Here is a 1,153,433-nt window from a genome sequence, read left to right as displayed (position 1 = left end):
ACACAGTGGGGCATATTACCAAGGAGGGCGATAGGCGAATATCGCCGCGTTAGCGGCCGTTTTTGGCCGCTAAGCGGCGATAATTCTATCGCCCTATTAACAAGCTGTCGCTAACAGCAGTTAGCGACAGCTTGTAGGCGATAGCGAGCGGTTTGGGGCCCGCTTTGCATGTCAGCGATATTTATTGCTAATGACATGCAAAGTGGGTGTACCCAAACACGTTAGCGACTGACAGCAGTCGCTAATGTCGCTATCGCCTATTAGCAAGGCAGGCGTAGAGATGGAAATATTCGCGCTAAGCGCGAATACCTCCAAAAACGAACACCTTCCCAGACCAGTTCTTAGCCATGTTATCCAATGGGAGGTGGATAACATGGCTAAGAGCATTTTGTCGCTAATGCGTGAATATCGCTGTATTCTCAGCGATATTCACGCATTTCGCTGCTATCGCCTGGATTTTTATCGCTTTTGAGATAAACCTTGCTAATAGCAAGTTATCTCAGCGATACAAACCGGTGATGCGCGGCGATAAAAATATTGCCGCTAACCCTACTTAGCGATAAATATCGCTATTTGTTGGTAATAAGCCCCAGTGTCTCCTGTCTGAATAAGCTTTTTAAACCACGCCAATTATATGACCAGCAGTTATATTACACAAGGTTGTAATTGCCCAATAAGGGCCAGGAGTGGGAATAAAAAAGACAGACACTGTCATGCAGTTAGGACTGTGCACCGAGTGGTCCACGTCTGGTTTATTTATGTCCTTCCAGCCATGCCCGGTCACAGGGTCCGATTGGCAGTACGGGCAATCGGCCATTGCATGAAGGGCCTGTGACAAAGGACAGCAGGGGGGACTTTTTTTGGGCTGTAAATGACCTCAAATTTGCCTGGACCGGCTTGGCCACTGGCGCGCAACCCGCAAGGCTGCAGCAGCATTAGGGCAGAGGTCAGTAAGACCAAGTAGAAAGCATAGCTGGCTCATTGTCATGTGCAGTAGGACAATGAGTCAAACTGAGGAGGCACATAATTTGGTGGGGCTCCTCCCATCCTGAGTGTCTGAGCGTGACAGTGAGGCCTCGGATAGCGGCAGTGCTGTTTTTGAGCATCACAGCCAGCACTAAAGTTTCACAGCCAGCACTGACATTACAGGGGGCAGGGGGAAGAGGCAGTGGCGTAGCATAGGCCCTGGCCTGAGAGCTCCTGAGTGAGTCCGGAGGGGTTCCCTCCATGTTTTGTTACGCCACTGGGAAGGGGCTGTGCAGTGAGCCGGATTACAAGTGGTGGCCTTTTAAGAGGCTCTGCCTTTGTCTCCAGCAAAAGCCACACGAGCCCAGGTGTCTGCCAGCACCTTGTCAACTTAAAATTTGAGAGGGGGCTCCCGTTCTCCATGGAACGAGAATAAAATAAATTATGCATAACAACCGATAGGAGCAAAAAGTACTCTTTTCTTGACAACTCAATTAGTTTTTCACAACGTTACTGTGAAATATATTAATCTAGGGACACAATGACAAGGGAAGGGAGAATAGAAATGGAATAGGGAGTAACACAATGGATTGAGTGAAGGGCGCAATGTGGAGAGACAAAAGGAGAAGTGAGACAGAGTGGAGAAGAATGACAAAAAGAGGGGAAGACGAAAAGGAAATGAAGAGAGAAAACAAAGTAAAGGTAGAACAGGGAGCATAATAATGCCATTAATGGAGACAGAGGGAGGGAGGGGAAGAGATTTGAGAGAAAACGTGATTAAAGAAAGTGGAGAGAAGGGCAGAAACTGGTAAAGATAGTGAGAGGGCAAAAGCTGGAAAGCGAAAGTGGAGAGGATAGAGACAAGAATGTGAATGACAAAAGAAATGATGGAGAGGAGATCAAGGTGGAAGAGGGTAACAGAGGTTTACTGGTCTATCAATACAAAGGATGGATACCACCTCACATGCACTATTCTAGCTCTCTCCTTCAGTTTACAGCTTAGTCTAGAGGTAGTTGTCATTCCAAGAGGTAGCCTAAAACAGAGTAGTCCACCCATTGAATTTTCATCATGAAAGGTGTAGAACGATAACAAAAATGCCACCAAAGGAGTCTCTTTTCATTTTAGAGCTGCCTCCAAACACAGGAGCACTTTCTGTTACTCTCTGCCACAAGGCATTAAATGGGACAAAACAGAATATAACATTAGGTGTAATACAGGATACAAAGGAGTTGAAGGGGCAAAGGGAAATTAAGTGAGTGAGATTAACAGGAGACAGCATGACTGACGAAAAAAGGGAAGGTTTGCAAGACAGAGAAATGATGTAAAACTCAAAGGAGAGATACCAGATGAGAGGATGAATAAGGGTATGAGAGATATAACAAGAATTGAATTAAAGCCTGCAGGGTAGACACAGGAGTAAGGGAGAGGGCAAGGGGATTGGTAAACTGAGAGACAAAAGTAGGATACAAGTAAAAATGTTAGCGACAGAGTGAAGCACATAGGAAGGAGAGACACCACAGAGAGGAAAAGAAGTAGAGAATGAGAGATCGAAAGAGGAAGAACCAGAGAGGGGAAAAACAAGTGATAAGGAGAATGACAGATGTATACACAGCAAGTAAGAAAGAGGTATGGAGACAGAGGGAAAGAAAGGCAGTAGGGGGGGAGAAAAAGGAAAGGTGGTTTTGTAGATGGATATACAGAAATACAGAGAGCTGGAAAATCAGGCAGATATCACTTGGTGACAGTGGAGATGAATGAGGAAACAGAGAAAGGAGGTGAGAGAAGAGAAGGGATGAATATGTGTTTCTGTGAGAGAGAGCGATGAGGCAGCTAATTCCTAGGAGATAAATTGAAAGGTTACATTTGGAGTGAATTCCTGTAGCTGTTCCAGGGCCAAATCGAGCCTCTCCTTACAATACAAAAGACATCAAGTACCAAGTTGTTTGAAATGCCTAGACACATCACTTGAGGAGAGGCTTCAGGGTGACTACTTAAAGAGGAAACCTTGAACTCAGGTATGTGTACGACTGTGAATGCATTGCTGCAACTTCCCAGGGAATTTGGCCGTCACCTAAGGGTGAGTAGCAGCTACAAGGGATCTGAAGGGGACCACGAAACCACTGGTTCAAGAATGAGAAAGTACTTCAGGGGCATGAAAGTGAAGTGAGGAGGAACTTCAGTGACCCTAGGGTTATCATGAATTTCCAAAGTGTGGGCAAACTACTCCTCCCCTGCCCTGCTCTGAGAGCAGAGCAGCCCCACCTGTAATGTCGTGACTTGTGACTACACCGTCACGTCGCGACGTGAGGGTCATGTGACCCGTAGTTAATAAAAGCAATGGGGCGCGCTCACATCGGCAGTTGACGACAGAGGCGAACCCCATAAGTTCAATCACCAACCTTGGCTCCTGTGGTCATTAAATTGGGTGTGGGCCCCCCTGTGAATATCCTGGTGTCCCGCAGGTGTTGCCGCTGCTCCCCCGCCCAACACAACATTTGGCGGCGAGGGTGGGCGTGCCCTCGCACCTCGGTGAGGTGGCCGCAAGCGTGTCGTGCTGCTCGCGGTGCTCGTGCCCCGACGACCGGCACTGTCCGGCTCTTGACGCCCGAAGACCCGAGTACCGCTCCTGTCCTGTGTGGACACGTGTAGCTGTGAGGCCCGGCGTGGCCTAGGAGGTGAGGCTGCCGCCGCTCCCTGTCCTGTGAGGCTGCCTGCATCGAGGCTCTTCACCGTGGCTTGGGTGGGGCTGGTCCCGTCACGCTTCAGCGGCTGGCGCTGCCCCGCCCGCTCACAGGAGCACGTGGCGGAGGGAAGCTGCTAGCGCGATCAGCGCATCGCGCCCGCGCTGGTACAGCGCGTGGTGCACTCCAGACCCTCCCCCCCGCCAGCGTCAGTGCCGTCACGTGGTAGAGGAGCCCGGAGGCTTCGGGGCAGACCTCCGTCCCGCATCGGGGGAAGCTGCGAGCCAGGCCCAACCCCCTTTCTCGGCCTCAGCCCGGCCTAATACACACGGGAGGGAACTGCTGTCAGCTGCTACCACCTAAACAAGCCCCTCATACACACGCTGGGAAATGCTTGAAACGCGTGGAAGCCATTCCACTGAGGAGTACACAGGTGGTGGAACAGGCAAGGGACTACCCCAAGTGCTATCACGATCACGCATTGTATTCTGGGCATACCTAGGTCGCACACACCGGACCCGTGCGCTTGCCCAACCACGGAGGAGTTACCTGACTGCCCAGAAGGGAGAGGAAGGCCCATCGCTGCCCACAATCACCGCTAGGGCCATTTTCTGAAACAGCTGCAATCTCCAAAGTGGAAGGACACAATCAGGAGGTCCTGAATTTGAAGCATGTCGCAAATACCACCCATTGAGCCCTTCATAGTAGAAGGATCATCATCATCCCTTGCGCCCAAATGGAATGATTGGGTGGACCGCCTACAAATCTTCTTCGAGGCCACCAAAGTGCACAAAGACCAGAAAAGAGCAATGCTGTTGCACCTAGGGGGAAAAGATATACATAACATTGCCAAAACACTTGTGGAAGCAACACCAAAGAACCACCACACATAAATCAATGCGCTCAATGGGCATTTTGAGCCGATGGCTAACCAGGACTATGAGAGGTTCATATTCAGACAAGCTCGACAACTTCCAGATGAATCACTGGACACATACCATGCGAGGCTGAAGAATCTGGCCACAACGTGCTGGTTTCAAGATGAGACAGAAGAGATAAGGGGTCAAGTAATCCAGGGGTGTGCCTCCGCTAAACTTCGTGAACGCATCTGCAAGGAGTAGGGCAAATCCCTCGCAGACATCCTAACCCTGGGGCGCAACAAGGAGCTGTCCAAAGCCCGAGCAGCACATATGGCGGCGGCCCTCCAAGCCCCCGTGAAGACAGAACCAGTCAACGGCGTGACAACCAAGCCCACAACGTGCTGGAACAAGAAAGGAACCCGCACTGCTACGGCAGGGACGGCCAAAATGTGTGGGTATTGTGGTGGACCGCCACACCAGCCAGCCGAGTGTCCCGCAAAAGGGAAAAGATGTTCCGGATGTGGGCGATTTAATCATTTCAAGAAAGTTTGCAGAGCCAAGAAATACCGCAAGCCACGGCAGATGGTTAACGCAGTGCCGGAGGGAGACAAAACACCAAGTGATATGGACGATGACGAGGAGGAAGAGCGGGTAGTCCACAAGGTGCACAATATTGGCACCGCCACCCGCAAAGCGCGACGCCTGCCACAGTGCAACATCTGGGTAGGGGTTCAGGAAGTTGTGGCTGTAGTAGACACTGGGGCCACTATTAACATCATGGCAGCCGCCCTTCACCGGACATTGCGCCCCGCACCCATGCTACAACCGTCAGCCATCATGGTGTTCGCTTATGGCCAAGACTCTCCTCTAAATATCCTGGGGCGTTTCAAGATATCGCTAGCTCACGGAGAGCGGACTGTTAACACCAATGTATACGTCACCGAAGACGGCCAAGGCATGCTTTTAGGGTGCCGGGCTGCAGAAGACCATGGGGTCGTGACATTCGCCTTCAGTGTGTATCATGAGTCCATACAACACCTGCTAGAGGAATTCTCTGAAGTATTTGAGGGGATCGGCAAGTTCAAGAGGAAAGAAGTCCATCTGCATGTTGACCCCACGGTTCAACCTGTCACATCGAAGAATAGAGTTCCACTTATGGCCACAAGTTGAGGAGGAACTGTAAAAGCTGGAGGCTGCTGGAATTATTGAGAAAGTCACTGGTCCCACGCCGTGGGTCTCTCCCATCGTGGTCATGCAAAAACCAAAACAGCCTGGCGCGGTGAGGATCCGTGTTGACATGCGCCTACCAAATGCCGCAATCAAACGCGAGCGCCATATCACCCCGACAATTGATGATCTCATCGGAGAAATGGCTGGAGCCTGCTGGTTCTCCAAACTCGACTTACGGTCAGGACACCACCAACTAGTCCTTGAGGGGCATCACGAAACATCACCACTTTTTCAACTCATTTGGGTTACGAAGCTACACGCGACTGAGTTTTGGAGTATCGAGCACCACGGAAGTGTTCCAAAACATCATACAAGAATTGATCATGGACATCCCGGGGGTAATTAATGTAAGTGACGACATCATGGTCCACGCTAAGTCGTTGCCTGAGCACAACTCTCGTCTCACTCAAGTGCTGCGACGTCTGACAGACGCTGGTCTCACGTTACATAGGGAGAAATGCGAATTCCTAAAGAAGAAGCCCCAATTCTTTGGCTACAATTTCTCCACTGAGGGTGTCAACCCGGATCCCGAGAAGGTGCGGGACATCAAAGATGCTGTGGCCCCTGACAGTATGACGGAAGTTCGCAGCTTCCTAGGCATGATAAACTATTGCGGTAGGTTCATCAGAGACCTCACCACCCTCACACTGCCGCTACGAGAGCTGACCAAGGATTCTGTTTCGTGGAAGTGGGGTCCGATTCAAGACAAAGCCTTCAACGACATTAAAGACGCCCTCTCGGAGGCGACGTCTCTGGCCTTCTTTGACCCTAAGAAAATGACTTAAATCGCCGTTGATGCCGGCACGATGGGCCTAGGTGCTGTGCTTTTGCAGAGACAACGTCAGAAGGAAGATTGGGCCCCCATGACGTTTGCAAGCAGGTCTCTCACTGAGACGGAGCAGAGATACTCTGAAATAGAGAAGGAGGCCATTGCCATCCATTGGGGGTGTCGCCACTTCCACTTATATGTCTACGTAAAGCCATTTATGCTCACGACGGATCACAAACCTCTTGTGGCCCTATTCACAGGAACCTCCACGAAGCCTCCGCCAAGGATTGAGAAGTGGATGCTACAACTCCAAGATTATAATTGTAAAGTGGAATACCAGCCAGGCTCTCGCAATGCGGCGGACTACTTATCCCGACATCCTAGGGCGACCACTGACAAAGAAATGGAAGATGCGGCTGAAACTGAAGAATATGTCAAATGCATAACCGCTCGATCCTGTCCCATTCCCTTGTCCATGCGGGATTTATCTGAAGCCACAGCAAAGGACGAGTGCCTATAAAGAGCCAAGCGGATTCTGCAAAATGGAAACTGGCACAAGGCCAAAGAGGAATGGAAAATTCTGACAATCCCAGCTCAGCGGATTATGGAAAGCCTACACCATGTGAGAGATGAACTCACTGAAGACCCGACTGGCTGTTTGTTAAGAGGACATCGTTTGGTGATCCCCACGCCATTAACGGACCGAAATGTACAATTGGCACATGTGGGGCATTAAGGCATGGTAAAAACAAAGTCACGACTCCGCACCAAAGTGTGGTTCCCGTTAATGGATGAGTTGGTGGAGAATACTGTCCGATCGTGGTCATCATGTCAAGTCACCGGAGACCTGCCTCATCCTGCTCCGGTCATCGCAGAGCCTCGGCCAAGGTCACCGTGGTCCTGTGTCAGTATGGATTTTGGCAGCCTGCCTGACGGTCATCACAATTTAGTGGCTATTGATGACTATTCCAAGTATCCCGAGGTGGAAATTGTGACGTCTCCCAATGCCGCTGAAGTGATACCCAAGATAGAGAAGATCATGGCCACCCATGGCTTGATACAAGAATTGCGCAGTGACAATGGGCCTCCCTTTCAGGGACAAGAGCTAGCTGCGTACCTCACGGCCCTTGGCATCCGACACCGCCGAATCACTCCACGCTGGCCTCAAGCCAATGGTGAGGCAGAACGGTTCATGAGGACTCTTAACAAAGTAATCCGAATTGCAAATGACAAGAAGCAATCCATAGAGCTGGCCATCTTCACGTTCCTCCGCAGCTACCGTCAGACCCCCCACACCACAACGGGGGTAGCTCCAGCTCACTTATTGATGGGTCGAGTAGTGACTGACTCCATACCTCATCATCCTCAATGGCAACCTCAGAACCCTGATGACCCTCGGATTGATGCTCGTCGTAAAAAAGGCCAATGCCCAAGTAAGCCACTGACGAAATGCACAAGATAGCAGGATTAAAGAAGGGGACTTGGTGTTGCTCAAGAATCGCTTCTCTACTGGTAAATTCCAATTGCTGTATGAAAAGATTCCCTGGACTGTGGTAAACATTAAAGGAACCAGAATTATCGCCACCCGAGGGTGGGAGACTGTGACCCGCAACGTGTCTCACTTCAAGAAATTTCACTCGGAACTGTTGGCGTCATCCTTCACCACGTCAGGAACTGAGGACAGTCGCCGTGGGTCCATGGAACACGTCCCTGTGGAGGAAGAGTGCGGCACTGGTGGCCTGGATGATTCCTGGCTTGGAGACACCTGCTGTGCGGAGAGTGAGAACTCTCCGGCTCCGTTGGAGGATGGCCGCTGTGAGGTTGTTCCAGAGACTGATGCAATTCCTTCCTCTGGGCGAGGTCAGTCTCAGTACCAGCTACGGAGAAATCCTGAACAGTCGTGCCGAATGAAGGACTATATCACGTAAGACTATCCTATGTATGTGGTTGTGCATTGTTGGTTAAATGTGCCCCGGATGGGCCTGAGCTGTATTATGCAAAGTTTCAATCTGTTGCCCATTAAGGGCCCGATGTAGGTCGCCAATTACCGGTCGGTAACGGCCGATTTCGGCCGTTACCGACCGGTATTTGGGATTGGACATGTAGGTAGGCTTAATTTACAGAATCGGTATATTTACCGATTCGGTAAATTTACAGAATCGGTAAAATACCAAATCGGTAAATATACCGATTCTGTAAATCAATATGTAGGTGGCACTGTAATCAGTGCCACAGGCCCTTACCGAATCGTTATTTACCATGGAATACTATTCCATGGTAAATAACGAATTCCAGTGTACATGTACATCTGTGCATGTACACCTGTGCCATGTGGCACACAGACATGCCCTAAGGGCATGTATGTGTGTCACATGGCACACAAGCCAGAAACAGGGGTACATCAGGGTGTCAAAGTGACACCCTTTCCCCCTTGTAAAATCGGTAATTTTACCGATTCGGTAATTACCGAATCGGTATTTGCTATTGAATCATATGGGCTTCAAGGCCCATAGGAATCAATGGCAAATACTGATTCGGTAATTACCGAATCTTACCGATTCTGTATTTTTACCGAATTTTTTAACTACATAGCAATTACCGAATAGTAAATACCGACTCGGGAAAATTCGGTATTTACCATTCGGTAATTTGCTATTACCTACATCTAGGCCTAAGTCTTTTCTTGCCGTTATGTTTTTGATCCTTGTTGGGGAGGAATGTAATGTTGTGACTTGTGACGGCACCGTCACGTTGCGACGTGAGGGTCATGTGACCCGTAGTTAATAAAAGCAATGGGACCCGCTCACGTCGGCAGTTGACGACGGAGGCGAACCCGATAAGTTTAATCACCAACCTTGGCTCCTGTGGTCATTAAGTTGGGTGTGGGCCCCCCTGTGAATACCCTGGTGTCCCGCAGGTGTTGGCGCTGCTCCCCTGCCCAACACAACACCGCCCACCCTCCCACAAGGCAGCTGGAAACATTAAAATGACAATAACAAATAGTTATTATCATTTTATTTTTCCTTTCGTCACACTGCTTAAAAGCAGTGGGGCTACACTCCTCCGCAGTTATCCTATATCCTTTCTCTACGTTCTGTTAGAATAGCATTAACATCTGTTATTTACAGTGCTTCGAGGCTGTCACTTGTACTTTTTTATGGCCCATATTAGTGCAAGTGTCGAACGCAGGCAGGGATACACAAAGAGCTTTGCATCCAAACATTTACTTGAGCTCACTCAATCATTGACATTACAAATACAATGCGCATAGAATGTTACCACCTGTTGCTAGTATATTGTATTCATACTTCAAAGGTGCCTGCCTTTTGCTGGCGGTGGTGAGCTGGTGACACGTGCTACTATATATATTAAAAAAATTAAATACAACCCTAGCCTGCCCTCTTTGTCCCTGCCCTTTGATCGCGCGCAGGCACACACCTTGACCTAAAAAACTCCCCAGGACACGCAGCCCAGAAAGCCTGTTTTCAGACCTCTCCGATACATAACATAAGCAATATGAATTCTATTACAGGACCGGAGGCTTCAGATTATGCTTCTCATTCTTTTACTGAAAACTCACAGCAGCCAATGAAAATACGTATTTTTTATTAAATAACATTAAACAAACTACATATCCCATCATAACATGTACTTAGGCACGCCCCCATAGTCCATAAGAACTCCTTGCGTGCAGCCATCTTCCTCTTTCTTTGCTGCTCACAGCAAGAGTTAAGTGCACTTTGTTTCCTCCCTCTGCTGTTTGGCCTGGGTTATTGTGTTTATCTATGATTACTATATATTTGAATAACTTTAATGATTGTTGGGCATGGATATGCTCTAGACTTGCCTTATTGTCGATGGTTTGCAGTTTGACAAGGATTAGTGCACTGGTGGGTGTGCGCGTTATAGGAGCGCTTTGTCACCCGTTTTCCGACATTCCTCTGTGGCTCGTTTGCGCTCCTCTGGGCGTTTAAATAGTGACAGTCGTTGACCGGGAGCAGACCGACACCGACTCCTCTTCACGGAGCCTGTTATTTTCCCCGGTGCATATTTCCCCTTATTGTTTACAGGCGCATCTCTCTCGCAAGCGCAGGGCTTCCCTAATCGCCCGATGACGCTGTAAGGACTGGGTGGCTCTCGGCCGCAGCGCGCTCCCCAACGCGCTGAATTTTGGGCTATCTTTTGGTAGGTTTTCAGTCGCGTTTGGGCAGCGCGCTACGGCTCGAATTTCCTTTTTGACATTACACGAGAGTTCTCAGTAGATATTGCATCGGTGGTCGCTCTGCTTCAAAAATCGCCTGCATAAGGTTGGAAAATAGTGGCCTGTTGACAGAGTGAGCACACACTCATTGTAATTTTACCTTGGCCTGGGTCTCTGGCCCTTGTGATTACAGCTTTGCTGAGGGGGTCCAACTTTAAATCTTAGTGTGCAGTGTGGGCTGACCCCCCCCCTTACCCTTCTAGTGGCTTGAGAAGGTCTTCACACATCAAGGAGTGCTACAGTTCCCTAGAGTGGAAGTAGTAAAGCCACCCCTGATAATGTCTGAGGGAGAGCAATACCTTGAAGAGTATGCTGAGGAGACTTATGAGGGACAGCAGGAAGCTGTCTTAGAGGACAATTTGGTCAATGCTTTGGACGCTTCTGTCCAGTCCTCGGTAAATAGGGCTATGGAGACCACGGTCCCACAAACTGTCCAACAAGCCCTAGCTGCAGCCCTACGCCCTATCAGGAAGCAACTGGAGGGCTTCGCTAAGAGGCACGGCTATGACAAGCCGCAAAAGAAGAAGGCAGAGGCATCTGCATCAGGTCAGCCAGCAGCTGATTCACTTAAGTGGCCACATGCGCAAGCCTTTTCCACATTGCCCGCCGGCAAGGCACTTGATCACTCTTATTCCGAGGACAAAGCCAAGTCCAAGCGCAGAACCTATCCAGACACGGATACCGACACAAGCACCACTAACACGGACACAGACACAGACACCTCGGAGGAGCCTCCTCCAAAGAAAGCGAAGACGACGCAACCAGCTGGGGTGGCACCTACAAATACCCCATTTACTTTCGACCCTTCTGATATCATGCATCCCAGGTCCTCAGACTGGGTGCCCCCGGCCGCGGTCACGGCCTATCTGCATGAGAATCTTAGGAAAAGTTTCCCGAGAGAGGTGCGTAATCGCCTCAAGTCGGAGTGTCCTCGGCCAGATCTCCCAGACAAAGTGGCGGAAACGCTGGAGATAGACGCCAGTCTTTTGACCTTTCTGAGAAAATTTTCGAAGGACCCCAAGCGGGGCCTGGACCGGGCTTGGAGGGGGTGCCAGGACAAAATGTTGGATGCGGTAGGCCCTTTGGCCAAGATCCTGGAAATGGCCCTAGCGGCCAAGGATTCCTCTACACCAGTTGACCCGGATATACTGGCAGGATGGACCCAGCGGGCCATATGCCTTATTGGCAATGCGAATTGCGCAATATCTTCTGAGCGGCGCAAGTCCCTCTTGATTAAAATGGACGGCAACTTGACCGAGTTAGCAGACGCGGAACCGGGACCCCTTGCAGCGGGTCAGCTCTTCGGGGATAAATTTGTAAAGGACGTATCAAAGTACGTCGGGACTTTCACGGCGCTGGATAAAGCGCAGTCAAGCATCAAGAGAGCGCTAAGCCAGGGTGTTTTTCAATCAATCAATCAAAGCATTTGCATCATAGCATTTTTAACAGGGCCGGACGAGGCGGGGTCGCTCGTCGGGCCGTGGAGGTCCCCAAGGCTCCCAGAGAGGTGACTTTGGCCGTGGCAGGAACAACTACGATTCAACCAGAGGAGGGACCTTCTATCCCTCACGCAGGAGGTTCAAAAGGAATCGTTTCCAGTCGAACAACAATAGAGGAAATTTAAAAAATCAGCAGAACACAGGTGAGAGTTGCAGATCTTTCTCTTCTTCCTTTGGGGGGTCGGACGCAACATTGCCTCCGACAGTGGCAGGGGCTTACACAGGACGCATGGGTGTTACAGACAGTGCAGGGCTTTCACTTGGAGTTTTATTCAATCAGGTACCCCTGCAAATCTCCATTTTTCCCAACAAGATCTCAGTTTTATAGAAGAGGAGATCGCTGGGTTGCTGCAAAAACACGCGATAGCACCGACCGACCAGGGGCCTCACGGTTTTTGCAGCAATATATTCATTGTTCAGAAGAAGGGAGGTGGAAACAGGTTGGTTCTGAATCTCAGGGATTTCAATCAGTTTATCACTTACAATCACTTCAAGATGGAAGGCATCCATCTCTTGACAGACTTGCTGCAGGAAAGGGACTGGATGGTCCGATTGGACCTCAAAGACGCCTACCTCTCCGTCCCAATCTTCCCTCCGCATCGCAGGTACCTCCAGTTCAGGTGGAAGGGCCAATGGTACGAATATTTGACTCTGCCTTTCGGGCTGTCTTCAGCTCCTTGGTGTTTCACCAAGATAATGAAGCCGGTCGTGGCTTATCTCAGAGAGAGGGGGATACGCCTCATAATCTATCTGGACGACATCCTGATCATGGCGCAGGATCAGCGGGTCCTTCAGCAGCATCTCACTCTTACGACGACGCTGCTTCAAAACTTGGGTTTTGTCATCAATTCAAAGAAATCTGTGATGGTCCCCACTCAGGTAATAGATTTCCTGGGATTCACGATAGATTCAATGGCGGCACAACTGTGTCCTCCAAAGGAGAAACTGAGGGATCTCAAAAAGGAGAACCGGAAGTTGCTGAGCAATCAGACAGTCACCCTCAGAGCAATCGCCAGAGTGGTGGGAATATTGGCATCATCGGTCCAGGCGATATTCCCGGGCCCTCTTCACTACAGGGCCCTGCAACAGCTAAAGATCAGGCACCTGCAGAAAGGACTGTCCTATTCGGACGTCGTTCCTCTCTCGCAGGAAGTACGAACCGAACTGCAATGGTGGCTAGGCCATGTAGACGCCTGGAACGGCCGAGCAATATTCGGCTCCCAGCCGGAGGTCATAATCGAGTCCGACGCCAGCCGCTGGGGGGCACGCTGGGGAGACATTTCTACAGGCGGCAGATGGTCTCCACAGGAGCTTTCGCTACATATAAATTGCTTGGAGCTGCTCGCAGGGTCGTTCGCCGTGCGGACGTTATCCCCGAGGCAGACCTCTTGTGGTATCCTCCTTTGCATGGACAACGTGTCAGCGGTGAGGTACATCAACAAGTTGGGCGGCACGAGGTCGTCGCTGCTTGTACAGATAGCCAAAGATTTTTGGCATTATTGCCTTGCGAATCAAATACCCATAATAGCGGAATATCTGTCGGGCGAGTCGAATCAGGTGGCAGATTGGAACTCGAGATACCTCAGGGACTACAGCGACTGGAAGTTGCTTACGGAAGTCTTTCAATGGATACAGACTATTTGGGGTCCATTTCAGACGGATCTTTGTGCCTCCAGACTGACATACCAAATTCCCCAGTTCTTCAGTTGGAGACCGGACCCATTACCGAAGGCGACCGATGCCTTTCTCCAGGACTGGTCGAAGGCAATTCAATATGCCTTTCCCCCCTTCATGTTGATCCCCAGAGTAATGTCACAGGTGATCAGACAACGGGCGGAGATAGTCATGGTGACGCCGTGGTGAACGTCCCAATCGTGATTCCCCAAGTTACTACAGTGGAGTTGCGATCTCCCCAGACTACTTCCGGAGTCGGAACTGCTATTGCTGGGCCCTCATCTGGAGCGGCATCCATTGATAATGGAGGGCAGACTTCAGCTGATGGCTTCGAGGCTTTCCGGGAACAGTGGCAGTTTCCAGGTGTTTCGAGCAGGACTTCCGATTTTATCAGGCAAGCCTGGGCACCATCCACAAGGAAACGGTATTCCTCAGCCTGGAAAAACTGGGTGGATTGGTGCGTGGAACGACAATTCGAGGCTTCGAGGCTGTCACTTGTACTTTTTATGGCCCATATTAGTACAAGTGTCGAACGCAGGCAGGGATACACAAAGAGCTTTGCATCCAAACATTTACTTGAGCTCACTCAATCATTGACATTACAAATACAATGCGCATAGAATGTTACCACCTGTTGCTAGTATAATGTATTCATACTTCAAAGGTGCCTGCCTTTCGCTGGCGGTGGTGAGCTGGTGACACGGGCTACTATATATATTTAAAAAATTAAATTTATTCCTAGCCTGCCCTATTTGTTCCTGCCCTTTGATCGCGCGCAGGCACACACCTTGACCAAAAAAACTCCCCAGGACACGCAGCCCAGAAAGCCTGTTTTCAGATCTTTCCGATACATAACATAAGAAATATGAATTGGTCCGAGGGAACACGCGCCCTCCACAGGGACGTGGAGAAGCGCCTTCCCTTCCCCCTGTGAACCGGAAGCTATTGGTCCGTTGCGTGAAGCGTGTGGTATCTGTCCGCAGGGCTGAGAGAGTCCCGTCGCGCGCTCTATTGCTCTTTTGTTAGAACATGGCGCGAGCATTTGTCAAACGCGGCTTCTCATTGATTTTCTGTCTACCTGTTAATTAGTAAGTGGAGGTACACATAATTATTCATTCCGCTCAGTCATCCGCTCAGAGGCAACACCACCCATTCCCACAGACCGGGCAGGAAGGGTGGCAGCAGTAGCAGCTTTCCATCGCCACCACACCTGATTGCGCAAGAAATGAAGGAGTCCCATCTGTGCATTCTCTCCCCACAATCCTGTTCTAGCGCACGCCCTTTATTAACTGGCAGGGAAGCACCCAGCGTCACTATATAGCAAGAGCAGTCACCCTGAGGACAGAAGGGAAAAGTGTTCATGCATATAATGAATAACACCATGTTTTGAGTTTCATTGTCTATGTGATGTTTATATGTGCTTTGGTGTGACATTTCAATGCCAAATGTGTGACACGTGCAGTGACGGCCCATTGTGAGTTGAACGAAGAAGTTATGTCCATGTAATAAAAATAAATATTATAAATAGCCCCCACAATAGCCATAGAAACATCCAGAATGGAGACATGTTGGTTGTAAAGCTGGGACTAGCCGACGATATTGGTTAGATAAGCCATAGGGGTCTGTTTGGTATTTCTGCGATTGCGTTATCACTTCCCTTTCACCCGCTCCATTTTTTTTATTTTTATTCTAAAGTTAGGACCTGCAAACAAAGATCTATTATCAGCAAAACTATTTTATCCAGGTACTTTTGTACAAATAAAGCGACCTAGCCCCAATATTACAGAATTTATTACTTTGCTAAACGAGCTCCATTTCACAGTGACATCATCTGTCAATACATAATACAAAAAGCAATGTTGTTTTCAGCTCAGACAGATAAAAGGCAGAGTAGGCCCTGTGTTGGAAATAATCCAGAGTAGAGATGAAATTATGTAGATTTTATTCTCAGCAGCACGGCAATACATCCAGCTATGAACAGTTCCAGATGCAACTGAAGAACTAGTAGAACTTCAAACAGAAACTCTAAATGGAACTTGGATTCTATACAAATGTAAATACAGCACATGCCATAGGCTATGTAGATTAACACAGAAATAAAAAGCATAAAATGGTGAGTGAGGATGTTTCACTCTGCCAAGATTTTAACTTTGAACCTCTAGGTTATGGACAACTATTCGCAGCAAATGCTCCAAGTACTGAGCTACCTTTTCATCACTGGATATTGCCAACAAATCTCTCAAACAGAACACCATCACCCCAAATCTGGCTCATGTTGTGAACAACGCCACAAATTGCCTTCAAACAGGCACCCATAAGTTGGGAAAGACAACCTATAGAAAAATATGATGGGAGTTATGTAACAATTCTGCCCTCCATAGAACAATCTTTGAAAGCTGGTCTATCTATCGGCATAACTAATGTGAAATCCAGATTGTTAACTTGGCCTAGAGTCAAACAATAGCTAACAAGTGACCACATATCATGACATTTTTGGGCAACAGCACTTTGCATTCTGGGGATCGTAGATTTACTTTTCCCATTTAAGGCATAGGCTTCCCTGGTCCAATAAGCAAGTGGCGTTGGCTTAAAATTCATATTTTATCTGTTTAAATGTTTTTCTGAGTTAGTGGTTTGAATTTGTGGCTGAACCAACTTTCCTTCATGGAAGCTAACCTTTACAGAAAATAGGGCACTGGAAGAGAGGTAGAAAGAACAAGGATTGGGATCACCTGTTGTAGAGGGGAGTGGATGCTTTGCATCAAATGCACTTTTCTTTCCTGTTACCTGGAGACTGGACTGATGTTGCAAAGGAGGTGACTGATGGCCATCATGGAGCATGATCTGTCGTCCTTTGACCCTGATGGCCAGCTCAGGCCTACAACTCATCTTCAGGAGGTAGCTGGATGCTGCAGCATGTAAGCTATGAGCACAGCTCGAGGCGCAGGGGAGGGTTGATAACTTATGTGTGTCACGGCTCCTTGCTGCATGGGTCTCATGTCCAGTTAAGGACTGATGTAAGCTTTTTTAATCTACCGGCCACAAGAGCTCAACAATAGTAAGCCGCTCATATGGAGTGAGCAGGCCAGGCTGCACAACGCTAGAAATAATGTATTACTATGACAATCCTGACCTATCCTCGCTCTGGGCATGAACATAGAGCTGCAAACAGGAGAACCTAAACAGTAAAGTGACACAGAGTCACAGTCGCCAATGCCTAGTAATTTGTACGGGAACAGTAATTTTGTTTCCTGACTTTGTGTGCTGAAATATTTTTCTACCTGAATGCAGAAACAAATGCGCATGTGCCTTAGTATAAGCCCTAATGAGTGGTCCTTGGCAGGGCTGATAATGATTCACATTAGCAGGTTGCTCATGCTGACAGCCATTTTGCATTTTCTTCTAGAGAGGGAAATGGCTTGGTTGGCAGGCATGTGAAGTGTTTTATCTGGCAAAAGAAACATCACACGGGTATTATGGTTTTCTGCCCTTTTGCCATAGGCTTATTAATGTTCCCTGTGACGTCTGACTGGCCTAAACCAACAGACCAAGCACCTACAAGGCAAATACCCGACTCTCACTCCTCGATTCCCGGTTGGTGATGGTGTTGCCCTCGTCAAAACTACATTCCTCCAAAACTATAACTACAACAACACCCAAACTCCCCAAAGAATTCAACAACAACAAAATAATCATATGCCACTATACATGGTGAAACTGACTGACTGTCTTTTGAGTTTACTGGCATGCCTTATGTAGAACAAAGTACCAGAACTGTTGAAAGGGCTGGGCGTTGGATCGGAGGTTGGGTTCCATCTCGCTGAGTCAGTGACTGGGTAAGGGCTACATCCTCTCGTTCTGGTCGGGACTCCTCTGGCTTCTGCGCTGCTTCATTCATGTTGGGATCTCCCAGACGCACAGCATTTAGCATGGTACTTAGTTGCCTTTAAATATCGTCCTTTGGCTCTTCCTCTACACCTAGACTGTTAGCGTCTGCTATCCCCGCTTGTTTGCCATCTATTAGGTCCCAGAAGTTTTTGAAAAATAAGATGGTTCTCGTAACCTCCTCGTTCCCTCTGCGCGCTGATTATATTTTGCCACCTACTCTAATGATAACCCATGGACCGAACTCAAACGGTTAATCAAAACTTTTCTCCGGTGTGCCTTGCACCAGCACCTTGTCACCTATGAGCAGGTGTCAATGTTTGGCTTGTGTCCACTAGCTGGCTCAATTGTTCTGGCTCATTCTTCGGCTTGCAGAGTTGTTGGCAGATGGAGTAGTCTCAGTCCAATCAGGGTGCAATGGGATGGTGTGTCCCACCCTCCGGCCTATACATAGGGCGCTCAAACTATCCCCATGGTCAAAAGCCAGGTGAGCAGATATTCCCTGAGAAATGCATATATGGCTCCTTCAACACTTTGTGCCAATGCTTAGACTCTGCAGATGTCTTTGACTAGTGTCTGCATAAATATTCTGCTTCACTATTGGCTTGGGGCCATAGTGGGGTGATCTTCTAGTGTTGTATATTACGGGAGTAGAGATACTCAGACATTTCATGCCCATTGAATGGAGGCCCATTGTCAGTATGCAGCTCTAGGATAAGTTCATGTGCATTCAGGGGAAGCAGAGGACGAGGGTAGGTGCGACAAGCAGGTCGCACTCAGGAACTTTAAGCACGCCTGAACGCGGCACTTCTGCCTCATCCTAGGAAGCACTTTCATCCCAAGTAGGTACTACTTATAGGGCGCACTAGTTAGACCTTTGTGTGGTACAAAGACTTACCCACTAGTTTTGTCCTGAAGAAGCGCCACGGATCCTGAACACTAGGGATGCGAAACACGCTGCCTGACTAGAGTTGGACCCCAATGAGGGAACTCACATCAGGCTACTAGGGTTCCTTATGACCGCATTGTTAGCATTGACCTGAATAGGTTTCTAATCTGACAAGGCAGTCCAGTAGTTAAAAGTTTTTTTTTACATCCCTAATCAGTTTTAACTCACCTTATAACACATCTAACGCTGCCCACTTAGAATCTACCTTGCATTCATAAAACGGCATACAAAAAAAAAGATCTCCGTCAAAGTGACCCTTCGGGGGACCCGTTGGGCATTGCAGCGCCGGCCCAACGAGGAGCAATAGCCCTATGATGAAGCATGACATCCCTTTGGGATGTGTGAGCGCAACATGAAACAGTGATGCTGAACGCCACTTTTCATGTGCCCTAACCCTGTTCAACCTGTATATATCTTCTCTTAATTTTCTCTTTAGGAACAGTGACCCCAATTTTGGCTGTAAGGCCATGTGTTACCATGATGTTTCTATTTGCAGTATGACGTCTTCTACCGGGGTTATTTGGAGTAGTCGTTGATGACCACTAGCATCTGCTGGTCATTGGGCAGGCTGCCAAAATTAGCACTTGTTGGTGCCAGATGATGCTGGGAATTTCGTCAGTGATGACAGGGGTGGATGCCTCTGGCCTCCTATCACTTGCACAGCTTGTAACTTCTGACTGCCTGCTCCACTATTCATCTGGCATGGAGAGCCATACATTGCTCCAGAGGTGGCTTTTCATCTTTACCATGCCTTGGTGGGTGCTATGAGCTAGCTGTATTACTTGCTGGGAGAGGCTTTGAGGAATAATCAGTCGGGCTCCTCACATCAGATATCCTTCGGCTGGGACCTCTGGTTTGTTTTGCATGTGATAGAGCAACTGCATCTCTGTCGGACTTCCTCTGTGCTTCATTGAGTGTAAGGATCCTTCAGTTCTCCAACTGTACGGCCACCATGGCAATTTGGAGGCAATCATCTGTACTGGTGGCCTCCACGACAGAGATATTGGCAGGGGCCTTGACGTTCTAATTCCAGTCATACTTACTCAGGGCACAAGTCGTAAAAAAAGAAGTGGGGGGACGCTGTCACGGGAAGTGACGTCACGAAAGGTACTGAGCTCCTCGTCCCAGAGAGGCCAAAGAGTGAAGTCCATCTTGGCAGGGGGGATGGTGTCCCCCCGGTAAAATAAGTGGGGGGACGCCGTCCACCCGCGTGGTACCCCGACTCGAGCCCTGTACTTACTCTTCTGTCTCTAGTGCGGCCTCTTCTTCTTTTTTCATGGCTATTCGAGCGTACCTTGACAGGTAATTTGCAGTGTTTTGTGTCCAAGTATTTTTACACCGTTAAACAGTACTTTTTTAGTTCTAGGATCTATTTCTCTATTTGTGGGGGCGGATTGGAAGCTGACCCATAAAATAATGGGATGAGAAGTTTGTGGTCAGTGCGTACGGAAAAAAGGTGTTAATAAAGGTAAAGGTGGAAATGCCTGCATTCCCAATGGATGGCAATTGCTTCTTTTTCAATGTGCTGATACTACTGCTTGGTGGGTGTAAGATTGCGGCTCAGGTATGGCACTGGGGCTCACTCCTCACACTCTTGTTTCTGAAGGAGTACTGCACCAAGTCTGATAGGGCTGGAGTCTACAGATAGCTCACAATCCCGTTTCACCCTAAACCCTTCGCTGCGGGGGTTAATCCCCCGCTGTGCTGGGGGGAGGGGGACGCGCACAGCGCCCCCATGCTCATGACGAGCTGAGCTCGTCATGAGGCACAACGCTCCTGTGCTCATGACGAGCTCAGCTCGTCACAGGTGTATTACCTCCCGTGGAACGCTCAGCACAGCAAGGGAATTATCCCCGCATGACGAGCTCAACTCGTCATGAGCCTCGAAGAGGTTAAATTAAGTCAATGTCGTGTCTTTGGACAGGGCTTGTTAGGTGGCCTGAAAAGCTTGCTCTAGCCTGCGTGCCCACGGTATGGTGCTTTTTTGAGTTCTCATAAAGGAGCTGTTAATGTGGTCAAATTCAGAATGAATCTTCTGCAATAAGTAACCAGGCTGAGGAATCTCTGAACGCTGGTCACTGACAGGGCTGGTTCGAGGGTGGTGCGATCGGTACCAACACACCAGGCGCTGACTTGGGGCTCCATGTTTGCAAGTATATTATCGTTTTAAAAGCACCTCCTGGTGTGTTCCTTGTCTCCAGCAATTTTCAGGCATCAATAAAAATGTCAAGATAACTCCTGTGATTAATGTTCTTCCTGGAGAGAGACCAAAGTTTTGAGTGGAAGTATGACTCATCATAAGGTAGCGCAGATGGTTAATATGCCTGCTGCACAGAATGTGTGCCATGCAGATCAATAAGTTTACATAATGTAAATAGGTCAGTCGGTTACTGCTTTTATCAGAAAGATCCTTTTGTTACTTGCAGTTTTTTAAATTAAAATCCTAACTTAGAACAGTGAGCATGTGACTGTCATCAAGCTGCCTGCAAACTGTAAGGTATATATTAGAGCTATGTGTCTTTTTTTTTACCAGTCTTTCATTATCCTAATTTTGCAAAAAGGGTTCATTTGGGTAGAAATCAGTTCTTATTAATAAAGAGAACCCTTAACAATGGTAGTCCGTTTTAAATTGTGAATTTTTGCTTTTCCAGACCAAGGACTCTTATACTATACTGCCTAGCAGTATGGGTGACGTGTGACTCTTACACCTTATAATCCTCTATTTTATGTAACATTTCCTATACACTGATTTTCACACATGTATGAAACTCTGGGCAATGTGTGTGCGATTTAAAGTGCTCTGACACCTTACACTGGTATGAGTGGTGCTATAAACCTAAATTAATCTGAGAGATGGTAGTAAGGGAAGTCATATCAGAGGTGGTCATTGGGGGGGCGGCAACAAACTTTGTCGCACAGGTTGCCACCAGTGCTAAAGACATCCCTGGTCACTGATGTCGGGGCAGAGCAGATTGACTCTCCATGACTTTCGGTGGGTGTATGCGTTACCCTTGCCATTAGAACCTGTATCTGAAAAATGTGATGTCTTGCTTAAGGAATTCTCATTTTCCTTTGTGAAAGATCAGTTTGCTATCTATAAGTCTGTGAAACACTGCTCAGCTTTCAGAGATGATCTTCCAGAGCGGGGACATGTATCAGGATGTTGTCACTGATGTTCAGAAGTCCGCGGAGGCCGGCCAACATTCCACAGATGATATCTTGGAAGACTGTGGTGGCACTCGAGATGCTGAAATTGAGGCGTTTGTAGTTCCTTAGCCCTATGGTTGATGGAGAATGTGATAACATAGCGGGACTCAGAGGCTACCAGTAACTGATGATACCCAGACTCAGGTCCATCTACAGGAACCACCGTGACCCAGTGACTTCACTCAAAATGTCATCTAGAGTCGATGTTAGATACTGTTCTCTTTTTATGGCCAGGTTTTGAATGCGCACATCTACACATATTCTGACTTTTACGGGCTGCTTTGGTTTCTGGGCTACTACGATTGGAGACATCCACGGTGTAGGCACAGTGACCTCAATAATGTCCATGTCCTCCAATTTCCTGAGTTCATCCTTCACATTAGGGCGAAGGTGGAAAGCTACTCTTCGGTGGGGTAGTGAGACTGGTTAGATGGACTGGTCAGTGTAATGGTGCACCGTCTTGTCTTTGAGACATCCTAGGCCTTGAAATATTGGTGCAAACTCTTCACCAGTGATTCTACCCCTATCAAATGGATGCACAGTGAAAACTGCAACAGATGGAGCTCTTCTGCTGTGTAGGAACTTAACAGCATGCTGGTTCCTTCATTGATGATGTAAACTTTGATGCAGGTTGGGCATTCTTGGTTATTGGTGCCTGACCTTGGTTTATCAGCCTCCTTCAATTATAGTCAATAGCCAGAGCGGTGAAGTATGTCTCTAGCTGCTCCACACAGGTTTTCCACTTGGCGTCTTGTGTGAACTGAGACCTAATGAGCACAAAAGTTTAGGAATAGAGGCCATGGTGGTGGAGTCCAGGCTGTGGCTTACTGGATAATGTGTCAAGGGAGATGAGGCAGGGGCCCTCGTTGATGATTGTGGGTCAGGAGGGTGTCTGTTACACTCTTGACCACGCCCAAGAGAGCCTCACAGGCTTGAAGGAATTGCTTCAGTAGTCAGGGTGTAGGCATGTCCAACTTTCATGCATGCAAAAACCCTCTTGCAAGTGATGTTACCTAGAAATGCAGAAAGCCTGGCAGTTGGGACTTGGGAGCAGATGCATTTAAGAGGTTGACTATAACTCTCCCTGACAAGGGCATGTGGCAGTCTGTGACACAGTCACCCTGGTTTCCCCCCCTTCTGGCATTGAAGCAAGGTTGCAATCATAGTCTGTCTGCCAGGCCATGCGAAGAGCAGAAGAAACATGTGGGTCAGTATTCCATGCATCGGCGGCCGTCACATGCTGTGGCCCACTCATGTGCAGCAACAGTGATTAGTATGTGGGCCCAGCGCGAGATTGTGGAGTTGGTGCATGGAGTAGGCCCTGCTCAGGGGGGGGAGTCATTACCCAGGGTAGCTGCAGCAGGCTTTAGCGTTGCAGCTTTACGCGGTCACACCAGCTTTGTCACAATTGTGGTGTTGGACGGCGTGCAAGGTACTTTGCACAGGCAAAGGACCATCACACACAGGTATTGTGGTTTTCTGCATGGTACGCTTTGGCATCATGGCTTATTTATTCTCCCCTGTGACGTCATGCTGACATAAAACAACAGACCCAGCATCTACAAGGCAGCTACTCAACCCCCTTTGACTCCCGGCCGGTGATGGTCTTGCCCTCGTCAACACTACAGTTGCTACTACAGTCTTATGAATTTGTGGGAGCAGGGAGATTGAGCAGTTTTGAGTTTGCTGGGGTTGGCAGAGGTTTCTTGGTGTAGTGGTTTGACTTCAGCGTGTTTCCAGGCATCAGTAAATGTTTGTGGTGGTGATAGAGGTGTTGAGTAGGGTGGTGAGTTTCTGGCCGATCCGTTGGTTTCCGAGGTTGAAGATATGGTGCGGGCATGGGTCTGTGGGAGCTCCCGAGTGGATGGGTTTCATGGTGGAGGTGGTGTCCTGGGTGGAGAGGATGTTCAAGGTGGTTAGTGTGTGGTTTGTGTTTGTTACGATGGTGGCATATCTCTCGAAGAAGTCCGTAGGTGTGGGTTGGAAGTTTTTCTATATGATTGCGATCTTGGCGTGGAAGAAGTGGGCAAGGTTGTCGCACAGCTCCTGTGAGGGTGTGTAGGAAGCTGTCTCTGTAAATACTGTACCAAAATGAGGTATAGTGTGCACAGAGTCCAGTGGAACCCCAAAGGTAGGCAGAGGTAAAAGTAGATAGCACCTTACTCTCTATTTGTGGTAGTGTGGGTGAGAAGTAAGGCTTTATCAGAGGGTAGTGTTAAGCATTTGTTGTACACACTCAGGCAGCAAATGATGTCACACACTCAAAGACTGAACTCAGACCAATTTGTTTGTATCAAAAATATTATTTCGTTATTTTATTTCTAGAACCAAGCCAAGCCTGGTGCAGGTAAGTGAAATCAATGCTTTACAAACTATTATGCAGTGTTTTACAGTTGAATGCAGGTTTAAATGCAGTTGGTTGAATTATAGGTAAGTCAACAGTTTAGAAATACTCTTTAGTTACTTTACAGATTACTATGTACGTTACTTTTCAGATTACTTTTGCTTATCAGTGTGATAGACCTACGTATCACACTGAGACATCTCCTAGATAAAAGGTAAGTAATTCACTTTTAGTACATATACAGTTTTTCAATATTCCATACAAACCAACTCCATACTTAAAACAATTTTCAAGAAAAGCAGTCAATGCAATTCTATGGGAGGAAATAGAGTTATCCGTTTACAGTTAAGTAGTTATTTGTGATAGTTGGTATTCTGGGGTTAGAACCAGGGCTCCCCCAGAATCAAGGATGCACTCTCAGAACACCTTGGTGGCACTAGGGCGGCCGGGTGCAGAGTGATGAGGCCCAATGTTATCCAATGGGGGATAGAGGGCCTCCGGTTGGTGGCTGCTCACGAGCAGGCCACAGGGTTGTGGGAGCAAAGCTCATGGTGTTAGGCTCAGGGCAAAGGGGGATCCGAGTTAGCACCCAAAGTACACCTGCAGCAGCGCAGGGGCAGCTGGGTGCATTATGCTGTTTTGGTGTCGGGTGCCATGTTGTTTTCAATGGGGATTCTCCGGTTGGAACAAAGACTGCAGGCACAAAGACAAAGATCTTCTGGAGGTGACCACTAGTTGGAGAGGTAAGTTGGGATGCCTCGGGATGCTGAGACATGGCCGATTGGGCCACCCAAGGCCGTGGGGCGTCGGGTGTAGGGGTGTCAATAGGCATCGGGTTTTCTTACCAGCTCTGGTCGTGGTCGGGGGGATCCACCAGAAAGGGGCTGCAGGCGTCGGTTGGAAATTCAAGGCAGGTCAGAGATCACCAGATCTCAGGTCAGGCTCGCAGGGGAGACCTCTTCGTGGTGTTGGGACACTCGAACAAAGGCTGTGGGCGTCGGGTGCAGAGTGGTGCAGACTTGCGGTTTTGACCAGAGCCAGAGTCTGTGGGTGAACAAATCAGGTGCTCACAGGAGACAACACTGACAGCACCACCGACCTAACTAACCATTATAACAATTCTATTCTTGATGCCCTCGACCTTATTGCTCCTATCAAACTCAAACAACAAAAAAGCAGCCCTCCTAAGTCTTGGTTCAATTCTGACCTTAATAACGAAAGACAGACTCTTAGACATTCTGAACGGGTTTGGAGGAATCATCCAACCGTTGACAATATGGCTCTCCTTAGAACTGCTAGAGCCCAGTACAAAAAACATATCTTCAATGAGAAAGCCTCACAAATTGATCAAGCCAGAAACCGCTCTAGAGAACTCTTTAACATTGTTAAAAAGCAAACCTCCACTGGCCCTCCTAAAATATTAGCCTCTATTGACAGATGCAAAGAAATTGCCAGTTTCTTCACGAACAAAATTAACAAGATCGAACTATCCTTCTCTTCCCTCCCATTCTCACTACAACCTACTCCCACCCTATACACCCTCCCCAACACTCCTAACTCTCCTCCGTCCACTTTTTCCACACCTCTTGATCCCTGTCATCCCCTCCCTGCTCTCCCCCAACAAGATAACTTTCCGAAAATAAGACCCCCTGCTAAAAACAATGCCTCATGGAATGATTTTAGTACAGTATCTGAATCTATGATCACTAATATCATCGCCAAACTAAAACCCTCCTCCCACTCCAAAGATCCTCTTCCTGCCCCTTTGATTCAAGAACTTAAATTTATCATTGCCCCTATATGGACCAAAATCATCAACTCCTCTCTTTCCACTGGCTGTGTCCCCACCTCCCTTCAGCTTGGTCAAATCTCACCCATTCTCAAAAACACCACTGCTGACCCCAATGACCTTAACAACCTTCGCCCTATCTCTAACCTTCTATTCCTCTCTAAAGCCCTCGAAAAATGTGTCCTATTGCAATTAGAGAAACATATCGCCTCCTTCAACCTCCTTGATGTTTTTCAATCCGGCTTTAGAAAGGGATGCAGTACAGAAACTGCTATGCTAAATATCACTGACGGCATTCATCGCTCCCTAGACAAAGGGGAATCCTCATTACTAATCCTCCTCGACCTCTCAGCTGCATTTGATACCGTCCACCACCCCACCATTCTCAACACTCTCAAAGACCGGTTCAGATTAGATGGCAATGTATTCAAATGGTTCTCCTCATTCCTTCAAAACAGATCACAGCAAATCAAGCTCAGCCACTTTCTCTCCAAACCTCAACCTGTCTCACTCGGCGTCCCTCAAGGATCCATCCTCTCCCCAACCCTATTCAATCTGTTCATGGAACCACTCACCCTCATCCTCAAACAAGCTAATATCAATTACCATCTCTATGCCGATGACACCCAATTATATTACAAGATCAAATCCCACAAAGACATTCTCCACCTCAATGAGACCTTGACCAGAATTCAAACCTGGTTCCATCGGAACCATCTCAAACTGAACCCAAATAAAACTGAAATCATCCTTTTCTCCCCCCAAAACAACTCCCTTCCCATTCAACTCTGGATAAAGGACATCAAAGCTATTAACTGCCCACTCTCCACCTCTAATTCTGTCAAATCCCTAGGCATCAGTATCGACCAGAATCTAAATCTCATCCCCCACATTAAAAATGCATCCAAAAGTGCGCTTTTCACCCTTCTCCACCTCAAGAAACTTAAACCATTTATTCCAGCAGACGATTTCAAACTTGTTGTCCAATCGCTTGTCCTTTCCAGGATTGACTATGGCAACGCCACTTTGGCTGGCACCCCTAAAACCCATCTTGCTCTGATTAAATCTGTCCTCAATCTAGCTGCGAGACTCATCTCTGATTGTAAAAAATTTAATCACATCTCCCCTGTCCTCAAAAATCTCAATTGGCTCCCAATAGAAGGAAGATCCACCTACAAGATTGCCTGCATCACTCACAAAGCTCTTCACCAAAACACCCCTTCTTACCTTACAACAAAACTACACAAAGCAGGTTTCTCCAGGTCCCTGAGGAGCACAAACTCCCTTGTCTTGATCCCACCCAGACTCAAATGTCAAAAGACCCAATCCTGTGCGTTCTCTGGTAACGCTCCTACAATTTGGAACTCTCTCCCTAAGGATCTTCGCTGCAACCCCTCTTACCCTCTCTTCAAAAAGGAACTCAAAGTACTCCTTCTCAACAAATACTGGGGTATCTAATGTTACTGACTCTGAACATGTCCACTCCTCTCTCTTCCCTTGTCCGCTCCTCTTCCCACCCCCTCTCAATCCATTCATTTTTCTCACTCCGCCTCTCTTCACCCCCCTCGCTATCCTAACGTATAATATTCACTTTCCACTTAATGTTATCTCTCTGTTTCTTTGCCCCCTTAGCCCTGTTGAATGCATTATCGTACTGCAACTCTTTTTCGCTTAATTGTTAATTTTATCTCATTATGTTCACCATACTTGTAAAGCGCTCTAATACTCTTGGGTCCTGTAGCGCTATATAAAACCTTTGAAATAAATAAATAATAAAGTCTTAGGTTTGGAAGGCACAGCAGGTCCTTTGGGTTCTTGAGGGCTGATGGCTGCAGTACACACCGAGATTGTGCTGAAGTAGGTTTGAGGTGCGGACAGGCAGGTAGGGCTGGGGCCAAGTCAGTGGGCGTCCTCCTCTTCTTAGTTCAGCACGACTTCTTCTACTCTTCTTCTGGTTGGTTCTTGTCTGAAGAGGCAAGCTTCAGGGTTTCCCCTAAATACTAGATCTAGGGGCGTTACAGGTAGCAGGTAGGTAAAGGTTGATGTCCAATGGGTCCCTTTCTTGGGGTGGGTACACCGGATGTACGTCATTACAACGCGATGTTTTACATCGCAGTACTTTACGACGCATGTTTTACAACGCAAGTTGTTACCACGACTTGCGTTGTTGGGGGCTGGATAGTGAATAGTTTCATTTACTATTCCAACTCCAGTCCCCATGGATAGTAGGGAAGGAGTTGGTTAGTAAATTAAACTATTTACTATCCTGGAGCGCCCCCCAGCGCAATTCGTTGTTACAACTTGGGTTGTAAAAGGTGCGTCGTAAGGGAACTGCGGTGTAACATCCGCGTTGTAAAGGATGTTCCCCGGGTACACCCCCTATTGTGCCACCCTCCAGTGGGAGGGGGCATTAGCCTCACTCTGGTTGGCTGGGCCCCCCCATCTGCAAGATGGCGGGGACTGACAGTTGTGCTTCACCTCGCCTCTGCCAACTGAGGGGTGGGTTGGCAAAGGTGGGCACACCTCCCTTCCTCGCTTGATTTCCCACCGATTCTCCCACCCAGAGGGGGGTCAGAACCGCTGGGGGCCAGTTGCTGGAAGCAGCAAAGGCCTGGGGTAGCTCACAAAGGAAGCAGGCCTTTGAAGCTTCCCCTTTGTGGACCTTGCCCATCCTGGGGGAGGAGGCTTGGCACCTCATCCCAGAATGTGCATTGTTTCAGACCCCCTAGAGCAGCAGGCTCTCAACCCAGGGGTCCAGAAACATGTCTGGTGGTGGCAGCTGGCAAGGCCACTAGAGTTAGGTCGTTTTTCCGGAGGCATCTCTAAGATGCCCTCTGAATGCTTTTTCCATTAAATCCCACACTGGCATCAGTGACGGTTTAATGTGCTGAGAAGTTAGTTTGATACCAAACTTCTCAGTTGTCAGTAAAGCCATTACGGTGCTGTGGAGTTCATAATGACAAACTCCCAGCACCATATACTATTAATTGCATTACTGCACTTACAATGTAGAAGAAGTGGCTTAGATACTGTAGCCGTTCCAGGCTCCTACACCTGTACCCTCACCACTGGTATAGTGCACCCAGCTAGAGGGGTGGCTTACCTATGACAGGGCAGTGGTTTGTAGGCATGGCACACATGTCGCCTCTTCACTTTGTTCTGAACCAAAACACGCAGTCTGCATTGGCAGTGTATGTGTAAAGGTACAGGACCTCTAAGGGTGGCACAATAAGTGCTGCAGCCCTTAGAGGCCTTCCCAGGCCACAGTGCCTTGGTACCTATGGTACCATCCATTTACAAGGTACTGACATGTGGCCAAAGAGTGCCAATTGGGTTTTGTCTTAATGCAGTTTTAGGGAAAGACATAGGCCCTGGGTACCTGGTTGGCAGGAACCCAAGGCACATTCAGTCAAAGTACATCAACAGTTTAGCAAAATGTGGGGGCAACCATGCAAAAAAAGGGCACTTTCTTACAGGTTGTGATATTGTTTTTGCTGGCAGCCAGTTTGGAGAATTCCTTAATGATGTTGAAAAGTTCCTTATTGGCGCTTGGTTTCAATGCTTGCGGCAATGGCTTTCTTCTTTGTTGCCCTCAGCAGGCTTTGGTAGACGTTGAATATGAATCTGCAAAACAAGTTTACCATTTTCCAAAAACATCAAAGCTGTAAAAAACATTGTACCACAAATTTTCATTTTTTTCAGCTTTTTTACCCCCCTTACCCTTCCCACCAGTGCCCCCCCAGAGGAACCCTCCCTCTTCCCCCTCCCACTGGGAGCACTCAGACCTTGGTCTGAGCTAATAATGGTTGTGTGCAGCAGCGTGGAACAAAGGCGCAGCTATTTCTTAAACCCCCACAGTCATATAAACCGTATCTTACCTTCCCCAACCCGTCCCCCCCTAACAGACGAAGCAAAATCCCACTGTTGAACCAATCAGTTCAGATAGAAAGTGCACCACACACCAAAAAATATTCTAAATTTTAGACACCTTGGCGGACTTAATATTCCACCAGTCAGACTATTTAAATCACAAAGAGTCCAGGAACTCCTTTGCCTTAACTTCTGACGAGAAATATATGGTCTTCCCATCTTTCAGTATCTTGAGCTGCGCTGGATTTACTAAATAAGCCTGGGTGTGCTTGTCCTGAAAGGGCTTAATCAGCTGGCGGAGTCTCCACTGCCTCTCCACTGTCGCGTGACAGACGTCTGGCCTCACAAAGAAAGAAACCCCCTCATTAGATCTTTTAGCATCGGGGCGAGCCTTTTCCGATATGATCTGCCGGAGAACAAAGTTACCAAAAAATATTAAGACTGCCCTAGGTTTATCATCGCTTCCAGCCCCCCGGCGAGCTCTAAATGGAGTACGATGAATTCTCTGCATTTCCGCAGCCCAATTCCACTCGGATAGTTCCGGGAATGCTTTTTTGAACAGGTTAATCATGAAGACCCTAATATCTGAGCCCTCTGCCCCTTCCGGAACTCCTAAGACTCGGAGGTTGTTGCGCCTCAACCGGTTCTCCATATCTTCCCGTTTCCACTGGATGTCGACAACCTGAGCACACTGGGAATCTACCTTAGAAGATGCTGCTGCGGCTTCTGCTTCGGTTGCCACAATCCATTCCTCCAAATTAGTGACTCTGTCCCCCACATTGGTGCATGCCTTAGAGAGTTTTCTGACAGCCCCCTGCATCTTACGCATTGCTGCCTGTGACTTTCGGGTGTCCTGCCTAGCTTCTTCTCTATGCGTAAGGATAGTCTGATATATGACATCCAACAATGGAGGGTACGATGATGGGGCCTCAGTATTAGGGTTTCCCTGTAGGGGCGTAGCTGAAGAGTGATCCCAGGTCAAATCCCGCATCTGATGCGCTCGGGTCTCTTCATGGCCACCAGGTCTTTTGGCCGTACTGGGGGGGTCCCGTTCTAAATTACTGTCACTATCCGAATCCAGGTTGCTCCCTTCCTGGGAGCTCCTCTCCTCATCGGACCATTCCGCATCCTCTGTCACCGAGAAGAAGCACTCACTGCTATCTTTCTCTCTCTCTTGCTCCTTACCCCCTTCATCTGTGAGGGTGAGCTGAGCTAGTGGGCAACATAGCGCGATTTCTTTCTCCTTCCCTTTCTCCATGCCCCCTTCAGTCACCAAACATTGTCCCGTGGCCTGCTCCAGCTGTTCATTCAACAGGTGAGCAGGAGATGACAAAGTCTCAGTTATCCCCCCGTTATCTAATGCAGCCCCATCAAATTGTTTATCAGTATCTGTACCTGTAACCACCGGGGTACCTGTGGCTGTCTCTTGCCCCCTTGCCTCAGCCTGTTCCTCTGCCCGCGCAGCCGTTGACAATGATACATCTTCCTGCCCTTCTACCTCATCCAGGGGGAGGATAGGTGCAGGCCCTCCAATCTCCTTGAGGTTCTGCGCCATTGGTTCCTGGACTAGGGGTTGAGGCGTCTCAGTAACCGCGTTTTTCTGACTCCTTCCCCCGCGAATCAATAGCTCCGAAATAGAAGGGGACTGCCGGGGATGCTGTGCCATCTGTTTACCTCTCTTGGGCGGCATTGGTGTTTCATCACCTTCACCATATTTCGGATCCATTGTGGACTGAGATGTGTCTTCCGTCCCTTGGTGTACTTGCTCCAAGTTTAAGGGTAAAGCAGGAGCCGCCTGCGCTGCCTGCGCCGCTTGTGCTGCTTGGGCTGCCTGGATTTTCTTCTTTGCTGCAGCTTTAGCTGCTGCATTAGCTGTCGTTTTCGGGGCCATTGCCAGCACGTTAGGAGCAAAGTGCTCCTTCAGCCAAAAAAAGTTAATCGGCAGAGAGATTCTGCCTGCTTCCCCGCCGGCTCGCACTGCCTGCCTCGGCTTCGGTCGGCAGCTGCCACGCCCCCAACGCCGCGGACGTCGGACCCAGAGCACCAGCAGCCCGTCCGTGTTCACCGACTGCCTCCACTGGAAGCTCGCCGCTCCGGACCACCAGGGAACGATCAGCATCGGCTCTCCTTCCCTTACACCGGTAGTCAGCCAGGTAAGCCGCTGCTTCTACGGGGGGGGAACGGGGAGGGTTACTGCACCTTGCCTCGCCCATGCTGCTGCTCTGCGGCTCCTCACACAGCCGCCATCTTGCTCCGCTCTCCTTGTTTTGGAAAAGGTTTTCTTTTATGACTATGATGTTCAGTTGAAAGTAAGGCTATTCTCTAGCAATAAGCATGGCAAATCTTAATGTATATTCAATAAATATAGGGGGGCTAAACGATTGGAGGAAGAGATCAAAATTGGCACAGTTTGTCAAGACCGAGTCCGTAGATATTTTGTGCCTTCAGGAAACCCATCTACCATTTGCGAAGAGGCAGCTGCTGAGGGTTGGAGGGTTCAATATTTTGGCATGCTCTACCCAAACGTCAACAGTAAGGGGGGTAGTGATTTTGGGGAAATCCTTTCTGGGGGAGGCAAAACGGGCTAAATCTGACGCACTTGGTAGATGGGCTCTGGTGGAATTGGAGTGTGGTCTTACTATCTGTGGCATATATGGCTCAAATCAGGACGACCCAGAGGTTTTTGAAATTTTGGAAGAGGAACTGTCATCATGGCCGATTCCCATACTGGTATGTGGTGATTTTAATATCTCCACGGATCTTTTTGAGGGAAGTTCATATGCTGGCAGAAAACCAAGAGTATTCATGGCTCTCCGTTCTATGATGTTGTCTCACGGTTTAATGGATGTCTGGGGGGCAAAGGAGCCTAAAGATCCAGGCTATACTTACTTCTCTTGTCCCCACCAGAGGTATAGCAAATTGGACTATTTCTTAATATCATCTACAGAAATTAGTAAGATCAGTATTAGGAAACTTCCCAAGGTCCTCTCGGATCATAACCCGTTGGCAATTATATACAAAGGTATGGGGCTAGTTAGGAATTGCAGGGCTTGGACATTCAATCGAAAGCTCCTGGCTGATGTACAGTTTGTTGAACATATGCAAAAATGGGCCCGCGAATTCTTTGATGCCAATCGGTATAGCGCATCAAGGAATTCTGTGTGGGATTCATTTATGGCAGTATTAAGGGGGGAGGTTATCAGTTATTCTGCTCAGTCCAGGAAAAAAGAACAAGCCACCAGGGTCAAGCTTTTGGGAGATCTAGGCAAGGCAGAAGAACAACACTGCCAGGATATAACCCAAGGAAGGGAAGGTAGAGAGAGCCAGACCAACATCTGCCTAATTAAAGCAGAATTACAAAAATACTTTGCAGAAAAGGCGGCAGCAGAATATTGGACATATAAGGGAAGGGTGTTTGAAACTGGGGAGCAGGCTGGTAAGGAATTAGCGCTAAGGATCAGGCAAGATTATACTAAGAGTATAATAACAAGCATTCGCAGAATGGACGTGATGTGGTGGAACCCCAGGGCATCCTCTCAGTCTTTGCTAATTTCTATGAAACCTTGTAAAAGGAGAAAATGGGTGGGACACGCACAACCGGCGGGTATCCGGATAATGGGCCTAAATTGGGACCAGTAGAGAGAGAAAAATCGGAGCTGGATATAACGGGGGATGAGATCCGCGAGGCACTATCTGACCTGGCTGCTGGCAAGGCTGCTGGGCCAGATGGCATCCCTCTCGAGATGTATAAATGCCTCTCAGGAGAGCTGGGTCCAATACTGGTGGATCTATTCAATGGCATCATAGGTACGGGTAAGATCCCGGAAACATGGAAAGATACTAACATCATAGTCTTCCATAAAAAAGGAAAGCCGAGGGAAAACCCAGGATCATATAGGCCTATATCTTTGATTAATTCTGATAATAAGCTGTATGCTAAGATCCTGGCCATGCGGTTGGGGAGGGTTATTGGCGGACTCGTCTCCCCCTGGCAGCATGGGTTTATCCCTGGTCGAGGAACGGCGGACCATGTTAGAAGAGCAATCTCGCTGTTCGAGGCCTATGCTGCTGGGGGGAGAGGAGTCGCCATGATCCTCCTTGACGCAGAAAAAGCGCTTGATCGCGTCAGGTGGTTTTACCTATGGAATGTATTGATGGAGAGAGGGTTTGACCCAAAAATCAGGACGGCCATTAAAGCCATGTATTGCGACCCAATGGCCCGAATACAGCTGATGGGCCAGAGTTCGGACAGGATTGGGATAAGCAGGGGCACCCGCCAGGGCTGTCCCTGCTCACCCATCCTGTTTGCTCTGTATATCGACCCGCTGGTTAGGCAGATTCTCGAGAATGGGGGAATACAGCCGGCAGTAACCAATGGATTTACGAGCAAAATATTGGCATATGCCGACGACCTGGCAGTAATCACACCAAAGCCAGCTGAGGCTATGCAGATACTGGTAGAGATCGCTAGCGAGTTTGGTATGCATTCGGGGTATCGCCTGAATGAGTCGAAGACCCAGGTAATCTGTTCTAAGGAGATTGTTAAAATCGATCAAAGATATGTCGATTCTGCCACGTATCTTGGGGTAGTAATTAATGCTGAAACAGGCTCTATTATACAAGATAATTACCTCCCGCTTCTTAAAAAAATCGAATCGGATTTAAAGCGGATGGACTCATTGCACCTAACACTCATTGGGAGAGCCAACGTGTTAAAGATGACCATGCTACCTAAACTCCTCTATCTGTTTAGATGTATACCATATTTAATTGAGGAAGGGATGTTAAAAAAGATCGAGTCTATCTTTAACAGTTTTTTATGGCAGTATGGTAAAATCAGGAGGGCACTAAAATTTATGACGCTCCCTCAGGAACGTGGAGGTTTGGCAATTCCAAATATCAGATTCTACCACTGGGCTGGTTTGTTAAATCAGATGTCTATATTATTCGAGCCAGCATCCAGAGGGAGATATACAAATGATCCTACCTCAGATCTATATGTTTTGCCATCAATTTATGAATTGCTGATGGGAAAGGAGGCCGTGGGGGTTTTGTTGAGAAAAACCAGTCGCAGATTTTTTTTAAAATCCCGCTATAAGGCGGCATTAAGCGCCTGGGATTTGTGGAAAAATCTGCAGAAACTGTGCCATATCCCTAAGATAAATCTATATACCCCGCTGTGGAACTCAGGGTATACACCAAATTTGAGTGTGGATGGGGCTTGGAAGTGCTGGGACCAGCTGGGTATTTGGACTGTGGGCGATGTGATGTTGAATGGAAGCACTGCCAGCTTCAACTGGCTGTAAGAGAAGTATGGCCTTCCCAATGACCAAATCTTTAAGTACTTCCAGGTTTCACAAACACTTAAATCGGTTATTTCTGATATTTTGCTCGAGTCATATTGCCCTGTGCTGGGGTATTTGCTAAGAGGAGGAGATAGGATTAGTAGTATATATCAAGCCCTTATTGAAAAATCCCCTGATGATCTTGAGAAACATGAGGTTGCCTGGGCAGTTAGACTTCAAGATCCAGATACTGATCTCGATAAGGCCCTGAGTTTGGATAAGCAGGTACTCCGATCCTCAAATCTGAAGGTTCAGCATTTTAAAACACTTTTTTGTCAGATAGCAGGTCATCGCGCCTGCATAAACTACGTTACCCAGCAACCCTGGGCTTCAAACTACGGTACCCAGAATCCCCGGCGAGCACAGGATAATACGGGGCGGAGTCCGACAGCCAGGGCTCGTGATTCTGATCTTCGGAGGTAGCGGCTGCTCCTCTGTTTGGTTCCTGTTTGTTTCCGGTGGTCATCGTTGTTTTTCCCCAATTCGAAGGAAGACATCCTTACCGGTATTTGTGTTACACTCGCTGGCCAGCGCGTTTTCAATTTGCTCATCTCTGGAGTCTCCGTGTCTGTCTTGCCTCGCGGCTGCGAGGAACATGTTTACTTAGCGGTTCCTGAGGCTTCTGGTTGCTAGCGCTGTGCTCATTAACAGCTGCAATACAAGCCACATTATTTCTTGGCTACGATCAGTGGCGGAGTGCAGGGGGGGATTGGCGGACCTCCACACTACCGTCACGAACAGTGACATTGTTGTACAAAATACTTTAAGTGGAATATCAAACACCAAAGCGGATGACAGTAGTGATGGAACTACGTCATACCGTATTTGGTTTAACCTACGTGTGAAGATATGGTTAAGGAAATTTTCTCGCTCTCGATTGCAAAGGAGGATTTAATCAACTTTTGAGAGGAGCCTTTACTTACTTACAGCACTGGCTGCTGGTTTTCATTTGGTGCTATTGCTTGATTAATAAGGAACTATTTCTTTCGAGCTAGCTGATAATTGGCTATGGGGTATGTTACCAGAGATAGCTAATGGTTTTATTACGTTGATGGTGGACTATGCTTCATGTTTATACCTTTATTTTGTGTCCTACAGGATAGGAGGAAGGTTGAAGAAACAGCAGTTTGGTGTATGTACACATACTTTACAGGTGAATCTACCGGTGGTGCTTTAGTGAGACATTAATGAGTGTAGGGCTTAAGAATTGTAATAACCTTTGTAATTTTGTCTTACAGTTTCTTTTTCCCTGCTGCCCCTTCCTTCTCCTCTTTATTCTTTCGTTTTTTTTTCCCCTTTTGGGGTTTTTTCCCTCACCGTATCGTCTGAACACCCTGTGTTTATACTTCAGGGTGTTCGGAGGGTCCGGAGGTGGAGCATTGTTGCTACATGCGGATCCTGCGGAGTGCATTCCTGACATTTTTAACCTGTATTATACACCATCTAAGCTACATGATTGGGGCATGAGGATCGACAGTAACTGCACTAGGTGCTAGAAAGGTCCAGGAGACCTATTACATATGTTCTTTTACTGCGAGCAGCTTAGTTTGATTAAAACTGAGATAAAGAAATTTTTAGAGGGGCTGCTAGGCTTAAAGATCTGCCTATCCCCGACAATAATGATCCTTGGGAATGATAGTAAAACGGCCCTTCTGAATAAAGAAACAGAGGCTTTTATCTTTCTAGCTGTTGCCGTTTTACGTATCCTACTCTCAGCCGCTTGGAAGGACCCTAATGCCCCAACCTTCCAATTGTGGCTGACCAGGCTTCTTGGTATTCACAACATCGAATCTACTCTATATTCTTATAAGGGTAAGAAAAAGCGTGATTTTGGAAATAAGATATGGGACCCCTTTAAAAACTGGAGGGAGGGGCAGTTTTAATCAACTGATGATGAGTCTCCTATATGTATATTTATTCTTATATGTAAACACCTATATATTTATTTATTGAATGTCTGGCTGTATTTATGATGCTTTAATGCTTACTGAAACTTATTATAAAATAATGGAATTTTCCTTATTAAGCTGTATCTGTTTTTGTACCAATGAATTTTCAATAAAAAAATAAAATAAAAAAATAAAAAGAATATGAATCTGCATGGTTCCTATTTTATTTCTGTCCCTGAAGTGTAGGTTGTTTGGTTCTGCCATTAATCTTGGATCAAGGACATTCAACAGCCTGGGCCCCTGGACTCTTGGGGATCTTTCATTATGTTTCAGATGTTTGAAATTTGGTTGATGTTTGGGGCATAGTTGGTTTCCAGTTTTTGCAGGTACACTAGTAATCTGCCATAAGATTTATGAATGGCACCCTATGTGAGGAGTGTGTGCTAAGGGGGAATTGGTCACCAAATGGGGACGTTACATGATTTGAAATGTATTACCTGGAATGTACGAGGGCTCCATACAATGCAGCGGCATCATAAGGTGCATGATTTTCTAGTGCGGCGGGGGGCGCATATAGCGTTTCTTCAGGAAACTCATATTCATCGATCTGAGGGGTTTGCCCTGAAACGAAGATGGAGGGGGCAATTATTTTACACAACTTATTCAGCTTTTTCCAGGGGCGCCTTAGTATGGGTCAGAGCGGGTGTCCCTTACCAGCTGTCCCAATAATTAGTGGACCCAGAGGTACGGTTTGTAGTGGTGTTGGGGCGGCTCAATGGAGTGGAAGTGACGCTGTGTAGTGTATATGCCCCCAATGTGGACCAACTCTCTTTCTTTGAGAGTTTATCAAGGAGCTTAGCGCCATACCTGACTAATTCAATAATAATGGGAGGAGACTTTAATTCGATTGCAGATGTGGAGAAGGACAGGTCCCACCCCCTGCTTTCTGGTGCTCCGGTACATAGACTCTCCAAGGCGAGAAACACGTGGGAGAATAATTGGGGGCTGGTTGATACATGGCGCGCGCATCACCTGGAGGAGCGAGATTATTCTTATTATTCTGGCCTCCATGACCTGCATGTGAGGCTTGATGCAATATTGTGTACCCCTGACATCCACTCTAAGGTAATAGATAGTGAATACTTGGCCATGATGATATCGGACCATAACCCACTGTTAGTGTGGTTACGATGGAACCGAGAGAGGGCGGTGATTCCGACCTGGCGGCTCCGACCGGAGGCACTGGAAGACCCGGTCTTCTGCGAAGAGCTGGAGACGGGTATTGGTCAGTATTTTGAAGAGAACGAAGAGACCGCAACTTCGGCAGCACTCGAGTGGGATGCATTTAAGGTGGTGGTTCGGGGTATCTGTATTGGTAAAATGACGGGGGTAATGAAAACATTGCTGGCAGATCTAGAGAGAGCAGAGAGCCAGCTGCAAGAAGCTGAGAGAGCCCACCCTGGGGATCCAGGGGCGCAGAATAAGGTCTTGGAGGCTAGAGAGGCAGTAGTGGTACAGGTGGAAAGACTGCGCTCTTTTGACTATAAGACTTACAGAGCGAGGATGCACGCAGAGGGGGACAAATCGAGCGCCCTGCTGGCGTGGCTGGCTAACCCGAATCCCAAGGGGCACCAATACTGGGACTGACAGCCCCGACAGGAGAAATGGTGTACACACAATCAGGGATAAATAGTTTATTATTGGAGTATTATACCGAGCTCTACCGCAGCCAATTGACTCAGGGTGCCGATGTCCTAGGGGAGCACCTTGCAGACGTGGCCCTGCCGTGCTTGGGTAAAGAGCAAGTAGATCTGCTAGGGTGTGAGATCACGGTAGGAGAGATCAGGAGTGCAATCAAGCATATGGCTCGTAATAAGACGTCTGGGGTGGATGGCCTCCCAATAGAATTCTATTTCAAATACGTGGATTGCTTGGCCCCGCGCTTACAAGTGATATATCAGGAGGTACGTAAGATAGGGCGGTTACCTGTGACCACTAGGGAGGCTTTTATTATCCCTCTCCTGAAACCGGGGAGGGAACCCACAGGCATGAAGGCATATCGCCCACTCTCAATGGTGATGACCGACTACAAAATTTTGAGTAGGATCCTAGCATCTCGGCTCCTCCCGTATATGTCGCTGCTGGTCCAGCGGGATCAGGCGGGTTTTATCCCTAAGCGAAACACATCTACTAATGTGCGGTGGCTGCTTCAAATTCTGAGGGAAAACCATGGTTTACCATCCACTGCGATGATTCTATCGGTCGATATTGAGAAGGCCTTTGAAAGCCTGGAATGGCCGTTTCTTTTCCAAGTTATGCGAATGATGGGCCTGGGGGAGGCATTCGTGGGGTGGACCCAAATACTATACAATTCAGCGACGGCCGTGTGCGGACGGGAGCGACGGTGTCATCGCCCTGTTTAGTGGGGCGAGGGACGCAACAGGGTTGCTCACTCTCTCCGCTTCTGTTCACGCTTGCGATTGAACCATTGGCCATGCGAGCTAGATCAGGGAGGCATTATAGCGGTCTGGAGTTACGCGGGGACATGCAGTATATATCGCTTTATGCTGATGACCTGCTCATGGTTCTGGCCGCCCCGGGTGAGATCTTATCGGAAGCGATAACGCTTTTACGAAAGTTTGGTGAGGTCTTGGGGCTACGAGTGAACTGGGCGAAGACTTGGCTGTTCCCGGTACATCAGGCGATGGAGAGCCCTGCTCGCTTGGAAGGAATACGGTGGGAACTCTGCTGCTTGCCTTACCTAGGGACTAACATTTATCATGGGCAGGCGGTCCTCTTGGAGAGTAATATGGCCAGAGCGGTGCAAGGGATCAAAGGGAGCATGGCATTCTGGGGGAGGTTGCCGCTCTCGGTAGCAGGCCGAGTGGCACTTCTGAAGATAGTAGCACTGCCTAGACTGCTATATTATTTCAGGACGCTGCCAATTTGGATCCCAGGGTCGGTGTTCAGGACGCTCCGATCCATGATGGGAGGGTTTTTATGGGGGAGCGGCAGACGGCGGGTAGCCCTGACCACGATGATGCGACCCCGGGCGGAGGGCGGCTGGGCGGTCCCAGACTTTAAATTGTATTATCTGGCAGCTCAGCTGCAGTGGCTTACACAAGCGATAGCTAGGGAGTTCCGGGGCCCGGATGGCCGGTAAACCGGTGGTTCCCACGTCATGTTCTGTCCTTTGTTGTCCTTTGCCAGCGGATGCGTGTCGGCTCGTTGACCCACGAAGAGAGAGCGCTGAGATCGTGCTGGAACAGAAGCAGGCGCAGGGGTGGCCTCACTCGTCCATATGCTCCGGAGATTCCTCTGGGCATGTGCACGGCCCTCCCACACGGAGGAGACTGGTCCGCGCTAGCAGAGTGGGAGGAACTGGGGTTTCAAATGGTTGGGGACCTGTGCGAGGAGGGAGTCCTTTTGCCTTTTCAGGCATTGCAAGATAGGTATGATTTGCCCAGGGGCGATTTCTTACTGCATGCCGCTCTAGTGTCGGCGATCCAACAGCATTGGGGAGGAGGGTTATCGGAACCACAGACATCTTTGACATGTCAATATGTTGTAATTGCAGCGGGGACAGTAAAAGCTATAACATGCTTATATAGGCGAATGGTGGAAGAGGGACTGCAACTACTGAGTCAATTAAGGGGGAAGAGGGAGGCGGACTTGGGTAAAGACATTCCAGAAGCGACATGGGCTAAGATAGTGGAAAGAGCGTGGAAGGGCACGCGAAATGCTAGCTTCCAACTTATCCATTTCTATATAGTACATAGGGCGTATTCAACACCAGAGCAGATAAATAAATATTTTAACGTGGATACAGCCCGCTGCCACTGATGCCAATCGGATGCGGCAGACTTCCACCAAATGATGTGGAGTTGCCCGCAGCTCGGAATGTATTGGGAGGAGGTGGTTGATGTATTGTGCAGAGAGACGGATAGGCAGATACAACCCAACATGGGCGCATGCATACTACACTGGTTTCCCCACACGGCGCGAACAAAGGTCACAAGTAAGTTCTTCGACCTGGGGTTGCTGCTAGCTAAGAGGGAATTAACAAGGCAATGGAAAGCCAGGCGGGGACCTAGCATAGAGCAGTGCAGGGCGGAGTTTACTACTTGGGCGGCGAGAGTGTGGTTAGGTTCCAGCAGGCTAGGAGAGCTAACAACGAAAAGACGCTAGAAATCGCAAAAGCATGGGAAGCATTGGTCGCGTTGCTGACTTTGCCCAAATTTGAATCGGATACTGAGTCCCTGAGGCACCGCAGGAGACTCTCTGAATACACAGCCTATAACGAGGTTCCCGTAAACTTTGGGGATATGGGTGCGGGGTTAGGAATGGCCTAGGCCAGGGCGCCGCTCTGGAAGAATACGTGTGCCACACACCCTAGCAAAGATATGATAATTGATAATTCTTTGTTTAGATTATTTAGAACACAGCGGTGGTTGGGGTTAGGGATTGAGAGGGAGGGAGCTGCACGCACATAGGGGGGCACAAATCTTGGCTAGCACAAGGATGCAAGATGTTATAGCAAGCATGTAAATGAGGTTGCTATCCAAAGGCAGGACGATCAGAAAGGTTAGTGGGATAGAGACTATAGCATGTATACAAGCCCAAATGAAGGATATGAACAAATATAAATGTATCAAGTAATGTGCAATTATCAATAATGTGCCAAGAATATTGGTGTTTTGTTTGTGTTGAAAAACCGATAAAATATTTATTAAAAAAGATTCATGAATGGCACAGAGAAATTTAAGCTTGATCCCTTGGGTGGAGGCATAACTCTTTTTTTTCTTGGCCCACTGCTATGGAACACATTGAATCTCAATCTCGAATCTATCTACTCACATTCTGATTTGCTCTGAAAACCTTTCCTTTCTGTTGTTCTGGCTTGGTCTGTTTCCCTTCATCAGTGGTTTGTTTTTATAGTGTCAAGATGTGAATGTTCGCACTCTCAACGTTTTCCTAATTCCATTCTATCCTTGTACTTTGCTATGGCGTTCATCGGCAATTAATAGAGCACCTTCAAGGCTGGTCTTATGGAGTACAATGTTTGCATATTCAGACACATTAGCTGCCTCAGTATTATGAACAATATTGTGAACAATGCTTGGCAACTGTGAGAGTGGACAGGGCATGTTTTAGGCCCCACCCATGAGTGAATCTCTTCTTTTGGGGGCCAAGAGGCACTAAGGAGACAGAGACATGAAACCTGGGCTGGTCTTACTTGCCATGTTGCAAAAGCTAACAGTAAGGTATGTCTGCACAGCTAGCAGCATACACATTCCCAGACAGCTGGGCGCAACCATAGGTGACAAATTGTACAGCGTCCAAGATCCAAATTTGTGGAATATGCTCAGGAGTATGTTATTCCAGGTAATCTTTAGCCAGTGCTGCTTGCAGCCTGAAATGTTATCCCAAAGTCTGCACACAAAAATTTATCTTTACACTCTTTCTGATGCTAATATTTATAATAAAAATCTTGTGTAAAGTTCTCGAATGGTTGGAACCAGTCTTCAGTGCATAGACACAGTACGGTCGATTACCAATTTGTATTCGTTTATTAGTTGTAACCCTCCAAAGTAATGGAAAAATCCACTTGAATCACGAGGACGTCGCACCAAGAATACACACAGATTTGGGGGCAGATTGACAAGCCCCTTGCGCCACCCGTACGTCACTTTACCCAAGTTAAAAATGACGCAAAAGTGGCGCAAGGGGCTTGTAAATAAGCCCCCTGGTGTCCATGGCTACACAGGCGCTTTGACCTACCCCAATCCTCGCTTCAGTAGGTGAAAAGGTCCAAGAGGATTTGTCCTTTACTTTGGAGGGTTACAACTAATAAATCAGACACCACACTAATACTTGTGTATTTATACTTATTGGAAGATGCGAGTTAGCGGATCTTTTATGATTCACAAGAGGAAAGCAACATGTTAACAAGCTCCCCACTCTCTATAGAAGATTCAGTAAATTTGTATAGGTCCTGACGAAATGCCATTCGATCGCTTCTCAACAACTAAAGGCATGAAACATATTGACCAATAATCTAGACTCAAATATACTGGCGAGTCCATAGGTGACCAACACTTCTGGCACTCAAGAGACAGGGAACATTATATCCTGGAGTCTCTGTCAGTTTTTAATCTCAACATTGATCATAGACACCCTATTAAATATATAGACACACAAGATCCATAGTTGATTTTAATTCACTTTTCATAATTCCTAATTTTCTCGCCCATTGACTGGATACCTACAGGCATCTCCAGTCATTTCATTTGGTGAATGAAAAGATCTCCAGTCATTTGGTGATTATAAAGCTCCTCGGTAAGGTGCCCTCTCGAGGGGCCCGTTGGGCACTGCAGCACCAGCCCGACATGGAGCAAAGCCCGATTATGAAGCATGCCACTCTCGGGTGGGTGAGGGCAATTGTTCCCCAGAGTGCACACTCCCAATAACTCTACATGAGCTCCAAAGAGAGTTTTCTAGTATTATCCATGGAACTGTATACTTTTTGAGTGTACCCACAATGTGATCACTTGTTGCCCGCACCCCTCCAAGAACAGCGATCTGGGTGACCAGTTTCAGGCGATTATAGGTGGCATAAACACTGCATGTAAGGGACCTGTTCTGGAGGTACAGCCAGATACTAGCCACGACAACGACAGTGATTACTAGGGCCTCATGAGTTAGGTTCACTGCAAGCTGCAGTGACAGTCAAGTGAAACTAAGGCATTCAGCATGGGTACTCTGCAAATGCTCCAAGAATACATTCAGGTTATATAAGGTTACTGGTAAAGGTTCGGGGTCTCAGCACTGGCGGTTCCCACCCCAGTGGAAGAGTTATAGGATGATCCAAAGGACTTTGGTGTGAAAAGCAACCGCAAGAAAGAGCATGTAGGGGCTTCATGCCAATGCCCCGGCGGTCTTTACGGTACAAAAGGGGGTGGTGATGGACGGAGCATCTGAACCAATCAAACACTCACGCCCAGTCAACAGATCTGGGTTTAATCCATCACCGTTCTTTAGCCCACTCCGCCACCCCAGTTTAGACATAGCCATATGCAAATCAGTCTGACCCTGTGCCTCATGGGAACAGTCCAGCCCGAACTGCCAAGCCATGCCCCCCTGGACCGGAATCAAGCTTCCCAGGACCGGTTTCTGGCGGTCTTTACAGCAGGGCCCTGGGATGAAAGCAACAGTGCTCAGTTGTTCCCAAGGGCAGTTTTGAGCCTCAGCAACTGGGGGCTCGCCTGATATCGCTCCGCTTCTGCATGTCAGTTCTTTTCCTGGACTATGGGGTCCAGAAGTGGGGTGAACCCCCAAAGGTTCAGCACCAGAGGTCTGTATTCCTAGTCCTTATTGGTGAATCAGGAGGGCAGCCAGCTTAGGTCATATCAACACTGACTGCCCTTGGATCACCTGTAAGTTAACCTTTTACCTTTCATAATAAACCTGCAATATAACTTTCTCCAAACAAACTGGTGTGGACTCAGCCATACACTTGTGGACTTTACCTGTGCATGCATTTATTCAGAGTAGTTAAGAGTGTGAGCCTGGCTATGGGATATCTGTGCCATGCGTGTGCCCCAGCCCTACTGCCCTTTTCCACTCAATCTACTGTTTCCAAATCATCCAGCCCGCCTCTGAAATTCTTGGTTTCTGAATATGATTATGTCATTCTCAGCTACGCAATAATTGCCAGAGATTGTCCCACTGACTCAGATACCCCAGGCCGCCCAGCCAGTCAAGCCACAGCGAGAGGATGAGAGACTTTCTCCTCTTGCTCATCGGCGCCAGCACCAGACACTGGTCTTGAAAGACAATTGCGCATTTCTAATGCACATTCCACCACGTCACTCCTCTGTGAGAGGCCGCTTCTCCCCCAGGAATCCAGGCACAGCCTTTCTTCGGGGTAAGGAAGGCAGATCTCGAGTATTTTTTCCCTCTTTATTTTGTATTCCCTGAAGCCTCGCGTTCAGTTGCCAGCCAATCATCCTAGCTTCACAATGCTGCTAAGGATACCGGCAGTTTAGCAAAACAAAAACAAGCGGCTAGAATGTTGGATAGGTCGGAGGTCGAGTGCCTGACATCATTGTGTTGAAGTGAGCGGGCTGAGTCAGCCCTAAAGGCAAAGGGGAAATGCCGACTGGGATTGTCGTGAGCACAGGCGCGAGGGCAGCGCTGGGCGGGAAGCCAGCGGTAAGGATGCGACTGCGATTTCACTTTTATTCTGAGGAAGCACACACATTAGACCGGTGCTTAATTTGTGCCGGTGGTTTACGGTGCTCAGCACCACCAATAAATTGCCAACACCGGAATTTATGATAGTCTGTAACACGGTGGTCTGTTTGCCTGATTTATAGATGAGCAAAACTGTTTATTCATTAAAAACAACTAATACCTGCTGGCCGAGCCATTCTTAAAGCTGTGGGCGCTTAGAATAGTCTGAATTTTCACGCTTGTAAGAGTATGATGATTAGTAGCCCTGTTGGTACAGTCATTGGCAGTGCTGGCAGGGGCAATGGGTGATTCAGCTAAATTGGCCCCCTAACCAGGGCCCTGGAACTTGTTTTACAAATTAAGCACTGCATCAGACACGCCGCACCCTGGTGGCCCTGTACTCTCAGTGAGCTAGCCACCCCCTTTCATTGGGCTATGTAATGTGGCGAGCAAATAGAAGCGGGGTTAGAGGTTACACAAGTAAATCAGCTTTTTTTTGCACCATCAGTGACCAGGCCAACCACTGTACAACTACATATTTTCTGGTAGACCTTTGCAAAAATAAATTTGCACGGATTGACCACAGCAAAAGACCTATGCATCAACCGGTCAGTGCAAAATGACATTTTGCCCTTGATGGTCAGTCATGGAGTTCTTGCACGAGTCAATGCAGATGTCGCTTTGCACTGGCCTGTCAATACAAATATCATTTTGCAAAGCTAAGTTGGTGCAAATGCTATTGAAACTTTGCCAGCAGGCAATCACCGACACAAAATTGCTAAATCAAAGATGCAATCTGCCTAACGTCGCCCCGTGTTCCCACCACAAGCCAGATGTAGAAAGTGTAGCTACCACGACTGGGTGACAGCATTATCAATCCCGGAAGTTTACCTCAAACTGGCCAAAAGCAGCAGATGCTCTGAAGTTAGGTGACACTAGACTAGCAGAACTATGTCAAAGACACAAAGGCAAACCACAACTTCTCAATTAGCACTGAGCCCTAGGCAAACTGGGACGTGTTCAACATGCAGATAGATCAAGTGTGACACACACTGTGATACAGTGCAGAACACATAATGTTTGTGGCACACATCCCTGACATAAAAACTAATATATTAGAGGGTTCTTAGCAATCATAATCTATGGCGTTTCCATCCCTTCTAGATATGGGATCATCATCAGGACTCGGCAGAGAATCTAAGTTGCCTGAGAGCTGGTATGGAATCAAGCAGGAAAAACATTGGGAGGAGAACGCAAAGCTTGGTCCTTATTACGAGATAGTGAAGAGAAACACACATGGGGTGGAAAACACGCCATGCAATACTCACAAAAAGTTCTAGTTAGTCTGAAATGCGAAAAAGCCAAGGAGTCAAATTATGCTTAGAGTTAGAAAAGATATGACAAGAGAAGCAGAAACAGTCAGACACAGACTGAGGCCCTTCCAGAATGAGGAGGCTTGGGCCAAATAGTGGAGAAGTAGCTTCTTGAGGTGATGTAAAAAAAAATCTAAATAAGATAAATAGGTATCGGAGAAACTGCCCTGCACTACTACCCCAAAGGACATAAACACCCCTTGATGTCAATCTTTGTAAAACCATATTGAAAAAAAAACTTTGGGGAAATAAAAAAATTATACATCATCAATTAAAGTCCACAATCTTTACAAGTCCAGATCTTTCTGTTTAGTCTTCTGCATCCTTTATTTAAAAAACATATTTATTATGTAATATATAATATATATATGTATATATATACATATATATTATATATATATATATACATAATATATATATATGTTCAAAAAATATATATGTGTATATATATATATATATATATATATATATATATATATATATATATATATATATATATATATATATATATGAAACTTTTGATTCAAATGGATTCAATAGCTTCACTCATCCATATTCCGACTATTTCCTTTAACAGGTACATCAACAGGCAGCGAATGTGTTTCTCTGTGACTTGCTTCATCAGGGCTCTGATTAGATGATTTAACATGTTTATCAGTATAGTTTCAAAGGAATCTTGTAGTAGTCATCCAATTAATACACCAATGTTGTTCACCATGGTATAACATATTTTAGATTCGAAAGTCATGTAAACAGGAGTGTATGCTTAGTCTTTCATATAGTTAGTATCCCTATTTATATAAATTCAGCTTTCTCCTCCACAAGTTTATCCGAAATATCAGTAAAAAAGCACACGGGTTTTCTCCGAGGAGGCTTGTTTTTCCTGCGTCCCAATTTGCCTGGTGAGTGACCTGCCCCCTGACTAACCAGACGGCCCTGTCCACATCTGAACAGCTCTCTAGGTGAAGAGTTACCCCTCAGGTGAGACATGCTGGGCGCAGGGCCGTCTGGTTAGTCTGGACTGGCGACAAGGATTACTACAAACCCTCTGATGTTTTAACTTTGATGTCAGGGTTGTACGCAAGAAACACTGTGTTATGCCCTAGTATTACAGTAATACAGTGTCTCTATCACTTATGTCATGAGCTATGAGCACGTTGTTTTCATTTACACAAAACTCAGAATGCAAGCAATCTTTATATATACGCAACATATAATTAAATTGATAGATATTTAACACTAAATGTTTGGATCAATAATGATTTTTTAATTTCATTCAATAGGGATCTATGTTTCTTCTAAATATTTGATGACCCAAAGTCCCAAATAGACTTAAGAGTGTCTACTTGTTAACAATGATGCAGCCTGAAAGGTTTACAGCATTTAGCTGTAGTAAGATCAATTCTGATTTGCACATGGCTGCACTCTGTCTGGAGTTTCTGTACATAATAATAGTTTCCCACCCATAACTTCTTTTTTGTCTACCTGACTAAGTAGTAGCTCTTGCAACAGCCAGGCCCACAGAGTGGTAGGTGAGGAAAGAAAGGGACTTAGGCACCTGCAGACAGGAAGGCCCAGATGAAACTGGAAAGATGTTCCTTTCTCTAAGTGCTTACAGCCCCCGATCAAAAAAAGTCTTTGTGTCGTGAGAGGCTAAGCAGTAAGTCATTAATACAGTGACTTGAAAGGATAAGCATCCTTTGTCCAAGTCACCACTAAGGCACATCACGTGACCACAAAGTTGGTGCATCGACCGTGGGATGTGTTCTTCCGCAGACCACCACTCCTCCTGCAAAAGGAACTTGCTTGGGCTGGGAAAAACTCTTTCACTTCTGGCCCAGCATGCATTGTGAGGAATGCTCCTTCTGCTGCCTAAAGCATTACCCCACCTACACTCCCTATTGCCCTACATCTGCATCTTCCTAGCCCAGTCCTAAATTTGTAAAAAAAAAAAATAAGAAAAAAAAAATAAGCGCAAGGTTTTATTTACCATGACAATGAAAATTGAGACACTGTCTCAAAAATGAGCACTGCGCAATCCAAGCTCACGGCCAGCGTTTTACAGCCTAATTTTGACTTTGGTGGGCAGATTTAACATCCGCTGTGTTGGAAAATGTACAACCTCTGCCAAAGCTGGAGTTGGCTATCGCGACAGTCACAGTTGCCCACCAGGGCACTGGCAGTTTCTCCACCAAAGTTGCTGTACCTGTGATAGGATGAGTTTTTTTTTGGTAGAAACATATTTAAGCACAAAGTCCACCAATGTTCATCAATGTTAAAGAAAATGCTGTCAGCAAATGTGTGCATTAGGAATTTTGCCCAAAGTGAGAGAGGCCTGTCAGTCCCCAACCAGTTGTTCCCCTGAGGTGCTGTTGGGTATATCAGCGGTACAAAAGGGGGTGGTGATGGACGGAGCATCTGAATCAATCAAACACTCACACCGAGTCAAAAGATCTGGGTTTAATCCATCACCGTTCTTTAGCCCACTCTGCCACCCCAGTTCAGACATGGCTATATGCAAAACCACCCCCTTTTGTACCGGGTTGGGTATATCGGAGCACGTTGTGAACAATTTATTTTGCTTTTTCCTGAAAGTCCACCACCATTTCTGTGTTTTTTATGGAGCTAATTCTACCAGAAATGGCACAGATGAGCCATCCTAGATTGGCCACCTGAACCTCCATCATGTCCGGTGAAGACTATTATGAACCTTGGAATACAGATGACTCTGACATTGCCATGTCTACCTCTACCATTCAATGACTGGGGAGGCAGGTTAACCATTATCGCCATTCTTTAGAAGTGGCTTTTTGTCTTTAGCGAGGTATTCAAAGTGGTCACATATGGCAAGGAAACCCAGTGTAAGATCTCATGGTTTTTCTTAGCAACCAGCCAGCAACATTGCCACATGCTGGGGGTTGCGGAGTTCCAATGCTGCCTAATCTTGACGGTTAGGCAGCATGTCTCTTTCTTCCACCACCCTCCACTTACTGTCTCCCTATCTCATTCTTGCTTGTACCTTTTCATCACTGCTTTGTCCCTTTGTCGCTGTTTTCCTATCTTTATCTGCCCCTTCTTTCTCTCTTTTCTGCCTTTTTTTTCTCTCTTGCCATAGGGGAAAGTCTGATGATGACAAATAAGTCACAGTTCCTGAAAATGAGTGCCCACCACATACCAACACCAGCACAAATTAAGCATTTGGAAATGGGTCCTACTCACTGAACATTTCTGTTCAGGGTGTTTAGATTAGGCCTACTATCCCTAAAGGGGCATATGTATCAAACCAGATAGAGAAAGGCATGAAAGATAGCCTTATTATATATCACAATGCCTTGTACCACCTCAATATTTCATACAAGTGCTAGGACTTTCCATCTTCTGTCACATCTAGATTTCACTGAGGACAATCAAGTGCAATCTCTGTTGCATGGCACCCAATGCGATGCAATAATCAAAAAAGAGTGGGATCCAGATCAAATGATATGTAAGTTAAGTCTCAAAAATAGTTTTAAGACATGAAGGGCTTGGAGGATCGAGTAGTTGTGAGTACCGGACGGCTCCCTTGACGAATGTGTGACTACAGGGCCCGCCCGCCTCCATTGCACCCTAGAGAACCCGTTTGTAAGGTCGAGGGCCACTGTACCCTAGAAGAGCTGTAAGTGGTTGCGCTTCCATGATTTATACACCACCGCGATTCTGGTAATAGGACATTGTATTGATATTTACTTTGGGGATCTGTTTATATAGGTCCTTACGAAAACCACCTGACCTGTTAGGAGAGTTTGGCTAAAACATGTAGACCACATATTTAGTTAGATATAAGGGATCATTGGTTTATTCCTATTTTGTAGATCTCTCTTTATTTTTAATCTTACCTTAACTCTGGTGAATAATAAACTAATTAACTAGGAGTTAGAGGTAATTTTAATTTCCTTAACCACCTACCTTCTTTAACCAAAAAAGATTTAGAAGTGCTTACTCTTTTAGGGGGTTGAGCTCACTCTGATACATTAGGTATCTGGAGTGAGGACCTAATGAAGCATGCCACTGGCAGACACTAGTTGGTGGGGGTATCTTAAAAATCTTTTTGAGACTTGAGTTACTTATCATTTGATCTGGCTCCAACTCTCTTTTTATTATGGTTTTTGCTTTGGGGAGGTGAGTGGGTTTGCCCGTGTGTACTTCTCCTGACACTATTGCAGCGACCTGAGAACTCTAAGGGTCTTGCACTTTTCGAGATGGGAACATGGGACACAAGTAAAGGCCAGAAAGCTGAGGACGAGGGGGCTGCTGGCAGGGGGGAACAGCTCTGAGGGAGGGATGACACCCAGTTTTCTTTTAGACAACATCATTCTCTTTCACTCTCTCTCTCTCTCTCTATTTCCTCTCTCTCACGCTCTCTCTCTCTCCTTTGAAGCCCACCCCTGTGTCTGCTGTAATTACCGGGCAAAGCTAGGGAAAGTGACAGTAGTGTCAGTATTGTCCCTCCTGTCCTAAAAACCGGCCTCCCAGGGCCCCATCACACAGGGGAAATGCCAAGTGGATCCAACGACCAATCCGCGCCTGGTGGAGATGGTACACTCGCTGTGTACAAGAGGGGCCTGGTCGAAACATATTTGCCAGGGTTGCTTTTAGGTCCGAGTCCAGTCCACTGTGCAGGATGGAAGGGGGTTACTGTATCCAGGCTGAGAGCTTATCCGTAGTATGTTAGAAGTATGAGGTGTAAGATGGAAACTTTGATACTGTTCTGGGTCTCGAGTGCTGTAGGGCAGCAACAAAGGTTTCAACGAGGTTTGCGAGTCACTTTCATAGTACCAGTTTCTTATGTAGCGCCTCACAATACACTTGCACCACTTCTATGCGCTGCAAATAAGAGGCATTGCTTTTATCCAGTTTAAGGGTTCTGTGAATGATGGGTGGCTTTGTTCTTGTTTCCGGGATTCCAACTTTGTGCCCTCCAGATCAAGGCAGGTGTCAGTGGTGAGCGTTTAACTCATTGAGCCATACTGCCGGCCTTTAAACTGCCTAGTTAGTTAGTTGCTAGCTGTTAAGTGGTGGTTTCCTTAATAACAGGTGAAACATTTATTTTGCATCAACATATCATGGCAGGTTTGGTCTCTCTCCCTTAGAACCCAGATGGCCTGAAGCATTATGAGCCAGTTGTATATTACAGCTGTTTAAGGTCCTTTCAGGGGTACTGTCGAATGGTGAAATCCTTTCATTTCCCTATAGGCCTTGAAGCCCCAGCTAGTCTCATGCATTAGTATGCTCGTGTTTTGGTTCGAGGTCCTTGCAGGCTGCCAGCCCCAGGGTGCCATCTGTGCTGTAATGTCACTGCCTTCAGATTGACAGCTGCTACCAGCAGCGCCCAGCACAAGCTCAGGCCTCTTTGTAAATAAGAAGGGGACATGGAATGCCATTCTTCCTCTGCCAGCCAGCTGCCCAGGGCCGGCACTCCCAATTAAGTGACATAATCCGCATTCAGACGCCCCCTTCCCTTTCTTTGCTTCTCCTTGGCTCCCAGGCATTCCTGGCTTAATGCTGCCTCACACCCTAACACATGCGCGCCATTCTCTGCGCCAGCGATGATCTGTATACTCCTATTGCCCACAATGTGGCTTCCAAATGAAGGGAGGGGGGCGAGAGGGAGAGACAGATTTCGTTTCTATTGCTTAATGTAAACGATGCATTGTACAAATACAGGAACTGCAGAGGATTGAACATGTCTGTCATCACAGACTCTCTACAGGGACATGAATAGGACCAAACCCTCATACTATCTCTGGAGGGACCTTGGCTTTCCTATAATCACACCATGTATCTCTGGGGACTTGAGCATGGTTATCATCAGAGACTATCCATGACTATAATCTCATACTATCTCTGCAGGGGACTCAGAATCCCTATACCATAAACTATTAACCATAAACTATCTCAGAGGAGGCTTGAAAACACCATCTCTGCGGGGACTTGAGCATGGTTATCATCACTCGCTATCTCTGCGGGGACTTGAGCATTGTATCAGCACCCGCTATCTCTGCAGGGCCTTGAGCATGGTTATCATCACTCGTTATCTCTGCAGGCACTTGAGCACGTTATCATCACAATCTATCTCTGCGGGGACTTGAGAATTGTTATCATTACTCGCTATCTCATCAGGACTTGAGCATGGTTATCAACACTCGCTATCTGTACTGGAACTTGAGCATAGTTATCATCACTCGCTATCTCTGCGGGGCCTTGAGCATGGTTATCAACACTCGCTATCTCTGCGGGGACTTGAGCATGGTTATCACACGCTACCTCTGCTGGCACTTGAGCATGGTTATCATCACATGCTCTCTCTAAAGGGACTTGAGCATGGTATCATCACTAGCTATCTCTGCAGGGACTTGTGCATGGTTATCATCACACGCTATCTCTGCTGGGACTTGATCATGGTATCAGCACTTGCTATCTCTGCGGGGACGTGAGCATGGTTATCATCACATGCTATCTCTGCGACGACTTGAGCAGGATTATCATCACTCGCTATCTCTGCGGGCACTTGAGTATGGTTATTATCACTCGCTATCTCGCTATGATTGTTATTTAATTAGGCACTAATTCAGTGTTTCCCTTATTTCTGGCACAATTCTAGCTAGTATCAAAATATGTGTACAAAAGGTGTATTTGTGACGTGAATTGAAGATATTTGACCTGTGTACTATTGTTTATCCTACTTTACCTCACTCAACCTCTCCTCCCGCCTTTCCCCTTCTTTGGGCACCATGGCATGTTATGTGTACATCTATGCTACGTGTGCTAAGCCTCTATGCAGTACTTTGTGATTAAATAACAAACGTACTTCTCATTTTCTGATGTGTTTTCTATTAGTGTGTATTTCTAATTACACTAGCTGTATTTATCTACGGGAACTTGAGCAAGGTTATCATCACTCGCTATGTCGCAGGGACTTGAGCATGGTTATCATCACTCGCTATTTCTGCAGGGACTTGAGCATGGTTATCATCACTCGCTATCTCTGCGGGGACTCGAGTATGGTATCAGCACTCTCTATCTCTGTGGGGACTTGAGCATGGTTATCATCACTTGCTATCTCTGCGGGGACTTGAGCATGGTTATCAGCACTCGCTATCTCTGCGGGCACTTGAGTATGGTTATCATCACTCACTATCTCTGCAGGGCCTTGAGCATGGGTATCATCGCTCACTATCTCTGCGGGGACTTGAGCATGGTTATCATCACTCATTATCTCTGCAGGGACTTGAGCATGGTATCAGGTCTCGCAATCTCTGCAGGGACTTGAGCATGGTATCAGGTCTCGCTAACTCTGCAGGGAGTTGAGCATGATATCAGCACTCTCTATGTCTGCGGGCACTTGAGCATGGTTATCATCACTCACTATCTCTGCAGGTACTTGAGCATGGTATCATAACTCGCTATCTGCGGGGACTTGAGCATGGTATCAGCACTCGCTATCTCTGCAGGCACTTGGGCATGGTTATCATCACACGCTATCCCTACGGGAACTTGAGCATGGTTATCATCACTCGCTATCTCTGCTGGGACTTGAGCATGGTATCAGCACTCACTTGCTATCTCTGCAGGGACTTGAGCATGGTTATCATCACAAGCTATCTCGCAGGGACTTGAGCATGGTTATCATCACACTCTATCTCTGCAGGAACTTGAGCATGGTTATCAACACTCGCTATCTCATCGAGGACTTGAGCATGGTTTTCATCACTCGCTATCTCTGTGGGGACTTGAGCATGGTTATCGTCACTCGCTATCTCTACGGGAACTTGAACATGGTTATCATCACTCGCTATTTCGCAGGGACTTGAGCATGGTTATCATCACTCGCTATCTCTACGGGAACTTGAGCATGGTTAGCATCACTTGCTATCTTGCAGGGACTTGAGCATGGGTATCATCACTCGCTATATCTGCTGGGACTCGAGCATGGTGATCATCACTCACTATCTCTGTAGGGACTTGAGCATGGTATCAGGTCTCGCTATCTCTGCAGGGACTTGAGCATGGTATCAGCACTCCCTATGTCTGCGGGAACTTGAGCATGGTTATCATCACTCACTATCTCTGCAGGTACTTGAGCATGGTATCATAACTCGCTATCTATGCGGGGATGTGAGCATGGTTATCTTCACTTGCTATCTCTGCAGGAACTTGAGCATGGTATCAGGTCTCGCTATCTCTGCAGGGACTTGAGCATGGTATCAGGTCTTGCTATCTCTGGAGGGACTTGAGCATGGTATCAGCACTCTCTATGTCTGCGGGCACTTGAGCATGGTTATCATCACTCACTATCTCTGCAGGTACTTGAGCATGGTATCATAACTCGCTATCTGCGGGTACTTGAGCATGGTATCAGCACTCGCTATCTCTGCGGGCATTTGGGCATGGTTATCATCACACGCTATCTCTACGGGAACTTGAGCATGGTTATCATCACTCACTATCTCTGCTGGGACTTGAGCATGGTATCAGCACTCACTTGCTATCTATGCAGGGACTTGAGCATGGTTATCATCACACGCTATCTTGCAGGGACTTGAGCATGGTTACTATCACTCGCTATCTCTCCAGGAACTTGAGCATGGTTATCAACACTCGTTATCTCATCGAGGACTTGAGCATGGTTTTCATCACTCGCTATCTCTGCGGGGACTTGAGCATGGTTATCTTCACTCGCTATCTCTACGGGAACTTGAGCATGGTTATCATCAATCGCTGCAGGGACTTGAGCATGGTCATCATCACTCGCTATCTCTACGGGAACTTGAGTATGGTTAACATCACTCGCTATCTTGCAGGAACTTGAGCATGGTTATCATCACTCGCTATTTCTGCAGGGACTTGAGCATGGTTATCATCACTCGGTATTTCTGCAGGGACTTGAGCATGGTATCATCACTCGCTATCTCTATGGGCACTCGAGTATGGTATCAGCACTATATCTCTGTGGGGACTTGAGCATTGTTATTAGCACTTGCTATCTCTGCGGGCATTTGAGTATGGTTATCATCACTCGCTATCTCTGCAGGGCCTTGAGCATGGTTATCATTACTCACTATCTCTGCGGGGACTTGAGCATGGTTATCATCACTCACTATCTCTGTGGGGACTTAAGCATGGTTATCATCACTCACTATATCGGCAAGAACCTGAGCATGGTATCAGGTCTCGCTATCTCTGCAGGGACTTGAACATGGTATCAGCACTCGCTATGTCTGCCGGCCCTTGAGCATGGTTATCATCACTCACTATCTCTGCAGGTACTTGAGCTTGGTATCATAACTCGCTATCTATGCGGGGACGTTAGCATGGTTATTATCACTTGCTATCTCTGCACGGACCTGAGCATTGGTATTATCACTCGCTATCTCTGCAGGAACTTGAGCATGGTTATCATTACTCGCTAACTCTGCGGGTACTTGAGCATGGTTATCATCAAACGCTATGACTATATCAGTGGGGATCTAAGCATTCTCATTACACAGTCACATAGGGAAGACAAGGTCTTGTGGTGAATTTGATGAAAATAGAAACCATTAATATAACCATGAATTTCCCATGTGTTCACATTGCGTTATCTATTGCCAACAAATTAATTTTCTTGGTCTCTTAACATTTATGAGCACTTAGTGAACAGTTAAATATCTGTAAGTCCCTTTATCTGCCTGTTCCAAATTTTGGTTACAAATGTGTTTCCATCAAACCCATCTTGTGTGTGCCCCATAAGAGACATACAGCTGTTCAGATATGAATAAATAATCATATAATTTGAGTACAACACTATAAAATACACATTTAGCCATTTACTCATGAATGGATTCAATCACAAGTTACAATTTTGGAGCAAGTCCTCAAAAGCTTAGTAACACATGTTCACGGCCCTAAAAGGGTGGTTCTGTGCAAAGCTATATTTGCACATTTGAAGCAGGATCTTGTATTATGAAATTTTTCCCTAACATTTTTCTGTTATTAGTATATTTATAAAAGACTGGGGAAGGATAGTACCCACAAGGCAGGTATCTACACATAGTTGGCAAAATGATGGTAACGTGTGTGTGTATTTTTAATGTATCTAAGGTACTTTGATAGTACAAGGCCCAACAAGTCCACACGACTCAAATCTAAAGCTTTTGGACGAAAAGTTGTTTGCACAAAAACATGATTCCTCTGTGCTAGACCCTAATTAAAGCCAACCGGAGACCAAGCAGTATCCATATTTTTCCTGGTGGAATTTGACCCAAAATATACTAAGAAGTGATATGTTTTGATAGCGATCACACAATTTGAAAAAATGGGATTGAGAAGCCTAAGGTTGACATGCTGGGCTCTAATTTCAAAAGTGATATCTTTACCACTATTCTGCATCTGCTTCCAACTAACTCCATATTCCCATAACAAATAATCTCTAATACCAGTCCAGAGCCTTTAACATACAATGTACCAATAAGAAACCTTTGGGAAATCCACAACACGATAGCTAGAAATCAAAAAATGTCCAACCACCTTTTTGTCATTTGTGGTATCTTCACCACTATTCTGCATCTGCTCCCAACTTACCCCATATTCCCATAAAACAAATAATCACTAATAACAATCCAGAGCCTTTAACATACAATGTACCAATGAGAAACCTTTGGGAAATTCAATACACAATAGCTAGAAATTTAAAATGATCAATCAGCTTTTTTTTTCATTTATTAGCACTCATGTTCAAAATTCAAATTCTGTAAAACACCCGGCAAACCCAGGCGGGCCATTTTTTTCATTTATCATCCCAAAAAATTCTTCTTGGATCTTGTCGTTCTCTTGTGGCGGTACTGTAAGGCTGCAACCTACAGTAGCCTTAAAATAGCAAAAACCACATGGGCCTTATGTATCAAAAAAGAGTTTAGTGATTCTCAAATTGCGAATCGCAATTAGAGAATCGCAAAATGCAATATATGTAGGATTTGCTAAAAATTTTGCAAATCCTACATATTCCTTATTTGCGAATCGCAAATTGAGATTTGCAATTAAGGAATACCTTCCCATTCATTCCTATGGGCTAGGAGGCCCATAGGAATGAATGGTAAGACATTCTCAGTTTGCGATTACCAATTAGAGAATCGCAAATTGAGAATGAAATTTCAAGGTTGCAGGGGTGCCAAAAGGACACCCTGTTGCAACCCTGAAATAAGGGCATGTATGTGCGACACATGCCACTTTTAAAAAATCAAAAAAGTGCTTTTCTAAAGAAAATCGCAAATTACCACCAACTTGAAGTTGGTGGTCATTTGCAATTCCTTAAGGACAAATAGCAAATTTCTGGGGCTTCCAGAATTGCATTTAAGGAATCACATTTTGCAATTCCTTAATTGCATTCTCAAAATAGAAAATCGCACATTTTGCAATTCTCTATTTTGCGATGGCCTTTTGGGATGATTCGCAATCTGCCCGTTTGCAAACAGGAAAAAGGCTTGATACAAATGACCTCATATCTTGAGCACCCCGCTTCCTACAGTAGCCCTCACTATAACGTTGCTGAAGAGGGAAACATGATTGCACACAAAGTTTAAAGTCTACACTGGGCATGAAGGGCCTTGTGGCTGCAGAACTGTACAGCAGACGTAAAAAGGAATGGATGGGTCGAAAAATCCTAGCAATGACCAGTTGGCACATCACAGGTGGGAAGGGTCCAATTGAACCCCTTTGTTGGTAATTATTGTAGACATCACAAGCATTAGCTTGGTAGGTAGTGGGGGCGTGGCTTGAGCCTGAACAAGATGGCCACTTGATCCGACCTCCCGGGTCCCTACCCTGCAGTACCAGAGTCCTGGTGCATAAACAGCACCCAAAACACTCAAAACCGAACAGAGGAGGTGCCTTCATCAGGGTTTATACAAATGTGGTGGAGAAATGGTTCTGGATGGATGGATTGAACCGGATCAACTACTCCCTACATAGGCCCAAAGGCAACAACATGATGACAACATGACAGCTTCTGATGTTCCTACTACGGGGACCCTGACAAGGCAGTTATGCCTACTGGTATGCATGGTGCACACCTTTGCTACAATCATTAACCTTATTTTAGCTGCCTGTGTAATCTGGATCCCGCAGAACCTACCGCCCACCCTATACCCATGCACCTGCTTCCCATCCACGCAGCAGCAATAGCAACCAGTTACCACACCCACCCACAGGCGCGCAATACCCATTGGCCTGAAAGGGCTTCAGCCCCCCATCCAGGGGAGACACACAGCCGCACTTGAGTACTTCACAGGTCTTTAAAATACCTTTTACTTGTTAATGAGGCATTGTTCTTTTTCACCCCTTCTTAGAGCCCCTGCAACTCCACTCTGCCTATTGCAGGAAGCATTCCCCCACCCCCCTCCCAAAAAAATTTCTTAGCCGTCCTCGAAATTTGGCTTACACAACTGGCTGGGTGGCCTTGTGTGCACTTACTAGCCTGAGAGACCCATCAGGCCGGGGTGAACGGCACACGGGAACCAACTGGTGATGCCCTCAAATTAGAGTGCCCTGATCAGCGACAATCGATCACAATCGATCACCGACATGCCCAATGACAAGTAAATACCACCAGGAACTCAGAGGCTAGGTATAGTCCCTCAGCGAGATAAAACAGAATGACGGCCACTCATGACTGGTAACCTGAGAGTGCTGATCACCGCATGGCTACTCCTCGAGCACTGACTGCTGCATGACTCTGTGCACCTCGCCAACCCCCAAACCAATGAGACACTGATTGTGCATCCTTGCGTGCACCCGTTACCCTGAGAGGCCCCACTGCTGATAGGAATGAAGCGGCTCATCAAAACCGAACACAGCGGCTCCTCCAATCAAGGTGTACCCTGCTTAGTGACAAGTAGCTACAGCACAGCGCACAACATGCAGTTGCCTCAGTTACGGCAGCACCCTTAATCCAGCCTCCTTCCAACAAGTGCAACTAGTACCATAGCCAGTAATTGATGAATACCAGGAAGGGTTCAATGGCAAATAACTACCTAGCAGCAGTCTTTGCCCCACCTCTGTCCAGCAAACTCCATCACTGCTATGAGTAGTAGGAAGAAGACCATGGCCTATCCCCATTGAGTGGTGCCCCTTAACTCTATCCCTCAGCAAGGTAAAACAAGATGACGGACACTCATGCCAGATAGCCTGAGAGCACTGACCATTACAGGGCAACTTCTCGACTTACCGCTCAATAGGTACGCAGGTCATGATAGGAAGTCAGCACTGATGTTAGGAACCGTCGCCTTCAGACGTTAAAATAATACTACAAGTCAAGGTGTGAAAGCTCTACTCGTCCTATCTCCAGAGCATGACCTATCCAACTCACTACGTGACACCCATTCCACCTAGGATTTGGTGGACGGTGTTGTAACTTGACATCTAAATGCCTATACACTAGTCGGTCATGCACACAAATAGGACAAAAAATAAAACAAAGGACCCAGATACCACATCTCCACTTTCAGCAGTTGGTACCCCCTCAGTACTCTAAGATGGCGGACCACAGGGGTAAGGACTCCAAGGACACAAAGAGAGTAAATCTTCACTAAAATGATCCAAGGCAGAACCTCCACCTCAGACTCTCCAGTCAAAGCCAAACAAAAATCAGGGGCCTGCCTAGAAATTATCCTTCAGCTCCTCAGTGCATTTCCCGACCTGGCTCAAGAGACAAAGGTGAATACTGCTGTGATGCATCATGACATCCAAGCCTTAAGAAACAATTTTCAGAACATGTCAGGAAGGCTTTCAGAAGCAGAAACAAGAATTGGCAGATTGGAGGACACTGCCTGACATGAAAAGAACAGAGTGGACGTGACCACCAACAAAATAAAATCACTCATGAATGATATCTCTGAGTTGGAGGATCGAAATCACAGAATAAATCTGTGCATCTTCGGACCATAAGAAAGAGCGGAGCGTGGCACAAACTCACGTGGAGTTCCTGGAAGCTTGGTTACCATGCACCCTGGGTATCAAGTTTGACTGAGATTTCAAGATAGAATGAGCTCATTGTGTCCCAATGTGTCCCAATGGTCAACCCATGCTCCACTTCTCTCAACATGTGACCCAGACTCATAATTTTAAAACCACTGAGACGTCACATAGAAATCATACTTGCCCACATGAGAAAAATCCAACAAGTAGCCTGGAATGGCTCAATAATTAACATAGATGAAGGCTATTCGAAGGACACAGGACGACATATTAGTCGTCTCACACACCCATGATCAATCGGGCAGATGGCTTATGTCCAAGATGAAAAGGCGGGATTTATATTTCTATACATCTAGGCACCAAATGACAATGCCTTAGACTTTTGGAGGGATCTAGACAGACAACTCTCAGCCCTCTCAGACAACATGGGTATTATCCTAGGTAGGGACTTTAATCTACAAAGGAATGGTAGTTTAGATAGGATTTCAGACCACAAATGTACAGCTAATAGAGCACATAAACAAATTACATCCTGTTGTAAAACTAATAACCAGGCGGACATTTGGCGTCCCCATAACCCCACTGGGAGCGATTACATCTTTTACTCCTCACCTCACCGCTCCTTCACACAAATAGACTACATCATGGTAAGTAGCTTGCTGCTCCATCTCTCCCACTCCCCAAAGATTGAGCCAATAATGATCTCTGATCACACCTGTGTCTCAAATAACACTCAACAACCCTACTCCACCATTTCGCCAAGGCACCTGAACGATGAACTTCTGGATGACCCTGACAATGTAGCACAAGAATTATCAACTTTCTTAAAGAAACGCCCTAGATGGCACAACTCCCATGACACACAGGTACGCCCTCAAGGCCACATTAAAGGGGATACTGATAAATATCACAGTCACTAAGAATAAAGCTTCCTCAAACCACCTAAAAAAAGCCAGATCGCTTTATCCATTCTTTGAGCACTCAACTCAAACAAAGCAAAGGCTCGACCCTCCTCTCCAAACTGTGTACAGAACAGTATCAATATAATAAAATCTTGAGTCAGAAAGCCCAAAAATGGATTGACGTGATCAAAGCAGGTAGACTATGTACCAATAACAAAGCTGGTAAATCCCTGGCAAATTATCTAAAACACGCTAAAAACAGATCTCTTGTATCAGCCATAAGAAATCCGGATGGAGCAGTTGCCACATCCACATCAGGCATCCTTGGGGCCTTCCAAAAGTTGAATGCAGACCTTTATAATTACAAAATCTAAACTCCCCTCACCAAAATAAATGAATATCTTAACTCATACACCCTCCTCAACATCTCTCAACTAGACAAACTGGGTCAGAAAAACCTATCACAAATTAGGAAATCACTCTGGCTATACTCTCCCTTAAACCTGGAAAGGTTCCCGGCCCAGACGGCTACTTCGCAAAATTTTATAAGACATTTGCCCGTACGGTGTTAGATCCCCTACATGCAGTCTTTTGGGAATTTGCCTCCACAGGCAGCATCTCAGGCTCTGCCTTGGAAGCTACCATCATAGTAATACTTAAGGAAGGGAAAGACCATCTGAACGTCATAAATTATAGACCAATCTCCCTTATTAATATCAACTGCAAAATGTACGCAAAAATAGCAGCCCGCTGTTTAGAGTCGGTCATCCAGCGACTGATCTCCAACTCTCAAACAGGGCTTTCTTAAAGGCAGACTGGTGGCGGATAATAGTAGGACTTTCTGCCATGTGCTAGAAAGAGCTATCCCTCTCCCCATCAGCGTCTTTGGCTCTGGACGTGGAAAAAGCCTTTGATAAGGTCTCCTTTTTTACATGCCAACCTACACAAATACCACATGGGTGAGGATTTCATACGCATGATCATGGCCCTCTGTGTAGACCGGACAGCTAGGGTATAGAGTCAATGGCCACTTATCCCAACCCTTATCTCTCTCCCAAGGTACCCGCCAAGGATGCCCCCTTTCTCCATTACTTTTCCTGTTGATACTGAGGATGTTCCGCGAGCTATTCCAATAATCATGGATGAAATAAACAGATACTCACAGGTTGCGATCTACTCTCTAAATACTGTCAAATACTAAATACAAAACTGAGGTATTCCCTCAAAATGCCTATAGCACAGCCGCAGTCATTGGTCAATTGGTCCTGAAATGGCAACTGGCAGCCATTAAATACCTGAGTGTGTGGTTCTTCCTGGACCTCAAACACTCTGTTGCACTGAACGAGCGAAAGACACTGATCAAAATTAAAGAACTCCTTTCCACATGGTCCCCTAAAAACATCACATGGTGATGCGAGGGGGCTTGGTGAAGATGATGATAGCCCCCCTGAATAATTTTATATCCCGCATGCTCCTGGTGTCCCTTTCCTCTACCTTCCTTAAATTTGTGGACGTAGCTATCGCAGAACTCATATGAAACAGGGGAAAAAACGAGGAGCTCCATGTAGTTCCTAAAGAAGAATAAACCTCTGAAGGTATAAACATTCCAGACTACTCATGCTTCCAAAGCACTTACGTGATTGCTCAGGGCGTGTGGTGGCTGAACCCAAAAGAACACAACTCAACACAATCCAGATTATGGTCCATCCACAAAATGTAATGGGCCCCATCCAGACTACACAAATTAGGGTTGAGAGACTCGTCCTCATGCTGGTGTTGTGAGGAAGGACCCTGAGATCTCCAACACATGCTCAACCACTCTAAGATGACCTTTCCACTATGGATGAAAATGCAAGACTTGCTGCGCCAAATTGCAAAAATACCAATAGAAATCGATTTCCTAACCGCAGCCTTAGGACTACATTCCAATACCCTTTCAGGAGATCATGACCCCTACACCTCTTCCCTTGTAGACCTTTTCCTCTCCCTAGGTACCAAGACTGTACTCTGTACTCTCGGACTGAAAATCCACCAGCCCCAGCGCCTTTGATAAATGGTGGAACCTACTTTGCTCAATCAGAGGAGCTGATAACATCCTACAATCCAAATTCCATGGCCACTCAAGTCTTGAAGGATTATGGGATGCTTTTGGCAAGTACCTACAGAAGAAAAAAACACCATAAGTCCTCATATGTTCCTGAATCCCCCGCTTGCGCTGTGACATCCACTCTGGACTTTCCCTTTAATTGGTATTTATCCTAAACTTTATCCTATGCTGCTCAGTGTAACCGTACCTGCGCTTCTTCTTGCCTCCCTTTACCCCCACCTCTCTTCTCTCTTTCACTCACTCTTTTCTTTTATGAGCCAGAGGACTTGGTTTGCGGTGCACCTCATTCTATATGTCTCTATTGTGACTGATTTTATCCATCAATGCTATATGTAACAACCTCCATGCCTCTTTGGACGGCCGTCCTCATGCTTTCTCCCATCCATGCATGATTCTGCATATACTTGTGTCAATTATACTGTCATATGGCGATTGATGTCTTATCCTTCACAACCTTGGACGCCTGGAGTTTACGGATTCTTTGTAATGCTCTGTTTTTTTGTGGTTATTTTTGTAAACTTAATAAAAACTATCTGAACAGCAAAAAAGGCTTGGTAGGTAGTAAGGACAGCGCGTCACTGGCCATCGAACGCTCTCTGTATGTGATGAGAATCCTGTTGCTACGGCCAGCCAGATGCAGTTGTATCAGTCATACCAGAACTGATGAGCTAAGATGAGGAATGGACTGGAATGCACGGGCAGACGTGACTACCGTCCAGTTCAGCAATACAGAGCACATACCCCATTGTCAAGGCCATGATGACTAGGCTGCAAGCACCGACTTTAAGCTGAATTGTTACAAAACCCAATGTCACCGTGTATTCAACCACGACCTTTGTCAATTTTTATCTTGAAACATTCTAATTTGCGTTCTCCCCATGCTCTGGCTACATCCAGTGACCATAAGCGGTAGTACGTGCTGAAGGGTCATCGTTTGTTTACGAGAGTGATTGTGGGAGGGAGTGTCTGCAGTACAGGTAGTGCCGAGCATGTCTCATGTGTTATCAATAAGTTTGCGTTTAGTCGCCTCAATACAGCATTCATGTATTATGGTGGCTGCGGCTTCCCATAGCTCGAGAGATAGGAGGGGTGTGATCAATTTCAGTGAGGAGGTCCTAAACCACGGGAGACCGCCATCATGGCGTCAATGCAGCTCGAAGACTGGCCATTGGAACAGTGGTGTTTATAGCTCCCTGCCCCTAGGTAGGGTCATACCGATGTACCATTAGCAGCTAGGTGGACACAGATGTCCAAATACTACACGTTATTGTGATATAACATGTGTGTGATGTGGTTAGGCAATTGTGTGTGTCTTACATGTGCATGTATGTAACCAGGCAACCTTGTGCAGGGCGAATGGCGTCATTAAGGTCACAGTGTGTGTCTGCCTAAAATGATGCACCTCGCTGTCTCCATTCCCATGGTTCCCTGGGTCCGTGCCCCAAAGCTCCGTTCCGATGCTTTCTGCCAAAAAAGTTGCCCTCTATCATTGAACCCAAGCATCTACCTTTTTCCCTTCATGTTGTTTCCTTGCAACCAAAGTATCTTGCCTGAGGATATTTGGGTGACTTCCACTGGAACTAGTCCTCCTCAGCATTTTAGAAAAGGCTTCTAAAAGTTTGAACGCCCAGGAAATCCACCCCACCCTATATAAAAGGAGTCTTTAAAAATGTAAAGAAAGCTTCGGCTTTGGTTAGACCTGGCGTTCTGCCAACGCCAGAAAGCAGAATAAATACTGGCCCATCGAGTAGGAAGCGTGCTTCGTCTATGGAGAAACTGTGCACCAGTGCACCTGGGCCATGGTGCAAGTAAGGAAATGCCCCTTTCACTGCAGTTGGGGTAGTAAACTACAGCGAATTTGTGGTTCAATGAGCCCCTTAGGCTAAGGGCCCCAGTGCCACTACACCTGCTTCGCCAATGGTAGCCACGCCCCTGCGCCAGTACACCGAGGGGTTATCAAGGAAAAATCCCAGTACCAATTGTGACACTAGAAGAGAACATACTTGTCTGTTTCCAATCTCAGAGGGGCATTCAGGTTTCCTCTCTACATCCTGGCCTTGGGGTAGGGTCCATTGGGTTACGACCTCTTCCCATGATCCGGAACCATTCATACGGTCTCTCGATGCCATACTGTTTCAGAGTTATTCATGGTTCTGTAGTAGGGGATCTCTGTGTATAGTCATAATCTAGTGAATAGTCCCGCCCATGTGCGTGGATCCCGGAGCAATCAAAAATAATCTCTTAGAGTGTCGAAAAATGCAGAAATGCACAGACACTTAAGAGAGAATTTAAAGACAGATAATGCAGCCTAAAAAGGCTACACTGTCCTGTACTTCAACTAGAAATTCCACCAATAAAATCCACAAAACAGCAAAGCCTGTACAGATTTCCCTTGCTTAAACAGCAAAAACCCTCTGGAATGATAGAGAGGAGGACCTGGACAGACAAGCCCCATAGGCTGCCATTATGTGGCTCAGAACAGGATACTGTGCCTTTAAGAGAACTTTCCAGAACTTCACAGTATCCCAGAATGCACTGCAGGTCCCAATTACTTTCAGTTCTTTTTTCCGGCTCCTGCAAGCAGGACCCTGGAGCATTGAGCTCTCCCTTTTCAAGGGTTTATTGGTGTTTTTTCACTGAAAAATCGATTTAAGTACTTTCTAAGTACTTTTGGGCTTTTCTTCTTGGTTGTTTGCACTCTTTTGATGTCAAATATGCCTTCTTTATTTGACAAATGCCCGGAGTGCTCCAGGAAGATGGCTAAGTCAGACCCTCATGAGGTGTGTATCCTCTGCCTGCCCTCTTCCCATGTTCCAGAGGAGTGTGAGATATGCAAAGGCTTCTCTGGCAGGACCCTGAAAGACAGAATGAAGATCAGACTTCAGGGCCTCGAGGAAAGAAGGCTGAAGGCACAAGGTGGGTCTGGAGGGGCATCATCTGCCCATGCTGAGGCCTCTGGGGGTCTCCCCAGGGGCAGGAAGTCCAGCAAACGTCCCCAGTCTCCGTCTGGGTCGGTAGCACTGACCACGACGTCGAGAGGGAGGTCCACGGCCGGTTCCAAGTCTCCCCAGGGCTCTGGGTCGAGAAAACGTCGCCCGTCGACGTCGAGGGACTTGCACAGGCCACCGTAGAACCCAGTGACGGTTTCATCGTCGTCGTCTTCGGCGTCGACGTCGAGTGATCGACGTCGACGGGCCCGGCGTCGGCGCTCGCCGTCGAGGCGACACCGCCGATCGCCGTCGACGAACAGGACTTTGTCGTCATCGAGGGGATCCTCATCGTCGAGACCGCGGTCGAAGCGGAAGAGGTCGCCGTCGAGGCAGAAGAGATCGCCGGCGAGACGTAAGAGGTCGCCGTCGAGGTCGCCGTCGAGGCGGGCGAGGTCACCATCGAGGCAGTCGAAAAGGTCGCCGTCGAGGCGCAAGAGATCGCCGTCGAGACATAAAGGCTCGTCGTCGAGATGGTCGGGATCGACGTCCAGGCATAGAGGCCGTTTGACGCCGAAGCATGGAAGACGGTCGACGCCGAAGGGGCGCTCGACGTCGAGGGACCTGCGTTCGACGCCTGAACACCTTTCTTCGGCGTCGAGGAGTCGTGCAGGCAGGCCTAGGACTGTGGGGGGCTCCCCTCAGTCTGGAAAGGATGGCGGGTCACCGGGAGCGGTGTACTCGGAGGTGTATACTCCGAAGAAGACTGTTCCGCCTCCTCCTCCGTTGCCAAGAGGTCTACCTCCGAGGTCTCCGACCCCTCCTCCGTTGCCTACTCTGCCGCCACTTCCAACAGGACCAGGGACCCCTGTGCCAGACAAGCCGCCACCGGTTTCACCGAAGTCGGTCTCGTTGCCCAGGCTTCCGACTCCTCCTAAGAAGACTCCTAAGTCTAAGGAACCACCCACGCCCAAGACGCCCGCCCCGGGGAACCCAGCGGAACGTCCCAGGCCTAGAAGATCGAGGTCGCGCTCCAGGCGGAGAGACAGATCGAGGAGTAGACACAGGTCCTCCACCAAATCTAGACATCGCCACAGGAGGCATAGGTCCAGGTCCCGTACAGCATCATCTAGGACCCGTTCCTATTCGCCTACTCTGTCGGATTCTCCGGAGACTAGGGTGTCCCCGGTCGACGACATTGGCACGTTCCAGGAGGTGCTCCTGAGAGGGGCTGCGAAGTTGGGTATCACGGTGACGGCTCCTACACCTACGACGTCCGTGATAATCGAGACGCTTCACAAGAAGCACCTGTCTCGCCCTCTCTTGCCGTTGGTCCCGGGACTGGTCGAACCGGCGGAGGCGTTGTTCCTCACACCGGCGGTGGTGAAGGCTGCTCCCTCAAGACTCCTGAAAAAGTACCGAGCGCCTGATTCGGACCCGGCCTGGTGATAGTGACGGCGGCCAGGAAGCTGCATTCTACCTCCCCGTCCTCCACAGTGCCACCGGATAAAGAGAGCCGCTGGATTGATTCGGCTGGTAGGAAAGCCTGTGGGACGTCTTCCACCACGATGAAGGCCTCTAGCGATTCGGCTTTGCTGGGGCGGTACAACCGTGCGCGGTGGTACTCCCTGGAACAGTTCGCGGACCTGATACCACGCGACAGGAAGGAGGACTTCATGGAGATTGTCTCGGAAGGGATGCTGGTTTCCAACCAGGCCATCAGTGCCGCTGCGGACATTGCGCTGTTAGCCGCACATGGCTACTGCCACGGAGTCAACCAGCGCCGCCATGCTTGGCTCAGGCTTACGTCGCTCAAGCCTGAGGCGCAACAGAGGGTGGCCAATCTGCCGTTTTCCGGTGACACACTCTTCGGGAAACATGCAGACGACGAAATGGCCCGGATGAAGGCCGAGGCTGAAACCCTGACGAAGGCCGAGGCTGAAACCCTGACGGCTGTGGGTCTGGAGAAGCCCAAGGACAAAAAGCCTTACCGCCAGTTCCAACGGCGATTCGGCTCGCAGGGGAAAGGAAGAGGACAGTCTTCCGGACAACAGCAGCAGCAACAACAGCAGCAGTTCCGGAGACCCTTCCAAAAACGCAAGAGGGGTAGAGGTGGTCAGCAGTCCTCTACCGCGACCAAAGGCCGGCCGGGTCTCGCCCCTGAGCGGTTACTTTCCCTTCAACCGTTACCCGCTCCGGTGGGGGGAAGCGTTCAACTTTTTCTGGCAGAGTGGAGAAAAATTACTCAGGACAAGTGGGTGCTGAATATTGTTTGCAATGGATACAGTCTTCGGTTCATCAGCCCTCCTCCATCGATTCCTCCGGTCAGCTCGCAGTATCAGCTGCGCGAGCTCCAGGCGGAGGCCGATATCCTGTTAAGGAAAAGGGCGATAGAAGATGTACCTCTGTCTCAAAGAGGAAGAGGTCTGTACTCCCGGTTCTTTCTGGTCCGCAGGAAGGACAAGAACGAGTTCAGGCCCATTCTGGACTTGCGCCAGGCAAACAAGTGGATTCGCAGAGAAAAGTTTCGCAAGCTGTCGTTGCATCAGATTTATCCTCAGCTGCAACAGGGGGACTGGCTGTGCGCCATCGACCTACAGGATGCATACTTCCATGTGCCCATTGCACACAAACACAGGAAGTTCCTGCGATTTCAAGTCGGCACCAATCACTATCAGTACACGGTACTTCCGTTCGGGCTGAAGTCTGCGCCCAGGACGTTCTCGAAGTGCATGGCAGTGGTAGCGGCACACCTGCGGAAGAACAAGGTGTTTGTCTACCCGTACCTGGACGATTGGTTGATCAAGGCCTCTTCCTTCTCGGAAGCTCAAGCACACTTCCAGAAGACGTGCGTTCTCTTGAACAAGCTGGGGTTGCACATCAACATGTCCAAGTCTGTCCCGACTCCGGTCCAGTGCATCCAGTACTTGGGAGCCTCCATCAATACGCTGTCAGCAAACGTGTCTCCTTCGGAGGAGCAACGATTATCACTCCTTCGGAAGGCTCAGGCTCTCATGTCCACTCCATCTACGACAGTGAGGACGGTGTCTTCTCTACTGGGATCGATGGCCTCTTGTATCTTCCTGACGCCACATGCGCGGGTGCACATGAGACCGCTGCAGGAGTGCTTGGAAGATCAGTGGGATCAGAGGAGAGGATCTTTGGACGACAAAATACGACTGTCTCTACATGCTCTTCAGTCTCTGAAGTGGTGGTGTTCAGTGGAGAATCTCCTCAGAGGGGTTCCCTTCCACAAGGACATTCCCACACAGACTATCGTGACGGATGCTTCTCTCCAGGGATGGGGAGCGCACTCCGGAGACCTACAGATTCAAGGGACGTGGTCCCCGACGGAGTCCACGTACCACATCATTTTCCTGGAACTCAGAGCTGTTCACTTGGCATTGAAGGCTTTTCACCCGTCCTTCCAGACCAACTCTCTGCTTGTACAGACGGACAATACGACTACGATGTATTACCTCAACAAGCAGGGGGGCTCGAGATCGCGCAGTCTGTCGCAGGAGGCGCAGGCGATCTGGCACTGGCTTCTGGCCCGAGGACTGTCGATAACGGCCACTCATCTGCCAGGTGTGCAGAATGTTCAGGCAGACGAGCTGAGCAGACTGATTCAGGAAAACCACGAATGGGTCATAGATGACGAAGTACTAGGAGAAGTCTTCGCAAGGTGGGGAACTCCAGATGTAGATCTGTTCGCCACCGCCGAAAACAGCAAATGCCGAGACTTTGCCTCCAGGTACTATCAGCCAGGGACGCTGGGGAATGCGTTATGGATCAACTGGTCGAACAGCTTTCTGTACGCTTTTCCTCCCATTCCCCTGATCCCGGCGGTTCTCATCAAGCTGTCCCAATCCAGGGCGAAGATGATTCTGATTGCCCCGGAATGGCCCAGACAGTGGTGGTTCACGGACCTGCTCCACCGGTCTCTCCTTCCTCACATGAAGCTGCCGTGCAGGCCGGACCTTCTCACGAAGTTCGGGGGGCGGATGGTGCACCCCAACCTCTCGTCTTTGAGTTTGGCGGCATGGCTCCTGAAATAGTGCAATATGGCCATCTGAATCTTCCAGAGGATTGTATGGACATACTGAAGGAGGCTAAGCGACCTTCCACTAGGACTTCTTATGCTTACAAGTGGAAGAGGTTTTGCATCTGGTGCAAGTCTAAGAACTATGACCCTACGACATGCAAGGAGGATGTCATCCTTCCATATCTGCTACATCTGGCGCAGTCTGGCCTTAATGTCCATTCCATTAAGGTTCATCTGGCTGCTTTGACTGCCTACAGGAAATGCCCTTCACAGACTTCCTTCTTCCAGATCCCTGTGATCAAAGATTTTCTGGAAGGCTTGAAGAAAGTATTCCCTCCTGTCAGGCTTCCTTCGCCTTCATGGGACTTGAATGTGGTGCTGTCCAGGTTGATGAAGGAGCCTTTTGAACCTATTCATAAGGCTTCGTTGCAGCACCTGTCCTGGAAGGCGGCGTTCCTCGTGGCCATTACATCGGCCCGCAGGGTGAGTGAAATTCAGGCGTTGTGTTGCCAAGAACCTTACACTGTGTTTCATGCTGCTAAGGTTGTTATGCGTACTCACCCTAAGTTTCTTCCCAAGGTTATTTCTGATTTTCATATCAACCAGACGATAACTTTACCTACGTTCTTTCAGAATCCTTCATCTCCAGCGGAAAGGTCTTTGCATTCCCTGGATGTTAGGAGGGTGCTGAAATTTTATCTGGATAAAACCAAAGATATTCGTAGGTCAGACCAATTGTTCATCAATTATGGATCAGTCAGGACGGGTCTTGCTACCTCTAAACAGTCCATCTCGAGGTGGATTGTGTCCTGCATACAATTGTGTTACCAAAAAGCTAATAAGACCTTAGGGGGCAAACCTAAGGCTCATTCTACCAGGGGTAAAGCTGCCACGACAGCTTTGCTTCGTAACGTGCCTATTGCTGAAATCTGCAAGGCAGCCACTTGGAAGTCGGTTCATACCTTTGCTAAGCATTACTGCCTGGACACTGATGCCAGGGCAGACGCTCAGGTTGGGCAGGCTTCGCTGCGAAATCTGTTCGCACAATAGTGGTGTTAATTCTCGTTTCTCCACCGCCGCTTTGGTGTGGGGATGGGCTTGCCATTCTATTCACTAGATTATGACTATACACAGAGATCCCCTACTACAGAAGGAGTAGTTTCTGTCCTGTAACTCCAGTTCTGTAGTAGGGGTATCTCTGTTATAGTCATAAGCGCCCGCCCTTCTCCCCGGTGGAGAGAGATATTCATGTACGGAATGCTACAGGTCTGGCGTGTTACGCCTTCAAAAAGAACTGAAAGTAATTTGGACCTGCAGTGCATTCTGGGATACTGTGAAGTTCTGGAAAGTTCTCTTAAAGGCACAGTATCCTATGGGGCTTGTCTGTCCAGGTCCTCCTCTCTATCATTCCAGAGGGTTTTTGCTGTTTAAGCAAGGGAAATCTGTACATGCTTTGCTGTTTTGTGGATTTTATTGGTGGAATTTCTAGTTGAAGTACTGGACAGTGTAGCCTTTTTAGGCTGCATTATCTGTCTTTAAATTCTCTCTTAAGTGTCTGTGCATTTCTGCATTTTTCGACACTCTAAGAGATTATTTTTGATTGCTCCGGGGTCCACGCACATGGGCGGGACTATTCACTAGATTATGACTATAACAGAGATACCCCTACTACAGAACTGGAGTTACAGGACAGAAACTACTCCTTACGGGGGCAGTTGGCCCATGATCCTTCACCTGTTCCCAAATCTTACTAAGTGACTTTGTGCAATTGCACTTTATTCTTTGATGGGGATTGGACTAGGTCTGGGGGACTGTGGTCCACACATGACAGGCAAAGCTTTCAGCTGTTTGTGCAGTGTTGGTGGTCCTTTCGACTAAATACATTGTCACAAGAAACACATCTATCTGGCACTAAAATCTACTTCAATGAGAGATCACCACAGAAGTTCTGGTGATGCTGCTTGCACACAGTACCCTTCCAGTGCTGTGTGACCCTTAGTTATTATTTTCTAATTGAGAAGCTTTATGGAAACAATAAAGTAGTCCTCAAAGCTCGATATGCCTGCACATAACACCCGCTGATTGGTGGAAGCAGCATGTGCTTCCCCAGCTTTCATCAAGATGGCGTTTGAAGGCCTCAATGTATCACCAAAGCACATCATGCTAGGAGTGAACCTGGGGGGGCATGGCTTGCAGCCGGCAATGGTGGCTGCTTGAACTGAGAGCTCCGAGATAGAGCCGCAATTAATCCTGAAATCCGGTACCCGGGACCCCCCAACTCACACGTGACGATCGGAGAAGGGACGACCCCCCCCCCGCCCCCCGGAGCCGCTAAACAGAGAGTGGCGGTGCTCTGGGAGACCTGCTGGGGCGCAAACAAGGACTGGCCGTGGGACCCATGAAAAAGCACCAAAATGGCAGCTGTGATGCGGGTTCGGAGCTCCTCGGCTCCGCGGGGCAGACACTAGCAATGGAGTGAAGAGGCCCCTAAAACTGCTGCAGGAATCGGAAGCGTGGATCGGAGGAGCCACAGCCTTGGGAGTAGAGGAGCTGAAGAGGTGAGGCTGTGACGAGGGAACAGAGCGAGGATGGCGGCCATGTTAACTGCCCGGGCCTCTCCACTGCTGTGGAGCTGCAAGTAGCTGAGAGAGGACGGGGCGCACGGGGAAGCGGCGGAGCTCCGCTTTGAAACCGGAGAGACCTGCGCCCCTGGACGCGAGGCTGGCGGGAGGTGCACCTGAGCTGACCAACAGAAGTGAAGCGGCGGTGGCTTATAACGCCTCCCGGAGCTTGCACTTGGACCTCCTGACGCGCCTGGAGCTAGGGGCGAGGACGGGGCCTGCAGCGGACCCCCGAGGATTCATCAACTCCCATGAGAGAAGCGGTGACGGACGGGCGGAGTCGCCGCTGAAGCGGCAAAGATAGACAACCGCACCTGGGGAGGGGCCCCCTCATGCCGGACAGTGGAGGCGGACCCGAAGCGAGGACGGATAGGTCCTGAACGACAGGGAGACAACGGATTGCGCAGAGTTGAGTGGAGACTCCTGCGGAGGCCTCGGGAGGAGCAGAGGAGATTGCAGAGCGTCGCCCTGACCTCGCAGTACACTTGAATCAGGGACTCTAATAGCGGGGGAACGAGGTCTCGACTGCGGGCTGTGACCGGACCTGGGAAGCCTGAGACCCCAAGCTGACACCGAGGGGACGGGGGGAAAACGAGTGAGGGACAGCTGCTTGGAGGCGAAGGGAGAGGAGAGCGACCACTGGGCCTGTTAACTCCCGCAGGAGATGAGAAAGGGACCCCCTATTTGGTGTAAATAAGTGGGGAGCTGTGGAGCGGCAGAAGGTCAGAACGGTGCTGTGTAGAAGCTTGAGGAGAACCCCCTGGGCAAGGCCAGACACGTTTGCAGCGAGGACTGAGTCACAGCTGCGATACTCTCCTAACCGAGAGCTGCCCACGGGGTACGGCGCCCGAAACACCTTCCTGAGCCCGGGACTTCAGGGAGCAGTCCGGCTAGGGTTGCACGGAAAGGAGGAGGAGACATAGACCCCGAAATACCTGACCGAACGCACAAACTAGCGTGGGCAGAAATTATCAGTGGCGAGGGATAGAGAGAACTGCTTCTGGTGCCCGAGGAGGGCTGCCGCTCGAGGAGCCGAGTCACCATCGCATGACACCCGAGGGGCGGGATAGGCCACCACTGCCTCGCCGGAAAAACAAGTGGGAGGACGGAGCGAGGTGACAGAAACTCGGGGATCACCTCTGGAACTTGCCCCTGGAGCGCTCACAGCGTCGAACAAAGTGGACTAGATCTTCCTGGAACTGACTGAGGATGGGGAAACCAAAAGGGCCTAAAGGTGGGACCCAGTCGTCCGCGGAAGGAGACGCACCAGAAAGAGAGGAGCGAGGAGAGCTCGAGCTGACGCGGGACCCCCATTTACAACAACAGCTTGACAGAATTCTGATGGCGATAACAGAAACCCGCACAGCGCACCAGCAGGACATAGAACAGGTGGCCACGGGACTGGCCCTGCTACGGGCCGACCATGGGAAACTGTCCGATAGAGTCACAGAGGTGGAGGACAAGGTCAAAACCATGGAACTACAACAACAGAAACTTGGGGCTACTTTGGCCAATGTGTTGGAATGAATGGACGCCCTAGAAAGAAGGGCCGAGGATGCTGAGGGTCGTAACCGCCGGAATAACATACGCGTAGTAGGATTGCCAGAGAAAATTGAAGGACCGGACATGGTACAGTATCTGGAATCCTGGCTTAAAACAGTAGTGGCACCGGAGGGATTATCGACCTTCTAAACACTAGAGCGAGCGCACAGAGTACCGACCCGACCACCCCAGCAGGGCCGGCCTCCGAGGCCAGTTGTGGCCAGGTTGCTGCACTTTCGAGATCGGGACTTGATCCTCCAGAAGGCGAGGACGGACGGCCCATTTTAGATGGAGAACAGCAAGGTCAATATCTTCCCCGATTACACTTATGAAACACAGCGCCACCGAACTTCTTTCTTAGCTATAAAAAGGGAGCTACGAGCCGAGGGACTGCAGTATTCACTCCTATTCCCAGCCAAGCTGAGAGTGATCGTGGACGGCAAAATGGTTTTCTTCGACACCCCGGACGACGCCTGTGCCTGGCTGGAGCTTTACAAGGCTGGAAAAGACGGAGGTGAGCAGGGGCCACGGATTGCCACTGAGAGCTTACCACAGCGGAAATCGAGGCGGCTCCGTGGCAGGCAGCTGGGGATGAGGAGGCCTTCTACGTCCCAGACAGCAGCGGAACGGCGAGATGCACTGGCAGCAGTTTCTACGATATCGACCACACAGCGGACTCCATCGGTGGGAGGCACGGACTCGGAGAAAGAAAATTCCCGATCAGGCTCTGAACACTCTGAAACGGACAGCGTGCAATTGCCAAAGGTCACGCCAGAGACAGCTGAGGGTATGCTGGATGAAGGGTAGACAACTCCGCGTGGCCAATCAGCTGGGAGCTCGGAGCTCTGACGGACTTCCCGAAAGGACCTGACAAGGGAGGTTGGTTGTTTGAATAGCGGTGAGGGGTGGGGGGAGAGTCTCGGGAAGCATTCATAATCAAGGCTCAATAGTTCGGAGAGAATTCTTGAAGTGGGTGACCACCGGCTGGCTGACAGCACCCCCTCATTGCCCCTAAGGCATGCCCACAGTGGCTACTGTTGGGCTTAGAGTTGTGTTACAAGTTATATTAGTTTGGATGGGAACTAGATGGTTGTTGCTAGGTCCTGTTCTTGGGGGGGAGGGAGTTAAGGGATATATGGGCAGTAGAATGGGTGGGATTGTCACTGACGCAGAAGCACAGAAGCTGTTCGGGGTAGGGATGAGAGAGATGCACAGGAAATCATGGGAGTATGGGTGATTATACTAATCTGAGATGCATAACCTGGAATGTGAGGGGATTACACACCATGACACGACGACATAAAATACACGCCTGCCTAGTTAGGAGGGGGATACATATTGCATTACTCCAGGAAACACACTTGACACGGACGGAAGGGGTAGCGCTACAGCGTAGGTGGAGAGGCCAAGTATATAATACCACGTACTCGGCGTATGCCAGAGGTGCGCTGATATGGATTAGGGCGGGAGTCCCCTTTCAGCTGACTACACAGATGATAGACCCAGAAGGCAGGTTTGTGGCCATTGAAGGGAAACTAAGAGGCAGAGAAGTGGCCTTCTGCAGCCTATATGCACTCAATGTCAACCAGCTGCATTTCCTGGCGAGAATGTCGGGATCTCTGGTGCACTATCTCGCGAGTCCGCTAGTGATGGGTGGGGATTTTAATTCCATAACGGATGTTTCCCTGGATAGATCGCACCCACCCCTGGACGATTCGCCGATACACCGCTTAGCCAAAGGGAGGCTGGATTGGCAGACGCGATAGGGGTTGATTGACGCCTGGCAGACACACCACCCACAGAGCCGAGATTACTCCTATTTCTCGGGCATGCATGACCTACACGTCAGACTAGACGCAGTTCTGTGCTCTCCAGGAGTGATGGCAACTATCGTGAGGTCGGAATATCTGACTAGAACGTTATTAGACCATTACCCCTTGCTGGTTGCCATGCAGTGGATGCCTGGAATCTCGTGTGTCCCTACCTGGAGGTTGCGCCCTGAAACGCTGGAAGACCCAGTTTTCTCTGCCGCGGTAGAGGAGGGGATTTCTCACTACTTCGCGGAGAATGCTGGAACGACCGCAACAAGGGCGATGGAATGGGATGCCTTCAAGGTGGTTGTCAGGGGGCTCTGCATAGGAAAACATGCAGGAGTACGGAAGGTACTCTTAAACGATTTGGAAAAAGCTGATAATGCGTTGCGAGAGGTAGAGCTGTTACGGCCCGGCCACCCGGAGCTTCAGGAGAAAGCTAGCGCGGCAAAGGAAGCGGTAGCCACGGAAGTGGAGCGCTTGCGTAGTTTTGATCATAAAGCGTACATGGTGAGAGCCCACGCAGAGGGTGACAGAGCGGGAACTCTGCTGGCCTGGCTGGCCAACCCCTTAAAAAGAAATTCGCCTATAGTGGCCTTGGACACTGCAGAAGGAGAAGAAGTCAACACTCAAAACGAGATTCTGCAGTGCTTCTTGCACTACTATGAAGCTCTTTATAAAAGCAGGTTGACGGACGGAGACCCGAATATAGACACTTTCCTCAGGGACTTACAGTTACCAGAGCTGGACCAAGAGCAGGCGAACGCCTTGGGAAAAGGTATAGAGATAGGAGAAATACAAGGGGGCATTAAGCGTATGGCCCGCAACAAAACCCCAGGGTTGGATGGACTACCCATAGAATTTTACGGGAAATATGTAGACTTGCTGGCGCCGAGACTCCAGGAAGTCTACAAGGAAGCAAAGGAATTAGGTCAACTACCGCAATCTATGCGTGAAGCATTGATCATTCCGCTGCTGAAACCAGGGAGAGAAGGCAGGGATGCAGCGTCTTACAGACCACTATCGATGTTGATGGTCGACTACAAAATACTGAGTAGTATCCTGGCAACCCGTCTGTTGCAATATATGACCACACTGGTACATGAAGACCAGGCTGGCTTCATACCAACCCAAAACACGTCCGCGAACATCCGGCGACTGGTACGCCTGCTGGAAGAGGATAATCTGGAGGCACACCAATCAGTGATACTATCGGTAGACATTGAAAAAGCCTTCGATAGTTTAGAATGGGACTATTTATATAGAGTGCTGGGACGCTTCGGACTGGGAGATGATTACTTACAATGGACTAAAGTATTATATACATCGGCGATGGCCAGAGTGAGAGAAGGTACGTTGATTTCCTCGCAATACCCTGTGGAGCGGGGAACGAGACAGGGGTGCTCGTTATCCCCGTTACTATTCGCCTTAGCAGTAGAACCCCTTGCGGTGATGGTACGGACGGGTAATCAATATAGGGGTTTAAGGAGTAGGGACGGTCAGCAATACATATCACTGTATGCGGACGACCTGCTGCTCTTTCTCGAAGATGCAGACAAGGCAATGACAGGGGCTGAGAGTTTGCTTTCGATCTTCGGTGAAATTTCAGGATTGAGAGTGAACTGGCCCAAGACATGTTTATTCCCAGTGCGACAGGGGGAGACACAACCCAAACAGATGGGGACAATACGGTGGGAACCCACCTGCTTGAAGTACCTAGGAGTGCACGTTTATCACGAGATGGCGGACCTGCTGGAAGGGAATATGGGCCGTGGAATAAGGGCTCTGAAGGGCAGCATGGCCTTCTGGGCTACCCTCCCACTACCAGTGACGGGCCGCATAGCACTACTGAAAATGGTAGAACTTCCTAGGTTTCTATATTACTTTCGGACGCTGCCTGTGTGGATACCAAACTCTACATTTAAACTACTGAAGTCGATGATAGTGGCTTTCCTCTGGGGCACGGGACGACGCAGAGTAGCACAGGCAACGCTGGTGAGACCAAAAACTGAGGGAGATCTAGCAGTCCCAGACTTCGAATTATACTATTTAGCAGCCCAGTTAAAGGTGTTTACGCAAGAAATAGCGAGAGAATTTAGGGGACCAGGGCAAGAGAGAAGGGGAGGCATCCCCCGCCACGTCCTCTCGTTTATAGCATTACAGCAGAAACTGGATCTTAGAACATTGACACAGGAAGAGAAAACACTCAGACTATGCTGGAACCTCTCTCAGCGAAAGGCGAGGGTGGCGCACCCATATGCACCTGAAATTCCCCTGGGGATGGTTACGGCACTACCACACGGAGGCGACTGGTCACAATTACAGATCTGGGAGGAGGCGGGAGTCTAAATGCTGGGGGACCTCTACGAGGATGGGATCATGATACCCTATCAGACACTCCGGGAAAGGTATGATTTGCCGAGAGGTGGCTTCCTGCTACACGCAGCACTGACTAGGGCGATACAAGCACACTGGCGGGAAGGGTTGATGGAGCCTGCCAATATGTCATGATGGCGGCGGGGACCTTCAAGGCGGTCACATGCCTATACTCCAGGATGTTAACTGAAAAGCTACCACCTTTAGACACACTGAAAGCAAAATGGGAATTAGACCTAGGGAAAGACATTCCGGATGCAGCATGGGCACAGATAGTGAGAAGGGCCTGGAAAAGTACCCGAAACGCTCGATTCCAACTAGTACATTTCTATATACTACACAGAGCGTATTTAACGCCAGGGAAAATTGAGAAATATTTTAAGGTAGAAGATGCAGCGTGTCCTAGATGCATGAGAGCAGGGGCGGAACTGGCACATATGCTATGGGCCTGTCCAACGTTAGGTCCATACTGGAAGGAAGTGGGGGATACCCTGAACGCGATAACAGACAGACGGCTAGAGTTCGATATGGCCATTAGTATCTTACACTGGTTCCCCCACACATCCAAGAATAAGATCACAAGTAAGTTCGTGGACATGTGGCTCATATTGGTGAAGCGAGAAATCACGAGGCACTGGAAGGCACCTGTGGGTCCCAGCAGAAGTAGGTGGACAAGCAAGCTCCTAAAGTGGGCCAGCAACGAGAGTACGCTACGTTACCAGCAGGCGCGTAGACAAAGTAATGATAGAGGGCTGGAATCAGCGACGGCCTGGGAAACATTGGTGCAGGCTTTACGGGACTATGAGACACGAGAAGATAGAGCAGAGTAGACCAATGATTGAGAAATGACCCTGGAACACAACAGGTGCATCACGCAGGAAAACACACGATCACTTCTCCGCATATACATTAAGAGAGTAAACCACAATTGCATGCGTCGGTGACGGGAATCTGGGCGGAGAGAGGGAGGAATTGGGATCTGAGGTAAGTTAATGGAGGGACTGTATTAGAAGCTATGATTAAACTGGTACACTGTTTATAAGAATTAATATATTTTCATGACATGATACCAAAGGGCTGGGACAGTGAGAGTAATGTAACGGTCTACGTATGCCTTGTGTGAAAAACCAATAAACTACGTTAAAAAAAAAAAATGCTAGGAGTGAACCTCAGGTTTTCATATCTTGCTGAAACCAGCAATTCCTCTCAATAATATTCATGGCCACAATGCTAATCAAGCGTGTGCTGCCTCCGCGCACCCTTCTTACCTTAACGATGATGACATGAGAATGCGGGGCTTTGAACAGTTAGAATCCATTATGATTGTGACTCAACCACTATTTTTCTAAAGTTGTTTTTGGAATGTCTTCAGCGATTTTGTTTAGTTTAGAAATTTGCAAGCATATATTTCCACTGTTGGATTAATGTTTGGGATGTGCGGCACATAGATTTTGAAGACTTAGAAGGATCTCCAGTCCATCCCTCCAAGCTGCTTCACTTACATTTTGCTTCTTCCATTATAAACATCATGGTCTAGGCCACAATATCAAATTTTAAATAACCTCCTTCCAGAACCTCATGAACAAAAACCTCGACTACTGTGATATTGTGAAGGAAAATGTATATAGGTAAGTATGATTTACCATTCTTAACTCCACATCTACCCCCCATGAAGATATATGTCATCTTAAAGGGAGACAATCCTTTTAGTGTTTGGGCAATCTTCCCTAGACTAGTGCTAAGACCTGGTGTATTCTTTCGTGTGTCCCACATGAATATACTTCCTTCACCAATTACCCATGAACCTCAGCTTCCAGCTTCGTCTTCTCAGATGTAGGTGAAGTTCTCCTCTCTCGAACTTGAGCCTTCCACCGTGATGATGCTTGGCAACAAGGATGCGCAACCAGAGGTGAGTAGATTCACTAGCACTAAACTGCCCTAATACCATTGTTGACTCGGCAAAATCCCTTGGAATATCCCTGACAGCAGCCTGAACATGCGTGGCCATATAAACTTGATGGCCAAAACGGCTAGATTCCACCTGAATTACCTAAACCTGAAACCCTTCCTCGATGTGTCCGACCTTAAAACGGCAGTACAGGCACTAGTCATTTCCAGATTAGAAAATGGATGCGCTACTCTTGCAGGTTTACCCAAAAAATCTCTGGCCCCATGGAAAGCCTGCCTCAACACCACTGCCAGACTACTAACTTGATCAAAGAAATTCGACCACATCTCTCCCCACCTCAAAGCGCTGAACTGGCTTCCCCTAGAGGGCAGAGTCCAATTTAAACTGGCCTGCATTACTCACAAAGCTCTTTAAAACAACTCCCCTGAATTTCTGGCACAAAAACTCGTGGTATCAGGTGGACCCAGAAACTCCAGTTCTGCCAAAGAGCTACTGCTGAAACCTGCACGCTTCTGGAAAAAAAAAACTACAACCGGGCCTTCACTGGGGCTGCGCCATGGATTTGGAACTCTATCCCACCCGCCATCAGAAGACTTCCGTCCTTGGCAAACTTTAAGAAGGAGACAAAAATCTTCTTAATGGGTAACTACCTTGCCTAACGAACACGTTACATTATTATCTTTCTATGGTCAACACCCATTCCTGCACTCCTGGGCATTCCCCCAAGAGCTGAGACTATGTACTTTCCTGTACAATATATCTACCTGTTTTCATTTCCCTCCCACATGTAGCCGGAACTTTGACTACTTGTTTCCTTGCATTATGTATCCCTATTTTACCCAAGTGATCCCTCCCTTCCCTTTGCTTTGTACACCACCCCTTAATACTGTAAATAGCTCTGATACCCTCACTGGTCTGGTTCGTGCTCTATAAAACTATCAAATAAATAAATAAAAATTAAGCCTGTCTCCGTGTGAAAGAGGAGGCGTATTGGCCCAGCTACACAGAGATGTGTGTGCATAGGTACTGAAGAGTTTTTAGTGGATATGGCTGACATATATTCACAGAGGGCTGCATGGTATGGTTGTGCACTTCACCTCAATGGATGACATAGGAGAAGCAGCATTTCACAGAAAACAATGTGGAAGAGAAAAGTCAGAGACAAAGTCAGGAGCATCGCCCCACTTAAAATCCCCCCAAAACCCCATGAAAAATAAAATGGTCATTTATGACCATTTTATTTTTCATCCCTATCAGGAGCCAAACGCCAGGACAGGGGCGAGTCGCTGCTGAGTGACAGTAGCAGGGAGGAGGGTGAGCTGTCTATGTACTTATGTTTAAAGTGCGCATGTCTTGCTGGCCTGCCATCTTGAGATGGCCAGCCACACATGAGCACTTTATACATCTTTAACCTAGCTGTTTTAAGACAGCTGGGTTAGAGTCAGTGCAGTATTCCAGGGCGCTGTGGAGCGCCGAGTGAGGTTGCTCCCTGTACTCAGAGACCTGTCTCATAGCATGAGAGCAGCATCCTGATTTGATCAAGGGAGTTCCAGACTCCAGATTCCAGTTCCTGTAGAGGTCTGGAGCGGAGGACATCGCATTCGCCCGCTACGTTTTTTTGTTGTTGTTTTTTTTTTACTTTTGTATGCGCTTCTGCCCATCTCTTCCCATAGATGCCAGCCGCTACTGAGCAAAGTACAAGGCCATGATTTATGCATCACCTAAGTAACCCATGTACTTACTTTGGAATACCTTCGTCATACCAGTAAATTATTTTGCACTGTACAGAGTTGTATCGTAAACCTAGAATCTCCCTCTGTTGTGCCAAAGCCCTGCATTTTTTTCCTGGAGATCAGGAAAATCTGCAGTAAAAACGCCTCTCTTTTCTCTAAACCCGAGAACGTATGGAAATCATGATCCCCAGTCCTCCCTTCCTCTAACTTCAGCTACAGATCATGGTGCAAAAACGAGACTTACTTAGAGTAGCTTGTGTGTTGATACTTTTTTCAATGTTTCGTCCTCAATATTGTGCCCCGTCGGTGGCCTGGGGTCCGTATTCGCGGGGTGCACACCATTTATTAGGAAGAAGCTGCAATTGAGGTGTGACAACAGACACCTTGGGGTAGTTAAAGGAGGTTGTCGACTGCCCTTCTAAGGCTTTAGTATGCAACCACGATTATTAACTCTGTCTTGCCCTGATGAGGCTCACCATCCTTTTACCCCCTTGTTTTTATCTCATTCCCTCCCCCTTTCAATCCTACACCTCCCACATAGAAATAAGCAATATAACATAACAGAAACAGATGTGCACTAGACCGAGGCATCAAATTAGGTTGAAAATAATTATAGTATATTGATGTAGCACATGTTATATACCATTGTCTGTAGGCGCACCACAGACAAGACTCAAAATAAAGAAGGAAGGCCAAAATGATATCTACATAGTAAAAAAAGCACATCTAGCCGGACGGTAGGTTTTTACAGCTTTCCAGAAGATGGTTATAGAGGTTAGTTTGGCTTTCATTTCGGCTTGGAGGCATTCCACTTCCTTGGGCCATTGACAAATAAACATATCTCCTTTTCAGCGTAGGCTGTCCATTGGCATCATAAGACATCCTGTATTGGCAAATGTAAGAGATTGAACAAGGCACTATTTTCTAGTTTTTTTCTGTATGGATGGGGAGATATAAAGGGACTATGCTGTTTAGGCATTTAAAAACGAATCACACTATCTTAAAAAATCTATTATACAGCCAGTAGCTGTGAAAAAATTCTATCCAACCTGAAATACTTGCCCGTTGCCCCTGCAATTGGACAGAGTAATAAGCAAAACGAATTAAATTGCACAGTGTTGAAGAGTTCCTTACAGAAATTGCCTGTCTTTTTAATCCTGTTAATAAGTGATCTCCTTTTCACTGCTCTTTGCGGTCTACTATTGTTTTTTTTTTTAGATTAAAACGATCATTAGTTGAATGTGTCTTTAGTGCTTTCTTTTAAGATCACACAGCATGGAGTTAAATTAAGGTAATCTGCTTTCCCTTTCCTTTTTTTGCTTATGTTTGGCAAGGGAAACATCCTTTACAACGAAACTTTTACCACGCAGTGCTGTTACAATGCATTACACTGGGGGGCGCTCTAGGATAGGGAATAGTTTTAATTTACTATCCAACACCTTCCCTAGTGTCCACGGGGACTGGAGTTGGAATAGTAAATTAAACTATTCACTATCCAGCACCCCAAAGTGTAATGCGTTGTAAAGGTTTGCGTTGTAATACTTGCGTTGTAACATCATGCGTGGTAAAAGCATGCGTTGTAACGTCATACATCCGTTTGGCAATAGTATCACGGGGGATCTGAAATCCTTTGACAAAAGGCCCCTAGTTTTTTCTGATCTTGTACCCTACATATCTCAGTATTTGTTTTGATTAGTTTATCTTCCAGGTTGCCTGAGATCTGTTTTTCATTAATATCATCAATTTTCATGACCATGCAAAAGGATAATAAAAGAGTATTGAATGGAACATGTCAACCATAGAGAGTTTCGGCTACTGGAGAGAGGGTCGTAGAGATTTTTACTGGCTTCCATTTAGGAAGCAGGTGATTTTCAAAGCGCTCTGCACAGTCCACCTAGCTTTGCACAGCAAGGGCTCACTGGCCATCAGGTCTTCCTTTCATCTGTATAAGCCATCTAGACTTTTAGGATCATATGTAAGCAGGAAAGTTCCTGTGCCAAAATTCCAAAGGCAAGATGCGGCAAACGCTCCTTCTCAGTTTCAGCTGCCAAGTTATAGAATACCCTGCCAAGCCACATTGCAAAACTCTATTCTTTTGCCACTTTTGGAAAACACCAAAAGACCTGCCCTTTTTCATCTTAAGTCTAACTCCACCGTGTGGTTCTGGGAATTCCGCAACACAGCGCCTTGATACCTGCGGATTTAGAGCTCTATATACATTTCTTTTTTCATATCATTTCTGTTTATCACCAACTAATAAAGATATTTGGTTTTCTTACATTTGGGTACCTCATCCCTGAGATAAGAGCTGTTTCATGTAAATCTCCCATCAAGCTAAATCATTGAGCTAGATATGCATGTGTCATAAATTGATTATAACATAAATGAACACACCTAAAGAAGATACTATGACTTTTGTCAGACGTCGCAATGCAACTGGTGAGAATCGCTTCAGGATCCTTGCGTGGCCTGTTAGACCTGGTGCCTGCTCATACCAGGAGAATGTGCTCTCACCTTATTCAGAGGTGTGACTCACCGCGGGTGAGGCTGGATCACTTACAGTTTGGCTCTCGATGCCAGTGGGCACTGGGCTCGCCGGTAGTGGAAACAAATGCCTTTGTGTTATGTAACTGGGAAAGCCTTCTATTTATAGGTGAGAAGTTGCTGTAATAATATGGGTTGAAGACTTTCTTGTTGTAGCCTGCGTGGTTTCATGTCTTGCAGCTCAATGCTTTTCCAGTTGATTCTGTACTTTGCTGCCCACAAGTATGTATAAATTGTATTGTATTGTAATTGCATTTATATACTGCTTACTCCCCCTGATGAGGTGTTGGAGCGCATTTTCGAACAGTAGCACGGTACTCCGGAATCCATAAAGGATTAGTGGTGAATTAGTATAGTGAAATATGAAAGTAAATTGAGTGGTGGATATGTTAGTTAGTTATTTGGATTGAGAAGGATAGTGGAGTGATAGAAGAGGGAAAAAGGTTTGCATTTATATGACGCTTGCTACGCCTGATGGGGTATTGAAGCATTTTTTCGGCGAGTAGCACGCTACTCTGGAACACATAAAGGATTAGCGGGGAATTAGTATAGTGAAATATGAAAGTAATTTGAGTGGTGGATATGTTAGTCAGTTGTTTGGATTGAAAGAGATAGTGGAGGGATAGAAGTGGGAAAAAGGTTTCAATTTATATAGCGCTTGCTACCCCTGATGAGGTGTTGAAGTGCTTTTTTGGCAAGTAGCACGCTACTTCGGAACCCATAAATGTGCAAATATGGCATTTATGTAGCACAAACTGCATCATAACAAAGCCCTCTACAAGGGAGATGAAAGAAGATGCTTGTAGGGAAGGGTATCTTAAGAAATGGGTGAAGAGAGGGGCGTGGGGTTGGGTTATAGAATGTTTGATGTCCATTGAAACCCCTGTAGTAGCTGTTTGGATTTTGGAGGGGATGTGTTTTCCGAAGTTCATTTCAAATGCACTTGCGGATACTAAGCATTCGGTTGCAATTCCCATATGCATGCTATGCAGCCAGCTGAGATATCATGAGATTACAAATACAACTCAGCTGCCAATATCTGTGCAATGGAATCAGCATAGAGGCTGTACCTGTATTACACATTCAGGTGAGATGCCCATAATGATGCTAGGTATTTAACTGAGATACCAATAGCTTTGATGCCCGTTCAGTTTAGATGTTCAATTACATGCTGCCTAACAAGAAGCTGAGATATTCATCAGCTCCTGATATTCCGCAGTGGAGGTTACCCGTTAAGCATTTAAGCTGGTCCATGATGCCTTACTAGGTTATTTGCTCACTGCTGGCATCCATGTGACTTGCTAGTCGCAAGGTCAAAGCTCAGAAGGATCAACACAACCTTTAGTTACTCCAAGATTGAGAAATTGAGTGCCTTTCACACCTCCTGTTTACAGTGCTACAAAATGGCAGAACTTCAGTAGCAGGCGCTATTAAACAAGTTATTATTGTTATTACTGTGCACCGGTGAATGTTGCTCATTTATTATCAGTGCCGATGTTGATGCTACCCATTCAGCTGGATGCCCTTGTTGATACCACCCACTTATGTTATGTTATGTTAAGGTAATTTGTAAAGCGCTCGATTACCCATGGGTGTCTTGGCACTGGCTGAACATGAACACCCAGAAGTCGGATGGACTTAGTTGTTAAAGAGCCAGGTCTTGATCTCTTTCCTGAATGCGAGGAGGGATGGAATATCTCTGATAAGGGCTCTGATGTTGCTGGTGTGAATGCTGCCTACTCAGATCAGATCCCATTCAGATAGAATGCTCCTCTAAATTCTATCTCTGAGCTTTTAATGCCTTTTTTGAACCTTCTGATTTTGTTTTATGCCCCTTCAGGTGCCGCTCATTCTGCGATTGAAATGCCCTGTGAACTCAGCAGCAATGACTTCGGATCTCAAACTGATGGTCCAGCTAACCACATCAATGCCCAGATCTGCATAAGTAGTAAACAGCAAGTTATTCCCTGAGAAAATCTGTTCTCCAAAAACAGTATGAAAAGACCTGAAAGATGCTGGAAAAGGAACAAACACTGTTAAATGAATGGCACGTTGGTTTACCCTGTCTACTACAGTAGTAATGGACATAGCCTTCTTAAAATAAAGAAAAAATACTTTCAAACATACATTGAAGAAGCTGACAACTTATCCAAAGAACTCTTCAAATACTTGCTTGCCTTCTCACAAGTATTAGAGAGATGTAGAGAGCCCTCTCACTATTTGAGTATTCCAGCCTGATGACATACTCCTCAACAAGATTCAGTTAATGCGACCCAACCTCATTGTACAATAAATTCACTAACCGGAAATCAATCCTGCCAAATTCCTCTATATCTGCACCTCATTCAAGCTCACACATTGCCAGGAGAAATCAGTTACCAAGATCATGACACGTAGAGCCTTTTTATTTGTAGATCGATTTGTGTAGGAATAGTTGATTTGTTTTCCCAACAACTAAACTTCTCCTTTGGTAGAAAATAGAGACTCTTCCGACCTAATATTTATCTGTTTCTGCAATTACGGTAGCACATCCGCAATACTTATTTTCTCAGGCTGCTTTACAGTGCTGAAGGCAAAGACACAGTGCACATATTTATTTATTTATTTGGTGTTTTATATAGCGCAAACATGACCCAGAGTAGGGTATCAGAGCGCTTTACATTTACATATCAAGAAACAGTTAAGTTAATAGTCAAGTCATCACCATCAGTACTTGTTCATTGTTTTTTAGAAAAACATTAAGGCTTAATATACATATGTACGATCTGCAACTAGGTTAAAGTTCGATGAGAATTAGCATTTGTATGATCTTGGCGGATGAATGAAAATGGAGTGACTGTTGAGATTAGGGAGATATTTACTCATATAAAAAGATTTGGCTTCATGTTTAAAAGTGGACATGGAGAAAATTCTCCTAATGTTCGGGGGAAGAGCGTTCCAAATTCTAGGGGCTGCGCCCGAGAAAGCTCGGTTATAAGTTATTTTCTTATGGAAACGGTCGGTTTCAAAAGTAGTTCTTATGACTCCGGGAGAGACGGCATCCTCCTGATAGTGTGATTTTCTGGGCTAGGTACACTGGTGTGTTGTAATATATCGCTTTGTGAGTGATATATGCTATTTTTAAATGTATTCTTGCTTCGTAAGGCAGCCAGTTAAGCACCTTCAGATGTGGGCTGATGCGGTCGAATTTTCTGGAGCCGGTTATAAGTCTTGTGGCCGCATTGAGACAGGCTTTCAGAGGGGCTGTTGAGATCTTGGAGAGACTAGTTAGAGTTGTGCAGCTGTACTCGATCCTCGAATTGCTAGTGCCTGGACTGCCGTTTTCAGGTCTGAATTGTTTAAGAAAGGTTTCAGTTTTCTGAGGTAACTTAAATGGAACCGGGTGGTTTTTGCCATCATGTTAATATGTGATGGCATGTTCAGATTTTTGTCTAGTACAATTCTCAAGGATTTGGTAGAATCAACAATCCTCGGAGTACAGTTTAGTGCTGTGATAAGATTGGTCCTTTCTAAGATGTTCGTAGTGCTTTTCTGGGGGGAAATCAATAGGAATTCTGTTTTATGTGTGTTGAGCTCCAGATGATTACTGGTTAACCAATGGATTGTTCTCTTTAATGCCTGGTTCATGATACCTATCTCTTCTGACAATGTGATCTTGATGTAAAGCTGAGTGTCATCTGTGTCCATGTGGATTGAGATGTTTGCTTGTTGTAAGGTATTTGTGAGTGACTCTACGTACAGATTGAAGAACGCCAGGGATAGAGTTGAGCCCTGAGGAACTCCGATCGCATTACTAGATGTAGCTGATAATGTTTGGTTGACTATGAATTTTTGCAATCTGTTCTTTAAGAATGAACTAAACCATTTTAGGACTGTACCATCCTATTTATCATGTGATCTAGTACTTCAGCATGGTTTATTCCGTGTCGAATGCCGAAGAAAGGTCAAGCAGGACTAGAAGGCAGGTTTCGTTGCGGTCGAGGGCAAGTAGAGCGTCATCCACGATGTGCAGAATTGCTGTTTCCGAACTATGGTTTGGTCTAAATCCTGATTGGAAGTCACTCAACAGATTGAAATCTGAGATATGTTGGCTCAATTATTGTTGTACACATTTTTCCAGGACTTTAGCTAGCACTGGAGTGTGTGTTACTGGTCTGAAATTGTTAGGGTCAGCGGGGTTCTCTGTTGGTTTTTTTAGGATTGGAGTGACTTGCCCTGTTTTTAGGCAGTCCGGTATTGAGCCTTGTGCTAGGGAAGCATTAATGATCTTTGTCCATGAGGGGATGAGCAGATGGTTTATTGTAGACCAACAGTTTGCCAGTAGGGGATCGTTGTAGTGATTGTTTGGTTTAGTGGACGAGATGATCTTTGCAATGTCTAGATCATTAATGGGCTTGAATTCTGACTATATGTCATTATTTTTAGGGGTTTCCAGCTCTGGTTGAGATTGATGCTCATCTGGGGTGCTCTTAGAAATCCAAAGGCATTCAGCTGCTTTTCTAAGCTCCACTTCCATCGATTTGGCAGTAAAGAAGGAGGAGAAATCTTCTCTGCTTATATTCGATTTTGTAGTTGTTGGTGCAGATTTGGCCGTTTTATAGGATTGATCTTTTTGCAGATCGAATAGTTTCCTAGGTCTGTTTTTTGCATTAACCAGTTCTTTCCTGAAAAAGTCTTTTTTTGAGTTTAGAATGCTTTTATTGTATGCTTTTCTGGCCTGCCTTAATTGGATTAGATGGGATGAGGAAGGGTGTTGTCACCACTTCCGCTGATTGGAGGGGTTGGTGGTTTGTGGACAGCTCCAGCATCATAATGTAGTGTTATTTAAAGAGATGTGTATTCAGCTACTTCCTAACGTGGAGCAGGGTTAGGGCTGTCCTGATGGATACAGGTATGTTGTTCCCAATCCTAGGTAAGTAGATGGAGAAGGCTTGTTGCCTGTTTTTTCTTTTTGTCACTTCTTGATCTTCATTCTGATGGGGTGCATGCAAGTGTGGAGAGAGCCACTGGAGATGGTGAGCTTGGCAGTCACATATGCAGTGGTGTCGGTTGTGAGGCTATGTAGATGATGCAATCGGTTGTGCAGATGGTGCAAGTTGGCAAGGAGAACCAGTGTAGTTCCATTAGGGTGGGAGTAACGTGGTCGTATTTCTTCAGTTCCTTAATGTGTTGTGCTGCAGCATACAGGATGCCTTTAAGAGGTGCCAATGTAGAATCTGGAAAGTGTGGAACACGGTATTGCAGCCATTCAGATTCAAGAGTATAAGGGTTTAAACAGCAGCTCTACAGTTATTTTCTGGGAGGACGGATTTTACTTTCTTAAGTGAAGACAGCTGGTCCAAGACTGTCTTGGGTTTGTTGATGATGTGTTACTTGAGGATAGTGATTTGGCATTGGGAGTTCATGTTGTTCAGTTTGTTTGGGCTAGCTGTTGATTGTTGTTTTCGGCAAATAGCAGAAATTCTGTTCAGATGGGGTTAGCTTTAGGTAGCCATCGGACAGTTAGTTCTGGATAAGATTCAGGAAGTGTTTAAGGGGTTGGATAACTGAAGCCGATGAGACCTTGAACTATAGTAATGTGTAGTGGACGTATTAAGGAAGTTTTATGTTTTTTAAACACAACTCAACTGCTGATCTGAATCACCTGGGATATGAAGGTGCCCATATCAACAAACTGATGTCAGTTGCATAGGTAGCTACCAGTGAATCACATTTGTGACTTCAGTGTGATCAAAAAGATGACTTGAGTGAGGGAGGCATTGAAGATGGTGAGAAGTGGTAAAAGACTTTCTCCAGAGAGGGCTTTGATGAAGGATGATGGTGAGACAACACATCTTCATAGGCTGTGGCTTAAACATAATCTTCATAGGCGGGGGCTTTTAGGAAATTAAAGTTGTTGATGAGGTCTTTGAGAGACAGGGATTTGAAGGATGGCAATTGTGGGATGCAGTGCATACTCTACAGCTACAGTACTGTGCATCACATATAGGCTGAAAGCATAGAAGCTCACATTCAATTGTACAATGCACTTGAGGACCATCATTAGACCATGGACTGCCTCACCAATAACTCTGATTGAATGTTAAAAACTGTCTGTGCCTCAACGCAACAAAGAGGCTTTGCTATTGGGCCTTGGTAATCCTATTATAGCAGGGAGATGGCTCACTCTATTTGCAATATGGTTGTAAACAAGGTAGAAACCACACAAGACTGACGCTGTATATGTCACGACCGCGTATCCTCAGGATCAGGGCGATGCTATATAGGGGTCCACCTCCAGACTACCCTATACTCTGAAATCAAATACCACAGAGCATAAGGGAATCAGGCGAGGGAAAAAAGACCAGGAATGGACTGGAACGGGACGGGAGGCTGAAATGAGAAAAAACCAAGAAAACAAACAATCATTAATAACACAGATCTACTAACTACTCTCGGTATATCTCGCTAGGACACCACATACCACGGGTACTAGCTATGATTTCATCTTCTCCCTCCCGGTAGGTAGTGTAAAGACCTTCTTCCGCTTTAATCTACTAATCTGGAATGTAAGAAACAAGGTCAGCATACATTAAAGCGCTTCCTCACCCCAAACACTCTTCCAATGCTGTGTTCACCCACACACACCTTCCAGCCTTCCTGGTTTTGCACCAAAGTAATTTCCCAATAGTAAACCTTCGTGAATCCAAATGAAAAGGTAATTGTGCTCAAAAATAACTTGATCAGTCTTTGAAAGTCTCTGGATTGTTCCAAAGCAAAAACACAGTCTTGTAACCAATGTTCAATACTTCATTAATCCGATATAATTCCAATATTGAAAGCGCTATATCCCAGGTTATTTGCAACAAAAACTAAGGTACTAAACTGCGTCTTCATATAAAAGTGCTAGTGCTCATAAATTCATTTACTTGCAGAACTCACGGAATCCATGCGCTTCAGGAGAAGTCCAATCTTTTTTCTGTTCTAAAGGACTCCGAAAACACCAGCCGGTGCCAGAACCGCGTTCAGCAACCGCTGAGCGCTGTAAAAGGAAGCCGCTACTCCCCGCTCGTTATTTCTCTCAACCGAGAGAACAAGACGTCTTTGGAAAGGCCGCCTCAGGATTCAGACGCTTCACCCCTCCTTTAACGCCGGATACCTTCCAGCCGGAATGAGGGGAAATCCACAAAGCAACACAGCTGAGGCACACGGCAGCCGCCGCACGCCTTCTCTTCTCGAGGGAGAACTCCGCCTTGGCTGGCTCACAACCAACGGTCCTGAAATAGAAACTCTCTCAGGCAAACAGCAGCTACAGCAACGCCGCTAAGTACTTCAAAGAACTCCGCTTTGGCCGTCTCTCTGCCAAACGCGGTTCAAACATAGGAACCAGCACAAACAAGTTCAAGGTGCAAAATCACGTACACAGCGCCCCAGCAGGCAGAGACATATATAGAAGATAACCCCTCCCAGCTTACTAAGCATTCTGGTCTTTGTAGTGTATAACTTCATATAGAACCAAAACTAACTCAACAGGCGCTCCAAAAATCAAATCATGACAGTATAAATAAGTAGCACTTTTTCTTATTCATCAGGATAGGTTCAAGAAACATCAGGTTTGGTGGCAGGTTATAAGTATATATCGAGAAGCCAACACTCCCAGTGACATTGCCATATTCTGTGCATCACCCTAATCAGGCGGAGGAGGGCAGGGCAGTCCAAAGAGAGGGGTGGAAGGACACAGGTGTTCCTGCTGCAAAAACTTATTTCTAGAACCAAGCCAGTCTCATACAGCAGCAGGATCTGTGAAAAAATGAAACTTGTCCTCTGTCTGCATTCTTTGATGGGCCGGGAAAAGCAAGGTATAAAGCAGACTCAGATCACAAAGCCTCTTCTTAATAGCAGTGAACGGAGTTCTCTATATTTGATGGTTTAAATATATTCACAACTTTAACAGTATATCAAAAAGTGAATGCATATGTATATATTTATTACTTACTGGCGGTCGCCAGTAGGTAGTTATAGTTGGGATGTAGTTTCCATAGGAAGAAATGTTTTTCATTTGACAATAGCTTTGGCTTCTCTTAATGAATCCTCGTGCAATTTTCAAAACTAATATGACGCTCACTCCAGTTGCTGTCTTGAATGTTTTATGGTGACCCATTGGAGGGGGCAAGAAAAAAGGGGTGGTCCCAAAACAAACGTTTTCCCGATGTTAATTCCCATAGGAACATCAGATACGGCTACAGCCCGAACTGCTGGACGGAATTTCGCCAACTTTGGCAGGAAGGTAGATGTTGGTCCAGGAAAGTTCCTTTTGTGATTTAGTGTAAATCCGTTCAGTAGTTGCGTAGTTATTAATAAAACACAAATCTGTATATATAGGAATGCGGTTCCTCCGAGGATCCGACAGTCCCCATGCTCAAACTTGATTTGCTGCCAACACTACAAACCAGGAAGTGTTGGCAGCCATCTTGGAACTCGGCTTGAGCCGAGTCCCAGTAAAAACATTTCAAAATAAGAGAAGGGGCAGGGTATGAATATCCTGACTCCCTAGACTCCTTGGAGGGGGGGGGGGGGGGGGGGCCCACAGGGTCCCACCAGGGCAGTAAACCTTATTTTAAAAAAATTCAGTTGGAGCCGCGGCTCCCGGCCACACATTTTTTTAAAAAGAGAATCCCGCGATTCGCTATTGTTTAGCCTCATCGTGGGCCGGGTACTGGGTGAATGCAGGCAACATTATTTTAAACAATTTTCACAAACAGGGGGCTGCATTTCCAGCAGCTCCCTGTGTGTGAAAGCAATGCAGGGAGCCGGCATGGACTGTGGAGGCTTACAGGCTCCCCAACAAAAGTCACTGGGTGCCCTGGGTGGGGCCAAGGCATCCAGAATGGAGGCGGGCCCTGAGGGATGGGGGTCCCCGGAGCTGAAACCGACCTGAGAGGGGGGCAGCACGGCCCCCCTCCTCTACTTTAAAAAAAATAAAAAGGCCGGATCCCAGGTGATGGGATCCCCAGGGCCCAAATTGACATGGAGATGTGGAATGTGCGCCCCCCCTCTCCAATTCCAATAAGGCCTGGTTCCGAAAGAAATAAAACAAAATAATGATATGAAAAAAGACGTCCCCGGCAAGGGACCGTAGACCACGCCCCCTTTCACCACCATTTTGCAAACACACATCCTGGCGCACTACTAGTTGGGGATGAAATCCCCTTGACTCCTGAGGGTCCTTAGGGGCCAACTACCCCTCCTGTTACCTCTTGGGTGCTGAGGGTCCTTGGGGGCCAGGGACCCCTCCTGTTACCTCAAGTAAGTCCCACACAGCGGGATTGCTGAGAGGTCTTCAGAGGCTACGCCCTTTTTCTCCACCACTCAGCAAACGTGCCTCCTGGTGCACTACTAGTTGGGGGATGAAGTCTCCTTGGCTGCTGAGGTGTTAGGGTTTGTGCGATACAAAGAGCTTGCCCTCACTCCCTACATTAGTCCGGCCTGATGTATCTTATAAATATGACTGGTGTACCAAAAGGAATAATATGCCTTAGTTTTGTGATATCATTATGAGTAATGTTTTTGACAAGGTTTGTTTGTTCCTCAGGATTCTGTTTGATCGCTAGTACTGTTCTGAAAAAAGCGGCATACATAATGAAGCGCTGCATACATAATGAAGCGCTGCACGTGTTTCAACGAACATTCCTCCAACGTGCAGCGCGTCTGAGCCCCACCTGCCTCCCTTTATAAAAGCGTCCCCGGAACATTCACAGTCGCTTGTGCTCGTCTGAAGAAATCCCGCTTACCTGTTCATCCTGCTCCCGCTCCAGCATTCTCCGCGTCCTCTTCCTTCTTCAGTCGGCTGCAAGACACCTTCCTGCCTTCGGCTCCCAGTCCAGCGCCAAACTCGGTCCCCCTCATTTCCGGGCCTCCAGTTTCTGGTTCCCCGCAGCTCAACTCAACCTGCAAAAGAAAAGAACAAACAGTAAGGTTAGCGCGCTAACGCTTCACAGCATCGATACAAGTAAGTGTCAAGACAGAGTTTAAATACGCTCTCAGGGTTTTTACAGATTTAAAGGCAAAGACTATTATTTTGGAACCCAGAGTGCATACAAACTGTTGATGCAAAGACTGCTTCTGGGAACATAGGAACTTTGTGTGATTATGGTCATTTCTTCGTTGTGAATTTTTAAGGACTCATTATACAAGTTGTGAATTAAACAGCTACAGTGCTTGAAACCAAAGAGCAACAAACTAAACATGTTATGGAAGTGAGTGTGAATACAAATCCCTCTGATTATCTATATGTTGGGAATCTAGTTTGGTGGCACATTCTAAGTGCACACATTTTGTTTTTAGGCAGAAATACGCTTTCATGACAAGATGCTTTAATCTGGTGAACAAAGAACCAGATTAAGAGAGGTATTGATGAATGATGTTATGTTGTGAAACTTCTTAGTTTAAGAGAGTAACAGAGACAGAATAGGAGAGAATAGTAACCTTTTGTTTGTATTCATGTTTTATTAGGTACTGCAACCAGTTTGCTGCGCATCTCCATTGACGCAAGCTAAGGAGCTGTGTTTCTCTCTCTCTTTTGTTATTTTGTCCACTTCCCCCTTCCCTTGAGCTTCTCTTCTTTGCACACTGTATCTCAGCTCAGTGTAGCAGGAATAGGGATTTGAGGGTGGGTCGAACTGTCTTCAGCTTCCCAACAGAGCCAACAGGATATTCAGGTGAGTCGGATCTTGACATGAGGGTCCTTGGGGAGAACAACCCCTCCTGCTACCTCCAGTAAGTCGCATACAGCGGGATTGCTGAGAGATCTTCAGAGGCCAAGCCCCATTCTCCACCACTCTGCAAATGTAACTCCTGGCACACTACTGGTTGGGGGATGAAGTCCTCTTGGATGCTGAGGGTCATTGTGGACCAAGAACCACTCCTGTAACCTCCAGTAAGTCCCACACAGCGCAATTGCTGACAGCTGGTCGGAGGCCATGCCCCCTTTCCCCACTACTCTGCAAAAGCACCTCCTGGAGAACTACTGGTTAGGAGATTAAGTCCTCTTGAATGCTGAGGGAAATTGGGGGCCCAGAACCCTTCCTGTAACCTCCAGAAAGTCCCACATAGCGGGATTCCTGAATGCTGGCCGTAGGCCTTGCCCTCTTTCTCCACCATTCTGCAAACACTAGTTAAAAAAACATGGAAATTTACTTAAAAAACAAAAGTTACAGGGGAGTTATAGTTAGTAAATAGAATGTGAAAAGCTTTGAAATTCACTTAAAAGACCAAAGGTTTCAGGGACGTTATAGTTAGGCTCAGATTTCACTCGTACAAAACTAGCGAAATTCAGCAGTTATTGGTTCCTGAGCTAACTATAACTTTCGCCCCGGCAATGCACTGCTTATGACCTCACATATTACATCACTCATGACTTGGTCCATGACATCACTCATGACATCTTAAATGACATCACTGATTATATCATCCACAGAACCACTCACACACCCACTCACCCCTCCATACAACCTCTTGTAGGCCCACTCACACACCCACACAAGCACTCACATACCCATTCACAGACCCATACCAGTACTCACACATCCACTCACTTCCCCATAGAGCCACTCACACACACCCTCACTCACTTGTACAGCCACTCACACAATCATTCCATCACCCATACAGACACTCATACCACCAGTCATTGACCCGTACAGCCAGTCTCATAGCCACACACTCACACATACAGCTACTCACACACCCACTTATTTACCTACACATTTCACTCACACACCCACTCACTCCCCCATACAGCCTCCGATTACAGCCACTTACTCACCCATACAAGCACTCACACAACCACTTACATACCCATTGACACATCCATACAAGCAATCGCATATCTGCTCACTTACCTTTGCAGCCATTCACACACTCACTCTCCAATACAGCCACTCCCACTCACACCAACTGACTTAACCAAACACCCACTCAAACTGCCACTCACTCACCCATGCAGGCACTTACACACCCAGTTATTCACTCATACAGCCATTCAGATACCCACGTGCTCACCCATGCAGTCACTCCACATGCACGTACCCACCCATAGAGCCCCTCACACCACCATTCACTCACCTATACAGCCATTGACACATTAATCTCAGCCACCAATACAACATCTCACTCACCCACACAGCTACTCACACACCCACCTAAAAACCCCTACAGCCACTAAACAACCATACATACAAGGATACATACAGTCTTACAGCCACTCACATAACATATGTTAAAAGTAGTATCACTCAGTAGTAGTGCATCTAGTATACTAATGTAACTTTTATAGTAGGTTAGTACATATGTTTAACAATCATAAACTCTTAGAGAATACTTAAACCCACTAGATGATGTCATCAATGATGTCATTTGAGATGTCACCAGTGATGTCACTGACCATGTCATGGGTGATGTAATAGCTGAGGTCATTAGGAGTGCATTACGGGAGCATGAATTAGAGTTAGCTCAGGTAACTAGAACTACTGAATTTCACTGGTTTTGTACAAATAAAATCTAACCCTAACTATAACTTCCCTGAAACCTTAGTTTTTACCGTGAATATATATATATATATATGTAATAAATATGTATGTGTGTGTGTAGTAAAAAAGGAGGCTAGTAGCCCTAGGTAGTTCCCATGTATAGGGAGGAGAAGCTCCTTTGAATTGAGCACCCTGCAACACTAGAGACACTCTGAATCTGCTCACCTCAAATGTCTGCTTTTCTACCAGAGTTTTTAAGCCTAGGATTAGCACAATGCCATCCACACTGAGCTCGAAAGTGAGAAGCCTTTTTACCATTTTTCCAGCAAAGTCTTTAAGCAAAGGATTTGCTGGTACCATCCAAGCCGAGCTGAAAAATGACAAAAACCTTTTGCTACTTCAGGCACAGTATTATAGCTTTGGATTGGAAAACACCATCCAAGCCATCCAGGAATGAATAAAAGCTACTCCTGACACATGTAATTTGCTCTTGTTAGCGAGGTATAGCTTTGTCAAGACACAAGGGAGCACCTAGTATAAGTCAAGACAATACCCTTTAAGGCAGAGAGTGCCACAAGAATTATGGAAAAAAGGAAGCAAGGAACTCTTGGTAGTTCTCAAAATGAGGCGGAGAGCAGCTACTCTGTATGGAATATCCTTCAACATCAGCCACACTCTTAATGTGCTCACCTCAAATGTCTGTATTCCTAGCAGTGTTTTAAAGCATAATAGGATTGGTGCAGTGACATCCACACCAAGCTAGAAAGTGACAAAGCCTTTTGGAATTTTACAGCAAAGTCTGTAAGAAAAGTATTATTTAGTGCCGTCCGCACCGCGCAGAAAAATGACAAAAGCCTTTTACCCCTCCAAGCACACTGCTACAGCTTTGGATTGGAAAATACCATCAAAGCCAACCTGAAATGAATAAAAGCAACCCCTGACACACATTTTGCACTTGTTGGAGCTCTTCTGAGAGGTATATGCTTTTCCAGACACAAGGGAGCACCTAGTATATAAAATACTAAAGTGTGGTGAAGGGTCCTAGGGATACTAGGGATATTTACAGACCACTCACTGATTACTTCCCCTATCAATACATTTAAAGCAAAAACCTAATCCGGGGGTCTACTGAAACAGAAATCCTATCTAGGGAGAGGACTCAGAACAAATATAACAAATAGAGTACTACAAAGGGAAAGTATACAGAGTGAAGAGAACCTAAGGACAAGCATTTACAATGCAATGGTTTTGCCTTTGTTAAAGTTAGAGCTATTGGCATTGCTCTTGACACTCTGAAGCTCCACTCTGAAGCTCCACTCTGCACTCTGAAGCTCCACTCTGCACTCTGAAGCTCCACTCTGCACTCTGAGGCTCCACTCTGCACTCTGAAGCTCCACTCTGCACTCTGAAGCTGCACTCTGAAGCTCCACTCTGCACTCTGAAGCTGCACTCTGAAGCTCCACTCTGCACTCTGAAGCTGCACTCTGAAGCTCCACTCTGCACTCTGAAGCTGCACTCTGAAGCTCCACTCTGAAGCTCCACTCTGAAGCTCCACTCTGAAGCTCCACTCTGAAGCTCCACTCTGAAGCTCCACTCTGAAGCTCCACTCTGAAGCTCCACTCTGAAGCTCCACTCTGAAGCTCCACTCTGCACTCTGAAGCTCCACTCTGCACTCTGAAGCTCCACTCTGAAGCTCCACTCTGCACTCTGAAGCTCCACTCTGCACTCTGAAGCTCCACTCTGCACTCTGAAGCTCCACTCTGAATCTGCACTCTGAAGCTCCACTCTGCAATCTGAAGCTCCACTCTGAATCTGCACTCTGAAGCTCCACTCTGCACTCTGAAGCTCCACTCTGCACTCTGAAGCTCCACTCTGAAGCTCCACTCTGAAGCTCCACTCTGAAGCTCCACTCTGAAGCTCCACTCTGATGCTCCACTCTGATGCTCCACTCTGAAGCTCCACTCTGAAGCTCCACTCTGAAGCTCCACTCTGAAGCTCCACTCTGAAGCTCCACTCTGAAGCTCCACTCTGAAGCTCCACTCTGCACTCTGAATCTGCACTCTGAAGCTCCACTCTGCACTCTGAAGCTCCACTCTGCACTCTGAAGCTCCACTCTGAATCTGCACTCTGAAGCTCCACTCTGCACTCTGAAGCTCCACTCTGCACTCTGAAGCTCCACTCTGAATCTGCACTCTGAAGCTCCACTCTGCACTCTGAAGCTCCACTCTGCACTCTGAAGCTCCACTCTGATGCTCCACTCTGATGCTGCACTCTGAAGCTCCACTCTGAAGCTCCACTCTGAAGCTCCACTCTGAAGCTCCACTCTGAAGCTCCACTCTGAAGCTCCACTCTGAAGCTCCACTCTGATGCTCCACTCTGATGCTCCACTCTGAAGCTCCACTCTGAAGCTCCACTCTGAAGCTCCACTCTGCACTCTGAAGCTCCACTCTGAAGCTCCACTCTGCACTCTGAAGCTCCACTCTGCACTCTGAAGCTCCACTCTGCACTCTGAAGCTCCACTCTGCACTCTGAAGCTCCACTCTGCACTCTGAAGCTCCACTCTGAATCTGCACTCTGAAGCTCCACTCTGCACTCTGAAGCTCCACTCTGAATCTGCACTCTGATGCTCCACTCTGAATCTGCACTCTGAAGCTCCACTCTGCACTCTGAATCTGCACTCTGCAGCTCCACTCTGAATCTGCAGCTCCACTCTGAATCTGCAGCTCCACTCTGAATCTGCAGCTCCACTCTGCACTCTGCAGCTCCACTCTGAATCTGCAGCTCCACTCTGAATCTGCAGCTCCACTCTGCACTCTGAAGCTCCACTCTGAAGCTCCACTCTGAAGCTCCACTCTGAAGCTCCACTCTGAAGCTCCACTCTGAAGCTCCACTCTGAAGCTCCACTCTGAATCTGCACTCTGAAGCTCCACTCTGAATCTGCACTCTGAAGCTCCACTCTGAATCTGCACTCTGAAGCTCCACTCTGAATCTGCACTCTGAAGCTCCACTCTGCACTCTGAAGCTCCACTCTGCACTCTGAAGCTCCACTCTGAATCTGCACTCTGAAGCTCCACTCTGCACTCTGAAGCTCCACTCTGCACTCTGAAGCTCCACTCTGAATCTGCACTCTGAATCTGCACTCTGAATCTGCACTCTGAAGCTCCACTCTGAAGCTCCACTCTGAAGCTCCACTCTGAAGCTCCACTCTGAAGCTCCACTCTGCACTCTGAAGCTCCACTCTGAAGCTCCACTCTGCACTCTGAAGCTCCACTCTGCACTCTGAAGCTCCACTCTGCACTCTGAAGCTCCACTCTGCACTCTGAAGCTCCACTCTGCACTCTGAAGCTCCACTCTGAATCTGCACTCTGAAGCTCCACTCTGCACTCTGAAGCTCCACTCTGAATCTGCACTCTGATGCTCCACTCTGAATCTGCACTCTGAAGCTCCACTCTGCACTCTGAATCTGCACTCTGCAGCTCCACTCTGAATCTGCAGCTCCACTCTGAATCTGCAGCTCCACTCTGAATCTGCAGCTCCACTCTGCACTCTGCAGCTCCACTCTGAATCTGCAGCTCCACTCTGAATCTGCAGCTCCACTCTGCACTCTGAAGCTCCACTCTGAAGCTCCACTCTGAAGCTCCACTCTGAAGCTCCACTCTGAAGCTCCACTCTGAAGCTCCACTCTGAAGCTCCACTCTGAATCTGCACTCTGAAGCTCCACTCTGAATCTGCACTCTGAAGCTCCACTCTGAATCTGCACTCTGAAGCTCCACTCTGAATCTGCACTCTGAAGCTCCACTCTGCACTCTGAAGCTCCACTCTGCACTCTGAAGCTCCACTCTGAATCTGCACTCTGAAGCTCCACTCTGCACTCTGAAGCTCCACTCTGCACTCTGAAGCTCCACTCTGAATCTGCACTCTGAAGCTCCACTCTGAAGCTCCACTCTGAAGCTCCACTCTGAAGCTCCACTCTGAAGCTCCACTCTGAAGCTCCACTCTGCACTCTGAAGCTCCACTCTGAAGCTCCACTCTGCACTCTGAAGCTCCACTCTGAAGCTCCACTCTGCACTCTGAAGCTCCACTCTGCACTCTGAAGCTCCACTCTGAAGCTCCACTCTGCACTCTGAAGCTCCACTCTGAATCTGCACTCTGAAGCTCCACTCTGCACTCTGAAGCTCCACTCTGAATCTGCACTCTGAAGCTCCACTCTGCACTCTGAAGCTCCACTCTGAAGCTGCACTCTGAAGCTCCACTCTGAAGCTCCACTCTGAAGCTCCACTCTGAAGCTCCACTCTGAAGCTCCACTCTGAAGCTCCACTCTGAAGCTCCACTCTCCACTCTGAAGCTCCACTCTGAAGCTCCACTCTGAAGCTCCACTCTGAAGCTCCACTCTGAAGCTCCACTCTGCACTCTGAAGCTCCACTCGAAGCTCCACTCTGAATCTGCACTCTGAATCTGCACTCTGAAGCTCCACTCTGAAGCTCCACTCTGAAGCTCCACTCTGAAGCTCCACTCTGAAGCTCCACTCTGCACTCTGAAGCTCCACTCTGAAGCTCCACTCTGCACTCTGAAGCTCCACTCTGCACTCTGAAGCTCCACTCTGCACTCTGAAGCTCCACTCTGAATCTGCACTCTGAAGCTCCACTCTGCACTCTGAAGCTCCACTCTGAATCTGCACTCTGAAGCTCCACTCTGCACTCTGAAGCTCCACTCTGAAGCTGCACTCTGAAGCTCCACTCTGAAGCTCCACTCTGAAGCTCCACTCTGAAGCTCCACTCTGAAGCTCCACTCTGAAGCTCCACTCTGAAGCTCCACTCTGAAGCTCCACTCTGCACTCTGAAGCTCCACTCTGAAGCTCCACTCTGAAGCTCCACTCTGAAGCTCCACTCTGAAGCTCCACTCTGAAGCTCCACTCTGAAGCTCCACTCTGAAGCTCCACTCTGAAGCTCCACTCTGCACTCTGAAGCTCCACTGAAGCTACACACCGCGCAGGGCAGCTCTGGATGCTGATGCGAGAGGCCAGCTGGGAGGCGCGCTGCTCGTCTTCCTGCTCGTGCTGACTCGGAGAGAAAACTTGTTTTCATTGGGAGAGCGGCCTTCAAAGACCCGGTCACTGCGCCTCTCCGAGTGTTTAGCTTGGGATAAAATGGGCGCAGTGTTGTGGTGATGACAGTAGAGCAAGGGAGGTGCCGGCAATGCCGGAACAGAATCGGGGGCGTTCCCGGCGTCGCGTGACGTCGGCAAAAGCCAAAGAATGTCGGGAACGCCCCCGTGTCTGGTCCGGCATTGACGGACAGGCCCCTCGTCCAATGGCAAGGCTCCATTTACGGAGCCAGCCAATGAATGAGGAGGGCCGACCCAAAGCACACTACAATTCTCATCAGGTTTTCGCCTGCGCGAAAAAGATGCGCAGAGCGCATCTTTTTGGCGAGGCAAAACCTAAAAAATCAGATTCCCATCACTCACCGAAGTGATCAGTATCATCATCTGGGTATCCCTCCTACCATCCACTTTACCTCTTGATCATAGAGGAAGTGCTAGTGGATTGTATCTGAAATGGGTCATGAAGGAAGGACGGAAAGAAGAGAGAAAAAAAGACTCTCAATCATCACATAGATGTGATCACAAACAGTATGTGGAAGTGATAAGAGTAGTGCAATAGTGTGAAAGTGAAGTTAAGAAAGGATTTACAGGAGAGAAAAAACTTTTATTGGGATATATCTTGTAATCCTTATTAAAAACAGTGCAAAAAGCAGTTTTCAAACATAACTGCTTATAAATGAGGTCAACATGTTTCAGCCTACTGGACAAGTAGTCCACGGCTTTCTTCAGGATCTGTCTATGATTGGCATTGCTACTGCATTCAAAATTTAACGTGAAAAACCAGTGAAAACACAAAATGGTTGGAATCAATACAACCTTAGTACCAAATTCAAATCCTCCGTATCGACGGGATGCAGGTGGCACCTATCGCTTACGAGGACTGGACCTCACCTTGCCTGGTAACAACTCAGGTCAAAGAGGTCCGCTCTATCCTTCGGTACCTCTGGCTCGAACTGAGCTGACCTCCGCACGTCGACCAACTGAGCAGCTGCTGCGACAACTACAAGGCAGACCCGTCCAAGACGGCTGGCTCTTTTAAGAGAGTTTGAAGTAACACTGCACCTGAGCTAATTCATGCCCAGGTTTAGGGACACACCAGAGTCCCGGAGGGCCAGGGGTTATAGCAGACAGAGCTGCCAACAGACTTTAGCATCAAGACACAAACTTGAACTATGTTTGTGTGTGGTATTTAGTCCTGGTGTGTAATAAGCTTACTTTTCTTTTTGAAATTCAAGAACTGGGCTGTACAGTGGTTTATTATACGATTGTGTGTGTACATTGAGTTCTTAACTGAGGCACCCCCAGACTACCTCCTGGACAAGCCTGTGACTTCTTTCTTTTGCTACCAATGAAAGTCAAGTGCTGAAGGGGTGGTATTTGGCCCAGTTTGCAGAGCCGCAGCAAATCTATCCCTAGTATGCGGGCCTGCTTTACCATGGTCATAATGCTCGTATTACTGCTTCACGTGTAGCAGGGATCGGTCACCACCGCTATAGCAGAGGAAACCCTATGGTTCCTAATGCACCTGCCATTCTAGATGCCCCTACCACTGCTGCCAATGCTGGTAAAATTCCCCGGCCAATGCTAACAATGTTGCCTTCTGCGCCCCCTGTATTTGTTTTTAGATGTCAGCCATTTGTGTCGTGTGGTTCTAGATGAACATCAGTGTCAACAATGTGGTGAAAATGCCCCTGCCGCTTTGTAGTGCTACATGCACCATTCAATACCATTGTGTTGACTTTGGATGATCTGGCTTTGACACACTTGTGTTGTCTACATGCAACTGCCAATTCCACCTCTGATATTCTGGGCCTGCGGGCAATGCCATCCATATGTTTCTAGGTGATCCCTCCATTGTTGCACATGGTGTTCTAATTACCCTCATACTTTCTGCATCTGAGGTTCTAGGAGCCCCTTTCATTACTGCCCCTGTGGGTCTAGATGTCCATGTCAGTACAGACTTTGTGGTTCTAGCAGCATATGTGAGTGACACAGATGGCGTTTTCAATTTCCATTAATGTCGCCCATGAGTTCTATCTAGACGACTGTGTTACTACCACCCTTTCACCCATGTGGTTCTAGATGCCCCAGCTACTACCAGTCATGACGTTCTAGACTATCCTATAAGTACTGCCCATGTGGTTCTGGTTTTCTTTTATAGCTTCCAAGGCAGTTCCAAAAATCTGTATTCCTTCTTCATCTAGTTCTAGATCAGTGCTTTAAGTGGACCGGGTCCTGCTGGTGCTTAGCACCGGTAGTTCCAAAAAGCAGGCGCTGAGACGGAACCTATTGGGCTCTCCATTTTTGCCCTCACCCTCAGGGTGAAAAAGAATCTTAACTCTGCTGCAGTGCCACCCCTCACTGCCTTTGAGGTAACTTCAAAGAGACTCGTTATAGTTCTTTCACAGTCCCATCATTTAAAAACTGAAGCATTTTTAATATTCTATACAACGAACCAATAGTTGTTGCTTTTTTAATCTTATACAACTAACAGCCATCGACAAAGCCAATAGTCCTGGCTTATTGTAGGTGTAATGTTACTTGTTGTATTATATATCTGCATGCAATGACAGAAGCAGCAAAATACCAGTTGGGTGGCACACTATGCTAAGCACACATTTTTAGCCTAAGTGTATTTAAGCCACGCCCTTAATTACATCGGCCACGCCCCTTTGAGAGACCCTCCCCCTCCCTAGTTTTATCTTCCCACTTTAAGCCCTGTTGTAGATGACCTGTCATTGCTACATGTGCGGTTCTAGATCACGTGTCTATCACTGGTACCCAGGAGCAGCTGGTGTCCATGGTTACTGAGGATGCATCTCCCAGTACTGCTGCCATTGCAGTCCATGTGTGCGGCAATGGGGCCGGGGTCAGTTTCTGGCCTGTGTGTTTTTCCTGCACTGCTTCACTGACGTGCAGGGATATTTTCTCTGGACAAACATTCCTCTTAGGTTCATGGTCTTGGGGAGAAAGCCAAAAGCCCTTAAGGGCATAACGAAAATAGTGACAAAACACAGGCTATGGAGGCGGCCAGTGAAACCAAGAACTCTATTTAAGGGCACAAAATGTTTTGCCAATTCCAAAGTAAATGCCAGGATTTGTAATGGCTACAGTTGTGTGATATAATCCAGTACAAATCTGGGCTTGAGCAGCGGCGGCTCGCGCACACCCATGGTCAGCATTTTCCTCGTCGCGCCTGCTGGTTTCACCCACTCAGGACCCTGCTTTGCTGCTCAAGCCCAGAAAGAGACACAGAGGTCTCTGATGAGTTTATGAAACACAATCAAATGGTGTATCCACCCCTAACTACATGATTGACCTTGGGCAGGTGACTATATTTTATACAAATGAGAAAAGTTTCTAAATAAATAACTGTGGCTCTGCTGTCCTTCGAAAGTGCTGGCCATGGAGTCAAACTGAGAGCAGAAAAAGTTTACATCCGATTAAGTCTGGCCTTTCGGCCTCTTAAACAGCGACACCTCTTTACTCTGGTGCACTGCTCAACTGCTTTGACTGCAATTGTACGATTTGCATGTTTTTAAAAAATGTTCCGTAGTAGATGCGTGATATATCACCTGTTCCCTGATTTACAGATTTTACCCAAACATTTCTCTAGCTCAAATGGGTCAAAAGTTATTGAAATTACTGCACATAGGGGGCAATGCCACACAGACCCTATCAAAAGTTCTCTGCTCACACTTATCTGTTGGTTGCTCTAATCAGTCAGTTATTTAAAGAGGTGACAATGTTGTCCTGGTAGTGTGGGCATTCCCATCTGATGGACAGTGAAGGCTTTTTGTGTGCAGCAGGAAAGAAAAACAATAAATAGTTGCATGTAATTGTAATAGGCAGTGTTGAAGCCAGTGTGTCATGGGCCCTAGTGCAAGGATGGAAATGGGCCGTCTGAAATGTAAAATACAGCAATGTTCAAGGTTCAATGGGCCCCTCAAGCCTCTGGGCCCAGTGCCACTGCACCTGCTACACCAATGGAACCTGTGGCCCTGTTAACGGGGTGGCTAAAATGTTAGTAAATCACCCGCTTTGTCTGAAAGGCAGCATTTTAGTTCTACGCCCACCTCTTTCGTGCTAGCAAACTTTGCGGGACGAATCGCTTTCCTAAAACATATATAAATGCCTAAGAGCAAGTGTTTATTGTCATGTTTTGTCAACATCCATTTGTAAGTGATCTATTAGCAACAGGGCACAAGTCCTACAAAAAGAAGTAGGGGGGACGCTGACGTCACGACAGTGAGTGACGTCACGAAAGGTGGCTTGCACCATCAGACTCATTGCCTCCCATCGCTCACCCCTTAGATGCGGTTGCATCTGAGAATCAAGCGCGTGAGCAGCGTTCTGAATGAGCTCCGATCTCGCCCCAGAGAGGCCAAAGAGTGAATGTGTGGCTCCATTTGCTCCAGTTATCGAGCTTCCGGTAAAATAAGTGGGGGACGCCGTCCACCCGCGTGGTACCCCGACTCGAGCTCTGAATTTAGCAATGGTCCTAAAAGAGGGATTGATGGCCCGGTGTGAACTTTGTAGATGGTACATACGTTCCTTTTCTGGGAGACCGTAGTCACACTTCAGCTGCTCGAAGAGCTGAATTCCCTCATGTTGTAGAGGTCTGCTACACGTTTGCTATTACCCACCTGCCGTTCTTTATAAGATGTGCCCTCAATAGCTTGCGACAATTCAGGGTTGCCTATCATGGGAGTCATCAAGGAAGGCTCTTAGGGCCATATGTATGAAGGTACCCATTTGCGAATCTCAAATAGCGATTTTTTAGAAATCGCTGTTTGAGATTTGCAAATTGGTTATGTATGTAGAAATCAATTTTTTTTTGCGATTTCTTATAATTCCTTAATTGAGATTAGCAAATTGCGAATCGCAATTAAGGAATACTTTCCCATTCATTTCTATGGGCCAGGAGGCCCATAGGAATGAATGGGAAGTTATTCTCAATTTGCGATTCGCAATTTGAGAATCGCAAATCGAGAATAATTTCAAGGGTGCAGGGGTGTCCAAAGGACACCCTGTTGCACCCCTGAAATTAGCATGGGTGCACATGTGGTGCACATACATGCCCTAAGGGCATGTATGTGCTTCACAGTGCACTTTGTAAAATGCAAAAAAGTGCATTTTTCAAGGAATTCGCAAATTACCACCAACTTGAAGTTGGTGGTAATTTGCGATTCCTTAAGGCCAATTTGTATTTTTTAAATACTTTTTACATTGCATTTAAGGAATCGCAAAATTTGCGATTCCTTAAACGCAATCGCAATATAAGGAATCGCAAATTTTGCGATTCCTTATTTTGCACGCAGATTTGCTTAATACATACCATTTGGCCAAATTGCATTCGCAAACGCCGCAATTCTGCGAATTTCGGCGTTTGCGAATGCAATTTGGCTTGATACATATGGCCCTTAGATACATCCACTCTGTCCCATGTTCAATGGTGGCTCTTAATACCGGGAAAGAGTACACTCCCAACAGTCTATACTTTTTAGACAGTCATGGGACTTTACAAACAAGGGCAGCAGCAACATTTTGGTCTGTGAAGCACCAGTGTTTCTCCAAGGACAGACGATAACTCTCCACTATGTATCGGAGTTGTTCAGCAGGGTAATAGTGCATTAAAGGAGGAATCCCCAGTCCTGCCTCATCCAAAGCAAGTCCTTGAAGCTATGCAGGGCTTCTTACTGCATCATATAAAGTGTTCTCTGTGAGCCTTTGAATTGTATCTATTATGGCCCCCTTGTAGTACTGCTGACGTAGATGTAGAAGGGTATACTCTACCTTATCCATGTCTAGTGCTTTGATAGTAGAATTTATTCCAGGGCTGCTGGAAGCATAGCTGACATCCTGTACAAAGACGGAGCCTTACCTGGAGATGATATGATACAGTATTGTTTATGAAGATTATACAAGCCTGGCGATGTGCTGAAGCCTGTAGATGCTGCTAAGGGGGAATATAACCAGCCCCAGTAAAGGGAAGGACTGAACAAAGCATTCAGGACCAGATGTACAAACATTAGGAATACCGATTTACTAATTGTGATTCTCTCTCCGAACAGCACTTAACGTATGAAACTCATTGAGTTTAGTTTAGGGATTTCTTGTGGGTCTCAAATCGAACTACTTCATGAATATTAATTAGGCAGATCGCAGTTTGCGACCCATTAGGAATCACGGCCATCAGAGCGATGGTGGCCTGCTGAGGTCAGCAGACCACCATGCCTGTTATTGCTTTTAATAGAGGAGTCTATTTTTTAAAATGCAGCCCGTTTTCTTTAAAGGAAAATGGGATGCACTTAAAAAGTCAAAATGAAGTTTCATTTTTTAAGAGTAGGCAGTGATCCGTGGGACCACTGCCAGCTCCCTCCCCATTTGCAAATGGGTTACCACCAGTTATAAACTGGTGCTAAAGTATTACTATTTTGCTAACTAAATTCAGTCGCAAAACAGTAATACCGGTTCGGTATTTGGACCGAATTCCCTAAACACGCCACTTTCAAAGACTGAATCGCAAATGCAATTTGGTAACAAGTTACTGAATGACATTCTGCATTATGTACATTTGAAAAAGCATTTTGCCATTTCTGCAAAGCGAGCCATTTGCGACTGGAAAAATGCTTTGTACATCTGGCCCTAAATGTAGCCCTGGTTTAAAGACTACAGTGACAAGCGCCCAGTACACAGAGTGGACAGAGAGTCCTCTTGCCAGTCAGCTGATGGAATATTAACTTGAAGCCAGTGACACCAGCGTTAATTATTCACAGACAACGCTCCTCTGTTGTACACCCATGCCAGCACTGTCTCCGAAAGCACAACATCTTTGTAGCCACAAAACACTATTCCCTCTGTTTTGAGCCCACAAAAATAGCAATTTGCTTGACTTGTAATTTTTTTTTTCCTTTAATGATAGACTACATGTTAAATAGCTGAAGGCATTTTATTACCCAAACATTACAAAGTTAGCACGAGAACAGCATGGGAGATAGTGTGGCAGAAATGGGCACATGGCATTTGTCCTTCAAGCATCATTGGGTTGAGGTTGGAAGTAAAGCCAGTGTGAACAGCTCAGAACTATTTCTGTTGGCGAGGTGGCTTCCTCGTGTACATGTAGCTTGCTCTGTGCAAATTGTATTGCAAAATGTGAGATCATCCTTGGCCTGTGCGACCATAAATTGTGATGCTGAAAACTCTGAGTCAGGAGTGCATGCAGCCTGGTAATGTAAATAATGGCTGTTCATGGGGGTAGAGAGGACAGCTGCACATCTGATGCCTGCCTTATACAGAGACAGAAATATAAAGGATCATTGGGTTGCACATACACTGATGTATAAGGGGCTTTTGTAGGGTGTCTGTTTAACAATAAATAATGTACTAGAAATGAATAGACCGGTTTCCAATGCTCTGCCAATGTGCCTTGCTATAGTATGTGTGTGCGCATGCTTAACAAACAAACACAGTGCTGTGCATAAGGGTGCCAAGAAGGTCTGCAAGCCTTTCACCTCATCCAGTGTAATTTTATTGACCTTACACTTATAAGTGGATTTATAACTTAAACAATGCCACTTCCTGTGATGCACTTAGGGTGAACTACTGTGTGTTGGTACTTCTGCCACCCCTTGGCATTTTGGTGAATTGACTTCTGTTGCCTAAGGCCTTCCTATAAGCTTTGTGAATTAACAGCTAGGTAAGCCCAGCAAACAACAATAACCCCAAACATTCCCTACCTGTTAAGAAGAGTAATACATTGGACTAGATGTATGTTAAAACGATAAACACAACTTTGTGAGTTCAGGAATTCTGGGAATTCATTTTACTACTGGGATGTATTGGAAGTTTCATATTTTCACACATCTTTATTGTAACCATATTAGAGCAACGGCAGAACTTGAAACAATGTAGCAGGCAGACCAGGTGGTCATTATCAGTGACAATTATACTTTTTCAGCCAGGAAACTATTTTAAAACCATAAAAATGGGTGGATGAAAGCTGGGCTAGGAGCATGTCCTGGAAATATGGCATTGTACTTATTTCTTCTATTAAGCAGCTCCAAAGATCTCACATATTTGCAGATTAGGGGCAGAGACACACAGTGAGTAGGTTTCAGCAATGTCAAACAGTTTGGTAAAACAGGAGTTCTGGCGCTGCAACACAGTCCTTACTGCTGCCCAGGGGTAATATTCAATGTGTGTTAGGTCACGTTTTTATCATATCCTTACTAGCAGCCTTCAGCATGAATCTAAGTACTGCGAAAGTAGGCAATAACTGTAACAGAGATAATAAGTTAAAATATTGATTGCCCAAGATCACGCGATTTAGCAAAATTGGGTAATCTAGGTTTTATGGAGGTGTCTGCCCACCCATGTTAATTGTCCACCTTGTTGATGGAGGAGAGGAGTGCCGCGTGACCCTTTGACAATACAGCGGCCTGCACCGATTTGCAGTGGACCGTGAGTGGAGGCTCATGTAGGCAAAAGGCGGGCTGCAATGCAGCCGGCCAGTGCACATCGTTAGCCTTTGGTCCTAGAGCGCAAACCACGCTAACCACCGCTGGTCGTGTTCAGCAAGTCTTTACATCTGCAGCCCGCCTTGTCATGCACGAGCCTTCCCTTGCGGTCCATTGCAAATTGGTGCATGACGCGGCATTCTCACAGTGGCACGCGGGACTCCCCTGCTCCATCTCCCTTGGGTTCCTGCCAAGGATACCCCATGTGAGTACCCCTTCCCCTTACCTTGCACATTGTTTGGTGTGCACCCTCCACGTTTCTCTACCGGTCTTTCTCCATTTTTCCATCAGATGGCCCCCATCTCAATTGGTCCTGATGAGACCCCGTAATTCCAATGGGGGTTGAAACGTCGTCACATTTTGCAAAACGAACCAGTTACTCGACTCCTTTGATTGATAAAAGGTCTTTATCTCAATAGATATATATTCCATTGGTCGTTTGTTATCTTTTGGAAACCTGTCTTACTTTCCTTTGTTTTATTGTACATATAATTGTATTGTTCTTTTTGTGTTCTTCTGGTTCCGTTTCACTATGCGGCGTATGCATTTGCGTTGATAAATACAGACTATTATTTATTTTGCCACAACCAGTGTTTGACTATTTTGTGCTACCGTCTCTAGCTACATCCTACAACAGCCTCATTGGGCGACTGTGCCTACGTATGCATCAGCTATACATTTATTATTCCAATAAAAAACGCTGTTCCTTTTGATATTGTGTAAATGCCCTGGTTCTTATTGAGTAGGGTTGCATTCGTAGTTTTTCGGAATCCTTATAGCAGACACTCATGAATGTTGAATTCCCTATCCCAAATGTCTCCCTTAGACATGTACCCACATTTTCAAGTGATCACATCAAATAGGCAGAATTCACGGGGCATATGTGTTGCATTCTATAGTATTGTATTGTAGCATTTGTTTAGTGCTTTGCGAATTATGATTTTGTGAATTGTGAATTCCAAGATGGCAGGAAAAAATCTTGATTTCCTTCTTCAGCCAATCACGTCTCAAAAAAATCAAATATCACTGACATGCTGTGATTTTAAATGGTCAAAATTTACCAAAGTGTTAATCCTTTCAAGCTTATATACCCTTTAAATGCTAATAGTGTAACCATGCGCTTTACAAATTCAGAAATAAAATAAATAAATAAAATGCTAATATATCAAAAACTACTAAACTGATTTACACCAAAACAAACTTCCTGAGTATATTTTATGGCATGTTTACTGTAAATCAGTGCAGGGGTGTGTGCTGCAAGAAAGATTCTGATTGTCCTCCCACACCTCCTACTTTTTATTTTTTACCCACACACATGCATGCACATGCGCACATGCACACACACCCTCCCCTCCCCCCGTGTCACTATGGACTTCATTTCATTCATGCTTCTGTTTACTTTTCTTCACATACCCTGAGATGCCAGCAAACCAAACATCCTAAGCATGCAATTATTCATTCTTGTCATACTCAACAGTCAGCTTTCTGGTTTTCTCAGTTATGAGATCTGAGACTCACATGAAATGTTAATAGCTGTTTACAGCTGTCATGTGCTGAGTGAAAACCTAACTTTTACCTGCCAGGTTGTTTCAATTAACTATCCACCTCTTTTGTGGGCAGGTCAGAATCTCACTGAAAGGGATCTTGTCTAGGTAAGCACTTCATCCTTCTAGTATCCCTTCCGGCATCCTTTCCAACCGCCTCCCTTAACGACCCTCCCCTTAACTCGAATGCAGTCCAAATTACCTGCAAAATGGCAGCCATTTCTCAACTTTTCACACTCTCATTGTGGCCAACTTGTTGTGAATTCTGACCAATCAGCTTCAAAAGGAGACTGACCAGCTAATCAAACACAGATAAAAGACATATTTCATAATGCACATCTCAGGCGGTGCAGCATGTCTTGAATACAAATGGTATACTCCCATTATAATGCACGTTTTGTACCACATTTCAAAATGATAGGCCCACTACATTGATCTAACCACTACATCACAAGGCAAATCTAGGCTAGTAGAACTTAGTGGTATTGTATTGCAGCATTTATTTCGTGCCTACTAACCCCTGGAGGGCGCTGAAGTGTGTTGTATATTTATACTTACTTCAATATGACTACTTGGTGTCTGTAGTCCTTTCTCAGTGTTTCTATCCTCTCAACCTCCCATAGTACCTAATAGTGTTCTATCTGATATGTGAAGATTCCAGCCTTGGCAGTTGATGGTCTGGTCAGCTGTGAGGTTTACTGCTCTGCTGTCTAACTTAATAAATATTAAGTGCTTACCCACACAGGCAACATACAACCACATGCAAGGTGAGTAGGTGGAAGAGTATTATCTTTACTTTATCCTATGTGGGAAGCATTTTCATTTCTTAAGTGACTGACCAGAGAGTTGTTCATATCTTATAAGGGGACACAGCCCTTAAGCAATATTGTGGATGTGATATTTTAATACCTTGATATCATCCACTAAAATATAGTGCAATACACCCAAACAAAACACATGTCCAAATAGAGACATCATCTGACCCCCAATCACATTAAGCTTTACACACTTCATCAATAAAATAATACCAAGATGCACTTTACCACCCATTCATTCATATAGCGATTACCCATATCTCAATTCGTTTCTGGGCGCAACACATGGAATTATTAATATTGCAGGCTCGACAGGGTACATATTCCTAGTTTGGGAATGAGGTGCAAGCTGCAGCATGGCTACCACCGTGGGAACCACGGCAGGTGGAAGATGAGCCTGGACAAGCTGCAAAGAATAGAAAATGACCGAATATTCGTTTGGAGACCTCTGAGAACTTTTGAAGATGGGCTGCACTTTGGCACATCATTTTAGACAAACATTTCAGCGCCATCAGACCTCATTACCTTGATGACCTATTGCAGGTCAAGGAGATAAGGACATGTATGGGAAAATCTGGGCTGGGAATATAGAAAGTGAGTTCCAGGACACGAATATAGCTTAAACAAGGCGATATTTTAGTTTATGGAACTTGCAGTTAGTTACTAAGGACTGACTGCATTTTTCTTAATATAAAAAAGGACAACCCTTATGCATAAAAGGGAACCAGGGTAAATCATAAGAGAAACGCACAGTGGTTCAGGGAGATTTCTTTTCAGGTACAATGTGTATATCTATCTAACATGTGTGAGTTAATCAATTAATTTGAAAATATTCCTCAAGAGCCTCTCTATGTGAATGAAAAGATTCTGTATTCTTATATCCCAATGACACAATATCAAATAGACGATAGAGCAGATCAGTGTCGGCTCTTCCGCTAAGGTGGAGGAGCGTCGCCCCACTGCTATTTGAGCAGTGTAAAAAATAAAAACAAAATAATAACAAGCCATTATTTACATTTTATTTTTCTGCGAGGGATTGGAGCCAGGTTGGGCGGGGTTGAGCACAGTGAGGAGTGGTTTTTGCACTCCCAAAGTGCGCATGAGAGCCAGCCAAACAATCATACGCACTTAGCATGTCCTCCATAGGACTGCGTTGCACAGCCCTGTAGAACATGCCCAGGCTCCTTGGTACTGCTTGAGCGGCCAAACAGGCCGCTCTGCCCAATCACGATGCTGCTCATGTAGAGTCGTGATTGGCTCAGAGAGGCTGGTAGCCAGGGTGCTTCCGGCGCTGCAGAGTGAGGACGGAGAAGAGGGTGCGGCTTCGACTACGAAGAAGCCACCACAGTGTAGATGTATAAATCGTACAGTGAGAGTCACAGGTAAATCACGGGTTGTCAAGCAATAACCAACTTCATTTTTAGGTCTCGGCTAGCCGCGCGAAGCGCGTCTCCGCCGAGAACCTTTAGTCGGCGTGTGAGCTTCCCAGGAGACAATCCTGGCCGCGCGCATTGCCTTGGAGGCGATTTCAAACTGACACGCGAACGTGAACGAGCGCTGTGGCCAGGCGCTGTCTCCTAGGAAGCTCAAAACACCACACATGCATGCGCATACACACACAGACACACACACAAACGCCCACGCACGCACATACATACAGAGACACCCCCCCACACATACACACACACGCGCGCACACACACACGAGTGCACCCCCCCTCTCCCCCGCCGTCGCACACATGCATACACACACGAGTGCACCGAGCCCCCGCCCTTTTCAACTTACCAGGTCAATTTGGAGGGACTCCGCTCTCCTTCTGGCGTCGCGAGACGCTTTCACTCCGCCTGCCTTCTTTCCGGTGCAGACGCAGCCCCGCCCCCGTCACAGGCGACTTTGCCTGACTTCCGGAGACATCGCGGAGGCACATATATATATATATAATAACTTTATTTGTTTGTACCCTCTTCTTAACCCTGAGTTTTGGAACGGCCAGGCCTGCATCTGATCTCAGACAGCGAACCCGTTTCAGATTTAACCTCATATAAACAGTTCTCATGGGCGAGGTGAGGAAGGTAGCCAGTGGTCGAGGCGAAAGCGATTTCAAAAGTCGCAGCAAACTTTCCGGAAGCCCAGATCCTGCTGTTGTAAGAACTTTTCTGTGTCTTTCAAGTGCGTTCTCCCTCACAGAAGGAATCCTTCCCCACCACAAACATTTAAACACATTCTTCGGCTGCTGAGGGCGGCCTGCGCACTGCAGGTAACAGCCTGCTCTGTGCTTTCGCTCCCACTGGGGACTCGAACCCACATCCCCCCGCATTGTGACCTTTCCCCTCCTGCGTACCCCAGACCCACACAGTAGCTACTAGCTAGACCGTGTATGGACAAGGGTGCATTGTGATGGGTGAGGAGAGCAGAAAGGTGGCATTCAGTATTTTTGGAATGTGTGGTTATGCGTGGAGGTATTTCAATAAACACTTTGAATCAAATAAAAATGAGGGTAACTTGAAAATACCCTTTAAAAATCTTTAAGTGCAGTTCCTGTGCTTTTCTTGAAGAAAGGGTAGCATTATTGGTTTTCCTACCAATAACTATTTTCTCAGTCAGGCTTCTGTCACCTCCACCTGCCCCCCTATCTTTGCTGCTCTTTGACTTACTCAGAGTAATTGGTGTGAAGAGAGGGCGATCTTTGTTTCCCCTGCTTTGCCTTTTTCCATAATCCTTTCCACTAGCCCCTTGGTGCCCAGTGAAGGTCCACAAAGGCCTCCTCTTTGCCAGAAGTTCAGGGTATCCATGTAAAATAAATGTACATATAGTGTAACCCAGTGAAACTCACCTACTTAAACCATGGCTATCTTATAAATCCGGTGTGAATCTGGCCCTCCTGGACCTATGTTGGACACTCCTGCTATACTAGTTTCCGCCATTACCCTTGGAAGCTAGTATTTTAGGTCAAGGTGGTGCGCTAATTTTCCCTAATCTGAAGAGTTCCGTTTTCTGAGGGATGTCTCCCATCCTCTAATCCCACACAGCAAGAAATATTACCTGTAAGTAAGCGTTAATTAAGTGAAAGGACACACGTCAGGAGGCTACTGTAGTTAGCCATACACATTACGCGACTTTGAGCTATTGGCATTGTAAATGACAATGACTTTTATTTATATTTTTGTTTTTAAAACATAAATAAATGACCTTGTCATTTACAATGTCAAGACCTTAAACTCGCGTTAATTTACAATGCTAATAGCTCTAACTTTTGCAATGCCGAGACCTTTGCATTGTAAATGCTTGTTTTAATATGGTTACAATATATCTCGGGTTGTGATTCACCCGTGTGTCTAATTGTAAAATTCATATACTCACCATTTTTTGAGCACCACACTGCCTGCACTATCCTCTGTTGTATTTTGTGCCATGGGGATTTTAGTAGACATAATATTTTCGTTTACATAGAGAGACTTTTATGTACTTTTATCTGTATGTGTTCAATTTGCTTGATTATGTCACACAGGTTAGATATATGCACTTTACCCTTGAGAATAAATTCCACAGAACTTCGGTGTGGTGTTCTTACATTTTCTTTTACCACATAATCAACCTGGAAAGGGTCAAAATGGCACCGGTAATCAGTGGCGCCTTGAGTGGTTGTTGCAGAACCCCATCGTTTCCTTTGTAGAGTTTCCCCCCACAAACGTTATCTAACAGAGGACATTGCTTCCATTAAAAAGATTCTTCATTTTTTTTTTCAAATAATTTTTATTGAGGTTTTATTACTTTTGTGGAGGGGTCAGGTTACATTGCGCCATGTTCAGGAAAAATAGAAAATAGCTTGCCAGCAGAACACAACAATGGTAAAATGAACTAGTGGGTGTATGCATACAGTCAGTCACAAAACTTTATTCAACCAATCACAGCTATAAAAGTACAGATAATAAAAACATTTCATAAATATAGCAGCATCTCAAGAGTCAAAACACATCAAGGGCAATGCACATGAAATACAATTAATCACAGAGCGTGCACTACATAAATGGCATGTCAACAATAAAAAGTATAAAATATATGTAAAAAGCCCAAAGGGTCTTATACTAAAAGTTTGGTAGGTTAAACAGTAGGGGATCAGATCCTAAAAGCTAATAAAACACAAGGAGGAGAGATTGCACTGAACCATATTTATTTCTGACCCCGAGTGAATAGCGGACAAAATTTCCCTTCGCCAGGCAAATTTTCTCATTCTCCAAACTTTGAAGTTGCTCCAAAGCCTCCTTATAGGAGTTTGTGTAAAAAGAGCTATTGTGGAGAGTTCAGTGCCCTTGATGTTGCTCTGTTCTCTTTTCAGGTAACGCATTTAATATATGTCACAAGAATGCATGGATGTAGATTTCTACTTAGGGGTTCTTTGCTTGGAATTACAAGGCCCTATAGTTCCGCCCTATAAGACTGATACCAGTTCAGTGTCATTCCCCCCCTGTCTACACTCCTAGGTATCTCTCCGCTCACGGTGATAGTATCCGGCTGGCGCGCGTTGCTGGTTTGGTTGCCTCTTCCATGCCAAATCGTCACCACACCATCATGTTAAAATTGGGATCATTTCTGTGGGAACACCTACAGCAACGTCGGATCACCAAATCATGCAACATATTGTATAAGTTCAGTGCATTCAGGGATGGGGGCTATTCCTGGAAAGCACAGTGACTCCAGCATAACATGTATAGGCCATAGTATACAATCACAAAGAATAACAGGATGAGCACATGGCCAGGTAAGTAAAAGACGATTGAAAATAATGCACAATACTGCATTACACAGTTTAAGCAGCACTTCATTTGTAAAAGAAGTACAGCAGGGGTCAAAAGTTTACTCTAAAGCCCTTAGCTGGCGCTATAGAAGGTCGGAGTCCGAAATACCAAGGCTAGTCAGTCCACCCTCTGCCTCTTTAATCCTCCACCAGACACAGCCTGCCCCTTTATCTCATTTATCTCACTCTAGCAGGTTCTTTTTAATACCTGCTTCCTCCCTTTGTCACTATTTTGTGTCTTCCTGGTCCCCTCTTTCTTGTTTTTCTGTCTCTTGGTCTGGATCAAAGTGTGTTGAGGAAAAAAAATAAGTGCCGATCTCCAAAAATGAGTGCCGGTGGGCCCACCTGCATACACTGGCTCAAGTTAAGCACTGAAAATACTATACAGATCCTACTTCACTCTACAAAAAAAACATCTACCTACCAGGCCAGGGGGATGCCCACGCTGTCAACGAGATGCAGCGGTTTTCCTGGAAAGGGATATGGACCTGACCTGCAGTGGAGAAATATTGGAAACACATGGTGACCATGCTGATGACATCAACACATTCACTACAACACTGCATCCTAGGCTTGTATCCAAACCCAGAAAAAGGAAAATGACTATAAATTTGTGGCTGGTTGCTGGTGTTAGCCAAGAGGAGGATAATGATGCATTGGCTACAACCACAGATCCCGCTCTAGAATTATTGAAATAAGATGCCAATCAGTGACTCCCAGGTGAGCAAATTCAGATGACTATTGTGCGAAAAGATGCTAAATTGCATGAATATATTCACAAGAATTGCAAGAAGAACTGACAAACAGATGAAATTAAGAGAAAAACATCAAACTCTCCACATGACTATGGGCCATATGTATCAAGCCTTTTTCCTTTAGCAAAGGCCGGAATTCGCCGAATTCCGGCCTTTGCGAATCGCAAAAGGCTTTTTTGCATGTTTTGATATGTAAGAAAAATCGCATCATAAGGAATCGCAACAATTTGCGATTCCTTATTTTGCTATAGCATTTAAGGAATCGCAATTTTGCGATTCCTTAAATGCTATGTATGAAGCATTTTCTATAGCGAATTTAGCTTAAGAAATCGTAATTTACCACCAACTTTCAATTGGTGGTAATTTGCGATTTCTTTTAAAAATGCACAAATTGGCATTTTTGAATGTGGCATGTGACGCACATGCATGCCCATAGGGCATGTATGTGCGCCATATGCACACACATGTTGATTTCAGGGGTGTAGTAGGGTGTCCTTGAGACACCCCTGCACCCTTGAAATCAATCTCATTTTGCGATTAGCAAATTGCGAATCGCAAAATAAAATGCATTTCACAATCATTCCTATGGGCCTCCTGGCCCATAGGAATGAATGGGAAATTATTCCTTATTTGCGAATTCGCAAATAAGGAATAATTGGAAATCGCTAAAAAATAGCGATTTTCTACATACATACCATTTTGCGATTTCTAAATAGCGATTCCTTAAAAATCGCTATTTAGAAATCGCAAATGGTGATGCATACATATGGCCCTAAGTGAACTAAAGTTATTTTATAAATATGAAAATGCGCCAGCATCTTGTGGCAACAAAATAATGAAAACATGTTTTAAAAAACTGCGAATGAAAGGAAAACTATCATAAGGACCCCTATGATAGCCATAGGTGAACAAGTGCTTTAGTTCCCATGAGGAGCAGGGTCAAGACTGATTTCCATATGGCTGGGACCAAACTGGGGTGACGTAGTGAGCAAAAGAACGGAGGATTTAACCCACATCTCTTGTCTCGGGGTGAATGTTTGATTTATTCAGCATTCTGTCCATCATTTGTTGCCACAGCACTTTGAGGTACTAGAATCGATTCTTGATCACGTAATATTGATAATCGATATGTCAGGATTAGCATGGTGTCCCTAAACTCACATCGTGGACACACAACATTAGTATTTGCGATATTTACATTTACTTGCTTCACACCACGTTACGCTACATGAATACCATATTTTGGAGTTTTTCTATATCGTGCATGCACAGGCCCTATTCTTATTTGCCTCTTAAAACCCTGCTCCTGGGAAAGAAACCAACTGTTGCAGAAACTGCTGTTTCAGCTCGTTAGACTCGGCAAGGTCGTAGTTAGCTGAGGAAGGGCCGATAAGCACATTCCGGGAGGGGTGCAGGGTGGACTGTCTCTGAGAAGACAGAAGGGAGTCACCCGTCTGACCTTGCTGCCTGAGCGAAGCAAGGAGCTCTTTGTGTGCCTTATATGGGTTTTCCTATTACTGTACTAGCTTGTACCAATTTGTATTTTTCCATGTTAGGCTATGATGATGCCAACGCAACTGTATATATGTGATGTGCTGACAATGTGCCAGCAGTCTTCTTGGCAGACCTCGCGGGTTAGGTCGCAAGGAGCTCCTCTGGCAGAGTTTGTGTTTGTCTAATAAACGCTTGAACCTTCTACACTGCCGACCGACTGCTTATTGGTATTGGTAAGGGGATTTGGTAATGTAATGATAATTGTTGGGAGGCGATAATATAATTTCGGTACTTCAGTTGGCGACTCCGCCGGGACTCCGCGTTGGGGTCGTCCCTGTGTAACCACAGGTGACGTTGAAAGGGGTTCTCTTGATTGGGGGGTTTGCAGACCGGATACGTAAGAATTCGGGGTTTTGCTCTGCCCTCCCGGTCCGGAGGGCTTCAGCTGCTAGTAACCCCACGCCGGAGTCCTTCGGGTGTAACCCGAGAACCTGCAACGTTGGTGCTAACAAAACGTCGGCAGTGGAGAACGTTCTGGCAGACCTGCGTGCACCAGGTGAGTGTTGTGTCCCGTTGTATGTCGGATTGCATATACAGATTTGGATAGCGGAATCTAAGCATTTGGTGGCCTATGGTCACGGAGGAACTCGGAATTTGCATTAGTTACGACAGAGAGAATTTGGGCAGAGGTCCGACGGGGGGCAGTGTGAAACTGCACGTGCGGACGCTCTGGGTATACTAAAGATAAGGATTACACGCCTAGGGGAACTGCGGTTCCTGCTCGGCCGGACTGTTCTCGGGAAAGCCGATGGTTGAGATTGGGTAGCACCCGGACAAATCTGGAGCGGCGCTTAAACGCGGGCTTACCCAGAATAGTCCGGGAAGTGAACCATGTCGGATGGCCTGTAGACCGGTCTGTGGTTTAAAACCTGTGTGACTATCTTTAGGCAGTCTGAGGACGAGACTGTTGTTGGAAGTGTTCTTTGCAGCCTTGTGAATAGTAGCAGAAGAGTTCTCCACAAGTGGGAGCCGACGGGCTCCACTTTTTGATTGCAACTGTTGGAATTTAGGTGTTACGTTTTACGTTCATATTTTTGTCAGATGTATAATGAATGACGGATGAGAGAATGATTGATGTCATGGCCATGAGAATGAAAGTACAATGATGACGTGCTACGTAATTTTATTGAATTTGTAATAACGGAAAATTCCTTTTCAGCCCGAAACGAAGTAATCCAATATGCCGTGCCTTAGCAAGTTGTGCTTTGGTTGTGTACGTAGTGATGAGGGGAGGTTAGACGAGAGTCAGCCGACCCCACCGGAGGGGACGCCTAGTCACGATATGTATTGTAAGCATGGTATTGGCCCCCTTATTTTTAACTCTTTGTGGCATAAATACACTAAGGACAATATAGAATTACAATGGCCGAAAACTGGGTCTTTCGATGAAAAGAAGCTTGCGTATTTACAAGAACGCCTTTTTATTAAACGTAGCCGACAGTCGATGTTCGACACCCTTAACAAATGGCAGAAAGAAGCAAAAAGAAGACGCATTCGATCTGAAAAATTAATGAAGATAGAGCAGGGACAGACTATCACTCAGAAGGCTATCGCATATGACAAAAGAAAGGTAGAACGAAATATCGAGATTGCAGATAGACAATTTAAACTTCAAGTAGACCAATGTTATGTAGCTAGAGAGGGCCCGGAAGATGAGATAGAAGAATTGTTAAACGCAAGGCCTCCCCCGCCATATGCCCCGGAGCGTATATATCCCGCAATACCTGTCCAACCGGAAGCTAGGCCACGGGCATCCGCACCAGAGGAACAGGACTCCGTTACTCGAGAGCGGAATAACGGTGTTTCCTCTCCTCATGGGGGGGCTTTGATTACGCTCATCCCCGAGCCTGCGCCAATAATCGCATCCCCTCAGCCGCAATTGAGTTCCCCAACGCCGGAGATACCTTCCCCTCAGGTATGCATCGCACCTGGCGGGTCTGAACAGACCCCGAGGGGAGCTATGGGGGGTTTAGATAGCAAGCGATTGTTCACTAGATCATCCGTGGAATATGGCGAAAAGGAAGCATTAGAAGATCAGGCAATTAAGTGGATACGGAATGACGTGTACACTATGACTGACATATGGAGTACGGTGAAGGATTTAGAACCGGTCATGCAACAACATGTGCTATACCAGATGTCTAATTCCCTTATTTGGTCTTGGGAAACAAGCTTCAGGGATGGGACGGCCCCTCAGATCCTGTATACTATCAGAGATTGGGCTCATAAATTTAGCCTAGCACCGGAGGAAGTATTTAAGAATATAGACACTTTGGTACAATATCGAAACCGATTATTCTTGAAGAGTCCGCAGTGGACTACGCAGCACCCTATGAGAGAGGTGCATCCCGTCTATCATCCCGAGATCCCCGAACAACGAGATGGTAATCAGACAGTCATACGGCAAGGGGTGGCGGCTAGGTTCCAGGAACAGTGGGTTTATACCCCATGGAAGAGAAGTGAAGTACTGGCGTTGAAATCCCAACTGCCAGATCCCCGAAAGAATCCTACTGCATATTACAAAGAATTGACTGAGGCAGCCGCCTCCGCTGTAATGACTTTAGCCGATGTTGAACTGTTCTTCGGACTACTAGTACCGGTTGATATATGGCGACAGGTGCACGATTCTAATCATGTTGAGTTCGGTGGCACATGGCAGGAGCTAAGGGGCTGGGACCAGGATCGCAAACCAGGGGACAAACCAAGAGCGGAAATAACTTCTCTTCCAGCAAAAATAATAACTTTTATGCATACTCTGATCCCACCCCGAAAAGTCGACTGGGACAAACTGTCCGCCTGTAGACAAAAGAAGGACGAAAGTGTGTCCGACTTCTTTACTAGGTTCGAAGAGGTTTTTATTGATTTCAGCGGGCGGGATTTGGCAACGGAAGGGGGCACGAGGTTATTCGTTAACAGGTTCGTTACGAACCTGGCCCCGGAAATTTCAGCACGGCTGGAGGCGGCAGAGAGTACCTGGACTACCTCTTCCCCGTCTGTAATACTAAGCATGGCCCAGTACTACGAGCATAGAGAAAATGAAAATAAAGATAAGGTGGATAAAAAGGTTAAGGATCTGAAAACTCGAGTACTGTTACAGCAAGTGGTTCGAGGGCAAGGAGGAGGAGGTAGAGGTAGTCGGGGCCCGATGACAAGAGGGGCGGGGACAGGAAGGGGTTCAGGAGGAGCCCCGCCGATCGGCATCAACCAGTGTTCCTATTGTAGAGAAGAGGGACACTGGAAGGCACAGTGTCCGTACTTGGCCGCCCAGAACGGAACGATTCGGGGACGTGGTAGAGGACGAGGGGGCCCGACCGAAGTGATATGCACAGGGACGATCAGACAGGCAAGTTGGAAAAGAATCATTTCGATAATCCCCAACACAGACAGTACTACCATGGCGACTATGCCGAAGGGAATGACGATGAATACGCCCCAGCATAGGACAGCCAGGGACAGAGCGGGGGCCAAGTGTCGATACCGGTCAATCAAAGGGGACCTTATGTCAAAGGGGAAGTATTGGGGACCTCTGAGGATTTTCTAATTGACACAGGAGCAATGAACAGTTCCGTTGCTCGATCATTGGTTCCAGGGGCAGCTCTGTCCGGGCGAAATAATGTTTCGGTGGGTTTCTCCGGAGTCCCCGTCGTAAGCCCCATCTCCAAACCTCTCCCTTTTACGATCGATCCAGCCACCATTGACACTCCTTTCTTATTGACTTCGAATTGTGGAGAGAATCTGTTAGGATTGGATATGCTGAAGAAATTGAATGCAACTATACATTGTTCTGCGGATGGGGTCTATTTAACTATACACCCCTCTGTAACGCCTGTTAAACAATGTTTTGCGAAAAACGAACAACTCCCACCGGAGTTCGATGACATTCCGACTTCCCTTTGGGCGATAGGAGACGCAGATGTGGGTAAACTGGACATCCCCCCAGTTCACATCACGTTGAAACAAGGTGCGAAATTACCACGCATCCCGCAGTACAAAATAGCGCCGGCGGGGGAACGGGTTTTATTACACATCATTCAGGACCTGATTGACAAAGGGGTTGTAGAAGAAACGAATGCCAATGTTTGCAATAGCCCGATTCTCCCGATTTTGAAAAGGAGCCATGATGGAGGGGAGACGGGTGCTGCCTATCGTTTCGTAATCGATTTACGAGCCGTTAACAAGATTGTGGTACCACAGTATCCTGTGGTGACCGATATCACTACCATTCTCACCATGATCCCTCCGACTGCACAGTATTTTTCGGTCATAGACCTGAAAAATGCTTTCTTTAGCATTCCTATCCATCCTGATAGTAGACAGATCTTCGGATTTTCAATATCTGGTCGCAGCTTCCGCTTCTGTCGCGCTCCTCAAGGCTATACTGAAAGTCCGAGCATATATAGCCAGGCCCTCAAGGCTCTGTTGGATGACCTGGACTTGCCGGAAGGCAACGTCCTCTTGCAATATGTGGATGACTTACTCGTCGCGTCTGATACGGAAGAAGGATGTAAAGAAGCTACGATTAAGTTGTTGCACCATTTGGCTGTTAAGGGGAACAAGGTATCATTATCTAAATTTCAATACTGTCGAAAGGAGGTGACCTACTTAGGTCATCTCTTATCGAAGGAGGGTAGACGACTAACACCTGAACGAATTACCACCATTTCTAGCATGTCTGTACCTTGCACGCAACGTGAAGTCCGCGCTTTTCTGGGCATCACATCTTACTGTCGCCAATGGATACCTAATTTTTCACTTCTGGCTAAACCCTTGTTGCATTTGACTACTAAAGATGTGCATGAACCCCTACCCTGGACGGATGAATGTCAGCTTTCTTTTGACTCTTTAAAAACTGCTTTATGCTCCGCTCCTGTTCTGGGTACTCCAGACTATCGTAAACCTTTTGTACTATATGTACACGAGGTCGACGGTTGTTCATTGTCTGTTTTAACGCAGGCCTTTGGAGGTAAGCAAAGACCGTGCGCCTATTTGTCAGCGACATTGGATAATGTTGCAAGAGCACTTCCTAGCTGTCTGAGGGCTACGGCTGCAGTGGCAGTGGCAATCCGGCAGTCAGAAGGACTCGTTTTGAATTCCAATTTGACTATAATGGTGCCGCATGCAGTAGACACCTTACTAAATAAAACAAAAACGCAGCATCTTACGAGTGCACGTCTTACTGGGTACGAGCTGACCTTATTTGCACCACATATTACAATTACTCGATGCGCAACACTGAACCCAGCCACATTATTACCGCTCCCTACGAGTGGACAGGACACTGATTTACATGATTGCATATATCGCACAGAAGATGAGACCAAGGGTAGGATTGACCTCACGGACACACCCTTAGACCACCCCCAGGGAGAGCTATATGTGGATGGTTCCTGTTTTAAATTAACAGATGGCACAACAACAGCTGCATATGCGATCACGACCCTAAAAACGGTTGTTGAAACACTCCGAGTACCCCACCGATCAGCTCAAGCTGCTGAACTTATGGCCTTGTTGCGAGCCTGTGAGCTGAGTGAGGGACTCGAGGTCAATATCTACACAGACAGCCAATACGCCTTTGGTGTAGCCCATAGTTTTGGGCGGCTGTGGAAGGAGAGGGGCTTCCTTACTTCACATGGTCAGAAAATACAGAACGGACAGCTAGTTTTGAGGTTGTTAGATGCTCTCACCCTACCCAAGAAAGTGGCTATTATAAAATGTAGTGCTCACAAAGCAATTGTGGATGAGGTGGGGGAAGGCAATGCTTTTGCAGACCAGGTGGCCAAGCAGACAGCACAGTCACTGATGTCACCCATGTATGTCCATTCCTCTGCCAGATGGGTGGGGGGGGACTCTGGCCTATTTGATAATACTATGGAAAGTGTGAGAATACTACAGAAGGAAGCCACCTCCGCAGAATTAGAGAGATGGGAACGTGAGGTAGGGAGATTGGATGAAAATAATTGTTGGATTGACTTGACCGACAAACAAAGGTGGCTACTGTCCAATGCACTGGTACAGGCCGTGGTAACAATGGCACACGGACCAGCACATATAGGAGCAAAAGGTATCTGTGGGCTTTTAGATCCAGTCTGGAATAACCCAAATATCCAACGGACGGCTGTCCGTTTGGTCCAATATTGCATGGTTTGTTTGCAGCATAATCCAGGAAAGGGAGAAAATGTTTTGAGCGGGAATTTTGCACCACCTACATTGCCCTTTGAAGTGCTCCAGATGGATTATATTCATATGGAACGCGTCAATAATTTGAAGTACGTACTGGTTGTGGTCTGTGCATTTAGTAAATGGGTTGAGGCATACCCTACCAAGGAGAACACAGCATTGGCAACTGCAAAAGCACTCCTGAAGGAGTTTGTGCCTCGCTTTGGATTGCCTCGCTTGATCTGGTCGGACAACGGGGGACATTTCAATGGAGCCCTTGTTCAGCATATCTGTGAGGGCCTACACATACAACAAAAGTTCCATGCTGCCCGACACCCCCAATCAGCAGGGCTTGTGGAGAAGTACAAAGGCATTTTAAAACTGAAAATGGCAAAAATTAAGGAGAGCACGGGGTTGAAATAGCCTGACACTTTACCCCTAGCCCTTATGTCTTTACGTGTCACCCCGCACTCCCGATCGGGTCTCTCTCCCTATGAGATACTGTTTGGGAGGCCTGCTAACGTGTGGGGGGTACCTAGACCTCGTTCTTTTGCAGATATTGAATATCCTATGTTGATTGATTATCTTTATGCTTTGACTAAAGACCTTCGTTCTGTTCATCAGCAGGTAGCTTCTGTACTGCAGCCACTGCCAGAGGGCCCCGGTCATCGCTTGCAGCCCGGCCAGTGGGTCCTGGTAAAAAAGTTCGAGCGGGACACCAGCTTGGCTCCTAGATGGTCTGAGCCACGACAGATTTTGTTGGCCACCCGGACGGCGGTTAAAGTGGATGGTCGTAAGCATTGGATCCATGTTTCGCATCTTAAACGACTACCACTTCCACTCCCTGGTGAGCGGTCACGTCCAGGGGAAATTCTGACGCAGGAAACTGAAAGAGCTGATGCATTCGTGCCCTTTTCTGACGCCTGCGAAATTGAGCGTAGGCCACAGGAGGGATCGGCGAGATCAGATGACTTGGTCTCCACTGAAGTTGCAAGTGAACGTGCAACAGCTTTAAATCCTGCTACAAGTACCCCAGCCGACGAAATCTCACGAGTACGGGAAGCCCCGGGTGTGCTCTTTTCCGACCCTGAAGTGCTGGGTCGCGAGCGATACAATTTCCGGCTCAGGAAGCCGGCACGCGGCGCCTCAGACCCCATTGTCAGGAGATAGGGAAGGACTTCATTGCATAAGATAGGGCTTGCTAGACTACAGGTCTGGGCGCTGAGCGGGACACTGGACTGAACTCGTTGAGAGCTGGAACTTTTGATCATTGTGCTCTGTTCAGAAAGAAGATTCTGGAGATGAGTCTGCTTGTGAGACTCTGACGGACGCAGGAAAGAAGAACCCTCTGGCAGGTCGGACTGCTAGGCCTATTTTTGGACTTTTAGCTAGCAATGTACCCTTTTGGTCGTGTTATTGTAGAAGAAGAGTTTCCTATTGCACCCCGACACATACCTTTTTATGAACCGATGTTTTCCACATGGACCACGAAGGTCAAAGTAGCATTTGTTGTGACTATAACTGTTATAGTAGCTGTGTTCATGAGTCTATTCGTATATTTAGAACATAAATACCCATTACAGAAGTTTTTGCCAACTACTGTTGCACCCCCCGAACATTTCCTATTCACCCTAGCACCTCACAAAGAAAGACATCGCCAGAAATATGCTAAAAATGTATTCATAGAAATGTTACACCAAACACACAATGTTACTAACACTACGGATTGTTGGGTTTGTGGGCTCCTGCCATCTGTAGTACGCAATCATGATCTGTTTCTCTCCCGCCCTCTGTCTTATCTAGGTAGTTGTGAAGCTTGGTACAAACTGTTTCTGGCAATATACCGGCACGGGGGTGAGCATCACAGGGATCTCGATGTCAATGAGCATAATATTATTCTTGATTATGTTCGAGCACACTATGCTTATAATAGAACGGGACATGGGAATCAGGTGACAATTGACCCCCAAGGTTGCATACAGCTGTATTTAGCGGAAATGAACAAAACTTGGTTGCAAGATGAACTGTATGACTTTAAGGACTTTAATGCCACTCAATACTTTCAGATTTTCATTGAACGAAATGTTACCAGAGATCGCACTGTACCTATCCCGATTTTGAATGTCTCTGCAGGATTTTGTGTGCAAGGGATGGGTAGGGTACAAATGGGGAATAGCATCTGCAATTATACCTATCGACTGCGGAAACGTATTAGCCCCCCTTTGATTACTCCCCACAATGTGTATTTTGTGTGTGGGGAGCATGCATACACTTGGCTACCACGAAATTGGGGGGGACGTTGCTATCTATCCTTTCTGTTTCCTCCTGTTTATATGGCCCCCTCCAACTATCACAAAACGCATCAGTTATACCCAATGCGATCCTATCATGGGAATTCAGCCACCCCGGTGACAAGTACACCAGTAGCAAGCTTTGCCGAGGTGACCTCTAGCCATTCCAATATTGCACCCTTACACAGATCACGTAGGCAGTTCGATATGACGGAAGTTGATCAAACAGATACCTCCTTGCAGCAATTTACGGATTTTAGTAAGGGTCTACTACCCTTTTGGGGGCCTATTTTCAATAGTAGGGAAATTAGGAGATTGTCTAGAATAGTGGAGAATGTCATTAATATCACCACTGATATTTTAACAAACTTAACGGTGGAACTTCAGGCTACTAGGCTTGTAGCGCTTCAAAATCATATGGTTCTAGATGTTATCTTAGCAGATCGGGGTGGGGCATGCCGCGTCATCGGCAGTTCTTGCTGCGTGTATATTCCTGACTCCGCCCCCTCGGTCCATCTAGCCATCCAAAAACTGCACCGCATTGCCTCTGAAATGCATACTGAAAATGGGTCCTGGACATTATCAGGTTGGTTGTGGGGACTTCTGTCCACGTGGGGATGGAGGTTAATGTTGATCTTAGGAGGTGCAGCTGCCATCATCTTTACGTGCTGTGTCTTGATGCAGTGCGGTCCTGCCTGCTGTTCTTACTGTGCTTCCCGTATCACCACACTGTGTGTTCCAACCCCTATCTCTATTAAAGCCCAAATGCTGCAGAAAGAGGTACATGACATGATGACCATCGATGAAGAAATATTCGAGGAGTAGTTGTTTGTCATTATTTAGCTCCACCACGCTAAAAGGAGGGTTTGAGGTACTAGAATCGATTCTTGATCACGTAATATTGATAATGGATATGTCAGGATTAGCATGGTGTCCCTAAACTCACATCGTGGACACACAACATTAGTATTTGCGATATTTACATTTACTTGCTTCACACCACGTTACGCTACATGAATACCATATTTTGGAGTTTTTCTATATCGTGCATGCACAGGCCCTATTCTTATTTGCCTCTTAAAACCCTGCTCCTGGGAAAGAAACCAACTGTTGCAGAAACTGCTGTTTCAGCTCGTTAGACTCGGCAAGGTCGTAGTTAGCTGAGGAAGGGCCGATAAGCACATTCCGGGAGGGGTGCAGGGTGGACTGTCTCTGAGAAGACAGAAGGGAGTCACCCGTCTGACCTTGCTGCCTGAGCGAAGCAAGGAGCTCTTTGTGTGCCTTATATGGGTTTTCCTATTACTGTACTAGCTTGTACCAATTTGTATTTTTCCATGTTAGGCTATGATGATGCCAACGCAACTGTATATATGTGATGTGCTGACAATGTGCCAGCAGTCTTCTTGGCAGACCTCGCGGGTTAGGTCGCAAGGAGCTCCTCTGGCAGAGTTTGTGTTTGTCTAATAAACGCTTGAACCTTCTACACTGCCGACCGACTGCTTATTGGTATTGGTAAGGGGATTTGGTAATGTAATGATAATTGTTGGGAGGCGATAATATAATTTCGGTACTTCAACTTTTCGACCTAAATGGGATGGGTATGCCCAGACATGGGTCCCTGGCTCGCTGTGCCACTGGATTCAAGGTCGCCTGGCTAATGAGGGGTATACCCCAAAACTGGTCCCAGGATGCTTGTTGGGCTGGACTGTTTCCATGAGAAACAGGGTCAAGACTGATTTGCATATGGCTGGGTCCAAACTGGGGTGGCTACTGAGCAAAAGAACGGTGGATTTAACTCAGATCTCTTGTCTGGCGTAAATGTATGATTTATTCAGCATTCCGTCCATCATTTGTTGCCGTAGCACTAGTGACAACCATGGCATCAACATAGCGCACAGTGACATGTCCAGTACTTTTGACTGTACCATCACAACACGTTCCTCTACTTAATGGTTAAGAGGGTCGCCATCATAGCACTCCGTGAAAAGGGCATTTGGTGTTTACAGTGCTGACGATTTATCATCTTGGGTAATGCCAAGTTGGTTAAGGCATTTGGGTGAATTGTCGTTTTGGCATGGCAACTCTGTATTTTTTTCTTTCAGAAACATGCCTCCAAAAAGGGGGTTACTTCTGAAATTCAAAAAACAGCTATGCCCCTCTGATGCTAAGAGTATTTCAAGGGATGGTCGCTCCTCATAAAAAAGGGCTGACTTTTAATGTCATACAACCAGTAGCCCTGTCGAGGCTGGCCCAGCAACAAAGTGATTCAAATGGTGGAAAGGAAGGAGTCTGTCCACCTCTAAATGAGGTGAGCAAATCAAATGGTGGGTGGACAGATCATATGCTGATTTTGGTGGATGTCCCATTACCAATCCTATGACATTAAGGTGTTTGGTTTGTCCATTCGGATGTATTGTAATTGCATTGGATTGTAACTGAATTTACATAGCGCTTACTACGAGGCGTCAAAGCGCTTTTTCAGTGAGTAGCGCGCTACTCCGGGATCCATAAAGGATTAGTGGTGAATTAATATAGTGAAATATGAAATTAATTTGAGTGGTGGATATGTTAGTCAGTTATTTGGACTGAGATGGATAGTGGAGGGAAAAGGTTTGCATTTATATAGCGCTTGCTACCCCTGATGAGGTGCTGAAGTGCTTTTTCGGCGAGTATCACGCTACTCCGGAACCCCTAAAGGATTAGTGGTTAATTAGTATAGTGAAATATGAAAGTAATTTGAGCGGTGGATATGTTAGTCAGTTATTTAGATTGAGAAGGATAGTGGAGGGATAGATGAGGAAAAAGGCATGCATTCATATAGCGCTTGTTACCCCCGATGGGGTGTTGAAGCGTAGTAATGGCAACAGAGATATCCTATTGGCTGCCTGCCACCATGACCTATGAAACCCACTCCGAGCTCTGTCACGTGCCACCTGTGCAATGGGGAGCAATTTATTTTCTCCATTTCTAACACTGCATGTTCATTACCATCACATTTTAAAATCAGTAATTCATGCACTGTTACTAATTTACAGCCTCTATTTTTAGCTGAAACAAAAACTGCTTATTAAAAAAAGAGAAGCGAAATAAGTGCATATCTGTCTTTCGTAACCCAGACAGTGTGTGGGTGGAAACTGCCAGAGCTTTGTGCTGCATCGCTGGAAAAAACAATGCACAGAGTGGGGCTATTTTTACACAAACTACTCCCTTGTTTTAAGAAAGCCTATTGCAGCACCTGTAATGAAAACACAAGAGTGTGCTCAGTTTACAAAGCATAATGCGTTGTTTGTACAAGGATTTCTTCCATGATGTGTCTATGACAAGATCCCTTTGTGCGCTAGGCCTTTTGCCTCGAGACAACATGGCGGATGACGTTGAGAATTACTTCATGCTTTGGGGGTGCAGGAGACAAGTTTAGCTAATCTGCAGGCTGAGAGAACAACCTTAAGGAGTAGAACGAGGCAAGTGGGTCTGTAAAGCATGTGGGCGAAAAGGGTGGAAATGCTTTAACCAACAAAAAGCTTGACATGCCTTTCATATGGGAGGGCTGTTATTATTGTCAATTTCTTTTGAGCCGTGTTGTACAGTGGCACAGCTGCTGTGCAGCATGGCTGAAGGTTAGGGGGGAAAAAAGCTCTATGACGCAGGTAGCGCTGACTGAGCGGGCGATGATCTGTTTTCTTAGCATGGGATTATATTCTATCTTCACAAATGAAAAAGCATTTAAATATCTTACATCCGAGCATAAGTTTGCTGTGTTAGACAGAACCATAAATACTATGCAGAGCGGGCAGTGCATTGCTTTCTGCAATGTTGTGGCATCTTGAAACCCGTTGCCACGATTTTTGGGTCCTTTTTAGGTTTTGCCTGGCGAAAAGATGCGCTCTGCGCATCTTTTTCGCGCAGGCGAAATCCTGATGAGATCTGTAGTGTGGCTTTGGGTCGGCCCTCGTCATTTATTGGCTGGCTCCATAAATGGAGCCTAGCCATTGGACGAGGGGCCTGTCCGTCAATGCCGGACCAGATTCGGGGGCGTTCCCGACATTCTTTGGCTTTTGCCGACGTCACGCGACGCCGGGAACGCCCCCGATTCTGTTCCGGCATTGCCGGCACCTCCCTTGCTCCCCCTCCCGCTTGTTTCCTGGTGCCCGCCTTCGTGCTCCGGCCGGCCGTCGTCAGCGTCTCTCCTCCCCCTTTCCCGCCCCCTCCCGCTTGTTTTGGTGCCCGTCTTCTGCTCCGGCCGGCTGTCGTCAGCTCTCTCCTCCCCCTTTCCCGCCCCCTCCCGCTTCTCTCTGATGCCCGCCTTCCGGTGAGACACTGTGATGAATGCCACTGAAAGCCCTGGATGGACTGGGCTGGGTCCGGGTCAGTCTGCTCGGTAGTGGGCTGACTAGTGACTGTCAATGACCTCCTGCAGCGCGAAGTGCTGTTCGAAACTCGGAAGCCACCGCCTCTTAACACTAGTGAGTACGAGGAAAGCACGGGCGGCCATGCGTTGCTTTGTTAATATTGCATACAGATCTGAAATCACCGTTTGAGGAGTGGAGCCGGGGAGGGGGCGGAGCTTCGTGGCGAGATTCGTCCCTTTCTAAGTGTTGGAAAATAACTGCACACATTAGCAGCACATTACCAGCACTCAGTTTATCGACCTCAGAAGATTGAACAGCCGTGTCGGCCCAGTCCGGATATGAAATAACGACCTGTGCAAACAAAAAATGTTAGCAGCGACTATTTTGGTTACTTGAGTCTTCCAGACAGCTCAGTTATTTCGTGGAGAGCACAGACGGGGCTGCTCTGCCACATTCAATAAACAGAAGCGCCACTGGCAATTGATGATCACTGTGACACTCCCCCATATTGAGCGCTGAAAAGTCCAGGTCAAGAAAAGATGCCTTAGTACTTGATTAACTGTGTAGTCAGAAACCTTCGAATAGCACGGCTATTTGCAAATGAAGGGTTGGCCTCTAAATGATGGATTTATGACTAGCTGAGGACTGCCGGTCAATCAAAATCGACTGACTCAAAAAACATAGTGCTTACCGACTTATCAAGGACACTGTGTAACGCCGCAAGTAAAAGTGAAACAAAAACAAGCATTGGAAATGCAATAGGTCTCGCATCAGGAAAGAGTGCAGAGTGGAGCTTCAGAGTGCAGATTCAGAGTGGAGCTTCAGAGTGCAGAGTGGAGCTTCAGAGTGGAGCTTCAGAGTGGAGCTTCAGAGTGGAGCTTCAGAGTGGAGCTTCAGAGTGGAGCTTCAGAGTGCAGAGTGGAGCTTCAGAGTGCAGATTCAGAGTGGAGCTTCAGAGTGCAGATTCAGAGTGGAGCTTCAGAGTGCAGATTCAGAGTGGAGCTTCAGAGTGCAGATTCAGAGTGGTGCTTCAGAGTGCAGATTCAGAGTGGAGATTCAGAGTGCAGATTCAGAGTGGAGATTCAGAGTGCAGATTCAGAGTGGAGATTCAGAGTGGAGCTTCAGAGTGCAGAGTGGAGCTGCAGATTCAGAGTGGAGCTGCAGAGTGCAGATTCAGAGTGCAGAGTGGAGCTTCAGAGTGCAGATTCAGAGTGGAGCATCAGAGTGCAGATTCAGAGTGGAGCTTCAGAGTGCAGAGTGGAGCTTCAGAGTGCAGATTCAGAGTGGAGCTTCAGAGTGCAGAGTGGAGCTTCAGAGTGCAGATTCAGAGTGGAGCTTCAGAGTGGAGCTTCAGAGTGGAGCTTCAGAGTGGAGCTTCAGAGTGGAGCTTCAGAGTGCAGATTCAGAGTGGAGCTTCAGAGTGGAGCTTCAGAGTGGAGCTTCAGAGTGGAGCTTCAGAGTGGAGCTTCAGAGTGGAGCTTCAGAGTGGAGCTTCAGAGTGGAGCATCAGAGTGGAGCTTCAGAGTGGAGCTTCAGAGTGGAGCTTCAGAGTGCAGATTCAGAGTGGAGCTTCAGAGTGCAGAGTGGAGCTTCAGAGTGCAGAGTGGAGCTTCAGAGTGCAGATTCAGAGTGGAGCTTCAGAGTGCAGAGTGGAGCTTCAGAGTGCAGAGTGGAGCTTCAGAGTGCAGATTCAGAGTGCAGAGTGGAGCTTCAGAGTGCAGAGTGGAGCTTCAGAGTGGAGCTTCAGAGTGGAGCTTCAGAGTGGAGCTTCAGAGTGGAGCTTCAGAGTGGAGCTTCAGAGTGCAGCTTCAGAGTGCAGCTTCAGAGTGCAGCTTCAGAGTGCAGAGTGGAGCTTCAGAGTGCAGCTTCAGAGTGGAGCTTCAGAGTGCAGAGTGGAGCTTCAGAGTGCAGAGTGGAGCTTCAGAGTGGAGCTTCAGAGTGGAGCTTCAGAGTGGAGCTTCAGAGTGGAGCTTCAGAGTGGAGCTTCAGAGTGGAGCTTCAGAGTGTCAAGAGCAATGCCAATAGCTCTAACTTTAACAAAGGCAAAACCATTGCATTGTAAATGCTTGTTTCTGGTTTGAATGGAGGGGCAAGCAACAAAAGGGGGTGAGGGTGGATGAGGCAGCCAACAATGCAGGAGGGGTGCAGAAGGAAGTGGGTACAAGTAAAAGTAAAATAGAAAGTACTTCTGAAAGCAGCAAGCAGGGGTAGGACACTGGGCGAGAGAAACAGTACTTTGGCCATGCTCCAGAATAGGGACAAACATACAAAGAGGAAATCAAGCCAACGCTTGCTAACCAAAGAGAAGAAAGGAAATAAGTGACAATGATGCCAACCAATGGTAAGCAATGGGTGGGCTCTAAACCCACTGTAAGTAAACAAAATGCCTCACAAGCAACAGAGCCTGCGCTGGCTCAGGCGAGTCGTAAAGTATAGGGTGTAGGGGAAAAACAACTAACAGTGGCCCCAAAATACTCAGGGGTGCTAGGGAGAAGGCAGAAGAGTGTTGGAAGGGGCGGAGATGTGTCCTTCCTGATGGCAAACAGCCTTTATCTTGCATGACCTTTACCATGCAGTCTTTATCACACAGGTAATTACCACGCAGGTAAGTATTTATCCCTTTATTATGCAGCACTTTACCACGTAGGTAAGTATTTTTTTTTTAATAACATGCATTTTATGTTGTTTAAAAATAGTGATTTTAGGGTTTAGTGATGGAGAGCTACAGGGAGGTGAGGGTGACTTTAAGGTTCAGGGATGGGTAGAGGTAAAGGGAGGCAAAGGTGACTTGAGGGTTCACGTGTGTGTAGGGGCAAAGAGAGGGGAGGGTGAATTGAGGGTTCAGAGATGGGTAGAGGTAAAGGGAGGTGAAAATGACGTGGGGGGGTTATGGGTCGGGTAGAGGTAATGGGACGTGAGGGTGGCTTGAGGGCTCAAGGGTGGGAGTAGGTAAAAGGAGGTGAGGGTAAATTGAGGCTTCGAAGGTGGGTAGAGGAAACGGGAGGTGAGGGTGAGGATTACTTTACTGTTCAGAGATGAGAATGGGTAAAGGGAGGTGAGGGTGACTTGAGGGCTCAGGGTGGGTAGAGGTAAAGGGATGGGAGGGTGACTTTAGGGTTCGGATGGATAGTAGTTAAAGGGGTTTGATGGTGACTAGAGGGTTCAGGGATGATAGAGGTAAAGGGAGGTGAGGGTGACTCGAAGGTTCAAGAATGGATAGAGGTAAAGGCAGACGGTGATTACTTGAAGGCTCAAGGATAGAGGTGAAGGTGACTTGAGGCTTCAGGAAGGGTAGAGGTATAGGGAGGTGAGGTGAGATGAGGGCGACTTGACGGCTCAGAGATGGGTAGACGTAAAGGGATGTGATGTGAGTTTAAGGCTCCTGGGAGAGCAGAGGTAAAGAGATTTGAGGGTGACTTTTGGGGCACTGAGGTAGGTAGAGGTAAAGGGAGGTGAAGGTGAGTTGAGGGTTCAGAGGGGGGTACAGATAAAGTGAGGTTAAGGTGACTTGAGGCCTCAGGCGAGGGTAGAAGCAAAGGAAAGTGAAGGGGTCTTGAGGGTTCAGGGGTGTATAAAGGTAAAGGGAAGTGAGAGTGACTTGAGGGGTCAGAGGTGGGTGGAGGTAAAGGGAAGTGATGGCTAGTGATTGGCGATGGTGTGGTCCTGATGGTGGTATTGATGTACTGGTGGTATTAGTGGTGTGGTATTAGTGGTAGTGTGGGTGGTGGTGTGATATTGGTGGTGAAAATGGTGGTGGCATTGGCATTGCAGTGGTGTTATTTGCGGGGGTAGTATCGGTGGTGATTGCATTGCTGATGATAGCACTGGTGGTGATATTAGTTTTATTTGTGGTGGCGGTATTTGTGAGGGTAGTATTGTTGGTGATTGCACTGCTGATGATAGCACTGGTAGTGATATTAGTTTTATTTGTGGTGGTGGTATTTGTGGCAGTACTGGTTCTGGTAGTGGTATTGGTATTTGCCGTGGAGTTTTGATGAATGTGGTATTCAGGGTGTTTGAAGTGATAGTACTGGTGGTGCTGTTAGTATTGTGATGATGGTACTTATGACATTCAAAGTGGTGGTTTGGTATTGGAGGCGATAGTATTGATAATACTGGTGGTAGTATTGATGGTGATATTAGTGGCAGTAGTATTGGTTGAAGTGGTTTTGATTGGGGTGATAATATTGGTGGTACACCTCCTTTTGCTTTTTGTTCATCACACTAAGAAGGCCTGATCCAAAGATAAAAGTTAGGAAGTCAAGTTCAGGGCATGTCTTGAACTCGAGTCAAGATAAACACAGTCAGAATGTATACTGCAGTAAAAAAAAGGTTACTTTCTGTATACAGGCTAATAATTGAATGCAGCATTAAAAGGAGTGTACGTTTTAGATGTTAAACAGTAGATGTCAAATGTCTCTGAAAACTATGATGACAGACATTGCAATTATTTATTTATTTTGCAGTTGTATATAAAGCGGGGGGCTCAAAGCATAAGGCCCAAATGAGCGTCAAAGCACTTTAGCGATCAATCAGTATACAAAAATAAAATATAGAGCTGCAATACCCATGATACCCATGTACAAAGAAAATAGAACAAAAAATTAAATAAGCATTAAGTTGAGAGAGAAATATTAACAAAATGCTTACATGTGATGAAACACAATTTCTCTGCAATTGAGCAATATATACAGCAGATTACATCCACAAGAGATTAAATAGTGTTAACTAAACATTCCGTGAATAAAGTTCGACAGGGTTGGGAGAGAATGGCAACGTTCAGAGAGCAGAATACTGTATGAAGCATGTGTACATCCATCCATCTGCAATGTATGTTTTTGGCCAAATAATATTTTGTAAGGTGTAAACTGGCGGCCATTTTGAGAAGCGTCAAGTTCCACAAAGAAGCGACGAACGGAGCCTTTCACTGGCTCGGTCTTGATTTTGTAAACGATCAGCCATCATTAATAACATGTTCTCTTGTGCCATTGTTGTGACGCGGTGACCAGCACGCGCTTGACAAGACACACGCTTCAGGTCAGACAATGGCGACGGTTTCCAATGGAAAGACAGGAGCACTGGCTACAAAAGGTGTTGTTTACATCCCAGCTTAGGGCAGCAGCTACAAACGGCTTCGGCTTGGCAGGAGGTGGCAACTGTCTTTTTTTCGTTGACAGATCTATTTGCAACTTTAACCTGAGGCCACTTAGCGGCAACTCGAGCTCCAGGGCTCTGATGCTCGCGCCGCTGTCCTTTCTTTAGCCACTGCGTAGTAGCTTGGTCAGATTGAAATCTGAGGAGAATGAACGTGGGATCATAGAACAGCTACCGCTATCATGTTCTCAACCATCGCCATGACCAGGGGGTGATCCATTGAAGCTCCTGTCGGGGGATGTGGTGCTGGGGGGTTTTAGGGTGCTTAATAAAGGGGTTGTTTTTTGCAGAAAGTGGGATTGTGGGTAAAATCTGCCCAGGATCACACAGTTTGGCCATGCGGAGACATCGGGATTAAAACAACGAAGGGATGATTCCATTTTAAATTCTCTAGCTATTCGACTGCCTGTGCCAAGGACCCGAGATACAACTCATCGAGGATGCATAATAATAAGGCCTTAAATTGTTTGTTTTTTTTAAAGCGCAAAGGCCAAACATCTATTTTGGGTAATTTACTACTAGTTCGGTTGAATCACAGAGTTGCCGGATATCAAGGTTGCTGCCTCGTCTTTATTTAACCTCTTGATCCTTTCTTCGCCCATTCTACATTTCCTGTCTATTTATCTTCCTCTTGCAGTTCTTTTTCATTTCTTCCTTCTCCCCCTTTCACTGTTTTCATTGCTTTCTCGTTCCCCTCCCTTTTCTGCCTTTTTAATCTCTTGGTCTGTGTCAGAGACTGCGTGCTTCTTATATTCCTTGCTGAGGGGGATGCCTAACTGTTCAGGTCAGAAAGCTCCTTTTGGAGCCGGCCAAGGCTAATTTGTGTGTAGTTGGTACCCTTCTGTAATGGCAATGAAGAGCTAAAAAAGAATGGAGTGGAATACTCGGAGAATTACCCACTTGTTAAGAAACGTGCACTCAAGCATTTCCACCCATCACATTTGTTGCTGTCACACAGATTCACCAGGGCTGTCACAAAGGCCGAGCAGCCAGGACACTCTTTGTCACAGGTCACATGCTTCTTAGAGCCTGCACTCCTGATACAGGATATATTTAAATAATACAAATATAGGCCTGACTTGTCCTTTACGGTGCAACAAACGCAACCACACCCCTAGGTTACGCGGGAGTGTACTCAACAACTTCCCAAAGTTTCCTGGCGATCGGATGAATGGTGTTTTAATTCTATTTATTTATTCGAGTGCTTGTGGGCCCTGGGGGGCCGATATTTAGAAAAAAAATATGCCAGAAACCTTCGCAGGAGTGTACTCGACAACTTCCCAAAGTTTCATGTCGATTTTTTGGTTTTCCGTCTTGTGCGTACATCAGTATTCGAAAGATAGTAGTGAAGTTGAAATGTTCATTTATAGACACTACAGGGAGGGGGGGGGGGATAGGGTCAAAAATTAAAAGCAGACTGTGGATCTCCCCACATGCACCGTACAATGACTGCCGATTGTGAGGACTGCACCAATTTGTGATTTTTGCCGCCCGACCTCCGGGTTGTGGGCTGAAAGGCTGTGTACAATGGATGGGGACATAATAACGGGAGGGGGGACCCCACACTAATGTTACTTCCCCTGATTGACATATTATGTGATTGGTTCTGCAATAAAAATGGTTTGATAAAAAAAATCTGTATTCGAAAGATTATGAGGGCCCTGGGGGGACGATATTTAAAAAAAATGTGTGCCAGAAACCTTCGCGGGAGTGTACTCAACAACTTCCCAAAGTTTCATGGCGATCGGATGAATGGTGTAGTAATGCATAAAGGACAAACAGACAGACAGACAGACATACATTTGTTTATCTACACTACTATTATAAAGGAAGAACTTTGAACCTTTGACGCGGGTAAACTCGGGAACCACAGCGCCAATCCACACACCCGATACATCGTTGTAATCGTCAGGGTGTGCAGATGGACATAGGCTATATAAACGTAATAAATATACGTTATTTAAAAAATTTACCGAAAAAAAAGTAGTCCCTTGGAAGAAGCGCTGGCCGCGACGTACGTGCTGACGTGAGGAGCGCGGGGAGGAGCGGCGTCCAGGAGCGCGAGGAGGACCGGCGGACATGACGCGGGAAGGAGAGGCAGACAGGCGGTGAGGAGCGGCGGACAGGCTGTGAGGAGCGGTGGACAGGCGGTGAGGAGCGGCGGACAGGCGGGGAGGAGCGGTGAGCGGCGGATGAGGTAGGTTATTTATTTATTTAGTTAGGAGCGGTGAGCGACGGACAAATGAAGCAAAAATGACAATCGTGAGCAAGAGGAAGCAAACAGAGCATTACAAAAGTGAGCCAAACGGTGCGTTACAGGAGGAAAAAGTTACGTGTGCAGGTTACAAAAGCGTACATCGTGAGCAAGAGGAAGCAAACGGAGCATTACAAAAGTGAGCCAAACAGTGCATTACAGGAGGAAAAAGTTACGTGTGCAGGTTACAAAAGCGTACAAAGTAAACATAGAGGTATAATACTACATTACAGGAGGAAAAAGTGACGTGTGCAGGTTACAAAAGCGTACAAAGTAAACATAGAGGTATAATACTGCAATATATGGAGGAAGGCTCCGGGGGACCCACGGACAACGTTGGGGCGGGCGGGGGCCCTGAAGCCTAATTGCTCCCGGGCTGCTAGTATATATATAGATAAACAGGACAACTAGTCCCAGAAAGCAAAAATCTGGATTAGATGAGCAACTCATGTCTGGACCTAGAAAATTGAGATTTCCACACGAGGAATGTTTGTTTTTTAGTCTATAGTGTAGTAGAAGCATTTTCCATGTTTTTCTACTTACCATGTAATTGAAACCGCTTGACACACAGAAATTTGGTTGAACAGTTCCAAGGAAGCTTTGTGCTTTCACTGAAATCATTGCCCTCTCCTATCATTGATGACATATGTGGTGGACAGAATTCCAGTATTGCACGGCTCCTTAGCTCTTTTGCTGCAGATGTCCCTCCTGGACAGATTTCTAATGTTGCACGTCTCCTTAGCTCTTTTGCTGCAGATTTCCCTCCTGGGCATATTCCTGGTGTTGCACGGCTTCTCAGCTCTCCTGCTGCAGATGTCCCTTCTGGACAGATTCCCTGTGTTGCACGGCTCCTTAGCTTTCATGCTGCAGATGTCCCTTCTGGACAGATTCCCAGTGTTGCCCGTCTGCTTAGCTCTCCTGCTGCTGCAGATGTCCCTCCTGGACAGATTCCCAGTGTTGCCCGTCTGCTTAGCTCACCTGCTGCTGCAGATGTCCCTCCTGGACAGATTCCCAGTGTTGCCCGTCTGCTTAGCTCTCCTGCTGCTGCAGATGTCCCTCCTGGACAGATTCCCAGTGTTGCACTGCTCCTCAGCTCTCCTGCTGCAGATGTCCCTCCTGGACAGATTCTCAGTGTAGCACTGCTCCTTAGCTCTCCTCCTGCAGATGTCCCTCCTGGACAGATTCCCAGTGTTGCACGGCTCCTCAGCTCTCCTGCTGATGCAGATGTCCCTCCTGGACAGATTCCCAGTGTTGCACGGCTCTTTAGCTCTCCTGCTGCAGATGTCCCTCCTGGACAGATTCCCAGTGTCGCACGGCTCCTCAGCTCTACTGCTGCTGAGGTAACATCTCTCCTGGACATATTCCTAGTGCTGCACAGCTCCTAAGCTCTCCTGCTGCTGCAGATGTCCCTTCTGGACATATTCCTAGTGTTGTACGGCTGCTTAGCTCTCCTGCTGCTGCAGATGTCCCGCCTGGACTGATTCTTAGTGTTGATCAACAGCTGCTTAGCTCTCCTGCTCCTGAAGATGTCTCTCCTGGACAAATTCCTAGTGTTGTACAGCTCCTTAGCTCTCCTGCTGCTGCAGATGCCCCTCCTGGGCATATTCCTGGTGTTGCACGGCTACTTAGCTCTTCTGCTGCAGATGTCCCTTCTGGACAGATTCCCAGTGTTGCCCGTCTGCTTAGCTCTCCTGCTGCTGCAGATGTCCCTCCTGGATAGATTCCCAGTGTTGCCCGTCTGCTTAGCTCTCCTGCTGCTGCAGATGTCCCTCCTGGACAGATTTGTAGTGTTACATGTCTCCTTTGCTCTCCTGCTGTGGATGTCCCTCCTGGACAGATTCATAGTGTTGCACAGCTCCCTAGCTCTCCTGCTGCAGATGTCCCTCCTGGAGAGATTCGTAGTGTTGCACGGCTCATTAGCTATCCTGCAGATTTCCCTCCTAGACAGATTCCCAGATTTGCATGGTTCCTTAGCTCTCCTGCTGATACAGACGTCCCTCTTGGGCAGATTCTCAGTGTTGTACGGTTCTTTAGCTCCCTGCTGCTGCAGATGTCGCTCCTGGACAGATTCCCAGTGTTGCACGTCGCTATAGCTCAGGGTTGCATGGCTCCTTAGCTCTCCTGCTGCAGCAGATGTCCCTCTTGGACAGATTCATAGTATGGCACAGGTGCTTAGCTCTCCTGTTGCTACAGTTGCCCCCCCGTGGACTGATTCTTAGTGTTGCACAGCTACTTAGCTCTCCTACTGTGCAGATGTCCCTCCTGGACAGATTCCCAGTATTGCACGGCTCCTTAGCTCTCCTGCTGCTGCAGATGTCCCTCTTGGACAAATTCCCAGTGTTGCACGGCTCCTTAGCTCTCCTGCTGCTGCAGATGTACCCACTGGACAGATTCTTAGTGTTGCACGGCTCCTTAGCTCACCTGCTGCTGCAGATGTACCCACTGGACAGATTCTTAGTGTTGCACGGCTCCTTAGCTCTCCTGCTGCTGCAGATGTACCCACTGGACAGATTCTTAGTGTTGCACGGCTCCTTAGCTCTCCTGCTACTGCAGATGTCCCTCTTGGACAGATTCCCAGTGTTGCATGGCTCCTTAGCTCTACTGCTGCTGCAGATGTCTCTCCTGGGCAGATTCCCGGTATTGTACCGCTCCTTAGCTCTCCTGCTGCTGCAGATGTCTCTCCTGGACAGATTCCCAGTGTTGCACGGCTCCTTAGCTCTCCTGCTGATGCAGATGTCTCTCCTGGATTGATTCCCAGTATTGTACCGCTCCTTAGTTCTCCTGCTGCAGATGTCCCTCTTGGACAGATTCCCACTGTTGCACGGCTCCTTAGCTCTCCTGCTGCTGCAGATGTCTCTCCTGGACAGATTCCCAGTATTGCACGGCTCCTTAGCTCTCCTGCTGCTGCAGATGTACCCACTGGACAGATTCCCAGTGTTGTACGGCTCCTTAGCTCTACTGCTGCTGCAGATGTCTGTCCTGGGCAGATTCCCGGTATTGTACCGCTCCTTAGCTCTCCTGCTGCTGCAGATGTCTCTCCTGGACAGATTCCCAGTGTTGCACGGCTCCTTAGCTCTCCTGCTGCTGCAGATGTCTCTCCTGGATTGATTCCCAGTATTGTACCGCTCCTTAGTTCTCCTGCTGCTGCAGATGTCTCTCCTGAACAGATTCCCAGTATTGTACCGCTCCTTAGTTCTCCTGCTGCTGCAGATGTCTCTCCTGGACAGATTCCCTTTATTGCACGGCTCCTTAGCTCTCCTGCTGCTGCAGATGTCTCTCCTGGACAGATTCCCTTTATTGCACGGCTCCTTAGCTCTCCTGCTGCTGCAGATGTCTCTCCTGGACAGATTCCCTTTATTGCACGGCCCCTTAGCTCTCCTGCTGCTGCAGATGTCTCTCGTTGACAGATTCCCAGTGTTGCACAGCTCCTTAGCTCTCCTGCTACTGCAGATGTCCCTCTTGGACAGATTCCCAGTGTTGCATGGCTCCTTAGCTCTCGTGCTGCTGAAGATGTCTCTCCTGGACAGATTCCCGGTATTGTACCGCTCCTTAGCTCTCCTGCTGCTGCAGATGTACCCACTGGACAGATTCTTAGTGTTGCACGGCTCCTTAGCTCTCCTGCTGCTGCAGATGTCCCTCTTGGACAAATTCCCAGTGTTGCATGGCTCCTTAGCTCTCGTGCTGCTGAAGATGTCTCTCCTGGACAGATTCCCTGTATTGCAAGGCTCCTTAGCTCTCCTGCTGCTGCAGATGTACCCACTGGACAGATTCCCAGTGTTGCACAGCTCCTTAGCTCTCCTGCTGCTGCAGATGTACCCACTGGACAGATTCTTAGTGTTGCACGGCTCCTTAGCTCTCCTGCTGCTGCAGATGTCCCTCTTGGACAAATTCCCAGTGTTGCACGGCTCCTTAGCTCTCGTGCTGCTGAAGATGTCTCTCCTGGACAGATTCCCAGTATTGCACGGCTCCTTAGCTCTACTGCTGCTGCAGATGTCTCTCCTGGGCAGATTCCCGGTATTGTACCACTCCTTAGTTCTCCTGCTGCTGCAGATGTCTCTCCTGGACAGATTCCCAGTATTGCACGGCTCCTTAGCTCTCCTGCTGCTGCAGATGTACCCACTGGACAGATTCCCAGTGTTGCACGGCTCCTTAGCTCTCCTGCTGCTGCAGATGTACCCACTGGACAGATTTCCAGTATTGCACGACTCCTTAGCTCTCCTGCTGCTGCAGATGTCCCTCTTGGACAGATTCCCAGTGTTGCCGGCTCCTTAGCTCTCCTGCTGCTGCAGATGTACCCACTGGACAGATTCTTAGTGTTGCACGGCTCCTTAGCTCTCCTGCTACTGCAGATGTCCCTCTTGGACAGATTCCCAGTGTTGCCGGCTCCTTAGCTCTCCTGCTGCTGCAGATGTACCCACTGGACAGATTCTTAGTGTTGCACGGCTCCTTAGCTCTCCTGCTGCTGCAGATGTCCCTCTTGGACAAATTCCCAGTGTTGCATTACTCCATAGCTCTCGTGCTGCTGAAGATGTCTCTCCTGGACAGATTCCCAGTATTGCACGGCTCCTTAGCTCTCCTGCTGTGCAGATGTACCCACTGGACAGATTCCCAGTATTGCACGGCTCCTTAGCTCTCCTGCTGCTGCAGATGTACCCACTGGACAGATTCCCAGTGTTGCACGGCTCCTTAGCTCTCCTGCTGTGCAGATGTACCCACTGGACAGATTCCCAGTATTGCACGGCTCCTTAGCTCTCCTGCTGCTGCAGATGTACCCACTGGACAGATTCCCAGTGTTGCACGGCTCCTTAGCTCTCCTGCTGCTGCAGATGTACCCACTGGACAGATTCCCAGTATTGCACGGCTCCTTAGCTCTCCTGCTGCTGCAGATGTACCCACTGGACAGATTCTTATTGTTGCACGGCTCCTTAGCTCTCCTGCTGCTGCAGATGTACCCACTGGACAGATTCCCAGTGTTGCACGGCTCCTTAGCTCTCCTGCTGCTGCAGATGTACCCACTGGACAGATTCCCAGTATTGCACGGCTCCTTAGCTCTCCTGCTGCTGCAGATGTACCCACTGGACAGATTCTTATTGTTGCACGGCTCCTTAGCTCTCCTGCTGCTGCAGATGTACCCACTGGACAGATTCTTAGTGTTGCACGGCTCCTTAGCTCTCCTGCTGCTGCAGATGTACCCACTGGACAGATTCCCAGTGTTGCACGGCTCCTTAGCTCTCCTGCTGCTGCAGATGTACCCACTGGACAGATTCCCAGTATTGCACGGCTCCTTAGCTCTCCTGCTGCTGCAGATGTACCCACTGGACAGATTCTTATTGTTGCACGGCTCCTTAGCTCTCCTGCTGCTGCAGATGTACCCACTGGACAGATTCCCAGTGTTGCACGGCTCCTTAGCTCTCCTGCTGCTGCAGATGTACCCACTGGACAGATTCCCAGTATTGCACGGCTCCTTAGCTCTCCTGCTGCTGCAGATGTACCCACTGGACAGATTCTTATTGTTGCACGGCTCCTTAGCTCTCCTGCTGCTGCAGATGTACCCACTGGACAGATTCCCAGTATTGCACGGCTCCTTAGCTCTCCTGCTGTGCAGATGTACCCACTGGACAGATTCCCAGTATTGCACGGCTCCTTAGCTCTCCTGCTGCTGCAGATGTACCCACTGGACAGATTCCCAGTGTTGCACGGCTCCTTAGCTCTCCTGCTGCTGCAGATGTACCCACTGGACAGATTCCCAGTATTGCACGGCTCCTTAGCTCTCCTGCTGCTGCAGATGTACCCACTGGACAGATTCTTATTGTTGCACGGCTCCTTAGCTCTCCTGCTGCTGCAGATGTACCCACTGGACAGATTCCCAGTGTTGCACGGCTCCTTAGCTCTCCTGCTGCTGCAGATGTACCCACTGGACAGATTCCCAGTATTGCACGGCTCCTTAGCTCTCCTGCTGCTGCAGATGTACCCACTGGACAGATTCTTATTGTTGCACGGCTCCTTAGCTCTCCTGCTGCTGCAGATGTACCCACTGGACAGATTCTTAGTGTTGCACGGCTCCTTAGCTCACCTGCTGCTGCAGATGTACCCACTGGACAGATTCTTAGTGTTGCACGGCTCCTTAGCTCTCCTGCTACTGCAGATGTCCCTCTTGGACAGATTCCCAGTGTTGCACGGCTCCTTAGCTCTCGTGCTGCTGAAGATGTCTCTCCTGGACAGATTTCCAGTATTGCACGGCTCCTTAGCTCTACTGCTGCTGCAGATGTCTCTCCTGGGCAGATTCCCGGTATTGTACCACTCCTTAGTTCTCCTGCTGCTGCAGATGTCTCTCCTGGACAGATTCCCAGTATTGCACGGCTCCTTAGCTCTCCTGCTGCTGCAGATGTACCCACTGGACAGATTTCCAGTATTGCACGACTCCTTAGCTCTCCTGCTGCTGCAGATGTACCCACTGGACAGATTCTTAGTGTTGCACGGCTCCTTAGCTCTCCTGCTACTGCAGATGTCCCTCTTGGACAGATTCCCAGTGTTGCACGGCTCCTTAGCTCTCGTGCTGCTGCAGATGTACCCACTGGACAGATTCTTAGTGTTGCACGGCTCCTTAGCTCTCCTGCTGCTGCAGATGTCCCTCTTGGACAAATTCCCAGTGTTGCATTACTCCATAGCTCTCGTGCTGCTGAAGATGTCTCTCCTGGACAGATTCCCAGTATTGCACGGCTCCTTAGCTCTCCTGCTGTGCAGATGTACCCACTGGACAGATTCCCAGTATTGCACGGCTCCTTAGCTCTCCTGCTGCTGCAGATGTACCCACTGGACAGATTCCCAGTGTTGCACGGCTCCTTAGCTCTCCTGCTGCTGCAGATGTACCCACTGGACAGATTCTTATTGTTGCACGGCTCCTTAGCTCTCCTGCTGCTGCAGATGTACCCACTGGACAGATTCTTAGTGTTGCACGGCTCCTTAGCTCACCTGCTGCTGCAGATGTACCCACTGGACAGATTCTTAGTGTTGCACGGCTCCTTAGCTCTCCTGCTGCTGCAGATGTACCCACTGGACAGATTCTTAGTGTTGCACGGCTCCTTAGCTCTCCTGCTACTGCAGATGTCCCTCTTGGACAGATTCCCAGTGTTGCACGGCTCCTTAGGTCTCCTGCTGCAGCAGATGTCTCTCGTTGACAGATTCCCGGTATTGTACCGCTCCTTAGTTCTCCTGCTGCTGCAGATGTCCCTCTTGGACAAATTCCCAGTGTTGCATGGCTCCTTAGCTCTCGTGCTGCTGAAGATGTCTCTCCTGGACAGATTCCCAGTATTGCACGGCTCCTTAGCTCTACTGCTGCTGCAGATGTCTCTCCTGGACAGATTCCCGGTATTGTACCACTCCTTAGTTCTCCTGCTGCTGCAGATGTCTCTCCTGGACAGATTCCCAGTGTCGCATGGCTCCTTAGCTCTCCTGCTGCTGCAGATGTCTCTCCTGGACAAATTCCCAGTATTGCACGGCTCCTTAGCTCTCCTGCTGCTGCAGATGTCTCTCCTGGGCAGATTCCCAGTGTTGCACGTCGCTATAGCTCAGGGTTGCATGGCTCCTTAGTTCTCCTGCTGCTGCAGATGTCTCTCCTGGACAGATTCCCAGTGTTGCACGTCGCTATAGCTCAGGGTTGCACGGCTCCTTAGCTCTCCTGCTGCAGCAGATGTCCCTCTTGGACAGATTCATAGTATGGCACAGGTGCTTAGCTCTCCTGTTGCTACAGTTGCCCCCCCGTGGACTGATTCTTAGTGTTGCACAGCTACTTAGCTCTCCTACTGTGCAGATGTCCCTCCTGGACAGATTCCCAGAGTTGCACGGCCCCTTAGCTCTCCTGCTGCTGCAGATGTCTCTCCTGGGCAGATTCCCGGTATTGTACCGCTCCTTAGTTCTCCTGCTGCTGCAGATGTCTCTCCTGGGCAGATTCCCGGTATTGTACCGCTCCTTAGTTCTCCTGCTGCTGCAGATGTCTCTCCTGGACAGATTCCCAGAGTTGCACGGCCCCTTAGCTCTCCTGCTGCTGCAGATGTCTCTCCTGGGCAGATTCCCGGTATTGTACCGCTCCTTAGTTCTCCTGCTGCAGATGTCTCTCCTGGACAGATTCCCAGAGTTGCACGGCCCCTTAGCTCTCCTGCTGCTGCAGATGTCTCTCCTGGGCAGATTCCCGGTATTGTACCGCTCCTTAGTTCTCCTGCTGCTGCAGATGTCTCTCCTGGACAGATTCCCAGTATTGCATGGCTCCTTAGCTCTACTGCTGCTGCAGATGTCTCTCCTGGGCAGATTCCCGGTATTGTACCGCTCCTTAGTTCGCCTGCTGCTGCAGATGTCTCTCCTGGACAGATTCCCGGTATTGCATGGCTCCTTAGCTCTACTGCTGCTGCAGATGTCTCTCCTGGGCAGATTCCCGGTATTGTACCGCTCCTTAGTTCGCCTGCTGCTGCAGATGTCTCTCCTGGACAGATTCCCACTGTTGCACGGCTCCTTAGCTCTCCTGCTGCTGCAGATGTCTCTCCTGGGCAGATTCCCGGTATTGTACCGCTCCTTAGTTCTCCTGCTGCTGCAGATGTCTCTCCTGGGCAGATTCCCGGTATTGTACCGCTCCTTAGTTCTCCTGCTGCTGCAGATGTCTCTCCTGGACAGATTCCCACTGTTGCACGGCTCCTTAGCTCTACTGCTGCTGCAGATGTCTCTCCTGGGCAGATTCCCGGTATTGTACCGCTCCTTAGTTCTCCTGCTGCTGCAGATGTCTCTCCTGGACAGATTCCCAGTATTGCACGGCTCCTTAGCTCTCCTGCTGCTGCAGATGTACCCACTGGACAGATTTCCAGTATTGCACGGCTCCTTAGCTCTTCTGCTGCTGCAGATGTACCCACTGGACAGATTCTTAGTGTTGCACGGCTCCTTAGCTCTCCTGCTGCTGAAGATATCTCTCCTGGACAGATTCCCAGTATTGTACCGCTCCTTAGTTCTCCTGCTGCTGCAGATGTCTCTCCTGGACAGATTCCCAGTGTTGCACGGCTCCTTAGCTCTCCTGCTACTGCAGATGTCCCTCTTGGACAGATTCCCAGTGTTGTATGGCTCCTTAGTTCTCCTGCTGCTACAGATGTCTCTCCTGGACAGATTCCCAGTGTTGCACGGCTCCTTAGCTCTCCTGCTGCTGCAGATGTCTCTCCTGGACAGATTCCCAGGGTTGCACGGCTCCTTAGCTCTCCTGCTGTGCAGATGTCCCTCTTGGGCAGATTCCCAGTGTTGTATGGCTCCTTCGGCAGCAGATATCACTCCAGGTGGGATATCCCAGAAACTTTGCACTAGTGGAAAATCATACCGAAATCACTTTGCACATTTTCCAGCTTGTGTTCTGCGGAATAGAGCATACATATTTTGCTACATTTCATAATAGTTTTATGTTGTTTTTTACCAGACCAAAGAAGTAGTAAATGGATCGTGAAACAATTACTACACCTATGTAACCCCTATTTTTAGCTTATAGATCAATTCACATGTTCAATGAATCGTAATTTACGAATCTTTTTGTTTATGTAGTAAAACATGGTTGAAGCTGACTTTGCATTCAAGCCCTGCCTTTTAAATATGAGAAGTGGAGAAAATTATTTACACTTCTTTTTAGGTAAGCCCACCAAAAATGAACATGAAATATATTTGCGGCGTTTTCCCTAGTGCAAATACAGTTTTCTGTGTTCTCTAGCACACTTGTGGCAAAATATGGTGCAAATGATGTGCCCTAATCTTTTTATACACGTGAAAAGTTTCTGTAATACAGCCCCTGAGGTCTCTTTTGTGATGCAGCGTCCCATGCCCCAGTGCATGGACGCATCCATTATTGATCGCGACTGGGCACCCTTTTCTCCACTCCTGTGGCTTCGTGCTCGGTTCACAGGCTGTTCAAACCATTGTTGCCACCAGGAAGGACAATTAATTATTTGGCATTGATATCGAATGGCAGGGATGGTCCCAGATTATCATGCTATTTTTTGATGATAGACTCTTGTCTTGCTCACTCGTTATAAACTGTCTTTTGTTTCAATTCCTCCCCCATTTAAGCTTAGCTCACTTGCCACGCATCTTTTTTTATTTATCACCCTACTTTCTTCCTAATGCACATGTTTTTATATTTTACGCGCTCCTTCATTCCAGGTAACGGCTGACCTCTATTGAGTCAGAAAGGTTGTTGCTTTCTGATAGAGCATTATGGCTGTTAGAGGTGTAATTATCAATGGCAACAAATATAAGAGTCCCCTTTCCTTGATTTATTAGGCCAAAATCTTAGTGGCTGTATACTCTGAGATCTACTGTATTAGCAGCCGGTATAATAGATGTGGGGTGGAGTCAAAAACAAATTAACAAATTTACAACCATAATTGATACCACTTTTCCCATAACCAGTATTATATCTTCCTGATGGGACACAATCAGCAAAGAGCAATAGAGAATAATAAGGGCGAAAAATTGCAAAGGAATGAATTATATATCTGTTTTATTTATCAAACAATATTATTTCTTCATTATTCTTGGTAAAAACAACATCATATTTATTAAAAAATAATACAATACATGATAAAAATAATTTATATTATAAGATGAAAAACTGTTGACGCGGCGTTTCGGTGAAACAAATTTCGTCACCTTCTTCAGGACAATAATTTCATGTTAAAAACAATCTGAATAAAGAATATGAAACAACCAATTATTAAAAAATCTTAACCATAAATAAAACATCTTTAAATTCAATTTCATAAAATCATATGCCCTCCTGCAAATTTCTGCTCGATTTTAAGTACTGAATAAATCTCCTTTTTCACATTACATGTTAACATTGGATCTCCTTCTTCAATCTACATAATCCTACTAAACACACATTCACATTTTATTTCTATTCGACATTCTCTGGTATGTTGGATACATTCATTTATGACATCATTATCCGTGGGTGGGTTATACTTATCGCCCACTGTCAAAAATCAAATGAAAATATAAATAAGTGGTAAAGACAGTGGAATATTGTTAACAGTCAATGGTGTTAATGAACAGGGTGCCAATGGTGTTAATGAACAGGGATCTGTTAACAATAGTCCACTGTCTTTACCACTTATTTATATTTTCATTTGATTTTTGACAGTGGGCGAAAAGTATAACCCACCCACGGATTCATCTGGTAGATTGAATAAACCCAGGAATAAAACTCAAGGTACTTTAATGTGATCATAATGCAGTAATTAAATGCTATATAAAGCATAATGAAAGGAACTTAATCAGTCCCCTCTTTGCGTTTGTAGTATTTGGTGTGAATCACATGAAGTCAATGCAACCTCATCAAGGGCCAATTGAACCAGGCTGTAAACTAATAACAGTTAATAGGTATGTTTACTTATGACTATGACAGAGATTTGCAAAAACACTATAGCTCGTAGCTGGTGCTTGCAAATCGGAGGAGTCCACAGATTAACAAATATGAGAATCATTAAGTGTAAATGAATGTATCCAACATACCCGAGAATGTCGAATAGAAATAAAATGTGAATGTGTGTTTAGTAGGATTATGTAGATTGAAGAAGGAGATCCATTGTTAACATGTAATGTAGAAAAGGAGATTTACTCAGTACTTAAAATCGAGCAGAAATTTGCAGAAGGGCATATGATTTTATGAAATTGAATATAAAGATGTTTTATTCATGGTTAAGATTTTTTAATAATTGGTTGTTTCATATTCTTTATTCAGATTGTTTTTAACATGAAATTATTGTCCTGAAAAAGGTGACTAAATTTGTTTCACCGAAACGCCACGTCAACAGTTTTTCATCTTATAATATAAATTAATTTTATCATGTATTGTATTGTTTTTTAATAAATATGATGTTGTTTTTACTAAGAATAATGAAGAAATAGTATTGTTTGATAAATAAAACAGATATATAATTCATTCCTTTGCAATTTTTCGCCCTTATTCTCTATTGCTCTTTGCTGATTGTGTCCTATCAGGAAGATAAAATACTGGTTATGGGAAAAGTGGTATAAATTATGGATGTAAAATTGTTAATTTGTTTTTGACTCCACCCCACATCTATTATACCAGCTGCTAATACAGTAGATCTCAGAGTATACGGCCACTAAGATTTTAGCCTAATAAATCAAGGAAAGGGGACTCTTATATTTGTTGCATATAAACCTATCCCCTTTTCTACAAAGGGTATCTCCCAATACTTTTTTGAACGTAATTATCAATAGTGCATCAGGTGCAGTGGCACTGGACCTGTAGGTGCTACGGGCACCCAGGTGCCTGCTTATATGTGACTTTTACTTCCAAACTACTGATAAGGGGAGGGTCTGTTCTCCTTACTTGCATGAGTGCCCATAGTTCCATTTCTGTGCCACTGAGATGGCATGGAAGATGGCTTGACATATGATTGGCTTTTCTTTCCCTACAGCCCTTTCAGAGACATTGTCTACCATAAATCACGAAATCTTACAGATCTAGCCTGCCTCTGCTCCTTTCCTATTTAAAGTGCTGTGGACTCTGCACTGTGTTCTAAAACCGCTACTATCAAAAGTGGGGTTCCCTTTATATTCACCTTAATTTTGTCATGTTAGGTGAAACGTGAAACTGATGGTTTGTCCAGTTTCCTGGTCTTCAACACGTTTAATATCAGGGCTGGGGAATGCTACCAGAATATTGTGGTCAGACTATTGCCTGACACAGATGTAGATTTATAGAACAATATTTTGTGAACAATGTTTAAGACAAAATATATCTGTCTGACAATATTTCAGTAGAAGATATTCTAACACACAGCCCAGGGTTGGTGGTACACAAGATAAGATAACCGAAGTACTAGCAAAAGCCTGGTAGAATGCCCTGAATCATCCAGCAAGACTCATTGGCATGCAAGGGGTGGTTAGGAAGCCAAAAAACCTTGCCCCAGCCACAAATAATATTTCAGACCAAACTAGTTTTCACTACTACTTTCCCAAATTCTTCACCAGCACCCAGCACCACCATAATTTCCTTCACAAGTCTGGAACTAGTATTGTATTCATTGGTAGAAATACTCTAGGTTTTGGTTCGTATCAGAAACTATACACAGTCTCTGATGTTAAGGTAAACAGCGGCAGATGCAGACATTCAGAGCAAAGGCTTAATAAATCCTGGGCCAGATGTACAACTGTTTTATGCAGTCGCAAACGAAAAATTGGCCCTTTTCCGACTGCAAAAAAGAGTGTTGGTATGTACAAACGTTATTTTGCGAGTTGGTGACTCGCGAAATAGTGTTTGCGAGTCGCTATTAGGAAGGGGCGTGCCAAGGGCATCTCTTCCTAATAGCGAGTCAGAATGGTATGTACAATTGTTTTTTGAATCGCAATTTAGCCTTTCCCCTTTGTGGATAGATGTGAAAATATTTTTTAAGAGCAGGTAGTGGTCCCACACTAAATTTGCACCCATAACAGGACTATGGCTGCAGATTTACTACTGTTTTGGTAAACTGATCAATATATACATTTAAGTTCCTGAGCCCACAAATTAACAAGTTAAAACCTCTTAGTCAAATTAGGATGATGAGTAAAATCAACTCAAGATATAGCTGACAGAGGTCTCAACTCAGGGTCCCCGCACTCAACTGGAAAGCCAAGAATGCATTTATTTTGGGGGTGTCACACCCCAAAAATCCCCCTTGAAGCACTGAACCTACACCCCTAACTAGAAAACCTCTGCCATTTCCTGCCTTATTCATAAAAGGGAAGAGGCACAAAGAGATGTTTTTGTTGGATGCAGAGATCAACGCTCTACTGAAGAAACCGAAGGCGGATCCTAGCGACCTCAAGAACCTCCGGCCCATCTCCCTGCTTCCGTTTCCAGCAAAGGTAATCGAGAAGATAGTTAACATCCAGCTCTCCCATTACCTCGAAGACCACAGCATCCTGGACCCTTACCAATCAGGATTCCACAGCACCGAGACCGCCCTCATTGCCGCCACAGATGACACCAGGATCCTACTAGACAACGGCGAGATGGCGGCCCTCATCCTCCTGGATCACTCCACCGCCTTCGACACCGTCTGCCACTGCACACTACGCACGCATCTCCACGACGTAGGGATCCTTGACAAGGCCCTGGACTGGACCACCTCCTTCCTCACCGGCAGAACTCAGAAAGTCCGCCTCCCCCATTCCAATCCGAAGCCTCCGAGATCATCTGCGGTATCCCACAAGGATCCTCCCTCAGCCCGACGCTGTTCAACGTCTACATGGCACCACCAGCACGCATCGTCCGACAGTACGACCTCAACATAATCTCCTACGCCGACGACATGCAGCTGATCCTCTCCCTCACGAAGGACCCTCTCACCGCCAAATCCAACCTCCACCAGGGAATGAAGGCCATCGCCGACTGGATGAAGGAAAGCCGTCTTAAGCTGAACTCAGACAAGACGAAGATCCTCATCCTCGGGCCCAACCCCTCAGCGTGGGACGACCTCTGGTGGCCCGCAACACTGGAGACACCCCCGGCCCCTACCAACCACGCACGCAACCTGGCAGTCATCCTCGACTCAAAACTCACCATGACCAAACAAGTCAATGCAGTCTCCTCCACCTGCTTTGACACCCTGCGCATGCTCCGCAAGATCTACAGATGGATCCCGAAAAACACGAGAAAAACAGTCACCCAGGCCCTAGTCAGCAGCAGACTCGACTTCGGAAACCCCCTCTACGCCGGGGCCTCGTCCAAGCTCATCAACAGACTGCAAAGAATCCAGAACGCATCTGCACGCCTAATCCTTGACATCCCGCCCCGCGACCAGATCACCCCCCACCTGAGGAACCTGCACTGGCTCCCCGTCGACAGAAGAATCTCCTTCAAGCTCCTGGTCCACGCACACAAGGCACTCCACAAAACCGGCCCAGCCTATCTCAACAGCCGACTCTCCTTCTATGTACCCAACAGGAAACTCCGCTCCGCTGACCACGCCCTGGCAACGGTCCCGCGCATCCGCAGAACCACATCCGGAGGCAGGTCCTTCTCCCACCGCGCCGCCAAGACCTGGAACACCCTCCCCCTCAACCTACGACAAACTGAAGACCTGCTGACCTTCAGAAGACGACTCAAGACCTGGCTCTTCAACCAGTAGTAGCAGCAAACCCCCACCCCACCCCCCAAAGCGCCTTGAAACCCTCACAGGTAAGTAGTGCGCTTTAAAAATGATTTGATTGATTGATTGATTGGAAATGAATAAGATCTAGGGGCTGAATACGATGTTGGGTGAAAGCCTCCCTCCGACAGTCGGAATTTCCTCAACCGTGTCGGAACCCTTCTGACCGACTCGGTCGTTTTACATTCCGACCGACCGATTACGATGTTCACTGTCAAAATGTAAACTGCGCGGTCATTCCGAATTGGTTCCGACCGGGTCTCGGAGTATCCGTGTTGATCAGAACCGCATCGTACACCCCTATAAACAGCGTTTATGTCCTCAGGATTACGATGACATTTTCCAACAGCCTTTCCCTGATGGCCTTTTCAACATGAAAAGGCTGTTGGAAAGTGACTTTGGGGGCTCCTAGCAGGGCCCCCTTCATCCTGTGGCCTCTAGTTGGGAGCTGAGGGAGTACCTAAGGGACACCCGTGTGAAACCCTGCACTGGGTGGCAGACACAATGGGGTGCCCGCAATATTTCCGCACAGCATGAACTGGTTCAGGGGTTGCAGAAAGATGTCACATTTTATTTAGTATGTACAACTCTAAAAGGTGTTAAAGGTTAAAAACTATCCTCTGCTAAATTAGATTTTTTACGGGATGTCAGCATGTTTCTTTATTCGATAAATGGGCCATTAATTCTAATCTTTCAAAAAAATACCTGCATAGTTAATCACGTTATTTTTATTTTTTACTTGTTTAGAAACGTTTTTTGCTATCAGAGCACGACATGGATCTGAGTTCCGCTCCTTTCAGGCTGAATTTTGCAACCAGAAAAACAGTCAGGATGCAGTTCTACTTCCATAACCTATCTGAATTTTTCTGAAAATGAGAAACTGTTAATTGCCAAATGTTTGGAAATATATGAATCTAAAACTGTCAATCTAACAAATAAAAATTACTTCCAACTACTGTTTACATTTAAGAAATCTCACCTTCATGTGCTCAACCTCATTGTGGCTGGCAATTGGCTGGCACTGATAGTTCTAAAGTTGTAATCCATTCCCCTTTGTAGGGCATGAAATACCAGTCTAATTTTGGGTGTGTTCCTTCTGGTTATTTTAAGATCAGCCAATTGGACAAATAAAATCATATTCAAGGTGTTCAGCGTTAAAGTGAGAAAGTACTTGCTTCAGGGTAAGCAATAAAATTGCCAAGCTGTATTGGGTCATGCTCGAAAATCAGATTTTCCTACTTGTCTTTAACAATTGTAACTTTATTGAAGACAAAGAGGCACATATGTTCCTTTCCCTGCAATGTTCTTGTCAGTTTTGATTTATTTCTCTATTGCATCAGACTGCATTATTAGATCCTGGTTGATGCAGTTAGTCTATATTCTCAGTTGATCATAAGTCACAAACATCACATTTTAAGGCCTATGGTATCTACATGTTGGTAAAAATAAATATTTATCTGCTAATGAATTCATACAGTAAAAGTTTTTTGTTGTTGGTGCATGATGATTTTCCCTGGCGAATATGCACAATATCAGCATATAAACACTGTTAATATTTACCTTTGGTATTATTTAGCAACATTATGTAAAAGCCAGTTACTGTGTCTTGTCAGATATGCAGCCTGTCCACCGTATTACTCATTACCTCACTGCCATATAGCAACGCACACTGTGGCCTGGTGTCTGGTGATTTAGGCGGTTAGACAACTGTCATGTTTTCTGCAGCTATTGTGTTTTAGTCACTCAGAGAAGGACTATTTGGATTTTAGGGGACACAGTGCCATTCAGCTAAGTGCCATGCTCAAGAACTGTGAACATCAGATTAAAGAAGTGTGCACTTACCATCGTTGATTTAAGGAGAAGTACGAGGGAACTAGGAGGATTGCATTTATAACATATGCGTGCACATTTAAGTGCAGGCTGTTGTTAGCTCAGAGTTAAATTATAACATAGCTGTTAAAATTTCAATCAAATCTGTTGTTACTTCAGAGTAAAATATTAGGTATTTTCTATTTGTTTCAGTTTCAAATATCATTCTTTAAACACTTTTTAAGCAACATGGCTTTAAAAATGATATAAGATTAAGCAATTCTAAATCAGAATTCTTAGCCGCAGGTAAATACTTGGGAAAAGCTCCAAGAGTATACTCACAGAGGGTTTTATATTTGTGAATTTCAGAGGATTGGAGATTATATTTCTTTTGTTATTTAGGGCAAGACAAAAATATCCTACATTATGGAAGTATAAAATAGAGACATCTAGCTAAGGTTGCAAGGATTTAATTGTATTAAACTACTTAAGAAAGAGTTGTACTAAAGTGAAATTCTTTGGAATATTTAATTATATAGTGGATTAATTAATCCAATTCCAAAACAGCTAATTTGGTGACCTTGATAACTGGTAATATATTATTTTACTAATAGCAATTGTTATGATTTAGCTATGTTGCCTTCAATCGTTATCCATGGTGGAGAAAAAATAGAAGAATTTGAGTTAAACCATAAAGATCATTGTCTAACTAAAACAGCTGTCCAATATTTTTGGAAATCTGTTAAAGTCATACCATCATACGTTTTACTAGCGTATTATGTTTTATTTTTGGTACCTTATTTCAAATAAACTTTAATATAATTTTATTTAGCTTTGTAAAGAAAAGACTAGGAAACTAGATCGAGGCATAGATAATAAATATAAAATGTGAGGTGCAATAATTAATAATTGTACTGCACGAATTTAAAAAAAATTAGGACTATTTGTCAACTTTCTCCAAGATCTTTGAAAGGATAACATCACAATTAAAATCTTTTTGATGGATTTAGAAAGCAAAATTCCTCAATATTCCTGCGAATGATAGCATCATATAAGACTAGTGCTTTGCATTATGTTAGCATTATTAATATTTAAAGTATAACCTGACACTTTGGAATAGCAGTTGAAAAGTCGCAGAATAACTGTAACAGAAACAGATGGATTTTCAATAAATATTAAGGGGGTCATTAGGATGGCGGGCGGATTTTGCCCGCCCCCCATCCTCACGGGGAATGGGACCGCCCGCCATAAGGGCGGAGGTCCCATGGGGGGTATTAGGATGTGCCCGCCACAGTGGCGGGCATATCCTGCATGGTTAGCATTGTGGCGGGCGGTGCTCTCAGCACCGCCCGCCACAATGCTAACAATGCATTAATGCATTTGCATAGACAAAGCGGCAGGCACCGCGTGGTGCCTGCCGCTTTGTCTATGCAAATGCAGGGGGGTACCACAGGTATCCCCCCGTGTGCACCCCCCACCTCTCCTTCACTCTGGGGGCCCACAGGGGGCCCCCAGAGTGAAGACCGCATGGCTTTCTGTGGCGGCATCGCCGCCGCGGAAAGGCATCTAAAGCAGCCCATCATAATATGGCTGGCGGTGTCTATTAGACACCGCCACTATATTAAACCTTTTCCGCCCCGGTCGCCTTGCGACCGGGACCAAAAAGCGGCGGACGGACTTTCCGTCCGCCATACTAATATGGCGAGGGGGGGAATATAGGTGCGGATGGTGGACGGATTGCCCCCGCCAGGCTGGCGGTGGCTACCGCCAGCCTGGCGGGGGCAATCCGCCCGCCATCCTAATGGGCCCCTAAGTGTCAACAGTATAAGCTGAAGCTTTAACTCCGTTATCAATTACTTTACCATTATTTCTATTAGAATAATGAATAGAACAAAGTAGAGTTTCAAAGGATAATAAAAAAGAAGAGGGGGTAGTGGACATCCCTGTCTAGGACTTTTAAAAAGATTAAATTTGTTTAAAGAGATTACATTAACATACATTTTGGGAGTTGGTTTACTTTATAAGGCCTTGTTCATATTTAAAAATGTAGAGCCATTGAAATTGTTGCATAGTTTGAATTAAATGTGCCAATTAACCTTGTTAAAAGCTTTTCAGCATCCGGTACCAAATACCAATCGAAGACTTCATTGAACCATATGACACCAACAAATGACAGACAAGTCTTGTATTGTGTGATGATGGAAGAATGATTATTACCAGGCTTGAGTAGGACTATAGCTTTAATAAAATAACCAGAAATCGAGAACTTGTTACAAGTTCCCAAAAAAATGCCTTCATTAGGAGATTACATGATTGGATTTATTTGATAAAATGTCGCTCCTCTAGAAGCTCTACCTGATTTGAGAGGATTTATTTCAGTTTGAATTTCCTCAACAGACAGAGAAAGATTTGTATGTCATTGGGTGAAACAGTGGATAAATTACAGGAAAAATTGATCTATATTGTACATTATCTGGTTTGTTGTACAAGTTAGAATATAAAGTCATAAATTTATGAGCTATTACTATTGCAGAAAGTAATAGTTCTCCTTTGGAATGTTCTCAGATTGTGGACTTTGTTACTGTCTTTATATGTACATAATTGCCTAAGAGTTTCCCCGAACCATTGTCATCAAAATAAAACATATGCTTTAATTCATAATCTGTTCTTCTACTAAGTACAGCATTACATTGATATCACATTATTTGTATTTTAAATGTGTATTCCATATTATTTGAAGTAATGAATAGCATTTCTACATTAGCAAACTGCTTTTCTAAATCTGAGAGTGCAGCATTAAATGTTTTGTAATGAGCCATTATGAAAATTGCTGAACCTCATACACAAGTTTTAAAGGCATTGAGAAATACCTAGAAGTGTGAACAAAACAATAAAAATAGTATATTTGTTATTTGTTGTCTAAGTTATAACTCCGTAATACAGTGTCTGTGTTTTGGAGAGGGGGCATGAAAATCTGATATTTTAACATTTACAGCAATTAAGAGGTGATCAGAGTCGTGTCTGATCAATTCTAAGGCTCTAAACTCTGTGACATAAGCTCTTAGAAGAGAGCAGGTAGTCAATCCTAGAGTATATGCGATGGGAACAGGAACTGAATATCAAATCTCTAAATAAATATGTAGGGAACTTAAGTCGCCAATAGTCAACACGTTTAAAATTCTTAAAATATGCTTTAATTAAAATAATGGATCTTGACGCTTTCAATTCAAAGGAAGGGAATCTATCTAACACAGGACCTCTAAAGAGATCGAAGTCTCCTCCAACAACTGATAAGTTCAGTTTTAATGTCTCTAAAAAAAGAAAGAGAGTTTTTTTTAAAGAAAAAGAACAACAAAGCCATTTACCCTTCCCATAGCTTGATAATAAATAAAATTACTGGAGGAGCAATGCTTAGTTTGTATATGAAAGAATGCCAGGGCCCAAAGCTCCACTCAGAAGCCAGCGGCCAGCGCAATTAAATGTTGGCACGCCTATGCCAAGACTGCATAATCTTAAATCCATCTCATGCCTTTTAATCCACTATAAAACACTGAGTGCCTCTTCGTCTCCAACTTGGAAGTTCCTTCTTGCGTTTTTTTCATCTTTCTCTTCCTCCGTCTTTCTGCTTTGTTCATTTTCCCCTCTCTTGCTCTCAGTAAATGTTTGATGCAGAACAATAAGTGCCAGTCCCCAAAAATTAATGCTGATGGTCCCCACTGGCAACCATTGGCTCAACTTAAGCACTGCCATCGAGTCTTTAGCCAATAAAGATAATATGTTGCAGTTAACTTGAGTTTATTGAAGAAATCCTACATTTCATTTATGCTGTGCTAAGCAGTGTGAAATGTTCTTCTTTTAACAAGATGACACAAACCTTTGGCATTTAATTATGTAATTTTGAGGTTATAGAACTTAGCCAAATGGTTGAGAGGAAAATTGATATTGCCTCAGACTTTAGATGACATTTACAATTTCAAAGCAAAAGGTGTAACACTAACTGCTGCATCATTTAGGATATGAGGAAAAAGCGATATACATTGAAAGAACCACTCTTTTGTAAATACTGGGAAAATTCACAGCATCAGATGCCCTACCCCACTGTTGGAAATCCAGCGCATGTTTGAAATACAATTGAGGAACAACTGAACAATAAGGCCTCTATTAGAAGCCTGGTGGTAAAAACCACCAAACTCACTCATTTAGTAAATACTGATTATGAGGGGTTCGATATATACAACAGGTGCACTAAATAACACTGAATTAGTATTTACTGCATGTGTTAAATACCGAATTTCTGATATTTATGGGAAATACCACACCTGATACATAGAACATCCAAAAGACAGCAGGAAGTGCCAGTTTTCAGGCATTGGAAGTTCCTGGAATGAGAAAAGTAATCCCTAGAGAGCAGAAACAGCCCCAGCAACACATAGAAAGACCACAGGACAACCCAAAGGACAATAACACCTCTTTCCTGTGTAGCAATGTACATGCAGTTATTTTGGGTGGCCAAAACACCATGAAACAGGACAAACAGAATACATTGACATCCTCTGACATCACTCGGCCATCACAAGCAGCAGCCTGCCCAACGGTTCCAACATAGGCCCCAGCAGGATGTAGAAGTACAAGTTTACAGATTCTATGCTGGAGGTCCTGGTCAAGGAGGTGGTAAGACACCATTGCCATCTAATGTGACAATTTATGCACCCATTTGAACACCCAACCGAAAAATAGAACATCCCTTTGGAAGGAGATACAAAAAGCAATGTTGTAGCAACATATCCCCATGATGATGCAAACTTCAAAAGCAGATTACAAACTGTGAAATGCTAGGTACATAGACAAGTTGCACAGAGCAAGAAAGACAGCATGGCAACTGGTGGTGGTTCTCCACCTCAGATTTACCTCACGATGTGCGAAGAAAAACATTATGGTCCTCAACATGTCCAGAGTTGAAGACATGAATGAACGTCTACAAATCAGAGGAATTCAAGGTAAGAGACATGAAAGTTGCCATGAAAGTACCTTTGATTGTGAAAAGGTTGAGTTGTCTGAGAATGATCATCATTCTGAACAGTGACCAATGTAATTTTTAACACATGCTCACATTGATCCATGTATGTGGTTCCATAGGTGCTAACAACTCTCTAATGGTACGCCTACCATATATTCACATTGGACTACAACATCCATGATGCATTGTAATATTGATGATGCATGGTTGATTTATCTGCTACTCAAAAAACAACCAAGTACATTTAGGTTTATGAGTCACCATCAGATGACCAATATAGCTCCTCTGTGGGATCATGGCGTTGAGGTTTGATTCATGCACCTAGCACCGTGGTTCAGTACATACAGGTCTGAATCATACAGCATTTGCACATTAATGGTGTGCTTCTTTTGTTTTTCTGCACTTAACAAGATCCTAAATGTTGCAGCTAAAACACTGTACAGTATTTTAGGCATTAGTTACCCCCTCATATTGGCCCAAGATTGCAGGCTATCTGCAAAAAGAAAATGGCCACAGACAGACCTGCCAACTATAACAACAAGCATTGGAAATGCAATAGGTCTCGCAGCATTAGAGTTAGTGCATTTAGAATTGTTTATGGGTTTTTTGTTGTAAATCTTTTGCATTTTTAATTTTTTTTGCCAATGCTAAAGAATTACAAATCAAAAAAGCAATAAACAATTGTAAAAGCTGTAACTAAAAATCCTACGAGACCTATTGCACTGTGTGAGGGTGAGGTGTTGAGGGTGAGTGAGGGTGGGGATGAGTGAGGAGTTGAGTGTGAGTGAGGTGTTGAGGGTGAGTGAGGTGTTGAGGGTGAGTGAGAGTGAGAGTGAGTGAGGGTGAGGGTGAGGGAGGGTTATTGCGAGTTAGGATGAGGGGTTGAGGGTGGGTGATGGTGAGGGTGAGGTGTTGAGGGTGAGTGAGGATGAGTGAGGGTGAATGAGGAGTTGAGGGTGAGTGAGGGTGAGTGAGGGTGAGTGAGGGTGAGTGAGGGTGACTGAGTGTGAGTGAGTGTGAGTGAGGGTGAGTGAGGGTGAGTGAGAGTGAGTGAGGGTGAGGTGTTGAGGGTGAGTTGTTGAGGTTGAGGTTTTGAAGGTGAGGTGTTGAGGGTGAGGTGTTGAGGGTGAGGTGTTGAGGGTGAGGTGTTGAGGGTGATTGAGTGTGAGTTAGTGAGGGTGAGGTGTTGAGTGTTAGTGATGGTGAGGTGTTGAGGGTGAGTGAGGGTGAGGGTGAGTGAGGGGGAGGGGGAGGCGTTGAGGATGAGTGACGTGTTTAGGGTGAAGTGTTGAGGGTGTGGGTGAGGAATTGAGGTTGAGGGAGGGTGAGTGTGGGTGAATTGTTGAGGGTGAGTGATTGAGGGTGAGGTGTTGAGGCTGATGTTTTGTGGGTGAGTGAGGGTGAGATGTTGATGGTGAGTGAAGGTGAGGTGTTGGGTGAGGCGTTGAGGGTCATTGAAGTTGAGGGTGGTTGAGTGAGGATGAGTGAGAATGAGGGTGAGTGAGGAGTTGAGGGTGAGTGAGGGTGAGGTGTTGAGGGTGAGTGAGGGTGAGTGAGTGTGTGATGTTGAGGGTGATTGAGGATGAGTGAGAGTGAGGGTGAGTGAGGATTTGAGGGTGAGGCGTTGAGGGTGAGGTGTTGCTGGTGAGTGAGGGTGAGAGTGATTGAGTGTGAGTGAGTGTCAGTGAGGGTGAGGTAGCGTCTTACTGATTGCCCGTGAAAAGCCCAATTATCTTCTTATATGTGAAAAAGAATGAAATGCGATAGGTACATTTTACAAAAAAAATTGTGAGCTTATGTGTTGTATTTATTGTTATAAAATAGCACTCGCTCGGTAGGGAGGCTACTTCAGAGCTGATAAAAACAGAATTATACATTTAATAAACTGTCATTTTTTGTCCTGTGTGTTTAAGCGTAGTTGAGACATTGACAGCACGAGTCTGAAATATAAATGAAAACAACGCAGCAGGACCCGGCGCCTTTTCATCCCTAAAAGTATTTACCATTTGAGGAAGGACAAGGCGCGAACCCGAAATGCATCGAGGGGTGTGATGTACAAGTTGCCTATCTAGAATGTGAACGATTGTCCGATAAAGTATTTCAATCAATCATGCAATAGAAGTATAGAAAATTATTTTCAGCAAAGAAAAGACAAATGCACCAGTTTACGTTGGGATGACTGAATGCCAGCCACGGATACAAGACAATTTATCAGGGATTCCAGGCTGCAATCGCGTAGAGTGTTAGGGGGTGTGAGGGGGGGAGGATGAGTGAAGTTATTTGCGTAAGAGAGTGTGTGAGTGTGTTAGTGTGAGGGTGAGTAAGTGTGTGTGAGGCTGAAGGTGTGTGATGGTGTATGAGGGAGATGTTGTTTTAGCGTTACTGAGCGTGTGTGAAAGAGTGTGATAGTTTTGTTGTGTGAGGGTGATGTTAAGAGTGTGTGTATATGTTAATAATAATTAAGTAATGTGTTGTTTGTAACTAAAGGTGTCCCCTTTGTATTACTTCAGTCTTATGTGTATATTAGTATGTAATTTTAAATGTGTATGTATTGTACTAACTATGTGTATGTTTTGTAACATGTTTGTGTAGTCTCGTTTTTATTTTTTTTTTTAAATGGCCGACGTATAGCGTCACGTCGACGTCTGCTATGTTTAGCGGTCTAGTTTATTTTTGAGTTGTGTGTGTTTTTTGTTTACGTATTTTTCTAGCCAATCGGAGCGCGACGTTTTTGACGTAGCGTTCCGATTTGCATACGTCAACCGTTGAATTCCCCATTGATCGAGAATGTTGGTGCGCGGAAGGCGTGTTCTTGTCCCGGTGGTGTTGCTGCGTCGTTTGACAGGTAAGAATGTATTGCTAAGTTTATTTTAATGTAATGTAATGTAGTATATATACTATGTAAAATTTAAATACTTGCTAAATTTATTTAATTCACTCGTAATATTTGTAAATGTTTGTAATGTAACATAAAGTAGTGTTTTTTATTGGCGATGTGTAATGCATATGTTTTGTTAAACTGTAATGTAATGTATTAATGTCCTTTTTTTGGTAATTTGACATACAAAAGGGGTTTGTTTCATTTCGAAGTGGTAAATGTGTTGTAATATATTGATGTAAGTTGTTTTTTTATTATTTTTTTGTGTGATGCTGAAGTAGTCGGATAATTTGTTATTGACGTACTTGAAGTATGAAATGAAACTTTGTGTCTTTGCTGACTGTAGTATTTTTAGCAATGTATGAACGACATGTACAGTGAACTAATGTATTTTTCGTTAGATTTTTGTGACTGACTCTTTCTATGTTCGTAATATGTTTTATTGTATTTGAACTAATTCCGTCTGGATAAATGCTATTGTGTTAAGCGTTTCTTTTTTTGTGTAAATCTCGACTATTGTATTCAATGCGTCCCATTTTCCGGATGAATCGTTCTTGTTTATTTCCCTCTGAAAAATTTGATTGTTTCTGAATTTTTGTTTATTTCGTCATATTTGCTTTATATTAGACGGAATTCCGTGAGAAGAAGTGCTATTGTTGTATGCGTCCGGTTTTTTGTGTAACTGTTGACTACTGTCTTTAAACCGTCCCATTCTCCGGATGAATAGTGCTTGTTTATTGCCCGGCGAAAAAGTTGCCTGTTTCACTTGTGTCTTTGTATCTCCTCGTCCTCGCTTCCTGCCACATATTTGTATTTGTTTCCTTTGTGTAATATTGTTGTAATATCGTACGAATTAAATTTACTTTTTGGCCCGAAGACTGATTAACATCCTTGCATCCTTTTAGGTCAATGATGTTAAGTTTTTTTTGTGTCTAACGTATCTGATGCTATACTCCGTCGACCCCCTTGTTTTCCGTCCTGAAATTTCTTTATGTGTAAGAAAATGGCCTAACATTCCTCAAATTGCAGAGTGGGTGAATGCTGCAGAGTGGGTGAATGCTGCAGAGTGGGTGAATGCTGCAGAGTGGGTGAATGCTGCAGAGTGGGTGAATGCTGCAGAGTGGGTGTATGCTGCAGAGTGGGTGAATGCTGCAGAGTGGGTGAATGCTGCAGAGTGGGTGAATGCTGCAGAGTGGGTGAATGCTGCAGAGTGGGTGAATGCTGCAGAGTGGGTGAATGCTGCAGAGTGGGTGAATGCTGCAGAGTGGGTGAATGCTGCAGAGTGGGTGAATGCTGCAGATTGGGTGAATGCTGCAGATTGGTTGAATGCTGCAGATTGGGTGAATGCTGCAGATTGGGTGAATGCTGCAGATTGGGTGAATGCTGCAGATTGGGTGAATGCTGCAGATTGGGTGAATGCTGTCTATTGGGTGAATGCTGTCTATTGGGTGAATGCTGTAGATTGGGTGAATGCTGTAGATTGGGTGAATGATGGAGATTGGGTGAATGATGGAGATTGGGTGAATGATGGTGAGTGGGTGAATGATGCAGAGTTTCTGAAAGATGGATAGTGTGTGAATGATGGATAGAGTGTGAATGATGGAGAGGCAGAGTGCTGTTGCGTTTTTGAGTGTTAGTGTGTGTAACTGAGGGTGAGTCGTTGAGGGTGAGTGAGGGTGATGTTGAGTGAAGGTGAGGGTGAGGTGTTGAATGGTATTGAGGGTGAGGGTGAGGTGTTAAGGGTGAGTGAGTGTGACTTGTTGAGGATGAGTGAGGGTGAGTGAGGTGTTAAGAGTGAGGTGTTAAGGATGAGATGTTGAGGGTGAGTGATGGTGATGTTGAGTGTAGATGAGGGTGATGTGTTGAGTGTGAGTGAGGGTGAGTGATGGTGAGGGTGAGTGAGGGTGTGGAATTGTGGGTGAGGTGATAAGGGTGAAGTTAGTGAGGGTGAGGTGTTGAGGGTGAGGGTCTGAGGGTATGCTGTGCTGTACCTGCTCCGTGTGTGAGGGAAGCTTGCACTGTTGCCGCCTGTGCTGTACCTGATGTATGTGTGATGAAAGCTTGCACTGCTGCTGTCGGTGCTGTACCTGTTCCATGTGTAAGGGAAGCTTGCACTGCTGTTGGCTGTGCTGTACCTGCTCCGTGTTTGAGTGAAGCTTGCATTGCCGTTGCCTGTGCAGTACCTGCTCCGTGTGTGATGGAAGCTTGCACTGCAGCTGCCTGTGCTGTACCTGATGTATGTGTGAGGGAAGCTTGCACTGCTGCTGTCGGTGCTGTACCTGTTCCATGTGTAAGGGAAGCTTGCACTGCTGTTGCCTGTGCTGTACCTGCTCCGTGTTTGAGTGAAGCTTGCATTGCCGTTGCCTGTGCTATACCTGCTCCGTGTGTGATGGAAGCTTGCACTGCAGCTGCCTGTGCTGTACCTGATGTATGTGTGAGGGAAGCTTGCACTGCTGCTGTCGGTGCTGTACCTGTTCCATGTGTAAGGGAAGCTTGCACTGCTGTTGGCTGTGCTGTACCTGCTCCGTGTTTGAGTGAAGCTTGCATTGCCGTTGCCTGTGCTATACCTGCTCCGTGTGTGATGGAAGCTTGCACTGCTGCTGTCGGTGCTGTACCTGTTGCATGTGTAAGAGAAGCTTGCACTGCTGCCGCCTGTGCTGTACCTGATCTATGTGTGAGGGAAGCTTGCACTGCTGCTGCCTGTGCTGTACCTGCTCTGTGTGTGAGGGAAGCTTGCACTGCTGCCGGCTGTGCTGTACCTGATGTATGTGTGAGGGAAGATTGCACTGCAGCTCTCGGTGCTGTACCTGTTCCATGTGTAAGGGAATGCTGTTGCCTGTGCTGTACCTGCTCCGTGTTTGAGTGAAGCTTGCATTGCCGTTGCCTGTGCTGGAGCAGCTCCGTGTGTGATGGAAGATTGTGAGATCTGGCATAACGGAAGGATTGGTATTGCGTGCACAGTTTTTTTTTTTGTTTGTTTATTGTTGTAGTGAAAAGTTTTATGTATGCACTGTGTATGTTCTCTTTGTGTGTTTTCTTTTTTATATTTTCTTTATTTCAGGGAATGAGCTGCTACGATGGACAGGTAATGACAAATTAATTTGCATAATATTGAAGCGTGTCTTTGTGACTTTTATACTTTTGTTTATTGATTTGCTTATTGTAAAGCTAATGTAATTATTTTATTAGGTCTCTCTGCTCGCATGTACTTTCTGCCTGGCTTCTTGCATTTGATTTTTATTTCATCAATGGCTGCTATTTCGGTGTATTTGTTGCCATGGATTGTGTTCCGTTTTGCCGTACGTGTTTTTTGGTCGCACTTGGCTTGTGTATACGTTTCTAAAATTATTTAGTGTATGTAATTAAAAGTTTTTTTTTTTCTGTTCTAGTAAAGGGTATTACGCAATGTATTCCCTTTACGTTTGTTACGTAAGGGATGTTAGCGTTCTATTTTTTAATTGATGGTGATGTAATTATGAGCGTTACGTAATTTTTAGCCAATCGCAGCTCTACGTTGTGTGACGTAGCGTTGCATTTGACATGCGTCAACGGGGCTTTTTCCAAATTGATGTGAATGTTCGTGCGGTAAAGGTGTGTTATTCCTCCGTGTTTGTTGCTGCGTCGTTGCGTGTGTGAGTGGCGTGTGTGAGTGGCGTTGCGTGGCTGAGTGGCGTTGCGTGGGTGAGTGGCATTGCGTGGGTGAGTGGCGTTGCGTGGGTGAGTGGCGTTGCGTGGGTGAGTGGCGTTGCGTGGGTGAGTGGCGTTGCGTGGCTGAGTGGCGTTGCGTGGCTGAGTGGCGTTGCGTGGCTGAGTGGCGTTGCGTGGGTGAGTGGCGTTGCGTGGGTGAGTGGCGTTGCGTGGGTGAGTGGCGTTGCGTGGGTGAGTGGCGTTGCGTGGCTGAGTGGCGTTGCGTGGCTGAGTGGCGTTGCGTGGCTGAGTGGCGTTGCGTGGCTGAGTGGCGTTGCGTGGGTGAGTGGCGTTGCGTGTGAGTGGCGTTGCGTGTGTGAGTGGCGTTGCGTGGGTGAGTGGCGTTGCGTGGCTGAGTGGCGTTGCGTGGCTGAGTGGCGTTGCGTGGCTGAGTGGCGTTGCGTGGGTGAGTGGCGTTGCGTGGGTGAGTGGCGTTGTGTGGGTGAGTGGCGTTGCGTGGGTGAGTGGCGTTGCGTGGGTGAGTGGCGTTGCGTGCCAGAGTGGCGTTGCGTGCCAGAGTGGCATTGCGTGGGTGAGTGGCGTTGCGTGGGTGAGTGGCGTTGCGTGGGTGAGTGGCGTTGCGTGTGTGAGTGGCGTTGCGTGTGAGTGGCGTTGCGTGTGTGAGTGGCGTTGCGTGGCTGAGTGGCGTTGCGTGGCTGAGTGGCGTTGCGTGGCAGAGTGGCAGTGCGTGGCTGAGTGGCGTTGCATGTGTGCGTGGCGTTGCGTGTGTGAGTGGCGTGTGTGAGTGGCGTTGCGTGGCTGAGTGGCGTTGCGTGGGTGAGTGGCGTTGCGTGGGTGAGTGGCGTTGCGTGAGTGAGTGGCGTTGCGTGGGTGAGTGGCGTTGCGTGGGTGAGTGGCGTTGCGTGGCTGAGTGGCGTTGCGTGGCTGAGTGGCGTTGCGTGGCTGAGTGGCGTTGCGTGGGTGAGTGGCGTTGCGTGGGTGAGTGGCGTTGCGTGGGTGAGTGGCGTTGCGTGGGTGAGTGGCGTTGCGTGGGTGAGTGGCGTTGCGTGGGTGAGTGGCGTTGCGTGGCTGAGTGGCGTTGCGTGGGTGAGTGGCGTTGCGTGGGTGAGTGGCGTTGCATGGGTGAGTGGCGTTGCGTGGCTGAGTGGCGTTGCGTGGCTGAGTGGCGTTGCGTGGCTGAGTGGCGTTGCGTGGGTGAGTGGCGTTGCGTGGGTGAGTGGCGTTGCGTGGGTGAGTGGCATTGCGTGGGTGAGTGGCGTTGCGTGGGTGAGTGGCGTTGCGTGGCTGAGTGGCGTTGCGTGGGTGAGTGGCGTTGCGTGGCTGAGTGGCGTTGCGTGGCTGAGTGGCGTTGCGTGGCTGAGTGGCGTTGCGTGGCTGAGTGGCGTTGCGTGGCAGAGTGGCAGTGAGTGGCTGAGTGGCGTTGCATGTGTGCGTGGCGTTGCGTGTGTGAGTGGCGTGCATGAGTGGCGTTGCGTGGGTGAGTGGCGTTGCGTGGGTGAGTGGCGTTGCGTGGCTGAGTGGCGTTGCGTGGGTGAGTGGCGTTGCGTGGCTGAGTGGCGTTGCGTGGCTGAGTGGCGTTGCGTGCGTGAGTGGCGTTGCGTGCCTGAGTGGCGTTGCGTGGTTGTTTTAGCGTTACTGAGCATGTGTGAAAGAGTGTGATAGTTTTGTTGTGTGAGGGTGATGTTAAGAGTGTGTGTATATGTTAATAATAATTAAGTAATGTGTTGTTTGTAACTAAAGGTGTCCCCTTTGTATTACTTCAGTCTTATGTGTATATTAGTATGTAATTTTAAATGTGTATGTATTGTACTAACTATGTGTATGTTTTGTAACATGTTTGTGTAGTCTCGTTTTTATTTTTTTTTTTAAATGGCCGACGTATAGCGTCACGTCGACGTCTGCTATGTTTAGCGGTCTAGTTTTTTTTTGAGTTGTGTGTGTTTTTTGTTTACGTATTTTTCTAGCCAATCGGAGCGCGACGTTTTTGACGTAGCGTTCCGATTTGCATACGTCAACCGTTGAATTCCCCATTGATCGAGAATGTTGGTGCGCGGAAGGCGTGTTCTTGTCCCGGTGGTGTTGCTGCGTCGTTTGACAGGTAAGAATGTATTCCTAAGTTTATTTTAATGTAATGTAATGTAGTATATATACTATGTAAAATTTAAATACTTGCTAAATTTATTTAATTCACTCGTAATATTTGTAAATGTTTGTAATGTAACATAAAGTAGTGTTTTTTATTGGCGATGTGTAATGCATATGTTTTGTTAAACTGTAATGTAATGTATTAATGTCCTTTTTTTGGTAATTTGACATACAAAAGGGGTTTGTTTCATTTCGAAGTGGTAAATGTGTTGTAATATATTGATGTAAGTTGTTTTTTTATTATTTTTTTGTGTGATGCTGAAGTAGTCGGATAATTTGTTATTGACGTACTTGAAGTATGAAATGAAACTTTGTGTCTTTGCTGACTGTAGTATTTTTAGCAATGTATGAACGACATGTACAGTGAACTAATGTATTTTTCGTTAGATTTTTGTGACTGACTCTTTCTATGTTCGTAATATGTTTTATTGTATTTGAACTAATTCCGTCTGGATAAATGCTATTGTGTTAAGCGTTTCTTTTTTTGTGTAAATCTCGACTATTGTATTCAATGCGTCCCATTTTCCGGATGAATCGTTCTTGTTTATTTCCCTCTGAAAAATTTGATTGTTTCTGAATTTTTGTTTATTTCGTCATATTTGCTTTATATTAGACGGAATTCCGTGAGAAGAAGTGCTATTGTTGTATGCGTCCGGTTTTTTGTGTAACTGTTGACTACTGTCTTTAAACCGTCCCATTCTCCGGATGAATAGTGCTTGTTTATTGCCCGGCGAAAAAGTTGCCTGTTTCACTTGTGTCTTTGTATCTCCTCGTCCTCGCTTCCTGCCACATATTTGTATTTGTTTCCTTTGTGTAATATTGTTGTAATATCGTACGAATTAAATTTACTTTTTGGCCCGAAGACTGATTAACATCCTTGCATCCTTTTAGGTCAATGATGTTAAGTTTTTTTTGTGTCTAACGTATCTGATGCTATACTCCGTCGACCCCCTTGTTTTCCGTCCTGAAATTTCTTTATGTGTAAGAAAATGGCCTAACATTCCTCAAATTGCAGAGTGGGTGAATGCTGCAGAGTGGGTGAATGCTGCAGAGTGGGTGAATGCTGCAGAGTGGGTGAATGCTGCAGAGTGGGTGTATGCTGCAGAGTGGGTGAATGCTGCAGAGTGGGTGAATGCTGCAGAGTGGGTGAATGCTGCAGAGTGGGTGAATGCTGCAGAGTGGGTGAATGCTGCAGAGTGGGTGAATGCTGCAGAGTGGGTGAATGCTGCAGAGTGGGTGAATGCTGCAGAGTGGGTGAATGCTGCAGAGTGGGTGAATGCTGCAGAGTGGGTGAATGCTGCAGATTGGGTGAATGCTGCAGATTGGGTGAATGCTGCAGATTGGGTGAATGCTGCAGATTGGGTGAATGCTGCAGATTGGGTGAATGCTGCAGATTGGGTGAATGCTGTCTATTGGGTGAATGCTGTCTATTGGGTGAATGCTGTAGATTGGGTGAATGCTGTAGATTGGGTGAATGATGGAGATTGGGTGAATGATGGAGATTGGGTGAATGATGGTGAGTGGGTGAATGATGCAGAGTTTCTGAAAGATGGATAGTGTGTGAATGATGGATAGAGTGTGAATGATGGAGAGGCAGAGTGCTGTTGCGTTTTTGAGTGTTAGTGTGTGTAACTGAGGGTGAGTCGTTGAGGGTGAGTGAGGGTGATGTTGAGTGAAGGTGAGGGTGAGGTGTTGAATGGTATTGAGGGTGAGGGTGAGGTGTTAAGGGTGAGTGAGTGTGACTTGTTGAGGATGAGTGAGGGTGAGTGAGGTGTTAAGAGTGAGGTGTTAAGGATGAGATGTTGAGGGTGAGTGATGGTGATGTTGAGTGTAGATGAGGGTGATGTGTTTAGTGTGAGTGAGGGTGAGTGATGGTGAGGGTGAGTGAGGGTGTGGAATTGTGGGTGAGGTGATAAGGGTGAAGTTAGTGAGGGTGAGGTGTTGAGGGTGAGGGTCTGAGGGTATGCTGTGCTGTACCTGCTCCGTGTGTGAGGGAAGCTTGCACTGTTGCCGCCTGTGCTGTACCTGATGTATGTGTGATGAAAGCTTGCACTGCTGCTGTCGGTGCTGTACCTGTTCCATGTGTAAGGGAAGCTTGCACTGCTGTTGGCTGTGCTGTACCTGCTCCGTGTTTGAGTGAAGCTTGCATTGCCGTTGCCTGTGCAGTACCTGCTCCGTGTGTGATGGAAGCTTGCACTGCAGCTGCCTGTGCTGTACCTGATGTATGTGTGAGGGAAGCTTGCACTGCTGCTGTCGGTGCTGTACCTGTTCCATGTGTAAGGGAAGCTTGCACTGCTGTTGCCTGTGCTGTACCTGCTCCGTGTTTGAGTGAAGCTTGCATTGCCGTTGCCTGTGCTATACCTGCTCCGTGTGTGATGGAAGCTTGCACTGCAGCTGCCTGTGCTGTACCTGATGTATGTGTGAGGGAAGCTTGCACTGCTGCTGTCGGTGCTGTACCTGTTCCATGTGTAAGGGAAGCTTGCACTGCTGTTGGCTGTGCTGTACCTGCTCCGTGTTTGAGTGAAGCTTGCATTGCCGTTGCCTGTGCTATACCTGCTCCGTGTGTGATGGAAGCTTGCACTGCTGCTGTCGGTGCTGTACCTGTTGCATGTGTAAGAGAAGCTTGCACTGCTGCCGCCTGTGCTGTACCTGATCTATGTGTGAGGGAAGCTTGCACTGCTGCTGCCTGTGCTGTACCTGCTCTGTGTGTGAGGGAAGCTTGCACTGCTGCCGGCTGTGCTGTACCTGATGTATGTGTGAGGGAAGATTGCACTGCAGCTCTCGGTGCTGTACCTGTTCCATGTGTAAGGGAATGCTGTTGCCTGTGCTGTACCTGCTCCGTGTTTGAGTGAAGCTTGCATTGCCGTTGCCTGTGCTGGAGCAGCTCCGTGTGTGATGGAAGATTGTGAGATCTGGCATAACGGAAGGATTGGTAGTGCGTGCACAGTTTTTTTTTTTGTTTGTTTATTGTTGTAGTGAAAAGTTTTATGTATGCACTGTGTATGTTCTCTTTGTGTGTTTTCTTTTTTATATTTTCTTTATTTCAGGGAATGAGCTGCTACGATGGACAGGTAATGACAAATTAATTTGCATAATATTGAAGCGTGTCTTTGTGACTTTTATACTTTTGTTTATTGATTTGCTTATTGTAAAGCTAATGTAATTATTTTATTAGGTCTCTCTGCTCGCATGTACTTTCTGCCTGGCTTCTTGCATTTGATTTTTATTTTATCAATGGCTGCTATTTCGGTGTATTTGTTGCCATGGATTGTGTTCCGTTTTGCCGTACGTGTTTTTTGGTCGCACTTGGCTTGTGTATACGTTTCTAAAATTATTTAGTGTATGTAATTAAAAGTTTTTTTTTTTCTGTTCTAGTAAAGGGTATTACGCAATGTATTCCCTTTACGTTTGTTACGTAAGGGATGTTAGTGTTCTATTTTTTAATTGATGGTGATGTAATTATGAGCGTTACGTAATTTTTAGCCAATCGCAGCTCTACGTTGTGTGACGTAGCGTTGCATTTGACATGCGTCAACGGGGCTTTTTCCAAATTGATGTGAATGTTCGTGCGGTAAAGGTGTGTTATTCCTCCGTGTTTGTTGCTGCGTCGTTGCGTGTGTGAGTGGCGTGTGTGAGTGGCGTTGCGTGGCTGAGTGGCGTTGCGTGGGTGAGTGGCATTGCGTGGGTGAGTGGCGTTGCGTGGGTGAGTGGCGTTGCGTGGGTGAGTGGCGTTGCGTGGGTGAGTGGCGTTGCGTGGCTGAGTGGCGTTGCGTGGCTGAGTGGCGTTGCGTGGGTGAGTGGCGTTGCGTGGGTGAGTGGCGTTGCGTGGGTGAGTGGCGTTGCGTGGGTGAGTGGCGTTGCGTGGCTGAGTGGCGTTGCGTGGCTGAGTGGCGTTGCGTGGCTGAGTGGCGTTGTGTGGGTGAGTGGCGTTGCGTGTGAGTGGCGTTGCGTGTGTGAGTGGCGTTGCGTGGGTGAGTGGCGTTGCGTGGCTGAGTGGCGTTGCGTGGCTGAGTGGCGTTGCGTGGCTGAGTGGCGTTGCGTGGGTGAGTGGCGTTGCGTGGGTGAGTGGCGTTGTGTGGGTGAGTGGCGTTGCGTGGGTGAGTGGCGTTGCGTGGGTGAGTGGCGTTGCGTGCCAGAGTGGCGTTGCGTGCCAGAGTGGCATTGCGTGGGTGAGTGGCGTTGCGTGGGTGAGTGGCGTTGCGTGGGTGAGTGGCGTTGCGTGTGTGAGTGGCGTTGCGTGTGAGTGGCGTTGCGTGTGTGAGTGGCGTTGCGTGGCTGAGTGGCGTTGCGTGGCTGAGTGGCGTTGCGTGGCAGAGTGGCAGTGCGTGGCTGAGTGGCGTTGCATGTGTGCGTGGCGTTGCGTGTGTGAGTGGCGTGTGTGAGTGGCGTTGCGTGGCTGAGTGGCGTTGCGTGGGTGAGTGGCGTTGCGTGGGTGAGTGGCGTTGCGTGAGTGAGTGGCGTTGCGTGGGTGAGTGGCGTTGCGTGGGTGAGTGGCGTTGCGTGGCTGAGTGGCGTTGCGTGGCTGAGTGGCGTTGCGTGGCTGAGTGGCGTTGCGTGGGTGAGTGGCGTTGCGTGGGTGAGTGGCGTTGCGTGGGTGAGTGGCGTTGCGTGGCTGAGTGGCGTTGCGTGGGTGAGTGGCGTTGCGTGGGTGAGTGGCGTTGCGTGGGTGAGTGGCGTTGCGTGGGTGAGTGGCGTTGCGTGGCTGAGTGGCGTTGCGTGGCTGAGTGGCGTTGCGTGGCTGAGTGGCGTTGCGTGTGAGTGGCGTTGCGTGTGTGAGTGGCGTTGCGTGTGTGAGTGGCGTTGCGTGGCTGAGTGGCGTTGCGTGGCTGAGTGGCGTTGCGTGGCTGAGTGGCGTTGCGTGGGTGAGTGGCGTTGCGTGGGTGAGTGGCGTTGCGTGGGTGAGTGGCGTTGCGTGGGTGAGTGGCGTTGCGTGGGTGAGTGGCGTTGCGTGCCAGAGTGGCGTTGCGTGCCAGAGTGGCGTTGCGTGCCAGAGTGGCGTTGCGTGCCAGAGTGGCGTTGCGTGGGTGAGTGGCGTTGAGTGGGTGAGTGGCGTTGCGTGGGTGAGTGGCGTTGCGTGGCTGAGTGGCGTTGCATGGCTGAGTGGCGTTGCGTGGCTGAGTGGCGTTGCGTGGCTGAGTGGCGTTGCGTGGGTGAGTGGCATTGCGTGGGGGAGTGGCGTTGCGTGGGGGAGTGGCGTTGCGTGGGTGAGTGGCGTTGCGTGGGTGAGTGGCGTTGCGTGCCAGAGTGGCGTTGCGTGCCAGAGTGGCGTTGCGTGCCAGAGTGGCGTTGCGTGCCAGAGTGGCGTTGCGTGCCAGAGTGGCGTTGCGTGCCAGAGTGGCGTTGCGTGGGTGAGTGGCGTTGCGTGGGTGAGTGGCGTTGCGTGGGTGAGTGGCGTTGCGTGGGTGAGTGGCGTTGCGTGGCTGAGTGGTGTTGCGTGGCTGAGTGGCGTTGCGTGGCTGAGTGGCGTTGCGTGGGTGAGTGGCGTTGCGTGGGTGAGTGGCGTTGCGTGCCAGAGTGGCGTTGCGTGCCAGAGTGGCATTGCGTGCCAGAGTGGCGTTGCGTGCCAGAGTGGCGTTGCGTGGGTGAGTGGCGTTGCGTGGGTGAGTGGCGTTGCGTGGGTGAGTGGCGTTGCGTGGGTGAGTGGCGTTGCATGGGTGAGTGGCGTTGCGTGGCTGAGTGGCGTTGCGTGGCTGAGTGGCGTTGCGTGGCTGAGTGGCGTTGCGTGGGTGAGTGGCGTTGCGTGGGTGAGTGGCGTTGCGTGGCTGAGTGGCGTTGCGTGGGTGAGTGGCGTTGCGTGGCTGAGTGGCGTTGCGTGGGTGAGTGGCGTTGCGTGCCAGAGTGGCGTTGCGTGCCAGAGTGGCGTTGCGTGCCAGAGTGGCGTTGCGTGCCAGAGTGGCGTTGCGTGGGTGAGTGGCGTTGCGTGGGTGAGTGGCGTTGCGTGGGTGAGTGGCGTTGCGTGGGTGAGTGGCGTTGCGTGGGTGAGTGGCGTTGCGTGGGTGAGTGGCGTTGCATGGGTGAGTGGCGTTGCGTGGCTGAGTGGCGTTGCGTGGCTGAGTGGCGTTGCGTGGCTGAGTGGCGTTGCGTGGCTGAGTGGCGTTGCGTGGGTGAGTGGCGTTGCGTGGGTGAGTGGCATTGCGTGGGTGAGTGGCGTTGCGTGGGTGAGTGGCGTTGCGTGGCTGAGTGGCGTTGCGTGGGTGAGTGGCATTGCGTGGCTGAGTGGCGTTGCGTGGCTGAGTGGCGTTGCGTGGCTGAGTGGCGTTGCGTGGCTGAGTGGCGTTGCGTGGCAGAGTGGCAGTGAGTGGCTGAGTGGCGTTGCATGTGTGCGTGGCGTTGCGTGTGTGAGTGGCGTGCATGAGTGGCGTTGCGTGGGTGAGTGGCGTTGCGTGGGTGAGTGGCGTTGCGTGGCTGAGTGGCGTTGCGTGGGTGAGTGGCGTTGCGTGGCTGAGTGGCGTTGCGTGCGTGAGTGGCGTTGCGTGCGTGAGTGGCGTTGCGTGCCTGAGTGGCGTTGCGTGGCTGAGTGAAACAGGCAGAAACGTAAATGGAGAGGGGGGTGAGAGTTAAAAGAGAGAGTGAAACAGGCAGAAACGTGGAGAGTTAAAAAAAAAAGCAAATGAATCTAAGCTGCGAGATGTGGCATAACAGAAGGATTGGTACTGCGTGCACCGCTGCTTGGGGTATCTGCGAGATTTGTGTAAGTAAATGGAGAGGGGGGTGAGAGTTGGAAGAGAGAGTGAAACAGGCAGAAACGTGGGGAGTTAAAAGAAAGAGGGAATGAATCTAAGCTGCGAGATGTGGCATAACAGAAGGATTGGTACTGCGTGCACCGCTGCTTGGGGTATCTGCGAGATATGTGTAAGTAAATGGAGAGGGGGGTGAGAGTTAAAAGAGAGAGTGAAACAGGAAGAAACGTGGAGAGTTAAAAGAAAGAGCGAATGAATCTAAGCTGCGAGATGTGGCATAACAGAAGGATTGGTACTGCGTGCACCGCTGCTTGGGGTATCTGCGAGATTTGTGTAAGTAAATGGAGAGGGGGGTGAGAGTTAAAAGAGAGAGTGAAACAGGCAGAAACGTGGAGAGTTAAAAGAAAGAGCGAAAGAATCTAAGCTGCGAGATGTGGCATAACAGAAGGATTGGTACTGCGTGCACCGCTGCTTGGGGTATCTGCGAGATTTGTGTAAGTAAATGGAGAGGGGGGTGAGAGTTGGAAGAGAGAGTGAAACAGGCAGAAACGTGAATCTAAGCTGCGAGACGGAGAGGGAGGGAGAGAGGAGGAAAAAGAGAGGGGGAGTGAGACAGAGGGAGGAACACAGTTAGAGTGAGACAGAGGAAGACAGGAGAGAGGGAGGGGGAGCTATAGATGTAGGGAGAGCGCGAGAGAAAGAGAGCGATAAAATTATGTGTATGCCGGGAGGGCTCAGTGCACGAAGCCTTCGGCTGCAGGGTCCTGTGATTAACTTCATGGTCAGTTTTATGTTGTTGCTGTCCCTCCAAGCGCAATGCCGCTGCCAGCAATACCAGCATCAAAGAAAACAAGACGGAGGGAAGAGAGGGGAGAGGGGAGAGGGGAGGGGGGAGGAGAAATGCGACACGGCGGGAAGGGGCAGGCAGGATGACTCAGGGGAGGGGGCGGAGCGGGGCAGAGCGGCATGTGGGTGTGAACAAGCCGGGCCTTTGAAGTGAAGCTAAGTTTCACTTCAAAGGTGTCGGAGGAATGCGGGCGGCTGTGCACGCGCTTTTAAGCTCAATGCACATGCGCATTGAGCTTAAAAGTCACGGGCACTGCAAGGAATCGCCACGATTCCTTGAAAGTTAGATAAAGTCTGGATGAGCCCCTATAGTCTCGCTTGCTCGATGCGCATGCGCATCGACAGGCGAGACCTAAAAATGTCACCATGTGAGGAGGGGGAAGTGACTTAGATGGGGCGGGACCTCGTACCGAGAAGTACCTAAAGGGTACATTTGCCCAAGACCCACCCTCAAACCCCCTCCTCCTCTAAAAAACATCCTTGCTGAGCTGTGATGAGGCTGGTGTCAACGTTCTAGGATATTTCCACACACCTTAGGGAACAACAGCAGTTAAAACCTCCGAAAAGAGCTGTTACAGTAGTTTTCAGCTAGTTTTTCCTGCGATGTATGTTATAGGCGCCTCCCCAGGTGATCGTGGGAGGGGAGCTGATATAGTGTGTCACAGGATGGTACTGTGTGAGTTGGCAAGTCTGCACATATAAGCTTCTTGAATAAATAATGAATGGTATGGCATCTAACAACCTCTGCAATTCCCTTTCACACTATACTGACCCACCAAACTACTAAATGCAATCTCTTAATTATATCGAAGTCACAATGTATGAGACTCCACGTCCTAGTCCCTTTATCTTCCAGGCCCTCTTGACTAGAACTCCTCACTCCTAGGCATTTGAGCAAACCCTTCTCCCCAGAAGCTCAAAAAAGCTTTAAACTATTATCTATTTCAACTAATAAGGAAATAAGTGATTACAGATTCACTTCCCATACAGGCACATATACATATATGTATAGTTCTTGCTGTAGGCTCCATTAGTGCAAGAAATATTTTAATTTAAAAGAAGTGTGTCTGTCTTTGCTGCAGAAATCAACACAAATGGTGTAATGAATTTATGTTTGCGTTTGCATTAGTAACTACATTGTCCTGATTGTACTCGGTCCCTCTTTTGCTGCTGTGTAAAGCCTTTCTAATTGAAACTTTTATGCCATTCCCATTGGGTGCTAGCTCTGATTGCAGCTGAATGGGTAGTTGACACTTATTTACATTGGTTTAAACTGCTGGCAATTCGTCACCCAACATGTATTTGCAGCTCCACTGCAATGGTTTGTTTGACCATAATTGAAGAAATGTATGGCTAGCTACTTAAACAAGCATTGGCAAAGTCAATAGATTTGGCCGACGCAAGATTCATTGGCTTTGTTAAGGTTCCTTTTAACATGTTACAAAGCAGTGTGAGCTGCTGTGCAACATGGCTTACTTTTTTACAAAGTGTGATGATGCAATCAATACAGGCCACATCGTAGCGCTTTTGTTTTTTCCCTTAAACTATGTAGCACGGGGGGCTTGTCCAAGATGGCGCCCGTGCGGTAGCAAAGTTACGGGCTACCTACCCCTTCTGGGCCCTCAGTTTTAGAGGTCTCTAGTGTGAGTGATCATATGGACTTCTATTAGGTACTAAAGACAGTCAGAAATGCATGTCTGAAAATCAAGTGAGAAGGTAGCAAGAGATGAGACCCAAACAAAGACATAATGTCCCTGAGGGTGGTAGTGTTGAGTGAGAAAAGAAGAGGGAAAAGTAAAGAATCTTGAGGTAAGCCCACTGGAAGTGGGGTAGGTATGTATGTATTAGTGTGGTAGGCAACTGAGAACGTGTGGCAAGAAATATAGGAGGCAAGCCATTTGTGTACTAGACAATCCATCTTGGTGTACAGTGCAGTAGTCTAATCTTCTTACTGAAAAAGCTGCAAAAAAACACCCTGCATCATACAGTGACAGATGTCAACAGGGGGCTGGGACAAACCAGAGAAGGCAGTGGAGAAAAGGGCTGGCTAAGTGTCCTACCTACCAATGCATGGCAATGACATAACAGATGGTCAAGAGATGTGATAACCCAAAGAATATGAATACGCTAAGTATGGTTAGGTGTCAATAACACTCTTTCTAAATTGTCACCCACCCAACTGTAAAAATATGTGGCACCTCTCCGTTGACCACTACAACCCTTTGTGTGCTCTCCCCGCATTCCAAAATTAAGTAGCACTCTTAGTTATTAAAGCATTACAGAGATACGGTGCTGCAAGAGGCTCCGCCAACACAGATCCCTGTCAGGCATATGTCTGTGAAGACTGGAAGAGGAGAAAAGATCTTCCCTATACCCATCCTTCCCCAAACTACCATTTTGTTTCTGAGAACATAGCCTCTGATGCCTCATAATATGCACCAACTTGTGATTTGGTATTTACTGTGTTACTCCATTGACACAATCACATAAAATCTAGGCAAATTTGATGTACGCGATAAAAAGGTGTCAAATATTTAATGTATTAAATATAATTAAATATAATTCATAATTAGGGCTCCCTGTTTTCCGTTTGTACTGATTTTTACAGATAAATACAGACAGAGAACACTGTGATTCTTGTCGTATATATATTTTTTTTAAGTGGACAAATTCGTATAATTGGCTTCTTTTGAGTGACTCTCCATGCTGAGATTAATGACTTTTCAGGCCAATAGCTATACATATTGGCAGCATGGTCAATAGCTGTACATATTGGCAGCATAGGGAGTTACTAAGCCCACTGAGATTTGCTTAAATTACTGCATATCTCAACATGTAGTTGTGCTATTATACACATTTTTTTTATGTGTATTTATTATTTTATTATTTTTGACTGTGTAATGTGCTAAAACCCGACAGGCATCAAAGTATGAGCACATGTTTAACCATTAAATAAATGTGGAAATATACAAATTATGACTGTCAGCCTCTATTCAATTTGAAAGCAGGGTACAAGTTCATTACAAATAAAATAACAAGTCTTCTTATACACACACGCTTTACATTTATACTAACGGCAGCTTTAAGACTTACCAAATTAATAAGAACTCACACGGTCAACATACAGATCACAATGGGCTATCTTTTTTGTGTACTTATGTGCACCCTTACTTGGTAGTCTACAGACAAAGCATTTGCCTTCGTCATGAGTATCCATGCTCAAAGCAATGTGACAGTGGAGCAGAAGGGTGACAGTGTGTTCAACGTTTGCCAGAAGATCTGCTGAATTGCCCCATTTGTCACTGTGGGGATTCTACAGCAAAGCAGAGAGTACTTTGGGCCAGATGTAAGTAATTTGTTTTTTCCGATTCTTAAATACCGACTCATACCGAATCGGTATTTTAGAATCGGAAGATGGTATGTAGGTAAAAAATCTGAAAAATTTACCGAATCGGAACGACTCGGTATTTGATTTCGGTATTTACCGAATCGTTTTTTTCCGATTCGGTAAATTCCGATTCGGTAAAACCCATTCAAATACCGATTCGTTAAATACCGATTCGGAAGTTTAAAATCGACATGTGAGCCTACCAACCAATCAGGGACACCCTACACATCCCACAACCAAGTACCGGAGATTCCAACCAATCAGAATGAAGCACCCCTCCCCAGTACCTGGTAGTGGCCACTCCCATGCAGGTGCACAGCAACTGAACAAACAAAGGAGCTGAGGTGAGAGGCGCTGAGCATCCAGATCCAAGCTGTGCAACAGAATGGAGTCTCAGGAAGGGCAAAAGGATGGTGGAGAGCGCAAAAGAAAGATCAAGTTCAGCCCAGCAGAACTGCAGGTGATTGTAGAAGAAATTGTGAGTCACTACAACCAAATTTTTGGAAAACAGTCTCTGCATGTTGCAAAGTCTGTGAAGAGGAACATATGGCTTGGCATACAGGGCAAAGTCAATGCCATTGGTGTGACGCACAGGGACATCGATGACATTAAAAAACGATAGTATGACCTGCGCATCATTATAAAAAAGAAGATTGCTGCACAAAAAAAGGATGCTGGTGTGACAGGAGGTGGCAGGAGCAAAGCACCAAAACTGACTGAGATGGAGGAGCTTGTTGAAACAACCCTGGAGCCAGAATGCATCCATGGGATTGGAGACCTGGACAGTACAGCAAGAGCAACAAAGAAACAAGGTAAGATGCATGTACCCTAATCCACAACCATTACCCTGAACCCGTACCCCACTGTGTATAATCGTTACACTGCAGAACAGCTCATACTTGGGGCCAGCAATACATCATGGTAGACGTAGTCATGAGTACATACATGCAAGGAATACACCACAAGACTCAGCAAGGCATGCCACACACATCTCCAAACACACAATGTACACTGGGCAAAGGTGTGTAAACAATTTATTAAAGAACTACACACAGGTGAACAACAACATTGACCCTATGTCAATTTGGTTCCACAGGAGAGTCCTCACGCAGTACTGCATCAGCAAGGGAGGAGAGGGCACCAGCAACTAACAGAAGAGAAAAAGAGAGACAAAGCACAGGTCATAGCACTGTAGAAGGAGGCAACAACACAACCCATGAAGCCTCAACACCAGAGCGAGCCCCAACACCTGTCCCGCTATCACCTCTATTGTTTGGATCTCCTGAAGTGGAAATCACACTGCTTACACCAAAACCAACGTCCAGGTCGTCCATGCATGGAAGGGCAAGTAGGCCTGATGTGCCCCCTCAGAGGATCCTGCAATCCTCAGATGAGGAGGATGAGGATGTAGAAAATCAAACAAGTGCACAGATTCCTGCAGGCACTGCCTCACCAGTGTCCTTGGCAGGAGGGCACGTGAGGCTGGCGATGGGCAGGAAGATGGGAGCGTATTCTGTGGCCTGGAGGCCACAATGGTCAAAGTACAACGCATGCAGGCCAAGGCACTGATGGCCGTGCATAGGCAGGTGCGCAGCATGAACAATAAAATGACAAACATAGACAAGGGAATAGGCCACATTGCATGTAGTTTAGAGGCAATTTCCAAGGGGATGTCAGACATTTCTACATACATGGGTGTACTGTCTGATAAGTTGGACAGGGATCAACTAGAGCGTCGCAGGGAGCGGCAGAACATGCGGCAGCAGTCCAAGGCACTGAACAGATTTGCTACAGCTACATCACTACTGTGCCGCCGCTCAATATCCATGCAGGATGCAATTGTGCACTGCTGCACAGACTTGACACAGGGGATGGGAAGAGTGACCCCTGCGATGGAGCAGATGCTCACCACTCAAACAGGCAATGCTGGTGACACGGGTGTGAGGAGACAGAGGGGTCCACCAGCAGGAGTGGCTCCAGCACACCTGTACCAGAGGTGCGCAGGAGCATCAGGCGCAGCAATGCTGAGTCAGGTCCCAGCCGAGATATGGAAAGCCAGGCACATAAATCCCGCAATGTAGTGCGTGGGCGTAAGCATTGAACATTGCCTAAAATCCATAGGACTGCACACAGTGACGGCAACTGAGCACACGCAGTCATGGACATGGACATTGATGGACAATGGCTTTTCCAATGTGATCATGATGTAGTGAATATTAAACTACACTCGTCAAACACTATACCTGTCTGTGTGTCATACATTACCTAGAAGTATCGATGTGTAATCTCTGTCTGTCTCAATCTTCCATCTGTTGCTGCTGCTCCTGTTGCTTGGGGTCTGCATGTTCTTGGTCATCATCAATGTCCTCTTGATGTGTCACCTCCACCTATGTGCCTTCTTTGGTGGCAAGATTGTGCAACATGGCACAGGTCACTATCATCTTGCAACACAGGATGGGGGTGTACTGTCGTACACCTCCACTCTTGTGGAGGCAGCGGAACCTGCTCTTGAGGAGTCCAAATGTGCGCTCCACTACGTTGTGAGTTGACCTGTGTGCCACATTATAACGCCTTTCGCCTCTGTTAGTTGGATTGAGGTACGGTGTGAGCACAAAGGAACGCAGGGCATATGCACTATCGCCTAGGAGGGAATGAGAGGTCCATGAGTTACATACACATGACACATACATCTGCCATTCATATCAGGGTGTGTTAGACTTATTTACCTAGCAGATATCCATCACCAAAATCTCCAGCAACAAGCTGTGTGTATATTCCGCTGTTCTGGAAAATGTAGGAGTCGTGTGTGCTCCCAGGAAATTTGGCCACTATATCTGTGATGATGTTGCCAGCATTGCATATCACCTGAACATTGATGGAGTGCGTTGACTTACGATTTCTGTGGATGTGTTCAGTCGTTGCAGGTGGGCATAGTGGAATGTGGGTGCCATCTATGCAGCCTATCACATGCGGGAAGTGTGCCAGTTCATAGAAGTCAGTTTTTGTTTTTACAAGTTCCGCAGGTGTGTCAGGGAACCGGATGTAATGTTCCATTCTCTGCGTCATGGCATCCAGGAACTTCCTGAAAAAACGGGACAGGCAGCTCTGGGACACACCACCTACTGCAGCAATCACACTTTGGTAGCTCCCAGAGGCAAGCAGGTGTAGGCTACACAGCACCTGCACATGGGGTGGGATGGCGTGGGCCCTGGGTGTGGGGGTGATCCAGGTATGGGTGGAGGTCCCTAATTAAGTCCAGGATGGTTCTGGGGTGTAGCCTGTACTTCTGCAGTATCTCAGGCTCAGTCAGTTGGAACAGGGTGATCCTCTGCCTGTACACCTGCTCCTCCCTTCTCCATACCCTCTCTCCTGCTGCCTGTAGCCTTTGCCGCCTCACAATCACATAAAATGCCGCCATTCTTGCAACACTGTTGCATTTTGGGCCCTTTTTTATAGCCTGCACCTGGTTACCACCTGCTTTCACTCCATGGTAAATACCGACTCTTAAATACCGAATTTCATGGAATTCGGTATTTTTGGCCTTTCCTACATCTCGATGGGCATTTTTTCCGATTTCTTATTTACCGATTCGGAAAATAAGAACTCGGTAAATAAGGAATCGGTAAATACCGATTCGGGAAATAAGGTATCGGTAAATACCGATTCGGATTTTTACTGCTTCCTATTTGCCGAATCGGGAAATTTTTAACACCTACATCTAATTTTTCAAATACCGGTCGGTAACGGGCGAAATTACCGAATTTCGGCCGTTTCCGACCGGTATTTGCCTACCTACATCGGGCCCTAAAACTTTAATCAAATCATAGACGAAATCTGGATTCTTTGATGGTTGGTTCAGTAGTGTACCAGCCAGGGTTCGACATTGCTTCTTTGGTGGCAGCATAGGTAGAACACATCCCATCCAGGATAACAAATGCATCAAATTAGATGGTCTATCTATCATACACCTGTAGCTCTGATGTGGGTTCAGCCCTCCCCGGTAAAGAAAGGTGTGTTAAACACTGCTATGCTGCCATTCACAATCACTTTGAGGGGTGGAATTTCAAAGGCTGGACATATAAATTTAAGCAGAATAAGATTTAGACATGATTAACCTTTAAAACATAGGCAAGTGACACTGAGAACAAGAAATCCTATATATGAGATTTCTTAAACTTATTTCAGTTATACTGAAAATGTCCCATTTTGCCTTTTTAGTTACTCTTCTGTGATAATTCAATGGGATTTCCACTAACTCAAAGATCCAAGAAGAATTACATCTAGATTGAAGGGACAATTGCATTTTGAAAAAGGCGAACAGCATCTGACCACGAGTACAGCATGCACTTATTAGTAGTTTCATGCTTTAAAAATGATAGCTATAATGACCTAACTCAATGGCATTTATTTCAATACTATACAAATATCAGAGACTGAGACGGCCTTGTGGGGAATTAAATCTGTGAGGTTGCACAGATATCTGAAGCATGTGCTTATTCCACTGAGCTCAATTTCTGGCATGATTCAATTTCCCAGTAAGAACCGATGGGGAGTGTGCGGGGAAGGAGGAGTGAGGGTTTTAGTAGCACTGACAGTTCCACCCTTATGCTGGCAATGTAGAGCAGCCCCCCTTTGTTACCACATCACCTCCTCAAAGTTTCAACTACATCACTCCTGCCTAAGCACTTCAAAGTGAGTAGAGGTGTCATTGTAGCTGTAGACGTCAGAAGAGAGCTGGCAGGTTGTTCCTTCATTCCTAGGGTTGTACATGGTCATTCCAGCAGCATTCTAGGACACAGCTCACAACCTGTCTATAACAAACCACATTGCCCAGCCCCAGCTGAACTTTTTGCTATATATACAGGAAGCAGATATGCTGTTTGGCAACGCTGCTTGTTGGTAAAGGGACTCTAGTTTTGTACCACAGGAATTTTAGCTAGGCCATAACAGGAACCAGAGTAGGATACTACAGTTTGGTTTCAGAAAGGAAAGGGTGGAAAGAAAATCTGAATATGTTCATTAACTGTTAAAACAGGATGCTGTGCAGGAGAGTTTGGACGGATCTTAGGATTGGCCAAGAGTGCCTGCCTCCTCAAACTTTCCACACCTACTTAAAAAGTCCCTGCACAAGGGAGAGACAGATGAGAAGATCCTGCACCTGGGAGCGATAAGGACAAAAAGATGCCCACCTGGAGGAGGAGGCCATCTGTGGCCCTGTAAGGATGGACTTTGACTCCAGCTGAACCTCAGGAAGAGGACGGGTCACTCCACGGGCAGTGGTGCTGGCCTCCTTGTGCCTCCTAAGGAACAGTTGGGGGAATGGACCCGCTGGAGACCTTGGATTGTTCGGTTAAGACATCTGTGTGCTGGTCCTGGTCTCCACTGACCCACAGGTGTACTTCTAGAAGCCAGTAGGGTCTGGGACCGGGAGGATGAGGAAGGAATGTTTTTTGATGGCTGGGTGTGGACGGACTGCAAACGTGGCCCCGCCAGGAGGAAAAGAGCACCAGGAACCCAGGAAAGGTCTGGCGCAGAGAGACAGAACATCATCTCCCCACAAAAAGCGCCCCTTGGAGGCCAGGGGGCCTGAAGAAAGTGATCATCTTGGTTAGGGCTGGCCACCATGAGCAAAAGAGCCCAAGGTTGTTGAGACTGGCCCAATGAGGCCTGAAAAACCGACCCATGAAGTCTAGCACCAATGGAGGAGAGCAATGAGAGAACAAAGTGCATTGTGCTTCGCTGCATTTATAAAATTCCCACTGGGTTGGCCAGGGCATGGGAGTTGGCCCAGCTTTAAATATTTATTTCCCCATGGGAACGTAGGTGCTTGTGGCCCCCCGCCACAAGACCACTTTCAGCCCGAGGACCCAACTGCATGGAGCCCAATGGAAAATCTGGATTCTGGGGGATCCCAACCTCACTAGACATCAGGGGCCTTGTGCCTCTCTTTTGCGCTCCTCACAGGTAGAGAAAATCTGCACTGATCCTGCCATGGGCCAGAGCCAAGAGCAATGGTGCTGGATCCCACCGCACCCTGAAAGGCACACAAGGAGCCAGTGGAGCATTGGGGCTACCTCAGTGGCCTTAAAGACTCCAGCCACTTGTGAGTGTCCTGGGTGGGCTCCGAACATCCAGGACAAAATGAGGAAAAGTGGACAAACAACCCACTGCACCAGGCACAGTCAAAGAACGGACAGCGGGTGAGCCACTCCTAAGATACTCCACTCCTGGGCCTAGCGAGCGCCACTTAATGCCCCGCAAGAGGGCTAATATGTATATATGTATTTTTTTGATGTGCCCCAGGAGTGACTGGAGCATCATCTATATGGTTCAAATGTGTTTGGGGGCTGCAGAGAGGGCAGCAGCTGGCAAGAAGTGTTTTACTAAAAAGTCACCCTAAGGTTCTCAGACCATAGACTACATGTCCTAAGGAGACAGGCTAGCTCATTTCAAGCACTCCCACAGCTCAAGCTTTTGGTCTAGGGCTCTGTAGTGCGACCAACCCTTATGGCTGGTCCTATGAATGCAGTGCTAGTATAATAGCAGTAAATGAAAGCCTTTGACACACTTGTTTTCGAATATAAAACCCTTTATTGACAACATTGATATTTGACAATGCAATTTTTACCATTCTAATTAATGCATTTGATTATTCATACAGTGCTTCTTGATTTCAGTGGGAGTATATATTGAATCATAACTGATGGATGCTTTAATTAATGTGGTGACGCCCTGAGTTAAACAATAGGCTTGATTTATGTATAATGACTCTCACTTATACTTTGATTTGCATCTGGAATAGGTATGGGGTACTGTTATTATGGTGTTCAGGACCCACTCATAGTGTAATGTAATATGAAGTACCTGAAGTACGTATTTGTAATTTAATGTTGTATTGCTTCGCCCTCCCAAATAATGGCTAATACCGCCTTCCCACATGGAGGCACAAACACGGCGAAGCAATACAAACACTGCCTGGAAGGGATTTCACTCTTATAAAATAAGACACATCAAAAGACTGTTCTCAGAATAAGGCGTGGGGTTTTATTTGTGCAACACTCTCTAACAGAAAGGCTTTTCCAGATGTCAAATGAACAACATTCAAATGTATATAGAGGTATGTATATATATACCGTAATGGAAAGAACTGCAAAGAATACATAACAGGCACCAATGAAATCAGGGTATCGCGAATTCAAATGCACATCACACACGTTCTGGTCCTGGCAAGGCTGTTAGAAGCAAACAGTCCCCCTTCTGCAGCTACAAAGAGACACAAAATAAATCTTACATTCAAGCTAGGATAAAGTAAAACACCAAAAGACAATTAAAATAATGGTAGTCAAAGGCCATCACTTGGTCTCAATACATGGGAGTGGCTCTAGCACTACCAATGTGTAGTATTTAGTAGTGTGTGTGTATAATAACAGTGTTTTTCCTTTTTGAAAGAAAAAGGACTGACTGGACAAAAATTTTATGAATGTTGTTGTTGCATATCAGCAGACTGAGGATACTACTCTTCACCACCTCTCCCCTAAGGAGGCTCTGGACTCCTCTGCTTCACTAACCTGAAAGAGTCACGCGCTACAATAGGGTACTTGGCTCCCAGTAAAAAAAAACACAATTCTGGATTTACTACTTGTGAAGGACTCACATCCTATGCAATGAAGAACCCAATTTCGTACTCACACACACACTGTCCTCGGAGAGGGGGCAGCATGTTCCTTGTGCACAGGACAGCACATCACATTCACTGTACTTAAGGTTCATAGCATGTCACATGCACAGTCTTCAAAGTGGCCTAATATGTGTTATAAAAGGAGGAGCAGCAGGCAGCAACACTGCCTGAATACATCTGTGACAATTAAAGCCAGCCATGGCACGGGAGAGAAGCTTATCTAAATTACATACTGGTAATCTTCATTATCCTTAGTCCTCTTCATCCCATTCTCTTCACAGTCATTACTTTGTAGGTGTTCCCACGTTTGGCAGGGAAAAGTAACATGGTGGTAAGCTGGGAATAGGCCTCACCCACTCACCTGGGTGTGATAAAGGTGTAGCTTATCCTGCAGCCTTCCTGGTTTTAACAAACCAAATCTGAGGCCATAAGCTAGGGGTCGGGTAGATTGTAATGAATGTGAAGGTGACAAGTAGGACTGAGGATAATAAAGATTTCTGGTAAGTAATTTAAACATTTCCCTACATTCTGCATCCTCGGTCCAATCAATACTTTTGAGAAATTCTAAACTCATAGGGATCTTCAAGAATTAAATCATAAGACATGAATGAACAAGGACACTAACACTGACAAAGAAAAAAAATATTGGTGAAGTAATGCAAGATGAACAAGCATTGGCATTGCCAATAGGTCTCGCTTGTGGGACCTTATAAGTATTTAGTTTTGCAGCACAATATCCTTGTTGCATAATCGGATATTGTGCTGCAAAACTAAATACTTATAAGGTCCCACAAGCGAGACCTATTGGCAATGCCAATGCTTGTTTAAAGGGGAAACTGACTACACACGCGGGGCTCATCTGAAGCGCAAGCACGCAACAGAAACCCTGTTTCAGAGCATGCGCAAAGAGGAGACGCGGCACATAAGGAAGAAAATCAAACTCGTGAGCATGTGTAGGACGAAACAAACAAGCATTGCCATGGAGATGAGGTAGGGAGCAGGAGAGGAGCCCAAAAGTGGTGCGCGCGGGACAAAGCTGAGACGAGAATATAAAGGAAACAAACAAGCATTGCCATGGAGATGAGGTAGGGAGCAGGAGAGGAGCCCAAAAGTGGTGCGCGCGGGACACAGCTGAGACGAGAATATAAAGGAGAAACTGACTACACACGTGGGGCTCATCTGAAGCGCAAGCACACAACAGAAACCCTGTTTCAGAGCATGCGCAAAGAGGAGACGCAGCACATAAGGAAGAAAATCAAACTCGTGAGCATGTGTAGGACGAAACAAACAAGCATTGCCATGGAGATGAGGTAGGGAGCAGGAGAGGAGCCCAAAAGTGGTGCGCGCGGGACACAGCTGAGACGAGAATACCAAGGGAAACCAAACTAAATACACGGAAAACCAAAATGGGCTCACAAGTAAAGAAAAAAACAGGAGGGGGTGCGAGGGATGAGGGAACACGGCCTGGGGGAAGCTGGCTGGGGAGGGGGAGGAGAAATGCAAGGAAGGCTGTGTGCGGCGTAATTAGGGGAGGAGAAGCCGAGAAGCCGCAGAGCGCACGCTGGGCGAAGCCCTTTGATGTGCTGTGCGGCAAATGGAGGGAGGCTGATGCGCGTTCATGTTTGAACACGTGGTTCACGTGAACTGCATGAAAACGCCAGCAAAAAGCTGGTAGTTTCATGATGTTTTCGCCACTTGAATTCTCGCTCCGCTCGATGCGCATGCGTGCATCGATAGGTCGCTAGACCTAAAAATATAACAAGATACTGCTAAATTTAAACACAGGGCCAAACTCAAAACCTCATCCAAAAGAACACCCTTCCAGCCCTAGATCTTAAAAATATTAATGACTGACAAAGGTATAAGGAGAGATCCAGTTAGCCACTTCACAAATCGCTTATAAACACCCATGATTCTGCCACACATCTAATAGATCTACGCTCAAAGATCACAGTATGTAGAGACTGAGAGAAGGGAAGGAAGAGAACACCTTCTAACGGAAATAAAAAATGCCTTCCATTCCTGATTTGAACCACCAAATGTGATAAAAAGGTGTCTGATCTATGAAAAGGTCTAGATTAAACCAAATAGATCCGAATTGCTCTTTTGACATCTAAAGAGTGAAGAAGAACCTCTTTCTGGAAAGGCACGCATGGAGCCCTTAGAAGAAATTTGTGATCAGGTTTCAAAATTATACTACCATCCAAAGTGTTGAGAAAGAGAGGCTTGCATAAAAGAACCCCTAACTCACCAATCCTACAAACCAAAGTCCCACAAGAAAAAAACACTTTCATAGTTAACTTCAGGCCCTCAGAGATGAGGTTAAAAATGGAAATATTGAGGTGAATTCAAGACAAGAAAAAGACGAGGAAGCACCAAGAGCCAAGAAAAACAAAATTGTTATAGAAGCCTAGAGTAAAGAGACTCATCCTCACCAACAACCTCCTGTCAAGGATCATGAAATGTTTTAATTTCTGTCCAAAATGCCTTAAAAGCTAACAGCCAGATTCATCAAACAAAAATCCGCTCGCAAAGGGCCAGATTCTGAGAATCTGGCCCTTTGCGAGCGGTATTTTTGCATAAATCGCTAATTAAGAATTCGCTAAATTGCGATTCTTTGCATTTAAGGAATCTCAAATTGAGATTCCTTAAATGCAATGCATGAAAGTGAAAGAAATAGCGAATTCGCTATTAGGGCACGCAAATTACCATGAAGTACAACTTCATGGTAATTTGAAAAAACTTTGAAAAATGCACTAAAGTGCATTTTTCAAAGTTTCATGTTGCGCACACACATGCCCTAAGGGCATGTGTGTGCGCAACATATGTGCACACATCATTTCAGGGGTGCAACAGGGTGTCCTTTGGACACCCCTGCACCCTTGAAATCGCAATCTCAATTTGCGAATCGCTAATTGCGATTAGCAAATTGAGATTATCTTCCCATTCATTCCTATCGGCCTCTAGGCCCATAGGAATGAAAGGAGAGATATTCTTTAATTGTGACTCACAGTTTGTGACTCACAATTAAGGAAATATTAGAAATCGCTATTTGTTTAGTGATTTCTTGATGCATAGCATTTTGCTATTCCTTAATAGCGATTCGGTATTTTTCGCTATTAAGGATTAGCAAAATGTGTTCTTGATGAATCTGGGGGTAAGACTGTAAGGCTTTTTTCAAATGACCCATAAAAAAATTGAAGGACAGAAGACAGGTCACACTACATGGCAGATAAAGATCTAGAGGTACACCAGTTCTGATAATTTCCCCATGTGTGGAGTATGTCTACAAAGTAGAGAGGTGTCTTGATCTCTAGATGGTTTTGGCATGGTTGACTGGGGGACCCCTATTTTGCAGGCTCGCTCAACATCCAAACCAACAGAAACAGAGGTTGGAGTTAAAGACACCCTGGAGCATGAAGAAAAAATGGAATTAGCGGAATTTTCCAAGGAGGAGATAGTGATTGCAGGAGATATAAGCAAACTCTGCTAGGTCAAAAATAAAGGCCCACTTTCACCTCTGATGTCTCTTCTTTAAGTCTCAGTAGAGGATGAGGAATTGCAGGTATTGCATATAGAAGATGATGGGGCCCGGATATAGAAAGAAAATTCTCCCCCTGCTCTCCTCATGATTCAGGAAAAGGAAATCAAGAGAAAAAATTGAGAAGTTATGTGTTTTCTGGAAATGCAACTATATCTAGTAGGGATGATCTCTGAAGACACAGACATATCCCGAGACATGAGAAATGCTCCCTACCAGTCTGCCTGGATATTGTCTTGAGATCGGACGTGGTCAGCATTCACAGAAAGCAAATTAAGTTCCTCCAAGGTCTCTAACTTCATTGTTAATAGACGGAGAGATCTTGACCCAGTCCAACCTCCCTCTTTATGTAGGCCATAGCCACAAATGTCCAAACCAGTGCATCTTGATGTTATAGGAAAAGATAAAAAAGAGTCATTGCAAGAAGAACTGCAGATAATTCACCCCAGTTCAAAGATAGCAGACTTTTTTTTCGAACTCCATCTGCCCTGGGTAGAAACATTTTCTAGGTTTGGACCCCACTCCTTTACACTGGAATCCACTGATACTACCAGAGATAGATCTGGCTGGTTTGGTAGACTGTTGGGCAGAGATTTCAGATTAAGTCACCAATGAAGAATAATGGAGAAGTGAACAGTAATTTGAATCAATCTGTCAGTCTTGAGAAACAGGATGCCAATACTTAACAAGAGCCTGGAGAATAAATTGTGCTCAAGGGACCAGAAATACATAGAAGACAAATAGCCATGTGTCTCTGAATCTTTAACCAGAGACGTGCTGGAGCTTGAGGGTGGGACAACAAAGATGAAAGTGTTAATGTATGCCTTTCTGCTTTCTACTGGAAGAACCACCATCCTCAATTCCATTCAGAAATAAGATTCTATGAAAACTATGTCTGTGAACGAGCCTGTTGACATTTAGTCAGATTGAAAAATAACCCATAATGATCCAGGCATCTCTGAACAGTTTCCGGGCCTTCTAGAGCTATTTCCTTTCACCAGGAACGAAGAAGCCAGTCACTTAGGTAAAGGAATGGATGCCATCCTTGAAGATGTGAAAGTATGTGGCCAAGTGATCTAACATAATCACGAAGGCCCCTTCCTTCATAAAAAAACATTATTCTCTGGAGCGTCTTCATTTTAAATGGAACTTACAGAATCCATTCAGTGACACCTCTAAAATCAATAATTATTTGAACCCTCGGGTCATCTTGGGAACCAGGAGAATGAATTAGTACACTTCCTATCATCTACTCCTTCTGTGGAACAACAAAATGGCTCCCTTCCGAAGAAGAGACTGAATGCGATCAGCTTTGCGGACCTTTTACCAGGATTGATTAGGTAGGGTGTATACAGTGTCCCAGAACACTCTGTTTGATAAACCTCCTTGATAACTCTCAGGACCTAAACATCTGAAGGGATTTCTCCCAGGCCAACCTGAAGTGACTTGTCCAGCCTACAATTGGCAACTCAAGTCCATTTTCAGCATGTTCAGGAGTGATGAGATGTTAAGTGAAGAAGCCTTCGTTTTTTGCTCAAAACAGCCCGGAAATCTCTTTCCACCCCGCCTCACATTAGATGATTGCGGAAGGGGCTGAAATCTTCTGGAGGGCTGAAAAAAAAGACTTGGTCAATGACTCTATAGAAACAGCTGAAGAAGGAGGTTGTTGACGTAAAGAAGAGGAATGTCAATTTCTATTAAACAGATGATGGTGTTTAACCTATAATTCTGAAAAAAAGAGCTGGACTCCTCCAGAAGGTTGACAAGCTGACGATTTGTGAGCTGCATTTGCATATCAATATTTCCAAAAGAGCTTTCTACATAATACAACAGTAGTTTATTCTGCTAAAGCTAAAGGACATACTATAGTGAATGAAATGTGTCAGATAAATTTTACCTGACTCTTCATTGCCACAAGGAAGACCATGCTGAAGCTGAACCATCTTGAAGGGTTTAAAAGATAAGAGTCTGACTGGTGAAGGCTTCATAAACTCCTGCTCTCACAGTAAGATGTGATCCAGTGTAGGCATGCTTGAATGGTGAGTCAAGCTCCCTATCTGTAGGATCCTTCAAAATACTCTCCTCAGCCATTGAAGTGTGGTCAAGTAGATGGATCACTAAGGAGTCAGTCAGTCAATAAAACTTTATTGTGACCTCAGGCCATAAAAGTACACACAAGAAAAAGCATTTCATTTAATATAGCAGTGAATAGTAAAAGCACAGCATAATGTAGTAGATCTTCATGAAACATACAATAAAATACAACAAAGGAAATGCTATTATGCATCATCAAATCTAGTTAAAACCCCATCTAAAACGAAGAGGGAGTTCTGCACAAAGATGAACAAATCTAAAAATCCCAGTTTAAATGAAAGGGCGGGGATTATACTGGGGAGTTTCAGTACCTTATTCTCAGGCAAGATTAACAAAATTTTCCACAGCCACACATATCTCCGTATTCTCCAGTTTTTGCAAATGTGCAAAAGCCTCCCTGTGAGAGTTGGTATTAAAGGAACGGAAGATGGGCAAAAAACGTTTCCTGGTGTGGGTGTACAGGGTACAAAATACAATTCAGTGCATTGTGCTTTGTTGTGCAATGTTATTGCATAGGCATCCCAGCATTAATGATTTCCAGACTAGATATTGATATATCTTAGCATGGAGATGTCCAGCACATGATCAAGAGAAAGACAATCCTCCAAAATGTCTCTTGACAATTGCGTTTCCTGATTTCCCCAGACCCTAAGTCATAGTATGAATGGTTCTGGTTTAATTTCATTTCCCAAGGGGGCCAGCCCTAATTCTGATAAACACATAAAGGCAGGGGTGGATTGTGCGACCACCAACATTCTACGCAGAAATTTGTTTTCAACCAGTCTTTGTGTCTGCTCAGCCCTAGAGTTGTACAAATGATGCCAGGATATATTTTAGTCAAAAGGCAGGCCCAGATACATGAATGACTTTACTCTCAGGATTTCTGCCCCCCCCCCACCCTCACCTCCCAAGTCAAATTACTTTGGTTTTAAATCTTTTGGGCCAATACTCATTGTACAGGATTTTTGTAGGTTAGTTTAAAGATCCATATTCCCCATAAAAGTATCAAATTCGTCTAAGAGAAGCGGTAAGCCCTTAGCAGTTCTTGCCATTAGGACTTCAGCATCTGCATATAAAAGGTCTGGGAGAGAACTTTATCATAGGCAGATCTTTCCCCATTTTGGTCAAATGTCCTTTTTAATCATTAATATAAATGAGGAACAAGAGCAAGGCCATCATGTACCCATGTCTTACTCCAAAATTAGACAAATTGCTATGAGTAAGTGCCCCGTCTTCACCATACCTAACCATACAGTTGGGTTCAAGTGCAGTCTTTGTAAAAGTAGAATTAAGCCCTGATTGATTCCCAACTTGGCCATCCCATCCTACAACGTCCTCCTATTGACCATATCAAAAGCAGAGGAGAGGTCCATGAATGCAAGGTGAATGGTACCCCTCCTAACTTTGACATATTTTTTACCAATGGTCAATTGTAAGTTAAGACACTGCTCAACAGTCCCTACTCCTGGACGGAATCCATACTGGCCTCTTTATAGGCATTGGTTATCCTGCAGCCAAGCTTCCAGCTGAACAGCAAGAACCCTCTCCAGAATGTTTAAAGAACTGTCCAAGAGGGGACGATAGCATACAGATGATTTCCGATTTCCCTTTTAAATATGGGCACAACTATAGCTTCAGACCAAGTGGGGATGAGATCCCCTAGTATCGCAACTTTAAAGACACTAGGCAGGATGTGGGCCCAGAGCGACAATTTTTTTTTAAAGCGGTCTAGAGTGACCTAGTCTGGGCTTGGGGCTTTTCCCACCGGAGTACGGGTGATAGCAAGGCTGACATCCTTTATTTTAATGGAATCACAGAATGCCTCATACATTTCCGAGTTGTGAGCTACAGCTTCATTAAAATCCCTATATTTTCTGAATTACATTGTTTTATTAAATGATCAGCCCACACTTCAGCTGGAATTACTGCATCTACTGTAGGTTTATTGTATCCAGTAAAAAAAAGTTTATTAACCACCTTCCAAAAAGAGGCGCTATGCTTCGGTCTGACTAGGAGTCAACCAACACAGTTCCTAGTATGGTTTATCCACATCATCAATGGGATAATGTTTTGACATTCATAGGGACATTGATTCCCTCTGGATCGGTCCATTCCCTAAATATTACTTCCAGACAATGTCAATGCAAAGGGAAATCCAAGACATAAGCATGCTGGAGGAGTCTCAGTACTGCTTCAGTAAAGGTACTAGGAAGGAAGCTCTTCAACGGGACATTAAATACTATGACACATTCTTCATAGGATTTCAGGCACAATCCCCTTATCAATATATGTCCCTCTCTATTTGGAAGAAGGAACCACTAATTCCTCTCCTTTAGAAATTGCCAAACCAGAATAATGACACCTCTGTATTTCAGGTCTGGAAGCAGGAGTTCAGGCATTAGCTCTAAGAAAGCAGTGCCAAAAATAGTTCTCTGAATTCTACCTATGAGCCTTTATTAGAAGTGTACCGTAAACTACTTGACGGGTCAGTAGGGGAGGGAGACCTAGAGTGAGAAGATGCGTTTTCTGCAAAATGTGTCTTCTTATGCGTGCTGATGATTTCTGCTCGCGTACATCACAAAATATGTAAGTAAAGTAATACAAAAAAACATACACCTCTCACCTTGCAAATGCACCCTAAATGAAACCAAAAAGAAATGTAATGCATGCATCACAGTTTGTGCATGTGAGATGCGATTCTTGCTAATTGCAGATGCGCTTAGGAGAACATAACAAGATTGCAGAAAGCACTGCCTCTCACTCTCTGTGCCACATATTTCAAACAGCTCTCCTTACCACCACCATGCTTTTAGTAAGCAGACATACAAGAATTGATTTTGAACTTACCTCAATCGTGCTGATTAACTACATCGAGGCAATGGTCAATACAGCAAACCTCTGGTCGTGGCTAGCCTTCCAGCCTTGTGAATATCTGTGATACCCCACCCAGACTACATGGTGCCTGGCACAGAGATGGCAAAAAGTACACTTTTGAGGACCCAAGACCAAGAGAGGAATTTCATACACCATGTTCTTGTCTCAGTCATGAGACAAGGGAAAAGTCCAGGAAGGATGTTGGCAAACTGTACCTTTACAGTGCCCAGGTGAGTGAGAAGGTGGGACCAGCTACCAGCACACTTCTAGGTTATTTTCTCCTGTCCTTTGGTTGGAGCAACTTGTAAGTAATGAGCGGGGTGGGAGCAAGAATGTAGGGATAATGGGGGACAAAGGTAGTAATGCGTTTGGGACATAAAAGATAGGCCAGGTAGCTCCTAGCAACAGAAATCCAGTTGACAACTGAAGTGGTAGCTCAGCCATGCAAAGCACCCATTGCCAAGGGGGCAAACTCACAGAGCAACAGGTGTTCATGGCTGCTTAGTGGCCCCATGCCAAATGGAACACCTTCAACCACTACAGCCTCATTAACCAACAGCACTTTGGGCCAGATGTAGGTAATGAAGATTTACAGATTCTAAAATACCGAATTTTACCAATTCGGTATTTTAGAATCGGTAAATGGGATGTAGGTATTTATTCAGTAAGTATTACCGAATCGGTACGATTCTGTATTTACCGAATGATTCGGTAATTCCCATTCATTCCTATGGGCCTGGAGGTCCATAGGAATTAATGTGAATTACCGAATCGGTTAATACTGATTCGGTAAAATAGGGAAACATTCAAGGGTGGCAGGGTGTCACATTGACACCCTGTTGCACCCCTGAATAGTGCTTGTGTGCACATGTGGCACACATACATGCCCTAAGGGCATGTATGTCTGCCACATGGCACTGTTGAAAATGCACAGATTTGCATTTTCAAAGGTATTCAGTATTTACCACCAACTAATAGTTGGTGGTAAATAACAAATCCTTAGAGCACATATGCACTCTTAAAAGTGCTTCCTACATGCCATTTACTGATTCGGTAAATACCAAATCGGTAAATAATGAATCGGTAAATACAGAATTTATCGAATCATCCCCTACATCTGAAATGGCTCAATACCGGTCGGTAAGCCTGAAATTGACCGAATTTCGGGTTTACCGCCCGGTAATGGGCCACCTACATCGGGCCCTAAGTATCTTAGGACTTTTAAGCCCAGTCCTAAAATGGCTGCGCAAAGGATCTAAACTGAAAGGCTGCTTGAACATATCCATACTCCTGATTCCACATGTGGGGGAGAGTTGAAATATTGCTGATGCTGGTGCACAGCATAGGTGCTCCAAATGCTGCGCAGTGAAAGTGCACGGTGACAGCAGTGAGGTAGATGTGTAGAAGTGCTGTACTGATGAGAATTTGATATATACATTTGACATGTACCTTAATAACTACGGGCTGATGGAATTCATCTTTGGAAGAATCCAACTGAAAGTACATATAGACTAATATATTCAATCAAAGCCGTCTGCTAGTACAAATGTAGTAACAGACTGTTTTAATTGATTATTTTGATACAATAGTATTATTCACTGCACCGGATTTGGAGCACCTGCTTTAGTATGATTTTTTTGTTTTGTTTTTTGCTTGAATCTTTTTATTACGACTTTTTATTTTAATGATTTTCTTTATTTTTTGTCACATTAATTTAAAGTATCTGTTAAAATTCATATGATTTGACCGTGATTGTGAATTCTTTGGCCTAGGAAGTTCAGGCATTGTGACTTCTAGTGCCTGGAACCAGTTTTGTTTTATATACAAAATGTAGGACAGCCTAGTGACTTGAGAAGAAGGTTGGCAGTCAGGCTGCTGGCAGCTCCTTGGTCCACAATTGGGAAGAGACAATTCAGGAGAGATAGGATTACAAACAGCACGAAGATCCAAATTGAATTAATAGGAGGTAGAGAGCACAGGAGATAACTGGGGATACAGCACAGGCTGAGACTGCATCCAAGGAAATACACTGAACATTTGGAACAAAGAAAAAGGATGGGCAGAGCGATATTTCAGTTACTCCAGTGTTCTCTCAATGTGGTCTGCTGCAACAGACCCAGGCCTCAGCATTTTTGGTTACTTGTCCAGCAATGATGGTGGCAGCTTGCTGTAGGTCAGTACAAGATGAATGTTCTGCTCCCTGGAGGTCGAGGGAGGTCCTGCCATACTCCTTGACTAGAAGGTCACATCCAGTTCGGTTGAGGTCGCCGTGAAGTGCAATGGAGAGACTGCCTTAGAGTCCTGCTCCTGCTTGTAGCACAGAAACGGGGGCTGTGTCTGCAGCGTTCGCTGATATTTTTCAGCACAGGGGTTGCCATCTTCCCATTGTGGCTTTTGAGCTTCAAGCTTTGAGCTGCGACGAACGTGAGGGTGGACACAGCTGCGGTTGCCGCCAGGAGATGCCGGTAGAGACACAGTGAGAGAGTCGCCGAGAGAAACGCCTGAAGCTATTGGAAGGACATTAAAAACAGCTGAATGATTCCTTGAGCTACCGAGCCTACACCAGAATAGATAGTAGGAGAGGTATCTGGGGAAGGGGATCAAGGGGGTAAGGGAGCAAGGGAGTAAATCGTAAGGAAAGCAATAGGCAGCCCTTGCGAGAGGCGCAGTGCTCAAGTGGTAACGAAAGCGGCCCTCCCAGGTGTAGGGTCCGGCTTGCTGCTGCCGTCCTGTTCTGTCCTGTCTTCCCCGCCACTCCACACCAAAGAAAACAGAGAAAGGCCTCACATTTTCAGCATTTAGGACAAATCACACTACCATAAAAAAGGTTAAAAAAGATGAAGCGTCTCACGGCAAGAGATGAGGCAATAAAGTCCAGCACTCCGGCAAAGGTCTCCAGAGCTGCTAAAGCAGCTAGAGCTCGTAAAATCAGGCTGTGGGCAGAGTGGCCTAGATGTTCAAGAGGAAGATATTGAAGGAAGCAGCTCAAGCATAAACCTACGTGGGACCCAAGATGGTTCACCAGATTTGGAGAGAAGCTGTTTTTCTGGAGAGACAGCTGAAACTCCCAAACAAAATAAATTGCCGCTACCACAGAAGAAGAAAAAAATCCAGCTAATCAGGGTGAGCTCCCCTCTATAGGACCAGAATTGCAACATGATTGCACGCTAAACAAACTACAAGATGCCGTGCCAGGAGCACACAAAAAAATTATTGTCCCGGGCAACAAAAACCCTACCCACTGTTTGAGCGCAAAGGAGCAAAGACATCAAGGGAAGATACTCAGTGTCCATCAGAGAAAAGATCAGATTTGATATACGAGGGGCATTCAACACCAGAGGTTCCAGCTTCCATGGAAGATATTAATCCCGTCTCTGAACCAGTAGAGATGAACATCTTTAACGGGTTGATAACATCTCAAGTTGCGCTTAGTGATCACAAGCTTCAATGGCAAGGGTTCATTCGAACGGAGCCAGTATCAGACATCAGGGGAGATATGTTGTAAGTAATTATGGGTGAAATTAGGGAGCTAAAAGATGCCCAAGAAATGGCCCACAGGAAAGTAAAATGCCAGCTCAACACTATCAATGGCAACATCTTACAATTAAATCAAAGGCTAACTCTTGCAGAGCAGATCATCTCCGATCTCAAAGATGCTCAGAAAAATCACAAGTTATTTCAAAGTATAGCCAAGAGCTGGAAGACACCCGGATCAAGCTTGATGAGTTTGAGAATCGATTCAGGCGGTCAACTTTACGTATTGTGGGTGTCCTGGAAGGGTAGGAAGTGGGTCAAGACCCAATTCAATTTATCTCGGACCTTGTTCAGAAATGTTTTTCTCAGGAGAGGGGTCCAGTAAAGACTGAAATTCGATCATGAGGGCTCATTGAGTTCCATTCCATCAACAGACTAATGCAAAATATCTACATGCATTTTTCATGAACTTTGGGGACTTTTGGATCAAGGAATCATACATTACAGCGGCCATTAAGTCAAGAGGCCTTCAGACATCTGATAAATGTCACTTTGATATTTTTTCGGGCATGTCAGCCATGGCTGCAAGACGGCGTTGAGAGTTTAAGTCAATGCTAGATTAGTTCACGAGTCAGGGAATACAGGGGGCCGTGGTGCAACAATCGAAACTGAAAGTTCTTGTAAAAGGGCATTTTCACATTTTACATTCAATCCAGCAGGCTAAAGAGATTCTATGACAGTCGAATAATAGGAGGCCCGGTTAAGTAGTGGTATAGTGGATAAGGATACATTAGCCTGTCCTTGGAGGGGACCCAGGTAGGGTAGAGAACCAATACCCGAGAAAAGGGCTTGGGGTCTGGTGATCTCACCATGGTCAACACCAGAGCAAAGACCTCTAGTGCCATACCAAGGCACCAAAAGGGAACAACAATAGAGAGGGTAATAGGCGGGCTTTCCCTTTCCCGTTGGGGGCTTTTTAGGGGACACTAGAGTTTTTGAGGGTGGGCTCTTGGGGACCGGAGGGGAGCACTTTTGAAAAAAGAAAAAAGAGTAGAGTTATGAAGAACAGAAATTAGTATTTGACCATAAATGATTATTATCAGGTGCAAAGAGGGATTCTAAAAAATACAGCACGATGTCATTACCTGTGAAAAGCAAGGTTGGGATCCTTTTGTGTAATGTTAATGGGCTAACAAACAAAGGTAAATACAGCAGTTTGCTGACGTGGCTTTTTTATTTTTCACCAGAAGTCCTCTTTTTACAAGAAACTCATCTAAAGAGTAATACCACAAAGCTGTCAGTTCCTCTCAGGTACTCCCATGTGTTCTTTGCATCAGCACAGGTCGCAGTAAGAGGTGTTGCAATATTACTAGGTAATAGTATTGATTGGGAGGTCAGGGAGCTGACCAGGGATCGACAATGCCGGTGGAATTGGGTCATAGTAGCAATCAATGGATGGAGCCTAAATTTAATCAATTATTATGGCCCTATAAATGATAATATCGACTCTTGTACCCAACTTTATGAAATGGCCCTGGGGGCAGTAGGTCCTTTGATTTTTGGAGAGCATTCTAATTTTATTCAAGATTTGATCAAAGATACATCAAATAGCAATAAAACAACTGTTAAAACCGAAGACGAAAATAATTACAGAAGCTTTGAAGTCCAGGTATCAGTTGCTAGATCCTTGTAGAGACCACCCAAATGTCAATCAATACAAGTTTCTCACAGAGATTTAAAACGGTCTCATGTATAGATTTCTTTTTAGCTTCAAAATCATTGAGCAGAGGGCAATCAGATATTTGGGTCAATGCTTTTTTTGGACCATTCATCGGTCACTGTAGTAGTGGATCTAGGTTTAAATAAAAGGGACAGACCCAGATGGCAGCTAGCTAGATCTTTGCTTAAAAATCTTCAATGGGTCACAAAAATAAGGCAGTTCATCCCAGAGTTCTTTGCCATCAATAGTGCAAAGGCCTCTCAGTTCACCCTCTGGGAGGCTTTTAAGGCAACTTTAAGAGAAAGGATTATTGCTTTTAAAGCAAACCAGAATAAGGAACGCTCGCAGCAGGTAGCGAGTCTGCAGGCAGCACTAGATAGTGTGACTGATGTATTGGAGTGGAATTCCAGAATGTAGCCAGTGGCAGGCTTATTTGCAACAGCAAAACAAAATCCTTTATAAACATTTATCAGACACAATATTCTGTGTCACTGACTAGTATTGAACAGTACTATGATACCATTCAACTTCCTAGTCTATCTAACTCTCTTTCTCAGTACACTAGAAGGGTTGATGAAGTATTCTTTATTTTGGAACAGCAGGTATTGAGCACAACGAAAATATGTACAGGCTTGCACAAAGGTTGTGGTCAAGCTGATGATTCTGTGTATAATGTGGTAATAAGCTCTGCCTGTCAGCGAAGCAGGCAGAAAAGATATCTATACACACAGTAAAGAGCTGTGCTTGTCAGCGAAAAGCGAATGCTAAAGTAGACAGGCAGGATGAAGAGCTGTGCCTGCCAGCGAGGATGCTGGGAAAGGCAGGCGAAGTGTTCACAAGGTAGTAGTCACTGGCGGGAGACCAGAGATAACGAGCCACAAAGGGATGGTCGAGCACCTGAAAGCATCCTCAGTTGCTTGCGACATGCAGCAGGGCTGATTGAAGACTTTTCAGAGTCCTTTGTTGCCTAGTTATTGCATAGACTTGGGTCGCCTAGCAACGTCACGTGCAGGTACGCGTAGCCCGCATTTCCTTGGTTGCGTAACTCCGTAGAGACCTTGCGCTGTTGTCTGGAATACAGAGCAGGAAGGCGTTGTCAAGCGTAATTTTCTGGAATTTCTGCGCGGGGAACTGAAGGCGCGAGGAGTACGCATGAGATAACGGTAAGCTTGAAAATAAATAAGTCTGAAAATACGCGATTATAGCAGAAGATAAACGCGGGGCTGGTGGGGTGCACACACAGTACCTTTTAGAAACGGCAGGGCAGGAAGCAAATGGTCGTGCAGAAAGCTGAGATACTGTAAGGATGATCGATGTGTTAGGACGTTTTTAGAGCAGCAAAGTAGACAGCTGTGGGTCCTTTTCCAGGTCGTCGCCAGTGTTATAAAGCAAATACACTGGAAGGGTTGATAAAGTGTTCTTTATTTTGGAATGGCAGGTATTTACATGTAAAACATCCTACCCACAAAGCGCCAGCAGCACTGACTTGTGGGAGTTATAAAGCCACTCAAACTAGGGGAACGCTCTAGAATGAGGAACTCCAGGCAGAATGTGAAACAAGGAACAAGATGACACACAGGTCAAGATGACACGCAGGTCATCACACATTACTGAAGCCTATAACAGCCACTGAAATTCAGAAGGAGCTTAAAAGAATGCCAAATGCCAAAGCATGTGGAAATGATGGGTTACCCACAGAATTTTTTAAGATCTTCTCCAAGGAACTTGTGCCAATTCTAGTGGATCTTTTCAACTAAATTAAAGCAGGGGGGAGATCCCTACAACCTTAGAAGAATTAACAATTGTCCCATTTTTAAAAAAGGATAAGAACCCAAAATGTGTCATGCATATAAACCGCTGAGTCTACCTGATACAGACTATAAATTATTGATGAAAAATTGGGCGACCCATATAACGCCAGCAGCACAACAGTTATTCCATGAAGATCAAAGTGGCTTTGTGGCGGGACATTTAAAGTCAGTTAATGCCCAGTTTTTAATTCAGGCAATAGATAACTTCTCTGCGAATTATACAAAAGCCTTAATCATGATGTTTGATCCGAAAAGGCATTCGATCTGGTGAACTGGGATGCCCTGTTTGATGGTTTTCAACATTTTTATTTTCCCTCCCAGTTTATCGAAATGGTTTCAAATCTATATAATGGGGCGTAGGCTAAGGTGATGGTCAAATTTAAGATGGTCGGCTCAGTAACGATCAAAAGGGGTACGAGGCAAGGATGTCCCCTTTCACCCATCTTATTTACATTCTTTATTGAACCCCGTGTGGAACAACTACGCAAAGGCATTATAAGGGCCCCCAAAGCAGGGATGGCTAGGCTTAAATTATTTACAGATGACATTATCTTATATCTTCAGCCTGATCAGGTTAACATCAGCCAAGTTATGAAGACGATCGCAGAATTTACCATATTAGGATGATAAGATAAACCACAGAAAAACAGAACTATTGCTTTTTAATGTAATAGCTGCCGACCATCCGATCTCATTACAGCCTCAAGCAAGGATGCAGTCCCCAATAAAATACCTGGGAATATCAGTGACAAATAATTTCTCTAGTCTGTTCCATCTGAACTATGAAACAATGCTACGAAAGATAAAGGGAATGCTTGATAGGTGGTCACTGCTCTCCTTGACAATAATAGGGCGTATTTCCATGATTAAAATGTTGGTGCTACAGTTAAATATTGGAGGGATATGTGGGGTTCATCAGAGAAGTGGCTATCTAAGGAGTGATCTTGTCAGGAGACAGAAATCTACTGAGGAGGACAGGACAGGACTCTACTAAGGAAGTACTCTGTGCACTGAGATTCTGGGGATTCTCTGTCTCTGCAGCCCAGTATATTTCTGTTCTTCCTGATTTTGATCCTCCACATGATGTCACTCCTGATTAAGAACCTTTTTGGCGTGAGTATTCTAAAAAAGACCGTTAGGTCATTCAGAACTTGGCAGTTAGAATCTGGACAACCATTTGTTTGGTAAGAGTTGTTCTGCGGCACTTGCTGTTGGTTTTGATGCCTTTGATTGGTATGGTAGTTTAGTAACACTTACTGTGGCTTAGATTTGCGTTGGCCAACTTTTGATTAGTATGTATGTAATATGTAAATTGCAATTTATGTAGGCAGGTAATGAGGAGATTTTTCTCTGTTTGAATTTGTTTGAATGGCGCAACGTACGAAGAGTACCTTAAGCGCTACTTTGGTTATAATATTTGCATATTCTGCAATATTTTTGGCATGCCTGTTTCAAGCACACATCGAAGAATGTGTTGCTTTTTAGAGGTACCATAGTGAGATATGAAGTAAATCAGCCGGCTCCCTTGAAGGAATAGCTAGATAGGTTTAGGTATAAAAACATATTTCTTCCTTGGTGATTCTGTATCCCCATGAAATTCAAATATGGACATAATACAAACAAGGATCCTTTTTCTGCGTACGTTTATAAATGGATATATGCAGAGCGATTTTTTGTTGTTCTGCCACACAAAGCTAGTGAATTGAGTGTATTTTGGCTTCTTGGAAATAAAACAGTTTGTTGGACTATTATTTTTTTTGCAGTCTTTTGGAATACTATTAAGAAGCTCTTCTTGTAAATATGACTTACAACTAGTATTTACAAATGGTTTGGTTTAAGAACAGGCTGTGGGCTGTCCTTTGTTTCTGTCCTAAGTGTTGATCTGTGGGTTAAATGTGGTTCGTGGTTTCACATTAGTGATACTTCTGTAAGTAAATAGCGATTGCGCTATTTGTGAAATAATGGCTCTTAAGCGCGCTGTATTATGTGATTCTGAGTGTATGACCCCTTCTGTATATATTTGGAATGAGCTCAATGTGTGTGTTTGTGTTTTCTTGCTGTCATCAGTCTGTTATGCAAAATGTCATTTAATTAATCTATATATATAAAAACCAAAGTATGTCCGTTTGTCCTTTATGCATTACTACACCGTTCATCCGATCGGCATGAAACTTTGGGAAGTTGTTGAGTACACTCCCGCGAAGGTTTCTGGCAAAAAAAAAAAATAATAATAATAATAATAAAAACAATTGTTAAAAGTTGTTGAGTACACTCCGCGAAGGTTTCTGGCAAAACAAAAGAAAAATGTGTTAAATATAAGCCCCCTGGTCACCCAAGGCCCTCATAATCTTTCCAATACTGAACATTTACAGTTTACAGTGCGACTCGCTTTTGCAATGACCATCAACAAAGCACAAGGACAATCGCTGCAAGTGTGTGGACTAGATTTGGAGAATCCGTGATTCTCACATGGACAACTGTATGTGGCCAGCTCACGCGTCGGAAAACCTTCTGATTTATTCGTGTACGCACCAGACGGAAAAACAAAAAAATAACATGTATCCACAAGCACTCGAATAAATAAACAGAATTAAAACAACACTTTAAAATGTTTTCCATATTAAAATGAATAAGTTTCAATAAAAATGACACAATGTAAATTTAATGTTATCATAACAAGTTTCCTTAAATTTCCTTTCTTCTGAGATTGCAGCAACACGCGACGGGTAAGCTAGTATTAAATAAAAATTAAATAAAAATTCAGAAATGAACCATATGATATGCTAAATAATTATATGTTACTATTTAATTTATAGAGTAAGCAACTATGCACATGTACAAACTGCTAATGCTTAAAAGATAAATTAGAATTCACATTCAATAGGAATAAAATAGGCCTCAAAAACGAAATTGTGGGTTTTGTAATAAATAAACAATTATAAAACATTTTCCTTAGATACATTGTATTAGATATTAACAGGCAAACACATCATCTGAGTAAATTAGATGTTGTTGAACTAAAACACATATTATAGAACATGCATTGAAATGCCTCAGTTTTAAATAGACAGCCACCGTACTTCCATTTAAACACTAAAAAAGGTTTTACAACAGCTGTGTTTTAACTGCCGCTTAGCAGCACCTGTTGTTTCGATTGTAGTCCACGGAGAGACAGGAATGTTGACTCAGCCAGGATTTTGTCAGTTAAACACGGGTTAAAATCCTGCATTTTAGACTGCTGTTTTAAAAAGTTTAAAAAATCAGGTTCATTATTTTGGATAACAGGAAAACATTTAACGTTAGGATTTCCTTTCTTAAAGCCCCTTTTTATAAGCATATTCGTGGTTCTGATGTTAAATAATTGTCCTTTTAAAAAGTGGCACAAAATGTTTCATGTTTCAAGTTAGGCTTCTGTGCTTAGGCTTATGAATGAATGCGTCTAAATATGACAGGCAAGGGATGCAGCTTGCTTTTCATGTGGAATTATAAAAAATGATTGGTTTTATTATTATTATTTTTAATTATGAAAAATTATTAAAAAAATAAGTGCTTTTAAATTCATTTTTTTTAATATTTATTAAGCTTAATACTTATACTGTGACCTCCTAGCATTAAAATTAAATTTAAGTTGTGTTGTACCGCATAATGAGGATATTTGCATATGGAATTTCACTCTACGCAGGCATAAAAAACTCATTTTTATAACGGTATATATGATTATTTCTGATTTCTCACTCCTGGGCTATCTAGAGAACATTTTGAGGATGTCTATTATGCAAAAATAAATTATAAGATATTCATTTTTAAGTGCCCCAAATATCAAAGTCGAAATTGGGCAAAATTCACCATTTAAACAGCATTTTTTCCATTCAGAGCAGTTTTTAAAGTGCCTTAGGCTTCAGTAAATGCATACATTTAGGTATAATACAAGTAGCTGACTTCTATATTGTTAGACAAGCCTACTGCACACTGCTTATAATTGAAAATATGCATAAAAAATGAGCAGAAGTTATTTTCTTAACTCTAAACTGACAAACAGGGGAATGGGGCTGCATTTGCACACAGAATAGGACAGCTGGGAAGAGTTAAAAGTCAGTTCTATATTTAGAAGCCTGGCAGGGCTACCCGAGCAAGTTCTGCTTTGAAATTTCGACATCTGAAACTTTTTGAAAGACAAGATGGCAGCGCAGGGAAAAAAGGAGGAGTTGTGCTTATTTTTTTTGTTGGCAGAAGCAAGTTTTATGCACTCATATGAATATACCACAATACAATTGTATATGTGAGCTTGGCCATATATACAGCACTAATGCTTTTAGTTTGGTGCTTTCTAGGGCTGAGCTAATGGGATTTAGTTTGAATTAATTCGACCTCATGTTACATTTGTACATTTGCTAAAAGGATTGGGGTTTGGGTATTCATATTCTTTACCTTCTCAAAAGTGCTATGTACCTCCTATAACTTAGTTTATGGCCAGTTGCTACAAATAGGGGTTGATAGTTTTGACAGAAGTGAAACCTGTTTCAGGTTTCCTACTGTCAAAATGGGGGAAGGAGGCTAGCTCCTCTACAAATAATTAAGGCTAGGTAATATGTATGTTGCTCTCTCCTTTTCTCAATTTGTTTTTAGCCTGTCTAAATTGTCTGTGAAATAGCAATGAGACACTTAATTGGCTATTCAGTAATACTGTTTTAAACATTGTTAGCATTAATAAAAATGAATACAAATATATGTTATGTTACTGCCCATCCTGTTTGATGAAATTATGACAGGATCAGTAGTCTAGTTTGTTGTTCCCTTATTTTGACCTTTAAGGGGAGCTAGATGTGGGTAGTTTTTGCTTTAAAATTCTTAGGTGATAACACCATTATTGAATGTTATTCCATGCTACATAGTTTTGCAAGGGCATTGCTAGTTTTTTATTCGCTAGTCTGTGTAAATAAAGTGAAAGCCCTTATTAGAGCTGATGTTGCATAGTTTGGATCATAAAAAGTAGAACGTAGGGAAGATGTCCATGTGATCCTTAGCAAAAAATGTTTGAAGGAAATGTTGTTTTATAGATAAGAACCCTGTTAAATTAGCAGTTTTAGAGTTTCCTGCTGCTCCTATAACATGAGAGCATGGTCCTAAAGCATACAATGTAGGTGCTTTCATTAAGAAGAATCATTTTAGAAGTGTCTGCAGTCATGTACAAGTAATGTAAAGTTTATGAGCAAAAGTGTAGAACATTTCCTTTTTTGAGGGTTTTCAGATTAGCACACAGGAATACACCAATGTGTTTAGGGTATGTCTGTGTTGTTTTTCTCTTTTCCTCACAATTTAGTAAATGAATACAGACTTCCTTGGCTGCTTGGGATTGGGTGATGTATTACTCGTGCCAAAGAGTTCCTTTTATACTTGCCAATAGGTCCAGGCTGTTTTTTTCTTTTCTCTCTCATAGATAGATGGAAGTGGTTCTTGGGTGCCTTGCTACTATATGGGGCGTCCCAAGACTAGGAAGTATTCTAACACTATCCTCTCTGTTGATAGACTGTTTCTGTGCCTTGTATAAAGACTTTTTGTTCTTTCCACCAATAGATATTTGCTGCCTTACAACCATTGCCAGAGGGGCCCGGACATCAGATTCAGCCTTGGGAGTCAGCGTCAGCACCAGTCCAGCTTGAAGCCAAAGTGAAGGTAACCAGCACAGGCATTGCTGGCAACTAGGACCTCAGTGAAGGCGGAAGCCCTGTGATCAAGTGTGTACCCCTGCCACTGTCTTGGGCGAAAGACGGGGTCACAAATCAGAAAGGAGAAATTGTGGATCATGCCCAGCTGAGAGTCACAGACCGCCCACAATGGCGAGGAGGCTTTGCTTGAGGTGACCCCTTTTGAAACAAGGGTTGCTTCAGAGATTCTAGCATCAGGGCTCTGAATCCTGGTCCTAAAGTGAATGCAAGTTTGCTCCTTTGTTTGTTGGTCAAGAGATACCTGGGTACACTGGATGCAATGTGTGGCCCCAACGAATGAGCAGTGCGCCAGCAGAGCAATCCAGGAGTTAGGGAAGGACTTGAGATTAGGGTACAGGTGCTGTGTCTCTGGTGCCTGTTACATTGAAGTGAAGAAAACGGGTGCACTGCCTGAGACACTGGACAGGATCACTAAGAGCATTTGGCTGGTGGGTGACTGCCCTATCCTGAAAGAAGAGACTTTTTCCTTGAAACTGGGCTGTGATTCTTGAGTTGCGAGTTGTGCAGCTCCACCGTGGAAACAACAAGAGCCTGCCTGTTAGTCTCAAACGGACACAGGGAGAAGACTCCCCTCTGGTAGGTTGTACAACGTCTTCAATTTCCCCAAGGACTTCTTCTTTTTCTTGTCAATAATGTACCCCTTTGGATGTCCCGTTTTTAAGGAGGAGCAGCCCTTTGCAGCTCTTCGTCCTAATTCCTATGGCCCTGTGTGGTCCTCCTGGTCCAGATATGATTGATGTTCTAGCCCTCATAAAAGGAAAATGTAACAGTCAATTGGAAAATGTTTTTATTAGAGCTGTCCTGTTAGCTATTTTAAAATGGATGGTCACTGCAATGCATAGGAGCCCTGAAAATGTTTACTAGATGGTTTTAGGATTTGCTTTTGCTTAGGACTAGAAAAATGATAATTCTGTTTGTAATAGTGGTCATTACTTTCTCCTGCTATCTGAATGTTAATTATGACCTAATGCTTTGTTCCCTTTGTATTCGTGCTTATACTTTATATGTACCAGCTTAATGAAATGTTTAGAATGGAAAATGCCCACCTAGCAATGAATTAGGATATTGATAAATTTATGAAAATTAATGTGCAAATATTGTCTATGGTCCTACTGGCTCATAGGAATGTCTTTAGCTCATGCTAAAAGGACTATCTGTTAAATATGGAGGGATTTGTTAGCATGAGCTGAAAGCCACTTTGTATTTCTGGCAGCCATTTGGTTTGCCATGTGCTGCCACGTGCTCGCCATGTGCTCTGTCCTCCCTCAATGTTGACTGCTCTTGTAATCTGCCTAGAAAAGAAATATATTTAACATCTTCCACCTTAGCACATGCTCAGAAGAGCCTAGCTTGTAGAATGCACATGCTCATCTTGTAGAACTGTCAGGCTATTTTTGCTGCTGTATGGAGAAGTAACTCTCCTCCCACTTTGTTGAGCAAGCAGAACTTGCATGTCCATATTAGTCATTTTGCATGCTTACATGTGCCATGACTGCTCCTTGGTCTTATGCTGACTATGTAAATGGCGCATAAAATATGACTCCTGCTCCAAGCAAACCTATAAAGCTGCCTTAACAAAATATCACTCCCTATGTAAAACTGCTAAAGCTGAACATGTCAATCATACCATCCTCGAAGCAAAAAATCATCCAAAGGCACTCTTCAAGGCAGTACAAAAACTCTTGGGCGTTCTGTGTCAGCCCAAACCTCCCTGTCTCAACAAGGTACAGTGTAACTCACTGGCTGAATTTTTTATTGCCAAAATTGATAACATCTATTCTAATTTTGAGAACTCATCTCCCCCTCCATCTCTACCCAACTTACCTGCCACAATCTCATCTTCCGATCTTGGGACACCAGAGGACAACAGTCCCATCCACTTTTCAGTGATCCCCCCCTCTCCACCCACGCCCTCCTGTGACTTGAGGCCCCCATCTGATACCTGTCCTTCGGTCACTCAGTCGATCGACACATGGGATCCGCTCAATATTGAGACCCTCTCCAACATCATCAGTAAAATCAAATCCGGTTCCCCACTGGACCCTATTCCCCCTCAAATTCTAGAAAAACTGGACAAATCCTCCCTAGAACCCATTATGGACCTTCTAAATTCCTCCCTTAGAGAAGCTACTGTACCCTCCGCATGGAAACACGCGATGATTATGCCGCTATTAAAAAAAGCTAATGCCGACCCCAGCATTCTAGCCAATTTTCGTCCCATCTCGCTTATTCCGGTATTTTCAAAAATTTTAGAAAAGCACATTAATTCTCAACTCTCCACCTACGTTGAGCTAAGGGGTATCTTACATCCGTCACAATCCGGCTTCCGATCAGGCTTCTCGACGGAATCCACTCTGCTGGGAGTCTCAGAAAACATCCGTCACCGAGTTGACAGGGGGGAAACCGTGGCACTCATTCTGCTAGACTTGAGCGCCGCTTTTGACACGGTTTCCCACCCCATTCTTGTCAACGCCCTCCGATCATCTGGCATCACCGGTTCAGCCCTCAACTGGCTTGTCAATTTCCTATCCGACCGCACCTTCCAAGTTTTCTCTTCCTCATCCACTTCTCAAACTTTTACATCTGCGTATGGAGTCCCACAGGGTTCCATCCTGAGCCCCTTGCTCTTCAACTTATACGTCAGACCTCTGGCGTCTGTTGCGGAGCAAGCTGGGCTCACCATTTACTCCTACGCAGATGATACCCAGATCATCTACTCCCTTTCCTCAGACCCCCATGCCCCCTCATCTGCCCTCTGCTCAGTACTGAGTAACATTGCAGCCTGGATGTTGGACAACAAACTCCAACTGAATGGGGGGAAAACAGAACTTCTTCTGTTCGGACATAATACCACTCTATGGGGACCCCAACACTGGCCCATTCAAATGGGCACTCCTCCTACCCCCTCTAAATCAGCACGCAACTTAGGCGTGATCTTTGACGACCAGCTGTCAATGAAAAACCATGTGGTCAAAACCTCCTCCACCTGCATCACAATCATTAAGTGGTTGCGCAAGATCATCTGGATGCTGCCTGTGGACACCCAGAAAACTGTAGTCCAGACTTTAATCACTTCTAGACTGGACTACAGCAATATTCTTCTTCTGGGCGCCAGCAAAGAGGTGACCCGCAAATTGCAGACAGTCCAGAATATGGCAGTACGACTGCTCTGCAATCTCCCCAACACGTCTCCTACCTCTAATTCCCTTCGCTCACTACACTGGCTCCGCATCGAAAACCGCACGAAATTTAAGGCTCTCTGTTTCATGCACAAAATAAACACTGGCTTGGCCCCACCTTATCTGACATCCTTGGTTCACCACCATTGCCCCCCCCCCCGCACTCTGCGCTCATCTAGCCAATACCTCTTCTCAGTGCCCAGAATCAGAAAAGCCAGAATGGGAGGCCGCTCTTTTGCCTGGCTAGCCCCTTCATTATGGAATTCTCTTCCCCTTCAGTTACGAAAAGAGCCCAATTACCTTAGCTTTCGCAAACAGGTGAAAAATTGGCTATTCAACATGTAGCCGCCTCCCCTCTGACTTCCCCTCTATATTAGTTGGTTTTAGCGCCGGGAAACCTTCGGGTAGCTGAGCGCTTTATAAACTTAAATATAATAATAATAATAATGTAACCTTAAGCATATATAAGGCCTTAGTATTCTGTACTCCTCAGACTGCCTCATTCAGTTGCTAAGGCTTCTGTGTGACGTAGTCTCCCTCATTTGAGGTTAATAAAGATGTTCATTTTATATTTCAGCTTCTGTGCCAATTTCTTCTTTGTTGGTTTAAAAGCACCAAGTATCAGTGGGACCCCTGAGAAGGTTCTATTTTTTACACTACTGCTGATATTTCTTTTTTTCAATATCCCAATATAAATCTCTAACAGTTTTTTTCAGGAGCTAGACACGGTATTCAGAACTCTATCCGGAATAAAAAATCATCTATAGTGCAGATGGGGGTTCTTCAACTACAGAAATCTAAAGGAAGACTACTGTTGCCCAATATGCAAAGCTATTATCACACTGCCTTGATGGATTATCTCTCTAGCTATTTAAATTGGCGCAAATCATTAGATACATTTTTTTATCAATAAGATGATTCAGGAATCTGAAATCAATCTACCAGCTTTTATTAAAACTGCTAAACTACCAATATAAAATAGATATGTTTCTACTGGATACTTTTGGGTGGATGAGTCCTCTAAGCAAACTTTTTAAAACACCTTTTGATGGTTTATTTTTGTTGTTGCAGGAGGGTAGGTACCTGGTGCTCTGTTTAGCAGATGCTGAGGTGATATTCTAGAACTCCATTGGTTTTAAGACCTATGGCGACTTTTTTATACAAGGTAAATCTATCTCCTGGGTAGAACTAATAGTTAGGAGTGGTCCACAATGTATGCAACATTTTTTAAGCTTCAGCAAGATCAAGAATTTTCTGCAGGCTACAATAAAAAGCAAAACTCATGAGCCCAATCCAATTAGTAATGCTTTGGTTAAGAGCAGATTGATAGGAATAGGCAATTGGTAAAGATTACTGAAGGATCTCTCCTTGCAGTTTGGTTTCACTAGATTTCTTTCCAGGGTAGAAGAAAACACACAATGTCATCTATCTGAGAGGGATTGGCAATTTATTACAGAGATAGGAAATAAATCTCTTTGGGCGGCAAATTTTAAAAGAATGTTGTTCTTGTCCAGATGGATGACATACTATACCCCGGAAACTTTACATAAAAAGTATCCAGCGGGTTTAAATAATTATTTTCACTGTCAACAATAAGGAGAAGGAGGATGTCTCCACACATTTTATTCATGCCTGCATCTTTTTAATTTCTGGCAGGAGCTGTTTGAGGCAATTGGTCAGGCTCTGGAGGTAACAGTAGTTCCAGATGCCACCCTTGTACTATTTGGTGTCTCAAAAAGAAGCCTACAACTAGTGAAAGGCCAACAATACTTAATATCCATAGCTTTGACAATTGCATTTTCATTCATCCTCCAGAATTGGAGGACTGCTAAGATTCCAACAGTCCAGGGTTGGAATATGTAAATATTTGTACTATGAAGTTTGAAGAGGCATGTGCAACATGTGTAGGGGGTCTCAAAAGGCTTGATGCCATTTGGCAATACTTGAAATATGGTCTAAGGTTATTTTAAAGCTATGTGACTTACCATGAAGGAATAGTCCACCAGTACCCTCCACCAATACAGTAAATTTGGTTAATCGTGTAGACTATAAATGAACATCCACATGGTAATAGTTTATGGAAATTGGGGGTAGAGTTTGCTAGAAAATGTCCCAAACCAGATTGTATCTTTCTTTGCTCTGCAGTCCGGGGTGCACTTTCCATGCACTAAAACACTTTCCGTTTAGGATAATGTACTCTATGGAGAATGCATTTGGTAATGCAAAATTCGTTTGAGTAATATTGCTGCACCTCAATAGTTGTTGTATTTTTCATGCACTTAAGCGCTTTCTTTCTTTAGGATAGTACATTGTTTTGAGAATGGGTTTGGTAATTTATAGTATTTCTAAGTAGGAGGGGGGTGGGCGCACACTACCTCACACTCCAGCACTCAGTTCCCCCTGATGCATAATAATAAATGCAGTGCATGATAACACTTTCTTCAGTGTCAGGCTTTAGTTTTTCACCCTTGTTGGTGCTGCCAGTGCTGTGTATCTCTAGACACGTGTTTCAGGATAATTGTCCTTCTTCAGTAGAAAGCAACACTTTTTTGGGGGGTGCTGGAGATGCTGCCCAAAGTCTTCTCAGGTCTCCGTACCACTCGCTGGGTGCAGGTGCATCAACGAGAGCTCGTCAGCTCGTTAGCTCAAGGGAGCATTTTCAAATAGGAGGGGGTGGGCGCACACTGCCTCACACTCCAGCACTCAGTTCGCCCGATGCATCATAATAAATGCAGTGCATGATAACACTTTCTTCAGTGTCAGGATTTCGTTTTTCACCCTTGTTGGTGCTACCAGTGCTGTGTATCTCTAGACATGTGCTTCAGAATAATTGTGCTTCTTCAGTAGAGAGCAACACTTTTTTGGGGGGTACTGGAGATGCTGCCCAAATTCTTCTCATGTCTCAGTACCACTCGTTGAGGCAGGTGCACCAACCAGAGCTCGTCAGCTGAAGGTATTTCTAAGTAGCACTGTCACACTTTACTTACTGAACATGTTATGGATGATGAATCATGGCTTATGCAAAGATTGGACAGCGCTTTGCTTCGGAACAGATGCTCTAAATCAGCCCTAATTGAATATACTGCACTTTACCTTTTACTGTAAATGTACTAGTGTACTTTTGTAATCTAATTAATGTGGGATGTAATCAGGCATTTAAGAACCTGCTTAGAGCATAAGAAATATCTGAAGCACTTTGAATTGTTTAAAATTGATCATGTCTATCTATACTAATATAATAAAGAGAGAGCCCAAACCTTTGAGGCGGGTAATCTCAGGAACCACAGCACCAATCACAACACCCAATACAGTGTTGGAAAGGGCAATTGCAGCAGAAAGACATAGGCTATGCAGACGCCCACCATATACATTTAAAAGGTAAAAGAACCGTGCCAGCAAAGTTGTCCCTTGTGGGCATGTCTGCGTTGTGCTGTGGGCGTGTGCTTGGGGCGTGTGGTACGTTCCGCCCTTCATACCATGTCTCATATCGTGTGCGTGGGCGTGTGCTGGGGGCGTGGGCCTGTGCGGGGCGCGGGATTACGGGGAAAAAGCTAGCGTTGTGCCCAATATTTCATTGTTTTTTCTTCCCAGGTTCTGTACATTCCGGCTCCGGATGTCCATCCTGCCCCCTTTAAATACCCTTGCACCCCATAATCATAACCCACCCTTACTCCTTAAAATACCCCAACACCCTTAAACACTAACCCATCTTAACCCTATAAATATACCTTGTACCCCAAAACCCAAACCTATCCCTAAACCCTAAAAATACCCCTGTACCCCAAAACCCAAACCTAGCTCTGAACCCTATAAATACCCCTGTACCTCAAACCCCAACCCTACCCCTGAACCCTAAAAATACCCCTGTACCCCAAAACCCAAACCTAGCCCTGAACCCTAAAAATACCCCTGTACCCCAAACCTACCCGGGAACCCTAAAATACCCCTGTACCCCAAAACCCAAACCTAGCCCTGAACCCTTAAAATACCCCTGTACCCCAAAACCCAAACCTACCCCTGAAACCTAAAAATACCCCTGTACCCCAAAACCCAAACCTATCCCTGAACCATAAAAATAACCCTGTACCCCAAAACCCAAACCTAGCCCTGAACCCTTAAAATACCCCTGTACCCCAAAACCCAAACCTACCCCATAACCTTAAAACTACCCCTGTACCCCATAACCCAAAACTATATCTGAACCCTTAAAATACCCAAACACCCCAAAACATATACCTCAGTACCCCAAAACATATACCCCTATATCCATACTTACCTTATCCAAACATTTTTTTTTAAAACATGCTTTGACCATTCATGCATTTACAACGAATTTCGTTGTAAATGTATGCTTGGTAAATGCATATAAAATGTAATGCCATGCGTTATAATGGCATTGCGGAGTCATGGTACTTTCGTAACGAAAGTATGCGGAGTGATGGTATGCGGAAAGGAAGTTGCGGATTAATGGGTGTTTACCCTCCACCGGTAAGTACATTGGTGGCACGGCGGCCCACATCTCCAGCAACATGTTAATATTTTTTCACCACCGATTTGAAAAATGCACAGGCTCTCTCATTGATGGCCAGCACCGACATACACTTTTAGACACATCTCCCGCCACAAGTTCTAGAATTGCGAACTTTAGAGCTGGGGAGCTACGTTCAAATCTCGGCATCAGCTCAACATCCTGTGATTCCAGGAAAATCGCTTTGTCTCCCCGTGCCTACCACAAATGAATGTGTTCTTCCGTAATGTAAATTGTGCTCATGCCATGTTGTCGCGTTCGCGCTATATAAAATTGCAAGGAAAAATAAAGTAGGGAAACTCGAGTTCACACACTACTGAACGCGCACTCTTAAGTGCATCAGCAGTGCACTGTGAATCAGAGCGTTTCACAGGCCTGTCACAGATAAGAAATGCTATAAAAACGAAATCCTACAAAACAATATACTACTGGCCGAACTAACCAGTCAAGCGCACACAACAGTATTAATGATATGAGTAATCAAGTTGAAAACATTCACAGGATAAGATCATACACGAATGTTCTTTTCATTCCTTGTTTAATGAGTCTGTAAATGTTTCTCCTATCTAGGAGATCCATACAAAAGGAAAGCAGCCGACACGTGTTTCGTCAGTTGGGGTAATAACGCCTGACTCTTCAGGGCTGAGAATGTATGGAGTTTCGTACAATCGGCAGAGCGGTGATAATTCCAACCCGCTCCTGTTCGGGTTATTATAATACCAGTGTGCAAAGGTCCGCACATGAAAATATAAGGTAATATCGTGAAAAAGCGTGTTGCTCTGACAATGGCGGGTTTTGCCAAATGTCACTCCATAAACCTACGGCATACCGCTCATTAAACAAGGAATGAAAAGAACATTTGTGTATGATCTTATCCTGTGAATGTTTTCAACTAGTATCATTAATACTGTTGTGTGCGCTTGACTGGTTAGTTCATTCATTATAAGGGTTAGCCTTCTCACCCTTGAGTTTCAAAGTTTAGGGGTTTTCTTTGAACAAGCAGCACCAAACAAATCTATACTATCGTGACTACTCCACCACTACATGTTGTGCGCCATCAAAATCTGAACACTGATAACCCTTCGCAGAACTGTTTAATATACTACTGGCCGTCAGCAATTCATACCCGGACAACGTCGGGACGGGCTGCTAGTTTTTTATACATATTAAGCTCATGATCATGATCAGATTGGTATTATCTGTTTTATATATATCATTGTTTGTTTATTTCAAGCAACTACTCAATGTATTAATTTCCTCTGCTCGATAAAAATAATGTAAAAAAAAAAATTACAAACAAAAAGTTCTTCTCCCTAAGTTAAACCACCTACTTATTGCTTATCATTATGCACAGAACATCTGGGGTGCCCCATTACAAAGAATCCAGGATCGAACATCTCAGGACTGCTTCAACTGCATTCTCCTTGTGTTAGGCTTCCCTGTTTTCAGTTTTGATTTTTGGTAAATTCTTGTGTTTTTTTCCCATTGTTTTTAAGTGATTTCAATACCTTAAAAAACAGTGGTTGTCAGTGGTTACACATTTTCGCGCCATTAAAAACAACAAAAACAGTGGTTTTCCGGTGTTTATGGAACGTTTAGCTTTTATTATTGCTTGCTTTCTATACTGATAGTCATGGGTATATAGACAATCAATCAATCAATCAATCAAGGACATTTATAGAGCGCACTACTTACCTGGAGGGTCTCAAGGCGCAGGGGGGGGGGGGGGTGCTGCTACTGCTCGAACAGCCAGGTCTTGAGCTTCTTCCTGAAGGAGAGGTGGTCTTGGGTCAGGCGCAGGTCGGGAGGGAGGGAGTTCCAGGTCCAGGTCCAGACAGTGTACGTACAGTGTATAGGAGGTCAAAATGCAATTTTGCAAATCAAACTTATTGTAGAACACCATACAATACTTCTTCAGTGAGTCTTTGGTCATGTGCATTCACTTTTTCCTTCCCATGTAAACTTTTTTCTGTGAAAAGGCCTTCTCAGCATTGGCACTTGAGATGGGCAACGACAAAACATCCAGTACACAATTTGCTAACTCTGGCCACTGACATAGCTTTCCATGCCAATAGTGGTGCAGTTGAAGATTGCAATTCTTTGGGCAGGTTCTGTAACATTTTTGTTGAACTCGGCGCTTATGCCCTCAGAGTTATTGAAGCAGCCAAAAATGAAGCAACACTTTTGAAACTACGGAGAAAACTCCCCGGAGTGAGGTTTCATTGACTTCAAATGCCATGGTTGGTGAAGGGACACATCTATGCATCATTGCAAGCCATTTCTCATATATTGTAAAATGAAAGTGCCTGAGTTGCTTGTCAACATTGCTTTGCTTACGAAGTGGCAAGCACTCTAACATGGAACATGTTGCAGTGTCAAAGTCACTAATGATGTCACCCAGCCTACTCTCAAGGAGATGTTTCACATCTACACTAATTATGCTGAACACTTGGCAGACAAGGGTGTTTTCAGACTCTAGTTGTTTTATTATGTACATTACAGCAGTTACGTTTTCCTGTAAAAATCTAAGAATGCAGTAGAGTGTACTTTTTTTCACATCACTGTCAATATGCGACCATAGATCCTCACATTTCTTGCCTTTGGCATCATCAATTCTGTAAACGGTTGCCACATGGATACTGTAGCATTCACAGCCCCTTGGACTGAGAACCATCAGCTAAGTGACACAGTTGGGATGACTTTTCCTTTGATGCCACACAAAGAGGAATATTTACATTTTAGTTCCCGCGCATAACTAAACAGTGCGCCAGAGTGGACTAAAAAGTCAATAGCATTCTTCATTAACTCTGAAGATTGTAAAGAGGATTTCAGCATATCATCTAACAAGCGGCAAGGATCTCTTACAGGGAGCACTTCATCTCAGGTATCGATTTTGACATGTTATCACAAACTTTTTCATATACGTAGCTGAATCACAGCAAATACAAACAATAACACTCCAATCTCTGTTGAACTTGGAAATAACCTTTTTGCAGCAGCATTCCAAATGACATTGCGTTCCATGTTTTACAAAAGTCTGGTGTCATGTTTTCACCACTATCACAGATGCTTGGTGATAGCACTCTTTTTACATATACTTGTCATTATACCCTGCATTGAATGTTTAAAGACTGAGCTGTTGACAATTAACCTACTATCAATACTGACTCACTAGAAACTGGGGACTGATGTATCAAGGGTTTTTACCCATTCTGTGTAGATAAATGTGATGGCACATATTGGGAAAGATTCTTACGAAACCAGCCATTTCACCTATCAGTGAAAGAATCAAATGCAGCCAAAATGTCAAATATGATTTTGGCGTTTCCTGAATCTCTACAGTTTATAAAATCATTACATAAGACCTAAAACATGTTTCTAAACCTTGTATCTTTAGACCAAAGACTACAAAACTGAAATAAGCAAAAGGAAGAAGAAATAGTATTTTATTGACATCCCTAAACAACAAAACCCAAGCAGAATAATGTTAGCCCAGTCTTTCTTGCTGCTAGCTTGTATTACATTGTACTGGCCCCTTCAGGAAGAAAAAAAGGACTCTTTCACTCTCCTTTTCCTTTCTTTGAATGGCATTTAGTTTGTGGTACTGCAGGTGTTTTTTCAGTGTTTATATGTTTACACTGGTGAGGGCTATTTCCCTTTCGGTGGAGTTTTATCAGTTATTATAGGTTTAAACCTAAAACCGGACAGCCTAAGTGTAGTGCATGCTCGTGTTTTAACGAGCCCTCTGCTTACACCAGGACAGAAATGTACTTGTTTGAAGAGTCTCATGATGTGCTGCTGTACCTCATTCATACAGCACAACAGGCTTATAGATGAATTAATCAGCATCTTTGCAGCACATCAGCTAAGGCCAAGCCTGCCCAAGGGCTCATCGAGGCATGGGGGTGGAGCGCTTTTACCTAATCGGTTTCTGAGGTTTACACAATTCAGTGGGCTTACAACCCGCTGAACGCATACCATTAGTGGTTTTTACTGTCACTCTCATTTACAATCTTTTGATAGCTTTGCTCCTAGAGTCTCCTAATCCTTTTTTGTGTTAGCTCCTCCCTGGAGCATGGACCAAGTATGTGCTCTTTCTCGTCTTTTTGCAATGCAATGTTTTTCTTTATTTCATAAGCGTTTCAGTATTATTCCAGGGCATACAATATGCTTTCCTACTTTGAACACAGCCATACGCCTTCTTATTTATGTTACTTTAACTCGATCTGCTATATTCTTTGAAGATTTAGTTACTTACACCCACAACTATACTCCTCAACGCCACTCAACATCACTCCACTCTACTCCATACCGCTCCGCTCTACGCTACTCCACTTTATGTTACTCTACTCTATGCTATTCTCTATACCACTCCATTCCACACAATTCCACTCTGCGACACACAACTACACTGCACGTTACTCCATGCCACACCATTCGACTCTATGCCACTCCACTTTGCTCCATTAATCCTGGACATGCTTTTCTACTTGGAACAAAGGCATACAGCTTTTTTATGTTGCTTTCACCCTATCTGCACTAGATTGATGCTTTACTATCACCCACAACTGTACTACTCTATGATACTCCACTCTACCCCACTCCACTCTACTCCATACCGCTCCACTATACGCTACTCCACTCTACTCACTGCGCTCCACTCTATGCCATTCCACACGTCTTTAGATTTAAAAAATGTTTTAAAATGTTCAATTGCACGTTTTGCTTCTTTAGTATATATGCTTTATTAATCTGTTAATATTCTTTAATTTTCCAAGCAGTCACTGAGTAGGCTTCGGGGGTCCCTAGAAGTTCCCAAACCACAGGTTACATATCTCTGCCCTAGGGTATGGGTGCGATGTAAAATGTAACCGATGTAATGGTGCCATGTAAAATGCACTGGGTATATGGATACCATGCAGAATACAACGGATCTATAGGTGTCACTAGACATATTTTTAAAAATAATTTTACTGTTTGAGGAGTGTAATGACTTGCATGTCATTGAGTTCTGTGCAGAAGGGTTCTTGGTTCTAGAGCCTTCTTCTTGTTCAAGTGCCCTTAGAATTCCCACAGGTCAGTTGCTGCTGGCACTGTGTGGATAGGACATTATTTCCATAGATGCTTTTAATCAAATCTACTTCTCTTAAACTTCACACAGTGTACCTACTTTATTACACTGGTGACGATCCTGAGCTGAACCCTCAGCTGCTTCCCTTGCTGACTTCGATCTACTTATTTTCAAGATGTCCTAACACACTTTGAGTACTTCTCTTTGGTGTAAGACTACCTTATTTGCATCTTCAATCAAGACAATGGTACTGTTAACTTTATTTTCTCGACTGCTTGACGATTCAATTTTAAAATTAGAGACTCACCGAGATCACCATTCCTCACGAGACAATCTCGAGCCTTCATTGCCTTGCGCTTATTCTCGGCCCCTACTTTGATGATGCCTGCAAGTCTGACGCTCCCAAGCAACCTTTGACTCACGCAGGAAGCGCCTGACGTGCTCTTCACTGGGAACTTGTGAAATCTGTTGGCGCATTGCTAAGCAACTCTAATCGCCGTTCTCACTCCGTAGGGAAATCCTGATCACCGCTGTGATAATTATCTTCAAACCAGCTCGTGGGATACATTTCCATTTGCACATTTAAACCAACTTGGATTCCATGAACATGATATTGAACAAGGTCGCCCCCTTCAATTAAAGAGAGTCTCCACAAAAGACTCAAAACCCTGGTACGATGGAAGGCTCAATGAAGACAGACGATCCTTAAGACTAATTGAACGTAGATGGCGCTCGGCTCCATCCGCCAACCACCTCAAAATGCTAAGAAGGAAGAGAAACGCCTACTACAGAAAGATCAGACGATCTAAAGCAGACTTTTTAGCTATCAATTAGACCAGGCCAAGAATCGCCCCCAAAAACTTTTTGAGCTAATCAAAACACAATCTAAGGACGCACCTCACCCAAGCTAAAGCAAACTCATTACCAAACTGTGAAGAGTTTGCCTCCTTCTTCACTCTGAAGACAGAAACATAAAGAAGGACTTACTCAGCGATTTTATCACACATACTGACACACATATTAATTCTTCATCATCCCTTCTAGGAGCCCCACACTGGAGCTCACCAAAGTTGGACCTAAAAAATAATGCATCTTGGTCATCCTTCAATACTTCTAATGATAAACTATACTCAAAATGCTCACAGCTCTGAAACCTGCCAATCACTTCAATGACCCTCTCCCAGCAGAATGTATAAAAGACTTCATCCTGCTGATAATGCCTATCTGGACCAAGATTATAAATACCTCCCTCCTTCAAGGAACCATCCCTGATATCCTCAAATCCGGGAAGGTATCCCCATCCTAAAGAAACCAACGGTTGACCCAGCGGACTTAAATAAATAAATAATTACCGCCCAATATCGAACATCTCTACCCTGGCCAAATTCTTAGAAAAATGTGTACACCTCCAGCTTGTAAGACACATAAACCATTTCAACCTGCTCAACAAATTCCAATCTGGTTTCCGTGCAGGACACAGCACTGAATCAGCTATGACCCACATAATGGACGAAGCGCTACAAATGCTAGACCAGAAAGAAGCCTGCTTACTTATCTTGCTCGACCTTTCCTCTGCCTTTGATACCGTCAAACATGACAACCTGCTAGACCTTCTGAAACACAGAATGGGTCTATCCGGATCAGTTCTAAACTGGTTTACCTTGTTCCTCCAATACAGATCGCAATGATTCAAAGTTAACCATTCCCTGTCCAAACCCATCTCAGTCACCTTAGGAGTCCCACAAGGATCATCCCTCTCTCGGACACTTTTCAATCTATTCATGGAACCACTCACTGAAAGACTTAACTCTTCTAACGTACAATATCATATGTACGCAGACGATACACAACTATACCTAAACATCCATTCACTGGAAGACATCAAATCTCTCAACACAACTCTTGGAAAAACTCAGACCTGACTGGCCAAAAACCATCTAAAACAGAATACCCTAAAAACCGAATTCCTTCTAATCGCTCCTCCCGCCCAAGTACCCATAATTTAAGACTGGATCAAACACTTAACAGCACTCAACTGCCAACCTCTTATCGTTGACTCAGCAAAATCGTTGGGAGTAACGCTGGACAGAAACCTCAATATGCAGAAACACATCAGCACCGCAACAAAAGGAGCAAACTTTCAGATGAATACCTTGAGAAAACTTTAACCGTTCCTGCCTGAAAAGGACTTCAAACTGGCAGTACAAGCTCTAGTTAGCCCAAGATTGGAATATGGGAGTGTCTCTCTCTGCGGCCTTCCCAGATCCTCAGCTTCAATCAACGCAGCAGCAACACTTATTACTGGCACCAAAATAAACTCCCACATATCCCCCGACCTAAGATCCCTTAACTGGCTACCCTTCGAAGCCAGAATTCAACTAAAAATAGCATGCATGACGCATAAAGCCATTCATCACAACACTCCCAGCTATCTGGCACAGAAATTGGTGCCCTCATTTGGCAACAGAACTTCCAGAAGTGCCAATAACCTCTTATTGAAACCACAAAGATACAACAAGAAGAAAACATACAACCGAGCCTTCTCTGGGATGGCACCCAGGATCTGGAATGCCTGGCCCCCAGAAACTAGACTTAATCCCTCTACGGCATCCTTCAAAAAAGAAGTGAAGTCCCTTCTTATGGCTAAATTCACTTTAACATGGGTTACTGTGATTATACGACTATTCTTGATCTATATGGAACTATATATTTCCCACTACCTCTCTATGTATCATCGTTACTGTGATTATAATATGCTGGATTTGTATGGAACTACGCATCATTTGCCATATGTCTATGTATCTGCGATATGTTGATTCTATTATCCGTGATTTTTATGGAACTATATGTTACTTACCATATGCCTTTGTATCTGTGATATTTACATTGTAAAGCGCTCTGATACCAGCATGGGTCTTGTTTGCACTATATAAAAACTTCAAATAATAATAATAATAATAACCTTAACCTATTCATGTCAAAAAGTTGTTGGCGCCACTCCCCGCTTTGTTCTACCTTCCACCGCTAGTCTGGAAAAGTGAGCCCCGCCACACGCCGACGGCCACAGCATTTATTTAATTTATAATAAAGCCCGTTTTATGCTGATGGTCACAGCATTGTTTAAATTACGAGGACCATTTTATGGACACAACATCTATTTAATTTATAATAAAGCCCGTTATACGCTGATGCGCACAGCTTTGTTCAAATTATAATGGGGATCCTTTAATGCTGATTGTTACATCCTTTTTTTTTTATTTGTCACCAAGCTCATCCAACATTGATGGGCACAGCTTATCTCCGAGTTTCTTTATTTGTCTATTACAACAAAGTTCTACCCACGCTGATGGGCACAGCAATAATTAAAATTTATAGTGAGGCCTGTCTAACGCTGATGGGCACAGCATTTCACATACTTACCTTGTATTTCACGCTGACTTGTATTTCACGCCGACTGGCACAGCTTGCAATACTGCCTGTCTCCTACTTCCATTCCTATTTGTTTCCACACAAATTTCCGCAAATTTTCTTTATTGAGCTTCACAGTGATGGGCACACCATTTTATATGTACCTACGCTCCTAATATTACAGTGCCAAACAAGCACAGTAATTCTGGATGTGTTTTCATCACTTTACTTTCTTCAGTGACTGGCACACCCTTCATAAAAATGCAAAACGTCACCCCTCCACCCTTCTTTCTATCAAATCCAGGTGAGCCTTCCATCCGCTGGTCTAAATGGAAGAAGGTCTTTCTCAACTACGCTAGGGTGTGCAGAGTGTCATTAAGCGCAGAAAGGAAGTCAGCCTTACTTTTACACTGCCTAGGCTCCGAGGGGCAAGAAGTTTTCGAACATCTACCTGACCTTGATGACTCTAAATCCAACAGCCTTAATAAATTTGAAATCACCTTGAAGAAACTTGACAAACATTATCTGCCCATGGTCTGCACCATCCTAGAACGTTATCACTTTGGGAAACGCCTACAACAACCTAAAGAGTCCGTTGAGGTTTATGTTACTCAATTGCGCAAGCTGGCCTCCACTTGTAAATTTGAAGGCACACTTGAAGAACGCATACGTGACCAATTTATGCTAGGTTGTGCATTAGAAAAGGTGAAAGATGAACTGTGGCAAAAGGATGATCCCAAACTTGATAAAGTCATCGTAATTGCCAAACGCATTGAACACTCTCTTACTTGCGTGGAAGAAAAGAAAACGGCACTCTTAACTTAACTAATGAGAACGTGCAAGTTGTAACTAAGCCTAAGATCTTTAAGCAAAATGAGTCTCAGTCTAAGACTTTTAAGCAAAATGAATCTGTCTTCATGGTCAAAAAAACCTTTTACTGGGAAATGTTGTTGCTGTGATAGTGCTGGTCATCTAGCCAATGACAAGTTGTGCCCTGCTTTGAATTCGAAATGTCTCAAATGAGGTAGAGTTCGTCACGTAGCGAAAGCCTGCAGAGTGTCTAAATTTAAGAAAAACAAGCGAGTGAAGGAAGTGTGGATTCAAAATGAGTCTGACTCTGACCCGGACGAGTTACATTGTGGAGAGGTTTTGTCTCAACCTTCTTTGAACACTTGCAAAAATCCCATTGAGAGTGTTCGAATAAATGGTCATCCAGTTAAAATGCTCTTTGACTCCGGTGCAAAAATAACTTTAGTGCCTAAGTGTTTTTATGACTCAACGTTATTGGGTAAGGTGAAAGTGTTCAAGCCTGACATTAGGGCGCTTGCTTATGGTGGTCAACCTATCAAGTTGTTTGGATACTTTGAGGGTGACATAGAATTCAAGAATAAACTTACTGCTGGAAAAATCCACATCTCCTCCAGGGGTGACAGTATAATAAGTTGGGTTCACCAGGCAGATCTTGGAGTCATGTTAATTCCAGGTAGAGATCCTTGTATAGTCTTGAAAGAAGACCTAAGTTCATCACCCCTTGATCCTCTTAATGCACCTGAACCTTCCAAAGTTGCTCAAGTCGACGATCTAAGGAGTGAATTCGGACAAATTTTCAGTGACAAACTAGGTTTGTCTGGTTATACACATAAGATTTCTTTGAAACCTGTTGCCATTCCTGTTACTTGCAAGGTGCTGGCATACCATTAGTCATGAGGGAGTTCATGTAGAAAGAACTGCAGAAGTTACTAAAAGAGGGAATTATTGTCAGATCTGAGGCGAGTGAGTGGTTGGCTCCCATGGTTCTTCACGTAAAGCTTCTGGTGAGGTGAGGCTTTGTGTGGACTTGCACGCACTCAATTGCGCTGTCGTGGCTGACCAGTACCCTCTCCCAAATATTGCAGAAATGCTGACAATTAGGCGGAGCGGAGATCTTCACCACGTTGGATCTCAGGGCCGCGTATCACAAAATTAAAATTGACCCCGACTCGATGAACCTCACTGCCTTTATAACACCATTTGGCACTTTCAAATATACAAGACTTCCTTTCGGTCTGAATTCTGCAGCCTCTGTAATCCAGAGAGCTATGGAAGATGTCTTACATGGGCTACCTGGTGTCAAGCTTTACCAAGATGATGTACTGGTATATCACTCTTCACAATAGATACATGATGAGAGACTTGTAGCCGTTCTGAAGCGCTTCAAGTCTCACGGTTTGACCCTACGTGAGAACAAATGTAAATTCAACCTCACAGAAATGGACTATTTTGGGCACAAATTGTCTAAAGAGGGTGTCAAACCTAAAGATCATTTAGTGACGACTATCGAGAACCTTCCTGTACTCCAATCCAGGGATGAGTTAGTGACCTTTCTCTGCATGGCCGAATATTAAAAAAAAATTGTTCCACAATTTGCTTCTCGTACTTTCACCCTTAGGGCTCTTCTAAAGAAGGGTGTGAGGTTCATCTGGTCACCACAGTGCCAAGCAGAATTTGATTACATAAAGAGAGCTTTCAGTGAGGCTCCCTCTCTCAAGAGTTTGACACTTTTGCCATTTCTATCCTCATCACTGATGCTAGCTCCAAGGGTCTCTGGGCTGTTCTTAAACAAGCGAAGGATGGTCATGAGATAACGGTCATGCTTTTGTCACAAGAGCTGGTGGGGCCTGAAATACAATACTCTGTTATAGAGAAAGAAACTCTTTGCATCTTTTGGGCTATTAAGAAACCAAAAAAGTTTCTCTGGGGAAGTTCATTCACTGTACAGTCTGATTACAAACCTTTGAAGGATTTGTTCACTAAAAAGAGTCTTGATGCTGTATCCTCAAGAATCGCCAGGTGGATTGTCGCACTCCAAGACTATGATTTTGTTGTATATCACATTCCTGGTGCTCAGAACAAAGTCTTGAATTGTCTTTCTCACCTTGTCAGGAGTGACCCTATTCACACACTTGACGGCTCTGGGGACTCGTGGGAGGACGAAGATTACTAAGTGTGTGAGGTCACAGCTGGAGTCGAGTGAGGGAGAGTGGAAGTCTGTCATTGAAAGCGATCCCATTATTCTTGAGGTCTGCAAGTTAGTGATTAATGGTTGGGGAAGTGGCATTAAAAGCTTGGGTGAGGAGACACGGAAATTTTGGAATGTGCGTCATGAGCTGTCTGTCTCCTCTGGATGGCTTTGGAGAGGTACCAAGCTTGTTCCACCCCTCCCTATCAGACTTAAAATCGTACAACAAGCACATCAGGGGCACCAGGGCATCTCCAAGACAAAATAAAGGATTTGTTTGCACTTTTGGTGGCCAGGGATTGATCTCTTAGTTGAGCGTATGGTGAGAGATTGTTCTGAGTGTAATGCATCTGACAAGGTCTATAATACTAGAGTTCAACCTATGGTGGTGCGTGAGGCCCCTGTTCGTTGTTGGCAAGATGTGGCATTGGATCTTTTGGGTCCCACTACTAGTAGCTCTGGTCAATCATATGTTCTAGTATGAATGGACATGTTCTCCAGGTGGCCCGAGATTAACATCACTCACAGTATTGAAACTAAGGACGTCACCAAGTTCCTTGATGAAGTCTTCTCCCAAGAGGGTTTCCCAGACTGTATTCTTACCGACAATGGTCTTAAGAAAAATTGAGGAGTTTTTGTCAAAAAGGGGGTAAAACATATGCGGTGCGCCCTCTATCATTGTGAGACCAATGGCATGGTGGAAAGGTTTAACCGAGTGTTAAAAGAATCCATCCAACTAGCCAAAGCTCAAAACAAAGACTGGAAGTCTGAGGTTGTGGAACGAGTTAACATCTACCGTCTCACTCCTCATTCTACCATGAGTAAAGTTCGCTTTTGAGCTCTTTCGTGGGCAGAAGCCCAATACTAAAGTTGTTCCAAACATGGATGAAAGACAAAAGTGTGTGTGTTGATCTGGATGCTTGTTCCACTGCAGGTCCTAGAATAGCTTCCTCTGGCGTGGGTCCTGGTGTAACGTCCTGGCAAGCAGGGCAGGAATTAAAGATTGCGAAAAGGAAAGAGTATTTTGACGCTAGACACGCTGTCACTCACACGTGTATGAATGTAGGAGACATGGTGCGAGTACGTCTTCCGTAGAGGGGTGTTGGAGTCTCTAAATTCCTTTTGGGGTAAAGAAACTTATTCTGAATGCTGTTAAGTTGGATGATGGTCGCATGTGGAACTTGAACAGAATCGCTCCCATGCGCAGCAAAATTTACCCTGGGGTTATTGATCATTCTGAAGAATTACCTACTTTGCGAAGGAGTTCTCGTTCTGGAAAGATTCAGGTGAAACTGCATGATTTTGTTCTTTGTTAAGGTTATTTTTTTCCTTCTTTCTTTCCTAACTCTCCTCTTTTTCTTGGCTCTTATAATGTAAAGGGGGAAGGTGTGTAATGACCTGCGTGTCATTGTGTTCTGTGCAGAAGGGTTCTTGGTTCGAATCTAGAGCGTGCTTCGTGTTCAAGTGTCCTTAGAATTTCCACAGGTTAGTTGCTGCTGGAGCTGTGTGGAAAGGATGTTATTTCCCTAGATGCTTTGTATTAAATCTAATTCTCTTAAACTTCACCCAGTGTACCTGCTTTATTACAAGGAGGCGGCAGGCAAAGAAGGAACAGGAGCCTGGGTTTCATGGCGAAACTTTGAGTCCATCACCACCCTCAACCATGGATGGTGTGTGGGAGGGAGCGAGGCATAGAATCCCAGCACAGTTTACTCACATGCCCCTCCCACTCATCCCCAAAAAACAAACTGCAAAGGCTTTTGAGGATGCCCCGATGACCTGTGGATGTTATGTATTGAGTGGAACCTTCAGACAACGAGCTAGAAACCTGTTCTCTGCAAGTAAGGTATGTACACTGCGATATCGGAACATCACTGAGTGACCACGCGAAAGCAGCCGATATAGTGTGAATTGGCCGTGCCTTACACAATGTCAAATTCATAGGTTCCATGAGAAATTTGACGTGGCAGTAATTAAAGCAAAAGACACATGATTGATGGACGGAATGCAGAACAAATCAAAACATTCACCCCCAGTCAAGAGATCTGAGTCAAATCCATCATTCTTTTGATCATCGTGCCACCCCAGTTTAGACCTGGCCATATGCAAATCAGTCTTGACCCTGTGCTTCATGGGAACAGTCCAGCTCGAACTGCCAAGTCAGGTCCTCCCTGGACCGGAAACAAGCATGCTTGGACCAGTTTTGGGGTTTCACCGCTCTTCAGCCAGGATGGCTTGATTCCAGTGGCACAGTGAGCCCATGGGCATACCTGGCGCACTTAGGGCGAGAAAGCAAAAGACACAACTAATGGGGACGGAATGCAGAACAAATCAAAACATTCACCCCCAGTCAAGAGATCTGAGTTAAATCCATCATTCTTTTGCTCACCATTCCACCCCAGTTTAGACCTGGCCATATGCAAATCAGTCTTGACCCTTTGCCTCATGGGAACAGTCCAACCCCAACTGCCAAGCCAGGTCCTCCCTGGACCAGAAACAAGAATCCTAGGACTGGTTTTGGGGTTTCACCTCTCGTCAGCCAGGATAGCTTGATTCCAGTGGCACCGTGAGCCCAGGATCACGAAACTGGTCCAAGGAAGCTTGTTTCCGGTCCAGGGGGGAACTGACCTGGCAGTTCGGTCTGTACTGTTCCCATGAGGCACAGGGTCAAGACTGATTTGCACATGGCTGGGTCCAAACTGGGGTGGCGTAGTGGGCAAAAGAACAATGGATTTAACCCAGATCTTTTGACTGGGGGAGAATGTTTGCATTCTCCCCCAATGTTTGGCAGTAAGTAAAGGCAACAATAAGTTGTATTTGCTGATCCGTCAGGAAATAATCGTTGTAGTAGCATGGTGCGAATCTGTCACATAACAAATGGGACATCCAGCATCAGCAGCTGTTAGCGATGCGACAGGTGCCTTAGAGCACCAACATCTCGTATGGTACCAATCCCGGTCGTGTCTAATACGCGTGAAGTAGACAAAAAAAAGTCTGCCCGGCTGACCGAGATAGGTCCAACCACCGGTCACTCTGAACCCCCCCCCCTGTACTCCCCGCTACCCTGTCCTCCAACCACCACTCCGGTAAACGGTGGCCGACCATAATCTCGCAGCCTAACCTCCAGTCAAGCTCTACACCCTCAAAACTGGGCGGAATCAGCCGGCTGTAGGAAGGCGGCTCGAACAAAGGCAGGTGTAAACGTCACAGCCAATCATCCATGAGGAATTCTGTGTGGCGCACTACGATTGGCTGAAGTACCCTCGATAGCCCAATCTCACTTTGTTTTACACTTGTCTGTACCTCCTACTCCCAGAAGACTCGGAGAATACGTTCAACCGTGGGATTAGTTGTTTATACGACCCGGAAGTGGTAAGATTACCGACAAATGACATCCGTTAAAAGATCAACAACGGAGGACGGGCATCGGGCTTTAATTCATGAACGGTTCGTTTAAGTAGCGGATTGGTGATCATTTTAGATCGGACGGTTCTGGCACCTAGGATTTCAGGACGATCTGGTGTTTTGTTCGATCCTGGAGGATTGTGATGTTGTTCTATAAACCGGAGGAAAGAGATGTTTCTGGAAGAGCAATCCAGGCTTTTGGTTACTGATGCACCCCTGGATTAGGAAAGAACTTTGTGACAGCCCTTTGTCTCTTAGAGTTTTGGCGAAAAAACTTGGAAACAAGGTGCTTACGGATATCGGAACAAAAATCAACGGGGTATTTAAAGAGACGCTTGCGCTAGATCAGAAACAATGTCTGCTAAGGATAACCCATGCAGGAAATTTCAAGCCAACATATTCAATAAAAGCAAGTGTCAGAATTGCTTTAAACCCAGGGAGTCTCATTTGCTGAACGACGAGGATTTAAATCAGGTGAGTTATTTTTTCCAGCAATCGTAATCTATTTTTAATCGCACAATTCGGTAAAATTGTCCCCACCAGACGTAGCTCTCATAAAAACTCCGATGGTTTTTTTTTTTGTCCCATTCTTTTCTAAAGTATGCGCCTGATGTGACTTCACTTGATATGCTTTTCTATGGAATATTTTCAATGTACGACTTCGTCTTGTACTGACGTTATTAAATAGTTGTCTAAATACAGCTTTTTTGGAAGTGTTTTTTTTTAATTGTAAATTGAGACAGAGAAAAAACATTACTCTGGCTTGAGATAGACGTTGCTTTAAAAGGTTTTCAAGCTGACCGTAAACGTTAACTCGCTGAGAATCTTGATCAGAAAATCCAGACCAGTCTTTATATTTTGGTATTTGTGCTCTTGATTATAGTTTAGCTGGAGGTTACGGACAGGAATCGGTGGGAAGATCCTGCTCCTACCCGCTGGCACCAACAGCCATTTTTGCTTAGACTGGATTTTTCTCCTTAACGTGAAACCCAAGACTTGACTTTATCTGATTATGCCAGAGAAAGGTGCCGAGGCACCACTCCCTCAACTGCATTCCCCAGCCGACATCGGAGCGAGTGCTGCTCGGTTATTGTACAAGGGGCGTTTAACATCATGTTCACATGAGGTTCTCTAAAATCTCATAAAATGACTTATCTTGCGATTTGCAGCCTGTGTGTCCGAGCCCATTGACCACCCACGCGGCTGTCAAACCGCTTGCACTGACCTTTCTGCCTTCGGTGACCTCTAATCAGCTGTAGCGATTGAGGTACGGGATTAGCCCAACCAGTGGTAATCTCTTGCAGGAGAGACTTTAACAAAGCGCAGGTTCAAGAACAAGTGAAAGACTACCGAGGCTTTGATAGTAACAGTGCGATACTGAGCCTGCTATGTGTTAGTCGATGACTTGTGCATTAATTCACAAAGCAGTCCTCTAAACTTTCTTCTGACTTATAGTGACATTTTGTGCCTTGGCTTTCTAGCCGTGTTTTTTATTTACACCCAAGTTCAGCACATGCACGCATTGTAATGAGAACACTACGTGCGCCCCAGCACCATTTAACCCTTAACTGAGGCTGTTTGTTTAGCGAGCATGTGACCTTTCCGCTCAGAGGGCTGCCTGACTTCGAAAGAATGCACGCCCTTTGAAAAATATGAACATTGTATTGTAAACTATCCTATTACGTATTTGCTCTGGCAGCATATCCTCTTCAATAGTTCACGTGCTGTTTTTCCCCCCACTGAATTTTGTCTTGAAGGCCTCTTTGTACACAGTGTTATAGTAGACGCTAAACAATGTGGCTGATTGACCCTTTAACTTTTATGCGATCATTCATTTCTGACCTCTAGTTTGGTGCCATGCAATCCATGTCATCACTCTACCCACAACCAACCTAGTGATTATCTGCCATTATTTGATTGTTTGAACTGTGCAATATTATAGCACTGCACTAAATTAAATCCCTTTTCGGTTGTTGTGGCACCGCAATGGAACTAATGTCATACGCTTGCGAATATAAAGAAGTTTTCAGAAAAACAGGAGGTTGTTGCATGATTGCATGGGTAGTGGGAGTAAATTCTATATTTAGCTCAGATGAAAGGGAATGTGCTGCTACATTGTGGAGCAGATGGGTATTTGGTACACCTACTATGGAAAGTAAGACCAGCTCACATCACTGAGTTAACAAGTTTATTAGTAAAGCTATGTAGGAAGGCAAGGAAGGGTGTTGGTATGTCTGGGATACACGCTATCCTTATTGTGACCCAAAATGGTGCTGGTAAGTGCTTCACCCATAAGCCCTTGTAAAAAGTAAGTTTCAGGTAGAGGGTGGAGGATTGTACAATTAGTTCTGAAATAATTGAAAACGGTAAGATGCTTATTGTTTAGTTTCTTGGTTTTATTTTCTTTGTTACACCTTGTAACATTGAGAGAATGAAAAGAGGAACAGAAAAAACAGCCAACACATGTTTTGCCCGGTGGCCTATAGGTCGAGGGCTTTTTCAAGGCTAGAATAGTTGAAAATGTCTGTGAACACTGCAAAGAGTGATCTGTAGAGATGTACACAAGGTCTCTAAAGAATGAAGTAACCACCGGGCGAAACGCGTGTCAGCTGTTTTTCTATTAGTAAAGCTAAGCCGGCTGGTTCAATGCCAAATAGATATTTAAGTATTAACATGCTGCAGTAGACTTTAAAGTTTCTGGGAGTTAGGGGAGCTGTTATTGTGCTGGTGTAGCTTGCTTACATGCTTTCAGCTTGGCTATTACACATGGTTTTAGTGGGAGGTTTGCATTAAAGGAGTTATGGTGCAGATACTATCGAGATCCAAGGGAGTATTTATGTCCCTTTCTTTATCAATGCTTTCAGCCCATGCCTTTTGCACATCTCAAACATTGAACGCATTGTAAAACATGGAAGTTTAAAAGCATGGTTGCTCTCATCTGGTTCTAGTCATGCTATAAATAAGGTCAATCGGGTTTGGCATTTGTGTAATAAGTGGCAGTCTCATGGTTCCTCAGGGAGTGATTTCCTGCAAATGCCTTTGGGATTTAGCCCCTTAACATAATTTGCTGTGATATCCAGCCATTCTCCCTGTCATTGCATCTGTTAGAGTGAATGATGTACCTCGTGAAGCAGGTGTCTAGGAGGGGAATAGTGGTGGAGGCTGTTTTTTTTGGGAGTTTTTTTTTTTTAGGAGGATGGAGTGTTGGCTGTGGTTAAGAATCTGGAATTCATCCTGGACACATTATTAGTAGAGTTTGTTTTTCCAGTAGCGGATGATTTCTGTCAGGGCTCTTCAACAACCCCATCATCTACACTGAGGAAAATTAAATAAGCTGTTTAAGTTTGACCTGTTGAGTTTTTTTCTAGAGGGTCATGCAAGCATTTAATCACTGGTGCACATCATTATGTGAAGCTTCTTCCATTCAATGCATGTTGCTCCTGTATGTTTTGGCCATGTGCAAGTTCTATCCTCACCAGCAGTTATTCAGTTGAAAGACTGATCATAAATATATACCCTGTTTAATGAAAGATGTTGCCAGGTTCCTTAAGGTCTAAGACGTGAACAAATTTGAGTAGTGTGTGTAAAACAATAAAATATGGGATTTTGCCCTGAGCAGATACCAGCATGGAAAGACTAGTCAGAGGGCACCTACCAGGGTACTCCATGGTCTTCGACCCTTTGACACAAAATGCCAGGCGCTGGGAGTTTAGGGGCACAGGTATGTAGGTGTCATTTTGCAATTTCCTAATAGAATTTTTTTTTTGATTCACTATTAGGAAATCGCAAACCCCTATATACTAATGTCTTTGACACATTTAGCGATTCTTAATGAAGTAGCAATTGGCCCACCTCATTAATAATCATGAGTTGAGTCACAATTTGCAGCCCATTGGAAATCGCTAAAATACAGTGATGGTGGCATGCTGGGGACAGCAGACCACCATGCCTGTGTTTGCTGTTAAATAAAGCAGCGTTTTAAAAAATGTGATGTGTTTCAAAAAGAAAAATGAAACCTTCTGTTTAATTTTTTAAGAGTAGGCTGTGGTCCGTGGGACCACTGCCTGCTCTGGAAAAAATGTTTTTGCATGTGTTTACAAAGGGGTCCCCTGGGGATAACTTCCCATTTGCGAATGGGTTACTAACAACTTGAAGTAGGCGGTAAAATGCAAATGTTTTGTGACCACATTTCATCCATAAAACATTCGTACATAGCAGTGCGAGTCGCTATTAGAAAGGGACTCCTATAACGCGCTCCTTCCTAATACCGAATCTCTAATCAATTTTTCGATTCGGTAATAGCTTACTGAATCGCAAAATGGGTTAAGTACATAGGAAAATGCATTTTTTTCAGGTGCAAATGCCCCGATCTTCAAATCGGACCATTTGCGACTGGAAAATACAGACGTTCACTTTGCCTTTAGTGATGAATATTCTTGCGCTTACCAAGTACAAAATATTGGTGTAATCCAGCCAAGGGTTTATTATAGAGCCCCGACAAGATGATATGGATGCTTACAAATCCTATGTTTGATTCTTTTTCAGCTGTGAAATATGGAAGTTATTTGGGTACGCAGAAGTTGAAAGCATTAACATAGTTACCAGTTTATAACAAGCATTTACAATGCAACGGTTTCGCCTTTGGAAAAGTTTGAGCTATTGGCATTGTAAATGACAGCAGGGGTGTGGAAATTTTTGAAAAATCTACTTGGCCAATGGACAAAATGTTACAGAAATCTACTTGTCCTGGGAAGATATCTGCTTGCCCCACCTATTCTATAAATCACCACGGTGGGGTCTGCACGGCAATCAGTGCAACATACGGTGCCATATATACTGCAAATGCAAGTCCAATTATGCAGTGCATAGTCATACACCCTTAAATGCAACTGTTGTACTGGCTGGATGTGCAGCATGTGTGCAGATGTGTCTGTGTGCACTGGACCCAATTATTAACCAGTATGCATGTGACATATTTTCAAATTTAGAGAGAAAGTACATACAGGCCGAGGGCAGACTGGTAACTGAGTACATTTCTTGAAGAGTATTTGGCATAGACTGTTTTGGAATATGAACCAGCAGGGCAGAACGGTGTTCTCCATTCTAGGGCCAAATCATAGCTGTCAAGTTTCAAAAATACTCCCATGTGATCATGCTCTGATAGACGTACGGATGGGGATAACCACTTCTCGGCGAGCTTCTGAACTGTTCATGGGGCAGCAAAAATAAAATAGCAGAGTTGTTTAGTTCACTGAAGCAGTATCCACAAGTACAAATACACAAGAGGCAGCAAAGGACAGTTAAATCAATCTCTCCTTTTACACTCCTGGGCAGGTAAGGTGTGATTATATTATTGTGCACTTACTGCTACAACTCCACATTCTTGTACCACACAAGGAGCATATGCAGATCTGGCAGTAGCAGTACAGGGTTCTCTTGTGCACAGTACTGGTTAGTAATGTCACCAGCAGAGTAAGTTCCCTAACATGAAGAGGTGCAGGTCAGCAATAGATGTGCACGTTTTTCTCACTGAGATTTGTAAAGTACTCACTTTTTTCCTTAAAATCCAAGTTCTCTGCCACTTGTCTCTCTCCTTTCAAACTCCCCAGCACCCCATTGACCACCCTTTTCTTCCGTGAAGTCCTTACAATTCTGTTGCTGAATGCTGACATACGAGTATTGGAAAGCCTGGTCAAAGATACGGTTTTAACATTGCAGCAACTTGTGCAATCAGTTTCTTTATTTCAGAAGCTGAGCATCCGGAGGGTCTGTGGGATGATGCTTGGATAGTCGAAAATGGGCACATGCATAAAGAAGGCACAAAGCCAGGCACCCATTGGCATATCATATAGGGAAAGAAAAACAATCCTTTATGTCTAGATAGGATGAATACTCACACAGGTGGCAGAGTCACTTCTCCTTGGATCTGGTATGGGCTTATTTTTACTGCTGGCGTTACTGTGCAATATAAATGCAACACTTCAGGGATTGCATACAATTCTGAGGTGGGAACATTGTTTATTTTTACCCAGTTGTCAATAAAAACGTGATTTTGAGACCTACAATTTTGTATTTTGATCATTTCTGCTTTATTCTGAGCTCCCTCCAGCAATTTCAGCCATTTTATATTGTTCCACATGAAAGATGGTCCCCCACTTATGGCAGGTCCTGTATATACATGATTTATATATAGAGCCACTCTAATTATGAGATTCTATAGCTGAGGCGTTTTCCCACATAATTTGCCATATAATCCAACACATGCGGCCTAAACTGCATATTTTAACAAAAAATGTAAATGCTAGCTCAAACAGATCAAACGTTACTAAAAAGGAGGTAACATGTCCTGCTTCAGAGCCAGAGGAAAAGCCCATCACAAGTAGTGACTGGTCTCTTTTACATTGATGTTGGTGTATTTAGGTCTTAATCTGAAAGTAATGAGGCAAAACATTTATACAGGCAGGGTTAATGTGTACAGATGTCAAAATAATAAAGTAATACTATCAACAAAAATGTGCTGCATTATGCTATATAATTCTCATTTTTGTGGCTATATAATCAAGTCAACCCTGCCGCATAATTTAGACCTTCTCTACCGTTTCATTACAGTGGCTCTGCTTATTTAGCACAAACTGCCAGAGCATTATGAATGGTGGGGGCTGTTTACAGTAGGTACGGGAGACGAGAAATGAAACCAATTAAAAGTTACAGGCTAACAGGAATGGGCCCAAAATGTGGAGAATAATCTGTTTCTTGACAGGATTAAGCCTATAAAAATCGGCACGGACGTGAGGCTTTTCCTCTGCCGCAGTGGCAAGATTAAAAGAGAACTTGTGGACACTGATAAAGCGAGAAGCAAAGGAAACGAAGGTGGAGGTAACTAAATAAGGAAAAGGCAATATAGACTGTAGCGGAGGGTATTGGTAAAGGAGACCTCATCTTGGGCACAAATGTGGACATTGCGACGTTTCAGATGCCAAGAGTGGATCACATTTCAGTGGGCAGGGTAAAATACGCTGCACACACAGCTTTGCCTGGAATACGAAGATACTTTCTGCCTGCTGGCTGCATAAGTGGCATTTCCTTTATTCAACTTTAGCTTGATTTATTTTACACCAGGAAAACTATGCAATTTAAAAAATGTTTCTATTAACAGCGCCTGCATAATCTTAGTAGGCTGCATTTTCTGTAAGCTTTCCAGGTGTTTAGAGTAGTATTGTTTACTCCGTGCCCCCAAATGCGACCTCATCCATAAAAGCAGAGACAAAGTAAAGGTCAATGTCTCTCTATAGTACACTTACTTTCATCGTGTTTTCACTCATCAACGCTGCACTGATTCCATTGTTACATTAATATAGGAGAGGTTTCCGCCTTATTGTAAATTGTTAACCTGCCACACACATTTAACCCTGCCACCACGCTCACTGAATCCAGACCATTGCACGCAGAATTACAATGAACATACTTTTCTTCAGACTCGGACGGCCGCAAAACACATTATCTGACTGACTCGCCTGTACAGTGTGTCAGAGACGCCGACTTCCCGCTCCTGATTCCAGGAAGTGCGCAGCAGCGCACCAAAGATATGTGGCCTGCCTTCGACAGATCCCACCGGACAAGGAGATCGAGCATGCAGCAATCGGCAGCAGAGAGACCACCAGGCAACTCGGCGCACAGCGCAGGGACCTGGCAGCAGAAAAATTGTTTCCTGCCTCGGGGCCTGCCCTTGAACGTTCGGAAGCTGCGTTCCAAGAGCAGGTGGTCTGCACCAGTGGTGAATCCGTCCTAGAACACTGAACCTTAGCTCAAGATTCCTGCAACCAATCACGTGCCAGATAGAGCCCAGTCATGGGCTTCCAGCCAATCTAAGGCGTCCAGAGGCTTTCTGGCAACATTTCTAATTGGCTGTGACCCCAGAGCACCCGCAGCTCATATATTTTTGGTGATTTCATGTCTACTTGTCCGTCGGACATAATAGACAATAAATCTTCTTGCCCATAATTAAAATCTACTTGGTTCGGGCGTCGGGCGATACGATTCCCCCACCCCTGATGACAACATTTGTATTTGTGTTGGTTTTGAAAACAGATAAATAAATGGCATTGTCCTTTACATTGCCAATCGCTCTAACTTTTCCAAAGGCGAAACCGTTGCATTGTAAATGCTTGTTCTCCTTGTCTATAGACTACTCTGAGCTTGGAATTTGCCACACAGGTACCTAGGGTCAATATACTCGGGCCCAGCATTTCCATTGACATTATATGTAAATTCCTTCACAGTCTCATAACTAGTACGAGTACTTCCCGTAGAACATGAATGATGTTCCTATGAGCTTTATTTCCAAACGGACACATTTTTATGATGAGGATACTGACGTTTTTTTAATTCCCTCACAGTTGTTGTCATATCTTTAATACTCCCGTGACCGGTCTAGTCCTGTTCTCAGCACAACATTTGTGTTTCTTAAGCTTGTATTGAGACTCTCATGAGTTTAATAGATTAGGATATTCCCAAATAACTATGTTGTCATCAATGCTCTGAGTTCCTGATTAGTTCAACATTGTTATTTTTTATCAGTTGTTTTTTATCAGTAGTGGCAGTAACCACAGGGTTACGCCTGTCACCTCATGTTATGGGTCTTGTACTTTGTATTTTTCTTCTCCAATTTGGTCTCCACCTGTGCCGGGTGATGTAAATCTTCTAATGTGTGCAGATAATTTGTTTTCTTTTTATTTGTGTCGTCCATTACATGTCCTCAGTTCATGTTTTGTATCATTCCCAGCCCTGAAGAATCAGAGATCATTGTTTCTCTGATGAAACACATGTCGGCTGGCTGCGTTGTGTAGAACTATCAATTAAAAGAAGAACAAGATACCACCTTGAATTTGCACTAATTTTGTTGTCCTTCCACTAACTGCATTGTCTAGCTTTAAGTTGTGTGTGCTCGGGATTGTCTTCATATTTCATGGGATAGGGTCCCCCTGTCCAAATCAAGGGGTTACTGGGGTTTCCCCTTCCCAGGTTGCACCGCACCGTAATTAACCTTCATACACTTACGTTACTAAGCTGAGCGCCACTACTTCCTGGACGCTAAAATCCTGTTCCGTTGGCATACATCATCTTGGCAACCAGGTGTCTACTATAATTTCCTGGAAGTACACCCCCACCCACTGATAAACCACTGTTAAGTTGCTGCCCTTTATGCAATTTTTTTTGTTTGTCCTCTCAAATTTAGAAACCACAGGTATTCACATCAGATTTCACCTGTGGTATTGCCTTAACAGGGATCAACAAAAACGGGTGTAACGATTTCAGTATAAAGTAAACATTTTATTTGGCCGGACAGTGATGATGGTAAGAAATCCCACCTCATAAGGTAACACTTGATCTTTGTTTTTACAGGTTTGGGGAGGCCTATATCAGCCATATTGTACCGGAGGATATAAAATCCTATGTTGGCAGTTTTAGACTGAATGTGCTCCCTCTGGGGACTTGGATCCCAAATTGGAAAACAACACCTGGCATGACATAGCTGTGGCATGAGCGAATTTAAAGATTCAGTGTACTTCTTTTCTGTTCTGCCTCCATTGTGCCGATAATGGACAGCAATATTTAAGATTTATCATCCTCAAATATCAAATCATCAGTAGATGGGAAAGATTCCTTTCCTGTAGAAAGGGGGTAGAGTTCATGTATGCTATCTGAATATTGGCAAAAGAAACCCTATTGAAACAGAAAAGGTATATGTGGCAGATGCTATTGATACATAGAGTTTTTATAGTTCAGTTTCGGCTGTAAGTTGATTGTATCTACTATGTATTTCAGTGCAGTGGTCCAGAAGAAAGGTATTTTGTACTAATGCAGCTGAGCCAGACAGAAAAGTAGGAATTCTCCAGCAGGTCTATTTCAGCAGATCTTTGGCTAAGACTGGGCCAGACACTCCATCCACCATTAGCTTGCCTATGAATCATTTATGGGACGCGTGTCGTGTGATTGTACAGGGGAAATGGATAGTGCAAGCACTTGTTCCCCTAACTGCAGTTCAGTTCCTGTGTTCACCTGCCTATCTTGACAAACATTTCATGTAATGGGGACAACCCAACTCAGGTGGTCAAGTGGAAACCCTTGTTTCTTCTGTGCCTAGGGCATGGGCATTCTCTACGTTTAACTCCTGCTCCTCAAGGGAGCCCTTGTTGTCTTTCAGCTCACTGATATGTATGTCTGGAAGTCAATAAACGTTGGAGCCTTTTGGACTTTGAACAAGCTTTGGCTAAGCCAACATGTCTGGCTTGCATTGTATGTTAATGCACATAGAATGCATAGGGTGACAATATTATTCAAGTACACGTGAAATAGAAAATGACTGTTGATATGTAACCAGTGACATAATGGTGGTGCAGTGTATCCATCCACAATATCCCGTGGCCCTATAGTGTTTCATCAGTGCTCGCAATAGAGAGTGAACGCTGCGTGTGGCCAGATGCTAAAGAAGCATTTGCAATATAATAGGTCTCGCATTGACACCAGTTTGAGCTTTTGACATTGTAAATGACAATGCCTTTTATTTTGGTTTTCATTTTTAAAACATAAATAATTGGCATTGTCATTTATAATGCCAATAGCTTGACCTCTCGTAAATACAAGACAATGCCTTTTATCATAGCTAGGGAAGAACTGACCATCCCATCAACTGCCAAGACCTTCTCCGTGTATGCTAGATAATTTAGATGCCTGGCAAATATATTCATGTTGGCATTACAAGAAACCTGATCATTACAGTAAAACATAAATACACCTTTGAAAAAAATTCCGAAATAAAAAGCAAAAGTGAAAGAGTATTTGTTTCAAGATTGAGCGTTTTATGCCTTGAGATTAGCGGTCAAACGTCATTAGAGAGGGGATAATCCCCAAGTGAAATAGTACACATGTCCTATGTTCCCTCTGTACCAAGGGAAATGAGAGGTAGATATTACTTTTCCAATGCATGTATATATATATATATAATATATGCAAGACTTTCCTGTGCAACAAATTACTTCACTAACATACCATTTGTGCAAGGTCAGTTAATATCTATGCACAAAAACAGCATGCATGATCAAAAAAGAATTTCAATCTTAAATAATTATAGATATCAACATGTATTTGTAGTATACATGAAATGCCTTGCATTATTTGACCTCGGGTCCAAATGGGAGTCCACTTTAATGAACTACATGTCGAACTATATTGGCTGCAACGTTATATTTCATGTACCAAAATAAATATGATTAATGTCCGACAGAATAACCAAAAAAAAGAAACCTTAAAAAAATGGACCATTAAATAACTACACACCGTGGTAGCACGAAGATAACAAAATGCATTTGACAAAACCGGGAGCACCACCGTGCTTCCATTGCATTATACTACTCGTAAAAAAGGCTCACAGTTTTCCGTTTTTACTTACTTTGACAGATACAGACAGAAAGCCATCTATTTTCCTCTCGGTGTTCATTTTTAAATCTGGATTAATACGTAAAATAAGTTTTCTATTGGATGAGTCAATCATGAATGCTAAGTCAATAGCTGTGCAGGTTTACAGGCAGGGAGTTAAGATGAAAAAGAATTCCTAATGAAGCTTATATAAAAGCAGCATTACAGATGCTTAAGCTGTTCTTCAATGCATATGCTTTTAAATTGTATTGCATTGACTGTAAATGGCTAAAACCCAATTGGACATTCAAACATGAGTAAACACTGGTTGGGTAAATAAATGTCGAAATATACTCATTGCACCTTCATTTTTTGCATAAAGTAAATATGGATAAGTACAAATAACGTGCAGAAACTAAATATGGATAAACGCAGAATGAAATGTAAAATTATACCATCAAACTGGGAGCCCTATTCGTAAATGCCATATCAATAGTTCACAAAAGAAATACAGTACACAAAACTTCAAAAGCGTTTGTATGTTTGTTTAGACATGATTATTGAACGGTTTGCACAGCAACAAGACCCTCCAAGTACCCATGTTTGACAAATGAAGCCAAAATCTCTGAAAATATCGCAAGACGCAATGAAACTACAAATAAAATATGCCCAAGAACCCATGCTGAGTTGGAGCATATTCGCAAAGTACTATTTTTTTGTAAACCTAACATTTTTGGAACTCTACAACTACAGTGCGTCTAGTGAAAACAAAGCTCCAAATCATCAAAACAAAGCACTTAGCTCGGAAGAAATATGACATGCAAGGGATAGCTGTCGCACTGGCCACATGGGCCTGCTGGCGGCAGGCGGGGTTCCTCTCCTCCTGGGCTCTCCTAGATGGAGCAGGGCTCCCTCGCATCACGGGAGCCCTGCAAACCGGCCGCCATGCTTCTTCTTTCTTCCCCCCGGGCTGCGGGGGCGGGCACTTCCGGCCGGCCGCGCTGGGATTGGCCGGCCGGCCAACCACTTCCGGGTCGCTGCGGGCAGCGCAGCGGCCCTTCTCCTTAGGTAGGCAGGCGGGGGCTGATTTTTACGGGCAAATGCCGGGTGGGCACCGGCTCTAGATAACCATCAATCGGGGCGGGAGTGGACACGGACGGCGGGAGGGGGCGGGAGTGGACACGGACGGCGGGAGGGGGCGGGAGAGGACACGGACGGCGGGAGGGGGCGGGAGAGGACACGGACGGCGGGAAACGTGCACAGGACAGCGAGGGGGGGGGCGGAAATGGACAGCGCATCAGTGAAAGGGGAGGGAACGGGAAAAAACATAACTCCGCCCTGGGAAAAAATCTCGGGAACGCCCCCGAATCTGGTCCGGCCTTGACGGACAGATGTCTGTTCCAATGGCTAGCCTCCATTTATGGAGCTAGCCAATGGGACAGGGGGGCGTTTTCCATTTTCCTTACTGGAATCAAGAGATTTCTCTGGAGGCAGAGCTAAGAGCTCCGCCCTCCAGCGAAACCTAAAAAGAAAAGTATGCAGAAAGTGAAGCAGAAAAACACGAACTTGCAAAACCAATGTTTTCCAGTGGCGAAGTAATGACCTGTTACAAATCCTAATGTAATAATTTGTAATTGATCATAATTGAAGAAATCCCAAGTACAGGCCTTCTCACCCACTCTGGCTGTGTGTTTGAGTTGACTGTACAGTGAGCATAGCCGTGTTGAATGACAGAACGTTCTACAAGTACGTATAGCCAGATGTCTCCCTCCCTCCCCACTCAATCTGTCTAGCAAGAAAGTCATCCAGTACGTCAAAAAGGGTGCTCTCAGTGGCAAAATGTGTGGGTAAGCCTAGTTGGCATCCAGGATACCATAGAGATTCATATGTAAGCATGTATAGTATCGCCTTTTCCATGATTTTACTGTTTATCTTAACCGAGCAAGGATTCTTCGAAATACTGTGATAAGTTTTCATCAATGAAGGACATAACACGTTTGAATGAACAGTAAGATTACTTTTGTGCTACTCCTTAAAAATATGTACGTTCTTGGTAAAAACAGGTTACACAGCTTGTTTGTGGAAGATACAGACGAGTTGTTCGATTGCATGTTAAGCAGAATTGCAAAAAGTTCCTTCGAGGTGTTTTGAGCCACTATGCTTTTTTTGCCTGCAGATACTTTTGACTTTGAGAATGGCCCTGTCAAAAATTGCACGAGGATTTTTGAGGACTGCCAAATCAGTCTTCTCAAGTATTTGTTGCCACTTACTCAGATTGCAGCACTCGGTTTTAGTAGCTGTAGTGGAAGAAGTTGAATGAGTTTGGGCTTCAGATTTGTTTGTAAGCATGTGATTTCCTATGTTTTTAAATGCATAACCTCTGCAAAAAATCTGAATTGACAGATTTCTTTTGTTTCTTTTTGAAGCTATGTTGTGATTTTCACTGTTTTTGTTTACAAAGGGTCAGCACATTATCTAAAACTTTGTTCAAACAAGTCATGTAGGTTCCACTTTATTTACGAGGAATATATTCTTGTATAAATGAATGTATGTTTAGTGTGACTGGGGGGGTTCAGTTGCTGCGTCAAAATCGAATTTCTGGTGCTACTTGTGTTTGTACATTCCTTTCATTCAGTGCATATCTATGTGACTTGGGCTAGGCGAGTCTTGCGCTCCAGAACTTTGGATGCAGGTTGCCACTGTGCGTTTTACTTGGAGTTTTGTGTTTATTGTAATACATTCAAGTGCTTAAGCTGTGCAAAGTTATGAATGCTCACCCTGTAGATTTTTATTGCTTCTCATTTATATGCGCCAATTTGTCCTTTCTAGGCTACACTTGCACTCAACAGTTTTTCAGATATCTTTTTTCAGGGTGACCACACCATAATTGCTGCATTTTATTGCAAAATCATAGACCGATCACCCAAATAAAAATATAACTGCAAATCCTTTTAGGACTGAATTGTCTATTCTGGGCACACCTTCCTTTTTAGGCCGAGGATGGGCAGCGCATGCAGCATGCTGTATTGGAGTATAGAACAGAAGCCCCGCCCAATCTATGCCCATGTTTGTCATTGGCTCTTGTCATTGTCCTTTGTAAATGCTGGCTTATGATTACTTAATAGGCATGTTAGTACCTCCTTTGTATCGCCTTGTCTTAATTTTTAACCTCCCATGATGACTGGTCCTTTTAATTCGGTTGTTACTTGGTATGTCTGTTTTAGTATAAAAGCACTATTTTCTTTAATGAGTTTCTCCTACTGCTGGCACAACATGCTTTCCTGCAACATTCTGCACGCCATGCATGATTTCACTTTCCGAGCTGCCGGGACAATGGCGGCCACTTCTTTGAATAGGTCTTACATTTAAAAGAAATTGAGCTATTGGCATTGTAAATGACAATGCCTTTTATTTATGTGTTAATTAGCAAGACAGATAAATAAAAGGAATTGACATTTACAATGGCAATACCTTAAACTCTCGCAAATGCGAGACCTATTGCATTGCAAATGCTTGTTTAATTCTTAATTAGTTCTGGACAAAGAGGCTCGTACCAGTTGCCTTCTAGAGCATGAGAGTGATAGAGCTCATCTTTTTCAGTGGATCAATACAACCAGTCAATATGAAAGTGCTGTTACATTATCTCTCGCCACCTCAGTGCAACATTGGTTTATCTGGTAATGTGCTCTATAACATCTTTTCCTTTAGTGCCCTGCGAAAGGGCTCTGTAGTACAACACTATACATTTCCAGAATTAGAACACCATGAGATTGTAGCGGTCGACCTCGAATCTGGGGAATTGGGTTCGAGTCTCGACAACGACGCTGAACATCCTGTGATTCTGGGCAAATCACTTAATCTCCCTGTGCCTACCCAAAAACATGAATGTGTCCTCCTGTAACACAACTGGTGCTATGTAAAGCGATCTGATACCCGATACCCTCAGGTCAAATTCGCGCTATATAAAACTCTGTTAAAAAAAAAAAAGTAGTGCGGTGAGTTGACACAGTTTAGAGAAAAAGATTGTTTTATTTGAACAATGTGCATGCTTTATCAGTGAGTAATTTCAAACCCTCAAATCAAATTCACTGGCCAACTAGAAGGCACTGGTTTAGAGATGAAATGACATACACTCTCTGTTCCAACCAAACATAGCAATGTAAGCTATTGGGAAGAACAAAAAACTGCTAAGGCTCAGGTGTTCCATGGGTGTACGATAGTGCTCTCACTTGATAATTGGAAGAACATATTGGAACTTGCTAAACAAATTCCCATTAACAATCATCAATCATTGACCCAACCTGTTGAAAAATGCATATTCTATTTAAAACCAGTGACAAATTGTTTAAGAGACCAATTGATAAGCATTACATAAAGCGTCAAAGCATTTAAGATTACTTTATAGCATGGCAAATATACAGCAACTTGCTTTTGCTACAAAACTACACATACATTTAAGTCTTTGTTTTTTCTATCAATATCTTTTAAAAAAAATAGGATTATAATTAGTATATTGTCTTGAGGGCTCTATTTTCACACTTTGAATTATGTATATTGCATTATAAAACACCACTTAAGCCAACTGATCTAAAAAATGGACTTTTCTGAAATGATAGTTGGTTTCCAAGACCAGATTCGCTAAGAATTTTTTTGTATGTGTTGCTTTATCTTAATGTTCTTGGATCACATCACTCCTGCTTGTGACAAAACCTTGTGTGAATCTGGCACAGTGTGCTCAGATCCTGATTGTTTTGGTGTGGAGTTTTTTTTGGCAATTACCCTGGAAGGCTTTCTACTCTCTCTAGAGCGCATATGCAAGTGAGTGTTTACTCATAGGCTGAGTCTCTGAGAAGTGAATTCTTAACTCTAGTCTCTGAGCTAACCTTGGAGCGCATGAATACCTTAATAAAAGTTATATTTAGGCCTTTGGTAAAAGAGGCTGTTGAGACAGAGGAGTAGTGATGTTGGCCATGGCGTGTCATTGGAGGAACTCCTTTCTCCTAAACTTGGTTCATTTGAATGTTTTGTTATGTATAACAAGAAATAAGTTGAATGTGCAAGGAGCTGTTAGACGCAAAGGTTTTGTCTGTGCGCCGTGGTAAATAGCATGTGCCTCTGCACCCGTTGTCTCCTGTTCTTCTAACTCCCTGTGTGATACCTATCCAGAGAAATGCATGTAAATCTCTTGTCAGGGACCATTATTATCTGGTGAGGGACTTGCCTCTGCTCTTGAGGTATTTGTGTGTGTATGTATGTATGTATATGTGTGTATGTATATGTGTGTATGTATATGTGTGTGTATATATGTATGTATGTATATATGTATATATATATATATATATATGTATGTGTGTGTATATATCTCTTACCTCGGGGTTGAGGGTGACTTGAGACAATAAATATTGCCGTAATCTGAGCAGCCTCGAGTCCGTGCCTTCTTCTGTAACAATCCTTTAGCTCTATTCACGGACGTAGCGCTGCTTCTTGCCGTGCGTAACCCCGCGGTTGAGCCAAACCGCCAACACTTTCCAAACCTCTTCCTTGCTGAAAAGAATAGGGTCGCACTCCAGTAATTGTATTCCAAAATGTCACATGAATTTATTCCATATGATTCCCAACATGAAAACACATCAACGCGTTTCGATCTCTGCTGAGATCTTGTTCACGGTCCGGCTGTCTACACATTCATATATGTATGTGTAGACAGCCTGACAGCTGACGAAGTCAGGGCATTATTGTATGCATGGCACACAGTTACTGAACTATGTCCACAGATTTAGACTGTTTACCTCACAAGCGGTATGACTTGGCCAACATCCTGCTGCACTCAGGGATTTTGGAACATTGTGAGTTAAAGGGAACAATATGTACAACTGGCGGTGTGAGTACTAACTTGAACCTGCAGTCCACTTTCTTAGATTGCAAGTATTCTCCTAATGGGAGTGAATGTGAGACCATTTAAAAGAATCCCGACTGCGTTTCTCTGTCACACATAGCTGGCATTGAGGAAGGCAAGGAGCCGAAACGCGTCTGCCAGGTGTTACTGCATAGGCACATTTTTAACATGGCATGATGTGCACAGATGGTGAAAATAAAGCTTATCTGAAGCATACCTGAGCAAGTGTCAGCCCGTTTTTACTTGGAAGTGGGATTGGTGAAGTATATGTGGTCAGGTGGTCGGCGCTTCAATACTGGCACGCCTCTCGGTTTGGTGCTCCGCGGCTTGCCAGCAACTTTGGAATGAGCGTATGAGGGTACGCACCGCGGCAACCCCCCAGCAGCGGCATCCATGTTGTTACGCTGGGGAGAGAGCGGCAGATTGTCTGCTGACAGGACACTTCAGAGTGAGCCAAATCATCATCGTATTTGCCACAGTGGGGAGAATGCAGCCTGACCGCTGGCGAAGTCAGAGCATTATTGTATGCATGGTACACAGTTACTGAACTATGTCCACGGATTTAGACTGTGTTTACCTCACACGCGGCATGACTTGGCCAACATCTTCCTGCACTCAGGGATTTCGAACATAGCGAGTTAAAGGGGACAATACGTACAACTGGTGGTGTGAGTACTTACTTGAACCTGCAGTCCCCTTTCTATGACCGCAAGTATCCTCCAATGGGAGTGATTGTGAGACCATTAAAAAAAACCCGACTGTGTTTCTCTGTCACACATAGCTGGCATTGAGAAAGGCAAGGAGCCGAAACGCGTCTGACAGGCGTTACAGCAGTGGCGAATTTTTAACACAGCATGTTGTGCCCAGATGGTGAAAATAAAGCTTATCTGAAGCGTACCTGAGCTAGTGTCAGCCTGTTTTTACTTGGAAGCGGGATTGGTGGTGTGTGTATGTATGTGTATACATACATATATTGGCTTTTTCTATGACTGCATGTTTTATTCTTGGAAAGTCGTGTATGTGTTTCACCGCGGCCTGTAATAAGAGGCAACTACTTACAGGAAAAACTTTGTGAATCGGGCCATTGCAAGCTTTCTGGAACTGTGTTTTTGATTGCGAAGGGCTTGGAGTAGCTGAGAAGTGGAACAGGCAAGCGTTGCTTATGCAAAGTTCCTGTTTTTCTCTAGACGTGGTAATACAGTCTGCGAAGAAGACCATCATTCCGCCTGTTTCTGTTGTGGTTATTTTGCGTTCTTTGTACTCTGCATGATCCCTTAAGTATGTTAACATTGGTATACCATGTGTTAAATAAAAACAATATAATCATTATGTCTCTGCAGTTTGTTTTGATTTCTAAACCATTAGGAAGTGCTTCACAACATCGGCCCACTGAGAATCAAAATGATAATACAATTAAGTAAAACAATTTTTGTGCACGGAGAAGTTTGTAATTAAATCACAGATCGGGCTTGTACTTGCTGGGCTAACTGTGCTTCCCTTCCGGTCTGCAGTTATCTTTTCTTCTCTGTATACAAGTTCCTTCCTGTCTGTCCCTATCGTCTTTGTTCCACACAGACTGCCTCGCCCATTCAAGAGCTTCTGTGCTCCCAGCAACAAGTAGATCACACACTGTAAAATAAAATGGGTCATAAACAGAACGCATGTTCAGTGCTGTTGTCATGGTATTGTAACTGGCTGAATTTAAAAGCCAAATTGCAATGAAAATCACGTGCTGTTCCTTGAAACAGATGGGAGAACAAAAAGTGGCATTGTGGATTGGAGGTTTCAAAGGCACAGTGGTGCCTTGAAAGGGCCACCCATTTTAGCTATTCTTCCTACATTTTTTAACACCTGGTGACAGACCCTAACAAGCGTCTGCATTTATTTTGACTTTTGTCCCACCCTCTTGTTTTTTTCCCTATGGCTATATTTGTCCAGTCATCATTGAGAAACATGTCTTGAAATACCGTACTTTCTTTAGTGTCTCCGACGTTTTTGTACTTGGCTTTTGTTTTGAACAATTTCTCTGAACGAGATTATGTAGAATTATGCGAGAAGACTCATTTGATATATTTGGTGCTATTTCTTAGTGCAAAAACACTCCCATGTGTTAATTTTGGGCAAGAGGGGACGTTTTTGTGCTAATAAATAGCACTAAATGGTGCAGAACAAAAATAGTGAGCGCAAGCAGTTGCTCGCGTTTGGTAAATGTGCTCGTGGGATAGGATTTGTTTCTCCCTAACGTACCTCCGGAATTTAGCACTATTCCCTTCGCGCAATAACTGTGCCTACTTTTAATGTGTGCTGTGCATGTTTTCTTAAAAGCTCCAGAGCAAATTTGTATTTTCTACTTCGTCATTTTTAAAAAAAAATTATGGAGCGTGTATATTCAAAAGGAAGTTTTCTTATATTTATGCAACAAAGTCTCATTGTTTACCTGTCTGTGCTTAATAATGTGACATGACAGCAAAATGAGGTTATTCACTCTATACTACAGTTAAAAAAGAATCTGTATACTTGGAAAACAAACGTTCCGTTTGTAAGTTTCTATAGACTGGAACGATTGGCCTTGAGCTGCATAGCATGTTTTATATTATAGCTATTCTTGTTATTGTTAAGACTTGGGCTTATGTTCCGTAGTTGTCAAAGTCTTATCTCTGTCATGAACATTTCATTTGAACCGTCCTTCGTCCCCTGTTTTAAAGGACTGACATGAACCCCCTTGTGCTGTACTTGTATGCCCTGTGTAAAATTACTGGTCTTGCTTGAAATGCTCTGCCGAAGGGTCACTCTAGTAGCATCCTGAACAGCAACATGAGACTGGGTACCAGCCGTCTTCCAAATGCTTCCTAGATCCCAAATATTCAGTGGGTGAATTGGAGAGAATTGTAGTTTGGAAAATTGTTTAAATGGAGTTTCATTCTCAGTTGCGCTTTCGTCCTCTCCTTATTTAATCATTCTACTATTAAGGTTTGTATTGGAGCTTTCAAAATAGTCCCTTGCTTTGCCCTCATTTATTTATCCATGCCTTGGCGTACCTGTCTGGCATTACTGCACAATCTTGGAAGAAATTTACATTTGAATCTTGCCTTCTGGATTTCATAATTCTGCTTAGTGTACGGGTTTTAGATGGTTCGAATATTTGGTGCAAACACAAGGAGATGATGAACGGAGCGCTGAAACTTTTCAGACACTCACCCCCAGTCACAGATTTGGGTTGAATTCATCATCGCTCTTTAGCTCACTTCACCACCCCAGTTCAGACACAGCTATATGCAAATCAGTTCTGACCCTATGCCTCATGGGAACTGTCTAGCCCGAACTGCCTAGCAATGTCTTCCCTGTACTGGAAACAAGCATCCTGGGACCGGTTTCGGGCTAACAGCCCTCATCAGCCAGGCTAGCTTGAATCCAGTGGCAAAGTGAGCAAGGTACCCACGTCTGGGCATACCCTGCCAACTTAGGGCGAACAAAGCATACACAAGGAGATGATGAACAAAGCGCTGAAACTTTTCAGACACTCACAGATCTGTGTTGAATCCATCATCGTTCTTTAGCTCACTTTACCACCCCAGTTCAGACACCGCTATATGCAAATATGTCCTGACCCTGTGCCTCATGGGAACAGGCCAGCCCAAATGTATATTTGGTGATCATACATTCCTTTGACTCTCCTAAATACTTGACTTCAGCACCAGTACATTTGTGCCTGACATTGACTGATAACTTTCCAGCGTGACTGCTAGTCTTGTCTTTACCGTCATGCATTAACCTACCATTTTTTTAATGTTGCTATGTTTGCGCGAGTCATTGTGCCAAGAAGAATGATCATCTGCAAGAGAGAGGAGTGAAGTAATGACTACATCTTGATTAAAGACTTCTTTAAATCGAGTCTTGCTGTCGCCTGTAGCATGCAGAGATGAACACATTTACACAACAATGTCTCTTTGCCAATCTGTTTTCTGAGCGGAGAATTTGAAGCCCTTTTGTTTTTGTTATTCATTAATGTTTTGTTATGAAGCGGACTTGGCATTAATAATAGAAGAGAGTACATGTGGTTACACGAATACAGTTTGCCTCTGAACCGGAATACTCCTCGTGGTGTCAGGCAATGGGACATGGCACCATGCTTTGTCTTAAGATAGCGATTAGTTGTATCATGGGATGTGTGGAAGATGGAATAGTAGTAGGAGTGTCGTAAAGCCTTTTCTGAATAGTAGGCTAGAAACATACTACAGGGGAGATCAATTTCATATCAGAGTCTTTTGGTGTATTAAGTGCAGTTGTCTTCTGTTTTACTCTTTATTGCATTTGATTTAGAACCTTTCGTGTGGAGAAGTTTCATACTCCGGAATTCTGTTGCACCTGAAGCTGTGAAATATTCTGACTTGAAACGTTGTTAATCGTGACAACACACGGGGTTATGCAATATTACTAGGAGGAAATCCAATCCAACTTCTCGCCAGTTTAGTACAGCTTGTCCTCGTAAGTCAGTCAATTGTTCTGCTTATTGTTATGCTAGGCACCTTACATGAGCTCCATGAGACTTGCTTTCTCAGTACTCGCCTCTTTGCAGTATCGACAAGTCAAAATCGGCAACACCCTATCTGTTGTATCGGACATTGATGTTTCGCAAGCATCTACAATTCCACCAACGCTCTTCAATCTATACATGGAACAACTCATTGAATCAAAAATCTCGTACCATATGTACGCTTATGATATGCAACTCTACATCAGAGTCTCATCTCAAGAGGGTATATGAGACTTGATGACACCCTGATAAACACTGGGCTGGGTGGCACACAACCATCTAAAACTAAATGAGATGAAAACCTAATGTGTTCTTTTCTTCCCACCCAGTAGACCCCAGCAACTGCAATCATCGTCCTATAACCTCAAATCGCTAAATTGTACCCCAACCATCTGCAACTCTGTAAAATCACTAGGCATCACACTAGGCTCAAATCTAAACTTGGAAGCTCACTTACAAGCTGACACTAGACACGCTAACCTACCTGTGCACCTTCTAAGAAAAATAAAACCCTTTATTCCACTTGGAGACCCCAAAACGGCAGTTCAGTTGCTAATACTCTCAATACTGAACTATGGTAATGCCACACCCATAGGTCTACCGAAAGCCAGCCTTGCCCCAATGAAATCGACAATAAATGCAGCAGCAAGAATTTTAAATGGCACACAGTGCTGTGATTGAATTTGCCATTCACCTAGAACGCTCAACTGGCTCCCAATCGAAGCTAAGGTCCAAATGAAGGTTGCATGCATTGTACACAAACCTTTACAAAATTCTGGTCCTAAATACATGGAGAATAGTATGAAACGGGAGGATGAAGAGCTTCTAGAAGTACTAAATCCCTCCTACAAAAATCAGCCAGTTTAAAAAAAAAAAAAAAAAGAAAGGAAAACACAAGGTTGCACTTTCGTGGATCGGCTCCAAAAATATAGAACTCCCTACCACCCTCCCAAGATCAATTGCATCCTTTAGGCTCTTCAAGAATGAAGTAAAACCCCTACTATAGAGAAGCATGTGCCATAAAAGAACTACCCTAAACTCTTTCACCCGGTTTCGTACTGCATATTAGTGACATTAATATTTCATATTGTATCCTATTATTTGGTACCTTGACCGTCAACTGATTATGTACACTGTATCATTAGAAATGGGTGCTTTACTGTACTGCAACCCTCATTAGCTCTCTCTATAGAGGGCTCTGATACCTTGGTGGTCTTGTTCGCGCTTTATAAAACAAAATAATTAATGGTGTTATCTCCTCTAGTTCTGCTGTAAGGTAGATAAACCTTTCCCATCTAGGTGAATGAGTATTTTTACTAATATTATTGAGAGCTCTGCTAAGTATCCTGGCATGAGATAGGAATGTTTTTTTAGCTGCAAATGCCAACTCTTTCTGCTGGTTACGTTTAGAAGTTCGAGTATCTGAGTCATAGCTGCAGCTCTTCTATTTTTAGGTCTCGCCTTGGCAGCGAATGCGCTGTCTCAGCGAGACTTTAAGTAATCTGTATATTGGCTTCAACTCCGTGTAATTTCTCCTGCCCCTCGCAATTGGTTTAAGTCAGGCATTGCTGTTGTTTTCTTGATTTTGGTTGGTTGTTGACACTATGGTAACTTCCGTGTAGTCCAGAGGCAGCGGCGCCTAACTACAGTTTCGCTCTGCTCGCACTTAATTGCGTGCAGTGTGCCATCTAGTTGGGGGCGTGCCCCCCCCCCCCCCGAGGCCGCTTGTTATATTTGGCCTCAAAATAGCGACTTCTCTCGCGACCGGCAGGGGTCTTTATCTGTATGCAGCAGAGTGGTTCCGTCTGCCTGCTCAGATGTTTTGTCCAGAGCCGGCAAGCCTCGCCTCAGCCCAATCCGTCTTGCGCCTCTAGGCTAAGCCCCAGCAGGTAGGCCAGATGCCGTGCAGTACTGGCAACCACAACCTGGCACCCTCCTGCGGTCCCCTTCGCAGCGTCGCACAGCTCTTCGGTCTCTGGCTCCAGATCATCGATCTTCGACAGCAACACAGCACCTCAGCTACAGTTCATGGGCTGCAGAGTTGCGGCTCACCCCTCCGCTGTCTCGATACCCCCACAGGCCACACGGGATCATGGACCTGTCTGTGCCCGGTCGCATACACCTCGCGTCCGCAGCCTCTGCGTGCCCTCAAGCAGTGTTTCAGGACAATATTGTGCAGCGGTGTCCCTTCTGGGCTCTGGTCGCATATTTAGGGGTCGGTGGTCCCCCTTGTGAAGCGGCAGTGTTATAGATACTGGCCTTACTAGTCTGCTGCGCTGTGGTCATTTGTTTAGCGCTTACTATCATTACCGCAGCACAGAGCGCTTTCCTAATCTGGGCGCTCATTTGTGTGGGTAGTGCCATTACTTTCATTCCAATTTAGCGTCTTACTGAAGCTCTGGACCGAGGCAGTCAAAATTACATTTGATCCTTTCGGGGTTACTGTTTGTGGTGTCCGTGAACACATGTCAGTGAACAGCCCACTTTCCCTCTCCAAAACGGCTATCCCCGACTCTTGTGCTTAAATGGTATACAAATGTTTCTGGAACCCAATACTACATTCTCGTCAGAAATGTTTGCGTTAACAGAAGGAAATGCCAGTCCTTTTTAAACTTTTGTTTCAAGCCAATCGGAGAATCATTTAAATTAAACAGCAGCAAAATTCGAATTATTTGTAAACGAAAGAGCCCTGGTTTTTGCAAACGTTCACTTAACATGTGTGTTAACTATCGTCCCTGCAGTTTGCTTTTCCAGTTCAATATAGAGAGTCCGGTACTGCGCTTGTTTCTATTGCTCCCGCTACTCATCCCTTCTCTGACGTCCTTCCATCGTTATATGACATGTGCTTAGGGGTTGGACAGTCACCCAGTGTTAACTCCCCTTCCTAGTTGTCACGTCCAGGCGGCTCTACGTATCCTGCTGCTCGCACAGAGCCCCAGCCATAGAGTAAACGGATCTCTAAGTAGTGCAAACCCCCCGACTGCATGATCAGCATTGTAACGCTCCGTGTGTAATTGACACCCCCGCTTCAAGCACAAACGCAGTGTTTCCCCTCCCCCACCCTTTCTGTGTGCATAGAGTGAGTCAGAAAGAGGCTTGTGCTCCCGCTCAGCCCTGGATCACTTTAACTACGCTCAAAGTACTGCAAGACATTTTGGTGGGTTTCTCAATTTTGCCCTCCATTAATGGGTCAGCTAAACAGGGGAACGCCAATCACAGTCTCATTACCATAGTGAAGAAAAATAAGCTATGCAGCGCCTACTTCTATCCACCCGCCTTGCTCTTTGTACCTTTGATTTGTGGCGCAGATAGAATCGTGAAGAAAACAAACTGAAAAGGAAGTTTGTTTTTGCCCTGAGCGGAGCTATAATTTATTTGCGAATTACAGTGGTCCATTTCTACCAAAGACATTCTAGTTTGGAAGTTACTTCCTTCTACCTAATACTAATCGCATAATCTCACCTTACTGCTACCTCACACTACTCTTCTACTTCTCGCACTCCTTTCATATCCCTCCTACTACTCATCTACTCCTCTCTCCTTCATTATGCCTCATACTGCTCTCCAAACTTTCCTTCATTCAAAAGCACGCTAATCTCCTCCACGCTTTCTTCCTTCTCCCTCATACGGCTCTCCCCCCACACCTTTTCTTCTGCCTGATGCTTTTCTACTCCTCACTATACTTCATTAGCAAAGCAAAAGGCTTTAACTTAAACAAAAGCGAGACCTATTGCATTTCCAATGCATGTTACATTTGTATAATAAATAAAATATGCAATTTGCTATGAAAAAGAATATTTTGCAAAGCCACAGAAGCATTTGAGGAGAGTGTTCTCCGAGGGTGAGGGCAATTTGGTGATGTCAGCTTTGGTGGATAATGTATACAGCCGAAGGTCCTAGCTGTTTTGTAGATACATAGAATGAATGACCACTAAGATGTAAAATATCCCCCTGGTTTCGTTAGGACTGAGCTTGAAGGTGGAGAGGGAGAGAGTTGTGGCCTTTACAGGGGGTCAGTTGACAAGGAGAAGCATTTGAACAGTACCTACACCATTTCAGTTGTTTTGTCATTTTTTGGGGCAATCTGTTTATTGACATTTACTAACATGGTACACAAAGTACTCCAGAAAATGAGAACACCAGGCCAAAGTCGATCAACATTTCATCAGTGAGAAACAACCCCCCAAACTCCCCTGACGTCGCCCACCCCAAAAAACGGCTCCCTATAAAGCACATATGTATCTTACCCAGGTATCTGACTACTCCGCTCTGTACCACTATTGACGCTCCGGGATTAGGTAACAGGATGTATATCTGAGGTACATAATCACCCGTAGAAACCAAGAATGGAAGGCCCTTCTACTAGTGCTTAGGCTATCCTCACCCGTGTGTCCTCCAGGATCCTCCTGTCAGGAAGGATAAGCCCCTCCATTTACAGGCCTCTGCCACCTTCCAGGGATGCCACACCCTCTCATACCTGCGGGGATATCCCCTAGATTAATACACCTGTTCCTCCTCCTGCATACACCAACTAAGCTTCGATTCCCACTTCCGCAATGTAGGCAAAACTGGGCACCCCCATCGCTTGGCTATGTCCCGCATGCCACCGCTAGGGTCACATTACAGAAAAGCAGGGTATACTTCTCCAAAGTCTGTCCCCCCCCCCCCTCAAATACCCAGCGCAACCAACTGAGGCGTCCGCTGTTTGCAGATTTCCACCACCTCTGATAGACGTGACCCCACCCACTCCCAGTACTTCTGTATCAGTGGACACTTACATTTCGAATGTAGCCCTCGGGTCACACCCTTGCAGACAACGGTCTGAGTCACACCGCCCCAGTCTATACAGTCGTTCTCTCGTGAAGTACACTCTATATAATAGTTTCAGTTGAACCAGGCGAAAACCTGCTCTGGTCGCCACCTCTTGTGGATAACGGCAGGCCTCACCACAGGTCTCATCCTTCAGCACACCCAGGTCTCTGTGCAATCAATCTCTAAAGGGGGTGGAGGGCTAAGTCAGGAGCCTACGAGGCAAAAGTTTGCTGTACGCCAAGGATGTGACGTGCGCATGCAGTGTGGCTAAGAGCACCCTGTACTTTAGTGGGGGCTCATCCAGCAGATCTTCCAACAGTGAGCCATAGCTGCTTCATCTTCAGGTATCTGAGCCACTGACTAGCTGACATCTCACATTCGGCCTGTAGTTCTGAGAAGGAGACCAACCTTCCATCTCTCCAGACGTCACCCACCAAAGAGATGCCCGGTCGATCCCACTTTTTGTATCCCTCAATATTCTGAAGCTCCCGCAGGCCTTCGCCTCCCGTGGTGGTGGGGCCAGCGTTAATTGTCCCGTCCACCCCATGAGTTTCTCTGCTCTCATTTGAGTTGTACTAAATATGGTGATTTTATTCTCAACCTTTGAAGTCTCTGATATTTGGATCCTAAGGCACCAAGAGCAGTTAGGATAATCTCTCTTCCCGGCTTCTGGATGTCCCTTCGATCATACTGATAACTCTGCCTTGCTGTTTTATGCTCTCCACCCAGCACATCTAACTGTAGCCTGGTTGCTCCATTGCCACAGTTATATGGGTAGCCGTAAGAGTCACATAAATTGAATTAGCAGGCCATGCAATTGCCTCAGACGTCGGAACCCGCCCCTAACACAATTATTTTCTCTAGAGTCAATTTCCTGAAGTTCTTAGAAACTTAAACAACGTTATTATTATTATTTTTTCTGTGCCATTGTTCATATATTTGTATACATGTAGATATTTCTAGACTGTTCCGTAGCTGTGTAGCAAAGGAGAGGTGCACATTAATGAAAGGTACTGGGAGACAATTTAAGACGGTCTTCATCATTTGGGACTTTCATAGTTAAGTCGCAAAAAAAATTACATTTTTCAAATGTGCAATTTTTAAGCACAATTAGATTACGTGATTTGTCTAGGACAATATGATTTTTAGCACTTCTGTTGGAAAAATGTTTGTGTGCTACTTCGATTTGTGGATAAAGTTTGTGGAAAGTTTCATGAACACTAGACTTCATCATAGTACGTGTTTTGTGCCATGGTATTTGCCTGTTAAAAACACAAATTGTGAACCCATGACACATTCAGCATCTGCATATGCTCGGTCACTATATATCTGTATGAACAAATACGGAAAATTATTTTCTGAATTTACCACTGTATACTTAGAATATTACAAATTCCTTACAATTCAATTAAATATTTATACATTCAGTTTGAAATTGGTCTGTCAATGCAGATCCAGTTTTGTTTTGGAGATGACTTGTTTGGCGGAAAAAAAATTTAAACTGAGAGAAAGATAATCTACTATATTATACAAAAGTACATCATTCACAATACTGTGGCTATGTTTTTTTTAACGTTTGATGACTAGTATTTGTGTAGCACAAGAATTCCAAATGCCACCGCAATAGAATATCACACTTCTGAAAGCAAAAGTGGTTTAATAAGCACGAAAAAGAACATCAAATCTGGGGAATTGCACACACAAAAGAAACCCAGCTGGCAAGGTGTCACAACATATTTCTTTAGTTCAACAATGAACAAAGTACTATTGTGTGATAGGTGCCTGGTGCTTGCTGATCACCATTGTCTTAGAGAACTAATTTCCACAAAATATTAAAATCATTTCAGTCTTTATAAAATCATTGAAGAAGTCTTCATATTTTTTTAGGCACTTGTCTATTCTAGCCAAATTACAGCTATTTGTGTGGGTTCTGTCTGCATAGGACAGTTTTCCCAATTGAGTTCAGTTTGGCAATCTACTTTGAAGACATCAAAATAAAAGAGTGCATTCTAGATGTGAAAAAAAGGTGTTTATAACCCTTTGATCAGAACATTCTTTTAAAAATTTACACTGCTTTCCTAATTAAGACCCTGATTAAAATTGAAAGCGTACCAGGAAGACAAGCCTATTTCTTTATACCACGAACGTGAAATTCCTTCACAAATATCTTTGAAAACAATGAAAATGCTGTTTCATTTCTCAGAACTAAATGATAATATAAAACAGGAGGAAAAGTACGACTTTAACAGGTATGCAGGTTCCTCAAATTTTCTTAATGATGCTTTCCTGAATTAATTTCTAACCTTTCGCTTTCTATATTGAAGATTTGGGAATAATTCAGAGTGCATTCTAGAAGCAAACAACAGAACATAAATACAAGAATAGCGAGGTGTGTTTTCTGGATGCAAACAATACAACAAGCATAGTAAGATTTGGACCAATCAAAAATGTCATTTTTCCCTGTGTTTGCTTTGTTCGCCCTAAGTTGGCAAGGTATGCCCAGACGTGGGTCCCTTGCTCACTTTGACCCTGGATTCAGGCTATCCTGGCTGATGATGCCTGTTAGCCAGAAACCGGTCCTATGATGCTTCTTTCCGGTCCAGGGAAGACATGGCTTGGCAGTTCGGGCTGGACTGTTCCCATGAGGCACAGGGTCAAGACTGATTTGCATAAGGCTGTGTCCGAACTGGGGTAGCAATGTGAGCTAAAGAACGATGATGGATTCAACCCAGATCTGTGACTGGGGGTGAGTGTCTGTCTGAAAAGTTTCAGCGCTCCGTCCATCATCTCCTTGTGTTTGCATTCTTAGGGGAGACCCAGCAAAATTATAATAAATATGTAAGGAGCCAACGCTGCAAGAAAAACAGCTAGCACTTGGGGGCTGAAGGAGACCATTGCCCAGCATACTAAAGTAATACTGCAGCTGACCTGGGGTGTGTAACCATTAGTCCTAAAGTTAATCCACCAATCCAACCCCAACCATACTACACCATAGACCGCACTGCAAAACCCATATGCTTCACTTAGCACCACATGACTATCATCGCGTCTCTGCAGACGTCACAGAGACTGTAGGATGGCCTTCTCTCACGAAAAATGGATGGGTTGTACTGTGCACTCTTTGCTTAAATGTTTATGGATTAATTTATTCCTACTCTTATTTTTAAACGACTGTTTTTAGAGGGGCGTGCTAGGTTGGGAGGAAGAAGCTACCCTCCTATTTGAATAAAGTCTGTGTAGCAAGTGTCAACATGATCACCTGACCCTCCCTGCACTACTGTTGCAAACTAAAGGTTTGCGATTATTCTGACACAGTTTTCTTGTAATATATTCATCCATATCCAATTTTTAAATCCAACTTATCAAAACAGTTACATTGCTTAACAATTATTCATATTTAATTTGTAACCTTGTTGCACTTTTTCAGCAGCAAATACTCAAAGAAAGGAGCCCAAGGCACTTTTAAGGGTTGGGAAACTGATGGAATGGGGAGGGCCCATTGTTTTCTATATTATCTGCACCCAAATACTCAAAGAAAGGAGCCCAAGGCACTTTTAAGGGTTGGGAAACTGATGGAATGGGGAGGGCCCATTGTTACTATATTATCTGCACCCTGACCTGCCTATCAGGGGTTATCCTTTTGACACATTTTCCAAATCTTTTCAGAATAAAGTGATTGTAGGATGGAAGATAAGTAGGATGATTTAGATTAAAAGAGTACTACCCAGTCAAACCTGGGGATTGTCACAGGGGAAGGAAGATGTATCCTGACAACCGTAAAGTAAAGTAAAGTAAAGTCCACATTTGTAAAGCGCACAATCACCCGTTAGGGTCTCTAGGCGCTGGGGGCCGTCGGGAAGATTAAGCGAGCTATTGCCCAGAGTCACATGGTGCTGGGCTGACCTGCCGCCGGAGCCGGGGATCGAACCGTGGTCCCCAGATTCCAGCGTCAGTCGCCCTGGCCGCGGCGCCACACCTCTCCCACAACCGTCCATTCTCTTACACAGGAAAGAGTAGTAGGTTCTTAGAAGAGTGAAGCAGGAGGTGCTAAGATGATGGATATAAAGGGTGGCAAATGGCTCCTGAAAGCCTACCAATCAAATTTAGTTTAACTGTCTTGAAATATTGATAAAAAGTATATAGCAAGTGAGTTATTGAACTATGAAATTCATCGCTTAGTGAAATTGTAAATTTTTTCCCACTGTCTCCAAAAGCTAACCTAGCCTGTACATGTACCATGACATTTTTTCAGCAAGCATGATGTCACCTGTTCCGTAACCTAATTTATGCATGGAGGTATGTTCTAGAACAAGTTTTATGGAAACATTGTTTGGCAATGAAGGAGTACATGAGGACTAGGCAGGAGCTCCTCCGTGGTCTCAAATCATATTCTTTAATTCTGTTATTGATTTTCTGTTCCTTTCGTGAGAAAAAAGGGGATTGTTTCTTGAGTAACCTTGAAACTGGTACAGTTACATTCATAACAACCTGCGGCCATCCTAGACTCAGCATTCTAATCATACCGTGCTGTTATCCTGATAGCTGCACCTCTTGACTGACATTGATACTATTTTATAGCATTTTTAACATGCCAGCTGTCATTATGAATATGTTCTGCTCTTTGTGGAAAGCATAAAGATAAATATCCATGGGTGAAGTCCAGGTTGAGTTTGCCTTACAAATACTTAATTTTCTTTGAGTAGATCTTCTGAGGCCACGCATGGTGGTATTGCCTCATCTGGCATTGGATAGACACCTAATAGAAATATTGGGATTAAACTGAATCATGTTGGCATTTGTTAGCTTACCTAAAGTCTTAACAATTTAGACAAAGATCAGTGACTTTTAGAGGGTTTGCAGAGGGCAGTACTCTTTTGCGTTCTGAAGTACATAATCTTTCTGTTTTATGGAGAGCCAGGTACTTTGTTGCTGCAAATGTAAACCATAGAGAATCCAGTATACGGGTTTGTTAAAACTGAACATGAAAGGGCATGCTTTCTTTATAGAGGCAGGGCTTTCCACCATGCACAAAGTTTTTGAATAGTTCACTGTACAAGGAAGTGCAGTTGATTGCCTAGCAGAGTTGGAAGCGTCTTTGGCTAGCATGTCCAGTTGTGTAATCAAACCTATACTTTTGTGCTTTTGTTCAGGCAACTCCAAAATCGCACTGTAGAAACATGAGAGCAGTTTAAATGGTTTGCAAATATTTTTTTAAAACAATTTAGCAACTTGCATAAAATAGTTCTTAATCTCGGTCTTTGATAATCAGTTTCTGGAAATGGTAAGCCAGCTTTACACCCTGATGTGACCTAAATATATAAATTCAACCTGGCAAAGATAGTCTACTTTTCCACAGCTAAAAATGCAACTTATTGGTGCCTGTGTCAAATTTACAGACGCGCCACTATTAGAGTATGTTCTTTCAACAAGCATACTGCAAGCTTTGCAACGCATGTATGGTCCATCATCCATTTCCCTGTATCGCCTTGGGCACCCACCTCTAGAAAATGTGTCTCTTTTTTTTACTCCCATTTTCCCTAAAGTGCGCTGCCATAGTTCTCTCTCTGTCTCTCTTTTGCACTCCTTTATCAACGCCTGGGTCTTACACGTTTGGAAGTCATATAAGACCCCATCCTGACAGTGATGCGGTACGGATTGTGATGGAATTAAGGGAGGGATATAGGATAGTACATTTACATCTTGTGGATCTATTGGACAATGACCTTGCCATGCTGCTAATTAAACCGGAAGTGGGTGAGTGACCGTGCTAAGCAATACATGTGTGAATTTTAAGTAGCACGATGCTCTGTGCAGCTGTACGTTAACCTAACCAGGCACGTGGGACTCCAATAGGCATATTTATCAGTATAGAAGAGAAACAGCCAGCATTTTTATTTGCTAACTTGTTGCTGTTCCAAATACTTTGTTTTCCTCCAGCAGTTGCTGAGGACATCATTGGCAGCATGACTGTCTGCCAACGCTGGCCTGTTTCCCCGCCTGACTCATAATGATGTCATGCTTCTCAGTCTGTGGAGGATTGAGGTAATGATCATTGCTAATGGCTGTGAGTTGCTATTTTGCAGAAGTTGCTTTGTGCCGCCTGAGAACATTGTGGTGCGGGAGCTGAGGAATACCCACTTTTTTTTATAGAGTTTTATATAGCGCAAACTAGACCCGAAGACATCCGGTATCGGAGCGCATTACTTGAGCACCAGTTTCCTTACAGATGGACACATTCATGTTTGTGAGGCACTGGGAGATTAAGTGATTTGCCCAGAATCACAGGATGTTGACCGTCGTTGTGAGACTCGAACCCGGTTCCCCAGGTTCGAAGTCGACCGCTCTAGCTGTAAGGCTACACCCTCTCCTTCTTGTTATGTACAGCTAAAAAAAACAATAAATATGTATTTTTTATGTAAGTTACATTCATTATTCGGTTCTTTTTTGTCTTGACTGATATTTTAATTGTTGAGGTTCCACCATATCCTTAGTGGTGTTCTTCCAGTGATACATAAGAAATGCAAGCTATCGCTTACATTGAATTGTATTAAAACATTGCAGGCGACAGTTGTGATCTAGATCGGCTTTTGTAAGCTTGGATGCTTCTCTATTTAAAGAACAGAGCTGGTTGAGATGGCCTAAATAAGGCAGAGAAGGGCCTAAGGACTGTAAAGCCATTGGCAGAAGGACTGTAATCCCATTGAAACATTAAATCCAGCTCTTGGGTACAAAACAACCAAGTGACTTGGCTGTTTCTCCCAGAATACCCTTCTAACCCGCACATGAATTATGAACTCCTGAACAACGAACTAAATAAGAACCTGTCCCCATCCCCTACCCTCTTCACTTACTACCATTCCACAAATAAAAACAAGATTTATTTTTTCCAGCTATACATGGTCTTCTCTTCGGACACTCCCAAACGGTATCTAGATTCTCTGTTTCCAATCCTATTAAAATAAATCTTATGCAATACCCTGTGACCTCACAAATGGCATACAAAACACTGTTGTTTGTCGTTTCTGGCAATGAAAAGTGCTATAACACAATTTACTGTAGGTAAAGTTGAAAAATAATGAACCTTGAAATGGAAAGCATTTTTTATGAAGTGAAAAAGCGTTTGGTCATCTGCTCCTAACAAAACGTCATTGGCTAATGTTATTGTTGACATAATGACTGAAAAAGCAAACACACTGAACTCATATCGGGAAATGAAAACAAGTGAGATGTCATGAAAAAGAAAAATGCCAAATGAACAGCACCCAGCTGTGAAACCAACCTCTGGTTAGAGTTTGAAAATTTGCAATGAAAATTATAACTTTGACGGAGTATCATTTCTACTCCGTCTCCCTCCCACGCCTGTGGTAAGTGCTTTTTCTTTTTTTTTTTTTTTTTAAAGTGATCATGCTTGCTTTCTGAAGATGTTCAATGCCGTTAATATCTCCTTGTGCTTGCGATGCGCTAAATTTGTTCTTCTATTTGTGCCACTCATTTGTTTGGGATTCATAATCACTATGGTCTAGCGATGGTCCCCATTATATTTCCTCTGTGCTGCTCTGCAATAGTTTGACACTGTTGTCGGACACCCAGTCATTTATTGCCCCATGTCCAACCACAAATTCCTTGGACCAGCACAATTCCATTGATGGCTTGGCTATGGTGTTGGCTCCCAAATATACTTGACATGTTGCCTGAGTGCTGGTTCATTGTGTGGTGCATTGTTGTATTTTTAATTCTTTGTCTGTTTGGTCTGTGTGTCACAGAATGCGTTTTCTATTAGATCACATAATCTGCATGTTCGGTCATGTGTTTTCAAGCTGCCTGCAGATAATTAACATTTTTTTTTTTTTTTTAATATATTTTTATTTTTATTTCATTACACATTGTATCAGGTATATTATACATACATTATAGGTTTGTCAGTTGATAATTTTACAATAATAATTAACCACATCTGATTTGATGAAGCATCTCCAACTATACAATACAAAGGAATAATACAAAGGAAAAATACAAAAACAAAAATACTTTTACATTGCTCGATGTCCACCCGGGTTTTTGATTTACGAGTATATCTGAATTTCCTAGTCCATTTTCAAGACAAGTAAATAATTATAATACCATGGTCTCTTTGCATTTTGCAATTGGCTCCCACAATTTTAATCCTAGCTTTCTTCCCCTTTTCCCCTTGCGTGCGTATATTGCCTTTTCCAAGTTAGCAGGCCGCAGAAGGGGAGACCAGGCAGGAAGAACCCATTCAGGGAAGGTCGCACCACAAATGAGAATTTGCGACAACCCAGAAAGTGACGCGCAGAGAAGTCAAGTAGCGCCCATGAAAGGCAAGACATAAGAAGATTCGGAAGTTAGCCCCGGATTATTAGACACTAAAATCGGATAGAAATCAAAACTTAAAAATATTCTAAACCTGCGCCCCTTGATCGAAAAATCGGAAGGAAAAAGGAAAAGAATAGGCCCCTATTGACGTAAAGGACAAGATACCTTGAGAGTGTCCAAAAGAATACACTTCAATTTTAACGAAGCCAGAAGGAAGAGTCGTATACAGGACAGTTGCAGCAATATTAGTGGTGGTACATATGGACTGCTCATACTGACCACGAATGAACGTGTTCGGGAAAAGCCTTGTATGGATTTGATTGGAAGATACCCTGCACACAAAGAAGAATGAGAGGATAAAACTATTTCTAAGCTGGTCCTGAGGAAGGTGGTCCCATTCCACCGAAACGCGTAGACCTGGCGTTAGGAAACTTTTAAGATCTGTTATTCCAAACTTAGAGATTGTTTTAGAACTTGTAAGAGTGCGAAACGGTATGAATGTGATGTATGTGAGGTAGTTTCTGTGTGCTTTAGGGGTACAATTGGTTTTGTCGTCTTCATGCATTATTTAGAACAAACAATATACTTTGTATAAATGATGATATTTGTATTGTCTAATGTATTTGGATGGTAAAAAATGTTAATGATTTGATGAATTACACATAAAAAAAAGACAAAAAATTATAAATAAAATAAATGTTTTAAATAATTTTGATAAAATCTAAAAAGAAATAAAAAAGATTCAAATGAAAAATATGAGACTGTTATTCCTGCACTAAATGTGAATATTGATTGACAAATTTTGAGAGCGAAGCCTGAAAAGAAACTATGTTCTGACCACGGGGGAATTTTGATAATTGTTGATATATAGTGTTTTCCTCTCTCTTCCCCGGTCACCAAAATACAGATAGAGGGGGTCCCGTAATTTACATATTGCCTTTTCCAAGTTATACATGCCTAGTAAATTAGAAAGCCAAGTTTGAAGTACTGGAGGCGTCTTATCCAGCCATGCTCTTGCTATTGATAATCTTAATACTGCGGTGGCAATAAACATAAATTCTATATAAGTATAATCTTCCCCCATATCCCTTCCCAGCAATATTAACAGCGGTGTCAAATGGACTGGTATTCTTAACGTATTACCCCAAAATTCTTCTATGTTTTTAATCAAAGTGTGTAGCTGCGGGCAGGTGGCAAACATATGGACAATATCTGCATCTACAGCATTACAGCGGGGACAAGTGGTGCCAGTCGAGCCTCCCCATTTAGCTATTCTAGCCGGGGTGTGATACAGCGAAAACAGAGTTTTATAGTGTTGGGATTGGAGGGGACCCGAGCATAGGATGGTACGCCCCAGGTCAAGTGATTCCACAAAATTTCCAAGCTCTCCCCCCAACTTTTCAACCCATTTATTACTAAATTTATCTAAATCATCCACCTTCCCTTTTACAAGACTTACATAGAAAGATCTTATCGTACAATCCCCTCCTAATACTATTTTCTCCAATATTTCATTTCGCCTAAAGCCCGCTGCCCCACCCTGCTTATTGCCTGTGGTGGGGCAGAGGGGGGTCTCTCTCTCACAGGGGTGAGAGAGAGACCCCCCTCCCGCCCTGTACACACTTTGACTAAACACTGTAACTGCAAAACTTTGCTGGCAAGCTCAACATGCACACGGTGCAGCTTGTACATAAGGTATTTATTTCACCCCACCCGCCTGTTCACATTTTAAACTATCTCCTTTGTTCAAAATGGCTGGGGCCATAAAACTGTAGCAATAAATCCCACCGATGCCTCTGATGTCCACGAGGCTCTTCTGCTTAACTCCTCCACACAAGACCACCAGAAGTAGAGATAAGCCTCCCTCCCAGCATGCTACGAGCTGTGCTTGCTCTAATTGAAAGTGAAATTTCCCTTCCCTGTGCTCAAAGTAATAGCAGCAGACAGAGGACTAATTTCTCTATCTCCCCTATCGGTTCGGCCATCTTAGACTGTCTATCCCTGGCGACCATCATGGACTAGTCATTCCTCACGATAAAATGTCTGCCTCTCTACAGTGGTATTATATGTATATTCCTAGTTGTATCCTGCACATCTCACTTTTTCTGCACCTGTAATGCACCGATGCTACCTCATATATTTACAACATATGTTTACACGCAAGATTATGATAGGGTGTCTGCCTGTTACAGTGGTATTATATTTCTATACTCCTAATGATATCCGGCACACCCCACTTTTTCTTCACCTCTATGCACCAATTGCTACCTCATATACTTTGGCTGCTCACTAGTGTCACTTTTGGTCTCATATAATTTTTGGCTGCAATTGTATATTGCTACTGATTCACGTACCTCATTTATTTTTTGACTACTCACTATTGCTACATAACATATAACTCTTGTTGCAACTTTATTTTGTTACTGATTCAGGTACCTCATTTATTTTTACCACTCATTTTTGACTACTCACTGCTGTCACTTTTGATTCAGGTATTTTACTGTCTGCATCAGTATTTCATTTTATTATATCGTCAGCATTATACCTATATTTTTATTCTGTACATATTTTATTCTGTACATGTTTGTATCCCACACCGACTTCACTTTTTATTCCTGTAATGCACCGACTAATTGCTCATATAGACCTGTTACATTTATGTAACCTGCTCCCATTTCAAGTTTTATTCCTGTATGCACCAATTACTACCTCATATACTTTGGCTGCTCATTAATGTCACTGTTGTTCCATGCAACTGGGTATTAGTGTGTGAGTTTGTATTCTGCTCCCGTATATCATTATTGTGCACCCTACATCTGTGCAACCCGCACCCACTACAATTCTTATCCCTGTTTGCATTGACTACTACCGCATATACTTTGGCTGCCCACTAGTGTCACTTCCATTCCATGCAACCGGCGATTACTGGGCACCCTCCCACACCTACCTACTCCGTCATCCCAACATGGAGCTCATAGGCAAGCACACATATAGAATCAACTACCCACCCACACTCACCAAAAAAGCCGTTTAACGCGTTTTAAACACAACTTACTGAGGTCCCACCCTGAAACTCCCTTTGCAGACACCTACTTCTCTCCGGTTAATGGTGCCGTAAACATTGATATCATCTTCCACACCACACGCAGAGCTCAATGGAGAAAAACGTTCCTCTCTTTATTCACCGTCTCCAACTCCAGGAAATCCGCTCATGGCCGAACACTCACCATCACACCATCCCAACTCTTCCCGGGCAGAACCACCATCACTATCTATAACAACGGGATTGTCCTAATCCAATCCACAGACAGGAACCTGGAACTACTGGACAATCTGTTCCCCACTTTCTTACAGCACATCTCCAATCCGCGGACCCCCACTCATAGCACTCTCAGCCCGATCACCCTTGACCTCACAGCCCCCAACCATAACCATTCTAACCTAGCTCAGTCCCTAAACGACACGCACCTCTCCTCTACCCCCGGCACCTCCGTCATCCACCCACCTACTGCAGCCACCTCACACTCCTCAATCACAGACTTAGATCTCTCACCCACATTGACCAGCCGCACCCCCTCCACCCCCACCAACACCTTGACCTCCATTCATACCACTCCCATTCCTTTCACCCCTGACACCACAGCCCCCAACCACAACGCCTCTAACCTATCTCAGCCCCAAAACGACACGCACCTCTCCTCTACTACCGGCACCTTAGTCATGCACCCATCTACTGTCGCTACCCCACACCCCTCAATCACAGACATAGATCTTTCCCCCACATACACCAACAGTACCCCCTCCCCCCTTCCACCAGCCCACATTCCCATTCTTTTCACCCATGACACCACAGCTCCCACCCACAATCCGCCTAACCGAGTTCAGCACCAGACCGACACGCACACAGACAAACCCCACCCTTTATGCCCCCCCATTCTCAGCCCCCACTTCCACCCATTAACTAACCACACAGAACACGCCTCTATCAACTCAACTCCGCCTCCTCAAAAAAGAACCACATACAAACACACTCCCCCCCCCATTCTCACCCCCCACTACCCTACATGCGCCCCCATCACCACTAACATACGCCCATCCTCCACCATGCACTCTCCGCCTACCACCAATACCCTCTTCCATACCTCCAACCTCCCCCCTATGTCATCCACCCCTAATCCTCCAATCCCCACCACCAACACACATCCCACGCTAGACTACGTTATGGCCTCCCTCCTTCAGCTCAAAGAAGACATTCACATAATCAAACAACTACTCTGCACGCATTCCAGTCACTCCTCACCCACTACCCTCCTCAAGTTCAAAGAAGACATTCACATCATCAAACAATTACTCTGCACACACCCCAGACACCCCTCACCCGCCTTCACCAGCACTACCCTTCCCAACAGGACCTCCACCCGGTCGGCTGACTCTCGCTATTTCATTCGCACTCAACGCCCCCCGCACTGGACCTCAATCCCTTTTCGCAATCGTGAAAACCGTCCCCATCGCTCCTGCAACCCACTATCGGACCTCGACACAGTCACCCTCCTCCGCTCCTACAACCCATCTCCCCTTAACAACATACCCACCACCCTCCGCGCCATTCCAACGATTCATCCAAACCCCCTTAGACCCCCCACACTAAACAACAGAATTTCTATCCTTAGTAACCTGAGAAAAGTACCCCTCTCTCTAGAACCCCCTTCCACCCTCGACACACCCCGTCTCAAATGCACCCTCCTCAACTGCAGATCGGCCTCTAGGCACTCCTCTGCAATCGCTGATCTCATCTTATCACTGGACCTTGACCTAATCATCATGACTGAAACGTGGCTAAATGAATCTTCTACACCTATAATGGACATACTGGTTCCCCCCAACTACCACATCACTAGACTAGACAGGGTTGGTCAAAAAGGTGGTGGAATCGCATGTATACACAGGAGTAACCTCTCTGTCTTGAAAGTAACCTCTCCCTCCCTACCCTCCCCAACCTCCTGTGAATACATCTGCCTCGATATTATCAGTGAGGGCAAACCGATATGCACTCTTCACAGCATTTACCACCCACCAGGGGACAACCTTACCTTCTCGCAACAAATCATGGATTTGATCACAACCAATTCAGGGCGACAACTCACACAAATATACCTTGGTGACTTCAACCTCCACTGGAACGATCATAATGACGCGGTGGTAAATAGTCTTAAAAACTTCCTCGACGCCCTTAACCTCACCCAAATATGCAACAGCCCGACCCACGAGAAAGGCTCTATCATTGACCTTATCATCTCCAAAGAGGACTCTATCCAACTCGAATCTATCCAACCCTGTGACTGGTCAGATCATCATATTGTCACATTCTTCATCAATGAAAAAGTCAAATTTAACCCGGTTCAATCCTGCAAGCCCAAAGTCTGGAAAAGAGACCTAAAAAAACTCAACCCAAACTCTCTACCCCCCAACAGCTGCAACCTCTTGCTTCCTCCTACTGGCGTTACGGATGTCCAATCCTTGACGGATCACTATCTCAACGCTATGACCTCTATAGTTAATGAAGCTGCACCTATGCAGCTGAAAAGAGCCTCCACAAAAATGTCCAATCCTTGGTACGATGGGAGTCTCAAGGACGATAGACGGGCCATGCGAATGGCAGAGCGTACCTGGAGATCAGCTCCCTCCGCACTGCACTTAAAAACGCTGAAGAAAAAGAGAAATGCCTACTTTAGGAAAATAAAACGCTCAAAATCAGATTTCTTTAGCCGTCAGCTGGACCAAGCCAAAAATCGTCCGAGAAAGCTGTTTGAGCTAATCAGAACACAATCCAAGGAACAACCCCAACCACTCAGCACTTTGGGCGAAGCACCCTCCTGTGAAGACTTCGCCTCTTTCTTTATCCAAAAAACCGACAACATAAAGAACGATCTCCTCATTGACGTAAGTCTCTACCCCAAACCACACTGCACAGCACCCACTGAATCAAAAAACAATGCCACATGGTCATCCTTTGTCACCTATTCGGAAGAAGAAATTGGTAGACTTCTCGGCACTGTGAAACCAGCCAATCACCTCACGGACCCCCTGCCTGCCAATGCTGTCAAAGACCTTACCCCGTCACTCCTCCCACTCTGGACTAAAATTATCAACAGTTCACTTCAACAAGGGACCATCCCCGACTCCCTCAAAGTTGGACAAGTCACACCTCTACTAAAGAAACCTACAGCCGACCCCTCTGATCTAAATAATTACCGTCCCATTACCAATATTCCGACTCTTGCCAAATTGTTGGAAAAATGCGTACAAACACAATTGACTAAACACATTAATCAGTTTGATCTACTCAACCCTCATCAATCAGGTTTCAGAGCAGATCACAGTACAGAAACTGCTATGACTCACATAATTGATGACGCCCTTCAAATCCTAGATCAAAACGATACCTGCCTCCTCATCCTTCTTGATCTCTCTTCTGCATTCAACACCGTCAAACATGAGAACTTACTCGATCTATTAAACACAAGAATGGGTATATCTGGAACTGTGCTCAAGTGGTTCACGTCCTTTCTACACAACAGATCGCAGAAATTCAAGAGTAACAACTTGATGTCTTCGTCAATACCTGTATCGCTAGGCGTCCCACAAGGATCCTCCCTATCCCCAACTTTGTTTAACCTAGTTATGGAACCTCTCACCACCTTGCTACAAGCATCCAATGTTCACTTCCACATGTACGCCGATGACACCCAACTTTATCTCAAATTACAATCACCCAAAGACATTATGCTCTTGAATTCAACGATCGGAAGCACCCAATCATGGCTGGCCGCTAATCATCTCAAACTCAATGCTCTCAAAACAGAGTTCCTCTTGATCTCACCTCCCGCGAAGATCACTACCGCTCAAATCTGGCTTAAACACCTAACCGCACTCAATGTTCATCCCACCATCGTGGACTCCGCAAAATCTCTAGGCATAACACTTGACACCAACCTCAACATGCAGGAACACATCAACAAAGCAACTAAGGGTGCGAACTACCAGATCAATACCTTAAGGAAACTCAAACCCTTCCTTCCAGCCAAAGATTTCCAAACTGCGGTACAAGCACTAGTCATCCCTCAAATAGATTACGGCAGCATCGCCCTCTGCGGTCTCCCCCTAACTACTACGGCACCCATAAGAGCTTCTCTAAACGCCGCAGCGAGACTCATCACTGGATCTAAAAAACACTCACACATCTCCCCTGACCTGAAAGCCCTGAACTGGCTGCCTTTTGAAGCCAGAATACATCTGAAAATCGCCTGCATGACGCACAAGGCTGTCCACCTGAGCTCACCCGGATACCTCGCCCAGAAGCTGACGATTTCTGGAGGCTCCAGAAACACTAGAGGCACAAACAATCTCTTGCTAAAGCCCCAAAGATTCTGCAAGGAAAGAACCTATAAACGCTCCTTCTCAGGAATGGCACCCAGGATCTGGAACTCACTCCCCCCTGAAACCAGGCTCATCTCCTCTACCATACTTTTTAAGAAAGAAGTAAAAGCTATCCTCATGGCTAAATACACTTGAATTATTACTGGGGATGATATTTACAGACACGGTACCATTCAGTTCTACTGATCTTTTTGCATTTTTGTATGACTCATGTTATTGACCTACCTGAGTGTTTACGCTACCATGTATTTGTACTTGTATCTTTATTGATGTATCTGTCTGACTATGCTCCCGCATGTACCTTCCCCACCCCAATTGCTATTTACTCACAGGTTGTTCCTTTCGTCTGTAAAGCGCTCTGATATCTGCAAAGATCTTGTTCGCGCTATATAAAACTTTCAAAATAAAATAAATAAATAAATTGCTGAGAAAACTCCATCTGTAGGAATTTAAAGAAATCCCTACTTGCAACGTCATATTTTCGGGTTAGTTCTTCAAATTGGACAATCCCGTCTTCATCCATTAAGTCCCCAATCTGTTTTATCCCTTTTTGTGCCCATCCAGCCATTATTAAGTCAGCGAAAACTTCCACCGGGAAAGATTTGTTCTTGTACAACCTGATATACCTATTATATCTTCCTAGGTGCGCTTTTTAAAAAAAAGCGTTCCAGATCTTAACTGCTGCTTCTACGGTCTTAAATCTAGTCCTTTTGTAATATCCAAATTCTACACAGTTTAAAAAACAGTTTTCTGTCTCTGCCCCTAGTACTGCTGAATACACTTCTGTGGACATGATCGTAACTCTCTCATCAAGTCCACCACCCCCGATTAGCCCCTGCATGTACTGTAATGCTGTTGCCATATGGTACATTCGGAAATCGGGGGCCCCCCAGCCCCCTCTCTCTCTTGGAAGGGTCATGTATTGATATGCGCGCCGGGTCTTCCCGTGTGCCCAAATAAATCTGTTCAATACATTTTCTAACAAATTAAACCATTTAAGATCAAAAACCAAAGGAATAGTTCTAAAAAAATAAAGAAATTTGGGCAGTATCAACATTTTTATGACATTAGTGCATCCCATCTGGGAAAAATGAAGGTTGCTCATTCTCTCTAAGTCATTCTTTACCTTCGAAATTAAAGGAGCCATATTACTCTCAACTATTACTCTGAGGTCCGCCGATAGTGAAACCCCCAGATATACTGCCGAGGTTACCACTCTATTATCATCGCACCTAGTATGTACATTCTTAATAATTTGCGTTTTGGCTCTGTTCAGACTATACCCAGATATCTGCCCAAACATGAGGGCCTCTGCTTCTACCTCTTTTATCGCAAAGGTAGGGTTTGATGTTAAAATTGCTACGTCGTCAGCGTATGCTAGTGTCTTCACTATACAGTTGTTTACTTTTATTGGTTGTATATCCACATTAGATTCAAAACGCCTCAAACGGTTCCAGATATAGTGGGAACAGTAAAGGCGAGGAAGGGCACCCCTGCCTGGTCCCCCTAGCAATACTAACGGCAGCTGAGAGCTCTCCGTTAACACTAATTCTAGCAGTGGGGGTGATATATAAGGCCTGTATAGCTTTTATAAACCTATCCCCCAACCCACACCACTTCATAACATACCACAGATCGTCCCAGGAGACCCTGTCAAACGCCTTCTCCGCGTCGAGAAATAGCGCTGCGACAGGGTCCCCTAAGACATCTGCGGCGTCGAGGATGGTAACTACAGTCCTGACATGTTGGGTTGTCCCTTTCCCTGGTATAAACCCGTGCTGAGTGGGGGTTACCAGTTGTTCAATATTCTTTGCCAGTCTTTTTGCCAATATTTTGGAGTATATTTTTACGTCAGCGTTCATTAGTGTTATGGGTCTGTAGGACCATGGTGGTTTACCTTTTTTTAAAATAACTATAATGTTAGCACCGCCCCAGGATTCCGGAATAGATACCCCTAGTTGTGCTTGCGTCAATATATAAAACATATCTGCAAGTAACACCTCCCTAAATATTTGATAAAATTCAATTGGTATTAGGTCTGGTCCTGCTGCTTTCCCCGCTGGTAAACTTCCGATGGCAGACTCTAGTTCTTCCAGGTGGAAAGGGCCCTCCATAGTCTCACAGTCCTCTTCGAGCAAAATCGGCGGTATAATATTCATAAAATAATTTTCAATATTTGCCAGACTTGCTATATCCTCCCGGGTATATAGATCTAAATAGAATCTTCTAAAAACTTCTCTTATTAAATTAGGATCTATTACCACACTCCCCTGTGCGTCCCTTATCTCCTTTATTGCTGCTGCTGCAGTTTTCTGTCTAGTTCTTATTGCTAATACTTGCCCTATTCTCTCACTATATTCATATGTTCTTTCTTTTTTCGTCAAATAATTGTCTGCCGCTTTCCTGGCCAGTCCTTCAACAGCTTCAGCTTTTAATGCTATGATTTTAAATAAATGTTCTTCCAGAGGTAGGTTCCGACCAATAGCCCTACTCAAGCTATCTTCCTCCCTTAGTAGCTCTTTTTCTATTTGTTTTCTCTTATCACTTTCCCTCCTCTGCCTTGCCAGAACAAAACTCATAGTTTCTCCCCTTACTCCAGCCTTACACGTGTCCCAGACCACCCCTGGGGATGCTGTCCCTCTATTAACTTCCCAGAAGTTTTGAATCCATGGAACCATGTGCTCCCTGTATGTGGTATCTTTTAGTAAAGCTCTCTCGAAGGACCATTGCGAGGGTGTTCTTGGTACTTGGGTAGTTTTAAATGTGCAAATCAGTGGACTATGGTCCGATATAATCCGTGGAAGTTTTTCTATATATAAGCCAGGAAGTAGGGTAGTAGATGTTAAAAATAATCCAATCTAACCATTACTTTGTGTGGTGCGGAATAGAAGGTGCTCCCATCCAGATGTGGGTGTAGCTTAATCCATGGATCAACCAAGGCATTGTGAGTCACCATAGCAGCTAGTGCCTTATGTACCCTCCTCTTCCTTCCCCGGTACGATCCCCCAGACTGTGTAAAGAAACTCTCTGGGTCGTGTATATTAAAATCCCCACAGCACACTATAGGCTCGGGCCACTGAGCCAACTCAGTATCTAAGAATTGGAACACCTCTGGATCATCTGCTGTCGATCCATAAACTGAAACAATAGTTAGTCTGTCCCCTAAATTTTATTTCCGCAATCACCCATCTTCCCCATTTATCTTCCTTCCTTCTCACCATAATCGTATCCCTACCTTTTCCCAGAATTGCTACCCCTCTAGTCCTAGTACCCTGTTTAGTACTTGCGAGAACCTTGAATCCTAATTACTCCAAAAGATAATTCTTACTCTCTTCTATATGAGTCTCTTGCAGACAGATCAAGTCCACACGCAGGGTTTTTAAGTATTCCGCCACTTTCACCCTCTTGTCATTGAGACCACAAACATTAATCGTTGCTATCTTACACGCCATTGCAAAAGAGTTGGAGAGTATACCTAATGAAACCAATTCTTTTTAAGCTCATCAACCAATGTATAGACATACCATGTATTCTAAACAGATAACAATGTGTTAAATCATATATTGAAACAAAAATTAAAGTTGCTGTTTTTTCCCCCCTCCCACCCCCCCTGAGCTGGCTCCCTCCACCCCTTGACTCCCAATTCCCCCCTCCCCCCACTCTCCCCTTTTCTACAGGCAAATAGGTCAAGAGACCTATGTGTGCCCGCGTTAGGTTGCGCTAGTCGCGTCCCTCTCTCGCTTGAATTCTCTTTGTGTGCTGTACTGCTTAATCACCCTTATGGCCCTCTACCAGTGCTCTGCTAGCAATGACTGATGTAACCACCCATTCTAGCCTTCCTTCTTCTTTTTCATCTCTTCCAAAAATAGTTGTGCTTTGATCTCCGACGTGAACATCCAAGGTTTACCCCTCACTATCACTTTAAGCCTAGCTGGGAACAAGAGGTAAGCCTCCACCCCTAGGGTCTGAAAAGGGGAGATCATCTGCCGAAGTTTCCATCTCCTCTCTATAGTGGCATGACAAAAATCAGGCCTGGCGAAGAAGGTTACGCCTTCGAATGTCCTCCTATTATCAGGTCTAGCCTTACTGATAATCTCTTCTCTGAGCAAGAAGTTTCCTACATTTATCAGGATAGCTCTTGGGAGGTTTCTCTGCCCAGCACCCCCTTCTCCCCCTGCACCGCCCGGGCCAAGGATTTTCTTTGCTGTAAATGGGAACCTATGTGCTCTCTGAATCTCCCTATCCCACTGCCACTGGGATTCTGGGAAAGCCCCCTTCAGTAGGTTAACCACAAATTGCCTGACGTCCTGCCCTTCTGTCCCTTCTGCCACACCCAGTAGCCTGACGTTATTCCTCCTCTGCCTATTTTCAAAATCCTCCATTTTCCAGCACATGTCCACCGATAGCTTCTCCTGTTCTGCTTTAAATGTCTGCCAGGTTCCAACGTCGTCTTCCAGTCTTCCTGTGCGTTCCTCCACCTCCGTTACTCTTTCCGCTATCCCTTCGTAGAGTTTGTTAACTTTCCTCAAAGTGTTCTGTATTTTCATTGTAGCCTGTCTTGCTCTTCGAGATTCTACCCTGGCCTCCCCTTGCATCTGTTTGAGAATGCTGAACAAGTTTCCAAAAGAATCCTGCTTGGGGGTTGGGCCTGTGGCTCCCTCATCGCACAATGTTGCACTGGTGTTTCCCTTATCATTAGCATTATCCTTATCCTCCTCTTGGTATACCTGAGATGTCACAGAGTAGTCCCATATCAGCTTTTCCTCCATGCGCTCAGGAGAACCAGACATCTGCTTCCTTAGCTTCCCGCGTTTCTTCCTCGCTGTAGATTCTCTTCCTGAGGTGGTATAGTCTGTGCCAGATAAATCCTCATCTTCCACCTCGGAACTAGTATCGGTAGAAACTGCTGACTCAGAGTCCTCATTTACCGAGTAAAATTCTGGTTCCACAGAGGCACTGTCGCCTCCGCCCGCAGGTTGGATGGTTATGCTAGCTTCGAGGCTAGCTCTGCTACCCCAGGTGCTGTCCCGCTGCCTTAGTGCATTCATTTCCTTCTCAACGCCTAGCAGAGCCCCGAGCATATCAGCTGTCGTGTCTGGCTTTCCTGTGTCCAAATTAGGACCCCATTTGATACCCACTATGGCACCTTCATGGCTCTCACCTCTGTTTTGCGTGCAACCCGCTTCGCGGGTCTCAGGAGCCTCGGGGGTGATGCTTTGCTCAGAGCTCTCCGCCGGAGCCGGTCGTTGCTCGGCAACCATCAGTGCCGCGTCTCCCAAGCCTGCAGCGTCCATTACGTCCTCGAGGACGTTACCGGATTGAGCCGATGGATCGGCTGGATCGGCTGGGCTCTTCTGTGGTGCGCGATGCTCTGTGTTCTTCCCAGCCAGCACCTGGACCAAGGTAGGTTGCCTAAAGACTGCCTCCCGATTCTTGCTAGTGTTTTCTTTAGGGCGCGTGTCGCTCCTGGCTGGATAACTCTCCTCCATCGTATGCCCAGTCGCGGCTTTAACTCCTATGTTCGGCTTTCCCCGCAATTCTCCTTTCTTCCCCCCGCCCTTGTCGAGCATAGGAGGGGGTAATATCTTCCTTATTGCTCCGGCGCTCTTCCCAGCAGGGGAGTCCACTTTCATATTTGCAGTTGATCCTGCTTTAACTGTAGAAGGCTCCGGCACCTTCTTACTTCTCTCATGCGCCTTCTCCCGAGGGGGTATCTTCGGTGCCATAGTCCGGCTGATGTGTAGCTTTGCCGCTCTAAGCTTTGCCCAAGCCCAGGCCACTCCAAACCGGGACAGACGTTTCTGCAAAAACTTGATTACTGTAGACCTGTTAAGCCACTCCAACTCCATTAGCTATCATTTCGGTAGAGAGTTGGGTTGATTTTCTGCAGTACAGCGTCCTTCTCGTGAATCATTGGGTTGATGCGAGAGAGGGATTAGTGCGACCTCTCAGCACAACGCTGTAGTGGCCATCTTGCCCCCTAAAGCAGACATGTTTCTGCTGCTCAACCATTGTCTACATGTTTCCATGAGGCATCTTGGTTGCTGATCTGCAGGTCCAAGTGATCCTGGTAGGCCATTGATTTTGCTGGTACTTGTGGCCTGCGGTATATGGCAGCCATCTTGGGCCCCAAGCAGCACTGGTTGTATTATGCCATTAGACTATACCCTACCCTTTCCAGCGTGCCACATGTAAAACCTATGGTTATGTTATTTCTAGTGGGCCATGGATTGAATAAAAATCTCTGATGAAGTCCTGTTTTACATATAACTTCCTCTTGCAGTGTATGTAATGAAAGTTGCATTCAAGTGCTGATGGCCTTTTGGTGGTAGGACTGTCTTTCACATCTGTGAACAGTGAACTGAAAATACTCTGCTCTTTTAGTGAGCATTGTTGAACGCCGTCTTCTGGCACCAGTCTTTTCTCCTCGGAACTTGGCTATGGTTGCTGTTACTCCAGTCCAGGCATATGCAAATGCATAATTACAGGCAGTGTCTTATTAGCTGCCACTCTCATTCCTGGAACCAACACAATGTTGAATTGTTGAAGCATGGTCAGGCAAAAGCGGCTGTTTGCTGTCTTTTGGTTTGTTGTACAGAAGCATTGTGCATGGTTATGCAGCCATACTCCCAGGCGTCCTTGGATATTCAGCAGGCACAGAAGGGAAGACCTCTATACTGCACATCTTTTACTTGCCATTTGCTGTATAACAAGCAGATTTAAACCCTCCAGGTTTGCATGGATGGCACACCTTGGGACAATCTTTGCCGACTGGCATTCCAAGGCACCTCTTGTATGCCACATAGTTCCCGCTACTCTGTTTACCGCTGTACCTATTTTCCAGCTGTCTGGCGCCACTGATAATCTTGAACATAAAAGATTAAAGGGTGTGTGCAATCATTACTTTAACTGTCGTCAGTGCTGTGGCCAGTAAAACATTGGAGCTAAAAACACACCTTCATGGGACCTCTGCAAAAATGTTTTTGGTGATTTAATCGAGCAACCATGTTTGCATAGATTTGTCATGCATTCCTTGAGGAGGCCATAATGAATGAATAAATGATGCTCGGGGTGTACGCCAAGGGTGCGTTTTAGCCCCCTTTTTATTTTTGTTATATATAAATGGCTTGGAGAAACGTCTCGTGCAGGAGGGTAGGGACATGCCTATGGTGGGTGGAAGGCCTGTCCCAGCCCTGATGTACGCGGACGACGCTGTTTTGATGGCACGAACCCCAATGGCGCTACAAACTTTGGTCACATCTTTTAATAGTTTCATGCTTGGCTTAGACTTAAAAATGAACTGCTCAAAAACTTTGTCTATGTACTGTGGGTTTAGAACAAGCAAGCATATGAAACCTATTTTTATAAATTCCAATCCCTTAGAAAAGACCTCCACCTTCCCATATTTGGGAATTCTGTTTCATGAAAGTGGCTCATGGACTAGTGCAATCTATGCTAGATCCCTGTTGTTTTCCAAAACTATTATGGCTTTACAATGTTTTATGAAAAAGTTAGGGAAAAAACCCATAAAGGAAATCTTAACTATTTATAGGGCAACTTGTTTATCTGTAGCCACCTATGTATCAGGTTTGTGGGGTTACTCAAATATTAGTTCAATTCAAACTATGGAAAACAAATTTTTACGTTACATCTTGTCCGTGCCTGAAAGTACTGCAACTATGATATGCCATGTTGAATTGGGAGTAATCTATGTTACTGATACGATTAGGATCCAGCCAATCCTTCTTTGGCACAGGGTTTGGACAAATGATGAATGTGTGATTAACCGGGCCATCTTAAAGGACATTTTAGCACTGGACAATATTAATGATTTTAAATGGATATGCTATGTCAGAAACTTCCTGAAGGAACGAAATTGTGCCCAATACTTTGAGGATCCCTCATCAATGGCATACATATCAAGAAGAGACCTGAAAAATGTGTGCATTACCTATCTTAGGGACAAAAGACACTTAGAGGAGGCAAGAAAAAAGACTGTTTCCGCTCATCAGGACATTTTATGTGGAGAGAAACTACAGCCATATTTATCATTGTATATGTCCAATCATGAACGTTTCCTTTTAACCCGGTTTAGACTCAACATTGTTTTTAGGGTTTTATCTTTTCCTGTTATGAATTGTTGGTCGAAAGAACTATCCTTTTGCCCATGTGATGACGTGTCCCCACAGTCTGATATACATATTTTATTCTTTTGTACATTTTATACCTTTTTTCGAAAGAAACTTATCATTCCTATTCTTAAAGACTTAAATATATACAGATGTCGCTTAGCGTTTTTAGAGTGCCAGAAAATGGAAACTGTTTTTATGGTAGCCTCATTTGGTGAATTTTTTAAATCTGTTTTTAAATGTCGTAAATCGATTCAATTGAATTAATCTCTATGCTGTACACATGTATTTTAAATAATGAACCCATGACTCCCCTGTAAACTGTACCTTTTCATGCTACTTTTATGGTTATTCTTGCTTTTTAACCGAATAAAGTATTTTGAATCTGAATCTGAATAAATGATGCGACTTATAAAGCGCACGAATGCCCTGGAGACGTCTTGGAGCTATAAGGACCAGAGTAGAGATGACGATAAACCTAGAAAGTATTAGAAGGAATCACTGATTACAAAGCCAAGTTTTGAGATTCCTCCTAAAAGCAGAGAGAGAGGATGCTGTTTACATCTTAGAGGGGTCTCTTTTCCCCTTAAGACCAATAGTGGTTGTCTTCATCTTGATCTTTAGAGAAAAGTTGAGATCTTTTGCTTATGCACTGACAAATATAAACCTGCCCTTTTACGAAGGAGTTAGTCATTAGTTAGATACATATGAATGTTGCAGGTTGGGGTGCGAAATTCCCGTGTTTTTCCATTGTGTGGGCATCCCTCAAACTGGTAAGGAAAGCTTCTGCTGCACCGATTGGGCGAATTTACCCCACGCTGGCAGAGCAAGCTTTGTCCCACGATGCATGCCCTTTTTTGTCTGGCTTTAGCCAAGACCTTTTGTCTTGCTTCTTAAAATATTTGTATCATTTACTTGTAGGGCCTTTGAGCCAGCCCTCATCGTGCATTGCTCGGTTATTGTGTCATTCACATGTTTCTTATATCCTGCTACAGCATACAACACGGGGCAGTGGGTCAGGCCACCTCAGCCATTGACTAATTTCATTGTGAGTGTGACTTGATTTCTTCCCTTTCACAAGGAGCACATCCACACACAAAGTAGTTCCCTTATGTGCTTGGGGCTGCTAAGGCAGTGTGTGCTTTCTAAGTCCAAAGTTTTTTTTGCTTTTATTCGATTTTTTGGGGGGTTTGTTGTTTTGTTTGTTATTGTTGAGGAAGCTCTTGGCTGTCAAAGTTTTGCAGAAACCATGACAAAATAAAACCAACACTAAAGAAGCCAAAAGGCTGTCAGCCAATGCCAGACCAGTTGGCTTTTCCAATGCTGGTTTCCCTAATAGTCGATTGTGTCGGAATACTTTATTGCTTGTTACCATCTGCTGCTACCTTCACACCCTTGTTCAACAAATGTTCCATATTTTAAAATGGCATGGCTGTTTTGATAAAGTTGTCACCCTAGACCCTACTAAATCCCTTTTCAATTCTTGCTGTGATTTAAATGTGAAGCAATCCGTTTGATAAAGACATTAACTAAAAGCCTTGTGAGCATCACGCTTGGGTGAGCAAGTCCATGGTGTACAGTTTGTTGTTGAAGACAGGGTGAGGCTATTTATGATGTTTAGCCCAGTTAATTAAAACGGGAGTGGCCATGGAAAAGCAGCTCTTGCACCATTTATACCTCTTAGTTATGTTCAGAAAAGGAATGTGCTCAAACAAGCTTCCTGTGCCAGTTCACACGCTGTTGTGGAGGCCCAGATGCTATCAGTGACCAGTGCCTATTGTATCCTTGGGAGCAAGGTGCTTTGTTGATACTGCACGTATTGAATCCATTCAGTGTGCAGCTATTACTTTATAGTCTCTTTTGGATTTCTGTGCGCACTCGCCAGTGTCATTATGGAACAAATGCAGTGTATAATTGCTGCCATATTGGAAAACCCAATGTCACCCACCTGGAGGGTTTGATAAACCAGTAAAATAAATCATATCGTGCACTGTTAAGAAAGATGTAAAACTGATGTGCATCCATCATTAGTGGCAGTAGTGTTTTTAGGCTGAGCCTGGGCAGCACATGCTGTGCTCTGCGAAGCATGATGTATTGAGATACGGCATATAAGCTCCACCCGTTTCCCGCCCATCTTTTCAATTGTCTACTGTTATTGTCCTTGCAAAAGCATTGCTTTCAATTTGTGAATAAGCTTAGTAGTCCCTCCTTGGTACTGCCTTGTCGGCATTTGTAACCTCCCATAACTACTAGACTTTTTACTAGTGTTACATGCGGTCTGCTTTATAAGTCAGTGAGCACTTTTTTTTGTTTTTTGGTTTGGCCAGCTCTGGCAATCTGTTGCCTCTTGTATGCTCGCACTCCCTCCCCCACCCCCTCCCGTAATTACTGCAATAAATCTCCCCAGTGCTGTCCCCACATCACCATCTCCCATCCTCCCTGATTTAGCATTCCTCATTTTGTTTCCCTTACATTGTCATGCATACTTTTAGGGTGGTGCCCTTTTACCGAGTGCCACACTATATTTTGCTTGCAGGTAAGGCGCTGCATCTCCCTCCCATCCACAAAGCAAGGAAAAAGGTGCAGTACCACATGCTGTTACTAGGTGTCCCTGTGAGATTTATAAACAGACCTCTGTTAGCAACATAAGGCACTGCACCCACAGGGACACCTTGTAATCGCCTGTGCTACTACACCCTTTACTTGCTTCGTGCATTTGCTTTTTTGTGACTTGCGTTTGGCCTCGTGTTTCGGCATTAGCTCGCACATTTAGAATAAAATAATAGGCTAAAATAAAAGATTTGCAATGCAATTGCTCAAACATTGCTGAAAGTTTGAGCTATTGGCGTTGCATTATTATTAGCAACGCCAATAGCTCAAACTTTCGGCAATGCGAGACCTATTGCATTGCACTTGCTGGTTATCCATTGCTTCATATACTGTAGCAGTGTTTCTCTGCATTTTTAACTTGTGGTAGTATTACCAATTTGAATGATACTTAAGAAGTTTACTTGTGGTTGGAGGAACAGAAGACGGGTGAATGGTAGTATTAATACCTTGCTTGAGAGAACAGAAGTCAAAAGTCCATGTTTAGGTTTGGCTTTAGCCCAACCTTCTGAAATACATATAATGTGTGTGTATGTATATGTGTATATGTGTGTGTGTATATATATATATATCATATATATACCTTTTATGCTGGATGGCGGAACACCGCTGTGTGCCTTCCCGATGCTACAGGGCACTTTGTTGATTAATTACTACACGCGGCAGCCTGGCCGCGGGGAAGAGCACCATCGCCAGCTGGGGGAGAATCCGGCTCTAGCTGGATTGAAGCTGTGGCCCTGACCTATTCAAGATGAAGAACGGCACAGTGTTTCTTGCGGATTAAAATATATAATTTAATTACAAAAGCACACTCAAATGTACTCAAAGATGAATTGTTTCTCGCATGAAGGACTCCATGCCCCATAAGGCACCAATGAAGAAGGTACTGTGCACACGTCCATGGGGGTGGGGTATGGTAATGAATAAATCCGGTGAAGCTAATCATGCGAGCCTAAAGTGTGTTTTTGCGCCCAGGATTAAGAGGCTGATGGCCTTGAAACGCGTTGGCAGTGGAAAAAGAAAAGCGGGGCTGGAGGTAAGACTGCACGTTTATGCTGGCGGAACACCGTTGTGTGCCTTCCAGATGCTACAGGGCACTTTGTTGATTTATTTATATATATATATATATATATATATATATATATATCAAAACAAATCCCTTTCAGGCATAGAGTGACGCATAAATTATGCAAAAAAGGAGAGAACTCTGGGTAGTTCTCAAGTTTAGGTGGAAAGCAGCTCCTGTTAGAGCACTCTCAACACCAGCGACTCTCTAGATCTGCTCACCTCAAATGTCTGTTTTTCTATCAAAGTCTTTAAGCATAGGATTAGCACAGTGTCATCCACGCAGATATAGAAAAGGACAAAGTCTTTTGCCATTTCTACAGCAAAGTCTTTAAGCATAGGACTAACACAGTTTGTCTATCTCGGCGTGGATGGCACTGTGCTTCATGAAATATTGTTTTTAATGTGTGCCAGTGATTCCAGTTGTACATGGAAAGTATCATCAGGGTGATCTGTCATGTGGGGAGCCCGAGAAAAAGTGGGTGTAAAAAAACTGTGTTTCCTATGTTAATTACCATAGGAGTTATGAACATGACTACAACTCGAGTCACTACAGTCAGAACGACTACCGCCCGAACCGCTGGACGAAATGACACCAAATTTGGCAGAAAGATAACTTTTGGTTCGCAGATCACGCAGTGATGTCACTGACCATGTCATGAGTGATGTAATATGTGAGATCATAAGCTGTGCATTGCAGGGGCATAAGTTATAATTAGCTCGGGTAACTATAACTGCTGAATTTCACTGGTTTTGTATGAGTGAAATCTGACCCTAACTGTAACGTCCCTGTAATCTTTGTTTTTTTCAGTAAATTTTTGTTTTGTCTTAACTAGTATTCGAGTTTGCAGAGTGGTGTACACACAGGGCTGGGCCTCCAACCAGCTCTCAGGAATCCCGCTGAGTAGGACTTACAGGAGGTACGAGGAGGGCTTCTTGGCCCCCAAGGTCCCTCTGGAGTAAAGCGGACTTCATTCCCCAACCAGTAGTGCACCACGAGCTGCGTTTGCAGAGAGGTGGAGAAATGGGGCATGGTCTCTGAAAACCTCTTAGCAATCCCGCTGTGTGGGACTTACTGGAGGTAACAGGAGGGGGTAGTTGGCCCCTAAGGACGTCCTTGGGGCCAACTACCCCTCCTGTTACCTCCAGTAAGGCCCACACAGCTGGATTGCTGAGACCTGGTAGGAAGCCACACCCCCTTTCTGCAAACGCGCCTCATGGCATACTACTAATAGGGGGATGAAGTCCCCTTAACTATTGAGGATCCTTGGGAGCCAACTACCCCCCTGTTTCCGCCAGCAAGCCCCACACAGTGAGTTTGCTGAGAGGTTTTTTGTGGCCACCCCCCTTTCTCCACCACTCTGCCCACCAGGGGATTTTTTGTCAATTTTTCTTCCGCCCACGAAGCATACTGCTAGAGGCAGTGCGTGTGCCTCCTTCAGCCATTGGTTCACTTCTGTGTAAGTGACTGCATTCTGCCCAAGCACACTATTGCTGTGGATAGGTGGACCCCAATGTGTCCCCTTTAAAAAATAAATAAATAAATGAAACATTTGTCTTATTTTTTTTAAACCTTGTTTAACACCCTTCATAGGTCCAGCGGGCATCCAGACACTGCTACCATGCTCTTGTCACCGCTTGCAGCAAACCGTAAAATTACAGGCAATGCATGTGACACCTATCTTTAAATCGTTTTAAAAACCATTCATATATATAGCCACCAGTGCATGCATATACCTTGCTGGCCATCTTGGAATGGGCCTTAGAATCATTCAAAGGTGGGTGCCAGTGCCCAGCAGTGTAAGTCCATGTAAACACAGCCATTTTAAAATTACTTTTGTATTACAAATATGCAAATAAATAACCTCCTAAATGAAACCATCACCTGCAAAGCAAAAAGCCTGCAGCCAACACCAGATTGATACTTGTACTTGCTTTTTATGGTACTGAGCTCACTGGATTTGACAAGTGGGTGGTGTGTTTGTTTGCCACACTCTTTATATGTACAATTCACTGTCCTTACTGATGAGTTGTGACTTTCTGTGCGGTCCAAGTCATTATATCAGACCGTCAGAGCAGTTTCAAAAGTTTGTTAATAGTTACTTTGTCTTACAGGCAGTTTTTATCCAGTCAATGGGTGTCTCTAAAGAACATTATCTATATTGGGCGCCTGGTTCTCTATATCATTGGAAGTCAGAAAAGGCAATGGCTCATTGGAGCATTTGTTGCCAACAGCCTGGAATCATGGGGATCGAGATTGTTTCAGTGCTTTGGGTGGCTTAGTTCTGATATTTTGTTTCAGGTGGCCTGGTTGTACAGCAGTGATATAGTTCAGTCAGACAGAATAGTGGACACTGAGGAGGAAAATCAGTCGACTTTGTTTGAAAGTGTGAGGTGGACTTGAAGACATGGCTTCATCTTGTTGATTAACTTGTTGGTGGCAACTGTGGTGGTGTGTATTTGATCACTCTATTCATCCTGGTTGGTGAACAGTCAACAGTCAACAGTAGTTCTAAGTATAGTCTGCTGTACATACCTCGAAAAGTACCCATGCAGACTGTTCAATCAATCAGCATTTGTATGGCTCAGCACTGGCACCCCTCTGGGTGTCGGGCACTGATGGTGTCACGTCTCCATCGAAAAGACAGGTCTTGAGTTTTTTCCAGAAGTTCGCCAGGTAGGGTGCTTTTCAAAGGTGGAAAGGCCTTGGTGGCGATGTAGGAGAAGGCGGGGCCTCCGCTGTTAAAATATGTTCGAGAAAGCAAAAGACACACAATTGATGGATGGAATGCAGAACAAATCGAAACATTCACCCCCAGTCAAGAGATCTGGGTTAAATCCGTTGGGCGCAGGGTCAAGACTGATTTGCATATGGCTGGGTCCAAACTGGAATGGCATGGCGAGCAAAAAAAAACGATGGATTTAGGCCCAGATCTCTGTACTGTGGTGAATTTATTACATTGTTCTGCATTCTGTCCATCAAGTGTTGTTTTTGCATTTGTCACCCCGAGTGGGACGGGTATGCCCAGACGTGGGTCCTGTGCTCTCCATGCCACTGGAGTCAAGCTATCCTGGCTGATGAGGGCTGAAATCCAGAAACCGGTCCTAGGATGCTTGTTTCCAGTCCAGGGAGGACCTGGCTTGGCAGTTCGGGCTGGACTGTTCCCATGGGCACAGGGTCAAGACTGATTTGCATATGGCTGGGTTCAAACTGGAATGGCATGGTGAGCAAAAAACGATGGATTTAGGCCCAGATCTCTGTATTGGGGTGAATGTATGACATTGTTCTGCATTCTGTCCATCAATTGTTGTTTTTGTGTTAAAATATGTTCAGCAGCAGCAGTGATGTTGCAAAGCCCTGGGGGAAACCAGTCCAAAGCAGGGGTGTTCGACATGGCCCACGTTTACAGAATCCCTTCTAAATTTTCAGGCTAACCTCTGATCATTAAAGCATCCTTATGAAGGCCTTGTTCTAGAGTGGCAATGTTGGTTCTAGTTTGATGCGGTAAGGCATTAGGTTTAAGAGTTCTTTGAAGAGCCTGTGGGTGAGTTGAGCCTCCAGTTTGGCAAGATTGAATTGCTCCGCCTTGTTTCTGACACGTTTTATTCCCATGCATATAAACACGCTATCCAAAGGTGATTGGGTCTTTTTCCAGTTTAATCTGATCCACTGAAACGTAAGGTTATGACTCTTGCTGGAAAAGGTTACATTATCTAGTTGCCAGGCTCATGGCTTTCAGACAGACTCCTTCATTTAGTTTCCTATTAGTCATCCATCCAGATATTGCTTTGATTCGATTTTGTGTCACTTTCGACTTGGACGACGTTGGAAGCATGTTTTATGTTGGCTCCATTACATTATTTGCATTGTGTATGCTGTGGATGCAGATTGATAGTTGTGTAGTTTCGCAATGTACATGTATTTCTATTTAGACTTCCTAACACCCCGTGGACAGAAATGCTTAAATCAATTTGAAGCACTGGTAATTACTCTGTAAGGATGCAAGTCTACTGTGTTTTTATAGTTTGTCTGGGACAAACCACAAATCTTTGCGTGTATGTTTTATAAAGTGCATAAACAAATAACTGGTAGTTATACGGTAAAGAAAGATTGAAAATGTCAAGTTGTACCCTGTCATTGAGTTCCCTAAAATGTTTTTGCCCTTCAGCTAATGTTCAGCAAATGGGAACATATGCTGCCTTATTGTCCATAAGGATTCAACACCTCGGGTGGCGTTGAGTTGAACCCATGACTTTGTTTATGAAGAATTGTTCAAGAGTTACAAAGTTACTACAGACCAGATTCAGTTGAAATAAAATGATGGAATTTCCGGACTGATAAAGTCAGATTTAAAAAAACTTGTTTAGACAATGGATAGATAGCACCACATTAAAAAGTGCATTTATTCAGAGGACATTTAAATGAAAAAAGGTAGAAACTTCAAAAAGCGAAACCAGTCCAGTGTACACTTGAGCTGGTTACAGTGTTTGCTGGAGGCTAGACTACTACTGTTGCACCACATCCAGTCTAAATTGGTGAGATCTGCTTACTTCCTCAATGTTTTGACAGTATCTCAGAGAGCCATGCCCTCTGTAATGCTGCTGATTTATTTTGCCCTAAGGAAGTGACCTTGAATTGTTCCTTGTTTCATTTTCAGTGGATTTTCCCTAATAATGGCCTCAGATATGTTTGTATTTTATGCCATCAATTGAGAGTGATGCTTGGGAAAAGTATTTCCTTGCCAATGGAGGAACACTGCTGCTACAACATCATCGAAGGGCAACACTGGCCTTTGTCTGAAGCCAACTCCATTTCTGCACACAACCAAGGCAACTACCTTGTTCTCCCTGCCGTTGTTGGGCTCAGTGACAGTCTATATAGCTGAAGCTTGGACCTCTAATTGTGCCTCTTTCTGCTCCATCAACACATAGTTTCTAGTAGTTGGCTTGGAAACCTGATTGAAGTTGGTATGGGTTCCTTCCAATCTGTCAATATTGCTAAGCCATGACTGTGTCCCATGGCATACACATGCCCAAAGTGTCCCCACGCCAATATCTGATCCTAATCCAAATTCACACCGAGGTGATAAATGTAAAAAATGAATTTCTCTGAAAGCGGTTCATCTAGCCTATAACTCCTCTCCGTATTATTTGATTGTATACCTTATTAGCTATATTACAGACATGACCATACTGTTGTCTTTTTATGCATGTATTGTTATTGTTATTCACTGTATATCAACTGATATATGGCATGCATTGCTATGTCATTGCATCCCATATTTAATGGTGTTGCCTATTTTGCTCTTCCAGCTGAGTGTGTACCTCCTTGTCTCAAACAAAAAAAAAATACTTTGAACAAAAATAAAAATAATATCTCCTCTAGCCCTCTCCATGCTGCGACTTTGCCCACTTAGCCGAAGATGCTCTGAGCGAAGAACTGGCGAAATTGAAGGATCTTGGGAGCCTAGACTCCTTTCATCTCTGGATCTTAAAATAAATGAGGGATTGATTTCTTCCCTAGAAACTTGTCCGATTTACAGAGAAAAACTTCCCCTACTTGTTAAAACCGAGGAGTTCTAGAAAATACTATTTAGGACAAATTGTTGCTCTGAAGAGCAGACCAAAAGGGTGGAATATCACACATTCGTTTACAATCCATGAACTAAAAATCTATGCTTCACTATCCTTCAAAGTCGGGCTGTCTTTCAGCTTTTCAAACCGACTTGGCGAAATGCTTTGCCAGCTGGCTTGATGCTCCGGTGACAAGTTTCGAGTTGAGCTACATAGAAGGCGTTTGTTCCCTGGCTTGCCTCGTTTTGAGACTCAGTTTCACACATGAAACCTGTAGCCCAGGCGTCTACCATTCCACACCAGCAGCACATTAACAGCTCTAGCATAAATCAGATAATGGCATACGAAGTGCTCGATGACCGTTTCATTACGGTCATGCAACCAATTCTTGAAAAAACTGTTGAACTAATTTGCAGCTAACTTTACTGATGATCAAAGTAAAGGCAGCTTTTTCATAAAATCGGGACCTTAGTTTTGCCTTCTTTGATTTACAAAAAAGGACACGTAAAGGATATCTAGAATAGAAAGTTTTACTGCGCATGCATGAGCTGTGTTTGATGGCATGCCTTTACATTTATACGTATTATAACATATCAGACACAAAATCTTAGTTTTCGCCAAAGATTTTAGTGAGCACATTTATTTGGAGTTGGGTGTGTTCGTAAACATTTGTTTTGAAATCATTTTTTAAGCTTTTTTTTTTTATTTCCAATACAGTAGAACTGAATCCACACGGTGAAGAAGAAAAAATTGGAGCATATGCACACATCAATATCAGTTGCGGACACAATCAATCGCATTTAAGAATGAAAAATCTTAAAATATGATGGATGGTATGCTTAAATTAGTCTCAGCCACTTGTATTTACTTGGTACGTTTCCCAGTATATCGTTATTTTGCCCACCATGCCACTTACATTTGAATCCAGCCATATGCAAATTGGTCTTGACCCTGCGCCAATAGGAATAGTCCAGCCAAAACTACCTAGCCAGGTCCTCCCTTTCATCTGAGCTGTTCTGGATACAGTGCAGTTTTGGGCTTATCCTCCCGAGCAGTGAGTCCAGGATATTCAGGATATGACACCAGTGTTTCAGCCTCTATCCTGGATTGCAGAGAGAATAACTCTGAGGCTGCAGGGCCTCATGGCCTCCTGCATCCTACTGGTAACACATGACTGATGCATATGCAGACTCTGCAGTGGGACCCGAAGTTCCAGTGGGCGCAGCACCAGGGGAATCTCTCGGACATGATTCAGATCTAGAAAGGAACTGCAAAAGACCTGCAGTGGTGGCTGATGAACGCAATTGGGTCAAAGGGAGACCCTTCCCCCTGCCCCAACCAGATCTCACAGTGGTGACAGATGTGTCACTTCTGGGATGGGTGGCCATCTGGAAGAGGTAGAAATCAGAGGACTCTGGTCTCTGGAATCCAAACTCCACATCAACATGCTGGGGCTCCAAGTGATCCGACTGGTATTGAAAGCCTTTCTACCTTCCATCAAGGGATGGTTGGTACGAGTGTTCACAGACAACACCACCGCCATTGTGGTATTGCAAGAAACGGTGGGGTGGGGTTGTGGACTCTTTGCCAAGAGGCCCTGTATCTTTGGAAATGGTTGGAACAGCAGGGGATATCCCTGGTGGTTAAACATCTGGCAGGTTCCATGAACGCCAGAGCGGACAAACTCAGCTGTCAATGCTTAACGTCTCACAAATGGCATCTCCATCCATCAGTGGCACTTGGTCTCCTTCTGCAGTAGGGAAAGCCTTGGTTAGATCCGCAGGGATGGCCATTTCTCCCGTTCGGTCCTGCAGGACTTTGTAGTTTAGAATTTGTCCTCAGCCCACCACTGGGGATCGTTTTTATTGCTGGTGTATCTATTCAGAGGTACGGAATCTGCGGTTGGATGTCTCTATCAGATCAAGTTAGTTAACTTCAGTAACGCATTTTCTGGTAGAGACCAGATCTAGTTGGAATTCGTTAGCCACCCACATATCCTCCCTGCTCTGCTGTAAGTTCCTAGAGTCACGGCTGATCCCTTTCAGGGACCTAGTTTGGACACACCAGTGTCCGTGCACTTCAAGGCTCCATGCTCCTGGCATGGAAAGTTGTAAAAAGTAACTGACGTCAGCGCGCCGAGGAGGCGCCTATACAGCTGGCGTGGACAATGCCACATGAAACTGATCGATGTTACCTAACAGTAGGCAGGGGTAATGCTTGTTCAAAAATCTTCCAGATCCGGTGTGACACCTGGGAAATTCAAAGGTGTAAGGAATGTGCGTCTAGATCTTATCTCTACCAGATAATGCATTACTAAAGGTAAGTAACTTGTTTATTATTACACATGCCACTGTCTGTGGAATTATTCAAAATGTCACATATCCAAGAGATTCACTCAGTTTAGGCAAAGTTTGAGACTCCAGGTATGTCAGTGAAGAATTTTGATCTCTAAAATGGTGTCCTTAAGCAATGTGTGAACATCTTGTCTTCACTTAGGATATGCGGTTTCAGAGTATAGTGTACCTTTCTAAGACCTTTCCTTATGTGTGGTGTGTATGTGCACTGATCGATTTAGTGCTGAATAATGTATGAATCCTTGTCTGAGGTCAATTTGTAACTACTAACTTGTGTTACATTTTTTTTTGGGTTGGTGTATGTTTTCAGTGTTTTGTGAAAAAAGAACTTGTTTTAGTGTTGCTCTACACTTCAGTTTTTTTACTTTTTGAGTGGTATAAATAATAAATATGTTGTTTCTATTTTAGTGTTGCTCAGTGTGTTGATCTCAGAATGATGAATGACTGAGTTCGCCTTGCTAGGATTCCAACATATGGCCTTCAGGTCTCATCAAGTTCAGAAATCAGATTCCCCAATGTACTTGATTTATTCAGCATGCTGTATTCTTATGATACTGTTTGATTGCTTATCCTTGATTTAGTGTGATGAACAAGATGGTTTATTGGGTTTCCTTACGAGGAATATTTGTGATCATGCTTAGTAACATATTCCAGTGCTTAACTGGTTGATTATAATTTAATTATTTCTAATGTGATATGCATGCAACATAAAAAAGTGAGGTATGTACAGAATTGGTGTCTTTGTTACATACTTGTGATACAGTTTTTATGGGTTTGCTCATTGGCTTTCCTGAAAAGGAGCTAATCCTTTCAAAAGATTGAACTAATTAAGTGCAAAATCGGACACAATAGAAACTTCAATAGGAATGACTTTGTAAGTCTGGAACATGTAGTTCTGAGTTGTCTGCATCTTTCTTAGGAAAAATGGAGCTGTGCTTTCCGAAGATGTCGCATTTGTAGTTGTTTCTTTGTTAAATGCTTTTATTAAATGAAACTCTGTGTTTGTTCCATATTTTGGATCGTATGTTATTGTTGAAAGGGTTTACTATGTTACGTTGCTGAAATTTGTCTCACATTCTAATTGACCCCAAGCGTGTAGGGGGCTGGGAGTGGGAAAGGTATGGAAGAAAGTGGATATTAGGGAAGGAATCGGGGCAGCGGCGACAACTGTTTAACAGTGTTTTCAAAATTAAGTTTAATTTTAATGAGCTTTTCAGAGAGGCCATTGCCATGGAAACTGCCTTTGCTTGGCCTCCCACTTTTTCTCAATAATCGTTCTATTTGAATTTCCTAGAAATACCACAGTCTAATTCCACACAACAGGTGCATAATCTTGCGATCAGTTCAAATAGATATTCCCAGTAAAACAGAAAAATGTGCAAAACTACAATACTTTTTCCCATATCCACTTAAATATAGAAATGTTCATACAATTTTCACTTTTTTGCCTCCTTTTCTCCCAGCTGCGTATATCTTTACCCATGACCACATTTTTGCCGACACAAGCTTTGACTCTTTTCCTTTGTGATAGCGAGCAATAATTATTAGTATCCTGTTGACACTTGTCTAATATTCCCAAAATGTTTTGTGAGCTATCTCCTGAACATCATCCTACTAACAGAGGCAGTAAGTCCACAACTTTCCTCCTCCACTGATCTGCGTTTCGGCAGAACTGAATCGTGTGTGTGCTGTCACACATTTCTGTTACGTATCTATCAAAATCTGGCTAGTTATTCCATCCCATTCTCAATACTACCCGCATATTACAAGCTACCCCCTGAAGCGAAGACCCAAGATCAACCTCACAGTAGGTGGCAAAATGTAACACCCTTACTACCCAAGGGTTAAAAGATTTTTTTTTTAAAACACACCTTTAATATATCCACAGTTGTAGCTGAGACACAACAGCTTCAGTTGTAGATTTTGAAGGATGCCCCCCTCTCATTCTAGTAGGACTCTTTGTTTTACCATAGTCTTCAAGAATGCTCTAAGCCTGTTTTTGTACGATTCAGTCCAGTATAACCCTGAAAAAATAAGGTCAGCTATTCGGACTGCCAGTAAACCAATTATCAACAAATACAGAGTCCTTTACCTGACATGGAAAACCAGTTATCCCTTTCAGCATCACAAAGCATGTGGCTTGGAGACTGTAAATAGTAACATTAGTTTATTTTGGGTATTCCAGTGAGCCATTGCTTCAGGTGAAGCTTTAGAAGTATGCTTTCCAAGACTCCCTTCATGGAGAGTATTCCTGTTCATGACCAAGTGACTGTGAAAATCAGAGTTCGCCTTCATAACTTTTTTAATTGAGATCCTTGGTATTGTCCCCAGTCAAACTGTACAACCTTAGAATTCCTGACTGCTATGTTGCAGTGAATGTTACGGGTTCATTGATCTGCAGTGGTTGTAGTTGTTATGGGCTTAATTGCATAACTTGATCTGTTTATGTATTGTATGAATGGCTCCAAATGCCATTGATAGGGAGTCTGTGTTTACTTAATCTGGGCGCTCTTTCAAGAGCATCTTAAAAGGTCATCTATTGAGCTTGAGGAAGATTTGCTGGAATGTGCATGGTTAGTAGAGAACTGTTTAATTGTTGCGAAATTCCAAAATATTTGTAAATTAGTGTGAAAGTGAAGTGAGTTTTACCTCAGAAGATCTTTGTGGTGTTTTGTGTGTATGAGTAGGTGTGTCAAAGAGCTTTATTGTTTTTTGTTGTTAATTCTATTAATTGTGTTTTCTGTATATGCATTCTCAATTCTGGTAAGGATCTTATGATGTGATGTTGTTTGCCTGGCGGTGTTAAGTTTATGCTGCATTTATTTTTGTGTTTGTATGGTGTATGTTATGGTGTTGCAGTACCACACTATGCCATCTATATCACTTAAGATAATATAAGGTGTGCATGTAAAACGGTTCTGCTTTAGCATGCCATATAGGATTGACCATTTGTAGGTAGGATTGGAACAGTGGTATGTACGGCAATGGTGGTGATGATGGGTATCGAAATATGGTGTGTGTTTGTATGTAGAGGAAGAGGACTTCCTATAACATACTCAAAGACACGGCTCATGTTTAATGTTGGGTTGTGTGGTATATCCTGTGAGCCGGTGCTGCTTTGTTTGCTGTTAAGCGCAGCCTTCTAGAGTCCCGTCCAACTCGGCTTCACTAAGCACTGGTTCTATCCTATCTTTACTGAGCACTTAATAATTTAATTTATTGCTTGGTTTTTAGCTCTGTCTGAAATGTATTGACTTAATCCCTCATCATTTGCTAACAATGTCTACCCGGTGTGCTTTCAAGGGAAGTTGGATTATCCTTGTAACTAATGTGGCTGCAATCCTTGGTGACAAAGAAACCGAAACTACTGCAGGCTTACTGAGTTGCCAAGTTCCTCCTTTTAATTGCTTACCGTTTCAAAATTACTCTTGGGTGGTGGTGTGGCGGTAGCACAACTAGTTCTGACGGTTATCATGAATTGAATATGCTCTGTAAATATAAGAAATTCTAGCGTAGATGCTATAACTATAGATGACTGATGTGCTTCTGGCATCAATAGTTGACACAGCACCACATCGAGATTCTTCGCACCCATACATTCCCAGCTACATCGCAGGGACTAATGTAATCGTTTTGATCAGGGAATTTGAATTGACTTCAGCTGTTCATAATTTGGAGTGATACGGATAAAGAAACAGATCTGGCAAGTAGATTAGCACAGCTTTATTAAGTTAACCGCTAGAGGTAGGGTTGAGTGAACATTATAGAGCCAAGTATCAATGTATAGAGCCAAGTATTAATGTAAGAAGTATGCTGTGATTAGGATATTTGGCCTTACCCCAGCCCAATGCTAGCTAAAGCATTTCTGAGAAATAGATGTAAATTGGGAAAAGAGTAAGATATGAAGGGCTGTGAGTTGAGCAACCTTTGAGTGTTAGCCAGTAGAGCTGCATATTTGAGTTTTTTGCCGATTGGTGATCTAAAAGCACCACAAATATATGTTGACCATGGACTGCCTGGTCCTTACAAAACCAGTGAAATAGTTCTCTAGTAACACTAACTGTTCCAGTTTGTGAACTGTTTTTGATTAGGTCAAGTCTTCCTCTCTGCCAGATTGGGAACAGAAGCCCTTCCATCTTTAATGCCCAATTATTGGTCAACCAACTGGGGTATTGGACGGGTGGCCTTGGACAAAATGGTTCTGTTACCAAAATGCCTATAAGTTATGCAGAACTCCTTTTGTGCTTTACAAACGGCACTGTTTCGGCGACTTAATGGACCGCTGATGTCTCTGGTCGGGCCGATAAATGCAGTAGAGTAAACCCAGAAATTGGATCTGGAGCAGGGGCATCTGGGTCCACCCGATCTCCAAATGATCTCCAACTTGCGGGGTATACTTCAGTATGCGGCACTTTAGTGTGAGGCAGCCCTAAATTGGGAAAAGAAGTTACTAGCAGGATTGGTATCTTCGACTGATCCCCCAAAGCTCCTGAAGAGTGGGCGTAGAGTTCCGACTGCTACACAGTTTATAGTATCACAGGTAGCTCAGGCCTGAGAGAAGTCTGTGATACATGTCCTAAAATGGGCACAAAAAGCGAAAATGCTCCCACTTTGTTGGCTCATGCCCTTTTTACGTCTGAGAAACTCCATGAATGTAGCGCCCTAGATAGCAGGCAACTGTCCGAGCACTGGTAACATTAGCTGAAGTGGGTGAGTTGTTTGGTGTTGGTGTGGGACAGTTGCTGCAGTGCGTGCATATCACGCACGGTCCACAACATATGGACTAGCTACCCTGACGAGCCAGAGGAATGCCAAGTGTTGAGGGTCCTTCTATGCGTGGGTTCACATAGGGGGCCTTATCGCCCTAATCTGCTCAGCCCTCAAGGGGGACAGGCAAATTGATATCACGAAGTCTCGGCTTTGGTGGGACGAGGACCTGGATACCCCATTGACCAATCGTGAGTGGCAGAGAGCTAGGGCACGGTGTGGGAGACTGCAAGTAATGCCAGGTTCAAGCTAACTCTGTTCTGCTACCTTCATAGGGCTATCTGCCCCCACAGTGACCTAGTAGGATCTACCTGCACAGTCGACTTTGTGCGATATGGTGTTCCCCCTGCCAGTTTTGTCCATGTTACATGGAGTTGCAGGGTTTTATGGCTGTACTGGACTCAAGTCACGGAATCAGTGACCCGGATAACGGGGGTCTGATTGGCCCAGGCAATCCAACATTGCCTCCTGAGCCTTGCCGAAAAATGAATCCTAAATTTGCTTTCCCAGGTCTGTTGATAGCCAGATGCCATATAGCCATTCCTTGGGAGCGGGCAACACCTGACCCATGACAGATGGCAAATGGATGTACTGGAGTGGGCAGTCGCGGAAAAAGTGTGCCTCCACGGTGTGCGCGTAGACACCCACGCGGAGAGAGACCTTGCGAGATGGTGGACTGAGTGGGAATTGACAATGAAGTGGGCGCAGATGACTCCGCTAAGGACATTCCCTGAGTTTCCGTAGATTCCCCCCTCCTCCTCCACATGACTGAATCGTAGACCAACTGACGCAGTGGGAGGTCTGAGCCCCCCCCCCCCCCCCCCCCCCCGAGCCAAGTGTACAGTGAGCAGTGATTATGGATGATGTGGACTTGAGTTAGTGAGGTGGAGTTGAGATGTTAAAACTCCGCCCTGCTTTACCATGGTTGGACCTGGAGGTGTTTCTATATCTTTTTCCCCCTCCTCTTACCATTGTTCTTGGACTGTCCCCCTAGTTGTACAAAGTACTTCTGTTTGGATATTCCTGAGGTGCGGACACTCCTCTCTCTGTATCCCCGCTGTTCAGTGATTGAATGCTCAAAATAAAGTGCTATTTGTAATCATCATTGTACATCGAACATTTAGCTACTGTATGCCACTGCAATGTGTTTTTTTTATTTGTGTTTATTGTCTAAAAATGTTATTAAAGACATAAAAAAAAACTGGGGTATTCAACACCATTCAGTTTTGTCCCAACTTGTTTTCAACTTCTGTATGAGCATGTTGCCAAGCTTTCTTTGTGTTCATGGTACTTATTTGATATGTTATGCAGATGACTCTAAACTAGTCGTTTGACATAACAGCGCCTTGGTTTGTTAAGCCGTCAACCCTGGAAACTTCATGCTGGATTCCTGCCTCACTATTGGTGATTGTCGCTATAAAAATATTTTTGAAAACGGAAACCTAGTGAAAAGGTGCTTCTTCTAGCAAACATGTGGTCACTGTTTTAGAACACCAATTTATAGCCGCCCAGTCTCTCAGTTGAAATTTGAAAACGTTTGGGCTAATAATTGAACATCAGTTATTCATTGAGCCTTTTAAGGCGGATACTTCCTTATGTCTGTGCTGCATTCCATATTCCTTATTTGAATGGCTTTGTTTAGTCACGGTTGTACTGTGGAATCAGTGTTCATCTCGCTGCCCAAGTTAAGTGTAGGTCAAATGCAGGTAATTCACAATGCAGAAGCAAGACTGACTACTCGGCTCCGTAAAAGGGAATGACTGACTACACAGCTACATAAAAGAGATTATACATTGCCCACATTACTGGCTGGGCACCGATTTACAATGGAAAATATAATCCTGTTGAAAGCAATGCAGTTGGTTGGCAAGCACAACATTTCAACTAACAAGAGTGGAGGGCAGAGAAGCAGCTGAGGTCTACTACAGACCTCATCTATTTGATACCTTTGCCAAGATTTGGAGCAGAAGCTTGGAAAGGCCTTAAAAGTTTGTCTTTTCAGACAATGGACACCTCGGTATAATTCTTTATACAGATCCCCACACAACCACGATCTATAGTTCCAAAAAAAGTGCTGTGTCAATTGATCAAGTACATTAGCGTAACTAGTAAGAGAAAAAGTATTGAGGACACAGAGCAGACATTTCGGGATAGACTGTGGCCTTGAGGAAGTTTTACACTAGAAGCAAAGAGATTATCACCACTAAACCCCAACCTCCAAGCGCTATAGAACACCCTCCGCGAGTGTCCTTGAATGAATTCCCACCACTAGACTTAGAATCACTCAAATCCCTCGCACAACAGATAAAATCAGGCTCTCCCCGCGACCCAGCATCCCCTTGCATGATGAACATGGCCAACCAAGTCATCCTCCCCACCCTCATGGAGTTACTCAATAGCTCCATGCAAACAGGAGTGGTTCCCCCTACTTGGAAACAGGCAATGGTGAAAGCACTACTTAAGAAGCCCAGTCTCAATCCCACGGACCCTAACAACTACCGTCCAATCTCCCTGTTGCCTTGGGCAAGCAAAATTCTGGAGAAGCATATTAATCTCCACCTCACTAAATTCCTCAAAGAGAATCTTCTACTGGACTCCACCCAAACAGGATTCCGTCCTAAACATGGTACGGAAACGGCTCTTCTAGCCGTGACGGAAGAATCCAGGAGGATCTTGGACCGAGGGGGGTCAGTGGCAGTGGTCCTCCTTTATTTATTTATTTATTTATTTATTTGTGTTTTGTAAAGCGCATGGTTACACTAGCAAGTGTGTCCCTGCGCTGATCGCTACAGTTGTTTCCAAGAGTCCATGGCATGATTGCTTGCAGAGTCCTTGATCCGGTCTTAATCTTTGGGGAAGAGAACTGTTTTCAGGTCTCTTCGAAAGTTAGACTCAGAGGGTTTCAGACGCAGTTTTTCTGGCAGCTGGTTCCATATCCTAGCGGTCATGACTCTAAAAAGATTTCCCACCCATTCTAGCTCCTCGACCTGAGCGCCGCGTTTGACACGGTGTGCCACAAAACCCTGCTGTGTCGACTATCCGATCTGGGAGTCTCCGGAGACGCTCTTGACTGGTTGGGATCCTTTTTGAGCGGAAGGACCTTTCAGTTCTTCGACGGTGACTCCTGTTCCACTAGCAGACCTCTAAACTGCGGGGTACCCCAGGGTTCCTCCCTGAGCCCTACGCTGTTCAATGTGTACATGAGACCGCTGGCTGAGGTCGTCTGCCAATATGGCATCAAGATCATCTTGTATGCGGACGACACACAGCTGGTGGTCTCCTTGGCACAGAAGAACAGCGGGCTCCCCCAATCCAACCTGGCAGCCTGCATGGAGGATGTCAGGAGATGGATGACAGCATCCTCACTAAAACTCAACAACGACAAAACCGAGATCATGTTCCTCGGCCCCCGCACTCCCACCGACCAACTATGGCCCTCCAGTTTAGGCCCACCCCCAACCCCGAAGGAGGACATCAAAAGTCTGGGAGTTTGGCTGGACAAAACCCTCACTTTTAACACTCAGGCAACGAAAACAGCAGCAACCTGCTTCGGGATCATCCGGATGCTGAGAAAGATCCTTCCAATCCTGCCATTCGAAGCCAAGCAGGTTGTCATTCAGGGCCTCATCCAGTCCCAACTTGACTTTAACAACGCCCTTTACTTGGGAGCCCCTGAATACGTGCTGCAGAAACTCCAGCGTACTCAGAATTGCGCAGCTCGTACGTTACTCCAGATCCCCCGCAGAGAATCAGCTAAGTCAGGGATCAGGTCACTCCACTGGCTCCCTGTCAGGGAAAGAATAAAATTCAAAACCCTGTGCATATCGCATCAAGCCTTCCATAGAGCTAGCCCTGAGATCAACCACACACTTCTCACCCCCTACTGCCCCGGCAAGCTACTCCGATCTACGAACGCATTCCTTGTCGCAGTTCCCAGAATCAAAAGGTCCGGAGCAGGAGGCAGGTCCTTCACGCTCAATGCCGCTAAACTATGGAACTCCCTTCCCCTTCCCTTAAGGTCCAACCCCATCCTCTTGTCCTTCCGTAAAGAGTTTAAAACATTCCTTTTCATAAATTAAATACTCCCCCCCCCCCCCCACCCCCCCTGGCTCTCTCCCCGTCCCTCAGAGTACTATTCCCTCTACCTAGCGCTTGGACGCCCTCTGGCAGCAGTCGCGCTTTACAAAACCCCTTTCATTTCATTCAAGCAAAAATGTTATTGTTCTGTCTTCGGCCCTGTGCTGCGCAGCTAATGAGATGCTAGAGCTACAGAAGAAATGAATGCAGGCTAACAGAAGCAAAAAAAACTGCTCCGCGTCGTTGCACCCTCAAATCTTCATAAAATAAATGCTTGTTTTTTTTTTTTATGGATTTGTTGTGGTACTGAATATTTATGGTCATATGCATTGTTGAACTAGAGCGATATTTATTGTTTGGAGCCCTGCTGATGATCAAATCAAACAAGCCAGCATGAAGTCATCATAAATTGACGAACAGCACAGAAAATTGAGAGTACATTGTGTCTTCCCGCATTTGTATGGAGTGGCCCTGAAGTATGAGCAGTGACGGCTTTTAGTCATTGAGCTAAAGCATGCAGGTTCTACAAGCTTGCTTGGACAGCCTCAAGGCCACACTTGCATTTTCAAAATGCCCTTCTTTTCGCTGCTATTCATGGCTCCCATGACTCTTTTGTTGGTGCTGTCTCTTCTCTTGTGCTGATCGCTTTTGACTCTACATTGGCTTACTTTTCACTTCAGTATCTGACCACCACAATTACTATGGCATGACATGGTCCATACTCCTTTTTAGTGAGCTCAACTGGACCTCTGGATCTGTGGCTTACCTACCTGGAGCAATGCATGAGCTTGTGAATTTGGACCCTTGCCAACATCAATTGTGATTCTGCTACAGTTTTGAAGTTTAAGCTGTTGCAATATTTACACGAGCAAGTATACTGAATAAAAGGGCTGGATCTAAAACGCTAAATCAACTTGTGGTATCAGGAGATTAATACAGTAGAATTTCCTGAGAGTGAGGGTGTGCCGTTTGTTTGAAGCTTTTGTAACAGTAGATCTTGCACAATATACAGTCTTCTTCTACAAGACGTGCCCTTTGTAAATTTTAGGATTTATCTTGACATTTATTTCTCCAGTATTAACTGTACACATGTATTAAGGTGATATGTTGACTATTAGTCTTTCTGTCTACTTTATTGTTTACAGTGACAAGTAATCCGGAGACAGATGACGTATCTCAGACTGGAAGTTTGTGCTTCCAAAATTTGAGAAACTAGTACGCTTTTGCTTATAGGTGATGTGCCTCTGTTTTTCATCTTATCGCTCATGGGTTTCGTTTGTGCTTGAGGTTCATTGGGAATTAATACCACCTTCCCTTAAAGTTACTCGGTGCGATATTTATGTATGTGTGTGTGTATGTGTATGTGTATGTATGTGTGTATATATATATATATATATATATATATATACACACACACGTCATTGGATGTCTATTGTACACCATCCTATGTAATTTTAGTTGAATTTGTAAAGAATTTTAGAGTACATCCTCGTGTTTTAACCTGAAATATATGTATGTATGCACTAGCCAAAAAGGCTGCAGAGCTCTGTACAGGGACAAAGACAAGCAAACCATCAATGAATGACTCTAGAGGCAAGTGGTTTTTGGTTTGTTTCAACATTGTCGATGTAGTATTCTTTAAAGAGGCATTTCTTCAAGTTTTTTCTAAATTGGAGTATCTTTGTGGTGGTCCTTATGGATAGGGACTTGTTCCAGAACCTTGGTGCGTAGATGACGAAGGTCTGCTGCCTTATTTTTCTTACCTTTTTGGTGCTTCTTAGTCTCAAGTCTGATAATGGCCTGGCTGCAGGTGTGCGAAAACCCAAAGGAGGTTAAGTGGGGTGGAGCTGACTATGATGTCTTTATAAACAAGCATTTACAATGCAACGGTTTCGTCTTTGGAAAAGTTTGAGCTATTGGCATTGTAAATGACAAAATTTGTATTTATGTGTTGGTTTTGAAAACAGATAAATACATGGCATTGTCATTTACATTGCCAATAGCTCTAACTTTTCCAAAGGCGAAACCGTTGCATTGTAAATGCTTGTTTTAGTGTGTGAAGAGAGTGGAGAGGACACGGTGAATACTGTTCAACATATAAGTTAGTGGGTGTGCACAAACTCAAAGGTCATTCGAACACCACTACTACGCTTTCAAGCCTTCTTTTAGCTACAGTATGTAGAGTTGCAATAATGTGTGAAAATCTGAGATCTGCGACAATCCAAACGTTTATATAATATCGGCATAATCAGAGAGGCTCCCATAATTCGTCACATCACTGCATGGCACCAATTGGGACAAGTGATGTCCATTTCAGAAGCATTACACGAAGGAATTAAAAAAAAAAATAAATCACACCCCTGGGGTGCCAAGTGGCGTTTATTCGAATCCTAGCACTGCCCTCCCTAACTCGGTTCTTTTTCTGCTGCTTGGGGCTGCTCTATTGCGAAAAATTGTATTATCTTAGTGACGCACGCTGTTAGACCGCTCCATGTTTATAACTTCACCCCTCAATAACTTTAACAAAGTACGAGACCTATTTCTTTAGCCAATAAGCAGAGCTTGTCGATTTTACATTCTACAAAGCCACCAAATGCGCTGGGCTTCTTTTATCGACACAACCTCGCGTCTAATATTCATAAAAATAATTTGTGATCTTCAAATAATAAAAAAAGATGGAACGTTGCTGACTTAGTGACTCTTCGTGAAAAAGAAAATCGTTGAAATAAGAAAGCTGAGCCAATTCCCCAACGTTGGGCCTCTGGCTGGTTCAGCTATCACACCACCATATAATTCCAACCAGGTGCTGGATAGCAAGGAAGGCGGGGTGCAGGGGAGCCTGGGGGAGGGGACCAGAAAGTTAAAGGCAGACAAAGAAACACTAGTCTACCACCTCTTTCGTGTTTGACTTTTTTATTTATTTATTTTATGAGTTTTTATATAGCGCGGACTTTACCCGAAGGTGTCGGAGCGCTTCACTATAGGAACAGTACTGATACATGAGGAGCAAATTACAAGTAAAGACGTGCACCCATTTCACTATCGCAACAACCGTACCACAAAAATGATGTAGTAGTGGCAGAAACCCCTTGAATTTTGATGATGGGAATACCAAGACTAACAGGCAGGTCCCCCACAATTAGTTGCTACGGACCAGCTAACCCTCCAAAGCGATCTCTGTTTTTGGGGAGTTTTAAGTAGCGAGAACTCGAGTCGAAGGTTTTGGAGCGCCTTACATGAGCACCGGTACGTTACAGAAGGACACATTCATTTGGGGGAGGGGGGAGGCACCGGGCGATAAAGTGATTTTCCAATTTCACAGGCTGTTGATCGGACAACGAGATTAGAACCCGGATCCCCAGCTGCAAAATCGACAGACCCAAATCCAAATATCGACAGAGGACAAACTAATCATATGAGATATCTATCCAAACGATACTATAACCTACCTCCAGTTCACACAGATCAGTGCGTAACGCGCGTTAGCCACCTGAGCTACCTCACCAGGACTGGAAGTTGTAGGCTCCTGGTAAAATAGTGCTCGCAGCAACAAAGGCATAATAACGCCGCTGAGCCAATCCGTTTGCACCGGAATACAAGGCAAGGGCTACACAGATATCTGTGGCAGGCACATGAACCCGCAAAGTCATTTAATGAGACGGAACCTCACGCAGGAGCATTCACCCCGAGAGCTCCACAGTTCAGAGAGTGGAATAAACAAATAACGGTCGGTGAACCCGAGAGAGTACTATTTCCGGGGGTGACACGAGAATATGAGGGGATCAGGTCGAACAGCGTCACGGGGGCCTCGGTTTTGGAAGCCTCGCGAGCTCGTACCTCTCCGGCGGCCGCTCGAGGCGCACGGGCTGCGGTCTCAGAGTCTTGCTGCAGTTCGCAGCCGAGCACTGCCACTTCCTTTTTCCTCCACAAAAAAGGGGAAACAAGAAACAACGGCACAAACAGGGGGGCAGAGGCTTACCTCATGGCCCCAGTAGACGCTGCTCGGAAAGCACAGCGTCCTGTAGGGATTCGGGGGCGTGCTCTCCCCTTCCCATTGGCTGGAAGGTAAAATTCCAGCCAATGGGAAGAGGAGAGGGCGGGACTTAAAAAAAGAGCCAGAAACGCCCCTGAATCGCGTCAAGGCGGGCCCTGAACTGAGTGACGCTCCTCTCCTCCAATGGCTGGCCAGCATTTACGAGGCCAGCCAATGGTGAAGAGGGGCGTGTTCAGGCCCCCATACTACTAACAAAAGATTTCGGCTCCGCCCACTGCTTACGCAGTGGGACGGTAGCCGAAACCTAAAAAAGTTACTTCCGAGGTGATGGGAAACGAATGCAGCTGCAGAATGGATGGCGACTACCTAGTAAACAAAGAACGATGTGCTTTCATTACACAAATGCCACCTGCAGAGAGATTATGGAATTCATGGTTGATTTTCGCCAACCATAAGCTATCGAAAGAAAAAAAAAACACTGATAATGCTTTGCTCACCCAAGTGCCATGCCACAAGTTGAAGCAAACTGGAGAAATGAATCAGTTATTCATCAACAACAAAAATCGGATTGTGAGGGGGAAAGCGTTTTAGTGTGTTTTCTCTTGCTAGCACAAGAATCATGTATAACAAGGACTCTTCCTGAGGCGGGATTGCCAGTTCCATATAAGAATGTTTTTTGCAGAGGTACTGTTCCGCAGTATTTCTCGCCACCTGGGTCAAATGTTTAATTTCAATTCAAGTCTCCTTTTCTAAATGTCCCATTTCCCTTACCGAACCGCACACCTACTTTACAAATGCATTCAAATAACAGCAGAATGCTGAATCAGGCCAATTGAAATAACCTGGCAAACCAAACATTTTTTCTAAATCAACATTCAATTCCAAAGCATTTTAAAGGGAGAACCCACCACTCCTTAGCTCCTTTGTTCTCCCACACTGCCCTATTCCATTGTAATCCGACTCCAATTGTACTCTTACCCATACTCTACCACATGCCCTCATCACCAAACCACTCTTTGAACCCATTCACATCTTACACTTGTGAAAATATTCCTCTTCCTCAATGAGCAAGCGCAGAAGTAACCTATTGCTCAAGACAAGGTCAGCATTTTCAGTGAAAATGTTTAACTGGCAGAACTGCAGCAAGTTAGTGACTTTCTTTCACATACAGAAAACGTCTTGAAATACAAGATTAGAATCCCAGATATTATACGAAGAGCTGAAAATAATATAATATGATCCTTCTTCATGAATATAACAAGGATATCATCGAACAAGAGCAAAGAAAGTAGCCACCCACATACATACAAGCAATACATATACACATACACCTGGTAGATTGCTGTAGTGTTCATTCAATATATAAAATTAGCCTGACATATTAGACATTTTTACAACTAGAAATCTTTCAGGACATTTTTATCTACCAAACTGTATACTAATTCAATATAATTGTGTGTGACCATAAATGTTTAAGTAGTTATTAGTAACAGAAAGAAGGCATAGATTTTCCATAGACTCCAACAAGACTCCAACACATAATTAAAGGAGTGGTAATCCTACTACTTAACTGCTCTCCCACTGCTGCAGAGTTATAATGTTGGAGTAACTGGACCAATGATCCAGTACTCCCGTATTTTATCATGTAAAAACCAATAATGTTTACTGCCGGCAAAGACCTGATGGAAACCAAATGGACGCAGAAAACGTGTAGTATCATTCGCAATAAAGTTATTCCTAACGTACATGTACAACCCGCTTAAGAACCTGATACAGATCAAGTCTTAAAGGGGGTGCCAGCCGCAGCACCCTGTAAATACCGAGGCTGCAGGATGATGTATGATCAGGTGCGGCTAAAACATCCTATTCTAAATTTGGGTCGCTGAAATGATATATAACTTGAGGACTATGTATTAGTTGCACAAAAATCTGCACCTGCTATTTTCCCCTGAATGTTGCCAGGTAAATCTGCTAGAGGAAAACTGTCAGATTAAATAATCACCCAACCAGGTATACCAACCCCAGGGCAAACCCTTGTTCAGATTATCACTCCCAAGTCATAATAACAAAGAGAACCTAAAATACAGAGCATGGTAATGTTAAAACATGGCTGTGTATTACCCCACTGGCACGTCTTTGCGATGGTTTTTAAAGTATGTAGAGCCTCTAATGTGGCAGATGTGTGTCAGAAATAGCCAGGACCACTGGTATAATGCGATTCTGCGGCCATGGCATTTTTCACATAATATGGATGAGCAGCACTTGCCAAATGCTACATAATTTGCTAATTTCAACAAAAAAAGTGTTTCTAGCACAAGTGTACCAAATGTTTTTTTTTTTTTTTTTTTTTTTTTTTTTGGTGTAAGATATTTATTGTACAAGAAAGAGGTAAAAGGGTTACACTGCGTCACGCCAACAACCCGGAGGCAGGCCGCTATATGATACACCTTGCTCAATGTTCATTAAGGCAGTGAGACACAGCATAATCCGGACAGTTTCAACGGTCACAGAAAAATATACATCGCAGGAGATATGTGAGCGTGAGCAGTGCAATGGCTGTACGGTAAGTAATCTTACATTATTTTCCAGCGCCGTGTAACATCAAATGTCCTAGGAAATACCTAGGTTGTTCAAGAGGAGGCAGCCGGAGGCGGCCCTTTACAGCTATCAATTGATAGTGTACGTCCAACAGCGCTTTTTTCCCCACCCAACCTTTCCTTTCAAACAGAAAGAAAACGAGAACAACAAACAACGGTGCAAGTGCATGTAATCAACCACACAGTATCCCATATATACACGGGGCTGCGTATCTCTGCGCTGAATCGTTAACAATTAAAGATGTGCATCAGTGAGGAGTGGGGACGCGGCAGGCTCCAAACTGGCTCCATAAAGACGGAGGGAGGGTGAGGGGGAAGGGGGGGGGGGGGGGGGGGAATAATGGGGGGGGGGGGAAAAGAGTACTGCCAATCGGGGCTACCTGTCTGGACGTGTGATCTCAATAGGGTTAAGGGGGCCAGGGAGTGCAGCAGTCGATAAAGCAATAGGGCGGCAAATTCAGAATGCAACTCAGTTCGGGGGCAGCCCTATTCCAGCTAGAGACATCCGAGCATTAATCACATGAACTCGTTACCAACACAGTCAACCCATGTCATCTGACACACTCACATCAGGCGATGGTCCAGAGGCGGCCGAGCTCGCACGCTCTCTAGTCCACTGTAGGAATGGTTCCCAGATATCATTAGGCCTGGAAGCGGTTGGCATCGTCTCCCAATAATGTGTCAGCTGCGCATGTCCATATGTCACATCCTTAATCCACCCCGTGAACGAGGGGAGAGCCCTTCTGCCCCAGTGTAGTGAAATTTGCCGCTTGGCATAGAGGAGGAGTAAGGCATGTAACTTCCTGTCGCAGGGATCCGTCTCTTTGACATAACCCAGCAAGCCCAGAAGTGGTGATGGCGTATCATTTCTATGTGTGATTTGATTGATAGCCGTGAATACTGCTGACCAGTATTCCCCCAGCTTGGGGCAGCTCCATGCCACATGGAGAAAGGACGCATCCTCCCCTCCACATTTCCAACAGGAAGCATCCGTGCGGATGCCCATGCGGTGTAGCAGTATCGGCGTACGATAATACCGGTGTAGGAATTTGAAGTGGATGAGTCGGAGCCGATAATTTGGAGACAGTTCCGTGAGCTGTTGACAGCAGTACTCCCATGTTTCATCCGTGAAAGGGACTTCCAGATCAGCAGCCCAAGCCAACTTGGCCGTGGCTACCGTGAGCGGGGCCTGCTCCTGCATGCAGTTGTATAACCTCGACACCAGTTTCTTGGGGGAGGGTCGCGCAAGCAGGTTTTGGAGGGCGTCCAATGCCGGCGGTTCCGCCGGGAATTGGGGCCCCATCTTTTTGCAAGATTCCCTGAGAGAATGGTATAGCAGCGTGTCTGCAAAAGATTCAGGCTGGGCATCGTCTCTCACACACAACTCCGCAAAGGTGCCATCGGGATATATATCAGCAAAGGTGAGTAGGTTCTTCCCACGGAGCGTGAGTATATCCCCCCTGGCGCTCAAGCATGGAAGCATCGGGTTACCCCGCAGGGGGATGGCCGGCGCGTAAAGTAAGGAGAGACCTGCTCGTCTTTGTAGCTCGCGCCAGGTCCAACGAACCATCTCCACAGTGTCAACTTCCTTCGAAGGACACGTGACTTTCCCGTATAGCGCCACTCGCAGTGGCAACGGGGCAACCGCGGCAAGCTCCACTGCCGCATGTGGCTGGTAAGGGGTAGGGAATGCCCAGAAGTGCAGAAATTGCGCCTGCGCGCAAAGGGAGTAGAGTTTCAAGTCTGGAGCCCCAAGGCCCCCCTGCCGGAGCGGGAGCGTGAGCAGGTCCCAGGAGACCCTCGCCTGTCCCCCGGCCCACACCAATTTTAACAGCAAAGAGCGGACACGTGCGTGAAAGTGCGCCGTCATGGGCAGCGGAATATTCACAAACAGGTACAGAAATTTCGTGAGTATTACCATTTTCGCTAAGGCAATTCTTGCAACCAGGGACAAAGGTAGTTTGTTCCAAACTTCGATTTTACCCTCCAGCCAGTCCACCGCCCTGCCGAAGTTAAGCGACCACAGTTCTTGTACATCACGGCTGATCCATATCCCCAGATATTTAACAGCGTCCGCCTCCCACCTCAGGGGGTATTCCGACACCGGTCGACTGGTCTCAGCGGTCAGAGGGAAGGCAACAGATTTAGACCAGTTTATGGACACTCCCGCCAAGCCTTCAAACCTCACAAATTCTCGGAGTAGCGGACTCAAATTATCTTTGGGGTTAATGACGTATAAGGTGACATCGTCCGCGTATAGCGAGATTAGCAAGCTGCGGGAGCTGAATCCAATGCCTCTCGCAGTGTGGTGTTGCCTGATCCGAGCCGCAAGCGGCTCCATTGCAATGGCAAAAAGGAGTGGGGACAGTGGACACCCCTGTCTGGTCCCTCTAGAGATAGCAAAGGGCTCGGACACAAGGCCATTCACACTCACCCTAGCTCTAGGTTCAGTGTACAGAAGTTTGATCAGGGTCACGAAGTTTCTACTGAACCCCATCCGTTCCAAAATTTTAAACAAATAAGGCCATTCCAACGAGTCAAATGCTTTGGTGGCGTCCAGGAACACCACCGCAGCCTGCACAGATGGGTGTAAGTAATGGAGGACAGAAAATATAGTTCTGAGGTTGTGGGATGTGGCACGGCCAGGGATAAACCCAGACTGGTCAGGAAGTGCGATGATCGGCAACATTGGCTGTAGTTTGTCCGCTATTATCTTCGCGTAAATTTTAGCATCTACATTTATCAGGGAGAGGGGTCTATAGGAGTCAAGGAGTAGCTCATCTTTGTCAGGTTTTAAGAGTGTTATTATTAAGGCTTCACGCATGGAGTCTGGCAGGGAGTTAGATTCAAGGGCTTCAACGAATACAGAATGTAGTTTCGGCGCCAACTCTTCCACATAGGTTTTATAGAAGGTTGTTGTCAAACCGTCAGGGCCAGGGGCTTTATTGGCCGGCATGCTTTTGATCACCTGAGCGATATCTTGGACTGTTACAGGTAAGTCCATGTACTGTCTGTGGTTGTTATTAAACCAGACTAGGGCGATAGAATCAAGAAAGTGTTCCAAAGAGGGTGGGATCGCGGGTTGTCTGGAAGTGTATAGGGATGCGTAAAAATCAGTGAATGCGCCTAAGACAGCCTCCTGGCCAACTGCCAGGGCCCCCTCCTTGTCCCGAATGGTGTGGATGTGGTGTGACTGTGTACGAGGAGCTACCAATCTGGCGAGGGTCCTGCTTGGTCTGTCTCCCTCCCCATATCTGCGTGCTTCGGCATGTCTCCCCAGAAATCGCACTTCGCGCTCTGCTTCCTCCGTAAAGGCAAGCAGCTTGGTTTTTAGGACTCCAGCAATCTCTAATGTCGGGTCCATGCTAAAGGCCGCATCTAGCTCCTTCAACTCCCCCTCCAATTTGGTTAGGGTGTCTCGAATGGCACGCAACACTCCCGCCTTTCGCGCTATGCACTGGCCTCTGATTACAGCCTTAAAGGCGTCCCATTCGACGGCTACAGAGGAGACCGACCCTGCATTCTCGGCAAAGTATTTAATGATGTCCGCCCTTATTTCCTCTACAAATACAGGGTCTGTGAGCGCATGCGGGGGAAGGCGCCACGTGAATGCTCTGCTGATAGTGTCTGGGAGGCGCAACTCCAGCATACAAGGGGCATGGTCCGACAGTGATCTAGCTTGAATATCAACTCCCGTCACCCACGTGGCAACCTCAGGTGACACCAGCCAGAAGTCTAACCTGGACCAAGCTGCTTTGTGGCACGTGTAACAAGTCCCCATTTTAACACCTGGATGTCTAACTCTCCACACATCCGAAAGCAGCCCCTCACCCATCACATCAAGGACTGCTTGGCGCGCTTTAGCATGCGTTGGTCTGCTCGCACCTCTGCGATCCATGTCATCATCAAGCACAACATTAAAGTCCCCTCCTATCACAACCAATTGGCAGTCCAGCAATGCAATGTCCGCCCAGACACCCCTGAAGAAGTCAGGATCATCCACATTTGGACCGTAAATTGCTGCCAGCACAATAGGTCTCCCTTGCAAAGAACCATGTAACAAAACATATCTCCCATCTACATCTTGCACCTGAGCATGTTCCCTCCAATCCAGCCCCCTGCGTATGAGTATAGCCACCCCTCTCGCATAGTTAGAATAGATGGCAGAATACACATGTGACCATCTGGAGTTCCTCAATCTAGGTGAAGGGGTAGTGTTAAGATGAGTCTCTTGCAAAAAGCAAATGTCTACGTTATGCCTGGCCAGTGCACCGTGCATCAAGCGGGCTTTCCTGTAATCCCCAAGGCCTCTAATGTTCCAGGTCCATAACTTAATTCCTCCCATATCTGAAGTTATGTAAATGCAGTCCCATCCCCAGGTGTCGCCTCCCTCCAGAGCCAAAAAGTCCTGCACATGTCGTAATCACCGATCCTCGGCGCAAAAAGAAAAACAAAGTGAAAATTACATTGCACCGTATCAATACCAAACATAGTAACTTTACAAACCCCCCCTCCTCCCTCCACCCTCAGCAACCTCCCAATCAGGTCGTGACATATCCCATAGAAAAGCACGCAAGGCGTGAAATAAACCCAACAGCAGGAACAGTGGGAGACACCCCATGGGGCGTGGTGTGCCCAGCTTACTCCCCCGTTTCGGCGGGGTGGCTACATTCAAATTTAAATCTCCATGGTCCCAGCGGCGTCCCCATCCCAGGGCCGACTTAACCCAACATTGGCAATAGACACATAGTCAAAAGGTTACCAGTAAACTCAGCTGGGCACCCGGGGAAGTACCAGTTTCTCACCGCACATGTGCTCAGTCCGGGTACAACAGCGGTGGGCACACGTAGTCTTCAAACATCCATGTAAGTCGTGAAGGAGGCAGAGCTATAGTAACCCAAAGCTCTCAGTAGTAGCATTGTTAATCAGTATCACTAAGTGGCGCCGAAGTGTCATCCAGTCTGGGCGACTTCCGTCTGGCTCCAGCACCGCCGATATGTTTGGCGAATTTGAGTGCAGATTTCGCATCAGTGAAGAAGTGTGCCGAGTCGTCATGCATCACCTTCAGTTTCGCAGGGTATAACAGAGAATATGGCACACCAGCCTGCAGCAGCACTTTTTTAGCTGGCAAAAATTCCTTTCGGGCAGCCTGTACCAGGGGGGTAAAGTCCGGATAAAAGGAAATGTTGTTACCCTGATGCGTAATTTTGCCCTTCTCCCTCGCCAGTCTCAATATGAGGTCTCTGTCCTGGTAGTTCAGCAATTTAGCAAGGATTGGACGAGGTGTAGCACCAGGCGGAGGTCTTTTCCCAAGCGACCTGTGTGCTCTTTCGACCGTAAAGACTGGGGACAGGTTCGGGTCGAAAAGTTCGTGCAATAAGTCTGTAACAAACGCCTCCATCTTGCCAGTGTTTGTTGTCTCCGGAATTCCCGTTATTCGGACATTAGATCTCCGGGAACGCGCTTCCAAATCATCAGTCTTGGCACGCAAATTGTCTATTTCCCGCTCCAGGGACGTGATATGTTGTTTGGTTTGCGTTTGGAATTCGCAGCATTCAGTCTGCCTGTTCTCTAGGCAATCCAGCCTGGTGTCGTGGGCATCAACCTTAGTTTTCACAGACTCCAGCTGTGAGGACATGGCGTCAAGTTTAGTGTCAATGCTTCTCAAGCTGGACCTCACCTCCATAATGAGCGCCCCAAAGTCGATGTCCGGCGGTGTCCCCTGCGACGACGATTCGCCGCCGTCCGTCTCCGGTGGTGTGTGTTTCGGCGGACGCTTGTTGTCAAAGCTTATTTTGGCCTGTCTAGCCTCATTTTTCCCCATCTTCGAGGCAAGGACGAGTCCACGAGATCTGCGGCGGAGCAGGTCCAATGTGCACTGACCGGTGTGGTGCCCAACCAGCGCGGGTATATCCAGGTGGCGACGACGCACCCGCTTAGCCCCCCGGTCTCAGCTGTGGAGCCGTATGGAATTCACGCGGTAAGCCTCCGAATGTTGCCAGTGTACAAAATGGCGGGCGTTCGAGGTTCAGCAGTGGCCAAACAACCACCCGGGTCTGGGTGCAGTAATGAAATATTCGGGGCCCAGTCCCTCGGGGTGCAAAGACATGAATGGCCGTCCGATCGCAGCACCTGCCAGCAGTCGCTCCACCACGGCGTAAGGGTGCGGCGGGCGGGCGCTCGCTAGTTCCCCGACCTGCTTGGCACCGCTTTTCCCACTCAAAGCACTTTCGGGAATTGCCCCGCCGCAGGCACCGTTTCCCAGCCTGACCCGGCAGCCCCAACCAACGCACGTCGGCCCCGATGGACTACCGGAGCGGCTGCAGCGTCTCGGCGGGAATCACCGTCCCTGGGGAAGTCCGGCCGCCCTCTGTATTCCAAGGATCTTCAGCTGCTCAGTCAGCCTCCCAGGCAAAGCAGGAACTCACCGGAGGTAGCCAAAGCGACAGCGCCGTCCCAGGCAAGGTTCCGCACCTCCGGCCGCCGGGGGTCCAGAGGCCCGTCAGGCCTCGGTCTGTAGTGGTCCGCTACGCCTAGGGTCTGGCACTTCCGCCGGGGGTCAGTGCAGGCGCATAAGTCGGCAAATATACGAAGGGCTACAGCTCCTCCACCTCACCAGCTGTATGCACCAAACTCAGATCGGAGGATCTCCCGGGTATCCGACGTCGACCCCTGAGGTCTCGGGGATCCGCAAGCACCAGGAGGAGGATAACTGCAGGATTAATTAATGTAGCCGCACAAGTGTACCAAATGTTACTAAAAATGCAGTGACGCATGCTTATTGCTGTGCAGAGGAAGGCACTCCTTAAAAGGTTGACTGTTCAACTTTCATTTGCATATTGCTGTATTTTGGTAGTAAACTAGTACTGATAAAGTGAAACTTTTGTACAGTGTTAACATGTTTAAAAAAAAAACAATAATAATGAACTGAAACTATCACAAAATGTACCTCATTGGTCACATACTTTGCATTTTCTTGCAGTATAATTTAGTAAACCCTGCGGCATAATTTGGTCCTCCCTTGCTGCATTATTCCAGTGGCCCTGGTAATAGCCTTCTTGCTCTCAACCTGTACGAATTACCATGACAATATATGTGACCAGTTTCTTGTAAATTATTATTTACTACATTTTAGGAACAATCTTATCCAGCTATCGAAAGAGATTGTGCGCGGTCTCTTCCCGCTCCTGCATATGATAGAAATTATATTGATGTGCGGGTTGTTTTAATAAATACACACCCTTTCATGCTACTTGTAGCTATTAGCAATGGGTTCCCTAGTGTCTCCCTCGCTCACATAGCTGTCTTGGCTTGCACAGCCCTGCTGCCCGCACCCTCTCTTGCACCTGAACCATAGTCCTGCTCCCAACCTAGAGTGTAAAGATCCCCTGCCTTAGCAGGTGCACTGCCTTGCTGGCCGAGCTCAGTCTCCCCTCACCACCTCTGGCCCTGCACTTTATACCGGTGTGCCTTAACCACCAATCCACAGTGCCTAGGTAACTTTATCCAGCACTCTTCCAATGTTCGTGCATCTCTCGGGAGCATAAGGCAAGCTCTGAATTTCCTCCCGTCCTGACTGTCGAATCTTCTTTTTCTCCCTACACTTCCATGTCCAGACCCCTTCCAGGCCCGCTGTGCCATGCTCTCACCTCGCAGTCGATGAGGCTCTCGGCCAGCGGGTCTCCGTGCCGCAGCCTCGGAATGGGCCGGGTCTGGAACGGGTAAGGTCGAAACTGGCTCTGGCTCCAGCCGGGGACCTGGGACTCGAGCTCTGAATTATCGGTGCTCCCAGTTCCTTCGCCTCCCAAATCAACTCCGGCCCCTTCCTCCTTCCCGCCCCCGGCCTCCGCCATCACGGGCTCTTCTGACCGCTGCCGCCGGTTCCGAGGACCGGAGAGGCCGCGGCCGCTCCTCTTGCTAGAGCTAGGCACACTGACAGCGGCGGCTGCTGCATGAACACCAGGAGTCTGACCGGGCACAGACAAAACATGTGGAGAGAAAGGACGGCCCGACAGACAGGACCGCTGCAGTGCCCTCCCGCGGACCGGCGGGGTAGTACAAGGTTTCACACCAGGTACGGCTACGTGTTGAGAGAGAGCTCCCGCAAGCCTGCACCCAAACAGGGAGTAAGTAAGTATCACAAATCCACTGCCAGCCTAAAGGTACACGAATCTCTATAGAGTGCAGTGCTATTTGGAAAGGTCGATGTGTGAACTTTAGAAAAGGTCGAGGAATAGGAATAAACCATTTCTATATCGAGGACACAATTTCTACACAGTTCTTACTTCAGTGCTCAAGCTTTCACTTTTCATAAATCTCTGTCTCGATTGATCTAACAGTACTCCAGAATTTTCTCAAACACACACACGGTTCTGCGAGCAAGTCATAAATGAATTTAACGCAAACAAAAACAAGTCAGGTCCCGGGCCGCGCAGTGATTGGCTGACGTCACGGGGGTTTCCCGGCCGGCAGCCAATCACAGCGCGGCCCGGGAATGACGTCACGGGGGTGTCCCGGGCCGGCAGCCAATCGCAGCGCGGCCCGGGACAAAGGGGCGGGGCTTAAAAAAAGCACCAGAAACACCCCCGAATCGCGTTTTCGTGAGAAAGCGCGATTGACAGCCTCTGTCTCCCAATGGCTAGTCTCCATTTATGGAGCTAGCCAATTGGAAACAGAGGCTGTCCTAACCTCACTATTGAAAACAATAGATTTCGATCTGGGAGGGGCTTCGCCCCTCGCCAGGTTTCGAAACCTAATAATGTAGATGATTTTGAAGAAGGCACATGTCGACAAGGGGAGCCAGTGGAATGCCATCAGGGAGTAGGACTTTCCCACCATACAGATGTGAGAGTACTAGGACTTGATCAGCAATTCAAAAGTCACTTGGTGGACTTTTCCTTTAGAAGCGGGAGCTGGAATCTTGCTGGGTCTTTTTTGGCCAGTGCGTTTCTTGAGTGTGAGATTTGGGTTCAAGGTGAATCCATGTGATTTGGAATTCAGTGAAAGTTTGGATTCAGGGTTGGCTTTAGTTTGTGAGCACTATTTTCTTTAATGCTTTTTCTCTATTCCATCCACAACGTGCCTTCCTACAACGCAGTAGACCTCCCGCTTTTATAGTTTAATTAGTAATGGTGGTCCGTTTTAACTATAGCGACCGCGCTACTTTATTTATTTACTTTGGCTGCACGGTCCGCTTTAGGTATTGTGGCTGCACTTCTTTATTTATTGTAGTTGTCAGCACGGTCCACTTTAACTTTACTGCCCCATACCATGCTTTCACTTTAATAGTGGCTGCGCCCTTTCCTTTAAACGCTTCTCGCCGTATTCAGGTTACAGCAAGCCATGTCTAAACAAAGGGGGGCTGCCGTCATTAAAATGAAAGCACGGCATGGGGCGCTTTAACAAAGAAAAATTGTTTCTGAACTTCAATAGTTTAAACTTTCTCAAATGCGAGACCTATTGCATTGCAACTGATTGTTAAGTGGAGCAGCAATGGTGTCAGCTGGTCGTGGTGAAGCAGAATAGAAACACTGATTGGCAAAGCACCGACCACCAAACAAGTGAATCTGTATTAAAATGTACTGTTTCCTTGCTGAGACACATCCTGTTGCACATTTGGCATTTTCTGTCGCATTTTTGGTGGAATGAGGAAAAGCCACTTCCTAAATCCGAGTTATGAACTTTTCCAAGGAGGACCGGGCTATTTGACTATGCAATTATGTGGGAGATAAAGTGGAAAACTTAACGGGCAACTGTCAGCAAACAATTGGACGTCCAACTATTTACATCCTTGCAAAATGTATTCGTCGAAAACAAGAAAATTTACCAGTATCTCTGCCCTTCCCTTTTTTTGTGGCAAGTCTTTCGTCTTTTTTGAAGCTCACAATAGCTTGTGTTCAGATGTGAATTGAATTTCAGTTTGGACAGCAAGTGGAAATTGAATCTGCGACGGCCTCCCCTCTGCTGGGCTCCGACATCTTGGTTCCAGCGAGCGAGGGGTCACCAGAGCCAGGCATTTGTCAACATAAAAATGCCAAAACACCTGCGCTCGGCGCGAGGGACCCGCCCGTCGGGGTCAGGACGTCAAGAAGGCGGGGCTTGCTGAAATATTTGACTGCGATGTGACAGCTTCTCTTGTTGGTTCGCTTTCCTTCCTCCGTGACCTCCTCTTCACCGCTTGACAGCATACGGCGGATTCCTGGCACCACACACCACACTGCGTACAAGGAAGAGCATGTGGTGTTTATTTAAATTGCAGTATCGCTCGCACACATTTGTGATCTGAAAGGGTGATATGTTTGTTGTAAGAATGCATATATTGTTTCAGAGCAGGTTCGCTAAGGTCAGTTCTTCGAAGAAAGGACATCATTTTATAAAACACCTGTCACGGTGGCAGTCCCAGCATTCTTCGCTGCACATTGTTTGATGTTTGTTCGGAAAAGTGGCCTATAGAGAGCTGAGGAGGCTTGTCAACAGATTATCATACTCAGTTACCGGACTGACAGCCTAGGCACTAGGTTGCCAAATGTGTTCAAACCGGTTAAATTCGTCTCCGGAATTCCTTGCAAAACTGCAGACCCCCTTGCTTATTCCTCTGTCTAGTTTTGCCATTTTTTTGTATTCTCGAATAGCACCCTAGTGTAGTATCCCGACCACATGTTTGTAATGTTTTTACTGTGCAGATTTTTCTGTCTGCCCCAGGGGTGCTTCAGTAGCACCAATCAAGATTTATTTTTCTATTCTAGAATTTTCCTGCTGGCTAAAAGTTGGTCTCGACTCGACTATATAACTCGCTGGTGACCCTTTTAACAGAGACTGTCCCAAAACGGGATGAACCTGGTGAAGTGCTTGCTTATGTGACAAAGCGGTTTTTCAGTAGTGGGGCCTCCATCAGTTCTTAAGGTGCTTCTGAAGAGAGGAAGGGCAGTGATGTGGTCATTCGTGAACCTTTACACCTTCTATTATGTCGCAGTGCCGTTATGTGAGTAACAGTACTTTTTATTTTGACCCATACATACCTCAATATAGAAGCTGAAACCATGAGTTCTCACTGTCAGTCGAGGTTTGACCAAACCCAGCATTGAGGCTCATTCTTCAGAACATCGTGGTCTTTAATTGATCCTCGTATTGTGCTTTGTGATCTACTTTGTGTGCAGGCATCATAAAATGTGGAAAACATTAGGAAAAGCATGTGCTTAACCAATGACTCGTGAGCCTGTGTGTTTCGCTCCTTTTCCTACATATTGGTGGGTCATTCACTACTTCGGGTATATGAAAGCATACCTGAGACGCACATTCAAGTCCGGGTGAGTTGTAAAGGTACTGAATTTTTTCTCTGAAGTAGAGTGTAAATCTGGGTGTCTTGATTACAGATTCTCGGATTGAAACAAAACGTCCTACCAATAACGGCAGGAGGCATGGCAAATGTCCCACACTCTGTATTAACTTGGCAGTCTTTATGCGTAAGGATATTGTAGTAATTTGAGTTCTGACCTGAACATGTGCAATAATTAGTTTACAATAAACTTTGGCACACTCATCTATGACGGCTCACACTCTTTCATATCAACAGTGACCCTGGGACGGCTACTCGCTGTTTGGAAATCAGAGCACCCTATCTGTACTGGATTTGCATTACAAGGCTTTCAGTGCGTTTGTGCCCTTTCTTCCTGGTTTTTGGCTGTATCATTATCAACACATGGTTAGGATTTTATGTTGGTACTTTCATACTGAATCTGATTAGCGCCCGCATTGGAGCTACTAAACATGAGGACTAGGGACCTTCTCTGCATATCTGGCACCCTTTTATAATAGTCTTTCCCACTCATTAATGCCCTTTAAACTCCTGCTTTTTGTCCCTGGTCCTTACAGCCTTCGATGAAGAGCCAACAGTCTAGAAGATTATCAAAAAGAAGTTGGTCCTTCACCTTTTAGTTTTTTTTTCTTCTGCATGTCTTGGGTAGTTCTAGACACATGCACTCTGCTTTTCGGTTTTGTTTAATTTGGTTCGGTCTCATATTTCATTGCTTTATGCCAGCCTGCATTATATGGCTGTTGCAATAACTGTGACATCAGCTTCTTAGGCCTACAAAGCAGACAAGTACTATTAATCTCTTGTGTGACTAGTTCTTGATGTTTTTCTCTGTCAACATTAAGTTGTTGCTGTAATATTCACATAAGAAATGTGCCGAATTCACTCAGAGCTCAGTATCTTGATAAATTCAGTATTCTTTGCCAACCATTGTTGGCAACTCCAAGTGCAGTTTTGCTTTCGCTTGGACAAGAAGACACATTATGGCAGTGACAGTAGGTGTGACAAGTCTAAGTGAAAATCTACAACACATCACCTGCAGAGAAAATGGTCACACTAACCTGAAAAAGGAAAATGACCAAACTAAGAAATATTTTGGTGTCTTAACAGGGACATTCTAGTGAAAATCGGACATAAAAGCAAGTATACTGACGCATGTGGCTGGACTCCAGGTGTTATGTTCTGGCACCCTGCATACAATTCCATCACAGATGATTGCACCTTTGAATGTGTGCTGGTAAATGACTGTAGAGGGAACGGCAGGATTGGACAGAAAGGTGAAATGAATGAGGTTATATGTTTACTTTATGCAACTCTCAATGTAGATCCGTGCTACATTTTCTGTAGCACACTGATCTTGAACACAGATCTGGTCAGCTCTAATTCTGGCATAATGCCCAGGATTCACAGAAGACATGATTCTAATAAAGATTAAAAACACACCTTCCAAGGATGCAGTGTATAACCTTTCATACTACTTACTAATGGCTTTTTTTAAATCTTCGCACACAATATATTCAGTATATTTCATACCTTTCTTTTATGGGTGACCTGGACAGGCTTCGAAACTGTATTTTTTTTAAAATCGGTATGAAGATTGACTGCCTCAAGCAAACGCATAACAGACCGATCAATACAAACTCCGGGGATTGGCGCCTCCTCCAAATCTCACCAGACAAACCTAAACGACCGGCTGTCTGCACATACCACATTACTCCGCTCCCTATGTTTACAAAATCAAGAACCAAGTCAAACAATTTCAATAATGATTGAATCACTAAGTAAAAATGGACAGACTGTATCAACGCTATGAATAGAAAAATGTTACTACATACAACACACAATTTATACCACCTGCCTGCAGGAAAGTCACTTTCATCCATTCTTTTCTACTGTTTATACGTCCACAGGTTGCATCCTATTTTAATATTCCCAAAACCCAGCATTAAAATTAACCTTATTTATGATTAGGTATTATTCTGTCTCCTACCTTTTTATTTGAATGATGCTCTCCTTATTCTCCCGCTTTCTTTCGTACCTCTGAGTGTACTCGGGTACTGTGCTATCACATACCTTCTGCCATACTGTCTACTATACTTCAGTAAACTAACCATATTACCGCCTTTGAAAAAAGTTGTGAAATGCAGGAATGGTTACTCAGAAGGAGAGTTAATGATTTCCAACCTATCCACTTATCCCACGCCCTCAAATCACAATTTTCCTTCTGTGTAACCTCTCCTTCAATCCCATAATATCTAGGCTCCTCTGCCTTGTTTACTTATCCTACTTGTTTCCACTTGTATGAAGTTACTGTAATAATTACACTTACCCCCATTAACTTAAACCACCACTAGAAACTTGAGAAAATGCTCCTGTTTCCTCAAGCCTAAACTACTAGCCAACAAATTCACAACAGCAATGAACCACTGGATTAATCTCTAACTTTGGGATACAGAGTAGCTTGCTGTCCATCGTGAAGGGCATCAACACCTCGTCTGGGGCGGTAAGTGCTATATGAAAGTAATTACAACACAATAACGCATCCTGTAAGTAGAGAACCTTTGATGGAGCTGTAGCACAGAATAATAATGTTAAATCTCAACTCTCGAAGGTCTTCGATTTATTGTTGTCAAACCATGAGAATTTTTCCAGTCAGTCTTACTTTAGTGCTTTACTCACAAAGTATTCTGAAAGAGGTTGCTTGTCGATGGCTTTTTCATGGATTTAGTATTAACTCTGATTTTTGAGGACATTAAGTTCCCCTCGGACAAACTCTTTCATTTAGTTGCAAGCATTCATCTGAATTGCAAGCAGAAAACAAAAACCTAATAAAATTAAGCCTAGACTCCAATTTAATTGCTGAAATCAACATCTGTCTTAATATTGAGTATAGTGCTTGCAAGATGCATGTGGAAAAGCCTGTGATGAATGTTGGCTCTTTTCCTCTCCTGCCCGGCCACCTCTGCAGCTAGTCCTATATAGCCTGCCGCACTAAACCTGTTCTTAACATTTCCGACTACCTCATACGTGACATGGGTTGACTTTGGCTCCTTGCACCTCTTTGGCTGTTTGCTTTTTTTTCGTTGGGCGGGGGGGGGGGGGGGGGCACCTTCTGCATCCGATGACCGAAGAAAACTGTGTTTTTTGTTTACGGCGCCGGGTGACATGGGGACCACCTTTTCTTTGGCACCTGTACTCCAGGCTGTTGCTGTGGTGCTGCTCTTTACTACCCAGATCTGGCTTTTGCCTGCCACTGGCTGGACTTTCTGGCTCTATATTGTGCTTGCAATGTGACCATTTATCAGCTGCTGTTGCCCCAAAAGGAAGCTCCAGAGGCCGTCTCTGCACTGCACATATCTAGAGCAGACCGGTTGAAAGAGAACAGTTCTTTCTCCACAATACACCGCCTGGTAGTTTCCATATCCTTTAGGTGACCTTGGCAATGATGAGCACCATTTCAAATGGGATACTAGCTCCGTCTTCTGCTAGTCCCATGACTCATGTTAATCGAGCCAGAACAAAGCTGTCTAATCCACAAGGTAAACAGGGTAGTAAGTGCTATATGAAAATTAAGCTGGTAGAAGATAGCAGGCTCTGCCAGAACCAAAGCGCTTGTGAACCAGATGGAGTTAAGGCGATGAAGTGGTATTAAAGAGCTGAAATGTAAAACATACAAGAGAGAGACCCCACACGCCAAGGGGACAGGATACTGCTTTGTACTAAAATGATAAAAAATCCCCTCCGAGTGGATACAAAAATCACACAAATCAATCAAACTCTACTATACATACACCCTACATTTAAAGTTCCCACATTACAAATACCACAAAAGTTTGGGAAAATTTATATGGCTTTATTCCTTCTATTAACAATATATATTTTGCATTAATATTCTCTAGTAGATATCACCTTCATATAAAAACACACCCATCACACAAAAATAATGAAGAAAATAGAATTCAATAATAAATAAAATCACAATCTGCTGAATGAATTAAGACCTAAACATCAGTCCGAATACGCCAACAATTCTGCCTATTGTATCAAGGGTCCATGAACATAACATATATCGCATATAGAGCCCCCCCTATGCACTGCAGATTTTGCAAAAATTTCCATTCAACGTGATTCAGTGGATACGCATTAATAACCACCTTCTTCAGATCTATATACATTTTCCTCCCCAATCAATTCATATAATATTCAATGGAGATGTCAATCTAGGGGCTATAACCCTCTTAAAAAACTCTTAACAAAACGAATATAGAGAAACAACCTCTTTTCTTTACTGTTCGATCGGATCCTGAAGACCATCCATCATGAAATCTAATTTTACATTGAAAGATCCACTGTATTCTATAGTCTTGTAAATAAACCGCTACTCAATAGGACCTTCACTCTACACCAGTAAGATATTCAAACTCTCTTATACAAAAGTTCTTTTGAAATCCTGTCACTGTGTATATCCCACAGATAATGGCTTATTGCCTTTTCAATGTTAGTAGTTACGATCTCAACTTCAGATCCACTGAAAATACCCAAGAACGTCTTAACCTTCCTGTAATGTTTTGTAAAATCATAAGAGATTCAAGGGATTGACGTTTTGCTTTGGCACTTATTGATGCTCAGATGCTGCCAGATCAAGCACCTCCTGCATTTCTCATGGTACTATAACTAGTAACCTCTACCATTGAATGTCAAGGAACATCTTTCCTCTAGAGCTAAAGTGCCATTAATGACATTCTCCTCGATTTTGTGTAGGGGAGATATACAGTACATAAAAAAAACTGGTACACAAGATCTTTTAGAGTTAAGTGGCGAACGGTGTTTAATTGAATGGGTAGCGTTCTGTCTCTCCAACTCAGGAAACAGTCTTCTGTTAAGATGAAAACCCTCACCCACCCTTTGATGGCATGCTTCATCCTCTGTAGATTGATAATCCCTACGTGTGCAGTGGTGTGGGTGAGGGGCAGAGTTCAAGGTAAAGGAGTGCAAATGAAATACTTCTTGGTGGATCTAAGACTAGCTTTATTAATTTCCCTAAGGGATAGTAGTACAAATAAAGGGGGAATCTTCTACCCTAGTATGTTGAGAGAGCCAACATTGTTTCAGCCTTTTATGTACCCTTTAATAGATGTTTTAGGCTTTCATCAGGACCAATCTTATAGTCAATATGCACAAATGTGTGTAAAAGAATGAGATATAGTAGGGTAATGTATTACAGCCAAGGGGTCCACATGATTGGAAATGGATCCACTGCTGTCTGCACCCTATTAGTTGAATTAAGTGCCTCAACTCAAGGCCTTCTGGCAAGGATAAGTGAGGATGCGATTTCGCTGTCGGCTATGTGTGCCGCTCATCTTGCCTGCCTGTGATTTAAAGGCCAGCTGCACAGACCAACACACATGTATTTTGCAAACACTGCACTCTTCATGCTTAAACCATGAGCGATGCACAAGCTGTCCAGGAGACCTGATGAAACCTTTTTAGCCAAGGGTCTTTGGCTGGCCAATGCTTGTTTTCCTTTTCCCTTTCCTATTATCTCTTGTTGTGGTATCATTCAACTATGCAAAAGTGTCAACAAACAGAAGTCCCCGGTCCTACCATGAAGTGAAAGGGTACCCACATTTTGTTAATAAGGGAGACCATTCACATTATCAATAGCATTCAACACGAGAGTAATTTATCCTTGCTCTGTGCGATTTGCACACCGTTACCAGTTCTGAATAAACTCTCCCATCAGTGTGAAATGTAATCTGGTGTTCTCAGGCTTGTGTCATTTCACCTTGCAGGGCCCAGTGTCCTGTTTTCTAATTGGATTGATATCCCTCCTCTAGCAAGTCCTGCCTTTTTCAGCTAAGTCTTTGTGCATGGAGTTCAAGCCAACTTCTTTCGGAACATCCGTTTGATGTATATACAGTTAAAAGCTTATCATTTACACTGCGAGGACACTGCAATCAGTGGCCTAACTCAACAAACATGTGCTAATGTGGCTCTTAGGAAGGTGAAAATACAAGTCACTCAAATATTTTACCTTCAGTGGTGGCTGGTTTGTTTCCACCGGATTGATTTGTCGAGAAACTCCGAATGAGTGTTCATCTTCCAGGAGCCATAGATGTCCTGGGGGGTCCAAACCTTGGCTTTTGCAAGGACAGATTTGGAATTCTCACGTTGCTATACACAAGATATTCCTCGTAATCATTCAGTAGTGCACAATTTATTGACCTAGACAGCACGGACGACTAAGACAGAACTGTTAATGTCAAACCTATGATTTGCACCGTTATACCCTTGGCTCAGGTGAACACTTATTGCTGAGCTATCTCACTGACTATCCCTGGCTCACACCTGGTACAATTATATAAGTACAGACAATGTTTGCCAGCTGTCGGTCATTGAAGGCTCATATTTTGCTTATACTCCATGCTCACCTCTATTTAGCAGTTTGTTCTTGTACTGTCAAGTAACATCCTATTTGCGGTGTACTTATAATATGTAGTTGTGGGTTCAAGGTGAATCATCAAGTTTTATTCATATTAAACCTACTCCGCCACTGGTTTGTACATTTTTACAATGTTTCTGGATACATTTAAAATAATAGTGTACTAGTCTGTACCATTCCCCGAACCTAGCTTAGTTTAGTTCAAATGGTAACACTGCTCCTAAAATTCTTCCCTGAATTGGTAATTGGTTAAAATAATTTATACCTAGGCTGTTCAATTTAAATTCTAAAGTTCAAAGTTGCCTCTTCACAAATGTGCAATTATTTGCATGTTTATCTGCTCTTCCAAAACAAAGTTTAAGTATTTAACACCCACCCATTTATTTTTATGTAGTGACAGTATCATTTAGCCAGAAATATTTTACGAGAAAAACAATAGATGTAAGTAGAGTATGAGGCTTGGGTAGTTGAAGTTTATACAGTATGATCCCTTGTGGTATGGCTAAAGCGTATTTGTTTGGTTATCATTAACGAAGGCAAATTGACAACTGCAGCGTTTTTTGGTGGATATTGCAGTAAATTGAGAGAAGACGCCAAAGTAAAATATCTACCATGCCAAGGAAAGAGAGCAGGCCAATAATTATGAGAATGGAAGAAAGTTGTGTGATATGCCATGGTGGTAAAGCTCAATTTGTGTAAACATGTAGAAATGATTAAAGAGCGGAGATACCTGGCAGGAGGGTCATTAGTAGGCTTAGCTTGGTGTGAGTTGGTAGTATTTTGGAGAAAACCGGGAAGTTGATGGACTGGTGGTGGGCAAATTACCCTTTCACTGCCAGGTTTACATTTTATGACTTTTGTATACACACGTCATAAAGGCAGTGAAAAAGATACATAACAATCCTTGCTGGTTGCAAGCTAGATGCCTTTTAGTGTGGTGCCTGGTCTTGCCCCCAAATCAAGAGTTTTGAACGATTATCTATTTGTTCAGCCTTGACGGCACATATTTATATCTCTGACTTTTGCATCTCAGATCGTCTAGTGGTTGTCAACAGAGCAAACGCAGAGCTAGATATTGTTACGTGGGTTTTTGCATTGCGCAGTGTTACAATTGCTCAGCCTTGTGGTGCTTCTTTTGCCCAATTGCCTCTATTTGAAACTTTAATTTGCAGGTACAGTTGGACCTTCACAGTGGACTGGTTAAGTGTTATTCATCTGGCAGCCTTACTTCAAGCCCACTATTTTGCTTAGATCGCGTATATTCAGTGGTAGTCAGGCACTTTCATAAAGCAACCGTTGCCTCTCTTTTTTTTTTTTTCTTAAACTTTATTTATTTTTTCAAATAAAGATACATAACATCTACTGCAATAGCCATAAGGGAGACCAAGCTTAAGTAATCAGGAATACATTTCAATGACATATCTGGACATACATAAATAGTTGGCCATTAACATAACCTTTGCCTGTCTTTGCAAACGGATTTCATCATTAAAAATTGCTAAACGTGTTTCCACATTTAAGGTCATCCCCATTTTTACTCCATTTCCCTTGCTCGGATTTTGCGAAACAATCTAAATCGGAACACTGCAAAATGTGCAACTCAGCTGTACAAGTGATGGAGTTAAGCTTGTGCACTTGGTGACTTTTTCATATAATAGCCACATTCTCCTAAATGGTTCTTCCGCGGTCACCCCGTAGTGTTTTTGCGAACATGAGGCAGACGTCTTTCCTTTCGGAAACCCCCAGAATCCTATTTTCCATCTTTTTCTGCCACAAGGTAGTTACCAAAAATAACTGACATTATAGAGAAGAATTGCAAAGATAGCTTGGGATGCTTAGGGGTTTGTATGATGCATTTTAGTTAACAGTTTTTCCATATTACAAAACTAAAAGAACCTCAACCTCGTGTTCTCACCTCATGGATTTCACGATTTATGGACAAACGTGCCTCGTTTTTGTTTGCGCCCTAATTTTCTACTCACACTGTTTAAAGATGGGGTGCCGCACTAATTGGGGAACCGAGTCTTCCCGGGACACTCAGCGGGATGGAGAATTATTTCCAAACATGGAAGTTTCTGGACAGGATCTCCTCAGTGGAGTCTAATAGTGACACACTTACGCGCTTCCTGTGTCGGCCTCTCCTCCCCTGTTTGCCAGCTGGTTTGAGTCAACTCTCCTGTCTTCGATAAAGTGCAGATGGCAAGAGAAAGGGAGGGTTTAATTACTACTATCCTGTGGTGTTTGCCCTTAAAATGTGTCCTTTGTTCTGGAGGAAGAAGTTTGTCTGTTTTATTGTAAAATTCTTTTACCAGAGCTCTAGTCTAAAACTAGACTCGCTCCAGTGAAAGAACGACATTGTGCCACTTACTCGTATAGCCTCATTGTCAAGGAGTCCCGGAACTGTTTTAGGGCCATAAGTCGGCCTCCGTTGATTAAGAATTGGCTCGTAATCAGTTGGGATTTTTGTAAAAGATTATTTGTAGAAAAGCCCTCCTTGGCTACATGTGCGATAAGTGATCTCTCCAAGTTGTAGGTATTGATAAAGCTGATTAATGGTAGGCACATCCTAAAAGGAGTATGCTTGCTTAAGCTCTCTGAGGCTTCCCTTTGAGGTGATGGGTAGCACTTTATAAAAGCCGAAATAAATAAGCAAAATACTACAAGTATTTTTTTTTTTTTTTTTTATCGGGTTCTTTTGTCAATCTAGAATCCCCAATGGTTTCCTCACGTTCTCTTTTTGTGTAAATAGTGATCGAGTCTCTGGCCATGTTAATACATGCCAGGCTTATTCACAGTGCCTTCATTGGTTGTGGTGTTATTTGTGATTTATATCAAAGTTGATGATGAGACCCTTTACATCATCGACCCCATTATCAAACTGCCCACATTCAGAGTGACTTCGATGTGTGAGTCATACTTGAGCCACCACCTTAAGGTATGTTGTAGTATTTTATACCAGTAACTACTCCGGGAGAAGACTAGTTATTTAATTGACCATTTGTGACTTCCCACACAGTTGGATATGAGTGATTGTGTGTAGAATTAAATCAACAAGTGATTTGATCAGGTCTTTAAGATTTTGCATGGGGGCTGTCTACCTTCTTACAAGGAATGGGTGCCATTTGTTTATGTATTGAGATAATGGAAATACCATTCACTGACCCTTACCTCCGGACAATTGCACATTACTATGTACTCATTCACATTTCAAATTGAAATAGTGCCGATATTTGCCTTGGCATTCATTTAGAAGCTGTTTATGCTACACTAACATATTTTTGCACTGTTTAACACCTACGTTTACCTTATTAGGTTTTGATTCATAGGGACAAAATGCTAACCTTCCTGGTGGGCCATTTTTTTATGTTGTCCTTCACGTAAAACAACACATACCAGCCATGTTGATATTTTACTGGCCATTGGGAAGAGCTAGAGAGACGCACTCGCACACCCTCATTTGATATTTAAAAAATGGGACATATATAAGCAGCGTACACTCTGTCGGAGGTATGAAAATGCTGTAGTAGATGCCTCCATTCAAGCTAAACTACATTGCTCTGCTACAACCTAGGATAAGGCATGTTGTTGAAAAATATACTGCTAATTCTGTCCCTCATATATTGATGCATTGTATAGCTACGGATCACTAGAAAGTTCATAGTCTAATGATGGAAACTACTGTGAGGTGGAGGGGTTGGGGAATTCAACCATGTCAAACTATCCCCTGTATACTCAGTTGTGGGATGTAACTACTTAGTGGATACCCAATACTTTAAATGTGGCTTCATGGGCTGACCCTGGTCTCCTGTTGCCAGTCTGAAACAGTTTCGCCCCCAACCCCCCAGTTTTGTTGTGATAAGTCCATTGTGACCATTAGACCAGTCATCCCTCAGAAGGGAGCATTTTAGGGTCTGAGGTGTGCTGGGACCATACCTGGTGGTCGGTCATCCTTACGAACCACATGGATTACACTCTAGCTGTTGTTCCTGAAATGCTGATTGATTTTAAGGCTAGCTAACTGGTTGTAGAATAATAGCTGCCCGTCAAGGACCCCAGCGTGGTCATTGACCTAAAAATTGAACAATCATTTTAGGTGAAGTCCTTTGATTGGTGCCTACTGGAGTACAATGTTTCTTACTTTGTGTGCCAGGTTCAGATTCATATTTAAAAAATCACTGCTGGGTATTTTACGACACCTGTGAAGGTGAACATCTTGTAAACCTGATAACGAGTGCTCGGCCTAAATGTGTTTGGTGGTAACTTAGAAAACATATTTTCTTAGAACAACCAGGTTGGTTTCATTCACACTAGAGCGGGTGCAGGTAATATCTGCCGGGTTGCACACTTGGTCTAAAAATATTACCGTGGCAATATCCTGGCCTTCCTTCTCTTGCCCGATGCATAGAAGGCTTTTGACAGGATGAGCTGGGTAGTTCTCCGTGCAGTTCTAAGGAAGATTGATCTAGGCCCGGGTATGATCACCAAGATCATGTCGTCCTATGAAGGTCAGACTGGCTCAATTAGTATCAACGGACAACCTACACACCTGATCTGTCTTTCTAGGGGCACCAATGTTTCAAGAAAAAATGGTTCTGTCGGGTGGACCTGTAATTATTTCCAAGCTACAATATATGTAATACATCTAATTGTACTTTCACCACACACAACAAAACCCCCAAAGACAACCATCAATTATTGCTCAATGTTTTATATATATATATATATATATATATATATATCAGAATTACTTCATTCCGTATTGAGCTGTTCACTTTATATAAAAAAAATGCAATCAATTTATATTCAAAATGCAATTTTGTGACATTTGTGCAGAGTGAAATAGTGAATGGGTGCACAATATATACAGATGACTACCAATGATTATATCTAAAAATCCTATATACACAAATCGCAAATGTCACAAAATTGTATTTTGAATATAAATTGATTGCATTTTTTGATATAAAGTGAACAGCTCAATACGGAATGAAGTAATTCTGATATATATATATATATATATATATATATATATAAAACATTGAGCAATAATTGATGGTTGTCTTTGGGGTTTTTGTTGTGTGTGGTGAAAGTACAATTAGATGTATTACATATATTGTAGCTTGGAAATAATTACAGGTCCACCCGACAGAACCATTTTTTCTTGAAACATTGATTACCCAGGTTCTGAGGGACACAGGGTTTCCCCATTTGTTTGAACTATTTCTAGGGGCACCAGCCTGGGTTGTGGGTTACCGCCTCAGCACTTCGCTTTGGCAGTCGAACCCTTAGCCATCACCATTCGATGGATGGCGGCCATCGTGGCCATTCATTTTGGTGGTTGGTCTCATAAGATAAGTCTCTTTGAGGACCACCTGCTACTTACTCTCACTCAACCCGCTACCTCAGTGCTCGTGTTTGTGCACTGTCTCTCCACCTTTGAAGTTGTATCAGACTTTAAAGTTAATATGACCAAATTGTGTGCCTTGAACCTCACCATACCCCAACAGGACCTTCCCGCCCTGCAAATGCTAGCCCCATTTCAATGGGCTTCCCACACAATCCGATAACTAGGCCTTAACTTAACCCCCACGCTGAACTCTTGGACACAAGCTAACTGACCAGAATATCGATGATCCATCTTGGAGGGCTTCTGCCGCAGCAAGCCATTGTTTATGTCGTGGCTAGACCAAATAAGTTGTCGAAAAATTAACATCCTCCCCAGGATTCTTTACCTTTGTCAATCTTTACCAACACCCATCTCCACCCCCAACTAAATCCTGCACTTACAGTGAAACATACACTCCTTTATCTGTGGAGGTAAAGGATAAAGGAGTTGGGTTACCCAACTGTTTGTTAACGTTGCCTCAAGATGGATAGTCTAGCTTGCCCTAACGTCCTTGAAAACTGTTGGACAGCCCATTGAAGATACTTGCTTCACCACACCCAAGCTTAAAGCGCTACAGCTCTTTGACTAGAAACCTCACCATTTACCACATTAGTGGCCGCAGCACTCGTCCCTTTCCAACTGGCCTCCCCTCGCCCCCCCAAACCACCAGGGAGGCCCCCTTATGTGCTACGCTGTGGAAATGAGAAGGATCTGGGGTCCCGTGAGAGACATTTTGATCTGTAACTGGTTGTACCTTCTGTTTGATTGTTCTTTGTTATATGTTATGTATGCCTGCCTGTGGCGCCCACTTGCTGGGTGTCCACCACCTGTAACCGCTATCACTATATTCTGGTCTCTTTATTTCACTTCTTCCAATTGTACAAATATGTTGTGGTATATGTAAGTGGTGCGGTTTCAGCTTTGAGACCATGCCTTGTATTCTCTGGAAAATGTTTAATAAACAGATTTCGAGCAAAAAGAAACCACCATTGGTGAAGCCAATAGGTCTTGCCAATTGGCAAGCTATTGGCTTTGGCAATCAGGTGAGGGTGGCTAACGGGGGTAGAGACGAAACAGAGGTGAGGCGAGAGGGAGAGAAGGGACAGGGAATTAAAAACAGGGAGCGGGTGGGGATAAGTAACACAGAGTCTCCACTGGTTTTAGTGTGCATATTTCAATGACGTACAATGCTGCTCCATCAGTGAGTCGACTTCAACCTTTTTTTGCGACTAACACACCACATTTCTAATGCCTCAGCGCTACGTTTTTAAGAAGAATAAATGGACTCATATGCATGCCCTCTGCTTTAGAAGTACTGGTTGCTGAGGCAGCCTCAAAGTGTGGACACTCTTCCTATAAGGTCCTACTTTTATACATTCGACCTTCCCCCAAGCGTCCCAATGTCCATTACTGGAACTGCCGTCAACGCTTGCTGAATGTAATGAGCCATGCACAGAGAGTAAGCTCATGCACAGTGTGCCGAGTGTCAGTCCCGCCTCTACCGTGACAGACACTCTCAGGCTCTCTGGTTCTGCTAGTGGATCGGGTGTTATCAGGATCAAAATGAACGAAGGAGCTTCTTATATCACATGCCAACATTTTAACAAGTTGTAATTTTTGCTTGTTTTTCTGTAGCTCTCTATTAATCGAACTTGCAATCTCTTTGTTCAAAGATGGTGGCTTCTGTAGCATCCTTTTTCATTGCGTAAAGGTATCAAGGACCCCCTGAACAAATTGATACTCTAAGTCCTAGGTCAGGGATTAACAAAGCGAAAAGTAACAACCAAGGCACTTGAAAGACAAATTAATAATGTTGAAAAGGATTACATAAATGAAAGAGGGATGTAGGTAGGTCTGAATTCAAATTTTATTACTAATCGGATTAAAAAAGAGATCACAGACATTGGTACACATCATATATATAAACAGGTATTTTTAAAAAAGGGGGGAAAGTATAAAATCAACAAATTAGCAACAAAAAACACATTCAAAACATTTTTATAAAATCTTACACAAATTAATTCTCAGACATGAAATGGAAAAATTATAAAACTGTGGCATTAACAAATAAGTTCTCTACGCGCGTTTCGGCGGCCAGCGCCTTCTTCTGGAGTAGCCACGTATATCCTGTGCGATGAAGAAAAAAAAAAAAGGGGGGGAAAAATAGCCAGATTTTAAAAATAATACTAGTCTGTAACACATTCATAAAGGAATAACATCTCTAAACAATTTATAAAATTATATGGATTGACCTACATTTTACATCACTTTCATATTGTCAAACAAATATACATTTTATTCTTTGCCTCTTCATTGAGGACCTTCATTTCTTTGTGCATTTCACGCCTAACATGGGGGGAATAGGAATTAATAATACTTGATACTCAACTAAAGCTTACATATGGGGTTTCGGATATCTTATGAGGGGAGAAGGGCACCCAAATCTTCAGAATATACTTACATAAATAAAGCAAAAGCGTCACAGGATAAAGTAATCAAAATGCAGACTTGTTTTTCTGTGTGACAATGATCTAGATAAGAACATAAAGAATGAGACACCAGATTTCCAAAATTTATAAATAGAATATTTACTGACTCGATGTTAAAGGATGATTGGACTATGTAATTAGTATTCTTTACCTAATAATAGTTCAAAAAGATTCTGTAGCCGTGGATAATTGCTTCAAATTTGTGGCCAGGGAATCTTTATTACTATATCGGACAAGAGAAAAATATAGGCGATATATTACTGCATGGACCTATTTATTAAAGGCTCTATAGTATAACATATGATACAAGCTCTTTTATGGCATATGCTTATGTTTAGATGAGTATTCTGACAAGTATATCTCTACCCTTCCCGGATGGATGGATATTAAATAGGCTTTACTCCAATTAGCAAAAAATAGGGCAGTTTATTAATGGGGCAGATAGTTAAGGAAAGGGTTAATACACATATTAGTACCTGGATAAACACACTGTATACTGTGGTATTTTATCTTCTTTGTTGACGGTTCATATACATTTAAAAGATCAGTCAGAATCCTATGACAAAACATAACAATCCTTTTTCATTGTTATGAATTAAGCCAACCAAGGCGCACATACAAAAGGAGTTGCGAAAGGGGGGTAGACGAACCCTCCAATAAGGCAACGCACAGCTCTTTGCATATAGCCAATGAGTATTTTGGGAATGTAGGAATAGCTAAAAACAATTGACATTGTGAAAGTATAGTTTACCAATCTATACTTTTTATATTTCAGTTTGTGTGTCTGTAATGTCAGCCATGCATAATAATCGGTTTATGACCGTTTACTTCTCACCCTAATATTAATTGTTTTCTAATCATGAACCTTATATACAGAGTTGGTCTTCATGTTGGGATGTGAGGGCGATCTGGCAAATGTGACGATAAAGATGGAACGGAGCTCAAAGCAAATCTGTCACAGTAAATGCGGAGCGACTGAAAACAGACGCGCAGAAAACAATGAAAAAAATAGCGCGTATACACGAACAGAAATAGTCCGAAATGATGAGATACAAGTAATCTGCTCCTGCTCCTTGGGAGGGAGCATGACACCAAAGGAGGTACAAAAAATAAAGATTACCTATGCAAAAGCTTTAGGCAAGTAAAAGCGATAAAACGAATCAAAAGCGATGGGTGGGCTGCAAGCACACAGGGTGGATATAGCATGTCTCGAAAAGACTTCTCATACGCTGCCTAGGCAAGACCTAAAAAGAAAAGAGCTTTTCTAATCCTTCTTGTCGGAGCTTGACTTCTGTAAAGTAGCTGGGAGATGTATGCAAGGTTCCTTCTATGGTAGCGAAGATTACCCCTTTTGTTATTGATTTGATAGAAGGTGAATTGGCATTTGTAAAGCATGATGTAGCCTGAACATGGAGGGCTCTTTAACGGTCTAATGATTCGCCAATGTAAAAACCCTGTGATTTTATGTTTGACATAGAAGAAGTGGTTGGAATGAACACACCTTAAGCTACTTCATACCGTAGCATGACTTCCTAGTGCATATGGTATAACGTGTGTTCATGAGGGATTTTGGAAGGGTAGGACTTTTTTGCTTTAACAAAACCTGTCCTTGGTTGCAAGATTGTGGATTTCGTTTTGCTCAGATTTTAAGATTAAGAACTTTAATAGTCCAGTTCTCCGTGAGTTTGTAATAAATTAGTTGTCGATATCTCGATATTCCTCTGTTATCACTAAATTAAGTTTAAAAAAATACTTTGGTCAGGGTTTATGGACATGTTTTTTGTAGTTATGTTGTCCTTTTAAGTTCCTTTTAGAGAGTGACCGTTTTCCCTGTTACTGCTTTTAAACTATGGCTGTCTATTTCTTTTGTTATAAAATAAAAAACAATTGTAGGCTTACCAAGGCTAGACCTGTTGGCTTTTCCAATACTTGTTAATTGGTTTACTAAGAAAGTAAATCTTTTTAGGCTAAATGGAAAGGGTGTCAAACCAGCGTGCAGAGAGCAATAGTTGGACATAAAAATAAATGCTTCCATGAATGAAAGCTGAATTTACGTTTTTAACCAAAATTAGCTTTCATAGCTGCTTATGCTGAAGCAGTTGGGTGTAAAGGGCCTGGTTAGTGGTTAGGCAGTGAACTGCTTTGTACTTTGATTTTAATCCGATAACCGAACAGATGGTGCCTGTCGAGGATCTGTACATCAACTGTCTAATTTCACAAAGTGACTTAGCTCTCTGCAGAAAATGAAAGAGCAATAGCCACTTACAGGCTCCAATGAACGTAATTCATAGATTATGTATCCGATCAGATGGTCTTGAGACTGATGAGAAATCAATAATGCATTATGACTGCTAAGTGTTAAAATGGAATCCACACTGAAGGCAGTCATCTTGTTTTGGAAATGCTATTGCGTGCTATGGACTCCCGACACAACGCATGGAGTTTGGTGTTTATCAGACATTGATATCTTGTTGATGAAACCTACGAACATTAAATATACCTAAAAACATTGATGAAAAAGCTGCCACCGCGGGACAATGAGTGCACAGTGCACATGCAGATAAAGTGACGGGAAAAAAATACTGAGTACTCACTACACTTTACAATTGGGGGTGGGGTCGCACACTACTCACACACCAGCGGTATCGCCCCTAAGGACTATGGTAAATGTAGTTACGTGTTCCGCGATGCATCTTCTTTCGATTCTCTGCTATCTTCGCTGTCTTCGCCATCCCTGGACACGTGTTTCAGGGTATCACCCCTCGTCAGCAGGGATAGGCCGTGTTCTGGGGTTGCCGGTGGCTGCCAAATATCTGCCAGGTTTAGTACCACTCAGGCGCGTAGGTGCGGGGTCCCAGACTCGGCAGCCAACTGCTCGAGGGAGCTTTAACATTACAATTGGGGGTGGGGTCGCACACTACTCACACACCAGAGGTATCGCCCCTAAGGACTATGGTAAAAGTAGTTACGTTTTCCGCGATGCATCTTCTTTCGATTCTCTGCTATCTTCGCTGTCTTCGCCATCCCTGGACACGTGTTTCGGGGTATCACCCCTCGTCAGCAGGGATAGGCCGTGTTCTGGGGTTGCCGGTGGCTGTCAAATATCTGCCAGGTTTAGTACCACTCAGGCGCGTAGGTGCGGGGTCCCAGGCTCGTCAGCCAACTGCTCGAGGGAGCTTTAACATTACAATTGGGGGTGGGGTCGCACACCAGCGGTATCGCCCCTAAGGACTATGGTAAATGTAGTTACGTGTTCCGCGATGCATCTTCTTTCGATTCTCTGCTATCTTCGTGTGTGTGTGCGACCTCATTCGGACATACTCACTACACTTAATGATTCTGATAACTTTCAGTGAGTTAGTGCTGATTTATGGGGCTCCGTAAATTTGGAGCATGTCGTGGTTACCATGTGAGTGGATGGGTGATCCATGACAGGATCACTTCTTGGGTTGTTTGACACTTACATGACTTGTGCGAAGTTGGTGCCGCATAAAAACTGCATCTGGTTTGGTTTAGTTCTGTACAGAAAAACCCAACCTCTTTCATGATCATTTTTATTTTTGTCATGGATTGAAGGTAGAAGAGTCGTAACGCAGTATACAGTAACAAAGATTCATTCATCGTCCCAGTACCATGTAGTCCAGTTCTAAGATCCTGTTGTCCAGCCTGTATGGAGTACCACCAATATGAAAATAACAAGGACCCCCTGTGAAAGTAAATACACTTCCTAGGACAGGGAAAACAATTATGTATATAACCCTAGGCATTCACTAGTAACATAGAGGAAAAGGTGAGATCGCAATATGAGAGAACAAATAAGGCATGAAATTCTTTAAAAATCAACTTAATTTTAATCTACGTAAACATATTAAAAACAATTCATATCATACAGTTATAATCAAAATCGATAATACATAATTGGTCATATAAAAATTCATACACAATTTAAACAAAACAATAGATCTAAAATCAACTAGTGGCATTAGTTGGTCTCTACGCGCGTTTCGGCGTCAAACAGAACGCCTTCTTCAGGATCCACGAGTATTTCTGTAAAGAGAGCATAAAAATTCTGACTGTTAATTTACCATTCGCACAACAATACACATAGATACTTTACAATGTTATTTATCTGCCTTGTTAATTAAATGTTTATTCTCCCTATAACAGTTTTTAACTTTCCAATTTTGATCCCAAGTTTATCCTCTACAATAAACATAGTATACATTTAAAGCGAAATCACAATCAATTTATTGAGCATTTGCATTTATTTATTTTTACCTTATTTCAATGATATTGGTGACAATTTGTCAGCAAGTCCCAACCGCTTATATGTATAAAGCTTTTAACTTAATGAGTCACTACATAGTTAGTGCCCAAAGTGTTTCCGGAAGCTGATATTTTCTCAGAAAATTCATAATTCTTTTAATTATCATGTCAATCATTGAGTAATACTTATAATCCGTATTTTATAGTATTCTCAAATACCCAAGGAAGCTAGAATTGTTGTGCTAGCCCCGTATTGGAACCATTTTAATGAAAAATACTTAAAACAGCTTATGGATGATGTTTCTCATACCCTGACAAAAATATATTGACAGGTAGACTTTATATAATATAATTATGTTTTCTTAATGCAACTATTAAAACCTGCACCTAATAAATAAAGTAGGTAGGGTCATGTTTATTACATTTATCTAGTTGGAACAATAGAATTCTTAATTTCATTCTAGTCCTTCTTCTAAGGTTTGGTCAAAGGGATATATTTCATAGCACTCACCAATTAAAAAAACTCTAACAACCGTTTATGTACAAATTCATGTTCAACAACAGCTTCAAGAATGGATTCGTCTTTGTATTGGTATTTTCACTTTGTATTATATCTGCAGGTCAAAGAAGTTCACAAATGATTAAATACATTGTATCCTATATGTATGTTAGTTGTCAATAAAGGTATTATAGAAATATTTACTTAGCTTTTCTTACCATTAATATGGTTGTCATTAAAGTGGAAATCTTTGTAATTACATCAACAGGCATCCAGGTAAAAGTCTGACCATAAAGATATTGGTGTTTATCAGATCGAGCACCTAAAAAAAGTAATATAGGCTAATAAATATTTATTTAGTAAATCTCATCTGGGGATCTAATGTGTGGCGGTAAACGAACCGCTAATTACTAACCATGAGTAACGATTTCTCCCGTTCAGATTGCAGTCACTTCAAGCGCTTCATCTGCGCAACACCTGGCATAAACCCAAACGTTTCTTTTTTGAAGATGATTGATACACCTAAAATGGTAACATAGGCTAATAATTATTTTATTCAATGAATATCACATCACGATCTAATGTGCGGTAAACAAACCGATAATTACTGACCGCGAGTGGCTGTTTCTCCGGTTAAGATTGCAGATACTTCAGGCGTTTCATCTGCACAATCACAGGAATAAACTCAAACGTTTCTCTTTTAAAATTCAATGATATTCCGTACGTTCTGGACGCTTGAGTCTGTGTATAAGAATTAAACAAACAGACATGGAATCAAATCTACTTGCCTTCCTCTATCAGCACCCTTCCCTTTCTTCAAAATAGTGGCGTCTCATTCTGACAACACACTTACCGAGATAAGGCTATATGCGGGCCTGAACGACGGGTAACCGGTAGCGTCTCCTTGGTAGATGAAAAAGAAACGACAACCGTTTTGAACCTCATTGCTTTAAATACTTCCCTTTCCATGGTCACATGACCGGTAGTATTTAACATTTTAAAGCGGTATAGCTTTACCTTGCTGCGCCTGAAAGTATTCAGCTGTGTATCCTACCGGGAGGATTAATTGTATGAAAGGCAAGTTTTGCAAAGTTTAATAGTATAATCCCTGCAATAATCACGAACCTGCTGAGTCCTGGCTCAGAGGAACCGGCACCTCGCAACCAAGTCGGAGATAGTCGGTCCCAGACAAGGGTTCGATACCACCTTGACACTACCCAAACATGGCAATTTAGGCAAGAATTCTTTGATTGCATTATTTTATAGTTACATTTTATTGTATAGTCAGACGACATATTTTCTCATACCTGCAATATTTAACATTTTAAAGCGGTAGAGTTAAAACTTACAGCGCCTGAAAGTATTCAGTTGTGTGACCTGCCGGGAGGATTAATTGTGTAAAAGTCAGATTACAGTTTAAAAGGCAGGTTACAGTTTAATAGTGCACTCCCTGTAATGATCACGAACCTGCTGAGTCCTAGCTCAGAGGAACCGGCACTTCGCAACCAGTTCGGAGATAGTCGGCCCCCGATAGGAGTTCGATACCACCTTGATACTATCTAAGTATGGCAATTAGATGGGGAATCTTCTGATTGCATTATTTTATAAATATATTTTATTTTATAGTCAGACGACATATTTTCTTATACATATCATCTTGCAATGTCCTTCATTGATATAAACAAAGGGAGTATTCTCAAATAATAAACTCCCCACATATATCCCTCCAAAATGATTCAGTATTTCCATGTATCCAACATCGTCAGGACATTTTCCTAATTTAACGTGTGAAGAGCCCATGGTTAAAATATCGCATTTTCCCACGGTATCTCACCGTTCAGACCTCGTTTGAATGTGTTAAGAACAAAAATCCAATAGACTTCTTTCTTTTTTCGGATTGCGCATCCACCTTTATCTTCCGGTGTCCTAATTTTTTCAAGGCTGCGCCATTCGAAGTCCTCAGCTTTATGATTATTCTCCAAGAAGTGCTTAACTAAAGGAGCTGCAAGTTTCTTAGTTCTAATTGCAGAACGATGTTCTGTAAGCCGAACTTGGATTGGTCTGGAGTACCACCAATAACATGCATCTTCTAACTGAATATTATACAAGTGGAAGCTGAGAGTAAAGCCTGAGACCAGTGAGTAGACTGAAATGGTGGATTCTAGGTGGGCCCGGTGATTGCTTCCTATTGTTTCTCTCTGCTTGCGTTTCCTCCTCCAGAGGCACAAGTAATTGCGTGAACGCACTGTTAAATCTACCACACTGGCGTATGTTGCACGTGCACAGGCTGGCCAGCTGCTTTTGAATCCATAGTGCTAAATTATGGAAGCAGTCATCCATAACCTGTGGAACTAAGGCACTATGCCTGCATTCATTCATTCATGTCCCTGATGGAGTGAGGGTTGTTCCTTTTGGATAGAGTACATGTAATCAATGCATGGGTGAACACGAGTGGAAGATTTTGTTTTCCAAGTGTCAAAGGCAGATCACTAATAATTCTGACGAGGCCTGTTCTCCGATAGCTTCAGTAGGAACCGTGTTAGCACAAGAAATCCTTGAAGCATGTCGGCCATGCCGGTAAACTGAGTGGAAACATTTGACCTTGTTTGAGGACGTTTGTTTTGCTTAATGGTTACTTATAGCACAAAGTTTTCCTGCTTTCGGTTGCCCTGGTGATTGAGTTATGTTTACTTGACCGATCTCTCGAGTTCGACTTGTTTAGTTTTTAAAGAGATTTAGCCTTCTCAACATTGTGCACTGGGTCCTAGCCATTCGCCAATTGACATTTTTGTAAGTTAGTTGTGTCCTCTGTCGAGGAGTAAGGGAAGTGGGCCAAAAGGCACTAGATGGGCCCAACTTTGTGTTGTCAGCTTGAAGATGAGGCTTTAATGCAAAAGAATTCGTAACCTGGTTAAATTGTCCATGAACCTTTTTAATAAAATATTTTGTGTGAGCGTCTGTTTGCAAGCAGTCTGTTCCCTTCCACTTCATTAATCTGTCTGACATTTCTAACCTCCTTCCCACCACCCATGTGTCCCATTTGCCCACTAACTCCCAGCCAGCCTCTGTTTTGCCTTTACTCATTGCCTCCCTTCCATACGACTTTTTGTTGCCTTTACCCACTCTCTCTGTTTTTCTGTCCCTTTCCTTGTTGCAAATTCCATGGAGGCACAGTTTGTAAAAATACATAACTCTGAGACTATCATTCACTCTGTCCCCTTCACGATAGTCGACTCCGCCATTCTGCTTCTATTTATTTATTTATTTATTCAAAGTTTTATATAGCGCGAACAGGATCCTTACAGATATCAGAGCGCTTCACAAAGACAGGGAAGGGGCAATAGGAGTAAACAGAGATAATGGGAACAGTATAATAGTCAGTGACATGGTAATAACATGGATGATAAAAACAAGCATAGAACCAATCCATATATGATCAGGTAAGTAACATGGTAATAACATGGTAATAACATGGTAATAACATGGTAATAACATGGTAAGTAACATGGTAATAACATGGATGAAAAAAAAAAAACATAAAACCAATCCATATATGATCAGGTGAGGGAGTAGTATAGAGCAGCACAGGTCATTGATCCCACTACAATGGCGTACAGGTGGATCAGTAAACCAACGTGTATCATATCTTGGTCGGTAGTAAGAGAGTAGCGTAATAGTGCCCCCAACAAGTCGAGTATAGTGCCAGGGGATAGGCAGAGCAGCGGTACAAGCAATGCAGAGTCTCTGACCCAACATCTGTAGCGATCAGGAGATCTTGGCCAGAAGCATTGTTTTCACCTCTTTCTTGAAGAGTGCAGTGGAGGTGATTAGCCTTGTTTCAGGAGGGAGCGCATTCCAGATCCTGGGTGCCATTCCTGAGAAGGAGCGTTTGTAAGTTTTCGCTTTCCGAAATCTACGAGGTTTCAGGAGTAGATTTTTAGTACTCCTATTGGATCTCGAACCTCCTGATATAGACAGCTTTTGAGCGAGGTAGTAGGGTGCCTTGTGGTGCACGGCCGCGTGTGTCATAGTTGCAATTTTTAGCTGTATTCTGGCTTCAAAAGGCAGCCATTTTAGAGACTTTAGGTCTGGGGATATGTGCGAGTGCTTTCTTGAGCCAGTAATGAGTCTCGCGGCAGCGTTCAGGGAGGCTCTTAAGGGTGCTGTTGTGGATAGCGGGAGACTGCTGAGGGTCGCAATTCCGTAGTCTATTCGAGGGATGACTAGAGCTTGTACAGCAGTTTGGAAGTCTTTGGCCGGGAGGAAGGGTTTAATTTTCCTCAGCGTGTTAATTTGGAAATTAGCTGCTTTTGTGGCTTTGCTGACGTGCTGCTGCATGTCGAGCTTGGCGTCGAGTGTGATGCCTAGGGATTTCGCCGAGTCCACGATGGTAGGTTGGACATTGAGTGCTGTTAGGTTGTTGAGCCAGGTTTGGGTGGTGGAGATTTTCGCCGGAGGTGAGATGAGTAGGAACTCAGTTTTTAGAGCATTTAGTTTGAGGTGATTATCGGCCAGCCAGGATTGGGTGTTAATAAGCGTGGAATTCAGCTGTTTGATATCTTCCGGGGACTGTAACTTTAGGTAGAGTTGTGTGTCATCAGCGTACATATGGAATTGAACATTGGATGCTTGAAGCAAGGTGGCGAGGGGTTCCATAACTAGGTTGAACAGTGTAGGAGAGAGGGTGGATCCTTGTGGAACCCCAAGATCTGCAGGCACCGGTGTAGATAGTACATTGTCGATCTTGAACCTCTGAGACCGGTTGTGAAGGAAAGACGAAAACCATTTGAGAACAGTTCCCGATAGCCCCATCCTAGTACTTAGCAGCTCCAACAAGTTCTCATGTTTGACCGTGTCAAATGCTGACGAGAGATCAAGAAGGATGAGGAGGCAGGACTCATTACGATCCAGAATTTGGAGGGCGTCATCAATTATGTGTGTCATAGCTGTTTCCGTGCTATGTTTCGCTCTGAAACCTGATTGATGAGGGTTGAGGAGGTCAAATTTATCAATGTGTTTTGTTAGTTGGAGTTGGACACATTTCTCCAACAGTTTGGCCAGGGTGGGGATATTGGTGATGGGCCGATAATTGTTTAGGTCAGACGGATCAGCTGTAGGTTTCTTGAGTATAGGCGTGACTTGCCCCACCTTAAGGGAGTCTGGAATGTGTCCTTGTTGCAACGAGCTGTTAATGATCTTGGTCCAGAGAGGGAGGAGCAAGGGGATAAAGTCTTTTACCGCATTAGCAGGTAGAGGATCTGTGAGGTGATTAGAGGGCTTCAAAGTGCAGAGCAGTTTGTGTATAGCTTCTTCCGAGTAGGTGTCGAAGTACTGCCAGGATGCCTTGTTTTTAGGTTGAGTGTCAGCCATTCTGGTGTAGTTGGAGTATCGATTTACATCCATTATGAGGTCATTTCTTATGTTGTCAGTCTTATGTTTAAAGAAAGCAGAGAAGGCTTCACAGTGTGGAGTGTCATTCGTTGTGCTATTTGATTGTGTGGGTTGTGCCTTTGTTTGGGTCTTGATTAGCTCGAACAGTTTTCTTGGCCTATTCTTCGCTTGGTCCAACTGGCGGCTGAAGAAGTCCGACTTTGTGCGCTTTATTTTCCTAAAGTAGGCATTTCTCTTGTTCTTGAGCTTTTTGAGATGCAGTGCTGAAGGGTCCGATCTCCAGGTGCGCTCTGCCATTCGCATATTACGCCTTTCGTCATTGAGACTGTCATCATACCAGGGGTTAGAAATTTGGGTGGAGACTCTCTTCAGTTGGAGAGGGGCGACTTCATTGACTATTGTATTCATAGAGTCAAGGTAGTGGTCAGTCAGTGATTGAACATCTGAGGCACCTGAAGGGGGAAGGAGGAGGTTGCCGATGTGGGGAGGTAGGGTGGAGGGGTTAAGATTCTTCAAATCCCTTTTCCATGTTTTGGATTTGATTGGTTGAGTAGGGTTAGGTTTAACTTTTTCGTTGATAAAGAAGGTGATAATGTGGTGATCTGACCAATCGCAGGGTAGAATCGCTTCCAGTTGAATAGCGTTCTCTTTGGCAATGATGAGATCGAGTATCGCGCCTTTGTCGTGTGTTGGTTTATCGCATAATTGGGTGAGGTCAAGCGCATTGAGGAAAGTTTTTAGACTATTCACTGCAGTGTCTTTCTGATCGTTCCAGTGGAGATTGAAGTCACCCAGGTAGACTTGAGTGGTCTGCCGACCGGCGTTGGAAGTGATCAGGTCCATGACTTGTTGGGTGAATATGAGATTGTCACCAGGCGGGTGATAAATGAGATGTAAAGTACATACTTGTTTGCCCTCACTGATGATGTCTAGGCAGAGGAGTTCACAGGAGGAAAGGGAGGGGGAGGTGACTTGAGTAACGGAGAGGTTGCTCTTAACAATGCATGCAATTCCCCCGCCCGTCTTGCCAGGAGACCTGTCCAGCCTAATGATGTGATAATTGGGGGGGACTAGTATGTCCATAATCGGGGTAGAGGCTTCAGTGAGCCACGTTTCCGTTAGAAAGGCTAGGTCTAGCTCCCTATTTGAGACAAGATCCGCGATGTCGGAGGAATGTCTCTGGGCCGATCTGCAGTTTAGTAGGATGCATTTGAGTTTGGGAGAGAGAAGGGTGGTCGAGCTTTCTAGTGTGAGGGGGACTTTCCTGAGGTTGTTAGGGACGGAGCCTCTGTTGTTGAGTATTGGGAGCCTCAGAGCGTTTGTGGGAATTGTGGGTATGGGGATGTGCGAATTGGAAAAACCTTTTACCGGACCTGGGCCATAAGAGTGTAGGAGAGAGCAAAGGTCGAGGTCCGACAAGGGGCTGAGAACACGACGGGGGCGGTGGGAGTTATTGCGAACGGGGATAGTGGACCATTGCTGGTGTCGTCGGGGGCGAGTGTATGTAGGAAGGGTGCGTCGCTTGTAGGGTAATGGGATGGTGGGAGGTAGACTGGGCTGTGAGGAGAGAAGGTCTTTGATTGCGTGGATGTCTTTTTTGATTTGTAAAATTTCCTCCTTGACTTGTTGGAGTGTGGATAAGGTCAAGTCAGGAGGGTTGCTGAGGTGTTCCGCGGTGCTAATGGGTGGGATGGTATTCAAGGTGTGGACGTGTTTGTGGGCGAGGGGTGTGAGTGGTGAAGGTGAGGCAGGCGGTGGGTGGGAAGCATAGATAGTGACTTCAGTGGGAGACGGTACAGGTGAGTAGAAGAGTGAGTGAAGGTTGAAGACAGTGGGGGAGACAGGAGGGTAGTGAGGGCTAAGAGTAGGAGGTGGGAGAGAGGGGGGTGCTAGGGTAAGGGAGGAGGTATGTTCTGTATCTTGTGTTGGGAGGGGGATGACGTTATGAGTGGGAGTGGGGAGGGAGCGGGGAAGGGAGAGGTGTCTGCCGTGGGGGGGATGGGGTTGTTGGGTGGATAAACTCCGAGTGATGGTGTGTGCAGATGTAGGCGTGTTGTGGGTGGGAGTTGTTGTGTCGGGTGTGAGAGACACGTGGGTGGGAGTGGAGAGAGAGATGGGGAGGGAGAGGTGTCTGTCGAGGGGGGGATGGGAGGGGGTGGATAAACTTTGGGCGGTGGCTTGTTCAAATGGTGGAGTGTTGTGGGTGGGGGATGATCTGTCCGAGGGGAGAGGGATGGAGGGGGTGTGGGTGGGGATAAGAAGTGTCATGTTGGAGGGGCTACTAGTATGTGCGGTGGGGATATTCGTGACTGTCCTTGGGGAGTGGCGTGCGTTAACAGCAGGTGGGCCATTTACTGGGGTGCTGGGGGTAGAGGTGTAGTAGGTGGTGGCTGCGAGGTCAGGGGGGATAGTGCTGGCGGACTTCTGGGTTCGGGTCCGCAGCTTGGAGAGGTGCTCTTTGAACTTGGGGAACAGGTTGTCTAGTAGTTCCAGGTTCTTGTCCGTGGCTTGGATCAGGACAATCCCGGTATTATAGATTGTAATGGTAGACCTGCCAGGGAAGAGGTGGGAAGGTGTGATGGTGAGAGTTGAGCCATGGGTTGTTTTCTTGGTGATGGAGACTGTGAGTAGAGATAGGAAAGTTTTTCTCCATTGGGCTCTGCGTGAGGTGTGGAAGATGAAATCAGTATTCAGGGCTCCATTGCCCGCTGAGAAGTAGGTGTCAGCAAAGGGTGTTTCCGGGTGCGCCCTCAAGAAGTTGTGTTTGAAACGTTTAGTGGCATTTTTGGAGAGAGGGGTGGAGGGGTAGTTAATTCTAAAAGTGTGCTTGCCGTTGAGCTCCATTTTAGAGAGGCTGTGGTGTTAGGTGTCTGAACTAGGGCGATAGTACACGCTAGTATTTGGTTTCATGACTGCACCTCATTCTTTTCATTACTCACTACAACTCCCAGAATCCTAATATGTGTTTGTTTGCAACCCCACAAATGGATTTAGTGCCAACTGCATGTACTAAGCCTCTTGAGCCCTGTCCAATTTGTTTTTTCTGGCCTGGAGTTTTGTGTCCTCCGTGGACTATAGATTGCATAACACAGTAGGCAGCCGTGCGTGGCCAGAGTTTGGTGTCCTCTATGGATTATAGACTTCATAAAATAGTAGGTTGCCAATGTGTGGCTAGAGTTTGGAGTCCACTATGGACTATAGAGCGCATAACACAGTAGGCTGCCAATGTGTGGCCAGAGTTTTGTGTCCTCTATGAACTATAGAGGGTATAACACAGTGGGCTGCCATGTGTGGCCAGAGTTTGGTGTCCTCTATGGATTATAGACTTCATAACATAGTAGGTTGCCAATGTGTGGCTAGAGTTTGGTGTCCTCTATGGACTATAGAGCTCATAACACAGTAGGCTGCCAATGTGTGGCCAGAGTTTGGTGTCCTCTATGGACTATAGAGGGTATAACACAGTAGGCTGCCAATGTGTGGCCAGAGTTTTGTGTCCTCTATGGACTATAGAGCTCATAGCACAGTAGGCTACCATGCGTGGCCAGAGTTTGGTGTCCTCTATGGATTATAGACTTCATAACATAGTAGGCTGCCAATGTGTGGCTAGAGTTTGGAGTCCACTATGGACTATAGAGCGCATAACACAGTAGGCTGCCGATGCATGGCCAGAGTTTGGTGCCTTCTATGGACCATAGAGCGCATAACACAGTAGGCTGCCAATGCATGGCCAGAGTTTGGTGTCTTCTATGGACTATAGAGCGCATAACAAAGTAGACTGCCATGCGTGGCGAGTTTGGTGTCCTCTATGAACTATAGAGAATATAACACAGTAGGCTGCCAATGCGTGGCCAGAGTTTGGTGTCCTCTCTGGACTATAGAGTGCATAACACAGTAGGCTGCCAATGCATGGCCAGAGTTTGGTGTCCTCTCTGGACTATAGAGCTCCTAACACAGTGGGCTGCCTTGCGTGGCCAGAGTTTTGTGTCCTCTATGGACTATAGAGCGCATAACACAGTGGGCTGACTTGCGTGGCCAGAGTTTGATGTCCTCTATTGTCTATAGAGCATATAACACAGTAGGCTGCCAATTTGTGACCAGAGTTTGGTGTCTTCTATGGACTATGGCATAACACAGTAGACTGCCATGCGTGGCGAGTTTGGTGTCCTCTATGAACTATAGAGCGTATAACACAGTAGGCTGCCATGCGTGGCCAGAGTTTGGTGTCCTCTATGAACTATAGAGCGTATAACACAGTAGGCTGCCATGCGTGGCCAGAGTTTGGTGTCTTCTATGGTCTATAGAGCATATAACGCAGTAGGCTGCCAATTTGTGGCCAGAGTTTGGTGTATTCTATGGACTATGGCATAACAAAGTAGACTGCCATGCGTGGTGAGTTTGGTGTCCTCTATGAACTATAGAGGGTATAACACAGTAGGCTGCCATGCGTGGCCAGAGTTTGGTGTCCTCTGTGGTCTATAGAGCATATAGCACAGTAGGCTGCCATGCGTGGCCAGAGTTTGGTGTCCTCTGTGGTCTATAGAGCATATAGCACAGTAGGCTGCCATGCGTGGCCAGAGTTTGGTGTCCTCTGTGGTCTATAGAGCATATAGCACAGTAGGCTGCCATGCGTGGCCAGAGTTTGGTGTCCTCTGTGGTCTATAGAGCATATAGCACAGTAGGCTGCCATGCGTGGCCAGAGTTTGGTGTCCTCTGTGGTCTATAGAGCATATAGCACTGTAGGCTGCCATGCGTAGCCAGAGTTTGGTGTCCTCTATGGTCTATAGAGCATATAACACAGTAGGCTGCCTTGCGTGGGTGGGATCTCTGAACTGATGAAGTCCGTGCCATTCCTACCACTGTGCCAGTTCAGCTTTACGGAGAGGATCAGACGCGACTCCTCTGTGCGCACAGCTGCTAACAGTCTTCCCTTTCAAAGTGATTGTTGGCGCAGGAAGGAAGCATATGAACATTTTCTCAGAAATGTTAATCACAATTGTAAATTTTAAAAAATGCGAATCATTGGGTTTGCTTTTATCTTGTCGACCATTTAAAGTATATCCTTCAGCGTGATTACCCTGTGAAATATCTGAAATGCATGTATTTTTGAACCGTAAATCACCATTTACTTTATTAAAATTGTAACCATATATATTTGTGTAGCTGCATGTAATGTATTTCAGTGGTAGTCTTAAATTATTTTTTGGACAAAAATAATTATATGCAGTTTTAGGTCTCGCCTGTCGATGCGCATGCGCATCGAGCAAGCGAGACTATAGGGGCTCATCGACTCTTTATCTAACTTGCAAGGAATCGTGGCGATTCCTTGCAGTGCCCGTGACTTTTAAGCTCAATGCGCATGTGCATTGAGCTTAAAAGCGCGTGCACAGCCGCCCGCATTCCTCCGACACCTTTGAAGTGAAGCTTAGCTTCACTTCAAAGGCCCGGCTTCTTCACACCCACATGCCGCTCTGCCCCGCTCCGCCCCCTCCCCTGAGTCATCCTGCCTGCCCAGACTTCTCCTCCCCCCTACTTACATCCCGCTTTCACTTGTTTTTTGTTCCGACTCGACGTTCCCCCCGCCCCCTCCCGCCACGCAATGCCGAGAGCTTGTTTTTTAATGCCATCTTTTCTCCCCACGCTCTTTGGAGAGAATGCATTTGTGTTTTCTAATTGCTTCCCCTGACTGACGCCTTCCCGGATCATTGCAACCACAGTCACTTGCAGGTTTGCAAAACAGGCTGGGTAAACAAACAGATGACGTGGGCAGTTCAGTGCGATTGTCCAGCGAGTTGATATCGTCCGCAAGTTATTGTCCGCCCTCTGGTGCTTTGGACCACATCCTGACCCTATAGCCCTGAAAAATGATGGTACCACACAAGCCTATTGACCGCATACTGTCTGTGGTGTCTGCCCGCCCGCTCTCCACTCTATCAGGCAGCCAGCCGCACTCCTCCCACACCCCCGCTCCGCCCCCTCACTCTCTCTGCCCGCCCGCTCTCCACTCCATCAGGCAGCCAGCTTCAGGAGAGCAATCTGGAGAGCAATCTGCGGGGTGTCGCCATTTTAGCAGCACGGGCTTTCCCGATCACTGGACACTTACAAATTGGGCAGCAGCATTGAAGGCTTTGCTGCCTTACAAAACCGGCTCAGCGTGGCTGTCGCAACGCAAGTTTCCGTGTCTCCTGGAAGGCATCAAGTGCAATACTCTATTCCTCGTGGAACAGATCCAGCAGGACAGACGAGTACAAGAATAGTAGTTTGTATCAAAAGCATGACCTTCATTACCGCATGATAGCTGGGTGTTAATCAGCATGGCTAAGTCTAATTCCTTACGCACGGTGACATTTCTAATGTAGCTTCAGCGCCATCGGAAGTATAAAGCACTATATCCGTATCATACCATTATCGGCACTACAGGTCTTGTGTTGCGGATTGAGTTTCCTTTTAGAGGAAAGTTTGGTTCTGATTTGCATGTGTGTCAACTGGGGCCTCTGGTCAAGAATTGTAACTTCTGTCATTGCACAGAGCCCTAGAACTTAGGGTGGCTGATTATCTCACAAGAACATAAGAAACTTTACACGAAAAAAACACGCCCTTTTGGCAGGGCCACTGGAGCTTACTTGACTAACTATTTACAGCTGTTGGCTGGAGACTGTCATGTCTGGGTTCATTATGATATTCCGAGCGTTAAAACATACACTGCCAAACGCGCCTTCACATCCTCACCCCCTCATCCTCACACACCCTCACTCACCCTCACCCTCACTCACCCTCAACCCCTCACCCTCACTCACCCTCACCCACCCTCACCCACACTCACCCTCACTCACCCTCACTCACCCTCAACCCCTCACCCTCACTCACCCTCACTCACCCTCAACCCCTCACCCTCACTCACACTCACCCTCACTCACCCTCAACGCCTCACCCTCACTCACCCTCACACCCTCACCCTCACTCACCCTCACTCACCCTCACCCTCACTCACCCTCAACCCTTCACCCTCAAACCCTCACTCACCCTCACCCTCACTCTCACTCACCCTCAACCCCTCAGCATCACACTCACTCACCCTCACCCTCACTCACCCTCAACCCCTCACCTACCCTCACCCTCAACCACTCACCCTCACCCTCACTCACCCTCAACACCTCACGCGCCCTCACCCTCACTCACCCTCAACACCTCAACCTCAACCCCTCACCCTCACTCACCCTCACCCACCCTCACTCACCCTCACTCTCACTCACCCTCAACCCCTCACCCTCACTCACCCTCACTCACCCTCAACCCCCACCCTCACCCACCCTCAACCCCTCACCCTAACTCACACTCACCCTCACTCACACTCACCCTCACTCACCCTCACTCACCCTCACTCTCACTCACCCTCACTCACCCTCACTCTCACTCACCCTCAACCCCTCACTCACCCTCACTCACTCACCCTCACTCACCCTCACCCACCCTCACCCACCCTCACCCTCACTCACCCTCACTCTCACTCACCCTCACCCTCACTCACCCTCAACCCCTCACCCTCACACAGTGCAATAGGTCTCGGAGCATTTGAGTTAGAGCTTTTACATTTGTTTATGGCTTTTTTTCTTTGTAATTCTTTAGCATTGCCTACAGGAAACAAAAATGCTAAAGATTTACAAAAAAAACCCATAAACAATTCTAAAAGCACTAACTCTAATGCTGCGAGACCTATTGCATTTCCAATGCTTGTTTTTTTTTGCTCCAAGTAATAGTAGCGCTTGTTCGACAACACTAGTGCATCAAATTGTTAAATTGATGTGTTTATATAATTTATTTATTTTTTACATATATTTCCGTTTGTGTAATATTTTATGAGTATTATTTATAATATTTTGGCGTGTTTTATACCTACAAGCACAGCTATATTATGCGAGTGATATGTACATCATGTTGTGCTTTATTACAATGTGTATGTTTCCATAGTGCTATCAATTTTATGCAATATTCTATACCCTGCTATGTTACTCTTAGCATGCATCCTCGTGATTCTTCCATGAAAAGCAGTTTGCCTTTTTCGCTGCTGCATTCCCTCAACTCAAGCAGAATGCATTTAGGTAACCAGTTGAAAAGTTTCTTTATTTACCACCCTCCCCTTAAAAAAATGTTTTTAAAAACACAAAAACATTGACAAAGCCAATAGGATTTGCCTATGCGAGAGTTATTGGCTTTGTAAATGTGTTTTAGCCATGTTGTACAGCTCTGCAGATGCTGTAAAGCATATCTGAAAGTAAAGGAAAGAAAAGCTCTGACTCCATCCTTTTTTTTTTTTTTAATTTAAAATTTGTTATTTTTTTTTTTTTTTTACTTTCAACCATGCTGGAAAAAAGGGCACACTGCTGAACAACATATCAAAAAAACACATTGACAAAGGCAATAGTTCTTGCATAGGTGAGACCAGTTTGGCTTTGCAAATGTTTGTTGTTGAATACTTCCATACTGTCGAAAGTGTATGACATAATTATATTTCTATAGCGCGTTTCTACCCTGAGGCCTCGTAGCGCTTGTGGATCGGACAGCGAGAAGCACATCAGTTTTATGGCACAGTGCTAAACAGGTGAGTTTTAAGAAGTTTACGGAAGGCCTATATGTTTGGTTTGCCTCGCAGAATGGGGGGAGAGAATTGCAGAGGTTTGAGGCATTCAAGGAGAAAGAACGTCCGCCCCACCTGGATCAATGAACCTTCCTTGTGGTGGCGAGGAAAGCAGAGCTGGAGCGAAGACTTCTAGAAGGTTGGTAAGGGGTGACCAGGGAATGGGCGATTGGCCGGACCAGATTTCCAGATGGCTCTATGAGCCAGGCACATGGCCTTGAACTGTATCCTGGCCTGAATAGGGAACCAATGCAGATTCCTCAAAGCAGGTTTTGCTGAATGTCTCCGAGGAATTTGGAGCAGTAGGCGGGCCGCGCAGTTCTGGACCACTTGGAGTTTCTGAATGGTCGCCTGCGGGGCGCCCAGGTACAACGCATTCTCGTAGTCCAGGCGGGAGAGTATGAGGGCTTGCACCATAATCCTTCTCGCCTTGAAGGGGAGCAGGGGAAGGATTTTCCTTAACATCCTCAACAAGCCGAAGCAGGTAGCGGCGAGCTTGACGTCTTGGTAGTTAAAGCGGAGAGAGCTGTCCAGCCACGTCCCGAGGCTCTTGATTTGCTGCTTTGTGACAGGCATCGGGCCATGGCAAGTTGGCCATAGGAGTGCCGAGGAGGGCGATGGAGATTTTCCTAAAAACATCAACTCAGTCTTGTCACCGTTTAGCTTAAGGTGAGAAAGTTCCATCCATTCGGCTACTACCTCCAGGCAGCTGCCTAAAGAGCTAGATGATCCCTCAGGGTGGTTAAGTGCCACCACCAGTTGGGTATCATATCATCTGCGTAGGTGATGATCTGTATGCCGAATGGAAGGACTATCTCTGCTAAAGGCGCCATATAGGTGTTAAAAAGCGTGGGGCTCAGGGAAGAGCCTTGGGGAACCCCACAGCTAAGAGGCCAGCAGTTGGAAGTGGCATTGCCCTCAAAGACCTGGAAAAACCGGTCTTTAAGAAAGGACTGTAGCCAAGTGAGTGCCTAGTGGGTCACTCCCAGACTTTTTAGTCGCTCCAGCAGGATGTTATGATCAACAGTGTCGAAAGCGGCACTGAGATCTAAAAGGATAATAGCTGCTCAGCTGCCCTGATCCAAATGTCTCAGTGTCTCCTCTGTTACTGCCAGAAGGGCCGTCTCTGTCCCAAGTCGAGGGCGGAATCCTGTTTGTGAGACATGTAGCAGGTTGTTGGACTCCAGATACTGTACTAGTATCGAGTTTATATGTCTCTCAATCAGCTTGCTCAGCCAGGGTAGGAGAGATATGGGATGATAGTTGACCATGTTAGTGATCTGGATTTGTTTTTTTCAGGAGGGCCCTGACCTGGGCGCATTTCCAGGCGGGGGGACCGTGCCAGATGAGATGGAGGCGTTTAAGATATGCAAGATCACTGGGTGAATGGTCTCAGTAACTAAGGAGAGGTGCCGCGGGGCGGGGCTCCGTCCATCATCCCCTTAACTATCGCTTTGTTCGCGCTAAGTTGGCAGGGTATGCTCAGACGTGAGTCCCTTGCTCACTTGGCCACTGGATTCAAGATAGCCTGGCTGATGAGGATTATGAATCCGAAACCGGTCCCAGGATGCTTGTTTCCGGTCCAGGGAAGACATGGCTTGGCAGTTCGGGCTGGACTGTTCCCATGAGGCACAGGGTCAGACTGATTTGCATATGGCCATGTCTGAACTGGGTTGGCTGAGTGAGCTAAAGAATGGTGATGGATTAAACCCAGATCAGTTGACTGGGGGTGAATATTTGATTTGCTCAAACGCTCTACCCATCATCCCCTTTTGTATCGCTTTGTTCGCCCTAAGTTGGCAGGGTATGCTCAGACGTGAGCCCCTTGCTCACTTGGTCACTGGATTCAAGATAGCCTGGCTGATGAGGATTATGAATCCGAAACCGGTCCCAGGATGCTTGTTTCCGGTCCAGAGAAGACATGGCTTGGCAGTTTGGGCTGGACTGTTCCCATGAGGCACAGGGTCAGACTGATTTGCATATGGCCATGTCTGAACTGGGATGGCTGAATGAACTAAAGAATGGTGATGGATTAAACCCAGATCAGTTGACTGGGGGTGAGTATTTGATTTGCTCAAACGCTCCACCCATCATCCCCTTTTGTATCGCTTTGTTCGCCCTAAGTTGGCAGGGTATGCTCAGACGTGAGCCCCTTGCTCACTTGGCCACTGGATTCAAGATAGCCTGGCTGATGAGGATTATGAATCCGAAACCGGTCCCAGGATGCTTGTTTCCGGTCCAGAGAAGACATGGCTTGGCAGTTTGGGCTGGACTGTTCCCATGAGGCACAGGGTCAGACTGATTTGCATATGGCCATGTCTGAACTGGGATGGCTGAATGAACTAAAGAATGGTGATGGATTAAACCCAGATCAGTTGACTGGGGGTGAGTATTTGATTTGCTCAAACGCTCCGTCCATCATCCCCTTTTGTACATACTTTTACCAGTGCCATAGGATTCAGAAAGCCAGAAATCACATTTTTCCTCCTCTCCTGAGGTGCAGTTTTCTCATCTGCTTCCAACTCTCAAGGTAGGAAGGACTACTGAAGTGGCATAAGGATCAGATATTCATGGTTTTCTTTGTGTTAAACAACATAATTTCCTTCATGGTGCTTTCCCTCTACAGAAGGCTTTCTTCATTGGCTGTTTTTTTTAATAGTATATTTATTTCATATACATATGTGGCTCTGGAATTTTGGTGTACTGAATAACCTTTTGTGCAATGTAATAGTTTCTACCTTGAACTTGTCAAAGGATTGAAGACAATTAGCCTAAAATTCAAGCTGTGTCTCTTTGACGACATGCTTATGTTAAGCGTTTAAACGCTGGAACAATTGATTGAGAAAATTGACCATCTCCGCCTCCAGTTCACTCTACGCCTAGTAAATCAGCAATTCCATAACTTTCATTAAATTCTCCAATGCTGCATCTGTCTCCACCCCCATTCCCTGCTCTGCCCTGTCTCTTTCTGATGTCCGTTAGGGTGGATGTCCTGTCTGGTTGCAAAATACCTAATGTTGGTTTACTAAGACTTGCAGTGGGCATATCGCCCGCACATTGCTTACAATTGATTGGCTTTATTTATTTTTCAGGCTTCTTATTAAGCGGCTTGGCATGTCCATCATGGGGTTTGTCCCTCCAATGGACCATAGCCCTTTTGCCTCCCTTTTGCTAGGCTGACTTTTATTCTTCTACTGCTCAATATTTTAGATAACTGTTGGTCTTGTTCTTTCAGCACTCCATGTGGGATCTAGCTCTCTACTTCATATGCCGCTTGCCTCACCCAACTCCCGATCCCCCCACGAGGCATGTTGTTCTCTCTCTAGTGTGCTTCTCCCCCTACACACGCTCCATTCCATATTGCTGTCTCCTTCATGCGCTGCTTTTCCCCTGTTCTCCATGTTGGTCTTGCACTTGTGTGCTGATGTTGCCTTCCTGTATTTTGTAGGCCTATTTTTCACAGTTAATGAGAATTAACTAATGAATTTTACTTGAAGCATTGATTCACGCCGAGCCTTTTGAAGATTCAAGAATAGGTGACCATAGTGTACGGTGTGGAATTGTAAGCATTTTGATTGGCTGAGACTGACAGATAGCAGGTGTCACCGTTCAGGAATGCGGTTTAGATGTTGTAACACATTAAGGTGACACCTGCTACTGTCATCGTTGCTTCTGGTTAAAAAGATGCATATCTTGAAAGGAGATTTGCTTTCTAGAAAAATAGATATTAAATCCCTTGAAAACAGGATGGTAAAACGTATATGTTTATATGTCCTAACACTGGGCTTCAGTAGCGTCATGATGCATAGGTATGCGTGTGTCACAACGTATGCCTGTACTCCTCAATGCACTTGTTTTCATTTTTTATTTTTTATCGGTTTGTCTATGTTGAATGGTATCTGCAAAAAGCATTGTAAAAGCCAATAAGTCTGTGTTGTCTGCTAAAAAGCTGGCTTTACCAGTGCTTGTTTTTCTCCTACCATTAAAGGTATGGGCTTAATTTCAGATTGCAAAAAGCTCTTGACAACAAAAATCCAGGACAGGCAGAACGTGTCACGGTTAACGAGTGACATGAGGCCAGTTAGAAGCAGCCTGGTTGTGCATGTCTGTATGTGAACTGTGTTGCCTTTGTGTGTGTGTTGTCTTTGTGCATGGATGACTCTTTAGTATTGGTGTGTACGTGTGTGAAAGCCTGCAGTTATGTTGCTGTGTGTGCATTTGAGTGCATTTGTGCCTCTGAAAACATTGTATTGAATGATTCCTTTCCGGCACCAGTGGGCTTGGAGTAAAATCTCATTTGCTCCTTTCTAACACCATAAAAATATTCTTGCAGACGTTAGTCGGTTCTACAGGTTGTTTTCACTATTGCAATGTAACTGACAATGTTTCCACACCTTCGTTTTAAATGTTGAATGTAAGGAAGCCCGTTTAGACATGGGAAGTGTTATCTCCAGGGGTGTCCATGTAGACAGTCATTTGAGCCTATAGGAAACCTTTTTCTGCTTGATGTGCAAGTCATTTCAGTACCCTAGTATTAATTACATAGTGTGCCTCTTTCATAGGGGTTGAGGGATTCCTCCACAACATCCTGTCTCAGCCTGTTCACTCAGACATGGCGTGAGAGGGGTGAAAGCACGTCTGAAACATGTTGCCAATGGGCGAGGGGAGGAAGCTTTGTAACGTAACTGAGAAGGTAGAACATGTTTGTACCACTGAGGCTTCACCTGACCGGTTTTCTACTGTGTTTTTCAGGCAAAGCCCATCTACGGTGGTTGGCTGCTGCTGGCTCCAGAAGGAACGGACTTTGATAATCCCGTCCACAGATCCCGGGTAAGAAAGCCGGCGAAGTAACCATGTGCCCTTGTGGATTTGCTGTCCTCATCCCATTTCTAAATGCCTCCTTCCTATCAATTAGCAGTCTTGAGTTCGAGAGTTTATCCTGTCAACCAGTTTTGGTTACATCGAGCTGATGCTTATTACTTTTAAAGTTAAACATTTTATATTACTGGAGCTGGAAAATCGATAAAAGCACATGGAGGCAAAGTATTAAAGTATTGTGAAATTAAGGGGGGGGGGGGCTTCGACGGAGGATCTTACCACAAATGTTGTTTGAGAAGAATCTTGTTCATGTTTTTCAGTTCTCCAAACATTTATCTGTACTTCATTTTTGGAAGTTGTCTTGTACAGTCAGGGCCTGTTGCTCTGCCCCATAAAATAGGTGACTTCTGCCTCTCTCCCTTTTACATTTTACAGCCATGTGGTGTTTTGACATATCAAGGTTTTCTTTTCACCTAGTATCTGGCTGTAGCATTCTGGTCACTTGAGGATTAGACATTTGATGTTCTATCAGACAGGAGTAAGGTTTTGCATAAATGCAGTAGGTTAGAACGACTTTCTTTCAGATGTTTGAGTAGACGTGGGAAATGAAGGGAAGTTCTGCTCCATCGTGGAAACAGAGTTTAATAGTTTTGTAAAGAATAACTCTTAGAATGGCTGTTTTACGGAGTGATGTGATGCAATCTCAAAGATGGGAGGTGGTCTTAACGTAGTGCAGCCAGTGAGTGTTTTGTTGGTATCCTTGGTAGTGGGATGCCTCTGTTACCTTGAATGGCACCGTAATCTCTAGATATCGATGCATTGGAAATAGATAACGCCAAGTTACATATAGATTTTGATGTACAACTGTTTAAACCATCATAACCGCCCTATGATATTGTAGTGTTTTGTTAGCAGTTGAGAAATAATAGTCCTTCTTGAAGCAATTGAAATTCGGCAGCTTGATGCGCACCCATGTTGCAGTAGAGGATAGGCAGTTTTCAGGGCTTGGTATGTTGATCTCATTGGTTAATGATGCATTCATGTGCTGTTTAGGATCTTTGCCAATGGGACCATCTTGTTTAATGGGATTGCGTGACTATGTTATGACTTAGTTGTACCTGCATCTGGAGCCAAAATATTTGTGCAGGTTGGTACAGAGGATGCTCTGGGTGCGATGCATTTACAGAGGCTTTTGGGCAAGTCTAGAGTTGTAGTGGAGGAGGTTGTGATTGGAGAGTTGCTGTTGAATGTCCTCAGAATTTACAGGTAGATGCATCAACCATTTTTGCGAGCGCAAACGGTACGAATCCCAAAATTCGGCCGTTTGCGCCCGCAAAAATGGTATTTGAGATGCATCAAGGGTTCACGCACTCGCAATTTTAAGAATTCGCAAATAATTGCCAGTTCTCAAATTGCGATTGCATTTAAGGAATCGCAATTTGCGATTCCTTAAATGCAATGCATGAACCATTCCAAGATTGCGAATTCGCAATCTGGGGCCGCTATTTACCGCGAAGTCTAACTACGTGGTAAATAGCAAAAACTTAGAAATATGCACTTTAGTGCATTTTTCTAAGTTGTGTGTTACACACACATATGTCCTTGGAACATGTGTGTGCGCAACACCAGTGAACATTACCATTTCAGGGGTGCAACAAGGTTTCCTTTGGACACCCTGGCACCCTTGAAATTGCTTCCTTATTTGCGATTCGCTAATTGCGAATCGCAAATAAGGAATGACTCCCCATGGAAAGCGATTCCTTATTTGCGATTCGCAATTAGCGAATCGCAAATAAGAAATCTGTAGAAATCGCAAAAAGTATTGCGATTCCTGCATGCATCCCGTTTTGCGAGTCTTTAATAGCGAATCCTTACAATTCGCTATTAAGGACTCGAAAAACATGACTTTGATGAATCTGGGGGTTAGTCCTTTTCTTGACTGAGAAATCAGACCAGTTTTTGCAAAATTTGGAATTTCATTGACTGTTAAATCAAGCCTTTCCTAGTAACATTTTTCTCCTTTGAAGGTTTGTGAATTATTCTTCCGCGGATATGAAGCTTAATTTGGAATGCTAGAGTTTTGAAGTGGTCCTGAATGTCTTTTAGGCTGATCTAGCTGGTTGCAGATCTTGTTTAGACAAAGTGACTGAATCTGTAATCTGTTCCCAGTTGTTCTAGATTGTGGATATCATTAATGAGTTAGTACGTTGTGTTATTTTCAAAAATGTGTGAGTAAATTGTGTACTGAGTTGTCGTGGAGCAGTGATGTGAATTTGTTCTGGCACAGAAGCCATTGTAGTTTATTTTGTGATGTGGTGTCATTTATCATGATTTGCTGAACAAGCTTAGGTTACTTTAGTGTAAGTGTTGGGATATGCATATTTTGTTGGAAGATCAGATACAGGTTGTTGCTAGATGTATGGGTATTTTACCAGGTATAGTATTAATGATTCCAGTTCACCAGTGATAAAGAAGGTAAAGTTTTTCTTTTTTTAAAGTTGCCCACTGGTTGAAATTCTGATTAAAAGCAGACTGTTGACTTTTATACGGTGAGCAGAATGAAATATAGGAATGTGATTTGGAATTTGTTCTTTTAGCTGTGGATGAGAAAATGGTCTATACGATAGAGTATTTGGATGGTATCAAGGAGCGTTGGGTATAATCGTAGATTTAGGTTATTCGGACCATCTGGGCAATGTTTGTTTGTTCATTGAGGTTCTTGGTGACTTGTAGATCTCTACCAGGCCTCCTCCTAGGTGACTGTTTCTGTACTCTTGATTGTTTTGTTGTCTGACACCAGTTCTGTTAGCATGGTGTTGGCGTCTGGTGTTAGTTAAGTTAGTATGGTGACTTCGTCAATGTTGTGGCTGTTAACTAATGACATCACAAATGTAATTTTGCAGCGTGAATCTTTCTGGATTCACTATGCTGTGCATTATTCCGCGGTCTTGTGGTTGGGTCCGGATTCGTAGTCTTTTCTTTGTTTTTTTTTATTTTTTTCGTAGCCCAGGTGGGCGTCGGCGTCACACCCCCTTGGGTGTATTTCCGGTGACGTCGGCATGCTTCCTGCGGAAGCTCCCACTCTTGGGCGCCATCTTCAGATTCTTTTTTTCCGCGGTCGGGTTTGGATCGTTCCCGTTTGGGCTCCAGGCATTTTTGGAGAAAGAAGAAAGGAAAAGACAGAAAATACAAGGAGAAGTCATCTGAAGACTCCAGGGGACTTCATCGACGAACAATCAGCAAGGAGAAGGCGTTTTTTAATCGAGATCCTCGACGACCGTCGACGAACACGCGACCAGGGAGCCCCTGGACGCTCGATGATGGACAACACGCCGTTCAAGTTCTGCCGTAACTGCCACCACAAGTACGCGCAGAAGGACCAGCACCCGGTTTGCAACCTTTGCCTACCGGTGGACCACGAAAGCGGGGACTGCAACGCCTGCTCCGCCTTCGCCCCGAAGACCCTTCGTGTGAGAGAGAGACAGAAGGTAGCGCACGCCACCCTGCAAGGGAAAGCCCCGACTCCGTCCCTCTACGAGCTGGGGATGTCCTCCGAGGAAGAAGACAACGCTGCCGCCGAAGACGACAGCTACACGGTTGTAGAGACCGATTACACGAAGACTTCTGATAAGGTAGGAGACTCTTTGGCCCCCAAGAACCCGAGAGACTCTGAGTCTCGAAAAATCGAGGGCAAGACCCCGAAAGCGCCGACGCCAAAGAAGGCGGCGTCCGCGACTACTCATAGGCCCAGCGGATCCTCCGAGAAGGAGTCCCCGGCGCCGAGAGCTGCTGATCAGCAGAAAACGTCGAAAATCATCCCCGAAAAGGATCGATCGACGCCGAGGGAGAAAGACCCTAAACTAACGACGACGACCAGAGAGCCAAAATCCGGGTCGACGTCGAAAACTTCGACACCGAAAAGCTCGGCACCGAACCAAGCGCCGAAAAGAACGGCTGATCCATCCGACGCGGAACACGTGGCCGAGATGGAGAAGAAGAGAAGGCGCCTAGAGGCCGAAATGGAGAACATCATGCAGCGGAAGAAAGATTTCGACGCTAAGATGAAAGCCTTCACGATCCCTCACAAGACCAAGCCACCGGTGGTGGAGGTAGTCGAGGAGGAAGACGAGATCGAGGTCGCCGAGGAACAAGACCAGGACGTCGAGGTGGTCGACGACCAAGAAGGGTACGAGAATCCCTACGATAGCTACAACTATGGGGAGGAAGAGGACAGCAGGACGGACGCAGAGTCGGCACCCTCTGACCTACAGGAGGTAGATTACATAGATGTCGACACCGACAGCCCGGAAGAGGCGGTCGACACATACCCCTCGAGGCCCTCGCCGCCGGACGACATCGGGGCCTACAACTCGGTGATAAAATCTGCCGCAGCAGCATTCAAGCTCAAGCTCGACGAAGAGAAGCAGAAAGCAGACTTCCTTCTAGAGACATTGCTCCCAACACAAACAAGGAGCCAGTGCCTTCCAATGCTCGACAGCGTCTTGGCTCAGGGGAAGGAAGCATTCAGGGAACCCGCAACATGCAAGGCAGTAACTCCCAGAACAGAGAAAAAGTACAAACATTCCTCAAAGGACCCAGCCTACATTCAGGGCAGTGGTCTCCGCAGACTCCATTATCACGGCCACAGCAAGGAAGAGGGCTAACGTACCCACTACCTCGGGTCCACCACCGGATAAGGAGAGCAAGAGGATGGATCTGGTGGGCAGAAGGATCGAACGGAATGCCGTGACCCACTGGCGCATGGCTAATTCCAACGCCCTGATAAACAGGCACATGTACCAGATCATGGAGGAGCTGGGACAGTTGGTGAAGGACCTGCCCCAGGATGCCAGGCAGAAGGCCGAAAAAAGTGGTTGAAGAAGGGAAGAACGCGGCAAATTCTTGCCTTAAGACGGCCCTAGATGGGGCAGACACCGCCAGCAGACTCATGATGATGGGTGTCACGGAAAGGAGACACGCCTGGCTCAGGATCTCAGGTTTCAAACCAGAGGTGCAACACAGCATCCTGAACACACCGTTCAACGGCGACACGCTTTTCGGAACAACAGTTGATGAAAAGCTCAGTCAACTAAAGAAAGATAACGAAACAGCAAGATCCATGGGAGCATTGCAGTTCAGAGGCAACAAAAGGGGCACCCGTCACGGAGGCCCGGCGGGAGAGGTGGAAACCAGCCAGGTACATCACGCCAGGCTTTCCAACAAGCGCACCAGGCAGACTCGCAGGCTCAACAGGGGCAGCAGAAGCAGTCCTGGCAGTACCAACAAAGAGGCCAGTCCTTTCGTGGGAGAGGAAATGGACGTGGACAGAACAGAAGAGGGGGACAGCAGCCCGCCTCTAAGTGACTACAAAAAACTCCGTGTGCCCGCCCACAAAAAAGATCCCAGGGGGCAGCATGTACAGAGGGGTCAAGACAAACTAGACACCTACGACCACATGACACCAGTGGGAGGAAGATTAAGATTTTACCTCCGAGAGTGGAGAGAAATCACATCAGACAAGTGGATTCTCAACATCATCCAATTCCGGATACTGCATAGAGTTGGAGGGGATGCCAACAAGCAGAAAACCAAAAAGAAGACCACTAGCAAGCAAGCAGCTGCAGTGTCTTCAGGAAGAGGCAAAGGAACTCCTGCGGAAGCAGGCCATAGAACGGGTACCCTTCAAGGAAAGAAACACAGGAATATACTCAACGTACTTCCTGGTACCAAAGGTAGACGAGTCAATGAGACCCATTCTGGACTTACGGTTCCTGAACAAATTCATAAGAACGCAAAAATTCAAAATGACCTCCCTGCAAGAGGTGCTCCCACAATTGCAGACCGGAGACTTCATGGTCACAATAGACCTCAAAGACGCCTACCTGCACATCCCAATGAACAGAAAGCACAAACACATGCTCAGGTTCACCATTGGAGAAAGCCACTACCAGTTCACGACACTGGCCTTCGGACTAAAATCAGCACTAAGAGTTTTCACAAAGTGCCTCGCAGCAGTCGCAGCGCACCTACGAAGGCAAGGGATACACGTATACCCTTACCTGGACGACTGGCTGGTGAAAGCAAACTCATACCAGAAATGCAAGCAGCACGCACATGCAGTGACGAGCACGCTCATAAGCCTGGGGTTCTCCATCCATTGGAAGAAATCATCAATGGAGCCGGAACAAGTCAAGATCTTTTCGGGAGCACAGATCAACACCTTACAGGGCAAGGTGTTCCCCAGCGAGAAGAGGGCGAGGGCGCTGGTGAAGGAAACTCTCCTCTACCGGAAGGGACAAGCTCGGACAGTGAGGACTGCGAGCAAGATCATGGGCATGATGGCATCCTGCATCCACCTGGTACCAAATGTACGACTCCACATGAGACCCATTCAAGAATGGCTACAGGAGCAATGGTCACAAGCTACAGGCGGTTGGGAGGATCTAGTGGTTGTAACGCACGCAATGCAGAAGGAGATGGCATGGTGGACCATGGAGAACATAACAAGGGGAAAGCCTCTAACGCCCCCAACGCCAACAGTGACCATCACCACAGACGCATCCCTGAAGGGATGGGGCGCTCACATGGAGGAACTCAAGGTGAGGGGACTGTGGACGCCAACAGATGCGGCAAAGCACATCAATTACCTAGAACTGAAGACAATCTTCCTTGCACTGAAAGCCTTTCAAACAAGACTGTACAAACACAAGGTGTTGATACAAACAGACAACCCCACTGCGATGTTCTACATCAACAAGCAGGGGGGCACACAGTCAGCCCCGCTTTCAACGCTGGCGCAGGAGATATGGAGATGGGCCATCCCTCTCAAGATAGACCTGCTAGCCATACACCTACCAGGGAAGGACAACATACAAGCCGATTGGCTCAGCAGGCAGACATCGGCATCCCACGAGTGGGAGCTCAATGCTCAGGAGACAAGGTACCTGTTCGACAGATGGGGGGACACCATCCGTGGACCTGTTTGCCACACGCCAGAATGCAAAATGCCAAAGCTTCGCATCCAGGCAGCCCGAGGAGGGGTCACTGGGGAATGCCCTATGGATAGATTGGTCAAGGACATTTGCTTACGCCTTTCCCCCGATACCACTGATGCACAGAGTGCTGAGCAAATGCAGAGCGAGCAACATGACGCTGATACTGGTCACACCACAGTGGGCGAGGCAGACATGGTACTTGCAGATCATGGAGATGACACAGTGTGCACCCCACAGATTCAGCAGGAGGAAATACCTACTCTCCATGCAGAACGGAGAGATACTACATCCAGAGCCAGAGAGCATGAGCCTAGTAGCGTGGCTCCTGAGGACATAGAGTTCGCACATTTGAGACTGCCAGAAAGCACCCTTAGGGTCCTTCGGGAGGCACGAAGGCCCAGCACTCGGAAGTGCTACGTTGCGAAATGGAAAAGATTCACAATATGGTGCAGACACGAAAGACTTCACAATAAAATGAAGAGGGACTCCACAGTGCTAAGGTACCTGACGCACTTGCTGGAGAAGAACCTTAGCTCATCCTCTTTAAGAGTTCACTTGGCAGCGATAGTCGCCTACACAAGGGGAGAAACGTGCAGGAGCTTCTTCACATCACAGGTGGTGAAAAGATTCCTGGAAGGAGCGAAAAGGATCGCACCACCCAAGCGGGTGCCGCCACCTGCATGGAACTTGAACACAGTCCTAACGGAACTCATGAAAGAGCCCTTTGAACCACTTCACAAGGCCTCCCTAAAGATGCTAACTATGAAAACAGCCTTCCTGGTTGCAATAACGTCCTTACGCAGAGTAAGCGAGCTTCAAGCGCTGACGCTACAAGAACCCTACATACAAATACACAATGATAGGGTTGTGATGAGGACTGACCCACACTTCATGCCGAAGGTGGTATCCAAATTTCACATGAACCAGTCTATACAGATACCGAGTTTTTTCCAAAAACCAACAACTAGCGCAGAGCGAGCTCTGCACACCCTAGACGCCAGAAGGGCAGTCATGCACTACATTGAGAGGACGAAGGGACACAGGAAAACAAAACAGTTCTTTGTGTCATTCGCAAACAGCTTCATGGGGAAAGCAGTAACCAAAAAGACCATTGCACGATGGATCGCACAGACAATTCAACTCTGCCACAAGCGTGCAGGACAAGAGCTGGCAGAGGGGACACGTGCCCACTCCACTAGGAAGAAGGGCGCTACAATAGCCTTCCTGGCTAACACACCCATAGAGGACATATGCCTGGCGGCAACATGGGCTTCGGTGCACAAGTTCACGAAGCACTACTGTGTGGACATACAAATGAACAAGGAAGCTCAAGTTGGACAGAAGGTGCTACAGCACATATTCAACACCCAACGCTCATCTTCCACCCAGCCGCCATAGAGATGAGAAACCGCTACAAAATCTATGCACAGCATAGTGAATCCAGAAAGATTCACGCTGCAAAACGAATAGTTTTCTTACCTGTCGGTGTAGTTTTGCAGCTTGAAGATCTTTCTGGATTCACTAGCGAACCCACCCACCTCCGCCAGAAAGATGAGGCTGGAGAGAGAAGAGGTGGTTAACAAAAGAAAGGACTTTTAAAAGTACAAAGCGGTAAAATACCAACTAAATAGAACATTGCCATTACTTCGGAAACGAAAGAAACACAGAAAAAAAGAACCCGAAGATGGCGCCCAAGAGTGGGAGCTTCCGCAGGAAGCATGCCGACGTCACCGGAAATACACCCAAGGGGGTGTGACGCCGACGCCCACCTGGGCTACGAAAAAAAACAAAAAAAACAAAGAAAAGACTACGAATCCGGACCCAACCACAAGACCGCGGAATAATGCACAGCATAGTGAATCCAGAAAGATCTTCAAGCTGCAAAACTACACCGACAGGTAAGAAAACTATTCGTTTTTATGCCTGGCTTCTGGTCTTGTGGTGCAAAGAATTCATGCTAGGTGACTTGTTAGAAGCTGTTGACTAAAAAGCCACAAAGTATTGAAAGTGTTAAACAGGCATCGACCGCTTGGCTGATTTATGTTGAGGTGTCATACTTAGAAAGAGGCTGCCGACACTGACCTTTACAAAATTCAGTCCCTTCCATTTGCACATGGTCTCCACACTCTTTGCAAGGATGTGGCTGCACCTCTCTCCCTGGCCTCTCTCCAGTGTTAAATGTTTTTTTCCAAAAGTGTGGTCTCCCAGTCTGTGCTTTTTTTTGCAGAGTTTTATATAGCGCGAACTAGACCCGAACCGAATCAGGTATCCGAGCGCTTTACATAGCACCAGTTACGTTACATGAGGACGGACACACAATCTCCCCGTGCCTAAAAATGAATAAGTGATTTGCCCAGAATCACAGGAGGTTTTGGCGTCGTTACCGAGACTCGAACCCAGATCCCCGGGTCCGAGGTCGAGCGCCCTAGCCGTTAGGCCAACTCCTCTCCGCTCCTCCTCTCTGCTTGTACAGGGTGGGACTGTTATTAGTTTAAACATGCCTGGGGAGGACTGAGTTGATTTCCAAGATGGCTGAGTTTGCCTTGGGATACTGATGAAAGCTCCTGATCTCATCCCATCCTGTCATCCCTGAGAAGGGGGGGTGGAGTTGAAGATGGTGGTGCACCCTCTGACTCCTCTGCAGTGTTTGGAGTAGCTTGTGACTGGAAATGTTTATTACATCCTCTGTATCTACCCGTGAAAAATGCCTATCTTCTTAGCTTGCTCTTGTCGGAAATTAGCAGAAAAACAGAAGAGATAAAGCAGAGTTCTTCAAACTCTAGGGCTCTGTGCCCCTAAAAGGTCACAAGAGCTTGGCACCAGTGGAAACCCAGCGTGGTGGTGAGTTGATGTTTACAAGTAGAGAGATGACCTTGCTCAGATCATTTAATGTGTTCCACAAAGACTTGGCATGGGCAACTTGGTTGTCCTTTAAAATATTTACCACTCCAAAATAGACATCTACCATTTTGGTATGGTAAATTTAAAAAAGAAAATGGTAATCTCATCATGCCATATGCATGCGCATGGGGTAGTGAATGTGCATTGGTCAGCATGCAGGGCTGTTGAAGCAACACATGCTTCTTTTGGAAATGTGAACAGTAGCTGGGTCTCAAACATGCTCTTGGTGAATCTGCTACCTGGGGCTTGTGACCAGGTTGTAGAGTGGAAGCTGTCTTATGTGGACGTACTTTTTCATGAAGAAGGTGGGAGTTTGCTCCCATAAGTGATTTTTAGGTCTGGGGTATTGCAGTGCAGTGTAGATCTTTTGCCAACAATGTAAACAGAGTGAGCTTTGGGTTCACCCCTTTCAACGTTTGACTTTCTTCGACCAGCATCTATCAGCAATTGGCTTGAGTCTTTGTCAAACACTTGTCTTTTATACAGTGTTTCATGCACTGCAAAAACAGATAATACTATTTCTCAATTTACGGTACTTAATTTACAACCTCCGGACAGACAGAAGGCTGAGTGGGTTTTACTGAGATTTGAACTTGCGTTCAACTCATTAAGCTATTCCTCAAGTATGCTGTTAAAGGTTTCACAACTGGGAGAAGAGTGAAGCAGGACAGAGTTGTTAAATAAACACTGCTTTGTGAAATATGGCATGCACTTGAATCACTGTTTATCTGCTGTGTTATAAACATATGGATTCAAATATGCGGAAGGCAAGTAAAATAATGTCATACTTGGAAGGCTACTGCTAAAATGGATAATCTCATCTGCAAGGCAGTTCCCTGGCCATGCACCTTTCTCTTCCTCGAACCTCACTATGGGCTCTTAGTCACTGTCCAGGTTAAGCCTCACTCGCTCTCTCTCTCTCTCCATGTCCTTGCCTGGTAGCCTCGTAGGTCTCGGGCAAACTAGAGGTGGGCGAGCCAACAGATGAACAGGGGAAGCCAACCCCCAGGCCGGCTCTGGCTCTAAGAGCCTTTACATAAGCAGAGCCTTGAACATATTTGGCATGTAAGACAGGAAAGAAACATTGTTAGAATTTGGTAGGGTGTCTTTAAAATCCCCCCAAAAAGTGTATTGCTTTTAACAAACAGAAGTGCTTCACCGTAGCACTTCATATTGCAACTGTGCATTGAGAAGTATTTTTTTTTTAAGTGAGACATTTTAAAAATGAAATGAGAACCATGCCTGCACCCGCCTTGATGACAATTCTATGAGTGAGCTAAGAGGAAAGTCCGAGGGTATATGTACCCAACCTTTATGCGGCCTATATTCTTATTCTACATGTAGCAACATTATAGTCTATTAAATCAAATGAGCGGTTTTTGTACAGTGCATATCTTGAACTCGCATATTTGAAGTATCTCTTATGATAATGAACTAAAAAAAGAGGCTTGGTGAAAAAAAATCTTTGCCCAGGATTACACTGTTTGATTAAGCGGAGAAGCTGGGATTGATTCCACAGTATGGGCATCTCTTTCTGACACCAAGGGTTAATGCTTTGCCTGTTATTCTTGGAAGAAGATATTATAGTGTGGGTGAAAGGCAAAATCTGCATTTTATTTTTGGCAGTTCTACACAACACGAACCTTGCTCAAGGACCTAAGATTGCTTCACAACATTACGCTTTCTTTTCGGCACAGGTTGCTTTGCCGGGAATTCGAATGTGGTTTATTTTGTTGCCTGGTCGGCAGCTCTAGCCACAGACTAGGCCATATCCCCTCTGGTAAAACTTGGCTTGTTTTAGGCTCAGGGATCTAAGAGGACCTCGAGCTGAGCCAGAGCCTGGCTCTACCTTTGAGTGCTCGCCCACCTCTAGGTCAGACGGCCTCACCATGCCCTTCCTGTATACAGCCTCTTAAATCTTCACCACTGAGGACTTTTCATCATGTCCTTGCCTGGCATTGTCGTAACCTGCGTCCAAGGGAACAATCTTAATGCCCGCTTCCTCTGTCCACCTCATTTTCCACTCCCTGTTTATCTACCCTGGCAATCCTTTTTAATGTGGGTGATGCATTTTTTTTTCTGTGCCCACTAAATTGTGTTTCTCTGTCTCTTTAGTTTATACCCTTATAAAATTCTTGCTGTGGCCCTGCCCAGGTTTTAAATGAATCTCTGTGCCTCTCTAGGACCACTTTCTTCCTTAAACATGGCTCCTGCGCACCTTACAGTGCCTTTATTTTCTTGTCAAGCCCGCTCTCACCAGTCAATAACTTAATTGCTATGTTAATGCCCTTTCCCTAAAAACAATGCCTGTATTTCCCTTTACGGTGTCCCCTCCTCTCCAACTGTATTTTTATTTCTCTGTCGAATCGCCCCTCGTCCTCAAACAATTCCCTTACTTCCCTGTCGGTGCCCTCTGCCTCTAGACAGTGTCGTTTGGGGGCCCCCTTCCTCCAGACAAAGTCTTTCTTTCCGTTGCGTGCCCCCTCCCTCGAGATTATACCTTAATTTCTCTGTTGTTGCCCTCTCCTTACAGACAATGTCTAGTTGTTTCTGTCGGTGCCCTCTGTCTCTCTAGGCAGCGTCTTTTTGGTGCCCCCTTCCTCCACAAAGTATGTCTTCCTATTAGTGCCCCCTCCCACGAGCCTATACCTTTATTTCTCTGATGTTGCCCTCTCCTTACAGACAATGTCAATTTGTTCCTGGTGTGTGCCCTCTGTCTCTTTGGACAGCGTCTTTGGGTGAACCTTCCTCCACAAAGTCTTTCCTTCTGTTAGTGCCCCCTCTCTCGAGACTATACCTTTATTTCTCTGTTGTTGCCCTCTCCTTACAGATAATGTCTATTTGTTCCTTTCGGTGCCCTCTGTCTCCCTAGACCGAGTCAGTTGGTGCCCCCTCCCTCCAGACCACGCTGTGTTTCCCTGTCAGGAAGCGCTCCCTTCAGCCCTTGTCTTGTACCCACACTGCGTCTTGCCGGGTTCTCCCTCCTTCACTAGGCCCTACCGTGCCGACTTCACGCGGGCCCTCCGAGCAGCCCCGGCTCCGCCTCCGCCATGAGCCCGGCACAAATGCTTTTAATCTGTTTTCAAAGCGCGCGTCCTCCGAATGCCCATTTAAGGCAGTACTGCAGCAGGGCCAGCTTTTGGGGAATGATTGAGAGTTCCTTTCTGAAGGAATGCACTGGAGAGGCGGCCAGATCTCCAGACACGTCACGAGGACTCTTTCCCCGACTCTCTAGTCACCTCAGCACTTCACGTTTACGTGTCGGGGACCTAGCCTCGCAGTCCTCTTCCCTCAGAAGAAGCTCGGCGTTTCTTCCTTTGCTTCCAAAACCGGGAACATTGAGGAAAGTGGCCCTTGATCTGTCCAGTGCACTTTTTTTTTTAATAATTATTTTATTTTTTATATGTTCCTATGTTATAAATAAGAGTCATCCACTAGCTGCCCTTGTCAAGCCCAGAGTATGTGTCACCACACGGTGTTAAATAAACTTAAACAGGCCACAGAACTGACCAATAGGCGCTTTGTATTTTGATTTGGGAATTATGTCCAAGCTCTTATCCTCACTTTGGAGTTCTTTAGTGCTGTGAGCAATCAATCCCTGCGGATTTGGGACGGAAAATCTTTTGTCCGTGTAGCTATAAACCACTGATTTTGCTTTAAATGCTTTAGCAAAGAAAAGCAGTTTGCATTATTGTTGTCCTACAACATAATTAATGCCGTTGCTTGTTTTAAATGCGCTTCAAGTGCAGTATGATATTTCAAACTGGAAAGTATTTGAATTTAAAGTATCTACTTCTGTTTCTGGGTCGGTAACTTTAACTCCAGAAGCCGGTCATGTAGGCACCGTCACAGGCACACAGTCACACACATAGGTGGGTGTGCCTCCATACTCCTAGCGAGAGACGAGCCAGGAGTCTGGCGTGTCATTTAGAGCCAAACCATGATCTGAGCAGGCCTAATCATGTACGTCACACAATAAATGATGTGTTTCAGTTTGGCAAGACTCCCTATTAAACTATGTAAGAATTCCTTTTTGTATGAGGTTATTTCTATATCCGCCGCAATTGTTTCTGCTCCAAAAAGCTTCGGTTAAGCAGACTAAGTACAGGAATGTACACTTGTGCCCAGGATCACACAGTTAGGTCACACTATCTGCAGTTCTATCACAAGATTTGCAGAAACGGACGATGCCACATTTCAGAGGTCGGCTGTTTACTATACATTTGTAACCTGCATTCAGTAATTTCAGTTGAACTGATTTGAAAGGAATACAAATTAAATGTTTGTGCATACCTGGTAAATAAGAAACATTCTTAGCAACAGACTATGTTCATTCACAAACCATTATCTGCAAACATAGTGACCGCTACTGCTCACACTTTGCTTGGCATTACCAGTACCCACTTGGTAAGCATATGTACTGTTTTTTGCCCAACCCATGGTGTTACCTTAGACCCTCATTAAAAGTTTGATGGGTTTTGGTGTGGGCTACGAGGGTTCCAGAATCTGTGTCCATCCAGTATCCTTGCATCAAAATCTGGCAATTCCTAGAATCGTAATGGGTTTAGCTACATGGACCTCGCAATACTGGGTATTTAATTCCTGGACCAATCCACTGTAGAACAGGAGAGTGTTTTTTTGGGGTGGTGGTGAGGGTATTTAAAGGTGGGCGTCATGTGGTCAGGCAAGGTACGTGTATGAGTAGTGTTGAAACGGGATGTGTTTTTTGCTGCAGTTTCATCATGGCATGGAGTACCCCCTTTGAATGAACGATCCAAAGGCAAGGCCACCACTCTTATTCATGGCCTTAGTAAGTTCATTTGGCTATCTCCTTCATCGCATCCAAGAGATCGGCGGAGACTATTGTTGATGTTTTTTTTGGATGACGTAGTGCTGTGATGTTTTTGGTTGTGGGTTACAACTGAACTTGTCTCCTGAGTACTTATTTGTGTAGGTAGACAACCCTGTTGCTAGTGTTGGATAAAGACTGGCAGCTAAACCGCTTGTGAGCAACTGTTGTGAGCAAAAAGTGGAGTTACTTGGCAATTTTACACAACTGTTTTTTGAGAACCCTTGTTGAGTCTAGTGTGATTAGATTTCCGGCATATTTTTTAGTTGCTAAACCTTCTAGCCTTAAACTGTGGTATTACATGGTGTGGCTTAAATGATTAATTGCTACCTAAAAAAAAAAAGATCAAATCGGTGCATAAAAGATTTATAACCTCACATATATTTGAGTACCCAGTGCATTGGCATTGTAGAAAGACAGGGAAGCCGGCAACCCACTCCATGATTTTGAACCATTTCGTTTCTGAGCCTTCTGTGTTAAGTGTTCACCCATTAGTGCCAAATAATCAGTCTCAATGTGGGATGGCCTTTGTTGGCCCAGCCAGGTACCAACCCCTCCAGCCCTTTCATCTGGAGTGAAGAACCGTGGGGTGACATTTGACAACAGGACTCTATTGTGTGCTCAGATCCACCGCGTCGTGCTAGTCTGCTATGTCCTTCTAAAATCACAGAAGAAATTTCTGTATCTACTACCTAAGCAGTATACCAAAAAAATAGTGTAATACCTTGGTTACATCTCGACTGGACTGTGTGAATGCCTTGTTTTGGGGCCTGCCAGCATCTAAACCGAGAAGACTCCAGTTATTTCAGAATGCTGCAGCTCTGCTTTTATTGATAGCGTCTAAAAGGAGTCCTATCCAGCATTATCTGAAAGACCTGCACTGGCTTCTATCCAGGAGAGTCCAGTTCAACAGGCTCATGCTAACTCGCAGAGCTTTCTACGAAATAGGTCTCTACTATCTAAGGAACAGGATCAGAACGTGTATTCCGGCTTGATCTCTTCGCTCCTCTGATGCTCTGTTGGCAGTGGTCCCGAGATTCAATGGGAAGAAATGGGGTGACGCCTCCTTTTCTTTCCTCGCTGCCTCCACCTGGAAAGCCTCCCTACGTAACTTTTGTCGATGAAGGATGAACAGGCCTTCAAACGCCTTCTTAAAACCTGGCTCTTTGAAAGAGCATTTAAGTAACTGTATGTCAGCACTGATAATTCAGCGACCCTAGTAGCCCTCTTTGAGTGACTATGCGCTCTACTAATCCATTAATTTGATTTAATGCAAAAAGTAAAATAGTGTATGGCTGGCTACAGTGCAGTGGTTTTAGAGATGGCAGGGCCATTGAAATGTGCAACAAGTTAAAATACAGCTGTCAGTTGAGTTATGTGTAAAGGTGCTTTATCTATTGTCTAAAAGGAAGTAAATACAGTCAAGTCAAAACATTGGTGAAACCGATGCCAAAGTCAGATGATGAGTACCAGAGACCTCTCTGCCTACACTAACTTCCGGGACGCTCTGGCCAGCGTTCCACTGCGGAGTTGAAGGCGGGTATCTTATCGGCTTTGCTGGGAGGCGCCTCTTATTGTCACGGATGTATACACTGTAGTAACATGATTTGTAATAACAAATGTAGACATCCTCACGAGGGCCAAAAATAGGCGATGAGGCAACCTCTGTGACCTGTAGCGCTGGGTTAGTCATGAGTAGAATGAAGTACCAGCTGGAGTTTGTACACTGTATGTCAGAGGGGATTAGAGACTCCTGTGCTCTTTACAGTGTTACCATTGTGTTTTCAGTCATTTCTTTTCTTGGAAAGCATCCAGCAATAGCTGCTTAGGTGTTGGACAATTTGTCATAGCAGTTTTCAGCTTCAGCAGCCACAAAACACTTTTCAATTCTGTATCACCCATGGTTAATGTTCATATGGAACTGTTGAGCTCATAGCGACAAAGAACGTGGGATCTAATTGTGCAGGACAAGTTCCAAGCACGCATGCCAGTCTGCCATCTTCTCGAAGAAAAGCTCAGCAGGATAGATGTTCTTCACTGTTCTAGGTAATCTAGTTCTAACTTAACAATGGAGCCAAATATTCTGCCTTTGGTTCTGTCCTTTCTTTACAGGTGTATGCAGAGGCAGACTGAGTCAAAAGGTTAGCGCAGTGTAATCAAGAGGAGCTCGGTTTGCCCAGTCTTGGCATCCCGAAAAGACCAATCAGATTCAAAGTTTGGCCCAATCTTTGGAGGGATCCAGTCCTTACAGCGTGCCCTAACCTTTCAGGTCATCCCTTGACATACTAGTACTGGTTTGGAGTTTCATCCAGATCACTAAATGATCCTTCCTGTGAATGTGTTTTAAAAGTAGACTGTACATTCGACTTTACACTCTCCTGTAATTGGCTCTGAGGGTGTGAGGAGACATAATGGAGGAACATGTTGAAAAACAGGGAAACCACCATTTTTATGTATATCCACTTTGAGAGAGTGAGGGGGTAAAGGGACACAAGCACAGCCTCCCTGATTGTTGTGGTATAGATCACAATTGTTGCCTGCCACTACCCTTATAGAGCACTTTACAGACTTGGCGCTTCATCACATGGATGATTTCCCACCTAGTTATCCACCTCACAAGTATCCATGCAATTGCTTGCATGCATAGCATCTACAGTGTGAATGAGGCGGCCCAGTCGTTATTCACTCCATGTATTTATCAGGGAGAGCCAGTAGTACCAGCTGACCAGTGAACTTCCGATCAGAAATCCTGCATATCACTGCTGGAATCGGCTGCCACCAACCAAGTAAAAGTGGCACCACTTTGGGTGGTCCCCAAAACCTTTAGTAGAGCGATACACTATGCAGTGAGCAGCATGCCATATCCTGTAGAGTACTAGCCAAAGGACTTGTTACACCGCTCTCTTGCACCACAAACACATACCGGGTCTGCCACAAAGTTTAAAAGCAAGCAGCTGCTCGTGTACGCTGTGCCATGGACTTTAGTCTCTACAGACATCTCTCCACAAGATAATGAAACAAGATGAGTTCCAGAGAGTAAGGCGTTGCATCATCATTTCTGTATGATTCATGTTGAACTGAGTTTCCCTTTTTCACTCATATAGAACCGGATCTTGAACGAAAGGAATACATTTAACTCCAGTCTCTTCCACCTGGGCAGGCTTTATCTGGGCAGGCTTTATCTGGGCAGTCATAAACATTGTAATATTTCCAGCATGACTTGGAAAAGCTAGACCTGACCTGAATCTCCTCATGGTAGGGAAAGGAGTGCAGCTCTGTTCATGTTCACTGCATTCCTTTTTTAGGCTTAAAGTTTGGTTACTGAATGTAAGCTTTTCAGGCATTACCTCATTAAGGAATACAAGGAGATGCAAGCATCCTTTACTGACCTTGTTACGTATCCCACACGACTGCTGTCTCTAGATTTGCCATGGGCCATCAACACCCGTGGGCTTCCTGTTGGTGTAGTCTAAGTTCTAAGCCTGCAGCTAGTTTGTGGTAGTTCTTTATGGGAAGACATTGACCTGTTAATACTGCCTGTACCTTATTGAAAGGCTTCCACACTCCTACCACTAGCAGCCTTTATATTTTGAATGTAGACACTTGGAGGCAACTTACAAACCAAATCCTCTTACCACAGGGTAAGAGGCCAGTTTGTATGTGCATGTTTCCACATTACTACCTAATTATGTTGATTGAGTGGGGGGTTGCTGCTGACTTTGGAATGAAGGAGCTGGGTTTGAGGCCCAACATCAGCTCCACATCTTGTGATTCTGGGCAAATCATTTAATCTCCCCGTACCTTTAAAAATAAAAAAGTGACCTTGTGTAATGTAACCTTGTGTTCATCTAAAGTGCTCCAATACTTTTGGTCAGGTTTGTGCTGTATAAAACTGCTAGAAAAAGGTACCAGAGCATCTGCATGAATAGTAAACCTGGCTATTTTGTGTAGGGTCTACTTTAATTGGCTGTTTATATGTGTTGAATGGTGGTTTAGGGTGAGCCTTTATAAATGTAAATGTAAATGTAGGTGTACTTATATAGCGCAAACCTGTCACCCAAAGGGCATCCTGGCGCTTGCTTAGGGAACCCGTCCTGGTATTCCCCTGTGAGAAACCCCGGCAGGGTGTCCACAAGGTGAAAGCCAGGCATCCCGCCGCGAGGGGCCGCGTATAAGAAGAACCATTTATAAAATGTGTGACTTTAAAAGTCCGAGCTTAGAACCCCAATATAACGTTTTATAATGGTTGTTTTTAATAAGTAAGATGACACCATTGGAGTCCATTCTCTTAAGTGATGTTTTGTTAGGGTGAGCTTCACCCCTTCTACTTAAAGCTCTTTCACTCGCCCTTCTGTTTTGCAGTGTCGCTCTTACTATCCAATGTTGAATGAACAAATGAGCTTTAGTACCCTTTCCTCACTGCAGTCCTGGCCATCTAGGGACAATTGCTTCCAGTTATCTGTCACTGCCCCTCGCGCGTAACTGCCCAGTGCTGCAACAGCTAGGAAGTAAAAGGCTGTTATAGTTTGTCAGTAAGGCCTTGAAATACCAATACGTGGACAACATCAGTTTTTCGTCGTGTTTTTTCAAGTGGACTGTTTTCCTAGTTGGCTGTTGTAATGTTGCTCTGTGATAAGGGAATGACCTCAGAGTTGGCTTCTGTGAGACTTTTGTAGCAGCAACTTGATGGATTCCTCGAAGAACAAAGTAGCAGTCTGTTATGGAAAAACCAAGTTATGCTCAAACCTTGGATGAATCCACTGAACAGGGTGCGAGGAAGAGGTCAGCAGCGAGTACAGCTGGGAAAGCAGGCCCATGGGACAAACCAACAGGAAGTTCTTCAGCAGTGCGCAGAATTCTGCATTGACTGCAACTACACTTGCTTCTGCACATTTAGCTCTAGATGAACTGGGGTCATTCGTGAAGCATTTGTACCCGTGCTCGGTCTGAATAAACCTTTGTCATGTACTGTAGCTCAAGCAAAGCTAGCGGAGTTGTTTACCCTGCTTCCGTGGCTGAGGAAGGATTGCCTTCAGCCATGATGTCTGATGGCTTCTATGATGCAACTTATTTTTAAGCCTCAAAGGGTTTCAGCTGTTACTATACCAAATTGTCTCAAAAGGATGCTTTGATTAAAGCGAGCACGCAACTAAACCCTCGCTCTTTGCAACACAAAGAAGTACACTTGAAATTCCACAATCCAGCGTGAGTACAGTGCTGAAGTCTCCAGTTCATAAAGGTCCTCCTTTGTGGGGTGTATAGTGAGTCTTGCACACACACAGCGGATGTGGAATGGAAGTAGTGAGTGAGCGCAGGTAAGTATTATTCTGCATTGGGTGTTCGATATTGAATGCAAAACCATGAGTTTTGGGGAAATGGTTCTCCCTTGAAGATATCCATTTCCTGTTGGGTGGGAACAAAGAGTTTCTCAGAGGGAAAAAACCAAATGAGGACAGACCATCTGCTCAGACTTTATGAAACTTTTCTCAAATGCTCTTAAAGTCTCCTAGAGCAGGTAAAGATGGTTTCTTGTAAAGGAACAATGCGAAGCCCACAGATGACCATCAGAGTACCGTACTGTTATTTGATTTCAGGAAGAAAGTGTCTGCAACGTTGGAGTGCAATTCACATAGTCTGGAGCTAAAATTGAGGTTCACCAATGCAGTTACAAAATGGTCTTGCGTGTTTATCCATATTTCTGCATTGATAGGAAATCTCTCACCCAACAATACCACCTAAAGTTACACTAGAATGCCTTTTCTTAGAAAAGGTCATTTCATGCCTTGCAAAATAAGTATCTCTAAATGATCAAATATTGCTATAGAATACAAAACTCTTGATCACCTTCCCTAGGCACATAATTCCAATGTTGTGTGCTTTATCTACATAATGTGAGTATGTTAATATGTCCATGGAAATGAGAGTCCACAGAAAAAAATATGGCCCCATGAAGTGGTTATTATTTAGCAAATACCATGATGAAAGAAAGCGAGCAATGACTGGGCCAACGGGTAGCAGGAAACACCAGACCTATTGGCTTTTTCAAAGTTTGTTTGTATCTATTAAGTATTCCAGTTCATTGTCTTCATGAGAACTTTCAGTACTACTAGTGAGATTAAAAGGAAAAACATGCATATCTCTGTTGTGCATGACATTCCATTATTTATTACCTCAAGATACATTTTTTGGAGAACCAGCTGGTACTGAATAAACTAGTTTATAACAGTCTTGCGTGTGCAACCTATTGGTGCTGCTCTACAGTAAAATACAATTTAAAAAAAAGGCAGTTTGACATGGCAGTGTCATTTCACGTCATTCCCCATGCGTGCCTACATAATGACAGGAGGCCCATTTTGTTTTTATTAACCGGTACGAGGTCCATCAGTAACTTTTTTTTTTTTTTAATGGAATAAGTAGAATGGAAGTGCCTTTTTTTTCCTTTAGGTCTAGGGACCAACAGCAATTCGCTATCTGGTTCAACCCCTATCCCACTCCACCCAAAAAAAGAATAGAGAAAAGATAGTGAACTTGGGGGACAATGGAGTAGTTGGGGGTGGGGGGCTCGGGCGAAGCAGTCCAAGAGGTGAAACACTGGTGGTGGGGTAGAATCACACCAGTGAGAAATCATCATGAGTCGTGGATGAGTGTGAGAATTTGGCATGGGAGAAGCACACGAAAGAGAGATTGCAGCAGGAGGGAAACCGCAACATTGGCCAGTTGGGGGCAGGGCAAGTATTTGGTAGAGGGGAGAAGCACATGAATGAGTTAGCTGGAAGCACTTGCACTCATTGAGTGCTTAAGCAGAAAGAAAAAAAAAGTTGTTTCTCAAAAGTGAGCAGTGGACGGATAGACGTTTGCCAGTCTGAGAGATGGTGAAGCGGCCATGCTCCAAGGAAGAGAGAAACAAAAGATAGACAAGCAGGGACAAGGAAAGCTGTTGAATAATAAAACCAACCAATGGTGAACAATGAGCGGGCTAAACCCTTGTAAGTTCGTGATAAGCCCTCTTTTGGTCTTTTGCAACCAGATGGCCTGTGCTGTCTGTTGGGTGCGGCACAAAAAGGGAATTAATTCTTACTTAGGAAAGGTTGGCCACTTTCTTCACAGAGCTATGCTTTGTGGTCGGTTTTTAACCTGCTGTGTACAGTTTTTATTTTGAAATCGTGCAGGTTAGGAACACCGTAGAAAATTTATTTTTAACACATATTTGGCCAGAGCAATGTGCAATTTATAATGTATTGTGGTATGCAGATGTATAGTCTAAATTGGAGACACTTAACTTTACTTCACTCACCTTTCTACCCTTCAGTTCCATTCTGCCCTACATTGCATTTCAGTTATCTTCTGTCTTTTCCTGTTTCTTAACTGTAATCTCCATTCAATGTGCCCCTTTCTTTCTCTGCTACCACTTTACTCCTCCTACCCAGTCGTTGGCCATGCCTTGAATATCTTTCCTTTCCTGTTCGTCTCACCTTTTCAACATTTTCAAAACCCTGCATTTCTTCTGCTGTTAGCTCATCTTTACGCTTCCGAGCTGGCTGTCAATCTCTTTGTTAAGCTTTGTTAACTTGTTTGTTTACTCGCTCCTTGTTCTCTTTGCTCCTCTCATATCCTTTTAGCCCCCACCACATCACACTTGCCCTCACTCTCCGTCTGACCAATCTCTTGAATCTTCTCGAATCCTCTGCCTGTATCTTTAAAACAACCCTGCACCTGCTGTCGCGATTTTATACAACGTGTGATGCTTTTACCTGTACTAGCCACCAGTAACAAAGGGTGGTTTGGCGGGTGAGGGGAGCGGCGGGTGAAGAGCGAGCGTGGGGATTAATAATAACAACAAAAAAAAACTACCTGACGCCGCCGGCCACCTCCCGTTGCTCCTGCTTGCCGTTTCCTGGTTCCCAGCAGCCCCTGGGACAGACTCCCAGCCAATCCCTGTGCTGCAGAGCAGTGCGGGGATTGGTCTGAGCGGGCGGTAAAGACACCCTGGTCAGCCCCGGGAGTCTGTGGGGGGAGGGGCGTTCTCCAGCCCGGCTGCTGAAGGCAGCCGGGCTGGAGAAACCTAAGTGCGCATGTGTGTTTTGGTCAGCCTGAGATGGCCAGCCAAACACACATGAGCATTTGGGGACTAGGGAGTGCACAAGCACTCCTCCTCCCCCTCCCATGCCACGCCCCTCCATGCACAAGCTGGCAAGTGAAAAATAAAACGATGTTAGAGCATTGTTTTATTTTTCCTTTGATCGCTCTCTGCCAGGCAAGGGGGACAACACTCCTCCGCCATTGCAGAGGAGCCGCATCACCTAGGAAGGGTTTACTCACTCCAATATCATATCCTTTTTGAGGCTCAAATGAAGAAGATCTGTAACTTAAGCTCCACATCTTCTGAACCCCTCATGTATAAACAGGATAGGTCTCAAATGATAATTTTAAAACAGGCAATTAACCATCTTGTTCGAAAACAGTACATACATTATCTCCTTGGTCGACAGCAGGAAATTAATCGCCTCAAGCGAGCGAGAAGTCGCCTCATGCTCAGCGAAAAAAGAAAGGAGCTCGATGCGAAGTGGATAGGGCTGAGGGAAGCCGCAAGGGCCAAGGACTCGAGAAAATATTGGCACTTGATCGCTGAATATTGTGATTCAAGGCAGAGAGCTACTCCGATACCGATTCCCGAAAAGGAATGGGTGGATTACATCTCTCTATTATATAGAAATAATAGCCCAGTTTCTCCCGTGTTGCCTGATGAGGTTAAACCAGTATCTGCTGACTTTAATGATTTGGTCCCCCACTAGGAAAGGAACTGATAAAGTATATAAAGATGGCTAGAACTTTCGGCGCACAAGGGCCGGATGGTATCCCAATTGCATTAATCAAAAAGGAGCCAGAAGCATGGGTGATTTTTTAGAGCCACTTTTAAAATATTGCTTTTCTATGAATAAAATCCCCCCCTCTTGGAAGGGGAGCATTATAGTCCCCCTGTATAAAAAAGGACCAAAAACGGTGCCAACTAGTTTTAGGCAGATTGCCCTCCTGGATGCCGCTTGAAAATTATTTGCAAAAAGCATATTATGCCACTTACAACAATGGGTCCATGATCAGGATATCCTTCCGCCGGAACAAGCCGGCTTTAGAAAGAACCATGGCACCTTAGATAATATAGCGGTTGTTCAGACAATTGTGGAGAAATATCTCCCTCGGCATTCCAAATCATCTCCTGGGTCTGATCATGGAATTGCATACTGACACCTGGTGCCAGGTTCTAATGGGAGGCTTGCGGGGTTTAACATGCAAAATTAGAACGCATAATGGGCTTAAGCAGGGCTGTCTATTACCACCACTTTTATTTTCACTGTACATTGTTGATCTCCCTGGCGCTTTGAACTTGGCGAAAGGGGATGACCCCAAAATTGGTCGAATGCCAGTTGGGTCTTTATTGTACGCAGACGATGTTGCAATTTTCGATTTAACACCTATTGGCTTGCAACGCCGTCTGGACGTTTTAAATAAATATGCAGAGGTTCATTTTTTAAAAACTAACATTGCAAAAAGCAAGATCTTGGTTTTTCGTAAGAAGGGGCTCAGAATCAAGAGATGTTTTAGATGGATGCTTGGTCCTGAAAAAATGGAATTGGTGGACTCGTATGTATATTTAGGGAAAGTTTTTTCCAAAACAGGTCGAGATTTGGAACATACTAAACACTGCGTTGGTAAAGCCGTCTCCCAGGCAAGTGCATTAAATAGATTCTATAAAACCTGCGGGAGACGCCATTTTAGCCATGTCTTATCTGTTTTTAAGGTTAAAATCCCACCCTCATTAACATATGCTGCTGAGGTGGTGGACATGAGTCATTGGCATATGTTTGACAAGGCAGAAGGACGAATTATGCGCCAAATCTGTAATTTAAATTCTTTGGCTGCCCCCACATGTTCTGCGCCTTGAATTTGGATTAGTCTCGTCCTTTATTTTAGCCCCAGGCAGCAGTTCTTAGGTGGGGTAACTCTCTTCTTGAGGGAAGAGTGTACTCTTAGGGCTGCTTTGAGAACAGAAAGTTTTTGCAATCTAAAAGTACAATCCACGTTTTTTAGGTCTTTTTTATGTGCAATTGACAGTTTCAGTCTTAGTTTAACTCCTGCTTCTCTAATGCCTAAATCTGGTTTGAAACAGTTCTTAAAGAAATTTAGATCCCCTATCAGTTTAGCCAGAGACATCGCTTTAAGTAAATCCAGGCCCAGTAACGTGGCGGTCAGTGGGAGTACATTGGGGAATAAACCACTGCCTTATTTAACTTGGAATATCCCTCATGGGATTAGAAGGCTGATACTCCTACTGAGATTTAATCTGCTGCCTTTAAGAGACGTCACTGGCATCTGGGATAAAACACCTAGAGAGAAGAGAATCTGTGAACTGTGGCAGTTGCAAATCCAAGATCTTAATCATGTTTTATTTGTATGTTCAAAGCTGCAAAGTGCCAGGCGAGTGTTTTTAAAACCAGTATTTATTAAATGTAATATTCACTCTGCTCAGGATGCACGTTCTCTGGTTTTGTCACTCCCGAATGAAATGGTTTGTTTTAAGATATACCAATTATTTAGAACATTTTTGCCTATTTACTAGAATTTTGTCTAACAGCAGTACCCTGGTTCTGTTCTAATATCTACTGGTTGGCTATTTAATAGTTTCATGCATTCATTGTATCATCTGTACATTACTTAGTATGTATATAAGAAATGTTATTGGCCGGTCATGTGATTGTTTTACGTATCATAGCTTATTTGCACATTTCACACTATGTTTGATATCATGTTATAGTAATGTATAAGGAAGGAATTTTGTACTGTATGCAATGTCGGTCTTTTTAAATTGTCAGTGTGTTTTTGTGGACCTCCGTCAGAGTTCCAAAACAAAATATATATATTGAAGTGAAGTGACCTTGGCAAAACACTATATAGATCAAATTAATAAAAATGAACAAGAGGGCTATTTTCAGCACAGCTACATGGCAATAGCAGTTGAAGAATGATTAACAGACAAAAAAGTGGTAAGTAGACAAAGCATTGCGAAATCAACCCCGAAGTGCAAAGGATTAACACCGAATCTACTTAGGTGTATGTATAATCACAAAAAAGAAACAAAGCGTTTTGGAGAGGTATGAGTCATTGGAGATTAAGGGGGAGATGGCAACAGTGTCACTTTGAAGCCCTCTTTCCTGCATCACAACTTTGACACAACCTAGTTTTATTAATTTGTTTTACACCTCTGATGGAAAGTAGCTATTCAATGTGCTTGGATCTCTGCGGCTTGTCCCATGCCCAGATGGGTAGCTTTTTTCAACGTCGACATTGTTCTTGCTGGTGAAGTTTTGTCTTTGCGTTTACGCCCTTGTAAGGTTCTGTAATAATTAATAATGAACTTTTGAATTATGCTGCGTATCATACTAATGACATTCCTAAACAATGCAAATGGCAGATGTTCTTATTACTCTTTTGAAAGGCAGTCAGTTTACCAACCACTGAAGGATAGAAGCGCAGAGTCTTCTTGATTAGGAGATCCCTGGAGAAGTTGTAGGTGAACAATAACTCGCTGTGCCATCTTGGTGGCATATTCCTTCTTGTTAGTATCGCAGCGCCTTACTCTCCAAGTTATGACGCCATCTTACATTTAAAATGGAATTTTCCCCACACAAATACAAGGGTAAAGTTATCCAGTTTTTACACAGTCCTCCTCTTGCGTACAGTGCTTTCAAATGTGACTTATGAAAAGTGCCCGTATCTGCTGCAACTCCCCTCCCAGCTGTATGTATCCTTTGTGAACTGTATTCAGCCATGAGAGAAGAGGTGCCATTGTCCGCTCAGGTCTTCATTTCACCCCCTGTGTATTGCTTTCCAGAAATGGCAGCGGAGGTTCTTCATCCTGTACGAGCACGGGCTCCTGCGGTATGCCCTTGATGAGATGGTAAGTGATCTACATCTTTCTGCACGGCACGTTAGCTGGCCCTGGGGCACACAATGGAGCTCTGTACCTCCCGGGTGCCCTTACTTGGCACCTGCAGATGTGCATTGAGACCCCATTCAGTGGCCGTGAGGACATCTGATTTAAAGTAGAGGGGGTGGGTGCTGGGGCCAGTGAAACATTATTTTCAAATGTCAGATGTATATTTTTTTAATGGCGTGCTGAGAAGCGGTATTAATCTCGGTCACATGTGGCCACTTGGCCTCTTTGGAAAACATGCCTGTTGAATTTAAGAAGTGTTGAAATGTGAAGCCTGTTTTGAGAGTCCACCTGATCAGGAGTATATCTGTTCTAGTGCCTCACAAAAACTGTTTTGCCCTCTTCAAGTTCCAACCTGCCTCGCTTCACTTTCTACCCAACCCTGCTGTTGTAACTCATTGGTCCGTAAAATTGATCAAGTAGCCTTTATTGCTGTGTGCTGGAGAACTCTATTTATGTTTCAGATCCAGAATCCAGAATAGTGCCTTTTTTTTAGCCTGGTTGCTATTTGAATTGTATGTGCTGCATAATTCAGATTTTTGGATACCATGGAATGACACAAATCATGAAAATCTGTTCTGTGAACAATGGTCAAAGAGTTAAAATACTACTGTTTTTCGTTGATTCATGTTCGTCAAAACTTTGTTGCCCTGTCAGTCCAAGACAAACTTCTGTATTTTATAGGTCATTGTCCTTTTATTGCAACTGCTAATCTGATGTTAAACAAACATTGAATGCAATCACTTCTGCATCATATTACCAGGATGCTTTTTTCAGGTATTGCCTACAGACCACTGGAGCTGGTCGTTGTTGAAAACCTATTGCTCCAATGCATTAAACTATAAACATACAGTAGGCTGTGGGTCACCCATTGCGCTTTGATTGCATGACGTTCTTGTCTATCTAGTCCCCTGCCTCTTTTTCAATGGCTTCCTGTCTATTAGGTTGTATTTTTCATCTTTGAAGCACCTCTTACTCACTATGCATTGATTGAATGACTTATGTCCCCCCACCACTATTTCGATTTGGGGAGCTACTTATTTTTTCTTTTAGCATAGGAGTGCATGTGTTTTCTTTTCTCTCTCTCTCTTGCGCCTCCACGCTCAAATCCCCCTGTGAATTTGTTGTCCCCCCACGTATTCTATTGCTTCACCTGCTCCTCTGAATAGAATTCGTCCATCTTTTTTAATCATTAAAACCCTCCACCTGCTCGTCTGCCCCTCCCCCCAACTGTTTCTGCAAAAGTCATTGGCAAAGCAAATCGGTCTACATTGCCAAAGCCAAAATGAGTTACAAATAGGCTTTGCCAATGTTTGTTAAATTGTGAAAGGACTGTAGTTAAGAGTTAATGACATGTAAATGATGGTGGGGCAGGCGGCTTACTATAGGTCAGAGAAGGAAGATAGGCATCAGATGTCAAAAGCTAATGGTGTTAAATTGAGCTGGTTGTAGGACGTGAGTAATGCATAAAAATATCTCCATATTGAGTATACCCAAAAATAATAATAAAGTGAATCATGTATCATAATCCTAGCACTCTATAGGCTGTTAACTTGAGATTTAAGCTCCTATGAGCATTGATGTTACGTCTTTTACAGTAATACTTCAAAAATAAGGTGAGTGTGTGTGTTTTGTTTTTGAGTAAGGTTTTCTTGTAGACGTTTACTTGGGAATTGGGCATGTCTTTTTGCAGTTACCTAAAACATTGTGAACCCTTCCGGGTGACCGATTGATACAAATAACCGGTCAGACTGTTCTATTTTTACAGACTTTAACTAGAATCATTGCCACTTCGTAAATGTGCGTAGAATGCCGACAGGTAGTAAGAAGACTATGCATAGTAAATCTAGCAAAAAACGGACTTTAAAATTGTCTCCTAGGAGTGATACCTTTTTTGTACTTGTGTTCTGAGAGATCTGCACAGTTATACAAGATGATACCTTGCATGTTTTGTTTTCAAGTGAATAAAAGTAGAGACCGGGAAAAAAGCATCCAGCGCTGGTAATTTAGACTCCTGATATTTCCAAAATTGATCTTTTTCGCTTGAGTGGCAGGAATACACAGGGTTTTTAACAATTATCTTCTCACCACTCCACTGATTTTTCCATCTTAACATGCCATCATTATCTTGTTTATTTGATCTCATTAAAACAGCTCTACTGCGGCGTCTCCACAGAAGTTATTTCTAGAGCTATTCCAGTATTCCACAAACCCACCACCACATACCTCACCCATCCATCAAATAGAGTTTATTCATTTAAAATGTGAATGACACTCGAACAGACCAGTGGCTGAAAAGGCTGACCCAAACCCTTTTATGTACCTGTGTATTCATTATGACTTGTTTAAAATAGAAGACTGGCGTGCCAGCTAAAGCTGTCTCTAGATCAGGCATAAAATGATTTTTAATCAAAGCATACTTAGTGTGAACATGATACCTTTGACCTGCCCTATGGCACACTGCCTTATATAAAATTCCCACGCAACTGCATTGTGATCTAGGTAATCTGCTATCCATGTTTTTCTAATTCGAAAGCTAGTTTATGCTCTCCTTTCCTTTTGGGTTGTAAATATACACTGCACAGCATCTGGCGTAAAATAAATAGTAAAATTGTCAGTGTAAAACTGCTCTTTTCAAGGTAGTGGTAAATAGCGCACTTTGACTTTTGATTGCAGTTTCTCATTCTTATCTGAGATAGATCGGGCCAACATTTGGGTTACCAACACAAGTATAAGATACAAATATCAAAAGCAGATAACTTCGTTTTTTTCCCAAAGCTTATAACTGTGGGGTGGAAAGTAGCACTGAAAGGAAGGAAAGTAGAGAAAGGGTACTGGTTACGTGGTTCTCATTATTATAAAGACATGGCTTGATAAATTCGACCGCTTCTACTGTACACTCTTACCAAAGAAAGGAAAAATTACATTCATGAAAATTAAGAAAAGTCTACATATTCTACACCTTGGATGTTTTCCCCTGTTTGTGTTTTCAAACAGCTGTACTTCATACACACCAAAAAGTGTCTCTGTGTTGCTTGTCCGTGGCATATTTAGAGTTGAACACAACAAAACTAAACCTAAATTTGTTCAAACCGCGAACTTGTAGCAGGTGCCTTGTCAACCCTTTGACACCAACCAACATAACACTCCCTTGCTGATGGTACTTTGTGCGACTATCTCAAAGTAGCAGAATTGTATGATTGTCGAGTATGCAGTGATGCTCACATTCATACGTCTCTCTAATCAAACGTTGATCATTGTAGCAAACCCAAAACAAATCACTGCCTTTGACTCTGCAGGGCATAGGGTGCTTTGATTCATGGTCGTGAGCTGCCTAAGAGTGCGAGAAGTAAACCTGGTCTTCTTGTGAAGTCCATTTCTATTGATCGCTTTCCTAGAAGTTTTAGTGCAAGGGGCCATACCGGTTTCCTTTATTTGCTAACCCCAGATCATCTATGTGGTCAGTTTATTTAATTCCAAGCAGGTACTGTGTATTCTCTGAGTTTACATTTCGGTCCTGCTCAGAATTCACTGTGCCCGTGTACAGAGAAAGCTCTGTAGCATTCAGCCAATATGGCTCCCCACCAGGGCCTGTTCCTGGGCCAGGAATCTTTGTTGTGTTTCTGAGGCTTGGCTGTGTCTTTGCCATTCATCACAGCTCTTTTGTTCCGAGGGAATTCTGCTCCTTTTGCCTTTGCCCAGTCAGTAGAAGTAGGTCAGCTCGATAAAAAAAAAAAAAAAAATGGTATTTCATTTTTGATTTTACATTAACTTTGCTGCAAGAATTGGAAAGAAATCTTAAACATGCACCTATCGTTTTTGTTTTGTCTTCTACTTTTAAATTGGTGGGAGATTAGGGTATTAAGGCAAGCACAAAGAGGGAGCACATGAACGCAATAAAGCTCCTTTACTTCTGTATAAAAACATGTTTGAGAGCTTTAAGTTAGCTGTACCTTCCTGATACGCATGTTGTATTCACCTCTCTTGCTTCGCTTACATTGTAATGTGGCTGCCTCCACTCTTGCTCTATCCACCACACAATCTTTTACTTAACTGATGCAGTGTATTTCTACATAACCTTGCCCGAGGTAAGGTGATCCCTAGGTACTCTTGAACGCTTTCACCCGTGAAGAAAGGTGAGTGTTACCTTTATCCATCCAAAACACTATATATTACCTGTTACACGTTTAAGGAACATTAATCCCCACTCATAGGGTGCTTTTAATCATTGTCTTGAAGAAGACCCTGGATTGATGAATTACTTACATCAATTACTTTGTGGTCGAAACTTCGACATGCATGGCTTGCTATATTCTATAGATTGGTTGGCAGTAAAGGAGTGTTTTAAAAAATTTTTTTTTACTAAACCAGCTTCAAGCATTTTGTGAACTCTTGCATTGTATTTCACACGCATCTTACTGCACAAGCACTTTTGCACTCTACGCACGGAGCATCCCTCTTATATATAATTGTTTCTATAATAAAACAAACTATGGTTGAAACATATTTTTGTTTAAAACCCATTGGTTTTTGGTTATGTATGTGTACACGTATTTTGCTGACCTGACTGGGTAGATGGAAAGATTGTTTTTTTCCTGTGACTTCCATGAATATAGATAGATGTTGTAAATTAGATTCGACCGAACCATTTGTGAATATATAACCTGTTCTGTAAGCAGGCCTCTGCTATTCCAATTCACTGCAGTGCTATGACGCTAAAATCTACCGTGAATGCTTGCAGCAAAGCACAAACTGTGCTACTGGTATCAGCACAGACCATTTCGCTCCCCACACCCACTAGAAGCAGAAATGGGCTCTTAATTTTTAACATACACTCCGCCCCCTGTAATCCATGGGATCTCTAAGCTTGCATACTGACCTTTTTGTCAGAATTTTAACATGACTGTCACTACACTCTGTGTTGGAAAAACAAGTCTGCATCACAGGCTTTTCATTTTTTGTTTTTTAAAGAAACTTCCCTGCGATTTAAATCCTTGATCTTCAAAACCTGGTTGCCATGGCTAGGGTGCATCGTCGGAGCCACTTGATTGCAGAAGCCTGCAGAAGCCAGCGTGTTTTACTTATTGTGGGATAGCAACGGCGTAAAATATGCAGACATGTGGAAACATGTTCCAATGTAAATTTGCCAACAATGGCGGTGGACAACATTAAATTGTGTCTAACTTTTTGACTTCGTGAGTTTAAGAGACTTGGTAAGAGCACAGGCGTATGTAGAGAAAATGGGGAGCCACAAGGGCCTCCTTCAAATATGTGACTGCTCTTTCCCAGAGATTGAGAAATTAACACTTTTGTTTTTGAGCATCATCTTCATCTTTTTGTTTTGTTCCTGTATACTTAAAGCAAATAACTTTAACCTCACAACCTTCCAGGTGGGTGAGATTGCACACGTTGTCTTGCATGAGGCTCCCCTTATGAGATCTCGGTCAGTTTCCTAGCTCCTTGCACATCTGCTTAGATGTACTTTTTTTCCGCTGGTTTCTTTTATGAATTGTGTTTTTGTTATTATCTGGAATTGAATGGTGCAGGACTCCGGCCTTTTTAAGTCCCCTTAAATGTGACTGGATGGCACATTTTTACACTTGCTGTATTTGGCCCATTCAATGTACTGGTTCCTAGTGAAGGAAATAACGCAATATCAGAAGTGTAGAACTTAAGTCTACAGTGACAGGAGAGCCAGCAGTTAGTGAAGTTTTTAAAGTCGTTTAGTGACCAAACGCAAAGTTTAGGCCACAGAGCTTTTCAATTATCTCTGGTAATTTCTCTACATAATAAATATTGCTTTACCAGTCCACTTCCCTATCCAAGACTGTTTTTATTTTCTATTTCGTTGGCCAAGGTCCAGTTAATCAGACTGCCATTTTTCTCTGAAAAAAATATTTTCATTAACAAACTCCAGACGACTTTCGTAAATAATTCACTAGGCAAATAGCATGAGCTAAATACAGGTAAGAAGTGCATCAGAGGGAGCCAAACATTGTTTGTAAAACTTAGGGTACAATTGATCGTGCCTCTTCTGGGGAGTTAGATGATAAAAGGAAGGATGCCACGTTCAGTAGTACTGGCAGTGAAGTTGGACACTATTTGGGATTTGAAGGTAAGCAAAAGACATGCAAGTAATAGGTCCTTTTGCAATACATTTACAGTAATACAGACTGTAACTTTATCACGAGAAATTACATTTGAAACTGATGAGAACTCGGTACTTAAATGTGGCTGCACACTTGATGAAATTGATCAAACTGCATTGTAGCACATAGATGCATTAGTGTTGTTACTCCTATTAAAGAAAACTATTTTATAACCTTTAATTCATTTTATTGCAAAATTCCTCAGTTGGGCCAACACGTGTTAAAAAAATAAAATAAAATAAAAACTCCTAACTATGGCACAATAATCGAAATGGAATATGAACAGTCAAATACAGTTTTAACAGTCTGCTTTGACTCTATCAACAAGAATCCCAGACATATAAAGGGCACCCAGATTCTGAACGTGCCTTTGGACTACACATATTATAAGCATGTGCTATACAAACGCATTTGGCTTTATGACATTAATCATAGCTGAATCACTGCAAGTGATAAGAAACCTGACTAAAAGTTAGTCCGCATCGAGAAAGAAAACTGGTCAGGTGCCATGCAACAGAACAAAAGTAACTGTTCAACCCGAATCAAAGGAACTGAGAAAAGAGCTCTCAGGAGGTGTGGTGGCATAGCAAAGACCCTAACTAGCCAGACCTCATGCCATTATCAGACAATCAAACCGGTTAGCCCCTTGTAACCGAAAAAAGAAACACGAGGTTATTAGCCCAACTTCACTCCACCAACAGAACCGAGGATATAATTGATTAGATTGTAGAACAGAGAGGAGAAGTGCAACAAGGTAGAAATATTTATTTAGATGTCCGTAGCATGGCTAAACAAACCATACACCAAAAGTAAGAGGAATTATCTTGTACTATTCACTGGAGTGAGGCTGAATCTGACCAGTTCTTAACAACTTCATTAACTTGGATGTGAGTGACTAGTCCATGCCAGCAAACCTTGACCGAGTATTTCCCCTAGATCTCTTTTGGAAAGCTTGCAGTAAAGCTCTTTTGGAAAAGTGACAAAACCGTAGTTTCATGTGTAGACCTGATGCACTTGCAAGCGGTTACACCTAGTTAACTCAGGTCCACAAATATTAAGGTGGAACCCTCCACAGTATTCTGCTAAATAATTTTCAAAATGGCTTTGTTTGCAGGTTGGAAAAGGGATGTTTTTGAAGGTCTGACCTTAGTTGCTTGCACAGAATGTCATTTAAGACTCTCGTCAATACCCAGTACCTAACATGCTGGATTGGTTGTTTGTTGCAGGTGTCCATTTCAGGCAAAAGTGGCACATACACAGGGCACAGCTCAAAAAGGCAGTTTTTCTTGTTGGACGAAAGCTCCCCGAATAGGTTCAACCTTGAGATAAAGACGTTGACTTGGTCTACTCACGCTCCGGGGAGGTTATTTCTGAACCGCCAACAGAAATTCCTGTGCTCTTAATGCCAAAGACCTCTCCTGCCCTTAACAACTCATTGATTTTGTTTTCGCCTTGAAGCTTGGACGTTATATTTTCCTCCTGGAAGTAACAAAGATAAATCACACAGCGGCCCAAACCAGTTTCACATCAAAGGGGCACAATGTCTGCCTAATGGATGGTATTGCGTTGGTTCTTGTGCTTACAGAGCGTACTCTCTGATCAGGTTTATACTGGCGATCAGTCGATGTAGTGAAGACATAGACACAGTTTTTAGTGAAGCTGAAATTGTATACATTTCTAAATCTGTGCTTATTAGTGTGCTAAAGCAGTGATCCGCTATATATATATATATATATATATATATATATATATATATATATATATATATTTTTTTTTAATACTCTGTTTATTGCATTTCAAAAAGAGGCAGGACAATAAAAAAACATAACAAGAAATGAGGCAATCGCATGTGGCACACGGGTAATCGGCGGGTAAAAATGTATGACAGGACACAGGGCTACAATAAGTCAGTGAAGGCATCATATATCACATCAAACTTGAAAATAAGGACACATCCAGCAGAGAGGGGAACACCAGTCATGTCCCAAGTGCACCTAGTGATTCGCTATATAGTCTGATACAAATTTAAAAAAAGGATATGTTCAGCCCGTAAAAGGCTCTTTGAAAAAAAGACCTGATCTACTGCATACAGTTCGATTTCAAATCTAAATCCATACAGCAGAACCTCCTTGTTTGTAAAATGATTGCCAACAGCATGTTTGGGTTTGAACATTTTTTAACACCCAAAACATCATTTAGTAGAACCCAGAGTAAAACTCTGTTTCTATTCACGGTCATCCTTTGTCTTTTTGGAGCTTCTTGTGCACCACAAGAGCTTGGATCAACTGCCTGTCTGATATGTTTACCATGAACTACCAATATCTGTCATGAGCAAGTTTGGATAGCAGGGATCAGAAAAGCCTTACCTGCTGTTTACACCAAGAGGAATTCCATAACTAGATTACCCCTGAGGCTAGGTGGATACAAGGAGTACCCTCCAAGCATCAAGGGCTGCCAAAAAGATTGCAGAATAAAGACGTTTCCTTTGTTTTGACAGAAACTGTTTAAAACTACCTGGAAGTAATAACCCATGTATAATTAAAATGAATGACAAAGAATGTTATGTTATTTAAAAGACCACTGCTCCTGTTAATCCAAAGACCGAAATCTTTCCTAACAAGTACTAGTTCTAAGGCCCCAAAAATTAAATAAACCCTTTTTCTCCAATTCACAAATGGCGGCCTTCAAATTAGATTAAGTCTTTGAGCTCGTTCTAAATACAGGCTGTTTCACCTCGAGCTGACCAACGAGCAAGCATTGGTCTGGCAGATATGTGCATATAGGTAGTACAGTTTGATCCGAGATAAACTAGTCTCTTTCTTGAATAGGTAAAAACCCATCTATGTGGATTGTTTTGAGCCTCTTACTGGTGAGATGACACTAGGTGTTTTAACATGTATCTCCCGCTGGAAGAGCTGCAGATCAGAGGCTTCCATCCACTATGTGTTGCTTAACACCAGGTGTCTCCCTACTTTTTCTGTAATAAGAACTACTTCTGCGCAATAAAACTCTTTTAGAGCTACTAATATTATTAATGTAGTTACAGTGACCATCTCGGTCAAGATTACATTAGTGGCCACCGTATTCCATATAACTACTAACGTTCAGCTCCGTACATCAGGCATGCTTACTAGCACTAATGTCAAAAACAAGTTTTGTCAATTGGGAATGCCTCTACATGGGCAACACTTAGCTATAGCTACAATGCCTCTGGCACCAAGATAATTACATTTGTAAAAAAAAGTGCCCGCTGCTACATGATTTATCACTCAAATATCAGTTTTACATATATTTTGGAAATTCAGTCATTTTCCTCCATAAATCAGCTTATGAGTTCTGAAAATAATTTGCGGCTCAATTATACAGTCTCAATTTTGGTATACTTAAATTAATGCACCCAAGCAGAAGCTTTTAATTTATTAGGCTGAGCTACACACAGGAGAGCTACTTAAAGGAAGTTTGAGAGCTACCTACTCGTTGGAGAAGCCTGCTTGTTTCACACATAAAGGCTAGGTAGTGGACATGCTTTACTATACCAGAAGGTCTACAAACAATTTGTACAGCCCTCCTGTGTTTCCTATCAAACACAAGGAACTTTCACCTGCAGCGCACATTCACCTAACAAGAACATACCCACTCACGCTACTAATAGAACCTATTCACAAGCTAAATCAAACTCCCTTATGTGATGAAATCCTCATAACTGTTTCAAAAGTAATTTCTGGACTGCTGAGATGGCTGCACTGCAAGACTGTTGGCAACAGTGCACCATGCACGTTAAAAGAACATAATGTAGTGAACCAGTTTTATTACTCTTACATACAAAAGGGTGGAAAAACGTGAAATTTCGACTGAGACAAACTCTAAAGCAGGGGTTCAGATTTAAAGACTAGTACATTTTAATTTCCTGTCTGTTCCAGGCTGCATTAAGCGCTCATTTTTAATCTCTTTCAAGAGAGTAATAATAAAGAGAGGAAAAATGTGTAATAATTGCATGCCATTTCAGGGTCAGTGGTGAAGTCTTGGCTCTTAGAGGTGATCAGGCTTGCAATGCTGTCCATTACAAATTGTTAGCAACAAATTAGGCACTATTAATGGGTTCTGTGTAGTCCTGCAAGCTGAGACGCTTTAAAACCACGTTTACGTTGATCCAGTCAAAGGTACCACAGCCAGCAAGAACTATAATTTCTTCCGGGAACACCACTGCAAGGAACTTTACTTCCCTTTTGACAACCTTTTAAGCGCAATAACTCACTTCAAGAAATGTTAAATAGCCCACCCGAAGGTCCTATGCACTGTGGTATGCCTTGTTGTCTGACTTCCTGCTTCACCCACCTCTGACGTATAATATCAGGCGCATTTAAAATGTAGTTGTGAAGCACCTCCAGTTTAATGCTCCATGTTAGAGCTGCTTAATTATTTAAACATGGTAAAAGCAGCAGCGCTCCAAAAATAACTTCTTAGTAGCCCAGCAACGTGGGCGCTCCAGAGGTTGACATTTCCAGTGGATGCAGTAAAATCAGAGGGATATTGAACCTGAAAAAAGAAAGGACCGCCCAGTCTCCTTTCCTCTTGCCCAGCCCGCTACTGTATTGAGTCTAGGTAAAAAGCCTTACAATTAAAGGTGTAACCTGGGCCCAACTATTAGGCCTCTTCCTGGTTCTGGCGCTAGGCATGGGCAGCGTGGGCAGCTGCCCAGGGCCTCACACTCAGACCACCAGCATGGGGCCACGCACTGGTGGTGTGTCCTGTTTCCCTGGCGATCCATTTCAGAGAAAGGTGTAGCCTACAAGCAATTCTCACACCTGTCGGACTGAAGGTGTGAGAAATGCTTGCGGTCTGAAAGTTAAAACTGTGGGGGGGGCAAAATGCTGGACAATGGGCCTCCCACAGTGTCTGTGAATGGTCTCCTAAAGGGGCCACTTATCTACATTAGAGGGGCCTCGCACATTCCATTTTAGAACAGGGCCTCGCAAATCCTAGAACCGGCCCTGAGTACCACGATGCGCTGTGCATCATTCTGACATGAAGAGCTATGGTAACTGTGTAAATATGATGCTACTCCTTGCACATCATTCCTGAAATGTTTCTTTGGGTTCATTCAGGACATGGAGCCAGCTGCTTTTGTTTGGTAAGAGAGCGCTTCCTTAGTCAAATCCCATTTACATAAGCCAGGCACAAGTTGTGTTCCTGATTTTGGGGAGTTTAAACAATAATGCACTAACTACACTTTCTTGAAGTTATGGTGGATATATTCAGCCTTGCAGTTCACAGCTTGATATGATGTATTGATTATGCCCATTCAATTCGGGTTTTTTCGTGGTTCATAATAAACCCTTTTTTGGTAAAGGCCCACACGATCCTAATCTCTAAAACTTGTCTGCACTTCATCTAGAACTCTGCATTCGTGGAGCACTTCTGTTCTTGGCCTCCACTTCTTTGGCTGCAGATCTATTGGTGGTTTAGCATTCCATGAGCCCGGCTTTTCCCAGTTGTCTTTGGCCAAAAGAGGATTTAATTCATTTTAGGTGACTATTAAAAAGAGCTATTTAGAAGGCGTTTAAATGTTTTTAGGTGACTTAGAAAAAATTCAGATACATTTTCATATTTTTAGATGCCTAGCCAGGCCAGGGGGTCACATAATCATCTCAACGTGGACTGCTAGGGCAAAGGCTTCTATGTCGGACATTTTGTGGCACTTGAAGACTGCTCGATAACAACCAATCACCGAGCTGTCTTCCCATTGTTGCAGTAGCGCGCGCCGTGCGTAAAAGACGTTGCGAATCAAAGCGGAAGCGCGGCCTAAATCTTGCTGGATTGGTTACTGTGAAGCAGCCGCCTCATTTTCTCGGCCTCCAGAGGTTGCTCTTTTCCTGCCCAGATTTGAACCTGTCTGCCTGCCGCACAGTGAAGCTTCTACTGGCAGACACTGACGGCAGATCGATGCCCTTCCGGCCTTTTATTGACCACTCGGAGTGCCTCTTCCTTTGCATTGCAGTGCACTAAAAGCATCAGCCTCACTCTGCTGCCAGATTGCACTTTGCTTTTTTTGCAGTGTTGACACCTACAGCAGCAAATTCTGTGCTGAGAAATTAGCTTTTTAATTGGAAAGGCTGCACCAGGAACGAGATGCGAGTATTTAATTCGAAGATGAAAGCAATATCGCAGCAACGCGCCCATCGACCTACTCCTTCTTTTCTGGTTTTACTCCGGATTTTAATTACCTGTGCATGCGCTTCATCATGGTTTTCGTTCTTGTCGTTGCCTCGCAATGTACGTCATTTGTCTCCTTTCTGCAGGCCTATTGTTGAAGCATCGCCCACCATCTGATCTTTGTACTGACTTGAGTGCTACCGCGTTGACATTTAATGTCGGAGTCCAGCTCCTGTGCTGCTGGTAATAAAGGCTGTTCCAAGGAAGGTTGCGCTTCTATCATGGAATGATTTTATTTTTGATTTTTTAAAGCACTATGTACCTGAATCAAGGGAGATAGTTCTATTCTTACACTGACATCCCATCCACGTTTCTGTATGTTGTAGTCTACTCTTCATTTATTAAACCACAAAATGTAAACTTGTTTTTTTCACTTCCATTCTTAAACTGTATGTCGTCTAATGGAATTTTTGAAATTAAAAATGGATTGTGATTTTCAGAATGTGAAGGCTGATCAAGAGTGGAAGTCTGCGCGTCTGCCTGTCAACCTTTCTACCTGTTTGTTCGCCCGTCTGTCTGTCCGCCTGCCTGCCAGTCTGTCTGTCTTCGTGCTCACCCCTTCATTTCTCCCTCCCCCCTTCATTTCTCCCTCCCTTTCAATTCTCGGGGGGCCTGAGCCTACTATAATTGCTACAATACATTCTTTGCAAATCCTATTTCTACAATCAGCCTTTTCTCATGTTTGAAATGTGCGCTTCCAGTAATTTTTATTTAAAGTCTCGCCCACCCGACAACTTTTATCTTTTAGCGATCCATGGACCATACCAAAAACTTACAGTGGGATTGGAACCCTCTCATTGCCTACAATTGGTTGCCTTTATTGTTACTCATTTGCTTCCTTCTTATTATTGGTTTGCCGCCGACTTCTTATCTTATACAGTAGTCTGCCTTCTTCCCAATGAGCATTGCCTTTTTACCATCATTTTGTGTAGATGGATTGTATTTCTTTACTGCTCACATTCAGGGAACTACTTTTTGTTTCTCTTTAAGTACCCCATGAGAGTGCACATTTTCTAGTTCTCTCCCTCATGTGTGGTGCTTCCTCCGCCTTAAAAGCATGCATCTCATGCACGATCAGTGTTGCTCCCTCATTGCTCCGGAACTCATATCCATTGCTGTATTCACTCCATTGGATTTTCTTTTATTTATAGTTTCTTCCTCCACTCTTAAGGGTCCATTTTTCACCTCCCCCACGTGCAGTCTCCAGTGCCTTTGTTATTCCTTTGCTGACATCCACGCCCTGTCGCTTCCACCCATTACCTCCACCTGCTTCTCTCTGAAACCACAAGGTTATTTTTTTTAATTACATTTTCGTGGAGGTCCCAGCAGCTGCCATGTACTGCCTGGCTGCTACTCCTTGAAGTGCTTTCGTGCAAGTCAGATGTCTTTTTAGGCCTCGCATAGGCAAGGAATGCGCTGGTTCTTCGAGGCCTTTTGTTTTCTAGCAGTGAGCTCTTTCAAGCTGCTTGTCCCCACCCGCCCTCCCTCTTTCCAGCTGCTTGTCCCCACCTGCCCTCCCTCTTTCCAGCTGCTTGTCCCCACCCGCCCTCCCTCTTTCCAGCTGCTTGTCCCCACCCGCCCTCCCTCTTTCCAGCTGCTTGTCCCCACCCGCCCTCCCTCTTTCCAGCTGCTTGTCCCCACCCGCCCTCCCTCTTTCCAGCTGCTTGTCCCCACCCGCCCTCCCTCTTTCCAGCTGCTTGTCCCCACCCGCCCTCCCTCTTTCCAGCTGCTTGTCCCCACCCGCCCTCCCTCTTTCCAGCTGCTTGTCCCCACCCGCCCTCCCTCTTTCCAGCTGCTCGTCCCCACCCGCCCTCCCTCTTTCCAGCTGCTCGTCCCCACCCGCCCTCCCTCTTTCCAGCTGCTCGTCCCCACCCACCCTCCCTCTTTCCAGCTGCTCGTCCCCACCCGCCCTCCCTCTTTCCAGCTGCTTGTCCCCACCCGCCCTCCCTCTTTCCAGCTGCTTGTCCCCACCCGCCCTCCCTCTTTCCAGCTGCTTGTCCCCACCCGCCCTCCCTCTTTCCAGCTGCTTGTCCCCACCCGCCCTCCCTCTTTCCAGCTGCTTGTCCCCACCCGCCCTCCCTCTTTCCAGCTGCTTGTCCCCACCCGCCCTCCCTCTTTCCAGCTACTTGTCCCCACCCGCCCTCCCTCTTTCCAGCTACTTGTCCCCACCCGCCCTCCCTCTTTCCAGCTACTTGTACCCACCCGCCCTCCCTCTTTCCAGCTACTTGTCCCCACCCACCCGCCCTCCCTCTTTCCAGCTACTTGTCCCCACCCACCCGCCCTCCCTCTTTCCAGCTACTTGTCCCCACCCACCCGCCCTCCCTCTTTCCAGCTACTTGTCCCCACCCACCCGCACTCCCTCTTTCCAGCTACTTGTCCCCACCCACCCGCACTCCCTCTTTCCAGCTACTTGTCCCCACCCACCCGCCCTCCCTCTTTCCAGCTACTTGTCCCCACCCACCCGCCTTCCAGCTGCTTGTCCCCACCCGCCCTCCCTCTTTCCAGCTGCTTGTCCCCACCCGCCCTCCCTCTTTCCAGCTGCTTGTCCCCACCCGCCCTCCCTCTTTCCAGCTGCTTGTCCCCACCCGCCCTCCCTCTTTCCAGCTGCTTGTCCCCATCCGCCCTCCCTCTTTCCAGCTGCTTGTCCCCACCCGGCCTCCCTCTTTCCAGCTGCTTGTCCAGACCGACCCTCCCTCTTTCCAGCTGCTTATCCACACCGGCGCTCCCTCTTTCCAGCTGCTTGTCCCCACCCGCCCTCCCTCTTTCCAGCTGCTTGTCCCCACCCGCCCTCCCTCTTTCCAGCTGCTTGTCCCCACCCGCCCTCCCTCTTTCCAGCTGCTTGTCCCCACCCGCCCTCCCTCTTTCCAGCTGCTTGTCCCCACCCGCCCTCCCTCTTTCCAGCTGCTTGTCCCCACCCGCCCTCCCTCTTTCCAGCTGCTTGTCCCCACCCGCCCTCCCTCTTTCCAGCTGCTTGTCCCCACCCGCCCTCCCTCTTTCCAGCTGCTTGTCCCCACCCGCCCTCCCTCTTTCCAGCTGCTTGTCCCTGCCCGCTTTCCAGCGGCTTGTCCCTGCCCGCTTTCCAGCGGCTTGTCCTTGCCCGCTTTCCAGCGGCTTGTCCTTGCCCGCTTTCCAGCTGCTTGTCCTTGCCCGCTTTCCAGCTGCTTGTCCCTGCCCGCTTTCCAGCTGCCCGCTTTCCAGCTGCTTGTCCCTGCCTGCTTTCCAGCTGCCCGCTTTCCAGCTGCTTGTCCCTGCCTGCTTTCCAGCTGCTTTTCCCCGCCCTCTTTCCAGCTGCTTGTCCCCGCCCTCTTCCGAGCTGCTCGCCCTGCCCTCTTCCGAGCTGCTCGCCCTGCCCTCTTCCGAGCTGCTCGCCCTGCCCTCTTCCGAGGTGCTCGCCCTGCCCTCTTCCGAGGTGCTCGCCCTGCCCTCTTCCGAGGTGCTCGCCCTGCCCTCTTCCGAGCTGCTCGCCCTGCCCTCTTCCGAGCTGCTCGCCCTGCCCTCTTCCGAGCTGCTCGCCCTGCCCTCTTCCGAGCTGCTCGTCCCTGCCCGCTTTCCAGCCGCTTGTCCCTGCTCGCTTTCCAGCTGCTTGTCCCTGCCCGCTTTCCAGCTGCTTGTCCCTGCCCGCTTTCCAGCTGCTTGTCCCTGCCCGCTTTCCAGCTGCTTGTCCCTGCCCGCTTTCCAGCTGCTTGTCCCTGCCCGCTTTCCAGCTGCTTGTCCCTGCCCGCTTTCCAGCTGCTTGTCCCTGCCCGCTTTCCAGCTGCTTGTCCCTGCCCGCTTTCCAGCTGCTTGTCCCTGCCCGCTTTCCAGCCGCTTGTCCCTGCTCGCTTTCCAGCCGCTTGTCCCTGCTCGCTTTCCAGCCGCTTGTCCCTGCTCGCTTTCCAGCCGCTTGTCCCTGCTCGCTTTCCAGCCGCTTGTCCCTGCTCGCTTTCCAGCCGCTTGTCTCTGCCCGCTTTCCAGCTGCTTGTCCCTGCCCGCTTTCCAGCTGCTTGCCCCCGCCCCCTCTTCCGAGCTGTTTGCCCCCGCCCCCTCTTCCGAGCTGTTTGCCCCCGCCCCCTTCCGAGCTGTTTGCCCCCGCCCTCTTCCGAGCTGTTTGCCCCCGCCCTCTTCCGAGCTGTTTGCCCCCGCCCTCTTCCGAGCTGTTTGCCCCCGCCCTCTTCCGAGCTGTTTGCCCCCGCCCTCTTCCGAGCTGTTTGCCCCCGCCCTCTTCCGAGCTGTTTGCCCCCGCCCTCTTCCGAGCTGTTTGCCCCCGCCCTCTTCCGAGCTGTTTGCCCACGCCCTCTTCAGTGCTGCTTGCCCCACCCTCACACCCTCTTCCGAGCTGCTTGTCCCAACCCTCACACCCTCTTCCGGACCGCTTGTCCCAACCCTCACACCCTCTTCCGGACCGCTTGCCCCCACCTTCTTCTGAGCTGCTTGCCCCCACCCACCCTCCCTCCTCTGAGCTGCTTGCCCCCACCCACCCTCCCTCCTCTGAGCTGCTTGCCCCGTCCACACTTTCTCCTCCAAGCTGCTTGTCCCCACATGCCATCCCCTTCTTACATTGTTATTCATATTATTGCTTGCAACCCTCTCGCCAGCCTTCCTTGTTTCTGTCTCTAGCCCCTGCTACCCTCCATTTTCCATGTTGCCTACCTGCATCCCACCCGCCATGACCTATCATAGGGCTTTCCCCCACATCCTCCATTGTCCATGTTGCCCACCCACACACTCCCCCTCCCTATCTCCCTCTGTGTTTCCTCCCATCCTGCCAGCAATAAAAAAGGCGCTATGACTAGCGCTTTTTTAAAAAACGAAATCAATGCCAGCACTTTTCATGAGCACCAGTTATGGACACATTCATTTATGGGGAAATTAAGTGATTTGCCCAAAATTACAGGATGTTGAGCCGATGTGGCAACTTGAACCTGATTCCCCAGCTCCAAAGTCGGTAGCTCTGGCCATTGCGCCACATCCTCTCCCCACTTTAATGGTTTGTGGTTGGTTCTGTTTTAGGTGGCGCTGACAGGAGAAATGGGCTGGTGCAAGCTGCCACCTGACGAAAGACTTATTTTTTCAACAAATTAACCACTAGTATGAACCTAGCTGGGGACAGTGGACTGCAAGATCAGCAAATGTCTCTACCAACTTTGCGCTTTCAATTTATCTGCAGTCGAGGTGTGATATATATTTTTTGAAAATCTTTTTATTAGCAGTGCATACAAGCTTTCTCATGTCATGGTATTCTCATACAACAGTCGAGGTGTGATATAATAAAGGCTAAAAACATCTTAAGCCATGTAATGGAGTGCTTTTAAGACATTCTCTTAGTTAAGGCTTCCATTTACTTTGTTTTTTTTTTTAACTTAAAAGGTTAGTGTGCTCCGATAAAAATAAATTTCTTACAAAAAAAGTTTAGTTTGTTTCGGTGGATGAACATTTGTGAGAGTAACCGTTAGTTGGCCTTTTGATCAGCTAATGTGTTCCTGGTAGCTAACGAGATCTGATTTCCTAAAAGCTCCTTTAAGCACTATGCGTGCAATAGGATCAAAGACTTTGTAATGACTTTTTGAGTACTGTGCATGACGTTGATTTCTGGATACACCCTGAATATCACTTCAATCCTTCTGTACACAGTGACTTACATAAACATTGAGGCCCCCTTCACACTGTTCCCCCTCAAACTGCTGAATCATTTCTCACAATTTTACACATCTCCCGAATTCTACATGCTTACTAATTTGTGGTTGATTTGTATGTGATCTGTAGAGGCGTTAAAGGAAGGCGTTCAATAATATCAGCATACTTAACCTATAAAATTATTGACACATTTTTAACAAACTTTGCATCACTAAGCCGTATCTGTTCCGGGAGGCTATTCAAAATGTAGGGGACTTAGTTTAAAAAAAAATTTCATTGGTATGTAAAATACAGTGTTGCAGAATCCTAAGTAAAATAAACTTATCTGAACTTACACTCTCGTGCTAAAATTATACATACATTAAATGTGTATGTAGACACATAATTCCATTGCAAGGATTTGATGACTTGATGCACAGGAAGACTGCGTGGTTTGTAAATGTCATCAGAACGCGAAGACATCATTATTAGACCGTAATATTTAATTTACCCATTAAATATTTTTCATGACTTGTATTTTATTGCTTCTTTCCATTTGTGAGATCAGTAAGTCACAGGAATTAGCAAAGCCGTTTAAAGGTGTGGGCGGGTCCCCTTTTTCCGAGGGGCCCCTGTGAAAGTGACATCTTTATCTAGTTTGCTTCTGTGCTTTATTTGTATCTTCGCCTTTAAGATATAATTAAATATTGTTAGGCAACAAAGAGCTTGAATGTAAAATAGGTACCAAAATTCCAAGTTGTTCCAAACCGGGGCCCCTAAATATTTCCTGCCCCTAAACTCATTAAGATGAAATTGCTCTGTCAACAACCTCCCCCCATGGTTTCTCCGCAATGGGTATCCCCAAATCCGCTTCCCATTTAAGGCGTGGCTCCGTCAGCGGTTTGTGCAAGTCCTGGGTAAACCTCCGGTAAAGAGAGGTCGCTGCCATCACTATGTATTGACAAGCGAGAGACAGATTAGGCTCCACCATCCCTCCCCGCCAGTGCCTTCAAATAGTCGCCGCAAGGGCCGCATGAAATAGAAAGTCCCCCCTCGGGATCATGACTCTCCATGAGGTCATTGAAAGGAACGAGGTTTCCATCCTCCTAGAGATCCCCGATTGCGATGACCCCGCCTCCTCCCAGGTTCGCAGCTTGCTCCAGTCCCCTCCATGGGGTAGCACCTCGCACTTCCCCTGCGGAATCTCGGGTGCATACAGGACTCGGACGCGCGCATTCCTGGTCAGTCACGTCCAGCATTGTCGCACCACATGCAAATCCAGCGGCATTTCCCCATCTCTCAGTGGCGCCCGCAACAGTACACAGGACAACAGGCTCCAACTCAAATCTGCCCCTTCCACGTCCTCCGGTTGCCGTATGTGACCCGCCACCCATTTTGTGAACCATTGAAGCTGCGCCGCATGATAATAGGCCTCGAAGTCCGGCAGGGCAAGGCCCCCTCCCGCCCTGGGCCGTTACATAGTGAGCAGGGCAACCCTCCTTCTCCCGGTCCCCCAGAAGATCACTGTGTTCATGGTGTTGAGCTGCGCAAACAGCCTACTCGGTATCCAAACAGGGAGTACCCCAAAGTAATAGAGGAACCTTGGGAGGGTGACCATCTTCACCAAGGCAACTCTGCCCGCCACGGATTATGGAAACAATTCTTGGCACTCGTATCGCTCGCCCCACGTTGCCTTCCAAAATTTCCTCAGTCATGGTAAATCCGGGTTCCTAAATAAGGCAAACAGTGGACTTCCCATGGGACCTCTTCTGCACTCTATAGATCTACCCTGCCTGATTTGGTGGGGAACAAGCACGACTTGGCCCAATTCACGCAGAGTCCCGCAGTTCTCCCCAAAGTTTCCAGCAAGTCCTTCGCTCCCCGTAGTTCTTCTCCAGAGTTGGCCAGGAACAGGAGCATATCACCTGCGTACAGTGCTATGTGCTGCACCTGTCCCTCCACCATCAGCCCCAAATAAAATCTTCCAGTCCGACATAGGTAAAATATACTGATATATATATATATATATATATCTATATATATATATATATATATATATATATATATACATACATACATATATATTTCTTAAACGCTCCTCCAAAAAGCATGGTCAAATCGAAATTGAAAAGATGCAAAATTGGAGCCCCCGCAACTAAATTCAAAGCAATTTGCGTATTTGAGGCAATTGTTCACAGCCACAGCTGTGAACGAACATTGGAATGTTGGAGCTCCGGACCTCTACCACTGTATTTATATTTAGTTAAACACTGCCCCCTGAATTAATCATGGCTCAGAAACGACCCATTCCTCTGGCATTTTTCACCTGCTCTTAGCCACCCTGTGTTAGTAGACACACTTTTTCAAGTGCTGCTTTCACTCTGGAACTATCACAGCTCAACTCATGGGCCTCTTGACTTCCTTTAGAGGGTCTCACACACCCACTTTGGCAGGTATGATGTGAATAGTCATCACAGCTGTCCCTCCATGATCTTTCAGCACAGCCACCACAGAAGAGAAGATCTACAGGTCTAGCCCTACAGGCCACCACGACCCAGCCACTTCTGTCTCCTGCACCTCTGGGACCATCTGCTTGCTGGGGGCAGAGACCATTACTGGGAGCGTGAGAATAATGCAACACCACACCTGCTATTACCAAAGCTTTATTGTAATTGGCATTAAAAATACCACATAGAAGCACCGTAGTTGCTGTGTTTCCTTTTCATCTGCTCTTTTCACCTAATGAATTGATAAGACCACTTTGTGGTGCAGATATGTTTTCTGAAACGGTCACTGGAAATGACTTGACAAACACAAGAGAAACATGCTGCTTTCAGTGCAGTACAGAGGGCTCCTTCCTACATGTATCTAATGGCATGTTTATAGGGTTGTCAGGTGAAAAATCTGGCCCCATGATCTTTATCTAGCAGCCCCCTGAAGTTCTGGGTAGTGTCCGCTCCACAATTCAGCCAGGCCAGCCACGCACATCCATATTAACAGAGATTGTTTATTAAAACTGCCATTTTTTGTAAGTAGGGTGAATATATCCCGGGTTGGGGATTGGGCTTTTCTACACTGCTGTTACAGCAATTAAATTCTAGAAGACTAGCTGAGTAACATAAAATAGTAAGGAAAGGAAAGGAAATCGCAATGCTTCCGTTATTGACAGCACCCAGTAAATGACAGCATGTTCAGGCTTGTGCTGTTGTTCACTCATAGAGTATCCTCTAGGCCACTATAAGTAAGGTACTCCAGGGATTTCTTAGTATTTTCATACTGCACAGACAGATGAGAGTTCCAGTCACTGAAGAACAGCAGGGAAAAAGAGAGATAATCCAATTGTACATCTAATGACTGTGAACTGCAGCTAAATGGGTTAGTGACGCTTTCACTACAAATCCTGCCCAGTGCCTTCTAAGCAATCTAGCTTGACAAAGCGGATTATTTAAAGTAGGTCTCTTTGTCTTTGCCATATGTGGGCCATTGTCATCATGAGGGGGGGGGGGTGGTGTGTGTGTGTGTGTGTGTGTTTGTGTGTTTGTGTGTGTGTGTCCCCCAACATAGTACAAGGGTGATGAAACCACGTTTATGGAGATGTGTGTGTCCCCAACATAGTACAAGGGTGATGAAACCACGTTTATGGAGATGGTAGGAACATGCCTATCCCTATTCTTGCAACTGTGTGAGGTTTCCATGAGTCCATAATTGTTGGCGGTTTGCCTGACTGGCATGAGTCCATAATTGTGGGCAAGTGACAGTTTGTGTATACTTATCTGCTGCTATGTATTTATAATTATTTTATATTGCCAGTCTTGTATTAAGACCTGCTGTCTTAAGTGGCTTAAGTTCTAATTAGTCCTAGTTGCTAACTTTCAAACAAACATGGAATTGAGGCAACGTTGCCAAACCCAGCACATTGGCGGATGTGTAGTCTCCAAGCTCCTTAGCCAGTTTGCCTTCCGTTCAGTGAATGGCCCCCTTAGCAGTGGTCCCTGGCCCGACCCAACTGCTGTACGAACAGGGTCTGCTCCTGGCACCTGACAGGGGGGAGGGGTGTTACTGCGGCCCCAGACACTGCCGTATAGCGCCCGGCCCCAAGATCCCACAAGGTGTCATGAGAGACCATGAGGCAGAACTGTCCAGAGCTTGGTGCAGGGAGAGCACGCCGCTGAACACACCCATTCCAGAATCCGAGAACAGCACCTCCTAGTGTGGATTCTGAAGGGGACTAGGACCCGCGCCCGCACCTTCGCACGTTCTGCTTCCTCTGACACGCGCACCAAAAGGTACACTGCTGTTCAGGCAGCTGCCGGGAGGAAGCACGGGGGTACGCCACCAGTACCCTGCATGGGATTGGCTGCGACCCCTAGGCTAGGGACCAGCATGTGGCAGGAACCCACACCTCGCCAATCAGTGCCCGCTGTGCCCTTCCACAGCTTTAACCAGCCTGGGGACAACACACCAGGAGGAACACAAGGTAGCAGTAGAGTGCCAATGCACCCCCGCTAAGTCTGGTGCACACTGCTCTTGACATCCCTGTAGTGGTGGGTGATGGACGGTTTCGTGACTGGGAGCTCCACGGCGTGGCAGTCTACAGCTGGTGATTTGTGGGGCTAGAGGACCTGCTCTCTCCAGCAGTGACTTCAGAACTCGCCTTCACAGGGCACCATGTACCTCCACTTGACGACTCCCCGGATGTCCCATCACCCTACCAGGAGAGGGACCTGGTCACTCAGACACCTTTGCACAACACTATTATCATCCACCACCACCTAGACCATGGCCAGGGGCGGTGACAAGAGACTCCAACACTAAAACGTTCCTCCAGCAGCTGCCTCAGCACCCCTTGGGAGAGGATGCACCCCTGCTGACTGGAACGGGCGGGCCTGAAAGCCTGCTCAGTGGCTAGCCCCAGCAGGTTACCAGGGACCTGCTCCTCCAACTCTTCCAGGAGCTCCAAGATGACGTCAAGGCAGTCAAGACTGATCTCTAGCAGGATCTCCGCAACCTCCAGCTGGATGTTGATGACCTTGTAATGAGGGTGGCCCAGACCGAAACCTCCAGACACTGTACTGTTCACCACTCCATTTTACATGTTAGATTTTTGGAAGATATTCTGATTCTGTAAATTGAAATATTGTCAATTCCAGCCTAAAGTAAAAATTGAGTGGTTAGTGGAGAGAAACGGGGCATGAACGTAGAATTTCCCAATGGCTCCCTAAGTACGCACCAGAGGTGATTATGACTGGAATTAATTATATTGCAGTGGTTAATTAAATATGAAGTGTCTAAACTTTAAGTATTTTTTATTTTTATGATTAATGCAATTCATTTGAATTTTTGTGAAATTTACAGTGTGTTTATCCCACCGATCAGTTGAAGGTTTCCTTTGTTCCTGTCTGTAAATACAGTGAAGGTGGCAAGTCATGAATACCCATACAGAGTGTTCTCTTAAGCTATTCAAGGCACTATTACAACATACGTATAGCCATGAGATATACAGACCCTCAATTTTTTAAAGGTTAAACTTTATTTCCCTTTGCAAGGTGAAAAAAAGTTACTTATCAAAAATAGATAATTATTTTACATAAACTTTTTGATCTGCGTTATTGTACGTTAAAATAACACATTTGGTAAAGAGAAATCCCGCCGCAAAATGCTGAAAGTGTCTAGTGCAAGAAAATATAGTGTGTGTAAAAACTAACATAGTTTCATCAACAACATTTATCCATCATCTCAACACGTTTCTAGGAAATACGTTCTACAATCTGTCATCTTCAATTCTTTTTTTATTTATTCTTGCAACATTGGAGGACAGATAATCAAGTAGCCTCTTAGGACATTGTGGCCCATTCAGAGATCCCGTACGTTTCGTATTCCAGAACCTACGGTTCTGCTCTTCTTGGTTGGAGGACTAACCCTTTCATGGCTATGGAAAGTTTGCAGGTGCAATCCACGTTCTTAGCTCGCCTCGATGTCTTGAAGAACCCTTCGGCAAAATTCTGCAAGGACGAAGTAGTGCCAAGGCCTGTGCTTCCAGGAACGTGGGAAACTGATGCATCAATGTGATGGTCATACTTTTTTCTATATTAGACAATTTTAAGATCCTAAGTGTTAGTTGCATTTCTCTAAACATAAATGTGTTTTGAAGATCTGTCTAGTTTCCAGGCTTCTACTGCTGCCTCACCCTTCATTCTAAGATGTTACATGCAGGTATTCTGTCAGCAAATTCCTAATGCAGTTTTCTTTTGTTGCTGCTCTCTTGGACAAAGATGTGTCCACCATTGCAATTGTAATTGCATTTATATAGCGCTTACTACCTCTGGCGAGGCATCAGAACGCTTTTTGGGTAGTAGCACGCTACTCCAGAACCCAAAAATATAGTGGTGAATTAGTATAGGGAAATAAGAGTTAATGTGAGCAGTGGACATGGGAGTCTGTTAGTTGGATTGAAAAGGATACGTTGCAAGAAAAAGGCAACAAAATCTAAGCCATTAAAGTTGCTTGCATTGCCTTCTCGTGTAAAATCGCTGGTTCCCCATGATGAATTACGCAGTGGGACCTCTTCCAAGCTGGAAGAGTGTTAATTTGTGTCATTAGATTCCTCAGGCGGGCGCGCCACTGTAGGTCTCCGAGCTCTACTCCCACCACTTGTTGGCTGGCAGCGCCAACAGCTCTGCACGAGGTGTGCTGCTTGGGCAGCTGAAGGCAGGGCGCCAATCCACATTTCCTGGCTTACACCCTCACTCCCCCAAGCCACACAAGAAGGCAATGTCATCAGAGAAACAATTCAGGGAAAATGAGCCTCCTCGAGCTGATTACACCATTCTCCAAGGAACATGCAGTACCTCAGGGCTGGGGATTGGAGGATTTCCTGGCTGTTTCAACTTGCAGGTCTCTTGTGGCTGGCTTCTCCAATGGAAACCCCACAGAAGGGGTGCTTCGCTCCCTGTAACAGCCCGAAGCTCTTCTCTCGGATGCCAATGTGGCAGCCAAGGCAAGTTTCCAAGAGAGACGGTGGAAGGAAGCACCAACAACATCTTGAGTAATTTGCCGTCTAATGCTGGGGCCAGTCTCTCTGTAGACCCAGCCTGTAATCTATTAAATGTGATAGAAATGGGCTTTCTTCAGCCACCGTCCTCCACAGTGGTTGCGTTTAAAATTATATTTTTTTACCTAGCGTCAGGAAACAACATTATTTTCCGAAACTTGGATTTTTTTATATACATCGCCATAAGAAAAGAACGTTTTACATCGGCCTGAAACAACCATAGCTAAAATACTACTTCAAACTGCAAAATGGCTGTTATTTCTGAGGTTGAGTCATTATCTTATTTTTCCTTAAAATATTTGTAAGGTTAGTCTGATTTCTTAGAAAGTTTGAAAGGGCAATGGCTTTCTAGGTGCTTGCCCATCTGCTACTTCTATTTTGGAGATGACATAGGCGATATAATTGAGTGGCGAATCCAACAGAGACACAGGTTTAGTATGTGGTCATAGTCAAAATCCTGTCACGGATAACAAATCAGCAGAAGTACAAAGCAGATTCTCTGTATATATGCAAACCTTCACCTGTAATTGATGTAAATCGAGAACACATCTGATGTGTGTGCTTTTAAAACGAAACCTCTAGAGTCTAGACTGCGACCACAAGACCTCAAAACTAAATAGTATATATTGCAGTGTACACCAAGCAAGAGAGAATTTCTCTGTTTGGAGTTTTATATTTTAAGATCCAACACTTCCTGGTTGACCATAACAGCCTAGTGCCTACTGGTTTAAAAATGACTTTTTTGGATTTACATTTGCAAGTCCAGTTTAAACAAATATACCATGTGTTGAGTGGAACCGCCACCCCCGCATAACAATCCTTTTATTCAAGTGGGCAATTAACGGATACACCTATCCTGTTGCGTACAAATTTTCTTTTTGGCTTGAAATTAGGGACATTCAATTTATTAATCGCCCCACAAAGAACATGAAAAGGACTTCCTTTTAGCTGCTACTGAACCTTGGTTGAATATAGCTGTTCGTGGAATTAGTTAAGCCAGCCCCAGGCTGAGGCCAGATAATGCGTACATCCTCTCGTCAGTGTTACTCTGTTGGCATGTGTGTGTTATGCAGTACTTTTGCTGAACTAGCTAGCTGGTGCTTGCATGTATACAATTCTGCATCCTAGGAGTCAATGTCTCTGAATTGATCCCGTTTCTGAGGATCCTGAGAGAAGAGAAAGTGGTTCTAGGTGCCGAATGTGTACACCCTGTTGTTGTATGGCGTTTTATTTATTTATTTATTTATTTATAAAGTTTTATATAGTGCGAACTTGATCCCGAAGGATATCAGAGCGCTTTACAGTTTGAGGGAAATGAAGGCAGTAGATCTTTACCGATTCATGCCTTTATATAGGTACAAATCATGTTGCCCTTACATAGGCATAGAAAGCAAGCCCTTATTTAGGCATTGCCCATGCTACCCAAATACAAACATGGCTACTTCCATCCGTTCACCAAACGTCACAACGATTTCTTGGAAAACCAGCTTAAGCCGTTAGGGACTTCCCCTTGCTTGAATATTGATTTCTCCAAGAACTCAGTTAGTTTTACAATGAACAACTATTCCCCAGGGGTTCATTCATGACGTTCATATGCCCGACTTTACGTCAAACAAGGCATTCCTAAACACCTTCAAGGTATAAATATACCTTCCCTTGCTATGGCAAAGCACGGTGGCTCGGAGCAGTTCGATAACCTACTTGCCCAACGCAGCTCGCTACAGCAAGTGCCGAAGGAAGCCGACTCTCCAGCTGACGCACTGATCAGGAAGCTGCCCTCCTCTGCTGAGAAATCCAGCTCCAGTGTTTCTGACTTCCCTTGCGGGGTGTTGGGAAATCTAGTCCCGAAACAGAGATACCAGACCTCCTTCATTCTAAGGTATGGAGCTGATTAGAACCTAGAGAAACCTTTGGTAGATTCTTGGCAAAACTAAACCTATGCAAAAGACCATACTTACTTCTTCCCACGTACGAGACTTAGGTTAGGTACATTGAGGTAGGCGTATTTTAGAAGCACCAGTTGAGTATTTTAGCCTGTGTATTTATGTATGTATTTTTATATGGCTTAGAAACCATACAATGCTCTTACATTATTATTTCATATTACTGTTTACGCTGTGCGCATTATTCTTTGCTATCTGCCTAACGATTGTAGCAGTTTACCTCTCTTGCATGAGAAAGAAGACTGTTCAATAAACCCTTTTTATTGAAAACGCCCGTCTCACTATTTCTCTGCAACTCTGTAGAAACGAAGCATGCACGATTGACTGAGTGAAATACTTATCTATTGTTTCCACGACTCTGAAGATAGGTATTCCAGTCCTAGGGAAACAAAGTTATTATGTTTATGCGGTTGTCAAAAACTAATCCCTTCTTGTGAATTTGAGAAAGTTTCTAGTGACCTCTGAGCTAGCTGGCACTCACAATTAAGTTTAGTATATTCGATAGTGACCTACTGACCTAAGTCCTACGTCATATCTATAGGATATATTATTCCAATGCGCAGAGCCTATTGGGAATATAGGAACTACACTACACTGTACAACAAGATCTATTTCCATGGGTACAAAATGGGTGTATCCTAAATGTGCCATCCAGACAACACCGCAGGATTGCCGTCATGAGTGCTTCCCAGTGACTTCTGCATACATGTACGTACTGCTGATGCCAAGAACTGAAAGTATAGACCTGATGTGGTACTATAGCAGAAAGGGCACTTGTTTCAGTGGGAAGTAACAAACAGCCTTTTAAAACTGTGCTATATGAGAAGCATGCTGAAACCACATAGGTTCGGGACCTGAGGGGCAGCATTGCATCTATAATAATCCAGAAAGAATGGGTAAATCGTAAGCTTGATATTTATTTACATACCGTAGTTAAGTACTGAGAGCCAAACGTCTTTCTTGTTCCTTTAACCCCTTCCCTGCGGGGGTAATTCCCAAACTGGGCTGGTGGGGGGTGAGTGCGGCGCCGCGGTGCTCGTGACGAGACCAGCTCGTCATGAGTCACGGTGGAGCTGTGCGCATGACGAGCTGGTCTCGTCATGACCCCGCCTACTGATTAGTTCGAGCACCGAAGGTTTTAAATATTTAGAGCAATTATATTCTTATTTGGTTGTTGTTTAGAGGTTTATTTATTTTTTCCACAAAAGGTGCAGCATGTTTCTATCTGTGTATATGGATGCTCTGTAGAGTTGTATCTTTTTGTGAAGCATTCCTATTTTCCTTTTTTCACTAAATTCCGCATGAACAAGAGTTTGACCATCCTGCTTTTTTCTGTGAGTCCTACAAATCGGCTTTTCCAAAAGTTCAATGTAACTTTTATAGGTGTCACTTCTAATTGTGTGCTATCTTGCAGTCCCTGTTTGTTAGTAAATATGGGCCCATGTTGTTACTTCCAATTTTCTCCCACACCCCAGCCCGTAGGTCTGTGTATACATGATCTCTGTTCTATGTACGTTTTTTAGGTTGAGCCTAGAGGCGACGTGCAGGCGCTGCCCTGTGAGACTTGTTACAGTGGAGTAGGGAATAGAAGCCCCGCGCTCTCTCCGCCCATATTTGCCATTGGCTTGTCATTGTCCGCCCTAAATGCTGGCTTCTGATTAGTATATAGGCTTGTTAGTGCTTCCTTAGTACCACCTCCTCTTCATTTGTCACCTTCCATGGTGACTGGCCTCTTTACTTCTGTTGTTTACACGGTACGTGTTATTTAGGTTGTGAGCACTATTTTCTTTATCCAGTTTCGCATACTGCAGGCATGACGTGCGTTGATGCCTTCTTTAACCCCCCCCTCGTTGTCGTGCCTTCTTTACCTCCGCCCTCCCTCCTATTGACCGTGCCTTCCCTCCCCCCCCCTGTGCCCTCCCTCCCGTTGTCGTGATGCCTACCATTTGCAATGCAATAGGTCTCGCTTTTATGCGAGTTTGAGCTGTTGCCATTGTAAATGATAATGCCTTGTATTTATCTTTTGGTTTTTAAAACATAAACAAAACGCATTGTCATTTACAATGCCACTAGCTTAAACTCGCGTAATGCGAGACCTATTGATTGCAAATGCTTTTTTTTCTTGTCTGATGGGTGATTCACGGTTTACAGTGCCATCACTTGTGTGTTTTACCCCAGAGCTAGGAGAAAAGCCCTGTGCCTCTGTCTGCAATCATTTCTTGATTTCTAATTCTTGATTTCTTTGAGAATTGTTATGCATGCATCCACATCGCTAATCCGTATGAAAAGTGAAATTAATGAATGTATTTACAAAAGTGTACGGCTGCGCAAGAACCGATTGTCCAGGAACTGAGGTGGACTCAGAAAGACTAAGGAACTAGCTGTAATAGAACTACTAAGTTTTCAGATGTTTCCAAAAATAACCCTGTTTCCTTTGACGTTGTATATTCCACGTTTTGGTGTTCACTATAAAAGCACCAACACCTAGATTAATTATGTTATGACAAGTTACAATAAAAGTAGTAGTTCTGAAATGTATTATGGAAAGCATTTGTTAAAGCCAATAGATCTTCATAGTAGATTGTTATTGCATCCTGTTAAAGATTGGTATGGGTATTCTGTTACACTGAATCTCATTTATTACATTAGTAGGCAAGGGATTTTTGTGTCAATTTACCCCCTTTGGCAAAACATGGCTGTAAAAGATTTGCACTATGATACTCCTTGCCAGACCCTCTTAGAGGACCTGAAAGGTTTCGTTTTCTTCCAAGCTCTTGTGATAAAATCAGTTCAAATTTATACTTCTATACATACTTAGAGGGGCTTTTGATCATCCCTGTTCTGCCATTGGTCTGTTTGAGTGTCATTCTCTTTCTACTTCCTGATATATATATGTCATCTCACTTCAAGTAATTGGCTCTATTGCCCTACGAGCTATGGTGTTTTGCCTGATCAAATCTGCATCTCTGCTTGAACATGAAGTGCGTCAGTGACACGACTGGTGGGCCTGCCCTTTAGTTTTCTCATTTTATAGGCCCCTATTTCTGTATTTCCTTCCCCTTTTTTCATTTTATTATTTTTGTGGACATACTTCAGATCCCCAGAAGGTACTATTGGGCCCCTCGCTTGCTGCTCATTTCATCAACTATATGCCATATCCCTCACAGCCAGTGTGCCATTGTTTGTCATTCTAAGATGGCCAACACATGCTTCTAAACGTGGCAGCAGTGCTGAAACTTTAAAACACCGCTATGCTATCTACAATATGATTGTAAGGTGTCCACCTTCTGCTAGATTTAATTCAATTTTTAATGCAAGCACTCTATTTAGATGGCAGCATGTTTTTTTTCTGCTTTAATTGTTCTAATTTATCTTGCATGTGCTTGTTGAGCTTTTGTGTGTGAATGAAATAATGAGTCAGTAGGTAAATGAGTGAATGCACGAGCGCAAGGATGTGTCTCGGAGTGCATTTATGGTCGCATATTGAGTGTCTAAGCTCACCTGAGACTGAAGAGGCACTTTCTGCTATAAGAGAAACCTTTTGGCTTTGCCAATCCTTGTGTCTCGTTGCAGCTGAGAGTCACAATGAATGGTTGCAACTCTCTGCACTGGTATGCTCTACCCAGTCCGTACATCGCAGGTGTCAGTATGTATAATATTCTCTGGGGAGGGACCGCTTGAGTGTTGTCCATTTTCAGAGCAGATCCAAGGCTTGGTTGTTGCAGGAGATGGAGTTTGACTTGTTCCAGGTTTAGGTAATTGTCTACACCTAGTTCAGATACTGTTGTATGCATGCTGCTGGTGTGCTAGCCTGAGGAGTATTTATATAAAATAACTCCACATTTGTACATAGTTCGTACCCAAGTATGAAATGATGATTTTTTTTAGGAACGTTTTTGGCTACAAGTGGTCTGTAGTCACAAAAACGTTGTTGGAGGGTAGGGGTTGAAAGTAAGGCCCCCGCAACAACACATCGCCTCCTCTGCTGTGACTTCTAGAAGACCTTGTGCCCTTGAAGCCTAACCAGATTAATGGCCGCATGTGCCTTTTGTTTTCTAGGCGCTCTCTTTGATTTAACCCAGACTGGACCAGGCTCTGCCAGTCTATTATTGTCTACTATGTTTGCTTTGTCTGAGGCACCGGCTAAAAATATTCTTCTGACACTTTTACCAAGATAAATCTGTGCCCTAGGACTCCTGGCTTCGGCTTTTGTTTTAAAAATAAATGTGTAGTCATTTATGGGTTTGGCCCCAGCCTGTTTAACTGATCTGGCTGCTGTGCACACACAAGGGAATGAAGAGTCCTGCAGCCTGTGTTCGCAACCTGCCAAAATACAAATGCTGGAAAAATTATAACAAAGGAGCGAACCGTCATGAGGCAAGAGACTCGATTAGGAAGAACCACACAAGCATATGTAAAATGCTGTCAAGGGAAGTGCAGTCTGTTTCTTATGTTAAGGTTCTCTGTCGGCCTCCTGCCTATGAATGCTGTTTATTTCTCTGTAAAATTGGGAAAATCTTCCCCTGATTTGACCAGTGAGCATAGAATTATTTTTTGGGCTCTTTGCCCTCTTTCCTCCGATCTCCAAACTTTGTGACCTTCCAGAACTCCTGCTCTTTGTTCATCCAGCGTCAGTAGGTTATAAAAATCACCCATTCTATTCGCCTTTATAAATTTCATCCTCAGTTCTTCTTGTTGAGAAGCGCTGGTTTTTTTTTAATTGTGTAAGAAATTGGAATATTAAATGGGATGGTTGACTACATACCTAAAAGAATAAGCACAGTCCTTGTCAGGGTGAACCAAATCACTAAATTTACCTGAGCTCCGCCTTCTGGTAGCATGACGAACGGCTGAAGGATTAATGGCCCAGCGTGGTGATGAGTCCCACAAAAAATATCTAAAAGGTGCATTTAACTAAATACGGATATATGGATATATCATAAGAAACGAGCAAAAAGGAAACGGAGACACCAGGAGAAATCATTACAATAAAAGTTCTACCACCAAATTTCATATATTACCAACACCATCAGTTTGTCCTGACGTATGAGACATCCCGCCAAAATACCTATGCAGTAAACCAGCTACTCACCGAGAGAGCACTTTCCTTTGGTCCTGAGGAGATTCCCCGCATTGAGGGGTTTCGAAACGCGTCGACCTTCTGTTGATAAGGCCAATCTGTATACATAATGAAGTTGCAAATACATCACATGTAAAAACTAAATGTTGTAGGTTGATGTTGAACAATTGAGATGGCCTTTTGTTTATTATTTAACTAATTCTATCAAAATTAATCCAGTTGAGCACCTCGCCTTCTAGGAGTAAAAAGAGTATTTGCCCTAGGTGGGGTCTATTGCTTTCCTTTTCTATTACTATTTGTGCACTATTGTATGAATGTTTGTATCTGGTATGAGTATGATGACACCACAGGATGATTGAGTTGTACATATACACTTTTTTATATGTATGAATGATTTCCACTGTCTTTTTCTTCAGAATTTTTCTTACTTCTCTTTCACTTAATAGGGACTCTATCTTGTAAAAAAAGAGAAGTTTTTGATTGTAAAAATGAAAAAATTGAAAATTCTAAATAATTATGAAGTTTTTCTTTATGAAAATAAACCAATTTGAATTGATGATTTAGTCAAGACTACATCTTTGGTCTATACAGGACAACTGTTTAATTCTTTGCCGTGTTGTGAATTTGAGGAAATTACTGAGCAGTACTGGCATTTTGTTTTGTTGATTACTATAGTGGCGTGGCCGTGCTGCGCTTTAGCCAAACCCTTGTTGCTTTGTTTCTGGTAGCTATGGCACAGAGCCAACAGGCTTAACATATGCCAAAGTATTTGTGCAGTACTAAAACGTTAATGGAGCCAGAATGCAAAATAATAAAAATTACAAACCAAATTAGATAAATGGAGTATATTTGAATAAACTTAAACAAAATGAGAAAAATCAAATAAAGGAAACCGAAGATAAGAATTTATAATGTTTTAACTAGCAATAGTGCCAACAAGCTTAAAGTGGCAATGATAGTTTTTGCAATATGCCGGGGCCTAGAGACTGGCCATGAAGGAGCATGGGTCGGATAACAACCAGCTTTGTCTTGGTCAAAGACTTTACTTTCTGACTTAGTCCTTTAAGTTCCAGTCCACTAAACGAGCACATTTTTAAAACCTTCAGGAACTCGGGGAGGTGCTTAGAGACTCACAGAGTGTCGGCAGAGGCCAACCGAATGGTCCCGTCCAGGTCCCGATTCCAATGGTCAGATGGGGAGTTGCAGGTAAGGCCTCTTGTAGCTTGTTGTATTCCTGTAGGTTGAACAGGAGGTCACCCTTGTGACTCTTGCAGTCCACTTCTTTGTATTGGGTTCAAGAGAGAGCAGGTGGTCCAGTCCTTTCAGGGCTCTCCTCTGGTCAGCAAGTGGTATCCTCTTGTTTCTTCTCCCTCCGGACAATTAGGAAAATATCCCGCTTCTTCTCCCTCCCTGCACTTAAGATAATTGTGATGGCAATGGTGCTCTCGCGCCTCGATTATGGGAACATAATCTATAATGGCGCGCCGGCCTACGCTATACACTGCCTGTAACTAGTGCAAAATCAGGCTGCTCGCCTGATCCATGGGCTGCCTAAATTCCACCGGGTTACCCCACTGTTGAAGTCGCTGCACTGGCTGCCTGTGAGAGAGCGGGCCCTATTCAAGCTAGGTTGCCTCACTTTTCAGGCCAGGATGTGCACTGCCCCTGAGTTTATCTGCTCAGCCATCAGGCCCTATATGCCGGGTAGAGAACTCCGCTCTACCCATATGGCACTCCTGGCTACACCCCGTTTCAAGAAAAAGAAAGCTGGCGGGGCGAAATTTGCGGCCCTTGCACCTGTTTTCTGGAACTCCCTCCCTATGACACTCAGAACCTCATCCTCCTATTTGGAGTTCCGGAAAAATTTGAAAACATTCTTATTCTCCAGAGACTTCGCTGTCTAGCCTGTCCTTCTGCTGTTGCCGCTGGTCGTAGTCCTTAAAGCGCCATGAAACCGCTGGGTATAAGCGCGCTCAATAAATGTTTTTAAATTCAAAATTCATGTATACCCCCCTTTCATGTATACCCCCAGTGTTCTATGCAAAACTTGGATACAGAAGTTTTGGTAGGCAAAACAGGGTAAATGTGTAACCAGAGAGTAGATATGCAACAATTATCTTGCCATGCTGTTCTCTGCCTTTCAAGTGCATCTCAAAGTGTTATATGTAAACCCAGCAGACCTATATCAAGTAGGGCTTGTCACTCTAGAAGAATTTGACACTGTAATGTCAAAAAGTATGCTCACAGCATCCATATTTGATGAGTTCAGGAGTAATCTCTGTCAATGCTGGTCAGTCTACTGTTTAGTCCTGGGAAGCACTTCACAGCTTTTGTACACCTATTCAAACGCTACTCTTTGACTGGGAGAAGTTTGAAAGCTTATGCAAATTAGCCTCCAGGAACTTCCGATAGGGAAAATATAACTTTCTAACAGCGACTTTCCCTTCATATTTATTAAGAATCCAACTTTGCCATTGAATTAGATTTTTAATAACTATTCACATTGTTATTCATTTATTTTTCTAGCTAGTCCCATTCCCAAGATACATTATTAGGATTTTATTCTGTACTCTGATTTTCTATATTAGACAGTTAGGCCTACCACATTGAAAAATTGCTTTTGGCTGCTAGTCACTTTAAGGGCGTTGGCATTACATTTCTACATGTCCTACTTTGAAACACCATACACCCTAACTTGTTGAGATTTTGACACGTCAAAAGTGATTATTTTGACAATTCGAAGGACCGTGTTTAAACTGCCACAGTCAGGCTACAGTTGTGGGTCCGAAGCCATGTTTCAAACTGTGACTGTAGTGGATGGCACACTAAGTACTGCAGTCCACTTGTGACATTTAACGTACAGGCCCAGGGTACATTCTGTGGCATATATTAGGGACTGATGTGCAATTTAAATTACCAATTAGGAGAATGCCAATTAGATCACTGGTTAGCAGGGTGAAAATGCACAGAGGTATAACACAAGCAAAAGTATAGGGTACAGCAAAAAGAGAAAAATCCAGGGTGACCACGTAGAAAAGTGCGATTTTTCTCAAATCGCATATATTGTTTTATGTCTTTAGGGCAAAGGCTGTCTGGACATCGGAGCACCTTTCAAATTATGCATATGTCTTACGTACATAAGTGTAAGAGTTGCCAAATGTGTGACTATTTGCCATAAAATAGCATATTTAAGTGCCTATCACTTGATGGGGTGAAGTAGCGAATAGAAGCCCCGCCTATTCTCCGCCCATATTTGCCATTGGCTTGTGTCACTGTCTGTCCTAAATGCTGACTTCTGATTCTTAAATAGGCTTGTTAGTCCCTCTTTAGTACCGCCTTCTCTTCATTTGTCACCTCCCATGGTGACTGGCCCCTTTACTTCGGTTGTTACCTGGTACGTGATATTTTAGACTGTGAGCACTATTTTCTTTAATGAGGTTCTCCTCCTTAGGCACAACATGCTTTGCTGCCTTCTTTAACCCCCCCCCCCCCCGCCCGCCCTCCCTCCCGTTGTCCGTACCTTCTACAGGCCACCACCCACCTCCCCTCTTCTGTGTCCATGCCTTCAAAATTCCCCCCCCCCCCCCCTTTGTCCATGCCTTCTCCTCCAGCCCGCCCGCCCTCCTGTTGTCCGTGGTGCCAACCATTTACAATGCAATAGGTCTTGCGTAATGAGACCTATTGCATTGTAAATGCTTGTTTCCCAAGCAATAATTCACACCGTGCCAGTATCTGGTCCTCTCTGATGCTCTAGGCCAGAGCAACTGACTTAGGTGTACATTATACATCCATGCCTTATGTAGCTTGCTCACGTTTACCAATTTGGAATTTTTTTTTTTTTAGTGTTCATGGTGTATATTTGAGCTATCCTCTGTGTGTGATTGGTCTGGATTACAACAAGTCTACAGTTAAAAGCTTATGGTATTCAAAGATCAATATTAATATTGAAAAACGTTTGTCAAGACTTTCCCTACACCGCCAACATGGAAGGCTTCTTGAGTTTGCAACCCTTGTTGCACCGCTTATCCATGGTTGATTTAGCGGAGTGTTAGAACGTGCAGATACATGTGTGAATATGATTTACAAATGTTTGTAAATATAGACAGAGTTAGGATTTTGTGTGTCTTAACCCCTTGGGCGCGGCTGCGATTCTGCGCCTGTGCGGCAGAATCGCGAGTGGGCGGGTTTATGACGGCCCGAGCCGTCATCAGCACACGAACCCCGTGATGCATGATGGCTGGGGGCCGTCGTCAGCATCGAAGGGGTTAAACATTTGTATTGCCCCTCTATTTTTACTAACCTAGAACCACCCATTTTTCCCGACCTAAGTTGCCACATTTATTGAAAAACCTACACATCTTGTAGGTTTTTCTTTCACAAATGACCCGTGGGTACATATGAAGTCTGCAGATCCTGATTGTATGTATAAGGACACCAATTTTACAAATGCAGTTGCTGCCTTTTCTGTCCCTCTTGAAGCTAGGCTGACATCCTATTTCATCTGCGTACACCAAGAAGATGCAGATGATGGACCGTAAGAACGACTACTATTGTAGTTTGCTGAAATGCTAATGGGACCTGCGCAAGAAATTGGGATCTGAAAACAAAAAATATAAGCCTTTCACGGTAGCTTTTGTGAATGTGTAATCTAACCGAAAGGGGTTCGAGGTTTACAGTTGGAAGCGGACTTTAAATCCCATACGGTTCACTAGGCCCTCTAGGGTAAAGGAATTTATTTCCTAGAATCCGGGTACGTTATGGTGAATTTAGTGCATTTATAGCCACACTTTACCGTCTACGAGTCCCTGGATGCACATTTCTGAGATTTAATTATGCAGGTCAATTGAGAGCAAGGAGCTTTGGCCTGCAAGAGGCAAACCGATGCAGTCCAGAAAATATTTGTCAAGCCCCGTGCCCCAAACATTCCGCACAATCCAACCAAGTGAGGCATTTGTACTTGATTTGGAACTCTGCTGTTCCATTATCCCATAGATACATGTGTTTGGTTCCAATACCCCAATTTCTTGGGAAATACTTTGTAGGCAGGCCCAAAATACCCCCCCCCCGGAAAAAAAGCAGAACATGAAGCTGCACAGATGGTGTCCTTTCCGTTTCTCAAAGGGAAAAAGGGAAACGGCACCAAAGGGCTCTAGTTGTGTGACCACGTGTTCTGAGGCTGGGAAAGTGTTTTTTAACTATACCCTAGTATTTTGGCTTTTAAGTAAACTGTGAAGGAAATTAACACAAATAATCGAATTCTGAAATTCTTTGACATGTTGAAAGGCATCCTCTTTTTAGAACTCTTTTTTTTTTTTTTAAATTGATTTTCTGAATATAAAACCTACATCGCTAATTACTTTTGAAAGGCATCTTGACCAGCTCATTTGAGTGGGTTTCCACTGAGAAATTAGCATGGGCTGTTGAAGAACCATGTTCATTTCAGAGCGAACATGGACACTCAATTTCCCTACTGGATACATTAAAGTCCAAATTTAGAATTTGAATACTGGCAGATATCAAATGCTTTATAGAACAGTATGCTGGCGGAACTCAACCTCCATATTAGAGCATGGAATTTGACTATATGTTGTCAGGTTAGTCTTGCGTGATCTTTTTAACTATACTTGCCCCAGTTAGTTTTTTTCAGATAATTCGAAGGCTTAAAGAACAGCGGTGCAACTCATTTCCCAGTTCTTTCAGGGAGTCTAGGGTTCTCAAACCTCCTCTGCTAAACCCAATGTGTTGTGCACCATGCGCACTCAGCCGTTGGAGAAGTTATTTAGTTTAACTATAAAAGCAGGAAGTTAACCAAGCATTGGCAAAAACCTATGCATCTCTGCTTTTGGACCTACTGGCGTTGTCGGTGCTTTTTGCCAATGCTGTCCAACATCGGGGTAAAAGAAGACCGTTTGACATGCGCACATGTGCTTTGCATCATACCGCTATGGCGGACGAGCATGATGAGGTATGTATGCGCATATATCATCATGCGGCTACCAATTTGTTTGTTTTTTGGTAATTTGCTGTTCTAAGATGGGAGACTCTCATTGAAACTGTTTAAAAAAAAAAAAGATTTAAACATGCATTAAAAGTGCAGTTACAGAATTACGCAGCCTGAAAGCAAATGGCATCTGCCCAGCTCTTCAAAAAAAAAAAAAAATAGTACCATGACTGATAGGATGGGTGTGCAACAGAGGAAAGATATCAGTATGCGAACAATGCAATTAATATTTGAATTAGAGCACTGCATGTTTTGTACAGTTAAAATATGTGTTGCCAGTTAAACCTATAAGCAGAGATTCTCTTTTAAGGGTGTATTCATGTATAAGGGAGCTAGGCCTCCCAAATTCAACTTCTGGTAAGAAGAGAATCTGAAACATTGGCTTTATGTTAAGGAGGTAATCAGGTAGTAGGAGGGCGGGAGAAATAAGGAAAGTATGTAGCAATATATTCGTAGTTGTGGACAGATGAGTAGGGTTAGTCCGGTAACAGAAAGTGATTGATGTTATGCAGAACCCAGTATCTGGGCAAGTATGCCAAGATCAGCTATATCGAGAATAGTAATTGGCGTTTGTCAGATATGATGGTGAGTCTGCTTTTCCATTTATCCATCTGTGCAGCAGGAAAACTTGCATGCACGTGCCACTTTCCTCCGTGTAATTCGAGCATTACCTCCACATCACCCACTGGCCTGGGGATTCATTCAGAGAGGTAGCTGAAGGAGATAGTCTTGATCTCAGATATGTTGCCGGCATCTTTTTAGCACAGGCAGTCCTTTAAATATTTCATTTTTTAATTTCCAGTTCAAATCCCAGATTGTGCATCATCTCCAGCTATTGTCTTGTTGTTAGCTAGACCTGTTTCTACCTGTCCTTTAAGCATCCCTGGCACTGAAATGTCTCAACTGGAAGCAGCTGTTACGTGATATAGAGCATGCAGCCTTCTAATGTCTGAAAATATGTGTTGTGTTCTGGCTCCAGAGCCGGCTAGTAGCCAGTGATTAGCCAGTAAGCTAGTTAGACTCAAGTGGGCTGTGCCAGATATGGAACACTGAATGTTGCCCATGCACCCCTCAAAGCGACCGTTTCCCTGCCAAAGATTTTGGTGGGCAGCTTGAAGTTTGCAAGTAGTTATGTGGATCCAGAATGGTTTTATGATGGGTACATCGAAATCTCAAATCACGGCTGTGCAAAAAGAAAAAAAGGCATTTGACTTTGAAGTGTAACAAATTGAAGCCTTGCCCCTTCCAGGTTGATTGTAGCAAGGCTGTCTTTCTGGATTTTTTTGCTGTAGCTTCCTGGGTCCTTCGGCAAAGGATGAGGACTTTGGTCTAAGACTGTGCACTCTGGCTATGTGAACATTGCCAATTGGATAATAATGTCTGTAAACAGACATTACTTTTTGTTTATAGCGCGTAGTGTGTATATGCTAGCGTTTGGGGCCATCCCTCTGGCTAGGAAGAAGATGGAGGTTTTTGGTTTTCTCTGTTTCATTGTTTTGTGTATTTTATATTTTGCTTGTGCATATTCAGGTACTTGTCTTCTATAAAGTGCAACACTGACTGGACATATCTTAATAAATAGTATTATGTGTTAGAATTTACCTGTACATCCATATTCATTTTTGTTTAAAAAATAGTAGTGACTTGATCTTGACTGGAATCTTTTGACTTACTTTGAAATGGCCTACTGGTGCCAGCTTCGGCCTGCCTAGACTAAACATGGCAAGGTTTTCCTTGACTTTAACAGATGTTTTACTGTACTCCTCTCCCAAGACAAAGAACCCCCACTATAACGAGTTTTCAACTCGGTGACCTTCTGTATACTGAAGGTTATGCTATAAAACCTCATTACATGTTTTGTCTTAGTGCTGGCTACAGCAGGTGTTGGCTTTTCAGAGACCTGTAAATTCAAGGATTTGCTATTATTCTGCTAATTTGCACTCCTTGCTTTCATTCCCCTCAGGGGCATATAAAGGAGTTAGACCTTTAAGGATTAGATCGAGTGTCCTTCCAGATTCCTTAGTCCAAGCAAGTGACTTACTTTGTCTTCAGAATGCCCCATCCTCTGGCTCGACCATTGCTCTGCTACTTTACCCTATGTCACTGCCTTGTGGATGTTCTTTCTAGGACTCTTTTAATATTAGTTAGCCCAGGAATGAGATGGGACATGCTGGAACCTAGTTTTTTCTAGCTTTTGGGCAAGAGATGGCTTAATCCAAACATTCTGATAAACCATCTGGGGCAAATGACCTTATCTCCTGTGGGAGGGGCACCCTTTTGCAGGCTATGGGACAGGGTCTTACCTATATGACCACTGTAATGGGAGACGGCTAGATAGTTTGGTCAGAAATCGTCCCACCCATGGTGTGGCAGGGAGCTATATCACCTGCGGCTTTTGAAATGTCCAGGTGTAGAATTAATCTATCCTTACAAAAATTAACAATGCAGCATGGATTGGGTTTCATCAGGCAGAGCCTGCTCAGTAGCCAACTGAGTGGAAATTTTACGCCAGATGGGGTACACTTGTCTGCTGTGGGTACAGACTTTTTCCTGCTAAACATTAGGGATGCCCTGGAAAGGGATGGCTGAACTTAATGGTGATGTGAGGGAAGCACAGGTAGGTGGGGGGGGGGCTTGGTTATCCTGAAGTGCCTTTCCCGAGGCTTTGGCAGAGTAAGAGGGCGATCCTAAAGCTTTAAACAACTAAAAGGCCTCCAGATAGCGGGTCTTGGCGCCACAAGCAATCCCTCAGGTCCCTGGGAGTCAATACACAGTAGGGCCTGGGATGATGTGACGGCGCTCCTTAATCCTGCAAGGGGCAGTTGACATTCTGAGCAACAGTGGAGACTGGCCGGGGTCTTGCTCTGTCTTGTCAGTAACATGACACAAAAGTTAAGAGTAGGGTGGCAACCCACTGTAAATGAACAAGTGGTGAAGAAACCAAGTGTGTTGGTGCTGAAAACACCAACCGGACTGCTCTAGGATGGGTGTCGGCTGTTCAAGAAACTCACCGTCAACACCTGGATCGCCCATAAGCTAACCCATACTACTTGATCTATAAACTTGTGACATATTTTATCCACAACGTGTCAGTCATTTATTAAGTTTCATGCATTGTATTGTTGTAATTACAAAGGTCCTCTCATCCACATAGGGCTAGGGGTAGCAATACTATGTCACTGCCTTGCTGGTGTTCTTTCTAGGACTCTTTTAATATTAGTTTGTTTGCGTTTGTCTCTTCCCTAAGTAGCATTCATGGTTGAATGATAGGCCTTCCTTTGATGTGTCGCAGCATTCACTTCCCAGGCGAAGCACAACTGAGAGATCCAACAGTGAAGTCAGACTTTACGCAGGCGCCAATTTTAAGGAAGTGGTTTACAGATGGAGCGAAGACTCCTTCGCTCAAAGAATGCTGCATTCCTTTCTCTGATGCTTGCCCTACATGGGAAAAAAGAGAAAAGTGTGGGTGAAGTTTCAAGTTTCAGATTCCATGATGAGTGCAGTTTTCCGCAGCACGAGAATGGCCAAATATTTGAAACGAAATAGTTGCTTACATCATTACACCGTGGTTTGACTGCATCCTTCTTTTCTGAGCAGGCAGATTGGTCAGAAAATATTCAGATTCTTCTCCGCTGCTTTTCTACTGCGCCTCTTTTTGGTGTCGTATGCGTCAAACCTTGAACATCTCTCGGTAATGCAAGGTTAGGGCAGGCCGGACTACTTTGGAAATCTGTTTCCAGAGTTATCCAAGGGGAAGTGAATAGGGTTGGATATAGCTCAATCTTCTGTTTAATGTGCCGATTGTGTTGTGCTCTCTCCACAAACCTTCAGTGAAGAAATGGCTGCACTTTGCAGGAAGCCCTCGGGAATTTTACTGGAAGCCTCAAAGGTACAGGTTCAATTTGTATCAGGTACTTCTATTTCATGAGGGACACTGCAGTTAAACTCACATACAGTATATATAAATTTCTGTAAGTGTTGGTCATACCGTGTATGCAAGACCTCGAATAAATTGCAAGTCTTTGTTACTGTGTTTGTTCCAGGATATAATTCCAGTGACTGTTCCTTACGTTATGTGGCATCCATTGTTTGTACGGTGGTGGTGGTGGTGGTTACACATTGGGACGAGAATTCCTGTGCCATGCCAGTTTTGTGCGAGATATATTCTAAAACTTGTTGGTAACTCTTTACTTAGGCTGGTGACCTTGCCTCACATGAACTCCTTGTTAAATCATCCTGAACCCTTCTTTATACACATTTGTGATAAAATGGCATCTTAAAGAGTTCATCTAATGTGATCAACCCTTACTGTTTCTTCCTATCCATGGGTGTGATGTGTACAGCTAGTATTGTGATTGATCGGCCGATAGCGCAGAGCTTACTGCTAATAATGTTGCGCCTCAGTGATGTTGACCTTTGTCAGTAGACCCTTGAAAAGACATGACAGTGAACTAGCCTGTTAAAACCATTTAGGTTGAATGAACAACTTTGGATGGAACAGTATCTCGTTGACCATTTTACTATTGCTTACAGTGTAGGAGTCACCCTAAACTGATCGATCACCCAGTGCCAAACTTGCTCATTGTATTGCCTATAAAGCTTCTAAGCCGAAGAACCAGTCCACAGCGTGCCCTTCTTTCCAAGCTTGTACTTCACATGCATGCACATTTCTTTCCTAAGCTTTTTATTTTTTTTAACGCAAATTTGGCACTGAATTTAAACTGAGTAATATTTAAGGTTGTTTTTGAAAAGTAGTCATTGACATTTTTCAGAGGTGAATTCAGGATTAAAGCAACCTCAATTAACTTGCTATTTAATACATATTTATATTGAGAGTAACCAGGAAATATAGAGCCATGGTGGATCTAGCAGTCCCCACCTGCTGTCCAGTGCTTTATGTCCACCGATCTGTGTCAGTACCGCTGTTTCCCCAAATGAGCAGGTGTGAGTCTATGTAGCGTGCTCCTCCATGGAAGACTTTAGCCTTCAACATAACACCCCACCATCCTGTTCTGTCATAAATAAATATGAAACTGCAGATACTTTGGTTCATTGTGGGTGCTATAAAAATATACCCGTAACATGTTTTTGTAACAATACTCCATGTTAATTAAATATGCTGTTCCAGTATTATTTTAAGCTAATAATTTTGAATTAATCTCACTCTACTACGAGAGTGCCTCGCAGTATGGGTAGGAAAGCTAAATTATTATTTTGTGTATCAGTACTCTAATTGTGCTTACCCTGCCGTCAGCACTAGTTAGTTGTAGGACAGTGTAACTGAAGTGTGCAGACTGCTTTCCAGAGTACTCTTAGGTAAACAACTTTGAAGAGTACTTTTTGGTTGCCACTATGATCTTGAATCGTTTAACCCCACCCACAACTACTTTGCTTTCACAAACGCAAGTTTCATGAAACAAGTTTTTAGCACTGGTTCTAGTGTCCTATTTCTTGCTTGTTTGGCTCTCCCATTATTGCAGTGGTCTCCTGAAAGGTCTGATTTAAATTTTCTTTTGGTTGCGGCCTATTAGTGGCATTATATGTCTATGGACCTTAATTAGCAGGTTATTAGTCACCATCTTTTGAGGGACAGTTTGAGGCTTGAAGAAGTCCTTTCCTTTAGTCTAATCCAGATTTCGATGCGTTAAACTGGTAGATATTTGGCTTTTCGACCATCCCTCGTCAAGGCTAGACTAAATGGGGTGATCTGACCATAATTATGTTGGTGGTTAAAGGTAGGTGTAGTTCATATTAGTCTATATTATCCAGTATACAAGCTCCCACCGCGGTAGTGGCCAATTGGTGCATATTTATTAACAGGATTGTGGTACAATCTAGTTACCAACACATCAACTCTTCTAACTGTTAAATGAGAGCTAGAGGTTGAAGACACTGCTTCAGGTTCACCCGTAGCTACTAGCGGTTAGTAAATAGTGTTGACATTGTAGGGAGGGTCACTTTTTAACTGCCTGTTTTTGGTAGTTGGTAAGGTGGGAATGCTTAACATCCTGATAGTTTTGTATATCGGATCATCTCCACTCTACTTTGTTCTGCTGACAATATCAGTAGCATGGCTTTTGTAGTCCCATGGGACATGCCTGGTCTAAAACCACTGTTCTGCTAGGACTAGCAGGCAGGAGCTTAAACTGGCCAGCCAGATGGTTTGTTGATGTGTAAAGGCTTTGCTAATACTTGTTTTGTTTGTGAATGGTTTTTGTAAAACTTTATTACAAAAAGCATTCAGAGATGGCCACCAATGCGTGCAAACATGTGCCTCTTGCACCTGTGAAATTGTTTTTGTAATTAAGGTTTCCAAAAACTATTGGCAGAATAATTAATTTGGAGTCCGAGGTGCGGATGTAAAGATGTGGTGTAGCCCGGTAGTTCTGTTGGGGCAGCCATCGGGCCCTCACAAAAGAAGAAACAATTATTCAAAGCGAGTATCTCCCAGTGGCCCCTGGCACTGAAGGGGAATACTTTTTAGGTGGAAGTGCACTTGGAGCAGGAGCAGAATCTTTTCATTTAGTGTCAGGTAAAGGCTTTGGCTGAAGTGGGCGGACCTGTGCCCCATGCTGTATGTTATGGTTGACTGAAGCAGCATGTCTGACACTACAGCAGACTATTAAGCGGTGAAGGCAGACCTACAGCCCTGGTATTGCAATTATGTATAGATTACTATATTTTTATTAAAATACAAAGGATTTGGCCAACAACAGAACAACAAAAAAGAACTGTATATTATAGACCCATTTACCTTTTTGTGATTACATAGCGCACAACAAAACTCCACAAAGATAAAGTGATTTGTACTTGTGATGGCGCATTTGAAGAAATAAACGTATTGCCACTTTACAGAACACTTCAGCTCCAAATATTTGGAGGACATAGAGCTACAGTGTCTTCTGTACAAAAAGCACTCTACTACCTGTGTTTATAGTGTCCCGTGCCATTCAGGGAGCGCGACACTGGTAGTTAGTGGTAGCACAATTTAAAATCGTGTGTTTAGTGGTGCAATGTTCAAGAGAGCACGGATACACGGCGAAACTGCACCAGTTTAGCACTCGTTATCCAGAGTGTTAATTTTAGGCCTAGGGAAATGCTTCACAGCCTCTTTTTAGGTCTCTCCTAGACGAAAGCAAAGCGAAGCTTTGCTGTCTAGGGCGAGACGACTTATGTTGTTACTTTCAGGGGAATGAGGACAGCAATGTTGGACGCGCTTTCTCTTTCCGAGATTGTACCTCGTGAGCGCGCACGTCGTCACTCACGCATGCGCACAAAGAAAGCCATACACACTGCATATACACACACGCACCCCCCCTTAATCAGACACACAGCGCACACAGACAGACAGACGCACGCACAAACACACTCAAACAGACACACGCGCATACACCCCACCCCCACTCACCCCTCCTCTCACTCAACACACTTACCTGTTCTGGCGGTGCTCGGCGGCGGATCTGCATTTCGGGCGGCGGTAGCGCTTTGCGGGGCTCTCTCACCACATGAGAGCCCCGCCTTCCCCATGCGCCCGGCCGCTCTTCACCCGGTCCCCCATCTCGGGACCGGGACTCAATGCGGAGCCTTCTTGGCTCCTCGGGCAGCTCTCTCTGTCTCTCGCCGCGATGGGGCGGGACTTCCGGTTGGGGCCGCGCTGGGATTGGCCGGCTTCCCAACCGCTTCCGGGTCGTCGCGGGCAGCGCGGCGGCCCGGCACAGCCATGATGCGTATGTTCCCTTTCAACGTCAGACACCGTTTCTTGTCTGATTCCAATCAAGAGACCTGTAGAGTTTAGTTTTTCTGTTTGCCGCTGAGTTTTGCCAATTTCTTGGTTTACACTCGAACTATGCACAAATATATCCACTCCCCTCCCTCAATCAGTACCTCATTCAGTACCTCATTCAGTCGATTACAGTATTCAAATACTGCTTTGCCTCCAATAAATACTATTTCGCTGATCATACATCACATGTACCGGTTTTGAAATTTGTAGTTGTGAACGCGGTTTCATTTTCATAATATAATAATTCAAAAAAAGTCCAGTTTTATTTGTGTGGATGAAAGCGATTTAGCACATCCCATAATGTAAGCATTACCCTTTTAAACTTTACTGTCCCTTCCCAATGCTGTTATCCCAATTTGTTTCCTTCAACATTTGTGACCTAATTTAACCACTTCGCAGTCAGCACTGCTCCTGTTTTAAAGCATGTTTGCTGCAGTAATAGATCTACCTTTTAAGTTATCTAAACCTTCCCTACGTGAGTATTTTCATACTTATCTTCCACTATCCCACATGACTTCCATGATAACGGAGTACACCATACAAAAGGCTGAGTGTCCACAAGAGTGTGAATACCATCTCCGTCCGAATCCCAGACCCTAGCCCATTCTGAATTACACAAGCTCCAGACTATTCTGATCCTGTTAAAGATTTGCCTATAATTATTACAAGCTCAGTTCAGTACCTAGTTTTACCTCTACTTTGAGTCCCTACCAGAGTCTTCCAAACATCGTATTACCTGTAGCTACACATCTCCATAGTGAGGTTGCTAAATATCAAACAATCAATGTCTGCAGGGTGAAGAGTCAAAAGAATAAGATCCAACAGGTGGAGTGTTTTACAGATTATGGATTGCTCTTTTTCCCTCTCTCACCCTCACACACCCTCTCTCACCCTCACACACCCTCTCTCACCCTCACACACCCTCTCTCACCCTCACACACCCTCTCTCACCCTCACACACCCTCTCTTACCCTCACACACCCTCTCTCACCCTCTCTCACCCTCACACACCCTCTCTCACCCTCACACACCCTCTCTCACCCTCACACACCCTCTCTCACCCTCACACACCCTCTCTCCCTCACACACACCCTCTCTTCCTCACACACACCCTCGCACCCTCACACACACCCACGCACCCTCAATCACACCCTCTCACCCTCACACACCCCTCACACACCCCTCACACACCCCTCACACACCCCTCACTCACCCCTCACTCACCCCTCACTCACCCCTCACTCACCCCCCCTCTCACCCCCCTCTCACTCCCCCTTTCACCCCCCTCTCACTCCCCCTTTCACCCCCCTCTCACTCCCCCTTTCACCCCCCCTCTCACCCCCCTATCACCCCCCCTCTCACCCCCTCTCACCCCCTCTCACCCCCTCTCACCCCCCTCTCTCACCCCCCTCTCTCACCCCCTCTCACCCCCCTCTCTCACCCCCCTCTCTCACCCCCCTCTCTCACCCCCCTCTCTCACCCCCCTCTCTCACCCCCCTCTCTCACCCCCCTCTCACACCCCCCTCTCACACCCCCCTCTCACACCCCCCTCTCTCACCCCCTCTCTCACCCCCCTCTCTCACCCCCCTCTCTCACCCCCCTCTCTCACACCCTCACTCGACGCTCTCTGTGTGTGTGTGTGTGTGTGTGTGTGGCGCTGTGTGTGTGGCTCTGTGTGTGTTTGTGGGTGCAAATGCAATAGGTCTCGCATTTGCGAGAGATTAAGCTATTGCCATTGTAAATGACAATGCCATTTATTTATGTTTTAAAAACCAACACATAAGTAACAATTTTGTGATTTACAGTGCCAATAGCTCTAACTTTTGCAAAGGCGAGACCGTTGCATTGTAAATGCTTGTTGTAGACATGGTTGCTCTTGGGAGATGCAAGCCAAAGACTGCGTTACAGATATTGTGGTTGCAGTCATCCGACAAGAATCCGAATACCATCATTACTGCGCATTAGTGCTCGTAAGACGGTCTGCTTTTCTTTTTTTAGAGACTGTGGTGTCATTTTCTTTTTTTATCACTCAGATTTTATCAGGAAGATCAAGGATAGTGGTGTGTACCAAAGGATTGGGAGGATGAATAATTTGACGTTGCACAGGTTGCTTCTGCACTATTAAGCTGCCACAAATACATTTCATGCAGGTGAAGAGGGATTGAATCTAATACAGCTCTAAAGCGCACAGTGACCCATAAGTATTAACCTTGATCCAGCTGAATTTTAACCAAAATAGGCTGAACATTTGCAGAGAAAGGCCATTTCTTCAGACCTTTCGGAAACTGAAGAGAGTGTTGTGCATGGATAAGCTAGTTGGTAAACCATTCCAGTAACAGCCAGCCAATGAGTAATGAAGTGACCTCGCAGTCTGGTCTCCTGTCTACACAGAATAGCCAGTTACCTATCAAAGGGAAATAGATTAATCTAGTTGTAATATAAGGTTTTAAATTTGGAATAAAGCTATCCAGGACCGCTCACATGGATGGCCACAAGGCAAAGACATAAAATCTTGAACATTGACCTACTTAGCCACTGGTAGCTTTCGCAGTACCACAAGATGGTGAGCATGTGTGTCGAGCAGAGTAAAACCAAAATAAAACTGTCGGCCTCATTCTCCATAATCCGTAGTCTGATAGATACTGAGGAACCCCTAGGTATGAATTGTCATAACGTGTGAAGATGCGCATGCTTAGCTGATTGACACGTTTCCTGCACTCTTCCTTTTCCTGATTAAAAAGGCTTAGATACCTATCCTTATTAATCTGTGTGGAGAGTGACTGTTCCTAGTCAAATATACATGCCACAGCAATTTGTACCAGGCATTCATTTGTGCCCAATATTGAGGGCTTTTATGGATCCACCCCTCCCCCGCCCCCCCCCCCAGCCTGGATGGTTTGGACAAAAGGTGGCAGCTTGTATATATTTTAGATGTATGTATAAGAAAACAGGCCTAGCTCCAAAGAAAGCGCATTAAAAAAAGAGAAGGCAGTGAGGTACTATAGTAATAGTGATGCAGTGAGACTTTGCAGCTAATTAAGAGGTAAGGTATGATCATAAGGTGTCTGTGCAGCGGATGGTGATCTGGGTGATTACTGAAGTGGAGGAGTAAAGATGCTAGTCTGGTCAGGGTTGAGATGTAAAGCCAGTTTATCGCAGGTGGCGAGTGCAGTTCTAAAGCATCAACATGTTAAAGTCTAATTTTCCAAGTCTTTTGAGCCATGGGGCTGCATGAAGGATACTTCACATAGGTGCAAAATTGATGTCTGGGAAGTAGGTGGCAGTGCTTTGCCTTCCTCCAGGTGCCAGTGCTTGAAAAACTGCTATGAATCTTGTCTCGGATAGGTATGCCGAAAAGAGAGAAAATCTTTGTAACGCTTTCAGTTTTTTTAAGCTATGGTTTTGTTGAAAGGATTGTTGGTGCATTGTGGGCAATCTGTCCTCGTGGATGAAGCTGCGGTGCCTACAGTAGTTTTTTACAGCAGGTGTATTAACACTTTTATTTTTGTACTTCGGAATGCCCAGCATAGTTCAATCTCCCAAACTAGACTTTCAACAAATAAAGAATGGCTGAAATGTGTTTTTTTATTTAACTCGGGAGCCCAAATGTTATTGGTGGTTAGACTAACCCTGCTTGTGATTGATCCCCATCCTCCAAAAATGTTTGCTTTTCAGCTACCAAAGTCTCCTTTGATTTTCCTTACACGTGAAAGGGGACACCAGATCTGAGAGGGAGAAACTGGAGGACCTTAGAACCTCTTATATGAGACTTAAGAAGAGAGGACTGAACCTCTGCCCACCAGATATTCTCAGAAACAAAGTAATATCTGCAGACCGAGGTTTTTATGTGGGATGAATGACACAACACTTGTGTCTACATTATCCAACTCATCAACAACCTTTAGTGACCTTGTACGTGTTGGCTGACCGCTGTGGTGCACCGCTAACGATCTGGAAGTCCCTTGTGTGATGATTTTTATAAGGTCTGAAGCACTCAGTGTGCGCCCTCTTTCTTAGCAGTGTTTCCAAGATGAGGGATATTGGTGTTAAAAAGTGTCTTCAGCATGCAACACAATCTTTATTCTCTACTCATTGGCATGCGTTTAAAACGTGGTTATTTGTTTAGGGACTTGGGTGAATAGTGAATTCGTTTCAGCACCTATGCTGCAAACTACCTAAACCTTTTTTTTTTTTTTTTTTTAATAGAAGCTAGCTATTCTGGAGTCATTGTAACCATTAGTCAGTACTTAAACTATCTCACCACTAACCCTGTGCTGCATTTCACTTCTGGAGAAAACTCGACTAACCCCTTTCAATAATGTCAACGTGTGGAGTCTAAATGCCCCTCATGTCTCTCGCATCTGTAGTGTGTGTGGGAGACGTCATTGAAGTTCTGGCCAATTATGGAAAGTTTCCGCTTAGCTGTGGCACAACAATCTATTGCATCTTTTTAAAAATCTCTGTAAACTATATTCCAAGTGTCATTGATTTACCAGCACTAATTGAAAATGGTAGCGTGGGTGTTCACTGTTCCCGCCCTCGCTGCTCGTGTGCCCTTCTGAGAGTCAACCAGCGCCGCAAGCCCATACGAAGGGTAGAGTGTTCCACACAATAGCCATTGCGGCGCCCTCTCTGCTCTTTAGCTCCTCTCGAAGCAGTGCACTCTGGGAAGGGTTTGCATTGCAGCTGCCCACGCTCTGCAGCGTGCTGTCGCTGCTAGGTTGACTCAAAACCTCGATTTTGCTTTATCGTGTAGGAAAGGTTTTTCAGTCTTGGGGGCCAGTTTTGTGTTTCCCCGTTTCTTTCCTGAATGGCAAGCTTGCGCCGGGTAGTGGGAAGTAGACCCTATGCAGCAGTGTGCAATGTCCATCACATGGGTACAACACTACGGGGCAGATTTACAATAACTGGGGCATCCCTGCATATTAGCAAGGATGCACCAGTTATTGTGCGACACGGCAGACAACTCTTGCGCCACCATGGATGCGCCAAGAATAGACAGATGCGTGACGCATCTGCTGCCGTAAAGATGACGTATTGCTGGTGTCGCGTCGCAAGCGCGACGCAGCTCCAGCAAGGCTCGGGGTGCCCCTATGCCTAACATGCTGCGTCAATCCTTATGCCAGCTTCAAGCAGGCGCAGTGTTTCGACGGAGCATGGCTATAAAAGTGACTGAGTGAAATCTGGTAGATTTGCCTAAGCCACTTTTAGGAGCCCCCCCCCACGCGCGCGTCAGAACGCCCACATGTGGCGCAGGACTTTTCAACGTGATGCATCTCCCAGATGCGTCACGTAAATATCCTGTAGCATGGCGCTGGCTTTGCGCCGCCGCTGCGTCACAAAAGTGACGCAACGGCGGCGCAAATGTGTCGTACGGGGCTTGTAAATCTGCCCATACGTCCATAGCCTCGCCACTCCATGCATGTTTAAGTTGATATTACATAGCGCCCACTTAGCCAGGAAGCAACGTAGGGCTGTACATTACACAGGCTTTAAGTGGGATGAAAAAGCTGAGGGTCTCTCGTAGGGGCATGGCCGATGTAATTAATGGTCAGGCTTTAACACTTAAGCTAAAAATCTGTAATTAGCATAGTGTGGTCCCCCACTGCTATCTTGCTGCTTCTGTCCGTTCATCCAGATATATAACACAACAAGTAACATTACGCATACAACAAGCCAGGACTATTGGCTTTGTCGATGGTTGTAAGTTGCATAAGATAAATAAGCAGCAGCTATGACTTTGTTGTATAGAAAATGTTAAATGCTACTCGCTCTTGTGGGCGAGGTTGTGGCTAAGGCTATAGCAGCCGGTCTTCGAGCTGAGAAAACAGGTTCGAGCCTGATGTCCTGTGATTCAAAAAATGAATATGCCCTTGCATAAAGTAAACTGTGCTCATGTAAAGCGCTCCTTGCGCTATAAAAAACTCAAAAACAGTCTATTTGAAGTTACATCAAAGGCAGTGACGGGTTATACTATTGCAGAGTTTTTTTCCCACCTTGAGGGTTAAAATTGAGAACCTGAAAGGTACCCATCTCGGCACCTGTTTTTAAAAACTGCTGTTGCTGAGCACCGGGACCCAGCCCACTTAAAGCCCTTACATCACATTTAAGTTGTGCTCAATTGAATAGAGCACATGTCGTCCTTCACCTCGGAGGGTGTCGTCACCGTCAAAGGGGGCTTCCCTTCTAGTTGTAAACATTAGGAGGTCAAGGTGACGATTGGGGGCGGTGGCGCCGCCACAAGTGCTGCCTTATTATTTTTCGCTTATTGTGTGGACCTGCCGCGTTAGACCGCAACGAAAACTCTTACTTTCTTCGACCGAGAGGCGCGAGAGCCCTTTTTCTCGGAACCAGGCCCCGGTGTACCAGTTGACGGGTGCCTGTCTTTCATTACTGCCGGTCCCCCCTCCGGCCATGCAGGCTCTGGGTGACAGCTGTGTTTTCAGTTCTCAGCAATGCTCACAGCTGGCGCGGCGCTTTCCAGGCTCTTTGGGGGCCTGTGCGGGTTTGCGCGGCCACGGAAGCCGTCTGAGTCTGTGCTGGGCCACGGGGAGATCAGAGTGTGGGAACCAGTGGGCGGTGGGGGCAGGGAGGCGAGGGTAACCCTCTGGTGGAGGGTGCTGCGGCTATTCAGCAGGGCATCGACGAGGCTCTTCTATTGTGGGCACTGTATCCTATTTCATGTTCAGTCTGTTGTCATCTTCTGGTGCAAGAGGGCATTTAACCGAAGATTTTTCAGTCGCACAAATATCTAGGATTCATTTCCTTGTAATGTAGCAGAGTTGTTGAGCCTTGCGCCACTAGTTGCACTGAGACCCATCTTCTAATTGACGTACATATCCCTGAAAAAAACAACCTCTTGTATTCAACTACAACCACTCGTCTGATTTTTCTGTTTTTTTTTTCTTCTATTGAACAGAGTTAGAATTTTGGATTTACATGTTTCCTTGGGTAACATTGTTGTGCTCATGTTGCTGGGCGGTTGAAGGGATTACTGAAATAAAAATGTTTTGAGGGTTTTATATTGAGGAGAACCTTTATATTGAGGAGAACCTTTACCCAAATGCTCTTCAAGGTATTAACATTTCTGAAACTACAGTGTTTGAGAGAAAGCAACAAATCTGGTATCTTAAGACCGTTAACTACTCGAGTTAAGTACTTGTGCTTGTAAGCTGTGTAACACACTGGTGGAGATTTCAGTTGTACAGTAGAGCCATTGGCATTTTTTAAGCACTGCAACTATAACTATTTGCTTCTGCAGTCTTGAATCCTGGCAGAAAAAGAAAATAGGTTATTTGTCCAATGTAGTTCTTTCTCTTACCTCTGATCCCAGCGTTTCCCCTCACTTCCTTTCTCTACAGTAAATTAATTTGTCATTGTATGTCTCTTCCTGACCTCTTCTTATTTTATTATTTTTATTATTTGTGAGTTTATATAGCGCTTGAATCACTCCGCAAGGAGTATCTCTGCGCTTTATGACCAGTAAAATAGCAGATATACAACTGAATGGCATTTAAATTTCGTTTTTGAACAAGATAGTTTTTAACTGTTTACGGAAAATAAGGTGCTCTTTGCATAACCTTAAAGCCAAAGGTAACTTATTCCACATCTTAGGACCCATGGTGGATAGGGCTCTACCTCCATGTCTAGCTTTTTTAAACTGGGGGACCACAAGGAGGAAATTGCTGCTTGATCTGAGAGACCGTGCTGGAACATATGGGTTAAATCTCCTTTCAAGATAAACGGGTCCTTGTCCATTCAAGCACTTGTGAATTAGGCAGCATATTTTAAATTTCGCCCTTTGTCTGACTGAGAGCCAGTGCAATTGTTCGAGGAGGGGTTTGGATGCAGTTCTCGAGGGGGCATTCAAAACAAGGCGAGCTGCCGTGTTCTGAATAACCTGTAGCTTGTCTAACACTCCTTCGTTGACAGAGAGCAGCAAACCATTGCAATAATCGATTCGGCTCAAAATCAGTGCCTGAACGAGAGTTTTTCTTATTGAGTTAGGTAGGAGTGGAAAGATTTTACGGAGTAAGCCAATGGTGTGGAAGCATATCCCTGAAATGTAGCTGACATGTTGTTTTAAAGACAGGTCGTGATCGAGTCGAATACCCAGATTCTTCACGACCTGTTTGGGTTCAGGGACTGCTCAGTGTCCTTTATTCACCGCCTCCTGTTTTAAAGGTGCGCTATATTAAAGGAATTCAGCATTCCCCCTTGGAATTTCTCGTGTGTCCTAACTTCTGCATATGGGATGTGTGGAGGATGATCATGATTCTTGGAATGTTTCCCCATCAGTCACTAGAACTGACAATGTGTGCAGCTTTCACAGGCGTGCCAACTGAGGCCAATGAACTGCAAATCTTAGATCACTCATTTTAATCTTGCATCCGTTCTAAAACCCAAGTCAAATCTTTCTTGTATAAATCGAATATCTCTACCCATGTTTATTAACACTTTCCTCCACTTCCACCTTGAAATGCCAATCTCTGTTCAATTGCAACTTGGCCTTGGTGAGATCTCCGTTCCATTTCAGTGGCACGCTCCTGTCAACTTGAACTTCATCAATTGCGGAAGATAAAGAAATGAATACATTATATATCCTTTGGAAGCTAAAGTACAATATCTTTGGCTTACAAAAAAAGAAACAAAGTGTTTGATTGAGGTTCAAACACCGCGAGTTTGGGTTCAAGCTAACTGAAGCAGCTCCTTGGGTTTCCAAAATAACACCATCCGATCAATATACCTTTTCCTTCAGTGCCCCGTGGGGCTGCTCCTGAATATTTTAACTGGAACCAGTGTTTGTGTTTAGAATAAATCTACCTTTATTCTCCATGGGTCTTTGGAAAATTCCCTGTACTCAATGTGCATAGCTACTTCGATCTAGGGTTACTTTGGCAAACCGAGCCTCAGAGCACTTGAGATAAGCAATAGCTGTTACATAGGTCATGGTTTTGAACCTTCATCTCAGTAGTAGTCCCCATCAGAAAATTGTTCCACCCACTACTGGCCCGATTCAGCATTCAAGACGACTCTGAGTCCTGTTTAGGGCCTTCATTTATGGGCGACCCTACTGAATCTGGAAGCTGCAGGCTCTCATCCCCTTCTGTAATCTGAATGTATTTTGGCATCTAGCTTTTGGCTTACCCCCTCTGCTGTTCAACTCTCTTTTAGTAGTGCAACCCTGGCCCTTTTATTTCTCTGGAGGTACAGTCACTTAAATAATACCAAAATACTCTCCATGTGCTGACGTAGTTGGATTTGTTGAATGCCAGGAAAGAGTACGATTGCAACAGTTTGTAAAGTACTGTTTCTTCCTGCCAGAAGCACTCTGCATTTGTTGTGACCTACCCACACCCCACCTCCCAAAAACGAAGGGTACACCTGAAAAGATTTCCTTAGCCCCAAGGATTGTTTGCTTAATGCTCCCCTTGGGAAAGTGACAGGCATGTGTCTCTCCCTCTTCTCTATAACTAGTTCAGAACATCTAGATCTAGAATGTTATCAGTCAGAAAAGCCAGTCACAGATCCTGTTATGTGCAGCAGTTATTGTTAGTTGTGTGGGCCCTCACCCTGATTCCCTGAAAGCAGTTGTCACACACAGCAATTGGTGTTAATAATGATTTATATAATAAATTACCAATCGGCACACAAATATTATCGGAATGATGAAAAGTATTTTATCTCCGCAACCATAATGTAAAGCAAGATGAATATAAAAAAAAACAAAGCATCTTTTATCGCACATCCCTACTATCTGTAATAATTAGTATAACCTCCGTCTACGTTTTATATCTATATAGTCAGCCTCCTAATTATGTTATTAGCTGAATGATCAACACTTTTCCTCACTTCTTTATGCCACGCCATGTATTATCTCTGCAAACCTCTTGAAACTTTGGTGGCTTCAGTCTGATAACAACTCTCCAGCATTTCCCCCAAGCAACCAGTCTTCATGTCTATTCCTGCCAACATCTTAGGTCTTTTTAAGTCGGAACCTAGGCAGCGCATGTGGTGCTGCTCTGCGAGGCATGCTGTATTAGAGTATGTACTTGAAGCCCCGCCCACTCTGCCTCATATTTGTAATTGGCTTGTGTTATTGTCCTTCATAAATGCTGACTTCTGATTCGTTAATAGGCTTGTTAGTCCCTCCTTTGTACCTCCTTGTCTTCATTTGTAATCTCCCACGAGGATTGGCCCTTTTACTTCTGTTGTTACACGGTATGTTGTACTTAGTCTGGAAGCACTATTTTCTTTAATGAGTTTCTCCTACTGCAGGGATGATATCCTTTCATGCAACATTCAGCGTGCCATCAGCCCGGGACAATGGCAGCTGCTTCTTTGAAATGCAATAGGTCTAGTATTTACAAAAAATTGAGCTATTGGCATTGTAAATGACAATGCCTTATATTTATGCGTTAATGATCAAAACCGATAAATAAAAGGCATTGTCATTTACAATGGCAATAGCTTAAACTCTCGAGATTAAAGACCTATTGCATTGCAAATGCTTGTTATACCTTTCTCTCAAAGGATTCCCGATTGGGAGGGGAGCGGGAGTCAATGTGCAGCTCTTAGCATTTGTATCACTGCATGAACAGTGCATACATGCCAACATTTGTGAAGTGGAAGTTCGAAGAAAAAAAAATTGGGGGACAGTATTTTCCCTGTTGGCTTACTTTGAGGTGAATGCAGTTTCTGGCGGGTGACAGCTAAAATAAAGCCATTTATGGCTTTAAAAATCGTGAGTCTCTCTCCTGAATCTGGAATTTTGGCATGCATGACAATGCCTCGGTTAAGAAACATATCCAAATGGTAAGTAATTGTATCAAAAACATGCTTCCTTGCACAGTACCTCCGTGCTCGACCAGATGACCGTGTAATGTTGCTCACTTAAAGTGGTCTTCTGAACTTCAAAATACAAATTTTCCTTATTGCTGCGTTTGTGTCAATTTTGTTAGCATGACTAATATCAGCCTGCTAATAGGCTGATATGATGATCTTGCATACTTTGTTAGCTATTAGATTTCAAAATGTTAGTCTTCTAGGCCCTAAGCCTTTCATATACATGCTCTGAAGGAATCTTGTTGTCTTATTTATCAAGCATTTCATTGTAACATGAGCATCACCAAAAATAGCCTTACCACTTACTCCATCCCCATTCTGTTGAGAAAGTGACCTTTTTCATAGCATCATCTTATTTGCTGTTGCTTTTTTTAGGGGTATTCCTTTGTGTGAATCTTGCCCTTTATGAATGGTAAAAAGGTGCTAGAATCTAGATTGTTTCATGAATTGAATGATATATGGATTTGTTTCTTCTCTGTTTTTGTTCCCCTCTTATCTGGGTTATCTGATGTAAACCGGTAGCACCAGGCTGCTCCATTGCGAGTGGCAGTGCACGTTATAAGTTTAAAATTAATTCATTCATCCATTCATTAAGTATACACTATTATCAATGACGGGCCAGCTGACCGAATGGACCACCTTGTGCTAGAATCATAATTGCCGAGCCCCAAATGAGAGTGAAGTGCTCGAACTCTCCTCTAATTGAAGGGAAGAAGCTGAGTTTTCGGTAGGCTTGCAAAAGAGCAGACTTTCTCCAACAATGCAGCCTTGTGTCATTACAGCTGGTCTCATGTTGAACCTGAACTCAGTGCGTACCTCTTGTTGGGCAGCGGAGAGGATGGCTGTCTAAGACACTAAGTCCCTAGCTTACCCACTTGGGGTGCATGGTGCTGTGGAAGACCCGCCTTTCATTTAAACACAATCTGTGGACTAAGTGCTTGACAGCAGACCTGTACATAGATATGGTTTGACAATGTTTACACGCGGATTCCATAAAATAGCGCATACTTGCTTGTTACGCGAAGGATATTCGACAGCTTTAGGTTTGTTTGCTTTCTGTTTTTTAGCATTACTGGTTATTGTAATCTCAAGCATGGTGGCGTAATGCCACAATATCGTAACCCGCAATGCCAGAAATTAAACGAGACTACACCAGCGTAAACAGAATTTTGCTATTGTTTACTCAGTATAATATCTACGTTTACATGGAGCGTCTTAAGACCCACCCACCGAACCACATGCAAACAACTGGCGACAGCAGCTTCGCATGAGCAGCCTGCAGCTCATGGAACAGCATGCCAAGGCAAATCTGCCTCACCCAATCACTGATGCAATTCAGAGCAATACTTAAAACCTATCTGCTTAAGACCCACAAATCCAAAACTTATCTGTGCCTCCTCACTCCGCATCAGGACTCTAGCAGTGTAATCCAGCACCAGCCAGCAAAGGCAGCTGACGGAAGGCCAAAACTTGTTCCCAACCCACTTATATGCTGTCCAATGTGCATTTCATGTGGACCTTGCCTCTCTGGGTTACAGTATGCTTTGTTAACACATACTTACTGTAAGTTGTCAATTTAACCAGCACTGTGGACCGTAGCACATTAACCACTGTCAGAGCTGTCCTCACTCTTTACAACTGCTTTTCCTTGCCAATAGCATACTCGCTCAATGTAACTGAAACTGACCGGTTTGATGGTACCCACAATCTGCATGCTCGCAGTGCCTGGAACCTACTACGATTTGCAGTGTGCACAATAAAAAAGTTAACATGAACCTAACCCTGACAACCTCAAAGCAGTAATGGGATACTGATAGGTTTGAGGCATGTGGGCTGCTGAATTTATATCTATGCATAGATCGCCGCCTAGTGTTGGGTCCGGATGATTGCACATTGTTGTCCTGGAAGAGTCTTCGAAGTATCACGAGATAGGTGGCTCCTCCCTGGACTACAGTGCGCATGGGCATCCCCTCCATGCTCAGATTGTTTTTTTCCGCCATTGGGTTCGGATGTACTTCTTGACTCACGTTCGGAAATTATACTAGTTACTCTTTTTCGGGGCCAAAAGGCCTTAGGGGCGTCGGTATTGTCTTTCGTTCGGTGCCTTTCAGCTTTCCTGTTCTTTGAACTCGACTTCGGAAGACTTTTAGTCTTCGACGCCAAAGGCCCGTCGACGATCGACGATGGAACGGAGCCCGTTCAAGCGCTGCCCCGTCTGCAACTCTAAATATCCCCACATCGACGTGCACCCGGTGTGCAACAAATGTCTCTCACCGGATCACGACGAGGCCAGTTGCATGGCCTGTTCGAAGTTCAGGTCGAAGAAAACTCTCCGTCTTCGACGCGCGGCACGACAGTCGGCGCGTGAATCGGCACCAGACCCAGAAAACATCTTCAGTGGTGACGACGACGAAAATGTACAAGACGACGAGCCGGAACACTCGGACCCCGCGTCAGAGCCAGACTCCACCTACAACGAGGACGAGGAACAACTCTACGTCCATGATGAAGACATCATCGAGGTAGGAGACGACGCACAACCTCTCGGAGCCGTCGACGACGACTCAAGCGAGGAGCTGGGCCCAACCGCAGTAGCGGGGCCCCATACAGACACTTCCACGGCTCAGGTTGAGGCATCGCCGGAAGGCCTTAGCCAAGATCTTCGACAACGTTCTCTAGTCCCGCTTCCAGGCCCGACTAAGAACATTTCCAAAGAGCCATCGGTAGATCGACCACTCTCAGTGGAAAAATCGAAACCGAAAGCAAAAGACCCAAAATCGAAACTGAAATTGTTGACTACAACCGTCGGCTAGAAGACTTCGGAGCCGTCCAAGACAAAACAAGTGCTCGACCCCTCGGAGTCGACAGGGGGCGTCGAGCCGAAGATCGGAGCGACAAAGCCTGTGTCTGCTGTTAAACACGTCACGCTCACGCCGACGTCAACGTCGAGGCACGGCTCCAAAGATGGCGCCTCTTCCAAAGGACTCAAGGCCCAAAAGGCCGTAGATCCGAAGATCCAGAGGCCGCAACTGGTCAAGGCCTTCGAGCCGAAAAACACCATCGGCTCGAAGGAACAATCCTCCTCCACCATCACAAGCGTCCCTGCTCCGCAGCAACGCGTCGAGGCGACAAACGCACAAGCACGCGGAACAGTCAGAGTCGGTCGGATCGAAGTCGAAGCCTTCGAAGCAGGTCGGTCCGTCACCGATGCCTTTGGCGCCTATCAAATACGGCCTGCCCCCAACGGCTAGACCTAAGGCTGTGCAACCCCAAAAGGCTACAGACTCGTCCAAGGCAACATCAGTAGCTGCACCCGCCCAGCCTCGGACCGAAGACGTGCAGTTCCAGCCACCAAGCTACGACGAGCAAGTCGAAGTTATACATCGACTCCGAATCAGGCAGGCTCACCGTTTACAAACGGAAAATCAGACCTGAAACACCTATGGAGCCTTACAAAATACCACTAAAGAAAAAGAGAGACTCCACCACCTCTCTAATTCTTTTTGAACCCATACACACATATGGGCAAGGCTATTCCTACTCACCCACAACAGTCACTGAGGACGTGGGAGAAGAGAACAATGATGAGCAGTTAACTACCCCATGGACACAGATCAAGATGAGTCCCAGCCATGGGCTGACACTGTTGACCCTGATGAACCACACACCACCCCTGACATTCAGTCATATGCGGTCAAAACTTCGCCTACTGAAGACACTGCTGCGTTCAACGCGCTCATTGAAAGAGCGGCACATAACCGTGACGTGGATATGCACGCTGACCCCGTGGAGGAAGACTTCCTTTTTGATACATTCTCCACATCTGAAAAATCTATAAAAACTCTACCTATGCTCAAAGGTGTGCTTAAACATGCAAGTGACATTTTTAAAGAGCCCACTAAAGCAAGGGTGATAAACCCGAGAATTGAACGGAAGTACCGGCCTGCGCCCGTGGACCCTACCTACATCAAGGGCCAACTCCCACTGGACTCCTTGGTGGTGGCTAATGCTCGCAAGAGAGCCAACTCGCAAACAACGGGTGATGCTCCTCCTCCGGACAAGGAATCCAAGATCTTGGAGGCCTCTGGAAAACGTGTGGCTGCTCAGGCTGCTAATATTTGGAGAATCTCCAATACCCAAGCCCTGTTAGCAAGATATGACATGGCACACTACGACACTTTAGAGCAGCTACTGCAACACCTACCAGATACTTATAAGGAGGGAGCAGAAATGCTTATACAGGAGGGAAAGTTAATTTCCAACGCGTCCATTAAGTGCGTGTTAGATGCAGCCGACACAGCAGCTAGAGCCATAAACATTAGCGTTATGCTAAGGAGGCATGCCTGGCTCCGCATCTCTGGATTTAAGTCAGAAATCCAGACTACCCTGCTCAATCAGCCAGTAAAACCCAACTTCCTGTTTGGTCCAGAAGTAGACACCACTCTGGAGAAGATTAAAAAGGACACTGAAACTGCAAAATCCATGGGGACTCTGCAGTCTCAGCAGTTCAGGGGCGGTTCCTTTCGTCGCTCCGGTAACAGGGGAGCCTCAAGAGGACAAGCGTCACAACAAGCCCAGTACAGCAAGGGAGGCACACAAACCCCCTATAACAAGAACAATAGGGGTGGATATCGTGGAAACAGTACCAAAGGCAGGGGACGTGGAAATAATAATGCCAGATCCTCCGCACTAACAAGCAGTGACGTCTTGTCACTGCCCCCCGCCCATATAACACCGGTCGGGGGGAGACTCCAGCAGTTCCTGCCAGTCTGGGAAAGCATAACCACGGACAGGTGGGTGAGACAACTTATACAACACAATTATTGTCTAGAACTAACCTCCACTCCACCCAACATACCCCCAAGGCACCGTCTTATGTCCGCAGAGCACATGCACTTATTGCAGCAAGAAGTCATATCCATGCTGCAAAAAGGGGCCATAGAGCTCGTGCCTGTAAAACAGGGAACAGGGGTATACTCTGTATACTTCTTAATCCCAAAAAAGGACGGATCCCTCAGGCCCATTCTAGACCTCAGGCCCCTAAACCAATATATCCTATCAGAACACTTTCACATGCTCACGTTACAGCAAGTTCTGCCGTTGCTCAGTCAAGGAGATTTTTTGGCAACCCTAGATCTAAAGGATGCCTATTTCCACATTCCCATTCACCCCAGTCACAGGAAATACCTCAGGTTCACCATCAACAACCAGCATTACCATTTCAAGGTCCTGCCTTTCGGGGTCACTACAGCCCCCAGAGTGTTTACAAAGTGTTTAGCGACAGTGTCCGCGCACCTTCGGAGACAACATATCCATGTCTATCCGTATCTGGATGACTGGCTAGTACAAGCAAAGTCAGCCCAGCAGTGTGCCAACCACATGTCCCGCACAATCCACCTCCTACACAGTCTGGGATTTTCGCTCAATTACCAAAAGTCCCATCTTCAACCCGCACATGTACAGCAGTACCTAGGCGCAGAAATAAACACGCTCGCTGCCACGGCGCACCCGAACTCAGCGAGAGTCAACAGCATGCAACTGCTGATTCAGAGATTCAGGCCACAACACTCACTCCCAGCGCAGGTGTTCATGCAGCTGATAGGCATGATGGCCTCCTGCATCTTTATAGTCCCTCAAGCGAGGCTACACATGCGTCCGCTTCAGGAGTGCTTAGCACGCCAGTGGAACCAGGCTCAAGGACAGCTAAAAGACCTAGTGTTGGTGACCGGTCGTGCATACAACTCTCTGCATTGGTGGAACACACAAAACCTTTGCAGGGGACGACCGTTCCAAGAGCCTGTACCACAAATAGTACTGACAACTGACGCATCTCTCCAGGGCTGGGGAGCGCATTTCCTCCATTACACAGTGCAGGGACTATGGACACCGCAACAGCAGAAGATGCATATCAACTTACTAGAACTGATGGCAATCTTCATGGCACTGAAGGCATTCAAGTTGCATCTCTGCAACAAAGTTGTGTTGATCCGGACGGACAACATGACTGCAATGTATTACATCCAAAAGCAAGGGGGGAAACACTCTCCACAATTGTCACACCTAGCACAATGCATGTGGAAGTGGGCCATTCAAAGGAACATGTTCCTCATGGCGGAACACCTCCCGGGGAAGGACAACCAGATGGCGGACTTGCTCAGCAGACACAGCCATCAGATGCACGAGTGGGAGCTACATCCCTCAGTGCTCCAACCATACTTCCGTCGGTGGGGTCATCCAGAGATAGACCTATTCGCCACACACGAAAACGCAAAATGCCGCACCTTCGCCGCCAGGTTCCCACACCCGCAGTCTCAGGGCAATGCGATATGGATGAACTGGTCGAACAGATTTGCGTACGCCTTTCCTCCAGCTCCACTCATTCCGCTAGTGGCACGCAAACTGAGGCAACACTCCATGACGCTCATCCTGGTTGCTCCAACGTGGGCAAGGCAAGCGTGGTACACCACGTTCCTAGAACTTTCCGTGGTTCCCCACGAGCGCCTACGGCTCACGCCCAGTCTCCTCACTCAGTCTCCTCACTCAGAACCATGGAGACATTCAGCACCCCGATCCGCAACAGTTGAGCCTGGCAATATGGCCCCTGAAGTCATAGAGTTTGGCTACTTAAACCTGCCCCTTGACTGCATGGACATCATAAAGGAGGCTAGGCGTCCTACCACAAGGGCCTGCTACGCGGCCAAATGGAAGCGCTTTGTTATCTATTGCTCCAATAATAACATAAATCCGCTGGATGCTTCCACGCAAAATCTCATAAGTTACTTGCTGCACCTATACAAGTGTAATCTAGCGTATAGTTCCATCAGGATACATTTAGCAGCAATGGCAGCTTATCTTCAAAACAGACAGGACCTATCCCTTTTCAGAGTGCCAGCCATTAAAGCTTTTATGGAGGGACTGAAAAGGGTCATTCCTCCAAGACACCCGCCTTCGCCTGTCTGGAACCTCAACATCGTCCTCACCAGGCTCATGGGCCCACCATTCGAGCCACTTCACTCTTGTGAGATACAATTTCTCACATGGAAAGTGGCTTTTCTGGTGGCTATTACGTCGCTAAGACGAGTTAGCGAGCTGCAAGCCCTCACTATTCAAGAGCCTTTCATTCAGATACATGCTAATAGGGTTGTGCTGCGCACCAACCCTAAATTTATGCCCAAGGTAATGTCACAGTTCCACATTAACCAAACTATTGAACTACCTGTGTTCTTCCCAAATCCTGATTCAGTGGCAGACAGAGCACTACACACACTAGATGTTAAAAGGGCTCTCTTGTACTACATAGACAGGACTAAAGATTTCAGAAAAACAAAACAACGGTTTGTTGCCTTCTCTCCACAGCACAAGGGCAACCCAATTTCTAAATCAGGTATAGCCAGATGGTTTGTTAAATGCATCCAGATCTGTTATCAAAAGGCTAAACGCACGTTAATAATACCCCCAAGAGCGCATTCCACACGCAAGTTGGGGGCATCCATGGCTTTCCTAGGTAACATTCCCCTAGAGGACATATGTAGAGCAGCCACATGGACCAACATACACACATTCACCAAGCAAGCTGCTGTAGCTCAGGCTGTTCTCAAAACTCTTTTTCAGACTGCTGCAGCTGGCACGGGCAACCGCCGCTAAGGAGGGTACTACTATTTATTCTATGCATGGATATAAATTCAGCAGCCCACATGCCTCGAACGGAATATGCTACTTACCAGTATGCATCTGTTCTTGGCATGTAGGGCTGCTGACATTTATATCGCCCGCCCTCCTCCCCGGTGCCTGTCGCAGCTATAGCATTCAGAATTCAGATAATTATTCTCATGCATGGTCATCACTTACTCTATCACACTCCATCTCTGCCACAATGGCGAAAAACAATCTGAGCATGGAGGGGATGCCCATGCGCACTGTAGTCCAGGGAGGAGCCACCTATCTCGTGATACTTCAAAGACTCTTCCAGGACAACAATGTGCAATCATCCGGACCCAACACTAGGCGGCGATCTATGCATAGATATAAATGTCAGCAGCCCTACATGCCAAGAACAGATGCACACTGGTAAGTAGCATATTCCTTACTAGGATGACAGTGGACTTAGTCATGCTGCCCCTGACCGTGGTGGGATTGGTTCACTCTTATTGGTGAATGGTGAAGAGTTGAATTCACTCAGTTGATTAAAACAAACCATGCCAAGCCAGTATGCCTGTTTCTATGCATTTTACTCCGATTAGAAGTTCAATGTATATCATACTTAGTGCACTCTTTGTATCTGTTGCTTAGTGTAACCAAAATGTAATGGGGTTTTGCTAAAGCTACTTGTTTACCCCTTGGGGCATCGTAGAGCTGAATAACGTGTATTTTCTGTTACCCTACCTAGTGATACTTATTTTATTGACAACATAAGGATAAAAGCCAGAGTGGATCCGCCAGGGTTTAAAATTCTGCCGATGAAGTCAGACAGATTTCTGAAGATGATGCATTAGTCTATTGAGCCACCAGATCAGGCTGAAAACCCTGGAAAGCCTTGCACTGTATCCCTTAGATAGTTCAGACAGATATGAATCCTACACTATTTGTATTTGTTTTAACATTGTTTACAACAATAAAGTAAAAAAAAATGCCATTCATATAAAATGTAAAATATTTGAAACCTGTACTACACCAATACAGTTCCTGTATCCATTAGTAGATTCCACATTCCATTAGTAAAAGTAACAGCATACAATGATTTATTTATTACGAAATGCCCTTAGTTGGTACCCAGATAATCAATCCAGTTGTAACACGCACTTGCTCATAAGATCTATTTGATCGTAACCAAATCTAACTTGGGAAGTTTCTCTCGCTAAGGAAACCACACTAAGCAATTTCACGCAAAAATTCTTACTAATCTTTCTTATTAAATTCTTTTTTATGAAATCCACTTTTTTCGCTTATATTTATGGGTGTGGCTTGCTCCCTCACACTGTAGCCTGGTTACCCACAACAGAGCGTGCTACACTTTTGTAGCTATGCTTCAGTTCTTCCTCAGGGGTATAAAGTGCTTTATAATGCAACAACAATACAATTCAGTAGTGCAACATTTGCCAACTCCGTGCCCTATTTTACAGTCTCAGACTGCAGACACTTGTCCGGAGATAGTGTATTTTACCAGTGGTGTGAGATGTTCTGCTAGGTCGGGTCTTCCTGCCTTCCAGTGTGAGCGTGATCAACCTGGTCTTGTGTTTATGGTGTGTGTTTGTTTCCCAGTGAGTGCACCTGTGTTCCCGTGTCCCAGTGTCCACGTGCTCTGTCTTGGTGTAAGAGTATTCCCTCTGACTCAGCTTAGTCTCGGTCTGTGTCCGTTTAATTTCTGGATTTTTTTTCAACTTATTACCTGTCTGTGTCAGTGTAGTCCCTTTCTGTGTCAGCATAGTCACTTTCTGTGTCACCATAGTCCTTTTCTGTGTCACCATAGTCCTTTTCTGTGTCACCATAGTCCTTTTCTGTTTCATTGTTGTCCCTTTGTGTCAGCGTATTCACTTTTTGTGTCTGTGTATTCTCTGTGACGGCATCCTCCCTCTCTGTATTCCCTCTGTGTCAGAGTACTACTGTCTGTGTATTCCTTGTCACTGTATTTCCTGTCTGCGTTCTCACGCTGTATTTTAGCATACTTCCTGTCTCTGTATTCCTTCTCTGTGTCAGCATAATCCCGCTCTGTGTCGGTTTATTCCCTTTCTGTGTCAGCGTATTCCCCTTGCCAGCGTATTTCTTCTGTGTCAGTGCGTTCATTCTCTGTGTCAACGTAGTCCCTCTTTTTGTCATTATACACCCACTCTCTGTGTTCCCTCTGTCAGCATACTCCCTGTCAATGTATTCCCTCTCTGTGTCCGCTTGTTCCATGTCAGCGACCGCATAGACCCCGCCTGTGTATTCCTTCTCCGTGTTAGCCATTTCCCTCTGTGTGGCAGCATCCTCGCTGTCTATCAGGGTCCTCCCTCTCCTTGTCAGTGTCCTCCCTCTATGTCAAGGTCCTCCCTCTCTGTGAGCGTACTTCCTGTCTGTGTCAGCGTATACCCTGCCAGTGTATTCCCTGTCTGTCAGTGTACTTCATGTATGTGTATTCCTTCTCTGTGTCAGTGTATTCCTTCTCTGTGTCAGTGTATTCCTTCTCTGTGTCAGTGTATTCCTTCTCTGTGTCAGTGTATTCCCTTTCTGTGTCAGTGTTTTCCCTTTCTGTGTCAGGATATTTCTGGTCCGTGTCCGTGCTGTTCCTCTCTGTGTCAGTGCTGTTCCTCTCTGTGTCAGTGCTGTTCCTCTCTGTGTCAGTGCTGTTCCTCTCTGTGTCAGTGCTGTTCCTCTCTGTGTCAGTGCTCTTCCTCTCTGTGTCCGTGCTCTTCCTCTCTGTGCCAGTGCTCTTCCTCTCTGTGCCAGTGCTCTTCCTCTCTGTGTCAGTGCTCTTCCTCTCTGTGTCAGTGCTCTTCCTCTCTGTGTCGGCGTCCTTCCTCTCTGTGTCGGCGTCCTTCCTCTCTGTGTCGGCGTCCTTCCTCTCTGTGTCGGCGTCCTCCCTCTCTGTGTCGGCGTCCTCCCTCTCTGTGTCGGCGTCCTCCCTCTCTGTGTCGGCGTCCTCCCTCTCTGTGTCGGCGTCCTCCCTCTCTGTGTCGGCGTCCTCCCTCTCTGTGTCGGCGTCCTCCCTCTCTGTGTCGGCGTCCTCCCTCTCTGTGTCGGCGTCCTCCCTCTCTGTGTCGGCGTCCTCCCTCTCTGTGTCGGCGTCCTCCCTCTCTGTGTCGGCGTCCTCCCTCTCTGTGTCGGCGTCCTCCCTCTCTGTGTCGGCGTTCCTCCCTCTCTGTGTCGGCGTCCTCCCTCTCTGTGTCGGCGTCCTCCCTCTCTGTGTCGGCGTCCGTCCTCTCTGTGTCGGCGTCCGTCCTCTCTGTGTCGGCGTCCGTCCTCTCTGTGTCGGCGTCCGTCCTCTCTGTGTCGGCGTCCTTCCTCTCTGTGTCGGCGTCCTTCCTCTCTGTGTCGGCGTCCTCCCTCTCTGTGTCGGCGTCCTCCCTCTCTGTGTCGGCGTCCTGCCTCTCTGTGTCGGCGTCCTGCCTCTCTGTGTCGGCGTCCTGCCTCTCTGTGTCGGCGTCCTGCCTCTCTGTGTCGGCGTCCTGCCTCTCTGTGTCGGCGTCCTGCCTCTCTGTGTCGGCGTCCTGCCTCTCTGTGTCGGCGTCCTGCCTCTCTGTGTCGGCGTCCTGCCTCTCTGTGTCGGCGTCCTGCCTCTCTGTGTCGGCGTCCTGCCTCTCTGTGTCGGCGTCCTGCCTCTCTGTGTCGGCGTCCTGCCTCTCTGTGTCGGCGTCCTGCCTCTCTGTGTCGGCTTCCTGCCTCTCTGTGTCGGCGTCCTGCCTCTCTGTGTCGGCGTCCTGCCTCTCTGTGTCGACGTCCTGCCTCTCTGTGTCGACGTCCTGCCTCTCTGTGTCGACGTCCTGCCTCTCTGTGTCGGCGTCCTGCCTCTCTGTGTCGGCGTTCCTCCCTCTCTGTGTCGGCGTTCCTGCCTCTCTGTGTCGGCGTTCCTCCCTCTCTGTGTCGGCGTCCTCCCTCTCTGTGTCGGCGTCCTCCCTCTCTGTGTCGGCGTCCTTCCTCTCTGTGTCGGCGTCCTTCCTCTCTGTGTCGGCGTCCTTCCTCTCTGTGTCGGCGTCCTTCCTCTCTGTGTCGGCGTCCTGCCTCTCTGTGTCGGCGTCCTGCCTCTCTGTGTCGGCGTCCTGCCTCTCTGTGTCGGCGCTGTGCCTCTCTGTGTCTGCGTCGTGCCTCTCTGTGTATGCGTCGAGCCTCTCTGTGTAGGCGTACTGCCTCTCTGTGTCGGCGTCCTGCCTCTCTGTGTCGGCGTCGTGCCTCTCTGTGTCGACGTTCCTCCCTCTCTCTGTAGGCGTTCCTCCCTCTCTGTGTCGGCGTTCCTCCCTCTCTGTGTCGGCGTTCCTCCCTCTCTGTGTCGGCGTTCCTCCCGCTCTGTGTCGGCGTTCCTCCCGCTCTGTGTCGGCGTTCCTCCCTCTCTGTGTCGGTCGGCGTCCTCCGTCTCTGTGTCGGTCGGCGTTCCTCCGTCTCTGTGTCGGTCGGCGTTCCTCCGTCTCTGTGCCGGCGTTCCTCCGTCTCTGTGCCGGCGTTCCTCCGTCTCTGTGCCGGCGTTCCTCCGTCTCTGTGCCGGCGTTCCTCCGTCTCTGTGCCGGCGTTCCTCCGTCTCTGTGCCGGCGTTCCTCCCTCTCTGTGCCAGCGTTCCTCCCTCTCTGTGGCAGCATCCTCACTTCCAGTGTGATTGTACTCTTCCTCTTTCTCTGTGTATTTCCTGGTTGTGTCAGTTTCCGCCGTTCCTGTGCCAGTGGCGGAGCCTCCCTGTCTACGATAAGTAGTTGGTGCCCCAGTCCCCCCACGGCCGCCATTCTAAACCTTTCTCTGCAGCATGGAGCACGGTTCACAGGAGGACATCTGCTGCCCAGAGCCTGAGACTGACAGGGAAGCCAGTGCGACCCACCGGGACCCAGCTGCTTCTATTCCACGGCGGAGGTGACCCTCGGCCACTGCTATTTCTGGGTTGCTACCAAGAAAAGATCCCAAACTACTGAAGATGCTTCCGTCATCCTTTCGGCTTCCTCACAAACGGCGCGTTTCTCAACATCCCTCCTCCTCCCCTGGGATACAGGAATACAAGACTGCGGTGTGGAGACGGGGAAGGCCTGCAGGCCTCAGACCCTCCGTCCGATCCCCCGCCAGCACCACAAGCCGGGAAATACATATAAATAACGACTCAATTAGGCGCGCATTCAGGAGGGAGAGAAGGGGTTCTGTGTCCGGATGTAGCAATGCCTGAGAAAGCTGCAGGAGCCGAAGGCGAGCTCGGGGTTGTGGGCTTCCCACAGACTTCGGAAGCGCACACGGGTTGGGAAGGGCCAGCGGCCTGAGAGCCAGGCCTCATTCCCACATTCAATGCTAATAAGGCACGAGTCAGACTTTCAGCAGTGCTCTGCCACACTTCAGTACTAACAACGCCTTTTCAGAAAGGCGCACACAACACACACTGTTAAAGGCCACATGGAGAGAAAAACAACTTCCTTTCACTCGTATAACGTAGTTACACAGCTATCGGAAATTATATGACAACACAGAAACAAAGGAAGGAAATTTGTATTTCTTGAAGAGCCTTTTCATGTAGTAAATCAGTGGCGCCGAAGGCCATGATTAGCTCAGAAGTACACATTTAGCACGGTGGTGGATGATAGTTTAGACGAAGACAAAACTACTTACATCTAACAAAGTACATAATTTACTAAAGTAAGAAAGAAAGTAAAGTAGTTTTAGATGAAGAATTATGGAACCAAAGAAGCAAGCTGGAAGCAAAGAAGGGATTTAAGTAGGCAGTAAGTAAAAAACGTACCATCAGAAAAGAATGTACAAAGTGGGGAAGTGCCCAGTAAGGGAGTGAATTTTCGAGCGAGTGTGTGAAGAAAGTTACAACAAAAGGCAGAACAAAAAGAAAACGTAAATACAAAATCCGCCCGGCAGAGAGCAACAGATATGTAATTCTGTAGATCAGTCTTGCATAGATCCACACATTTTAAGATCAACACACTCTTTCTCAGGTTCTCTGCAAAAAAAGATATTCTCTGCATACATACTATTCTGCTTCATCTAATAAGATGTCAGTATCCTGGAGTAAACTATCTTTCTCATTAAGTTTCCAGTACAGATACAAATATCCCACAGGCAGTATAGACATTGGAGACCAAGAGCAAACTATTCCTCCTGCCTGTCTCAATCAGCACAATATACACAACTCGTCTTCCAAAAGTTGCTCAGACAAGGAACAGATCCTATATGGTTCTGACTCGATTTGTACATGTCCTGTACAGAGTATTATGTTGAGGAGCAGCATGTGAAAGGTAATAGACCTTTTTCCTGACCAGCCACAACTTCACTATCCTTTTTGAATAAGCAGGTGGTCCTGAATAAGCCATATGTCTACTACAACCCAATTAAAGACCAGTCTTATGGAGTTTGAATATATATTTTTTAAAAGTCTCTGCTAGAGGGCACACTAGATGTCCGGTTCATACCGAATCGAATTGTCAATGCTCATCATAGCTAGCCTATATAAAATAGTTAACTGAGCATTGTGTGAGGTGCATCTAATCCTTCTTGTAAGACGTGTTTTGGAGAGTTCTATATTACTTGCTAAACGACCCATCTTTAAGTCTGGGCAGACTCTTGCATCTATTGAAAATAGTACTTTGGGGCTTTTAAATGTTCTGGGGCATTCCTACTTACATTTAGGTAATACTGCTCCCTCTCCCATTGGCCTATTGTGTTCGTCATCTAAACCCAAGCCCACCACTAGCATCCGCATATCCTTTGAGCTGTTGAACGCCCAGTATAAATGGTTGTTCTCTTGGTGAACTGATTAAAAGATAATTTGTGCCATTTGTTGGCTCCACCGGCCTCTTGTAGAAGAAAAGCGTCCCTGTAGTTATTGGAAGGATGATAGATATGGCTGCCATATACAAATTCTCTTAACAAAAGAGGGATCAGGGGCGCTTAGAGGTCCAGCATACGTGCCCCAAAGAATACGTATAGAAGGAGTATGCAGTTCCTATGGGGGAAGGAGGAGGAGGAGGAGGAGGAGGCTGGGTTGGTTAACACCCCTACTCAAAGGTGGAGGCAGGGTGTCCCCCAAATTAGGAAGTGGGGCCCTTACACACCCGGTTGGGTGTCATGCTTCATCATAGGGCTTGCTCCTCATCAGACCGGCGCTGCAATGCCTGATGGGCAACTTATGAGGGGCTATTTGGCGGAGATCTTTTTCCCAAGCAGTTTGGGAGGTGTGGGGCCTCGTGGTGTAGGTGTCGGAAAGTGTTTACTGAGATGGTGTGTGGAAGGCTAAAACTTGGCACGGTAGGAAATCAAAGTTCCCACATTCAGGGTGCTCACAGATTAAGACCAGCCTCAATTGTATGTCCAAGGGGGCCATCTTGCAAACCACTCTATCAGACATAGGTGTTTGAGTGTGTCCCTTGGCTTCTGGTGCCAAGAAATTAGTCATATCCTCTACAGGGCATGTTCAGAGGCCTGGCCATGTCCTTTTCACCTATCAGAACATGTGAAAGACTCGAGACAAGTTTTGATGGTCTCTGACACGCTTAGACTGAAGTAAGCTTCACCGACTTGGCAATCAGTCTAACTGTGGGCCTTTGTGCCTGATGTACATATGAACATACCCAGCTCCTCTTCATCATTAATGGCGGCTGCTAAGCCATAAAAATAGACCCAGCCTTCACCCAGTAGTCACCTAAACTGGTACAAACTCCCGCTCCACCTTTTACCTCTTGATGAGTGCTCCAACCTATAAATCGATTGTTGAAGTGGCTGCAAGGTGCCGTGGTCACCACTCTTAACTGCTCAAATAAATAAACGCAGGATGTGAAATGCGTGACCGTTTCTTATTCCTTTAAATGCATTTTTGATGCAAATCTAGTCCTTATTATCTGGATAGTAACATGTCTTTCCTTAATTATGAGCACTATACACTGTTACATAGCCTAAGACATATACAAATGCTATTCACCAAAGCTTATAGAACGGGTAAGAAAGTCGGTGGTTGTTTTGCTGCCACCTGCCTGCACTGCGGCTAGGTCTGTTAGCACACCCATGTTTCTGCCTAGCAGTGACTGTAGCGAGTGACTTAGTGGATGGAGACGCATTTAAAGGAGGTTTACTAGAATATTGAGATATCCATTTAAACTGGCATTACAGTGTTTACATGACAGTAGTCTGGTTTTAGCTTTATACAGTCTTTGACCCTAACTCTACCTTAGACCCGTGACCTTCGTGTCACTGAGGCATCCACTGAGCACAGCCTCACCAGGTGTCACCCTGAATCTTGGTCCTTACTTTAAGGCAAAGAAAGTCTCTCCTGTTACAGGAAGCAGCACTTTCTCTCCTACAAATTCCCAGGATTAGGCTACTCTGCAGGCTAAAATAGACCCTCAATACAGATGCAAAGACAAGCATAAGGAAGGTTGACTTTGGTCCCTTGATGGTTGTGTTCCTGCACACTTTAGGCTTTCTTGGTTTCTCTCTCAAATGTTATGGGCCTGCATGAGAAGCAACTTTTCCCTACCCTCCCTCCACCGTTTCTCCTTTAAAAAGTGGGCTATAACCCAGACGATGGTAAAGTTGACCCAGCTGATGTTCCTGGTTCTTCAAACAATGGTGGTTCTTGGACAGCAGCCTCTCCTGGCTCCTGTTGTCTGTAGAAAAGGTTGTCCCTGGCTCTGAGATTCCTTAGCCATTGGAAACAGCCTCACCATCGCCCCTTTTCATCGCCATGTTTGCCTATTCTTGTGCAGAATAAACAGACCCTGCTGTGGAAAGGAAAGTCTTGACTAGGAGCTCTTTGCTAGGCTGACATTGTTTCATGGAAACTTGAAAAACGTAATTGGGGGAGAATTGCACCCTCAGAGGCTAGAGTGCTTGGCCAGTTCAGCCCAATTCTCTGAGAACTAAATACCCCGACTTGCACTTCCCCCATTGAGCCACCGAGTCGCAAGTGCTGCTGGTGGTACAGAAGCTACTGTGAGATGAGCTTGGGATTTGCCTGCAGGTTGGGCCTATTTTCGGGTTGTTTGTTGGAAGTCTTAACCTGTTGTGCATTGTCAGGAATTGTTCCTTGCTGGTGCTGATATGTGCTGGGACTTGGTGGGTATTATGCTTGCCAGATGCTAGGTCTTCAATTGTGTTTGTCTTCTTAGGCTTCGCTCAGTTATGCCCCTAAAATCTTTCATTTTTTTGCTACTGTGATAGGTTGTACTTGGCAAATGTTGCTGATGTCTTACACAGTACCATGTTTGTTGATGTGTTTGGTGCTGCTGATTTGCAATATGCTTGAAGTTGACAGATGTCATCCTTTCGTTATTTTTTCTTCTTGATCATGTTTTGGCTCTTTGTAGGCGTTGACCGTGTATCACTATGCATCGATGTTCGCAGACATCGGATCTAGTTTCCAATGCTACACAGTTTTTTTCTTGGCTTCCTTACTTTAAACACCCATGGCACTTAATTTACATGAGGCAGTTTGGTAGGGCTTCAGGTCGGCAGTCGCCATAAGTAAGTGGGCATCTCAGTTATACACAGCAGTGGTATGTAGCTCGCACAAGTCCGACGTAGATGGAGTAATGGACGCGCTCTAGTGAGTTGACATTCTGCCAGATATTTTTTGATTGCTCTATGCTTTTGATGGAATTAGGTGCCTCAAAAAGATTAAATCAAGTACATGCTTGTTGATGCACTTCCGCGGTTTCTTGGGCCCATTCCTTCAGTGAGAAGAACAAATGTGAAAAGACAAATATGTGAGAATGTGGTTTTACAAGTTTTCCCCTCTTCCAACTTCTCTCAGACAAAGGGTGCTGTGTGTACTATCTACTAGATTTCCTGGAAAAGTCTTTTTCAGTTCCTAACAGGCTTTGTGTTGGCAGTCTTGCTGCGCCTGTGTTTTTAACCAAGCCACTTATTTTTCTTTAAGTTCATCTTCCAGCCGACTCTTCTCAAAAAGAGGAAAAAGCAGAGAATGAGATAATTCTTTAGCGAACAGATGTTCACGTGGCAGGAAAACGGATATAGTGTTTACTGGACGCAGTTCTTAGAAACACGTGGGCTTGATGCAGTAAACCCAGAGGAAGAAGCAGATACATTGCTTTTTTGGACAATGAGCTATTTCCATAGCTGTACCAACAAGAGAGTGATGACAAGCGAGGGTTGATCAGAAAACCATCGTAATCCGGAAGTTTACGTTGTACAGTAGACATTTTCCATACTAAGTACTGTGCCGTGGCCTCTACCTGTAGTTGTGTATAGCAGACTCTTTTTATCCCCGGTTTTTATTTTGTTTACACTTGAGACGCCTGCTAAACCGTGAGATGATTTCCATCCTTCATGAGACTAAAATAACATTGCAGTTCATGGACGTCATTTAGGGTCCGCCTAGGTTGGCAGCTGCGACCCATGGCTCGCCCCTCGCGACCCCTGCCACTGCCTTTGCGACCCCTGGCCTCAGAGGTGGCAAAATCAGTGCCTGGAGCACAAGGGCAGCTCGTCCTAATGGATATTGGTTGGGGCTCCACTTTCCTGGTTTTGTGTCCATTTTCTTTATTGCACATATAGTGAATAATAATATTCACGGTTAGTGTAATAAAAATGGAGTACAATTAGCTGGAATATGACCCTATCCGGCATCTTAGGTAGGTAAAAGTTTCTTTTAAATGTATGTTGTATGCCCTCATTCTATTTGAGCCAGGATCCTATTTATGCCTACACTCACTTCTGACAAGAGCCAGTCCAGCCTGTGACTGCACCTGTTTAAATACCTGGCGAGTGATCCATTCTCCTCTTTGGAATTCCTCGCACTTGGCTTTTAAATGTGCACCTTGAGTTCAAACTTAGCTTGAAAATGTACTCTCACTAAAAACGTGTTTCTACAGTTGTGAAGATGAAATGGATGTTCTAAGGCAGTGATTCTTAACATGTGGTCCGGGGACCCCTAAGGGTTTGTAAAGCCTACTCAAGGGGTCCCCCACTGTTACACAATTAAATAATATTAATAGGTAAAGAAAGTGTATATAAATAAATAAGTAAAATGTAAAATTAAAAAATTAAAACGTTCTGTAAATGTGAAATAATTTGAAATTGGAGATTAAAAATCACGTTAGTATCCTCAGATTGATTTGTAGGAGCAGTGGAAATGCATCAAACAGTATATAGTATGGACTATAAGTGAACTCAGTCGAATTTTGAAAAGCTCCAACATTCCCATTAAAATAAAAAAAAGTGTTTGTGAATTAAATAATATCTTTAATCATTTGTGTATTTGTTTGATAAATGCTTGTTTATTTTTTGTGCGTTGTTTTGTGGTTCAAATCAATGAAAATGCTTTGCCCGGGATCCCTGCCTTCCAATGTTGACTCATTGGGGTCCCTGGATTTCAATAATAATTCAGTGCAGGTCCCCGGGTCCGAGTAATGATTAAGTTGGGATCCACAGAAGTCAAAAGGTTGAGAACCACTGCTCTAAGAGTAAATGATTTGACCCGTTGCAAGTACCATCCCTTTTCTTTCGAGCGCCTGAGAGCCTGGCTACCTGTATTGATATCGAATTTGTCTAGGGCGCAAATGTTTGGATACAGAAATGGGGTGTACTGATTTAGTTTATGAGACGTAGAACAGTTACAGAGAATGTGATCCACCTCCTTTTAGTGACAGGTCACAACGACACATCTTACACACCTTTAGACTGTTTCCATTATTGAAAAGGGTGACGTGGGGAAAGTATGGGACAAGAAAATAGGGCCGGATTAACACATGAAATGTTCTAATGTAGGTTTTTCTTTGACTACAACCTGTCGGTTAAAGAAAAATATGCTCTTAACCTGATAATTGGGCACACCATGAGTAGAGCTAACATGCTGAAAAAAGTGGGATAAAAGGGGGGAATGCCCTGGTTTTTTTTAAGCGACCTCTCCACACGATGACTAAACTTGAAGCATCTGGAAGTGTTATGAGGAAATCTTTGCATGTGCAAATGACATGGACATCCAAACTCTGCAACCCTATGACTTGGGATATGTTGTCCCTGAGGCTGTTTTTCTGGTCAGAGATCTTCGTAGCTGAGCTGCCATTGCAGTGTTTTTTCTTGTCCTTTTTTACTGTCCTTTTTTTGTCTATATAGATGAAGAAACACATCATTTACATTTCTAAGGGGAGTCCCTAACACAAATGATCGGAAGAAAGGTTGCCTAGAAGACCCATACTCGTACTTTTAAGCAGGCGTATAAACAAATGTGTTTTTTTTATACATCATCTTTAGAGAGATTGAACGAAAGCAACTCCTGCCTGGTAACTCTTTTAAATAAGTGTTCCAGTTTCACTTGGGTTCCTCTCTTTTATGAAATAGTATTACGGTAATAAATGTTGACTCACTTGAGCATTCCTTTTGCGGTCACAAAAATAGTACAGTGTGGATTTGTGTTTATTTTAATGGGTGGTGGTTATTTATTAGAGAGAGCCTGTACCGATTTAGGAAGAAGTGCACAGATTAGAAGAAGTGCACAGATTTCTTCCCATTTATCTCGGTTTCCTCGAACCTTCGCGGTGGTGTTGCTCAGTGGGTTGTGGCTCACAGTCTTTAGTGAGGAACTGTTGAGAATATGGCTTCAAGCACCTACTGTGCCCAGAGCAGGAGACTGAGTGGGGCATATTGCAACAAATGACCTTAGTGAGGGCAAGGTTGAGGCAGATGCTCGCCTGAGTGTATGGAAGAGTCCCTGATATCGATGGAGCACAGTGCAGGATGGGTTTCACACTAATTCTGTGTGTACTACTACCCATTGGAAAACAGTCTTTCTACTGTCCTGTTCCTGGTCGGTGAATCCTTTTTAATACCACTGTGCTACTTTAGACCTGTTTGTCATCTACTATAATGGTGCACAACAGTCTGTTTCCACTTCAAGAGTTGTATATCTTTCCTTCCTTTACTCCTTCTTCAAGGATTGAATATTGTTCTGATTTGATGGTAGGATTCTTGCATCGTAGATGAATCTCAGTCACACAAGTATAAGTTAAATTGAATCTAGTTTAGGGAATGGGCCTCTAGTTTGTTCTCCAAGTCATCGTTGCCTTTGGATGTTGCGAGGCGGCATACTCAACGTGTTGAGTTCTGTGTGAAAGTAGGAGGGGACATTGCAGAGCTGGCTACACCCTCTTTGGGCTCCCACCACCTAACATTTCACCTGCTATTGTTAGTGCTTTCAGGAGCGTCTGAATTCCAAGAAAAGCGTCTTTACAATGAAAAACTACCTCCGTGGCCCCTCTTTTTGTCCGCAGGGTGTGCAGCTCGTCATGCATGCTTGTGTACAGCTCCTGAAGTTTGAGTTCGTGACAGGTGATGCATTAACACGTCAAGCCAAACAAACCTGTCTGGAAACATGCTTTGACGCATACAGGTTTCTGCCGTATGAGGTTTGTTGAAAAGATTCTGCTTCGAGGTAGAAGTTATCATTTGACAATCAGCACTTGTCAGAGGGGTTCAGGAAGTTGCCCGCTACCTGCATAACTAAAGAGGAACGCTGTTATGACCCAGGTACGAGCTGATCCTCTTAAGCCGAGACAGGATGGGGATGAGAAGAAGGCCCTCTGGGTTCGGAGAATTATCCAAATTCTTTTGTTCTGGAGGCTTTGAGGATTATTCTCTTTTGCAACTCCGTCCCCAGAGTGAGCTATGAGCTTTATAGAGCATCCAAATGAATGATCTTTTTTTATTTCCAACTTCTGTTAAACCGCCAACCTGTACAACGCTCTGCACATTAATGACAACACGTTGAGTTCAATTAAAGGTCCCAATCATAGATAATATATCAACATTGTAAGCAAGGTTGACACAATGACGTTGCATCAGAAACCCAGGTTGTTAGTCTTATACTTTGCAGCATTCAAACAGAAGCGTAGAACCCTTTTTTATAGAAGAGGTCTTGCGTGCAACGGTTTAAACCCATTAGTAGAACGCAGCATGCATTTTGGAGAACATTATGCCATATCCCTCGCCCCCTCCCTGAAGAAATGCTGTTCTAGTGCTTTCTAAATGCCAGTTGGCTCCCACAATCAGCTCTGATGACTTTAGGAAATTGGATCTGAATGCCAGAGACCTGAAGCACCACGTAGTCTCTTTGCAAGAAGAAACGTCCCGCCGTTGTTCCCATGAATCAAGTAGACTGTGATGGGGTGTGGGAAGGTGTGCTAGGGGTTTAAAGGAAGAGGGAGATAGGCAGAACCTGTACATCTGGTGTAGGGCAGTGCACCACTTAGTCAGCAACAGAACCATTATCAGATTTGGCTTGGCTTCATGGTAGCTCTCTTTCTCGATCATAATATAGAATGTGAATGCATGGGAATTGAGAAGCCTAAAATATCGTTTTTCTCTAGGGCTACTACCAACCTAAAGAGGGCACTGTTGGGCTTTCCCACAATTGCAATTGAGCCGCATTAGAATATCCAACGATTGCCAACATTGGATCAGTCTCCTATTTGAATTTATGTAAGGGTGTGAGGTCATTTAGCTTCACATCATGATTGTGTAGATGATGAGTTGGCAGTTCCCATCGAATCCCTTTGCCATTGGTATACAGCTGGAGGTTGGCTAGCTCTCCAATGTAGCATGAGGAGCCACTTGGCTAGTAGTAGGGCCATGTTTGCAAATCATGCTCACACTTTGTGATTTTTTTTTTCCACATGCTTAGGGAGGAGCAGTACCATACCATGTGTTGTAGGTCGGATACGATGGATTAACATCTGGAGCGGGTGAGGTGTGCTTCTGGAAGTATGTGATTCAGTCTAGATTGTGCGAGATAGGCCCTACGGAGAATCATATATTGTATATTTTTGCATTGTGTATTGCCAGAAACACTGCCTGTGCAGGAGGAACTGGCCTGGAGGGATTTCGTGATCTTGATGGAGCTGGTCGAAAGTGACAGTTGGTGATCCTGAAAGAGGAGGCTTACTGTGTCTATGGATTTGTCATGCCAGACGGTGAGATAGTCAGCTGTTAATGACCCGGGGAATTTTGGTAGGCTTTGTACAGGGATTTCAGGGGCATAGGACAATGTTTGACATGTCAGTTGAGAAACCCAGCAAGGCATTTCCTGGCTATCCATACATGTAAAGACCAGGAGTGATGCAGGTTAATCGAGAGCAGAAGAAGCAGCTGATAAATGACGTCAGGGTGTTAGGGACCATTTCCTTTTCGGGTTTCGTATAGAAACTTGCCTGCCAGCCAATAGGGCACCCATTGAAGTTGGGCAGCAAGATTGTAGGATTCACGTCAGGGGAGCTGCCACTCTCCACCTTTTTAATGAGGTAGATAACCAAGCAGATTAAAGATATTATTTGGAATATCTAACCTTTTTTAACACACTCTCAGCACTTCACTGTATCTACACTTACACAGGCCACACCCCCCCCACTTCATCAAACGGCAAAGGAACAAAAGATCTCTGACAAAGAGCCCCTTCGAGGGTGCCCGTTGGGTATTGCAGCGCCGACCCAACGAGGAGCAGGTCCAGATGATGAAGTATGACACTTAGCTTGCTGGGTGTGTGAGGACCCCAGTTCTGCAATAGCGGGATCCCTTGTGAATCCCCCTCCACCCTCCTAGTACCCCTCCACCACCACGACCACCTGTCGGTGGATGGCACACAATTCTCCATTTTAGTAGACTGCACTACTAGAGGAACAGCATTCACTTTTGACATTTATTAGCTTTTGTTTACCACTTCCCGGGTTCTTAGTGGCCAATTTTCCACAGACAAGCGTCCGAAATTAAAGGAGCGCTACGGTCAATTTTAAATACATAAATCTAATTTGTGTAATATTCATGTAGTATGTTAAGGCTCATGTAGACGATCTGTATTTTTCCATGCAGCTCAACTGGCTGCTATTGCACTTCATCTGGAAATTCATTGGAGCTTCTGTATCATCCAGAAACTTTAAGCCGACTCTCAGTTTGCTTCAACAAGTGAGAAAATAGACGGAATCTCCCTGTAGTCTTTAAAGCATTTCATAAAGTACCTCCTAGAAGTTATACCTAAAATCATGTTAGTATCCCAGCAGCTATTTACAAGATTTTTAAAAATAACTATTACCTCTTTGCATCTCAAACTTCTAAAAAAAAAAATGGTATAGTGTGAACACAGTCATTGACATCGATTAAACTAAATTCCAGGAGTAGGAGAAGTGACATCAAGCATCCTTTGACCTCAGAGGATTGATTCCTTTGTCAGTAGCAATGAGTTGGAACTACAGAAAGTGAACAGACCTCTGACCTTTCAATGTTTCTGTACCTACCACTCTCTTCATGACTCCTTTGGCCAGGGGTGAGAGGGGCATTGCAAGGGGTAACTGCTGCTACCACCCCTGGTTACCCCTTATTGATTTCCATGGGCGCAGTGCCCATGGGATTAAAGACGAGCAAAACCAATGGGTCTGGTTGCGTTTTGAGTCCTCATTAAATTATTTATCAATGCTTATTCTTCATCATGCTTTAATGTGTGATGAGTCAGTGAATTTTGGAATGTAAAATAGCCCCTCGTGCAGTGCAGTGTAAGTGCTCAGTTGGTGGTGAAATGATAGACCAAACGGTTAGTGGCATGGGATGAGAGAATAATACCCCCCTGGGTGAAGCCAAAGCACACTCTGTCTACATTTTTAGGAATAGATAACATAACGTCATGCGGACAGTTGTGCTGTCACAGCAGATCTAAAAACAGTGTTTGATTAGAGAACTGCAGTAATTAGGTAGCCTTCAAGCTTACGCAATTGTGTACGGCAGCAAAGGACTGATATACAATCTCTTGCAGGTATTTAACAAACAGCCTAGAGCTGATTGCTATCTTTAGGTCTGGAGTTAACCTGTACCTTTTGATTTTACTAAAAATATATATATGTTTATATATATATTATTACTCCACCAATACCAGTACGAGCGTTGCAACTGTCGCGAGCGGTCCAGGTCAGGTTATATATATATATATATATATATATATATATATATATATATATATATATATATATATATATATATATATATATATATATATATATATATATATATATATATATATATATATATATATATATATATATATATATATATATATTTTTCTACACTTGTACTCCTGCTGCCACGCCACGCCATCAATCCTCGGCTGACCAACTAGCAAGAACACGGAAGACCCAGAGTGCTAGTGAGTTTTTTTATTTAACAGCACACCACGGCAGGATAACGTTTCGCCCTACACAGAGGGCTTGGTCACATGGTGCACCGAAAGAGTTGCTTGAATTTAAAGTGCAAGTGCGGTAACAATGACATGTCTGATTGGTTACGCCTTAATTCATGGTAAAACATGACACAGCTGTGAAATTAATCATTTAAAAACGCATATACGGGCAAACACAAGGGCGATTTGTAAGCCTGCTCTTAGTAATGTCTGTTTAAATACAATACTTTTATCCGACTAACTTTTGTAAGAATGTGTGATAGCAAGTTAATAAAACAGAGGGTCATATATCGGGGAAAGTTAAAGTGACTTTCTAATTAAGTGCTGAAATAAAGTAAAAACTACCCTTTAAAAAAACCAAAAACCTCTGAAATTCACCAGTTATAGTTTATTGAGCTAACTATATCTTGCACTACCACTATGCACTCCTTATGACCTCACATACTACATCACTAATTATATTTAGGTCTGGCTTGCAATAGAGTTCTCATTATATTTTCTTTTACCTCTGTCCTAGCAATTTTACAGATTTTGTTCAGTCTCTGACCTCCAGTGAAATCCAGTGTTCCACAGCCTTTTTGGCAGCTTGGAAAATGGAAGCAATATATATATGTGAAGAGTTAGAGGTTCCGGTACCCACATTGATGGCTGTAGTGCGACTGTAGATTTGCCTTCTTTATCCATCTACCAGCACATTCTCAGCCCTCACCCATTTTCGTTTGAATATCTCTGAAGGCCATACCTGTGATTGACACAAATGTACTCTATCCTTGTCCTTTTACTCTCTCATTTGCCCTTTCCAATATCGTAGTGTTTCCTTTTCTTTCTCTGTCGTAAGCACAGTGTCTGTGCAAGTTAAACTTGTTGTGCCCTGATGGGCACAGTTTAGTGTTTTACCAGCCACTCCCACGAGAACTGGTCCTCACACCCATCCAACACCCATTGAATACCCACTCCACACCCATCCAACACATCCGGGAGTCACTGGTCAGGTGACCCTGCCAATAAAAAGAGCCAGAGTGCACGTTGGAAGCATTATACCCAAGTGTCTGTGTCATACTTATTGACAACGTATGTGTGCGTAGAGACCACCACTTTACAAAGCTACCAACAAGCTGTAGCTTAGATTCATCTCCGCTCTCCTTTCCTTCCCTTCGCCTATCCTTCTCGCTTGTTCCACTACAGTGCTTTGAAGCTTTTTTAGTCTGATGTGCTATGCAAGCACCTAACTTGACATGTTCCCTCTCACTCTGTCACTTACATCTTCTCTCCACGCCCAGATTACAGGTGCATCCTTTTCTTTACAGACCCAGGAGCATCCCTGGAAGCAATCCCATTTAATGCATTCATTTCAGCAAGCTTTACATATCTGATTTATACTCCTTTCTGTATTATTACTCCAGTCCGAATATATTTGACTCATGTCTGCTCAAACAGGTCTGTTAAAGTAGGTTGCATATTGTTCACCCTCGCCTCCTGGCCGTTTTAGTGCACTCTGGATAATGTGTAGCTTCAACAAATGAAATCCGCCTCAAGCAGACGAGAAACAATCATTATACGAATTTCTGATCTGCTCTTATAGGGGCAGTTCTTTATGGTGTACTCCTATTTAGCTATGTTTTTGATCTCTGGGAGGAGAGAGAAGAAAGCGTTAACTGGCCCATTTCCATCAATGTAAGGCAAACCAGGCTGCTTGGTCACACTTACCCGAAGACGGAGGTACGGCTCCATTCTGCTGCAGTTTTACTGAATTCTTTCTCTCTTGCAATACCCATATAAGGCCTGGAACACACAGACTTTGCAGCTTAATATCTGCAGGCAGCTAGGAATTTTTTTTGCTTCAACCACGCAAGATTATTTTTGTGGAACAGATTCAGCTTTACTAGTAGAACAGAATAATTCTTTATCACCTGACAATGCATAGCTGATGACTAAACATGTTCTGATACGGCTGGTGTCCAGTTGCCATCTTGACCCAGTGTTCTGCGACGAGACCCACATTACCAAGTTTGGAGTAATGTTCAGGCGCGAATTGTTGAGGATCTGAAGGAAAATCGGGGTGCTCTGTCATGCTTTGCAGTTCAGTACCGAATGCCTCCTTGATAGCATCTAATCATTCCCTGTTTTATTACAGAATGTTTAATACGTTTACACTAAGAGCCATTCATCTCTAGGTGTCTGCGCAATCCTCGAAGTGGGCAGAATTTTTAAGCTTGTCCAACCGAATACTCCCCTTTTCAGTGAATGCCTCAATACAGGACTCCAGAGAGTGCTTTAAAAATAAACCTAACTAATTTTTTTATCATATTGACTGAGTTCTGGAGCAACATTTACCAGAAAGGAGTTGCCTGTGTCCTGTCCCTCTCTCCACGGAGTACTGTTTGATAATCTGGTTAAACGATTTAGAAAACTTTATAAATAAAAATAAATCAATCTATGCAGAACATAACATGAGTGAGGGCAGCATCCGATCGTTACAATCTTAGTGAGGGGTGAGTTTCACAGGCCCAAAGTATCCACCCAGCTCCAAGCTAAGACTGGCTAATAGTTGTCTGATTGGAAACTCTGTGTCCCGTACTGTGATCACCGCACTGGGCCTATAAATAGGTATTACTATGTAGTTTAGTTCAAAAGCTTCATTGACCGTGCTTTTGAAGCACAGAAAATGACAATCTACAGGTATTTATTTTTTATACTGAGAATGCGGATTGTTCTTTTCACTATATGTGTCTACAAGTAGTGATGGTTTTTAACAGATGCTTGAAGTTTCAACATGCTTCACGTCCTTCCCTCCTCATTTTTGATTTCATATGATGATGCCTTTGTTAATCTTGCTGACATATCTTCTGTAGTGCCTCTGCCTACTTTCTTTGCGTGGGTAGATGAGTGCTTTCGATTGTGTCAGAAGAACCACATTCACTTCAGCGTGATATTCTATAAACAAATGGGTGTAGTAATGGCTATATTCCCTTTTACCTGGCCTTCAACTTTGACCCTTATTGACGTGCCAAATTTCACAGATCCGAGGATTCCTTAGGACAGCGAGCCTGTTCGTCTTCACCTTTGGAACACCCAACCTGTTCCCCTTCGGATGTGATCAAACTCTATACTGAGCCATGCTTTCAGCTTAATACTGACTGCTCACTTCTTGGTTTGTATTTGGAGTGTGGGTTGGGGTTTTTGTCTGCTTTTACAACTATACACTTAATAAACCTTTTAACACTGTATTTTCCAAAATTTAAGAACAAGGCACAAAGAAAAAAAAATCCACGTACAAATAAACCTTTTCCTAAGGCTAAGTACGTGTATTTAATAGTCTTTCTGCACCCCTAAATAGGGTCTGTGTTTTATGAAATTGTATTGGTGCCCATGATCAATAATATAGGCCAAAAACAGTTGTGTCCATGCATCCTTTTAAATCTGAGCAATTGCCACACTTGCCTGTCTTTGGATCCCTCTCTTCAAATGTGAAATCAACAGATTTGCCCGTCATCAAAGTATATAAGAAGATTGTCATTCAAAGCTGGTGTAAGAGGTTTAATGCTTATTACTTCTGTTCGGGAAGATCATTCTTTGAATTCTTCTTGAGAGGTCTGCAGTGTTTGATGCTGTAGACTATGACTTCCTTACCCAGGGGTTAGAACACGACTCCAATATCTGAGCGTAAACCTTAACAAGGATTGTTTTCATTCTCGCAGGTCTCTAAAAACTGGTAAAGATGAATGATTTCATCTCTCCTAAAAAACTGTGTTCATCATTCCTAAATGATTCACAGCTATGTTTTTTATTTAATGCGAAGTGTACGTGTGTTCTTTGGCTTGCTGAGTATGAATTCACACATTCATTTCTAAATGCGTACTATTGACTTGTGTCTTTCCATAGAGTAAATGTGCCACGAATCCTTGAGTAGAGTCAGTCTTTCCACAACTTAAACTTAGATGACTAGGAGTAGCTCACAGAAGCTGTGTCGGAAATTCTCCTTCTCTGTCATGGACACAACTATAATTGGCCTTTCCTCCTGGCCAACTGATTTAGGCCACGACTCCCAATCCAGCAACCAAAGGTAAACTCCTAAGGGTGATATTTTCTCCCTTCAGTCTTTTAAACCACAAATCAATTAGCCAGTTCAAAATATTTCCTGTCAACTAAAGATGGTTTGTCAGCTGCTGACTTTTGTATCCCCACAACCGAGCCGGTTTGATAGAATCGTTTTTTTCTCTCAGTGCTCTCCTATTGCATGGCTTGCACTTGGACAAACATTCTTAAATAAGGTGTATAATCAGGAAAAGCATGGTGTCTTGCTCTTATTTGGCTTATCCTGCAGAGAAACCATTTCTAGAGTGCTCTGAGGCCACCACTGCACCCAGCTGTGTAGAGTCCTATGCTTCACATTTAAAACGTACAATATTCAAATACCTCACCCTTGCACCCCTTCATGCGTCTGTGTGTAACGTCTCTTTAAGAAACTTCCACCACCTAATTATAGTCCATGCAAAGTCAACGAGAAACTTTTTGGGGGAAACGATTTGTGGCCAAAATGTGTAGAACCGCAGGATGCTCTTCCATCAAGTTGTCGTGAAGGTAAACTTAATCCCACCTTTCATTCACTGAATTCTGACTCTACCTGTCCTTACTACCGCAGTGTTTGTTCAGCCTCCCTCAGTTTCTTCTGTTGTATGCTGGAAGATTGTCCTCCGCTGCAGCCTGGCTCCAGTGCTCTGCTCATCGTATGTTCCCCTCTATTGTCCTTTATGAGAAGTCCTGGCACTCCCAAATTGTTTCATTCTGCAACACACACTTCCATGGAAGTGCCTCAGTACACTAACCAAGAATTTGTTAATCTGCCACTTGTCTAAAAATATTCAAAACAAGAGGCGGAGGTAAAATGTTAAAGTCGAAATCAACTTTTTCCAAGAACTTTAGTTCACATTTTTTACGGGTCTGGTAAGGTTACTAGTTTGTAGTGTCTTTCAGTTAGAGCGCAGTCTGTTGCGGGGAACTTCTCTGAGGTTCTTTACAGTTTTACTGTGGGACAATGCCACCTATTGGGCATTTCCCATCTTATTTTTGCCTTGGCCACTCACATTTTGATGTTCAAATAAAGCAAATTCTACAACGACATCCACTTTATGTGCAGACTGCTTGAGAATTTATCTTTAACTCCTTAAGTGCGGTGCACGTTCAGCGGACTTCGCGTGCACTACCTCGGTAGTGCTGCGCACGTCCGCTGAACGTCGCGGCCCCGCCCGTGCAATAGAACGTGCCGCACCAGCGCGGAACGTTCAGCGCAGCGGAGGGGTTAATATATGTAGATGTTTTTTTTTTATTACAATTTTTTTTATTGGTATACAAAAGAAGGTCGTACAAAAATATATATATACAGATATAGGTACACAGTTGGCGGTCATATATATCTATTGTTAAGTGGAAGGAAGTTGTATAGCACACCACCACCTCAAGGGGCTCCTGGCTCAGGAAATGGCCGAGGAGTTGGCAGCACAGGGGCGTAGAAGAAGCGACATCTCATGTATGAAATTGTCCACGATTCTGAGATCCAATGCTAGTGTGAGGAGGAAATGTCTCATAAAACGTTCACACTTAGAAGTTATAACTTCTTTCCTCTTACAAGACTATTGCTTATAATTACTTGCGGTTTTGCACTTTTTTTGTGTTTCACTACAGCTGTGTCCAGAACGTCCTTTTCCATCATCTTCCCATTACCGTCCAAAGGTGCAAGTACACACATTTGCAGAATGGCAACAACTAATTAAATGCAATCAAAAGTTCCGTAAGTGGAAGAAAACACCCACGGGAATGACTAATTAAAGCAATTACTCTTGCGTAAGCAGTACAATTAGTGAGCACCTGGAGCATTTCAGGTGTTTGGCGTCACTCTGCTGTTACCTTCGAACATGACCAGGGAAGAAAGGCTGCTTTGTTATTTGCAACTGTGTGGCCTTCTAGTGCTTTTGGTTAGTCCGGGGCCTCTCCTTGTGGTTCCGGATTTAGCATTTCAGACCGGAGTTGATTCATGATGTGTTACGGGTATTGTGTCCTATATTCTAGGTTAGATAGCTTTGTCGTATTTATTGACCAGTGGGTGAAATATATTTTGTTCTGTGGCTTGGGCATCTTCCGGCTCGCTGGGCAAGCCCTTTGCCCAGCAGATGCAAATAAACAGTGTTTTGTTTCTTGGTGGTGAGTGCTGTTGGGTACCTTGATAGCCTGTTTGCGTGCGCATCAGGGCCTTTTTGGGTATATATTATAAGTTATCTCCTATATGTACTGCTGAATGTTCGAGTGTGGTGTGAAATGCTATTGTGAGCACAGTGATAGCCAAGTACATGGCATATCTGCTCTGCATATAAACAGGTCTTTTAGTGTTTTCTGAAACGTGTTGTTTGCTTGTTTTCACATGAGCCATAGCAAGTTACTTAGAGTGGCAGAGCAACCATTCGCCATAGAATATTGGAAGGGTCAAATTATGTTTTAAATAGTGTACTTTGTAGCATCACAAGTGCTAGTTTTGCTCAAATTAGGTGTGTACACACTCTAGCTTCCCATTTCGCTTGTCATCACTGTTTTTGACCATAAGTAGATTTTGGAGAAAATATGCAAGATAATGGAATGAGCTAGAGGTTGCCCATGATGCTCATGGCTAGTCAGTCTGATACGTATGATCTGCATTGAAACACACACAGGTCTGATCTGTAAACCATCAAAAACAACAAGCAACAGTATGTCATCCCCTCCGACCGCCATACAGAAAGTAGAGATAAAAATGTGAAGCTAGGGATTGGTGCCAATGGGTTAGCAGTAGGGAGACTCCTTCAGGCCATTTGAATGAAGGCACCCAAAGCACCAGTTAAATAATTTATTACTATGAAAAGTAATGGGATGCATTTGATCACCCATTGATCGGGCACCATAGTTTTTATAGAATTAATATGCAACAGCAATTCATCTCTACTCCCCTAAGGGAGAGGTGTGGTGCAGTGGCCAGAGCGACTGACTCCTGAGTGCGGGGCCCGCGGTTCAATCCCCAGCGCTCGATCTGGATCGAGTTGCTGAGGGGAATTTGTGCAGGCCTTTTGTGGTGGGGTAGCTGCACAGTATGACACTGGAGGTAATTCATTGGGAATACTCCATCCCGAGGTCATGGACAGAAAACCACCAGAGAGCAGCAATCTTAAAGCCAGGATACACACCAAAAATGCAGTGCTGAGCAGATACAGGCCAACACATAATTTGTGTAGAGCAACACCATTAAAGACATGATATCCTGCAAAGAGACTGTGGGAGATGGACGCTCATGAAATAGGAGAGGAACTCCAGGATGATAAGAAAGAGAGAGTCCAGTCCTTGGAAAGGCTTGGGAAATATGAAGTCTCTATAAAGACGCAGGAAACACGTTTGATTATTTAAATGACCGTGTCGTGCAATTATAGGAAAGGATGCCTTGAAGTGAACTGATCAACAAAAGTACAAGACGTCCCACAGAGTAGATTTCCCAGAGAAAACAGTGCTTATCCTTGTAATGGATAACACATTTCTGACGTCAGACGAGCCTCGGCATGTAGCTACCAAATGTGTTTTTTTGGGCTCTGTTGTGGAGGAAGGGGTTTGGCCAATACATTTTGTTACTAAGTAGATGCCTCATTATCTCTGCATAGATGTCATGCATCACCCCACATTGATTGGTCTCTGCTCTTTTATTAAGGTTCTTGCATCCCAAAAAGCCCAGAAAGACAGAGTAGCTGCACTTCAATCTCTATGTTGTAGATGAGAGTGACAAAGGGAGGCAGCTGGTGAGTGATGCACGACAAACAAAATCCGTGTAATTTCACACCCTAGCCCCAGGACTGTGGAAAAAAAGCACTGGCAATGCCAATCGTTCTCACTTCCCATTACCTACAAACAAAGCAGAGTGACGTTGCCAGTACTTGTTTGCAGTAGTCTTCAGTTCCTGTCAAGAACAGTATTGTAGCATCCACGTTTCTGCTGCAGTTTTTGTAGTGACCACTAGGTAGTGAAGCAAACTGGTGTTGTTTAAATGTGACCCTGTTTTGCTAGATGTAATTCTGCGTTCAGAGCAGGAAGAATGACGGTTCGACCAATGGTGAAACTAAAAATCTCCTGTGGACACGCAAAACCCAGAAAAGTAGGAAAGCAACAAATAAGGACAAGGCAATTGAGACTGACCTCAAGTCCATCCAGTCTATAGCAAGGATTGGCTCTATGGAGTATTGTATACAAAGCTGTCTCTGGCAGACATCTGGAGCAGTCTGTAGTGAGTTTGCAAAAAAGGGTGTTGGCCAATGGAATTCATTCTGGCTATCTGCATCTCGCTAATTTGAAGGGAATGTAGTATTATAAAATATTGCATTTTGGACCTAAAGCCGCCTGAAGCTTTGTTGGGCAATGCCCCGAATGGTTCAGGAGCTTAGTTGAAGACTCCTGATGGCATTTCATCTCATGTTCTGAAATCTTAAGGGTGTCTGAGGTAAGTAGATATGACCTAGTTCTGAAAAGGAAATGCTATGCAAACAGCTATTGTCCAGGAAGAATATTCCTGGCTGCTCTGTTATTTCACCCACCACCTTTCATGCAACATTGTTGGATCATTGAAAGAGTCGAGCATAGTCCATTCCAATTTAGTGGTACATTCCAGTTTTTCGAGCTAATCTTGCAAGTGTAATATGAGTGTGGGTCTTTTACCCTATTCTAGAGACTATGAAAACCTAATTAAGATAAATTTGAAAATAAAACTGAAAGCTCATTGACAGTCTAGTTACTGTTGACTTCTACCAGTGTAACTTTGATCTGTATGAAGAAACACTTCCCAACAATTGCTACTGACGTGAATTATCCTGACAAGTCTGCCACGTTCAAAGCGATTGCTTGCATGATAGTTGAAGTAGGCAAACATCTTACAGTCTTCTGAAAAAAACAGTGGTAGAACTAGTTGTGCTAACCAACTGCTGTCCTATGTCAATTATCCCTAATACCAGTAGAACACTGAAAAGCATGATCACCAAAAAGCTGTAAAAATGCACGGACTAAACCTGCAGCTCCACAACTCCCAGTCAGGGTTCTGGCTAGTGAGAAAATTAATCTGGCAAGGCTAACATCAAAGAAGATTTCCCCATTACCCCTGAATCCCAACAAGGTTCCCTGATTATTCCTGGTCTCTCTGTGGTGTAAGACGTTCTAGACAGTAAGATTTATCTGAACAGCCAGCAAGTTACTTCACTTTTGATTGATGAAATCATCTTTCTTGATGATGTCTTCAAGAGTGCTACAGGGTTCCTCTCACTTTCTTGCTCCTAATGTTGCTTAATGTCTGTATGTGCCTGTTAGTAGATGTACTGGAGTAATAGCAATTATACTTCCAGACATATGACTCACAAGTGCATATCCAGATGGAGAGTGATCTGTTAGATGCTTACGTTAATACGTCAGAAGATGTTCTCCACTTAAAATGAGCAAAAACTAACATCCTAGAACAGCCTGCGTACAGATACTCTATACCCTCCTTTTATAAAGTCCCCCTCGCCTCAAGCATAGGATCTGCATCCAGACCTCTCATAATGTTTGGTTTCTGGGTCTCTTCTTCAATACAGAGTTCTGATTGGTACCACATTTCAAAGCCATTGTCTCCGCGTTGGTGTGCAACTTCATATGCTCACTGCACATAGAATATAGTTAACAACAGGGGTGAAGATGTCACTGCTGAATAGCTTCAACATCATTTACATGGGCCTACCTAAAACTTTAACAGACTTTGGAGCCTTTAGAACCAAGTTTCTGGAACTAGCAATGTCAATATTAAGGCTATTTCTGGTCACAGGAGTTTGCCAGCACGGAACCCAGCTTCCGGTGGATCCGGAAGTGTCTGCACAGTTGTGCATTGTGAGAAGGTACAGTTGGGCGGAAGGGATGTAAAAACAAGGAGCGGAGACACTTCATCGTCTTTATTCCAGCAGCCTCTTTGCCACGGTACACCACGTAATTGTTGACCAGATCACACTGTTTTTCCTTTTCATGTTGTTCATTGTTAGTAGGTCTGTATATGCCATGTGCCTTGATACCTACCGATGGCTTTGTGTCTTAGTGGCCACAAGAGCCTTTCGTCTTGGTTCCCGATTGCCTTAATGTGTGTGCCTGCAAAATTATCCTGTGTTTTTGCATTCCCATTGCACTGCCGTTAGTTCTTTGCTATTGTGTTAATCATTATAGGATTTATTATTTTGAGTGAAGAGTTTGCTTGCTTCAATAGCAGGTTTACTTCTGTGCCATTTATAATGTTTGGCCCATTGAGGTTCAGAATTATGAATTTCAAAGGCATTCTATATATTGCAACATCAATTGTTGAACTGCTAGTATGGTGTTCTTAGGTGGATGCAGACCTGAAAAGGTGAGCAGAGAGTTGGTGGCTCTGATGAGAATGCTTTCTTAGGAGATCTCATGGAATCTCAGGTTTCCTGCTGCTGCATGTGAGGCAAAGTGTGAGGGTGGGCAGACGTTTGGATGCCGCTTGGCCCTTTAGTAGTAATGAGGTGCAGAAAAAAACAGTGGGGAGGAGGGGGGAATGTCCGATTCTAAGGTGGGCACAACGTATGCGTTTTCCAAGGATAAGGGAATACCTGCTGATAAAAAAGGATGGCTAAAAAGAAGGCAAGGCTAATTCTTCTGTATCTACTTATGACGCCTGATAAGGTGCTTTCCTCTGTGGATCAGATGAGGTTCCACATTACTAAAGGAGTTAAGGGAAAGTACGTAAGGGAAATTTTGTTGGGTAACTGTCGTTTGGTTTTTGACAAGCCTGTGGAGGAGGCTGGAAAGGAAGTGAAGGTCCACTTTTTGAAGCTGAAAGAATAGCAGAACCAGAATAGGGCAAACATTGAGGAGTTCATAACCAGCTAGATCACTGGTTTCGCAATATATCAATCTATCCTGTTAAAATAAATGAAGAAGTTTGTGCCATAGATGGCATTTTATCTCTGCAAAATTGTGTGTGCTCAGCGACTTTGGGTGAATATTGTGGACGGATTATGGGCATAGTTTATAATGGATGAAGACCGATTAGTGCAATATCTTTTGGGGTCCGACCCAAGTGAATAGTTAGATAATAATTCATCATACCCAAAGAGAAGGACACCTGGAATCACTCCTTTTCTTGCTCCCAGTAAGGATAGCTTAAAAGCGGCCTGTCGGGCCTTCAATAAGAAATCATACATCCGCCTGCATGTAGTTGCAGCACTTGCCGTTCGTCCAAGCTTTCCTTCACACTCCTAAACATAGATGTATCTACAGATCCAAGATGAAGAACAATCCGAAATAACAGGAAAGGAGGCTTATTGAGCAAAAGGTCCTTCTCCAGTTCACTTCCCTTGCTTGACTCAATGGCTTAATTCATACCCTAACACAACTGCTGCTCTACATCTGTAGTTTGGTTTCTGTGGTTGTTTTTGGATCCCGCTCTTGGTTTTCCTGGGTGTAGGGATCTACATGAATCCCAATCTTTGCTAGCTAATAGGGAAGTGGCTGAGAGAAAACGAGAAGGGTCTGAATAAGGAGAAGGTTGTTGGCTTCTTTTTGTCATCAGCTCTCAACGATTTTGTTGTCAACATACAACAGTTTTAAAGCCCATTGGCATTAGGACTTAGCCAAATAGCAGGGTTTGAGGACTGTCTACTAGGGGATCATCCTTTTAGCCAGGTTATTTAAGTGATGTTCTGTTCTCTCGGTATATCTTAGAGCTATGAAGGAACCACATGTGGACATGTGGCGCTGCACAAAAAATCCAAATAATTCGTGTTAGCAATTTGATAAAATGATGACATTGCTACCTTTTTGGTTGACAGTTGTATGTTTGAACACACTCTCTCTCTCTCTCTCTCTCTTTAAGAAACGTGCACCAAATGAAAGAACAATTGCGTTTCACACCTTCCATTATTCTGTGAAACTCGATTATAGCTTCTGAAGTTAGTGAAGAGAATGAGGTGGAGGAGTTTGTGCTTGACATCATAAAAGTATTTGTATGAGTATTTGCACATCGAAACGATATTCAATTGTATGCTCTCTAGATAAACGCATAGCAGATCACCCTATCGGGTTAGAATTTGTCGATAGGTGAAAGTTGTGTAATGTTTAGGAAATTAACCTGTCAACCAGATTTTAAAGACAGCTTCTGTAATCCCAGCAGTTTTTGCCTTAAATCTGGGGGATCAAAGTGGAGTGGTTACTCAAGTTGATGGCATTTAGGGGTTGTTTCCTACCTTTTATGATTATGTAGTGCATTAAAAAAGATGAGATGTTGTGTGTAGAACCTCACTTAATTAACTTTACTTATGCACACCATGACCAATACCAGTTTAAGGCTTAGTGCTGGCTTAATTTGTGATTCAAAGACTTGCTCATCACTTGACTTCCTGACAGTTTTTTCTAAGATGACACTTCTAAGATACTGCTGCATACATTGACCTGACCCTCAGTGAAGTTAACACTAGCAATGCTTTTCCTGTGGCCAAAGGGTGGTGGGGGTTGCCACTTAGTCGTTTCCTGCAGGAAACCAAAGCTTGCCACAGTGTGGTGCCTGAACTGGAGTAGGTGATCTAAGGCTTTCTATGGCTACAAACGCAGACCTCTGCATCACACGTGTGGATTGCAACAACTGGCGTATTACCATGTTACCATAGAGTTGTTTAATAGTCTGTGTGCATCTTTTTTTTTTTTTAATTGGACGAGTGGTGCAACCCTCAAAATGTTCAGCGTTCCATTAGTAGCTTAGGGATGAAGTCTAAGCATCCATTTACCGATCTGAGGCACTGTAGTAAAATAAGAGAATATATAGACTGATGTTCCAAGGTAAGGAATAGTATTAAGTGCATTCCTGGTCACTTTAGTGAAAGTATGTGAAATCGTTTCATTCTCGGGCCTGGAAATGGTGAAGACCATAATTATCTGTTTGAAGGAAACCATGGGTCCGGACCAGGTGTGAGCTTGCATTTTGCAAGTGTGAGATATACACAAGCCCAGGAGTAATGCACAGCATTCTTTATGGATCGTGTAGTCAGCATGATGTCTACTCTCTTTGACAGCTCTGACATCAAGACAGATGATTCAGTGGTTCTACCATGCATTGCCAATGAAGGAGGCTCGATTCGAACCTTTGTTACTTGGGGTTAATGGTGATTCAGCTGTCCAGTGCCCGAAGAGGTGTCTGATTAGCAAGTCTGTTGATGTGAGCTCTGCAGCAGGGCACCGTTCAGTCTCCCAACATTATTGATGGTTAACTACAGAGTATCATAAAGAAGTGGTGAAATCTAGACATGACACAAATGGGCAGTGTTGTGCTTTGTGCAGTGTGAACCATTTCCTGTAGCTTTCTGGATTAATAAAATATTTCTCTGCGAAGCCTGGGTTTACTGTGCCGCTTCTGGGTCTTCCTTTGGTCTGGGCCTTGAAGGTACCTCTTTACCGTTCCTGAGCGCGGCCTGTTGTTGGCTTCCCTTCCACTTCTGAAATAGCATGAGATGGTGGTATCCTATTCTAGTCTTCCAGTTGCTGGTTTTAAGTTATCAAATGTGAAGGTAGGCTGATATTTTTTGAGCCATTGAAATCCACAATATAGTCTCTTCAGTCAAGGTCTGGACAAACTCATAGATGGTGCACAGTGTAGAAGAGGCGGCGGCCTGACTCCTAGAGCTATATCCTGCGTCTGACATTCTAAATACTGTCTGACGGAAGATTAGCCATAATGGCTTTCCTAGACTTTTAGTTTCTCTCCAGGGCTTCAGCGCAAGTGCAGATTGGTCTGTCAACTTTACAAATGATGATGTAGCTGAGGTTGGTAATGGATGGTTCCATTTTGCAGTGCTGCCTTCCTTCTAAGTCTTTTTTGTGATTTATGGTGACACCCATTGCTTATGTTCATGCATTACTTTTTTTTTTTTAACTCAGAACGCTGGTGACTAGAAATATATCTCCATATCGTCACATTGTGGTCACACTATACCTCCTTACCTGTGTTAGGCTATGTTTGCTGCACTTGCATAATATACACTCCTTTTAGTTCCAATCCACCATTAGCTGGATCTACACGGTTTCCACGGCACAGTAAGAACACTGCCTTGTTCATCAGGTACGATACCAAAACACACTGTTACCCACTTTGTGTATGGCTGGATGAGTATGGGTAATGTGTGAGTGTGCCTGTCTCTCACTTCTCTTTGCTCCAATCAACTTTCGGCACTTCAGCACATGAGGGCCGGGCTGGGAACCCAAAGCAGCCCTTGCAAATTTTGTTGGACAATCCCCAGTATGGTGCATAGTGAGTGAGCCTGAGCACTACAAATAGGGTTTGGGAGTGTTCTCCCCCCAAGAACATTTGGGCAAAAAAAGGTGCATTCTACAGCACATTTCTCATTATCTATTCAAATGTATTCGCTTTTAAAGCATAGTAAATGAGGACCTTGCAGTGAACCAGGATACAACCTCTTTGTTGGGGGCTCTTCAGTGATTCCCTGTCTCCCTCCAGTAGTGTCCCTCATCTCTCCATAGCCCCTCTCTCACATGTATTTCATTTGCTTTATAGCACCTCACATACCAGTGTAGGTTGTTGGAGCACTTTAGATCACACACAAATAAAGAGACCATGAATCTTAAGTGTGTAAATCCGTGCATAGAAAATGTTACATAAGATAAAGGGGGCTACAAGGTGTAGGATTCATGTCATCCATACTGTTAGGCTCCAGGATTCAGAGTGTAACACAGTGGTTAGGGTTGGCTTTACTAATAAGAATGTATTTCTACCTAAACAAACCCTTTTTAGCAACATTAGGTTAAAGAAAGACACAAAAAAAAGATCACATTCTAACCGGTACCGTGTAGTTTGCATGTAGCTCTTTGATTACACTTTGCAGCTCACTTTGCTAGATTCTGATTGTAGCTTATGAACTGCACAGTAACAGAGTGCCTCTGTAAGAAAAGCAGTAACCCACTAAGCTATGCACATAACATACTGTTCTATGATCTGCATGGTACACATCCTTTGCAGCCGGTATGTTAACCCTCTGCGCTACCTTAGATTAGTTGAAACTTCTACTAGACAAAAGTCTGATCTCTCTCCAGCAGGTACTTGAGTTATCTGGATACTTTTACTGTTGCCTGAAAGCTACTGGATATACAAGGAACTCTGCAGTGAGTGCATTCAAAACAGCCCCCAGTAACAACGCCACCTCCCCCCCAAACCTCCTGTGGAAATGCCCGATGCCCGGTACGGCCAGTCCGACCTTACCATCAGAGCTACACCTTGGGCATCAAGCACTATACCAAAACACCTTTCATGTAGACTCCATTATAAACACACACTCTTCCAACCAACAGAGTAACATGGTGCCCATCCATAGAAATTCATTTTGGAGCCTCAGAGGAGACCGAAGCGCAATACTTAAAAATTACGTAAAAATGTACGTATTATATTGCAATAAAATGTCAATGTTAGCGGCCACTCTGGCGTAACTGGATTCTCCTGTTTGAGAAGTAGGGTCCTACCCGGACTAACCTTGTGGGAACGCACTCCAGCATGCCACGATGGAGCTCGCTTGTCTTCCCTCAGCCCTACTAGACAAAAACACAAAACAAAAAAAAAAGCAATCAGTGAGAATTTGGAGCCAGCGACTGATTATCATCGGAGACTGTGAGCAACATTTCATGCTCTGGTGGCGAGCTTTATGCGACCAGTTCCCTTTGAGGTTTTGCTCCCTGCTTATCTCCCCGTAATTCTTTCATTTCCTTCGCGCAGGCCTCATGTTCTTGTTGTGATATGCACAGTCAGTCAGACAAGGATCTGGAAACGGGAAGCGTTTTTCTGTGATCCAGTTGGAACTTGCAGGCGAGCCTTCAGGCTTGCTTTTGAAGCCCATATGAGGTGTCCGTGGTAGGAAGTGATCTGCCCTTGACTGGAGGTATGTGGCACCCCACACTGCCGAAGCTTCCTTTCTGGGTTAGGGTTTGTAAAACATTTGAATTGCCTTTATTTCCTATAGGGTCTGTAAATAGACTTGACCTCCCCTGGAAATGTCCTGTTACTGCTTGAGATCTTGATGTCGTAAAAATGTGTAGGGTGCTGGACCATGAATGCGCGTTACTTACTGCTCATGTTGGTGTAAATCTCTCAATGCCATGCAATAGCATGTAATGGAGCACAAATTCTAAGTCAATGGACGTGAATACAGTGATTTGAAGTTCGGATGTCCATGCAATGATGTCATTGCTCAGTGACCTCAACATCATTGCCACACAACAATATCGATGTTTCTCTGGGCAATCTTGAGAGTTGAGGCAATATTGAAACGCTGAGATAGCAGTTCCTCATGGGACAAGAGCTTGGGCTCAGTTGGTAGAGAGCGAGCCCGCCAGCTCCATCCTGTGTTGTCTAGGCAAGCAGCCTGGCCCACAAATCACTCCTGTTCCACCCTGCTTTAGAAACACAACCCCACATGATCATACATCTCTCAGTAGGTCTGATTGAAATGCATAGTGCCTGCTCTTATAAATAGAGAATTTTCCCCATAGTTGACTGCTGTCTGAGCCTGAATGTGAACAGTGGGTTTGTCCGAGCAGGTTGGAGACGCATGCTGTGCCTTCAGATGGAGTTCAATGTACTGGAAAGTGTATCTTACAGGGTCCTTTATCGCTCTCTACCTCAAGCAAAAACATCCTTTAGGGTTTCTACACACCTCCCTCCAACTGGGTCTTGCATTTCAAAGACTGGTAACTGACCAGAATCTCAGTCCCAGCAGGAAACCACATAACCTCTTCTCTCTTCATACTGAATATGCCTTTGTTCCTAGCTTTGGGATGCCTCGAATATGGTTTCCTGCAGGGATAATATGTTTCCTGATTACAACATTTTGTTAGGGTATGCAGGGACAGGAATGCATTGCACATGCTCTTCATACATAGTCATCGCTCTGTAAGAGTGTGTTATATTTCAAAGGTGACAGGCACAGGTAAAGTATGTTGTATTTTTTAATTGGAATCTGCATGTGCATTCAGGTCACAACAGTGGTATCTGGCAAGAGCCTACTACACGCTACTTTAGTCAGACGGTGGCACTTGAAGAAAGTACATAAGTAGAGTTTGCGGCATTCCTAGGAGACTTAGTGTGACAGGGAATGATTCTAAGGGTGTGTGGGACAAGACATTAATGCTCCGATTGTCTGATCTCTCGCTAACCATTCTGATGCATGAACCTAACATGCAAACCCATTATGCTACTTCCTGCATTGCTGCCAGCGACGTGGGTGGCATCTGATCGTCTCTGATCTAGAAGAAGTGCTCCGTTTCGACCACTCAAAAGTATTATCTAGACTAGAAAGTAATCACATTAATATAACCAGAGATGACTATCTCATATGTGCTGTATTGGAACTCATCTTTCAACTATTTAACAACTGGACTGTTAGAGGTTAGCCTGTTTCAATGGCAAAGCCCATAGTCCTGGCTTAGGTTTATGGATCTGTTAATTGTTGTGTTATTTCTAGATGCAATAACAGAAAGCTCAGAGAAGCCCCAAAATACACCATAGGAATCCTAGAATTCTATTTTACATCGTTCAGCAGCTCTCTTAATTGCGTAGGCCACGCATCTTGAAAACGATTTTATTATGCAGTGCCCGTTTTGTACACCCCCACTTTTCTAATTCCACTTAAACCCCTGGTTTTGTTTCTAGAAGAGTGAGTCTGTTACCCAATGAGTGTCTAGCTTCTAATTCAGGGACTTCTCTCTATTCTTAGGGGAGGCTGAATTCGTGAATAGATTGATGCATTTCGCAACCGACGTTTCACACGAGGTGAACAGTCAGTTCGGGAACTCCCCCTTTCTTGTTAATGGCTTACTTCTACTCCTTGCTGTTCTCGATTTCGCATTTACTTTTTATTGCCTTTACATTTTTTTTATTAAGCACACAATTTATTATTACTTAACTTTTGTTAAACTTGTCTCTCTGTGTGAGTTCCCAAACGCGGCTCTCTGCGCCACTTCATTAATCGGCTCTTTGTGACTTCACAGACCCGACCCAGCTTTCGGAATGCTGTAGTGCACACAGTTAACAACAACATAGCAAGAATATATTTGGGATGCAACACAGGAGAAGTGAAAAACGGACAGCTTGAGATCATAGATTTAGCCCATGTATATAATTGTCCTTTCCCTCCACATATCGGAGTATGGGCTCTGTTTTTCGGTGGCTTTGTGTCCTGTACGCCTCAGGAGCTTGGCGCCCTGTGCATCAGTGAAACACAGGCGCGAGCTCTAGTACCCCTCGCTGATTGGTCGGCGGCCGGCGCGCGCTGCAGAGTGGTGTAAGATCCCAGAAGCAAGCGTTAATTGAACAGCAGGTTTACTACCAAGGCCACCAATCATGCCCCCTGCTCTGTTGTCAGGCTGGAGGTGAGTGTGACGCTGCCCTTATTAGGCGCGCTCCTTTCCAGGTGGCGAGCCAGCCCAGCGCCTCCGGTAACCCCTGATGACAGGCTCGTCCTCAAGCGGACGTGCCTTTCTCTGTAAACACGTCTAAATGTTGTCGTTAAACCCAGCACTCCGTTGTGCTTCTGTGCCTTTTGAAGAAGGCATCTTACTCGACTACAAAATAACAGCCGTTCCTGACTGGTCATTCTGGCGCCATGAAAGTGCCTCGGGGCTTTAGTTATAACGTCACATGCAGCACTAAAATGACCCTTTGGGAAACCGGCAAGTTTACCGCACCCGAATATGCACTGTGTTTTTGAATGGTTTCTGTTATCGCACCGGCGCAAGTATAATCATAAATGCAAAGCTTTTAGAGTCAACAATCGATTGGGAGGGGGTGGGGGGTCCTTATTGTTCGTGCTGTGGTTGGCATGAGTACCTATGTTCTTTCCGGTGTCTGGCCAGCTAAAGGAAACTGAAAGCCCTCACAAGGTGGTTTTACTAACACAGAAAGAGAACCTCTGAGGTAAATATGAGCATCCGAGTAGATAATAATAATAATAATAATAATCCACATTTGTATAGCGCACAATCACCCGTTAGGGTCTCTAGGCGCTGGGGGGCCGTCGGGAAGATTAAGCGAGCTATTGCCCAGAGTCACATGGTGCTGGGCTAACCTGCCGCCAGAGCCGGGGATCGAACCGTGATCCCCAGATTCCAGCGTCAGTCGCCCTGGCCGCGGCGCCACACCTCTCCTCAGCTGCTACCATGGAAAAAGTAGTAGAGGAACTTAAAGAAGTGTATTTTGTCCGGAGCAGTAACATAAAAATCATTATAAATCGTGTTTTAGATAGCCTTTGTTGACACTGGTGTTGCTGTGTAATGGTGCTGGAAACAGCAGACGTTCCCATTATCTTTGTGTTGACCTCACAATGATAAAAGGGTAAGTTTGCACTACTAGCATGCAGATGTGTTACCTATGGGCTGACAGCCACACATCTCTGCAGCAGTCTCTTAATCCACCCAGCCATCTTACTGGTCAAGACAGTTGATATGGTGGTTGAGCGCACTTGTTTTGGCTATCACTTCGGCAAGGAAAGCAGAGTGGACGATTCACCTTTGAGTGATCATAGACGTCCCCGGGTCAATGATTCACCTTTAATTGATCATAGACGTTCCCCGAACCATGCGGATGGGTAAAACATACTTAAATGGAAATCTGTGAAATCATCCATCGCCATGATTCTATTTAAAACGTAAAAAAATTGAGCCACACCGTGCACAGTTGCCAAAATGTATCATCACACTAGACCGAGTCTCAACCTTTTTACTATAAATGAGGCCTTTCACAATTACATGTATGGCCCAGAGTCCCAAAAAATGGGAAACAGCCACTTTCTGAATTCTACTTGAGTCACTAAACTCCATAAGCTTAGCACATTTCCACATGGCTGGACAGGCATTTGCAAGGTTATGAGCGATCACTCATCTGGAAAAGCCTCAAGCCAGATCATCTAAACATGGAGTTGTATAGGATCTTTGTTGCGATTTTGGATTGTTGCATTCTGGTGATGTAAATGAAAGCTGTGGAACAAGACAGGTTCTCTTTACCCTAAGAGGATGCTACAATTATGGTGCGCCTATAGACAGAAGAATAGCATCAGAAGTCCGTTTTACAGGGGTGCAAATAAATAATTGCTGAATTTGTTGCACAGACTTTGCAGAGTACTCTGGAAATCTTTCTACATCATATAAATGCTTGAATGCTGAACAGGTCTAGGACGCACAATCTCTCCCTGTTGTCACTGATTGGTGACCTGGATTCCTATGTTCTAGTAGCTGTGACCTCTCTTCAGAAGGCCTTCCCTTTGGAATATTGGAATTTATGGTTTTCTTCTCCGTAGAGACCAGCTTTTCTGGGCATATTCTCTCTTAGTATGCTGCTATGTACCAAAGTGAGGGATAGGATAGTTATACACTGCATGATCTCCGACCCCATTCAGTAAATTAGGTTGAGCTTACCAATGCCACCTTTTATCCTTTCCACTTTCCACTCCTTATCGAATCCGCCATCTGTGTTAGGAGACTGAACTGCTAAGACAGAGGAATCATGATTGGAGGTGGGACGTATATAGTGTCTGTTTTTGTATAGAATTATATATTTTTAGATGTCTCCACTTCAGACTTTTATCTTATGGTCAGGCAGGAGGACTTCACAGGCTTTAATTTAAGCCTTATGCAGGCCGAAATACAAATTTTGGGCACATGGTTACATTGCCTAGGCATATGAATATCATGACCAATAGGAAGCTGTGCACATATAATTTATCAACAGTGCTGATTGAAGTTAACACCAGTCTAGGTGACTTTCAAGAAAAGCCTGATGGCTTTAGAGGCAGAATTGTCATGTATATAATTATCAAACAGCCTAGTTCAGAACATTCTTATGGGGCACACCCGCGCAGTCGTTAACGAAGAAGTACTCCTTCCTCCTTTGTCTATGGGGGTACATTATTTAGAGGAAATATGATTTCATCATTTGAGTGCATAGAATTGGTTACTTTGCAATCCCTGGCCTGGCAATCAACAGTAAAGTTCTGGTATAAAGATTGTAGATGTAAGTGAAACTCTTCGGTGGAAGGCACAAGATGTTCGGCTGGGTCTTGAGGGCCATGGTAATGGGTGACACTTAATATATAGTAACCTTATTCATGAGGTTCTTGCTGTGGGATTTTAAAGATAAAGCCAAAGGATTCTGTTGGGCCAGCTGAGGGTTTCAGCGTTAGGGACTTTAAGGCCAGACGAGATGCTGACAAAGGTTTAGTTCTGCCTCCAGATTGAAATATTACTACACTGGACTACAGATCATATGTGAGGCTTGCTGCCTCCCATTCTGTCTCCGCCTTTCTGAGACCGTGACCAGATGGCTGTAAAAAAGTTGGTCAAGCTATTTCAGTGTAGAGGTAAGATATGATAGTCTTGCTATTTGTGAAGGCATGCATTTTTGGAACGGCAGTAATCAGAAATACTTTTTATCTTTATTGAGAAGGCACTGGAGAAACAGATGTGGCTAACAATCACCAGATTAGGGTGTGTATTCAAGACAAATCACCCCTTCTAATTGGGAGCCCAGGTTCACCAGTTTGCCTGCCAAAATAAACACTGAATGCTCTGCGGTGCTTTATTCAGGGCAGGCTTTTGCCGCTTTGCTCAGCACTTTTAGGCAGATAATTATTTCTTACAACCCATTTGTTGGGTTCTCAAATTTAGTGTAATCGGTTGTTCGTACTATCGAAGGATGCTAGATTCAGACCCTTTAAATGTGAAATGAACACACTAAGTGTGCACTTCCTCCTGGTACCTCATAAGGTGGGCCACTGGAAATATTTGATTCTTCATCTGCTGCATTTTTCACATAGCTATAGATTTGTCACATAATCCATTATCTTCTGCATAATTAGCAGATTCTCACAAAAAATAAAGTCGAGCTCAAATGGATCAAAAGTTACTAAAAACTATCTCGCATGTTGCTGCGCAGTGTCAGGCCTTTTGAGATGCAGAGAGTCTACCTTTCAGCTGCTGATTGCTGTATTTAGGTGTTTTATTAGTGTTCATGAGTAGAAACGTCTGCCCATACTGGGCTAACAAGTGTAAAATGTCAAAATATTGAAGTAATATTGCTTCAAAATGTGCTGCATTATAACGCATAATTTGTATTTTCTTGCCTCATAATTTATTTAACCCTGCTGCCTAATTTGGTCCTCCCTGTCCTATAATTCCAGTGGCACTCCTCATATTGTTTCCAAAATGTGTGTTACTGTTCCTGATAAGGCACACAGAGGGAAGGAACTGCTAGGTGCTGAACCAATTTTAGGGGACAATCAACAAGTGTGTCTCTTGTTGCCCTCACACATCCTTGGGGATGTCATGCTTCATCATCGGTCGGATGCGCCTCGTCTGGCTGGCACTGCAATGCTCTACGGGTCCCCAAAGGGGCACTTTAGTGGGGATCTTTTGATTTTTTATTTCTCACCGTTTGAGTGTGAGAGTGTCCTATCACTCTTGAGGAGAGGATAGCTCACATTACCGTTTATTCAAACCATGGTGCTTCTACTTTCTGCAAGATAAGTCTTGTAACAGTTGTGATGGTATGTAGCATGCCAAGTTCCTTTAGAGACTTACAATGTCAATTTAGAGCTGTACAGTGTCTATTTAGAGTTCCTCTCAACGCATGGTACATGCCTTGATAGCAGCTTGTGAGATTGGCAAGAATGGATTACTAAAGATAACGGTGTAGTTTCCATTTTTTACCGAGTAGTGACATGTTAATCAGTTTCGAAATGAGACTGCTTGGTCAGCCAAGCCTCTTGCAGAAATGGTCATTAACACTAGAGCCCATAGGTGACCCAATCTCCCATCCTGTTACTTTTGCAATTTCCATCTTTCTCTCTGATTTCCATGGGTATATGAATCTCTTCCCAACGAATGCCCAACAGTGTTTTACTCAGATAATCGAGGTGTGGTTGGGGAATGGCTAGATGACATATTCTTCATGAATGTGGAATGAAGAGGTTGTTGAATTCCTTGCCCTGCAAGTTCACGAAGACCCAACAGATGGTTTGAAAATGACCCACAGCACTTTGGTACTGTGTGCTGTGCTTATATGAAGTGCAAATCCAGTCAGCTGTAAAATGCCTACACTCCAAGTTACCGCTCTGCCTGTAATTATCTCTGGATGTCTAGATAAAGTTACCTGACTCTTGAAGAGAACAAACTTACTATTTGACAGTAGAACCCTTAAGGAGACTTCCTGAATTTTGCCTCATTGCAGATGCACAAGGGCGAGTTTGACTTCTTGTTTATAGGCATTTATCTGTGTGTCGGTTTTATGGTTTACTGATGCGGCCCTTTGCATTCTGTAATGGTTTACATCTTTGCCCAATTATCGAACTGTATCAAATTTGGAATTGTTACTGCAAAGTATTTCCCCACTTTGTCAGCAAATCCCATATCCCATTAACGTTCTTTACTCCTGTAAGTAGCAACCCATGTAGTCGAACTGAGTAGCTTTCCTCCAGATTCTTTCTATAAAGTGAGACCAAGGAACACCCTTTTTAACGTTTCCATTAAAACTTTCCTTACAAACATCAGGCTTTGGAATGTGCTTGTTCAAACCTATGCAGACGATACATAGATTCCAATAAAAAGCTAATTGAGTAAGCACACAGTATAACTTGCGTTGGTTAAAGTTGAAAGACAAACTGTGATTCAAAATCCCAAACTGTGATTCAAAATCCCATATCTCAATCATTGAGCAATGTATGACCTTAAAACCAATTTCAGGCAAAAGCTGCAACCGTTTATTCCATTTATGATACTTGGATCTACTGCCCTTTTATGGTCTCTATAAAATGCCTGTAAAAGGGGCTAGGATGTAGGACTTTCTTGTATCTCACCCCCAAGATTTATGAACGCATTAGCGGGCCCCAGTGAGACTTGAACAGAACTATGTACAATTTAAGGATTTTATTTTCAAGTTTCATCTGTAGACTAAATGCAGGTCAAAGGCATCTTGAAGCCAAGGGATGAGACTTTATAGTGAGCACGCTTTTGTGGTATTTAGTCAACTGTGCATACTTGACTCTGACCTCTATGCCTCCTAAGTGTATTCATTTTCATATCTGATGAGTTCTCTCAGTTACTTCCCAACACAGTATGAGGCAGTGGGCATTAGTGCAAGGGGAGACTTTTATGATCTCAGTCGTTGCAGTACTGGTAAGGTTTCTGAGGGGGAGCACAAACTCACTGAGTCATTCTGATCAATTGTAAAACAGACAAGGAGACTGTCTCCTGCAAACTTGGTTTTCTTTTTTTTAAGGGGCATGGAAGGCCACGGGCAAGATGCCAAACCTCCAGCATTGGATGCTGATAGTATGCAAAATAATGTCTTTCCAGTCGAGATTTGGTTTTGCAAATGCCCGAGCATTAGTGTTCAAAGGCAAAAATTGAACTGCGTGATTTTGAATACCTAGGAGCTGGCATAGAGATGAAAGTGAGACACATTGGATGTGACAGGGTTGCCTTTGCCATGGGCGGGGACGTTACTTGGCAGTACTTACTTAAGATCACCGGCCAGAAGCCTGATGAATCTATTCTCCTCGTACTGGATAAAAAACAAGTATGTCTTTGTGTCTTTCATACACTGGTCATTGATGCATAACATATCTCCTGAGTTTGTATTATCGTCACTGAGCGGAGACCATGTGTTCCAAAGTTGCATGTCCGATCCTTTCAAGTAAAATTTGGAACATCTGCTTGTGCTTTTGTGGGAAAGCTCCAATCTCATTCCAACCAGGAGTTACATTGAATCACTGGTTACTGTTCGGGTGCTCTAAGGCCACAAGGATAGTTTTTCAGGATATGTTTCTGGGCCTTAGACATGCCATGCTTCCTTTGTCTTGGGTCGGCATGAAAACCGAAATTCATATTTTTTTTAATTCCATTACAACCCATAATCTATCACAGATCCATATTTCATTCGCCTGTTGTTTTTTCCGAGCAATAGATGTTTCAGTGTGATACAAAGGCAGTTTTCTGTAGAAAAGGACCTGATCTACTGTGGCACTTTCTACTCTGAAGTCTCGTTGAAGTATCTTTTTGCATATTAAGATTGCGAAAGGTAGTTTGAGTTTCAGTCGATGGTCTTTTTACAGAAGTCCTTTCCGCCGTCTGGCATTCTCTGAATTAGTATTCTGCATAACACTGGCAAACAGACCGAGATTCTGAGGCTGCCTCTGTGGTGCTGCTATTGCACCGTCTGTAGACTGCTTGCATCCCCAGTGGTGGATCCGGTCAGACTACATGACATTTGTGGTGAATTAAGTTATTCTAGGCGAGTTCGAGTAAAGTCCTGCTTAGTTTGCGTGACAAGGCCGCCTTTTAGGCATTGGCTTAAGTTTTCCTGCCCATTAGTCATAAAACATTTCACGTGCACGTTTCTGCCACCGACCAGATATTTGTCCAGTCAGTGAACATCCAATGCAATCCAACTGCAGTCTGCAGCTCCCTAGAAAGGCCAAATCGCCTGCTTTCCATTTGTCTATGGCTAGTAGGGTGATGGGTAGAACTACTCATGCATCAACACTTAACTTTGCTGCATCCTCTAGTAATAAAACAAGCCCACTGTTTCATATAGGGAGGTATTGTCGAGGAGTAAGGTATTCTTCTGCAGTACAAAGAGCCCTTGATCACCTTAGAACGTGTATACATGGCCAGCTTGTTTAAAATTTGATGGGTCCATGGCCAAACGCTGTAGGTAGCAGGGCATTATTTTGGAAACTGGAGTTTTGTACTCATAGTGGCAGTTTGCTTGTCTGGTATTTCACGAAACGTATATTTAAGTCTGTCCTACTTTCTAACCCCCCTGCTTGTATCCGAGGTTTCCGGGTCCTGTCGCCCCAACCTTCGTCGTGTTAACCAGAAGGGGTGTTTGGTAGGGTCGGTTGGAGGCGAGCCCGGCTCCCTTCAGGCACGGCAGGCGATGCCGCCCCCTGTCTGCCTCGCCTCGTCGTCTCCACTGCCACCAGCTCGCGCCACTTCCGCGAGCTCCTGGGCTGAGCCCTTCTTTCAGCACCCACACAACAGGCACTGTCACGTGACCCGTGCTCCCGGAGCCCCCTTTCATCTCCTGTCAAGCGCAGAGACAGGATTATTGTCTTGTACGATGATGAACGCCTCCCCTACCGCAGACTCCTGCATCGAGCACTCTTGGTTGCTTTCTCGGGGAAGGAATATTTTTTCTCATGGCAGCAGCTGTTGCTGTGGAATTCCGTGCCATGATCTCGAGGAGGGGAGGCGCGGGCTAGTGCCTTGGCATGCCTCAACACAATTGTGTGCAGTACGTGCGTTCTGCTTTTTTTGTGGCAATTTTATATTGCGCGAACTTGACCCGAAGGTATTGAGGCGCTCTACATTGCAAGAGCACTATTTTGGTAGGCATGGGAGATTTACCCAGAATCACGGGATGTAGAGCCGACGCCGAGACTCGAACCTGGTTCCCCAGTTCCAAAGTCAGCTGCTCTGGCCCTTACGCCACTTCTCCTCTGCTTTGCCCTGATTTTTGTTTCATTTTTATATACCAGTCTGTGACACACAGCATGTTCAAGCGACCTTTTGCCTTAAGTTGGCAAAGGTCGTGAAGGAGGTAAAAAACTTAAGTGATGAAGGAAAATTTGGCTGCCCATTGGCTGTGATGCCAAGATGAAGTTGGTTCTCCCACCCTTAGATGTAAAATATGCATAGAGGGGGCTTGGCTCCACACAGAGGAGTATTACCCTTACCGCATGCAGCTGGCTGTTTTGTTAAGCACATTTGTAGACCGCACTATCACTCATGAAAATATCCTTGCACTGTGCCCGTGTGAGTCTAGCCAAACCTATGACCAACTGGGACTGCTCAAAAAGCCAGATCTTCAGCTTACTGTGGAATTCAAGAAGTGAAGAGGATTCTTGCTGTGTAGGGACAGGTTGTTTCACGCATACAGAGTGATCTATGAGAAGCTCAACAGCTGGATCTGGTTTTCTGTATGCGTGGGATGTGCCCAAGTAGGATTCCGGACAAGTGGAGTTGTCTAGGATGTTAGTGAAAGCGGGTACGTTTGTTGAGTATGTTGGGCCAGTGTTATGTAGTGCCTTGAAAGTGTGGGTGAGGAGTTTGAAATGGCCCCTCTTGTGTATAGGCCAGTTGAGCTACTTCAGGTGTGGTGTGATGGGAGTGTGGCATGGGATGTTGAGAGTGATGCTTCCCTCCGAGTTCTGAATGGTCTTCAGCCTTCTGGTGAGTTTGTTGATTTTCGCATTGAGTTTGTCCCTGTAGTCCAGCTTGCTTATGAAGAAAGTATATGTGGCCTTTTTCTAGGTGCGAATTGGGAGCCATTTGAAAATCTTCCTCACCATCTTCAGGATATAGAAGCAATCAGGTGTGACGGCGTTCACTTGGGAGATCATGTTGAGTTGCTCTCTGTGATTATACTGAGGTTCTTGGAGTGGGTGGTGGACATGGGTGTCTTTCCTAGCTCATTTTTCCCATCCTCAGTCTTTTCCCCTCCCTTTCCAATCTCCCTTTCGCCCACCTTCCACCCACTCTTGTTCCTCTTTGCTCCTCCCTTCTGTGCTCCGTGTTTCCCTACACCCGCACCACTAACTTGTTCATCCCTCCCAGCCCCCTCTTTCTTGTGTGTTCCACTCTTTTTCATGTCTGCCACCACTCTTTATTCCTCCCTCCCATTCCCTCCCATGTCTGCTTCTTGTTCTCTTGCCTGATATTCCTTTTGGTGGCTTCACATTAGTGCGCCTTGTGTGGTTCACTTTTTCTCATGTGACTGAAAATTAATGTCAGTATTAAAAACTCTCTTGCCTTAAATAGTCCTCTTTTTGTTTCCGTCAAATGAAGGTCCTCTGGCAAGGGAGCCTTCATTATATTACATCATTTCATTTCAGGTCAAATAAACTAAAGGCGGACTTCAATGACGGCTCCCTTGCTATCCAACGTTTATTTGATATAGAAACAAAAACAAGCAACAGACTTCTGTTTCTTATGTTTGTCTTCCATTAATATACTTATTCTGCAAGTGTTAACACATTAAAACCAGGCCTGTTGACTATGCCAGGGCTTGTTTAGCTACTGACCTGGTAGGTGTGAAGAAAGAATTCAATAGGTGGGATTTGGGCTCGGGAATCAAGCGGCTGGTGATGCGAGTGCCACTTCGAGGGGAATACAGTGAAGGATATGGTCGATCTTGTTAGATTTTTAGATGATGATCTGTGGCAATATCTGTCTGTCTGTTGAGTAGACTAACTGTAAGTATTCCTTCCTATCAATGCTCATTTATTGTGTTCCCTCTTAGTGAGGTAAGGGTATCTTGGTATGGAACTTATGCACAGGTTTATCATGGTGGAATTGACTTGATGCAGCGAAAACCTCCACAATGGCCCTTCCCCCTACTTAACTCACCCTGACCACTCTTCACATCTGAGCCCCTCAAAGATTCTTGATTTCTTACCTTTTTTAGACCCCATTCTTCTTTTCCCACCTATTCTGTTCAACAGTTTTCCAGCTCCATTTCCCCTTTTAGGTCTCACCTACACAGCGTATGCTCTGTGCTGCAAAACGTATTGTTTACAATTCAGTGAGCTTACAACCCACTCACAGCATACATTCGTTTTCGTTGTCGAATATAGCATGTTACATTGCATGCTATTACAACCCGTACTTTTACAACGCAGTCGTTACAACAACTGCGTTGTTAGTGCGCAATACCCTTACATCGCAAGTCATTACAACGACTTGCTGTAGGGGGCATGCTGGACTTAGGAATAGTATTATTTACTATTCCTACTCCAGTTTGCGCAACAGCAGGTAACATGTTGGATTTCATATCCAATACCTTAGCGCCCCCTATAGTAAGTCATTCTAATGACTTGCAATTGAAAGGTTTTGCGTACTAACAACGCAGTTGTTGTAACAACCGCTTTGTAATGGTACTTCGTTGAAAAAAACAGCGTTGTAGCCGCTGTTTATCTTCGTTGTCACGCTTATTTGCAGTCTTTTGATTGCTTAGCTCCTTGAGACTTCTCTTCCTTTCTTGTTAGCTCTTCACTTGAGCATGGACCAAGTACATGTATTCTTCCTCGTTTTTGTTCTTCCTCATCTTTTTGCAACACCCTACTTTTACTTTTTTATTTTATAAGCATTTCGGTATTATTGCTGGATGTGCAATATGCTTTTCTACATTTAACACATGCATACAGCTTCTTTTTATGTTGCTTTAACCCTAATTGCTTTCCCTCTTGACACTTTAGGTACTTACAACCACAACTGTACTACTGTACGCCACTATACTCAACACTACTCTAGGTCCCTCTACAACACTCTGGTCTACACTACTCAAACCCACTCTGCTCCGTTTTGTGCCTCTCCTCTCCATGCCACTCCACTCTTTGCCACTCTGCTCCTCCCTACTCTACGGCACTCTGCACCGCTCCGGTCTGCATCACTCCACTAACGTTTAGCCATGCTGAACAGCAGTCACACTGCTGTACAACATGGCTAATAGACTTTGGCAAAGCCACTAGCTCTCACATAGGCAAGACCTATTGGCTTTGCCAATGCTTGTTTTTACTGCACACTCCCAGGACTGCAGCAAGTCGATGCATGTTAGATTCGAAGCATCATATAAATCCGAGTCTGACCCACTGCATGTAATGTGTAGGGTAATATTATGAACGGGTCGCGCAGTGGTAAAATCATATTTTCTAGACCACCCTACATAGATCCAAGTAATTTAGAGTACAGGTTCGGCTCACTCTTAGTGAATCACAAATGCCAGCAGGGAGGTAGAGCTCATGAAGTGAACATGGAACCCACAGAGTTAAACTCGCCAAGGCAATCTGCTTGGCTCTCTTAATCGGCTTACTTAGGAATCTGCTGGGAGCGTGGGTGGCCGTGCGTGGGGAGTGATCTGAATTAATGGAAAGGGAGACGGGAGAGCAGGCGATGACTTACTCGGAGCAGAGTCATCCCTCCGTCATATGAACCCTTACCTCGCATGCCTGGGCCCTCTAGTCCTTCGGCCGTGGACGAGAGCCGTGAAAGTGGACCTCTCTCAGCCTGTGGCTCCTGTCTTACATGGAGAGCCTCACAAACCACAAGCAAAGGAAAGGCAGCCAGCTTTGAGGTAGAGGGTGAGGTAACAGAGCAGAAGTGAGTCATTCATTGTGAGAACCTGAAGATCAAAGTGTGGAATTCCTTAAAGCTCAGCCTCTGTTGGGGCCTGCCCTTCCTTCACTCAGCTGTTTTTTAAAATTACTGTATATTTAGATTGCTAAGGCATGCTTGTGAATAACAACAGAACTTGGCGTGGCTGCACTCACGCCTACTTCATAAAGCATACTCTCATAACTCCCATTATAACTCCTATTGATGCAAAACATTATTTTATGTCAGGGGTTCTGTGAGAGTGACACAAATGTTAGGCAATTCAGCGACAGTTCAGCAACAAGGATTTCTGCCTGACACATTTTAATAATAACTCTTAAGGGCCACAATGAGACATCTAAACGGTTGACGGGAAACCAGACGATCTGAAGACGGTATTCACAAAGCTCATGGTAGCTAAATGCATGATGAAGTAATAGAGGTGCTACAAGGAAAAGAGTTGAAACAAATGCACTTTGTAAGTGGAACGTGTTAGGGCCTTGCATGTCTAATGGAAGGTAGAGCGGCCTTGTGTTTCTGGTGCCATGATCTCTCGTGTTAACAGCCAGTGTGTGATTACAGAAAGAGGCCCCTGCCATGCATGCCTATGGCACAGGAAAATGCCTTGCTCTGATATGCCTCATGGAATCTAGAGTCTGGTCAGCTGATTGACACTTTGGTCGAGTTAGTCTGAGAGCGGGCAAACAGCCCTTAAGTCTGACATGGCTGAGGTGCATGGGGCGGTCTTGTATCGTCCTGCGACTGGGGTTTGGGGAGCTAACAGTAACTTTCCAGTCCATGAATCTGACATAACATATGATGGTGCTCACTTCTCTCAAGTACCTGTCGGTCTGACATGCCTAACACCAGCCGTCCGCCCAGGAGTCTGATATGGCTGGTAGCGTATGGGTTTTTTGGGTATCTTTCGGTGCCTCAGTTTGATGTGCCTCCCAGTTCAGGAGTCTGACATAACTGATGATGCGTGGGTCCTGTATGCCTGACCATGTGTGGACAGAGCAGTAGTCTGATGGCACCAGGGTGTGTCTGGATGTCCGGTGGCTGCAGCCTATTACGTCTCGGATGTGCTGTTATATGTCAGCGAGAGCTTCAGAGTGGCTCTGCTAGTGGTGGTGAACATAGGTTTTTCCTAAGTATGCAAGGTCTTTACTAGTAGCATCCTGTAGATTAGAGGGGATAGTTCTTAATACACCCATTAGACGTAGATGCGGATTTCTGAATGCATTAGCGAAGCATGGAGTCAGTTAAACGCCATGTTGAGGCACATGGAAAATAATTTTGAAGGGTAGGATTTGGTGTGGCATCTGTTGTGTATATATTCATTAGCGGGAGAGGATCCATGTCACGGGTTGCGACTTGGCAAAGCTGTGGAATGGGTCTAGAGAAAAGTGTTGGATATGTACATGAAGGGAAGACACATTTTCTCACCCACCCACCCAGCTCAGTGAAAGTATTTGGGAAGTAGTGTTGACCCTCGTGAATACAACTGAAAATAAATTTTTGTAGATCACTATCTTCAAATTAACAATTCTAGGCATTAGCAGGCATCTAATCTATTAAATTCCCAGCGCTCTCTTAATTGTGTAACATTGATACATGTTTTGCACAGTATTGCTGATAAATCCAGTGAACAAAGCATTTCTATTTTTCTAAGTTAAATGAGGCAAGAGATATTTATTTCATTTGTTTATTTCAAGCGTATCCATTCTACAGAAACTATGAGCTAGTGAAATGTGTTGGTCTGTTGTGACATCAATATATTTCACATTCATTTGTAGTAATAAACGTTTTTTCTGTCTCCAAGAACATTATTTCAGTGTTATTGGAACATTGCATAGGGTGAAAGTGCTGAAACCATTAAAGATTCTCTACCGAGAAATAAGTTCCCGATTGGCAACGTTTTTTTTTTCCTCCCACACAGTGGCCCTTACTGCTGAAATTCCAGAAGTAAACTACAGATACTTATAGAAGAAAGCTTTGTAAATCATGTCCCAAAGACCCTTATTCTTATGAGTTAAATGAATGTAAAAGTTTTGCATATGAAAGTTTAAATAAATTGAAGGTGAATGAAGTAAACATAACAAACAGTGAAGTCTCAGTTACCTGTTGAAGGCAGAGTTAAGGAAGTGGATAATTCTCCCAAGGTTTAAATTTGTAACTTGTCCTTTCAGTAGAATTTGTGTCCATTTCCATATTTGTGTGATATAATTTGAGCAAGAATAAATGTTTTTCTGTTCTCTTTAAATACTTTAGCATTTCAATGTTACATGCTGCGTGTAAACTTTTAAGCTTGAAAGCAGTGCGAGAGAACGCCACAAACGTAGGTTTTCAGAGATTACCTGTGAAACGGCAGTTGAGGATTGGTTCTCCCCTCACAGTGTTAAATACCTCCCTCTTTGTCTGATTTCCGAGTAACATTGGCAGCTTCTAAGCAGCTCGGTCATAGACGATTCATTAGGGGACGGCAGGCTGGCAGGCGGAGATAACGACAAATCGCACAGGTTCATTAACTTTGATGGGTAAAAAATGATGGAGCCTGGACTCGGGACGTGGCTGCCAGCCACCCAGTCAGATATAGGCTGCTCCAGCGAGAGTAGTTTATACAGCGGTGTCAATGTTGAGGCTTTTGTCCTTTGACAGCAAACAGTCAATTAGCTGAAGTCTGAGATTGTATTATACCTGCAAGCTCCTGTTAGAATTTTCAAAGGCAACTATTAACTTGATGTGTATGTAGGTATGTGTTTGCTGATAATATTGGGTTAAGACACAAATCTATTGCTGGAGTCTAAAATCCTTGCATTGGGCGAGGAGTGGATGGACTAATGAAGTAAATGAAGGGTAATTGTTTTGAATATAGATTTAAATATTTCAAATGATTTGTGGCGTGGTTACTTTTTGCCCTTGGAGTGTTTGATGCAAACGGAAGACTCAGTACCACTGATGAGCGATAAAGCGATATGGTAATTAAAAATGTTACGGTGCACAATCCAGACGTGCTGCTTTTCTGCCGGATTTGTCTAATTGCACGTAGAACTGTTTCAGATCTTACTGGAGAGTACTTTTTTTTATTAAGTTCTCTCTTATAAAACCTACTACTGCTTTGTCTTCCAGCCCACGACCCTTCCTCAAGGCACCATTAACATGAACCAGTGCACGGATGTGGTGGATGGAGAAGGCCGGACGGGCCAGAAGTTTTCCCTGTGCATCATGACCTCCGAGAAGGAGCACTTTATCAGAGCAGAAAACAAAGAAATAATCAACGGGTGAGTGGATGAATCAAGAGGATATCTCTGGGTGCTTTTTGTAGCATTGATGGGTCAGTCTCATAGTAGATATATTTATCACTAGTAGTAATACATCTGCCTTAGGTGGTCCAGGCTATAGTTGGCAGATTTGACAAGAGCTCTCCGCGTTATTTATATTACATATTCATGGCCAGGGATACTTACCCACTGCATAAGCCAATGAGTGACATGTTGTCTCCTTCACAGATGGAAGTCTGTGTGCATGCTGAAGATGCCCCGTAATTCAGTGTGGCCATTGTGTGCTAATTAGTAAATTGGCATGTCTGGCTTTTGGAATAGAATTCATTTCCAGATTGGGTTTCATCAGATGGCTTGCATTCAATTTGAAATTGTTGGTGATATTAACCGTTGAGTCCTAATCCACAAATATTTCTCATGGTTGTGGAGCCTGATAGATGCTAAATTGCTAGGCCTACGATGGCAAAACACACATTTAATGGCGTCATATTCCTGTGCGTTACCGTGAGCAAGATTGACATAGATCGAGCTTGTCGCATCACTTCTCCTTTGTGAACTAGTCTTGACCACGTTTTCATCCATTTTAGTGTTTGTTCAGTCTGCTCTTGGGTGTACAATCTTAGATTCGTGCTTTTAATTACTGGCTAGATACTGATTTAAAAAAACAAAACATTGCAAAGCCAATGGGTCTCCCCTTTGGGACCTATTGGCTTTGTCAATGTTTTTAGCCATGCTGTTCTGCATCGCTCTTAAACAGCAAAAAAAAAGCCTATACAGCCGGCTGCATCATTTTGTAGGCGTGTGCACCAGCAAATTTAAAAAAAGTAACTTGAGTAGAAAGGGAAGCAACAGAGAAGGGTGGAATCATGGAAGATGGGGAAGAAACAGGAGGGCAGGTAAAGTAACACTGAATGGCAGCGGAATAATACAGGGGTGTGCAGGACAGCGCTAACACAGTGAGCACTGGTTGGGGGAAGTAACATGGAGGGCATGAGAAGGGAGGCAAATTGACTCAGCAACGGGGATGGGGGAACGAAGGAACAAGAGAATGGAACATGAAGCTAAATTGCATGGGAGAGCGGCCGAAAGGGCAGCTGTAAAAAATGACATTTTTATAATGTTATAAAAAGGAAATGTGGTGGTTGAAGTGGATAACACAGAGAATGGGGGAAAGACTTGCACTATCATGGAGTGTTTTTAGAAAAAGAAATAAAGTTCCCAAAAAGCAGACACTTGTGGAAGGATCAAAGGAGTCAATCAGAGAGAGGTTAACAGGCTGTGGTCCAAAGTAGAGACAAAGGCTAGATAAATGGGGTAAAACAAATAAAATCATTAAATGGAAAGTAAGAAAATAAGAGTGACAAACCTAAAAACCGATGGAAATTAATGGGCGGAGTTGCTTTCCAGGCAGTTCTGTCCGACAGGCTTGAACCTAAGAAGATGTGGTGACATGCTTTTTGAACATATTTTTGATCCTCATCTTCAAAGAAGGCACGTTTAAGACTTTTGAGCATTTTTGCTGTTCAGAAATTTGAGGTTCAAATATATTTTAATGAACTAGCTTTTAATGCTTCATTCGGCGTTGTGGCTTGTTGACGCTGTTTTGGATCCAGAGAACTATTGTGAACTGAAGGGAAACTATTTATACTCCTTCTCAGTGTCCAGTCTGCAGTTCTTTTGATTCGGGCTAGGCACCATCCAAAGACACCACTTCAAACTAGGCCTCGTCAACAACTTAATTTCCCCTTGTTCATGAACAGATGGTTGCATATATTAGTTACATTGTTTTACTGAAGAACCATTGTTGAATTTATGTTACTCTTTAAAAAACCTTGAACAAAATGTTGGAAATTGATATTCTGAGTGGTATTCATTAACCACAACATACTCATTTTGTTGCACTTGTTACAGTGTATGAATTGCATTATTAATTGCATTGCTTGCGGGTGCAGCATTATGCTGGAGCACACAAAGGGATGGAAGAGTTGACAGAACAAATTACTAGCAGCAAACAACTTTCGGTGAGAGAAGCTCCGAGGCTGGAAAATTCCGTCTGAGCAGGAAGACCTCTGAGTAAAATAAGAAAACAGTCACAGAAGACGCATATGTTGATGGTGTACCTGCATGAATCTACAGTGAGTGTTGAAAAGGGCCTGCACCCTTCTGTTTTGTAGCTCCTGCAGAGGCGATCTCCATATTTAAAAAAAATAAACTCTGCTTTAACCCTAATACTGTTCCCATCATTGATTTAAGTATGCTTTAGTGTTTTTTACTGCCATTCGATGGACAAATAGCGCATTTACACTTAACTTGATATCCTATTTTTCCTTGGCAAGGCTTTAGTGAGCATGTAAGATCATGGCAATTATTGTGAACACTTTTTAGTCATCCTACACGCTTTCAAATGTGAAGGGAGGTTTTTAAAGGTTTCAAAGGACGCCCTGGCAGTTTTCAGTGTTTACCGTAGCTGCACATGCAAGGATGAGACCGGTGGAAGTAGTGTTATTGACCAAATCCAGGACCTCAACTATTTCCTCTGACCACCTCCCGCATCCAAAATTTCTAGATTCTCAGAAACACCTCTCTTTCAGGAGAATTGCCTGTTCTGGCAACTATCCTACCCTTGCCAGTTTTGCCTTTCTCCTGAAAAATGTTTATCACAGTGGGGAGATGGCGAGCTATAGGCAATTGTGTGGGATGTGACCGTTACCTAGATCTGCTTCTGGGTAGATTCCAAAATAGCAATGAAGTGGCATTTATAAGCGTCAATAGATTCTCACTTTATTTTTCATTATTTCCAGATTGTTTGTGTTTAAATAATTACTCAAAAAAGGTAACAGAATTTTAATACCAGGCAGCGGAGCTACGATATATAGCGGAGTAGGCCCGGCACAGCACAGAAAAGCATTGTTGCTTTATTGATCAGGTAGTTGATGGCATACCTATACGGAAGGTGCCCGGGCTACCAAGACACTATAGACCTACAGGAGTGTATGTTTCTCCGGTGCTGCGTGCTACAGTTGGGGTCTGGGATAGGGTACAGCCCCTGCAGGGCCTCTCTACTCCCTTGTTTCCATTGACACCGATAATGGGGAAATCCAGATTTCCCACCGGCACACAGAGTGGATCAACTATTGTGACCTGGCAGGAGGCAAACTGTATAAGTGTAGGCGATCCATTTGACATAGAGGGTCTCATGGACTTTCCAAAGCTTCAATCTGCATTTAGATTACCCTCAACAGCCCACTGGCAATATATGGCAATCTGTCATTGGTTGACACAACCCTGGATTCGGGCACTCACTCCCTTTGAGGGATGGCTTCTTACACGTTCCTCGGACAAGAAGCTTCTCTTTTATATCTACGCTTTCCTTCTTGCTCCGTATAAGCCACTGAAACCTGCTGTTTGACATAGGTGGGAACAGGAATGCCAACGCATTTTTGCAGACAAGGAGTGGCATGATATCCTTAAAACAAGCCAGAGCATCTGCCCTCAACTCTAACAGTAAGGAAATGGTCCTAAAGATCGCCTACTATTGGTATTTTACCCCAGCTAGGATTGCCCAATGGAACCCGAATAGAGATAACACCTGTTGGCGACAATGTGGGCAATTGGGTACACCTACACACATTCTATGGCAATGCCCCAAGATTGCCTTTTTGGGGTGAGGTACTCGAAGCAGTAAACAACATGTTTGACACTGTCGTTCCTAAATTCCCCAGTTACATCCTTCTAGGTCTCCCTAATTTGTTAACATACCCATTGAAATCGTACAGGAGTCGAGCGATCATGTTGGCTCTCGGTGCCGATAAACAGGTCCTTTTATCTAGATGGGGTACTGATACCATTTCGACACACCTCTATTGGCTATATAAACTTTGGGAACTCTTGGGGATGGAGAAATTTACCGCAGTGACTACACATAATCTTCCTGCTTTTGACATGGTGGCCCTGTATACGGACCTCTCGGAGGAGTTTCGGGAACTCACTTGTCCGCCTTATCTGTGGATTCTCCGTTTCACTTCTTTTAACACTCCTGCCCTCGAGGACCAACCCTTGTAGTTTATTATTCTGTGCCGGTTTTCCTGCATGCCTCCGCCATCACACATATTCATGGTGCCGCAAATTACCTCTCCCTTCCTTCCTCCTTGTTGTTCCCACATATTCATAATCATTGTACGATTCTTTCTTGTTAGCCCTTAGGTATAACACATATGAGTTGATCACCACCGGCAAGTGGATGTAGGTGGGCTGTTGTATCCAAAAGCAGGGATGCGTTATTAAGCATGGGAAAAAAAGCAGATGACGTGGGTCTAGAATGCTAGATGAGATGCAACTGGCCTCCTATGCCATGGGATGACAATATAGTGGACAGCAAAATAGTATACAGGGTGTACCATCTACTAAAACGATATCAGTGGTGCAGCAGGGTAAGAGAGCTGAGGATAAGTAAGAGGCCACATTAAGCTACCCTCCCTCTTTTGCGGTGGTAAAAGGTGGTTACCAATTGAACAGCTCATGTTTTCTCAGGGACCGTCAGCTGTTGCAATAGAACTCGCTGCCCAACATGCAGGCCACCCAGAAGTTTCCCCAGCCAGTGTATTGAATTAAACTTGCAACAAACGGTTTCCGGCCAAAAAAATAGTGGGTCAATTATTAAAAACAGCATACCGTCATTTTGAAATATTCTTAATTCAGTCCTTCAATTGCTAGGGGCAGCAATGCTAGGCCAGGACCACTAGAATTATGCGATTGTGCGGATACAGTGTTTTCCGCATAACTCTAGATTTGCCACATAATCTGCAATCTGCTGCATAATCTGCAGAATTTAACCAAAAACAAAAATCTGTTTCTAGCTCAAACGGTTCAAAAGTTATTAAAAGCTCAGCAGCACTTGTTCTCTTGCTGTGGAAGGTCCTTTCCAAAGCTTGACTGGTCACCTCTATGTTGCTAATTGCTATATTTGAGTTGTTAATCTGGAACAAATGAGGTGCAACCAATGCCCAGAAAGTGTTAACAAGTGTAAATATTACAAAGTAATGACAATTGTCAGTCAGTCAAATATTCTTTACTAGCAGCCCGTCCTGACGTTGTCCGGGAGCAACAGACTTCCCTGCCCGCCCCGACATTGTCCAGCAGCCCGTCAACCGCCTGCCCCGACCCCCACCTGCCCCGACCCCCGCCTGCCCCGACATGGGTCCCCTCTGCCCCGACATGGGTCCCCTTACCTCAGCCGCCGCTCCTCCGGCCTGTCCGCTGCTCGCACCGCCGCTGGTCTGTCCGCTGCTCCTCACGTCAGCGCTCCTCCCCCGCGCCATGTCCGCCGCTCCCTTACCTCAGCCGCTGCTCCTCCAGCCTGTCCGCTGCTCGCACCGCCGCTGGCCTGTCTGCTGCTCCTCACATCACCGCTCCTCCCCCGCGCCATGTCCGCCGCTCCTCGTCGCACTCCTGGACGCCGCTCCTCCCCGCGCTCCTGACGTGAGCACGCACGTCGCGGCCGGCGCTACTTCGGAGGGACTACTTTTTTTTTTTTACTGTAAATTTTTTAAATAACGTTTTTAAAAAAAAATGTATATAGCCTATAACCATCTACACACCCTGACGATTCCAAGGGTGTATCGGGTGTGTGGATTGGCGCTGTGTTTCCCGAGTTTACCCGCCTCAAAGGCTGAAAGTTCTTCCTTTATTATAGTAGTATAGATTTCGGCATATGCCATAAAAGAAGCAGCAAGAATATAACATTTACCAAATATTTAAAATGATTAAAACCCAAAAATTCCAATATATACAAAAGTGACAATAAATAATTAAAAGTCATTCCATTTTAAAAAATGTTGTCCTAGCCCACCACATGCGACACAGGAACCTGGAAACCGCAAATACAATATGCAGGTCCGTATTAGTTTTTAAGAGTCTATAGACTTCATTGCAGTGCCCAGAGCCCAAGTTCTTACACAAATTAATGAGCTCTTTCTGACGTAGTTTATCATATCCTCTACAGAAAAAGAGCACATGCAGGTCTGTCTCTCCTTAGCTGAGCAAGCAGGGCAGCCCAGTGACGATGACAAGGTACTATCATAAAATGTGCTGCATTATGCCGCATAATTTGCCTTTGCTTGCTGCATTATTTACTCAACCCTGCTGCCTAATTTGGCCCTCTCCTGTGCATATTTCCAGTGGCCCTGCGCTAGGGTTAAACTCAAGATACCTGCCCAGGTCTTTCACACTGCGATGTGGTGAGACAGTTTGGTTTTTTGGATTATAATTTGAAAGTGTTTATGTTCTGTCCTTTACAGTATCCTGTGGGATACATTTTAGGCTCTGGCATCCCCAGAGATTTGCTATTCTCCTTGGCGTTAGTAACATTTAAGGTATTATTTAGAGCGTTTCTTTTCGTACTGCGTCAAATGTGTTTTTGAAATATGTGCGACAGAGCTCAAAGATCTGGTTCCACCGTGAAGTCCCTGCATACTCTGAGATAACCTACGAGGTAGGTGTGTGTGTGTGGGGGGGGGTCCACAGAGTTTGTCAGGTTGTGCATCAGTGGTGTTTTATCCCGTTCTTGCTCGTACAATTTGCTTTCGTTTCTGACACGGCTTGGATTTAGAGGTAGGCGAGCCACTGAAAGAAAAAGCCAGGCTGCAGCCAGAGGCCTGGCTCAGCCCGGGGTCCTGTTGGAAAGTCGAGCCCATAACGAGCCGAGCTTTTAGGGGGTTAATACCCTGGGCCGACTATGGAACCGGGGAACCGGGTTCGTGTCTCGGCGTACTACTTAATATCCCCATGGCTGAAAAAACTCAAACAAGTCTGATTTAGTGTATTGTAAAATAGCTAAAACCACTCGAGGTCGAATTAGTTTGCGCTGTAATGCACAAAAAAGTAAAAACAAAGCGTTGACATATAAAAAATGCAAATAGATACCCATGTAATGGTTAGTGAAGCCAGATAATCTCAATAAATCGCAGTTTCTCCTCTTAAAAGGTGTTCTTTTGGGTAAATATTTTATTTCACCAAAACTCCCTTTTCTTCATGATCGTGTATGAAACCACTTTCAAATACGTTAGCTCAGAATACCAGTTGTACAAAAACCTATTGTGTCTAATTTAATAGACTATATATAATGTTGCTTTAGGGCCACATACAGGATTTACATAAGAACTTCTTCGTTTTTAAACACGAACCATTATTGAACTGTCACTTTCACCAAGTTCTTCTCAGTGAAGTGCAGTGCTATAATGTGTATAATGTGACCTATTAATGTCAAAGCATCCACATATGGAATACACTTTAGATTTTGAAGAGACTATTTCATATTTTGTGTTGTTTTGTTGTATGGTTTACAAAGCAAACATTATATGTGCAAATAAAGAAGGACCCCCTGATTTGGATCAATTTCCTGGGTCAGGGCAAAACAGTGTATGTGAGTAAAATACCCAGGCAAATCCTCAATCGAACACTAGGACATAAACAATGACATTAGCTCAAAAAGATTTTTGAGAAAATAATCAGAAAAACGTTTTGCACATTAAGTGTATTTTAATTTCTATTATAAAACATGATTCAATGATAAAAAAAGATTTTAAGTACATTTGTATCGATACATGATAAAATATTCCAGCATTATATCATATGCGTGAATTTACACATGAGTAGGTACATATATGTTACAATAAAAAGATGGTTTCCTGTCTACGCGTTTCGACACAACTGTGTCTTCCTCAGGACTGTACCATCATATTTCTGTAAAAAATATATATAGAAAATATTTACAGGTCTATATCTACAGTGCAAAAAAGCGTTTATACTGTACATTTTGACATTTCATAAATAGTGCTAGTGTTCCGATTATCAAAAAAAGTCTATTAATACCGCTAGACATTCATACATGAGAGGCATCATTTATGTACATATATACAAGTCTATATACATATTTATGGGAACGTATTCACATAACTGCTACAACAAATTATTATACATCCACATCTATAGTAGAGAGTGGTAGACCATATTTATGATTTACCAGGAAAGATAGAAGCAATAGAAAGAGCCTGTCAAGGTTTGTATATTTGCATTATCCTTAAAGCTTTGTTAGTCCTTAAGCTATTTTATTCATAAAGCATGGTAACTGCTTATAGGTTAATGTCATAGTGTTTACAGCATTTTCTGACAGGTCCTCTAGGGCCATGTTGGTTAGCTGTACCCTATGTTGTTATATTGTGTAGTCTGCTTACCTATAGATCCCAACACATGGTGCCGGAATTGAGCTAATATGGGGCGGATTACACAGCAATAGATCCCCGGGTAAATTAAACGTTAATAGGTTCTGCAAAGAGAAGGGGGGAGTAGAAATCAGTGTACCAATCAGTTACTCAAACACATAGATTTGCCCTTCTAAATTCATTTTCAGCTGTCCTACATACTTTTTATGGTGAGTGTCTATAAGTTATAGCTACCCAACAGCCTAATAAGACGTACTACTCTTGCCTAAATATTTTACCTATCTCATTAGCTAACTAACACGTTAAATTCTATAATATTATTTATTACTACTCTTGTGAGCTGATGGGAACAAACGATATAGCCGATTGCTAACATATCTAGTTCAAAGTTTAAGCCTGAAAGGCTAAACAGTTTTCGCCGTTTATTTAAAAAGTGTAATATAAGCTGGCCTTGACGGTAATATCAGGTCATGATTACGGGGTTTTACCTCCAAAGATGATATTCTGAAAACAGCAGCTTTATCACGTTAAAAACCAAATATTTCCTCCTGCATAAAGAGAGAATACAAGGCAAAAACCTGAATTGTGTCAAAATTATAGATAGGGCTGCCAAAATGATATTTCATCTATTGTGGACCATAAACAATATTTACCTGTTTTGGTAATGGTTATTGTAAGCCGGCTGCGTATGGTTCCCGGCGTCCGTATTTGTATATCTATAGGCGAAGCATTAAACATTGCTACTGTTATTTTAAACTATTGGGAGAGATGCTACATTAACAGTATTTTACAACAAGACGCTTTAACAGATGTTCGAAGCAGCAAACGGGGTTAATCCATTGTTTAATCCATCGGGGTCACCCCGAGTGGGACGGGTATGCTCAGACATGAGTCCCGTGCTCTCCACGCCACTGGAGTCAAGCTATCCTGGCTGAAGACGGCTGATAGCCAGAAACCGGTCCTAGGATGCTGGATTCCGGTCCAGGGAAGACATGGCTTGGCAGTTCGGGCTGGACTGTTCCCATGAGGCACGGGGTCAAGGCTGATTTGCATATGGCCATGTCTAAACAGGGGTGGTGTGGTGAGCAAATCAAAAAGATGGATTTAGGAGCAGATCTCTGTACTGGGGTGAATGTATGACATTGTTCTGCATTCTGTCCATCAACGGTTGTTTTTACTCTTAAAACCAGCCAGGAGTATTGGCTTGGTCAACGGCTGTTAGCTGTTTATGATAAATTAGTAACAACCAGGGAGGTGCGGCCATTCTGATTCTTCTGGATCTGTCCGCAGCATTTGACACGGTCGACCATGCTACTTTGGTCGACCGTGTCACAGCTCTGGGGATAAACGGTTCGGCCAGAGACCTTATTTCATCCTTCCTGGCCGACCGTACCCAGACAGTCAAGTTGGGTAACTTCTATTCTCCTGTCTCTGCAATACCTTGTGGAGTACCACAGGGCTCCTCGCTAAGTCCCACGTTATTTAACATCTACGTAGCGGACTTAGCGAGGGTAATAAAGGCCCATGGGGTGAGATTAACCTCCTATGCAGACGACACCCAACTGGTGCTGGCGATCCATAAGAATGGCACAGCGGTGGCAGCCAATTTCCAGGAGGCTATGCTTGCTGTTAGTTTGTGGATGTCTTCCAATTGCCTGAGGCTTAACTCGGATAAAACCGAGGTTATGACCTTTGGTAATCTTTCCCCAGAATGGTCCTCCATTTGGTGGCCTAACCAGCTGGGCTTTCCACCTGTCCCAGTGGAAAAAGCGAGGAATCTTGGAGTCATCTTTGACAGCAAGCTGACATTCAACCTTCATGTCAACAAGGTTGTTTCCTCTGCTTTCTTTATTTTAAAGAAAATTAAGAAATTGCTGCCTTACCTCCCCATCTCAGCCGGGAAGACCCTAGTTACCACCTTGGTATTCTCCAAAACGGATTACGGAAATGCCCTTTTTCTTAATTCCCAGAAACTTGTGCTGTCTAAGCTACAGTCAGAACAGAACGCGGCTGCTAGAATTCTCCTACACATTCCTCGCCGCCAGCCTACCACTCTCGCCCTTCGCCAGCTTCATTGGCTTAGAGTAGAGAGCCGAATTAAATTTAAGGCCCTCTGCATTGCCTATAAAGCAGTACACGGCGTCGGACCCAAGTTTCTGACTGAGGCTTTTCAGCTGTACATTCCCAAAAGGTCACTGAGATCTGCCAACACTTGCCTCCTACCAGTACCTCGCACAAGAACGGCAACTTGGGGAGACAGACGTTTTCTGGTCGCCACGCCAAAACTCTGGAACCTTCTGCCATTAAGTATCAAAAACACCCCCAACTTGATGAGTTTTCGGAGGCTCTTAAAGACATGGCTGTTTAACCAGTGAATCTTGTTGTTGCGGTCCTGCTAGCCCACACTTGCGCCGAGACACCTTCGGGTATTTGTTTGCGCAATAAAAATCTCAAAAATAAATAAAATAAATAAACTATGATTTCGTTGTAAACAGACCTGTGGAAGGGGTAGTGGGTAGTGGGAGGGGTAGTGGTCTATATATATATCATATGCGTGAATTTACACATGAGTAGGTACATATATGTTACAATAAAAAGATGGTTTCCTGTCTACGCGTTTCGACACAACTGTGTCTTCCTCAGGACTGTACCATCATATTTCTGTAAAAAATATATATAGAAAATATTTACAGGTCTATATCTACAGTGCAAAAAAACGTTTATACTGTACATTTTGACATTTCATAAATAGTGCTAGTGTTCCGATTATCAAAAAAAGTCTATTAATACCGCTAGACATTCATACATGAGAGGCATCATTTATGTACATATATACAAGTCTATATACATATTTATGGGAACCTATTCACATAACTGCTACAACAAATTATTATACATCCACATCTATAGTAGAGAGTGGTAGACCATATTTATGATTTACCAGGAAAGATAGAAGCAATAGAAAGAGCCTGTCAAGGTTTGTATATTTGCATTATCCTTAAAGCTTTGTTAGTCCTTAAGCTATTTTATTCATAAAGCATGGTAACTGCTTATAGGTTAATGTCATAGTGTTTACAGCATTTTCTGACAGGTCCTCTAGGGCCATGTTGGTTAGCTGTACCCTATGTTGTTATATTGTGTAGTCTGCTTACCTATAGATACCAACACATGGTGCCGGAATTGAGCCAATATGGGGCGGATTACACAGCAATAGATCCCCGGGTAAATTAAACGTTAATAGGTTCTGCAAAGAGAAGGGGGGAGTAGAAATCAGGGTACCAATCAGTTACTCAAACACATAGATTTGCCCTTCTAAATTCATTTTCAGCTGTCCTACATACTTTTTATGGTGAGTGTCTATAAGTTATAGCTACCCAACAGCCTAATAAGACGTACTACTCTTGCCTAAATATTTTACCTATCTCATTAGCTAACTAACACGTTAAATTCTATAATATTATTTATTACTACTCTTGTGAGCTGATGGGAACAAACGATATAGCCGATTGCTAACATATCTAGTTCAAAGTTTAAGCCTGAAAGGCTAAACAGTTTTCGCCGTTTATTTAAAAAGTGTAATATAAGCTGGCCTTGACGGTAGTATCAGGTCATGATTACGGGGTTTTACCTCCAAAGATGATATTCTGAAAACAGCAGCTTTATCACGTTAAAAACCAAATATTTCCTCCTGCATAAAGAGAGAATACAAGGCAAAAACCTGAATTGTGTCAAAATTATAGATAGGGCTGCCAAAATGATATTTCATCTATTGTGGACCATAAACAATATTTACCTGTTTTGGTAATGGTTATTGTAAGCCGGCTGCGTATGGTTCCCGGCGTCCGTATTTGTATATCTATAGGCGAAGCATTAAACATTGCTACTGTTATTTTAAACTATTGGGAGAGATGCTACATTAACAGTATTTTACAACAAGACGCTTTAACAGATGTCGGTAAAAACAAGATTGATATCATAATGAGGAACAGATATATCATAAGTTTACATCGCCTCCTCATATGCACCAAGCCATGTTTACCTGCTTGGAAGACAATTTAAGTATTGGCCGGCTATGACTCGTTTCGGACAAATTTGGTTCTAAGATGGGGGCATAAACACGGTTGCTGTTATTTAAACTGCAGGTCACAAATAAACCCCAGTACAATACCGCATTACTGATCTTTTATTAACAACGCTATAGCGGGGGCCGGAAACAGTGTAAATCTTGTGTGCTTTTAAATCAAAAGGTGAAGATGCTAACAAAAATACCGCATATGCAGTTAGTATAAAAACGCTGTAGTAGAAGGCGGCTCACCGTAATCAGCAGCCTCTCATACGTTCGGCTAGCTCAGCTCGGCTTCAGAAGTTAGTCTACGTAGCCTTGCTGCATATGGTTCCCAGCGTCTTGATTGCTGTAAAACCGAACACCCGCAGTTAAGAATAGTTCGCTGCCTGATGTTTAAAAGTAAGAGCTAATGGCTTTTCGCGCATTGCCTACAGCTTGCCGTGAATCACAAGGCTGAGCACGAACCGGTGGCAAATGAATCCCGGCGATTTCTTGAAATTCAGCATGAAACTCAGTTAGGCTTATAAATTGGCTATATATGCCGGCTCCGCTCATTGGTTAGATTGCAGCCATGTGTTTCTTAAAGGGAAAGGCTAGCATTTAACGCTTTTTATTTATAAGGTCTAACTAAACTGTATTTTGGGACCCTATAACAGGGAAACTATTCGTAAAACCCGTGTTCGTGTACATAGGGGCTACAGGGATTCATAGTATTCCATGTGAACCCATTTATAAACTAGGACATATAGCCCAATAGAGCTTTTTTTATATTATTGCATTGATTCATGTAAACCCATTTGTAGACTAGGACATATAGCCCAATAGAGCTTTTTTTATATTATTGCATTGATCCATGGTAGATCATTATTCAGCCCATGGGAGAAGGTATTCAAAGAAAAAATCCAGTATACCTCTCTTTTCTTTCTAATTTTATCTCCACCATTGCTGTTGGTGTATGGATCTTTTCTAAAATCCTCCATCGAATCTGTGAGGGTATATGGTGGAACTCAGAGAAATGTAAGGCTAAAGGAGCTGCCATTTTGCGTGTTTTTATGGCAGATCTGTGTTCGGTGAGGCGCAATTTCATGGTTCTTGACGTCTCACCAACATAACCTAAATTGCACGGACACAGTAAAAGATAAACAACATTACTGGTATTGCATGTCCATAGTTCCTGAGCTTGAATCCTTATCTGATTGAATGTGAAGGTCTCACCTGAAATCCACATCGCGAAGTTCCCTTGATGGCATTGCCGCCCTCAAAAGACTTTTGGATGTATGGAGTCTTGCTACCTGTGCCTTCGAAACGTGATCTTACCACTAGATCTTTCAAGTTTTTGTTTCGACGATGGGCAAACAGGGGCTTTGGTAATTTGGGTTGAGTTGATTCTACATTTAGGAGATGCCAGTTTGAATTTATGATTTGTTTGACTGTGGCATTTAGTGGAGAATGTTTAGTAATACACACTAACTTCTGTTGTTTTTGTTGTTTGTTGGAATTAAGTAGCACATCTCGATCAAAATAACGTGCTCGCTTATATGCCTCACGTACTAATCTATGAGGGTAGCCACGTGCGATAAATTTATTTTTCATCTGTTCAGACTGGACATCATAGTCCCTAATATTCGTGCAGTTTCTACGCACCCTAAGGAATTGGGAGAAGGGTATCCCATCCTTTTGATTCCTTGGGTGGTAGCTACTGAAATGAAGCAACGTGTTTCTTGCCGTTGGCTTCACATGTAGGTCAACTTCCAATTGGTTAGACACATTTTTGATGTTAATATCTAAAAACTACACTTTAGCTGAACTAACATGAGCAGTGAAATGGAGATTTCCATCTGCCAGGTTCAGCCATTCCAGGAACTCTACGAGAGTCTGTTCCCCATTGGTCCAAATGAAAAAAATATCATCTATAAATCGGTACCAATGGGAAACAGACTCGTAGAACGGTGCCATCTCATTGTATATGTTTTGTGATTCGAATTTAGCCATATATATATTGGCTATCGATGGAGCCATTGCTGCCCCCATACTGACGCCTTTCGTCTGTTGGTACATGTGTTCACCAAACTGGAACACATTCTCTTTCAGTACCACTGATAGACATTGTAGGATAAATGGTTTATTGCATGGTATCTGATCTAAATCGATAAACCAACTGGTGGCCTCCATAGCTTGGTTCTGAGGAATGTTGCTGTAGAGAGCTTCAACATCCAATGTTACTAAAAGGTCTTTATTCTCATTGAAAGGTAGATGCTCTACTTTAGCAATGATAGCCCCAGTATCTTTAATATATGAGGGAGTAAATTGAATGTATGGTCTTAAAATGCTATCAAGATATTTTGATAAGGCTTCAGTAGGGGTACCTATAGTAGATACGATAGGGCGATAAGGGGGGTTCTGTTCATTTTTGTGCATCTTTGGTGTGCCATAGATGCAAGCTATTTTATTCTGAGACTTATTTAGATATTCATATTCTTTCTTTGTAATAATATCCTTATTAAAAGCTTTAGTTGTTATTTCATGGATAAGTTTAATTACTCTCTCTGTTGGATTTTTAGTAATTTTTTTATAGAATGTTGGATCATTAAGCATAGAAAGAATATTTTCTTCATATGCCGCTGAGTCAATTAAAACGATGCCTCCTCCTTTATCACTGCTTTTTATCACAAGTGATTTATTGTTTTTTAAGTCTTGTAGAGCAGTGTGTTCATCTTTTGAGATGTTGTATTTTGGTTTGGGAACATAACGAAGGGCTGTTGTTAGTTTAGTGGTGACTACTTTTTCAAAGATAGCCATCTCTGGGCCTAATTGGTCTAAAGTTGGAGTGAGAGTTGAAGGTAAAGATACGATGTTATTGGTATCACCTTCCATCTGTATGTTCTCTCTATTCATAAAGAACTTCTGTAGCCTTATCTTCCTAAAGAAGGAGTGTATATCTTGATGGAGTTCAAACACATTTGTGTTTGAGTGAGGTACGAATGATAGTCCTTTAGTTAAAATAGAAACAGTCGACTCTGATAGGACATGCTTTGAGAGGTTAAAGATAGGTATAGTATCTACTACCTTTGATATTGTTTGTTCCGAGTTTCCAGATATTGTTGGGGCTCTTTCGGATATTGATGGGATTGGTAGTGGCCTCTCGATTGTGGCTGAAAGCGGACTCGTTGTCGGCCCCGTCTCGCTCCGCGATGCCCTAAAAAAGGTTGGCGCTGATTTCTACGGCCATTATTTGGATTGTATGGGCCCTCATCATGGTACATAGAATCTCCATCTGAGTCTGGGTCTGATGAGTCAGAAAAGGTGTTAACCTAAGGTGGATTATAGTTAGCTCCTCCTTGTTGGTAGTCTGTTTTATAGAAAGTTTCCCCTAAATAAGGGTACGTTCGCTCAATGGTATAAAATCTTTTGTCCTTTACAAATTTGTCATTTTTTCTTTTGAGAAGATATTCAGAGAACGACAGAATATCCTTTTTTAGAGTTTCCAATTGTTTTTCCGCTTCCTCTAATGTAGTGGATTTTTTTATTTTATCTTCTAAATCTTCTATCTCTTTTACGATTTCTGCGGCTAGTTCTTTAGATGTTGCGATGATCAAGATCATAAGGTCTCGCGAACATCTGCTCGCTATCATACTCCATTTGTGGAGAAATGTTTTCACATCCACAAATAGCCCTGGGATGTTCCTAATCGTTAAACCTAGTGGGATAATGCCTGCTTTAAGGTAGTTCAACATGAACTCCCCGTGGGCCTCTATCCTTATTAGTTTTTTACGTAAATTGGATAATTTCTCTAGATCACTGTTATTCTGAAAAATGGGGGCCACACTCTGATTTTGAGGTACGGGTATACCCACTAGTGTGGCAAAGTCTTCGTCTGAAAACCCAAAGGTTTCCATCTGAGCCATACTGATTAGGGACAATAGGAAAAGAAAGGAAAGAAGAATAGAACTGATAAGAGATGGAACTATAATATGCACACACAGTAGAGATATATCTCATACACAAACGTTTAATCCCAAAGACAACATTGACATTCAGGTTTTAACTAGCGGTATATTTAAATTGGATGTTATTTAAAGTCCCACACGGAACGTCCGTGGGTAATAATATGTGCAAATAAACAAGGACCCCCTGATTTGGATCAATTTCCTGGGTCAGGGCAAAACAGTGTATGTGAGTAAAATACCCAGGCAAATCCTCAATCGAACACTAGGACATAAACAATGACATTAGCTCAAAAAGATTTTTGAGAAAATAATCAGAAAAACGTTTTGCACATTAAGTGTATTTTAATTTCTATTATAAAACATGATTCAATGATAAAAAAAGATTTTAAGTACATTTGTATCGATACATGATAAAATATTCCAGCATTATATCATATGCGTGAATTTACACATGAGTAGGTACATATATGTTACAATAAAAAGATGGTTTCCTGTCTACGCGTTTCGACACAACTGTGTCTTCCTCAGGACTGTACCATCATATTTCTGTAAAAAATATATATAGAAAATATTTACAGGTCTATATCTACAGTGCAAAAAAGCGTTTATACTGTACATTTTGACATTTCATAAATAGTGCTAGTGTTCCGATTATCAAAAAAAGTCTATTAATACCGCTAGACATTCATACATGAGAGGCATCATTTATGTACATATATACAAGTCTATATACATATTTATGGGAACGTATTCACATAACTGCTACAACAAATTATTATACATCCACATCTATAGTAGAGAGTGGTAGACCATATTTATGATTTACCAGGAAAGATAGAAGCAATAGAAAGAGCCTGTCAAGGTTTGTATATTTGCATTATCCTTAAAGCTTTGTTAGTCCTTAAGCTATTTTATTCATAAAGCATGGTAACTGCTTATAGGTTAATGTCATAGTGTTTACAGCATTTTCTGACAGGTCCTCTAGGGCCATGTTGGTTAGCTGTACCCTATGTTGTTATATTGTGTAGTCTGCTTACCTATAGATCCCAACACATGGTGCCGGAATTGAGCTAATATGGGGCGGATTACACAGCAATAGATCCCCGGGTAAATTAAACGTTAATAGGTTCTGCAAAGAGAAGGGGGGAGTAGAAATCAGTGTACCAATCAGTTACTCAAACACATAGATTTGCCCTTCTAAATTCATTTTCAGCTGTCCTACATACTTTTTATGGTGAGTGTCTATAAGTTATAGCTACCCAACAGCCTAATAAGACGTACTACTCTTGCCTAAATATTTTACCTATCTCATTAGCTAACTAACACGTTAAATTCTATAATATTATTTATTACTACTCTTGTGAGCTGATGGGAACAAACGATATAGCCGATTGCTAACATATCTAGTTCAAAGTTTAAGCCTGAAAGGCTAAACAGTTTTCGCCGTTTATTTAAAAAGTGTAATATAAGCTGGCCTTGACGGTAATATCAGGTCATGATTACGGGGTTTTACCTCCAAAGATGATATTCTGAAAACAGCAGCTTTATCACGTTAAAAACCAAATATTTCCTCCTGCATAAAGAGAGAATACAAGGCAAAAACCTGAATTGTGTCAAAATTATAGATAGGGCTGCCAAAATGATATTTCATCTATTGTGGACCATAAACAATATTTACCTGTTTTGGTAATGGTTATTGTAAGCCGGCTGCGTATGGTTCCCGGCGTCCGTATTTGTATATCTATAGGCGAAGCATTAAACATTGCTACTGTTATTTTAAACTATTGGGAGAGATGCTACATTAACAGTATTTTACAACAAGACGCTTTAACAGATGTTCGAAGCAGCAAACGGGGTTAATCCATTGTTTAATCCATCGGGGTCACCCCGAGTGGGACGGGTATGCTCAGACATGAGTCCCGTGCTCTCCACGCCACTGGAGTCAAGCTATCCTGGCTGAAGACGGCTGATAGCCAGAAACCGGTCCTAGGATGCTGGATTCCGGTCCAGGGAAGACATGGCTTGGCAGTTCGGGCTGGACTGTTCCCATGAGGCACGGGGTCAAGGCTGATTTGCATATGGCCATGTCTAAACAGGGGTGGTGTGGTGAGCAAATCAAAAAGATGGATTTAGGAGCAGATCTCTGTACTGGGGTGAATGTATGACATTGTTCTGCATTCTGTCCATCAACGGTTGTTTTTACTCTTAAAACCAGCCAGGAGTATTGGCTTGGTCAACGGCTGTTAGCTGTTTATGATAAATTAGTAACAACCAGGGAGGTGCGGCCATTCTGATTCTTCTGGATCTGTCCGCAGCATTTGACACGGTCGACCATGCTACTTTGGTCGACCGTGTCACAGCTCTGGGGATAAACGGTTCGGCCAGAGACCTTATTTCATCCTTCCTGGCCGACCGTACCCAGACAGTCAAGTTGGGTAACTTCTATTCTCCTGTCTCTGCAATACCTTGTGGAGTACCACAGGGCTCCTCGCTAAGTCCCACGTTATTTAACATCTACGTAGCGGACTTAGCGAGGGTAATAAAGGCCCATGGGGTGAGATTAACCTCCTATGCAGACGACACCCAACTGGTGCTGGCGATCCATAAGAATGGCACAGCGGTGGCAGCCAATTTCCAGGAGGCTATGCTTGCTGTTAGTTTGTGGATGTCTTCCAATTGCCTGAGGCTTAACTCGGATAAAACCGAGGTTATGACCTTTGGTAATCTTTCCCCAGAATGGTCCTCCATTTGGTGGCCTAACCAGCTGGGCTTTCCACCTGTCCCAGTGGAAAAAGCGAGGAATCTTGGAGTCATCTTTGACAGCAAGCTGACATTCAACCTTCATGTCAACAAGGTTGTTTCCTCTGCTTTCTTTATTTTAAAGAAAATTAAGAAATTGCTGCCTTACCTCCCCATCTCAGCCGGGAAGACCCTAGTTACCACCTTGGTATTCTCCAAAACGGATTACGGAAATGCCCTTTTTCTTAATTCCCAGAAACTTGTGCTGTCTAAGCTACAGTCAGAACAGAACGCGGCTGCTAGAATTCTCCTACACATTCCTCGCCGCCAGCCTACCACTCTCGCCCTTCGCCAGCTTCATTGGCTTAGAGTAGAGAGCCGAATTAAATTTAAGGCCCTCTGCATTGCCTATAAAGCAGTACACGGCGTCGGACCCAAGTTTCTGACTGAGGCTTTTCAGCTGTACATTCCCAAAAGGTCACTGAGATCTGCCAACACTTGCCTCCTACCAGTACCTCGCACAAGAACGGCAACTTGGGGAGACAGACGTTTTCTGGTCGCCACGCCAAAACTCTGGAACCTTCTGCCATTAAGTATCAAAAACACCCCTAACTTGATGAGTTTTCGGAGGCTCTTAAAGACATGGCTGTTTAACCAGTGAATCTTGTTGTTGCGGTCCTGCTAGCCCACACTTGCGCCGAGACACCTTCGGGTATTTGTTTGCGCAATAAAAATCTCAAAAATAAATAAAATAAATAAACTATGATTTCGTTGTAAACAGACCTGTGGAAGGGGTAGTGGTCTTCAGAGTCTCTCAATTATTCTTTTTATGTACACAATATGATAGATGTGCATACTTTCTCTTCCCGTCTTGTCCATCCACACATCTTATCTTGTTCCTCTTCAGCATTTATGTTTCGCTGTCTCCTGAATGCACTTCCTCTCATCCCCAAACGCACAACACACCCACCCTCTTGAAAGCACTGCATTTTCTTTTACTTGTACCTTGTCGATATTTTGAAAACTGCGTAACACCTTTACACATTTTTGTACAGAATTAGAATAGCAGCTGGAATTTGTTTAAATTGTTAAGAAATCATTCTTGTTTTTGCCAATAAAGTTAAGAACATGAATATCGGGCCTGATAGGGGCACTGTTCTATATCTGTTTTTAATTATAACCGGGTCTGGGTCCCGGAGAGGACCTATACACTTAATACTCTGTATATCTTACTGGGTAAAGTACCTGCCATAAAGATCATACCAAGCAGTTTCCACGATATACAGCAACGCTTTTGTGTGTTTGATGTACAGCGCTAAATGGCAACAATAAGCCCAGATGTGGGTCTCGTGCTCACTGTGCCCCTGGAACAAAGCTCCACCAGCCCGATGAGCCCCAATCAGCGCGAAACGGGTCTTTGGGGTGCTTATGTTTCGGTTCAGTGAGGCCCTCGCCCGGGCAGTTCAGGCTGGATTGTTCCTATGGGAACAGGGTCAAGACTGATCTGCATGTGGCTGGGTGCAAACTGAAGTGGTATGGTGGTCAAAAGAACGAAAGGTTGGAATGCTACCTGAGCCACTGCCAGCGGATAGACAAAGTGCAACCATTTCTCCCATCACCCTTTGTGTGTTTGATGTATAGCAACATCATCATAACTCCAGTAGTTAAAGCACTTCCTGGAGAAATCAGTATTACCAATATGATTCATCATAAAATAACACAGAGTTTGAGTGTGCCTACTGCAAAACACAACATGTTCATGTAGGTCACAGATTTATATTTTATGCAGTCAGCTCAGTGTGTGACTACTTTTATTGCAAATATCCATGTCACTTGCATGTCACAAGTTTTAATCCTTGTGTCAGACCCCATATATGATGTCTTGGGGCAGGCAGGGGTCCCTGAGCCAAAACGGTAGGGGATTGACCTTTTACTACTGATGTCCCGGAGCCAGTCCTACTATGGCTCTCCGAATTGGGCCAGGTACAACCTTTTCCATACTTGACACACAGTAGTAGTGAGGGTGAACAACATAGGCTTCTCAGGGAGGTTAGTGTGGAGGTTACTCAGGCTAAAGAGTCAAAACCACCAACCACACAGCAGTGCAATACGATCAGTGTTTCTGTTTGTTGGAAAGACATGTACTTTATTACACAGAAAACAGAGAATTCTTCTACACTCTCAATAATGCACGACTACATGCAAGTCTTAGTGCTCTAGGATAGTGTAGGTCACGACCCACTGTGGGGTCGTGAGCCAATTTTTGTAGTCACAAAAGTCCAAGCAATAAATTAATAAAGATATCTTTAGATTCTATATTGATTTTGCCATATTTACTGCGCTTCAAAGACAGAGGTCAAATGTCAGCTGACAAAATGCTGCTTATGTATTTAACATGGGGATTGCTGTTCACAAATTCCTCCCAATTTGCAGTCAGAAAATGAAAAGTAAAGTGAATTATGTGAGAATCTTGCAGGGGTACAGATAGTCTGAAATAAAAGGCTTTAGGGTGTCATTTTTTGTAAAGTACAACAAAATGTAAACACCTGTAAATGAGCCGTACACATTCAGCAGTGAGGAACGCAAAAATGAAGCATGCTTTTTTAAAATTCTAAAGTGTGGTGGAAACAAAGATTTTAATAGGATCAAAACAAATCAGGAGACTTTACTTGGTGATGTGCAGATGATAAATATTCACTGAAACCAGATTTCCACACACTATCATTTGTGTACAGTATAGTTTTTTCCATTAAAACGGTGTCTGTGCAAATGTAATGGAAAATGCGCTGTCCGTAAATAAGAACTCGCTTCTACACAATGAAAAAATCTTCTGCTTCATCTCTAGTAAATGGAGGTGGGTTGCGAAAGTTTGTCTAAAATGTGGGTCGTGTAAGGGGTCTAAATTTGCCAACTAAAAGAATAGCACACCGTACCCAGCTTAGGGCATCCCAATGTGATATATATCTCCTACAGGAGACCCATCTTCTGAAAAAACATTGGAACAGAATGCGTTCCAGATGGTTTGACCGACAATACTGGTCCTCTGGTCAAGGGAAAAAAGCGGGCGTGGCTATTCTGGTGGCTACACATTTTCAAGGGAAAATCATTGTCATACAGTCCGAACTTGCAGGATGTTTGTTGTCCGTGAGGGTGTCCCTTGCCCATCATACATTCACGATAGCCTCCAATTATGCACCTAATGAACAACAAGAACAATTTATACGCCAAGCGCTTGGCACTGTACTTACATCCTCGACTCCAATCTTGTAATAGGGGATGATTTTAATTTGGTAATGGATGCCTCTATTGACAGAACTCCCCCTTATCCAGGAAATACACGGATGTTCACCCCGCAAGGAACACGTTGGCTTGCAGAGGCGGGGTTGGTGGATGTCTGGTGGACATTACACCGACCACACGGTCTTACTCATTTTTCTCAGCTGCTCACCAGTCATATGCTAGAATCGATTATTCTCTCAACGCTGCTCCGCTAGGCCAGAGAGTAATACAGGCCTCCATCGATGTGGCATCCCCGTCTGACCATGGGCCCATCCAATTGGACCTACACCTTCCGACTATGCACCGGAGTTGTAAATCGTGGCGCCTTAATCCTAAAATGCTAACATCTGACGCAGCGATTTAAAGAAGTTGGGAAAGATATAGTGGACTATCTCGCGATAAACAATACACCACAAACGGCAATAGCTATTCTCTGGGAGGCTCTTAAGGCGGTCATTAAAGGCACATATATAGCTAGAGCAGCTAGACTCAACAAGGAGCGAGCATTGAAACGCGCCAACCTAGAAGGTACCGTCAGGGAGCCAGAGGAGGCCCACCAACGCGCGGCTCCTATAAAACTCGACGTCAAATGACTATAGCGCATAAGCAGCTCAGAGCGCTGGACATGGATGCCTCGAAATATGCATTACTACGAACGTGCAGTTACTACGCGGGGGAAACAAAGCGAGGAAACTGCTGGCCCATAGTTTGCGTATGCCGGTACACTCTAGGCGCATGCAGGGCATCATAGATTTTTTTTTTTGCAGAGTTTTATATAGCGCGAACTAGACCCAAACCGAATCGGGTACCAGAGCGCTTTACATAGCACCAGTTACGTTACATGAGGACAGACACACATTCATTTTAGGCACGGGGCGATTAAGTGATTTGCCCAGAATCACAGGAGGTTTTGGCGTCGTTACCGAGACTCGAACCCAGATCCGAGGTCGAGCACCCTAGCCGTTAGGCCAACTCCTCTCCCCTAGATGGCAACAAACAGCATATCACAAGGGATGAGGACATAGCTGCAGAGTTTGGCCGCTTTTATGCGCACCACTACAGGGCGAAGGGGAAGGTACTGGAAGATTGCATTTCCTACATTGCACAGGCCCCAATAACAAAGCTGCAGACCCCTCCATCACGCCTCTGGAAACAGACATAACACAACACTCCTGTCCCCGCTACTTGCTCGGCTGTACAACTCGTTCAGTGCAACTTTGGAACTTACAGAATCAATGCGTGCAGCAATAATAACAGTGCTACCAAAACCTGGGAAAGATCCTCAATACTGTACATCTTACCGCCCCATATCTCTCTTAAATGTAGATGTAACAATCTTTACAGGAATTTGCCGGGCTGATTGAACCTAATCAGTCCGGCTTTATACCGGGTCGCACTTGTGGGGACAAAACCAAAAGGCTTTTTCACCTCCTAGATAAGGGCAGGCGTTCCCAAAAACTGACCTTGTTCGGTCAATAGATGCCGAAAAGGCCTTTGATCGCGTCCACTGGCCGTTCTTGCAAGCAGTGCTCGAGCCAGTGGGCTTCGGTCCCAGATTCCGGCGGTGGATCTGGGCTGGGTACACAGGGCTGAAAGCGCTAGTCAAGGTAAACCAAGCACAGTCTCCAACCTTTTCCACCTCTAGGGGGACCCGCCAGGGCTGTCCGCTCTCACCACTCCTGTTTGCGCTCTACATCGAGCCGTTGGCGGAACGCATCCGACACCACCCACAGATAGAGGGGATTTGGATGGGAGGCCAACCTCCTAAAATAGCCCAACACTCAGACAATGCGCTGCGGGCCATCACAAATCTGCGTCACTCACTGCGCCGCCCCCCCCACCCCCACCCCCACCCCCACCCCCCACCCCACACCGCCTTCCTCCTGGAGGAACTCACAGCATATGGTGAGGTCTCCGGTCTCAAAGTGAATACTAACAAGACACAATCACTTAACATCAATATCCCGCATGACGAACAACTACGGTTAATGTCGGAATTTCCTTTCCAGTGGGCACAGCGGGGAATCCAATACTTGGGCATTTAAATACTCCCCACCATATAAAGCTCAGTAACACACAATTACTCAGACCTTTTAAAGACCGTGAGTTACCTCATTCAATCCTGGCATGGAGGTCCCATTTCTTCAGTGGCTCGCGTAGCAGCGGTCAAAATGAACCTGCTGCCAAAAATTCTTTATCTCATGCAGGTGATGCTATTGGCGCCACCCGCACCCATTTAAAGAAAGCTACAGGTTGGTCTTGAGACTTTTTATATGGGATGGCAAGCGGCCCCGGATGGCGAAAGAGCGGTCCTACTTGCCGATAGCCATGGGTGGGCTGGTCATATCGAACCTAGCAAAATACTACCAAGTCGCTCAGTATGGTCGAATTTGTAGCGTCCAATGACTGAGAAACACTGGTGCTTCCTAGACCAAGTGGTGGCAGGAGACCATATTTTGAAAATGTCATGGCTCCAGCACAAACATCGTCCGCCGGGTGTCTATATATCGCCGGTGGTTAGAGTCACTATGGGGGTTTGGGACAAGGAGTACTCCACAAAACAGCTTTCCACACAGATTTCCCCACTTACACAAATCATAGGGTACTCCAGATTTTCCACAGGCCACACAAGAGAAAGCTTTCACAAATTGGCACGAGGCCAACTGCAAACTGATTTGATATCTATTTGATGTGAGAGGTCTGTTGGACTTTAAAGCGGTACAGCAAGACTTTGAGCTCCCAGACACAGAATGCTGGCACTATTTGGCAATCAGACACTGAGTGCAACTTCCTGATACTAGGCAATATGCCAGCGGGCGATTGACGCCTTTTGAGTGCTGGCTTTGGTCCAGACGGGACGACTCCCGCATACTTTCCGGTATATATTCCTTTCTAAATACACAGAGTACCCCCTTGCAATCGCCGGCCAGGAGAAGGTGGGAGCTGGAGTGCGAGCGCAGTTTTAATGACAAAGAATGGACGGACATGCTCCATCTTGCGCGTACCTCTGCTACCAGCGCCTCTGGCAAGGAGACACTGTTAAAACTAGTACACTACTTGTACTATACCCCAGCCCGTCTGGCACAATGGCAAAAAGGAAGAGAGGACACATGTTAGAGGCATTGCGCCCACTCAGGCACGCTCACTCACCTGTTATTCCTCAATTAGAGTAACAAATCAATATGGGGCATGAAACAGATCAGGGGGCACCACTGATGCGGGAACTGTGTATCGTGCGATACAACGATTGAGGGCACTGAATTCCTCCACAAGACTGTACGATGGAAAAATGAGGGTTTCTCTAACTGCAGAGCCAGAAATGTAGTTTACGCAATCACTTGCAGTTGCGATAAACTATACATTGGAAAAACGAATCAGCAGATTAATACGCGCATCACACAACATAGATCTCGAATTAAAAACAAAGTGGTGTCTGCTCCTATGGTTCAACATTTTATAGAAAAGGGCCATACCGAAACAGACTTTAAATGGACAGTTTTATATACAATCACTCACACAAAAAGAATCCAAGATGTTGATGAGGCCCTATTAAAAAAGGAAGCCTATCTGATATTGCGATTCAATAGCATACAGACTGGGTTGAATTCCATGTCAGAAATTTCTAGATTGTAAAATATATCGCCCCAAATATGTATAATGCACCTCGCGTGAGATCATCCAGTCTTAATGGACTACATATCCCACATTTCCAAAAAATCACGTGGTTTATGTAAATACCACGCCTTGCCCAAGATGGCGCATTGATGGAAATCCACGGTAACTGAAGATAGCAGTTCTGATCAGAAGAATTTGGGTAGGTAAACGCTAAGATTAGATCGATAAATGTAGATGTAATGAAGGAGGCAAGCAGTATCTAACCGAGTGCTTGTCACCCTGATAGGACACGGACCCTCCGAAATAAAATTCAGCATGCACCACAGAAAAGAGCAGCGAGAAGGAGCGCGCTAAGCCTGAGATTGAAGGCATCGACTCTTGTTTGGGCTCAGGGTGTAAATGTGTGTTCACGTATACGAATAGGCTAAATGAACAAACTGAGTCATACAAAATACTTTCCCCAGGCAGGCATACAGGACCCCTTTGGGCATTCGTGAAAACGTAATAATGACGGATGTTTATCGAATTTGAAGTGATCTGGAGACAGAAGCGATTACCCCGATAAGGTAGGATATAGGAGTGTGTTAGGCGTCTGATCACAGGCGAGATATTGGAACAAATAACTAAATACAGCATATTGGTATTTCTTTCTCTAGAAACTGTGGCAGAGACCATTATAAAAAGAAAAAAGTGAACCCAATAGAACTGTGACGACTCACATTAAAGGTATGCACCTTGTGGTCAAACAGGAGAATATAGCAATAACGGGATGACAGCAAACTGAAATTGACTGAGCTTTTTATTTTTCTTCTTTTTGCACAAATCTTGCAGATATAAAGTGATAAAGCCCTGATGAGAACCCGCCAATTAAAATAGCGAGTTCGAAACGCGTTGGCAAAATGGAGACAACTAACTTATAACAGCAAGGAATAAATTGTTCCCTGGATGACTAGAACATTGATTAACTTTCCCAGTCATAGATGTAGTTTTTATTAGATTTGTTTTTCTCCATCTGAACGTGACTTTATCTCTTAATGATAGACAGTGTAAATATTGATTATTTCTGTTGCTGCATAAAAAACTGTGCAATATATATATGAAGTGTTTAGATTAATGTTGGGGTTTTGTAGATATAATGTCGAATAAGTGTATGTAAAGTTTATATGTGAATGTCTTTCTCTTTCAAACGAATTTCTAAGTGAAAAAAATGATAAAGTAAAAGGGTATAAATAAATGATACCGAACAAATCTAGAAATCAGATTGATTTGTTACTCTAATTGAGGAGTACTGTAAAATTACTCTGTAGGGCCAGCACTTTGTGTTCTAAAGATTAGTATATGGTCCAGCTGCCCCGACGTCCCAGGACCTATCTCCCAGCTGTTATAAAATACACTCACCTGTTATGGCACTGCCCCAAACTACATAGGTATTGGAGGGAGGTCTTGGCTTATATTGACCAGATGTTTGATACCGAAATACCCCATTTCCCCAGCTATGTGCGGTTAGGACTACCCAACACACAAACTTACCCGTTGCATTCTAACAAGGGTAAGGCTATCACTTTAGCTCTATGTGCGGCAAAGCAAGTCCTGCTATCAAAATGGGGCACCAATGTTGTCCCAAAACCTGCAGATTGGCTTCACAAGCTGTGGGACTTATTGGGGATGGAAAAATTGACAACAGTGATCAGTCACCCACTACCAAACATGGGGAACATTTTATTTATTTATTTATAAAGTTTTATATAGCGCAAACAAGATCCCGAAGGATATCAGAGCGCTTTACAAAAATGATGGAAGGAAGGACTTAAAAGCAATGACGACATAGAGTAAGAATACAAAAAACAAGTAATAATCACATAATTACAAGGCAAATAAGACAGGATGAGTAATACAATAAACAGGTATATAGCAGGCTACGCAGGAAGGCACACTATGCCGTAAGGAAGAACAGCATCGAATGTTTGTACAATGGATGTAGGATCACTAGCTCCTAGCCCAATTATGGTAAAAATGTATTCATTAGGACTCTTTTGGCTTCCATTTTGAATGCAGCCATTGAGGAGATTCTGCATGTATAAAGCATCTTTCAGAAATGTACCATAAACTCGCACACCCAATATACCTGTGCATGCTGCAGATTACACCCGCCACCCCTATGGCAGATCTAGGGATAGTGTCGGAGTGAGGGCTACTAATGTGATACAAGCATGAGTATTTGATTTATTCATTGTTTGTTAATGATGTCTGATTATGTTTCTCCCTTCTCTCCCTCCCCCCTGCACCCCCGACTTTCTGCTACCTCGTCAGCCAATGGATGTAGGTGAAGGGTGTTGTAAAAATACGTTACAATCCTAAAATGTGGGCCGTGGTTCTAAAAAGTTTGGGAAGCACTGCTCTAGGGACTTCCTCCGACTAGGCCCCTCCTTTCTCTAGTGGGTCCTCCTTCCACTGGTTTCCCTCTTCCAGATTCAGAGTTTGATGTAGGGTTATGAGTGTATTTTGTGCTTCTTCCTCCCTAAACCAGCTCAGTCTCTTGGGCTGGGGCTCATTCAACCTCTAACCAAGTAGCAGCAGTGCTAAGCAGTGATCAGTCCTTCACAGCTAGAAGGAAGCATCCATTCAGCATTCTTCTCAGGGGCTGCGGGGCAGCTGGCCATGTAGCACAATGTTTGATGGGATGCAGCCAGAGCAGAGGCATCTGTTGGTAGGTGGGGCGTCTCTTCCTGGGGGCGGGCTGCTGATTGCAGCGGTTTCTTGAACTTCAGTGGGTACTTGACTCTCAGTGTGGCTCACTCCAATACTTTGGTGAGTACTTGATGTTTCTTCTTGAGAGCGATGGCCACATGCTCGCAGATTACGATTATTCACTACGGCAGATGCCAGGCGTTTTCTTAGGCGCAAGTGACTCAAGGCGATGACCTTGATTCTTCTTACGTCGCCCCTAAGGTACTTCTTGGATCACCAAATCTTCCTGACCCAATAACAAACTTGGCAGTGCTGCAATCCACTTGTGGAGCACACGGGCCAACGGCAGGCACTCATCCTGGCTGCAGGTGGGCCCACCACAGGTGTACAGTACTCCATGTGCCCATTGGCTGGGACTGGGATAACTGACAGTACTGCGAGTCATTTGGCACACTTGCTTAGCAAGTCTATCGGACAGACCCAACACCATGGTCAGTTACAGCAGTCTTTTCCATGATCCGCTCCTCGTGAAAGATTGGGCCTTCTTTCCCTTTCTCACATACAGGATATCTTAGCACACCTGAAAACTCAATAATTCCTCCTTATGATCAGGCTCCAGGTGATATTCCCTTGCCTCTGGTGAGTTAGCTGGCTGTGCGACACAAACCCTTGTCTGCCTAGTAGTCCCAGAGTACTCTACAGATTACCGCCTCCGCACTAGGAGAGACCACAACAATGAAGAATGATGGGTCTTTAGCTCCAACTCCCATCTTAATACCAATTTTATAAATGAAAGATGTGTGTGCCAGATCTGTTTCCTTGGAGCCGGTTTGTGTTGGTTTCCCTTTCATGTGTTCTAGCCAGATCACCTTCCAGGCCTTGCCCCTGTCTATGAGGATCCTCTGTTCAGCAGGACAGTCTCCAGTTTGAGTTCCCACTGCAGAAGTGCTAAGAGTTTAGAGCAGACTGCATCCAACTATTTACCACACCTCCTGACCGAGATTAGGAGATTCCATAACTCATAGCCTCTTCAAATGACTCCCATCTCTAACAACAAATACTGCAGGACTCACGCTGTAAGTCAACATCATCTCTTACGCGGATGACACTCAACTGATCCTTTCTCTCACCAACGACCCCAGCACCGCCAAAACTAACCTACACGAAGGAATGAAAGAAGTTGCCGAATGGATGAAACAAAGCCATCTGAAACTGAACTCAGACAAAACAGAAGTCCTCATCTTAGGTACATCCCCCTCTGCATGGGACGACTCCTGGTGGCCGGAAGCCCTCGGAAAAGCACCCATCCCGACAGACCACGCACGGAACCTAGGCGTCATCCTGGACTCTTCACTCTCAATGAACAGACAAGTCAGCGCCGTATCCTCTTCCTGCTTCAACATTCTTCGCATGCTCAGAAAAACATTTCACTGGATCCCCTCCGAAACAAGGAAAACAGTCACCCACGCTCTAGTCACGAGCCGACTGGACTACGGAAACACTCTCTACGCAGGTACTACCGCAAAACTCCAGAAGAAACTCCAACGAATCCAAAACGCCTCAGCCAGGCTCATATTAGACATCCCACGCAACGAACACATCTCTGGTCACCTTAAAGACCTCCACTGGCTACCCGTCAATAAGAGGATCACTTTCCGACTGCTTACCCATGCACACAAATCACTCTACGACATCGGACCAGAATGCCTCAACTCACGACTGTCCTTCTACACCCCCTCCCGCCAACTACGTTCTTCCAGCCAAGCCCTCGCCACCGTACCTCGCATCAACAAGACCACCATGGGGGGCAGATCCTTTTCATACCTGGCTGCTAAAACATGGAATTCTCTCCCCGCTTACCTTCGCCTTACCCAGAACCACCTAGCATTCAGAAAGCAACTTAAAACGTGGATATTTGACAAATAATCCTCCTCCCCCTCCTAAGCGCCTTGAAACCCTCTGGGTATGTAGTGCGCTATATAAATTATATGACTTGACTTGACTTGACTTAAGTCCTGCCATATTGGAGTACTGTAGGCCTGTCTCCTTGCTCCCACATTTAATCAAAATCATTGAGTCATGTCAATCTTCAACTCACCACCTACATGTAAACGAACCAGCTATTGACTAATCCTAATCTGTGTTCACACCCTTCCATAGTACAGAAACGACATCCTATCGGTAGCGGAGGAGGTTTTTAAATATCTTGGACGAGGGCGGATCTGTGGACCTAGACCCATTTTACCTCTTCGCAGCATTTGATACTGTTGCTCATCCAGTACTTTTCGAAAGGTTATGTAACATTGAAATATTGGGTATGGCATTGGACTGGATTAAGTCCTTCTTTGTGGAAGGTCTAACTGTGCTTTCATTTCCCATTTAAATCTGAGGATTTTACTTTTCCTTGTGGTGTCCTTCAGATCTGAGTGCAATATTATTCAAAATATGCCTGGCTCCATTGGGTGCATTGATAAGATCTTATGGCTTTTTCTGCATGACCTACGTGGAAGGTACACTGTTTGTTGTTTCCATCTCTAACCATGTGGAGGAAACACAGGACCTCTTTTCTGAAAGCATACTAGCCATTGTGGAGTGGATTAATCAAAGCTCCCTGAAGCCTAATGCAGCTCCCTGAAGCCTAATGCTGGAAAAACTGAAATCTTACTTTATGGAGCTAACTGCCACAGGTGGGACCTAAAGTGTTGGGCAGAGGAGTTGGGTGCATTACCATCTCCCTCTTCCCGTGGCAGAAGCTGGAAGGGATATTTGATAGCGATTTCTCATTTGCTTGACATCATATAAGTTGCCACAAACTGTTTTGCGATACTTCATGCAATATGTAAAATGTTGCCTTACCTGTCCACTGCGGCCTAGAAAACTACGATACCATCCTAAAATCTATAACTCATAGTAATGGCCTCCAGTTTGAAATTAGACAACATCACATCAACCCGGTCATAGGTCTGCAGAAACCGTCCCAATCTCCCTTCAAAAAGCGACTGCCTAAAATGGCCCAGATTGCAGACGAACCAAATTTAACGGCACATGAGCTATCCCCTTCTCCTGTGATCCATCCTAATGCCAATACAACTAACGTCGAGAGGAACCTATTATTCTGGAACGTGGCGGGTCTCGCAACCAAGTATAAAGAGAAAGCCTTTTTGGACCTGGCCCAGGCAAACGATCTAATATGTCTTCAGGAGACATGGCTGAACGATCCAGTCCACCTGGTGGGATTCAAAACCTATTTCTCGCAAGCTACAAAATCACACTCAGGGAGAAGCAAAGGGGGTCTAATAACATACATCTCGAACCTCTGGCCCTGCCAGACAATAACGCCCATAGCTCTTCAACAGAACTACCAAGTAATCAATATCAAAGCAACTAATCAAATCTTTTACACAATAATACACTTTTATAATAACATGAGCTCGGTAGACTTACTTAAAACACTAAGCGAAATCACTGAAATAACAAATATGCAAAAGACTAAATTTGTTAAAGTCACACACTCAACAATTTGGGGTGGAGACTTTAATTTACACATCTGCGACAAAGGCAACGTACCTATTTGTGGGATCGTCGACGAACAGGATAACCCCCTGACTCATTTCCAACATACGGAGGATGGAACCAATATACAAGCCGTTATGTCTGAGCTGGACTTGGGGTTCGCGAACATGTTAATGTCACCGACAATCCCATTCACGTCAACTTTTCATGGCAGAGGCGCCCAAACGTTAATCGACTACATTCTGGTTTCTACCATCAACGCAGAACGCATAAAGCACTTTGAGGTGATCAATAACGTACTCAGCGACCACTATCCCCTTAATTTAACATACTCAGAACCTGATTGCCATAAAAACCCAGCTAAGGACCATTTTGCTTTATTGCATCAGGAAAAACTCACGCTAAATAGGTTGAACGGCTTCACCCTAAAATGGGGTATTTTAGATCAAGAACTGACCACCATAAGAATAGTTGAAAAATGCAGGACACTTATCGATAACTGTCTAAATCCCATGGCCACTGCGAATGAAATCCTGAGCGACTACGACAAAATAGTGAAAACCATAGGAAATGAATTAACCAAACCTAGAAAACAAAACAACATACTAAGAAAAGGATGGTTTAACACCAAGTGTACAAAAGCCTATTCTAATCTAAAGAAAGCCCTAGCAAAGAAAGAACGAAATAGGGAAGAAATAGTCAACTTAAGGAAATCATACGCTTATGCTTTAAAACAACGGAAAAAAGAGATACAAGCCAACCTCTGGACTCAGCTTTTAGACAGCAGCTTGCAAAAAGACCATTTAGCATTCTGGAGAATAGTTAAAACTCCATTCTTAGCTGGGAACAAGGAGGGCCCATCCTTAGACATTGCAATAAACGCGGAGGATTGGGTGCTGCATTTTTCAGGGGTATTCGGAGCGGAAAAAAACGGAGAGCTAACTCCTCGCCCTGTCCTTCCGCCGGTGAAATATCCGTTGGATATTCACTTTACCATCAATGAGATCCAGAAAGCCATTAACCTGGCAAAAAATGGTAAAGCGCCAGGACCAGATTCCGTCCCAATGGACCTATATAAATTTCTCCCTGACCTCTGGTCCCCTTTATTAACAAAAGTACTGAATGCAGCTAAAGAAACCAATCTCCCTAACTCATGGTCAACATCAATCTTGGTCCCTATTTTTAAGAAAGGCAACAGAGACAGTCCTTCCTGCTACCGACCCGGTCACGAGCAGCGCACACAGCGCTCTTTGCCTACCTGAAAACACGCCAGCACGCCAGCACTCTGCCTCAGTCCCTGGGTTGCCTACGCTGTGAGTCTCGCCGCCATCAACATCCAGGAGCGGCTAGAGACTACAGCTCCCAGTGGGCTTAGCGCGGACTTCCTGCCACCGCTGTTCTCGCGCCCGGAGGCGCTACAAAGCGGAGCCTCGACCTCGGTGGAGCGGGGGTCACGAGCAGCGCACACAGCGCTCTTTGCCTACCTGAAAACACGCCAGCACGCCAGCACGCCAGCACGCCAGCACGCCAGCACTCTGCCTCAGTCCCTGGGTTGCCTACGCTGTGAGTCTCGCCGCCATCAACATCCAGGAGCGGCTAGAGACTACAGCTCCCAGTGGGCTTAGCGCGGACTTCCTGCCACCGCTGTTCTCGCGCCCGGAGGCGCTACAAAGCGGAGCCTCGACCTCGGTGGAGCGGGGGTCACGAGCAGCGCACACAGCGCTCTTTGCCTACCTGAAAACACGCCAGCACGCCAGCACGCCAGCACTCTGCCTCAGTCCCTGGGTTGCCTACGCTGTGAGTCTCGCCGCCATCAACATCCAGGAGCGGCTAGAGACTACAGCTCCCAGTGGGCTTAGCGCGGACTTCCTGCCACCGCTGTTCTCGCGCCCGGAGGCGCTACAAAGCGGAGCCTCGACCTCGGTGGAGCGGGGGTCACGAGCAGCGCACACAGCGCTCTTTGCCTACCTGAAAACACGCCAGCACGCCAGCACTCTGCCTCAGTCCCTGGGTTGCCTACGCTGTGAGTCTCGCCGCCATCAACATCCAGGAGCGGCTAGAGACTACAGCTCCCAGTGGGCTTAGCGCGGACTTCCTGCCACCGCTGTTCTCGCGCCCGGAGGCGCTACAAAGCGGAGCCTCGACCTCCGCGTCGCGGACGCGCGCGGGCGACGCCGGGCGGAGCCCGGGCAGAGGGCGGGCCGTCTAAGGCCGTCCAAGGACGACCAGGGACGGGACGGGCTACGTCCTTAACATCTTCTACAATGGGTAAGCGCAAATTGGTAACGCCAGCGGCGGATGAAGCTAAGGCGAAGGTGCCTAAGTATACTACAAGTATACTTACATATCTAACTACCAAGGTGGGGGAACTATCATCTAAGATTGCTGAGTCTGAGCGTGAACTGGGCCTTGCTCCTAGTCCCGGGACTGTTGATACTTCTTATGCCTCACCCTCACCCTTAAATTGTATACCTCTGGAGCCTCGGGTTATTATTGAGGCTTGTAGACCCACTTTGTCACTTCCTGCTACAATTCTTCCATGCCCGGCCATACCTGAAATTGTGATACCTAACCCCCCTTTGAGCCCCGGGGTTGCTGGAAGGTCGGTTTCTACTATGGCTGGTTCTACCCAGCCAGCCCTTCCGATGGAGGAAGTCATTATGGCCTTATTGGAAAAACTGTTTACAGAGAGACTTGAGACTGCTTTAATCCAGATTGCCTCGGACATTAATGAAACTTTGAAGGACTGTGTTAAGAACCTTATATCAAAATGTGATCGTATAAATGATGTTCTTAATGCTCGGGCCCCTGCATCTTCTATGCCCTTGGCGCCATGTCCTTCAGTTGTAAAGGTCACTACCCCCAAAGTTGGTGACCCACCTGTAACTAGACCAGTTAATATCCCTCTTTTACCTGTGCCACCAAAAGGGAAAGTAGACAATGGAATATACATCCCCACGACAGAGGTTGGCCTTGGTTCAAATTGCTCCACAAGGCCTAGAGGCCAGTGGGGGGTCCCGGAAAAAAGGGTACCGCCAATAAATTTACCCCCGGATGCAACACCCTTTGTCGCAATTCTGGTTAACGTGCCTAAACTTGAAGACGGAGCGATAGAACAACATGAGTCTCTGCTCAGGCACGTTAAAAAATGGTGTAACGCCAACTGCACGGGAGAAAGTAACATCGCAGATAATATTGTAACAAGTAGACGGGTAAACTGGGTGGGTAAAAGCAAGAAAGAGGTTTCTGGAGACTGCGTCATTGTAAACTTTAAATCTAAGAATGTCGCGAGTCGACTTTTCTGGGATGACTCCCCTTTGGATCCCGTAAGTAAAGGGGTGCGGGCGATGCCTCTGGGTTTCTTTTATCCCCGTCCACATAGGTTAGTTGTAAATGAGAATATTAAGTTACAGTCTATTGATAACACTTGGGCAGAGGACAATCTTATCTCACCTATGCCTTTTAATGTCTGGATGACTAAGCCAACTAAAGCTAATGGTGCAGTAAATGTTACAAGGAATACACTCTCTAATAATCTACCATTGTCAAATATGTTTTCAGCTTTAGCTGATAGAGTAGACATTGAATGACTAGCACCTGTACCCGACCAGGATAACTTGATTTGCCCAGTCAATACTGATGTGGCCCCACCTGTTGTTAGAGTCAAATTTGTTATTAATGACCCATTACAGTTAGGGGGAGGGCACATACGGTTATTATCATGGAATATCGCGGGCCTTCGGGCAAAACAAGATGACTTTATTTGGTTACAATTAGTGAAGAACCATGATATTGTCGCATTACAAGAAACTTGGTCGAAAGATAAAGGTTTCTGGGTAGAAGGATATATCTCTTTCTTTGTTGATGCCCTGAGTTCCACATCGGGTAGGGACAGAGGGGGTTTGTTATTCCTTGTTTCAGTTAAAATTGCTGGTAATGTTAGAGAAATCCCTAGCTTTTCTCACTACTTCCAAATGGTGGAAATTAGTTTGGCAGATAAGAACAAGATTGTATTAATAAACTGTTATAACTCCATGCAGGGGGGACCCCCAAATTTTGTTTTAGATGGTCTATCAGACTTTTTAACTAAATACATGTCAAAACAAACCACTTTTGTCCAGTGTATAATGATGGGCGATTTTAATGTTCATTTGTGTGAGTCCCATTGCCAGATTATTGATGAAAACGGTCCTGATTATACTTTACCGCCACACTTTGAACATAGTCCAAAGGGTATGGCAATGGAAAACTTGCTCTCATCAAATGATCTATATGAACCAGGGATTACAGATATATCAAACCGTGTGGTCACGTATAACGCAAGGGGCAGTGAATCGATTATAGACTATTTCTTTATGTCCTCAGGGCTCCTTCGTTATGTATTGTTTTATAATGCAATTGTCAGTGGATTTAGTGACCACAACCCTGTGTTATTGGTTTTAGATACTCTCTCTGGTTTGCATAAAGGAGTAGTAAGGATTACCTCTATAAGGGATGTGAGGAGTAAAGACCAAGGTAGGCGCCTCAAATGGTGCAAAGTTTGTCCAGAGGATTTTCATGGTCGTATTGTGCAGGACATGGGAGCTGAATTTGGGATATGTTTAAATAGAGAGATGAGGGGAGGGGAAGTTGTGAGTGCCTTTGAAGCTATTTGTGCTAGAGTGGATAAAGATCTTAGAGCCAAACCAGGGAAAGGTTCGGCCCCAGTGTGTAGATGGTTTGACCACTCCTGCTCACAGGCACACGTAGCTCTGCGGAAAGGTCTTAAACAATCGCCTAGAGACAGGACTTTGGTGGCAGATCTAAGAAGACAATACGCTTTGGCAGTCAAACTTCGAAAAAAAGCCATCAAAGATGAAGCCTGGGACTCTTTGATGGACCCCATAACCCTTAAACATAGCTCCAAATTTTGGGCTATAATTAATAATCCCTTGTTTTCTCACACATCTAATCAGGACCTTGAAATTAATATATCTGAAGCCGATTGGATTAATCATTTTTCCAACATATATGGTTCCAATGAAATTGCTGAGGTGTTCAAAATACCTTACTCCCCTGCTTCTCCTATTAAGTTAGATTTTACCAAATCCGAAGTAGAGTTGGCAATTTTAGGCTCAGCTGCAAACAAAGCCCCGGGCCCGGATGGGGTTCCCCCGGACTTATACAAACTTAATTCAGAGTTGTGGGCTGAGATTTTAGCTAACGTTTTTAATTGTGTGTATGAGGGGGGGTTGCCAAAATCATGGTCATGTGCCATTATAGTACCTATTTTTAAAAAGGGCCTAAGAAGTGACCCAAAGTGTTTTCGGCCAATTTCGTTATTGGATTCTTCAATGAAGATTTTGGGCAAAGTCCTGCTTGCTAGAATTAACACCTGGTCCACAGATAACAATATTCTAGTAGATGCCCAATATGGGTTTCGTGCTGGGAGGGGGACTGAGGACCAATGCCTAAATCTTCATTTGTTAATCTCGAAATACACAACTGTCAAAAAAGGGTCAATTTATGTTGCATTCATGGACCTATCCACAGCTTTCGATTTGGTGAATAGAGTTCGATTATGGACTATGTTGTTAAAGCTGGGTTTGGACCCCCCCCCTTGTATATTTTTTGGCAGAATTACACAAAGATCTGAAAGCTTCAATCAGAATGGACCAGGAAGGTAATCGTACCGCCTGGTTCAAATCTAGCAGGGGAGTGCGGCAGGGCTGCATTCTTGCGCCCATGCTATTCACCTTGTATATAAATTCACTTGAGGAAACTCTTTTATCTGCGACCTTGGATACTCCGCGTGCAGGGGAAACTCGTATTCCGGTTCTCCTGTACGCGGACGATGCTGCTTTAATAGCTCGGACTCCTATAGGTCTACAAAAACTTTTAAATGCTTTTAATGATTTTATGCTATCATTAGACTTAGTGATAAACAACTCCAAATCACACGTCATGGCTTTTGGGGCTGGTAAAAACAACTCCAGACAGTTTTATTGTAATGGCGATGTGATCACCAATGTTAAAGTTTTTACATACTTGGGCGTAATTTTTGATACCAAGGGGAGTTGGGCTCCGCAAATTGTAGCTAAAACTAAAGCGGTTAGAAGCTCAGCCAGTGCTATCTTAAGTTTTGCTAGGAGACTGGGCGGGAAGCCAACAGGTGCCTTACTTAACTTGTACAGGGCAAAATCAGTGGCAATAGCCAGGTACGGCTCTGGTCTGTGGGGCTATGTAAATAGTGAATCAATTCAAAGGGAAGAAAATAAATTTCTGCGTTCCACCTTAGGGCTCCCCCAATCTACAGCCACGTTTTCAGTCCACCAGGAAGTTGGGTTTGGTTATATATCGGACACCCTTCTTATGGCCCCTATCCTGTTATGGATAAGGCTTTGGACCAATAAAAACTTGGGCCTTAATCATAAAATACTGGCGGACTGTTTAAAACTGGATAACTATAAAAGTATAGATTGGCTTTCACATATAAAGAAGTGCTCCTTGGATCTGGGTCGCCCTGATATTTTTCTTACTCCTCAGGGTCTTAAGAAATCAGATTTAGCCTGGGTGAAGGCCAACTTTATAACTAGGAAAAACGTGGAGAGGGAAGAATGCCAACTACTCAAGCCCACGGTCAGAGCTCATTATCTGACTATTACGCGTCTTACCATCCAACCGTACCTTACTATTGTCACTATCCCCTTTCATAGGTGGCTTCTGGTTAAACTTCGGTTTAACCAGATTTATACGGTTTTGTGTGACAGTCACGGTTGGTTTAAGGAGGAAGATGCCCCTGTCTGTAATTGTGATAGTTTTTCTGCTCAAAATAATATGCACTTTATGCTATTCTGTAATTTTTTCATTGAGCCCAGACAGAAATACCTTGTACCATTATTGAAGGAAAAAGCTTTTCTTCAGGCAAAACATGCTCTCCTGTACCTCCAATTAATGGATTCTACGTTGGCCATGTTTAGCGTGGCCAACTATCTTGTTGCTGCGGTTAGGATCAGGAGGAAAAGACTTAAAGATGTAAATATTAGTGTCTTGTGAAGATAAATGAAATGGATGTTGTTTTCATTTTAAAATGTCTATTTTATTGAGTATTCTCTCTTTTATGATGTATTTTTATAATGTATATTAATTAATTATTATTGTTGTTTCCTCATATCATGTATTTTTTATGAAATTATTACTGACTGATGCTTTTGTATCTGTTTATGAATTTGTTCTGCCTTTTTGTGATGTGATTGTAGAATGCTTTTATGATTTTTAACTAAATCGAATAAAGTGGTTTTGACTTGACTTGACTTGACTTGCTACCGACCCATCTCGCTCTTGGATTCAGTGGGAAAGATGGCAGGAAGGATACTTCTTGATCGTCTCCAGGAGTGGACTAAGGAACAAGGGCTCCTCTCAGACCTCCAATACGGGTTCAGGTCAGGCCTGAGCACCGTGGACCAAGTCCTGAACTTAACCCTACTGGTCGCTAAATACACCACAGTAAAAAAAAAACAGCCTCCACATGGTCTACGTTGACCTTACGGCAGCGTTTGACTGCGTGGTACATACGAAACTCTGGCTAATAATGCTGGAAATGGGGATTGACCCTGCAATAGTGGACTTTCTACGTGAGCTATACTCCGGCGCCACAGGCAAGGTTAGATACGGGCTGGAAGGACAACTTACGGATAGCTTCTCAATACAGAAGGGGGTCAGGCAGGGCTGTGTTCTGGCCCCCTTCCTATTCACGCTGTACACTAACGGCTTAGAGGCAGCAATGCTACAGGGAACAAAAGACTTTCCAACAGCAGGTCGGCGACCAATTCCGGCACTGTTATACGCCGATGATGCGGTGATCCTAGCTCGGACTCCAATTCAGCTACAAAGAGCTTTAAACAATTACTGTAATTTTATGACCAACCTTAACTTGAAAGTTAACATAAAGAAAACCTTTGTGATGCATGCCGGCAGTAAGGGGAAAAGGGTGAAAACAATTTTTGTGGGCAACTTGCCGCTTGAAACAACAAAAACTTATCCATACCTTGGCATCACCATTGATGAGGAGTTCAAATGGAAAGATGCAATCAATTCCCGTAAGCTATCGCTCATACGAACAGTGGGCGCTCTAAAAGCCTTTTCTCTGCGCCTAGGAAAAAAACCTCTGGTAGAGATGCTAAAGATCTACAATGCTAAATGCATTAGCACGGCGATTTTTGGAGCAGGAGTCTGGGGAACAGCAAACGTTGAACACATCCAAAAAATTGAAAACACCTTTTTAAAATTTTTACTAGCACTCCCCAAAAGCACGACCACCTTCGGCTGCCACCTAGAACTTGGGGTGGAACACATCTCCGATCTTATCAAGATCCAACCCATAATGCTATGGCGTAGAATATGGGCCACGGACGAATGCTCACTCACCAGAGAAATCATTGAGGACTGCATGAAGCTAGAGCATACGGAAAAGATAAAGTGGCTACACTACGTAAAAACCTTCCTTACAGACATCGGCCTCCTGAGGTTTTTTAATGACCCAGAGTCAGTAACAGACATAGCAAAAAAAGAGCTAAAAAAGATTTGTCTGTCTCATTTAAACCAACTACGGCTGATGACAGAAATAGGTAAGCCATCAGTACAACACTGCCTTATGATACAAACTGTACCAACTATTCAACCATATTTGCAGTATGACCTGACCCAATTTGAAAAGTTACTGCTCACCCGTTTCAGGTTCAACCTTTTCCATATCATGGTTTCATTCCCCACTCAGAACAATTGGACACATAATACAACAGAGTGTCCTTGTGACTCCAACTCTCCTCAGTCTACAATCCATGTTCTTTTCTTCTGCACTTTTTATTCATCATTCCGTAAGAGATAGATTTTACCAATCTTAAAAGTAATGAAGGTCAGAAGATGCCGTCCAGCATTCCTGGCATTGCAGTTCTTGGAGAATCCCCTAGCATCAAAATCCGTGGCACACTATCTCAGAATGTGCCTCAAACACCGTACGAACTTATGAGTAAACCGAGAACCTGTTTTAACACGGCCCCCAGTAAAATGTACTGCACAGTATTAGAGTCCTCACTCACAACAATTTATGAACTTTTAACTTTTTTTTTCCTATTTTTCTTGGTGATTTTACTGTGTAAATTTGTACTTTTGTGGCTTTCATTCTGAAAACCGAATAAAGATATTTTGAATTTGAATTTGAACTACGATACTGGCCCTGATTTCATTTTGGATAGACTATGCCAACTATCTTTACCTGGGCCTGCCCTCCTATCTTTTGGACAGGCTCCAGATGGTCCAGAACGCTGCTGCATTTGCCATCCTAACTCTCTACTGAAGAATCTCAGTGAAGCCTCTTCTGCCTTGTCATCATTTTCTCCCTATTTGGCAGAGGAGCATATTTAATGCTCTCTGCCTAGCATTCAGAGCAATAATATAAAGGGACCCCATCTATTTTTTTAGGAAGATCCGCTTCTACTCCCCTGGTCATACTTTGCATTTGTATGGTTCTTGCGTACCTAAGGTCCCTAAATTTAGGAACTGACGTACCTGGGAATACTCTTGCTTTTGCCATACAGCCAAGATTTGGAACTCTGTCAGTTGAACTCAGTCTGTCTCCTGATTACTCTACTTTCAGAAAGTCTTTAAAATCCTGGCTGTTTAAACAATTGTAATATGAATATCGTACCTATGTGATATTTAGCATTGCTCCAGTCCACCCCTTTTTGGGGTAACGGCTCACTTTACAAACGCTGTTCATTCATTAATCTACCTAATAGCAAATGCAGTCAGAGACATTTACAGCTCAATGTATCAGGAAGGGTCCTGACACTTCTAAGGAAAGTCTGTCTCCTTTTTCCTAACCATAGCTTTTGGTGCTCCCCCTTCCGTCTATTAGTTGCCATCAATACAAATATGCCTTTTCAAGAAAGCAGCCTCTCTCCCATCTTGTACTTGGTCTAGGCATTAGCTTCCAAAGTGGAAACCGCAGGCCTGTGTCACTCGGGCATTGCACACTATCATATCTAGCACACACTCATACACACACACACGGGATGTCACATTCAGGCATTTGGGTTCATCGTGAGCAGCTGAACGTTGGATTAATCGGTCTATAAGTAACTAATGCAGTGTAGGTAGCTTCACCCAATTACCCGGTCCTGGGATATACTTCTCCTGGATCTGGAATTTCTGCCTTTTGGTGTCCAACCCAACTGAGGTATTTATTTATTAGACTACACGTGTCTCGTAGGAATGCAGAGTGAGGGGTAGTCCTGTAGTCAAACAGTTGTCAAGGATCCAAGTCCGCTCAGATACCTATTAGGATCTGCATCTCCCAGCTTTTAGAGGTCTCTAAAAGGATAAGTATATCCCAGGACAGGGTAATTGGATGCAACTACCTGCACTGCATGAGTTACTTAACTTAAACCAGGGAGGGAATCTTGTTGTTGCCCTGAAGAAAGCCTAGGACCCACAGGGGCCGTAGTTCACAGTCTGAAACATGTTGGCATTGACACTAGGGTCATAGGACCATTAAATCCTCATAGCCCCAATTTTTCTTCATTTTAATATTCCCTGAAACTCTGCTATTTAAGGGATACCCGGTGCTTCCGGAGGATTCTAAATCTTTAAATCCTCTGGCTTATTCTTCTAAGTGCTTCCTGAGATATGCTCGAGCCCACACTGACCTTAAGGAGTCAGGGTGAACCTGATGATGAAGCATGGCACTATTAGAGTGCGTGAGGGTTATTTAACAAAAAGTAATTGCTCCCACTCTCGTAATTAAAATAGTGATATATCTCCAAAAGAGAATTGTGCACAATTTATATTGTTATTAGTGTTATTAGGTGGGATACCTATTGTGAGTGCTGCTCTGCTGACCCAGCAGGCCACCATCCCTGTGATGGCTGCAATTGCTTATGGGTCGCAAATTGCAACCTACCTCATTAATATTTATGAGATAGGTCTATTTGCGAACCCATTTGAATCACCATCTTAGGCTTGTAAGTTTTCTTATATTAGGAATTGCAATTTCCTAATTGCGATTCGGTAAAAATCGCAATTAGGATATCTCAATTCTTACTGTTTGTACATATGGCCACTGAAGATTTAATGTAGTGTTGGTTATTTGTTGATTTTTTGTCTTTAGAGACAATAAAGGGGCGCATGTAGGATCCTACCAATAGATGATTCTCAGAGTAAACACTAGAGGAGGGCGATTCTGCTTCGCCAGTGAAGTTTTGCCCACTTGTTCTCTCAAAACTCCGCCAACTGCAGCGTGGCAGAGTTTTGTCTCACACACAGTGAGTGAGAATTTGCGTCCCCTAGTGCAATTTTCGGTGCTAGAATGCCTTCCACTGAGATGCATCCACACAGGCGTGGTGGCTGTTCGCGACCATTCTCGTTAAGAAAACTGCCGCTCGAGTAGAAAATCTACTCGAGCTACAGAAAGAAGCAGTGCCCTCTGGCACGCGGTGTGGTGCCGTTCGGGCTGATTTCACAGCGCGGAACAAGCTTCTGGAGCTAAAAATCAGCACGAGCACAACAACATGCCTCATTCTTCCTGCTCCCAGAACTCCGCAGAATCTTGCGGAGTTTTTATGTAACTCCTTGGAATTCCGCAAAGTTAAAACTCCTTGTGTACTGCCCATCCCTAGTAAAAACCATGTTTGAACACAATGAGGATTGATCAGAGGGTCTGTAGTGCAGTGTCCTATTTGATAGGTCTGGACGTATGGGTAGAGCCTATTAGTTTTAACCTGATAGCCATTCTCGAGTGGTTTGTTTAAGTTTACATTTCTGAAAACTCTACATCACCCTACGAAAGCTTGACAGATCATCGCAGATGGTTTTATAGTGTGTACATGTAAACACATATCATTGCTCCATATTGAGTACTTGTCTATTTTTTCTAAATCGTTCCTGTATTTTGCTATTCCTCTCACCCCTACATACAGAGAGTACTTGGTTTTCATCCCTAATGCATGTCTTCTCCTTTTCTTATCCACCTTTATGTACCGGCAGGGGGCGCCACACGTACCCGAGGCATAAGAAGGGAACGTGCCAAAAAGACACTAGTTTATGTCCCTTTAAATTAGCTCCTGTCCTGCGTGTTCCTCTCTAATAGGCTATTTTCACGAATATGTGATCTTACAACGAATTCCGTTGCAACGCATGCCTTTACCACGCATGCGTTACAACGGAATGCTTTTTCTTCGCATAGGCTTTTCCTCTAATCCTTCGTGGTGACGTCGTACGTCGTTAAGAGGAAACGGAAGATTCTTTCCGTTTCCTCTTTAAGGACGCCGTTTTCCTGCACAACTCAACGTTTTTTTAAGGTGAGTTTCTTTTTTGGGGGGGGAGACCCCCCCAAGCCCCCCTTTTTTTGTTACCCTTTACCACACATACCTTTACTACGTACCTCGTAGTAATGGTATGCGTGGTAAAGGCTTTCGTGGTAACCACGCATGCGTTGTAATGCATGCGTGGTTAACGTTTCCGTGGAAACGGCCGCGTTGTAGTGGCTGTTTCCCATTTTCACAGCCTACTCTTGTACCACGTTAGTAGGAGAGTACCGCCTGCTCCCTGTCTCCGTCTCTGGCATACAGCCATCTTTTGGTTTTTCTTCGGGACTTTCTGTCAGGCGTTTGCTTGAACATCTTTGCATGCAGTGTGGTAAGTGGACTGTCCAATGTAAACTCCCAGGGAGCGCGTATTTCATCTTTATCTTTGTTTACGCGGCCTGTGCCAGCATATTCCGTCACGCAGCAAGCACCGTACCAGGAGACGCACACAACAGCACATGTACTTGCCAGAAAAGAGTCCGCGCTAGTGCACAGTGTAAACAAGCTGGTAGTTAAGTGAATGGAAGCAGTTCCGCCGGTGTAGGCCTGTACCGCGTAGACTAGGAACAGTATCCGACCCCAGTCAGGCGCAACAGCTGGAGAACTTTTCTATTGCCTGACCCCCTGACATTCACTGCTTTTTTTGTTTTGTTTGTTTTCTTTATTATGTGAGCCGGATAATCTTACTTGCGCTCAGCCAGGACAAAAGTAGAAGGCTTTCGATAATAACTTTATCCGGTAACGTGAGCCTCTCAAGGATGGCAGTCGAGTTACTAACCCTGAGCGTGGAACTGAAATAATTGGCATCGTGCTTGTGATGGAAGTAGATGCAATTCCATACGCCTGCTGGTGTTTGGTTGCTCTGCAGCAGGCTGAACTCCAAGGCAGCCACAATCATTTTCAGTTTTCAGAAGAAAGGTTTATTGGGGGTTCGGAGAAAAGAAACTCACTCCAAAGTACTTGCAGGTCAAGCTAACTATTATTCACCTTTGGGCGCGCTCATGTTAGTGGGTGGACAAACGGACACCTTTAAAAAACATTTTTGTACACAAGTTATGCGCTCAGGCGCTGGTGCTACTTGGCTTGCCTACTAAATCTGATGCACATTCCAGCACTGTAAGAAATAGCACAATCTTTCAGTTATGTTAAGTCAATACAGTTGTTAGTACTTCTATTGGATAGTAGTGTTGTATTGTGTCTTTTTAGTACATAAATCCCTTGCTCATTTGGGGGTGAAAAGGATGACTTGGACCAGCTGACCATAAATTAACTGAGCGTTTTATAAATATTTATGAATATTGTTATTATGCTCGTTTTTATATTTACATCTATGTATTGTGGTTGTATCTGTTTTTAATCTGTCTTTTATGGTTATATTGTATAATTGAATACATATTTATTAATTCATTCAACTTTGACTTCTTGTGGGACCTTTTACATCCACAAAATGTATATCCCTCACCATTTAGCTTCTGATTAAAAGACGCACTCTCACTTAAAACGCATACAAAAACGGAGCCAAATTGATAGATTCTACTGAATTATAGCATTACCGTAATGCTTTTCTTGCACGTAATTAGGTTCCAAAATACTTTACTGTTAGTGGAGTAAATATCTACACCATGGGCCCTCACAAACATTTTCTCAAGGGCCACAAAGTTTGGTCTGTGATGTGACGAGGGCTGCATTGATGCCAGCAGGGTGACGATTTGGGGGCGGGGTGGGTGCTGTAAGGTGGGTATAGGGGAGGCAAAGCATATATATCTAGTGGCTGTATTGCACAGTGGGAAAGCAGAAAGCCTGAAATGAATCCCAGTTTCCCCATTTTACCAAATTGTGCGGAAGGAAATACACCTTTTGAATTTTGAAGATGCGTTATCATATTTTTACACTTTTGCTGCAAGATAGCTTTAAAACTGAAGGTGTTCCTAAAGTTGGGTGGTGCAGGACAACCTACTTACTTTTGTAAAACTTCAATTAGCCTGTAAATAAAGACTTGCCTGTATATTTAACATCTTTTTAATGTTAGTGCTAAGTTTGGTGATCAGTGGACCGCATGTAAAGGTTAGGAGGGCCACATGCGGCCCCCGGGCCGTACTTTTGAGTGTCACTGTTATTCACTTGTGTATGCTGGAAAAGGGTATTGGTTGATCTGCCAATACTGAATGTTTTTTTGGTGTTTTTTGTGAGGTCTGAAGATGTCCCTCTTTTTGGTCGTTTCGTTTTTGGGCTCTTTTCAAATCTTTTTTTGACCGATTTCTGGATGCAAACCAGATTCTAGTCCGCTCAGAGTCGTTTTGCGACATTCCACCTGCTTCTTTGGCTTATTTGTGTTCTTGGGGTGTGATTCTGGAGAATTGAACAGGATTTTCTGATGGGTGAGGATTCTTGTACCCATTTCATGTTGTTGTTTTTTTGGACTTTTCCATGAACACCTCCTAAGGCCTTGTTGCCGATCTTACATGGGTACATAAGCCAACCGTTCTGGTTTTTATGACAGCGAATCTCTGCTCGAGAGAGACTGTATAATTATTTAATTTGTTTTTAATCATTATATTCTGTATTCACTTCTTGTTTTTGTAGAGCCATCCAAAGTAGATTCTTCTACAGCATTACACGCAATCCCTATTGTGAAATGACAGTGTGAATTTAGAATATGTCCCATTCGGAGAAGGGCTATGCTCTCTTTTGTTTCGGGATGATGTCCATTGTTAATTGGAATTGCATGCAATGCACACATCGAAACTGCTCAATGTGTTCTTTGACAGATCAGATTCTCTTTGTCAGGGTACTCTGAGGCAACAGGCACATCTGTGGGAAGTATACTTTTTCCTTCTCAGCCATTTCAATTGAATAGCTGCTACATCTGTTTTTACGCACAAGTTTGCAAGGCGTCAGTGAGACGTCTCACATGCAACACTGGAAAAAAATGAGACCAGCACATTTGAAAAGGAAAACGAACACTTGGCTCTCTGCCCACCACCTCCCTTATCCATCTATCCCTTCAAATGCACTCATTAAGTCCACACCTTCCACTCCCTCGACCCAACCAGTCATCAGCAGATATCATCACTTTCCAAAGCCCACATTGAGTGCTGTTTTATTCACCACCCACATTAACACTAAAAATAATCCTATTATATAATATTGTGCAGCCCCGGCCTCAATCACACACCGCGCAATCCCACAGTCTCACTTTCACGACAAGAACATATGATTCCAGTGGGCTGCACTCAACTAGGAAATTACACAGCAAAATAAAACGTAACCCATTTACCTCGTATACAAAAGTATTTGGAATGGTCGCCAGCACAAATGCTGTATTTGGCTTCCACCTTATTGAACCCACGTGTAGCAGACTCAGTTTCTGATTAAGACCGGCATCAGCGCCAAGAGACTGAGTAAATATTAAGCACTTTTATTTATAAATGTCACGTAATAATCGAACATGTATAGTACACACCCTTTTCTACTTGACGTTAAATCAACAGCCAGTTCTTTGGCCATCAGTCTTTTATTTTTCCTATGGGTCTTAGTGTTTTAACATGCTTCGATTTCAACTGTAATTCACCTGCGACCATAGATTTTCTTTACACAAACTGAAATCACCTTCAGAAGCTATAGTAAGAAGCAAAAGACATGGATCCGGGTGCATTCTTAACAGCTATAACCTTTTTAGGTCTCGCCTGTCGATGCGCATGCGCATCGAGCTTGCGAGACTATTGCGGCTTAAACAACCTTTAACTAACAAGCAAGGAATCGTGGCGATTCCTTGCAGTGCCCGTGACTTTTAAGCTCAATGCGCATGTGCATTGAGCTTAAAAGCGCGTGCACATCAGTTCCCTCAGCCGCAATCGCCGTCTGTTCCCTCAGCCGCATTCCTCCGACACCTTTTGAAGTGAAGCTTAGCTTCACTTCAAAGGCCCCGGCTTCTTCACACCCACATGCCGCTCTCCCCGCTCCGCCCCCTCCCGCTTCTTCACACGTCTCACGGCCGGCAGGCCGTCTCGTATTTCTCCTCCCTCAGCACGGGTACAGTCGGGACCACTCTGTGCGCTTGCTTTTGGATTTCGCAGCACTTTCCCAGTGGCCTTATTAGCCACCCGGGGTGTCACCAAAGTGCCTTGATTAATGCCGTGGCAGTGGAGAGGGGTGCCCCTGCTGTCACAAAGTGAATCACATTTTTCAACTTCTCGCCCCAATAGTTCCGCTCCCCAGCCTCTCTCCTGCCCGTCACTTTCCACCCTCGTTGCACTAAAAGCGAAAGTAAGTAAAAGCGCCTCGTTTAACAAAGCCCTTTACTTCCTGACCAAGAGAATGCCCGAAAATACAGGTATTTCAATGCAGGCTAGTCATGTCTTGCTCCCAGCACACAGTGTGCTCCTAAACATACATCTCTTCTTTGCTGCTCCTAAGTGTCTATCAGCGTCTATACCCTATGTCTTTGCACCCCTCCCTCCCCTGCACACCATCCCACACGGTCCCCAACTACCCCCAAAACATTTTAACCTCAGTCTGCCACACTTCCTCTCTCTCTGAGCCTGTCTCTTCTGCTATCCCAGAACTCGCGAACAGGCTCCTCTCCCCATGAGTCTTTCCCACTGCCCTCCCTACTTGAGGCCCTCAGTTCATCTCTTCCTCTCCTCCTGCAAAACTTTCAGGTGAGTTGTATCTCCCCCTGCCATTTGCTCTGGCCCCTCCCACCTGTCCATCAACCTTCCGGTGCCCTGGTGCTGCAGTCATAGCTAACTCTTGCATCGGCTCTTGCTGGCTATCGGCTTATTGCTAAATTAGCCACCTCTTTCTTCATTCAACCCTCAATTCCGTCATGATGTGGACCTGTTTCACCCTCACACAATCTGCCCTCTCTTGCCCTCGGTGCCTTTCAGTTACTCTCAATGTCCCAGTCATTTAACTCCTTAACACATACGTAAAAATAATTGCCATTTATAACGCCAATAGTGCCAACAAATACAGACCTACGACATAAGTAAAACACATTGACCTTTACATGCACAGCCACTGAAAATGAATTTGCATTATTTCTGCAAGTGTTTTTTTTATGCCGTTAGGAAATATTTATTTATATTTACGTTTCCAGGCCGTAGTTGGGTATAAGTTCCAGGAACCGAGCAGATACTAACTTTTAGTATTAACTTTCGATAAAGTACATCTGCTGCTTTGAAGTTTTTTTTTTTTTTTTTTTACCTGAGTCCAGTATTTTTTTTAAGCTTTCTGGTCGTGTCTCATATCCTGAAGAATACCACATTTTTCCAGTTGGTAATTTTTATTTAATGCGGTGTGATGGGAAGAATCATTTGTCTCTTTAATGAGTAAAGAGTGCCAGACCCATTTAAAGAAGTTCTTGCCGAGTAGATATATTAATCAATTGGCTGTGAGCCTACAAAAACATGACATCCACCGCATCCACCACCACCGCATCCACCACCACCACCACACCCACCACCACACCCACCACCACTACATCCACCACCACATCCACTACAACCACCACCGCATCCACTACAACCACCACCGCATCCACCGCATCCACCACATCCACCGCATCCACCACCACATCCACCGCATCCACCACCACATCCACCACATCCACCATCACATCCACCACCACCACCACCACCACATCCACCCTCACCTCCACATCCACCGCCACATCCACCACCACATCCACATCCACCACCACATCCACCACCGCCACATCCACCACCACCACATCCACCACCACTTCCACCACCACCGCATCCACCACCACTACATCCACCACCACATCCACCACAACCACCACCCCATCCACCACCACCACCGCATCCACCACCACCACCGCATCCACCATCACCACATCCACCGCATCCACCACCACCGCATCCACCACCACATCCACCATCACCTCCACATCCACCATGACATCCACCGCCACATCCACCACCACCACATCCACCACCACCACATCCAACACCACCGCATCCAACACCACCGCATCCACCACCACACCCACCACCACTACATCCACCACCACATCCACCCCATCCACCACCCCATCCACCACCACATCCACCATCACCTCCACCACCATCACGTCCACCACCGCCACATCCACCACCACATCCACCACCACTTCCACCACCACCACCGCATCCACCACCACCACCGCATCCACCACCACCACCACCACCACCACTACATCCACCACAACCACCATCCCATCCACCACCACAGCATCCACCACCACCACCGCATCCACCACCACATCCACCACCACCGCATCCACCATCACATACACCACTACCACCACATCCACCATCACCACCACCACCACATCCACCGCATCCACCACCACCGCATCCACCACCACACCCACCACCACTACATCCACCATCACATCCACCACATCCACCATCACCTCCACATCCACCATGACATCCACCACCACCACATCCACCACCACCGCATCCACCACATCCACCACCACCACCACCCCCACCACCACTACATCCACCACCACATCCACTACAACCACCACCCCATCCATCACCGCATCCACCACATCCACCGCATCCACCACATCCACCGCATCCACCACATCCACCGCATCCACCACATCCACCGTATCCACCACCACATCCACTGCATCCACCACCACATCAACCATCACCACCACATCCACCATCACATCCACCACCACCACCACATCCACCACCACATCCACCATCACCTCCACATCCACCATGACATCCACCACCACATCCACCACCGCCACATCCACCACCACTTCCATCCACCACATCCACCACCACTTCCACCACTACATCCACCACAACCACCACCGCATCCACCACCACCGCATCCACCACCACCGCATCCACCACCACCACATCCACCACCACCGCATCCACCACCACATCCACCACCACATCCACCATCACCACCACATCCACATCCACCATCACCTCCACATCCACCATGACATCCACCACCACATCCACCACCACCACATCCAACACCACCGCATCCACCACCACCACCGCATCCACCACCACCACCGCATCCACCACCACCACCGCATCCACCCCCACCACCACACCCACCACCACATCCACCACACCCACCACCACATCCACCACCACAACCACCACCCCATCCACCACCACCACCACATCCACCATCACCTCCACATCCACCATCACCTCCACATCCACCGCCACATCCACCACCATCACATCCACCACATCCACCACCATCACATCCACCACCGCCACATCCACCACCACCACCGCATCCACCACCACCACCGCATCCACCACCACCACCACCACCACCACCACATCCACCACCACATCCATCACCCCATCCACCACCACCACCGCATCCACCACCACATCCACCACCACCGCATCCACCACCACATCCACCATCACCTCCACATCCACCATCACATCCACCACCACCACCACCACCACATCCACCATCACCTCCACCACCACTACCACCACCACATCCACCATCACCTCCACCACCACTACCACCACCACATCCACCATCACCTCCACATCCACCATGACATCCACCACCACCGCACCCACCACCACTACATCTACCACCACATCCACTACAACCACCACCCCATCCACCACCACCACATCCGCCGTATCCACCACCGCATCCGCCACCACATCCGCCATCACCACCACATCCACCATCACATCCACCATCACATCCACCACCACATCCACCACCACATCCACCATCACCTCCACATCCACCATGACATCCACCACATCCACCACCACCACCACCACATCCACCACCGCCACATCCACCACCGCCACATCCACCACCACCACATCCACCACCACTTCCACCACCACCACATCCACCACCACCGCATCCACCACCACTACATCCACCGCATCCACCACCACATCCACCACCACATCCACCGCATCCACCACTTCCACCGCATCCACCACATCCACCGCATCCACCACATCCACCGCATCCACCACTTCCGCATCCACCACCACCGCATCCACCGCCACCACATCCACCACCGCATCCACCACCACATCCACCACCGCATCCACCACCGCATCCACCACCTCATCCACCACCGCATCCACCACCACCACATCCACCATACCCAACACCATCACTTCCACCACCACATCCACAACCACCGCATCCACCACCACCACATCCACCACCACCACATCCACCACATCACCACCACATCCACCACATCACTACCACATCCACCACATCACCACCACATCCACCACCTCCACCACCCCCACATCCACCAACACATCCACCCCCACATCCACCACCATCACCACCACATCCACCATCACCACCACCACCACATCCACCACCACCATATCCCCCAGATCCACTCACCCTCAACACCTCACCCTCAACCCCTCACCCTCACCCTCACTCACCCTCAACCCCTCACCCTCAACCCCTCACCCTCAACCCCTCACCCTCACTCACCCTCACAACACATATTGTGTTACAATAGGTGTCACATTTGCGAAAGATAAAACTATCTAGAGATGTAGCATAACGACCAGAGCTGCCATATAAGTCACGTAAATACAAAACATGTTGCATTCCAAATGCTATAGGTGTCACTCATCCATTTGCAAAACGAAAAATGTCAAACTCTTCTATTGCGAGACCTATTGCATTTTCAATGCTTGTTTTATTTTAATGCATATATGCATGTGGTATGAAACGGGTGTGCTGCTTCCTTGCTTCACTGGTGCCCGCCTGCCGTGCAGTTACTTCTGTGTATTCCTATCCATTGCAGTGTTAGAACTAAGAGCATAATCAATGTTGCATTGAGAGTATCTTCTATTTTCCTGACTTGTGGAGTTGGAGGGACGCTCAGTATCAAACTGTCCCCAAAGCTAGGACTCCGATTACTGGTCTGCTAAGTCAGACCTCCTAGGACTGATATCTGATTGACGTTGACACTGATGTCACTCCTGATTTGACTCATCATTGTAGTATTGCTTTCCCTGATTGTGCATGGAAAATACATTTCAAATCCAAATGCAGAACCTAGAGGGGTCAAGAAACAGAAAGAAGCACCGAAAGACATTAGAAGTGCATCTCTTGAAAACATAGTAGTCGCCCTACTGCAAGGCGGTGTCTACTAGGAGGACCAAACCAGATGATTGTAGAAATGGGTCGTTGATCAACCCTAAACAATGAGTGCACTCAAAGCTGACAAATAATTGAGAGTTTATGACATGAGAGTCGTAGCCCTATGAAGCAAGTGAAGACTGCAGCTCAGCAATCTGCCGGTCCCCTGGAGAATAACACCATGAAGAAGCAATTGTCTAAAGCACTGTATCTCTTTAAACTCACTGAGCACTGTTTTTGCTCGGGGCGCTTTTCCATGTTATTACATTACACTACATTAAATATACATAGGTGTCATAAATTCAATAGTTTGTAGTTCTAGACCTTATTACTTCTATTAAAACATATTACATACAACGCGGGGTAAATTATCACGACGATTGTTGCACAAGATGGGAGTGTTGTGTGTGGCAGAGCTTTCATGGTAAAATGTAAATTTTACACACAAGCACCATGAACACAGTAATTCATTGGACTGTGCATGTAATAGGCTTAGGGCGTAAAAAGCCTGCTGTTTTGAATGGTAGTGCTAACAAATATGTGCTCAATGCTATATTTTATTCAGAACTGCATTCATTTTAACACCAGATGCATTCAGTGTAGCACTTGGCGTGCGAAATTTCCTGCTCTCTGAAAGTTGGTCATAAGGGCATCCTGCATTGCATGCACAGGGAAGAAAAAAATACAATTTCTTTTCTTCTATACACTTTTGCAAAAGGACTTTGTCAGTATCTGAGAGAGCAACATAGGGAGCTGCATAGTGTAGGAGTTCTTCCTTCCCTCTCCTTGGGGCTTTTTTCTTCTGTGTGTTATGATTTCTTGTTTATCAGTGAATAGCACGTGTGATATGTGTTTCACCCTGTTGGAATGCAACAGAAATGTTTGCGAGCCACAGTGTGTAGGTGAAGAATTTTAGGATTGTGGTATGGAACATACTGTTTATTGCTACTATTATTCACCTCTGTCTGGCTTACCACACAATGTATGCAAGTTTTTGTCCACACCTGCAGCATGTCTTGATTTGGATGGAATCCCACCTTTGCTGCGCCCAATCCCCTCCCCGGGGTGTGATACCAATAGAGTGCCAATTTCATTATGGCTTCCCTTGTCTTACTGCCTCTAGATGTCTAATGCATTTTGAAAAACATGTCTCCTTGTGTCTGTCTGCGGGAGGGCGACCTAGCTTTTCCTCTTTCCTTTGTAGTCTGTTTTCTTGACAGTCTTTTTGTGGAGCAGTCCTTTGTGTGGGTCAGATATGTTTTTGTTTGTCTATATCTTTTGTGAGTAGTAATTTACCCAAATTGGTGATCGTTCATTACTATTTTTTAACCTATGATTCAGCATTTAACACTAATGGTTCTCTTTCCTTATTCTCACTCTTGTTTTCTCAGTTTCTCCAACCCATGCCACTCTCGTCCGTTGCTTCTTTGTCTTTTCCCAAACTCCGCTTTTAAAAAATATTTTTCTTTTCAAATGTTGTTACAAGGGCTCTGCATCTTCCCCACTTATTTCGTTCCACTGCTACCCACCCCACTTTATATTTCTCTGTTTAAAAAAATTATTATTGGTGTGAGGGCCCAGCAGCTGCACACTGCTCCCGGTTCCCCACTTCTTTCTGTCGGCACTCGAGCATTCTTTTTTTTGTTTTGCTTTTTTGTTCTTTTCTAAAATGGCTGCATGTGATTTTGCGACAGTACATTACAATGACAGAATGACCACCACATGCATGGTTACCATATTGGAATGCTATTTATTTGAGAAAAAACATTTCCGGATAACCACTTGTGCTTTCGTAAGCACAATGATGCATCAGTAATGCATCTCTCCCTCTCTCTTGGAATGATTTTTCTCATGAAGAAAAAACATTCCTAGATGGCCTCCGATGCATGCACATCTGTTGGTGATTCACCAACAGCCATACTGGCATGATTTGCCTCTTTGATAAAAACATCCAAAGATGGTCGCTGTGCATCTCATCGTATTTTTCACATGTTTGGTGTCCCGCTGGTGGCCATTTTAATTTTATTTGTAACCATGCTAGTGGAGGTTCAGGACTGAAATCCTGTTTATTACTTGGAGCGTCTGCTCTATTAAAATTGAATGCTCTTTCTAAACACAGAGACCCCCATGTTCACTGCAACAGTGGTTGAGTTTAGTCTTTATTTTTTTCGAAGTTCTTTCTGTACGGCTACATTTTTGGTAGGGCTCAATTTGAAAAAGAGGACATGGAGGTCTTCACAGTTATTCTCAAGCTAATTGCTCCCACTCTCAATTGTTCCACTGTTTGCATTGCAGAAACACAGAAATGCACAGTTGCACAAGCTGAGAGCGAGCAGACTTAATGTTCAGCTGGCCAACATGTACCCTTGAATCAAAGAATGTAGTAGACTGGTTCAGATGAAGCAGCTGGGCTACCTCCTCTGAAAAATTCAGCTGCCCTTAACCACTATAATTCAGCAGTTTAATCATGATTGGCGCTTCCCGGGGAACCAAACATAGCAGTCCAAAAGTAGGCATTAGGAGAGAGAATTATAAGAATTAAGGTGGTATTTTGTGCATGTCCCTGCCCTCCCTGCTGGCTATCAAATCATACGGCAAGACCGAACTAAAGGGAGAGGGGGAGGCCTGGCTATGATCCACAAGGAACACTACCACTGCCGAACCACCTCAGAGACTATCTCGGACTGTGAGAGTATTGGTTTCAACTTCGATCTCTCGCCCAATAGCTGTTTCTCGGGCATCCTTATCTACCATCCGCCCGGCCCCCAAAGCAGTTTTATGAAACACTGCCCTCTAGTGTGGCCGATAGAGCTAGTACCTCCTCTAACTTTACCGTGTTGGGTGACCTGAACCTCCATTTTGACTCTCCGTCTGACCACACAGCCGCCACCTTACTTGAGGATCTAGCAGCCTTACAACTCATCCAACGCGTCACTACCCCCACTCATGGCAAAGGCTACTTACTGGACCCAATCTTCACTAACTGTCATGATATCTCAGTAGACCCAGGCATCCCCTTGCCATGGACAGACCACCTCCTGATCCCTTTCAGCTGGACTTCGACTAAAACTCCACCACCAGCTCCCACCACAAGGCTCAGGCGACCCTGGCCGCGCCTCGAGGTTGACAACTGGTCCATCAAACTTGCCAGCTCACAACCCGAGATACAGGAGGATCCTGACCTGGCAAACCAGGCCTATGTCAACTGGATCAATCATACCCTTGATACCACACTCCCTATGAGCAAGACTGTACTGAAGCGGCCCCTTAAAACTGCCCCTTGGTATACACAGTCTCTTAGGGACAGGAAGCGCCTTTGTAGAAGGGCAGAAAGACGCTGGCGTCTAGACAACTCAGCAGACAACAAAACCCGCTATCGTGAAACTATTAGCGAGTATAAAATCCAAATAAAAGCAGCCCAGTCCACCTACTTCGCAGATAACATCCTACAAGCCAAATCTAAACCGAGAGAGATCTTTCAGATCATTAAAAAGCTAACTAACCCCCCCCCTGTGCCGCACATCGAGAAATCTGTCACACAGTGTAATGATATTGCCGAGTTTTTCTTTCAGAAAGTAAATAAGATTTACTCAGCATTTCCCTCCCCAAAAATGAATCCATTAATCCAACCCAATATTTCCCCAACCCTGTCCCCTCCCCCTGTGCGACATAGCCTAACTTGTTTTCCCTTACTTAATCTTCCCACCCTTGAATCACTAGCTCTTAGCATCAAATCAGGCTCGCCGGATGACCCTGCCCCTCCTGACATCCTAATGGCAGCATCTCGGATCACCCTGCCCGTCATTATGGAGGTACTAAACACATCTATCTCCTCCAGCACTGTGCCAACTGTCTGGAAGCAAGCCATGGTCAGGTCAATAATTAAGAAGCCCAATTTGGACCCGTCTGATTTAGCCAACTATCGTCCCATCTCCCTGCTCCCTTGGGTGAGCAAGGTACTTGAAAAATATATCAACCAACAGTTGGTGAACTTCTTGGAAGATCAACACATACTAGACCCCACTCAGACGGGCTTCAGACCAAAACACAGGACTGAGACCGCCCTCCTCGTGGTCACCGAGGAAACTAGAAAAATCCTGGATCAAGGAGGATCAGTGGCAGTGATCCTCCTTGATCTAAGTGCGGCATTTGACACGGTCAGTCATGACACCTTATTGAACCGGCTGTCCTGTGCGGGGATCAAGGATAAGGCCTGTGCATGGTTTAAATCGTTCTTGGACAACAGATCCTTTAGGGTTTTTGACGGCGAATCCGTGTCCTCCAGTAGACCCCTAAAATGTGGTGTCCCTCAGGGCTCCTCTCTGAGCCCCGCGTTTTTCAATCTGTATATGAGACCACTGGCCGATGTCGTCCGCCCATTTGGAGTTAAGATCATCTCCTACGCGGACGACACGCAGCTAGTGGTCTCACTGGCGCAGGAGGCTAATCGAACTGCGCCAGGCGGGCTCAGAGAATGCCTGGAGGAGGTGAGGAACTGGATGTCGTCATCATCCCTGAAGTTGAATGGGGACAAAACAGAGCTGATGCTCTTAGGCCCATCAGATCTGGCCCTCCCTCCCTCTCTATGGCCCCCCTGTCTAGGCCCCCCTCCAACCCCCAAAAATACTATCAAGAGCCTCGGAGTGTGGTTGGACAGTTCATTATCTTTTAATGTCCAGGCCACTAAACTTTCAGCCACCTGTTTTGGCATCATGAGGGTGCTACATTAAATATTTCCCCTCCTTCCCATGGAAGCAAAACAGGTAGCCATTCAAGGTCTTATTCAATCACGCCTTGATTTCAATAATGTACTCTACCTTGGCGCCCCAGAATATACCCTTCGCAGGCTGCAGATTGTACAGAATTGTGCAGCGCGCCTACTGCTCAAAACTCCCCGCAGACACTCAGTGAGGGCCGGACTGATTAGCCTTCACTGGCTTCCGATCCGGCAGAGAGTTTTGTTTAAAACATTATGCATAGCTCATCAAGCCTTCTGGGACATAGGACCCAGCATCACACGTGATCTGGTTACCCATTACACCCCAAACCGAAGTCTTCGTTCCAGCCAGACCTTCTTGGCAGTGGTACCAAGAATAAAAAGATCCAGATCTGGCGGAAGGACGTTCACATACAACGCATCCAAGACCTGGAACGCCGTGCCACTCTACCTTAGAGCGAACCCTAACCTCACGGAGTTCCGCAAGCAATTAAAGACCTTTTTGTTTGCATCCTCTTACTAACTGTCTGCCTCCCATCCTTGTCCTTAGTAGGCTCTGGCTATCCTAGCGCTCGGACGCCTCCGGGCAACAATTCGCGCTTTATAAATTCACAAGTTTACAAGTTTACATGTAGTTAAATGGGTTGAGCTGTTTAGTGGGGAGCAGGAAATACAAATAGTCCTTCTTTTTTCTCACTCACATTTTACTGTTGCCTCCCCTCCTCTGTTCCTTCTCTTTATTTCCTCTCCTCTTCCTCCTATGCATTGAGGCCACTAGATGTTAGTATTAAACCCTGTACAAGCAAACGTAACCGCTTCCCGCCATTGCAGATCTGAACGTTTCTGACACATGTTGCTCTTGATCCTTCCCATTACCTTTAGCTTGTTAAAAGGACATGAGAAAGCAACAGGTATTTCTTTTCTTCACAGGATTGACTCGTCCAGGGAGTACTTAGCAGCTCGTGTGAAGAGGAAAATGCATCGTTAAAAAGAATTGTACAGATTTTTTGTGAACAGAAAAGAGAGCGATGGAGAGAAGGAGTGGGGTAAAAAGCTGTGAGCATAGGAGAAGGGAGCTAGAAAGGAAGATTAGAAGAGTAGTGAAACTGATTTATTGCCGAAAAATCATCTTGAGTGAAATTGGGCAGAACATGGAAATTATGCCGAACAGGTTAGTTTGTGGTTCTTCCCTAATCTTATTTGTCAGAATTCATTTTTCGATAGTGCAAGAGCAAACGCTGAAGTTTCTACTTAGTTGTTTTTCTGTCTGCCTCAATTACTCTAAGGCTATTTAGTTTGGTTATAACCAAAGATCATTTTTGTCTATGAAGTTTGTTTCTACCTTGAGGGCTTCAGACACATCCTACTAAATTAACTGGTAATCATTGATTCCAAGCATCATTCCTTCTTTTATCAGCTGAGACCCTCCCACATTTTCCCCTTTTACCAGAATCATTTGATAAAATATAAGCATCTTTTTTTAACATTCACCCTGAAAAGTGGTACTTTACTGATTGGATAGGGCTGCTCACACTGTGATGCTCCCAGCTTGAGGAGAAAGAATTTCTGGTGCTTTTAATCCCAAACTGTGAGCACAACTCGCGCATAACAACAAATTAAGAACAATCACAATGAGTGTAAGACAACATTGCAGACTTCATACGGTGCAGTCATTATCATCCAGCCACCTTCAGGATCACTCACAAACCCTTAACCGGTCAATACCGAAGACACCTATTTGGTGGGTTAGTAATAGATTTCTACCATCCAGTTTTGATGGCATCTCAATTCTATTAGATGCCCCTCACACAAACTTAATAGATGAAGTGGACAAAATATTGTGTCATTAATCTTTAGAATTGGTAAATTTGCAAGCTCAGTGTCAAAATAAAAAGATAGATTTGGAGACAAGTATGTCCTTTATACGAACCACACACACAAATGCAGGGCACCAATTCAGCCCATAGGCTTGTTCCAACTGCATGTCTATCTCCCATTCTCGATTGCAGACCATAACAAAACGTAATGTGTTTTGTGTCAGGAATATCGCTTAACAGTTGTTGGTTTTCTTGTCACTCATTTGCTTACTTATTTGCTGGCTTTCTTTTCAATTTTCTGTTTGGTCCTCCTCTGTACCATAGATTCTTTACCATCTAGTTGATTGCATGACTTGTTTCCTTCCGCTGCTAAGATTCTGGAAAGTACTGTTTTCTTCTTCTTTCAACACTCCTTGAGAGAGTGTATGCCTTTTTTTGTTTTCTCCCTTATGTGCTCCTTCCCTCCTCAAGTACCCCCCATGCTGCGTGTTGTTCCCTCCTCCACTAGCTAGTCCATTGCTTCCTGCAGTCTTGCTTTTTCTAAATTATATTACTTTTCTTCCCTACTCAAGCTCCTCCATTCCTTCCCACGTACTTCCCATTGCTCTTCGCCAGCATTGCCCAACAAACAACAAGTGATGAGTAGCCACCTCACGTTCTTGCTGTCAGAGACTGAGAAACATGACATTGTAAGGCAGTGCTCTCTATTGCTAGAGAGTAGTGGTTTCAGAGGATTGAAGAAAAACGAAATGTTCTCACTACACTAAAGTAGCGGGTAGAGGAAAACAGTCAACATCAAGGCCAGTTTACCCACGTATGTGAGTTATATTGGCATCACTTACAAATGTCCTATTTATTGAGTAAGCATGTGACTAATTCAGTTGCAGCATTTGGTGCACAGGGTGAAAGTCCCGATACACAAACATGAATGGGGTTTCTTTGACATGGGAACTAGGTCAAGGAAGAATAACTGATGCAATCTCCTGTGATTCATTGAAGCTATTGGTGTCTTTCCATTCCAAAAACCTTAACTAGGTGAACGGTCTTGGGTGTAAAAGCGGTTGTCTTTGAAGCAGGCCAAATTGAGATTCGTGGCCTATTTAATTGCAGTTAGCATTGAATTAAACACTTGCACCTATTCAGTGTTTCCATTAGCACACCTATTCAATATTTCCTAGTACACCTATTCAGTGTTTCCATTAGTAAAGCTGTTCAATGTTTCCATTACTATTTCCATTAGTAAAGCTGTTCAATTTTTCCATTAGTCCAACTATTCAATGTTTCCATTAGTACACCTGTTCAGTGTTTCCAATAGTACACCTGTTTAGTGTTTCCATTAGTACACCTATTCAATGTTTCCATTAGTACACCTGTTCAGTGTTTCCAATAGTACACCTGTTCAGTGTTTCCAATAGTACACCTGTTTAGTGTTTCCATTAGTACACCTGTTCAGTGTTTCCATTAGTACACCTGTTCAGTGTTTCCAATAGTACACCTGTTCAGTGTTTCCATTAGTACACCTGTTCAGTGTCTCCATTAGTACACATATTAGTTGTTTCCATTAGTACCTCTATTCATTGTTTCCTTTAGTAAACCTGTACAATGTTTCCATTAGTACACCTGTTCAGTGTTTCCATTAGTACACATATTCAGTGTTTCCATTAGTACACCTATTCAATGTTTCCATTAGTGCACCTGTTCAGTGTCTCCATTAGTACACATATTAGTTGTTTCCATTAGTACCCCTATTCATTGTTTCCATTAGTAAACCTGTACAATGTTTCCATTAGTACACCTGTTCAGTGTTTCCATTAGTACACCTATTCAATGTTTCCATTAGTACACCTGTTCAGTGTTTCCATTAGTACACCTATTCAGTGTTTCCATTAGTACACCTATTCAATGTTTCCATTAGTACACCTGTTCAGTGTCTCCATTAGTACACATATTAGTTGTTTCCATTAGTACCCCTATTCATTGTTTCCATTAGTAAACCTGTACAATGTTTCCATTAGTACACATGTTCAGTGTTTCCAATAGTACACCTGTTCAGTGTTTCCATTAGTACACCTGTTCAGTGTTTCAATTAGTACACCTGTTCAGTGTTTCAATTAGTACACCTGTTCAGTGTTTCCAATAGTACACCTGTTCAGTGTTTCCATTAGTACACCTGTTCAGTGTCTCCTTTAGTACACATATTAGTTGTTTCCATTAGTACCTCTATTCATTGTTTCCTTTAGTAAACCTGTACAATGTTTCCATTAGTACACCTGTTCAGTGTTTCCATTAGTACACCTATTCAGTGTTTCCATTAGTACACCTATTCAATGTTTCCATTAGTACACCTGTTCAGTGTCTCCATTAGTACACATATTAGTTGTTTCCATTAGTACCCCTATTCATTGTTTCCATTAGTAAACCTGTACAATGTTTCCATTAGTACACCTGTTCAGTGTTTCCATTAGTACACCTGTACAATGTTTCCATTAGTACACCGATTAGTTGTTTCCATTAGTACCCCTATTCACTGTTTCCATTAGTAAACCTGTACAATGTTTCCATTAGTACACCTGTTCAGTGTTTCCATTAGCACCTGTTCAGTGTTTCCATTAGTACACCTGTTCAGTGTTTCCATTAGTACACGATTAGTTTTTTCCATTAGTACCTCTATTCATTGTTGCCATTAGTAAACCTGTACAATGTTTCCATTAGTACACCTGTTCAGTGTTTCCATTAGTACACCGATTAGTTGTTTTCATTAGTACCCCTATTCATTGTTTCCTTTAGTAAACCTGTACAATGTTTCCATTAGTACACCTGTTCAGTGTTTCCATTAGTACACCTATTCAGTGTTTCCATTAGTACACCTATTCAATGTTTCCATTAGTACACCTGTTCAGTGTCTCCATTAGTACACATATTAGTTGTTTCCATTAGTACCCCTATTCATTGTTTCCATTAGTAAACCTGTACAATGTTTCCATTAGTACACCTGTTCAATGTTTCCATTAGTACACCTGTACAATGTTTCCATTAGTACACCGATTAGTTGTTTCCATTAGTACACCTATTCAGTGTTTCCATTAGTACACCTATTCAGTGTTTCCATTAGTACACCTGTACAATGTTTCTATTAGTACACCGATTAGTTGTTTCCATTAGTACCCCTATTCATTGTTTCCATTAGTAAACCTGTACAATGTTTCCATTAGTACACCTGTTCAATGTTTCCATTAGTACACCTGTACAATGTTTCCATTAGTACACCGATTAGTTGTTTACATTAGTACACCTATTCACTGTTTCCATTAGTAAACCTGTACAATGTTTCCATTAGTACACCTGTTCAGTGTTTCCATTAGCACCTGTTCAGTGTTTCCATTAGTACACCTGTTCAGTGTTTCCATTAGTACACCGATTAGTTTTTTCCATTAGTACCCCTATTCATTGTTGCCATTAGTTTACCTGTACAATGTTTCCATTAGTACACCTGTACAATGTTTCCATTAGTACACCGATTAGTTGTTTCCATTAGTACCCCTATTCACTGTTTCCATTAGTAAACCTGTACAATGTTTCCATTAGTACACCTGTTCAGTGTTTCCATTAGCACCTGTTCAATGTTTCCATTAGTACACCTGTTCAGTGTTTCCATTAGTACACCGATTAGTTGTTTCCATTAGTACCCCTATTCATTGTTGCCATTAGTAAACCTGTACAATGTTTCCATTAGTACACCTGTTCAGTGTTTCCATTAGTACACCGATTAGTTGTTTTCATTAGTACCCCTATTCATTGTTTCCTTTAGTAAACCTGTACAATGTTTCCATTAGTACACCTGTTCAGTGTTTCCATTTGTACACCTATTCAGTGTTTCCATTAGTACACCTATTCAATGTTTCCATTAGTACACCTGTTCAGTGTCTCCATTAGTACACATATTAGTTGTTTCCATTAGTACACATATTAGTTGTTTCCATTAGTACACATATTAGTTGTTTCCATTAGTAAACCTGTACAATGTTTCCATTAGTACACCTGTTCAATGTTTCCATTAGTACACCTGTACAATGTTTCCATTAGTACACCGATTAGTTGTTTCCATTAGTACCCCTATTCACTGTTTCCATTAGTAAACCTGTACAATGTTTCCATTAGTACACCTGTACAATGTTTCCATTAGTACACCGATTAGTTGTTTCCATTAGTACCCCTATTCACTGTTTCCATTAGTACACCTGTACAATGTTTCCATTAGTACACCTGTTCAGTGTTTCCATTAGTACACCTGTTCAGTGTTTCCATTAGTACACCTGTTCAGTGTTTCCATTAGTACACCGATTAGTTTTTTCCATTAGTACCCCTATTCATTGTTGCCATTAGTAAACCTGTACAATGTTTCCATTAGTACACCTGTTCAGTGTTTCCATTAGTACACCGATTAGTTGTTTTCATTAGTACCCCTATTCATTGTTTCCTTTAGTAAACCTGTACAATGTTTCCATTAGTACACCTGTTCAGTGTTTCCATTAGTGCACCTATTCAATGTTTCCATTAGTACACCTGTTCAGTGTCTCCATTAGTACACATATTAGTTGTTTCCATTAGTACCCCTATTCATTGTTTCCATTAGTAAACCTGTACAATGTTTCCATTAGTACACCTGTTCAATGTTTCCATTAGTACACCTGTACAATGTTTCCATTAGTACACCGATTAGTTGTTTCCATTAGTACCCCTATTCACTGTTTCCATTAGTAAACCTGTACAATGTTTCCATTAGTACACCTGTACAATGTTTCCATTAGTACACCGATTAGTTGTTTCCATTAGTACCCCTATTCACTGTTTCCATTAGTAAACCTGTACAATGTTTCCATTAGTACACCTGTACAATGTTTCCATTAGTACACCTGTTCAGTGTTTCCATTAGCACATGTTCAGTGTTTCCATTAGTACACCTGTTCAGTGTTTCCATTAGTACACCGATTAGTTGTTTCCATTAGTACCCCTATTCATTGTTGCCATTAGTAAACCTGTACAATGTTTCCATTAGTACACCTGTTCAGTGTTTCCATTAATACACCTATTCAGTGTTTCCATTAGTACACCTATTCAATGTTTCCATTAGTACACCTGTTCAGTGTCTCCATTAGTACACATATTAGTTGTTTCCATTAGTACACATATTAGTTGTTTCCATTAGTACCCCTATTCATTGTTTCCATTAGTAAACCTGTACAATGTTTCCATTAGTACACCTGTTCAATGTTTCCATTAGTACACCTGTACAATGTTTCCATTAGTACACCGATTAGTTGTTTCCATTAGTACCCCTATTCACTGTTTCCATTAGTAAACCTGTACAATGTTTCCATTAGTACACCTGTACAATGTTTCCATTAGTACACCGATTAGTTGTTTCCATTAGTACCCCTATTCACTGTTTCCATTAGTACACCTGTACAATGTTTCCATTAGTACACCTGTTCAGTGTTTCCATTAGCACCTGTTCAGTGTTTCCATTAGTACACCTGTTCAGTGTTTCCATTAGTACACCGATTAGTTTTTTCCATTAGTACCCCTATTCATTGTTGCCATTAGTAAACCTGTACAATGTTTCCATTAGTACACCTGTTCAGTGTTTCCATTAGTACACCGATTAGTTGTTTTCATTAGTACCCCTATTCATTGTTTCCTTTAGTAAACCTGTACAATGTTTCCATTAGTACACCTGTTCAGTGTTTCCATTAGTACACCTATTCAATGTTTCCATTAGTACACCTGTTCAGTGTCTCCATTAGTACACATATTAGTTGTTTCCATTAGTACCCCTATTCATTGTTTCCATTAGTAAACCTGTACAATGTTTCCATTAGTACACCTGTTCAATGTTTCCATTAGTACACCTGTACAATGTTTCCATTAGTACACCGATTAGTTGTTTCCATTAGTACCCCTATTCACTGTTTCCATTAGTAAACCTGTACAATGTTTCCATTAGTACACCTGTACAATGTTTCCATTAGTACACCGATTAGTTGTTTCCATTAGTACCCCTATTCACTGTTTCCATTAGTAAACCTGTACAATGTTTCCATTAGTACACCTGTACAATGTTTCCATTAGTACACCTGTTCAGTGTTTCCATTAGCACCTGTTCAGTGTTTCCATTAGTACACCTGTTCAGTGTTTCCATTAGTACACCGATTAGTTGTTTCCATTAGTACCCCTATTCATTGTTGCCATTAGTAAACCTGTACAATGTTTCCATTAGTACACCTGTTCAGTGTTTCCATTAGTACACCGATTAGTTGTTTTCATTAGTACCCCTATTCATTGTTTCCTTTAGTAAACCTGTACAATGTTTCCATTAGTACACCTGTTCAGTGTTTCTATTAGTACACCTATTCAATGTTTCCATTAGTACACCTGTTCAGTGTCTCCATTAGTACACATATTAGTTGTTTCCATTAGTACCCCTATTCATTGTTTCCATTAGTAAACCTGTACAATGTTTCCATTAGTACACCTGTTCAATGTTTCCATTAGTACACCTGTACAATGTTTCCATTAGTACACCGATTAGTTGTTTCCATTAGTACCCCTATTCACTGTTTCCATTAGTAAACCTGTACAATGTTTCCATTAGTACACCGATTAGTTGTTTCCATTAGTACCCCTATTCACTGTTTCCATTAGTAAACCTGTACAATGTTTCCATTAGTACACCTGTTCAGTGTTTCCATTAGCACATGTTCAGTGTTTCCATTAGTACACCTGTTCAGTGTTTCCATTAGCACACCGATTAGTTTTTTCCATTAGTACCCCTATTCATTGTTGCCATTAGTAAACCTGTACAATGTTTCCATTAGTACACCTGTTCAGTGTTTCCATTAGTACACCGATTAGTTGTTTTCATTAGTACCCCTATTCATTGTTTCCATTAGTAAACATGTACAATGTTTCCATTAGTACACCTGTTCAGTGTTTCCATTAGTACACCTGTTCAGTGTTTCCATTAGTACACCTATTCAATGTTTCCATTAGTACACCTGTTCAGTGTTTCCATTAGTACACCGATTAGTTGTTTCCATTAGTACCCCTATTCCTTGTTTCCATTAGTAAACCTGTACAATGTTTTCATTAGTACACCTGTTCAGTTTTTCCATTAGTACACCTATTAATTGTTTCCATTAGTACACCTATTCATTGTTTCCATTAGTAAACCTGTTCAATGTTTCCATTAGTACAGCTATTCAATGTTTCCATTAGTACACCCTTCTATAGTGCTGTTGTTTAACCCGCTACTGCAAACTAAATAGGTATGTCTATATTTCTAGAATTACCATTTGCATGTATTGCAACAAATTGCTAATTTGTGTTGAGTGGCTTCCATGTTAATTTCTCGTCAATCGTATCATTTTGGAGGTGCAAACCCACCAACATTCCAATTTAAGTTTTTGTTAGCACTAAAACATAAACATGAGGTGGCACAGCACAACTAGAAGAACACGCCAGGGATGTTAACACAACCAATCTGTTTTCAGTGCTTTCTTGAGCAATTTCCGCCTTGCATCGTGTATAGTTTTACTTCTGCTTAGCCCCGTGACATCTCTTATCCTCGTATTTGAATAAGTAGTCGAACAGTGGAGGGGGTCGTTAAGATTTGCAGAAAAGTCTTACAAAAGAATTTGTGTTCAACACTATTAGTGATCATTTAGTTGAGAGCTACTATGGGACAATGACATTATTTACATTACTTAGGATGCTATTTGAGCATTACACCACACATAGACTAATGGCTGAAACCAAATGTAATGTTACATTTTGAAAAAAGGAACTTGTTTTGTGATGTTGAGCGAGCGTGTAGGGTAATGAGCTTTTAATGTAAAAAATGTGTGCCTCAATGAACTCTTGGGCGAGTGTTGATCAAAGCACCGATGTTTCTCTAGCAGTCACCCTGCACACCAGAACCCTATTCAAATGTGCAAAATGCCTACAAAACAGAGATTACAGATTCTTCGTCCAAGGCATTCACGCCAGTTGCTGGTTTGGATGCAGTTCATTTAAGGACGTAGTTTTATAAATAGATGACATCACGATGGTCAAGCCATGTAATTAAAACTTCAATAAATAGTTGCAAGTACAAAACACAGTAAACATTTCTTTCCATCAGGCGAGAATGTGTTTTTGCCTATGAATACATTGCTTTTCAATGCATCCCTGAGCTCTGGGAGTGTCAATAGGCTTGAAATGGCTCACAAGCCTCTTTCACACTCCTCTTTGAAAATGTGCCTTTCAGTTCACATTGCGCTGTTACTTTTGGCTGGTTTCGGCTGATACAATGTTACCATTTTTACGCTCCTGTCATCAACACAAAGGTACCTTCGTGGCACTTATACAAACAAAATATCTGTAAAATGTTCCTCTAGCTATGGGTCAGAAGGTGGGTTTCTAACCCAGTTGTAATTTTCTTTTGTGGCGAGTGGAGCTCATCTCATTCTGCTCCTGTATTTAGGAGCCTCATGTGGATGCTTCAGAGTTCTAATAACATCTGCTTCTTTTGCATGAGGTCATATTTTAAAAACATTTGAAGAAAAAAAAGGTATTGCTGGCGCCATTCATAGTGACTGTGAGGTTTTACTTCTCAATACCGTTCGTGTTAAGTTGTGAACAGATGCAGTGGTTAGAATTTTAGGTTATAGCGTTGTGAATTTATGACCACCTGATAGCAGTAGTTCGAGACAAGGATGCTTCTACACCACCATTACTGAAGCTTTCTAATTAAAAGAAACTTTCATGTGGTACAGTCGGCACAGTCTCACTGTTCCACCAGATTTTGTGAATTAAGGCTTTCACCTGTCGATTGGGAGCACCAGGTTTGTCCATAACCTAATCTTCAAATGAGAAACTGTTGCTATACTACAATAGTCGAGCATATGACTAAATGACATCCTGCATTGATTTTCTTGTTGTTGATGTTCTCAGCAGCAGTTGCAGTTTTGCTCGGTTTAACACAAGGGACATAATTAGCCGAGTCAGTTTTCATACCCATGTGTTCAGTTTGAACCAATACGTAATAAATCTGGCACATCAAGTCCGTCATCCTTGTAATGCCTGCAGAGAGCTCTTAGCCACTCTTTGGAAGCGTTTTTGACCATGGAAAAGTACATACTATACCTCCCTGACCTCGCAAACCCCACTTTTCCTAACATAAGCTAGATTGTCTGTTGTAATTTCAATTTGAAAAACTATTTGATCTAAAACTGTCCCTTTCTTCAAATTTTTAGGTCTCGCACCTGCGACGCAGCGCGAAGCGCTGTCGCAGTGCGAGACCTATAGTCGTCGACAATGCTTTCAAGGGATCTCAAGGGAGACAGGAGATGGGCATGCGCAGGCTGCAGGTCGGATCAGATCGGTGAACACGCGCGTTCACCACATACTCACGCGCTTTGCCCATCTCCTGTCTCCCTTCTAAGCCTTGTGGAGTAACTTTCACTTTTCCCTCCCCCTTCTGCCGTAGACTCAACGGCCCGTCAACGCGCACCGTACACGCGCCTCTAAGACCGGCTCCCTGGCACGATCAAGCCCCCCCGCCTCCCACCAAGAGGAAATGTGCAAACTCACCCGGTGTGGCGCATCGTACACTCGCTCTTTCCGGGAGGCAGCAGGACAAGAAACGACGAGCTGTGCTTGTACGCGCAGCGGCAGTAGTAGGGTCTCCCGCCCCCTGCGGCTCGAGACTGTGAAATGACGCTCCCTCTCTTCCCAGCTTTTATTCCAGGACCGGAGCTCGCGCAGTCACGTCACGTCACGTTTTCATCTGCCTGACGCATGTGATGTCAGCGAGGGAAGCCCCGTGTGTTTCTTGTTTTTAATACTAACTGTTCCCAGGGATGAGGATTTTAGTTGGAAGGGTTTCCCTCATTTAATATCCTTGGCCAACTGCGACAGTAGTACTTAACGTTTTCAGTTCTCTGGACCCCACTCAATCATTAATGGAATCTGTGGACGCCCACTTAATAATTATTGGAAACCAATAACACCATTGAGTCATTACTGGCAGCAAGGGACCCCAGCCTAAGCAATTTTGATGATTTGAACCACAAAATAATACACAAATAAGGACATATTTAATTCACAAACAAATTAAAAAAATCTTTTCCACCATTTTTATGTTAACGGGAAGGTTGAAGCTTTTGTAAATTCAATAACCTATCGTCCATAATATATTCAATTTGATGCACTTGCATAATCCCATGAATCAATTTGAGAATACCAAATTAATTTTAGCCTCCAATTCCCTTTACATTTACAGAAAATTAAAATAAAATAATTTTTGCATTTTGCTTCTTAATTATATACACTTTATCATGTTGATAATATTTAATTTTCTAAACACCCCTTGAGTAGGCTTCGGGGCACCCAAGGAGCCCCAGGACCACAGGTTAAGAACCCCTGGCTTATGACAGACCCATTTAGAGGCCCTCCACAAGGTAATACAAATTGCAGATACTCCATGGGAGCTTTAGGAAAAGTCAACAGAAAGCGTAGCCTGGGTGAGGAAGTCTCAAAAGTGTTCTTGCTGAATGTTGAACACCAGGCACCCAAAATGCCCCCGACGCTGAAGTCTACTATCGCATATTCCACTAAATCACCACAGGCATAATTGCTGCTTGTGTTTCGGATGAAGCTGGCCTGTAAATAAGATGTGGAATTCAATTGGGAGTTTAACGTATAGCCTCTGAGCAGTGTCAACCCCACACTCACCCAAAACATTGAGAAAAGTAATGAAGGTGTCAAGCACCCAAGACCATTGGTTAGAGTGATCCCCTGGAGCTTTCAATGGCAAAGGCCATCCTGGCAGTTTGTGGCCAGGTGCACTGTAGCCCCAGGACAAATACCGACATGCATCTTTTAGTGGTTGGCTCAGGATGATGTTGCCTTGTGGCAGGGCTTGGCAGCTGGGCATGGGTGTGGTGCTCTTCAAGTCTGCTATGTGCTGCAGTGGTTTAGTTGTGAGCCTTTTTCTTTTCTTGGCCTTGCCTAATAGAACTGCCAAGTTGCCTTTTTATAGGTATGAGTCCTAACACTATATTTACCTTTGTGGAACCTGTCCTCAGCCACTTTTGCAGTCTGTGTTTGATTAAGCTGCTACTGACTCTTGGAGTTAGAATCGCCTCCTCATTATCTTTTACTATGCAGAGCATGAAGGGCACTCCCAGTTGTGCTGTAATTTTAATTGTCTTGTTCCCATATACTAGGATTTCCTGTTTTCAGTTTCTATTTTCGGTAAATGTTGTTTTTTTTCTCAGTGTTTTCAAGTGATTTTAATACTTTAAAAAACAGTGGTTACACATTTTTGCGCCATTAAAAACAACAGAAACTGTGTTTTTCCGGTGTTTATGGAACACTTTGCTTTTGATATTGCTTGCTTTCTGCATTGATAGTGCATGGTATATAGACAGTGTGTGTACAGTGTGTGAGATCCAAATACATTTTTGACAAACTTATTGTAGCACCATACAATACTTCTTCAGGGATACTTTGGCCATGTGCGCTCCCTTTTTCCTTCCCATGTAAACTTTTTTCTGTGAAAAGGCCCTCTCAACATTGGCACTTGAGTCTGGCAACGCCAAAACAGCCAGTACACAATTTGCAAACTCTGGCCACTGACCTAGCTTTCCATGCCAATCAGCCGCGTTCTGTGCAGGTAACGGCGGTGGGGCCGAATAAGGGGGTATTTTGAGGGATGATGCCAAGGGAAAATTAATTATTTATTTAATTTCCCCTCTGCATTGTCCCTGGAAATCCCCCCTTACTCGGCCCCACCACCCCACCACAGTTACCTGCACAGACTGCGGCTGATGCCAATACTGGTGCACTTCAAGATTGCGTTTCTCTGGGCAGGTTCTGCAACATTTGCGTTGAACTCTGCGCTTATATCCTCAGTTATTGAAGGGGAAACATCCATTACAACGCATTGCTTTTACAACGCAGCTGTTACAATGCGCTACCTTTACATCGCATGCCATTACAATGCATGCATTACAACTCATGTCACTACAATGCATGCCATTACAATGCATACCATTACAACGCATGCCATTACAACGTATTATAAGGTAAGTAATGGTGTTTTTTTGTTTTAGGGTGGGTATGGGTTTTGGGGTAGATGGGAATACACATTTTTACCCTTACACTATCCAACCTTACCCTACTGTTGCACTCACTGGAGTGGGAATAGTAATTTTTACCCGTACACTATCCAACACTTACCCTACTATTACCCTAAAAGAATTATGTGTTGTAATGGTATGCGTAGTAATGGTATGCGTTGTAATGGAATGCGTTTTAATAGTAGTTTTAAAAAATGCATTGTAATGGCATGCGTTGCAAAATCATGCGATGTAATGGTAAGTGTGATGTAAAAACCACATTGTAAAAGCATGCGTTGTAAATGTTTGCGTTGTAACGTCATATATTCTTATTGAAGCAGTCAAAAATGAAGCAGCACTTTTGAAACTACAGAGAAAATTTCTCTTTACGAAAGGGATCTAGAACTTGCACAGAGTACCAAAGTGAGGCTTCTTTGACTTCAAATGCCATGGTTGGTGAAGAGAGATTTATATGCCTCATTGCAAGCCATTTCTCATACATTGTTAAATAAAAGTCCCTGAATTGCTCATCAACATTGCTTTGCTTACCAAGTGGTTAACACTCTAACTAGGAACATGTTGCAGTGCCAAAGTCACTAAAGGTGTTGCCCAGCTTACTCTCAAGGAGATGTTTCACATCTACACCAATTATGCTGAACACTTGGCAGACAAGGGTGTTGGCAGACTCTAGTTTTTTATTATATCCACTACAGCAGTTATGTTTTCTTGTAAAATCCAAGAATGCAGTACAGTGTACTTTTTACACATCACTATCAATATGCGACCAAAGATCCTCACATTTCTTGCCTTTGGCATCATCACTGAGCAAAAATTCTGTAAACGGTTGCCACATGGATAATATAGCATTCACAACCCCTTGGACTGAGAACCACCAGCTAAGTGGTACAGTGGGGATGACTCTTTCTTTGATGCCACAAAAAGCACAAAATGAGAAAAGTTTGCATTTTAGTTACCGCGCATATAAAACAGTGCACCAGAATGGACTAAAAAGTCAGTAGCATTCTTCATTAACTCTGAAGATTGTAAGGATTGCTTTCAGCATACATCTAACAAGTGGCAAGGATCTTTTACAGGGAAGCACTTCAGCTCAGTATCGATTTTGACAGGCCATCACACAACCTTTTCATATACGTAGCTGAATCGCTGCAAATAAAAACAATTTCGCTCCAATCTTTGTTGAACTTGGAAAGAACCTTTTTGCAGCAGCATTCCAAGTGACACTATGTTCCATGTTTTCCAAACGTCTGGTGTCAGGTTTTCACCACTATCCCAGATGCTTTGTGATAACACTCTTTTCACGTATACTTGTCACTATACCTTGCATTGGATGATTAAAGCCTGAGGTGTTGGCAATTCACCTACTATCAATACTGACTCACTAGAAACTGGGGGCTGATGTATCAACGGTTTGTGCCCATTCTCTGTGGATATATGTGATGGCACATATTGGGAAATATTCTTATGAAACCAGCCATTTTACCTATCAGTGAAAAAATCAAACACAGCCAAAATAACAAACATAATTTTTGTATTTCCTGATTCTCTACAGTTTATAAAACAATTGAACAAGACCTAAAACATGGTTCTAAACCCTGCTTCTTTAGACCAAATACCACAAAACTGAAAAAAGCAAAAGGAAGAAGAAACAATATTTTAGTGACATCCATAAACAACAAAACTCAAGCAGAATAATGTTAGCCCAGTTTTTCTTGCAGCTAGCTTGTATAACAAACTTACATTGTATTGCCCTCTTTAGGAAGAAAAACAATTACTCCTTAACTCTACTTTTCCTTTCTTTGAATGGCCTTTAGTTTGTACTTGTGTAGATATTTTTTCAGTGTTTATATGTTTATACTGGTGAGGGCTATTTCCCTTTTGGTGGGTTTTTATCTGCTATTATAGGTTTAAACCTAAAACTGGACAGCCTAAGTATAACTTTCACCAAAGAGATTGTAGCAAGACTTAATTATTGCTACGGATCTGGTTACAGCTAAAAATAAATTATTGCGTTCCTGGAACTCTGTACCTGTACCAGATAGGCACTTGACATGTCAACGGAAGTAAGGCTTCCTTAACAAATTAACTGAGGAAGGCTAAGTTCAAATGGAGGAACACATTTCCCTTCATTTTTATTCTGTCTTGCTAAAAGCACATTAGAGCTGGCACACAGGCTTTAGTTTGGAACATGCATTGCAGACACAAGCTGAAATAGTTGTACTTACTTGCTTACACCTCTTAACTTACTTTAAGATGCCTGCTTTCTTCATTGTATTGGATGTGTTGGCGAATGCATCGGTCTATAAAGACTTTCAGCCGCTGTCCTATTAATGTATGTTGCTGTATTCCCTGTACCCTCTAGATATGTATGTACTTTGATGTTTTGCAGTTCATATTTACTATCACAATCTGAATTTTAATGCTTTACAGTCTAATATCTTTATTTAGTTCATGTAATGTAGTGCAGAATGGAGCTTATTCAGGGTGAAGATGTAAAAATAACACATTCTAAAAATATGCTAACCGTGCTACTATTTTCACACAAGCTCTTGGGGTCAGGAGGAGTCCCTTGTGTCAATTTTACTTATTTCCTATCCAAGTGAATTTTGAATACTCTTTAACACCAGTCATACTAAATGTATGGTGCCTAAATTTGCAGACGAAAAAGAAAGTTCTGTTGGATGCTTGCACTTTAAAGGAGTCGACATTGAGTTGTTACATGAAATTAATTTGTTGGCAGTCGACACACCCCGTTTACATTGCTACTGGAATTTACTACAGTTTCAGTCTTCTGGTGCAGGCAAAATGAAAGGGGTGGCAATTCTTTTTAAATGTGGCCAGTGTTCCGTGTAAAGGGAAAGTATCATGATAAAGATGATAGGATTCTGGGGTTCACAACAATCCTCGTTCTCAGGGTATGGCCCAAATGAAGGAAAAGATCGACTTTAGGCATATTTATTTCAAACTGTAGCTGACTTTGCTAAAGAAATGTGATAATTTGAAACCCAGTTTCGCTCTAAAGTTTGTCCAAGCTCCCGGCATCCATCACTGCCTCTTGATGTACAACTGATCAAAATGTATTTGGATGCATGGAGGATTCAGCATCAAACCATCATTTTCCCAAAAGTGCATAATGCTCATTCTAAAGTAGACTTCTTCGTGGTCAATAAAGAGCTAATGCTTCTATGCTATCCACCACTATTGGTTATCAGATCATGCTGTGTTGACACTCACCATTGATCCAATACCACCCATCCCCTCCCATTGTAAACCTTGGCAAGTTAGCAACATTTTTTGGGACCCAACTTTAAAAGGATCTCTTAAGGAAACTCTAGAAAGCTACTCAAATGCGCTGAGCCAGATCTGCAAGCTTGATGTGGTTCCACTACCTGCAGACAGCTACTAATCTGGGCACCATCTTTCAGGAAAGTTGCAGTTAGTGTCTATGATCAATATTTGAGAGTCAGGAACAGAGAGATTAAACAGTTGAGTCAGGTTTGTGCAGTTACTAACGCTTGATTGTGCGTTATATGAAGGGAAGAAATAATTCATTATTCTAAGCAGGTTAAGGGTGCCAAAGTATGGACCAGTAAATAATGTTGAGGGGTCAGTGAAAGCAGGTGGTCAAACTGAACTCTAGTTTTTTTTCTTTTTCTAAAGGTCAGGTGTATGAAAGATTTTTTTTTTTTTGCTGGTAGCTTACTCTTTTGGCCACTAAGCATACATTTGTGTTTTGTTGTAACACAAATCATACGATGAAAATGCTTTATTTGTGTGGCCGGGCACTTCATTTCCTCAGTGCACTTATTATGCAAGAAGAGGTGTGTCTCTTCTATTTAATGGATAAATGAGACAATCTGTGATTCATGCATAAGCATTGAAGGAGGGGGAGGGGGAGGGAGGGATGATAGACGTTTGGGTCGCTAGCTGGTTAATGGGATTGCTTTAGATGATGGCAGGCAATGTTTTCATGTAAGAGTGTGATCCTGCACAGTTCTCATTTTTATGTCAGCCCCCCTTCAACAGGTCTATACAGACAAGCAGGTCTTGGAGTGAAATGGTGTTAACAAGGTAAAGGTGGTAGTGAGGTTTAGGAGGGCGGTGTTTAACATTTGTTTAGAGATGCCAGTTTATAAGTCACTACCGTAGGCAGAGTTTATAATTAAAAACAAACCTGAGTCATTCTCTCCAGTGACTCATCTTTCCATGTTGAGAAGAAATAGCCTTTTATTGTTGAATACTGCTGTAATGAACTGGACCTTGTTTTAAAGAACAAATAGTATTTGTTCTTAAGGATTGAGAAACCAAGAAGAGGGTTGATTAGGGACACAGTGCTGTGAACGATAGCGTTAAGTCAGCCCCACTAAGTCAGTGCAGCACTTTTGACCTGTTGTATGATGGTGGGCGAATAAAGAAAAGGTGTTATTTTCCTGTTGTTCCAATGTGAACGTGGCCTTTTAGCTCTTTTAAATGACTGAGTCCTCAAGTAATATAATGAATGAATGGTTATTTAGCGGTTGGAAGCCATGAGTCTGGGTAATTGAAGTTTTTATAATAGTGCCGGAGTTTGACATCTGCTGAACAATATATTGGATTCAGTGCGACCTTTTGGAATACGTTTCCAATTCACTTGCCTTCACGCATTTGCATTTAACACGTCTTTCTTCAAAAATGTGGTATCTGTGCTTTGATTTCCCCACTTCATAGCTTACGATTGTCTCGACTCTTCTTTCTGCTATGTGTAAGAGGCCTTTGTTTTAACACAATCCAAAGGGTGGCTCTGTTTAAGCTACAGTGGGGTTACCAGAAACCAAAGCTTTTTGCGTTGCCAGCAGGCTTCTCTGCCTCTTACTGAGCATATTTTATGTACATATTCTTCTTTCCTCGAATAAAGTTCACCTCCTGCTCCATCAGAATGCATTGTTTTTTACTATCTCAATCATTTCTGGTTTTGCGTTTACCTCACTATTGACGGTGCATTTGCATCTTTCAGCCCAGATACCAAAAGAAAGAAACTCTGTGCAGTTGAAGGTGTTCATAGCTTTCCAGGTCAAGAACAAAGCATCAATACAAGAAAGCCCTTTACAAGATTAGAGACTGGGAGTGTCCTGAAACATTGTTTGCAGAACATGTGTTTACTGGTCGTAATCTGACAGTTGCAAAAGCCTCTGTCTCTTTTAGCATATAAGAAAATGGACGTCCAATGAATAAATTACAAAAACTAATAGGATTGGTGATCTCAGAATGATGGACACACATGCAGATACCCTCTAATGAAAGGTATGGTGATTGTGAATATTATATATACCAGAGTACATTTTCTTATTCGTTAGCTGAGCCCTAATGTGTGGTATTTATTTCTGTTTCATTAACACTTGGGGACCAAAGAGGCTACAGTAGAGCCCGCATTTGCCGCTAGTGATACATCACAACACACAGGGATGCGGAAGTTGGTTGAATAGGTACAGGTCCGTTATGTTAGTACCTACTCTGAGAGCTTCTTGGTCTACCTATGCCATCTACCTACTCTAAATCTGAGCAATTCCAAGAAGTGGATGAAGTGGGCTCACTCAAATAATGTGACATGCTTCATCATAGGCCACCTCATCCCACTGTGATAAGATGGTACTACCAAGGTGGACTCGACCCCTAGGGGGACTGTCTTGAGGGAGTTCTTAGAAATTATTTATCTGACATTGAGCTGGGTGCCAGTTTTCCTAACTACAAATACAGTGGTATAAACCACAATAATTACTTTATTAGGTGATACCCTCGTTGCAAGTAAAAAATACTAGGAGAGTATGTTCAAAGGACATTTTTGGGTGCCAGAGCCCTTACATACATCAGTGGTGCTGACATGTTTCTGCTCATACTTTAGCCTACATAAAGTCTCTGTCAATCATCAGGACTTTTAGGATCCCTATGTTATTTTATTTGTGAATTTACAGAAAAGGACCTACCTCTCCTTGTTAAGTCAAAGGTAAGATAACCTGAGTGGAGTGGGAGGGGGGGGGGGGTAAAGGTAATACATAATATTAGGGTAGATAGTTACATATAGAAACCTCATGAGCATCAGGTGGCCGATATTTGCTTTAAAAAAAGTATTGGACTTTAGATGCGCAGTTGTGGCACACATGACACAACACACAGACACACACAACATGCTTGAACAGGTGAAGAACACACAAGGATAAAGCCATGCTGCATTACACTGTATTGCTCTCTACTTTACCTAATCCAGGGAGGCCCCTTGCCTCACGTGCTGTGCTGTGCGGTTGGACGACTCCTGTTGTCACACTCTAGGGGAGCTATATATATTTTTACATATATCTGTTGTAGTAGACCAATGGTAAAAGCAAGGGTCATAACTGTTATAGTGGTTCAATTATCTACTCCTATAGATGCCAAATAAAATAAAACTAGTAAATGAATATGCAATCTAATTTCTTTCACACACCCACCTTCACACATGTGGTGTGTGGCCTGTGAAAGGGACATGAGTAACTTCTTACAATGACCTGGGGTTAAAATCACTTACTTCATCAAGGAGATTCACCCTCCATATCTCTACCCTGCCCCAAGGCGCCCAGTTGGTAGAATGATTTGGAGGAAGTGCAGCGTTTTTAGTACATCCAGCAAGCTGGCCTTGTATTTGGTTCATCTCACCTGCGTTTGATTAGGTTATTGATCTCACCTGTTGAAAGCACTTGTTCGATGGGTCTCGGGTGCTGTGTCTCACGAGGGAGGTGGTGTGCAGTTTTTGCAAAAGCTGTGCTGGAGAGCGGGAGCATGACAACTTAGAGCACGTCTGTCTGTGACACGCCTCATGTATGCCGCACACATTTATTCCTAAATCTAGCTAACCAACTACTGTTATGATTTTGACATTCTTTGAACATTCCTTGCACAGTTGCTTTTGCATTGTCATAAGTGGTGATTAAGGATCTGGAATCAACCTGTGTTCATATTTAAACTTAATTTTGTGGACTTTGGCCAAATTATTGGTTCATTCCTAGATGAGGTGTGGTCCCACATGGCCACTAGTCCCACAATTTCTTTTGTAAAATCTTTTTATTGCCATTTTTTACTTTCGCACAGTACATCCATTTTGTTTAATTGTAGAGTACATATCATGCAGGTTTTCTCTCATAACACTCAGTAAACTGTTACATCCATAGCAAAATATACTTTCATGGTCTAAACGGCTTTGTCGTTATGAGAGTACAAACCGATTCAGGAGCTACTAGGCCCACACTTACATGACTTGCTGGATACTGGAGAGGAAGATGCCCTAAACTCACAGCCGGTAAAGCTTAGGATGGAAACTCAGCCAGAAGCATGTTCCCTTACTACAGCCATTTTCTCTCCTTTTATGATTTGATTTATGCCACTCCAACATATTTTTCCTCTTCATTACGAAGGCGTGTGATTCCTCTGAGGCACTTTTATACTTCCCATTCAACATATATATTTTTTCTTCTGCATTGCAAATATTATTCCCGGCCTATTACATTCCTGTGCATTGGTAAAAACAGAGAAGGTCTAAGATTGGAGTATCGAGAAGGGCCAGTACCGCATGCTATTTTTAAACTGTTAGTGCATTTTTGATTGGAAACACATTCCCGCAAAAGTTTTAAAGCTTTTTTTAGCCAAGTTACATTTCCATTTCACAAACAAAATTCAACTAGCTTTAATTTTTCCCCCCAAGGTTACTCATTGTTTCTTTTGATTTAAATTTTTTTTTTTAAAGCAATCTTTGGTTTTCAATCCTAGTCTTCTGGTTTCCTTACATTACCTAACGCTTTTTTTAGCCCTTACTTCTGTCCTTTTTCTTTATCACTATTTCCATTTTTTTAGGGCTCGCCTGCTGATGCGCTTCAGCGCATAGCTGGCGAAGCTCTATAGGGGCTTATCCAGTGTTTATCCACTGGCGATTCCACTGGCGATTCCTTCAAGTGCATGTGCTTTTTAGGTCATTGCGCTTGCGCAAGCCCTAAAAAGCGCGTGCACAATGCCACCAGCCGCCTGCCTGCCTGCCTCGCATTACCACATCAAAGGCAGCCCTCCGAGCGCATTTCTCACCCCCTAATTATTCACGGCCGGCCGGCAGGCACATCAAAGGCTGCTGCTGCCGTGACTCGCATTTCTCCTCCCTCCTCCCCTATCACTGCCCAGGCCGGCCGTACTTTCTCTTTACAAGGGCGCCCATTCCTGAATCACTTGAAATCTCTCCACATTATTTGCATTTTGTTAATTAAAAAAATTAACTTCAACACAGCGTTGCACATTTTTCTCGACTTCGGAAGGATGAGTCCCAATCTCATTTGTACAAAGTGTTGTAATGGGATTATTGGAGAGTTAGAGAAACGTGCTCACAAGTTACATTTTTATGCAAATCATCTGAGTAAATAAACAATAGCATGGTGCCGTTTGCGTCCTTGACTTGATCTGGTTTTTATTTTTATTTTGCTATTATTCTCACAAAGGCTAAGAAGGTCTGCCTACTTTAGTATTAAGTGCTACACGTCGCATAAGCAACAGCTAACCATTCACTCACCCACGCAACGCCACTCACCCATGCAACGCCACTCACCCACGCAACGCCACTCACCCACGCAACGCCACTCACCCACGCAACGCCACTCACCCACGCAACACCACTCACACACGCAACGCCACTCACACACGCAACGCCACTCACACACGCAACGCCACTCACACACGCAACGCCACTCACACACGCAACGCCACACACACACGCAACGCCACACACACATGCAACGCCACACACACATGCAACGCCACTCACACATGCAACGCCACTCACACATGCAACGCCACTCACACATGCAACGCCACTCAACCACGCAACGCCACTCACACACGCAACGCCACTCAACCACGCAACGCCACTCACCCACGCAACGCCACTCAGCCACGCAACGCCACTCAGCCACGCAACGCCACTCAGCCACGCAACGCCACTCAGCCACGCAACGCCACTCAGCCACGCAACGCCACTCACACACGCAACGCCACTCACACACGCAACGCCACACACACACGCAACGCCACACACACACGCAACGCCACACACACACGCAACGCCACACACACACGCAACGCCACACACACACGCAACGCCACTCACACATGCAACGCCACTCACACATGCAACGCCACTCACACATGCAACGCCACTCACACACGCAACGCCACTCACACACGCAACGCCACTCACACACGCAACGCCACTCAACCACGCAACGCCACTCACCCACGCAACGCCACTCACCCACGCAACACCACTCACCCACGCAACGCCACTCACCCACGCAACGCCACTCACCCACGCAACGCCACTCACCCACGCAACGCCACTCACCCACGCAACGCCACTCACCCACGCAACGCCACACACACACGCAACGCCACACACACACGCAACGCCACACACACACGCAACGCCACACACACACGCAACGCCACACACACACGCAACGCCACTCACACACGCAACGCCACTCACACACGCAACGCCACTCACACACGCAACGCCACTCACACACGCAACGCCACTCACACACGCAACGCCACTCACCCACGCAACGCCACTCACCCACGCAACGCCACTCACCCACGCAACGCCACTCACCCACGCAACGCCACTCACCCACGCAACGCCACTCACCCACGCAACGCCACTCACCCACGCAACGCCACTCACCCACGCAACGCCACTCACCCACGCAACGCCACTCACCCACGCAACGCCACTCACCCACGCAACGCCACACACACATGCAACGCCACACACACATGCAACGCCACACACACATGCAACGCCACACACACATGCAACGCCACTCACACACGCAACGCCACTCACACACGCAACGCCACTCACACACGCAACGCCACTCACACACGCAACGCCACTCACCCACGCAACGCCACTCACCCACGCAACGCCACTCACCCACGCAACGCCACTCACCCACGCAACGCCACTCACCCACGCAACGCCACACACCCACGCAACGCCACACACACACGCAACGCCACACACACACGCAACGCCACACACACACGCAACGCCACACACACGCAACGCCACTCACCCACGCAACGCCACTCACCCACGCAACGCCACTCACCCACGCAACGCCACTCACCCACGCAACGCCGCTCAGCCACGCAACGCCGCTCAGCCACGCAACGCCGCTCAGCCACGCAACGCCGCTCATCCACGCAACGCCGCTCACCCACGCAACGCCGCTCACCCACGCAACGCCACTCACCCACGCAACGCCACTCATCCACGCAACGCCACTCATCCACGCAACGCCACTCATCTATATGCAAAACGAAAAATGTCAAACTCTTCTATTGCGAGACCTATTGCATTTTCAATGCTTGTTCTTAAAAAGGCATGCAGGCTGAGACAACCAGCCCACAGACATCTCTGCGCCCACTTTAATATTATGACACAAGTATTGTCATACCAGGCAGAAGATACGCCTGTACAGGTGGCTGATCTTAACTTATGTTAGCTTTATTGGGAGCTTCCTTTCTTTCTCTAGTTACAGTGTCTGGGCTTATTTTTTTGCCTGAGATTTGAAAGTGGTACTGACTTCTGCATGAATAGTTAGTCATTGATGCACACTTGTCAGACCCGGTGTTGCTCATTGGAAGAAATTCACCATATGTTTTTTGTTTCGCTTCCCCAGGTGGTTGGAAATGTTGATTGTCTATCCCAGGACGAACAAGCAGAACCAGAAGAAGAAGCGAAAGGTGGAGCCTCCAACACCACAGGTACATCCAGTCACAGATACATGGACACGTGCTCTGTAGGCCCACAATGCTGCTTTTGCGATTTCTGAAATAAAGGATGCATATTTTATGTATAGGGAAGAGATGTGGTACAGCGGCTAGGGCGGCTGACTCTGGAACACGGGGGCTCACGGTTCGATCCCCGGTGCCAGTTAGCCCAGCACCTTGTAACTGGGCAATAGCTCACTTAATCTTCCCAGCGGCCCCAAGCGACTGGACACCTCTCCTGAGGTAGCTGTGCGCTTTACAAATACTGGTATTTTATATTTCATATTTTGGAGAAAAGTTAGCCCAGACCTCATAGCTAGAATCATTCGGCCTGCCATTAGATTAGCCAGATTAAAACTAAGTGTAGGTGGGTACCACCCTAAAGCTGCTGTAATGTAATTGTAGGGTAGTACTCCTCCCATAAATGTGGAAAATTGCAGGCATGTTATAAAGGCGGATCACTAGTGATAAACTGATCAGCATTGAAAGAATAATGCTTGAATGGCCCTTAATATACTACTGAGATGAACTTAACAGGGAAAAAACTTTTTGTTTAATGAATGTATTTTTTTACTGTTACAAATGCCTCCCTGCTCCAAGGCAACCAGGGTAAAGGGCTTTCATTTGAGTCCTAAGTGTGATTAATGCCCAGGGGACTGTTCTACTGTTCAGTTGCATGGGCTTGGTACTTTTGCTTTTTTTTCAGTGGTTATGCTACAAATGACTTGATATCTCTTTACAGAGCTCTGAATCATGGAAGTATGTTACATTTTCTTTTACAGATGTTCAATACTTTTTGGGGAAACTAAATCATTATGATAGGTTAAGCAAATATCAAACCCTACCCTGGACATTTCTGACACTTTCTTTTACAGATGTTCAATACTTTTTGGGGAAACTAAATCATTTTGATAGGTTAAGCAAATATCAAACCCTACCCTGGACATTTCTGATGAATTCGCCTAAGGCAGGTTAAATTGGAGAATGTGCGCATTGTGGTTTAGAGACAATTTACAAAAAAGGGGGTGACCCGGTGTCCCTCAGAACCTGGGTATGTAATAGTTTAACAAAAAATTGGTTCTGTTGGGTAAGGCAGGTTATTTGAACAATGCTCATAGATGCAAATGAAAACAAATCATCTCTCTGATACAGGGACTAGTGTTTAGTGAGAAATCAATTGCTCAAAACACGGAAGAACAAAGTTATAAGGTCAAAGTGTTGTATTGTACATATTAATACATGATTGCTTTTATACAAAACTGAATTACTTCATTCGTGAATTAATTATACATACATAACAAGACCGTCATAAAAATTTGTGACTTTTTGTGAAGGAGTGCTTAGTGAACATGATAGTATATACAATGTGGGAAAATGAATCAATACAGATGTATATACAGGTACAGTTGGAGTTTGGTCAGAAGATGGTTTGATCTCAACCAAGGATTCCTGTGATTACTGTGGGAATCCTGGTGATTCTGAACCTATGGATTCGTCGACGTTTCGACCCTAGTGTGCCCCTGTAGGTGGTCACGGCGGGTCTTTCTCAAGACAGGGAGGAGAGGACAGTTTCAAGATCAAGGCAGGGTTTCCTCAGGTTGATCTAGTGTGGCTCAATGACCTCTCGCATCTATCGCGTCGGTCAAGATGGTCGGGGGTTATCTCGTTCTCGGAAGCCGGTAGCTGCATCAAAAAAAAAAAGTTTTTCTCCCACTGGGTAGAGGCACCAGGCAAGGCTGCCCCCTCTCACCGGGCCTCTTCCTTCTAGCACTAGAACCTCTACTAGCCAGAATAAGACACAATAAAGAAATAGCAGGCGTCAAAATCAAGGAAAAACCGTCAAACTGGCTGCATACGCGGACGACATCCTCATCACAACCACTAACCCGTCAACGTCAATAACAGCACTCATGGACACAATAGGAGAATACGCTGAAGCCTCGGGATACAAGCTCAACAAAGACAAATCAGAATGTAAGCCAATGAACATCCACACCACCAGAGAGGTGCTTGGTGACTCAGGACTGACATGGCAGACGAAACCACTCAAATACCTGGGCCTGCTTTTCGGGAGAGACCTAACATCCACATTAGAACACAACGAGGAGTCAACCCTGAAGAAGATAAAAGAAAGACTAGACCTGTGGTCACCCAAATACATAAGCTGGTGGGGCAGGATCGAAACAATAAAGATGATGGTAACGCCAGCCATCAACTATACGCTCAGCATGCTACCGCTCCTGATGACAGACACATTCCACAAAAAACTGGACAAACTCATAAACAACTTCATATGGAGAAGCAAAAAACCCAGAATCAACCTACAGAAGCTAAGATTAACGAAAGACCTGGAGGACTCAACCTAGCGAATTTTAAAAATTTCCAAACAGCCTGCCTAGCGAGGCAAGGAAGCTTCTGGCTAGACAACACCCAAAGCTACGAACCTGTTTGGTTACATTCTGGAGGGGCTAAACCCTGTAGCGCTTCTGACCGCGAACAAGCACCCCCAAAGACTGAACCCGATACTGAGACACACAAAGGAGGCACTGATGAAAATAGACAAATGTATGGCACGGAAACTGAAAGGCACGACATGGGAATCGATCTGGTTCAACACAAAGATAACCTACCAAGGAGCAACATTGCACAATGATACATGGATAGAGAAAGGAATAAGCCTCCCAAGCCAGCTAGAAACTAAACAGTCACCACTAACATTCCAAAACCTGCAACAACTACACGGGCTCCCGAACCGGGAACTTTACACCTTCCTGAAGATCAAAACAGCCATAACGAAAGCGAACCTAAGCAAGGAAGAACCAACCATCATCAAATACTTGCAAACTCTAAACTCGGCAGGCCACCAAACGGCAAAGATATACAAGCTCCTCAACCCAACCGCATCGTCACTGAGTAAGAAAACAACGAACACGTGGAAACAACTCGTGGGAAGGTGGCTAAACGACAGCGAACGAGGCACAATGTGGCGCTCGGCATCGACAAACAAGATAACCCCACAACTAGCCCAGACAAAATTCTGGCTACTCCACAGAGCCTACTGGACACCGTCAAGACTCCACAAAATAGGCATCACAGAATCAGGCGACTGCTGGAACTGCCGGAAAGAGGAAGGAACTCTAGAACACCTGATCTTCGGCTGCACTAAAGTCAGGAAGTTCTGGATGAAAGTGAACAGCTTCCTGAACGATATGTTCGAGGCATGTGGGCTGCTAAATTCATATCTTAGCATTAGATCGCCGCCTAGTGTTGGGCTCGGATGATTGCACATTGTTGTCCTGGAAGAGTCTTCGAAGTATCCTGAGGTAGGTGGCTCCTCCCCTGGACTACATTGCGCATGGGCATCGGCTCCATCCCCAGATTGTTTTTTTCCGCCATTGGGTTCGGATGTGGTCTCGACGTCTTACTGTCGGAACCAAGTAAAACTAACTTTTAGCGGCCAAAAGGCCTCGATTTCATTGCGTCGGTATTGTCTGCGCACGGTCTCGAGTCTTCCGTCTCTTGGAGCCGGAATAAGCGGAGTTTTCTTCGCTCTCTGAACTTTGAGGCCTTCTCGTCGCGACACGACTGCAAGCCTTTTCGGACATGGAGCGGAGCCCGTTTAAGTACTGCCCGCTCTGTGGGTCCAAGTACCCACACATCGATCTACACCCCGTCTGTAACAAGTGCCTTTCGCCTGACCACGACGACGGAAAGTGCAAATTGTGTGCGCAGTTCCGCTCCAAGAAAACTCTCAAGCTTCGGCGCGCGGTGCGCTTGGAAGCTAAGCAAGCGGCCCCGGATCCGGAGAACATCTTCGGCGACCAGGACGAAGAGGTCCAGGGTCACCATCTACAAATCTCCCCACCAGAGACGGAGGTCGAGGCGGATCCGGGAGACGACGACGGAGTCGCGGGTCAAGGCCTTGAATACGTCGAAGAGGTAGGAGACGACGATGAGATTTATGGGGCCGCGGCAGACAGCTCGGGGGACGAGCTCTGCCCCGAAGGTTACGAAGATGCCGACCGGGACACGGGATCGCCTGTCGGCCTTACCCAAGACCCGTTGCCGCAAGCCACAGCCCCGCCTTCGGGCCCGGCTACGGACTCACTTGCTGAGCAGACTGTTTTGAAAACGAAACTGAAACCATCGGGATCGACGACACCTAAAATGGCCGACCCGAAAACGAAACAGAAACTTAAGGACTCGAGTGTCCCTAAGATGGCTGCCGTGCCGGTAAAAAAAACGGTGCCCGCTACCCCATCGACTCCGTCGACCTCCGGTCCGCAGAAGCCGAAGAAGTCCGTCGATTCCGATGTTGCAAAATCAAAACCGACGCCTGAGGAGGGGTCCTCCAAGAAAGATGGTCGGCACGGGTCAGCGGCAACGACGCCGTCCAAGCCCGCCAAAGTCGGCTCCAAGGAGGCTACGCACAAGAAGTCTGCGCCCCGGACTCAGGAATCGGAGGCGGTGAAGACGGGTTCCGCGCCCAAAGCGCACAAGGCCCACAAGGACGTCGGATCCGAGGGACCGATCGGACCTTCCTCGTCAGCGACGAAACACACTGTGAGTGAGACGTCCCTCATCGCAGACTCACTGCAAAGAATCAGGGAGAAAGCCTTTGCCCCGTCGGCTCCGATACCATCGCCGCAGCCGCAAAAGGACACTCCAGCAAAGCCTTCTGGGAAACTTCTCTTTCTTTTGCCACCTAAGGAGGCGCCGAAAGCGTTTTCAACCAAACCGGCTCCGAAACAAGTTTCTTCGCCGGCTGGCCCGCTTCCACGTCGGGTACTCGAATCAGAAGACGATTCAGAGCATTTCATCGACGCTGACACAGGCAAGCTGACCCTCTATAAGAGGAAAATCACTTCGGAGCCAGTGGACTCCTATGTCATCCCACTGAAAAAGAAGAGGGTGCCCCTTGACGCCTCAGGCCTCACGGAGCCAATCCAGCCTCCTCCAAGACGGAGCCCTACTCCCTCCCCAGAACACTCTGCGGGTGAGGGGTGTGATGAGGACGAGCAGTACAATTTCCCTATCGATGAACCTGATGCACAACCGGATTCATACGATGACACTGGTGACCAGAACACCCAGGGTGTGGGGCAGGACCCGCAGCTCTTTAATGCACGTGCATCCCCGACTGAGGACTCAGCAGGCTTTCATGCACTACTTGAAAGGGCGGCAGCCAATCATGATGTGGACATGCATGCCGACCCGGTTGAGGAAGACTTCCTTTTCGACACCTTTTCAGTCTCTTAAAGGACAGTAAAAACACTTCCTATGCTAAAAGGAGTCCTCAAACATGCTGGGGACATTTTTAAGGAGCCTACAAGAGCGAGAGTTGTCAACCCTCGCATTGAAAAGAAGTACAGGCCTGCACCTGCGGACCCCGCCTACATCCGGGGACAATTGCCACTGGACTCTCTTGTGGTCGCCAATGCCAGGAAGCGTGCCAACTCCCAGACAACGGGTGAAGCTCCTCCCCCGGATAAGGAGTCCAAAGTGCTAGAGGCAGGGGGCAAAAGAGTAGCTGCACAGGCATCAAACTTTTGGCGCATCGCCAATACACAGGCGCTCTTGGCGCGTTACGATAGGGCACACTACGACACCCTAGAACAGGTTGTACAACACCTGCCTCCACAGTTCCAAGAAGCTACACAACTGCTCATTAACGAAGGGAAGCTAATCTCAAACGCAGCCATCAAGTGTGCGCTTGAGGCTGCAGATACAGCTGCTAGGGCTGTCAACACTAGCGTTATGCTGAGACGACAGGCGTGGCTACGCATCTCAGGCTTTAAACCGGATATTCAGACAACAATTCTTAATCAACCGGTCAATCCTGATAGTCTGTTTGGTCCAGATGTTGACACCACCCTAGAGAAAATAAAAAAGGACACGGAAACTGCTAAATCCATGGGGGCCCTGCAGTCTCAACAGTTTCGTGGCAGCAATTTTCGTCGCTCAGGTGCACGTGGGGTCACCAGAGGACAAATGGGTCAACAATCCCAGTTCTCAAAAAGTGGAGCACAATCCTCGTTCACGAAACAGAACAAGGGAGGTTACAGGAATAACAGCAACAGAGGTCGCGGCAGAGGAAACAACAACCCCCGCTCCTCTACTCCAAGCAAACAGTGACTCTCTGTCACTGCCCCCCGACCACCTAACACCTGTCGGGGGGAGACTGCAGCAGTTCCTGCCCGTCTGGAAAAACATCACCACAGACAGGTGGGTGCGACAACTAGTCCAGTATGGTTATTGCCTAGAATTGAAGTCCACTCCACCCAACATCCCGCCAAGGCAAAGGCCTATGTCCGCAGAGCACTTGCTCTTATTGCAGCAGGAGGTAGTGGTGATGCTGCAAAAGGGAGCAATCGAGCAAGTGCCGGTGGGAGAGGAAGGCACAGGGGTATATTCCCTGTACTTCCTTATTCCAAAGAAGGACGGATCTCTCAGACCCATTCTAGATCTACGCCCCCTCAACCTGTACATACTATCGGAACATTTCCACATGCTTACACTGCAACAGATTCTTCCCTTGCTAAACCAAGGAGACTTCTTAGCAACCTTAGATCTCAAGGATGCGTATTTCCACATTCCACTACACCCGTCACACAGGAAATACCTCAGGTTCACTATTCAAGGCAGGCACTACCAGTTCAAGGTCCTACCCTTCGGAGTCACAACAGCCCCGAGGGTGTTCACCAAGTGTCTGGCGACAGTAGCGGCGCACCTCAGGAGGCAGAACATCCATGTCTACCCCTACCTAGACGACTGGCTCGTACAAGCCAAGTCAGAGCAGCAGTGCGCCGCGGACATGTCAACTACAATTCACCTTCTTCACGATCTGGGTTTCTCCCTAAATTACCCAAAATCGCATCTTCAGCCGGCACATGTCCGGCAGTTCCTAGGTGCAACGATCAACACCCTGACGGCCATGGCTCAGCCAAACCAAGTCAGGATAGACAGCATGCAGGCCCTGATCCAAAGGTTCAGGCCACAACACTCGCTTCCAGCGAGAGTGTTCATGCAGTTGATAGGCATGATGGCCTCCTGCATCTTCATAGTCCCTCACGCACGGCTACACATGCGCCCGCTCCAGGAGTGCTTAGCGAATCAGTGGACACAGGCTCGTGGACAATTGACAGACCTAGTGTTGGTTACCAGTCGGGCATACGACTCTCTGCATTGGTGGACTCCACACAACCTTTGCAAGGGCCGACTGTTCCAAGAGCCTGTGCCGCAGATTGTCCTGACAACGGACGCATCTCTCCAGGGATGGGGAGCTCATGTGCTCACTTACACAGTGCAGGGACTATGGTCAATGCAGCAACAGAAGATGCACATCAACTATCTGGAACTGATGGCAATCTTCATGGCGCTCAAGTCCTTCATTGTACATCTGTGCAACAAGGTCGTGCTAGTCCGGACGGACAACATGACCGCGATGTACTACATTCAAAAGCAGGGAGGCACCCACTCGCCACAGCTGTCTCATCTGGCTCAGAGCATGTGGAAGTGGGCCATTCAGAGGAACATTTTCCTCATGGCAGAACACCTCCCAGGAAAGGACAATCAAATGGCGGATCTGCTCAGCAGGTACAGCCATCAAATGCACGAGTGGGAGTTACACCCATCTGTCCTCCACCCGTACATCCAGCAGTGGGGTCATCCGGAGATAGACCTGTTTGCCACAAAAGAGAACGCAAAATGCCAACACTTTGCCGCCAGGTTCCCTCACCCACAGTCGCAGGGGAATGCGATATGGATGAACTGGTCAGGCAAATTTGCGTACGCTTTTCCGCCAGCCCCTCTAATACCGCTGGTCGCAAGAAAGCTAAGGCAGCACGAGATGACTCTCATCCTAGTTGCTCCAACGTGGGCGCGCCAAGCATGGTACACCACGTTCCTCGAACTCTCAGTGGTGCCGCATCAAAGACTGCGTCTCACGCCCAGTCTTTTGACGCAGAACCATGGAGAAATTCAGCATCCAGATCCGCAACAGCTCAACCTGGCGATCTGGCTCCTGAGGTCCTAGAGTTTGGGTACCTTAACCTGCCTCCAGAATGCATGAGCATCATCAAGGAGGCGAGGAAACCAACTACTAGAGCATGCTATGCTGCAAAGTGGAAGCGTTTTGTCATCTACTGTACAGCCAATGACATCAACCCGCTTGATGCATCTATCCCCAACATCATCTGCTATCTGTTGCATCTTTACAAGTGCAATCTGGCGTACACTTCCATTCGGATACATCTATCCGCCATAGCGGCTTATCTTCAGAACAGGCAGCACCTCTCTGTGTTCAGAGTGCCCGCCATTAAAGCCTTCCTTGAAGGTCTGAAAAGAGTCATTCCCCCAAGGACACCGCCAGCTCCAGTGTGGAACCTCAATGTCGTCCTCACCAGACTGATGGGACCACCATTTGAGCCACTGCACTCGTGTGAACTCCAGTTCCTTACGTGGAAAGTAGCTTTCCTTATAGCTATTACGTCTCTGAGGCGTGTCAGTGAGCTGCAGGCGCTCACAATCCAAGAGCCATTCATTCAGATTCATCCAAATAGGGTAGTGCTACGCACTAACCCCAAATTCCTTCCGAAGGTGGTGTCACAGTTTCATCTAAACCAAACTATTGACTTACCAGCATTCTTTCAAAACCCGCAAACGGTGGCGGAAAGAATGCTCCATACCTTAGATGTACGGAGGGCGTTGATGTACTACATAGACAGAACACAACCCTTTAGAAAGACAAAACAACTCTTTGTTGCCTTCGCACCACAACACAAAGGCAACCCAATTTCCAAAGCAGGGATAGCCAGGTGGATTGTTAAGTGCATCCAGATATGTTATCAAAAAGCCAAGCGCACTTTAACAATACCCCCCAGAGCGCACTCCACACGCAAACTGGGGGCATCCATGGCTTTCCTAGGGAACATTCCTTTAGAGGATATTTGCAGAGCAGCCACGTGGGTCACACCACATACCTTCACAAAACACTACTGTGTTGATGTGCATTCCAAGCAGCAAGCAGCTGTAGGACAGGCTGTTCTCAAGACACTTTTTCAGGTTTCTGCAGCTGGCACGGGCAACCGCCGCTGATGGAGGGACTGCTATGTATTCTATGCTAAGATATGAATTTAGCAGCCCACATGCCTCGAACTGAATATGCTACTTACCAGTATGCATCTGTTCTTGGCATGTAGGGCTGCTAACATTCATATCGCCCGCCCTCCTCCCCGGTGCCTGTCGCAGCTGCAGATATACTATTGTATTTATTCATTAGCATGGACATCCTTTACACTTTTCACTCCATCTTCTGCCACAATGGCGAAAAACAATCTGGGGATGGAGCCGATGCCCATGCGCAATGTAGTCCAGGGGAGGAGCCACCTATCTCAGGATACTTCGAAGACTCTTCCAGGACAACAATGTGCAATCATCCGAGCCCAACACTAGGCGGCGATCTAATGCTAAGATATGAATGTTAGCAGCCCTACATGCCAAGAACAGATGCATACTGGTAAGTAGCATATTCAATTTGACAAAGACTTAACAATCAGCTTTGTAAGCCTGGCCACAGAACACATGACAGCAGACCTAAACAGCAAAGAAGATTACTAGACTTACTGATCACAGCAGCCCTAAAAATAATCCTGACGAACTGGAAAAACACAGCCAAAGCCAATTTTAAAACATGGATGAACTGGGTCACCTTTCTCAGAGGAGCAGACAACATAACGGGGAATTTCTCAAAGGAACACAACCCAAAAGAAGAGATGTGGAAGCTCCTAGATGCACAGCTGACGAAACCCCAGCCAAGGACATACAACTAGCCCCCCCCTCTCTCTTTCTTCCTTTTCTCTTTCCCCTCTCTTTCTCGGAGAAACACGAAGGCGAAGAATACCACATTTTGTACTGTATATCAGAAAGCCAGATGTATATTCTACGTTTTATATTTTAATAAAAAGTTTTTAAATCAAAAAAAAAAAAAAAAAGAATCTCCTTTGCATATGAAGGGTGAAACCCTTTGTTCTTTGTCAGCCAGTCTACGGTCTTGTTACGTAGGTCACTCATGTCTCTCTTTGCTCCTCCATAATGGCAGGAGCACCACCCAAAATTAAACCGTAAGGACATGAGGCTGGGGGTAGGTTCAGCACATCCGCATAAAATTTTGGACAGTTATTACTTAAATCAGATCTCATGTTCTTGTGTGTGGTACTCAATATAGTTCCTACATCTAAACATGATTTTTGTGCACCCTGGGTGCCTACTATCTTTAATCTGTTACATACATCGTGTGTTACACCTTTCATATCATTAGCTGTAATATCGATAGAACTTTCACCTCTGCCTTCTCTATTTTGAGTTACAGAAGGGTTCCTATCTCCCAATGTTCTCAAGTCTATTGTAGCAATACCATTCAACTGTCTATCCCCCTTAACACAACCAAGTTTTTTTATAGCAATGTCCACCTGATTCAGTTTTTCCCATAACTTTGCAAGATTTTGTTCAACTAAGTCATGGACCCGGGTTATCATCCCTCCTAGTACTAGATCTTCAGGAATTACATCAGTTGTGTCGGTTACAGTCATAGTATCTACGATATTTACGTCCCTTTGGACAGGGAACAATCATACCGCCTCAGTTTGCACCTCAAACAGAAATGCACCTCAAAATGTCACTCTTCCCATTATTTACACTTTTAGCGCAATTAATCACCTGAAGTCCATTTGAAAACTTTTTGTTCTTTCCAACAGTCCCCCGTTTTCGTTTCATCACGGGTTCTACCACCGGCTTCTTAATGGCAGAGTTCTTAGAGGTTCGTGCCCTAGTAAACCTACTGGGCTCTTCTGATGAAACAGGAACTTGGGCATTTGAATCTGGTATCGGAGATGTGGAAGAGGATAGAGGAGTTGGTGACACATTAATGGGATTCACTGGCAAAGATATTTGTGCAGAATCCCCCAATCTAGTCGAGGGAATACCCACAAATAAACGCTTAGGTAGGGTGGCTGGATCCAAAGAAAGATGCCGCTCAGTTAGCTCTATTTCGTGGGTCAATAACGATTCTGCTCTAACTAAAAATGCGTCCAGTGTTCCTACCACTCCCTTACGTTTATCCATTTTACAGAAAATATTCTTTCTTCTCTGTTGCATTGAGTTTCCATAGGGGTGGCGTCCTTTGTGGTTATTCTGGCGTTTCTGGTTTATTAGTCTTGTTGTTTAGACATTCTTTGTAGCAATCTGACTCGAGGAGCTGCGGTGGCGTCACGGCGTTTCAAATCATAGATGAAGCTACAAAGAATGTCTAAACAACAAGACTAATAAACCAGAAACACCAGAATAACCACAAAGGACGCCACCCCTATGGGAACCCAATGCGGGTTGGAATTATCACCGCTTTTGAAGATTATTTACTCACAAGAATTAGCCTTGAGAAAGTTGTGGGACAGTTTCCCAGTTACGACGAAACATGTGTTGGCTGTTGAGAACTTCCTGGAATACTTACACTGAATAAAGTGACCAACCGAGAAGAAAGAATATTTTCCTTCTGTTCATTGTTGCATCATATGTTGAAATACGTCACACACTTGTGTTATTTGAATTTTTATGTGTGCTAGGGATTATTTCCTGTTCAAGAAGGCTGTGGCCTGTCATAAGGAGAGGGGTGGTTTCTCCTTACCTTTTAGCATCGTTGAATATAGGACTTTTTTGTGATAATTTGTGATAATTTGTGTGAATTTTCTACGTGGCGCAAGTAACCTAAAAAGAAAACCACTGCCTGGTTTATCCATTTTTGTTGAGTCTCTCCTTTGCCTTCCAGGGGGATAATATAATATAATATCATTTTCACAGTACCTTTTCACGATATAGAAGAGTTCAGGTTGCACCTCATGGGAAACCAGATTTTAGCGGGTGGCTAGCCCAGCCTCTTCCAGCCCTGATGGGCACAGACGGGCCCGCTATGGCCCGGGCACGCTAGTGCGCGGCGGGAGCCTTGGCCCCCTCTTAAGCGCCTCCTGGCGCGTGTGACGCGGTGTGCCACGTGCGCGCCGTTAGGTCTGCTGGGGGATGTAGTTCCAAAGCAACTTGTGGAAGGAGCAGCGGTGGCGTTGTCAGCAGCCCCCGCGTGTTGTGCAGAGTACCAGGGTTTTGTGTCCAGAGATCAGCAGCAGCAGTATTGGGCTCCCGCCGTACAGTGTACTTAGCAAATGGAAAGGTGAGCATGGTTAGGGGCAGGAGAAGACTTCAGAGGAATGCTGCTTTGAATCAAAACCTGGATTTCCACTTGACAGTAATAGACTCAATTTTTATGAGTTCAAAATCATCCTAGCAACTGGATAGCCTTGCCATACATATCCCCGGAAGGTCTAAATAGACGAGATTAGAAGAATTCAGCATGGAATGGACAAAGACATTCACCATCATAGTCAAAGGGCATACTAATAAAAGAAAGATGGGTCTCAGACTTCTTAATTAAAAATAAAAGGATTTTTAAACCTCATAGATTTGCGATGTTAAGGATATATCTGCATTCAGCATTTCTCCTACATTTCTGATAGCTCTGTTTGGAGGGAGTCCTGTCATTCACATCTGGCCAGAACACCAATCCCTACTTGTGTTTTTTGTCCGCAAGATCTCATTCTTTCCAGGGTTTAGCCTCAGCCAGTTTGTTCATTTACCCCTGGATGCACTTTAAATCCAAATAGAGTGGCTAGGAATTTGCCTTTCAACTCCCCATGATACCCAATAGTAATTAGGCATCATCGGGATACATGGGTATGATGACCTCCATTTGGTGTAGCTGTTATGCCAACACAGATAAATAAATGTTTTGGCGGGAACAGAAACCTGTGGTACCCTAATGGGATCATCTGGTAGCAGAGGTAAATACTCCCAGTTGAATAGCTTGGGGCCCGTTAGCCAGAAAGAATGCTGTGCAGTTTTTTAGGCTCTCATACAGAGACACATGTTTGCTAAATGCTGTAGCAGAATACAGTGGGAGAAGATGCTGGAGACTGCTGGTAGATCAAACAATATCAAGCCCTCTACACTATCACAATCCTCCAAGCTCGTCAACCAATGCTACCTTTGGATTTTCTAGTGCTTAACTGTTTTAGGAAACTTGTGAGTCAGGCTTGTGACTACATTATTTTTTGTTTATTAGAATAGTTTATTTGCAAGCTGAATCAGCTGGAAATATTTTCTAGGTTTTTTAAAATAAAGAATTTCATCCTTGGCATCCTAGTTCTTCCTCCATACTACTTCCAATATGTCCTGGCTGGCTCTTTCTATTTCTTAATGCAGATGAGAACCATTTACCTCGTTTTAATTTTCTCCTTCATGTTGCTGATTGTCTAATGAACTATATAATTGAAGGACATTTCAAGTATATTATTCAGTAGTTCAAGCCAGCCATAAGGACCTTCCTTTTGGAACAAGGAGTCTGCTCCAACGTGACAATGATTGTTGATAATGCAAGCTAACTTCCCCACTGTAATATTTTTCCAAGAGTGCGTTTGTCTAGGCGCACCAGTAGTGTTGACGCTGTGAACACTATGGGTAAGATCAAGGTTACGATTTATGTTGTGGGCTAGCACAAACCCTTGTGGACTAAGTTTTAAAGAGATCATATTGACGTCACAGGGGCCTTGACAACCATCTCATATGTACCCTTCCCATTAGTTCACCTAGTGCAAGCAACTCATCAACTAAGGAGGTTGTGTGTATAACTAGTTCATCTAGTAACATGAGCAAAAGAACTGTCTTGGGCAATAAATGAAAATCAGACTGAAATGTAACCCTTAAAAATAATAGCTACACCACCCCCTTTTCCCCAACCAGCTTTTGTTTAAAATAATGAGTTTGGGGAGAACAATGTCTTCCATTAACAGGGGTAATGTTAGCCTCCTCTTTTTCATACTATAGCAAAGAGGAAAGTTTTGTGACAGTACAAAATCCTTTATAGTAAGACTATTTGAGATCAGAACAGGAGTTAATAGGGTTAGCCTTGATAGAAGTGTGAGCATTTTCCTGACTCGGTTCAATTCCGAACCTTCAATACAGTTATTTAAATACATTGATTGATCAGCCTTTTCCCATCTAAAGTCCCCAATAGCAGAGTTACTCAACAAGTAATCAAAGAGAACTATGGCAATCAATCTGTACTTGAATAGCTTTGGTTTTGTCCCTGGCTCTTGATGGTCATAGACAGACGTGTCTCACGTGCAACCGCAGAGAAGCTAGCCTCGGAACACGAGAATGACGTTAGCCCAGCTGTCCCACAACTAGACATGTGAGGTGCAGTATGTAAAACGAGCCTAATAAAGTAAACGTCCAACATAGATAAACTAAAATAACAGTCAAAGAGGGGGAAAAAAGCAGGCTAATCACCTATACTGCAGGGTCCTACAAAGAAATATTAAAAGAATAGAAAAAATTAATAGCACAACAAAGTGCCACACAAGTTCCCCTCTTGAACGGTACTATGAGGACCACTTAATAGTTCCTTAAGAGTTTCCACTCTGCTTCCAAGAGCAGTTCATGTGGGGTAGGTGTTGGCTTCCACAAGGTCACACAAATTCGCAGGCTAGATCTGACAACCCAAGATCTATTGAAAACACCTTGATACAGAACAGAAGGTATGGTTGTTATAAAATCCCTCATCATTTGCCGCAGCAGTTGGAGATTTCTTTGGTCATGCATAAGAGCAGAATCCAGCACCTCACAATTCATTAAAACTCGAAACCTACTAATTCCAATAGCACTGGGGCTGCCCCAGCAGATCTGTTTCCTTCCTTCTGTTTCCTACCTTCGTGTTTATTGATCTGGCTGCATCCTCAAACTTGTGACAAATGCTGTTTTGTGAAAGTATGGATTATTCCAAGTGACAGCAACTCTCAGCCAGGCCTTCCATCAACTGAGATGCATCCTCGTAGCTAGGCAAATCCTCCTTCTGCTCCCACAGAAAAGTGCAAGGTGCAGCAGTTCCTCTGTCTACTTATTCTTCCTGGAATGACGGTCTGCAGCAGCCTGCTGATTCTGACTCTGCAACTTAAAGCATCAGGTGTTTTGGTAGCATAGGGACAGAAGCACTATTTAAGTAATTTCAGTGCATGCAATTATACACTTATGCACATTGTGCACTAATATTTATTTTTAATAAAGATAAGAGTGTGGCTGTACCCCCTCCCCACTCCTTTCAGGGCAGTTGTGGAATTACTGTTAGGTGAATCTATCGGCACGCATTTTATTTATCCCTTCTCCATTAGGCTCTTTCAAACATGCCATATCCTGAGAGAACAGTGTCCTTTCCTCTTTGGTGGCACAAAACGAAAATTCAGGACTAACACCAGAATTTTGTGATGCCACAACTTCATCTCTATGTTTGGAACCATTGGGAATTATGTTCTCTACAAATTACTCCGTACAATCAGTGGTTTCCTCTACCATTTTAGGAACGGCAGGTTAGGGTTTCCCAAAACAGGAAGGATGTGGCTAGGAGTTTGCAACCATGGTTCCGTACAGTGCAAAAGTCATGCAGGTACTTTTCAAGTAGGATATGTAAAACTTTTTGGGAATTGTTCTTCAAGCACAGGTAAGGAATTAGTTAATGGCTTTGAAGAACAAATAGACTGCTGAGAAACAGCGAAACATGTCATTTGATGCTAGGAGTATTGTAGACTGCTGTATGCCAAAGACTGTGATCAGCTCGAGACTGGCTTGACATTAGTCTGTGGATCCTAATCCGGGTACTCATGAATAACTCGCTTGGCCTCCCAATCCGGGTACTCATGAATAACTCGCTTGGCCTCCCTTTTTAAGGCTAAACCTCTCCCCAACACATGATGTTCTAAACACGTGCAAACAAGGTGCTGTCACAATCGAGGGATTGTGGTCTTTTTATACCCAGTTCCTACTTGTAACCCCCTCAGACTATGTTATTCTTATACCTTTCACACACTAAAGGCCATTTCAGTTGGCTAGCACTCCTGCCCAAGAATCAGATTATTGTTAGGTTCTCCTTTAAGCGTATCCTTGCCTCTGTTTTCAACCGTGTAGCATGACACACATCTTGACTGGGCATAAGCTGACTCTCCCTGATGTATGCCATCTTCGTTGAATGGTCATGGAATTTCCTACATGTGTATTATCCTTTCTCATTGAGCCACTGAGTCCCTCAGAACTAACTGTAGTATACCTAAAATGCACCTTTTTGTCCCCCTCCTGATTTTCTAAAGTTAAATGATTTAATGCCTTTTGTTCAGGCAGTCATATTTGTTCAAGAATCTTATTTAATGTATACCCAACTCTAATTGCTTTGTACGTCTGTTTTAGGAGCCTGGACCAGCGAAAGTGGCTGTGACCAGCAGCAGCACCATTCCCAGTGCTGAGCAGGTACCGAGCACAAAGTCCATGCTCTGGCAAGAGGAGCTGAGGAATAAAGATCTACTGGATGGAAGAAGCAGCCCATCTCAGAGCCCTGTGTCGATTCAATCTCCTCTAATAGACTCTTCCACTGAGCCTATGACATCAAACAAGAATGGTAGGGAAGTTAAGCCTGCCCTGGTACATTTTATGTGTGTTTTTCTCAAACCTATATACAACTTTTCAGGGCTTTACTGTCATTTTAGAATTGTGAAATTGTATTTATTTTAATGCTTCTGATATTGCCTTTGCATGCAGCAGGTTAACTTTTAATCTTGTGTTTCTTAATTTGTAAATAACTCTGAAAACTCATAGCTTTAACCGTTTGCTGTGGTATAACATTACCAACTGAACGTTTCAATATTTCTCAGTACTGTTATCCTTGTTGGACTTAGCACCCCTTGTAGTGCAGCTTTAAAAAAAAAAACTTTATACAATTATTGGTGATTGGCCTTTAGCGAGAAAGTAAGAACACATTGCTATCCCTTGCGTTGAATATGCATTGCTATTGCTCGTGCAGAGCAAGAATGCTTTGAAAACATAGACCCCAGTCAAAAGACAGTATGAGATGCAGATTTGACAACACAACTTGACGAAGGGGGATACGAAGAGGACAGTGGATTTATTAGAAACAACAGCCTCGGAGTACAATTAACCTTCCAGCCATTGAGAACCAGTAGGTGGGCTGAAAGACACCAGAGTTCCATCACTGAATCAGTCTGAGAAGTTTTAATAACGGCCTCCATGTTTGATGGAAGAACAACATTCATAGACGGAATATCACAATAATAACGTTTGGTAGATATATTACTGGAATTAAGATGCCACCTCAACCTACTCGAACACTGCAATTGTATCCCCCTTGACCTCTTTTAAGTGATCATGGTGAAGAACCTTGTTACTGAGAGCTTGCAGTGTCTTACTAATAGAAGTTGCCAAACTGTAAATATCTGGTAAGAAGCGTAGACTTCCGAACGGGCTCAATCCAGCAGTCTGTTATTGGCCACCCTCTTTCCATTCTCCAGGTTATACAGTCTGTACTCAGTAGAAACAATGGAGAACACTACACAGAATTTAAAGTTAGCAGAACTATTGGTCTGCTGTTGTTTCAGCGGTGGTGGATGGAAGTTGTTTTATAGCGTCGCGACCCACTGGTGGTGAGCAAGCCGATTTCTGGTGGGTCGCAAAAGACCAACAAATAATGCCTTTACATTTTTATTTATCTTCTCGATTTGCTGTGCTTCAAGGACAGAGTCAAATGTCAAGCTGTGTCTTATGATAAATAGCTGCTTATTCTTTTAACATGGGAATTGGCGTTTCCTTTTCTTTTTCTTATTGCAAAGTGAAATGAGTTTTTAAAGTGAACTATGCGACAGTCTTGCTGGGGTACAACCACTGTGAGCCGTAAGGCTGTAGGATGCCATTGTTTTTGTAGTGCACAACAAAATGTAAATACCTCTAAATTAACTGTACATATATTTCAAAATGTAACAACAGTTAGGAAAGCAAACATGAAGTAATTGTTTTTTGTAATTCTGAAGTGTGTTGAAACAAAGATTTTAATTGGACCAAAACAAATCAAGATGTTTTAGTATGGTGATACAAAAATGATAAATATTCACTGAAACCCAATTTCCACACATTATCATTTGTGTGCTATCTGTACAAGTGTATGTTTGTGTAAATTTCGTGGCCATTTCAATTGAAAATATGCTGTCTGGAAATGACACTGTACTACCACACAATGTTTTAGCAATACATTTGCGACAGTATGCTCCAAAGTGCACCACCAACTAAAGATTACACCCTTACCACTCCTGCTGAATACATTTGCTACACCTTGTGTGAAGCTAGGAGTTTTCACAATTCCTATGGCTTCAGTAATGTAACATTGACGTCAGCACCCACACTCTGGAAACCCTTGCAAGTATTTCCAAGCAAGATTCCGGGTGACCCTTCCAGTATTTTTTGCTGCTGTTTGTTTACTTCGCACACCATTTCAATAGAGAATGTGCTCACTGTATCATACACAGTTGTCGCACTTGTGTATGACGTTCACACATAAATTGAAAAATATGGCCAAACAGCCAGAGCTCTCACCTTTGGATCTGGAGGAACCAGGTTTGAGTTCCGGCATTGACTCTGGGCAAATTTCTCAATCTCCTTTGCTTAAAATAAAATGAGGCTAACCTTATGTAATGTAATCTTGTGCAAGATGCACCACTGGGCCTCAATTAAACACATACATGGATACAAGGCCTTCTTACCACATATCCTGCTGCAAAAAGGGTTTTTCAGAATTACTATTATCTCAGATGTCAACACCAAGATTGTTCAGAACCCTTGTGATTTTAGTGAAGAGATGCCACAGGCCAGCACACAACTCGAAAAAATGTTTCAGTGCAGTTCACCATCTGCCACTTTCATGGGTAGATCAATATCTTGGCCATAGTCCCATAAAGATGTAGTCAAGTTTGTGACATTTACAAACAACTGGTGTTGAAGAGGAATGCAAACAATTATAAAGAGTATGTTATTTTGGTAATTCACAACATTTTGAAAGCATATCCATTATTACATTAAAAAGGCGCCTCTACCTCATGTCTGTTAAAGCTAGGTGTGTTGTGAAAGTTTGTTCTAAAAATTGGATTATGGTTCTAAAAAAATTGGGAAGTACTGTTTTATGGTATTTCTTAAGTGCAACAGACCCCTTTATTTGTTTACACTAAAGCTATAGCAATTTACTGAAACTAAATGTATGACTAGCAAAGAAGATGATGATAAATTGAAAGCTATTGTAAAAAGCCAGATTGTTAACTACTTTCTGACTAGTACAAGTGAAGGTTTTGAACACCGGATTAATGAAAGAAGATTCTACTGTTTAGCAGCTTTAATGGTACAATTCATCTGTATTATTCAGACCTTTAAAAATGGCAGGCACTTGTTTGCCCGTAGAGTGCAGAGCTCGGGTTAGTTAATCAATACAAAATGTATCAGTTAAAAATGAAAGGACTTGTCCATAGAGAAACTTATGAAGGATGACAAGAGACTTGAAGTCGATTCTGTATTCAACCGGTTACAAGTGGAGTTGAAACAGTGTAAAGTCATTCGATCCTTTTAAGTACAGATGGAGGTTGAGCGAGCAGCTGCATTCAGCATCAGTTGAAGCCTCCTAAGAAATGTTTTGGTGAGCGAAATAGCAGCAATTAGCATAGCACAGAGGATTGGATCAGAGTAGCTACCATTTATTTATAAAAACCTTTGTGAAAAAATGACAGAATCGGTTTAGCAGCTTGAGCTGCCAGAAGCAGAAGCAGAAGCTGGAAACCTTTGCTACATGGGTTTCTAAAGTTAAGCTTGCAGCTACAATACTTCCTAGGCTTTTGTCTGTGTTTACTGAAAGGCGTGTGGGACCCAACAAAGGAGGCCAAAAATTCATTGATAGTCATAAACGCTTGAATAATTTCCATCTTTGTGAGCAGACCCAGGAATACCTTTTTATTATAAATAGTTAGCTTACATGTAAATCTAATCAAATCATATATGAATTCATACACATATCTGTTGAACGGAAGCCTATATAATGCCTAATTGTTTTATGAATGTTCAAGAAACCCTTCCAATTATGTTCATACAACTTAATTGCTGCATTTATTAGCAGCAAAAAAAATAACCCTTTCAACATAAAACATGAATGTAAAAATACAGTCTATAGGCTTACATTTAACATAGACAGAATACAGTCCATCCCTTTAAAACCTAGGAGGCACACCTTTCTAAGTTGCCTTGTACTAGCAGGGATGTGGACTTCCTATAGTCCGACACCTGGGACATATTACTTGGGGGTCAAAGGCAACAGGTTTTCATGTGTATTTTGTTCTTGGGAGAAGTAGACCCAACCCCCTACATCACAAACCTTTGGCTGCCAGTTTACAGTACCACATTATCGGTTGGGAAAGACATTGCCTGCAGTTAAGCTAATATTTGTGTCCGTGTGTTAATGCTGTTTAAATTTGAATTTATGGTTCATTAATGCAAAGCCTTTATTATTAGGGTGAGCTCTTTAAGAAAATGTTGTAAGCTCAGACTGCACTACTGACTGGTTAGAATATAAAAATGTGCACACACATTTGCAAAGTTTAACAATATGAGGCCATGTATACTGCTCCCAGAATGCTCTCTGCTTAGATGCAAATATTTGCAGAAGCTTGAAAGCAGGATTGATGATTCTTTGCTTTCAAAATAAAATGTTCACAAAATAATGCCAAAACATTTCCCTTAACTACTGAAAAAATGTAGGTACCATTTCTTTGCAGCATCATTTAGTAAAATGTGTTGATGCATGCTAGTATTTCCCAAAATATTCATAATGGGAAATCAGTGTAACCAGGTTAATAAGATTATGGAAAACATAAAAATAAACAAGTATTGGTAAAGCCCGTAGGTCTGAAATTGTTGGTCAGCCTTTTGGTTTTGTCAGTGCGTGACTTGTTTTGGCATGGTTTTTGTAAAACCTTATTATTGTGGGAGATGCCGAGCCCTCACCATTATAACAAACATTGGCAAAAGCAACCATTTTTGGTCTAAAAAAACACACACATCAGTATTTCCTGGAACTGAACAAAACCACTGTGTCGATATGCTCCTTGTGAAAGAACAGAATGCTGTCACTCCCAAAGAAGGTAGCCGATAGACAGACCGAGAGAGAGAACATTTTAATACAAAAGGTCTTTGTTAACGCCAGACCAAATTAGGGGCCCAATTAAGTGCACTAATGTCCTTGGATTAAGTGCATTCACAAAACTTTACAGAAGTAGGCCAAGAAATAGTACTCCTAGAAAATATTTGTGAACTGCAATTGAGCATGAGCAAATATGCAGGTGTACATTTGCTCATGCGAAAAATCTGAGTGTTTACAAGTTTACTTTCCCTCCAACCACTTTTTTCCCAGCCCTGGAAGAAGTTTTATGTCTGCCATTGTCAGAAGTAAATATCCAACGTTTCTTAGTATGGAAAAAGATTAGATAAGAGTTGGTGAAAACCCTTAAAACATGCAAGTTAGTAGGTTTACACAGACTCAAAAGGGCATTCCAACCCCGGAACTGCTGCTTACCATTACCTTCAGCCCCAGTATGTAGATCTGCGGAAGCGTGGCAACATAGGGGAATTGCTAGTATTCAAACTCTAGTATGGAAGGAGCCCTGGCATAATCAAAGAGGCTATTTCAGAGCTCCTATATAATGAGATTGCGGTCATAATTTGTTGTCGCATTACATTGCACAAAAGGGACAACTGGATTTTGTTACAGGGCAAGTAGATTTATGAAGCAACCTGCCCCATGGACAAGTAGATATTTTATTAAATTCCACACCCATGACTAGCAGTTGGCTCTGTGACCCAGTTCTTTTTTCTGACTTATGAAAGAAGGATTGCAGGACACCTGCTGAGGTTGTACCTCAATTTCTCAATAGTTCTTCAACAGAAAAACGAGTCTGCTTATTTCACTCAACGTCTTTTAACATCTCCTGCCAAGTGGACGATTTTTTCTCAGTACTTTACAGATTATTTTAGGTCAAAATGCCATTCTCTTCTCAGTGTCCCTGTGATTGATGCACGTAAAGTGCGTGTAGTATGTCTGCCTGTGTCTCTTTCTGTCTCCGAGTGTGACATCTGCAAAAAGATGTCCAAAAGACCTTGAAAGACAGAAAAGGCATCAGGCTCAGAGGCACGAGGGCAGAAGAGGGGAGAAAAAAGTTGAGGAAAGTAGAGCAAGATCATCCTCTCAACCCGTCTCAGCCTCTCTCCTTCCTACTGTGAAGGGCCTTGACAGAGACTGATTCAAAGTGAGAGAATTTCATCAATCTCAATGGTACCAAAGAACGACATTTAGATCACCAATGATGCCATTGAGACCGTACGCGCCCATCTGCTTGCCATCGAGGAAAGGAACTCTGATCACACATTATCGACACCCAGAGCAATCAATATCGATGGCAAAAAAACGCTTCACTCTTCACCATTAACGGCACACACTTTGCCAATCCCATAACAGCACCGCACACTGTAGATGTTGAAGACACCACATTTGCTATCAACCACATCACCAACGACTTTGAATAGACAAAAAATGGCAACTTCTCTTTCTCAAGTATCAAAAACATGTTCCATATCCCTATTCACTGTACAGTCCATTTTCTCAACAATGTCCCAGGCCATCAGACCTTCGCTTGCAGAAGAACGTTCATTGCCTAGAAAAAGACACAGAGAGGAATCACTCTCTCTCTTCCTCCTTGTCGTTTCCATCCTGCCACATCACCAGACCCAGCACCATTGCCACATTGTTCAATGATTCTTTCTGACGACCCAATACAGTCTCTAACGTAGTCAGACGTCTTGCCACCAAGAAATACTTCAAAGGCAACCCTTATAGCTCCACTGTGAATGTGAAAACAACCCTCTCCACAAAAATCACAAGGGAGTAGATCGATTTTATCTCAGAGGTCACCTTTGCTGTTGGTTTAAGGTCTTATACGATGTCAGTTTCCTTACTCCAATACTAGCTTGTCATCTTATACCTTGACATCTTCCCATTAAGAGTTTCACTAGTGGATCGCATCATCACTGGTCAAGGTGTGCTGACGGAAGGGCTGAAAAATGAAACATTGCTTAAAGACACTACAGTCATCGGTGTCTGTAATTCTAGAGACACTCCAATCTAGGGCAGCTCCTAAACCTGTATTGCCTTTAGTTCTAGGACTTTTAGAAATAGGCGACAGAAAATTTGAGGCCTGCTCCAATCAGTCGTAACACCTCGTTTTCAAAAGAAATATAGCCCACCACTTCAGATCCGTCAGTTTCTCATGTCCAGTCCAAAACCAGACTCTGTCATTGTTACAGCAATCAGAAGGCATCAGCACCTGAGTCAGCAACTCCTCCTAAGAGAGAAATTAAAAGTATTGATGCAACTCGAGAGAAGATAGATGGGACTGCGTCCACTCAACTTAAAAGTGCAAGTGTATTAACACTCCTCCAGACATATCACTCGAAGATTTGGGATGGTATGATGTCATTTATTGGAGACTTTCCAATACACCATCAGCAAGGTATCATGGCAATGGTTAAATAAACCTGCCTAGTCTCAAATCAAGTGATCAGTGATGAGGTAAGCTTGGCAGAACTCTGCCATTGAATACTGTCACAGCATCACCTTGCACAGACCATCCTGGCTAAGACTGTCCTCTTTCAATCTTGAGCTACAATTTAAAATAGCAACCCTTACTTTCTTGGGTATTGCTCTCTTTGAACAGCATACAAGGAAGAAATTATACATATGACAAACCAAGCTGAGACCCTCAAGGCAGTTGCACTTGAAGAACAAACATTCTTCAGACAGTATAGGCTGGGAAAACATGTTTTTCTGACAGAAAGTACAACACCCAAAATGGCATTATCAGACACAACAGAACCAAGACTAGAAACTTCAGTACCAACGGAGGTACCGAAAAGGAAAGTAGACACCTCCTAAGGCCTCACACATTGATTCTTCAACACTCCACCTACCCACTCCTGAAAGGGGATCATGGTGTCTCACCTGGAAGTGTAGAACACCAGACAAATGGGTATTGAACATTATAAAAAGAGGCTACTTCATCTGCTTCAAAACGCCTGCCCCACCTAAACCAACATCGAATTACCATCTCCCTAAATTAAGGGAGACATTTCAACTCCTGTTGGCCAATAGAGTAATTAATACAAAGGGTTTCTTCGCTTCTAGAAAACAGAGGGCTATACTCAAGGTATTTTCTAGTCCCCAAAAAGAGTCGGCCAATCCAACATTGCACCATATTAGACATGCGGCTCCTCAGCAGATATAAATGTAACCAATTGGTTTTGCTCCTTTAGATCTGCAGGACGCTTATTACAGATCGACACAGCAAAAACACGAGATGTCTCATGTAAGACACTTAAGTTAACCATTCTTCCATTCGGACTAAAATCGTTCCGGAGATCATTCTCTAAATGCATGGCAGTTGTTGCAGCATATCACTGAAAAACATTTTTTATCCCCTTACCTAGACAACTGGCTTATAAAAGCAGATATGCAGCAGAAGACAATGCAGAATGTCAAATTCATAGTAAAACTGTTGAAAGGCCTAGCTCTAAACTTCAACATGCAGGTATAAATAAGCAAGCCAGTATAAATGATGACCTACTTAGGGAAAAAGATGGACACCTAAACAAAAGGTGTATCTATCTTTGAAAAGAGTCTCCTCTATCCAAATGAAATGGTTTGATTTGAAAAGCAATGCAAATCTCAGTGCTCATCAGGTTTCCTCCCTCCTAGGATCCATGGCATTTTGCATTTACATAGTCCGAAATACAGGTTTATGAAACCTCCAATAGTGACTAAAAGACGAATAGTCGCAGAGAAAAGAAGCAGATTTTCTCAGTTGACATCACAAGGAAAATCACAAATAGATTTTAAAAGATAAAGTCGCAATAACTTTCAAGTGGGTATGTCTACATTACATTTGTTCGCCAGGGGAAGAAACAAAAATTGCCAAGACGTCACATCGAAGGCACCAGTACGCCACTCATTTGCAGTGCCCTTTTGATCAAATGGTCAATACCATTTGTCTATGCCTTTCCTTCAATCCCTCTCATTCCTATGATGATTGTTAGACTATGCAAATCCAAAATCAAGGATCTTAATAGCCCCAGGCAATGGTGGTACACAGACCTGCTGGACCGGTCAGTCTGTGACACAAGAGATTACCTTGCAAACCAGATCTACTTACCAGAATTCAAGGTAAGATCCAGCATCCAAGCCTATGGTGTTTGAATTTGTCAGCATGGCTCTTGAAGTCAGGCGGTATGGCCATCAAAATTAGAAAAAGTTGCACTCAGAATTTACTAATCGTGGATAAAGTTGTATTTATTGACTTTGATTCGTTTCGACAACCCAGTCTTTGTCAAAAAGTCATAAAGTGACCAGCAAGTGGGAGTGAGCTTATAAACACTTCCTGTCATTTCATAGACATAGAAACAAAGTGCATGTTAATGATACGTCTTACATTGAGAAAACAGATTTAAATGACACGGTAGTGTAACAAATTTTTGAATATATATATATATATTGACTGTGAAAGGGACATATATTGAAAATAGTCTTGATAAAGGTGGTGGCCACAGAGCAATTCACAGAAAGGCGTCGACGCAATCACTCAAAGTTAATTTCAAGGAACTACTTTGTCAGCACTCGTTTATTTTGACTCTGACCCAGTTACAAAGATTCCAATGAATTAACATCCTGATGAATCAGATTAACATCACCGGGTTCAGTCTCTTTTCATGTTTATTGTGTATAATCCTATATATGATTCAATGTATTCATTGTATTGATAAATGTTGCTGTTTTTATATGATCAAAAATAAATTTGTATTTTTAACTAATCACGTTTTTTATGAACTTATGATCAAGTGGTATTTGCATTTATAACCATTGGATTATCTCTGTGACGGTGTGAGTAGATTTATTCAGTGAAGTGTGAATGAGTGGATCTAATTGAGATGCTTTGAGTAATTCCAAGGGGAATCACGAATTTGTACTTGTCATTGGTACCCTGTCCCTTGGATAGTTGGGCCATTCCCTGTTTTCTTTAGAGAAACACTCTACAATACAGGAGCAGTCAGAAATGCTTCAGAGCAGCATGCAGTAAGTCTTATCATAATCCTTGCCATGCACTGGTCTCGAAGTGTGGCCGTAAGAGTTTAAAAAAAAAAAAAAGTAAAACCAGTTTCTGATTTGCTATAACCCCCTTTGGAAAATTAAACTAACATCATTGCCCTTTTTCTGTTCAGTATTGTAAACATGGTTATCCAGTTACTTTGTTGAGGTATTTACTGCAGAACCAATCCCTGAGTCCCTTTGACTCCAAAATCTAAAATGCCAGTAGTCTGATTTCTTTCTTCCTCTTCAAATGACTTTCAGGGAAAGTTGAGTTTCTCCTATAAGAGATCAAAGAAACTCTCTGCCTCCTATGCCCCAGGTCTTTCCTTTGATACTGTTAGTGGCTCCAGTATTGTGAGGATGGACCCTTTACACAGAGAAATTTGGGTTTGTGCCATCCCTTTTTCGCAGGGAAATGTGAACTGGTGGTACAGAGCAAGGTTTTCTCTGTTCCTGCATCTTTTTGCTTGAGTTGATCTTTAAGCCAGGCAGATTATCCACTGTAACACCAGGGGACGATCTAGTGTGGCCATTGATTTGGGTATGTTCGTTTACCCAGCCCCCAAAGTTACTACTAACTGAAAGACCTTAATCCTCAGTCAATGCTTCCTCAGCAATTCAATACCTGTGGTCCGCTCCAACTACAAAGGGTATGAATACTCATAGGACGCAATACTCTCACACTCCAAGGTGGCAAAGCTTCATCATCGAGTCTGCCCCTCTTCCATAACTAGTTTACCATTGTCTGGATGGGCTTCCCAGTTGAGTGGAGAAGGGATGGATACAGGGAAAAGACACACCTGGTAAAATAATTGGGCAATAGGTCATGGACCGAGACAAAGTAGGTAATGGGGCTGGTGTTATACCCGCCTCCTCTTTGTGGAATGGGTTTGCTTAAGGACCAAGAGGAGCAATTATGTAGCGGCGGTTCCTCCGTTAAGGTGGATGACCGTTGCTCAACCCCACCCCCTCTGCTGTGAGCGCAATAGGTACACACAGAATAATAAAATGGTCATTCCCGTTTTATTATTCTGTGTGCCGTCGGCCGTGATGGTGGGAGTGTTGTAAAACAGCCGAGGGGGTTACAGGCACAGGCCCCCAGCCTCAAAATGAGCACCAGGTTGACCTGCTCCAATCAAGCCTAGGGCTGCAGAAAGCAGCTCCAGGATTGGTTGGATTCCTAAGCAGGACGTAAACCACTTTCCTTCCTGCTAGTTGTCATCTGGAAGGGGGAGTGGAGAAAGGCAACATATCGGTGAGTTTGCAGCGTGCTGTGGCCCACCGATTTTCAGAGTTGATAGCGGCCCTGCAATTGTGTCGATAATTTATGTTTACGTTTAGCATTTGCTGCTACATTTTTACCATTTTATAGCATTTTACAAAATAGGTGTTGTCATACGAGTTACTCAAACTCAGTGTATATACCCCCAGATATTTGGAAGGCAGAAGCAGCCCTGTTATTCCCTAAATTTGTGACCATCAAGTTTCTCCTGCTGGTTTTGTTTCCTTTGCACCACAAGTACTCTTTGACTTTAAAGTTAGTACTGCCCAAGCTTTTTCATATCCTACATTGTGGCCACCTGTAAACATTATTTTTTGACAGATTACTCCTTTTTTCTGTTTTTGCAATGATCCTGGCCTCCTTTTAACAGATGAATACTTTGTTTTTTGTCATCCTTGGAAAATCTTCCCGATGTCCACTTGATAGATTTGTTTCCATTTGTTTTTCTTTAGAATCTCTGCTGGTTTAACTCATGACGATTCGACCCTTAGTGCTCTCTAGTGCGATATTGATGTACTTGATAAGAATTGAGTGCAATTGTTTCTTCTAAGGACTTTATCGGTTATAAGCAGCCATTCCTGATTGTCATCTTTAGGGTAACTTCAGACCTGAAACCTGGGTCAACATTATGGTAATGGTGCCCGTACTGCCTCTCCTTTATTTGAACATTGTTAGGGATATAAAGTTCAAGCAATACTTTATTTTGTGATATTTTAAGACTTGAAATGTTGTTTCTGCATGTGATGTAAAGATTTAAAATTGACTTACTAGCCTATTGCATGCTATACATTTTTAACTGTACAAAGACACAGATTTTAGTGGCGATCACATAATTTACTGAACTATAATATCAGGCAAGGCATGTATGGGATTCCAGGATTTCCCACAGTATTGATTTTATAGACGGATTACTTCAGAAATGTGATTTTAATTTTATGGTCCTCTCGTTGATTCTCACCAACACTCATCTTCGTTCATGTGTGCTCAGTGAGTCCATGTGGCTTGTCTCTTTAAATTAGCACACCAGTTGCTCTTCATGGGGTTAAAAAAGGCCTACCAAACTACATTTTCAAAACTAACAATATGTAATGGTGATACAGCCTATGCCAAGGTTTTTTTAATGACACCTCTCATTAAAGTCACTCCCAAGTGTCGGGGACAAATGTGAAGTAATTTGTGAATGATTCTTTCTTTCTCTGTCTGTCTCTTAGAAGAGAGCGCAATGAATGATGACCGACCTGACTGTGGTCGAAAAGCTCGAGTTGAGAGTGGGTATTTTTCACTTGAGAAGACCAAGCCAGAGGGAAAGTCAGAAGATCCGCCGTCTCCGACCTCAGCATCCCCTTCCAGCCCCAGCGGACCAGGCAACAGGTACAGTTACCTTGAACCTCTGTCCCCGGAATACAGCGACCCGTTTCCTCCCCCAGGTACCCAATTCTACAGACGACCGACTATCAGCTCTTCCCTGAGCTCGCTGGACTCTGAGCTTAGCAGCACAACACAGACCAGCGGTGATGGGAGAGAAGCCGAGAGACCCGGACGCTCCACTTCTTTCAAGGTCACCAGGCAATATGCCACGCTGGCTGACATCCCTAGAGCAAGAAGGATCAGTCATCGGGAAGCCTTCCAGGTGGAAAGGAAACGTCTGGAGCAGAAGACCCGAGCACGCAGCCCTGGAAGGGAAGAGGTGGAACGCCTATTTGGTCAGCAGAGAAGGTAAGAATCTCTCCAAGCAAACTATTTATTAAGGCTTGTTTTTATGACCAAATGTAGCTTGGTGTGCAGTCAATATTACAAAGTTGGTTAGCCATCCCAACACCAAACAAATTAATAGTTGCCAAGTTGTTACTAATGGAAATTAATCTTTAAGTTGCATGGGTGCCCAGACTAGATCTAGAAGTACATTTGGGATCACAATCTGTCTCACTTAGCTCAGTATATATTTTCCCTTATTCAGTTAGTCACTGTTATTTTTAATGTCTGTGACCAATTTTTACAGCACCATGGAAGAGCTTCATTCTAGCGATGGCAGCTGTAATTTAAATAGCTTTTCTCTCGCTAGCTTTGGTTGTTTATTGAGTCTCTCATTTGTCTAGTGGGCTCAGCAGAGGTCTGTTTGTGTGGTAAAATCCATCTTCGGAGTTGCAATCTTTTCTTTTTCCCACATATCATTCAATTAGTTGTATACAGTGGTGGCTGGTGACATTTGAAAGCAGTGTGGCGTAAAAGTTGGGCATGACTTTTAAGCAGCAAACGCAGCAAGCAAAAGTGGGGTACAGGTTGGGTCCTCCTCCCAAAAGAAAATTGGAAAAAGATTGGCAAATGGTGCATTTTAAAGCAAAAGCATTTCATGATAAAGCCAGGCTAATAAAGCAGTGGGAACGTATGGTCTTGAAATAGTACCCATCTCAACTCTGCCCAACCTCATCAACAGGTCCAAACACCTTCAGCTGTCATAAACATGTTTACAACTATTTCCCTGGTGGCCTGCATCATCATTAGCAAACAGTCACCCTCTACAATAGTCATCTACTGCCAATTACATTATAATTTACTCACTCTTAGTGACTCATTGGCACTAAACCACTAACACCGCCTCTTACCGAGGGCCACTTTCACTATTACCCACGCAGCGGTGTTAAGCTCTGATATCCATTCTTGTGATGTCACTTCTTGTGAAGTCATGTGTGTGGGTTGTGATGCCAGTTCTTGTGATGCTATGTCAGCCACAGTGATGTTGCGAATGGCGATGGCACTTGCATACTGAGTAACTTGGTTAGTCCTCCACTTCTGTTTTTTTAGGATTTTGCGCTCTGGGTATGCCTGTGTATTTGTATTTATTTTTTGTTTGAGTTTTTGGGAAAACATGACGCAGGCTATAAACTAAAGCTATTTCAAGGTCGGACCTAAAAATGAAAAATCTAGTTCTAATAACTTTCAGCCACTAGGTGGACCTATTGACTTTACAATTTGTAAGTTCTAAGCTTGGCACACCAGGGCAGTCTTCCTCACATGGCTTTTGACCGTATGCCCAGATTGGGAGGTATTTTTGGCGAGATAACTAAAAGCAGCATTTAACACGCAGAAACGTTGATTCAGTATACCAACTAAGAAAAAAACACAGATGTAGAGTTTATATGAGCTCTGTCCCTTAAAGATAGCATGATATCTCTATATTAACAAAGGCCAACTTTCGATAACAATCATGCAGACTGGTAGAAGAACTGTCGTAACGACGATGGCCCCACACCGAATAACTACGTCACAGTATCTCTGTTCAAAAGTACATTTCACCGAAAAATGGTTCATCGATTTAAGAAAAAACATAAATCGTAATGTTTCAATGAGAGTCCAATATAATGTGTTCAAAAAGGAATGTCTGTCTGACAACTCCTGCAAGCGTACTACAGCATACAAGTGAATTAGTAAATTAGCAATACTCTGGGCCGGATTTGCAAAGATTTTGAAGGTTCGGCCTCCTCGCTGACAGTCGTGGCTCGTGGGGGGGAATGTCACGCGCGGGGGGATGGCACGTGGGGGGATTGCGCGCTGGAAGGGAGGGGGGCCGGGGGTGTTTAAAATAAAATAAAATCAATGCTACCTGAGCAGGTCTGCGTCGCCTCAGGTCCACTCGACTGGTTGGCGCCTACATTCAGGAACAGCCGCATCACTGCTGGCAAGTGGGAGGCAACCCCTCTCAGCCAATACTGGCGCTGCCAGCAGCGCCAGGATTGACTGAGGGCATGGTTACTCTCCGCCCGCTGCCTGCCCATTAGGAGACCGAGGGGCTCCTAATGGGCATGAGCAAATCAGTGCAAACACAAGTGCGCATGAGTGAGCACGGCTAAAACAAATTGCCGAACTTGCCCACTCATGCGCACTTGTGCTGCTGCCCCTGGTCTGACAAACATGTCAGTCAACATGACGCGGACCACCCACCCCCTTCAGTCTCTGAAGGGGGTGGGCGGTCCGACAGATGCCGAGGGAGCTGCGGGGGGGGGGGAGGGGGCAACGCCCCAACGCCCTCAATGGGCGCACCACCACTGGTATACTATCAAAACCAGCAACATGGAAACCCAAAAATAATTACACGTTTTTCAGATATTGGTGAAAGATTAAAAACTGCTAGTTTTGAAGAAAAAAAAGATTAATACTCTTTGTTAGGGGACGGGTGTGGGGAGGAGTTGTGTAAATGGTCAAGTGCGTGTGAAAAAGGGGCAACAAACCACTTTTTTAACTGTATAATAAGCTAAAAAGGAGGGGGGGAAAGAAGGTGACGGAAGGGTCTCCATCCATTCAAAAGAACAGAGATGGGAGGGAAGGAAAGACAATTGAAAAACGAGACTATATTCACTAGAAAAACTATTTAAATAACCTGATTTTGTTTCATTACTGCTTTCAATTCACATTACCAAGAACCACATTTCTGTGTGATATAATTTTATGACGGGAGAAGTTAACATTTTTAAATCCTGAATTTCTGCCTCCAGAGAGCTATGTTCAAGGAACGTGGAAAATAAAAATATCCAGGGCCGGCTTTAGCACTGGTGGCCCCATGTGCGACATTGTTTGTTGGCGCCCCCCCAATGGCCACCCCGCCACGCATTCCCTCACTACCACCATTTGACAGTGCCCCTCAAGTCTCCATAACTACTGTCTCTTAGATTAATTTAGTTTTATAGCGCCACTCGTTGCAGTTTAAGGTATCAGAGCACTTTACATCAGAGACACTTTCCACAGAGACAATCATACGTGTGAAAATCAGTATATAGGAAATGTTACATAAGAGAGAGGTCTACAAGGTGTAGGAGTCGCATTTCTTCCCATACTGGTAGGCAGTATAGTTTGAGTCCTTGGACTGGAAAAGCACAAATTCTGAATTTAAAATGTAACACTATTTTTAGGGGTTTTCCTAAATAATAAGATTTGATTTCTACCCAAATGAACGAAAGACTGGGCAAAAAATATATGGCTCTAATATGTTCCTTGCAGTTTGAATACAGCTCTTTGGTGGCAGTTAATAGCTCACTGCTCTATTATCAGGATTTTAACTTATAAACTGCAAGTAACAAAAGGTTCGCTGACAAAAGCAGTAACCCATTGACCCATTTATATTATTTGCACTTTGTGATGTGAATGGAACACGTTCTTTGCAGCAGCCATATTAACCCTCTGCGCTATGATGGGTCAGAACATTCACTAGACAGGTCCCTTTCCAGGAAGAACATTAATCACCGGAGTTGTAATTTTTTGATTGATGCCTGGAAATTGCTGGGACAATGTACTGGGCATCAGGTGCTTTTAAAATAGATGAACATGGCGCCCCAATCCCAAGTCAGCACCCGGTGCGATCGCACCACCCTAGAGCCGGCCCTGAAAATAACCCCCTTCCCACTCCCTTCCCTGCACAGCCTTTTCTGTTTTTTGTCTTTCTGTGGGGTTGTGGCAGAGTTAATGTATCCTGGGGAGTTGCATGATGGTGGCTGCTCACTGGTATTGTATATCTCCAGGTGGGTGTGGCTCCAATGCACTCTACTCTTCAGGCATTTGCTTGGCCTCTCTATCAAGAAAGGTGTAATTTGGTATTAAGGTTTTCAGTAAAGATTTGCTTAAAATGAGACAGCCAGCTGTAATCTTCTCCCTTTCACTCTCCTTACTTTGCATACCCTTAATTTGGCAATTTGAAAGCGAGTGATGTAGGACTCAGCCCGATAAAAGTATGTACATTATGATTCGGGCTCCCAGTTTTATGGTATTTATGCTTTTGCCATTTCCGTCTGTATTTATCCATATTTATTTTTTGCTAATTTTATCTGTATTCATCCATATTTATTTTGGGTTTTCTGGAAAAAATCAGCTGAAATTAGTATATTCCCACATTTATTTAACCAATAAATATGCACTCATACTTGAATGTCTGCCAGGTTTCAGTGCTGTGAATACCTGCAGCAGATAAATCAGTACACTTATATGAAAATATGCAAATTTCAGTATCAACCTTGTGCATATCTACTGCTTTTAAAGCCTTTTTACTAAAATTCCTTTCTTTTGTATCCCCCTTATCTATCAATCCACACATCTGTTGGCCTGGCAGTCATGGCAGACAGTATTTAGAATTACTCAAAAAGCAACCCAATTTCTGTATTTATCCACATTTAAAAATAAATACAGACAAGAAAATGAAAGTTTTCTGCCTGTATTTATCTGAAAAAATCATTAAAAACGGAAAACAGGGAGCCTTAATTATGATTTGGTCCTGGTTGCCTGAGGTCCTCTCCTATTACCAACGCCTACCTTACACTCCCATCATCAGCCTGGACGGCCCAGCTGATTCGCTCGTGAAGGATCCTGCCATGGATGAGAAGTCTGTCAAGGGGTGAGGGTGGGTGGGGTAGTGCAGGGATGTATACATTTGGAATATCCATGCATGCTGCAGGCTGCACACTCCTGTAGGTGTTATGACCCTGCCCATCATGGTGGTGCTGTATTTCTTGTTGTTAGGTTCTTATAACCTTTCTGCAAATAACCAAAGTCAGGGATAAGGTAGCATATCTCTTTTTGGGGTGCTTTCGAGTTCAGTACGTCGGTCCATTAGAGTATTCAAATCAGATCAAAATGTGGTAGTAATGTTCTGTGGTGAATGTGGTGGTGTAGCCCCTGTGCCAGACTTTAGGTTGGACGTGCAAAATGAAGGTCTTTGCTGTAGTTCTGCACCTCCTGAAGTTACTTGCCTGGGCATTGTTTTTATCCCAAATCCCATCAACTAGGCCACATTCTGGCTGATTGCTTCTGCCAGACAAATCATCGTGACTAGAAGTCACGTGATCAGATTTCAGTCTTGCAGTTCTCCATGTCAGGGTGGTGTTGGCAATTTAGCTCTTTTACAATCCCCCAAAGAAATGATGCTTGCACTGTTCACCTCTACAGTGTTAAGAAGCCTTTTATTCATCTTCGAGCTCTGTTTACCCACTATAGTTAATTCATTATCACCGCAGGCTGGTCGGTGCAAAATCGTCCTTTAATCGATGTTGTTTTAAGTAAATCCTACTCTGTCACCCTGCGACTGCTGTTCAGAAGGATTCGCTTCTTTAGCAGTTCTGAGCAAGAGAACCACGTTGCGTGCGGAAGATGTCGTCTTATCGCACCCCGAGACACCCCCCCAGTGCTTGCATTTATATAAAAGAACGAATTATTAACGCCGCATTCTCAGATGCTTTGTGCATGTCCAAGGAACGCGATTTACTAGGTTAAGGGCTCCCCCTGGTGGTCATCTTAGGTACAGCACGTCAAACAAGTAAAGAATGAACACACTTATTATTATACAAATAGCACCCCCTTGCCCTGTACTGTATATTACATTTAATAATGCACACTCATTGTGTCGTTGGGTTGTCAGTGCAGTGCCTGTAACCGTTTCCTTAAAAATCTCCTAATATGGAATACCGGTGCCATAAGAGAAATCACAATAGAGGCAGCATTGTGAAGCGAGCACTTGTTCACACGGAGGGTTTGCTTGTTCTGGAATTGTAGGAAAGGTCACAAAGCCTTTTCTGAAAGCTCCATTGTCGACTAATTTACAAACGGCTGAGAAAACTCCAGGCCCGATTGACCCATTTTGGGCTTTGATCCAACTGCCCCGAGCTCTCCAGTGCCGGATTACACCAGACGCCTTGTTTATGTAACTGGGCACTCTTGGCACGGTTCCAGCTTGTGATTAAGAGGCAGTGCAATTTAAAGTTGGGGAATCTTTATTTTGTCACAGCCATATGTAGCCCAGTGTTTTTAACTTCATTTCCCTCTTCTGCAAGCTCTCTTCTATTTGGCACCCTGCCATCTGTTGCAGAAAGTTTTATTGAGCTGCGGGAGGAGATGGCGCAAAACGAATTTATCAATTGCAGCTTTTCTTATCTACTTAAAGTGTGTGAAGAAGAGAGAAGGATGCTTTCCTGTTTTGTCCTTTTTTGTGGCACGTGCAACTCTTGCATGGCAGTTATAAGGGAGCATGCAGATTCATGTGTGGGTTGTCAGTGCCATCTTTTCAGCTGAGCTTAGGGTTCTTAAAGCATTTTGTATGGTTTGAGCTTATCCTGTCACTTAGCCATACAAGATTGGTATGTTCTGGTAGAAAGACTGCAGTGAGTTTCTATCTATTTCTTGTTCATTCGTATAAGAAAAATTAAATTCCCAACCCCACCCTCATCCGCCTGCAAGATCCCAAAAGGCAGCTCATCAGAGGCTCAGTGCAGATGATTGCATGGACTTGTCCGGTCTCCTCGACTTCTCAGCAGTTAAGGAAAGAGTCTTCACAGGTGCATAGCAGAGTTAGTGTATTGAAGACCCTCCTCTCGCAAATGTCAAAATGTGTTTTAATTATGGGTGTATACTATTAGGTGCAGTAAAATAAAGACCAGCTCTATTCATGTTGGGCTGAACGATGTAAGGACAAGAAACACAGTATGTAGCGCACCACCAGTCTCTGCCTGTCTCAGTCTTTGTTAATACGTACTTGCAAACTAGCCCCACACCAGTTCAAAACCATCTTTCCAGGCTGTAATCAACTACAAAAACCTTAACATTTTCAAAGCTGCATAACAGTCAAAAATATATGACCCCCCCCCCTTTTTTTTGGAAAACAAAAAAAATAGATACTTGACCGCTCTCTTTTTTAAAAAAAAACCGCTACCTAATACCAAGCTATGATTTCTGGCTTCAGTTTATAACACTTTTTTTTAATGAAATGTTCTACTTGTACACAGAAACAACAAATCATTCAAGTATCAGATTCAAGATTGTGATTGTTGTACAACTAAATTATCATATGAGCAAAGTGGTTGTCATGAGTCCTCATTCACATTTTTGATAGAAATAGAGGTCTGCCTCACCTAGAACACCCAGATACTCCAGCATTAGATCATCCACTCACAGTCAACCCCGTCAACCCAGCTTCATTTCTTAACTTGAATACTTTAGTGATTCTTCACAGCTCATTATGGGTTTCCAAGTTATTATGACAACCCCCTGAAAAGATTGGCCAGCAAGTATAGGGGGAAAGGTTGCCGCAGTCATTCATAAAATAGCAGCATGTGCAACCTTCATCCACCCCTAACACAATTCAAAGTTAGTGTCATCGAAACTGAACTTTTGACACCGTTATTGCCTCTTTAATCAGAACACCTCATTCCTGAAAATAACTCTGCTCTGCCAAACAAAATGTATTCTTTTTCATCTAAACTGTGAAATTTGCTCCCCAGCTACAAATGCATTAAGGCAGACCATGGGGCCTTTAGAAACGCATGACAATTCTAATTTTCTAACCATTGTGTGTACATTTTCAGCTAATAAAAACAAGGAAACGTGGACATTTAGTTTGCATGCTGCACTGTGTAATTATTAACCATCGCATCATTTTTCGAGGAAGTATATTGTACACATCAAGACTCCTCTGTGATGGAAAAGATCTAGTTATGTAGTTACCTTCCCACAATCTAGTATCCCCAAAAATCAAAGTCTGATTTTAAAACCGCACTTTGGTCTTCTGAGTTGGGCTAGGCTATCTCAGTGGATGAGATGCTTCCTGTAGAGATGTGTGTAAAATGTATGTCTCCGACTTGAATATTGTTAGGCTAGAATCACCCTTTCCTCTTTTTGTCTGCTTAATTGAGTTCCACAGATTTTCATGGCAGTAACTGCTAAATGTTCCTAAGTGGTGAAGGTATAGAAAAAAGTTTATGAACAAGCGTAAAGGAGTGGTTGGTTAAACTATATGGTTCTAGGGGGATCTTCCTTATTTGGAAGTGTTGCCCTCACACACCCATGTGGGTGTCATGCTTTATCATTGGGTGTTTTGCTTCTCGTGGGGCCAGCGCTGCAATGCCCCACTGGTCCTGCGAGAGGGATTTTTGTCGGAGATATTTTCTCGTATCAGCCGGGATGGTGCATGAGGCTGTGTGGGGTATAATATGTAAAGTGGAGAGTGTGATCTAAATTAACTTAAAGGAAATTAAATAAAATTTCATTCAGAGATTTGTTGGTAAGGTTAAAAACTAAGATAAGGTAGTGTGCACTGGGTTAAGATGCTCTACTACTCGTCGAGTGTGATGTAGTGAACTATCGAGGTTTTACTATTCAGGTCAACATGTTTCACACTCTGTCGGTCCAGTACTGGATGCTTAGCGTTTGTTCAGGATCAATCCCTGGTTGCGATACAGTAGATCCTAGGTATCTATATCATGCTCACCCCAGTAGGAATCCATAAATCAACCTAGAAGAAAGATGTAGAGAAAGGACTTGAAATAAGCAAACAATAAACGTTTTCCTGTGGACAGCACATATAATGCGCGCCTGCATATTATCATATCATGCAGTGGCATGCTGTGTTGTTCTAGCTCCACGTTAGCTCTTCTGTTGGTGAGTTCCACCAGTGCCTAAATCCAACAATTAATAAAAATACTGATTTTGCATGCTAGTTAAACTGTCTTTAAGACTTTAAGATAGCCGAGGTTCCACCCACTTTGGTCCAGACATCTCAACCGTTCACGTTGTTGAGAACAGTTTGACTATCATGCAAAACCAGTATTTTAGTAATTTTAGAGAATCGATCACACATGATTACCATGGAACACCACTCAATATACACGGATTATCATGATTGACATGAGATCCCCACACCATTTCAATATGACCGACACTTTATATGTCCCGACCACTGAAGATATTTGGTGAAGATGGACCATATGCTATATCAGAAATTTAAGAGAGACGATCTCAGATTGTGGTTCTGAAAATTCTGGATTCGTGTAATCGTTCTGGACTCGAGAATTAAAACTTTGTCGAAACATGACGTATTTGGTATCAAAAGACCGAGAATGACGAGCACATCATGTACATATATTCTCAGCATATTCGAGTGACGATTTCACCTCGAAATCGTCATTTTCATTCTGAACCCTTGGCTCCCATTTATGTGTTGCCCTTTACATAGGCCTTAATCCAGCTGAATTCAATTCCACAAGGACACATACTCCTTAATCGACTTTTCTATGACCTGTGCAAGTTGGAACCATTGCCCCAGGCCGAACTCGTTAGGTCAGTTCCCCTCCCAGTGGCCGAGCAACATAGCATCAAGGCTCAACAAGCCATAAAACCATTTCAGCGCGCACACCTGCCGTATCTTGCTCACATCTGTCTCTACTCTTTTGCTTCACTTACTTTATGGTGGGGAGGTGCCTGTTTTATTGGGGGTCCACCGATATCTGATGAAATGTTGGGCCTTGCCGGGTGATTTATTATGGGCAGCACGACGTGAAATATGTACATGTCATCATGACTCTGCTTTTCTTTTGTAACCAATAACTGTAAATGACATACTACGAATTCGAAGAATGTTTGCCTGAAGCTGAATATTCTGTATAAAGAGAGAAGCCTGACTTTGTAAATTCGAGCAGTCTCCTGAGAATATACTTCCCCGTGTGTTGTACTTCTAGGACACTTGTTACCTTGGTTGCAGCCAATAAAATCGATCCTTGACTTCACCTAGAAGACTCTGAGTTTCTGTGGTCTAAATCAGGAAGAACTCGAGGTCTCTGGGTGTACCCTGACACCGCTGGGTTACCGGTTCTGTGCCGGTTCTTAAAAACCCAGTACCTCAGCTGGCGCCCAACGTTTGGGGCGATTCCAGTGGTACCAGCCCAGCCAGAGGTTTGTGAGGAGCTTCGTGTGAAAATTCCAGAGGACGGCCAACCACCTCATCGACCCCTGCATGTCGACGTGGTCCGAAGGTCTTTGCTGCGAGGTTCCCCGCTTCCCAACGGCTACAGAGGACTGCTGCCCTGGCTATCGCCCTGATTTGGACCCTTGAAGTTTGGTAGAGCGAAACACTAGGACGAGTCTTCTGGTGACGTCATCGATATCTCAGTTAAGTATAAGTGGAGCGTCTCCCAGTCCTTAGTTGGTCTTAGTCTTGGGTATCCTTTGGGATAATTTGTTGGTACTTGCAAGCACCAAAACCGAAGGACTCGTGTATTCACGAGAAATATCGTAATCGATAATCCTTTGAAGTTTGGAACTAGACTAGAGATCGAAGATGCCTGGTCTTAGACTTGGAAATTTGTTTTGTCTTGGTTATAATAATAGGGACTCCCGATTGGAGGACTCATGTCCGGTTCCTCCGGTTGGAACTCCGACTTACGAGCTATATGTGAAACATGGGGTAGGCCCCATCACCTACAACGAAGTGTGGATTAAATACACCAGGAAAGATGGTGTTTTAAAATGACCCCAATATGGTAGTTTTGACACCGAAATCTTAGACAACCTTGAAGTTAAACTGTTCAAAAAGAAAGCCCGGCCGGCGATGTTTGACTCTTTCCGCTTATGGCGTAAAGAAGCCAAACAAAAGGAAATCAAATTAGCTAAGAAAAATAAGAGAGAAGGGGGACTTTCAGTAATGCAAGCTGCTATGCAGTTTAAAGACAATGAAGAAGAGCAGATGAGTGAGCAGTTGCACAGGCAACGTAAAATGGCAGTAGACAAATGCTATCCAGTTTTGCCGTCTCTTCAGCAAGAGGCAGGAAAAGAGCGTGAAAAAGACCCATTAATGTCGCATTTACTAAATTTGCCACCCCCCTATGCGCAAAATGCCACGGCACCCCCGCAACCTTTAGTTGTGCAACCTACGCAATCTGTTCCTCCACAGCACCCACCAGCTGTTCTTCAGCTGGCTCCTACTCCTTCGGTGCAGCCTCCTCCAGGCTCACCGACCACCTCTGCTTCACCTGCGCTTTCTACAATTTTGCCTACTATACTTTTTACTTCTCCTAATGCTCCCTCTACGATTTTGCCTAGTGCTCCTTCTATTTCCCCCGATGCCTCTTCTGCTATTATCTCTGCCCCTGCCTTATCTCACCCTGTTTTTCCACCTGTTCTTCCTTCAGTTTCACCTTCCATTCGGCAGAAAATGGCCAGCACTGTTACTAACCTTCTTTTACCTGTTTTCGGGTCGCCTACTACGACCCCTAACATGGGACGAAGACCGTTGCGAAGTCGACTGCCTGACTATCAAGAGAGAGACTCACTGAATAGTTTAGCACGGAAATGGGTCATGGACACTGTAAAATATGATGTAGAGTCTGTCATGGAAGTCTTCCATCAATGGGAAGCACCGACACAGAGATATGTTTTCGAACAGATGTGTGTTTTTCTTTGTGAGGATTTGGAGGACAATGATCTGGAAAGCAACCCGCAAGAGTTGTGTCGTGTACGGTTTAAATTTGGAGAAGGCATGATTGTAGGTCCTGATGTAGAAAAAGCGGTTGAAATATTGTTATCATATCGGAGTAAAGGGAGCGGTTCTGGGTCACAATCTGAGCCTAGTGCATCTAGTAGGAAAAAGGCGCGACAATACCCTATGAGAGAAGTTCCCCCACAATGGAGAGATGGCGACACAACTGCTGTCCCACCTATTCTGCCACATTTTCAGCGTGTCTGGGTACATGTCCCATGGAAGCGAGCTGAAGTTTTAGCACTCAAACAGACATTACCTGATCCGCGTAAAAATCCTGCAGGGTATTACAAAGAGTTGTCGCAAACTGCTGGGTCATGTATAATGAATTTAGCCGATATCGATATGCTATTTGGGAATGTTGTTCCACAGCCTTTATGGGGTAAAATTCGCCATATAGATCATGATCAGGAGTTAGGTGACTCGTGGGCTAATATTGCCGCTGCAGACGCCCGACAAGTTGGTGGTGCTAAGCCTGAGCCTTTGATAGCAGAACTCCCTGGTAAAATAGTGGATTACATGAAAACGATAATGCCTGCAATACGTGTAAATTGGGATAAATTGTCTGCATGCAAGCAGAAGAAAGAAGAAACTGTTTCAGATTTCTTCACCAGGTTCGAAGAAACATTTGTCGACCACAGCGGTCAAGATATGACCACAGAAGGTGGTCAGAGATTGTTTGTCGATAAATTCGTGCACAATCTGCTTCCAGAATTGTGTAAAAAGTTAAAGGATTCAGAAAGTTCTTGGGCAGTCTCATCTTCAGCCCAGATATTGGCTACTGCACAATATTACGAAAATAGGGACAAGGACAAGAGAGATAGAGCAGAAAAGAAAACTAAGGAGTTGAAAACGAAGGTTTTGCTACAGCAAGCATATCCGCCACGTGGTGGTGGTAATCAGAATAATGGTAGCCAGAATCACTACCAGAATAATTTCCAGCAGCCTCAACAGTATCAGAGGAACTTGCAAAGAGTCGAGTACACTCAGCCACGTGTCTCTGTAGGCCCCAACCAGTGTTCATATTGCAAAGAAGAGGGTCATTTCAAGTATAGTTGTCCTATTTTATTACAGCGTGCAAATGGTGCTTCTGGTGTAAGAGGTCGTGGTGTTCAGCAAGCGCCTAGAGGTAGAGGACGTGGAAACGTCCCCCAGAACGCACGTCCCCTTCCACCACAAAATTCCATGAATAGGTTCGATCAGCAGAACAACGCATCTGATAGGACAGCTCAATACTATGTTGACGATTACTACACAGAAGATGAGTATTTGGAGGGTAATCATTGCTAGGACAGCCATAGACAAAGAGAGGGAGTTGTTTCAGTTCCAGTAGATCAGAGTGGACCATACGTTGAGGTGATTACATCAGGTGTGTCAGAACCTTTTCTGTTGGATACTGGTGCTACAAAGAGTTCTATTATGCACTCCAAACTCCCTGGCGCACCTTTGTCTGGCAAAATGAACGTTTCTGTAGGTTTTTCTGGCGCCCTAGTTAGAAATCCAATTTCTGACCCTTTGTCCCTTTCTGTTGGTCCGTGTGAATTAGAAGCACCCCTTATTCTGACAACAGGTTGTGGTGAAAACTTGCTAGGATTGGATTTGTTAAAAAGACTGTATGCGACTTTGTACTGTTCTCCTTCAGGAGTACAACTTACTTTAGGTAAGAAAGTGGTCTCTCCCATGTATTTGTCGAGGGATAAACTTCCACCAGAATTGTCGTTTCTCCCAGATATTCTTTGGGCTACTGGTCCTAATGATGTGGGCCTTTTAGAAATACCACCATATGTTGTAACATTGAAAGCCAATGTTCAAATGCCACGAATTCCACAATATAGGATATCTAGTGAGGGTGAAAAAGCTTTACTAGCGATCGTTTACGAATTGATTGAAAAGGATGTGATTGAAGAAACACGAGGCAATGTTTGCAATAGTCCTGTTCTGCCTGTTTTAAACCGAACTGACCCTTCTAAGCCACCTGTGTACAGATTCGTTATTGACCTTAGAGAGGTGAATAAAATAGTTGTGCCACAATTCCCAGTTGTCCCCGACATTACCACATTATTGACTATGATTCCAGCCTCTGCCTCTTGGTTTTCGGTGATTGACCTGAAGAATGCTTTCTTCAGTATCCCAATTGCTGAGGAGAGCAGGGATATTTTTTCCTTCAGTTTAGGAGGTCGCAGCTTCCGCTTTAAACGCGCTCCTCAGGGCTACTGTGAAAGTCCCTCAATATACAGTCAAGCTCTAAAAACACAGCTTGATACGATTGTTTTACCTAAAGGTGCTACTCTTGTACAGTATGTGGATGATTTGCTCATTGCTGCAGATACTGAGGAAATTTGTAAAAAGGCCACATTGTCATTATTGCGTCATCTGTGTGATTTACATCACAAGGTGTCACTTTCCAAACTGCAATATTGCCGACAAGAAGTGACCTACCTAGGTCACCTCTTATTGAAGGAGGGAAGGAAACTGACCCCAGAAAGAATTCAGGCAATAGCGAAATTGAGTGTGCCAAGAACACAGAGAGAAGTACGTGCTTTCCTGGGCATTACATCGTACTGTAGACAGTGGATTTAAACTGACCCCAGAAAGAATTCAGGCAATAGCGAAATTGAGTGTGCCAAGAACACAGAGAGAAGTACGTGCTTTCCTGGGCATTACATCGTACTGTAGACAGTGGATTCCAAATTTTTCGTTATTGGCCAAACCCTTGGTGGCATTAACGTGTAAAAATACACCCAATCCCATTCCTTGGTCTGAAGAGTGTCAGAAAAGTTTTCTCGAATTGCGCACAGCATTATGTTCGGCTCCTGTGTTAGGTACCCACAACTACAGTAAGCCTTTCACATTGTATGTCCACGAGAAGGAGGGCTGTGCATTGTCTGTGTTGACTGAGTTATTTGGAGGTAGGCAGCGTCCATGCGCCTATTTTTCGTCGACTTTGGATCTGGTAGCTAAAGCATTGCCAAGTTGTTTAAGAGCCACAGCAGCAGCAGCTTTTTCCATTCGACAGTCTGCTGGTCTAGTAATGAATAATACACTAGTTGTGATGGTCCCACATGCAGTAGACACGTTGTTAAATAGAACTAAGACACAGCACTTAACTAGTGCTCGGTTGTCAAGTTACGAATTAACGCTGTTAGCAAGTCATGTGCACATAAAAAGGTGCAGTACCTTAAATCTAGCTACGTTGTTGCCAATTGCACAGGAATCAGATGCTTCAGAACAGCACGATTGTTTTCTCAGAACAGAGGAAGAGACAAAAGGGAGAGTAGATCTATCAGACACTCCTCTTGCTGAATGTGATGGTACATTATGGGTGGATGGTTCATGCTTCAAGCTCCCGAATGGTAACGCGACTGCAGCATATGCTGTCACGACTTTGCACACAGTTGTTGAAACCGCACGAGTGCCACATGGTTCAGCCCAAGCAGCAGAATTAATTGCACTCACGAGAGCATGTGTGTTGTCTAAAGGAATGAAAGTGACTGTCTACACTGATAGTCAGTATGCGTTCGGAGTGGCTCACAGTTTTGGACGATTGTTGAGAGAACGTGGGTTCCTGACTTCGCATGGAGCTAAGATTCAGCATGGTCAGCTGGTGAATGAGCTTCTTGAATCACTGACCTTGCCTCTGCAAATGGCGATTGTGAAATGCAGTGCTCACAAGAAGGTGACTGATGATATTGGTCGTGGAAATGCATTTGCTGATGAGATCGCGAAAGAGACGGCAAAGAATGTAATGAGCCGAATGTATGTTGCAGGCCCTGCAAGATGGACTGGTGATGTTGGAATATGTGAGGACACGATAGAGAGTGTGAAGTCCATCCAAGCTGAGGCCACAGAGAAAGAGTTGAGCACGTGGAGAGAAAGCACAGGTAGAATGGATGCAAATGGTTGTTGGATTGAATTGACAGAGCATCAGAGATGGTTGTTACCCGATGCATATGTGCTTGCAGTGGTTACAATGGCTCATGGAATGGCTCATATCAGCGTGAAAGGGATTTGCGAGTTGTTGGCCCCAGTGTGGAAGAATTCAGGGATTCCCAAGTGTGCAGAGAATGTTGTCAAGAATTGCATGGTATGTCTGAAGCACAATCCTGGTAGGGGAACCCCAACTCCAGCTGGTCATTTTGCGCCTCCTACGTATCCGTTCGAGGTTTTGCAGCTAGATTTCATCCACATGGAGAGGTGCAACAACTTAAAATACGTACTCGTTGTTATTTGTGCTTTCTCAAGATGGGTAGAAGCCTATCCCCTAAAAGACAATACTGCCTTGTCCACAGCAAAAGCCCTTGTGAAAGAGTACTTCCCCAGGTTTGGAATGCCTAGAATGGTCTGGTCTGATAATGGAAGTGAATTTGTGGGTCGTGTGATGAAGAGAGTGTGTGAAGGGCTAGGTATACGGCAGAAGTTCCACGCTGCAAATCACCCCCAATCAGCTGGATTAGTAGAATGCTACAACGGCACTTTAAAACTTAAACTGGCTCAAATCCAAGCGAGCACAGGTCTTAAATGGCCTGACGCTCTACCCTTAGCACTCCTGTCCACTAGAATGACTGTGCATTCACGAGTGAAACTTAGTCCATATGAGAGAGTCTTTGGCCGGCCAGCCAACATATGGGGAGTGCTTAGACCCACTAAGTTCAGCGAGCTTGAACACCCTATTTTGCTTAATTATCTGTATGAATTGACGGCTAAAGTGCGTGTTTTGCATCAACAGGTCCACAACACCCTGCCTCCGGTCTCTGAGACTCCGGGTCACGCCATTGACCCTGGTTCCTGGATTCTCGTCAGAAACTTCCAAAGGACAAAGAACGACCAGCCCAGGTGGACCGGGCCTCACCTCGTCCTTCTACAAGATCAGCCGTTCGGGTGGAGGGGAAGGCCAACTGGGTCCACGGGATCCATTGTAAGAAAATCCCTTTTCCTCTGCCTTATGACCAGTGGGTCCAGAAGGGTGTCGCTGACCCAGAACCTGATACCGAGCCACATGCCGTCCCTTTTAATGATTTGCATGTAAAAGGAACTGACTCTGAACAAGAAAACGAAAACATTTTGCTCAAGGCTGTGCCACCATCCAAGCGAGTGAACACTACAGAGCCTGACCTTTTGTTCCAGGATCAGACAATACCTGGAAAACAACGATATAATTTGAGACCGAGAAAAACGAACTAATAAAACAATTTCTTTTGCAATTTGAGACTAAGATCCATGGACCAATAAAACAGATATTTCCTTTTTCTCCCAAGTACTATTTTTGAAAGTGCAGCTCTCCCATCTAAGAAACTTGCTCATTTTTGTTTTTCGAACCGCCATCCGGGTTCCGCTGCTAGGGCCGCGGTTGATTAAAGTCTTTGGGGTGCAGCTAACGACGTTAGGTCGGTAGTTCTGGTTGGTCCAAGGGAGCTGCCCTAGACTGACAGAAGCATCCCTTAGCAGAGGCAACCTCCCACCGCGGGCAGCACTTTAGAGAGGATGGAGTTTCCCGATGTGGAGAGACCTGCCAAACAAACGAACTTAAAGCACAGATTGTGTAACGTGATGACAGAGAAAAGTTTTATAATATTGTGTATTTTTATGCTATTCAGCGTAATGATATTTTTGATAAGTTATGTTTTATTCTCTTTCCGTGTAACATTTGCACCCACTGCATCACCCATACCTCCTCCTACTGTTTCCTCTCATTCTTTCCACCCTCTGCCTGACCACGAATCAAATAGGAGATTGGAGTTCGTCAATAACTCTTTTGTTCAGTTATTACACCAACACCAACTTGTAATGAACACGACTAACTGTTGGGTGTGCGGTCTTATGCCTCACACAACGGATAAAGGTATCCCTTATCTGGTCCTGCCATTTAGTCACAATGGTTCTGTATGGGCATATAGGACAATGTTCATATATGCACACGAAATCTACCCCCTACGTTCTGTAACAGACAATCCTAGAAAAAGTGCTCTAGTCAAGGGTATAGTCGACATGATTAAGGAAGGTATTTCTTATGAGACTATCCCTAGAAATGAGACACTAGTCTACATGGGATGGAACATGACTGGATATGGAGCTACTCTGAGTGAGAAACAGCAAGCTAAGAGATCGTCCCTGATTTGGATTGTACCCCATCAGGGTCATCTGTGTTTGCAAGGTAATGGCACAAATCCCAGGGCTCAGTTAGGGAAGAGTGTCTGTACTGAAATGTATGTGTTTGGATCTCAGACTTCCCCTGCGTTTTTAGCAGCTAAGGGTACCTATTTCATCTGCCATGATAGAGCCTATACATGGTTGCCCCCTGACTTTTCGGGCTCCTGTTTTGTTTCCTTCCTGTTGCCTCCCACCTACACAGCAGCGGCAGACTACCACAGGACAAGGATAGTTAGAGGTGTCTTGAGTGAAGAGGACACTGCAGGTCAAGAATTTGGGGACTTTGCAAAGGGTTTTCTGCCGTTCTGGGGATCCATGGCTAACAGCAAGGAACATAAGGCAATTGACAAGGGTAGTTGAGTCCACCGTGATTGAAACTGCTGGTGCCCTTAGTAACTTGACTGCTGAGCTCCAGTCGGATCGACTTATGACCCTTCAAAACAGGGCCGCTTTAGATGTCATACTTGCAGACCGAGGTGGGGTATGCAGATTGATCCAATCTAGTTGCTGTATCTTCATCCCTGATAACGCTCCAACAGTGTACCAGGCCATCTCCAAACTACATAACATTTCCGAATCTATTCATGTGGATAAAGGAGATTGGTCATTAATGGGATGGTTCTGGGAACTAATATCCGCCTGGGGATGGAAAATTCTAATGGTCATTGGGATGGTCTTAGCCATTCTTTTCCTGTTCTGTCTATGCATACAGTGTGCTCCTGCAATATGTGGCCTCTGTGTTACATCATGTGTAAGGAAGCCTGTGTCAAGAGATGAACTAAGTACTAGAATGATGTTACAGCAACATCTCAATGACTTTAGGAATATAGATCTGGACTCAGATTAACATGAGGATAGATTAATTGCCTATGTAAGGGCAAAAGGAGGGTTTGAGGTTCTGAAAATTCTGGATTCGTGTAATCGTTCTGGACTCGAGAATTAAAACTTCGTCGAAACATGACGAATTTGGTATCAAAAGACCGAGAATGACGAGCACATCATGTACATATATTCTCAGCATATTCGAGTGACGATTTCACCTCGAAATCGTCATTTTCATTCTGAACCCTTTGCTCCCATTTATGTGTTGCCCTTTACATAGGCCTTAATCCAGCTGAATTCAATTCCACAAGGACACATACTCCTTAATCGACTTTTCTATGACCTGTGCAAGTTGGAACCATTGCCCCAGGCCGAACTCGTTAGGTCAGTTCCCCTCCCAGTGGCCGAGCAAGATAGCATCAAGGCTCAACAAGCCATTAAACCATTTCAGCGCGCACACCTGCCGTATCTTGCTCACATCTGTCTCTACTCTTTTGCTTCACTTACTTTATGGTGGGGAGGTGCCTGTTTTATTGGGGGTCCACCGATATCTGATGAAATGTTGGGCCTTGCCGGGTGATTTATTATGGGCAGCACGACGTGAAATATGTACATGTCATCATGACTCTGCTTTTCTTTTGTAACCAATAACTGTAAATGACATACTACGAATTTGAAGAATGTTTGCCTGAAGCTGAATATTCTGTATAAAGAGAGAAGCCTGACTTTGTAAATTCGAGCAGTCTCCTGAGAATATACTTCCCCGTGTGTTGTACTTCTAGGACACTTGTTACCTTGGTTGCAGCCAATAAAATCGATCCTTGACTTCACCTAGAAGACTGAGTTTCTGTGGTCTAAATCAGGAAGAACTCGAGGTCTCTGGGTGTACCCTGACACCGCTGGGTTACCGGTTATGTGCCGGTTCTTAAAAACCCAGTACCTCAAGATCATTCCCGTAGCACATCAGTCATTGTAAACGGAGCTCCTTTAATAAGATGAGATCTATCTAACCATTCCAAGATGGCTGCTACTAATACAGGTCATTTCCGTAGTACATCATTCACTGTAAACGAAGCTCCTTCAATAATAGGAGATCCCTCTAACCATTTCAAGATGGTCGCTACTTTTGCGTCCCGACCACTATGGTCTCACACGCACCAACAACACTTACTGACACTGAAATAACTTCCGGGTGGAGGCTGCAGGTGGGCCTTGTTAACCAGCTCACTGTATTTAACCGAACCCCTTTTGACCATGCACTCCATCGACAGGCAGGCAGGTACAAAAGGTAGGTTACAGGCTGCAGACCGCGCATGGAACTGTGAGTATGACATTGACCGTGGAGAAGAAAGTGACACATGGGTATGCTACCGGTGAAACTATGGATTGATCACCTCCGCTCTTGATTTTTGCATTACAGAAACCGCAATAATCTCTTTTTAAATAACGATTGTTTTTACACAGTGTTAACACGAGGGATTTAGGCACTGGTGGCACTCACCAACAAAAGAGCTAACATAGAGCTAGAACAACACAGCATGGCACTGTATGATATGATAATATGCAAAGACCTGGCGTGCATCATGTGTGCTGTCCTCAAGAAACATTTATTGCTTGGATATTTCAAGTCCTTGCTCTATATCTTTCTTGTTTCTTCTAGGTTGATTTATAGATTCCTACTGGGTGAGCATGATATACATACCTAAGATCTATTGTATCACAGCCATGGATTGAGTTAAATAAGACTCTAGATACCCACCCTAATTCAGGGTCTGGGAAAGCATTTTCTTGATCCTGAAGGAGCGCTAAGGATCCAGTACTGGACCGACAGAGGGTGAAACATGTTGACCTGAATAGTAAAACCTCGATAGTTCACTACATCACACTTACCGAAGGATCACCGAATAACATTTTATTTAATTTCCTTTAGGTAATTTTAGATCACTATCTCCACCTTACATATTATACCCCACATACCTGCATGCACCGTTAAGGCTGATACAAGAAAAGATCTCCGACAATGAACCCTCTTGCAGGGCCTGTGGGGCATTGCAGTGCCGGCCCCACAAGTAGGAAAACGCCCAATGATGAAGCATGGCACCCACATAGGTGTGTGAGGGCAACACTTCCAAATAAGGAAGACCCCCCCTAGAACCATATATTCCAACCAACCATTTCTTTACGCTTTTTCATAAACCTTTTTCTATACCTTCTCCAATTAGGAACAAGTACCCACATTGATTATACGTATCAATTATAGTGAGGAGCACGGGTACTGGACCTGTATCTGGCTCATAGTCCCCCTATTTGTCATGTAGGAGTGACTGTTAAATACCAAGTAACAATTCAGTTTGTTCTTTGTACATGGTCAGCCTTACATGGTCACTGTTGTATTCATTTTTAAAACCCCTGTAGCAAATTTGAAAACACATTAATAAAGTTCATATAAATAAAGAAGTAAAATTGGAGGCCAAAAATTACGTTCGTTTCGCCAGGTTGATTCGTTGGAGCAGTGCAACTGCATCAAACAAGATATAGTATGGATGATGAGAGACCTCAAGTGAATTTAGAATAGCTCAAAATCTTCCTAAGAAAGTAAAAAAAAATATATTTGTTTTTGAATTAAATAAAATATGACATAATTTGTATATTTGTTTGAATGCTTACCGTTGTATTTTTTTGTGTACTGTTTTGTGGTTCAAATAGTTGAAAATGCTTAGGCTGGGGTCCACGGCTTTCAGTAATGACTCAGTGGGTGTTACCGAATTCCAATAACGGTTCATTGAGGGTCCCCAGGTTCCAGTAGGTATTAATTGGGGGTCCACAGAAGGAAGAATGTTTACAACCACTGCACTAGATCTTTAGGCAGACTTCTCTCACACAAACCACAGTACATTAAACATTTCATGTAAGCACCAAAATTCTGAGTTCTCTATGGCATACTAGCAAACCAAACCCATGTTCACTTTGGCACTAATGTATAGCATCTCCTTTAACAACATCATGCAAAGCTTGTTTATTAGTAAGACATTCTCAGTGCTCCTGGGAAAATAGACTTAACAAGAGCTTAAATACCAAAGCAATCCTATTCCGAGTCCAAGCTAAAGGTTTACAATGCCCTGCCTCTTGAAAACGTACTTTATTGAAGAAAGATTTAACATCATCTAGTCACACACATACATTTGTAAATGGTTTTTCTTTTTTGTACCAAATACTTCTAACTTCTCACAGATTATAGTTTAGCCTGTTAATCTCATTTATCACTTCTAATAAACGTGTTTGGTCGTTTTTTTAAAAAACTGGTTCAATTCTACTTCCATTGTGCAGTGGTCCAACCCCAGATACTTACGCTGACAATAAAACTAAACTTGTTGATGAGTGAATGCATATGGAGCATATTAATCCTTTTTTTTGCTGTCTCAGTAATATGATTTACAGCTCTGTACTTGAACTGCTGCAAGGTCACTGGTAGCATATTCTCTTGTGTGCTTCTAATGTAGATGTTCTCCAGTCAGTACTGAATAAGACGGGCACTCTCCCTAAAAATACATGTATGTTACAATAAAAAAGTCTGAGAGAATCATTTATCAAATTGTGTTTTTGGGAGGTTAGGTTTTTAAGTTTTGTGGCCCATTGATAGCAGTTTTCAGTCTGTTTATCATTATGATAGTGAACATTTTCCCTATTCCATAATTGTGGATTTGTGACGGTTATCTAGAGTTGGATTGGAGGTCCATGAAAAGAGGGCTTTATTTTTAAGACCTGGTACATTTTGTTGTAAATCGTCCAAACTATCCTATGTGTAAGGAGTCAATTTGATGCCACCAAAAGAGGAGTAATATGGGGCATTTGATTGGTTACTCACCTGGTGTGCTAGTTTTGGCAGGCTTTATCTCCTCCATCCTAATATTTTATTGCTGCTGAAGCCAATGTCTGCATACTGTACCCAAAAGGATTCTTATTATTCTTGGGAGTTGGCAATTGGGAGTTGTGTCTGTGATGGATTTTCTTTTGTGTTATTGACACATAATCTCTTTATTTGTCTATTTAGGTTGCTCTTCATTTATTTTTCAGATGTGTGTGACAGAGAAACAATATGAAATTGCATGTGTTGGATTTGGTATCAGGTCACCATTTATCCACTAAATATTTGGTCTGTTGTCTTATATTTGATTTCTTCACATAATCTGTACAATCTTTCTTGCTTCAATTCTCTTAGCCTTGCCTTTTTGCGTTTTCCATACTTCAAATAGTATTGCACTTCCATTCTTTCTCATTACATTCATGACCTTCTTAATCTGGGACCCAGAGCTCAAACCTGGAACCCACACTTACGGTTTATATAAATCTTGTTTGAGCCTACATGCCTCCGTTTTGAGGGGTTGTGCCACTTTGTCACAATTTCATCCCTATAACCCTGATCCTCTTTACTTAGAGTTTCAAGTGTCATGACTTGTGGGGTTAACTTATTTGAAGCTGGTTTCATGTATAAATGGGGTGGACACTAAAATCCATAAGATATTTAGTTGCAAAAAATAGCACACTGCTATCAAAAAGGCTTACATGCTCCAAAATTTAGAGATCTTTTCGCTATTTCAAGCTTTGGTCTTTAACATGCGCAAACTTTGCCAAAATGTTAGGTCTGCCTCACTACTGTGCTGGCTTATTGTGTTAGATTTTTTTTAATATTTTTATTTGAGTGCATTTTGATGAAAAAATATTCATCTTGCCTGTGTAAAACAGTCCGAGAATAAGTGTGTTTTTCTCAAGGATCTACAGTGCGTGTATTCCATTACTGTGATCCTAAACTTCCAAGTAGCATGCCCATGATCACACAAAGTGATATTAAAAACAAAACAAAAACATGACCTGAACTTATGACTGTTGGGGCTGTTTCAGTTCTGTAATCACTTACATTCTTTCCATTAACTTTGTTTAAATATTGTGCATTGACTTACGAGCCATTATCCATTATTTCTGTTACTTTTTCCTTTGTTCCCTGTTCTGACAATGTTACAGTTTTAAGCTTTGTTATTTGCATTTGTTAAGCACTAAATAGGTGGTGAGGCTGGCTCACTGATTGATGATAACTCAGAGTTATCAGTTAGGCAGATATTTGAAGACTCATGTACTCCGTAAAGCATAACAAGGTAGAGTGTTTTTTAAATGAGGAATGATACTGGAAATCTAAAATTGGACAGCCCTCTAAAATGGCTCTTGAAATCTCATGAATGTCTGAAATGTAAAGAATTTGCTTGCACTATAATTGAGACCAGTTGATATTCGAAATCAACAAACATCTGATGACTGCTACATTCCATTTTCACATGTTTGAAATCTGTCTCCGTCAAAACTAGCAGACACAGATCCGAGTTCTTGCTAACCCACAATTTTCAGTTTTGACAGTCTAGCATTTGATTTCTAGTTTGTGAAAACCCAAGCAGATACATTTTTGTTTAAGAACATCATCAAATGCAATAGAAAATCAACAATCTGAGTTAAATCTCTTTTTTGTGAAAATATACCGATATCTTCAAGAATGCTAATATTCCACAAAATGAGACCTTTTGAGAAAATCTGAGAGTGATCCTGATGTCTCATCCAGGAACTCTGTGAACGGCATTGAAAGAGAAAAGAATAATAGTGGTTGTAGGAAGCTTCTAATACAAGGGCTCTAGAGCAATGTCAGAAATATTGGAAAAATATTCCTGAATAAGGAGTTTGTTTGCCGCACATCACTTTTGACACTATTTCTGGAAAACGACAACGTTGTGGAGGATTCCACTCAGGAGGACCAGAAGTGTGAAAGAATGTAGGGTAAACATAAAATAGTACATCGGTGCTGAAATTGTGTAGAAAATTCATTCCGACTACATATTAAGAAGCTGTTGGGCAGGAGAACTTAATTGAGACACTCCTATTGTGATGCATGTTGGAAAAACATTTGAGTGTTGTTCTAGAGCACGGGTACTCGTAGTACGGCCCACGGGCCGCCAGCGGCCCGGCAAGCCTTCCTTGGCAGCCCGCGGACCTTGCAGACATCGTACCCGTGTTTTTGTAAAACATTTTTGGAGTGTCTGCAAACACTGAGGGTTTCAGCAGAGCAACTCTGAGAGACTGCTGCGGGGCCGGGGCGATTCCAGTGATAGAGTGGAGCTGCAGGGGCCTCAGAAGAGGTGAAATGCAACAAAGCCACATTAACATGCAAATGGTCTTTTAAAGACCTGTGAAGTGCTCGGGTGCGGCTGTGTGTGTGTATGCCCTGGAAGCTGTCTCAGCCAAGGCACGGCGGCCGAAAACGGACTGGGCGCAGCTGCTGCAATTGTGGAAGGCAATGCCCGGCAGGCACGCAGGGTCATGCGGAGCCCAGTGGGAGCCCGACCCAGGAGCGGCTGGTAGGAGGGGTCCTTCGGGAGAAGATCGCCCCGAGAAGTCTGGGGGCTGTACGATGCAGATCCAGACCCCCTACTGGCTGGTGAGGTGGCCCAGTCCTCTGTGCTGCTCCGTGATGCGGTCTACGAAGCGAGGGTCGGGGGAGAATATGGAGCTCTACGGGTGCCCCCTGCCAAGACCAGTGAGCGCGGAGGATAGTGCAGGCCTGCTTGGGAGGAGGGTGGTTCCGGAGCAATTCCTGGCCAGAGAGCTCAGCTCTCGGCTGCACTCTGGGGATCTGGACGGCACAGTGTGATCGGTGCGAGCGCAGTGGGATCCCTCCTCGTCGTGCAACAGAAGAAGGCATAAAATACGGGGGATGTCCCAGCCCGACACGAGTGCTCCCTGCATCTGAGTGGCGTGTCCTCCTGTAAAGCACCATTGACCACATACAGTGGGTCAAGCTCAGTCCTACAAAAGACCACAGGAACCGCTCAATCATTACCGTGAGCTAGGAGATAACGCTGCCTTGCACGCAAAAGGCCAAGGGACCCTGAAGAAACTTACACACATCGCAACCTTGCCAATCCTCGTCCAGCTGCACAACGTCAAGATAGCAATAGTCTGAGACTAGGCGGCCTGGGGGCATAAAGGCAGTGATTCATCGTTGCTCGTACCTGTGAAGCATGGGAGGGGTTCATACCAGCAACCTGAGGAGTGAGGAGGAGGGGGTTGCTACCTACCCCCACTAGACCAACAAGCTAACAGGCGGGACCAGGGTGTGCAGTGGACACAAGCCCATTCAGCTGAGACCCAGAGCCGCGCAACCCCCTGCCTGGTGCTCAGTGACATCACAACCCTTGGGACCAACATAGAGCACCGGAGGACGACAGGGAAGGCGTTTTGAGGCGGCGTGTCCCAGACGGATGGAGACAGAGGGAGGGAGATGGACAGAGGGAGGGAGATGGACAGAGGGAGGGAGATGGACGGAGGGAGGGAGATGGACGGAGGGAGGGAGATGGACGGAGGGAGGGAGATGGACGGAGGGAGGGAGATGGACGGAGGGAGATGGACGGATGGAGGGAGGGAGATGGACGGATGGAGGGAGGGAGATGGACGGATGGAGGGAGGGAGATGGACGGATGGAGGGAGGGAGATGGACGGATGGAGGGAGGGAGATGGATGGATGGAGGGAGATGGATGGAGGGAGACAGACGGAGGGAGACAGACGGAGGGAGGGAGACAGACGGAGGGAGGGAGACGGACGGAGACGGACAGAGGGAGGGCGACAGACAGAGGGAGGGCGACAGACAGACAGAGGGAGGGCGACAGACAGACAGAGGGAGGGCGACAGACAGACAGAGGGAGGGCGACAGACAGACAGAGGGAGGGCGACAGACAGACAGAGGGAGGGCGACAGACAGACAGAGGGAGGGCGACAGACAGACAGAGGGAGGGAGACAGACAGAGGGAGGGCGACAGACAGAGGGAGGGCGACAGACAGAGGGAGGGCGACAGACAGAGGGAGGGCGACAGACAGAGAGGAGGGCGACAGACAGGGAGGAGGGCGACAGACAGGGAGGAGGGCGACAGACAGGGAGGAGGGCGACAGACAGGGAGGAGGGCGACAGACAGGGAGGAGGGCGACAGACAGGGAGGAGGGCGACAGACAGGGAGGAGGGCGACAGACAGGGAGGAGGGCGACAGACAGGGAGGAGGGCGACAGAGGGAGGGAGACAGAGGGAGGGAGACAGAGGGAGGGAGACAGAGGGAGGGAGACAGAGGGAGGGAGACAGAGGGAGGGAGACAGAGGGAGGGAGGGAGACAGAGGGAGGGAGACAGAGGGAGGGAGGGAGACAGAGGGAGGGAGGGAGACAGAGGGAGGGAGGGAGACAGAGGGAGGGAGGGAGACAGAGGGAGGGAGACAGAGGGAGGGAGACAGAGGGAGGGAGACAGAGGGAGGGAGACAGAGGGAGGGAGACAGAGGGAGGGAGACAGAGGGAGGGAGACAGAGGGAGGGAGACAGAGGGAGGGAGACCGAGGGAGGGAGAGAGACAGAGGAAGGGAGACCGAGGGAGGGAGAGAGACAGAGGGAGGGAGGGAGAGAGAGGGAGGGAGACCGACAGAGGGAAGAGGGCGACGGTGGGAGACAGAGGGAGGGAGATAGACAGACAGAGGGAGACCGACAGAGGGAGACCGAGTGAAGGGAGACCGAGTGAAGGGAGACCGAGTGAAGGGAGACCGAGTGAAGGGAGACCTAGTGAAGGGAGACCTAGTGAAGGGAGACCTAGTGAAGGGAGACCTAGTGAAGGGAGACAGAAGGAGAGGGAGTGAGTGAGACAGTCAGAGCGAGTGAGAGAGAGGGAGGGAGGGAGGGAGAGAGGGAGGGAGACAGAGAGAGAAAGAAAGAGAAATAGAGATGTGTGTATGCCGGGTCTGGTGTCTCAGTGGACGAAGGCGTCCGCTGCAGGGACCTGTGTTCAACCTCATGGTCACAGTTTTTGGGTTTCGCCTGCCGAAGGCTGCGCTCTGCGCAGCTCTTCAGCGCAGGTGAAATCCTATGTCGTCAATAAGGACTCCTGGAACGTCCCCCGGCTCTCATTGGCTAGCTCCATAAATGGAGGCTAGCCATTGAGTGCCGGATCTGTCCATCAAGGCTGGACCAGATTCGGGGGCGTTCCGGAGATTTTTTCCCAGGGCGGAGTTACGTTTTTTCCCGTTCCCTCCCCTTTCACTGAAAGTGAATTCAGAAGCGCTGTCCTCTCCCGCCCCCTCCCGCCGTCCGTCCCGCTCCCTCCCTGTGCCTTTCCGCCCCCCCTCGCTGTCCTGGCAATGTTTCCGGCCGTTTCCGGCCGTCCGTGTCCTCTCCCGCCCCCTCCCTGTGCCTTTCCGCCCCCCCTCGCTGTCCTGGCAATGTTTCCGGCCGTTTCCGGCCGTCCGTGTCCTCTCCCGCCTCCTCCCTGTGCCTTTCCGCCCCCCCTCGCTGTCCTGGCAATGTTTCCGGCCGTTTCCGGCCGTCCGTGTCCTCTCCCGCCCCCTCCCTGTGCCTTTCCGCCCCCCCAGTACAGCTCAGAGTCCTGGCTGGTTCCGGTGCACATTGGCTTGAAGCGCCAAGGCAGGGTGAGAGCAGCGAATTCGCACTGCAAGTGGGACTGAAGCAGTGTAGCCACCTGCCGTCACTGCCTGTGTTCACTTCATGACTCTTAACACAAGACTTTTTTGTGTGCGCGAGAGTGTGTGAGAGGCAAGGGGGCGGACGGTCTGGCAGCTCGTTTCAGTGGGGGATGATTTATCTGGAGGAACATTGAGGAGGAAGAAAGGACGGCGACGCCAAGGAACGGACACCCCCCTTGTCAAGCCCCCCGACACTCAGCCGCCGCCTGGGGGCCGCAGTAGGGAGCATGCTGATCTTGCTCTTCTGGATTTTGACTCTCTCGGACACTCTGTCTCAAGGTAGGACCCGAACTTCTGCCATCTTTTGTGCGGGGCTGTGCTTTGTGCTCGAGTCTGGGCGACGTCCCCGCTGCCCGGCTGGGGGTAGAAAAGGCAGTGGGTGCCCCCGGTAAAGGGGGGGGGTATGGAGTGTGGGGAGAGAGCCTGTGGTCTCTGAGTTCCTGTGTTTCCACTAGAAGTGCCCCGCATCATGTGCTCGGTGTTAGATACGAGCTGAGACAGCCACAGAAGTTCACACCGATGTCTGGGCGCACATCGCTTGGGGCCGCCTTCAGTGCGCTGAGAGTGTGTTTAGAGCCTAGAGGAGGGGGTAGGAGCAGCAACGTGTCTGACACCCAAGTCACTTATTTACAGATCTGTTGTTGGAGGAATTGTATCCGGGCTTAGGGGGGTATATATGGATTGGGGAGGTCAGAATGTTCCTAAAATGCAGCATTTCTGCTGTTAAGTTGTTTGATGGAGGGAGTGATGTTCCACTTCCAGGAGACTTCAGTGTGTGCCCAGAATGATCGTCTCTGTGCGTTAGATCCGTTTGGTGGCGGGGGGTCACTCGGACCAATGGAACTCGAGAAAGGGGCATGTTGTGCCAGTTTTCAAGATTTCGTGCTTCCCTTATTGTGTGGGTGCCAGGCTCGGGCGGGCTCCCTAGAAGAGGCCCCATGAGGGTCCAGCGGTCAGTCCTGGTTCTCCGAGGCAGTTCGGGTCTTTGATATTGCCTCCCCGCTTCCTGTGTCTTTTGGGTGGGAGGAGGCGAGGTGGCAGGCCACGACAGGGTCTGAAACAGAGCGGTGTTGCCTTTACACGTGAAACTTTGCATCTCTTTTGCACGGCGATCACTGATGGGATAGGAGATGGAGTCAACGTTTGCTTTTGTAATTTGTTCACTTGTAATTTTCTCCTCATGTATCACTACTGTTGCTATTGTGAAGCGCTCGGACACCTTCGGGTAAAGTCCGCGCTATATAAAAACGCATAAAAAAAGGAAATAAAAAAACCCAGAAAAAAACACTGCTGATATTCCCCCACCGGTGTCGCCGGCACAGGTGTGGCGTCCTGCATGCGGCCTGCAAGGAGGAACGCTAGAAGCCAGCTGCGCTGCATTAAAGGTACATGCAGATCGGAGACCTCAGTCCGGCCTACTCCCTGGGTGCAGGCCGCTCCAGGTCCGTGCCCAAGCTGCACCCAGTCAGGAAGTGGCAACTGCCCCAGAGCAGCAAGCGGCCCCTCCCCTACCTATAGGAGTGAGCAATCCCAGGAGTCTGGAGCAACTGCGGGAACAAGGTGTGGGAGAGTATCCTTAGCATCCAGGGAGAGGTAGTGAATTTACCCACCGGAGTGCGCACAGCCCCCGGATACAAGCAGTTGCATATAGCCTTCCGCGCCCGGTAGGGGCACCTGCATCCCCAGCCAGCGCAGCCAAGGCGTCCGAAGCAGCAGTGGCCATAAACCGCAGCTTCAGCAGGTCGCAGAACCTGCGCTTCCTGGAGAGTAACAGCACCGTGGAGGTGAAGAGTAAGGTGAGTGGGTTCAGCTCTCAATTGCACTGAGGTACTGGTACTCTCTTTCCGTGCAGCTCCTGCAGTCTGCAGTCTGGAGACTGGAGGCTGCGGTGTAAATTATACCTGGGAATCCCTGGAATGTCAGGTGCCGGGGCATCTAGTACCAGCTCTCTTTCCCCACTTTGGACCTAACCCCTTCCATATGCGCCTCTGTGACAGGACACAGCAGAGCTGGAGACTAAGATCTCAACATTCTGTATGTTTCTACATTGTTATTTGCAAAGTATCAGTTTGCTTGATAAAGTTCATTGAATAGTGGGGTCTGGCCATATTTGTTACTTGCTTGTGTTCCTGGAGTACACGGTTTCTCAATTTCATTTTGCACAACATAGGCTGTTGCTCAAACATGGAACAGAAGATTGATTCGTGGATATACTTGCCTTTTGTCCACAACCCATTTCTTTGTTAGTAGCTCCGGCCGCTTTACTAAGTCACTTTTTTTGGGTATACTAAGTCTACAGATTTACAATTCACTGTTGTTGCTGTAGGATGAGCGTGTGGGTGGCGGTGGTGTTACCAGTCTCAGTTCGCAAGTCACTGCTGTCTGTGCATCCTCTGCACTGTGAAACATTTGCATCGCTGTACTTGCATGTATGGGAATCTGCTGTTTGGTTCAGGTTTAAGTCTTATGTCCCTCACACAAAATTACCACAAACACAATCCATTTAAGATGGAATCGATCCTGTATTCTAACTTTTTTCACCGCCTCTCACGGCCCACATCAGTGTTAGTTTTCACACGCTGTATTCTTATGGCTCTGGCTATTACTTTCCCAAACAAATTTAATGCAATACTAGTGCATTGCCCGCCTTGTGTAACATGCTGGTGCATTGCAGGAAGGTGTCATATGTTCTCCATTCAGAGTAGGCACGTTTAATGTTTACTTTAGGGACGTCTGGTAGATGCACTTGTGTGTGTGTGTGTGTGACCCCGTGTGTGAGAAGGCTATGCACAAGGTATTGGATGGCATGGATACTTGTGGCATTGTCCCTTGTTTAGTGTGTGTATATGTGAGGGTGCGCACATGGCACCTGACTGTGTGAGTAGGACGTGCAAAGGGTTATGAGGGTTGCATCTGTTGTGTGCTATGTGAGAGGGTGTGCACATGGCACTAGACGGTGTGAGGAAGCGTGCAAAGTGTTGTTGGGGTTGTATCACTTATTTGATGTATTAGAGGATGTTTCACACAGCACTGGTTGGAGTGAGTAGGACATGCAGCTGGTTCTGGAGGCTCTATACCCAGTGCTTAATTTGATCCAGTGGTTTCCAGTGCTTGACATGGGCACTTAATTTATCAACACCGGCACATCTGACAGTCTGCAACATGGCAGCGCTCATTGTCTAATTTAGAGATGAGCACACGTTGTTTCTTATTTCAATAGAGCAGACCTTAGAAATAACTAATACCTGCCACCCAAGCCACTCTTACAGTTGTGGAGACCCGGAATAGTCCTAATTGTCTCACTTGTAAGAGCGTGGTGGTTAGTAATTGCGTTGGTACTGTCACTGAAAGAGCAGGCAGGGGCAATGGGAGGTGCAAGCTGCAGTGGCCTCCTGATGAAGGCCCTGGCACTTACTTATTTAACAAATTTAGCACCGTCTATCCCTCATCTGGCGCGTGAGAGGGTGTGCACAGGGTGCCCTATGGTGAGTTTTTGAGGCTTTGCCCCTCGCCTGGTGTGTGTGTGCGCAGGTCACTAGATGGAGTAGGTCAATGAAAGGGTTATGAGGGCTGTACCCCAGGTCTAGTGTGCGCGCAAAGTGCACTGGCTATTGTGAACTGGGCACGTATGGGGTTTTGAAGGCTGTATCCCTTGTTGGGTATGTAAGAGGGTGTGCACAGGGTACTGGAAGATGTGAGGGGCTGTACACAAGCTTCTGGGGGGCTGTACTCCTCCTCTGGTGATGGGGAGGGTGTGCACATGGCTTTAGATGGTGTGAGGAGGCTTTGCAGAGAGTTCTGGATGGCGTGTTGCTCACCTGTTGATTTGATTTGGGTATTAAGGTGGTACTGGGTGGTGTGAAGGCATGCATTGCAGACACATCTGGAGGATGTACGTAGAGCGTATCCATTGTGTAGGCTGCGAGAGTAAGCTATTGGCATTGTAAATGACAAAATGCCATTTATTTATCTGTTTTCAAAACCAACTCAAATAAAAATGTTGTCATTAACAATGCCAATAGCTCAGAAAGGGCAGAAAGGGGGCGGCAGGGCAGTGCAGGGGAGGGAAAGAAGGAAGGAGGAGGGCAGAAAGAAGGGGAGAGGAGGAGGCCACGAGAGGGAGACAGACAGGGGAGGTTGGAATGAATTGCTTGTCTTGCCAGCTGGAAGGCTCGGCTCCCTGAAAGTTTTCATGGTGTCCTTTCGCTTGTCTTCTATCGGAGCGGACCCTCAAGGTGACTTCTGGCCCGCCCCACCGGCTCCGCGGCAGTGCACACGCCCCTTAGCCCCGGCACCGACCTGCCAGTCGGGCTCCCCGGATGTGGCTCGAGCGCTGTGCCCGGCTTCCCACCTGCTCTCCCGGGTCCGAAGGCGCCTCAAAGCCTTGTTCATCTAGGCTGCATCACATTGTTGCCAGGCTTCAAACCTCCGATTGCCACAAGTCTTACTGTATTTAACCAGCTTGTCTTGCTTTTGCCCAGTTCTTCTCTTAGATACTTTATTCTCTGCGTGGGTTTATTTCGGGTGACGCGCGCTGCTGCGTATCTCCCCTCGTAGCTTGGACCAGCCCGTGGGTTGCAGGTTATATATTTTTTTAATAGAATTTCTATTCTGACTGCCACCGACCCTCCGTTTTCTTTAAACTGGATTTATTTCAAAGATTTCCGGTGGAATGCACGTTCGCTAATCGCCACCCTCAGCCCCTGGCACGGAGCGTCCCAGGGAGTGCCCGGACCTCCTCGTCGCTTCAGTGGCTATCAGTCTGGGGCGGGAAGGCTGGCTGCAGTGCTATGGAGTGCTAGAGAGTGCCTAGGGAGTGCTAGAGAGTGCAGAGTGCCTAGGGAGTGCTAGAGAGTGCAGAGTGACTAGGGAGTGCTAGAGAGTGCAGAGTGACTAGTGAGTGCTAGGGAGTGCTAGAGAGTGCAGAGTGACTAGGGAGTGCTAGAGAGTGCAGAGTGACTAGGGAGTGCTAGGGAGTGCTAGAGAATGCAGAGTGACTAGTGAGTGCTAGGGAGTGCTAGGGACTGCAGAGAGACTGCTAGGGAGTGCTAGGGAGTGCAGAGTGACTGCAGAATGCTAGGGAGTGCAGAGTGGCTGCCGAGATTAACCTAATGGCAATGTAAATGACAATGCCATTTATTTATCTGTTTTCAAAACCAACACATAAATACAAATTTTGTCATTTACAATGCCAATAGCTCTAACTTTTCCAAAGGCGAAACCATTGCATTGTAAATGCTTGTTTTGGTTGCTCTAGCCCCAGCCCCTTCCCCACTGACCCCGCCCCCACTGGTGCGGCCCTCGGACACAAAACACACTGTATATTTGGCCCCCGAGAGAAAGTTTGTGAGTACCCAAGTTCTAGAGCGTTGATTTACAACTTGAAATTAGTCGGGAGATATTGGGCGTAACTACATATGGCAATTTTTCAAAATCTGTGTTGGATACTAGAACAGCCTTCAAGTTGAGAGAAAGAGGGAAATAAAAATTTGTAACAGGTGGATATGGGTTTAAAAAAATCCATTTAGGATTAAAAAGTCACGCTCTTGTTTTATAAAATTGTCTCCTTTTAATGGTGTTGCAAATTGCTTTTTTAGAAACTCTGTCCTTTAAATACAATTTGAGTCTTACTGGGTAACGTGCACCTACTCGACATTTAACTCGGTTCCTAAAAGTGAGCAGCGGTGAGCAAACCTACCTAGTTGTGTGCTGTGATTTGATGCAAATGTGTGTCAGTAATAGCAGAGACTCTTTTTACCAAGTGTACTGGGGCTGTTTACGACATAGGCAGAATGCGTTTATTCACTTGCTTTTAGCACTTACTGAGCAATTTAATATTACTCTAGAGCCCACACAAGCATGTCCAGCCTCTTTGTACCAACATTGTTCGTGCAGATATTTTGCACCTGTAAATGTAGAGTGCCCCTTTGCATGGGAGCACAGCTTATTGCAAATTAGGAAATTACCTTATCTCGGTGCTGCATTGCAGAGGTAGGTACACAGCAAAAAGGACACACCTACTGTAGGATATCTTCCAGATTTCCCTTAATGATTATCCTATGAGATGGGCAAAAAATAACCCCAGTGGACCTTTAGGAAACCCACAAAAGGGGGAACATTCAAAATGTCTGAAAGGAAATGTGATCTAAAGGCATGTGCTGCCGACTTTGAAACCTATGAACCAGTTTCGAGTCTGCTCAACATCCTGCTTGTAATGAAATATGGTGCGCATGTGACTTGCTCTGATATCTTTGGGGCAAGTTTGTGCTATATACAGCTACACATAGTCTGCCACTTTCTGGTTGGAGCTCCATACCCCACACTCCAAAGGCATTCCACAGATGCGCCTGAAGGCACTGACAGCATGAAAGAGTCTGTACTATCAGTCTTTTTGCAGAGACACCCTGCACCTTGGATTATTTAGAGAGCTCTTAAGGGCGCCTGACAATAAGTGCAGTTTGAGAATACATGCACTACTGGCTTATTTCAGGGACCTTTTGAAGGATTGGGGGACAGTCTACTGAGAAAGAATGTCTCGGTAACATCATTTGTGCATGCTTCCTGCTTAGCCCTCTTCACTATATATGCTCTATTTCTGAGAGTTAGCATACATACTGGAGGGAATGTGTGTTGTTTACTTTAATAGGTGCATATCTCCATTCTGTGCCCGACACAGACACACTCTGACCTTGTACAAGCTCAAACCTAGCCCATGACCCATTTGGTAACTTGGCTTCTGGAGTTGCCATCACGTTGTTTGTCTAATCTCAACTCCCCACAACTCTCTGATATTCCTGGCGTTTATGATTAGATATATTAAGTGAACCACTTGTTATAAAACACATGTGGACCAGCCCACATGCCTCCATATGTTTTATCTTGATTAGAAGTGTGCTCTGGAAATCGACAGCTTTGCAATTGTTCAAGTGGGATCAGCATGGATGCATTGTGGGGTAGTAGACTATGTTTATCACATAGTGCCAGTTATGGATGATGTTTGCCATCAGGTAATGAGTGGTTCTGTAGTTTTTCTGCATGAGATATTTCCACAGAAAGTGATGACCAGACTTGAAGAAAGTCTTGTGTCCTTAATGTGTTCTTTGCCAAAGTAGAACTTAAGCATTCATTTTACAATAACATTGTCATTTGTCTCTTCTGCAGCATTTGAATAGAGCTTTTGGAAAACAGTAGGGACAACATATTCTTCGATTTGCATTGAAATATGAAAGACTTTAAGGATAAAGTGGCGTCTTTGCCTAGACCATTGTTCTTTGCGAGCTGTAGATTAGGGGTGAATACATAAGTGATTAAAATAAACCGTACCGTTTAGCAGATTAATGGTCATTACAAAGACATTATTTTAGATTAACACATTCATCTCCTAAATTGTCCAAGATCTAATTGGTGGGCCGGTTTGCACATAACCTTCCAGATACATGCTGTTGTTCACATTAAAGGTCAAATTAGTATTTTCTGTGCCTCATTAGCTCCATTGTCTTATGCTCCAGTGGCAGTTAATTCTTGCATAACTTAAAATGAGGCTTCTCTCCTGAAGTCATTACTTCACCTAAGATTCAAGTAAGTGAAAAGGTAGAATATGCAAGGAGACCACTGGCATTTAAAATCAATTGTGTAACTACGGGTGATGCTTTCAATCGTATCGATCAACCATACAATTGAGATGGGTGTAATTCAAAATCAATTGCAGTCCTGTGGAACTCCTGGTGGTCTACCTCTTTCCTAAATCCTTCCAACTTGTACTTGAAGAAAATGTCTCCATAGTGTGAAAAAACAGTAAGACCATTATTAAACAAGCATTTACAATGCAACGGTTTCGCCTTTGGAGAAGTTAGAGCTATTGGCATTGTAAATGACAAATTTTGTATTTGTGTTGCTTTTGAAAGCAGATAAATAAATGGCATTGTCATTTACAATGCCAATAGCTTAATCTCACAAATGCGAGACCTATTGCAGCTGCATCAGACCCCACTACACATCTATCCAGCACTACAACACACGTGCAGCTTTGTCACCATTAAAGTGTTACAAAGCACCATAGACAACTGCACCAGCCATGGCACCCTGAAGGAGCCCCAGTCAGCACCCCCCAGCTATGCACCAGTGTTCTTCCACTGCACGGCACCCCGTCTGTGCACTAGTGCACCAGCCATCCCACCCTGCAGGAGCCCCAGCACCCCCAACAGCTGCACCAGTGTTCTTCATATGCACGACACCCCGTCTGTGCACTAGTGCACCAGCCATTGCACCCTGCAGGAGCCCCAGGCAGCACCCCCACCAGCTGCACCAGTGTAAAGTATACGTCTAGGACCACTTTTCATTTTTATCGCTGGAGAGGATTAAGCCGATGCTGAGCTCTGGCATTGCTACCCCCTTGATTTTGTATAAGCCCTAAGATTACAAGGGGGGAAATTGTAGGTCAAATCGCGCCCTATGAGGTTGAATCACAGGAGTAGCCTAGGCGACCACCCACGTGAACACTGGATGGTAGTATGAAAGCCTGAGTAAGCCTCCTGTAATTTATTGTTCCTGAAATATTTATGCACAGTATTACATTGTGTGTAAACTTAAGGTAAATTGTGTTTTCCTTTCAAAAGACTAAACTCTGGCTGGGCTTTCAGTCATTAACTTGCGTTAGTTGACTTGTTAACTTCGGAGTCTCTAGCCCCGCACCACCTGCCTGAGTAAGCTTTGGACTGCTTGACTTTGCTACTCTGAGAATCAAGTGCTCAAGGGGCGCATTTACTGCTTAGGTTTGCCAGTACTTTAAGTAGGATGAAAAAACTGTGGGGAGAAGGGGGTTCTCTAAAAGGGGTGTGGCCAAAAAAGTGAAACTAGGAATCCTTTCCCACAGGCAAGGCCAATGTATTGAGGGGCGCGGTATACGACATTCTGTGCTTTACAGTGTGCAGGCTGCACAATATTATAGTGCCTCTCTGTGAGTTTTCTGTTATTAGACGCAGACATGTCACACAACAATAAATATATATCCCTAAAACAAGCCAGCCCTATTGGCTTTGCCACTGCTTGTTAGCTGTGTGGGATAAATTAATAAAAACGTATACATTACTAAGGTCCGTGGAAGGGGTAGTGGCCTTCAGAGGGTTGCAGACACTCGCACTCTCCTTTCATACCACTTTCCTCTACAGTCTCTCTGTTAGACACTTAGGTCCTTTTTCACTCTATATCTTTCTGAAAACCTCCATCTGCCTATCCCACTCTTTCCCACAACTGCCATTGGCATATATGCAACTATCACACTGTGCGCTCTACAGAGAGGCCCAGGATTGGATGTGCACTCCTTTATGACACACTGACAGGCACTGGGAGAAACTCGCATTGCCTTTAGCCTCAACTTCAAAGCTCTCAATTGTTCGCCTTCATAAGCTGAAGCCCTCAATCTGGAGTCACTCACGCCTGGCAGCTGCTCATTTCAAAATATGCACTATGCAAGGTTCATAAGTTGCAAAAAACAAATGCAGAAACACCGAATCTTCAAAAACAGGCAATGCAGGATGAAATAAAATGTGAAATATAAACAGGGATTGCATCAGTGAAATGGTGTTAAGAAGGTATTTACAGTCACTTTGGGGTAATTAAGGGTATTTACAGTCATTTTTGAGAAACCGTAGTCTTTGGTCGGAAAAGTTAAGGACAGTAATGTAGAGCCCGAAAGGGACCCGTTTCAAAAGTCTGTTTTAATTACTGTTTGGTCTTGGATCCAGCAGGACCCGCCCCGGCTCACTTAAAGCACTCAGTTTGCGTTCAATTCTAAGGTTAAGCCTCGGGACACCAGTGGTAAAAGGCTCTGGATCACACATTTGAGCCCTGTGTCCCCTCTCTGCCCTAGGACTACCAAACAGGTTCCCACAGCTGCAGACTCAGTATTCTGTCATTTAAAGAAGTCACACATAGTGTAAAGCCCTCATGCGGTGATCAGATGGAACTTTTTTTGATTGAGCAGGAAACCAAATATCAAATGCTTAAATGTCATTCAAACAGGGGCAAAATATGAATTCATTTTTGTCATGAAAATGCCTAGTTTCAGTATTCACGCAAATTCATTTTTACATAATAAACGAAGTTCTCAAAGCAGAAGGCATTTCAGAAAGTATGTGATTAATCTCTTTTAAAGTTCAATGTCTTGAATCCTAAAGTGCCTTCTAGTAAAACACACCGGTGCATGATTCAGCGCATGCGTTACTCCGGGCCCGGGGCACAAACGTGATGTTTATTCTGTCCCTCGTATTTACAAGTACCACAGAACACAATGCACGACGGACGGGATAGCCGTCACATTTGTGACGAAGTGACGCATCCGTCGAACTCAAAATCAGGCCCATACAGAACAAATATTTGACGTACAGTACTGTGCTGCGGGGCTGTTAATGGAATTTTGCCCTTCCCTTCCATGCACGACAAAGTTAAATGTAGGTGTGAGTGATATTTTGAATAATGTGTACCTTTCTTTCTAAAGAAATCGGCAGGTTTATTGGGGGGCACGGAGATCTCTTTTGTAGCTGTGTGTGAAAAAAACTGTAAATAGCTTGAGAACACCGTCCCAGGCAATGTTGTATAATTTGCCTTTAATCGCATTGCATGCTACTTAATTTGTTTTTCCATGCCGTATAATTTGTTGCAAGACAGCCGCACCATCCCTGTGGTCCTCACGCTCTAAAATTTAGAGCGGGAGGGGGTGTGAATTTTATAAATTCAACCTAAATTGGCAAAAACGCTTCTTCAGTTGTCCCTTGGCAGTGATTGGTATGTCCCTAGCGCTGAGAGGCAATCTGGAAAGCATGCGAGCGCTAGAGTTGCTAAAAAAAACAATTACAAGATTTACAGTTAAGCGAGCGAAGACGACGAACCCTGGAAGTAGGTTTGCCCCCACAATAAACCTACCCCTAGGCTCACCTACAATTCTCTCCCCCCCCCCCCCCCCCCCATACACACACACCCAATGTGGTATCAGAACATCATCACTAAGCCTTCATCATCTATCTACACCTCGGCTACTGGACTTATTTACGATTATTATACCTCGTCTGCTTACTTGTCCTCTGAGTGCGCTGTTGATGCTCCTCGACTTCGTCGGGCTTCGACTCTAGGCGCATACACCGTCCAAAGTATCAGATAGTGGCAGAGGTAAGATTCGGCAGGTAGGAGGCGCAACTTCTTTGAACGTCTCTCGTAGGCAGTCCCTCCGGCCCCCTGTGTATGTCTCTCCTGCCCCTCTTTTAATGTCCCTTCTGGGAAATTCCCGCGTCCCCGAGCTCGTCCGGGGTCTCTCGGGGCGACAGTTCTCCAGGGATCAACTTTTGCCCTTAAAGGGTATTCGGACCTGGATGGTGAGCTTGGACAGCGCTGCAGGGGGCCGGCACCTCTCCTGGAGTGGGGCAGGGTGCCAGGGGTAGGGGGGCCTCCAGGGTCCTGGCTCCATCTGCTGAGTGACCTCAAAGCGCCCTCCTTCCTACAGTCACTGCCTCACTGCACCTCCCGGAGCCTTTTAAAGAAACCCTACCTCCCCTCACCCAGGAGGGAGAGTGCTGTCAGCCAACAGGTAGGGCTGCGAGACAGGCATCAGCTCCTGCGCCGGGCGGAGGGGGCTACCGAGTGCAAGGGGAGGGAGGCGAGACATGAACCAGCAAGATAAGAAAACAAGCACCTACGGGCACACGGGGAGGGGGGGCGGGTACGGACAGCGGGAGGGGGGCAGGCGGGAACGGCGCATGGACAGCGGGAGGGGTGGGGGGGAACGGCGCATGGACTGCGGGAGGGGGGGGCGGGAAAGGAACGCACTCACCTGGACTTCTTCCGGCGGCCGTGGTCGGCATAATGACGGACACAAACACCCAAAAAAAAAACGAAACTCCGCCCACCGCCGCATGACTACACAGAGGGAACGCCCAGGGAAAAAATCGCGGGAACGCCCCCGAATCTGGTCCGTGAATGACGGACAGATCTCTGTTCCAATGGCTAGCCTCCATTTATGGAGCTAGCCAATGAAACAGAGGGCGGAGAGGGCGGATTCAAGTGTCCCTTATACTGAAGACTACAGATTTCTCTGGAGGCGGAGCTAAGCTCCGTGCTCCAGCGAAACCTAAAAAGGCACTAACCTTTCAACAAAATGAGTAATCAGCCTTTTCTTCACTTTTTTTTGCATCTTACAGGGAAAAAACATGTAGTGCACCATAAGTGTCTGTTCTTTCCCATTTTGTGTGATTACCTAGAAAAAAATCGGTGAGCAAAATAAAATCTGAATAGGCTTCATGTGCTTCTCATTGATTGTTGCACAACCATATAGTCACCCAGTGGAAGGTTGAGGTAGGATCTCTTGTCTACAATTATTGCTGTCTGCTCCTTCTCAGAGTAATTGATGGCCTAAGCCTTGAGAGGTGGTTGAGGGCAGACACACATTAGGAAGGTTGGTGGAATCTAGAGTGCACCTCTACAGTTTTGGCAACTGCTCGATTGCACAAGACTGTGAATTCAGTAAAGCTCAGACTTGAGATTTTGGCCCAACTTGAATGTGGGCCTGAATATTATGGTCCTATCTGGTTTGGTTAAAGAAGATAGCAGTGTTTGGTAGCTTGAGCTCATTGTGTGGGAATTTGTGAAACATTGATAACCATTGGCAATAGCAACTGCACTTGTTCCCATTCTGACGGATATTTCTACGTGCAAATTCCACAACTTTTGAATATCTCCAGATACCAGAATGTATCCCTAAACTGTGCAGTAGTTCTCTTGCACCAGTAGGTGACATTCAGCTCCTTCTTGGCATTTCGTACCTCCTCGTACATCACATCACTACAGCCAGCAGTTCCTTTTTTTACTGAACCATTTGACACGGAACCCAAGTGGCTCCTAAGGAAACCTGTTTAAAATTAGAAATTGCAGTGCTAAGAAAGATATTGCCACTAAAAAGTCCAGTTTGATGTTCCTGCCATGGACATATATCGGTTGTGGTAAAAGTCTAGGTCGTCTCTTTCCAAGTACTTGAAAGAGAGACTAGGAGGAAGCATAGGAAGCAATGCAGGCGAGATTACACTTAGACGCTGTTTGTGCTCCAGGGGTTGGTCTTCACATGGATACCCCCTTGAGCAACTGAGTGTTCCACTGAACCAGAGTTGATTGAGGTCATCCCAGCTGCATCGTCCCACATTGTGGCAATGACTCTTCTACTAATAAAACTGGAGTTGCCAGCACAAACCTAGCACTGATCATGTTGCTTATGTCAGATTTCTTCCATGGCGCTTCAGTTCTCTCAGTTGCGGCTTCTGCCTTGTGGAACCGGTGGCCTTCGATTGTGTTGTTTTTTCCTCTCTCCTGAACCCAATCATCCCCAGTTGTCATCAGTGCACTCCTCCAGCCTGGTGCCCAAAGTCACAACTGTAGCCACCGACTAGCACTGACGCTGCCTTCAGAAACCATGCCATAGACTAAATTGATTTTGATGCTCTGAAAAGGTGCAGAGATTGAAAGAGGTGATCTAGTACAGGAAAGAGTCCCAGTGCCATGCCCTTGCCAAGGGATGAATACTAACAATCTGGACGTAGACTTGGAGTTCCATTCTGGGCCACCCTTTGTGGTAGTGGCATCTTTTATGACAGTGCTGAAAAGTGCCATGGAGGTACTAGAACTGCCTCTATCAATGGAGGAGAATAAAGCCAACCTCCTTACTGACATTCTCCAGCCAGCTAGCAATGCTTCGGAGCTCCAGTTTCCAATTAACAAGCCCTCTTAGAGCCTATCAAGGCGGCATGGGCCATACTCTGTTTTAAATAGGCTGTGAGCAGACAGATGGTCTCCATTGACAAGCCCTAGGGGATCCAATTCCGCGCATCCATATGTCGCAAAGCATGGCGGTGCAGTCACCTTCCTGCACAAAGCAAAACACAGGTTCTTTCCCAAGTGCAACTCCAGGTCAGAAGTCGAAAAACATTGAGGTTGTGGGGTGGAAGGTTTTTCTCCTCTGTGTGTCTGGTGCTAAGATCTACAAGTACCACATGCCTGTTGGCCTGGTGCTCTCACGAGCTGTGGGAGATGGCACAGACTGTAATGCACAGCCTTCCATTTGATCTTAGTCTTGTAAGAGTGGTCCTATACAGCCATGATGCTTCGAAACAGATCCTGAGATCGAAACTTGATAGGGTGGGTTGTGCTGCTACGTCCATGGGGTTTCCAGTGCTTTAAATTTTCCTAAGGGGATTGCATGCAGCCAGTGCGGGGGATCATTTAAAGGCCTGGTAGGCCATCAGTACTGAAGAGTGGGTTATACCGATTATTTAAATGGTTTATGCCACATCTTTTCTACATTCCCACTCTCAATTACCCCAATTTCTCCTTCCAGTCAGTGGGGAACACTTGCATTCTCCAGCGAGCGACTATGAACTTCTTACAGAAAGGGCCAGTGGAGGTAGTCCAGTAACAGGAGACTGGTCAGGGATATTACTCCTGTTACTTGGGGCCCACGAAGGACAGTAGGTTGCATCTCAATTTAGGCCTCAGGTTTTTAATACTTTTCTCTGCAGAAAAAAAATCAAGATGTCAAGGGTTTTCTTGCTCTGGAAATAGGAGACCAAATGTTGTCCCTTGATTTGCAGGACATGTACTCTAATGTCATGATCCGGGAGTTGCACAGGACATATCTGAGTTTTGTAATAGGTTTCGTTCACTACCAATTCAAGGTCCCCCGTTTGGCATTACATCAGCACCCTAGGTCATCACCTCAGGGGATGGCAGTGGTTGCGGCACATCTGCAGAAGATGAAGATCTCTGTATTCCAGCACCTGGGTACATTGGTACTCAAGGTGAACTCACCACAGCTACTCTGACCATCTGGATGCCACAGCATCGTTACTGTTCAGCTTGGGCTTTCCCATCCACCTGATCAAGTCACACTTGGAGCCCTATCTGTGGCTTCTGTTCATATGGGCAGTGCTGGCAGATCCTTTACCTCCTCAGAGAAATTGGGACATTTAGTGTAGGATTATGCTGTTTTGGGAGGGAACGCAGATTCCAGCCCAGTTGGTATTTCGCCTGCTAGATCTGCTGGCTTCTTGCATTCTACTGGTCACTCACCCTGGCACATGAGGTCACTCCTGTGGTGTTTCCAGTATGGGAGCAATCTGAAGGACAAAACAAGATTTCTCCAGATGCCACAGATTCTGCCTAACCTGGTATTTCCTGCTGCACGATTCTCAACCACACCTTCAATTTCCCAGGGGCTGAGCAAGCTGTGCCAGGTCGGGCACATGTGATTCTGATTGTTCTTGTCCAGCTGAAGAGGGTTTGATCTGCAAAGCCTCGGTACCTGTGTGTTCAGCCCATTTAGAAAGGGCTGGTACTTCTTTGATGTTCTAGTGGTACATCTTTCTGATGTGTTGGACTTTAGTTAGCCTAGCAGGGTTGTCAATTTCAGTTTTGTCTGCCTTCATCTGTTTACTGGACCAATCTTTTCCATTTATGTCCCCAGTTGTTATGAATCTTTTAAATGGGCTATCATACACGTTTCCCACTTCTCAAACCTTAACTTGGTTCTCACAATGTTGGTGGGGGTCTCGGTTTGAGCCTATGCCTAGCTGTCATTCGCGGCTTTGATAATGAAAACAATATTTTTGGTGGCCCTCATAGCAAGTCATTGAACTGCAAGCACTGCAAGTCTGACCCCAGTTCACATCTTTCTTCCCAGACTAGCTAGTTTTGAGAGATAAGATATCCTTTCTTCAGAAAGTGGTACTGTCTGTTCATCACCACTCCCACGTTCTATCCTCTGCCTCATCATTCAAAGGAGAAGGCGAGGCTGCATCAGTTTGACCCTTGTAGAGCAGTCTGTTACTACATAGACATGAAATCTGATTGTCAGTTATTTGACTATGCCAGCAATACAATGGGCAAGTCTGTCCATAAGAGATTGAGCGTGCGTTGCTTTAAGATCTGCATTATCGTTGCTCAAAAGGAACTGTCAGTAGGTATCAGAGTCATTGTACCAGGGCGAACTCAACTTCTTTGGCCTTACTTTATTGTACCATGGTGTACTTATCACAGACATGTATTGCATAGCTACTGGGCATCGATTGACATGTTCGCTAAGCCTTACTGCTTGGACTCAAAAGTCAAAAGGCATTTCCATTTTGCACACTCGACACTCAAGGACTTTCTGGTGTGACTTTTCCTCCAATCCATCACCCAGGAGGAGTTTTGTTGTGATAGCTGTTCAAAAGGACAGGAATATGCAGGTGGAAGCATCTGTGAGACGCTCAAGTTACTTACCTTCTGCAACCGTCTTTTTGATCTTTCTGCAGATTCCTCACTGATCTTGACAATCTCCCCTTTCTGAGAAACAGCCATAACAATCACATTATTAAGGCTCCAGTTTATTTTGGTGCTCTGCCTAGATACACGTTGCAATTTGACTGTCTTCATCTCTGCCTCTAAGGCGCGAAAAGAATTAATGAGGAACAGATGTCAGAGTGCTGGTATGAAGCTCTTTGGTTCTGGTGATGTCATATTCATATCAGACACACAGACTGAGCCAGATACCACCTGCTGGTACAAGAGTGCTATTGCAAAGTTTACAGATCCAGTCTGTTGCCTGGGGTTATTCAGAAGGTTCGAGATCTAGAGGTAGGAAGATTATCTATGGCCAGGATTTTTACAGATTGTAAGCAACTAGTTCATTAGAGCATAAGGCTTGCTGAGTTAGAAAATCTCTGCATGTGAGAATTTTAAGTCCATATTCCAAGACATTCACAGAAAGAATGAACCAACACCCTTCTCCTGGACTGCATTTGATCAGTTGAAATATCTGGAATGCAGGAAACACCAATAAAGAAAATGGTGCTTAACTCTTATACTGACATTTCTTGTCTGTTGACGGAAGCATATTGCACAAGACCACACTGAGTATTCAGGGAGCAGGGATTCTGCAGAGGCTGTCCCCCCCCCCCCCCCTTAGTCTGGTATGTTTTGTGTAGAGGGTGAGAGGAGAACCAATGCAGTGGGAGGTCTTGCAAACAGCCGCCCATTCTTCGTTTTCTATTTGCTTTAGCCAAAGAAGATTTTGTCTATGGTCTGCTTTACTATAGGATCAGTTACAACAAGACAGTCTGGATTCCAGTGCAGGGTTTGACTTGACATCTTTTCACCCAAAAGATGAATGGGTGTGTGTGCAGAGCAGATTGGCTCTGGCCTAACCATCCTTTTTTGGGGGGTGGTGTTTTTGGTATTTATCCAAACCATATTCAACCTCTGAATGACCTTAACTGCTTTTGAGTGGCTTTTGTTTAATAAAAAAACCTTACTTTCCAGTGAACAGGGCACTTCTTCTTAAGGGAATTAAGTGATTTTGGCCAAGGTACCTTGACCTAATTAGGATTACTCATCCGAGAAAGGGGAATGAGAGAAGATTGGTTTACGAAAGAGCTGCTGGAGATCTCAGCAACTGTGTGTGTGTGTGTGTGTGTGTGTGTGTGTGTGTGTGATCTTAAAACCAATGGGGACTACGAAGCTGCCCCTCGTCTTTCTAACCTAAGTTTGCTCTGAGGCATCCTGCAAAGACAGTGATTTCTCCTTGAACTATACACAATGGAAAGAGAGTTGGGTTCTTTTAGATCTAAGGCAGTGGAAATGTAGAATTTTTACAGTTTTTATGCAAAGACTGATAAATCAGGCTGCGTGCCATTCATTTTCATAAAAATAGAAAGCTCAATTACCGGTGACATTAATACGCACATCTTCAAGGTATAAAAGGATGGAGGAGAATAAAAAATAAAATAGATATAGATGACCTGTATGCAGATCACGGAGGCCTAACTGAAGGAGACCAGAGGCTGAGATACTTGTCCTAAAGATGGATAAACACTGTGGTTTCAAAGCTGGCCCTGAGCTCACTGCTCAGTGCAAAACCAGGAAGGGGACACTAAGATGGGCCTGTCTTTATGCCGGGCCATGCATGGGATTATTCATCTAATTTTAAAAAAATACCTGAAGATCTGAGCAAATGGGTTGGGGATAGAGTTAGACATCTGGGGTGAGCCTTGTAGTACCTACCTGCTGTTTTTTTTGTGCAGTTTGGGTTCCTGCTATATAGCATCAAACGTAAATTTAGGCTAACTTAGAGGTTGAATAAAAAAAATGCTGTGGATCATTTGTTATATGTAACAATTTCCAATTACACTCTCATTTCTTTCAGTCCCGCCTCTTCTTACCACTTTTCTACAACTATATTTTTATCATCTGAAGATTTTCACTCTCCACGAATAACATCACAATCCACAGTTGTGATTAGCCAATGAGAACACCCTGTTAACTAAGTGAAGCTGAATCCGTGTAATTCTCCCTTTTGAATGATAATATTACTATTCTATTTAATTTCTCTTCTACTCATTTAATATATGATTATTTTTCCTGTTCACTCATCTTCCAGCCTTCTTTTGTTCCAGGTCTGGTTGTTCTCCACCTTCTCCTGCTGTGTTGCCGTTTGGCGCATCCGCCTTTTCTCCGCCTGCTTCGCTACCATCCCATCTCAGTCTCCAACAGTGCCCGATACCAGATGATGCATCCCCCTTTCATATGAAATCAGCCTGCTTTTTACATTACTCACTGTTGCTTGTGAATGCTAATTTCTTTTTGCTGTTTTCTTCTGAATAGTTGCATATGACCATGCCATGCACATTTGCAAATGGTTTTCTGATGATTTAACTTGGAAATTTGGAATGTTTTTTTCAATTGGGTGGTTTTGGGTGCTTTGTTGCATGCAGTAAATCTCATGATGGCCTAAACTGTCTTTCTTGTGATATGATTTCAGCTCATTGCAAACAAGTGGAACTAGTTGCAAAAAATGTAATCTAGTCTGCATATTATCATGTGTAAAAACAAAGGCAGACCTGGTTCTCAGCTAGGTGTTTGGGAACTCCATATCTTCAGGATTAACATTTTACCAGATAGGGCACAGACCTTTAAAAAAACTTGTAGGCTTGGCAATCCTGAGACACTTGTATCAAAAAGGCTTTGATTAACAAAGGGAAGTTATTGTAGTAATTCGTAACTGTATATCAGGGCCTTACCATTGTTCAAGTCAGTTTTCAAACTGTGAGCTCCTTTCTTCTGTTGCCCATCTATAGTCTGTATCTGTTCTGTCTTGGGAATATCAAACGTTGTTACACCATTGTGGATTGTAGAACTTTCAGATAGCTTGCATCCATGCATCCCTTTCTCCTTTGCACACAGTCTTCACAAAATGCTCAATGATATCGATTTTTCCTCGCAAGTAGAAATGTTAACATGTGTTGTAGCTTGAGTGAAAGTCATTGCAAGGCCAAAAAGAGTTCCTTAAATCATTATTTTAGAAAGCTGTCTGGTTTGGTAAAAAGATTGAATACTTCTGTTCCCACTTTTCTTGATATTCTTATAAACCCTATGATAGCCCATGGGCATTAAGACTGACAATTCAGGCTTTGCAACTAATAATACTACTATATAAAATGGAATTTTATTCAATGCTTGATAGGGCTCCATTGAAAAGGATGCTCTTGTGAATGGTGTGGGAAAAGTTGTAGTTTTTTGTGCTTTACCAAAGTGTCTGTGTCCGTGACAACACCACGTAAGACTGTAAAATTTGAAGAAGGTACATTTATACTTTCACTAATTCCTTTGAACGCCCCCTACAATGAACAGTTTGTAAAGATCATTAAAGTGTGTTTCAAAAGAGGAACATGCTACTTTGAAAGAAAACCTACTTTCTTACGCCACTTTTTCCAGTCTGCGTTGTGTGTTGGGTTTTGATTCTGCAGCCTTTTATTTACAACAGTTTTGCAGCCACCAATTGTCTTAATAAATATATTTCCAATGCCATGTATGCATATGTAAGTGACTCAGATGGTGAGATGATCAGCTTGCCTGTGACTCAAGCTTGAGGTCTTGCTTAACGTCAGCTATATTGTTAAGAAATACATTTTTATCAAAACAGCAGAAACAACACAGCCCACCTCTGCAAAATCCAATGCAGGTTAAACAAACAGAACTGTTATAAAATCACCCACCTCTCCTTCACAGGTTTTTTGCATTAATATTTATCTGATCACTACCAAAACGACACCACTTATAAGGGTCTCTACATTGTCAGCCCACAATAACACACATATCTTAGCAAGCTTCATGGCAATAGCCATATCTTTAAGCCATCAAGTACCAGTCTGTGTAGCTCCAGCTTCCCAGTTAACATCTGTCCTAACAATATTTCTAGTGGGAATGTGAAGGAGTTGGCTCTACGCATCCCTCTTGTGCTCACCCCCTTAAAGGATGGAAACGCTTGTCTCCCATGAAACCGCTATGTTCGTCCTCCAACTCAAATCTCCTACTGTAAGTAAGATTAGAATAAATTAATCAAGTTAAGGTGCTTTCATGAGAAACCGAAAAGAGAGCAATTTGTTGGTGCACACCTTCACAAAAATTTCAGTTCCAGTGAACATGAAACAATAATCAAAGAAAGTGTCATGGTAAAAAAAGAAGAAAAAAACAGTTGAGTGTGAAATTATGCCTCGCAGGTCTATGGAAAGTGAGGAGTTTTCTGAGTTTCTTTAGTGTTGGTGGATAAAAAGCAAAGTAAATTGTATTGAGCATTAGTGGTTATGTAGAGCCTTAGACATTGCAAGATTATAATGCTATCCCCAAAAGACATGCCTATTTTAATTACTATGATTTAAAACATTCTTAGAGACCTTATACCTCATCTCCTACCCTGATGCTTGTCAAGGGGTAGTGTATTCTAGGATGAACAATGCCATGCAGTAACAGCCAGTATATCACTAACTCTGTTTGGGTCTAGACTTCTGTAATTTTGATCTTTATTAGCATCAGTGCTGTGGATTGACCAAAGTTCTATTTGAGTGTTTTCTCTGACACAGACATTTTTGGAAAGGTGAGGGAATTAATTTGTCTTTTTGAATTCTGATGGATTTGGAGAGGTGGCAGGTAAAAATGTCCTTCATAAAGGGAAGTGCTGTTAAAATCAATGTTAGAGTACTTTACATTATTACTAAGGATACCTGGCTATATATTTATTTTATTAATTCATGTCCTTTTTCTCTGATGACGCTGTAAGCTTTTTTTGAATTGTAATACAATGTTTCCAATTAATCCACGATGTGCAGTTTTAATGAACCTTTACTCTTTTATAATTGTGTCCTGCCGTGCTTAATTGACGTAGTGCTTTGGCTTCTGTTGATATAAGTGGAACGTGTCTCCTGTCTATCATCTAGGCGCTCCCTGGTGATTGAAAAGTTTGAAGCACCAGACACTGAAACAACAGATCAAATGGAAACAAGTTGCTCTGCTGCCTCTGTCCGGTGTAGTGAGACTCGACAAGGGAGAAGCGAGAAGAGAGTTTTTCCCAGGAAAAGGGTAAGTTATAATGAGATAGCTGAACGTTTAAGCCTGTAGTATCACTACCTCTTATCATTTGTGTTAAAGATCAAGTAAGCCAATGCAGTGATTACAAAAAGTGACTAAACTAAAACATTGGAAAACACCATTTATGAGAATGCCCAACTAGGAGAAAAATTGCAGGTCTGAGAAATAATACAAACTTGTTTTTTATTTAAATTTTCATCCGTATCCTGAAAGCAGAGGCCAAAAGTAGTAGCAGAAAACTGGAGGGTGAAAACAGTTGAGGAAAAGGAGCAGGATGTAGGGGAACAGGATAGCAGAGGAACGTCGTGGGAAATAAATCACATACAAGGAAAGGGGTCCTCTATTTGTAAAGACAGAGGGGAAATATCTGGAGCGAGGAAAACATTTAAATTGGTAGCTAGACATACAAATAAAGAAAGCAGAAGAGAGGAGTGGGACATAATGGAGAACAGAGGAGTAGTAAAGTAGAAGACGAAAACATAATTGAAGTGTTAATAGCAAAGTTAGGAAAGAAAAGAGTGAACTGTGCAGTGGTGTGGGACAGGGACAGAACAAAGAAGGAAATAAAAAAATGCTGTGTTTGCTTGTAGTAGTAGCAGCCCTATAAAAAATTCCTTTACTTGCAGGTTGATCTGTCTCTTATTGTTCAATAAATGTTTAAACAAAGCCGTAGCTCTACATTGTGTTTTTGTAAATATGTTTCTGCGTGCTTTGTAAGTTGTCACATTTCCACAAATTCTGTCAATGTACTGCTAACCAAAAATAACATTCAATGTAATTTGTCTGCTGTGTGGATTCATGTTTAAAAAGCAAAATTAAATTCAGTCTGTATACTTGATAAGATTGTAATAGTCCTGTTGTTTGTAATGACTTCCTGAGTTTAATCTGTCAACTTCCTGCCACGAGATTATTGCTCTCACTCGCTCTCTATATATATGTGTGTGTGTGTGTGTGTGTTTGTAACATGTGTGTCTGTTGATGCACATTTTCTGCATACTCCTGCTATCTAGTGTTGTGCTCAGACCGTTGCAACTTGTTTTTCTTTGAAGAAATTAAAGTCATGAGGCCTGTTGTAAATCCACCCTTGGTACACAATCCACCAGCATACTGGTTCCACACCAGATTGTTTTCTTCCACTTCTGGCCTCAGATGTTTAGGAATAGGGCTCAGAGATTGACGTGGTCCACACTGGTTTTCTTGGTTCTAGCTACTCACCCTTCTAGCCCTGCAACGAAAACAGTGCTATTGTTTCCCCCAAAGCATCTGCCTGTGATTCCAGGACTTGGAATGCACTGATCTGCATCATGCTTGGATGCCGCCTCGGTCTCTGAATCTCTGAAAAGCCATGGTCGGAGCCAAAATTGATGCATAAAGGTCCTCCGCAATCGTCAACAAAGCTGAAACCAAAGCTCCCCTCATCGCCAAGGCCAGATACGGTAGTGTGGTGGATATTTGAGAAACTATCTGAGGGCCTTAATGCAAAGCAAAATAAACTTTTCATTCACTTGGACAAGGGCACGATTCTTGCCAATCCCCGGCTCCAGGACTCCTCTGGATCCTGAAGAAATGCAGAATGACATTTGAACAGGAACTAGACCTCGTCCACTAGAGGCCACCTTCTCTTAAGAGGGTTATAGACTCTGCACCTTCCACCGTTCTCTCCCTTGTCACTAACTACTCCAACACCACTTCCCTCACACTTCCCTCCTTCAGATCTAAAGGACACTTACTCAGATCCTGGAAGTCCATACTCTGCACAGATCCCCCTATGATGAGCCCTTGGGTCCTCGACAGAAAGATAATCTATGGGGGGACTATGTGGTAGACACCCAAGACGACCCAGACGCAAACTCTACCCTTCAAACCCATCCTCACCCATCCTCACCCAACGACTTCTTGATGAACCCATGTCCACGATAGAAAAAACTGTGCATTACCTTCCCATGTTGAAGGAAATAATTAGGTCAGCCATCAAAAACGTCAAGGATCCGGTAAAAGACAGAGTGGTCATTCCTTGAGCTTATATTCATGGGCAGATCATTGTCCACACTGCCTTTAAAAGGGACTTGCCACAAGGGACACACCTCCACCTTATAAGGAATCTAACCTTATTGATGCATTTAGAAAGCTAGTAGCACATGGTGCAGCCTCTCACTGACTCATTACAAACCCTGTGGGTTACCTATCCAGGTGCGACGAGCATCACTGGGACGAGATGTAGAAGCTGGTAAAGCAACTCCCAGAAGACCAACTTAAATGCAGACAGTAGTTGGTTGTCAAGGGGAAAACCATCACTGTGTCAACATTAGATGTGTCCTTGAGGCACCAGATATTTCCGCAGGGATGCTTGGCTTGAGGTGTCGCAGTTTAGTCCTGAGGTGCAACAGAACCTATTGAACTCTTCCTTTTGATGGAGAGCATCTTTTCGGCCCCCAGTTGACCAGATGCTTAAAGAAATCAAAATGGATACTGACATCGTAAAGTCCTAGAGTCTCCCAGTCCCAGATCTGCTTTTTATAGGCAGCAAACCAAGGAAGGTGAAAAACCCATGGCCTCATGCCAGAGACCCCAAAAGCACCAACAGTCCTTTCAGGACCCCCAGCAACCAAGGACATACCAACGTGTGGGGTCAGTAGGGAAAAAGACAGTGGAAATAGATGTTGGAAGGACTGAGGTAGCTTTACAAGGGGTGCCTTCCCCAACAAGCAGTGAATCCCCGTCAGTTCCCCCTGATCAAATCACATCTGTATGGTAATTCACTTCTTCGGTAAGTGGAAACAAATAACCTCAGATCAGTGAGGCTCCTTTATTGCATGGGAAAGATACTACCTATAATTCCACAGAATCGCTGAAAACATGCCACCTGCTGCCACATACTAAGTAAAACCATCTTCACCTTCTGGAGGGAGAAGTGCAAGTGCTCCTCAAAATGGGTCCGCTTGAACTTGTACTCGCACAACAATGTGGGCTAGGGGTGTTTTCTCTGTACTTCCTGATCCCCAAAGAGGATGGTATGTTCTGATCACTTTTTGACCTTCGTCCATTGAACAAACAGGCTCATCCTCCCTAAACACTTTCACATCCTCACCAGTATCTAGTGTTGGTAATTTCCAAGGCTCAGCTCTCTGCTTTGGTTGAACAGCAACAAACTTTTGCTTGGTAGGCTCTTTCTAGGTCCATTTCTTCAGGTGACTATCACCATTGATGAATCTTTGAGGTGAGTAACTCACTTCCATGAGATGACTGTCCAAGTCACCTGACCCCCAACCACTAGGGGTACCACATAAACTATCTGGAGCTGTTAGCCATCAGAGTAGCCCTGAAAGAATCCCTGAAGCTTATTTGGAGGGTGGAAGGGAAGAACAGTACCAATAAAGATGGATAACATGTCAGCCATGTCATATATCCTGAAGCGATGGATGTCGGGGGCATCCCCTCCATTCAGCTCTCCTCGTAGATTCAGGAAATCTGATATATGCTTCTAAGCGCCGATTCTTTACTATAGAATTATCTCCAGGCTTAAGACTGGATCTGGAATTTTTTCTTTAGCAGTACCCCGGCGTTCCGGTTGGTGGTGTCGTTCGGCTCCACATGACACCGTCCACTCCGGAACTGACATCCGCAGTTCCTACATAGGTGCCACCCCATCTCACTGAAGTAAGTTCTTTTCTTTTCGCAGGAGTCAGCACGGATCCAAGAAGAGCTACCCCGTAGTTAATTTTTTACTAACTTTTTTCTATGTTTTGTCAAAATGTTTTGAGGTTTTTTCTTCCTGGTGTGGCTGGAATGTCATCTAAGAAGGCCGGCTTAAAGCCCTGTGGTGACCGTCACCTCTCTATGTCCGTGACAGATCCGCCCCATGTGTGCCTCTGGTGCTTCAAGGGTGACCACAAGCCGAAGGCATGCTCCAATTGCCGCACCATGCACCCGTCGTCCTTTTTATTTATTAATTTTTTTGCAGAGTTTTATATAGCGCAAACTTGACCCGGATCCGAATCGGGTATCAGAGCGCTTTACATAGCACCAGTTACTTTACATGAGGACACACATTCATTTTTGTTAGGCACGGGGGGGATTAAGTGATTTGCCCAGAATCACAGAATGTTTTAGCATCATTACCGTGACTCAAACCCAGTTTCCGAGGTCTGAGGCCGAGCGCCCTAGCCGTTAAGCCAACTCCTTGAGGGAGCAATCTCTGGTGACTCACCATGCGATGCCACAACGGTCCAGATCCCGGTTGAGGGGACGGTCCCAGGAGCGGTGGCGGAGTGCGAGAAGCTTGTCCCACTCAAAGTTGTCGGGTCATATGGGTAAGTCCTGCCACAAGAAGTATTCGAAGCGTGCTTCAACTTTGCTTTGTCTGTTGTCCGACGAGACGAGGTAGCTTCACTGGAGGCCTGGCTCCACGATTAGCCAGTGTCTGGCCCGACTACGCACTTCCTTAAGTTTCCGGGAGCCGGAGAAGCCCCCTCCCAATTAACAGAATTTTGTGAGGCTATACACCTCATATTTAGTCGGCCCGTTCCCTTTGGCTCCCCTTTGGGACCCGTATTATTCAGGAGGGGCCCCTAATGGATCCACTCTGCTGCCTGTTGGGCCCCAGGGATCCACAGATGGATCCGGATTGGCGCTGGTCATACCATTTTGACCTTCCCCGGTGCTGGTCCTGAGGCTGACGCTACTGGCGCCCTCCCCATTTACATCCCTGAGTTGGACACTGAGCTGGTGGGGCATCGCCCAGTGCCAACTGGAACCATGCCTAACATATTGGAGCCTGAGCCCTATTCTTCTGGGTTAGAACTCATGGACGAATGGCAGGATTTGCTGGACCCTGAAGAAAACCAGCAATGTGATACTAACATGGACTCATGTGAGGATTTGGCTGACGCCTGCTGACGCCTGCTGACTGGATACTTCTCTAGATTCTGGCATGCTCTCTTTCCAACATTGCTACGGAGAAGGGAGCTTCTTTAGCAGTGGTGGTGAGTAGGGCGGCAGAGGCCGTGGACCTTAGCATGGCCTCAGTGGTTGTCAAAATGTTTTGACAGAAGTGCTTCAACCAGTAGTGTCCCCTTCAGTACCATTTCTCCTATTTAACAAAGCACCTACTGATGTCAAGCTTGGGACCTGGTCCAGGCCCAACAGAGGCTCCTATGAACAGGACAATTGCCCACCTCCCCGCTCCAGGGGACCCCAAATTCCTCACAGAACACTCAACCCTGGAGAGCTTTGTTGTGCAAGCCTCCTCTTCCCACATAAAACCTGCCGAGTTCCCAACCGCACCACGGGATCTGTATTCCAAGAGGCTTGACAACTTAGGCAAGAAAACCTTTCTTCCACCAACCTGGCATTGTGGTCTGTGTACAATGCATGCCTTTTGGACTGCTATTCCCATGCTCTGTGGGATACAGTTGCACAGGTGCTGCCAAAAGTTCTGGAGGAGGCCCGGGCTTGCTTTCCCTGTCTGTTGCCGATAGGAGAGATGTTTCAAAGTTAATCATTCGATGTGGACTGGACATCACCGATTCACTGGACAAAGCAGTTTCGTCGACAGTGGCCAGCCTGGTTTAGGACTACTGCCTTTTCTAGGGATGTCCAAGCATCTCTTATGTACATGCCCTTCGATGGCTTCGTCTCTTCGGAGTCAAGGAGAGTTATGCGCTTCAGTGCTTTAAGGGCAGCAGGGCTACGGCCAGGTCCTTGGGTGTTTCCATGTCCCTTCGTCAACCCCAATCCACCTTTTGCTCCTTTCGTGGCTACGGAAGGGGCTTCAGCCATGTCTTTACCTCCCTAGCCACCACACCCCACAAGCTTTCCAGCCCCTGCTTAGCCGAGGATGTACCACCCACAGACACCGTAGGTCGGGCAGCCAGAGGTCGGCCAGTCCACCACTCCCGCTTCTAGTCTGCCCTCTTACCAACACGGGCACCCAGTGGGGGATAGGATCCGCTATCAGCTCCCCCACGAGCAGTCTATAACATCAGACCAGTGATGTTTGAAGATTGCCCGAAGAGGTTTCTTCCTCCTTTTCAAGACTACCCTTCCCTCCATGCACTGACTTACGTCAGTCTGGGGGAGGACCACCTGTCCCTTCTCCGCCAGGAAGTGGAAGAGCTCTCTTGGCCAAGGGAGCCACAAAGAGAGTGCCGACACCAGAAGTTAGTTTGTGGTTGCTATTCCCACTACTGTCTCTTGCCTGTTGTGTCCTATTGGACACAGTTGAATGCTTTGCTAGCCGCTCCCTTGAGGGCTGGCCCACACACTCACCTACACTCATCCAACACAGGTGGAACCAATTAGGAGCCCTACTAATAAAGGAGCACGAGTGCCCGTACTCGCGGCCATTACCAGTAACTACGATCACGGTGTTGGTGTCTGTTCATTTCTTCAGCATGTGGGCCTAGAGCCCACAGATATTAAATTGCCCAAAATGCACGCAGGCCTTTGTCCACCTGCTCTCTCTCAATTTCTTCTACAAGAAAAAGTTCAAGCTGCTCACTCATGCTCAGATCCTATTTGCCCTGGACCCAGGAGACTGGATGGTAGTGTTGGACTTGCAGGACACATACTTAAACATTCCTGTCCTGCCTGCCCACAGACGTTACCTGCGGTTTACTGTTGACCATGAGCTCTTTCAGTTCGCCGTGCTCTCCTTTGGCCATACCAGTGTCCCTCGGGTATTCACCAAGGTGAAGACAATGCTTGCAGCTCATCTGTGGAACAGGGGTGCCAGTTTTCCCCTATCTTGATGCATGGCTGTTGAGCGCGGGCACTCCCCAGTCTGTCATCTCTCACTTCCAGACTATGGGGGACTTCCTGCATTCGCTGGAGTTCACTATTAACATGCCAAATTCTCACCTGACTAAGTCATAAGTCAGATGCTTTTATATAGCGCACAATTCACCAGAAGGTCTCAGGGCACTTTGCAGTGAAAAACAGCAACCTTGACGAAGCTTTGGACTGAGGTAGCATCGGCTATTTGGGGAAGAGCCAGGTTTTTAGGTTTTTCCGAAACACCAGGTGGTTAGAAATAGACAAAAGATGGGGGGGAGGGGGAGTTTATTCCAGAGTGGAGGAGCTACATAGGAAAATGATCGACATCCATTTCGCGATGTCCGAGCTCATGGCTTAACTAAAAGGGATTTTGCACTGGATCTTAATGATTTGGAAGGGCGATACCAGAACAATTTTTTCGCAAGATAAGTAGGCCCAGTGCTGTGAAGGAGTTTATGGATTAGACTTAATATTTTAAACTGGCTTCTCTGACGATTGGCAACCAGTGCAGTTGTTTGAGGCTGGGAATAGAGGCAGACCTAGGGGGTAGTCCTAACACCAGTCTAGCAGCGACGTTCTGTTTCGTTTGTAATTTAGAGAGTAAACACTCATTAATGGTGGCAAACAGGGCGTTTCCATAGTCCAAGCGACTTATGATTTAGCCTTGGACCAAAGGCTTTCTGGTTTCAAGAGGTAGCGATTTAAAGATTTTGCGCAATTTTTGCAGTATCCCGTAGCACACACCGGATACGTGGTTAATGTGGGTTTTCATGGAAAGAGAACAATCAATCATGATTCCCAGGTCACGAACCACCTCCTTAGGAACGGGGCAAGGTCCAAGTTCTAGGGGCCACCAATCCTGTGACCAGACTTCATTGGCCTTGCCGAATCATTTCCGTTTTGCTGTAATTAAGTTGGAGTTTGTTTTCACACATCCATTTGCTGATGTCAATCATACACTTTTTGAATCTAACGCTGGTTTCAAGAAAATCAGAGTTACAGGTGATGAGCACCTGAGTGTCGTCAGCGTACGACACTGTTGTGAAACCATGAGATTTTATTATGTTGGTCAACGGAGTTAGGTATAGGTTAAATAACATGGGGCTGAGAATTGACCCCTGCGGGACACCTACAGAGAGGGGCAGACTGCTAGATACAAGAGTGTCAACCTTAATATAGGTTAGGCGATCCGCAAGATAATTCTCAAACCCAGATAGGGCCTTGCCTCTGACACCTATCTCCCACAGCCGATGTTTCAGGATGCTGTGGGATATGGTATCAAAGGCAGCCGATGGGTCTAATAGGATGAGAATTGCGGAATCGCCTTTAGCTAGACTAAGTCTGATGTTGTCCACGATCTCAATAACAGCTGTCTCGGTTCCATGGGCGTCGCGGAACCCCGACTGTGAGGGGTCCAGGAGCGCATGCGTTTCAATATATGTGGTGATGCGTTTTATCCACCAAATATTCCAGTACCTTCCCGAAATAGGGCAGTAAAGAGATAGGTCGGTAGTTGGACGGGATGGTGGGGTCGCTGGTGGGCTTTTTTAGAATCGGTTTAACCTGAGCTTGCGTCCAACTGCTAGGTATAGATGCTTGCTCGAAAGAGGTATTAAAGATATTAGTAAGAGAACGAGCCAGTAGCGGAAGTATCTCCGTGCATTTTCGGGGACACAGCAGGTCGGTAGAGGATCCAGATTTGATTTTCCTGAGACCCTCTAGCACTTCTGAAGTGGTGGTGGGCTCAAATTCTTTAAGATAGAGTTTATCTATGGGTTCCCTGGTGATAGGCTTGGGAAAGGGATCGTCACCATGTTGGGATGAGTCTTGACTGGTGTCTGTAAATGTGGAATAAATCAATTTGATTTTGTTGTCAAAATAGGATGACAGCGAATTGACCCACTCCACAGTGGGGTTAAATACTGATTGTTCCACCTGAGGGGTTGTAAATTCCTTCAGTATTTTATAAAGCTCTTTGCTAGAGTGGGCCGCTTTATTTATTCTTTGAGTGAGATACAGTGTTTTTGTTACTTTAATATTTTTTAAGTAGTTAGTGTGCCAATTTGTATTTTTTACGATTTTCCAGCGTTTTGGTTTTCTCCACAGACGTTCTGCTCCCTCTCAGATACTCCCTTTCATCAGAGCAGTGCCGTTTTGGGTCTATCCTCCTGAACGGCGACTTCATAATATTCAGGGTATTATACCGATCTATCCTGGATTTCAGTGAGACTGACTCTGAGTCTGGTGGGCCTCATGGCCTCCTGCTGTGACGCATGCCCGTTGGCATTTGCGGGCTCTGCAGTGGGACCTGAAATTCCAGTGGACACAGCATTAGGCAAAACTCTTCAACATGATACAGATGTCGAAGGGAACTGCAAACGATATGCAGTGGTGGTTAGCGAACCGTGATTGGGTCTGCGGTAGATCTCTCTCACTTTCCCAACTAGATCTGACAGTAGTGACAGATGTGTCATAACTGGGATGGGGCAGCCATCTAGAAGAGCTGGAGATCAGAGGCCTCTGGTCTCTGGCTGAATCCGGACTCCACATGAACCTGTTGAAAATCCGGGTGATCTGGCTGCATTGAGATCCTTCCTACCCTCCATCAAGGGAAGGCTATTGCAGGTGTCCACAGACAACACCACCGCCATTTGGTACTGCAACAAGCAGGGCGGGGTTGGGTCATGTACCTTTTGTCAAGAGACCCTGCGTCTCTGGACGTGGCTGGAACGTCGGGCATTTCTTTGGTGGTTCAACATTTGGCAGGTTCTCTGAATGCCAAAGTGGACAAACTCAGTCGAAAATGTTTAGCGTATCCCGAATTGCATCTCCATTCAAGGTGGTGCAAAGTCTCTTTCAGCAGTGGGAAGAGCCTTGGTTAGATCTGCTTGCCACCGCCGAGAACGTGCAGTTTCAGCAGTTCTGCGTGCTGGAGTTTTCAAAGGGGCTCCTGCTAGGCAACACTTCATCTTGAGTGGAGCTCAGTCCTTCTGTACGCCATTCTCCCATAGCACTCTTGCCCAGAGTTCTCAAGAAGATCAAGAATGACTGTACACAAGTCATCCTTGTGGCACCGGACTGGGCACAGAGAGTGTGGTAACCAAGCTGTTGAGCATGACCATTGGTCCTCCAATCAGGCTGCCCCTTTGGGAGGATCTTCTGTCGTAGCAGCAGGTTCCCCACCCGAACCTGTCAACGTTCTGCCTTCTTGCATGGAGATTGAGCTGCAACAGTTGTTAGATCTCGACCTTCCTCCCAAATTCTGTAATGTTATTTTTCAGATGGACATCTCTCCACTAAGATGGTCTACTCCAGCTGTTGGGCAAAATGTGTGGCTTGATGTGCAGAAAGACAGGTCGATACCCTTTCTGCGCCACTTTCTCAGGTTCTCTTTTTCATCCTTTCCCTTACCCAGCAGGGCTCTGCTCTCTGCACTCTAAAGGGCTAGCTCTCTGCTATTTCAGCTTTTCTGTGGTTGCCTAACCAGTCATCACTCTTCACATTTCCTATTGTAAATCGGTTTATGAAAGGTTTACATCATTTGTTCCCACCTATGCCCCAATAGGACCTCAACCATGTCTTCACTTTCCTTATGTGCGCTCCTTTTGAGCCCCTGCACAATTGTTCACTCAGGCTCCTTACTATCAAGACAGCCTTTCTCGCGGCTCTAACATCTGCCCAGAGGGTCAGTGAGCTTAAAGCCTTGTCATCCAAGCCTCTTTATCTGACCTTCTACCCAGGCAAACTGATACTTCGTATGAGGGCTTCCTTTCTCCCGAAAGTAGTCACTCCTTTTCATGTAGGCAATTCATCACTGCATACTTTTTACGCTTCACCGTATCCGTCCAAAGAAGAGGGGAGACTTCACCGCCTGGACCCAAAAAGAGAGTTGTCATTGTACCTTGACCGCACAAAAAAGTTTTGGGTGGATGACCAACTCTTCGTGTGGTATTTTGGAACGAAGAATGAACAGGCCGTACAGAAGTGCTCTGTATCACAATTTCCTATGCATTGGCTAAGAAGCAAACCCCTGAGGTTTTGTGTACTTATTCCACCAGAGCTAAGGTTGCAACCACTGCGTTGGAATACAGAGTTTCGGTCCTGGATATCTGCCATGCAGCAAGGTTGGCTTCCTTGCCCACGTCTACAAAGCAGTACTGTCTGGACATTCAGATCTGTAGGGATGGGCATTTTACCCTTTAAGTCTTGCAGGAATTTTTCTTGTGAAAATGACCCCCAGACCTACCTCTGGGGAGGTATTGCTTGGATATCTATTCTAAGGTAAAGAATCTGCTGCTTGAAGTCTCTATCAGATGAACAGGTTACTTACCTTCGGTAACGCCTTATCTAGTTGAGACTCTTATCTAGCCACAGATTCCTTACCAAACCACCCATCCTCCCCACTTTGCGAACAGATTTCCAGGGATAGGACTTTGCCCTTTCATGGCCCTGGTATTCCACACCTGTAGTCCGTGTAGTTCATGGCTCCGTGCTTCTTGCATGGAAAATCACAAAAAGTAACTGATGTTAGCGTGCTGGGGTGACACGTCACTTCCAACAATATTGAAGCCACCTACCTGCTTGCAGGGGTACTGATGAAGAAATATTTCCAGATCTACTCGATGCCTGGGGAGAATTCTAAGGTAAGGAATCTAATACTAGATAGTCTCTACCAGATCAAGAATTATCAACGGTAAGTAGCTTGTTCATTTGGTACTGGACAACATTCACCTTGGGGCAGAGCATTTGCAGGGACTAGAAATGACTTTGTGGACCTGCTCATCTGTACCCATCAACAAAGCCACGAGGGGAAACGTCACCCCCACATCCTTCACTGGTACTTCTATACATGTTGACCCCTCACATAGACCTATGTGCCCGCCCCCACATATGCAAAGTGCCAAAACGTCTCCTGCAGGTATCCACGCCCACAGTTCATGGGGAATGCACTGTGGATGACCTGCTTAGGGATGTTTGCCTATGCTTATCCGGCTTATGCTCCTCCTCCCCCTCCCCTTACATGCAAAGTGAGTCCATGATTCTCATCCTAATGGACCAACCTAAGCAAAATTGCCTTGGTATTCAATGTTTCTAGAGATGTCCGCTAGTTCCCACGAGAAGTTTCATATTCGGCCAGCTCAGACACCCAAGCTAAAATGGCTGAACCTAGTTATCTAGCACCTGAGTTTTTAGCATTCAGCCAACTGAAACTTCAGAAAAAGGCCTGCTTATCCTACCAGAGGTGCATAGTTCCACCACTCTCACTTGTTGTGCAGCCAAGTAGAAAATGTTCATTCACTACTCTCTCTAAAAACAATTAGACGCTTTCAAGATTCCTGTGCAGACGATTGTCTGCTGCCTCGTGCACTTGTTAATGGCAGGCTTTGCGTACACCTCCATATGCTTGCTCTTGACCGCAGTTGCAGCGTATGTCCAAAACAGAAAACATTGATCTCTATTTAGGGTTAAAGTCATCAAGTCCTTCATGGATGGTCTTAGAAGAGTAGTAGTTCCAAAGACTCACCCTGCACCTGTCTGCGACTTGAATGTGGCCCTCACTCGACCCATGGGCTATCTTTATAACTGCTACATTACAATGTGGCCTACTGTTCTTATCTTAGAAGGTGGCCTTCCTCATCGCACCCACCTCTCTCAGATGCGTTCACAAGGATAAGGTAGTTCTTTGTAGGAAACCGAAATTTCTTCCCAAAGTTGTCGCCTTTTCCCATGAACCAGACCATCTAGCTGTCCGATTTCTCCCCCCCCCCAAATCTCAGTCACTGGCAAAAAGAGCCCTTGACACTCTGGATCTAAAGAGGGTGTTTATGAATTCAGTTCATAGAACTAAGCCTTTTAGGAAGACTAATGAACTTTTGTAGCCTTTTTTTAAACCCCACAAGAGTCATGTTGTCTCTAAAACCTATATTGCAAGATGGACAGTTAAGTGCATGCAGACTTGTTATGCTGTAGCCAAGCGTGCGCTCCCAGTTCCCTTTAGAGCCCACTTTTTGGGCAGTAACCATTTAATGGGCATCTTCAAGGCTTCTACTTGGTCAAGACCACACATCTTCACCAAGCATAATTGTGTAGACATCTACAGACATCTGTATTATCTGCTCGCTACTTACTGCTTTGTGGAGGACTGCATTATAGTCTATGCAGAGCATGTGCATCTACAGCAATACATGCCTACAAACGGAAAATACTGGAAAATTTTAATTATACTGTAGCAATCTACTCAGAGTGTATAGTGCTGTAGATTCACATGTGCCCACCCTTCTCTTTGGAAGCCAGCTTTGATCACAGATGCTATTTTCTATGCCCTTTACTCCATTTATTATGCGCATCACATTCTTCGACAATGCACTCCACTTACACTACTCACCCCTTGAGCAGAAAACAATATGAGATGTAGCTAGTGTGCTGGCTCATTATAGACTAAGGGTGAAGCGGCAACATGTCTTGTGACTTTAACTTCTTCAAAATAAATAAACAACTAGGTCCAGCACACTATTGTGCATAGCAAGCCAATTTTAAGCACTGCACGCTGTAAACAAATGGTTACACATCAACACAGTAATTAATATTTTACACACACACACACGTGTGCGTGTGTGTGTAAATATATATATATATATATATATATATATTTTTTTTTTAGCTCTGTATTTCTTTGCGGTGTTACGCATTTTGTGGTACAAATGAAATTTCAGCTTTGATGTAACTAACCTTGCAGGACTTTGCTGTTGGCACGTCAGTAGAAGGTGCTATCCCAGATGTGCCCGCCTCACCTTTAACACCGTACCGTCGAGCGAAGTCGCTGGATAGAAGGTCTACTGAGTCTTCCATGACGGTGAGCTCTAGAATCTGTGCTTTAGGTTGGCCTGCATTTGAATGTTAGCCTGCCATGCAAATTCCTTCTTTGATTGACATTGCACTTAAAATTGTGATTAAAGTATTGAGGGATGCGTGAGCAGCAATTAAATTAAATGAAAGGACACATTGACTAAAACGACCCACCACTCAAATAGTAATGTAGGTGAGCTATAAAAAAACAAACTAAAATCCCAATCTTAAAAAGCATTAGTTACCTATGTTTAGTTCTTCCAGTAACAAGTGATCCATGTTGTAATAGTTCAAATAGGAGGGACCACATTTGTAGATTATGTACCATCCACTAGCAAGACCCCAGACTTTTTTTCTTTCAAAAGGCAATAAGAATATAATCCACAGCATGGGCCTATGATGCCACTAACCTTAGTCGTAGGTGTATGGCTCCATGGGGAACACTTGTCACATAGGGATCTATCGGAATGAGCCTGGGTCTCTTCTCTCATTGCAGTAGGAGTTCCAAACTTGAACTTTGTAGTCTGCCTAAAGACAGTAGTGTTTTCTTACCTTACCATCCTGTAGTCAAAACTTGTAATTTTCTGTCATCTCAAGATGCTGGGAGAGGATCCCACCCAGATAACGCTGTGATGTTAGAATAATCAAATCCACATCTAATCTTGACGGGAACTTTAGCGGCAGGTGCTGTACCTGTGAGTTCGCCTTTTATTGGCTCATCAATATTGTCACTAACTCCTACACCTGCTGGCTTGTACAGGGCTTCTTAATAAATATATTTTCACTGCACCTGGACAATTTGCTCTGAGAAAGCGGTTGTTGCATTTCCTCAGGTTCATGTTCTCCCTAATACTTGGTTGCTTTGTGCTTGGTTTCTGTTGTGTCTTCACCATGTTGGAGTTAATGGATGAGTGGGATCTTTCTTATTGCAGCCTGGGTACCAAACCCAGGGTACACACACATAAAAATGGGTGAAAGATACTTCAAGTTCTCTTGTAGGGGATTTCCATTTCTAATCATAAGCACTGAATAGACCAGTCCACGTACGGGGACACCAGAGCACTTTTTTACAATATATTTTCTTAAGTGTAGATGTTAAAATTTCTTCAGGAAGGCTTGCAGAGACACTTAAGAAAGAAAAATATTATGCAGCCTATAGGACTAGGCTACAATGGCCCAATTCTTCATCTTGTACTTAGAAAAGGGTCCAGGAGAATTATATATGTGTATAATTTCATGATGTTTTAATATAACAGCATAAATCTCTTTCACAAACCCTTTTTTGATAGAGCATAGAGATGAAGGAAAACAGGACGGAGTAGCCCCGTAAGCTGTCATTATATGAGCTAAAAATAGAGACTGTGCCTTTAAGAACTCAGGGACCACCAATATCTCATTATGCTGAGCAGGTGGCAGTTGCTTCAGTTCTTTTTTCCGGCTCCTGCTGACAGGACCCCAGAGCATTGAGCTCAGCCAATTTTGTCTTTTTTCCTCAAACATTTACAACTAAAACTTGTGACAACTATTTCATTCAATGATTTTTTGTCTCTCCCTGTTTCTTTCTGTTATTTTCTGACAGAAAAATTTAGATATAGATATTTTCACTGAGAAATGCCTTCTCTCTTTGAGGAGTGCCCAGCTTGTGGAAGAAAAAAGTCTCAAACAGATCCCATGAGGTGTGTATTATTTTCAAAGTGCACCATGAGCTACAGAGCAAAGTTTCACCTCCATGCTACCGAAGAGTGCTACAGCAGACGCAGTCTGATGGTGGGACTTCAGAGGGAGGAGTTGGTCAGTCCTCTACCAGGCCTCTGTCATCTGTCTCTGGAGGGTGTGCCAGGAAGACAACTTCAGAAAAATGCCATTTAGAGTGTGGACGTCGAGGAGAAGTATGGTGCCCACCTATTCGCCATCTATAGATGGTTCGAGGTCGAGGAAGCACCACAGATCAGCGTCGAGGCAATTAGTATCGATGTTGATAACATTGTTGACTCGTTTGACTTCCATCGACTACGAGGCCATCAAGACGGCCGCCGTCAAGATCTAGATCGATGTTGAGGCACTGTCGAAGTTCAAAAACAAGTTTATTTAGACAATTGTCCATAAAACCTTCTAAAAAGTACACATTAATTAAAACCTTTAAATGAACCCCCCTCCTCACCACCCTATCACCATTACATTTCATTTTTTTAAATTCTATTTAACAGATCGTAAGAACCGAGCAATCCCAACTGCCACATCTAAATATCGCACCTCAGACAGTAACTCCACCGCTTTGTTCCTATGAAGAGCATCATATTTAAAAAACAAAGGTCTTAAAAACTTGATCCGATTTGCAAGATAAAAAGCGCAGTCCATAAGAATATGCGTAATAGTGCATTTGGCTTTCAAAGGGCAGGGACAAAGACCACTATTATTTTGCACCTCAGTCCTATATGGGTGGGATGAATAGATTGGATTACATCCCACCCGAACCCTTAGGATTTCTTTTCTCAAACCTGGATCTGGTAACTGTGATAAATAAGGGAAAACACAATCCTGGCCAAATGATGCAAACGAGAAGCTAATAGATGATTTCTTCTTTAAATATAATAAATCCCATTGTTGTGACACCATAGCAGCAGATTCTCTCAATACGCCTTTGCCAGGGAAAGTGAGCCAGGATGTGACTGTACCACTGTTTAAATGGTGGTTCTTCATTGCAGTCATTCTGGTTCTAACTGCCTTTGCCCACATCCTTTCACTGCTTTAGCTCTCTTCCTAACACAATTTGGAAACTTTAACCACCTCATCATTCTCCAGCAGGGTGTCAAAGTATCTTAGAGCCCGAGTGGCGGCCGCCATGTTCCAAGAGACCAGACTGAACTCTCTCCTTATAGCCTGGACCATGGTACCTTGTGGGAGTGATAGAAGTCTTTTAAGCACTACCCCTTCCAGTCTGTCCCATTCATAGGTTGGATCAAGAGAAAACACTTCTCCCTATTGGTGAGATCTTCCCTTCATAGGCCTTTAATAATGGGATATGGGATAGCCCCCCGAATCTGCCATTGAATCCCGATAAACAGCTTGCCTGCAAGAGGGCCTTCTGCCTAGTGGCATCCCAATCTGCGCCCCAAGTCAGATTTCTCCTAAAAGTTAAACCCAGGTATGTATACTCAAGTCAAGTCAAGTCAAAAAGGCTTTATTTCGACATAAAAATATCTTAAAAAGCATACATACATATAAAATTCATTTTGAAGCATTAAGGATAAAACGTGTAAAAAGACCCCTTGCATGAAGAAATCAGCAATTCTTACTATTATTTTTTGGGGGAAAAATTGTATAAATTACCTAAAAAAGTTATGTTTATGAAACAGACCCAAGAAATAAAAACATGATTAAACAATTTGTCTAAGTCTTTTTGACCGAATCCGCCATGCCCACCCAAGATACTTCGAGGTGGCGCATGCATAAAATGAGCGAGTGTCTGAAAGTAATATCCTTAGTGCCACATTACAATGTCTTGTTCCCAGTGTAAGACACATGGGTTTTAGCCATTTCATCCGTGGAACTTTATAAGCAGAACACTCGAATAAAAAATGAGGGACAGATTCATGACGCTGTGGGCAGAAAGGGCACCACGGAGCAGTCTGGTGGGGAATTTTCCAGTGGCTTGTGAGTTCCATTAAGGGGAGAAGACCTATTCTAAATTTAAAATACAGGGATCTTTCCCATGGGGCTGAGATAATGTCCAAATACAGTTCTCTAATGGGGACATCTTTAGACTCCATAAAATTTCTAGTCGATTTACAAATCGTCACAGAAGAGTATCTTTTATTTGCCACCCATTTCCAGTAGAGTTGTTTTAACATTAATTTGGGGGGGGGGGGGCTGTCTGTTGATGCCATGCTTCTTCTAGGCCCAGATTGACAAGTAATGCTTTGATGTCCTTTAGCCACTTTATTTTTGCCCAGCCTGTAGATTTGATTATCTCCCGCAGGCCATCCGCATAACTTGAGAGCTCAGGAACTCTCCAGATGCGGGCCCACAGAAGCAAAGGGCGTAACTTAGCTTGGTCTTCAATCGCCCGACAGCCCATGTCCAATTGCAACGGCAGGATAGGGACAGAGGGACCGAGGGACATCAAACTTCTCAAGAAGATGTTCTCAGCTCGAGTAAGCTCTTTCATGCTTGACGTCCCCCAGAGTTCCGCCCCGTAAAGAGCGGCACTTACTCCTCTGGCCGAGTAAATGTCCATTACTGCTGCTATAGGTTTTGTGGAGGCTGCTCTCTGCTCTTTCAACAGGGCCCCAGTTACTCTTTTCAAACTTAGCAACATTTTGGTCAAGTGGTGGTCCCATTTCATGGAGTCCACCAGCCGGATACCCAGGTAATCAAACGTCTTGGTCCTTTCCAGTGCAACAGACCCCAATGTTGGGGGAGGGCCGAGTTTTTGCGGAGGATTCAGGATAAGATACTTTGTTTTATCTGTGTTAATACAGAGTCCTCTTTGCTTACAAAAGGCGTCAAAACCAGAGAGAAGCTGCTGAAGTCCCATCGGGGATTTTGACAGAAGTAAAGTATCGTCCGCAAAAAGCAGGGTAGGAATTAAACGGCCTGCCAAACGGGGTGCATCTGCTGGTATCCCGGTCAAGTAGTCCACCACCCCATTTACATAGAGCGAGAAGAGTGTTGGTGCAAGTACGCACCCTTGTCTCACACCTCTATTCACATCTATTCTTGAGGTCTTTTGACCATTCGGCCCCCAGCGAATTTGGGCATAGTTTTTTTCGTGGAACCTCATGATCAGGTGAAGCAAGTAGGGTGGCATGCCGAGGTCACACAAAACCTTCCATAAATTATTTCTGGGGACCAAATCGAAGGCCGTGCGGAGGTCGATGAAGGCCAGATATAAGGTACCCTTCCCAATCACGATGACCTTCCAATAGATCATAAGTAGCCTTAACGTTTGTTCAATTGTTCCTGTACCAGCTCGGAACCCAGCCTGGAAATCTGAAAGTATCTTGTTTTCATCTGCCCACTGCTGAACTCTGGCTAAAAGGACCTTGCCTGCTACTTTCTGCGAACAATCGATCAGGATAATCGGCCTGTAATTCGCTGGGTCTTCTCTTGAGCCTTTCTTGTGCAGAGGGACCACCTCCGCGGCCATCCATGAGGCGGGCAGGGGAGCACCCGCCATTGCAGCGTTTAAAACTGATGCGATTAGCATACTCCAGTTACCCAAGTCTGCACGAAGCAGGTCACCAGGAAGGCCATCGGGACCAGCCGCTTTGCGCGGAACAAGAGATTTTATGGCACCTTCCGCTTCTTTCCTAGTAAACAGGCTTTCCTCGTAGCTCCCATCGCCTCGAGAGATCTGTGGTAGAGCGAAGTCCATCACTTCTGCTACAGGTGCTGTGTACAATTTTGAAAAATGTGAATACCATAGATCCTCAGTTATGTTACATGTGATGACAGTGTCTATGGGTCTGTTTTTCTTGCGTAATAAGTCCCAAAAGCCTTTTGCATTTTTTTCACCACTGGCGACACGGAGTTCCTGCCAAAATGCGTCTTCCCAATCTCTCCTTGCTAACTTTAACTCTGCTTTGTAACTCTTGCGTTTAATGGCTGTTAGGGTAGCATCTCCACTTTTTACTGCCAATATTAGTGCTCTCTTTCCAGCACGACACTCTTTCGAGTACCAGCCAAATTTGCCCTGACGCTTATCAGGGTTGTTGTTTCCCTTTTTTATTTTAGCCTTGAATAGGTCCCCAATCGACGTCGAGACCTCGCTAAACATTACTGAAATATGATTTGGGCTGACAGGCTCATTTTCCAAAATGGCACAGGCCGCAGTGGTAACAGCTCGAATGCAAGAAAGTTTTTCTTCATCAATTGCCACTTTATCCCACTTTAATCGTCTTAGGCAATTTGAGGGAACCACCCCTCCCGAAGACATTAGCTCAGGTGCATCAAGGTCTCCACAAGCTAAGTGACTCTCCCACCACCAGCGTGTTAGGGATAGTGAAAGTGCATTGTGGTCACTGTCCAGGGAAGGTAGAACTATCATATCCTTCATGTGGGCCCACAGGGAAAAGTTTAGAAGGATATAATCTATCCTGGATGAGTGACCAACCCTATTATATGTATGTTCCCCCGCTAGGTCTGAGCGTGTTCTCCCGTTGGCTGCTCTCAAGCCATGCTCAAGTGTAAGGGAATTTAGCTGAATAATTCTGGGCGTCCATCTATTTATGATTGGAAGATCAAGTAACGGGACACCTCTCCTTGAGTCTTCGTCATACAGATCCAGAGATTCATCTGGCAATAGAGGCTCGAATGTACAATTAAAGTCTCCCATGACCATAATTAACGAGTCTCCGCTGCACTCACCTAGGGCTACCTCCAAAGCAGAAAGAGTTGGTGACAAGGCTCTCCCAGAAGCCCCACGTGTGTAGATATTAATAATCTCCAGTTTTTCAGCTTTCCTTGGGCATGTTATAGTTATGCGCATCAAATCTGGGGATTTTTGGGGATGATGATGTACTCTCCATCCTAAAGAAATATCTACCCAAACTAAGAGACCTCCATAAGGGCGACCTCTACCCGATGCTGGGATGCCTGCCGGGACAAAGAAGGTGGCATAACCCACTCTGTGCCTTGGTTCCACACACCACGTCTCTTGAAATGCACAGACTGAGTGGGGTTCAATGAGCGCCACCCAGTCCGGGGCATCCAACTTATTATTTAGGCCTGCCACGTTCCAGCTGATAGCTTTCAGGGTTGCATGATGCAAAGGCTCAGCGCAACCTACTTCCCTACCCTGTGTACCCAGAGTTTGTGCTCCATCCACTAACTCGATAATCTCAGACCAATCGCCTGAGAAGGGAGGCGTAATTGGATTGAGCGAGGGTTGGGGTGCAGAAACGTTAAACAAGGATGCCCGCCCAACTATGTGTGGTGTATTAACCCTAAGAGGGGGGGCATTAGTTACTACTATATCACCAAGTCACCAACCCCAGCCCTGGGATGGGGCTGCTTGGGTAGGTGTCCATGCCCTTGCTCTAACATCCAGGGTTGGGTTATGCGGGAACCATGCGCCTCTACCCCCGTCTTGCGAAAATTTCTTGTGCCCCATTAGAGGAGGGGGGTGATAGAAGTACCCCAGGTCCCTAGTTTGGATGTCGCAGAAGTTATAATGCGACTGCTGACTGCAAATCATACCTGCTGCTCTGGGATCGTTAAAATTGATCAGCACGCAGTCCCCCGTTAGATCCTTACGTCTATTTCCAATCCATCCCACACGTCGGACAAAGGCTATTCTACCATCAATGTGCCCTGGGAGGGGTCTATTTGCTTTGAGCCAGGAGAGCGTTTTGTGTTTAAGGTCAGAATACAACTCGCAAGAACCCTCTTCAAGCTCAGGAACCCCCGTTAAAATTACCACATAAGGCTTACAACCAGGGGGGAGACTAGCATTTGGGGTGTGCCTTCTTGCCCTATCTTTAGCCGGGGTTTTAGCTACAATTTTTGCTGGGGGGTTGGATACAACCTGTTTGGCAGGAATGGAAAGGGATGGGGTTGTATCGCCCTTCGTTGTAGTCGATGTGTTTCCTGCTGCCTTGGTAGTTGTCACTAAGGGCTTGGTGTTTGTGACAGAGTTGACCTTAAGAGCCTTGGGAGCTTGGGAACTAGATTTATTCCTTGAGCGGGCCAAACTAGGCACAGGGTTAAGAGTTTGTGGTGCATGTATGGTTCCACTATTGGAATGCTGCAATTGGGAAACCTTTCCCGGAACAGGCGTCTTTTGGCAAGACACAAACTCAGGATGAGCTATAGTGGCAGAGGGAGCTATGGAGACAGCACCACTCGATAGCCCTCCATTTTCTTCAACCTGAGCCTTGGCGTGAAATTTGACTAATGATTTCACAGCATAAAAGTTATCCAGCATTGACTGTTCAACTGTAGCTAGTTTGCGTGTGAGGCTGTCGATCTTGTCTACGAGGGGCAGCACCACAGACTTAATTAAGCTCTCAACCTGGGGGAAAATGCTGGTATCTAAAGAAGCCGACGGACCAAGTGTGCCCTCCAACGCGGTAGCTCTATTATGGGTCGTAAGGGATTTTTGGTATGGGACTTGATTAGTGCCAGTACCCCCTTTAGTCACAGTGTTCCTCTTTACTTTCCTATGTGGTTTTTGAGAGTCCCCCCTGCGGGGGCTAGCAAGACGCTTTCTCTTCTTTTGTTGGACTGATCCTAAGGCTGGATTCCCTACAGGGGTATTTTGCTGAGCCACGGCTCTAGGAGTGCTAACTTCAGTGTGTACAACTGAGGGTGATGAATTTGAAGCCTCGCTAGACAACGTGGGGGGACTAGGAGCTTTGTGGGTTGCAAAGTTGGAATCCAGAATTTGCTCCCCCAACGAGAGGTCAGTTAGGGCGGGTGAATTACAGTGTGTTGGGTCAAGAACTATGCTTGGTGCAGTGGTAGTCACCCTTTCTAAACTTGCCCTAATCCGACTCAATCTCTCATCAATGTTTGGGGAATCAATTATCACCAATGGAGTTGGGGAAACATGCGCAGGGCTAGGGGCTAGGGCAATGGCGCCTAAAGATGAACGCTTGTTGGACGTGCCCATGGAGTCCCAGGATAATCTTCGTTCAGCTAGGATTATCTCCTTTTCCACTATTGAGACTGCTCGGGTTATAAATTGGTCCATAGTACCTATGACAACGTCTCCCGCGGATTTCTTTATTTTACTGGAACGGGTACCTGAAGCCATTCTCCCGTTAATTGCGTGTCCACTTTACGGAGCCAAGAGATGTGGCCCGGCCCGGCCTCTTCTGGCCCCTGATGGCCTAAGATGGTCCCGCCCTTGTCCCGGGCTTCTCCCGCGATACTCCCGCGTGCTCCCGCACAGCGGGGGCTGGGCGTTCCTTTATGGGGGCGTGAAGCGAGTGGTGGGAGGGGCAATCGGTCTGCAGGTGTGCCGTGGCGCAGGGACTCCTGGTTAGTTGAGTCCCCGCGGCATCACCGGCAGCGCTGGTGTGCAGAGCGCGACCCTGCTCCCTGATGTCCTTCCTGGGGGCTGTGAGCAAACGTGCTCCCAACAGCCTTACTCTCCCAAACTGCGACGCGGCACCCGCGCAGCGGGTGCGGCTAGCTGTAGATGAAGACAGGAGGCGGCTACAGCAAAACTCTACAGCACACGTGGGAAGACGCCGGTAAGCCCTCGGCGTTTCAGTGTCCCCTGTATGGTATGTATACTGATACACTTGTTCCGCCACCTGAGAATCTAGATACCCGGAAAAACTCTGCACTTTTTTCCCGAAAATCCTAATTTTATTTTTTTCCAGATTTATGCAAAGCTAGTTCTGCTTACTGTTAGAGGCCAATGCGTTAAGTTTCTTCTGCACACCAATTGGAGTATAGTCCAGTAATACCAAATCATCTGCATAAAGCAGACAAGCGATATGCTGGTCCCCAATTTTAGGCGCGAAAGACTTTGATTGGGAAATAACCGTTGGGAGGTCAGCCAAAAATAAACTAAAAAGTAGGGGTGCTAAAACACACCCTTGATGCAGGCCATTGTCGATTGAGATTCTTTGGGACAACCGTCCTGACTTGTCTAACTCCACCTGAGCCCAGTTGCCAGAGTGCAAGGATTGAAGAGCCCCAAGAAGTTATGGTGGTAATTTCCAAGCAGCAAGTTTTCCCCACAAAATATCCCTGTCAACAGAATCAAAGGCTGTCCGGAAATCTACAAAACAACTGCACAATCTATGATTTTCCTCCAGAGCCTTACGATTAATAGCCCACAAAGCAAAGCAGTGGTCTATGGTGGAATGACCCTCCCGAAAGCCCCCTTGTTCTAGAGGGATTCTCTTGGTTTCAGTGGCCCATTCTTCAAGTTTGGCTAGTATAATCTTGGAGAATATCTTTAATGAAATAACCAAGAAGCTTATAAGCCTATAATGTGTTGGGTCTGTCCCACTCCCTTTTTTTAAAATCGGTTTCACTATAGACCCCTTCCAGGTAAAGGGGTAAATGCCAAACCCTGCAACCCAACGAAACAAGGTAGAATAAATTGTTGCTCACCAGACACTATTTGTTTTAATTATTACTGCCGGGACATTGTCAGGACCAGCGGCACGAGAGAGTTTTGTTCTCTCAATAACTGCCTTAACTTCCTTCACTGAGAACCAGTTGGCTGGGAGGGTTTGCCCATAGATATGCTGAGGGCCATGTGAACCTAAAGGTCCCCTGTATAGCTCCGTCAGATAAGTGGCCCACTGTGCTTCCGGTATCATGCAGGTCAGAGTCCCCTACTTTGGACATTAGACTCTTTGACCTTTGTCCAGAATTTATGCTGATCATTTAATAGTATAATCTCCTGCATCTCCTCCTACTTCCTATAATAAAAAGCTACCTTTTTCGTCTGCACAAGGGATTTATATTGGCGTTTAAGTTTGATCAGCTCTTGGGTAGCTAAGGGAACGAAATGACGCCTAGCACCGTCGAAGATTGACGTCGAGGCACACTGACGTTGAGGTGCCATTGTTGATCACAGTCGACAAGCAGGTGGAGGTCGTTTGAGGTCAAGAACTCTTCTGACGTCGTCTAGGCTACAGGAGGCAAGAAAGATAAGAAGGCGTATATAACCCTCCCCTCTGATTCGGAGTACTCTAGAGCAGTGGTTCCCAAACTTTTAACTCCTGAGGACCCCCACTGAATCACTACTGGAAGCCGGGGACCCCCGAGCAATTTGTACAAATGAAATTTCAAAAAATGAAAACAGTCATTCGCAAAAAATACACAAACAAGTACACAGCAAATAAATACTTGCATTACTAAAGGTTTTATTTTATATTGAAAATTTGTAAAAATCAAAACATTTTAATGGGAAGGATGGTGCTGCATCTTGGCCTCATTAACAAGCAAGTGGTCTTTTAAAGACCTGTGATGTACTCTGGTGCGACTGTATGTCAGCCCAGGAAGCTGTCTCAGCCCGGGCTGCCACACACGACAGGGGAGGAGGGGGGCTGAAGCCCTTTGAGCCCAATGGGCGTTGCGTGCCTGGTGTGCACTGCAGAAGGTATGGCCTGAGGCTGGAGCCCAGTGCCAGGAACTCACACTATTGCAGTTTAAAGTAGGTAAGTGCTTGTGATAACCTATGAATGCTTGAAGTGTAACTCATAGTATTTGAATGTCACTTAAAATTACACTGAAATTCGGCCGCGCTTGTTCGTCATTATCTTCTGTTCACCCTTTGTTCCTTTCTTCCCTCGTTTCCCTTCTCCCCAGACACTACTTGCCCACCTTTCTGTCTCTTGACAAAGTCGACCTTCTTTCATAATACCTACTTACCTCACACTTCCCCCCCCCCTTTCTTGCAGTCTTTCATGCCTTCTAGGTCTTGCGTTTGCAAAGATTTTGGTTGTAGTAATGCTTTGTTGGACGGTTGCCCCATTCACAAGTCAGTGTGCCAGCCCACTTTAGCTAATCTCACTCAGTAATTTGCACATAGTACTTATTTCCAGACTGTAATAAATGTGTATTTCGTGACACAAAAGCTTCCAACCAAAGATGTTTTTTAATATTGCCTTGTCCCCCGGTAGCTCCCTAACAAAGTTTTACAGAGAACAAAATAAGCAATGACAAAGTCAAGACTCGCAGGCAGTGCCGGGCCTACTGACTATGACAATGCTTAGTTCTTCTAGCTTCCTCTTGATGACGTTTGGGGGCCCACTTTAAATGTTTTACGGCACCTTTTCTTCAATGTCAGTGTCTATTAAGTGGTCCTGATAAGGGAGCATATTCCACAACCGTTCAGGCATACACAAATAGGTGTTTTAACAATCTCGATGCATTGTACGTAACCGAAACATGGACTGACGAAGCATCGGCCCCAGACCTGGCTACGGCAGTTCCACCTGGTTACACTGTCCATAGGCAGGACAGGGTGAAAAACAGAGGTGGAGGTCTGGCCATCATAATCAAAGATCATTTTGAAATTCGTACCTCCCCCATTCTGGCCTTGTCATGTGAAGCCCTACATTTTATAATAAAATTCACTCCGTCCTTCAGTTTCAAGGGAATACTCTTATACCGTCCCCCGGGGTCCAGAGCTGCGTTCCTGACCAACCTGGGGACGATAACTGAATCTATAGCCACAGATGAGTCCACCACGGTCATGGGCGATTTTAATTTCTATCTCGAGAAACACTGTGACAATGATACTATCTCTCTCACGTCAGACCTAGAATTAATAGGTCTCAGGCAATTGGTCAACGCCCCGACCCATCAAGCAGGACACACGCTAGATGGTATCTTTACTAATATCGAAAAGCTACATGTGACCGATATTCTCCCAATGGCATGGACAGACCACGCGGCCATATTCTTTAGCATGACCATCAAAGACTCGTTGAGCAAAAAGACCCCTCACCTCAAGCCTGGTCCTTTCAAAGCCTGGAAGGACTTAAATTACGATAACTTAAACACACTACTAACTAAACTTAAACCAGATCTGTCCAACGATCCCAGTGTTGCCACACATCAATTCCATGAATGGCTGAGGGTTGCCACCTCAGAACTAGTACCAACTAAATCCCACTCTAAGAATAGGAATACTCCAACAGCCCAATGGTACACCAAAGATTTAAAAACACAAAAACAATTAACAAGGAACAAGGAAAGACACTGGCGACGAGATTATGATAGCGAAAGTAAGGATGTATACAAACAGGCTCTAGCCACCTATAAATCCATGATAACAGCAGCAAAAAAGCTCTTTTTCTCTAAACATATAGAACTAGCCAAAAATTCCAGCAAACAGCTATACAATATAGCTAAAACATTATCCGGTAACACACCAGACCTAACTCCACCACCCTCGCAATTCTTATGCGATGCTCTATCTGAGTTTTTCTTTGAGAAGGTAAATAACATCTACCAAACTTTCACTTCAGAATCAAGCACCACTAGTACCCCCCCTCCTTCGATCACTCTGAGCAATCCTCTAACGAGCTTTACTCCCTTAACCACTGACCAAACTAGGATCATACTGAACTCAGTTAAATCAGGTTCAGCCTTAGACCCTTGCCCCACCTCGGTGTTAACCTCGGTTGCAGACACCATTATTCCTGTCATCACCCATGTCTGCAACTCAATACTGAGCTCCGGGCTCTACCCGGTCGCCCTGAAAAACACTTTAATCAAGCCTCTACTAAAAAAGGTTAATCTGGACAAACAAGAGCTGAAAAATTATCGGCCTATAGCCAGTCTCCCTTTTCTAGCCAAAATCACGGAGAAAGCTATGAACCAACAGCTATCGGACCACATAGAGAGAAATAACCTGCTTGATGACACCCAGTTTGGGTTCCGCAAATACCATGGGACGGAAACCGCTCTCATTAAGGCAGCAGATGATATTAGAACCATCCGGGACCAGGGAGGGACAGCCTTGCTGGTGCTTCTGGATCTTTCTGCAGCATTCGACACGGTTGACCACAAGATCTTGGTCAACCGTGTCGAAAGGATGGGCATCCAGTCCACCGCGAAAGATCTACTGACTTCTTTCCTGGCTAATAGAACCCAGGCGGTCACTCTCGGCCCATTCCAATCTGCCAGTCCGTCGTTGCCGTGTGGGGTTCCTCAAGGCTCATCCCTAAGTCCGACACTTTTTAATATCTATGTGTCGGACCTTGCTAGTGTCATCAAAGCACATGGGATGAGTCTAACCTCATACGCCGACGACACGCAGCTGGTTCTGGCCATCAAGGGTGATGGTCTGGAGGTGGCCGAACGGTTCCAAGCTGGTATGACGGCGACAGGTGAATGGATGGCAGGTAACTGCCTAAAGTTAAACTCCGACAAAACGGAGGTGGTCATCTTTGGCAAGCTTTTACCATCTTGGCCCACAGCTTGGTGGCCATCAACTTTTGGCACTCCACCTTGTCCCGCCTCCAAGATCAGAAATCTGGGAGTCTTGTTTGACGACCAACTCAACTTTATGGCACATGCCAACAAGGTAGCCTCTACGGCACATTATAAACTCAGGATGATAAGAAAAATCCTGCCTTTTTTACCTGACACGGCCGCTAAGACCCTGGTCACATCACTGGTACTTACCTCCCTTGATTACTGTAATGGCCTCCTTTTAAATGCACAAAAAAGAGTCACCAAAAAATTACAGATTGTACAAAACGCGGCTGCACGCCTGCTATCCAAAAAACCCAAATTTACTCCCATCTCAGATACGCTGAGAACCTATCACTGGCTGTCTATCCAAAACAGGATAAAATTTAAAGCTATGTGTATAGTGTATAAGGTAATGCAGGACCAGGGGCCTCGCTTCCTCAAAGATCAATTAAAACCCTACATTCCAGCTAGAACACTCCGCTCCTCCACACTCAATCAACTAATCACTCCACGCAGCAGAACAGCTACTTGGGGCGACCGTCGCTTCCCTGCTGCAGCTTCCAAGATCTGGAATTCCCTACCTTACTATGTTAAAGCCAGCTCATCACTCCTACAGTTCAGGAAACAACTAAAAACTTGGTTGTTTGACCAGTAATTCACATTCTCAGCCCTCCGTACCGACTTCTTAGGATAGACATTACTGCAGTCTAGCGCCGAGACGCCCACGGGTATTTGGTTGCGCTCTAAAAATGCCAGTAAATAAATAAATAAATAAATTTTACACAGGGGCAGCTTGTAGCTCCCTGAAGACCCTAGCGACTGGTTCCTCCAGGTTCAGACCCTTTTTATTTTTTGCATATTTTGTATAGCCCGAACTCGACCCGAAGGTATCGGAGCTCTTTACATGAGCACCGTATTTACATTACAAATTCAGGCACGGGGAGATTAAGTGATTTGCCCAGTAGCAGCATAACACATCTCGCTATTTTTTGCAAGTATTCCTCATAGACTTAAACAGCTATTATTCCCTCTAGTTATTACCCTCACATAGACTAACTCCCCTGCATAAATGTAAACAGATGTCCTCCCATGATGCTATTTGTAGTGACTGCAGCTCTGCTCATCTTCATGCTGTCGCTCGTCTTTAAAGTAACCAGATTGCAATCAGGCCAATTAGGAGGCTGGAATACCGCAGTACAGAGAGCTGGGTGATTGAATGATAACGTGACCTGCTAGGCCACGCTGCAGCTGCCAATATTAAACCTGAAGACATCAGTATATTATCATAAGAGTAGAGAAAACGCACGCACTGCTGTCCGAGTGTGACTTCAATCACCCTTCAGCTTGCACTAAAGCGGAATGGTGATTGGCCAGTGTGGTGTTGCTGCAATTCTATTGTAGACTTGCCGCCCTGGCGCCAGCTACTTTCACACCTCTTAAGTGCTGTGAGGGTGCATGGGCGTTTCGTTTTTTTACAACAACAGTAGGCAATCAAGTCCTGCGGACCCCCTGGGAATGTGACACGGACCCCTGGGGGTCCGCGGACCACAGTTTGGGAAACGCTGCTCTAGAGCATATTCCCCATGTGTCCTAACATGTTCACCAGCAAAGTCTCCTCCTCCATGGCCTTCTCCACCATGGCCTCCGACTCCACCTCGGCCTCCGACTCCACCTCCTCCACCACCGCCTCCAACTCTACTTGCACTGGTCACTCTAGGACACAGATTTTGCTCCAGATCGCACCATCATTCTAAGCGTGATCGACACAGCCCAAGGAGCACTTTTTCTTCTTCTTCTAGGCACTCCTGCCATCATTATCATTCACCATGCAGATCTCAGTCAAGATATCATACGGACACGTCTTTCACTTCTACTGGAATATACTCCCTAATGCTTTCAGACTCTTCACCTCCACGCATATCACCAGTGGATGATGTCACGACATTTCAAGAGATCCCCGTGAGGGGAACGGCGAAACTTAACATACCTATGTCGACTCCAACACCAAGAACATCAGTCATTTTTTTTACTCTACATCACAGGTCAGCACCGGAGCCTTTGCTGCCTCTAGTGCCAGGTCTCCTAGAACCTACTATGGACCTCTTCCTGACACCAGCCTCATTTAAGCCAGCTCCATCCGAACAGATCCTACACCATATTTGGTGATTATAGTTGCAGCAAAGAAGCAACATGCCACTACTCCCACTTCTACAGTGCCTCCCTAGAAGAAGAGTTGGATGTTATACTCTGTGGGTCGTAAAGTGTGCACTACAGCAGCAACCACCAATAAAGCAGCCACTGCCACTGCTCTTCTAGGCATATACTACCGGACACTGTGGTAATCCATGAACCAGTTTGCAGAACATCTCCCTATAAATATGATGTAACACTTCATGGAAATCCTAAATGAAGGATTAATGGTATCTAGTCAAGTCATTAATGCTACAGCAGACTGTTTCCTATAAGCGGCTCATGAGTACTGCCTCCGTGTTGCTCATAGAAGGCATTCTTGGCTCTGATTTACATCCCACAAGCCAGATTCACAGCAGAGGATATTAAATCTTTCATTCTCTGGTACCTCTCTATTTGGAAGCCATACGGACGATGACATGGCATATATGAAGGCAGAAAGGGAGAGACCCTACAACCCTGCTTCTATTCCCAGAGGGTTCAAACCCCTTGCTAGTGTCAGGGGCGCCAGTAAAGTGATGCACAACAACAGCACCAACGTCCCTATCAATCATACCAAAGATAGTCCATACTGTTACTAAATGAAATATGTAGTGTGAAAGGAGTGTTTCCTTAATTAGTAAAACATTTTTTCATCAGTCATAAACACAAAACGTTAATTAATGATTGAAGTGCATACAATATCCCCAAAAACTTTGAAGCGTGTACTTAATTGGTAGCCTCTAGAAGAATTTATGTAGTTCCATCTATATGTACTTAATATGTTTTTTCATCTGCATATGAAGGATCAAAGTCATGACTAAAATTCCATTTGGAATGCTTATATTGTCCCACTATTATATATTCTGTTGTCATTACTGCAACTCATGTTAACAAAAGTGTGATATTAAGTGCACTGAGTGATATGAATGAAAATTTGTCTTACAACGTGAAGGTAGGTTCCAATTCTATTAAGGACATGGAGGTGAGGATTATGCTTTTGTCTTCCTTCACTTTATTGACTATAAAGTTCCAACAGCAGCTATCAACAAAAAAAACTCAGAAGAAAAACACTGCCATGAACCATAGAGAGAAACCATAACAGTCCACAGTCCTTTCAGTGTCAATGACGTCAGGCCACATAGTCATTATTCACTGGCTGGACCTCCTCTTTCTCCGTGCGAGTCACCCCAAAGGATTCACCTCACTGGTCCTGTTTTAAACAGTCAGTCCCTGAAAAGAGAGGTAGCATAAGGGACCGGACAAATACTGTTTGAACAGCGAACACTGAAAAGCGTTCTGTCAACAAAAGCAGAGAGGCTTGAACATGACACTTAAAAATCAATTTCCAGTACATTTGAACATCACAAACTGCTTGCTTACCACCATACAGGGAGGGTTCGCATCAGAATGTGTTCCGGTCAGGATAATCCTCACCTCCGGTTCCTTAATAGAATTGAAACTTACTTTCACATTGTTAGGCAAATTTTAATTCTATGTCGGGACGAGAGGCTCTGGTTAATCTAGTTTAAAGCTTATTTACCACTAATTGAGCAACTTCTATCACTGGCTTGAAGTAGATCCTCTTGAAGGTCGAGTCTGAGGACCAGTCTGCTGCTTGCAGAAGGTCTTCCAAACGCGCGCCCCCAAGCCGAAAGCCTTAGATGCCATGGCTCCCCTGGCCAATTGGGCCTCAAATTACTTGGTGTCAATGCCCCCCCTCTTGCATTACCCACCACACCCACCTGGCTATGGTGGGGGGATGAGACTGCTTTGTGGGTCTTTTTCAGAGCAATAAGCCACTGACGCTCACCCGGAGGGCGGAATTCTTGAGTCAGTTTCTAGTAAGCCTTCAGACAGTGTACAATGCATAATTTAGGGGAGTCTAGGAATTCCGGGTATGAGACCATGCGGGTGAGCAACTTGGTGCGACCACCCGTCCGGGGAGAAAACCCTTGCAGTAATGTCCAGGGCCCTCACATCGAAAACACTCCTACAGAAGATCAAGCATAACACCATCTCCAGTGTGGCCGAGAGCTCATTTAGAGAGAGCGATTTATTGGGTTGCCAGAATAAGAACAGGTTCAGGACCAAATTGACATTCCACAAGGCTGAATAGCGTGGTTCTGGGGGTAAGGTGAGACAAATCCCATGCAGCAGCCTGCAAACGAAGGGGTGCTCCCCCACCGGACCCCCCTATCTGGCCGTGCCCTGCCGAGATATCAGACGTGATTGCATTGATGGAGCTGTAGGCCAAGCGTTCTGTGGCCAGGTCAGACAGAAAATTCAAAATCTGTATGATGTCCGCGACCACGGATCCAAGTTCCTTCGCAGACACCAACGAACCCATTTTGTCCAGGCGTAACAATGTTTGGCAGTGCTGTCCGCCCACACCTTTGACAAGAAACGCTCAGCTGGTTGCAAAAGGCCTGGAAGAGTGGTCACCAATAAGACAAGACCGCTGGGTTCTAAATATTGTTCGCAATGGAAATTTTCTGAGGTTCATAAGTCCTCCACTGTCCATGCCTCCAAAACCATCCCAGTTTTCAACTACCACTGTTGCGATCGAAGGTCAACATCCTCATACAAAAAAGCATACGATGGAACCTGTTCCTCACCAACACGAAGGTACAGTTATTTATTCCAGGTACTTTCTGGTCAAGAAGAAAGGCGAGAACAAATTCAGACCCTTCTCGACCTCAAAACAGCCAACAAGTGGATTCAGTGAGAAATGTTCCGGAAGCTGGCATTATACTAAATTTATCCCCAACTACACCAGGGGAATTGGCTCTGTTTCATCGACCTTCAAGACCCATACATATACCAATCACCTGAAAGCATCGAAAGTTCTTGAGGTTCGTATTGGGGCAGGACCATAAGCAGTACCAAGTACTTCCATTTGGCCAAGTCAGCACCCAAGATATTCTCCTAGTGCATTGCGGTAGTTGCTGCCCATGTCAGAAGACACAAAATATTTGTATACCCATACCTAGACGATTGACTAATCAAGGCGCCCACATGTCATGAAGCTCAGCTTCATTACAATTGGACGTGCAATCTCCTATAGAGATTAGGCCCGCAAGTCAACCACGAGTCAAGCTCTGTCCTGGTTCACACCTTAAATGATCTGGGACCTTTCATCGACACAATAGAGGCATAAGCTCAAAGCACTATCTGCTTTGTAGGTATTCCAGATTTCATTGACAGACAAGGCTAAACTCCGATGGTTTGTGGCTCAGAGACATATTTATGACTGTATTTATGATATCAGACTTAAGACTCCCCGAAGCAAAATCAGCTTGTTAGTTTATATTTTTCCATAGAGTATATTATACGTGGGCTTAACTCTTCAGAATGGGGTGGGGTGTGAATCATCTACAGTATGTCTCAAGTGTTTCACACTACCTGATACATTCCTATATACCACCTTGGAGTCCCTGGTCATCCAGAAATTCTGTGCGGAGCTCCTGAAGGAATTTAGGCATTGACAGAAGTACTTGACTGGCAAATCGCATCCATACCAACATCGACCCTAACATCTTTAAAGATACTGATGGTAACCTACCCTAAAGATTCTCTTGCGTCTAGGACTGTAATGGCCCAGCATATCCTAACCCAACAGTTTTCAGACTGGTTAGTATGTCTTCACTTTCACTACACCATCCTGAATGCTGCCTTATTTTACCAAGCTCTCATGTTTCTGCAAGTTTAGTCCTTTAAGAAGAGCAGGTGGTTCTCCTGAGAGGTACTTTAATGTTGTCACGATTGGTAACCACCACCTCTTTCCTAAATGCTTCTTTTCCTTTCTCAGGCTTTTTGTTACTAATTCAAAGGGAAATAAAACCCATGGCACCACCCTAAATTGCTACCCTGTGACATTACCTGGGTGTACTGTTAAGCCATGAAGCATTTTTCTAGCAGCTACTTGTCTATGCGACGTCCTGAATCAACTGATGTGTGATTTTGAGTGTGTAGGATACAGGATGTAAAAAAGCGATTACACAAGAAGTAAGTTCCATATCAATAGTAGTGATGGAAATGATAAGAACCAGTTTGATTGATCCACTTTCACCATATAGAAACTCTGAATTAGATGTGCCTGATGGCGCCTTGGGGTTGCTGCTACTTAATGCTTTCACCATAGAATTTGAATTATGTATGTGGATCCTGTATTCTGCAAACAGTGGTCAATGACTCTTGTTTCTCACTTTTCTCCCCTCAGATAAAAGCAATGTTTCAAAGTCAGGGCCTGTTAAATATAGTCACATTTTGTGACATTTATAGGTTGTATTTCCACTGACATCTGGGGACATTGAGTGGCAAGACTCCAGAAAAGAGGCAGGACATCACGTAAATGTAGTTGGAATGCCAAAAACATGTATTCATTTACGGGCAAGTGCTAGAGGTGATCCTAATTTTCAGGATAGGATGTGTACTGAAGTGGCTTTGTACAATTCCTGATATGTGTACAAACTGCTACTGTATCCCTCGTGGGTAAAAGTGATTCAGAAGCACTGACCACAGTCTGATTATCGAGGTATTGTGACGGTAATGTCGCCTGCATGATAAACAGGCATATACTTCCTTTGAGTCAGACCGCAAGGGATACAGGTATACTAACTTTTATTTTGTCTATGGTATCACACTAATCTGGCCTGTGTCTGGTATTGCAAGGTTCAGCATCTGTCTGTTATCCCAGAGGTACGCACTGTGTGCCCTCATATTTTGCTATAGCCTAACTGTCTTTTACTTGGGTACATTACATAAAGCGGTAGGTGGGATGGGAAAGTCCCTCTCTTGCACGGTAGTGGACTTGCCCCCTACCCAGAGTGTCCCAGCTACAACGATTCTTGGATCAATGGTGCTGATTTTTGTAGTCCTGGACGAACACGGATCATTCATGTGCACATAGGCTTGTTTCACAGATTGGGAACCCCTCCTGGTCCAACAAGTTTACAAAGTGCAGCCCTCATGGTGGTGAAAGGCTGCTGTGTTTACCAGGAGTTAAGTAGCACCAGCGCGTTGGTGGCAGCTTGCTGTGGTGTGATCAGTAGGAGGGGACAGACCCTTTTTATCTGTGTCACTGGAGTAGAGCCAGCACTCTCACACATGTAAAGTTTTGCTGCTGTGTGCGTAACTTACCCATGGTCTAAATCAAGTTAGCATGTAGCACTGTGCAGCACCCGTGTGGTTGCATGTGTGCTGTGTATGTGTGCCTATGAGGAGTCAAATAAATGAAAGCCTCTGTGTTCCATTTTGTGAGACCCAAGGCTGACTGGAGGAGCATGAGCAAGTAGAGGTCTCCCCTCAGACAGATTTGCGAATGTGAAGTGTGCCTATGAGTGGTATAACACATTAAGGATGTAGTGTTGAGCAGTGCATGCATGTTAAATGGATGTATGTGTGCCTATGAGTAGTACAGTACATGACAGATACAGTGCTGCACAGTGTGTGCATGTTAAATGTATTGTATGGGTGTATGTGTGGCTGTGAGTTGTACTGTACAGCAAGGATACAGTGCTGTGTGGATGCTGTATGAATGCACTGAATGTATGTGTGCCTTTGGTACAATACACAGAAGAGTCTGGGTTCCATTTTGGCCAACCCAGGGCTGTCTGTAAATAGAGGCATTCTCCCAGACAGATTTGTGGATTGCTACATTCCTATGAGATGGGTGGGAGATGGACTGAGGAAGGAGAGCAAGTCTCACCAGCACCCTTCAAAGAGTGCTCTTTGCTTCTGAGAGAGGTCACTGGAACGGGGCTTGGGTACTTCTTAGGACGCCGATGGGGCTGCTGAGAGAATCACAAAGAGTTTGGCTGGTCTTTCTCTTGCGCTCGCTCTTCTTCTCTCCACCTTCTCTTTCTCCTCTTCCCTCCCCATCTCTCTCTCCTCTTCCCTCCCCGTCTTTCTCCTCTTTCCTCTTCTTGTGGGTGTGTGTCTCTCTCCCTTTCTCTTCTCTCTCTCTCTCTCTCTCTCCTCTCCCTCCTTTTCTCTTCTCTGTCTCTCTCTCTCTCTCTCTCCTCTTCACTCACCCCTTCTCACTCTCTCTTGTTACTGGATGTGGGGATTAACAATTATTGCACGTTCATTCAAGCCACAACAGCATGAAAAGTTTCTGTGGTCTCTAATCCTCCCTGTATCTACTGAAATATTGATTATTAAGTTGGATTTCTTACTCTTTTGTTTTCATATGGTTGTTGCAACCTACCGTACACATGCCACCCAAGGTTTATGGTTGTGTTTTCGTATCATGTTTGGAAGTTCCCCTACAGCAGTTAAATTCAGAACAGCAGCACCCTACAGTCACTGCTTGGCAACTCCAACTTCTACGTAAAAACAGTTGTTAGAAAACAAACAGGCGCGTCCTTAAAAAACAAAATAAGTATAGGGTCAAATGAATTTCTTTATAAGGTGTTATGCAGTCTTTAAACCTGAAATTGCAAGAGTTCTATTTCGGGCTAAAGCCGTAATTGTATCTTTTGTGTACATGAAGCTCAAAGAACAGCTGTTTACATCATCTTACAGAAAGCAGACCTTCCCTACACAAGAATAAAACCAGAAAAGCAGATTGTGACTTTGGAAAAGTAGATATATACATTGATGACAACTTTAATTGTTCTAGAACGTGGGATTTCTGGTTGTGTCGCTCAAATCATACTTAACTTTTTCCTTTCTTACCCTGCAGCCTGACCTGTTGAACTTTAAGAAAGGATGGCTCACCAAGCTCTATGAGGATGGACAGGTTAGTGCCAACAGATACAATCTCTCTTTACATCTGCAGCATATCCGAAGTGCACTTATTTTTGTTCTGGGCGCTGAATTGTATTTACCTTACCAAGGTGAATTTGCAAATTTAGTTTATTTTTCCTTCTGCCCTTCGGTTATATGCTTTAAGTGTTTTGTTTTTTGCTGTATTAAAACATTTACATTTTTTTTTTTTACATGAAAGCTGTTTTCAAATGTCTCTGCTGGTTTATCTGTCTTGGTGCCCCTAGCAATCTGACATTTGCGAAGACATTTCAATGTATTTGGCCTTCAGACTATGCTCCTTGTTGGTGTTGTCTTGCACTTCCTCAGTGAAGCGTACCTTTACATAAAATATTAACCTGAGCGTCGTGGAGCAGTGTGTGCTTCAGACATTCTCCTTAAGGGTAAGATGGCGTGAGGGAAAGTTTATGACTTAGAAAAATGTCCTTGAATTATGTTTGGCTCTGCTGTGGAAGTTCTAAAGAAGTGGAAACAATAATCTTTTTATTAATAGAGCAAAAAAAATGAATGGACCTCCACAGAATAAAAAAAAGTTTGTGTTGAAATGTAGTCAATTCCCACTATTACAAAGCAACAGTTCCTATCTAATGACAGGATTATTTATAGCTAAAATCACTGCATTAGCTGACCCATTATAGACAAAAACATATATGTATGAAAATAGGACTCTTATCTCAAAAGGTTATTAAAGGGTTTCCTGAATTAATTGCCACGTGTTATTGCGAATCCTAGGTGTTTTGAAATAAAAAAGTGGCTTAGAAATCCTGTAGTGAAAACCTAGAATCCTGTAGCGGAAACCTAGAATCAAATCACCAAACTTTTGAACATGCCCAAAATGTGCACTATTTGTTCTAGTCCTGGTGCTTTATGAGCCTTCTAACTTGTCAAGGGCAGCAGGTGTAAGTGAACTTAAGTAGATTCTGTGCTTTGCATCGTTCACATCCAAGCATTGCCTTTTTCTTTTCCTCTTGAGGAAGTTATAGGAATCAGCACTTCATTTAAGTTTTCGGTTAACACTACACGCAAAAGAGGTAATTGTATATATTAAACAAGGTCATAATGTATGGACGGAAGATATTTTACTCCACACCTTTGTTATTGCAGTTCTGTTCTACTACTTAGGCCTCAGTGTGCTTCAAATTGTCTTGATGATTTGACATAATCTCTAACAGTTATAAATGTGAAATATTCTTCTTGACATAGTCGAATTTCTAGATTATTCAAACCTACTAAGGATCCCGGAAGGGACAATTTGGTTTAATAACAGGTAATTGCAAAAGCAGTGGAAGATATACATCCACAACCTCCCAACTTTGTATGTGCTAGTATTATGTAGTTAAGTGAAAGTGGAATGGGATGGGCTCTCTCAGCTGACATAAGGTGCTAGGTTACTGCGAGCCGGGAAATCCCAGAGAATGGGAGAAATATAAAGGGAGATATTTTCGGATTTTTACTCTAAACTAATTGTGCTGTTAAAAAGACAAGTATAGTCCACACAGGATTTTTATTTTGCTGAGTCCAATTATACATTTTTTTACTGGGGAACACCTTTTTTAGTGCCCACATTGTGCTGATAAGAAAAGAGGGCAGATAACATCTGTTTACAGAAATGCAAAAGCTCTGAAGCTGGGTATATATCTGGGTAAAAAAAAATTCAGCCTGGGCAAGTAACACAGATGTTTTATTTTGAGAACACAATGCAATACTAATAATCCATTGCTTTTCCTTTCCAGTGGAAGAAACACTGGTTTGTGCTGACCGATAAGAGCCTTCGATACTACAGGGATTCAGTGGCGGAAGAGGTAGGTTAGCTGTCGAGATGTGCACCCCTTAAAATATGGTGTGTGTGTTGAGTGCTCCTTAAGTCTGTGTTTGTGATCCTGAGTCTGTCTGTCCTTTTTTCTTATCTAAAATTAATTTTATTTGTCAGTAGCATTAACCACAAATGACTTTAAACAAAGGGTACATTTTACCTTTAAATTTGATATTATATTTTTATGTTTTTACCTTTCTTTTACTTTCCCTTTTTTCCTCTTTAATTCTTCCCTTCCTGTTCTCGGATTTCATCCAAATATCAATGAACTACCTTTTGTGTGTCAAATTTATGTTTCAATAGCGCATAATTCCATAGAAGTGCCTTGAATCTTTCAGAGTTTGTGTCCTGAGATGAGGGTCTTGAATTTGAATGTTTCTTGTAGCTTTATTTGGTTGTGAGAATGTCTGCACAGTAGTGAAAGATCAGGGAAAACATTTGTTAAAAATTAAGTTCAGTCCTTAACATTTTCCAGGGAAGTCATTTTCTTCAGCGATCCAGACATAGGACTATAAAAAAGCATGAACCATTTATGCATTTATTTCTACATTTATTCTGTCACCTGTCAACAAAACTTCAACATATCAACATAATGGACTATATATCCGATGAGTTTGTAGCAAAATCATACGCCATACATTCGATCATGTTATAACTGCTTCATCATAACAATCCTCAAGAAACAGCACTTTTTCTTCACGGCTCAGCAGCCAGAAAAGTGCTTTTCGTGACGATTGTTATATTGCGATGAAAAATTAAGTACCAGCGTTAGTGTATTGTAGCTTTGTTAATTGTGGATTATGCTTCTGGAAAAGCTTGCAGCCTTTTCCTTGTGGATATAACCCCGCAGTCATGGATGGCCTTCACCGGTTAAGGCTCGGCGGATGATGCAGTCAGCACCCATCCTGGTCAGCAATCGTGATGCGAAGACGTGGCTACAAGCTTCATTATGTGAGCTTGGCTTTGAGAAGTGAGCATTAAAGCGCTACCACTGGCCCTCCAAATTTCTGAGCATTGAACACTCTTTTCTTGGTCTGACACACCCCTAATTGTACGATAAACCCCTATTGGATGGTGCTTTCTGAAGTAATTTGCAGGTGTGAGTAGGATTCCCTTTGCACCATTGGATGTTGCAATGTGATTTTTCTAAGACCCAGAAATTATAACTGGATCCCATGCAAAGGGGATATTAGGGTAATTTTAAATCTAGTAACCCGCTTGGAGCTCCCATTGTCACCAGCATTTTCTTTCACGGTATGAGGTTGAATTAATTAAAATTCTTATTAACTACATCTCTAGAATTTGGAAAAATTGAAGATTTTTTTTTCCCCTTAAATAGTCATTAGGGCAAAATAGCCTTCGAGGCAACCTGTCCTGGTGGAAAATTTGCTTTTTTCCTGCCCTGACCAACTTTCAGTTTACATTTATAAGGTTACCCACGGTTAAAAGATGTCACATCCAGTATCACCATGCGATAATCATTCGGAATCTGTCATTTTCCCCTGATGTTTTCTACTAGAGGAGAATTGCCTTTTGCTCAGTGCTAAAAACCAATGGCACTGTGCCTCACTGGGGCATTTGTTTCATTATTTTATCTCTGCTTTAAGAAGCAGTATATGCCAATACTTTAACCCCAGTTCAAGTTTCCATTAAAGAAACCACAGAGGAAACCTATGTAACTACTCAGACATGGGTTGAGACATTGAAAGCCATATTGTAATAGTTAAGGGAGCTCTATTTGCCTGCTCTTTAGGTGTAAACTGACTAACCCTGGGCGTAGTAGCGCTATGCGAAGAGCACTACGCAAGCTACGCGAAGTGCACTGTGCAAAATGCTGTTCGCACTGATTGCACAGTGCCGGATGCTTATCCGCACGGTGCAATCAGTGCAAACCGCATCTTGCACAGTGCAAGCGGTCGTTTTCTTCCGCTCAATAGATTTGTACTCGAGTGGCAGCTTTCTCATCGCGGACTGGTAGTTTCTAATTGCAAGCGGTCGCGAGCATACGCGACCACTCGCAATGAGAAACCTGACCACCTCGCGTTGAGAATCTCGCCGGGAGGTTTATTTTCCACGCTCGCGATCGCCAACTTGATGTTGCTGATCGCGAACGAGGAAAAAGTCTTACCCGGATGTTATTTTGCTCGCTCGCGGTCGCCAACTTGACGTTGAGGACCTCGAGCAAGCAAAAAATGCCCGCTACGCGTTTTTGCACTGTGCTACGTGGTATTCGCGTAGAGCGTAGTTGCACAAACTACGCGAGTGTAGCTTAGTCCTACGCCCAGGCCTAAAACTGACTACAGAGACCTCTGATTTAAATAGTATGTGGTTTGTTTTTATTTGCTTCTTTGTTCTTTATAGTTTTGGTGATTATATTTGTTACATCACTGTGCATGATTATTAAGATTTACAGTGAAGGAATGTATCACTTGATAAATGTTTAATGAGACATTGTGTGCATTTTCAAGATGACACTGCATAAGTGCTCTATATTTCAACGTTGTGCCTTGAAAAGTAATTTTATGAGCACAAATAACTTTTTTAGATGCTCTGCTTTGGCTATTTTTACTATTGAAGTTGTACAAACTGTGGCATTTTATGAATTCAGTATTTCTGACTGTGGGTCATGCCCAAAATAGCACCTTATTGGCCTTTTTCAAGAGAGCTATGTACTACATAATTATGGTACTTGTGCACAATTTGAATCAGATTTACTTGTGTGAGTGTTTTATTTTATGCTTCTGGAGTGTTGCCTGTTTCATGAAGAGCCCTGATCTCTTGACTGGGTAGGAGTGTTCTGCATTAATTCGGAATACTCTGTCCATCACCACCCCCTTTACTGTATCGTTTTGGCCACCATAAGCGTGGAAGGGTATACTCTGATGCGAGTCCCTTGCTCACTGCACCATCAGGATTCAAGCAAGCCGGGCCGAAGACGGCTGTAATGCCAGAAACCGGTCCCCGGAAGCTTGTTTCCTTTCCAGTGAAAGAATTGGCTTGGTAGTTTGGTCTGCCCTGTTCCCATGATGCACTGGGCCAGGGACAGACTAATTTGCATATAGCCAGGTTCTGAACTGGGATGGTGCAGTGAGCTAAAAAACGGTGATGGATCAAGCCCTGATCTCTTGACTGGGTAGGAGTGTTCTGCATTAATTCGGAATACTCTGTCCATCACCACCCCCTTCACCACCCCCTTTACTGTATTGTTTCATGAAGAGGGCACACAGATCGAGCATTGAGGGAAGCTTTGTGGCATTTCCCTGTTGCAAATCCCTACATTGGTGTTATACGTGAGATGTGCTTGTGATGCCTGTTGACGTCGGGATATTTTCTCATAGCTTGTTCGTCTTACATTCATGATTTCCTGCTGTGGTATTAATTTGCAAAGGACTGGTTCATATTATTCCTAGCCACAGAAAAAAGCTTAAACACTCATTGGTGTTTTTCTAGATATTCACAACACTCATAAGGAAAGTCCATACTGTTACTAAATGAAATATGTAGTGTGAAAGGAGTGTTTCCTTAATTAGTAAAACATTTTTTCATCAGTCATAAACACAAAACGTTAATTAATGATTGAAGTGCATACAATATCCCCAAAAACTTTGAAGCGTGTACTTAATTGGTAGCCTCTAGAAGAATTTATGTAGTTCCATCTATATGTACTTAATATGTTTTTTCATCTGCATATGAAGGATCAAAGTCATGACTAAAATTCCATTTGGAATGCTTATATTGTCCCACTATTATATATTCTGTTGTCATTACTGCAACTCATGTTAACAAAAGTGTGATATTAAGTGCACTGAGTGATATGAATGAAAATTTGTCTTACAACGTGAAGGTAGGTTCCAATTCTATTAAGGACATGGAGGCGAGGATTATGCTTTTGTCTTCCTTCACTTTATTGACTATAAAGTTCCAACAGCAGCTATCAACAAAAAAAACTCAGAAGAAAAACACTGCCATGAACCATAGAGAGGAACCATAACAGTCCACAGTCCTTTCAGTGTCAATGACGTCAGGCCACATAGTCATTATTCACTGGCTGGACCTCCTCTTTCTCCGTGCGAGTCACCCCAAAGGATTCACCTCACTGGTCCTGTTTTAAACAGTCAGTCCCTGAAAAGAGAGGTAGCATAAGGGACCGGACAAATACTGTTTGAACAGCGAACACTGAAAAGCGTTCTGTCAACAAAAGCAGAGAGGCTTGAACATGACACTTAAAAATCAATTTCCAGTACATTTGAACATCACAAACTGCTTGCTTACCACCATACAGGGAGGGTTCGCATCAGAATGTGTTCCGGTCAGGATAATCCTCACCTCCGGTTCCTTAATAGAATTGAAACTTACTTTCACATTGTTAGGCAAATTTTAATTCTATGTCGGGACGAGAGGCTCTGGTTAATCTAGTTTAAAGCTTATTTACCACTAATTGAGCAACTTCTATCACTGGCTTGAAGTAGATCCTCTTGAAGGTCGAGTCTGAGGACCAGTCTGCTGCTTGCATAAGGTCTTCCAAACGCGCGCCCCCAAGCCGAAAGCCTTAGATGCCATGGCTCCCCTGGCCAATTGGGCCTCAAATTACTTGGTGTCAATGCCCCCCCTCTTGCATTACCCACCACACCCACCTGGCTATGGTGGGGGGATGAGACTGCTTTGTGGGTCTTTTTCAGAGCAATAAGCCATTGACGCTCACCCGGAGGGCGGAATTCTTGAGTCAGTTTCTAGTAAGCCTTCAGACAGTGTACAATGCATAATTTAGGGGAGTCTAGGAATTCCGGGTATGAGACCATGCGGGTGAGCAACTTGGTGCGACCACCCGTCCGGGGAGAAAACCCTTGCAGTAATGTCCAGGGCCCTCACATCGAAAACACTCCTACAGAAGATCAAGCATAACACCATCTCCAGTGTGGCCGAGAGCTCATTTAGAGAGAGCGATTTATTGGGTTGCCAGAATAAGAACAGGTTCAGGACCAAATTGACATTCCACAAGGCTGAATAGCGTGGTTCTGGGGGTAAGGTGAGACAAATCCCATGCAGCAGCCTGCAAACGAAGGGGTGCTCCCCCACCGGGCCCCCCCTATCTGGCCGTGCCCTGCCGAGATATCAGACGTGATTGCATTGATGGAGCTGTAGGCCAAGCGTTCTGTGGCCAGGTCAGACAGAAAATTCAAAATCTGTATGATGTCCGCGACCACGGATCCAAGTTCCTTCGCAGACACCAACGAACCCATTTTGTCCAGGCGTAACAATATTTGGCAGTGCTGTCCGCCCACACCTTTGACAAGAAACGCTCAGCTGGTCGCAAAAGGCCTGGAAGCAGCCAGCGCTGCCTGAAAGTCACCACGCCATCAGCTGCAGGGAGCCCTGAGCAGGGAGGTGATGTGGAACTTGATCCGGACTCAGCAGAAGGTGTGGAAGCAGGGGGAGTCGGATTGGAGAATCCCAAGAAAGTTCCAGAAGAACCGGAAACCAATCTTGCGATCTCCACAGCGGAGTCACCATTACCACCTCCACTGCCAGCTGGTGGACTTGGGCTGCAGATCTCTTGATCATTGAGAACGGAGGGAAGGCGTAACCGCTCTCTTGCCTCCTGTCCTGGAGAAACCATAGCTGCCAAGGTTTCAAATTGCTATGTGTGACATTTTCATAATTTCATTGTAATTATGAGTGAGATTTCAATGACTATTAGTGGCTCTTTCTTGCAAGCAGAAAATCAAGCAATGAAGACGAGAGAAACATATAAATATCAGAAATTTGACTCATTTGAGCAACAAGAAACTATAAGATCTTAAAACTGCTGCAAATGCCTGAGTTGGCTGACTCATAATTATATCAAATCAAAATATCACACATAGCAATCTGAAAGCTTGGCAGCTGTGAAAGAGGGCGGACATCACTTTACATGACATAGCATTGAAGACCATGCCCATACTTCTGTTGTTCACACCGAGTTTTCTTTACTTACATATTTCATAAAAGTGATAGGAAGTATGTGTTTTATTCCATTGCTTCTCTTGTACAATGCTGTTAATATAATAAACTTGTGAATTTTGGATGGCATATGTATTGACTAATATGAATAAAAAGGCAGAAACTAGGCTAATTGGGAAAAAATAAAAGGTAAGGAGCATGGTGACACAAGGAGAATAACACAAATCACTTTTACCAGATGGTGTTTGTTGTCCAAGACGTGGTCATACAAAAATGAATGCGATGGAAACATGTTTATCACTTGGAGTGGGATGTACTGAGTTAGAAAAGCTGCTACTGCAGGGGCCACCTTATTCATAAGCGAGTGCTGTTAGCAGGAAAGTAAGACTTCTGAAGTTACTACTATCAGCCTCAGATGTCACCAGTAGAAAAAAATAAAAAGCCTATATCTAGAAAGCAGGTCACATGGCTCTGCTAACACGAAATAGAGACTTGCGTTTAGACTACAGAACTATAGGACTCTATTACAGGATGTGAGAAGCCCTAACAGAGAGCTCAGCTGCCTCGTATGGATACCATGAATTAATTAGTCAGCTTACGGGCGGACTCTGGCCACCGTAGTTAGCAGTGTGTGGCGTGGTACCAGAAAGGGGCTGGAGACTAGATCGGGGTAGGTAAGGTTTTATTTTGAAAAAGGTTTTTTTTATAACGGGTGGTGAGTCTGTCTCTCTGAAATTCAGCGGGATCCGTGGTGGCTAAGGAGTGATATATGCTTCTTAGTGGTACGATTACTGGAGCAGTCTTCTCCTTTTCCTAGGTCCCTCTGGCTTCGGGAGTTCTTCAGGTCTTTCTTACTGCCCGTTCTCGCCACGTGCAAAGAGAGGAAAAACAGACTGTCAGGAACGCGGTCCTATGTCTGATACCCCAAAGAGAAACCGGGGGGTGAGGGACACCAGTGAAGTTGTGCTATTTATAACAGAAGTGTCTCTGAGTGAAGGTCGGTGTTAGGGAAGGTTTATTTACACTAGGTGGGTTTTTACGCTAATAGGATTCTTCAAGTGCGATAGAAATGCACCAACACCCGATATTACTGGGTCGAGGAACCCGAGGTCCCTCGTCTCCCTACCCACCCCGCAAACCGCTGCCGTACCTGCTGCAGCCACACTCCTCCCTCGGGAGTGTGGCACAGCGCTTCACGGGTCCGTTGGCCTCCTGGCTTTCCCCCCTCGTCCTCTCGTCTCGTCCTGATCACCAGCACTCCGTCCGTGTCTCCTTCACTCCACACGCCTGCTCCGAAGTCTCCAGGGGTCTCCTTCCTGGGTTTTACCCAATCCTGCGTACATGTCGTCACCGAGGGGCGGGACTTCGTTCTTTGTGTTGTTAAAGGTATTGTCTGGCGTAGTTTGTGGCGGATCTTGCCCATCTTCCTTGATGGGAGGCTTAAGGAGGATTGTATCGAGTCCACAACAAACTTGAAGGTCACCCTCTGAGTTGGGGAGAGGACCGACTTGTTTTCATTGATCATGAACCCTAGTCCCTGCAAGAGATCTACCGCTAGCTGGAGCGGCTTGACCAGTCTCCTGGGGGCACTGTGCCATGAGCAGGATATCATCCAGGTACACGATCATACGGAAGGCCTGGGCTCTGAGGAATTCCACCGCCGGATGGAGTACCTTGGTGAAGCTCCACGGTGCGGAGGACAGGCCGAAGGGGAGCGTGGTGGACTCGTAAATATGCCCCCTCCAACAAAACTGCAGGAACAGATGATGGGAAGGAAATATCGGGACTACCAGATGGGTGTCCTCCAGGTTCAACCGCACCATCCAGTCCAATGGGAGCAAGACGTCCCGAAGGAGGTGAATCCCCTCCATCTTGAAGTGGCGGTATACCAACCCGTTCAACTCCCGGAGATTGATAACCAGGCGCCGGCCACAGTCTGATTTGTCGATGAGAAAAGTATTGCTGAGGAAACCGTTGTGATGCAGCGCCGATTGACAGATGGCCCCTTTTCACAGAAGCGTGGAGACCTCCTCGTCGATAAGCTCTGCATCGCAGACTGAAAAGCAAATGGGCCGAGGTTATGATGCCTGACGAGGGCAGTCGTAAGATTCTATGTGGAAGCCCTGCACCATCTGCAGGACCCACGTATCCGAGCTGAGGAAAGCCCAGACTTTCGTAAACTCCTCCAAACGACCCCCAATGTGGATCTGAGTGGAAAGTAACACACTCACCGTTCTCATTGCCGCCTCCGGCATGGCCTTTGTTGCCTCCACAACTTCTGAAGCGCTGGCCTCTTGTGTGGTAGAAGTTGGGGTAGTTTGTGCTAGTCTGGTATAGACCAGGTCCAGAGCCTTGCCTCTTGGGAAAATTCTGGTAGGATCCCCGGCTGGCCAAGCAGCCCCTGCCTCAGCCAGTCCCATGGAAAACCTGCGGGCTAAATATTCTCTTTATTGGACTACGCCTTAACCAAAGAGGTAAAAGTTGCCACAAACCTTCCCAGTTCCTTGATGAAAGGGTCCCCAAAAAGGCCACCTTGCGCCACTGCGGATGGCAAGTCGCCAAGCTTGGGGTCCAGCTTGATGAGTAAGGAGATGCGACACTCGTTGAGAGCGCACAGTTTGCATTCCCCAGGAAGATTATTGTGCGCTGGGGCTCTGAAATAAAAGGCAAGTATGAAAGTTCAATACAATGAAAAAGCCGCTGCTCAACCGCGCAATATCACTAAACCGAACAATACAATATTCCACACAACGAGGAGCAAAACGAAAATCACACTTAACTGGCTGCAAAGCAGCGAAGAAAGAGGCGGTCCAGCCAGTGAAGAGGAACTATGTGGCCTAACGCCATGGACACTGTGAAAGGACTATGGACTGTTATGGTTCTCACTATGGTTCATGGGTGTGTTTTTCTTCTGTGTTTTTTTGTTGATGGCTGCTGTTGGAACTTTGTCAATAAAGCTAAGGAAGACAAAAGCATAATCCGAGCCTCTGATCCTGACTTAGAATTGGTTTACTGGATATATTTATAGTTATTTCCCACTCAAAAATCTGTATCAAATGTAGGGTTTTTAATGTTGTTGGATGATTTCCTAAAATTGTAAACCACTTGGCAAATAAACCGGGGCCTACAGCCTCTACAACTAAAAGAAAACCGTGTGATATCTTTCCACCACATCTCCAGCAAAGGCAAAGCTAGATGGAGGTGGAACTCCTCGAATTGAAAGTTTGCTGAATAAAGTCTACTAAAGAAAATAAAGAGCAAATTGAAAAAGATGTTAACTTTAATAAAATGGATGACTGAAATCGCTTTCTGTTTCTGACTTAGCGATTAAAGGTAAGGGTGACACAAATGCAGTTTTATCAATGAGGCCATCAATAAACACAATTCCTACTCTATAAAAGTCTTTAACAGATTTGAAGAACAGAAACCGGCGATATAATCTTTGAATTTGTTTTGTTCTGAATGAGGGGATAGAGTTTTTTGATTGTGAGGGCTTGTTGAAGTATTTTTTCCACGGCTCTTAAATATCACATTTAGTAAGCCTTTTGAAGTTGACCAAGTACTCACTGTTCCTTGTAACCTTAAACCTAATCCAGTTAAACCTTTGCAGCTACTCTTTCATGTTCTCAGTTTTGAACATGACTGTGCTTGTAAAGCAGCTAGAAAAATTCCATCCTTTAATGCTGGTTCAAAATGGTTTATTCAACAAATGTTGTTAAAAAAGCAGTCATTGGGGTATATTTAAAAAATATGTTTTGAAGTATGTAAAGTAGTACTACTTTACTTACTCTAATGCAGTTCACAACCACTTGCCTGAGATTTCCACCTCTCCTGTCTTTTCTGCACGGCAAACTATGCACATATAATTATTGGATTTAGTTGGTAATGTTGGAGGGGCATGTTGGGAAAATGGGCAATAATTACTGCAAAATGGGTGGCATTAAATGAAATTGAACGAGGAGTTTGGAGAGAAAGCCACTAGTACAAACCAATCATCCACATTCAAGTGAGACCATTACAATTCACAAATACACATTTAAATCTACTACAGTATTACTACTGACAAAACAGGCTTAATCGTACTCCACTTTAGACTGAACGTAAGTCAAGCACAGCATATGGCCAACCTTTGGTGTTGCATCACACTCATGGAAATCAGCGAGGACATGCAATATTTCTAACACGTAGGGAAGCATATGAAATACCTTACATTACATTTTAAATAAACTTTGACATTTTATTTAAATTTTGTTTTAAGATTTAAATATTTTTTTAAATTACAATTTTCAAAATGTAATTTTTTAGTAGGTATATCACATTAATACAGTATATTGTAGAGGCACTCTATTATTGTTTTATCATTCAAATGTTTGACAGGGAATGTGTCAGATTGAATGCACAGCCACTGTCACTCCAAGCATATACTTCAAGAATAGGTCTTTATTTGAAAATCTTTTTTTTTAACTGTTTATTGGTACAATTAACCCCGATGGTCATTACCCACATGAGTTTATTACTTTTACAGTGTTATATAGTCAGGAACGCATACAAAGATCACAAATTTCAATGTAGTTGAGTACAAGATGGTAATATTACATATCACATTAAGGAGTTAGCGGTTCGTCAAGGGATGGGATCAGGGCGGGTCTCACACATGTTGCCACGGTATTCATTCCACTTTGACCTGATTGCTATCCATTTCCGGGGGCACCACCGGGCCACATAGACTGTCTTCTCTTGCAGCATGCACCAGTCCATGTCCTTTTTCCATGCACCAAGAGGTGGACGTGTTACTGCCCCCCATAGGCGCGCTATGTTGCGTTTTGCTATAGCCAGACCGAGCGTCGCTCAAATTCTACCTGTTGCTGTCAGATCTGAGGGGTCCCAGATGTTTAAGAGGCACCTTTTGATTTCAAGCCGTAATTCCACCCCCAAACATTAAGCATACAGTTATGCACCTGTTTCCAGTAGGTTTGTATCAGGGTGCACTCCCATATTATATGCATGAACGTCCCCACTGCCCGCACTGTCTCCTACAGAGCCCTTCCCCACTCGGATTCGGTGTAGTATTTTCAGTTGTATCAGCCTCAATTTTGCTGATATTGCCACTTCCTTAGGGGAGGAAAGCGCCTCCCTCCACTTTTCATCGTCGATCTCAAGACAGTCATTCTCCCATTTTCTCCTAAGTTCGAGTAGAGGATCAGGGGTGTGGTGTATGAGTTTTTTGTATGTGAGGGAGATGGCCTTTTCCGGCAAGTGACCATCCAGCAGTCTGTCCTCAAGGGGGTGGACTCCGGGAGGGGTGTTCCAAATGGAATATTTGCCAGGAGTGAGTGCCTGACCTGCGCATATCTAAAGCATTCTGTTTGTGCTAATTCATATGTCTGCTGCAGTGAGGCAAACAACACCATGCCATTGGGTCCCCATTGGTCTTTTATACGGGAGATCCCTATCAAGTCCCAGTTACTGAACCCTTTAGTGCGACCCAGTGTACCCAGCCTTTCACAAATCCAGAGTGAGGTAGCCAACGTAAGTCTATCAACCCATCCCAGGTTTTGGCTCACAATGTGCCAAAGTTAGACCGAATGTCTTGTGGGCCCGGTAAGGGGGTATTTGTTAGGTTTAGAGTAGAGCGCCGTCTCGAAGTTCCCACCCGAGAGGAGCCACCTATCCATCCCGTAGCCGGGATCGTACCCACCTCAGTACGTGCCCTGGTTAATAGCCGAGAGGTGAGCTGCCCAGTAGTATTTCCTAATGTCTGGAAGTTCTATTCCCCCATTGTACCACCCAAGTGTGAGTTTATAGAGTGAGATACGTGGCGTTCCGGCCCATAATAAGTCCCTCTGGTGGCCTCGATTTCTTTAAAGTACTTTTGCAGGACTAGATCCGGGTAGTTTTGGAGGATATATAGGAACCGTGGCAGCGCCATCATCTTGAAAAGAGCTGCCCGTCGCAGTAGGGACAGCAGGAGCTTCTTCCAGGTGGTGGTGTCCCTTTTGAACCTCTGTAGAGTTGGTAAAAGGTTGCTCTCATACCAGGCCGTCAAATCAGCAGTGATGAAGATACCAAGGTATGTGAACCCCTTTGTGACTGTCTTGATCGGGCAGCCTCGCGGCATTGAGAGGGGGGAGGCATGCAGAACGTAGAGCAATGATTTCCCCCAGTTGATAGTATATTCGGAGTTCCTACCGAAGCTAGTGAAGATGTTCAAGGCAATTCTAAGTGATTTGGAAGGGGAGGCAAGGTATGAGAGGATGCTGTCTGCATAGAGCGAAATCCGGGCCTCCCACCCCTCAGCCCACCTGAGCCCCCGTAGTGAGAGATCTTGACGTATCCAAGCCCTGAGCGGCTCTAATGAGAGGGCGAAAAGCAGGGACGAGAGGGGGCAGCCTTGTCGCGTCCCCCTCTCCAAGGTGAACACCTCGGAGAACTTATTGTTGACCACCACCTGCGCCAACGGCTCAGCATAGAGGAGACGTATCCACCCAATAAAGTTAGGGCCAAAGCCCAGCTTTTTGAGGACCACCATCATGTATGGCCATTCAAGCGTGTCGAATGCCTTTGCCGCATCCAACTAGACCACAACCGCATCCTCCTGGATCGTATGACAGCGTCCCAGTACCCCATGGAGTCGTCTTAAGTTAAGTGCCGTATTGCGCTGTGGCATAAAGCCCGTTTGGTCCGGGTGACTCAATTTGGTGATTATTGGCTTGATCCTATTTGCGAGCAATTTCGCGAGGATTTTGGGTTCAGCGTTAAGTAGTGAGATCGGCCTGTAAGAGGCGCACATCTCTTTGGGTTTCCCCTCTTTTGGGATGGCTACTAATGTGGCGATGCGCTGGTCTCTCGGCAGTTTACCCAGCACTTTACTAACCTCAAACATACGCTTAAGGTGTGGGCCCAGGCTGTCAGTTTTGAGCTTGTACAGCTCAATCGGAAGACTGTTAGGTCCTAGGGCTTTTCCAGGCCGGAGTTCAGTGATCGCCTTGGCCAGCACTTCTGCAGTGAGTGCACCTCCAGGGCCTCTCGGTCTGCGTCGGAGAGGGTAGGTAGCCTAATGTCTGCCAAGAGCGCGGAGGAGTCCTCCGGGAGTTCCGATCCCCTTTGGTACACCTTTTTGAAGTGTTCTGCGAACTCTTGAACTACTCTTGAACTCGAGGCCGGGTCACCCCCTTGCTCACTCGCCTGCTGTTCCTGCTAGCCAGCCTCCTTGCCTGCCTGCCTGCCGCCTGCCTGCCGCCGCCCCCCCAGCACCCCCGAGCGGCCCAGCCACAGCTGAGCCGCCCGCTCGCCACTTTTCCCGCCGCTGGCCCCCTGCGGCCCCGCCCACCACCGGCCCATTGGCCCAGACGCTCGCCCAGCCCAGCAGACCCGCCCTCCCGTCCCCCTTCTTATGACGCCCCCAGAGCGACCGCGCAGCGGACGCGCGCAGCGGGAGCCCCGATTGAGCGCCGAAGGTGCGCCAAAGGTAAGCCCGTCTGCGCCCGTCCGCGCCTGGACCGCGCCCAGTGCCTGGACCCCTGGCCCCCACCGCCGGAAGCCGACCAGACGAACCTACGACTCCACCGAACTCAACGCTCTCAACACCGGCCGAACCCCGGGCTGCTACCGAGCCACACCGAGACGCACCCACGGACCCTTCAGCTGCCACTCCTGCAAGTTCACCTGCGACCGGACCCTGCTACACCAGCACCCACCAAGCCGAACTCCAGCAGCACCCACCTGAAGTGCATCCTGCTCAACACCCGCTCCGTCCACAGACACTCCGTCGAGCTTTGGAACCTGCTCGACACCACAGACCCAGACGTCGCCTTCCTCACGGAAACCTGGATGAACGCCTCCTCAGCGCCCAACATCGCCATCGCCATCCCGGACGGCTACAAGATCATCCGGAGGGACCGCGTCAACCAGACAGGAGGAGGCATCGCCATCATCCACAGGAACACCATCCGCATCACGACGACAACCTCGCACCCGCCGAACACCTGCACTTCCAGATCCACGTCAACCCCAAGACCACCCTCAGAGGCACCCTCATCTACAGACACCCGGGACCACGCACACAATTCAGCGAGGACATCGCCGACTTCGTCAGCCCGCTCGCCCTCCCCTCAGCCGACTACATCCTCCTCGGAGACCTCAACTTCCACCTGGAGAACAACAACGACCGCAACACCACCACCCTGCTGGACAACCTCGCCAACCTCGGACTCAAGCAACTGGTGACCACCCCCACCCACTACGCCGGACACACACTCGACCCGATCTTCACTTTCAGCAAGGACATCGCCATCAGCCACGCCACGGGACTCCAATGGACGGACCACAGCTGCGTCCACTTCAGCTACAGAAGGACCACGCTCCACCATCACCAGCAACAGGCTCCCCGCAGAAGCTGGAACAAGATCACTGCAGACCAGCTCACTACTTCCCTGAGCAAGAACCCTCCCACCAGCACAACGAACCCCAGCCAAGCAGCCACCAACCTCACGAAATGGATCAGCGACTGCGCAGACGACCTCGCCCCGCTGAAGACCCCGCCGAGCAGACCCGGCAGCAAGAAAGCCCCATGGTTTAACGACGAACTCAAGAGCTCCAAGAAGAACTGCAGAGCACTCGAGAAAACCTGGCGCAGAGACCCAACACCGGACAACATGACTGCCCTCAAGCTCGCCACCCGAAAACACCACCAGCTGATCCACGCCACCAAGAAAACCGCATTCAAGGAACGACTGGACAACAACGCACACAACAGCAAGGAACTCTTCAACATCGTGAAAGAGCTCTCCAACCCCAACGCCGGAAACAACGACATCACCCCTTCGCAAGACCTCTGCAACTCCCTCGCCTCCTACTTCCACAACAAGATCGCGGACATACACAACAGCTTCAGCACTCAACCAACGCACGCCACGACCGAACCACCGCCCCCCACCACCACCACCCTCCGCGCCTGGACCCCGATCAGCACCGAAGACACCATCCGCACGATGAACTCCATCCACTCCGGATCTCCGACAGACCCCTGCCCTCACTACGTCTTCAACAAGGCCGACGCTGTCATCGCACCCCACCTGCGGGACATCATCAACACCTCCTTCGACATCGCCACCTTTTCCGGAGAGCTGGAAGCACGCCGAACTCAGCGCTCTACTCAAGAAACCATCAGCAGACCCTACCGACCTCAAGAACTACCGCCCCATCTCGCTGCTCCCGTTTCCGGCCAAAGTCATCGAGAAGACCGTCAACAAGCAACTGGCCGCCTTCCTCGAGACGAACGGCTCCCTCGACCTCTCGCAGTCTGGCTTCCGGGCCAACCACAGCACCGAGACGGCCCTGATCGCAGCTACAGATGACATCCGAGCCCTGCTCGACAACGGAGAAACAGCGGCCCTCATCCTCCTGGACCTCTCCGCGGCCTTCGACACTGTCTGCCACCGCACCCTAGTACGGCGCCTCAGCAACGTCGGAATCCAGTAGAAGGCCCTGGAGTGGATCACCTCCTTCCTCGCCGGAAGGACACAGAGAGTCCGCCTCCCCCCGTTCAGATCGGAGGCCACCGAAGTCATCTGCGGCGTTCCTCAAGGCTCCTCGCTCAGCCCAACTCTCTTCAACGTCTACATGAGCCCCCTCGCAGCCATTGCACGCCAGCACAACCTGAACATCATCTCCTACGCCGACGACACCCAGCTGATCCTCTCCCTCACCAACGACCCCACCACCGCCAGAGCCAACCTGCACGAAGGGATGACAGACATAGCCAAATGGATGTCGAACAGCCGCCTGAAACTGAACTCGGACAAGACGGAAGTCCTCATCCTGGGATCCTCACCCTCCGCCTGGGACGACTCCTGGTGGCCCCCCGCCCTGGGCAGCGCACCCAAACCAACTGACCACGCACGCAACCTGGGCTTCATCCTGGACTCCTCCCTCTCCATGACCAGACAAGTCAACGCCGTCTCATCGTCGTGCTTCAACATCCTGCGAATGCTATGCAAGATCTTCCGATGGATCCCCACCGAGACCAGGAAGACGGTTACCCAGGCCCTCGTCACCAGCCGTCTGGACTACGGCAACTCCCTCTACGCCGGAACCACCGCCAAACTCCAGAAGAGACTCCAGCGGATCCAGAACACCTCAGCACGACTCATCCTGGACATCCCCCGCCGCAGCCACATCTCCGGACACCTGAGAGACCTGCACTGGCTCCCGGTCAACAAGAGAATCACCTTCCGGCTCCTCACCCACGCACACAAAGCCCTACACAACCAAGGACCTGGATACCTCAACAGCCGCCTCAACTTCTACGCTCCCACGCGCCAGCTTCGATCGACCAGCCACGCCCTCGCCGCCATCCCCCGCATCCGAAGAGCCACCACAGGAGGAAGGGCCTTCTCCTACCTGGCCGCCAAGACTTGGAACTCCCTTTCGACCCACCTCCGCCTGACCCAGGACCACATCGCCTTCAGGAAGCAGCTCAAGACCTGGCTGTTCGAGCAGTAGCGGACCCCCCCCCCCCCCAGCGCCTTGTGACCCTCCGGGTGAGTAGTGCGCTATACAAATGCTCTGATTGATTGATTGATTGATCTCCTGAGGTTCAGTTAGGAGCGTGCCCGAACCGCCCCTGAGCTCCGCCACCACCCTCTGCACTTTCTGTTTCTTGTCCAACCAGGCTAGTCATTTTCCCGCTTTGTCAACCTGGTCATATATACGGCCTTCCCTGTCTCTCGCTAGGCTCCTAGCGGCATCAGTGGCCAGTGCCTTGTACTCGGCAGCCTTAAGCTGCATCTGATGCAGAGTCCCCGGATCTCCATCCGCTTGAGCTGCCCCTTCCATAACAAGAAGGTTGCGCTCGACTATAAGCATTTGCTTCTCCTTTTCCTTGCGTCGCCCCGCAGTTGTGGAGAGGGCTTCACCCCTTATTACAGTTTTAAATGCCTCCCAAAGGACGGTAGAGGACTCCACCATCCCTTCATTTTCTTTGAAGTACTGGCCAATCGAACGGGTTATCTTCTTTTTGGTCTCTGGGCTGTGGAGGATCCAGGGATTTATGGGCGCAATACAGCCTACCTTCTGTTCCCCAATGTGAGGTGAGCCCATATGGGGGAATGGTCTGATATACCCCGTGCCAGGTGCTTGATCTCTTGGATACTAGTGTCGTGCTGTAGAGGCATAAGGATATAATCTATCCTAGAGAGAGTGCGGTGCGACCCGAAAAGAATGTGTACTGTTGGAGGTTTGGGTGACGCATGCGCCAGAGGTCTACTAGGCCGAAAGCCTCCAGGAGGTTGGAGAGCCACATGTGCCCTGTGGCAATGTCTCTTGGTGGGTGCCGATCCATTCCCCCCAATATTAATGTGTTGAAGTCCCTGCCCAGGAGAAGCGGCCCCTCAGGAAGGGAGTGGAGAAGTTTGCCGAGATCCAGGTATGATTGGGTTTGGAGACCTGGTGGGATATACACCGTCACTAAGTTGAGTGTGCGTCCCTCCCATCTCCCCGAGAGCACTGCAAAGCGTCCTAATGGGTCTGTCTCTGTATGTTCAATGACAAATGGAAAATTACGGCGCAACAGAATGCCCACCCCTCGGGACCCCGTAGTGAAGCCACGTGTGTAGCTCCATCTATTAAGTGCATGACAGTTATTACCGATAAGGTGCGTTTCCTGCAATAAGACAACATCTGGGAGGTTTCGTTTAACAAATTGGAGAACTATACCCCTCTTGAGCTTGTCCCCTAGCCGTTGATGTTCCAGCTAAGGATCTTTGAACTTTTATCCCACCTCGTAGTCATCGCTGGAGGCATTTCTTTCGCGCGATCCATAAAGCTTGCAACACCGTACCTGTGTACAATTATATTTCCTGCATGCCCAACTCAAACCCTTGCCCCCCCCCGGCATTACAAACCATTAGTAAATAACATTGAAGCTGTCTACCTCCCCTCCCACCCTGCTACCCTGCCACGTAGGTTTAGAATGACCCACATCCCCAACTAGCAGAGTAGCTTTCGCCCCAAAAAATAGAGAGAGAGAACCCCCACCCCACCCCCCCAGGGTTAACTGTTAGGTAGGGAAATGCACTGGCACCAACTCCAGCAGCTAGAAGCCTGTCCCCATGCATTAAGTATCTTGTCAGGCTTATGCATCCGCTTTGTGATTAAATCATTTCTGCACCATTCACCTCACCCCGCCCACTGCTTAATAGTATTTGAAAATCTTAGTGGAATAAAAATATATATTTTTTAATCATAATAAAACTAATGTTAAATTGTTGCATTGTATAAATCTTGGCATCATGGTTGGTTTCGACAAATAATTTATGCAGTTTTACAGCCTTGAAGAAATTTTGAAATGGGAATGAAACGTATTGGCTTATTCAGTGTATATGGTGTTTTTGTTCTAGAATTTTCAAATATAGGCCTAGTCTTGAAGTACCTGCACGGAGTAGACTTTAGAGTGATTCGCCATCCAGTTGACGCTTTGTTTGTGAGACATTTGAGTGATAAAACAGTAGAGTGCCTCTTCCATTATGGATGTGTTTATTCAGGCTTCATGTAAATGACAACCTGTGGAGTGCATAGACAGCTGGCTCGGGGAGACGAACACCATTGAAATACGCTTTGGAGCACCCAAGGGATGTGAATTTCTTGTTTTTGATAATCGTTATATTATCTTTTTTTCGGATACCATGTGAATAAAAGAGCATCAAACACATGTCCGTTCAGCATATATCCACTTAGAACCCCAAAAGGCAGTAGCATGACCACAAAGTTGTCTTGGTCCAGTATCCCACAAGGGGCGAGTGCTAGTCAACAGGAAACATATGATGATACTCCCTTTCTGTCAATATTGTTGCGACTGACCCCAGCTACTCATACGGATCAGAATAACTACAATGCCCTAGTAGGTGCCTTCTCGTTGTTTTCTCACACCTAGCATGTCTTGCCTATGATGGAATAGACACTGTTAAGGCTACTGCTCTCCGTGTCATGCCAAATTCCCCAGATGCTGATCTCCACCAGGTTTGCAACCCCTACCTCTCCCAGGCACGGTGAAGCCTACTGTAATGCCTCTGCTCCTTTCGATTAAAGAAAACTCTTTGGTACCTTGTGGCTCGATGTCTCAAAATATTGCGGAGAAGTGGCAGTGAAATCCTGGACATCTTTGCCGCCCAGGACCTCGAGGGCAAGTCCCATCTTGAACCATCAGCTTCCGAAAGAGACCTTCTCGTCGGAACCTAGCTCCAGTTCTGACTTGGAAATTTAGGACTTGCCTCCCGCCAAGCAGGTCGTGAGTATGAATCACCCTCCCCGGCTCACACTCTGAGCACTCTCGTTCAAGGGTCCAGTCATACTGCTTCGAAGCCCACCAACTGCCCTCCGGTCCATCCCTACCTCCTGACCATGGTCAGTCCAGAGTGCACTTTTCAGTCACAATGCCCTGCCTCACCTCTGTATCAAAGAAGATCAGAAGACGACATACTCTGGGCCGACCGCTGCTTCGAGGCACCTTTCAAAACTGAAACCTTCTACATCAAAGCCTCACTTTGTTGACGACCCACACGCAGGCACTGAACCACTCTGCATCAAGACCTGCTTGCTCCAGCGGCTCTGCCGAACCTGTACTCCACCAGCTTCAGGAACAACTCTATGCCTGTCAGCATCACATCCTCACACTGGACTCAACCTCCCCCAACCCCAGGCCCTGACCTAGGATGGCTCAGCTTCGAGGAAGCACTTGACCTTCCATCACTGCCTAAGAGCACCAAGAGACCTAACACAGCAGGCAATCAGCCCTCCGCCATAGCCTCACCCTCCTACTCCATCTCCTTCTCTCCTCTTCTTCTAACACCCCGTCCACCTGCTTACCTCCATACCTTCACTCCTTAGAGGTCACCACACTCAGGATTCAGGGGGTGTGGCTCAGGGTCCTGTACAAACTGCATCCGCAGGATGATCTTGGGATCTTTATGATGTGAATCATCTGGGACACACAGACCTTGAACTTTATCCCGCCCGTCTATCCCCACCTTATGATACCACCTTCTATTATAAGGGCCTGGCCAGGGCAGCCTGGTTGCATTAATTGGAAATGCATTAGGATGCCATTGAAGAGGATTTTGTGTTGGAAACTCATTCTCCCTCCCAGCGTTCCATGTAATGCCTACGAGTGTTGAAGGTGATCCTCAAACCAATTTTTGATATTTTCAAAGAGCCAGATAAAGCCTAGGTGGTTACCCTTACAGTGGACAAGAAATGTAAGCCCTCCCTGTCAGTCCCGGTCTACATTAAAGGCCAACTGCCCCTCCACCGACAGTTTGGCAGTCAATACTGCACTCAAATGGGCCAATGCACAAGGCTCCAGTGACGTAGATTTGCCTATTAAGGAAAGTAACAAGATTGGTGGTGTTGGCTGCACAGTCCACCAATCTGAAAGAGACTGTTAGTTGTGGATTCCTTACATTAGTATTACCCCCAGGCGTCAGACTGGATCCGGAGATTTTTCTTTAGCAGTACCCCTGCACATCGGTAGGTGGCGTCGGTCAACTCTGCGGCCTTCGTTGACGTTGTGGTCACCGAAATGATGTCACTGTGTCTACATAGACGCCGCCCCTGCACGCTGACGTTAGTTCTTTCTTTTTCGCGCCAGCCTTGCGCAGATCCGGAGTGTGCTACCCCTTTAGTCATTTTTTACTACTTTTTTTCTCGACTTTGTCGAATTTGTTTGAGTCTTCCGACTCCTGGTGTACGAGGAATGTCCCAACAACGGACCTGGTTCAAACTGTGCGAGGCCTGTAACTGCCTGATGTCAGTTAGGGACCCCCACCTAGTGTGCCTCTGGTGCCTGGAGCGCGACCACGATCCGAAGTCGTGGTCCGATTGCCGGGCCATGAAACTGAAGTCTTTGTCGGAGTGGTCCCGAAAGCTGTTGGAGGCCTGGCTGTCGGCTCTGTGTCATTCGAGGTCCCGGTCGAGATGAAGGTCTCGGGACTTGTCGCGGAGCCACCACCATCATTCGTCTTCCAAGTCTTCGAAGTCTTCGAGGTCTTCGGGTAAGTCGAAGCACAAGAAGAAGGCGAAGAAGCAGCATCGCTCTTCACCTTCTCCCCGTCTGTCGGCCGATGCGACACGGGACCCGGAGGGTCATTGCTCTCCAGCTCCATCTTCAGAGCCTGCTCCTGGGATGGCTCCACGCTTCTCTCCTTTTCCCGGGCCTTAATGTCCCCTGCCCAGCTTCGAACTTTCTACGCAGCGCTTCACAGCATCTTTGGGCAGCCCGGTTCCGCCGGTGCGCCTTCGTGCCCCACAGACTCGGTTTAAAGTCCTGGGATTTAGATGCCGGCGGCTCCGGCCATGGAGGGCTCTTGAGGATCCAGGCCTGGATCCGGATTGACACCTGTTGACCACACAGTACCTTCCCCGGCTCCGATCCTGACGACGATGAACCCCAGCTTCACCCCCGACTTGGACACGGCTCCAGACCAATGTCGGCACCGGAGGGCACTTTTTTGCCACTGTTCATCCCTGGTGTTCCTTTTAGGCCTGACTGGCAACCAGAGGAGGATGAGGAGGCCTGGGAGGGGTCTGTGGACTCTTTAGCTGATCAACTTGATGAGCTGGACTGGCAAGAGGACCTGGGTGACACCAGTGGTCTGGTTACCTCCCCTGACTTTGGCATGCTTTCTCCCCTACCCTGGCTACGGAGGAGGGAGTGTCATATGCAGTAGTGTTGTGTAGGGCAGCTGAGGCCTTGGGCCTGGAGCTTTCCTACAGTGGCAGTCAGGACTAACCTCCTGACAGAGGTGCTTCAACCGGTGGCGGCTTCTTCGGAACCCCTTTGCGCTTCAATGAAGCCCTCACGGACATCCTTCTGGGCACTTGGTCTAAGCCCAGCACAGGGGCTCCTGTGGACAGGGTGATTGCCCGATGCCATCGTTCGGCCCCGGGTGACCCACTTTTCCTCTCCCAACACCCGTCCCCAGAGAGCTTGGTGGTCCAAGCCTCATCCTCTAAGGGCACATTCCCTACTGCTTGGCCATCTTGGGAAGAAGATACTTTCTTCAAACAGCTTAGTCCTGCGGTCTGTGAATACAGCATGCCTCTTGGGCCCTTATACCAATACAGTTGCGCAAGTGCTGCCACAGTGATCGGAGGAGGCCCCAGCAGTTCTCACCCGCACAGTGGAAGTGGGTAGATACCCAGCCAAATTTACAATCTGATTGGGCTGGATACCGCCTACTCACTGGGCTGAACGGTTTCCATGTCAGAAGCCCTGAGGCGCTATGCCTGATTGAAGACGTCTGTTTTTTCTGGAGATTTCCAGTCCACCTTACTGGATATGCCTTTTGATGGCCATCGTCTTTTCGGTGATAAGGCAGACTCCACGATCGGGCGCTTTAAGGATTCTAGGGTTTCGACCAGATCCTTGGGCATTGCAGCGATCGCTCGCCCCATTCAGTCTGCTTTTTGCCGCTTTCGTGGCTACGGAAGGGGTTCCCCATCATGTTCGGCTCAGTCTAGCCACCGGTTCACGCAAGCTACCCAGCCTTGCGTGGCCGCAGACGTGGGACCCAGCGACATGGGTCTGTCCACCCTTAACTCCCCTGCAGCAGCCTCCAAACCCTCCTAGTCTGACCTTTCAGGGCCACCGAGGCTAGTGGGCGACACGATTTACCATCACCTCCCCCACTGGCACACCATCATATCAGACATGTGGGTTTTGCCGATAGGCCACAGGGGCTACTCCCTCCCCTTTCAGACTACCCCTCCCTCCCTGCCACCATCCTTCCATCGAATGTCGGAGTATCATTTGGCTCTTCTCCGCCAGGAAGTTGCAGCTCTCTTGGCCAAGGGAGCTGTTGAAAGGGCCCCTGTGCCAGAAGTAGGTCGTGTTTGCTGCTCACACTACTTTCTAATATCCAAGAAGGACAAAGTCCTGCATCCTATCTTAGACCTCAGGGCCCTCAACGGCTGCCTCCGGAAAGGAGAAGTTCAAGATGCTCACGTTGGCTCAGGTCCTGTCTGCCCGTGACCCTGGAGGCTGGATGGTAGCGTTGGACTTGCAGGTAATATATTTCCATAACCCTGTCCTGCCGGCCCACAGGTGTTCCCTACGGGTCATAGTGGACCACAATCATTTTCAGTTCTCCGTGCTCCCTTTTGGCCTTACCATAGGTGTTCGCGAAAGTGATGACAGTGGTCGCGGCTCATCTGCGCCGATCAGGGGTTCCAGTCTTCCCCTATCTCAACGGCTGTTGAAGGCAAACTCGCCCCAGGCTGTTGTCTCCCACCTCCAGACTACGGCAGACCTCATGCATTCGCTAGGGTTCACTATCAACGTGCCGAAGTCACACCTGACTCCCTCTCTGAAGCTCCTTTTCATCTGAGCAGTTCTGAATACCGCACAGTTTCGGGTTTTTCCTCCCGAGCAGCGAGTCTGGGATATTCGGGCTATGGTACCAATGTTTCAGCCTCTATCCCGGATTTCGGTGAGAATCACCCTGAGGCTGCTGGGCCTCATGGCCTCCTGCATCCTGCGGGTGGATCATGCCAGGTGGCATATGCGGGCTCTGCAGTGGGAAGGCAAGGAATCCATAACTGACATATGTCTCTTACAGATACATTTTTACCAAAGGTAAGTAACTTGTTCGTCACTGGCGCATTGCTAATTCAATCAAATTGCTTTCAAGGTATGACCAGGCTGACTGGGATGAAATGAAGGTACTCCTCCATTATTTCTGGGATGACTAGTGCAAAAGGGGCCAAGAGTCCGTCTCTGAAGGCAATCTCATCTCTAATACCACCATACACTGTATTCTAAATGCTACCGCCACTGCGACTCACTGCATTTATTCCAGCATCCTCATCCATTGGTACGCCTGGTTCTGTGTTTCTGGCTTCAAGCCAGATGTTCAACATCATTTGCCGAATGTGCCCTTCGACTGGGAGCACCTCTTTGTGTCTTAGGTTGATCAGATGCTGAAGAAGATCAAGGACACTAAGACTGCCATGGTCATGGGCACACTCTAAATGCCCTGCACTTTTGGGCCCTTTTGGTCTCATGCCTACTGAGGTAGCTCCAAGGCCATTTCCTCTTCGACCTATTTTCATTGCCAGCAGCCCCAGCAACCCTCCACAAGGGGTTCTTTTTGTGGTTCCTACAGAGACAAAAGCTCCGTAGGTAGAGGTAAGGTTTGTTTCCCCAAAGAAGCTGTCCCTGCCAAGCAGGCACTTTCCCCGACCATACGACACCTTTCGGTTTTGGGTATACTTCCTCTGCTTTCTCAATCCCAAGATGGACGAGGTCCATCAAGCATATCATAAACCTCATGCCCCTCAATGAATACATCCTTTCATAACATTTCCACATGGTCACTCAACAGGACGTTCTACCTCTACTACAAAAATGCGACTTTATGACTGCCCTCATTCTCGAAGATGCCTGCCTGCTTCCACATCCCAATTCACCAAGCTCACCAGCTCTATCTCCGGGTTGTGATAAGTAGCAAACATCAGTTCAAGGTGTTCCCATTCAGGGTCACCACTGTCCCAGACTGTTTACAAAATGTTTAACAGTGATGGTTGTGCACCTCCGGCACATGGGCATCCATTTGTTTCCTTCCCTGGATGACTGGCTGACCAAGAGCGCAACTCACCAGCAGTGTCTCGTGCGCACACACACACAAGCAAACATAAACCTCTTACATAACCTGAGGTTCACCATCAACGACACCAAGTCCCACCTTTGGCCCCTCCTTATTCACCCTTATTTAAGGATGGTCCTCAGATCTGTGGTAGGCAGGGCCTATTCTAGTACTGCAAGGGTGCAGGCATTCCAGGGATTGTCCCTCCTTTTCTACCAGATCACCAGGTTACAGTCAGATCAGTCATGCACCTCCTTGGGATGATGGCCTCCTGCAATGCCATGGTCTCCCATGCCAGGTTACACATGCATCCGTTGCTAGAGGGCTTAGTGCAACAATGGTCTCAAGCAGAGGGTCACTGAGAAGATCTAGTGTTGATTGGGAGCCGCAGTTATGGCTCTTTGCAGTGGAACACCAACAACCTGTTGCAGGGGCGGCCCTTTCTCAACCCTATTCTGCAGATCACAATGGACGCTTCCTTTGCAGGGTGGATGGTGCATTTACTGGACCTCACAGTCCCGGGTCAGTGGGGTCCCCTGCATTAGGGTCACCACATCAATTACTTTGAGCTGTTGGCTGTTCAGCTAGCACTGAAAGCCTTCCATTGTCACATTGTTGACAAGGTGGTCCTCATTCGTACAGACAACGTGACCACCATGTGCCACTGGATTCAAGCAAGCCGGGCTGAAGACGGCTGTAAAGCCAGAAACCGGTTCTCGGAAGCTTGTTTCCGGTCCAGGGAAGGCATGACTTGGCAGTTCGGGCTGGACTGTTCCCATGAGGCACAGGGTCAGACTGATTTGCATATGGCCATGTCTGAACTGGGGTGGCAGAGTGGGCTAAAGAACGGTGATGGATTAAACCCAGATCAGTTGACTGGGGGTGAGTGCTTGTATTGTCAACGCTCCGTCCATCACCACCTTTGGTTTCACCATGTACTATCTACAGACACAAAGTAGCTCTCACTCTCCTCACCTGTCATCGTTAACCGAGAGAATTTGTTGGGGGGACTCTCCTCCACAGAGTCCATCTGCTGGCTATGTCCCTTCAAGGAGTGGACAACAACTTTGCAGACCTCCTAAGCAGGATGCAGCAACAAGTTAGAAGTTGGCCTAATGGCCAGGGCGGTCGACCTCGAATCAGGGGAACTGGCTTCGAGTCTCGGCAATGACGCTGAACATCCTGTGATTCTGGGCAAATCACTTAATCTCCCGGTGCCTAAAAAAAATGAATGTGTCCTCATGTAATGCAACTGGTGCTATGTAAAGCGCTCTGATACCCGATTACTGGTCAAGTTCGCGCTATACCAAACTCTGTAAAAAAAATAATTATAATAATTTGGAAACTCCTCCTGCAAGTCCTTCTTCAGAACTTTTGGGGTGTAGATTTCCTGACAGACCTTTTAGCCTCCACCAAAAACACAAAATGCTCAAGGTTTGCCTCCAGGTACCAACACGCAATGCACTATGGATGAACTGGTCAGGGAGATTTAACTACGCTTTCCAGCTCTCCCACTTCTTACATTCAGTGTTTTGAGTCTTTAGCAGACATCCCACACCCTGATTCTGGAGGCTACGACGTGGGCTAGACAGCCCTTGTTCGCCACCCTCCTCAAACTCTCGGTCCTGCTGCACAAGAGGATCCCCAGCAGGGCACACCTTCTCACGCGGAGCCATGGAGAAATCCCACACCCGACTCCAAGATGCTTATCCTTGTGATTTGGTTCATTGGGGGGTCTTAGAGTTTTTCTAAGCCTTCCTCTGGAATCTATGGACATTCTTAAGGAAGCAGACAGGCCCTCTACCCACAACTGCTATGCGGCTAAGTGAAATGATTTGTTTACTACTGCCTATCACAACACATTGATCATTTGGCAGCAACTGTCCAAGACATTGTCTGTTACCTTTACCAAGTCTGATTCGGTTGCAGAACAGGCTCCCATACTCTAGATGTTAAGCGAGCCCTAATGTACTATGTGGATAGAACTAAACCCTATTGCACGACTCACCAGCTCTTTGTTGCCTTCTCCAAGCCGCACAAGGGACAGGCTGTTTTTAAATCAGTCATAGCCAGATGGATAGTTAAATGCATTCAAACATGCTATGCAAAAGCCAAGAGACAATTGCTTACCCCTCCCGGAGACCATTCTATCTATAAACAAAAAAAGGGGCCTATATGGCCTTACTAGGGGACATTCCTATAGAGGAGATCTGGCAAGCAACTACCTGGTCCACACCACACACTTTGACTAAACGCTATTGTGTGGGTATACTGGCCAACTAGTGTTAGCCAGGCTGTACTCTGTACACTTTTCCAATCCTCTGCAACATCTTAAGGCTAGTCATCACTTAGGGGATGGCTGCTTCACAGTCTATGCACAGCATGTGTATCCACAGCCACACATACCTCGAACAGAATATGTTGTTATAATCAGCTGTGGCACGAAGTGCAGTAGATACGCATGCACCCACCCTCATAGTAAGAAGCCTGTCATTGATGCAGATGTCCTTTAAGCTTTACTTTTTTTATGCATGGTCTTCGGTCTTTACTGTATCACTACCCTCCATTTTTCAGAAAGTAATCTAACAATGGACCCAATGAAATGCCCATTACCAGCAGTAGTAGGAGTCACTATACCTTGGACTTGAGAACATTTCTATGAGAGAAAAAACTTGCACAAATCTGAGCCCAACACTAGATATGCAGGAGTATGCATAGCATGTGAATATAAAGCACCACATGCCACGAGCAGATGTTTACTGGGGAAGTGCATTTTCGTTTTATAAGCAGCAACACCAGGCCTAATTTTTATAGCCACTATAGTTCTAAAATGCAATTTTAAGATATTACGTTTATTGATATGCCGTGCATGTTTACTATAAGATTTCCAAAATGTGTTTATTTTTTGTTTAGTGTGCAAATTTCTTCTTAAAAGTTTCTATATGGTGGAAATTAAAATGTGAACAATGTTGAATATCGTGTTTTAAGGATATATTTCTGTGTATGTGTGTTTGGCGTTCTGTTTCTTCAGGCTTCTGACATAGATGGAGAAATTGATTTATCAACATGCTACGATGTCACTGAGATTCCTGTGCAAAGAAACTATGGCTTCCAGATTCACGTAAGAATGATTAGACATATTTGAGAGTCTTTGTGATGAACTTGAACTTTGTGAGAATTTGACGAGGAATCAGGCATAGTTTTGTCAATCATCTTAAATTACAAATTGAAGTGCATTAGCTTTACAAAGTGAGAGTAAAATATATCAACAGTGTCAGCATGCCAACATGCGTGCACTACCATTTTGATGTCTCCTGCCTAAATGGAAAACTCTTAAGAATGAAATCTTCAAGTAAAAGTTGATCCCAAGGAACATTTTAGTGCCTGAACTTTTGGGCATCCAAATAATCCTAAAACTTCTCTGAAAACACTGCAGGTTTCTATAGGACTTTCATTCTGACTGACATAGTGCCACTCAATTTCCAAATTTTAATTTGAGTGGTATTTTTTTAGTACTCACTGACGCTACTTTTGATTGGTTGGAATGTTTGTAGCCCAATCTTCTTCTAAGTAATGCTTACATTTTTAATGGGTTTAAACGCTGATTTTGGGCTCATTACTGTACAGCAAACATAGAATGTGTAGGAAAAGGGTACTTGAAGTTCTCAGCCTTCTGCCCGAGGCTACATTGTGGGGCACCTAAGCACGTGTGATAAACTTGTATCACCCTTACACTTAATAAGATCATTCTGTGGGATGAAGTGAAGGCTGCCCTCTCGCCCAAATTTTTTCTTTCATGCGACAACTATACTTATGAGGGGCTGTCCCAGAGCATCTAGTGTATTGTGCCACTTGAAGCTCTGTAACCAAATGTTTTAGAGTTTACATTTTTAACTAGGAAGGTCCTATTGCTTCTAAGAAAGTATGATTAAAAATTGATATGCTGATCCATCACTGTGGACAGCCAAATCGTAGACTTGTCACTCTAGGGAAAATGCTTTTGGCTTTTTTCTAAAGCATTTTTATGCATCTACAGTTAAGTTGCTGTTGTACTAACATGCCTACATTGTGCAACTACTTCCCAGCGGGATAGTGCACTTTGCAGTGGCCTAAAGAGGTTAAAGTGAACGCCAAAGTTATTTTTGCGTGAACACTTTAAAGCCTTAAACACTGCGGCACCTATTCCCATGCTCACACTAACATTAGATCCATCAGAAATATCCTCAAACCCCCAGCAGCGCGATGCCCAACACCCTAAAATTCCTAATATAACAAGTCCAAAAACAAGGACTCCAGTCAGCTTGAGTCTACTCCTAAAGCTCTTTACACTGCATAATGCCAGTTTTGCCTCCTCTTCCACAGGCAGTGTTGTTCTTTTTTCAAAGCCAGCAATCCCTTAGGAGAGTTCAGATCTCTTAAGAAAAAAAGATACTTATAATTATGGCTTCCTGGATTTCATATCTGTCATGGATCAATGTGCACAGAATTACTTTTTTATTGTCAGGCTTGGAATCACATCTTAAACAGTAATCTAGCCATTTCAATCAGGTGCTGTGGTGTGGGAGAAGGTTTTAGATAGGGAAGTATTTGGAGGAGGTGACTAGAGAGGGGGATTATTGAGGAAGAGGGTCACGTGAATTTATGAACTATACCAAGGTTTGAGTCCTAGGGGCATATGTATGAGCCTCTTTGCTTCACTCTTGTACCATGCAATGTGGTGCCAGAGCTCAGCAAATTAAAAATGTGATTTATGAAGTCACGCAAGGCCACCTTGTTTGGCCCTTAGTGGCGTCATAAATCTTGAGTGATGCAACCCAGCGCAAATCGCAGCGTTGCATTACTCTGTGCCAGGCAGGCGTTCCATGGGCTTTGTGTGGGTGTTCCCACGCAATATCCATGAATTTTGACACATTCCCAGATTTACCAGAAGTTGTAGACCTGGGAATACGCCAAAAGCCCTCTCCAGGTGAGTCATAACGAGGAGAAATATCTGTATTTCTCCTCATTTTCCTCTTTCTGCAGAAAGCCTCATAGGAAAGTTTTTATGGAGGAAGGTGCCCCTTCCGGCACAAAATCAATCCTCCTTACAATGCAGGCACTCAGCAAAAAGGGCACCAGCACAGGGGAAAAGGCAGGAATGTCTCCGCATTGACTTAAATAAGGCATAATCCTGCCCTTTCCCTGTCATGTAGTGCAGTGCAGCCAGGTGACCTACTGCGCTGCACTGTGAGACTTGGCCATACATATAGCCCCTAAATATGTTTTATTTCAGTATACTGCTGAAGACTCCGCTTAACTGAAGTAGAGTTTGCCTGCTGCCTCTACCGACCTTGCTTTCTTTCTGGGCTAGCTTTGTAGGCATTAGCGCATGATAAACCTATGTACTGTGTGCTACATTGCTGCCATGCACATATGTTATAAAAGGCACCCGTGCATTAAGGACTGGGGTGACTGCTATTTGGCTGCCTTTCCCTACCCTGGTTTCTTTCTGAGCTTGCTCGAAAAGCCATAGTGCCTGGTAACCCTATATGGTATCTGCCACATTGCTGCCATGCACAGGTTTTAATGGTCACCCTGCATGAAGGAATGGTGTTACTGCTAATGGAGCATATATTTATTCTTCTTTGCAAATGTCTGTTGGCGTTATCATGATGAGAGTTCCATGCCTGCTCTATTACATCTTTATAGTCTTTTTTTATAGTCATTGGCCCTAAGCCAAGATGACAAGGCAACAAGTAGTTGGTTTTTTAAAACTTTTTTTAAAGATAATTTTATTTTTTCTTGGATAGTAGAGAAGCATCTCTTCAACGTCTAAGATGTATGGCATGACCATACACTTGATTGAAGGATCTTGGAAGAGGTCAGAAGAGAAGTGTGGCTCACTGGTTAGAGGAGGCAGACCTGGAAGCAGAGGTCAGCCCGGGACCAGGGTTCAATTCCCGGCTCGGCGGGGTCTTGAGTCCTAAAATGTCCATGGACTCGACAATTCTCGCTCCGGTGCCTACTCGATTCACGGGTTCACACTCTGTGACTCTGAGCAATAGCTTGCTTAATCTCCACAACGGCCCCTCGCGGCTGGATGCCTGGCTTTCACCTTGCGGATACCCTGTCAGGGTTATCTCACAGGGGAATACCAGGACGGGTTCCCTAAGCAAGCGCTTAGAAACCGCTTGGTGATTTGCGCTATATAAATTCCTGTACATTTACATCTGGTTTGGTTTATGTGAATTTCACAAGGAGCATTTAGGGTGCATTTTAAGACTAGAGACAAAGTAGCTAGTGATAAAATGGCACACACTGCGGCCATTGTCAGGTGTACAGGGCATCTCTGAAGAAAGAAGTCCAACAGAATATGAGACTGAAAGCTTCTTGCTGGTGAATTTCAGAAGGCTTTTCCTTATTATATTTAGCCTAAATATTTTTCATTATTTAGCTTCTCGTTGATTCAAATGCGCATGAAAAGGTACCTTTGTTCTGACTGTACAACTAGCCTGGCCTGTACTGACAGGCTGCGGCAATCTGCTAACAAACTCATCAACCTCCTGGAAGATAATATCAGAGGAAGTGAACTTTCCATCACAAACCTGCATTTCTGTAGCCTTATAGCCTGCTGCAGGGAGCTGTATCGGTTGTTAAGGGCCCTTTGCCTGAGTTACAGGCCTGAACCTCAAGTGAGTGGCTGTAACAAGGCCTTTGACAACCGGGATAGCCTGAGGGAGAAGGGCTACATAAGGCTGTTAGAAAATTCCACCCACTGATGGTCGAATGTTCTAAATTAATAAGGGAGAAACAGAAGACAAAGAATGGAATATTGGTGCAGAAGGTTATATTAAGCCCTAAGCCACTTCATTGTCCTCACGTGAGTTCCCAACGTTCTAATGTTCTAGTAACTTTTAATGCACCTTTACTGAGATTTACAAATATTGTGTTAGAGTGACCCACAGCACGAAACTAACAATCAGAAACTGGTTTATGGTGTTAGTGCTGGTGTGCAAACCTTGAACCTTAGCTACACTTACTGCTGTAGATGCCATTGACCCCTCCTCAAATCTCTGTTCAGGCTGCCTCGAGCTGCTTTTGTTTCATGTTTTCACGATCTGACATCAGTAATTTAGGTAGTACTAAACTAAACTAGGTAGTCACAGAGTTGGAAAGTTAATGCTCCTAAAGATAGAGAGCCAGCTTTAAAAAAAAAAACCTGTAAACAACTGCAGTTACAAAGTGTGTGATGAACACTTTTTTTCATAGGGAAAGTATATATTAACTCTGCATAATAAACAAATATGTGATTATTTTTGTTGTTACTACAGACAAAAGAGGGTGAATTCACTCTATCGGCTATGACATCAGGGATAAGAAGAAACTGGATCCAGACCATAATGAAACATGTACGACCCACTCCTGCTCCTGATGTGACTAGGTAAGCCACCAGCACAAACTAATAAATTGTGTCACTGATTCCACTAATTTGGTTGCTTAAAGTGGCATTTCCTTCACTATTGTTAAATCTTCCCTCTCAGTTGTTTTTTAATTGGCCTGTTACTTTTTTTCTTCTGTACTATTGTATTATCCTATTTAATTGATGTGTTATGATCGTGTTTATCCCTGATACTAAATAACTTGTGAAAACAATATTAACATTATAAAGGAACATTTCCTTCTATTATGGATCCACTCAACATTTACATATTTGAGTACTTGAATTCCCCCAAACCTCTGGGTTGCATTTTGGTGCACCTAGAAAACAAATTTGAAGTAATTTTGTCTGAAAGAGACTTCTAGCCGCAGATTCTTTACCTTTTAATTATACCCAGGCGTCATACTGGTTTGGAATTTTTTTCTGAGCAGTACCAGTATGCACCGGTAGGTGATGTCGTTCACTTCCGCTTGGCCTCACCCACGCCGGAGATGACATGCAGGGTGCTTATACAGGCCCCACCCCAGAGCGCTGACATCTGTTCTCTTCTTTATGCACCAGTCAGTGCAGATCCGGAGAGAACGACCTAGTCTTTTTTGAGAGATCTTCTCTTGGTGTGGCAGGGATATCCATTTTGAAAGCGGTCTTCAAGCCCTGTGGTGCTTGTCATTGACAGATTTCAGTGACAGACCCGCATCTTGTTTGCATCTGGTGCCTGGAGTGCAACCACAATGCGAAGACCTGCACCGATTGCCATCCATTCACCCCTAGGCCTTGAGGGAGCGGTCCCTGAAGCTCCTTGCTGCTTGATGTGCGACGCCGCAACAGTCTCAATCCTGGTCGAGAGTAAGGTGCCGGGTTCAGCCACTGAGCCCAAACATTTCATCACTCGAAGGAGTTTGGGAGTTTGGGTAAATCCCGCAAGAAAAGAAGACTAAGAAGTTGAAGAGGTCTTCGATTTCACCCCGTCCGTCGCGGTCTTCAGACGAAACGAGGGAGCAGCATAATTCTAGGCTGCCCCTGGCCGGGTTCATACTCCCGCAGTATCCGGGAGCTATTGCGACCTCTGCTCAACTTCGAGAGTTTTATGAGGCCATGCACCTCATATTTGGGCAGCCCGTTCCCACCGGCGCCCCTTCAGGCCCTCTACCAGAGGGTCCACCCCTGGTGCTGTCGGACCTCTTAGATCCACAGATGGATCCAGACTGATGCCGGTCATAATTTCTCTACCTTCCCCGGCACCGGTCCCCATTCCAAAGCCCCTTGGAGCGCCATCCCCATTCTAATCCTCAACACTGTTCCAACTGGTGCCATGCCTTCCAGGCCAGAGCCTGAGCCCTATTCATATGGCCTAAGGGTTTTGGAGGATTGGAGGAGTCTCTAGACCCCGAAGAATTACAGCCCCTAGCTCCCACCTTAGAGTGGTGTGAGGACGTGGAAGGCAGTGGACTTGAAACTTCCCCAGATACTGGCATGCTTTCTCCCCGTACCATTACTACGGAGGCGCGAGCGGTATTGCCATGGTGGTAAGAAGAACAGCTGAGGTCCTAGACCTTAGCCTTCCCCCTAAGGCAGTCAAGACTAATGTCTTGACAGAGGGGCTTCAGCCGAGAGTGATCCCCTCAGAACTACTTTTCCCATTTAAAGAAGCCCTCAAGGTAGTCCTTTTTAGGTCTCGGCCTAGCGTATAATGCGCAGCAGTGTTCGCGCAGCCAGAGTCCTTTTCGCGGGGTTTTCAAAATGGACCTGGAAATTCCACACGCTCGTGCGTGTTCATTTCCTATGGTCCATTTTGATTGGGCTTTGCGTGCGTTTTATTTTTTAATAGAACACACAATAGGCCATGGACGGTCGCGTAGCTCCGCCCAGGGCCTATTGGTGTCTGTTACGTGCACCAAAGCCCACATGTTTTCAATTATGGTGTCCAGACACGGCGCGATAATTGAAAACATATGCTTGCAGTGGCGCGCGCGCGCACCACTCGCAGGCGTTTTTTTAGGTCTCGCTTGCAAGACTAAAACTGCTTCTACAACGCACACGTTGTTCCTAAAAGTGCTGACGCACATACTGTGTGTGCTTCCTAGCCTATGTTTGTAGGGTTATGCACAGTTTGTGTTGATTTCCGTCTTGTAATGCTGGAGATTTTTTGTGTGCAATTTTATATAGCGTGAATTCTCCCGAAGGTATTGAAGCGCTTTACGTGCGCACCAGCAACATTACACAAGGACACCTTTTTACGCTTGGAAAAATGCGCCTCCTTATTAATCGCAGCTATGCTATTACTACAAAGGCAGCTCAGTGGGTTAGTGCGCCTTATATGAAGTGAGTTCTCGTCTACTGTCGACTCTACAGTGCATGTAGGCTACTTCAAAGAGCTGGTTCTGGACTCCTGCAGAGTCCGTTTTCACCCTTCTGTGGCCGATAAAATGAGTACCACTGAGTTGGGAGCCGTGGTCCCCAGATGCTGGTCATTTCAACGTGTCTTTCTCGGTCTGTATTTCTTATAATGTCTCCCTCACTTACCTTTCCCAGTCTCTGTCTGCCTGCCACCCCCATGCATCCAGTCTCTGTCATTCCGCCTGTAATTCTGTAGTTCTTCAGCACTCGCCTCTCTTTCGGTCTGTCTCTGGCTGCTCTTTTCTGCCTCTTGCATCTCCTCTGTATGCTCTAACATATCTATCTATCTATCTCTGTCTGTCTACCTATCTGTTTCTCCACATCTCTTCAACTTTCGCTCTGTCTCCCCATTTGCACATCCCTTTCTTCCCACCTCTCTATTGTTTCACCGATCTGTCTCTTGGTGTCTTTCCTTCCTCTCTCCATCAACGTCCACTCTCTGTCAGTGTGCCATGTCTGTCTGTCTGTCTGTCTTTGTCCTCGCATCAGGGTGCTTGCCTCTGTAGAAAGACAGACCCGTCCTGTTGACTCGGGGAGAAAAAACTATTCATGCCCGAAACTTTGAGTGCGTTATCGACAGAGTGGTCATGAAGGGGGCACGTACTCTAGGTAAATCGTACCAAAGACTTCAGAGGGACTAGCGTGCGTGGCCACAGCTGACAAATACGTCTGTTTTACCCCGTTTCGTCAAATCGTCCGGGGTTTGAAAGTAGCGCTCCATACCTTGGTCCAGCCAATATGGAGCTGAGTCCGAGAGAAAGAAAATGTGATTTGCCCAGGATTAAACAGGGCTTCAAACGGGGAAGTTGGGATTCGAAATCTGGTCTCCAGTCCTTGCTCAATCCTTATAAGTGCATATATATGTACTTCTGGGTTTTATTCGGTAACTGTGCTGATAGCAAGCATTTGTAATACCCTGATGTAGTAAAGAAAATGTCAGGTGTTCTTTATGTAGCGCCTGTTCTTTATGTAGCGCCTTACACCGGCATTTAACTCGTTTCTAAACACTCTCAAATGTTGTAGTTCAAGGACCGGAGTAAAGGTGCCACTCAATGGTGATAGCTGTGCATTAGTTTTCCCAAGATCACACAGTTTGCTCAGTTGTGAGACAGCCACGACTTATGATCTCACAGCAGGTGATAACACCACTAGATGCTCAAAGTACGGAAGAGAGCGGAGGAGGAATCTGGCTACAGAGGGAGGTTCAGGGGTGGGTGCGACAAGAATGCTGTTCAGTTTGTGTCTCGTGTAAATTCACAAGTAGCTTGATGAATGCATTGGGTTCCAGAGATTGACTGTACCAAAGGAATGGCTTCAAGGCGCCCACTGGTGCATTTGTAGGTGTGGGGCTAAGTGAACAGTGTTGTAGACAAGGACCCTGTCATACGAATGGCGTCAGGCTGCCTTCTGGTTATCTTGTGAATGGATGAATAGCCAAGTAGTGAATGACTGTTGACTGAGTCACCTCAAGTCGCCTGAGAGCTCTTGTGAATAGATGGATGAATGGGTGGATGAATAGGAATGTAGAACACTATTCTGTGAACTGAATCGTCTCAAGGTGGTACCTGGTCGTCTTGTGAGTAGGTCGAATAATAAACTTTATAGAATAACTTTGTTTAGTGAAGGACTCAGGGCGCCCCTCTTCTGAATGGATGAATAGGCTTGTAAAGAATGACGCTATCCAATTGCCTTAAAGCGCCTCCAGGTTTTCTTGTGAATGGATGGATGGGTGACTAGATGAATAGATGGGAATAGAACAACTCTGTCGACAGAATCTGCTCAAGGCGCCTCATTTTTCACGCCATTGTCTTGAGCAGCAGGTGTAATTTACTAATTCAGAGACATTGCCATCAGAGGCACAAAAGTCTCTGTTGGTCGAACAATGCTCAACTTTCCGCTTTCAGATTTTGCACAAATCCTTGCAGCAAGCGCGTTGACCACCAGAGGTGTCTTTCTGGATTTGGAACTTGGACCCCTGGGTGTACTCAGCGGTACCTGGTTGTCTTACTAGGAAAGTAGATGTGGACTGTGGTGGTGGTGGTGGGAGGGGGGGGGCACACACAGAGAGCTGCAGTTGGTGTATAACCCGTTTAGGTGTTACACTGCGATCTGATGTTTTGTCCTGCAGGTAAAGCACACATAACTCGGAGCGGGAACATTAACCTACTCAAGATGTGGCTCTCGGTTTGAAAGGTGTGCTGGCTATTCTTACAAGCCTCAGCAGAGGGCGCATTAACCCGCTTAGCTACCCGCCTGGCACCTTGAGCTTCCTCTGCAGGTTACAGACAGAGATAGCTCTGCAAGAGGCGCTTTAACCTACTTAGCTGCCACACTGGAAGTCAAACCCCGGACCTGCAGTTTACTATGTTTATTCAGTAATTGCATCTCCCGAGCTCCCTGGGACATCTCTTTTTGAACTGGAGGCTTGAGCCGTTCCGCAGTTTGTTTATATTCTGATACGTGTAGTTCTGCAATAATAATCAGAGCTGGCACTGTCATCGCAGAGTACTTTGCGTCTCTACAGATTCAACGTTGTGCCACCTAAGGTATTCTGGTACTTGTAGTCCCGCGTGTATAACTGAAGAGCTGCCGTTTCTTGTGATCTCAGGCAGATCGCTTTTACCCTGTGTCCCTGGTCCACGCTCTCTCCATAACTGTGTGTGCCATTTGAACCAGGCTGTTCTGTTCCCAGTGGAGCACGCCGAGGGGCAGGGTCTACACGTGGGCATACTGCCAAGCTTTGGCACAAAATACTGGGTTCTAACCCCGACTTCTCCACTAGGCCAACAGTGACATCGCATTATTTCCTAGTACACCAGGTCCTTTTCCCGGCATATAAAAGCGATAAGCCTATTAAGACCCCTCGGTAGGTTGGTGCCCCGCTGCAGACATCCCTGTGTAAAGCCACCATGCCACCTCCTGTGAGATTTCTCGAGACTGTTGTGCCTGCTAAAGCGACCTGTCCGCAAACCTGTGAACTGCAGAGAGAGGAATCCCCGCAAGCAGTCGCAGCCTTCGTCAGCGCGAAATCGGTTCAAATGAGTGCCTCTCGCTTGGGAAGCAATAATGAATGTATTTATGGTGACTGTCTCAAGCGTTAGACACTGTTATTAGGTACTGATTTTTTTAAAGAAAAAAAAACCAGAAAAAGCTTATGTAGCTTATTTCATGGATGTTTGCGTTAAATTACGAAATAAAGCGGGTGAACCTTATCTCCCGAGTGCTCGCCCTCTTTCTCTGTTTAGAGTTCATGGGCGAACTCCGGTTTGATTTAGAGCGAGGCATCGGTCTCGCGCACCGAGGCTCCAGCGTCGAAAGGCGCGCGAAGGAACCGAACACCTGCGACGAAAGGCGTGCGAAGCCGTCTCTTCAGGGACACTGGAGTTGAATGTTTACAGAGCCAATACTTTCAGTTTCTTGATTTTACGATGTCACTGTCCCCTTTCTCGGGCCGAATCACACCTTTGAAACATTTGACACATATTTGCTGTGCATGGGACAATCTTCGGTCAAAAAAAATTCCCTTTTTGTTCGGAAATGCTATAAACAGTGTGCATTTTCTCGAGATGAAACAAGAACAGCATTTTGTAGCTTCGCCCACAGTGACAAAGTCGGGAGTGTGAAGAATATATATGTTCGAATTAAACCACAGTCCATGAAGCCATTGGAAGGTTGAAAAACAGACGGAGTAGTCATTAGGTCTCGGCTAGTAACGCGCTGAAAGCGCGTTCTCGCCGAGAACTATAGTCGGCGTCTCAGCAGTCTGAGAACGCCGAAGTGAGACAAGACCTGGCCGCGCGCAGCGTTTCCCCATAGGATAATGTTGTGCGCGCGGCCAGGTCTTTTCTCCACAGCTTGTCAGAAAGGACCGGATCGCGCCGCGTGCCTCTCTGGAATGCAGGGGGAGTCTGCAGAGAAGCGCGCGGCGCTGATAAGCAGGCTGGTTCTTTGTGTAACTCAGCGTTGTCCTTTTATAATTTGTTCACTTGTATCCTTACTGCTCCTATTGCGAAGCGCTCTGCCGCCTTTGGGCAAAGTCTGCGACACACAAACACGCATAAATAAATAAACAATTGCCGCGCATCTAGTAGAGTAACGTGCAACATCTAACACGCCAGCCCTCTCAACGAGCTGGGCGTCCGTGGAATCCCCCCTGCTGACCCTCTCATCGGCCAGGTCGTCCTATAGCTAGAAATGCTGCGCAGCAGCCGCCCATCTCTTCCAGCCCCCGGCCTGTATCACCCAGGGGAGCCCCCCCACCCCTCTCTTGGATCTGCCAGGCCACACCCTGTGCTCCCGCGCCTCGCCATCTACGCATCCGCAACCCTCGACCGGCTCACCCACAACTCGAATCCGGCCCCCTTCTCGTTGAGCTTTCTGTTCGGCCTGGCTGGTTGCGGTCACAAGGCTAGTGGTCAGCCTCACCCTGTTTATGTGCACACATATTGGTCAGCGAGAAGCCGGCTCGGCCATGGTTCTGCATGGACTATGTTAGGTTCTGTGTGGGGGCGGTTGGCCATAGCTCACCGTCACATGGCTTACATTTCAATCCGTGTGTATGTGGGGGTAGCATGTTTAAGTTTACTTCTTCAGGACGGTAAATATTTGTGTACTGCTGAGAATACGTATGCCATTCCGGCTAAAAGCATGCACCCTTCAGGTGGATGGTAAACGCTCACTACCTGTAGTGCCTGGAGCCTAACAAGGCACATGGGTTATCCCGCCTCCTTAAGGCCACAGGTGCCTTGACATTTAAAGATAGCTTAAAGGTCAATATGCCTGCTGCTGCGATGTGTGTGGGGATGCGGGTCATTGGTTCCAATGCAGAAATACATCTCAAAAGGCTAACGCGCCAGCTGCTGCAATGCGGCTGTGTAACTAATAATGGGTTTGAAGTCCTACAGGACAGACCCCTCCTTTAACCCGACCGTAAAAAATCGCTTTATCGCCGATTTTTTAATTGCAAAGAGACAATTCATTCAATGGGGTGCGCCGTGGCGCTATTTATCATTAAGACTGCCCTAGAGCTGCCCTGGGTGTCCTCTTGATTCGGATTTTCGATATTGCCAAACTGCCACTTTGGCATTATATTTGTGAGCTCGGGCTGGCCGGGGCATTAGACAAGCGTGAAATGGCTGCCACAGGGTCAGTTCGCGCAAGCTTGAAAAAGAACAATCGCATGTTCCCCCGGTCACTTGGTTGTATAGCGCCAAAACGACGCCGGGTACGAGAGGAGCGCTAGATGATATCAGACAGGCCAGGCTCTCTCGACAGTGGCGGATATGGGTACCCTGCCGCTAATGTGGCACCAGGCTTACTATTGGTTGGTTTTGTGCCTACTGCCACCCAAGGTTTTTTTTCCCAGTGTAATCTGTTTCCAGGTTGAGGCCGATGACTGACAGATGGACCTCTTGGAATAAAGTCAATGTCTTGGAAAGTAGAAGAACTCCAACAAACTGCACCTGCTCTGTAAGACATTTTTAGCAACGCCCAGAGGCGCCCCGGTCAGCTTTGTGTGTTGGTTTATTTTTTTAATCGCATTCTTTTGTTCGTTCACTCCATTATTTGTTTCTGTGTGAAGTCATTCAGGCTTTTTTTTATTTGTTTTCGCCTTGCAGGTCCAGTGAACGTCTTAATACTTGTAATATGTTATAGATTAACAAGCCATTCGTTTTCATATATTCGTTCAGAAGATGCTACTTTGCTCAGTCATCCATTATTTTTCAGTTAGTTCATTTCTTTATAAGCAGTTGGCTTTGTAATTTGTTTGTTCAATAGTTTTATTCCTTTGCATTTCCGTCGTCCATTCATTGATTGTGTATTTTGTTTGTCCAGAATGTATTTTATGTGTGTTAGCTATTTAGGTAATCTTTTGAGCGTTGGTTTGTTCTCCTCTTTATTTATTTATTTAATCTACAGTTTTCTTTCTTTCGCTCGTGCTCTTATTTTTCCGTTTTTTCTTTCATTGAGTCTAACGTTTTCCCTTCGTTCGTGCATTCATGGATTTTTACTCCAGTTGTCACTCGCCCTTTCGCACATATGTTAGCAGATTGGTTCTTTATTTTTTTATCCGTTCTCTTGTCTTCCTTCATTTGGGCATTGTGCCCCCTCCCCTCCCCCCCCCCGTCACTGCAGGGTGCTACGTTTGGCAAGAACAAGGGTCGCTCACTGCCACTTGATCGCAGACTTCGCATCACTTAATCCATGACAGAGGCGGCAGTAGTAGGGGAAGCTGTAGGGACAGCACTAGAGGCAACTGTAGGGGCAGTAGTAGAAGAAGCAGTAGGGCAGGTGTAGGGGGGCGCAGTAGAGGCAGTGGTGGGGCAGGTGTAGGGGTAGAAGTAGAGGAAGCAGAAGGTGCAGCAGTAGAGGCAGTCGTGAGGCAGTAGGTGGAAACGCTGTAGGGGCACAGTAGAGGAAGCTATAGTGGTCACAGTAGAGTCAGTCGTCGGTGAAGCTATACGGGCAGCAGCAGAAATAGCAGCAGTGGAAGCAGTAGCAGCAGTATAGGGGCAGCAGTAGGGTGGGTGATTGTTTCATTAGTAAACAAGGTACCATTCGGGGAGTGATTGGAGCCATGTAGGGGTAGTGATGAAGTAGTGGTAAGCAACTGACTATGCCTTTTATTTTTGTTTTCGTTTTTAAAACATAAATAAAAGGCAAAGTCATTTGCAATGTCAATAGCTCAAACTCGCATAAATGCGAGACCTATTGCATTGCAAATGCTTGTTTTTAACTGCGTTCATAACTTATTAAAGTTATTCCATTGTTGAAATGAATTTGATTTTCACCCCATCTAGTTAGTCAAGGACTGGGGTTTGCTTTAAAAAACATTTTTTATACAGCATCCTAATTTAATTAAGCTGCCACTTAAACCGTGACTTTTGATTGGCCTGCAGAGTCTGATCCTAAGAAGTTTTAATGCACCCCTGACCTCCTACAGGTTGAAGAAAATTCACAATGTATCTTTCTGTGCCTTTGTTATTTCTTTGCTGGCCCCAGGACATAGGAACATTTCAGCTCAGTTTCTGAGTGCATAATTAAGACCAAAACAACTACATACAAAACAAGCATTTGCAATGCAATAGGTCTCGCATTTTTGGGAGTTTAAGCTATTGGCATTGTAAGTGACAATGCCTTATATTTGTTTTTAAAACCAAAACATTAAAAAAACATTGTCATTTACAATGCCAATAGCTCAAACTCTCGCAAATGCGAAACCTATTGCATTGCAAATGTTTGTTTACAATAGTGATCGCAAAAGCGATCGCTTTCAGTGGCCATGGACACGGTACCCACAAACCCCATGGGTAGGGCAACCAGAGGTCAGGTCAGTCCACCACCAGACGCAGCCTTCAAACCCCTTTAGTTTGCTCCCTTCCCGTCACAGGCTCCCAGTGGCAGGCAAGATACCCCATGACCTGCCCCACTGGAGATCTATAACGGACCACTGGGTTCTTCAGAATGTCCTAAGGGGCTACTCTCTCCCCTACGTGACTACTCTACCCATGCCACCCTCATGCGACAGGATGACGAAGGACCATCTCTTCTTGCTCTGCCAGGAAGTAATAATTCTCTTGGCTCAGGGAGCCCGAGAGAGTGACTATGCCAGAAGTAAGTTGTGGTTGTTATTCCTGCAACTTTTTTGTGCCCAGGTAGGATAGAAGCCTTCATCGTAACCTAGACCTGCACCCTCTCAATTTGTTACTTAGGAAGGAGAAGTTCAAAATGTTCAAACTCGCTAAAGTCTTTTCTGCCCTGGACCCGGGAAACTGGATGGTAGCAGGACGCATACTTCCAAATTCCTGTCATGCCTGCCATGTTACCTGCGGTTCAAACTGGGTCACAAGCACTTTCAGTTTGACGCGCTTCCTTTTGGGCTCACCAGTGCCCCTTGAGTGGTCATAAAGGTGATTGCGATGGTTGCAACTCATCTGCAGAGATCAGGGATCCCAATTTACCACTGGCTGTTGAAGACTGGCTCTTTCCAGGCAGGGTTTTTTTCCTTCAGTTCGCAATACTTAGGCAAAGTGGCCGTTAGGAGATATTTAGGGATCCTTGGCCCTGAGGAATGCCCCAGACCCGTTACGGCTATCTAATGAGTATAGAAATATGTTGGCCCAGCCATTGAGATGGTACAGGTGATCGTGTGTCACTAACCATCCCACTTGTTTTTAACCTTACATGCGGTCCCCATTTAATAAAGGCTATCTGCCGGGGAACTGTAAGGTATTTTTAATTCAAGAATCTGGATCACATTCTTATCCAGTAGTTTTTTTTATCCAAGAACTCCCTCCTGCTCAGAGTCCAACTGGAGGTCGAGTCTGCCCTAGTGGCACTGTCCAACCAGGGTGGGTAGAGGTTGCAGATAATGAAGCATGACACAGGTATGTGTGTGAGGCTTCCTGTTCCATAAGGATGACCTTCCCTTCACTGTTGCACAGAAATTCTGTTATCGTTCAAGTTGGAATTTCATCTATCCTGTTCCGAGGTGGCAATACAGCTTCAGGAATTCCACCTGTAGCTGCCTCACCGATTAGTGTTAGTCGAAGTATATATTTTGTCTTTCTTGCAAACGTCTGATGGCTTTATTATGACAGAATTCCATGCACGCTGTAATACATCTTTATATTCCTTGGCACCAAGGCAGGCCTCTAAGGCAATAGGTAGTTTACTTATTTTCCTTTTTTATTTGATTCGGTCTTGAATAGTAGGGAAGCACCTCTTCAGCATCTTTGGTATAAGGAGTGTCTTGCAGTGAAGGGTCGTGAGTGAAGGTCAAAAGAGAGACCACCTGGTTCATGTGAAAATCAAAAGGCACATTTGGGACGAATTTTACGTTTTTACTTATTACCACTGAATATAAAAAATGCTATTAGGTTGTCTAAGTACATTGAGCACGACCTGACTGAAGTGAAAAAGTGAATTAACACATTGTTCCAGGAGACATATTTTCTGTTCACTTTGTGCCATGGCTCAACATGATGCGTCACTACCTTTGGTTGTAGGATATTCATTTCAACATAATGGTTTGTGAATCAAAGGAAAAGTTCAAAATAGCACCCTCAAATCTTTAACTCTGTTTGAAAGTAAAACAGGATTTGCGTTCTGTATTGACCCTGCAACTTAGTTAACATTTAAAGATAAAGGTTAAAGATACGAGTCTGCTAGTTTCAAGTTAGTATTGATTATCGCATCATGAAACAAGGACGTATGGATATGGCTTCTTTATATTACATAGAAAATTTGGGGTTGCTAATGTAGTATAAATTGTATTTATTTTTGCAGTTGTTGTGGTGCCTGATGTCATAGTTGAAAGACTTTATAAGTTGAAGCCTAAACGATGCATCCCTGTCTTATTTCGATGTATGAGATGTGTGAGATTTACAGGCTGAAGGTGAGAATTGGCTGTCAGGCACACCAGTTGCAGAGCTTATCTGGAGGAATCCAGGCCGTATGCTGAGAAGATAACATGTGTTGTCCGACCTCTTGCCAATTTTAGTAACTTTATTTCAGGTCTCAAAGAGAGAGGAAACGTTTCCAGATAATCATTGCTAACTATTTTGTGCTTAGTTGGACGATGACCAGAAAATTCATAGAAGCTAATCTAGTTTGTTTGTCAGTCCTCCCATTTCAGTGGTCAGATCACTGTTGTTCTTGTCTGAAAATAAGCTTGTACAAAATATATTTTCCGGGCCCAAACCAGTCACAATGTGCTTGTTTTTAATAAAAGTGCCAACAATATAAAGAGATTGCTTGATTCTTGAAGCAATGCAATTGCTTGTCGTATGGATAGGGGTGGGCATGGCAACTTGCATTATGCATGTGTACAGCCACCAGAGTGCAGCACTTGGTTGAAATTCCCACTTTCCTTTGCCAAAGTTATCCGTATCACATTAGCCACTACGTGCTCAGGAAAGCAACTTTCCCAATTTAAAGTAACAACAGTACTAGGTGTTGAGGCCTGCTCTCTTTGGAACTCGAGTCTGAGCCCCTTAACTAACACTAAATCTTCAGTTAGTGTATTCGCAGTAGTAAACACCATATACATGTTGATTCTGTGCCATGCCAATGACAAGCATTGGCATAGCTAATAGGTCTCGCTTTTGGGACCTTATAAGTATTTAGGTATGCAGCACAATATCCTTAGTGCAACAACACCAACTGTTGCATGGCTAAACACTTATAAGGTCCCAAAAGCGAGACCTATTGGCTATGCCAATGCTTGTTGGGAGGTTTGTGGCCTGTTTTATGGTATGGTGGGATGCCGGTTTTAACTGTTGGTTTCCATCAAATTACCACATTACCTGTAGCAAGCACAAATGCAAGCAGTCTCCCATATATGCATATGCTTATATAAAGTGTTGTTACAAGTTCAAAACTGCCTTATTTGCAAATTGGTGGCACTTTTTTTAATCTAACTAATTCGCTAATTGGGGCTACTTTATTTTGGTACGGTGGGCCAATTTTCTGTCCTAGTTCAGCCCTGCACCTATTAACTTACAATATACATACCGCACATTAATGGGGGGAAATAACCCCTTATTTACAACTTCTCCAGACTAGAAGACAAGGGGCTGTGTGCATTATTCCCGCCTCTCCGTCCCAATTCCTCTCCACCCCACATCAACAAAAAACATGCCTCAACACAGGGCTGTTTCAAAGAAGCGAGGTAAGAACAACGGGTGAGGGCATCTCGGACACCCTTTTATATTTAATAAGGATGATCAAAGAAATAAGTAAACACCAGGCTGCCTTGTTTGGTTGCTGATCATCATGTCCACATTGATCACTTTATCTTGCACCACTCACCACAGGAAAGTGTAATCACAATTTCCATATTAAAGGGTCCGCGTGAACGCCCCGAGCCCCTTCCCCTCCTAAAGCCAGTTGTTCGCACCGTGGAGAGCTAAAAAAAAAATACCACCCCTCGCCGGGCAGGAAGTAGCGGGACAGCTACATCTGCACTACAACTGCTTCCAGAGAAAGCACTTTAACAAACAATCAATCATGCAAACTTTGTCTATGAAGCCTCTGGGGCGGGATGAGGTGGGGTCCACGTACATCAGCAGCTAAAGGTTTTTAAAAAAAATGGTTGGGAGAAAACAACAATAACACCATACATTCAGGTGTCTTCTACATTCAACCCTCCCATACAGGAGGGTCAATTCGCTAGAGGATAACAATGTACTGTATCGAAAGCGACAACGCACTGGAAAACCCAAAGGGTTTGATCTTTTATATAAACGCTAAGCATTTATTTTTGTAAATCTTAAGTATAACCGTGTTGACTATCCTCTCGTGTTAATTGCACGTTAACAGTACTCCTTTTGAGAGCTTTAACAGGTTACTTTAATTGGGTGCTTTGGTGCGTTGGCATCGGGCTGTATATTTCCGTTTGTGTCTTCAAAAAAATCACTGTAGAAGAGTAAAACTGATAGAAATAAGAGTTCTTACAGCAAGAAGAACAAAGACTAGGGTGGAGCAACAGACAGATGGGGGAAAAAACAAGGCAGTATACACATGTGTGGCCTCCCTATTCTCAATCGCCCTTTCACTATTTGTTCACATATGACACAGTGATGGCGAGTGAGCAAAAACTGATCCGGAGCCTACGTATGATGGTGCGTCCGCAAACAGGAGAACGGGCGCAATGCGTGGGGGGTGCTCACTGCTAGATGAGAGACGGTGGCATTGTCGATTGATTATTCATCATGGGCATTGTGTTTGCACTGCCAACCTGCTGCACGCCCTGCACAGGTTCAGCGTGGTTCCAAAGATAGGCAGACCTAAAAAACAAGCCAAGCCACGAAAGTCAAAGTGATCGGACGGAGGCAGAGGGGAAAGCAACTTAATGACCCGTGACGGATGAGGAAAAAAAATAAGCCAAGCCGTGAAAGTTAAAGTGATCGGACGGAGGGGAAAGCAACTTTAATGACCCGGGACGGAGGAGACAGATGGCGGCTGCGCACGCGCACGTGCACTCAAGCTTCAGTTCAGCAAAACTCTGTTAGGTAGCACTTTTTTTTTACCCTTTACTAAAAGTCGAGCAAGCAGCGCATGCGCTGCTCTAGGCTAGACCTCAAAAAGGATGCATGAATGGTGTTAAAAGTGGTGAATACGATGTCTGTGGTATGCTATTGGAGTTCAGAGTGTAGACCGAGGAAAGCAAGTGGGAATTGCAAACATGCTTGCTCTACGTATCTCGTCGGGAAAAAACAAGATTCTAAAAAAGCCACAAAATACAGCATCTGCACTGATTACGTGATTGAGGACTTTCTCTGGAATGCTTACCCTTGGATGTCTCTACAGTTTAAATGCATGCGAGGATTGTGGACAAGAAATACAATGTTTGAGAAAACTTAAGGCTGATGTCACTGGCCATGAAGAAGAGTTCCCCAGCTGGTTGACCATATTTCGAACTATGAGATTCCGAAGAATTCCGATCTTAGGCCGAATTTCTTTTGTGGAATAGTGTGTGGTTCATGGTGAGAGGAAACATTGTTATCTGGAATGAAAAATGCACTAGCTATCATAACGGAAGGTTTTTCAATTCTATTAAGGACTCTGCGTGGAGGATTAGGCTTTATCTTTTTCGCTTTATTTCTCACAGCATCCTTTAGAAATATATGCAACATTTACAAACTACATTCCCATCAGACATTGGGAAAGGAACAAACAGTAACTGTCCAACCAGAATCGCGTCTCTCCTTTAATTGTTCCTGTAGACTCTCTGTATTTCTCTTTCTTTCTGCGAACATCTCATATTGCTCTTCAGATTAGTTTTCTTTGGTGTTGTTGGATCCTAAGAAGAATTTAAACATTGACATCAGAACCACTTTTGACAGACCCATAAACGTAAAACTAATGTAATACAGTGTCAAGACCCAGAGATACATGTATATCAAGGAAAGGCAACCAATGGCAAAGAATATGTATCAAAGAATCACCATATAGCCACACATCCATAATATCAAAGTAAAATACCACCTGTACTGGGTGGGAATCTGCGGCATACACCAAAGGGCGGGCTAATCCTGGCCTCCGAGTCCTAATAGAATTGAAACTTTCTGTTATGTTAGCTAGGACATTTTTCATTCTATGTCAGGAATGGAGGCGAGAATTAGGCTAGTTCAAAGCTTCTTTATATCAAGGTGGAGGGAAGAGGATTGGAGGTCCATTCAGTTCCCCTGGACAGATACGCAACAATCAAAATAGAATGGACACTGGTATCTATAAAACCATTGGTTTATATTCGAAAACCCTCATAGGCTTCCTGATTTTATCGTTGCGGTATATCTTATTTCTGCCCCATCAGGAGTCGTGGCGTATTCATAGGGTAGTCGATTAACGTGCTGGGTGCCTGCCTCACCCGAGGCTACCTCCGGTACAAATAGAAGTGTCCAGAAATAATGAAAAAGGAGGTAAAAGAAGTGTCTCACCCTAGAGTTTATTTATTAGAAAAAGGGGGTCTAGGCACTATCAATAAAAATGAATTACGATATGATGGTAATCGTGTTACTGGATTACCGCATGTCTTGAAGAATGTGTCAACATGTTTCAGCTCACTCAGCCCAGCCGGGTCTATGGAGCTTTCGTCAGGACAAAAGGAAAAAACACATATAGAAAAAGGTAGAATATCTCACACAACTTGTGTAGTATTGGGTGATAAGTCTGGTCAACTTATACTCAAAATTCCGATGCATTGGAAACAAAAGCCAACAGTAACCATTATATAAGTGGCTACAAACATGAGGTGAGCAAGCAGACATGTGAAAATTACATGTGGAGCACGAAAATACTCCTCATTAGGAGCGTACGCCACGCCAGTGGCATTATTACCGTATCGAGGAAGGCAAGGATTAAAAAACAAGGATTAAAAACAGGGTCTAAGTGAGGAAGTACTGTCAAGATTAAAACGTGTGCGTAGTCGCTTTTATAAGGGACCTGCTATAGTGAAAAGTCCACGTTCTAGTAGATATTGAAGCACTCAAAGTGAACGAAGTTATAAGCCCTTAATCTAATGGTAGGTTGGATAGTAACCTGTATACATAACACTTCAGAAGTTGCAATATAATTACCTATTTTTAGCTCGATGATAGCTTCAACAGGGGTCGGAGAGTCGCTTGTGGTCTTTGCTGTTATGATACAAACGGGCCCGCTGTGTTAGTAAAAAAGTTGTGTAGCTTACCAATTAGTAGAGATCAGGTCTTGCTGCCATTCTTACCCACGAGGTTCGGCGCTGTGTCCCCTGTGCTGACTCTGCCCCTGGCTATGGGCGTGTCTCTTCTAACCCGTCTTTTAAACGGGGCCTAGACATCAAAAACGGACTACTTACAGGCAAGGGACTCCATGTAAGATGGTTGCCTCCCGATACATGGACGAGTGTTATTTAATAAGTAGAGAATAAATACAAGATAAGGTCGTAGTTAACATGTATGGTGCCCATAGCATTTAAGGAACTTAAAATAAAGATTACAAGTGTAATGTTATTGGTCTTAACAGCCTAGGTAACTGGATGGCAGAGGTGTTATATCCACAACGTTAGGAGTGTATGTACCAATGGCAATTACGTCAAAAATGAGGTGAGTGCGATTATACAGGTCCCCTTCCAAGCATAGCTGGTTAGCAGGAGACATTGGTATGACCGGAAAGGAACATTATGTGTCATAATGACAGGGACTCATAGTTAGTGTACACTTGACTCAATAGAACTGGTGCCACGGGATGTTATCGTTCATCCCCAATGTGTCTGTTCTAAGGCGGTCCACCCACCTTTGTTCCTTTTCAAATAGGACCTGCTCAGCATTGTTGTTTTTGTCTTGTAGCATTTCAAGAACCGTCCATCTCAAGTCGTCACATGTGTGTCCTGCTTCCACGAAATGTGTACACAGTTTGGTGGTAATTTTTCTTGAGTCTTACATTGCTCCTGTGTTCTCCTATGCGGATTTTGATTTTACGACAAGTCATTCCTACATATTGTCGTTGACAGGGGCAGGTCACCAAGTAAATTACATGGGTAGAGTTGCAGTTTGTATGTTGTTTCTGGGTCCACACTAAGGTGTCTGTCAATTGTAAGGTCTTAGTGGTGTTGGTGAATTTGCATACTCCACAGGTGCCACATGGATAATGGCCTGTAATTGGGGCCATAGTCACATCTCTAACTGTTGACTTCACTGGTTTCCTTTTCGGCCTGGTATGTACAAGGACATCTTTGATGTTTTTGGTTCTTCTGTTAGCAAATCTTGGCTTGGGCCAGTTGAATATGCCTGACGTGACTATCTGCCAATTCTTTCTTATCAGCTTTTGGACATCATAGGTCGCAGGACAGTAGGTAGTGACACATGTGACTAGATCCTTAATAGGTTCTTTATAACTATTTTGTAGGAGACATTCGCGGGGCTGGTGTTTTGCCCGTTTTTTACACCTAGAGATTACGGCTGAAGTGTAATCTCTAGATTGTAGCTTTTGACTGAGCTCCTGTGCCTGTTTTCTGTAGTCACTCTCTTTACTGCAGTTACGTTTGTGTCTCAAAAACTGACTGTAAGGGAGATTATCCCGCAGGGGTCGTGGGTGGAAACTATGATAAGAGAGTAGACTGTTCTTGGCTGTGGGTTTGGTGAAGGTTTTGGTCTCCAATTTCCCATTTTCACAAAAAATCGTTAGATCCAAGAAGTCTATGTGATGGTTGCTCGAAGTGTAGGTGAATTTCAACCACCTATCTCTCCCATTTAGCCATTCCATGAAGGTGGTGAGATCTAGTTTGATATCCCAGATTAGTAAAATGTCATCAATGTAACGTTTCCAGTGTGTTATACTAGAAACGTAGGGATTGGTATTGTTGAGGACAAATTCTTGTTCAAACTGGCTCACGTAGAGTCCCGCTACTGAAGGCGCAAAGGCACTGCCCATGGAAGTACCATGGCATTGCAAGAAGAGTTGGCCGTTGTATTCAAAGTAGTTCTCTTTTAGGGCTAATCGGCAACACTCAAGAATAAAATGTCGTGGAGTCTTGTGTGTCCAGTCTTGCATGTAGAGAAGGTCTTCCAACATCTTTAAAGTGTCTTCTTGAGGTAGGCTGGTGTAGAGGGACTCAACGTCCAGTCCCACCAATAGCATCGTATTGGGATTGAATTCACGATCCGCAATCTGGATCAGGAGATCTCTAGTGTCTTTCAAATAGGTTGGAGTGCTCTGTACTAATGGTTTCAGATACTCATCAGCAAATTTGGATAGTGGCTCTAATAATGATCCAATGCCCGAAACTATCGGGCGTCCCGGAGGGGGGGACTTGTTTTTATGAGTTTTTGGCAATGAGTAGAAAAAAGGTACCTTAGGTCCTTTTGGTGTCAAAAAATCGACCTCTTTCTTGGAGATCCAACAATTGACCTCCGCTTCGTGTGTCATGATTGCGATGGTGTTGGTTAACCTTTCGGTGGGGTCATTGTCCAGTTTTTTATAGAAGGTCTCATTTGACAATAGGGCCAGACATTGTTGATTGTATCCTTCTTTGGTAAGGATAACTACCCCACCGCCCTTGTCCGCTGGTTTAATGACTATATTGTCATTGTCCCTCAGTTCAGCCAGAGCTTGTTTTTCTTTATTGCTCAGATTTTGATAGGTCTTCTTCCTATTGTCTAGTTTGTCAATCCCTTTCATAACTGCCTGTTCAAAAGTTTGAATTTCGATAGGTACTGCAGTGGTAGGTGGACAGAACTTAGATTTCCTTCTCAGGGTAGTGTCACCCTCTGCAAGTTGAGTGGTGGAATCATTGAAAAATGCTTTGAGTTTCAGAGTCCTGCAAAAAGACTCACTAGTAGTGAACCTGACGAAAACCATTCTGTCGGATGACCAGTTGATCGTCCTTAATAAAGGTCTCGGCTTTGTACCCACTCCACCCTTAGATCGTTTCAAATTGAAATGTGAAGTTTCCGAATTTTGCAGGACTCTGAAACTCAAAGCATTTTTCAATGATTCCACCACTCAGTTCAGTTCATAAGCTTTTATTCGATTTGTGAGACAAATCATACAAGCAGCAGATTTATATATAACAAACATTTCCTAAAAATACAATAAGGTCAAGTTGCTCGATAAAAGCTAGATTCATTTAAAACATACTACTATATAAACAAATATACAAATATACAGACAGGAGTCCAAAATTGAGACATGGCTCAATCAGATATATCATATGACTATGGCCTTCCTGGCAGCTGTACATTTTAATGATAATACAAAACTATTTGTCGCTCGATGAAAACTGAATTCATTTGGAAATCATACAGCTGTATGGACAAATATACAAATATACAAATATGCAAATATACAGACAGGGATCCGAAGTTAGATCATGGCTCAATTAGATGTATCAGATAATTATGGCCTTCCTGGCAGCTGTACATTTTAGTATATATGATGCTACAAAAAAGCAAATGTCCAGATCCTTCAAAGAATATAGTAGCTGTAGGGCAGTCTTCGTAGAGCGAACATTATTTTTTAAAAAGATGGGCTTTAAATATGGTACCCTGAGGAAATGGTAAAAATTACAAAACAGTAAAAAGTGACAACAGCTCTGACGTGAGATGTTATCACAGGGGCATACGGTATCAGATCTGGCTTTCATGACGGGAAATGCAACAAGGTGGTGTACGATTCCCAACCTTAAGCGTGTTAAAACAAACCGGTGAGAATTACGGGTAACACCAGAGGGTAGGGTTGGAAACCCGTAATTAGGTTGCAATCCCGATAAAGCATCACAGATTGTGTCGTTCCAGACACCCTTTCACGGTACTCCTTTTTATAATTTAAAAACCTTTGTTTTATGACATTTTTGGGGATAGAAACAACAGATTTGGGGTCAAGAAATATATCGAGCTGAAAAAGAAGATGGAACCAGCATTGTATATATTTAAGCCATGTGATACATGAGGAATGGTTCAGCCTAAGGCAGTCAAGGATGATCTCCTGGGTAAATAGTGTTTCAGTCTTGGCCCAGATCGAACGCCATAACATCAGAGGGCGTAAGGCTGCTAAGTCCGATATGAGTTCGATACCAACTTCTTTGTGGATCAGTTCTACTGATGCTGAGGGTGGGACACATAGCAGTTTTCTAATGAACTTGTTTTCGTCTCTTTGCACAGATGGGCCAACGCAGTGACCCCACACCCCCGCACCATACAGCGCTGAGGTCACACATTTTACATTGTAAATATTCAACATATCTCTAATACTTCTCACCCCTAGTTTGGATGAGAATCTAAAGATACTGTTGGTGCACCTCATCATTTTAAGACTGATATTATCAAACTCGGATTGCCATGTACCATTGTTTGCATAAGTAATTCCTAAATAGCAAAAGGATTTAACCTGTGACACTTTAACCTTTTCCATAAAGAAACAAGAATTTGCTTTCTTGGTTTTCATCCCACAGGACATAACAAAGGTTTTGGTTTTATTTACAAGTAGTTTCAATAAGGCGCTGCAGACCAATCTGTGTGCGGGATAGTAGCACCGCGTCGTCCGCATACAATAATAAAGGGACGACTTCCCTCCTATCAATGGTGCATCTGCAGGGGTCTGGCACAAAATAGAGTCAATTTGGTTGATGAAAAGGGAAAATAAAAGGGGAGCCAGTACACATCCCTGGCGGATGCCTCTTGAAACTTTAAAAGGGGGGGTACATTCGGGCGGTGGGGTAGTTAACCTTCTATAAAAAACTGGACAATGACCCCACCGAAAGGTTAACCAACACCATCGCAATCATGACACACGAAGCGGAGGTCAATGGTTGGATCTCCAAGAAAGAGGCCGATTTTTTGACACCAAAAGGACCTAAGGTACCTTTTTTCTACTCATTGCCAAAAACTCATAAAAACAAGTCCCACCCTCCGGGTCGCCCGATAGTTTCGGGCATTGGATCATTATTAGAGCCACTATCCAAATTTGCTGATGAGTATCTGAAACCATTAGTACAGAGCACTCCAACCTATTTGAAAGACACTAGAGATCTCCTGATCCAGATTGCGGATCGTGAATTCAATCCCAATACGATGCTATTGGTGGGACTGGACGTTGAGTCCCTCTACACCAGCCTACCCCAAGAAGACACTTTAAAGATGTTGGAAGACCTTCTCTACATGCAAGACTGGACACACAAGACTCCACGACATTTTATTCTTGAGTGTTGCCGATTAGCCCTAAAAGAGAACTACTTTGAATACAACGGCCAACTCTTCTTGCAATGCCATGGTACTTCCATGGGCAGTGCCTTTGCGCCTTCAGTAGCGGGACTCTACGTGAGCCAGTTTGAACAAGAATTTGTCCTCAACAATACCAATCCCTACGTTTCTAGTATAACACACTGGAAACGTTACATTGATGACATTTTACTAATCTGGGATATCAAACTAGATCTCACCACCTTCACGGAATGGCTAAATGGGAGAGATAGGTGGTTGAAATTCACCTACACTTCGAGCAACCATCACATAGACTTCTTGGATCTAACGATTTTTTGTGAAAATGGGAAATTGGAGACCAAAACTTTCACCAAACCCACAGCCAAGAACAGTCTACTCTCTTATCATAGTTTCCACCCACGACCCCTGCGGGATAATCTCCCTTACAGTCAGTTTTTGAGACACAAACGTAACTGCAGTAAAGAGAGTGACTACAGAAAACAGGCACAGGAGCTCAGTCAAAAGCTACAATCTAGAGATTACACTTCAGCCGTAATCTCTAGGTGTAAAAAACGGGCAAAACACCAGCCCCGCGAATGTCTCCTACAAAATAATTATAAAGAACCTATTAAGGATCTAGTCACATGTGTCACTACCTACTGTCCTGCGACCTATGATGTCCAAAAGCTGATAAGAAAGAATTGGCAGATAGTCACGTCAGGCAAATTCAACTGGCCCAAGCCAAGATTTGCTAACAGAAGAACCAAAAACATCAAAGATGTCCTTGTACATACCAGGCCGAAAAGGAAACCAGTGAAGTCAACAGTTAGAGATGTGACTATGGCCCCAATTACAGGCCATTATCCATGTGGCACCTGTGGAGTATGCAAATTCACCAACACCACTAAGACCTTACAATTGACAGACACCTTAGTGTGGACCCAGAAACAACATACAAACTGCAACTCTACCCATGTAATTTACTTGGTGACCTGCCCCTGTCAACGACAATACGTAGGAATGACTTGTCGTAAAATCAAAATCGCATAGGAGAACACAGGAGCAATGTAAGACTCAAGAAAAATACCACCAAACTGTGTACACATTTCGTGGAAGCAGGACACACATGTGACGACTTGAGATGGACGGTTCTTGAAATGCTACAAGACAAAAACAACAATGCTGAGCAGGTCCTATTTGAAAAGGAACAAAGGTGGGTGGACCGCCTTAGAACAGACACATTGGGGATGAACGATAACATCCCGTGGCACCAGTTCTATTGAGTCAAGTGTACACTAACTATGAGTCCCTGTCATTATGACACATAATGTTCCTTTCCGGTCATTCCAATGTCTCCTGCTAACCAGCTATGCTTGGAGGGGGACCTGTATAATCGCACTCGCCTCATTTTTGACGTAATTGCCCTTGGTACATACACTTCTAACGTTGTGGATATAACACCTCTGCCATCCAGTTACCTAGGCTGTTGAACCAATAACATTACACTTGTAATCTTTATTTTAAGTTCCTTAAATGCTATGGGCACCATACATGTTAACTACGAGCTTATCTTGTATTTATTCTCTACTTATTAAATAACACTCGTCCATGTATCGGGGGGCAACCATCTTACATGGAGTCCCTTGCTTGTAAGTAGTCCGTTTTTGGTGTCTAGGCCCCGTTTAAAAGACGGGTTAGAAGAGACACGCCCATATCCAGGGGCAGAGTCAGCACAGGGGACACAGCGCCGAACCTCGTGGGTAAGAATGGCAGCAAGACCTGATCTCTACTAATTGGTAAGTTGCACAACTTTTTTACTAACACAGCGGGCCCGTTTGTATCATAACAGCAAAGACCACAAGCGACTCTCCGACCCCTGTTGAAGCTATCATCGAGCTAAAAATAGGTAATTATATTGCAACTTCTGAAGTGTTATGTATACAGGTTACTATCCAACCTACCATTAGATTAAGGGCTTATAACTTCGTTCACTTTGAGTGCTTCAATATCTACTAGAACGTGGACTTTTCACTATAGCAGGTCCCTTATAAAAGCGACTACGCACACGTTTTAATCTTGACAGTACTTCCTCACTTAGACCCTGTTTTAATCCTTGTTTTTTAATCCTTGCCTTCCTCGATACGGTAATAATGCCACTGGCGTGGCGTACGCTCCTAATGAGGAGTATTTTCGTGCTCCACGTGTAATTTTCACATGTCTGCTTGCTCACCTCATGTTTGTAGCCACTTATATAATGGTTCCTGTTGGCTTTTGTTTCCACAGCATCGGAATTTTGAGTATAAGTTGACCAGACTTATCACCCAATACTACACAAGTTGTGTGAGATATTCTACCTTTTTCTATATGTGTTTTTTCCTTTTGTCCTGACGAAAGCTCCATAGACCCGGCTGGGCTGAGTGAGCTGAAACATGTTGACACATTCTTCAAGACATGCGGTAATCCAGTAACACGATTACCATCATATCGTAATTCATTTTTATTGATAGTGCCTAGACCCCCTTTTTCTAATAAATAAACTCTAGGGTGAGACACTTCTTTTACCTCCTTTTTCATTATTTCTGGACACTTCTATTTGTACCGGAGGTAGCCTCGGGTGAGGCAGGCACCCAGCACGTTAATCGACTACCCTATGAATACGCCACGACTCCTGATGGGGCGGAAATAAGATATACCGCAATGTTAAAATCAGGAAGCCTATGAGGGTTTTCGAATATAAACCAATGGTTTTATAGATACCAGTGTCCATTCTATTTTGATTATTGCGTAGTTCAAAGCTTCTCCGCTACCAGGGATGCCAGATGCATGACCGGTTTGAAGTAGAACTTCTTAAAAGTAGAGTCTGAGGACCAATTTGCAGCTTTAAGGATGTCCTCTAAACGGGTACCAAGGGAGAACGTTTTAGAAGCCATAGCCCCTCTCACAAAAGTGTGCCCCGAATTTGGGGGAACGTTGATTACCTCTACTTGCATGGTCCACCAAACCCATTTGGCAAAGATAGGGGAAGGCACCACCCTATGTGGTCTGTTAAGGGCAATAAGCAACTGATTCTCACCATGAGGGTGAATTTCCTCTGTCACAGACTCCTATGCCTTCAATGTACGGACCACACAAAGTTTAGGAATCTGTGGGAAAGAAGGGTACACCACTGATCCAGGATTACATTAGGTCCTTCTAGAGATGGTAAAGTTGACCACGTCCGGGGAAACCACTCTACCTGTTAAGTCTAGTACTCTGACATCAAAGACTCTGTGACAGGGAGGACCTGGCCTGGCAGTTCGGGCTTGACTGTTCCCATTGGGCGCAGGGTCAAGACTGATTTGTATAGGGCTGATTCCAAACTGGAATGGCATGGTGAGCAAAAAACGATGGATTTAGGCCCAGATCTCTGTACTGGGGTGAATTAATGACATTGTTCTGCATTCTGTCCATCAATTGCTCTTTTTACATTTGTTCTTACTCTCCATGCCACTGGAGTTAAGCTATCCTGGCTGATGAGGGCTGAAAGCCCAAAATCGGTCCTAGGATGCTTGTTTCCAGTCCAGGGAGGACCTGGCCTGGCAGTTCGGCTTGACTGTTCCCATTCTGTCCATCAATTGTTCTTTTTGCAGGAAATCAAGTACAGCAGAATAGCAAGTTTCGTTGGCAACTGTTTCCGGAATAGGTATTTATTTGATGGCCAAGGAATATCTTAGTTCCGGAGGAACCAACACTCTCACTCGACGCTGGAGCTTGCAAACCAGAGGATGCTCCCCAACTTGGCGACCATTCACAGATAGATTACCTGTAGAGATTGCATACCTAAATGTATTGATGGATCTGTATTACGACCCTGTGGAAGCTAAATCTGACAGAAAATTCAAGATACATACAACATCTGCCCCTACGGGATCCAGCTGCCATTGATGACACCAACCCAGCCATCTTGACAAAGCAGACCGGTATCTCTTATTAGTCCTGTCTGCCCATACTCTGGCGAGTAACGCTGCAGCGGTTCTACAAATGCCCAGGACTTTCCAACATTCCCGGTAATCCGTCATGCCATGAGGTGGAGGGACTCTAAGAGCACCATGTTGTAACTGTTCCCCATGGGGTCCCTGAGCATATCCTGAAACTGGAGTAGAGGGATTGGATAATCCCAAGAAAGTTCCATCAGAACTGGAAGCCAGCCTTGAGATCGCCATGTCAGGGTGATCAGCACTAAGTCCGCTGCCTGCCTCCGAACCTGAGTGGAGAGTCGCATAATCCTTGCGAATGGGCAAAACACATATGCTTGCTTCTTGCTCCACTCCTGGAGGAATGCATTGGTTGCGGCTGCATTGGGGTCCGGTATCCAACTGAAATAACTCTCCAACTGATGGTCCATTCGAGAGACAAAGAGGTCGATTGACAATGTGCCCCAGCACTCCCGGCTGAAGCTTCCAGAGGCTGGCATCGTGCCAATGACTGGAATGCTAGTCTGCCACCTGTTTGGATATGCCTGGAAGGTATTCTGTTGAGAGGGCAATCTGGTTGCCCAGGGAATATGCCCGGAGGGAGGGAGCGAGCTAGGTCTGAGAGGGCCTTCGATCTGGTGCCCACCAGATGATTGAGATATCGTACCGCCGACACGTTGTCCATTTTCAGGAGCACACAGCACTGGGCCTTCCTCTTGGTCCAGCATTTCACTGCGAATGATCCCGCCATTAGCTCTGGACAGTTGATATGAAGACGTTGCCCCACGGCTGAACATTTTCCTCCTGTGGTGAATTCCCCATAGTGGGCTCCCCAGCCTGTACCACCGGCATCCGATTTTATGACCAAATCGTGTTCGGACTTGAGGATTGCACAGCCATTCCAAGCCTCCAGTGTGCAATTCAACACTGCAATTCCTCCATAGTCTCTTCTGTGAGGAGAACTGACTGGGAGTAACTGAGGCCTTGTCACAGATTGGATAGCTTCAATTGCTGCGAAGCACTGTAGTGTAATGGCCCCAGAAAAATCGCCTGGATTGATGAAGAAAGGAGGCCCATAATCCATGCTAATTGACGGAGGGAGATGAAGGTTTTGGAAAGCACCCTCCATATCGGGTGTTTGATCTTGGACAGTTTGCGTGACGGGAGGCTGAGGGTGCCTGTCACGGAGTCCACCACAAATCCCAAAATTTGGTTAGATTGGGCAGGAGTCAAGAAGGATTTCTTCTTGATGACAAAACCCAGGGATTCCAGAAGTGATATCGCTGGAGATGATGGGAAAGACGCACAGGACATTGGTCCATGATCAAAATATCGGGTGAAACACGTGTCAGATGTTCTTTGGTTGTCTCTATTTCTGGCATGAAATAAACACTGAATGTTATAACTCATTTCGGACTATGGGAATTATTACCCCAGGAACCTACATATACATATATATTAGGCAAAAACGTATCTCATTTTAAAATAATTTGATTTTATATTGGTAGGGCTTAGATTTTATAGCTGCAGGAACATCTTAAGAGGTATTCAAAATACGAGAGTAGGAGGCAGAATCTGCTATCCTATCATTTTTGGTATTCACTAATTATTGGGTGATAGTCGAACACTGGAGAAAAAATAGATCTACAAGACGTTTATTTTCTCCAACCCCTTGAAGAAATCATACTTATTTCATGCACACCACCTCTTTTAAGAAGGCAGCTGTTTTCTTGAGATGTAAATTACATGAGGATGTTTTCGCCTAAATCAGTTTTTACCATGTGGATTTTCACTTGCCAGCCTCACTAGCCTCCAAGGCCTGGCAGCAGTGTAAAGTGCTGTCCTGCGATGGAGAACAGGCGCTACGTAATGGTTTCCTTGGCATTATTTCAGGTGAGGATTGCCCATGTGGGAGGTTTGAACATATTGACACCATTGAAAAGAGACTGACCTGACTCTAATTTAATACGAACAAATCGATATGCTTCTGACTGCTATAGTCCTAAAATTACAAAATAGCAAAAGTAATAATTCTTGTTTGTATTTTGGATTAAGTTCTGCAAATTGATTTACCTCAACCCTCAAGTTTGTAATTTCTGTTAAGGTGTTTGCATGATGGAGAATCAAGCTATTTCAATGCACATTCTGAGTAACTCATGATTCATGTATAAATGGTGGTTTGTGCCTGCTTCAGGGTTCCCACTTGAGCGATAAGTAAAGCACACCTCTGTTTTTACCTAAGCATAGTTCGCAGGAAAAACGAGTGAAATTGTATGAGCAAAATAGGCAGAAAAGGTGAAAATGTGAGGTAATTGGTGATGGTGAAAACCAACGGTGCATGGTTTGTCTTTTGTCACCTGTAGTCCTCTGTTTATGTGTCTGTTTCCACATCCATTAAATATCACATACTGCAGAGTGGGTATTTACTTGGCTATAATAAATATCGACTAATTTCTACGGTACTCGGAATGAGTGCCTCAGTTTTTCCCCAGGACTTAGTCACACAGTCATAGGAAGGAGCCCCTTTCACCCTGCTAAGTGTAAACGGAGCACTAAGTGTGTGGGACATTTACAGAGGTGCACGCTTTCTCTTAATTTGGAAGGCAATGTGAGAGGTATTTTCTAGACTTCGAGAGCTATATTTGGGTAAAATTCCAGTTTGTTCCATTTGTATTTTGGAACTGATGATTCATATATACTCTGTCAATTTATTTTTAACAAGCCGCATTTCTGTTGTTTTTCTTCTTGACCTTTGTAGTCCACTGACCAAAAACCGAAGTCACAAGTTTATCCATTAAATATCATGCGCACTGCTGCACTGACATTTCCACCAGTGTTACTTTAAAGAGTTTGCTGGCACTTTGAAATGCTATCTGTAGTCGAAAATGTAATACTTGTTTTAATGTGATTAATAGTTGATAATACTGCCACACCAACAGTGGCAGGAGCTGTGGGTGGTGCCGGCTCCAGTGGAATCCCTTGGGCCCTGGCACTTATATTTTTATAGATGCAGCATTGGAGAAGGCACTGACTATGCAATGCATACTAAGGAGTGTTTTTATCAAATACAGAGTCAGAAGATGGTGTACCCAAGACTAGCATGACCTAAGTCTGTAGGTTTAAGGTCAGTTATGAAACACCACTAACAGAATACAAGTGCTCCAAACACAAAACAAGACAACTGGTCCGGTCACCCAGACAGAAAGAGGTGTCTCCTCTCACTTGTGTATCCATCCACCAGGATCCTAACACAATGACCGACAACACTCCCATAACCATCTGGTGGACTTCACCCAAGTGAAAAGAGGCCTCTCCTTCCACTTATGTATCCATCCACCAGGATCCTAAAACATCGACCAACAACACTCCCATAACCAGATGGTGGACTTTACCCAGACGGAAAGAGGTGTCTCCTTCCACTTATGTATCCATCCACCAGGATCCTAAAACATCGACCAACAACACTCCCATAAGCAGATGGTGGACTTTACCCAGACGGAAAGAGGTGTTCCCTTCCACTTGTGTATCCATCCACCAGGATCCTAAAACATCGACCAACAACACTCCCATAACCAGATGGTGGACTTCACCCAGACGGAAAGAGGTTTCTACTTCCACTTATGTATCCATCCACTAGGATCCTAAAACATCGACCAACAACACTCCCATAAGCAGATGGTGGACTTCACCCAGGCGGCAAGAGGTTTCTCCTTCCACTTATGTATCCATCCACCAGGATCCTAAAACATTGACCAACAACACTCCCATAACCATCTGGTGGACTCCACCCAAGTGAAAAGAGGCCTCTCCTTTAACTTATGTATCCATCCACCAGGATCCTAAAACATCAACCAACAACACTCCCATAAGCAGATGGTGGACTTCACCCAGACGGCAAGAGGTTTCTCCTTCCACTTATGTATCCATCCACCAGGATCCTAATGCATCGATCGACAACACTCTCATAATCAGGTGGCGGACTGGCAGACCAGAACCCCCACTGTAAACCACTTGGCAACACATGAGCTACTACAAACACACAGATTAGGTTGGAAGGTCATAAGCTGTGACTACCCGTTCTCCTAACTAAGTATCTCTTTGATTATATATTGTATCCCTTCGAACCACATCACCTACAGATATTAGAAACAGAGGATGGTCAAATGCCATCATCCCCAGGGACATTTTACCTTGGTAGAGGCACAGCTTTAGAACTGTGCCTGCACCACAATCAGCAAGAAACCAAGTCGGTATGAACACAGCGCTTTATGAAACTCCTGGGGTAACAGAAAATGAAAATATATCTGCCCTACTAGTAATATTCAGCAGTAGAGACTTCGCTATGCTTTTTTTCTTCCCATGCTAACACAAGCCATAAAATGGAAGTCTGACAAATGCAATCTTTACCAGTCTGCGTGGAGAAAAATAAGAACATGCTAGTGAGATGCCCTTGAAATTTGAAAAGAGGGACTACTCTTGGATGGGACGTATATTTTGAGTTCCATTTCGAGTTCCTAAAGGGTGTTGCACACAGTGCTAAGGTTCTCATCTTGCCAATGTGTGGCAGTTTTGCCATAAACTATTGATTAGTAAATGCTGGATAAAAACAAATGTCACCCCTGCCAAAGATTTCACTTTTACAATAATTATGTATATGATTCCCAGGAAGGTAGACCTGCTTTAATCCATTAGATCTTATCAACAATTGTTGTTGTTTTTTGCATTCAGATGTAACTGTTGCTGTTCCAAGTACCTTCTTTGTTTGCTGAATAACCTATTTGCAATGGAAACAAGCTCTGGCAGAGCCAATTTGTCTAATGTTGGATGCTAGCCTTTTGACTTTATGTATGCTTATTTTGTTTTGTCGGGGTTTTAAGAAAACTTTCTTTTTGAGAACTTCTGGTCCTTCGACAGTATAAAACAATTTCTCGCTAAGTGTAAAAGTCTATTCTTGCTTTCAAAAAGCACACATAGCAATAGTAGTCCTGCCACTAAAGGGAACTTCTTTGTGTGCAGATTATTCCTTGTGGACGAGTATAATGATGTCGTTAACAGTAAGTTTAGGCAATGGCTGAAGTGTGCTTGGTCCATTGCCTCAAGCTTTATGATACAGTGGGTGGAAGAAAAATGTGACCAATTGAAGAAAAAGGCCTGCAGAAAACTCTATATATATTTCACAGTGACGGTTGCCAATGTTATGTTCTACTTTGGTCACAGTTTCCATAGGAAGAGCGTTTTTTATTGCTAATAACTTGGCACAGTTTCACTGATGACACCAGTGATAACACCATAGTCATACTTCGCATAGTGGGTGTACACGCTCGAGTAATTGCTACAGGTCCTTCAATACTATAGAATAGTGTCACAATAATTATATAATGTCATCATTCATGTCATCTGTTGGCTCTGCAGCTACGTATGAGTAGTTCCTCTATGTGTAGCCCAATCAAGTAACTGAAAATCTGTTTGGTTGAATTAGGTATGTGTATATAATTGAAAAGTATGTATTTAAAAGCAAAATGTATGTGTGTGTGCGTGTGTGTATCCGCAATTTGTTTAACTGACAAGCTGATGTTTAAAGAAAAAAATATTTAAGGATGATATTTAAATTGTAAGTTCTATTGCTGTTGTTCTTTCTTAGGTGTCAAGGAGTATTGTGTATATCACTGGATATATAATATCACTGCTGTGAAATGTAGAGACATTCACAATTAAAGTTGATAAAGCTTTTTTTATTTTTTTAATATCATTGCTTATGACCTTACCTGATGAACTGTGGTAGCCACTGCTAATAATCCTGCATGCTTTGTCCACTAATGGAATCTTGTCTGAAGTGGTCACTGCTGTAACATTGATAATTTCATGTTGGCAGCGAAGGATGATTTTTTATTGAACATAAGTAGCTTTTATTATAAAAAGGTTGGCATTCCCTGTTTTAACCCTACTCTCTCATTCAGCCAGTGAGCCCTAGTCCCATGTTCCTGCCTTTCCCTTGTCCTTTCCATTAATTTAATAGTGTGTACATAGGCTTCCCACAAAAGATATTGAAGCAATTACAGCTTTAACAAAACTGTGCTGCAGTTCTAGTTCTAGGCCTGAGAAGGTTAAAGCACAGAGCTGCACGGCATGCTACAGGCTGCCAATGGAAAAGGCAACCTTCAAAATGTTCATCCTGAACAATAAAACATACTGGGCTCGTCCACCAAGCATCTGATCAAGGTGTATCATGCGGACTCATTTCTGAAAATGGAAGGTGCTAAGATTTTTGGTAGCATATTAACATTACATTTTGCAACCCTACCACTTTATACCAAAATTCTTTAGCTGCTCCCAAGGCAAATCTGGCACCACAAACTTGTTGATTCTTAAACTGCCACCTAGATTTACAACAGCAGGGTCCCTTACAGTGCTCACTTTGGCTCTTTTGATGTAGTAAGCACTCAGAGTCAAATCCCTGGGTGATACAAGGCCCAGAAATGTAAAGCAAGCTGAGCTCCGCTTTCAGACCTGACCAGCAGTGATTGTAGAGAGATCTAAATACCATTTTCTTCCAACAGGCCTTTCTGGCCATATAAAGAATGAGCGGAATATTATGATGAGTATCTGGCTGTCAAGACTCTCTGCTCTCACTGATCATGCGTGTACAATAGTAAAAGAACACTCCTTTGCCAATCATGCCCCTCCCTCAGCGGGAGCAGAAGTGTCAAAAGCACATTTGAAAATACCTGCCTGACTACATTTTTGTACATTGTTGAAGAACCTCTCCCGACCTCCTGTCTTGGTCTTCTTTCTCACTTGGCACTCTGAACTGGCACCACACTGGTGGTAATAAGTCACCAATAAATAAACATGAACATTATGACTATTATAATTCATGACATCCAGTGTGTAGATATCTAAAAGAAATACAAGTGGGTTTACCGATCCTGGTTTTAAAATTATGTAAAATATTATATTAATTAGCAATTGTAAGTAATTAAAAATACAAAATGCACCAAGATTTGGATTAAGTGGATTAAAAACGGCTGACATATTTGAAGGTGATATAATTTGTTGTTAACTCAAACCACTAATGAACAGGAGCTTTCCTACTTGTGCCTCAGTTGTCACGCCTGGAGTTTCTCACATGCTCTACCTTTCCCTGTCTCATTACTCCTGCAATTTGTTTGATTTCTATGCCATCCCAGGAAAAGCTTCTCTCTGAAACTCTCGGTGCTGAAGCCCAGGTTGGAAAACTGTGTGCTCTCCTGTATAAACGTGTTGTGGTTTGTATCCTTTGTGAATTGTTGCATGTTATACTTTCCCTTCACATTGAAGTAATGATGCTTTGTTTGCCTTTAATTTTCAAATTGATAATTTTTATGTTCTTTTGCTTGGAAGCATTCACTTATCTTCTGTTGCAAGTTGAATAAAAGGCAGTAGCATGTAGGCTTTGCATTAACTAAGATGTGTATAATTTATGAAATGAATGATTGGTAGGTTTTAAGTACTCTTTCCGTGGAGGCATTTTACACTGGGGCCAGTTCATTAGTTTGTTCATACCTGCTTAATAGAGAAATACATAACTTCCCTGTAACTGAAGATCTACATTTCGGTACAAGCTTGATACTACAATATTATGTTTTGCAGTCAAATATTAATAGCCCCTTTTAATTCAGTCTCCCATCAAATCCCCAAACTAATTGTGGCTACTTCCCTCACTTAAATTGTCAAACTGCAGTCAAACAGAAGTAACCTGAAACTAAAAAATCATGGATAAAAATAAAGACCTCCCTTATCTTTGGATTCTTTAGTTGCAAAATATGATACTCATCCTTTGGAACATAAGCGCTGATAGATCCCCCTGGGGATGATTCATTGCGCTCTATAAATGAGTAAAATAAAGAAGGTACAGGATTTCTCTTTTTACTTGACAAAAACATAGCATGCCAGGGGGTGAGGTCAAATTAGCAGTAAGCCTTCTGAGTGATTCCTTTGTCAAATCAATAAATCATACTGTGAGCATTAGTGAGACGTTTTATGAGTATGCACATATTCCCAAGTATAAGCCTTATAGACTTTATAGACTTTGAAAATATTGCTAGCCACATTAAAAGTAGTGGAAGACACCATTGAATATTTTAGAAGGGACTTTCCTTCCTTATGAAACAGCCATCCAATGAAATCATTGCAGCAAACAAAGCAGTTCCCCTGCCGTTGTGCAAATTACTACATTAATTCACTACTTCCAGTATATCGGTCTTAAACTACCCCCTGTATTTACTTAGAGATTTGTTTCTCTTCATATAAATTACAGAGGTATCTGATAGTTTGTGTAGTGCATCATTCTCTCACCAGTGAAAGGCCGGAAATGTACTGGGAAGTCAAAAACTTGCTGGAGACAACTTTGGCAAAATGAGAGAGTATGTTATAGGAATTACCTTGTCGTGGTGTAACAATGTGTAGTAGATCCATGTTTTTAGCCTTTCTACCGTGCTGAAGTAAAGGTCATAACGAAAATTACTTTAAAAGGTAGTGGCCGCATGGGATCCTGGTTGATAGGCCCACATAAAAAAAAAATTTCAGTATTGGTGTCAAAATTCAGACTCTTCTAAAGAGTGGTTTCAACTCTATAGAGAGAAACACATTTCAAACCATTGCAAAACTCTTGAGGTAATACCATTTAGAAAACTCACTATATATAATTTTGGAAGCAAAGAGTGTACATAAATATAAGAAAAGAACAATTTTAGATTTTTCTTTAGCTCGAAAAAGACACTGCTACGTGAAAATATCTTCTAGTAAATTGCTTTTTAACATTTACATTCAAATATCTGGATTGACTTATTCTTGATGGAATAAGTTAGCTTTTTCGTGTATCGATATTGAGCATATAGATGAAGGTACATTTATGTATAAAGTAACAATAGTATACAGTTCATGGAGACATTGCAAGAAGAGCTTAGTTGTTTTGTCAATAATCACTTCTGCTGGAACCAGGGTCACCGGCCTTTTGTTCATGTCAAGTAGCAAAGGGGAAGAGTGACAGGATCACACCCATGCCATCTCACAATTTCCAGTTCCTAGCCTCCGCCCGACACTTTTGACGTAAAGGCTTCTGATCTTTAAGGGCTTTTACTCATTCTACTTTAGACCGTTTCTCTTTTCAGTCAGTTTTCCTGATTTTGTTTTTTTGAATTTGTTTTGCTCTCTAACCACTCTTACCTGCCCCTGCATAAACTGACAACTCTTCTCAACAGAAAGCTTTCTTGACAGCTGAGTTCTCCTTTGCTTATCCTGATCGCCTTGTCTATTCATGATTTCATTTTTGACTGGTCAGCAAACAGACATTTTCTGGGAGCAATACACAAATACCAACTGCCAGCTACACCAAGTCATTTGAACCGGGATCATGATTCTGTCACCAACGGTTAGGGCAAGAAAATGGCAACGTTCTAAAAGTTTTAAAATATCATAGGGTTGGGTGCCATAATCAGTGAGGATAGCCCCAATTTAAACTTGAAAAACAACACAAGTTCCAGTACTGATGTCACTCCACATAATTCAAAACCACGATCACACACCTCAATTGGCATGATCATCAATTATTATTTTTTTTCTCCAAAAAAGACCTTTTTAGGTATAATATTCCTATATTTTGAAAGACAAACTTTTATGAATTTTTCAACTCACTGGGTCATCAATAACACAATATTTACAATAGAAGACAAATCACACATTTTGTACAACACATACACAAACCAATGACAGCATTATATACAAATAATTCTAAAGTCTAGGTTCCGTTTTTTGAAAAAATGCCCTTGGAGCTTACATTATTGTCCAATATTTTTTAGCTCCCTACTAAAAGGGCCAAAATCAAAACAGTGTCCATACTGAGCTCAAAGAAAAATCACATTAATTCAAGATTTGGTTCGTTTTGAGCTTCAGTAGTATCACATTTACAATACACTTGTTTGTTGGATGAAAAACAGTTGATGCGTTTCGAACCCTTCTGTATGTTTTTTTGGGTTCTCCTCAGGACTCAGAACACTAATCTCTCTTTTATCCACTTTTATGCCATTACTTGGCATCTTCTATCAAGGCCAGAGAGGGGTAGAGCTGGATCTTCCTTATAGTGAGGCTCTATTTAACATTTTGTTGGGGGCTTGGGCAAAACCCGATATAGGGACTCCTGTGGATCGCTCCATTGCTCACTGACACCGTCCAGTCCCTAGAGATCGAGCCTATCTTCTCAGACATCGTACTCATCAATGATTTGTGATACAGGCTGCTTTGGCCGTCCAAAATATCTTCTTTTTTTCATAATGTCCCTCCAGACAGAGAGGCAGAATATTCTCCTTCACCAGTTCTTCAATGAGATCCCTTAAGGCTTTTTAGTGCTGTTTACTCTGTGTGTCCGCCCAGCGAACTTGCTTTCCTAGCTCCTCATAGTTTTTGTCCTTACGGGGGATGCTCCTCTTCTATTAATTTTAATCATTAGCAGGCTTCTGGCTTCCATTCCTACTCCGAACATACTCATGTGTCTAACCTTTCTGATTTAGTTTTTCTATAACTTCTTAATATCGTGCTTCATTGTAGAATTCCACCTTCTGTTGGAATCTGATGAGGGTCCTGCCTTCGGCAGGCCTTACTCTTTAAGCACGGATTGCAGTTTCTGTTCTCCGAATGATTGTGTTTTACAGTCCAGAGTGGGGGTTCAATCCCAATTAATAAGGGTTTATCCTTTGCATACGTTATGCAAGTAATGATTTTTGTGATATTTTGTTCACTTGTGCAGATACACTATTGCCTCATTACTTATTCCTCATTGAATATCCTCTGTATGCATCATAGGCGTTCCTGGGTATGATTATGCTGTTTTAGTATCCCTTATGGGTAATTTTCTACGGTAAACCTGGAAAGATAGTGCAGGTGGCTGTCCACCTTGCATATATGCCATTTCGTCCCACTCCATTAGCTGTATGACGCCCACCTTCTGTTTCTTATAGCATTACTTAGTATTTTTTGACACACTGTTTTTCTTAAAGTAGTTTGAGACGTGTGGTATAGTCCTCTTCCTGTAGTATCTGCTGCCTCTATCAGTCCATTCTTCTACTGCTTCCCTGGACTACTGTCAATATTCCAGGAGAGATGGATTTTTTACTGCTCATTCCTAGAGGGGTGCTTGTTTATTTAAATTAAAAAGGGGGGGGGGAGGGGCGTCCTACGAACACTATTCCTATAACAATATGTATTTGAAGTCTTCATATTTATAGAGGGGATGACGTTTTTTCTTTTTCCCACCTTCTGTTGGTCTTTTCGAGTTGTGGCAGTTGCTCCACCTCATCCTGCTCTCTTGTACAGTCACGCTTTCTCTTTTTTCAAAACTTTTCTCTTGCAGGGCGATGAACGTCTTTTCATTTTGAGGACCTACTTGGTCCTTTTCTTGTCACGGGCAACGATCTTTAAGGTTCGGTTTTCGCCCATGGCATCTACCTGCCTATACCCTTATTCTTCAGGGCTCACCATTACTTGTGTTCTATGTAGTGATTGTTTGTTGGGCTTTCAAAGGGGATCTTTGCCCTTGGACCTTTTCTGTCTTTGAGTGATTTGTGAGAAACTTTGCTCCTCTTTTGATTGCACTTTTCATTGTGATGGTTCCCTTTTCTTTGGAAGTTCTTTCCTTTCATTGTGCCTTCATTCCTTTTAGAACTTGTTAGTCGTTTTCCTTCATATGTGGTGGTGTCATGAATGATTTCGCCATCCATGCATGCTGTATAATGCAGGTTTTTTTCTTCCAATTGACTTTGTTTTTCTGTTATTTTTCTTTTCCTGACTCTTGTAGAGATGTTCTTTCCCGACTCCATACATGGGGTGGTCTATGTACTGCATGCCTTCTTGGGCTCAACTTTACATACTTTCTATTTCTTATTTCTTTGGACATCCGTTTCCGTGGGTACCTTGTCTCTGGTGATGATGTACCTCCTCTTGTCCGATACCCTGGTTACGTTCCTTCCTCTCAGATTTTATGGAGGCATTTCCGTTCTAGCCTTCCGATTTTTTAACTCTTGTGTCTGCTTCTTTTTCTCCCGAGTTCAAATTCAGGTCTTAAATTCTATCTAGCTGGGTTTTATCCTGGCTGTCTTCTTTCATGTTATAACCTTCTGGGTCTGGTTCTAGTTCAATCGGTTGGTTGGCCTTGTTTTGTGGTGTAAGCAGCGATTATTTTTCTTCTGTGTGTGATGCTTTCACACACTTCATTTTCTTTTTCATTTTGATTGCATATTTACCGCCCAAAACCTTATATATATTCTCCTATATATCCTTTCTTCTTTTGTTGCATCTACCAGTGTTTCCTTTTTCTAAATGAGTATCTTTCTGGGGGATTCCAGGGGTGCTAGTTCTATATCTGGCAGTTTTTTCCTCATGACAACTATTGTCTTTAATTGCTTTTGCCGTCTTCTTATTTGGCTGCTGCTCAATGCTCCTTCTTGTGCATGGGTTCTTTGTTTTCCTTCTTTCTGTTTCTACGAGACAGTTCAGCTCAATAGTGCTTTTTCCTCCCTAGCATTACCTTTAAATTCCCCCTGATGGCGACCCTGTTAGGTTCTGCCATGTTAGTGATATTGTTTTTAGGTTAATATTGCATGTTGTCTGTGAACACTTTTTTGCCCTTCCTATGCCGGGAGTACAAGCTACATGCTTTGTCAGTTCTCTGCTTTACTTCCTTGTGGGTCCAACCAAGGTTCTTGGACTGCAGGTTTTTTTCCTAGCCTTCTTGCCTTAAAAAGGTCTGATTCGTGTGCCTTCTCGTGTGCCGGCTAGACACTAGCTAGTTCTATTCAGGGGTTTGGATAAGTTACTACCTTTGGTAATGCCTTATGTGGTAGAAGCAGGATCTAGCCGCAGATTACTTACTGACCCTCCCTTCCTTCCCGCTCTGCAAATTGATTTATACTTACCTTTTATATTCTGCTTGTTATCGGGCTATTCCTCCTGACTGATATTAGGATCTTCTACTTTCAGATGTGTCTGTAGTGCCAGAGAGTGAGTGATTGAGACATGTATTTGCTTAGTGGCACACTGTTTCCATAATAAGTTTATGTAAGTGGCTCTGCAGTTTTGGCATGAAATGTAGTCACTGAAGAAACTGATTTAAGTGCGTTGGGGAGGGCCATATATTAACTCAGTCGACATCACGTGCAGTTAATGTCGTCTCTACGAAGTCGCTCAATGCCTTCTACCGACACACAGAGGTACTGCGGGAAAACATTTCCAGATCCAGTATGGCACCTGGGGGGAATTCCAAGGTAAGGAATCTGTGGCTAGATCCTATCTCTTCCAGGTACGGCGTTACCAAATGTATGAATTTATTCTTCAGTGACCTCATAGATCTCAAGAAAGGATATACCATAAGCACCCATAGGGTTCCAGTTGCAAACTCACCACCCTTCTCAGAGGCAAGCCATTCACAGGCAAAAATCATTGTTTGACGGGTCGGGTGGGGTGAGGCAATTGTAGGGGTTGAGTTTAGGGCATTGTCTCTCATCTAGGTGGCTACGTTGTTCATAGCATCGAAGAAGTTGATTTTGGCATTGAAGGGGTCTTCGTTGAGTGAGAAGATTAGTTGAGTGTCTTCGTAGGAGATTGTTGAGGCCTTGGGATCTGATGATGTCTACTACAGGGGTCATGTAGGTGTTGAACAAGATGGGGCTGAGGGATGTTCCTTGGGGTACGCCACATATGATGATCTTGGGTTCAGAGGTGAAAGGTGGCAGCTGGATTCTCTGTGAGCATCCTGTAATTGTATTTCAGTTACCTTGACCTAGCTACGGTGGGAGGAACTGTGATGCTTGGTGATGGTGTGCTGCGCTTTGGAGATGGGAAAGTGAACAATGGCGTGATCGGTCCAGATCAGTTCAGTGACGTGGCTGAATTTGATTCTATTGCTGGAGGTGAAAATGGAGTAGAATGTATGTCCGGCTTTGTGCGTGGGTTCGGTGACGAGTTGAGTGAGGCCGATGTTGTTGAGGTTCTCCAGTAGGGTGGTGGAGTTTGCGTCGTTGGGGTCGTCAACGTGGAAATTGAGGTTACCAAGTAGTACTTAGTGGTAGGAGTCAATGGCTAGGTGGGCAATGAGATTGTAGATGGCATTGCCGCAGGCCACCCGGGGGTCTGTATACGAGGGTGCCTCTCATTGTGGTCTTGGCGTCCCTCTGTAGTTTGAAGTTGAGGTGTTCAATGAGTGGTGTGGGGTCATCGTTGTTGGCTGTGCATCCGATAGATTTGTTGAGGATGATGGTGATGCCCCCTCCGTGTTTGTTGGTGAGTTCTCGTTATATTATCTTGTAGACGTCGGGTGTTGCCGTGGCAATGTCTAGGTTTGAGGAGGGGTAACCCATGTTTCGGTGACGGCAACATAAGGGGAGAGGGTGGTTTCGGGACCAACAGCTAGAATTAGTTCTGAGAGAACAATATCGGAGAGATGCAGGGAGGGACTGAGCAGGGATGCCCCCCTGTCGCCGCTCCTCTTCGCGCTCACCATTGAGTCCCTGGCCTCTCTGGGCTGCGTGGGGGAGCGATACCCGGGATACAATTAAGGGAAAAAAATGTATTATATTCCCCTCTAAGCGGACGACCTGTTACTCTTACTGGGTAATGCCCATGGAAGATTTGACGGGTGCAAGTCACTGATCGTGAATTCGGAAAAATGGAAGGTCTGAAAATGAATTGGCGTAAGTCCAAGTTGTTTCCACTGACTGCAGCCAGGGTACCTGCTGCGGAACTGGGAACTCTTAAGTGGGAACCCCACTGTCTAGAATATTTGTGAGTGAAACTGTAACATACCCAAGCTGATGTATTCAAGGGTAACTTGGGTAAGGCCCTAAGATCCTTAAAGACTAGGATGGTAATTTGGAGAGGACACTCACTTTCACTAGCTGGGAGAGTGGCTCTCCTGATAATATTGGCATTGCCAAGATTATTGTACCTCTTTACGACACTTCCAATATGGATACCTCCGAAATGGCATGCAGATTTACACTTAATAATTATATTGTTCCTATGGGTCGCAGGTCGAAGGCAGGTTGACAAGGGAGGGAGGACTAGAGGTCCCAGATTTTGAACAATATTTCTTGGCGGCCCAGCTACAATGGGTGGCGAGATGGCTAGGCGACTGCCATCTCAGACCTGAGACATAGATCCTTTAGCTCCAGAGTTGGCCATGTTGTGGAAGTTGTTACTGGGTAAGGGCGGAGATGCACCTGATGACACTGGGGGGGGGGGGGGTGTTTCATGAAAGCCAGGCGGTCCTGGAGATAAGTGTTCCGTAAAACAAAGACCGAATTCCCATACTCACCTGATCTTCCCATAGCAACATTGTGGGTGCTTCCTCATGGAGCAGACTGGGTGGGACTAGAGGACTGGGAAACAGCAGGGGTAAATGGAATAGATGACCTATACTGCAGGGGAGAATTCAAGCCATTTGAAGTCCTTGGAGAGCGTTAAGTCCTGCCCTAGGGGCATTTTCGGTTACATGCGGGATTAGTAGCGGCAATTTGAGCACACTGGAGACTGAGACCTGCTGAACCTCCTACATACGCCACCAGTGGACGTGGGCACTGGGGGTGGTAGGATCAAAGCCATTACTTGCTTTTATGGGGCACTGAGTAGAGACTCGACACAACCACTAACTAAATTGCGGAATAGCTGGACGGTAGGCCTGAATATCCCTATAGACAAGTCCTGGAAAAATATATTAGGGGGGAGCCCCAAGTCCTTAAGAAATGCCTGCATTTTGTCTAATTAACTTCTTCATACTCCACAGAGCCTACCTCACTCCCGGGAAGATAAACATGTTTTTTAAGAAAAGACGATGGTAAGAGCCCGAGATGTGGAGAGGTGGGTGCGGAACTACTCCACATGGTATGGACATGCCCTGAATGGCAAGGCTTTTGGGTTGAAGTAACAACCAATATTTGGGGAGGAAATAGATCGACCGATATTGCCTACTCCTGCTCATTGCCTCTTGGGACTGTTTCCACACAATGCTAAGAATTGGGTTACCAGTAGATTTCAGAACCTAGCACTGGCTCTGGTGAAACAGGAGATAACGAGGCACTGGAAATCTTCAGAGACTGAGAAGCCTTGCTTGAAGGGCTGAATTAGAAAAATGGACAGACTCTGAGGGAAGGGTGCTGCTCCGGAATGCCAAGAAAGGGATTGGGGCACTAGAGAGAGCCCGCACCTGGGAGGCCCTGGCCAATAGCCTAATGGAGCCTGAGCTAAATTCAGGAGAGACAACCTTGTCAGAGAGATCCCCATGAGCTACCCCAGAACCACGGGCAGAGGGTAAGGAAAACGTAGGGCTATAGAGAAGGATAGCTAACATACCCCCATACTGCAAAAAAGGACGGAGAAGGGTATTGATGAGGGAGGAGGAGAGGTGATAAGGGTTAGAAGAGGAAACCAACTTCTTTACAACCTGGGATTACTATAAACATGGAATGACTGTTGGGATCTGCTTGGGGGTGTGGGAGGCAAGGAGTTTGTTTGTTGAAGTTAATAAATAATTGTGTAGTAACAGTAGGGATGTGTAAAGTAATTCAGAACTAGAATAAGAATGAAGCATATTTGCGAGATGACTTTTGCGATTGAAAAATTTATACAGCTTAGTAACGAAATATATGTCAATGAGATTCTTGGAAATCTAATAAAATTAGTTTACAAAAAAAATAAGGGAGGGGGTGGCGACAGTGTCCCAGATGGGCTGCCTTTGCCGCTCCAGCAGCATGGTCGCAAACCTCCCTCTAAAGTGGCCTTGGGAGGGGTTGGCAAGGAGGCAGGAGGGCAGGGAGTGGAAAAACAGCTGGAGCGGGAAAATGGCAGGAGTGGGCAAAACGGCGGGAGCAGTGAAACCTACCAAAAACTGAGTAAAGAAGACAACCCAAATCAAATAAGACTACCTTGAAATTAAAACTAATTACAAACAAGTTACCAGTAATCCAATACAATTAAATGCCTAGACAGTTGGCGGTCGCCTGGCAGTGTGACCAACCAACCTGCCTTGAGGGCAGAAACTCGGCAGTCAGGAGGAGCTGGTTCCAGCACCGGGGGTAGTGGCTCATGTGACCAGGAGGTCAAAGACTACTGAAATAATTTTTGTTGGGGTGTACCAAATTATATCTGCAGTTGAGAAAAAGCTTCCTTCATAATATGATTGGTGAACCAGATGGAGACTTAACAAGAGACACATTCAAATACACCAGTATAGGTAAGGAATAGAGGATTTCTGTAATGGAAGTGAATGATCACCCTAAAGCCACCTCCTCATGGCAGTAGTAGCAGCACGCCCTATATGAAAGTGTTTTTTCTTTCCATACCCGGATCATTGGCTGAAACAGCACACATCAACTAAAATTTCAGCAAGATTTCCAAAAGACTGCCTCTCTAATTAAATACTCAAGCGTCACCACCACAAGCCATCTTTGTGTTCAATTCAAGCTATCCATTAACTTGGAGCAGCTCACTGCACTTGAAAGAGAAATATATTTTTCAGAAGACAGTATGTATACCGTCGAAATGAAATGTCAAACTTTTAAAGACAGTTTCCAAAATCACTTCAGATATCAGTTCTGCTAGAATCTGAAGTGTCATTGTGCTAGATGCTCAGTTGAACGCGAGACCGTTGCAACAAACTGACTCCTACTTTTATAATCCTACAGCCCTTTTTCTGGTTGTTTTTGTAAAGAATATCATGGAGGGCATTCATTGCCATCAGGTGTTGCTCTCACAAACCACAATGTTAGACCCTTCTTTAGTCCACTGAGATGGGCTTGCTACTCTATTTTTTTTCTGAAACTTTTTTTTATTGCAGAACCAAATGCACAGTACATTAAACAGTATGGGATCTGTTTGTGCAGAATCATCGCCCCCTTATCCCCGCACCTGGGCTTGCTACTCTATTCAGCATTTTCGACTATCACTGAATATCTCTCCAGAAGAAAGTTACTTGTAATCTTTGTTCTCTAGCCTGATTTTTTAATTTTTTTTTATTCCTAAGCAACCCATGCACCTCTCTGCCCATATAAGACCAAGTTACCCAGGTACCATCAAAATGAATTCAGCGCATGATGGGATGCTAAAGCTGAGGCTACTTTAAAGATGCATTGCATAGTTTAGGTCCATTATTCTGCTTCAGTCTAGCTTGATTATGCCTCATTTTCTTTCTATTTTCTCATTTTAAAAAGGGTTAATTCTAAAAGCTCACAGCACCAACCAAGAGGATTGTCTCCCCTTTTGGCACAATCGGTAGCTGCTGACTATACCTATTTCAGATTGGGAAGTTAAGGTGGTCTGAGAACTGGATCAGATTTGATAAGGAAAAGGATATTCACATTTCCCAGGACACAGCAGAAATGTATGATACAATACCGGAGATTTTGTAAGTTCTTTCCTCACTCTACAGAAAGGGGATTAATAGTGTTTAATGAATTTTTGCGACCGCACAGCAAGAGATATTGTGCCTTGTTTGCAAACAAATTAATACGTTAGAAGGTCCAAGATGTGATAAAGTCAGGAACAGTAAGGCATGGGAAGTGGAATATTAATTCTCCTATGTAACGTGGAGAGATTACATAAGTTCATTAGCTCCTATCTGTGTTGTAGACAATACTGTTCTATATACTGATTATGTCTGATCATGGAGGTATTAAATAACATTATCCCAGAGGCTTCAGAGCTAACCACAATGTGTGCTTGTGCTCTTGAGCGCTCGAAGCCTATGATGTGGACATGGTCTAAAATTCAGCCCTTTTGGAACCAGTGGGTGGAGGGGAGATGCAGGTGCTCCATGAGTTATAACGCTTGCTCAGCTTTCCTGAACAGATGATGGGCCCTCCTCAGGATAGGTCATGTGAAGAAGTTTATCTTTCTGTTCTGTGTTAGTTAGAAGTCTGATCGTGCAGAGATTTAGGTCTATGAAAATTTCTACCTACCTGCAGTGTGTGGCAAAAACGAGAATGATAAATCTGGAAATATACTATGTTTGATTTTTTTTTTACCAAATCATTTTGTCTAAGATGGTTCAATTCAAAGACTGGGTGCCTAGTTAATGAATCAATTCTGTATAAATAGCCGTTAGGAAACTATAAGTTATTGTATTGAAAGCTTAGTAAGGTTTTTATAACAAAAAAAGGTTTCATATACACTTTGTGTAATGATATGAAATTAATCAAGTATTATTTGTGTGTAATCACATGATATGTTTGTATTGCCTCATTCTTAATATAAAAATTGGTGTTGGTGCCTTGTTTTTAATCTAGTGATTTTCGTTTTTTCAATTCTACTTCACCCCTTTAGAAATTTAAAAATAAACTTGATTCTGTCACTGAAGCCTGTAAATATGAAGATACCAATAAAAATAAAATTTCTTTAAATACAAAGAATATTTGTTATATAATTGCTGCGGGATCCCCCACACAGGCAGGGGCTATTGAGTGTTTGACTTCAATAACATTTCTCATGAAATACTATTATAACCAAGTAATGTTTTGTTAGTCCATTTCTGCTCATAGTATTTCTGATGAGTATTTCGGAAATGAAATAAGTGCTTTTGCATGCAGCCTGTTAAATAACTGCTTTTGTTACCAAGATGGTGGTTCGGATGGACTGCAGACCGGTTGGCGATAGTGAAACATGCATGCAATGAAAGCATTGAAATTCACAATCTATTAGGCTTACGTATACACGCACACAATATTTAGGATTTTTAAGGTAAATTTTGAACTCCTCTGTTAACTGTTTCTGTTTGCATTCCAATCAAGTGCTTTGCAGTTGTTATGAAGATAATAGTGTACTTGCATTACTCTGCTCCCAATCCAGAGAGGTAAACTGCAGTCTCAAGGAGAGATCATCAGTTGGTTTACTGCATTTATTGCATAGTATCTGAAATAGTGTGTATTAAATGGGACATTTGAGGCTTAGTGGGAAAGAGGGTAAAGTTTTAGTGCTGGGTTCAACTACTTGTTGAAGAATGGGCTTGTTCTGTTTTGTGATTTAAAGCAAGAAATAACCCACAGTGGAGTGATTTAATTATTTTACTGGTAATCTAAAAGAGAATGCTTAATCAAACAGTGGTTTCCCTACTTAAAAGTCCTTCAGAAAATGTTTTTTAATTATTTTTATTTCCTCCTCCATGTTGAAAATGTGCCTTTCAACTCAAAAATAATAGTTTTTGTTCCCTGGCAGATAAATAGTAATTATGTATATTAATTTGAATCTAATTTAATATAGGTTTTATTAAATTTTCCATTTCTCAGTTAAACAAAATTAGGCATACAATTGTGGCTTCTACTCTAGAATGCCAAATGCTCCTAAAAATATATATATCAGGATTGTGATCCCTAAGAATGAGTAAACATGACTTGTTAAAGCAGCAGCTTTTTAGAGGTTTTTTTTGTTTAAAAGGTTGTCATGCTAATCTTATTTTTCAAAGTTGCACTACAATTCTTATAAAACAAATTAGCTGATAGTAGAAATGTGATTTCATATGCTTTTCCCCACAAAAACATGTCCTTTTTAATAAAGAAAATTGACACATTTCAGCCAAAAACATTGTAAACTAATTGCAGAATAGTACAAAAATCTGTTTTGACAATCTCTGTGCAGTTCATGAAAGACAAACTCAAAGTTCACCATGTTACGATGTGCCATTACCAGAATTAAATAGCTTTTCCATGACTTGCCATTTAATGAACCAAATTGAAATTCAGGCTTGGTTTTTTGACTGCACAATGTATTACAGAATTGTGCCATTTAATTGAGTTGGGATCTCAAACATCTCCACCACGGGATTGCCATTAGTATTCATAACCACTAGAAAATGTTTCTGGGGTTTCAGACCATTTTTCTAAAGTAAAATATGCATCTCAAACTATTTGTATGGCCTGTCTCAAAATGCATTTTTTTGACTGCTCAATAAAAAATAGCCAAAAATATAAATCAACAGTTTTAGAAGTTTGTTTGAATTTTTTGTTTTCTTTTTCTCCTAAAAAGCAAAGAAAAAAATTAAATCGATACACAGAATACTCTGAGTAAAATAGTTGAACTTTTCCACTGGAAGGTGGCCTTGTTGCTTCAGCTCCTGAAACGTCTGTATTTCAAGGAGCGTAATGCACGTGATTATTCTGGTGTCCAACAAATGGATGCTGACCTGAGTGGCACCACAAGTCTCAATTAAGTCTTTACTTGTATGACAGAGATGTTTTTCTTTACTTCCATTGCACATTTTCTAAGCATAATTTTTCTTCCATTTTTCCCTGGCTTTCTATGGATATGCAAAGAACGGCTTTCTTTGCATGTTGCCATCTGCAGTCATTAGAAAAAGCAGGGGAGGGTATCCTGTTCAAGTGTTACTAATATTATTATTATTTATTTTAAATTTCTATGGCTCGACAGCTACCCAAGAAGGGTTTCCCGGCGTCGGAGCAGATCAGAAGGATGTATAGCAGCTTGTGTGGTTACTGGTTGAAAAGCCAAGTCTTAAGGGATTTGCGGAAAAGTATGTAGACTGTTTCGTTCCGGATGGCTTTGGGAAGTGCATTCCATAGTAATTCTCGGCACATAAAATTTCTCTTGAGTGGAAGAGCGAAGGCACCCGGATGGTACATAGGGGCTGACCAGAATTTGCAGATATTGAGGGGCAGTTCTTTTTTTTGATTTTGAACATGTAGCTTAGGGCTTTGAACTTGATTCTGTTCTCCACCCTGAGACAATGAAGGTCCCGCAGATGACTTGAGACAGAGGTAGCTCTAGGGACCGTGCAGAGTAGTCTTGCTGCAGAGTTCTGCACCATCTGAAGTCTCAAGTCACTTCCTTGTTGGATCCGAGGTAGAGAACGTTTCCGTAATCCAGTCTTGAGGTGATTAGAGCCTGGACTACTGTTTTTAGAGTAGACTCTGGCAACATCCAGATTATCTTTTTCAGCTACTTCAGGATGGTGAAACAAGTTGAGGTTACTTTGACTGCCTGATGGTGCATAGTGAGTGAGTCGTCAATGATGACACCTAGGTTGCGGACTTGACTGGAGGGTCGAGGAAGTGTTCCCATTCCACTGGGCCAATGTTGTGGGCCCCAGAGATCTTTATTTCTGCCAAGGATCAGGACCTCCATCTTCTCTCCGTTGAGCTCAAGGTGGTTGGCCCGCATCCATGATGTAATTTTACCTAGGCCTAGCTGAAGGAGGGATTGCCCGGCTATGCTCTCCATGGAGAGATAAAAGATGATTTGGTAGCTGTCCGCTTAGGACAACAGAGACAACCCCACCTCTTCCGCGACATTGGCTAAGGGTCTCATATATAGGTTAAAGAGTAAAGGGCTAAGGAGGGAGCCCTGGGGTACCCAGTAGGGTGAGGGATGGATGTTGGAGCAGGATGTAGGTGAAAAGATTTGAAAAGTACGGTTGACGAGAAAAGATCAGCCAGTTCAAGGCTGAGCCACCGATGCTTAGAGTTTTTATCAGAATGGTGTGAGATACCATGTGAAAAGCCCCGCTCAGGTCTAATAAAATGAGGACGACCGTATCTCCCACATCCAGATGTTACCGTAGCCGTTCCGTTACCCCATGTAACGTTGTTTCTGTAGAGAAAGCAGCTCTGAAGCCAAATTGTGATGGGTGAAGGAGTTTATTAGTTTCAACAAAATTAGTGAGTTGAGAGTGGATGTGTTTCTCCAGGATTTTGGAATAAACCGGTAGTAACTCTTCCGGTTACCTAGATTTGCAAGTCTTTCTGCTGCTGCATTAGCAGGTATCTTTTTGCTGCCACTATAACAGGCGGGCTTCATGAGACTACTGTCTGCTAGTTCACATTCTTGAGCGGAAAGTTGTGTGTTGGCTGTTCTGCCCTTACTTCTGTTGTTGACCTTCATCTCCTGTAAGTAATTTCTTCTGAATTGACAGAGGTGGGATTTGCAGGTCCAGCAGTCACGCTGTGAACTATCAATACACATAATTTTAATTTACCTAGGTTTTTTCCCAGGCCAAAGAGAATCGGTTCTTTTTATTATTATTTGTAAATAAATTTAGGGCTTGTCTTAGACCACTGTACTGTTACCCAGTTTTTGTAGAGTAAGTAAAATACTGATTTTTCCTGTGCATATCTCTTTACACCCTTCGGAGCTCCACTTTGTTACCCACATCTTTCTGAACTGTTCGCGTCTATGCTTTTATTGTCGTGCAGGTCGGTAGACTGTAGATGACTGATCTCTGGTAACTTCAAGATATATAGAATTTTGCTAATCCACCTACCCAGCTGGCTGCAAGTTTCTTGAGGCATGAAGGTTCTTACAATACATATGTTGCTCTAGTATAAGGTCATATAGATTAAAAGGATTCCTCCAATGATTGCAGTTTATGAATTTCATACTTATGTTTGGTGCTTTCTAGCCAGCAGCCATCTTCTGGACTGCTTACTAGCTTCTGACAACAGTGCAGATACTTAACTAGGTCAGGTGTTGTCTGCGTAATCTGTTTTAGGATCGCATCCATTTTGCTTTACTCGTAGTTTTCTGGTACTCTTGTCTTTCCCTTCATTAGTTGAGAGCTTTTCCTGCGGCATATGACTTTAATGAAGATTCCATGATTGAAAATAAAGTTGCTTACTGGCAATCTCTTTTTACAAACATCCATGTGACAACCAATAGAATTCATACCAGTCAGTGGTTGTGATTGTTACTATGCCATTGCCGTTCTTTTTTGCAGACTGAAATGTCCTGACTGCTTTACAGGGGGAATGTAAATGTCTTTAACTGTGAGGCTTTTGTCTAAAACAGATCAGTAGCATATACTTTCTTATATTTTTTAACAAGTTTGAGTGTGCATTACAATTAACATGAATTGTCATCCCATTCAGCAGTAATCCTAGAAATAATTGACCAGAATCCAAATCCTGTGGGTAAACAGAGCATTATGATTAATCACACTGGAAGTGTAAGACAGGGTTTCATTATCTTTCCATTGCATACAGAACTCCAGTAATTACCAGCATTTCTTTCGTAGACAGGTGTACCCTGGGGTGCTCTCATATGCCATTCGAACTCTGCTTCAGGTGTGCTATTTTCCTAGAATGTCTATATTGATTTTCCTAAATGTCTATACTGATCTGGGACATAGTCTGCGGTATCCGAGTGTTCGTCAATTTAAATAAAATAACACATGATCAAGAACTTAAATTAAGTGATGGCACTTTCTCATTTCTGGATTTCTTTTGGATGAAATATTATGAACAGTAGTCGTATGCATAATTGTCTTAAGTTTGTGTAACTCAAAGTTATGTGCTGGCCAGTGCCTTATTGAGCTTGAGTGTAATACTGTACACATAGCTCACCATTTTGTGACCACCTAGATCTGAAAGAACACTATCTGGTTCCTACCATTGCTCTGTAGTTCTTTCTTTGAGAAAGCACACATGGCTTCCAGACTGCACACCTGTATTTTCTGACCCTTATCCCATCTATGTGATCATTATGTATTTATTGACCTTTAAATTGAGGTCTGGGAGTCCATTACGCCCTATTCAGAACCAAATGTTTTATTTAATATACTGGTGGTGTTTCTGTGATAGATGTTAAGGCACCATGATACAATTAATGCACAAAGGACTCGATACACAAGTTCAAGCCTAAACCGTAATGCTTCCTTCTGTCATGTACAGTAACAACAAAATGCCCTAGTTAATTTTTAAAGTTCCCTTGTACTTCTTTCAAAATGAAAATTAAAAAAACATGGATTCCTTCTTTCGCTTGTCTGTGGCCTCTACTAGTACTAAAGTAAAAGGATGCTGTGAATTATTTAGACCTTAAGGTGCAGATATAGTAGAACGTCTGCAATAAATTGTTTATGCCTGGCACGGTTGATTTAAATCTATTGATAAATATGTACAATAATGTTAACCACTGCCAAATCCTAGATGAAAAGACCGCTGGAAATACTATATCATATACTAAAGTTTGACTTAGTCACTAAACCACCAGTGACTCCAGCTTGGAGACGTTCCCGGTATCAAATAATACTAACCTTATTCAACATTCCCTATGTCACTGAAATATTTTCAGATGGATTTCCCCTTAAAATTTGTTTGTCAGTTACTACTTACTTATTCATTACACCACAGAAGTTTTCTGCTGTCTTAAAAGTATTGCCCATTCATAATGAAACCTTGGTAAATGTCCTAGAGTAGCTAGTGCATTCCTGACCTGTTTTTAAGCTCGCCCTTTAGTTCATTATCTAGAACTGTTATTGCACTTTCTTCTGAGGAAAGCACCCTTTGCTTTTAATATGGCAGCTTAAAATAAGATGTCAACGAAAAGATGTAAAAGCAGGTAGAAGCATGCAAGGTAAACTGAAGCCTGTTGAACATAAGGTATAAGTTTACTTACCTATGTTCAGAAATGTCATTGTACTGACAATTTAACTACGGAATTTGATGATTTATGTTTTGTGTTTTATCACAGTTGGTCTGAAATATTTGTGTGGCTTTTGTCCAGACTACTTTCTTCAAGGTATTTGAACCATCTGCAGAGATGGGTATAATAAATAGATTTTTTGGGTGAGGCACTTCTCCCTATCTGCAATAAGTATGCACAACTTCCGGAGTTGTCTAATCTGATCGGTTTTAGTAAACCGTCAACTCATTTGTAGTTCTATGACTTATTTTTCAAACATGTTATGATTAGCGTATGGATAATTGGGGAGTCTAGATTTTCAATATTAAATCTTCTGATACTTACGACTCCATAGATGGAATCGCAATGAATTGAGAAATCGGCTTTCATTACATCATGTAAAGCTAACAATAATCTAGTTGCATGGCAGCATAAAACTATCTGGGAAGGAGTAGGTGATTTCTATAAAATTTTGATTTCTGTGCTTCTTTCAACAGTTCTTTGCCAGAAGAGAAGAGCAAAACAACATCTGCTTATGAAGTTTGTCCTACACTAGGCGATAAACAGGTCTCTGAGCAGGCTGCAGTAGATGTGGAAGTAAAGAGAAGCCGAGCACGTGAACGCAGGCGAGAAGGGCGGTCAAAAACCTTTGACTGGGCAGAGTTCCGTCCAATTCAACAAGCCTTGGCACAAGAAAAGGCCAAAGCTACCGAGTCCTCTAGTCCTATTGTCACCTCCTCAAAAGACACCAATGGCTCTGACCCTGACCAAGTAGATCAGGAAAGGGAACGAACTCGGCGACGAGAGGAGAGGAGGAAACGATTTGATGCCATTGATGGGTCAAGCATGGAGGACATATCTAGGATGGAAGTAGACAGGATTCCAGTGGCATCTGCATCTGTTGAGCTGAAGCCACAGAATGTTCATGTGGAAATTGAGCAGCGATGGCACCAAGTGGAGACCACTCCTCTACGTGAAGAAAAGCAAGTTCCGATAGCACCTCTTCAACTTCCTGCTTCATCAGCTTCCCCTGGTGGTCTCCATTCTGAGAAGCTAGCATCACTCTTGGAGAAACAGGTAATGTTAAGCATCATTCTCTCAAATCAAACACAATATGTTTCACAATTGTTTCCATCTTGCAATCTGTGTAATTGTTGGATTTACACAAAACCAAAACAAACACTTGACTAATTGTCTTTTGGTTCTTAATTAGTTTCTGGTTAGTACCATTTAATAAGCAATAAAGTGTAGAAACAGATGAGTAGTTTAGTCTCTAGGATAGTGCACTGGCACCCTCTATAAATGGACAGTACCTATTGCATGCTGGATTTCACTCTTCACAATTTCAAGATTCCCAGAGTTTTAGAATTTCACTTATTTTTTTGTTTGTCTGAATTGATTCCTTTCCATTCTAAGTCGTAGTGCGACGTTCGCAAGATGAAGTCTGGTGAAAGGTATTTACAATCTCTCAAAAGATGATTAAAGCTGGCAGAGGAATGTAGTTGAACACATGATAGATATTGCTTTCTCTCGTATACACTGTAAGCAGTTGTGGCCGACCTCAGAAAAAAGTTTTGTTGAAAAGGATGTCCTACTAATATGTTGTGGTAGTTAAGTACCTGTTAGTAGTATATCATGCTTATGTGAAAAGTTGTATAGGAAACACAATCAGTAGTGGACTGTAATTCAGTAAATAATCTAGCCAAAAAATTAAGCAATGATTTTTATTGTTTTTTAACTTTATTCATCTTTTAGTAAAAAATAGTTTTTCCTCTTGTTTTTTCATATATTTTATAGAAAACATTAATCACATAAATATTAAAACAATTCTGTGCATTTTCACCCTGCTATTCCTATAGCATTATTCTTACCTATGAATCTCATTTCTTCACAATAATATAAATTGATGACAATGTATAATACCCCCATTGCCTTTAGGTCAACAGAATGAGTGTAATATGTTCAATCCTCTCTATACATGATATCACTTGAGTTAGACAACATTCTTCTTTTTTGTTAATTTTGAAAATGCATAAACACAAATATGGACATTCATATATCTCATGGCTAAGAATATAATCCAATGTAGTACTACGCGCATTTCGTCTTTCAACTTTCATCAGGTAGCCATGTAAAATATGAGACCTTGATTAAGGATCATGAGTCCGCTAGTGTTTACGATGACTCTTAGGTATTGCTGGCTTATAGTAGTGATCTTCAAAATGTGCTCTTCTAGCATTGCTGTAGTAAAACCGGTTTTAGGAGACTTGAGGAAATGCTCACTTTGTAATTGACTGGGGAATCTCTGTTCAAAAGATGGCGTGTAGACACGCAGACTCTGTCGATAGCGACCAGCACTGGGCTAGTGCCGCTGAACGTATTACTCCATGTGCAAGTTTCAGGCTACTCTCCACCTCACCCTGTCGCTAAAGTTACTAACCGTAATTACGGTGTGCGGTCAGCCGGTGAGCGACCGGGAGCCAAAGGATTGAAGCTTCCCCAATCAATTACTAAGTGAGCATTTCCTCAAGTCTCCTAAAACCGGTATTGCTACAGCAATCCTAGAAGACCCCATTTTGAAGATCAGTACTATAAGCCAGCCATACCTAAGAGTCATCGTAAACGCTAGCGGACGCATAATCCTTAATCAAGGTCTCATATTTTACATATGATGTCTAACTAAAGTGATACCATGTATATAGAGGATTGAGTATATTACACTCATTCTTTTGACCTAAAGGCAACGGTGATATTATACATTGTCATCAATTTATATCATTGTAAAGAAATAAGTATCATTAGACAGATTAATGCTGTGGGAACAGCAGGTTGAAAATGCACAGAATTGTTTTAATATTTATGTGATTAATGTTTTCTATAAAAACAAGAGGAAAATAACTGTTTTACTAAAAGATTAATGCCTTAACCGCTGCATTTTTTCTGCCGCGGTGCGGGCGTTCTAAAAGGTGGGCGGGGCTTCGTAGCTGGGGAGGGCCGACAGAAGCACGGAAGGGGTTAATAAAGTTAAAAACCAATAAAAATCATTGCTTAATTTTTTGGCTAGTTACTGAATTACAGTCCACTATTGATAGTGTTTCCTGTATAACTTTGCACATATGCTATGTAGACTCTGATATAGGAAACGACATTAGGGGTACACCTTTTGTACAAATAGTAGTATATCATGCACCACAGTTGTTGCTGGCTACAGCTAGGGAAATGTACCATTGGAAGGAATGCAATCGATATCCATCCTTCATTCAAATATTGAGCAATACCGGTATAATTGTTATACTAAAATACTTAATTTTATCAATTTGTATTGCACTGTTGAAATCAAATTCAACCATTTCAGAAAAGTGGCCCACTGCTGATAAATTCATTGTTTTAGATGACTGTTGCTAATGCAACAGAACAAAGTGAGATGTGTTGTTGCTGCATGCAGGATTATTGTGTGGACTGCCCAGTGCTGCTGGGGCAATTTAATTAACAACAAAAGAAATGCCACTACCATGCAGTAGAAAATATTGCATATGTATCTCAACAAAATATGTAAGGAACTGATAAATTAATTTTCAGGTTTAGAGGTTTTTATTCATTTATGTTAAACAGGGGTACATGTCACTTCTCATGCAAATTTAAATCTAGCATATGTAGTATCCAGACAAAATATTATAAACAGAAGAAAACAAAACAGTTGAAGAAGAGACACCCAGCCCCACCTCAACCTTGCCCATACCTCTTCTATGTAGTGCAGTGTTCTTCAGCATTCTAAGTACTTTGTTCATCTAATCCATGACCTGTGTTGATGGAGGCATTAGAGAGCCGCAAGACCCGCAGATATCGGGGGCATGTCAACTCTCGGAATTCTTGGCATAAAAGAGATATGTAGAGTATCCAGAGAGCTTGGAAAGGTGTCCCTTCCTTGTTAGGTGTGAATGTGATATTTTCCATTCCCAGAACAGAGCTGCCCTAGTTGGGTTGGAATGTGTGTGGAGCCACAAGGTGAGAGAACATTTTGCAAGGCGGCCCCTAGAGCGATGCCGATCTACCAGCCTCTCATTGATTTCAAAGGATAAGTTATAGGATTGAGTAGCCCCAATAAAATGTAGGAGGGGAACCTGGGGAGTTGCATGTCTAAGTGACAGTCTACGTCGTCTAGGATTTTTGTCCAGTAGTCGTGGATCTGCGGACAGTCCCATAATAAGTGTACTAGTGTCCCTGTCTCTTGGCAGCCCCTCCAACAGTTCTGGCTCTTGGTTGGGTCCATCTTGTGAATCCGTTCTGGGTTGAGGTACCAGTGCGTCACAATTTTCGTCGGTGTTTCTGTAAGGGCTGTGTGTCAGGCGGTATGGCGAGATCTAAAATAAATGTTTTCCCATTCTTTGTGGGTTAATATTCTTCCCAGTTCTCTTTCCCGTCTGGTCTGGCTAGTTTTGTATGTATTTATTTATTTATAAAGTTTTATATAGCGTACTGAGGGCTGTACTAAAACGGCGTATAAGGTAAAAATCAGACTTTTACTAGATGTATTCGCGACTAGCCACCTCTCGTAATCCGTGAGGTATTGTTGCGTATTATCTTTATTGTCCAGATGTGAGAGCCAGTGTCTGAGTTACATGTACTGTAGGTGTTCTGACTCTGGTAGTTCAAAATCAGTCAGCATTTGCGTAAATGGTATTATTCCGTCCTTATCGATCATATGACCCATCGAGCGACAGCTGGATTGGCGCCATTTAGGGAATGCCTCGGGGGCATCCCAGGCGTAAACTCCGGGTTGTCGAACAATGGAGTCACTGGGGATGAGAAGGATGCAAGTCCATAGCGGACGCTGCACCTGTCCCAGGCTTTCATAGTTGTTTTCATGACCAGGAATAGGTAAAGATTCCGGGGCCTGTGTGCTTTCTTTAGGAAGGGAATCCTCCCGAGTGAGGTTCCTGTGACTGACCTGTCTTGGAAGAGCCAGCGACTCACTGAGTCCGCCTTATTACACTCCGACAAATATAGCATCTGTGAGGCTTGGAAGTAGAGATGGAGATTCGGGAGCCCGAGGCACCCTTTAATTGTGGGAAGGTAGCTCTGTTCTTTTCTTATCCTAGGCTTTCTCCTAGCCCAGACAAAACAGTGTAATTCGGATTGCAGTTTGTTAATCATCCCTGCTGGGGGAGCTAGAGGGAGTGTTTGGTAAACTTAAAAAATCTTGGGCAGAGTAGTCCTCTTGATGGCTGCGATTCTCCCGAGCCAAGAGATCGGGTATTGTGCCCAGCGCTCAAGTTCCGCTTTAATTCGTCTATGTAAGGCCTGGTAGTTAACGCAGGAGGTTTTTTGTTATGAGGGTGCATGTCCTACTCCCAGATAAAGCAAAGAATCCCGCTCCCAGGTTATTGGGAATTTCTTCGCTAGTGTGGCTACTGTATCAGGTGGTAGTGACCGGCTTAGAGTGTGTGATTTAGTGAGATTGATTTTGAAGCCCCAGACTGCTCAAAACGCCTCCATCTCAGTCAAGAAGGCGGGTAGAGAGATGAGTGGGTTGTCTAGTGATGCCAGTACATCGTCTGCGTACAGATTAATTTTATCTTCTTCCCCCCGAAGACTAACCCCACTAATGGTTACATAAAGGGGGCAAATAGTAACAGGGTCATTGACAACCTTGGTGAGTCCCTCTGCAGATGGAGAATGGTGTAGGTAGTTGTCCATTTACTCTTACTGAGGCTGAAGGGAGGCAATAACAATTTAGTACTCATGTGCGAAATCTTTCGGGGAAGACGAAGTGAGTCAATACCTGCTCTAGGAAGGGCCAATGCACTCTGTCAAAGGCTTTGTCTACGTCAACTGCTAGGAGCATGTAATGGTTGGATGTGCTTGAGGCTTTCTCTATTAAATGTAGCACGCATTTAGTATTATCACTTGTTTGGCACTGGGGGATAAAGCCTGTGTGGTCCAGGTCTATGATGTAGTGGAGCTGGGGGCCTAGTCTGGAGGCTAGAATGTTGGTGAAAAGTTTAAGGTCAACTTTAAGGAGCAATATGGGATGGTATGAGCTGCAGAGCTGCCTGTCTTTGCCAGGTTTTGGGATAACCGAGATTGTGGCAGTTAGCATACAGGTTAAGAAGCTATTGAATAGCCACATCAGGATAGGGGCCAGTTTTGTGCAGAAAAATTTGCAGAAAAAAGGGGGAAAGCCATCTGTGCCCGGGGATTTGGCTGAACTTTGTCTGGAGATTGCTGTAAAGACCTCCTCTGTTCGGATGTCTTGCACTAGTGTTTCTGACTGATCCAAAGTAAGAGAGGAAGTATGTGACCCTTTTAAATATGCGGCGCTAGCCTCCAAGTCTAGTTGTTGATTAGCGTATAAGTCCGCGTAGAAGTTTCGGAATGAGTTTGTAATGGACACGTCCTCTGTAGCGATAGTGCCGGTTGCATCGCGCATCATGGAGCGTTGCTGTCGTGCTTGAGCTGCTAGTAAATGACCAATCTTATCGCCACCTGTGTACTAATTATACCGGAGGCCCAGGGCAGCATATTCAGCTTTATCTAGATCAATGCTAGCTAGGTGCGCACCCGCTGCGTGCAGTCAGCTGTCTCCAGACCCGTGGAGCTCCTGTCTGTTGGTGAATGCAGCAGCCCGAACCCTGCACAGATGGATCTCCGACAGCGCCAACACCATAGCCCCCCACAAGAAAAACAACACCCACACCAAAAAGCCAGATGGTTCACCACTGAACTTCGAGAGTCCAGACGCACCTGCCGCCGCCTCGAAAAGACCTGGAGGAACACCAAATCCACAGAATCTCACAACAACTTTAGAGCCGCTTCCACCGGCCACCACCAACTCATGAGGAAAACGAGAAAACAAGCGATCGAAGACAGAATCTCCGCACACGCACACAACAGCAAAGAACTCTTCAACCTCATCAAGGAGTTCGCCCAACCCACCAGCGAGTCGACTGACATCACTCCCTCACAAGACCTCTGCGACAAACTCAGCACCTTCTTTCACCACAATATCAAGAACATCTACGACAACTTCAACATAGACAACCAACACACGGAACCCCCACCAACCACCCCCGACACCTCAAAGTCAACGCTTGACAGATGGACAGCCCTCACCACCGAAGACATACTGAAGGCGATGAAGTCAATCAACTCCGGGGCCCCCAAGGACCCCTGCCCACCACATCTTCAATAGAGCCGTCGACACCATCACACCCATGCTCCGCCACACCATCAACCGGTCCATGGCGACCGCCTAGTTCCCCGACGACTGGAAACACGCCGAAGTCAAAGAGAAATAGTAGTCCTCATCCTCCTCGACCTCTGAGCCGAATTCGACACAGTCTCCCACCGCACCCTAAAATGCAGACTTCACGACACAGGGCTCAAGGACAAGGCCCTCGACTGGATCAGCTCCTTCCTCTCTGGCAGAACGCTGCGGGTCAGACTCCCCCCTTTCCTCTCTGACCCTACACCAACCTCCTGTGGAGTCCCTCAGTGGTCCTCCGTCAACCCGATGCTCTTCAACGTCTACATGGCTCTGCTCGCCCCAATCGTCAAAACCTACGGACTCAACATTGTGTCATACGCAGACAACACCAAACTCATCCTCTCCCTGTCCAACGAATCCGACATCGCCAGATAAATATTTCGAGAAGGTATGGAAGCCGTCGCCAAATTGATGAAAAACAGCTGCCTACAACTAAACACCAACAAGACAGAAGTACTCATCATGGGCCCAAACCCTGACGCCTGGGATGACACCTGGTGAGGGTGTAGTGTCCTCCAAACATCGTTAAATCCCAGATCTCTAAGTGCCCTATGTCCCTTTAGGGAAAGGGACCCGGATTGCCCATATCTAGATGTGGATCTGTCAAGATCATTATTTATGACTAGGTTGAAGTCCCCTCCTATAAGGGTTCACCTATCCTGTGCTGTTAATGTCTCCGCTAAAGCTGTGTGCAGAAATTCCTCTTGCCCTTCGTTCGGTGCATAGAGAGAGGCTATAACCCTGACAGTCACCCGGAACGCTGGTAGTCGTTCTTTTATTTCGACCACCTTGTCGCCAATGGAACCTTTGAAGTTGCGAGAGACCAGAAAAGCCACTCACCGGTTTATTGCCAGTTGAGGAGAAGTGTTGAATTGGGAATGCGCATGATCTGAGCCTGTGGTAGTCTAGTGGCAGGAGATGAGTCTCCTGCAGAAGGAATATACCTGCACTGGTGCTTTCTAAATATGATAAAACTGCTCTTCTTTTAAAGGGAGTATTGAGGCCCTTGACGTTTAGTGTGACGACTTTCATGGGATTACCCATTGCAGCTGATGTTGCAAAGCTGTGTCCTGTCCAGCCAAGGTAAAGACAAAGTAAATGAGGTATGTCCCCCGAAAAAACAAATGCATAATCATTAAACATACATTCAACAAAGAGAGAACTATGTTGGAGAAAATACTAAATGTACAGTCTGGTTGGTATGTTCTGCATGGGGTAAAATGCATGGCCATACTCCCCGCTCCCCCGCCGCCCAGGAAGCAATGAAAGATTTTCACCTATCTGCTCAAGAGAGGTCTGTCTATTTCACTGTACTCCGGAGCGAAATGGGATGCTCCGCCCCTGGGCCTGAGACCGAATATTTCCACCAAGGTTAAGTCCTTATCAGTACAGTAGAATTCTTCTGTTTCTTTCCTGCTGCCCGACAGCTAAATTTCATGGGATTAAATAGCTCTCTTTTCATTCTGATATTTATGACTTTCAATGAAAATATTACAATGCAAAAAAAAGTATTACTTATTTCTAGTCCTTTTTCTGAATCGTATGAATCTTCATTGAAGTAGTAAACAATCGGCCCACCTCCCTAAGTGGATAGGGTGTGGCACTGGAAACGTGTACAACATACAATTACTGTAAAAAATGAACTGTCTCTGAGAGATGACTGCCAGTACAGTGCACCATGGGTTAGAGAAAATGTGACCGGACACGTTTTCGTAACATTTAACCCGTTGGCTGCGTCGAACGTTCAGCTCCAGTGCTGAACGTTCGAAAAACGGGTGGGGCAGCGTCGGCCAACTGTCGTGCGCAGCACTACCAAGGAAGTGCACGCGACGACCGTTGGCCGACGGCAGCAGCCAACGGGTTAATATAGGCCTATCGGGCTGCATTGTTTTCTTCACATAGTCCACTTTCATCCTTTTGTGCACCTCAAATGCTGCAATGCTGGCTTGAAATTGTTTTTTTGGTGTCCAATAGACTGTATTCAGTAATACACAAAGTTACTTTTCATAGGCTTCTAAATGGTGCTGCTCATCAAATGAACATATGGTTACTGGCACCCTGTCTTTATAAATTGTCTTACACTGTTATAGTACATTGAAAGAAGCCTTTTAGGTGTCACTGCCTCCCATTATGACTGGTTTAAAGCATCTTCTATACAGCTGGTGGAACTTCAAGCAAATCCTGATATTAAGAGACTTGGTATGAACTGTATCAAAAACGACCAGGACATTCCCCCTTAACCAATAGCGGGGAAACCAACTACCAGTTGAATACAGTGTAGAGCCTCCGATATGCTCATCTGCTTCTCTAGTAGGCTTCCATCTTGGTTAACCATGGTCTACCTAGGAGCAAAGTAGGCTGAGCTCGAAGATGGCAGCAGTCTAGCGACTGCCTTTACAATGATGGCATGGTCCCTGCCTGTCATTTGTGAATCCATGCTGACCTAAGAGGATGGCACTTATCTGAAGGCTGTCTCTGGCAACCAGCGGCCTGGTACAAAGGGTTCCCTCTGACATAGGTAGATGGGTTGTCCTAGGCTAGGATCTGTGTAGGCAGCCTGTTCCCCTCAGATCTCTGGCAAACCCCGAGTGGCATAGCCCCTAGGGTGGTGCGGGTGTGCTGCCTGTTTATCCTGGCTTCCACTGGACTTTAGCCAAATGGAGTGTGGTGTCCTAGGGGAATGGGTATCTTGAGGAACCAAGAGCCAGAAGTACCTTCAGAACATAAGGCACAGCATCCTAACAACAGATAAGAAAATTGGCAAGCTAAATCATTCAGAAAATGCATGTCAGGCAGGCAGGCTTCCACAACTGACCTCACTGAGCCATTCATATCCAGTATTGAGGACGATATGGCAGCTCGCAATAAAACACCTTTAGATGGAAAGAATACCTGTAGTCATAGAAGCCAAAAACAACCTTGACTCATGGTCCAGTCACGAGAACACAAAGTCAGAAAGGGTTATTTTTATTTATTAGGCACAGAGTTGATGTTGCTCACCTTGACACAGTACTATATTGTTTCTGGTGATGTGCTACGGTGTTGCGATATATTTACGTTGGCCTAATTATTGAATTTTGTTTTAGGCATTGCCTCTACACATGCCTGAGTTTCTCCTTGCTTTTGTTTGATGTTGTCCGCTTGTATGTTGCTTTGGCAATTGCTTACATTAAATAATTACTGTCCAATTGGACATACAAACATCCTTGTCTTTCTATGTTTACACAGATCTAATCTCATTTTGTTGTGAGGGACCACTGTTTTTGTAAAATAAGCTTCCGTTCAGGAGACACACAACTCCTTATAGCAAAAAGGCCAAGAAGGGAAGATTGGGCAGTTGTCGCCTGTTTGCCTCTCACACTGCTCACAACTCTAGGCATGGATGGGTTTCCAGTTCAGAATAACCAGTACAATCCACGACCTCCAGGTAGATGGTTCCTAATGGGTCAAGATGAACTTGAGAGTCTCTATATTACATTTATCTATGTATATGGCCTGTACGTCTGCAGTTGTACTGGGAATATCAATCCGTGACTAGGGGGATGGACCATCAAAATTGAATATGGGGTGGGCCCCTCAATTCTGTTTTGTAACCACGTTGATAGATTTGTAGGCTTGTCCATGGGGCAGTCCACCACCGCCGGAGACAGCCTCCACATAGTGAGCCTTGATGATATAATGATATGTGGAGACTCAAGAATCTGATGTCTTCTGGAATTATATTTTAGTCATCGGTCCTTGATATGCACTCCTGCATCGATTATTGGTTGGTCACACAAGATGTCTGTATGTAGCAAATGGAAGCATATACTCATTCGTAGACAATCTGAGACCATGAACCAATTGTTAAGCAATTGGACTTGCTGGTGCAGACCAACTGGGTTCACAATTGGCATTTCCCCTTATAGGGCATATCAGGTGCTGTATGAAAGGCAGATATATCAGAGCCCTTCTGTAATAAGCAGGGTTTGGTGTCTATGGTATCTTATGGGATGCCTATAAAACGTATCTCTATGTTGTTTGTTTTGCCAAAAAATTAGGTGTTCTTAATTTGATCCATGGAAGACTGGTGTGGTTAGAAGCACAGATTTAAAGTCTGGATTTGCTCTATGCGTAGACTAGGGATTGCAAGATGCTTAGCAACATGCACTCCAAGTTGAGTGAGGTTGGGTACAAGTCTGAATGTAAGGTATAATTTTCTGAAAACATGCAGTGTTCAAGACATACAGAGAGAGTCAATGTCCCTGAAGAATGCTACCTAAAATTGTGAGACCTGTGTGGGCTTTTGGTAATATAACTACCTTAGAAACAGCTGACAATTGGGTGATTCTTGATACCCGGGTAGTCACTGCTCGTTTTAGAGAATACTGTGAACTGTAGTCTTCACAGATATGATTCTGGGTTGTGGAATGAGAATATCTTTACAGACTGACTATGCCATGGTTGCATGATTCTAAAAGGAAACATTTAGTGCAGCTGAACACAGTGGGTGAGATTAAAAAACGCAATCAAGGATACTCCGACTGGGCCTGCTCTGGGAGTGTTGCGGGGATTCTGCACATACACGAACTATGCGCAGGAAAACAGTACCTCGGTGTATAGGGGTTGTACCTTCCTACCACCTCAGTACCCAGAATACCCAAATCGACTAGCTATATTGTCTCATTCGTTCTCCTACATAATCACAAAGCTACAAATGATTAGACAACCCAGAACACAACACTCCTGACTCTCTCAGGAATCTCGGTGGCAAGACATACCCTTTCGCTCACTCACTCGTACTTGTCCACAATAAGGATTGTCAGAGTCACTGTATAGTTCAAAATGTTTATTTTAAGTATTCTGCTCTACAATGCAGTATATGAGCCACTACCAGCAGCAAAATGCATAAACCTAAAACAGTTAGCATTGTTACAATACCATAGAATATAAAGGGGGATGTCATCATATACAGACAGTGGAAGAAGGACTATAAGGCCTCACCACCCTCCCCTTGGTAAGTTAAAGTTTATTATATAAAGGAAGCTCTCTAGGCTTTGTCAGCAGACCCCATACCTTAGAGCCTAGATTGTAGATTTACATCATAGGAACAGCATAGCTCTTCTCCAACGAAAGATCTCTCTCCAAGTGTGGGTGAACAACATGCATCCCCATAATATCAAAGCACGAGTCTCCAGCAGTGCAGCTGTGTTTAGCATATTTTGTCTAGGTGCTAGGGACTGACCAGAACAGAATAACAAGTGGCATGTTTATCGACCTTGCACATCGTGTTCAGACTAAACACCAGGAATAAGCAGAGAATGCAGAAAGCAGGCAGTTGTCATGTGAAAGGCACAAGCAGAGTCTTGCAAAACAAAGTCATGTGGTAATGTGCACAAAAGCAGCATCATGACAGCAGAGCTCATGCTAACTTAGCAATGTCGAGAATCACCCCAACGGCCATATAACAGGAGCTAATAAGCTCCTTATAGATTTTTTTTTATAAATAATATATAGTTGCCCTAGAATTGCATATTCTAGCAATGTTTGATGAGACACGTGGTCTAGGCCACTTTCCACCGCCCCCTACAGAAGCAATTGTCATAGCACTCCTTATTACATCTCAACCTAACACCAAAATGCTCGCTAAAATGACAGCCAGCCACCACTTTTCACTAATGCTGGAACTTTTCATGCATGACCAAGCTGGTTTCAATCCTGCCTAGTCAAACATGTATAAATGGCACTTATTTTTGGTGTCTGTGGATCAACTGCACCCAGAAGTGAATGCCACAGCTGTTATTTAATATGGAGAAAAGGTGTTTGATTAACTTAAATGGGACTACATGATGACTGTGCTCAGTAGAATGGGAAATGGAGTTTGTTGTTATCCAAGATAAGAGTGTCCTACGGCTAAAATGAGAATCAGAGGGGTACTGTCCAACCCACTTGACATTAAGCATGGCACATGTCAGTTATGTCCGTTATCCCTGCTATTTTGTGCCCTGGCAATGGAACTACTCGTGTGTGCAATATGTGAACACTATTCACATGGGAGGCATTAGTTTTTCCGGGAAATGTATAAGAATCTTATTGGTGGAGCATCATGTCCTGTTGCATATTGGAGACCCAGAGTACAATCTCTCTCTCATCCTATGCAAGATTCTGTACTTCGGTGGCTTCTCTAGCGTTAAGTTAAACTGGAGCAAATTGTTGATTTTCCCATTGACTGAGAGCACATCGCAGTGCACTTTAGAGTTTACATTACAATGGACTAAAGACACTGTGTGCTATATGTGTATCAGGGTGCAAGAGTGGCTATAGAGATGATCAGGGACAATGATGTAAGTGTTGAATCAGTTATCAGACTGGTGATTGCTGGATGACACTCACCAATCTCATTCGCAATCTGCGTTGCAGTTATGAAAATGCCTGAACTTCCTAGGCTACTGTACTTCTTACTCAGTATACCCATCACTCCATCTTGAGCGTTCTTCAACTCCCTGAAATAGCTCCTGATAAAATTGGCATTGGGCGGGCAAGCTGCCTATGGGTAGCTAGAAAATTCCCTGTCATACGAGTCTGGAGGCTTCTCTGCACCTGGTTTTGGACCATGTTCTCACTAAGCAAATGCACACTTAGAGTGTTTTTGAATTCATGGTACTAGATGCAGAAAGAGAGGTGGCTTTGCCAAGTCGTTTGAAGACTGCTGTTTTACTACTAGCCAGTAGGCCCAAACATGTAATATGGACCAAGTGCTTTTGAAATTAAATGGATTGCAGACTGGATCTTGATTGTCTCTATGCCCCCCACCATATGTGTTGATGGACAGTAATCTTTGACTCGCCCTTACCTCTGAGGTGTGGTTAAAAGTCTTAATTAAGAAAAAGACTGTCATTTTTTTCAAGAAAAGCCTGATTTTTTCGTGAAAGATTTTCCAAGTCCCAAAGCAGAAAGGGACTAAAATATAATCAGATGCTGTCAAACTGCCAGTCAGGTACTTTTTGCAGTAGGCTCCATTGGCTCCGGAGCAAATGTTTTCAATGGTTTTCAATTTTTTTCCTGGTGCCCAAGCAATCACAGCAGTACACTTCTAGCCCCAAGGTCTCTGGGGAGAGGGATGTCTGGATCAGCTAGAGACTCTCAGGGTCCGGGCCGAGTCCACCATCAAAGTTCAGTCCAAGTTCTAGTTGTCACTTATCAGCCGGGTACTTCTAGGTAAAGGCCACTGGAAGCTTGTAGTGTATGTAGCCACGGATGTCAGGAAGCGGAAGGGACTTTCTCACACATAGTATGGAGCTGCAGGACACTTCAGCTCTATTGGCGTAACATAACCTCCTGTCTAGAACAAGTCCTGTCCTGGTGGCTTGCCCGAGATCCCAAGCTGTTTCTCTTACATAGCACTGATGTGATTGGGGGGAAACCGATACAAGCAAAACTAACTGTTCCTGATGCTCACACTGGCCAAACGGGACATAGCCCAACATTGGAAGGGGACCTCTCCACCATCGGTGGGAGGTTGGAAACGTGCCATGGACAAATGCATGGGGATGGAAATAGCAGTATTCAGGGCATGGGGTTGCCCACAGAAACTTAATAAAATCTGGTTGCGCTGGTCTGAATACAGAGGTATAGATCTACCTTTCGCAAAATCCCTAGAATCCCCTGTTGAGCAAATAGTACGATCGTATGGCCACAGTCACACCCACGGCTAGCAGACCCCAACACCTGAATGAGCTCAAACGATATCCTTTGTGGTGTGGGGAGGGTGAACAGCCATTACACCGCGGCTGTTTCACTGCTGGTCATTATATCGCATGCGTTACACTGCATGCGATGTAACAACGCGTACCATTACTACGCATACCATGACATCCCATGCGATTTTACATCACATGCAATGTAATGACTATCAACATCGTTGTGAGGAAACTGAGGCTCTTCCGTTTCCTCACAACTACGTTGTGACGTGCAGTGCCCCTCAGAGGACGCTGGAACCAGGAGAGAGGAACCACGAGGAGAGAGAGGTAAGGAGGATTGGGGGTAGGGGAGGGTTGTGCTGGGTGTAATGTTTCAGTGTAGGGAGCGGACTGGGGCCGGTGGAGGGTCGTGCTGGGGGTAGTGGTTTAGGGTAGTGTGGTGGTGTTTGTGTAGTGCAGGTAGGGGGGTTGTGCTGGGTGTAGTGTTTCAGTGTAGGGAGCGGACTGGAGGGCAGGGGAGGGTCGTACTGGGGATAGTTGTTTAGGGTAGTGTTGTGGTGTTTGTGTAGGGTAGTGTTTTAGGGTTTAGTGTAGTGTCGGCGGGGGTCGTGCAGAGTAGTGTTTGAGTGTAGGGACTGGACTGGGGGTAGGGGGAGGGGGAGGGTCGGGCAGGGGGTAGTGGTTTAGGGTTTAGGGTAGTGTCGGGGGTCGTGCAGGGTAGTGTAAATGTAGGGAAAGGACTGGGGACCGGGAGAGGGTCCTGCAGGGGTACTAAATTAGGGTTAAGGGTAGGGCAGGATCACTTACCTTTCAAACTTTTACCATGAGTATACCTTTACCACGCATGCCTTTGCGTTGTGATGGCATGCGTGGTAAAGGTATAGTTGTGGTAAAAGTTTGCGATGTAATGGTATGTCGTTGTCATTGACATCGCGTAGTAATACCCGCGTCGTAATGGCATGCGTTGTATTAATATTCGATCTAATGAGTCATATTCGTGGAGAGTGGTGCACAGCCTGTGCCAGAGTAGGTTTATTCATTTTCTTTCATGCTTTTGTTGACGTTTGAAGTATGGGTACCATTCTGTAAAGTACTATAATTTTATGTATGTGACTGGCCCTCCAGGCCGAATTGTACTACTAAAAACATCAATAAAATCAGTTATTTAAAAAAACAAGAACTGTATTGATATAAATAATAGATTATCAGACTCCCCGTTCCTGCAATCCTTCCAGACCATGGTTATTTTGACCAGGTAAAAGGCTGCCCGGAAGTCAACAAAAGCTACATACAGATGGTCCTGATTAATGTGCACCGGTTTCCAAAGAAGCTGTAAAAAGTGGGAAACCTGATGATCCACAGTGCTCTCCTTTGACCTAAAGCCTGCGTAAAAACATGACAATATTTTTATTTCACTTCAAACAACAATTTGTCAAGAACCTGCTTGCTAATAACCTTTTGCACCTTGTGTAATTACGCTGATAGGATGTGAATTCCCCAGAGCGTTAAAGCAACTTTTTTATAGATTGGAATAATTTCAACTCATTTCCAAGATTCAGAGATTGGTGCTCCTGCTTCAATTGCATTCGAAAGCTTATTGATAAATGACCCCAAAATTGAATGTCCTGAGCGGAGTAAATCTCTCGGGGAATATTATCCAGCCCAATGGTCTTTAGATTTGTAAAGGGTGGACCTAGATAGCGGTGGATTATGAACATCCGGTTTACAACACTGGTGCTACCATGGGATGGAATATGCCTGAAAGATTTTGTATTTTTCAAGCTCCAAGAGGTCATGCTAAATTGCTTCTTCTTCCAAGTTTAGTTTAGTTTTCTTATGTTGAATATTCTTGAAACCCAATATGACCTTCAATATAGCCTCCTTTGCTTTTTATTCTAGAAATGTGTGTTTTTGTAGCCGCCCTGCAGTTACTGTTAAACCGAGTGCATATTTAGATGGAGTTACCCTTGGTTCCATTTCTTGGGTAAAATATCATTTTTTTAAAAAGATGCAAATAGTGTGTTGTGAACTTCGATTATTGCTAATTTACTGATGAATGATGAACTATGAGGTTTATAGCCAGAAGCACGGTCCCGAATATTTTAGTCCGCGCTTCCGCACAGAAAGTGATATCAGTCCACTTCATTCTCCTTCTGTTAATAGATACAACTAAAGGATCGACTCGTGGACCAGGTTTCTACCTAATCATCAAGGAAGTCACCTTTTATGGACAATGAATGTCTAATGATTGCTTTGAATTTTAGATTGCACTTCTATTTCAAGCATAACTTGCCAAAGCAAAAAGATTTAATAATGTGTTGGTTGTATAATTCTCTCTTTAAAGGTTGGACAAGCAACCCTATCGGAGGGCAAGTGGACTTACATGTACACAAACCATGACTTAGGATGAAAGCAGAAAGCTGTAAGGCTGTAGCTGTTCAATTCTTTAGAAAGAGAGATGTTAAACTAGGTACACCCCGGAATTCATCTTTGTTCGTAGTTAACTCATTCACGAAGCCTAAAGGCTCAAATGTTACTTTAAAATCTCCTGCGATGATTACACTGTGACACACTGCAGTTGTTAAGTAGGTGTGAAGTTGGAGATAACTGATTGCTGGAGTTACCCCTGTTGTAAATAATAATTAGCATGAAACTGTTCCCTCCAGGTGTTTTAAACCATAAGCCTAAACTATAGGCTGAATCAATGTAAATCCGTTGTATGGAAAAATTGAGTGACAATCTTACCCATACCAATAGACCCCCCCTTGACATGCGACTAGCTCTGGATCGCTGCACCTCAATGCTATAGGTAATATAGCCAGATCTATAACTAAAACTAGCAGCCCATAATTTCCAGAACTTCTCAGTAAACTCCCCCCAATCTGGGTCTGCTACTTTACCTTTGATACCAGCCATGTTCCAGCTCAAAACTTTAATAGGATAATGTGACAATAACCTGCTTCCTCAGATACATTCCTTTGTTCTCTGGGGTGGCACCCCTTACCAGATATGAGGTTCCAGAATGGAACATGTGTATGTGATGATGGAGTGTTTATGCCAGAAACACGAACAGTGGGAAAGGGCTAACAAAATGAGGGGCATGCTGAGGTTGAGAGTCAGTCTTTGTCCTCTAATATTGTCTAGTCTTTGTTTGCTCTTTCATGGAACTCCTGTTGTTTAATATTCCATTCATCGCAGTTCATCTACGTGGCTGATTGAAACACATAGGGGCGATTTAATTGGAACTGAATTTCATATCTCCCTAGAGGGGAAGTTTGTTTATTCAAGTGAGATTAACCCATCGGCTAAATTTTCATCAACTAGGGTAACTCTTTAATGCTATGCATAAGATTGTGAACCTCAACCAGTTAAAGTCGTACCCTAGTTCGATTTCTCTCCCTCTCGGTAAGCACATCTGCATGTAAACTCAAAGGAGAGCATGATCCACATATGTCCATGTAGTTCTTTTGCTTCACTGTGCCTTCGGCAGCAGTATGAGTGGGGGTGGCCCTGCCCTACTTTTCCTGGCTTTGACTGATATGGACAGGACTGCACGTGGCCCACATGCATCCCACTCAATAGAGTTTGTGGTGGAGCGGTATAGTGCAGAGGCTGCTGGGAGGACCCACTTACTCCTTCGCCTCCTTCTTCCCTCGACTGGGTGTGGGTGGTGTAATCCCCTTTGCAGTAAAAATTGTTTCCATTCCAGGAGAATAGAGATACTTGCCTGTCTTTTGCAAGGCTCTGGTTTGCAAAGAAGCCTGTAGACATCTTGAAATAATTTATATGCAGAGATAACTCATGCTGCGACCATGTACTGCCAGTTAAGAACTAGCCGTATCTTGTATTACAACACGCCAGGCTTGCATTAGACTCTAATACTAGATCCGGGGTGGAAACAAAAACTGCTCTCCCATTACAAGCAATTAGATGATTTACCCACCATTGAACGTCTGATCAGGATTCCTGATCAAGACGTACAAATCTAAATAGGAGAGACCTCGCCGAACATAACAGATCTTGCTTCAACCTAAGAAGAGGTCGATATTGAAGTGGACCTGTGAAAATCATCTGAATGGATGATGCTAGAAGGCTCACCAAATGAGCAAGAAGTCCAACGGAAAAGGTGGTCATCGTCAATCTGTAAAGAATTTTCCCTTTTCATCATTTTCACCTTGGCTTGTGGAAGTTGCAAAATGGATGTATCTGAATCGATCAGAAAACTCAAACATTCCATCTGCTTTCAGGATACTAGAGCAGACTTTTCCTTATTTATTAAGGATCCCAGATTCTGCAACAAACTGATGACTATTGTTAGCTGGTCTAACAAAGGGGTCGCTGTCCTAAGCCAATAGAAGAAAATTGTCCAAATAGACTAACAATCTTCCTCCCTGTGCCCTCAAGTAAACTACTAGTGGTTTCACAATTTTCCTAAAGCACCATGGGGCTGACAAAAGTGTGAATGGCAGATACATGAATTAGTAAAACCTGTCTTCCTATTGAAATTGAAGAAACATGCTGAATGATTTGTTTTAAAGGCATTATGAGGTATGTAACTTGGAGAACCAATTAGATCACCCAGTAACACATCTCTTAGATGGATATTAGTCACCATATTGAATTGATGATAGAGCACCATATTTTTTAATTATTTGAGATTTATTACTGGACGGAACTCTCTGCCCTTTTTTCTGTACCAGAAAAACTATGCTTAGGAATCCAAAGGATCGTATGACATTACCCCTTTAGCGTTTTTTGAAGAAGAAAATCCATTTCCGGAGTTACTAGTAAGTCCTAATTCTTTGAGACCAGGAGAGCAGAAGGAAAAGCATCTTCAAAAAGGCTCTCTGTAGAGTTCTATACCTCACCCATGTCCCGTTTGCTAAACCCATGGTGTCCGCCGTAATGTCGTGTCATGCAGGAAGGGGGAAAAAAATCAACACCTAGTAGAAGTTGACCAGAGTTTGAAAGGCTTACCTCTTATTCAACCTCTTTGGCGAGAACCTTGCTTTCTAAAGCATCTGCCCCTTTGAGGGAAAACCTGAGGCTTGAACTCTTGAACTGCATTCCTCCCCTTGAGGGATATTGTCCAACAAAGTGGTTCCTGCCTTTGCAAGTCCGGGCAAAAACCCAAGACACCACTTATTGCCTCAGGAAGTGCCACCAGGAGGAAACTTTCTTTCACATTTTGTGGGAATGTCCAGCTGCCCAAACGTACTGGAAAGCAGTCACAGAACAAATGGAGAGAACAGGGGGGGAAAACCTAACTGCCACTCTGAAATTATGCCTACTAAACATATGGGAGGCCACGGATCTAACTCAAACTGAGAAATCATGGATTTTATTAGGCTGGGCCCTTGCAAAGCGAAATATCGCACACAGTGGGGTGTGGGGGAATCCACAACAATCAGAGAATGGGTTGCAGATATGGATAGAGCCATGATTGCAGAGAAGGATGTTTTTAAACACAGAGGATGCCCTAAAAAATGGGATTGTAAGTGGCCTGCCTGGAAAATGCACAGGGGTGAAATATGCTTGTCCCCTACGGTGGAGCTACGTCACCGTGACGTAAGAATTCAAGACCTATTAAATATCGTGTAGGAGATATCGGGATGAAGAAATATTTCTGGAGCAGAGGGATGGGTCAGTGAGTGTTGCTAACCACACCCCACTCTGTGACAAGGTATCAGTGATAGACCCTCGGCCTTGGACACTTCAGGGCTTAAAACTGAGACACCCTATATGTAAATGTAAATGTACAGGAATTTATATAGCGCAAATCACCAAGCGGTTTCTAAGCGCTTGCTTAGGGAACCCGTCCTGGTATTCCCCTGTGAGATAACCCCGGCAGGGTATCCGCAAGGTGAAAGCCAGGCATCCCGCCGCGAGGGGCCGTTGTGGAGATTAAGCAAGCTATTGCCCAGAGTCGCAGAGTGTGAACCCGTGAATCGAGTAGGCACCGGAGCGAGAATTGTCGAGTCCATGGACATTTTAGGACTTCACTGACCCATCCCACGCTGTGACGTGGTAGGAACGTCGGCCTCCCCTTATTGGTTTACCTAAGGTGAGCCATTGGAAAAAGGCAACCGTCCCAGCCCTTCAAGGACCTCTGAGACTTCCATCTCTGAGAGCTGCAGCAGGTAAGTGCACATTTTTTTTAATGTTTGGTGCATGCATGTATGAATATTTATTTGTGAGTGTTGTGACTGGAAATGTGTGTGAGTGTGTATTGTGTGTGTGTCTATGGTTGTGAGTGTATATGTGTGCGCGTGTGGCTCGCCTTCTCACTAAAATTACAAGCTTACACTCATCTTGATCTGGATCATATTGGTTTAAATAATCCGAGTCACGCAGATTTGCCTGAACAGGAGGGTTAAATTGATCTGCCAAATGAAAACCCTCTTAGCCGGGAGGGCCAGAATCCACAATATCCGTAGTATAGCAGTTGACGATCCTTGTAGCAGTGGACTTGCTGGCATTTAGTTGAGAACTGGTCAGACTGTTGAGTCATGGAGAACCTGTCCTGGTCATTTTGAGTTAAAGAGTGTTTTCTTTCCCCATTTTTCTGGGTCTCTACATTAGTATTATATGGCTTCGGTGTTACAAACATACTTAGCAATACCTCTAAATACTCAGTAATATTTTAAATGGAATCAGCCACGGCCTGTTGGACCAAGTCTTTGAAAACAATCAGATTTTTTTAAAATATCTGTGCGTCCTCGTCCTGTTCAAAGGAGGGATTTTCCATGGATATATTGACTACTTTGCCAAAATATATAATATGATTAGTAATCAAACAATATGTATAAATGTTCGATACTAAATAAATGCTGCACAAGGTACGCAGGTTGAAGGACCAAAGAAAGACGAAAAACAAGCTAATAGCTGACATGATTGTGGCAAATGCAACTGGAGTTTAACTAAGGGCCTCAGAAAAAATATGTCCACATCAGAATCGAACTTTAGTTAGGTAGTCTTGAAGAATCCTGGTCTGCAGAGGCCGAATACAATAGCCTATGAAAACAAGGCGAACCGTGCGCTACAGGAAGGTCATGACGAGGAGAGTTGTGCAGCAGGCATTGCGCCTCACAAAATATAAAATGTATGTAATATAAAACCTAATGATAGGAAAAGAACGTAAGAGAGGAACATGTCTGGATGAAAAGAGGACTTGTTGCTCCCGGTTAGGATTGTTCATGAACTGGCTGCATGTTTATAGGTTGTTGGGCATTGTGACTTCCGGTGTCGTTTTTCCCCCAAATGTTCATGAGAAAATTAGTGTATGTCTTGGCCGATATGTATATACAGTGAGATAAATGCAGAAGCCTTCGGTCTTGCAATGAAATCGTAAGCCTGTCCCTACCATAAGTTTAAACAAAACCAGATGGTGCAAAGAAACCCATTCTTACAGAAATTCTGTATACCTCTTCATTTTCACGTTTTTTTCCCTTTTTTCTTCTCGCAGTTGGAACAGAGCCAAAGAGAGGTTTCCCAGCTCCTTGAACAGAATCTCCAGCTGCAGGCCCAGCTGAAGGAATCACTGGAGCGGCAACAGAGTGCCCGGGATGGTTACGTGTTGCAGGTACAGCTATGCTTGTTCATTTACTTTTCATATAACTCTTCAACTTCTGTTCAGGACCACCTTGATCCTGAAGCCTCTACAGGACAGGAGATATGCAAAAACATCGTGTAGCCCAAGACAGAAAGCTCCGCCACATGTCAGACTTCAACTCTTTGGTAGTGCCAGAAATATAATGGTTTTCTAAGATCTGCTCAAATCACACTGCAAAATTTAGAGAGCCCAGACTAATGTTATATTCCTAGTAGAAGAAAAAAATGTAGAACTATTGTAATTCTTCTTCTATTGATTAAAACAAAGGAATTACTGATTTGTATTCTCCACAACTCCAAAAGTATTTTCCCTCTCTTTAATTGGGTATACAGCGAGGAGGTCTTGTATTTACTATGTCCAGTAGGGTAGAGTAAGCCGTTTCTGCTCCTGTGGAGTCATAGTTTTTACAAAGGGAAGACGAGATTGCTTGCCTTGGTGACAACCGGCAGCCGATACAATATGTGTCCCTATAGACAGCTTCGGGTGCTAATGTGCGGTTGAGCATAACAGAGCAGAAAACCTTTCACCATGGGCAGCAAGACTGCGCTGGAGTTAAGCGATGGCAGTACAGCATATATCTCCTCCGCCTGTCAATGCATTGCAGTGCATTGCATTCTGTCTCAGCAGTGTACAGGTGCATTCACACAGTGAGACCGAGGGTGCCCCGTTGTATTTGTGGGAACAACTATGCATTTGCATATTTCTTTATGAAGAGGCTATCGTAAATTTAAACCACTGCTCTCTTACAAAACACAACCTGCTTCACTACTGTATGATGAAGGAAGATATTTTTTACTTTTTACATTAATGAATGTTTGAAGACAGTACATCGTTTCAGTACAAATGTAATCTAATGTGCAATATCTGAGATTTGATCACTAACTTGTTTCGGTAATCTTGCATGGCGTGGTGTTTGGCATGATTTTTAAACTTATGTAACTGAGTGTCACATCTGTGGGCTTTTCCTACCAATATAAAATACAGCAAGGCAGGTCAAATTCTATGCTTTAAGGCTGTGCTTTCAGTTTCTGGTTTGATTTACTTTGTATACATTATCATTCTCTGGCCTTTGCATGACTTTGTCTGTTCTTTATTTTTTCTCTTGCATGCTCACACAAATTAATTTTGAATTTCACTCCGGATTCTCACCTCCTCACAATCATGCTCCCATCCATCTTTGTCTTGTCTCCACAGGTAGGCAAAGTGCACGTACTTTGTGGCATGAAACTTTCATGAAAGTGAAAGTTGAATACATCCGTTCATATGCTATTAAATGACATTACTGGTGGCACTAGTCTCCTCTTCCCGCATTTTGCAGGAGGTGATGTCATTTACTTTAAATTCTACCTCTCATTATGACTTGCGTTGAACTATGTGTTTTATTTTTTTAGAATGTAAAGGTGAATCCTGCCTGTTTCTCTCATAGTTACCTTTCTAGTTTTGTGTCTTCCGATCATCCTGTCAATGTTTTTGTTCATTTTGTACATTCTCTTGTTTTTTTCGTTTTTATTGTAGCTTGCATCTCCTTCTTAATGTAATGTTGTCCAGTCCCCTTAAGGTTTATTTGTTACCGTTTGTTGATTCTCTTTGCTTTTCTATTTTATTTGAGCTATTGGTTTTTTCTTTGTTCTCTGTTGAATAAATATTTGTGAACTATCACAAACCATGTGTTTGTTGATAACATTGAAAGTAAAGAAAATAAAAATTAAGCACAGTAAAAAACTATCCAAAATAAAAGCAGTTAGATAGAAACAAAATGAACTGAAGCTATTCTAAGCTTCCAGCTGGCCAGAGGTGTGACACTCAGAACCTGGAACCCAGAGTGTTACTAATTAAGTATTTAATCAATTTTTTTAAGACTGAGGTTGCTACCTCATCATCCGGCTCCTGGCAAAGACTACACAAAGTGAATGAAGATCTTCAAAATGAGCTGGAAGTTCAATGTCGGCGGCAAGAGTTAATCAATCAGCAAATCCAGGCAATCAAACTTAGCTACGATGAGGCAAAAGATGTCATACGGCATCATGAAGCAGAAGCTCAGAGCCTACAGGCACGCTTGAGTAGTGCAGCTGCAGAGCTAGCCATCAAAGAACAAACTCTGACCAAACTGAAGTCTGATTTGAACATCGAGAAAGAGAAAACAAAAGAGCAATTGGAGGAGTGGCAGCAGACAGAAACAATGTTGAACTCCCAGCTACAATCCAGTGAACTAAATCTAAAGCACGTAGAAGCTTTGCTCCTAGAAAAGACACAAGAGTTGAGAGAGATTGAGCTACAGCAAGCCTTGAAAAGGGATTATCAAAAAGAAATGCAAAGGCTTCAAGAGCGGCTGGCAGACCTGAGCAGCCAGCTTGTTGCTAGTGAAAAGGCTCGCATTTCAACAGAGGAAAGGCTGCAGAAGAATTATGAAACATTGCTAGAGAATGGCCAGAAGGAAAAACAAGTGTTATTACTGAGCTTAAAAGAAGCTGAGGATAAAGTTAGGGAGTATGAACAATTGCTCCAGGATGATGAGCAACAGATGGAGGCTCTTCAAAAAGAGAAACTGAATGTGAAACTTGAAGAAAGTGAGATTGTGCATGTATTAGAGGAGCAGCTTGAGTTGAAGGAGGCCAGCATCCAGAAGCTGACAGACTGCATCAATGTCCTTAAAGAAGAGAGGGATCGTCTGATTTGTAGATGCCACGAGATGATGAACCAGGTCACAGAATCTGACAGTGAAGTTGGTAAACTACAGACGAGATTGAAGTTGGAAGAGACTGATTATTGCTACCTGGAGAATGCATTTGAAAAGGTATCTGTAGACTTTCAAAGGATGCACAGGGTGCTAAAAGAAAAGGAAGATGAGCTGAAGTATGTGAAAGAAAATCAGAAAAAATTGGTTGAGAGGAAAGATCAGGACATGAACGAAGCCTTGATCAAAATGACTGCTTTGGGTAACAGTTTAGAGGAAACTGAAAGAAGGTTACAGGATGCCCTGAAGAAATTGGCAAGCAGTAGTCCTGGGTCACAAACGAGAGGGGTAGAAGAAATTGGTACCAATGTTGATGCCGTCGAAAATCTTGTTCCATGTTTTAAAAACCAATCACAAGCTCTTGATGGTGCATCATGTACACAGCAGAGTTTCAATAGTTTAGACAGAAATCAAAGACAAATATCCAGCGAATTGTTAACTTTGTCTGACCATAGCCCTCAAGTAGGGCTATCTGAAAGCCAAGCTAAGGAGACACTTGAGAAAATGCTGGCCCAGCACGACTCTGGTAACATAGGAGCTAAAAGACAAAGAATCCGTTTCTCAAACATTCAGTTCCAGAAATATGTACATGCAGATGGATCAGAGAAAAACTGGTCCAGCAGCACATCATCAGATACCAGTCAAGACAGATCACTTTCAGAAGAAAGTGTATCTTCAGAACCAGCTCTTCATTACATTACATCTGGAGCAGGAGACCCTGAGACCTATCTCTCAGTAATTCATTCTCTGGAAACTAAACTTTATATTACAGAAGAAAAGCTGAAGGATGTAACTATGAAATTAGAGAGCCAAAGGGGGCAAAATCAAGAGACTTTGTTAGGCCTTCATAGCCAGTGGGCCACAACGGAGTCCCAACTCAGAGAACATCTCCAGGGTAGTTTATCCCAAGTCAACATTTTGAAAAATCAGTTGGAAGAAGAGCGAAAAGAAAAGTTAAGTCTAAAGGAATGCAGTTCTAGGGAGTTGGAAGACTTGTATGTAAAAAAAGAAAAAGTGTTTTCCTGCTTAAAGATATGCAAAGAAAAGCTCAAATCCATGCTCAGTGGACAAAAAGATCCCGAAATGTGGTTTCTTAATTTGTCCAGCCTGGAAGTGACTTTATCGAATGTGATCCAGTTTTTGCAGAAGGGAATGTTGTCCTCAGTTCAGAGGAGTAATAGTTGTACGCCTGAGGCAGAGGCAGAAAACACCATTTTAGAAGAAACCTCAATTCCATGGTGTGAGCCACAAGAACTATCTTCTGAAGATAAGCTGAGGTTGCTCTCTGAGAAACTAGCTTTAGAATCCTCTCTGCTAGACCGAATTGCAGACTCTTTAAAAAACATAGGGTCTGGAGTTTCTCAGGCCCTCCAACGCATTTACCAGACAGCGGAAATCCATTCTGCAGAGCCATTAGACACAACTATGTCTATTACAAATGCTTTAGCAGACAAATTGCTGTTGGAAAACGAATTTTGGGACAGGGTAGACACATTAAGTAAAGAAGTAAGGGCACAAGACAAAGAAATGCAAAGTCAATCGAACATTATTAATGTTAATTTGGCTGATAGTTTTGTTAACGTATTAGCAGACTGTACGCTGATAAAAGCGGAGTTGAGTTTTGTAGCACAAAAGATGAAACAACATTTTCTTCAAAAGCTTAAAACTCTTGAAACAGACTTTCAACAAACTAAAATGTCTCTTTTGCAGCATAGACAAATTTTAGAGGATATTATACAATCCTACAGGACATGTGACTCTGAAAAGGTAATGCATCTTATTTCCAAAATAGTGGAAGCCCATGAGGATATGTTAAAATGTAGCCCAGCACCTAATGAGTTGGCTCCAGCACAGCAAGATTCGCATCAAGATGAAATCATTCAGCATCATAGTCTTCCTGAATGTAGCAGTAAGATACCTATTTCTTGTCATGGTGAACTTGCCCAAGAACTCAGAGACAAAGCAATTGCTCTTAGACAGATAAACACAGCATTGCTAGCCTTAAAACAAGATGACTGTGTTCCTAGTTGTCAGAGAATCCTTGACATATGTCACAGACTGTCTGGTAACATTTGTATGATGAAACCTGGGTACCATTCACTTTTGGTCCAAGATGCAATCCTTCAGACTCAACTATGCTATGCAACCTGTAAACTTAAGATCGAGTATGAAAGAGAGCTCATGTTTTACAAAGACGCTTGGAGGAGTACTGACATTTTGTGCAAAGAACAGGCAAAGAATCTAGCTGGTGTTGGACAAGAGTACCAAGAAATGCTTCAGAAGCAGCAAGCTAAGTACTATGAGATCATATCAATCATTCAGCTGGAGAACGCAGAGCTTGATGCCAAGGCAAGTCAGCTGGATTGTAAAGAAAGAGACCTCAAGGAAGTTGAGAAAACACACAGAGAAAGTATACTTGAGTTGAAACGTAGGTATGAAGAAGAGATTAAGGATTATATGGAGAAATTAACTAATACAGAGGATACCTTTCAAGCGGAGAGACTACATAGTTTGAACACATTGGATGCAGTAGTGAAAGACAGAGAAAATATAACCTCTCTTTTCAAGGAGCAAATGCAAACTTTGGAAGTTAAGCATCACCTCAGGATAGAAAAACAGCAGCTTATACACCAGGGCGAATTGCAGGCTTTACATGATCACTACAGTCATTGCATCCAGGAACTGCAAGAGAAAGTCAACAGTTATTCTCAATTACCCTCTGATACCTTGTCTTCTGAAGGACAACCAATGAAGGTTCACAGTATTACCTCACCTGTAGCAGAGCTGAGTCCTGGAGCACCATTTGAAAGAGATGAAGTGGACTCCACATGTATCCTCAAAGGAAGGATCGAAGAGCTGGAAGCACAGCTGCAAGTCATGAGATTGGAACTTGAGCAAAAACATCTGGAAGGCAGTGCCACAGCACTCAGTGAAAAATATCAGAAAGACTTTGCAAATCTTAAGGTTTAAAATCTATTCATGTATATATACGTATACATAGTACCTCTGTCTGTTTCATGCTATAATTACATACTTATTCAATTTTACTATTTGTATTTAAAAGCTAATTATGAATACTGTGATTTTTGAAGCATGCATATCCTATATGCCACACTGTTCTCTTCATAGAACAAGACCCTTTTAGGTTATGCTGCAACCTGCAGCAAACATTTAAAAGCTTAAACACTTTGCAGTGATAATTGATGTTGCCACCGCACACAATTCATCATTGAGGCAACCAGGGTAGCTAATTACCCATTCTCTTGACATGGGTAAATATTTTTATTTTTAACTCAAAAAATGTTCATTTTATGGGTCGGCAGAAACCTTTCCACAGAAATAACTCACTTTGAAAGTTTTAAATGTTGAACAATATGTGTGCTGTGTTGTGTCCATACTAAGCCAACATGGGATTTACTAAATATCAAATGGGCAGACTCTTGTGTTAGGCAGACTCCCGTAGAGTAGGTCAGGCATCAAGAATAAGGATCTGTTTTGGTCAGAAGCAAGTTTTATTGGATTTTCTGAACTTGTGATGAACTTAAATTTAGCAGATGTGGAAAGGGCATCCCACAGCTATGCCTTTGCCACACCAAAGAACCTGTCCTGACACATCTTATTTAGAGATCTGAAGTCTATCGGAATTTAATGTACCCCAGACTTGAGGGGTTGTTTACGGGTGACTTGTAAGGTAATCTATTAATTTAATTTACTTTATTTTAATGGCTACTGCAGGGATAAAATAAGTTCTGCAATTTTAAGGGTTGTAGACTCAAAGAGCCTTGTACCTGACGTGCATTTCCTTTTCATTGTAACGTCTGAATGGAGGAAGGGATGTGATCCCTTACAGATAATCAAATGGAATATGCCATTATGTCCCAGGTCTTTGGAGTTCATAACATTATCATTCATCCTTATACTAGCATTAGCAATGAGATAAAAGCAGCAACTTTGAACCTGTTTTATGGGAGGCCAAAAGTGCCAGATTATATGGAGTGTTATCACATGAACAAAAACATGCAGTCTTCTAAAAATAGGCTGCTAAGTTGATAAAAAAAATGTCCACAAGGAAAGCATGATCTCTTGATTAAGCCGCAGATTCCTAATGCATCCTAATTCAACAACCAGAATATCTCCAGTTAAATTGTAATTGATTCATTCTCAAATATCATTGTCTGGAGTTTCAGTGAGTTTAATCGTAGCCTGTTGTTATTCATTGAATATCTTGCTGCTTGTAAACAGAACGAGTAAGAAAGGAGATAACGTAAAAGCTGAAAACATCTAAAGCTTGTTAGGCTGTATTATGAAATTTATATAGTCAGAATACATGGCAATAAAAGCCAAAGTGTTAATGAGAGAGGTAAGCCGTCGAAAGTGTGAATAAGGGTAGACATAAAGAGGATGTTGGAAATCAGCCACAGTTGGCAGGCAAAGTGTTTTAATAAGAGAAAATACAATGGCTTACGTAATTCAGTTTCTGTAGGAAAATAAGTGATTGACCATAACACAGAGGTGAAGGCTCGCTTTGGGAGCAAGCACCTGATCCAAGCAAGGCACAGCTTTTCATGAGAGCAAAGACATGATTCTTGGGCCGCAAAAAATTGCCAATGGAGTAGTCTTTGATAACTCAGGGAATGAAGAGGTGTTAACATGAATGAGGTGCTTTGGATTTGTTGTTAAAAGTGTACTCAATTTCGTGCAAAAGAGCACAGATTCCTGTGCAGATTCTGTAATAGTATTGCTGGAGTGATTGCAGAAATGTGATCTTCGAGGCATATGAGCTGCAGATTGTACACTATGCATAGATCGCCATCTGGTGTTGGGCTCGAATGTCTGCATGTTGTTTTTGTCTTCGAAGAAGTGTTGCAGTTACGAGACTGGTGACTCCTCCTTCGGCGGACAATGCGTGTGGGCTTCAGCTCCATCGTTAGATAGTTTTTTTTCTGCCATCGGGCTCGGATGTGACTTGCTGCGCTCTGGGTCGGTGTCGTTATCGAACCCCCTTTCGATGCGCAATCACACTTAACCGACGGTATTGTCTCGTTCGCATGCCTTCAACACGCACCCTCGACAACTTTTGAATAAACTTAGACGCCTGCGGACTTCGATGCGGGCCGCTGGGCCTACCCGCGCCGGTAAAGACGGACATCGCTGGAACGGACTGCCTTTAAGAAATGTCCACAGTGTGGTGCTAAGTTTCCACACTCTAACCTCTTTCCTGTTTGCAATTTGTGCCTCTCTCCAGAACATCGATTGTGAGGCTTGTCTCTCCTTCAAGTCCAAGAAGACCATCGGGGATCATCGTGCTCGACGCCGCGAGATGTCCTGAGGCACAGGTTCCATTCCAGACATCTTCCATCCAGGTCCCGCTAGCCTTCCGGAGCCAGAACAGGAAGAACATGTTCTGGACTCAGAAGCAGATGTCTCCGATGCCGACAATGACTTCACCCCAGCTCAAAGAGACGTGAGTACTGAGACCCCCGCCCCACCCCACCAAAGCCCATACCAATGGCTCCGGTAATACCATTGCCTTTGGGCTCAGGTCCACACCGTACGAAAACTTTGAGCACCCCGCATCCAGACCCAGCACCAAAGAACAAAGAAAAGCCATCTGGCTCGAGTCAACCACCCGGGACCGAAAAGGCATCTTCTGCACCGAAAGCTAAATCGTCCAAGTTGCTGGGCCCTCCTCCACCGGCACCGGGAAAACATTCGGCACCGAAATCGACAAAAGATCCCTCTGCACCAAAGCAGCCGGATAAGGCATCGGCATCTAAGCAGCCGGATAAGGCATCAGCACCAAAGCAGACCGAGAAGGCACTGGCACCGAAACAGCCGGATAAAACCTCAGCCCGAAGCACACAGACAAGACTTCGGTACCGAAGCACACGCAAAAGACTGCAGCACCGAAAATTTCAGAGCCAAGACCATTAAAGGACAAAATTCCTATAAATAAGCCTCCTAAACAAACTCCTACGGACACAAAACAACCTACACCGAAGGCCTCGAACCAAGAAAAGATTTTGTACCGGACACTGTCCCGTAACAACCAAGAACAGTTTCCAAGGAGAAGTCCTCGACGCCAAACAAGCCTATCGATCCCGAAGAGCTTTTCTTTCCCGATCCGAAACAGTCTACCATCTTTATTCACCCAAAGACTGGTCACATAGTCACCAAGCTACCTACAAAGAGTAAACCAGAACATTTGCCACATGCTCCAGTTCCTCCAAAGAAAATACACATAGCTACTAATACTTCACCACCACCTTCACCACCAGTTAACCCTAATCTAATCATTTTGAGGGCACACACTCCACAACCAGAAGATAATGACGATTCACATGGGGATGGGCAAGAGGATGAAGACATAGTACCATTAGACACTGAAGATCCTGATGATTCACAGGAACCAGACTGATGGCATGATTATAATACTTGTCCTGATCTAACCAATGATCCGGATTTCTACCCCTCAAAACCATCCCCGCCAGATGAAAATGTGGGTTTTGCCCAGCTAATCAATAGGGCCGCCACATACCATAAGGTCAAACTTCATTCAGATCCTGTAGAAGAGGATTTACTACTGGAGACTTTTGCCCAACCACAAAAATCTACTCCTGTCTTACCCATATTACAAGGCCTTCTTAGACACGCTCCTGAGGTGTTCAAATACCCAGTTAGAGCTAGGGTTCTTAACCCCAGAGTAGAGAAGCAATATAAAGCAGCTCTCACTGTCCCTATATACATCAAAGGGCCAACTTCCCTTAGATTCACTGGTTGTAGCCAATGCACGCAAGAGGGCAAACTCTCAGGGGTCAGGTGACACCACCTCCTGACAAAGAATCTAAATTATTAGACGCGTCGGGTAAAGGTATGACGTCCAAAGCTGCAAACTCATGGGGAATAGCAAACACACAAGCCCTTCTAGCAAGATACGATAGGGCCTACTATGATGAGCTGGAAAAGCTCATTCAACATCTACCTCAAGAATAAAAGGACAAAGCCAATGACCTTATACAGGAAGGCAAACAATTAACCAATAAATCCATCAAATGCGCGCGCGACGCAGCAGACACCATGTCCCGTGCAATAAATACCAGTGTTTTACTACGCAGACATGCCTTGCTCAGGGTATCTGGATTTAAACAAGAGGTACAAAATACCATCCTAAATTAACCCTTTGATCAGGAGCACCTCTTTGGCCCTGCAGTTGACACATCCTTGGAAAAGATTAAAAAGGACACGGAGACCGCAAAGTCTGTGGAAGCCTTACAGTCACCATCTGCCAGATGCTCTTTTTCTCGCTCTTTCTGTAGAGCGAGTTCCAAGACAAATACATCAGAACATCCATCCTCATCCTATAAAAGTTCTAACCAGAGCTCCTTTTGGGAACAACAACAAGGGTAGAGGGAGGGGTAACAACACCCACAACTCCCCTAACAATAAACAGTGACTTCCCTATGCTTCCCCCCGATCATCCCACTCCTGTCGTGGGACACCTCTCACAGTTCCTGCCTATCTGGAATTCCATCACAACAGGCAAGTGGGTAAGACAGATTATCCAGTATGGTTATTGCCTGGAACTCACTTCTACGCCTCCCAACATTCCTCCAAAACAGCGTCTTATGTCATTAGAACATCTAACGCTCCTCAAACTGGAGGTCTTAGCAATGTTACAAAAACACGCAATAGAACCAGTTCCTGTGCCTCGTCAGGGCACAGGGGTCTATTCCCTTTATTTTCTAATCCCTAAAAAGGACGGCTCTCTGAGGCCAATACTAGACCTCAGACCACTCAACTTTTACATTCAATCAGACCACCTCCACATGGTCGCTTTACAACAGTGCTTCCACTACTACAGTAGGGCGACTTTATCTCCACGCTAGAACTAAAGGACGCCTACTTCTAATTCCCATACATCCTGCTCACAGGAAATATCTCAGGTTTGTGGTAGATGGTCCACACTACCAGTTCAAAGTTCTCCCATTCGGAGTCACTACAGCACCCAGAGTTTTCACAAAGTGCCTTGCAGTGGTTGCAGCCCATCTGGGAAGACAACAAATTCATGTCTTCCCTTATTTGGACGATTGGCTCATAAAGGCAATCTCCCACAACAGCTGTGTTCAACACACACTCCGTAAAATACAGTCTCTTCACAGTCTGGGATTCACAATAAATCTAGGCAAATCCCATTTCCAACTGTTCACAATACACCAATATCTAGGAGCTACAGTGAATACTTCCACAGCCCTAGCGTATCCCAATCCGGTCAGGATAAGTGCTATACAAATGCTAGTTCAAAGATTTCAGCCACAACACTCACTAACAGCAAGAGTGTTCATGCAGCTAATAGGAATGATGGCCTCTTGCATTTTTCTCATTCCTCATGCAAGACTGCAAACGCGTCCATTACAAGAGTGTCTAGCACGTCAGTGGAACCAAGCTCAAGGTCCGCTAACAGATCTGGTGTTTGCGGACAACCGCACCCATTGCTCTCTGCAGCGTTGGACCACAAAAAAACCTTTCCAAAGGGCAGTCGTTCCTCGAGCCAGTCCCACAGATAGTGCTAACAGATGCATCGCTCACCGGCTGGGGAGCACATTTTTAAACCCATACTGTTCAAGGTTTATGGACCTCCCAACAAATACAATTTTACATCAACTTCCTGGAATTGTTACCAATCTCTCTAGCGTTGGAGTCTTTTCAACCACAACTATTACGGAAAGCTGTCCTAATCTGTACAGACAACATGACAGCAATGTATTACATACAAAAGCAAGGGGGGGACACACTCCCTCCAGTTATCCCACCTAGCACAGAGCATCTGGAGATGGGCCAATCCGCAGAAGATATACCTCCTGGCAGAACACCTACCAGGAGTACTCAATCAGATAGCGGATCTGCTCAGCTGTCAAACACAACAGATCCACGAATGGGAACTTCTTCCATTCTTTCACATGTGGGGACACCCAGAGATAGAACTGTTTGCCACACACCAAAACGCAAAATGCCCAAGCTTCGCATCCAGGCATTCACACCTATTTATTTATTTATTTATTTATGTGCTTTTATAGCGCCTGAATAAACCCCCGAAGGGGTATCTTCGCGCTTGTTCTAGAAATGGAGATTTGTCCCATGCCTGGTCATTTACAGAGGTAATAAATCATAAGCCGGTTAATTAATAGTAAAAAGGTGGGTCTTGAGGATTGTCCAAAGGCAATGTGCTATGGATGTATTGGTCAGGCAAATTTGCTTACGCTTTTCTGCTTCTCCCACTCATTTCTTTACTAGTGAGGAAACTCCAACAACATTCCCTCACAATGATCCTAGTTGCTCCAACATGGGCAAGGCAACATTGGTTCACAACTCTGTTGGAACTATAAGTAGTACCACATCAGAAGCTTCTCCTCTCACCCAAGCTTCTCACTCATAACCATGGAGAGATAAGACATCCAGATCCCAATGAGCTCAACCTTGCGATCTGGCTCCTGAAATCCTAGAGTTTGGCTACCTTAATCTCCCGCAAGACTGTATGAACATTATCAAAGAAGCTAGACGCCCTACCACAAGGGCAGGCTATGCGACAAAATGGAAGAGGTTTGTCATTTTTTGCTCACACAACAAAATCAACCCACTAGATGCTTCCATTCAAAACATCATCTGTTACCTCTTGCATCTACAACAATGTAACCTTTCGTTTATATCTATAAGGTTACATCTAGTTGCCATAGCAGCCTACCTACAAAACAGACAACATTTGTCTTTGTTTAGAATTCCCGCTATCAAAGCTTTTATGGAAGAACTTAAAAGAATATTTCCGGAGGAGGAGCCTAGCCAGCAACCGAGATGGCCGCCTAGATTCTCGGCTCCGCCGACCCTAGCGTTTTTCCCTATCATCCTGTCCATTATCCTGTCTTCTCACCCAGCGACTGGAATGGGGAACCGCTCCTGCCCATGACGGCGTGTCCCCCTGCAAATTCCGTGTAATATTAGCGGCGCATCGTCCTCGCTCCTTTCCCGGCCCTGCGCGGCAGTGGGACCGGGTCTTTGTTTGTGGAGTCAGCCGGACGTGGCCACAGCAGCAGCGGCCATCGCGGAGGAGGAGGAGCCGATCGGCTTGTGTGAGGCGGCCGCGTTGTGCTCGTCACCGCAGCGCCTCATTCCGCTCTGGGCTTTTGCACACCTGGCTACACTATATCTGCTGGAAACACTCTGTATCATTGCCCGGCTTGGAAGTGGTCTGAACGGTTTCTTTGTTGCCTCGGCCCGTGACGGACGCCATTTTCTGCATTGCACTTCAGCGCCCGACAGCGGTATCCTCTGAGCTTATTTGGGGGTCCGGATGCTGGTTGGAAGTGAATAAGCCGGTTCTGCGATGTCAACAGTTGCCCCCATGTCTCTGGCCCGGTGGTCGCTAGCGGAAAGTCGGCGAGGTGGTCTATGGGAGGCAAGTGACAATGGCGACCGGCTTCCTCAGTCGCCATACATCCGTGAGCCTGGTGTGGAGGACACTGCGGTACCCTATCTTCCTGAGACACCGCTGGGGACCGGTGCTGTCCTGGGTGCTCTGGAGACAGTTCGAGTGGCTTTGTACGTTGCTACCCGAGATCTGGAGTGCCGGCTGGATGCTATTTCTCCGGCGGGCTGTGGTTGCCCCCAAGTGCTACACACTGCGCCGCACTCTGCACCAGTCCACATCGATCTCCGTGCCGAGGTGCCTATTGAGATGTTGGTGGGTTGCGGCTTTGATGTTGCTGAAGTGCCGACCGCGACGGCCCGGAAGAGGTCTGGAGTATGTGGTTCCATACACTGGCGGGTATATCGTCCCCGGGCACCGTGTTTGCCATCTCCTTTGTGTGCTGGTGGCGTGACTTTTCATCCCCTCCTGAGACTGTTGTTGTTGATCTGGCCGGCTGTTTCCGACATACTGTTGCGCTGCCTTGTTCATGTTTGTATCATTCTCGGACTTCCAACGGTGGTTTGCGTGGACTTTTGTGGGCGCCCTTTCATCCTGTGTTGGCCGTTCCGGGTGCCTCGCTCATCCGCGGCGCCGGCCGGACTGTTGGACTCCATCGACCACCATGATCGCAGGGGGCAAGGTTAAGGCTGCTTACTTGGGTCGCTATTCCTTACATGGCTGGGACAGTGTTGTGTGAGCGGGACATTGGTTGCATCTACTGTTATTATCATATCGGGTGCGGGGGCCGGGAGCGGGCGGCCGGGAACATATCTGTTAATTGTCTTCTTCCTCCGCTAATCCTTATCACCGTCGTGGTTTCATTCTCTCCTCCTCCATTTCTTGTACTTATTGTACTTTTTCCCTTCTTTGGGGCAGTTTCGGGGCGACAGGCACGCTGTTTATGGGCTAGGCCGTAGCCATCACAGGGGTGCAGGGTGGCGGGTGTGGGGGGGGGGGTTTGTTATTTTAGTTTATTTTGTTCTATGGTCCCTTTCGCTCTTTTCTAGCTTTGGGAGGGTTCTTTCCTCTTTCGTAGGGCTGGCTGTCCCTTGGTCTTGCACCTTATTTCTTTTTCGGGCCTCTTCTTAAGCCCCTATCTCTCCCTTCTTAGGGGTGGTATTTCTGGGGTGGTATCTGGGAATGCTGTTTATTGTATCATGACCTGTTGTTTGATATTGCCGTCTCGGTTGCCTTGAATGCTTAGTCGCTATAGTCATTGCCTGCCTCTGTTCGTCATTGGGGTATGTCCCCCTTGTTTCCTATGGTTTTTATGTGAGGTGCTAAATCCTTGTGGTGGCGGCCCCTACTCTTCTTTAAACTTTAAAATGAAAACCTCCTATCCTTTGTTACAATCCCCGCAACCGTATCTGGAGTCTTTTAACATATCCTGTTTGCCGATTGATATGCATTTCTCCTGTTTTTAACTGACTGCTTTGCGGCCGGCCATGGTGGTTGTGGGCCTGCGCATGTTTCTCTTTGTTTCTCCAAATAAAGGTTTTAAAAAAAAAGAATATTTCCACCAATAGCTCCACCCTCTCCAGTGTGGAATCTCAATGTAGTCCTTACCAGACTAATGGGTCCTCCTTTTGAACCTCTACACAAATGTGAACTACAGTTCCTTACTTGGAGAGTAACATTTTTAGTCGCTATCACATCTCTCAGAAGAGTGAGTGAACTCCAGGCATTAACCATACAAGAACCATTTTTACAAATCCATCATAACAAAGTGGTTGTTAGAACAAACCCACATTTTTTACCCAAAGTGGTTTCTGCCTTCCATCTAAACCAGTCTGTTGAACTCCCTGTATTCTTCCCTCAACCAGACTCCATGGCAGAAAGAGCTCTACACCCCTTAGATGTTAAAAGAGCAATACTTTACTAAATTGAAAGAACAAAATCCTTTAGGAAAACCTAACAACTTGTCGTAGCTTTCTCCCCAGCTCAAAAGGGCAGTCCTATATCCAACGCAGGAATTGCAAGGTGGATTGTAAAATGCAGACAAATATGCTACCATAAATTCCAAATGAACGTTAACCACCCCCCTAGAGCTCATTTTACACGCAAACTAGGGGCCTCTATGGCATTCTTAGGGAACATTCCCCTAGATGACATATGTAAGGCAGCAACTTGGGCCACACCACACACCTTCACAAAACACTATTGTGTAGATGTGCAGGCAAAACAACAAGCTAGTGTGGGCCAGGCTGTATTAAAAACACTATTTCAAACTACTGCAACAGATACAGGTAGCCACCGCTAAGGAGGATACTGCTGTATAGTCTATGCATAGTGTACAATCTGCAGCTCATATGCCTTGAACAGAAAATGCTACTTACCAATATGCATCTATTCTTGGCATGTAGAGCTGCAGAGTTGTACACTCCCACCCGCGTAGATACATCACTCATGGATATCTTTCTACTTCTTACTACTACATCTAACCCTAAGTGACAAAAACAATCTAACGATGGAGCCGATGCCCATGCGCATTGTCCACCGAAGGAGGAGTCACCAGTCTCGTGACTGCAACACTTCTTCGAAGACAAAAACAACATGCAGACATCCAAGCCCAACACCAGATGGCTATCTATGCATAGTGTACAACTCTGCAGGTCTACAGGCAAAAAACAGATGCATACTGGTAAGTAGCATTTTCCGTATAGAACTAATGTTGGACCTTTAATGGATTATTTTTGTGTGCAGGAAGCTGTATTTTATTGTAGTGCTCTTAGTATGGGTATAGTAACCAAGGAGAAAAATATTTTCTTAGATGTTCTTGTTAACTGAAGCCTGCCCTGTTTGCCTTGCTTCTGTTTTTTTTCCCTGGTGCTTTTCAGTTTGTGGTGAGGTTCTCTTTTTCTGTTGAACAGCTATTCTGTCTTCGCTTTGGGAGAGCAGGGACATCTAGAATATTTTTGACTTGGGTAAGCCCCAAATGCAAATTGTGAATGTCAGGAGTGGGGTCATCCAGTTGGCCAGGAGTGGAACAAGAATTGATCACAGAAGTTTTTCCCATTCTTTTTTGTAGATTCTTCCTTGAATTTTGGGTCTACCAAAAGGGCTTGGGGAGCTGCACGACAGAAAAAAACATTCATGTGTTTAAGAGTGTTAGTACCTCTGAAGGTATACGATTAAGAAAGGTCAGATCAAGACTATACAGACTGTTAAATCATTAGGACTATTACCAGTTAAGAGGGGCCCTACAATTCAAACTTGTATACTAAAATGAGGGATGCTGCAAGATTTATAGTCTGTTTTGGGTCTGATGTGTAGAAATACAGTTGCATGTTTAGGTCTCAATTCTAGTTGGGAATTAAAGTCTGAAATATGGTTTGCAAAAATCCTGGTACTCTTATAATTTGTTAGGGGAGGAAAAAAACAGCTACTTGTTTAATTGGTTAGAGAGGAGCTTGAGCTAGAGTTTACCCTAAGTAGTATACTTAAACATCAGAGCTGTTTCCAGTCCTATAATGCAATGTTCAGTTTTGAGAGAACATGCTAAATCCTGTTTTCAAGCACTTATGATTTAGTAATATGATTCGAGTTTGATTATCTTAAAAGATCAATTAATGTATTAATAAATCATGCTTGGAATTAGTACTTACATTTTAAAGAAGAACTTCAAAAGTGGCTAGTAAGAATAATAAATAAGGTGGCCTTTTCTATTACTGTAAGGACTTCAAAACTCACTTCAAAGCCATATTAGACCTCTGAGACTTCCTTTACCTGTCCACTCACAGCAAATAGTGGATAGGTTTGACTAGTGCACAGTCTTACCTCCTGATGAAAATATGTGGAAAAACTTTGAATTGCTAAACCAAGTTGGCCTCATCGAAGTCTGTCCTGCATTGAATTTATGATTGTATTGATGTAGTTGTCCAAAAACTGCGAGTTGTTTTTTTTTTACTGCCCATTAACATGGAAAAAGCTTTTGGTGAGGCGGTTAGGTTTAATCAGTCCAGGATACTGAAAATTGTTTGAAGTGTAGACAGAAAAAATCATGAATACTTAGGTTTTTCCCCAACAAAGCATGAGTATCAAAAGAAGAGCCTTTGAGAAAGTAGCCTGATACATTTTGTAACATTTTAACCTAGAGATCATTTAGACCATGAACAGACCTTCCTATTCATTAAACACAAGCATTGTTTTATCGCATCCAAGATCAAAATATCTCCATAACGCCATTATTTTAAATAGAGTTTTTATGCATTTTCATAAACATTTGTATTTCTTCACTTATCATACCGAAACTTGATAGTGACCTGTCGCTAAAGAGCACTTGCATCGCAAACGCAATATTAACAGGCATCAAAGTCAGTAGCTGAAATTTTATGAGTATGTGTGTCCTCATTCTTCGTTTGTACTGGAAATCAGTGAATGGGAATAGGCCACAGTTTTTTAGTTGTCAACCATTGACGTTTATATGTAACCAGTCTAACTCTTCCCAAATTATTCATCTTCTCATGGGCCTAAACAATAAAGGCCTCCATTAAGACAGATACACTTTTATTTTTATTAATTTACTATGAGCGTGAGGAATCTCTCCTCCTTTTCTTCCTTTGACTTTTACACCGTGTTTAGAAAGTCCTCACCTTGTTAGAATTACGCAGAACGTGTGCGTTCTTATTGTGGGCAACTCAAAAATATGCAAAATAATGCGTTCTCACCTACACACCTGTCACGAAGAATTTTCTTTCTTCGCCATGTTCTAGATCTTTATAATTTTTCCATTCCGCTTCCATTTTTCCTTTTTGTGTTTCCAGATCTGCAAAAGTAGGATTTTGTGATATTAAATTGTCTAGTCCACTCTCCACTTTGCTACTGTTGTAATTTTCTCTTTAACACTGGGTCTCTCAAGTAGAAGATTGAGGTCAGGTGTTTTCCTATTTTGTAGTAGAACTCCTACTTGACTTGTTCAGAAATGTCTTCATCGTGGTCTGGTGACTCCATGTTGCAATTTGAGATAAAGAACAAAGGGTTCTTTAACTTCTACTTTTAAAAGAGACTTGGTACCTTTTATCTAGATTTAGCATGCCAAATATTAAAGGGTTTCCTTCCTGTAGTCCAGGGCTTAGGTGTCTTTAATAACAACATTTGTTTGATCATATTACAAAGTTTCAAGCCCTTTCTTGTTTGCTTACCCTTGAGTTTCTTCATCTTGTCGTTTGGATTGCTGGTCATTCAGTGGATTAACCATCTTGTTCAGTTTATTGAGCGTCCATTGAGTGCATCATTCCATCTTCTACAGATCGCTTCTATTGCATTACCTGGCATGCACTGATTTCAGCAGATGCGCCTAAGAAATATTTGTTGACCACACAAGCCATCTTGAAAAAAGGCTTCCTCAACAAGCAGCATAGTATTGTATATGTTATTCAAATGCCTACATGAGATACCATCTTGACAGGTTTTTTTTTCAACAAAAGAACATTTTTGAAATGGAAAACTATTGTAATTAAATAAAGGTAAATATTTTATTAAAATATGTAAATTCACAAATACCATGCTACATTTGTATATACAAGGTGATCATAAAGTACTTCAATTAAGCATTTGATTTTCAATAGGGAAAGCCAACTTTCCAAGATGGCTTCTGTGATTTTTTAATGGGCACTGCCTTGTCATTGGAGGTGCTCCTTTTTTTTTTTTTAACCACCCACACTCAAGCCAGTGTATGCCACAGATGGCTTATGGATCAGTGCTCCAGGCAACCATTCACAAATCGGGGCAGCGGCTTCTGGTTACCATGTTTCTTTTTTTACTTAACAATGTCTCAGGACTTGCCTACAAGTCTGACCATGGTGTTCTTTTTGCACCTAAGGACAACCTAATGTCAGCATAGCCTCAGCGACGTCTTGCAAGATTGACAGCAAAATTCACAATCTCTTGAAACTTTGAGTTTGCCATCTGGCTGACAGGACAAAATCCAGCCCTCTCCCTATGGCTTAAGGCGACTGCACAGCCAGCATCCAAATATACTAAAAAATAAATGTTTAAACTATTAACTAGCATGAAGCCAGCAATAGATCTAAAATGATTATGCATGTGCACATTAATGCCAGACCTGTTGTCTTTCCTACTGCTTGTTTGTGTATTTTGGCACATCGGGAGTTGAAGAATCTGTCTCTTCCCTGTTCCTACCCTTTGCAGTAGACCTATCTCGTTGAGTGGAGAACTGTGCCCAGTACCATATAAGGCCCTACAATCAGTATGTTCCTTCCTTGTGAATCCCTGGCACTTAGATGGTATCTTCTCTGGCAAAGTTCATATTGTTCAGTGGCCATATATTGACTTTCAAAGATGGTCATTCTTCAGGACGATGTCCTATCTGTGTCTTACAGACGTTAAGCAGTCTTGTCTTTAAATGAAGTGGCACGATTATCTGGGCCAGCACCTAGTCGTGAGCCTACTTTCCAGCTTTGGTTCTGCCTTCTCCTCAACTGCCTATCTTTAGATCACTGGATCGCAGCACCACTTGGTCGGCACAGTATTCTCAGGTTTCTGCATTCTCTTCTGCTGTAAAGTGACTTCCCAGAGCAGTGATAAATGTTGTTCTGCAATTGATTACAGAAAACCTGATGATGTTCAGTCCGGAGTCTAGACAATGTCTCTGTGCACTTTGGCATTGTTTTGATGTAGTGGACTCAATAAAAGGTTTTGATGCTGAATTCCTGGCGGTCGGTGGGTTATTTTCTTTTCTTTTCCCAACTAGGTTGTACATTTCTTCATAATTCAAACTTGCAACTTCAAATTGCCTACTGCAGCAAAGACCTGAGCATTGCTGATCCATTTCTTAATTTCCAGAGGAGTAGTGTACCAACAATGCGTTTACTCCAGCTATCCTAACTAGTGTAACCATGAACATAGCTGTACCTGCCTCAGGATCTCGCAGTTTGCTCCAGGGTATAGTTATGACCAAATGATCAGTAACCATAGTCCACAAATTTGTAGCTGTTTCATGTCATCTGAACTCATAATTTTCTCAGGCTGGTCCCTTTTGAATTGTAAAATACAGATGTCATACTTTACATTATATGGTTCTGTGCTTTCTGTCTGGAAAGCAGCAAATCCTTTTTATTAAATTTACTAAAAATATGTAAATTCTATACAAATTTGCAATTTCTTCATGATTTCCAACCAGAAAAAAAGTTGTATGGGATTTAAAAAATCTGTACATGTACTCTATTGTGTAGCAGTGCAGAAAACTAAGTGCAGAACATTGTTGCTCATGTATATGATCTCTGTCTCCTTCACCCCAGCCTCATCATTTCACTTCTACCCCGTCCTTCTCCATCCCTTCTTCCTTTTCTCATTCCCCTACTTTCCACATGCTTAGCAAGTACTTCAAATTACTTAATGCCCCTACATAAGCACTCTGTCTCAAGCATGATAGCCATTGCAGTAATGTTTTTTTCTGATACCATTCACTGTTTAAAAGACATATATATTTGTGCTTTAGAATTTTGATTGATATATCCGACTTGGTAACTGATTAATTTTAAATTCTGGCACACCTCAGTTGAGACCCGTTTTCTTTCTCAAGTGAGCGCAGATGCTTTTGTAATATTATCAGTAGTCCTATTGTGTTTGTCACCTAATGTAAAGCACACACTCAATTTAAAAAACATGATATGCTTCTCAATAGTCATACTTGGAACTCTTCAAAGGATGAATAGTACGCTCTCCTTTTCGTTCAGTCTCCCGATGCCTGCCTCATGTGTGACATGATCCAATTCTCCTAGCTCTCTCCATATTGAATTAGTTGGCTGTCAAACTTGTGCAGAATTCGTATTAACAGGCAATATTTACTCTTGTCTTTCAGTAGAGAAGTGGGGGGAAAAATGAAAAAGGCCTTTTTTCATGTTTGTAGGCAACATGTGAACGAGGGTTTGCAGCCATGGAAGAGACGCATCAGAAAAAGATTGAAGATTTGCAGAGACAGCACCAGCGGGAACTGGAAAAGCTGCGAGAGGAGAAAGAGCGTCTGCTTGATGAAGAAACTGCTGCTACTATTTCAGGTAAAGTATGTGGGATTTATTAGAAAGAACATCTTTTTGGGATTGAGGTAGTGGCATATATTGCCAGTTATGGAACATAGATTAAGAGGGAAAATATTAGGTCAGTCGCATAGCTGTCTTCCAGTGGAGTGTTTCTTTAGAACTAATAATTGTCCAAAGCAGGTTTGTTCCTTGCGTTGTGAAGTCTACATGGATACAGTTCTCCTCACATTACTTCTAATTTTCTTATTGTTTTATGACCTATTGTCATCCCCTCTGTCAGTTGCCCATACACTGGAAAGCACATTACACATGCAGGCCTGTTTCATTATATCCTGTCTGTCTTCACATTCTTAATAGCCCACTTCTGATGGATAATTATAACTACCGATTTCTCACCTTTACAATATTCCTTACGTGCCAGACTGTATCCGGAATTGTTCTGAAATAAGTTTTTCTTGCTCGCCAACTTAACGTTGGCAAACACGAGTGAGGCTAAAACTCCTCTTTGCAGAGTTTATCAGAACTCCATGCGCTACACGGAGTGAGAGGAGCGGAATTTCAAACCCATCCCTAATTAAGATCTGCTATGCATTGGCTGAGAAGCAGGCCCCTAAAGACAAAAGGCGCATTCCACCAGGGCCTAAGTTGCTACTGCTGCATTGGCATGCTCTTAACTTGTGTCTGGCCACCACATGGGCGTCAGTGCATACTTTCATGAACTACAACTACATAGATAGCCAGGTCCGACAGGAAGGGCATTTTGCCTGCTTGGTCCTGCAGGACTTCACAGACTCTTTACCTTTGGTGGTGCTGCTTTGGTATCTATTCTAAAGGGTTAAAGTAGCTATCAGAAGAACAAGTTGCTTATCTTCAGTAAAGCTCTTTCGGGTAGACCTAAGTACAGATTCCTCACTGCCCTCCCACATCTTTTACCATCTAAAAAGTTCCCAAATTAGATATCTACACACTCGTACCTACAATTGTTCATCAGTCCCTCGTTTGCCACTGCTGATTCAGACCCATCTCTTACCCATGCTTGCACTTGTGGACATCGGAGATGTATCCAGTGAAGCGCTATGCGTCTTTTTTTTTTTTTATTTTTTTTTATTTTTTTAGAGTACAGCTCCCAACGCTGCAGACCTAAATCTCATTTTCCTTTTCTTCTGGTTGTACAATACCCCCATTCCCAGTGCCTAATTTGTAAATCATTGAGTGCAGATGCGCGCAGTTAAGCTTAGTAGCTCACATACGTCGCAATTAAATATCAGCCCGCCAAATACAGAGGCACCTTAGTCTTGAATCCATCTCATGCTTCTTTAATCCACTGCCAGACACTCCCTGCCCCTTTATCTCACAGGTAAGTGCTTTCTCCCTGTGTGACTGGTTTTCCGTCTTTATGTCCCCTCGTCATTGCGTTTTGTGTGTTTTTCCCGCTCTTGTTATCGTTAAGTGTATAATGGAAAAAAAATAAGTGCTGGTAGTGCCCACTGGAAACTACAGGCTCAAATTAGGCAAAGCCCATTACAAATTGCTTCATTGTAAGTTTGGGTATCCCTCCTGTTAGGAGGTGTAGTCTATTCATGACTTTGATCCAGAAGTTGCAGCCACTTGGTACAAACAAGCCTTATACAGAAAGTAAGTGTCTGCCTCCCTCTATCTTGGACATGCTGTCGATCTCTCCCCAAAACATTTCTATAGCTTGTTAGTGGGTAAATGTGTTCTATGCAGATAATAAAAGTGCACCACTTGGAATCTTGCATTAATGCTTTTAACATTTTTTTTACCTGAAATCAGGCCATCGGCCAGTCCTTAATGCTTCTAGGACCATTTAAATATTAGACACCAGTCTCTCGCCATCCACTGGATTTAGCATTGTTACCAGTGTCTCGGTTGTCTGCAGATCTATGGGGAAGCCAGCCCATATTTCTCTAGCAGCCTTTACTTGTTTGGTATATTGTAAGAATTGCACAGGTCCCTCATTGCATCTTTCCTGTACTTCTGAAAAAGTATCAAATACATAATTTGGATAAAGTCCCTCACAGTTTCACAGCAACCCTTTCCCCGTAGTACCATATTATGCCCTATTCCCTTCAATAGTTGTAGGCTCCCTCCATTCATCAGGAGCGAACAGGCCATTTCATAAGTTTTGGCTCCAAACACTCCCAAGTATTCTCTGCTGTTGAATTATGTATGAGTATGTTTTTGAGATGTTTCTCCCCTCATGACCAGTTCTTGCAAGGGAACATGCTCATGTTTGCCCTCAAGTAGATGGATTGGAAACCAGGCTGACTGCTGCAGATGTGTCTCCATATAATAGAACTCTGAGTATGGTTGCCCAAAGCCCCCCTTTTCCAAGCTCAACTTTAGAGTTTCCAGATTTACCCTAATGTGCTTCCCTCCCTAATCCTGCTACACTATAAATGTGCCCAACTCTCTAAACAATTGTGCCGGCATTGTGCACTTCAAGTTCTGTATTGTGGACAGGCATCTAGGCAAAAATATTTTAAAAATCTTGACAAGTGGCACCTGTCTTATAATGGAGAGTGGCAGCACATCCACAAATTGTTACCAAGCTCTTCAATTCCATCATGACTTTTCCCATATTGTATTCGTATTTTTTATCTGCTGTGTGTCCTACTTGTATTGCGAAATTTATGAAACTATCTATGCAGTCCTGACAAATCATTCAAGTGTTCTAGTCCTTGGATCATCACTGAGACCAGACAGGCACGGTTATATTAGTGTACACCAGAGTCCAAACTGGGCGTGCCACTACTTTTTAATTAACAGTAACAGGTTAACTCCAACAGCTGAAATGCCTCGCCTGAAATGGAAGTGATGGACTCTCATGTAAAGGGAAGCCAAGGGAGGGAGGGACAGACGTCTGAAGAAGAAAGCAGCCTTCTTGCCATGGTGCCAAGTACCTGAAAGAAAAGCAAACCTGTGTAATTGGTTCATCTGCAAATGTAAAGACTGCCTGGAATTTAACTGATTAAGCCTCTTGACACTTGCTGATGACAAAGATTTATTTTTTTTGATAGATACTTAAGGGTATTACCAGCGCAGCTGTGGAGTGTGTACTTTCATTGGTCAATTTAAAAAATGTTTGCTATGATACAGTCTTGAGTATTGCTAAAATCTGTATATCTGATAGTCTTCTAGCTGCATATTCCTTACCTTTGAATTTCCCAGGTGTCAGGCTAGATCCAGAAACATTTGCTGAGCAATACTCCTTGCGTGGGCCGTCGGGTGGTTCCATTGAGTTCCGCGTGACGTTGGCGTCGTTAGCGTCGGTTATGACGTTGTGGTACCTATATAGGCGCCACACAGACACGCCGACGTCCGTTCTTTTCTTTCCGTGCCAGTTAGGTGCCGATCCGGGATGAGCTACCCCTCTGTCGCTTTTTGATAGGCCTTTTCTCTACTTTTTGTTGACTTCCAATATTTTTTTCCGATTGTGTACGAAGGATGTCATCGAGGAAGACAGGATTCAAGCGGTGCGGGGCCTGTCCCCGCACAATGTCAGTCACCGATCCCCTCCTCGTCTGTTTCTGGTGTCTTGATCCTCACCACGATCCAAAGTCGTGCTCGGACTGTCGAGTCATGGCTCCTAAGACTTTACGGGAGCGGGCTTTGATGCTCCTTGCAGCCTGACAGCCAACACCGTCAAGCGAGACTCCACGGAGGGCCCGGTCTCAATCAAGGAGGAGGAGGTCGCGGGACTGATCTTGGAGCCCAAAGTCATATTTGTTCCACTCTAGGTCATCGGGACACTCTAGGAAGAGGCGCAAAAAGAAGAAGTCCAAGTGGACTTCATCTTCACCTCGACGTTCGTCCGTCGACGAAGCAGGTAAGGAACACCGACGCTCTAGGTACGGTTCCTTGGATCATCCCAGAGGCAAAACCACCAATGCAAATAGCAATGAGGGGGCCTCTTCCTCGTGTTATCTTGCTGCTTTCTGATATAATCCATCATCAATCTTGCTGTTGCACACATATGCAGGATCTGTCGTCTGAGGCTAAGGGCTGTGGGTGTGATTTGATATCAAACAGGTCAGGCTGTACTAACGTTTGAAATGGAATCATCAACCTACTGTGCAACTCTCTACTGAAAATCTGTATATCCGTATTAATCATTGATGTGGGGGTAGTATATTCCACACACAGATGGGTTTCTACCTGGCTTTGGGAACATTACGATTAAAGTCTTACACATGGTGGGTGGCAGCATTTTTTAATGCTGTGCTTCTTTGAAAAAGGAACAATTGATGGACGGAATGCTGAACAATCCAAACATTCACTCCCAGTCAAAAAGATCTGGGTTTAATCCATTGTTTTTTTGCCCACCACACCACCCCTGTTTGGACCCAGCCATATGCAAATCGGTCTTGACCCCTGTGCCTCATGGGAACAGTCCAGTCCGAACTGCCAAGCCAGGTCCTCCCTGCACCTGAAACAAGCATCCTGGGACCGGATTCAGGGCATCATCCCTCATCAGCCAGGCTAGCTTGAATCCAGTGGCGCAGTGAGCATGGGACCCACATCTAGGCATAACCTTCCAACTTCGAGTGACAAATGCAAAAGGAACAATTGATGGACCGAATGCTGAGTGATGCAAACATTCACCCCCAGTCACAAAGATCAGGGTTTAATCCATTGCTCTTTTGCTCACCACGCAACCCCTGTTTGGACCCAGCCGTATGCAAATCAGTCTTGACCCTTTTCCTCATGGGAACAGTCCAGACCGAACTGCCAAGCCAGGTCCTCCCAGGACCGGAAACCTGAATCCTTTGACCGGTTTCGGGGCATCACCCCTCATCAGCCAGGCTAGCTTGAGTCCAGTGGCATGGAGAGCACATAACACACATAAATGATTTTTCTGCGTAACTTTCTTTAAAAAAAATTTTTTTTACACAATTGTGTATAGCGCAAACTTGATCCAAAAGTATTGGAGCGCTTTACATGAGCACCAGTTACATTATATGGGCACACATAAGCATTTCATTTTTTCAACATTAATTTGGAGAGCAACCTTGGCAGCAAACGCAGTGCCAGGCGGCAAAACTATCTGATCAGAGAAGAGGAGAAGGTAAGAGGCACAACCTAGCAAAGACTGCAATTCCCTAATCTGTAGCTCAAGTTGCTAGGATAACCAGCCGCTTAAGAAACTCATCTGGTTCCTACAAAGCACACAATTTTGTAGACTCAATGCTCCTGGGATCCAGCGCCTGACCTATCAGACCTGAGTGACCTTGTAATCAAAGCATCTAATGTTCCAGAGCTTTGGCCCAAGATCAGCAATAACAGTGCTGTAGGCTGTGGTTTGAGGGACAGCCTAGCCCCCAAAGTCCCAAATCCGCTGCCTACCTGAAGCATGTCTGGCTATCACTGACTGCTATCTTTCCGAAAGAAAAATAACAGTGTTGAAATTCTCAATCATAAACTGAGTCACTGTATTAATTTGATTGTTTTTATAAAACCAGTGCTTCTGCTAGAGTGGCTTGTTTTAAAACTAATTTATGGCAATTATAGACAACTCAAAAACACTGTTGATGTATTTGGAGCTTCTGGTTTAGATTTCAAAGGGAAAGAATATATATTCTGAAGGGGTTTCCCCTTTTTTTTTTACCTGCATTGGCATAAAAATACCCATCATGCTGGTGAAACAGTGGTGAAATCTTGGTCAATTCTCAACCCTAATGATGACTGAGTGATGTACCTCATTCTCAGTAAGTTAGTCTAGCATTCCATAGTAACTACAAAATAGGGCCTGATCAGTTCTTCCAAAAAGTGATCAGGCAGCAGTCATGGCCGTCCTCTCAAGGTTTCCAGGCTCTTTCCGGAAATCACTTTAGAAATGCTAAATGAGTTAATGATTCTCCATTTCAGGGGATTTACAGCAGTTTCTAGGTCTTCTGTAGGGCTTCTTACTGCTCAGAATGCGATAATTTCAGGTATTTATCTCTTTTAATGGACCTTATGCCTTGGTTTCACTTGTTAGAAAGTGGCACTCGAAGTGTCACACATTTGGCGCTACAATGTCACTCATATGCACAGTTAATTCTTGGAACTGTCACAGATAAGCAATCTGAACACTTGGCAGATATAACAAATGCAGGTTGGAACATCATTCCCTAGAGATTATTAGCCAAATTATTCTTTTATAGTTTTATAGCCCGCCGTAGCAAGCTAAACCGACCATTATAGGCCCGCTGCATCGACACTGCCTTAAACAAAGGAGCGTGCCTTTAATGGCTATTATAGCCCAGCTACGGCAGTCTGTAATGCTCTTGCAACATTCTGTCCCATGGGGGCAGAATGTTCTAATTAAAAAACACAAACTCCTCTCGGAGACAGAGGTATTTGAAATTCCCTCGGCTCTGAAGCCTTTGTTAACAGCTGTTGCTGTGAATGTTCTACTGCTAACAGCGCACAGGGCCACAACTGTTAGCTGTTGAACATTCACAGCAAGAGGTTTAAAAAGGGGCTGAAGTCAGCCCGTAGGTCTCCCCGGCTTGGCTAAAATGCTTTTTGTAGTTCAGCAAGCCAGGGAGACCCAGGAGTTGAGCAGCATTCACTCATCCCTCCTCCTGAATCCCTAGTGATACTGAGCTACAGGAGGTGGGAAGAATGAAGGATGCGTGTGTCCTCCTGCACGACTTCTTCCTTTCGCTTCACTCTGCCTAAATAATATATTATCCAGAGGCAGGGGAAAGAAAAAATCCAGATGCTGTGTATTAGGACATTAAAATATTTGAGAGTAGCATGCCTACACCAGTTCATATAGGTCTGCTGCTAATCCATTGTCTTCATTCCAATGTTCTAATGGTCATTAGCCTGCTAAAGCCCAAACTTCTTTGCATAGCGTCGAGGTGACACTTGATGACATCACATCGGCATGGGAGGAGTTTTCACGGCATCCACGCCATTCGTTCCTGTGTTTGGTCATGACCGACCTTGTCCAGGGTCCGCTTTGAGAAGCGAGCCTTGCCCCAGTATTGGAACTTTCATAGATTCCCATGCTTTGTATCATTCCCCCGTCGTCGGAATGGGAGCCTCGGTAAATAAAAAATACCATAGCAGCAAAAGAGAAAACTAGGCTTAGGCCTCATCTCATTTTGTAGCTTATCAACCTCTTTTTGTAAAAGAGACCTAAATTCTGCAACAACCAATCAGAACAGCCTCACCCCATAGATCCACCATCTGAAAAGGAGAAGGGAGGCAAGAAACCTTCTACTGTCCCTCAGGAAGGAAGATCGGACAAGAAACCACGTCCGTCGATGACAAAAACAGCTGGTATGTCGACGGCAACTTCCAAAAAAGACTTGGGTTTTGGTACAGCTTCGTCGACGGCGGCGGCGCTGATGTCTTCGTCGACGTTTAAGGTACCTGTTTCCTGCTCGTCGACGATGGTGTCTACATTTTTGATTCAACAATAATGACGACGAAGGTAGTGTCGACGACGAGGACAACGTCGACGACGGCAGCGATGATGATGATGATGACGACGAGCTCGTCGACGACACGACGATCAATCCTCCGGCGACGATCAATCTTCCGTCGACGGTTCCGTCGACGACAATTTCGCCGACGTTTCCGTCGACGTCGAGTCCGTCGACGACGTCGTCGACGATTCAAAGGGTCCGTATATCTATAAAAAGGCAGCAAATTACCCCAGAGATGACATCTCCTCGTCGTGTAACGCCTTTGCCTCCCGCTTTGCTTCTGGATGAGAGTCTGATGACGATGAGGATGGTCCTTATGGAGATGCTTATAGCCCATCCCAATTACAAGTGAAGTTCCAAGATTCAGATTCTAATGAGTGCTATGCTGAAGAGCGCCAGTTTGTTCAGCAAGAAAGGCCTTCTCAAAAGTCACGTCAGGATATGGTGGCAATGCCGTCTGCTCTTATAACGGACTTGCAATTGATGCTACAGGATTATAAGAGGAGGTTTCCGTCGCAGACTGCGGAGCAGCAACAGCATCCTCCTTCTCCATCCGTCCCTACTACTCCTGCAGTTGCAGTGACGCCTTTGGTTTCTCGACTTTCTGAACTAGAACCCAGAGAGAGCTATCAGGAGGTTGTGCCTATTCAGGATGTCTCATCGGATGGAGATCCTCAGGTTGATCCTTCTCATGACCCGGATAGAGGTTGGGACGATGATGATGTCATTCAGGATCCAGATTCACCAGTGCCGGATACTGCTACCTCCCCTCCTGCTGACTTTGGAGGTTTCCATAATCTTATGGAAACGGCGTCCAAAAGATTTGGCCTACCTATTATGACAGTACAATCAGACTGTTTCCTTTACGACTTCAAGGAACCTTTCAGAAAATCTGTTCGTTCAATTCCAATTATCGAACATGTATGGTCGGAAGGTACTAAAGTGATGCAGAATCCGGCAACAGTCATTCCTGTTCTTCCCCGGCTGGAGAAGAAATATAAAGCTCCAGAAGGTAGTCCTGCTTGCCTGACTGGTCAGCCGAAGCCGGACTCAGTTATTTCCCAGGCGGCGCAAAGCAAGTCCAAAAATCCATCGACACAACTCACAACACCGCCAGACAAGGAAAGGAGACGTCTGGACAATGTGGGAAAAAGATTCTCTTCTATGGCCAGCCTCTTGGTCCGAGCTGCTAATGCTCTTGCTATCTTGGGCAGATATGATCGCCAGATGTGGTGCGATTTATCCCCATTTGTGGACCAACTTCCGGATGGATCGAAAGATGAGGCCAGGAAGATACTGGTGGAAGGGGAGCTTTCATCTTCAGAGGTGATAGATTGTGCTATGGATATAGCAACTACAGCTTTCCGTGCACTAGCGGGTTCAGCAGTTTTATGGCGTCAAGGCTGGTTACGGGCAACCTGGTTTCGCCCGGAAGTTCAAAATAAGATCTTGGACTTACCTTAGGACGGAGAGATGCTTTTTGGAAAGCATGTAGATGATACCCTTCAAGGCATCAAGAAGGACACGGACACGGCAAGATCCTTGGGGTCATTGAATTACCGCTAAGTTCCTTTCAGAGGTGCGAGGGGGAGAGGTTTTTCCTCGTACAGAGGTGGCAATCAACAGCGCTACTCTTCATACTCGCAATCCTCGCAATCTTACAAGCCACAATACACACAGCGCCAAGGCCAGTCGGCGTCTTTCTCTCGCCAGCCACCAAGAGGGCGTCAAGGGAGAGAATTCTAAGCGGCAATAGCGGCTTCATGGCTCTTTCTACTGTTCCTACCCCTCCGAGAACATCAGTGGGGGGCAGGATTTCTCATTGCCTACACAGCTGGAAGGTTATTACATCAGACCAGTGGGTTCTGAATATCATTCGGAGTGGCCACACGTTGGAGTTTCAACAGCTTCCTCCAACCAGAGCTCCGGGCGCCAACGAATCGAAACATCTAGGACTTTTACATCTCGAAGCCCACCAACTTTTCATCAAGGGGGCAATAGAACCTGTCCCTCACTCCCAAAGGGGGAAAGGGTTTTATTCCAGGTTCTTCCTGGTTCGCAAGACAAAGGAAAAGTGGCGTCCAATATTAGATCTAAGGGAGCTCAACACCTATCTCATAAAGCTATCCTTCAGGATGGTCACCCTTCAGGATATTCTACGGCTACTGAATCCAGGAGACTACATGGCGGCTCTGGATTTAGAGGATGCATACTTCCATGTGCCGATCCACTCAGCTCACAGGCAATACCTACGCTTCACAGTAGGCAAGAGCCACTTTCAGTTCAAAGTGCTTCCTTTTGGTCTCAGGTTTCGCACCAAGGATTTTTACAAAGGTACTGGCTCCGGTGGCGGCGTATCTCCGAAAACAATCTCTAGAGGTCTTTCCCTACCTAGACGATTGGCTGATAAAAGCTCCATCTTTCCAGGCAGCTTCCAAGGCAGTCACAAGCTGCATTCAACTTTTCAAACAATTGGGCCTTCAACTCAACAAGGAGAAATCGATCCTTCTTCCATCCAGGTCAGCAAAGTTTCTTGGCTCTATCCTGGACACAAATCGCTGCAAGGCCTTTTCATCGGAGGAACGTCAGAACAAACTTGTTCTGTCAGCTCGTCGCTTGCAAAAGAGGAAATCAATGTCGGTCCATCTCTACAAGTCCCTTCTTGGATCGATATCATCCTGCATACCATTGATTCCGCACTGCAGGCTTCGAATGCGTCCACTTCAAGAGCAACTGGACAGGCAATGGTTCCAAGCGGAAGGCTCGTTCGACGACAGGATCACGGTGACACCAGCAATGAAAAAAGCAAGCAGCTGGTGGTTGGTAAAAGACGACATCTCAAGAGGTCTAACCTTCACACTTCCTCCATCTCCCATGGTTCTAACCACGGACGCCTCGCTGGAAGACTGGGGAGCGATGCAACAAGAGTTAAAGGTGAGCGGTCATTGGGATCCAGACCAACGCAAGTTCCACATCAATCTATTGGAACTCAAAGCTATTCGCTTGGCCCTGCAGACTTTTCTTCAGAGAGTTCAGAATCACACAGTGCTGGTTCGCACGGACAACACAACGGCCATGCACTATATAAACAAACAGGGCGGGACAAGATCCCGGGCTCTGTCAAAAAAGAAGCTCAGGAAATTTGGAACTGGGCGATTCTCCACAATATTGCTCTTGCGGCAGAACACCTCGCAGGTTCGCTCAATTCAACAGCGGGTGCGTTGAGTCGCCAAAGATCGGTCAGTCACGAGTGGGAGTTAGACCAGACCATTCTCGAGGAGGTCATTTCAGTTTGGAGAACCCCAACCATAGACCTGTTTGCAACCCCGGAGAACACCAAATGCCGATTCTATGCAAGCAGGGTTCACCAACGGGGATCCTTGGGGAATGCATTTTTGATAGCTTGGTGCGGCGCATTTGTCTACGCCTTTCCTCCAATTCCACTAATCCCGAGGCTGCTCAGGAAACTCAAGGCGGAACCTTGCACAATGATTTTAATTGCGCCAGCGTGGCCCCGACAGTTCTGGTACACGGAACTCCTCCTGCTGTCTCAGGATCAACCGATTCACCTGCAGCCGATTCCGTCTCTTTTGACGATGTCTCAGGGTCAAGTGCTCCATCCAGACCCGAGCTCACTCCAACTGACCGCGTGGCTCCTGAGTACAGAGAATTCCAGGCGTTGAACCTCACAGAAGAGTGTGGAGGAGTGTGGCTCAATGGTTAGAGCGGCAGACCCTGATGCAGAGTTCTGGCTAGGGACCAGGGTTCGATTCCCGCCTCGGCGGGGTCTCGGGCTCAATTTCCTCGGACCTGTTAATTCTCGCCTCGGTGCCTATTCTAATCACGGGCCCCACGCTGCAACTCTGGGCAATAGCTTGCTTAGCCTCCACACCGGCCCCAACAGTGCTAAGGATGCCTGGCTTCACCCTGGGGGTGCCCAGAAGTGGACACTTCACAGGGAAAGCCAGGAGGGGTTCCACAGCGGTATGAGTATCAGCGCCAGGAAACCGCATAGGCGACACCGCAAGGTGACCGTCTGGTGACAGTGCGCTCTATAAGTACCATGACATTTACATTAGCTTAAGGTTATACTGTCGCAGGCCCGGGCTCCGAGTACAAACAAGACTTATCGGGCGAAATGGAAGAGGATCTGTCTCTGGTGTCAGAGGCAGGATATTCATCCATACACTTCAGCTCTGCATCAGCTTTTGCCATATATTCTTTCTCTGGCTAAGTCAGGTTTGGCTCATTCTTCTGTCAAAGTACATCTAGCAGCCATTTCTAGATTCAGGCGGACGTCTTCAGGTCCTTCACTTTGGTCCGCGAGCATTATTAAACAATTCCTGAAGGGCCTGTTCAGAGCTTTCCCTCTAGTCCGGCCTCCACCACCTGTCTGGCAGCTTAACTTAGTTTTGTCTCATCTGATGAGAGCTCTGTTTGAGCCCATTCACAGAGCAGATCTAAAATTTGTATCGTGGAAACTGGCTCTTCTTTTAGCCTTAACATCAGCCAGGAGGATTAGTGAGCTCCAAGCGCTCACGATTGAGAAACCCTTTCTTCAGTTTAAAAAGGATGTTCTGATTCTGAGGACAAATCCAAAATTTATCCCGAAGGTCTCATCCGAATTCCATCTGAATGAGCCGGTGATCTTGAAATCTTTTTTCCCACGACCTACTACACCAGCGGAGAGGTCTTTGCATTCTTTGGATGTTCAGAGGTGTCTGAAATTTTATCTGGAACGAACAAAACCATTCAGGAAGTCTTCTCAACTTTTGGTCTCTTATAGTGCTCCGCGGAAGGGATTTACGCTTTCAAAACACAGTATTTCAAGTTGGATCTCTAATACAATTCAATTTTGTCATCAAGAAGCGGGCAAACCGCTTGAAAGACGAGTTCATGCTCATTCAACGAGATCAGTTGCTTCATCGGTGGCTCTATTCTCAGGAGTCCCTATCAAGGACATCTGTAGAGCAGCTACGTGGAGCTGTACCCACACCTTCACAAAGCACTACTGCTTGGACTCTTCCATGAAAGATGATGCAGCGGTGGGTCAAGCAGTCCTGAGAAATCTTTTTCAATGAGAGGTGAGCTTTCCCTACAATCCCTCCTTCCTGTATTGCATATTTTGTATTGATTATTGTATTCTTCTCTGTGGTAACATTTTTTATGATTTGTTTCCTATGAGGATAACGATGTTGACTTGTAAGGATTTTCATGTAACAAAGTGTGCTTTTATATTTTACTGCTAGCTACTCTGATACAAAGCATGGGAATCTTTGAAAGTTCCAATACTGGGGCAAGAAAACAAGTTACTTTACCTGTAACTTTGATTCCCCAGTATTGGTAACTTTCATAGATTCCCATGCACCCACCCTCCTCCCCTGGGAAAGCTCTGCCTTTTTCTTTACTGTGTGGTAAATAAATAAATAATACCTCTATTTTTGACTGGATATAACAATAACAGATAGCTCAATAAATAAGAGTCAAGATTCGAGGTAGTAGGAGTTTGCAGGTTTAATACAGCATAAAGGACAGGAACAGGACAACCTGCACGGGCAAGATCTGGGATGGCTAGCCAACAGGGGGGCCCCGACAGCTGTCGGGCAGGAGCTGGAATGAGCGCGCTGGCTTTTAATAACAGTACATAAGTATATATAGTTAAAACAATTGCATTACAATACATACAGTAGGCGTAACAGTGGGTGGGGCCTGTAACAGTCGCGAGAGATAAGGGTGAAAGTAGGTGTAACAAGAGGCGTGAACAGGGCGTATACATAGACATGTGATGTAAACGTAACGGAATATGTCATAAATGGGGCGGAAACATGGAGGGGGCTACCTAAGGAGCCGGGACCTCTAACCTAGTGGTGCGCGCAAACCGACAATGACGTGTTACTAGGAGAAGCTGGGGGCTATGACTTCTGCGCTAGAAGGAGAGACTAAAGTCTGGAGAGTCAGAGCGACATGTACCTAAACACTATCTAGTATCTGATGTTTAGAGAACATGTTGATAGAATCCAAAAGTTATCAGGGTAAAGGCTAACAGACACTAAGACTGGTGCATGCATTATTCTACATGTAGTGTGTGTTGAGGAATATTAAATGACCATAAATACAGTATTTCTCTTACATGGAGACGTAAAGGCTAGACGATGACTGAAACTATTGATGCGATTCAGTAGCTTAGGAATGCAGAGAAGGAGAGCTGGACTGATAACTGGAATCATAACATACTCTTGGCAGACTGGCAGGCAGAGTCAGGCCGAGCCGGGCACTGTGAGGCAGGAAGTAAGTGAAGGGTCAGGGATACAGGTGGGGGCTGTATCGCTCCTCAGCGAGGGTTCAGGAGACAAGAGCTGAATCTGAGTCCGGGCCCTTTTGAGGCCTAGAAACGGGGATTTTACAATGAAATAACGTGCACACTGAGAAACGTGGCAACGTAGCTTTACATAGGCCTAATACTCGTAGCTTTCACGAGAACTGGAAACTGGCATACTAGAGATAGACACAACTGTAATTGCGTCTTTAATCGATCATGGGGAATACATATGCATATTAATCATGCACATACAACATAAGATGGGGAACACGTAGGGACACAGAACATGGCAAAATTTACTTTTCCACATTCCCTCCTTGTCACTACGTTTCCATCAGGAAACATCAATATTCATGATACCGTCTATCATTTCATACAGTATCATTTGCTCGTCTCGAATTTTCTTGGAACGGGATTTAGGACGGGACTTGGGACTAGGAATACAAGAGGTAGCACAAATGCCGCAAATCGCAGGGCCACATTGTATACAGAGGCAGCAACTGAATATGATCGCTACTGCAATACCTAGAAATGACAATACTTTCCATCCCCAGGCAGAAATTATACTCCAAAACCAACCGGACCATGTCCAGGTGCCTGGATTCTGGTGTAACTGATGGGCAATTTTATGAAGTCTGGTTATAGCTGAATAAACAGACGGCGCGTTATTAGGAATGAAAATGCAGCAACTAGATCCGATGACTCTACATGCTCCTCCTCTATCGGCCAGTATGACGTCAAGAACGAGACGATTTTGGAGCACGACAAATCTCATAGCAGATTGCTCTTCGGTTAAGTTACCTAGGGCAGAGGCAGTCTCATTCACTACTGCTTCAAGAGTTCTGGTCAATCTACGTATTAACTTACTATTCTGGATAGGTCCTATAAAGAAGAAGAAACCTCTATTGAAATCTGTATACTGTTCTAGAGCAGTTTCAGTTTGATCGACAATCGGGGATTCAATCTCCCTTCTATGTCTAATGTGTACTAGATGTGTGTTTCTATGATAATCAGATGGGGCTAGAAAAACTGGTGGCAGTAGGAAGGCAATGTAACAGGTTCCCTCCCAATCGAGGGGCAGACGAACATATGCGGTCTGACCACAAACAAAATAAGAATGACGTGAGGCTTTGAAAATAGATTTCCCACTGTCACTATACTTGACAATAGTAGTACAATCACTATGTCCTACATGTACGGAACCATTCTTTCTGACACATAATTCGCCTTTGACTGGTAGTACTGAAATAGCAGGTAAGTCTGGAGTAGGATCAGACTGAACATTCAGGACCATGAATTTCGAAGAATAATTACCTAAATTATAAACTTCATTTTCTAGGTCTAACCCTGTTCTGTGGGGAAGACCTTGCTTGTCTGGAAAACATGTACTGTTCAGAAGGGACATATCAGTTGAGGATGACGTTAACATGGACCATGCTCCACACGAACCATTATGTGAAAACGGATAAGGAAAGAGTGGCAGAACTCCCTTAGGTGTCTGGAAAGGGGGGAGTCGACCACACACCCAACAATTAGTGGCATTGCTGGTCTGGTGTGAATAGTGTAACATACGGATAAATGAATTGTTGCGCATAGCAAGACGATAGGATAGTTCGTGAGGAGGCAGATCACTAAACGTGTGCTCTACTGTAGCATTAGAAGACTTATTTACATGAGAAATTGGAAAACATAAATAAAATGCATAGCTCGTGCAGGTAACCATCAAGCTGAGAAACAATATAAAACTTAGAAAAACGATACATCGGATTGAGTTTTGACTAACTCTCTCACTATGGGGGTCTATTTCATACATGTCAGATACCTGTCTAACCGTTTCACCTAGGGGAGGACTTAGACAATTAAACTGGCTGACTTATTTTACTAGACCGTAGCTTACTTTTATACTCCTGCTGTGGAGTTTTCTCTAACAGGGGAGGCTTTGAATCAATGTCATTTGCGGGACAGTCCTTAAGAATAGTATCTCGGCAGTCTTTAAAATCTTGACAATCCTTGGAAAAGTTCTTGGAAACAGTTTGTAGTCCGTGAAATTTCTTGACGTGTGACAGGTGCACCCACCCCTTCCTGCCTTCCAACTTGACGGCAGTACGGGTGGCCAAAAGGACTAACTTCGGCTCCTTCCAGCGAGGCTCCAGCGGACTTGAACGATCAAAATTCCGGACGAGAACCAAGCTTCCTGGAACAATTTCATGCGGTTTCACCTCGGTATTGTCTGGAAATGCGGCGGCAACCTGTGAACGACAAGAGTGTAGGGCAGACATCAAGGAAGCTAGGTAATCTGTCAACATATTACTGGAAACATCGGTAATACTTCGGGGTCTGGGTGTACCCCACACGTTCGGGGGACGGCCGAATACGACCTCATAAGGGGACAGACCTGATCTGGAATGTGCGACCATGCGCATATAAAACAGAGCGACTGGCAGGGCAACTAACCAGTCTACACCTTTTTCTTGACAGATTTTGGCAATGCGGATTTTCAAGGTTTGATTATGTCTCTCTACGAGACCGGCTGCTTCTGGATGGCGTACACAATGGAACTTCCACTGGTACCCTAACAAAAGGGAAACGTGCTTCATTAATTCAGATGAGAATGGCTGGCCGTTATCAGAATACACGACCCTAGGGAGTCCATAACGGGGGAAATATTCACAAACCAACTGCTTGGCAGTGGTCGCGGCTGTGTAATCTGGGACTGGATATGCTTCTGTCCACCTGGACAAAGCGCATACAACTACAAGGACATACTTGAAACCTCGACATCGCTCCATCTGAATATAATCCATCTGGAGGACTTCAAAAGGGTGGTCAGGGGGCTGGAATCCACCTTGTTCCACCGGGACACTTTTACCTGGATTGAACTGGCAACATATCATACAGGTACGGACTTTCTGCTTGGCTGCAGCTCGTAAATGCTTGTTAAACCAAATGTTCTGGATACTGTCTAACATGGCTTTTTCTCCTAAATGTGCAGGACTATGTGCGGTATTGATAATGACTTGAACCATTGAGTCGGGGAGAAACCATGTGGCTTTACCCTTCGTCACCCATCCCTGATCTGTCTGGACCCCTCCTTGTTCGGACCATTTCTTAATTTCTTCAGGAGTAGCATGTAACTGGATATCTATGACATCTTGAGTAGGGTCCTTAACTGTCATACAAGTAGTCTGTTCTAGAGTGGATGTCGGTGTCTTGTTAACTGGTATGTCTGGTGTCTGTGCTGTAAGCTTGGCTGTTCGATCTGCTAGATCATTACCTTGGGAAATAATGTCAGTAACTTTCGTATGTGCCTTGCACTTCATGATAGCGATAGCTGTTGGTAAATGTATTGCATCTAACAGAGCTTGAATAAGGAGACCATGCTGAATCTTGGTTCCATGAGAAGTCATGAAACCTCTCTCCTGCCAGAGCACTCCGAAGTCGTGTACAACTCCGAATGCGTAGCGTGAATCTGTGTAAATATTAACTTTCAGGTTCTTGGCACGTATGCAGGCTTGGGTCAGAGCAACTAGCTCTGCTGCCTGAGCAGACAGGGTGTCAATACGATGTGTTTCAATAACTTCAGTGTCAGTAGTCACTGCATACGCGGCTACTAGTTCTCCTGTACTCGTTCTCATACATGAACCATCCACATAAAGTGTCAGGTCGGGGTCTGGTAATGGAATATCTGTCAGGTCTTGTCTTGGTTTAGTCATAGTGTTAACAACTTCCACACAATCATGTGTGGCAGGATTTGAAGTAACTGACGGTAACAGTGTAGCAGGATTTAGAACGTTGCAGCGTCTGATTTCTATGTGTGGCTGGAACAGTGTCAGTTCATAACCTGTCAAACGTGCAATTGTCAAGTGCTGGGTCTGTGTTCGGTTTAAAAGAACTTCCACGGAGTGTGGAACTTGTACTGTCAGGGAGTGTCCCAATACTATGGAATCACTTTGTCTGATAGCTAGTGCTGTGGCTGCAACTGACTTGAGGCACGCAGGCAGAGCCTGGGCTACTGGATCTAGTGTGCTCGAAAAATAAGCACAGGGCTTGTATTGTCCGGCTTGATCTTGTGTGAGAACAGATAATGCTGTACCATTACGTTCTGTGACAAAAAGTGTAAAAGGCTTACTGTAGTTCGGTGTAGCTAGAACGGGAGCTTGGCATAAAGCTTTCTTTAATTCATTGAAACTAAGTGTATGTTCAGATGTCCAAGGGAGGACAGTCGATACGGCTGCCTCCTGTGTCGTTAACTGTATCAGTGGTTTGGCTAGAAATGCATACTGAGGAATCCATTGTCGACAATAAGAAGTAAGGCCGATAAAAGCACGTACCTCCTTCTGTGTCTTGGGCTGTGGAAGACTCGCTATTAACTGGATACGGTCAGGTGTCAACTGCCTACCCCACTTGGACAGTAAGTGGCCTAAGTAGATCACTTGCTGGACACAGAATTGAAGCTTTGAAGGGGACACCTTGTGCCCCATCTCGGCTAGGAAATACAGGACTGTAAGTGATGCTCGCTCGCAAGCACGTTCAGAACGGGCTGTGATCAGTAGATCATCGACATACTGGAGCAGGGCAGTGTCAGTTGGCATGTGAATGTTGTCTAGTTGTCTCTTAAGTGCTTGACTGTAAATACTAGGACTTTCTGTGAAACCTTGAGGAGCTCGTGTGAATTTATAGCTCCTTCCATTTAAACAAAAACCGAAAAGGTACTGGCTGTCTGGATGAATTGGAACACTGAAAAATGCGTTTTTGAGGTCTATGACTGTGAAAAATGTAGCCTCAGAATCAATGGCTGTCAATAGAGATGAGATATCTGGAACAACTGGATACTGGGGAATGATACATTTATTGAGTTCTCGAAGGTCAATCACTAATCGATATACTGGAGGTGCATTTGGATCAGTACGTTTCATGACTGGAATGATAGGAGAATTACATACATTGGAGTCAGTTTCTACAACTACTCCTTGAGCAATGAGCTCGTCAATAATTTTGGATAAGGCTGCTACAGCCTCAGGTGGCAATCTGTACTGTCTGATTCGTGGCAGGACTATACCTTGCTTGAGAGTCACACGATGGGGTGTGATTTGCATGAAGCCAACATCAGTTGGACCTTGCGCCCATAGATGCTGCGGAACATTAGACAATCTTGGATCAAAATCTCGTAAAACATAGTGACCCTTGAAGTCACGTAAAAACAAACGTACCCCCTCTGGGGAACAACAAATAACTGCACCTAATTCTTTCAGTGTCTTAATACCTAACAAATTTTCTGGACATGACTTCGTAAGCAATAGATCAGTAGTTCGGGACAATGGACCAACTTCTAGAGTAACTGGCTTTGATATCTCGTTTACAATAGGCTTTCCTGAAAATCCAAGGGAAACATTTCTAGAGCCTGAGAGCGGAGCCCCTGGAACATCGTCGTGACTAATGGTAGTCCTACTTGCCCCTGTATCAATCAAAAACTTTCTGTCTTTCCCTAATACTTGACTGTGAACATAGGGACCTTCTTGATCTACAGGAATCTCGATGAGAGGCAAGCCTACCTCCCTCTCTAGGCTGTTTCATGAATACGCTTGATACTCTGGATACTCTGTCTGTGCATACTGGTACATCTGCTGTGTAACATGCTGTGTTGCAGCAATAGGCTGCGGTGCTGGAACTGTCTGTTGTGCATTCTGTGGCTGAGAAGTCTGTGAAACTTGTTCTTGTCTAGGCGGACGTGGTCTTTCTTTAGTTTTACCAGTGGCTATATTGTGTTTCAGAACTGCACACTCGTTTATAAAATGACCTGGCTGTTTACAATAATTGCATGTCCCTTTAACGGGAGCTGCAGGATGACTGGCTTGATTCGGACCCCTCTTCTGACTGTCCTGTGGAACAGATTGTGCAACTAGTACTTTCATTTTCGTGTCTTTCATACGTCTCCTTTCGTGTTCTTGCTCTTCTTTGATTCTATTCTGGTGGTACTGGAGCATCTGGAGCATTTGGGACGGACTATTAGCTTGCCATGTACTTTCGACTTTCAAAACTCGATTCTTAACTTGTGGACTTGAATTCTCGACTAATTTAGTAACAAAAAGATGAGGGTATGACTCGCTACTCGTCTTCAAACCACTGTTGATGCTAAAACATTTCTCAAATCTAGAATAAAAATCACTAGTATCTTCGTCTTGTTTCTGTTTACAGGCTGAGATTGCATCCCAGTCTTCCTTTTTAGTGGCTAATAATCTAGGCAAAACTTGTATTAATAATTCTGGTAATTCTTTACATTTGTCTCCAAGACCGGTACCTGGTACTCGTATCTTATCTTCAGCTTCTAGAGCTGTCCAATCGATCTTTTTCTCTCCCACCTCCCAATCTTTTTCCTTGAGTTTTTCGTATATGCCCGCAGGCAACAGGACTTTTAACATTTTAATAATATCTGGATACGTGTATTCTCCCATACGGAGCATGTCTTTTAATTCTCGGTGGAACCCTGCTGGATCTTTGTCGTGACAGGGAATTAATTTCTTCATCTCTAAGAGTTCCATCTTGGTGATAGGGGTGTAAACAAATACTCGTTGCATTTCACCACCCGTTGTCCTAACTGGGTGTACTTCTCGTAACGGATGCTGTCTATCTATGTAAAACGGTTTACTTTCTGGAGGTGAGACATGAACAAAATGTGGATTTAAAAACGTTCTATATTTGTGGCGCTGTTCTAGAATGACACTAATTAAATCGGTACCTAAACCTTTCCATCTATACTGGAGTAACTCGTTCAGGACATCATGTAACGGACCTGGATCAGAATGTTGACCCTCATACAGCGTAATGAGGTGCTGGATCATATACATACCCACCAGTCGCTGCTCGGCTGGGGGCAGTTTCAGAAACATTTGTGCCACTATTTCGTCTGGAAAAGTGGTAGAATCAGTAATCCATCGGACTGCTGATCGGGCTAGTTCTTGTTCATGCATAGTACCTAATTCACTATAACCGATTCGTGATTTCAGAATTCGATCGGTAGCTTGAAATACTTGTTCTAGAGAACCTTGTTCCGGTGCTGGAAGATGAACAGTTTTCTTGTGTTCTAGGCGTAAATGTCGGTCTAGAATTCTAGATTTACCCACATACGCTATTCTGGCGGGATTCTCGTCGTCTACCTCTTCAGTAGAAGAGTCATTTTCTTTCTCGCTTACTTGTGCTTCTTTGCGTTGTTCGTGTAACCTTATTATTTCTTTACGTATTTTCTTGTACATACTCTCTATACTATTGAGTGTCTTGTGCTTACCCTCGGCTATATTATCACTCCACTTTGTCAGAATTTTCATTTCGGTCGGATCTTTAGTCGGGGAATCTTGTTCCCGTATTAAACAATTGATCAGAAACTTTAATAACATGAACTGGATCTCAGCTTTCCTGAGAGACATGACTTCACCAATACTTTCTGGATCGTCTCCTGTACGAATGAAACGATACATTCTGTCTAGATCTTCTTTCATATTCGGTAGGGTGACCAAATACTCGGACACCTGTCTTATACGTACGGAATATATAACCATACTATCCTCGCCTGGGACTGGATCATAACAGCATTCAGTAAGAAGTCGCCTGATTTCTGCAATGGACTTATATTTAGGCGTACGCTGTAACGCACGTTCATGTAACTCGACTGCCCCTAGACGTCTACTTGGCGGCGGGGTACCAGGAGGACCTCCTCCCGCGGCCCCTAAACTGGAATCGTCGACTGATACTCTTCGTGCTGGCAGAGTGACTGATGTGGCGGGAATTTGTACTACGGGCTGGACCGGGGGTACCGTAACAGGTGTTGTAACAGGTGCCCCGGTGGCTGGAGGATCATGAATTACATTATTTACAGGAGCTGGCAGAACAGGATTTGCATATTCTGGGACTGTGTCGTCCAAATAGGACGAGAGAAAAATATCAGCTGCGGTCGGTTTGTGACGTAGCTTGGTCGGAACTAAGGGTGGCGGAAAATTACTGGATGCCTCCGGGGTTGCTTTTGGCAAGCCCTCGGCAAGAAGAGGATACATACCCTTAATGAGGGCATTCCTCTGTCTGTCTGACTGTTCGGTTTTAACTCGTTCACCTATTTCGATTAATTCCCTTTCTTGGGCTCTTTCTAAGGATTCTCTACTTAATTCTGACTTTCTGATTTCTTTTTCGGTTCTTTTATGAGATTCTTTGCGCCATAACTCGATGGCATCTTTCTGTGACTGTCTGGCTTTCTTTTTCCATAATACTTCTTCTACTCGCATGATGCACTCGGCATCCCATGTACCCGATACGGGCCATCTATACTTTTCTTCTAACTGTTTGGTGTACTCCACCCACAAATCTAGATACAGTATGGCACTTATGCCATGCTTTTGATACATAAAATGACCTGGACTGTCCCTAGGCGGGACAGGAACTGCTTCTTCTAACAGACCTTTTCTAGTTTTTAACTGACGTAACTTGGAAAACAATGGCATGACTGGGCTGGAATCTAGACACAATACAATACACAATGAACACGATGATTACACCACTTTCATACCACGACATTGAAATACATGAATGACATTTAAAATAACAGTTCGGACAAAACACTACCTGGAATACTGAAAACAGAATACATGAATTTCTCGAGAACAGAACGGACTAGAACAGAAACTAGATGCACTGCTGAAACAGTACGAAACTTACCGGTCTCATAAAGAGACACGTCAGGACCCGCATCCACCTAAGTGGACACTTCGTGTTGGATCTGCGTACCCAAACCCACGGACCAGAGACAATGCAATTGACCCTGTCTAGATACTACCCCAGCAACGGTACTCACCGGGCAGCAAGAACGGAAGGCCTCGGACTGGACTGGACTGCTATGACGCCGGACGGACGAACTTCGGACTTCTGTTACGGGTGGGCCTCCGGATACCTCGGACCTTGGACTCTCGGCTTGGGCTCTGGTCGGGACTCGCCGCGTTCCTCCACCGCCTCGTCTGGATGCTGGACCGCAACCTCCGTCTCCTCCGTGGGCCTGAGGGATACTTGAAGCAGAAATATCTGCACGTGCACGGTATGGTTCCGTCACGGCTGCAGAGGATCAGGGGGCTTGCGTGGCTTCACCGGTGCGTGGGGAAAGGGCAGGTCCCTGTTCGGGCGCCATTATGTGGTAAATAAATAAATAATACCTCTATTTTTGACTGGATATAACAATAACAGATAGCTCAATAAATAAGAGTCAAGATTCGAGGTAGTAGGAGTTTGCAGGTTTAATACAGCATAAAGGACAGGAACAGGACAACCTGCACGGGCATGATCTGGGATGGCTAGCCAACAGGGGGGCCCCGACAGCTGTCGGGCAGGAGCTGGAATGAGCGCGCTGGCTTTTAATAACAGTACATAAGTATATATAGTTAAAACAATTGCATTACAATACATACAGTAGGCGTAACAGTGGGTGGGGCCTGTAACAGTCGCGAGAGATAAGGGTGAAAGTAGGTGTAACAAGAGGCGTGAACAGGGCGTATACATAGACATGTGATGTAAACGTAACGGAATATGTCATAAATGGGGCGGAAACATGGAGGGGGCTACCTAAGGAGCCGGGACCTCTAACCTAGTGGTGCGCGCAAACCGACAATGACGTGTTACTAGGAGAAGCTGGGGGCTATGACTTCTGCGCTAGAAGGAGAGACTAAAGTCTGGAGAGTCAGAGCGACATGTACCTAAACACTATCTAGTATCTGATGTTTAGAGAACATGTTGATAGAATCCAAAAGTTATCAGGGTAAAGGCTAACAGACACTAAGACTGGTGCATGCATTATTCTACATGTAGTGTGTGTTGAGGAATATTAAATGACCATAAATACAGTATTTCTCTTACATGGAGACGTAAAGGCTAGACGATGACTGAAACTATTGATGCGATTCAGTAGCTTAGGAATGCAGAGAAGGAGAGCTGGACTGATAACTGGAATCATAACATACTCTTGGCAGACTGGCAGGCAGAGTCAGGCCGAGCCGGGCACTGTGAGGCAGGAAGTAAGTGAAGGGTCAGGGATACAGGTGGGGGCTGTATCGCTCCTCAGCGAGGGTTCAGGAGACGGGAGCTGAATCTGAGTCCGGGCCCTTTTGAGGCCTAGAAACGGGGATTTTACAATGAAATAACGTGCACACTGAGAAACGTGGCAACGTAGCTTTACATAGGCCTAATACTCGTAGCTTTCACGAGAACTGGAAACTGGCATACTAGAGATGGACACAACTGTAATTGCGTCTTTAATCGATCATGGGGAATACATATGCATATTAATCATGCACATACAACATAAGATGGGGAACACGTAGGGACACAGAACATGGCAAAATTTACTTTTCCACAACTGAGATAGTTGCTGTTACACAACGGCTGCAAAAATCTGAGGCTCTCTCAGGAGGGTTCTATGGGGGTGAGGCTGTTCTGATTGGTTGTTGCAGAATTTTGGTCTCTTTTACAAAAAGAGGTGGATAAGCTACAAAATGAGATGAGGCCTAAGCCTAGTTTTCTCTTTTGTGCTTACTGCTATGGTATTTTTTATTTACCAAGGCTCCCATTCCGACGACGGGGGAGTGATACAAAGCATGGGAATCTATGAAAGTTACCAATACTGGGGAACCAAAGTTACGGGTAAGCAACTTGTTTTCTTCGAAGCCCAGCTGTCCCATAATTTCACTGCACAGACTATCTGCATGCTAGCCAAGCCTTCTGTAGCAGTGCTTCGGCCGTCCTACCCAAAGGTACTATAAATTGGTTAAATAACAGTGACGTCGCTCCTTTAGAGAACTCATGCTTCCGCCCATATTTGCTCAAGCAACTGGAAAGTTAAACGAGCCGAGACCCAGGGCCATTAGGCTAATTTTAAAAAGTAGAACACCCATGATTTTAGCTCCAATTAAAATCTAAGTGGTGTAAAAAAAATATGAATCTTTACAATTTAAAAAACTCCATCTCTATGACACAAGGAAGCGTTTTACTTTCTCATTGCATTGAATGCCATTTATAAAAATTAAATTTTTTAAACATGAGTTTAGAAACTAACATGAGGTTTCCCTCCCTGACAAACGTGCCATCGGTTAGTGAACCAAGATGGAACTTAGTTGTCACGTGTAACCTATATGTAGTGCTTTAAATGGGGAAAGAGACGTGCTGGTACTCACCAAACTGATTGGGGTCTTGAGTGTTTGGTAGTGTACTGTCTGGGGTGGGGAGAGGGCATGGCTGTGAGGCAGACATTTAACAATATCAGCATTTTCTTCTACCATGTAAAGCGATGTAGTGCCCTTCGGCAAAGTTCAGCTCATGTGCAGGATGTACATGGTATGTTTTTTGCAGCTTTATATAGTGCAAATTTGGCCTGAGGGCGTTAAAGCGCTCTACACGAGAAGCAAGTTTGACACACAGCATTCTTTTTTGTTTTTGTGGCAGAAGTACCAATTAAGCACCCCACGTATGACTCAAACTTGGCCAAAGGCCATTAGGCCCTCTGACAGTCAGGAGTAGTGTATTCTAGCACTAGGTTTCAGACCGTTTCAGTGTTGGGACTTCTTGCCCTTAGACCACCTCGCTACATTCCGGATGCACTGCCAATTAGAATGTAAGGCTGCAGCAGCAACCCCATCCCCGAATACACGGACAGTTGACAGTCCGAGCGGCTCATAGACACTCTTCACTTGCTAAGCCTCGTTTTCAGTGGCACTTGCTCTGCACGTACCCATACCTCAGAGTCCGAGCTCAGCGGCCACTTGAAGCACCGGTACTTCCTAGGCGAAGGAGAAGTTTCAATGTTCAAAGTGAGTACACTGAGAAGTGCCGGCACGCAGTACTGGTGAGTACCGACCCATTTAAAGCACAGCCTGTATGTAGTCTAATTTGTTAATACAAATGGAACAACTTTATAGTGTAATAAATATCTGCAAAAATGGTTTTTGTACAGCGCACATCTGATGGAGACATCTAGCCGCAGATTTCTTACTTTAGAATATGTCAGGCATCAGGGTGGATCCGGAAGACTTTTGCTTGAGCAAAACCCTTGACTGCCGGCAGGAGGCATTGGTCCGCTCCGTGTGGTGTCGTCCACACTGAAACTGACGTCCGCGTCGCCTATGTAGGCGCCACCTCAGTGAACTGACGTCAGTTCTTTTCTTTCCGCGCCAGCTAGCACCGATCCGTGAAGAGAGCTACCTTCTGCCACTTTTTGACCGTTTTCTTTTTGATGTTTTGTCAACTATTTTTGGTGTGTAGATTTTTACTTAATGTTGTAGAAGACTTCTGGATTCAAACCGAGCGGCACCTGCCATCGCCCAATGTTGGTGACGGTTCCACGCTGAATTAGTCTCTGGTGCCTGGTGCGCAACCACGACTCGAAGTCTTGATCAGACTGCCGGGCCATGGCTCTGAAGACTTTTCAGGGAGTGGTCCCTAAAGCTTTGTGCGGGCCGGCGGTCGACTCCATGTTGTTCGCCCTGGGGGTCTCATTTCCTGGTCGAGATGAAGTTCCGGGCACTGCTCCGGGATCCTAAGTCCTGGTCCTCCCACTCTAAGTCAGGTAAGATGCATAAGGAACACCAGAAGTCGAAGCACGCTTTAACTTCTCTCCATCGTCTTAACGGAGGAGTGTTGATGCTCTAGGCCTCATTCTGTGGAACCTGCGCCGTTTCGGTCTGCGCTATCCTGCCTTTACAGGAGCCGGAGCGATCCCTGCTCCGCTTAAAGAATTCTATGACACCATGTGCCTCATATTTGGGTCACTTGACCCTCCTGGCGCACTTTCGGGCTTCAGATCTCAGAGGGGGCTCTTTCAGTTTCTACGCCAGTGGCTCCGACACTGATGTTTCCCAATGGATTCGGTGGTGGATCCAGAACGATGCCTGTTGTTTCCCTGCAACCTTACCAGGTGCAGGCTCCCCACGTGAGGCTCCAGACGCTGTTGAGACGACTCCTGTCAGCCCCAACCTCATCCTTATCTCCAACTACATGGAGACTGATAGGCGCCTCTCAACGCCGATTCCGGTACTGAAGGCGCCCTTGGCTCCTAGGTTGGTTCCTCAGCCTTTCTTTGAGGGGCTAGGAATGGAGGAAGATTGGGAGGGGTCGCTGGACCCTGTACAAGACCAGCCTGAGCACCAAATGGACTGCTATAAGGAATTGGGTGAGGCCAGTGAAATGGATACCTCCCCAGATTCTGACCTGCTTTTTCCCCCCATACTGTGGCTACGGAGGAGGGAGCTTCATATGCTATGTTGGTTGGAAGGGCAGGGAGGTCTTAGATCTTCAGCTCCCTTCAGTGGAAGTCAAGGTGAATATCTTGACAGAGGTCCTGAAGCTGGGTGTCTCCTCCTCTGAGCCCCTCCTGTCTTTCAAAGAGGCCTTAACTGATGTCCTTCTGGGACCCTACCCTAGAGAGCTTGGTGGTACAGGCCTCTACTGAACAAGGTGCGTTCACTTCTGCACCCCCGTAATGGGAATCCAAGAGCCTAGATAGTTGGGGCAAGAAGATTTTTTCTTCCGCCAGCCTTGCATTGCGGTCAGTGAACACTGCATGTCTATTGGGCCATTACATCCCCTCCCTTTCGGGAAACAGTTGCGCAAGTGCTGCCACAGGACCCGTAGGAGGCCTGGGCCATTCTCTCCCAAGTGGTATCAGACGAGAGAAATGCAGCAAAGGTCACCATTTGTGGACTTCACACTATCCACTTGCTGGGCAGTGCAATGTCATCAACAGTGGCTATTCCACACCACGCCTGGCTCAGAACTTATGGCTTTTCTGAGGATGTCCAGGCTTCTCTTATAGACATACCCTTTGATGGCACCCATCTCTTCGGAGACCAGGCATATATGGCCCTGCTGCGCTTTAAGGGCTTGCAGGCTATGGCCAAGTCTTTGGACCTTTTGGAGACCACCCTTCCCCTTCTGCTTTTTCCCCCTTTCGTGGCCATGGAAGGGACTTTCAGCTGCGCTAACCATATCCCAACCACAAGGCTGCGCAGGTGCAGCTCCTTTCAACCCTGTGCGTCAGGCGGCTAAAGGTCCATTCAGTCCACTCCTCCCCCTGCAGCCTCTAAACCTTCCTAGTTCAGCCCTGAAAGATCATGGGCTGCTGGTTGATAGCAGGATCAGACATTACCTTACCACTGGCAAAACATTACATCAGACAACTGGGTTCTTCAGATAGTTTGAAGGTGCTGCTCCCTCCCCTTCAAGATTACCCCTCCCTCTATGCCTCTGACATACGACCGGCTGAAGGAGGACCACCTGAACTTGCTTTAGGAGGAATTCAGGACTCTCTTGGCCAAGGGGCAATATAGACGGTTTGGGCGCCAGAAGTAGGCTGTGGTTGCTATAGCCGCTACTTTCTGGTCCCGAAAAAGGACAAGGGCCTTTGCCCCATTCTAGATGTGTGAGCCCTCAACTACTTCCTCAAAAATGAAAAGTTCAAAATATTCACTCTGGCCCAAGTTGTGTCTGCCCTAGACCCCGAAGACTGGATGTTAGCGTTGGACTTGCAGGACACCTATTTTCTTATTCCCGTCCTGCCTGCCCATCGTCACTGTCTGCTCACGGTAGGCCAGGAGCCTTTTCAGTTCACAGTACTCCCCTTTGGCTTTACCAGTGCCCCTCAGGGGTTCACCAAGGTGATGACAGTGGTCGCAGCTCATCTGTGCAGATCAGGGGTGTCAGTCTTCCCCTATCTCAACGATTGCCTGCTGAAGGCGGGTTCGACTCACTGTCCTCTCCCACCTCCAGACTACAGTGAATCTCCTGCTTTCGCTGGGGTTCACTATCAACGTGCTGAAGTCACACCTGACTCCCCCCTCAGATGATCCCTTTCATCTAAGCTGTTCTGAATTCAGTGCAGTTTCGGGCCAATCCTCCAGAGCGGCGAGTCCAATATATTCAGGCTTTGATACTGATGTTTTAGCCTCTAGCCTGGACTTTGGTGAGACTGACTCTGAGGCAACATGGCCTCCTGCATCCTGCTAGTGACACATGTCAGAAGGCATATGCAGACTCTGCAGTTGCACCTGAAGTTTCAGTGGGCTCAGCATCAGGGGAATCTCTCCGACATGGTCAAGAGCTTGGAGGGAACTGTACAAGATCTGCAGTGGTGGCTGATCATCACCCACGATTGGGTCAGAGGCAGACACCCCTCTCCCTTCCCCTACCAGATCATACAGTAATGACAGATGCACCACTCCTGGGATGGGGTGGCCGTCTGGGAGAGATGGAGATCAGAGAACTCTGGTCTCCGGTGGAATCCGCACTCCACATCAACTTGCTAGAGCTCCAAGCAATTCGCTTGGCATTGAAAGCTTTTCTCCCTTCCATCAAGAGAAAGCTGGTTCAGGTGTTCACAGACAGCACCCCCACCATGTGATACTGCAACAAACAGGGCCGAGTGGGATCCTAGACCCTTTGTCAAGAATTCCTGTATCTCTGGACATGGTTAGAACAGCACGGCATATCTTTTGTGGTTCAACACCTGGCAGGTTCCCTGAATGCCAGGGTGCGCAAACTCAGCCGTCTATGCCTAGCGGATTGCGAATGGCGTCTCCATTCTGAGGTGGTGCAAGATCTCTTTTAAAGGTGGGGAGAACCTTGGTTAAATCTGCTTTCCTCTACTGAGAACGTTCAATGTCAACAGTTTTGCCCGCTTGAGTATATAAGGCAGCACTCCTCACTCAGTGAAGCTTTTCGTCTCAAGTGGAGCTCAAGCCTCCTGTATGCCTTTCCGCCAATACCACTCTGTCCAGAGCGCTCAAGAACATCAGGAGCGACCAGGCCCAAGTCATTCTTGTGTCTCCGGACTGGGCAAGGAGAGTCTAGTATCCCAAGCTTCTCCAACTGAGCATTGATTCTCCGATCATGCTGCCCCATCTGGAGGATCTTTTGTCGCAGGTGCAGTGGAGGTTCCTCCACCCAACCCTGTCAACTCAACGCCTTTTTGTGTGGAGATTAAGCGGCAGCAGTTGACAGCATTTAACCTTCCTCCCAAACTCTGTGATGTGATATTGGCAGCAAGGCATCACTCTACCAAGACTGTGTATTCCTGCCGGTGGCAGAAATGTGTGAAATATTGTACAGAAAGGTCAATTGATCCTCTCTTTTTCCCTCTCTCAAGACCTTCTCTTTAATTTGACCCTTGCCCAGCAGGGCTCTGCTCTGGGCACTCTTAAAGGGTACCTTTCGGCCTTGTTTGCCTTCTTGAGGCTGCCATATCAACCCCCTTTATTTAAATCCCATATTGTAAACAGTTTTCTTAATAGGCTTGTACATGTGTTCCCACTTGCCCCATTCATCATGCCTCAATGGGACCTTAATTTGGTTCTCACCATCCTGATGTACACTGCTTTCGAACCTTTGCACAACTGCCCCTTCCGGCTGCTTTCCATCAGAACAGCCTTTTTAGTGGAAATAATTTCTGCCAGGAGAGTGAGCGAATTGCAGGCTCTGTCATCCAAGCCTCCTTACCCGACCATTTTCCCCAATACGTTGGCGCTCTGCACTAGGGCCTCTTTCTTACCGAAAGTGGTAATACCGTTCCACGTGGGGCAGTCAGTCACCTTGCCCACTTTCTATGCTCCTCCGCACCTCTCTAAAGAGGAGGAGCGGCTTCACCGTCTGGACCCAAAAAGAGCATTTTCGTTCCACCTCGTCTACACTAAAGAGATACGGTGGATGACCAACTCCTTATGGAGTTTGTTGGATCAAAGAAAGGTCGTGGGACCACAGTGTTGCAAGGTGGTGTTCCAGTCTTTTGAATTTGTCAGGCAGCAACATAGGCATCACTGCACACTTTCCCTAAGCACTATTGCCTGGACAGGCAAATCCACAGGGACGTGCTATTTTGGCTGCTCGGTCAAATATGACTTCCTTATCTAAACTGCCTGGACAGGCAAATCCACAGGGACGTGCTATTTTAGCTGCTCGGTCAAATATGACTTCCTTATCTAAACTTGAACGCAGTCCCTCCTCCAGGGATGGTATTGCTTGGGTTTATGTTCTAAGGTAAGGAATCTGCGGCTAGATGTCTCTGTCAGATGGACAAGTTACTTATCTTCGGGAATGCTTTATCTTGTAGAGACATAATATAACCACAGATTTCTTACAGACACACCCATCCTCCCCACACTGCGGACAGGTTTTTAGGGTCAGGACTGATCCCTTTCTGGGCCCTAGTTGTTGTAAACACACCACTGTCGGTGTACTTAATGGCTCTGCGCTCCTGGTGTTGAAAGTCATGAAAAGTAACTATTCTCAGCGTGCAGAGGTGGTGCCTATATAGGTTACACAGACGTCACTTCTGGCGCAGATAACGCCGCACGGAGCAGACCGACGCCACCTACCGGCGCAAAAGGTTATTGCTCGAGCAAAAGTCTTCCGGATCCAGCCTGATGCCCGGGGTCTTCTATGGTAAGTAATCTGCGGCTAGATTATGTCTCTACCAGATAAGGCTTTACTGAAGGAAAGTAACTTGTCTTCTCAAATTTGATGACAAAGAACAAGGAGACATAGCAAACTAGGAAATTGCATAGGATCACAACTTGATCAAGTATGGAAGCCGGGATTGATCTCTAGTATCTGGTATCACGTTGTGGAATTCAGCCAATAAATGGCTATTGCTCTCTGTCTCATTTTACACCAAAGGTTAATGCCTTTTCTTTAATTCTTTGAGTTACGGAAGTACTCTGTTTTAAATAAACGTATTAAATCAAATAGAAACGAAAAAAAACAAATTCAATGTTGAATAAAAGCAGGATATTCTCTTTTAATGTTGATATTCCTGCCAAGAAACATCCTTTATTACGAAGCCGGAATCACGCTGTGCCTTTACAGTGCCGGCAATAGAACCACGCAGTCGTTTAGCAACCAAGTTGGTATAACGACTTGCTTTATGGGGCACATTGTTGGAGTGGTGGTGGTGATGGTGAAGTCCAACACCTTCCCTACTGTTGCACAGACTGGAGTTGGAATAGTAAATGATACTATTCCAAAGTCCAGCGCCCCTCTAAGGCAAGTCATTGTATCAACTTGCATGCTAAAGGATTGCGTCGTAACCATGTGTTCGTTTTAATGCCAGCATTGTAAAGGCATGCATAATAAACACATGCAGGATGCTGTCAAACAACCATCCCTGCCCACATAACCCAAGTGAAGTGCAGAGCTTGCTCAGTTGCCGGAAGACTTTCGTACAGTGCTCATTATGTGTGAGCTTTCTGAATTTTTCATTAATCCCTGGGGGGATCCATTTCAAAATGGCTGACCATCAGGACACTGCAGAGTTCTGAGAAAGTGTTTGGCGAAAATCATTTGCATAATGTCCCACTTCCGGCATTTTCACAGTTTCCCTGCAGGATTTTAAGTATAAGCCAGTCTTTAAAACGAGCATGATGTAGTCCAGGTCAGCACCTCCGTCTGCTGCAGGAGTAGCAAGGGGAGGCTTTAAGAAGCTTGAGGTTAGAAGGTGGGGGCAGAAACCATATGAAGATTATTTGGTATTGGCTCTGGGGTTCATTAGAACCTCAAGCTGAATCAGGTCCAGGAATCTGGCTCGACCTTCAGTGGCTAGCTCACCTGTACATTGCAAATGTCCGGCTGGTAGGGGGGTGCATTTCTCTCTTGCACCCGCTGAAGTGCCAGCTGGATAACTCTGCTGTGGTCAGCTGTGACAAAATAAATCTACCTCTTTGGATGTACAGTTTGTGTCCCAGTTATCTGTACTGAATCTGTCAAGGCTAAGATCAGTGTTTTGGTGGAGCACACGGCTGGGGCAGGTACATCTCGTCTGAGTTATCGTTTTCCTCTTACTGTCTGTAATTCCCAGATTTATTTTCCTTGAACTGTCTCTGAGAATGGTGGTCAAGGTCCATCTCAATAACTTTCAGGGCTGAGGAGACTGTGGCACTCATCTTAGACTCTGCTGCACTGTGGTGGACTGCTCATCCCAGTCTTCCGAGACAGTCCGCTCCAGGTGCAAGTGTGACAGCACACATAGGCACAACATAGCTCCACACATGGCTAGTGACTCTGGGCCCCTTGTGTTTTGACAGAGACAAGGAAAGAAGGATGAACAGCAACTGCTAATTTAAGTGCAAAATTAAGTTACAGATACTTCTCCAGTATTGTAGCTTTTATAGATCCGTATGCGATTCAAACATGTCGATCAATAAATGATATCAAAACTAGAAAATCACAGTGTACAGGTAAGTAACCTGTTTTTTCTCCAGTTTTGTGTCTTGTATAGATTCACATGGTTGAATTGCATGTGAATCTATAAAAGATATCAATACTGGAGAACCACAGTGTACATGTAAGTAACTTGTTTTTTCTCTTCACTATGTGATGACAGTTTAACAATCGTCACCACCATTTGTTTAAATAGGAGGAATTTAAAGTAAAGAAACATTTATAAAATATTAAGACATAATTGGCTTAATTGAAAGTGGAGAAAAATATTGACTCAATGTTTCATAGAAATATTTTTATCTCCAATTTGACAAAATGACAGTATTTTACAGTTATAAACATGGCACAGTGCTTGCTGGTCACTCATAGCAAGAGGCATGCAGTTTGTAAATTTCAAGCTCTGAAATGGGATAAAATGAATATAAAGAGTTAACCTAATCATAAAGTTAACACTTCATTTTCTCCTATTCAAAAGTATTCAGAAACCTAATTTTGTTCTCATGCTCCCATATTGAGTTGACAAGGATTTTTATTTGAGATTTCATTTCTTCACCTCTATGCCCTGGGTCAAATATCTGACTCCAGCACTGCACATTATCAGGCCCTGCTATCTGCAGCCTGAAGATAACAATGTAAAATAAACAAAGCCTCTCCTTCGCTTTAAAAGGAAAATGTCACCCTGTGCTGATTGAAAAATTAACCCTAGGCTGTGAGCTACTCAGAAGGCGTCTGTGAGCTACTGGAAGCTTGTAATTGACTGGTTGGAGACATTTGGTCTATGACCTCGTGCATTTCCACTGTGCTGAATGTGAAGCTGGATATGAGACCTCTCAAGCAGTGTCTAGAAGATCAATTGTATCAAAAGAAGAACATCTGGGATGACATGCTCTGCATGTCATCAACTGCAAGATGAACTCTATCATGGTGGTACAAAGGAACAAATTGACTCTAAGGAAATCTCTTTCAGCAGGAACATCCAACTCAAACAAATATGACAGATGCTACTCTTTTAGGACGGGGAACTCATCTAAGAACTCTGTCAGTGGAAGGTCATGGACCAGAGAAGACCACCTCACATTTCATCAATTACCTGGAGCTCAGAGCATTCCATCTTGTCCTCAAGGCCGCATTACCATCTCTGACGAGGAGCAAGATTCTGACTCAAACAGATAACACAATGACCATGCACTACCTGTACCAGCAAGGAGGCTGAAGATCAAGGTCTCGGTCTCAAGGATCTCAGAAGAACTGGTCATGGGCCGTGACCAGTGTTGTCTATCAAGGAAGGCTATACGCTTGCCAGGACTCATAAACCAACTAGCAGATTTCCTGAGCCGGTCAAAAATAACAAATGATTTCTGGATGAATACATTCTTCTGTAGATCTTCACAGATTGGCGATATCCAACATTACATCTCTATCCAACATCTCAAAACAAAAATACCAAGAGTTCTCTTGCTGACTACAAGAGTTAGGTTCTTCGGGTGATGCCCTTTTTATGAACTGGTCAAGAACATTACTTTACACCTTTCTTCCTATTCCATTGAAGCCCACAGTCTTAATGGAACTCTAGAATTGCAAACAAAAAATGATCCTCATTGCTCCACAGTGGCCAAGACAGTGAGGTGGTTGCTGGGTCTGTTACAAATGTCTTGTGAAACCCGCAAGAGGTTGTCATGCAAACCAAACCTGTTAATCAGAACATGGGGTCAGTCATTCCAGCTGAGCAGCACATCCTTATTTTTGGAAGCATTGCTCCTGAGATCAGACAATATGGTTATCTAAATCTCCCAGTCATTCATTGATATTCTAAAGGAAGCCAAACGTTTATTGAACTAGGGATTGCTATTCTTTCAAATGGAATAGGTTTTGTTCATGGCACCAGCAAAAACAGGGTAACAAATTCCCATAATTGAAGAGTTTTTAGAAGGCCCGAAGAAAACCGTCCCTCCTGTAAGGACATGGGCACCTGGAGTAAAAACCTCTGAAATGTATTCCCAGTCCCCACTGTCTGCTTCAAAAAGAAATTACTCTGGGAATGAAATGCTAGTACAAGGCATCATAGGTAAGTTGGAGGTCCTGGAGCCTTGAAGGGACAGGATACTTTTTTGGCACTTATACCATAAGCCTATTATTAGGCTGCCTGTGATCAGCTTTTTTTTTTAATAAACTTTTTATTTTATTTTGACAACAACCGGGTACGGGTACATATAGCACAAATTCACTGTAAGAAGTCCCCCCTCCAATACATACATTATCATATCGACATTTACCCCTTAATGGGATAGGGATCCATGCGAAGCCATACGTTCATACAATTTCTAATCAGCAATAAGAGACAACGCTATCTAGAGAACACGGACATGTGGCACCAGGCGGCTGGGGTCTGAAGAGAACTAGAACATTCCATCTAAGGAGGAGAATCTAGCACCTCCGCAGTCAACTGGGCCATCAGTGTTCGCCTTTCTTTCTGGAGCTCCACCGTCGGGGAGATGCAAATGTCCCCTCTGTACTTGTTCCATTTCCCCCACTTCTGATCCCATTTCTTGGGGCAACCCCGTCCCTTGAATACTGACTTTTCAGCAACCATGGCGGTGTCCATATCCTTTACCCAGTCAACCAAGCGGGACCGCCTCCACCCCCCGTTTGTGTGCAATATTCCGTTTGGCAATATTAAATCCCATTGAGGCCACGCCTGTTCAACATGTGTGAGGTCAGTCGCCCCCCAAATATTGAGTAAGCATAGCTGGGGAGATAACCCAAGAGATTTACCTCCCGCCCTCTCGAGTTGGTGGGCAATTTTCCCCCAGTAGTCCTGAATACGCGGGCAGTCCCATAAAATGTGAATGAAAGTCCCCTCTTGGTTACAGTGTCGGAGACAAAGTGGATCAGGGCGCCTACCTAATTTGAACAATAATTTAGCTTCAAAGTAGGCCTGGTGGAGGATCTTGAACTGGAGGAACCGCATACACATGGGGTTGGCGACTTCTCGAGGTGCAGCTAATGCTTCCCGCCACATGTCATCCTCCATCTCTCCCAGATCGCTCTCTTCCCCCCCCCCCCCCACCTCAATTTCAGCATCGGGTCAGCACGGTTGTTGACCAGCTTCTTGTATGTAAGTGAGATGGCCTTGCGGTCCATGGGATCCAACATCAGCCAGTCTTCCAGGGGGGACGAGTCGGGGGACTCCCCTTAACCCAGATGTCTCTGTGATCAGCTTTTTGAGGGTGCCCTGCAACACATGCTTGGACACTTCACCCTTGCTACTGATATATGGACATAGATATTGATATGCTAGACTAGATCAGACTACAATTGCAAAGAGCAAGAAGGAAAGAAAGACTTCAGAAAGGAATTCTGAATTGGAGAAATTGGAAAGGTTTTGTTTTTTTAACTGAGGAGCTTTGTGGAGAGGTGTGGTGCAGCGGCCAGGGCAGCTGACTTCGGAGCACAGGGTTCACGGTTCAATCCCCGGCTCCGGCGGCAGCTCAGCTCAGCACCATGTGACTCTGGGCAGTAGCTCACTTAATTTCCACGACGGCCCCCAGCGCCTTGAGACTCGTAAGGGTGAGTAGTTTGCGCTTTACAAATACAAATTTACATTTACATTTGAATATTATGCTACTTAGTAGATGGTTGTCAGTTAATAGAATTATCACGGACAGCCACAACAAGGTGCATGAGATTCCTGTTGATGGCTGCAACTGAATGCAATTTGATTAAGTGTTATATTAACATAATAAATGCTTATTAATATGGTACAGGGGTATTATTTATTTTGTTATTAAATACACAGTATTTTATAAGACATACGTGATTGAACAAAGATACAGTGATGGAGGATTATATAATTTAAAGTATTAATTAAAAATTATTTGAAAAAAGTACATTTGTCTTTTCACTAGTGGACATTGTGCTTCTTCAATTTCAATTTAAGTTGTCAAACTTTGAATTGTATTTTGGTATGTCAGGTGGTTCAATGAGCACTTGTAAGAAACAGCACCCAAAACATGTTATTAAATATTTTATGCTCTTTTCAGCTATTGAAGCCATGAAGAATGCACATCGAGAGGAGATGGAACGAGAGCTGGAGAAAACACAGAGGTCCCAGATCAGCAGTGTGAATGCAGATATCGATTCACTCAGAAGGCAGTATTTGTAAGTAATCTGCTCTCTGTTGTGTCTCTTAAAATTATCTACCTCGATTCACCATACATAATTCTGATTGAAAAAATCAACCTATTAGGAAAAAACTTCTATTTTGAGTTTATTATATGAAATACAGATATGAAGACTGGGGGCCTTATTTAGACATCAGGCTGATGCGTTTCGATGGACAAGGGTTATGTCCACTTTGTGACTGTGTAACCAATCCTCCGATATCTAAATCAGGCCCTTAGTGCTAGAGTATTTATCAGAAAAGCGAGATGCTTGAAGTTAAAGAGCTGACTAACTTGTTTTCTGGAGGCCTGTTTTGGAACTATATTTTCAGTTGGCTCAACGTCCAGTAGTGTCTTTGTATGCCATGAGAAAATGGCTAGCTGCAAGCTATTACTTTAGACAGTTAAAAGCAAACATTGGTTGAATGTGAACTTGAACTCTTGGTCTTTAATTTCGTGTCCCAAATTACAAAGCAATGTCGTTTTCATAACATAAGAAAGCCCAACCCTTTGAGATCCACAAGTGCCTTACACATACTAAATGCAGCCTTCTGAAGCAGTCAACTGGGAAGAACTTTCCTATCACAAAAAGCAATAAGATAACTCCTCATTGAGTCCTTTGAACTGAATAGAAAGAAAAGGTTGAAGGTTCACAAAGATTCAAACCCACACATGCTCCTTACTTACGTGTCTGTGAGAAAAAGTCATTGCACATGGATATGAATAGACGCAATGGACATGGTGGGTGATGAATGACAGTACATGCTCCTAGACAAGTGAGAATGATGCAAAGTGGTAACAGTGGATAAGAGTGGGGTGGTGAACATGAGTCACTGGTGTGCTTGAGGGCGGCGTAAAAGTTGATCAGCTGAGCAAGGGGGATAAGGCTGAGATGAAGTGCTAGAAGAGAATGTTGATGCTCGTATCAATGCTCGTAAAAGAAGAGAGTGTTAATTAGTGAGTTACCGTTCTCTTTATTTAACATACCATTCTGCAAGTCATTGCTGTAGGAAGCTGGGTTTCTGTTACAGTAACCCCCCCACTTCTTTTCAGACTACTGATGCACCTTGACTTGATGTGCCCTGGGTCCCTGTCAATCAGGTTCTCAGGGCCTGTGTTCTTTCCCCAAAATTGTACCTTGTACCCCCAATCTCTGGCCACATATCAGTCCCTTGTAAAAGATACCATGGGTACCAAGGGCCCTGAGGCCAGGGAAGGCCTCTAAGGGCTGCAGCACTTATTGAGCCACCCTTAGAGGCCTGTACCTTTACACACACACACTGCATTTGCAGGCAATGTGTTTGGGTGCAGAACAAAGTGAAGAGTCAACATGGCACACATCCCTGGCATAGGTCAGCCATCCCTCTAGCTGGGTGCACTATACTAGTGGTGAGGGTACAGGTGCATGAGCCCTTACCCCTTCTGTGTCTAAACCAATTCCTAGACATTGTAAGTGAAGTAATGCCATTAACCTGTTTGATGCTGATAACAGAACCGCTCCATCGTCAGCTGCGGTGGCGCTGTGCTGATGACGGAGCGGTTCCGTCATGGCCCGGCCGCCGCGACTGCGCGGTGCGTTCTATTGAGCGGGCGGGGCCATGACGGTACCGCTCTGTCATGAGCACAGCCCAACCGCGGCTGATGACGGAGCGGTTCCGTCACCAGCATGCGGCGGCCGCGCGGCCACCCCGCCCCCTTAGCGCTACGGCGGAATAGCCGCCGCAGCGATGCGGTTAAGAGTTTATGGTTCTGGGAGTTTGTCATTCCGAACTCCACAGCACCATAATGGCTTAACTGAAAACTGGGAAGTTTGGTATCAAACTTCTCAGTGCATTAAACCCACACTGATGCCAGTGTGGGGTTTATTGAAAAATGCACTCCGAGGGCAACTTAGAGATGCCCCCTGAAAAACGACCAGCCTCTGGTGGGTTCTCTGACAGGTACACACCAGCCTGCCACCACAAGACATGTTTCTGGCCCCCTGGGGTGGGAGCCTTCGCTCCCTGAGCCCAGAAACAAAGCCTTTCCTGGGAGGAGGTGGTCACACCTCCCCCAGGCCAGTAAGAGCCATCTTTGGCAGGGGAGCTTCAAAGGCCTTGCAGCCTTTGTAATGCAACCCCCATCCTCTCCTGCTATCAGGAGCAGGCCCCCTTCCTGTCTCCCCTCCTTTTCGGCTAGAAGACAGGCGGGAAAAATTAGCCAGCCCAGAAGGTGTGCCCACCTCTGCCAACCCCTCCCCTCAAGTGGGGGAGGCAAGGTGAAGCCCACCCTTAAGTGCCCGCCATCTTGCAGATTGCAGACACTTCCCAATCAGGATTAGGGATTGTGATCACTCCCCCACGTGGGGTGAGCACACCAAGAGTGTAGTCACCCTAAGGTCAGTAGCCCATTGGCTACAGACACAGAGACCCCTAAAATGCCCCCCTAAATACAGTATTCAGGGGGCAGCCCTAAACCAAGAAGGCAGAATCCCGCAACCTACGACGAAGAAGGGCAAAGGAAGATGCCCAGCAGAGGAGACTGCAGAAAACTGACTTGGCTCCAGCCGTACTGGCCCATCTGCAATTTCCAGAGATCCTGCGCCAGAAGACGCCTGTCCTGCAGTCAGCGACCGCCAGAACCCTGAGAGGACTGACTGCCTTCAACAAAGTCCGGATCTCCTGTGAACAGCAGCTCTGTTCAAAAGAAACAGCCAAGAAAGACTCCGAGCCTGCTGAGGATAAAGAAACCAGACGCCTGGAACCACCACTGCACCAGACGCCTACGGCCCAAGTCCGAGTGGCCCACTGGTCCCAGTGAGGTTCCCTAGCCTCCAGAGTCTGATTCCACCGTGGGTTGACCCCTCCAGGACTTCCCAACGTCGCCTGCAGCCTCTGCATAGAGATCCGCCCCAACCGCGAGTAGCCTGGTAAGGTGAAATCCGACCTCAAAAGACACCCCTGCATCCAGCCACCCTGTGTCCTGGAGAAAAGAACCTGAGGTGCACCTACGTCCCTGAGCGCTCAAACATACCTGCCCATCTGTTGGTTCCTCCCGGAAGTCTTCCTGGACCGAGCCTGCAGCTAAAAACCAAAACCGAGAATCCCCATTGAAAACAACAGGGCACCCAACGCCAAAACAGCACCCTGCCCCCTTGCCGCCGCTGCGGGTGCACTTTGAGTGCTGAAGAGGATACCCCTTTGCCCTGAGCCTAACACCAGGAGCTTTGTTCCCACAACCCATTGGCCTGCTCGTAAGCAGCCACCAACCGGAAGTCCCCTACCCCCCATTGGATAACATTGGGCCTCAGCAGTCTGCACCCAGCTGCCCTAGTGCCGCTGCGGGTGTAACAAGAGTCAGTGCATCCTTGACCCTGGGGGAACCCTTGTTCTTACCCCAGAAACTCAACCCCAAAGACCGAGTACCTGGTAACCGTTAACTTCATTTCTCTCCATAGGAACCTATTGACTGTTTTTCTCTGAAAAATGTTCTAAGTCTGGAGCTGATTTGTATGGAAACCTGAAAGTTCAATTGTTCAAAACTGATTTTACTTACCTTTTCTCTAGGAAATGTCCCAGTGTGCATATCACACTGAATAGAACAAGTAACTTAAAAAGTAATCTAAAAAATAATGGGTACAGTAATTTCAATACCTTAACTTACCTGTATTTCAAACAACTGCATTTGAACTTGCATTCACTTGTAAACACTGCATAATATTTTGCAAAGCATTTATTTCACTTACCTGTGCCAGGCTTGGCTTGGTTCTAGAAATAAATTAACTTAATACTATTTTTGATACAAACAAAATTGGTCCGATTTCAGTCTTTGTGTGTGTGACATCATTTGCTGATTGAGCGTGTACAAAAAATGCTTAACACTACCCTCTGATACTGCCTTACTGCTCCCCCACACTACTACAAATAGAGAGTAAGGTGCTATCTACTTTTACCTCTGCCTACCTTTGGGGTTCCACTAGACTCTGTGCACACTATACCTCATTTTGGTTTAGTATATACAGAGCCATCTTCCTACAATTGCACCTTATATAGACTCATTCCCAAACATTTGAAGTGGCGTCTTCAATTTTTTGCTTGTGAACCATTGTTCTTTAAGCAAAAGGTTAGAAGGGAGCCCTGTTACAGCCAACTTTAGAGCTTGACATCTAACGTAACCTGGGAGACTCTAATTAACTAGCATTGGCATAGCCAATAGGTCTCACCTTTGGGACCTTGCAAGTGTTTAGCCATGGAACAGTTAATGTTGTTGCAGTAAGGATATTTAGCTGCTTAACTAAATACTTATAAGGTCCCAAAGGCGAGACCTATTGGATCTGCCAATGCTTGTTTTATCACTGCTACCTGAGCTGTTCTCGAGAACTGTAGCCAAGAAGGACTTGTCCTTAGCCTTTTTGGGAGGCCTCATCCCAATGAAAACTTGGGGGTAAATGGCATAGTTTGGAACTCCTTGCGGAGATGCTGCTGGGACCCGAGCACAGGTAACGTCACCTCACCACTCTCTGCCACTCACCCCATGTCACCGTTGGTGCATGAACACGTAGTTCCTTTCATTCAGGCTCTGGGGAGACGTGCGAGCACCTGCTGCTGCTGTCATCCGCACCGGCAGGCATCCTAGCGAGCGGCCTCCGCCATGCTGCCTTCTCCTAGACTCCCGGCTTTGTGTCTGGCCACGGTGGCAGGCGCAGTGTCAGAGGATGTCTGCGGCACTGGCCTGAACGCAGGCGGGAGCTGGTGCGTGCACGAGGAGCGTCCCTGAGGTAACTCGTGAGAATGAGAGAAAGGAATGCCTTTTGCATGTTTGTCTCTCTCCGCTGGTCCTACCTAGGATTCTGCATATAATGCTCATAGCTAGAAATCTATCCCGCTGTTAGAGCCAAGTAAGTGTCTTCCGGCCATCTTCCCCACTTGTCTAATACGTGCGCAGTCTTTCAGTGGAAATTGTGAAATCCTGCCTATGACGTTTCAGAGTTTTTTGTTAGCAGTTATCATCTTTTTTTAACGTTTGTCTGCTTACAATGACTTCGGGGAAGTCTTTTACTGCAGTGTAAACATATACGTGGGTGCACCTTTGTAATTGCTGGCTTACTTTCTTTACTGTCTAGAGTCATAGTTTTAATACACCTTCTCTCAAGATGGGTCCAGCACTGGAGTGTAAAGAAAGCCCATGCTCAAAATAGTATAATGTTTCACTTTAGGTTTTATTTCCAGTTTGGAGGAGCACACAATAGCCGTCATGCATTTGGTGAGTTTGTGAAATGGATGATGTCTTATTGCCTCCTGGTAGGCGTCCACATTCCTCACTAAAATCTTTCTTTTTGTGTGCACTAATGTATTTTTAGAGTAATTGACTGCAGAGTACAGATGTGAGCAAGAAAAACTGGAGGCATTCAAGCAACCTAAAATCCATAATGAGTGGATGACTAATCAACAGCATCTGGATCAAATACGATCTCACTCTAGATGACGACAATCAGACACGTTTGTTGTTGGATATTGACTGATCCAATTCCACAGCTAACAAGCAATGGCCGCGCGGCCGGAAAGGTACACGGCTGCGCAGCCATGAAAGTATTGGCCAGCGATGCGGAGGAAGAGATAAGAAAGGCAGATGGCGGCTGCGTGCGTGCACGCAACCCTGAGGACAGGAAAAGCTTGTGGGTAGCACTTTCAAAAACCCCTTACTAAAAGTCAAGCAAGTAGTGCATGCGCTGCTCTAGGCTCGACCTAAAAAGGGTCATAGGCCCAGTCAAACAAAATTTGATTGTATCCACATGCCATCTATACTAACACGCTTGTTGTTAGGGTGTTGTCACTGGCTGCAGTGGCAATTTTCGTAATGAGACCATAAGAGCTTTGGTCTGATTGTGCCATGATAACGTTGAAAGATAAGTTGTAAGTCTCCATTTTACCCAGTGGATGCTAAGGTAAACGTGGAACCAATCACACACTTAGTGCATCTTAGTGGACTTGAATAGGACCCCCTATTTTGCTCCATCCACAACTGTGTTTTAATGGAGAGTGGGAATGGACACCTATTCTCTGGTAAACATTAGAAACTGGATAAGCTAAGGCCCTTTCTTTTGTGCAGTCCATTGCTCTGTGGGATTGGAACAGCTTCTCCATTGTATCACAGTTTGATGTGACTTTTGTTAACCAAAAGATGTAGGTGACTATTCTTAAATCTTCCCAGAAAACATTTTTGCTAATTTCTTCATTTATTTAGACGTACTATGTATGTAATTGAGAAGTAATAAGTAATTGATGGGCTTTGTCAATCCAATATGGTGACTCACAGGCTTTACATATGGTACTCACGTTTTTTAAGTGTGAACTTAGCAAACCTTGATAAGAAGGAGTTGGACTGTAAATCCCTATTTTTAAGTATCACCTATGAATCATTGAATCCTTTTGGTTTATGTAACTGTTTAATTATGAGTTCTAGGACCGTGTCTGCCATTGCTGTACAAAATTGATGCAATCATCCAAAACAAATTAGAGAAGCAAAGTGAAAATACTGTTCAGTGACTCTGTTGTGTATTATCTCTTACAGAGAAGAGTTACAATCGGTCCAGCGAGAACTGGAGGTTCTTTCTGAACAGTACTCTCAAAAGTGTTTGGAGAATGCACACCTGGCTCAGGCCCTGGAGGCTGAAAGACAGGCTCTCCGGCAGTGCCAGCGAGAGAACCAGGAACTTAATGCACACAATCAGGTAAGAATTAGGACATTTAGAAGCTGAGACTTGATAACTTTAAGATGGGCAGAAGATGATATACCACGGTGCTCCAAGAGTATTTGAACTTGACATATTCTTAATCAAGGGTTCTTGTGTGCTTGAGATTGATTACTGGCTTTATTCATGAATTTGATCAATAAATGAAAGCATCAGTATGTCAATACTCAGGTTTTGCTGAAGGCTTTATCTCTATGTGTGATTTAGTCTACCTACTTAACTCGTTTTTGTGTTCATTTGCTGATTAAAGTGGTGTAAGTATTTAAAGTTGGAAATTAACTAAGTTATAACCAAATTAACAAAGACAGAATTTCTCAGTCTAGATTCACCATATCAAGACACAATTTCGGTCTTGGCAGTATGTGGTGAAATAACTTGTAGAATACTGGACACACATGTTGATCCTGTCATTTAAATAAGTCATGAGGAAAAAATAATAATTTCTGTGTCTTTTAGTTTGCTAGTTGCCCAACTCTGCGTTTGAGGGAAATAGAATTTCATAACACACAATCTGTTTTGGGCTTAGATTCCTTAGTACACATTTATTGGGTTAATTTTAGAAAATTGATGATTAGAATGTATGGAATCTTAATTAGCAACAATAAAAGCCCCCTCTGAAAACAAATAATACAGATCACATTTTTGCATAAAATAAGCTTTTAAAAGCTTAACTTTGATTCTTAAGTTCCCACATGGGTTTTGTAGAGGGACAATTCTCTTCAAATTGTTAATGAAATCACAGTGAACAGAGTTAATATCTGTTAATCTTTTTGAATAAGCTGTGAATGATCAAGGCTGGACTTTCAAAACATTGCATATTATTCTTTCCTGTAAATGGCTTGAGTGACTCACTCGATGCAATGTGCAAAGGACACTCTCATCCCCAAACCAGGCAAGGACATTGAGAAATGTAGGACTGACAGATCAATTGGGTTGATTAATTGTTTCAAGGATCTTAGCTAAAATATCTTCAAACTGATTATGAGAAATGTGTCCCCAACACAGACACAGTGTGGTCAATCCACTGGACGACGCTTGAATTTTTGTTTGTTTGATATGTCGATTGGGGAGAAGATACATGTGAATCCCTAAAGCACACATGGATGTCGAGAGTAAGGAGTGATTGCTAGATAATAGCTGGTCGAAGATTATACTTTAATGTACCAGTTTAATTCATTTGATGTGTTTAATGCGGACACCCCTGAAGGTGCCTCTGAAGATTTACAGAGGTAATGTCTGATGGATCCAATTACTACTCTTATCCCGCTGTAATGATATGTGACTTTTAAAAACCAATCAAGACTTTTTTTTTTTTTAGTGATAACCGACCTTATTGAGCCTGACAAGTGGGATAGACAAGGAGAACACAAAATAAATGAAATTGCTCACTCGCTAGAAAAAGTTCCCATACTTCTTAATCAACTAGATGCTTATAGGACTGTTCCACATAAATCAGGGTGTGAATTATAGCTGGTTATCGTGCTCTAGAGTCAAGGATCCACTTTGGATGGTGAAGGACTTGTGATTGTTGCACTGAACATGGCTGAAATGACTGACCGTAAACTTTTGGACAAACATATCTCCAGACTTCACAACATTTATGATCTTTTGGCTTAATATACAGAATGAAGTTTGCATACAAGTTGTCACAAGGAGCTATGCTTGTATGTCTTGTACTCTGGGTTTTTGACTGTAGATTGCGAATTTCCTTTCTGCCCTGGAGAGTGAATGGTAGCATTGGACTTGCAGTGCACATATTTTCACATTCCCATCTTGCCTGCCGACAGGCATTACCCGTTAGAACAAGAGCACTTCCAGGTTGCCGTGCACTCTTTTGACCTTACCAGCGCCCCACAGATGCTCGATCAAGGTAATGGTGGTGGTTGGAGCACACCTGCGGAAGTTGGGAATCCCAGTCTTGACAATTGGCTGTTGAAGGAAGGCTCACCCCTTGCTTATCTCTCCCACCTCCAGATTATGGAGGACATCCAACATTCACTCTGGTTCACTTTCAACGTGCCAAAGTCACACCTGACTCCCTCTCAGATGCTCCCCTTTCATTGGAGCTGTCCTGGACACAGTATAGTCCGGGCCTATCCTCCTGAGCAGCAACTCCAGGATATTCCCGCTGTGATACTGATGCTTCAGCCTTTATCCTGGATTTTAGTGAGATTGACTCTGAGGCTGTTGGTCCTCATGGCCTCCTCCATCCTGCTAGTGACACATGCCCCTTGGCATATGCGGGCTCTGCAATGTGGGACCTGATGTTCCAGTGGGCGCTTCAGGGGAATCTGTTCAACATGGTTCAGATCTTGGAGGGAACTGCAAAATACCTGCAATGGTGGCTGATTAACCATGATTGGGTCAGCGGCAGACCCCCCTCCCTTGTCTAGCCAGAGCCGACTACTGTAGTGACAGATGCGTAACTCCTGGGCTGGGGAGGCCACTTGGGAGAGGTGGAGATTGGAGGACTCTGGTTTCCGGTCGAATCAAAACTCCACATCAACCTGTTGGAGATTGGCTTTGAAAGGCTTCTTTCCTTCGATTGGGTAAGGCTGGTATAGGTGGTCATGGACAACACCTCTGCCTTGTGGTACTGCAACAAATGGCAGGGTGGGGTCCTGGGCCCTTTGTCAAGAGGCCCGCATCTATGTAAATGGCTGGACTGTATTTCCCTGATGGTTCAACACCTGACAGGCTCCCTGAACGCCATGATGGATGAACTTAGCTATCAATACCTAGAGGGTCACCCGAGGTGGTGCAAGATGTCTTTCAAGAGTAGGGAGAGCCTTGGTTAGATCTGTTAGCCACCACTGAGGGTGTGCAGTGTCAGCAGCCCTGCGCATTGGAGTTTCAAAGGCAGCTCTCGCTCACAGACACTTTTTATCTTGAGTGGAGCTCTGGCCTCCTGTACGCCTTCTTGCCGATACGACTCCTGCCCAGAGATCAAGAAAATCAGGAACTACCGGACCCAATCATTCTTGTGGCTCCTGATTCGGCACAGAGAGTCTTGTATGCCGAGCTTCTCAGCATGACCATCGTTCCTCGGATCAGGCTGCCCCTTCGGGAGGATCATCTGTTGCATCCAAAGGAGCAGGTTCTGCACCCACAACTGTGCACCATCCGCCTTTATGCGTGGAGATCGAGTGTTGACAATTGACAGACCAATCATTATGCCACTGTGGGATCGTAACCTGGTCCTCATGTTCGCACACTTTGAGCTACTACACTACTTCACTTGCTATCAAGACATCTTTTCTAGCAGGGGCGGCTCCTCCACTAGGGCGGAGGAGCGTCGCCCCACTGCTTTCTCGCAGTGCGAGAAGCAGAAACATAAAATGGTAAAACTACCATTTTATGTTTCTGCTCCCCGCACTGCGAGAAAGAAGTAGTGTTTGGTTGTTCGGGGCTACTCTACGAGCAGGACTGGGCAGGGGAGGAATGTTGTGCCCACTCCTGAGTGAGCCTGACTGGTTTGGTTTGGTCAGGTCTCTGGGGCCGCCCAGACCAGTCATGCGCACTCTGCCCTTTCTCCATGCAATCTGCAATTCAGCCTACATGGAGAAAATGGCCCCCCCATAGGCGCCTGGCTGTCTGTCTTCCTCACCAATCACAAGGCTGCCAGTGCAGCCTTGTGATTGGCTTAGGGGAGGGGAGGGAGGCTTCCTGCTTCCTGTTCATACCGGAGGAAGGAGAGGAAAGCAGGAGCCGTAGCCAGAGCTGTGAAAACATGGGACCCGCGGACAGGTACGTTTTTTTAATTAATTATTAAATTTACCCCCTCCCGGGATTAATGCGGGCCGCGACTGTTTTCTAGTGGCCATAACATCAGCCAGGGGTGTCAGCGAACTGCAGGCACTGTGTGCATGGGAAACAGTCATTACAACGCAGCTGTTTCCACGCAAGGCCTTTACTACGCAGGCATTGCCACGCATACACTGACACCACGCATAGCCTTCACCACGCATTTTTAGGTCTTGCCTAGGCAGCGTAAGTGCTGCTTAGGAGATGACCTCTTGGAATCACTTAGGACTTTTTCGGAAACTCGTGCATGTACTGCACTGTTTCCAGTGAACACTTGTGTATGTTAGGCCTCCACCTTGCAGGATCGAGCAGTGGCGCCATCAGTTCCCAATTATCGCACCCGCGCTGGTCGCGTTAATTGCAAACAAATGGCGGTCGCGTTCACTTTTGCGGCTGTTTGTTCTCTCTGTTCCCTCTACCTCGCCTTCAGTACGCCCCTCTACCTTTTTTCCCATTTCATCATGTGTATTGACACAGTCCGCATCCTTCTGTATTTCTTTTGGGCTCTTTTCTTTGCCCATTTCTCTGTTTATCTCTCTTTTAGCATTTGTTCTTTCTTTCTTGAGACAGAACCTTGCTCACTTTCCTGTCTACCATTATTCACTCTCACCTTCCGACTTTCTATCTCTCTCTTTATGTCTGTCTTCCTCTTTTGTCACCATCCTTTCTCTCTCCCTCACACTCTCTGTTCCGTCTTCTTCCGTTCTGTCTCCTCTTTCACACAAAGCTGTCCTGGACTAATGAGTTAAATGACTAAGAAGGCAACAGGAAATGAAAGAAAGTGTGAAAAACTTTGGTGGGAAGTAGAAAAGGAAGCCAGATGATGCTAGTCTGAGACCTGGAAATGGGAACTGAGGAGGTTTGAGGAAGAGACCCAGGCAAAATGGGGGGCCAGTAAAAGATTCTGAAATATTGTGAGGGGATAAATGCCCATAGAGAAAAGTGGGAAGAGAAAGATCAAATTAAGAGGTAATGATTAAAACATTAATCAAAAGGAAACAAGAACATCCTTCTTTCTCTGGGAGCTATGGACACCAGGCAGGAAATCAATGTATTCACGAAGCAGCAAGTTTGGAGCCCTGACGATGTCCAGTGTGCACGAAATGCGTAGCCTGGATTGACTTTTGTGATGTGATCTGGATTTAAGAATTGGAAGTTTTGAAAAAAAACATACTAATTGGATGTACATGAAGACTGCCTAGGGACTTTCTTTGATTGTGGTTACTATGAAGCAATAAGCTTGTGAAAATTATTGATATAGGCGCTCCTCTTGGATTGAGGTTATATTTTGGAAGACAAACGGCCCAGTGGTGGCGGGACTACTGAGAGCAAAGTGCGCTTCAACCAAAAAGTAAGTGATGACCAGTATAACGCACCAGTGTGCACGCTTCTAAGCCCTCACCGTTTGTTGATTTGTTTGACAAATTCATTTATTGTAATTTGAACCATAGTTCTTATTGTTGATCTCCTGTATTCAGTCTTTCAATTTGTTCTATCTGTTTTTTTGGCAGGAGTTAAATAACCGCCTGGCTGCGGAATTCACGAGATTGCGCATGCTACTGACTGGAGATGGAAGTGGAGAGGCTGCTGGATCGCCTCTAACACAAGGGAAAGATGCCTATGAATTGGAGGTGGGTATCTCAAACTTTAAATTTAAAACTATTGGGTACACACGGTGAAACCCAGAGTGAAGTAAAATAAAATGCTCAGCACTGCATTGCAAGCATTTCGTAGGAACACGTATGTATGGTGGTACAATTATCCCTATCGCTAGTGTTTACATTGTTAAAGAGTAATTCTTGGAGCTCAAAGTTTTGCTTAGCCTGCAGCCAGGACTATCAATGGTCTGGAGCTGAAAACTAAGGCTGCATAGTCTTGATTCCACCTGATGCCTCATTAATCCACCACTAGGCAATCCCTGCCCATCTGTTGCTGCAAGTTCTTTTTCATCCCTGCTTTCTCTCTTTATCACTACTTCACCATCTTTCTAACTTCCTCCTTCTTTTGTGTTTTTTTCACTCTCTTCCTCTCTCTCACTCTAGACCAAAGTCTGTAAAGGAAAAATAAATAAATGCATGTCCCCAAAAATGAGTGCGAGTGTGCCCCACTTGCAAACACTGGCCCAAATTAAGCACTTGCTGTCACTAACGTCAGGCAAAGTGAGCCCAGGAGCTTGTTTGTTTTCCTCTTGTGAGGTTCTAAGCTCATAATGAAACTACAAGGCCCACAATTGAGCATTGTGCTGGCTGAAAAGCCAGGGATGGCAGGTAATATCTAGTGTCATAGTGCCACTTGGCAGACTTTTGAAATGCACAATAAAACTTAGCTTCTGCTTGCAAGCAAACACAGGTTAAACAGCCCAGTGGATACGAGGGCTGAGATAGCCTTTCAGATGAAAATGCAATGTTCGAGGCATGTGGGCTGCTGAATTCACATCTTATGCATAGATCGCCGCCTAGTGTTGGGTCCGGATGATTGCACATTGTTGTCCTGGAAGAGTCTTCGCAGTATCACGAGATAGGTGGCTCCTCCCCTGGACTACAGTGCGCATGGGCATCCTTTCCATCCTCAGATTGTTTTTTTCCGCCATTGGGTTCGGATGTACTTTCCTTAACTCCAGTTCGGAAAACTTTCTACAAGGCCAAAAGGCCTTCGGGGTCGTCGGTATTGTTCTTTCGATCGTTGCCGAATTCTTGTTCCAGTTTCTTTCGAAGCAGGACGTCGAAGAGCGCCGTGGGCCTTTTCGACACTACAGGCCCGATCATCGATGGAACGGAGCCTGTTCAAACGATGCCCCCTTTGTAATTCAAAATACCCGCACATCGATGTACACCCGGTGTGCAACAAGTGCTTATCACCAGACCACAACGAGGACAACTGTCTAGCTTGTGCTCGGTTCCGGTCGAAGAAAACGCTTAGGCTCCGACGTGCAGCAAGACAAACAATGACGAAGCCAGCGCCCGACCCGGTGAATATCTTCGACGAAGACGACGATGAGGTTGTCGAGACTGAGGATCCAGAACAGACGTCGGATCCAGGTTCGGAGCACGACTCCAACTACTATGAAGACGACAAAGAACACGTCGTTGAAGATGAAAACGTCGAAGAGGTAAGGGACGCCGTGTCCCCCATCGGAGCCGTCGATGACGACTCCAGTGATGAACCAGGCCCAACAGTGGGTACTGGGCCTAAACAAGACACTCTTAAACTTTCCAAGGCTCCAGTCGAGGCATCGCCGAAAGGCCTTAGCCAAGATCATATTAAGCATTCTGTTGCCCCGCATCTCGGCTCGGCTAAGATTATATCACATGAGCCATCGGTCGCCCAAACGAAAACGAAAGCTACCGAGGTACAAACGAAACCGAAACTGCTAAAGTCAGCCATCGGATCGAAGAGTGCAAACACATCGGAATCGACGTCGAAGACAAGTGTCGACGACCATAAAAGGCCAACCGCAAAGGGTGTCGATCTGAAGATTGGTGCGCTAAAGTGCCTCGCTAAAGCCATGCACGTCGATCCAACGAGGTCGGCGTCGACGGACAGCGACACAAACAAAGGGCTCGACTCTCAAAAGGCCCTCGAACCGAGGCACCGAGTCGAAAAACAACAGCTCGTCAAAGCCCTCGAGCCGAAAACAAAAGGCGCCTCGAAGGAGCAAGTCGAATCGACAAAAAAGAGCGCACCTCCTACGCAAGCACCACTGTCGACGCAAAGTAAAAAGCACGCCGACAAAGCAAAGTCCGTCGGTCCCATATCGGCGCAAGGACAAAAACCGCCGATAAAATTCAGTCTTCCCCCAACGGCACAGCCTAAGGCTACCGATCCGAAAAAAGGGATCGAACATTCCAAAACTGTGACACTTGGAAAAAGGAGACATCCTCAAGAAGCAAGCGTTGTGTATCAGGAGCCCTCCTATGATGAACAGTCTAAGCTCCATATCGACGCCAACACTGGTACACTTACTATTTATCAAAGAAAGATCAGGTCGGAAAATCCACTGGAATCCTATAAAATTCCACTCAAAAAGTAAAGGGACTCTTCCACATCGCCTGTCCTTTTTGAGAGTGTGCAGTACCATGACCAAGACACTTATGCATACTCACCCACATGCTCAACTGAGGAGCTAGGGTACACCTATAACGAACAATATAGTTACCCTGCGGACGATGATCAAGATGACCAGGCTCAAACCTGGACAGACACTGCTGACCAGGGGGAGTCACAACCTATCCCTGATACTCCCTCTTATCCTGTAAACACTTCGCCCACAGAAGATACAGCGGCGTTTAGCGCACTGATAGAGAGGGCAGCACATAATCATGATGTGGACATGCATGCTGACCCAATTGAGGAAGATTTCTTGTTTGACACTCTCCACTTCAGAGAAATCAGTTAAAACATTGCCAATGTTAAAGGGTGTCCTCAAACACACAGGAGACATTTTTAAGGAGACCACCAGAGCAAGGGTTATTAACCCCCGAATTGAACGAAAATACAGACCGGCGCATGTGGACCCTACATACATTAAGGGACAGTTGCCGTTGGACTCTCTGGTAGTCTCCAATGCTCGTAAACGTGCCAACTCCCAAACTACTAGTGATGCTCCTCCTCCAGACAAAGAGTCTAAAGTGTTAGAAGCTTCTGGGAAGAGGGTGGCTGCACAAGCAGCTAATATCTGGAGAATTTCCAACACACAGGCCCTATTAGCCAGATATGATAGGGCACATTATGACACATTGGAGCAACTGCTACAACATTTGCCTGATGCATACAAAGAAGGTGCAGAAACACTAATACAGGAAGGGAAACTCATAACCAACGCTTCCATTAAATGTGCGCTGGACGTAGCTGACTCTGCAGCCAGGGCCATCAACACTAGTGTCATGCTCAGAAGGCATGCTTGGTTGCGTATCTCAGAGTTCAAACCAGAGATTCAAACAACTTTATTAAATCAGCCTGTAAACCCTGAGTTTTTTATTTGGCCCTGATGTGGACTCCATCTTAGAAAAAATTAAAAAAGACACAGAGACAGCCAAATCTATGGGGGCCTTTCAGTCTCAACAATTCAGAGGTGGTTCCTTTCGTCGCTCCAATAACAGAGGAGCTTCAAGAGGACAGGCATCCCAGCAGACTCAATACAACAAAGGGAACATGCAAACCACCTATCCTAAAACAAGCAGAGGTGGATACCGTGGCAACAGCAGTAAAGGCAGAGGACGAGGGAATAACAACACCAGATCCTCCGCCAATACTAAGCAGTGACGCCTTGTCGCTGCCCCCGGACCATATAACACCGGTCGGGGGCAGATTACAACAGTTCCTGCCAGTCTGGGAAAGCATTACCACAGACAGGTGGGTAAGACAACTCATTCAGTATGGTTATTGTCTAGAGCTAACGTCCACTCCACCCAACATACCCCCAAAACACCGTCCTATGTCCGCAGAGCACATAGACTTATTGCAACAAGAAGTTATCAGCATGCTGCAAAAAGGGGCCATAGAACTCGTCCCTATACAAGAACAAGGTACAGGGGTGTACTCTCTGTACTTCTTAATCCCCAAAAAGGACGGGTCTCTCAGGCCAATACTAGACCTCAGCCCCCTAAACCAATACATCTTGTCAGAACATTTTCACATGCTCACTTTACAGCAAGTTCTACCACTACTCAGTCAGGGAGACTTCCTCGCTACCCTAGACTTAAAGGATGCGTATTTCCACATACCAATACATCCACAACACAGGAAGTATCTCAGGTTTACCATCCAAAACCAGCACTACCAATTCAAAGTACTGCCTTTCGGGGTGACCACAGCCCCCAGGGTGTTTACCAAGTGCCTAGCGACAGTGGCTGCACACCTACGGAGAAACCATGTTCACGTCTACCCCTATCTGGACGACTGGCTCATCCAAGCAAAGTCAGCCCCGCAATGTGCCAGTCACGTGTCCCGCACTATTCACCTCCTACACAGCCTCGGATTCTCATTAAACGACCCAAAGTCTCATCTTCAGCCCGCCCACGTACAGCAGTACCTGGGAGCCACAATAGACACTCTGGCAGCCAAAGCGCAGCCAAACTCAGCCAGAATCAACAGCATTCAGTTACTCATTCAGAAATTCAGGCCCAACACTCGCTCACAGCAAGGGTGTTTATGCAGTTGGCATGATGGCCTCCCGCATTTTCATAGTCCCTCACGCAAGACTACACATGCGTCCGCTCCAGGAGTGCTTAGCATGGCAGTGGAACCAGGCTCAGGGACAATTAACAGACCTAGTGTTGGTGACCGGTCGCGCATACAGCTCTCTGCATTGGTGGACACCACAAAACCTTTGCAAGGGACGACCGTTCCAAGAGCCTGTACCACAAATAGTGCTGACAACGGACGCATCTCTCCTGGGGTGGGGAGCGCATGTTCTCCATTACACAGTGCAGGGACTATGGACAACGCAGCAGAAGCTAATGCACATCAACCTGCTAGAACTGATGGCAATATTTATGGCGCTCAAAGCTTTCAAGGTACACATGTGCAACAAAGTCGTGTTAATCCGGACGGACAACATGACTGCCATGTACTACATACAGAAGCAGGGAGGGACACACTCTCCACAGTTGTCCCATCTAGCGCAAAGCATGTGGAAGTGGGCCATTCAGAGAAACATCTTCCTCATGGCGGAATACCCCCCCCCCGGCAAGGACAACCAGATAGCGGACCTGCTCAGCAGACACAGCCACCAGATGCACGAGTGGGAGATACATCCCTCTGTGCTGCAGCCGTACTTCCAGCGGTGGGGTCACCCAGAAATAGACCTGTTGGCCACAAGGGAAAAAGCAAAACGCCAAAACTTCGCCGCCAGATTTCCACATCCGCAGTCTCAGGGTAATGCGATATGGATTAACTGGTCAGGCAGGTTTGCGTACGCTTTTCCCCCAGCCCCGCTCATACCACTAGTGGCACGCAAACTGCGACAACACTCCATGACTCTAATCCTAGTTGCTCCAACATGGGCGAGGCAACCATGGTACACCACGTTTCTAGAACTTTCCGTGGTTCCTCATCAAAGGCTGCGATTAACACCCAGCCTTTTAACACAGAGCCATGGCGACATTCAGCACCCAGATCCGCAACAGTTGAACCTTGCGATATGGCTCCTGAGGTCATAGAGTTTGGTTACCTCAATTTGCCTCCCGACTGTATGAATATTATCAAAGAGGCAAGGAGGCCTACAACCAGGGCATGCTACGCGGCGAAGTGGAAACGGTTTGTCATCTATTGTAAAAATAATGACATAAATCCGCTAGATGCATCTACTCAGAACATCATATGTTACCTCCTACATTTACACAGATGCAATCTGGCTTACAGCTCCATTCGTATACATTTAGCTGCGGTGGCAGCTTATCTTCAAAACAGGCAGCACCTTTCACTCTTCAGGGTACCTGCTATTAAAGCTTTCCTGGAGGGACTCAAACGAATCATTCCTCCAAGACACCCACCTTCACCTGTCTGGAACCTCAACGTGGTTCTCACCAGACTAACGGGACCACCTTTTGAACCTCTACACTCCTGTGAGATACAATTCCTAACATGGAAAGTAGCTTTCCTAGTTGCGATTACATCACTCAGAAGAGTTAGTGAGCTGCAAGCCCTAACTATTCAGGAGCCATTCATACAGATTCACGCTAATAGGGTAGTGCTGCGAACTAACCCTAAATTTATGCCAAAGGTGGTGTCCCAGTTTCACATCAATCAAGCTATAGAACTGCCAGTATTCTTCCCTAATCCAGATTCCGTGGCAGAACGAGCTCTACATACCCTTGACGTTAAAAGAGCTCTCCTGTACTATATAGACTGAACAAAACTTTTCAGAAAGACTAAACAACTGTTTGTTGCCTTTTCACCACAGCACAAAGGCAACCCCATTTCCAAATCAGGTATAGCCAGATGGATTGTTAAGTGCATACAAATCTGTTATCAAAAAGCTAAATGCACATTAACAGTTCCCCCAAGAGCGCATTCCACATGCAAGTTAGGGGCATCCATAGCTTTCCTAGGAAACATTCCTCTAGAAGACATATGTAAGGCAGCCACATGGACTACCATACACACATTTACCAAACACTACTGCGTAGATGTACACTCCAAACAGCAAGCTGCTGTAGGACAGGCTGTACTCAACTCTTTTTCAAACTGCTGCAGCTGGCACAGGCAACCGCCGCTAAGAGGAGACTGCTATACATTCTATGCATAAGATGTGAATTCAGCAGCCCACATGCCTCGAACGGAATATGCTACTTACCAGTATGCATCTGTTCTTGGCATGTAGGGCTGCTGATATTCACATCGCCCTCCCTCCTCCCCGGTGCCTGTCGCAGCTGTAGCATTTAGAATTAATCTCTAGCATGGACATCACTTACTGTATCATACTCCATCCCTGCCACAATGGCGAAAAACAATCTGAGGATGGAAAGGGTGCCCATGCGCACTGTAGTCCAGGGGAGGAGCCATCTATCTTGTGATACTTCGAAGACTCTTCCAGGACAACAATTTGCAATCATCCGGACCCAATACTAGGCGGCGATCTATGCATAAGATGTGAATATCAGCAGCCCTACATGCCAAGAACAGATGCATACTGGTAAGTAGCATATTCCATCATCTCAATGCTAAAGGGCAAATATTAGCACTCCCTGGGAAATCTGCAAAACACATGGTTTACCAAGAGAAAGCAAGAAGCAGCCGTTAGAGTTTCTCGGGACACAGTTAGGAAAAATAATATTATATGTCACTCCCTCTACTTGGGCTCATCTTCTGGGTTTGTGTAATTTAGGTGGTGCGCTGAAAACAGGTTTGTAATGTGCCCTGTGTTGAACAAGTGTTGCACATGCTGCAGGTGCTGGCCTGTGAGGGCCGCCAGTGTTTTTAATGGTATAGTATGGCTTAACCCGAATCGATTCAATAGCTAGGACTCTTATCATCTGGGAATATATTTCTGAGCATGGAGAGGTTTAGCCTCCCTAACTGGGTGCACGCATTTCAAAACACATGTACATGTAAAGCATGCATTATGTGCCAGTATGATACCAGGCGCGTAAATTAAGTCTAGTTGGATTCCAACCCCAAGTTTGCCCCAGGCCCATTGAGGGGCATGTCACATTACGTCTGTGATGGAAAGAAGGGCGAAACCAGCTGGAACTCAGATCCACAACTATCATTGAGCGGAATTGGGAATCCGACTGGCCTCGTAAAATATGCTGACTGTGTCTTGGTGTAATCTGCCAACAACAGGACATAATTCAGCAACACCCGCACGTTGTCTTCTTTCTCCTCGTAACATCAACCTGCAGGTGTTGAAAAGGCTTTTTTTATTTTCTCTTCCAGCTGGGCCAAAAATAAATGTTGCTGCAATAAATTATGTCCGGAATGCTGAATGAACCAAACATTCACATCTGGGTTAATTCCATCATTCTTTTGCTCACTATGCCACCCCAGTTTGGACCCAGCCATATGCAAATCAGTCTTGACCCTGCTCCTCATGGGAACAGTCCAGCCCGAGTTGCCAACCCGGGTCCTCCCTGAACCGGAAACAAGCATTCTGGGACCGGATTCGGGGTAACATCCCTCCTCAACCAGGCTAGCTTGAATCCAGTGGCACAGCAAGCAAGGAACCCAGGTCTGGGGATACGCATCCTACATAGGGCAATAAGTGCTGCTGCAACTGATGATGGACGGAATGCTGAATGAATCAAACATTCACCCACAGTCAACAGATCTGGGTTAAATCCATTGTTCTTTTGCTCACTATGACACCCCAGTTTGGACCCAGCCATATTCAAATCAATCTTGACCCTGCTTGATACATACTGCTTTATTTTGGTACTGTGGGACTCACACTTCGACGCAACCCCAATGTGGTATTGCAACAAACAGCACAAAGTGGGGTTATGGGTCCTGTGCAAAGGAGGCTTCACGTCTCTGGAAATGGCTGAACATTCATGTAATTTCCCTGATAGCTCAGTGCCTGTCAGGATCTTTAATCTCCAGGGCAGACAAACTCAGCCAACGTTGCCTTAATGGATCACGAATGGCAGTTACACTCAGGGGGTGCACAGGGCATCTTCCAAGGATGGAAAGAACCATTGGTTGATCTTTACTCCTCTGTAGAGAATGCACATTGTCAAAGCTTTTGGCGTTGGAGTTTCCAAGGTAGCTCTTCCTCAAGACAGCTTTCATTTCAACTGGGGCTCGGAACTTATGAATACCTTTCTACTCCTACATCTCCTCCAAGAGTGCTGAAAAAGATCATGAAAGACCAGCCCAAGTATTCTAGTGGCTTCAGATTGGGCGAGGAGCATGTGTTACCCGGAATTTCCCGCCATGAGCATTTGTCCCCCAATCATGCTGCCCTTTCAAGGGGGACATCCTGTCGGAGCAGCAGGGTAGGATCCTGCATCTGAGCCTGCACAACATGCATCACCATGCATGAGCATTGACTGGCAACAGCTGAGGGGGTTTTGATCTCCCTCCCGAGGGAGGCAACCAGGCATCCATCCACCAAGAGTGTAAACGCAGGACGCTGGTAGAACTTTTCTATCCGGTGTTCGCCCCTGCAACAGCCAATCCTTGAATGCAAAGTTGTTTGGCATCTTCTTTTTTTGCCTGTCTTTAGCTATGCACTGCCTTGCAGGGACAACACATTAGGGTGATCTTTTTCTCCCTTTCAGTCTATTTATGTTTGCCATATCATCCATTACTTTTCACATCACCTGTTATGATGCGTTTCTTAAAAGGGCTGACCAACATGTTCCCACTAACAATTTTTATGGTGCAGCAGTGGGACCTTAATTTGCTTCTCACTTAATCAATTTGCACTCCCTTTTAACTGATGCACAGTTCTTTTACGCCTGTTTACCATAAAGACTGTATTCCTCATTACCATTACTTCAGTAAGGCGAGTGAGTAATCTTCAGGCCCCATCCGTCTAAAAGACTTACACTGATTATTCCCCGGATAAATTTGGTCCTATGGACGAAAGCGGCTTTTCTGCCAAAGGTAGTTGTGTCCTTCCAAATTGGGCAATTGATTACCTTGCTGGCCTGCTATACTCCACCTCACCCATCTAAAGAGGAAGAAAGCCTCCACCGTACCTAAGTGGATCCACAGTTTTTACAGTGATCGGACCAGAGACCATTGTATGGACTGTCAACAGTTTGTGAGCTTCTCTGGTGCCAGATAGGGAAAAGCAGTGCACAAGAGAACTATCTCCTGATGGATTGTGCTATGTATTAAAATCTGCTATGGGCTAGCCAAAAAGAAGCCCCCAGAAGGATTGTACACTTATTTCACCAGAGTGAAGGCTGCTTCCACTGCTCTAGCGCGTGGTCTACCAGTTTTGAACATCTGCCAGGCTGCTATGTGGGTGTCCCTCCACATGTTCATGAAGCACTACTGCCTGGATAGCAAGGTCTGGTGTCATGGGTATTTTTCCTGATCTATTCTGCAGGATTTCCTAGTCTGAGCCATTCCACAGGCCCACCTTTGTCCGGTGGGTCCTTCCTCTGAGTGTACTGCTCTCCTTGAAAGGGACACATAACTATGCTGTCTGGATCTTATTTAAATCACTCACAAACTATTTATTTATTGTTTTTTCACAGGGTCTACAAAATATGATTAAGAAGTGGGAAAAGGTAATATGAGAAAATAAAGAATAGGTAGTGGAGGAAAAGATTGAAATAAGTGAAAGTGTCCAGAACATTAGCAGGACAGGCAAAACGAAACCACTGGAACACTGGTTGGAGGGAGACATCAGAGCCTGCCGAAAATCATTCCATGGTATTTGAGTGGCCAAAAGCAAGCTCTTCCCTTTAGGAAAACCTAGTGTTTCCCATTCAGATTGATTCATGTTTTCCTAGGAACATCTTGATCATACCAGATGTCTTGCAACCCAAGTACTGGGACCTCCTTCACAAACCTCAGAATGACATTATGCCCAGGAAGTTTGATTTGTTTCTACTTCTCTTAGCTTAATTTCCTGCTCACTGAAAAGAACATCCTTCTGAAGCCAATGAGAGTGTATATCACTGTTCTGCACTAACGGGTCATTAACACCAATACCTCCTTTTGTTTGTCTCTGGGAGTTCTGACCAGAACAGGGCAAAGTTCGGTTTGATTGTTCCTTTATCAAAGGTCTAGTGAAGAGTCATAACAAACCATTCCCTTTGTGTGTTTTTGATATTAATTTAGTGACAAAGTGAAATTCAGACGAAAACATCAGGATTACTCCAACATAATTAAAAGCTAATCACGATGTAACTGCTCCACATGACTCCAGTGGTTGCAGTGACATCCAAGTTAGTGGATGCATGTAATCTGTGAAGCACAGATCAGTGTGATTCAGGCCCTAATTTTTAAAGCAGGGTGATCTGTTGACCTTGCACCCTGTACAGGATGAGGCAAATGAAGCTAGCGACACACAGTGAGGTACCCTGATAAAGACAGTACAGAGGGTGATAGGAGGTAGGGCTACCTGCATAATAAAACTTCCAAGCTTGAATTAATTGGGTTCCTAGGTACCACAGGGCTGTAACTGCAGAACTTACTGAAATATCTGTCCTGCAGTGTTTGCATTTTCTTGTTAGAAATATCTGTGATCAATATAGCATTTAACAAAGAGCTGTGAACCCACAAAAGTACCTGATCACATCTGTGTTGACAGAGATGCCTCTCACTATAAAACAATTGTGCCATGTGAATGAGACTTCTAGCCAAAGATTCCTTACTCTAGAATCTTACCCAGGCATCAGGCTACTCCTCCTCCTCCTCATAATATGCTTCTGTGTATGAGATGTCATCGAATCCAAACACCAAGTGCATTCATCCTCCAGTCTGACTTCATTTTGCAAGTGAATGAATCAATAAGACTATACAACAGTGGTCAATAGCAAATAACTTCACAACTCTACTAGTAAAAGATTTCTTAAGCAAACAGATTCCCCAGTAGGAAATCATTATAAAGGTTTTGTATTGAAATGGATGAAAACCACATTGCTAGAAGGTTAAAATGCAAACACAATTTACCAAACAGGAGAACACACTGCATTTTCCACAATATTAAAACATACATTTTTGCTTTTAATATGGAGCTCACCTTGAAATGTAGTTGAAAATGTTGCCACCAAAAGCGCTCAAGGTCAAAGTTTTGTACAGCACTGCAAAACCCCTTAGTGATTATATTGACAATGGACCAAGATCTGAATCGTTCTGCTTTGTAAAAGATGTATAATATACAAAACATTACAGGGAAGAAAAAAGATTATATTGCTTTCTGGGTATTCCCATTTGAGCGATCTCAATATTGAGCACAGTGGCACCCACAATCCTGGCTCCAGTGTAAGAAGTTTGCAGTCTAGCAAAATCCAAGCAGAATCAAAACATGTTCCTTTAGACCGTGAGAGAAAGCAACACTTTCATTATAGCTAGAGGACGCAGGAGAAGATAGAGCAAATTCCCAGTCATCTGATAAAATGGGGAGCAAGTATGATCTCCCCGAACTACATCTCCTTTATATCTGTACATTGCTGTAATGGAAAGAGTCGAACCTTTGTGCTTTTCATGTTTATGAATCTTTCTTGTTTTTTAATGTGATGCATACATTCATACTAGACAAACCCTATTGCTCTTTGGGTTTAAGGCTTTTTGATAAAAAATGCAGTATCCATATTTTTATGGTCACATTTTATGGTGGTTCATTGTACATTCGACTACCATAAAGATATATAGGGCAGAATGTGATTAAGATGAAAGTGGGGGCACCATGTAATGTAGGATGCCACGTTTTGAGTGAGGTATTTTGTGACTTAAGTTTGGGGCTCAAGAAGTTTCTAGTCCTTAGTATTTTTACTACATGATAGAGCGGGATCTAAACATGAAAGGGGAGATGAAAAAGATGCATAATTGAATATTATATCACAAAACAAGATTTGACAAATGAGTTAACAGTGTTGCTATTAATTGGTATGATAAAACATTTTGAAAATCACTCAAACCTGTGCATTTCCTATATGGAATTGGTAAGGAATTAGCATTAAGACATTAGCTCATTGTATAGGTTCTGAGCATGGCAGACTGGGCTGAATAGTAATGATATAGTTGGTAGAGACATCTCCTGAAATAATTAGAGCCAATCCAGGATATAGGTTAGGTAATTACTATTTCATCAAACCCACATACTATCATCATCATCAGCAGCATGAATCCTTTCTGTAGATTGATACGGAACCTTGAAGTCCAGCGCCTATGAAAAACTGTTTTTAAAGAGTTTAACCTTAAGTAGCTTTTTGGAATCCAGGTTTGGGCGGGGTCATGCAAGCCTTCTGATGATCAATATCTTGATATACTTGGCAGCCGTGAGTAAGTCAAGTGGTTTTGTTAGGCAATTTAAAATGATAGCAGAGAGCACTGCTCTTAGATGTACATTACAGGGATTATTTCCCATCTAGGAGGATTCATTTGGACTAACTGTTGTCTTGGGTCAGGCAGGTTGTGCATCATTTAAGACGGTGCCTCTGAAGCCTACATGTTCTGTGAGGGTATTGAGCTGGTTCGGGTGGTCGACTAAATTTAATGCAGCCAAGAGGGCTTGTTTATCAATAACACTGTTTGCAATAATGTTAATTTACCATACCTATATACAGGCTTTCTTAATTATTTTGTAATATACCCTTAGTTTCAAATATAATATTCATTGTAATGTCATTTAAATCTTTATTATCCCATGGGGTTAGTAGTCCAAACGTAAGCATTCTTTTAATGGTAATTCATATACTTCGTTAATAAGGACTACCTGAAGGGAAAACTAGAACAAACCTCCTCTAGTGAATCTTTTACTTTGAGGAGTGGAACGTCTGTGTATTCTGAGCTTACCTTGATGTACAGCAGAAAGTGCATTGCAGGTGACGTTATATTTGCATGTAAGTGAACATTGTTTATTCTATTTTAGGTCCTGTTGCGGGTCAAGGAATCCGAAATACAGTATCAGAAGCAAGAAATAAGTTCTCTTAAGGATGAATTACAGAGCGCACTTCGGGTAAGACCAAAAGCCTGATATGAGATTTGAGATATAGCTAACCCTCTTCACAGAAAATCTTACCTTCATAAGTGTTCAACGCCCCACATAATGTTTAGATACAGGTACATCAGCCCAGTGCGCAGAAAATGTATCCAGTCGGCACAAAGCTAATATTCAGTGTTATAGTAGATCAAAGAAACAATGTGGAAGTTAATAAGATCATTTTGAAAGTTTGAGGAAAGTCATAAAACTCCATATTGTCCCCTAAAAGATGTATATTCTTCCACTCTCCTTAGAACTTAAGGACTGAACCACATGAGAACAAAGTATAGGAAGGTTAATCACACAATTACAAAAGGAGGTATATGAAATGTTGCATGTGGATTGTAGGAAGCTGGCTTTTAATGTAGTATACAAAAACGAGAAAGACCAGACATCCCTTATTGGTTTACAGGGCTCAAATTAGTAATCCCAAATACTTTGTTTTCTGGTAGTGTGGGCAAGAGGTTTATGCTGATCAGAGTGTTGTGTAATTGCTTTTGTTGAACACAGTCAGTAAATGAGGCACACACTCAAGAAGAATCTCAAGACTAGTTTAGACAAAAGAACTTCGTTAATGGGTAAGCACTTTTTGTAATATCAATTTTACCAGGTAAGTAAAATGTTCTGCCAAATGCATTTTTATGCGGTAGTGCTTTTCTATGAAGAAAATACATATACTACGTACGGGTCTTTGCAAACAGTTCTTAGCGGTCCCCTTTAGGACTTAAGGTGCTGGAGACCAAGGTCCAAAGTAAACCAGCAGTTCGCGTTTACCTGCCCTGGAGTATCTGGATGCAGAGGTGCTTGTCGGGTTGGAGGCCTTGCGCACTACAACGTAGGCAAGGAGGTGGGCTACCTAGAAACATGCTGCAGAGGGGGATTTGGGGACAAGTCTAGGAGCTCCCAATGGGGAGCTCCGGTCCTGGAAGCAGGGGAACACAGTCTGTTGTCATGGATCCTGGCCGGGGAGCTCTGATGCAGAGGGTTTTGATTGGCTGGTGCCTGTGCGTCAAAAGCACCCACTGATCTCGGTTAGACCTGCAAATGGGGACAAATCAGGACAGCTGGGCCTCTCTCGGTGCTGGCCTCAAAATCTTTCATGGGTGAAAAATATTCAACACAGGTACCTGTTGGTCAGACTATGCCTTGACACAGCCCATTTCTTGGTGGCATATCCATTACACAGCATCTTTTCTGCCACTCTTCCAACCTTTCCCGCCGATGGATTGTCTGCAAAGAGCACCGTGCACTTTATCCTTTTTTGCCAAACTATTCTGCATTTAGGTCTGTATACATCTTACCAGTCTTGAAACCTGCCAAGATAAGGCAGTGCAAGGCTTCCCTGGAGTTTCTCGCAACGGCTATCCCCAGTAAAGGTATGCTATTCAGATGCAACATTTTAGCCGCAGGCTATACTCCTCCGCTCTGTATCATGACGAGCATAAAATTTGCCTCTATAGTAATGTCCTTCTGGACAGTGAATGCTTGAAATGCTGCTGGCATCTGGATTTTATGATGTATTAGTCAACCCAGACCGTTTTAAATAGGGCTCAATTACATATTGTAACAGAATTGCTTTGCAAATGGCTATGTCCTGCAACCAGTATATAATATTGTCTTACTATGTAAAATTGATATTTCTTTATATATTGAGCCACTTTGTCTTTTTATACTTTTTAAAAACATTTTTTATGATGTATCTGCTGTTTGTGTACTTTGATGATTTTTAATCAAAATCAAATAAAGGGTTGACTGCAACAATGTGAAAGTTAATAAGAACATTTTGATATGTTTGCAGAAAGTCATAAAACTCCATAATGTTCCCGAAAAGATGCATGTTCTTTTCACTTTCCTTAAAACTGAAGGAGTGAATGACATGAAAACAAAGTATAGGAAGGTTAAACACACAAATACAAACGGAGGTATACGAAATGTTGAATGTGGATTGTAGGAAGCTGGCTTTGTAGTATCCCAAAACGAGCTACACTATGTAGAAATTCCAAATGGCTCTTATTGGTTTACAGGGCTTAAACTAATAATTCTAAATACTCTCTTTTGTGGTAGTGTGGGTGAGCAGTTTAGGCTGTTGTTGAACACACACACTCAAGAAACTCAAGACCAATTTAGAAAAATATCAAGTATTTGTATATTTATTTTAACACCAAGAACGTTGTTAATGGGTAAATATTTTTTGTAATAGTAATTTTAGCAGGTAAGCAAAATGTTCACTCAAATGCATTTTTATGCGGTAAAGCTTTCCTATGGAGAAAACTACACATACTGCATACGGTTCTTTGCAAACAGTACTCTGGGGTTCCCTTTAGGACTTGCGTTGCTGGGGGGCCAAGGTCCAAAGTACAACCAGCAGTTCGGGTATACCTGCCCTGAAGTGTTGAACAGCTTGGAAGCCTTGTGCGCTACAGCCTAGGGAAGAGGGGGTGCAACTAAAAGAAACAGGCTCCAAATGAGGACTTGAGGACAAGTCTGGGAGCTCCCAACAGGGGGCTCAGTTTGGGGTGGGGGGGGCCTAGGAGCAGGAGAGCACTGTCGGTTATCGTGGACCCAGGCCGGTGAGCTCGGGTGCAGAGGGTTAGGGTTGCACTGGTGCCAGTGCATCAAAGGCACATACAGATCTCAGTTAGACCCGCAAAGAGGGACAAATCAGGACAGCTGGACCCCTCTCGGTACTGGTCTCTGCGATGCTGATGTTCCTCGTTAGCTCCTCGGTCTCTGCGGCGTTGTAGTCCGGATTGGACTGAAACAAGCTTTGGTTGCTGCAAGGGTTCCCGTACCCCGGGTTTTGGTGTAGGGCGGCTCCGGTTGGTCCTGGCGTCTTCTCACATGGTGGGGAGATGAATCTGACCACTTGGGACACAATGGCCTCTTCCTGGGCGGCTGCTGCATAGGTGGACCCAGTGAATAGTGGAACGGTGCTTGCAAACTGCAGGGAAGTGGCTCCTCCACTTCAAGGGAGATTATTGCGGCTTGGTGAAGTGCTGGAGGCCCTCTGAGGCTTTTGGATGCTGCACAGGTGCAGAACGAGTCGGGCGTAGCACATTGTCGGGATAGGAGCTGGTAAACAGACAGGGTTTGGCGCCAAAGTCCACCAGCAGTCTGCAGTTCTTGCTTCTTCATCTCTTTTTTTGTCCTCTACTTTTTTCTGACAGTCGAATCTGCATTCCTGGTGTCAGCAGGCCACCTAAATACTCAATTTAAGGGTATTAAGGATAATGAAGGGTAATAACCAGTGGGCTACTGATCCTTGGAGTCATTACACCCCCTATATTACCACTTCCTGTGGGTAGTGAGCATAACCCTTTCCCAGAATTCTTAACTCCATCAAAATCAAAATGATGCAATCCTTCTTTCGTGGGATACATATGGCAGCCTTACGGGTGTGACTGGCCTGGTAGTGCACCATGCCTCCTAACATAGCTAATCTCCTGCCTGTCCTGGTGTCAAATGGGCCTCAGGGCAAAAGGTGGCATCTCCCAGGTCTGGGGAAGCAAGGATCGCATATCAGAGGCAGCAGGGGGAGTTTGAAGTCCTTTGCCTTGGTATGCAGAGTCACTAGCCATCCTGCTGGAGGAGGTGTGAACCCCTTCCTCTAGAGCAGATATTGTTTCTGACCTCAACGAGCACCTGATCTCACATGCAGGGGGTAAGAAACCTGTCTGTGGTGGCAGGTTGGATGATATTAGTCAGCCAGCACACTAAGAGGCTGGTAGCTTTCAGGTAATAAACCAAAACGAGTGCCAGTACTGAGACCAAATAAACTAAAAACCTTAACCAACAGACTAGAAACTTGAATTTTTAGTCTTGTGATGGAATTAATGCGTCACATTTAATTTTTATTTATAAATTTTCGAGCAGAAGAAAATACAAAAACATCTATTCAATATGTGCGACAGCAATGTTTAAGTAAACAAGAACAGACGTGGATGAACAAATCACAGTGCCATAGATATCAATACATACACCCTCTTTCCCATTCACTACCTCACTCAAAACCTAATTCTCTTCACACAAACTTGCATCCATACAAAAACACAGAAAAAATTAGAAAATGTAATCGGACCTACGTAGTCATATTAAAACAAACGTTACATTATAATTGAGACAGTAATACACGGCAGATTTGAAAATAATTGACAAAATCAACCTCCCCCTAACAATTGGGTTATATCTTTACAAGAATTTTACTGCTAGCATGTAACGTAGGTCAAACCACAACAAGGTCGACGCGTTTCAAACCGGACCCTTTTGTCCGATTCTCATCAGGACCAAACGATAACCTGAAAGAGGATACAAACAAGATCCTTAACATCATACGAAAGGTCACTCAATCAAAAAAAACATGTTGGCGCCTCGCCACGCCATGAATGCCTCCTACCTTATTCTAAAGGGTGGCTTCTCAGAAGACGTAAATTTCTGTTAAAAAATCGCAAACAACAGTCTTGGTTAGTGACCACACATGTAACCCATTCCGTCAGTCTCTACTTGGATCTAAACAGCAGGTCGGCCCCTTTTGGGGTTTGCTTACCTCCACAGAATCGGTGGGGTATGAAGAAGTCGAGCTGTCGGTAACCCGAGGTCCACCAACCAAGCTTTCTGGGACTTGTAGTACTGAAAAAATAGATGCGGAGGTTGAGTTAGGTGTGAGCAGTATATGGCCTGTCTCGAGCAATCTCAACGGACGCTGGACCCTTACTTCAAAGTGAAGACGGCGTCTCCTAACTTGTGGAGGAAGATATGTATGCCTCCTTCTATTGGCTGCTCATGTCGCCTTGGGCAGCGCTTCGCGGTTGTTTTTCGTTTTCTGCAAGGGTAACCTCAGAGTTAATTACATGTAACGCAGATACGAGGGAGCTGCCTGGTATGTCTAAACACGCGGTGCTAAAGCTTATCAGTCAAGAAGGGAGGGTAGCTTTCAGGTGGCGCCTGTATGGGGCCCTCAGGGTGCATGTTATGAAGCCACTACTGGCATCAGTAGGGATATACTAAGACAAGGTGTTTGATACGAAATACTATAGGTTTCAGTGAAGCCAAGGTGGCTTGCCTGTTCAGTTGAACTATCTAGCAAGTGAACCATGCAGCACAGGGGCATATCTGCTAATGCAAATAGGTCCTAACTTGTAGTATAATACACCCTGCCTTGGTGTTATATGGTCTGCTGTAGGGGCAACTTACATATATTGCATGCGGTGTCTGTGGACATGGCACAACGGTGTGTGTGCCATGTCATGTTTTTACTCTTGTCTGCACCTTTTTATGCAGCCTGCAATTGCAGTGTACACTAGTTTGGTGGTAGGTCCCTTAGGGTGACACAATTCATGCTGCCTACCCTCTTTAGTACCCATGCCCTAGGTACCAGGGGTACCATTTAAAAGTGCTCACAGGGGTGCTAAAGGTCCTGCCAATTGGTGAACAGTTGCATGGGTACCTTGTTTGAGGGAAAGAACATTGGTACTGGGGACCTTTTTAGCAGAAACCCAGTGCACTTCAGTCAAAGTTGCATCAGATACCAGGAAAAAAGTGGGGATGACCATGTTAAAAAGGGGCACTTTCCTTCATGGATGCTGTTGCATCCTGTTCAGCATACCACGAAGCAAGCTACTGGGCCTCAACTGTGAGGTTGAGATTTTTTGACACTGATATCTTGGGGTCCGTCTTACTATGGATTTGCACACTGGGATGAGTAAAACCCCTCAAGCAGTTAACTTTCAGTGGTTGTAAAGGCGAGTAGCCACAAACTTCTCCAGGAGGTACTGAGGGGTGATGCTTGAGCACAGCACTCAATAAACAAATGTTAATATAATAAATAACTGCCCAACTCTGTGCTTATTTTTCAAGAAGAAAAGAGCTTGAATTCATACTAGAATAAAATCCTATAAATATACAAATATCCACAGTGCAATTTAGTCTCCTAGCGCTGGAATATTTCTGCGCCTCTTCCAGCTGTTGGCCTCGCCCCCTCTTATACTCCAGGCCATTAATTCCTTGGGTCAGTACCTAGCATGATTAGGCTCAGGGGCTGAATATCCCGAGACTGATTATTGTGCACAGCCTTTCTTTTAGTTCACTGTTTCTCATCCAACGAATGTCAATCTGTGAGTGGTCAGCATGCTCCTACAGCCTCCCAGCTCTTCCTCTTGTTTTATCTATTCACCCTCTTCCAGACTGAGTGCAAGACAGAAGTTCCTTTCAGCATCCTCTGCGATCACATCGGTGATGATGCATTAGTGCTGGAGACAGCTTCTCTGGGAAGTGCAAGATCTCTCATTCCTGGTTCGACATGTGCTTGGTGCTGCCCTTGTGAGGTCTGATCGGCCCAGAACGGCATTGCAATGCACAAGCTGACTCAAGGAAGGCTTTTCACATGTCTCAGTGGATGGATTAAGCCAAAGCTCAGGTCGTGTAGCAATACAGGTTATGTTGTGTCACAGTTTGCATACTGAGGCTCAGGTCACGCTGCATTTCATGATATGAGCACAACAGCTCGAGTCACACTTTAGCTTCACGATTCCGCTCTTCTTCCTCCAGGCCGAGCATGAGCTGCCTCACCGCCTTTCTATGCTGTTCCAGCTTGGGGATAGGTGTGAAGCACCTGTACCCAGAGCAGGCTTTTATTTCTGAACCACAAGAGCAAAAGGCTTCCACCTCAGGGGGTTAGAAACATGTCTAGAGGTAGCAGGCTGGTGGGGACCAGCCAGGCACACACTAGCCAGTTGGTAGGGTTTCAGGGGGCACCTCTGATGTGCTTTCTAGGTGCATTTCTTAATACATCCAACACTGGCATCAGTGTGGGTTTATTAAGCTGAGATTTGTGGTACCAAACATCTTGAAATTAAGTGAAGCCATCATGGAGCTGTGAAACTCATATTGGCAAGCTCCCTGCCCATGTACTCAGTATGGCTTCACTGTGAACTTATAATGTCTAATAATGGATTTAGGCACTATAGGCACATATCTGCTCATTCATGTATGCTCTCACATGAGGTATAGTGCACCCTGCCTTGGAGCTTTATGGCCTGCTGTAGGGTGACCTACTTATGCTTCTTGCAGTACCGGTAGGCCTGGCACACAGGGATGTGCACCAGGTCGACAATTCACTTTTATCTGCACCAAAACACGCAGGCTTCTGTGACAGTATGCCTGTGTTTGATGAGGGGTCTCCTGGGTTGCCATAATACATGCTGCAGCCCTGTGACCTCTCTGGTCACATGGCCCTTGGTACTATTGATATCTTTTACCAGGGACTTCTATGTGACCCAGAGGTGTGTCAATTGTTAAATCTAAGGTACAGTTTTGGTAAAGAACACAGGCACTGGGACCTGGTTAGCAGGAACCCAGCGCACACTCAGTCAAAGATGCATTTGAGTTGGGCGAAAAGTGTGGGGGGGTAACCATGCCAAAAGGAATACTTTTGTGAAGGTATTGTAGAGCCTGCCGGCACCGGGGCACTCAGATTGCTCTACACAGTCTTCCTCTTCTGAAGGCTCACTGCACCAGGGTCACAATGCACCTTGCTTATCCTAGACAATCACTCATCCTGCATGGTGGGCAGTCCAACTTCCATACCTGGTTTGAGGTGGCTCTACTTTCTAGTGTCCTTTCCAGGCAGATTCTAAGACTAAGCCTTTGTGTAGAATGATGCTTCTCACAGCCTCCAGCCAGGAGTAAAAGCAATAGAGGCACAAGGAAGTGTGAGCTTTATGTACCTAGATCATCAACACCCCAACTGACAGTGATATGGGGAAGCAAAAGGCAGGGTCTCACCCGAGATTGCTCCTTCACCTTGTGCAACGGAGTCTTCAGTCTCATCACTAACTCCTGTCATCAACCAAATGGCAGTGTTTCAGGAAGACTCACCGAATTTCTAAAGGAGCCTGGTTTCCTCTGCCCTCACTGCATTGTCTAGGACTCCTCCCTGTAGCTTCGGAAATCTCAGAAGGATAATGTTACTTACCCAGTAAGCATCTGTTCTTGGCATGTAGAGCTGAAGATTCACATGCTTTGTATACTCCTGCCAGCTAGTGTTGGGTCTGCATGTTTGCAAGTTGTTTTTCTTCAAAGAAGTCTTTCCTGTCACGAGGTAAGGTGACTCTTCCGTTTTGTTAATAGTGCGCATGGGCATCAACTCCATTGTTAGATTGTTTTCCCACCGAGGGTGAGAATGGAGTTGGTGAGTGTAGAATAGAGATGTCCATGTGTATGAATGTAAATTGAGAAATACAACAACCACAGGAGGCGGGTGGGCGCATGTGGATCTACAGCTCAACAGATGCTTACTTGGTAAGTAACATTATCCGTTCGAGGCATGTGAGCTGTAGCTCAAATGCTTTTCATAGACTAGAAAGCGGTGGCTAACCTGTAGTGGTTGTTGTAATTTGCAACAGTGTGTTCGAGGCATATGAGCTACAGAATACATACTTGTGCATAGATTACCATCTGGTGTTGGGCTCGGATGTTTGCACTTTTTTGTTGTCTTGGAAGAAGTGTTTGTAGTCACAAGATCAGTGACTCCTCCTTTGGACGATAGTGCACATGGGCATCGACTCCGTCCTTAGATTCTTTTTTTCCGCCATTGGATTCGGATGTGACTTGCTGCGGTTCGGTACTGTGTTTCCAACCCTTTTCGACGCGCAACCCATCAACATTCGACGGTATTGTTTTGTTTGCGTGCTCTTTGTTGCACTAACCTTAAAATCTTCGATTCTGGTCTTCGACGCAGGCCGTTGGGCCTGTCTGCGCCATTCGGCCCTACGGCTAATGGAAAGGACTCCATTTAAAAATTGCCCCCAGTGTGGAGCTAAATTTCCACACAGTGACCACCACAAGGTCTGCAACCTTTGCCTCTCACCGGAACACGAGGAAAGGGATTGCCAGACCTGCGCCTCTTTTTGCTCCAAAAAGACTATCCATAATCACCGGAGTAACGACACGTTATGGCTCAACAGGCTGCACCAGTGCCACACGATATTTTCGACGAAGGCCCCAATATTGCAGGGGATTCGGAGGAGCTCGACATAGTCTCTGAAGCTGATGATTCCGACTCCGATGACCACATTACTCCAGGTCAACGAGTACAAACGTCCATACCCCTGCCCCATCCAATAAACAGAAGGCTCCGGTCAAAACTTCGCCTGAAGACCTAGGTCAAGACCGAGGAAAAATTTCAGAAGCCCCACCTCCGGGCCCGGCTCCGAATACAAGGGATAAGCCTTCCGGCTGCTCGGGACCGAGCAAGCTGCATTATGGAACCCATAAAACACCTTCGGTACCAATCAGGGACACACCCTATTCCCGTTACACCAAAAAAGGCCTCGGTATCAAAATCTTCGGCACCGAAAGACCATAAGGCCTCGGAACCGAACAAACACCAAAAACCTTCGGATCCGAAGAAGATTCCTGACTTGACACCGAAGCCAAAGGAGCACAAGACCCCTCCTAAGGCTCAGATCCCAAATCAAAACCACGCTCGGAACCGAAAAAAACGGCGCCAAAAGAGACCACAAGCAGGAGAACTGTTTTGGCCAGATCCTATTGATTCGAAACAAAAGACATTACATCTTGACCCTAAAACAGGTCATATTGTCAATATCCCAGCAAAAAAAGAGGACATTGGATTCCTCACAGCCTCCTGAGGTACCTGTGAAGAAAAGAGACTTTGCAACTTCACTCATAAGACCCTCTTCTCCTATTCTTCCTACCAAACCTTTGACTCATACAAACTCTCCTATACACTCTCCTAGACTCTCTCTGATACCTCTATACTCACAGGATGAGGATGATCTAGGGGACAGGGGTGGACACAATAAAGATCCTTTAGATTACCCTGATGATAACACTACTCCACCACAGAATACATGGGAAAATTACAACAATTCCACAGATCCTCCAGACCTTCCTGATCCATCTAGGCCATCCCCTCCAAATGACAATCTAGGTTTTAGTCAGCTCATTAATAGGGGTTGAACTACATTCTGACCCCATGGACGAAGATTTCCTACTAGATACATTTGCTCAGTCACAAAAATCAATACATACATTACCCATGCTTAAAGGTGTCATTAAACATGCACCAGACATATTTAAAGACCCTGTCAGGACCAGGATTCTTAATCCTCAGATTGATAAAAAAAGTATAAACCTGCCCCTAACGATCCCATTTACATAAAAGGACAACTCCCTTTAGATTCTTTGGTAGTATCAAATGCAAGAAAACATGCTAATTTCCAAACCTCCGGTGATGCTACACCTCCAGACAAAGAGTCTAAACTGCTAGACGCATCAGGCAAACGAGTTGCCTCCCAAGCAGCCAATCACTGGAGAATAGCTAATGCACTAGCACTGCTTGCCAGATATGACAGGCCTCCCTACGATGAGCTTGAAGATCTTATTCAACATTTACCTGACCAATACAAAGCCAAGGCCAGCGATCTGGTCCCAGAGGGCAAGTTAAATGCATCCATCAATTGTGTCCTCGATGCCTCACTTTTGGTAGCGGTGCTTGGCAAGCAAGCCTGATAACACTCTACTGTAGCAGCCTTCAATTCAAATAAGCAACCCCACTGAGATACTAGTTTTGCACGCCTCTTGTAGCCTACACTTAAGTGACACGCCTGGGAGGGTGGTGCGGGAGGAGGGGAGGGGGTGTTAGTTGGAATTGGGAATTTTCCAATGGTCGCAACTACTCATCCTGATGACTATGCAGTGTCTGAAATGTTGACATGGGCATCATTTGGGGCCGCAACTGCGCCCTACATAATCTAATTTACACTGTGACGTTACTGTCTATCTGGGGTATGTAACCGAAACCCCCTTTTTGGATGTATGGAAAATCAATAAAATGTGTTTTAAAATTAATCAAATGAGCCCTCGATGCAGCAGACTCTGCATCTAGATCTTTCAACACCAGCGTCTTACTTCGCAGACATGCATGGTTGCGCATTTCTGGTTTTAAATAAGAAGTGCAAACAACTATCTTAAATCGGCTGTTCGATCAAGAACACCTCTTTGGCCCAGCTGTGAAAACAGCTTTAGGGAAAATGAAAAAAGATACAAACACTGCAAAATCCATGGGAGCATTACAATCTCAAACACCACAAGGTTCCTTTCGTTGCGCCTTTTATAGGGGTGGATCCAAAAACATTAGCACAGACACTACTTCCTCCTCGTACAAGAGTCCCACACAAACATCCCCCAAAAAGGCATATTTCAGAGGTGGGTACAGAGGAAATAATAACGAGGGTAGAGACCGAGGTAACAACAATCGAACCTCCCCTACTACCAAACAGTGACTTCCCTCCTCTCCCTCCCTACCTGTCTGGAACTCCATCACTACAGACAGGTGGGTAAGACAAATTATCCAGTATCGTTGCTGCCTTGGAACTTACCTCAACTCCCCCAACCATACGGCCCAAACAACGTCCAATGTCCACGGAACATCTAACACTCCTGAAACAGGAAGTTCTCTCACTTCTTGTAAAACATGCAATAGAACTAGTTCCCCTTCAGCATCAAGGCACAGGGGTTCACTCCCTCTATTTTCTCATTCCCAAAAAAGACAGTACTCTCAGACCAATACTGGACCTCAGACCTTTGAATATCTACATACAATCAGACCTCTTTCATATGGTCACCCTTCAACAGGTCCTCCCACTGCTCCAACAAGGAGATTTCCTTGCCACTCTAGAGCTCAAGGACACCTACTTCCATATTCCTATACACCCTGCTCACAGGAAATATCTAAGGTTTGTAGTGGAAGGTCAGCACTATCAATTCAAGGTCCTCCCATTCCGAGTGACCACAGCACCCAGCTTCTTCACAAAGTGTCTAGCAGTAGTAGCCGCGCACTTGCAAAGACAACAAATTGATGTGTTTTCATACCTGGACGACTGGCCCATAAAAGCCAAGTCATACAACCAGTGAGTGTTCACCACACTCACCAAACAATTCAATTGCTCCACAACTTGGGATTCACAATAAACCTCACCAAATCACATCTTCAATTGTCTCACATACATCAGTATCTAGGGGGCACAATAAACACTTCCAAAGCCCTTGCATACCCCAATCCAGTCAGGATAGCCAGTATGCAAACCCTCATAACAAAATTTCAACCCCAACACTCATTACCAGCTCAAGTGTTTATGCAGCTAATAGGAATGATGGCTCATAGTACCTCATGCAGGACTCCGGATGCACCCTTTACAAGAATGTTTAGCACGTCATTGGAACCAGGCTCAAGGTCAACTTTCAGATCTGGTGTTGGTGGACAGCCGCACACATCGCTCTCTGCATTGGTGGAACAAACCAACCTTTCCAAAGGGTGACTGTTCCTAGACCCAGTTCCACAGATAGTGCTAACAGCGGACGCATCGCTCACCTTCTGGGGAGCCCATCTCTTAAACCATACAATTCAGGGCAGGTGGACCCCTCAACAAAAAGTGCTCCACATCAATCACCTGGATTTACTGGCAATCTTTCTATTATTAAAATCATTCCAGACAAATCTCATTAACAAAACTGTCCTTGTCTGCCTCCGACAATATGACAGCAATGTATTATTTACAAAAACAAGGAGGAACACATTCTTTGCTGCTTTCTCAACTAGCGCAAAGCATATGGAAATGGGCCATCCCACAAAAGATATACCTTCTAGCAGAACATCTTCCAAGGGTACACAATCAAATTGCGGATCTGCCCAGTCGTTAGACACAGCACATCGAAGAATGATAACTTCATCCAAAATTTCTTCATCCATTTTTTCAGATGTTTGGCCACCCAGACATAGATCTGTTCGCCACACACGCAAACGCAAAATGCCCAACCTTCGCCGCCAGGTATCCACACCCATTGTCCAAGGGCAATGCGGTATGGATAAAGTGGTCATGCAGATTTGCATACACTTTTCCGCCACTCCCGCTCATTCCATTAGTAGTGCGCAAGCTCAAACATCAGTCTCTCAAGATAATCCTGGTTGCTCCAACATGGGCCCAGCAACCATGGTTCACAACACTCCTGGAACTCTCAGTAGTTCCACACCAAAAACTAACTCTCTTCAAAGCTTCTTACACAGAACCATGGAAAGATAAAGCAACCAGATCCAGCTCAACTAAACCTAGCAATCTGGCTCCTGAAGTCCTAGAGTTCGGTTACCTCAACCTTCCACCAGACTGTATAAACATTATTAAGGAAGCTAAACGCCCTACTATTAGAGCTTGCTATGCAGCCAAATGGAAAAGATTTGTCATTTACTGAAATAACAACAAAATTGACCCACTAGATGCTTCAATTCAAAACATTATTTGCGATTTACTGCATCTACAAAGATGTAATCTGGCATACACATCCATAAGACTACATCTTGCTGCCCTTGCCGCTTACCTATAAAACAGACAACATTTGTCATTGTTTTGGGTACCTGCCATCAAAGCGTTTATGGAAGGCCTTAAAAGAATAATTCCTCCCAGAATCCAACCCTCGTCAGTGTGGAATTTAAACATTGTCCTTACTAACTAGGCTCATGGGTCCTCCATTTGAACCTCTGCCCAAATGCGAACTGCAGTTCCTTACATGGAAAGTAGCTTTCCTTGTGGCAATCGCCTCTCTCAGAAGAGTAAGTGAGATGCAGGCTTTAACGGTACAAGAACCATTCTTACAAATTCATCATAACAAAGTGGTTCTTAGAACAAATCCAAAATTCCTTCCCAGAGTAATCTCTGCTTTCCATCTTAATCAATCTGGAATTACTCGTTTTTTCCCCCAAAACCAGATTCTGTAGCAGAGAGAGCCCTTCACACACTTGATGTCAAAAGAGCTATACTTTATTACATTGACAGAACTAAACATTTTAGAAACACAAACCAACTGTTTGTAGCTTTCACTCCACCTCATAAAGGAAACCCCATCTCCAAAGCTAGAATTGCCAGGTGGATAGTCAAATGTATTCAAATATGCTACCACAAATCAAAACGCACATTAACAATTCCCCCTTGCGGCCATTGAACTAGACAGAGCAGCGCCACTCCCACTCACCACTGCCGTATATCAGCCATATAAGCGACCACCAAAGAGTTGGACACTGTTGAAGCGTTGCGATGGGTGTGGGGGGGTTTGTGCAAACATGCGAAACTAGAAGTGCTTTATGCCCTCTCTATGCTACTAGCCAACAACACACACATACCCCCACTCAGGGATTGCAGCGCATGGGAACGGGCGGCATCGCGTCGACTGCGGGTAGGCAAGGACCTTTCCTAGGCGACACCTTCCTAACGCTGCAGCAAATGTGTGACCAAGTAGACCCTTCATCAGAGGACATGCTGCTCTACTACCAACTGCAAGCCTCCTGCAGAAGTAAGTTTGCCACATTTCCGAACCCCGCTCCCACACTACTAGCACTCGAGAATGTTCTTGAGGTAGATCACGGCCGCAAGTTAATCACTCGCATTTACACTATCACACAACTTGATTCCCAAATAATTACCCCGGCGGCCCTCGCGGCATGGAAGGCAGACCTGGGGATGGTGTAAGAAACTTGCTCTAAAAATACTACACCAAAATGAGGTACAGTGTGTATAGAGTCCAAGGGCCCCCAGAGGTAGGCAGAGCTTAAAGTTAGATAGAACCTTACTCTCTAATAGTGGGAGCAGTAAGGCAGTATCAGAGAACAGTGTTAAGCATTTGATGTACACACTCAGTCAGCAAATTAATTCACTCACTCAAGAACTGAACTTTAGGCCAATTGTTTTTGTATAAAAAAATATACTGTTTTATTTTTAGAACCAAGCAAGCCTGGTACAGGTAAGCATTGAATACTTTTCAATAATACGTTACTTGATTGAATACAGTTCGAAAATGCAGTAGAAATTGTACTTGCTTTGATTTACAGGTAATGTAGTAGATTGCAACACTCGGTTAACACAGCACATTGAAATGGATAGGCTTTTTCAACAAGTTGCAGGTAAGTTACTTTTATGTTACTTTTTCTATTATTTGAGCAGGCTGACCCCTCTGGAGAACCTTCAGGACCAGTGGGGTCGGCGGAGAAACTATCCAGTTCCACGCCGATGGCTCTGGCCTCGGCTCCGGTGGGATCTCATGGATCTGATTCCAGTTGCGCCTGTTGTGCTAACGCGACCCTCTCCCGCACTGGTCGCGACCTCGATGCTCCTGGCACCAGCCCCATTCTTATCAATGACGAGTCAAAGTCCGAACAGTGTGCGTTGGCGCCGACAGAGCCTAGTGGCTCTAGGTCTTTGCCTGAGCGTCTTGTGGAGCATACAGGCATGGGGGAATAGTGGGAGGGGTCGCTGGACCCTTTAGAACACCAGTTGGACACCCCTGGTGAGACTTTGAACTGGTGTGAAGAACTAGCAGAGGCCAGTGGACTGGACAACTCTCCAGATACAAGTATGCTCTCTCCACCTACTGTGGCTATGGAGGAGGGAGTGTCTTATGCAGTGGTGGTGAAGAGGGCAGCAGCAGTCCTTGACCTAGAACTTCCCTCTTTGGTGGTCAAGACTAACCTCTTTGATGAAGTGCTTTTGCCTGAAGCTTCCACATCTGAAACCCTATAGTCTTTAAATGAAGCACTGGCTGATGTCCTTTAGAAACTTGGTACGGACTTGCAGCCTGATTCATGTACGGGCCGTTTTGCGTGTCCCTAATAGCGATCAATAGCGACTCGCTATTGAGGAAACGCAAAACGGCATTCATGTACTTATCTGAGAAAAAATAGCGACTCGCATGCGGGCGCTAAAGCCGTTAGCGACCCACCAAAAACGCAGAATAATCGCTATTTCCGGCTACCTGCGAACGGGAATTGCAACTCGCAATCCCGATCGCACGAGATTGCGCTCGCAATCCCGATTGCACGGGATTGCGAGTCGCATTCTCGCGGGATCAGGAAAACGGGAAGATGCATTCCGAGCACCGTGATGACATCACAACCAGGAAGCAGCCAAATCCCACCCCCAAACACCACAGTGACGCCAACAGTCGACTGTCCACGACGGAAAGCTGCCACCAACCCGCCGTTTGCGCATCCCGACCCCGCCGAAATAGCGACCGCTATGGCAGAGGACCCGCAGGCAGGACCCAGCAACAGCGCTGGCCGAAAGCGCAAATTGAAATTTTCGGAACAGGAGCTGGAGAACCTCATAGAGGGTGTGGTGGCCAACCACGACCAGCTGTTTGGTGCAAACTCCCGGAGGGTCCCGGAGCAGGAGAAGAGGAGGATCTGGGTGGGGATTGCGGCAAGTGTGAACTCTGTGGGAGTTGCGGACAGGTCCCTTGAGGAATTAAAGAAGCGGTGGTACGACCTCCGAGGGCGTGCCAAGGAGAGGGTTGCGGAGCGCCTTGGTGAGGCATCAGGCACCGGAGGAGGTGGCCCGACTGTCCCACCCAACACCCCCCTGGAGGACCGGGTAGAGGACACGTTGGAGAGGGAGGCGTGTGTTGGCGTCACCCCTCTGGACTCCTCCCGCCCCACCCAAGACACCCAAGGTAAGTGGCATGCGACTGCGACCCTGTCCCTATGACCGCCCATGACCAAATAGGCTCACTCATTGGCCCTTAGTCATGCCGTGCATCAGGAAATGCCCTGAAGCATTGTGGGAGACGTAGTATGTCCACAATGTAGTACTACCACAATGCGGCCCGAAAGGTTCCAAAGTGCGCAAATACACAGCCACCCAGGGAATGACACCCAGCATGCATGTAACATCTGCACGTCTGTCAGTCACATGCACCTAATGAGTATCCACTTACCCTCACAGGTGCAGGAGATAGCAGCGACAGTGAGAGGCTGCTGATCGACGAGGAGGCCCAGGAGGAGGAATCCCTACCTGCCACCCAGCCACCAGCCCCTGCGCCAGCGCCATCACCAGCAGCCAGGCCACCCACCACACCTGCCGCATCCGCCTCAGGCCCACCGGCTGCCAAGGCCAGGCCACCCACCTTGCCTGCAGCATCCGCCTCAGGCCCACCGGCTGCCAAGGCCAGGCCACCCACCACACCTGCCGCATCCGCCTCAGGCCCACCGGCTGCCAAGGCCAGGCCACCCACCTTGCCTGCAGCATCCGCCTCAGGCCCACCGGCTGCCAAGGCCAGGCCACCCACCACACCTGCCGCACCTGCAACACCAGCTGCTGCAAGACCTGCAGCTCGTCCACCACCATCTGGGCCAGCCACATCGGCTACACAGCGGCCGACCACCAGGAGGGGCAATGGCCACTTCCACGCATGCATGAGTGTGGAGCGGCGCATGCTGCGTTTACACCAGCGCCAGTCGCAGCAGCAGGGAGCCATCCAGCTCCAGCTGCAGAAGATCGGCCGCAATGTTGCGGGAGTGGGCGACAGGGTGGACCGCATGACGGCGGCCATTGACCGCATGACGACGGCAATGGAAGACAACACCGCTGCGCTGGTGAAGCACCGAAGTGTTGCTGGCAGGCGCCACCACCAGTTGCTGAGCCGGCTGACCACCAACAGCCGCTCCAATTATTCCTCGGCAAATGCCACCGCCCTGCTTGCGCGCCGCTCCTTAACCCAGCAGCACCAACTCGTCCAGTGCTGCGAAGATATCACCCGGGTGCTGGAGCACTTGACAACCGCGGTCACCGCACTGCACGCACCTGTGATTCCGGCAATTGTGGGGGGTGATGATGCTAGTGAGGGTACCTCTAGTGTCAGCAGCCACTCTGCCACGCAGGCCCCCCCACCTAGGCGCAGCGCAAGGGCTGCCCCACCTCCAGCTGCCCAGGAAGAGGAAGAGGCTCCCAGGCGCCAGCAACTTGTGCGCCGGAGACGGCAATGACATTGTGACAGGGACACAGACGCAGGCTGAACTTAAGCCTGCAATGGAGCGTCCCATGCAGTATGCATGAATACTGCTTTTTGTATATAGTTATTACGAACACCCATTTATATTTTTTGTGATTCAAACAAAGACATTTATTTTGGTGCACACATACGCCTTGTGTAATCATTACAGTTTGCATGCAATTGTGATATGTGGGGTGGGGGAAGGGGGTGGGCTAGAAATTGTTAGCTGTGATGTGGTTGCGACGTCTGTGGCCTTCAGCTGGGTTCTCCCCGCGTGCATGGTGCGCATGTGCTGGTGGCCGGTCGTCCCCCTCAGATTCACTGCCTGAGATGTCAACAGGTATCCGGCGCTTGGTTGCAATGTTATGAAGCATTGCACAGACAGCCACAATGCGGCAGCACGCTGCAGGACTGTAATACATGGCCCCACCTGTCTTGTGCAGTATACGGAACCTGCTCTTGAGCAGGCCAAATGTCCTTTCAATACAGTTCCTTGTCCGGATGTGCGCAACATTGTAGCGGCGTTGCTGAGGTGTGGCAGGGTTGAGGTAAGGGGTCAGGAGGTATTCCCGTAGGGCGTAGCCACTGTCACCTGAATGAGAGGAGCAGATGTTGATTGCCTGTGCAGCGCAGTTACTTCATAGCAATGTGACATTGTCGACAAAGTGTACTTACCAAGTAGGTGTCCTTCCCCAAACTCTCCCCTGAGCAGTCGTGTGTGGAGTCCGCTGTGCCTGAAGATAAAGGAGTCATGGGTACTCCCTGGGTACTGGGCCACAATGTCAGTGATGATGGTCTTGGCATTGCAGACCATCTGTATGTTGAGGGAGTGGTAGGACTTCCTGTTGCGGTACATATACTCCGTGCCAGCTGGTGGGCAGATGGCGACGTGGGTACAGTCTATGCAGCCAAGGACATGGGGAAAATGGGCAACATTATAAAATTGTAGTTTTGTGAGGTCCAAATCCTGTTGGCTGGTGGGAAATGTGATGTGGCGGTGGAGCTGGGTGAGCATGGCGTCAACAAAAGTGTGGAGGCAGCGTGACATGGTGGGCTGGGAAATCCCCCCAGCAGCGGCTACTATGCCCTGGAAACTGCCGGATGCCAGGAGGTGCAGGCTGCACAATACCTGCACATGTGTGGGCACAGAATTGTTTCGCCTTGTTGGGTGCTGCATGATGGGGTCGAGTTCTTGTATCAGCCAGGTGATCATTTCCCCATTCAGCCTGTATTTGGCATAAATCTGTTCTCTGGTTTGCCCCAGCAAGGTGACCCGCTGCCGGTAAATCCGTGCCTGCCTCATGCGTCTCCTCCGTGCTGCTCGCTGTAGCCTTCGCCGCCTCACCACCATGTACATCCCAGGCATTGTGGAACGCCTATTGCTGCTGCTGAATGTCCTTATGTGTGATTGGTCAGGCCTGGACCTGTTGGTGATTGGCTAACAGTTTTTCAAAATTTGGTTAATCATGGCTTTTATGGTTACCACCTGCTTTGAGTTGTCCTTAAATTGCGCCGCGCTAATGTGCGATTTAGCGATTTTTCGCTAATGTATTTCTTTCATGAATGCCGATTGAGACAGTATTGCGTTTCGCTATTCAAATCGCAGATTCCGTGGTTGGTCGCTATTTCATTTTCGCTAATGCTCGACTTCCCGGAGTCTGCGACTTTTACAGCGTAATCGCTATTCCGCTCGCTATTATTTTTTAGCGATTTCGCTATTTCGTACATGAATGCCGATTCCATGTTTTGCACCCGCAATAGCGTTTTCGCTGCCATTGCGGGCGCTATTTCGCTTCATGAATCAGGCTGATAGTGCAGGGGCTCCTGTAAATAGGACAATTGCCTGACGCCATCACCCAGCCCCAGGTGATCCTTGTTTACTCAGCCAACACTCTATCCCTGAGAGCTTGGTAGTCCAAGCCTCGATTTCCCATGGCGTGTTCCCTGCCGCTCCCCTGAACAGGGAATCCAAGAGTCTGGACACACTTGGGAAGCAGTGAAAGACTGGAGGAATGCAGCAAAGTACACCATTAGGTGGGTCTGGATATGACTGACTCACTGGGCAGAGTGGTTTTATCGACTGTAGCCTTACGGTGCCATGCCTGGCTGAGAAAACCTGGCTTTTCGGGGGATGACCAAGCCAACCTCATGTACATGCCCTTCGATGGGACTTGTCTCTTCAGAAAGAAGGCAAACTCAGTGCTGGAGCGCTTCAAGGACTTGTGGTCTATGGGTAAGTCCTTGGGGCTCTCAGTGACACCTCGCCCCCAGTTGGCCTTTCGCCCCTTTTGCGGATATCGCACCAACCACATCCCGACCACCGTCCTGCGCAGGCTTCCCAAGTTGTGCAAGGACGTAGACGCTGTGCATTCCGACCCCGGGGGAATGGTAGCCTAAATTTGTCCACCACAACCCACCAGCAGTTGCAGCCTCTAAGCCCTCCTAGTTAGATCCTGCAAGACCAAGGGCTCCCAGTTGGAGGGAGAATCCAACATCATCTCCTCCACTGGCAGTCCATAACATCGAACAAATGGGTCTTGCAGATCTAACCCCTGCCTTCCTTTCCAATCCCCCTTCCCCCCCTTTTACTGTCATCTCAAGAACAGCCTGCAGAGGATCATCTGATCTTGCTCCGAGATGAAGTTACTGCTCTCCGGCCCTAAGGGGCTATGAAAAGGGTTCTGATATCAGAAGTATACAGTAGTTGTTATTCCCGCTTATTTCTGATACTCAAGAAGAACAAGGGTGTTCGAGGCATATGAGCTGCAGATTGTACACTTAGCAATAGATCGCCACCTGGTGTTGGACTCGGATGATTGCAGGTTGTTGTCTTCTTGGAAGAAGTCTTTGTAGTCACGAGATAGGTGACTCCTCCCTTGGACAATACTGCGCATGGTCATCGACTCCATCCTCAGATTGTTTTTTTCCGCCACTGGGTTCGGATGAAAGTTTTCCGCTCCGGCTAGAAAAAACACTTTTCGGCATTTTCGAAGCGTGAAACTTTAGATAAACAACTTTCGACATTGAATAAAATTTTCGACATCACCAGCTACATCCCGGTGCGTCGACACGGGCCGTTGGGCCTATCGGCGCTGTACGGCCTACGCCTCATGGACAGAACTCCATTCAAAAGATGCCCCGTATGTCGAGCAAAATTCCCTCATAGCGACCATCACGAGGTTTGCAACCTCTGTCTCTCGCCAGAACACGACGAGTCGACCTGAACAGCCTGTGCCTCCTTCCGATCGAAGAAGACCATTCGGGATCGGAGGGCCCGTCGACACGAGATGAGGAGATCAGCGCCAGCACCAGAGGCCATCTGTAAGGAGGAGATCGTCGAAGAAGACTTCTCCGAGGACGAGAACCCACTCGAAGATATCTCCGAGGACGAGGCACCACTCGTCGCCGAGGAAGACTCGCCTGATCTCCAGATCATATCGGGAGCAGAGGACTCGGACGATTCGATTCCATCTCGACAACCCGTGAGTACCTCTGCCCCTGCACAACAGACACTGCCCAAACCAAAGGCAACGGTCAGCACTCCGTCCATGGGGCCCAGTCGAGACCGAAATTTACCCTCTGACGCCCCGCCTTCGGACTCTGCTCCGAGGAAAAAGACTACGCCTTCCGGTGCCTCTGCACCGAAAAAAACACATGTGCCAATTCCACCTCCTCCATTGGCACCGAAACATCCTGCGACACTGAAGGACTCTTCGGCACCGAAGCTAACGCGCCCTTCGGCACCCAAAGACTCTTCGGCACCCATACCTAAACAGACATCGGTGCCGAACTCAAAAACAGTAACGGACCCGAAAGCTTCGACTCCGAAACCATCCGGTTCCAAAAATAAAGACGGGAAGATAGATTCCGGCGCTGCAGGCCCAACAAAACCTGTCTCCACGCCAAAATCTTCAATAGCGGTACCAAAGACTACAAGGCCTGATACAGACAAGCCTAAACCACCTTCGGCACCGAAGAAATTGCCACAGGACTCAATCACTCCTCCTAAGGCAAAAAACACTAAACAACCACTATCGGCACCGAAGAAATCGACGCCAAAGAAAATTATAGAAGAGGAAGATCTGTTTAGACCGGATCCAAAACAGAAAAAAGTCTATATTAATCCAAAAACTGGACATGTGGAAGCAATTCCTCACAAAAAAAGACCAGCAGACACACCACTTCCAACTGTGGTTCCTGCCAAAAAGGATTGCGCAACTTCTCCAATGCACCCTTCCTGTCCTTCACCTTCTTCCTCTCCTATCACTCCTTATATTGAGCCTATAACTTCTCCTGCTCAATCTCCTGCATCATCACACCACACTGACGAAGAGTATGACTTAGGTTGGGGGGATGATGTACCAGAGCCACATACATACCCTTTAGATGAGGATGAAGATGTCAACCCAGAATATCCCAAAGAGGATGATGCATATAATTTCCCACCAAATAATGCACCAGACATCCCTGATCCTCAATACTACCCAACAAAACCTTCCCCTCCAGAGGATAGTATTGGTTTCAATCGTCTATTAAACAGAGCTGCACTTTACCACGGGGTTCCAATGCACTCTGATGCCATTGAGGAAGATTTCTTATTAGACACTTCTGAGCAGTCACAAAGGTCTACTCAAATACTACCTATGATCAAAGGGGTCATTAAACATGCCCCAGAGATTTTTAAAGATCCAGTAAGGTAGGGTGTTTGCTGTTTTCTCACTCGTAAACTGACGGAGCAGCCTTTCCCTACCTGGGATCCTTCCTGCCACCGGAGACTCTGTGCAGGCGTTTTTGCGGCGTGTGAGGGCTGCGGGGACACGAGCAGGACAACCAGTGTGCTGTACAGGTCTCCCCCGCCGCTGCTGCACCCTACCATCCGTGCGCGGCCGCCGAGGGGGGAGACCACAACCACCAGCGCTCCCCGCGGCTGACCCCGGCCACAGGGATTCCGCGCCAGTTGGCGCTTTCAAAAGAGGACAGAACTCCCGCGGCGCGGGTGCAGCTGGGCGAAGCACGGGCAAAGGGCGGGCCCTCTACGGCCAGAAGAGGCTGGGCTGGGCCAGAGGTCCTGGTCCCTGACTCCCGTAAGTTGTGTTTCATTTCTGATAGAATACAACAACGAGGGGTTGCTGGACTGTTCCAATGTGTAACTAGGGGAAGATTTAACTGGCGTGACCAAAGGTGTAGGAGTAACACCCTAGGGCATCCATTTTGTTGGATGGATTTGCCTCACACACCCAGAAGGGTGTTATGCTTCATCATCGGCGGTTGCTCCTCGTCGGGGAGGCGGTGCAATCCCCGACGGGCTCACCTCAAAGAGGGGCTCTTTGGCGGAGATCTTTTTATCCAACAGCCTTATGGTGAGGTGTGGGTGTGTGGGCAGGGTGGTGTATGGTAGTGATAAGGGATGTAAAAATGTAGCTAAGGGTACCGGAATCCACTTTATTCTGGGGGTCCCCTGGCTACAATTAAAAACAAGGGGCTAGCTCACTAGGTTTCAACGAGTAAGTTCAGGTGACCCTAGATGGGGCTAGGGGTGAAGATGGTCGACATGTTTCTCGCAATGGGTAATAGTTACCCGCGATTCATCAGGACCTATAAAAAGGTGAACAACAACATGCTGGTGTCATGTGTGAAGTGGTGTGTGTATTACCTCTGTGGGGGTTGTCCTATGCCTAAACATAGGGAAGAGATAAACAACAAGGGTAAAAACAATTTACAATATGCAAAGTAGGTCACGTCATGGAACGGAACTGTGAACAGTGTGGCATGCTGTTGGTGTAAATGAGCTTTTTATACAACAATCCCTGCATGCCTTAAAGGTTGTGTGTGCATGATGTAAGAGGTGGGGCACACACAACAATCACTGTGCTGGTGAGGTGATTTGTTGTGGGGTGGTGGAAGTTAAAAGGGTTAAAAGATTAATATGTACAGCAGCTATCCAGGCTAAATTGTCCACCTGGGTTCATACCACGTGCAGGCATTGTAAGGAAATAAAGTGAGAGACACCATTTGTAACTTTAGGTGGCTAGGTGAACACACCCACACACACTAGCTCTATAGAAGCCACAGGTATGAAAGGCTCATGACCCCTACTCACCTATAAGTTAAGAACTAACAGCCACCAGAGGGGTCGGCGGGACTAGACATCAAGGATGAGTCCTTGGGTCAGAACTGAAGATGGAAGATAAACATACCGCCAGAGGATTATTAGCAGGTAAACAATATCTAAAACACCAAGTGGAACTCGAATACTCCACAGACTTTCATCATGGAATGCGCCACCCTAGCGCTGACAGAAAACTATTTTGAATTTAGGGGCAAATATTACCACCAGACCCAAGGCACCTCTATGGGCAGTACATTTGCTCCTTCGGTGGCCTGTCTGTATATGGCCAAGTTTGAAAGCACACACATACATCATGAGTCCAATCCGTTCCGTAACAACATCAAAATGTGGAAACGCTTCATTGATGACATCCTGATCTTGTGGAAAGGTCCCACAACCTTACATGAAGCTTTCCTTGAGTGGGTCAATACACTAAACCCCCATTTAAACTTCACCATGGCCTCCTCACCCAAGGAGATTGCCTTCCTAGATCTAACGATAAGACTAGACGAGGGGTCAATCAGCACGACCATGTATCGTAAACCCACCGACCGCAACAGTCTTCTACACTATAAAAGCCACCATCCAAAGGCCTTACGCACCAATTTGCCTTTTGGGCAGTTCTTGCGGATAAGGCGCAATTGCAGTGATGTATATGATTACAAAAAGGAGTCAACGATCCTGTCTAGGAACCTTCTCGACAGGGGTTATCCTAAGAGCGAGAGGTCTTGAAAGCTAAGAAACGGGCTAGGAATAACAACCGTGAGGCACTACTTGAGCGCCAGGAAAGAGTTCCTGCTGAGAACCAACCCATCACGTGTGTGACCACATTTACCCCTTTGTCTAATCAGATCAGGAACACGATCAGACACCACTGGGAAATATTGAACACAGGTGACATGACCCTGGGAGAACCCAGGTTCGCCTTCAAGAGGTCGCAGAATTTAAAGGATATTCTAATCAGCACTAGACCCAAGAAAGCCAGAAAGGAAACCCAACAAACATTGTGGCATCTACCTCCGGTCACGGGCCATTATCCTTGTGGAATGTGTGGTGTCTGCAGATACACCATGACAGTCAAAACCATACAGCTCTCTGAGACCTTCATATGGGAGATGAGGCACCACACTAACTGCAACACCTCACACTGTATATACCTTCTCACGTGCCCTTGTGGCTTACAGTATATCGGGATGACAACCCGTCCCATCAAAACCCGAATTATTGAACATCGCAGCAACTTTCGCTGCAAGAAGACTCACACAAAAATGTGCAAACATTATGTAGACCACGGCCATGACGAAGAATCTGTTAAGTGGGTAGTACTAGAATCCAGCCCCAACTGCCCGAAAATTGCCCTCTTTCAGAAGGAACAGAGATGGGTCCATCGTCTATCTTCTGATAAACAAGGTCTCAACGAAGACATCCCGTGGCACTCTCTTTGAGCCATCCACTCCCAATCTATATACTGATTGCCACCGTTCCTATAGAGCCTTTCAACCATCATTGGGTTGTACCCTGAATCTATACCTCCCCCCGCTGGGACCATACCTCTAAATGAACTAGACACACACTTCACATGGTTCACCTAACACTGTGAGACCATGGCCACACTGATTGCCACTCATTCAGCCACTCCACAACTATGTGCAACCCCTTGACGGTTGCGCCTGGGTCGCTGTTTTCTTGACACACTCGGGATAGGCGATCTAGCCCCTTTTTGTACTTAGGACGCTAATTGAGCACCCAGCGCCTAACCACTGATGTCACCATACCGCCTATACATTCCATAACTATGCACAATTTTATAAACATCGAACAGAGTTTGGACATACTCAGGATCACAGGCATGGATGCACCAGTTGAAGATGGCCGCCTCCAGAATGGTCGACATCACGTTAATAAGATGGTAGTTGCCCCACCACCAAAGCCGTTGTTGCGAGACAGAACACATCAAGGCCGTATTAAATAAGACCAAATCATCCAATTACCGTATAAGTGAGGCATTGATCACAGTTTAATGGAGCGCCTATTAACAAGCAAGCATCACTGGAATTGCCGATGCACTAGTCTAAGATGGCCGCTCCGCGATCGGCTGTAATCACGTGACACGCCTGATAGGCGGAGACGCGCGAAACATACCGATTCGTTGTTGTTTGTTTAAATAACCCTGACCGCCGAGCTCACATATCTACTCGAGCTCGGCGGAGAAGGGTAGGTCAAGCAGCCAGGACACAAGAGATTGGAGGTGAGTGCTGGAGTGACAAACGAGGGATGTAAAGATAGGAGCCCCTTGGTGTTTTAGATATTGTTTACCTGCTAATAATCCTCTGGCGGTATGTTTATCTTCCACCTCAGTTCTGACCCAAGGACTCATCCTTGATGTCTAGTCCCGCCGACCCCTCTGGTGGCTGTTAGTTCTTAACTTATAGGTGAGATGGGGTCATGAGCCTTTCATACCTGTGGCTTCTATAGAGCTAGTGTGTGTGGGTGTGTTCACCTAGCCACCTAAAGTTACAAATGGTGTCTCTCACTTTATTTCCTTACAACGCCTGCACGTGGTATGAACCCAGGTGGACAATTTAGCCTGGATAGCTGCTGTACATATTAATCTTTTAACCCTTTTAACTTCCACCACCCCACAACAAATCACCTCACCAGCACAGTGATTGTTGTGTGTGCCCCACCTCTTACATCATGCACACACAACCTTTAAGGCATGCAGGGATTGTTGTATAAAAAGCTCATTTACACCAACAGCATGCCACACTGTTCACAGTTCCGTTCCATGACGTGACCTACTTTGCATATTGCAAATTGTTTTTACCCTTGTTGTTTATCTCTTCCCTATGTTTAGGCATAGGACAACCCCCACAGAGGTAATACACACACCACTTCACACATGACACCAGCATGTTGTTGTTCACCTTTTTATAGGTCCTGATGAATCGCGGGTAACTATTACCCATTGCGAGAAACATGTCGACCATCTTCACCCCTAGCCCCATCTAGGGTCACCTGAACTTACTCGTTGAAACCTAGTGAGCTAGCCCCTTGTTTTTAATTGTAGCCAGGGGACCCCCAGAATAAAGTGGATTCCGGTACCCTTAGCTACATTTTTACATCCCTTATCACTACCATACACCACCCTGCCCACACACCCACACCTCACCATAAGGCTGTTGGATAAAAAGATCTCCGCCAAAGAGCCCCTCTTTGAGGTGAGCCCGTCGGGGATTGCACCGCCTCCCCGACGAGGAGCAACCGCCGATGATGAAGCATGACACCCTTCTGGGTGTGTGAGGCAAATCCATCCAACAAAATGGATGCCCTAGGGTGTTACTCCTACACCTTTGGTCACGCCAGTTAAATCTTCCCCTAGTTACACATTGGAACAGTCCAGCAACCCCTCGTTGTTGTATTCTCAGATACGGACACACGCTGTGACTGGACCTTCCACCAACCTGAGTGGTAAACAGTGTCCGTTGATCAAGTGATCATTTCTCCTTTCTCCCTCTTTTTGACAAAAAATCATTTCTGATAGATACATCTGCCGTGTGGATTCCTCACCTTGTGAATATCCCCCTTGCGCCAGCAACGTTCGGAAATTTTCTTCGTAGTACGCCGACGTGGGCGACGTCACAGGAGCACGGCATCGCGCGCGACTCCGTCTGACGTCACCGACCCCATATCAGGCCCACGCCGGCGTGATGAAGTCAGTTCCCTTTTTTCCGCGTCTTCGATGCTAACGGTTTTCGGGATCTTCTGCGATACTTAGTATCTTTCTGTTAATTAATTGCCACTGTTTCTCTCTTACGACTTGATTCTTCTCCGAAGATGTCGTCGAGGAAAACAGGCTTTAAGCCATGTAGGTCTTGTGCCCGCACGATGTCCATCACTGACCCACATAAGGATTGTTTGTGGTGTCTTGGTTCGAGTCACGACGTCAAGAACTGCAATTCCTGTTTTAAGATGAATCCAAAGGCGCTTCGAGAGCGTGAAGCTAAATTACTTTTGGCAAAAGTAAAACAGGATTCTGGTCGTTATTCGAGATCGACGTCACGAAGATCGAAGTCGAAGCAAAGGTCTCGATCGAAGTCTGGATCGGCGTCGAGGTCCAGAGCGGGTTCGAGATCTGGAGAGGAGTCGAGATCTAAAGCGAAGTCAAAATCCAGAGAAAGATCTAGATCTAGATCTAAATCGGCTTCAGGTCACGCTTCGAGCTCCGCGAGGAGAAAGCATAAGAGGAGGAAGCACAGTTCGAAACATCATTCGGAGAAGGAATCCTCTGATTCGAAGAGAAGGTCTCACAAACATCGTAAAGACTTTGTCTCTCCTTCGCCTGCTTTATCAAAAGAAGGTTCTCCAGCCCCGGAGCCGGAGCCGGATCCGGATCCGATATCCTCGGAGCATGAAGAGGGAGAAGAGGTGATTCCTCTAGAACCGGCTCCAGCGGAGTCTCCTGTGGACCCGGAAGGTCAGAGTGAGAATGTGTCGGGACGGCCTCCATTGGAACATCCGGTAGGTCCGTACCCTCCCTTTCCTGGTCCTGGACAGGATCCCTCGCATTTTCTAAATGCGATGTTTGGAGTATATTCTAGGGCAATGTACCCCACTGGAGCGCCTGTTGGTCCCATGGGTCCATTATCGTACAATCTGGGTATTCCTCAGTCGTACGCCCCGGCTCCATTTATGCCTTTCATGCCGGCGCCTCTTCCACCATGGCTCGGTACGGCTCCACCGAGGTCTTCGACTCCGCATGCGGCTTCGCCGACTCCGGATCGACCTCGCAGTCGAGATCGAGGTACCACACCTGTTCATGACTCTCGTCCTGCTGCTCCGGCTCCTCGATCGACGTCGGAACCGGCTCCGTCGGAGTCGTTACCGGATCCGTCGACTTTGATTCGATTGGAGTGGTCGAGGCGAAGAGCTCAGCGTCTTCTCGAGCAAAAGGATGATGAAAGTTCTGATGTGGAAGAAGGCGAGCTTCCTGATCATGATGATGATTTCGATGAGCTTCGGGATGCTAGTGGTCTGGAACTCTCTCCCGAGTGGGGTCTGCCTTCGACTTCTGATACTCCGTCTAGGGACGTGGCTCCCTATCACGTGGTTATTAGGAAGGCTGCTGACCTTCTTAATTTAAAGTTGCCCACAGTGGAGTACAAGCCCAACATCCTCACTGAAGTCTTGCATTCTCCTTCTTCAATTGTTGAGCCTACACTGCCATTTACTGATGCCTTGACGGATCCAATAAAGGAGATTTGGAAGAGGCCATTATCTGCTCCTGCAGTTTCAAGAGTTATTGCAAGGCGCTATAGAGTGGCTCCTGATGACCCTGCATTTCTTTCTACGCATCCATCTCCGGAAAGTCTTGTGATTCAGGCGGCTTGCTCTAATAGGGCTGCAGGCTCTTTCCCTCAAGTGCCAGCTGACAAAGAGTCTAAGAAATTAGATCAGTCTGCGAAGAAGACTTTCTCTTCTGGGAGCATGGCTCTTAAGTCATCAAATGCTACTTGCCTTTTAGGTAGATATGTGCATGCTCTAATGGACTCAGTGAAGCAATTGTCATCAAAACTTCCTGAGGAGGATAAGAAGAACTTTAATGAAGTGGTCTCTGACACTCAGGCTGCTGCCCGCATGGTCATTCAGAGCGGCATGGACACTGTGGATTCTGTTGCTAGAATTATGGGTTCATCCATTGCGACCAGGAGAGCCGCATGGTTAAAGTCTTCAGATTTCTCTGCGGATGTGCAGTCTACATTGCTGGACTTACCCTTTGAAGGAACTGGCCTTTTTGGTAAGAAGGCTGATGTAGCCTTGGAAAGGTTTAAGGACAGCCGTGCCACCGCAAGATCTTTGGGTCTGCAGATGAGAGGGTCGACGACTAGAAAATTCAAAGGATTTGAAAAATCTTCTTTTCGTCCCTTCAAGCAGGGTCAACAACAACAGCAGCAGCAGCAGCAGAACCCTCTATATAGATCCTATAGAGGTAGACAGAGGGGTCGTGGACGTGGACGTCAAGTCTCCTCTTCCTCCACTTCCTCCAATAATGCCCAACCCCCACCCGCATCAGCAAAGCAGCCCTAGATCCACCATTCTGGATCATGTAGGGCCAGTAGGGGGTCGGCTTACTCATTTTCTACGAGATTGGGAATCGGTTACATCAGATCTTTGGGTTCTCAATCTCGTAGAGAATGGGTATGCACTTCCTTTTCAGGAGTTCCCTCCCAATTACCCTCCTTGCCAAGGTTATTGTTCGGAGGACCACCTGCTTCTCCTGCAGGAGGAAGTCCTGGCACTGTTTCGAAAGGGTGCAATAGAGGTGGTTCCAGAGCAGGAGAGGGGTCAAGGATGCTACTCCCGGTATTTCTTGATTCCCAAGAAGGATGGCAGGCTTCGGCCGATCCTGGATCTCAGGATTTTGAACCTCTATCTCAAACAGGAGAAGTTCAAAATGCTCACCCTTGCTCAGGTTCTTCTGGCGCTGATGGAAGAAGACTGGATGGTGTCGATCGACTTGCAGGATGCGTATTTTCACATCCCAATCCTGAAGTCGCACAGGAAGTATCTCCGTTTTACGGTGGGATCGCAGCACTACCAGTTTGCGGTTCTTCCCTTTGGACTTACTACTGCGCCTCGAGTTTTCACCAAGGTGATGGCAGTGGTGGCTGCGCATCTCAGAAGGTCAGGGATTCCTGTATTCCCTTATCTAGACGACTGGCTGATCAAAGCAGAGTCGCCGGAGATGGTGCTCCATCATCTGCAAGAGACAACTCAGTTGTTACACAGGTTGGGTTTTTCGATAAACGTACCCAAGTCTCACCTGGTGCCCTCCCAGCGCAACCTGTTCATAGGTGCGGTACTGGACACTTCTGTATGTCGTGCATTCCCTCCACCTCAAAGGATTCACGACATTCAGGAGATGATTCCTTTATTCTACAATGGAGCGGTTGTTCCGGTCCTGAAGGTCCTTCGTCTGCTCGGTCTGATGGCTTCTTGCATTCTGTTGGTCAGTCATGCACGCTGGCACATGAGGGCACTCCAGTGGTGCCTCCGCAGGCAGTGGTATCAGCACAACGGAGATCTCAGGGAGTCAGTGAAGATCTCCAGAGAAGCTGCAGCGGATCTGTCTTGGTGGGGCGTGGAAGGCAATCTGTCGCAAGGAAAGCCTTTTCAACTGCCTCCATCAGTGGCCACAGTGATAACGGATGCATCCACCCTCGGGTGGGGTGCTCATCTGGGAGACCTGGAGGTCAAAGGTCTTTGGTCTCCGGAAGAAAGGTTGTCTCACATCAACCTTCTGGAATTGAGGGCGATACGTTTGGCGCTCAAGGCCTTCCTCCCTTCCCTTCGCGGTCGTTCGGTTCAAGTCCTAACGGACAACACGACTGCGATGTGGTACATCAACAAGCAGGGAGGAGTAGGGTCACAGTGTCTCTGCAGAGAGGCTCTGCGTCTCTGGTCCTGGGTTCAGGACCATCAGATTTGTCTGGTGGCAAATCATCTGGCCGGAGTTCTGAACGTTCGTGCAGACAGTCTCAGTCGGCAGTTCTCTGCCGACCACGAGTGGAGGCTTCACCCGGAGGTTGTTCACGACATCTTTCGGATGTGGGGGACTCCTCGGGTGGATCTATTTGCCACTCGCGAGAATGCTCACTGCCTTTCATTCTGCAGTCTCCAGTATCCGATGCAAGGAGCATTGGGGGACGCGTTTCAGTTGAGTTGGGGAGATCAACTCCTTTACGCGTTTCCTCCCATACCTTTGATTCCTCGGGTTCTGAGGAAGATTCGTCAAGACCGGGCCCAAGTCATATTGGTCGCCCCGGATTGGCCAAGAAGGGTGTGGTACTCAGACCTTCTCCACCTCTCCTCTCACCCGCCGCTCCGTCTCCCTCACAGGGCAGACCTCCTCTCTCAAATGGGGGGGCAGGTTCTACACCCCCACCTCCAGACATTACACCTTCATGCCTGGAGATTGAACGGGGCAACTTGAGTTCTTTTTCTCTCCCTCACGAGGTGGTGGATGTCATTCTCTCTGCCAGGCGTGACACCACTAAGTCCATTTACTCCTATAGGTGGTCAAAATTTGTTTCTTGGTGCAGGGAGAGAGGTGTTGACCCTTTGAAGGCTCATTTGTCTAATATTTTACAGTTTGCCCTTTATCTGGCGCAGCAAGGTTTGGCTGTGGCCACGGTCAAGGGGTATCTTTCAGCCTTATCGGCGTTTCTATGTTTGCCGGATCAGCCATCTCTCTTTAAATCTCCGGTGGTTTTGAGATTCTTGAGGGGTCTCATAAATATGTTCCCTCCTACTCCTTTTGTTGTTCCTCATTGGGATTTGAATCTTGTGCTGACCTTTTTAATGGGTTCTCCCTTCGAACCCTTGCACAAGTGTCCATTGAGGCTTCTCTCTTTTAAAACGATCTTCCTCGTTGCAATCACCTCGGCAAGGAGGGTAAGTGAGCTTCAAGCTCTAAGTTCCAAACCCCGATTCCTGACCATTCATGCTGAAAGGATGGTTCTCAGGACCAGGGCTGCTTTTCTGCCTAAGGTGGTGACTCCTTTCCATCTTGGGCAGTCCATTACCCTTCCTACCTTCTATCCTCCCCCTCACCCGTCTAAGGAGGAAGAGAGACTGCACCGCCTGGACCCTAAGAGGGCGGTGTCGTTCTATCTGGACAGGACTAAAGACTTCCGGATGGACGACCAGCTGTTTGTTGGTTTTGCTGGCTGCAAGAAGGGCAGAGCGGTGCACAAGCGCACACTTTCCAAGTGGATAATCCTGTGCATCAAGATCTGCTACTCCCTTGATGGTAAGGACCCTCCTGAGGGTATTAGAGCACATTCTACTAGAGCAAAGTCTGCAACATCTGCTTTGTCTAGGGGTGTACCTGTTGAGGATATTTGCAAGGCCGCGACTTGGGCCTCCCTCCACACTTTCGCAAAGCATTACTGCTTGGATACCGAGGTGAGGAGGGATGGCCACTTCGCGCGCTCTGTCCTCCAAGACTTCCTGGTGTAGCAGAGTGGGCACCCTCCTCCGGGAGTGGGGACTGCTGTGGGAATCTATTCACAAGGTGAGGAATCCACACGGCAGATGTATCTATCAGAAGAACAAGTTACTTACCTTCGGTAACGCTTTTTCTGGTAGATACTATATCTGCCTGTGGATTCCTCACTGACCCACCCGCCTCCCCGTTGTCCACTCTGCTATACCTGGTCTTGCTGTATATATGGTTTATACTATTGATTTAGTTCTATATGTACTGTGTACATTGTATATTTGCATATTTGCTATCGTTGGTCCGTCCGTGTGCCTCGAAGGCACGGAAAAAAGGGCGGAACTGACGTCATCACGCCGGCGTGGGCCTGATATGGGGTCGGTGACGTCAGACGGAGTCGCGCGCGATGCCGTGCTCCTGTGACGTCGCCCACGTCGGCGTACTACGAAGAAAATTTCCGAACGTTGCTGGCGCAAGGGGGATATTCACAAAGTGAGGAATCCACAGGCAGATATAGTATCTACCAGAAAAAGCGTTACCGAAGGTAAGTAACTTGTTCTTCTCTACTGATCCTGCCTCTACTTTTCTACGTATGATGGCAACAGCTGCTACCAGCCCTGCCACTGCGGGAGCAGATAAAAATGTGGGCTTGTTAAATCGAACCCTGGACGATTACTTTCTGAAACCAGCTCCCGAGGGTAACAAGGAGCTGCTGCTAGCAGAGAGGAGGGCAGATCGCCGCCGCTCAATAGAACGTATAAAAAACAGAACATTTTCTGAACCTATAATGTCTGTTACTCTGGACGACGATCTGATCACTACACCAGCAGACAATACGTCACTAACTGCCAGCGTACCCTTGCTCCTTCAAGAATGCTTAGCCCCAGCTGTGTCACCTACCCAAATCCAACAAGACTCATTAATTGTGTCGAATGCCCCTAATAACACTTCCAAGATTTTGATTTCACCTACAATTAGACCCGGCAAAGTTGTAAGAGGTAAAAGTTTGAGGTCACCGCCACTTAAAATGAACGGGCCCCCACCTCCCAAAAGGAGACGGAAAACAACAACTGTAAATAAGTCCAAATTAAGCCACACTTAGTTTGGCAAAAAGGCGAACATTGCCGCTATAACGTCATCGGGAGGTCCCGTCATTAAACAAGTAACAGCAGCTGTTTCTCCTACCCTAAAAACCTCATCTCAAGCAACTACAGAGCTAGTTATTGCCCATACTCAAATGGAAGAAGACTTACAACCGGGTTCCTCTAAGTCTCTTTTGGACAATATTGAGCTGATTGTACGTACTTACATGCTTGCATTGGCAGAAAGATTTAAAGGGTTGGAGTTAAGGATGGGTAAAATAGAGGGGGACCTGACCAAGCTAGGGAATTTTGTTCGGTCAGAAGGGCCTTCAAAAGTGCAACAACAAAAAGTTATCACAAAAACGCACCCTCTCTCAAAAAATGTTGTTGTCCCTACACCCCCTGCACCCTCTATTGGTAATAGTCAGGCAGCAGTAGCAATTCCAGCTGCCCCTAATCGATCGCATGCGGTTGTGATAATACCTGATGGCAACAGTTCAAATAAATCTCTGTCAACAGAATTAATAGCAGTTCAGGGAAGACCAATTACTACAACCTCTGACAGTAATGCTGCCACTACAGCTAACATCTTGACCAGGGAATCTAGTACCCTTCCGGATAGACACCCTAGACCCGACGGGAATGTGATTACCCGGGGGAGAGGGGGTCAGATTAGGATACCGCCTATGGAACTTCCACCAGAAGCATTACCGTATGTGGTTGTACTCACCGGGGTCCCAGAACTGACTAATGGAAAAAGTGAGGGATATTTTCAACTAAAAAATAAAATAACGCACTGGCTCTCTCTGTATAGACCTAAACCCAACCAGGTAAATGGCGAAATAGTTCATGTCCGGCGCATGACCTGGTTGGGGGGCAGAGCGAAGGATATAGGGGGTGACGTTGTGGTTATAAATTTTAGGGACAGAAAAGCAGTACAACATATACTGAATTGGCCTTTTGCCAATGAAAATAGCTGCATTGTACCACGTCCCTTGACGTACTTTTACCCTAGATCCGCTGTATTTCCCCGACAATACTAATAACACCTATTTTACCCCCCCAGTCCTTAATCATGGAGTCTGCACTGAATCCTGCATATATGCCTTATTTAGCTCCGACACCTGCAATGCAGGGGTGGAATACTATACCACTAACCCACAAAATAGAAGCAAAGGGTTACCCCTCTAGAGCTTTATAACAGGTTTGGGGCCTTTAGCGGCCTGGAGGAATGTGACTGATGTTTAAGGTGTGTAGAGGGTGTGGGGGAGGGTGAAAATGTTTCCTGTATCACAAGGTCACAGGAAGAGAAGGGTATTTGCTGCTATGAAACAGAAACACATATTGCTGTAACATATGTTGATATGAATAGTAGTTCACCCGCTGTTTTATCTACAGTGTCTTCCAGGATTAATGAGGTGTCTTTACCGCCTTTATCTGCTATAATGTCAGATAATAGTGTCTCTGAAAGTGATGTTGATAAGGGTGTACGTATGATAGGTTGCCATGAAGACTATTTCAGTATGTCACCGGTAACTTCGGACCTTCCACCCATAGTCGACAATTCTTCTGCCTCGTATGGGGTTTATGTTCCTATCCGGGTGCTATTAGAACCAGTTGCAGCAAGTATTGCGGATACGGGGATCACACATATTGAGATACCAACTGCAACACCCGCACCAATCTTCAGTGAAACCCTTATATGTCCAGCATTAGACGATTGTGTGAGCCTAATTTCGTGGAACATAGCCGGTTTGGCCGACAAGTTATGTGACCCAGCCTGGTTATCATTTATTAAAAAATTTACTATTGTGTGCCTTCAAGAGACGTGGTTGGAGGACAAAAACGTCCACATAGAAGGGTTTTTAAGCTTTATCATTCCAGCGGTTGCCTCGATTAGGGGCAGAGCAAAGGGGGGCCTGGCCACCTTTATAAACCTGGGCTTGCTCTGCAAAATCAGCATCTGTCATAATGATAACTTGAACATTCAGATGCTTGACTTAAAAAATGGCAAGAATGTTTTGACTTTGGTCAACTTTTATAATGCTAATAGCAGTAATGGTGGTTGTAACATTATATCCCTAACAGAACTATTGAGAAATAATGCACACACTGTATCCCGGAACCTGATGATAGTAGGTGACTTTAATGTTCACCCATGTGGTAATCCAGGCTCTACCCCAATGGGCTCCCTGGGATGTAACAGTGCTGAAGGTTTTCACTTTTCTCATACCAGGGGTGGTAAGAACCTAAATGACTTAGTGAATGATAATAACTTAACAGTAGCTATGTCCATGGTTCCTGATACAAAAATCTTTGACACCCCAACTTTCAAAGGACACGGTCAGGGATCCTTTATAGATCATATATTTCTATCCTCAGATCTTGTACATTGGGTTTTGCAATTTACTATTCTCCTCAGTGTGTACAGTGATCATAACCCCCTAGTTATTAGCTTGGGTGGGTTTTTACTCACCAAACGACCGTCTCGCAATGACCGAGGCACGCTGAGTTGTATAAATGGCAGACGCCGTATCAAATGGACAACGATAAACCAAGACAATTTATATTCTAAAATAAATAGTGCATGTGAGGAGGAGCTGTCAGTATGCTCATCTTTTGACTCATCCTCCACGAATATTTTGACTGGGTTTGCGGGGCTGGTTTCTAAAATTGGCTCCATGTTAACAGCACCAACAAAGGGGCAAAGTAGAAAACATGTTAAATGGTTTGACCACAACTGCTCAAAGGCAAGCAGAGACCTGAAGAACGCCCTAAAAATTAAACCTAGAGACCCTGACCTGATAAAAAGCCTTCGTGAGACTTATAGGAAAGCATTAGCCGTTAGAAAAAAGGAAATCAAGGCTAATACGATAGAATCCCTCCTTGATCCTACAGTGCTGGGGAACAGTAGCAAGTTCTGGCAAATTATCAACAAACCATTGTTTGATAACCCAAATGACACAGTCCTAGGTACAAGCATTTCAGAAGGGGAGTGGGTGACTCACTTTAGTACAATCTTTAAGAGTAATGAGCATGGGGTAGAAAATGCCTTTTTAATACCATCTGCAAACCCATTATGCTTTACAGTTAATGAGGTTGTAAGGGGGATCCAAGGTCTAACTAGCAACAAGGCCCCGGGCCCGGATGGTCTACCACCGGACCTGTTTAAGTCTAGTATCCCCTTTTGGGCTCCCGTTCTCACGGCGGTAATAAATGCAGCAGTTATAACGGGGTGCCCAAATACGTGGGGTCTATCGACCATAGTCCCCGTTTTTAAAAAGGGCGACCGCAGCAGCCCATTATGTTACAGGCCGATTTCTTTAATAAATTCAGTAGTTAAGGTGGTAGGGGGGGTAATTCTTAACAGGCTATCCACATGGGCTAAAGACAATAATATTCTATCACCTATACAATATGGGTTCAGACCCGGTCATTCGACTATCACACAATGCCTGAACCTATATTTGATTTTAAGTAAATATACCCTGGCTAGACAAGGAACTGTCTACATGGCATTTATGGACCTGTCGTCCGCTTTCGATTGCGTGGACAGAAGCTTATTATGGGCTACCTTGTTGAGAATGGGTGTAGAGAGGAATCTTGTCAACCTCCTAGCCGACTTGCATTCGGATACAAAAGCTAACGTCCGTTACACCCAAGACCTTAAAGTAACGGACGAATTTAGAATAAATCGGGGAGTTCGACAAGGCTGCATTTTGGCCCCATTTCTCTTTAACCTGTATATAAACGAACTGGAGGAATTTCTTTTAAATACTGAAGCAGACTACCCCCTTGTTGAGCGCAAAGGGGTGCCAGTGCTACTCTACGCAGACGATGCGGTTCTTATATCCAGGACAGCAATCGGTCTTCAAAAACTACTAAATTCCTTCTTTAAGTTTATGGCGTCACGTGGCCTTAGCATAAACAACTCCAAGTCCTATGTCATGAAAACAGGAAAGGGTACCCGGAAAACCGACTCCTTTAGCATAAACGGGGAGAAAATCCCTTCAACTAACTCTTTCTCATACCTTGGGGTCCTCTTAGACTACAAATTAACGTGGGGCCCCGCAGTGTCCAAAAAGAAGGGCGAAACAACAAGGGTAAATGCGGCCATTCTTGGCTTTGGAAAAAAAATTGGCAACTGTCCTACGGCCGCATTGCTCAAATTATACCTGGCAAAAAGTGTTGCTGTCGCCTGCTATGGTAGCGAGCTCTGGGGCTATCGTAAGATAAAAGACCTAGAGGTTGCAGAAAATAACGTCCTGAAAAAGATACTGAGGCTGCCAAGGGGTACTGGGAATTACTCTGTACATGAGGAGTTGGGGGTCCCTTATCTAAGTGACAGAACAGCAGTGAACCCGGTCTTGTGTTGGCTGAATTGTTGGCTTAATACCGACATTCCACTCACACATGCCCTATTGAAAGAGGCCTTATCGTTAGACGGTAGGTTTAAAATCCCGTGGGTAAAATATATAAAGGATTGTTTGACGGCAATTGGCCGTTCTGACTTGTTTTATGCTCCCAACTTGATTACAAAACTTGATGTCGTTTCGGTAAAAAACGCCATATTACTGTTAAGATGTACTGACAGAGAAGAGGTTGAGATACAGAAGGTTAGTGTAAGGAAACACCAACTACTTAAAACCTGTCCACAAACGGAACCTTATTTGACATGGCCTATGACTAGTTATGAACGGTTTTTGCTAATAAGGTTCCGCTTCGATCTATATCATCTACTACTGGCGGTACCAAGTGGGGCTCAACGGGGTGAAGTGTTGCCAGCTTGTGGCTGCGACGGTAAGTCTCCTCAAGACCTGGCACACTTTTTTTATTTGCCCTTATTATTCTATCCCACGGAAATTATACCTTAAACCGTGCCTTAAAAAACTGAATTTTTTACAAATCAAGCCCGCACTTTACTACCTACAACTACTGAATTGTGATTGTACCCTATTTGTCTGTAACTTTTTTAAAAAAGCCATTTGTTTTAGGAAAAGTATGGACGGATAATTATGCTGTGAATGTTTTAGGTGCTTTTTAAACAATATAGTAATTTATGTTTTTTAACTATATATTGCTCATGCTTATAGTGCCCGCTGTACCTTCTTTTTCTTGTACTGTATACTGTGTCCTTTACTTGCCACATGAAATGAATTGTCTGGAATGTTTTTAAAATGTGTACTTATGAATTGTACTTTTATGATTGTAATTTTTACAATCGAATAAAGATTTTGATACTGAAGATCCAGTAAGGTGTAGGGTACTAAATCCCAGAATAGAGAAAAAGTATAGACCAGCACCAGCTGATCCAGTCTACATTAAGGGACATATGCCATTAGACTCTTTGGTAGTGTCAAATGCACGTAAAAGAGCCAATTCCCAGACTTCTGGTGACACACCCCCGCCTGACAAAGAATCAAAAATTATTGATGCGTCAGGGAAACGGATTGCTGCGCAAGCAACAAACATATGGCGCATAGCAAACACACAAGCCTTACTCTCACGCTACAACAGGGCTCACTACGACCAACTAGAAAAAAATAATGGAACACCTACCAGATCAATACAAAGATCAGGCAGCAGAGCTCTTACAAGAAGGCAAATTAATATCTAATGCCTCAATTAAATGCGCACTAGATGGAGCTGACACAGCATCCAGAGCAGTTAACACTAGTGTTATGCTCAGACGTAATGCATGGTTACGCATTTCCGGTTTCAAACCAGAGGTACAAACTACCATCCTCAACCAGCCCTTCAATCAGAACCAGTTGTTCGGGCCAGAAGTAGATAACACACTAGAGAAGATGAAGAAGGACACAGACACTGCTAAGTCTATGGGTGCATTACAATCCACCCAGACTAGAAGTTCTTTTCGTCGCTCCTCTTATAGAGGAGGCTCCAAGCAGACCGGCGCAGATAACACATCATCTTTTAAAACACATACACAAACCCCCTCTAATAAAGGCTACTTTAGAGGAGGGTACAGAGGCAACAACAATAAGGGAAGAGGTAGAGGTAATAACAACAATCTGCTCCTCTTCCCCTCCCAAACAGTGACTTCCCTCTGCCTCCCCTACAGCATTCCACTCCTTTGGGGGGCAGACAATCACAGTTCCTACCTGTCTGGAATTCCATCACAACAGACAGGTGGGTAAGACAAATTATCCAACATGGTTACTGCCTAGAACTCACAGCAACCCCCCCAAACATACCACCCAGGCAGCGTCCAATGTCCACAGAACACATAACTCTGCTTCAACAGGAAGTTCTAGCACTTCTACAAAAAGATGCTATTCAAGTGGTCCCCTTACAGGAACAAGGAACAAGAGTCTACTCCCTGTATTTCCTAATACCCAAAAAGGACGGGACATTAAGACCGATTCTCAACCGCAGACCCCTAAACAACTACATTCAATCGGATCATTTTCACATGATCACTTTACAACAAGTACTCCCATTACTAGAACAGGGAGACTTTCTTACAACACTAGACCTAAAGGACGCCTATTTTCATGTTCCTATACATCCTGCGCACAGGAAGTATCTAAGATTTGTCATACAAGGACAACACTATCAGTTCAAAGTCCTTCCATTCGGGGTCACAACAGCACCACAAGTGTTTACAAAGTGCTTAGCAGTAGTAGAGCACATCTCAGAAGACAACAGATACATGTCTTCCCTTACCTCGATGACTGGCTCATAAAAGCAAGATCGTTCAACCAGTGTGTACAACACACAAAACAAACAATACAAACATTACACGACTTAGGGTTTACAATAAACTACACCAAGTCGCACCTAGAGCCTTCGCACGTTCACCAATATCTAGGAGCTACCATAGACACTTCATTAGCTCTAGCCTATCCCAGTCAAGCCAGGATTCAAAGCATTCAGAGCTTAGTCACCCTTTTTCAATGCCAGCACTCTCTTCAAGCCAGAGTGTTCATGAAACTAATAGGCATGATGGCATCTTGCATCTTCATAGTTCCTCACGCAAGACTATAAATGCGTCCACTACAAGAATGTCTAGCACAACAGTGGAATCCGGCTCAAGGTCAGCTCACAGACCTGGTGTTGGTGGACAGCCGTACATATCGCTCTCTGCAATGGTGGAACACCAAAAACTTGACAAAGGGACGGCCGTTCCTAGACCCTGTTCCACAAATAGTGCTCACAACAGATGCATCCCTCACAGGATGGGGAGCCCATCTCCTGCACTATACCACTCAAGGCCAATGGAACAGCCAACAAAAACTGTTCCACATCAATCATTTAGAGTTGCTAGCGATTTTCCTAGCACTCAAGACTTTTCAAGTACAAGTGCAAAACAAAGCTGTTATAATCCGGACGGACAATATGACAGCTATGTATTATATACAAAAACAGGGGGGACACACTCTCTGCAACTGTCCCAGCTTGCACAGAACATTTAGAGATGGGCCATCCCTCAAAACATACACCTGACTGTAGAACACCTCCCAGGAATTCACAATTAGATAGCAGATCTGTTGAGTCATCAGTCACAACAGATTCACGAATGGGAGTTGCACCCACAGGTTCTCCGACCATTTTTCCAAAGGTGGGGGCAGCCACAAATAGATCTGTTTGCCACCCACGAAAACGCAAAATGCCCAACCTTCGCCGCCAGGTTTCCACACCCATGGTCGGTGGGGAATGCAATATGGATGAACCGGTCAGGCAGATTTGCATACGCTTTTCCGCCTCTCCCACTCATTCCAATAGTAGTACGCAAGCTCAGACAACAGTCTCTCAAATTAATACTAGTGGCCCCCACATGGGCACGACAGCCATGGTTCACCACGCTACTAGATCTCTCACTGGTTCCACATCAGAAATTAAGGCTCACGCCAACCCTGTTAACACAGAACCATGGAGAAATAAGGCACCCAGAACCAAACCAACTGAATTTGGCGATCTGGCTCCTGAGGTCTTAGAGTTTGGCTACTTAAACTTACCACCAGACTGTATGAATATAATTAAAGAAGCTAGAAGACCCACCACTAGAGCATGCTATGCTGCTAAGTGGAAAAGATTTGCAATATACTGTAACAACAATCACATTGATCCATTGGATGTTTCCATCCAAAATATTATTTGCTACCTTCTACACCTACAAAGGTGCAACTTGGCTTATTCTTCCATAAGACTGCATCTAGCAGCAATTGCATCCTATTTACAAAATAGACAGCATCTATCTCTCTTTAGAGTACCTGCGATAAAAGCTTTTATGGAAGGATTAAAACGAATAATCCCACCTAGGTTACCACCTGCACCAGAATGGAACCTAAACGTGGTCCTTACAAGGCTTATGGGCCCCCCTTTTGAGCCTTTACACAAATGTGAACTGCAATTCCTAACATGGAAAACTGCCTTCCTTGTTGCCATGACCTCTCTCAGAAGAGTTAGTGAAATACAAGCATTCACAATAGAAGAACCTTTTTTTCAGATACACCCTAACAAAGTGGTTCTTAGACCCAATCCTAAATTCCTGCCAAAAGTGATTACTCCTTTTCACCTTAACCAATCAGTAGAGTTACCAGTGTTTTTTCAAAAAACAGACTCTGTTGCGGAAAGGGCTTTACACACCTTAGATGTTAGAAGAGCTCTTTTATACTACACAGACAGGACTAAATCCTTCAGAAAGAGAAAACAACTATTTGTATGTTTCTCTTGCCCACACAAAGGCAATCCCATCTCTAAAGGAGAAATTGCCAGATAGATTGTAAAGTGTATTCAAATATGCCATCAAAAAGCTAAACGTACACTAACAGTTCCTCCTAGAGCGCACTCCACTCGCAAACTAGGAGCCTCTATGGCTTTCTTAGGAAACATACCACTAGATGACATATGCAAGGCAGCAACATGGTCTACCATACACACCTTCACTAAACGCTATTGTGTTGACGTGCAAGCCAAGCAGCAAGCTGCAGTAGGCCAAGCTGTCCTTAAAACACTATTTCAGTATGCTGCAACGGATACAAGCGACCACCGCTAGGGGAGACACTGCTGCACAATCATTGCTAAGTGTACAATCTGCAGCTCATATGCCTCGAACGGAATATGCTACTTACCAGTATGCATCTGTTCTTGGCATGTAGAGCTGCAGAGTTGTACACGCCCTCCCGTCTCCCCAGGACTTGTATCTGTTCCAGTACTCATCTTACTTAGATGCACACGCATGGACATCCTTTCTCTTTACTTCTACTAACTCCATCATTTCCCATCATGGCGAAAAACAATCTGAGGATGGAGTCGATGACCATGCGCAGTATTGTCCAAGGGAGGAGTCGCCTATCTCGTGACTACAAAGACTTCTTCCAAGAAGACAACAACCTGCAATCATCCGAGCCCAACACCAGGTGGCGATCTATTGCTAAGTGTACAACTCTGCAGCTCTACATGCCAAGAACAGATGCATACAGGTAAGTAGCATATTCCCTTCGACCTATTCTAGATCTCCGAACTGTCATTTCTTCCTCAAGAAAGCAAAATTCAAAATGCTTACTGTGGCTCACGTCTTCGCTGCCCTAGACCAAGGAGACTGGCTGGTAGCCTTCATTTTTGCAGGATGTTTACTTTCACATCACCATGCTGCCTGTCCAAAGGCGTCTCCTGTGGTCAGGGTAGGACACAAGCACTTTCAGTTCACTGTGCTATCCTTTGGCCTTACCACCACCCCTTGGGTGCTCACCAAGGTGATGTCGGTGGTTGCAGCTCATCTGCGTAGGTTAGGGGTGTCAGTCTTTCAGGCTCGACAACCAGCTGTTGAAGGCAGCCTTTCCCTAGACTGCGTTCTCCCACATCCAGAGTACGGCAGACCTCTTGCATTTGCTGGGGTTCACTATAAGCGTGCCAAAGTCACACCTCACTTCTTCTCAGATGGTCCCTTTCATCTATTCTCCCGAGCAGCAAGTCCAGAATATTCAGGTTATGATACTGATGTTTCGGCCTCTATCCTGGATTTTAGTGAGAATAACTCTGAGTGTTGCTGGGCCTCGGCCTCCTGCATCCTGTTGGTAAATCATGCCAGATGGCATATGCAGGCTCTACAGTGGGACTTGAAGTTCAAATAGGTTCAGCATTAGGGGAATCTCTCTAACTTCGTCCAAATCTCAGAGGGAATTGCAAAAGGCCTGCAGTGGTGGCTTACGAACCACGATTGGGTGAAAGGCAGCCTTTCTCCCTTTCCCAACCAGACCTGATGGTAGAGACAGATGCGTCACTCCTGGCATGGGGCAGCATCTGGAAGAGGTGGCGATCAGAGGACTCTGGTCTCCGGCGGAATCCGGACCCCCTTGCAACTTACTGGAGCTCCAGGCGATCCAAGTAGCATTGAAAGCATTTCTTCCCAATGTCAAGGGAAGTTTGTGCAATTGTTCACGGGCAACACCATCGTCAGGTGGTACTGCTACAAGCAGGGCAGGTGGGGTCATTGACCTTTGTCAAGAGGCCCTGCATCTCTGGACCTGGCTGAAACAGCACGGAATGACCCTGGTGGTTCAACACCTGGCCAGTTCTCTGAACGCCAGGGTGGACGATCTCAGCCGTCGATGCCTAGCGGATCACAAGTGGTGTGTTAATTCACAGGTGGCACAAGGACTCTTTCAGCACTCGGAAGAGCATTGGTTAGATTTGTAGTCCGAAGGGAATGTGCAGTATGAGCAATATTTTGCATCTGAGTTTCCAAGGCGGCTATTGCTCAGTGACTCTTTTCATCGCTATTGGAGCTCAGGCCTCCTGTACATTTTTCCGCCCATACCGCTTCTACCCAGAGTTCTCAAGAAGATCAAGAATGACCAGGCCCAATGTCATTCTTGTAGCTCCGGACTGGGCATGGAGAGTTTGGTATCCGGAGCTTCTTCAAATGAGCATCAATACTTCGATCAGGCTGCCCCTTCTGGAGGATCTTCTGTCACAGCAGCAGGGTAGGGTCCTCCACCCAACTGGTCAACTCTCGGTCTCCTTGCGTGCAGATTGAGCGGCGACAGTTAATTGCTTTTGCACCTGCTCCCGAATTCTGTAAAATTATCTGGGCGGCCAGGCTGCCCTCCATCCAAACAGTATATGCATGCTGTTGGCAAAAATATGTCAAATATTGTACAGAAAAGTCTATTGACCCTCTTTCGGAGATTCTTCGCTTCATTCTTACCCTTGCCCAACAGTGCTCTGCTTTGGGAACTCTCAAGGGTTATATCTCTGCTTTGTCTGCTTTCCTGTGGCTGCCTGACCAACCCTCTTTATTTAAGTCCTTTCTTGTACATAGGTTTCTAAAAGAGCTTGTACATATGTTTCCCCCTTTGTCCTTCATCATGCCTCAGTGGCATGGTTCTCACTTACCTCATGTATGCTCTCTTTGAGCCGCTACACAATAGTCCCTTAATGCTGCTTACCATCAAGACAGCTTTTCTAGTGGCAAGAACATCTGCCTAAAGGTTGAGCGAGCTGCAGGCTTGATCATCCAAGTCTCACTATCTTATGGCGTTCCCGGACAAGGTGGTGCTTTGCACCCAGGCCTCTTTCCTATCTAAAGTTGAGACTCCATTCCATTTGGAACAACCGGTCACCCTGCCCGCTTTTTATGCTCCTCTGCATCCCTCTAAAGAGCAGGAGCTACTCCACCGTCCGGACCAAAAAAGAGCATTGTTGTTCTGACTTAACCACACAAAAGCGTTCAGGGTGGACGACCAACACTTCATGGGCTATGTAGGAGCTAAAAAAGGTCAGGCAGTTCAGAGACAGACCATTTTGCACTGGGTCGTTCTCTTTATCAACATATGCTATGCCCTGGCTAAAAAGCAGCCTCTTGAGGGATTACATCCCATTCTGTGAGAAAGTGCCATCTTTCTTGCATTGGTATGCCCCCACTTTTTCCTGAACTGCTGATGTGCTTTGACTGAGCGTGCCCTGGGTCCCTGCCAACCAGGTACCCAGGGCCTGTGTTCCCTCCCTAAAACTATGTTGAAACTAAAACCTAATTGGCATCTCTGTGGACCTGTCAGCCCCTAGTAAATGATACCCTAGGTACCCAGGGCATGGTAACCAGAGAAGACCCCTGAGGGCTGCAGCACTTATTGTGCCACGCTCAGGGGCCCTGTACCCTGACACCCACACACTGCCTTTGCAGGCTGTGTGTCTGAGTACAGAACCAAACAAAGAATCGACATGGCACACATCCCTGTGTGCCATGCCCACAGAACCCACTACCCTGGCATACTTCAGTCACCCCTCTAGCTCGGTGCCCTATGCCAGAGGTGTGGGCACAGGTGCATAAGCCCTGTGCCCCTACAGTACCCAGGGCCATTCCTGGGCACTGTAAGTGCAGTGATGCCATTAAGAGTATACAGTGCTGGCAGGTTGTCATTACGAACTCCACAGCACGATAATGGCTACACTGAAGACTGACACGTTTGGTACCAAACTTCTCAGCACATTAAACCCGCACTGATGCCAGTGTGTGATTTAATGTAAAATGCACCAGAGGGCATCTTAGAGATGCCTCCTGAAAGCCTAACGTACAATCCACATCTGGGCTGAGTGGCTGCAGAGGCTGCCGCACAGCAGACATGTTCCTGGACCCCTGGGTAGGAGAGCCCCCACTCTCCTGGGCCTGCAACAATGCACATCCTGGGCGAGGTGCTAGGTCTCCTCCCCCAGGATGGGCAGGGGAAGCTTCAAAGGCATACCGCCTCTGTGAGCTTCCCCAGACCATTTGCTGTACCCAGCAACCAGCCCCCACCAGAACTGACCCCCACTCTGGCGGGAAGACTGGCAGGAAAAATTACGTCAGGAAGGGGGGTGTGCCAGCTTGGGGGAGACGAGTTAAAGCACAACCCCGGCTCCGGCCATCTTGAAGATGGGCAGCCCTGCCCAATCCCAGCTCGGCTCCTGCCCCCCTCCCACAGGAGAGGAGCAGGCTAGGGGTGTACTCACTCTTCCTTGCCCTACCTGTAACGGCCCTAAGTTTTGGAAACTGAAAATATTCATATAAAATCAGCCGAATTCCTAAGTACTCACCTGTAAGCAGGGGAGAAGCCAGTACTGTATCTTGTAGCCCAGTGCTGAACCGCAAAAGTAATCCTGACCGGGTTTACTAGTAATCTGTATTTTCTCCATAGGAACCCATTATCTGCTTTTCTCTGACAAGTATCTACTTTTGAAAACTTGAAATATTCTTTAAAAATCATACGAAATACTGAAACGCAATTACCCTCCTGTTTTAAGTTAAGACCCCAGTGCTGGCCCCAGGAGCTCAGTACTGGATTACAAAAGTAACGCGATCGTACTTTACCTGTAACCTGAATTTTCTCCCATTGGATAACATTGTCAAATTTACTTTGAAAAGTTTCTACTGTAAACTTTTAAAACAGCTTTATATTCATGCAAATTCACTACAGTAACTAAAACGGTTTTACTAAATTGGTTTCAGTTTAGACCCCAGGACTGAATCTAGGATCTAGTCCTGGAACTACAAAAGTAATCTGTGGGGTAATCAACTGTACTTATATGCTGAAAAACCAATTGAGCTCAATGCTAAAGTGTGTCTAGACTTGTGTTACCTTCAGCAACTCCTGTATCTATTGTGTTCACAAACTTTTTTGCTTCCTTGCAAAGTAACTACATGATAGTATTCATATCTAGAGAAGTCTATTTTTAGGCCTGTTGGTTCTAAAAATGAAACAACTATATCTTTTGATATAAAAATAATTGGCATGGAGTTCAGCCTTTGAGTGTGTGAAATGCTTTGCTGACTGAGTGTGTACAACAAATGCTTTGCACTACCCTCTGGTACTGCCTTACTGCTCGACCAAGCTACCACTTTTAAGAGTAAGGTCAGTCCTGACTTTAACCTCTGTTATACATTTGGGGTTGGTGGACTCTATATACACTGTACTTCATTATTGTCCAGTATATATAGAGCCACTTTCACACACATTCTACCGGAGGAAAAGCTGCGACTACAGGATTAGCTAGTGGGGTTTCAGTCCTGGACATCTGCCAGGCAACAAAGTGGGCGCCCCTGCACATGTTTGACAAACACTACTGCCTGGACAGTCAGGTCTGCAGAGATGGGCATTGCGCCTGTTCTGTTCTGCAGGACTTCTTAGTATAGTCAATTTGTCTGCAGCCCACCGCCTGGTTGGTATGGCTTGGGTATCTATTCAAAGGTAAGGAATCTGCAGCTAGAAGTCTCTATCAGATGTGGGTATTTTTTCAGTCATAAAGATGACACTCAGGGAAAAAAAATCTCATCTCATCTTTGATAGGCTGCTATAAAGGGTGCTGTTCATCATATGGGCAGTGGAACCCAGTATTCATATTCATGGAAAACATAAATATGGAAATGTGCTCAAGGGTCAGGAGTGTATGAATTTCAAAGATGTACGACTAGGACTACAAGTAACATTTTCTGTTTTACTTTAATCTTAGCCTCACACTAATCTAGTGAGTGTAAAGAGGCCAAGATCTGTACCTGGACAGAACGCTCTAATTGTACAGACTGTGGACTACTGTCCCAGTTATTGGATTAGAACGTAGAGCTGTGGTGACAGGACCTAATAGCTGTGACCACATCTTTTTATCTTTGTTATTTGAGTGGAGGCCTACTGTCCCACTTGTGTAAACTTCCACTTCTATGCACTTACCCAGATCCTAGTGCTAAGATCCCAGGTGTATGTTCTGCATGTTTGTGGCCTGTCTCGTACATGCATATTGTGTGTGTGTGAAACAAAGACATGGAGGTCTTTAGCGTCCATTTTGAATGCCTCTGGCCTGATATTTTGTATAGGATGGAGCTGAGGTGGTTTTTCCAGACAGTGAAAGTTATTTACCTTTGGTAACGCATTATCTGGTAGAGACAAATACCTAGCTGCAGTTCACTTCATGGCTCTGTGCTCCTGGTGTGGAAAGTTGTGAAAAGTAACTTATGTCTGTGCGCCTGGTTGGCGCCTATATGGGTGACTGTGACGTCACCTCCGGCGCCGCTGACGCCAGGCGGAACCAACCAGATGGCGCGAAGGGGTACTGTTCATGCAAAAGTTTCCAAATCCAGTTTGACAGCTGGGAAATTTAAAGGTAAGGAATCTGCAGCTAGATAGTGTCTCTACCAGATAATGCGTTACTGAAGGTAAGCAACTTGTTCTTCAAGTCAGCATTGCAGCACCTTACTAGCAAAAGAAGTAGAAAGTGTATAACATGAAAGAAAAAATAAAGTAGCACGATAGTCTGTACTGAAAGTTGTAAAAACAAAAGGTATCTCTTTAAGACTACAGGAGATTACCCTACCCATGATGCTCTGTACTGGCAGTTGCCTTTCAAAGTCAGTTCATTTTTACGGAAAATGTCGTAATGGAGTTTCCAGTACCCAACTCTACTTAGCCAGGGTGGCAGGGAGCTTGTTCATGAATTCAGTGAAGATTCCTACAATGCAGAACTAGCACTAAAATAATCACTTCTTCAGTATCATAGGTCTTCATTAATAGCCATAAATGCATGACTAGAGTAGCAAGCTAACTGAAATTATTTTAACTGGCTGTTAGGCAGCAGGAAAAGACTATGAATATGTGAGCACAAATACCACCCTAGGTGTAAGAATATAGATCACTTGAAGAGGCTTGAAGTGTTTCCTGGCACAAACTAGCATCATTGTGTCTGTCTGAGGCTAGGCAATAATGTCTAGTAAATGCATTTACTGATTTCCAAGTTGCTGCCTTAAAAATATCGATGTTTAGAACAATACTGAGCCTTGCTACAAAAGTGGAACATTACTGTGCGATGCAATTGCATCTGCTTTAATCCTAGTGGAATATACTTTAGGCTTGCCTGTGAGAGGCTTACCTACTAGATGATAACATGTAACAATGTAAGCTACTACCCATCTAGCAATAATCAGTTTAGAAGTTGCTAAATCCTGACAAAGATAACCCTAAAGTCACATGGCTGGATCGGCTAAATGTATTCTTGTTGGCAAAGTAGAATCAAATCCTTCTTCTTATGTCAGATGAGTGAAGGGGCTGCGTAGCTGGTGTTGAGGGATTTGGGAAGAAAACGTGTAGTGTAATAGTAATGAAAATCAGAAATGGCCTTTGGAGGCAACGAGGGATGTGTCCTCCTCCCTACTCTCTGAGGTTGGAAGGCCATTAAAGGACTGAAGAAAGAAAGCGAGTATCTTTCTCACTCCTCGAGCAGATGTGGTGGATATTAAAAAGCCTGCTTTCCTGGAAAGGTTCTGCAATGCAGCCTCGTGAATAGGCTAAAAGGAGGGCCCATTCATTTCGATAAAATCGATTCATTTCTGTTGGAAGAGACAGTGTTCGGATTGGTGAGAATACTTTTTTCAACTCTTTCAAGATGTCTTTATTTACTGGAACCTTGAAAATTTAAATCTGATTTGGAGATCTCCTGTAGGGCGTCATAGCTGCCTAATGTACTTTAATAGATTGAAGTTGAAGCCTAGATTGTACCAAGTGTAGCCGGTATGGTAAATAACATCCTCTGGGACTGCTAACAGGATTGTGACTCTAGTTCAACCACTACAAGCAAAATAATTTCCACTTCATGGAATAAAAAGATTTTGTTGACTGATTGTTGGCCTCTTTTAACCCCTTCGACGCTCATGACGAGCTCAGCTCGTCATGGATTTTCCATTGATTTCAATGGAAATTCAATGGTCCTCCTAGCACACCCCTTAGCATCCAAGTGGTTAATATCTCCATGTAAGTAGGCGGGATATTTTGTGTCCATACTGCCTGACTTCAGGAGCCACGCTGCGAAATTCAGCCGAGTTAAGTTTGAATGTTGTTCTTGCTCTTGTAGTCTGGTAGTTTGGTTAGTAGATTGGGTTTTGTTGGCAGCCTCATTTTTGGTTTAATGGTCAGTGAAGCAGGTCCACCATTGTCTCGGTCAGTGTGGAGATATTAAAATCATATTTCCAGGGTGTTTTGTCAGTTTCTCTGTTAAAGAGGTAATCAACTGTATCGGAGCAAAGGAGTATAGAACTTCTTCTGACCAGGTCATCAAAAGGGTTTCACCTATTAATCACTGTTCTGGATGCAAAGTTTCAGTATTTTCTGTTTTGTGCCATTGCGAAAAGGTCTAAAGAAGGTGTGTCCCCTTCGCCCCCTCCCCTTTTGACGATGTCTTCTAAAACCTAGTTTCCAGGAACCATTTTTGGTTCTGTATGTGTGTGTGTATATATATATATATATATTATATATATATATATATATATATATATATATATATATATATATATATATATATATATATATATATATATATAATTACCTACTGGCGATAGCCAGTAGGTATATATAGTTAGGATTGTTTTCCATAGGGAAATCGCAACATTCTATTGGGAATAACTTTGGCGCCGGTTGAGGAATCTTCCTGAAATTTTCCTTAACTTTGCCTCGCGGCGCTCCGGTCCTTCCCTGAAAGTGTAGGGGGGATTCGTCAAGCGGGGGCCGAGATAAAAGGGGGGTCCCAAAACGTGTATTCCCCATGTTAATTTCCATAGGGCGGTTGGACTCACTTTTAGCCCGAATGGCTGAATGGTTTTCCACCAAACTTGGCAAAATTGTAGGGACTGGTAGCCCGATGTGCTTTTGCTATGTCTCAAGATATGTGCTCCAGTGGTTTGTACGAAAATGAACTTTGAAAAAATATATATTGGGCTACATTGGGCTATATATATGTTCGAGCCCAAATGTAGCCCAATGTAGCCCAATGTAGCCCAAAGATGGCCACCAGAGACAAAAAAAAAACAAATGTAGCCCAAATATCAGCCAGATGTAGCCCAACTATAGCCCAATGACAGAATGTCCCAGGGTGTTCTAAAGATGTGCCTTTGCTATGTCTCAAGATATGTGCTCCAGTGGTTTTTACGAAAATTAACTTTGAAAAAATATATATTGGGCTACATTGGGCTATATATATGTTAGAGCCCAAATGTAGCCCAATGTAGACCAATGTAGCCCAAAGATGGCCACCAGAGACAATAAAAAAAACAAAAGTAGCCCAAATATCAGCCAGATGTAGCCCAACTATAGCCCAATGACAGAGTGTCCCAGAGTGTTCTAAAGAACAACTAGAGTGCTAACAGTCTTACTTATGACAAAAGTATGGCACACCTGAAGTCATCTTGATTAGAATAAAGTGTTAACAATTAAAACATTTAATTTGCAAAGGAACAAAATTAGGGGGTTCATTTTGCCATAGAAATTATGATTAGTGCTGAAGAAAGAAAAATTAGGGCACATTTTGAGTGACTTCTCAAATCCTCCTATATTTCATTAAAAAAAATTATGATATGCAGTCTCCCAAGATGGCCACCAGAGACAAAAGAGCCTGTGCTTAAAAACTCTGTTAGCAAAGCAGGCATTTGAGATTTAAAAAACGTTTAATATATAAAAACGTTATCTGCTAATAGAATTAGCATTTAAAAAACCTTGCGAATTCAATGAAAAAACCATAGGTTTCAGGCCTTATATAGTTAGGAATTAGCATTTAAAAAACCTTGCGAATTCACTGAAAAAACATAGGTTTCAGGCCTTATATAGTTAGGAATTAGCATTTAGAAAAACCTTTGAAATTCACTGAAAAAACCATAGGTTTCAGGCCTTATATAGTTAGGAATTAGCATTTAAAAAAACCTTGCAAATTCACTGAAAAAAACATAGGTTTCAGGCCTTATATAGTTAGGAATTAGCATTTAAAAAACCTTTGAAATTCACTGAAAAAACCATAGGTTTCAGGCCTTATATAGTTAGGAATTATCATTTCAAAAAACCTTGCAAATTCACTGAAAAAACATAGGTTTCAGGCCTTATATAGTTAGGAATTAGCATTTAAAAAACCTTTGAAATTCACTGAAAAAAACATAGGTTTCAGGAGTTATATAGTTAGGAATTAGCTTTTAAAAAACCTTTGAAATTCACTCAAAAAACGATAAGTTTTAGTGGTGTTATAGTTAGCTGGACATTTTACTCATACAAAACCATTGAAATTGCTCCTATATAGTTAGTTGTACTAACTATATTTCGCGCACCCGCAATCCACTGCTGATGATGTCACATATTAGATCATTCATGACATCGTCAGTGACATCACTGATGACATCCCAAATGACATCACTGATGACATCATCCATGTGACAATCACATACACCTTTTCATACACTATTACAATTTTTCATCACTCTTTGTAAAATACAGAGTATCATATTTAAATCCATTGTCACAGCAATACAAGTATCTAAAAATCCACTCAGTGATTCATAGATGTATACACACATCTAATCACTTACCTATGGATTCACTCATACATGCTGTCAATGGACAATAGAACACTATCAAAAATACTTATACATCTATATCGACATTAAACAACAGCACGCATCCTATTCACATATGAAGTCATCTTACTCACTTATGCAAACAATGGATCATACTTACATATTTACTTAGCAAAACACTTATACAAACACCACTTCTTCTATTCATTTAGATAGTAAGTCATACTTAGTGAATTATAAAATCATTATTACAAGTATACAGTTATCCATACAGTCACTCACACAATCATTGTGTCTTATGTATACTTATTTATATACAACAACTGACACATACACTGCCTTTTATTTTTCTAGTTTGTTGGACCTGTACCATTGAGAAATATATTTGCTCATCACCACACCCATAAAGATATTCACTCACCCAAACAACTGTTAGAACATGTAGTTTTAACTTCATATATCTACTGAATCGACTATTCACACATCTTTGGACAGTCACACCCCCCCCCACCGAACCACACACACTTTCACACTCCCATACAAATACTCAGTTAACTAATCAATAACTAATATAGACTTTCACATAGCTTGTAACCAACTGTAGAATCAGTTTACACAACAACTGACAAAGTGATACAGATATTCACACAGTTTAGTCACTATCCACTATATTTAGTGAGACATTATAAATTGGTCAAGTAAACAGTCAATTACACTGCTACTATATCCTCCATCCAAATATTTATTTATATATATCCACTTATTCTTCAATGCAATGCTATATATATATATAATGCATATTTAAATAACGAAGCAACCCACATTCACTGGATGATGTCATCAGTGATGTCATTTGAGATGTCATCAGTGATGTCACTGACCATGTCATGAATGATCTAATATGTGACATCATCAGCAGTGGATTGCGGGTGCGCGAAATATAGTTAGTACAACTAACTATATAGGAGCAATTTCAATGGTTTTGTATGAGTAAAATGTCCAGCTAACTATAACACCACTAAAACTTAGTTTTTTGAGTGAATATATATATATATATATATATATATATATATATATATATATATATATATATATATATATATATGTATATATATAATATTTATTAAGCTCAACAAACACCCCATGGGTACCCTGGCGCTGCAATACGTAATTTAGAGGACTAGTATTAATCAGAGAGCCAACAGAGGGAATGGAAAGGTACTCAGAGGACAGAGTCAAATTCTAGGAAATAACCATGTCTTAATACATCTTCTGAACAGCAGCAGGGAATTGCATTGTCTGATACCAGGTGGCAGCTCGTTCCACAGGCTTGCTGCAGCAATGCTGAAAGCACATCCACCCAGTTTGACCCTATGGAACTTTCGCCAAACAGGCAGAAGAAGAGCGGAGATGTCAAGTGGGGATGTACCAAAGTAATTTTTCTTGCAGATGTTTCGGTCCAAAGCCATGCAAGACCTTGAACACTATACACAAGGACTTAAACTATATTCTTTGCAACACTGGCAGCCAGTGTAGCTCGGCCAAACATTTTGAGGCAGAAGAGTCTCGCAGTTTAGCCAGAGCTAATCTTGCCACCATGTTTTGAACCCGTTGCAAATGTTGGATCAAATATTTCGGAGAATCCAGCAACAGGGCACTACAATAGTCAAGGCGACTTAAGATCGCACCCTGCACTACTAATGCTCTGACTGAGGCGGGCAACAATGGAAAAATCTTTCTCAAGGCTCTAATCATCCCAAAACAGCACCCCACTGTTTTATTCACCTGTGCCTCCAGGGTCAAATTAGCACTAAACAGAACTCCCAAATTATTGGCCGGGACCAAAGGGGAGGAAGTACCTAGTGGCCAGAAATTATGGGGGAGAGGTAGAGGCGCCTTCCCTACTGCGCAGTGCACTATTTCAGTTTTCTCAGAATTGAATTGTAGAAAATTCAGCCGTAGCCATTGCGCAGTATCACGCATACAAGCATGAAAATCCTCCAACGCCGAAGGTTGGGTGCCATCCAGAGATAAAATAATCTGGGTATCATCAGCATAGTTTATCAACTTCACCTTATGAGCCTGAATTATATCAATCAGAGGACTAAGATATACATTAAACCTAATCAGGCTGATAGCAGACCCCTGTGGGACACCGTGGCCGATATTGGTAAAAGTAGATTGAAACGGCGGAAGGGCCACCGCCTGACGCCTACCAGAAAGATAAGAGCGGAACCAGGCCAAAGCAGTACCTGCCACTCCGGCCTCCTCAAGGCGGGTCAGCAAAATACTGTGGTTGAGCGTGTCGAAAGCGGCAGACAAGTCGAGAAATATTAATATTGTCGACTGTCCCTTGTCTGCCAAGAACCGAAGATCGTCCATCAAGGTCACCAAAGTAGACTCCGTACCGTGTTCTGGGCGAAAACCAAATTGGATGTCCGCCAACTTGTTATTATTCTCCAGAAACACAGACCGAGATCTGCTGACCCAGTGTTCAAGGATCTTCATGGGGTATGGTAAGAGGGATATTGGTCTATAGCTTTCTGGGCGTGCTCGATCAAGAGTAGCCTTTAGAAGAGGTGTAACCAGCGCCTGCTTCCAGCTAAATGGCGCACCCCCACTGGAAAGTAAATAATTACAGATCTGTCTGAGACTAGGAAATAGTTCTGAAGCATATTCCTTCCAGATTTTGTGAGGAAGAGGGTCCAGTGGGGAGCCGGAAGAGACACCCAGAGCCAGCCCGCCAAACTCCTCCTCTGGTAACAGTTCAAAATGATCCAGAGTGCTCAGGTTCACAGTCCCAGCTTCCACCTCTACACATGACATCTTTCCTGCATCAGTAGACGAGATGGTTATAAATCCACCAGTACGGCTTTCTGCTACAGCTGGAATAGTTGTTTTAAGTCCATTTATGATGGTACTGATCTTTTCCTAAAAAAAGATTGCCAGTCTGTCGCAGAGATCCTGAGTTGGAAGAATCTCATTTTGCAAGCACTTAGGATTGGCAATCTCATTGACCAATCTAAAAACACATTTAGATTTGTTAGATGATTTCAGAATAGTTTCTGCAAAATATTCTGATTTGGCTGAGAAGATTGCTTTTTTATAGATGGATGTATCGGTTTTCCATGCAATCTTATCCTCATCTACATAATGCTTTCGCCATTTCCTGTCGGCCTGTTTACAATTCAATTTCAAATTTTTCAAATTTTCATCGAACCATCTGGCTGGAGGTCTGCCTCTACTTTTGCATGCTTTCAGAGGAGCAATTTGGTTAACAGTTGCCATGATCTCACTACAGAAATCTACATAGTTCTCCTCCACTGATCTGGCTACATCTAAGGCCTTATTAATGGTAAACGTTGAGGAGGATGTTACCTTCTTTAATGCCCTCTTCCAATCCCTATTTAAAAAACGCCTAACTTCCCTATTAGCAGGAGCTTCTCGACTAGGACTAAATGTCAGGAATTTAACCAAAAAATGGTCAGTCCACTCCATCGGAAGGACCTTTATAGGGCCGGTGGCATTTTCCTTCCTAAAAATTAGATCTAACATATGCCCCCCTTTGTGTGTAGGCTCCGTCACCCCTTGATGGAGTCCAAGGTTCTCACAGGATTGGAGAAGATTAGAGTATACTGTGTCCAGATTACCGTTCTATAAGCAATCTTGAATGCGTAAGGGCCAAATTGTCAGTCACAGCAATCAATGCCTGCAGGTGAAGCATGCTAACAGGGCCAGGGGGTCTCTAACATACTATACCATCTAACAGGTGTCCCTTGCTGTCTTTTAAGGAAAATCCCAGGAGCTCAACTCCCTCCACCATATCTACCTCCATAGGGGCAAAATTCCAGCAGTCTTTAAACAGTAAACCAACCCCCCCTCCTCTGCCAGAGCCTCTAGGTTTATGGAAGATCTTATATCCAGGAGGGCAGGCCTGCCCTAATTCAAACACAGAATCAGGGTATGTCCAGGTTTCAGTCATAAACCCAGCATCTAAATGGTGTGCTTCAATAAGTAGTTGGATCTCTGTGCAATGTTTGTGGAGGGAACGAACATTCAACAGTCCACAGCTCAAAGCGTCCCTCCTACAGATATCAACATTCAAACTAGTAGTTCCCTCAAGTCTCAGTACTCCTTCCTCATTGCTCATATTTTCGCCAATCTTCCGCAAGGCCTCACTTGAATAGCACCGAGTCCCTGCGTTACAAGTAGCATGGCTGGGGCTGAGCGCGGGCCGTGCGCGGACGGGCGCAGATGGGCTTGCCTTTGGGGCGCCGCCGGCGAGCACGCTGCCGCGTCCGCTGCGCGTCCATGCCAGCACAGCATTTAATTAGGCGAAAAAAAGAACTAGAGCGTTGACCCAGGAAGCAGGCGTGTCCATGCTAACAGACGGACAACGCTGGGTCTAGTGCCTAAAAAGTGCCAAGTGCAGCGGAAGGTAAAATCAGAAACAGAGTCCTCAATAAAAAGTTAAACATTCATTTTTAAATAAATTTTATTGTTTGAAAAACAAATTACAATACCCCCACAGCAGCTCAACATTAGTGCCTCACAGTCACGTATGCACTACTAGTATTAGCGACTGAGAGAGTCTGCTTGTTCATTCATCGATCCGTAGATGTGGATCGCTATTATATATAGATCAGTATATTGATGGATGGATAGTTGTCAAGACTAGGTGCCTCCTTGCTTGTTGATCTAGTGCATAGATGGTGGTGGTGTCTGTCTGAATCCCAATTATTGTGCAGGGACTGAAGCAATTCTTTGAGGGCAAGGTGAACTCCCCTCAGCTCAACAAGACTTATGTGATATATTTCCCTCTTTATGACCAATATCTTTGAACTAATAATAATAATAAAAGCAATTTCTAAAAGCTTAGAGCTACCTCCGAATAGGCATCCCGGCGCTAGTGGCCTGGGTAAAACAAGAAGAGAATTGAAAGAGAAAGGCTTTCAAACTTGCTTCAGAAGGAGCAAGCCTAAAGGTTAGTAGGTGGGCGTTCCGGAGACCAGCAGTAAGGAAGGCAAATGATTTTCCACCTCTTCTTCCTTTGTTCACCTGAGGAATTAGAAGTAGCCTTTGGCTGCTGGTTCTCAGGGCACTAGATTGGGAGTAAGCTATTCTTCTTCTTCTTAGATATGTAGGTCCTCTAAGCTGCAAAGCTCTAAAGGCTGAAGGTGAGTGCCTTAAATTAGGCTCGCTTCACAATAGGCAGCCAGTGAAGAAGACAGAGATGAGGTGTTAGAGATTGGTAGATGAGAATATTCAGAATCAGTCTGTCCACCGCATTTTGTACGATCTGCAGGCGATGCAGTACGTATGCGGACCCAAGTAAGACTATTCGCATAGTCTAGTTTGAACGTAACTAAGGGGTGAAAAATGGACTTTCACGTATCCTTCTGGACAAGGTGATTCATTCTTCTTGAAGGCGGCGAAACAGCTGGCTGAGACTCTTTTAACTTGGGGAGCAAAAGAAAGGTCTCAGTCAAAAGTGACTCCAAGATTCCTAGCAGTTAGTGCGGGGGAAGGGAGGGGGTACCCAGTTCCGCAGGCCACCAATTGCTTACGTCAGGATAGCACCTATTACCAAAAAAGAGGACCTTGGTTTTTATCAGAGTTCCACCTGAGGAAATTGTTTGTCATCTAGTTGCCAACAGACTTCAGGCCCGCTTTAGAAGAGTTAAGGATCGACGTGTCTTTTTCCTGAAAGGATAGGAGTAATTGGGTATTGTCAGCATAAGACATCACCCCAAGACCCCACATTCAAGCTTGGCTCGCTACCAGGTCCATATAAATGTTAAGAAGAGTTAAGCTTAGAGCACAGTCCTGCGGCACACAACATTTATGGGGTTTTGCTGCTGAGGAAAAAGGAGATAGCTGGACAGCTTGTGTCCTGTCCTCCAGGAACGATTTGAACTATAGGAGGGCCTGGCATTGAATCCCTTTGTTCCTGAGCCTGACCAGAAGAGTCTCATATTTTATCCAATGGAGAAGATAGGCAGAGGATAAATGATTCAAGTGAGCGCCCAATTGGGTGCTGACTTTGCAGCGATGTATGGCATCTGGAAATCTCAGAGTGCATCATTCTGGCCCCTCTTAAGATGTCAGGACCTTTCCTTGGATGGAAACAGCTCGGTATCCCACCCTAGAGGTGTGGTTACCTTGGGGCCACACGCCCCTGGGAACACCAGTTTGGGCAATGGCCTTCCCTCTCTGTCCATGTCTTCAGCTTGTCTGCCTGAACAATGGGCAGCCACTTGGGACTGTAATCACCATTTGCCACGAAAACCCAGCTTCCCAGTTGAAGCGCACCATTTGGGCTAACACCCAGAGTGGCATCCTGCAAAGGGGAGGTGACATCTCTCCCAGCAGCATGCAATGTTTGATCCTAAGCCTGGCAGTCTTTAACACCACTCCGAGGTGGGCAGAAAGCTGTCTGTGGGTCCCAGCCCGTGTGAGGCTACTGGACCACTGGAGCATAGAGTGGCAACTTTCTGAAAGTTGCTTAACTTTTATAGCAACATTAAATTCGACCTGGGCATCAGGTCGGGTTTAATGCCACGATTCATTTGATACCTCGCAGTATCCATTTATGTAGTCCCATTCAGAGGTTAGCCAGGCTGGGGTGCCAGCCAGTAACCCTGTGTTAGGTATTGGGGCAACTGACTTTTCCCCAACAAACTAACAATTTTGGGGGTTTTGTTAAGACATATACGTTTATTTGTCCTACTTCTCAATATACAGCTCCCTGCAATAGGGCTTTATAGGCCCCCCTTAGGGGAGACTTACAAATGTTAAAGGAAGGGGTGGCTTTGCCGTTGGTTTTAATGGCAAAGTTGAACTTGCAGTGTGACACTGTCCTTCCAGTCTGCAGTAGCAGACTCAATCAATCAATCAATCAATCATAACACTTGTATAGCGCTCTACTCACCCGGAAGGGTCTCAAGGCGCTTGGGGTCGCTACTGCTCGAACAGCCAGGTCTTGAGTTGTCTCTTGAAGGCGAGGTGGTCATGGGTCAGCCGAAGGTGGATGGGGAGGGAGTTCAATGTCTTGGCCGCCAGGTAGGAGAAGGATCTGCCTCCGGTGGTGGCTCTTCGGATGCGTGGTACGGCGGCGAGGGCGAGGCCAGCGGACCGTAGCTGGCGGGTGGGCGTGTGGAAGGTCAGGCGGTCGTTGAGGTACTTGGGGCCCAGGTTGTGGAGAGACTTGTGTGCGTGTGTGAGGAGCCTGAACGTGATCCTCTTGTTGACTGGGAGCCAGTGCAGGTTCCTCAGGTGGCCAGAGATGTGGCTGCATCGAGGGATGTCCAGGATGAGTCGGGCGGAGACGTTCTGGATGTGTTGCAGTCTTTTCTGTATCTTGGCTGTGGTTTCGGCGTAGAGGGTGTTTCCGTAGTCCAGCCGGCTGGTGACGAGGGCCTGGGTGACCGTCTTCCTGGTTTCGATCGGGATCCATCGGAAGATCTTGCGGAGCATGCGGAGTGTGTGAAAGCATGAAGAGGAGACGGCGTTGACTTGTCTGGTCATCGAGAGGGAGGAGTCCAGGATGAAGCCCAGGTTGCGTGCGTGGTCTGTCGGCTTGGGGGCGGTGCCCAGGGCTGGGGGCCACCAGGAGTCGTCCCAGGCGGAGGGTGATGGTCCAAGGATGAGGACTTCCGTCTTGTCTGAGTTCAGTTTCAGGCGGCTGTTCTTCATCCACTCGGCGACGTCTTTCATCCCTTCGTGGAGGCTGGTTCTGGTGGTGTCGGGGTCTGTGGTGAGGGAGAGGATCAGCTCGGTGTCGTCAGCGTAGGAGATGATGTTGAGGTTGTGTTGGCGTGCGATGGCTGCGAGAGGTCTCATGTAGACGTTGAAGAGGGTGGGGCTGAGTGATGATCCTTGCGGGATGCCGCAGATGACTTCGGTGGCCTCGGAACGAAACGGGGGGAGGCGGACTCTCTGTGTTCTTCCAGCGAGGAACGAGATGATCCACTTCAATGCCTTCTCTTGGATGCCGGTGTTGCTGAGGCGTTGGACTAGGGTGCGGTGGCAGACAGTGTCGAACGCGGCGGAGAGGTCCAGGAGGATGAGTGCCGCTGTTTCCCCGTTGTCGAGAAGGGCTCGGATGTCGTCAGTGGCTGCGATGAGGGCGGTCTCGGTGCTGTGGTTGGCTCTGAAGCCGGACTGCGAGGGGTCGAGGGATCCATTTGTCTTGAGGAAGGCGGCAAGCTGTCTGTTGACTATCTTCTCGATGACTTTGGCAGGAAAAGGGAGGAGCGAGATAGGGCGGAAGTTTTTGGGGTCGGTGGGGTCCGCTGTTGGTTTCTTCAGTAGGGCGCTGAGCTCGGCATGCTTCCAGCTCTCCGGGAACGTGGCGGTGTCGAAGGAGGTGTTGATGACGTCTCGTAGTTGGGGTGCGATGGTGGAGTCGGCCTTGTTGAAGACGTGGTGGGGGTAGGGGTCAGTCGGAGATCTGGAGTGGATGGTGTTCATCGTGCGGGCTGTGTCTTCGGTGGTCACTGCGGTCCAGGTGCGGAGGGTGGTGGTGGGGTGCGTTGGTTCGACGGGTGGGTGCGAGGATGGTGCGCCGAAGCTGTTGTGGATGTCGACAATGTTGCGGTGGAAGAACGAGGCGAGGGAGTCGCAGAGATCTTGTGAGGGGGTGATGTCGTTGTTGCCGGTGCTGGGGTTGGAGAACTCCTTGACGATGCTGAAGAGTTCCTTGCTGTCGTGGGCGTTGTTGTCCAGTCGATCCTTCAGTGATTTCTTCTTGGTGGTGCGGATGAGCTGGTGGTGCTTGCGGGTCGCGTGTTTGAGGGCGGTCATGTTGTCAGTGGTCCGGTCGAGGAGCCAGGCTTTCTCGAGGGTGCGGCAGGTCTTCTTGGAGTCCTTGAGTTCGTCGGTGAACCAGGGGGCCTTCTTGCTTCTGGGTCTGCTGGCAGGGTTCTTCAGTGGTGCGAGGTCGTCGGCGCAGGCGGTCAGCCATTGCGTGAAGTTGCGGGCTGCTTCGTTGGGGTCCGGTGTGCTGGCAGGTGGGTTCTGGCTGAGGGAGGTGGTGAGTTGGTCGGCGGTGATCTTGCTCCCGCTTCTGTGAGGAACCTGTTGCGGGTGGTGGTGGGTAGTGGTTTTTCTGAAGCTGAAGTGGACGCAGCTGTGGTCGGTCCAGTGAAGTCCGGTGGAGTGGCTGAAGGCGATGTGCTTGCTGGATGAGAAGACGGGGTCAAGTGTGTGGCCGGCGTAGTGGGTGGGGGTGTTGACCAGTTGCTTGAGTCCGAGGTTGGCGAGGTTGTCCAGCAGGGTGACGGTGTTGCGGTCATTGTTGTTCTCCAGGTGGAAGTTAAGGTCCCCTAGGAGGATGTAGTCGGCGGAGGGGAGGGCGTGTGGGCTGATGAAGTCCGTGATGTCTTCGCTGAATTGTGTGCGTGGTCCCGGGGGTCTGTAGATGAGGGTGCCTCTGAGGGTCGTCTTAGGGTCGGAGTGAATCTGGAAGTGGAGGTGTTCGGCGGCGTTGAAGGTGTTTTCGGCGTCGGTCGTGATGCGGATGGTGTTCTTGTGGACGATGGCGATTCCTCCTCCGGTCTGGTTGACGCGGTCCCTCCTGATGATCTTGTATCCATCCGGGATGGCGATGGCGATGTCGGGGGCTGACTGGGAGCCATTTTGTACTTTGACGCACTCAGGGTGGCACAATCAGTGCTGCAGTCCTGGTGAACACTATAAGGGTAGGTCTTACATGTCCTAGGCACCCTGGGTCCCATATACTAGGACCTTATTAGTCAGTCCGTATTTGCCAGTTGGGGATCGCCAATTCAACATACACTTTGTTATGGGAAAGAACACTGGCACTGAGGTCTTGTTATCAGGCCTCAGTGCACTCTGAGTCGAAAAACTAGCAGCATCAGTCTAAATAGTAGGAATGAACATTAAAAAAGAATTATTTTTTTACATCTACCATGCGGACTTCCTTGATGCAGATGGTGATCTTGTCGATGTCCGCTGGTATACCTTTTATGTCAACGGTGTCCCATCTTTGGATGGCTGATGACATGGTCCTTATGGTGGTGATGAGTTGATGGTGTTGAACCCATTTTAGATGAAGAGCATGTGGGTGACGGAGCTCTCAATGCCGCAAGTATCCCGAGCGATTGTGAGCAGAGTTGGGTATTATGGGGCCACTGATGTTTTCTGCCTTGCCTTTTGTCCCTGGCTGACCCCAATCTGGAAGCTTTTTCATGCTCTGTCTTCATTCCAAAGGATGCATAGTTAGAGGTTTCCTCCATCCTCTTCTTTTGCCTCTTCTCTCTGGCTCTCAAATTCTGTAACCTTATGCCGTTTCAGTCCTTTAATGTCCTCTTCAACTTTTTATGGCATATATCAGTCTTACACAGACTATGAAGCTGGAAGGCTTTACCTTTCAGACTTTGTGTGCGTCAGATACTCCCTCCATTAATCTACATGAAAGGCACTTCTAAAACTGAGAAGGAATTTTGACTTGAAAAATCACTTCACCCTGTACATGGATGTAAACAAAATCAAATGAGTGTGAAAAAACTGCAATGATGGCTGAAACTATTGTAAAAAAATAAATATAAAAATAATATGTGCGCTGAGATCCTACTCACAAGAGGCAGAAAAAAGAACTGACTGAGGCAACTGCCATTACAGTGGGACGCTCTTGGGATCTCAAAGGGACATGATACATTTTTGAGAGCTTTCACAGTGTAGACCCGTCAGGCTATATTTTTAGGTCTCGGCCTGCCAATGCGCTTGCGCATTGCTGGCTGAGATTATAGTAAGGGCAAAAGAACAGTCTACCAACAGCGGATTAGCCACAGTTAATGTGACCTATGCGCGTGCACAAACCAGCCACGTCACAAACCACCATTTGTCTGTGCCTCCCGTCACACTTCAAAGCAATGCGCTCCCGCCCGCCCCCCCCACAGCAATGCCGAGAGCTTGTTAATCCTCCTTGTGATAAAACCAGCCGCTGCCGCTCCCCGGAAAAGGTTGCTCGAGCTGTCTCCTTCACTAAACCCCACCTCTTGGTCTTGATCGTCTTCACGTCTCATCCTTTCTTCTCAGCGCCCCTCTTGTTCACCCTCCGTCTTCTTCATTTCTCTCCACTCCCTTGTCATATTTTTGATTTAACTCATTTCTCGCATTTTATTCTCTCTTCTTGTTTCCCTTCTCTACGTTCCTCTCACCTCGCATCTCACCCCCACCCGTACTTCTGTTCTCTTTTGCTTTCTCTTCCGTTTTCTCTTCTTACCTCACCTCATCACTCTTTCTTCCTCTTAGTCTCTTTCTTTCATGTATTACCTTGTTCTTTATCTTTCCATTGGTGGCAACAACCTGTGTAGAATTGTGGTTTCTGAGAGGCCGCAAGGTGTCCTCATTCAGGATCACATGCGGTTAGGATGTGTGTACAATTCATAGTGTCAATTCACGTGGACTGTTGGGTTGTCTCATGATTATGGTAGCTAAGAATCTTTTGTGCTTTGCGCATGACTATAATTCACGGTTTCTTGTTTTGTTTTTATGTCTACACACGCCTACAATCCTCGAGTTGGACTCATATTCATGTTTTCCACGAAACATGCCTAAATGGGTTTGAGGGTTGCTGTGGGATCCCCAACATGCTCTGCCATGCAGCATCAACTCTCTCTCTCTTTCACACACACACAGGCACGCACGCATGCACACTCTCTCGCACTGACACACACACATACTCACACATGCAGGCTCTCTGCTCTCTTTCTCTCTCCCCCTCACACACTTGCACGCTCTTTCTCTCCGCCTCACACACATGCACGCTCTCTCTCTCACACGCACACATGCACATTCTCTCACTTACACACAAACACATGCTGTCTCTCTCTTTCTCTGTCACACACACCCACTAACACATGCGCGCCCTCGCTCTCACATGCATGCACTCACACATGCACGCTCCCTCTCCCTCTCTCACACACACACACACACACACAAATACACACGCCAACGTTCTTTCTCTCTCTCCCCCTCGCGCGCACACACAGGCACTCACGCACACAAGCATTCTCTCTCTTTCTTTGGTGTGCAGTGCCAAAGCACCATTGACTCCTGCTGTTTACAGTAAGACCTTCTCTGGTGCTTTTAGCTTGTTATCTCTGAAATCTGTGTGATGGAGACCTTCTGACAGCTATCGCCTTGAAACTATGCACAATGATCGGACCTTATGGCACAGGCATTTTCTAACCTCTTATACTTGAAGGTGCCCAATTATGCATTGAGGACTATAGGCCAGGGGGTCTAAGTATTTCAACGAAAGTGTGACTTCTCCCCAGACACTCCGCGTTGTGGTAGTTCTTCGTCAATAGAGGGACAGCAGTACACAATTCACTATGTGACCTTTTACAATGTAACAAAAATTATGGATAGTTGCACAGCTCTTTTTTGCTCGAAAGTTTTATATATAAGTTTACAAATCTCGTCAGTTTATGAGGTTGCTGCCCGGGAGGCGTCTCCTGTCATGGACGTCAAAGTAACATCAAAAAAGTGGTTCCAACAAATGTTGGAAGCATCCCCTGGCGCTCCACTCCAAATGATTTAAATCCGTTAGTAGAAATGTTTACAATGTGCCACCTCGTTTCTTCTGCCACTTTATTACTCAGTATTCCAGCGTCTTCAACTGCTGATTTTTGCACCTTAAACTAAATGCTTTACATGTTCAGAGGAAGCGGATTTCTTTCGGCATTACAGATGCGGTACACTAAACAAAGCCACACTGTCATGTCTACAAGGCTCTTCCTGTGCTTCCATCCTAGCCCTTGCTCCTTCCCTGCCAAATCTCTTCACCTCCCCCACCAAATCTCTCCTCCTTCCCCTTGTATAAATGTAAATAACTTCTTGCACAGAGCCTAAGGATGGAATCAATAAAAGGCCTGGTGACCTTGCCAAAAAAAAAAAATATGGCAATAGCGCTTGCTGAACAAAACATGCAGTTCCTTGACACATTTTTTGTAAACCTAACATGCTGTTCCTTGACACATTTTCAGTAAACTGTTCTAAGCGCTATCCGTGCATTAAACATATCTTGTTTCTCCTCCTACCCCTCTCTCTACGTCTCTTTCTAGCTCTCGCACCCACGCTCTTTCTGTTACTCCTTGCTCTCCCTCCACTCTCCAACTCCACCCTCCAACTCAGGGACACCGCCACATCACTCGGGGACACCGCCACATCACTCGGGGACACCGCCACATCACTCGGGGACACCGCCACATCACTCGGGGACACCGCCACATCACTCGGGGACACCGCCACATCACTCGGGGACACCGCCACATCACTCGGGGACACCGCCACATCACTCGGGGACACCGCCACATCACTCAGGAACACTACCACATCAATAAGGGACACTACCACATCACTCAGGAACACCACCACATCACTCAGGGACACCACCACATCACTCAGGGACACCACCACATCACTCAGGGACACCACCACATCACTCAGGGACACCACCACATCACTCGGGGACACCACCACATCACTCGGGGACACCACCACATCACTCGGGGACACCACCACATCACTCGGGAACACCACCACATCACTCGGGGACACCACCACATCACTCGGGGACACCACCACATCACTCGGGGACACCACCACATCACTCAGGGACACCACCACATCACTCGGGAACACCGCCACATCACTCGGGAACACCGCCACATCACTAGGGGACACCGCCACATCACTAGGGGACACCGCCACATCACTCGGGGACACCGCCACATCACTCGGGGACACCGCCACATCACTCTGGGATACCGCCACATCACTCGGGGACACCGCCACATCACTCTGGGACACCGCCACATCACTCGGGGACACCACCACATCACTCGGGGACACCACCACATCACTCGGGAACACCGCCACATCACTCGGGAACACCGCCACATCACTCGGGAACACCGCCACATCACTCGGGGACACCGCCACATCACTCGGGGACACCGCCACATCACTCGGGGACACCGCCACATCACTCGGGGACACCGCCACATCACTCGGGGACACCGCCACATCACTCGGGGACACCGCCACATCACTCGGGGACACCGCCACATCACTCGGGGACACCGCCACATCACTCGGGGACACCACCACATCACTCGGGGACACCACCACATCACTCGGGGACACCACCACATCACTCGGGGACACCACCACATCACTCGGGGACACCACCACATCACTCGGGGACACCGCCACATCACTCAGGGACACTACCATATCACTTAGGAACACCACCACATCACTCAGGGACACTACCAAATCAATAAGGGACACTACCACATCAATAAGGGACACTACCACATCACTTAGGAACACCACCACATCACTCAGGGACACCAACACATCACTCAGGGACACCACCACATCACTCGGGACACCACCACATCACTCGGGAACACCACATCACTCGGGAACACCACCACATCACTCGGGAACACCACCACATCACTAGGGGACACCGCCACATCACTAGGGGACACCGCCACATCACTCGGGGACACCGCCACATCACTCGGGGACACCGCCACATCACTCAGTCCAACCACATCATCACTCACGGACACCACCACATCACTCAGCAACACAACAGCACTGTCCTTGCTTGCTACCAACAAGCATTGCCATAGCCAATAGGACTTGCATTAGGAAAGTGTAAGCTATTGGCTTTGTGAATCAAAATGCTATTAATGTATATATTTTCAAAGCCAACACATATTAAAAAAAAATTGTCATTTAGAATACCAATAGCTCACACTTTCCTAATGCGAGACCTATTGCATTGCAAATGCTTGTTTCTTCATGTTATATACTTTGAACCTCTTTTGCAAGTAAGGTACTGTAATGCAGACGTGAAATGGGTGTGTTTTATTATTCATAAATACGACGATCAGAAAAAAAATAGCTTTGATATGCCCCTAACAGGTTCTGTTCGTTATATGGACACTGGCAACTTATAATATGTTTTATATAGAATGTGTATATATATATATATATATATATATATATATATATATATAGATAGATAGATAGATAGATAGATAGATAGATAGATAGATAGATAGATATTGGACAATTGGTATTGAGGAAAGAATCCTGGGTCTGTGCTCTTTGCATTTTCGAAAAGCGTTCGAGGAGAGAAGTCTTTTGGATATATATATATATATATATATATATATATATCAAGAAACAGGGTGTCCCCAGAGGAAAGGTCGCACACAGAAAGGTTTCCACACACCATTACAGGCAGCTGCCACCTCCACGAACCTCTGCAGCGTTCATTCTTGCAGTGTGCCAAACGTTTCAAGCCGTAGCCCTTGATCACTGGCCTGCAATGAACACAAAGAGGCATCCAGTTGAAGATCGGAACTTTTATTGGATGTTAGCAGTCCCGCCCCAGTGGGCGTCGGCAGGCATGGAATCTTGGTAAATGTAGTCCATCTGCCAGAACTACTGTTCCGTGTATTCCCCAGTGGATTGGATGCCTCAGTGTCACGATATATACACAAGTGAGCGAGCGCTTGCATCAAGTCCATAGTGTAGCTCGCCAATGAGAATCCTGAAATGAGGCCCCTTCTGTTCCAAATGCGTGCTCAGACTCACGAGCACCAGGATCTGCCAAAGATCAGCAGCGGGACCCCTCCGCGGCCGGACGAGCCGCCAAACATCAAGAAACAGGGTGTCCCCAGAGGAAAGGTCGCACACAGAAAGGTTTCCACACACCATTACAGGCAGCTGCCACCTCCACGAACCTCTGCAGCGTTCATTCTTGCAGTGTGCCAAACGTTTCAAGCCGTAGCCCTTGATCACTGGCCTGCAATGAACACAAAGAGGCATCCAGTTGAAGATCGGAACTTTTATTGGATGTTAGCAGTCCCGCCCCAGTGGGCGTCGGCAGGCATGGAATCTTGGTAAATGTAGTCCATCTGCCAGAACTACTGTTCCGTGTATTCCCCAGTGGATTGGATGCCTCAGTGTCACGATATATACACAAGTGAGCGAGCGCTTGCATCAAGTCCATAGTGTAGCTCGCCAATGAGAATCCTGAAATGAGGCCCCTTCTGTTCCAAATGCGTGCTCAGACTCACGAGCACCAGGATCTGCCAAAGATCAGCAGCGGGACCCCTCCGCGGCCGGACGAGCCGCCAAACATCAAGAAACAGGGTGTCCCCTGTGGAAAAGTAAATTTTGTCATGTTCTATGTCCCTACGTGTCATCCATCATATGTTATGTGTGCATGATTAAATATGCATATGTGTTCCCCATGTCCGATTCAAGACGCAATTATAGTTATGTCCACCTCTGGTATGTCATTTCCCAGTCCTCATGAGTAATATGAGTATCAGGCCTATGTAAAGTTATGTTGCCACGTTTCTCAGTGTGCACGTTAATTCATTGAAAGTCCCCGTTTCTAGGCCTCAACAGGGCCCGGACATCAGATTCAGCTCCTGTCTCCCGAACCCTCGCTGAGGAGCGATCCAGCCCCCACCTGTATCCTCGACCTTTCGCTTACTTCCTGCCTCGCAGTGCCCGGTGCAGCTTGGCTCTGCCTCTGAGTCTGCCAAGACTATGTTATGATTCCAGCTATCAGTTTAGTCCTCCTTCTCTGCATTCCCAAGCTACTGAACTGCATCAATAGTTTCCGTCATTGTCTAGCCTATTCGGCCCCATGTTAAGAGAAATATTGCATTTAATGGTCATTTAATATTCTTCATCACGCACTACATGTAGAATAAATGCATGCTCTAGCCTTAGAGTCTGTTAGCTTTTCCCCTCATGACTTCTAGTTTATATCAACATGTTCCCTAAACATTAGATACCAGATAGGGTTTAGGTACATGTCGCTCCGACCCTCCAGACTTTAGTCTCTGCTCCTAGCACAGAGTTCATAGCCCCCAGCTTCTCCTAGTAACACGTCATTGCCAGTTTGCGCGCACCATCAGGTTAGAGGTCCCGGCTCCTTAGGTAGCCCCCTCCAATGTTTCCGCCCATTCATGACATATTCTGTTACATTTGCATCACATGTCTATGTGCACACCCAGTTACACCCTCTTTAGCCCTTATCTTTCGCGACTGTTTCGCGTCATGCCTCTTGCTCCACCCACTGCTACGCCCATTGCAATGCAATGCTATGTGTTGGCGTTATGTATATATGTTCATGTATTGTTATTAAAAAGTGTTCCCAGTTCCGATCCTGTTGGTGAGCCATTCTAGACCCTGACCACGGCAGCGCTGCCAGGCTTGCCATCCTATTCCGTGCAGGTTGTCCTGTTCCTGTCCTTATGCTGTAATAAACCTGCAAAACTCCTACTACCTCGAATTTTGACTCTTATTTATTGAGCTATCTGTTATTCATTCATTCATTCAAAAATAGATCCGGTATTATTTATTTATATACCACATAATGGCGCCCGAATAGGGACTTGCCCTTTCCCCACGCGTCGGTGAAGCCACGCCGACCCCCTGACCCTCTGCAGTCGTGACGGAACTCTTCTGCGCAGTGGCAGATATTTCTGCTCAAGTATCCCTCAGGCCCACGGAGAAGACGGAGGAGGCGGTCCAGCATCCAAACGAGACGGTGGAGGAACGCGGCGAGTCCCGACCAGAGCCCAAGCCAAGAGTACAAGGTCCGAGGTATCCGGAGGTCCACCCGTAACTGAAGTCCGAAGTTCGTCGTCATCGTCGTAGCAGTGCAGTCCAGTCCGAGGCCTTCCGTTCTTGCTGCCCGGTGAGTACCGTTACTGGGGTGGTATCTAGACAGGGTCAATTTAATTGACTCTGGTCTGTGGGTTGGTGGTACACAGTCCCACAAACGAAGTGTTCACTTCGGTGGATACGGGTCCTGACGTGTCTCTTTAAGAGACCGGTAAGTTTCGTACTGTTTCAGCAGTGCATCTAGTTTCTGTTCTAGTCAGTTCTGTTCTCGAGAAATTTCAAGTGTTCTGTTCGCAGTATTTCCAGGTAGTATTCTGTTCGAACTGTTATTTTAAATGTCCTTCATGTATTTTAATGTCGTGGTATGAATGGGGGAATAAGTATCGTGTTTATTGTGTATTGTATTGTGTCTAGATTACAGTTCAGTCATGCCCATATTTTCCAAGTTCCGTCAGTTGAAAACTAGAAAGGGTCTGCTGGAAGCAGCAGTTCCCGTCCCGCCTAGGGACAGTCCAGGTCATTTTATGTATCAGAAACATGGCATAAGCGCCATATTGTATCTAGATTTATGGGTAGAGTATACCAAACAGTTAGAAGAAAAGTATAGATGGCCCGTATCGGGTACATGGGATGCCGAGTGCATCATGAGAGTAGAGGAGGCATTATGGAAAAAGAAAGCCAGACAATCACAGAAAGATGCCATCGAGCTATGGCGCAAAGAAGCTCATAAAAGAACCGAAAAAGAAATCAGAAAGTCAGAACTAAGTAGAGAATCCCAAGAACGAGCCCAAGAAAGAGAATTAATCGAGATAGGTGAACGAGTTAGAACTGAGCAATCAGACAGACAGAGGCATGCCCTTATTAAGGGTATGTATCCTCTTCTTGCCGAGGGCTTGCCAGAAGCGACCCCGGAGGCATCCAGTAATTTCCCGCCACCGTTAGTTCCGACCAAGCTACATCACAAACCGACCGCAGCTGATATTTTCATCTCGTCCTATTTGGACGACACAGTCCCTGAATATGTAAATCCTGTCCGCGCTCCGCCAGTCCCTGTAAATCAGGTAATTCCTACTCCCCCAGACACCGGGGTGCCCTTAACAGCCCCCCCGGGTCAGCCCGCCATACAAGTCCAGCCCACGTTACAATTACCCACCCTGCCAGGACGAAAAGCATCAGTTGATGATTCTAGTTTAGGGGCTGCAGGAGGAGGTCTTCCTCAAACCCCGCCGCCATACAAGCGTTTATCAGCACTCGAATTACATGCTCAAGCATCACAGCGTACTCCTAAAAATAATAAGTCTGTTGCAGAGATCAGGCAAACCCTTGGCGAATGTGTCTATGACCCAGTTCCAGGCGAGTTTAATATGGTTTTATATTCCGTACGCGTAAGGAGAGTGACCGAGTATCTAGTCACCCTGCCGAATATGAAAGAAGATCTAGACAGGATATATCGTTTCATCCGTACAGGGGATGACCCACAAAGTATTAGTGATGCCATGTCTCAAAGGAAAGCCGAGATTCAGCGCATGATATTAAAGTTCTTAATTAACTGTCTAATAAGAGAACAGGATCATCCGTCTAAAGACCCGGAAGAAATGAAAACTCTAACAAAGTGGAGTGATAATATAGCCGAAGGAAAGCACAATACCATTAGTGCCATGGAGAGTATGTACAAGAAAATCCGTAGAGAGATAATAAAGATACACGAACAGCGTAAAGCAGCACAAGTAAGCGAGAAAGAAAGTACCTCTGATCCTGAAGAAGAAGACGATGAGAATACCGCCAGAATAGCGTATGTAGGAAAATCTAGATTTCCAGATCGCCATTTACGTCTAGAACACAAGCCAATTTCCCATCATTCAGCACCAGAACAAGGTTCCCTAGAACAAGTATTCCAAGCTACCGATCACATTCTGAAATCACGAATCGGTTATAGTGAGTTAAGTACTATGCATGAACAAGAAATAGTTCGGTCAGCAGTCCGATGGATTACTGATTCTACCACTTTTCCAGACGAAATAGTGGCACAAATGTTTCTGAAAATGCCCCCAGCCGAGCAGCGACTGGTGGGTATGTATATGATTCAGCACCTCATTACTCTGTATGAGGGTCAACATTCTGATCCAGGCCCGTTACATGATATCCTGAACGAGTTACTCCAGTACAGATGGAGAGGTCTAGGTACCGATTTAATTAGTGTCATTCTAGAACAACGCCATAAATATAAAATGTTCTTGAACCCGCATTTCGTTCATGTCTCACCCCCAGAAAGTAAATCATTCTACATAGACAGACAGAATCCGTTACGAGAAGTCCACCCAGTCAGAGGAGCGGGTGGCGAAATGCAGCGAGTGTTTGTATACACTCCAATCACAAAGATGGAACTTCTAGAGATGAAGAAATTAATTCCCTGTCATGACAAAGATCCAGCAGGGTACCATAGAGAATTAAAAGACATGCTCCGTATGGGAGAATACACATACCCGGATATAATTAAAATGTTAAAGGTTCTGTTGCCCGCAGGGGTGTATGAAAAGCTCAAAGAGAAAGAATGGGAGGTGGGAGAGAAAAAGATAGATTGGGCAGTCCTAGATGCAGAAGATAAGATACGTGTACCAGGTACTGGTCTAGGAGAGAAATGTAAAGAATTACCAGAATTATTGATTCAAGTTTTACCCAGACTATTAACAACGAAAAAGGAAGACTGGGATGCAATCTCAGCCTGTAAACAGAAACAAGATGAAGATATTAGTGATTTTTATTCTAGGTTTGAAAAGTGCTTTAGTATCAACAGTGGTCTCAAGACAAGTAGTGAGTCGTACCCTCACCTTTTTGTTACTAAATTAGTCGAGAATTCAAGTCCACCAATTAAAAACCGAGTTCTGAAAGTCGAAAGTACCTGGCAAGCTAATACTCCGTCCCAGATGCTCCAGATGCTCCAGTATCACCAGAATAGAATCAGAGAAGAACAAGAACACGAAAGAAAATGTATGAAAGACACGAAAATGAAAGTGCTAGTTGCACAATCTGTTCCTCAAGACAGTCAGAAGAGGGGTCCGAATCAAGTCAGTCATCCTGCAGCTCCCGTTAAAGGGAACTGCAATTATTGTAAACAGCCAGGTCATTTCATAAACGAGTGTACAGTTCTGAAACATAACATAGCTACTGGTAAGACTAAAGAAAGACCACGTCCGCCTAGACAAGAACAAGTTTCACAGACTCCTCAGTCACAGAATGCACCACAGACAGTTACAGCACCGCAGCCTATTGCTGCAACACAGCATGTTACATCGCAGATGTACCAGTATGCACAGTCTGAGTATCCAGAGTATCAGCAGTATTCATGAAACAGCCTAGAGAGGGAGGTAGGCTTGCCTCTCATCGAGATACCTGTAGATCAAGAGGGTCCCTATGTTCACAGTCAAGTATTAGGGAAAGACAGAAAGTTTTTGATTGATACAGGGGCAAGTAGGACCACAATTAGTCACGCCGAAGTTCCAGGGGCTCCGCTCTCAGGCTCTAGAAATGTTTCCCTTGGATTTTCAGGAAAGCCTATCGTAAATGAGATTTCAAAGCCAGTCACTCTAGAAGTAGGTCCATTGTCCCGCACTACTGATCTGTTACTTACTAAGTCATGTCCAGAAAATCTGTTAGGCATTAAGACATTGAAAGAGTTAGGTGCAGTTATATGTTGTTCCCCCGAGGGAATACGATTGTTCCTACGTGACTTTAAGGGTCACTATGTATTACGAGATTTTGATCCGAGATTGTCTAATGTCCCGCAGCATTTATGGGCGCAAGGTCCAACTGATGTAGGTTACATGCAAATCACACCCCATCGTGTGACTCTCAAACCAGGTGTAGTGTTACCACGAATCAGGCAGTATAGATTGCCACCTGAGGCTGTAGCAGCCTTATCCAAAATTATAGACGAGCTCATGGCTCAAGGAGTAGTTGTAGAAACTGACTCCAATGTATGTAACTCTCCGATCATTCCAGTCATGAAACGTACTGATCCAAATGCACCCCCAGTATATCGATTAGTGATTGATTTACGAGAACTTAACAAATGTATTATTCCTCAGTACCCAGTTGTCCCAGATATCTCTTCCCTATTGACAGCCATTGATTCCGAAGCCATGTTCTTTACAGTAATCGATCTTAAGAATGCATTTTTTAGTGTTCCCATCCATCCAGACAGCCAGTTTCTTTTCGGATTTTGTTTAAATGGAAGGAGCTATATGTTTACACGAGCTCCTCAAGGTTTCACAGAAAGCCCTAGTATTTACAGTCAAGCACTTAAGAGACAACTAGACAATATTCACATGCCAACTGACACTGCCCTGCTCCAGTATGTCGATGATCTATTGATCACAGCCCGTTCTGAACGTGACTGCGAGCGAGCGTCACTGACGGTTCTGTATTTCCTAGCCGAGATGGGGCACAAGGTGTCCCCTTCGAAGCTTCAATTCTGTGTCCAGCAAGTGGTTTACTTAGGACACTTGCTGTCCAAGAGGGGTAGGCAGTTGACACCCGATCGCATCCAGTTGATAGCGAGTCTTCCTCAGCCCAGGACCCAGAAGGAGGTACGTGCCTTTATTGGCCTTACTTCTTATTGTAGACAATGGATTCCTCAGTATGCGTTTCTAGCCAAACCACTGATACAGTTAACGACACAGGAGGCAGCCGCACCGACTGTCCTCCCTTGGACATCTGAACATACACTTAGTTTCAACGAGTTAAAGAAAGCTTTATGTCAAGCTCCAGTTCTAGCTACACCGAACTACAGTAAGCCTTTTACACTTTTCGTCACTGAACGCGAAGGTACAGCATTATCTGTTCTCACACAAGATCAAGCAGGACAATACAAGCCGTGTGCTTATTTTTCTAGCACATTAGATCCAGTCGCCCAGGCTTTGCCCGCGTGCCTCAAGTCAGTTGCAGCCACAGCACTAGCTATCAGACAAAGTGATTCCATAGTTTTAGGACACTCCCTGACAGTACAAGTTCCACACTCCGTGGAAGTTCTTTTAAATAGAACACAAACACAGCACTTGACAATTGCACGTTTAACGGGTTATGAATTGACACTGTTCCAGCCACACATAGAAATCAGACGCTGCAACGTCCTGAACCCTGCTACACTGTTGCCATCAGCTAGTTCAAATTCTGCCGCACACAATTGTGTGGAAGTAGTCAACATTACGACAAAGCCAAGACAAGACCTGACAGACATTCCGTTACTAGATCCCGACCTGACACTTTATGTGGATGGGTCATGTATGAGAACTAGTACAGGAGATTTAGTTGCCGCGTATGCAGTGACTACTGACACTGAAGTTATTGAGACACACCGTATTGACACTCTGTCCGCTCAAGCAGCAGAGCTAGTTGCTCTGACACAAGCTTGTATACACGCCAAGGAAAAGAAAGTTAATATTTACACAGATTCACGCTACGCATTTGGAGTCGTTCACGACTTTGGAGTGCTCTGGCAGGAGAGAGGTTTCATGACTTCTCATGGAACCAAAATTCAGCATGGTTTCCTTATCCAAGCTCTGTTAGATGCAATACATTTACCGACATCCATTGCTATTATGAAATGCAAAGCACATGCGAAAGTTACTGACATTATTTCCCAAGGTAATGATCTAGCAGATCGCACAGCCAAGCTTACAGCACAGACTCCAGACATTCAAGTTAATCCGACACAGACACAAACTCCAGATCTGACTACATGTATGACAGTTAAGGACCCCACCCAGGATGTCATAGATATCCAGTTACATGCTACTCCCGATGAAATCAAGAAATGGTCTGAACAAGGAGGGGTCCAGACAGATCAAGGATGGGTAACGAAGGGTAGAACCACATGGTTTCTCCCCGACTCTATGGTTCAAGTCATTATTAATACCGCACATAGTCCAGCACATTTAGGAGAAAAAGCAATGTTAGATAGTATCCAGAACATTTGGTTCAACAAGCATTTACGAGCTGCAGCCAAGCAGAAAGTCCGTACCTGTATGATATGTTGTCAGTTTAATCCAGGTAAAAGTGTCCCGGTGGAACAAGGGGGATTCCAGCCTCCTGACCACCCTTTTGAGGTCCTCCAGATGGATTATATTCAGATGGAGCGATGTCGAGGTTTCAAGTATGTTCTTGTAGTTGTATGCGCTTTGTCCAGATGGACAGAAGCATATCCAGTCCCAGATTACACAGCCGCGACCACTGCCAAGCAGTTGGTTCGTGAGTTTTTCCCTCGATATGGACTCCCTAGAGTCGTATATTCTGATAACGGTCAGCCATTCTCATCTGAACTCATGAAGCACGTTTCCCTGTTGTTAGGGTACCAGTGGAAGTTTCATTGTGTACGCCATCCTGAAGCAGCTGGTCTGGTCGAGAGACATAATCAGACTCTGAAAATCCGAATTGCCAAAATATGTAAAGAGAAAGGTGTGGACTGGCTAGTAGCTCTGCCAGTTGCTTTGTTTTATATGCGCATGGTCGCACATTCCAGATCAGGTCTGTCCCCGTATGAGGTCGTTTTCGGCCGCCCCCCTAACATGTGGGGTACTCCTAGACCCCGAAGTATTACTGATGTTTCATGTAATATGCTGACAGATTACCTAGCTTCCTTGATGTCTGCCCTCAACTCATGTCGTTCACAGGTTGCCGCCGCATTTCCAGACAATACCGAGGTGGCCCCGCATGAAATCGTTCCAGGTTCAATGGTCCTCGTACGTAACTTCGACAGATCAAGTCCGCTGGAGCCACGTTGGAAGGAGCCCCGTCAGGTCCTCCTCACCACCCGTACAGCCGTGAAATTGGAAGGACGCCGCGGCTGGGTACACCTTTCGCACGTCAAGAAATTCTACGGATTAAAGCCGGTCTCCAAGAACATTTCCCAGGATTTAAAAACTTGTCAAAACATTGTTCCTAAGGACTGTCCCGCAAATGACATTGACACAACCCCTCCCCTGTTAGAGAAAACTCCGCAGCAGGAGTATAAGCAAAAGCTACGGTCTAGTAAAATAAGTCAGCCAGTTTGATTGTCTAAGTCCTCCCCTAGGTGAAACGGTTAGACTGTTTCTGACATGTATAAAATAGACCCCCATAGTGAGAGAGTTAGTCAAAACTCAATCCGATGTATCGTTTTTCTAAGTTTCATATTATTTCTCAGCCTTTTGACTTCCTGCACTAGTTACGCATTTTATCTGTGTTTTCCAGTTCCTCATGTAAATAAGCATTCTAATGTTACAGTAGAGCACACGTTTAGTGATCTGCCTCCTCATGAATATTCATACCGCCTCGCTATGCGTAACAATACTTTTATCCGCATGTTGCATTATTCACACCAGACCAGCAATGCCACTAATTGTTGGGTGTGTGGTCGACTCCCCCCTTTCCAGACGTCAAAGGGAGTTCTGCCACTCTTTCCTTATCCTTTTTCACATAATGGTTCGTGTGGAGCATGGTCCACGTTAACGTCATCCTCAACAGATATGTCTTTTCTTAACAGCACATGTTTCCCAGACAAGCATGGTCCCCCCCACAGAACAGGTTTAGATCTAGAAAATGAAGTGTACAATTTAGGTAACTATTCGTCGAATTTTATGGTCCTGAATGTTCAGTCTGATACTACTCCAGACTCACCTGCTATTTCAGTGTTACCAGTCAAAGGCGAATTATGTGTTCGTAATTATGGTTCTGTACATGTAGGACATAGTGATTGTACTACTATTGTCAAGTATAGTGACAGTGGGAAATCTATTTTTAAAGCTTCACGTCATTCTTATTTTGTTTGTGGTCAAACTGCATATGTTCGTCTGCCCCTCGATTGGGAGGGAACCTGTTACATTGCCTTCCTACTGCCACCTGTTTTTCTAGCCCCACCTGACTACCATAGGAATTCCTACCTAGTACATACTAGACACAAGAGAAATCTCCCGATTGTCGACTATACTGAAACTGCTGCAGAGCAATTCATTGATATTGATAAAGGTGTTTTCCCTTATTTAGGTACAGTTGTAAATAGTAAGCTAATCCGTAGGTTAACAAGAACCCTTGAAGCTGTAGTAGATGAGACTGCCTCCGCTCTAGGTAACTTAACCGAAGAGCAATCCTTTATGAGAATTGTTGTGCTCCAGAATCGTCTCGTCCTTGACGTCATACTGGCCGATAGGGGCGGGGCCTGTAGACTCATCGGATCTAGTTGCTGCATTTTCATTCCAAATAACGCGCCGTCTGTTTATTCAGCTATAACCAGACTTCATAAAATTGCCCATCTGTTACACCAAGATCCAGGCACCTGGACATGGTCCGCTTGGTTCTGGAATATAATTTCCGCCTGGGGATGGAAAGTCCTGTCCTTTCTAGGTATCGCAGTAGCGATCATATTCAGCTGCTGCCTCTGTATACAATGTGGCCCTGCGATTTGCGGTATGTGTGCTACCTCTTGTATTCCTAGTCCCAAGCCCCGTTCTAAATCTCGTTCCAAGACAATTCGAGATGAACAAATGGTACTGTATGAAATGATAGATGGTATCATGAATATTGATGTTTCCTGATGGAAACGTAGTGACAAGGAGGGAATGTGGAAAAGTAAATTTTGTCATGTTCTATGTCCCTACGTGTCATCCATCATATGTTATGTGTGCATGATTAAATATGCATATGTATTCCCCATGTCCGATTCAAGACGCAATTATAGTTATGTCCACCTCTGGTATGTCATTTCCCAGTCCTCATGAGTAATATGAGTATCAGGCCTATGTAAAGTTATGTTGCCACGTTTCTCAGTGTGCACGTTAATTCATTGAAAGTCCCCGTTTCTAGGCCTCAACAGGGCCCGGACATCAGATTCAGCTCCTGTCTCCCGAACCCTCGCTGAGGAGCGATCCAGCCCCCACCTGTATCCTCGACCTTTCGCTTACTTCCTGCCTCGCAGTGCCCGGTGCAGCTTGGCTCTGCCTCTGAGTCTGCCAAGACTATGTTATGATTCCAGCTATCAGTTTAGTCCTCCTTCTCTGCATTCCCAAGCTACTGAACTGCATCAATAGTTTCCGTCATTGTCTAGCCTATTCGGCCCCATGTTAAGAGAAATATTGCATTTAATGGTCATTTAATATTCTTCATCACGCACTACATGTAGAATAAATGCATGCTCTAGCCTTAGAGTCTGTTAGCTTTTCCCCTCATGACTTCTAGTTTATATCAACATGTTCCCTAAACATTAGATACCAGATAGGGTTTAGGTACATGTCGCTCCGACCCTCCAGACTTTAGTCTCTGCTCCTAGCACAGAGTTCATAGCCCCCAGCTTCTCCTAGTAACACGTCATTGCCAGTTTGCGCGCACCATCAGGTTAGAGGTCCCGGCTCCTTAGGTAGCCCCCTCCAATGTTTCCGCCCATTCATGACATATTCTGTTACATTTGCATCACATGTCTATGTGCACACCCAGTTACACCCTCTTTAGCCCTTATCTTTCGCGACTGTTTCGCGTCATGCCTCTTGCTCCACCCACTGCTACGCCCATTGCAATGCAATGCTATGTGTTGGCGTTATGTATATATGTTCATGTATTGTTATTAAAAAGTGTTCCCAGTTCCGATCCTGTTGGTGAGCCATTCTAGACCCTGACCACGGCAGCGCTGCCAGGCTTGCCATCCTATTCCGTGCAGGTTGTCCTGTTCCTGTCCTTATGCTGTAATAAACCTGCAAAACTCCTACTACCTCGAATTTTGACTCTTATTTATTGAGCTATCTGTTATTCATTCATTCATTCAAAAATAGATCCGGTATTATTTATTTATATACCACACCCCAGAGGAAAGGTCGCACACAGAAAGGTTTCCACACACCATTACAGGCAGCTGCCACCTCCACGAACCTCTGCAGCGTTCATTCTTGCAGTGTGCCAAACGTTTCAAGCCGTAGCCCTTGATCACTGGCCTGCAATGAACACAAAGAGGCATCCAGTTGAAGATCGGAACTTTTATTGGATGTTAGCAGTCCCGCCCCAGTGGGCGTCGGCAGGCATGGAATCTTGGTAAATGTAGTCCATCTGCCAGAACTACTGTTCCGTGTATTCCCCAGTGGATTGGATGCCTCAGTGTCACGATATATACACAAGTGAGCGAGCGCTTGCATCAAGTCCATAGTGTAGCTCGCCAATGAGAATCCTGAAATGAGGCCCCTTCTGTTCCAAATGCGTGCTCAGACTCACGAGCACCAGGATCTGCCAAAGATCAGCAGCGGAACCCCTCCACGGCCGGACGAGCCGCCAAACATCAAGAAACAGGGTGTCCCCAGAGGAAAGGTCGCACACAGAAAGGTTTCCACACACCATTACAGGCAGCTGCCACCTCCACGAACCTCTGCAGCGTTCATTCTTGCAGTGTGCCAAACGTTTCAAGCCGTAGCCCTTGATCACTGGCCTGCAATGAACACAAAGAGGCATCCAGTTGAAGATCGGAACTTTTATTGGATGTTAGCAGTCCCGCCCCAGTGGGCGTCGGCAGGCATGGAATCTTGGTAAATGTAGTCCATCTGCCAGAACTACTGTTCCGTGTATTCCCCAGTGGATTGGATGCCTCAGTGTCACGATATATACACAAGTGAGCGAGCGCTTGCATCAAGTCCATAGTGTAGCTCGCCAATGAGAATCCTGAAATGAGGCCCCTTCTGTTCCAAATGCGTGCTCAGACTCACGAGCACTAGGATCTGCCAAAGATCAGCAGCGGGACCCCTCCGCGGCCGGACGAGCCGCCAAACATCAAGAAACAGGGTGTCCCCAGAGGAAAGGTCGCACACAGAAAGGTTTCCACACACCATTACAGGCAGCTGCCACCTCCACGAACCTCTGCAGCGTTCATTCTTGCAGTGTGCCAAACGTTTCAAGCCGTAGCCCTTGATCACTGGCCTGCAATGAACACAAAGAGGCATCCAGTTGAAGATCGGAACTTTTATTGGATGTTAGCAGTCCCGCCCCAGTGGGCGTCGGCAGGCATGGAATCTTGGTAAATGTAGTCCATCTGCCAGAACTACTGTTCCGTGTATTCCCCAGTGGATTGGATGCCTCAGTGTCTCGATATATACACAAGTGAGCGAGCGCTTGCATCAAGTCCATAGTGTAGCTCGCCAATGAGAATCCTGAAATGAGGCCCCTTCTGTTCCAAATGCGTGCTCAGACTCACGAGCACCAGGATCTGCCAAAGATCAGCAGCGGGACCCCTCCGCGGCCGGACGAGCCGCCAAACGTCAAGAAACAGGGTATCCCCAGAGGAAAGGTCGCACACAGAAAGGTTTCCACACACCATTACAGGCAGCTGCCACCTCCACGAACCTCTGCAGCGTTCATTCTTGCAATGTGCCAAACGTTTCAAGCCGTAGCCCTTGATCACTGGCCTGCAATGAACACAAAGAGGCATCCAGTTGAAGATCGGAACTTTTATTGGATGTTAGCAGTCCCGCCCCAGTGGGCGTCGGCAGGCATGGAATCTTGGTAAATGTAGTCCATCTGCCAGAACTACTGTTCCGTGTATTCCCCAGTGGATTGGATGCCTCAGTGTCACGATATATACACAAGTGAGCGAGCGCTTGCATCAAGTCCATAGTGTAGCTCGCCAATGAGAATCCTGAAATGAGGCCCCTTCTGTTCCAAATGCGTGCTCAGACTCACGAGCACCAGGGTCTGCCAAAGATCAGCAGCGGGACCCCTCCGCGGCCGGACGAGCCGCCAAACATCAAGAAACAGGGTGTCCCCAGAGGAAAGGTCGCACACAGAAAGGTTTCCACACACCATTACAGGCAGCTGCCACCTCCACGAACCTCTGCAGCATTCATTCTTGCAGTGTGCCAAACGTTTCAAGCCGTAGCCCTTGATCACTGGCCTGCAATGAACACAAAGAGGCATCCAGTTGAAGATCGGAACTTTTATTGGATGTTAGCAGTCCCGCCCCAGTGGGCGTCGGCAGGCATGGAATCTTGGTAAATGTAGTCCATCTGCCAGAACTACTGTTCTGTGTATTCCCCAGTGGATTGGATGCCTCAGTGTCATGATATATACACAAGTGAGCGAGCGCTTGCATCAAGTCCATAGTGTAGCTCGCCAATGAGAATCCTGAAATGAGGCCCCTTCTGTTCCAAATGCGTGCTCAGACTCACGAGCACCAGGATCTGCCAAAGATCAGCAGCGGGACCCCTCCGCGGCCGGACGAGCCGCCAAACATCAAGAAACAGGGTGTATCCAAAAGACTTCTCTCCTCGAACACTTTTCGAAAATGCAAAGAGCACATCCTGCGATGTAGAACCAGCATACCAGAACCTCATTTTTGGATGGCCCGACCACTCTGGAGCACCTTTGGGCCCCCACTAGATCCTCATTGGCGAGCTTGACCTCAGCATCAAATAGGCCCTATGGATCCTGAGTAGCCGCATGCAATACCTAAACCTTCCTGGTGCCACTCCAGTGCTGACCAGGACCATGCCCTTGAGTCGCAGCCAGTGTCTTTTTCATTTGACAGGCAAGGAGAGAAAGATAAATGGGAGGGGGTATGAGAATATTTATGGGATGTCAGAATCTCCTAGATGATACTGAGCACAACTGGTTTGGGCAGTTGGTGGATGCTAGAGGGTTAGACATCTTCTTTGACACTGGCTTGGTCTCTTTCCCTACTGTGGCTATGGAGGAGGGTGCCTCATTCGCTATGGTGGTGCATAGCGCAGCTGAGTTCTTGGACCTTCAGTTGCCCTCAGTAGCAGTCGAGACTCATTTCTTGACAGAGGTGCTTTAGGCAGGAGTCGCCCATCTGAAACCTAACTCGCCTTTAATGAAACCCTTGGTGATGTTCTACTCGGGCCTGGTACAAGCCCATCGGCTCCTGTGCATATGACAATTGTTCACTGCCATCACCCTCCTCCTGGGGACCCCAGTTTCCTTACCTAGCACCGCACAATGGACAGCTTGAGGGTAAACCCTTGTGCGTTCCCTACCATGCCACCCGATAGGCAATCCAAGAGGCTGAATGGCTTTGGGAAGAGAATGTTCTCATCTGCCAGCCTTGCACTGTGGTCGGTTAACACGTGTTGCTATTGGGCCAATACTTCCGTATGATCTGGGATTCAGTTGTGCAAGTGGTGCCTATTGTCTCAGAGAAGGCCCGAGCCATCCTCTCCTAAGCTATTGTTGATGGGAAAGACGCAGCAAAGTTCACCATACAATGTGGACTGGACACAACGGACTCACTAAGTAGAGCACTTTCATTGTTGGTGGCCCTTTGGCGCAATGCATGGCTGAGAACCACTGGCTTTTCAGGGGATGTCCAAGATTTGAAGTGGTAGGTACTGGACCGCGACTGGGTCAGCAGCAGACCCCTCTCCCTTCCCCACCTAGAGCTGACATTAGTGACAGATGCCTCGCTTCTTGGCTGGGGTTGGCAACTTGGGGGAGGTGACGATCAGAAGCCTCTGGTGTTCGGCGGAGTCCCGGCTCAATATCAATTTTCTGGAGCTGAGGGCATCCACTTGATGTTTAAAGCCATTCTGCCGTCCATCTAGGGGAGGCTGGTACAGGTGCTCACGGACAGCACCACCAACATATTGTACTGCAAAAAAAAAGTCGGGTAGGGTCATGGTCACTGTGCCAGGAGGCCTTGTGCCTCTGGAATTGACTGGACCACCAAGTAATCTTCCTGGTGGCGAACAAAACCTGGCGGGCTCACTGAACACCAGGGTGGATGAACTCCACTGTCAGTAGCTAGCGAATCATGAGTGGTAGTTACAGTCTGAGGTGGCACAAGGTCTCTTCTACGCATTAAGAGAAACTTGACTCAATCTATTTGACATTGCTGAGAATGCTCCCTGTCAGCAATTCTTGGAATTTCCAATGCATCGCTTGCTTGGTGAGGTGTTCTATCTCCAGTGGATCTTAGGGCTCCTGTATGCCTTTCTGTCAATACCACTCCTGTCCTGAGTTTTCAAGACGATCAGGACAGACCTGGTCCAAGTCATCCAAGTAGCTCCGCATCAGGCATGGGGAGTTTGGTATCCAGAACTCCTGGGCTTGAGCATATGTCCTCTGATCAGGCTGCCCTTCCAGGAGGACCTGCTGTCGCAGCAATACAGCTGGACTCTGCCCCCGGGCCTTCGCAATCTCCACCTTCATACTTGGAGATTGAGCGAGGGACATCTGAACATCTTTGGCTTTCCTCCCGAGGTAGTTGATGTCATCTTGGCAGCCAGGCATCCCTCGACAAAAATTGTATAAGCCTGTTATTAGGACACATTTGGGGTTTAGTTCGTCACTTGCCAGGTTGACCCACTCATGGCTAAACTATCTGGTGATTTGTTATTTGTTCTGTCTCTCGCCCGGCAAGGCTTTGTTCTGGGAACAGGTATGGGCTATCTTTCAGCCCTCTCTGTCTTCTTACCATTGGCTGAGCAGCACTCTTTGTTTAAATCACCTGTGAGGATGCAACTTTTGAAAGGGCTTCAACACGTTTTTTTCCCTTCTCGGTTTGTGATGCCCCAGTGGTACCTCAATCTTGTCCTTATTTTATGTGTTCTCCATTCAAGTCGCTCCACAGCTGTTGTATGCGGCACCTAACCACTGAAACTGTGTTTCTGAATGCCGTCACCTCAGCACAGCGTGTGAGTGAGCTTCAAGATATGTGTTCATCCTCCTTCTTTCCTTATAAGCTGGTTCTGCAAACTAGAGCCTCTGTTCTACCGAAAGTTGTAACACCATTTCATGTCTGTCAGACCCTCATCCTGCCGCTGTTCTGTGCTCTGCCTCAACTCACTAAGGAAGAGGAGAGGCTCCATCACTTGGACCCTAAAAGAGCGCTCAGCTTCTACATTGATTGTATGAAAGAACACCGGTTGGACAATTAGCTCTTTGTTGGGGATGTTGAAGCTAATAAAGGCAAGGTTGTGCAGAAGAGTACCATCTCTGCTGGATAATGATCTGCTTTAAAAATCTCCTACAGTCTTGCAAAGAAGCAGCCACCAGAAGGCTTCTGTGCCTACTCCACCAGGGCCAAAGCTACTACCACTGCGTCAGCACACAAAACCCCCTGTCCTAAACATCTGCCAGGCAGCTACGTGGGCATCCCTCCATATATTCACGAAACACTTCTGTCTGGACAGTCAAGTTCGACGAGAAGATCACTTTGCTCGCTCGTTCTGCTGGACTTTCTGGTTTAAGTCCATTCACAACCCACCTCTTTTAGGTACTGCTTTGATATTTATTCCAAAGGTGAAGAATTTGCAGCCAAGGTATCTTATCAGAAGAACAAGTTACTTACTTTCAGTAATATTCTTTGTAGTAGAGACTCTATCTAGCCACAAATTCCGCACCGACCCTCCCATCCTCCCCATTCTGTGATTGGGCTCTACCCATTAATATGATCCCAAGTCTAGGAATCTGCACACTGGTCTGCCAATTTGCGTTTATGGCTCAAAGCCTAGGGGCGCAGACAGTTTGAAAGCCACTGACCACGCGCAAGAGTGTTGCACATGTAGGCCCACATGTCACATTCAGAGCAGAACAGCATCAGTGTGGGCCACACAGTGCCACCTTCCGGTGCTCAAAAATGCTGTAGAAAAGTATCCTAGCGTCTTGTCTGACATCTGGGTAATATTCAAAAAGTGAGGAACCTTCAGCTAGATAGATTCTATACCAGAAGGAGGGTTACCGAAGGTAAGTAACTTCTTTGATAATGCCATAACTGGTCAACACTGTATATTTGGCCTTAGTTTGTCTCGTTGGGAGGTTACCATGGTCCCTTTTATGGTTCAGGGCATTCACATACACTCTTATTTGACAGATAAAAGCACAGTTTCTGAAGGAATTGGTCAAAAACCCACGGATGGTGTGCAACATACTTCACAGCTTAGAATTTCCTTTAACATCAAAAAGTCTCATTTGATTTCTTGCCAAAGTCATCAGATTATTAGTGCTGTGCCGCACAGTTTGCTATTCCTTCCACCAACATACACACAGAGGCTGGTATATCCAACTACATACCTGGACATAATCATCTTGCTTTTTGTTGGTGTTAACTTGGTAGAGGTCTCGGGTTGAGTATCTGGAAATAACTTTCTCCGTTGATCTCTTTTAAAAAGTATAAAGCAGGGGTCTCCAACCTTTTCTGGAATACGAGCTACTTATGTTCAAAGAAAATCCTCCCAGGCTACTAATATTATTAAAGTTGTAATTGTTATTATATTACACTAAATTACATTAGTAGCCACTATAAGGAGTAGTTTCTGTCCTGTAACTCCAGTTCTGTAGTAGGGGTATCTCTGTTATAGTCATAATCTAGTGAATAGTCCCGCCCATGTGCGTGGACCCCGGAGCAATCAAAAATAATCTCTTACAGTGTCAAAAAATGCAGAAATGCATAGACACTTAAGAGAGAATTTAAAGACCGATAATGCAGCCAAAAAGGCTACACTGTCCAGTACTTCAACTAGAAATTCCACCACAAAATCCACAAAACAGCAAAGCCTGTACAGATTTCCCTTTGCTTAACAGCAAAATCCCTCAGAAATGATAGAGAGAAGAACCTGGACAGACAAGCCCCATAGGCTGCCATTATGTGGCTTAAATAGGATACTGTGCCTTTAAGGAACCTTCCAGAACCTTCTCCCAGTATCCCAGAATGCATAGCAGGTCCAACTTAGTTTCAGTTCTTTTTGAAGGCGTAAAAAACGCCAGACTTGTAGCATTATGTACATGAAAAAACTCTCCACCGGGGAGGCGGGAGGGCGCTTATGACTATAACAGAGATACCCCTACTACAGAACTGGAGTTACAGGACAGAAACTACTCCTTCTGTAGTAGGAGATCTCTGTGTATAGTCATAATCTAGTGAATAGAATGGCAAGCCCATCCCCACACCAAGCGGCGGTGGAGAAGAGAAAATTACGCCACTATTGTGCGAACAGATTCCGCAGCGAAGCCTGCCCAACCTGAGCGTCTGCCCTGGCATCAGTGTCCAGGCAGTAATGCTTAGCAAAGGTATGGACCGACTTCCAAGTGGCCGCCTTGCAGATCTCTGTGAAGGGAACATTACGAAGCATAGTCGTCGTGGCAGCTTTGCCTCTGGTGGAATGAGCCTTAGGTTTACCCCTAAGGTCTTATTAGCTTTGCAGTAACACAATTGTATGCAGGACACAATCCACCTCGAGATGGACTGTTTAGAGGTAGCAAGACCAGTCCTGACTGAGCCATAATTGATGAACAATTGGTCTGACCTACGAATATCTTTAGTCTTATCAAGATAAAACTTCAGCACCCTCCTCACATCCAGGGAATGTAAAGACCTTTCCGCTGGAGACGAAGGATTCTGAAAGAACGTAGGTAAAGTGATAGTCTGGTTGATATGAAAATCAGAAACAACCTTGGGAAGAAACTTAGGGTGAGTACGCATAACAACTTTAGCAGCATGAAATACAGTATAAGGTTCCTGGCAACACAATGCCTGAATCTCACTCACCCTGCGGGCCGATGTAATGGCCACGAGGAACGCCGCCTTCCAGGACAGGTGCTGCAACGAAGCCTTATGAATGGGTTCAAAAGGCTCCTTCATCAATCTGGACAGCACCACATTCAGGTCCCACGAAGGCGAAGGAAGCCTGACAGGAGGGAATACTTTCTTCAAGCCTTCCAAAAAATCTTTGATCACAGGGATCTGGAAAAAGGAAGTCTGTGAAGGGCCTTTCCTGTAGGCAGTCAAAGCAGCCAGATGAACCTTAATGGAATGAACATTAAGGCCCGACTGCGCCAGATGCAACAGATACGGAAGGATGACATCTTCCTTGCATGTCGTAGGGTCATAGTTCTTAGACTTGCACCAGATGCAAAACCTCTTCCACTTGTAAGCATAAGAAGTCCTAGTGGAAGGTCGCTTAGCCTCCTTCAGTATGTCCATACAATCCTCTGGGAGATTCAGATGGCCATATTGCACTATTTCAGGAGCCATGCCGCCAAACTCAAAGACGAGAGGTTGGGGTGCACCATCCGCCCTCCAAACTTCGTGAGAAGGTCCGGCCTGCACGGCAGCTTCATGTGAGGAAGGATAGACCGGTGAAGCAGGTCCGTGAACCACCACTGCCTGGGCCATTCCGGGGCAATCAGAATCATTCTCGCCCTGGAGTGGGACAGCTTGATGAGGACCGCCGGAATCAGGGGAATTGGTGGAAAAGCGTACAGAAAGCTGTTCGACCAGTTGATCCATAACGCGTTCCCCAGCGTCCCCGGCTGGTAGTACCTGGAGGCGAAGCCTCGGCATTTGCTGTTTTCGGCGGTGGCGAACAGATTGACGTCTGGAGTTCCCCACCTTGCGAAGACTTCTCCTAGAACTTCGTCGTTTATGACCCATTCGTGGTTTTCCTAAATGAGTCTGCTCAGTTCGTCTGCCTGAACATTCTGCACACCTGGCAGATGGGTAGCCGTTATCGACAGGCCTCGAGCCAGAAGCCAGTGCCAGATCGCCTGCGCCTCCTGCGACAGAGTGCGTGATCTCGAGCCCCCCTGCTTGTTGAGGTAATACATCGTTGTCGTGTTGTCCGTCTGAACAAGCAGCAAGTCGGTCTGAAAGGACGGATGAAAAGCTTTCAGTGCCAAGTGAACAGCTCTGAGTTCCAGGAAATTGATGTGGTACGTGGACTCCGTCTGGGACCACGTCCCTTGAATCTGCAGGTCTCCGGAGTGCGCTCCCCAGCCTCGGAGAGACGCATCCGTCACGATGGTCTGTGTGGGAATGTCCTTGTGGAAGGGAACACCTCTGAGAAGATTCTCCTTCGAGCACCACCACTTCAGAGACTGAAGAGCATGTAGAGACAGTCGTATCTTGTCGTCCCAGGATCCTCTCCTCTGGTCCCACTGATCCTCCAAGCACTCCTGCAGCGGTCTCATGTGCAGCCGCGCATGTGGCGTCAGGAAGATACACGAGGCCATCGATCCCAGCAGAGAAGACACCGTCCTCACCGTCGGAGATGGAGCGGACATGAGAGCCTGAGCCTTCCGAAGGAGTGATAAACGTCGCTCTTCCGAAGGAGACACGCTTGCTGACAGCGTATTGATGGAGGCTCCCAAGTACTGGATACACTGGACCGGAGTCGGGACAGACTTGGACATGTTGATGTGCAACCCCAGCTTGTTCAAGAGAACGCACGTCTTCTGGAAGTGTGCTTGAGCTTCCGAGAAGGAGGAGGCCTTGATCAACCAATCGTCCAGGTACGGGTAGACAAACACCTTGTTCTTTCTCAGGTGTGCTGCCACTACTGCCATGCATTTCGAGAATGTCCTGGGCGCAGACTTCAGCCCGAAGGGAAGCACCGTGTACTGATAGTGATTGGCGCCGACCTGAAAGCGCAGAAACTTCCTGTGTTTGCATGCAATTGGCACATGGAAGTATGCATCCTGTAGATCTATGGCACACATCCAGTCTCCTCGTTGCAACTGAGGATAGATCTGATGCAACGACAGCATGCGAAACATTTCTCTGCGAATCCACTTGTTCGCCTGTCGCAAGTCCAGAATGGGCCTGAACTCGTTCTTGTCCTTCTTGCGGACGAGAAAGAACCGAGAGTAAAGACCTCTTCCTCTTTGAGACAGAGGTACGTCCTCTATCGCCCTTTTCCTCAGTAGGATGTCTGCCTCCGCCTGGAGCTCGCGCAGCTGGTACTGCGAGCTGACCGGAGGGATCGATGGAGGAGGGCTGATGAACCGAAGACTGTATCCATTGCAAACAATATTCAGCACCCACTTGTCCTGAGTAATTTTTCTCCACTCTGCCAGAAAAAATTGAACACTTCCCCCCACCGGAGCGGGTAACGGACGAGGGGGAAGTAGCCGCTCAGGGTCGAGACCCGGCCGGGCCCTTGGTCGCGGTAGAGGACTGCTGAGCCCCTCTACCCCTCTGACGCTTCTGGAAGGGTCTTCTGTACGGCTGCTGTTGTTGCTGCTGCTGATGTTGTCCAGAAGGCTGACCCCTTCCACGACCCTGCGACCCGAACCGCCGTTGGAACTGGCGGTAGGGTTTCTTTTCCTTGGGCTTCTCCAAGCCCACCACCGTCAGGGTCTCCGCCTCGGCCTTCATCCTGGCCATTTCATCATCCGCGTGTTTCCCGAAGAGGGTATCTCCGGAAAACGGCAGATTCGCCACACGTTGTTGCGCTTCAGGCTTAAGCGACGTCAACCTGAGCCAAGCATGGCGTCTCTGGTTTATACCATGGCAGTATCCATGCGCGGACAGCAGGGAGATATCTGCCGCGGCACTGATGGCCTGGTTAGAGACCAGCATCCCCTCCTGGACGATCTCCATGAAGTCCTCTCTGCGGTCGCGAGGAACGAGGTCCGCAAACTGCTCCATCGAGTCCCACAGTGAACGGTCATATCGTCCCAACAGAGCCGAATCACTGGCGGCCTTCATCGTTGTGGAGGACGTCCCACACTCCTTCCGTCCAGCAGAGTCAATCCAGCGGCTCTCCTTATCAGGAGGCACCGTGGATGCAGGGGAGGTGGCATGGAGCTTCTGAGCCGCTGTCACGATCACCGAATCCGGTGTCGGGTCCTTTCTCAAGAAAGCTGGGTCCGACTCTGGAGCTCTGTATTTCTTGATGAGCCTGGAAGGCGCAGACTTCACCACCGCCGGTGTCAGGAAGAGCTGTTCAACAGGCTCAAGGAGCCCCGGCACCAAAGGTAGTAGGGGGCGAGACAGGTGTTTCTTATGTAATGTCTCAAAGATCACAGAAGTTGAAGGCGTAGGAGCTGTAACCTTGATCCCCAACTTCGCCGCCCCACGCAGGAGAACCTCCTGAAACGTGCCAATGTCATCTATTGGGGACACCCTAGTCTCCGGTGAATCAGATAACGTTGGCGAGTAGGAACGAGTCCCCGAGGCAGAACGGGACCGGGACCTATGCCTCCTATGGCGATGCCTGGATCTCGATGAAGACCCGCGTCCACTCCTAGATCTGTCTCGTCTACCCGAGCGAGACCTAGATCTCTTGGGTCTGGGCCTGTCCGTAGGCCTCCCCGGTTCAGACGCCTTAGGCTTCGACTTAGGAGTCTTCTTCGGGGGTGTCGGGTACTTGGGCATCGACACCGATCTCGGCGGAACCGGTGGAGGAGGCGTAACCGGAACCGGGACCTTCGGAGCCGGTAGGGGAGGCAACGGGGGAGGGGTCGGAGCCCTCGGAGGTGGACCCCTGGGCAAAGGAGGCGGAGTAGGCTTCTTCGGGGTATACACCACGGAATACGCCGTTCCCGGCGAGCCATCACCATGTCCAGACTGTGGGGAGCCCCCCACAGTCCTGGGCCTGTCCTTACGACCTCCTGACGCCGAAGACCGGTGTCCAGACATCGAACGCGAGCCCTTCGACGGCGATCGGCCCTTCGGCGTCGACCGTTCCACACTCCTCGACGTCGACCGGTGTCTATGCCTCGACGTCGACCCCGACCAGATGGATGAACCTCGAAATCTCGACGACGGGCGATGGCGCCTCGACGGCGACCTCGACCTCTTGGAACGTATCGACGCCGACCTCTTAGACCGTCTCGACGTCGATCTCTTAGACCGTCTCGACGTCGACTTCTTCGGCGCCGGAGACCTCTCCCGTCTCGACGGCGACCCTGACGACGAGGATCCCCTCGACGACGATGACTTCGACGGCGAACGGCGGTGTCGCCTCGACGGCGAGCGCCGACGCCGGGTCCTCCGATGTCGTCCACTCGACGTCGACGACGAGGAAATCGACACCGGCTTCTACGGCGGCCTGTACACGTCCCTCGACGTCGACGGGCGACGTTTGCTCAACCCAGAGCCCTGGGGAGACCGGGAACTGGCCGTGGACCTTCCTCTCGACGTCGTGGTCATAGCAACTGACCTAGACGGAGATATTGGACGAGAGCTGGGCTTCCTGCCCCTGGGGAGCCCCCCAGAGGCCTCCGTATGGGCAGAAGGAGCCCCTCCTGACCCACCTCGAGCCTTCAATCTTCTTTCTTCAAGTCCCTGAAGTCTGATTTTTCTCCTGTCCTTCAGGGTCCTTCCAGAGAAGCCTCTGCAGATCACACAATCCTCAGGGATGTGGGAAGAGGGAAGGCAGAGGATACAGACCTCATGGGGGTCTGATTTGGCCTTCTTCCTGGAGCACTCGGGGCACTTGTCAAATAATGCAGGCATTATGGACCGTAAAAAGAGTGCAGAACCCTAGAAGAAAGTCACCAAAGCACTTTAAAAGCACAAAAATCGATTTTAGTGAAAAAACACCAACAAAACCCTTGAAAAGGGAGAGCTCAATGCTCCAGGGTCCTGCTTGCAGGAGCCGGAAAAAAGAACTGAAACTAAGTTGGACCTGCTATGCATTCTGGGATACTGGGAGAAGGTTCTGGAAGGTTCCTTAAAGGCACAGTATCCTATTTAAGCCACATAATGGCAGCATATGGGGCTTGTCTGTCCAGGTTCTTCTCTCTATCATTTCTGAGGGATTTTGCTGTTAAGCAAAGGAAATCTGTACAGGCTTTGCTGTTTTGTGGATTTTGTGGTGGAATTTCTAGTTGAAGTACTGGACAGTGTAGCCTTTTTGGCTGCATTATCTGTCTTTAAATTCTCTCTTAAGTGTCTATGCATTTCTGCATTTTTTGACACTAAGAGATTATTTTTGATTGCTCCTGGGTCCACGCACATGGGCGGGACTATTCACTAGATTATGACTATACACAGAGATCCCCTACTACAGAATCAAAGGTTACCACCAGTGATTAGTTCAGTGCATCAGGCACTTGTTGCTAGCAGTAAAGTAAAGATGCTTTGTCAAAGTGGAATGCCTCTACATGGGAAATGCATAGATGCAAGCCCCTGGTTTTGTGTTAATAATGTTAGTATTTAATCTCTCCAACACAGTTTGATTTTTCTCACTCAATTATCAGCTTAAAATTTATTTTGGAAATTCAACCATTCTTCTCCACACATCAGCTTATGAGTCCTGAAAATACACACATTTCCGTCTGAAATACTTGCTTTCCAAGTTTGGTATACATATATTAAATTAACCAAGCACAAGCTTCATATTCAGTTGTTTTCGGCTGCACGCAGGAGAGCTACTTCCAGGTAGCTGGAGAGCTATTAGTAGCTCACGAGCTACTCGTTGGAGAAGCCTGGTATAAAGTGATAGAATTCTTTTGAGGAAGCTTACTATAGTCCTGATTGCCATGCAGATATTCTGAACCCGTTCGGCTGTAGGGAGATCAATAACAAAAAGTACAATAATTACGGTGCAGATGATCATAACTTTCTTAGCTTTTGCAAAGATAGAATATGCTTAGTGTACGAATGCTTATAACTCTCCCTTTATTTTCTCCGCTAGGATAAAAAATATGCCAGCGATAAATATAAAGATATGTACACAGAGCTGAGTATTGTTAAAGCCAAGGCTGATTGTGATATCAGCAGGTTAAAAGAACAGTTAAAGGCAGCTACAGAAGTACTTGGAGAGAAGTCTCCAGAGAATACCACTGTGTCCGGTTACGGTCAGTCTTCTTCATACTTGTATCTGTCCATTGCTGTTCTTAAAATGTTGTGCCAGAGTGTTCAGTTGTATTACGAAAAATGTATGTGTTTTAAACTTGCACACAATTGGATATTTTTTTTTAATTTACATTTGGAGAAAGAGTTATCACAGTAGTTGTACAAACATAGCGTAAGTGTTATTACCATCTGCTATTGTCAAGGAATTTGTTCCTTACAGCTGGTTACATTGTATTTCTATCTATGGTCCCTGTAAAGGAAACTTCTCTGAGCATGTCCAGGCCCATTACAAAGTAGGTGGTGTCCAGTACAAAGTAAATCTCCCCAAAAGAAGAATATCAGTGATTATTCACTAAATCTGACAGAAACTTCTAGGCGCAGTTCCTTACCTTAGATTTACTCCGGGCGTCGGACTGGACCTTGGAATTTTTTTGTGAGCAGTACCCCATTTTATCAATCGTTTTTGAAGTTTACCTCCTGGTGCGTCGAGGAATGTCTTTGTGCATGTTGGGTTATAGGCCCTGCTGTGCCTGTCACCAACCGATGGACCTACACCTCGTTTGACTGAGGTGTCTAAAGCACAACCACAACACCAAGGCGATTACTGGGCCATGGCTTTGAGGGAGTGGTCCCTGAAGCTGCTAGCACCTGGCATGCAACTCCACGGAAGGCGAGTTCCCGGGATTATTCGCAAAGCCTGAAGTCCTCCTCCGTCCCATTCTAAGTCCTCTGGACTCTTGCGTAGGAGGCACAAAAAGAGGAGCAAGAAGTTGAAGTTGAAGCATTCTTCGACTTCTTCTCGTCCATTGGCCGACGAGACTAGGAAGCTTCCGTGTTGTAGGCCTCGTTCTCCAGGACCGTGCCTGGCCCGAGACAGCGCTATCCTGAATATCCAATGGCCTGTGCGACCCATGCCCAATTGAAAGAGTTCTATGAGGTCATGTGTCTCATATGTGGGCGGCCTGACCCTGTTGGTGCTCTTTCAGGCCACAAGAGTTCGTAAGGGCCCTATCTGGTACCGTACTGGTGTCTCTGGACTCTGCTCCGGTGGGCCCCCTGGTATCTATTCCTGGGATCCAGACCAATTCCAGTTGTGCCATCTCGACCTTCCCTAGTGCCGGTCCCGATGCGCCCTGTTATTACTGCGCCCCATGTGGGGCACCCTTCTCATTTCAGCCCTGACTCCGACAAAGAGCAGGAGGACGCTGGCAGGGGACTTATTTCTATTAGTCAGCCCTCGGAAAGACTGGCAGGGGTCGCTGAACCGTTAAGAATAGCAGCCCTATGAAGAAGAATAGAGTGTGGACTGCTGTGACGATCTGAGTGAGGCCAGCGGCCTGGATACATCTCCAGATACTGGTGAGCTTTCTCCCCTTACTGTGGCCATGGAGGAGCTATCTACCTACTCAATGGTTGTGCAGAGGGCACTGAGGTCCTTGACCTTCAGCTACCCATGGTGGCAGTCAAGACGAATCTCTTGGCAGAGGGGCTGCAGCTGGGAGTCTCCATGTCGAAACCTTTATCCTATTCAATGACGCTGTCACTTACATCCTGTTGGGTACCTAGTCCAAACCCAGGACAGAGGCTCCTGTGAATAGGACGATGGCCAGCTACCATTACCCTCGCTCCAGAGGACCGAAGTTCAACACCCTAACCCTGAAAGCTTAGTGCTCCAAGCCTCCACCTCCCATAGCGCTTTCGTTACCGCTCCTCTGGATAGGGAATCCAAGAGGCTGGGTTTATTTGGAAAGAAGATGTTTTCTTCCACCAACCTGGCACAGCAGTCCATGAACACAGCATGCCTTTGGGGCCGTTATTCCCACACTTTGTGGGATACTGTTGCACAAGTGCTCCCACAAGTCCCGGTGGAGGCCTGGGCTGTACTCTCCCGAGCTGTCACCGATGGGAGGGACTCGGCGAAGTTCACTATTCAATGCAAACTTGACATGACAGACTCACAGGGCAAAGCTGTTTCCACGACAGAGGCCTTAGATGCCACGCCTGGCTGAGGATGACTGGCTTTTCAGGGGATGGCCAAGCTTTCCTTATGGACGTGCCCTTTGATGGCACCCGTCTCTTCGGAGACCAGGCAGATTCGGCGCTCGTGCTTGAGCTCTCATGCTATGGCCAGGTCCATAGGCCTCTCTGCTGCCCCATCTCCACCTCAATCCTCCTTTCGTGGACAATTCAACATGCTTCCTTTTGGCCTTATCAGTGCCCCTCGGATGTTTACCAAGGTGATTGCGGTGGTTGCGTCTCATCTGCGGAGGTCAGGGATGACAGTCTTCCCCTACCTCAACGACTGGCTGCTGAAGGCGGGCTGGCCCCAGTCTGTCGTCTCCCATCTCCAGACTATGAGAGACCTCCTGCTGTCTCTGGGGTTCACTATCAACATGCCAAAGTCACACCTGACTCCCTCTCAGACGCTTCCTTTCATCAATGCTGTCCAGGACATAGTGCAGTTTCGGGCTTATCCTCCAAAGTGGTGAGTCTAGACTATTTATACAGATATATCAGTCTCTATCCTGACTCTGAGGCTGCTAGGCCTCATGGGCTCTAGCAAGACATATGTCCGATGGCATATGCTGGCTTTGCAGTGGGACCTGAAGATTAAATGGGCGCAGCATCAGGGGAATGTCTCCGACTTGGTCCAGATCTTCGTGGTAACTACACAGGATCTGCAGTGGTGGCTGATCAACCACAATTGGGTAAAGGCAGATATCACAGTGGTGACCGATGTGTAACTCCTGGGATGGGACGGCCATCTGGGAAAGGTGGAAATTAGAGGACTCTGATCTCGGATTCCACATCAGCATGCTGGAGCTCCAGGCGATCCGACTGGCATTGCAAGGCTTTCTACTCTCCGTCAAGAAAAGGCTGGTGCAAGTGTTCATGGACAACACCACCGTCATGTGATACTGCAACAAACAGGGCAGTGTGGAGTCCTGGACCCTTTGTCAAGACACCCGCGCTGGAATGTTCAATGGCTGAAACTCCAGGGCATTTTCTCTAATGGTTCAACATATGACAGGTTCTCTGAACGCCAGAGCGGACAAACACAACCAATGATGCCTAGCGGATCAGGAATAGCGTCTCCATCCAGAGGTGGTGTAGGTCTTTCAGCACTGGGGAGAGCCTTGGTTAGATTTGTTCGCCACCATTCAGACTGTGCAATATCACCAGTGTGCGCTGGAGTTTCAAAGGCGCACTCGCTTGGAGTTGCTTTTTGTCTCGAGTGGAGCTCAGGCATGCTTTCCGTCAATACCACTCCTACCAAGAGTTCTCAAGAAGATCAAGAACGACCGGGCCCAAGTCATTCTTGTGGCTCTGGACTGGGCACAGAGAGTCTAGTACCCGGAGCTTCTGAGCATGGCCATCATCCTCCAATCAGGGTCTTCTGTCACAGCAGAAGGGCAAGGTTCCCCACCTGAACCTGTCCACTCTCTACCTTCTTGCGTGGAGATTGAGCGGCGACAGTTAACAGCTGTCGACCTTCCTCATGAAGTCTGTAATGCCAGCTTGGCAGGCCAGTCGTCCCTCCGGAAAAAGTTTGTGGCATGGTGTGAAGAAAAATCTGTTGATCTCCTTTCTGAGGTTCTGCTTTTCGTTCTTTCTCTTGCCTAGCGGAGCTCTTCTCTGGGCACTGTTAAAGACTATCTCTCTGCCATTTCTGTTTTCATCCGGTTGCCTGATAAACCCTTTGTTCAAGTCCCCTATTGTACATAGGTTCCTCAAGGGTCTTACTCATCTCGTCCCTCCTTCACCATTAATTATGCCGCAGTGGGACCTTAACTAGGTTTTAACTTTTTTTGATGTGCACTCCATTTGAGGCTCCACACAATTGTCCCCTCAAGCGTTTCACCTTGAAAACAGCCTTCCTTGTTGCAATTACATCTGCCCGCAGAGCAAGCGAACTGCAGGTCTAATCATCTAAGCCCCCTTCCCTCTCTGTCGATCCTGACAAAGTGGTGCTTGGCACAAGGGCCTCCTTTCTGCCAAAAGTAGTCTCCCCTTTTCATGTAGGCCAATCTATCACCATGCCTACCTTTTATGCTCCTTCACATCCCACCAAGGAAGAGGAGCAACTCCCAACGTCTGGACCCAAAAAGAGTGTTGTTGTTCTACCTTAACTGCACACAAGCGTTCTGGATGGACACCCAACTCTTCGTGTGGTATGTTGGTGCAAAGACAGGTCAGGCTGTGCAGAAGCAGACCATCTCCATATGGGTCATGCTCTGCATCAAAATTTGCTATGCACTGGCCAAGAAGCAACTTCCTGAAGGTTTGTGGGCTCATTCCACCAGAGCTTAAGCAGCAACCAATGTGTTAGCATGTGGAGTTCTGGTCCTGGATATCTGCCAGGTAGTCACATGGGCTTTTCTGCATGCGTTCACTAAACATTACTGTCTGGACAGTAGGGTCTGCAGGGATGGACACTTTGCCCCTTCGGTCCTGCAGTACTTTCTCATATGAAATTGATTTGCGGACCCACCTCCGGGGATGGTTTTGCATGGCTATCCATTCTAGGGGAAGGAATCTGCGGCTAGAAGATGAACAAGTTACTTACCTTTGAGAACGCCTTATCTGATAGAGACTATATCTAGCGGCAAATTCCTTACCGACCCGCCCATCCCCCTCGCTCTGCGAACAGATTTCTGAGGACAGGGATAACCCCTTTCAGGGCCCTAGTTTTGACACACCAATGGTCCCTGTTCTTCAGGCGCTGCGCTTCTGGTGCGGAAAGTCGTGAAAAGTAACCAACATAAGCACACCTGGGTGGAGACTATATAGATACCACAACGTCATTTCCGGCGCTGACAATGGATGCGGAGCAGGCCGGCGCGCAAGGGTACTGCTCACGAAAAATCTTCTGGATTCATCTGAAGCCTGGGGGAATTCTAAGGTAAGGAATATGCAGCTAGATATATTCTCTACAAGACAAGGCGTTACCAAATAACTTGTTCATTTGTTTTAATATGTTGTAATGCAGCAACATGTTGATCTGTGTCTGCTTCACAGCATTGGAATGTCTATTAGATGGTTTTGCGAGGTAATCTTAATGGCCAAAAGCATGGCAAGTTGGTGTCCGATAGTCCACAGCAGAAGATGGTCTAGGATCAAGTCTTATCCATGTATGTGTGATAGTTTCATATTTGCTCACTTTCATTTCACTGCAGAGGTCTCACAGGGACTGGTGGTGGGCAGGGAGAGAATGAAATCTGTTTATGGTCTATTTTTTCGACAAAGCATAAGTCTTCCTAATTGATCTGCCAGAAAGTGTCTGTCTTTACACCTAATTTCTCACAGCAACACACATTCACTTTACTGATATTCATATGTTTTGAATTATCTCTGCGACTCTTTTGTAGAGCGAGAAACTCACAGACGACACGTTTTTAAAAGTTGTCTGCAGGACGATAACTAAATGTTCTTACTTTTTTCTTTAAAGGAACAACCAATTAAAGTAACCAATTTAAATGTACAGGGAAGCATGGGTGGCTCTACTATAAAGTCTCCTTTTAAAAATAAAGAATAGCTGAAAAGACTTCTGCTCCTCTAGAGACAGCAGCTCCACTGTGCTACAATGCACAGCACTGACAGAAAAGGCTGTTGAAACTGAGAAGTAGAGTCTTGAGCCGTAGGAGTTTATCATGTCATTAGTACCAAGAGCTTTGATAGAGCTGTTTAATTTCAGTGAAGATTAACTGTGCAAATAGTACTCGCTATCACTGAACCTTCATTTTTTTGTCATAAACATTGATTAGAATGGCAAATTAATTCTAGATCTCAGCAAAGGAATTAGTGGAATTCTAAAAATTCCCAAGGGATAAATAGCTGGTGCCCAAATCTGTTGTAACAAGCTACCAGTTAGTTTGGGTAAGAATATGACAGACATTAGTCACAATAGTAAATATATGTGGCAAATATTAGAACAATCCAGGAAGATCCAAGTCCGCCTAAAAAAGCATGGTTGCAGTTGGAAATCAAAACGTAACATAAGATTGGTAGCTTTAAGAGAGAGGTAGCTTGTAGGGAGAAGATATTGTTCATTTGGGGAACTCTGGATTCTGCTCTCCCTTCTTCATAACTCAATAATTACTTGGGCTCCAAAAGCAGGACCGCGAACATTTTATAACTGAATGCTGCCACTCTATGAATCCTGCCTTACCCATCCTCACCAATTTTCTTCACCCAGACCTTTTTTTATTACCAGACAGATCGGAAGGCGTGGCTTCTTGTGACCTTCATTCGGGTGAGGCTGTACTTTTTTCACTGTTTCCCTTTCCTTGAAGTGCCATTTTGTTTCATTTATTGGTTATTTAAAATAAAGAATTGGCTAACAAAATCATGAAAACATGTCCCTCCTTCCTCACAGGCTGTACACAACTGGCTTCAAGCAGTGATTGTATGTTGCAATAGTTTGTGGAGTCTGATCTACACATCCTGTGTGTCGTCTTTAGAGACGTACAGAAGAAAAAATAACATTTGAAAAAAACAGAAGGTGTTCAATTTATGTAATAGGGATTTGGTGCTGGGAACAGTCTCCAAGGTGGTAACACCATTTCATACTGGTAAAATGGTTGCCTCCCAGGTATCAAAGAAGCTGTCTCCCACCCATTTGAGAGCGGTATTCTCTGGATGAAATTTCAAGGCGAAAAGGAACCTTCCTCCTGATAGATACACTATCTTTTCGTGATTAGCGTGTGTCACGATGCAATGATCACAGAATATTTTTGTCTCTCTTAACCTTCACATCACTATTCTCTTATCACCAGTCCTTTACTCCACCATTGTTTTTGGAGAAGTGGTTCCACCGTTTTATTTGCACACTGCAAATCTGGTCAGAATATCAGAGGCAATATTATCCTTCGTAAAGTCATTCTACTTTCTGATGAAACTGACTCTGAATAGCAAGGTAAAAATTCCTTTCCTTAATACTGAGCAAGAACCTGGAACGCAACATTTATTTGATGAACCATGCTGTTGAGCACTGCACTGAAAACTAAGTTTGATGTCGATACTCATTCAATCAGTTACACTGAATCCTACAAAAAAGTTTTATGCTATCACGACCAAAGATGGTGATAGTATATCTTCCACCATTCTGTTTTTTGAGGTTCAGTTCTGCACTAGTCAAAACCTAAATGAACATTTAGATCCTGATTACAAATGCTTGGCTGAATTCTGATCCCTGTGCAGCAGAAGTCTGCACAGGATCAGATTGCCAAAGTGTTGCATCCTTGCTGTTTTTCTGATGCTTATTTTGGCAAGTCATACATTTGTGGAAATTCATTGGAGAAAATGTCCAGAACAAAATAAAAAACATTTCTGTCACTTAAATGCATTTTCTGCATTTTATTGGTCCTTTCCAAGTGAGAAAGAAGTATGTACCACCCCTGGCAAATACTTTGCACCACGGTAGTGCCATTTACCTGGTGCTATATTCAGCTTACTTGTAATTGGGGTCTAATTCTTCGATTTAACAGTTCATACTGACTTGGAATAGGCTTAATTCTGACCCATTTATGTATAGAGTTTCGGACAGTAAATATAAGACACTTAAAGGTGAGCCATTCATTTTCAGGTGTCATTTGTCTGCTCTAGCTGTTGTTGCTAAAGCAGAACTTCGTAAGGTGAAATGTCCTGAATATTCTTCTTCCTGGAACCCCAAGATTTAAAATTTGACTTGAATGCTTCTCACTTGGGCATCAGCCAAGGCATGTCACAGCTTGAACAATTCAGATACCTTTGCAGGCATTTTGCTTCTAGATTCAGCAGATCGAATCCCTTTTTGGTTGTCGGAGGCAAAGAAAGCCTTTTTACAGCTGCTGCAAATAAAGCCTTGTGGGGGATGGCACTAGATCTAAAACCATCAACAACTCTGAGTGCAGGCAATGTCAGTTCTGCTTACAGTCTTCCTCTTTGCACTCTGGCAGCCGGGACATTATGCTAAACTTAACTCTTGACCATAAAACCTTGTATTCTTGGTCTGTGGAGGAGGTCTGGCAATAGTGCACAACTGGAGTTGTATAATTAAACCAATGTTGAGGTGTATACCATGTGTTCTTTCAAAATTCTAACTCCCAGCAAATGTTTTGTGTGTTCACACTTCCTCAGACCTATTGTTACTTCAGTAAAACTAGAGTACTGTATATGCAATGGATTAATCTCTCCGCATTTTTGAAAACCCAGGATACAGTCTGTCTCCAAGAAGGATTAGTATGATATCTGAGCACTGAATGTTGAACATTCTGTACTGTGTTATACTGTATCATAGGTCCTTGAGTTTCACTGGCAGTGGTAGCTTTTCAGTTAATCCCTGTATCTGAATTTGAGTCTGTACCAGGATCCACAGGATTGTTATAGGAAGTCACATGCTAAAGTCCTTTTTTTGGTGAACTCAGGAGGGAGGTAAGCTCACAATTTCAGTCTCTGATGCACTAAATCATGATAACCATAGAATGATCACAGACAGCTGGGGTACATATTGCAAGAACCTTGAGACTCGCAGGCTTGGTTCAGAATGGAGGACTTTGTATGAGTTATCTGATAGAGACATCTAGCCACAGATTCCTTAACTTGAAATATCTGCCCAGGCGTCAGACTGGATCTGGAAAATCTTTTTCCCCAGCAATACCTTTGTTTGCAGGGAGGCGGCATCGCCCGGCTCCGTCCTGATGTCGTCCACGGAAATGACGTCAATGGAGCCATATAAGCCCCTCCCGGTGGCTGACGTCAGTTTTTCTTCTTTTCCGCGTCCTAATGCGGATCAGGGAAAGTGATACCTCTGGCCTGTTTTTGTTATCTTCAGGCCTTCTCAGCGCCTTTTAGCGTCAAGGAACAGTGTTTTCAATGCCTGCGGGCTTCAAGCCGTGTTGGTCCTGCTCGCAACAGATGTCAGCGATGGACCCTCACGAAATCTGTATGTGGTGCTTAGGTGAGCATCATGACTCCGTGAAGTGCGAAGTTTACCGCTAGCTGCTTTCAAATCCCTGCGGGAACGCCGTATGAAGCTACTGTCTGCCCGGATGTCCCAAACGGACCCCTCGTGACACATTTCTCCTTCTCCAGTGGAGACGTCCACGCGGTGCCAGTCCTTACAGGAGGACGCTCCTGTTCGGTGCAGGTCCCGGGACCGTCGCCATCATTCGCCTACCTCAGGTAAGCACAAACGGAAGTAGTCGGCTTCGAGTCGACATCACTTCGGCGCCCGCGGCTCCCGGTCTTTGCCGGACTCAGGCCCACAGGAGTCAGACCCCGCATATCCCCCGTTTCCGGGTGCTGGGGCGACTCGACCTCAGATGGAGGACTACTGCAGGGACCTGCAGTCCTTTCTTGCTTTGCCCCCCTCCCTGGCGTGCCTTTGGGGGGTGGTAGGGACTCAGGTCGGGACTCTGCCGGCCGGTTTACTCTCGGCTCTGACCGAGTGCCCTAACTCCATCTACGGAGTCGCCACAAAGTCGGGACACGCCCCGGAGGGGCATCTCACGACATCTAGCCTTTCCACAGCACTGTCACACAGCCTTCCGAGGCTCCCTGCAGCATTGCTGGAGGTGGCTGCGGCGCGGTGCACGACACCGCTTCGGCGCACTCTCTCCCCGCAGGTTTCCACCTCGGGGGATGTTGAGTCGACGCCGGTCCGACTCCGGCCGGTCGAGGCCTTTTCGGAGGTAGTAGACGCCAGCTCAACTCGGACTGTCAAGGCCTTTTGGGAGGTCGCCGACGCCGGCTCGACTCGGACGGTCAAGGCCCTTTCGAGATCCCCGACGCCGGCTCTACTCAAACCGTCAACATCTTTTTGGAGGTCGCCGATGCCAGCTTGACTCGGACCGTCGAGGCCTTTTCAAAGCTCGCCGACGCTTGCTCCACTCAGCCAGTCGAGGCCTTTTCGGAGGTCGCCGACTCTGGCTCCACGTCGCCTCGACGCCGGTACCATCTCCTGCTTTATTGGTGGAGGATGTGGTCCCAATGGATTCCCCACCCCCTGAGTGATTTCAACGCTCTCAGTGGGGCATTGGCCTACTCCTCCTTTTGCTGAGCCTCAGTTAGGTGGCCGGATTAGCTTGCGTCCGTCACCTACTGATCACTTGCTGTTACCGCCTCGCAGGGCCATGGAGGCTAGTGGGACGTTTGTCAGGGCTGTTTGCAGGGCTGCAGACATTTTGAGGATGTTGGATCTTGTCCAGCAGGGCGCAGGGGACAAGGAGCCATTGTTGCCATCTGCAGAGTCATTATTTGACATCCTTCTCAGGACGTGGGCGAGGCCCTCTACGGGGCACCCCGTGGATCGTGTGTGGCACATCGCCATCGCCCAGCTCCTGAGGACCCCGCCTGTTTGACCCTCCATCCTGGGGCTGGAGGACTTGTGATTCAGGCAGCTCTCTCTACCACTCCTGTTCCATTGCATTCTCCCACTCGGGAGTCTCGGTGATTGGAGTCATGTGGCCGCGATGTGTTTGTATCCGCCAGCTTCGGACTCCGGGCCCTAAACACGTGTGTGTTTTTGCTCTGGCTAGATTTGCCCTTTGGGACTCTGTCGAGGAGCTCCTACCCTCCTTGCTCGAGAGCTCTCATGCCGATCTGGGCCACCTGGTCCGTGATGACCATGATATGGCGCAATTTTTTTATTCGGTCTGCCATGGACACTACTGACTCCGTGGGTCGGGCTATGGCCAGCTCTGTTTCAATGTGCCGCCATGCGTGGTTGCGCGATGGCATTTTGCCAGAGCATTTTCAGGAGCGGCTTAGAGATCTACCATTTGATGGGGCCACTCTTTTTTACGCCCATGCTGATTCGGTGGTCATGCGCCTCCTGTCTGTTTGATTGTCTCCCCAGGTTTTAATTCCTCATGGAGGATTTTTGGTTTCATGACGGTGCCGTCACTTTCTTTTCTGTTACCTGTTACGGGTTACAGATGTTCTGGGTTGTGTGGCTGTTCAGCTGTGTTATTTCCTTATTCTGGTACAGCTGGTTAAGCTGTGTTTACCTTTCTTTTGAGCCTCTGCACACAAGCGTATCTCAAGAGGGACCCTTCTTTTGGAGGGTTGTGCCTTACCCTGTGTGGGGTATTTGTTGGCTGTTATATTGCTACTCTTCCTTACCCAGGAAGTGTTGCCACACGTTGACTCTTCCTACCATTGTAGGATGTCTCCTCTGGTGAGGTCCATGGGGTTGGTTTCTCTCCGGGGGTTACAATTTGTTGTCTACGGTTGACCCTAAGTACATCCCCGCCTCAGAAGGGACCTCCTTCCCTGCTGTTTCGTTGGAGTTTTGTCACGCCTGTTTTATCCTGGTGTGTTCTTGCAGCCTTGCTGTGCACGTCTTGCCTGTCTACAGGTGGACATGCGCCCCTGGGGGGGCAGGTCCCTCTGTTCCGGTTCGGACAGTCTCTTCTATATTCTGTGAATACTTGCCGTATTGGTGCACACAGATTGTGCTCTACGTCTTTTCTTGTTGCTCATGCACTGTCGGGGTTCTTGCCTAGGGCAAGAGGAGTTCCCGCCGGCTCTGTCTCAGCTGTGTGTTGCCTCCTACCCCACTTCCATAGCAAGGTATTTGGTCCCTTGCTTCTTGCAGGACAGGGGGTCCGGTTTGTCCGCTCCTGCCCTGTGCATATTTCTTAGTTCTTCAAGGAGTGACTCTTGCAGATAACTTTCTGCCACCTGATCTGTGATCCACCCCGGCTGTTTCTCGGGGTATGGGTTCTTGCTCGCATTTGTAGCACTGGTGACGAGCTCCCCACCAGCTGTTTTTCTGGGTGTGAGATCATACTCCCATTCAGGAGCTTGTTTAGGTAGCATTACTGTGCATGTATTCTTCTCGACATTGTCCTTGTTGGTAGATGGTGTCAGTCTATGGCGGTGTATGCTTTTTGGCGAAAGGCTTCTGTCTGTGCCTTCTCTCACTCCTTTACTGGCAGTATTGCGGTTTATGTTTCCGCCTGCCTCCCGGGAGACCAGGTTTCTTCCCCCTTGGGATCTGTTGCTTTTTCTGCGTTTTGTAACTGTTATGCCGCACTCTGGTACAGTTTGAGCGACTCCCCTGTTCAGGGTTTCGTCACTTCCTGTAGGTGTGGCAACATTCCTGTCTCTTTGTGTATATGGCGTAATTCTACACGCCACTGGGGCGCTTGCATACTAGGTTATTTTTTTGCCCTGGTATCAGGCCTTCTCGCTCTCTCTCTCTCTCCTTCAGGATAGAGTCCTCTGTGTGTTCCTGGCTTTGCAGGTTATCCCCTCACAGTGGTACCTTTGGTACATTAGGCTGCATGCCTACCTACTGCGCTTTTGCTCAATGGTGACTCTTCTGTCTCTGTTGGCACTAGACTCTGGGTTCAGCCCTGCCACTGTTGTCACATGTTCTAGGGGGTACACATTTGATGTGTGTTTTTTCTACACACACGGGCCTCCTGTTGTGGCTCCTATTCTTACCCGGACAGTCTTCCGACTGTCCCCTGTTTTCATTTTGACATCCACTGTGGTGTAGGTTCAGGCGGTATGCTCTATCGTTGTCATGTTGTTTTGCCCCTTTGGGGCTTCGTTCCTCATGGATCATAGGGACCTGTGCTGGGATCCTTCTTTGAAGGAGTCACTGCATTGTTTCTTACGTTGTTATGTTATGTTATGTTAACAGTTCTTGTATCGCGCATGAATCACCCAGGGGCATCTCAGCGCTTTACCTGGAAGGAAAACCGACAAAGGGGAAAAAGGCGGGGGGAGGAGCATCAGAACATCCAAGTTTTTAGTTGTTTCCTGAAGGATAAGTAATTTGTGGATTCCCGCAGCATTAAAGGAAGCCAATTCCAATATTTAGGTGCTACAAACGAGAACGCTCTGCCGCCTGTGCGGGTGAGTCGAATCCGGGGAATGTTCAAAAGGGCTAGGGAATTGGATCTCAGATTACATTCACTCGAATGCTTAAAGAGCTTATTTCTGAGGTAAACTGGACCTTCGCCTCTAAGAGCTTTAAAGGACAGACAGCAGATCTTAAAAACAGAGCGCTTTTGAATTGGCAACCAGTGTAGCTATTTTAGAAGCGGGTAAGATGGAGTTCCAGGGGGACAGTCCAAGACCATTCTGGCCGCCGTATTCTGTATTACCTGTAGTTTGGATAGGGCCGTGGTTCCAACCTCTGCCAGTAAGGCATTGCCATAATCCAGCCTACTTTCTATCATCGCCTGCACTACGATTCTCCGATGTTCTAGGGGATGATTCTACGCAGTAGACGTAGATTGTAATAGCCCGAGCCTGTGATGTTCTTTATGTTGTCCTTCATATCGAGCTTGGCATCCAATTGGATTCCTAAGCTTTTTACGGAGGTGGAAGGTTTTGGGGCGTCACCCAATTTGGGGGGGCCACCAATCGGCAGTCCAGAGATGTGCGGATTTCCCTAGGAACATTAGCTCTGTTTTTCCCGGGTTCAGCTGTAGAGACTGCTCCCTCATCCAATTTGCGATTGCCAGCATACTGTCCATGAAGCGCTGTTTCTCATTCAGGATGTTATTGCCAATTGGAAACAGTAGCTGCGTATCGTCAGCATAGGAGATAATCTCAAAGCCGAAGGATTGGATGAGTTTTGCCAAGGGGGATAGATAAATATTAAATAGGGTGGGGCTCAGACACGATCCCTGTGGCACCCCCTTGTCCAGCAGGAATTTCCTTTTTGAGACAAATGGTCCTAACATAGTGGTTTGCCATCTGTCGCTTAGGAAATCTTTCAGCCACTGTAGGGCGGTGCCTCCAATGCCACACTCGCCTAGTCTCTCCGCCAGCCTTTGGTGGGATATCTTATCAAAGGCCGCGGAGAGATCTAAGAGGATCAGGACTGCAGAGCCGCCGGCATCGAGGGTGCGTCTTAGCGAGTCGGTGACCACCAGTGTTGCAGTTTCAGTACTGAACCCTGGCCGGAAGCCTGACTGGGAGGGGTCCAGCAGATCATTTGCTTCCAGATATTGACTGAGCTGGATGTTTATATTAGATTCCAGCAATTTCCCCAATAAAGGGAGCAGGGATATCGGTCGGTAATTACTTAGCTCCAGTGGGTCTGCGGTAGGTTTCTTCAAAATAGGCCGCACGGAAGCCTCTTTCCAGGCCCTAGGAATGAGGCCTGTCTCAATAGATACATTGAAAATTTGTTGGATAACAGGAGCACATACAGAGGACACGAGAGCCATTGTACTGGGTGGGCAGATATCCTGCGGAGAGCCTGATTTAGCAACTGCTAGCTGTTTCGTTGTCTCCGCAAGTGAAATGTGGTTAAAGTGGTTGAGCGAAGCTCTGTTAGGTGTGGGGAAATTATCCGACTTTTCATTTGCTTGGATCTTGTTAGTGTCCTGGTCCGAAAAATTGGAGTAGATTTTTTTCAATTTTTTCATGAAGAAAATATGCTATGGAATCACATAAATCCTGTGACTCTGCTGGTGATATACTGAGGGTGAGGAGAAATCTCTGACAATGTTAAAAAGAGCTTTGGTCGAGTTTTTTGACTTTTCAATTTGATTTTGGATATAGGAACATCAAGCCTTTTTTATTTCTTGATGACAGTGAGCTAGAGCGGCTTTATACGTTGTCCTGTCTCCTAATAGTTTTCCCTTCCTCCACTTCCTCTCTAGTGCTCTGCATGTTGTTCTTAGAGACCTAAGCTCATCTGAGTACCATGGGGCTGAGGGTCCCCTTGGTGACAAAGACGCCTTTTTTTGTGGGATCACTATGTCCAGAGTTTTTGTTAAGGCTAGATTAAAACTATCTAGCATGGCTGAGGGGTCTTGATCCATCTGTTCCATTATTATGGATTGGTCGATAAAAGGTTTGGCAAAGCTATCCATCGTCAGCTTGTGCCAAGGTCTTTTATATTTTCCTCGTTGGTATAGGGGATTGACCTTTCTAGTTCTGTATTTCCTTTCACGTGTGTCTGGACGAGAGAGGTCTAACACTGTACTGGATGGATTTTGGGGTCTTTGCCATCCCTTGTTCATGTTCCTTACGGAGTTTTCCTGGGTCTCATGTCAGTTGCCCTGGCATTGCGGTTTCCATAGTGTTTCATTAGCCTCTTGACTTATATGTTCGACTGGAATTTGGTGGTTGTTTCGCAGACCCTCCTCCTATGGGGTATGGCTTTGGCATCTATTCGAAGTTAAGGAATCTGCGACTAGATGTTTCTATCAGTTGGTAGAGTTACTTACCTTCGGTAACGATATATCTGGTAGAGACACAGTCTAGTCGCAGATTCCTTAACGCCCTCCCATCCTCCCCGCTCTGCGAAGGCCTTTTCATATGGTGTTTTTCCACTTAGCCCCACTTTCTGGTAGCCTCAGTCTTCCAGAGGTGTGTTCTACGTGGGGCCCTTTGGACTCCCCTCTGTACTAGTGTTTGGTTGTTGGCGTGTTCCCGCACCTTCCTTTGGTGCAGGGGGTGTGGTTCGGCTTTCAAGCCCTTTGACTCTCCACTCTGTCCATGTTTTAAGGTGGTTCAGGTCTATACTTTGTACTACCTTCTCATGTTGTTCCACCTGTGCTCCTCACGCGTGGAGTTATTCTGTTTTTAATTCCCTCCCACCGCCCACACCTATACCTCCTTCTTTCTCTGGCAGTCGGTTGGGTTGGCTTCTCTTTGGTGCTACAGTCCTTCAATCTCTGGAGGGTGTGTGTAGTGAACTTTCTAGTAGTCGTTCACTTCTAGTAAGTTATCTTGCAACATGTTGCTTCAATATTGTGGTTCTTTTAATTTACCCTCCTGTGGTGACAAGCTGTGCCTGGCTTGTCATATCTTTTGTGCCGCAGTCGTTGCCCCCTCGAGGTGAGGCACTTCTTGGCAATTTGTTGGGCCCTTGCTCGCAGCAAGTACTCTGTGGGCTCCCTTCAGTCCCTCCGGGTACTTTTTCAATGATTTTGTTCTTTTTTACCACACACTGTTCCTATGCTATCGCAGTTTTTTGCACGGCTCCGCGTTGTGGCGCGGAAAAGTTTCCTGTAGAAAACTGATGTCAGCTCGCCAGGAGGGGCTTATATGGCTCTATTTATGTCACTTCCGTGGACGACGTAAGGACGGAGGCGAGCAATGCCGCCTCCCGGCGTGCAGAGGTATTGCTGGGGAAGAAAGATTTTCCGGATCCAGTCTGACGCCTCGGGAGATATTCTAAGTTAAGGAATCTGCGGCTAGACTGTGTCTCTACCAGATATATTGTTACTGAAGGTAAGTAACTCTTCCGCCAGAAGCTCAAGACCATCTTTTTGGCCTTGGAATCTCCTTCCTCATGTCAGTTTTAAAGTTGTTGCTACCATAGTTTATTTAAACAAACAGGCAAAACACTGCATCAAGTTCTCTTTGGCTCATCAAGACACTACATGGGACTGCAACCTCGAAAACAACATCCTTCGTATTGCATTTTATCAAGAGAAGTAGACAAATATAAAGAAATGCTGGGTAGCATTTGTCATAGGACTTGGAATCAGATTTGTTGCTGAGAGTCACTGAAGACAGATATTGTATGTATCCATGACTGATATCTGCTTGCAAAGAGTGCAACATGGTTACAGACTGTTGTGTGGAGTGGGTGGGGTGCGTAGCCGCGGGAATTTGGTATTAAATCTCTGCACACTTTCAAAAGTTTTTTTACAAAGTTGTTAAAAGAAAACAAAAAATAGTAGAAGTGAAGCCCTGGATCTGGTGCAGAAAGAGGAAATTACATCAGCACGCAAATGTGGCTCTTGTTCACATCTCCATGTTATGTACAGAGTCACAACAGAGACCGATGGGTCCACCAGACAGCGTGCAAAAATTATTGTAAAGAGTTTATGGATGCTGTCGGGCATCTGAGGAAATTCACAAGGTTAAGATATGTAAATGTAAATGTTTTTGAGCTTGTAAATCGCACTGCTACCCGTCCATAGGTTTCCTGGCGCTGTATAACTCTGGGTAACCCGTCCTGGCTTTCCCTGTGGGATGGTCCCTTGCTGGGAGTCCCCAAGGTGGAGCCAGGCATCCCCGGAATTGGTGGGGCCGTTGTGGAGATTAGGCAAGCTAATGCCCAGAGTTGCCGAGTGGAACCCCTGATTAGAGTAAGCACCGAAGCGAGAATTAGAGTCCGCTGACCAAGGTCCATGACCCTGCCGCGACGGGAATTGAACCCTGGTCCCGGGCCGACTTCTGCTCTCGGGCCTGCCGCCTCTAACCAGTGAGCCACACTACTCCAGATATATTTCCATCAGGATGGCAGCTTGATCAGATTGCAAGATTAAAATCTGAGCCACCCCACTTTGAAGAAAGGTTGTCTACATATTTCATGCAACGTGGCTTCTTTTATATATCAATACAAGTTGGCCAGGTTTCTTTAGCCACAATGACCTGGACATCTGTAAGATTTTTTTTCCAAACCCAGAAGTACAGTTTTTAACTGTTGCAAATTGGCACCACCGTCACTTAATAATTGTAACCAGACTCTATTATGGTGGTCCCCATGAACAGTCCTGACTTGTTGCCTCCAAAGTTCAAAGGGCATCAGTTTATACCACTTCTTGTGCTCTTTTGATAGGTTTAAATTTTCACCTAAATAGGCTCTGCATTTCACCTTATCTTCTTACCTCACTCAATGGCGATTGGTCCACTGTCAATGGTTGTGATTTATGGTCCCAACTATGATTGTGATTTATGGTCCCAACTGTGATTAAGGCACTGTAAGTGAAAGAGGCTAATCATAGAAACTGTTTCAGTTTAGTAAATAGAACAGTAGACATTGGCACACTACTTATTTTTGATAGTGACTACTGAAGGCTTCTATGTACAGAATGACATTGTGAGATGTGTATAACTAAAATAATTTCTACTCTGCCTCTATCTGATAGATACTTCTAGCTACAGGTTCCTTACTTTAGAATATTCCCCGGATGGCAAACTGGATATAGAAACTTTTCAAGCAGTACCCCTGCGTGCTGGTAGGTGGCGTCGTTCATCTTCGCATCATCCCAAATATGTGCCACCCCAGCTCGCTGACATCTGTTCTGAGCTACCTCCAGTCACTTTTTGGCTGACCTTATTTGTTGTTTCTGTCAAATATTTTTTCCTAGACCTTGTCTCCCAGTGTGCTAGGCATGTCCCCCAAGAAGCCAGTGGGGTTTTAAGCCCTGTTGTTCCTGCCACAGACAGATGTCTGTGACAGACCCCATCTTGTATGTCTTTGGTGTTTGGAGCAGCACCATGACTCCAAGGCATGGGAGGACTGCCACACCATGAATCCCATATGGAGCACTCCCTTAAGGTCCTTTTTGTCTGACGCTGGTCCTCTCCATGATGTACCAGGTCCCGGGTGCGCAAAAGGTACTGAGCCAGCTTGTGGAGTCGTTCCAGGCACTTGTCTTCATGTTCAAATTCATTAGGTAAGTTCCACAAGAAATCAAATAAATCGAAGCGATCTTTGACTTCGCCGCGCCAGTCCAGGTTATCGGACGTGGTGCTAGAGCTACATCATTCTATACCCCTCTCTCAAGGTCCATTCATTTCTACCCTGAGTTTCATGGAGTAGTCTGAGCAAACCCCACCCAACTCTGTGAATTTTATGTGGCGATGCACATCATTTTTGGGCAGACTGACCGTTCTGGAACTCCTTTAGGCCCCATGGGTTCAGCAGGTGCCCCCACTGGATTCCTTCCAGCAGATCTGCCCTCAGCACCAGTTGAGCCCTGTGGATCCAGTGTTGGATTTTGAACAGCTCTGCTTCCGAGACCGCAACCTGCCCGGAACCCGTTCCTGCGACTTTGACCCCATCATCATACCAGACTCCGATACGGAGCCGGATCGGTGTCGCCCAATGCAGATTCTGACACAACAGCTGGAACCAGACATTCTGAGTCTGAGCTAGTGCCTCCTCTCTTGTACAGGCTTGGAGAGGAGTCTGATGGGGGTGTATCAGAGGTTCCCTGTTTCTAAACCCCCCTTGAGGAGACCGATGACAACTGGTATGAGGAACTGACTGATGCCAGTGGTCCGGACGCCTCACCATGCACCTACCTTAGTCTCTCCTCCTAGTGTGGCTAGGGAGGAAGGGGCCTCATATACGATTGTGGTACATGGGCAGTTGAGGACCTGGACATTGGTGCCCTTGGTGGCAGTTAAAACATTTGTGTTTTAGCTGGAAGTCATTCCCTCAGAACTCCTCCTCCCCTTTAATGAAGTTTTCATTGATGTCCTGCTTGGGGCCTGTGCCAAGCCCTGCACAGGGATGTCTGTGCACAGGACCTTTGCCTGCTGCCATCACCCCGCTCCCAGGACCCAGCCTGCCTCGAAGAGCCTCAGTCCGTGAACACTGTGTGCCTTTCGGGCCAATACACCCACACAGTTTGGGATTCAGTGGCACAAGTGGTGCCCACATTCACACGCTACTACAGATGACAGAGACCCAGCAAAGTTTACTGTTCGCTGCAGACTGAACACAACCGACTCACTAGGCAGATGGATTGTGTCGTCAGCGGCCATGTCTGGTTGAGATTCACTGGCTTTTCAGGGATGCGCAGGCATCCCTTATGTGGACATGCCCTTAGATCACACCTGCCATTTTGGCGAAAAGGCAGATTCAACACTGGAGCGCTTTTAGGGCAACTGGGCAATTGCCAGGACCTTGGGCCTCTCCATGGCCCCCTGCCAACCCCACTCAGCCTTCCACCCTTTCCGTGGATACAATAGGGGTCACCAAACGCATCCATTTTCACCTAGTCACCAAGGCCAAGAGACTCCCAAGTCCTTTCATGGCCAAGGTTTCCCCAAGCCTTGTGGGACAACCAAATAGAGGTTGACCCAGTCTGACACCTCTCCGGCAGCCACAGCCTCCAAACCACTTTAGTTTGCCCTCAAAAGATCCATGGCACCCACTTGCAGTCCATAACATCAGACAAGATGCCGCCCATGCCACTATCTTCAAACCGGCTGGTGGAGGACTAATTCTCTTGCTCTGTCAGGAAGTCCAAGCTCTTTTGGCCAAAGCAGCTATCGAGAGGGTGGTGGCATAAGTAGGTTGTGCAAAGGGGCATGGCTTGCGGAGCCAAGATGTTGAACGCTTCTTGGAGCTCCGCATTGGACCCCATTATTTGATAATATCCCCCCGGCCACCATCGACCCTTCCAGCCCACCCGATATGCACCCCTAGGCACAGTGGAGCTGCAGGGACATTTATCATGGCCCGCAGCCTTGGCTGTCTCGCGCTGAGATGCGCCGCTGCCTAGAGCTGGCCCGGGTGACGTGGGGACCCAGGTGGCTCATTGACCAGAGGAAGTCCTACCCCTCCCCCCCTCCTCCTCCTAATTGCAGACACACTGGGAGAAAACCAGCTTCCTCGTGACTCCAGGGCTGCTGGTAGACGGCCGTCTCGCTGGTGCTTCAACCCCATGGAGTCTAGGGGACCCCCGCAGCCTACAGAGGTGTGCTCTATGCGGGGTAATAGCAGGTGAGTGTGTCGGCGACTGGAATCCCTTGACCCCCTAATCCTGTGAGCCCAGTTGCATGGGTTCTACTCCCTGACTTGGCCCCCACGATGGACTCGGGATCTGTGGGAAGTAGAAGAGATCAGCGTGCCCTGATGGTGCTGGTTCAGAGTGGTCACTAGCCAAGTTCCAAAGTTGTACCCGAGGTTCGTCAGGAGAGTCCCAGATTCGACTGGAAGCAAGGTGCTGAAGGCGTTGGTAGCTGGCGTGCAACAAAGAAGTGGGGGGGGGACACGTAGAAACAGCGAAGACAGAAAAGGTCAGACTGCACACCTCACTGCTCTGTTTTAAAAACTGTTCTGTTTTAAATCTCCTGCACTTTAGAAATTGCCCACATTACTCTTAGTATTTGAAAACGATTTTAATTGATTGACCCTAGGCCGTTCTATACACTGTTCAAGCATTTTTAAAGTTGGGGAATTCTAATTGTACCGACTTGCATTGAAACAAATATGGTTTACCTGAATTTGAGTCTGACACTGAGTTCTCGCGTTCTGGACTTTCTGTTTGTGCGTTCCCTTCCTTGCATGCAAATTGCATGCACCTGCACCTTCTTCCCCTCCCCTTCCAAGAGGAGTAAGGCCTGTCCGGAGCCGCCATTTTGGCTCTGCAGCTTTCTAGTGGTTGGCAGGCTTCAGTACTTGATGGGCCTGCCAACGCGGACGCACAGAGTATGCACACTGTGGGTCCGGCCGTCTGCGCCCAGAACACGACCAGCGCCAGTCACGCTCCTCAATTGCCCCAGGCAATACAATACAATACAAAAGACACACAACTGATGGATGGAATGCAGAACAAATCAAAACATTCACCCCAGTCAAGAGATCTGGGTTCAATCCATCATTCTTTTGCTCACCGTGCCACCCCAGTTTAGACCTGGCCATATGCAAATCAGTCTTGACCCTGTGCCTCATGGGAACAGTCCAGCCCGAAGTGCCAAGCCAGGTCCTCCCTGGACCGGAAACAAGTATCCTAAGACCGGTATTGGGGTTTCACCCCTCTTCAGCGAGGATAGCTTGATTCCAGTGGCACAGTGAGCCCAGGACCCACGTCTGGGCATACCTGGCGCACTTAGGGCGAGAAAGCAAAAGATACACAATTGATGGACGGAATGCAGAACAAATCAAAACATTCACCTCCAGTCAAGAGATCTGGGTTAAATCCATCATTTTTTTGCTCACCGTGCCACCCTAGTTAGACCTGGCCATATGCAAATCAGTCTTGACCCTGTGCCTCATGGGAACAGTCCAGCTCGAACTGCCAAGCCAGGTCCTCCCTGGACAGTGGCAGTTCAGGCTTGACTGTTCCCATGAGGCACAGGGTCAAGATTGATTTGCATATGGCTGGGTTCAAACTGGAATGGCATGGTGAAAAAAAAAACTATGGATTTAGGTCCATATCTCTGTACCGGGGTGAATGTATGACATTGTTCTGCATTCTGTCCATCAATTGTTGCTTTTGCATTTGTCACCCCAAGTGGGACGGGTATGCCCAGACGTGGGTCCCATGCTCTCCATGCCACTGGAATCAAGCCATCCTGGCTGAAGAGGGGTGAAACCCCGAAACCGGTCTTAGGGTGCTTGTTTCCAGTCCAGGGAGGACCTGGCTTGGCACTTCGGGCTGGACTGTTCAGGGTCAAGACTGAGGTACAGGGTCAAGACTGATTTGCATATGGCTGGGTTCAAACTGGAATGGCATGGTGAGCAAAAAAACGATTGATTTAGGCCCAGATCTCTGTACTGGGGTGAATGTATAACATTGTTCTGCATTCTGTCCATCAATTGTTGTTTTTGCCCAGGTAATACAATGTCATCAGACTTTTTAAAGACATTTAACACCGGTACAAAATGTGAATGTCGTTTGGTATCTTGGAAGGTCAAAGTTCCTCTAACATGCCGCAAATAAGGATCGTTATTTAATTTCATAGACACCAGTCCCAAGCCCACAGATACTAGACATAAAGCACTAAGTCACTCACTACTCAAGGGGGTACTTACAATGCACGTTCACTCTGTAAACATGCCCTAGACATTACAGAGCTAATTGTGGACCTGCAACTTGACTTTCTTTTCCTCACCGAAACATGGCTTAAGAAATGGTGTAACCTGGGTATTTATCTAACACTCCCCCCTAGCTACACTATCTGCAGACGAGACAGAGGCGAAACCAGAGGAGGGGGATTGGCCATCATCTATCACGACTCTCTGCAATGCACTAACTTTGACCCCCCCTCCCTGAAAGGTGCAGAAAGCCCTGATTTCTACTTCAAACTCAATGCCTCGTCCTCCTTTACAGAAGGTTTCATCTACCGCTCGCCTGATCCTAACTTGGAATTTTTGGACTCACTAGGGGATGCACTAAGTCACCTTGCACTCAGGTATTCTAACTTTACACTCCTAGGAGATTTTAATCTACACCTAGAATGCCGGAGATAACTGGAGTAGACCTCTTTCTTGAAATCTTAGAAACTCTGGGAATCCACCAACTGGTTTCAGCACCCACTCACCAGGCTGGCCACACATTAGAACGAGTGTGCTCTAACTCCACCTCATTAACGGTTAGCACCCCAATCATCCAAGTTTGGTCAGATCACAGGTTAATCCCCTTCAACCTTGAGATTTCAGGGACCAAATACCCTTCTAAGCAAATGTCCCCAACACAGCCAAGTCGCAAATGGGCCAAACTAGTAGCAAACACAAAGCTGCCACACCTGGCAAGCGCATCCACTCCAGTACTATCAGGAGACTTACTGGAAGATACCCAATTCTTTCATACATGGATGACCTCAATTAGCAATGAGCTAGCCCCACTAGAACTGCCAACAAATAAGCTAAAGTCTAGAATCATTACGCCCTGGTATACGCCCACGCTAGCAGAGCTCCACCTCCAGTGCAAATAAATGGAACTGAAATGGAGGAGATCCTACACTCCCGTATCAAAGAATGGTTTTGCGCATCTCAAAAAGCGATTTTTAGAGAATCGCTATTTGAGAATCGCAAAACGAGATGTAATTAAAAATTTGCAAATATTTTGCGATTCCTTGGCATTCCTTAATTGCAGCTCGCAAATTGAGTCGCAATTAAGGAATGGCTTCCCATTCATTTCTATGGGCCAAGAGGCCCATAGGAATAAATGGGAATTGCTTGCGCAATTTGCGAGTACCCAATAGGTACTCGCAAATTGCGCATGCAATTTCAAGGATGCAAGGGTTCCAAAAGGACACCCTGTTGCACCCCTGAAATGTGCATATGTGCGCCACAGGGCACTTTGAAAAATGCAAATAAGTGAATTTTTCAGGAAATCGTAAATTACCACCAACTTGAAGTTTGTGGTTATTTGCGATTCCTTAAAGCAATTTCGCAATTTGCGTGGGCTACAAGAATAGCATTTAGGGAATCGCAAAATGTGATTCCCTAACTGCATTTGCAATTTAGGTAACAACAAATAATTGCGTTTACCCATATTGCGAATTCTTAAAGCTTGATACATTGGAAAATGCATTTTTGCGTTCGCAAACGGCCCGTTTTATGAGAAGCGGCCCGTTTGCGAACGCAAAAAGCGTTGATACATCTTGCCCAATATCCTCTTCAAATCAAGTAGAAAAAATATCACCTGAACATTAAATTAGCAAAAAAAGATTACTTCTCATAAAAAATACTAGATGCCCGCCATGATCAGAAAACGATCTTCACAATTGTAAAATCCTTCACCGACCCTAAAATATCAGCTAGGGAAATACCCACATCACAAACACTATGTGACCAGATTTCTGTCTTCTTTGAGGATAAAATTCTCAATATACAAAAAGATGTTAACGTTACACACATGCAGCATTTACAGTTGGAGCCTGACCCAACCCACACAGGGCCTCTCCTACACGCTTTAGAAAAATGCTAATTTGAGCAAACACGAGAAGCAATAACCGCCTGCAAATCGGTCTCCCCCATGGATGCATGTCCTGCTGCGGTCCTTCATGAGATCATGGACATTGTCAATCCGGTAATTAACAATATAGTTAACTCATCACTGGCCACAGGTATAATAGTCCCTGCGGAATGGAAACTGGCAATAGTCAAACCAATTAAAAAAAAAACTGACTATGGATCCATACAAACCTCCGACCAATATCGTTACTACCCATTCTAGGCACAATTACAGAAAGACTAGGTAATAGACAACTGACCAACTTTTTTGAGAACGCCAAAATACCACACCCCGCCAATCTGGCTTCCACCCTAAACACACAATGGATTCCGGAATACTAGAAATAGTTGACACAATGAAATTAACCCTAGCTAAAGGTAAAAAGGCAGTGCTAATTATTTTAGACCTGCCAGCCGCATTTGATACCATTTCACACGACATTCTCCGAACCCGGATAACATATAGCAGCATCTCCAACACAGCACTAGCCTGGATAAAATCCTTTCTCACCACACGAAAACAAGCAGTGGCCCTAGGAACTTTCCTTTCAACAGAATGTCCCATCACATTAGGTGTCCCACAGGGCTCATCTCTCAGCCCAATGTTGTTTAACATCTACATGGCCTAGCTCATCTCACTGATAACCTCTTTTTGCATTGAAACAACATCATATACAGACGATACACATCAGATTCTGGCTTTAGACAAAGACTCTAATAACGCAAAACTCAATTTTAAGCTATGCCGCACAGAGGTCATCCGTTGGATGAAGCTCAACCACCTTAAATGCCACATGGATAAAACCAAGACCCTGCAGATAGGGAACGACAATCCCTTCAAGCCAAGACAATTTTGGCCTGAAAATGCACCTGCCGCACCAAACACAGCAGAAGTAGCTAAGAACCTGGGAGTGAAACTCTCGTTTCGACCTTGTGCCCTGGCGGTGGCAGGGACGTTCTTCAACATAATCAGTACACTTCAAAAGTTCTTTAACCACTTGGATGCTAAGTATCTTCTGGCACTTCAATGTAATTTCCATTGAAATGAATGGGCACTCCATGACGAGTTACCCTAGTCATTAGCATCCAAGTGGTTAACTACATTCCGCTCTCTGCAAGGAAAACCGTTGCGGTGGCACTCATCCTGTCTAGACAGGACTACTGTAACAGCTTACACGCAGCAGTTAACAAACAAGTACTAAAGAGCCTACATGTGGTACAGCATGCAGCAGTCCGCTTAGTGCTGACACTGCCCCGTAGATCTTCCTCAGCAGCCCTCAAAACCCTGTACTTGTCTCCTATGCATAAGAGAATCCTATTCAAGGTTCTGCTAGTCACTTTTAGAGCCTCCAGAAACCTAGGACCCAGATATCTATGGGACAGGTTTACCCCCTACACCACTGTCAGGAGACTCAGATCCTCATCAGTAAATTTTCTTAAACCCACTGCCTTTAGGTGCAAAACTAAAGGAGGTAAATCTTTAGCTGTTCTAGGAACTAGAGCCTGGAACCTCCTGTCTACACACCTAAAGCTTATGGAAGCAGAACCACAGTTCAGAAAGTCCTTGAAGACTTGGATCTTTGGATCCTCAGATACCTCTGCTCATCGCACATTTAAGCGATGGCATGGTCTTCCTTTTCCTCTCACATAGCGCCAGTATGCTCCTTTCGGAGTGATAGTCATGATCTATAAATAACCAAATCAAACAAGCTGCAGAGGGGGACTTGTGGGCAAGTCGAAGAGCTCCCAAGCAGGGGCTCAGGTTGCAAAGGTCTCAGTAGCACGGGAGTACAGCCGGTTGGTCATTACCCAGGGCTGGTGGGCTGGGTGCAGAACAGGTAGGTCAGCCAGGCTCTGTGCGCAAAGGCGGTCTTCGCAGTCAGTAGCAAACAGCTGTCAGGAACGATTTCAAGACTGATAAGCCACTTCTGGAGTGGGACTCATGGGCTGACATCCCTCGACGGGTGCTTGCTTCCTGGGCAGTTTGAGTCTTGACTGGACTCTTTGCGGTTGGTGTAGGTACAGGACATCCAGTTCCCCATGGATTGGTACTACACGTCTTCAGTTGGCCCTGGTGCCTCCACACAAGAGGGGAGACAGATCTGTCCTTCCAGAGCAAGACAACCTCTTTGTGGTCGGTTGCTGCATCAGTTGGGCCGGTGAGCTGCAAGTTGGTGAACGGGACTCTGTGGTTTTTGGTGACTGCAGGAGAGTAGCTCCTCTCACTCCAATTGAGTTCTTGGCAATTGGCGAAGGCTGGTGGACCTTAGGGGTTCTTAGAGGCCACACAGCAGTAGGACAAGACAGTTCACCTTGATTGTTGAGTCTTGAAACAGTAGGCAGGGGTTCACACTAAAACTCAACGGCAGGGTCTCAGTTCTCTGGTTTAGCAGCTCTTCTTCATCCTTTTCTTCTTTAGGTCAGTCGTATCTGAAGTTCTCTATCAAGGGGTGCCATCTAAATACTCAACTTAGGGGTGTTATGGAGAGTACCAGGTAGTAGCCAATGGGCTACCTACCTTAGGGTGACTACACCCTCTATATGACCACTTCCTGTGGGAAGTGGGCATAACCCTAATCATAATAAGCAAAATCTCTCCAACACAAGATGGAGGATTTGGAAAAGTGGGGTCCATATCAGCTGCCCCACCTTAAGGGTGGTGCTGGCTAAGTGTGAACTCACCTCCTCATCTAACTAATTTTCCCACTTGTACTCCCACCAAAAGTGGGTTCAGGACAGGCGTGTTGGCATCTTCCACTAACTGAAGAGGACTGGGTCAAAACCTCCCATCGGGATCTTTATGCTCTGCCCCCTCGTGGCAATCTACCCCTTGTTTGACCAGCACAGCTACCCCCCAGGCATAATTGGAATAAATGGATAAGTACATGTGACCTCATCTATGATGTCTTAACCTTTGTGATGGTATAACATTTAAATGCGTCTCCTGCAATAAACATATATCAATGTTATGCCTGGATAGATAATTATGCACAAGTCTGGACTTTCTACCATCATTTAACTCTCTAATGTTCCGCGTAAGCATGTTTAATGTTGCAGCGAGTGCGTCTCCTCAACGTGTCTCTCAATGTGGATTAGGCATTTGAGGTGTGTAAAAGTCACAGAAAAAGTTGTGTACGATGACCAACATCCCGTACTCCTACTGGCATCAAACAAACAAACAGCCCCCACCCACTACCCACTCCAACCCCCAATCAGGTTGCAGATTATCCCTCCATAACCAACTAAAACAAAGTAGTCCACGTTAAAAATAAAATGGAAACGTCCCATGGGGGTGTAGTGGCGTCAGCAATATCCCCTGAACTAACAGGGTGGCCGGGAGTACTGCGGTGTACGTTACAAGCCCTCCCCGACACCCCTAAATAAAGCAAATAACTGAACAGTATACGTTGCAAGACCCCACAGCTTCATGCACATTTGTTACCACATGACTCCTTAACGTGTCAAAGCCGGCATTCAGTACAAAAGGCAGCAGACTTCCAGATTAGTCGTTGTCACTAAGTTGGCCAGTCACAGATGCTTCTGCTCCACGAGAGTCTTTGGTTTTCTTCCCACCAACGAGTTTGGCAAATTTTAAAGCGGATTTTGCATCTGTGAAGTAATGTGCAGTGCCATCATACGAGACTTTCAGCTTGGCTGGGTAGAGCAAGGAATAAGGGATTTGCACCTGCATGAGTATTCCCTTGGCCTGTAAAAATTCACGTCTCACCGCCTGTGCAGCTGGGGTAAAGTCCGGGTAGAACGATATGCTGTTGCCCTTGTAGGATACTTGGCCTTTTTCCCCTCACCATTTGCAGTATATTATCCCGGTCTTGATATTTCAGCAATTTGGCCAATATCGGTCTAGGTGGTGCCCCGACCGAAGGCTTTTGGCCAAGGTATCTGTGTGCTCTTTCTACCACGAAAACAGGGGACAGATGGGGGTCAAACAGCTCATGCAATAGATCTGACACAAAGGTCTCCATTTTGGAAATGGGGGTGGTCTCCGGAATGCCAGTTATAAGTATGTTATTTCTCCGTGACCTCGCCTCCAAATCATCGTTCTTGGCACGGATGACCCCTAGGAGTTTATCCATATGCAATAACTGTTCTTTGGTCTCCATTTGGAATTCGTGGAATTAGGTTTGGCAGTTTTGTAGAACATCTAGGCGAGTCTCATGCACTGCCACTTGGTTCTTGACCGAGTCCAGCTGTGCAGTCAGGGTGTCTAGCTTGGAATCGATGTTTCTCAGGCTTGAGAGCATTTTCAGCATGAGTGCGCAAGTCCCCACCCCGATCCTCTGCTAGTGTGTCTTGTTGGTTGTTCATCTGCGCATCTGAATTTGGGTCAGTTTGGCGCGTGGATCGTTTGTCTAATGTGAGCTTTGGTTGTTTGGCATCTTGTTAACCCATGTCGAGAAGACCAGGCCAACTTCCAATCAGGACACAAACAGAGTGTATCCAGCAAACTCAAATTACACTCAGAGCCAGCGCCCTCCCTCTCAGCCAACAAATCTCTCCCCGTGTCACTCGCCACTCAAGACATCCAATACCTCATGTCGCAACACTGGCCTGTCTGCTCCGCATTGCCACGTCGTATGTGTCGGCACCTCCTTCCGCAGCTCACTCTCTGCCAATAACCCCAATTGTATGCCACAGGGGAGAGAGGTCAATATGAAACTGTGCTACCTCCAAAGTTAAGAGGGGCACTGAGCTGGGGCCACCCGGGACCGCAGGTATAACTCCACAGGGGGGGGGGGGGCAAATTCAAGCGCCAGCAAGTGGTTGTGTCCCAGAGTGCTCCTCAAGCAGTTGGTCCGCTCCCAATACTCTTCACCTCGTCTGGGGTTACACCACCAGGGTGGCTCGATTCCCGCAGGTTATGGCGCTCCTCCCAGCTCTAGAAGTGACTGACCGTTAGTGGTGAGTTACACAGGCGCTAGGGCGGTCATTCAGTCACCTCCTCCTGATCCGTGGCTCCCCCCAACGGTCCGCGGGGCCTGGCAGCAGAAGGTAACCGCCCAGAGTGCAGAGTCCTCCACCTGGCCTTCGCCTCTCGCACCACCTCCATAAATGCAAATGCCTAAAATGGCGGCCGGAGGCCTCCCCGCGCAGTCAGGACTAGCTCCTCACCTCGAATAGAGGTTCCAGTCAGCTTCGAGCCAGGGCAGCCTCTGCAGGGTTTGCCGGCATCCGTGGTGTTCTCGGGCTCCGTGCACAGCTCCAGTGTCCAGATCAGCCTCTGCGGGGTGTCCACAGCTCCGCTCCTGAGCCGCTGCCCACGATCGATCTCACAGCAGCCCCGAGCTCGAGTTTCAGGACGGCCGCACACAGCACTCTCACAGGCCAGGGGGTCGCGCAGGCAGCCGGTGGCACCTCCGTTCCCCACACAAATGCGCTTCCAGGTACTCGCGGAGCACGAATTTCACATCACTCGCCCGTGATTTTTTCTTTTAGATTAACCCTGCGAGGTCCTTAGTGTCTGCACACTGGTACATCAGCAAACTTATTGACTTTGCACTTTTGGCATAGAATATTCGCGACAAAGTAACTGATATTGGCGTGCTGGGGGTGCCACATATATAGGCAACATTCACATCACTTATGGCATGTACAATGACGCCACTGTGGAGCTAAACAATGCCACCAACTGGGGCACAGAGGGTACTGCTCAAAAAGTTTACGGATTCAGTTTGACGCCTGGGGAATATTCTAAGGTAAGAAAGCTGCCGCTAGATAAATGCTGTAGCAGATAAAGCGTTACCAAAGATAAGTAATTTTTTCTTCGAGTAGATGTGCAAAATCTAGTTAGAAGGGGCATTATTGACAAAAGAAGTAAATGACGATGTTATATACATGTTCATGAATGATAACCTTCCTTAATTTACATAATCAAATTTTGCTTACCTACTTATAATTTTTAGGAAAGTTCTGCAGAAAAATCCAGTAATTTACCCATACTTTTCAAAGGTTTCCTGGTAGTGTTAGACCCAAATTCTGCTGTGGAGGATTAGGTTTTCCCGGTTGATATTGTGCAAAAGCACTAATTCCCAGTCCGAGCCTCTGCATTTTTGGTCCGTTTATGTGAAAATTCACCATTTGGCACAGATTTTTCTAAATAGTTTTTCAGGGATGAAAGCCTTGAATGAACCCACCTAAAACAAAAGTGGCGCTAACACATGATTCTATTTGAGTCTGGCATGGCGTAGTGGGCAAAAGAACAATGGATTTAACCCAGATTTCTTGACTGGGGGAGAATGTTTCAATCATTCAGCATTCCGTCCATCATTAGTTGCAGTTACACTTCTATTACAGTCCCATCACTTCCTCATTATATGTCATTTCTTACATGTGTCCCTCGCGCTAAGGGAGAGCTGACTGTGTTCGCATCATTAGCATTATTGGTGGAAGTGAATTGTGCTAGTGGTAGAAACAGCTGACAGACTCATAAAACATTTTTTTACAAATGGATACTGCTTGCTTTTTTTTTGTTTTGTGTTTTAATTTAAGCACTGGGCAGAGCCAATACACTTTGCTACAAGAAACTACCTTAGCTGAGATTTGTAACTCTTATTTGAGGCATGTTAAATATGAAAAGATTATATGGGCTATCTCAACTGAGTCTCATCTTGTAAGATTAAGAGATAGTAGAGAACATCTATTTCGCAATAGTGGCTTAGCATACTATATCCACAGGGAAAACTTCACTATAAGTTAAGAATATATCTTTAGACACTCTGAAAGTAGCCATTGTATGTATGTATCTGGTATTTGTAAAGCACAAACTAATTACCCCTTGGGGTCTCAAGGCCCTGGGGGATGTCGGGGAGATTAAGTGAGGTATTGCCCAGAGTCGCAGGGTGCTGAGTTGAGCTGCCGCTTGTGCCAGGGATCGAACCGTGAGCCCCGTGCTCCAGAGTCAGCTGCTCTGCCCGCTTCCCCACACCTCTCAGCCATTCATTCCAAGCGCACATTCACAGCTGGAAAAGAAATGGTTCTGCAATGTTTTCCCAGCTTACCAAGCAGGGCGGTACATTTAAAACTTGAAAACATGAAGAATTGTTTACTGTCATAAATGAAACTTCCTAATGAATTTTGGAATTAACTATGGAACCATCTGAGGGCCTGACAAAAGACTACATGGCTTGCAGATCACCGAGTCTTCTGACAAAGGTAATTACTGACAAAAAATTAGGCAACAGATTTAATCCCACTGAAGAGGTTGGTCTCTTGTGAGAGAATGGATAAGAAAAGGTCAGAAGAAGTTATATTTTACAACCTCACCGGGAGTGTTAAGTGAGGTTATAGTGACTGACACAATGTGTGAGACGTGCCATTAAAATACCTATTTATCTAAATAGGTAATGTAAAATTAAACTCCATTCACAGGACGTGTAACAGAACTTAAGTAACTTAAGTTGTGCGGCATTGTGATCAAGCCCTTTCCAGTAGCGCCCAGATGGTCATTTTATCTTCAGAAATATTTGCATGAATGTTGCTCAGAAACCAGGCTGTCTAGCTCAGCAATAGTAAGATGCGATCGGACTCTTTCACTCTTCCTGGGGCACAAGATCTGGATGGTGAGGAAGAATGAGTTTGCACTGCTGTAGGAGCAGAAGGCAAAAAAATCACAATCAGTAAGAACAAAAAGGACAAGTCACTTTTATCTTCAAATTCAGGGATCACTAGAAAAAAAGATAGGGAAGCGGAAGCATAAAGGAATTGCTATACCAAAAGTTGACAACTTGAAAGAACTTCTTCATTGCCCTGAGCAGGAAGGCAAACTCTGAACACCATGAATTGCTTGTGTTGCAAAAAAGTCTATGCAATCATACTTTTGGAGAACCGAAGACCATCACTAAGCCGGAAGCCAAACGCTATGTAGCCTGACATAAGAAGCAAGGTTGTTCCCATCACCATCCTTTGGTAAGCCCAGTATCAAGTCAAAACCCAAGTGCAAAAGAAAATATAAAAGTCTGAACGAGGTTTTTTGCCTCCACAATGCTCCTATTCCAGGTAGATGTTTAATAATATGCACTTAGGGGCCAACCACAGCTTTGACCTACAGATCTGATTTGATTCCAGTTTCGGAGCCAATGTGCGTCAGATACTTGGAGCACATTGTGTCCTTCAGAGAGGCCATCCTGCAACTCTGAAGGTGGTTCGGGATCTCTCTGGTGCACCTTTAAGCCCCATGGATATCCTATTAGAATTCTGATGGTGATCTGTCCCCATTACCAGCTGACCTGTTCGTCTTTAGTCTGTTCTAGCTCCAGCACCGAGCCAGTGCTTGACGCTTCCGCTAATTGTTCCCATATTGGTGCCGGCCACGGATTCTGCTCCAGTTGTACGTCTGGAGTCGACATTAGCTAAAGTGTATGAGGAATTGAATTTGCCCTGAGGCACCACACATACTAAGGTGCGTTAGGAATTGAATTTGCCCTTGAGACCCCCAACATAGCAGAGTGCCACTTTTGTCATAATAGTACGCAAGGCGGCAGAGGTTTTAGATTTAAAGTTGCTTTCAAAACCCCTTTCAGAGGGCCACAGGCAGATGACCATTTTTGGGGTCTCAGGTTCACCTTCTTATATTCCATTTCAGACACCAAATGTAATTTAGGGTCTGGGTATTTGCATTTTTATGTTGGGGTTCTGCTTCTTTTGAAGGGTTCACTTCTCTGCTCCCTCTTCCTCTTGAAAATCAGTCTGTCACAGCAGGAGAGTCTCCAAAGCTGATAGTCCCACAACACAAGCCATGAGAGTGACAAGAGTCCACACCTGGATATAGTCCACAGTGATATCGGCCCCATCTCCTTCCTGAGATGTACCCAGGCCCGTACTTGTGACCTGTCATGAAATCAAAGAGCACCCTTTGAAGTGTACAGGTGAAGCCTCACTCTCCCCTCCTCAGTTAGTGTCCCACTGAGCTTGCAGGAATGGAGCAATACATAAATCTGCCAGGGGGATTTCTCTACCTCCTCTCCATGTTTCACCATGCAGATCTGGGTCTCCCAAAACAGAACCCAGGGTCCTCCATGTATTGTACCATCGACAGGCACACATACACCCAGTGCATGTATACAGCATACACACACTGCACACTACTGTATTCTCCATTTACTATACCACTCATAGGCACACATACATCCAGCATATACGTTTAACATGCACCCTCTGCCCAGCACTGATTCTTTTTATGTACTTTACTACTCATTAGCACACATTCACCCAGCGCATGCATTTATCATGCCAGACTGCACCCTCTGTGTACTGTACCACTCACAGGTACACCATCACCTAGTACATGCATTTGTTACGCATGCACTGCACAGCACTACATCCTTCAGGTACTCTTCCACTCTTAGCCACATATACATCCAGCACATGCATTCAACATGCATGCACAGCTCAGCACTGCATTCCCCCCGTATTGTACCCTTCCTAGGCACACATACATCCAGTGCAGATATACCACCTCTGCAATGTGTAGAACAGCGCTTCAAACCAAACTGATGTGAGCCAAGGATGAGTTAAGCGCACAGCAACTGAACTTTAAAAGTGCCTGTTGGCCTCACTCTAGTGACATAGGTTAGAAAGGACCTATTAGCTCCTACTGATCAATGCACAATATGCCGCCATCACTGCGAGCTTGCTGCTTAAATCATGGTGAAGGTAGTAGCCTTCCATCACTATGAGGGTAGCGCTTTGAGCCTCCCTCTCGATCCAACAAGACCCAATCCAGGAGACCGGTAGTTATGGCCCCTCGCATGATCCGTGTTTACCTATGACAAAAACAAATCAGCATTAGGGATCCATATATCAGTACAGTTAGGCACTCGGAGGAAGTTTGCATGTCCATTACCATGCACAGGGCTTTTCCGTCCCAACACTTGCCTACAGTGGAAACTAAGGATGATTTTTTAACAAAGATTTGGACCATCCACTTTGGAGTCCTTGCTGTCATTCTGTAACACCCCGACTGAGTCCTAAATGTTGGCCTATTTCTAGCCTTGCTCAAACCAGACAGTGAGTTACCTTCTTGAGCGACTACACACTTCGCACATGATCCAGACTTCCTGATGTAGCATCCTACTCCTAAATCCTTTTAATTCAAACCTCTAAGAGAAATCCATATTATTTTCTCATGGCTCTGGACAGGAAAACTAATAAAATAGACACTGCTGGTAGGAAACTTATGTTTGGCTAGTCTTGCGCTTTGCTCATTAAATTCTGTTCCTCTTGGGTCACTATACTCATCCCCTCTGGGACATGTCGAGTGAGATTTTACCCATTCTGCCCAAGGATTTCCTTTGCCCAGATGGGACCAAATGACCATAATGTGGCAAAGTATATTTTGCGGTCTGGTCTGGACACTATGAATCATGTTGCCTGGGCAAGGGGCACCAGTGTTGTTACTCAACCTCACTTTTGGATTTGTGCCACCAGATTTTATGGGGACATTCAAGTTTCACTAACGGAAATGCCATTTGATGGGGCAAGGCTATTTAGTGACAAGGCAGAGTCAGTGCTAGAATGCTTTTGTAATTACCTACTTCTCCGTATGTTTTGGTGCTTCTTTCAGTCACCAGGCCATTACTTACCACATCCTTTCTCAGGATCCAGAAAGTCACCACATTTCACAATACTTACCCAAGAAAGGAATAAACACTGACAACATATAAGACCATTGCCGAGGAGCTCTCAAATAACAAGTCACAACACCTCCCCATCGAGAGGGTACACAGCAAATCACAACACCTCCCCATCCGAGAGGGTAACCAACGCATGCTCCTCCTAGCAATGTATTGGATAGAATAATTAGAATTTAGACATCCCTGATGGGAGCCGATTTCCCTCCCATGTCAACAATTACCCATTAGAAGGGAATCGCCCATCCCTCTGTAAGTACTTGGTAAAAAAGGGTCCCGACCTTCCCTCACAAGGAATACAAACAAATGATATGCTCTAGGGTTTCTTTATTACATGATAATAGGATGACAAAAGAAAGAAATAACTAAACATCACAGTAAACATTAGTAGCAATCATCAACACATACATATACATAGAGCCTGAAAATAAAAGACATAGTTAGATACAATAAGTACACCTAGAACACCTCACCATAATCTTAGGCGTCGTGACATCTGAAGAAGGGTCCGTCTCACTTTCCCTCTCTGGTTGGGTCAGGACTCTCTGTTGCACAAACACGACTGCACGTCTGCACCGTGATGTATCACCAGACCGCCAAAACCACCAGACCAGCATCTCAGCATCTCTCCCTCTCGTGGACCCACTTTCTCTAATATAGAATGCAGCTCTCCATCGAAGTTTCTAGCTAACTCCGCCTATAGTTCTCATTGGATTCCTGTACCACCTCGTAACAAGAGGACAACAAGCAGCTGGCCAAGCGTTTTGCTATGACTCTGCACAAAGAGAGTACATTCTTCTTGATAAGAACCGGTCCTGTCTGGTTCACTACTGGTGGACAACACATGTAATCTAAAATATAACCTCTCACCTACAGAGGCTCAGAAGATGGCTGCAGTTTAGAATATGGAGTTGCTCAAGCATAGGCCTCTACTACTTGGAAAGCAGAATGATATTAGACCACTTCAAAGCCAATAGGCTAAAGTCATAATTCACCTAACTCAAATAACAGTATGCACTTAATCCCTCAGTATCCACTATGGAGCACGTGTGTGCACCATCACCAACAACACTGCACCTCGACATCCCATACCTTCTATTCTTTGGCAAGATTATTCTAATGCCAGGCCATCCTACATTATAGCTAAAGTAACATAGCACACTAAAGTCAGTGCACAATGGTAGTGATCGACGGTCATCACAGACCATCAGACCACTAAAGTGGCTGATTCACTACAGCTTTACAGACAGCAGAGCTGTGACTTGTGTTTCTTGCTTAGTTTGCCCCATTTACTGGTTCCACCAGTAGTATCAGAAGTTCTGAGGATACTCATGGGCATTATGGTTTGACAGAGGCATTGTACCCAGCTCCAAGGACAGGTGTTTTGTTGCTCCTAGGCAGTGGTGGAGGTAGGGGATGTGGTCCGCAGCAGATGCAGCAGTCCTCTACCTCCTCCACTTCTCTTGGCACCATCGCTGCCAAGCCATTTTAATTTACCCTCCGAAAGCTAGCTAGGACGGGAAACGGTCAGGATACAGCATTGTCTTACTAGCCGGCTGGACAAGTAGGGACTAGGATTCAGCATTTACTTCAGATTCAATAGTTTAGACGCACCCTACCTTACTTGACTACCCCTCCCTGTTACTCCATTTTTTGCCCAAACGTTGGCAAATCATTTTGAGATTCTATCTCAAGAAGTGCTGCTGTTGCTAGCCAAGGACACGATGGATGTGGTGCCCAGGGCACACAACAGTATGGGATGCTACTCCCAACTCTTTCTTGTCCCCAAGAAAGACTGGGGATTTAACGATGTTGGGCCTTCGGCAATTGAATACCTTTTCAGGAAAAATACATTGAAATTTTTGATGCATGCTCTTTCATCCTATGACTTTGAATACTGGATGGTGTCCTTGGCTGGTAGGGACAAATACTTCCAGGTGCCATTTCTGCAGTCCCACAGCTTATATTTGATTTGTGGGGAAGTCAGAATATTTCCAGTTGAGACTTGCCCTGGCAAGTCAGAAAATGTATATCCGTGTATCTTGATGACTGGCTCTTGAAGCCGGGCTCGCCTCAGCTAGTTGTGGACTACCTGCAAGCAATGGTATTGTTACTGTCCATCCTGGACTTATTTTTCAGGGAACTGAAATCTCATATTCACTCTGTGCAGATGAATTCTGTTAATTGGGACTATCCTGGACACTGTATCATTGAAGGCATTTCTGCCCCCACAACAACTCTGGTGCATCCAGGCTATGATCCCAATATTTCTAGTGAAAGCATTTGTTCCAGCCCTGATGGTACTGAGGTCTCACATTCTGCTGGTGTCTCTTGCCCGTTGCGACATCAGGGCCCTTTAGTGGAACATTAACCGGGCCAAGCACTAGGGATGCCTCTCAAACAGCATTTGCATATCCGTCGAAGCAACTGGGGACCTTCAGTGGTGGGTGTCAGATGCCAACTTGACAAGCTGCAGACATTTTCCTTGCCCCATCCAAAGCTCACCGTGATTAAGGATGCATCTTCTTTGGGATGTGGGCATCACCTAGATGACGTAGAAATCCGTGGACTCTGTGGTGTGAAGAAAGTGAAAAAATGTTCAGAAACAGACCCTATCTCAGTGAATTGTCCTTTGCATCAAACTGCTATTCCATAGTCATATAAGACCCTTCTGAAGGCCTCAATCATTCCACAAAGGCCCTGGCTTCTACTACAAGCCTGGCTTGGGATATCCCTGTTTTAGATACCTGCTAGGCAGCAACACTTTCACCAAGCACTACTGTATCGATTCTCAGTTTCACATGAAGGATCAGTTTGCCCGCACAGACCTACAGGACTTCTTGGTGTAAAGTCCACACCTCAGTCCCATCTTTATGGTTGGGACATCGCTTTAGTTCGATTCACAATGGTGAGGAATCTGCAGGTAGAAGTATCCATTAGAAGAGTAAGTTACTTACCTTTGTCAATGCTCTCTTTGGTATCTATTTTATCTGACCACTGATTCCTCACCGCCCGCTCTCCTCTCCTTCCCTTTCAGTGGAGTAAACATTTAGAAGACAGTGGAACTTCCAAATTAGATTTTTGTACACTGCAGTCTCAATCTACCAGTCACACACTGGATCTCAGAGTTCAGAAAAAATTTCAAAGAAACTAGCATCAACTCGCATGGCTGGTGCCTATGTGGAGCTCTGTGTTGTCATCTCCAGAGGAGAGATGGAGAGTCACAATGGATACCAGTGGTGCCACCTACCAGAACGCAGGAGCAATTGCAAAAAATGTCCAGATTCAGTCTGGCACCTAGAGATTCACAAGTTAAGCAACCTGCAGAGACATATAGTATCCACCAGTGTGAACATAACTGAAGTTAAGTAGTGCAAGCAGTGCTAGGGGATACAGAGTCTAGTGGACACGGCCTGTCAGGCCGAGATGTTTGTAACAGAGCTGACCGCATCAGCTTCACTCCCCCTGCTCCTTCTAGGGTTTTATGGCCAGAGCATTTGACCTAGGAGCCAGCATCTATGGCAGCCAACATCTCAGCTTATCAGCCTTTGTTTATTAAGTACGGTCCTATTTATGGGGAAAATGTTTGTCCCATCAGAAACTAAAAGCATCCCTTTAGAGCCCCAGTTTTCATGTGCAGTATTTTTTTATACAGACTGAGACTGAATGAAAGTTATGTAGCGGAGGAGTCTAACATCATCTTAGATGTCGCCTTTTATCTGTGGTGTGTCACTGTCTCACTACCTCCACTGTAAACGCATGCCTTTAATGCCTAAAGCTAAAAATGGGATTGGTTATTGATTTTTTTCTGTTTGTGATGCACATCCCGTTTGCTCTAAAGACAAGTGTTACAAGAGCTATGGCGGGGACAGCAAAGAGCAAACTTGGGATGGCAGCTTCTGACTCTGACATTCATTTGCGCTAAGGGTAGACCCTTGCTGCTTAACACTTTGAACTCTACAAAAGTGACATATAGAGGGAAGCCAAGGAGTCCCGGTACCCTGAAATAAGTGCTGTGAGGGCAACTCTAAGTAATTACTATCTTAGCTATTATATTGTGTCAGTCCCAAGAAATTACATTACATTCAATATGACAGGCTGCAAGGAAGAAATCCATTCACACCTCTATTAACATGGAGCCAACGCCTGTATTCTCTTTAGTGTGGATCCATCTCATCTCCTCTGCTAACATTATTTAGTTTGATAGTTCAGCCATGAAGTCTTTCGGTTTGGATCTATAAATCTCCCTCTAGATTGATGTTGATCAATATAAAGGGAAAGACTATCTAGAACAATATACTGCATCTTCAATTGAAAGGTGTTCTACGTTTCATTTGGCATATATAGAAAGAATCTGATACAGCACGGAGTTGAGATGAAGCAGTTTTATGCTGTGTTATATTTTGCAAGGTTATGTCTTCAATATTATTTTTCTTAATTCATCTGCTAGATATGCTTACATAAAGAAATCATTTTTAGGTTTCGCCTGGGGCACGGAGCTCCTAGCTCCGCACCCAGGAGAAATCTTTAGTTTTCAGTATGGGGGACTTGAATCCGCCCTCTGTTCCATTGGCTAGCTCCATAAATGGAGGCTAGCCATTGGAACAGAGATCTGTCCGTCATGGCCGGACCAGATTCGTGGGCGTTCCTGCATTTTTTTCCCTCTCCACCCTTTTTGCATCGTCATTGGGCGGTGGGCGGAGTTTCGTTTTTTTTTTGGGGGGTGTTTGTTTTCCTCATTTCATGCCGACCACGGCCGCCGGAAGAAGTCCAGGTGAGTGCCCGTTCCTCCCACCCCCCCTCCCGCTGTCCGTACCCGCCCCGCCCCCCCCCCCCTCCCCGTGTGCCCGTAGGTGCTTGTTCATTCAAGCTGGAAAGCTCGCGCGAAGGAAACCATGAGACCCCCCCCCACCCCCAAAGAGAAACAGAGCCGGGTGAGGGGGTCGGTGCACGTGAGGACCGCACTCCGCACTGAAGAGCATGGGCGGCAGCTCGTCCGTGGAAGGCGAAGCCGGGACCCGAAGCCCCTCGGAGTCCGTGAGTTCACATGTGTTGAGGAGCTGTGAACTGGGACAATGGCCTTTCACCCAGCTGGTGGGTGATTGGCATAGCCTCAGAACCCTCTGTGCCCAGGGGGGTGAGGCTAAGGCCACTCCCTCCGTGTGTGAGGAGGCAGCGCCTTCACTGGCTGCTACAGAAGGCGCTTTACCCCATCTTTATGTTCACAGCTCTGCTTTCATTCTCTCCCCGCCCGGCTGCTCGGACAGCACAGTCAGCAGCACTGAAGGTCGCTGACTGCAAGGACACGCCGGTCTCACTGTCGGCAGGCCACAGGCTCACTGCTTTAATGGCGACCCGCGACAAGCAACAGGGCAACCGAAACTCCAAGTGGCACCTGCTTTATTTAGACAACAACGCTCTCACTTGCACTCATTTCATGAAACATATTACTGATTTCTAGTGACGAGTGGCCTGGCTTGGGCGACATAAAGAAACAAAGCGCGGGCTGCAGGTGTGGATTCTGCAGTGCTCACGTGTCTTCCAATCGTAGCCTGCTTCAGCACACCTTGTGACTGTGCTGGTGCTTGAATGGCCTCTCCTTTGTTGTGGCAGACAAAGACAGGTGTAGGAATTAACGGAGAGAGTGTGTCACGGACTCCTAGGCTTTGTGACAAAGCACATCTCACATCTCACATTGTGGGGCTCTTACATAACACACCTGCAGGTATTTGTGTTCTGCAGTTTCCACTATGGAAACAGAAGTGTTTGCAATCCAGGTATAATTGCAGTTTCCTTTGTGAGCTGCTTTATAATGCTCTTGTTAAAGATGATATGTCCGCATGCTAATTCAAAGGCTGAAAATATTTATTGAGAAAAGAAAAAAATCGAACTGTGAATCACAGAAACAGGCAACAGAGATCAGCCAGTGCCAGAAATGTGCCACTGATGCTCAAGGAGAGTCAAGGCCTAAACGCATAGGTTTTCGTATACAGGGCTCCAGTGGAGACCAAGTGATGAGTCTGAAACACGAGTTCCACCGGGCAGAATCTTGCAATCATTAATACGTAGGCAGACGACCTTCAAGCGGGTTCAAAAATATAAATTAGAAAATCCTAGATTCAAGAGCCAAACATGGAAGCGGGAATTTACACGACCTACACTTCCTCGAGGGCATGGTTCAAGAGAGCAGAAAGATGGCTGCACCGGATACAGGTACGCTATGGCAACATTTTAAATATCAATTGTTGCGAACAAAAAAAAAGCGGATGTCTTTCTTTTTGTAATATTTATATGGTTTTCGGGATTTGCAGAAAACATCAACTATATAGAAATGTATGCTTTAAGGAAACGTGGACAGAAAAATCAATGATGATTTTGTTTAATGACTTAGGACAGCAATGTAGAAATATAGCTTGGCTAAGCAAAGCACTGTACTTCGAAAGGTGTTAATATACGATGATCAGCGGCACACCCACCACGCTGATGCCCATTTCCCTCAATAAAAAACATACCTGCCTCCTATCACCACTATTCTTCATGAAACTATTTTAAATTCCTGGTCTTTCCCTCTCCCCATCTCCCTCTGATACCCCCCTGGTAAATTGCATCAACGTAGCTCGCACCCTCTCATGCTATCCTGCCTGCCTCCCTCAGCATCCGCATATCATACCCTCCAGCACACAAAAATACCCACCTTCCTACCATAGACGAATGCATGGTTTAATTCATGGCCATTTATAACAGCCTCACCTTTGCATGTGAAAGACAGGTCTTCCATGTTCAGTGTGGCAAAAGTTGACAATTTCTGCAAGCGTGACGGATTACAGACCTGCTATTGCATCATGCGTGTATGTATGCATGTAGTAGTACTTATGAGAAACTAGCTGTGGAGCATTGGAGCGCTGAACAGTAGGCATGAGCCCTTATTTACAATCCAGTAGTGTGTGGTACTTGTGTTTAAAGTGAGGCAGGTAGAATGTAAGTTGTATTGTGTAGTGTTCATTGAAAGCTTTGTCTGCATTTTTCTGAACTACAGGTTGTCGATGGGAATGTTTCATGTTCTAGGTGGGTAGATGGACAAGACCTTCTCCGTCTTCTCCATAGTTAGTTCTTCTCTTCCAATCTGGTGATGTCATGGCACTTGGTGTAACACTTTCCACCTAAGATGGCTAATTTCACAGTTAGGTATGCAAAGAAGTAATTTCTGATGGACTTATAAACTAGCAGCAGGTCTTGAAGTTGATGGACACCTGCAGGGGAGCCAGCATAGTACCTTCAATATTGGGATTATGTGGCCAGGCTTTTCAGGACGTTGATGCAGCAGCGTGTAGGATGTATTTCAGGAGTGCCAGTGTGATGTTCAGGATGCTGTTAAGCAGAGCATTGCCTCTACATAACAAGGTAAGGCCCAAGGCTTGCACTGTTGTTCTGAAGTTGGGTTTCAGGATTGATGGGTGTTACCTGCCCCCCTCGCTGTGCTTGCTTCCCTGCCCCCCTCGCTGTGCTTGCTTCCCTGCCCCCTCGCTGTGCTTGCTTCCCTGCCCCCTCACTGTGCTTGCTTCCCTGCCCCCTCGCTGTGATTGCTCTCCTAGGTGTGTGTGTGTGGCTCTGGGTGTGTGGGTGCAGAGTAGGGAGTGCAGAGTAGGGAGTGCAGAGTAGGGAGTGCAGAGTAGGGAGTGCAGAGTAGGGAGTGCCTGCAGAGTGACTAGGGAGTGCCTGCAGAGTGACTAGGGAGTGCCTGCAGAGTGACTAGGGAGTGCCTGTAGAGTGACTAGGGAGTGCCTGCAGAGTGACTAGGGAGTGCCTGCAGAGTGACTAGGGAGTGCCTGCAGAGTGACTAGGGAGTGCCTGCAGAGTGACTAGGGAGTGCCTGCAGAGTGACTAGGGAGTGCCTGCAGAGTGACTAGGGAGTGCCTGCAGAGTGACTAGGGAGTGCCTGCAGAGTGACTGCAGAGTGACTAGGGAGTGCAGAGTGACTGCCGAGATTAAGCTAATGGCAATGTAAATGACAATGCCATTTATTTATCTGTTTTCAAAACCAACACATAAATACAAATTTTGTCATTTACAATGCCAATAGCTCTAACTTTTCCAAAGGCGAAACCATTGCATTGTAAATGCTTGTTTTTTTATGTAACTTCATTGAACATTTTTCTAAAGGTCATCTTAAAAGAGTTTGCAAGAGAATGTTCTCTTCCGCCAGCCTAGAACTGCGGTCGGTGAACACTGTGTGCCTCTTGAGCCATTATTTCCTCACAATCTGGGATTTAGCTGCGGAAGTGCTGCCCGTAGTCTTGGAGAAGGCCCGAGCCATACTCTCTTAGGCTATTGCCAATAGGAGAGATGCAGTAAAGTTCACCATTCGTTGTGGTCTGAACACGTCTGACTCGCTGTGCACAACAATTTCTTCATCGGTGGCCCTTCAGCGCCCGCCTGGTTGAGGACTACTGACTTTTCCTGAGATGTCCAAGCATCACTAATGGGCATGCCCTTTGATGGCTTCTGTCTTTTCGGATAGAAGGCGGGCTTTGTACTAGAGCGCTTTAAGGATTTGAGGGCTACAGCCACTTCCTTGGGCCTCTGTATGACCCTGTGTCACGCCCAGTGCACCTTTTCACCCTTTTCGTAGCAACGTAAGCGGTTTCCAACTGCATAAGTACCCCTCCAGCCACCACGGCCAGCAGGCTTCCACACAATTTTGTGGCTGAGGAGGCGGTTCTCCCAGATCACTTGAGAGGGTAGCCAGAGGTCAGGTCAGCCCACCACTCCTGCGGTTCATAGTGGGCCATGAGCACTTTCAGTTTGCCATCCTTCCCTTCGGCCTTACCAGCACCCCTTGGGTGTTCATCAAGGTGATGGCAGTGGTTGCAGCACACCTGGGGAGGGCTGGGGTTCCAGTCTTCCTTTCTTGATGATTGGCTGTTGAAGGCGAGCTCTCCCCAGGCAGTTGTCTCCGACCTGTAGAATACTGCAAGCCTCCTGCATTTGCTGGGGTTCACTATCAACATGCTGAAGACACACCTAACTCCTTCCGACTCTCCCTTTCTATTTGAGCTATTCTGGACATGGTGCAGTTTCAGGCTTATCCTTCCAAATGGCGAGTCCAAGATATTCCGGCAATGATACTGAATTTTCAACCTCTATCCTGGATTTCGGTGAGACAGACTCTGAGGCTGATGACCTCATAGCCTTTAGCATCCTGCTGGTGACACATGCCCATTGGCATATGCGGGCTCTGCAGTAGAGACTCTGTCTAGCCGCAGATATCATACTGAGCCTCCCATTTCCCCACTCTGCAACCTGTTAAAGAATGAGGGTTCCCCTTACAGAGGGCTCTAGCAGCTCACACCGGTGGTCAGTCTTCATGGCTCTGTATTCCTGGTGTAGAAAGTCATGAAAATTAACTGACGTCAGCTTGCCAAAGTGGTGCCTATAGAGCTACCGTGCACATTAAGTAAAGTGCGGCAGACGCAGAACTGAATGACGCCACCTACCGGCGTGCAGGGGTACTGCTCAAAAATGTCCGGATCCAGTCTGACACCTGGAGACAATTGTATGGTAAGGATTCTGCAGCTAGATAGGCTCTACCAAATGAGGCATTACTGAAAGTAAGTAACTTGTTTGTCTAAGTAGTAAAAACTCAAAGGCCTCCCACATTAAGTCATCTATTTCTCCTTTTCTCTTTTGTTTTTGGTGGTAGGTGTTTAAAATGTTGCTGGATGGTAATGCTTAGTAAGGAAGATTCTGCGAGAAGGTGTAAATGCAGTTGTAGTTCTGGTGAATGTAGTTGTAGTGTCATGGAACTTCAGTTGGATATGAGGGAGTGGGTTAGTGCGGAGCATTGTGTGAGAGGTTATGGTGGCGTTTTGGGAGCCTCAAGCAAACACATTAGGAGGATGGGCAGAGTGCTGAACATTTTCAGACACTCACCCCCAGTCACTATTAGATCTGAGTTGAATCTACAGACCCAGCCATATGCAAATCAGTATTGACCCAGTTCCTCATGTGAACAGTCCAGCCCGAACCGCCAAGCCGGGTCTTTCCTGGACCAGAACTAAGCATCCTAAGGCCGGTTTCGGGGTAACACACCTCATCAGCCAGGCTAGCTTGAATCCAGTGGCAAAGTGAGCACGGGACCCATGTCTGGGCATACCCTGCCAACATAAGGCAAACAAGCAAATGCAAAAGCCAGGTCTTTATTGGACCATAAACAAGCATCCTGTGACTGGTTTCGGGGCCTCACCTAATAATTCCCAGTGCAACCTCTGAATAATATATTTACTTTAAAAAATGGTCTATTCTTTGATTTCTATAACATCTTGCGAATATCATTTTCAAAAATGTTCCAGGATCCGTAATGCTGTTAACCTTAGGAAAGAAAGTACACAACTGAAAAGTACAATTAACAATAGAAAAACTTTAGTCATCGTTTTCAGGTTAACTTTGCGCCATGTTGTCAATCCTTTGATAGACATTGCTTGTTTCCTTTAAATTAAAGTGTTTTGATTCATGAAATAAGTCCAGGCATTCAACAATAAATGGTGTTTCCTTTTATTCCAATCTGCAGATATAATGAAATCTAAAAGTAATCCTGACTTCTTGAAAAAAGATAGAGCCAGTGTCAACAGACAATTAAGGAATATTCGGTCAAAGGTAAGTTTCCTGACAACCTCAGCTCCAAATCTTTTGAGTATAGAAAGAGACTTTAACGTAAGAACGAGTTGCTATCCGTATGACTGCAAGATAATGAACTGCCTACTTGATGGTTTATCAATGCACCAAACAAGAAGGATGTAAGCTTTTTATTTATTTGGGAAGTAACCGGTGTTTGGGAAACTGGAATACATTTTTATGCTTAGCTATTAACATTTGATGTGAACCTTCCCAAATCTAATTAACTATATCTTATGGGGATGGTTACGGGATACATTTTTCCTAAAGGAATACTGAACACCTCTCTGTTAAATCTTTAAAAAACGATGAGTGCTGGGTGTCAGTGCTCACAACTCCGGATTGTAAAAATTGTATACACCACAGGCTTTGGGATTTTCACATGTTTATGAAAAAAAGGTTAAGGAACAGCATGCTTAAAATTGGGGTCATCCAATTCCAATGCTTAAAGGCATACTCTGCATACATTTTGAGGGATATTGAAAGCAGAGTACAGCGCAGAATTGAATTGCTTTATCTGCATGTAATTCTAATCCTACAAGAGGAGAGTTCTGCTCCATCACTAACATCAATTGAACTAGACAGTTATGTGACTGCTGTGCACTGTATCAAGCATTGTGAGAACTCTGTCACAAAACTTTATGCTTACTGTATACATTCCCTATGATCCATGTCTTGTCTTATATTTTGTATGTTTGTTTGAGGACAGAGTTTTTCTGGTGGCTATCTCTAAACGCAGCTTCCTCACCTTTAAAATATTGGCCAGGCGCCAGACTGGATCCAGAAACTTTTCCAAGCAGTGCTCTGATACCACTAGGTGGTGCAGTACAACTCTGCATAGGTTTTTATGCACTCCAGAAGTGGCAGAGTGGAGCTGCATACAGACAACAACCTTGCGTGCCGACGTGGGTTCCTTTTTTCCAAGCTTTTGAATGCCGATCTAGAGCTCTGCTCCTATTTTCATGCAGCAGGGCACTTTACTTGTTGACACTATCTACATCTAGGGTCAGCCTTAGATATACTTCAGGGGTAATAAGAATCCCTGAGCTTAGGACAGCTTGGAGGCTGTGGGATGGAGGAAGAAAGGGCAGCGACCAGCTAAGTGATTAAATAAATCAGTTGTGTCAGGAATATTAAGAGGAAGTGACCTTGAAGCTCTGTCCTGAAAATTTGCAGTAAGGAGAGCCTCAGGGGCAGAAGCAGGTTGTTACATTATCTTTGGGGCATAGGCAGATTGCTTGTTCACCTGTTTTTCAGGAGCTTTGTAGTGGGGGATTAATGGGTAAGTCAAAAATAGGTGTGAGGACATTAAAGGGGATTTCTGTGATGTTGGAGAAGTAGATGAGGTTATTTTCATACACAATTGTTTTTACAGAGTTGATGTTGGCCTGGGCATGGACAGTCAGGTTAGAATGTGTGCTAGCTGGATTTGAGATGGCATGAAAGTGTTGTTTTTCTGTCTCTGATGTTAAGTGTGATTATATTGATTCTTCCCAGCAAGGTAATGGTTGATGACAGTGGATTTCTAGTTTGAGAGAAGTGGGTTGGGAAAAGTAATATGGTGGAGAGAGTTGGGACAGTGCTAAACTGAGGTGAAACAAGCTTTGCTTTCTATATGGCTCTCACTTATGGTTTTGATTAGTATTACAGAGCGCAAAATGTTACCAAGCAGGTTTTCCAGGAACTATGGTAAAAAACTGGCTAGTGAAGAACATGGAGCCATTTGAGACAGACCTAAAACTGATGTGTTTTTTGAGATTTTCAAAGTGGAGGTGATCAATATGCTGAAAGAAGCAGTGAGTTCCAAAATTTTGTTGCCTGAAAGGAGAATGAACAACCCCCTATCCGAAAGCGTCAGATTTTGGGGACAGAGATAAAACAAAAAGATGAGTGGAGTTCGTGATGTGGGCAGCACAGAACATTTTTTTACTCAAGTATTGAAGCTTTCATAGATTCACATGCCTGAATCATTACCCTTCGTTGAGACAGGAGTCTCTGGCATATAAAAAAGCAATGCTTAGATAGATAGCAAACTGAAAAGAGGCATAGGCCCATTTCCCTTTTGCAACCTATAACCTTCGTTATGTAAAAGAGACCAAAATTGTCCCTGAATCAATCAGAATCCCTCATCCTCTAGAACACTCCTGAGAGAACCTTTTGCCCCTCAGATTTTCTACCGCACAGTGTGCTAGGGAGTCTCCTTTGAGCTCTGCTCAAAACCTACTCTTTCTACTTAATATTAAGAACTTTGTTCTGTGAATTTCATCTAAACATATATTCTTCATTGCTGCCTACTAGTTCATTCTTCTGAGAATGTTTGGAAAGGAGAAAAAAGGTTTATTTAGAGCCTGTGCTACCTGATCCAAGAAGAGGCTCTACACTGATGTTCCTCATGCTGACTGTATTTACTGTCTTTATCCGGACCATCAAGCTAAAGACTGTAAGGTATGTCGTACCTTTTCAAGTAAGACCCTGAGGGATCGTGATGGGCGCCTTTTGATATGGCTTCAAAAGCTAAAGGCCAGAAAGGAGGTTCTGTCAAGTGACAGTGTTGAGGCATCCTCCTCTACTTTTAGGAGATCTCAGAAAAGAAGATTTCCTCAGTCTCATTCCTCAGAGGAACGTCCTGAGAAAGCCCTCAAAAAGACCAATAAAAGGTCTTCTTGGCACAGTCCCTCAAAATCTCAGTCTAGAGAAAAGGAGAGTAAGGGACATGCATCGTGGGAGAAGCCACCAAAGAAGATGAGTTCAGAACCTTCTCAAGTCAAGCAACCTTTCAGGAAGCCGTCATCTATGCCTCTGAGGTAAAATCTGCAAAAATTGCATCGTCGACAGGACCATCGACAAAGAAATCCTTATCGACGAAGATTGAAGTAAAGTTAGTATCCAAGAAGCCTTCATTGCCTATGACAGTGGGTTCTCCGTCGACGATGGCATCGTCGATGATGGTTTTGACGCCGGTAACATCGACAACGGTGTAGACGACTTCTAGAGCGACGTCAACAGTTTCGGCGTCTAGATCTTCGATGGCGACGGGATCGTCCACGGCGACGGTAACTATGTCGTTGTCGACGGATAAAGCAGTACAGTTAGTGTCGATGGCTGCATCAACGACAAGTGTGTCGTCGGCGATCTCGACGACGGGCTCGTCGACGAGGGAAAAAACACCAGAAAAGACTACGATTATGCCGGAAATCACCTCCCCAAGCAAGATTACTCCTCTTGTGCCATCACACATCCTGGAGGAGCAGGATTCAGAATAGGAAGAAGATGAAGGACCATTTGGCTACGCCAGTAGCCCCTTGCAGTTACATATAAAGTGCCAAGAGGATGACTTTGAGGAGGGATACGGAGAATATTAATATCTCCCCCAGCAACATAATCGCCAAGGCTACCAAGAAGAGATGGTTGGCATGCCATCTTCTCTAATGATGGATCTGCAATTTATGCTGGCGGACTATAGAAAGAGGTTTTCACCAACTCCAACCTCTCAGAAAATACCATTACCGGTTCCGTAACCACGCTCCATTCCTACTACTCCAATTAGAAGCAGGGAGTTACTGCTAGAGCCTTCACCTAGAACACCACAACTAGTGCATGAACAGGATCCCGTCACCACTGATGATGACCAAGAGAAGGATGGGATAACAGACCCTAACAAGGAATGGGATGATTACCTGATTCCGTCGCCTTCATCTCCCTCACCAGTACCCATTGATTCTCCGCTGGAAGACCTCGGTGGTTTCTATAATTTAATGGAGAGAGCTGCAAAGCGGTTTGAGCTTCCGATGTCAATGACACAAACGGAGTGTTTCTTGTACGTTTTTAAGGAACCATACTGGAAATCAGTACGGGCTATCCCGATCATTAGCCATGTGTGGAAAGAAGGCTTGAAGGTCATGAAGACACCTGCGACAGTTACACCTGTGCTCGCCAGACTAGAAAAGAAGTATAAAGCCCCTTCAGACGCTCCAGCTTGTTTATTGGGCCATCCCAAACCGCATTCTTTTATATCCCAAGCGGCTCAACAGAAGTTAAAAAATCCGTCAGCTCCCATTACAGCGCCTCCTGACGGAGAGGGTAGGCGTTTGGATAATGCAGGGAAAAGGTTTTCGTTCATGTCTGCTCTTCTGGTTAAAGCTGCTAAAGCCCTTGCCATTCTGGGAAGGTACGATAGGCAAATGTGGTGTGACTGGAGACCTTACATAGACCTCATCCCTGAGAATAATAGACAGGAGGTAAAAAAAGATAATTCAAAATGGAGAAAGGGCTTCGGCTGAAGTCATTGATTGCACAATGGATATCGCGACCACGGCCTTCAGATCGCTTGGAGGAGCGGCGGTGCTTTGCCGGCGGGGTTGGTTGAGAGCTACAGCTTTTAGACCAGAGGTCCAAAATAAGATTCTAGATCTTCCCTTCGATGGGGAAGACTTACTTGGGAAGCAGTTGCCCTTTCGGGGGGCCCGAGGCAGAGGGCAAAAATCATATAGAGGAGGATACCAGCAGGGCAGATACCCCTCTTATTCGTCATATTCTCAGCAGTACCGTCAGCAGTATGGTCAACGACAGGCAGGGGGCTATACAAGACCCGCCCCTAGAGGAAGAGGAGGTCGTCAAGGAAAGGACAATTCCAAAAGACAATGACAACCTTCAGGATCCGGCTACATGTATTCCTCCTCAAGTTTCACTGGGTGGAAGAATTGCTTCTCATCTTCATCATTGGCAGAAAATTACTACGGACCGTTGGGTCCTCAATATAATACAATTCTGAGATCTTTTAGAATTCCTTCAGATCCCCCTTGTACTCCTCCGATACGTCAGGAGGTCAAGCATCTACATCCGATGCGTCGAGAGACTTGGGCAATGCTCCCAAAGGGAGCAATAGAACCGGTGCCGATCTCCCAGAGAGGAAGGGGGTTTTATTCCCGTTTTTTCCTAGTCCCGAAGAATGTTCTCCAATGGTGTCCTATTCTGGACCTGAGAGCTCTGAATACTTATCTCAAGAAGCAATTTTTCCGGATGGTTTCCCTCCAAGACATTCTGCTACTCTTAAACCCAGGGGATCATATGACCACCTTAGACTTACAGGATACATATTTTCACATCCTCATTCATCCTTCCCACAGACAGTATCTTCAGTTTGCAGTAGCCGGAGACCATCTCTCGGTTCCTAAAACGGCTTAAAATAAACAAATGAACGTGTCTTTGTGTTCTGAAACTGGTGCTCATGTAAAGGGCTTCAATACCATCGGGTCGAGTACGTGCAATATAAAAATCTGATCAAAAAAGGTTCTGATTTCTGGGGAAGTGTTAAATCCTAAAGAAGAATCTACCATTATCAGCCCTGCCAAGTACCACACAACATGAGTTAGACTAACGCATTTTAATGCTGGTGACACCATATCACCACACTCGTATTACATCTCCTCTGACATGGCAGTGGCACTGAGGATATAATTATATAAAAGCACCTTGGAATCTTCAGCTTACCCTGTCTCTCTACCCCAGAAAACTATTGGGCCCGTCCCTATCAGGACTGCTTACAATCAACATTGTCTGCCACCCGGTGGCTCCGTCCCAGCCCGAATACGCTACCTGGCTCAACCTGGCAATCAATGGGGAAGCAGTTCTGGTTGGCACAAGTGAGTTCAGCAGAGCACTGAACTCATCCTGTGTACATTGGGGTCAGGATCAAAGACGTGGCTAAAAAGCAGTGGTGGCCTGTACTTTTCAAAGGGAGGAGGGTTGTCGGGACACAAAGGTGCACGTTAACACTCACACACACTCATGCATTCACACACGCACTCAAACGCACACGTCCATTCACAACACTCACTCCCAAATATTCATGCACGCACGCATGCACACATGCACCAAACTAGAAAATTAAATCACACATGTGCAGCTCTGCCTCAGAGATCCCAGGAGGGTTGGGACTGCTGCCTTCCCTCATTGGCTGAGGGAAGGCAACAGTCTCTCACTCGTCACAGAGTGGGATGGAGTCAATGAGTTTGTTAATCCCACTCTACTCTGTGACAAGGTGTCAGTGATTGACACTCTGCCCTGGGACGTCAGGCCTTAGAACTGAAGCGTCCAGGTCAGAGGCAAGCAGTGACGCTCATCACGAGGGGGAAGGCCTTGCGGTGCTTTGCCAGGCTGGAGAGGTCAAGCCCACAGGAGCTGTGACTTCTTCAGCCTGGCAAAGAGCAGTGTGTGAGTGTGTAGGGTCAGTGTGTGAGTGTGCAGGGTACGAAAACTCGTACTAAGCCCACCACACACACACACATAACACCACACACATAACACCACACACACACCACCACACACACACCACCACACACACACCACCACACACACACCACCACACACACACCACCACACACACAACACCACACACACAACACCACACATTCACCACCACACACTCACCACCACACACTCACCACCATACACGGAGAAGTGTGGCTCAATGGTTAGAGCGGCAGACCCTGATGCAGAGGTCTAGCCCGGGACCAGGGTTCAATTCCTGCCTCGGCGGGTCTTGGGCTCACAAAATTCCACGGACCTGATAATTCTCGCCTCGGTGCCTATTCCAATCATGGGTCCCACTCTGCAACTCTTGGCAATAGCTTGCTTAATCTCCACAACGGCCCCCACAATGCTAAGGATGCCTGGCCTCCACCTTGGGGGTGCCCAGGAGTGGACACCTCACAGGGAAAGCCAGGATGGGTTCCACAGCGGTATTCGTACAAGCGCCTTGAGACCCTTGCGGGTGAGTAGTGCGCTATACAAGTATCAATTTACATTTACATTTACATTTACACGCAACCACACACACAACCACACACACAACCACATACACACAACCACACCGTCCATGCTCACTTTCACCGGGCAAAAACACCACCAGCCGTCAGTGCACGCTTTCACCGGGCACAAACACCACCAGCCGTCAGTGCAGGCTTCCACCAGGCCCACACCACCAGAAGTCAGTGCACACTTTCACCAAACACACACACCACCAGGCGTCAGTGCACGCTTTCACCAGCCACACACAACACCAGCCGTCAGTGCACGCTTCCACCAGGCACGCACACCTCCAGCTGGCAGTGCACGCTTCCACCAGGCACACACACCACCAGCCATCAGTGCACAATTTCTACAGGCACACACACCACAAGCCATCAGTGCACATATCAATTGTTAACGCACCCACAATTAACTATTGTAGCAATCGCAGTATGGTGCACTTTACTTTTAAACATATTCATCTAAAGCGCAGCATGCCACCATTGCTACAATTCCAATCCAACCCACATAATTCCACTACACACCACATGCATACACTCCATAACACATGGCTAAAAGACATTGCCATTCGCAATGCCTTTAGCTCTAACTCAAATAAATCCGAGACCTATTGCATTTCCAATGCTTGTTTATATAGCGGAGACTCCCGTCTCGACGACGGGGAATGATTCAGGCATGTGAATTTTATGAAAGGTTCCAATACTGGAGTACTACAGTTACAGGTAAGTAACTTGTTTTCTTCCTGAAGAAAGATGGGGCCAGGATTGGGGAAGGCTCTGTAAACGATGCACATGGATCTATTCAGAACTTATACAGGAAATGGAATCCAGCTTAATTTAGAGAAATGTGTGTATGTTTGTGGAGATTGGAGAGTTCTTTGAGCATGGGTCCAAGTACAGAAAGAGCTAGGTGCATGATGTGAGCCGGTCAAAGTCCAAGAGGGCTGGCTAGATCCATAACAGATTTTAGGATAACCACTTAACTACTGACTGTGTAAATGAGTTCCATTTAGACTGAAAATCTGGCATGGACTTAGCTCTCCTGGACCTACAACCTTCATTAGGCACTCTTGTCTTACTGGATGTGCTTTTGAGCTTTCCCTTAGCCTGCACTAAGGCACACTCACTTTATTTTGTACACCATCACAGAATGATAACATCAACAAAGAGAAAAAATTAGACTGGTCTAGGGTCTATGATCAAGGGGGTCTTAAACTTGTACTACGCCTTCAGCCAGCTAGACCAGCACATTCCAATTGTTTTTTTAAATTCTTTTCCTACACAGTAACTGATAAGAATCAAGCCATAGACCCCCCAGGCCTCACTTCAGGAGGCCTTCTTCAGAAAGCCTTTCATTTAAGTAAATGGAGGTTGCATTAGAAGGATCAAAATCTATTTCTTGGGACTCTTGCGGAGATCAACCTTCAGTTTTCAGATTCCAACATGGACTACGTTTACTGAATAGGTTCTCACCATATTATTGGAAGCAACAGTAGTCCAGCATTTCAAACTATTCTGTTCCTTTCAGTTTGAGAGTAGAAGGATCGACAGCTGGATTTCCCTTGAGAGTATGGGGGTGTTACTTTATGCAGTCCAGTGGCGGTTTTCCACAGTGCCATATGTCTGAAGTTTCCTTTGTCTTTCAAATGGTATATCTTTTGTTCATTTGGTATGCGTTGGGCAGCCAAGCGCCAAAATTAAACCTTTCACTGAATCAATTTCCTTGGTCTGATGTCTAGGTCAGTAGTGTTCTATCTTAAATCTTTAAAAAAACACAAAAAGCGCAGTCCTTTCCTGACATTTGTGATGCAGAGATGTGTGGTCTCCTGATTTAATGCCCGTTGGAATGCTTGCTGCATCCATGACCGATGTAACACTGGTGGATGTATAAATATGCAGTTGACGTTATTGTGGGTTTAATGATATGGTGGCTGTCTAGCTTGGAAGTGCAGTAGGTCCTTTCACATAGACTTGTTTTTACACTAATGGAAGCCTCTTCAATATGAGGTGCTTTACATTCCATATTTTTGTCTTGGGTCAAGGTAAGAACCACATTAAGAATTCAAGTGTGATCGGCAATGGTTGAGTATATGCAGTTAGGGTTGTACTGCACAGCATGATGAAAAGTTGTTTATCATATGTACAAGACATATTTACATTACAAGGCAAGGTGAGGTGAAGTGTTAAGTCTTGGATAACTGTTATTTTGGTCGAGGGCCGAAGTCATAATTGGAACCCACTTCCGGGTGTTTTAAAAGGTGCACACAAGCAGACCACTTCTGTGCCTCATACACATGTCTGAGGTTTCATTTGAGCCTAAATGTGTACTGAGTCACTCCCTCAGTGTTAAATAGTAGTTTGAACGTTCATTGTTGGTCCTTTCCGTGAAATAGTTTCAGATAGGCTGTTACTGTTCGATTGCTCCTATTATAAAAAACGTTAAGTAGAGGAAGAGACACTCTGGCCTACCCTGGGATATTACGTTTCTTACTTTAGTTATTAGTGGGGCTGACCTATTTATAAATTCTTTAAATTATTTACTGCTACTTGTAGAGGGGCCCTCTGCATGCTGCCTCTCCTGTGTGGTATTAAGAATTGTGTTTAGCATAATTAGAAGTCTGGAATGTTTTAGGCACCATGAAGAAGACGAAATTCTGGTGTAGCCTAAGGGCCTGAAAGTTTGTTGTTTCTTGATTAGGAGATTCAGGTATCCGGCTTGAAGAAGCCAGTCCTTCCCCATTCGAAGTGTACCTGATGCCGAGAAGGAACATGCTTAAGTTAATCAACCTTTCCATGTTTACATTTTGCCTACTGTACCCATGTATTTCATGCCCAGACTTTGATCTGTAACTAACTAACCTTTTTCATTTCCAAATGAGTTTAATTATTTCTATCATGGTTCCTTGCATTACCCATGGTTCTGATACTTGTTAATTGCCGAGGCAGGTAGGTTAGTAGTGGTTTCAGCCTGAGGTGAAATCTACCGTGTCTATTTAATCTTATAAACAAGTTGTATGACCCTCTCCGTGGCTCGACAGTGAACATGCCATCCATGAGCCTGGCTCTCAAGTTAGTAACACTGGGTAACAATAAACACCCGTTGAGACACCAGGTTCTAAGGAAATGTTAATCAGAGATGACATGGGGTGACTAGGCACTTTACAAATAGAATTATTTTGTTATGGACGGTTTTGATCCTGTTTCTAAACTTTCTGCTTATTTTCCCCTCCAAGGCCCACACCTTATACACCAGTGAAAACTTTACTGGGCCTAGAATCTTTGATTGAAAAGTTCTCTCCGCTTTGGAATAGGCTATATTACGAGCCTTCTGTTTCTGAAACTTTGGAAGCCAATTATGAGCTTTTACTTGTTATGGGCAATTTTTCATCTTAGACTTTCATTCCAACCCTGCTGCTTAGCCCACATCAGACGCAAATGCCCGTTTGCGCCTAACAAGGGATTCTGAATTTTGCGATACTGATTACAATGACCACATTTTACCTGCAGAAAATGTCACCAGGTATACACTTATTCTCTGGTCAGAAGGTGCACATTGGCTCGCCTTGGGATATGGGAAAATATGCCAATTAGAACAGTAAGTTTGAGGCATATGAGCTGCAGATTACACACTGTGCATAGATCGCCACCTAGTGTTGGGCCTGGATGTTTGCAGTTTGTTGTTGTCCTGAAAAGTTCTTTGGAAGTCACGAGATAGGTGACTCCTCCTTTGGACCACATTGCGCATAGGCATCAGCTCCATCCTCAGACAATGGCTCGCTCGTCAGCTTCGATCCGTGACGACATCTTGGAAGAGGACGTCGACGTGCCAGAACCCCAGCACGCCGAAGAAAGTGCCAGCTCCTCTGATCCCGAAGACTCAGACATCGAGGACATCACTCCAGCTCAACGGGTCGTAAGTAAGACCGTCGACCCCAACCCTTCCTCGACACCCTCAAAAAAGGCTTCGGTCACACCCTCACCTTCGGGCCCGGGTGCACACCAAGAGACTGCTTCCACCGCCCCACCTTCGGGCCCGGCAAAGAAGCCTACTAAGCCTTCAGGCGGCTCGAGTCAGCCTATTCCCGGTGCCAATCCTATACCGACACCGAAGAAGAAGCCATCTTCCTCAACCACGCCCACCGCTGCTCTGACACCTAAGCACACGGCGCTGAAGACTGCAGCGGCTCATCGATGCCGAAACCTGACTCGGAGCCGAGTAAAAAAAAATGCCCAAAGTCCCCAATTCACATGCTTCAGAGCCAAAGAAACACCCGGAACCGAAAAAACATGTTCCGGTAAAAGACATTTCGAAAAGTCACACTTCTAAACCAAAAGACCCTAGACCAGCTACCGACTCGGTGCCGAAAAAAATTCCGGAACCGAAAACTACGACACCGAAGGATCTGCCCTGTGCAGAAGAACTTTTTACACCAGATCCTAAGAAACTCTTGTAAAGGATCCTAAGACTGGCCAACTAGCTCTTAACTCCAAGAAGAGACCAGTAGAGGTGCCGGCACCTCCTTCTCCTCCAAAGAAGAGAGACATTGCAACCTCTCCATTAAGGGTCCCTTTTCCACCACGTCCTCATACTGTTCCTCCTCCACCACGTCCTCATACTGTTCCTCCTCCACCACATCATTCACCTACACCATCCACTAATCCAGATGATGATGTGGATACAGACTCTGATGACACAGATGGGGTGCACATGACCCAGCTGGGACCAATAGATGTATATACTTCTAGACCTTCCCCACCAGAGGACACTCTAGGTTTTAACCTACTAGTCCAGAGAGCTGCCCAGTACCATGGGTTTGACTTGCACACCGATACTGTGGAGGAAGATTTCCTATTAGACACTTTTGATAACACACAAAGGTCTACTGCCATTTTGCCTATGCTTAAAGGTGACGTCAAGCACTCAACAGAGGTTTTTAAAGATCCTGTCAGGGCTCAGGTCCTCAACACTCGAATTGAGAAAAAAATATAAAGCTGCCCCTACAGACCCAGTTTACATTAGAGTTCCAGCACCACTAGATTCTTTAGTAGTGTCTAATCCACGTAAACATCCTAATTTACAAACATCAGGTGAGGCCTCACCACCAGATAAAGAATCTAAGCTCCTTGACGCCTCCGGTAAACGAACAGCGTCGCAGGCAGCTAACATTTGGCGCATTGCCAATACCCAAGCGTTGTTGGCAAGATATGACAGGGCACATTATGATGAACTGGAGTCCATAATGCAGCATCTACCAGACAAATATAAAAATAAGGCCAATGAACTCATACAAGAAGTAAAAAAAATTACTAATACTTCCATTTGTTGTGCCCTAGATGCGGCAGATACTGCCTCAAGGGCAATCAATACCAGTACCCTTTTTCGGAGACATGCCTGGCTACGTATTTCAGGTTTTAAACCTGAGGTACAAAATTCCATCCTCAATCAGCCATTTGATGAGACACATTTATTTGGCCCTAATGTCGATGTGTCTTTAGAGAAAATGAAAACACAGTAAAATCTATGGGAGCCTTGCAGCAGCAAGCTCCCAGACGTTCTTTTCGTCGCTCATCATATAGAGGCAACACAAGAGGCTACTCCTCCGAAAGCCCCTCCACTTCCTACAAAACCCCTAGCCAATCCACATACACTAAGGGCTACCAGAGAGGGGGTTACAGGGGTAACAACAACAAAGGCAGAGGCAAAACCAACAACTCCCGCTCTGCCTCCACCCCTACCTAATGACTTTCCTCCCCTTCCCCCCAACATTCCACTCCTGTGGGGGGAAGACTACAGCAATTCCTTCCTGCCTGGACCAACATCACATCAGACAGGTGGGTGCGACAAATTATTCAGTCAGGTTACTGTCTAGAACTAACATCTACCCCCCCAAACATACCACCCAAACATCGTCCAATGTCACAAGATCATCTATCACTGTTAAAGCAAGAAGTAATATCTCTGCTACAAAATAGTGCAATAGAACCAGTTCCTCTGCACCAACAAAACAAAGGGGTTTACTCCCTATATTTTCTCATCCCAAAGAAGGACGGCTCTCTAAGGCCTATTCTGGACCTCAGACCGCTAAACATATACATACAGTCAGACCATTTTCACATGGTCACACTCCAACAAGTCCTTCCTCTCCTGTTACAAAACGACTTCCTTGCTACTCTAGATCTCAAGGACGCATACTTCCACATTCCCATTCACAAGGCTCACAGGAAGTAGCTCAGATTTGTAATAGACGGGCAGCACTATTAATTCAAAGTACTCCCATTCGGAGTCACAACAGCACCAAGAGTATTCACCAAGTGCCTAGCAGTAGTGGCAGCACATTTACGAAGACAGCACATCCATGTCTTCCCGTACCTCGACGACTGGCTCATAAAAGCCAGCTCATACAACCAGTGTGTGGAACACACTCATGCCACGATCCAACTGCTCCACAACTTGGGGTTCACAATAAACCACACCAAGTCTCATCTGCAACCATCCAAAGTACAACAGTACCTCAGTGCTGCTATAAACACCTCAACAGCCCTAGCTTATCCCACTCCAGTAAGGCTAGCCAGCATGCAACCTCTTCTCACAAAGTTTCAGCCACAACACTCCCTTCCAGCACGAGTGTTCATGCAACTCATAGGCATGATGGCCTCTTGCATTTTCATAGTGCCCCATGCAAGACTTCAAATGCGTCCTCCCCAAGAGTGCCTATCACGTCAATGGAACCAGGCTCAAGGTCAATTAACAGACCAAGTGTTGGTAGACGGTCGGACTCATCGCTCTCTGCAGTGGTGGAACACTAAAAACCTTTCCAAGGGACGACCGTTCCTAGAGCCAGTTCCTCAGATAATCTTGACAGCGGACGCATCGCTCTCCGGCTGGAGGGCCCACCTACTGCAACACACCATGCAAGGCAGGTGGACACCGCAACAAAAGTTACTCCACATCAATCATCTGGAGTTACTAGCTATATTCCTAGCACTAAAAGCTTTCCAAAAGCAAGTATCTGAAAGAGACACGTTAGTATTAGATTCCTTACCTTAGAATATCCCCAGGCGTCAGACTGGATCCGGAAAATTTTGCGTAGCAGTACCCTTGCTCGTCGGTAGGCGTCGTCTGCGGCTCCGCGTCCGTCGTCGGAGTACTTAGACGCCGCCTCCGCGTGCTGACGTCAGTTCTTCTTTTTTCCGCGCCAGCAAGCGCAGATCTGGAAAAAGCAGTAACCCTAGTCACTTTTTGACTAACCTTTTTGATCTTTTTGATCCTATTTCGAGTCTCTCGACTCCGACACGGTGCCTTAGGGATGCCCGGCTTCAAACCTTGTGACGATTGCGACCGGCTGATGTCGGTCACAGATCCTCACCGCGTCTGTTTGTCGTGTTTGGGCGTCGACCATGACGACAAGGCCTGCTCCGACTGCCGGGCCCTCTCTTCGAAAGCCAGGCGGGAGCGGTCCCGTAGGCGCCTCGAACTCCGGCAGTCTGTCCCGCTCCGTGAGAGGTCCCGATCCCATGGGAGGTCGAGGGACAGGTCGCGGGCTCGGAGCCATCACAGCTCCGGGAGTAGGCCGCACTCCTCTGGGTCGAAGTCGTCGTCAGGTAAGAGGCACAAGAAGTCCAAGCGGCGTCATCGCTCCTCGGACTCCCCCCCGACGCTCGCACGATGCGGCCGGGGGTTCGGGTGACACCGCCCACGCGGCTCCGTCGGAGTCGCGTGCGCCGCGTGCAGCCCCATACCCTACGGTCCTTGGGCTCAACGCGACGCCGGAGGAGATCGAGCGCTTCCTCATGGCCATGAGGAAACTCTCTCCTCCGACGGGCTCCGCGGCGCCTTCGGACCCAGCGGACCCGTCTGGGGGCCCTAGCGGGTCGGCGGCTCCGGCCCAGATGCCGTCGGGTGCTTTGGCCCCGACGCCGCCGACGCCTTCGGGGCCGGCGCCGCAGGTCCCCGTTATCCCGACGCCGCCGGTGCCTTCGGGTCCGGCGCCGAGGGGTCCAGTTGTTCCGACGCCGCCGGCGCCTTCGGGCCCGGCGCCGCAAGATGCCGCTGGTCCTCCTTCGGGATCTGGTTCGTCGCCGGTCGATCTGACGACCTCCCCGGCGTCGGACCCTCAGGTGTCGCCTCCGGCGCCGGCCTCGGGCGGCGCCGTCCCCGGTTCCACCTTCGTTCCTGTTCCGGCGTCGGGACGGCCCCGTTGGGCGCCGCTCCAGACGCCGGTTGGAGAGTTCTCTCTCTATGAGCAGGCCCCATTGGATGAGAACCCTGAATTTCAGGAGATGGGTGATGAAGAGGACTGGGAGTGGTCTGAGGACCCTCTGACCAGGGAGTGTCAGTCTCATGAGGACTGGACAGGAGACCTTGGGGAGGCCAGTGGCCTGGACACCTCTCCAGACACTGGTTTTGTCTCCCCTCCTTCCGTGGCATCGGAGGAGGGGGCAACTTATAGTGTGGTGCTGATGAGGGCTGCCAAGGCCTTGGGCCTTGAGCTCCCCGTCGCGGCCGTGAAGACTAACCTCCTCACTGAGGTCCTTAAACCGCAGTCAAGCTCGGCCGAGCCTCTGCTGCCTTTTAATGAGGCCTTGACCGACGTTCTGCTGGGCACTTGGTCCAAGCCCGCTACGGGTTCGCCCGTAGATAGGAACGTGGCCAGACGCCACCGCCCAGCCCCGGGCGACCCATGTTTCCTGTCCTCCCATCCTACCCCCGAGAGCCTGGTCGTCCAGGCCTCCAATTCCCAGACCGCATTCCAGTCCGCCCCCCCGGACCGGGAATCCAAGAGGTATGACCAGTATGGGAAGAAGATCTTCTCATCAATTAGCCTCGGCCTGCGGTCTTCTAACACCGCCTGCCTCTTGGGACGTTACACCCACTCTGTGTGGGATAAGGTCGCGGAAGTGCTGCCAGAGTGTCCGTTGGAGGTACGGGCCAAACTCGGCCAAGCCCTTGTGGAGGGCCGGGATGCAGCAAAATACTCTATTAGGTGTGGGCTGGATACCACCGACTCGCTAGGCAGAGCGATGGCTACGACGGTGGCAGTCAGAGGCCACGCCTGGCTGAGGTCCGCCAACTTCTCGGCAGATGTCCAGAACACACTTATGGACATGCCGTTCGATGGCCGTCGCCTCTTTGGCGACAAGGCAGACCATGCGCTTGAGCGTTTTAAGGACTCCAGGGCTACGGCCAAGTCCTTAGGCCTTTCTGGCCAGCGCCAGCAACCGGCTGCCTATCACTCCTTTCGTGGCCACGGAAGGGGTGCGCCCACACGCGCCGCCAGCCACGCGCCGCAGGGCAATACCCAACGCGGTGGCGGCCGTGGGAACCGCCGTCCGGGCGGTCGGGGGCAACGGCGAGGTCAGTCCACACCTTCCCCCGCAGCATCCGCCTCGAAACCCTCCTAGTCTGTGCTTTCAGGCCCATGTGACGCCAGTGGGGGGCAGGGTTCGCCATCACCACCTCCACTGGCGCACCGTCATTTCGGACAGGTGGGTGCTGCAAATCGTCCGAAGGGGCTACTCCCTGCCCTTCGAGGCGACTCCTCCAGCCATGCCACCGCAGAACCACCGTGTATCGGGGGATCACTTGCGACTTCTGCAGGAGGAAGTTACGTCCCTCTTGGCCAAGGGGGCCATCGAGCGCGTTCCTGGGCCAGAAGTAGGGTGTGGTTGCTACTCCCACTACTTCCTGGTACCCTAGAAGGGGAAAGGGGGCCTACGCCCTATCTTGGACCTACGGAACGTCAACGGCTTCCTCCGGAAGGAGAAGTTCAAGATGCTGACACTGGCTCAGGTCCTTGCTGCCCTGGACCCAGGAGACTGGATGGTAGCGTTGGACTTGCAGGACGCTTATTTTCATATCCCCGTCCTGCCTGCCCACCGGCGCTACCTGCGGTTCATGGTGGGCCACGAGCACTTTCAGTTTACCGTGCTCCCCTTCGGCTTTACCAGCGCCCCACGGGTGTTCACGAAAGTGATGGCGGTGGTCGCAGCTCATCTGCGTCGGTTAGGGGTTTCAGTCTTCCCCTACCTCGACGACTGGTTGTTGAAGGCGGGCTCGCCCCAGACAGTCGTCGGCCACCTCCAGACGATGGCAGACCTCCTGCACCAGCTGGGGTTTTCCATCAATGTGCCGAAGTCGCACCTGTGTCCCTCTCAGAAGCTCCTCTTCATCGGAGCGGTTCTGGACTCGGCACGGTTTCGGGTTTATCCACCCGAACAGCGGGTCCGGGATATTCAGGCTCTGATTCCCATCTTTCAGCCGTTATCCCGGGTCTCGGTCAGGTTGACGCTGCCGCTTTTGGGGCTGATGGCCTCCTGCATCCTACTGGTGCATCACGCCAGGTGGCGGATGCGGGCTCTGCAGTGGGACCTGAAGTTTCAGTGGGCCCAACATTAGGGCAACCTATCCGACCACGTCCTGATCTCGGAGGGCACTGCGAGACAGCTGCAGTGGTGGCTTACGGACCGCGATTGGGTCAGCGGCAGATCCCTCTCCCTACCCCAACCGGAGCACGTAGTTGTGACGGACGCGTACCTCCAGGGCTGGGGAGGCCACATGGGAGAGGTGGAGATCAGAAGCCTCTGGTCTCCGGCGGAGGCCCGGCTCCACATCAACCTGTTGGAGCTCAGGGCGATTCGTCTGGCACTGAAGGCATTCCTCCCCTCTGTCCGGGGGAGTGTAGTGCAGGTGTTCACAGACAACACCACCGCCATGTGGTACTGCAACAAACAGGGCGGTGTGGGGTCGTGGATCCTTTGTCAAGAGGCTCTTCGCCTTTGGCAATGGCTGGAACGCCAGGGCGTGACCCTGGTGGCTCAACACCTGGCAGGTTCTCTGAACGCCAGGGCGGATGAGCTCAGCCGTCGGTGCATGATGGATCACGAATGGCGTCTGAACTCGGACGTGGCGCAAGGCCTCTTTCAGCGATGGGGAGAGCCTTGGTTAGATCTATTCGCCACCGAAGAGAACGCGCAATGTCATCAGTTCTGCGCGTTGGAATTTCCAAGGCGGCACTCGCTCGGAGACGCTTTTCGTCGCGAGTGGAGTTGCGGTCTGTTGTAAGCCTTTCCGCCTATACCACTTCTGCCCAGAGTGCTGAAGAAGATCAAGCGCGACCGGGCCCAAGTCATCCTTGTGGCTCCGGACTGGGCTCGAAGGTACTGGTATCCAGAGATACTCAGTCTGTCAGTCGATCCCCCGGTTCGTCTGCCTCTTCAGGAGGACCTTCTGTCGCAGCAGCAGGGGACGGTCCTCCACCCGAACCTGTCCAGTCTCCACCTCCATGCTTGGAGATTGAGCGGCGACAGTTGAGGCCATTTGACTTGCCTCCTGAAGTCTGTAACATCATTCTGGCAGCCAGGCGTCCCTCCACAAAGTCGGTATACGCCTGCAGGTGGAACAGATTTGTGGCATGGTGCACAGCAAAGGCTGTGGATCCTCTTTCTGCCCCTCTTTCTGAGGTTCTTCTCTTCCTTCTTTCTCTTGCCCAGCAGGGCTCTGCTCTGGGCACTCTCAAGGGCTACCTTTCTGCCCTTTCAGCCTTTCTCAGGCTACCTGATCAGCCTTATTTGTTCAAGTCCCCTATTATGAATAGATTTCTTAAGGGCATCACTCACACGTTTCCTCCTGTTCCGTTTGTGATGCCTCAGTGGGACTTGAACCTGGTTTTAACATTCCTGATGTGCGCTCCCTTTGAGCCACTTCACAACTGTCCTCTTCGCCTTCTGACTTTGAAGACTGCTTTCCTGGTTGCCATCACCTCTGCCAGGAGAGTGAGTGAGCTCCAGGCTCTATCTTCTAAACCTCCTTTCCTCTCTGTCCATCCGGAAAAGGTTGTTCTGAGGACTCGTCCTTCTTTCCTGCCCAAGGTTGTCACGGCCTTTCACATGGGGCAGTCTATCACTTTGCCAACCTTCTTTCCGCCACCGCATCCCTCTAAAGAGGAAGTGCGGCTCCATCGTCTGGACCCAAAACGTGCGCTCTCATTCTATTTGGATCGCACACGCCAGTTCCGGGTGGATGACCAACTCTTTGTTGGTTACGTGGGCGCTAAGAAGGGGAAAGCGGTACACAAGAGGACCATCTCCCGGTGGATCATCTTGTGTATCCAGGCATGCTACTCCTTGGCTAGGAAGGAGCCCCCTGCTGGATTGCGGGCTCATTCCACCCGAGCCACGGCTACTACCACTGCCCTGGGCAGGGGTGTGCCCTTACAAGACATCTGTCAGGCAGCTACGTGGGCATCGCTGCACACGTTTGCAAGACACTACTGCCTGGACAGCCAAGTCCGGAGGGATGGCTTTTTTGGCCGTTCCGTCCTCCAGGACTTTCTGGTGTGAGTATTGGTTCGCAGACCCACCACCGGGGTTGGTATTGCTGGGGTATCTATTCTAAGGTAAGGAATCTAATACTAACGTGTCTCTTTCAGTTGCACAAGTTACTACTTGTGTAACGATATATCTGTAAGAGACATTAGTTAGTATTAGATTCCTTACCGACCCACCCATCCTCCCCGTTCTGCGAACCAGTACCTAGGGTTAGGGTTGTCCCCTTCAGGGCCCTAGTTTCACTGGCACCAGTGTTGGTTTTTGGCATAGCTCTGCGTTTCTGGTGCGGAAAAGCTGTGTCTAAGAACTGACGTCAGCACGCGGAGGCGGCGTCTAAGTACTCCGACGACGTCATCACGGTGCCCACGACGCCGACGACAGACGCGGAGCCGCAGACGACGCCTACCGACGCGCAAGGGTACTGCTACGCAAAATTTTCCGGATCCAGTCTGACGCCTGGGGATATTCTAAGGTAAGGAATCTAATACTAACTAATGTCTCTTACAGATATATCGTTACACAAGTAGTAACTTGTGCATCAAAGCTGTGTTAGTCCGCACGGACAACATGACAGCCATGTATTACATACAGAAACAGGGCGGAACACACTCCCTGCACCTCTCTCAACTAGCACAGGACATATGGCGGTGGGCTATACCTCAAACCATATTCCTTCTAGCCCAACATGTTACAGGAGTACAAAACACCACAACGGATCTGTTAAGTCGACACACAACAGACCCACGAGTGGGAACTTCATATGCAAGTTCTTCAACCATTCTTTCAGATGTGGGGACAACCTCAGATAGACCTCTTTGCCACCCACGAACACGGCAAATGCCCAAGCTTCACCGCCAGATATCCACACCCACTGTCCAAAGGCAATGCTATATGGATGTACTGGTCAAAAAATTTGCGTACGCTTTTCAACCTCTACCACTCATACCACTCGTAGTACGCAAACTAATGCAGCATTCTCTAACCCTCATCCTAGTTGCTGCAACGTGGGCCAGACAGCCGTAGTACACCACACTGCTACAACTGTCAGTAGTACCGCACCAAAAATTATACCTGTCTCCACACCTTTTAACAGAACTGTGGAGAGATCAGGCACCCGGACCCAGCTCAGCTCAACTTTGCGATCTGGCTCCTGAATCCTAGAATTTGGATATCTTAACCTTCCTACAGACTGCATGAATGTCATAAAAAAAGCTAGACCTCCAACCACTAGAGCATGTTATACAGCTAAGTGGAAATGCTTGGTAATATATTGTCACAACAATATTAATCCCCTAGACGTATCTATTCAACACATCATAGGATACTTACTGCATCTCCAAAGATGTAACTTAGCCTACACGTCTATTAGACTGCATCTGGCTGCAATAGCCGCATATCTGCAAAACAGACAGCATCTACCTCTGTTCAGAGTGCCCTCTATTGAAGCCTTTATGGAAGGCCTTAAGAGAATAATTCCTCCCAGAGTACCACCTTCACCTGTGTGGAATTTAAACATTGTTCTCACACGGCTAATGGGACCTCCCTTCGAACCATTACATTAATGTGAACTACAATTTTTAACATGGAAGGTTGCATTCCTAGTAGCTATTACTTCTCTGCCAAGAGTTAGTGAACTACAAGCACTAACCATTCAAGAACCCTTCTTGCAAACGCATTATAATAAGGTCGTTCTACGCACTGATCCGAAATTCCTGCCCAAAGTCATTTCTCCCTTCCACCTCAACCAATCTGTGGAACTCCCCGTTTTCTTCTCGCAGTCACAGACCGTAGCAGAAAGAGCTCTTCATACCCTAGATGTCAAAAGAGCATTGCTATACTATATCGAGAGAACACTACCCTTTCGTAAGACAAAACAACTTTTTGTGTCTTTCTCACCACCACACAAAGGTAATCCCATTTCAAAATCTGGGATAGCTAGATGGATTGTCAAATGCATACAGATTTGTTACCACAAAGCTAAACATACGTTATCCGTTCCTCCTAAAGCCCACTCTACAAGGAAAATAGTGGCTTCAATGGCATTTTTAGGGAACATTCCCCTAGATGACATCTGCAGAGCAGCTACATGGTCTACACCGCACACATTCACAAAACACTATTGTGTAGATGTGCAAACCAAACAACAAGCTAATGTGGGCCAGGCTGTTCTCAAAACATTATTTGAAACTACTGTAACAGATAGGGTTGGTCGCCGCTAAGAGTGGGTACTGCTATACAATCTATGCACAGTGTGTAATCTGCAGCTCATATGCCTCGAACGGAAAATGCTACTTACCAGCATCTGTTCTTGGCATGTAGAGCTGCAGAGTTACACACGACCTGGCTACCCTTGTCTGTTCCAGTATTCTCTTAATTAGATACAGATTACATGGACATCCTTCCTTTTCTTGCAAAGCTCCATCATTTGCCTAATGGCGAAAAACAATCTGAGGATGGAGCCGATGCCCATGCGCAATGTGGTCCAAAGGAGGAGTCACCTATCTCGTGCCTTCCAAAGAACTTTTCAGGACAACAACACACTGCAAACATTCAGGCCCAACACTAGGTGGCGATCTGTGCACAGTGTGTAACTCTGCAGCTCTGCATGCCAAGAACAGATGCATACTGGTAAGTAGCATTTTCCTTACCCATTCTGTAGTCTGAATTTGCTGTGCAGAATTGTAAATTCTGCACAGCAAAGTATATCTGGGTATATTCACAAAAAGGTTTTGAAGGTTACTATCTCTTAATCACTAATGTTCCTTGCCTACCCTCGATCAAAAGGGACAGAGTTTGGGTATAATTGTTCATGCTGGACAGGCTTTCTCCCTGCTCCCATTGAACTTGTCACTTCTTAGTTAAACTCTCTTCCCTCTGGTTGTCCCCTTGATCTGTGCCCGATTCTTCATCTGACAGCTGACAATCATATAGTCTCCCCTTGTTTGCAAACTCTGTTTAACTCTTTGTTGTCTACTCCGTTGGCTCCAGACTCCTGGAAATCAGCTCTTGTGATACGTTCATTTCTCTTGATCTATCTGCTGCCTTAAACACGGTGCCCCACAGCATTTTACACATTGGTGTTGGGTGCCTATTGTTTCAGATTTTTTCATAACGACCCGAGCACAAGCGGTATCTCTGGGCAGTTTTCACTGTCAAGGCTATTACCTCTGGTGTGCCCCCAGAGTTCGTCCTGAAGTCCTACCTCGTTCAATCCTTGTTTCACCTTTGGCCAACCGTATTGATTAGTTTGATTATCAGAACTATGATCTACCATCACTTCAACAGTAATTTAAGTCCTGTTTTGGTGCTGTGCTCATGTGGATGCAATCTAACTCTCTAACTTTGAATGCTAGGAAGACCGAAGATCCGGTCTTTGGTCATTCTATTTTCTGGTCCTCTCATTGGGGGTCAGATGTGTTAGATCTTCTTTCTCCTCCGCACACAGCTTGGGAATTGGGCATTATTTTTGATTCACAGCTCTCTTTTGAGGCTCATGTTAACAAGTTAACATCCACCTGCTTCCTACCTGCTTTCACTCAGCATTATAAGGTAGATGCTGCCCTTTCCACTCAACTCTTCTAGGAAATCCATGGTTAATGCATGAATGACACTAGGTTGAATTATTGCAATGCCTTGTTTGTTGGTTTACCTAGCTTTTTGATTTAAAAAAACTTAATCTGCTTTAGAGCTCCTCTGCCCTTTTGATTTTAGGTCTCGGTAAACAAATCCTTGCCTTACTCTGCTTCATTGGCTACCAGTCCACAAACCAAGTGTCTTTAAAGCTCTTTGCTTTTATAACAAGGCCATCAAAGATCACACCAACAGACCCACATTGTCTCAGTATAATTCAGCTAGGACTTAATATTCTGTCGCTATCTCCACCTAGTTATAGTACCTAGGTTTAGAAGAATCATGCTGGGCAATCGATCCTTTGCGCTGGTTACGGCCAAGGCATGAAACACCCTGTCTTAAACATCGTACAGAATGCTGCTTTACTAAGAGTTTGAAATTGTTAAAAACCCACCTGTTCGCTTCTTCCATCAAGTTGATTCTGTCCGATTCCGGCTCAATCATTTCCATTTAGTGACAGTGTGCCTTTTTGGGGTACATATATGGTTTGTTAACTTTATTCATTAGTTTATTCCTCACTGCGTAGTGACATTCTGGACAAGGCAGTGGACTTGTATTTTGATGGTAAAACTCATTCTCTTCATCAATGGATAAAATCTTGCTGAAGGGAAAGGATGAAGTTGTACAGTGGAATCTTTGCAAAAATAGAGTTTCTACCTGCTGTGTCAGGACTTTATGGATTTTAAGGCCAGGCAGCAGTTGTGAGTAAACCACTGTAGCACCATTTCTTTCCAGAATGAGCTTCTCAAATGGATCTCATTGTTCTGTTTATATGACATAGGTTTGCTGTACTGAAAGACTGCATTTTTAGTAACAAGTTTCTCTGGTAGAAGAAAACAAGTTCCAGGCTGTTTCCTCAGAGGAGCTTTTAGACTGTTCCTAAGAACAAGGCTGTTCTTGCGATAGTTCCTTTATTTATTCCAAAAGGCCTTACGGAGTTTAATTTCAATCGTGGATTGATTGATTCTTTTTTCCCAGCACTACTCCCTTGCTTCCCTAGCTGAAAAAGACAGACATTGTTGAATTTTATTAGAGCTCTTACATTTTAACTAGAAAGAAAAGCTGTTCTCATGGTCTCGTAACTTGTGGTGGACGTTATCCCACCATAAAGCAGTAAGAGGCACAACTGCTAAGTGAATTTTCACCTGTATATCAACATTTTCAAACAGTACGGTAGTTCATACTCCTCAGAACCTCACACTCCTTCCACAAGAGACAAGGCAGCATATGTGACCTTAGAAAGATATTCTCTCATTGCACGGATGTATAAAAAACTGCCGTGGGCCACTCTACATGCAAACATTACTCTGGAGACTGTTTCGAAAATATGCTTTTAGCCTTGATAATATGCACGTTTTATATCCTTGAAGCTAAGTCGCGTAAATGCTGCCCACTCTCACCCAGCGTTTTATGCTTTTGAATCAGATTCTTAAAAATGACACCAGAGTATGTAAAAGTCACATTCAAGTGGATTCCAATAGTCTTAGTTTTTGAGTTTGCATCTTTGCAACACCTCACTCTGTCGTCCTCTCTGAGCATATACCTCAACCATACATGTCGAAAACACAGACTAGATGAGGAAAGTTGGTGATGCGTGGTTAGAGGAGGGACTCGCATGCCGAGGACCACTCATGTGAGTTATTGAACATTTCAGTCCTGCCTGTGACACGCAAGTTGAACCCAAACAGTTGTGAAGAAGAGAGAGTAAGGACTGAGTACAGTACACAGGAAGGTAATTATCCTTTATTCAGTATTGGGGTATCTTTCATAGATTCACATGCCTGAATCATTCCCCGTCACCGAGGTGGGAGTCCCACGGTAATAATATATACAAAAGCAGTGCCTTAGAAAATTATTTGTAGTAGGCTGAAAAAGCTATAGGCCCAATTAGGCCCAAAACTTAGCAGCCTTTCTACCTCATGTAAAAAGAACTGAAACAGGAGTTCCAACCAATCAGCTGTCCGCACCCTCTAGAACCTTCCCAGCTGAGGCAGTTCTCCTCAGATTTTCACCGCACGTCGTGTGGAAGGGAGTCTCCCTGAGTGCCTACTCAGTTTTCAACCTTTTTTCTTCAGAATTTCTGAGAAGAAAGCTCTTTTCAAGGCCTGCAGGACCTGTGATAAGAAGAGGGTCCATGTAGATGATCAGCACAAGGACTGCATCTACTGCCTGCATCCCTCTCACATTGTGAAGGATTGCAGGATTTGCCGCACCTTCCCTGCCAAAACCATCAGGGACAGGGAGGCAAGGGTTCTACTTTGGCTCAAATCATCTTCCACAGATGATGAGGACAAAGCTTCAACATCCAGCAAAAGAGCCAGATCTGGAGATAGCTCTTCTCCTGAGAGGAAAAAACAACACAAATCCTCTCACGGAGTGTCTGAACCCTCAAGGAGGTTGTCCTCTCCTCCTATGGAATCTCCAGCTTCTCCAGGATCTTCATCAAAAACTGTGAGTAAAGCCCAGACTAAGACTGTCTCTCTAGTGTCTTCTCACACAGTCTCTGTGACTTCTGCCATTTCAAGCTCTTCGCTGACGGTATCTACATCTGCCATTACCTCACCTATTGTTTCAGGTAAGATTTCCTCTAAGAAATCTTCAGGGGCTAAGGACGCAAAATCATCGCCGATGACCATTGCATCGACGACGACACCTTCGTCGACGAAGTCATCGACGATAAAAGTCCCGTCGACGTCAAAATCATCGTCGGCGAAGATCTCGTCGACGAGGGAAGAGCCCGACGACCGCGTCGACGCCAGCCCCGTCAACGAAGACCCCATCGATGACGGCCCCGTCAACGACGGCCCCGTCGACGAAGACCCCGTTGACGACGGTCTCGTCGACGAAAACCCGTCGACGGCGGCCCCGTCGACGAAGAGTCCACCCACTGTACCATTGTCAACGACGATCCCATCGACGACGAGCTCGTCGACGGCACTTCCACTAATAAACCAGCCGCCTTCAGCGCAGCTTGTTAAGACGCCTAAATCCACAAGGAGTTCAGCTGTCACCAAGACTTCGCCAACAAGACCCTGGCCTGTTCCACCTCAGGTGTCTCATGTCTCAACTGTGGCCTATACACATTTTCACCTCAAGACCTATCATAGGCAGGACTACTCTAATATTTCCCCACTGCTACCATCGCAGATCTTAGAGTCATATGTGGAGGAAGAGGATTCTGAGGAGGATGACGGAGATAATGAAGGTCCCTTTGCGATTGCACGCCATCCATCTGAATTGCACATAAAATGCCAGGATGAAGAGGACGAAGAGGATATGCAAGAACATTACTACCAAGAGGAGTTGTCTACACCTTTCTATAGACAACCATACAGACCTCCACGTTCGGAGGAGACAAGTCATCTCCCTCCTTCTTTGATACAGGATTTGCAAGCCATGTTGGCAGACTATCGCCAGAGGTTCCCACCAAAACCGTCCACCCAAAGTGTACCTCCGGTACCAGGGGACGTACCTGCACCTCCTCCACCGCAGCCTCCAGTGTCACCAAGACACACTGCAGAACCCGCGCCACAAGAGGATCGGGATACTTCCTCTTCGGATGAAGATGGAAGAGAGGAAGGTGAGCTGCCTCAAGACAACACCCCTACGGATCTATGGGATGATTATGTAATACCCATGCCTTCCCCTCCTTTGCCACAGCCCTCTGATTCTCCACCGGAGGACAATGGAGGCTTTCATAATATCATGCAACGGGCTGCTACAAGGTTTAAACTGCCAGTTACCATTGAGCAGTCAGACTGCTTTTTACATGATTTTAAAGAGGGGAATAGGAGGATCACCAGGGCCATACCCATTATAGACTTTATTTGGCAGGAAGTTCTAAAGATTATGAAGACACCCGCTTCTATCCCTGCAGTCCTTCCTCGTATAGAGAAAAAGTACAGAGCACCGCCAGAAACTCCATCCTGTTTGGTGAGTCACCCACGTCCGGACTCTGTGATATCTCAAGCCGCTCAACAGAGGTCCAAGAATCCGTCCACTCCAATCTCGACGCCGCCGGCCAAAGAAGGCAGAAGATTGGACCTAATATGCAAGAAGTTTTCCATCAATGCTGCATCCTCTATCAAGGCAGCAAATTCTCTTGCGATTCTTGCCCGCTACGACCAACAGATGTGGTCGGAGCTGTCTGAATTCCTTGAGTTGATACCGGAGGATCGTCAACAAGAGGCACGTAAGATACTGCTTGAAGGAGAAAGAGCAGCTTCAGAAATAATAGATTGTGCCCTGGACATTGTGAACACTAATTTCCGTCAGTTAGCGGGTGCTGCTGTGCTCAGACGCCAAGGCTGGCTCAGAGCAACCTCCTTCAGACCGGAGGTTCAAACAAAAATCCTTTATATGGCTTACGACGGGGACTCGCTCTTCGGTAAGCACATAGATGACGCCTTGCTTACCATCAAAACAGATACTGATACCGCAAAATCGCTTGGTACCCTACAGTACAAGAGAGGTTCTTTTAGAGGAGCAAGAGGTCGTGGTTTTTCTTCTAAGGGAAATTACCATAACCAACAGAACAGGCAATACCAACCGCAGTACAAGCAACCGTATTACCAGTCATCATATCGTCAGTCTACCTCCAGTAATTTCTCTCGTCAGGGAGGGAGACGAAGAGCAAACAATCAAGGACGAGATTTAAGGGGGCGTGGCTTGACTGCCGAGCGGAATGGCTGCTTAACTCGGCAGCTCCGCAGACCAAGCCATAAATCCGACATATATCCTGCCAACAGACGCTGCATCTCGGACCCCCACGGAGCCTGCCTACCTGCACGATCCTCCGGTTGCTGCTCCAGCGGCTCCGGGGATACAGAACGCGAGGAAGCAGCCACGCTGCCTGGCTGAAGAGGTGCGGCCTGTGAGAGGAGCCGAGCCGGGACCTAGATTTTCGCCCAGCCCACGGGAAAGAGGAGCGGTGCCGCAGTTGCAGCAGAACCGTGAGCGGAGCATCGGTGACGTCTAAGGCGCGGACATAGATACCGGACGAGGCGCGACCACCCCCCAGCTGCTGCAGGACGAGGTGAGGGCTGCCGCTGGTGCCTAAGAGAGCGGGCCACAGGAAGGAGCCGGGGCGGCCGCAGCGTGAAAGGGACGGAGAGCCGCGCGGTGCCCCTGCCGGGTCCGGCCGCATAAGACTGGGGCTGAGCGCGAACCAATCCAAGCGCAGAGAGGTCAATTCATGCTAGCGCCGACCTGCTGCAGCGCCCGGTGACTGCATCGCTGCAGTGCGGGATTGAGTAGCGGGAGTCTCGAGGGCCATCTCTCCTGCGAGGGGCGCAGTGCTGGAGCCGCTATTTTGGACTGACTAGACCTGCTCTGCTGGGCTGAGCTACGCCTGCTGGAGATTAGTGGTGGGTGCGTGCATACTTCTGGGCACGGCCGGGGAACCCAGTGACTGCCAACTGAACGATCTGGAACAGAGTCATACAGACACGCAACGAGCTTTGCCTTGGGAGCGGGAGAGATCGATCCGTCCGGGTATTGGATCAGGACTTGGGCCCAGCTATCGCACGTGCACAGCGACCTCCATATGCTGATGAGGGAACTGCGTGCAGACACAGCGAGGGAGACATCTATAGCCTACCTTTATCCCTGTGCTGCGGTGGGCGCTGCCTTGTGAATAGCGTGACCCTGGTAGCGAATCTACTGAAAAGAGACGCCTTGACCACCGCGGCGCGCTGCTTCCACGTGTGAAGCAGACTTAGCCAGGCCTGTTCACTGGGAGGAAGGAGTAGCTGGCGGAGGCGCACCTGGAGGAGATCTGGCCGCCGCCTGGCTTTGTCGTCTGAGGCACCATGGGAAAGCCGGACACGAGGCATCCGAAAATCACGTTTGATAAAACGAAGCAGAAGGCGACTACTCAGGACCAGGCTGAGTCGGGCGCTGGCGGCGAGAGTTTACAACAATACCCGGCAGAAGATATTCGCGATATGTTCCAGGACTTGAAAACAAGCCTGCAGGCCATCGACGCTAAGATGGACACCCTAGCCGCCCGAATGGATGGCATCACGAGGCGCATGGACAAGCAGGAAGGCAGGGTGAGCGTGCTGGAAACGTGAGTGACCGAAACGGAGGAGGGCCAGACAGAATTGGAAAAGAAAGTAAGAGGCATGGATAAGGTCCTGGAAGTAATTCAACAAAAAAATGAGGATTTGGAGGCGAGATCGCGCCGAAACAACATACGCGTCACGGGCATTGCGGAATCCACGGATATTTCAAACATGGAGAGATATATGGAGACCATGCTGAAGGACCTATTTGACGACGGACTGTCCCCGATGTTCTTAGTGGAAAGGGCGCACAGATCGCTGGGCCCTAAGCCTAAACCGGGAGCCCCGCCAAGGCCAATATTGGCCCGGATCCTGAACTATAGAGACACGGACGCGATATTGAGACTGTCCAGAGAAAAAGGCAAGATTCAATATAAAGGCAATCACATAGAAATATATCCGGACTTCACTCTCCAGGTGCAGGCAGCCCGCAGGGAATTCATACCTGCAAAGAAAATATTCCAACAGACGGGCACGAAATATGCATTGATCTACCCGGCGAAGCTCAGGGTACAGGGTCCTGGGAAGCCAACGTTTTTTGTGGATGCGAAGGCCGCACTTCAATATGCCAAACACCTGGCAAAAGAGCAGAAACAGAGGCCTAATCAGGGAGAGCAGGATCCTCCGGACCGGCTGAGCGATGTTGAATGATGGCCATGCTCTCTGCACTGACTTACAGTATCAGATGACTGCTGCAATGACACGACGGAGCGACTGGAGGCATGGCCGAGAGGAGGAGAGAGCTGGACAAATCGCCTGAAAGGATGTACGGTATGGTCCGGGGGGGTCCTAGAGATGCAGCGATCTTAACTGCGCTTGGTCACCCTGTCATAAGTACGGGGCGAGAAGGTGGTCACCCTACGTTTCTCTGGGATGATTCCCGCTGCTACTACAATAACTGAACTGAGCCCTGGTGATTGTTATTTCACTGCAAGTTGGGACGTACCATGGGACGGGGAGGGAAATGTTACACAACCTAGTTGGGGGGTTGGTGTGGGAGGTGGGGGGTTGGGACTTCTGCTGTTGTTATTTACACTATCGTTAGTAAATGGGTCACCATGCATGCCAATAAGATGGAACGCTGAGACTGCCTGGGGTAAGATATATGCCATATTTATGCTGTCTGCGGAATGTGAAATGTTTGAACTGCCACTTGGCAGGTCTGCGCGCAACTTGGCGTATAGGCGAACGCTGCCTGAAGATGATTTCTTGTGGCTTGAGGGATGGTAGACAACACAAAAACACTTACTAGAAACACATTGAAATGTCTCACGTGGAATGTTAGAGGCCTTAACGATCGCCGTAAAATCAGGCTTACACACTCGTACTTAACGAGGCATGGTATTGATATTTGTCTCTTACAGGAAACGCACTTACTCGGAACTGACACAACAGCTTTAAGGAACAGGAGATGGGAGGTGATTGCCGCGGCTGGATTCTCGAACTGCTCCAGGGGGGTAGCGATAATGATAAGGAGGGGCCTGCACTGGCGAACACACAACACAATAGCAGACAGGGATGGCAGATACATAATTCTGGTGGGAGCACTTTATAATACATATATCGCCCTAGTGAACATATATGGACCTAATACTGACAGCCCTGACGTTTACAGCACGATCTGGCATGAACTTCAGAAGCTGGGCCCTATAGCGATTCTGTGGGGAGGAGACTTCAATATTCCCCTATCTGCGGAACTGGACAGACAAGGGACCTCACGAGCACACCATCCCAAGGCAGCAGACTTACTACATGAAATAATAGATGACTTCCTTCTAATAGATGCATGGAGAGCAGCACACCCGACGCGCAGAGAGGGCACTTGTATGACACACCACAGACATGCTTGGTCACGAATAGATGGCTACTTACTAGAGATTTACATGCTTGGGTGACTGAGACCACACACCTCGCTCGCACACTGTCGGATCACGCCCCTGTACAGATAAACATAGAGATCCCCCCCGGCGTACGCCTAGCCTTTTACATGGAGATTCCCGTCTGCAGCCTTGCGAGACCAGGTCTTCTGTGAGGGTCTTAGAGCCAAAATTGAAGAATATTTCACTATAAATGAGGGCTCGGTGGACTCCCCTGGGGTGTTATGGGAGGCCTTTAAGGCTGTCGTGAGGGGTGACTGCATAGCCTTGAAGACAGGTGTACTGCGAGACATAAACACCCTACAGAGGCTGGAGCGAGACATACAGGACCTTGAGCGTCGCCAAACAGATAGGCCATCACAGGACACTCTGGTGCGCATTAGATCCAAACTCACTGAATTTCAAACTGAGGCGGAAAGGGAGGTGGTATACATACATAAACATGCACAAGCAAGGAGGTACGACGAAAGTGACAGACCTGGCAGGACGCTCGCAAACCTACTTCGGGCACCCAGAGGCAACTCTTATATAGCAGAGATACTGAAGTCGGATGGTGCGACAGTCCGTGCGCCGCCGAATATACTAAAAGAATTTACTGAATACTACTCAGAACTATACACCTCTAAAATATCCCCGTCGCAGACTGATCTGTATAACTATCTAGATGAGATATGCCTTGCGTGGTTCAATAATGGCGCACGGCAATACATGGACCTACCGTTCACGATCGAAGATATAAGAAAGGTAATAAGTGCTATGCCAGGAGACAAGGCTCCGGGAGCAGATGGGCTCACGGCAGCCTTTTATAAGGAATATGCTGACATTCTGGCTCCCCGGCTGCATAGCATGTATCAAGAGGCACTTGAGGTTGGTACACTGCCACCCACTGTCCGAGAAGCCATAATCATCACGATTCTGAAGCCAGCCAAAGACCCTACTAAGACGGACTCATATCGTCCGCTGTCCCTCATCAATCTAGATGCTAAGATTTATGCTAAATTGCTCGCAGATAGATTGACAGCTATGGTACCGCAAATCGCATTGACAGATCAGTCAGGATTTGTCTCGGGACGATCCACAGCACATAACCTGCGGACATTTTTTGGTATGCTCCATTATTTGGCCCCTCACGTGCAGGCAACAGCTGCACTGCTGGACGCCACAAAGGCGTTGGATTCCCTGAAGTGGAATTTCTTGTTTACCCTGCTGCAGCGGCTGGGCTTCAGCCCTCTATTCCTGAAACACATACAGCTACTGTACACTGCACCCTCAGCCAGGATTCGAGTGAACGGTCGCACGTCTGCGCCCATCAGCATTACTCGAGGCACAAGGCAGGGGTGTCCACTGTCTCCCCTGCTATTTGCTATCGTGACAGAACCCCTAGCGGCCAAATTACGACCGCAACATGCCCATAAAAGCATAGGTTTCACCACGCGCGGAATCCTCATCTCCCTATACGCAGATGACATCACAGTCTATCTCAATAACCCTCGTGACAACTTTGACACGATAATGCGAGAGTTTGTCAGATACGGTGGCCTAACGGGCATACAGATTAACTGGGCTAAGTCCACTATGTTCCCGCTGACAGATGACACAGCTCAGTTTACTTCTGAATTTCCAATAACGTGGGTAACTGAGGAGGTGCGATATCTGGGCATTCAGCTGAGCCGCTCACTACAAGAACTGTGGACGCTGAACTATGGCAGAGCAATAGACTGGATAGAGGGCAGGGTGACACGGTGGAAAAACCTGCCGTTGTCTCGGGCGCATCGCCATTGCAAAGATGGTAATTCTCCCCAAACTGCTCTATCTTTTTGTAAATCTGCCCATTCCATTGAACTCGCATTTTTTCAAACGCTTGCGCACTGCGGTACTGGTTCTGATATGGGCGGGTAAACAACCTCGAGTTTCCTGGCAGGTATTGACTCTACCCTTTACACAGGGTGGCTTAGGAGCTCCGGACTTCGAACTATATGCTTACAGTGCGCAGGCACAATACCTCCATTAGTGGCAGCACCCGGTTCCCTATCAGCCGCACGTGGCGATTGAAATTGATAGAGCCTCCCCCACCCCCTTAAACACGGCAGTCTTTCAACCTTACAAACACCCACGACAAGACGTTGACACAGTCGAAACTGTACGATGGGCTTGGGGGATGATAGTAAAGAGAGCACACATTAGTAAACTGTATGCACCGTCGATGCCCTTGAGGGGGAATCCATTGCTGACACCGCTGATGGATGAGGCGATAGCGAACAGAGCGCAGTCACACAACTTACAAAAAGGGGGGGGACCTGTACCCGACGGGGACATTCCTGACGTTACAGGAACTATGCAGCGCAGAGGCACCCACAGCGTCTGACACCTTGCTTTACTACCAACGGAGGGCTGCTTGCAGAGCCACTTATGGTGACTTTCCCAATGAGCCGCCTTCGCTACCAGCTCTAGAGAACGTACTATCTAGCGCCTCGCCCCACAAACTGATCACACGCATATATAGTATCACGCAAAAGGAAAACCCAATCACGAGTACTAAGTCACGAGAGGCCTGAAACGTTGAGACAGCATTAGACATTACAGAAGAACAGTGGACTTACTGCTGTACCCAGCTAAAATATCTGTCGCCCAACTACCGGCTCAGGCTCATTCACTTTAACTACCTGCATCGTCTATATCGCACACCCACTCAGATGCGGCGTATGGGACTGTGTGATGGTGACGAGTGCTGGAGATGCGGTGGGCACAATGCCAACTTCACACACATGGCTTGGGGATGTCCTGAAGTATCACGATACTGGGGGGAGGTCCTCACACATAATAGGCACAACTGTCGAGAAGACGATTAACCTGGCGCTACTGGGATATGTGGGAGAGATCCCGATGAAGCGACGCAAACTCGCGGCAATGCTGTTGCTGATGGCTAAAAGACAGGTGGCCATACACTGGCGGAAGAAGCGACCGCAGACGGTGGCGGCCTGGCTAAAAGCGGTAACATACTGTAAAGACCAGCTTGGGAGGTATTGGGAACAGATGCCGGGGAACTCTAGACCCGCAGATATATGGTCCCCATTTGAGGACTGGCTGAGAGAGAGAGATGCTGACCTTCAGACGGAATAGCTCGCGCTCGGCCGCTCACCAAACGGAAGGAGCCACACCGTGGAGGGTACCTGGGGGAGACACAATGTACACATACACTGAGACAAACTGATAGACTACACGAGATCAGAGCATAGACTCATACGCACACCGCTATCATCTGTAACTTTAAGAGACGAGGTAGACAGATATTGCTGATGAGTTTTCTGTGGTTCACTGTTGGGATTAGACGATTACAATTACCATACTGACTACGCTCCACTTTGGTTGATACGCTGCCTGCCCCTGAGGTTGTTGGCCAAACAGCTGTGTCCTTACATAATATACGTTGCTGCCGGCCTCCGGGTTGTAGGCGAAGAGCTGTGTATTGTATGGTGACCTAATAAAGGTTTTTTGAAAAGAAAAAAAATTATAAAAAAGGACGAGATTTAAGCAAGCGTCAATGAGTTTTGCCGAACGCCAGTCCAACATCCTTTCCTCCCTGTGGGCGCAAAGATCTCTGCATTTTACCATCAATGGCGGAACATCACATCGGACCGGTGGGTCCTCGATTTAGTGGAAAAAGGTCACACTCTGGAATTCCTAAAGAAACCGCCTATGACTCCGCCCAAGGGTCCCCCTCCCCCTCGTCTTCACTTACTGTTCAAAGAGGCCTTAAACATGAATGCGATAGAGAAAGTTCCAATCTCGCAGAAAGGAAGAGGATTCTACTCTCGCTTCTTCCTAATAAAGAAAAAATCGGGAGAGTGGCGCCCGATTCTGGATCTGCGCAGACTCAACAAATTCTTGAAGAAACAGAGTTTTCGCATGGTGACATTGGCAGATTTGCTCAATTGTCTCAACGAAGGCGATTTTATGGCTTCTCTGGCTTCTCTGGACTTGGAAAACGCCTACTTCCATATCCCTATTCACCCCAAACATCGCAAATACCTTCGATTCACCGTGGCTGGCGTCCATTTTCAATTCAAGGTGCTTCCATTCGGGCTAAAGTCGGCTCCAAGAATATTTACAAAATGCTTGGCCCCAGTTTCTGCAGCGTTGAGGTCCCAGGGGATACAGGTCTTCCCGTACCTCGACGATTGGTTGCTCAAAGGACCATCGAAACAGATCACAAGACAAGCGGTCAAAAGCGCCCTTCGTCTATTCTCAAGTCTAGGTCTCACTCTAAATGCAAAGAAGTCACAATTGCAGCCCCTACATACAGGTCTTAACCTTTCTGAGAGCCTCTCTGGACACTCGAAAGTGCAAAGCATTCTTGTCTCAGGAACGTCAGGACAGACTCCGAAGACTGGCAAGGCAGATCTCAGCAAAAAAGTCACTTTCTGTCCAGTCATATGCGTCTCTTCTAGGGATGTGCTCTTCAGCAATCAACCTAGTTCCCTTTGCAAGACTCAGGATGAGGCCACTGCAGGAGGGATTGCAACAACAATGGCAACAACTAGGAGGATCTTTCGACGATCACATAAAGGTGACACCCAGAATGAGGCAAGCGCTCCAATGGTGGTCGAAAGACAGCAATCTGTCTCCGGGCCTCACATTTCTTCAAACTATACCGGAATTCATTCTGACTACGGATGCATCAATGGTGGGATGGGGAGGCCATCTTCAGGACCTCCAGATTCAAGACCGATGGTCTCATCAGTATCGGCAGAAACACGTCAACAGTCTCGAATTAAAAGCCATTTTCCTTTCTCTGCAAGCGTTCCTTCCGAGAATTGCAAACTCATCAGTCCTGGTGCGTACGGACAATACCACCAGAATGTTTTACATAAACAAGCAAGGGGGAACGAGATCTCTATCCCTATCGCAGGAAGCTCAAGAAATGTGGAAGTGGATTATACAGCACGGCATAACACTCAGAGCGGAGCATGTGAAGGGGGTTCAAAACTCTTTAGCCGACAACCTCAGCAGATCCCTCACAGGTTGCCACGAATGGGAGCTAGAACAGGAACAGGTGAACATTATCTTCCAAAGTTGGGGCACACCAACTCTGGATCTGTTTGCGACAAGACAAAACAGCAAATGCCTGTTCTACGCCAGCAGATTTCCACAACGGGGGTCAAGAGGGAATGCCCTGTCCATGAGATGGTCAGGAATCTATGCATACGCTTTTACCCCGATACCGTTAATACCAAGGATTCTGCAGAAGGTGAAGAGGGAACATTGCACTCTTCTCCTCATTGCTCCTCGCTGGCCGAGGCAGTACTGGTTCCAAGAACTGCTCCTGTTATCTCAACAACCTCCAATTCGTCTCAAACCGACTCTTTCCATGCTGTCAAGGGAAGGAGTTCAGATTCTGCACCCGGATTCTCAATCGCTGCATCTCCAAATCTCTGAAGACTGTAGAGCAATTCTGTCTCAAGCCCGTGCTCAGAGTACTATCAGAACGTACCGTTTCAAATGGAAACGCTTTTGTTGTTGGTGCGAAGCAAATAATATCCATCCTCTTCAAGCTCCACCTGAGGATATTCTACCTTACTGACTTTCTCTAGCCAAGGCGGGCCTGGTATTCTCTTCTATTAAGGTACATCTTGCCGCCATATCCCGATTCAGAAGAAGTTCGAACAAGCCTTCACTATGTTCATCTTCACTGATAAAGCAATTTCTGAAAGGATTGTTTCGAGCCTTTCCTCCAATTCGACTTCCGCCTCCTGAATGGGACCTCAATATTGTCTTGTCCCAATTAATGAGGAGACCGTTCGAGCCTATCCATAGAGCTGAACTGAAATTCTTAACCTGGAAAGTGGCTATTTTACTAGCTCTCACTTCAGCCCGGAGGGTTAGTGAAATTCAGGCTTTCACCATTTCAGAACCTTTCCTACATTTCTCGAAGGATTATGTCACATTGAGAACAAATCCGAAATTCATTCCAAAAGTACCGTCTCAATTTCACTTAAACCAGCCGGTAAAGTTGAAGACCTTTTTCCCGGATCCTGTCACACCCGCAGAGAAGGCCTTGCACTCTCTTGATGTCAAACGATGCCTAAAGTTTTATCTTCAACAAACTAAGGACATAAGAAAATCTAACCAGCTTTTTGTTGCTTATGGACAGGTCACGATAGGACAAGCTGTGACGAAAGCAACTATAGCTAGATGGTTATCCTCAGTGATACAATTCTGTCATGAAAAGGCTAATAGACCTTTAGTCAGAAAGGTCAGAGCGCATTCCACCAGAATGATGTCGGCGTCAACAGCTTTATTTGCTAGAGTCACGCTGGAGAACATTTGCCGAGCTGCTACATGGAAGAGTGTCCATACTTTTACAAAGCATTACTGTTTGCAGTCGGCATTACAAGATGATACAGCAGTTGGAGAGGCGGTGCTGCAGCATCTTCTTCATTAAGGTTAGACTTTTCAAAGGTCTCTCACATTATATTGATGTTATGAAAATATGTATGATTTACTGTAATGTTCTGTTTATCAAATGCTGTCTTTATTATGAACAATAGTATATGAAGGTTTTTCTGCATATATGTATATTTACATTTTAGTGCTCTATAACTTTCCGGTTGTGTGGGGGATATGTACAATTAAGGTTTGTCTCCCACCTTCGGCTAACGACAGATATGGCTTTACTGCTTGCTATTCTGATTCAGGCATGTGAATCTATGAAAGATACCCCAATGCTGGATAAGAAAACAAGTTACTTACCTGTAACTACAGTTATCCAGTATTGGTATCTTTCATAGATTCACATGCACCCACCCTCCTCCCCGTCAAGGCAGTTCTTTATTAGGGATACATACTTCTCACTTGTGCTGGGAAAATTTGAGAACTGCCTCAGCTGGGAAGGTTCTAGAGGGTGCGGACAGCTGATTGGTTGGAACTCCTGTTTCAGTTCTTTTTACATAATGAGGTGGATAGGCTGCTAAGTTTTGGGCCTAGTTGGGCCTATAGTCTTTTCAGCCTACTACAAATAATTTTCTACGGCACTGCTATTGTATATATTATTACCGTGGGACTCCCGCCTCGGCGACAGGGAATGATTCAGCCATGTGAATCTATGAAAGATACCAATACTGGATAACTGTAGTTACAGGTAAGTAACTTGTTTTCTTATTTGCCCATACTCAACATGATTTAATGGCTTGTTTTGTTTTTAATATAGTGCAATGCTGTTTACTTCCTTATTCATCACGTTGTAAAAGCTGTTATTAAATCTCTGTTAGGAAAAGACTTGTAAGGATGGAAGAACTAAAAGATGTATACATTAAGAAAAATTATTCTAACTTTATATTGCAAAAGAAATCCTGAAACTGTAAACAAATGGACAGATTTTATTGAAATTCAGCAGATGAAACCAAGTGTAGGCGAAACGTCTTCCAACAAATTTTGGTGCGTTTGCAACTGATAAAGACCAAATCAGTTGTTTTATTGACACCTACGTGGTGATACAATCATGAAATGGCATCAGGTGGAATAATGATTTGTACCTTTTCTTAAAAAATGCTCTGGTGTTTTGGTGATAACTGGTCTTTTTGAGAAAAACAGCACAATAAAGAATACTGTTTTGAATCCCCAGTTGTTTACCCATTTGTTTAATTCTCAGCAGTTGTCTTCAGGTATGGGGTGTGTTCTTCAATCATTTCGTTTGTCTTTTCATAATGTGTGTTCAGTGAATATTGGGAATCATGTCCTGCAGGAGCTACCTCATGTTGCCTCCTGGTCATCCATTGTATTAGTCCATACTGTATTATATGTGTTGGCAAAGATTGTGTGTCTACCCAATAGTCATTTCCTTGCAGTTGTTATCCAGATAATTTCATAAAATGAAATAGAAACGAGTATGTCTTATCCTTGTTATAACTCTTTAATTTTATTTAATTTAATTCGTCTTCAAATCATCCATTCCTTGGGTCATAATACATTCCATTGTATGTTTTGCATTGTTGGCAATTCAAAAACAGTCAACACGTAGTTCACCCCCCGCAAGGCTGTTTACCCTGGGGCATTTTCAAGGCTGAAAAGTTGAGGAAAGTGTCAGTTTATCTATTATTAAAGGTGCGTCCACCACCATCAGTATAGGGTGTTCTGTTTGACTCGTGGTAGCCTTCATGCATATCCCCAGGCATGAGGTTGTGAAAGGTGGTTGTCAAATTAAGGAGAAATTATGGTGTCATGGTATAGAACCCCCACGGTGATACCATTAAATACTGAAAATTAAAAAACTCTTTCCTTACAGTACTGGCACGCAACCATAAAATCACCAGACTATTAATTAAAAATATTAAATCACGTTAAACATGTAAATTGCAATAAGTGTTAGAAGGATTTACATATGAGGGACTTGCTTGAAGTTGTTCACGGCACCCGAGAAATCTCACAAGCATGAGAATTTTGTGTATGGCCAAAAGGTTTGCGTTAGCTCTTCAGAACACTGGTTAAATCCTCCAGCTAAAAATGATCTGTGGTTTTGGAGGCTAAAAAAATATACAGTTCCTCTGTTTTCTTGCATTACGTCTCGTGGTGGCGGTCTAACCGCCGCCTCCTCTGCAGTCCAACCGCCCGATCATGTCCATGGCGGTCATATCGTTACAAGACCCCTGCCTCTGCCAGGATCCTGGATCCGGCAGCGGTGTAGAATGTGGGCATAGGAGGCGTGCCGATGCCAGCTCCGCCGTCCCAATCACAACCTGCCTTTCCACCAACCTTTTCAAGGTCGGAAGCCCACCATGTAAAGGTTGGCAGAAAGGCAGGAATGGGGCCCCAAACAGAGCCCCAGGGCGATTTTGCCCATTGGGCAAAGTGTATGGGAACATATATTGTGCCCCTCTCTGCTTGCACTGTTGTCGTGTCGTGTGTGCCATGCACGACATGGTGTATGGTACACAGTGCACCGACGTTCAGGTGGTGGTGCCACAGTGGCGGGATGTGCTGCAGGCTCGCTATGAGCCGAAGCATGCCGCTGCCGTGGCACCAACACCACCAGCCCGACAGTAAAATCGGAAATCGGAGGTCGGGATGCCACCAGTTTCCCAGCATTCTCCCGACCACTGCAACGCAGTTATCAGCCCCTCTATCCTGATCAGTGCGGAGCTCCTACAATGCCTGAAAAAATCTGCCAACAGGGGTTGAGTTAATACAACATTTTAGTGTAAATCATATTTCACATTATTGTACAAACGTGGTCTTAAAAAATAATGGTGAGTTACAAACGAACCTACCCTCTAACTACTATATATATGGACTTAGGGGGTACATGTATGACAATTTCTGATTCATGTCCTCTTTCCTCCTGCTGACAAGCACCACTCTAACCATAGCCAAAACAATTTGTTGGTTCCTCCTGAGACTGGCATAGGGAGGCTCTCGCACAGAGGCATTTCCAACAGCATAAAGAACGAGGTTACATAATAGGATAAAGGAAGATCATAGCATCTTACAATTACAAACAAAAAATAAAAAAGATAACAAGGTTCCTATCTCACATTTTCCCATTAGTAAGTTAGCACAGACCCTCACAATGTAGAATTGTAGCCGGTGTTCCTGTTCGAGGATGTCACATACATGTGAATAATTTCCTCTCCGACATCTTCATAATACCCGTTACAATGAAATCAATTGGTAATAAGGCAGCCACCACATCATAGGATCGGCAAACTCCTACCTACCTTACCCTTTGGTACGTTTAATTATGACCTTCGTGAACCTAATCTTTGCTGTTCGGGCCCAGAACATTCTTCTCATTGCGGCCACGAGAACTGTTGACCCACAGGAACTTGAATGGTCTCTTACGGATAATTTTTTTTTGTTCAGAACAAGGCCTCTCAATGTTATTATCCATTGTTACTCGTAAACTATGTTCCTTGTTATGCAATGTTTCCCCTTTGAATGTTTCACCCTACGCATCATGTAAAGCGCTCCGATACCCTACCCTGGGTCTGGTTCGCGCTCTATAAAACTTTAAAAAATAACGATGGCCCTGATCTCGATACGTTGGCATACTACATTACAAGATGGCGGCTATTTCTACCGTCAAACTGGAGCGCCGCTTGCTCTGAACATCAATGAGGGACTTTATATTCCCCAGTATCCTTTAAAATGGCGCTCATCCAGGACGCCGCTCAAATAGAACCGGAGCGCGTGAAGAGGGGATTCAGCCTGTGGCGGGTAAGCACCCAAGAATCTTTGTTGAGGGCAACAGTGCACATTCTAAATTATTCCGTTTAGAGGGACACCACTACTTTTAACTGTTAACTTTGTAATAAGTATATATATATATATATATATATATATATATATATTCTAATGACCGAGTAATGACCAGACTTTCCACACAGAGGTGATAACCTGGTGTTGTTCCCAATGTAGTCTTGTTTTGGTTCTACCTATGTGCTATTCAGACAAAAAATAATGCATTTAGAACAGCAGACTAAGGGCCAGATGTAGGTGGGAGATTTTGGCCATTTACCGGCCGGTAACGGCCAAATTCGTCCGTTACCGACCGGTAAATGGCCATGTAGATGTAGGGGGCTAAAAAACAGGCATTTTCGGTAATTTTACCGAATCGGTAATTTTACTGATTCGGTAAAATTACAGAATCGGTAAAATTACCGAATCTGTATATTTTACCGAATCGGTAAATATACCGGTCGGTAAAATTACCGAAAATGCATTTTTGGTATGTAGGTGCCAAGTTTCACATTGACACAGGGCTTTGAAAATCGGTATTTTACCATGCAATACAATTGCATGGTAAAATACCGATTCAGGTGTACATGCACATCTGTGCATGTACACGTGTGCCATGTGGCACACATACATGCCCTAAGGGCATGTATGTGTGCCACATGGCACACAAGCCTAAAACAGGGGTGCCAGAGGGTGTCAAAGTGACACCCCCTGCACCCTTGCAAAAATCGGTATTTACAGATTCGGTAAATACCGAATCGGTATTTGATTTTGAATCCTATGGGCTTCAAGGCCCATAGGATTCAATATCAAATACTGATTTGGTATTTACCGAATCGGTAAATACCGATTTTTAGCGATTCGGTAAAATTTACCGAATTTGTACCTACATTAGAAATACCTACTCTTAATTACCGAATCGGTAAAATTCGGTAATTAAGAGTCGGTATTTCTGATTTTGCTACATCTGGCCCTAAGAAAGTAACAATGCACAAACTGTAAACGTGTTCTACGCATATGACGTAATGCAAGAAAACTGAGCGGAACTGTATTTTTTTGTCTCCAAAATACAGATCATTTTTAATTGAAGGTTTTAACTAGTGTTCTGATGAGGTAACACAGGCCATTCTGCCATACACATATTCTTATGCTAGGGAAATTTCTCGGATTCCGCCCACAACTTCAAGCGAGTCCCTCCTATGAAAATCCCTCTAGCACTTATACCACCTCACATGTTTAACTTGATTTAATATTTTTATTTACTGCTGCACAAATCTAGTGCGAATTAATAAGTCTGGTGATATTATGGCTGCATGCCAGTATCCTAAGGAAAGAGTTTTTTAATTTTTAATTTTCAGTGTTTAATGGTAGCACCTTTGGGGTACTATACCATGACACCATTGAATTTTATCACCACCTTTCACAACCTCATGTCTGGGGATATGCATGTAGGCTATCACAAGTCAAACTGAACACCCTACACTCGTGGTTGTAAATGCACCTGTATTAATAGATAAGTTAAACTGACACTTTCCTCAAGTTTTCAGCCTTGAAAAAGCTCCAGGCTAAACAGCCTTGCAGGGGGAGAAACAGGTGTGGGCTGTTTTTGAAATGCCACTGGGCCAGGGGCAGACTAATTTGCATATAGCCAGGTTCTGAACTGGGATGGTGCAGTGAGCTAAAAAACGGTGATGGATCAAGCCCTGATCTATTGACTGGGTAGGAGTGTTCTGATTAACTCAGATACTCTGTCCATCACCACCCCCTTTTTGTAATTATTTTGGCCACCATGAGTGTGGAAGGGTATGCTCAGACATGAGTCCCTTGCTCATTGCACCATCAGGATTCAAGCAAGCCGGGCCGAAGACGGCTGTAATGCCAGAAACCGGTCCCCGGAAGCTTGTTTCCTTTCCAGTGAAGAATTGGCTTGGTAGTTTGGTCTCCTCTGTTCCCATGATGCACTGGGCCAGGGACAGACTAATTTGCATATAGCCAGGTTCTGAACTGGGATGGTGCAGTGAGCTAAAAAACGGTGATGGATCAAGCCCTGATCTATTGACTGGGTAGGAGTGTTCTGATTAACTCAGATACTCTGTCCATCACCACCCCCTTTTTGTAATTGTTTTTGAAATGCCAACAATGCAAAACATACAATGGAATGTATTATGACCCAAGGAATTTAGGGGCAAACGAAATAAAATAAAATAAAAAGAATCATATCAAGGATAAGACTTGCTCGTCTCTTTTTCATTTAATGGAATTTTCCGGATAGCTACTGCAAGGAAAGGACTTTTGGGTAGATACACTCAATCTTTGCCGCCATACCTGACTTGAGAAAGAAGCAGTTGGTCCAAACCTCAAGAGTGAACTACACCCAGACAATAGGGTATTTCTCCACAGGATATGAGTGTTGGACCTTTATGTACTTTCTTATACTTGTATTATATGTGTTAACTGTTGCAGTCTTCTCAGTAGCCTCGTTTAGGTACTCAAGCAAGCCTTCTGTGCTATGTTGAAGCACGTCTGGCCTCATGGGTTTATTTGTGTGGTTCATGAAAAGCATTACATTTTAGATTTATGTACTTTTTGTTTGTTTGTGTCTTTGTTGTTTTTTCCTCTGACAGTCCGTTATTGAGCAGGTCTCATGGGAGAATTGAAACGTACCAGCATCCAGGTTCCCCTTCACATAGGTAAACCAAATTATGCACAAAGAAGCCCGAACACACAATCTAAACGTTCACTATGCATGAGTAAAGCACGTTTTGATGTAAAAATGCTTTTTCTTGTGTTCGTGTGTTTCTAGAAACAAACGTCTGACCATCTAATCAACCCATTTTGTTTGTCTTGTGGATACTTGTTGTCACAGTGTTTCTCCCGGGCACTCTGGGTTGGTACACTAGTTCCTATTGTTATTAAGCAAACTGAAATACTATGAACATTTGCTGCCCATCTGATCGTACCGGAGAATCGTACATCTTTGGGTTGCCATGCTATGATATGTTAACTTTACACAGCAGGGGGCAGATTTTTATTTTTTTATTTTATTTTGTAGAGTTTTATATAGCGCGAACTAGACCCGAACCGAATCAGGTATCAGAGCGCTTTACATAGCACCAGTTACGTTACATGAGGACACACTTTCATTTTTATTTTTTTTTAGGCACGGGGAGATTAAGTGATTTGCCCAGAATCACAGGAGGTTTTTGGTGTCGTTACCGAGACTCGAACCCAGATCCCGAGGTCGAGCGCCTTAGCCGTTAGGCCAACCCCTCTCCCCTAATTAATTATGTGCACTAATACTGAAATCACAAAAAACCTAGGCTACACTATAGGGTGTTTTGTTTGTGCTCAATTATAGCCGTAGGAGAGTGTATTATTAGGACCCCCTGCGAAGCTCCTAAGAAAGCAATAAAGAAAACATTGATGAGTTAATGTTGTAGATTACGAGCCTGATACTTGATTTACTAATGTAAAGAAAGATTTGGAACACAACCGTAAGTGAACATGTACTTTGTACATTGCCTTCCGGTATACTAAATATAGAAAATTACAGTTTTCATGGGTCTCAAATAGCGGTGATCAAAGCAAAGCTTAGCAGAAGGCTTGTGTACATTTCTGGATTTCAAGCCACAAAGTTCTTTTGATTATTATGTGTATGTCTATTGGGAGAAAAGCATGATAACCATGTCCTCTAGGCAAACAAAAAAAAACTTTACAGTAACTTACCATGTGCTGTGACTCACCACAGCCCACCGCAAGAGACTTCAAACCAACGCAAGCAGTTGTTGGGAACAGAAGTCATGGTGAGTTGCTAAATATGGGTTAGGACTGTCTGTAATGATTTACATTGAGGCGGCTGTAAAATAACCCTCCTGTTTTATTTTTAATTAAAATAGCTTTGAATTTCACAACTGACAATTATTAGGTTAGTTCTTTTTTTAATCAGTTTTAACACTTGATTTAAAACATGCAAGGTCCGGCATGAAAAGTACTATGTTTTCATGGAGGCAGTTGCTATTTTACTGACTTTGGGTCTTGTTTAGAGTGTGATGATAACAAAGAGTCTTTTCTAGTTTTTGGAGGACAAGCTATCTTGAAGGAAAATCTAGATTAATTTCTTCATCCATACTATCCTGTGAGTGGATTATTCTTGAATTTAGTATTTCTTCTGGACATTAGAAGAATTAACATCACCACACAATTTTAATACAGGCCTTGGGTAATCAGTAGAGAATTCAGGAGGTTTAGATGCAGTCAGGAAAGTGTATAAATTGTGAATTAATTATGTGCACACTAAGATTTAATCCCTTCCATTTTTTAAGATACTCATTAAATCATTAATGGAAACATCTAATTCTTTCACTAGCATGTTCAACTAATACCTTACTCGTGTGACCATCTTTTCTTTACCTGCACAATTCTTGTTTCTGATGATAAATTTGTGATTGCACCTTTTAAGTGGATGTTGTACAACTTCTATGCATGTCATTTGCTCTGAGACGATCCAATTTTAAATGTATCTTTCATTTATTTGCCAGAGCCTGAAGGAAGGTCTAACTGTACAAGAACGTATGAAGCTCTTTGAATCTAAGGACTTGAAGAAACACTAAGTTTCCCTACGACGCCTGTTTTGTATGGACTTTCAACACGTGCAATCCCGGGCTTGCAAAAGGACAACAAAATCTGCGCTGTGTGGTCACTATTCAATGATTTTTTTAATGTCATTAATGGTGATACAAAAGGAACAATTCTCCAGCCAAAGGACTGGGCTATGGACTGCAGTTCTCACAAACGCATTTTCTTTCTGTATGTGAATATTGTACAGAAAAGGAAAACTTATGTTGTTCACATCCCACTAAAGTATACAGTTTATTGTTACACATTATATTATGTATCAGTATTAAGGCTTGGTGGCCTATTAATAAGCTAGCTCTGGGTACCCAGAGTATTGCCACAGGGCCTGCAAAGAATGCACAGCTTCCTTGCTTATAGATCTTAATGTCATCCTTCTCTAGAGCTGGGAGGACCATGCCTCCATTTTTCACATTTCTAAACGCTGTGGGAACTAGACGCTCCTTTCACCTATAAGGCAAGTGGTGAGAAATCAGACTAGTGACGATATGGACTAAGTAAGGAGCACCTACAACGTTGCCAGTTAACGTCCGGTCATCACTGTGGTGGATTAAATGGCTGTGCGGAATTATACTGTCCTAGTTCCTGCTGATCTCTGACTTCTTTCTGTGATATGTAAGTCAGTGGGGCAGTAAAATAATAATACGGCCTCTGCACACATAATACACATTTCAAAATATTCCTTTCCTAAAGAGTTTTATTATCAGTCCTCTTTATCTTCTTTTTAATCATTTTGCAAATGTGAATTTACTGATCCTTTATTTCACATTTCTAGATTGAATTATGAGTATTACTGCAACACTGTCCCCGTGTTTTCCTCAGCCACTTTGAATGTAGTATTATATTTCTCACAAAGGTTCCACAGTCTGAGAGAAGTTATCAAAGAACCCTGTGGTCACCAGAAAACGTAAACCTAAAATCCTGTCAAACAATGAATAAGGACAAATGGGGAGCACTCGGAGAATGAACTAATAATGTTTGGGGATAAATAATGTTCTCTGCTTGAGCCCAATCTAGCTTCTGCAGAAATAGTTTCTTCAAGCCGATTGACTATCTGTCCTTTATTAAATTAGAATTTCCTCATTTCTCTTTCCTCAAAGAGAACTGTACCATTTTATTGCTGCAATGTGATGAGTGGGTAATTCTGTTGACCATCGTGATGAAGCATGTTCACTTTAAGAGTGTTGAGTAAGATAAATATATGGAAAAAACAGCCTTAGGCGTGCTGGTAATAAAGCTTTAGAGCACGCTTTAAAATACAATGCATTTCCATGTACCAACACAATTCAGCCGCAAGCAGAAAATCTAGGCCATTATTTTACTTTTCTATGATACGGATTTCCTCGTTTTACTGATTTAATGATCAGCCTTGCTATCGTTTTGTTCACCTGACATTTGCTTATTTGGCTGTCCACTGGGATAAGAGATGCATGTGTTGCAGCTGCACTCACAACCAAGGTCCGTTGTCCTCTTTCAGATTCATGCTGTGTATCAAGGATAAAGTTGCAAACCAGTTGAATATTAGATTTAAATAATAGAGAACAGTATCTTGTAAAAATGATTTATAAATCTACCCAATCCTTTTAATGCAAATCATTGGCTGTAGATGACAAACAAAAATTACTACTTCTGAGAAGGACAATGTTTGAATCTGCAGGGTATGAAAATATGAAAGTAATTTCTTTTGTCAAGGTAGTATGGGAAAAGAAACCGAAATCCACAAAACTGAATGGTGGTGCGCAAAGTACGCACAGAGCATAAGAAATCAATTTTAAAAAGGTTATTTGGTACCTCTGGTATATCAAAGAGATAGGAGTGCCAAGCTTTATAGCAGGTGCAATTTTTTACCATTTGGTTGTAGTATTAAAATTTTACCTTTTAACTTTCTCTTCGCTCCATTCGCAGGTAAACAAATGAGGCAATAATTATAAATAAAATAGTCATTTCCTTTATATTATACACGAGAACACTCCTGATTATGATTGTATTTCTCCTCTTTTAAGTCTGCATGTGTGCTACTGCTGTCTCTAATATTTCCTAGCTTTAAATGGAATGACAGGATTATTAATTCAATCTTAATATTTGTTAGACACAAACCCTATTGCCATTCATTGAAATAATTTCTAGGTAAACTGGTAACAGACATGTTCCTCTTGCAGGAAATCATGGTACGTTTACTGCAGTTGCAGGTCATTGTGGTGTCGATCAGCATATTTATCGTTATAGGAACATTTAGTGGTAGACCCTAGGAGTCTCACCAGTACACCTAATACAGCCAGAAAAAAACTGAATACCTTACCAATTTCATTTTGTGACATTATTGTACATGTGTGATATCTAGCTACATATTCCAGTCTACTTACAGTGCTTCTCTCTAATTCTATATTAAACTCTAGTATTTAGGGGAAGAGTTGGGCATAGAAAAACAATAATGATTATCCATTTTTATCGGTGCTATTAATCATCCAGTTGATGGAAATTCTTTTGCGGTATTTCATGAAGTGGAGAAGACTTAGAACTTGAATAGTGGAAGCAGTGCTCACCATTCTCTCACCACCTCTTTTAACACGGATTGCTACAGACAAGTACGTTTTTGTAAATGCCATACCTGTTGGAGGTTGTGTATTTCTAAAAAGTGATTGCATAGGTTATTTTTTTGCTATGAAATGGCAAATTAGGAAAGAATGGTATATAGAATAAAAGGCAAGAAGAAAATGAAACAAACACTTTTTTTCATCCTCTCCTTAAGAGGGTGCTATTTGGACCACCCCTTTAAACTTTCCGCCATTGTTCATCTGTCTTAGAAAGACCCTGTGCTTCTTTAAGGAAGTGTAAACTTGCTTTTCAGGGTGCAGATATTCTTGTCACTTGGTACAAAGCGGCAAGTGGCTCAAATGCTGGGGCCTTTGTACAATGTTAAGGTGTGTTCTGATTCTGCAGAGTATTAGGATTTTGAGGGTGTATACTGTCGCAGGCATACCACCAGAGAAATGTGTGTGCTTAAAAGGTAAGTGGCTGAGAACCTTTTTCAATGTAAAACAGTGGTGACATATGATTTCTCGTGCCATGATATCCTAGTAAGGGTCAAAAAGGGCTCTACAAATTCAAATTCCAAATGTTGGGGGGCATTCTGCTCGAGTGGGCCTTAATTCTCCGAGCTCCCAGGCCATGCCTACAACACAAGCTGCTGAGTAGTCTTCGATTTGCAGCCAATTCCAGTTGAACAAGACAACTGTGCTTTTATGGCAGCTGGCATTCGGGTGGAGAGGTGCAGGTAGTGATGAACATCAGACCAAAAGCAAGGCAGACATGTGCCAAGATGTGTTTTGGTCACAGTAGGTCCAGCATGATAGTTGAGAAAACCTCAGTATTTTACCCATATCAGTTTTGTGGTCGAAGGCTATTTATGAGTCATTCATAAGAGTGTCAAACTCTTAAGATCATGGTAATTACTTTGTTCTTTTACAACCATGCATCCTATTGCAAGATATGAAATGTAGTACCCAGAGTGGTTTGTTCTCAGATTTTCATGGCCGACTGCAATGGCCTGTGACGATCTGACACAAGCTCAGATTGAGGACAAAAGCATAGAAAACACTTACAAGTGCTTGTTCATTCAGCCAAACTCCTTTGTGAGTGCTAGCATCAATTCAGCCTACAATTCCAAACTATGATTATGGTTTCTTGTTTTTGCTGTCAGATTCGAGTAGTGTTCAAGTTTCTAGGCTCCTGTATAAGGTGGCCGATGAGTCCAGTTCTTAGGAAGTTGTTTTTTGGCAAGTTCAAAGAAACAGTTTTGACTTCAGTATCCAAGGTGACAGCAATTTTAGACAATTATTGAGTTGATCATTGCAGCACAGAAAGTGCCCCTGTTGTGCTGGCCCTTTGCCTGCTTCTAAAGACCTTCATGAAGAAAGCAGACACGTTTAAGTCTGGATTGTACCTTGCTGTTATTCAGCATCATTGTCTGTTTCCTTTAAATTCCATGGTATAGATTTCCTGCCAAATTGTGATGAAGGGTGCAGCAGTTAGAAAAGGTCTAACTTGCCCTGCAGTCCTATGAAACAGTCCAAAACTATGCTATAAGCAGAGTAAAGGCCAGTTTCAGTGTAGTGTCCGGCATTTGGGAAGAACCTAAATCCTTGCTTCTGGAAACTTATGCATTGTTGTTACTTGGCACAACTGTCCCATTGTTGGGATTTTAGAGGCACCACTGTCCAGGGATGAACATAAATTGTTAACACTTACTAAAGTGATTCATTCTGTTATACGGATGGCTGCCATCATTCAGTCTCCCAATTTGCCATTATCCGAATTCTTATACTTCCTCTGATTGATCTAGAAGTTGTTGAGGAACTCCTTAACAGAGTGCTTGTAAAATACCCCTCACACACCAAAAGGACCCTTGGTGTCATGCTTCATCATTGGGGTCTTCGCACCCCTCTACGGGATGCGGCGTGCTACTACCTACGACTACGTGGGAGCACTTACTTAATGACTATGTGTGGTGCATGTGAGGGTTTTATATGTGCATGAGTAGTGAGGTTCCAAAGTGAGTGAAAAGTTAAAAAGGAACTGGCTCGTGGGGTAGGCAGAAAAAATGTTAATGAGTCGCCGGGCTGCTCCTATTAAAAGGTGTCGTCGGAGGTACTCAAGCAGTACTATGTGCATTACCTCCTGTGTGTGTCAACATGTTTCGGAGTCGTAACTCCTTCTTCAGGACAGGGTACACAAATCCCCACCTTACTCACGTATTACTAAACAAAATTTTTAAGTCTAAAAAGTGAAATGTGCAGGCTACAATGTTCCTACAAATTTTTGGAGGAAAACGTTTCTGCAATTAGCGAAACTTGTTGTTTTCTTTATTGGTGCCTCATGAGCCTCAATACGTAGGGGACCATCGCGCTAAATGGCTGCGATAACTCGGAGGTAATGACTCCTGCCTGCCCCGTACGTGGTTCCGCTGAGACTCCGAAACATGTTGACACACACGCACATATAAAACCCTCACATGCACCACACATAGTCTATAAGTAAGTGCTCCCACGTAGTCGTAGGTAGTAGCACGCCGCATCCCGTAGAGGGGTGCGAAGACCCCAATGATGAAGCATGACACCAAGGGTCCTTTTGGTGTGTGAGGGGTATTTTATAAGCACTGAGTGCTCCCTACCACGCTAGGTAACACTCGCCACTATTCTAGGTGGATTCCTATTGTTTATTCGAATATGACCAGGGAGAACGAATCCATATGATATATCTCTCTCTCTCCCCTCTTTGTTGTTTTCTGAACTCCTTAACAGAACAAGATATGAAAAAGGATGAACGTGTGTGTGTAAAGTCAATCAGATACAAGTTTGAGATTGTCCACCATATCTCTTATGTGTATGGGAGTAGTCTGATTCCCAACTGATTGTTACATGCCTGCTATTTTATGGTAACAGTGACTCTGCCTGCTAATTTCGAGTAGTACTTTTTAGATTACAATCAGCTGCCACCCTTCCCATATGTTTCCCAAGGTACAGGCGGGCATACTGACGACTGTTTGAGCCAACCTCATACCTTAAGACTGGTTGGCCCCTCAGACTTCTCTCCTATTCGCTTATCTTGTAAGTGCTGCCTCTTTTTCAGGACCATTGATTGGTGGTCAAGACGAAGCATATAAAGTCTAGCCAGTCACTCGGGTTCACTGCAGCTGTATTTGAAACTTCAGTGGGCAATCTTCATAACTCCACTTTGTCAGAAGCTTCAGGCTTGGCTGCTGCCAGTTTATGCACATCCGACCCTTCAAAGGCTTTAAAATCCATGGAGCTACAATGCAGCCAAAGCCCTTATGGCCCACTAAGCATCTCTTCACCTCAATACACAAAATCACCATGTTCTTTCCCATTGGTTGCCAGACTCTTTCTTATGCGTTGCTTTTGATGGACAGTCTTTTCACTGTCCTTTATGGGGTAACTGGGCTTGACCAGTCTGTTCAGAAGACCTGCAGTCAAGGCCTGGACCACTGAAACCTCTTGCAGACACGTCAGTGACTCAAGTTGAGATGCATCCTGCGGGAAGGAGTCTTTCCTTGGTTTACTTGTCCCTATCCCGAAGCTATCCCCTCTTCAACCGTGAAAGAACTTTCAGTGGTGATGCAAGCTCTTCACACTTTATATGTGGTCTTGTGGGGAGGGTATTGACTATGAGGACACAAAAAGTCTGAACCATGGGTTGGAGGGGTTGTTGGAGGTTAATGATCCAAGAATAGTTCATTCTTGGCAAAGTCCTTTTACCTGACTTTGGTCCACCTTCCCTCCCTCCTTTCAATAGTCCTGGTCTAAGTCTGTTGTGATTGCCTTGTATTCAAGACTGCACAAAGGAGGGATGATGTTGTACTTTCTAGATTATTAATAACCAGTGCATTTTGTATCCTGGTATCAAGAATGTGCCACAAACAGTTGCAGCAAAAGTATTCTGCCACCGTAGTAGTTTTATTTCAAATGTTTCTTTATCCACTGTTTTGGGAAATAGATTATTAGTTGTTAGCAGTCACTCCACTCTAACCCTCTCACAGTCCCCACCATCCTGGGGCTAACCCCATTACTCCACCAATTCTATTGCTAGGCAATGTGCTACTTAAAATCAGAGGACAATAAATCAGGACGCAATTATTTATATTTGCTCAATTATTAATTATACTGCTGTTTATCAGTCTCTTCCCCTGAATGATCTCTTCATCAGCATCACTCCCTTGAGAAGTTGCCCGGCTGTTTTTCCATCTACAGTTTGTCAGTATGTATATTTTGGGATTTGATGTGCTGCTCAGATTTTAGTGCAATATCAAGATTGCTTTAAGATGCTGGGTCTTTCGAGGACTGGCTTCCTTTTTGGGAATGAATGTTTCTTCCATCAAGTCTCAGCTTGTGGCCCTTAGGTCTTTTTTGCCCTGTCTAATTTTGCAGCTGGTGAGCCCCATGTGGCCCAGATTTGATGTAGTTTCTTATTGACCAGTCTCGTAGTGAAATCTTTCAGTATGGGACCTCGTCTAGCGTTAATGGAGTCGCCATGTCTAACCCTACTAGTCTTTACCGGTCTCACTGAAGATGCTGACCATAACAAGTCTACTCCTAGTGGCTATCATTCATCCTAGCCCTAGAGCTATGTTCTGGATCTTGTAGTTTGTCCCAGGGTTATAGTTGCTTAGTCCTTTGCCATCTTTTGTTCATACAGGTATTCGCTTCAGGACTTGTTTTTCTGTCTTAGTCTTAAGCTGGCAGGGATCAAGGTGAGCAAGTGTTTTTTCTTCTAGACCTTGGTGGGGCAACCCAGATGAATTTATGTAAGACCGAACACTTTTTTCTCTGACTTTCTCTTTATATACATTGGTTAGAGGCACTGCAGCAACAATTCTTGCACAGCCTTGTTCTGGCTTTATAACATGTTGTTCTGCCATTGATCATTCCAGGTTTTCTGATTGGGGTATGGCTTCCTCCTGAGTTGCATGTAGCTAGGATGTAGGTATGATAGAAATCTGCAGTGCTTCCCTTAACACACAGTTCCATCCAATCTATGCTACTACTGATGGAGTTGCCCATGACCAGTTTTGTATCCATGGTCCTCAGTCTTTTAAGTCTGTGATATTGGTTTTTGTGATTTTCAGCCCTGCAGCATGTACATTTTCTCAGTAGGTCCTGGTCAAATTATTTTCCGATTGCCTTGTATTGACAACTGCACAAAGCAGGGGTGATGTAATTACTTTATTAATTACTAGTAATTTTCATGGCACTGAGTACTGTTGTCCCTCGTTATCGTTCTGGATCCCACTCTCTCCTAGCTGTTTGCTTGCAAATTTTGCCCTGAACGTTCTACCTTTGGAAAATGAAGCAAGGGGCTGAACTTACTGTATTACAATTTGCAGGAGGAGTTGTTCTTTTAAGGAAGTCCAGGAGATGACTTTCTCATGTCAACTTACCTTCATACTGTTAGAACTGTGACAAATGAGAGTAGGACTCCGTGTAATGAAGATTACCTGTAAGTAATCATGACGCGTTAGGCTTCAGTGTTTCAATTGGCAGTGCTGTGTGTATACCGTGACCGTGGCAGGGTGATGCGTGACAAGTATATGAAGGTAAATTAACTGGATTATACAGAGATAACTATCACAACAGAAAGCAACTGTGCACTTTTGGCTACAATCTCAAGAATATGAGAGTTGTCATGGCTTTAGGATAATTAATCATTCAAAGTTCCAGAAGCCAAGTAGAACTTGGTGGCATTCTTGTATAGCTGTAGAGATACAGAGATTTCCAATGAGAATGTGATTATAACCATTAGCTTTCCAGAAAGTGGAGGGGTAGGAGTGGCACGTATTTACTTAGTTCAAACTTGCACCACTCACTGAATAAGCACAAAAGCAAATATGTCCAGCCTAAGATTTGCACTGAGACCAGTGACAAATGCGGCGTAGGAGAACACCGTACTAGGGCTTTACCATCTCTTTAATAGTAAGAAAATATGAAATTATGTCTAGCAAGCTATTTATGTCCTTGTGAGTCTACAGGGTTGAAATTCTTAACTTGAATAGTGTGTTTAATTAAGTTTGCACAGTAATTCCTCTTCTTTATTTACGGCTCCACAAGCCAACGCTCCGTTTTTACACAATTTAACATTGGTTGTCTTGGATTCACATATTTTAACATCCTCAAACTAAGTGTGTACGCACATGTTCACACCAAGCGATCTTCTTGAATATTGCTTTAAGGTGAAATGTAGGCATGTTGTGTTAATGCTTAATTCGCTCCTTTGGGTAAAATTTCTAAATTGAAATCTCTGGATGTCATACATGACCTATAGTACATCATAAGCTATAAGGTCAATTTGGTATACAACACCTGCTTAAATGTGCTACATCTCCCTACAAGTCCCCTTTTCTACCAGAGCGTTATGCCAATGTTGTGGATGCCTTTAGTTTTGTCAAAAACTGATTACTGTAATATTTTATGAAGGCATAAAATCTTATACTTTTGCAGAACTGCTGCACTAGTTCATCTGATCAGTCACTTGAAAAAGAGCAGTTGTGTAGTCTCTGCAAGCAAAAAGCTCCATTAGTCGGCACTGAATCTAGTTCCAATGTCTGTTTAAACTGCAAGAAAGCTTTTTATTAACCTTTCTTGATGCTCAAACCTCTATTGTGACTTTATGTACCACAGTGCTCCTTTCGATCAGGAAACCTGTTGCTCCTATCTATTCCCGGGTTTAAAGAAGAAATGCTAACTGAGATTACTGGCATCCAGACTTTAGAACCAGTTACTACCTGAAAACCATTTTATGCCATTAGCAATTTTGTCAAGTGATGGGCATTTTCCCCCTTCTTTGGTAGTGTTTGCTAGTGCCAAGAAACCTTTGGTACTCTTGTGCACTTTACAAGAATTGAAACAAAATGTATTTTGTAGTTAGCAATAGTTTTCTTCACTTAATTTTCATGCCATATTTTGGAATAAAAAACGAGAGTTTAACATGTAGAACATTGTATCTATTTTTCAATTTGCTAGCAAAGAAGCTCGAGTATGGTGTATGTAGTGAACAACAACCATTTCCTCGTTTTCCTTTTATGGCACTGTGTTTTGCACATCGGAAAAATTAAACAACCGGAGTCTCAGGTCTACACTAGAAATGAGAATCAGAAAGGATTTTTGAATAGCTTTAAAAAAAAAAAAGCTATTTGTCTGTTGTGGAAGGCTGTTAACATTTTATTATTAGATGAGAGAGGGCACAGTCTTGAGGAGTGTAGATTACTTAAGTTCCATTGAGTACCAGTTACTATCATTTCACTTGCAGCATCGGTTGTACTAGAAATGGAAGACGGGACTGAATTTTAAAGTAGTATAATTTTTAGAGCGCTTGGTTTTAGATTTTTTATTTTTATATGTAGATTCACTACCCTGTTGTACATGCTTTTAGCAGAGATCCCTTCTTGTAGCCAAATTGACATTCCTAGCTTTGTTCATGGCTGGCTACCCAAAAAAACATTTTGTGGATGGGAGCTCCAGTACATTTTATAACTATTTTCCTTGGACTATTGGATTATAATTGAATCCATTCCTCCCTCCCCTTATTGTTCACAGCCCACCAGTGCTAAAGGGATGAGTGCTAGTGGAGAAGAGAGTAGAGAATATTAAACATTACATCATATTTTACATTCAGTGTCATGGATTATGTGCACATCCTAAGATTCTGATATGGGCATGACTTTTACAAGCAATTGTGTGTCATAGGGACCGACTAAACTGAATATGGAACATTGCACAGCTCCTCACAGTGATCTTTGTGGTCAGTTGTACTTGATTTTGTTCAATATAAAACAATTTTATTTTTGTCTCTATGCAACTTCCCAATTCTGTGCACATGGGTTTGACGATTAATAATTCAGAGAGGTGGCAAGTTTACAGATATGTCATCTGCAAAACTGGCACACAAAATCATCAGCATACTACTGAAATCGACCGTTTTAAAATGAAGGAGACCACTTGACTATAAAATGATGATGGCCTCTTTTACCTGGTTTAATTTGATTTTACACATATTAAGAGGCCGTTATAAGTTTTCGGTCTAGTGTGCGCCATTAATAGAATCATGACATGAGTACGCACAAGTATCTTGAAATCAGAAACTACATTGACTATACCAAGGCATGCACAACCTGCATTGTGCAGGAAAAGCAAATATAGATATTTCTCCATATGTTTGTTTTAAAAAAAAAAAATCATACTGAAAATTTCTAACAGTGCACCATTTTAAACATTCAAGTACATTCTAACATTGTTCTGCACAGTCCAATCATCTTGTTTTGGAAAAGTTAAATACAATAAAACCAACATCCACTATTTTTCCATGATGCCACACAATTTTGCAATTAGTAGATTGAATAGATTTCCATAGCACTTATGTTTCTGTCCAATGCTTTTCTCATTGTACGTCAAGAATACACTTCACTTACAGCCTTACCATTGACACATCATTTGTGATTTAGAGGTTTAGAGAGTAGCATTTAATCAAAAATCTGAATTAACTTTTTAAGAGAAAGTAAACAAACCTTTTTCTCCTAATATATATTTTGACCCATGTCAGATGCACGTTAATCCAAAAGTCTGAGCACAATTATTTCAAGTAATTCTTTAGTATGCATTTGATTATGTGTTCCAATATATCACTGTATTATCTGGCAAAACTGTATGTTTATAAACTTTAAGGCAGTACTCTTATAAAAACCTGTAAATGTCCCTATTACAAACAAGTTGTGAAATCAGACCTCGTCTATAATATGAAAATGGGTCTCTAAACCACTGTACTCACTTATAACATTAAAGTTCAAAAATAAGAGTGGACTTGCAGAAGAAAACTCTTTAAATGTTCTGGTCTAAATCCTGATGACAAACCAATCATACTAGTCCACCATGGTTTGGAATTTAAGTATAGTTAAAGAAGCACAGGACATGTATTTTCGGTTATCAAGGCCCCTTGAAGTGTGAGAAATAAAATACTACTAAATGTGTACATAATGAGGATATGGCTAGTTGCTTCGGTTTTCCAAGATCTGCTAAATGGGTATAAAATTCCTTAATGACTTGCAGTACCCATTAATGTATGTTTCTGGAAACCTCGCGCCATCTGTTGTATGCCCTGTGTAGCTACATGTACATGGTATCAAGGACTTTTTTTAACGTAAAATATAGTTATTTAATATCCACTAGGGTTGAGGTGTGTGCGTGTTTATGTTTGTAAACTAACTGCAATAACCGTTGGCTTCTTTCATGTCTAATCCATGGACTTAAGAATTTAAGTGGCGAACTGTCTGAAAATAAATCATGCATCACTGTTGAAATTTTTTAGTGCAGATAAATTCCAGCTATTAACAAACTGTTACTTCAAAAGTGTACCCAAGCTAGAATTACATTAGATGTTGGTTTGCCTTTTACAGTCCAGATCCTTAGAATGTAAATACCTAAGCACATGCACGCTCCAAGTAGCTTGCGGGTTGATTTTCTTTTTATTTTTAATGATGCTTTGTTGATTTCTGTCAAGATAATTTAAAACCTGTATAGTATTCAAAGCACGCTATGTAAATATGTATTATTCAGAAGATAGTGGAGGGTTTTATCACTCGGTTGTGTTTTTTTAATATTGTTCTGTATTACAAAATGTTTTTATGTTAGAAGTGAACAGTTTAATATTTCACTTGTTTTCCTGTCATAAAGTTTACTTTTAATTACTTCTCACAAAATGCTACGTGTATTGTTTTTTTTGTTTTATGTACAATCGGCTTCAAAATTGTCTTCCCACATTTGAACTGAAAAACAAGTTAGTGTAATTTTTTTTACTTTTGGCAAAATATATTTTGTGTTAAGGTGTCTAATATTTTAGGGCATACATTAATCTTGTAGTTGTGTTATACATTACTGCATGAAGGAAATAATAGCCAAGTAGAGGTGGTCCAAGTGAGAAAAATGTGGCAATCTACAAACCACATTAGCAATCATTTTTCAGCAATCACGATATCCTGAAGAGTATTCCTTCAATATAAATTATTTTTAATCTATAGAACATATGGTTGAAAAAAAACTTTTTTATTTTCCCCACTCAGATTGTAACCATACTTTAGAGCTAAAATACGTGGGGTGTGAAAAGCCCTAACAAATGTTTCTGGTACCTATCGAGTAATACGTTTGTGGTGGTTTATTGCCTTCACAATGATTATCCATTCCTGTCCAGGTATCGTTGTGTTCCGCACTAGCCCTACAATTACAATTGCCACAAATTCATCTTTGTGAATGGGTTGCTCAGGTGGTAAATGGGATTTAAAGTCAGTCACTTCCTTTGTTCCTGATTCCAGGGATAAATATTTGGGGAATAGACCTTAAATCCAGTTTTCTTTGCAGTTTGACCAGAAACGTGTAAAGTGAATGACCTTTAGGGGTTCCATCATGGAGTATTCTTGTGCTGATGGTCTTAAACTATTTTGTCCGCTACTTAGTAGATTAATGATTTAATTGCTTTCAGAAGTCCAACATTCACATAACTGCAATGAATTCAGTGGTCACAGTAGTTCCTAAGCTGGGGTGGGGGTGGGGTCAGTAAAGGCAGTATGGCTATCTATACAAAGAAAAGTGGGAGTCCACAATAGCATTCTTCTTTATTGAGATTATTAGCTCCTTAAAAATTTGATTGAATTAGGTAAGGTGTTAAGCCAGTGGAAAATGGTGGTAACAGTGGTTTGGGCAGGAATCTAGGGGAGGGCTCAGGTCACCCTCTACCTTACTATTTCTATTTCAAAGTCTAAACTCTTTTCCATATCATGGCTGTCCAGTGTGTCCTGATTTATTCAGCGATGGTCTGTGTCTCTGCCTCCGATAAATGACACAATTCCACCTGCTTCAATTGCATAATCTGATAGAGACTTCTAGCCGCACATTTCATACCCTAGAAGTTCCCAGGCATCAGGATGGATCTGGAAACTTTTGCACACTTGTGTGCGCCGTCGGGTGGCTCCATTCAGCTTTGTGTGACCACGGTGTTGGCTTCGGATATGACATCGCGGTCACCTATATAGAAGCCAGATAGGCATGCGGACATCATTTATTTTCTTTCCGCGCCAGTTAAGCACCAATACGGGAAGAGCTACCCCTCTGTCACTTTTTGACAGGCATTTTTCAACTTTTTGTCGACTACAGAAATGTTTCCATCGTGTGCGAAGGGCTGTCGTCGAGGAACACTGGGTTTAAACTGTCTGGTGCTTGTCACTGCTCATGTCTGTTACTAATCCCCACCTCGTCTGCCTTTGGTGTCTCGAGAGCGACCACGATTCGAAGTCATTGTTGGACTGTCGGGCCATGGCTCTGCGTGGCCTTGCGGGAGCGAGCTTTGAAGCTCCTTGTGGCCCAGCAGGCTACACCGGCCAGCAATTCATCTTCATCTCGACAGTCCTTCGACAAATGAGGTAAGGAGCACTTACGCTCTATTCATGGTTCTGTTGAGCCAGGGTCACCTTCGCACCTCCTCCTGTTACCAGGAGCCGGAGCAACCCTCGCTCAAATGAAAGAATACTACAAGGTCATGCGCAGCATACTTGGGCGGGCTGGCCCCTCTGGTGAGCCTAAGGGCCATGAGATGGTGGAAGGGGCCCTATTGGATTAAACGAAGTGGGCTCTGGCCAGGGCGCCGGTGGGGCCTCATGGATCTGATCCGGATCCAGGATGACGCCTGTCAAGCCTATGCCTTGAACCCAAAGCCGGGACCTTTGGTGCTGCTGGCGGCCACCAGTAGTTCCAGCCCCATCCTCATCCCCGACTACACAGAGTCTGAACAGCGTCGCTCAACGTTGATTCAGGCGCTGGTAGAAACCAGGGGTTTTATGTTTTCACCTGTGCATTTTCATGATGTTTCAGTAGAGGACCAGGAGGAGTCTATGGACCCTTTAAGACACCAGGATGTGTCTGTAGAGCAGATGGACTAGTGAGAGGAACTTGGGGAAGCCAGTGGACTGGACACATCCCCAGATACTAGCATGCTCTCTCCACCAACTGTGGCTACGGAGGAGGGGGGCATCTTCCAACCCTGTAAAGCGTTCTGATACCTTCGGGTCTAGCCAGCGCTATATAAAACCGTTAAATAAATAAACATGGTGGTAAGTAGGGCAGTTAAGGTCCTTGGACTGGAGTGGCCCTCTGTGCAGGTCAGGACTAATCTCCTGACCGAAGTGCTTCAGACTGGGTCTTCCACCTCTGAACCCCTTTTGCCCTTTAATTAAGCACTGACGAATATCCTACCTACTAGGCACGTGGTCCAAGCCTAGCACAGAGTCTCCTGTGAATAGGACAGTGGCAAGCCGCCATCACACCGACTCCGGGCGACCCAGAGTTCCTCAGCCAACACCCCACCCCTGAAAGCTTGGTGGTGCAGGCTTCAAATTACCAGGGCGCGTTACCGTTCGCGCACCCCCTCCTCCCCCAAAGGACAAGAAATCAAAGCGGGTGGAATCACTTAGGAAGAAGATGTTTTCTTCCGCCTGACATTGCAGTCAGGGAAAACTGCATGCTTATTGGGCCGTTTCTGGGAATACCTCCTCTGGGAGACGGTTGCCCAAGTGCTGCCACAAGTCACAGAGGAGGCCCGGGCTGTGGTCTCCCAGGCAGTTAAGGACGAGAGCGATGCAGCGAAATTCACCATCAGGTGTGGACTTGACACAACCTATTCACTGGGCAGAGTGATTTAATCTACGGTGGCCTTACGGTGCCACTCCTGACCTAGAACGTCTGGCTTTTCGGGTGATGTCCAGGATAATTTGATGGACATGTCCTTTGATGGATCCCGTCTGGGGAGAAGGCAGACTCGGCCCTTGAGTGGTTCAAGGATTCTCGTGCTACGGCCAGGTCCTTGGGCCTCTCTCAACACCTCGTGGCCAGTCTAGCTTTCGCCCCTTTCTTGGCAACAGAAGGGGGTTTCAGCTCTGCCAGCCATATCCCAGCCACCATCCTTTGCAGGCTTCCCAAGTTGTGCGTGGACATGAACGCTGCTCATTCAGTCCTAAGAATGGAAGCCAGATGTTGTCAGCCACCCTGACCTCGGCAGCCGCAGCCTCCAAGCACTCCTAGTCTGACTCTGCAAGACCATGCTACTCCAGAGGGAGAGAAAATCCATCATCATCTCCCTCACTGGAAGTCCATAACATCAGACAAGTGGGTCTTGTAGATCATGCAGGAGGGCTATTCTCTGCCTTTCCTTTCTTTTCCTCCATCTATACTGCCACTTAAAGAATGGCTGACAAAGGATCATTTAAAGTTACTCTAAGAGGAAGTTATGCCTCTCCTGGCCATGGTGGCTATAGCGAGGGTCCCGGTTTCAGAAGCAGGCAAGGGCTATTATTCCCGCTACTTTCTGATTCTGAAGAAGAACAAAGTGTTGCGGCCCATTTTAGATCTTCGGACTGTCAATCTCTTACTCGAGAAGGAGAAGTTCAAGATGCTTACTTTAGTTCAGGCCTTGTCTGCCCTAGACCAAGGAGAATGGCTGGTGGTGTTGGACTTACAGGATGCATATTTTCACATCCCCATCCTGCCTGGCCACAGGCATTACCTGCGGTTCAAGGTAGGCCACGAGCGCTTTCAGTTTAATGTGCTTTTATTTGGCCTTACCAGCGTCCCTCGGGTGTTCACCAAGGTGATGGCAGTGGCTGCAGCTAGTGGGGCCAGTCTTCTCCTACCTCGATGACTCGTTGTTGAAGGCGTCCTCGACCCCAGCTGTCTCCCACCTTCAGACTACTGCGAACCTTCAGCATTCGCTGGGGTTCTCTATAAACGTGCCGAAGTCACACCTGACTCCTCAGATGCTCCCCTTCATCAGAGCTGTTCTTGACACTGTAGTTTCGGGCTTATCCCCCGAGCAGCGAATCCAAGATATTCCGGTTATGATTCCGATGTTTCAGCCCTGTCCTGGATTTCGGTGTGACTGACTCGGATGCTGTTGGGCCTCATGACCTCCTGCATCCTATTGGTAAAGCAACCCAGGTGGCGTATGTGTACGCTGCAGTGGGACCTGACATTTCAGTGGTCACAGCATCGAGGAATTGTCACAAACATGGTACAGATCTCTGCAGGAATGGCAAAAGATCTGCAGTAGTGGTTAATGAACCACGATTTGGTCAAAGGCAGGCCCCTCTCCCTTCTCCAACCAGATAACACAGTGGTGACAGATGTGTCACTGCTGAGATGGGGAGGCTATCTGGGAGCGGTCGAGATGAGGGGACACTGGTCTCTGGCAAAGGTGTGTGCAGCTGTTCATGGACAACACCACCACAATGTGCTACTGCAACAAACAGGGTGAGGTGTGGTCATGGCCCTTTTATCTGAAAGAGACACGTTAGTATTAGATTCCTTACCTTAGAATATCCCCAGGCGTCAGACTGGATCCGGAAATTTTTTGCGTAGCAGTACCCTTGCGCGTCGGTAGGCGTCGTCTGCGGCTCCGCGTCCGTCGTCGTGGGTGCCGTGATGATGTCGTCGGAGTACTTAGACGCCGCCTCCGCGTGCTGACGTCAGTTCTTCTTTTTTCCGCGCCAGCAGCGCAGATCCGGAAAAAGTGGTACCTTAGTCACTTTTTGACTAAATCTTTTTTGATCTTTTGATCTCCTTTTTCGAGTCTTCAACTCCGAAACGGTGCCGGTAGGGATGCCTGGTTTTAAACCCTGTGAGGATTGCGACCGGCTGATGTCGGTCACGGACCCTCACCGTCGGTGTCTCCACTTTCTGATAGATACATCTGCCGTGTGGATTCCTCACCTTGTGAATATCCCCCTGTGTCAGCAACATTCGGAAATTCTTTTCGTAGCTTCGCGCCGACGTGGACTCGGACGTCATAGAGGCACGGCATCGCTTGCGACTCCGCTGACGTCACCGACGCCTATAATTGGCCCACGCCGGCGTGATGACATCAGTTCCCTTTTTTCCGCATTATCGACGCTAACGGTTTTCTGGGATCGTCTGTAGCCTTTGCTGTAACTTTGTTACTTGCTATTTTACTAGTCTCTTTGTCTTCTCTCTTTCAACATGACCTCGAAGAAGACCGGGTTTAAAGCCTACGGAGAATGTAACAAGATAATGTCCATTACAGATCCACATGAATGCTGTTTGTGGTGTCTGAGCTCCGACGACGATGTCGAGGACTGCCAATCCTGCAGGAAGATGACACCAAAGGCCCTCTGGGAAAGAGAGGCAAAACTTCTTGTTGCCAAGTTTAAAGAAGGAAAAGAGAAGAAGAAATCAAGATCGCGGACTCGACGCTCGAAGTCAAGGTCTCGATCGAGGTCGCGATCGGATTCGTCCTCGGCCCATGCGTCAAGATCTTCAAAAAAGAAGCATAAAAAGAGAACTTATGAATCCCGACATCAATCGAGGAAGGAGTCGGGTTCCAAGCCGAAGTCGCAGGTGAAGCTGGTCGAGATTGTGTTAGTATCTTCGGCTTTGGAAGAACAGGGTGCCGAAGTTGAGGCGTCGCATGCGAATTCGCCGAGTTCGCCGAAGCAGAAAGCGGTTCCTTCTCCGGGCCCATCCCATCCTTCAGATCGGGAGGATGAAGGTGAGGAGGAGGTGGCTGGAGAGGGAGGGGCTCAGCTGCCCGAAGGTCGTACGACTCCGGTGCACCAGCCCGAAGAGGAGATCGACGTCGTTTTGACTCCACGCCCTCAAGAGCAACCTGGGGGTTCGTACCCAGCCTTCCCGGCTCCAGGTCAGGATCCTACGCATTTCCTGAATGCGATGTTCGGAATTTATTCAAGGGCTATGTATCCCTCTGGGGCTCCTGCTGGTCCCATGGGTCCGATGGCATATGGTCTGGGTGTTCCTCAATCCTATGCACCTGCGCCCTTTATGCCGGCTCCGACACCGCATTGGCATTATCCGACTCCGGCGAGGCCTTCGACTCCGAAGCCATCGACGCCGAGATCGATGACTCCGATTCCTTCGACGCCAGTTCCATCAACTTTGGTGCTGAACCCTGAGCGACGTCGTGGATCTCTCCCTCGTCCGACGTCGAGTTCGACTCCGGCTCCGTCTGAGTCGATTGCGGATCCGACGGCTTCGAATGTGAAGCAAAGATCTAGGCGTGAAGCCCAAAGATTGATGGAGGAAGAAAGATATCGAGAGGAAAATATGGAGGAGGGCGAACTACAGGAATCTGAGGACCCTTTTGAGGACCTGTCTGTAGCTAGTGGCCTAGAACTGTCACCTGAATGGGACCTTGTTTCAGTTTCTAATGAGCCCTCAAAGGATGTGACACCTTATCATGTGGTGATAAAGAAGGCTGCAAGTTTATTGAACATTGCTCTACCAACTGCAGAATTTAAATCTAATCTGCTCACAGAGGTCCTTCACTCTCCTTCATCAGTGACTGAACCGTCTAATGATGCCTTAAAGGATCCAATTTTAGAGATTTGGAAAAATCCTGTATCAGCTCCTGCTGTATCTAGGGCTGTAGCTAGGAGGTATAGGGCAGCTCCTGAAGACCCGGAATTTTTAACCTCTCATCCTCTGCCGGAGAGTTTGGTGGTGCAGGCTGCCTGTTCCAAAAGATCTACGGGTGCATTTCCGCAGGTCCCAGCAGAAAAGGAGTCGAGAAAGCAGGATCCGGCTGCTAAAAAGGTTTTCTCCTCTGCCAGTATGGCTTTGAAGTCCACAAACGCAACCTGCTTGATGGGGCGTTATATCCACGCTCTTATGGACACTGTAAAACAGTTGGTGCCCAAGATACCTGAGGAGGATAGAAAAGACTTCCAAGAGGTAATCTCTGATACTCAAGCTGCAGCAAGGCAGGTTATTCAAAGTGGGTTGGACACGGCGGACTCTGTGGCGAGGGTCATGGGTTCTTCCGTAGCGACAAGAAGAACTGCATGGCTGAAGTCAAGTGAGTTTTCCACAGATGTCCAGGCGGCATTAATGGATCTTCCATTTGACGGGTCTGGATTGTTTGGGAAAAAAAGCAGACGCTGCTTTGGAACGCTTTAAAGACAGCAGAGCGACAGCAAAGTCGTTGGGCCTTCAGACCAGGGACACTTTTGGAAGACGTTCAGGAGGATTTGGCAGATGTTCTTTTCGAACCTATAAGTCAACCCAGCAGCAGCCACAGCAGCAGCAAAACACATTATACAGAGCTTATAGAGGCAAGCATAGGGCCCGAGCTCGGGCCGTCACGCTTCCTCCTCTTCCTCCTCTTCCTCCTCTTCCTCCTCTTCCTCCTCTTCCTCCTCTTCCCCATCCCAGCCCCCAGCCACCGCAGCAAAGCAGCCCTAGATCCACCATTTCGGATCATGTGGGTCCAGTGGGGGGTCGGCTTACCCATTTCCTACGAGATTGGGAATTGATTACATCGGATCTTTGGGTTCTCAATCTCGTGGGGAATGGGTATGCTCTTCCCTTTCGGGAATTTCCCCTGAACTATCCTCCTTGCCAAGGTTATTGTTCGGATGACCACCTGCTTCTCCTGCAGGAGGAAGTCCTGGCACTGTTTCGAAAAGGTGTGATAGAGGTGGTTCCAGAGCAGGAAAGGGGTCAGGGGTGCTACTCCAGGTATTTCCTGATCCCCAAAAAAGATGGCAGGCTTCGGCCAATTCTGGATCTCAGGATCTTGAACCTTTACCTGAAACAGGAAAAGTTCAAGATGCTCACTCTTGCACAGGTTCTTCAAGCGCTGCTAGAAGAAGACTGGATGGTGTCGATCGACTTGCAGGATGCGTATTTCCATATTCCCATCTTGAAGTCACACAGAAAGTATCTCCGTTTTACGGTTGGGTCGCAACACTACCAGTTTGCGGTTCTTCCGTTTGGTCTTACTACTGCGCCTCGAGTCTTCACCAAGGTGATGGCAGTGGTGGCAGCACATCTCAGGAGGTCGGGGATACCTGTATTCCCGTATCTGGACGACTGGCTGATCAAAGCAGAGTCGCCAGAGAAGGTGCTCCATCATCTGCAAGAGACAACTCAGTTGTTGCACAAGTTGGGTTTTTCGATAAATGTACCCAAGTCTCACCTGGTGCCCTCCCAGCGCAACCTGTTCATAGGTGCAGTGCTGGACACTACTGTTTGTCGTGCATTCCCTCCACCTCAAAGGATTCGCGACATTCAGGAAATGATTCCTTTGTTCTACAATGGAGCGGTCGTTCCAGTCCTGAAGGTTCTTCGCCTGCTCGGTCTGATGGCTTCTTGCATTTTGCTGGTCAACCATGCACGCTGGCACATGAGGGCACTCCAGTGGTGCCTCCGCAGGCAGTGGTATCAGCACAACGGAGATCTCAGGGAGTCAGTGAGGATCTCCAGAGAAACTGCAGCGGATCTGTCTTGGTGGAGCGTGGAAGGCAATCTGTCGCAAGGAAAGCCTTTTCAACTTCCTCCATCGGTGGCCACGGTAATAACGGATGCATCCACTCTCGGGTGGGGTGCTCATCTGGGGGATCTGGAGGTCAAGGGTCTTTGGTCTCGAGAGGAAAGGTTGCTTCACATCAACCTTCTGGAATTGCGGGCGATACGTTTGGCACTCAAGGCCTTCCTCCCTTCCCTTCGCGGTGTGTCAGTGCAAGTCCTGACGGACAACACAACCGCGATGTGGTACATCAACAAGCAGGGAGGAGTGGGGTCGCAGTGTCTCTGCAGAGAGGCTCTGCGTCTCTGGTCCTGGGTTCAAGACCATCAGATTTGTCTGATGGCAAATCATCTGGCAGGAGTTCAGAACGTTCGTACAGACAGTCTCAGTCGGCAGTTCTCTGCCGACCACGAGTGGAGGCTTCATCCAGAGGTATTTCGTCACGTTTTCGGACGTGGGGGACTCCTCAGGTGGACCTTTTTGCCACTCAAGAGAATGCTCACTGCCCGTTATTCTGCAGTCTCCAGTATCCAATGCAAGGAGCCTTGGGGGACGCGTTTCAGTTGAGTTGGAGCTCGCAACTCCTTTACGCGTTTCCTCCCATACCTTTGATTCCTCGGGTTCTGAGGAAAATTCACCAAGACCGGGCCCAAGTCATATTGGTCGCCCCGGGTTTGCCAAGAAGGGTGTGGTACTCAGACCTTCTTCACCTCTCCTCTCACCCGCCGCTCCGTCTCCCTCACAGGGCAGATCTCCTCTCCCAGATGGAGGGGCAGGTTCTACACCCCCTCCTCCAGACCTTACACCTTCATGCCTGGAGATTGAACGGGGCAACCTGAGTTATTTTTCTCTCCCGCCTGACGTGGTGGATGTCATCTTGTCAGCCATGCGTGACTCCACTAAGTCCATCTTTTCTTATGGGTGGTCAAAATTTGTCATTTGGTGTGGGGAGAAATCTATAGACCCTTTGAGAGCCCATTTGTCTGATGTTCTCCAGTTTGCCCTTTCTCTGGCGCAACAGGGGCTTGCTGTTGCCACATTGAAGGGCTATCTTTCAGCGCTGTCGGCATTTCTCTGTTTGCCTGACCAGCCATCTCTTTTTAAATCTCCTGTGGTTTTATGGTTTTTGAAGGGCCTCACGAATAAGTTCACTCCTACTCCTTTTATTATGCCTCAGTGGGACTTAAATCTTGTTTTGACCTTTCTGATGGGTGCTCCTTTTGAGCCTCTTCACAAATGTCCTATGAGGCTTTTGACTCTTAAGACCGTTTTCTTCGTTGCAATAACCTCGGCAAGGAGGGTAAGTGAGCTTCAAGCTCTTAGTTCCAAGCCCCCTTTCTTGTCCATTCATGCTGATCGAATGGTTCTTAGGACCAGGGCTGCTTTTCTGCCTAAGGTGGTGACTCCTTTCCACCTTGGTCAATCTGTTACCCTCCCTACCTTTTATCCTCCCACACACCCTTCCAAGGAGGAGGAGAGATTACAGCGTCTGGACCCCAAGAGGGCGGGGTCTTTTTATCTGGACAGATCTAAAGACTGTCGGTTGGATGACCAGCTCTTCATTGGCTTTGCTGGCTGCAAGAGAGGAAGAGCGGTCCATAAGAGAACTTTTTTGAGATGGATCGTCCTCTGTATAAAGATCTGCTACTCTTTGTCCGGTAAGGAACCACCAGAGGGTATAAGGGCTCATTCTACAAGAGCTAAGTCGTCAACCTCTGCATTGGCTAGAGGTGTTTGCAGGGCGGCAACTTGGTCTTCCCTCCACACTTTCGCGAAGCATTACTGCTTGGATTCCGAGGTGAGGAGGGACGGTCATTTTGCACGCTCTGTTCTCCAGGATTTCCTGGTCTAGAAGAGTGGACCCCCTCCTCCGGGAGTGGGGACTGCTGTGGGACTCTATTCACAAGGTGAGGAATCCACACGGCAGATGTATCTATCAGAAGAACAAGTTACTTACCTTCGGTAACGCTTTTTCTGGTAGATACAATATCTGCCTGTGGATTCCTCACTGACCCACCCGCTTCCCCGTTGTCTACTCTTCTATGCCAGTGTTTCTATTATGTATTTATTTTATTGTCAAATGTTTTATTCCATTTGCCTCACACTGTGTGTGTTATCTTGATATTTGTACTGCGTATACTGTGTATATGTCTACTGTCATTGGTCCGTCCGTGTGCCTCGAAGGCACGGAAAAAAGGGCGGAACTGATGTCATCACGCCGGCGTGGGCCTATTATAGGCGTCGGTGACGTCAGCGGAGTCGCGAGCGATGCCGTGCCTCTATGACGTACGAGTCCACGTCGGCGCAAAGCTACGAAAAGAATTTCCGAATGTTGCTGACGCAGGGGGATATTCACAAGGTGAGGAATCCACAGGCAGATATTGTATCTACCAGAAAAAGCGTTACCGAAGGTAAGTAACTTGTTCGTTTCGGCGTCAACCACGACGACAAGGCCTGTTCCGACTGCCGGGCCCTGACTTCGAAGGCTAGACGGGAGCGGTCCCGTAAGCGACTCGAACTCCGGCAGTCGGCCCCGCGCCACGAGAGGTCCGGACGGAGGTCGAGGGACCGGTCGCGGGAGCGGAACCATCATAGCTCCGGGAGTCGACATCACTCCTCCGGGTCGAAGTCGTCAGGTAAACACAAGAAGTCGAAGAGACGTCATTGCTCTTCCGACTCCCCCCCCCCCGACGCTCGCGCGATGCGGCCGGGGGTTTGGGTGACACCGCCCCCGCGGCTCCTTCGGAGTCGCAGGCGCCGCGTCCGGCTTCATACCCTCCGGTCCCTGGGCCTAACGCGACGTCGGAGGAGATCAAGCGGTTCCTCATGGCCATGAGGTCCCTCTCTCCTTCGACGGGCTCCGCGACGCGTTCGGGCTCAGCGGCCCCGTATGGGGGTCGTAGTGGGTCGGGGGCTCCGGCCCCGACGCCGTCGGGTGCTTCGGCTCCGACGCCGCCGGCGCCTTCGGGCCCGGCGCCGCAGGGCCCCGCTGGATCCGGTTCCGGATCGTCGCCGGTGGATTTGACGACCTCCCCGCCGCCGACCCCTCAGGTGTCTCCTCGGGCGGTGCCGTCCCCGACGCCTCCCTCGACCCGGTTCCGGCGCGGCGCCGCTGGCCGCCGCATACGACGCCGTTCGGAGAATTCATTTTCCATGAACCGGCCCCATCTTTTCCTAACCCTGAGTACCAGGAGATGGGTGATGAGGAGGATTGGGAGGGGTCTGAGGACCCTCTGGCACGTGAATGCCAGTCTCAAGAGGACTGGGCAGGTGAACTTGGGGAGGCCAGTGGTATAGACACTTCGCCTGACACTGGCTTTGTCTCACCTCCTACCGTGGCTACGGAGGAGGGGGCAACCTATAGTGTGGTGTTGATGAGGGCGGCCAAGGCCTTGGGCCTTGAGCTCCCCGTCGCGGCCGTGAGGACTAACCTCCTCACCGAGGTCCTTAAGCCGCAGTCATGCTCAGCCGAGCCTCTGCTGCCGTTTAATGAGGCCTTAACCGACGTTCTTTTGGGCACTTGGTCCAGGCCCGCTACGGGTTCGCCCGTAGATAGGAACGTGGCCAGACGCCACCGCCCGTCCCCGGGCGACCAATGTTTCCTGTCCACCCACCCCACCCCCGAGAGCCTGGTCATCCAGGCCTCCAATTCCCAATCCGCGTTCCCGTCGGCTCCGAGAGGTATGAGCAGTATGGTAAAAAGATCTTCTCATCCCTTAGTCTGGGACTGCGGTCTTCCAACACCGCATGCCTCTTGGGCCGCTACACCCACTCTCTGTGGGATACGGTTGCGGAAGTGCTTCCAGAGTGTCCGTTGGAGGTACGGGCCAAACTCGGCCAAGCCCTTGTGGAGGGCCGGGATGCAGTCAAGTATTCTATCCGGTGTGGGCTGGATACCACCGACTCACTAGGTAGAGCGATGGCAACGACAGTGGCGGTCAGACATCACGCCTGGTTGAGGTCCACCAACTTTTCGGCCGATATCCAAAACACACTGATGGACATGCCGTTTGATGGCCGTCGCCTTTTTGGCTACAAGGCAGACCATGCGCTTGAGCGCTTTAAGGACTCCAGGGCTACAGGCAAGTCCTTGGGCCTCTCGGCCCCGCGCCAGCAATCGGCTGCCTTTCATTCCTTTCGTGGCCACGGAAGGGGTGTACCCACACGTCCTGCCAGCCACGCTCTGCAGGGTAATACCCAACGCGGTGGCGGCCGTGGAAACCGCCGTGGTGGCGGTCGGGGACAGTGGCGAGGTCAGTCCACACTTCCCCCGCAGCATCCGCCTCAAAACCCTCCTAGTCCGTGCTTTCAGGCCCATGTGACGCCAGTGGGGGGGCAGGGTTCGCCATCACCTCCTCCACTGGCGCACCGTCACGTCGGACAGGTGGGTGCTGCAGATCGTCCGAAGGGGCTACTCCCTCCCCTTCGAGGCGACTCCTCCAGCCATGCCACCGCAGAACCACCGTGTATCGGGGGATCATTTGCGACTTTTACAGGAGGAAGTTACGGCCCTCTTGGCCAAGGGGGCCATCGAGCGTGTTCCTGGGCCAGAAGTAGGGTGTGGTTGCTACTCCCACTACTTTCTGGTACCCAAGAAGGGCAAAGGGGGCCTACGCCCTATCTTGGACCTACGTAACGTCAACGGCTTCCTCCGGAAGGAGAAGTTCAAAATGCTGACACTGGCTCAGGTCTTAGCTTCCCTGGACCCAAGAGACTGGATGGTAGCGTTGGACTTGCATGACGCTTATTTCCACATCCCCGTCCTGCCGGCCCACCGGCGCTACCTGCGGTTCACGGTTGGCCACGAGCACTTTCAGTATACCGTGCTCCCCTTCGGCCTTACCAGCGCCCCACGGGTGTTCACAAAGGTGATGGCGGTGGTCGCAGCTCATCTGCGCCGGTTAGGGGTTTCAGACTTCCCCTACCTCGACGACTGGTTGTTGAAGGCGGGCTCGCCCCAAACAGTCGTCCGCCACCTCCAGGCTACGGCAGATCTCCTGCACCAGCTGGGGTTCTCCATCAATGTGCCGAAGTCACACCTGTGCCCCTCTCAGAAGCTCCTCTTCATCGGAGCGGTTCTCAACTCGGCGCGGTTTCGGGTTTATCCACCCAAACAGCGGGTCCGGGATATTCAGGCTCTGATTCCCATCTTTCAGCCGTTATCCCGGGTCTCGGTCAGGTTGACGCTGCGGCTTCTGGGGCTGATGGCCTCCTGCATCCTACTGGTGCATCACGCCAGGTGGCGGATGCGGGCTCTGCAGTGGGACCTGAAGTTTCAGTGGGCCCAGCATCAGGGCAACCTGTCCGACCACGTCCTGATCTCGGAGGGCACTGCGAGACAGCTGCAGTGGTGGCTCACGGACCGCGATTGGGTCAGCGGCAGATCCCTCTCCCTTCCCCAACCGGAGCACGTAGTTGTGACGGACGCGTCCCTCCAGGGCTGGGGGGGCCACAGGGGAGAGGCGGAGATCAGAGACCTCTGGTCTCCGGCGGAGGCCCGGCTCCACATCAACCTGTTAGAGTTACGGGCGATTCGTCTGGCACTAAAGGCATTCCTCCCCTCTGTCCGGGGGAGTGTAGTGCAGGTGTTCACGGACAACACCACCGCCATGTGGTACTGCAACAAACAGGGCGGAGTGGGTTCGTGGACCCTTTGCCAGGAGGTTCTGCGCCTCTGGCAGTGGCTGGAACGCCAGGGCGTGACCCTGGTGGCTCAACACCTGGCAGGTTCTCTGAACGCCAGGGCGGACGAGCTCAGCCGTCGGTGCATGATGGATCACGAATGGCCTCTGAACTCTGACGTGGCGCAAGGCCTCTTTCAGCAATGGGGAGAGCCTTGGTTACATCTATTCGCCACCGAAGAGAATGCGCAATGTCATCAGTTCTGCGCGTTGGAATTTCCAAGGCGGCACTCGCTCGGAGACGCTTTTCGTCGCGAGTGGAGTTTCGGTCTGTTGTATGCCTTTCCGCCTATACCACTTCTGCCCAGAGTGCTGAAGAAGATCAAGCGCGACCAGGCCCAAGTCATCCTTGTGGCTCCGGACTGGGCACGAAGGTACTGGTATCCAGAGCTACTCAGTATGTCAGTCAATCCCCCGGTTCGTCTGCCTCTTCAGGAGGACCTTCTATCGAAGCAACAGGGGACGGTCCTCCACCCGAACCTGTCCAGTCTCCACCTCCAGGCTTGGAGATTGAGCGGCGACAGTTGAGACCATTTGACTTGCCTCCTGAAGTCTGTAACGTCATTCTGGCAGCCATGCGTCCCTCCACAAAGTCTATATACGCCTGCAGGTGGAACAGATTTGTGGCATGGTGCACAGCAAAGGCTGTGGATCCTCTTGCTGCCCCTCTCTCTGAGGTTCTTCTCTTCCTTCTTTCTCTTGCCCAGCAGGGCTCTGCTCTGGGCACTATCAAGGGCTACCTTTCTGCCCTTTCAGCCTTTCTGAGGCTGCCTGATCAACCTTCTTTGTTCAAGTCCCCTATTGTAAATAGATTTCTAAAGGGCATCACACACACGTTCCCTCCTGTTCCGTTTGTGATGCCCTTTGAGCCACTTTACGACTGTCCTCTCCGCCTTCTTACTCTGAAGACTGCTTTCCTGGTTGCTATCACCTCTGCCAGGAGAGTGAGTGAGCTCCAGGCCCTTTCTTGTACTCCACCTTTCCTTTCTGACCATCCGGAGAAAGTGGTGTTGCGTACTAAGCCATCTTTCCTGCCCAAGGTTGTCACGGCCTTCCACATCGGGCAGTCTATCACCTTGCCAACCTTCTTCCCGCCACCGCATCCCTCTAAAGAGGAAGAGCGGCTCCACCGTCTGGACCCAAAACGTGCGCTCTCATTCTACTTGGATCGCACACGCCAGTTCCAAGTGGATGACCAACTCTTTGTTGGTTACGTGGGCGCTAAGAAGGGGAAAGCGGTGCACAAGAGGACCATCTCCCGGTGGATCATCTTGTGTATCCAGGCATGTTACTCCTTGGCTAAAAAGGAGCCCCCTGTTGGATTGCGGGCTCATTCCACCCGAGCCACGGCGACTACAACTGCCCTGGGCCGGGGAGTGCCCTTACAAGACATCTGTCAGGCAGCTACATGGGCATCGCTGCACACGTTTGCAAGACACTACTGCCTGGACGGCCAAGTCCGGAGGGATGGCTTCTTTGGCCGTTCTGTCCTCCAGGACTTTCTGGTGTGATTATTGGTTTGCAGACCCACCACCGGGGTTGGTATTGCTGGGGTATCTATTCTAAGGTAAGGAATCTAATACTAACGTGTCTCTTTCAGATGCACAAGTTACTACTTGTGTAACGATATATCTGTAAGAGACATTAGTTAGTATTAGATTCCTTACTGACCCACCCATCCTCCCCGTTCTGCGAACCGATATCTAGGGTTAGGGTTACCCCCTTTCAGGGCCCTAGTTTCAATGGCACCAGTGTTGGATTTTAACATGGCTCAGCGCTTCTGGCGCGGAAAAGCTGTGTCTAAGAACTGACGTCAGCACGCGGAGGCGGCGTCTAAGTACTCCGACGATGTCATCACGGCGCCCACGACGCCGGCGACAGATGCGGAGCCGCAGACGACGCCTACCGACGCACAAGGGTACTGCTACGCAAAAAAATTCCGGATCCAGTCTGACGCCTGGGGATATTCTAAGGTAAGGAATCTAATACTGACTAATGTCTCTTACAGATATATCGTTACACAAGTAGTAACTTGTGCGTCAAGGAGCCCTGCGTTTCTGGACACGGCTGGAATAGCAGGGTAGAACCCTGGTGGTTCAACACCAGGCAGGTTCTCTGAACACCACAGCAGACAAACTCAGCCATCGATGCCTAGCAGATCACGAATGGCGACTCCGGTCGGAGGTGGCGCGTGGTATCTTTCTGCAATGGGGAGAACCTTGGTTAGATCTGTTCACCACCCGAGAGAACATGCAATGTTAGCAGTTTTGCAAGCTAGAGTTTCCAAGGCGGCTTTCGCTCATTTCTTGACAAGTGGAGCTCAGGCCTGTTGTACGCCTTTCCACCCATACAACTTCTGCCCAGGGTTCTGAAGATCAGGAGCGACCTGGCCCAAGTCATTCTTGTGGCTCCAGACTCGGCAAGGAGTGTCTAGTATCCAGAGCTTCTGAAAATGAGTATAAACTCTTCCATCAGGCTTCTCCTTCAGGAGGATCTTCTGTCGCAGCAGCAGGAGAGGGTTCTCCACCTTTAACCTGTCAACTCCCCTTTTCCATGCTTGGAGATTGAGCGGTGGCAGTTGATAGCTTTTGACCTTACTTCTGAAGTATGCCATGTTATTATGGCTGCCAGGCAGCCCTCCACTAAGTTGGTGAACGCCTGCCATTGGAAAAAGTTTGTATCATACTGTACATAAAAGTGAAAAGTACTGATGTCCATGCGCCTGGGTGCCGTCTATATAGGTGAACGCTGCATCCTAACTGACGTCATGCGCAGCTGAATACAGCCATTCTACGCACGCACAAGGGGCACTGCTCACGCAAAAGTTTCCAATCCAGCCTGACGCCTGGGGCAATTCTAAGGTAAGGACTCTACAGCTAGATATTGTCTCTACCTGATAATGTATTACCGAAGGTAAGTTACTTCCTCAATGGGCATAATCTCTTTTGAATGCAAAAAATATTGCCTTGATTAGAAGGGTTAATAAGAAAAGGCAGTGCATGAGTTCCCTTACGGTAGAATATGGATATAGGCATCTTCAAGATCACATTCATGTACTATGGGGGTAGCGAACATTGGACTGGAATTAAAGGAAGGATCATGGAGAGGGCGCGGCAAAAAAGGCGGCATCAGAACTTTGCTAGCAGTTAAAAAACTTCAGCAATACACGAATAGTCATCTGGGTCAAGAAAAAAAAAAGTAGAAATTAGCCGAACTCACTAATGGCAAGGCAAGGCAGAAAGTCAGCAAAAAAAAGGACAAAAAAGGTAGTGTAGAGGATAGCAGGAGACAATGCTATACTATATGCTAATGCACTGTTTATTTAGTACTGCACTAGGACACTGAATGAAGGTAGCAACATACATGGAGTAATGTTTCTACATAGGGAAAGCAGCACAGCTGTTTTGCTGGACAGTTTATGAACAGATTTGCTGATGCCATAGAATCTTTTAATTGAAGCAGGGGACCCCCAGAATAAACTTGATCCTGGTACTCCTAGCCTCATTTTAACTCATTAATACATCTCCTCCTTCCTGGCCCCACACCCGCACTTCACCCAAATGGCTGTTGGATAGAAGATCTCCGCCAAAGAGCCCCTCTTTGAGGTGTCGCCTGTTGGGTATTGCACCGCCGACCCAACGAGGAGCACTACCAATGATGAAGCATGACACCTGAAAGGGTGTGTGAGGACATTAAATCCAACAAAATGTATGCCCAACTGTAGGACTCCATTGAGACCCTACCACATCCAAACACTGGTGTGACCCTTATACTCACTACCTTTAGGAACAGCCCAGTACTTCTTTGTAAACATAGGCTTTGAGGGCGAACACTGAGGCTGGACCTACCACTCTACACAAGTGGTGAATTCGCCTATCCCACAAAATACCCCTCCCCCTTGTTGTAAACAAGCCATAGAATCAACGTCATTATTTTTTATCTTGGGATTGCAAGTATTGTGCTCAGTGCCTCAGGATGGAAACCATGGGAAGCTGCTAAAAGTTTAAAAAGTTGTGCACTGCCTTACAACTTCATTGAACTTATACCCTGACAACCCAGAGTAGTCTGCTATTGTATGCATCAGGGCATCAATTGAGGTCTTCAGCTGTTCTGTTACTAATAATATGTCGTCAGCATAGGCGGCTACTTTTATATCAACGCCGTTGATATCTACCCCTTTTATGTTTGTGTTTAGTTTGATATCTTGGATGAGAGGTTCCAGTGCTAGTAGAAATAGCGAGGGGGGCAGTGGGCAACCTTGTCTGGTACCCTGTAGTAGTGGGAATGGTTCAGAGAGTGATCCATTAACGACTATAAGGGCTGATGGTTTCCCATAAAGGGCCATGACCATCCGTATGTAACCTTCTCCTAAGTTGAAGGATTGCATGCAGCGCTCCAGGAAAGTCCAGGAGACTATTGAAGGCCTTCTCAGCGTCCAAAGTAATGGCCACTGCTGGTTCTGCCTTGCTGACCGCATGCTCCATGATATGGCAGAGAAGTCGTGCGTTATCATTGGGCATTACAGTACGTAAGAACCCCACCTGGGAGTTGCTTATTAGTTTGGGAAGAGCGGAATTTAGTCTGACTTCCAATATTTTAGCATATATTTTGTAGTCCACGGTAATAAGGGATATGGGTCTGTAGTTTTTTGGTGATAAGTGGTTTTTTACCTTCCTTTGGGATGACTATTATGTTAGCTTCTGACATGGATTGTGACACCTCTCCTCTAGATGCAGAGTGGTTAAAGACCCATTTCATGGTTGGCTTCAATTGGTTTAAGAAAGCCTTGTAGAAGGTGGCAGTAAACCCATCCGACCCAGGGGCTTTATTGTCTTTCCGAGGTTTGTCTGCCTTTTCAATTTCGGCAATATTAATTTCTTGACCTAGCCTGTACATTTCTTCAGTGCTTAGCTGTGGTAGTCCGAGTCTATCGAGGTATCTAGAACATTCCTCTGTATTGAGGCTCTGATCTTTCCTGTATAGTTCATGATAAAACTCTTGGAAGGTCTTAAGGATGTCTTTGTGTTTTGTGTGGGTTTTGTTATTTGAGTCTGTGATGGAAGAGATGGCAAATTGGTTACGTTTGTGTTTTAGGTAGGAGGCAAGTCATTTCCTTGCTTTATTGGCCTCGCACAGGTTGAGGGCTTTGTATTTATTAATCCATATTCCCGCTCTCTCACTCAGTATTTAGTTGTATTCGTACTTCATCTGTGTTAGTTTAGTTAGGAGCCTGCTATCCTGTATGGCCTTAGCATGGACCAGTTCCAGGCTTTTAACCTCCTGCTCAAGCTGTTCCTTTCTTAAATTTGTCCTTTTGTTTATTTTTGATCTAATCTCAATTATTGTGCCTCTGACCGTTGCCTTCAGGGCAGAGTGTTGGAGCTAGTCTCAGAATGCAAACCACTAAATATTCATTGCACGAGTGACAGTCTGGGGGGTCGGGCTTAACCTGGCAAGCGGGTTATATCAAATACCTAGGTCTAAAATTTAGTAATGACCTAATTGACACACTACACCATAACAAGAAAATAATGCTAGAGAAGATTAAGAAACTCCTAGACTCCTGGTCACCAAAGTTCATAACGTGGTGGGAAGAATTGAAACGATCACACCAATGATTAACTATCTGATCAGCATGCTCTCACTCCTCCTCACAGATGATTTCCACCGCAAAGTTCATATTCTGATCTCAAAATTCTTTTCACGTGGGAAGAAAGCACGAATAAGCATAAAAAAACTAAGACTGGAGAAAAATCAAGGAGGGGTAAATCTAGCAGACTTTAAAACTTTCCAGCTAGCTTTTCTGGCAAAACAAGGCTCATACTGGATTGCGCCGCCGGCCGGTTACACACCGGCATGGTTGCAGTTTGAGAGGGCCATCCTAAATTACCTATGCCCTTTCGCTCTACTAACAGCAAACAGATACCCCCATTCCCAAAGCCTATCTTTAAAAACACTAAAACCACCCTACTAAAGGTAGATAAGAAGCTAGAAAATAGCATCAAAGGCTCTAAAATGGAATAACTCTGGGCAAATAGCAATATTCTTTACAAAGGGAAATGTTTAGCCTTCGAATCCTGGATCGGGAAAGGGATCTGCTATCCCTACCAACTAGAAAACGAAGCCTACCCCATCACCTTCTCCTCCCTCAAGGAAAGACATAAAGTAACTGACATCGAATTTTATAAATTTTTGAAAATCAGATCGGCCTTGTCCAAAGCCAAACTTTCCACCTCACAACCGCCAATCTTCTGGTACGTATCAAACATAAATAAATTAGGGCACCAGGTCTCACACCTTTACAAACTCCTCCGCCCTAAATCCTCTAAACTTAACGACAAGATAGTTGCCTATTGGAATAATCAAACTGAAACCACATACAATGAGCGAGAATGGGCCACACTATGGGCATTGGCATCACGCAATATGATTTCCCCAGTGCTCTCAGAAACAAAATGTTGGCTGCTTCACAAGACTTTCTGGACCCCGGCATTATTATATTCATTAGGCCTCAGGGAGGAAGCAATATGCTGGAACTGTAACAAAGAGAAAGGGGCTCTAGCACACCTTATCCTTTATTGCCCATCACTCAAAACATTCTGGGAGGCAATCTTTACACTCTTAAGTAAACTGACTGTACACTAACAAAATAATTCTCCACCCTCACCACGGTATTTATGGGCACAGAGCTGAGATCAGCACACAACAGGGACCTCCTGGACCTGCTACTGACAGCAGCAGTGAAAATGCTCCTCACTAACTGGAAAGACACAAGTAAGACATTGTACAAAGGCTGGTTCAACTGGATCACGCATCTTAGAGGAGCGGATAACATGGCACTACAGAACTTGCCCTGGAAACCGGCCTCCAGAAGGATGTGGAAGTCCCTGGACACATTCCTAGACTCTTTTGAACCCCCATGAAAACGAGTGAGGCCGGCGAGACACTGCCTGGGACCCCTAGTGTAGCTCCATCCTAACAAGGATCTTAAATGGTCCCAGTGGGTCCCATCCAATGTGGCCCTCTGGGACCTGCAGGGAGGACATCAGGTGTACCAACAGCCCTACTGTATGTCAGACGTAATGTATAAGCAATGTGTCTCTCAGGTGCCTGTCCCCTATGTCTTCTTTCACCCCTTGCTTTCCTGCTCCTTTCTGTTCTTCTTTCTCTCTTCACTGTTATGACATGTAGGGCTTGCTAAGAATTATACTGTCTAAAAGCGAGCTGATTAACCGATACAAACCCTGTAACAGAAGTACTAATGTGTTCTTGTATAAAAATTAATAAAAGATGCTGAAAAAAAAATTAAAAAACTACTTCATTGAAACGTGTTTAACCAGCTGTGCACCATGAGGATCAACGTTGGGACACTGTTTTAAGACAAATCCGAATTTGAGGGCGAGAGAGACCCAAGATGAAAGGTTAGTTATAACATGGTGAAACCGCTAGAGCACAGTAATGGTACACTCAGTCTCATCAACTCTTATCCCAATAATATCCAGGTTACCAATCCCATCCATGAAGATGTTTCTGGCTGACTTTCTAGTAAAAAGGCTCCGAAGACTCTAGGATATTAAGTAGGGCTCCATAACTGCTAAGAAAATGTTTATTAAATGTGGCTACAATTCTCCATGGATGTTATCCTTCCCATATTGTGTTTGAAACATTCCTCATAATCATGCTGGGATTCCTTTGTAATACTATTCATACCATTAACCCCTTCGATGTGCCCGTCGGCCAATGGCCGTCGTGAGCACTACCTCTGTAGTGCTGCGCACGTCTGTTGGCCGGTGCGGCCCGCCCACTCAATAAAAACGCAGCACCGCACGCTATTGCCGCCACGGTTAAGCGGTTAGACCATATTCTTAGTGGCAATAGTGTTTATTTAATAACATACTCACCTTATTTTCAACTGTTTAAACTTCATGCAGAGAGACGAAAGTGCTTAATAATACACACACCCCCACCAACATTTTTTCCCCCAAGCATAGAGATATGCCTGGATTCACAGGATGCTGAGCCAAGGCTGGGATTTAAGCCTGCCTCCCCATGATGCATGGTGGGCAGCTGTAGCCACTCTGCCACATCGCCTCCCATGAAAGCTCGGCTCATTTTGGGCTCAAGGTTTTTGGAGGACTTTGAGCTGAGCAGAGCCAGGCCTCTGGCTCGAGTTTTCGGAGGCTTGCCCACCTATAATAGCATGCAAAAGAGAGAAATGTTAGGATGGGCAGCATCCATACAAAAATATAAAAAAACATTTGGAGAGTAGGATGGTAGAAGGGGAGAGATAGCTGTAAAGGAGGATAACTGTTGACACTAGGTAAGCGGCAGGGGAGAACAGTAATAAAGAGCAGTATATGGAAGGAGGATGTGGGTGTAAGAGGGGGAGAACTACCAAGAAGAGGCTGGTGTGAAAAGGGAAAGGTTGATGTAATGGGGATAGAACCAGAGTAAAAAGTTGAGGCAAGAGAAGACGAGTGGCTAGTTGGAAAGATGAGAGGAAAGAAGTCGAGCATTGAGGAGGAACATTGATGTGTTTATAGCAGAGGTCTGAACCAGTAAGGGTTGGTAATAGGCTGGGAAGAGATGAGGTTAAAAGAGGAACATGGAGTGGGAAAGGTGGATGTAAGTGGGCAGAATTAGCAAAATAGTAAGATGCTGGACAACAGATAAAAGTGTCTTTGAATCGGTGTGTTGAGCTTTCTGCCGAAGTTTGCAATTCTTGTTAAAAAAAAGTCTTAGTTTTAAGATGCTTGTGTCATCCTTCACAAAGGGTTGTGATCTTGAAACCTCCTCCATGTGTCTTCTAAATTGCAGCCTGCTCTCTGTGAACTCTATTACTCCTCTTGACCTTTCTATTAAATCTCATGCCCAGCGGGACCCTTTCCTGCATATGTCCTGACTGGAGATCTATAGATCATAGCTCCTGGCCTGAATTTCCCTTTGCAATATCTTGCTTGACTCATCATAGGTTCCTATCAATGTAAAAACGAAACAATCTGCGATTTCTCTGCTCTAAAAACATTTATCATGCTCAAAACTTCTCTGCATCTTCTGACATCTTTTCGCTACCCTTTTCTCAAATGTCCCACAGTATGTTTCTGAAGAAAACAAAAGTATGTAGTGGGGCCCTTCCTTTGAGTTAGGGACAATAGATGATTAATTGGCAGCATCTGTGGAGGATACCATTGTTTATGATTGCTGTTTCAGAACTATTTCAATTGTTTAAGAGTTATTCCTTTTAGAAAAGTGTCTTTCCAAAGGAGGAAATAGCAAAAGCGCTTACACCAAGAGGTGATAAAGGTATTGGAGCTCAAATATAGTATGTCACATTAATCATACTCGATCAAATCCTTATCCAGCCAGCCTAGTTATGCTTTTAAAATGCACTTTTTTTAGAGCAGGTGTTTGTGGCATGAAGCACCCCCCAAAAATGTGTTCTGTGTTGAATGGTCCCCCAATACACAAAAAAGTGTTTTACGATGTTTCCGTTGCCCAGAGTGATAACAAGAGAGTAGCCCACTATTCAAGGCTAACGCTGCTAGGCCTCCCCCCCCCCCCCCCCCGTGCTAAGCTGTTTTTTTGGCTATTTGGGGTAGTTTGCGCTTAGGCCCCTGTAACTTTTTGACCACATAAGGTATCCACGCCAAATTTGCATCCTTTTTTCCTACCTCATGGGGATTCTAAAGGTACCCAGGGTTTGTGGATTCCCCTGGAGGGGACCCAGAAATTTGCCAAAATACAGGTACATTTTGTTTTTGGGGGGAAAATTTGAAAAAAGGGCTACAGATGAAAGCATCTGTTTTTTTAACATGCAAATGGTATCAAATAAGGGGCTGTGGTGCTGAATTCACCATCTTCCCAGCTTTCAGGGACAAGCAGACTTTTGTCAAAAAAACACAATTTTTCACAGTTTTTGGCATCTTTCTGGGACATAGCCAATTTTTGCTATTTTTTGTGCTTTCAACCTCTTTCCAGTTAATGGTAGAAATGGGTATGAAAGCAATAATGGAGCCTGGAAAGCTATACCTTTTAGAAAAGTAGACAAAATTCTGAATTGAGCAAGGGGTCATTTGTGTAGATCCTTCAAGGTTTCTTTATAAAAACTAACCGTTGAATATGGGAAAATTAAAAATTAGTTGAAAAACACCTGCCATTTGTATCACTGTTATCACCTGTAACTTCTTCTAATTATGACAGCTGTTTGAAAGCAATATACCTTCACATCCACTGGACCTTTCTGGTTGTGGGGATATATAGTAGGTTCACTAAGAACCCGACGAACCCAGAGCAAATAACTGAGCAGCGTCTTGCAATGGTTTTTAGGTCTCGCGCCTGTGTTGCAGTGCGCAGCACTGCTCGCGCAGCGATAGATCTCCTGTACAGGCTTCAGAAAGCTGACCACACGTTTTGCTTTCGCCAGCTGCAACTGGCTTTAGCGTGCGTTTTTGGAAAAATACAGCACGCAATTGGGCAAAGTCGGGCGCATGTCCCGCCTTTGCTCCGACCACGTCCCACTGGTGTCTGTTACGCGCATTAGCGCGGCCCAGACAATAGGCGCCCTCGCTCCTCTGTGTTGCGCGTGCACCACAGGTTTTCTCGCCAATCACCACTTTGCATGGATATACATACACACGCACATAGTAACAGGCAGAAGAGCCCCAACCCCCGGCCTGCTCACACATCCCACGACTCCTCAATAGGTGGCATTGACGGTCCAAGCAAATGGCATCCTGCAGTTTCTGCACCCTCCAGCCTGTCCAGGAGGCCATTTGCCGATGCCCACCATAGGCTACTGGGCGCTCCGACTCGGCCACAGTTTGCACCCCTTCTTCCCCCTATCGTGCTGCACTTCACACGTCTCTCCTCAATTACATGAAAGGGACGATACGTGCCTGCGTATCTGCTGTCATCAATGGCACAGGAGGGAAGTGTACTGGGCAAGAAGGGGCCATGTTCTAACTGACACTCATTCGGTAACATGTTTCACCAGAACACGTGAAGAGAGCTTTACACGGGAGCCGAGGGTGTACATCTGCACGCGTGTTGTTATGCGGTACCTCATGCAAGATGCGTAATGTTTATTTCTTTCTTTATCGGTTCTGGGAGGCGCTGCAAAGGAATTTGATTATGAAAGGGAGTCTGCGTTTCACACGGTGTCTCTGGCTATGTCAGGGCACGGTTTTACAAGACCGGAAGTTCTCTGCACATGCTACACAGCATGGAGCAGTGTCAGAGAAAAGCAGCATACGTGTAACACCATTATGGCCTTACCGCCCGCATCCAGGCTGCCTCTTAAAAATGTGCAGCCGCCGTGATGCAACTGTAGCAGATTTCAGCTTTTACGACCTCTTGAAGAATAAAAGCCGCCAACATGTCATTTGCGTGCGACTCTCCTAATGTCGACACACATGTTAGTAGGGTGCGCTTTTTATGTTGATTTTAACACATCAAAACAAATACTAAAAGACGCGGTGTTTCAGTTCCAAATATTCCCTTGCCACCTCCTTGTTTTTCAGAGCTCTGTCACATTTTAAGTGCAGGGTGTCTGTCTGCCCTACTGCATACTGCAGGGGTTTCGACAGTGGCGCTGGAGTGGTGGGTTACAAATAGCGGTTGGCTTTCACTGTGTATCTGTGCCTACACATCACACTCTTGTACAAGCCGTACCGTCACTTCTGGGCATGGCAAGCCTGCCAGCCTGTAATATAGAGCCGCCGAGGGCTCCCTAAGGCGCGCTGCAAACATATGCGCAAGCTTTGAAGTGGCAGCTTTGGCACTAGCTGCTCGAGCGTGCATCAGTCATGGAATGAAACTCGGGCCTTTTACCTCTGTCTCTGTGCCCTTATTTTCCTCCCTAGACGTGGAATACCGGGACACGGCCAGTGGGGACATTCGGGTCCCAGCGGGCGCGCTACTGGGCTCATTTCTGAAAGCACTGTTTACAAGTACTTGGCAGAAGGGAACTAACTCTAGCTCGAATCTGAGAGCATTATCGCCTAAAGCTCGCAGTACATGTGCCATTTCTATAAGTAAAATGAGTGAGCGAATGTGCGTGCATAGTTCTAAATGTTGCGCATCTGGTCCACTCCCGTCGCTGTACTGTTTTTTTTATTGTTCCTGTGTCATATCATCACATTACAGTCATGACAAGTAGTTTTGTCGCTCATATAGAGCTTAAAGTGATTCTTCTCTTAAGCAGACCTTGTTCCTTGGGGACTCAGTGGCTCGCCATATGTTGCAATCTACATTAAGTGGTTCGATGCTCACGTTTTTCAAAGCCTTAAGTTAAATAAAACCTGAGTACTGCATAGTGATGTATTAATACCGATCTAGCACCTCGGTAACTCAATGTCATTGAAAGCACATGGTAAAAAGCTCAATAACACCAGCCTTATAGTTGGGGATTTAATTAATGCAGCACAGTGAAATGTACTTTTCAGGGGACTGCCATGTGTTACTACTCTCATTAGCAATTTCCATCTTTATTAGCCTTTCACACCTGGTTACCCCTGGTCGTGTGGCAGGTGCACATCTACAGATGGCCAGACCTAGCAGGTCAAAAGAAAACAAACTGTATGGCAGTTGTTTTTAGGGATGATGGGAGATGCTTGGTGTATACATGTTAATATGTTACATATGATAGAGTGTAAAATGACTTTATTTGTTGGCAAAACCCTGCATTGTTTGTGCGGTGATTGGATGACACTGGGAGAGGCAAGATCCTGTTTTGTTTTGTCTTACCTGTTACACAAGAGCATTTGGTACGTCAGTTAGTGTTCTGCTTACTCTAATAGGCGACGCTACGGTCTTTTTGTAAAAGTGCATTTTACACTTGACGCTTCCAAAGGCATATCATATAGCTGTTTGGATTGCTGTTTACTTTTTATTTGTTCTTTTATATTGTGACTCCAATTGTGTTGGAGCAGATTCTTTTTAGACAATTGTTTCAATTGGATTCTATGATCAGATGTTTCAGATGAGAGCACAGGGTACATATTTTCAAGGAAATTACTATGCCGTTTTACTTTGTGTTTTTTTTTTGGGTGGTCCAAATCTATTTAGTAGAAGAGGGCTTTACATATATCCAAGTTACATGAAAGATGCCGAAAATGTCATAGGCACTGAATATATAGACTTGCATGAAATACTACGTGCACAGAATATACAAAGAAGGTCAGAAGACAGAGTTTTCCTCTCAAAAGTTTAATTTTGTAGAAAGAATTGTTCCGTGGACAATGCAGGCCACTTTCCACTATTCCTCATTGAAAGGCCTCTAAAACAAGCTAATGTAAAAAAATATATATATATTTATTTGTTTGCACTTTTATATAGCACAAACTTTACACAAAGGTATCAGAGCTCTTTAAATCAGCACCAATTGCATTACAGTTAGCCACAAGCCTAGCATTAAAGAGAGCAGGCATGCACTGCGTGGGGCGCCGGCGTTTGTAAAGTATGTGCTAAACCACAGTGCGTGTTTGGTGATTGCAAAAAACTGCGCAGCCTAAAGGTGGAATGCCATGGTGGGGTTGTGCTTAGTTCCGTGGTTCTACAGTGCACCACTTGCAGTGCATGGGTGTAATACAGTTAAATCCCTCCATGGAGGATTGACAGGGTTCTCAGGAATTTATTTATAAAGGGCTGCGTGCATGGTTGTAAAAAGCATTTACAATGCAATAGGTCTTGCATTTACAAGAGTTTAAGCTATTGGCATTGTAAATGACAATGCCCTTTATTTATCAGTTTAAAAAAATATCACATAAATAAAAGGCAATGTCATTTACAAATGCCAATAGCTCAAACTTTCGCAAATGCAAGACCTATTGCATTGTAAATTCTTGTTTAATATGTACTGGGTATATAGCAATTAATTGCAGAAAATATGTACATGGAAAAATCGGTATGAAAGACACCTATGTATTTCTGAAATGGGAACAAAATATAGAGTTTAGAAACAGTAGATATTTGCACATTTGCAAAATTGGGAGTACCTATACTAGCATGAGAATTATAGGTAATTTTTCAAAATGACTTCTTTTTTACACATTGTCTTTCATTTGGAAGGCAGAAATGCATCGAAAGTCAATAGGTAATAACAGTTGCTCTACATTTCTGGGTTACCCTAAGTCTCTGATAAAAATGGTACCTCACTTGTGTGGGTAGGCCTAGTGACCGCAACAGGAAACTGCTCAAAACACAACGTGGACACCACATTTTCAGTGAAAAATGACCCTTTGTTTGCAAAGTGCCTAGCTGTAGTTTTTTAACCCTAGCTCTGCCGGGACCTAGGGAAACCTAGCAAAGCTATACATTTTTGAAAACTAGACACCGAGGGGAATCTAGGATGGGGTGACTTGACTGGCTCATCAGCTTCTGATACCTAGAATCCCTTGCAAACCTAAAAAATAGTCCGAAAAAAACACATTTTCCTCACATTTCTGTGGTGGAAAGTTCTGGATTCTTCGTGGATCCACAAAATTCCACCCACTACGTGTTCACTAAAGTCTTTTGAGAAAAATTGTACCTCACTTGTGGGTGTAGGCGTAGTCCCTGCGACAGGAAACAGCACAAAACGCAAAGTGGACACACCACAATTTCAAAGCGAAAAATTACCCTTTTTTTTGCAAAATGCCTAGCTGTAGTTTTTTTAACCCTAGCTCTGCCGGGACCTATCTAGCAAACCTATACATTTTTGAAAACTAGACGCCCATGGGAATCCAGGATGGGGTGACTTGACCGGCTCTCACCAGGTTCTGTTACCCAAAATCCCTTGCGAACCTAAAATATTGTCCAAATAAGGAAAATGCTACTTACCAGTATACATCTGTTCTTGGCATGTAGAGCTGCAGATCCACACACTATGCATAGATCGCTATCTGGTGTTGGGCCCGGATGTTTGCACTTGTTGTATTGGAAAAGTCTTTGGAAGTCACAAGATAGGTGACTCCTCCTTTGGACAATAGTGCGCATGGGCATCGGCTCCATCTTCAGATTTGTTTTTTCGCCAACAGGGAAATGATGGAGTTTTGTGAGAAACAGAAAAATGCCCATGTATGCTGTATCTAAATAAGATAATACTGGAACAGATAAAGGTAGCTGGGGAGGTGGGTGTGTGGATCTGCAGCTCTACATGCCAAGAACAGATGCATACTGGTAAGAAGCATTTTCCGTTCAAGGCATATGAGCTGCAGATCACACACTATGCATAGATTGTATTGCAGTCCCCCTCTTTAGCGACGACCACCAGTATCTGTTGCCCTTGCCTGTCGCGGGTACTTGGGCCTCCCACACGAATGAGGCACCATTTTTATCGGGAGACCTGGGGGAACGCTGGGTGGTAGTAAATTCGTGTCAGCTCCGTGATACCACAAATTTCCCACACAAAAATGTGTGAAAAAAGTGATTTTTTCAGATAAATTACAGGTTTTCAGGGGATTCTGGGTAAGAAAACTTTGGGGGATCCACGCAAGCCATACCTCCCTGGAATCCCCTGAGTGTCTAGTTTTCAGAAATGTGTGGGTTTGGTAGGTTTCCCTAGGTGGCCGCGGAGCACGGGGCCAAAAACCCAGGTGACACTCCATGCAAAACCAGGTTGTTTTGTGATAGGGAATTTTGATGTCGCCTCAATACGTTTTGGGCCCTTGCCTGTCGCGGGTACTTGGGCCTCCCACATGAGTGAGGCACCATTTTTATCGGGAGACCTGGGGGAAAGCGTTCCGCTGGGTGGTACGAAATTTGTGTCAGCCCCGTGATGCCACAACTTTCCCACACAAAAATGTGGGAAAAAAGTGATTTTTTTTCCATCTAAATTTCAGGTTTGCAGGGGGTTCTGGGTAAGAAAACATTGGGGGATCCACGCGAGCCATACCTCCCTGGAATCCCCTGGGTGTCTAGTTTTCAGAAAGGTGTGTGTTTGGTAGATTTCCCTAGGTGGCCGCCGAGAACGGTCCAAAAACCCAAATTTTGATGTCACCTCAATACGTTTTGGGCCCTCGCCTGTCGTGGGTTCTAGGGCCACCCACACGAGTTAGGCACCATTTTTATCGGGAGACCTGGGGAACGCTGGGTGGTAGTAAATTTGTGTCAGCCCCATGATGCCACAACTTTCCGACACAAAAATGTGTAAAGAAAGTTGATTTTTTCAGCTAAATTACAGGTTTGCAGGGGATTCCAGGTAAGAAAACGTTGGGGGATCCACGAAAGCCATACCTCCCTGGAATCCCCCGGGTGTCTAGTTTTCAGAAATGTGTGGGTTTGGTAGGTTTCCCTAGATGGCCGCCAACCCCGGGCCAAAACCTCATGGGACCCCACTTGAAAACCAGGTTAGTTTGTGATGGGTCATTCTGATGTCGCCTCATTAGGTTTTCGCCCCTTGCCTGTCACGGGTCCTTGACTCGCCCATGCGAGTGGAAAAAGGCGGGGGGTAGGAAATTTGTTGTTTCTGTCTGCAGCGTGATTATTTTGGCACAATAATGCAAGAAAAACTTGACAGACACAATTTGAGGTTTGCAGAACATTGTGGGTAAGATAACTTGTTGGGATCCACAAGAGAGATATCACCATGTACTCCCATGGGTGTTTAGTTTACAACAATATCTACAGTTGGTAGGGTATTCTTAGATTGAATGTACACCTTGGTAGAGAGACAAAAAAGACAAAGATTACTGCACAGCCATCTACTCCTCAAGCACACACACATACTGGTTGTATTTGGTACAAGGGTGAGTGATTGTTTAGTATATAGAATTTTATTAACAAGAGATTTTACAAAAATGAAATGCACTGTCAATAATTGAAAGGACAAAAAACTGAATCAGTGACTTGCAGCTCATGAGCTGTAAAGCCACGTCAAGGCCCCAACCGCTTTAAAGTCCATTCACACACCTTTAATTCGTGATACACAGAAGACCATTCACACCACCAAACACGAAACCAACACATTACAACATTCACAACAAGGGACAAGGTACACCCGGCTTGAGAAAGACAGAAAATACAAATATGTCTGCACAACCACCTATTCCTCAAGCACACGGACATACTGGGTTGGATTTTGCACGAGGGTGAGGGATGGTTCAGTATATACAGTTATATTAACCAGAGATTTCACAATAATGAAATGCACAGTTAATAATTAAAAGGACGAGAAACTGAACCATTGACTCATAGCTCGTGAGCTGTAAAGCCACAACAAGGCACCAACCTCTTTACAGGCCATTTATACACCTTTCATACAAGTGACACATACAAAACCATTCACACCGTCAGCCGTGGGCCCAGCACATTACAACACTCACACCAGCACAGCTCCTTTCAAGGGCCCATCACTTTCACACACCCACATTCCTGACACAGCAACCACACCAGCTCACGGATTGCGTGGAGTGGTGTTTGGCTAGCAGTGTGTGTAGTGACCAGCAGCTAGTCACTACTCAAACACCGCCAGCCATGCGCCATTCCACGCACACCACCAGTCAAGCGGCAGCCCACACACACCACCAGTCAAGCACCAGCCCACGCACACAGCCAGCCAAGCGCCAGTACACGCACACAGCCAGCCTAGTGCCAGTCCACGCACACCGCCAGCCTAGCGCCAGTCCACGCACACCGCCAGCCAAGCGCCAGTCCAAACACACTGCCAGCCAAGCGCCACTCCACGCACACCGCCATCACATTTAGGATATACAAAAAAGAAAACACAAATTACAAATAGATACAAACTGAAACTAAATACACTACACAAAAGCCAACCTTGAAACTGAACAAAAAATATTAAACAATAGAGAACAGGCAGTTCACTTTACCACTCATGGATGCTCCCAAAAATAATTTTGCATGTGGTAAACTCTAAAACAAGCAGGCAAACATAGCCCAGGGTTAGAAGGACACTTGGGCAGTACATACGAGTCTCCTTCCGTGTACCTCTTCGCCAACAGACTCTACATCTCCTACTGGGGAAGTCTTTTTGAGGGTGTGGGAGGAATGCGATCAGGAAAGTGGCGATCTTTCAATCTAGCCACATCTACCACCACTCCAACAATAGGAACACTTGCCTGTTCCACTACAACAAGGCTGCCTATTACAGACTCCTGAAGCTTAGCAAAAGTCATCTTTGACTCAGGATAAGAATCCTAGAACACAACAAAAGCATTAAAGGTTGCCAAGTGGAAAACATGGATAGCCAACTTCTTATACCAAATGTAAGCCTTACGAAGAGCAGTGTAAGGCTCCAACCTCTGATCTAATCTATTAACACCACCCATGTGCCAATTATAGCCTAAAATGCCCACAGGTTTGCGCGCTTCAGCAACCTGACCCCAAACAGTCACAGTTGAAGTGCTTTCATCATGGATGGTAGTCAGCATGTACACATCTCTCCTGTCTGAAAATTTCACAGCTAGAAGTTCCTCGCAGTGCAACTCACTGCACTGTCCCCGCACAAGCTTTTGACAAACAAGCTCTTTTGGGAAACCTTTACGGTTACAGCGGATTGTGCCACAAGCAACAGTGTCCACTTTGGCCAATTCCCTGAACAACCGCACACCAGTGTTGAAGTGATCTACATATAAATGGTGGCCTTTGTTAAAAAGTCCTCTATCAAGTTCCCACACAATTTTCTCAGTCACTCCAAAAGTGGAGGGACAACCAGGGGGGTTAATCCTGGATTCCTTACCGGTGAACACCCTGAAATTAGAGACATATCCAGTCCTACTATCACACAGCATATACAGCTTAATTCCATATTGTGCCTTCTTACTAGGACTGTATTGCCTAAAAACCAAGCAGCCCTTGAAAAAGACCAAAGACTCGTCCACTGCTATTTCTTTCCCTGGAGCATAGAGCTCAGAAAATCGATCAACAAAGTGATCAATGACATGCCGAATCTTAAAAAGCAAATACCTATCAAGACTCATGACTGCTGGAAATATAGCCGTTGCCATCAAGGGACTAGTAGAACAATAGGAAGACATTGATGGCTTCCTTAGCAAGCCACCCAAGAACTTCTTCATCTCTTCCAGATTTGTCCACCGGGTAGCTCTAGAGTGGGGCTTAAGACTGGCACTGTTGTCCCTCAAAAACAATTCAGCATACAAATTAGTCTGCTCAACAATCTCTGCCAAAAACACATCGTCTATAAACAACTGAAAAAAATGTATTGGCAAACAAATTTCAGTGTACACTCTACACCCTGGAACACCAGTAAAGTCTGGCAATGCCAGCTGCACCATGCCTGGGGCAACCCAGAGGTCATCACTTCCAACTGGAAGTCTTGCAGCCCAAGGCTGCAGCCCAGATGCCTCTTGCTGCACTATTGGCACATCAATGTCCTCCTCAAAAACAGGCACTTTATCCGCGCTAAGAGTAGCTTCATCCACACTGACAGTAGCTTCATCATCCGATGACTCCATGTGGAGAGAAAAATCACTGCTTGAATCTTCTGCTCCTCCTCTGCCTCAGATGCAGAGTCAGTCTCTGAACCATGGTCAGATGAAGACTCAAAGAGCATACCAACAACCTGCAAAGCAGTAATCCTGTGGCTAGCCATTATCCTTACTAAGAAAGGAGACTGCACAAACAAGTCAACAACAACCAAGACTGTGCAAAATAAGTATGTAAAAAAAGTGTGCCTTTATCACAAAGATCTATGCACTCAAACTATACAATTCACTTGCAAGAGACAGCTACACTCACCAGCACCTACTCTGCAGATAGACTGCAAATACCAACAATATCCCACTAGAAAGAAAAAAACAAAACCAATTACTCACAAGACAACAAAATACACATTGAGCACAAATACAAAGTTTTTGACACTCAAAAAACAGAAGCCAAACATACTGCTATTATTACACCATTTGCAAAAAACACATTCATGCAGAGAAATGAAACTCATTTACATTGTACAAAAAAAAGTCTCTTACCAAACACAAGCAACTACACAAACAGCAGAACCAAGAGTATAGAAACCGCAACCTGGAACAGTCTAAAGAGAAAAAGCTTTCCACTAGAACAAAAAGGGAGAAGTAAAGCATTACAATTGCAATTCACGAGAAATAAAACAATTAACATTATAACACGCTATTTCACTACCCAAATGGGCAATCTGCCAGATGGGCCTTCAAATAGGGCTGTGAAAATTGGGGAGTGAACTTGCCCAAGGGATCGGGTGAGGGTGGGGCAGAAAACAGCAGACAGAAATGTGCCCCTCTTGCAAAAAGAAATACATCCCTTGTGCCTATTCGGGTTTTCTGTCTCCCTTCTCCCGTCTAGTGCAAAAAGGCCAAAAACAGGGGCAGATCTGTCCCCAGATGGGGCAGAAAAAACATTACCAAATTTTACCCCCTTGGGAGCAACCACGTCTCTTTCATTACACACAAAACAAAATCCCTGGTGCCTAGTGGGTTTTCTGCCCCCCTGCCATAAAAAAATGTGGCTCCTGGAAGCGACCATTCCCCAAGGGGTCGCTTCCCTTTAAAAAAAAAAGAATCCCTGACTCTAGTGGGCTTTTCTGCTCTCCCTGGGGCCAGAAACGCCAAAAATCCCAGGCGATCTGGCCCCAGGGGGGGGGTAGAAAAGGCAAAAAAATAAGTGCCCCCTTAAGGAATGACTCTTGCCCAAGGCGTTGCTTCCTTTTACTAAACAAAATCCCTGGTGCCTAGTGGGGGCATTCCTGCAGCACGATTACGACGCTGTGCGCGATCATGCTGCAGGAATGCCCTGTTTTGAGACATCAGGGGAGAGGAAATACTGTGTCCTCTCCCCAATGCCTCAATACATTAGGAATCCACCCCCCCCCCCAACCCCTTCCACCGGAGCACACAAACTTACCGGCTCCTCCTGGACGCGCTGGAAACAAATGGTTTCCAGCGCTTCCTGATGACGTCGGTGCGCGCTGACTTCATGAGATTGCGTGGGCGGGAATCGGGGTGGCAGAAAAGAGTGGGGCTAGATGGGTTGACCATGGGGGAAGCGCCAGTGCTTCCCCCATGGGTGGGTGTCATGAAGGAGCGGTTCCGTCATGAGCACACGCCCACGCCCACCGTGGCTCATGACGGAACCGCTCCGTCATGAGCATAGAAGGGGTTAATGTCGACATTTAGGAATCATGGTTGCTGGACCTTGTAATCAGCTCCCAGTCCCTCTCTCGATTTACACATTATTCCTGCACCATAAACAGAAATGCTTCTACTTGAGGTTGTGGCTCTTTGTGGTTTCTGGAGCTCGAGCATGCATTCAAATATTTCGACATTTTTGCAACAGATCCAAATGGCCAAACTCTAGGTGGTCAGGTACAATGTTGCCAAGTTCAGTGACTTGGGATTGTGATGTTTACAACTGCAGCAGCTCGCTGTACCAATATTGGCATGGCCACGCTGTTGCAATGAGGATCAGAGTGCAATGGTTTATCATCTTCTTCCTCAACACCCTGGAGGTGAGGAGAAAAGGAGTAGGCAAATATCTTGAACCAACTAATTGAAAGACCACTGCCCATTGTTCCAGGAAGCCAAAACCTGCTTGCTTCGTTCTGGGAATCTGGTAGATGTTCAACAGTAATATCTATCTTGTGAGAAAAGGCCCACTTCCACAGCAGCTGCACCTCTTTCGAGGGTGATCCGGACAGTGCCCCATCTTGGTTGGTTATGTAAAATATGGATGTTGTATTGTCCATTCTGACTAAGATTGATTGGCACATTAGCCTAGGAAGGAATGCGTGCAGGCTTAAACATATGGCACGAAGCTCCAAGCTACTGACGTGAAGTATCTTTTCTGCATCTGACCATTGGGCCCTGGTTTAAAGCTCCTGCATGAGAGCGACCCATCCGTCCATGGAAGCATTCATAGTAAGTATCATATTGTTTGGTACATGTAGGAAAAAAAGACATGCATTTTAATTTGTTGGAAGCAGCCACCATAGCAGTGCTGGTTCAGCCTCCTTGTGACTTGTACTGTATCTTCCCAGGACCTTTCAATGTGTTTCCATTGTAAGTCCAGTTCCTGCTGAACAGGCTTCATGTGAAAACTGCAAAAGGGAATCAAGCCTGTACATGAAGATATCTGACCTAATAGGAATTTGTATTGTCTCACTGTTACCAACTGTTTTGTAGACCTGTTTCTTTCCAAAGTCCGTAACATTTTTGCCCCATCCTGAGAAGAAAGTCTTTCCTCTGATTACAGTTGCAGGGGTATACTTGATCATATCCTGAATGTCTGTAGGATAGTATTAACGTTGATTTCTATACTGTTTCAATACTCCTCTAACATTTTCAGTTCTTCCTGATCCACGGAAATTAGACGACCCATATCTATTTCGATACTGTAGAAGTCCTAAAGACTTTGCCGTATCTGTTTAGAGAACTTGAAGAGCCTCACCCACATGTGCCAAAATGAATAAGTAACTAAATAAACAACAAAAGAGTTACTTACGGCGCAAAAAAAAAGGGGCAAGTGAAATAACTAGAGTTTGCAACCAAAATAGGAGGTGGGTAATTGATGGAGAAAACCTTTGTTATTTAAAAGAAACCTCACTCACCAACCTGGTTGGTGACATGCTTCATCATCGGGTTTCCACCAGGGAGACCGAATGTCTCCCCAGTGTGCTACAACGCCTGATTTACAGCGGAGCATTTTTTGGGGCTGTGAAGTAGTGCAAAGGATTGTGAGTGGTGATTTTAAAAGATGGCAGGCTGTTCCCAAGACTAATTTTAATAAAAGGGCAGCATGCAATCGTTAAAAACAGGTGAGTCGGACACGTATTGGTTTTAAAATTGAACCAGTTCTATCCTAGATAAAAATGTGAAATGAGGTCGACATGTTTCTGCTTATGACTGCTGGTTCAGCAAAGCTTTCATCAGGACCAAAGAAAAGAAAACTACCGGCGGTATACGCACGCTAAGGCGTATCCTAACCTGGGGGGTGTGTGTATGATTGGTAAAACTCACGGTTTTACCCGAAAGGGCGCTCCTCCTGTTTTTCAAGGGCCCTAGTCTGAAAGGGAAAAATAAAAAATCAAGCATCAAAGTATCCAAAGCGTTCATATTAATCTCTCTTATCATCGTGCTGAGGTGTATATCCATCAGTAACCCAATGTTCGTGGGTCACACATTTTACACCATTACCACCCAACAGTGCCCCTTTAATTGTAATGTGACACTCGTGTTTTTTGAACCCCTGTAACGTGATTATGCTAGAGGTTTTTTGTTGCACATGCGTTTGATGTACATGCATTTGATAAATGCTTTTTCTGCATTTTAATGACTGCCTTCACATGTTGCACAAGTCCAAATAAACCGTGTCCACACATGGAGCGCGAAATCAGTTAGTGCTACCCCCATTAAATAAAACAACTTTTTTATTTTTTTATTGGTATCAATCAAATGGCTTACGTGAAGACAACATTGACTTCACTTCATGGGATCTGCGGCGGGGGTATTTTTCATGCCGCCGGAATTGGAAGGAGACACAGATTGTTAATTAAGGTATTTGCGTAAGTCACACAATTAGTGTTCGAGTTTCAGGTAAAAGCAGCCCACTACGCTCATACGTTCCAAGTTCACTTACTAGTGTCCTGGCGACAACCCTCCCATGATCTATTTCGTTCACGTCCGCAGCCCGAATATTACTGAAAGGGCGCATTACGGAAACAGAAGTACGGACATCTGGTCACGTGACCGTTACGCTGTGAACAAAGCGGCGTGACGTATGGGTTCGTTTTTAACGGGCTAGTAAATTTTTCGTATGCTGTAACTTAAGTACAAAATTATGCGTGTTAAAGTGTATGAAGGTAAAGTCACAGCACACAGCGCTTATGGGCATTTTCATAATGGGATTAGAAATGAGGGGCAACCTATGCATAATGTACCCTGGTCAACACAAATAGCAGCGGTAAAGGTTCCCAGTGTCCCATATGGATAAGTTACTTACCTGTAATCCTAGTTCTCTTCCAGGGGTATCCTCATCAAAGACATAAGCACTGAATATTCCCGCCCATGTGCGGTACCCCGGAAACAATATAAAAATATATATGGAAAAACATATATATCTCGCTCCACATATATGTATGTACATATATTATTTTTTCTCATAACAATGCAGCCCCAAAACTGAGGCTAAACAATGTAATCACTCATACATGCACTGAAATTAGCAAGGAAATAAAAAACACATTAGGTCCAATAGCCCTTGAACTTTGTGTTTTAATGAGTAAAAACACTCATAAATCCTGAGAATTGCTAATAAATAAACATTGTTAGCCACAGGCTGCATTGAAAAGCAATAACATAGAAAATGAAAGCATTTTCAACAAAAACTTGCACCGTGCCTTTAAGGCAGACATGACCCCAGGCTTCCCATCATGCCTCAGGGGTGACAGTTAGGTCGGTTGTTCTTTGCATAACCCTGAAGTCAGGGCTCAACCATAAGTCGGAGACGTACAAATCTCATTTACCTGGGGAAGCGGGTGGGTTGCTTATGGCTTTGATGAGGATACCCCTGGAAGAGAAGAACATTAGTTACCTGTAAACTGTGGTTCTCCAGTATTGGTGTCTTTCATAGATTCACATGCTTGAATATTCCCCGTCGTCGAAGTGGGAGTGCCAGGGTACATAAAATAGTAGTCAAATATATATATATATATATATATATATATATATATATATATATATATACATATACATAAGAAATGTAATACATATAAAATATATAACGTAAAGTTAAAAGTACCATAGAACTGAAAAGGCCCATAGAAGCCTTAAAGGGAGAATTCACTTTAGTAATATATCATAGTCATTATAATAGTCCACATTCCAGCAATCGGGCAACAGCACCCTCTAGAACCTTCTCCTCAGAAGCTCAAGCCCTCAGATTTTCGTAGCACCAAAGTGACCAAGAGTGCATGAGGAGAAGAGAGCCTCTGAGGGGAGGAAGGGTAGGTTGCATGTGAATCTATGAAAGACACCAATACTGGAGAACCACAGTTTACAGGTAAGTAACTAATGTTCTTCTCCAGTATTAGGGGTGTCTTTCATAGATTCACATGCTTGAATAAGAGTAGAAAGCAGTAAAGTAATACATGAGTCATAAAAGGCAGTTCAAAACCAGATAAGTAAAACTGTAGTATTAATAATATAGCATACATTGAGACATATGTCAAAAACCTTTTATGACAGGAGGCGGGAAGCAACAGAGGCTCACCTTAATTAAACAGATTTCGTAGCACAGCTTGGCCCACAGCAGCATCCGCGGCGTCTGCTGACTCCAGACAATAGTGCCTCGTAAACGTGTGTCTGCTCGACCACGTTGCAGCTCTGCAGATCTGGCGCAGAGGCACTCCAGCAAAGAGGGCGGTAGATGATGCCACAGCCCTTGTCGAGTGCGCTCGCACCAGAGCAGAGAGAGGCTTTCCGGCCCGGCAATGGCAGAAAGAGATGGCAGAAGAAATCCATCTAGTAATGGATTGTTTGGTGACTGGTTGTCCTTTGCATATTCGGCCATAGGCCACAAAGAGCTGGACTGATTTACGAAAAGGAGCGGTGCCCTGGATGTAGAATTTCAGGCAGCGGTTTAAATCCAAGGAATGCAAAGAACGCTCAGCGGGAGACTGAGGGTTTGGGAAGAAAGTCCTAAGAATGACGGGCTCATTCAGATGGAAATCCGAGGGAACTTTGGGAATAAATTTAGGATTTGTACGCAAAGTAACCGCGTCCTTGGAGAATTGAAGAAATGGAGGTTGAATTGTAAATGCTTGGTTATCACTTACTCGCCTTGATGATGTCAGTGCGAGCAGAAGAGCAACCTTCCACGTGAGGAATTTTAAGTCCGCTGAATGGATTGGCTCAAAAGGAGGTAGGAGGAGCTGAGATAAAACCAGATTCAAGCGCCACGAAGGCGGAGGACGACATATAGGCGGATACATTCGAAAGAGGCATTTGAAGAACTGCTGAATGATCCGAGAGGAATACAAAGATGTGGTGCCATCATGACGAAAGCGGGGAATCGCTGCCAGAAAGACTTTAAGAGTGGAATGAGAAAGTCCTGATTTCGCTAGAGATAAGAAAAAAGGCAGGATTTTCTCAGGCTTGGCGTGCATTGGATCAAGAGCTTCCTTTGTCACACCAGACACAAAACCGCTTCCATTTCAATTAATATGTTTTAATGGTGGAAGGAGCACGTGCATGAGCCAGCACGTTCCTGCACTCCGGAGTGATATTCAGACCTGCAAACTCATTGTGTTCAGGTTCCAAGCATGCAGTTGGAGATATGCCGGATCCGGATGGCAAATGAGGCCTTGGTTCATGGTGAGCAGGTGAGGCAGAGGGCGAAGAGGTATCGGGTCGCACATGTACAATAAGAGGAGGTCTGTGAACCACGGGCGACGTGACCACCAGGGCGCAATCAGTATGACATGGCATGGTTGAAGCTTCATCCTGTGCAGCAGGCGCGGAATGAGAGGGAGCGGGGGAAAAGCGTAGACGAATTCGCTCGACCAGTTGATCGAAAACGCATTCCCGCTCGACTCTCTGTGGGGATGCCGACTTGCAAAGCGTAGGCATTTGCGGTTGGTTGGAGTCGCAAACAGATCTAGCTGTGGTTGGCCCCACTGGCGAAAGATGTATTCCAGAATGGGTTGGTGGAGTTCCCATTCGTGATTGTCTGCCAGAGATCTGCTGAGTCAGTCGGCGAGGGTGTTGGAGACGCCCGGCACATGAACTGCTGTCAGGTGAACTTGATGTTGAATTGCCCAATTCCAGATTTCTTGCGCCTGTTTGGAAAGCAGTAGAGATCTTGTACCTCCCTGCTTGTTGAGGTGGTGCATGCTGGTGGTGTTGTCTGTCCGCACCAGCACCGATTGGCCTTGTATCCGGAAAGACTTTAGGGCAAGGAAGATGGCCAAGAGTTCTAGACAATTTATATGCCATGTGCGTTGAGCTGCAGTCCACTTGCCCTTGACCGGCATTCCGTCGAGATGTGCCCCCAACCCTCCAAGGAAGCATCCGTTGTGAGGGTGAGTGTAGGAGCTGTTTCCTGGAAGGGCCACCCGGCGGCGATATTCGGAAGGTGAGCCCACCATTCCAAAGCTGTTTGAATGCAGGGGGTCAGGTAGAGTTTGTCGTTGAACGACCCCGACATTTGTTTCCATTGTTTGTCCACCTCCTCTTGTATGACTGTCATGTGAAGTCTGCAGTATGGGATCAGATGTATGCAAGAGGAGGCCATGCCCAGAAAAGATTTCAAGATCCGGACAGAAACGGACTTTTTTGATTTTAGATAAGCGACCATCTTGAGTATGCGAAGGTGTCGCTCCTGGGACACAAACACCTGTGCCAGACGAGAATCGATTAAGGCTCCTAGAAAGATTCTCTGTTGTGAGGGGCTAAGATGAGACTTTTCCTGATTCACAGAAAGGCCCAAGGTGTGAAAAAGTGACAGACAGGTCTGAGTATGCTGTCTTGCTGTTTGACGTGTCTGTGCTTTTATTAGACAATCGTCCAGATAAGGGTAAAATTGAATGCCTTGCAGGCGCAGGAAAGCTGAGACCGGAACAATGATCTTCGTGAATACTCTCGGGCCTGATCGAAGGCCAAAAGGCAACACCTTGAACTGGAAGTGCTTCGATCCGACAGTGAAGCGAAGATATTTTCTGTGTTTTGTGATGTATTGGCACATGAAAATATGCATCTTGGAGGTCGATAGTGGAGAGGAACTCTCCGGGATAGAGGTATTGCAAAATTTCCAGTAGGGTCAACATTCGGGAAGTTTGTGACTTGATGAATTTGTTGAGGGCTCGTAAGTCCAGAATGGGGCGCCATTCTCCCGATTTTTTCTTGATTAAGAAGAAACGGGAATAAAAGCCCCTGCCCTGTTGTGCTCGAGGGACCACTTCGACAGCCCCTTTTTGTATCATGATCTTGACTTGAGCCAACGGATCTTTTAGATGAGGTGGGGGGGGGACCAGAAGGTTGACGGGTGGGTGGAAATTTTGTAAACTCGAGAACATGTCCTTTCGAGATGACATCTAGGACCCAACGATCCGAGGTAATATGAGACCAATTGAAGAAGTTTTGGGAGATTCGACCTCCAATCTTCAGAGTCGGAGAACACTTGTTGGGGAAGTCACTGCTTTTTGGAGGTGTTTCCCCCTCTGTAATTATTTTTCCTCCGATAAGGTCTTGAATCGGTCTGGCGATTTTGAGATTGGTAGCTGTATCTTTGCTTGTTGTCGCCATAGGAGCGATATTGGGAGGAGCCAAGAAAATTTGAAGAGCCGCCTCTGCCACGTGCTCCTCGAAAAGGCCGTTTCCTGTACTGGAGGCTTCCTAAGGCACAAGCAGTATCTGTGTCCTTTTTAATGGATTCCGGAGCGTCGTCGACATGCTTGCCAAAAAGGGAATCACAATCGTATAGCAAGTCAAGAATTCTCGCCTGCACCTCAGGGCGAAAAGCCGTAGATTTGAGCCAGCCCTGGCGTCGTAAAACAGCGGCTCCAGCAAGTTGTCTGAACCCTGTTGAAGAGATGTTAACAGCGCAATCTATAATCTCTGAAGAGATTTTTTCTCCTTCTTGGACTATCGTCTGGGCCTCAGCTCAGACGGAATCTGGGAGCTGATCAATCAAAGCTGCTATCTATGACCACATTTGGCGGTCATATCTTCCAAGGATGGCCAGGGAGTTGGCCGCTCTGACCGTTGTGGCAGCCATGGTGGTAAATTTCTTGCCGATAGTGTCCAACCGGCGTCTTTCTTGGCCCGGAGGGGAGGTTAAAGGAGTGGTCGGATTCCTTGAACGTTTCTGGGCAGCCTGCGTGACAACGGAGTCCGCCTTAGGGTGTGAAACAAGGCATGTTGGAGAGTCTGCAGGCGCCTTGTACTTTTTGTCCAGACGTGGTAACACAGCTGGGATGGAATTTGGTCGTGCCATAAGTTTAAGGCCTTCTTGCCAAATAAAATCAATAATTGGGATGGTTTGGGTTTGTTTGCTGATCTTTGAAATCATAGAGGAAGCAATCCGTTTGCTGCATCTCTAAGGTTAAATGGAAACGTTTGGCAGCACGCACCATTAAATTATGAAAGCTTCCAATGTCCACCGGCGGGAAAGGCAAAGGCGAAGTCGGTGGCGTAGATGGCGTTTGGACTCTATAATCATCCCAATCCACGAGAAGGTTATCTACATCCTGATCAGTGTCCTGGTGCACATCCGCATCATCATCTGTATCTGGCTGCGAATGGACCGGCGACTGAGGAGTTGGTGAAGTAGGCGCAGATGGAGGGAACCTGCGATTTTAATCATCTAACATATTCTGCAGGTTGGTCACCAAAGAAGACGGTATTTGAGTCATTCGTTCCTCATGAGGTGCCTCAAAGCGAGCATCATGGACAGGAAAGAGAGCACACCCTTCCTCCTCATACTCTTCATCATCTTCTTGGCACTTTATATTGAGTTCAGATGGACTGGATGCAGGACGAAAAACGTCATTCACGTAGGAACCGTCATCAGAATCGTCTTCTGCAGACTCAAATAATTGCGTTGGAAGAGTTTCAGTCATAGGAATCAAAGGAACTGGGCGTTTGACCACTGAAGCTGTGACCACTGTGAAAGTAGTTGCAGTAGCGAGTGAATGGTGTGTGGTCGACGGTCCCGTCGACGAGGTGGCAGTGGAAACGGATGTAGATGGCAATGGAGCCGTCGACGGAGATAATATCTTCTCCTTTGTCTTCATTGACGTAGATTTGCGTGGAAGAGGAAGTCGTGGACATGGATATCGCCGTCGACGAGACAGTCGTCGACAAAGGTGGAATCGTCGGCGTAGACGGCACCGTCGACGAGGATGTCGCCGTCGATGAACTGGTAACCATCAACGAGGGTGCAGCCGTCGACGAGGTCTTGGTCGTCGACGAGGTCTTGGCCGTCGACGAGGTCTTGGCCGTCGACGAGGTCTTGGCCGTCGACAAAGTCTTGGCCGTCGACGAAGTCTTGGTCGTTGACGAAGATGTGGCCGTCGACGATGGACGCGTCGACGGGGCCATCGACGATGAATGCTTCTTAGCCACAGGCGTCGACGAGGCAGGTTTAATGGCCGTCGAAGATATCTTGAGAATAGAGGAAATAGGCCTCACCTCTGGGAGCGTCGATGACGAGGTAGACATAGAACATGTTGTCGTCAACGTTGGTACAGCGTCGACGGATCTTGTAGTCGTCGACTGGTGCCCGTTTTAGATGACGAGGGCACAGCTTGGGATTGCGACGCCAAAGAACCAGGTCCCGTAGGAGTGTAGGCTAGCAAATCCCGTGGGGAGACAGATTTAGAAGCGTCGACGAGCTTCTTTCTCTTCAGGAAAGGAGAAGGCATCTCAGTCTCTGACCCACGCTTGAGAGAGGCTTTAGAATCGAAAGAAGACACGCTTCCATATCAGAAACTGGATCTTCGGAAGTCTTCAACTTCTGTAGCCACAGAAGGAGACGGGCCTCTCTATCCTTTAAAGTCTTTGAGGAGGGGGGCGTGGCCAAGATGGCAACCGGGATGGACGTCGGCGTGTGAGGCTCCCGACCTAGTCCCCCGCCCTGACCACTTATTAGCCCTGAATCTCCCAGAGCAACCCACGGACCGAGAGCGATTGCTGCCTGGAGCTTCGGGAGCCAACCCTCGCGGTCACTTGTGACCGGCAGATACCGAAAGCAGCCCCGAGCGGGATCCCCCCTCGGCAGAGACAGGATCCGCCATTTGCACCGTGGATGAGACGGCCGCCACCGGAGAGTAACCGCGGCTCCCTGTTGACGGGGGACGCGGGACACCAGCGGGTGACCACCCGGAACAGCTGGCGGGCATCGGCGAAAGACCCAGCTGCCAGTAACTCACCCAACGCCAAACGAGGGTGATCGACAGCGACCGGCGCCACCACCGGGCTAGCATGAAAATCGAGACCCCGGCTTTTGGGTCTGGTGCCGGGACACGCTCGAGGACGGCGCCTCCCGCCCCACGCAACATCCTACAGGCCCGGTGAGTGCGGCGGCTGGGAAGGCAACACGCACTGCAGCAGCGATTGGTGCCGGAAGCCCGGTGAGGGCGCACTGAGGAGCTGGGGGTCGCGCCCGGCCGCACGTTCTGCGCAACTCGAGCCCCCGGCTTGTGGGCCTGGCATTGGGGCCTGGGAGCACAAGGAAGTGCGCACCCCTCACTGAGCACCGAGGGCAGGGTGTACTCAGCAGCTGGGACGGCGGAGATAGGAGCGCTGGTGCCCGGTGCCCCTAATGTCGGCAGCTGAGGCCCGGTGAACGCGCCCACGGACGGGGCGGGAGGACAAATCCGGCAGCGAAGGGCGAGGACGACGAGCCCCAGATTTGGAGGGATTGCGCCGGGGCCTGGGAGTGCAAGGCGGCAGGCGCCCTCCGCAACGCAAGGGGGAACCGAGAATCGACAACTTCTGAGGTGTCATCCCAGGGCGTGGAGCAGAACGAGGCGGGCGGCACCCGGGGTCCGGGAAGAGACCGGCTGAGGAAGCCCGTGGATAGGGCGGGAGGCCCCGCTCAGCAACACGCTACAGGCCTCGGGCCGGGGCCCCTACGGGAGGGGCGTGGGGAGCAGCCTGCGCCCATCCTTGAATCCAGAAAAGGGGGTGGTGATGAACAGAGTGCCTGAATTAAGCAGACCACTCTTACCCAGTCCAAAGATCAGGGCTTGATCCATCACCGTTTTTTAGCTCACTGCACCATCCCAGCTCAGAACTTGGCTATATGCAAATTAGTCTGTTCCTGTCCCAGTGCATGATGGGTACAGGGCAAACCAAACTACCAAGCCAATTCTTATACTGGGAAGGAAACAAGCTTCCGGGGACCGGTTTCTGCCATTTCAGGCGTCGTCGGCCCGGCTTGCTTGAATCCTGATGGTGCAATGAGCAAGGGACTCACATCTGAGTATACCCTTCCACGCTCATGGTGGACAAAATGATTCAGAAAAGGGGGTGGTGATGAACAGAGTGCCTGAATTAAGCAGACCACTCTTACCCAGTCCAAAGATCAGGGCTTGATCCATCACCGTTTTTTAGCTCACTGCACCATCCCAGCTCAGAACTTGGCTATATGCAAATTAGTCTGTTCCTGTCCCAGTGCATGATGGGAACAGGGCAAACCAAACTACCAAGCCAATTCTTATACTGGGAAGGAAACAAGCTTCCGGGGACCGGTTTCTGCCATTTCAGGCGTCGTCGGCCCGGCTTGCTTGAATCCTGATGGTGCAATGAGCAAGGGACTCACATCTGAGTATACCCTTCCACGCTTATGGTGGACAAAATGATTCAGAAAAGGGGGTGGTGATGAACAGAGTGCCTGAATTAAGCAGACCACTCTTACCCAGTCCAAAGATCAGGGCTTGATCCATCACCGTTTTTTAGCTCACTGCACCATCCCAGCTCAGAACTTGGCTATATGCAAATTAGTCTGTTCCTGTCCCAGTGCATGATGGGAACAGGGCAAACCAAACTACCAAGCCAATTCTTATACTGGGAAGGAAACAAGCTTCCGGGGACCGGTTTCTGCCATTTCAGGCGTCGTCGGCCCGGCTTGCTTGAATCCTGATGGTGCAATGAGCAAGGGACTCACATCTGAGTATACCCTTCCACGCATATGGTGGAAGAAATGATTCAGAAAAGGGGGTGGTGATGAACAGAGTGCCTGAATTAAGCAGACCACTCTTACCCAGTCCAAAGATCAGGGCTTGATCCATCACTGTTTTTTAGCTCACTGCACCATCCCAGCTCAGAACTTGGCTATATGCAAATTAGTCTGTTCCTGTCCCAGTGCATGATGGGAACAGGGCAAACCAAACTACCAAGCCAATTCTTATACTGGGAAGGAAACAAGCTTCCGGGGACCGGTTTCTGCCATTTCAGGCGTCGTAGGCCCGGCTTGCTTGAATCCTGATGGTGCAATGCAATAGGTGTGGCAGGGTATACTCAGACATGAGTCCCTTGCTCACGGCTCCATCAGGATTCAAGCAAGCCGGGCCGACGAGGCTGAAATGCCAGAAACCGGTCCCCGGTAGCTTGTATCCTTTCTGGTGAAGAATTGGCTAGGTAGTTTGGTCTGCCCTGTTCCCATGATGCACTGGGCCAGGGACAGACTAATTTGCATATAGCCAGGTTCTGAGCTGGGATGGGGCAGTGAGCTAAATAACGGTGATGGATCAAGCCCTGATCTTTGGACTGGGTAAGAGTGGTCTGCTTAATTCAGACACTCTGTTCATCACCACCCCCTTTTCTGAATCGTGTTTGGCCACTATAGGTGTGGCAGGGTATACTCAGACATGAGTCCCTTGCTCACTGCTCCATCAGGATTCAAGCAAGCCGGGCCGACGAGGCTGAAATGCCAGAAACCGGTCCCCGGTAGCTTGTATCCTTTCTGGTGAAGAATTGGCTTGGTAGTTTGGTCTGCCCTGTTCCCATGATGCACTGGGCCAGGGACAGACTAATTTGCATATAGCCAGGTTCTGAGCTGGGATGGGGCAGTGAGCTAAATAACGGTGATGGATCAAGCCCTGATCTTTGGACTGGGTAAGAGTGGTCTGCTTAATTCAGACACTCTGTTCATCACCACCCCCTTTTCTGAATCGTTTTTGGCCACTATAGGTGTGGCAGGGTATACTCAGACATGAGTCCCTTGCTCACTGCTCCATCAGGATTCAAGCAAGCCGGGCCGACGAGGCTGAAATGCCAGAAACCGGTCCCCGGTAGCTTGTATCCTTTCTGGTGAAGAATTGGCTTGGTAGTTTGGTCTGCCCTGTTCCCATGATGCACTGGGCCAGGGACAGACTAATTTGCATATAGCCAGGTTCTGAGCTGGGATGGGGCAGTGAGCTAAATAACGGTGATGGATCAAGCCCTGATCTTTGGACTGGGTAAGAGTGGTCTGCTTAATTCAGACACTCTGTTCATCACCACCCCCTTTTCTGAATCGTTTTTGGCCACTATAGGTGTGGCAGGGTATACTCAGACATGAGTCCCTTGCTCACTGTTCCATCAGGATTCAAGCAAGCCGGGCCGACGAGGCTGAAATGCCAGAAACCGGTCCCCGGTAGCTTGTATCCTTTCTGGTGAAGAATTGGTTTGGTAGTTTGGTCTGACCTGTTCCCATGATGCACTGGGCCAGGGACAGACTAATTTGCATATAGCCAGGTTCTGAGCTGGGATGGGGCAGTGAGCTAAATAACGGTGATGGATCAAGCCCTGATCTTTGGACTGGGTAAGAGTGGTCTGCTTAATTCAGACACTCTGTTCATCACCACCCCCTTTTCTGAATCGTTTTTGGCCACTATAGGTGTGGCAGGGTATACTCCGACATGAGTCCCTTGCTCACTGCTCCATCAGGATTCAAGCAAGCCGGGCCGACGAGGCTGAAATGCCAGAAACCGGTCCCCGGTAGCTTGTATCCTTTCTGGTGAAGAATTGGCTTGGTAGTTTGGTCTGCCCTGTTCCCATGATGCACTGGGCCAGGGACAGACTAATTTGCATATAGCCAGGTTCTGAGCTGGGATGGGGCAGTGAGCTAAATAACGGTGATGGATCAAGCCCTGATCTTTGGACTGGGTAAGAGTGGTCTGCTTAATTCCGACACTCTGTTCATCACCACCCCCTTTTCTGAATCATCCTTGAATCCAGGCCGGAGAGCTGGGGCCTAACCACAGGTGCCACTGGGGCACACCGCACAGGCTCTGCCGCCTCTGGACCCGGGGCCTACCCGAGACGCTCTGTGGATAGTACACACCGGCATCATGGCGACGGGGCAGCGCAGAACGGGGCGCACAATTAGGGACATGTTAGGGAAGGGCGCCCTTAAAGGAGAAAAGAGCCCTACACCCTCGGGGGCTCCGAAGACTGCCACGGGACCGGATGACGAGAGTGCCCCCATCACTAAATCCTTCCTGGAGACTCTTTTTAACACATTGCAAGAGGACTTCCAGACACTGAAACAGGACATGGCCGGGGAGTTCAGAGAACTGCGCAGAGAGGTGGATGGCCTAGGAGAGTGGGTGGCCGCGGTGGAAGACTCAGACCATTCCAGAAGTGAGGAGGTGGAGCAGTTGCAACAGGAAGTGGTGCGCCTCAAGGAACAGCAGGTAGACTTGCAAGCGCACGCGGAGGACCTTGAAAATCGGTCCCGGAGAAACAACGTAAGGGTCCGGGGCGTACCACTTAAGGCGGAGGGGATGACTGACTGACTGACTGAATTATTTTTAGAGCGCTCTTATGCCGAGGCGTCTTGGCGGTAAAGGACAGAGGGGAGGCATCCAGATGGTTAGGGCATCGTGAAAAGCCATGTCTTCAGCGCACGTCTGAAACTGGCCCTGTTGTTTTCTAAGCGCAGAGTGATGGGCAAGCTATTCCACAGTTTGGGGGCCAGGTAAGCAAAGGATTTACCGCCCCACCGGACTCTCCTAGTTTTGGGGACATGCATCAGGTTTTGGCTGCAAGATCGTAGCGAGCGGGTTGGAACGTAGCGGTGGAGTAGGTTAGCAAGCCCCACTGCAGCATTCCCTTGGAGTGCCTTATGGACAAGGCATAGGCCTTGAATTGAATTCTGCGCCTGACAGGGAGCCAATGGAGTCCCTGTATGGCTTTGGAGGTGGGGTGTCTTTTCGGGAGGTTGAGTAGGACCCTCGCTGCAGTATTCTGAATGGACTGGAGCCTGGCCAGCTGTTTCTCACCTGCTCCCAGGTACAGGGCATTACAATAGTCAACCCTGGACATGATCAGTGCTCCCACCACTGATTTCCTGAGAGAAAACGGAAGGTAGGGTAGGATTTTCCTGAGTATTTTCAGGGTATGGAAACAGGCCGAAGTGACCTGATTTATTTGTGCTGTAGCGGTTAGATCCTGATCTATTATGAAGCCTAGGTTCCTGACCTTTTTGGCTGGCACGGGGCAGTTGCCGATCTCTGGGGGCCACCATAGGTTACTCCAGATGGAGGGTTTGTTGCCGAATTCGATCACTTCCGTTTTTTCGGTGTTAAGCTTTAGGAAGTGAGCGTTCATCCAATTCTGAACATCAGACAGACAATTCCTAAAACTCGCAGCTGTAACTTCCACCGATTGGGAAAGTGACGCCACTAATTGAGTGTCGTCGGCGTATGATACTAAGTGCAGGCCATGGGATTTAATTAAGGTGGCAAGGGGGGTGACATACAGATTAAACAAAGTGGGTGATAGAGCTGAGCCCTGGGGTACCCCGCAAGGAAGATGGAACTCTGCTGATTGGCACCCGCCCCAGTGGATTTGGTGTGTGCGAGCATCTAAAAAGGACTCCAGGACTGATAAGGCGGTGTCTGTGATGCCAAGCGACCTCAAACGGTTAAGTAGAACTCCATGGTTGACAGTGTCGAATGCCGCTGTCAGATCCAGCATGATCAGGGCAGCTCTTCCCCCAGCATCCATGGTCCTACGGATGTCTTCTGTTGCTACTATCAGCGCCGACTCGGTAGAGTGGTTCGCCCTAAAGCCATGTTGTGTGGGATCTAGGAGATGGTTTTGATCAAGGTGTTTAGTGAGATCGAGGTTCATTGCTTTCTCCAGGATCTAGGCCGGAAAAGGGAGACAAGAGATCGGACGATAGTGCTTGGCTACAGTGGGGTCTAGTGTATCCTTTTTGAGAATGGGCCTGATACATGCTTTCTTCTAACTCCTAGGAAAAGCAGCGGTACTAAGAACGGTATCTAAGAGCGGAGTGAGAACCGGGCTAATGGTTTCTAGGACTTGGTGTAGGATATAAGGGGGACAGGGGTGATGGATGTTACTCTCTTCTTGCAGGGCCTATTTAGGGACATCCTGGGGGAAGGAGAAGATTTCGACATACGCATCGACAGGGCGCACAGAGTAGGCCTGGCGCGCAGAGCGCCTGCTTCCCCCCCCCCCCCCGGACATCCTGGCGTTCCTTCCAGACTTTCCCTTAAAGGAGCGTATACTACAGGAAGCCCTGCAAGCAGCAGCCCCTCCGCTACCAAGACCACCCGGTGGCACTGTTTCAAGATCTCTCGGCCATCACTCTTCAGAAGAGAAAAGCCTTTAAACCAGCCACTACCTTTTTGCGGGAAAAAGGAATCCCCTACTCTTGGGGCCATCCCTTTCGGATAATCTTCAAATGGAACGGGACCCTGCAACAGCTCCGACCCCTGCAGGACACATGCGCATTACTGGGAATACACCGAGGACTCCAGGAAGGACGATCCCTCAGAGCGACCTTCGCTCAAATCTTTGCCACCAACCTCTGACGATGGCTGGCAACGAGTGGGGCGTCGGCACGGGCCTAAGAGGTCTCTTAAACCGGACCCACAACTGATGGCGCAGGAACAGGCAGCGGCCATCCAGGAGGTATCCAGAGACACGGCGACATCGGAATAGACGCCTGGAATACGTACAATGCCCTGGCGCATCAGGTCCGGCTGAACTGTATACGGGGGTCCATTTGCTTCCGGATCAGAAGGTCAGGGGGGGCCGGGGGGGGGGGCACGGGACCGCCGTTGCCACACACTCCTCCACGTGAAGACTCTGTGGGCCTGAACTCTGTTTGGATAGGCCCAGGAGTGTGATGAAGTTGGGTTTCCAGTTGGGGTTGGGGCTGGGGGGCAGAGGGCGGGGACCACAGTTGGGGTGTGGGGTTGGGTTCCCGGCGGGAGGGAAAGGGAGGAGGGGGGGGGGGTGGTGGGGATTCAGAGGTGGGGAGCGGGGGTGGGAACCAGTGTGCCGAGGGGTCTCACAATGTTGGACTTCTCACTACATCTGCATTTGCCATGGGGGTGTGCTTACGCTCATACGCTATTCTGCCCACCTGACTTATGGCAGACTCCAGTTTGAAAGTACTGACCCTTAATGTGAAGGGGTTGAATAATCCTGTTAAGCGGAGGGCTGTGTTATCACATCTGGAAAATTCTGGGGCTGAGATCTGTTTATTGCAAGAAACTCACCTTCTACCCAAAGACTGGCATAGGATGCGCTCCCGTGCCTTTCCCCAGCAGTTCTTCTCCTCCCTCCCGGCAAAGAAGGCAGGGGTGGCCATACTGGTATGTAGGCGCTTCCGGGGGAAGGTGGGGGACAGGGCTGGTGAGGTTAAGGGTCGTCTTTTAGCTTACACCTTTCTGATAGGGGACCGGCGCTTGACGATCGGCTCCCTCTACACCCCGAACACGGGACAGGAGGCTTTTTTAAAAGGTGCTGTTTCAGAATCGCTTCAATCCTCTAATTCCCTCTTGCTCCTTGGAGGAGACCTCAATCTGGTTATGGACACGAATAGGGATAGGTCGGGACATCGATATGGGGAAACTGGTGCTCTTACTGCAGCTGGTACGGAATGGCTCCAAGAGAGGGGTCTTATGGACCTCTGGAGAACCAAGCACCCTAACACAACGCAATTTACCTTCTACTCCCACGTGCATCGCACCTATGCCAGATTAGATCATTACTTGGGCTCCTCTGAGTTGCTTGCGACCCTCGGTGATGTTTGCCTCGTGCCCGCGGCCCGCTCGGATCATGATGCGGTGGAGCTGTTACTCAACATCCCCAAACCCACCCGCCCCCAAGGGTCATGACGGCTGCGTGAAACCCTCCTGCAGCGACCAGACGTCACTAAGCAGCTTCATAAGTGTATCACTGAATACTTAACCATTAATGATAATTCGGAGACATCGGTGTCAGCCCTGTGGGGAGCCCTAAATTCGGTGGCCCGAGGTGAACTTATTGCGATCGCCGCGGCAGAGGCCAAGGTCCGCAAGGCGAAGAGGGACGACCTCACTGCTCAGGTTTCTGAGCTGGAGAGAGTTCACAGCCGCACGTGCGCTCCACGGGTCTGGAGACAACTGAAGACTGCCAGGTCCCAGTTAGCTAGCCTAGACACTGACAGGCGGGATTTGATGCTCTTCGTCTCCGTCATACAATTCACGTTGGGGGCAACAGAACGGGCCGCTTGCTTGCCAGTGCCCTGAGGGCTAAGACCCAACGCTTGAAGATCTCCGGCCTTGCCGACGACTCGGGAGCAGTCCTCACTGAGGAGACTCAGGTTGCAGAAGCGTTCCGGACCATCTATGCCTCCTTATACGGGGCCCACAAGGTATCATCCGAGGTTGTGGATGCTTACTTGGATTCGGCAGAGATAACTGCGCTGTCCCAGGCGGACACGGATGCTCTAGACACCCCCATCCGCTTAGATGAGGTACTGGCCGTTATATCCCGCCTCCACCCGCTCAAATCTCCAGGGCCGGACGGCTTCTCGGCCGGTTTTTACAAAACCTTCAGTCAGCTGCTGGCTCCTATTCTCACCCGGCTCTTCAACTCCTTTGAGGGCCCGAGCTCCATCCCCCCGGACATGCTGGCGGCCGAAATAGTTGTGCTGCCTAAACCGGGCAAGAAACCTACGCATTGCTCTGCGTTCCGCCCTATCTCTTTACTCAATCTGGACTTGAAGCTCTTTACCGGCATCTTGGCTCTGTGTCTTGGTCCGTGCCTGCCTGGGATTTTAGAACCTGTCCAGTCGGGCTTTGTTCCTAATCACCAATGCAGCGATACCACCAAGCGGATACTCCATTTGGTTGACAATGCCCACTTCCAGGACTTGGACTCTGCGCTGTTGGCCATCGACACTGAGAAAGTGTTTGACCGAGTCGACTGGACCTACTTACAGCGAGTCTTGACGCGCTTCCGGTTGGGGGACCGCTTCCAGTCCTGGATCGCAAGCTGCTACCACCGTCCCCAGGCTCGGGCCGCTTAGGTGGCCTTCGATTGAGCCCTTTTGAAATCCAACGCGGTATGCGGCAGGGGTGCCCCCTCTCGCCCCTCCTGTTTGCCTTGTACGTCGAACCCCTCGGACAGCGGATCCGGGATAATCCTGAAATCCATGGCATCACTTTCGGCCGAGAACCTCACACAATCGGCCTGTACGCCGACGACATCATAGCCACTCTCGACCGTCCAGGCAGCTCTGTACCCGCCTTTCTGGAGGAGCTGGAACTTTTTGGAGCAGTCTCAGGCTTCAAAATCAACAAGGGGAAATCCCTGATACTGCCCCTGGGCAAGAATGCCCACCCTCGCGTGAATACACCTGCTTATGGCGGCGGCTTACGGCTGACCATGCAACGCCCATACTTGGGTGTTACTGTTACTTCCTCAACGGAGTCGACGATAGCTCTCAACTACGGTGCCCTCACCTCCCAAATCCGGACCGATCTGGCACGTTGGTCCACGCGACCCCTCTCCCTGTTGGGACGTGTCGCAGCGGTGAAGATGTCGACCCTACCAAAAATCTTATACCTTTTTCAGACCCTCCCGGCAGCATCAGCCGCGATACCTGTTGAAATCGCCCATCACTCGCACCATCATGCGGGTCTGGGACACAGTCGTTGTTAAAAGAGGTCTGACGACCTTCCCCTCCCCACTCACACCTATCCTGGACAACCCGGAGTTCCCGCCGGGCAATGACCCACACGCCTTCCCGCAATGGCGTTTTACCAACTGCTGTTCCGGCCACCTTTTCGATTTGCGGGGCTTCCTCACCTCTCGGACATCGCGCAGGGCTATGAAATAGTAGATCCTCACCTCTTCCAATACTTCCAACTTCGGCACTGGCTCACAGACCCGGCCTGCGCCCCTCTAGTTGGTCGACGAATGAAGGTCTTTGAGAAATGGCTGGTGACAAGAGACTCGGATAGGCACCTTTTTTATTTCGGACATCTACAAAATGCTCACACAACCAGTCACACCAGGCAAAACGTCGGGCCAGAAATGCTGGAAGGCGGAACTTGGCAGGGCTCTGTCACCCAGGGAATGGAGCTACATATATTACAGGGCCTCACACACCACACGCAACACTGCAGGCAGGGAAGCGGCGGTGAAGCTGGCTATGTACTGGCATCTCACTCCGGTCAGGCTCCATAGGGGAAACCCAACCCGTAGCGCACTGTGCTGGAGGGGATGTGGGGAACAGGGCACCTTGACCCATCTCCTTTGGGACTGTTGTGAAATTCAGGGCTATTGGAAGACTGTCCTGGACGACATTGACTCTGCCTTCGACACTGAAATCCCGAGATTCCCTGCCTACACCATCCTGGGGCTCCCTAACGCACTCACTTTTCCTCTGAAGTCTACACGGGGTCGCCAAATAGGGATCGCCATGCAAGCGGCCACGCAACATGTTCTATCACTCTGGGGTTCGACCACCAGGCCCACTCACACGGGATGACTACATAAACTCTGGTTTACCATAGGGATGGAACGCATCCAGGCTACACTTACACACACTACGACTGCTTTTCAGAAGGTCTGGCTACCGCTGCTATCCCTCTTGTCCAAAGAGTTTAATGAGATCACGTGCCCCAGATATCTCCGTATACTGCGGGTTACCGAAGCTCCACATGACCCTCCGTGATCTCCTGTATTGTTGCAGCCCTCACTGCCTGACTGTTTTTGAGATTGTTTCATATACGGCACACTGGTTGGGGTGGGGGGGGTTGGTCGGGAAGGGGGGTGGGTTTCTGGTTTTTGTTCTTACTGTTTTGCTCTCTAACGATGCCTACAGTTTGCTATCTTGGTATTACCCCCCTGATTTGGCATATATATTCCGCTTACTGCTCGAATTGCAAAGAAGACATGTCAGTCTGTCTCGCTCGCCTTATGTGCCTATTGCCTATCCATTGCACTGTATTACCTGTTTTTGCTCTAAAAACTAATAAAACACATTTGAAATAAAGTCTTTGAGGAGGTCCTGCAAAACTTGCACTTTTTTACTTCATGGTCCGGATAAAGACAGTAAATACACTTACTGTGAGGATCTTCATGAAAAAGGCGAAGCTTTCCACAGGATGAACAAGGTCTAAATAAAGATTTTTTAGTTGTAGACATCTTGACAGTTGAAATGAGCAAAAGAGTTGAAGAAACTGAGCAGAGCTCAGGGAGACTCCCTTCACACGACGTGCAGTAGAAAATCTGAGGGCTTGAGCTTCTGAGGAGAAGGTTCTAGAGGGTGCTGTTGTCTGATTGGCTGGAATGTGGACTATTATAATGACTATGATATGTTACTAAAGTGAATTCTCCCTTTAAGGCTTCTATGGGCCTTTTCAGTTCTATGGTACTTTTAACTTTACGTTATATATTTTATATGTAATACATTTCTTATGTATATGTATAATTATATAATTTTCTATATGTATGTATATATATATATATATATATATATTTTACTACTATTTTATGTACCGTGGGACTCCCACTTCGACGGGGAATATTCAAACATGTGAATCTATGAAAGACACCCATAATACTGGAGAACTAGGATTACAGGTAAGTAACTTATCCTTCTCTTCCAGGGGATCCTCATCAATAGTCATAAGCACTGAATAGAATAGCAAGCCAATCGACCACCTGCAGGTAAATGAGAAGTACATGACCCAACCAAAAACCAATCATAACAGCCAAGAATCCAGCTGTTAAACCGATTCCGCAAGGAGGCCTGGCCTACCTGGGTATCTGCTCTAGTGTCAGAATCAAGACAGTAATGTCTGGTAAATGTATGGATGGACCTCTAGGTCGCCGCCTTACAGATCTCAGACATGGGCACATTATGGAGAAAAGCCGCAGTCGCAGCTCTACCCCTGGTGAAATGCCCCTTGGGAGAAAACCAGAGAGTCTTCTGCGCCAACTGGTAAGCAAGCTTGATACACGAAATGATCCATCTCGAAATAGAACGTTTCGAGGCTGCATGACCTGTTCTGATTGATCCATAGTTAACAAACAGTTGATCAGACTGACGTATAGACTTGGAAAGTGGGCAGAGAAATGGTCTGATTGACATGGAAATCTGACACCACTTTAGGAAGAAAAGACGGATGTGTCCTTAGTACCACTCTATTCAAATGAAACACAGTATAGGGTTCCTTGGAACAGAGAGCTTGGATCTCGCTCACCCTATGAGCTGATGTGATTGCCACCAAAAAATCAGCTTTCCAGGAAAGGTGCTGCAAAGTAGCTTTATGAATGGGTTCAAAAGGAGGACCCATTAGCTTTGATAGCACACGGTTCAGCTCCCAGGGAGAAGGAGGACACACTGGAGGGTACACTTTTTTCAACCCTTGCAGGAAGTCCTTTACAGCTGGCAACTGGAAAAAAGAAGGTTGTGAAGGTGACCGCCTATAAGCGGTTATAGCAGCTAAATGCACCTTAATAGAATTAAACTTTAAACCTGCCTTAGCCAGATACAATAAATAGGGAAGAACTGCTTCTTCCAGACTCTTAATAGGATTATGACCATTTTCCATACACCACATATAGAAGCGCTTCCATTTGCATGCATAAGAATGTCTTGTGGAAGGACGTCTCGCCTCTTTTAGGATGGACATGCAGTCCTGCGGCAGTCCTAGATGGCCGTATTGTATGACCTCAGGAGCCATGCTGCCAAGCTCAGTGACGGAAGGTTGGGATGATGAATCCTCCCGTTCATCTTGGATAACAGGTCCGGCCAGCATGGTAGCCTCATGTGAGGAGTCACTGACAGGTGAAGCAGGTCCGTGTACCACCATTGCCTCAGCCAGTCGGGGGCAATGAGTATCATCGTTGTGCACGAGTGTGTCAGCTTGCTCACCACCTTCGGGATCAGCGGAAGGGGTGGAAAGGCGTAGACAAATTCCCCTGACCAGTCTATCAAAAGGGCATTCCCTTTCGATCCTGGTCGGTAAAACCTTGAGGCGAAGTCTCTGCATTTGGTGTTTTCGTCGTCTGCGAACAGATCTATGGTGGGACGACCCCAAGACTGGAAGATGTCTTCTACTACTGCGTCGTTGAGAACCCAGTCTTCCCTGTCTTCGAAATGCCGGCTTAGTGCGTCCGCCCTCACATTCTGTTCTCCTGGGAGGTGAACTGCTGTGACGGACAACTTGCGAGCCAGAAGCCAAGGCCAGATGCGTTGGGCTTCCAATGAAAGAGTCCTTGAGCGTGTTCCCCCCTGCTTGTTCAAGTAGTACATTATGGTGGTGTTGTCCGTCTGTACTAATACTGAAGCTTCTTGAAGCGAGGGAAGGAACGCTTTGAGGGCTAGGTGGACTGCTCTCAACTCCAACATGTTGATGTGGTAGGTACTTTCTTTGGAAGACCACAGACCTGCACTTGGAGCTGACCCATGTGAGCTCCCCAGCCTTGCAGAGAAGCATCTGTGATCAATGTCTGTGCAGGAGGAGGTTGATGGAACAGAACTCCCAGCTGCATATTCTGCTTCTTTATTCACCACGGAATGGAAGCTCGAGCTGCTTCTGACAGAGTAATCTGGTCGTCCCAGCGAGCTGACTGTTGATCCCATTTGTCCTCCAGATCCTGCTGAAGAGGATGCATCCGAAATCTGGCATTCGGGACCAGGAAAATGCATGATTCCATCGATCCTAGCAGGGAGGCAATTTTTCGCACTTTCTGAGCCTTGTTGCGAAGTACCAGCTGACACTTCTGAGTTATAGAACACTGTCTCTCCTCCGAAGGAAACACTTTTCCTACCTCGGAGTCTAGCAGAGCTCTTAGGAAGTGAATCTTCTGGGTGGGCTGAGAGACTGACTTGTTGAAGTTAACATGTAGTCCCAGCCACTGACAAAGCTGGATGCAGGTCTGGAATTGACTTCTTAGACTGTCTGGGGAAGGACCTTTCAACAGCCAATCGTCCAGGTATGGGTACACGAAGACCCCCCTGCGGCATAGTGCAGCCGCTACTACTGCAACACACTTCGTGAACACCCGGGGAGCCGACTTCAACCCAAACGGAAGGACTTTGAACTGGTAGTGGGAGGTCCCCACCCGGAACCGAAGAAATTTCCTGTGTTTGAGGTGTATTGGGACATGAAAGTAGGCATCTTGTAAGTCCAGCGAACGCATCCATTCTCCCCTCCTGAGATGTGGATATATTTGGTGCAGCGCCAACATGCAAAACTTTTCTTTTTTGACATGCAGGTTGAGTGTTCTCAAGTCCAGAATGGGTCTGTATTCTGCCTTTTGCCCCTTTTTTCTGGCCAGAAAATATCGTGAGTACACTCCTTTCCTCCTTTGAGACATTGGCACCCTCTCGATGGCTGACTTTTTGAGGAGTGTAGCTACTTCTTTTTTTAAAAGGTGTAGTTGATGATTTGATGTTGGCATTGGAGAAACTGAAGGAGGCAACCGATGGAAACGAAGACAGTATCCATTCTGAAGTGTAGTCAACACCCAACGGTCTTTCGTAATGGCTTGCCACTCTGGCATGTGATGCGCGATGCTTCCCCCCACTGGAGTGGTCCACGGCGCTGGGGGAAGGAAGGACTCATTGCTTGGACTGGGCTTCGTTGGAATTGTTGCCCTGGCGCTGATTCCCTCCTCCTCTGGAATTACGCCTGCCTCTGAACTGAGACTTCTGCTGTCCCTGCTGGTCTTGACTCTTCTACCAGTGAGGGGTTTGAACCCGCTGTTTAGAAGAGCCCTTGTTGTAGGAGCGATATTTCTTTTTGAACTTCTTCTTTTTCTCAAGCCCTACGGCCTTGAGAGTGTCCAACTCTGCCTTCATGCGCTGCATTTCCTCATCAGTACTTGCCCCAAACAATGAAGTTCCTGAAAAAGGCAAGTTCAAGATCTGAGCTTGGGCCTCTGGTTTCAAAGCTGTGAGACGCAACCAGGAGGATCTCCTTGCAGATATTCCATGCACATAGCCATGCGCTGCGAGTGTAGCTCTGTCCGCTACGGAGCTAATGACTTGATTTGAGACTTGGCTACCTTCGGGAGTTTCTCCACAAAACGCTGCAGGGAATCCCACAGGGACCTATCATAACGCCCCAAAAGGGCTTCCGTGTTAGACACCTTGAGAAATGAGGCAAGTATTACAGACTCGTCTTCCCCACGAATCCTGTGACTTGCTCTCCTTATCCGGAGGTACTGTGGAGGAGGTTACCGCACCGGACTTTTTTGCCGCTGCGATGATGACTGAGTCTGGGGCGGATCAGCCTTGATGAACAGAGGATCCTCCTCTGGCGAGCGGTACTTTATGAGAATCCTCACCGGAGCAGCCTTTATCGTTGCTGGAGTGAGGAATACCTACATCACTGGCTCTATAATCCCAGGTACCAAAGGCAACAGAGGCTTGGGTGCAGACCTGTGATGCAGGGTTTCAAAGATCACTGAGGTCTTGATCTGGGGAGCTGTCAAGGGCACTCCCAGTTTCAGAGCTCCTCTGCCCAGAATGTCCTGAAAAGTGAAGATGTCATCAATTGGGGATATCCTTGATGGAGGAGTGTCCGTTAAAGTAGGCGTGTAGTCTCTATGCGAGCGGGTAGGAGAAGAAGATGTAGTTGGGGATCTTTGTTCCCTTCTCCTGCTCCTAGATCTGGTTCTTCGCCTGCTAGAACGCACCCGGGAGCGTGATTGGTCTCTGGGCCGCACCTGGGAGCGTGATCGGTCTCTGGGCCTAGGAACCGGCCTGTATTCTTGCATCCTGGCCGCTGTTTCTTTGTCTGGAGCCCAGTGATGAAGAGGCCTATTCCATCTTGGAGACAGCCTGATGGAAGGCGACTTCTGTGCGTTGTCTCTCGCTGGTGAACGTGCAGGAGGTGTTACATCCTTTTGCCCATGCAGCGAATGTGCAGGGGAACGCCTTGATCTCTCACTGCCGGATGAATAAATCACCACATCTGGAGAATGATGGTGAGAAGAAGAGCTTGACGAGGATGAAGAAAGGCTCAAAGGAGGCGAAGGGGATCTTGTGTGACTCCGAGAACAACGATCCTCTAAAGCTCTCTTCCGCTTAGCAGGATGGCTCATGCTCACTGGAGAGCGCTCCATTGAGCTAGATAGTCCCCCTAAGACAGATTCTCCTTCCGCCGCTGAAGCCGATCTTGGAGACCTCTGCGACCGAGGCCCATGACCTGGAGACGGAGTTGGCAAACTTGACGTCTTGGTCTGCTGCAACACTGCTAGTTGAGACTGTGCCAAGGGTTGACGAACTCTCTGCAGAGACTCTGTCCTCTGGGATCGTGCTGGAGAGACTTGTCTCGACGACATATGCTTCAACGTCGAACGCCTGTGAGGTGACGACTGAGGCCTTCTCGACGTCGAGCGCCGATCGCTGGACGCCGACGGAGGGTGTCTCGACGCTAATCGCCCTTGACTGGACTCCGATGGATGCCTCGACGTCGAGCGCTGATGTCTTGGCGACGACGGAGGATGCCTCAACGTCGAGCGTCGATGACTGGACGCCGACGGAGGATACCTCGACGTCGAGCGTCGATGACTGGACGCCGACGGAGGATGCCTCGACGTAGAACACCGCTGGCTGGGCGATGACAGAGGGTGTCTCGACGTCGAGCGTCGATGACCGGATGCCGACGGAGGTTGCCTCGACGACGATCGCCATTGACTGGGTGTCGAGGGAGGAAGCTGCGACGTCGGAGACTGGATATGAGGCTTCAACGGCAGCTGTCTCGACGTCGAGCTCCTATGCTCAAATGGAGACCTCCCTCTCGACGCTGCCCGTCGCCCGGTTGACGGCAGCGGAGTTACCTTGACTCTCGACGCTGAAGTCTTCGTCGTCGAAGGAAGGTGGCTCGTCGTTGTCGTGAGGACATCTCTCGACGTCGATCGCGTCCTTCGCTTTTTCTGCCTCTTAGGAGACCTATGCAGAATGTGTCTCAGGGAGACAGAGGATACACACAGGATGTGTATCAGTCCTAGCCTTCTTCTTCCCACAAGAAGGGCAAGGGTCAAAAAGCGAAGGCATTTTGACAAAAATTCACCTTTTTTGAAACTCAAAAAAGGCAGCAGTATCTCTCTAAGGTCAAAAACCGTCGCGTGAAATAAAAAATGTAAGAAAAACACCAAGGAAGTTCTGACAGAAAGTCAAAAAAAGGTGGGAGCTGTTAATCCAGGGTCCTGACAGAAGGAGCCGGAAAGAACAACTGACCTAACTGTCACCCCTGAGGCATGATAGGAAGTCTGGGGTCATGGCTGCCTGAAAGGCACGATGGCAGTTTTTGTTGAAAATGCTTTCATTTTCTATGTTATTGCTTTTCAATGCAGCCTGTGGCTAACAATGTCTATTTATTAGCAGTTCTCAGGATTTATGAGTGTTTTTACTCATCAAAACACAAAGTTCAAGGGCTATTGGACCTAATGTGTTTTTTATTTCCTTGCATGTATAAGTGATTACATTGTTTAGCCTCAGTTTTGGGGCTGCATTGTTATTAGAAAAAAATAATATATGTACATACATATATGTGGAGCGAGATATATATATGTTTTTCCATATATATTTTTATATTGTTTCCGGGGTCCCGCACATGGTCGGTAATATTCAGTGCTTGTGACTATTGATGAGGATCCCCTGGAAGAGAAGTAAGATGTTCTTGTAAAGCCCCATGACAGCGCTAAAGAATGTGTGATTCATGTAACAGGACATAAAAGGTCAGTGTAGACTCTCAAAGGTGAACAACCCTCAGATTCATAGAAGACCAGGTGGGGGTTGATTTAGAAGACCAGGAGAGGGTTGGTTTTGAACACCAATATGATGTCATGGTGGTGCAGCAAGGTACCGAATGAGTTGGCGTTAGAGTAAGGCCATCATAGAGCATATCTAAAATCTTTTTAATTCTTTCTATTGAAGTTTAAAATACAGAGGCAGAAGAAACAAACAGGAGGAACTGCCAGGTGATGTATATATAGTTTCAATTATAAT

General features: G+C 45.3%; 1 protein-coding gene and 1 long non-coding RNA gene across 6 annotated transcripts; one reads left to right on the top strand and one right to left on the bottom strand.

The window, feature by feature from the left end:
- Positions 1-234,140: 234,140 nt before the first annotated feature.
- MPRIP (myosin phosphatase Rho interacting protein) lies at positions 234,141-1,080,061 on the top strand. Of its 3 annotated transcripts, none has more exons than XM_078665226.1 (24): positions 234,141-234,705; positions 360,992-361,069; positions 387,690-387,755; positions 502,641-502,792; positions 585,811-585,895; positions 602,237-602,444; positions 614,550-614,709; positions 664,414-664,555; positions 678,075-678,191; positions 700,941-700,997; positions 702,757-702,825; positions 730,446-730,535; positions 734,725-734,834; positions 786,279-786,858; positions 808,193-808,309; positions 829,403-829,550; positions 866,561-866,678; positions 873,230-873,389; positions 878,726-878,845; positions 892,210-892,296; positions 986,741-986,903; positions 1,032,506-1,032,591; positions 1,076,172-1,076,237; positions 1,078,086-1,080,061. In XM_078665226.1, the coding sequence occupies exons 1-23, from the start codon at positions 234,586-234,588 to the stop codon at positions 1,076,202-1,076,204; spliced, it is 3,066 nt and encodes a 1,021-aa protein (XP_078521352.1). In that variant the 5' UTR covers positions 234,141-234,585; the 3' UTR covers positions 1,076,205-1,076,237; positions 1,078,086-1,080,061. The 3 variants fall into 3 exon arrangements, with proteins under 3 accessions (XP_078521352.1, XP_078521353.1, XP_078521351.1); XM_078665227.1 differs by lacking the exon at positions 1,076,172-1,076,237 and adding an exon at positions 810,198-814,037 and having other exon boundaries at positions 614,550-615,054; positions 1,078,086-1,078,865; XM_078665225.1 differs by lacking the exon at positions 1,076,172-1,076,237 and having other exon boundaries at positions 1,078,086-1,078,865.
- Positions 341,331-343,127, bottom strand: LOC144785142 (uncharacterized). Of its 3 annotated transcripts, XR_013601779.1 has the most exons (6): positions 343,070-343,127; positions 342,829-342,957; positions 342,632-342,738; positions 342,435-342,538; positions 342,229-342,331; positions 341,331-341,498 (listed from the first exon to the last, which is right to left on the bottom strand). It is a non-coding gene; the product is annotated as an uncharacterized LOC144785142 (long non-coding RNA). The 3 variants fall into 3 exon arrangements; XR_013601778.1 differs by lacking the exon at positions 342,229-342,331 and having other exon boundaries at positions 341,411-341,498; XR_013601780.1 differs by lacking the exons at positions 342,229-342,331; positions 342,435-342,538 and having other exon boundaries at positions 341,350-341,498.
- Positions 1,080,062-1,153,433: the final 73,372 nt, after the last annotated feature.

The sequence above is a fragment of the Lissotriton helveticus genome, chromosome 10 (genome assembly GCF_964261635.1).
Source record: "Lissotriton helveticus chromosome 10, aLisHel1.1, whole genome shotgun sequence".
Classification (NCBI taxonomy): domain Eukaryota; kingdom Metazoa; phylum Chordata; class Amphibia; order Caudata; family Salamandridae; genus Lissotriton; species Lissotriton helveticus.
This window is presented reverse-complemented; position numbering and strand designations above follow the sequence as displayed.

Coding starts and splice junctions, on each gene's coding strand:
- MPRIP (XM_078665227.1), top strand. CDS start 234,586: ATGTCTGCTAAGGATAACCCATGCAGGAAATTTCAAGCCAACATATTC. Junction 234,706..360,991: donor ACGACGAGGATTTAAATCAG/GTGAGTTATTTT, acceptor TGTGTTTTTCAG/GCAAAGCCCATCTACGGTGG. Junction 873,390..878,725: donor AACTTAATGCACACAATCAG/GTAAGAATTAGG, acceptor TTTTTTTGGCAG/GAGTTAAATAACCGCCTGGC.